Source organism: Mastigoproctus giganteus, chromosome 11 (assembly GCF_048544385.1).
Source record: "Mastigoproctus giganteus isolate SK-2022 chromosome 11, ASM4854438v1, whole genome shotgun sequence".
NCBI classification, from domain to species: Eukaryota; Metazoa; Arthropoda; class Arachnida; order Uropygi; family Thelyphonidae; genus Mastigoproctus; species Mastigoproctus giganteus.
The window spans coordinates 162,822,158-163,872,238 of record NC_143585.1 but is presented as its reverse complement, the minus strand read 5'-3'; the positions used below and the strand labels follow the sequence as shown (position 1 = coordinate 163,872,238).

Here is a 1,050,081-nt window from a genome sequence, read left to right as displayed (position 1 = left end):
TTTTGTAGTAGTAATAATGGCATGTGATGTAAGAAAGCCAGTGTATGAGCTTATGCAGCATCAGCCAAAAAAAAAAAAAAAAAAATCACACCATTCCTTCCAAATGCCTGTCCAGTTCCTCCTTAAATTTATTCAACCTATCAACTTCCACAACGACAGATGGAAGTTTGTTCCAGCAATGTGGGATTTACTTAAAGATTTAATTACCATCAGGGGTAAAGGAAAGGGTTTTTGCTTCCGTAAAGGTGAGTACAGTGGTCTCCGACAGTTTTTAAATTCTGTACATTCTGCAAATTCTGTGGGATAAACTGACGATGTTACCAACAGTAAATTCTAAGTGGGAAGCATTCAAGGAATTAATCGTGGAAGCTACTAAAAGTTTCATACCTATTAATAAATATTGTTCAAAGTTTAGGCCTAAATGGTTATCTAATGAACTAATGAGACTCGTAATAGAGAAGAAAAATGCATGGGATGCATATAAATTATCAAGCGACTCAGAAGCCTATGGCAGATATAAGCTAGTCTGTAATCAGGTGACAAAGGAGGTTAGGCAGGCGAAGGCAGATTACGAGAAATCCTTGGCAAAAGATGCTAAGAAAAACAGCAAGGATTTCTTTACTTATATAAACTCTAAAAGGAAGGGGATGAATCTGATTGGTCCACTTGACATCGATGGTTCGACTGTTGATGATCCTGCTCAGATAGCAAACAAACTGAATGAGTGTTTTGGATCTACATTCACACATGAGGAATTATTAAGGTTTGAAAATGGCAGAAGGTTATCAAATTATAGCAGGATACTTAATGATTTTGGAATAACTGAAAGCAAAGTGGAGGAGAAATGGTTGAAGTTAAACATAAGAAAAGCACCTGGGGTGGATGGGATCTATCCAGTTATATTAGCATTAGCAGAGGCATATAATGCAAGAAAGCAAGCTTATTCAGCATCAGCCAAAAAAAAAAAAAAAACCCACTCCCATTTCACCCCTCCGTTCGTTCGAAATACCTGTCCAGTTGAGCTTTAAATTTGTTTAGGCTATCAACTTCAACAACAAGTAATGGAAGTCGGTTCCACCAACCAACCACCCGCTGGCCAAAGGCAAATTTCCGCACATCTATCCGACATCCGTCCTTCCTCAATTTGAATTTATGCTCTCTGAGGTGATTATTCTGAGAAAGATGAAGAATCCCATTGGCATTGAGCATGCTCAAACCATTCAAAGCCTTATACACCTCTATCAGATCACCTCGCCGGTGCCTAGTCTCCAAGCTCTGTAATTTGCAAAACTTAAGCCTTTCTTCGTAAGAGCAACCCTTTGTTCCATTTACTAATCTTGTTGCCCTTCTCTGTACCCGTTCCAGCAGCTCTACATCCTTCTTGAAATGAGGCCTCCAGACCTGTATACAGTACTCAAGATGTGGCCTTACCATTGCCTTATACAAGGGAATAATCACCTCCTTAACCCTGCTAGAAAAATTCCTGTATATCATTGACAAGACACCATGAGCTACTCTTGCTGCTCGTCTGCACTGCTCTGAGAACTTCATATCTGCCTGCACAATTACCCCCAGGTCCTTTTCATTCTCCACCACTGTCAGTGTAGTACCGCAGAGTTGATACGTTGCTCTGGGGTTACTGTTTCCCATATGCAGCACTTTACATTTGTCGATGTTAAACCTCATTTGCCACCTCTCAGCCCATCTGTTCAACCTTTCCAGATCCTGTTGCAGCAGCATAGCGTCAGTATTGTCCTTAACGACCCTGCCAACCTTTGTATCATCTGCAAACTTGGACATTAAACTTGATATCCCATCATCAATATCATTCATAAACACCGAAAACAACAACGGACCCAACACTGAACCTTGAGGAACTCCACTAATAACATTAGTCCACGTTGAGCAGTGTCCATTGATTACCACTCTCTGTCTTCTGCCACTCAACCATCCCCTTATCCATAGCAGCAATTTGCCTCCAATGCCACACTGCTCCAATTTGTGCAGCAGTCTTCCATGTGCAACAGTATCAAAAGCCTTTCTAAGATCCAAATATATAATATCAAAGTTATTCCCTGCATCCAGTTCTTTTGTGACTACATCATAGTATCCAATCAAATTGGTCAGGCAAGACCTGCCCTTAACAAAACCATGCTGCGTCTGAGCTATAACTGAATTCTTGTCTAGATGATCCTGCAGTGCTTCTTTAACCAGTGCCTCCATTAATTTACCTGGAACATAAGTTAAACTAACAGGTCTATAATTACTTGTGTCAGCCTTTGATCCTCCTTTGTGAATTGGGGTTACATTTGCACATCTCCAGTCTATGGGTACCTCCCCTGAGTCCAAAGAAGCTCTCATAATTATGGCTAGGGGTTTGCATACTTCCTTTGCTGCCTCCTTTAATATAACTGGATAGATCCCATCCACCCCAGGTGCCTTTTTTATGTTTATCCTCAACAATCTCTCCTCCACTTTACTCTCAGTTATTACAAAATCATCCAGCTCACTGCCAATGTTTACTTTACCTACATCATTCTCCTTCCTGAATAACTCCTCATGCGTGAATGTAGATGCAAAATACTCGTTTAGATTGTTAGCCACCTGAGCAGGATCCTCAACTGTTGAACCATCAATATCCAGTGGACCAATCTGATTCATCCCTTTCCTTTTCAAGTTCAAGTATGTAAAGAACTCTTTTCTGTTTTTCTTTGCATCCTTTGCCAAGGATTTTTCATAGTCTGCCTTTGCCTGCCTAATCTCCTTTGTGACTTGGTTACAGACCAACTTATATCTATCATAGGCTTCCATGTCACCCATTAATTTGTATGTATCCATGCATTTTTCTTCTCTGCCACATGTCTCATTAGTTCATCTGACAACCATTTAGGCCTAAACTTTGAACAATATTTCTTAGTTGGTATGTAAAGCCTGGTAGCGTCCAAGATTAGTTCCTTGAATGCTTCCCATTTTGAGTTTGCTGTTGGTAACATCATCAGTTGGTCCCACTGTATAGAATTTAAATACTGTCTCAGACCATCATAGTCGCCTTTATGAAAACAAAAACCCTTCCCTTTACCTCTGATGGTAGTTACCTCCTTGAGTAAATCCCACTTCAACACACTGTGATCACTGCCACCCAGTGGTTCATTTATCTGCAGGTTCTTAATGCATGAAGAATCACTACTGATAATCAGATCAAGAGTATTGCTCCCTCTTGTTGCCTCACGAACATGCTGATGTAGAAAACAATCATCCAATAAATCCACAAAAGCCTTGCTAGTGTGCGAGTGACCAACCCACAAATTCCAGTCAATATCTGGGAAATTAAAGTCCCCCATTATAAGACTCTCTGATTTACTGGCCCACTCTATTTCCCTGTACAATATCTTATTATACTCATCAGAGTCATTAGGCCTATAGCACACTCCTACTCTCAATTCTAATTTCCCTATGCTTATGTCACACCAAACTGACTCGACACTGCCCTGTCCATCGATGTCGACTGGCTTCACTTCCTTGGACTTTATGTGTTTCTTAATTAATAGCATAACCCCTCCTCCCCTCCTGTCCTGTCTATCCTTTCTATACACATTGTATTCCCCAAATTCCAGTTCCGCATTACTTATATCTGTGTGACACCACGTCTCTGATATCCCAACAATATCTGCCTTTGATGTTTTGAGCAATACCTCAAATTCATCAAATTTATTTACCAAACTCCTAGCATTGGTGTACACGCAGGTATACATGCACCTGTTTCTATTCTTAGCTACTCTAACACAACCCATGTGTTTACTTGTACCGCAATGACTACCAGCAGTCTCTGAAATATCCTGCATCTTGTTTTTCAGACTTCTGCTCATTTCAATAGAAGCAGTGCAAGAATCACTTCCACCTCTGCCACTGGCTACTGTTAATCTATTAGTCCTTGTATCCCCCCCAACTAGCAGTTTTCCGACCCACCTAACACTGCCTCGACAGCATCAGCAAAAATTCTTGCACCCTTTCTATTTAAGTGTATCCCATCCCTGTAGAAGCAATCTCTCCTGTTAACAAGTACAGTCCAGGCTGAAAAAAATTCTACCCCTTGAGCCTTGCACAATCCCTCCAGGGCCGAATTGATCGACAAGGCTCTCATCATATACTCCCTCCTATCGTGTCTGGGCAGAATTGCAGACACTTTCAAGTTCAACCCTAATTCACGGCTTTTTTTCAACAGTGACCTGTACTTGCTAAGTAATTCCGCCGGTCTCCTACTCTTAATATCATTAGTAATTAAAGGAGGATGCAAAGCAACTAAGCAAACCCTTAGCCATAATTATGAGAGCGTCCTTGGACTCAGGGGAGGTTCCCACGGACTGGAGATGTGCAAATGTATCCCCAATTCACAAAGGGGGATCGAAGGGTGACACGAGTAAATACAGACCAGTTAGTTTAACTTCTGTTTCGGGTAAAATAATGGAGTCACTGGTTAAAGATGCATTGCAGGATCATCTAGACAAGACTGCAGCAATAATTCAGACACAGCATGGGTTTGTTAAGGGAAAGTCTTGTCTGACAAATTTGATAGGACTTTATGATGTGGTTACAAAGGAACTGGATGCAAAAAATAATTTTGATATCATATATTTGGATTTCAGGAAAGCTTTAGACACTGTTGCGCATGGAAGACTATTGTACAAATTGGAGCCGAATGGTATTAAGGGTAAGTTGCTACAATGGATAAAAGGATGGTTTTAAGTGCTAGAAGACAGAGGGTGGTAATCCATGGGTGCTGCTCTTCTTGGACTAATGTTATTAGTGGAGTCCCACAGGGTTCGGTGTTAGGTCCACTGTTGTTTTGTATATTTATCAATGATATTGATGAAGGTATATCAGGCTTAATGTCGACGTTTGCAGATGATACAAAAGTTGGCAGGGTTGTTAATGACAGTGTGCTACTGCAACAGGTTCTAGATAATTTTGGCAGATGGGCTAAGAAGTGGCAACTGAAGTTTAACCTTGACAAATGCAAAGTACTGCATATGGGTAGAAGTAACCCCAGAGAAACGTACCAACTGTGTGGTACTACACTTAAGGTGGTAGAAAATGAAAAAGACCTGGAAGTAATTGTGCAGTCAGATATGAAGTTTTCTGAGCAATGCAGACAGGCTGCCAGGGCAGGTCATGGGTTTTGTCAATGATATATAGAAATTTTGCTAGCAGGGAAAAGGAGGTGATTGTCCCTCTGTATAAGTCAATGGTCAGGCCACGCCTTGAGTACTGCATACAGGTCTGGAGGCCTCATTTTAGGAAGGATGTACAGAGAAGGGCAACAAGATTGGTGAGGGGAATGGAGGGATCCTCTTATCAAGAGAGGCTTGAGTTCTGCAAATTGCAGTGGCTGGAGACTAGGCACCTGCGCGGTGATCTGATTGAGGTGTATAAGGCGTTGAATGGATTCAGCACGCTGAATTCTGATGGGATCCTTCCACTTGTTCAGATTACGAACCTAAGGGGGCATAAATTCAAATTAAGAAAGGACAGATGTAGAATAGATGTGCGGAAATTTGCCTTTAGCCAGCGGGTGGTTAATTGCTGGAACAAACTTCCATCTGTCGTTGTGGAAGTTGATAGGTTGAATAAATTTAAGGAGGAACTGGACAGGCATTTGGAGGGAATGGTGTGATTTTTTTTTTTTTTTTTATTTTGGCTGATGCTGCATAAGCTCACTTGCTTTCTTGCATTACATGCCACTACTACTACTACTATTACGGGAAGTCAAAGCTATGTGGCATATGGAACAATTAATAACCAACCTGATCAAGTGTCAACGACCGGCATGGTGCCAAAGAGCCTCCATAAGAATCTAACAGCAATAGGCCTCCCAGAGAACACTTACATGGAACTCCAGAAAGCCACGATCCTATACACCTGTAGGATAGTAAGAGAGGTTCTAAATTAGTAGGGTAGTAAGAGAGATCTTAAGCAACAATAGGATAGCAAGAGAGTTCCTCTACAATAATAATAACAGCAACCGGCACGACCAACCACCCCATGCACTTGGTGCCAGTACCTGTCAAGGGGCGAAAAAGAAAAAAAAATAAATAATAAATAAATAATAATAATAAATAAATAAATAACCATCAAGGAGAAAAATTTTTTTATTTTATTTTTATAAAAATAATAATGCCTTTTTCATAGAGTTCAGCAGTGCACATAACTTCAAATTACGACGTACTTTTCACATTCCCTAGGAATTTTGGAAACTTGAACGTGGGGAGAAAAAAAAAAAAGCTTAGAATAATGCCTGTTATAATTTCACTTTATCGAATGCTTCACACTTGATGATTAAAGGAGATAAGACTTACTAAATGATAGAAAAGCAATTAAATCACATATCTGCCTGTTTCTCCTGGGAGTTAAAGCTTCGGCGATTAGCATATATAGTTTAATTTAATTGCATTATAGAAATAGTATTATTTTTTTTTCATTAATTTTTGTTGGAAACTAATAAAAAAAAATAGCAGGAACAAATAGAATAAAAATCGTAATTTTAACTCCTCTATAATTTATAAATAAATAAACTTATTTTAATATTATTTTTAAATTATAAGCACTGTCATATGTACAAAAAAAAAAAAAAAAAACTTATTATGGGTGCATTTTAGTATAGATGCAATAGATCAGCTTTTTAAAAAATAAATTATATTAAATTTAAAAAAAAAAAAAAATTTTTAATTATTTTATATGCACTTGGACTTTCACCTTTTATATTCTCAGTTCGATTTTCTTTTCGGTTCTATGAAATGTGCATACAGTGGTGTTGGTGTAATTATCATCTACTAACTCACACTGTGTGTGTGTTTTATTGAAAGGAGAATCCCTTTAGGTCAGTGATTTTCAATCGGGGTGCCACAACTAGGAACCCCGATTGAAAATCCAGGGAAACCACGTAATTTGGGTTTAAGTTACTTAAACTTATTATTATATATATTTTTTAATTTATATATGTTTATTTCATTATAAAGAGGTGTACTGTATCTTTTTAATTTTGTGGTGATCTATAATTGATGTTTACTTAGTTTATCTCTATATAAAGAATAAAATTATTATATACTGTATATATATAATTTGTATTATGAAATGTAATTTTTATAATTATATTATTGTAATAACTATCATATAACATATATATTTTTTAATATTATATATATATATATATATATATATATATACATAGCAAAAAATTGAGTAGGGGTGCCGCAAAATAAAATAAATTACTTAGGGGTGCCGTTATTAAAAAAAGGTTGAAAAGCACTGCTTTAGGTCAAAATAAAGAGTAAAATATATTGGCCACCGCAGATTTTACTGGCACCTTCGAAAACCCAAAGTTCCTATTTTTGCATATAAAGATAGTAGTGTACAAATCTAATTTTCCGATATTTTAGTGCTTTCAACATAGAATTTTTTTTACACTCTCCTTTGGAGAGAACCCTCTCCATGCCAGTTATTTGGGTACGCTGCATTGACTGCACCCCGCTCTCCTTTTGCTCGGCCCTGTTTCACCAGAGACTACACTTTTGTCTTCGACTGTACTCTTCGACCAAAGATTATGATATTTCAACTGCTAACTACTTGCAGCCCTACTTTCTACTGATTATATACTACCGTTTATGTTCTTTCAACTGTCAATTTCTGAATATGATTTAATAACATGACTCCTTCTCAGGATTTCTAAATATTCTCTACATAACTTTCTGAATACTTGTCTCCTATTAAAAATGTCATGCATATTTTGCATTGAACTCGACATCAAGGAGATTTTTTTTTTTTTTTGTTTAATGTTTAAAATAATATATTATTTTATTATGAACTTGTTTATGCATAGGCAATGCATAGGCAATCTACTGAAAGGGGAGAAAATAAAATATTTAACCTGTATATTTTATCAATAATGAACAGGGGTTTCTTCTGTCGGCTTCATTACTTAAGGACTGGGAACAGTACAACAGTACAATACGATGTCAATAAATAGCTCATGAGCGAGCGGAAGTTCCTCTTGGTGCTTTATTCTAATGCCCTCACACTACGAGGAATATACTCAGTATTACGTGAACACTGTGTGTGGGTGTTAATCGCCAAAGCAACTAGGGCTATGAAGCGTAAATATATTTTGTCTGATTCAATTGGTTTGTTTGACGACAAACCCGAATTTCTTTGTGAGAAAACTAAGCAACCCTCGAATGAAGCCGACAATCTCATCCACGTTGTCAAAAAACCCATAAACGTTTATCGCGTAGTTGATGGTCTTATGCTTTTTCCATTCGGAGTGGAAGGTGATAACGACTGTGCTACTCGTAAGGACTGCATGAGCAGTTGATAAAAGCAGTTAATCATTGTTACTGACTTTCCCCCATCAGATAACCTCTTTACACCTGGCACCTCTATATAAGGAACAAAGTATATTCCATTCCATTACTGTCCGCTATTTGGAGATTTCCCTATACTGCAATGCCATTTTCGCCGATTTTATAGTTATTATCATCATCATAGTATATCACGGAAGAGTTGAAATAACGTTTAGGAACTGTTTACGAGTTATTGCCTTCAAGAAGACTGTGCAATGATAGTACACAGTTGCTGCACAGTCTTCGGAAATTCCTATTTTTTTGTGCAACTATATCATTGAAGATGTATGCATGTATGTATGTTCCCTGTTTATGGCGGCCCCTAGGCATATGCCTATCTCCACCTATTGTCTCTGTGAGGAAATAATCCCTGTTCAATGGGCCTGACATAGTATTAACACACACTACAATAGTGCAGTATATGTTATCCATGTCAGGCCGTTTTGCCACCAGGGAGCAGCTGTCCCTGGACCTCCTGGACAGCCAATTCCCTGTGCACGTTCGACGTAATGTAAAACCGGGCCTGTTCCAATAGTCTGTGCTATAGCACAAAGTCCCGCATCCACTGGCGGGTGTGCCATACCAGTGGATGCCAGCAAATCCCGCACTCAGGGTGCCCAATCCTGAGTACCAGAGAAAAAAAAAAAAAAAGAGTTAATATCAAAAATAACTAAACAAAAAAAAAATAATAATAAAAATAAAAAAAAATTAATTAATTAATTAAAAAAAAAAAAACCCAAACTATGGGTACGAAAAAAAAAGAAAAAGAGAGATATTACTGAGTGGCTTGCAGCAATTGTCGTCTTTTTCTAAAGACACTAAGACAAAATTGTTGAAAAACATTAAACCTATCTCTATCTGAGACAAGCAAGTGTAATTCATTAACATTACTTATTAAAACTGTTTGAAACAACAAAGATCTTTCTTCAGTATACAGATTACAATCCAATAATACATGCTTCCAATCTTCTTCAATCCCACAAAAACAAAAACTATCTGTCGCTATACCCAACTGAAACAGTTTTGCCTTTAATGATCCATGCCCTGTCAGTATAAAAGAAGCCGTCATAGCTGAGAAAAACCAATCTAATTTTTTGTTTAATGACAAATAGCGAACATCTGGTAAAAAGTATTTGGTGACTAGACCAGTCGTACTATCGTTCCACCTATATTGCCATATATTATATAATTCATTTAATATTCTTTTTATCTCAATTTTCATATTAACAGATGTATTAGAAGTTATTCCCATACAGCTAACTTCCCTACCCTTCTTTAAATGATACACCATCCCTCTATATATCACATGCAAATCGAGGGGTAACACCCCAGCTATCACCTGAAGGGCATTCGTTGAAACCGTCCTACATACTCGATTAATTGCTAATAACATCACCCTCTGTATGGAATTTAATTTATTTTTTATTCTAACAATATTTGCCATCCTATTCCAAATACCAGCAGCATATGAAACAATTAGCGGGAAAACAGCCTTATAATACAATCTAAGGGTTTTTTTTATTTAACCCCCATTCTGTTCTGGTTATCCTTATTACAGCAGCACTAAAAGTTCTTACTTTATTCGCTAAATTTTCCACATGTTCTGTAAAACTTAACTTATCATCTATAGTTATTCCTAATTACTTATTGGTTTTAACATACGCTATTTGTTTGTTATATATATACGTGCAGTAGGTGGACGATCATAATTGAAAGCCCCTTTAAAAACCATCAGCTTAGTTTTTGTTATAGAGATATTCAACTTATGTAATGTAACCCATTGGGTCAGATCCTCCAATATTTCTTTAATCCTTGTCTCCAAGACCAACCTTGAAAACCCCGGAACACAAATTACCAAATCATCTGCGTATGCTATACGATGACAGTGTTCAAGACTCTGAGAGAGCCACTGATCTAACACAAGATTCCAACACACAGGCCTCAGTACGGAGCTTTGGGTACATCCGCGGTATACCAGTGTGTCGTAGACTAAATGTCGTGCTCTTACTGATATTTTCCTATTTGTAAAATAATTTCTTATTACTTTGTATATTATTGAAGAGCCATATCCTTTATTATAACGATGTTATTTAGACATATATAGTATCTTCTGTACGGCGGCTCCAGGAATATTAGTTCAGCTCCGCCAGTACTCTGAGATGATACAAACTCTGTAGAAAGGCCCATACACTGTGCTACCACTTTATTAGGTACACCCTTGCTGTGCACACAAATGGTTTGTCCCACAACATTGCAAGTCACATGACCACAGTTGTGGATATAAATGCAGCAAAACAACCTTTCTAGCATCAGTTAAGTGTACAAACCGTAGCAAGAATAGGGAAAAGAAATGATCTAACGGACTTCGAACGTGGCATGGTAGTAGGTGCAAGACGTGCGGACAAAGCATCTCTGAAACGGCAATTCTCCGGAACTTTTCATGCACCACAGTTTCAAGGGTGTATCGAAAATAGTGCAACAAACAGAAAACATCCTCTCAACGGCACTCCTGTGGAAGAAAATCGCTTGTTGATGAGAGAGGTCAGAGGAGGATGCTGTAATTGTGCAAGCAGACAGACAGGCGACAATGTCGCATCACGTCAGAACACAACCCAACCTTGGTGTGAAGAACAACATATCGCAAAGGACCCCTAGTCGCACTTTGTCGCGAATGGGCTGCAACAGCCGACGGCCATATCGCGTACCTTTGTTACCAATGAAGAACAAGAGAGCATGCCTGCTGTGGGTACAACAACACCAGCACTGGACTATCGAGGATTGGAAAACAGTTGCTTGGTCTGACGAGTCGAGGTTTCTGCTGCATCATGTTGATGGAAGGCTCAGAATTTGGCGAAAACAACATGAAAATATGGACCCGTCATGTCTGATGGCTACTGTGCAAAGTGGTGGGGGCAGTGTTATTGTGTGGGGAATGTTTTCTTAGCACACATTGGGTTCATTGATGCCCATAGATTCACGTCTGAATGCCACGTCGTACCTAAACATCGTTGCTGACCAAGTGCATTCGTTCATGTTGACAGTTCATCCTCAGTCAGATGGTTAATTCCAGCAGGATAATGCACTGGTGCACAGAGCCCGAATCACCATGGATTGGTTTCAGGAACATGATAATGACTTTTCTTTGCTGGAGTGGCCTGGTTAGTTTGCGATCTCATTCCTATTGAACTTCTTTGGGATGACCTGGAAAGGGCTGTTCACTGCAGGCCTACGTCGAATCTCAAGGAACTGCATGATACACTGATGTCTGCATGTTACTCCATTCCTGCACAACGTTTTCAGCATCTTGTTCAATCCATGCCTAGGCGAATTCAGGCTGTTTTGAAAGCTAAACGAGGTTGAACACGCTACTAGGTAGGTGTACCTAATAAAGTGACAGCACAGTGTATATGTAGCGTTATTTTTGCATAGAGTATGTGTTGTTCTGTTGTTTTTGGCCTGTATAAAATTATTATATTAGGCCACCCGAATATTTAAATTCATATACCGTGCTGTGTGTCTTATGTCTGTTAATTGCGTGTGTTCTATGTTCGATTTGTCTGTTTTTCTGGACGAAAATGTCCAGTTTCTAGGGGGGGGGAACCGACTAAGTCAGCCACAGAGTGAAAAAAGCCCATTAAAGTTCCTCGCGTCATCGACGGGATTCGAATCCGGGCCTTTTCCACCCGGAGTAGAAGGACGGCCACGATACCACTTTGCTACTAGCCAACGCGCAGACGTTTGACCTCTTTGTTACCAAGATGGCGATTACCTGAAAAGCGTGCCCGGTGTCCGTCTGTACCATGAGGTGGTGGGCCACAACTAATTCGTCCATGGGTAATATTTTAAACACAAGTAGCCTAACACACACACACATAGCACAAAGGTGACAAGCCGTCCTACTCGGATGACGCTTACTGCGAAACTAAAGACGTACGTGCCCAACCATCACTCAAGACGAATGGAGCAAGCAGCAACCAAAATATTTAGTATGATAAATTTCGCGACAGCCAACGCGAAAACACGAATCCGCGATGGAGTCCCGACTGTACTTCAAAAATATGTAATTACAACAACGTGGTGAAATTATTTAATTTCAGTATTATACAAATTTGCCATTATCATATATGCACCCACCGGTATTGCACTATCTCCGGTGGGTGCGGGATTTGTGCACAAGGCACTAAAGGTGACAGTAGACCCAGGCTTGGCTGCTTGTGCCTGGGGGTGGGCAGCGGCTGCCTAGGTGTTGGCTGCTCCCTGGTGGCAAGGTGGACGTACACAAGCGATAAAAAGCTTTGCAGAGTTTCTGCACCAACACAGACGTGCAAGGTGGACGTACACAAGCGATAAAAAGCTTTGCAGAGTTTCTGCACCAACACAGATGTGCAAGGTGGAGATGGGCTTAGGCCTAGGAGCCACCCTTAATACAGGTAAAACACACACACACACGTACACACACGTGTTCATATATAATATAGTTTTTTTATATATGTATAATGAGAATGCTAATGAATATAAAACTGTATATATATCTTCTTTGTAAGTTTTTGTATATAATTTATAAATAACTGTGTGTACAAATAAATGGAAAAAAAATGGAATTATCATATATGCATATGAATAAATGTATAAACAATTTATACATTTACAAAAATATATAACTTTTATATTTTGTTAAAAATATAAAAATAATTTTATATTTTGAACAGATATAAGCGGCATCAGTCCTATTAATTTAGCGACGCCGAGTTCGTCATATTTCGCGCTTCGTTTACGATATTAATGACATTGTATTTTGTGTATATGAAAGGTAAGAGTTTTGTTAAATAAAATGTATAAATAATGGCATGTTAATAATGTTTTATATGAATATGCGTTTTATGATGTTTATATATTAACATTTAAGTAAAAAAAAAAAAAATAATATATATATATATATATATATGTGTGTGTGTGTAAAAGAGAAGTTTCGTTTCCTCGAAGGCTTCTTTAAGGTATTAAAATTAATTTAGTTACTATTCACTGGTTCTACTATGTATGTATATGTTGTTTTGCTATGTATGTATATATTCTATCTATATATAGATCTTTCTCCAGACTTACCCAAATATTGACCATATTAGGGTAAATTTGAGCAATATGAAACTAATTGCAGAACCGGTGGATTTATTAAAGCGAGACAAAAAAATCCGGAAAGGGATTTTTTGTCTTGGTTTCGCAAGGGATCCGTCAAAGAAGGGGAAAGGGGAAGAGGGTCGAAAGTAAATTTTAAATTATGATTCTCAAAATCGTACTTTATGGACGACCATCGACAATTCAACACTCCCAAAGGTTCAATAAAAAACGAAAAAAAAATTTTTCTAGGTCAAAGCGGCTGCGATTCTCAGCATCCTTGCGTCCACGCGGTTAGTATAGTGGTCATAATCACCGTCCTCCCACACTAGTTGGGGGGGAACCTAATTTCGAATCCCGCTATATATAAAGCATTACCGTCAGTAATTCAAGCAATTCTGATATGAATTTTTCATAACGTGGCGGAGTTGATCTGTCCCAGACGAACGTTGCATGACCTTGCCTCCCGGAAACTTCGGTTTTCGTTCAGAAAACAGCAAACCGACGAAGGCGAAAAATACATGCCATCAGTAATACTGATGAAAGCAAATCAGACTTAATGTCTAAGTTTGCAGATAATACGAAGGTTGGCAGAGTGGTTAACCAACTTAATCAGGCTATGCCACAGCAACAATATCTTTACAGATTACCCAGATGGGCTGAGAAATAGCAATTGAAGTTTAATCTTGACAAATGCAAGCTATTTCATATGGGTGACAAATGCAAGCAGTGTTGAATCCAGTGGAACGGGGGGGGGGGAAGTTTCACCACGGTGGAATAAAATTCCCCCGTCCCCTGGTGACAAATAATAATTTTTATTTTTTTACACAAATTCAAAAAATTTATGTCAAATAAACACAACGCGAAAAATCATATCAACTAAGTGCGGTAATTGGTATACGGTGAAAATAAATCACTAAAATTCAAAAGACACAATTTTTTCAAATTAATTAAATTGTTAGTATTTCTGGCTGCACAGATTGTAACCTGTGCAGCCAGAAATACTAAATTCTAAAAGCCGCTATTTCAAGCGTCCGCATTTTCATTTTATGGTTTTCAGGTTCCCCTTATTTTCACATCTCTTGATAGTGTTTCACACAAACGCTCTACTTGCAACTAATTCTTTGTTTGTATGTCGCTAATAAGGTCGCAGGCCGCGAATAGGTTCACCTGAATTGGTTCCTGGTAGATACTGTTGTAATTATAAAGTGTCCTGCAGCTTTCAGGGAGTGGTTAAATGTCTGGGCAGAGAGGGAGTCTACTGCAGCCACTAATTCAATTGTCGGCAGTATCGCTTTATGGTTTTCACATCCCCTTTATTTGTTTTTTTTTTTTTTTTTTTTTTTTGACAGCAAGAGTCTACTTGCGGATAATCCTTCCTTTGTATATGGTAAACAAGACGGTTTGGTCGCTGCTCATAAACAATACATTTTATAATCGTTTTATTATATATGTATCTGTATTGTAAGATTGCATGAAGATAAGCTTAGATGGCCCAAATGAGTTTTAGGAAAAATTAATAAATTAAGTGATTGATACACACGAAAAGAAAACGCAAAGAAGAATAAGATTATTACAATATAGTACTTGCATGTTTGATTTGTATAATTTTGTATTTGTATAAAAAATTTGTATAATTTTTTTTTTTTTTTTTTTGGGAATTTTAATCGGTGATTTTCATATCATTAAACTGTGATTTTTGTCTGATGTAATGTGGTTTTTGTGAACTGACTAGACGTATTTAGATGTTAAATAATAAATATTTCCTTTTGTTTCCTATTTTGTTTTCTGATATTCTCTTACTTTAACATCATAAATATGCATAAATATAAATGTGCATAATCTGTATACACTATTTTTATATATATATATATATATATATATATAGTGCTTTTTTTGGGACGGTACACAACGGTACGGCGTACCGGCACCTTTATTAACAGTGACGTGTGACATTTGGATGAAGTGCACTTCGAAATTTGTAATATTCCGTAAATTTTTTTCTCATGTTTACCTACTATTCAAATAAGCTTAAAATTATTTAACTAAATTTCCATTTTTTACTGTCTGTTGTTAAAACATTTTCTATATAAAACTGTATAACCATTTTTATAATTCTAAATTACTCAGCCGGACCTCTGTTTAATTTTTTTAAATTCCCCTCCGAAGTTACATTTAAAATAGTTTCCGTTGAGCGAAGGCAATTCAGGAAATTAGTGCTGCTGCGTGGATTAAGAGATCTAAAGCATTCTACAACTTAGTGGTACCCGGTAAAACCTATCCGACCACCTGGCCCACATACGGAGGAGTCCTGCTAGCAAGAGTGAGCAGATCAAGGTGTATTCCCAATGGTCTCTGGTCCACCTTCTACTGCAGTGGACCCTGTACCTTTTCCCGTACAGGGTCCATATTCAAAAAAAATTCAAAGTTAGATTTTTTTAGTTTGTTACATCTTCCATATCTTGTTGTATGTTATTAAGTACAGTACAATACACAATTACATTTACTGAACAAGACATTTAATGAGAATTTTTTTTTGATATTTAACAAAATTTAAAATGCTGTTTTAGTTCACTTTCCTCGCGGACCATAGGCTAGACATCTTTGTGAATCAACCGTAAGCGCCCCGTTCGAGAATTAGAAAAGCGATTTTCTTTTACACCGACAAATAATCATCTGTTGTTTCGCGGAAGCGCGTTATTCACATTTTTCCGTAAATTTTCCCTATCTCTGTTTACTGGGTCACAGTACCTAAATATCCGAATGACACCGATATTTTGGACAGTTTCAAAAAAAAGAAAACAAAAAATTCAAATTTAAGAACTGACAATACCGATGACGAGAGGAGGACAACGAAGGTATCAATCCTTCTAAACATGAATTGTTGGCATTTGGGGAAAGTGAAGTTAGAAAATTGTCAATTAGGTTACAGTTAAATGAAAGGGATGTAATTCGTGGATTTCGGGGGATACCTAATTGATAAGAAGGTTTCAGAAGAATTGAAGCATTTGATGAACGCTCTGAGTACGATACCAAATTCATCGAGTGAATGTGAACCAGGATTTTCACAAATGAATCTGATCGCCAGCGCTTCGTTGATGACAAAAACAGTTTCTTCACTACTGTTTCTTAAAATTGTAAGGAAACCCGCTGATCCGCTTCGATTCAGCAAAATATGTCGATTCAAGGCTGTTTCGGAAACGTCATTCAGAAACCGACACAAAAAGGAAGGAAAGAAGTCAGCATAGGACAGGGGTCGGCAACCTCCCGCATGCAGCTCTTTTAACATGTAACTGCGGCTCTTTAACTTTATAGCTCACATGAAGAACAATTTGAAATGGAGTTAGGACTTAAAAATCAAGGACATGTCGAGTGCAAGACTAAAATGCCTTAAAACTGAAATTGATGATTTGGAGAGGCAAAAGACTGGACCCATATATAAATTTGAAAATATTTGTATTTGGACTTCTCTCAGTTTTTGGTTCGACGTATTTCTGCGAGCAAATATTTTTGAACATGAGCTATATTAAAAATAAATCAAGAAACCGTCGTCTGAACAATGCGAGCATGTTTAATTACGACATACTCGCATGATGTTGAGAGACTAGCTCAAGAAGTTCATCAGCAAAAGTCACATTAATTTGTACCAAATTGGACGTTTGTTACGTTTTTTCAGTATTAATAAATAATATTTCAAAAAATATATATATTTTTTTAATAAAGATCTTCCCGCTATATTCCAATTCTTAAAAAACTCTCGCCCTTCCCTCCCAGCTTGAGCTGAGGTGCGGCTCTTCGGATTCTCTCTCTGTTTTTTTAAAAATTAGATTAAAAATGCCTCTTCACTCAACAAATGTTGTCGACCCCTGGCATAGGGTGTCGGATGAGAACTTAATGAAAATTTAGAATAATCTACAAAAACTTATTATGAAATTATTTTTACTTATGTTATTATTTTTTACTTATTTTACTCACATTTTACTTATTTTCTATATACTTGAATAATAAATTTATGTTTAATAAACTGTGTTAATATACTTAATTTGTTATTCTTATTCTTAAAACATTACTACTAAAGTAACAATATCAGGAAAAAAAAATTTTCAGGGTACTTTTCATATCCTTTTAATTTTCAATTTTTCCTGATAGCAAAGAATGAGTACCCTATTTTTTTTTACAAAAAAAGCACTGTATATATATGTGCATATTGTGCATAAATTTATGCATAATAAATTATAAATATACGGATAATAATAATATACATAATTATAAATATACGTTGTGCTGCCACTTTATTAGGCAGCACAAATGATTTGTCCCACATCGTTTCAAGTCACATGACCACAGTTGTGGATATAGATGCAGCAGAACAACCTTTCCAATATCAGTCAAACGTACAAACCGGAGAAGGAATGGGGAAAAGAAGTGATCTAACGAACTTCGAACGTGGCATGATAATAGGTGCAGGAGGTGCTGGACAAAGCATTTCTGAAACGGCAGTTCTCCTGAAGTTTTCACGCACCACAGTTTCAAGGGTGTATCGAGAATCGTGCAACGAACAGAAAACATCCTCTCAACGGCACACCTGTGGAAGAAAATCGCTTGTTGATGAGAGAGGTCAAAGGAGGATGGCTAGGATTGTGCAAGCAAACAGACGGGCCACAATGTCGAACATCACGTCAGAATACAACCTTGGTGTTCAGAACAAAATATCGCAACGGACCACTAGTCGCACTTTGCCGCGAATAGGCTACAACAGCCGACGGCCACATCGCGTACCTTTGTTATCAATGAAGAACAAGAGAGCATGCCTGCTGTGGGCACAACAACACCAGCACTGGACTATCGAGGATTGGAAAACAGTTGCTTGGTCTGACGAGTCGAAGTTTTTGCTGCATTGTGTTGATGGAAAGCTCAGAATTTGGCGAAAACAACATGAAAACTTGGACCCGTCATGTCTGGCGACTACTGTGCAAAGTGGTGGGGGCAGTGTTATTGTGTGGGGAATGTTTTCTTAGCACACATTGGGTTCATTGATGCCCATAGATTCACGTCTGAATGCCATGTCGTACCTAAACATCGTTGCTGACCAAGTGCATTCGTTCATGTTGACAGTTTATCATCAGTCAGATGGTTACTTCCAGCAGGATAATGCACTGGTGCACAAAGCCCGAATCACTATGGTACAAATGGTTCTAGGAACATGACAATGACTTTTCTTTGCTTGAGTGGCCCGGTCAGTTTACGATCTCATTCCTATTGAACTTCTTTGGGATGACCTGGAAAGGTCTGTTAACTGCAGACCTACGTCGAATCTCAAGGAACTGCATGACACACTGATGTCTGCATGATACTCCATTCCTGCACAACGTTTTCAGCATCTCGTTCAATCCATGCCTCGGCGAATTCAGGCTGTTTTGAAGGCAAAACGAGGCTGTACACACTACTAGGTAGGTTTGCCTAATAAACTGTTAGCACAGTGTATATATGCTGGAAATATTAAATATAATAAAAAATATACACCTATACTACATGTACCCCCCGAAGTTTACATGTTTCCTTCTCGTGCATGTACCCCCGAAGTTTACATTCTCCTACGGTGCAAACGGCCTGGATTCAATACTGGATGCTAATCTATTTCATATGAAATAGCTTGCATATGAAATACTATTTCATGAGTGTGGTAAAGGTACAACGAAACTATTATATTAGACCACCGGAATATTTAATTTACCTGCCGTGCTCTGTGTCTTATGGCTTAATTGCGTGTGTTCTATGGTCGATTTGCCTGTTTTGCTGGGGGAAAAATCATTCTATCTACGCCTGAGACCGACTAACTTAGACATGGAATGAAAAAGGCCCATTAAAGTTCCTCGCGTCATCGACGGGATTGTAGCAGTTGTGTGCGCTAATGAAAAATCCTTAGCGCAAACAAGCCTTGCAATGATGACCAGTCGCGATTGTCCGAATTGAAATTTTGGAAACCCTGGGTAAATCATATTTATGGTGCCTTCCTAATGGGTGGATCCATGTTCCAGGACTAAGGTATAGAGGTATGAGCGCCCTCGTGGGGAAGTAACCCAGTTGTTAGAATTGCCGTCCTACCCAACTGCGTTGTTGTTATTTGGTTTTTAGGAACATTAGCAACTAAGGCTAAATTGCTCCAGGGATATGCGGTGGACATTCCATGACCTTACCGCATCCTCCGTATTTGGTGGTCACGAGTTCGAAGCCCGGTCTAATCAAGAAGCGTATGCGACTCACTGCTGCTCCTGCCCGCCCACCTGGCTACGGAGGCGCCACCCAACTGCGTGGAAAAGAGCCGAGTTCGAAACACCGTCCATGACACGACGAATTATTATGGGTCTTTTCCACAACGTGGATAAGTTAGTCTGTCTCAGGTGAGGATTGCATGGGTTTTTCTCCTGGAAACTCGATTCTTCATCAAGCAAACGCATATTGACTACAGAACACACTTTACGGACACATTAAATTTAGCATTAGTAAAGGCACATGATACAAGAAAGCAAGGTTATATACCATCAGCCAAAAAAAAAAAAAAAAAAAAAATTCCCATTTCACCCATCCACTCACTCCAAATGTTTGTCTAGTTCTGCATTGAATCTATTTAACCTATCAAAGTTTCTTCCAGCAATCAACCACACTCTGGCCAAAGGCAAACTTCCGCACATCTGTCTTTCCTCAATTTGAATTTATGCCCTCTCAGGCGATTATTCTGAGCAAGAGGAAGAATGCAATCAGCATTGAGCATGCTCAAACCATTCAATATTTTTATACACCTCAATCAGATATCAGATCATCTCGCGGGTGCCTAGTCTCCACATACTGCAACTTTCAGATTTTAAGCCTCTCTTGGTAAAAGAGCCCCTTTGTTCCTCTCACCAATCTTGTTGCCCTTCTCTGTACTCGTTCTAGCAACTATACATCCTAAAGGGAGGACTCCAGACCTGTACGCAGTACTCAAATTGTGGCCTGACCATTACCTTATACAAGGGGATAATCACCTTTTCTCTGCTAGAAAAATTCCTGCATGTCATTGACAAGACACCATGAGCTACTCTTGCAGACCTTTTGAGCTGTGTAGACTCTCTTGCAGTCTACACAGCTCAAAAACATCATATCTGCCTGTACAATCACCCCCAGGTCATTTTCATTCTTTACCAATTTCAGTGTAGTACCACACAGTTGATACGTTACTCCGAGGTTACAGCTTCCCATAAGCAGTACTTTACGTTTGCCAATATTAATTTTCAGCCCATCTGCTCAACTTTTGTAGATCCTGTTGCAGTAGCGTACTCTCATCAGCGTCATTGACAACACTGCCAACATTCGTATCGTCTGCAAACTTGGACGTCGAGCCTGATATACCATCATCAATATCATTAATAAATACAGAAGACAACAATGGACCCAACACTGAACCCTGAGGGACTCCACCAAAGCAGTAATTTGCCTCCAGTTGCACCCTGCTCCAATTTGTGCAGCAGTCTTTCGTGTCCGACAGTATCAAAAGCCTTTCTAAGATCCGAATATGATATCAAAGTTTTTCCCTGCATCCAGTTCCTTTGTGACCACATCATAGTATCCACTCAAATTGGTCGGACAAGACTTCCCCTTAACAAAAACCATGCTGTTTCTGAGCTGTAACTGAAGTCTTGTCTAGATGATCCTGTAGTGCTTCTTTAACCAGTGCCTCCATTAATTTCCCCGGAACCGAAGTTAAACTAACAGGTCTGTAATTTCTTGTGTCGCCCTTTGATCCTCCTTTGTGAATTGGGGTCACATTTTCACATCTCCAGTCAATGGGTACCACCCCTGATTTCAAGGAAGCTCTCATAATTATGGATAAAGGTTTGCTTACTTCCTTTGCTGCCTCCTTTAATATAACTGGATAGATCGCATCCTCCCCAGGTGCCTTTCTTATGTTTACCTTCAACAATTTCTCCTCCACTTTGCTCTCATTTATTACAAAACCATCTAGCTCACTGCTAGAGTTTAATTCACCCCTGGCGTTCCCCTCCATGAATAACTCCTCAAGTGCGAACGTAGATGCAAAATAATCATTTAGTTTGTTAAGTACCTGAGCAGGATCATCAACAGTTGAACCACCGATATCCAGTGGACCAATTTGATTCATTCCCTTCTTTCTAGAGTTTACATACGCAAAGAACTGTTTGCAGTTTTTCTTTGCCAAAGATTTCTGGTTATCTGCCTTTGCCTGCTTAACCTCCTTTGTGACTTGGCTATTGACCAGCTTATATCTATCATAGACTTCTATGTCACCCATTATTTTACATGTATCCCATGCATTTTACTTCTCTGCCACATGTGTTATTAGTTCCTGTGACGTCCATTTAGGCCTAAACCTTGAACAATATTTCTTAGTTGGTAGGAAAATCCTAGTAGCTTCCAAGATTAATTCTTTGAATGCTTATCATTTTGAATTTTCTCTTGGTAACATCATCAAATGGTTCCACCGAATAGAATTTAAATACTGTCTCAGACTACCGTAGTCGCTTTACGAATGCGAAAACCCTTCCCTTTACTCCTGATGGTAGTTACCTCTTTGAGTGAATCCCACTTCAGCACACTGTGATCACTGCCACCTGGTGGTTCCTTTATCTGTAGATTCTTAATGCATGAAGAATCATTGCTGATAATCGGATGTATTGCACCCTCAAGTTGCCTCCCGAACATGCTACTGTAGAAAACAATCATCCAATAAATCCACAAAAACCTTGCTAATGTGTGTGAGTGACCAACAACAAATTCTAATCAATATCTGGGAAATTAAAATCTCCCATTATAAGACGCTCAGATTTACTGTCCCCCTCTATTTCCTTGTACAATTGTTTATTATACTCATCAGAGTCATTACGCCAGTCAAATAACACACTCCTACTCTGAATTTTGATTTTTCAGTGCTTATGTCACACTAAACTTACTGGGCACTGCACTGTTCAGCCATGTCGACTGGCTGTATTTCCTTGGATTTCATATGTTTTTTAACTAATAGCATAACATAGCATATTCCGTATATAATATTATTATTTTCGGAATTCCAGGGGTTCAGTCTGGTGAGTATGTGCTAGCACAACCAGGTCCTGAACTAGATATCATCAATCGTTTCTTTCTTGGTGGTTCCCCCTTCTACATCTGCTCTCTCTCTCTCTCTCTCTCTCTCTCTCTCTCTCTCTCTCTCTCTCTCTCTCTCTCTCTCTTCCAGGGTAATTCAAAAAATTTGGATTGTGCGGAAAAAGCTTCATGCTTCCTTACACCAAATAGCTAATAATAATAATAGTAACAACAGCAACATAGACTAAGATACTGATGCGTCTAAAACCATACGACGACAAGAAGTACGAGCGACGTATTTGGTATTATTGTGATACAAACAAGGCTGCGTGACTAATGCAGTAGAAAGTCCAAATAACGACACTCCATATAAGGGCACATTCGAAATAACGGTACATTGAAATCGGATGTATGCATTATTATTATTATCTACATGATGCAAGGAAATCAGCGAAAAAAAAAATTCCCGAGTTACCCTCTGAGAGAGAGAGAGAGATTGATTGATATTTATTATCTCTTAAGGTGGTAGAAAATGAAAAAGACCTGGGAGTAATTGTGCAGGCATATATGAAGTTTTCTGAGCAATGCAGACAGGCTGCCAGGACAGGTCATGGGGTTTTGTCAATGATATATAGGAATTTTGCTAGCAGGGAAAAGGATGTGATTATCCCTCTGTATAAGGCAATGGTCAGGTAACGCCTTGAGTACTGCGTACAGGTCTGGAGGCCTCATTTTAGGAAGGATGTAGATTTACTTGAGCGTGTACAGAGAAGGGCAACAAGATTGGTGAGGGGAATGAAGGGATCCTCTTATCAAGAGAGGCTTAAGTTCTGCAAATTGCAGTGGCTGGAGACTAGGCACCTGCGCGGTGATCTGATTGAGGTGTATAAGGCCTTGAATGGGTTCAGCACGCTGAATTCTGATGGGATCCTTCCACTTGTTCAGATTACGAACCTAAGGGGGCATAAATTCAAATTAAGAAAAGACAGATGTAGAATAGATGTGCGGAAATTTGCCTTTAGCCAGCGGGTGGTTAATTGCTGGAACAAACTTCCATCTGTCGTTGTGGAAGTTGATAGGTTGAATAAATTTAAGGAGGAACTGGACAGGCATTTGGAGGGAATGGTGTGATTTTTTTTTTTTTTTTTTTTATTTTGGCTGATGCTGCATAAGCTCATACATTTGCTTTCTTGCATCACATGCCACTACTACTACTACTACTACTACTATTAGTCAAAGCGGTCCCAGCCAATCAATGGCAACCCCTCTCTCAGTTATAATTTAGGAGTACTCTTATATACTTCCTCTCCTGTTTGCCCAAGTATAGGGAGGGAAAAAACCTGCTATTACTTAAAAAGATTGATATGAGCAAACTGAAAATAATCAAATTACATAAAAAATAAGTATACATATAATGACATTATATGTATATTTATTATTATTATTATTGTTGCTCTTATATTATTTCTCCCTGATTGGGGTATTCCACTCCGTGACGGGTACTGCTACCAAGTACACAGGGTGGTTGTAATGTCTGGTGTTACAGTTGGTCGAGGAAATCGCTGACTATCCTAGAGGTGTTCCGGATTGCGACTTTCTGCGACATTCCTTGTATGTGTTTTCTGGGAGACCTATTGTGGCTAGGCTGCAATGTAGAGTCTTTGGCACCATACTGGTAGTTGACACGATGATCAGGATGGTCGATACTTCTTGCATATGCCACATCTCCTTGACCTCATGTCTCAGGTTTGTGCACTTCCTAATTTTTTCCTCGTGGGTTTTCTGGACATTGCTAGTGTTGGGCACCACTATGCCAATCAGGTAGGTAGCCTTTTTCATCTTGTCCACAAGGGTTATGTACTGTCTGTTGTGCGGGGTGGGCTTATCCGTTATTATGGCGCGTTCCCAGTACAGCTTGTGGGTTCGGGTTTCTAGTACTGCCTCGGGTTTGTACTTGTAGTATGGTATACTTTCTTTGGTCAACTGGTATTTTCTCGCTAGATTCTGATGTATTATACTAGCTACCTGGTCGTGTCTATGAGTGTACTCAGTCTGGGTGATCATTTTGCACCCCGCGGTGATGTGTTGGATCGTTTATACGGCCAGGTGGCATCGTCGACATGTGTCATCTGATATTCCGAGCTCCTTTGCGATGTAATTTCTATAGTTTCTGGTGTTGATTACCTGGTCTTGGATGGCCAGCATGAATCCTTCAATCTCGGGGAAGAGCACCCCCCTTGTGAGCCATGCATTGGAAGCAATGTTATCGATGTGGTCTTGATGGAGGTCATTGTAGTGTCTGCAATGGAGTGTCTGTCTTCTTTGCCCATCTTTTTCATTTCGTTTCTTGTACCATCTCGGCAGGAGGGTATTCCTCGCTTAGGTTGAGTGGGGTTTACCACTTATCTCTCTTCCTTATGGCCTGGTGGAGTGGTGCTGTTTTGTTCTCAAAGTAATCCTTCAGGTTAACTATCGCTGTTTTCTGTTGCTCTATCAGGCCCCTTCCTCCCTCTTTCCGAGCTATTGTTAGTCTCTCCACTGCCAACTTCGGGTGATGTTGGCGGCTCTTGATCATCATTGTCCTTGTCTTTCTCATGATATATTCTACCTTGGTGTTAGTCCAATCTATAGGCCTCCGTAGTCGAGTGGGCAGGAGCGGGGTGCAGTGGCACACGCTCTTTGAGTAGACCGGGGTTCAAGCTGCTGAATATGGTCGATCTGCCAACCCGCACTGGACCAGCGTGGCAGATTATGGTCCATTTCCCTCAACATGAATTGTTGAGGAGGCTGTCATCCTGCAGTGGGTTGATAATGGCTGCACTTTACTTTTTTACTTTTTATGACCCCGAAGGTGCATATTAGTACTGGAGCTGCATAGGTATGGCTTCAACTGTGTTCCCTTCGTTCAATTTTGCTTTCAGCAGGCTTCTGAGTCTCTGATGATATTTTTCGTTCAGGCACTTCTTGATTTCTTTGAGCTCTAACTGCTGAGCTTGCACCATCCTTAGGTATTTGTAGGTCTCTCCTTCTGTCATAGCTTCGATCTCTTTACCAGTCAGCAGTTGGTAGTGTCGCTAGACTAATTTTCCCTGGTGCAGTGTGTGGGTCTTGCATTTGTCTAGACCAAATTCCATCCTGATGTCCTTGCTGAATTCTTCGGTGATCCGGAGTTGTTGCTGGAGTTGCTTCTCGGTTGCCGCATAGAACTTGATGTCTTCCATGTACATCAGGTGGGCGAGGGTGTACAGATTTTTTCTTCCTTCTTTGAGGTTATACCCATACTTGCTGCAGTTAAGCCTGGTGGATAGCGGGTCGAGTGCTAGACAGAACCATAGTTGGCTCAGAGCATCTCCTGGAAAGATTCCTCTTCTAATGGGGATTGGCTTGGTTGTGATGTTCTCGACCTTAATGGTGGTACTCCATTTCGCCATTGTCTTTATCGGATTGACCTTGTAGATCTTCAAGGTCTCTATTAGCCAGCTATGAGGTACGGAGTCGAAGGCTTTGTGGTAATCGATGTAGGCCATGTATAGATTGCGGTGCTTCTTGTAGGCTTGCTCCATAACTGCGGCATCTGTGGTTAATTGCTCCTTGCATCCTTGCTCCTCGGCCATTATGTTCTGACTCTCTAAATGGTCTATATCTTCTTGGTTATGCAGCTGGTCAGGATCTTGTAAATCGTTGGGAGGCATGTGATTGGCCTGTATTTCGCGGGGTTTTTTTGTATCTTCGTCTTTAGGCTTTAGATATGTGACTCCTTCGGTGAGAATCTTCGGGATTGTCTCCGGTGCCTTATCATTCGAGTGAACTGCTCTGCTAGGTGGTTGTGTGTGCAGGTGAGCTTCTTGTACCAGTAGTTTTGAATGTTATCAGTTCCTGGGGTTTGCCAGTTGTGGGTGTTCTGATCGATTGTTTTACTTCTCGAATCTCTCATCTCTTGTATGTCCATTCTACTTCTATCCAGGCTCTGCTGTTATGTCTTACTTCACTGCTCCAGATATTTCCCCAGAACTCCTCGATCGTCTTCTTCTCTTCGGGCGGTCCATTTCCTGCTTTCTCATCTTCACCCAGTTTCCTGTAGAAGGCTCTTTGGTCCTCATCGAAGATTCGGTGGTTTATTTTCCTCTGGGAGCTCTCTTTGTATCTGCGTAGTCTCTTGCGTGCGAGGAGGTTCTACTGCAGTGTGTCCAAGTATTCTCCTATTCTCTGATTTCTGCTGTCATGTTTGATGTGGATGCTCTTCACCTTTCCAATGAATTCCTTACTCTTATTGCCCCGTTGGTACTGGGGTTAATTGGCCTATCTTGTCTCTTAATTCTATTTTCTGCTGAAGTCTTCTTTCCCAAGCTAGCGGTTCCTTCTGCTGCAGGTTCTTCTGCTGCTGAGTTTCGATTCTACTGCTGCTGGTTTTCGGTTCTTCTGCTGCTGGTCTCTCGTTTCTTTTCCATTAACAGTATACATTATTATTATTGTTTGTTTGTTTGTTATTTACTTTTTAGTAGCATTAGCAGCTAAGGCCATATTGCTCCGGGATATGCGTGGTCATTCCTTGACCTTTCCGCATCCTCCGTATTTGGTGGTGACGGGCTCGAATCCCAGCCTAATCAAGAAGCGTGTGCTACGCACTGCTGCTCCTTCCCACCTGGCTACGGAGGCGCCTATTATTATTATTAAAATTATTATTATTATTATCATTATTAACCGTATGGTGGAAGGAAGCATGAGGCTTATGCTACACTAGCCAAAAAAAAAAAAAAAAAAAATTGAGTACCCTGAGAGAGAGAGAGAGAGAGAGTCACCAAAAAAGAGAAGAATGATTATATCCAACGCAGAACCCTGCGTGTGCCAAGCCCATACTCACCAAATGTGAGCCCCTGGGGTTAAATTTCAGACAAAGGCCAAACTTCATTGGAAAGAGCTACATCTGTTCAAAGTCTGTTGGAAAGTCAGCAGTGCCAGGAGCTGCCGAGAATAGAAATGTGTGTGTGTGTGTGTGTGTGTGAGAGAGAGAGAGAGAGAGAGAGAGATCACTAAGAAAGAGAAGAATCACGATATCTAGCTCAGGACCCTGGGTGTGCCTAGCCCATGCTCACCAGATGTGAACCCCCTGAGATACAGCTCAGATGTCTTGATATCTTACGTTCGCCATTTTCAAGTGAATTCTGTACTGATATCATGGATTATACCGCTGTTTTACATTTATTTTAAATTAAAAATCACTCTCACTGTGGCTCCTAATGTTAATAAACCTAATTTTTTTTTTTTTTTTTTGGCTGATGCTGCATAAGCTCATACACTTGCATCACATGCCACTACTACATTAAAGCTTAGTAACAATCTTAATATACTCAACTATTACATTAGGATCACCCGGAATCTTAATTAATTAATTCATAATTAATCCATGTGAATTGTGTCTGTAAACTACGTGTGTTCTCTGCGCAATTTGACTGTACGAAAAACCCTGTTTCTGGAGAAAAAACGTTGCTATCTCGGCCTGAGACCCACTAACCTGCTATAGAGTGAAAAAGGCCAATAAAAGTTCTTCGCGTCATCGACGGGATTCGACTTCTCAACCAGGTGTGGGGAAGCCGATAAACATACCACTCTGCTACTCGCGCAGACTAAACTATAATATAATAAAGAAAATAAAACGAGGCATAAGCAGAAGTGTAGTAACCTCAGAACTTGTTTTTTTTTTTTATGTGGAGTTAATAAAATTGCATTCTTAATCTCTCTACTTCCTTTTTGGCCTCATTATTTCTGCATTAAATACTGTACATTAAAAATAAAACTTAATAGATAACGGAAAATACGAAATAAAATCACCTTGATTCCCCAAACGTGCCGTTATTTCGATACTGGCACCTTCGGGGTTTCAAGGTGCTGTTATTTCGAAAGTCTACTGTAATGTGTTTTCTCTTTCTCATTCTTTTGTATCTTGTTTACCTTATGTGGTCGGCCTAGAGTATAAACAGAAAACTTTTTCAAGAAAAGAAAAAAAAAAAAAAAAAAAAATCCATAGCGGTGCACGAATCATTTCGTTTAAATGAATATCACTGAAGATCATTTAATATAATCGTTATTTGTATAATTAAATTGAGTTTTTTTTTTTTTTTCTTTTTCGCAAACACAAAAGTTACAATATCCGGTTTTTTTTTTAAATTAAATATGGACTTGAAAATAAGTAAAATTACGAAATAATTATTCTACAAAAGTAAAGATATTTTGTTTTGAAAGTATATTTTATTTTAAAAAATCTCACGTTCAGAAAAACAATATGTATTAATATGCCATAAAAAAACAGCAAAGAATTCTTTAATATGTAAACTAGTAGGAAGGGGATGAATTAGATTGGCCCACTCAATATGGCTGGTTCAACTGTTGATGATCATGCTCAGGAGGCTAACAAGCTAAATGAGTATTTTGCATCTACATTCACATATGAGGAGTTAATCAGGAATGGGAATGCCAGAGGTGAATTAAACTCTGGCAGTGACCAAGATGGTTTTAGAATAACTGCGAGCAAAGTGGAAGAGAAATTAGAGCAACACGATACTAAAAAGCAAGCTTATATAACATAAGCCAAAAAAAAAAAACTTTCTCATTCCTCCCATTCACTTGCTCCAAGTGTTTGTCTAGTGCTGCCCTGAATCTATTTAAGCTACCAACTTCTACAACGACAGAGGGAAGTTTGTTCCAGCAATCAACCACCCGCTGGCTAAACGCAACCTTCTGCACATTATCCTACAACTGTCTTTCTTCAATTTGAATTTATGCCCTCTCAGGTAATTATTCTAAGCAAGAAGAGATAAACATAAGAAAGGAACCTCGTGTGGATAGGATCTATCCAGTTATATTAAAGGAAGTAAGCAAACCATTATCCAAAATTATGAGAGCTTCCTTGGACTCAGGGGTGGTACGCATGGACTCAGGGGAGGTACCCATTGACTGGAGATGTGCAAATGTGACCCCAATTCACAAAAGAGGTTCAAAGGGTGACACGAGTAATTACAGATCTGTTAGTTTAACTTCTGTTCCAGGGAAATTAATGGAAGGACTGGTTAAAGAATTACTGCAGGATCATTTAGACAAGATTTCAGTTATAGCATTAGTAGAGGCATAGGATACAAGAAAGCAAACTTATGCAGCATCAGCCAAAAATAAAAAACCAGCTCCCATTTCATCCCTCTGTTCGTTCCAAGTAGCTGTCCAGCTCAGCCTTAAATTTATTTAGACTATCAACTTCCACAACAAAGGATGGAAGTTTGTTCCACCAACCAACCACCCGCTGGCTAAAGGCAAACTTCCGCACATCCATCCTACATCTGTCTTTTTTCAATTTGAATTTATGCCCCCTCAAATTATTATTCTGAGCAAGAGAAGGAATTTCATCAGCATTGAGCATGCCCAAACCATTCAAGGCTTTATACACATCAATCGCAGGTACCTAGTCTCCAGATACTGTAATTTGCAAAATTTAAGCCTTTCTTCATAAGAGCAACCCTTTGTTCCATTAGCATTAGCATTAGCATTAGTAGAGGCATTTGATGCAAGAAAGCAAGCTTATGCAGCATCAGCCAAAAAAAAAAAAAAAAAAAAAACCACTTCCACTTCACCCCTCTGTTCGTTCAAAATACCTGTCCAGCTGAGCCTTAAACTTATTTAGGCTATCAACCTCCACCACAAGGGATGGCAGTCTGTTCCACCAACCAACCACCCGCTGGCTAAAGGCAAATTTCCGCACGTCTGTCCTACATCTGTCTTTCCTCAATTTGAATTTATGCCCTCTCAGGTGATTTTTCTGAGCTAGAGGAAGAATCCCATCAGCATTGAGCATGCTTAAACCATTCAAGGCTTTATACACCTCTATCAGATCACCTCGCTGGTGCCTAGTCTCCAGACACTGTAATTTGCAAAACTTAAGCCTTTCTTCGTAAGAGCACCCGTTTTTCCATTCACTAATCTTGTTGCCCTTCTCTGTACTCGTTCCAGCAGCTCTACATCCTTCTTGAAATGAGGCCTCCAGACCTATATACAGTACTCTAGGTTTGGCCTGACCATTGCCTTATACAAGGGAATAATCACCTCCTTATCCCTGCTGGAAAAATTCCTGTATATCATTGACAATACTCCATGAGGTACTCTTGCAGTCCGTCTGCACTGCTCAGAGAACTTCATATCTGCCTGCACAATCACCCCCAAGTCCCTTTCATTCTCTACCACTGTCAGTGTAGTACCACAGAGTTGATACGTTGCTCTGGGGTTGCTGTTTCCCATGTGTAGTACTTTACATTTGTCAATGTTAAACTTCATTTGCCACCTCTCACCCCATCTGCTCAACCTTTCCAGATCCTGTTGCAACAGCATAGTGTCAGTAGTGTCCTTGACTACCCTGCCAACCTTTGTATCATCTGCAAACTTGGACATTAAGCTTGATATACCATCATCAATATCGTTCCATTCACTAATCTTGTTGCCCTTCTCTGTACTCATTCCAACAGCTTTACATCCTTCTTAAAATGAGGCCTCCAGACCTGTATACAGTATTCAAGGTGTGGCTTGACCATTGCCTTATATAACGGGATAATCACCTCCTTATCCCTGCTAGAAAAATTCCTGAATGTCATTGACAAGACACTATGAGCTACTCTTGCAGACCATCTACACTGCTCAGGAAACTTCATATCTAACTGCACAATTAACCCCAGGACCTTTTCGTTCTCTACCACTGTCAGTGTAGTACCACAAAGTTGATACGTCACTCTGGGATTGCTGCTTCCAATATGTAATACTTTACATTTGCAGATGTTAAACTTCATTTGCCACCTCTCACCCCCATCTGCTCAACTTTTCATGTCATCCATTAATTTATATGTATCCCATGCATTTTTCTTCTCTGCCACATGTCTCATTAGTTCATCTGACATCCATTTAAGCCCAAATCCTGAACAATATTTCTTAGTTGGTATGTAAAGCCTGGTAGCTTCCAAGATAAATTATGGCACCTCCGTAGCCAGGTGGGAAGGAGCAGCAGTGCGTAGGACACGCTTCTTGATTAGACCGGGTTCGAACCCGGCACCACCAAATACGGAGGATGCAGAAAGATCAGAGAATGACCACTGCATATACGGGAGCAATATGGCCTTAGTTCCTAATGCTCCTAAAAACCAAATAAAAACAAACCAAGATAAATTCTTTGATTGCTTCCCATTTTGAATTTGCTGTTGGTAACATCATCAGTTTGTTCCACTGTATAGAATTTAAATACTCTCTCAGACCACCGTAGTCACCTTTACGAAAGCAACGACCCTTCCCTTTACCCTTGATGGTAGTTACCTCTTAGAGTAAATCCCACTTCAGCACACTGTGGTCACTGCCACCTAGTAGTTCCTTTATCTGCAGATTCTTGATGCATGAAGAATCCCTACTGATAAGAAGATCAAGAGTATTACTCCCTCTAGGTGCCCCCCGAACATGCTGCTGTAGAAATCAATCATCCAATAAATCCACAAAAGCCTTGCTAGTATATGAGTGACCAACCCACAAATTCCAATCAATATCCGGGAAATTAAAATTCTCCATTATAAGACTCTCTGATTTACTGGCCCACTCTATTTCTCTGTACAGTTCCTTTTTATACTCATCAGAGTCATTAGGCCTATAGCACACTCCTACTCTCAATTTTGATCTCCCAATGTTTATGTCACACCAAACTGACTCGACACTGCACTGTCCAGCGAAGTCGACTGGCTTCACATCCTTGGATTTTATGTGTTTCTTAACTAATAGTATAACCCCTCCTCTTGTTGTTGTTATTTGGTTTTAGGAGCATTAGCAACTAAGGCCATATTGCTCCGGGATATGCGGGGGTCATTCCCTGACCGTTCCACATCCTCTGTATTTGGTGGTCACGGACTCGAACCCCAGTCTAATCAAGAAGCGTGTGCTCGCACTGCCGCTCCTGCCCACCTGGCGACGGAGGCGCCCTAACCCCTCCTCACTTCCTATCTTGTCTATCCTTGCTGTACACATTGTACTCCCCAAATTCCAGTTCCGCATTACTGATATCTGTGTGATATCATGTCTCTGATATCCCAGCAATATCTGCCTTTGATGTTCTGGATAATACCTCAAATTCATCAAATTTATTTACGAAACTTTTAGCATTGGTGTACATGCAAGTATACATGCACCTGTCCTATTCTTAGCTACTCTAACACAACCCATGTGTTTACTTGTACCGCGATGACTCCCAGCAGGCTCTGAAATACCCTGCATCTTGTTTTCCAGGCTTCTGCTCATTCCAATAGAAGCAGTGCAAGAATCACTTTCACCTCTGCCAGTGGCTAGCAGTTTTCCGACCCACCTAACGCTGCCTCGATAGCATCAGAAAATATTCTTGCACCGTTTCTATTTAAGTGTATCCCATCCCTGTAGAAGCAGTCTCTCCTGTTAACTCTCCTGATAGCTCGGACACAGCATAGGTTTGTTAATCGGAAGTCTTGTATGACCAATTTGATTGAATACCATGATGTGGTCACCAAGGAATTGGATGCAAAGAATACTTTTGATATTATATATTTGGATCTTAGAAAGGCTTGTGATACTGTTGCACATGGAAGACTGCTGACCAAATTGGAGCAGTGTGGCATTGGAGCAAAATTGTTGCTATGGATAAAGGGATGGTTGAGTGGGAGAAGACAGAGATTGGTAATCAATGGACACTGCTCTTCCTGGACTAATGTTATTAGTTGAGTCCATTGTTGCTTTCTGTATTTATTAATGAGATTGATGATGGTACCTCAGGCTTAATGTCCAAGTTTGCAGATGATACAAAGGTCAGCGGGGGTTGTTAATGAGACTAGTTACAGTATGCTGCTGCAACAGGATCTAGAAAATTTGAGCAGATGTTTTGAGAGATGGCAACTGAAGTATAATATTGAAAAATGTAAAACCCCAGAGTAACATATCAATTGTATGGTACTACACGGGCAGTGGTAGAGAATGAAAAGGACCTGGGGGTAATTGTGCAGGCAGATATGAAATTTCTGAGCAGTGCAGACTGCATGTGTAGCTCATGGTGCCTTGTACAGGAATTTTTCTAGCAGGGATAAGGAGATGATTATCCCCTTGTATAAGGTAATGGTCAGGCCACATCTTGAGTACTGTATACAGGTCTGGTGGCCTCATTTTAAGAAGGATGTAGAGCTGCTGGAATGAGTACATCGAAGGGCAATAAGATTAGGCAATTGAACAAAGGGTTGTTCTTACAAAGAAAGGCTTAAATTTTACAAATTACAGTCTGGAGATAAGACCCCTGCGTTGGTTATCTGATTGAGGTGTATAAAGACTTGAATGGTTTGAGCATGCTCAATGCTGATGGAATTTTTCCTCTTGCTCAGAATAATCTGAAGGGACTTGAATTCAAATTGAGGAAAGACAGTTGTAGGATAGAAGTGCGGACATTTGCCTTTAGCCAGCAGGTGGTTGATTGCTGGAAGAAACTTCCATTTGTCGCAGAAAAGTTATAATTGGCGGCATCAATTAAGGATAGATTTCCTGACCTCAGAGGCCTTTTTAGTGATCTGTCATAGAAGTTGATAGCTTAAATAGATTCAAGCCAGAACTAGAAACAAACACTTGTAGTAAGTGGATGGGTGAAAGGATTAGTTTTTTTTTTTTTTTTTTTTGGCTGATGTTATATATGCTTGCTTTCTTGCATTATGTGCCATTACTAATGGTAATGTAATGTGAAAAGGAACAATAACTTTGCTTTTCATCGATTGGTGCTTTTCACATATTAATACGTCAATTTTGTTTTTAATGTTTTACTAGGGGGCTTCACCCCTGCTAGCTCTGTTCGCCCACTGCTGCGCACGCTTTTTTACGTAAAATGTAGAAGTATAAACAGAGTAAGTCAAATCTTTTCACCATTTTCCCATTTTCAGCAGGGTTCGCTGTACTGTGTGTTATAACCCGGAAATTTATCCCGGACATTACCCAAGTCTACCCCCACCAGCCGGCCTGGTTCTCACCGGGGCTCTACACCACCTTCCTTCTAACGGGACATGGTTCCTTTAATGCCAAACTTTCGACCTTCGGAATAAAAGAATCACCACTATGCCACTGCGGTGAAAATCAGACAGGGACACATCTGATGCATGAATGCCCCCTCTTTGATGATATAAGATGTCACTTTATAACAAAAATATGTTTCAACCCGAAGGATCGGGAGCACCTTGCACTGTCGGAGGAGGAGTACTATAGAGCCCTCTCGAAATTTGCGCACAAACTGTTCAGCAGACTACGAGCATTACCACAACTTCCCTAAACTCGACACTGGAACTCTGACAACTGAAACGGACAACAATAACTAGGACTTTACTGGATGAGACCTATATCCCCTTAGTGACACCATCCCACACTGACACCCTGATTATTGGAACAGCAGTGGATGAGATTCTATCCCAACACTGACCAACTAATGGACTGTACACTGTCATGGACCTGACGAAGCCACAGCTTTGCTACATACACGCCATGTTAGTGATCTGAGCCGGCTCCCTTGTTCGGCCCTTTCTTCTCCCTTTACCCCGGCGGGGGGAGGTGACGGCTTTCCTGTTTCCCCCCCTCCTTGCCGACCCCACTCTTTCCTCTGGTGGGGTATGGGCATGCCACACTGATTCCACATGGGGTCGTCTCCCCTATTGACCCATTCTTCTGTCTTTATCCCTCCAGTCTTCATTCTCCCTATCCAACTCTATCTGTATGCAAGCGAATGCCCCACACGCCAAAAATAACCGTGTATAAAATTACGCTGTTCGCCCACCATTTTGGCTTTTCTAATTCTAGCGCAATATTCCCATGCAAATTTTTTTTTTTTTTTTTTTAAAGGTCCTAGCCACTGAAATCCCAGGAAACTAGGTGGCAGGACCTGCCAGAGTGCAAATTTAAACTAGTGGTTACCTGGTCTGCCTCCACGGGGTGAAGTGCGGGCAACGTTGGGCCTCAGCTGGGGTCCAGCGGCTAAATGGCCAGAGGAACAACGGTACATAACACAACACACTCACATGATCCACACACTTTTAAATCTCTGGCCTTCCCAGTGAACTGGTACACTCACAATGAAAGCAACGCGGAGATGGGGGGAACTCCTGGTGCCGTTGCACACTTTGCACTTTGTACTGTGTGTTGTGACACATTACTCCTGATACCAGCATTCCAATTGCTGGTGAGTTGCACCACAATCACCCTTCTGTTGCCACATGCCATCCGGGAGAGCCTTCGCTCACCTTGAGCATTGATGAGCCATGGTCGCCCAACGCCTCGCCAGTGGTTCGTGGGTTTTCCCTCCTTGGACCACTTTCGATAGGTACTAACCACAGCTGACCGTGAGCATCCCACCAGCCGTGCCATTTTGAATATGCTCTGACCCAGTCATCTGGCCATTACAATTTGGCCTTTGTCAAACTCGCTTAAGTCCGCTGCCTTTCCCATCTGAACAACAAGAGTAACACTGATTAACAGAGCTCAGTATTAGGTGTTTTTTTATACCCTGTCCCCGTGCATGTGCTATTTGCCTGCAGGTGCTTCGATTTGCATAGCGACTCACTGTTCATAATGTTTTGGCTCATCGGTGTATACATGTAATGCACATATTGTCTTCATTATGTCTGCCAGCCTGCATATTATTACTCGACTCTGATGGATGTTTTTTCCTAAAAGTGTTTTATATTTAGCCCTTTTAAAAGAAAAAAAAAATGTCGAGAAATTTGTGATGAAAAAGAAATGCAATGATATTTTTGTCCATCCATCTTTGTACTGGGATTTTACTATACATTATTATTATCAGGGGTGGGCCATTCAATGGTGAGAGGGGTACACTGCACCTGTAAACCTGAAACTTACATACACATATGAATAAAATTTTAAAGGGGGTGCCACATACCCTAGGAATGCCCCTGATTATTATTATATATGGTAGAACCTGGATAAGAAAAGAAGTTTTCTTTTCCAGAACTTCTTATGAGGGTTTAGAACTTCTTATGAGGGAAAATGTCTTAGGAGGAAAAATGACCTAAGGGTATGAAATATTAACTACACAAATAAAAAATGAAAATATACACAAGTTAAAAATCATTTTTAAGTACTATTTCAGAATTTTTAAATATTTTACTCAGCCTTTTCTAATTGCTTAACATTCTGTGAATTAAACCCATTACCAATTTGGAAGAATGAGCTCCTTTGGGCTCTCAACATACTTTAAAAGGTCACAATTACAATAATATAGAGCAACAATCCACTAAGTAATTCAAAACTTTTCACAACCATCAGAACTTAACATGGTCAATGTATCCGGTTATGGATATTATCATTAGCACTGGCATTAGTTGAGGCATATGATAAAAGAAAGCGAGCTCATACAGCATCAGCCAAAAAAAAAAAAAAAACCTTCCCATTTCAGCCATCCGGTCACTCCAAACCATTGCCTGACCACTGCCTTTAAGCTATCAACTTCCACAACAACAGATGGAAGTCTGTTCCAGCAATCAACTGTCTGCTGGCTAAGGCAAACTTCCGCACATCTATTCTACAACTGTCTTTCCTCAATTTGAATCTATGCTTCTTCAGGTTCTTAATCTGAGCAAGCAGAAGTATCCCATCAGCATTTAGCCTGCTCAAACCATTCAAGGCCTTATACATCTTGATCAGATCACCTCGCAGGTGCCTAGCCTCCAGATGCTGCAACTTGCAGAACTTAAGCCTCTCTTTTCGTAAGTGCACCCCTTTGTTCTTCTCACCAATTTTGTTACCCTTCTCTATACTCATTCTAGCAACTCTACATCCTGCCTAAAATGAGGCCTCCAGACCTGAAAAAGTACTCAAGTATGTCCAAGATCTTGGGTGCAATAAAGTACCATGACTTTGAAATGTGTGTGTGTGGTGATCTTAAAATGACTGGATTACTCGCTGATCTACATGGAGGTTTCAGTCATGCAACAGAAAATCATTATATTGTGTAGCAGTGGGAAGAGAGAAAAGAATTTTTTCAGGGAGAAGTAAAATAAAACATGTTCCACTGGTGAATGAAAATAGGTTCTTATTCTTCTTAAACTGGAAGAAGGAATTTTCATTGTGTTTTAAATAAAGAAATGCCTCGAAGATGATGTTCTGAAACAAATCTACAGGATATATCATTTAAAGCAGTTTTGCATGGATTTCTTGGCAGAAAGAAAGAATATAATTATGAATGTCTAGTGTCAGCTTTTCTCCAGTACTATAAAAGATATTGACTACTGAGTGTCTTTGAAAATTCATTTTCTTCATTCCTGTCTCACATTTTTTGATTCAAAATTTGGGAGATATCAAGTGATGAGCAGGCAGAACTTTACCATCAGAACATATCCACATTGGAAAAGTGGTTGCTGGGATACAGCTGTGATGGGAGATTACTCTGTTTCTAAAGAAGGAAAACAAAATGGGCTATAATAAGAAAACTCTTTGAGTGGCAAACATTTCTAAGGAAATTGAATGTACATGGTACATTATATCTATGTTGGATTAAAGTAATGAAAAATGACTTGAACTTATTTTTAAGATAGCTTATTTATTATTGAATGATACTTTTAAATTGCTCGTTGATTAAGTTATTAAAATTTCAGTGTTTTTCAATGGAGATGTTGTAGAGACATAATTTTGGCATTTTTGGAATCACTGGCTAAGTTTCCTTTAGAATCTGCAAATTTTGCTTTAGAGATATGATGTGTTGTCATCTGATAGGAATAAGGATGCTATCAGCATTTAGTTTTAAACACTTTTATCAGATTTCCTGGCATGTGCTTAGTATGTTGGAATTTGAAGAACGGAAGTCTTTGTAAGAGTGCCCTTTTGTGACCCCAAATAATCTTGTTGCCCTTCTCTGCATCTGTTCCAACAGGTGCAGATCCAACATACTTCATAAAATGAAATTTCCAGATCTGTATCCAGTACCCAAGATGTGGTCTAACCATTGTCTTATACAGTAGGATACTCACCTGCCTGTTCCTGCTGAAAAACCTCTGTGTTACTTAACAATTACTTAACAAGTACAGGTCACTGTTGAAAAAAAGCCGTGAATTAGGGTTGAATTTGAAAGTGTCTGCAATTCTGCCCAGACACGATAGGAGGGAGTATATGATGAGAGCCTTGTCTATCAATCCGGCCCTGGAAAGATTGTGCAAGGTTCAAGGGGTAGAATCTTTTTCAGCCTGGTCTGTACTTGTTAACAGGAGAGACTGCTTCTACAGGGATGGGATACACTTAAATAGAAAAGGTGCAAGAATATTTGCTGGTGCTTTCGAGGCAGTGTTAGGTGGGTCAGAAAACTGCTAGCTTGGGGGGATACAAGGACTAATAGATTAACAGTAGCCACTGGCAGAGGTGAAAGTGATTCTTGCACTGCTTCTATTGGAATGAGCAGCAGCCTGGAAAACAAGATGCAGGGTATTTCAGAGACTGCTGGGAGTCATTGCGGTAAAAGTAAACACATGGGTTGTGTTAGGGTAGCTAAGAATAGAAACAGGTGCATGTATACTTGTGTGTACATCAATGCTAGGGGTTTGGTAAATAAATTTGATGAATTTGAGGTATTGATCAAAATATCAAAGGCAGATATTGTTGGGATATCAGAGACATGGTATCACACAGATTATAAGGAATGCAGAACTGGAATTTGGGGAGTACAATGTGTGCAGAAAGGATAGACAGGATAGGAAGGGAGGAGGGGTTATGCTGTTAGTTAAGAAACACATAAAATCCAAGGAAGTGAAGCCAGTCGACATCGCTGGACAGTGCAATGTCGAGTCAGATTGGTGTGACATAAACATTGGGAGATCAAAATTGAGAGTAGGAATGTGTTATAGGCCTAATCACTCTGATGAGTATAATAAGAAACTGTAAAGGGAAATAGAGTGGGCCAGTACACCAGAGAGTCTTATAATGGGGGATTTTAATTTCCCAGATATTGACTGGAATTTGTAGGTTGGTCACTCACACACTAGCAAGACTTTTGTGGATTTATTGCATGACTGTTTTCTACATCAGCATGTTCAGGAGGCAACTAGAGGGAGTAACACTCTTGATCTGATTATCAGTAGTGATTCTTCATGCATTAAGAATCTGCAGATAAAGGAACTATTAGGTGGCAGTGATCACAGTGTGCTGAAGTGGGATTTACTGAAAGAGGTAACTACCATTAGGGGTAAAGGGAAGGGTTATTGCTTCCGTAAAGGCGACTACGATGGACTGAGACAGTATTTAAATTCTATACAATGGGACCAACTGATGATGTTACCAACAGAAAATTCAAAATGGGAAGCATTCAAAGAATTTATCTTGGACGCTACAAGGCTTTACATACCACCTAAGAAATATTGTTCAAGGTTTAGGACTAAATGGATGTCAGATGAACTAATGAGACATATGGCAGAGATTAAAAATGCATGGGATACATATAAATTAACATGTGACATAGAAGCTTTTGATAGATATAAGCTGATCTGTAACCAAGTTACAAAGGTGGTTAGGCAGGTGAAGGCAGATTACGAGAAATCTTTGGCGATGCAAAGAAAAACAGCAAAGAGTTCTTTACTTATGTAAACTCTAGAAGGAAGGGGATGAATCAGATTGGTCCACTTGATATCGATGGTTCAACTGTTGATGATCCTGCTCAGGTAGCTAACAAATTAAATGAATATTTTGCATCGACATTCATACATGAGGAGTTATTCAGCAAGGAGAATGCCAGAGGTGTATTCAACTCTGGCAGTAAGCTAGATAATCTTGTAATAACTGAGAGTAAAGTGGAGGAGAAACTGTTGAAGATAAACACAAGAAAGGCACCCGGGGTGGATGGGATCTATCCAGTTATATTAAAGGAGGCAGCAAAGGAAGTAAGCAAACCCTTAGCCATAATTATGAGAGCTTCCTTGGACTCAGGGGAGGTATACCCATAGACTGGAGATGTGCAAATGTGACTCCAATTCGCAAAGGAGGATCAAAGGCTGACAAAAGTAATTATAGACCTGTGAGTTTAACTTCTGTTCCAGGAAAATTAATGGAGGCACTGTTTAAAGAAGCACTGCAGGATCATCTAGACAAGACTTCAGTTATAGCTCTGACACAGCATGGTTTTGTTAAGGGAAAGTCTTGCCTCACCAATTTGATTAGATACTATGATGCAGTCACAAAAGAACTGAATGCAGGGAATAACTCTGATATTATATACTTGGATCTTAGAAAGGCTTTTGATACTGTTGCACATGGAAGACTGCTGCACAAATTGGAGCAGTGTGACATTGGAGGCAACTTGCTGCTATGGATAAAGGGATGGTTGAGGGGGAGAAGACAGAGAGTGGTAATCAATGGACACTGCTCATCGTGGACTAATGTTATTAGTGGTGTCCTTCGGGGTTCAGTGTTGGGTGCATTATTGTTTTCTGTATTTATAAATGATATTTATGATGTTATATTAGGCTTAATGTCCAAGTTTGCTGACGATACAAAGGTTGGCAGGGTTGTTAAAGACCCTATTGGTGCTATGCTGCTGCAACAGTATATGGAAAGGTTGAGCAGATGGGCTGAGAGGTAGTAGTAGTAGTAGTAGTAGTAGTGGCATGTGATGCAAGAAAGCAAGTGTATGAGCTTATGTAGCATCAGCCAAAAAAAAAAAAAAAACAAAATCACCCCATTCCCTCCAAATGCCTGTCCAGTTCCAACTTACAACGAAAGATGGAAGTTTGTTCCAGCAATTAACCACCCGCTGACTAAAGGCAAATTTCTGCACGTCTATTCTACGTCTGTCTTTTCTTAATTTGAATTTATGCCCCCTTAGGTTCGTAATCTGAACAATTGGAAGGATCCCATCAAAATTCAGCGTGCTCAACCCATTCAAATCCTTATACACCTCAATCAGATCACCGCGCAGGTGCCTAGTCTCCAGCCACTCCAATTTGCAGAACTTAAGCCTCTCTTGGAAAGAGGATCCCTTCATTCCCCTCACCAATCTTGTTGCCCTTCTCTGTATACGCTCAAGTAAATCTACATCCTTCCTAAAATGAGGCCTCCAGACCTGTACGCAGTACTCAAGGCGTTACCTGACCATTGCCTTATACAGAGGGATAATCACATCCTTTTCCCTGCTAGCAAAATTCCTATATATCATTGACAAAACCCCATGACCTGTCCTGGCAGCCTGTCTGCATTGCTCAGAAAACTTCATATATGCCTGCACAATTACTCCCAGGTCTTTTTCATTTTCTACCACCTTAAGTGTAGTACCACACAGTTGGTACGTTTCTCTGGGATTCGTTTCCATTTGTCAAGGTTAAACTTCAGTTGCCACTTCTTAGCCCATCTGCCCAAATTATCTAGATCCTGTTGCAGTAGCACACTGCCATTACTGTCATTAACAACCCTGCCAACCTTTGTATCATCTGCAAACTTCGACATTAAGCCTGATATACCTTCATCAATATCATTGAAAAATATACAAAACAACAGTGGACCTAACACCTAACCCTGTGGGACTCCACTAATAACATTAGTCCGAGAAGAGCAGCACACATTGATTACCACCCTCTGTCTTCTCCCACTTAACCATCCTTTTATCCATTGTAGCAACTTACCCTTAATACCATTCTGCTCCAATTTGTACAATAGTCTTCCATGCGCAACAGTGTCAAAAGCTTTCCTGAAATCCAAATATATGATATCAAAATTATTTTTTGCATCCAGTTCCTTTGTAACCATATCATAATATCCTATCAAATTTGTCAGACAAGACTTTCCCTTAACAAACCCATACTGTGTCTGAATTATTGCTGCAGTCTTGTCTAGATGATCCTGCAATGCATCTTTAACCAGTGACTCCATTATTGTACCCAAAACAGAAGTTAAACTAAGTGGTCTGTAATTACTCGTGTCACCCTTCGATCCCCCTCTGTGAATTGGGGATACATTTGCACATCTCCAGTCCGTGGGAACCTCCCCCGAGTCCAAGGATGCTCTCATAATTATGGCTAAATGTTTGCTTAGTTGCTTTGCCGCCTATTTTAATATAACTGGCTAGATCCCATCCACCCCAGGTGCTTTTCTTATGTTTAACTTCAACAATTTCTCCTCCACTTTGCTTTCAGTTATTACAAAATCATTAAGTATCCTGATACAATTTGATAACCTTCTGCCATTTTCAATTTCTCATGTGTGAATGTAGATCCAAAATACTCATTCAGTTTGTTTGCTATCTGAGCAGGATCATCAACAGTCGAACCATCGATGTCAAGTGGACCAATCAGATTCACCCCCTTCGTTTTAGAGTTTATATAAGTAAAGAAATCCTTGCTGTTTTTCTTAGCGTCTTTTGCCAAGGATTTCTCGTAATCTGCTTTCGCCTGCCTAACCTCCTTTGTGACCTGATTACAGACTGGCTTATATCTGCCATAGGCTTCTGAGTCGCTTGATAATTTATATGCATCCCATGCATTTTTCTTCTCTGTTACGAGTCTCATTAGTTCATTTGATAACCATTTAGGCCTAAACCTTGAACAATATTTCTTAATAGGTATGAAACTTTTAGTAGCATCCACGATTAATTCCTTGAATGTTTCCCACTTAGAATTTACTGTTGGTAAAATCGTCAGTTTATCCCACTGTACAGAATTTAAAAACTGTCGGAGACCACTGTACTCACCTTTACGGAAGGAAAAACCCTTTCCTTTACCTCTGATGGTAATTAAATCCATATCAGTACACTGTGATCACTGCCACCTAGTGGTTCCTTTATCTGCAAATTCTTAATACACGAATGATCACTGCTGATAACCAGATCAAGAGTATTACTTTCTCTGGTTGCCTCTCGAACATGCTGCTGCAGAAAACAATCATCCAATAAATCCACAAAAGTCTGACTAGTGTGTGAGTGACCAACCCATAAGTTCCGGTCAATATCTGGGAAGTTAAAAGTCCCCATTATAAGACATTCCGATTTACTAGCCCACTCTATTTCTCTGTACAATTGTTCATTGTACTCATTCGTGTCATTAGGCCTATAACACACTCCTACTCTTATTTTTGCTTTCGCAGTGCTTATGTCACACCAACTGACTCAACAGCGCACTGTTCATCTCTATCAACTGGATGCACTTCTTTTGATTTTATGTTTTTCTTAATTAACAGCATAACACCTCCTCCCTTTCTATCCTGTCTATCCTTTCTGTACACATTGTACTCCCCAAATTCCAGTTCAGCATTCCTTATATCTGTGTGACACCACGTCTCTATATCCGCCTTTGATGTCTTGACCAACACTTCAAATTCGTCAAATTTATTTACTATACTTCTAGGATTGGTATACATGCAAGCCTACATGCTCCTACTCCTATTCCTAGTTACCCTAACACATCGCATATACCCACCTATTTCACGATGACTGCCATCCGTCCCTGAAATCCCCAACACCCCATGCTCCAGGTCACTACTTATTCTAATAGAAGTTGTGCAAGAATCACCTTCACCTCTGCCTACGGCTACTGTTAAACTATTAGTCCTTGTATCCCCCCAAGCTAGCAGTTTTCCGACCCACATAACACTGCCTCGATAGCATCAGCAGATATTCTTGCGCCCTTTCTATTTAAGTGTATCCCATCCCTATAGAAGCAGTCTCTCCTGTTAACAAGTACAGTCCAGGCCGAAAAAAATTCTACCCCTTGAGCCTTGCACATTATTTCCAGGGCCGAATTGATCGACAAGGCTCTCATCATATACTCCCTTCTATCATGTCTGGGCAGAATTGCAGACACTTTCAAATTCAACCCTAATTCTCAGCTTTTGTTCTACAGTGACCTGTACTTGTTAAGTAATTCTGCCGGTCTCCTGCTCCTAATATTATTAGTGCCAACGTGTACAACTATATCACCTTTTGTGCCCTTAAAAGATGATATCCGCTCTACAACGTCATCAACCTTTGCCCCTGGCAGACATACCCTGGTCCTGTTCCACCTATCCTTTTTATAAAGCATATTTCCCGTTTCCCTGACAACAGAGTCTCCAACAACTACTAGTTCCTGAGGGACCAGCGCATTCTGCCTTGGGGGTTGCCGCTGTGTTGCGTGATCACCAAGTGCAAGCTCTGGCGTTGATGTGGGCAGCTGAAATCCTGATGGGCCCCTCAATTTAGATCTTTCGAGGGCATCCACCCTGTCCTTCAAACTCTCATATAGGCCCATAACAACGCTGAGTTGTCGCCTGATTTCCTTACACTCCTTACATCGTGCACACACGAAGAAATCCCCCAAATGAAGGTGGCAAATGAAGTTTAACATTGACAAATGTAAAGGACTTAATATGGGAAACAGCAACTGGAGAGCACTGTATCAACTCTGTGGTACTACACTGACAGTGGTAGAGAATGAAAAGGATCTAGGGGTAATTGTGTAGGCAGATATGAAGTTCTCTGAGCAGTGCAGACAGGCTGCAAGAGTAGCTCATGGTGTCTTGTCAATGATATATACAGGAATTTTTCTAGCAGGGATAAGGCGGTGATTATTCCCTTGTATAAGGCAATGGTCAGGCCACATCTTGAGTACTGTATACATGTCTGGAGGCCTCATTTCAAGAAGGATGTAGAGCTGCTAGAATGAGTACAGAGAAGGACAACAAGATTAGTGAATGGAACGAAGGGTTGCTCTTATGAAGAAAGGCTTAAGTTTTGCAAAGTACAGTGTCTGGAGACTAGGCACTGGCGAGGTGATCTGATAGCGGTGTATAAAGCCTTGAATGGTTTGAGCATGCTCAGTGCCCATGGGATTCTTCCTCTTGCTCAGAATAATCACCTGAGAGGGCATAAATTCAGATTGAGAAAGACAGATGTAGGATAGATTTGCGGAAATTTGTCTTTAGCCAATGGGTAGTTGGTTGGGGGAACAGACTTCCATCCCTTGTCATGGAAATTGATAGCCTAAATAGATTTAAGGTATTTTGAACGAATGGGGGGGTGAAATGGAAGTGTTTTTTTTTTGTTGTTTTTTTTTTTTTTTGGCTGATGCTGCATAAGCTTGCTTTCTTGCATCATATGCCTCTACTAATGCTAATGCTAATTGACAGAACAATTAGCTGTCGTAGTAGCCTCTCTATACTGATCAGAGAACTTCACGTTGGAATGTACAATTACCTATATCTTTTCTGTTCTCACTGCCCTGAGTTTTGTATCATCTAATTAGTATATGGTTTTGTGATTGCTACTATCCATATGTAGTATTTTGCATTTTTCAATGTTAAATTTCAATTGCCATCCCATCTGCCTTCTGTTATTGTTGTAGTTCACCCTGTTTAAAAGACATCAAGCTGGATACAGTCATCAATGAAATGAATAGGTATAAAATTGACATTTTAGGAGCAACCGAAGTCATGTGGACAGGAAAGATAATTTCAAAACTGGAAATGGGTTTTTGGTTGTTTTTTCTGGATGTGACCAATTAAAAGAACATGGTATCACTGTAATTTTGAATAAGGAAAGTTCAAGGTCTCTTCTTTGATACAATCCTATTAATAGTAGAATCATGATGGTTAGACTTCATAGCCAGTCAATAAATATTGCAGTTTTAGTTGCATATGCACCGACATCAACATCAGCAGATGAAGATATGGACGTTTATTATGAAAATCTCTAGTAAGCTCTTGATCTGGTTCCAAAAAAGGATGTTTTGATACTCATGGGTGATTTTTAATACAAAAGTAGGCAAGCCAATTTCTTCTAGTCCAGAATGTGGTAGGTTTGGTCTTGTCACTAGAAATGAGTGGGGTGAAAGTTTAATTGAATTTTGTCATCTGAACAATCTTGTCATATGTAACACCTGCTTTCAGCAGCACCCGAGAAGGTTCTACACATGGAAATCTCCTGATCATAAAACAAGGAATCAGATTGATTATATCCTTATGCTGCAAAGGTGGCATTCCAGTGTAATCACAGCAAAAACACTTCCTGGAGTAGATTGTGGCAGTAATCATCAGCTACTCCACACTGTTCTCAAACTGAAGCTGAAAAAGATCATGAATTAAGTTTTCCCTAGACAATTGGATGTAGAAAATGTTCCAAACGATTATATGCATGAAACAGGCAATCGTTTTCAAGCTCTATTAGAACTAGATGATGATATGCTGCCTGAGGAAATGTGGGAAAATACAAAAAGCATTATTAAGGATTCAGCAAATAGACACATTAGAGAAAGTTCAAAGATCAGGAAGCCTTGGATTACTGAAGACACTTTTAAACTTATTGAAAAGAGAAGAACTGCAAAAGCCCTGGGTGTACAAGGAAACGAAGAGTATCAGGAACTAAGCAAAGTCATCAAGCGCTGTTTAAGCCAGGACAAACAGGATTACAGTGAAACTTCTCCTAATGGACACCTCTCTTTAACGGACATCACCAAATTCCCTAACTCTCCTCTATTGGTTTTACGTGTTTTCAGCTTCTGTCTAGCGGACATTCTCTGTAATGGATGCGGACAGGCAATCTGCACTGTTTCGTTTAGATTAGCACTTAATTTTATCTCCCAATAATGGACAGCGGGGCGAGCTCACGGCCCTTTTTCTAGGAATGTTTCTTCCACAATCATGTGTTTATTTTCTATTTCCGATTCTCTGAATTTTATCAAGGTTTACGTCGTGGTTCTAAACCCATTTTTCAAGAATTTTAAGGCACGTAAAATTTCTGATGAATTTGGTGTGTGCAGGGGGGGGGGATTTTGTCGGCCTTTTGTCTTTTGAGTTTCAGTTTTCAGTTTTGTTCAGTGTCGTGTGAAGTGCACAATGTCTTCTTGTAAATATTTAACTTTAAAAGATAAAATCGAACTCATTAATGTGTATGATCGGCAAAAAAATAGTGTTTGCAATCTCGCTGCAAAATTCAAATTCGGAAAGATGCAGGTAAGCGACATCCTAAAGAAAAAAAATGAACTTCTCAAACAATTTTGGCAACATGTAAATGATCAGGTTCAAAAATTATTCCCGAAAACTGTTGGACTTCAAATTGACAATGTTACGTATGAGTGATTTTGTCGCACACGTGCTAAAAAATTCCCATTAATGGGCCTATTATTAGAGAAAAAGCTTTGGAGGTTGCGAAATCTATGGGAGTAAATGAGTTCAAAGCTTCTGTGGGATGGCTAGACAAGTTCAAAACTCAGCATAAAATTTCTTGGAAAACCGTAAGTGGTGAAGGTGGATCTGTTGATACTGGGGTTGTAACAGAGTAGACCGTCAAATTGGAAGATTTATATCGTGATTTTTAAGCTAAGGATATTTACAACTGTGTCGAAACAGGGTTGTTTTTTAAAGCTCTTCCTGAAAAAACAATGAGTAAAAAACGAAAAGTGCCAGGGCGGAAAAATTTCTAAGGAACGCTTGACTGTACTACTGTGTACAAATATGCTAGGAGACTTTGAACAACCTCTTGTTATAGGAAAACCACAAAATCCCCGTTGTTTCAAGGACATAAAGTTGAATCTTTTGAATGTTGACTGGAAGTCTAATAAAAAAGCGTCAATGACACGAGATATCATGAGCGAATGGATAAGTCACTTTAACCAAAACATGATTCGTCAAAACAGAAAAATTATTCTTTTCATGGATAATGCTGCATCTCACCCGCACATTGAATTGTCCAACATTCAAATCGTTTTTCTGCCACCAAACACATCTGCAGAGGGTCAGCCCTTGGATCAAGGGATAATAAAAAATTTTAAACTTGACTACAGAAAACATGTTTTAAGACATCTCATTGCAAACATGAACGATGTAACATGTGTGAGTGACCTTGCAAAGAAACTCAGCATCCTAGATACGATTCAGTGGATTTCCTCTTCAGTAAACGCAATTAGAAAACAAACTGTCGTGAACTGTTTTGTAAAGTCTGGCTTCTCAAACACAAAAAATTGATGTTGTGAACAGTAATGTGGTGCACCAAGAAGAACAAGAACTTCAACATCTATTGATAATGTATGATACTTCCGCTACAAGTGACCCTGGCTACAAAGATATAGACTCGAACCTCACTACAGAAGATGGTGCTCTAGATATCAAAGACATTATCATCGATATTTTTCAAGAAGTTTTCAGGAAGGAGGTCATTCTGTCGAAGAACATATTAACAATGAAAGACCGATGAAAATAGAAGAAGTGCTCATACAAATCAATCGTTTAAAAATGTTTTTCGCCGCTGAAGAAGATACTGAAGGACTTTCGATGGTTTCTTCACTCCAAACAAATGTTGAAAACAAAATTATTGGCCAGAAGAAGGTGCAGAAGAAAATAAGTGAATACTGTATGTATTTTTCTTAAGATAAAGTCATAATATGCATAGCACAATTGTATGTATATTATTTACAAAAATATTGTGCAAAATCTGTATATATTTTAATTTAATTTTACATTAAACATTTAACGATTTTTCTTTCTTTCTTTTTTTTTCTCCCTCAGACTTCTTGTTAGCGGACACTTCTCTCTAACGGACAAATTTTCATTCCCCATGGCTGTCCATTAAAGGGAAGTTTCACTGTATATCAATCGAAAGTGTAAAGAAATCGAATACCACAACAAACGAAACAACACTAAAAAGATGTATGATGTAATTAAGTCCTTAAGACAAAAGTTCCGACCACAACTTAATGTAATTAAGGACTCCAAAGGGGAAATTTTAACAGAGGTGAACGCAGTCAAAGGAAGGTGGAAAGAATACTCTGAGCAGCTCTTCTGAGCATCTTCTGGCACTAATGATCTGCCATTCCCTTTTCAAGAGTATGATCATGAACCAGTACCACTGAAGGAAGAAGTCAAAAAAGCCATCAGAGAACTAACACGTGGCAAGTCACCTGGAATTGATGAAATCCCTGCGGAATTGATTAAAGCTACAGATGTGAAGGGGGCCGAGTTTTTTCATAAAATGATTGTAAAAATTTGAGAAATGGGACGGTGGCCATCAGATTGCAAGAAATCAGTTTTCATCCCATTGCCATAAAAAGGAGATCTGAAAATTTGCTCAAATTACAGGACTATTAGCCTAATTTCTCATGCTAGCAAGATGCTTCTTAAAATCATATTAAACAGAATCTCAAGAAAACTTGAAGAAGAAATGCCAGAAGAGCAAGCAGGTTTCAGAAGAGGTAGAGGAACCAGAGATCAGATCTTAAGTCTACGACTGATTATTGAAAAATGCAAAGAATTCAATGTTCCAGTCGTTTTGTGTTTTATAGATTATGCAAAATCATTTGATTGTGTTCAACATGAGAAACTAAGTGAGAGAAACTAATCAACTTGGTGAGACAAGATCTCCTCCTCCTCCTTAACAAATCCATACTGTGATTGCTGTATAACTGCATTTCTCTCAAGATGATCAGGAGTGGATCCAGGCATGGCTAATAGGGCCTGAGCCCTTTGCCTACTCGACTCTAGAGGCCCCAAATACCTAACTTGTATTTTTATGTGTAGGGATTATTATTAATTTGTAAAACATTTTTTATTTATTATTTACAGTACATTCAGACACTCTTGATATTCAAATTTTTAAATGATTAATTGTTATGGCTTTGAAGCGGCTTTTCAACCAGAATCTTCTACAAATCACAATTAGAATGTTAGTGATAGTGAATACTGCACTTGCTCTGATAAGATCCTGGCAGAATCAAGTTCTCACTTTTCATAGTCTAACAGCATTTGAACAATTTTATTTGGGATTTATTTAAAGATGTAACTACCATCGAGGGTAAATGGAAGGTTTTTGCTTTCTTAGAGTTCAATACATTGGCCTCAAAGAGTTTTAAATATTATAGTGGGACCAATGATGTTACCATCAGAAATTCTAAGTAGGAAGCTGTTGTTGTTGTTGTTGTTATTTAGTTTTTAGGAGCATTAACAACTAAGGCTATATTGCTCCGGGGATATGCGGTGGTCATTTCCTGACCTTTCCACATCCTCCGTATTTGGTGATCACGAGCTTGAACCCCGGTCTAATCAAGAAGTGTGTGTTACACACTGCCGCTCCTGCCCACCTGGCTACGGAGGTGCCCCAAGTGGGAAGCGTTCAAGGAATTAATCATAGATGCTACTAGATTTTTCATACCAATTAAGGAATACTTTTCAATGTATAATCCTAAATGGATGCCACATGAACTGCTGAGACTTGTGACAGAGATATCAGGTGACACAGAAGTCTATGGTAAATAAAAAGTTGTATATAATCAAGTCACAAAGGAGGTTAGGCAAGCGAAGACAGATTACAAGAAATCTCTGGAGAAAGGATGCAAAGACTTCTTTACTTATGTTAATACTAGAAGGAAGGGGATGCATCAAATTGGTCCAATCAATATTGATAGTTCAACTGTTGATAATCCTGCTCAGGTTGACAATGTAAATGAGTATTTTGCATCTACATTTGCACATGAGGAATTCTTTAGAGAAAAGGGGATGTTGGAAGTTTAGCAAACTCTGAACAAGGAGCTAAATGATTTCATAATAACTGAGAGGAAAGTAGAAGATAAATTATTATTATTATTAGCCATCTGGTGCAAGGAAAGGCTTTTGCTGCACCAGCCAAAAAAAAAAAAAAAAACTTTCTGAGTTACCCTGAGAGAGAGAGAGAGAGAGAGAGAGCAAGCAATCAAGTCAGGACCCTCGGTATGCCAAGCCTATACTCATTAGATGTGAGCCCTTGGGGTTATTGTTGAAGTTAAACATAAGAAAGGCACCTGGGGTAATGAGATCTATCCAGTTATATTAAGGGAGGCAGCAAAGGAAATGAGCAAACCCTTAGCCATAATTATAAGAGTATCTTTGGATTCAGGGGAGGTCCCCATGGACTGGAGATGTGCAAATATATCCCAAATTCACAATGGGGATTCAAAGGGTGACACAAGTAATTATAGACCTGTTAGTTTAACTTCTGTTCCATGGAAAATAATGGAGTTACCGGTGAAAGAAGCATTCTAGATAAGACAGTAGTAATAATTCACATCTACTGCACAGTGGGTGTTCGTTCCTGGTGAGCATACATGCAAGTTAAGTAGTTGACCAATACGTACATGGGTAAGAACAACTTGCTTTCTGTTTTTTTCCTTTTTTTTTATGAAAACCCCAAATGTGACAAGAGGTATTAGAACTAATAGTACTTAGTATGCATGGGCTGAAGGTTGAGAAGATGAAAGAAGGTACTTGTTGACATTAAACTTGAACTTCTGTAGATTGTAATCCTCAGGAAATTCATATGAAGGAAGGCTGTTCCAGAAAACCGAAGTTGAATGAATAAATGAGGAAGAATAAAAGTTGATTCAGTGAAGAAGTTGGATAGTATAAGGACCTTGACTGATTGTGGCATGTGTTTTCTGACTGCTTTAGGAAAGAGAGAGCAATAATTATAGAAGCGAGTGCAGAAAAACCGTGCCCATGGAAGTATTAACAGAAAAGGCATGCAGAAGAAACAGAATGTCTGTGAGACAGAGAGTGGAGAGACTCTGTTAGAGATGTGTCATTAAACCTAACTGTCCTCTATTGAATGGAATCTACAATTCTGAGAGAGGTTTGGGGGCACTGGCCCAGATGTGGGAACAGTATTCCATGGTAGGCAGTGTTGTGTACAAAGTGAACAGCTGTTTGAAAGAAAAGTAACGCTGAGAGTGAAAGAGAAAACCCAGTTTTTTAGATGCAGAGGAAGCAATATTTGCAATGTGCATATGGGGGGGGGGAAGAGAGAGAGAGATTAGAATTCAGGGTAATTCCCAATGAGACAGATGATTTGTTTGGAAATCAGAGTGCCATCGAAGATAAGCATAGGAGCAGAAGAATCTTTTTTGTGAGATATAAGATAGGACTGAGTTTTAGAGGATTGAAATCAACTAAGTTATCATTGCCCCATTGGAGAATTACCTGGAGATCAGCATTTAAGGAATGGATAGTGGATATTCAAGAAATTGAAGCTGTTTCTTGAATATCCACTACAAGGACAAACATTTGGAGCGAGTGAATGAGTAAAATGAGAAGGGGGTTGTGTTTTGGCTGATGCTATATAAGCAGTTTTGTTGCATCATCTGCCCATGACAAGAAAATTTCTTGCTAATGCTCCAAAGACTCCAGTTGGTCCAAAGACATTTCTATTTCCATTCAAATGTCCACAAAATTATCACAATTCAGCATTATGTGACCAGCAGTTTCTTAATTCCCACATGAGCATAATCCACTTCCAATCAATCATACTTGACATAATCTACTAGCCAAGCCATGTCCTGTCAATAAAAATGCAGTGTTCATACTGAACTGCTGCCACAATTTCTTTCTTACATCTAAAATTTTGACATTTGGTAGAAACATAAATGTTGCTCTACCTTTCTCAGAGAGCTCCCACCTCTCTTGTCAGATATCTTTCAACTGGTCTAATATTCTTTCTTTTTTTAATTTCTGATCTGCTCTCGTATAGATTCTACCCATCTCAGAACACAATTTAAATTCAAGATTGATCTCCTTATGTTTTTCTAGTGCAGTACTAATGTACTGCACTCAATATTACTTGAAGATTCACTGAAAGCCTTCCTTCAACCACTTGCAGTGCTGCAGTTGAAACCATTAGATAAGCCCTGGTTGTGCAAAGGAGAGTGAACCTTTGTGATTGAAATAAGTACTTTTTAACAGTTGTGTTAGTTATACTATGCACTCAAGCCACAGAAGCATAAGTGATGATGGGTGTAAAGAGACACTATAGAAAGGACAAATGTCATATGTGTTGGTGTTGTGGACCCTAGGATTTCCTCCCTTCGCCGCTTAAGTGCATCTGTGATGCTATGTCTGGTTTTGCTATGTCTGGTCATACATATGTGGTTTAGGAAGGATAGGCAGGATAGAAAGGGAGCAGGAGTTATGCAGGAAACATAAAATCTAAGGCAGTGCATCCTATTGAGATGGGTCATTGCAATGTTGAGTCAGTTTGGTGTGACATAAGCACGGGGAAAAAAAAATGAGAGGAGAAGCGCTATAGGCATAATAGTAATATTACTATTACTAGTAATGACTCTGATGAGTACATCAAACAACTGTACAGAGAAATAATGTGGGCCAATAAATCAGAATGTCTTATAATGGGGGATTTTAACTTTCCAGATATTGACTGGAACTTGTGCATTGGTCACTCACACATTAGCAAGACTTTTGCTGGATGACCATTTTCTACAGCAACATGTGCAAGGAACAACCACAGTGTGTAATGCTTTGATCTGAATGTCAGCAATGATTATTCATGCATTAAGAATCTGTAGATAAAAGAACCACTCGTGGCAGTGATCACAGTGTACTGTTGTGGGTTATTCTTAGAGATGTAACAACCATAAGGGGTAAACGGAAGGGTTTTCTCTTTCGTAAAGGTGACTGTGGCAGTCTCAGACAGTTTTTAAATTCTGTATTGTGGGACGAACTGATGATGTCACCAACAGCAAATTTTAAATGGGAAGCATTCAAGGAAGTAATCTTGGAAGCTACTAGGATTTTCATACCAACTAAGAAATACCGTTCAAGATTTAGGCCTAAATGGATGTCGGATGAACTAAAGAGACTCGTTGTTGTTGTTGTTGTTGTTTTGGTTTTTAGGACCATTAGCAACTAAGGCCATATTGCTCCGAGGATATGCGGTGGTCATTCCCTGACCTTTCCGCATCCTCTGTATTTGGTGGGCACGGGCTCGAACCCCGGTCTAATCAAGAAGCATGTGCTACGCACTGCTGCTCCAGCCCACCTGGCTACGGTGGCAACAAGAGACTTGTGGCAAACAAGAAAAATTCATGGGATGCATATAAATTATAAGGTTACATAGAAGCCTATGGTAGATATAAACGAATCTGCAGATTATGAGAAATCTTTGGCAAAGGATGCAAAGACTTTTTTACTTAATGTAAACTCTAGAAGGAAGGTGGCGAATCAGAGTGATCCACTTGATATCGATGATTTGATTGTTGATGATCCTGCTCAGGTAGCCAAGAAAATGAATGAATGAGTGTTTTGCATTGACATTCACACATGAGGAATTCTGTAGAGAAGTAAAGGTAAGAAGTTTCTGTAACTCTAATAGGGAGCTATATGATTTTGTAATAACTGAGAACAAAGTGGAGGAGAAATTGTTGAAGTTAAACATAACAAGGGCATCTGGACTGGATGCGATGGGATCTATCCAGTTATATTAAGGGAGGCATAAAAGGAAGTAAGCAAATCCTTAGCCATAATTTTGAGAGCATCTTTGGATTCAGGGGAGGTCGCCATGGACTGGAGAAGTGCAAACGTATACCCAATCACAAAGGGGGGATGAATAGGGTGATGCAAGCAATTATAAATCTGTTAGTTTAACTTCTGTTCCAGAAAAATTAATGGAATCACTGGTTAAAGAAGCAATGCAGGATCATCTAGAGAAGACTGCAGTGACCAAGGAAAAGAAGAAAAGAAATCTCGCAGATCATCCCATTTTGCATTCCTGTAATGCCAAACAACATGAGTTGAGAATAGCTATGAGGGAAAGGCGCCATTGGAGAAAGGACTCTCACTGAGTTTTGATCTGAGGTGCCTAGAGGACCATTTACCTTGACTGTATACATAGAAGGGTTGTTTGTGAGAAAAAGATCAAGCATGTTCACTGCGTGGTTAGAATTGTCTGGTATTGTAGGTAAATAAACAATCTATGGGACATCATAAGTAATTGCAATAGCCTCAGCAAGATGCTGTGGCTTTTGCAATTACTAATAATGTCATGTGAGTAGAAAATGGAAGCCAGCTGGAGTTGTGAATATTAAAATCACCAAGGAAAATTGCCTCTCTGTTAGAAAAGTTGTACGGGAAAGTCAAGTTTCATTGAGAAGGAGTGAGAGTTCCAAGTGATTGGTGAAGTTGGGAGAATGATAGAGGCAGCAGATGAATTTTATAGAATGTGGTGGAGAGATTTTAAGCCAGATAAGATCAAAAAGAGGAAATTCCAAATTGCAAAGTGTCCAAAGGGAATATCAAAACAGGCATATGCACGAGTACCACCTTTGAAGCAAAAGGAATCATACAACAAACAATTCGGACAAGTGAGATTAGCAGTGGTTAAATCAACTGATAACTGTGATTCTGTCAGAAAAAGTACATGGGGTTTGGCAGACTGTAAGTGGAAATGGACATCATTGAGATTTCAACTGAGACCACATATATTTTTGAAATGAATGAGGAAGTGTTTTGGAGGTTTACATTTTTTTGCAGATAAGTTTCTTCTGTTAGTTTGGCAATCCATGATGTATTCAGTCATAAGAAAAGGTAGCAAGGACATGCTGTGTGAAGGAATGAAATTTTTGGATATTGCACACACACACACACATGGCAAGAATATACCCAGCTCCTTGACATAACATAGCTTCGACAATGTCCCTTGCATACATACTACTCGGACTCCCTCCGGTCATTATCTGGCAGAGTAGAGGCAGTGAGATTACATTCTAGCTGATCTGGAAGCCTCCTAGAAAGTTACCAATAGGTTCAGTCCGGACTATGTGGGAGCTGACCTGTGAACACAGTTTTAGAGTTGTACCTCAAAATGTAAGGAAGGTTGGATTTCGCAACAATGACCATCTTATCCTCAAAAGACAATATTCATACTGCACCTTGAAAGAGATGGGGGTTGCTGGAGCAGAGACTAAACTCTGGAGAGCAAAAGACTTTGCTCTGGAGTCTAAACATGGGTTCCACCACTTCAAGCCTCTAATGAGCAAAGTGCTGCTATATTGCACCGGTTGATGAGAGTCATCTACAACCTAGTATTGCCTGGTAACAGAGGGGTGGTATTGCTCAGTGTGGTGTGGATACCACATCTCGATTCATTCCTGTTTAACGTTGATTTGCACCTGGGTGGTCACCTCCAGTATGCTAGGTGTCATATTTCAGGACTTGCACATGGGGGTTATATCCAGGGTTACTAACAGTCTCACCATCATGAAGGTGCAAGCATTATGAATAATAAGAGTATTGTTTAAACAGAGTTTAATCAGAATAATTAGAGTATGAATAATTGTATTATGTATAATCAGAAACATTAGTTAATTTGCAGATTCATATTGATCCATCAAATTCTAGTAAAGAATTAACTTTGATTGAGTTTTCAGAACCATTGTTTTATATAACCAAAAAAAAAAAAAAAAATACAAAGATTTATTTATACAATTTTTTTTTTGTTTACAAATACATTTCTTAGTAAACAATTACTGAGTTCTGTTCTTAGTATTTGTTTACAAACTTACAGCACTTAATATTTGTTTTGTTCTAATATTTAAATGGAAAACTGTGAAAGTCTGCTTGTCTAATTTCCCAAGCTTGCTTGGATAAATTTTGATATCCGCTTATTTTTTTTCAGCAGACTCAAAGATTATGCAGACTGATTTTAGAATATGGAATTAAGTTTATTATTTCAAAGAAGTGCAACATATTAATGTTCTAAGAGGTTTCCAAGCTGTATTTATATTTATGTTTATAGACTAAGAGAATAATATATTTTATATTATAGAATTTTTTTGTCTTATTGTTTTAGACTAGTAATCATGTTTTATTCCCATGAAATATTACAGAGAAGAGGAAAATTTGGGATAATTTGGTAAGTACATGTACAAAATAGGAAATTACTGTTTTTATGTGTAGGTTGGTCGATGAAGTCCCTATTGAGGAGCAAATCTTGGGAGCACATGATGCTACAAGTGTAGGGGTGTTAGGTTAAGAAAAGTAATGTGATCTGTTTGATAAGTATAATGGTGCATTTTTAGCAGTAATAACTCTAGAATTATGGTATTTTATATATTTTTAATTTATTAATTAGGTGGTCCTGACCAACTTTTTTTTAACCCCATCCTATATTTACAATGTCATACAGATAAAAGTAGTAAAGAACAAAGATGATAGTTTCTCTGATGACTGCATCCAGATTAGGAATGCAATACTCTGAGATAAGATGTCACTGATATTAAATTTTAGAATGTGATTGAGATAGGATGTCACATTCTAGAATTGTTGTCAAGGTGACTCTAGTTAGTAGACAGTGTAAAAAAAGTCAGTTGTAAAGTTGTAGGACAACCGTAATTTAGAGGAATTCTGTAATAACTACAGCTTCAGTGCAGCCATTCCCACTTCCATGCTTAAGTGAACTGAAATCATGGCTACGTGTGACACACCCAAATGCCAGAATGTTAAAGAGCATTTGCGGCATTTACAGAGGGGAACTTACACACAGAAGAACATGGTACTTCTGCGATATATGTGGAATTGTATATTCAAAAAGTATTATTTAAAAGCATCTGAAATTTCTTGTTAACTTTAGCCTTGAATTCTAATTTGTTGGAAATACATGTGGAGGGTTGTTCTAGAAAAAGTGGAAGGATTTATAGTAAGAGCAAAGCTGGTTTTATACATTTAGAGTTAGCAATGGTAGGGTATGATGCAAGAAAGCAAGCTTACATAGCATTAGCCAAAAAAAAAAAATAAAGTAGGGTATGATGCAAGAAAGCAAGCTTACATAGCATTAGCCAAAAAAAAAAAAAAAAACCACCCTTGCCATTTCACCCATTCATTCACTCGGAATTTTTGTCTAGTTCTGCCTTCAACTTATTTAAGTTGCTGACCTCCACTACAACAGATGTAAGTTTGTTCCAACTATTAACCACCCGCTGGCTAAAGGAGAATTTCTGCACATCTATTCTACAATTTTCTTTTGTCAATTTGAATTTATGCCCCCTCAGGTGAGAAATCTGAGTAAGAGGAAGAATCCCATTAGCATTGAGCTTGCTCAATCCATTCAAGGACTTATGCACTTCAATTAGATCACCTCAAAGGTGCATAGTATCCAGAAGCTGCAATTTGCAGAACTTAAGCCTTTCTTGGTAACACCAACCCTTTATTCCCCTGACCAATCTCGTTGGCCTTCTCTGTACTCATTCCAGCAGCTCTAAATCTTTCCTAAAATTATGCCTCCAGACCTGTATACAGTACTCAAGGTGTGGCCTGACCATTGCCTTATACAAGGGGATAATCACCTCATTATCCCTGCTAGCAAAATTTCTGTATATCATTGACAAGACACCATGAGCTACTCTTGCAGCATTTTTGCACTGCTCAGAAAACTTCATATCTGACTGAACAATTACCTCCAGGTCCTTTTCATTCTCCACTACCCTGAGTGTAGTACCACCCAGTTGATACGTATTCTGGGGTTACTGCTACCTATTCTGGGGTTACTGCTACCCATATGCAGTACTTTGCATTTGTTAATGTTAAACTTCATTTGCCATTTTTCAGCCCATTTGTCCAACTGATCTAGATCCAGTTGGAATAGCATACTGTCTTTACTGTCGTTAACAACTCTGTCAACCTTTGTATCATCTGCAAACTTGGGCATTAAACCTGATATACCTTTATCAACATCATTGATAAATATCTTAAATTACAATTTGGTGCACTGATGGAACAATTTGAGTCCCTGAAAAAAACGAGTGCTTGCCCTCGAGAATAATGCATCTGGGAGCTCGTCAGGGACTCAATACTCCAGCAATCTACCAAGTGATGCACACCCGATTCGAGCCTCAAAACAGAAAAACCAAGTGCAAACTACTCTGGTTAAAAGGGACATTATTTTATTAGGAGACTCCATTGTCAGGGAAACTGGGAATATTTTTTGTAATAAGGATAGGTGGAGTAGAACCAGGGTATGTCTGCCAGGAGCAACTATTGAAGACATCACCAATCTGTTGGTGACATCATCAGCAACTATTGATGATGTCACCAACAGATTGTCAGATTTTAAAGAGGGTAAAGAGAATATTATTATTCATGTGGGGACTAATGATATTAAACGTACATGATCTGACAATTTGTTGGAAAAATACAGGACCATGCTGAGGAAATGTCGCGAGCTAGGCCATAATGTCTATGTGTCTGCAGTTGTGCCCAGACACGACAGGAGGGATTATATGTTAAGAGCCTTGTGGATTAACTGAAGACTTGAAGGAATCTGCAAGGCTTTAGGGGGGGAAATTTCTATCAGCATGGCCCACACTTGTAGGTAGAAGGAATTTGTTTTGTAGAGACGGGATACACTTAAACAAAGGTGGTGCAAAGGTTTTTGCCAGTATTATTGAGGATACCTTAAAGGTTCAGGGAAACTGCTAGTTAGGGGGGATGTAGGTAATACTGACACGCATTTATCTGATAATATTGGTCAAAGTAACTCTTGCACATACCTTAAGAGTTCTTATCTGTTACCCCAAACTGGACGTATTATTTAGATGTTCTGGGGGCAGAAACGTTTCACGTGAGCGGGTAGCTAATATCAGGGAAGAGAGCCTAAAAAACTTCAAGGGTTGTGCTAGGGTTGTTAAATATACAAGAACAGTAAATCTTAATTGTTTATACAGTAACGTTAGAAGTGTCGTCAATAAAATGAGCAAATTCGAACTGCTGGTTAAAACAAGTAACGCGGACATAATAGGGCTTACAGAGACGTGGTGCCACCCGGAAATTGGGGATGATGAGTTTAAGTATGGCTTGTATAATGTATTTAGGAAGGATAGGGTAGATAGAAGGTGTGGCGGGGTAATGCTTCTTATCAGAAGCAGCCTGAGTGCGACGATAGCTTTCCCGGATTCAGACATTTCACATGCTAGTATAGAGTCTGTATGGTGTGAGATAGTTGGAAACAAAGGTATAATGCGAGTAGGAGTAATCTACAGACCAGGTGATTGTGAAGATTATGACAAAAGCCTCTACATGCAAATGGAATGGGCAAGTAAGCGTCAATGCCTTATTATGGGTGATTTAAATTTGCCTCTGTATGATTGGAGTAAATGATAAGGAAACTCGACATGGGGAACAAAATTTTTAAATCAACTAGATGACTGTTATTTGTATCAGCATGTCAGGGAAAGTACTAGAGAAAAGAATATCCTAGACCTCATCATCACACATGAATCAGATGACATAACAGGGCTGACAGTAGAGGAAGCAGTAGCAGGAAGTGATCACGGAGTTCTACGGTGGATGATGACGAGAGAGGTAGCAGAAGTAAAAGGCAAAGGAATGGGTTTTAATTTCAGAAAAGGATATTACAATGCCTTAAGGTACTACATGGCCTCTATTAACTGGGTAAATATTGTGCAGAAAATGAATACATTTGAACTGTGGTACGCTTTTAAAACATTAATCACAGATGCCTTGAATGCATATATACCATTAAAAAAATACTCCACGAAGAGGGTTCCAAGTTGGATGAATAGTGAAGTTGCCACATTACTCGAGCAGAAAAAGGTGGCATGCAAAGGTTACAGAGCAATAAAAAGTACTGAAGCCTATAACAGCTACAAGGTGATGTGTAATAGAGCCACAGAAAAGGTTCGACAGGCAAAGGCAGTTTATGAGAAATCACTAGCAAACAGAGCAAAGAGGGGGGATAAAGAATTCTTCACATATATAAATGCCAAGAAGAGCAGGACAAACCAGATCGGACCTTTACGTAAGGGAAAGGGGATAGTATTAAATACACCAGCTGCCACTGCAGATGAACTCAACAGTTATTTTGCATCGATATTTACAAATGAAAAGCCTTTTGTGGAAATGGGAAATTGTGGGAGTGAAGTTAAAAAAATATGTAATTAATGATATTGAAATTTCGCAAGATTATTTAATGGAAAAACTTTCGAGTCTACCTACAGACCAGTAAGGCTCCTGGAGTTGATAGAATATACCCTATAATCTTAAGGGACGCGGCAAGTGATGTGACATCACTAGACTCTGGGGAGATTCCCTTGGATCGGAAAAGTGCAAATGTATCTCCCATACATAAGGGTGGCTCTAAAAGTGAAGTTGGAAATTATCGACCTGTCAATCTGACTTCCGTAGTCGGGAAAATCATGGAGGCAATGATCAAGGGTGGAATTCAGGATCATTTGGATCGAATTGAAATTCTCAAGGATACTCAGCATGGTTTTGTAAAGGGAAAATCATGTTTAACAAATCTGGTTCGCTATTTCGAAAGGGTCACTCACGAGCTGAATTTAGGGAATAATTTCGACATTGTTTATTTAGATTTCAGCAAAGCTTTTGACTCAGTCCCACATGAGTGATTGCTTTATAAGCTGGAACAGGTTGGAATCACTGGGAAAATCCTTAGATGGATAGAAGGATGGCTTCAGGGCAGGAGGCAGAGAGTTGTGATAAATGGCTATTCCTTAGATTGGGTTGATGTAAGAAGTGGGGTTCCCGAAGGATCAGTATTAGGAACACTGTTATTTTTAATTTTCATAAACGACATTGATGAAGGGATAGAGGGCACGATGTCTAAATTTGCAGATGATGTTAAAATTGGTAGAGTAGTTAATGATCATTGTCAAGCTGAGCGTCTTCAGAGAGACCTAGATAGACTTCAGGAATGGTCAGAAAATGGCAGCTATGCTTTAATCCAACAAAGTGTAAGGTATTACACCTCGGAAACAGAAATCCCAAAATAACTTATTTACTTGGTGGAGTTCAACTAAACTCAGTACTGGAGGAAAGGGACTTGAGTGTTACGATATGGTCAGACATGAAATTCTCTGAGCATTGTAAACAGGTTGCAAGGAAGGCCCATGGTGTCCTATCGATGATCTATCGAACTTTTGCAAGTAGAGATAGGGACATGATAATCCCATTATATAAGGCTTGTGTTAGACCACACTTGGAATACTGTGTTCAAGTATGGAAACTGCACCTAAAGAAAGACATCGTGCTTCTTGAAAGGGTGCAAAGACGGTTAACTCGCCTGGTGATATCGGCAAAAGGACGTCCTTATGAAGAAAGACTTCGAATATGTGGGTTGCAGAGTTTGGAAACTAGACACCTTAGAGAAGATTTGATTGAGGTGTTTAAGGCTCTGAGAGGCATCAGTAAAATGAATGAGGACGTAATTTTCAAGATTATAAATGATGCTAGAACTAGGGGACATAAATTCAAGTTACAGGGAAATGTTTAGATTGGACTGCAGGAAGTTTTATTTTAGCCAGCGAATTATAAATTACTGGAATAATTGCCTTCATGGGTGGTAGAGGCCGACAGTTTCGGGAAATTCAAAGGTCATCTGGATAGTACTTTCGGGTAAGGGAAGCGCATAGGATGATAGGTTTAATTTCCTTTTTTTTTTATTAATTATTATTATTTATTATTTTTTTTGTTTTTATTATTGTTTTGTTCGGATTTTTTTTTTTTTTTTTTGGCTGATGCAGCATAAGCCATAGGCTTTCTTGCACCATGCGGCCATTACTAATACTAATACTAATACTAATATACAAAACAACAATGGGCACCATCCCTTTAATCAACATAGCAACCTTACCCCTAATGCCATACCTCTCCAATTTATATAGCAGTCTTCCATGTGGAATAGTATCAAAAGCTTTCCTGAAATCCATGTATATGATATCAAAATTATTTTTGGCATTCAGTTCCCTTGTAACCAATTTGATTGGAAACATCATAGTTTCCATTCAAATTGGTCAGGCAAAACCTCCCTTTAACAAACCCATGCTGTGTCTGAATTATTACTGCAGTCTTGTCTAGATGATCCTGCATTGCTTCTTTATCCAGTGATTCCATTATTTTCCCCTAAACACAAGTTAAACTAACAGGTCTATAGTTACCTGTGTCACCTATTAGTAGTAGTAGTGGCATGTGATGCAAGAAAGCAAGTGTATGAGCTTATGCAGCATCAGCCAAAAAAAAAAAAAAAAAAAATCACACCATTCCCTCCAAATGCCTGTCCAGTTCCTCCTTAAATTTATTTAACTTATCAACTTCCATGACAGATGGAAGTGTGTTCCAGCAATTAACCACAAGCTGGCTAATGGTAAATTTCCGCACATCTATTTTACATCTGTCTTTTCTTTATTTGAATTTATGCCCCCTTAGGTTCGTAATCTCAACAAGTAGAAGGATCCCATCAGAATTCAGCGTGCACAACCCATTCAAGGCCTTATACACCTCAATCAGATCACCGCCCAGGTGCCTAGTCTCCAGCCACTCCAATTTGCAGAACTTAAGCCTCTCTTGGTAAAAGGATCCCTTCATTCCCCTCACCAATCTTGTTGTCCTTCTCTGTACATGCTCAAGCAGATCTACATCTTTCCTAAAATGAGGCTTCCAGACCTGTACACAGTACTCAAGGCGTGGCCTGACCATTGCCTTATACAGAGGAACAATCACCTCCTTTTCCCTGCTAGCAAAATTCCTATATATCATTGACAAAACCCCATGACCTGCCCTGGCAGCCTGTGTGCATTGCTCAGAAAACTTCATATCTGACTGCACAATTATTCCCAGGTCTTTTTCATTTTCTACCACCTTAAGTGTAGTACCACACGGTTGGTACGTTACTCTGGGGTTACTTCTACCCATATGCAGTACTTTGCATTTGTCAAGGTTAAACTTCAGTTGCCACTTCTTAGCCCATCTGCCCAAATAATCTAGATCCTGGTGCATTGGCACACTGCCATTACTGTCATTAACAACCCTGCCAACATTTGTATCATCTGCAAACTTCGACACTAAGCCTGATATACCTTCATCAATATCATTGATAAATATACAAAACAACAGAGGACCCAACACTGAACCCTGTGTTACTCCACCAATAACATTATTCCACGAAGAGCAGCACCCATTAATTACCATTCTCTGTCTTCTCCCACTCAACCATCCTTTTATTCATTGTGGCAACTTACCCTTAATACCAATCTGCTCCAATTTGTACAATAGTCTTCCATGCGCAACAATGTCAAAAGCTTTGCTGTAAATCCAAATATATGATATCAAAATAATTTTTTGCATCCAGTTCCTTTGTAACCACATCATAATAACCAATCAAATTTGTCAGACAAGAGTTTCCCTTAACAAACCCATGCTGTGTCTGAATTATTGCTGCAGTCTTGTCTGGATGAGCCTGCAATGCATCTTTAACCAGTGACTCCATTATTTTACTTGGAATAGAAGTTAAACTAACTGGGGAACATAAGTTAAACTAACTGGCCTGTAATTACTTGTGTCACCCTTCGATACCCCTTTCTGAATTGGGGATACATTTGCACAACTTCGGTCTATGGGGACCTCCCCTGAGTCCAAGAATGTTCTCGTAATTTTGGCTAAGGGTTTGCTTAGTTGCTTTGCAGCCTCCTTTAGTATAACTGGATAGATCCCATTCACTCCAGGTGCTTTTCTTATGTTTAACTTCAACAATTTCTCCTCCATTTTGCTCACAGTTATTACAAAATCATTAAGCACCTTGCTACAATTTGATAACATTCTGCCATTTTCAAACCTTAATAACTCCTCATGTGTGAATGTAGATGCAAAATACTCATTCAGTTTGTTTTCTATCTGAGCAGGATCATCAACAGTTGAAGGTCTGTAATTACTTGTGTCACCCTTCGATCCCCCTTTTTGAATTGGGGATACATTTGCACATCTTCGGCCTGTGGGGACCTCCCCTGAGTCCAAGGATATTCTCGTAATTTTGGCTAAGGGTTTGCTTAGTTGCTTTGCTGCCTCTTTTAGTATAACTGGATAGATCCCATCCACTCCAGGTGCCTTTCTTATGTTTAACTTCAACAATTTCTCCTCCACTTTGCTCACAGTTTTTACAAAATCATTAAGCACCTTGCTACAATTTGATAACCTTCTGCCATTTTCAAACCTTAATAACTCCTCATGTGTGAATGTAGATGCAAAATACTCATTCAGTTTGTTTGCTATCTGAGCAGGATCATCAACAGTTGAACCATCGATATCAAGTGGACCAATCAGAATCATCCCCTTCTTTTTAGGGGTTTATAACGTCAGGGGCTCACATCTGGTGGGTATGGGCTTGGCACAACTAGGGTCCTGAGCTAGATATCATCATTCTTCTCTTTCTTGGTGATTCCATTGTACTTCTGACTCTCTCTCTCTCTCTCTCTCTCTCTCTCTCTCTCTCTCTCTCTCTCTCTCAGGGTAATTCAGAATTTTTTTTTTAGCTGGTGCAGCATAAGTCTCAGGCTTCCTTACACCATATAGCTAATATTAATAATAATAATAATATAAGTAAAGAAATTCTTGCTTTATTTCTTAGCACCTTTTTCCAAAGATTTCTCATAATCTGCCTTCGCCTGCCTATCCTCCTTTGTGACTTGATTACAGACTGGCTTATATCTGCCACAGGCTTCTGAGACTTATGCTTGGAATGTATAATTTATATACATTCCAAGCATTTGTCTTCTCTGTCACGAGTCTCATTAGTTCATTTGATAACCATTTAGGCCTATACCTTGAACAATATTTCTTAATAGGAACGAAACTATTAGTAGCATCCACGATTAATTCCTTTAGCATTAGCATTAGCATTAGTAGAAGCATTTGATGCAAGAAAGCAAGCTTATGCAGCATCAGCCAAAAAAAAAAAAAAAAAAAAAACCACTTCCACTTCACCCCTCTGTTCGTTCAAAATACCTTAAACTTATTTAGGCTATCAACTTCCACGACAAGGGATGGAAGTCTGTTCCACCAACCAACCACCCGCTGGCTAAAGGCAAATTTCCGCACGTCTATCCTACATCTGTCTTTCCTCAATTTGAATTTATGCCCTCTCAGGTGATTATTCTGAGCGAGAGGAAGAATGCCATCAGCATTGAGCATGCTCAAACCATTCAAGGCTTTATACACCTCTATCAGATCACCTCGCTGGTGCCTAGTCTCCATACCCGGTAATTTGCAAAACTTAAGCCTTTCTTCGTAAGAGCACCCCTTTGTTCCATTCACTAATCTTGTTGCCCTTCTCTGTACTCGTTCCAGCAGCTCTACATCCTTCTTGAAATGAGGCCTCCAAACCTGTATACAGTACTCTAGGTGTGGCCTGACCATTGCCTTATACAAGGGAATAATCACCTCCTTATCCCTGCTAGAAAAATTCCTATATATCATTGACAATACACCATGAGCTACTCTTGCAGTCCGTCTGCACTGTTCAGAGAACTTCATATCTGCCTGCACAACCTCCCCCAGGTCCCTTTCATTCTCTACCACTGTCAGTGTAGTACCACAGAGTTGATACATTGCTCTGGGGTTGCTTTTTCCCATGTGTAGTACTTTACATTTGTCAATGTTAAACTTCATTTGCCACCTCTCAGCCCATCTGCTCAAACTTTCCAGATCCTGTTGCAGCAGCATAATGTCAGTAGTATCCTTGACAACCCTGCCTACCTTTATATCGTCTGCAAACTTCGACATTAAGCTTGATATACCATCATCAATATCATTGATGAATACAGAAAACAATAATGGACCCAACACTGAGCCCTGAGGGACTTTACTAATAACATTAGTTCACGACGAGCAGTGTCCATTGATTACCACTCTCTGTCTTCTCCCCCTCAGCCACCCCTTTATCCACAGTAGCAATTTGCCTCCAATGTCACACTGCTCCGATTTGTGCAGCAGTCTTCCATGTGCAACAGTATCAAAAGCCTTTCTAAGATCCAAGTATATAATATCAAAGTTATTCCTGCATCCAGTTTCTTTGTGACTGCATCATAGTATCCAATCAAATTGGTCAGGCAAGACTTCCCCTTAACAAAACCATGCTGTGTCCGAGCTATAACTGAAGTCTTGTCTAAATGATCCTGCAGTGCTTCTTTAATAATGCCTCTATTAATTTTCCTGGAACAGAAGTTAAACTCACAGGTCTATAATTACTTGTGTCAGCCTTTGATCCTCCTTTGTGAATTGGGGTCACATTTGCACATCTCCAGTCTGTGGGTACCTCCCCTGAGTCCAAGGAAGCTCTCATAATTATGGCTAAGGGTTTGCTTACTTCCTTTGCTGCCTCCTTTAATACAACTGGATAGATCCCATCCACCCCGGGTGCCTTTCTTGTGTTTATCTTCAACAATTTCTTCTTTCTTCTCTGCCATATGCCTCATCAGTTCATCTGACATCCATTTAGGCCTAAACCTTGAACAATATTTCTTAGTTGGTATGTAAAGCCTAGTAGCTTCCAAGATAAGTTCTTTGAATGCTTCCCATTTTGCATTTGCTGTTGGTAACATCATCAGTTGGTCCCACTGTATAGAATTTAAATACTGTCTCAGTCTATCGTAGTCGCCTTTACGAAAGCAATAACCCTTCCCTTTGCCCCTTATGGTAGTTACCTCTTTGAGTAAATCCCACTTCAGCACCTGTGATCACTGCCACCTAGTGGTTCATTTATCTCCAGATTCTTAATGCATGAAGAATCACTGCTGATAATGAAATCAAGAGTATTCCTCCCTCTAGTTGCCTCCAGAACATGCTGATGTAGAAACAATCATCCAATAAATCCACAAAAGCCTTGCTAGTGTGTGAGTGACCAGCCCCCAAATTCCAGTCAATATCTGGGAAATTAAAATCTCCCATTATAAGAATCTCTGATTTACTGGCCCACTCTATTTCCCTGTACAGTTTCTTATTGTACTCATCAGAGTCATTAGCCTTATAGCACACTCCTACTCTCAATTTTGATCTCCCAATGCTTATGTCACACCAAACTGACTTGACACTGCACTGTCCAGCAATGTGCACTGGCTTCACTTCCTTGGATTTTATGTATTTCTTAACTAATAGCATAACCCCTCCTCCCTTCCTATCCAGTCTATCCTTTCTGTAGACGTTGTACTCCCCAAATTCCAGTTCTGCATTCCTTAGATCTGTGTGACACCACGTCTCTGGTATCCCAACAATATCTGCCTTTGATGTTTTGAGCAATACCTCAAATTCATCAAGTGTATTTACTAAACTCCTAGCATTGGTGTACACGCAAGTATACATGCACCTATTTCTATTCTTAGCTACCCTAACACAACCCATGTGTTTACTTGTACCGCAATGACTCCCAGCAGTCTCTGAAATATCCTGCATTTTGATTTTCAGGCTTCTGCTTATTCCAATAGAAGCAGTGCAAGAATCTCTTTCACCTCTGCCTGTGGCTACTGTTAATCTATTGGTCTTTGTCTCCCCCCAAGCTAGCAGTTTTCCTCACCCACCTAACACTGCTTTGAATGCTTCCCACTTAGAATTTACTGTTGGTAACATCGTCAGTTGATCCCACTGTACAGAATTTAAAAACTGTCCAAGATCACTGTACTCACCTTTTCGGAAGGAAAAACCGTTTCCTTTACACCTGATGGTAATTATATTTTTAAGTAAATCCCACATCAGTACACTGTGATCACTGCCACCTAATGGTTCCTTTATCTGCAAAGTCTTAATAAACGAATGATCACTGCTGATAACCAGATCAAGAGTATTATCCTCTCTGGTTGGCCCTCGAATATGCTGCTGCAGAAAACAATCATACAATAAATCCACAAAATTCTTACTTTTGTGGATTTATTGGGATTTATTGTGGATTCACAAAGGTGGTCTATTGGACTCCCTTTGTGAATTAGTGCACACCTGGAGTCCATGGGGACCTTCCCTGAATCCAAGGAACATCTCATAATTATGGCTAAGGGTTTGTTTAATTCATTTGTTCCCTCTTTTAATATAACTGGATAGATTCCATCCACTTCTGATCCCCTTTTTATGTTTAACTTCAAGAATTTCTCTACCACTCTGCTCTCAGTTATTACAAAATCACTTAGCATCCTGTTAGAGTTAGTTCTGGCACTGTCCTCATTGAATATTCATCATGCGTGAATGTAGATGCAAAATACTCATTCAGTTTATTAGCTACCTGAGCATGATCATCAATAGTCAACGCATGTATGTTAAATAGCTCAATCTGATTCATCCCTTTCCTTCTAGAATTTACATAAGTAAAGAACTATTTGCTGTTTTTATTTACATCCTTTGCAAGGGTTTTCATGTAATTTGCCTTCGCCAGCCTAACCTCCTTTGTGACTTGATTACAGACTAGTTTATGTGTGCCATATGCTTCTGTGTCACCTGATACTTTATATGCATCCCATACATTTTCCTTCTCTACCACTAGCGTCATTAGTTCATCTGACATTGATTTAGTCCTATACCTTGAACAGTATTTCTTAGTCAGAATGAAAAGCCTAGTAGCCTCCAAAATTAAGTCCCTGAAGGCTTCTCATTCAGTTTGTTTGCTATCTGAGCAGGATTATCAACAGTCGAACCATCGATTCCCATTTAGAATTCAACTTTGATAACAAGTCAGTTGGTTCCACAGTACAGAATTTAAAAACTGTCTGAGACCACTGTAGTCACCTTTACGAAAGCAAAAGCCCTTCCATTTAGCATTAGCATTAGCATTAGTAGAGGCATATGATGCAAGAAAGCAAGCTTATGCAGCATCAGCCAAAAAAAAAAAAAAAAACCCTTCCACTTCACCCCTCCGTTTGTTCGAAATACCTGTCCAGCTGAGCCTTAAACTTATTTAGGCTATCAACTTCCACGACAAGGGATGGAAGTCTGTTCCACCAACCACTACCCGCTGGCTAAAGGCAAATTTCTGCACATCTATCCTACATCTGTTTTTCCTCAATTTGAATTTATGCCCTCTCAGGTGATTATTCTGAGCAAGAGGCAGTATCTCATCAGCATTGAGCATGCTCAAACCATTCAAGGCTTTGTACACCTCTATGAGATCACCTCGCCAGTGCCTAGTCTCCAGATCCTGTAATTTGTAAAATTTAAGCCTTTCTTTGTAAGAGCAACCCTTCGTTCCGTTCACTAACCTTGTTGCCCTTCTCTGTACTCGTTCCAGCAGCTCTACATCCTTCTTGAAATGAAGCCTCCAGACCTGTATACAGTACTCAAGGTGCGGCCTGACCATTGCCTTATACAAGGGAATGATCACCTCCCTATCCCTGCTAGAAAAATTACTGTATATCATTGATAAGACACCATGAGCTACTCTTGCAGCCCGTCTGCACTGCTCAGAGAACTTCATATCTGCCTTCACAAATACCCCCCAGGTCCTTTTCATTCTCTACCACTGTCAGTGTAGTACCCCAGAGTTGATATGTTGCTCTAGGATTGCTGTTTCCCATATGTAGTACTTTACATTTGTCAATGTTAAACTTCATTTGCCACCTCTCAGCCCATGTGCTCAACCTTTCCAGATCCTGTTGCAGCAGCATACCGTCAGTAGCTTCCTTAACAACCGTGCCAACCTTTGTATCATCTGCAAACTTGGACATTAAGCTTGATATACCATCATCAATATCAATGATGATATACTATCATCGATAATGATGTTATATCAAGATTGATATACCATCATCATCATGTATTTATAAATACAGAAAAGAACAATGGACCCAACACACGAGGGATCATAAATTCAAATTGAGGAAAGATGGTTGTCTGATAGATGTGTAAAGGTTTGCTTCAGCCAGCAGGTGGTTTGTTGTTGGAACAAACCTCTATCTGTTGTTATGGAAGTGGTAGCTTGAATAAATTCATGCAAGAACAAGACATTGGAGGGGATGGAGAAGTGATGTTGGAGGGTTGTTTTTCTTTTTTTTTTTGTTAGATGCTTTATAGGCTTGCTTTCCAGCATCATATGCTGCTACTACTAATACTAAATTTATTCAAACTGCCCACTTCTGCACCATATGAAAATTAGTTCCATCAATCAACTACTCACTGACTGAAAGCAAATTTCTATGCACTTATCCTGCAACCAGCTTTCTTCACTTTGAATTTATGCTTCTTCATATTACTTATTCAATCTTACTTCATATTACCATTCAATGCATTAAACACCAAGAAAAGCTTAAGTTCTGCAAATTGCAGTGGCTGGAAACTAGGAACCTGCAAGGTGATCTGATTGAGGCATATAAGGCCTTGAATGGTTTGAGCATGCTCAATTCTTCCACTTGCTCAGATTACAAACCTGAGGGGGCATAAATTCAAATTGAGGAAAGTCAGTTGTAGAATAGATGTACGGGAGGCGCTCTCCGTAGCCAGGTGGGAAGGAGCAGTAGTGCGTAGCACACACTTCTTGATTAGACCTGGGTTTGAGCCCATGACCACCAAATACGGAGGATGCGGAAAGGTCAGGGAATGACCACCAAATACGGAGGATGCGGAAAGGTCAGGGAATGACCACCGTATATCCCGGAGCAATATGGCCTTAGTTGCTAGTGCTCCTAAAAACTAAATAACAAACTAACAGATGTGCGGAAATTTGCCTTTAGCCAGCAGGTAGCTGATCAAACGTCTAGCTGTCATTGTGGAAGTTGACAGTTTAAATAAATTCAAGGAGGAACTGGACAACTTTTAGAGGGAATGGATGTATGAAATTGTTGGTTTTTATTATTATTATTATTTATTTTTTTTTTTGGCTGATGTTACATAGGTTCACACGCTTGCTTTCTTGCATTACATGCCTCTACTACTACTGTTCTCAAGATGCTGCAATTTGCAGAACTAAAGCCTTTCCCTCACCAATCTCGATGCTCTTCTCTGCACTTGTTCCAAAAGATTAACATCCTGTCTAAAATGAAGCCTCCAGACCTGTCTACAAGATATGGCCTGACCATTTACCATGCACAATGGGATAATCACCTCCTCATCCCTGTTGGCAAACTCACTGTATATCATTGAAACACCAAATGAGTTGTTCTAGCATCCTGTCTGCATTGTCTCCATAATTCCTGACTGCACATTACCACCAGATCTTTTTCATCCTCCACTACCTTTAGTGTGGTACCACACAGTTAGTATGTTATTCTGGGATTACTGCTACCCATATGCAGTAGCTTGTGATTGTCAGTGTTATAACTTCAGTTGCCACTTAGCCCATCTATCTAATTTTTCTAGATGTTGTTTCAGTAGCATTCTCTGATCACTTTCATTAACTACCCTTCCAACCTTCATATCATCTGCAAACTTAGACATTAGGCCTGATATATCTTCATCAATATAATTATGAAATATTATACCATCCTTCCACAGCTCTGTCCCTGGGCTTAAGCTATTGCCCGTTTAGCTTGTCTTTTCTTTTCCTTGTATCTATACTTGTTTTAATCAGTTCTGTCTCTCTGCCATTCTTTAAAAGCTGTCGGTGAAGGTAAAGAAAGCCAACATGAGAACTACGCGAAACTTCTGGGAAACTTACCGGGCAAACTTGTTTCCCACTACCGCAGTTTCTCCCTGCATTCTCGGTAAACAGATGGTGTGTGTGGCGCCTCCGTAGCCAGGTGGGCAGGAGCAGCAGTGCGTAGCACATGCTTCTTGATTAGACTGGGGTTCGAGCCCGTGCGCCACCAAATACGGAGGATGCGGAAAGGTCAGGGAATGACCACCGCATATCCACGGAGCAATATGGCCTTAGTTGCTAATGCTCCTAAAAACCAAATAACAACAACAACAATGGTGTGTGTTATCGGTAGTGGCAGTAGAAGTCGATAATGATGTATTGATTAGTTTTTTCTTATTATTAAAAGCAGATTATTGGAGCTCGTGAGTGTAATGCCTTCGTGGCTGAAATTTACTTACGGATACACCCTCCAGACTGCCTCAACCTTAGGGTGTTTATCCCCCCCTTCCTGCTGTTTCAAAATAGGAAAACAACTTGTACAGACAGTGTGTGTTATCAGTAGTGACAATAGAAGTTCATTTCCTATCAGGAAAAAACAGCGGGAAGGGGGAGATATACAGCCTAAGACTGAAGCAGTCTAGAGGGTATACCCATAAGTAAATTTCAGTCCATTCACGAACCACAATAATATGCTTTTAATAAAGAGAAAAAAATCAATACATTGTTATCGACTTCTACTGCCACTACTGATAACATGCCCCATCTGTTTAACGAGAATTCATGGAGAAATTGCAGTAGCAGGAAACGAGTTTGCCCAGTAAGTTAAGTGAAGTTTCCCCAAACAGTAAATACAAAGTTTGTCTATGCAATTTCTTTCCTCCTTTGGTCTTCCCTAGAATTTTATCTCTGTCTGGGCCTTGTTCCATATTTGGTCCACAGTCATCAGATTTGGATCCGCCTCGATTTCTCTAAAAGACTGTAGGAGCAGCTCCTGCAGTTTCAGTTTAGGCTCATGTTCTTGTAGCCTAAACCATTTGATGTGCTCCTCAAACTTCATGTGATAGCCTTGGCAAGTTCCTTCAATAATGAGATCACATACCAGAAGTCTGTGTTGATTGAATAAGCTTTCCCATGGGATGACTTTGCAGCCTTGGCACCATTTCTTATTTTTGGCTCAAAATCATGTAGTCGACCTGGGTACTATGCCCACCACTATGGGATGTAATAAGATGTTGTTCTCTCTTCTTGTACTGGGTAATAGTTATCCACAATCCATGAGCCATAGCAATCTCCAGGATCCTTTCTCCATCTGCATTGCGCTTATCCCATACAAAGCTGCCATATACTCCAGGGTAGCCTTAGGTTCTCCGCCCCCACATGTCCATTGAGGTTTGCTCCAATGAACATTCCTTCCTTGTCAGGCCCTCATAAAAGACATCCTTCTCTTCTACATCACATCCTGCTTGTGGAGCATAAGTATCATAGATCTCGTAAGACAACGGACCAACTATGGATACATTGTCTTTTACCAGTTCTTCATCTGCAGATGAATCAGTCTCCAAACTTAGCCTGCTTCAACTGAATACTCAGCAGTCACGATTGGTGGCCTATGAAATCCGAAAGGTAACCGACGAAATGAAATACAATATTATAGCCTTACAAGAACCATACCATTTCCACGGTAAAATAACCGGATACCCTATCTCTTTTAGGGTTATTCAGCCGGAACATGCTGAACCACGTACGGCCTTCGTCATAGTTAATCCTAAATTGGACGTAGTCAAGATAATTAGTCTTACCAATCAACACGCTGTCTGCATAAGTGTGTCTACTCCTCACGGCTCTTACTTTCTAGTTTCACTATACTGCCCACTAACTTCCGACATTATACTTCATCTTGCCTACCTTGATCAAGTTATTTCTTTGGTAGGTACTGCCAAACTTATTATAATGTCAGACATTAATGCCAAATCCAGTCTATGTCACTCAGACCATACTGATAACAAGGGTTCACTCATAGAAGACTTTCTCCTTTCACACGAGCCGATGGTTCTAAATAAACCTGGCTCACCTTATACCTTCAGCTCTCTAAATGGCAAATCAAATATAGACATCACTGCTACTTACACCGTTTCTTCAAACATTAATGACTGGACAGTAAATACTAATATTTGCTCAAGTAACCATCGTGCGATCACCTTCTCCGTGACTTGCTCTGCACAATCATATAATCCTCTACTGCATGACCTTAGAAGATTTTCTTTGCAGCGCATCATGTGGAACCGGTTTAATGACTCAATCAACGTTGATTCACAATTGAAACCATAAACTTCATCCATCACTTTACAGCTTCTGAATTAGCTTCCTATGTCATTGATGCTCTTAGCCACGCCTGTTATAAAGCAGCCAAAAAGAAAATTCAGTCTTCCCATCCCACTCCATTGTGGAACTTAGAACTTACTCTGCATCATCAGCAAATGCATCGGGCTAGGCGTACTTACCAAAGACATTGCAGGAGCTGGACACCTCCCGACGTTGAAAGTCTAAAAACAGAATATCAGGTTCTCAAAAGATAATACGTCAAAACCATCACTACCTGTAAAATAAAATCTTGGCAGAACTTGGTTACATCTACTGGCAATCGGGACCCATGGGGCCTTGTTTATCGCCTTACCAGGAACAAATCCTATTCCCCTACTGTTTATTGGTCGGTACCCACAAATGGCACCGAAACTCTCACCTGGAAGGACACCATCAACACTATCTTGGACAATCTGCTTCCTTCTGATCGCCCAGAGGATGACTTGACTTGACTACTCATCAACAAATAAGACAGCTCAATAACACCTACACTACTACTTCTGAATCTCAGCCATTTGCGCAGCTGGAGGTGGACACAGCTGTCCTAAAAATTAACAACTATGGTTGTCCAGGCCTCAACCTTCATGAGGGCATCTTTATCAAACAATTCCACAAGCTACGTCCAACGGTTCTTCTGACTCTATTCAACAAATGTCTGAATGAAAACACTTTCCCTGTTATCTGGAAGACAGCCCTTCTTAAACTAATTCCTAAACCTTCAAACACCCTGAGTGGCAAGTCCTTCTGTCCTATTGCTCTGTTATCGCATTTGGCCAGAACACTTGAAAGGTTGATTGCTATAAGACTCACTTCTCTTTTCACAGACACCTCTCTATCAGACGATCAATATGGTTTCCAAACCGGACGAGAAACTGAAGAAGCTGTCATTGAATTCCCTTCTTGAGTTAACTCTGCAAGCTCTAAATACGTTCTTGCTATTTTTGTTGATTTCTCTGCGGCATTTGATCTGTTATGGTGGTCTAGTTTGTTTTCTCGCTTATGTGCTACTGATTGTCCTCTTCCTCTCTATAACCTTTTAAGAAGTTATTTTGAAAATCGTGCAGTTTCTGTTATTTCTGAATCTAAATCCGTCTCTCACTCTGTCACTAGGGGCTGCCCCCAGGGCTCTGTTCTTGGACCACTCATCTGGAACATCGTTCTTGACGAATGGCTCCTTAAAACTATTCCTTATATTTCCAAATTGGCTTATGCAGACGATCTCAGCCTGCCGATTCAGGGCAATTCCAGTGCCTCTCTTGAAAGTACTGCCAATTTAGTCATGTCAGATCTCTCTCAATGGTCCACCATAAATAAATTATCCATATCCTCCATGAAAACTAAAATGATGATGGTTAAGGGTTCGCTTAATATTTCACGGCCACCTGTTGTAAAACTTCAAAACAAATCACTTTCCATGGTTTCTTCTCTGAAATTTCTTGGTCTGATCATTGATAGTAAACTTACGTTTACTAAACACTTGGAAGATCTCTCAGAGAAAGTCAAAAACTTACCTTCTCACTTCTGCATCTCTCTCTCTCTAAACAATCTTGAGGTCTTAATTCTCGCTCTCTACGGTTATATTACAAAGCTATTTCTCTACCAGTTTGTTCCTATGGTGCAACCGCCTGGTTCTGGCATGTTAAGGTTTCAATCCAGACTAAACTCCATAGCATTCAACATAAAATGCTTTTAGCAATGTGCAGGGCCTGTAGGACTGTGTCTACTCCTGCTTTGCAGGTCCTTAACGGCTGTCTGCCCCTCAATCTCTTTCTTATGTACCAAGGTTTTGCTTCTACATTAGGCACGCTGTCCCTGTTACCTTCGTTGATATTACTATTGATGTCACTGTGGATCCCAAGGCAGAGAAAAGACGCTGTTGGAATATTTTGGAATATTTTGATGATCTGCTACCTCTAAGGGTCTTGTTACTTTAAAGTTCATCCCAAACGTTACCTTTGCCATCTTAGAGTCCACTAAGAAATGGTTTCACCCTGGTCTGTACACTCTCTACTTACTCTCTGGTCATGGTTCCCTTAATGCCAAACTTGCAACTTTCAACCTTGCTGAATCACCTCTCTGTTCTTGTGGTGACCCAGAAGACTGGGAACATATTTTATACCACTGCCATTAATACCTAGATCTTCGACAGAACCTTCTTCTCTCGACTAGTATCACTGTCCCTGGAAATGAGCAGGACTTCCTGAGCACCAGAGAAAATTTCCAGTCCCTGCAAGAATTTGCTCGTCATGCCTTTGATCGCCAGAGATGCCTTCTCACTCAACTACGGAATACCTCCTAGCCTTCCTAGTGGAGACTCCTGCTGGCACTGACCATTGGCCAGTGCGGGATCAGATATATATATATATATATATATATTTTTTTTTTTTTTTTTTTTTTCCCTCTCTTTTCTTTTTCTTTTTTTTTTCTTTTTATTTTTTTAAAATATTTTATATTTTATTTTTTATTTATTTATTTTTATTTTTTTTATTATTTATATTTTTATTTTTTATTTTATTGTATTTTTATTTATTTATTTTTATTTTTTATTATTTTTTTATTATTTATTATTATTTTTTTATTTTATCATATTTTTATTTATTTATTTATTTTTATTTTTTATTTTTATTTTTTATTATTTATTATTATTTTTTTTATTTTATCATAATTTTATTTATTATTTATTATTTATTTTTTTTTCAATTTTTATTTGTATTTATTTTTGCTGGTACCCTGGGTTTGGGCTGCCCGAGGGACAGGATTTTATTATCTAATTTTTATTATTTATTTACATATATATTTTTTAAAATTTTTTATATATATACAGTCAATTCCGGTTATTTGGGACACATCGGGACTAGTGCATTTTGGCCTGATTAAGCGGCTGCCCAATTATCTGAAGTTTCACGTAAATAGATAAAAATACAATGTACCCCCCTTTACAATTAGTTCACTGTACAGTCAAATCACGTTACGATGAACTCACCATAGTAAAGTACTGTTCACTATACAATGTGCAGTAAGCGCCGGTCATTGTGATCATGTTTGTGAATTGAATTTTAATTCTATTAAACAGCGATTCTAATTAGCGAAAATAGGAGGAATATTATTCACAGGCTATAAAAGTAAAGTTATATTAAGCACAATATTAATATTAAGTTATATTAGGCACAGTACCAATTAAAAAATTAAATGATACATGAAATTCGGAAGAATATACGTGATAATCGGAATAATTAATACGTACATACTTACTAAACTAGTTGACATTTCTGTTCACTGACATTTGTGGGTGGGTATCTATTTATTTTAAATTTTAACCCCCATATGGTGGGGGTTAAAATTTAAAACAGTAAAAAGATAAGCAATCAATAACAAAAAACACAAATTGCAAGTAACACAATATGCGAAAGTGGGAACGGAGTAACGAGTTACAAAGCTGTAAAAATAGGAATGAAGAGAAGATTCTGAAAATTATTTTTTTTATATGATTGAAGATTCCATGGAAGTGTAAACACATTTTACCATAATAACCCACAGAATTCCAGCTGTCAGTATTATCACAAATTCAATAAGATCGAGTTTACTATCTATTTATGATAGATTGCACTAACAAAAAAGCCCAATAAACAGTTGACTGCTAATTGTTTTTATTGTTTTATGGTTGTGACCTCCAGAAATCCGACCGAACTATGTGGTATGGTTGGAGACAATCGTAGGGTAATCTCCAGTGCTGCGGTCTCCTGCCCCGATTAAACAGCATTTTGTCCCAATTAAGCAAAGTAAACCCTGGCTATTTTCTCGATTTGGTTCTGGTTTTTAAGATTTGTCCCAAATAAATGGCTGCCCCGATTAACCGGTGTCCCACATAACCGGAATCCACTGTATATATATATTTTTTGCTCTGATATTAGGGCAGTAAGAACTGGTAAACCAGAGGGTTTGGAGGGCGACCGCGATATACATGTTTAGGCCTACCTTCCCGTGGTGTAGATGGACACTGGGCAGGCCTTCCAGGTGATCGCCTGCCTGGTGACAAAACGGCCAGAAACAACCAACCAGCACAACAACACACACACACACACTGCACGAACATAATATTACACACATTTCTGGCCTTTTACAGTGCTTTCTGTAATCATCACAGTGTACAAAGGCGGAGATGAACTGACGTTCAGGTGCCGTTCTACATAAGATACTATACATGTCTACATCCCTGCCACTGCTTGTCTGTGACTGCTTATTCGACAGGGTGTCCCCTGCCTATTTCGCAGTGAACCACCATATCTGGTGGCCGATCCACTATCTGCAACCTGTGGACGCATCTCCTGTAGCACTGAATTACCTCTTCTTATGTTTCCCTTAATAATAGATCAATCCGTTAATCCCAAGTGCCTTTCTTTATGTGTATTTGTGTCATGCACATGTTAATCTGGTGATGGATGAAATTTATTCTTCTTTGCCTCTTTCATAATGCTCTGTTATGGTTTTATTATATTTATTTGAAAGTTTTGTTTCTTGTTGGGTCCATTTTTTTGAGCAAATGTAGGATAAAAAATGTATTAGCGAAAAACACTTGGAAACATATTTTGCATAGGTGAATTTCCGGCTAACTGGATATCTATATATATAATAAATAATAAAGATAATTAGCAAATCATCTTATTTTTGTTTTTCAGTCAAAACAAATGAGAAAATATGTATGAAATATTTGTTTTTTATGTTCTGTTAGCAATTTAAAATAGAATTGAATGAAGTGGTCAGTTTTAAGATCTTATCCACTCAAAATAATTGTTTTTTAATTTGTTTATTAATTTTTAAATTTGTGAGATAGGTGAGGCTGTGGTCAGGAAACTTTTGAAGACTTGTTGAAAAGATGCATATGAGGAGTAATCGAAAAGTTTCATGATTGTATTTAAAAAAATTTTGTGACTTATTATTATTATTATTATAATTAGCCATATGGTGCAAGGAAGCCTGAGGCTTTTGCTGCACCAGCCAAAAAAAAAAAAAAAAAAATTCTGAGTTAACCCTAAGAGAGAGAGAGAGAGAAGAGGGGAGAGTCAGAAATAGAAGGGAATCACCAAGAAAGAGAACAATGATGATGTCCAGCTCAGGACCCTGGGTGTGCCAAGCCCATGCTCACCAGATGTGAGCCCCTGGACTTATAAGAGTTGCATGCTGCTCTCACACTGTATAGCACCTGGTAAATCTAGTAGAGTTCCATTGAAGATTGATTTTTAGTCCAATGATTCTTCTGAAGTGGGAAACTTTTCCAGAGTCCATATGTCATGATCTTCAATCACGGATCTTTACCCTTTGAGTACAAAAGCTTAGTTTTAGGAATGAGAGGAAATTTCTGGAAGTGGAATTGGGGTGGGGAGGACTATAAGCATGTTATTCTACATAGATGTCATATAGCGAGTCCAGTTTTGAATGTGTTTTTGTTATAGCAGTAATCAAAGACCAGCCACTATTTATTTTTCATAACACCTCTTTGACTGTATCCTGTGGAACTTTTTAGAAATGCTAATTGACAGTTTGGCTTGATGGAATAAATTCTTGATTCATGATCCTGCCAATGCCAAACAAAAACAGTCAACTTTCTCTTGTTATTTGAGGGTACCTGCTTATGTCAAGTGGCAATCCCAGGTAGGGGTTTATATTCCTTCCCATGATGAAAGTAAAGTGGATATTTTTTTACTGCTACATGAGGATTAAGGTTTAATGATTCCTCATGATATATCCCTCCTTACCCACCTCTTAGAAAACCCTTGTACTGTCACTGCTCAGGCAACCTGAAAGTACAGTTTCTATAGTATGACTCTTATTCCCTATATTGCTTGGGCCTAATACCTTAATAGTCTTAGATAGCTAGCGTGAGAGTTTGAACAATGTGGGTGGCAATAGATAGTTAATTTTATTATCTATTATAAATACTTAGATTTTGAAAATGTAATTTTTTAACTTAATACATATAACAACTTAGATTTTACAAACGTAACATAACATTATAACTTAATATCTTTAACTCTTTAACTAGTGCCTCCCCTGAGGCTGAGGGGGAGAAGACAGAGAGTGGTAATCAATGGACACTGCTCATCGTGGATTAATGTTATTAGTGGAGTCCCTCAGGGCTCAGTGTTGGGTCCATTATTGTTTTCTGTATTCATAAATGATATTGATGATGGTATATCAAGCTTAATGTCGAAGTTTGCAGACGATACAAAGGTAGGCAGGGTTGTCAAGGACACTACTGACACTATGCTGCTGCAACAGGATCTTGAAAGGTTGAGCAGATGGGCTGAGAGGTGGCAGATGAAGTTTAACATTGACAAATGTAAAGTACTACACATGGGAAAAAGCAACCCCAGAGCAACGTATCAACTCTGTGGTACTACACTGACAGTGGTAGAGAATGAAAGGGACCTGGGGGTGGTTGTGCAGGCAGATATGAAGTTCTCTGAGCAGTGCAGACGGGCTGCAAAAGTAGATCATGGTGTATTGTCAATGATATATAGGAATTTTTCTAGCAGGGATAAGGAGGTGATTATTCCCTTGTATAAGGCAATGGTCAGACCACACCTAGAGTACTGTATACAGGTCTGGAGGCCTCATTTAAAGAAGGATGTAGAGATGCTGGAACAAGTACAGAGAAGGGCAACAAGATTAGTGAATGGAACAAAGGGGTGCTCTTACGAAGAAAGGCTTAAGTTTTGCAAATTACAGTGTCTGGAGACTAGGCACCAGCGAGGTGATCTGATAGAGGTGTATAAATCCTTGAATGGTTTGAGCATGCCCAATGCTGATGGGATTCTTCCTCTCACTCAGAATATTCACCTGAGAGGGCATAAATACAAATTGAGGAAAGACATGTAGGATAGCCGTGCGGAAATTTGACTTTAGCCAGCGGGTGGTTGGTTGGTGGAACAGACTTCCATCCCTTGTCGTGGAAGTTGATAGCCTAAATAAGTTTAAGGCTCAGCTGGACAGGTATTTTTGAACGAACAGAGGGGTGAAGTGGAAGTGGTTTTTTTTTTTTTTTTTGGCTGATGCTGCATAAGCTTGCTTTCTTGCATCAAATGCCTCTACTAATGCTAATGCTAATGCTAATGCTAATATATATATAGTGTTATAACTGCATTGGGATATAAGTTTAGTGTTATATTTTCAATTGTATTGAAAATTGAAATTGAATCAAAATCATGCCTCAGACCAGAGCAGCAAAGCAAAAGGATCAAGCAAGTGGGAGTGCTGTACTTAGGGGAGAACTGAGGGGGGGTCGCTGCCTTCTGAATCACAACCTTTTGAAATGTACTGCTTGTTTGACGTTTGTGGAGCAATCAGGAATGGGATATGATATTGCTGAGGGGAATAGGGGAATGTTTTTGTGTGTGCTCGATGTAAGGAGTGTGAGGAAATCAGGCGGCAACTCAGCATTGTTATGGGCCTATATGAGGGCTTGAAGAATAGGGGAGATGCCCTCAAAGGATTTCAATTGAGGAGCCTATCAAGCTCTCATCTGCCCACATCAATGCCAGTGCTTGTACTTGAACATCAGAGAACACAGCGGCAATCCCAAAGACAGAATGTGCTGGTCCCACAAGGAAATAGTTGTTGTCAGTAACTCTATTGTCAGGGGAAACGGGGAATGTACTGTGCAAAAAGGATAGATGGAACAGGAGTGGATATGTCTGCCAGTGGCAAAGGTTGATGCCATTTTAGAGCAGATATCATCTTTTAAGGGCACAAAAGGTGATATTGTTGTACACTTCAGCACTAATGATATTAAGAGTAGGAGACCGACGTTTTTACTTAACAAGTATAAGTCAATGTTGAAAAAAGCCATGAGTTAGGGTTGAATTTGAGTATCTTCAATTCTGCACAGACAAAATAGGAGGGAGTATATAATGAGAGCCTTGTAAATCAATTTGGCCCTGGAGAGATTGTGCAAGGCTCATTGGTAGAATTTTTCTCAGTCTGGTCTGTACTTGTTAATAGGAGAGACTGCTTCTACAGGGATGGGATACACTTAAATAGAAAACGTGCAAGAATATTTGCTGATGCTATCGAGGCAGTGTTAGGTGGGTCGGAAAACTGCTAACTTGGGGGGATACATAGACTAATAGAGTAACAGTAGCCGCTGGCAGAGGTGAAAATGATTCTTGCACTGCTTCTACTGGAATAAGCAGCAGCCTGGAAAACAAGGTGTGGGGGATTTTTTTTAGAGACTGCTGGGAGTCATTGTGGAACAAGTAAATACATGGGCTCTGTTAGGGTAGCTAAGAATAGAAACATTTGAGGTGTTGGTCAAAACATCAAAGACAGATATTATTGGAATATCAAAGACGTGGTGTCACACAGATACAAATATAAGGAATGCAGAATTGGAATTAGGGAAGGGAGGAGGTATTATGCTATTAGTCAAGAAACACATAAAATCTAAAGAAGTGCAACAAGTTGATATGGGTGTGTTGATATGACAGTGCAGTGTTGAGTCAGTTTGGTGTGACATAAGCACTGGGAAATCAAAATTGAGAGCAGGAGTGTGTTATAGGCCCAATGACTCTATTAAGTATAATGAACAATGTAGAGAGAAAGAGAGTGGGCTAGTAAATCAGATTGTCTTATCATGGGGGATTTTAATTTCCCATATATTGACTGGAACTTGTGGGTTGGTTGCTCACACTAACAAGGCTTTTGTGAATTTATTGGATGACTGTTTTATTCAGCAGCATGTTCGAATGCAACTAGAGGTTGTAATACTCTTGATCTGGTTATCAGTAGTGATTCTTCATGCATTAACCACTATATGACAGTGATCACAGTGTGTGATGTGAAATTTACTCAAAGAGGTAACTGCCATCACGGGTAAAGGGAAGAGTTTTTGCTTTGGTAATGGTAACTATGGTGGTCTGAGACAGTTTTTAAATTCTATACAGTGGGATCAACTGATAATGTTACCAACAGCAAATTCTAAATGTGAAGCATTCAAAGAATTAATCTTGGAAGCTACTAGGCTTTTCATACTAACTAAGAAATATTGTTCATGATTTAGGTCTAAATGGATGTCAGATGAACTAATGAGACATGTGGCAGAGAAGAAAAATGCATGGGATACATATAAATTAACAGGTGACAGTGAAGCTAATGGTAGATATAAGCTGGTCTGTAATCAAGTCACAAAGGAGGTTTTGAGAAACCTTTGGCAAAGGAAGCAAAGTGTTCTTTACTTATGTAAACTCTAAAAGGAAGGGGATGAATCAGATTGGTTCATTTGATATCAATGGTTCAACTGTTGATGATACTGCTCAGGTAGCTAACAAACTGAATGAGTATTTTGCATCAAAATTTACATGAGGAGTTATTCAGGGAGGGGAATGCCAGAGGTGTATTAAACTCTGGCAATGAGTTAAATGATTTTGTAATAACTGAGAGGAATGTGGTGGAAAAATTGTTCAAGATAAACATAAAAAAGGCACCCTAAGTGGATGGGATCTATCCAGTTATATTAAAGGAAGCAGCAAAGGAAGTATGCAAATTCTTAGCCATATTTATGAGAGCTTTCCTTGGACTCAGGGGAGTTAACCATGGACTGGAGATGTACAAATGTGACCCCGATTCATAAGGAGGATCAAACGGTGACACAAATAATTGCAGACCTGTTAGTTTAACTTCTGTTCCGTGGAAATTAATGGAGGTGCTGGTTAAAGAAGCACTGCAGGATCATCTAGACAAGGCTTCAGTTATAGTTCAGACACACCATGGGGGAAGCCTTGTGTGACCAATTTGATTGGATACTATGATGTGGTCACAAAGGAACTGGAATCAAAGAAAAATTTTGATATCATATACTTGGATCTTAGGAAGACTTTTGATAATGTTACACATAGAAGACTGCGGTACAAATTGGAGCAGTGTGGTATTGTAGGCAAATTGTTGCTATGAATAAAGGGATGGTTGAGTGGGAGACAACAGAGAGTGATAATCAGTGGGCACTGCATCAAAATTTACATGAGGAGTTATTCAGGGAGGGGAATGCCAGAGGTGTATTAAACTCTTCGTGGACTAATGTTATTAGTGGAGTCCCCCAGGTTTCAGTGTTGGGTCCATTGTTCTTTTCTGTATTTATTATTGATATTGATGATGGTATATCGGGCTTAATGTCTAAGTTTTCAGATGATACAAAGGTTGGTAGGGTTGTTAATAACAGTATGGTACTGCAACAGGATCTGGAAGAGTTGGGCAGACAGGCTGAGAAGTGGCAACTGAAGTTTAACATTGACAAATGCTAAGTACTGCATATGGGTAGCATATGCAGTAATTGTGCAGTCAGATATGAAATTTTCTGAGCAATTCCTGTATATCATCAATTATATACAGGAATCTCTCTAGCATGGAAAAGGAGGTGATTATCCTCTTATATAAGGCAATGGTCAGGCCACACCTTGAGTGCTGTATACAGGTCTGGAGTCCTCTATACAAGTCTTCCTCATTTTAGGAAGGTTGTAGAGCTGTTGGAATGAATGCAGAGAAGGGCAACAAGATTAATGAATGGAACAAAGGGTTGCCTTATGAAGAAAGGCTTAAGTTTTGCAAATTACATTGTCCGGAGATTAGGCACCTGCGAGGTGATCTGATTGAAGTGTATAAGGCTCTGAATGGTTTGAGCTGGCTCAGTTCTGATGGGATTCTTCCTCTTGCCCAGATTAATCACCCGAGGGGACATAAATTCAAATTAAGAAACTTCCATCTGTTGTTGTCGAAGTTGACAGCTTAAATAAATTCATGGCAGAACTAGACAAACATTTGGAGCGAATGGATCGGTGAAATGGGAAGATTTTTTTTTATTCTTGGCTGATGCTTGCATCATGTGCCTCTACTAATGGTAATAATTTTTTATTTTTCTTGAAACCAAAATTGTGCTGTAATGGTGGATATTTTATGAACTGGGGAGATTCATAAAAAATCACATTATGTTAAAGGAAACAATAGAAAAGTGCTCTAGAAATACTTTTAACAGGAACAAAATTACTGAACTCATTCTCAAGAGTGACAATTTTTTTTTTAATACAGGTACTTTTTGATCACACCTTGATTGTAGCTTGCATATAGAATCTGAAATTGCTATTCTTTACTATTTTGATGGTTTAAAAGCAAAAGGTATTTTCTACAATGGCAGAGGTCACTCATATGGAGAAATTTACCTTTACAAAGTATGCCATTGTGTGAAATAATCTGTACTTCCCTTTTGTGACAGACAATTGCCATTTATTTTTGAATACAGAGTGTTTGTCCTCTTATAGATTGAGTTATTACAATATTGTCTTACAGCTTGAAGAACGCTATCCCAACAAGAACAGGCAATGGGTAGAGGAGGCTTCCTTCCAGATTTTTCATGTTATTTATTTTCTTTTCGTTTTTTTTCCATCTTGGAACGTAATCAGTGAACACAGGTGGGCATATTACTTAATTATATTGTAACCATACTGGAATAAAATATAATTAATAACCTCTTAAGTAGTCATGGAAAAAAGGCAAAATGGTACAGTATTCGACATCTTGGTAATGGAATAAAATAAATTGTGACTGGCACCACATGATGTGTTTTTTTAAAATTAACTGTCTCTGATCTTGCTTGCTTACTAAATAAGAGGGATGAATTTTAATGTCAGGATTATGGAAATCATTTTCCTGTTACAGGTTGGCAGCATCAGAACCCAAGTTACTCTCAAGGCGAGACTTTGCTTCTGTTAGTATATCAAGATCTTGGTAAGTATGTTGTCACCTGTGCTTCCATAATATGCATTATTAATTTGCTATTAATTCAAATTATGAAATATGTTTATAAATGTATTGGGAGACACTTGGCTACTCATACTGAAATATTAATACATAATAGGAGAAAGAAACTAAGAAACCATGAAATAGGACCACAATATGCTTGACGGGGGCCGGGGGGGCTAAAGTTAATGATGTTGTAGAATAGCTATCATCTTTTAAGGACATAAAAGATGATTCTCTTGTACATGTTGTTACTAATGATATTAAGAATAGCTGATGTGAGAATTTTATTAGCCCTAAACCCATCACAGGGGTGGTGTTGTTGAAACCTCTCAGATATATTTCAGCAATTCATGCTCTTTATCTGCTCCACCCACAAGGCTGTTTTTAAAAATGTTTTTGTTGTTTTCTCCGCTGAAAATTCAGAGAAATTGATATCTCTGAATTACTGCCATGCACCTTCCTCCAGTATTAACACTCTTCCTTCATGACATTTAAGCATCATCTAGAATTAAACTCGATGTGTGCACTTCATGTTTCATGCAGCAGTGCTCGTTATAGATAGGCTGGTGTGCCCAGTTGAATGTGTTTATTGAAGTGTGAAGGTTTTTCTGTTTTCATTTCGCTCGCCAACAGCTCTAAAGGGAGTTTTATTTTCAAAAATTAATTAGAAATGTAAGTTCTTAATATAAAAGATAGATTTTACACAGTTATGTTTAGGAACATAACTGAAAATAAAGGTGGCATCAAAAACTATAAATTTGAATTATTTCTTGCTAATTTTTAAAATTGCATGTGCGTGAGCTCACTTAGGCCCAGTATCTAGAGGAGTAACAAATCTTTGTGCTACTAGTGACAAGTTAACAGGTACAGAGCAATTTTGAGAAAATGTTGAGTTAGGATTGAATTTGAAAGTGTCTGAAATTTTACCCAGAGGAGAAATAGTATATGACGAGAGTGCATGGTGGTATACAGAGTATGTGATAACAGGAGAGAGTACATGATGACAGCCCTGTCAATCAGTTTGGTCCTAGATTAATTGTGCAAGGTTCTAGAGGTATAATTTTTCTTATTATAATCTGTACTTGTTAACAGTTGAGACCATTTTAACCCTGATGGGATATACTTAAATTTAAAGAGTGAAAGGTTATTTCTTGATGCTATTGAGGCAGTGTTATAAGCAGTACATTACACAATTACACAATTTACATTACACAATTACATTTACTGAACAATACATTTAATGAGAATTTTTTTGATAATTAACAAAATTTAACATGCTGTTTTAGTTCACTTTCCTCGCGGACCATAGGCTGGACATCTTTGTGAATCAACCGTAAGTGCCCCATTCGAGAATTAGAAAAGTGATTTTCTTTTACCCGACAAATAATCATCTGTTATTTCACAGAAGTGTGTTATCTACATTTTTCTGTAAATTTTCCCTATCTCTGTTTACATGGTCACAGTACCTGAATATCCGAATGATACTGACATAAAGTGACAATACCGATGATGAGAGAAGGAAAACGAGGACAATGAAGGTATTAAACCTTCTAAAAATGACAACGAAGAAATGAATTGTTAGCATTTGGTGAAAATGAAGTTTTCACCAAATGAAAATTCAGTTAGAAAATTACAGTTAAATGAAAGAGATACAATTCATGGATTTCGGGAATACCTAATTGAAAAGATGGTTTCGGAAGAATTGAAGCATTTGTTGGACACTCTGAGTATGATACGAATTTCATCTAGTGAATACGAGTGAGGATTTTTACAAATGAATCTGATCACCAGCCCCACCAGAGCTTCGTTGATGACAAAAACAGTTTCTTCACTTTTCATTCAGCAAGAGGCACACAAAGAGGAAGAAAAGAAGTCGGCACAGGGTATCTGATGAAAACTTAATAAAATTTGGAATATTCTACTAAAACTTTATTATGAAATTATTTTTACTTGTTATTTATTTTTACTTATTATTTTTAGGGCCCTTCGTTGGACTACGGACCCTTATAATGTCACTCGGTCGTCTGTCTGTCAGTCTGTCTGTCACATCATTGTATCTCTGGAACCACTCAACCTATTGACTTGAAATTTTGCATGGGTTTGTACATCATGTGGGCCAACATAATGCCATATTGATTGTTGTTGACAAAAATTTGTCTGAGAAATGGGGTAAAATGTGGGGGGACATTAAATGTATACAACAATCTATAGCGTATTATACACAGTTGGAAAGAGCTCAACTACTAGGTTTAAAATATAAGTTTAAAATATTTTTAAAATTAAAAATGGCCACGCTAGACAAGAAAATTTTAGTAATTTTCATGTCACCCCATCCATTTCCGTCGCTAATGGAGCTAAAAGTTTAAAAATCACATTAGCTGTGCGTTATTCGATGCTTATCAAGGGAAACTATTCCGATTGAAATGTATCATTTACTTTTTGTGTTAAAATTAAAAAACCAATTTTTTATTGCACTTCGATTCTTTGTACTAAGTAACTCTCCTTTTGGTGACAAAAAGGTTGCTAAATAGTTAATAATTCTATAAAGGTCATTTATAAATTTTCCAATGAGAAGTACTTTTTAACAATTTTCAAAGCTGGAGTTGTCTCGGCAAGGAGGTACTCAGAGAGTGTGTTGAGGTAGTGGTGGTGGTGGGGAGGCGCCTGCGCGGAGTCTTGCATGGCCCTTACCTGCCAGTTGCTTCTCTCCCAAGACTTTAATCGCTTCTCCAGGAAGAAGTCAGAGTCGCTTCTCCCACTCTTGTCTTTCATAACAACTGGAAAGACTCAAATAGAAAACGATTTTGTTAGTTCCTCAGTTTCAGGCCAAGCCGGGGTACTAGAAACTTTTTCATTTACCATAAAGCTCTCTATTTGAGATACTACACTAACTAACGACCATTCGTGACTATGGACTCTTCATCCTGAGTGCCTGGCACTAAGTATTTGACCGATTTATTTACTTATTTTTTTTTATATACTTGAATAATAAATTTATGCTTAATAAACTGTGTTAATATACTAAATTTGTTGTTCTTATTCCAAAAAAACATTACTACTAAAGTAACAATATCAGAAAAAAAAAATTTTAGACTTTTAATTTTCAATTTTTCTTGATAGCAAAGAACGAGTACCAGCACCTATTTTTTTACAAAAAAAGCACTGGTTATAAGTGTCAGAAAACTGTTAGTTTTAGGGGTGGGAGGATGCAAGCTAAGGTGAAATTGTTCGTGCTTCTTTTGGGACATGTAGCAGCCTGGGAAGTTATGGGAGAATACAAGGCTGGGGAACTCACAGGACAATTAAATGTATGGGATTTGTTAGGGTTACGAAGAGCAAGAACAGATGTATATACTTGCTTGCTGTTATGTTAAATCGTAAAATATAGGAATATTAGAAATATGTTGCCACTCAGATACAGATAGGGGATACAGAATTTGATAATGGGGTAAATACAGAAAATACTAATATTATCATGCAGCATTTATGAGCATGCTTGGCATGCTCATAAATGTTGCATGATAATATTAGGATCTTGTGATTATTCATATATTTTCTAAGACCAGTATTGTTTTTTTCAAGGACCAGTTGGCTGCAAACAACATTTTGGAAACATATTATACACAAAGAAAATCACCTCCCTCGTAATTATCCCCTATAATTTCTCTACATCATTCATTGATAGAATCCCATGAGCTGTCCCAGCAGTCTATCTGCATCACTCAGAGAACTTCATATTGGACTGCACAATTACCCCTTGGATCTTTTTATTCTCAACCACCTTGAGTGCGGTACCATTCAATTGGTGTATTCTGGGAAGGGATTACTGCCTATATATTTGCTTGTATTTGTAATTTTTATACCTCAATTGCCATTTCTCAGCTCATCTATGTAATTTGCTAAGTCTTGTTGCAGTAGCATATACCTTCATTCCTGTCCTTAACCATCCAGCCAATTTTTATATTATTTACAATTTAGAGATTAACCTGTCGGCAATCACGAAAAGGATTGGTCTTCCTTTACGAGTGCAGGGTCACTTCGGCCACACATGCATGCATTTGAAAAATCATAAAAAAAAAAAAAAGTTCAAAGTTTTTCACTTTTTTGATGCTATCTTTATTTTTAATCCTTTCTGAACACAGTTATCAAAAATTAATATTTAAATTAATTTTTGAAATTAAAACACCCTTTAGATCTGTTGGAGAATGAAATGCAAGTTGAAAAACCCATGAATTTCAATAAACATATGCAACTTGAAGACAACCTGTTTACTAACAGGAGTACTGCTGAATGAAATGTGAAGTGTACATGTTATAAGTTTGATTGCAGATAATGTTTCACTATCACAAAGCCAGAGAGAGCATTACTGATTGGGAGAAAGCATGTATCAAGCTTCCCCAGTTTGCTTGTCAATAATTGTCAATATAATGACTTAGATTTTACAAACGTAACATAATTAATTAATACATAACTTGATACAGAAGTTATATAAACGGAACTCGTAGATAATACTCGATACTGAAAAATATATATAGATATATAGTGTTATAACTGTGTTGGGATAAAAGATTAGGGTTATAATTTTGTAGTGAAATTGAAATTTTATAGAAATTAAATCAAAATCATGACTCAGACCAGAGCAGCAAAGCAAAAGGCTCAAGCTAATGGGAGTGCTATGGCTCAGGGGAGAACTGAGGGGGCCAGTTGCCCTCTGAATCACAGCCTTTTAAAATGCACTGCTTGCTTGATGTTTGTGGAGCAATTGGGTACGGAACATGATATTGCCATGGGGGACGTCTTTGTGTGTTCGCGATGTAAGGAGTGTAAGGAAATCAGGCGACAACTCAGCTTTAGTGACAAATGGGCCTGGAGTACTGGGGTCCATAGTTTAAATACAGATATATATACAGTTATACCCAGTTATTTATTAACAGATAAAGTACAAATAAAATAAAATATAAGTACAAAATTCAGTAGCTTTCGGAACACGTGTCCCTTTATCAACTGACAAGTTAATATAAAATTTGAATACATTACAAGCAAAGTGTGGCACGTTACTCATGCGTCATTGTTGTAGCACGGACGTGTGCTGCCTTACGCCAGTGATCATCCATCAATATTGATGGATGATCTGTAACCAAGTTGATCTGTAACCAAGTTATAGAGAAGGTCAGGCAGGCGAAGGCAGATTACGAGAAATCTTTGGCAAGGGATGCAAAGAAAAACAGCAAAGAGTTCTTTACTTATGTAAACTCTAGAAGGAACGGGATGAATCAGATTGGTCCACTTGATATCGATGGGTCAACTGTTGATGATCCTGCTCAGGTAGCTAACAAACTGAAGGAATATTTTGCATCGACATTCACACATGAGGAGTTATTCAGCGAGGGGAATGCCAGAGGTGTATTCAACTCTGGCAGTAAGCTAGAGAATCTTGTAATAACTGAGAGTAAAGTGGAGGAGAAATTGTTGAAGATAAATACAAGAAAGGCACCTGGGGTGGATGGGATCTATCCAGTTATATTAAAGGAGGCAGCAAAGGAAGTAAACAAACCCTTAGCCATAATTATGAGAGCTTCCTTGGACTCAGGGGAAGTACCTATGGACTGGAGATGTGCAAATGTGACCCAAATTCACAAAGGAGGATCAATGGGCGACACAAGTAATTATAGACCTGTTAGTTTAACTTCTGTTCCTGGAAAATTAATGGAGGCGCTGGTTAAAGAAGCACTGCAGGATCATCTAGACAAGACTTCAGTTATAGCTCAGACAGCATGGTTTTGTTAAGTGGAAGTCTTGCCTGACCAATTTGATTGGATACTATGATGCAGTCACAAAAGAACTGGATGCAGGGAATAACTTTGATATTATATACTTGGATCTTAGAAGGGCTTTTGATACTGTTGCACATGGAAGACTGCTGCACAAATTGGAGCAGTGTGGCATTGGAGGCAAATTGCTGCTATGGATAAAGGGGTGGTTGAGGGGAAGAAGACAGAGAGTGGTAATCAATGGACACTGCTCATCGTGGACTAATGTTATTAGTGGAGTCCCTCAGGGTTCAGTATTGGGTCCATTATTTTTTTCTGTATTTATAAATGATATTGATGATGGTATATCAAGCTTAATGTCCAAGTTTGCAGACGATATGAAGGTTGGCAGGGTTGTCAAGGACACTGCTGACACTATGCTACTGCAACAGGATCTGGAAAGGTTGAGCAGATGGGCTGAGAGGTGGCAAATGAAGTTTAACATTGACAAATGTAAAGTACTACATATGGGAAACAGCAACCCCAGAGCAACGTATCAACTCTGTAGTACTACACTGACAGTGGTAGAGAATGAAAGGGACCTGGGGGGTGGTTGTGCAGGCAGATATGAAATTTTCTGAGCAGTGCAGATGGGCTGCAAGAGTAGCTTATGGTGTATTGTCGATGATATATAGGAATTTTTCTAGCAGGGATAAGGAGGTGATTATTCCCTTGTATAAGGCAATGGTCAGACTGCACCTAGAGTACTGTATACAGGTCTGGAGGCCTCATTTCAAGAAGGATGTAGAGATGCTGGAACGAGTACAGAGAAGGGCAACAAGATTAGTGAATGGAACAAAGGGGTGCTCTTACGAAGAAAGGCTTAAGTTTTGCAAATTACAGTGTCTGGAGACTAGGCACCAGCGAGGTGATCTGATAAAGGTGTATAAAGCCTTGAATGGTTTGAGCATGCTCAATGCTGATGGGATTCTTCCTCTTGCTCAGAATAATCACCTGAGAGGGCATAAATTCAAATTGAGGAAAGACAGATGTAGGATAGACGTGAGGAAATTTGCCTTTAGCCAGCGGGTGGTTGGTTGGTGGAATAGACTTCCATCCCTTGTCGTGGAAGTTGATAGCCTAAATAAGTTTAAGGCTCAGCTGGACAGGTATTTCGAACGAACAGAGGGGTGAAGTGGAAGTGGTTATTTTTTATTTATTTGTTTTTTTTTTTGGCTGATGCTGCATAAGCTTGCTTTCTTGCATCAAATGCTTCTACTAATGCTAATGCTAATGCTAATGGTCGACAAGACTTCCCCTTGACAAACCCATGTTGTGTCTGAGCCATTACTGCTGTCTTGTCTAGGTGATCCTGTATCAACTCTTTAACCAGTGACTCCATTATTTTCCCTGGAACAGAAGTTAAACTAACAGGTTTATAATTATTTGTGTCACCCTTTTAACTCTCTTTGTGAATTGGGGATACATTTGCATATCTCCAGTCCACAGGGACCTCCTCTGACTCTAAGAATGCTCTCATAATTATGGCTGAGTTTGCTTACTTCCCTTGCTGCCTTCTTCATTATAACTGGATAGATTCCATCTGCCCCAGGTGCTTTTTTTATATTTAACTTCAACAATTTCCCCTCCACTTTGCTGTCAGTTATTACAAAGTCACTTAGCTCCCTATTAGAGTTTGATAAACGTTTGGCATTCCTCTCTTTGAATAACTCCTCATGTGTGAATGTAGATGCAAAATACTCATTCAGTTTATCAGCCACTTGAGCAAGATCATCAATAGTTGAACCATCCATGTTAAGTTTACTTATCTGATTCATCTCCTTCCTTCTAGAGTTTACATAAGTAAATAACTCTTTGCTGTTTTTCTTTGCATCTTTTGCAAAAGATTTCTCGTAATCTGATTTTGCCTGCCTAACCTCCTTTGTGACTTGATTACAGACTAGTTTATATCTGCCATAGGCTTCTGTGTCACCTGATAATTTATATGCATCCCATGCATTTTTCTTCTCTGCCACGAGCTTCATTAATTCATCCGACATCGTGAAATCTTGAACAATATTTCTTAGTTGGTATGAAAAGCTTAGTAGCCTGCAAGATTAAGTCCCTGAAGGCTTCCCATTTAGAAATTACCATTGCTAACATCACCATCAGTTGATCCCACTGTATACAATTTAAAAACTGTCGATGACCACTGTAGTCATCTTCATGAAAACAAAAATCTTTCCCTTTACTCTTGATGGTAGTTACATCTTTAAGTAAATCCCACATCAGTACACTGTGATCACTGTCACCTAGTGCTTCCTTTATTTGCAAATCCTTAATGCATGAATAATCACTGCCGATAATCAGATCAAGGGTATTACTCCCTCTGGTTGCCCCTCGAACATGTTGCTGTAGAAAACAATCCTTCAATAAATCGACAAAAGTCTTGCTAGCCTGCGAATGACCAACCCACAAGTTCCAGTCAAAATCTGGAAAGTTAAAATTCCCCATTACAAGGCATTGATTTACTGGGCCATTCTATTTCTCTGCACAACTGGTCATTGTACTCAACAGAGTCATTAGGCCTATAACATACTACTCATACTCTCATTTTCCCTTTCCCAGTTTTTATGTCACACCAAACAGACTCAACATTGCACTGTCCACCCATGTAAAATGGATGTACTTCCTTAGATTTTGTGTTTCTTAACTAACAGCTTAAACCCTCCTCCCTTCCTAGCCGTCTGTCCTTTCTGTACACATTGTACTCCCCAGATTGCAATTCTGCACTGCTTATATCTGTGTGATATCAGTATCAAAGGCAGATACTGGTATCCCAAAAATATCTGCCTTTGATGTCTTGATCAGCACTTCAAATTCATCAATTTTATTTACTATGTAAATCACTTATGTAAATGTGGGAAGGAAGGGAATCACATTGATCCACTTGATATTGATGATTGTTTTAACTGTTGATGATTCTGCTCAGGTTGCTGACAAATTGAATTGGCATTTTGCATCTATGTTCGTGCATGAGGAATTCTTTAAGGAAATGAATGCCAGAAGTTTATTAAACTCTGACAGCGAGCTAAATGATTTTATAGTAATGGAGAAGAAAATGGAAGAGAAATTTTTGAATTTAAACCTACAAATGGCACCTGGGGAGGTTGGGATTTATCCAGTTATATTAACGGAGGGAGCAAAGGAAGTAAGCAAACCCTTAGCCATAATTATGAGAGCATTCTTGAATTCAGGCGAGGTCCCTGTGAATTGGAGACGTACAATTGTATTCCCAATTCACAAAGGGTGAGTGATGTGAGTAATTACATACCTGTTAGCTTAACTTGTGTTCAGGGAAAATATTGAAGTCATTTGTGAAAGAAGTAATGCAGGACTATCTAGGCAGGAGAGCAGTTATACTTCAGTCACAACATAGGTTTGTTAAGGGGAAGCCTTGTCTTACCAATGTGATTGTATATTGTTATGCAGTAACAAAGGAATTGGACACAAAAAATAATTTTGATGTCATGTGATATCCATTCTTTGATTTTGGGAAGGCTTTTGATACTGTTGCACATAAAAGACCCTCTCATATGTGTAGTATGAGCTAGAGGAAGAAGCCCATCAGCATTGAGCTTGCCCAATCCATTCAAAGCTTTAAACATCTCAATCAGATCACCTCACAGATGCCTAGTCTCCAGGTAATGCAGAACTGAGCCTTTCTTGGTAAGACTGCCCTTTTATTCCCTTGGCTAATCTCTTTGTCTTTCTCTGCACCTATTCCTGCAGTTCCACATCCTTCCTAAAATGAGGCCTCCAGACCTGTATGCAGTACTCAAACTGCTGCCTAAACAGTGCCTTGTACAATGGGATAGTTATCTTCTTATCCCTACAAGCAAAGTTTTTGTATATCATTGACAAAACCCCAGGAGTTTTCCTTGCAGGCTATCTGCATTGCTCAAAGAATTTCATATCTGACTGCACAATTACTACCAGTTCTTTTTGGTTTTCCACCAGCATTGAGAGTAATACCACATAGTTGGCACAATTGCTTCACCCCCAGGTCTTTTTTATTTTCCACTACTCTGAGTGTAGTACCACACAGTAATTAATCTGGGATTACTACCCGTATGCCGTACCTTGCATTTGTCAATGTTACTTTTCAACTGCCATTTCTCCTAATCTGCCTAATTTTGTTTAGATCTTGTTGCAGTAACTTACCCTGATTATAATCAGAGTAAGCTACTGAAACAAGGTTGGCAAGGTAGTTATTTCATTAACTACCCTGCCAACCTTTGTATTATCTGCAAACTTAAACATTAAGACACCTTTAGAGATCTTTTATCCAGAGCAGTAACTTTTAGTATTAGTAAAGGCATATGGTGCAATAAAGCAAGCTTATACAGCATCGGCCAAAAATTATAAAATTGCCATTTCATTTGGGAGCGAATGCCAATCCATTCGCTCCAAAGTTTGTCCAGTTCTTCATTTAATTTATTTAAGCTATCAGTTTCCACGACAGATGGAAGTTTGTTCTAGCAATTAACCACCCACTGACTTGCCCTGAATGCCACACTGCTCCAATTTGTAGAGCAATCTTTTATGTGCAGCAGTATAAAAAGCTTTCCTGAAATATAGGTATATGATCTAAAAGTTAATTTTTACATCCAATTCCTTTGTTGGTGGATCAAGGTATCCAATCACATAGTATCCAGTCAGACAAGATCATTCCTTAAGAAATCCATGTTGTGACTGGAGTATGATTGCTTCCTTTAGATGGTCCTGCATTGCTTCTTTAACCAGGGACTCCATTATTTTCTCTGAAATAGAAGTTAAGCTGACAGGTCTGTAATTAATCATGTCACCATTGATCCCCCCCACCCCTTATTAATTGTGGATACATTTCCACATGTCCAACCATGGGTACCTCCCCTGAAACCAAAGTTGCTCTCATGATTATGGCTAAGGGTTTCCTTACGTATTTTGTTTTCTCCCCCGTTAATACAATTTTTTAAATTTTTGTATGATTATTTTTATTTTTTACATATTTTTTATTTAATTTTTTATTATTTTCATGTTTTTTGTTTCATTTATTTTTTTGGCTGGTGCAGAAAGAAATGCATGTGGTTTCCTTGCATTGTATTGCTAATACTAATTTTAATATCACTATTTTTTATATGTGAAACATTTTGATTATTATAAATAAAAATATTACTAAAATGTACTGCTTGTGGTAATATTAAGTGTTTATGCAGTTCAGATATCTTGGATTACATACTTGGTAAAGTTCATTCACGAAATCATGGAGAAAGACCACGTTTATCACTATATTTATCAGCAGAGTTGATGTATGGAGTGGCATATGTGTTCATGAAGCAGTGTGGTTTTCTATTTGGTAAGTATCAGTGATTTCAATTTAATAAATTGTTAAATTAAAAAAAAATAAGTATGTTGTAATACTTAATAATATAGCATAAGCAGCAGCATTAATAGTGGCATATACTGCAAGAAAGCAAGCTTATACAGCATCAGACAGAAAAAAAAAAAAAAAACACTTTTCATTTCACCTATCCATTCCCTCCAAAAGTTTGTCTAGTTTTTCCTTGAATTTATTTAAGCTATCAACTTCAACAATGACAGATGAAAGCTTGTTCCAGCAATTAACCACTAGCTGGCTAAAGGCAAATTTACACACATCTATTATCTATTCTGCAAGCTTCATTCTTCAGTTTGAATTTATGCTCCCTCAACTGCGTAATCTGAGCAAGAGGAAGAAGAACCTCAGGGGCTCACATCCGGTATTGGATGTGAGCCCAGGTTCCTGAGCTGGATATCATCATTATTCTCTTTCTTAGTGATTCCCTTCTACTTCTGACTCTTGTTTTCTCTTTCTCTCAGGGTAATTAAATTTTTTTTTTTTTTCTTTTTTTTTTTTTGGCTGGTGCAGCATAAGCCTCAGGCTTCCTAGCACCATATGGCTAATAATAATAATAATAATAATAATAATCCCATCAGCATTGAGCTTATTAAAACAATTCCATGCCTTATACATCTCAATCAGATCTCCTCGCAGGTGCCTAGCCTCTTAAATTGCACAGGACCTTAAGCCTTTCTTGGTTGTATGTTTGTTTGTTATTTGGTTTTTAGGAGCATTAGCAACTAAGGCCATATTGCTCCGGTGATATGCGGTGGTCATTCCCTGATCTTTCCGCATCCTCCGTATTTGGTGGGCACGGGCTCGAACCCGGTCTAATCAAGAAGCGTGTGCTATGCACTGCTGCCTACAAGAAATTTTTGGCAAAGGATACAAAGAAATACAGCAATGAGTTCTTTATTTATGTGAACTTTAGAAGGAAAAGGATGAATCATATTGGACCACTTAACATAGATGGGCTCTGACTATTGATGATCACGATCAGGTAGCTGATAAAACTGAATGAGTATTTTGCATCTACATTTGCACACGAGGAGTTATTCAATGAGGGAAATGCTTTATCAAATGCTAACAGGGAGCTAAGTGATTTTGTAATAACTGAGAGCAAAGTGGAGGAGAATTTGTTGAAGTTAAACATAAGGAAGGCACTTGGGCTGGACAGGATCTATCCAGTTATATTAAAGGAGGCAGCAAAGGAATTAAGCAAACCCTTAGCCATAATTAGAGCTTCCTTGGACTCAGGGGAGGTGCTCATGGACTGGAGGTGTGCAAATGTATCACCAATTCACAAAGGGGGTTCAAAAGGTTTAATGACACAGGTAACTATAGACCTGTTGGTTTAACTTGTGTTCTGGGGAAAATAATGGAATCGCTGGTTAAAGAAGCATTGCAGGATCATCTAGACAAGACTGCAGAAATAGTTAAGACACAGCATGGGTTTGTTAAAGGGTGGTCTTGTCTGACCAATTTTATTGAATACTATGATGTGGTCACAAAGGAACTGAATGCCAAAAATAATTTTGATATCATATACTTGGATTTCAGGAAAGCTTTTGATACTGCTGCACATGGAAGACTGCTGTACAAATTGGAGAGGTATGCATTAAGGGTAAGTTGCTACAATGGATAAGGGGATGGGTGAGTGGGAGACGGCAGAGAGTGGTAATCAATGGACACTGCTCTACGTGGACAAATGTTATTAGTGGAGTTCCCCAGGGTTCGGTGTGGGGCCCATTGTTGTTTTGTATATTTATCAATGATATTGATGAAGGTATATTGGGTTTAATGTCTAAGTTTGCAGATGATACAAAGGTTGGCAGGGCTGTTTAACAACAGTAAAGACAGTATGCTACTCCAACTGGATCTAGATAAGTTGGAAAAATGGGTTGAGAAATGGAAACTGAAGTTTAACATTGACAAATGCAAAGTACTGCATGTGGGTAGCAATAACCGAAGAGAAATGTACCAACTGTGTGGTACTACACTCTGGGACTGGACAATTACCTGGGGGTAATTGTCCAGTCAAATATGAAGTTTACTGAGCAGTGCAGAAGGGCTGCCAGGGCAGGTCATGGAGTCTTGTCAATGATATATAGGAATTTTTCTAGCAGGGACAGGGAGGTGATTATCCAGGTATACAACTCAGGTGATAGAAAGGTTGGCAGGGTTGTTAATGACAGTAAAGGCAGTATGCTATGACAGTATGAATGGTCAGGTCACACCTAAAGTACTGTGTACAGGTCCGGAGGCCTCATTTTAGGAAGGATGTTGAGTTGCTAGAACGAGTACAAAGAAGGGCAACAAGATTGGTGAGGGGAACAAAGTGCTGCTCTTACCAAGAAAGGTTTAAGATCTGCAAATTGCAGCACCTGGAGAGTAGGCACCTGCGAGGTGATCTGATTGAGGTGTATAAGGCCTTGAATCGGTTGAGCAAGCTGAATGCTGATGGGATTCTTCCTCTTGCTGTGACCAAGAACCTGAGGGGGCACAGTTTGAAATTGAGGAAAGATAGTTGTAGAATAGAAGTGTGGAAATTTGTCTTTAGCCAGCAAGTAGTTGATTGGTGGAACAGGTTTCCATCTGTTGTTGTGAAAGCTAATAGCCTAAATAAATTTAAGGCTGAGCTGGACAGGCATTTGGAACGAATAGATGGGTGAAATGGGATGTTTTTTTTTTTTTTTTTTTGGCTGATGCTTTCTTGCATTGTATGCCTCTATTAGTGCTAATGCTGTGTCTGCAGTCTTGTCTAGATGGTCCTACCTTTCTTCTTTAACCAGTGACTCCATATTCCCTGGAACAGAAGTTAAACTAACAGGTCTATAATCACTTGTGTCATCATTTGATCACAATTTGTGAATTGGGAATACATTTCACATCTCCAGTCTGTGGGGACCTCCCTGAATCCAAGGATGCTCTCATAATAATTGCTAAGGGTTTGGTTACTTCCTTTGCTGCCTCCCTTAATATATTGGATAGATCCCATCCACTCCAGATGCCTTTTGTTATGTTTAATTTCAACAATTTGGCTAAAGGCAAAATTACTGGCTAAAGACAACAATTGCCTTTATCCAGAGGGTAGTTGATTGGTGGAATACACTTCCATCTTTCGTTGTGGAAGTTAATAGCCTAAATAAATTTAAGGCTGAGCTGGACAGGCATTTGGAATAAATGGAGGGGTGAAATGGGAGGTTTTTTTTTGGCTGATGCTGCATAAGCTTGCTTTTTTGCATCGTATGCCTCTAGTAATGCTAATGCTAATTTCTCCTCTCCTTTCCTCTCACTTACTAGATAATTATTTAGCTCCCTGTTAGAGTTTGGTAAACTTCTATACAGTAAAAGCTAAAAATGTTTTTGTTTCTTTCATAATAATTTTCTGGAAGTATTTCACTTTTTTAAAATAACAGATAAAAAAAAAGTATAACTGGGTTTAAAAGTCAGTTTATTATTGTTTAATGGTAAATTAGTGGGATAACTTCCTCCATTTTTTTATTTTTTATTTTTATTTTTCTGTTCCATTCTTCTACCAAAAGAGTTACAACATGCAATCTGATGATGAAATCTCACAGAAATTCTTTAAGTTTAGAAAGAAATTGAAGATAGGCTGTAGCTGTATATTGTTTATGTTATTTAGGTTATCAGTTCAGTAGAATAAATACATTACACATATTAAAAATTAATTATTTAATGAAAGTTTTAAGATATAATCACAGAGAAACTTATAATCAAAGCAATTTTCGTAATCTGATATTATTCCAATCAGTTATATCAACAAATCATACTAGAATTAACACATTATTTCCACATACTTATATATATATATATATATATAGGGTGAATCAAATTTTATTTATAAGTTTCATATACTATATCTCAGAAAGTTGTATTGAATAAACATGAACCAAAGAGGTTTCAAATATATTAAATACACAGAAAGAGAGGTGCATTACAGAAATTTCTGTAATTTATCTTCCAGATATTCTCATGGGAAAAATGTAGGGGAGGAGAGCGCCTGGAGACTTTGGGGTTATTCAAAAGCCTTCCTCTGTGACCTTTAGAAAATCATCCTTTGGAAAATTCACTATCCAGATATTCACAGACATCAGAATGAAAATGTGAAGGTAATATGTCAACCTGTTGAAAGTACATCTGTGTATCTGAAAACACATTTCTTATTGCAAGAACTATTTCGTTCAATATCATTTCAAGGTAACTCTGCCCACTAACATTACCTTTGAATCTGTGAGGTTTGATTATCCTCTGAAACGAGAGTACTGTCCATACATTGATCCCTGTTAGGTTAACTTTTCTCTGTGGTGTGAGGTGAGGATTGTTGCTGTCCCAGTAAACACAAGTGTAACGATTGGGCACTTGGAGATAATAAGCTGTCCTTATCCTCTCATTAAATTATGTGCTGAAAAGGGGAGATGCATGGAAGGGGATGAATATTTGGTTTGATATTGTTATCTAGAAATAAGTGCAAGATGAAAAGATGGATTTAACCAGTTCAATAAAATGCATTCTATAAAATAATCAGTTCAATGAATAGAAGGATTTAACAAGTTCATGCCAGTGACATAAAAAAGATTTTGATTTTGAAGCATGTCTAAACATTTGCAGATTTTGATTAAGTAGGCTGGCAGAATAGTGGCAATCTCCGACAAGTATATTTAACACTTCCAATTATATTTGAGAGAGTGCATCCTATTTCAGGGTTGTTAATAACAGTAATGACAGTATGTTACTGAAACAAGATTTGGAAAAGTTGGGCAGATGGGCTGAGAAGTGGCAGCTTAAATTTAACATTGACAAATGCAAAGTACCGCATATGGGTAGCAGTAACCCCAGAGAAATGTACCAACCATGTGGTGTTACACTCAGGGTAGTGGAGAATGAAAGAGACCTTGGGCTAATTGTGCAGACAGACAAGATGTTTCCGAGTAGTGCAGACAGGCTGTCAGAACAGGTCATAGGGTCTTGTGAATGATATACAGGAATTTTGTTAGCAGGGATAAGGAGGTGATTATTCCCTTATATAAGGCAATGGTCAGGCCACACCTTGAGCAATGAATCCAGGTACAGGATGTAGAGTTGCTAGAATGAGTACTGAGAAGGGCAACAAGACTGGTGGGGGGAACAAAGGGTTGCTCTTATGATGAAAGGCTTAAGTTTTACAAATTGCAGCATCTGGAGACTAGGCACCTGCAAGGTGATCTGATTCAGGTGTATAAGTCCTTGAATGGATTGAGCAGGCTCAATGCTGATGAGATTCTTCCTCTTCCTCAGATTATAAACCTAAGGGAGCATAAACTGAAATTGAGGAAAGATAGTTGTCGAATAGATGTGCGGAAATTTGCCTTTAGCAAGTGGGTAGTTGATTGCTGGAACAAATTTCCATCTGTCGCTGTGGAAGTTGATAGCTTAAATAAATTCAAGGAAGAAGTGGACAAACTTTTGGAGTAAATGGATGGGTGAAATGGGAAGGGGTTTTTTTTTTTTTTTTTTAGTTGATGCTGTATAAGCTTGCTTTCTTGCATCATATGCCTCATGCCTCATGCCTCTACTATTTGTAAAAATAATGGTTGAATAGTAAAAGTCTGGAAATCATAGCTAAAAGTGGATACTTTTGGTCTGGGCTATAAATCCGAACAAACCTAAACATTTTGAGGTTTGTTCACTGCCTCAAAATTTTGAGGTTTGTTCTGAATATTTTTGAAATTTTTTTTATGACAACTTTTAATAAATCAACTTCATACATAAACTAACATAAAAAGAAATTAATCTCAACATAAGTAAAGAACATGTACTAAGTCTGCAAATGAAAATCAGCCATTGCACAGATACCAAGTAGTTGTTAATTTCATGTGCTTTTACTTTTACAGCATTCATTTATTGACCACATAAAGATGATGCGGTACACCAATTGGGTGCCCTTTTAAATGCTTATATACACAAATGGCATGTTTGGCAATTGTATGCGTGAGAGACAGTGAATGTGTTAAAGATGAGGTTAGAAGTGATGAGAAAAGCCATATGGGCACTTTTCAGTTACCAAGTTGAAAAGTACAACAAATGCTCACTAGTTAGTGGCACTGACCAAAATCCATTCAAATCCATTTCATGTTTTCAAGAAGACAAATTTATGACCTTCTAAAAAAATCACATAAACTTCTAGTGAAAGAAATCCTAAATAGGCCAAGCAAGCTGATTATTCTAGGTATGTTATCTTACTCATGCAAAAAGTCTATTTGTGTTTCTCCTGGCTTGAATAAAGTAATGGAGAGTTCAATTTAGAAGTACTTATCTGCTGCATGGGACTGTATGGCCCACAGATCCCCATTAAATAGGATAATCACATACTTATTCCTGCTATTAGAATTCCTTTATAATATTGAGAAATCCAACTTGGCTAGCCTAGCAGCCTGTCTACACCTCAGAAAGCTTTGTGTCTGACTGCACATTACCCCTACATCTTTTTCATTCTTCACTACCTTCATAGTAGTACAACACAGTTACAGTACAGTTCGTATGTTATTCTGGGATTACTGCTACCCACATGCAGTATCTTACATTTTTCAATGTATCTTACATTTGTCAATGTAAGATACTTCAACTGTCACTTCTCAGACCATCTGCCTAATTTTTCTAGATATTATTGCATTAGCATACCCTGATTACTATCATTAACTACCCTGCCAATCTTTGTATAGCCTGATATGCCTTCATCAATATGAATAATAAATATTGACTACAACAGTGGACCCAGCACTGAACCCTGGGTTTCCCTAATAATAACGTTGGTCAAGAAGAGCAGTACACATTGATGATTATTCTGTCTACTCTCACTCAGCCATCCCTTTAAACATAGTAGTAACTTGGCCAAAAGGCCACATTGCTTCATTTTTTACATCAGTCTTTCATGTAATAAAGTAAGATACCTATTTGACACCCTCCTCACATAGGTGTCTGTCCATTTGACCTATGAATTTCCCCAAGCTGACAACCTCTACCATCCCTAAAGGTAACTTATTCCAGTTATTAATAACTTTCTGGCTAAAAGAAAACTTCCTGCAATGCAGTCTAAACCCCTTCTTCAGTAATTTGAATCCATGATCCGTAGTTCTGGAATCATTTATAAGTGAAAATTCCATTCTCATTCATTTTACTTTTAACCTCTTGGAGCCTTATAGTATCCTCTGAGCCTTATAGTATCCTAGGCACTTCAGAGGATACTTTAATTATCCTCTGAAGTGCCTAGTTTCCATGCTCTGTAGCCAAGGTATTCGAAGTATTTCTTCATATACACGCCCTTTTGCCAATCTCACCGGACACATTGCCTATCTTTGGACACTTTTAAGAAGCAATATCTTTGTTTAGGTGCAGTCTCCACACTTGATCGCAGTATTCCAAGTGTGGTCTTACAATTACTTTATACAATGTGATTATGACCCCCCTATCTTTATAAAAAATCAATAAATCATTGATAGGATACTATGGGTCTTGCCACCTATCTATACTGCTTGGATTTTCAGGATCTGTTTGCAGTTGGATGTCAAATGGCAGAGAGACCCTTCATGCAAAACCCTAATTCATTTGACTGTAATATTTTATTCGTGTTCAGTTGGGATGCCTATAGACTATTTCTCTCAGTTACTCACTGATCATCCACTGTTTACTCCACTGTTTATCTTCAGTGCTGGTTCTGCCACACTTAAATTTAACTGTCCATTTTTTTTACAATTGCTGTGATGGGATAGATTCTCCCAATTTACCATGTATTCATGAATATTCTTTATAACTCCTTTTTGAAAAGATATTTTATGACTCAGTATTCGATTTTTTCTATTTATGCAGGCCTCCATAGCCGAGTAGTCAGGAGCTGGAGTGCAGTAGCACATGCTCCTTGAGTAGACTGGGTTCAAGCCTCTGACTGCTAAATATGGTCAGTCTGGCAACCCACACTGGACCAGCATGGCAGATTATGGTCCATTTCCCTCAACATGAATTGTTGAGGAGGCTTCCATCCTGCAGTGGGTTGATAATGGCTGCAGTTTACCTTTTTTTTTTAAGTAATGATTTATTGAAATTGAATTAAATTAAGAAAAGAGGTGCAAATTATGATCTGTAGCTTTGCTTTTTTTTATATTTTTTATTATTTGGAAAATAAAATACATGTACTTAAAATAAATCTCCCTTCTCTGAGAGAACAGGCAATTTAGCAACTCTTAGCCTTTATCAACCTTTTGTTACCAACCCTTTATCACACCACCTAAAATCACACTCAGCAGTTAGTTTGGGACTATTTTACAAAAGAGATTTTCTCATGAAAAACTTATCTTTCATGAATTAGTTACATCTGTTGAAAGATTATGAATTTGCACCTAAAATTGCCTACAGCATTGAAAGTGTGCTGTTATGAAGGGTGGAGATAAATGTTTCCAAATAGCTAAACCAGAGGCAAAATATAGCAATGCAAAGGTTCCATTATATTCAGCAATGTGATACTTTGAAGGATCTTTCTTGATAGCAGCATGTAATAAGTGGTATGACGTTGCTTTATGTGCTGCAGAATGCCGACTTCCAAATTTGCTAAGAAAATGCATGTTAAATAGATCCACAGCCAAAGATCACATATAGTGACCTAGTTACAAAATGTTCGCTGCTTACCCAACCTCGCAGATGTGCAGTAAACTCAGTTCGTGATGAGATGATATATACTGATGTTTACTTTTGCTTGTTAGTATATTTAATTCTAACAACCAAAATGTTAGCTTCACATGATCACACATAGCCAGCTTCCTAAAGAAGCTGATATTAGTCAACCTCAAGCTATTAGTATTAGTAGTGACTAATGATCCAAGCTTGTAAAACATCAACCAAAAAAAAAATCCTCCTACTTCACTTGCCCATCTGTCCATTCCCGCCAAGAATTAGTGTGGATTTATTGAATTTATTCAAATAAATCCTTGAATTTATTAGCATTTTAGCATTAGCATTAGTAGAGGCATTTGATGCAAGAAAGCAAGCTTATGCAGCATCAGCCAAAAAAAAAAAAAAAAAAACCCACTTCCACTTCACCCCTCTGTTCGTTCAAAATACCTGTCCAGCTGAGCCTTAAACTTATTTAGGCTATCAACCCTCCACTACAAGGGATAGAAGTCTGTTCCACCAACCAACCACCCGCTGGCTAAAGGCAAATTTCCGCACATCTATCCTACATCTGTCTTTCCTCAATTTGAATTTATGCCCTCTCAGGTGATTATTCTGAGCTAGAGGAAGAATCCCATCAGCATTGAGCATGCTCAAACCATTCAAGGCTTTATACACCTCTATCAGATCACCTCGCTGGTGCCTAGTCTCCAGACACTGTAATTTGCAAAACTTAAGCCTTTCTTCGTAAGAGCACCCCTTTGTTCCATTCACTAATCTTGTTGCCCTTCTCTGTACTCGTTCCAGCAACTCTACATCCTTCTTGAAATGAGGCCTCCAGACCTGTATACAGTACTCTAGGTGTGGCCTGACCATTGCCTTATACAAGGGAATAATCACCTCCTTATCCCTGCTGGAAAAATTCCTGTATATCATTGACAATACTCCATGAGCTACTCTTGCAGCCCATCTGCACTGCTCAGAGAACTTCATATCTGCCTGCACAACCACCCCAAGTCCCTTTCATTCTCTACCACTGTCAGTGTAGTACCACAGAGTTGATACGTTGCTCTGGGGTTGCTGTTTCCCATGTGTAGTACTTTACATTTGTCAATGTTAAACTTCATTTGCCACCTCTCAGCCCATCTGCTCAACCTTTCCAGATCCTGTTGCAGCAGCATAGTGTCAGTAGTGTCCTTGACAACCCTGCCAACCTTTGTATCGTCTGCAATCTTGGACATTAAGCTTGATATACCATCATCAATATCATTTATAAATACAGAAAACAATAATGGACCCAACACTGAGCCCTGAGGGACTCCACTAATAACATTAGTCCACGATGAGCAGTGTCCATTGATTACCACTCTCTGTCTTCTCCCCCTCAACCACCCCTTTATCCTTAGGAGCAATTTGCCTCCAATGTCACACTGCTCCAATTTGTGTAGCAGTCTTCCATGTGCAACAGTATCAAAAGCCTTTCTAAGATCCAAGTATATAATATCAAAGCTATTCCCTGCATCCAGTTCTTTTGTGACTGCATCATAATATCCAATCAAATTGGTCAGGCAAGACTTCCCCTTAACAAAACCATGCTGTGTCTGAGCTATAACTGAAGTCTTGTCTAAATGATCCTGCAGTGCCTCTTTAACCAGTGCCTCCATTAATTTTCCTGGAACAGAAGTTAAGCTCACAGGTCTATAATTACTTGTGTCAGCCTTTGATCCTCCTTTGTGAATTGGGGTCACATTTGCACATTTCCAGTCTATGGGTACCTCCCCTGAGTCCAAGGAAGCTCTCATAATTATGGCTAAGGGTTTGCTTACTTCCTTTGCTGCTTCCTTTAATATAACTGGATAGATGCCATCCACCTCGGGTGCCTTTCTTGTGTTTATCTTCAACAGTTTCTCCTCCACTTTACTCCCAGTTATTTCAAGATTCTGTAGCTTACTGCTAGAGTTGAATACACCTCTGGCATTCCCCTCGCTGAATAACTCCTCATGTGTGAATGTCGATGCAAAATAGTCATTTAGTTTGTTAGCTACCTGAGCAGGGTCATCAACAGTTGACCCATCAATATCAAGTGGACCAATCTGATTCATCCCCTTCCTTCTAGAGTTTACATAAGTAAAGAACTCTTTGCTGTTTTTCTTTGCATCCCTTGCCAAGGATTTCTCGTAATCTGCCTTCGCCTCCCTAACCTCCTTTGTAACTTGGTTGCATATCAACTTGTATCTATCATAGGCTTCTGTGTCATGTGTTAATTTGTAAGTATCCCATGCATTTTTCTTCTCTGCCATATGCTTCATTAGTTCATCTGACATCCATTTAGGCCTAAACCTTGAACAATATTTCTTAGTTGGTATGTAAAGCCTAGTAGCTTTCAAGATAAGTTCTTTGAATGCTTCCCATTTTGAATTTGCTGTTGGTAACATCATCAGTTGGTCCCACTGTATAGAATTTAAATACTGTCTCAGTCCATCGTAGTCGCCTTTACGGAAGCAATAACCCTTCCCTTTACCCCTAATGGTAGTTACCTCTTTGAGTAAATCCCACTTCAGCACACTGTGATCACTGCCACCTAGTGGTTCATTTTTCTGCAGATTCTTAATGCATGAGGAATCACTGCTGATAATCAAATCAAGAGTATTACTCCCTCTAGTTGCCTCCCGAACATGCTGATGTAGAAAACAATCATCCAATAAATCCACAAAAGCCCTGCTAGTGTGTGAGTGACCAGCCCCCAAATTCCAGTCAATATCTGGGAAATTAAAATCTCCCATTATAAGACTCTCTGATTTACTGGCCCACTCTATTTCCCTGTACAGTTTCTTATTATACTCATCAGAGTCATTAGGCCTATAGCACACTCCTACTCTCAATTTTGATCTCCCAATGCTTATGTCACACCAAACTGACTCAACACTGCACTGTCCAGCGATGTCGACTGGCTTCACTTCCTTGGTTTTTATGTGTTTCTTAACTAATAGCATAACCCCTCCCCCACTTCCTATCCTGTCTATCCTTTCTGTAGACGTACTCCCCAAATTCCAGTTCTGCATCCCTTATATCTGTGTGACACCACGTCTCTGATATCCCAACAATATCTGCCTTTGATGTTTTGAGCAATACCTCAACTTGATCAAATTTATTTACTAAACTCCTAGCATTGGTGTACATGCAAGTATACCTGCACCTGTTTCTTTCTTAGCTACCCTAACACAACCCATGTGTTTACTTGTACCGCAATGGCTCCCAGCAGTCTCTGAAATATCATGCATCTTGTTTTTCAGGCTTCTGCTCATTCTAATAGAAGCAGTGCAAGAATCTCTTTCACCTCTGCCAGTGGCTACTGTCAATCTATTGGTCTTTGTCTCCCCCCAAGATAGCAGTTTTCCGACCCACCTAACACTGCCTCGATATCATCAGCAAATATTCTTGCACCCTTTCTATTTAAGTGTATCCCATCCCTGTAGAAGCAATCTCTCCTGTTAACAAGTACAGTCCAGGCTGAAAAAAATTCTACCCCTTGAGCCTTGCACAATCTTTCCAGGGCCGAATTGATCGACAAGGCTCTCATCATATACTCCCTCCTATCGTGTCTGGGCAGAATTGCAGACACTTTCAAATTCAACCCTAATTCTTGGCTTTTGTTCCACAGTGACCTGTACTTGTTAAGTAATTCTGCCGGTCTCCTACTCTTAATATCATTAGTGCCAACGTGTACAACTATATCACCTTTTGTGCCCTTAAAAGATGATATTCGCTCTACAACGTCATCAACCTTTGCCCCTGGCAGACATACCCTGGTCCTATTCAAACTACTCACTTCCACAACAACATATAGAAGTTTGTTCCAATAATCAACCACCCACTGACTGAAGGCAAACCTCCACACATCTATCCTGCAACCATCTTTCTTCAATTTGAATTTATGCTCCCTCGCGTATAGTCTGAGCAAGAGGAATAATTCCATCAGCACCGAACTTGCTCAATTCGTTCAGAGCCTTAAACGCTTCAGTCAGATCATCTTATGGGTGCATAGTCTTCAGATGGTGTAGTTTGCAGAACTTGAATGAAATTGTTGAACAAAACCACCCTTTTGTTCATCAATTTCGTTGCTCTTTAAACATGTTCCAGCATGTTTAAAGAGCATTTTTTTCAATGGTTTCTACATTTTTATGAACTGATTTTTCATCTAATTTGTTTTAGATAGACACAGACAGGTGGATTAGGTTCTGATAAAATGATAGTATCTATCTATGTTCTTATAGTGTAAAACTGGATGGAAGAATTCAGGAGAGAGAGAGAGAGAGAGAGAGTGTGTTCTTATAGTGTAAAATATTAATCTTATATTTTAATATTTTAATATTTTTTAATAAAATATTAAAAATTATTAAAGATTATATTTTAATAATAAAATATAATCTTAAAATGTAAAATAAAAATTATAGTGTATCTATGTTCTTATAGTGTAAAACTGGATGGAAGAATTCAGAAGAGAGAGAGAGAGAGAGAGAGAGAGAGAGAGAGAGAGAGAGAGAGAGAGAGAGAGAGTGTGTGTGTGTAACTTAATGGGATAATTCTAAAATGAAAGGTGGTTTTTTTTTTTTTTTTTTTTTCCCCAGTTGATACCAGACTGCTGTATGATCGTCTGTGTATAATGAAGAAGATTCCAGTAACAAAAAATATTGATCTTTTTATTACAAGGTAAATGGTATAAGTAAGCTGTCATATAATTATATGTGTAATGATATATGTACTGCAAAATAAATAATAAAGAATTGATAAATTCTCAAATATTTATCATTTAATAAAGAATTGATAACTACAGTAAAATCCTTTTACAACAAATGTTGTTTTACTGAAACTTTCATTATAACAAAAATATTTCCACCTTCTGGACAATTTCTCTTATTAATAGTAAGTCTCATTTGAATGGGATAGTTGTAATAAAAATTCAATACAACAAATTATTTTCAGTCTACCTATGCATAATTTATACTGGCTTACAAAAAAGAAAAACTGTGTGAAAATTGTAAATGAATTTATGAATTGTAAATAAAACACTTTTGTAAAAAATGGATTAAATGATAAAAGTAAATGTAAAAAAAAAAAAACAAAACTCAAAATTGTAAATCAATTGAAATTTTTAAATTCATCACTGAAGAAATTCCATTTCTTTAGAAATGAATAAACTCTAGTTTGATATGATAATAAATGCAATATAGTTAGGGAAATATGCTGCATGGTTGTTTTCCTTTAAGGTTATTATTATATTAATACCACTCATATCATGTGAAATTAATAATATAGTTTATTAGGCTGTTCGCCTACATTACTATACATTAAAATGACGTTTCAGGTATCTTATTGATATATATTACCCATCATAAGACAATGCTGGAGAAACAGAAAATAGAAAAGGTTACACATTTTGAATATTACAGTTACAATTATCAATACTACAATTAATAAATTTTTACAATTACAGTTATAATTACCAATATTACAACCACAATTAGAACCATCAATATTACAATTACAATTTGCAAATTACGATTCTAAAGTATTAAGTTTTGAATTGCCTTTATAATAGAAAACAGGAAATCTAAGTTAAATACAAAGAGATTAAAATCTTACTTGCTGACAGATGCAAACAGCCTAAAAAACTATATTATTAATTTCCCGTGAGGCAGACAGAGAGAGAGAGAGAGAGAGAGATTTTGGTGACTTATGGGATATGATAGAGGAAACAGATGAATTTGACAAATGGGGCAAAAAGATTTTAAGCCAGAGGAGATAGAAATTGAAGATATTCCAAAAAATTAAATAAATCTGTGTGTTTCCCTCCACCCACAGATACTGATCCAAGTTGCCTTTTGAATTTCTTGAAGTTGTTAGCCTCAACTACTCATGGAGGAAACTTATTCCAGTGGTTAACAACTTGCTGGCTTTTAAAGCAAAACTTCCTACAGTGCACTCTAAACTTCTTCTCTCTTAGTTTGAATTAATGGTTTAAATGTTATTATTACTTGAAAATTTTGCCTTCACTCATTTTACTGTCCCTGGTCAGAGCCACATAAACTTCTGCTATATTTCCTCTAATGTATCTGGTTACAAAAGTTCTGTAGTCGACTTATTCAAAGTCCAAAGTTCATGAGATATGTGCATTCTCTTTAGTCTCTAGATGTATTCCCTCTAGTATCCTTTCATGAAGCTTATCATTTTTTATGTGTTAGCCTTCATTCTTTTATGTGTTAGCCTTCAGAGTGCAGTCTCACATTTTGCCTTATATTGTGGATTATAACTTCCTTATCTGTAAACAAATGTTCAACAAATCATTGATGGGAAATCACAGGTTCTCCTTGCCACCTGTCTGAACTGCATGGAACACTTCATGTTTGCTATCATTATCTTCAAATATCTTTCTCCCATTGCCATGATCTGAAAATTTTGACATCCACTCTGTAGCCCTTTATCAATATCATGATTGATGCAAAATAACCATTCATTTCATCAAGCGGGTTATGACTTCCCTATATCATTAACTGATGGTCCAGTTCGATTTGCTCTTATTTTCTTTTTATTTAAAAAAAAGTGTTTTGGTTTATATGGCTTATATTTCAGTATGACCACCAGGTCAGAAGAACTTACAATAAATCATGAATGCAATTTTTAATCTATTTAGCAGTCACAGGATTGAACCAGGCCTTGAATGGGTTGAGCACGCTGAATTCTGATGGGATCCTCCCATCAGAATTCCCACTTGTTCAGATTACGAACCTAAGGGGGCATAAATTCAAATTAAGAAAATACCGATGTAGAATAGATGTGCGGAAATTTGCCTTTAGCCAGCGGGTGGTTAATTGCTGGAACAAACTTCCATCTGTCGTTGTGGAAGTTGATAGGTTGAATAAATTTAAGGAGAAACTGGACAGGCATTTGGAGGGAATGGTGTGATTTTTTTTTTTTTTTTTTTATATATGTATGTTTTTTCTTTTTTTTTTTTTTTTTGGCTGATACTGCATAAGCTCATACACTTGCTTTCTTGCATCACATGCCACTGCTACTACTACTACTACTACTCAAAGAGTGCATGTTTCTGCACTCTGAGTCCTCACCACATGGCTATGTAAGTGTAAAACTCCTCATCTCCTTTCCTTGCATTCTTAGCCAATGATTCTTTACAGCCAGCCTTTACCTGCCTAACCATTTCTGGGTTACTATTACAGATTTTTTAAAATATTTTTCTATGGCATTTCTAATCTATTTTTTTAAAATCAATTCTAAATTCAGCTATTTGGAGACTTTTCTTTAACTCCATTTGACACCCATGTCAAGTCGGTGCCTGTTGCCTGGACCATATTTGCCACATTCTAGTTATGTCTCTGAAGTAGAAGACAAGGAATTAAGGGTGGTTCAGGATGAGGTAAATAAGATTTACTTCCTTGCATTGTGTTGCCACTATTAATACTACATGTGGGGGTACAAGCAGACAAGGAATTTTTCTTGTATGGTAATCAGGAATTCAGAAAGGTAAAGTATTTAATCATTAGTGAACTATGTAACTTTTACTAACAGGAACAATGATATCTATTAGTAGAGGCAAAACGTAAGGCAGCAAGCTTATGCAGCATCAGCCAAAAAAAAAAAAAAAACGCTCCCATTTCACCCCTCCATTCGATCCAAATACCTGTTCAGCTCAGCCTTAAATTTATTTAGGCTATCAGCTTCCACATCAAGGGATGGAAGTCTGTTCCACCAACCAACTACCCGCTGGTTAAAGGAAAACTTCCGCACATCTATCCTACATCTGTCTTTCCTCAATTTGAATTTATGCCCTCTCAGATGATTATTCTGAGCAAGAGGAAGAATCCCATTAGCATTGAGCATGCTCAAACCATTTAAGGCTTTATACACCTCAATCAGATCACCTAGCAGGTGCCTAGGCTCCAAACACTGTAATTTGCAAAACTTAAGCCTTTCTTCATAAGAGCAACCCTTCGTTCCATTCACTAATTTTCTTGCCCTTCTCTGTACTTGTTCCAACAGCTCTACATCCTTCTTAAAATGAGGCCTCCAGACCTGTATACAGTACTAAAGGTGTGGCTTGACCATTGCCTTGTACAAGGGGATAATCACCTCCTCATCCCTGCTAGAAAAATTCCTGTATATCATTGAAAAGACACCATGAGCTACTCTTGCAGACCATCTGCACTGCTCAGTAAACTTCATATCTGCCTGGACAATTACCCTCAAGTCCTTTTCATTCTCTACCACTGTCAGTGTAGTACCACAGAGTTGATACATTACTCTGGGATTAGTCCTTCCCATATGTAGTACTTTACATTTGTTAATGTTAAAACTCATTTGCCACCTCTCAGCCCATCTGCTCAACTTTTCTAGATCCTGTTGCAGCAGCGTACTGTCATTAGTGTCCTTAACAACCCTGCCAACCTTCGTATTGTCTGCAAACTTGGACATTAAGCTTGATATACCATCATCAATATCATTTATAAATACAGAAATATTAATAGTGAGGGACTCCACTAATAATATTAGTCCACAACGAGCTGTGTTCATTGATTACCACTCTCTGTCTTCTCTCACTCAACCATTCCTTTATCCATAGCAGCAATTTGCCTCCAATGCCACACTGCTCCAATTTGTTCAGCAGTCTTCCATGTGCAACAGTATCAAAAGCCTTTCTAAGATCCAAATATATGATATCAAAGTTATTCCCTGCTTCCAGTTCCTTTATGACCACATCATAGTATCCAGTCAAATTGGCCAGGCAAGACTTTCCCTTAACAAAACCATGCTGTGTCCAAGCTATAACAAAGTCTTGTCCTACAGTGCTTCTTTAACCAGTGCCTCCATTAATTTTCCTGGAACAGAAGTTAAACTAACAGGTCTATAATTACTTGTGTCACCCTTTGATTCTCCTCCTTTGTGAATTGGGCTCACATTTGCACATCTTCAGTCCATGGGTACCTCCCCTGAGTCCAAGGAAGCTCTCATGATTATGGCTAAGGGTTTGCTTACTTCCTTTGCTGCCCCCTTTAATATAACTGGATAGATCCCATGCACCCCCGGATGCATTTTTTATGTTCACCTTCAACAATTTCTCCTCCACTTTCCTCTCAGTTATTACAAAATCATCTAGCTCACTGCCAGAGTTTAATTCACATCTGGCATTCCCCTCCCTGAATAACTCCTCATGTGTGAATGTTAGCCACCTGAGCAAGATCATCAACAGTTGAACCATCAATATCCAGTGGACCAATCTGATTCATCCCTTTCCTTCTAGAGTGTACTGAATTTACTGAATCTGTCTTAATCCTTTACCTGTGCTTGTGCCTCCTGTTGTAACAAAATATGTAAAGAACTCTTTGCTGTTTTTCTCTGCCTCCTTTGTCATAGATTTCTCATAATTTGCCTCTGCCTGCCCAATCTCCTTTGTGACTTGGTTACAGACCAGCTTATATCTATCATAGGCTTCCATGTCATCCATTAATTCATATGTATCCCATGCATTTTTCTTCTCTCCCATATGTCTCATTAGTTCACCTGATATCCATTTATGCCTAAACCTTGAAAAATATTTCTTAGTTGGTATGTAAAGCCTAGTAGCTTCCAAGATAAATTCTTTGAATGCTTCCCATTTTGAATTTGCTGTTGGTAACATCATCAGTTGGTACCACCGTATAGAATTTAAATACTGTCTCAGACCACAGTAGTCGCATTTACGAAAGCAAAAACCCTTCCCTTTACCCCTGATGATAGTTACCTCTTTGAGCATATCCCACTTCAGCACACTGTGATCTCTGCCACCTAGTGGTTCCTTTATCTGCAGATTCTTAATGCATGAAGAATCACTACTGATAATCAGATCAAGAGTATTACTCCCTCTAGTTGCCTCCTGAACATGCTTCATTTGCTCATCCCTTCTAGTAATTTATCCAGTACTTTAAATGTATTGAAACTACACACTCCTCCAGCACCAGGTGGAAGTACTGAATCTCTTAATCCTTTACCTGTGCTTGTGCGTCTTGTAACAAAAATGGTCATGCTGGACCTTGGCAGTCTGAGCTTTCTTTTTCTATTTATGGAAATAATTTTTGGAAAAAAAAAAAATTGAATTCTGTTTGGAATATGCCAATTCTTTACCCTTTACCAATAGAATTCAGTACTCTTTTCATGTAATTTTTTAATGAAAAATTTGAATATGTAAAAATGTGTAATTTTATACCTTTTATTTATGTTGAAACTAAACTTTTAACAGTTGTGTTGTGGGGAGAGGTTATAGACATATATAGACTTGAAAATATTAGATCCTTTAATTTTCCACTTTTTAAAGTTGTTAAGTGTGCAAAATTTCAAAATTCTGCTTGTGTACTTTTTTGCTTACATAGCTGATGCACATGCATTTGAGTGGTTGAAATGACTGAAATATGGTTAATGATTGTATTCATTATTGAAACGTTTAATTATAAACTCCTCTGATCTGGTTTTGCTGAAATGTAAACAGAACATTTTTTATATTGCATACAAGTACAGACATATATACTCCTATTTTAACACTTTTGCTTATAGCATTCCTGCTTTTAATACTCATATCTTCTGGTCCTGTGAAGTGCCTTTCATTCATTTTTTAGTGTCTATAGTGTTGAATATTTAATATGTTCTCTCCTTTTTTGTTTGTTTGTGTTCAGGGTTCTAAGGATGAATAAATCTGGATATAACCACCCATTCATTTTATTTACTTCAGTTTATTTACTTCACAGAAATAACAATGCACCTGGTACTGATGGAATCCAACCAATTATGTTAAAAGAAGCTGCTGAAGAGGTAGTTAACCTTTGGGCATAATGATAAGAACATCTGTAGGAACTTTTACATAATCTGTAGACGTCGCTACTGATTTGTGCAAATGTGACTCTTATTCACAAGGGTAGCTGTGAATAGGAGTCACATTTAAAACTTCTGTTCCCTCTGTATCTGTTTAGTTGGACCTCTGTGTGAGGTTAATAGTTAGGAGACAAAGAGTGGTTAGGAATAACTACTGTTCTTTGTCTTCATGGACTAATATAATGGAGGTACTATGGAGATTGGTGTTGGGGTCCCTCTTACTGTTTTTAATATTTATTAAAAATATCATTGTAGGTATTTCAAGTTTACTATGATACCCACTCTGATTACTATTAATGACAGTAATCAGAGTATGCTACTTGAAGAAGCTGATGGTCTGAAAAGTGACAAATGAGGTTTAACATTAATAAATAATAAAATAAATTTCTGCTTATTTTCCAGATGGCCAAGGCCACAAGAATTTAGAAAATCATTGTGACTGCACACATATTCAATTATAAATAAGGTCAGCCTGATTTTCAGCTTATTTTTTTTTTTATTCCTCCATAACAGCCAAAGCCCAACAGGAACTTATATAATTTACAAAAATAATTCATTTATATACATAAAAATAAAGAGAAATAAGCACACCATACATTTATATAAACCATTTTATATGCATATATGTATACATATTTATTTATCTGAATAAACTTTTACTACTTCTTTCTTGATATTAACATGTTTGAAAATTACATGTCCTTTAATTCTGGTCATGCATTTTTTATATCAACATAAGAGCCCAAAGCAGTAACCTTCTTACTTGTGGTTGTGCATGCCTACCAGTGGACTACAGCTGGTCCACTATATGTAGTGGCTGCTAGAACAGCTCATGAGGTTCTGCCAATGATATATAACAACTTTTGCAGGAGGAACAAAGAGGATTATTGTTCTTTTGTATATGGCAATGGTTAGGCCAAATCTACAATGCACAGAAGTTTGTAAATCTCATTTTAGGAAAGACATAGATCTGTAAGGGTTGCAGAGAAGAGCAACAATATTAGTTGGGAACACAAAAGGATATTCATATCAAGAAAGACTGGGGTTCTAAATTGCAATCTGTGGGAACTAGGTATCTGCATGATAACCTAATTGAAATACATAAGGCTTTAAAAGGGTTAAGTAAAATGAATACTGATGGCATTTTTATTCTTTCTCAGATGATGCTTACCAGAAGACATAAATTTAAGTTGATAATAGATGGTTGCAGAACAGAAATTGGCATTCAGCCAAAAAGTATTAGTATTAAAAAAAAAAAAAAAAAAAAAAAAAACAGAAAAAAAAAACTACCCACTTCATCTGATTATCCCCTTTATTAATTTATTTAATTACTCCTTAAATTTATTCAAACTGCCCACTTCCACAACTCTGGATGGAAGTTTACTCTAACAAATCAGTTACTGTCTGGCTGCACATATATCTTCGACTATCACCTATCTATGTTTGCACATCTGTCTTCAACTAAACTTTTACAATTTAAGTTTATGAGAAAAGGTAAGGATGCCATCAGCATTTAGTTCACTTAGGCTACTCAAAGTCTTAAACACTTCAGTCTGATTTCCTTGTATGTTTAGTTAAAAAAGGCTGCAATTTGAAAATTGAAGTCTTTCATAGTAAAAGTACCTTTTTATGTCTTTGACTAAATATTTTCATTGCTATTATTCTTCCTTTGTATCCACGTTTAATGAGAGATATTGGTCTTTTTTTTTTAATGGTGAGGATTACTTGTATTATTAGTGACACTGAAAGAAACCATTTGGTAATTTATGCATTTAAAACCTATTTTTTTCTGTATTTTCTATATAGAATTCTGATATTTGACCATTAATATTATTTGTATAAGTGTATGAATTTTCTGTCAACTTCTAAATTTGTTGAAGGATCATAGATTATGTTCTTCAACTTAACTTACAGCTGATAATACATTAGCATTAGCATTAGTAGAGGCATATGATGCAAGAAAGCAAGCTTATGCAGCATCACCCAAAAAAAAAAAAAAAAAAAAAAAAAACACTCCAGTTTCACCCCTCCGTTCGTTCCAAATACCTGTCCAGCTCAGCCTTAAATTTATTTAGGCTATCAACTTCCACAACAAGGGATGGAAGTCTGTTCCACCAACCAACTACCCGCTGGCCAAAGGCAAATTTCCACACATCTATCCTACATCTGTCTTTCCTCAATTTGAATTTATGCCCTCTCAAGTGATTATTCTGAGAAAGAGGAAGAATCCCATCACCATTGAGCATGCTCAAACCATTCAAGGCTTTATACACCTCAATCAGATCACCCCGCAGGTGCCTAGTCTCCAGACACTGTAATCTTCAAAACGTAAGCCTTTCTTTGTAAGAGTAACCCTTCATTCCATTCACTAATCTTGTTGCCCTTCTCTGTACTCATTCCAACAGCTCTACATCCTTCTTAAAAATTATGCCTACAGACCTGTATACAGTACCCAAGGTGTGGCCTGACCATTGACTTATACAAGGGGATAATCACCTCCTTAACCTTTGCTAGAAAAATTCCTGTATATCATTGACAAGACACCATGAGCTACTCTTGCAGACCGTATGCACTGCTCAGAAAACTTCATATCTACCTGCACAATTACCCCCAGGTCTTTTCATTCTCTACCACTGTCAGTGTAGTACCACAGAGTTAATACATTACTCTGGGGTTAGTGCTTCCCATATGTACTACTTTACATTTGTCAAAGTTAAAACTTCATTTGCCACCTCTCAGCCCATCTGCTCAACTTTTCTAGATCCTGTTGCAGCAGTGTACTGTCATTAGTGTCCTTGAAAACCCTGCCAACCTTTGTATTGTCTGCAAACTTGGACATTAAGCATGATATACCATGATCAGTATCATTTATAATTACAGAAAACAACAATGGACCCAACACTGAACCCTGAGGGACTCTACTAATAACATTAGTCCATGAAGAGCAGTGCCCATTGATTACCACTCTCTGTCTTCTCCCACTCAACCATCCCTTTATCCATAGTAGCAATTTGCCTCCAGTGCCACACTGCTCCAATTTGTTCAGCCGTCTTGCATGTGCAACAGTATCAAAAGCCTTTCTAAGATCCAAATATATGATATCAGAGTTATTCCCTGCATCCAGTTCCTTTGTGACCATATCATAGTATCCAATAAAATTGGTCAGACAAGACTTCCCCTTAACAAAACCATGTTGTGTCTGAACTATAACTGAAGTCTTGTCTAGATGATCCTGCAGTGCTTCTTTAACCAGTGCCTCCATTAATTTCCCAGGAACAGAAGTTATACTTTTTTTTTTTTTTTTTTTTCCCCATTATTATATGGGATCAGCATTTTTGTTGTTTTGGCATACAATTTTTACGGCCGGATGCCCTACCTGACGCCAACCCTCACCCTTTATTCGGGCTGAGGATATGCGGTGGTCATTCCCTGACCTTCCGCATCCTCCGTATTTGGTGATCACAGGCTCGAACCCTGTCTAATTAAAAAGTGTGTGCTATGCACTACTGCTCCTGCCCACCTGGCTACGGAGGCGCCCTTTACAGGAATATACAAAACTTGAATTAATAGTTTAACTAATACTATAATATAATATAGCTTATAATATAATTTATTTAATGCCATTTGGGGGGGTGGATGGAGATGGTGTTGTCCATTACAACCGGTATGTCCAAATCTAGTTTTATTATACAATAAAATAAATCTAAATGAGGAAGCAGCAGAACTATTCTCAATAAAACCTAAGTTTTTTTTATTTTTTATAGAACTTAAAAAAAGTTATCAATTGGCAAAAAAGCAATGATTTAAATATACAAACAGGTCTATAATTACTTGTGTCGCCCTTTGATCCTCCTTTGTGAATTGGGGTCACATTTGCACATCTCCAGTCCATGGTTACCTCCCCTGAGTCCAAGGAAGCTCTCATAATTATGACAAAGGGTTTGCTTACTTCCTTTGTTGCCTCCTTTAATATAACTGGGTAGATCCCATCCACCCTGGGTGCCTTTTTTATAACTGACTGTTATGAATCAGTTATAAATATATAATTTATAACTGACTGTTCTTGTGAAGCAATCTGTACAGTTATACAAAGTTAGCTCGCATTGCATTTTATTATTTTAATTAGTTGCATTTTAGTTTTAGTTAATTGTGTTTTATAATTTTATCTTTTTTTTTTTTTTTTTGGTAGGCCTGCAGCAGTTACTTTTGCAGATCCTGTTCTTACTACTTTGGATCCCGAATTTGGTCGTTTTGAAACTTTGGCAGGTTCTCCTCCTGTTACACATCATGAATTTTTTGTTGTTACAACTCCACACAGTTCAGAAGTATCTATTGAATCCAGCTCTCCTGAAAAAAAAATATTGGAAGAGCCAATTGAAGAACACGGTATAATTGAGTTGTTTTACATTTCAAGTGTCATAAATTATATATTTAAATTAAATAAATAAAATCTTATTTGACAATTAATGTGCTATGCACATGATCTAATAATATTAGCTGAATCAGAAAGTAATTTCCAGACATTACATTTGAGGTGCATTAGCAAATAGTAATAATTCATAATTTATAACAAAAAACAAAAAAAAAGCAAAGAGCAATGACTTTAGCATTAGCATTAGTAGAGGCATATGATGCAAGAAAGGAAGCTTATATAGCATCAGCCAAAAAAAAAAAAAAAAAACCCTTCTCATTTCACTCATTCTTTAACTCAAAATGTATGTCTAGTTCTGCCTTGAATTTATTTAAACTGCCCACTTCTACAAAGGCAGATGGAGGCTTGTTCCAGAAATCAACCATCCACTGGCTAAAGGCAAATTTCAGGACATTCTACAACTGTCTTTCCTCAATTTGAATTTGTCCCCTAAGGTAACTAATCTAGGCAAGAGGAAGAATCCCATCAGCATTGAGCTTGCTCAAACTATTCAAGGCCTTATATACCTCAATCAGATCACCTCGCAGGTGCCTAGTCTCCAGACACTGCAACATGTAGACTATTGTACAAATTGGATCAGAATAGTATTAAGGGTAAGTTGCTACAATGGATAAAAGGATGGTTCAGTTGGAGAAGACAGAGGGTGGTAATTAATGGGTGCTGCTCTTTGTGGACTAATGTTATTAATGGAGTCCCACAGGGTTCGGTGTTGGGTCCTCTGTTGTTTTGTATATTTATCAATGATATTGATGAATGTATATCAGGCTTAGTGTCGAAGTTTGCAGATAATACAAAGGTTGGCAGGGTTATTAATGACAGTAATGGTAGTGTGCTACTGCAACAGGATCTAGATAATTTGGGCAGATGGGCTAAGAAGTGGTAACTGAAGTTTAACCTTGACAAATGCAAAGTACTGCATATGGGTAGAAGTAACCCCAGAGAAACGTACCAACTGTGTGGTACTACACTTAAAGTGGTAGAAAATGAAAAAGACCTGGGAGTAATTGTTCAGTCAGATATGAAGTTTTCTGACCAATGCAGACAGGCTGCCAGGGCAGGTCATGGGGTTTTGTCAATGATATATATATGAATTTTGCTAGCAGGGAAAAGGAGGTGATTGTTCCTCTGTATAAGGCAATGGTCAGGCCACGCCTTGAGTAGTGCGTACAGGTCTGGAGGCCTCATTTTAGCAAGGATGTAGATTTGCTTGAGTATGTACAGAGAAGGGCAACACGATTGGTGAGGCGAATGACGGGATCCTCTTACCAAGAGAGGCTTAAGTTCTGCAAATTGCAGTGGCTGGAGACTAGGCACCTGCGTGGTGATCTGACTAAGGTGTATAAGGCCTTGAATGGGTTGAGCATGCTGAATTCTGATGGGATCCTTCCACTTGTTTAGATTACGAACCTAAGGGGGCATAAATTCAAATTAAGAAAAGACAGATGTAGAATAGATGTGCAGAAATTTGCCTTTAGCCAGCGGGTTGTTAATTGCTGGAACAAACTTCCATCTGTCGTTGTGGAAGTTGTTAGGTTAAATAAATTTAAGGAGGAACTGGACAGGCATTTGGAGGGAATGGTGTGATTTTTTTTTTTTTTGGCTGATGCTGCATAAGCTCATGCACTTGCATCCTTGCATCACATGCCACTACTACTACTTAAGTCTTTCTTTGTAAGAGCAACCCTTTCTTCCATTCACCAATATTGTTGCCCTACTCTGTACTCATTCAAGCAGCTCTACATCCTTCCTAAAATGAGGCCTCCAGACCTGTAAACAGTCCTGAAGATGTGACCTGACCATTGCCTTATAGAAGATAATAATAATCACCTCCGTATCCCTGCTAGAAAAATTCCTGTGTAGTGGGAGATGGCAGAGAGTGGTAATAAGTGGACACTACTCTATGTGGACTAATCTTATTAGTGGAGTCCCCTAGAGTTCGGTGCTGCGCCCATTGTTGTTTTGTGTATTTATCTATGATATTGATGAAGGTATTACAGACTTAATGTTTTGTTAACCCCTGGCACCACCATGCCGTGACGGGACTAATTGTATGTATATCATGCTGCAATTAAAGATTCTATTCTATTCTATTCTATTCTATTAATGTCCAAGTTTGCAGATGATACAAAGGTTGGCAGGGTTGTTAATGACAGTAAAGACAGTATGCTACTGCAAGAGGATTTAGAAAAGTTAGGCAGATGGACTGAGCAGTGCCAACTGAAGTTTAATATTGATAAATTCAAAGTTTTGTATATGGGTAGTAGTAACCCAAGAAAAACGTATCAACTGCATGGTACTACACTCAGGGAAGTGGAGAATGAAAAACACCTGGGAATAATTGTGCAGCCAGATATGAAGTACTCTGAGCAGTTGTTATTTTTTGATATTTTGGTTTTTTTTTCGGAGCATTAGCAACTAAGGTCATATTGCTCCGTGGATATGCAGTGGTCATTCCCTGACCTTTTCGCATCCTCCATATTTGGTGGTCACGGGCTCGAACCCCGGTCTAATCAAGAAGCGTGTGTTATGCACTGCTGCTCCTGCCCACCTGGCTATGGAGGCGCCTACTCTGAGCAATGCAGACTGGCTGCCAGAGCAGGTCATGGAGTCTTGTCAGTGATATATAGGAATTTTGCTAGCAGAGACGAGAAGGTGATTATCTCTGTATAAGGCAGTGGTCAGGCCACAACTTAAGTACTGTGTACAGGTCTGGAGGACTGATTTTAGGAAGAATGTATAGTTGCTACAACGAGTACAGAGAAGGGCAATAAGATTGGTGAGAGTAACAAAATGTGCTCTTACCAGGAGAGGCTTAACTTCTGCAAGTTGTAGCATCTGAAGACTAGACACCTGTGAGGTGATCGGATTGAAGTGTATAAGACCTTGAATGGTTTGAGCTGATGGGATTCTTCCGCATGATTAGATTAAGAACATGAGGGGGCATAGATTCAAATTGAGGAAAAACAGTTGTAGAATAGATGTGCAGAAGTTTTCCTTGAGCCAGTTGTTGATTGCTGGACCAGACTTCCATCTTTTGTTTTGGAAGTTGATAACTTAAATAAATTTAAGGCTGAACTCAACAAACATTTGGAGTGACCAGATGGGAGAAATTGGAAGTTTTTTTTTTGACTGATGCTGTATCTGCCTACACAAAAGCTCGAAAAATTGTAAAGCAGTTATTAATCAGTCCAAACTAAATTTCGAACAGGCTAAGAATAGAAAACTTTCTTCTTTTTTAAATGGTACACAAGCATTCTGGTCTTTGTTTGGCTTCAACTTTTGCCCATCTCTGTTCCCAATTCTGTCAAAACCAGATGGTTCCATTGCCACTTCAGGCAAGGATAAAGCTGACCTACTAGCATACTATTTTTCTTCAAACTCATGTATTAATGATCTTGGTAAGCCATTTCCTGCTATTCCCAGTATGCTCCATTCAAAGCCTCATGTGGTCTTCTATCATATGGCATAGGAAAATGTCAGATGGATTTTGACGAATCTTGATGCCTAGAAAGCTCCAGGTCATGATAGTATTTCTCCAATTGTTCTCACTCCTGTTTTGTGTCTCATTTTTTCTGTTTCTTATTTCAAAGATGTTTTTCATTCTGCTTGGAAATTTGCTCATATCTAGCCAATTTTTAAAAAGAGCGACAAATCCCTCCCATCTAATTATCGTCACATTGCAATTACTTTTACTCTTTCTAAAGTAATGGAGAAAGCAATTAACTGCTAATTCTTAAACTATCTAGAACCCTTCCATCTGATCAGTGATTGTCAGTGTGGATTCCATCAGTGATGATCCACTGGTGATATTCTGGCTTATGTTACCCATCTATGGACAAATTCAGTGGAAAAGTTGTGAATCTCAAGCAGTTGTTCTTAACATTTCAAAGGTTTCTGATCGTGTTTGGCATAAAGGTCTGCTAAATAAGCTTCCATCTCATGGTTTTCCAAATGTTTTTTAATTGGGTATCCAGTTTTCTCTGTGACCACTCACTGCAGTTGATGGTAGATGGCTTTCTGTCTTCTAACTTCTCCATTAATGCTGGTGTTCCCCAAGGTTTATTTCTTTCTGCCACTCTTTTCCGCTTGTATCTTAATGAACTTTTTCCATTGACTGGAAATCCTATCCATAGTTTTGCTGATTATAGCACATTACATTCCACCTTCCGTTATAAGAAATCTTGTCCTGCTCAAACAGCTTCAACTTCTCTAATATTCATTACCGATTCCTTAAATGCTGATCTCCAGGTAATTCTTCTTTAGGGCAAAGATAACATAGTTGATTTCAATCCTTCTAAAACTTAGTCCTGTCATATATCTTGAAAAAAGGAATCTTCTGCTGCTATACTTATCTTCGATGACACTCAAAATTTTAGGCATGACCATATATCTTTATTGGGGATCACCCTGTCTTCTAATCTCTCTCTCTCTCTCTCTCTCTCTCTCTCTCTCTCTCTCTCTCTCTCTCTCTCTCTCTTGGCATTAGCACATTACAACTGTTACTTCCTCTGCATCTAAAAAACTGGCTTTTCTCTTTCGCTCTTACCGTTACTTTTTTCCAAACAGCTGTTCGCTCTGTACCTCTCTCTGACTTCTAGATTCCATTTCAAAGGAAGGCAGTTTGACTCATCTTTAATAAAGTCTGTCCCTTCTCTATCTTATAGACATTCTGCTTTTGCTGCCTTTTCTATAGATACTGAGTACTGTTCTTCTGAATTGGCGTCTATAATTCCCACTCTCTCTTTCAGAGCAGTCTGAACACATGCCGAAACCATTCAACATCCTTTTACTGTCCAACTTCAAAATCACAGAACCAACTTTTTTTTTTCCCTTATTTATTCATTCAACTTCTGTTTTCTGGAACAACTTTTTTTCATTTTTTATTTTCTGAAAATTACAATCTACAGAAGTTCAAGTCTAATGTCAACAAATATCTTTTTTTCATCTTCTCAACCTCCAATCCATGCATGGTACTAAGTACTATAGGTTCTGATACCTCTTGCGTTTGGGATTTTCGTAATAAAAGAAAAAAGAAATTATGAGTGGGAACTTATGGCTCCCACTCAGTGGGCATTGCTCTTCGTGGACTAATGTTATTAGTGGAGTCCCACAGGTTTCGATGTTGGGTTCACTGTTGTTTTGTATATTTATAAAAAATTTTGATGAAAGAAGTGGGAACGAGAGTAGCCTTCGTCAGGCAAAGTTTTTACAGCTCAGGAAATTAGAGAAGTTTTTTCTGTTTTATTAATTTAAATTGGCATATTAACATAATTTCTAGAGTAGCTTTATATTCCTAGTTACAATACTTAGCTTAAATTTTAACTTAGATAGAGATTTTGTAGGTTATTACATAGTATCGGTAAGGGTATCCAATCCACATGTTTTAGAAATTTTGCGGAGCCGGTGAACGGGAAGTTTTTTAGCTATATTTAGCCACTTTATTGGCTAATTGTTATACTAAATTATTTTCTATAAATAGCTTATAGACCTAGTCAAGATCCTTGGTTTATTCCGAATTGAGACAGCGAGATTTTGGAAGTTAATTAATACTTAAGTGTCCGTAGATTTACAATTCGTAACTTGCTGCCATTGTTATACGATACAACGTTATATCCCGAACTAGATAGCGTTACTTTAGTACAGTGTAGTATATAATATTATCAATTAATCAGTAAAATTTATTAATCTTGTTAAACTTCATTGTTACTTAAATTGTACTTTTAACTAAATACATATAACAACTTAGATTTTACAGACGTAACAAAATTAATTAATACATAACTTGATACAGAAGTTATATAACGAAACTCGAAGATAATACTCGATACTGAAAAATATATATAGATATATAGCGTTACAACTGCGTTGGGATACAAGTTTGTACTAAATGCATTAAGCATCTGCAGATAAAGGAACCACTAGGTGGCAGTGATCACAGTGTGCTGAAGTGGGATTTACTCAAAGAGGTAACTACCATTAGGGGTAAAGGGAAGGGTTTTTGCTTTCGTAAAGGTGTTTACGGTGGTCTCAGACAGTATTTAAATTCTATACAGTGGGACCAACTGATGATGTTACCAACAGCAAATTCAAAATCTTGGAAGCTACTAGGCTTTACATAGCAACTAAGAAAAATTATTCAAGGTTTAGGCCTAAATGGATGTCGGATGAACTAATGAACATATGGCAGAGAAGAAAAATGCATGGGATACATAAAAATTAATGGGTGACATGGAAGCTTATGATAGATACAAGCTGCCCTGTAACCAAGTCACAAGGAAGATTAGGCAGTCAAAGGCAGATTATGAGAAATCCTTGGCAAAGGATGCAAAGAAAAACAACAAAGAGTACTTTACCTATGTAAACCTCTAGAAGGAAATGGATGAATCAGATTGGTTCACTGGATATTGATAGTTAAACTGTTGATGATCCTGCTCAGGTGTCTAACAAACTAAATGAGTATTTTGCATCTATCTTCACCCATGAGGAGTTATTCAGTGAGGGGAATGCCAGAGGTGAGTTAAACTCTGGCAGCAAGCTGGATGATTTTGTAATAACTAAGAGGAAAGTGGAGGAGAAATTGTTGAAGATAAACATAATAAAGGCACAGGGGTGGATGGGATCTATCCAGTTATATTAAAGCAGGAAGCAAAGGAAGTAAGCAAACCTTTAGCAATAATTATGAGAGCTTCCTTGGATTCAGGGGCCCATGGACTGGAGATGTGCAAATGTGACCCCAGTTCACAAAGGAGGATCAAAGGGTGACACAAGTAATTACAGACCTGTTAGTTTAACTTCTATTCTAGGAAACTTAATGGAGGCACTGGTTAAAGAAGCACTGCAGAATCATCTAGACAAGACTTCAGTTATAGCTCGGACACAGCATAGTTTTGTTAAGGGAAAGTTTTGCCTGACCTATGTTATGTTATTTGGGTTTTAGGAGCTTTAACAACATAGGCCATATTGCTTCGGGATATGCGGTGGTCATTCCCTGACCTTTACGCACCCTCCGTATTTGGTGGTGACACGCTCGAACCCCGGTCTAATCAAGAAGCATGTGCTACGCACTGTTGCTCCTTCCCACCTGGCTACGGTGGCGCCTTTGCCTGACCTATTTGATTGGATACAATGATGTGGTCACAAAAGGACTGGATGCAGGGAATAATTTTTATATCATATATTTGGATCTTAGAAAGGCTTTTGATGGAAGACTGCTGAACAAATTGGAGCAGTGTGGCATTGGAGGCAAATTGCTGCTATGGATAAAGGGATGATTGAGTGGGAGAAGACAGAGAATGGTAATCAATGGAAACTGCTCATCGTGGACTAACGTTATTAGTGGAGTCCCTCAAGGTTCTGTGTTGGGTCCATTATTGTTTTCTGTATTTATATATGATATTGATGATTGTATATCAAGCTTAATGTCCATGTTTGCAGACAATACGAAGGTTGGCAGGTTGTTAAGGACACTAATGACAGTACGCTGCTACAACAAGATCTAGAAAAGTTGAGCATATGGGCTGAGAGGTGGCAAATGAAGTTTAATATTGATAAATGTAAAGAACTATATATGGGAAGCAGTAACCCCAGAGTGACGTATTAACTCTGTCTTACTACACTGACAGTGGTAGAGAACGGAAAGGACCGGGGGGGGGGGTAATTTTGCAGGCAGATATGAAGTTTTCTGAGCAGTGCAGATGGTTTGCAAGAGTGAGTAGCTCGTGGTGTCTTGTCAATGATATACAGGAATTTTTCTAGCAGGGATAAGGAGGTGATTGTATAAGGCAATGGTCAGGCCACACCTTGAGTACTGTATACAGGTATGGAGGCCTCATTTTAAGAAGGATGCAGAGCTGTTGGAACGAGTACAGAGAAGGGCAACAAGATTAGTGAATGGAACAAAGGGTTGCTCTTACAAAGAAAGGCTTAAATTTTGAAAATTACAGTGTCTGGAGACTAGGCACCTGCTAGGTGATCTGATTGAGGTGTATAAAGCCTTGAATGGTTTGAGCATACCCAATGCTGATGGGATTCTTGCTCAGAATAAACACCCGAGAGGGCATAAATTGAAATTGTGGAAAGTCAGTTGTAGGATAGATGTGCGGAAGTTTGCTTTTAGCCAGTGGGTAGTTGGTTGGTGGAACAGACTTCTATCCTTTGTTGTGGAAGTTAATAGCCTAAATAAATTTACGGCTGAGCTGGACAGGTATTTGGAACGAATAGAGGGGTGAAATGGTTTTTTTTTTTTTTTTGGCTGATGCTGAATAAGCTTATTTTCTTGCATCATATGCCTCTGCTAATGCTAATGCTAATGACAGGCCATTCAGATTAAGCATTTGAACATATTAAAGCAATCCATTAGATAGATCTTCCCATCTCTTATCATAATACCAGATTTCTATCTTCACTATAAATTTTGCAATCCTTTTCTTTATAAATATAAGTACTATCTTATTATTTAAATTAAATAATTTTCCTTTTCTTTGTTTTTTGGTTTAGTTTCTCTTCCACATACTGCTCTTCCTGGAGCAATCACAATGTTTGAACCACCTTTATTTCCCAAGTTTGAAGAAACAGAGGTAATATAGTTGAGCATTCTTGTTTAGTGTTCATTTTGAGCATGTTACCTACTTTATTCATACATTTATAAAATTTATTCTTTTGAATATTCTTTTACGTGACTAATAGTATTATTACTGTCATGCAAAGGAAATTAGTGAAATTTTTCAAGATGGATATTGGGAATTGAATTAATATCTATTACATAAGTTCTACCCAAATATATGACATGATTTTCATTGTTTCAGTGACCCCAAATTTTTTTTTAAATAAAAAATATGGAAAAATTTTTTTAATGTATTATGGATAATATTTCATGACACCTGTTTTCATGACTAGTTTTTCTTTTCTTTTTATTTGGGAACATAAAAGTCAACAAAGAGAGGGAACCCATTAGACCTATTACCAGTGGAAAAATGTACACTGGAAGCAATGTCGCATAACTGGTAAGTACAATCACCAGTTTTCCTGAATAATACAAGATCCATAAATATGTGCAAAAAGGTTAGGTGGAATAGGACTAGGGTATGTCTGCCCTGGGCAAAATTTGATGATGTCGTAGAGCAGATATTATATTTTAAAAGCAAAAGAGGTGATATTGTTGTACACATTGCCACTAATGATATTAAGAGTAGGAGATTTGCAAACATAACAAGTACAGATCAATCTTGAAAAAAGTCATGAGGCAGGGTAAAATTTGAAATTGTCTGTAATTCAACACAGACACAATAGGAGGGAGTATATGATAAGAGCCTTGTCAATCAGTTCGGCCCTGGAGAGAGAGAGATTGAGCAAGCCTCATGGGGTAGAATTTTTCTCAGTGTGCTCTGTGTTTGTTAATAGGAGAGGATGTTTCTACAAGGATGGGATACACTTAATAGAAAGGGTGGAAGAATAATTGCTGATGCTATTGAGGCAGTGTTATGGGTTGGAAAACTGCTAGTTTGGGAAGATACAGACTAATAGATTAACACTAGCTGCAGAAAGATATGAAAGTGATTCTTGCAATGCTTCTACTGAAATGAGCAGCTGCCTGGTGAGGCAAGGTAAATGATCCATGACGGGAGTCATCATGGAGTCATCACCTAACATACATAAGCTATGTTACGATAATTAAGAGAAAGAACAGGTGCATGTATACTTGTACACTACTGTTAGGAGTACAGTAAATAAATTTGATGAATTTGAAGTTTTATTGAAATTAATCGAAATCATGACTCAGACCACAGCAGCAAAGCAAAAGGCTCAAGCTAATGGAAGTGCTGTGGCTCAGAGGAGAACTGAGGGGGGCAGTTGCCTTCTGAATCACAGCCTTTTAAAATGCACTGCTTGCATGATGTTTGTGGAGCATTCAGGTACGGGACATGATATTGCCATGGGGGATATCTTTGTGTGTGCGCGATGCAAGGAGTGTAACAAAATCAGGCAACAACTCCGCATTGTTATGGGCCTATATGTGAGCTTGAAGGACAGGGTGGATGCCCTCGAAGGAACTAAATTGAGGGGCCCCATCAAGCTCTCAGCTACCCACATCAATGCCAGAGCTTGTACCTGGTAATCACGCAACACAGTGGCAACCCACCAAAGCAGAATGCTGTTATTGTTATTTATTTGGTGTTTAGGAGCATTAGCAACTAAGGCCATATTGCTCCGGGATATGCGGTGGTCATTCCCTGAGCTTTCCACATCCTCCGTATTTGATGGTGACGGGCGCGAACCCCGGTCTAATCAAGAAGTGTGTGCTACGCACTGCTGCTCCTTCCCACCTAGCTACGGAGGCGCCTCAGGCAGAATGCGCTGGTCCCACAGGAACTAGTAGTTGTTGGTGACTCTATTGTCAGGGAAACGGGGAACATGCTTTGTAAAAAGGATAGGTGGAACAGGACCAGGGTATGTCTGCCAGGGGCAAAGGTTGATGATGTTTTAGAGCGGATATCATATTTTAAGGGCACAAGAGGTGATATAGTTATACACATTGGCACGAATGATATCAAGAGTAGGAGACTGGCAGAATTTCTTAACAAGTACAGGTCACTGTTGAAAAAAAGCTGTGAATTATTTTTGAATTTGAAAGTGTCTGCAATTCTGCGCAGACACGATAGGAGGGAGTATATGATGAGAGCCTTGTGGATCAATTCGGCCCTGGAAAGAATGTGCAAGGCTCAAGGGGTGGAATTTTTTTCAGCCTGGACTGTATTTGTTAACAGGAGAGACTGCATCTACAGGGATGGGATACACTTAAATAGAAAGGGTACAAGAATGTTTGCTGATGCTATCGAGGCAGTGTTAGGTGGGTCGGAAAACTGCTAGCTTGGGGGGATACAAAGACTAATAGATCAACAGTAGCCACCTGACAGAGGTGAAAGTGATTCTTGCACTGCTTCTATTGGAATGAGCCGCAGCCTGGAAAATAAGAGAATGCTGGGAATCATTGGGGTACAAATAAACACATAGATTGTGTAAGGTAGCTAAGAAAAAGAACATGTGCATGTATACTTGCGTGTACACCAATGCTAGGAGTTTAGTAAATAAATTTGATGAATTTGAGGTATTGCTCAAAACATCAAAGGCAGATATTGTGAGGATTTCAAAGACGTGGTGTCACACAGATATAAGGAATGCAGAACTGGAATTTGGGGAGTACAATGTCTACAGAAAGGATAGACAGGGTAGGAAGGGAGGAGGGGTTATGCTATTAGTTAAGAAATACACAAAATCCAAGGAAGTGAAGCCAGTCGTCATTGCTGGGCAGTGCAGTGTCGAGTCAGTTTGGTGTGACATAAGCATTGGGAGATCAAAATTGAGAGTAGGAGTGTGCTATAGGCCTAATGACTTTAATAAGTATAATAAGAAACTGTACGGGGAAATAGAGTGGGCCAGTAAATCGGAGAGTCTTATAATGGGGGATTTTAATTTCCCAGATATTGACTGGAATTTGGGGGCTGGTCACTCACACACTAGCAAGGCTTTTGTGGATTTATTGGATGATTGTTTTCTACATCAGCATGATCGGGAGGCAACTAGAGGGAGTAATACTCTTGATTTGATTATCAGTTGTGATTCTTCATGCATTAAGAATCTGCAGATAAAGGAACCACTAGGTGGCAGTGATCACAGTGTGCTGAAGTGGGATTTACTCAGAGAGGTAACTACCATTAGGGGTAAAGGAAAGGGTTATTGCTTTCGTAAAGGCGACTACGATGGACTGAGACAGTATTTAAATTCTATGCAGTGGGACCAACTGATGATGTTATCAACAGCAAATTTAAAATGGGAAGCATTCAAAGAACTTATCTTGGAAGCTACTAGACTTTACATACCAACTAAGAAATATTGTTCAAGGTTTAGGCCTAAATGGATGTCAGATGAACTAATGAGACATATGGCAGAGAAGAAAAATGTATGGGATACATACAAATTAACACGTGACACAGACCCATATGATAGATACAAGTTGATCTGTAACCAAGTTACAAAGGAGTTTAGGCAGGCAAAGGCAGATTACGAGAAATCTTTGGCAAGGGATGGCAAATCTTTGGCAAGGGATGGCAAATCTTTGGCAAAGAAAAACAGCAAGGAGTTCTTTACTTATGTAAACTCTAGAAGGAAGGGGATGAATCAGATTGGTCCACTTGATATTGATGGGTCAACTGTTAATGATCCTGCTCAGGTAGCTAACAAACTAAATGAATATTTTGCATAAACATTCACACATGAGGAGTTATTCAGTGAGGGGAATGCCAGAGGTGTATTCAACTCTGGCAGTAAGTTAGAGAATCTTGTAATAACTGAGAGTAAAGTGGAGGAGAAATTGTTGAAGATAAACAAAAGAAAGGCACCTGGGGTGGATGGGATCTATCCAGTTATATTATAAAGGAGGCAGCAAAGGAAGTAAGCAAACCCTTAGCCATAATTATGAGCGCTTCCTTGGACTCAGTGGAGATACCCACAGAATGGAGATGGGCAAATGTGACCCCAATTCACAAAGGATGGTCAAAAGCTGACACAAGTAATTATAGACCTGTGAGTTTAACTTCTGTTCCAGGAAAAGTAATGAAGGAACTGGTTACATAAGCACTGCAGGATCTAGACAAGACTTCAGTTATAGCTCGGACACAGCATTGTTTCGTTAAGGGGAAGTCTTGCCTGACCAATTTGATTGGATACTGTGATGCAGTCACAAAAGAACTGGATGCAGAGAATAACTGATATTATATACTTGGATCTTAGAAAGGCTTTTGATACTGTTGCACATGAAAGACTGCTGCACAAATTGGAGCAGTGTGCCATTGGAGGCAAATTGCTGCTATGGATAAAGGAGTGGTTGAGGGGGATAAGACAGAGAGTGGTAATCAATGGACACTGCTCATCGTGCACTAATGTTATTAGTGGAGTCCCTCAGGGTTCAGTGTTGGGTCCATTATTGTTTTCTGTATTTATAAATGATATTGATGATGGTATATCAAGCTTAATGTCCAAGTTTGCAAACGATACGAAGGTTGGCAGGGTTGTCAAGGACACTACTGACACTATGCTACTGCAACAGGATCTGGAAAGGTTGTGCTGAGAGGTGGCAAATGAAGTTTAACATTGACAAATGTAAAGTACTACATATGGGAAACAGCAACCCCAGAGCAACGTATCAACTCTGTGGTACTACAGTGGTAGAGAATGAAAAGGAACCTGGGGGTGGTTGTGCAGGCAGATATGAAGTTCTCTGAGCAGTGCAGATGGGCTGCAAGAGTAGCTCATGGTGTATTGTCAATGATATATAGGAATTTTCTAGCAGGGATAAGGAGGTGATTATTCCCTTGTATCAGGCAATGGTCAGGCCACACACACACCTAGAGTACTGTATACAGGTCTGGAGGCCTGATTTCAAGGATGTAGAGCTGCTGGAATGAGTATAGAGAAGGGCAACAAGATTAGTGAATGGAACAAAGGGGTGCTTTTATGAAGAAAGGTTTAAGTTTTGCAAATTACAGTGTTTGGAGACTAGGCACCAGCGAGGTGATAGAGGTGTATAAAGCCTTGAATGGTTTGAGCATGCTCAATGCTGATGGGATTCTTCCTCTTGCTCAGAATAATCACCTGAGAGGGCATAAATTCAAATTGAGGGAAGACAGATGTAGGATAGACGTGCGGAAATTTGCCTTTAGCCAGCGTGTGGTTGGTTGGTGGAACAGACTTCTATCCCTTGTCATGGAAGTTGATAGCCTAAATAAGTTTAGCATTAGCATTAGCATTAGCATTAGCATTAGTAGAGCCATATGATGCAAGAAAGCAAGCTTATTCAGCATCAGCCAAAAAAAAAAAAAAAAAAACCCCTCTCCCATTTCACCCCTCCGTTCGTTCGAAATACCTGTCCAGTTGAGCTTTAAATTTGTTTAGGCTATCAACTTCAACAACAAGTGATGGAACTCGGTTCCACCAACCAACCACCCGCTGGCCAAAGGCAAATTTCCGCACATCTATCCGACATCCGTCCTTCCTCAATTTGAATTTATGCCCTCTGAGGTGATTATTCTGAGAAAGATGAAGAATCCCATTGGCATTGAGCATGCTCAAACCATTCAAAGCCTTATACACCTCTATCAGATCACCTCGCCGGTGCCTAGTCTCCAGACTCTGTAATTTGCAAAACTTAAGCCTTTCTTCGTAAGAGCAACCCTTTGTTCCATTTACTAATCTTGTTGCCCTTCTCTGTACCCGTTCCAGCAGCTCTACATCCTTCTTGAAATGAGGCCTCCAGACCTGTATACAGTACTCAAGATGTGGCCTAACCATTGCCTTATACAAGGGAATGATCACCTCCTTATCCCTGCTAGAAAAATTCCTGTATATCATTGACAAGACACCATGAGCTACTCTTGCAGCTCGTCTGCACTGCTCAGAGAACTTCATATCTGCCTGCACAATTACCCCCAGGTCCTTTTCATTCTCCACCACTGTCAGTGTAGTACCGCAGAGTTGATACATTGCTCTGGGGTTACTGTTACCCATATGTAGTACTTTACATTTGTCAATGTTAAACTTCATTTGCCATCTCTCAGCCCATCTGTTCAACCTTTCCAGATCCTGTTGCAGCAGCATAGCGTCAGTAGTGTCCTTAACGACCCTGCCAACCTTTGTATCATCTGCAAACTTAGACATTAAACTTGATATCCCATCATCAATATCATTCATAAACACCGAAAACAACAATGGACCCAACACTGAACCTTGAGGAACTCCACTAATAACATTAGTCCACGTTGAGCAGTGTCCATTGATTACCACTCTCTGTCTTCTGCCACTCAACCATCCCCTTATCCATAGCAGCAATTTGCCTCCAATGCCACACTGCTCCAATTTGTGCAGCAGTCTTCCATGTGCAACAGTATCAAAAGCCTTTCTAAGATCCAAATATATAATATCAAAGTTATTCCCTGCATCCAGTTCTTTTGTGACTACATCATAGTATCCAATCAAATTGGTCAGGCAAGACCTGCCCTTAACAAAACCATGCTGCGTCTGAGCTATAACTGAATTCTTGTCTAGATGATCCTGCAGTGCTTCTTTAACCAGTGCCTCCATTAATTTACCTGAAACAGAAGTTAAACTAACACGTCTATAATTACTTGTGTCAGCCTTTGATCCTCCTTTGTGAATTGGGGTTACATTTGCACATCTCCAGTCTATGGGTACCTCCCCTGAGTCCAAAGAAGCTCTCATAATTATGGCTAGGGGTTTGCATACTTCCTTTGCTGCCTCCTTTAATATAACTGGATAGATCCCATCCACCCCAGGTGCTTTTTTATGTTTATCCTCAACAATCTCTCCTCCACTTTCCTCTCAGTTATTACAAAATCATCCAGCTCACTGCCAATGTTTACTTTACCTACATCATTCTCCTTCCTGAATAACTCCTCATGCGTGAATGTAGATGCAAAATACTCATTTAGATTGTTAGCCACCTGAGCAGGATCCTCAACTGTTGAACCATCAATATCCAGTAGACCAATCTGATTCATCCCTTTCCCTCTCGAGTTCAAGTATGTAAAGAACTCCTTTCTGTTTTTCTTTGCATCCTTTGCCAAGGATTTTTCGTAGTCTGCCTTTGCCTGCCTAATCTCCTTTGTGACTTGGTTACAGACCAACTTATATCTATCACAGGCTTCCATGTCACCCATTAATTTGTATGTATCCCATGCATTTTTCTTCTCTGCCACATGTCTCATTAGTCCATCTGACAACCCTTTAGGCCTAAACCTTGAACAATATTTCTTAGTTGGTATGTAAAGCCTGGTATCCACCAAGATTAGTTCCTTGAATGCTTCCCATTTTGAGTTTACTGTTGGTAACATCATCAGTTGGTCCCACTGTATAGAATTTAAATACTGTCTCAGACCATCATAGTCGCCTTTACGAAAACAAAAACCCTTCCCTTTACCTCTGATGGTAGTTACCTCCTTGAGTAAATCCCACTTCAACACACTGTGATCACTGCCACCTAGTGGTTCATTTATCTGCAGGTTCTTAATGCATGAAGAATCACTACTGATAATCAGATCAAGAGTATTGCTCCCTCTTGTTGCCTCACGAACATGCTGATGTAGAAAACAATCATCCAATAAATCCACAAAAGCCTTGCTAGTGTGCGAGTGACCAACCCACAAATTCCAGTCAATATCTGGGAAATTAAAATCCCCCATTATAAGACTCTCTGATTTACTGGCCCACTCTATTTCCCTGTACAATATATTATTATACTCATCAGAGTCATTAGGCCTATAGCACACTCCTACTCTCAATTTTGATTTCCCTATGCTTATGTCACACCAAACTGACTCGACACTGCCCTGTCCATCGATGTCAACTGGCTTCACTTCCTTTGACTTTATGTGTTTCTTAATTAATAGCATAACCCCTCCTCCCCTCCTGTCCTGTCTATCCTTTCTATATACATTGTATTCCCCAAATTCCAGTTCCGCATTACTTATATCTGTGTGACACCACGTCTCTGATATCCCAACAATATCTGCCTTTGATGTTTTGAGCAATACCTCAAATTCATCAAATTTATTTACCAAACTCCTAGCATTGGTGTACACGCAGGTATACATGCACCTGTTTCTATTCTTAGCTACCCTAACACAACCCATGTGTTTACTTGTAACGCAATGACTACCAGCAGTCTCTGAAATATCCTGCATCTTGTTTTTCAGACTTCTGCTCATTTGAATAGAAGCAGTGCAAGAATCACTTCCACCTCTGCCAGTGGCTACTGTTAATCTATTAGTCCTTGTATCCCCCCCAACTAGCAGTTTTCCGACCCACCTTACACTGCCTCGAGAGCATCAGCAAAAATTCTTGCACCCTTTCTATTTAAGTGTATCCTATCCCTGTAGAAGCAATCTCTCCTGTTAACAAGTACAGTCCAGGCTGAAAAAAATTCTACCCCTTGAGCCTTGCACAATCCCTCCAGGGCCGAATTGATCGACAAGGCTCTCATCATATACTCCCTCCTATCGTGTCTGGCAGAATTGCAGACACTTTCAAGTTCAACCCTAATTCACGGCTTTTTTTCAACAGTGACCTGTACTTGCTAAGTAATTCCGCCGGTCTCCTACTCTTAATATCATTAGTGCCAACGTGTACAACTATATCACCTTTTGTGCCCTTAAAATATGATATCCGCTCTAAAACATCATCAACCTTTGCCCCTGGCAGACATACCCTGGTCCTGTTCCACCTATCCTTTTTACAAAGCATGTTCCCCGTTTCCCTGACAATAGAGTCACCAACAACTACTAGTTCCTGTGGGACCAGCGCATTCTGCCTAGGGGGCTGCCCCTGTGTTGCCTGATGACCAAGTGCAAGCTCTGGCGTTGATGTGGGCAGCTGAGAGCTTGATGGGCCCCTCAATTTATTTCCTTCGAGGGCATCCACCCTGTCCTTCAAGGTCTCATAAAGGTCCATAACAACGCTGAGTTGTCGCCTGATTTCCTTGCACTCCTTACATCGTGCACACACAAAGACATCCCCCTTGGCAGTATCATGTCCCGTACCCGACTGCTCCGCAAACATCAAGCAAACAGTGCATTTTAATAGACTGTGATTCAGAGGGCAACTGCCCCCCTCAGTTCTCCCCTGAACCACAGCACTCCCATTAGCTTGAGCCTTTTGCTTTGCTGCTCTGGTCAGAGTCATGATTCCAATTTAATTCAATAAAATTTAAAACAAAAATTAAATCCTTAAGTTATATCCCAAAACAGTTATGTTATATATATATATATATATATATATATATATATATATATATATATATATTTTTTTTTTTTTTTTTTTTTCGGTATCTAGTGTTCCCTTTATACAACTTCCGTATCACGTGTACCACTATAGTTATGTATTAATTATTTGTTACGATTAAGTCGTTATATATATTTATAGAGTTAAAAATACAATTTAATTGACAATAAAGTTTATCAAGATTAATAGATTTACTGATTAATTGACAATATTATATTATGCAGTATACTACACTAAGCTTATGCTATCGTGTAAAAATGGCGGGAATTCACGAACTGTATTTCTACGGACTCGTAAGTATTGATTAGTTTCGAAATCTCGCTATCTCAATTTAGAATAAACTAAGGATCCTGACTAGGTCTATAATCTACTTATAGAAGATAATTTGATATAACAATTGGTTAATAAATCGACTAAATTTGGTTAAAAGACCTCTCGTTCAATTTGTGACACGTGGATTTGATACCGTTACCGATACTAAGTAATATCTACGAAATCTCTGTCTAAGTTAAACTTTAAACTAAGTATCGTAACTAGGAATATAAAGCTACTCTAGAAAATAAGTTAATATGACAATTTAAACTAATAAAGCAGAAAATAAATCAGGAAAAACTTCTCTGTTTGAAGAGCTTTAAGGAGCAATGTCTGCACAGGCCAACCTCGCACCAGACAGATATTTCGAACGAACAGAAGGGTGAAGTGGAAGTGTCTTTTTTTTGGCTGATGCTGCATAAGCTTGCTTTCTTGCATAAAATGCGTCTACTAATGCTATTGCTAAAGTGCTGTTCAAGATATTGAAGGCGGATATTGTTGGTATATCAAAAACTTGGTGTCACACAGAAATAAGAAATGCAGAATTTAAATTTGGGTTGTACAATGTGTAGAGAAAGGATTGACAGGATAAGAATGGAGGAGTTATGCTGTTAGTTAAGAAATACATAAAATTGTAGTCAGTGCATCCAGTTGAAATCGGTGGACAGTGCAGTGTTAAGTCATTTTGGTGTGACCTAAGCACTGGGAAAGAAAAAATTAGTGTAGGAGTGTGTTAGAGACTTAATGACTGTGATGTGTACAATGAACAGCTCAACAGATAAAGAGTGGACCAATAAATCAAAATGTCTTATAATGTGGATTTTAACTTCCCAGATATTGACTGGAACTAGTGGTTTGGTCACTCACACACTAGCAAGACCTTTGTGGATTTATTGGATAAATGTTTTCTGCAGCAGCATGTTCGAGAGGCAACTGGAGGGAGTAATTCCCTTGATCTGATTATCAGCAGTGATTAGTCATACATTAAGAATCTGCATATAAAGGAATAACTTGATTGCAGTGATCACAATGTACTGATGTGGGATTGACTGAAATTTATAACTATGATCAGGTGTAAAGGGAAGAGTTTTTGCTTTTGTAAAAGTGACTGCAGTGGTCTCAGACAGTTTTTAAATTCTATATAGTGGACCAACTGATGATGTTACCAACAGCAAATTCTAAATGGGAAATATTCAAGGAATTAATCTTTGAAGCTAGTAGGCTTTTCATACCAACTATATATATTTATTCGTTTTATTGACTTAATTGTTATACAAAATTATTTTCTATAAGTAGCTTTATAGTCCTACTCAAGCTCTTTGGTTAATTTGAATTTAGATAGCGATTTTGAAAGTTAATACTTAGTGTCCATAGAGCTTACTGTTCGTAACAGTAAGATCTATGGACACTAAGTATCCGCCATTGTTAGACAAAACGTAGTAGCGTAACATAAATCCCGAACCTCATGGCATAAGGTTTAACATAAAACTAAATAGTTTTTTTTTTTTTTTTTATGAAAACCCCAAACACGAAAGGTATCAAAACCTATAGTACTTAGTACCGTGCATGGGTTGAAGGAGAAGTATGGCGGGAGGGAGATGCCGGAAACTTTGCTCTAGAGACTAAACATGGGTTTCACCACTTCAAGCCTCCAATAAGCAAAGTGGTGATATTTCACCGGTTGATGAAAGTCATCTATATGTAGCCCTGTATTAGAAATCTGTTAGATTAGTATAGTATTATTAATTAATCAGCAAAATTTATTAATCTTATTAAATTTCATTATTAATTAAATTATACTTAAATGGAATCATGACCCAGACTAGAGCTGCAAAGCAGTGAGTGCAAAGTAGCAGTATTACTGTTCACAATAACTGCACAATCCTACACCAACCATTATAAACTTTTATTAAATAAAATAAATTAGAGATGTGTTGTATTAAGATAATAATAATAAAAATGAAATAAAATAAATAAAATGGATAGTACAATTACACCGGATAAAACTGATAAAATAAGATACCTGTCTACAATAAAAATGTAAAATACAATAAAATAAAATAAAACAATGTAGATAAAACACCGGATAAAAGCAATACAACACCGATAAAAGCAATAAAATACCGCAGCTTTCATAGGCATCCGCCTCATTTTTCAACAGTGAAGATTATCATACAGTACATCCTTAAATATCAGCAGGCTCACGGTTCACAGCACGTTTCTACAGGAGCAAGGGCAGTATTCTCCTAATGAGCACTCAGACTGGAAATGGCTCGGGAGCGTGCCAGGTGGAACTGTTCATCCTGTCCAAGAACCACAGCTTCGAAGAAAGGATAAATATGGATTCCCCTCTCTCTATTAATAGTCTTACTCTCAGAGGAGCAAATTTGCAAGGTCTCGAGCCACTTGTTGTCCTAAAACCTGTGTTCCCGGTTGACAATAACAGCTTCGCCAGGAGAGATTTGATGGGTCTCCTCCCAAAAATGCTCCTCCACAGCAGACCTCCCATAATCTGTGGTCTTTATCATGCTGATATGCTCCCCCATGTGATCTTTAAACCGATGCTTTGTTTCATCAACATAACATTCCCCACAATCCGGGCATTTTATCTGATATACAACCCCATTTACACATTCTATAGGTATGGGGTCCTTAACCCGTGATTCAACTGTGTTCAACCTCCGCCTTGATAGCTGCACACAGTGTGTCTGGCAATCATAAAACACCCGAGTTTACGCTCGGTTAGGCCCAGATAGTAAGGAATGTATGCAGTCGCAATGGGTGTAAATGGCTCTCTACGTCTGTGCTCTACTTTTCGGATACATTTATCTATGATCCTCTGGGTGTAGTCCCATCTTCTGAGATTTGCTGTGACACATTTAATTTCTTCCTTTATATCTTCACAGGTGCTGCAGTGGACCCAGCCCTCTCCAATAATGCCCTAATGATGCTGTTCTTGTGATGGTTGGGTTGTGCCTTATTGTAATGTGTGTATTGGCCCCGGCACGTGGGTTTCCTATACACACTGGTTTTCACTCTAGGAACCTCCCTATGTATCAACACATCAAGGAGAGGGAGGATACCCTCTACTTCCACCTCCAAGGTGAACTGAATAAATGGGGAGAAGCTATTGAGGAAACCAAGCACCTCATCCTCTCTCCCAATCCAAATAATTGCAAATATATCGTCGACGTATTGTTTCCATTTGTGCATTGAGGCGCCTCCGTAGCCAGGTGGGAAGGAGCAGCAGTGCGTAGCACACGTTTCTTGATTAGACCGGGGTTCGAGCCAATCACCACCAAATACGGAGGATGCGGAAAGATCAGGGAATGACCACCGCATATCCCGAAACAATATGGCCGTAGTTTCTAATGCTCCTAAAAACCAAATAACAACATAACATAACTATTCGTGCATTTGGGAGAACGAACCCACAAAAATTCCTGTTCTCAAGCTCTGCCATAGCTAAATTTGCTATGACAGCACTAACATGGTGCAGCAATGGCTTCGCTATTAGTTCTGTCTTAGCAAATTTAGCTATGGTGGAGCTGAAGACCAGGATTTTTGATAGGTCGGTTTTACCCATGTATGCATGGAAACAATATGTCGACAATATGTTTGTAATTATTTGGAGGGGGAGAGAGGATGAGGTGCTTGGTTTCCTCAATAGCTTCTCCCCGTTTATTCAATTCACCTCAGAGGTGGAAGTAGAGGGTAACCTCCCTTTCCTTGATTGTATTGGTACGTAGGGAGGAGGGCCTTAGAGTGAAAACCAGTGTGTATAGGAAACCCATGTGCCGGAGCCAATACACACATTACAATATGGCATAAGCCAACCATCACAAGAACAGCATCATTAGGGTATTACTGGATAGGGCTGGGTCGCATTGCAGCATCTCCTAGAATAGAAAAGAAGAAATTAAACATGTCACAGCACATTAAGATATGAAGTTACAGCAGATCTCAGAAAATGTGGCTACCACCATAGATAAATGTATCTGAGAAGTGGGGCACGGACATAGAGAGCCATTCACACCCATTGCCACTGCATACATTCCCTACTATCCGGGCCTAAACGAGCGTACAACTCTGGTGTTTTATGATTGCCAGAAACACTGTGTGCAGCTACCAGGGCGGAGGTTGAACACAGTTGTTTCATGGGTTAAGGACCCCATACCTATAGAATGTGTAAGTGGGGTTGTATATCAGATAAAATGCCCGAATTTCGGAGAATGTTATGTTGATGAAACAAAGCATCAATTTAAAGGTCACATAGGGGAGCATATCAGCATGATAAAGACCACAGATTATGGGAGGTCTGCTGTGGAGGAGCATTTTTGGGAGGAGACCCATCAAATCTCTCCTGGCGAAGCTATTATTGTCAACCGGGCACACAGGTTTTAGGACAACAAGTGGCTCGAGACCTTGCAGATTTGCTCCTCTGAGAGTAAGACTATTAATAGAGACAGGGGAATCCATATTTATCCTTTCTTTGAAGCTGTGGTTCTTGGACAGGATGAACAGTTCCACCTGGCAAGTCCCGAGCCATTTCCGGTTCCAGTGCTCACGAGGAGAATACTGCCCATGCTCCTATAGAAACACGTGCTCTGAACCTGAGTCTGCTCGTGTGAAAAAGGAGACAGACGCCTCTCAAAGCTCTGATATTTTATCGCTTTTATCGGTGTTCTATTGCTTTTATCCGGTGTTTTATCTACATTGTTTTGTTTTATTTTATTATATTTTATATTTTTATTGTACAGATAGGTATCTTATTTTATCAGTTTTATCTGATGTAATTGAACTATTAATTTTATTTATTTTATTTCTTTTTATTATTATTATCTTAATACAACGCAACTGTAATTTATTTTATTTAATAAAAGTTTATAACGGTTGGTGTAGGATTGTGCAGTTATTGTGGGGGCACCTCCGTAGCCAGGTGGGAAGGAGCAGCAGTGCATAGCACACGCTTCTTGATTAGACCGGGGTTCGAGCACGTCACCACCAAATACGGAGGATGCGGAAAGGTCAGGGAATGACCACCGCATATCCCCGGAGCAATATGGCCTTAGTTGCTAATGCTCCTAAAAACCAAAAAAAACAACAACAGCAGTTATTGTGGATATGAATATTTCCAACTGCAGAGGCCTATTCGAAGATTTAGCAGTAGTACCATGGCTCGCGGAAGAACCGAAGGAGAAGATTATCCAACACGTTAAGATATGAAGTCCTGTGAGCAGTGCAAACGGGCTGCAGAGCAGGTCATGGAGTTTTGTCAATGATATATAGGAATTTTGGTAGCAGACACAAGGAGGTGATTATCCCTTTATACAAGGCAATGGGCAGGCCACACCTTCAGTACTGTATACAGGTCTGGAGACCTCATTTTAGGAAGGATGTAGAGTTGCTAGAACGAGTGCAGAGAAGGGAAACACGATTGGGGAGAGGAACAAAGGGGTGCGCTTACGAAAAGAGAAGCTTAAGTTCTGCAAGTAGCAACATTTGGAAACTAGGCACCTGCGAGGTGATCTGATCGAGATGTATAAGGCCTTGAATGGTTTTGAGCAGGCTCAATGCTGATGGGATACTTCCGTTTGCTCAGATTAAGAACCTGAGGAGGCATTTGTTTCAAATTGAGGAAAGACAATTGTAGAATAGATGTGCAGAAGTTTGCCTTTAGCCAATGGGTTGATTGCTGGAACAGACTTCCATCTGTTGTTGTGGAAGTTGATAGCTTAAATAAATTTAAGGCTTAACTAGACAAACATTTGGAGTGACTGTATGGGTGAAATGGGAAGGGTTTTTTTTTTTCTGGCTGATGCTGTATAAGTTTGCTTTCTTGCATCATCATATGCCTCAACTAAAGCTAATGCTAATGCATCACAGTCGAAAAAAATGTGTGAAATGCGAAATGTTTGCAGTCCTGTCTAGAACAGAATATGATCTAGACAAGGAGGATATGTGTGTTCTAGGTGCAGAGACTGCGAAGAAATTAGGTGCCAAGTCAGCATTCTAATGGGTGTCAATGACAGTTTGAGGTATAGGGTATATGCCCTCGAAGAAATTAATGATGGGCCCATCAAGCTCTCAGCTGCCCAACTCAACACGAGAGCTCACTCCTGTGCATCAGGAAACACAGTGGCAATCTCCATGGCAGAATGCGCTTGTCCCACAGGAGCTAGTTATTGTTGGTGCATCTACTGTCAGGGTGACGGGGATAGAGGATAGGTGTAACAGGACCAGGGTATGTCTGCCAGGGGCAAAAGTTGATGATGTTGTAGGGCCGATATTATCTTTTAAGGGCACAAAAGAGATATTGTTGTACACGTTGGCACTTATGACCTTAAGAGTAAGAGGTCTGCAGATTTACTTAACAAGTACAGGTCAATGCTGAAAAAAAGTTAAGTTAGGGTTAAATTTTAAAGTGACTGCAATTCTGCCCAGACATGATAGGAGGGAGTATATCTTGAGAGCCATGTCAATCATTTCGCACCTGGAGAGATTGTGCAAGGCTCATGGGGTAGAATTTTTTTCAGTGTGGTCTGTGCTTGCTAATAGGAGAGACTGCTTCTACAGGGATGGGATACACTCAAATAGAAAAGGTGCAAGAATATTTGTTGATGCTATCGAGGCAGTGTTGGGTGGGTCGGAAAACTGCTAGATTGAGAGGATTCACAGACTAAAAGATTAACAGTAGCCGCAGGTAGAGGCAAAAGCGATTCTTCAATTGCTTCTATTGTCGATGGGGATTTCAAGGGCTGTTGGGAGTCATCATAGAAGGAGTAAATACATGGGCTGTGTTAGGGAAACTTAGAGTAAGAGCAGGAACATGTATACTTGCATGTACACCTGTGCTAGAAGTAAAGTAAATAAATTTGATGAATTTGAAGTGATCAAGGCATCAAAGGCAGATATTTTTGGGATATCAGAGACATGATGGTGTCACACAGATATAAGCAGTGCAGAATTGGAATTTGGGGAGTACAATGTGTACAGAATGGATAGACAGAGTAGGAAGGGAAGAGGGGTTATGCAATGTTTAGTCTGTTTGGTGTGGCATAAAGACTGGGAAAAGGGAAAATGAGAGTAGGAGTGTTTTATAGGCCTAAGGACTTTGATGAGTACAATGAACGTTTGTGCAGAGAAATAGAGTGGGCCAGTAAATCAGAATATCTTGAAATGGGGGATTTTATCTTTCCAGATACTGACTAGAACTTTTGGGTTGGTCAGTCACATGCTAGCAAGACTTTTCTGGATTTATTGGAGGATGTTATCTACAGCAATATGCTCGAGGAGCAATCAGAGGGAGTAATACTGATTATCAGCAGTGATTATTCATGCATTAAAAATTTGAAGATAAAGGAACCACTAGGTGACAGTAAACACAGTATACTGATGTGGAATTTACTTAAAGATGTGACTGCCATCAAGGGTAAAGAGAAGGGTTTTTGCTGTCATATAGGTGACTACATGATATTGCCAAGGGGAATGTCTTTGTGTTGGTACAATGTAAGGAGTGCGAGGAAATCAGGTTCCAACTCAGCATTGTTATGGGCTTATATGACATCTTGAAAGACAGGGTGGATGCCCTCAAATGATTTAAATTGAGGGGCCCTTCAAGCTCTCAACTGCCCACATCAATGCCAGAGCTGGCACTTGAACATCGAGCAACACAGTGGCAAACCCCAAGGCAGAATGCACTTGTCCCAAAGGAACTAGTTGTTGTAGGTGACTCTATTGTCAGGGGATCATATTGTGCAAAGAGGATAGAGGGAACAGGACCAGGGTATGTCTGCCAGGGGAAAAGATTGATGACTTTGTAGACCAGATATCTTTTAAGGGCACAAAGGGTGATATTGTTGTACATGTTGGCACTAAGAGTAGGAGACCGGCAGAATTACTTAACAAGTACAAGTCATTGCTGAAAAAAGCCGTCAGTTAGGGTTGAATTTGAAAGTGTCTGCAATTCTGCGCAGACACGATAGGAAGGAGTATATGATGAGAGCCTTGTCGATCAATTCGGCCCTGGAAAGAATGTGCAAGGCTCAAGGGGCAGAATTTTTTTCAGCCTGGACTGTATTTGTTAACAGGAGAGACTGCTTCTACAGGGATGGGATACACTTAAATAGAAAGGGTACAAGAATATTTGCTGATGCTATCGAGGCAGTGTTAGGTGGGTCGGAAAACTGCTAGCTTGGGGGGATACAAAGACTAATAGATTAACAGTAGCCACTGGCAGAGGTGAAAGTGATTCTTGCACTGCTTCTATTGGAATGAGCGAAGCCTGAAAAACAAGATGCAGGATATTTCAGAGACTGCTGGGAGTCATTGCGGTACATGTAAACACATGGGTTGTGTTAGGGAGTATATGATGAGAGCCTTGTCGATCAATTCGGCCCTGGAAAGATTGTGCAAGGCTCAAGGGGTAGAATTTTTCTCAGCCTGGACTGTGCTTGTGAACAGGAGAGGCTGCTTCTACAGGGATGGAATACACTTAAATAGAAAGGGTGCAAGAATATTTGCTGATGCTATCGAGGCAGAGCTAGATGGGTCGGAAAACTGCTAGCTTGGGGGGGGGGATACACAGACTAATAGATTAACAGTAGGCATTGGCAGAGGTAAAAGTGATTCTTGCACTACTTCTATTGAAATGCAATTGAGCAGCAGCCTGGAAAGCAAGGCAATGGGGATTTCCAGGGCTGTTGGGAGTCATAGTGCTACAAGTAAATACAGGGGCTGTGTTAGGGTAAGGAAGAGTAGAAACAGGTGCATGTATACTTGCATGTACACCAATGCTAGAGTATAGTTAATAAATTCGATGAGCTTGAAGTGCTAGTCAAGACATCAAAGGCAAATATTGTTGGGATATCAGAGACATGGGGTCACACAGTCATAAGCAGTGCAGAATGGAATTTGGGGAGTACAATGTGTACAGAAGGGATAGACAGGACAGAGAGGGAGGAGGGGTTATGCTGTTAGTTAAGAAACATAAAATATACGGAAGTGAATCCAATTGATGTTGGTAAACAATGCAATGTTGAATCTGTTTGGTGTGACATAAGCACTGGGAAAGGAAAAATGAGAGTAGGTGTGTGTTATGGGCCAAATGAATCTGACGGGTATAATATGCAATTGTGCAGAGAAATTGAGTGGGCCAGCAAATCATTACTGTCATTAACAACTTTGCTAATCTTTGTATTGTCTGCAAACTTGTACATTAAGCCTGATATACCTTCATCAGTATCATTGATAAATGTCGAAAACATCAATGGGCTAAATATCGAACCCTGCAAGACTCGACTAATAACATCAGTCCATGAAAAACAGTGTCCATTGATTACCACTCTCTCTTCTACCACTCAACCATCTGGTTATCCATAGCAGAAACTTTCCCTTAATGCCATATTGTTCCAATTTGTACAGCATTCTTCCATGTGCAGCAGTATCAAAAGCTTTCCTAAAATCCAAGTATATGATATCAATATAATTTTTTGCATCCAGTTCCTTTGTGACCACATTATATTATCCAAACAAATTGGTCAAACAAGATTTCTTCTCAACCCATACTTTTTGTGAACTATAACTGCAGTCATGTCTAGATGATCCTGAAATGCTTCTTTAACCAGTGAATCCATTATTTTTCCTGGAACAGAAGTTAAACTAACAGGTCTGTAATTCTTGTACCACTCTTTGATCCCTCTTTGTGAATTGGTGATACATTTGCCCATCTCCAATCTGTGGGGACTCCCCTGAATCCAAGAATGTTCCCATAATTAAGGCTACGGGTTTGCTTACTTCCTTTTCCGCCGTCTTTAATATAACTAGATGCGTCCTTTAATATAACTGAATAGATGACATCCGCCCTAGGTTCCTGCTTTTCTTATGTTTAATTTTGACAATTTCTCTGCTATTTCTCTCTTAGTTATTACAAAATAATTTAGCTCTTTGTTACAGTTTAATATACTTCTGGCCTCCACTTCTCTACAGAATTCCTCATGTATGAATGTAGATGCAAAATACTCATTCATTTTGTAAGCTACTTGAGCAGGATCATCAATCGAACTACCAATAACAGACTAGCTGATATCTACCATTGGCTTCTGTGTTGCCAGATAATTTATATGCATCTCATGCATTTTTCTTCTCTGCCACGAGTCTCATTTATTCATCTGACATCCATTTGGGGGAACTAAGATACAGTATATCTTAGTTGGTATGAAAAGGCTTCCGAGATTAATTCCTTCAATTCTCCCCATTTAGAATTTGCTCTTGGTAACATACATCAGTTTGTCCCACTGTATAGAATTTAAAAACTGTCTGAGACCACTGTAGTCACCTTTACAAAAGCAAAAACCCGATCCCTTTACCCCTGATGGTAGTTACATCTTTGAGTAAATCCCACATCAGTACACTGTGATCAGTGTCACCTATTGGTTCCTTTATCTGCAGTTTCTTAATACAAAATAATCACTGCTGACAATCAGATCACTCCCTCTGGTTGCCTCACGAATGCTGTAGAAAATAATCATCCAATAAATCCACAAAAGTCTTGCTAGTGTGCAAGAGACCAACCACAAGTTCCAGTCAGAGTCTGAGAAGTTAAAACCCACCATAATAAGACATTCTGATTTACTGGCCCACTCTATTTCATTGTACTCATCAGAGTCATTAGGTCTGTAACACACTCTTACTAATTTTTGCTTTCCCAGGTGCTTATTTTACACTAAACTGACTCAGTATTTTACTGTACACCCATGTCTACTGGATGCTCTACCTTAGATTTTATGTTTCTTAATTGACAGCATAATCCCTCCTCCCTTGCTATGCTCTATCCTTTCTGTACACATTGTAATTCCCAAATTGCAATTCTGCATTACTTATATCTGTGTGACTTCTCTGATATTCCAAGAATATCTGCCTTTGATGTCTTGAACAGCACTTCAAATTCATTTTACTCTAATCCTAGCATTTATGTATATGCAAATAAACATGCACCTGTTCTTATTCTTAGTTACCCTAGCACAGCCCGTGTATTTACTTATTCAGTGAATACTCCTAGCAGTTCTTGAAATCCCCAGCAAGCACCCCGCTTTCCAAGTTGCTGCTCGTTTCAATAGAAGCAGTGCAAGAATGACTTTCACATCTGCCTGCGGCTACTGTTAATGTATTAGCCCAGCACTTACAAAACTGTCGCCACGGGATATTTTAAATTTTTGAGGTAAACAGCGATACTTAACATCTGTTGGACACCACACAGACTACTAGCTCGAAGCAGTTCGCCGTTTCAAGATTATCACAGTTTCAACATTACTTATTAAGTTGCCGACCAGCGCTAGTCAGGTGAGTAAAGTACCTGCCTGGCAACTGAAAGGTCGTAGGTTCAAATCCCACCTCGGGCTTGGATCAGAGTAAAAATGTGAAAACTTTGGGAGGTGCATTATGGTCACAGAAGCCGATGTGCCAACAACTAACAAAAAATAAAAAAAAAACTTAAGTTGTTTGGACCTAACTACTTAATAAACAGAACTGTTAAGTATTTCTTTTGGACTAGGGGCACCTTGAAAAAATTAGAGACTATAAGGGTGCCGTGAAAAAATTGGAGACTCTAAAAGCACTGTGAATCGAGAAAGTTTGGGAACCTCTGTATTAGTCTGTGAATCCCCCCAAGTTAGCAGTTTTCTAACCCACTTAACACTGCCTCTATTGCATCAGCAAATATTCTTGCAACTTTTCTATTTAAGTGTATCCCATCCCTCTAGAAGTAGTCTCTCTTGTTAACAAGCACAAGACAAACCATGCTGTGAAAAATTGTACCCCATGAGCCTAATATATTCTCTCTAGGGCCGAATTGATTGACAAGGCTCTCATAATATACTCCCTATCATGTCTGGGTAGAATGGCAAATACTTAAAGTAAACATACTTTTACACTTCTTCTAGTTCTTGTCCATTGCCATGATTTTGTTTGGTCTGGTAAATTTTTTGAACATAACCTGTGTTTTTTTGATATTCACCTTCAGCCCAAACCTCTTGCTTTTATGCTGCAATTTCAGCATAAAAAAATTTTATGCTGAAATTTTTCTAGATCATTGGCGAAGAGAATGATATCATCTGCAAATCCTAAGTGATTCAAGCAATCTTCTTTATCTTGAGTCCTTTATTCCAATTTAATTTGCAAAAATAATTTATTCTAAACAGGCAGAAAACAGTTTTGTGTCTCCGTTTTGGATGCATTTTTCTCTTTGATCTGAACTTTATCATTGTTGACCTATATTAATGCGGTCATCTTTTCATATATTGATTGGAAAATATTGACCTAAGTCTGTCTATGTTGCTCTCTATATATGTCGGTTGATTAGGGCATTGATTATTACTTATTATGTGACTCACTCGAATGCTTTTTCATAGTCAGTGATGACTGTACATAATGGAAGGTTGTATTCATTGTGCCATTCTATAACTTGTTGCACTGTATGGATGTGATCCATTTACTGAAGGATATCATCCAGAATAATAAAGAATAAATAAATAAATAAAGTAATTATTGTCCCCCCATCTATTTCTCTCAAGTATTTGTCCACTCCATCTAAATTTGAATAAATTCCCACCTCCACAAGGATAGGTGGGAGTTAACAGTTTAAATAAACTAATAACTTTGATTAAAGGAAAATTTTTGATCAACTAGTTTATAGTTATTTCCCTTTCCTATAAATATATGCACTCTTATGTACATCTTGTATCTCAGTGTAAAGAGATCATTAACATTTGATTTACTCAACCCTTTTGAAGCCTTAATCAGTTATGTCATATCATGTCACCTCAGAGATGCTTTTTCTAAACAGCATTACTTACAGTATTCAACTCAAGTCTCTCTCTCTCTCTCTCTCTCTCTCTCTCTCTCTCTCTCGCTCTCTAACAGGTTCATGTTGAAGCCCCTGCATACAGTATTCAAAATGATTCAAACAATTTCATTTGTTTAATAGAATAATGACTTCTTTGTCTCTGCTAGCAAAGTTCCTGTCTACACTGTTTAAAAACTTCACATGAGAACTTTGTATTGTTGCTCCTAAGTTCTTTTCAGTATCAAGTATCTTGAGTTTGGCTACCAGATTCAACTCTTTGCATTTTCCATTTTTATACCTCAGATGCCATTTCTCAGCCTAAGTCTTTACTAGTAATATTCACTTTTCCATCAGCAGTAAACTTAAACATTAAATTTGAAATACCTATATCACTCTTGCTGTCTCTCTCTCTCTCTCTCTCTCTCGAGAGAGAGAGAGAATTAAAAAAAAATTTTGTTTTAAAAAAATATAAAATTTATCACTTTTGTTGTTATTTAGAGTTAATCTTTAATAATCTTAAAGCAATTATTTGGGTTCTGAGGTCAACAGCTGCAAACTTTCAGTTACAGACCATGTTAAATTGACAATTGATTTGTTATGAACAGAATATTCTTTGACATATTCTTTAAGCTTATAACTGTATTTCCCTGTTCTAGATTTTGAAAATACCAGATCTTCCTCCTTTTGATATTGAAGAGCCTGAAATCATTCACCCTTTTGTTCCCACACTTTCTCTGACTGAATCTTCCCTATTATCCAGGTCAGTTCCTTGACTACCTATGCATTTTATTTATTGAATTTATATTACATTTCAAACTGACAAGGTATTTTACAAGAGGTAAATGTAACTCTTGAATTTTTCTTTTGTGTGAATTAATAACTTTAGGTCTTTTATATTTAATAACCTTTTATGGGTGTATAATTAATAACATAGCATTTTTTAAATTTTACATAATATTGTATATGTATTTATATATACATATATTACCAAACAACCTGGAAGAGTATAATATTAATACTGATATTATTCTATTAGCATAACATATAATGTTCCCTTAGTACAATAATAATTTTAATAATAATAATGGAGATATCAAATTCAGTAAGAGTGCATTAATACTAAAAAGGAACTGCTAGGTGACACTTATCACAGTGTATTAATCTGGTCTACTTAAAGATATAACTACTGTCAAAGTTAGAGGGGAAGGACATTGCTTTTGTAAAGCTGGCTACAATAGTCTCAGAGAGTTTTTAAATTCCATTCATTGGGACCAACTGATGATGTTATCAACTGCAAATTCAAAGTGGTAAGCATTCAAGGGAAGTAATCATAAAAGCTACTAGGCTTTTCATACCAACTAAGAAATACTATTCAAGGCTTAGACCTAAATGGATATCAGATGAATTCATGAGACTTGTGAGAGAGATAGAGACAAGAAAAATGCATGGCAAGCATATAAATTATCAGGCAATACAGAATATAAATTAGTCTGTAATTTAGTCACAAAGGAGGTTAGGCAAGCTAAGGCAGATTATGAGATATCGCTAGCAAATAATGCTAAGAAAAGCACCAAAGTCTTCTATATTTACATTAACAGTAGACGGAAGGAAGGAAGAGGTTGAATCACATTGGTCCACTTGGTGGCGATGGTTTAACCATTGATGATCCTGCTCAGGTTGCTGACCAACAGAATAGATATTTTGCACCTACATTCACACACGAGGAATTCTTAGTGAAGGGGATGCCAGAACTTTATCAAACTTAAACAGAAACTAAATAATTTTGTGATCAATGAGAGGAAAGTGGAAGTGAAATTGTTGAACCGAAACATAAAAAAGATGGATGTGATCTATCCAGTTATAATAAGGAAGGAAACAAAGGAGGTAAGAAAACTCAATTGATATAAAGGAATTTTCTGGCAGGGATAAAGATGGGATTTTCCCATTGTGTAAAGCATCTTTGGGCCCACATCTTCGGTACTGCATATAGGTCTGGAGGCCTCATTTTAGGAAGGATATAGAGCTGCTGGAACGAGTGCAGAGAAGGAAAGGAGATTGGTGGGGAGAACAAAGGGTGCTCTTACCAGAAGAGCTACAGTCCTGCAAATTGCAATATCTGGAGACTAGACACCTGTGAGGTGATCTGATTGAGGTGTTTAAGGCTTTGAATGGATTGAGCAAGCTCAATGCTGATGGGATTCTGCCTCTTGCTCAGACTATGCACATGACAGAACATAAAATTCAAATTGGGGAAGGATGGTTGCAAAATAGATGTGCAGAAGTTTGCCTTTAGCTAGTGGGTGGATGATTGCTGGAAACCGGGAGACTAAAACACTGAATGCACTGATATTCAGGTGACACTTATGAGTCAAGTGCACCCAATTTTGGTGAAGTCTGGTCATTCTTCAAACAACTCCTCTGCTTGCACCTTCACATTGGTGAGACTCTTAGTTAATCTGAGTATATCCCTAGGTGCAAGTTTTGAAACACACCACTAGTATAGTGGAGGTGACCATCTAAATATGAACCAGTGGAAGCAGAGGTAAGATGTGGTGTCCAGATTGCACAGAGGAATGTTGCTCCTTTGTGTCATTAGGCAGTACTTGATGGTAGATCACTTTCATCAACTGGTGCAATACCACCACTTTGTTTATTGGAGGCATGAACTGGTAAACCCCTTCTCCCCAAGAAGGGTAGTCTTTTTTTTTTTTTTTTTTTTAACATCGTACCCATTCTATAATGGCAAATGGTAGCCCATGATTGTATCTTGAAAGGACAATTAATGGGGACATTATCTAATAGAAGTCATTTTTTGATGGACTCTGAAACAAGTTTGGGTTCCTTGCAGGGCCCGGATGGACATTATTTTTAAGTCAGAGGCAGTAATGCCTAAACTAAGTAAGAAAAAGGTGGTAGCAGTGGATACACGCAGTAAAAAGCCTGTTTGTTCTCATATTAACTGTTTGAAACTGTGATTTGTATCTAAGTACCTCAGTTTTAAACAGTGAGACGCATCAAGGTCGGGCCAGTGGCTGACAATTTTGGCATTGAGGACAACTATCCTTTGCTCATTAAAACATACTGTCAGGTTTCTTAAGACTATCTGATTTTCTATAGTGTGGTTTCTCCAACACAGTCCAGTTTGCAAGTTAGCCTATCCTCAACATAACTGAGGATAGGCTAACTCATAAACAATGGCATCATGCCTCTTGACTCTTATGCTGTGGGAGTGGTGTCATCTAAGTGCTGTGTGAGCCAAGGTTTCTGTTGCTAGACACCCAGCTCTTCAAGCTCTACTGTCAGTCTGCCCTTGTGATGTTCTGGCAAGGGTAGGTAAGGTGTTCACTCCGGGTCCTAATAAGGTCAATAAACTCATGACCTGAGAGTAGCTTGGTGCCATTGCTGACCAACAAGCACTGAGATTTTACTTTATTAGAAGTCTTAAAGGCATGGCCATCACAGGATCCATGAAGAAAGTCTTGTCACCTGTTTTTGATCTTAGTGTTTGTGTCCATAGATTGACTAGAGTCTTTTATTAGGTTATTGCTGGTCCTGAGTTCATTTTTGACCAGTGCCATATCAGCTGTCTTTCTAATAAGGACGAAGAATGTTGACATCCCAGTAGCCGATTTCCCTTAAATAATTATTATTATTATTAATAGCCATATGGTGCAAGGAAGCCTGAGGCTTATGCTGCACCAGCCAAAAAAATAAATAAATAATTCTCGCATTACGCTGAGAGAGAGAGAGAGAGAGAGAGAGAGAGAGAGAGAGAGAGAGAGAGAGTGTGTGTATGTGTGTGTCAGAAGTAGAAGGGAATTACCAGGAAAGCAAGAAAAAGAAGAATGATATTATCCATTGAAGTGTAGGGGATGCTAAGCCCTCTGTCCACCACGTCAGCATGAAAATATGCAGTAGGCAATGAGGGAGGAATGTGAGTCCTGAGTCAGGGATTATTCCTAGATATTTCAGTTTGGTAGTGAGACATACTGTGGTCCCATCTATCTTAATTTGTGGGGTACTTCTCAAGGAGCCTTTCAGTAAGATGGAATTGGTCTGTACTGGAGAGATTTGATGTTTATGATACCTTGCCCAGTTTTGTAGTATTGAGAGAGAGCCTGATTTACAGAATTTTTTAGTTGTACTCTGCTGTCTGCAGCCACGGACAAGATCAGGTTAGTTGTGAGGAAGTCATCGAGTATGACATTCCAAAAAAGTGGCCCCAGTTCTGAGCCTTAGTGACAGCTCCTGTGAACCTGGCATTTGACTCTGCAGTATGATGCATGACATGTATTTCTCTGGCTGTGAGGTAGCTTCTTATAGAGGTTTCTGGGAAGATGGGCACACGGGTGAGGGTGCTTGGTCACCAGAGTGAGTTGAATGTGCCAGCAAAGTCTGTGGCAGTGATCAACAAATATTTTCTATGGGAGTTTGTGGCAGTTGTAAGGATATTCTGGAGGGCATCAACTGTTAAGCATACCTGTTTGAAACTATATTGGCTTTAGAGGATAAATTTTCTGCATTGTAAACAAAAAAAAAAAAAAATACTGCACTTTAATGTGCTGTAATTCTATTGTGTAGGCAATATTCAAAAAGTTTGCTTAGCACAGATAACAGGGTAATCGATCTATATGAAGGTAGGATTTCTGGAGGCTTGGTTGGGGTTTTTCAGAATCAGGCATATGTTCACTGTCTTCCAATCAAATGGGATTGGGGCTGTCTGCAGGCAGTGATTTAACAGGTCGAGGATGAGGTATTGGGGGTATGCTCCACAGTCCTCTTTATGTTCTCTAGTTCAAGTAGGCTTGGTCCTGGACACTTATTATTGCAGAGAGTACTAGTTGTAGTATGCAGCTCCACAATGGTGAAAGGTGGCTCTTGATGTTCTGGACTATACGTACTGTTGTCCTGGCAGAGTTACTGCTGTTGACTTGTGATAGGGTCCATAGCTGGTTGGATAATTGTATCTAGAATGTTATTGATGGATCTGTCCCATGAGGTTGTTATGTTACCTTGAGGGGTTCTTGTTGCTGTCATTATCTCCCCTCTGGGGAGCTTGTTAATTGTTGCTGACCACCGGAAATACTGCCCCCCAGGGGGGCAGTATTTCCGGTGGTGACAACTAGGTGTTCCCATGATGTTCGCTTGCATTTCCTGATGGTAGCTGTATATATATTTCTAGCCTCTCTGTATTGCTAGTGGAGGGCCTCCACCTCCATGGCTTTGTTATGGCTCTGTGGTCTGAGCTGGTCCAAGCCAGGACCGTCGCACTTGTTGGAAGGCTTTTCTTTGGTAGTTGACCTCCTACCAATGGTGGGAGGTCAACCTCCCTCCCATAGTGGTGCTCATAATTCCAGCACCAAAGGTGCTGGAATTATGGGCACCACCATGGAACAGCACCAGGAATGGGTTTCCTCCTAGGAATGATGCAGTTGCTTTCTTCTGTAATTATATTTGTTACTTTCCTCTGGTAGGCATCAGGATCAGTGGAATGGTAGTTATCAGCCTGCAGCTGCTGGGCTAGGGAGTGACGCTTCTCTGCAAAAAAGTCCCATTTTGCTCAGAAGATGGTGTACCTGTGAAGAGTGAATCTTGGAGTTGGGATTCTGGCCAAGGATCTTGTTATCTGGTATGTGATGGCTCTGTGGTCTGAGGTGGTCCAGGAATCCTGAACTGCCCAGCCCATGATACAGTTTTCCATGGTTTTTATAGCCATCGTGACTTCAGTTGTGGCTTCCCATAGGGCATTAAAAAAAGTGGGAAGGTTGTTCGGCCTGTTTAGAATGGTGATCTGGGAATTTGCAAGGAAATCTTCAAGTCTTTGGCCGTTCCTACAGCTGCACCTAACAGCAGTAGTGCTGAACCAGGCAATCGACCTGCAGTTGACGTCCGCATTGATGATGATCTTCTCATTTGGGAGAGTTGTCATTTTGTTCTCCAGGTACCTTATGTATGGAACCTGTGTATGTAAGGTACTCTGTGTAAGGTACCTGATACCAGGTACCTTTATACTGCAAGATGGGGTTATCCACCCCCAGCCTGCTCACATCTGGTGAGTATGGGCTTGGCACACCCAGGGTCCCAAGCTGGATATCATCATTCTTCTCTTTCTGGTTGGTGATTCCCCTTCTACTTTTGACTCTCTTTCTGTGGGTAACTTGGAAACCTTTTTTTTTGGCTGGAGCAACATAAGCCTAAAGCTTCCTTGCACTATGTGGCTAGTAATAATAATAAAGACACTATATAAAAACTTCCGAGGGAGCTTATGATGTGGGCACACGGTGCCCAGGCTGTGCATAAGTGGGAAATTTTGGTGACAGTTATGTCCAGATTCCTAGTTGTATTGCAGTTCAGGGGGCCTCTTCATCAACTTAAATAATTTTATAGGTGAGGAGTACCCCTGACCAGTTTTGCATAGGTGTAGGGCTGAATGATGCCCTACACCTATCAGGAGTAAAAGCATAAAAGCAGACGAAGTTGTCTTCATCTGCTTTTATTCTTAGCTGTTCAGCTACTGCTTTTGCCTGTTAGTGTTGTATGGTTTAAGACGTTGGGCACAATCGGCTTTCAATTGATGTAAATGCTTTGCCTTTAAATAGATCGGACTTCTGTCCTTTGCAGTTTGTACAGACAGATGGTTTTTCTGTATTAGGGCATGTATTATACCCGTGGCCCTTTTTAGCACAATGGCCACAAGTAGCAGCAGCCTGGGTGCAAGTGTGGGTGGTGTGCCCAAATTTGTAGCACAGCTGGGTACAGCCATATGCTCCTTGAAGTGGTGGCTGCCCCAGTTTATAAAAACTCTGTCTTGGTTAATGATTATTTGCCAAGCAATAGCAGGCGACTTTAAAAGTCTAGTTTACATTGTTTCCATTCCTGGACTTTGTATGGTACTTTGGAGTGATAATTTCCTCTGGGTTGATATTTGAGAGAATTCTCTGGGTATTTTTTCCGTATAGCTCATCCTGCACCTGAGTCAGAGTGAGATCTTTGTCTACGTTAAAAACAATAATGGGGGGTCCTCTTTTCTTTGAGGGCGAGGCTGTGAGCCCCAACATGTGCAGCTTGTGAAATGTTTGCCGAACTGTCTGGAACGGAACATGATATTGCCATGGGGGATGTCTTTGTGTGTGCGCGATTAAAGGAGTGTAAGGAAATCAGGCGACAACTCAGCGTTGTTATGGGCCTATATGAGAGTTTGAAGGACAGGGTGGATGCCCTCGAAAGATCTAAATTGAGGGGCCCATCAGGCTCTCAGCTGCCCACATCAACGCCAGAGCTTGCACTTGGTCATCACGCAACACAGCGGCAACCCCCAAGGCATATTGCGCTGGTCCCAAAGGAACTACTAGTTGTTGGTGACTCTATTGTCAGGGAAACGGGAAACATCCTTTGTAAAAAGGATAGGTGGAACAGGACCAGGGTATGTCTGCCAGGGGCAAAGGTTGATGACGTTGTAGAGCAGATATCATCTTTTAGGGGCACAAAAGGTGATATAGTTGTACACATTGGCACAAATGATATCAAGAGTAGGAGACCGGCAGAATTACTTAACAAGTAAAGGTCACTGATGCAAAAAAGCCGTGAATTAGGGTTGAATTTGAAAGTGTCTGCAATTCTGCCCAGACACGATAGAAGGGAGTATATGATGAGAGCCTTGTCGATCAATCCGGCCCTGGAAAGATTGTGCAAGGCTCAAGAGATAGAATTTTTTTCAGCCTGGACTGTACTTCTTAACAGGAGAGACTGCTTCTACAGGGATGGGATACACTTAAATAGAAAGGGTGCAAGAATATTTGCTGATGCTATCGAGGCAGTGTTAGGTGGGTCGGAAAACTGATAGCTTTGGGGGATACAAGGACTTATAGTTTAACAGTAGCCGTAGGCAGAGGTGAAGGTGATTCTTGCACAACTTCTATTAAAATAAGTAGTGACCTGGAGCATGGGGTGTTGGGGATTTCAGGGACGGATGGCAGTCATCGTGAAACAGGTGGGTATATGGGATGTGTTAGAGTAATTAAGAATAAGAATAGGTGCATGTATACTTGCATGTATACCAATGCTAGAAGTATAGTAAATAAATTTGATGAATTTCAAGTGTTGGTCAAGACATCAAAGGCGGATATTGTTGGGATATCAGAGACGTGGTGTCACACAGATATAAGGAATCCCAAACTGGAATTTGGGGAGTACAATGTGTACAGAAAGGATAGACAGGATAAGAAGGGAGGTGGTGTTATGCTGTTAATAAAGAAAAACATAAAATCAAAAGAAGTGCATCCAGTTGATATAGATGAACAGTGCACTGTTGAGTCAGTTTGGTGTGACATAAGCACTGCAAAAGCAAAAATTAGAGTAGGAGTGTGTTATAGGCCTAATGACTCGAATGGGTACAATGAACAATTGTACAGAGAAATAGAGTGGGCTAGTAAATCGGAATGTCTTATAATGGGGGATTTTAACTTCCCAGATATTGACTGGAACTTGTGGGTTGGGCACTCACACACTGGTCAGACTTTTGTTGGATTTATTGGATGATTGTTTTCTGCAGCAGCATGTTCGAGAGGCAACCAGAGAAAGTAATACTCTTGATCTGGTTATCAGCAGTGATCATTCATGTATTAGGAATTTGCAGATAAAAGAACCACTAGGTGGCAGTGATCACAGTGTACTGACGTGGGATTTACTTAAAGATTTAATTACCATCAGTGGTAAAGGAAAGGGTTTTTGCTTCTGTAAAGGCGAGTACAGTGGTCTCCAACAGTTTTAAATTCTGTACAGTGGGATCAACTGACGATGTTACCAACAGTAAATTCTAAGTGGGAAGCATTCAAGGAATTAATCGTGGAAGCTACTAAAAGTTTCATACCTATTAAGAAATATTGTTCAAGGTTTAGGCCTAAATGGTTGTCAAATGAACTAATGAGACTCGTAACAGAGAAGAAAAATGCATGGGATGCATATAAATTATCAAGCGACTCAGAAGCCTATGGCAGATATAAGTTAATCTGTAATCAGGTCACAAAGGAGGTTCGGCAGGCGAAGGCAGATTACGAGAAATCCTTGGTAAAGATGCTAAGAAAAACAGCAAGGATTTCTTTACTTATATAAACTCTAAAAGGAAGGGGATGAATCTGATTGGTCCACTTGACATCGATGATTCGACTGTTGATGATCCTGCTCAGATAGCAAACAAACTGAATGAGTATTTTGCATCTACATTCATACATGAGGAGTTATTAAGGTTTGAAAATGGCAGAAGGTTATCTAATTGTAGCAGGGTGCTTAATGATTTTGTAATAACTAAGAGCAAATGGAGGAGAAATTGTTGAAGTTAAACGTAAGAAAAGCACCTGGGGTGGATGGGATCTATCCAGTTATATTAAAATAGGCGGCAAAGCAACTAAGCAAACCCTTAGCCATAATTATGAGAGCATCCTTGGACTCAGGGGAGGTTCCCACGGACTGGAGATGTGCAAATGTATCCCCAATTCACAAAGGGGGATCGAAGGGTGACACGAGTAATTACAGACCAGTTAGTTTAACTTCTGTTCCGGGTAAAATAATGGAGTCGCTGGTTAAAGATGCATTGCAGGATCATCTAGACAAGGCTGCAGCAATAATTCAGACACAGCATGGGTTTGTTAAGGGAAAGTCTTGTCTGACAAATTTGATAGGATATTATGATGTGGTTACAAAGGAACTGGATGCGAAAAATAATTTTGATATCATATATTTGGATTTCAGGAAAGCTTTTGGCACTGTTGTGCATGGAAGACTATTGTACAAATTGGATCCGAATGGTATTAAGGGTAAGTTGCTACAATGGATAAAAGGATGGTTTTAAGTGCTAGAAGACAGAGGGTGGTAATCAATGGGTGCTGCTCTTCTTGGACTAATGTTATTAGTGGAGTCCCACAGGGTTCGGTGTTTGGTCCACTGTTGTTTTGTATATTTATCAATGATATTGATGAAGGTATATCAGGCTTAATGTCGAAGTTTGCAGATGATACAAAGGTTGGCAGGGTTGTTAATGACAGTAATGGCAGTGTGCTACTGCAACAGGATCTAGATAATTTGGGCATATGGGCTAAGAAGTGGCAACTGAAATTTAACCTTGACAAATGCAAAGTACTACATATGAGTAGAAGTAACCCCAGAGAAACGTACCAACTGTGTGGTACTACACTTAAGGTGGTAGAAAATGAAAAAGACCTGGGAGTAATTGTGCAGGCAGATATGAAGTTTTCTGAGCAATGCACACAGGCTGCCAGGGCAGGTCATGGGGTTTTGTCAATGATATATAGGAATTTTGCTAGCAGGGAAAAAGAGGTGATTATCCCTCTCTATAAGGCAGTGTTCAGGCCACGCCTTGAGTACTGCGTACAGGTCTGGAGGCCTCATTTTAGGAAGGATGTAGATTTACTTGAGTGTGTACAGAGAAGATCAACAAGATTGGTGAGGGGAATGAAGGGATCCTCTTACCAAGAGAGGCTTAAGTTCTGCAAATTGCAGTGGCTGGAGACTAGGCACCTGCGCGGTGATCTGATTGAGGTATATAAGGCCTTGAATGGGTTGAGCACGCTGAATTCTGATGGGATCCTTCCACTTGTTCAGATTACGAACCTAAGGGGGCATAAATTTAAATTAAGAAAAGACAGATGTAGAATTGATGTGCGGAAATTTGCCTTTAGCCAGCGGGTGGTTAATTGCTAGAACAAACTTCCATCTGTCGTTGTGGAAGTTGATAGGTTGAATAAATTTAAGGCGGAACTGGACAGGCATTTGGAGGGAATGGTGTGATTTTTTTTTTTTTTTTTTGGCTGATGCTGCATAAGCTCATACATTTGCTTTCTTGCATCACATGCCACTACTACTACTACTACTACTACATTGGTATCTTGGGATTATTCATAATATCAGCAGCTTCTTGGCCAAATTCAGTTTCTATGATTACTCTTGCATTTTGGGTCTTTTTAATAGACTTGATTCTAGCATTTTGAAAGTCTATGGTCAGTTCTGTAATTACTGTCTGTTTTACTTTCTTGCTGGTTTGTGTAGGCTCTGAGTGCATAGGCCTGCAGACAACTAAATGTGGATGCTTTATTAGGGTCTTCTTTCTTATTATTGGTACCCTGTTTGTGGTGGATGAAATGGGTTTGGAGTTCCTCAGTGTGTTGGCTTAAGAGCAGAGGCGTTGTTGCATTTGAGTTTCCCGCTCTCCTTGATAGGCCAGGGCCTTTTTGTTTTCTAGGTGGGTATTTATTAATATGAATTCCATCTTACTGCAGATTTATTATTATGATTGTTGCTCTTATATTATTTCTCCCTGATTGGGGGATTCCACTCCTTGACGGGTACTGTTACCAAGTACTCAGGGTGGTTGTAATGTCTGGTGTTACTGTTGGTCGAGGAAATCTCTGACTATACTACAGGTGTTCAGGATTGCAACTTTCTGGAGTTCCTTGTAGGTGTTCTCTGGGAGACCTATTGGTGCTAGGCTGCTATGTAGAGTCTTTGGTACCATACCGGTGGTTGACACGATGATTTGGATGGTCGATACTTCTTGCATATGCCACATCTCCTTGACCTCGTGTCTCAGGTTTGTGTACTTCCTAATTTTTTCCTCATGGGTTTTCTCGATATTGCTAGTGTTGGGCACCACTATGTCAATCAGGTAGGTAGCCTTTTCCATTTTGTCCACAAGAGTTATGTCCGGTCTGTTGTGCGGTATGGTCTTATCCGTTATTATGATGCGGGCCCAGTACAGCTTGTGGGTTCAGGTCTCTGGTACTGCCTGAGGTTCGTACTTGTAGTATAGTACACTTTCTTTAGTCAACTGGTATTTCTCGCTAGCTTCTGATGTATTATCCTGGCTACCTGGTCGTGCTATGAGTGTACTCAGTCTGGGTGATCACCTTGCACCCCATGGTGATGTGTTGGATCGTTTCTGAGGCCAGGTGGCATCATTGACATGTGTCATCTGACATTCTGGGCTCCCTTGCGATGTATTTTCTATAGTTTCTGGTTCTTGAAATAGGCCTCTGGGGTTGGGCATATTCATAATATAAATTTTTAGTAGTTTACACCAATCTTGTGTTGAAATAATAAAACAAAAAACAAAATTAATAGTTTAATAACTGGTATTATTAATTTACAATAAATTACTATTTACAATAAGTATATAAAAAGAAAAGAAAAAGAATACTATAAAATACAATAAAATATACAGAATTAAAAGCACTAAAATCCGAAGCTTTCGAGAGCTCTGCCTTCTTTCTCAATAGTACACTTTATTTTTGCAGTGCAATCTTAATGTTATTGAATCATGTGACACGGCACATGTCACATGATTCAATAACACATGCATTGTTCTCATGCGTAACGGAACCGAAGTGGCTCGGGAGCGCGTCAGGTGAAATCGTTCATCCCCTCTAAGAATCACTGTCTCAAAGAGGAGATGTATCCGCATACCCCTATCTCTATTAATGTTGTTCCCAATGGAACTAATCCACAAGCTCTCGAGCCACTTGTGGTCCCAAAACCTATGTGCCCAGTCGATGATAGTAGCTTCATCCGGGGACGAAGTTTTTTGTTTTATTATTTCAACGCAAGGTTGGTGTAAACTACTAAAAATTTATATTATAGTTTCTGGTGTTGATTACCTGGTCTTGGATGGCCAGCATGAATCCTTCAGTCTCGGGGAAGAGCGTCCCACTTGTGAGCCATGCATTGGAAGCAATGTTATCGATGTGATCTTGATGGAGGTCATTGTAGTGTCTGCCATGGAGTGTCTTCTTTGCCCATCTTTCTAACTTTGTTTCTTGTACTGTCTGGGCAGGAAGGGTTTCCTTGCTTAGGTTGAGTGGGGTATACCACTTATCTATCTTCCTTATGGCCTGGTGGAGTGGTGTTGTGTTGTTCTCAAAGTATCGCTGTTTTCTGTTGTTCTATCAGGTCTATCAGGCTCCTTCCTCCCTCTTTCCGAGGTATTGTTATTCTCTCCACTGCTGACTTCAGGTGGTGTTGGCGACTCTTGGTCATCATTGTCCTTGTCTTTCGCATGATATCTTCTAGCTCGGTGTTAATCCAATCTATGACCCCGAAAGTGTGTGTTAGTACTGGAGCTGCATATGTTTATGGCTTTAACTGTGTTCCCTGTGTTCAATTTTGCTTTCAGCAGGCTTCCGAGTCTCTGATGATATTTTTCGGTTAGGCACTTCTTGATTTCCTTGTGTTCTAACTGCTCAGCCTGCATCATTCCTAGGTATTTGCGGGTCTCTCCTTCTGTCATAGCTTCGATCTTTTTACCAGTCAACAGCTGGTAGTTTCGGCCAACTTTGTGTAGTGTGTGGGTGTTGTATTTTTCTAGACCAAATTTCATTCTGATGTCCTTTGCTGAATAATAATAATGATATTATTATTATTGGTCATATGGTGCAAGAAAGCCTGAGGCTTATGCTGCACTAGCCAAAATGAAAATTCCCAAGTTAACCTGAGAGAGAGAGAGAGAGAGAGAGAGAGAGAGAGAGAGAGAGAGAGAGAGAGAGTGTTGTATAGAAAGGAATCACCTTTCTACACACACACAGAAAAAAAATGATGATATCCAGCTCAGGACCCTGGGTTTGCCTTGAATTATTTATTCTCTAAGAGCATTGGTGATTTGGTTTTCCGATTTGGCCATTAATGTTTCTATCTCTGACCTGAGGGCGAAGAACTGATCCATAATGGATCCCTCAGGTAGGGTGACATATCAAAGATGGTGGCAGGTGTGAGACAATGGTTAAGGGACTGAAGTCCATTGTGATCAGTGTTTTGTGCCAGCAGATCAGTGGTTTCCTTAGCAGAAGTTCCACTGAGATCCGATAGGGTCTCTGGTCTTGCATAATGGGTCTGTGGACTTGTTGCTCGCACCACACACACACACACGGGTCAATTGGTGTGTTGCACCAGGTATTAGCATTAGCATTAGCATTAGCATTAGTAGAGGCATTTGATGCAAGAAAGCAAGCTTATGCAGCATCAGCCAAAAAAAAAAAAAAAAAAAAACCCACTTCCACTTCACCCCTCTGTTCGTTCAAAATACCTGTCCAGCTGAGCCTTAAACTTATTTAGGCTATCAACCTCCACCACAAGGGATGGCAGTCTGTTCCACCAACCAACCACCCGCTGGCTAAAGGCAAATTTCCGCACGTCTATCCTACATCTGTCTTTCCTCAATTTGAATTTATGCCCTCTCAGGTGATTTTTCTGAGCTAGAGGAAGAATCCCATCAGCATTGAGCATGCTTAAACCATTCAAGGCTTTATACACCTCGATCAGATCACCTCGCTGGTGCCTAGTCTCCAGACACTGTAATTTGCAAAACTTAAGCCTTTCTTCGTAAGAGCACCCCTTTGTTCCATTCACTAATCTTGTTGCCCTTCTCTGTACTCGTTCCAGCAGCTCTACATCCTTCTTGAAATGAGGCCTCCAGACCTGTATACAGTACTCTAGGTGTGGCCTGACCATTGCCTTATACAATGGAATAATCACCTCCTTATCCCTGCTGGAAAAATTCCTGTATATCATTGACAATACTCCATGAGCTACTCTTGCAGCCCGTCTGCACTGCTCAGAGAACTTCATATCTGCCTGCACAATCACCCCCAAGTCCCTTTCATTCTCTACCACTGTCAGTGTAGTACCACAGAGTTGATACGTTGCTCTGGGGTTGCTTTTTCCCATGTGTAGTACTTTACATTTGTCAATGTTAAACTTCATTTGCCACCTCTCAGCCCATCTGCTCAACCTTTCCAGATCCTGTTGCAGCAGCATAGTGTCAGTAGTGTCCTTGACAACCCTGCCAACCTTTGTATCATCTGCAAACTTGGACATTAAGCTTGAGATCAGTGGTTTCCTTAGCAGAAGTTGTGCCAGCAGATCAGTGGTTTCCTTAGCAGAAGTTCCACTGAGATCCGATAGGGTCTCTGGTCTTGCATAATGGGTCTGTGGACTTGTTGCTCGCACCACACACACACACACGGGTCAATTGGTGTGTTGCACCAGGTATTTGGATTCATCCAGTCAGAACACCCATGTCCAGGTCTCCATTGTCCAACCAGCATGTTGTTGACACCACAGAATTTACGGTTCACGATGGTCAGTGGTGAGGAGAGAGTGTCTCTTGGGTCATCTGCCGTAGAACCTCATACGTCTGAGTGTGTGGTGCATTGTCATTTTGGATATTGTTCTTGAATTCCCCATATTGTATAGTTATGTCAACTGTTGTACAGTGAATTGCCATTGAGCTCGTACAATGTGCTGCACTCTTTGTTTACCACAGACATCCACCTTACATAATTCATTACAGTTTAAAAACCACAGTGAGCTGTGAGCAGCTGACAAGACATGCTGTTGCTGATATGGAAGGACTAGATGCTCAAGCTCTCACAATTATGCCCTTTTGAAACTCCTTGAAATATTTACCGTGTTCCATAACTTCTACTTTATCACTTTTGACTTGCACGACCATATGCAGATTACCACTGCTCAATCATAGGAAGCTGTTCAGCTTTTTATACTGTGAGCTATGCAGCATATTATGGGGTGGTCATAATTTTGTGTGCCGACCGGGCTAGCCGAGTGGGTAAAGTACCTGCCCGGCAACCCAAAGGTCGCGGGTTCGATTCCCGCCTCGGGCTTGGATCAAAGTACTGCAAAAACCTTGGAAGGTGCAATATGGCCACAGAAGCCGATGCGCCAACAACTACCAAATCAAATAATTTTGTGAGAACCGAGTGTATATTAAATGGGTTAAGTAAACAGAATACTGATGTCATCTTTACTCTTCTCAGATGACATAAAGAAGTGGGTATAAATTTAAATGCATTTGAAAAAGTTTTGTTTGCAGCTGGAAAAGGATGGTTATAGAACAGATGTACAGATTGGAGTCATCCAAAGAATAATTTATTATAGGAATGAACTTCCACCTAGTATTGTGGAAGTGGATAGTTTGAATAAATTGTTAAGGAGCTTTGGGAAAATTATTTGCAGGAATGGCTGAATGAAGTGGGTTTTTTTTTGCTGTTGTATCAGCTTTATTTCTGTGCGTCATGTTGCCACTACTGATTCTAATACAACAAAATGTAATATTTAAATCTGGATTATAAGCTGAAATCATGTGCACCTCCCAAAATCCAGGCTGATATGCCAAAAAAAAACATTAAAAAATTTAAAAAATTATTTAAACAATGTATCGAAGTGATGACTATCTCAATTTTAGTTTTTTTTCCTCACCCTAATTTTGACTTTCAATCGGTATCATTAATGAAATTGTGTTAAAATTCAAGGGGTGTTACTTAGAAAATTGTATTTCTCACAGTTTGCATATGCAGGGCATCATTGTGTTTACTTGTATAACTTTTTTTTTTGGCATGCATACTTGGAAATTGTTCATAAAGAATTAATGAAAACAAACAAACAGTTTTTAATATAAAAATAAGTTATGACAAAAATTAAAATTAAATTATAAAAAAAAATTATTTTATAAATAATGTGCAATCTCACATTGCATTCTTCTTGTTTGATTTTTTATATTGAGTAGTGTATAATGTTCACTAATGTGCATTCTTTGTAAAAATTTTTAAACAAACAAAGATTACTGTTATTGAGGTATTTTTAGTGCCCTGTAGAGTGGAGGATGTGAAGTAAAAAATATTGTTGATTCTCAATGATTGAGCCCATTGAAAAATTTCATGAACATTTTGTTCCAGGCCGAAAGAAATATTGCATAAATGAAACTATGTGGGGAGTTCAAAAAAGGTTTGTATTCATCCAGAAGTAGTTGATGAGATAGAAAGACGAAATTTTTTTTTCATTTGATACCTTAAAACCTCTATAGCAACCACACAAATTTTGGTTTCGATCTGACATTTCATTTTTATTCTTTACAGTGCTGAATTAAGTGAAGTGCTAAAATGGATAAAATGGAATACAGGTCAGTGATTCGGTTCCTCTTTCTACAAAGGAAAACACCCAAAACAATCCATGAAAAAATGGTCTCTGTTTATGGAGATGACTGCCCAAGTTACAATGATGTTGCACATTGGTATAAACAGTTCAAATGTGGAAGAACCTCAGTGCATGAGAAAGAAATCCCACGATGTCCAGCAACTGCTATAACAAAGAGTGTTGCAAAATTGAGGTGTTAATCTTGAGATATCACCATATTAGCATCAAAGAACTAGCTGCAGAGCTCCAGATTAGAGTAGGGTCTGTGGAGAACTGCATATGTGTAAAGTGTCTATTAGATGGGATCCCCAGACGTCTGACCCCCTTACCAGAAGAAGGCAAGGGCACTGTGCCAGGAAAAGCAAGATAGTTGCTTTTCACAGCTAGTCACAGATGGAACTGGGATCCATCACTGTGATCTTGAAGCTAAACAAATGTCAAAACAGTTGAAGCATTAGAATCACCCCCCCCCCCCTCAAGAAGGCAAAGGTGATGCTGTCAGTTTTTTGGGATCAGCATGGTGTAATACTAACAGATCACCTTCCAAAGGGCTGTACTGTGATATCATAATTACGACTAAGCAAACTCTTAGCAATAATTATGAGAGCATCTTTGGACTCAGAGGAACTGGCGCATTATAGCCTTAGTTGCTACTGCACAAATAAAACCCAACCAACTCAGGGGAAGTCCCACAGACTGAAGATATGCAAATGTATCCCCAATTAACAAAGGGGGATCAAAGGGGGACACAAGTAATTACAGTTAGTTTAACTTCTGTTCCAGGTAAAATAATGGAGTCACTGGTTAAAGATGCATTGCAGGATCATCTAAACAAGACTGCAGCAATAATTCAGACACAGAATGGGTTTGTTAAGGGAAAGTCTTGTCTGAAAAATTTGATTGGATGTGGTTACAAAGGAACTGGGCGCCTCCGTAGTCAGGTGGGAAGGAGCAGTGGTGCGTAGCACATGCTTCTTGATTAGACCAGGGTTCAAGCCTGTCACCACCAAATACAGAGGATGCTGAAAGGTCAGGGAATGACCACTGCATATTGCCCGAGCAATATGGCCTTAGTTGCTAATGCTCCTAAAAACCAAATAACAATAACAAAGGAACTGGATGCAAAAAATAATTTTGATATCATATACTTGGATTTCAGGAAAGCATTTGACACTGTTGTGCATGGAAGACTACTGTACAAATTGGAGCAGAATGGTATTAAGGGTAAGTTGCTACAATGGATAAAAGGGTGGTTGAGTGGGAGAAGACAGAGGGTGGTAATTAATGGGTGTTGCTCTTCGTGGACTAATGTTATTATTGGAGTCCCACAGGGTTCAGTGTTGGGCTCACTGTTGTTCTGTATATTTATCAATGATATTGATGAAAGTATATCAGGCTTAGTGTCGAAGTTTGCAGATGATACAAAGATTGGCAGGGTTGTTAATGACAGTAATGGTAGTTTACTACTGCCACAGGATCCAGAAAATTTGGGCAGATGGGCTGAGAAGTGGCAACTGAAGTTTAACATTGACAAATGCAAAGTACTGCATATGGGTAGAAGTACTTAGGGTGGTAGAAAGTGAAAAAGACCAGGGAGTAATTGCGCATTCAGATATGAAGTTTTCTGAGTAATGCAGACAGGCTGCCAGAGCAGGTTATGGGGTCTTGTCAATAATATACAGAAATTTGCTAGCATGGAAAAGGAGGTGATTATCCCTTTGTATAAGGCAATGGTCAGGCCACAACTTGAGTACTGCGTACAGGTCTGGAAGCCTCATTTTAGGAAGGATGTAGATTTGCTTGAGCATGTATAGAGAAGGGCAACAAGATTGGTGAGGGGAAACAATGGGGTCCTCTTACCAAGAGAGGCTTAAGTTCTGCAAATTGCAACAGCTGGAGACTAGGCATCGGTGAGGTGATCTGATTGAGGTGTATAAGGCCTTGAATTGGTCAAGCACACTGAATTCTGATGGAATTCATCTGCTTGCTCAGATTATGAACTTAAGGGAGCATAAATTCAAATTGAGGAAAGACAGTTGTAGAATAGATGTGCAGAAATTTGCCTTTAGCCAGCAGGTGGTTAATTGCTGGAACAAACTTCCATCTGTCATTGTGGAAGTTTACAGCTTAAATAAATTCAAGAAGGAACTGGATAAACTTTTAGAGGGAATGGTTGTGTGAAATTTTTTTTTCTTACATCACATGCCTCTATTACTATGACTATACTATCAAAGTATTATTCCAACCTCCTCATTAAGCTACATGAAATATATAAAAGAAAAAAGTTGGAGAAAGCTGTCAAAAGATGTGGGCCTGCTCCATAATAAGGCCCTTGCCATTTCTTGCCTGCTGCAGTGAGGTGTGCCCACAAATGTGGGTTTGAAATATTGCTGCATCCTTCTTATTCCCCTGATCTTGTACCTATGCATTTCTTCCTCTTTCCTGCCCTGAAGTTTTTTCTTTGTGGAAAACAATTTGTATCTGGTGATGAGATGATTTCTGCTGCTTAGTTGTAGTTTGAAGGCCAGTCAGAGGACTTGTACAAAACTGGCCTGCAAAAGTCTATTGAGAGGTGGTAAAAAAATGTCATTTTGTCTGGTGACTATGTTGAAAAAGTGTAATGCATGGTGTTCGTTTCAACCTTATATCACACTACTTCTGGTTGAATACAAAAATTTTTTATCCCCCATATTCTTGTTTCCACCATAGAATTTCATTCACATGTTAGAAACTTCAAAAGCCAACAAAGTTGGACCTTCAAATATTCAGAAATAGCTGGTGTCAGCTATTGTTCCATATTTTGGAAAACTTGCAAAAAAGTATTCAAAGTAGGGGATCTAAAGTAAGAATTATTGTTGATTTTCTGGATGAAAAAGTTTGTAAACATTTTACTGTTTTTTCAAGAGTAAAATTTTATTCACATGTTCATCCTGAAAAGCCAACAAAATGGATCCTTTGTGTATTTATTTTAGCTGACTCAGAAACAGGTTATCATAGCTATTGTGCTATATTTTGGAGAGACTACTACTGATGGCTTGATAAGACCAGACTTGACTTTCACCTCAAGGATCATGATTCGTCTCATAAAAAAATTGCTTCACAGTGTTGAGAGTATAGTCATTTGCATTTGTTCACTGAGTGATTTTACACTTTCCCAGATATTGACTGGAATTTGTGGGTTGGTCACTCACACACTAACAAGGCTTTTGTGGATTTATTTAATGATTGTTTTCTACATCAGCATGTTCAGGAGGCAACTAGAGGGAGTAATACACTTGATTTGATTATCAATAGGGATTCTTCATGCATTAATAATCTCCAGATAAAGGAACCACTAGGTGGCAGTGATCACACTGTGCTGAAGTGGGATTTACTCAAAGAGGTAACTACCATCAGGGGTAAAGGGAAGGGTTTTTGCTTTCGTAAAGGCGACTATGATGGTCTGAGACAGTATTTAAATTCTATACAGTAGGACCAACTGATGATGTTACCAACAGAAATTCAAAATTGGAGGCATTCAAAGAATTAATCTTGGATGTTACTAGGCTGTACATACCAACTAAGAAATATTGTTCAAGGTTTAGGCCTAAATGGATGTGAGATGAACTAATGAGACATGTTGTTATATTGTTTTTAGGAGCATTTGCAACTAAGGCCATATTGCTCTGGGGATATGCGGTGGTCATTCCCTGACCTTTCCGCATCCTCCATATTTGGTGGTCACGGGCTCGAACCCAGGTCTAATCAAGCAGTGTGTGCTACGCACAGCTGCTCTTGCCGACCTGGCTACAGAGGCACCAATGAGACATGTGGCAGAGAAGAAAAATCCATGGGATACTTATAAATTAATGGGCAACATGGAAGCCTTTGATAGATATAAGCTGGTCTGTAACCAAGTCACAAAGGAGATTTGGCAGGCAAAGGCAGATTATCAGAAATCTTTGGTAAACAATACAAAGAAAAACAGCAAAGAGTTCTTTACCTATGAAAAACTCGAGAATGAAAGGGATGAATCACATTGGTCCAAGGGATATTGATATGGTTCACTGGATATTAATATGATACTGGATATGGTTCAACTGTTGATGATGATTCTGATTAGGTGGATAACAAACGAAATGAGTATTTTGCATCTAAATTCACACATGAGGAGTTATTCAGGGAGGGGAGTGCCAGAGGTGAATTAAACTCTTGCAGTCAGCTAGATGATTTTGTAATAACTGAGAAGAAAGTGGAGGAGAAATTGTTGAAGATAAACAAAAAAAGGCACCCGGTGTGGATGGGATCTATCCAGTTATATTAAAGGAGGCAGCAAAGGAAGTAAGCAAACCCTTAGCCATAATTACGAGCGCTTCCTTGGATTCAGGGGCCCATGGACTGGAGATGTGCAATTGTGACCACAATTCACAAAGGAGGATCAAAGGGCATAAATATATACCTGCTAGTTTACCTTCTGTTCCAGGGAAATGAATGGAGGCATTGGTTAAAGAAGCACTGCAGGATCATCAAAAAAGACTTCAGTTATCGCTTGGACACAGCATGGTTTTATTAAGGGGAAGTCTTTTCTAACCAATTTGATTTGATAATATGATGTGGTTCAGAAAGGAACTGGATGCAGGAAACAATTTTAATATCACACATTTGGATCTTAGAAAGGCTTTTGATACTGTTGCACATGTGAAGACTGCTGCTCAAATTGGAGCAGTGTGCCATTGGAGGCAAATTGCTGCCATGGATAAAGGGATGGTTGAATGGGAGAAGACAGAGAGTGGTAATCAATGGACACTGCTCTTCGTGGACGAATATTATTAGTGGAGTCCCTCAGAGTTCATTGTTGCGTCCATTGTTGTTTTCTGTATTTATAAATGATATTGATGATGGTATATCAGGCTTAATGTTCAAGTTTGCAGACAATACGAAGGTTGGCAGGGTTTTTAAAGACACTAATGACAGTACATTGCTGCAACAGGATCTAGAAAAGTTGAGCAGATGGGCTGAGAGGTGGCAAATGAAGTTTAACATTGACAAATGTAAAGTACTACATATGGGAATCAGTAACTCCAGAGTAATGTATCAGCTCTGTGGTGCTGCACTTGAAGTGGTAGAGAATAAAAGGACCTGGGGGTAATTGTGCAGACAGGTATGAAGTTTTGTGAGCAGTGCAGACGGTCTGAAGGAGTAGCTCACGGTGTCTTGTCAATGATATACAGGAATTTTTCTAGAAGGGATAAGGAGGTGATTATCCCCCTGTCAGACCACAATGGTCAGATCACACCTTGAGTACTGTATACAGATCTGGAGGCCTCATGTTAAGAAGTATGTATAGCTATTGGAATGAGTACAGAGAAGGGTAACAAGATTAGTGAATGGAACAAAGGGTTGCTGTTATGAAGAATGGCTTAAGTTTTGTAGATTACACTTTTTTTTAGACTAGGCACCTTTGAGGCGATCTGTTTGTGGTGTATAAAGCCTTGAATGGTTTGAGCATGTTCAATGCTGATGGGATTCAGCCTCTTGAGAATAATCACTTGAGAGGGCATAAATTCTAATTGAGGAAAGACAGTTGTAGGATAGATGTGCAGAAGTTTGCCTTTAGCCAGTGGGTAGTTGATTGGTGGAACAGTCTTCCATCTTTTGTTGCGGAAATTGATAGCATAAATAAATTTAAGGCTGAGCTGGACAGGTATTTGGAATGAATGGAGGGGTGAAATAGGAGCGGGTTTTTTTTTTTTTTTTTTGGCTGATGCTGCAAAAGCTTGCTTTCTTGCATCATATGCCTCTACTAATGCTAATGCTAATGATTCATCATAAATTTTCAGTTTTTTTTATGTCATGAGCACACTCAGAAAAACAATCTGGTACCAGCAAAATTTTTTTTTCCATTAAATCAAAGTTCATAAAATGAAGGGTTTACTATAATCATTTCCGAAACAAGTACAATAAATCTTTGTACATTAAAACATCTTCTAGCTGAACAAGGAACTGAAACTGATTATGATTTTGAGATAGATATACCACCTTCATCAAGATGAAGCTGTTTACAGTTGAGATAAGCAAAAAATTCAACTTTAGTTCCATCTGTTTCATTGGTTTTCAGATGGACTTATATGATAATGGTTAGATCTGTCTACAACTCCCACTTTTCTTTTATAGTCACAACTTGTAACTTTTCAATAACATGTGGCTTTTAAGTGTTACAAGTTTCTGAGAAACTTGTAACACTCAGAGAGTCTTATAATGGCCCACCCTATTTCCCTGTACAGTTTTTTATTATACTCATCAAAGTCATTAGGCCTATAACACATTCCTACTCTCAATTTTGATCTTCCAGTGCCTATGTCACACCAAAATGACTCGACACTGCACTTTCCATTGATGTCTACTGGCTGCACTTCTTGGATTTTATGTGTTTCTTAACTAATAGCATAACCCCACCTCCCTTCCTATCCTGTCTATCCTTCCTGTACAAATTATACTCCCAAAATTCCAGTTCTGCATTCCTTATATCTGTGTGACACCACGTCTCTGATAATCCAACAATATCTACCTTTGATGTTTTGAGCAATACCTCAAAATTAAATTTAAAATCAAATTTATTTACCAAACTCCTAGCATTGTTGTAAACGCAAGTATACATGCACCTCTTCCTATACTTAGCTTTCCTAAACACAACCCATGTGGTTTACTTGTACTGCAATGACTCCCAGCAGTCTGTGAAATACCCTGCATCTTGTTTTCCAGGCTACTGCTCATTCCAATAGAAGCTGTGCAAGAATCACACTCATCACTGCCAGTGGCTACTGTTCTTATATCCCCCCAAGCTAGCAGTTTTCCGACCCACCTAACACTGCCTCAATAGCATCAGCAAATATTCTTGCACCCTTTCTGTTTAAGTGTATCCCATCCCTGTAGAAGCAGTCTATCCTGTTAACAAGTACAGACCAGGCTGAAAATAATTCTACCCCTTGAGCCTTGCACAATCCTTCCAGGGCTGAATTGATCGACAAGGCTCTCATCATATACTCCCTCCTATCATGTCTCGGCAGAATTGCAGACACTTTCAATTTCAACCCTAATTCACAGATTTTTTTCAACATTGACCTGTACTTGTTAAGTAATTCCGCCGGTCTCCTACTCTTAATATCATCAGTGCCAACGCGTACAACAATATCACCTTTTGTGCCCTTAAAAGATGATTTCTGCTCCACGACGTCATCAACCTTTGCCCCTGGCAGACATATCCTGGTCCTGTTCCACCTATCCTTTTTACACAGTATGTTCCCTGACAATAGAGTTACCGACAACTACTAGTTCCTGTGGGACCAGTGTATTCTGCCTTGGGGCTTACCGCAAGGCAGAATACACTGTGTTCATCTGTATCATCAAGTGTTCATCTGTGTCATCATCTGGTGTTGATGTGGGCAGCTGAGAGCTTGATGAGCCCCTCAATTTAGATCCTTTGAGGGCATCCACCATGTCCTCAAGCTCTCATATAGTTCCATAACAACGCTGAGTTGTAGCCTGATTTCCTCACACTCCTTACATTGTGCACACATAAAGACATTCCCCTTGGTAATATCATGTCTGTTACCTGATTGCTATAGAAACATCAAACAAGCAGTGCATTTTAAAAGGCTGTGATTCAGATAGCAACTGCCCCCCTCAGTTCTCCCCTGAGCAACGGCATTCTCATTAGCTTGAGCCTTTTGCTTTGCTGCTCCGGTCTGAGTCATGATTTCAATTCAATTTCAGTACAAAATTATAACCCTAAAATTATAATCATGGCAGTCATGACCATGCATCTATTTTTGAGATAGTTTCATTATTATATCATAAAGGGCTCAAATGTGCCCTGTTTCTTTATCAGCCTCACTTATAGTGTATCATTGTGATCTAATAAAACTGATGAAAAATGAAAAAAAGTGTGTGAATCTCAGTGTTCTGGAAATAAAGCTGTTAGAGAAGTCAGACTTTGATATCTGTTTCTATTGTCTGTGAGGAATATGTGTGAAAACATAAACTTATGGGGTTTTTAAGAAGTGCAATTTTGAAGATTCACTATTTGAATGCTTCTGAACTCTGGCTCTGAATAAAGTTTTTTCAGGCACTACCCAGGCGCCTCTGTAGCCAGGTGGGAAGGAGCAGCAGTGCGTAGCACACACTTTTTGATTAGACTGGGGTTCGAGCCGGTCACCACCAAATACGGAGGATACGGAAAAGTCAGGGAATGACCACCGCATATCCCGGAGCAATATGGCCTTAGTTGCTAATGCTGCTAAAAACCAAACAAACAACAACAACAGGCACCACCAAACAGTTGCGGTAAATTATCTTCTTCTATGTAGTAATAGTAGTAGTGGCATGTGATGCAAGAAACCAAGTGTATGAGCTTATGCAGCATCAGCCAAAAAAAAAAAAAATCACACCATTTGCTCCAAATGCCTGTCCAGTTCCTGCTTAAATTTATTTAAGCAGGAACTGGACAGGCAACCACCTGCTGGCTAAAGGCAAATTTTCGCACATCTATTCTACATCTGTCTTTTCTTAATTTGAATTTATGCCCCCTTAGGTTCGTAATCTGAACAAGCTCAACCCAATCAAGGCCTTATACACCTCAATCAGATCACTGCGCAGGTGCCTAGTCTTCAGCCACTGCAATTTACAGAACTTAAGCCTTTCTTGGTAAGAGGATCCCTTCATCCCCCTCACCAATCTTGTTGCCCTTCTCTGTACACGCTCAAGCAAATCTACATCTTTCCTAAAATGAAGCCCTCCAGACTTGTATGCAGTACCCAAGGCGTGGCTTGACCATTGCCTTATACAGAGGGACAATCACCTGTTTTATATATCATTGACAAAACCCCATGACCTGCCCTGGTAGCCTGTCTGCATTGCTCAGAAAACTTCGCTTGATAATTTATATGCATTCCATGTATTTTTCTTCTCTATCACAAGTCCTGAGGTTGAGGATTTCCTGTGCGGACGTGCCTTTCTGCCGCTCTTGGAATAGAGAAGTTTTTTCTGATTTATTTTCTGCCTTATTAGTTTAAATTGACATATTAACTTATTTCTAGAGTAGCTTTATATTCCTATTTACGGTACTTAAAGTTAAAATAACTTAGATAGAGATTTTGTAGGTATTACTTAGTATCGGAAAGGGTATCAAATCCACGTGTTTACCGTTCATAAACGGCCGCCATTGCTACGTGAAAATTAATCAGTAAAATCTATTAATCTTGTCGAACTTCATTGGCAATTAAATTGTAATTTTAACTATACATATAACCACTTAGGTTACGGAACATAAATAATTAGTAAAAATAAATAATTAATACATAACTTGATACAGAAGTTATATAAAGGGATTTCGTAGATAACACTCGTTACTGAAGCGCGATACAGCATATCCGGAATTCGATAGCATTAGCTTTGTATAGTATAGTGCATAATATAATATTGATCTATTAATCTTGTTAAACTTCATTGTCAATTAAATTGTACTTTTAACTATATATATATAACGACTTAGAGTACAAACGTAGCAAATAATTAATACATACTTGATAAGGAAGTTATATAAAGGGAACTCGTAGATAACACTCGATACCGAAAAATAAATATAGCGTTATAACTGTGTTAAGATACAAGTTTAAGGTTTTAATTTTGTTCTGAAATTGTAATTTTATTGACATTTAAATCGAAATCATGACTCTGACCAGAGCAGCAAAGCAAAAGGCTCAAGCTAATGGGAGTGCTGTGACTCAGGGAAGAACTGAGGGGGGCGGTTGCCCCCTGAATCACGGCCTTTTAAGATGCACTGTTTGCTTGATGTTTGCGGAGCAATCGGGTACGGGACATGATACTGCCATGGGGGATGTCTTTGTGTGTGCACGATGCAAGGAGTGCAAGGAAATTAGGCGACAACTCGGCGTTGTTATGGGCCTATATGAGACCTTGAAGGACAGGGTGGATGCCCTCGAAGGAAATAAATTGAGGGGCCCATCAAGCTCTCAGCTGCCCACATCAACACCAGAGCTTGGACTTGGTCATCTTGCAACACAGAGGCAGCCCCCAAGGCAGAATGCGCTGGTCCAACAGGAACTAGTAGTTGTTGGTGACTCAATTGTCAGGGAAACGGGGAACATGCTTTGTAAAAAGGATAGGTGGAACAGGACCAGGGTATGTCTGCCAGGGGCAAAGGTTGATGACGTTGTAGAGCAGATATCATCTTTTAAAGGCACAAAAGGTGATATAGTTGTACACGTTGGCACTAATGATATTAAGAGTAGGAGACCAGCGGAATTACTTAACAAGTACAGGTCACTGTTGAAAAAAAGCCGTGATGTAGGGTTGAATTTGAAAGTGTCTGCAATTCTGCCCAGACACGATAGGAGGGAGTATATGATGAGAGCCTTGTCGATCAATTCGGCCCTGGAAAGATTGTGCAAGGCTGAAGGGGTAGAATTTTTTTCAGCCTGGACTGTACTTGTTAACAGGAGAGATTGCTTCTACAGGGATGGGATACACTTAAATAGAAAGGGTGCAAGAATATTTGCTGATGCTATCGAGGCAGTGTTAGGTGGGTCGGAAAACTGCTAGCTTGGGGGGAGACAAAGACTAATGGATTAACAGTAGCCACGGGCAGAGGTGAAAGAGATTCTTGCACTGCTTCTATTGGAATGAGCAGAAGCCTGAAAAACAAGATGCAGGATATTTCAGAGACTGCTGGAAGTCATTGCGGTACAAGTAAACACATGGGTTGTGTTAGGGTAGCTAAGAATAGAAACAGGTGCATGTATACTTGCGTGTACACTAATGCTAGGAGTTTAGTAAATAAATTTGATGAATTTGAGGTATTACTCAAAACATCAAAGGCAGATATTGTTGGGATATCAGAGACGTGGTGTCACACAGATATAAGGAATGCAGAACTGGAATTTGGGGAGTACAACGTCTACAGAAAGGATAGACAGGATAGGAAGGGAGGAGGGGTTATGCTATTAGTTAAAAAACACATAAAATCCAAGGAAGTGAAGCCAGTTGACATCGCTAGACAGTGCAGTGTTGAGTCAGTTTGGTGTGACATAAGCATAGGTAAATCAAAATTGAAAGTAGGAGTGTGCTATAGGCCTAATGACTCTGATGAGTATAATAAGATACTGTACAGGGAAATAGAGTGGGCCAGTAAATCAGAGAGTCTTATAATGGGGGATTTTAATTTCCCAGATATTGACTGGAATTTGTGGGTTGGTCACTCACACACTAGCAAGGCTTTTGTGGATTTATTGGATGATTGTTTTCTACACCAGCATGTTCGGGAGGCAACTAGAGGGAGTAATACTCTTGATCTAATTATCAGTAGTGATTCTTCATGCATTAGGAATCTGCAGATAAATGAACCACTGGGTGGCAGTGATCACAGTGTGCTGAAGTGGGATTTACTCAAGGAGGTAACTACCATCAGAGGTAAAGGGAAGGGTTTTTGCTTTCGTAAAGGAGACTATGCTGGTCTGAGACAGTATTTAAATTCTATACAGTGGGACCAACTGATGATGTTACCAACAGCAAATTCAAAATGGGAAGCATTCAAGGAACTAATCTTGGAAGCTACCAGGCTTTACATACCAACCAAGAAATATTGTTCAAGGTTCAGGCCTAAATGGTTGTCAGATGAACTAATGAGACATATGGCAGAGAAGAAAAATGCATGGGATACATACAAATTAATGGGTGACGTGGAAGCCTATGATAGATATAAGTTGGTCTGTAACCAAGTCACAAAGGAGATTAGGCAGGCAAAGGCAGATTATGAGAAATCCTTGGCAAAGGATGCAAAGAAAAACAGAAAAGAGTTCTTTACCTATTTAAACTCAAGAAGGAAAGGGATGAATCAGATTGGTCCACTGGATGTTGATGGTTCAACAGTTGAGGATCCAGCACAGGTGGCTAACAATCTAAACGAGTATTTTGCATCTACATTCACACATGAGGAGTTATTCAGGAAGGGGAATGTCGTAGGTGAAGTAAACATTGGCAGTGAGCTAGATGATTTTCTAATAACTGAGAGGAAAGTGGAGGAGAAATTGTTGAGGATAAACATAAAAAAGGCACCCGGGGTGGATGGGATCTATCCAGTTATATTAAAGGAGGCAGCAAAGGAAGTAAGCAAACCCCTAGCCATAATTATGAGAGCTTCTTTGGACTCAGGGGAGGTACCCATGGACTGGAGATGTGCAAATGTAACCCCAATTCACAAAGGAGGATCAAAGGCTGACACAAGTAATTATAGACCTGTTAGTTTAACTTTGGTTCCAGGAAAATTAATGGAGGCACTGGTTAAAGAAGCACTGCAGGATCATCTGGACAAGAATTCAGTTATAGCTCAGACACAGCATGGGTTTGTTAAGGGCAGGTCTTGTCTGACCAATTTGATTGGATACTATGATGTAGTCACAAAAGAACTGGATGCAGGGAATAACTTTGATATTATATATTTGGATCTTAGAAAGGCTTTTGATACTGTTGCGCATGGAAGACTGCTGCACAAATTGGAGAAGTGTGGCATTCGAGGCAAATTGCTGCTATGGATAAAGGGATGGTTGAGTGGCAGAAGACAGAGAGTGGTAATCAATGGACACTGCTCAACGTGGACTAATGTTATTAGTGGAGTTCCTCAGGGTTCAGTGTTGGGTCCATTGTTGTTTTCTGTATTTATAAATGATATTGATGATGGTGTATCAGGCTTAATGTCCAAGTTTGCAGACGATACAAAGGTTGGCAGGGTTGTTAAGGACACTACTGATACTATGCTGCTGCAACAGGATCTGGAAAGGTTGAGCAGATGGGCTGAGAGGTGGCAAATGAAGTTTAACATTGACAAATGTAAAGTACTACATATGGGAAACAGTAACCCCAGATCAACGTATCAACTCTGTGGTACTACGCTGACAGTGGTAGAGAATGAAAAGGACCTGGGGGTAATTGTGCAGGCAGATATGAAGTTCTCTGAGCAGTGCAGACGAGCTGCAAGAGTAGCTCATGGTGTCTTGTCAATGATATACAGGAATTTTTCCAGCAGGGATAAGGAGGTGATTATTCCATTGTATAAGGCGATGGTCAGGCCACACCTAGAGTACTGTATACAGGTCTGGAGACCTCATTTCAAGAAGGATGTAGAGCTGCTGGAACGAGTACAGAGAAGGGCAACAAGATTAGTGAATGGAACAAAGGGTTGCTCTTACGAAGAAAGGCTTAAGTTTTGCAAATTACAGAGCCTGGAGACTAGGCATCGCCGAGGTGATCTGATAGAGGTGTACAAGGCTTTGAATGGCTTGAGCATGCTCAATGCCGATGGAATTCTTCCTCTTGCTCAGAATAATCACCTGAGAGGGCATAAATTCAAATTGAGGAAGGACGGATGTCGGATAGATGTGCGGAAATTCGCCTTTAGCCAGCGGGCAGTTGGTTTGTGGAATAGACTTCCATCGCTTGTTGTTGAAGTTGATAGCCTAAACAAATTTAAGGCTCAGCTGGACAGGTATTTCGAACGAATTGAGGGGTGAAATGGGAGTAGTGGTTGTTTTTTTTTTTTTTTTTCTTTTTTTTTTGGCTGATAAGCTTGCTTTCTTGCATCATATGCCTCTACTAATGCTAATGCTAAGTCTCATTAGTTCATTTGATAACCATTTAGGCCTAACCTCGAACAATATTTCTTAATAGGTATGAAACTTTTAGTAGCTTCAACGATTAATTCCTTGAATGCTTCCCACTTAGAATTTACTGTTGGTAACATTGTCAGTTGATCCCACTGTACAGAATTTAAAAACTGTCTTAGACCACTGTACTCACCTTTATGCAAGCAAAAACCCTTTCCTTTACCCCTGATGGTAATTATATCTTTAAGTAAATCCTACATCGGTACATTATGATCACTGCCATATAGTGGTTCCTTTATCTGCAAATTCTTAATACATGAATGATCACTGCTGATAACCAGATCAAGAGTATTACCCTCTCTGGTTGCTTCTCGAACATGCTGCTGAAGAAAACAATCATCCAATAAATCCACAAAAGTCTTACTAGTGTGTGAGTGACCCATCCACAAGTTCCAGTCAATATCTGGGAAGTTAAAATCCACCATTATAAGACATTCTGATTTACTAGCCCACTCAATTTCTCTGTGCTCATTTGTACAGAGTTCATTGTACTCATTTGAGTCATTAGGCCTACAACACACTCCTACTCTTATTTTTGCTTTCACAGTGCTTATGTCACACCAAACTGACTCAATAGTGCACTGTTCATCTATATCATCTGGATGAACTTCGTTTGATTTTATGTTTTTCTTAATTAACAGCATGACACTTCCTCCCTTCCTATCCTGTCTATCCTTTCTGTACACATTGTAATACCCAAATTCCAATTCTGCATTCCTAATATCAGTGTGACACCACGTCTCTGATATACCAACAGTATCCGCCTTGGATGTCTTGACCAACACTTCAAATTCATTAAATTTATTTACTAAACTTCTAGCATTGGTATACATGCAAGCATACATGCACCTATTCCTAGTTACCCTGACACATCCCATATACCCACCTGTGTCACGATGACTGCCATCAGTCCCTGAAACCTCCAGCACCCCTCACTCCAGTCGCTACTTATTCTAATAGAAGTTGTGCAAGAATCACCTTCACCTCTGCCTGTGGCTACTTTTAACCTTTTAGTCTGTGAATCCTCCCCAAGCTACAGTTTTCCAACCCACCTAACACTGCTTCGATAGCATCAGCAAATATTCTTTCACCCTTTCTATTTAAGTGTATCCCATCCCTGTAGAAGCAGTCTCTCCTGTTAACAAGCACAGACCATTCTGAAAAAATTTCTACCCCTTGAGCCTTGCACATTCCCTCCAGGGCCGAATTGATTGACAAGACCCTCATCATTTACCTTCCCCCATCGTGTCTGGGCAGAATTGCAGACACTTTCAAATTTAACCCTAACTCACGACTTTTTGCAACATTAACCTGTACTTGTTAAGTAAATCTGCAGATCTCCTACTCTTAATGTCACTGGTGCCAATGTGTACAACAATATCATCTTTTGTGCCCTTAAAAGATGATATATGCTTTACAACGTCATCAACTTTTGCCCCTGGCAGACATACCCTGGTCCTGTTCCATCTATCCTTTTTACATAATATATTCCCCGTCTCCCTGATAATAGAGTCACCAGCAATAACTAGTTCTTTTGGGACCAGTGCATTCTGCCTTGGAGATTGCCGCTGTGTTGCCTGATGCCCAGGAGTGAGCTCTGGCATTGAGTTTGGCAGCCGAGAGCTTGATGGGCCCCCTCATATTAATTTCTTCGAGGGCATCTACCCTACACCTCAAGCTCTCATAGACGCCCAGTAGAACGCTGAGTTGATGCCTAATTTCTAAACACTCTCTGCACCTGGCATGCACAAAGACATCATCCTTGGCTAGATCATGTTCTGTTCCAGAGAGTTCGGCAAACATTTCACAAGTTGCACATTTTTTTTTTTTTAGGCTGTGATGCGTTGGGGAATCGCCCCCCCCCCTCAGTTCTCCCCCGAGTCACAACACTCCTGCCTCTTTTTGCCCATTGCTTTGGTGCTCTAGTCTGAGGCACGATATTTTAAATTAATAAGATCAATAAATTTAATTAATCAATTGGCAATATTACGCTATCTAATAGAATCCTAAATGCAGTTATACATATTACGCTATATAATTATACGTTATAGCTATCTAGTTACCACAATTAAAAATTTGAATTCCTTACTACTCTGTACATAAAAATGGCTGCAAGATTTGAACGAAATAACGGTTTTATGTATATTAAGTAGTAATCTACAAAAACTCTTTATTTAAATTAAAAATAAAAATAACCAGCATAACTATAACTATAAGAATATGTATAAAGTACAATATAAAATAACAATTAGGTAAATAAAAAGGCAAACACTTATCGCTTTTTCGGAGCCTGTAATACACAGCTGTAATTTTTAAAGAGAGTCAATGCTGTCTGACTCTCTTTAAAACTCTAAATCTCTCCTATGTACTTTGTATTAAACTATAAAGTCAAGGGAAATAAAATCTTGTTTTTAATTTAACTTTATTTCTTCATAATTTAACTTAATAGCTGTTTAAATTGTGAATTATATGGCATACAAATGGTTTTGAAAAAAAAAAAAAAAAAAAACTTGCAGTGTAACAGACATTTGGCAATAAAGGGCCCTGCCTCTCCCCCATTAGTCTGCAAAATGCAGAGTTTTTAAAAAAAACTGTCTCACTTTTAGAAAAAGGCTATCAATTTCAGAAGACAGATTAAATGGTCATCCTCATTTTGTGATGAAAGATGAAAATCCGAATAAGAAGAAGCAGAAGTTTTAAAGGTAGTAGGAAAAAAAAAAAAAAAAAAACAGTTTGGTATTGTGAGACATGCTCTAGAAAACAAAGATTGCACCCTGGTGAGTGTTTCAAGAATTACTACGTCAAAATCATATACATATTAACATTTAAAATCTAAACAATATATAAAATGCTTTATCTACTGTATGATAATTTCAAAAATAAAATAATTCCTGATAATCTAGGACTGTAAAATTTTGCCCAACCCCAGGCCCTGTGAGTCCTTAAATTGGGTTCTGAGAATTGTGCAGGGGTCAGCAATGCTTTTCTCTCTCTTGTACAAGTTTTTATCAATTTTCCATTTGGGCCTTTCACATGCCACTTAAAAATTTGCTAAAAACAATATTATTATTTTTTTTATATGGTTTATTATGATTACCTGTAATTTCAGCCAGGGACAGTACAAGAGTTCAGGTTGCCTCATATGTATTGCACTCCACCCAATACTAGCCTTGATTTCACTAATGGTTATTAAGGTGTATTAAAATCAGTATTTAATCAGTTTCAAACTTTTTTGGCAAAATTCAACTGCTGCTTAAAAATTTATATTAAACACGGTTAGGAACATTTCAGCATCAGTTACAAACATGGTAATTCAAAAAGTATTCGTATGTGTTCAGTAAAAAGAAATTGGTTTTCCAGCCTTTGCTATGCAAATCATCTAACAAATGCATACTTGTACATAAATATATATGTGTGATAAAGATCTACTGATACGAAAATTGAATATAGTCACCTAATCAAACTACTCTTTGAGGTGGCAGTTTCTCCCAACATCAGAACCACTGCAACTCCTCCCAGAAAAGCTAAACAACTCTATATCTCCAAATAGAACAGTTCTCCTACAAATGGACAGGTCATTCCAAAAACTCCATAATTAATCTAGTCAGCAAACACAGAATTGACAATTATGAACTTGTCACAAGGACTCATGGTCATCATCCTGATCTAGGGTAACTAGTCAGAAAAGTTTCACCATTACCTGAATTTTCAGGCCAGTCAACAGCATTATAGATTTACATCTCTATCTGGATTTTCAGCACCATGTGCCAACCGAATATGGATTTAATGGTTCAATTTCAATGTCACTGAACTGGTGCTACAAATGTTATCACAATATGTAAGTAAATTCTGTGCAAAAGTTTGCCATCAGATTAGGATTATGTATTCACATATTGCCTAATTTACTATTAATCTTCTACTAATATTATTGTTTATAACATGTTACATGATTATTCTTTATAAATTGTATAAATTCTTGTTAATTTTTGCCACTAGCTGCAAGGTTATAATAAATGATTATACTGGTCAGAAAAAAAATCATTTTTTTTCTCTCCCTGTTAAAATCATGGTGATCCTTGTAGATTCGACATTGCTGAATACAAATATGGCAACCATATTGCTGTAACCAATTTTAAGGGAGAGTGGATTAAAATCAAAAAATAAGTTTCTAGTAAAAAAGATTTCATATATTTTAAGAAAATGTTACATACAGCACTAAATATTGAATAATGGATCTGTTAACCTTATTCTATTTACAAAAGTGTTTATCTTATAACAAAACACTTATTTTGTCATTTTTGCCTTTTATAATTGTTTACCCTGTCACTCATACGAGATTCTAATAGTAATCTTGCCAACATATCTGGACTCCATTTTCCCTGGTATCTTTTTTCCATTTGAGCAATATCTTGGGGAGAACCTTTTGCCGTGTTCATCGGAGACCACTCCCAAGTTTTCAGGAAAAAAGTCTAAATGGGGATGTAGGAAATGAAGCTTTAACAATATGTTGCATAACTCTCTGTATGCTAAAATTAGTTCATCTACAATGTCACTGTAATTTTGTGATTTCTCATTTCTTAAAAAGTTCCACCAGATATTTTCGAATGCCTTTCAGGCTGTAGCATTTAATCTTTTAGTGAATTCCTCATCTTGGAATAGCAGTTTGATTTGAGGACCCACAAAAATTCCCTCTTTTATCTTGGCCTCACTGATTTTAAGAAACCTTTGCCTGAAACAGGAAAATTCTCCTCCTTTTTTTGGCCATCACTTTCACAAATATTTTTATCCTATTTAGCTTGATGTGCAATAGAGGTAATAAATTTTTGACTTATCCACCAAAGGAGGATGTGCTACATTTTTCTGGTCTGGTTTCTTTTCTGAATGGTCTGGCCATATTTTTACCCTGTAGTGGCAATTCTTCACTTGGCTGACCCACTCGCATAAAAAGCAGCAGTACTTATTGTATCCACCTTGCAACCCAGTCACCAAAACTACCACTTTTCAGTCAGCATAGATATTCCATTTGCATTCTTGATTACATATTTTTTGCAAAAGAACCTGTAGGTTCTCATACGTTTCCTTCATGTGAACTGCATGGATGAATGGTATAGATGGATACTTATTTCCATTATGGAGTAAAACTGCTTTCAAACTGACCTTGGATGAATCAATGAAAGGCCTCTGCTGCTTGGGAACATGTTCCAGATGTAATTATTTCATTAATTCCTAGACATTGTTACAATAAACCAAAGCACCATCCATGGAGTAATAGGTCATTATGTTAGATTGACTCTTCCTATAAAAAGACACCTTGACACCCTTTTCAAGAAGCCATGATCTTAGTGATTGAGCTTTGATTTTGGAGAGGTCCAAATCTCTAACCAAATCTTTCAATTCTGCTTGAGTGATTAAATGTGGCTTTGCAGTATCAAGAGCTGAAAAGTCTGGATCTGTGCTTGTTCTGGGTTCTGCATCTTCTGGAGACTCCTTTTCTAATCCTGAATCAGAGTCAAGTCCATAAGTTTCTGATGGCTTTTGCACTGGCATTGTATCATCGTGTGGAACCAGCCTTAAAGCAGAATATATAAAGTAGAGAGTATCCAAGTTGGGATACTCTGCTTTATGCTTGGATTTCCCAGAAAACCCAAGCATAAACTGAGAACAGAAAAAATATTGGTGATGCAAAACTAACAATTGTTTATGTGATCTCGAGGTTTCCGCCATATCACTGGAACAGCAAAATACATCAATTTATGAATACCTCTAAGCCAGCCTGTTAATGCCTTTGAATACGAGCTACAGGATCTTTGGAGCCCATACTTTATCTTGATTGCTGACCTTACATCCAAAATGAAGTTCATAGGTTTTTCTCACAAGTTGTCGCAGTGGAAGTTGTGCAAATTTAATATCACTTCTCCACAAATGTAGCAAAAGCTATCAGGCTTATTTCGGCAAGAACACAACATATTTCATGTACCTTTTAGGAACTAGCACATAAGAACACAATTAAGAAATTATAGATTTTTATTTCTAATTTAAACACAGTTCATGATTTACACTAGTGCACATAACACTTGTTTACCAACACTAATTCACTAAAACACTTGTTCACTTTGTTCACCAGTTGCTCTCTGAAACACATACGCTTTTCGAAATATGAAAATGCTTGGTTGGTGTGGAACCCACCTACCTGTAGAGAAGTTTCTAGAAGTCTCACAATGTTCTTAGAGAACTCTGTCGAAAGTTCTAGAACCTTCCAGAACAATCCCGACCCCCCCTCTATCCCCCACATAACAATATTCTACAACTTTCCAGAACATTCTCAAATGCTGTAGAAAGCTCCCGAATGCTCTAGAAATCTCCCGAATGTTCTAGAAAAAAATAAACAGATAAAATAGATGGAAAAGATGATCAAGCCAACTATAGGTCTTGGTTTTTAGTCATTAACCTATAATATTTGAAAACTGAGGGTGATGAGAATTTTTTAAGCACATATCTGAGTTTTTTAACATATTTCTTATGAGAATCTGTCAAAATTATTTCAGGGAGGATTTTGATGCCGATCAGTGTTATTTGTTATTACCATATGAACTAATTCAATATAATTCAATTTTTTGCTCACCAAATAAACATAAGCAACTAACTTTTTTTGGTGGTGAGAGAGAAATTTATTTTTTCTCACACTGGCAGTAATATCTGTTGAGTGGCCTTGTGTATGTATGTTCACACTATATATTGCAATTAATGACATATAAATGTATTTGCAACACTTATTATTGCTTGTGGATGTGCTACAAATTTTTGTGCATGTATGTTGCTTTCTGACTTATGCTCAGTTGTGGCCACCGTAGCCAAGTGGTCAAGAGTGAGGGTATATAATACACATGCTTGAGTGACTGTGGTTCAAGCCCACATATCTACTAAATATGGTATTCTTCTTTTATACTTTCTATCTTATGAACTTCTCTGACCATGTCTGGTCATGTTGGAGTATAAAAAAGAAAGGTCATTCATTCATTTGGAAGGTCAAGAGAAGTAGGAGTATTGGAAAAATTGCTGTTGGGAGGATCTTGCCTGGCCTCATGCTGGCTCTTTTTATCATAATAAATGAAGTAATGCTGCATTTATTGTGTCTAAGACTATTCGGTTTTTCTTCATTTTGTTTTCATTCAAGTATTTTTCTTCTGTTCTTTTCATAGTAAAGCAGAAGTTTCATGGACATCTAAGACTTCGGTAGAAATTCCACAGTTAGTTTCTCTGGAGGTAACACCTAGAGCAATTTCTGAGGAGCTTTTAGAACCCAGAACACCTAAAAAACTTCCTTACCAAATATCAAAGGAACTAAAAGTGCCACCTTTCCAAGATCAAAGTCAAAGGCGACTCCGGCGGCAAAGGGTATGAAAAAAGTTACATATTCACATTCATAAATGTTATGGTTAGAAAGGTGATATGTTTATGGTTAGAAAGGTAATATGTTTATGGTTAGAAAGGTAATGTGTTTATGGTTAGAAAGGTAATATGTAATTTCAATTCATTGCTCAAAACTTTCCTCTGATACAGTATACTCTTTAAAATCCCAAACCCCCAGGGATTGGGAGGTGCCAGATTTTAAGATTTTCTGGATTGCTGAGTGGATTGAAATTAGAAGTGAAGTGAATTGAATTAATTTAAATAGGCTCCTCTAAAACTTTTCAACCACTATATTGAGCAGTTTTAGAGGAGTACACTTCAGTAAATGTTAACAACTGGACTTATTTAAACAGGATATTGACTGAAAGACAATATTAGTAGTTCAAATGTAAACAACAGCTCAATTTGTTAAGTGTAAACAAATGAATAAACATAGTCAGCGCAAAACTGTCTGAATATCAATGGCTGTGCTTTAGAGAAAATTAATTTTACAATGAAAATAAGAAAAAAATTAATATTAACTATCCTTCTTTAGGAATAATTATTATAACGAAGCAGTCTTTATCAGTTTACATGGCATTTTATTTTTAATGTACTGTAGAGAAATCCCTCAGTTTCTGAGGGGATTTCTCTACAGTACATTAGACTTCCATCCCCACGACAAGGGATGGAAGTCTATTCCACCAACCAACCAACCACCCACTGGCTAAAGGCAAATTTCCTCACGTCTATCCTACATCTGTCTTTTCTCAATTTGAATTTATGCCCTCTCAGGTGATTATTCTGAGCAAGAGGAAGAATCCCATCAGCATTGAGCATGCTCAAACCATTCAAGGCTTTATACACCTCTATCAGATCACCTCGCTGGTGCCTAGTCTCCAGACACTAATTTGCAAAACTTAAGCCTTTCTTCGTAAGAGCACCCCTTTGTTCCATTCACTAATCTTGTTGCCCTTCTCTGTACTCATTCCAGCATCTCTACATCCTTCTTGAAATGAGGCCTCCAGACCTGTATACAGTACTCTAGGTGTGGTCTGACCATTGCCTTATACAAGGGAATAATCATCTCTTTATCTCTGCTAGACAAATTGCTATATATCATCAACAATACACCATGAGCTACTCTTGCAGCCCGTCTGCACTGCTCAGAAAACTTCATATCTGCCTGCACAACCACCCCCAGGTCCCTTTCATTCTCTACCACTATCAGTGTAGTACCACAGAGTTGATACGTTGCTCTGGGGTTGCTGTTTCCCATATGTAGTACTTTACATTTGTCAATGTTAAACTTCATTTGCCACCTCTCAGCCCATCTGCTCAACCTTTCCAGATCCTGTTGCAGTAGCATAGTGTCAGTAGTGTCCTTGACAACCCTGCCAACCTTCGTATCGTCTGCAAACTTGGACATTAAGCTTGATATACCATCATCAATATCATTTATAAATACAGAAAACAATAATGGACCCAATACTGAACCCTGAGGGACTCCACTAATAACATTAGTCCACGATGAGCAGTATCCATTGATTACCGCTCTGTCTTCTCCCCCTCAACCACCCCTTTATCCATAGCAGCAATTTGCCTCCAATGCCACACTGCTCCAATTTGTGCAGCAGTCTTCCATGTGCAACAGTATCAAAAGCCTTTCTAAGATCCAAGTATATAATATCAAAGTTATTCCCTGCATCCAGTTCTTTTGTGACTGCATCATAGTATCCAATCAAATTGGTCAGGCAAGACTTCCCCTTAACAAAACCATGCTGTGTCTGAGCTATGACTAAAGTCTTGTCTAGATTGTCAAGATTTATAATAAGATACTGTTGGTAATTTGTCATGATTTTTGCCTTTTCAAGATTGATGTCTAAGAAAGCAATTGTACTTTGTTTCCTTATTTCATCTAGCATTTCTTGTAATTCCTGTGCATCTTCTGAGAACAAAACAGTATCGTTGACGAATCTTAGATGGCTTAGTTTCTTTTCCAAGACTTAAGCAACATTAGGCTCAGTTAGTAATTGGGTGGGTACTGCAAAACCTGGAATACCTGATGTAATTGACTTTTTTCAGCATAAGCCATAGGCTTCCTTGCACCATGTGGCCATTGCTAATACTAATATGATTTACTGGCCCACATTTTTCTGTATAGTTATTCGTTTTACTCACCAGAGTCATTAGGCCTATAACACACTCCTACTCTCAACTTGGTTTTCATGGTGCTTATGTCAAACCGACTCAGCACTGCACTGTCCACCCATATCAACTGGATGCACTTCCTTAGATTTTAGGTATTTCTTAATTAACAGCATCACCCCTCCTCTCCTTCTATCCTATCTATCCTTTATGTACAAGCTGTACTCCTCAAATTCCAATTCTGCATTCCTTATCTCTGTGTGATACCATGTCTCTGATATCCCAACGACATCAGCCTTTGGTGTCTTCACTAGCACCTCAAATTCATCAAATTTATTTACTATACTCCTAGCGGTGGTGTACATGCAAGTATACATGCACCTGTTCTTACTCTTAGTTACCCTAACACAACCATGTATTTACCTGTCCTTGAAATCCCCAGTACCTCGCTTTCCAGGCTGTTGCTCATTCCAATAGAAGCAGTGCAAGAATCACTTTCACCTCTGCCTCTGGCTACTGTTAATCTATTAGTCTGTAAATCCCCCAAGCTAGCAGTTGTCCGACCCACCTAACACTGCCTCGATAGCATCAGGAAATATTCTTGCACTCCTTCTATTTAAGTGTATCCCATCTCTATAGGAACAATCTCTCCGGTTAACAAGCACAGACCATGCTGAGAAAAATTCTACCCCACGAGTCTTGCACAATCTCTCTCTCTCTCTCTAGGGCCAAATTGATTGACAAGGCTGTCATCATATACTACCTCCTATCATGTCTGGGCAGAATTGCAGACACTTTAAAATTTAATCCTAACTCGCGACCTTTTTTCAGCATTGATCCATACTTGTTAATTAAGTCCACAGATATCTTTCTTTTAATGTCATTAGTGCCAACATGTACATATCACCCTTTGTGCCCTTAAAAGATGATATATGCTCTACAACATTGTCAACTTTTGCCCCTGGCAGACATACCCTGGTCCTATTCCACCTATCCTTTTTGCACAATATATTTCCTGTCTCCCTGACAATAAAGTCACCGACAATAACTAGCTCCTGTGGGACCAGTGGATTCTGCCCTGAAGGTTGCCACTGTATTGCCTGATACACAAGAGTGTGAGTTCTGGCATTGAGTTGGACAGCTGACAGTTTGATAGGCCCCCATTTCAATTCCTTTGAGGGCATCTACCCTACTCTTCAAACTCTCATTGACACCCATCAGAATGCTGAGTTGGCACCTAATTTCTCGACACTGTGCACATAGCACACACACACAAAGACATCCATCCTCCTTGGCTAGATCATGTCCTGTTCCAGAAAGTCCACAAACATTTCATATGTTGCAAAGTTTTTTAGGCTGTTATGCATTGGAGAATCCCCCCCCCCCTTCAGTTCTCCTCTGAGCCACAACACTCCCACTGCTTTGTGCACGTTGCTTTGCTGCTCTAGTCTGGGGTATGATTTCTGTTTAAATACAATGTAATTAGCTAACAATGAAAATTAATAAGGTTAATAAATTTAATTGGTTAATTTACTGTACTATACTATGCCTGACTATACAATACTATACTAAACTAATGCAGTAATTCGCATTCCGCTATATAGTTTTACGTTATACCTTAGCTATTGAGTTCGAGATATACGTTATCAAGTTACGCTATACCGTAACAATCACAGTATTAAATTAGTTATGTCCTTAGATATAAATATAACTGATTAAAATCTTCGAAATATTTATTTATTATAATTAAAACCCTACTTTTCTTCTGTGCTACTGGTTACTCTACGATAATAACATATCAAATATAAACAAGGACCCAAGAAATATGTGGATGAAGAACTTTCACTTAAATACATAATGAAAGTTACAAGTACTTTTAACCCCTAGTATTGGATTGCCTTTTCTTATTTCAGCACATTAGTTGTAGCAAAACAGTGTTGTACTATTTTGCTACAATTCATATTATATCAACACAGGTGTTTTTGTATCATTCTGTTTGGGAACACTTTGTTCCCTTCATTGACAGAAACAAGGTTTGGAAATAACATTGAATTGACGGCATCTGGAAAGAGACCTGTAAGTTTCAAAACAGTCTGCCACGACAGTGTCTCAGTCTTTAGTTTAATTGTAAATTTACCTCTTTTGATGATGTTATTCAAATCGAAAACAGAATTAATAACTTGGGTTGGTTCTTGGATTATTATGTCATTTCAGGTGAGTGTAATACAAGACCTTATAACTGTCAGTGGAGGGTACAAGGTGCCTCCAGACAGAACAACAACAAAAAAAAAAAAAAACATGGCAGTGTACCATTATCATATCATATCATCATTAAAATTTACATAATACGAAACCAAAAACAAATTGCAACTCTGGCATATGCTACAAGTAATAGATACAATAACAGAGGGGTAACCCACAGTGACAAAGGACAGGCACCATCCACTATCCTTGTTGTCAACTGGTGATTGATCCAGGAGTCTGGAGGCTGTTGTTTGCTGGTGTTGACAGGCCAACTAATGTATTTGGGCTATTCTTTCAGTGATTATGTTGGAATCTGATTCATCTAATCACCCATGAAATGGAAGTAAGAAATGTGCCTCCTTTGGGTTTTTTTTTTGTAGGGCTATGTTTGCTTGGGGGAAATTCTGGGGTGGGACTCTCTCTATTTGGCCTTCTGATACATTGGAAGGATGTTGTTGTCGTCGTTTAAGGGTTTTAAGACACAAGGACATCAAAAGCCAAGATGTGTCTTTCTAGATTTGTTAATGTAAATCATATTTTGTTATATTTGTTTATCAAAGCAGATTTGCCGAATAATATTAAACTAAGTGATGTTTGATGTTAAGTGATGGAATGGTATTTTTTGACCGCTGAGTGAAGTATAGATCAATGTCTATGTCATGTCTATCCCACGGAGATAAAGGCGTATTTATTTTCCTCAGTTTTATCGAGATCAATTTTACACTTCAGTACTTTTTCTCCAAGGTACATCCCAATGAGCCTAGGTTCATTAGGCTTAGATTCATAGCATGTAGAACAAAGAAGATGACTGAGATATACCCACAAAGGGTGGGATGGAAGGTTTCTTATTTTGGTAGCATATTGACAGAGTAGGCTTTGTCTTCTAAGATAGAAGTGGGGATCATGTGGTTCTGTACAAACTCTGAACTGGTGAATTTCTGTAGGCACCTAATGCAGATGGAAGGGCACTGTGTTGGATGGTGTTGTGACACTGTAGGATGCCGGTTTTAGCTGTAGCATATACTATAGCTCCATAGTCTAATCATGCCTGGATTAGAGCACAATATAAATTAAGCAGTGACTGCTTGCCAGCACCCCAAGACATTGAGGATACTGCATGAAGGATATTTAATTTCTGGAGGCACGTAGTTCTGAAGTAGGTGATATGTTTATGAAATTTTAGTTTGGTGTGTGTCTAAACTAAACCCAATAGTCTTATGGAATTTTTCATGAGTGTTTCTAAACCTAAACCTGTCTTTCAGTTTTAATACAGGTTCTGCATGAAGAGACCACAATTTACAGAAGTGCATTGCTGTAGTTTTCCCCTCTGTTAATCGACGGCCATTGCGTTTTGTGTAAGTTTCAATTTTAGTTATTGCCAATTGTAGTTGTCTTTCGGTGGTAGCAATTCTTGATAATTGACAGGAAATAGCAAGATCATCTGCATATATATAAATTTCTACCATAGCTGGGATGGCTTGAGTTATGCTACTGGTAAGTAATGCAAAAAGAGATGCAATTCTTGCATATGAATTGGGGACAAAGCATTCTGGAATTGTATTTGAAAGGTCCTCAAAATGGAGAAAATTCTGAATAACTCGAGGCAGGCTTCTCAGTCCAAGGTTATATGACTAACCTTGAAGGATTCCATATGACTAGGTAGTGTCAAATGCTTTATTAATATCAAAAGTTACCATATGTTTTTTTTAACAAAAGCATTTTGAGTGTGATTAGCATTAGCATTAGTAGAGGCATATGATGCAAGAAAGCAAGCTTATGTAGCATCAGCCAAGAAAAAAAAAAAAAAAAAAAAATCCCACTTCCACTTCACCCCTTCATTCGTTCGAAATACCTGTCCAGCTGAGATTTATATTTATTTAGGCTATCAACTTCCACGACAAGGGATGGAAGTCTGTTCCACCAACCAGCCACCCGCTGGCTAAAGGAAAATTTCCGCACGTCTATCCTACATCTATCTTTCCTCAATTTGAATTTATACCCTCTCAGGTGATTATTCTGAGCAAGAGGAAGAATCCAATCAGCATTGAGCATGCTCAAACCATTCAAGGCTTTATACACCTCTATCAGAACACCTCACTGGTGCCTAGTCTCCAGACCCTGTAATTTGCAAAACTTAAGCCTTTCTTCGTAAGAGTACTCTTTTGTTCCATTCACTAATCTTGTGTCCCTTTTCTGTACTCGTTCCAGCAGCTCTACATCCTTCTTGAAATAAGGCCTCCAGACCTGTATACAGTACTCATGGTGTGGCCTGACCATTGCCTTATATAAGGGAATAATCACCTCCTTATCCCTGCTGGAAAAATTCCTGTATATCATTGACAAGACACCATGAACTACTCTTGCAGCCCATCTGCACTGCTCAGAGAACTTCATATCTGCCTGCACAATTACCCCCAGGTCCTTTTCATTCTCTACCACTGTCAGTGTAGTACCACAGAGTTGATACATTGCTCTGGGGTTGCTATTTCCCATATGTAGTACTTTACATTTGTCAATGTTAAACTTCATTTGCCACCTCTCAGCCCATCTGCTCAACCTTTCCAGATCCTGTTGCAGCAGCATAGTGTCAGTAGTGTCCTTGAAAACCCTGCCAAACTTCGTATTGTCTGCAAACTTGGACATTAAGCTTGATATACCATCATCAATATCATTTATAAATACAGAAAGCAATAATGGACCCAACACTGAACCCCGAGGGGCTCCACTAATAACATTTGTCCAAGATGAGCAGTGTCGATTGATTACCACTCTCTGTCTTCTTCCCCTCAACCACCCCTTTATCCATAGCAGCACTTTGCCTCCAATGCCACACTGCTCCAATTTGTACAGCAGTCTTCCATGTGCAACAGAATCAAAAGTCTTTCTAAGATCCAAGTATATAATATCAAAGTTATTCCCTGCATCCAGTTCTTTTGTGACTGCATCATAGTATCCAATCAAATTGGTCAGGCAAGACTTCCCCTTAACAAAACCATGCTGTGTCCGAGCTATAACTGAAGTCTTGTCTAGATGATCCTGCAGTGCTTCTTTAATGAGTGCCTCAATTAATTTTCCTGGAACAGAAGTTAAACTCACAGGTCTATAATTACTTGCGATCCTCCTTTGATCCTCCTTTGTGAATTGGGGTCACATTTGCACATCTCTAGCCTGTGGGTACCTCCCTTAAGTCCAAGGAAGCTCTCATAATTATGGCTAAGGGTTTGCTTACTTCCTTTGCTGCCTCCTTTAATATAACTGGATAGATCCCATCCACTCCAGGTGTCTTTCTTGTGTTTATCTTCAACAATTTCTCCTGCATTTTACTCTCAGTTATTACAAGATTCTCTAGCTTACTGCCAGAGTTGAATACACCTCTGGCATTCCCCTTCCTGAATAACACCTCGTGTGTGAATGTAGATGCAAAATACTTGTTTAATTTGTTAGCTACCTGAGCAGGATCATCAACAGTTGACCAATCGATATCAAGTGGACAAATCTGATTCATCCCGTTCCTTCTAGAGTTTACATAAGTAAAGAACTCTTTGGTGTTTTTCTTTGCATCCCTAGACAAAGATTTCTCGTAATCTGCCTTTGCCTGCCTAACCTCCTTTGTAACTTGGTTACAGATCAACTTGTATCTATCATAAGCTTCTGTGTCACGTGTTAATTTATATGTATCCCATGCATTTTTCTTCTCAGTCATATGTCTCATTAGTTCATCTGATATCCATTTAGGCCTAAACAATGAACAATATTTCTTAGTTGGTATGTAAAGCCTAGTAGCTTACAAGATAAGTTCTTTGAATGCTTCCCATTTTGAATTTGCTGTTGGTAACATCTTCAGTTGGTCCCACTGTATAGAATTTAAATACTGTCTCAGACCATCGTAGTCACCTTTACGAAAGCAGTAACCCTTCCCTTTACCCCTGATTGGTAGTTACCTCTTTGAGTAAATCCCACTTCAGCACACTGTGATCACTGCCACCTAGTGGTTCCTTTATCTCCAGATTCTTAATGCATGAAGAATCACTACTGATAATCAAATCAAGAGTATTACTCCCTCTAGTTGCCTCCCAAACATGCTGATGTAGAAAAAAATCATCCAATAAATCCACAAAAGCCTTGCTAGTGTGTGAATGACCAACCCACAAATTCCAGTCAATATCTGGGAAATTAAAATCTCCAATAATAAGACTTTCTGTTGTACTGGCCCACTCTATTTCCCTGTACAGTTTCTTATTATACTCATCAGAGTCAATAGGCCTATAGCACACTCCTACTCTCAATTTTGATCTCCCAATGCTATGTCACACCAAACTGACTCAACACTGCACTGTCCAGCTATGTCGACTGGCTTCACTTCCTTGGATTTTATATGTTTCTTAACTAATGGCATAACCCCTCCTCCCTTCCTATCCTGTCTATCCTTTCTGTAGACGTTGTACTCCCCAAATTCCAGTTCTGCATTCCTTATATCTGTGTGACACCACGTCTCTGATATCCCAACAATATCCGCCTTTGATGCTTTGAGCAATACCTCAAATTCATCAAATTTATTTACCAAACTCCTAACATTGGTGTACACGCAAGTATACATGCACCTGTTTCTATTCTTAGCTACCCATAACACAACCCATGTGTTTACTTGTACTGCAATGACTCCCAGAAGTCTCTTAAATATCCTGCATCTTGTTTTTCAGGCTTCTGCTCATTCCAATAGAAGCAGTGCAAGAATCACTTTCACCTCTGCCAGTCGCTACTGTTAATCTATTAGTCTTTGAATCCCCCCAAGCTAGCAGTTTTCCGACCCACCTAACACTGCCTCGATAGCATCAGCAAATATTCTTGCAACCTTTCTATTTAAGTGTGTCCCATCCCTGTAGAAGCAGTCTCTCCTGTTAACAAGTACAGTCCAGGCTGAAAAAATTCTACCCTTTGAGTCTTGCACAATCTTTCCAGGGCTGAATTGATCGACCAGGCTCTCATCATATACTCCCTCCTATCATGTCTGGGCAGAATTGCAGACACTTTCAAATTCAACCCTAATTCATGGCTTTTTTTCAACAGTAACCTGTACTTGTTAAGTAATTCTGCCGGTCTCCTACTCTTGATATCATTAGTGCCAACGTGTACAACTATATCACCTTTTGTGCCCTTAAAAGATGATAGCTGCTCTACAAGGTCATCAACCTTTGCCCCTGGCAGACATACCCTGGTCCTGTTCCACCTATCCTTTTTACAAAGCATATTCCCCGTTTCCCCTGACAATTGAGTCACCAACAACTACTAGTTCCTGTGGGACCAGCGCATTCTGCCTTTGGGGTTGCCACTGTGTTGCGTGATGAACAAGTGCAAGCTCTGGCTTTGTTTTTCACAGCTGAGAGCTTGATGGGCCCCTCAATTTAGTTCCTTCGAGGACATCCACCCTCTCCTTCAAGCTCTCATATAGGCCCATAACAACGCTGAGTTGTTGCCTGATTTCGTTACACTCCTTGCATCCTGCACACACACAAAGACATCCCCATGGCAATATCATGTCCCGTACCTGATTTCTCCACAAACATCATGCAAGCAGTGCATTTTAAAAGGCTGTGATTCGCAGGGCAAACCCCCCCCCCCCCTCCCAGTTCTCCTCTGAGCCAAAGCACTCCCATTAGCTTGAGCCTTTTGCTTTGCTGCTCTGGTCTGAGTCATGATTTCGATTTACTTTCAATAAAATTTCAATTTCAGTATAAAGTTATAAGCCTAAACTTGTATCCCAACACAGTTATAACGGTATATATATTTCTCAGTATCAATTATTAATTATCTACGAGTTCCCTTTATATAACTTCCTTATCAAGTTATGTATTAATTAATTATGTTACGTTTGTAATCTAAGTCGTTATATGTATTTAGTTAAAAGTACAATTTAATTGACAAGAATGACAACGTTTAACAAGTTTAATAGATTTTACTGATTAATTGACAATATTATACTATACTATACTATACTAACGCTAACTAGTTCGGAATATTACGTATCGTATAACAAAGGCGCGAGTTACGAACGGTAAATCTACGGACATTTAAGTATTAATTAACTTCCAAATTTCGCTGTCTCAATTCAGAATAAACTAACGATCCTGACTAGGTCTATAAGCTACTTATAGAAAATAATTTGATGTAAAAATTATTCAATAAAGCGGCTAAATATGGCTAAAAAACTTCTCTTTCAGCAAAGTTGCAACTTGTAACACGTGTATTTTGATACCCTTACCGGTACTTTTATGCAATTACAAGGCCGAGTAAAGAATAAATACGCCAGATTAATCAGAAAATCACAAAATAATGCTATATTACTAAATTTTACTTTTATGGAATTACAAGGCTGAGTAAAGAATAAATACACCAGATTAATCAGAAAATCACAAAATAATGCTATATTACTAAATTTTACTTTTATGCAATTACAAGGCCGAGTAAAGAATAAATACACCAGATTAATCAGAAAATCACAAAATAATGCTATATTACTAAATTTAAATCAAAAGTTTTAGAAAAACAATAATTTCAAATCAATAATTAAGAAAAATCCACTTAGCGGCTTTGAACACGTCTGGCTCCCACTAGCCAGATCTTCAACTTTAATGGTCTTTAATAGTGATCTTCAACTTTAATGGTCTTTAATAGTGATCTTCAACTTTAATGGTCTTTAATAGTGATCTTCAACTTTAATGTGGATATCAGTTGTAGATCCATTACAATGGAAACCAGATTGGTGATGGGATATAGCATCTTGATCGTCAATAATTCAGATGAGTCTCTTGTGAACCATCATTTCTAGGAGTTTTCCAAAACAGCTGGTCGAAGATATAGGATGACAACTGTTGGGAGAGGAAACATGTTTTCCTGGATTTGCTATGGCTACCACTATTGACTGATGTCATGTATCAGGGTAAATATTCTCTTCAAAGATTCTGTTGTAAAATTGCAGTAGTGTAGATTTAGGATTGAAGTTAAGGTGGCGGAGCATCGTGACGTAAATACCATATGGTCCAGCAGAAATATTTCGAGAATTTTGGATAGCTTTGTTTAGCTTAGTAACAGTAAATAATAGATTATAGGAATATGATTTATTTGTATCAAAGTTAATTCTATATTTTTCCACAAAGTGGAAAAATATAGAATTAACTTCTTTGTGGATTAAATGAGTCTTCATAAAATGCAGAGGATGAGGTGGCAGCAAATGTTTCAGCTAATGTCTCTTCAATGTCATTTGGAGAAGAAATATCCATCCCTTTCAAAGATAGGATTGGAGATGAAGTTTGCTAACAATTTCCACTGAGGTGCAGATTTTTCTTCAGAGTATTCAGTGTTCAGCATTTCTGCTTTCTGCAGATGGTAGAAGTGAATCTAATCCACACATCCTTTTTTGCTTTCCTACAAATTCAGCTTCAACTTTCCATCGTTTATAGATTATAAAGTTCTCCATTGTAGCATTTGTGCAAAAATTGTTCCAAGCTTTATTTTGCTTTCTTTTGGCAAGGAAGCAATCTCTAGTCCACTGTTGTTTGGCAGTATTTTATTTTTATATTGTGCTGGCTGCAGCTTCAAGTAGTTGGCCAATATATGCCTAGTGATATTATTAATAGAAGTAGTAAGGATCAAGTGACTCCCAAATTGGATTATATTAGAAAACTGGTCCCAGTTTGCTCAGTGAAAATTCCACCTTTTTTTTTTTTTTTTTGTTATGTTGGCTCATCGGCTTCTGTGGCCATAATGCACCTCCCAAAGTTTTTGCATTTTACTCTGATCCAAGCCTAAGGCGGGATTCGAACCTGGACCTTTGGGTTGCCACGCAGGCACTTTACCCATCTGATTAGCCTGGTCGGCCCACATAATTTGTTGTTTGGAGGCATAGTTTGTATCTGTCTGTGTTTTGCAAATTACAGGAAAGTGATCACTGTTGTGAAGGTCAGTTAATACTGTCCATACAATGCTAGGATAAATAGGCCAGGAACATATGGACAGGTCTAGAGCAGAGTTAGATCCCATGTGTAGGTGAATATATGTGTGTTCACCAGTATTCAGTAATATTAGCTGATTGTTTTCAAGCACAGTTTTATTATTATTATTATTAGATGTATGGTGCAAGGAAGTCTGAGGCTTATGCTGCACCAGCCAAAAAAAAAATTCTGAGTTACCCTGAGAGAGAGAAAAGTAGAAGGAAATCAACCTGGGTGTGCCAAGCCCATACTCACCAGATGTCAGCCCCTGGGGTTGTACACTTCACAAAAAAAATGTCTTTTATCAGAATGTTCATTATTCAGTTTTTTATAGGAGTCATTACAGCTGAAAACAAATGATAATGAGCCGATAACTTTTTAGTAAAATACAATAAAAAAAAAAAAGGAATAATCATTCTCAGTTTTAATTTATAAGCTTTATTTCATTTTTAAAATTTGTAAACTATTTAATCTCTGTATAGCATCCCCCCCCCAATTGGGTTCTTTGTACGGTGCACAACCTGTACACCCACATGCCACAGTCCTGCTCACACCCTTTGATTACATTGTAATTATACGTATATATGTAGTATTATAGCATATGCGTACTGCTATGCAAGACGAACTGAGAAATTGCAGCTTTTAAGAATAGTCAAGGATAAGATGCATGACAGAAAATCTGCTATGCTGCACAAGAATGCTGCACAGTGGAATGACCTGCAAGAGTTCTGTTCTTCTTTTCCTTTGTTGAATTACTGTTTCAAATCTTGTTTGTTATGTTTGTTTGTTATTTGGTTTTTAGGAGCATTACTAACTAAGGCCATGTTGCTCCTGGAATATGTGGTGGTCATTCCCTGACTTTTTCGCATCTTCCGTATTTGGTGGTGATGGGCTCGAACCCGGGTCTAATCAAGAAGCATGTGCTATGCACAGCTGCTCCTTCCCAACTGGCTACGGAGGTGCCTCAAATCTTGTGATCCCACTGTTTACTCAGATCAGTGAAATTATTCTTTGGGGATGAAATCTTTTATTCTATGTTTTACCATAAAAAACCTCATCCTTCATCTTAACCTTTGTTTTATCTATCTTTGTTTTCTAATAAATGTACTAAAGCTGTTCAAGATAAGAATGTTGCATATTGAATTTGGCTTGCATCCAAATCTCCAGCCTCATCTACCAATATTAAAGTTCTCAACAATTGTAAAACAGTTATTAATAAATACAAACTTGATTTTGAACAGGCTAAGAGTAGAAACTTTCTTGTCAAAATGGTAGTTGAGAATTCTGGCCTATTCCAAAGCTATTGGCTGCAACTACTTTCCATCTCTACTTCTGCCTCTCTTAAAATCTGATGGTTCTATTGCATACTCAGCTAAATATAAAGCTGACCTACTAGCTTTCTGCTTTTCTTTTAACTTTTGTATTGTTGATCTCAGTAAATCTCCTTCTACCACACCCAGTACACTCCACTCAGTGCCTTCTGTCTTCTGGCAGAAGGATGTTAGAAGAAATCTGAACATTGTTGATGCCAAGAAAGCTCCATATCACGATGGTATTTCTTCTGTTGTTCTCAAAACCTGTGCCCCTGTTCTGTGTAGCATTTTTATATTCACACACAAATATTGCTTCCTCTAGTTTCTTTCTTCTGCTTCAAAATTTGCTCTATTCCAACCAGTCCCCAAAAAGGATAACAAATGTCTCCTGCCCAATTATTGCCTTAGCTCTGCTCTTTCTAAATAAGGAAGAAATACTTACTTAAACTATCAGAAAGCCTTACATTTGATTAATGTTTGCCAGAATGAATTCCATTGGTGTCTGGTTATACAGGGTGTCTCAAAAATATTGGTACAAACGTTTAGGGGAGGTAGGTAACATCTAAAGGAATGTGAATCGCATAGGAACCCATAACTGGAAACGTCACCGTAAGTCAGTACACGGTGCTGTTCATCAGTTCGCGAGAGGGAAAATTTCTAGTTTACTCATTCAAGCAGTATTCGCCGCACAAAGAGCATGCATCGATATATGAACTGTGAGCTGGCAGACATGCACCTAGTGTATGGATTAGCAGAGAGCCCGCATGGTGTGCGCCCCCATGTGGCACAACTTCGCTTCGCAATAAATGTGTGGGCAGGTATGGTCAGTGACTGCTTATTCGGCCCATACCTGTTACCATCCCGCATGAACTCTGCTAAATATCGGATCTTTCTTGAACAAGTTCTACCAGGGTTACTTGACGATGTTCCAGCAAATGTGACGCAACATTTGGTTTCAACATGACGGGGCACCTGCCCATTATGGAAGGTGTGTTCGTGAGCATTTGAACAGGCATTTTGGGCGTCAATGGATTGGCCGTGGTGGACCTGTTGCCTGGCCCCCACGCTCACCTGATTTATCGAGCCTTGATTTCTTTCTGTGGGGGCCCTTAAATCTATCGTGTATGAATCGCCTGTGGAGACGGAAATGGATCTCGTGGCAAGACTCGTCTGCGCTGCTGCTACTGTCAAAGAAACTCCAGGTGTGTTCAACCGTGTCTGCCAATCCATGCTGCATTGGTGTCATGCATGCATCGCGTCTCATGGTGAAACCTTCGAGCATCTGTTGTAACATCATGAAATGCATCCATCTCATACTCCATTGTTAAAAAAAAAAAAAAAAAAAAGTAAAGTGCAGCCATTATCAACCCACTGCAGGATGGAAGCCTCCTCAACAATTCATGCTGAGGGAAATGGACCATAATCTGCCACACTGGTCCAGTGCGGGTTGGCAGATCGACCGTATTCAGCAGTCAGGGGCTTGAACTCCGGTCTACTCAAAGGGTGTGTGCTATTGCACTCCCGCTATGTCAAATAAATGTTTGCCACTAATTACTGTCTTGGATCATTTCTGCTTCTTGTGCCTCTGCTACTACTTTCTCGTGATGTTTCCGGTTATGGGTTCCTATGTGATTCACATTCCTTTAAATGTTATCTACCTCCCCTAAATGTTTGTACCAATATTTTTGAGACACCCTGTATATTGACTTAGGTTACACGTCTTTCGACAAATTCTGTGGAAATGTTTGGTGAAAATCAAGTAGTAACTCTTGATGTTTCCAAGGTGTTTGATGTGTTTGGTAGCAAGCTCCTATCTTATGGATTGCTGACTGTTTTTTGCAATTCAGTGTCCATTTTTCTGCCCGATCATTTACTATGACTGATAAATGGCATACTAATGACCTCATTCCACTGACTATAAATTGTATTCATAGTCTTGCTCATGATAGCACACTAATTCCACCTTCCAATTTGAGAAACCTTGTCCTGCATAAACAGCTTTAACTTCTCAAATATCCTCCACTAAATCATTAAATGCTGACCTCTAGGTAATTCTTTGGCGGGAAAAAGAAAACAGTTAATTTTAGCCCCTCTAAAACTCAATCTTGTCTTATTTCACACAAATAAGAGAATCTATTCATTCTCTGAATGGGAGAAGACAGAGAGTGGTAATCAATGGACACTGCTCATCGTGGACTAATGTTATTAGTGGAGTCCCTCAGGGTTCAGTATTGGGTCCATTGTTGTTTTATGTATTTATGAATGATATTGATGATGGTATATCAAGCTTAATGTCCAAGTTTGCAGACAATACGAAGGTTGGCAGGGTTGTTAAGGACACTAATGACAGTGTGCTGCTGCAACAGGATCTCCAAAAGTTGAGCAAATGGGCTGAGAGGTGGCAAATGAAGTTTACCATTGACAAATGTAAAGTACTACATATGGGAAGCAGCAACCCCAGAGTGACGTATCAACTCTGTGGTACTACACTGACAATGGTAGAGAACGAAAAGGACCTGGGGGTAATTGTGCAGGCAGATATGAAGTTTTCTGAGCAGTGCAGATGGTCTGCAAGAGTAGCTCATAGTGTCTTGTCAATGATATACAGGAATTTTTCTAGCAGGGATAAAGAGTTGATTATCCCCTTATATAAGGCAATGGTCAGGCCACACCTTGAGTACTGTATACAGGTCTGGAGGCCTCATTTTAAGAAGGATGCAGAGCTGTTGGAACGAGTTGTTGTTATTTGGTTTTTAGGAGCATTAGCAACTAAGGCCATATTGCTCCGGGAATATGCGGTGGTCATTCCCTGACCTTTCCGCATCCTCCGTATTTGGTGGTCATTGGCTCAAACCCCGGTCTAATCAAAAAGCGTGTGCTATGCACTGCTGCTCCTGCCCACCTGGCTACGGAGGCGCCCCTTTGGAACGAGTACAGAGAAGGGCAACAAGATTAGTGAATGGAACAAAGGGTTGCTCTTACGAAGAAAGGCTTAAATTGTGCAAATTACAGCATCTGGAGACTAGGCACCTGCGAGGTGATCTGATTGAGGTGTATAAAGCCTTGAATGGTTTGAGCGTGCTCAATGCTGACGGTATTCTTCCTCTTGCTCAGAATAATCATTTGAGAGGGCATAAATTCAAATTGAGAAAAGACAGATGTAGGATAGATGTGTGGAAGTTTGCCTTTAGCCAGCATGTGGTTGGTTGGTGGAACAGACTTCCATCCTTTGTTGTGGAAGTTGATAACCTAAATAAATTTAAGGCTCAGCTGGACAGGTTCTTGGAACGAATGGAGGGGTGAAATGGGAGTGTGTTTTTTTTTTTTGGCTGATGCTGCATAAGCTTGCTTTCTTGCATCAAATGCCTCTACTAATGCATTTCTCTACTAATGCTAATGCTACTACTCCTTTGCCCATCTTCAATGTCACTGAGAGTTCTAGATAAGCACATACTACTAAACTCTACTAAGAATTGCCTTAACTTCTAAACTCTCTTAAAACATCACAAATATTGCTTCCTCTTCTTCCAACAAAACTGGATTTTTCTCTTCTAAACAATTGCTCTCGCTCTACATGTCTCAAATCCACCCACAATGGAATATTGTTCCCTTATCTGGATGTTGTTTGGGGTGATACCCCAAACAACATCTCTCAATCTTCTAGATTCCATTCAAAAGGAGGCAGTCAGAGTACTAATGACCTGTCTCATACAAAATCACTCCACACTCTATCTCATAAATGTTTAGTTTCTACTGCATGCCTTTTCTGTAGATACGTCCATTGGCACTGTATTTCTGATTGACATCTGCAATTCCACCACTCTCTTCCAAACCATTTTGAAATCCTGCTGCCACCATTCAGCATCCATTCACTGTCTAACTCTGAACTCATCAAACTAACTTTCCCCTTCCTCATTTATCCCTTTTACTTTTGTTTTCTGGGTACCTTTCTTTCACATGTATTTCGTAAAAATTACAATCTATAGAAATTCAATGTAACATCATACTACTGGTTCTAATACCGTTCATGTTTTGTTTTTTTGTAAAAAGAAATTTGAAACAAAAAACGCCTAGGGATTTGAGATTATGATATATCTTTATCTTGAAGTGATGTAATTTTTTACTATTATAATTTAGTTTGTTGATGCTGAATACTCTTATCCCTTTGACTATTTTGTTGATATGTACTTAATTCAATGTGGTATTTGAATAGCAATTTTGAAGATTTTTTATATTTCTTCTGGGCTTAGGTTGTATTAGCATTAGTAGAGGCTAGGGCTTGCATAAAACCGAGAAATTTCAAAACCGACTTTAACCGAAGTTTACTCTTAAAACCGGTTTTAAAACCGATTTTCTCAGACTTAGGGAAAATAAATAAAAGCTTATAACACAGGTATTTATTTTATCTTTGGTAGATGGTACAAATCGTAATCAAATCTTTTAAACAAAATCTATCACCTCTTATAGTTAAAAAAATAAAGTAAATTAAAATGCTCCAAAAATTAAAATCAAAAAATTAAAATGCTCCATTAAAATTCTCCAGTTTGAGATTATACAAAATTACAAATTGTATTCAAATCCTTTGAATAAAAACTATCCTCTCGTATAGTAAACAAAAAAATAATAAGCCCTATAATAATATAATAATAATAAATAAAAAAAAATAATGTGAAAAAAAACAGCTTGGAGAAATTTCTTTACTATTTATTGCTCAGCTTTTTTCTGAAAATGATCCTTTAAAAAACATAGCATATTAAGCATTTTTTTTTTCCTGATAGACTTGACCTTATTTTTGTGTTAAAGAGACCGGTGATCGAAAACACTCTCAGATTGGACACTTGTTGGTTTAATGGTCAGCAGTGCTCTATAAACTTTCTCCAGCTTTTCACTTCTACTGCTAGTTGCCTCCAAAATTATAAATTCTTTGCTGATTTCCAATTCACTCAGATATTTTGAAGGCTCTTCAGTTAATCTCTTTATTACATTATCATACTCTCGCATGAGTGTATCTCCAACATCGGAACTAGATGAGTGTGGTAATTAATGGATGCTGCTCTTCTGGACTAATGTTATTAGTGGAGTCCCACAGGGTTTGGTGTTGGGTCCTCTGTTGTTTTGTATATTTATCAATGATATTCATGAAGGTATATCAGGCTTAGTGTCGAAGTCAGATGATACAAAGGTTGGCAGGGTTGTTAATGACAGTAATGGCAGTGTGCTACTGCAACAGGATCTAGATAATTTGGGCAGAAAATGGCTAAGAAGTGACAACTGAAGTTTAACCTTGACAAATGCAAAGTACTGCATATGGGTAGAAGTAACCCCAGAGAAACGTACCAACTGTGTGGTACTACACTTAAGGGGGAAGAAAATGAAAAATACCTGGGAGTAATTGTGCAGTCAGATATGAAGTTTCCTGAGCAATACAGACAGGCAGCCAGGGCAGGTCATGGGGTTTTGTCAATGACATATAGGAATTTTGCTAGCAGGGAAAGGGAGGTGATTGTCCGTCTGTATAAGGCAATGGTCAGGCCACGCCTTGAGTACATCGTACAGGTCTGGAGGCCTCAACCCATTCAAGGCCTTATACACTTCAATCAGATCACCGCACAGGTGCCTAGTCTCCAGCCACTGCAATTTGCAGAACTTAAGCCTCTCTTGGTAAGAGCATCCCTTCATTCCCCCTCACCAATCTTGTTGCCCTTCTCTGTACACGCTCAACTAAATCTACATCCTTCCTAAAATGAGGCCTCCAGACCTGTACACAGTACTCAAGGCGTGGCTTGACCATTGCCTTATACAGAGGGATAATCACCTCCTTTTCCCTGCTAGCAAAATTCCTATATATCATTGACAAAACCCCATGACCTGCCCTGGCAGCCTGTCTGCATTGCTCAGAAAACTTCATATCTGACTGCACAATTACTCCCAGGTCTTTTTCATTTTCTACCACCTTAAGTGTAGTACCACACAGTTGGTACGTTTCTCTGGGGTTACTTCTACCCATATGCAGTACTTTGCATTTGTCAAGGTTCAGTTGCCACTTCTTAGCCCATCTGCCCAAATTATCTAGATCCTGTTGCAGTAGCACACTGCCATTACTGTCATTAACAACCCTGCCAATCCTTTGTATCATCTGCAAACTTTGACATTAAACCTGATATACCTTCACCAATATCATTGATAAATATACAAAACAACAGTGGACCTAACACCTAACCCTGTGGGACTCCACTAATAACATTAGTCCAAGAAGAGCAGCACCCATTGATTCCCACCCTCTGTCTTCTCCCACTTAACCATCCTTTTATCCATTGTAGCAACTTACCCTTAATACTATTCTGCTCCAATTTGTACAATAGTCTTCCATGCGCGACAGTGTCAAAAGCTTTTCTGAAATCCAAATATATGATATCAAAATTATTTTTTGCATCCAGTTCCTTTGTAACCACATCATAATATCCTATCAAATTTGTCAGACAAGACTTTCCCTTATCAAACCCATGCTGTGTCTGAATTATTGCTGCAGTCTTGTCTAGATGATCCTCCAATGCATCTTTAACCAGTGACTCCATTATTTTACCTGAAACAGAAGTTAAACTAACTGGTCTGTAATTGCTCGTGTCACCCTTCGATTCCCCTTTGTGAATTGTGGATACATTTGCGCATCTCCAGTCCGTGGGAATCTCCCCTGAGTCCAAGGACGCTTTCATAATTATGGCTAAGGGTTTGCTTAGTTGCTTTGCCACCTCCTTTAATATAACTGGATAGATCCCATTCATCCCAGGTGCTTTTCTTATGTTTAACTTCAACAATTTCTGCTCCACTTTGCTTTCAATTATTCCAAAATCATTAAGTATCCTGCTACAATTTGATAACCTTCTGCCATTTTCAAACCTTAATAATAATTCCTCATGTGTGAATGTAGATACAAAATACTCATTCAGTTTGTTTGCTATCTAAGCAGGATCATCAACAGTCGAACCATCGATGTCAAGTGGACCAATCAGATTCATCCCCTTCCTTTTAGAGTTTATATAAGTAAAGAAATCCTTGCTGTTTTTCTTAGCATCTTTTGCCAAGGATTTTTCGTAATCTGCCTTCGCCTGCCTAACCTCCTTTGTTACCTGATTACAGACTAGCTTATATCTGCCATAGGCTTCTGAGTCACTTGATAATTTATATGCATCCCATGGATTTTTCTTCTCTGTTACGAGTCTCATTAGATAACCATTTAGGCCTAAACCTTGAACAGTATTTCTTAATAGGTATGAAACTTTTAGTAGCTTACACGATTAATTCCTTGAATGCTTCCCACTTAGAATTTACTGTTGGTAACATCGTTAGTTTATCCCACTGTACAGAATTTAAAAACTGTTGGAGACCACTGTACTCACCTTTACGGAAGCAAACACCCTTTCCTTTACCCCTGATGGTAATTAAATCTTTAAGTAAATCCCACGTCAGTACACTGTGATCACTGCCACCTAGTGGTTCTTTTATCTGCAAATTCCTAATACATGAATGATCACTGCTGATAACCAGATCAAGAGTATTCCTTTCTCTGGTTGCCTCTCGAACATGCTGCTGCAGAAAACAATCATCCAAGAAATCCACAAAAGTCTGAATAGTGTGTGAGTGACCAACGAACAAGTTCCAGTCAATCTGGGAAGGTAAAATCCCCCATTATTTTCGCTTTCACAGTGCTTATGTCACACAAAACTGACTCAACAATGCACTGTTCATCTATATCAACTGGATGCACCTCTTTTGATTTTATGTTTTTCTTAATTAACAGCATAACACCTTCTCCCTTTCTATCCTGTCTATCCTTTCTGTACACATTGTACTCCCCAAATTCCAGTTCAGCATTCCTTATATCTGTGTGACACCACGTCTCTGCTAGCCCAACAATATCCGCCTTTGATGTCTTGACCAACACTTCAAATTCATCAAATTTATTTACTATACTTCTAGCATTGGTTTACATGCAAGCATACATGCTCCTACTCCTATTATTAGTTACCCTAACACATCCCATATACCCACCTATTTCAGGATGACTGCCATCCATCCCTGAAACCCCCAACACCCCACGCTCCAGGTCGCTACTTATTCTAATAGAAGTTGTGCAAGAATCACCTTCACCTCTGCCTACGGCTACTGTAAACTATTAGTCCTTGTATCCCCCCAAGTTAGCAGTTTTCCGACCCAACTAACACTGCCTCGATAGCATCAGCAAATATTCTTGCACCCTTTCTATTTAAGTGTATCCCATCCCTATAGAAGCAGTCTCTCCTGTTAACAAGTACAGTCCAGGCTGAAAAAAATTTTACCCCTTGAGCCTTGCACATTCTTTCCAGGCCGAATTGATCGACAAGGCTCTCATCATATACTCCCTTCTATTGTGTCTGGGCAGAATTGCAGACACTTTCAAATTCAACCCTAATTCTCGGCTTTTGTTCAACAGTGACCTGTACTTGTTAAGTAATTCTGCCGGTCTCCTACTCCTGATATCATTAGTGCCAGCGTGTACAACTATATCACCTTTTGTGCCCTTAAAAGATGATATCCGCTCTACAACGTCAACAACCTTTGCCCCTGGCAGACATACCCTGGTCCTGTTCCACCTATCGTTTTTACAAAGCATGTTCCCCGTTTCCCTGACAATAGAGTCTCCAACAACTACTAGTTCCTGAGGGACCAGCGCATTCTACCTTGGGGGTTGCCGCTGTGTTGCGTGATGACCAAGTGCAAGCTCTGGCATTGGTGTGGGCAGCTGAGAGCCTGATGGGTCCTCAATTTAGATCTTTCGAGGGCATCCCCCCTGTCCTTCAAACTCTCATATAGGCCCATAACAACGCCGAGTTGTCGCCTGATTTCCTTACACTCCTTACATCGCGCACACACAAAGACATCCCCCATGGCAATGTCATGTTCCGTTCCAGAGAGTTCGGCAAACATTTCACAGGCCAGTCCAGTCTCCCAATCAACCATCCCCTTATCCATTGTAGCAACTTACCCTTAATGCCATACCTCTCCAATTTGTACTGCAGTCTTCCCTGTTCAACTGTATCAAAAGCTTTCCTGAAATCCAAGTATGTGATATCAAAATTATTTTTCGCATTCAGTTCTTTTTGTGACCACATCATAGTATCCAATCATAGTATCAAAGTATCAAATTGGTCAGACAAGCATCATAGTATCAAATTGGTCAGACAAGACCTCCCTTTAACAAACCCATGCTGTGTCTTAACTATTACTGCAGTCTTCTCTAGATGATCCTGAAATGCTTCTTTAACCAGTGATTCCATTATTTTCCTCAGAACACAATTTAAACTAACAGGTCTATAGTTACTTGTGTCACCTTTTAAACTCTCTTTGTGAATTGGTGCATATGCACACCTCCAGTCCATGGGGACCTTCCCTGAGTCCAAGAAGGCTCTCATAATTATCGCAAAGGGTTTGCTTACTTCCTTTGCTGTTTTCTTTAATATAACTGGATAGATTCTGTCACCCAAGGTGCCTTTTTTATGTTTAACTTCAACAATTTCTCCTCCACTTTGCTCTCAGATATTACAAAATCACTTATCTCCTTGTTAGAGTTTGATAAACTTCTGGCACTCCCCTCATTGAATAACTCCTCATGTGTGAATGTAGATGCAAAATACTCATTCAGTTTATCAGCTACCTGAGCATGATCATCGATAGTCAAACCATCTATGTTAAATGGTCCAATCTGATTCATCCATTTCCTTCTAGAGTTTACATAAGTAAAGTACCCTTTACTGATTTTCTTTGCATTCTTTGCCAATGATTTCAAAGATAAATCTGCCTTCGCCTGCCAAACCTCCTTTGTGACTTGATTACAGACTAGGTTATATCTGCCATAGGCTTCTGTGTCACCTGATAATTTATATGCATCCCATACATTTTGTTTCCTCTCTTCCAGGAGCCTCATTAATTCATCTGACATCCATTTAGGCCTAAACCTTGAACATTATTTCTTAGTTGGAATGAAAAGCCTTGTAGCCTCCAAAATTAAGTCTCTGAAGCCTTTCCATTTAGAATTCAACATTGGTAACTTCATCAGTTGATCCTAGTGTACAGAATTTAAAAACTGTCTGAGACCCCTCTATATTTACCTTTACGAAAGCAAAAGCCCTTCCCTTTAGCCTTGGTGGAAGTTACATCTTTAAGTAATTCTGACATCAGTACATTGTGATCACTGTCACAGAGTGGTTGCTTTATCTGCAAATTCTTAATGCATGAATAATCACTGCTGATAATGAGATAAAGAGTATTACTCCCTCTGGTTCCCTCTCGAGCATGTTGCTCTAGAAAATAGTCATCCAATAAATCCACAAAAGTCTTACTAGTGTGCAAGTGACCAACCCACAACTTTATGGGTTGGTCACTCGTTTGTATGTTTGTGTTTATTATTAACATTAGCATTAGCAAAGGCACATGATGCAAGAAAGTAAGCTTATATAGCATTAGCCAAAAAAAAACTCTTATTTCACCCATCCACTGGCTCCAGATGTTTGTCAAGTTCTGCCTTTAATCTATTTAAGCTATCAACTTCTACGACAACAGATGGAAGTTTGTTCCAGCAATTAACCACCCACTGGCTAAAGGCAAACTTCTGCACATCTATCCTACAACTGTCTTTCCTCAATTTGAATTTATGCCCTCTCAGGCGATAATTCCGAGCAAGAAGAAGGATCCCATCCACATTGAGCATGCTCAAACCATTCAACGCTTTATACACCTCAATCAGATCACCTCGCATGTGCCTAGTCTCCAGACATTGTAATTTGCAAAACTTAAGCCTTTCTTCGTAAGAGCAACCCTTTGTTGTATTCACTAATCTTGTTGCCCTTCTCTGTACTCGTTCCAACAACTCTACATCCTTCTTAAAATGAGGCCTCCAGACCTGTATACAGTACTCAAGGTGTGGCCTGACCATTGTCTTATATAATCACCTTCTTATCTCTGCTAGAAAAATTCCTATATATCATTGACAATACACCATGAGCTACTCTTGCAGCCCGTCTGCACTGCTCAGAAAACTTCATATCTGCCTGCACAATTACTCCAAAAGTCCTTTTCATTCTCTACCACTGTCATTGTGGTGCCACAGAGTTAATACGTTACTCTGAGATTACTGCTTCCCATAGGTAGAACTTTACATTTGTCAATGCTAAACTTTGCCACCTCTCAGCCCATCTGTTCAACTTTTCTAGATCCTGTTGCAGCAGTGTACTTTCATTAGTGTTATTAACAATGCTGCCAACCTTCTTATCGTCTGCAAACTTGGACATTAAGCCTGATATACCATCATCAATATCATTTGTAAATTATAGAAAACAACAATGGACCCAACACTGAACCTTAGGGACTCCACTAATAACATTAGTCCATACAAAAGCAGTGTCCATCGATTACCACTCTCTGTCCTCTCCCACTTAACCGTCCCATTATCCATAGGAGAAATTTGCCTCCAATGCCACACTGCTCAAATTTGTGCAGCAGTCTTCCATGTGCAACAGTATCAAAGGCTTTTCTATGATCCAAATATATGATATCAAAGTTATTCTTTGCACTTTGTGACTACATCATAGTATCCAATCAGATTAGTCAGACAAGACTTCCCCTTAACAAACTCATGCTGTGTCCGAGCTATAACAGAAGTCTTGTCTAGATGATCCTGCAATGCTTCTTTAACCACTGCCTCTCTTAATTTCCCTGGAACAGAAGTAAACTATCAGGTCTGTAATTATCTGTGTCTCCCTTTGATCCTCCTTTGTGGATTGCGGTCACATTTGCACTTCTCCAATCCATGAGTACCACCCCTGAGACCAGGGAAGGTCTCATAATTATGGCTAAGGGTTTGCTTACTTCCTTTGCTGACTCCTTTAATATAACTGGATAGATTCCATCCATCCAAGTTGCCTTTCTTATGTTTCAACAATTATCTTCAACAATTTCTCCTCCACTTTACTCTCAGTTATTACAAGATTATCTAGCTTACTGCCAGAGTTGAATACACCTCTGGCATTCCCCTCACTGAATAACTCCTCATGTGTGAATGTCGATGCAAAATATTCATTTAGTTTGTTAGCTACCTGAGCAGGATCATCAACAGTTGAACCATCGATATCAAGTGGACCAATCTGATTCATCCCCTTCCTTCTAGAGTTTACATAAGTAAAGAACTCTTTACTGTTTTTCTTTGCATCGTTTGCCAAAGATTTCTCGTAATCTGCCTTTGCCTGCCTAACCTCCTTTGTAACTTTGTTACAAACCAGCTTATATCTATCATAGGCTTCTGTGTCACATGTTAATTTTTATGTATCCCATGCATTTTTCTTCTCAGTCACATGTCTAATTAGTTCATCTGTCATCCATTTAAGCCTAAATCTTGAACAGTATTTCTTTGTTGGTATGAAAAGCCTAGTAGCTTCCAAGATTAATTCTTTGAATGTTCGCATTTGAATTTGCTGTTGGTAACATCATGAGTTGGTTCCACCCTATAGAATTTAAATACTGTCCCAAGAGCACCGTAGTCAACTTTATGAAAGCAAAAAACCTTCCCTTTACTCTTGATGCTCTTTTAGTAAATCCCACTTCAATACACTGTGATCACTGCCACCTAGTGGCTCCTTTATCTGTAGATTCTTGATGCTTGAAAAATGACTACTGATAATCAGATCAAGAGTATTACTCCCTCTAGTTGCCTCCCGAACATGCTGATGTAGAAAACAATCATCCAATAAATCCACAAAAGTGGATTTATTGGATGTGTGAGTGAGTGACCAACCCACAAATTCCAGTCAATATCCGGGAAATTAAAATCCTCCATTATAAGACACTGTAATTTACTGGCCCACTCTATTTCTCTGCAGAATTTCTCATTATACTCACCAGATTTCCTTCTTCCTGTTGAAAGTGTGAACGATCTCAGTTGTGATTATTTAGTTTATATGGGTGTTCTGGATTTCTTTGGTAATATTCTGTAGGTGGGCCAGGATGTATAGGAATTTTGGTATCCTAGGTATGAGAACGACCAGAATCTTCTGTTGTGTAGGGGGGGGATAGCAACAATCATCTAACCTAATGAGTCAGTTTGGTGTGACATAAACACTGCGAAAGCAAAAATTAGAGTAGGAGTGTGTTATAGGCCTAATGACTCGAATGAGTACAATGAACAATTGTACAGAGAAATAGAGTGGGTTAGTAAATCGGAATGTCTTATAATGGGGGATTTTAACTTCCCAGATATTGACTGGAACTTGTGGGTTGGGCACTCACACACCAGTCAGACTTTTGTGGATTTATTGGATGATTGTTTTCTGCAGCAGCATGTTCGAGAGGCAACCAGAGAAAGTAATACTCCTAATCCTGTTATCAGGATTAGGAGTATTACTTCAATACTTACTACATTCATGTATTAGGAATTTGCAGATAAAAGAACCACTAGGTGGCAGTGATCACAGTGTGCTGATGTGGGATTTACTTAAAGATTTAATTACCATCAGGGGTAAAGGAAAGGGTTTTTGCTTCCGTAAAGGTAAGTACAGTGGTCTCCGACAGTTTTTAAATTCTGTACAGTGGGATCAACTGACGATGTTACCAACAGTAAATTCTAAGTGGGAAGCATTCAAGGAATTAATCGTGGAAGCTACTAAAAGTTTGATACCTATTAAGAAATATTGTTCAAGGTTTAGGCCTAAAGGGTTGTTAAATGAACTAATGAGACCCGTAACAGAGAAGAAAAATGCATGGGATGCATATAAATTATCAAGCGATTCAGAAGCCTATGGCAGATATAAGTTAATCTGTAATCAGGTCACAAAGGAGGTTCGGCAGGCGAAGGCAGATTACGAGAAATCCTTTGCAAAAGATGCTAAGAAAAACAGCAAGGATTTCTTTACTTATATAAACTCTAAAAGGAAGGGGATGAATCTGATTGGTCCACTTGACATCGATGATTCGACTGTTGATGATTCTGCTCAGATAGCAAACAAACTGAATGAGTATTTTGCATCTACATTCACACGTGAGGAATTATTAAGGTTTGAAAATGGCAGAAGGTTATCAAATTGTAGCAGGGTGCTTAATGATCTTGTAATAACTGAGAGCAAAGTGGAAGAGAAATTGTTGAAGTTAAACGTAAGAAAAGCACCTGGGGTGGATGGGATCTATCCAGTTATATTAAAGGAGGCAGCAAAGCAACTAATCAAACCCTTAGCCATAATTATGAGAGCATCCTTGGACTCAGGGGAGGTTCCCACGGACTGGAGATTGTGCAAATGTATCCCCAATTTACAAAGGGGGATCGAAGGGTGACACGAGTAATTACAGACCAGTTAGTTTAACTTCTGTTCCGGGTAAAATAATGGAGTCGCTGGTTAAAGATGCATTGCAGAATCATCTAGACAAGACTGCAACAATAATTCAGATACAGCATGGGTTTGTTAAGGGAAAGTCTTGTCTGACAAATTTGATAGGATATTATGATGTGGTTACAAAGGAACTGGATGCAAAAAACAATTTTGATATCATATATTTGGATTTCAGGAAAGCTTTTGACACTGTTGCGCATGGAAGACTATTGTACAAATTTGAGCAGAATGGTATTAAGGGTAAGTTGCTACAATGGATAAAAGGATGGTTAAGTGGGAGAAGACAGAGGGTGGTAATCAATGTGTGCTGCTCTTCTCGGACTAATGTTATTAGTGGAGTCCCACAGGGTTAGGTGTTAGGTCCACTGTTGTTTTGTATATTTTTCAATGATATTGATGAAGGTATATCAGGCTTAATGTCGAAGTTTGCAGATGATACAAAGGTTGGCAGGGTTGTTAATGACAGTAATGGCAGTGTGCTACTGCAACAGGATCTAGATAATTTGGGCAGATGGGCTAAGAAGTGGCAACTGAAGTTTAACCTTGACAAATGCATAGTACTGCATATGGGTAGAAATAACCGCAGAGAAACGTACCAACTGTGTGGTACTACACTTAAGGTGGTAGAAAATGAAAAAGACCTGGGAGTAATTGTGCAGTCAGATATGAAGTTCTCTGAGCAATGCAGACAGGCTGCCAGGGCAGGTCATAGGGTTTTGTCAATGATATATAGGAATTTTGCTAGCAGGGAAAAGGAGGTGATTATCCCTCTGTATAAGGCAATGGTCAGTCCACGCGTTGAGTACTGCGTACAGGTTTGGAGACCTCATTTTAGGAAGGATGTAGATTTACTTGAGCGGGTACAGAGAAGGGCAACAAGATTGGTGAGGGGAATGAAGGGATCCTCTTACCAAGAGAGGCTTAAGTTCTGCAAATTGCAGTGGCTGGAGACTAGGCACCTGCGCGGTGATCTGATTGAGGTATATAAGGCCTTGAATGGGTTGAGCACGCTGAATTCTGATGGGATCCTTCCACTTGTTCAGATTACGAACCTAAGGGGGCATAAATTCAAATTAAGAAAAAACAGATGTAGAATAGATGTGCGGAAATTTGCCTTTAGCCAGCGGGTGGTTAATTGCTGGAACAAACTTCCATCTGTCGTTGTGGAAGTTGATAGGTTGAATAAATTTAAGGAGGAACTGGACAGGCATTTGGTGGAAATGGTGTGATTTTTTTTTTTTTTTTTTTGGCTGATGCTGCATAACTCATACATTTGCTTTCTTGCATCACATGCCACTACTACTACTACTACTACTAATCTCATTTTCTTTAAAAGTTTACACAGGAATCTTTTGTAATAAGATTTGTTCATGTAAGTTATGGATTTTTACTACTAAATCTATTATTTAATTTTAGCGAAAGAGAGAGCCTCCTAGTGATTTTGAACTTGAAGATGTGGATATTGTAAGGACACCAAAACGTACAAGAAGAAGACTATTTCAGTTTGACGAACAGACTACCATACCACATGAAGATATAAAAGAAATGATAGTAACTGCCAATGACAGACTTACACGTGCACTGGTATAAAATACAACTGCATTTACATTTTAATATTAATTGTTATTAAAGTATTATTAATATGTTGCACACATAGGGCACAGCTTCAGTTTTTATGTATCACTGAGCAAATTAAGTTAACACTAATTTCATCAATCTGATATCGTGGAGATAATTCACCATAAGTTGCTTTGATATTACATACTGTACTGCACATTGTTCCAAATATACAAGTACAGGAAACTCTTGATTAGTGCGGTTTTGAACAATGTGGTTTTAATTAGTGAGGAAAATGTTTTTGATACTATCCCCTTAATATATGAATTATCAAATTTGATTAGTGCGCTGTTTTTTTCTTGCGGTGCTTGCCAACCCATGACGGCGCCTGAAGCGGCAAATACATGACACGCACTCACCAGTGTCTTCCAACTTAAATGTATGGGAATCGACTCAGAAACGCTCGACAGCAGCACTCCATACCACTCTGAAATTGAAATTTGCTCTGGTAACTCATATTCTTGTATAATTTTAGCGTTAACGCAGATATTACATCATCATGCTAAATGTACAATTAATGTAGTTTAAGTAGTACATGATGTGTGAAAGTGCTCCGTAAAGTACTCACTCTCACTACTCACTAGTTGCTGAGCAGTTCCTCAGCAATCCTCAACGAGTGTAGAAGTGCGGCAGGCTCATCCTAACGAAACAATTTTTTTGACAGGAAAAAAGGTAATAAACGAAAAGTCATCACTTTGGATAGTAAACTTGACATCATTAAGAGATTTGATAATGGTGAAAGTGAAGAAAACATAGGTAGGGCACTAGGCTTTGGTGAGTCAACCATACGCACCGTTTTGAACAAAGCAGGTGAGTACCAGGAAAAAGGCAAAATGGCATCTGCATGTTTAAGTATGCAATGCACTAGGAATAGAAGTCCATTAATGATTGAAATGGAAGATTTGCTTTTTATTTGGTTAGAAGATTGTAATCAGAAACGCATTCCTATTGATGGAAATAACATCAAGATTAAAGTTTTGAGCTTTTTTTTCTTCATTAAAAGAAAACAAATATCAAGGGGATACTTCAACAGTCTCAGCTAGTAAAGGCTGGTTAGAAAATTTCAAAGCTCGATCTGGCATAAAAAATATTAAATTAACAGGTGAAGCAGCCAGTGCCGATAAAGATGCAGCAGCCAAATATCCCATTGAACTGAAGAAAATGGGTATGATTATCATCAGATTTTCAATGTCGACAAAACTGGCTTCTTATGGAAAAAAATGCCAACGAGAACATTTTTGGCAAGAAAAGAAGCAATCGCACCAGGTCATAAAGCATCCAAAGATAGATTAACACTTCTGCTTGGAGGTAACGCTGAAGGAGATTGCAAATTGAAGCCATGCTAATTTATCGTACAATGAACCCAAGAGCGTTAAAAGGCTGTAACAAGCAATCCCTTCCAGCAATTTGGAAATCAAATAAAAGGGCTTGGGTGACAAAGCAGTGTTTGAAGAACGGTTCACTATGCATTTTTGTCCCGCAGTTGAAAAATACTGCAAGGCAAATAATTTAGATTTCAAAGTTCTTTTAATTTTAGATAATGCTCCTGGGCATCCTACCTCACTCAGTGATTTAAATAACAATGTAAAGGTTATATTTCTACCACCAAATACGGTTTCTTTACTCCAGCCAATGGACCAAAAAGTTATTTCTACATTCAAAGCATATTATTTGAAACGAACTTTTGCTCAAGCAATTCAAGCTACAACTGGAGATGACGCAATCACTCTCGATAAATTTTGGAAAAAACACGATATTAAAGAAGCAGTTAAGAACATACATAAATCATGGAAGAAATGACGAACAGCTGCATGAGAGCAGTCTGGCAGAATCTTTTGCTTGAATGCGCAAATGATTTTTGAGGATTCATTAATCCTGTCAACAAAGTTATTGATGAAATTACTACAATTGGAAAAGACCTCGGCTTTGAGGAAGTAGATTCGGAAAACGTTAGAGAATTATTGGAATCACATTGAAAAGACTTAAGTAATGATGATCTTCTTGAAATTGAGCATCAACATGCATACGAGGAAGAAGACAAAAATGAAGCAGAAGAAAAGCAAATTGCTCCCAAAGAAATTTCATTCAAAAAACTTGAAGAACTATTTAATACATTTGAAAAAGCAAAAGAATTCATACTAGAGATTGATCCAGATGAAGAGAGAAGCATGAACGTTCGTCGAGGGTTAGATAAGCAAATTGATTGTTATCGCAAAAAAACTTATCTAATTTCAATTGAAGTTAGATAAGTTTTTTTGCAAAAAATAAAATTTAAATCATACTATCTTTTTTTAAATTTATTCCTTAATAATTTAAGAACTATGCAGTGGATTATAGGTATGTATTGAGTAAGAAAAAATATGTTTTTACAATTTTATAATTTTCAAGGATTCATTATAATTATTCCCATTGTTTCTTAAGTTTGATTAGTGCGGTTTTAATATGTGCGGTATATTTCAAGGATTCATTAACCACACTAATCAAGGTTTCCTGTATGTTGTCATTTAAAGTGTATTCCATTTCCCATACTGCAGTTTTAATGTACACATAAAATAAAGATGCAAAATAGGTCTCCCATAAAGTATAAAGCAATTTATATATATATGATGTATAAGGGAGAGAAGAAAAGGAATAAAAGAACAGAATAAAATAAAGAATAAAGTTAAAGAAAGTGAGAGAAACAGAGTGAAGATAGTATGTAATTATTAAAATATGCATAATAAAATTACAATACTTTCTCACTTCCTTTAACTTCATTCTTTTCTTTTTATTCTGTTCTTTTATTCGTTTTCCCTTTCCCCTTACACATTATTGTCCCTGCTTTGCACAGGTTTAACATTTGCTGCCTATATATATATAGTATGTATGAATAGGAAATGCAAGAAAAAGAAAAACAGAGAAACAGGAATTGCACCTGAAAATGCAATGCTGCAAAGACAGGATACAAAAAGATATAATGATAAAATTAAAAGTAATTAATAAAAAAATACAAAAAGATGGAGAAGTAAATAACATAAGGTGCCGAGCCTAATAGAAGGAAAGTAAGAAAGAGAAGAGAATGAGAAATTAAAAGAAAAAGAATGTTACGAACCTAAAAAAAAATTATAAAATTATATAGAATTAAAGGCTGAATTAATAAGCCAATCATATGTACATGAGCTGAAAGAGAAAGAAGAGATTAATCAATGTTAAATAATAGTGAGCACAAAATGAGGGTGGTAGGAAAGGTAAATATGAGAAAAAAAAAAAAAAACCTTCCGATGCAAACTAAATAAAATTGGTACATAGATCAGGTATTTCATCAGGGGACTACACCTGATCATGTACCAAAAACACTGCGTTTCTATACAAACTTATGTTGATGGAAGAAAGATTAAAATATAAAAAATATATATACAGGTAGTTAGCATTAGCATTAGCATTAGCATTAGCATTAGCATTAGTAGAGGCATATGATGCAAGAAAGCAAGCTTATTCAGCATCAGCCAAAAAAAAAAAAAAAAAACCCTCTCCCATTTCACCCCTCCGTTCGTTCGAAATACCTGTCCAGTTGAGCTTTAAATTTGTTTAGGCTATCAACTTCAACAACAAGTGATGGAAGTCGGTTCCACCAACCAACCACCCGCTGGCCAAAGGCAAATTTCCGCACATCTATCCGACATCCGTCCTTCCTCAATTTGAATTTATGCCCTCTCAGGTGATTATTCTGAGAAAGATGAAGAATCCCATTGGCATTGAGCATGCTCAAACCATTCAAAGCCTTATACACCTCTATCAGATCACCTCGCCGGTGCCTAGTCTCCAGACTCTGTAATTTGCAAAACTTAAGCCTTTATTCGTAAGAGCAACCCTTTGTTCCATTTACTAATCTTGTTGCCCTTCTCTGTACCCGTTCCAGCAGCTCTACATCCTTCTTGAAATGAGGCCTCCAGACCTGTATACAGTACTCAAGATGTGGCCTAACCATTGCCTTATACAAGGGAATAATCACCTCCTTATCCCTGCTAGAAAAATTCCTGTATATCATTGACAAGACACCATGAGCTACTCTTGCAGCTCGTCTGCACTGCTCAGAGAACTTCATATCTGCCTGCACAATTACCCCCAGGTCCTTTTCATTCTCCACCACTGTCAGTGTAGTACCGCAGAGTTGATACATTGCTCTGGGGTTACTGTTACCCATATGTAGTACTTTACATTTGTCAATGTTAAACTTCATTTGCCACCTCTCAGCCCATCTGTTCAACCTTTCCAGATCCTGTTGCAGCAGCATAGCGTCAGTAGTGTCCTTAACGACCCTGCCAACCTTTGTATCATCTGCAAACTTAGACATTAAACTTGATATCCCATCATCAATATCATTCATAAACACCGAAAACAACAATGGACCCAACACTGAACCTTGAGGAACTCCTCTAATAACATTAGTCCACGTTGAGCAGTGTCCATTGATTACCACTCTCTGTCTTCTGCCACTCAACCATCCCCTTATCCATAGCAGCAATTTGCCTCCAATGCCACACTGCTCCAATTTGTGCAGCAGTCTTCCATGTGCAACAGTATCAAAAGCCTTTCTAAGATCCAAATATATAATATCAAAGTTATTCCCTGCATCCAGTTCTTTTGTGACTACATCATAGTATCCAATCAAATTGGTCAGGCAAGACCTGCCCTTAACAAAACCATGCTGCGTCTGAGCTATAACTGAATTCTTGTCTAGATGATCCTGCAGTGCTTCTTTAACCAGTGCCTCCATTAATTTACCTGGAACAGAAGTTAAACTAACAGGTCTATAATTACTTGTGTCAGCCTTTGATCCTCCTTTGTGAATTGGGGTTACATTTGCACATCTCCAGTCTATGGGTACCTCCCCTGAGTCCAAAGAAGCTCTCATAATTATGGCTAGGGGTTTGCATACTTCCTTTGCTGCCTCCTTTAATATAACTGGATAGATCCCATCCACCCCAGGTGCCTTTTTTATGTTTATCCTCAACAATCTCTCCTCCACTTTCCTCTCAATTATTAAAAAATCATCCAGCTCACTGCCAATGTTTACTTTACCTACATCATTCTCCTTCCTGAATAACTCCTCATGCGTGAATGTAGATGCAAAATACTCGTTTAGATTGTTAGCCACCTGAGCAGGATCCTCAACTGTTGAACCATCAATATCCAGTGGACCAATCTGATTCATCCCTTTCCTTCTCGAGTTCAAGTATGTAAAGAACTCCTTTCTGTTTTTCTTTGCATCCTTTGCCAAGGATTTTTCGTAGTCTGCCTTTGCCTGCCTAATCTCCTTTGTGACTTGGTTACAGACCAACTTATATCTATCATAGGCTTCCATGTCACCCATTAATTTGTATGTATCCCATGCATTTTTCTTCTCTGCCACATGTCTCACTAGTCCATCTGACAACCATTTAGGCCTAAACCTTGAACAATATTTCTTAGTTGGTATGTAAAGCCTGGTAGCCACCAAGATTAGTTCCTTGAATGCTTCCCATTTTGAGTTTGCTGTTGGTAACATCATCAGTTGGTCCCACTGTATAGAATTTAAATACTGTCTCAGACCATCATAGTCGCCTTTACGAAAACAAAAACCCTTCCCTTTACCTCTGATGGTAGTTACCTCCTTGAGTAAATCCCACTTCAACACACTGTGATCACTGCCACCTAGTGGTTCATTTATCTGCAGGTTCTTAATGCATGAAGAATCACTACTGATAATCAGATCAAGAGTATTGCTCCCTCTTGTTGCATCACGAACATGCTGATGTAGAAAACAATCATCCAATAAATCCACAAAAGCCTTGCTAGTGTGCGAGTGACCAACCCACAAATTCCAGTCAATATCTGGGAAATTAAAATCCCCCATTATAAGACTCTCTGATTTACTGGCCCACTCTATTTCCCTGTACAATATATTATTATACTCATCAGAGTCATTAGGCCTATAGCACACTCCTACTCTCAATTTTGATTTCCCTATGCTTATGTCACACCAAACTGACTCGACACTGCCCTGTCCATCGATGTCAACTGGCTTCACTTCCTTTGACTTTATGTGTTTCTTAATTAATAGCATAACCCCTCCTCCCCTCCTGTCCTGTCTATCCTTTCTATATACATTGTATTCCCCAAATTCCAGTTCCGCATTACTTATATCTGTGTGACACCACGTCTCTGATATCCCAACAATATCTGCCTTTGATGTTTTGAGCAATACCTCAAATTCATCAAATTTATTTACCAAACTCCTAGCATTGGTGTACACGCAGGTATACATGCACCTGTTTCTATTCTTAGCTACCCTAACACAACCCATGTGTTTACTTGTAACGCAATGACTACCAGCAGTCTCTGAAATATCCTGCATCTTGTTTTTCAGACTTCTGCTCATTTGAATAGAAGCAGTGCAAGAATCACTTCCACCTCTGCCAGTGGCTACTGTTAATCTATTAGTCCTTGTATCCCCCCCAACTAGCAGTTTTCCGACCCACCTAACACTGCCTCGACAGCATCAGCAAAAATTCTTGCACCCTTTCTATTTAAGTGTATCCCATCCCTGTAGAAGCAATCTCTCCTGTTAACAAGTACAGTCCAAGCTGAAAAACATTCTACCCCTTGAGCCTTGCACAATCCCTCCAGGGCCGAATTGATCGACAAGGCTCTCATCATATACTCCCTCCTATCGTGTCTGGGCAGAATTGCAGACACTTTCAAGTTCAACCCTAATTCACGGCTTTTTTTCAACAGTGACCTGTACTTGCTAAGTAATTCCGCCGGTCTCCTACTCTTAATATCATTAGTGCCAACGTGTACAACTATATCACCTTTTGTGCCCTTAAAAGATGATATCCGCTCTACAACGTCATCAACCTTTGCCCCTGGCAGACATACCCTGGTCCTATTCCACCTATCCTTTTTACAAAGCATGTTCCCCGTTTCCCTGACAATAGAGTCACCAACAACTACTAGTTCCTGTGGGACCAGCGCATTCTGCCTAGGGGGCTGCCCCTGTGTTGCCTGATGACCAAGTGCAAGCTCTGGCGTTGATGTGGGCAGCTGAGAGCTTGATGGGCCCCTCAATTTATTTCCTTCGAGGGCATCCACCCTGTCCTTCAAGGTCTCATAAAGGCCCATAACAACGCTGAGTTGTCGCCTAATTTCCTTGCACTCCTTACATCGTGCACACACAAAGACATCCCCCTTGGCAGTATCATGTCCCGTACCCGACTGCTCCGCAAACATCAAGCAAACAGTGCATTTTAATAGACTGTGATTCAGAGGGCAACTGCCCCCCTCAGTTCTCCCCTGAACCACAGCACTCCCATTAGCTTGAGCCTTTTGCTTTGCTGCTCTGGTCAGAGTCATGATTCCAATTTAATTCAATAAAATTTAAAACAAAAAAAAAAAAAAGTTCTTGACTTTACGAGTTAATTCATTCCTAGCGCGCACTCGTAAAGCGGGAATTAAATCCCATAGACATAATGTTAAAAATAGAGGTTATATTCTTAACAATGAAATTAATTAGCTAATTAGTTTTTGTTTAAACAATGATTGATTTATCAAAGAAATTAAAACGTAGCCTGTAAAATCAAGCAAATTATAATAATAAAGAAATTTATGACTTACAAATTTTAAAGAATGTTATTCTTCATTATCGACTAAATGCTCACTTTTTGATCACTTATTATTGGCTCGGCACGTGATGGTTTGTTGCACAAGGAGTTTTCTTCTTCAGAAATGCTTGAAGAGGCGTTTTTTTCCAAAGTAATCTATTTTCTTTATAAATTTCAATAGATGCATAAGCATTTTTTAATGGAACGCACTAATTGCAATTAACACGATTTGCGCAGAGTAACAAGTTTACAAAACTTAAAAAAAAAAGTAGTGAAGAGAAGATTCTTTTTTATACGATTGAAGATTTCAGTAAAGGGGAAACACATTTCACCATAATAATGTAAAAAAACCACACAATTCCAGCTATCGGTATTTTTGCAAATGCAATAAGATCGAGTTTACTACCCGTTTATAATTGCTTGCAGTAACAGAAAAGCCCAATAAACCGGAAAGTGCAAATTTTTTTATTGGTTTATCGTCGTGACCTGAAATGTGCTTTAATAAAATGTCACAAAGGCGTTCAAAATTGGTTCTTATAGATAACGATGAAAGTGAAGTGCATTTTAGTAATTTGCATTTTAGTAACTAATACAATTTGCACTATAAAAATGACCTTTTAGAGAGCTATATAGTGAAAATTTCAACTTCCGAGGTCGTAAAATGAATTACCAAAAAACAATGTGTTATTGGGTTCACATTACAGTATTTTTACAATACAATGGTGTCTCTGGAACGAATTAATATCGTAAAACTGGGTACACTGTATTATAGCTATGCGTGTGGTTTGAAATGCGGTATTTATGAATTTTTTTTTGCAATTAATGTTCATATTTTCGATTTTGTTGATACTTTGAAGAAAAAAAACTGGTAAACCCAGGAACTCATAAAGCGAGAACTGCCTATATAACAAAAAAGGGGGGGGGGGGAGATAAAACCTCCAAAAACATAAGTAAGGTAGCCCCAATGCAGTGTATATAATTTAATTAAATTAAAGTGTAAAAGCCTTATTTTCATGTACATGGCTTAAAAGTATAAAATGTAATGTAAATTCTGAATTGTCTAAAGGACGAAAAGTTTTGAAAAAATTATTTGAAAAGTGTTTTGAAAAAGAAGAAAAGGTGATTTTATGTATTATAAAAGCAACAGGCAGTGGTATAGAAATGAGAAATAATGCAGGGTAAGGGAGGGAAAAAGTTAATAAAAATAAAGGAGGCGAAAATAGCAAAAATGAGAAAAGTAGGAATGTCCGAATCGCCCTCATATTGCAATAATAGTTCAACGGATGGATGAAAGAAGAATAGAAAGTAGAAAGATGAAAAGAAAAGGAAAGGTGTTTAAAGGATTCTAGGCAAGCTAAATACCCAACCTCTTAGAGAGGGCCTTGGCTGTGAGAGTGTTAGTAGAAGTAGAAACTAATACCACTGGCTCGTGTTATATTTTAGAATGCCAAAAATACAATGCTGAAAAAGCTGAAAAGTAAATAAAAATAATGAATAGGAGAATACAATTAAATACCTGTTAAGTTATGTAACATCAAAGTTGGCCAAAATGTATTACATTAGAAAGATAATAATTCATCAAGATGAGTAAATAAAAATGGAATATAAACAGGAGAGCCATGACGACTATGGAGTTGCTCGGTAGAAAGCTACGCGTAAAGGACATAGAAGCCCTCTATAGTTGAGATAACACAGGGGAAAAAAAAAAAAATGTGAACTGGAGAAAAATTTTGAAAGAAATGTGAGAGAGAGAGCAACATGTCATAGACGATAAAGAGAAAATGGAGTACCGTTACAATTGTTAATGATTATTAAAATTAATATTAATAATAATAATATAGAAAATAAACTTAGAGAGTGGAAAGACATGAATATTGTTCAGAGAGAAGTCACGTAATGCGTTCACATTCAAAGTAGTGGAAATACCACCATTCAAATATACATCTGTACAGCTGTACAAGTATCAGGTTAGCCCTAACCAAAATGGGACATAGTGAATCCAAATTTTTGTTTGATGAAAGCAGATATATTTGATGAAGTTAATTGGAATATCGTTGAACTATTAGTGCAATACGAGGGCGATTTGGACATTCCTACTTTTCTCATTCTTGCTATTTTCCTCTCCTTTATTTTTATTACCTTTTTCCCTCCTTTACTCTGCATTATTTCTCATTTCTATACCACTGCCTGTTACTTTTATAATTCATAAAATCACCTTTTCGTCTTTTTCAAAACACTTTTCAAATAACTTTTTCAAAACTTTTCGTCCTTTAGATGATTCAGAATTTACATTACATTTTATACTTTTAAGCCATGTACATGAAAATAAGGCTTTTACACTTTAATTTGCTTTAATTTAATTTAATTTAATTCCATACACTGCGTTGGGGGCTACCTTACTTATGTTTTTGGAGGTTTTATCTCCCCCCCCCCTTTGTTATATTTTAATCTTTCCTCCATCAACATAAGTTTGTATAGTGTTTTTGGTACATGATCAGGTATAGTCCCCTGATGAAATACTTGATCTATCAACCAATTTTATTTAGTTTGCACGAAAGGTTTTTTTTTTTTTTTTTCTCCCCTATTTACCTTTCCTACCACCCTCATTTTGATGCTCACTATTATTTAAAATTGATTAATTTCTTCTTTCCCTTTCAACTCATGTACATATGATTGGCTTGTTAATTCAGCCTTTAATTCTATATATAATTTTTTTTAGGTTCTTAACATTCTTTTCTTTTAATTTCTCATTCTCTTCTCTTTCTTATTTTCCTTCCATAGCCTTAGTTGCTAATGCGCCAATAAAACCCAACAACCAACCAACCTTCCATTAGGCTTGCCACCTTATGTTATTTACTTCTCTATCTTTTGGTATTTTTTATTAATTACTTTTAATTTTATCGTTATATATATACAAATACAGGATGTCTCAAAAATATTGGTACAAACGTTTAAGGGAGGTAGGTAACATCTAAAGGAATGTGAATCGCATAGGAACCCATAACCAGCAACGTCACGGGAAAGTAGAAGCAGAAATGACACAAGACAGTAATTAGTGGCAAACATTTATTTGACATAATATTAACAATGGAGTACGAGATGGATGCATTTCATGATGTTACGACAGATGCTTGAAGGTTCCATCACGAGACGCGACGCATGCGTGACACCGATGAAGCATGGATTGGGCCGACCTGGCTAGCCGGGTGGGTAAAGTGCCTGCCTGGCAACCCAAAGGTCGGGGGTTCGATTCCCGCCTTGGGCTTGGATCAAAGTACTGCAAAAACTTTGGGAGATGCATTATGGCCACAGAAGCCGATGCGCCAACAACTACCGAAAAAAAAAAAAAAGCATGGATTGGCGGACACGGTCGAACACACCTGGAATTTCTTTGACAGTAGCAGCAGCACAGACGAGTCTCACCAAGAGATCCATTTCTGTCTCCACAGGCGATTCATACACGATAGAATTAAAGGCCCCCCCCACAGAAAGAAATCAAGGCTCGATAAATCAGGTGAGCATGGGGGACCAGGCAATGGATCCACCAAGGCCAATCCATCGATGCCCAAAACGCCTGTTCAAATGGTCACGAACATACCTTCCGTAATGGGCAGGTGCCCTGTCATGTTGAAACCAAATGTTGCGTCTCACATTTGCTGGAACATCGTCATGTAACCCTGGTAGACCTTGTACAAGAAAGATCTGATATTTAACGGAGTTCATGCGGGATAATAACAGGTATAGGCCGAATAAGCAGTCACCGACCATACCTGCCCACACATTTATTGCAAAGCGGTGTTGTGCCGTGTGGGTTGTCATGAATCCACTCACGAGCATTTTGCTGATTGAATAAGCCTTCCCGAGTGAAATAAGCCTCATCCGTGAACAAAACATAGGCTGGAAAATTCAAGGCTTGAACACTTTCTTGGAGAAACCACTGCGCAAAAGCCACACATGCAGGATGATCTTGAGGGAGCAGTAACTGAACCCTTTGGAGATGAAAGTGGTGTAAGGAATCGTCGTGCCAGACACGCTGTACACTGCAACAGGGCACTCCTAAGGCTGAGGCAACGGCACGTGTGCTGGTAGTACGATTATTCTGGATGGCATTCAACACACTTTCTTCCATGGCGGGAGTTCTCGTCGAACGTGGTCTGCCTTCACTACTCCTGTTACCTCTAAATGACCCATAATCACACAAATTTTGATGAACACGTGCAAACACATGGTGGTCCGGTACATGTATGTCTGGGAAGAGTTCTCCATAAATTCGTTGAGTGGCTCGTCTTCAACCCTTGCCCTCTGCTAATCCACACACTAGGTGCATGTCTGCCAGTTCACAGTTTGTATATTGATGCATGCTTTGCGTGCGGCGACTACTGCTTGAATGAGTAAACCAGAAATTTTCCCTCTCGCGAACTGATGAACGGCGCCATCTACCGACTTATGTTGACATATCTGATTATGGGTTCCTTTGCGATTCACATTCCTTTAGATGTTACCTACCTCCCCTAAACGTTTGTACCAATATTTTTGAGACACCCTGTATATATATATATATATATATATATATATATATATATAGGCAGCAATTGTTAATCTCTCTTTCTCTCTCTCTTTGTATATATTTTCTATTCTATTCCAGATCACGTTTTCGTCTCTCTCTCTCTCACTCACTATATATAAAAGGTTGAATTAACACTAATATCCAAATAATTTAGATAAATTGAGGACAGGACAGATTAATGCCATCAAAAATGATTGACCATTACATAATGCAAAAATGCAAGATATTTATTTTTATTTCATTTTTATTTATTTTTAACTATAAAGCTTAAGAAAAAGGTGTAACCATAACCTGCTAAGAGCCATAACCGTCCCAATATATAGCTAAGTCATACTAATTCCAGTATTAACAAAACAAACAATCAACATAATAATCAATATTACCATAATGTCGTTACTGAATAAGGCTTACATTGAAAGGCACATCATCATGGGGCTAGTGCCTCTCAATATATGCTATCAATAACAACATGAGCAATCTGTTTCTGCTAGTTACATGCCAGCCTCACCATATTCATATATACCAAATCATACCAATATATACCAAGTCATATATACCAACATCGCTGGACAGTGCAGTGTAGAGTCAGTTTGGTGTGACATAACCATTGGGAGATCAAAATTGAGAGTAGGAGTGTGCTATAGGCCTAATGACTCTGATGAGTATAATAAGAAACTGTATAGGGAAATAGAGTGGGCCAGTACATCAGAGAGTCTTATAATGGGGGATTTTAATTTCCCAGATATTGACTGGAATTTGGGGGCTGGTCACTCACACACTAGCAAGGCTTTTGTGGATTTATTGGATGATTGTTTTCTACATCAGCATGTTCGGGAGGCAACTAGAGGGAGTAATACTCTTGATTTGATTATCAGTAGTGATTCTTCATGCATTAAGAATCTGCAGATAAAGGAACCACTAGGTGGCAGTGATCACAGTGTGCTGAAGTGGGATTTATTCAAAGAGGTAACTACCATTAGGGGTAAAGGGAAGGGTTATTGCTTTCATAAAGGCGACTACGATGGACTGAGACAGTATTTAAATTCTCTACAGTGGGACCAACTGATGATGTTACCAACAGCAAATTCAAAATGGAAAGCGTTCAAAGAACTTATCTTGGAAGCTACTAGGCTTTACATACCAACTAAGACTTCCATCACTTGTTGTTGAAGTTGATAGCCTAAACAAATTTAAAGCTCAACTGGACAGGTATTTCGAACGAACGGAGGGGTGAAATGGGAGTGGTGTTTTTTTTTTTTTTTTTTTTGGCTGATGCTGAATAAGCTTGCTTTCTTGCATCATATGCCTCTACTAATGCTAATGCTAATGCTAAGAAATATTGTTCAAGGTTTAGGCCTATGTGGATGTATACATACAAATTAACACATGACTCAGAAGCCTATGATAGATACAAGTTGATCTGTAACCAAGTTACAAAGGAGGTTAGGCAGGCAAAGGCAGATTACGAGAAATGTTTGGCAAGGGATGCAGAGAATAACAGCAAAGAGTTCTTTACTTATGTAAACTCTAGAAGGAAGGGGATGAATCAGATTGGCCCACTTGATATCAATGGGTCAACTGTTGATGATCCTGCTCAGGTAGCTAACAAACTAAATGAATATTTTGCATAGATATTCACACATGAGTTATTCAGCGAGGGGAATGCCAGAGGTGTATTCAACTCCGGCAGTAAGCTAGAGAATCTTGTAATAACTGAGAGTAAAGTGGAGGAGAAATTGTTGAAGATAAACACAAGAAAGGCACCTGGGGTAGATGGGATCTATCCAGTTATATTAAAGGAGGCAGCAAAGGAAGTAAGCAAACCCTTAGTCATAATTATGAGAGTTTCCTTGGACTCAGGAGAGGTACCCACAGACTGGAGATGTGCACATCTTACCCCAATTCACAAAGGAGGATCAAAGGCTGACACAAGTAATTATAGACCTGTGAGTTTAAGTTCTGTTCCAGGAAAATTAATGGAGGCACTGGTTAAAGAAGCACTGCAGAATCATCTAGACAAGACTTCAGTTATAGCGGACACAGCATGATTAGATACTATGATGCAGTCACAAAAGAACTGGATGCAGGGAATATCTTTGATATTATATACTTGGATCTTAGAAAGGCTTTTGATACTGTTGCACATGGAAGACTGCTGCACAAATTGGAGCAGTGTGACATTGGAGGCAAATTGCTGCTATGGATAAAGTGGTGGTTGAGGGGGAGAAGACAGAGAGTGGTAATCAATGGACACTGCTCATCGTGGACTAATGTTATTAGTGGGGGTCCCTCAGGGTTCAGTGTTGAGTCCATTATTGTTTTCTGTATTTATAAATGATATTGATGATGGTATATCAAGTTAATGTCCAAGTTTGCAGATGCTACGAAGGTTGGCAGGGTTGTCAAGGACACTACTGACACTATGCTGCTGCAACAGGATCTGGAAAAGTTGAGCAGATGGGCTGAGATGTGGCAAATGAAGTTTAACATTGACAAATGTAAAGTACTATATATGGGAAACAGCACCCCAGAGCAACGTATCAACTCTGTAGTACTACACTGACAGTGGTAGAGAATGAAAGGGACCTGGGGGTTGTAGTGCAGGCAGATATGAAGTTCTCTGAGCAATGCAGACGGGCTGCAAGAGTAGCTCATGGTGTATTGTCAATGATATATAGGAATTTTTATAGCAGGGATAAGGAGGTGATTATTCTCTTGTATAAGGCAATGGTCAGGCCACATCTAGAGTAGTGTATACAGGTCTGGAGGCCTCATTTCAAGAATGATGTAGAGCTGCTGGAACGAGTACAGAGAACGGCAACAAGATTAGTGAATGGAACAAAGGGGTGCTCTTACGAAGAAAGGCTTAAGTTTTGCAAATTACAGTGTCTGGAGACTAGGCACCAGCGAGGTGATCTGATAGAGATGTATAAAGCCTTGAATGGTTTGAGCATGCTCAATGCCGATGGGATTCTTCCTCTCGCTCAGAATAATCACCTGAGAGGGCATAAATTCAAATTGAGGAAAGAGAGATGTAGGATGGACGTGCGGAAATTTTCCTGTAGCCAGCAGGTGGTTGGTTGGTGGGACAGACTTCCATCCCTTGTCGTGGAAGTTAATAGCCAAATAAGTTTGAGGCTCAGCTGGACAGGTATTTCGAACAAAGAGGGGTGAAGTGTAAGTTTTTTTTTTTTTTGCCTGATGCTGCATTCTTGCATCAAATGCCTCTACTAATTCTAATGCTATATTTAGTATATATGAATATGATGAGGCTGGCATGTAACTAGCAGAAACAGATAGCTCATGTTGTTATTGATGGCATATACTGAGAGGCACTAGCCCCATTGATGACGTGCCTTTTAATGTAAGCCTTATTCAGTAACGACATTTTGGTAATATTGATTATTATGTTGATTGTTTATTTTGTTAATATTGGAATTAGTATGATTTAGCTATATATTGGGAGGGTTAGGGCCCTTAGTAGGTTATGGTTATATCTTTCTCTCTCTCTGTATATATATATATATATATATATATATATAGAGAGAGAGAGAGAGAGAGAGAGAGAGAGAGAGAGAGATGAAAATGTGGTCTGGAACAGAAGAGGCCAAACTCAATATATCACTATACTGGTTTGCCTTGCCTACTAACTGGTAGATCTCACACTATACAGCCACTCTCTGACTTACGTTGGGTTGCGTTCCGTAGAACTCTACGTAAGTCGGAATTTCCCTAAATGCCTATGTATCACTTGCAAATTTGATTGAAGCATACTTGATTGAATTTGGTTGAAGGAAACTTGATTGAATTTGGTTGAAGCAAACTTGATTGAATTTGGTTGAAGCAAACTTTATTGTATTTGATTGAAGCAAAAAAGAAATGTTTGATGAAAATGTAAATAAAATTATTTATTAAATTTTTTTATCTCATGTGCAGGATAAATTACAAAAGTGCACAAAATTACAAAAATTTCAAAATTATAAAATTACAAAAAGAGCGAGGAGACATGCATAATGTCATGAAGTTTTACCTTTTGAGCATTGTTGCCAGAATTAACTCTCCAGCTGATAAGCACGCCACTATGGAAGTTGAGGACTATGAAGATTAGAAGGGATTTTTTTCTAACACATCAAAAAATTTCTCTGCAGCTACACTGGCGACTTTACCACATTGGCATTAGCATTAGCATTAGCATTAGTAGAGGCATTTGATGCAAGAAAGCAAGCTTATGCAGCATCAGGCAAAAAAAAAAAAAAAAAACAACTTACACTTCACCCCTCTTTGTTCGAAATACCTGTCCAGCTGAGCCTCAAACTTATTTGGCTATTAACTTCCACGACAAGGATGGAAGTCTGTCCCACCAACCAACCACCTGCTGGCTACAGGCAAATTTCCGCACGTCCATCCTACATCTGTCTTTCCTCAATTTGAATTTATGCCCTCTCAGGTGATTATTCTGAGCGAGAGGAAGAATCCCATCGGCATTGAGCATGCTCAAACCATTCAAGGCTTTATACATCTCTATCAGATCACCTCGCTGGTGCCTAGTCTCCAGACACTGTAATTTGCAAAACTTAAGCCTTTCTTCGTAAGAGCACCCCTTTGTTCCATTCACTAATCTTGTTGCCGTTCTCTGTACTCGTTCCAGCAGCTCTACATCATTCTTGAAATGAGGCCTCCAGACCTGTATACACTACTCTAGATGTGGCCTGACCATTGCCTTATACAAGAGAATAATCACCTCCTTATCCCTGCTATAAAAATTCCTATATATCATTGACAATACACCATGAGCTACTCTTGCAGCCCGTCTGCATTGCTCAGAGAACTTCATATCTGCCTGCACTACAACCCCCAGGTCCCTTTCATTCTCTGCCACTGTCAGTGTAGTACCACAGAGTTGATACGTTGCTCTGGGGTTGCTGTTTCCCATGTGTAGTACTTTACATTTGTCAATGTTAAACTTCATTTGCCACCTCTCAGCCCATCTGCTCAACCTTTCCAGATCCTGTTGCAGCAGCATAGTGTCAGTAGTGTCCTTGACAACCCTGCCTACCTTTGTATCGTCTGCAAACTTCGACATTAAGCTTGATATACCATCATCAATATCATTTATGAATACAGAAAACAATAATGGACCCAACACTGAGCCCTGAGGGACTCCACTAATAACATTAGTCCATGACGAGCAGTGTCCATTGATTATCACTCTCTGTCTTCTCCCCCTCAGCCACCCCTTTACCCACAGCAGCAATTTGCCTCCAATGTTACACTGCTCCAATTTGTGCAGCAGTCTTCCATGTGCAACAGTATCAAGAGCCTTTCTAAGATCCAAGTATATAATATCAATGTATCAATATAATATCAAACATACTTTAATGTTTTGGAAACCAGTGCGATGCTTGAACCTATTAAACCACCCATTGCTTGCCAAGAACTTGGCTTGGCTTGGAGTTCGCAGTACTTATCCTTAATATCTTCATAAATACTTTTGCTTTAATGACCATTAGACTCAAGGGCACTTGCTTCTGAATTTGATTTTCCATCCATATTAATAGCTTTTCCATCTTCAATATAGCACCTGAATGCTGTTTTGTGATCACTGTTGATCTTAAATGCATTGATCCTTTAACCTGTTCTTTTATATGCGCACTGTTCCTTAAAATAGTATTCACTGTTGAAGCAACAGGACCTAATTCCGCAATAGATGACAACCTTTGTCCTGCTTCATACTTCTTAAATAATCATCTTCATTGATGCTTTCGCACTATACTTATACATCTTCATTTCTAAATCAATTTTGTTTCATTTCCTAGCACTGCCAGCACTTGCATTTTCCATTGGTTCCTTTCCCTTCACCATTGTAATAATCAAATAGGAATGAAGAGAAGATTCTGAAAATTTATTTAAGTTTTTTATACGATTGAAGATTTCAGTGAAGTAGAACTAATTTCACCATAATACTGTAGCGTAAAAACCCACAGAATTCCAGTTATCGGTATTATCACTATTGCAATAAGATCAAGTTTACTACCCATTTATAATAGATTGCACTAACAGAAAAACCGAAGAAACTGGAAAGTGGTAGTGACCTCCAGAAATGTGTTTTCGAAAAATATCACAAAGGCATTCAACATTGATTCTTATAATGGAACATATGATAGCGATGAAAGTGTAGTGCAATTTCAATTATAAAAATGACCTTTTACAGAGATAAATAGCTTAGTTATATATCGAACATTTCAACTTCCGAGGTCTTGGAACGAATTACCAAAAAAAAAAAAAAAAAACAATGTATTATTGAGTTCGCATTATGCTATTTTCACGATACCTCCATTTATTCCTAGGGGATGCAAAATATGTTTTCATGATTTTTTTAAGTTTGCACCGGCTGGCAAAAACTTACGTAAAGTTGAATTTCCTTAAGTCGAGTATTACGTAAGCAGGGGAGTGGCTGTTTTCTGAACTTTTTAGAGCCTATTGGTGGGAAAGTAGAAAATCATGATAAAACATGGTTTTCTCATCACTATGAGAATGATGAGAAATATCTGGAATATGTGAGATGCTTAATGGTCAGAAATTTTTAAAAACCAAACACACCTTTAGGCTACATACCAAGAGAGAGATATTAAATATTATTTTACAAGTAGGACATAGTCTCAGTTTGTAATTCGCTTCAAGAAAACTAAGTTTATTTACTAAGTGCTCTGATTGTGTAGCGTGAAGGAACAGAGCAACCTATGTATTCAGCAAACTAAGTTTGCTATTGAGGGTAGTGTATTTCTATTTCTCCACTGATAGGCACCAACTAGCAGCGAAACCGCAGCATGGAAGATTGCATACATTTGATATCTGTAATAGTATACTTCTATATTTGGAGCAGTGTTTTTCTTTTTTATTTTTTTCTATTTAAGGTGCATAATTCAATACTGATACAACTCACTATTTTTGGTACTACCCAAATGTTGCATTGATTAGTTGGCTCAGTGCTACATGCAATATTGAGGCTATGCCTTACCTGTGCAAATAATGTACAAACTTAGTCCAAAATTGTTGTTTATAAAATTTTGTGCATTTGTTATTATTAAATAAGTACTATTCGAATCATTAATTTTCATATATCATATTACTCAAACAGGTTAATATTGCTGCAGATTTAATCTCTTTGAAGTTATTTTATTTTTAATATGGAGAATAGTTAAAAATGATAAACCCATAACTGCCAATTCTATCCAGAATTATGATGGAAAAGCCATCTTTTCTACTCAGTTTGATCTTCCTTTGTCTCACTGTCATTAGTGACAAAAAGTTTCTCTGTCTTTTTTTGCAAAAACTTAGTTTTCTCTGTCTTTTTCTTTTCACAAAAAAATAATAAAACTACTTTAAAATTGGAATTTTTTAAAATATTTTGCAAAGTTCTTTCTTATTTTCAGTAATGAATTGGCTCTCAGTTGTGCTGTGGTCTTTGTAGTGTCTGTTACAAAATAGAAATGCAGGAATAATAGCTTTGTTCTGTGTTATATGCAATCATTTTATAGTACTTGTGGAGTATGGTTTCTGCAATTAATAGTCACGTATAATTATGTTAGACACTAAGTATTTTAGTCTTGTTAAATAGAAAAGTATGTTTTTTGTTAATGCCATGAAAGGCTAATTCTGATGCTGCTGAACGAGAAGCACGAACTGAGGTCACATGTTGATTAACACAAATATTCAAAGGAAAACACTTTGAACCCTGGTAAGACGAGTCGCAATCACCGCAAAAAATGTTGTATACCAGGTCATTAATTTGTGCTGCGAATGAGGAAAGGACTGAGCAATTGTTCAGTATAGTGTGTAATTTCCGTATTGGCCTGGCCACAATTTTAAATTCGGTATCTTTAAGGAATCTGTTAAGCTGTTTGTGCCACTGTTCAACGTATGGAATAGAAATAAAGTATTTTTTGATATTGATATCAACGTAGAACATATTGAGCATTACAGCTCTGGTTCATACTGTCTAGTATGAAGTACTATAAAAGATGCCAGAGAAATACAAAGTAAAATTTCAGATGATATACATACAAGGTTTTATATGCATTGTAAAATCTTAAAAGGTATTGAAAATGTGTTCTTCTATGTATTTAAAATCTGAAAATTTGCCTTGTGTATCGTATGTTGATGAATTTTTAGTTTCACAAATCTTGAAACATAGATCAGAAAAAATTATCTGATTACATCACAGTTCACAAGGAAATATGGTGTAATCAGATAATTTGTGAACAAATACGCATAATGACAGTATGCAGTGCATAGAAAGAAATGCAAAACCAGATATTGCATTTCATGGTAGTGGTGATGATATCATACATGCTAAATATTTTTTGCCTTTGTCATTTGTTTATTTATATAAATGTTTATTTTCATTTGGAATTTATTTATTTGTATTGGCATAAAACAAGCTTCCTCAGAGTTATGCTGATCATGCAGGTGTGTTGTTCAAAAATATGATTCCCATTAGTGAAATAGCAAAAAAAAATACAGTTATGGATGAACAAAAACAACAGGCATTATTAGCTAAATTAGATTGCTACAGATGGCAGTAATCAAAGTGATTTGAAGCTTTATTCCACTATGGAGAGAAATTTTGTAATAAATATTATCATAAAAACAAAGGCAGCTTAAGCTCATTGTCAGCATTGAAAGACGGTTATACAGTATACAACATTGGATATCTTTCAAACAACCTGAAAGCATTAGTAGTGGAATGTGATGCAAGAGAGCAAGTAGCATCACCAAAAAAAAAAAAAAAAAACACTTCCCATTTCACCTATTTATTCAACCAAAGGTTTGTCCTTCTTGAATCATTCAAGCTGCCCACAATGACAGATGGAAGTTTGTTCCAGCAATCAACAACTTGCTGACTAAAGGATAATTTCCACACATCTGTCTTTCTTCAATTTGAATTTATGCCCCTCAAGTGTCTGAAGAATCCCATCAGAACTGAGCTTGCTTCAAACCATTCAAAGCATTTTACACATCAATCAGATTACTTCACAGGTGCCTAGTCTCCAAACACTGCAATTTGCAGAACTTAAGCCTTTCTTGGTAAGAACACCCCTTTGTTGCCCTCAACAATCTCTTTGCCCTTCTCTGTACTTCCAGCAACCCTACATCCTAAAAGAAGGCTTCCAGACTTGTATACGGTACTCAAGGTGTGGCCTGACCATTGCCTTATAAAAAGCTGTATATCATTCATTGATATACAGCAATTTTTGGGCATGTATATCATTGATATACATGCCCCATGAGCAGTCCTAGCAGCAACTCTGCACTGCTCAGAAAACACTGTGCAGTCAGATATGAACAGAAAACTGTTCATATCTGACTGCACAATTAGCCCCAGGTCTTTTTAATTCTCCATTATCCTGAGTAGTACCACACAGTTGGTACATTACTTTGTGGTTACTGCTATCCATATGCAGTACTTTGCATTTATAAATGTTAAACTTCAGTTGCCACTTCTCGGTCCATCTGCCCAACTTTTCTGGATCCTGTTAGAGTAGCATACTGTCATTACTGTCATTAACAACCATGCCAATCTAAGTATCATCTGCAAACTTTGATATTAAGCCTGATATACTTTCACCAATATTATTGATAAATATTGATTACCAATTCTCTGTCTTCTCACACTCAACCATCCTTTTATCCATGGCAGCAACTAGCTCTTAATGCCACACTGCTCCAATCTGTACAGCAGTTTTTCTTGTACAACAGCATCAAAAGCTTTCCTGAAATCCAATTATATGATATTAAAATTATATTTTGCATCCAGTTCCTTTGTGACAACATTGTGGTATCCAATAAAATTGGTCAGACAAAATTTCTCCTTTGCAAACCCATGTTCAGTCTGAACCATAACTGCAGTCTCGTCAAGATGATTCTGCATTGCTTCTTTTACCAGTGACACCATTATTTTCCCAGAACAGAAGTTAAATAACAGGTTTGAAATTACCCTTGTCAACCTTTCATCTTCATTTGTGAATTAGGGACACATTTGCACATCTCCAGTCTGTGGGAACCTCCACTAAATCCAACAGTGCTCTCAAAATTATCCCTAAGGGTTTGCTTACTTTCTTTCCTGCCTCCCTTAATATAACTGGATAGATCCCATCCAGCCCAGGTGCCTTTCTTATGTTTAACTTGAACAATTTCTCCTCCACTTTGCTCTCTAGTTATTACAAAATCACAAAATAGCTCCCTGTCAGAGTTTGATAAACTTCTGCCCTACACGTCCCTACTGAATTTCTGATGTGTGAATGTAGATGCAAAATACTCATTCAGATTGTCAGCTATCTGAGCAGGATCATCAACAGTCGAACCGTCGATATCAAATGGACCAATCTGATTCATCCCATTCTAGAGTTTATATGACTGAAGAAGTCTTTGCTGTTTTTCTTAGCATCCTTTTCCAAAGATTTTCGTAATCTGCCTTCACTTGCCTAACTTCCTTTGTGAATTGATTACAGACTGGCTTATAGCTATCATAGGCTTCTGTGTCACCTAATCTTTTTCTTTTCACCATTTTTCTTCTCTGACACAAGTCTCATTAGTTCATCTAACATCCACTTAGATCTAAAGCTTGAACAGTATTTCTTAGTGGTATGAAAAGCCTGGTAGCTTCTAAGAGGGTAGCTTCTATATCAAAAGGTGATATAGTTGTACACGTTGGCACTAATGATATTAAGAGTAGGAGACCGGCGGAATTACTTAACAAGTACAGGTCACTGATGAAAAAAAGCCGTGAATTAGGGTTGAATTTGAAAGTGTCTGCAATTCTGCCCAGACACGATAGGAGGGAGTATATGATGAGAGCCCTGTCAATCAATTCGGCCCTGGAAAGATTGTGCAGGGCTCAAGGGGTAGAATTTTTTTCAGCCTGGTCTGTACTTGTTAACAGGAGAGACTGCTTCTACAGGGATGGGATACGCTTAAATAGAAAGGGTGCAAGAATGTTTGCTGATGCTATCGAGGCAGTGTTAGGAGCGTCGGAAAACTGCTAGATTGGGGGGATACAAGGACTAATAGATTAACAGTAGCCACTGGCAGAGGAGAAAGTGATTCTTGCACTGCTTCTATTGGAATGAGCAGCAGCCTGGAAAATAAGATGCAGGATATTTCAGAGACTGCTGGGAATCATTGGGGTACAAGTAAACACATGGGTTGTGTTAGGGTGGCTAAGAGGAAGAGCAGGTGCATGTATACTTGCGTGTACGCCAATGCTAGGAGTCTAGTAAATAAATTTGATGAATTTGAGGTATTGCTCAAAGGCAGATATTGTTGGGATATCAGAGACGTGGTGTCATACAGATATAAGGAATGCAGAACTGAAATTTGGGGAGAAAATGTCTACAGAAAGGATAGACAGGATAGGAAGGGAGGAGGGGTTATGCTATTAGTTAAGAAACACATAAAATCCAAGGAAGTGAAGCCAGTCGACATCGCTGGACAGTGCAGTGTCGAATCAGTTTGGTGTGACATAAGCATTGGGAGATCAAAATTGAGAGTAGGAGTGTGCTATAGGCCTAATGACTCTGATGAGTATAATAAGAAACTGTACAGAGAAATAAAGTGGCCCAGTAAATCAGAGAGTCTTATTATGGGGGATTTTAATTTCCCAGATATTGACTGGAATTTGGGGGCTGGTCACTCACACACTAGCAAGGCTTTTGTGGATTTATTGGATGACTGTTTTCTACATCAGCATGTTCGGGAGGCAACTAGAGGGAGTAATACTCTTGATTTGATTATCAGTAGTGATTCTTCATGCATTAAGAATCTGCAGATAAATGAACCACTAGGTGGCAGTGATCACAGTGTTCTGAAGTGGGATTTACTCAAAGAGGTAACTACCATTAGGGGTAAAGGGAAGGGGTATTGCTTTCGTAAAGGCGACTACGATGGACTGAGACAGTATTTAAATTCTATACAGTGGGATCAACTGATGATGTTACCAACAGCAAATTCAAAATGGGAAGCATTCAAAGAACTTATCTTGGAAGCTACTAGGCTTTACATACCAACTAAGAAATATTGTTCAAGGTTTAGGCCTAAATGGATGTCAGTTGAACTAATGAGGCATATGGCAGTGAAGAAAAATGCATGGGATACATACAAATTAACACGTGACACAGAAGCCTATGATAGATACAAGTTGATCTGTAACCAAGTTACAACGGAGGTTAGGCAGGCGAAGGCAGATTACGAGAAATCCTTGGCAAAGGATGCAAAGAAAAACAGCAAAGAGTTCTTTACTTATGTAAACTCTAGAAGGAAGGGGATGAATCAGATTGGTCCACTTGATATCGATGGGTCAACTGTTGATGATCCTGCTCAGGTAGCTAACAAACTAAATGAATATTTTGCATCGATATTCACACATGAGGAGTTATTCAGCGAGGGGAATGCCAGAGGTGTATTCAACTCTGGCAGTAAGCTAGAGAATCTAGTAATAACTGAGAGTAAAGTGCAGGAGAAATTGTTGAAGATAAACACAAGAAAGGCACCTGGGGTGGATGGAATCTATCCAGTTATATTAAAGGAGGCAGCAATGGAAGTAAGCAAACCCTTAGCCATAATTATGAGAGCTTCCTTGCACTCAGGGGAGGTACCCATAGACTGGAGATGTGCAAATGTGACCCCAATTCACAAAGGATGATCAAAGGCTGACACAAGTAATTATAGACCTGTGAGTTTAAATTCTGTTCCCGGAAAATTAATGGAGGCACTGGTTAAAGAAGCACTGCAGGATCATCTAGACAAGACTTCAGTTATAGCTCAGACACAGCATGGTTTTGTTAAGGGGAACTCTTGCCTGACCAATTTGATTGGATACTATGCAGTCACAAAAGAACTGGATGCCGGGAATAACTTTGATATTATATACTTGGATCTTAGAAAGGCTTTTGATACTGTTGCACATGGAAGACTGCTGCACAAATTGGAGCAGTGAGGCATTGGAGGCAAATTGCTGCTATGGATAAAGGGGTGGTTGAGGGGGAGAAGACAGAGAGTGGTAATCAATGGACACTGCTCATCGTGGACTAATGTTATTAGTGGAGTCCCTCAGGGTTCAGTATTGGGTCTTTTATTGTTTTCTGTATTTATAAATGATATTGATGATGGTATATCAAGCTTAATGTCCAAGTTTGCAGACAATACGAAGTTTGGCAGGGTTTTCAAGGACACTACTGACACTATGCTGCTGCAACAGGATCTGGAAAGGTTGAGCAGATGGGCTGAGAGGTGGCAAATGAAGTTTAACATTGACAAATGTAAAGTACTACATATGGGAAACAGCAACCCCAGAGCAACATATCAACTCTGTGGTACTACACTGACAGTGGTAGAGAATGAAAGGGACCTGGGGGTGGTTGTGCAGGCAGATATGAAGTTCTCTGAGCAGTGCAGACGGGCTGCAAGAGTAGCTCATGGTGTATTGTCAATGATATATAGGAATTTTTCTAGCAGGGATAAGGAGGTGATTATTCCCTTGTATAAGGCAATGGTCAGCCCACACCTAGAGTACTGTATACAGGCCTGGAGACCTCATTTCAAGAAGGATGTAGAGCTGCTGGAACGAGTACAGAGAAGGGCAACAAGATTAGTGAATGGAACAAAGGGGTGCTCTTACGAAGAAAGGCTTAAGTTTTGCGAATTACAGTGTCTAGAGACTAGGCACCAGCGAGGTGATCTGATAGAGGTGTACAAAGCCTTGAATGGTTTGAGCATACTCAATGCTGATGGGATTCTTCCTCTTGCTCAGAATAATCCCCTGAGAGGGCATAAATTCAAATTGAGAAAAAGACAGATGTAGGATAACTGTGCGGAAATTGCCTTTAGCCAGCGGGTGGTTGGTAGGTGGAACAGACTTCCATCCCTTGTCGTGGAAGTTGATAGCCTAAATAAGTTTAAGGCTCGGCTGGACAGGTATTTCAAACGAACAGAGGGGTGAAGTGGAAGTGGTTATTTTTTATTTATTTATTTTACTTTAATTTTTTTTGGCTGATGCTGCATAAGCTTGCTTTCTTGCATCAAATGCCTCTACTAATGCTAATGCTAAAAAAAAAAAAGATTAATTCCTTAAATGCTCATTTAGAATTTGCTGTTGGCAATATCATCAGTTGGTGCCACTGTATAGAATTTAAAAACTGTCTGAGAACACAATAGTCACATTTATGAAAGCAAAAACTCTTCCGTTTGCCCTGAAGGTAGTTACATCTTTAAGTAAATCTTAAAGTTGAGTCAGTTTGGTGTGACATAAGCACTGCGAAAGCAAAAATAAGAGTAGGAGTGTGTTATAGGCCTAATGACTCGAATGAGTACAATGAACAATTGTACAGAGAAATAGAGTGGGCTAGCAAATCATAATGTCTTATAATGGGGGATTTTAACTTCCCAAATGTTGACTGGAACTTGTGGGTTAGTCACTCGCACACTAGTAAGACTTTTGTCGATTTATTGGATGATTGTTTTCTGTAGCAGCTTGTTCGATAGGCAACCAGAGAGGGTAATACTCTTGAGCTGGTTATCAGCAGTGATCACTCGTGTATTAAGAATTTGCGAATAAAGGAACCACTAGGTGGCAGTGATCACAGTGTGCTGATGTGGGATTTACTTAAAGATTTAATTACCATCAGGGGTAAAGGAAAGGGTTTTTGCTTCCATAAAGGTGAGTACAGTGGTCTAAGACAGTTTTTAAATTCTGTACAGTGGGATCAACTGACGACGTTACCAACAGTAAATTCTAAGTGGGAAGCATTCAAGGAATTAATCGTGGAAGCTACTAAAAGTTTCATACCTATTAAGAAATATTGTTCAAGGTTTAGACCTAAATTGTTATCAAATGAACTAAAGAGACTCGTGACAGAGAAGAAAAATGCATGGGATGCATATAAATTATCAAGTGACTCAGAAACCTATGGTAGATATAAGCTAGTCTGTAATCAGGTCACAAAGGAAGTTAGGCAGATTACGAGAAACCTTTGGCAAAGGATGCTAAGAAAAACAGCAAGGATTTATTTACTTATATAAACTCTAAAAGGAAGGGGATGAATCTGATTGGGCCACTTGATATCGATGGTTCGAGTATTGATGAACCTGCTCAGATAGCAAACAAACTGAATGAGTATTTTGCAACTACATGAGGAGTTATTAAGGTTTGGAAATGGCAGAAGGTAATCAATTTGTAGCAGGGTGCTTAATGATTTTGTAATAACTGAGAGCAAAGTGAAGGAGAAATTGTTGAAGTTAAACATAAGAAAGGCACCTGGTATGGATGGGATCTATCCAGTTACATTAAAGGAGGTGGCAGAAGAAGTAAGCAAATCCTTAGCCCTAATTATGAGAGCATCCTTGGACTCAGGGGAGGTCCCCCCCGGACTGGAGATGTGCAAATGTATCCCCAATTCACAAAGGGGGATCGAATGGTGACACGAGTAATTACAGACAAGTTAGTTTAACTTGTGTTCTGGGTAAAATAATGGAGTCACTGGTTAAAGATGCATTGCAGGATCATCTAGACAAGACTGCAGCAATAATTCAGACACATCATGGGTTTGTTAAGGGAAAGTCTTGTGTGACAGATTTGATAGCATATTATGATGTGGTTACAAAGGAACTGGATGCAAAAAAAATTATTTTGATATCATATATTTGGACTTCAGGAAAGCTGTTGCGCATGGAAGACTATTTTACAAATTGGAGCAGAATGGTATTAAGGGTAAGTTGCTACAATGGATAAAAGGATGGTTGAGTGGGAGAAGACAGAGGGTGGTAATCAATGGGTGGTGCTCTTCATGGATTAATGTTATTAGTGGAGTTCCACAGGGTTAGGTGTTGGGTCCACTTTTGTTTTGTATATTTATCAATGATATTGATGAAGGTATATCAGGCTTAGTGTCGAAATTTGCAGATGATACAAAGGTTGGCATGGTCATTAATGACAGTGTGCTAGTGCAACAGGATCTAGAAAATTTGGGCAGATCGGCCAAATGGGAAAAAAGATGGGCAGATGGGAAGAAAAATCTGTATCACTTGTGAATTTTGCATATACTGTAATGTGTTTTGAACTGCAGTGTGGGTTGCAGAAATGTTCGAAATGCATTTGTTAGATGGGATATATATCTCTGTGAATGAAATCCAACAAAAAGACTCCACCTGATATACCTAATTGTCATAAATATCTTCCCAAAGGGTATGCATAATTAATGGAAATATGAGAAATCATGCAAATGGCAATCATGACAACCAAACATACATTTTATTGCATTTATGTGTACAAACTGAAATGACAAGTTAACGTAATAGTATTATGTACTGTAAATCAGCAAAATAAGTCCTCAATATTTTGTTCTTCCTCTGCGAGCTGCAATTACAGCCTTGCAACGATCTGGCATAGAGTTAATCAACTGTTATTAGTGGAGTCCCCCAGGGTTCAGTGCTGGGCACACAGTTGTTTTGTGTATTTCTCAATGATAATTGATGAAGGTATATCAGGCTTAATGTCCAAGTTTGCTTTTGATACAAAGATTGGCAGTGTTGTTAATGACACTAAGGACAGTATTCTACTTCAACAGGCTCTAGTAAAGTTAGGCAGATGGGCTGAGAAGTGGCAACTGAAGTTTTAACATTGACAAATGCAAAGTACCGTATTTCCCCATGTATAAGACGCACCTTTTTTCGAAAAATTTGAGGTCTAAAAACTGGGTGCGTCTTATACAGTGGTTGTAGATTTTTTTACTTGCATTTCCCGCTTTTTCGCGCTTATTGTCTTTGTGCTCATTGTTTCGCACTTGTTACCTTTTGCAGGTTACATTTTGCCACGTTCTGCCCAGAAATGGCTCAGAAAAGATTTTCGTACAGTGCTGAATTCAAGTTATGAGGAGTTGAATGAATTTTATGATGAATAAAACTTGAGTTCAATAACTTTATGTAATACATTTTTTTTCAAATTTCAGGCCCCAAAATTAAGGGGCGTCTTATACGTGGGAGTGTCTTATACATGGGGAAATACGGTACTTCATATGGGTAGCAGTAACCCAAGAGAAACGTACCAACTCTGTGGTACTACACTCATGGAAGTGGAGAATGAAAAAGACCTGGGGGTAATTGTACAGTCAGATATGAAGTTCTCTCAGCAGTGCAGATGGGCTGCCAGAGCAGGTCATCAAGTTTTGTCAATGATATATAGGAATTTTGCTAGCAGAGACAAGGAGGTAATTATCCCCTTGTATAAGGCAATGGTCAAGGCCACACCTTGAGTACTGTATACAGGTCTGGAGGCCTCATTTTAGGAAAGATGTAGAGTTGCTAGAACGAATACAGAGAAGGGCAACAAGATTGATGAGAGGAACAAAGGGTACACTTATGAAGAAAGGCTTAAGTTGTGAAAGTTGCAGCATCTGGAGACTAGGCACTTGCGAAGTGATACGATTGAGGTGTATAAGGCCTTGAATAGTTTGAGCAGGATTAATGCTGATGGGATATTTCTGCTTACTCAGGCTAAGAACCTGAGGGGGCATAGATTCAAATTGAGGAAAGACAGTTGTAGAATAGATGTGCGGAAGTTTGCCTTTAGCCAAAGGGTAGTTCATTGCTGGAACAGACTTCCAGCTGTTGTTGTTGTTGTTGTGGAAGTTGATAGCTTAAATAAATTTAAAGCTGAACAAGACAAACATTTGGAGTGACCGGATGAGTGAAATGGGAAGGAATTTTTTTTTTTTTTTTTCTTTTTTGGCTGATGCTGTATAAGCTTGCTTTCTTGCATCATATGCCTCAACTAATGCTAATGCTAACTTCTGGATATACGGTTGCCCAATTTCGTGGTACCAAACCATTACAATGCTCTCCTGCAGCTGAATCTTACCTGTTGGCTTCTTCTGACCAATTTTAGATGACATTATGTACTAGCTATTTTCAATAGGGTTCAAATCTGCACTGTTGCTGGGCCAGTCCAACACTGTAATGCCAGAATTTCTGAGGTATGACTGCACTTTAAAGGAGAAAAACGAGGGAAAATATTGGTGTAAGTATGTTTCAAGTCTAAGAGGGTTGAGTGACCAATGATGTATCCCCTTCCAGGTGGAAGAGCAAGCTAAAAATGAGGTACAGAACATAGATAGGTATGTGATACATACCATGAATTGGAATAAATTTGACAACCTTATCAGGAGGGAGATGTCCATAAAGAAAGAGCAAATTTGGAGTGGCAGTCAGGCAGAGGATAAGGCCAAAATATCACAAAGAACTCTGAGGTGTGCATCTCATGTATCAATGAAATTGTGAAGACAGTACAGTCACACAGTACCACAGCTTTGTGAGGAGTTAACCATAGCCGAGCTGTCAGACACGAGTGTGCATAAGTACAAGTGCCCTGAATGACAGGAGTTTGAGCCCATGACTTCTGAATACGGTGCTAGTTGTATTCTCTCTCTGTCTTGTGAACTCCTCTGACTGTGGTCATCCCAGAGAATAAACAAAATTTATTTATTTATTTAAAGAGTTGATTTATGTTTCACCTCAGGACAGTATACCGGAAATCAAGGCAAAATAGGGAAATGCATAACATTGAGGCGATATGATAAATTGTATAACAGAAAACAGAGAGAATATAATAAATTGATAAGAAAGAAAATCAAGATTCGTGAAGCATTGTAGAAAATTTAAGGAATAAAGATTATAGGGATTACCTTACAAATTTATTAGGGATAAAGTAAGGTTAGAGAAATTTAATTATACTCTACTTTTGTCTGAACCTGAAGGAGTTCCTGACTGGAGTGAATCAACTAAGATAATTTTGGAATGATGACTGGTTGATGAGAGTCATCTAACATTAGTTTATGTAGATCCTCTTGAAGGAGCATACCCTGATTACTGTCATTGGGCACCCTGTCCACCTTTCTATCCTCAGCAAAAGTAGATATTCACCGAAATACCTGCATCAATATCATTAATAAATATTGAAAATATTAAGGGTTTCAACATGAACTTGCTGTAGAATTCCACTCATTGCATTAGTTCATGAAGAAGGGTAACCATTTATAACCTCTATATCTCCTAGCACTTAAACTGTCTATTTAGCCAGAGTAGTAGTAGTAGCAGTAGCAGTAGCAGTAGCAGTGATGCAAGAAAACAAGCTTATGTAGCATCAGCCAAAAACAAAATACCCATATCACACATCCATTCCATCTAAATGTTTGTCCAGTTCTTCCTTGAATTTATTTAAGCTATCAATTTCCACAATGACAGATGGAAGTTTGTTCCAGCAATCAACTTCCCACTAGCCAAAGGCAAATTTCCACACACCTATTCTATAACTGTCTTTTCTCAATTTGAATTTATGTCCCCTCAGGTTCGTAATGTGAGCAAGAGGAAGAATCTCATCGGAATTGAGCCTGCTCTACCCATTCAAGGCCTTATACACCTCACAGGTGCCTAGTCTCTAGACGCAGCAATTTGCAGAATTTAAGCCTTTCTTGGTAAAGGGAGCCCTTCAATCCGTTCACCAATCTTGTAGCCCTTTTCTGTACTTGCTCAAGAAACTCTACATCTTTCCTACAAATGAGGCCTCCAGACCTGTATGCAGTATTCAAGCTTTGGCCTGACCATTGCCTTATACAATGGGATAATCACCTCCTTTTCCTATTAGCAAAATTCCTGTATTTCATTTAAAACACCCCATGACCTGCTTTGGCAGTCTGTCCGCACTGCTCACAAAACTTCATGTCTGACTACACAACTACTCCCAGGTCTTTTTCATTTTCTACCACCCAGAGAGACATACCGACTGTGTAGTACCACACAGTCAGTACGTCCCTGGGGCTACTTCTACCCATATGCAGTACTTTGAATTTGTCAATGTTAAACTTCGGTTGCCACTTTTCAGCCCATCTGCCCAACTTTTCTAGATCTTGTTGCAGTAACACATTGCCATTACTGTCATTAACAACCCTGCCAACCTTTGTATCATCTGCAAACTTTGACATTAAGCCTGATATACCGTCATCAATATCAATGATAAATATACAAAACAACAGTGTGCCCAACACCAAACCCCACTAATAACATTAGTCCATGAAGAGCAGCATCCACTGATTACCACTCTCTGTCTTCTCCCACTCAACCACCTTTTTATCCATTGTAGCAACTTACCCTTAATACCATACTGCTCCAATTTGTAGAGTAGTCTTCCATGCGCAACAGTGTCAAAAGCTTTTATGAAATCCAAGTATATAATATCAAAATTAATTTTTGCATCCGATTCCTTTGTAACTACATCATAGTATTCAATCAAATTTGTCAGACAAGGCTTTCCCTTAACAAGAGAGCCGTTTACACCCATTGCCACCGATTACATTTCCTACTATCCGGGTTAACAGAACATATAACTTGGGTGTTGCACGATTGCGAGACATGCTGTGTGCAACTACCAGGCAGAGGTTGCACACAGTTGTGTCAAAGGTTAAGGACCCCTTAAAGGTTAAGTTGGGGCGTAAACAAGATAAAATGCCCGGATTGCAGGGAATGTTATGTTTGTGAAACAAGGCATCGGTTTAAAGATCATCAAGGGGAGCATATCAGTGCGATAAATACTGTGGATTATTGGAGGTCTGCTGTGGCAGAGAATTTTTGGGAAGAGAACCATCAAATCTCTCCTGATGAAGCTGTTATCATTGACCGGTCACACAGATTTTGAGACCACAATTTGCTTGAGAGCTTGTGAATTTGCTCCTCTGAGTGTAACACTATTAATAGAGACAGGGGCATCTACATTTATCCCCTCTTCGAAGCTGTGGTTCTTGGACAGGATGAACGGTTCCCCCTGGCACATTCCTGAGCCATTTGCACATACAGAAATACAGTGCACATATGGAGAGTCTGCCCATGCTCCTGTGGAAACATGTGCTGTGAACTGATATTTAAGGATGTACTGTACGTTAAGCTTTACTATTGATAAAGGAGGTGGATGCCTCTGAATGCTTCGGTGTTTTATTGATTTTATCCCATGTTCTACATTGTTTTATTTCATTGTGTTTATTTTATTTTTATTTTATAGTACATACAGTGTATCTTATTTTGTCAGTATTATTTGGCTTAATTATATTATTCTTTTTACTTATTTTATCTTATTATTATTAACAATTTTAATTTATTTTTTCTTTTTTTTTAATAAAAGTTTATAACAGTTGGTGTAGTATCGTTGCAGTCATCATGAACATTTCCCTTAACAAACCTATACTGTATCTGAATTATTACTGCAGTCTTGTTTATTACTGCATTCCTGAAATGCATCTTTAACCAGTGACTCCATTATTTTCCCCCAGAGCAGAAGTTAAAATAACTGGTCTATAATTATTCGTGTCATCCTTAGATACCCCTTTGCAAATTGGGATACATTTGCACATCTCCAGTCTGTGGGGACTTCCCCTGAGTCCAAGGATGCTCTCGTAACTATGGCCCAGGGTTTACTTACTTCCTATGTTTAACCACAATAGTCACCTTTATGAAAGCAAAAACCCTTCCACCCCTCATGATAGTTACATCTTTAAATAAATCCCACATCAGTACACTGTGATCACTGGCACCTAGTGGTTCCATTATCTGCAAATTCTTAATGCATAAATAATCACTGCTGTTAATCAGATCAAAAGTATTACTCTCTGGTTGCCCCTCAAACATGTTATTGTAGAAAACAATCCTCCAGTAACTCCACAAAAGTCTTGCTAGTGTGCGAGTGAACAATCCATAAGTTCTAGTCAGTATCTGGGAAGCTAAAATCCCCCATTATTAGAAAATCTGATTTACTGGCCCACTCTATTTCTCTGTACAGTTGTTTGTTGTACTAATCAGAGTCATTAGGCCTATAACACACTCCTACTCTCATTCTTGCTTTCCCAGTGCTTACATCACACCAAACTGACTCAACGTTGCACTAACCATCTATGTCAACTGGATGCACTTCTTTAGATTTTATGTGTTCTTAACTAACAACATAACCCCTCCTCCCTTCCTATCCTCCTTCTATCCTTTCTGTACACATTGTACTCCTTAAAATTCCAATTCTGCACTGCTTATATCTATGTGCCACCATGTCTCTGATATCCCAGCAGTATCCACCTTTGGTGCCTTGACCAACACTTCAAATTCATCAAATTTATTTACTTAGCATTGGTGTACATTCAAGTATACGTGCACCTGTTCGTATTCTTAGTTACCTCAACACAACTTATGTATTTATTTGTTCCCTGATAATTCCCACCAGTCTCTGCAAACCCCAGCACCCCGCCCTCCAATTAAATAGAAGCAGTACAAGTTCACTTGCATCTCTACTTGCGTCTACTGTTATTCTTTTAGTTTGTGAATATCCCTTAAATGAATCAGATCTGAATTTGAGAAAGCTCTAGGTGCATCACTCAAGCTCCTTCTGATAAAAAGCATGCCCCACCCCCAACCTTGCTATCTTCTCTATTTTTCTTAAATATATTATGCATACCATAGTGAAACTTATCATCCCCTATTTGGGGTGACATCATGTTTCAATTAGCCTTGTTATGTTAGAATTAATTGTCCTAACCAGGAGTTTGAATTCACTCCTTTTATCAGTGGCACTCCTACCATTACTTTATACACAGTTAAAATTAAGTGTTCTTGTATAGTTTACTAACCTGCCCCCTTGAAGTTACTTGCACTTCTTTCCCTAGCTTTAAAATCTTGTTTGCTTAATATATATTCAGTGTTGGTGGAATTCTTTCTTTTCTCAGATTATGCACCAGGGGGCCTAAATATAAATTGAGAAAAATGATTGTAGAATAGATGTGCAGAAATTTGCCTTTAGCCAGCAGGTGGTTGACTGCTGAAACAAAATCTGTGGTTGTGGAAGTTGATAGTTTAAATAAATTCAAGGAAGAACTGGGCAAACTTTTGGAGTGAATCGATGGGTGAAATTGGGAAGATTTTTTTTCTTTGGCCGATGCTATATAAGCTTGCTTTCTTGCATCATATGCCTCTGCTAATGCTAACAATGCTACCTACAGCATATCTTTTGAATATCAGCTGTTGCAGCAGCAAAAAAAGAACACCTCTTCTGAGATGTATGTGCAAGCATTATATAGATATAGGAGTAGTACAGATATTCATTTATTTGTGGCGCCTCCGTAGCCAGGTGGGCAGGAGCAGTAGTGCATAGCACACGCTTCTTGATTAGACCGGGGTTCGAGCCCGTACCCACCAAATACGGAGAATGCGGTAGGTCAGGGAATGACCACCGCATATTCCCAGCCCGGATAAAGGGTGAGGGTTGGCGTCAGGAAGGGCATCCGGCAGTAAAAATTGCATGCCAAAACAATAAAAAAAAACGCTGACCCCATATAATAATGGGAAAAGGTGAGGACAAAAAAAAAAAACCAGATATTAATTTATTTGACCCATATTATCAGTTTAAATGTATATCTATATTACACTTATTCCCACCTAACTAGCAGCTTCCCTGACCTTTTAAGGCATCTTCAATGAAATTGGAAAAAACCTGCCACACTCATAACATCCCCTTCCCCAAAAAGCCTTGTAGAGTCCCCTAAGTCTGGAGTTCTGCAAGGTTTTCAGTATATAGTCTCTTCTATCATACCTGGACAGAAATGCAACCCATCAAACATTCTGATCAAACCTATCCAACAAATTATTTGTTGTGTTTATACGTCATTAGTTCCCACATAAATAATAATGCTCTCTTTATCTCCTCCCTTAAAATCCGGCACTCTGTTGGTTAAATCATCTAACATTACTTTTGGCAGAAACCTACCATGGTTCTGGTCTGCCTATCCTTATTGCAAAAATGTTACCATTTCCCTGACCATGGAATCTCCCAATAAAACTGTGTAATTGCCTAAACATAAAACACATGTTTCCCCCCCCCTCCCCGGAAATGCTGTCTAATTCTCCCTCATCCTGTGGTCTCAACATATACTAGGTGCATGCAGATTATTATTATTTTTTTTTGGATCAAACTGTACATTGCAGGAGTAGACAAACTTGCAGCCGGCATGTTGTGTGCAGCTCACCTACTCGTAAAAAAAAATTCCACTCTTACAGCCAAAATTATAAGCCGGATTTCAGCTTGATGGGTGCCTACATTTCATATTTACTGCTTTTTCTCATTAATTTAATGCATGTAAAGGCATTACTGATCTCCTCATCACATCTGTTCTGTAAGGAGAAATATTTATTCGTTAACCTATACTTAATATAGGTTAACAAATAAATATGCATTTTATAAATGCAAAATTGTTTAAATTTTTTATTACAGGCAGTTAGCATATTTAGTAATTCCTTCAAAAAGGCCTCTGAGGTTGGGAAAGTTCATATTCACAATATTACATTAATACACCAACCATTGAGTTCAAATAATAATTTAATACTGTATATATACCAATAATACAGAGGATACTGTAACATAATCTATTTATAATAACTGAATAAAGCCTGAAGACGAAATAAAATACCAGAATTTTTAAAATGCAATAAAATATATAAAGTTAAAAGCATTAAAACTGTTCAATTGTACAGTTTTAATAGTTTTAACGCTTTTAACTTTATATATTTTATTGCATTTTAAAAATTCTGGTATTTTATTTTGTCTTCAGGCTTTAGCATTAGCATTAGCATTATTAGCATTAGTAGAGGCATTTGATGCAAGAAAGCAAGCTTATGCAGCATCAGCCAAAAAAAAAAAAAAAAAAAAAAACCCACTTCCACTTCACCCCTCTGTTCGTTCAAAATACCTGTCCAGCTGAGCCTTAAACTTATTTAGGCTATCAACCTCCACCACAAGGGATGGCAGTCTGTTCCACCAACCAACCACCCGCTGGCTAAAGGCAAATTTCCGCACGTCCATCCTACATCTGTCTTTCCTCAATTTGAATTTATGCCCTCTCAGGTGATTTTTCTGAGCTAGAGGAAGAATCCCATCAGCATTCAGCATGCTTAAACCATTCAAGGCTTTATACACCTCTAATTTCAGTTATTTTAAATATTCAGTTATTGTAAATAGATTATGTTACAGTATCCTCTGTATTGTTGGTATATATACAGTATTAAATTATTATTTAACTCTATTGGTGTATTAATGTAATATTGTGAATATCCCTTTATATAGTCAGCAAAAATATTTGGTGGCGTGAATCAATAGTAGGGGGTAGGTACTGATTATGGTAGCTTATGGATTGAAAGTCGAAAGTGTATTGTGTGCCCATAGATGGCACACAATATACTTTCAGTGTATTGTGTGCCATCTATGGGCACACTATACACTTTCAATGTGATATGTCACACTGCAGGAAAAGGTTGGCCATCTGTGGTTACGGCTTGACATCAGTAACCATATCCTGTCCTTTATTTTCACAAAAAAAAAAAAACCCTACCTCTCTCTCTGGGTACCTTTTTCTTGAAATAATGAGAGGGAATTATCATTGTATCAGACACTGACAACTACCCACTCATATTGCCCTTCTTCCTGCTGAGATTTACATGTGCAACAATCAGCAGTGTGTGATCAGCCAAATTACAGGTATTAATGATTATTTGATTAACCTTATCTGTGCCTTTTTGAGAATCAGTATCCTTTCTGTAAATCAATGTTGTCACCTCTGAACATCTCTTTAGTAGCTTGTATTTCTGTGTTTTGTACAGTATCATCTTATCAATGCAGTTTTGATTTCTTATAAATTTGTCCACATGAAATGGGTATAAGACAGTTTGTTTGTTTGTTATTTGGTTTTTAGGAGCATTAGCAACTAAGGCCATATTGCTCCGGGATATGCGGTGGTCATTCCCTGACCTTTCCGCATCCTCCGTATTTGGTGGTGACGGGCTCGAACCCCGGTCTAATCAAGAAGCGTGTGCTACGCACTGCTGCTCCTTCCCACCTGGCTACGGAGACGCCGTATAAGACAGAGGAGGTTTCATACACTGCTTCAAAGTGAAAATGTTAAATTGTGCCAAAGAACATGGAGATAGAGCAACTGAAAGAAATTTCGATCCTTTTCCTTCTTCAACCAAGAAAATTATACCTTTACTTGTAAGTCTGTATTTCAAATACAGTGGATTCTGGTTATTTGGGCCACCTGTTAATCAGGGCAGCCATTTATTTGGGGCAAATCTTAAAAAACAGAAACCAATCGAGAAAATAGCCAGGGTTTACTTCGCTTAATTGGGACAGCATGCCATTTAATCGGGGCAGGAGACCGCAGCACTGGAGATTACCCTACAATTGTCTCCGACGGTACCACGTGGGTCGGTCGAAATTCTGGAGGTCACAACCATAAAACAATAAAAACAATTAGCAGTAACCTGTTTATTGGGCTTTTCTGTTAGTGAAATATATCATAAATGGACAGTAAACTCAATCTCTCTCGCCGACCGGGCTAGCCAGGTGGGTAAAGTGCCTGCCTGGCAACCCAAAGGTTGCGGGTTCGAATCCCGCCTCGGACTTGGATCAAAGTACAGCAAAAAAAACCTTGGGAGGTGCATTATGGCCACAGAAGCCGATGCGCCAACAACTACCAAAAAAAATAAAAAAATAAATAAACTCAATCTTACTGAATTTGCGATAATACCGACAGCTGGAATTCTGTGGGTTATTATGGTGAAATGTGTTTACACTTCCATGAAATCTTCAATCATATAAAAAAATTAATTTTCAGATCTTCTCTTCATTCCTATTTTTAAAGCTTTGTAACTCGTTACTCCGTTCTCACTTGTGCGTATTGTGTTACTTGCAATTTGTGTGTGCCGTGTTCTTTGTTATTGATTGCTTATCTTTTTACTGTTTTAAATTTTAACTCCCACCCACAAATGTTAGTGAACAGAAATGTCAACTAGTTCATATGTACATATTACAGTACGTATTAATTATTCTGATTATCACGTATCATTTAATTTTTTAATTGGTAAGGTAATAAAGGATAAATTTGTGCTTAATATATCTTTGCTTTTATAGCCTGTGGATAATATTCCTCCTATTTTCGCTAATTAGAATCGCTGTTTAATAGAATTAAAATTAAATTCACAAATGTGATCACAATGACCAGCGCTTACTGCACATCGTTTAGTGAACGGTACTTTACTATGTTGAGTTCATCGTAACGTGATTTGATTGTACAGTTGGTACATTGTATTTTTAACTATTTACGTGAAACTTCAGATAATTGGGGCAGCCGCTTAATCGGGCCAAAGTGTACTAGTTCCGATGTGTCCCAAATAACCGGAATGGACTGTATATGCAATAAAATATATTTTTCCCAAAATTCTCCTTCAAAAATCTGGGTGTATCTTACTGTATGGCAAATAGTGGTAAATGTGGAAAGTGTAAAAGACCTGGGGGTAATTGAACTTCAAATATGAAGTTCACTGAGCATTGCAGATGGGCTACCAGGGCAGGTCATGGAGTCTCGTCAATGATACATAGGAATTTTGCTAGCAGGAACAGGGAGGTGATTATCCCGTTGTACAAGGCAATGGTCAGGCCACACCTAGAGCAAGAGTACAGGTCTGGAGGCCTCATTTTAGGAAGGATGTAGAGTTGCTAGAATGAGTACAAAGAAGGGCAACAAAGATTGGTGAGGGGAACAAAGGGTGCTCTTACCAAGAAACGCTTAAGTTCTGCAAATTGCAACACCTGGAGAGGAGGCACCTGTGAGGTGATCTGATTGAGGTATATAAGGCCTGGAATGGGTTGAGCAAGCTGGATGCTAATGGGATTCTTCCTCTTGCTCAGATTAAGAACCTGAGGGGACATAGATTCAAATTGAGGAAAGACAGTTGTAGACTTTAGCCAGCAGGTGGTTGATTGGTGGAACAGAATTCAATCTTATGTTGTGGAAGTTGATAGCCTAAATAAATTTAAGGCTGAGTTGGACAGGCATTTTGAATGAATGGAGGAGTGAAATGGGAGGGTTTTGGGTTTTTTTTTTTTTTTTGGCTGATGCTGCATAAGCTTGCTTTCTTGCATCGTATGCCTCTACTAATGCTAATGCTAAATCCTCTTGAACCAGAACAGCATGCATCTGGATGTATCATCTGGCAGGTGCTAGATATTTAACTCTGTGATGTGTTCCCCATTACATTTATCCCTAGGAAAAGCACCTGTTCCTTCAGTGATCCAAGTAATGCAACAAGTTTTAATTTGAGATTGGTACACCCCTTACGTTGGGCACAAAGAAGAAAATCATCACTTGAACACACACTGCAATGCTGCCCCCTTCTGAGTGCCATATAAAATTTTGGTGTAAGCATTTTAAATTTGTTCAAGAATTCACAGAACATGGACTCTGTTTGGCACAACCAACTCCAAAATTGTGCTAAAAATAGAAGACCTGGTTCTGCACCATTGACATATTAAAGCATCTTTGATAGCCAGCAAATGTAATAATTCTGAGGGGTTGCTACTACCATCTTCCATGAATACTTGGCCATGTTAAAGGTAAATTCTAGCTGGGTGCCAAGATTACTCACTTTATAATTTGTACAGGACTCAGAATTTTAAAGAAAATATACACATGGATGATGCAGATTCACAAGAATTTCTTTTAGGAATTGTAACTGGATCACCAGTTACAATTCTGAAATATGATCACTGCAAATCATAAATTATTCATAAATAAAACAGTAATCCATGCAATAGAAATGCATGGTTACCATTACCAAAATAATTCTTGACATGAATCCTACACTAGAAAGATCATCACCACCATGTTTTGGGATACAAAAGGAATTCTTTCAGACTACATGCAAGAAAACAGTCACTGGAGATAGTTATGCTGCTATGCCCAAAACTTAAGAGAGCTAGGAGCAGAGAAGAGGGAAATGGACCTGAAGTGTCCATTTCCTGTGTCTGTTTATGCAAATTCTCTGGTACAGAAGTCCCATAAAGCAACTGTTGCTCTAAGAGATTGGGAATTCCAGGAGTTAAACAACTTGCTCACATCTCTTCATAAACAATGCAAAGCTCAAATTCTACCTACAAAGCCTAGCCATCCACTCCGTCTGCTGATTCAGTGATTATTTCCTCTGCAGAAATCTGAAGAAACACCTGTGTGGGAATTGATTTTCAAGTGACGATGACCTTAAGGAAGCTATAAATAGCTTTTTCAGAGACTTAAACAAAGACTTAATTTTTTTAGATATTTTCTCTTGCCCTCAAATTGGAGGACATGTTTGACTCAAATGGCTACATATTAAACAAAATAAATAATAATAATAATAAAAAGAAGAAGAAATATATATGTTGCTTTTTGTTTTTACTACCTACCGAGGTACACAACTTTCTGATTGACTCCCATAGCTTTGGGATGATTGTTTATATGTATTGAAAACTAATCAAGTTATATAAAAATCTCTTTATTTGTGTGTATTTTATAGGAACTTCCTTCATGTCTGCCTTCTGTGAATACTATTTTCTCTGAACCAGGATCAAGTAAGTAAAGATAAGATATATAATATTGCTAATTACTATACGTAAACACATTTTGAAACAATGCCAGAAATGTTTATTGAGGGAATTAATTATTGTCATTAAGAGCTCTCTCTCTCTCATGTTCTTATTAGTATTGGTATTAATACTGGTAGTAGCAAATGATGCAAGAGCGCAAGTTTATACTCATCCAAAAGAAAAAAAATCCCATTTCACCTATTCATCCCCTCCAATAATTTGTCTGGTTATTCCTTGAATTTATTCCAACTATCCACTTTCACATCAACGGATGGAAGCTTGTCCCAGCACAACCATCCAACATCAGTTTGAATTTAGTCTGAGCAAGAGGAAGAATCCCATCAGCACTGAGTTTGCTCAAGCCATTCAAAGCCTTAAACACCTCAATCACATCACCTTGCAGGTGCCTAGTGTCCAGGTGCTACAATTTGCAGAACCGAAACCTTTCTTTGTAAAACACCCCTTTATTCCCCTCACCAATCTCAATTCCCATTTCTGTACCTGTTCCAGCAGTTTTACATCCTTCCTAAAATAAAGCCTCTAGAACTGTATGCAGTACGCAAGATGTGATCTGATCAGATAAGAAGCTCTCTGAGCAGTGCAGACAAGCTCCCAGAACAGGCTCATGGGGATGTCAATGATATATTTTTTTATGAAAACCCCAAGCAGGAGAGGTATTATAATCTGTAGTACTTAGTACCTAGTATGAATCAGAGCTCTACTACTCAATATGTTCTACGTTGATAATAATATTAGTAAAATAATAAGAGGAGTTTACCTCAATATAGTGCGTAGAACACTTCCGTATGATACCCTCCAGAAATTAAAACACTTTAATTTAGTTAAAACGTTTTAATTTCTGGAGGGTATCATACGGAAGTGTTCTACGCACTATATTGAGGTAAACTCCTCTTATTATTTTACTAGTACTTAGTACCGTAAATGGGTTGAAGGCTGAGAGGATGAAAGAAGACACGGGGGGGGGGTACCCGGTATTTGAGTATTCATTATCCGAGTCCCTGAAGTTATGGGGATTGATTTCTGAAACCGATACAAGCAATTAAAATAACATGAAGGATTTTTGGAAAAGTTTTAATATTCTGCACAGTATAAAAATGATTGGAGAAGCTTGGAAAGAAATTTTGTGTAGATTAATGAATAGCTCATGGAAGCAGTTATACCTTAATGCTATTCGTGAATATGAAGAATGCAATGTGACTTTGTTACAAAATGAAATTGTAAATCTTGCAAAAGTAGTAGGATTCAATGAAGTTGTTGATGGGGGTATTGTACAATTGCTTGGATTAAGCTCAAATCCACTTACAAATGAGGAGCTAGCAGGATTAGACCAACTACCAGAAGAGAAAGCCGAAAATGACGACACAATGGAATTACCAAAGGATAAAGATTTAAAATTAAAGAATTAAAGGAAACACTTGAGAAAATTGACCAAGCACTTGAATATTTTCAAGTGCTTGGTCAATCATATAGAGCAACCCTCTATATGATTGTGCAGCAAAAGTTAATCGTGAAGTTAAAGGCATAACTAAAGGCTATAACATGATTTTATCTGAAAAAATATGTAAAAAAACCCCACCTCTGAATTCATTCTTTATTCACAAAACTGAAAAAATAGTGTAACTTCAATAAACTTTACTTAACCTTACATTGTTCAACATATCTTTAAAAAAATGTCTAATAAAATAATTGTCTCATTTTTAAGTTCCTTCCATCCATTTTTTACTATGTTCTGGTACATTATAATACACATTACAAAAATGTGGTCCCCATTTCAAGTGGTTTCTTTTTACGTGGAATTTTCTGGAACCAATTATCTTTGGATAATAAGGACCCCCTGTACTTGTTGACATTAGACTTGAATTTCTATAGATTGTAATTACATGTAAAGGGAGGTTATTCCAGTAACCAGAAGTTGAAAAGATAAATGAGGAAGAAAAAAAAGTTGGTTCTGTGAGTTCGAAGTTAGCCAGTAAATGTACGCTGACTGATTGCAGCATGTATTTGGATTGGTTTAGAAGAAAGAGGGCAATTATAGAAGCCAATTCAGAAGAACAATGTTCATGGAAGTATCTACAAAAAAAAGTCATGCACCAGTAACAGAACATCTATAAGACAGACATTAGCATTAGCATTAGTAGAGGCATGCGATGCAAGAAAGCAAGCTTATTCAGCATTGGCCAAAAAAAAAAAAAAAAACCCTCCCATTTCATCCCTCCATTCGTTCCAAATGCCTGTCCAGCTCAGCCTTAAATTTATTTATTCTGTTAGCTTCCACAACAAAAGATGGAACCTTTTCCACCAATAAAGGGGGACAGGGGGAGAAACTTTGTAAGAGATGGGTCATTAATTACCCTAACAATTAACAAACAATTTTGCAATCTCTGAAAAATTACCTATGGAAACTTAACATTGAAATGGGGATATCACTTGGTTCAGTTTATTCGCTGTAAGAAAAGAGCAAAATTGTTTTTTTCTGAAACTTTTTCCACACTGAATCCACAGTGTGAGAGAGTTTCAGTTTTGGAATAAGGTTAGAAGATTATGGTACTGTTGCTATTTTTAAAATTTACTTTATTATAAAGGTATTGAAATACAGGAACTCCCTGACTTATGTAATACTTGACTTATGGATTTTCGACTTTATGTAAGTTTTTGTCGGCCAGTGCAAACATAAAAAAATCGTGGAAACGTATTTTGCATCCCATAGGAATAAATGGAGGTATCGTGAAAATATCGTCATGTGAACACAGTAACACATTTTTTTTTTTTGTAATTCATTCCAAGTCCTTGGAAGTTGAAAATTTCACTATATAACAAAGAATAAATCTTTATTGTATAATAAAGATACAATAAGCTATTTAGCTCTCTAAAAGGTCATCTTTATAATGGAAATTGCACTACACTTTCATTGTTATCACGTTCCCGTTATAAGAATCAATTTCGAACGCCTTTGTGATATTTTTCTAAAGGAAGTTTCAGGAGGTCACGACCAAAAAACAATATGCACTTTCCGGTTTTTTGGGCTTTTCTGTTAGTGCATCTAATTATAAATGGGTAGTAACTCGATCTTATTGCATTCGCGATAATACCAATAACTGCAATTGTGTGGGTTTTTGCGCTGTTATGGTGAAATGTGTTCCCCTTCACTGAAATCTTCAATCATATAAAATACAAATTTTCAGAAACTTCTCTTCATTCCTATTTATGTATTACAATGATGAAGGGAAAGGGACCAACGAAAAGTGCAAGTGTGGTGGTAGTGCCAGGAAACGAAACAAAATTCATTTAGAAATGAAGATGAAAATGATTAAGAAGTACGAAGCAGGACAAAGTTTGTCATATATTGCAAGGGAATTAGGTCTTGCTGCTTCAACAGTAAATACTATTTTAAATGACAGTATGCGTATAAAAGAACATGTCAAAGGATCAATGCACTTAAAGTCAACAGTGACCACAAAACAGCGTTCAGGTGCTACATCGAAGATGGAACAGCTATTAATAATATGATGGAAAATCAGATTCAGAAGCAAGTGCTCCTGAGTCTAATGACCATTCCAGCAAAAGCAACAAGTATCTATAAAGATATTAAAGATAAGTAGGATGAACTCCAACCCAAGTTTGTGGCAAGCAACGGGTGGTTTAATAGGTTCAAGCATTGCGCTGGTTTCCACAACGTTAATGTATGCAGTGAAGTCACCAGTGCCGATTCTCCAGTTGCAGAGAAATTTTGTGATGTGTTAGAAAAAATTATTGATGAAGGGGCTATTCAATGCCGCAAATTTTTAACGTTGACAAGACTGCTCTGTATTGGAAAAAAATCCCGGATCGAACATACATTGCCAAAGAGATAAATACAATGCCAGGTTTCAAGGCATCAAAAGATAGAACCACGTACTTGCTTGGAGCTAATGCAGCGGGAGATTACAGATTAAAACGACTGCTTGTGTACCATTCTGAAAATCCTCATGCATTTAAGGGTATCAATAAAGCCACCCTACCCTTGCATTTCCGATCGAACCAGAGAGCATGGATAACAATATCCCTCTTTGAGGATTGGTTTAAATGCTGCTTCATTCCTGAGGTTAAAAAGTATTGTAAAGACAATGACGTTCCTTTCAAGATTTTGCTTCTATTAGATAATGCTCCTGGACATCGTATGCATCTAGATGATTTCAATTCAAATTTGAGAGTCATATTTCTACTGCCAAACACGACTTCACTCATCCAACCTATGAATCAGGGTGTTATTTCGAATTTAAAAGCATACTATTTATGCACAACATTTACTCAGGAATTGTCTGCATTACACGATGAGAAAAATTTTAATTTAAGAAACTTTTGGAAATCTTGCAATATTTACCACGCCATCTGAAACATTAATAAGGCCTGGGCAGAAATTACTAAAAGTTGTTTAAATAGCACATGGAAGAAAATATGCCCATGGCACGTAAAAAGGATTCAAAGGATTTGAAAAAGACAAATCATATGAAGAAACTTTTGTTATTTGGTTTTTAGGAGCATTAGCAACTAAGGCTATATTGTTCTGGGAATATGCAGTGGTCATTCCCTGACCTTTCCGTATCCTCCGTATTTGGTGGTGACGGGCTCGAACACCCGGTCTAATCAAGAAGTGTGTGCTATGCACTGCTGCTCCTTCCCACCTGGCTATGGAAGCGCCTTATCATATGAAGAGGTTACAGATAAGATTGTAAAGGTTGCAGAGCTACTTCAGTTGGAGGTTGATACAAAAAACGTGGAGGAGTTAATAGAGAAAGAAGAGAAGGAATTATCTAACTTATTGACTTGCAGGCAGCAATAGTAAAAGAAGAAAATGCTGACGAAGCTCAAGATGAATCAAATGAATAGCTGGGGCGCTTCATCACCAGGGAGATGGTAATGACATTTCGTGAAATTGCATCGGCAATCGGTTTGGGAAGATGGATCCTGAAAGTGAATGATTCTTAAAAGTTAGCAGAGGGGTGAATGATATGCTTGCCTGCTACAAAGAAATCTACGATGAAAAGAAAAAAGCCACCATCTAGTCATCCATTAATATGTTCTCTCGTAAGGTTGAGCGGCCAACCCCTTCTAAATCTCCACAGCCCTCAACCTCCGCAGCGATGTACTTATCAACTGAAGATGTCAATTCTGACAACAATGCTCGAGAGTTAAAACTTGCTGACGTAATGCCTGTCTCCTCTCTTTTTTTGTAATTTTATAATTTTGAAATTTTTTTAAATTGCACGCTTTTGTAATTTTTCCTGCAGATTACATAAAAAATTTAATAAATACAATAAATAATTCTATTTACATGTTCGTCGAACATTTCTTTTTTGGGCATTTTGTAAATGCCCAAAAATTTTGTATTTAGTGTGTCATACTTTGAAGCACGAAAGTTAGGGCTATATTTTTGAACAATCTGTCACCTGTAATGTTTACTATGGCATAGTAATGCAGTTGGCATTGCTAAAGGAAAATGAAGGAGACATCAGGCTCCAACAGAACCTGCCATACTGCATGCTCAACCTCTTAAATGTTGCAAGAGTTTTTTGGGATCAACTGATGTCTGTGGTATCTAGCATTAGCATTAGTAGAGGCATATGATGCAAGAAAGCAAGCTTATACAGCATCAGTCAAAAAAAAACAAAAAAAAAAAAAAACCCACTTCCATTTCACCCCTCTGTTCGTTCGAAATACATGTCAAGCTGAGCCTTAAATTTATTTAGGCTATCAACTTCCACAACAAGGGATGGAAGTCTGTTCCACCAACCAACTACCCGTTGGCTAAAGGCAAATTTCTGCACATCTATCCTACACCTGTCTTTCCTCAAACTGAATTTATGCCCTCTCAGGTGATTATTCTGAGCAAGAGGAAGAATCCCATCAGCATTGAGCATGCTCAAACCATTCAAGGCTTTATACGCCTCTATCAGATCACCTCACCGGTGCATCGTTGTCACTAAATTTTTACTGTTTATGACTTTATGACTCAACTTTCTATTAACTGAGCCGATAATAAACAATATGTAGATAGTACAAGGATGCCGCTTGCCGCACACCACCCTTGTAATTTTAAACAAATGGGATTACCCGTCGGCAGACAAAACATTTTATTTACAGTCTTGAACTGAGTGACACGTACTGTATAAAGTGAATTTAGTGTTTAGTAAAAAATCTGTAAATTTATCACCCCTCAACTTTGCAATGGAAAAATCAGGGCGTAAACAAAACGTTATTTCGCTTAAAGTTAAAATGGAGTTGCTTAAAAAACTAGATGTAGGGGATTCTTTGAAAACAGTCATTTGTAAAAATATTTGGAATCACTAACTCTACATTGTCAGCAATCATAAAGAATAGAGACCAACTTACTGCAATGTTTGAGCCAGATAGGAAATGGATGAGAATGGCCAAACATGAAGATTTAGAGGTTGCATTGCTTGTTTGGTTCAAGCAAGCTAGGTCTCAGAATGCTCTAATATCGGGACCTCTATTAATGGAAAAAATGGATGTGTTTGGAATTCAAATGGGAATTGAATTCGGAGCGAATCCAGGCTGGTTGGAATGTTTCAAGAAAAGTTGTTGTTGTTGTTATTTGGTTTTTAGAAGCATTAGCAACTAAGGCCATATTGCTCCGGGGATATGTAGTGGTCATTCTCTGACCTTTTTGCATCCTCCATATTTGGTGGCTCATGGGCTCGAACCCCGGTCTAATCAAGAAGCGTGTGGTATGCACTGCTGCTCCTGGCCACCTGGCTACGGAGGTGCCTTCAAGAAAAGAAATGGCATCATTTTTGAAAATGTTTGCAGTGAAGTAGATCAAGTTTCACCAAGTATGACATCGGATTGGCTGCAGTCTGCATTGCCCACAGTGCTTGAAGGATATAGCGTGAGAGATGTCTTTAACACTGACGAAGGGTTGTTCTATCACTGCTTACCCGATAAAACTTTATCATTTAAGGGACAGCAGTGTTCTGGCAGCAAAAAGTCCAAAGAGAGGATAACAGTAATGGTGGCTTGCAATTCGGATGGATCTGAAAAGCTGCTCTTATTCATTATCGGGAAGAGCACGAATCCGCGCTGTTTTAAAAATGTAAAAAAAAAAATACCAGTTGAGTACATAGCAAACAAGAAGGCGTGGATGACCACGACAACATTTACTGATTGGCTTTTGAATTTAGATAAGTGCTTTTTAAGCAAAAAGTTTCCATGATTGTTAATAATTGTCCAGCTCACTCTGAAGCGAGATTAAAAGCTATAAAGCTTATATTTTTGCCTCCAAACACTACGAGCATGTTACAGCCTTGTGATCAAGACATAACACAGGATTTAAAATTTTATTACCGAAAACAATTGCTAAGAAAATATTTGGCTGCCATATAAGCAAAAGAAGATTTCTCTGTCAACTTATTGGATGCATTGCATATACTGTGCACTGCTTGGAATCTTGTAACGCCAAAGACTATTGAAAATTGTTTTCGTTTTGCGGGATTTTCCAAAATGATGGATTTAATACCTACTCAAGAGACTCAAGACAATCAAGAAACTGAACCGACATTCAGTGAAATGTTTGGACGTGTTTCATCTCTTTTTGAAAGTTTGGTATCTTTGGATGAATTTGTCGCAGTTGATGACACTAATTTGTGTACAGCACTGATTTTAACAGATAGTGATATTTCGGACGTCGTATGGACTAGGGAAGCGGATCCCACGGGTGAAGATAGTGATGATAATGTTGACAATGCCATCGATTTGTTAGTTCCTGTTCTCACTACATCAGAAATGGGAAAATTGATAAAAGGTATGCGCAGATATTTAGATGTACATAGGAGTGGTGAAATGAACCAAATGATGGATAATATTGAACAATTTGCAGATAATATAATGATAAATAACATGCCGCAAAAAAAGATCAGATTTTTTTTACAAAAAATAATTAACATTTTTTAAAAATTTTTCGTATTAGTAGACGCATATGATGCAAGAAAGCAAGCTTATGCAGCATCAGCCAAAAAAAAAAAAAAAAAAAAAACCCACCCCCATTTCACCGCTCCATTCGTTCGAAACACCTGTCCAGCTGAGCCTTAAATTTATTTAGTCTATCAGCTTCCACAACAAGGGATGGAAGTCTGTTCCACCAACCAACCACCCGCTGGCTAAAGGCAAATTTCCGCACATCTGTCCTACATCTGTCTTTCCTCAATTTGAATTTATGCCCTCTCAGGTGGTTATTCTGAGCAAGAGGAAGAATCCCATCGGCATTGGGCATGCTCAACCCATTCAAGGCTTTAAACACCTCTATCAGATCACCTCGCTGGTGCCTAGTCTCCAGACACAGTAATTTGCAAAATATAAGCCTTTCTTCATAAGAGCAACCCTTTGTTCCATTCACTAATCTTTTTGCCATTCTCTGTACTCATTCCAGCAGCTCTACATCCTTCTTGAAATGAGACCTCCAGACTTGTATACAGTACTCGGTGTGGCCTGACCATTGCCTTATACAAGGGAATAATCACCTCCTTATCCCTACTAGAAAAATTCCTATATATCATTGACAAGACACCATGAGCTACTCTTGCAGCCCGTCTGCACTGCTTAGAGAACTTCATATCTGCCTGCACAATTACCCCCAGGTCCTTTTCATTCTCTACCACAGTCAGTGTAGTACCACAGAGTTGATACGTTGCTGTGGGGTTACTGTTTCCCATATGTAGTACTTTACATTTGTCAGTGTTAAAACTTCATTTGCCACCTCTCAGCCCATGTGCTCAACCTTTCCAGATCCTGTTAAAGCAGCGTAGCGTCAGTAGTGTCCTTGAAAACCCTGCCAACCTTCGTATCGTCTGCAAACTTGGACATTAAGCTTGATATACCATTGTCAATATCAGTTATAAATACAGAAAACAATAATGGACCCAATACTGAACCCTGAGTGACTCCACTAATAACATTAGTCCACAATGAGCAGTATCCATTGATTACCACTCTCTGTCTTCTCCCCCCCCTCAACCATCCCTTTATCCATAGCAGCAATTTGCCTCCAATGCCACACTGCTCCAATTTGTGCAGCAGTCTTCCATGTGCAACAGAATCAAAAGCCTTTCTAAGATCCAAATATATAATATCAAAGTTATTCCCTGCATCCAGTTCTTTTGTGACTGCATTATAGTATCCAATCAAATTGGTCAGGCAAGACTTTGACTTAACAAACTATGCTGTGTCCGAGCTATAACTGAAGTCTTGTCTAGATGATCCTGCAGTGCTTCTTTAACCAGTGCCTTCATTAATTTTCCTGGAACAGAAGTTAAAACTCACAGGTCTATAATTACTTGTGTTAGCCTTTGCTCCTCCTTTGTGAATTGGGGTCACATTTGCACATCTCCAGTCTATGGGTACCTCCCCCGAGTCCAAAGAACCTCTTATAATTATAGCTAAGGGTTTGCTTACTTCCTTTGCTGCCTCCTTTAATATAACTGGAGAGATCCCATCCACCCTGGGTGCCTTTTTTATGTTTATCCTCAACAATTTCTCCTCCACTTTCCTCTCAGTTATTACAAAATCATTTAGCTCACTGCCAAAGTTTACTTCTCCTCTGGTATTCCCCTTCTTGAATAACTCCTCATGTGTGAATGCAGATGCAAAACACTCGTTTAGTTTGTTAGCCACCTGAGCGGGATCCTCAACTGTTGAACCATCAATATCCGGTGGACCAATCTGATTCATTCCTTTCCTTCTAGAGTTTCCATAGATAAAGAACTCTTTTCTGTTTTTCTTTGCATCCTTTGCCAAGGATTTCTCATAATCTGCCTTTGCCTGCCTAATCTCCTTTGTGACTTGGTTACAGACCAGCTTATATCTATCATAGGCTTCCATGTCACCCATTAATTTATATGTATCCCATGCATTTTTCTTCTCTACCATATGTCTTGGCACCTCCGTAGCCAGGTGGGAAGGAGCAGCAGTGCATAGCACACGCTTCTTGATTAGACCGGGGTTCGAGCCCGTCACCACCAAATACGGAGGATGCAGAAAGGTCATGGAATGACCACCGCATATTCCCGGAGCAATATGGCCTTAGTTGCTAATGCTCCTAAAAACCAAATAACAACAACAACAACAACAACATATGTCTCATTAGTTCATCTGACATCCATTTAGGCCTAAATCTTGAACAATATTTCTTGTTCAAGATTCTTATTCAAGGTATGTAAAGCCTAGATTAATTCTTTGAATCCCACCCATTTTGAATTTGCTGTTAGTAACATCATCAGTTGGTCGCACCATATAGAATTTAAATACTGTTTCAGACCTCTGTAGTTGCCTTCACAAAAGCAAAAACCCGTCCCTTTACCCCTGATGGTAGTTACCTCTTTGAGTAAATCCCACTTCGGCACATTGCGATCACTGCCATCTAGCGGTTCCTCTATCTGCAGATTCTTAATGCATGAAGAATTGCTACTGATAATCAGATCAAGAGTATTACTCCCTCTGGTTGCCTCCCTAACATGCTGATGTAGAAAACAATCATGCAATAAATCCACAAAAGCCATCTAAGTTGTGATATGTATTTAGTTAAAAAAAAGTACAATTTAAGTGACAATGAAGTTTAACAAGATTAATAAATTTTACTGATTAATTGATAATATTATTTACTATATTATACTATTCTATACTAAGCTAATGCTATCTAGTACTCATCAGTGTATATTCTGAACTTGATAGCGTAAGGTACGTAAAACGTAAAACTAGATAGTGAAATATGTAGCACTATATTAGAAAACTGTTAGGTTAGTTTAGTATTATCAATTAATCAATTAAAAATTTATTAATCATATTAAATTCTTTGTTAATTAAATTGTACTTAAACGGAATCATGACCCAGACTCGAGCAGCAAAGCAAAGAGAAGAAAGTAGTTGTAGTACTGTGGCTTGGGAGAGAACCGAAGGGGGCAATTCTCCAATGCAACACAGTCTAAAAAAATGTGCGAAATGTGAAATTGTTTCTAAACCTGTCTAGAACTGGAATGATCTAGCCAAGGAGGATGTCTCTGTTGTGCTAGATGCAGAGACGGTGAATAAGTTAGTTGCCAACTCAGCATTCTGATGGGCATTATGAGAGTTTGAGGTGTATGGTAGATGCCCTCGAAGGTATTAAAGTGGGGGACCCATCAAAACAAGTTCTCAGCTGCCCAATTCAACACAAGAACTCACTCCTGTGCATCACGCAACACAGTGGCAAGTCACCAAGGCAGAATGCGCTGGTCCAACAGGAGCTAGATACTGTCGGTGAATCTATTGTTGTTGTTGTTATTATTTGGTTTATAGGAGCAATAGCAACTAAGGCCATATTGCTCTGGGGATATGCGGTGATCATTCCCTGACCTTTCTGCAACCTCCGTATTTAGTGGTCTTGAACCCCGGTCTACATCAAGAAGCATGTGCAATGCACTGCTGCTCCTGCCCACCTGGCTACGGAGGTGCCTGAATCTATTGTCAGGGAGGCAGGGAATATATTATGCAAAAAGGATAGGTGGAACAGGACCAGAGTGTCTCCCAGCGGTAAAAGTTGATGCATTGTTAGAGCAGATGTCATCTTTTAAGGGCACAAATGGTGATATTGTTGTACATGTTCATACTAATGACCTTAAAAGTAAGAGATCTGCAGATTTACTTAGCAAGTACAGGTCAATGTTGAAAAAAGCCATCACAAGTTAGGGTTAAATTTGAAAGTGTCTGCAATTCTACCCAACATGATAGGAGGGAGTATATGATGAGACCCTTGTCAATCAATTTGGCCCCAGAGAGATTATGCAAGGCTCATGGGTTAGAATTTTTTTCAGCATGGTCTGTGCTTGCTAACAGGAGAGACTTCTTCTACAGGGATGGGATGCAGTTAAAAAGAAAGGGTGCAAGAATTTAATCTTAGGGCTCACATCTGGTGAGTATGGGCTTGGCACACCCAGGGTCCTGAGCTGATTATCATCATTCTTCTCTTTCTTGGTGATTTCTTTCTTCTTCTCTCTCTCTCTCTCTCTCTCTCTGAGGGTAACTTGGGAAATTTTTTTTTTTTTTTTTCGGCTGGTGGAGAATACGCCTCAGGCTTCCTTGCACCATATGGCTGATATAATAATAATAATAATATTTGCTGATGATATCGAGACAGTGTTAGGTGGGATAGAAACTGTGTTAGGGTAACTAACACAGCCCAGGTGGGGTAATGCTTCTTATCAGAAGTGCCTGTGTGCGACGATAGCTTTCCCGGATTCAGACGTTTCACGTGCTAGTATAGAATCTGCATGGTAAAAAAAATATTTGGAAACAAAGGTATAATGCGAGTAGGAGTAATCTACAGACCAGGTGATTGTGAAGATTATGATGAAAGCCTCTACATGCAAATGGAATGGGCAAGTAAGCGTCAATGTCTTATTATGGGTGATTTCAATTTGCCTCTAATTGATTGGAGAAAATGGGAAGGAAACTCGACATAGGGAACAAAATTTTTAAATCAACTAGATGACTGTTATTTGTATCAACATGTAAGGGAAAGTACTAGAGAAAAGAATATCCTAGACCTCATCATCATCCAGGAATCAGATGACATAACAGGGCTGACAGTAGAAGAACCAGTAGCAGGAAGTGATCACAGAGTCCTACTGTGGATGATGAAGAGAGAGGTAGCAGTAGTAAAAGGCAAAGGAATGGGTTATAATTTCAGAACAGGAAATTACGATGCCTTATGGTGCTACATAGCCTCTACTAATTGGGTAGATATCGCACAGAGAACGAATACAATTGAACTGTAGTATGCGTTTAAAACATTAATCACAGATGCCTTGAATGCGTATATACCATTAAAAAAAATACTCCACAAGGTGGGTTCCAAGTTGGATGAATAGTAAAGTTACCACATTACTTGAGCAGAAAAAGGTGGCATGGAAAGGTTACAGAGCAATAAAAAGTACTGAAGCCTATAACAGCTACAAGATGATCTGTAATAGAAAAGGTTCGACAGGCAAAGGCAGTTTATGAGAAATCGCTAGCAAACAGAGCAAAGAGGGGGGGGGGGGATAAGGAATTCTTCACATATATAAATGCTAAGAAGAGCGGGACAAACCAGATCAGACCTTTACGTAAGGGAAAGTGGATAGTATTAAATACACCAGCTGCTGTTGCAGATGAACTCTGGGCGCCTCCGTAGCCAGGTGGGAAGGAGCAGCAGTGCGTAGCACACGCTTCTTGATTAGACCGGGGTTCGAGCCCGTCACCACCAAATAGGGAGGATGTGGAAAGGTCAGAGAATGACCACCGCATATCCCGGAGCAATATGGCCTTAGTTGCTAATGCTCCTAAAAACCAAATAACAACAACAAACAGATGAACTCTACAGTTATTTTGCATCGATATTTACAGAAGACAAACCTTTTGTGGCAATGGGAAATTGTGAGAGCGAAGTTGAAAAATATGTAATTAATGATATTGAAATTTTGCAAGATTATTTAATGAAAATACTTTCTCGCCTACAGGCCAGTAAGGCTCCTGGAGTTGATGGAATATACCCTATAATCTTAAGGGAGGTGGCATGTGAGTGCATTGAGGCTAATTATGTGAGCATCACTAGACTCTGGGGAGATTCCTTTGGATTGGAAAAGTGCTAATATATCCCCCATACATAAGGGTGGTTGTAAGAGTGAAGTGGGGAATTATCAACGTGTCAGTCTGACTTCAGTGGTAGGGAAAATCACGGAGGCAATGATCAAGGGTGGAATTCAGGATCATTTGGATAGAACTGAAATTCTCAAGGATACTCAGCATGGTATTGTAAAGAGAAAATCTTGTTTAACAAATCTGGTTCGCTATTTTGAAAGGGTCACTCATGAACTAGATTTAGGGAATAATTTCAACACTGTTTATTTAGATTTCAGCAAAGCTTTTGACTCAGTCCCACATGAGCGGTTGCTTTATAAGCTGGAACAGGTTGGGATCACAGGGAAAATCCTTAGATGGATAGCAGGATGGCATCAAGGCAGGAGGCAGAGGATTGTGATAAATGGCTGTTCCTCAGATTGGGTTGATGTAAAAAAGTGGAATTCCCCAAGGATCAGTATTAGGACCACTGTTGTTTTTAATTTTCATAAACGACATTGATGAAGGGATAGAGGGCGTGATGTCTAAATTTGCAGATGATGTTAAAATTGGGAGGGTATTTAATGATCACTGTCAAGCTGAGCTTCTTCAGAGAGACCTAGATAGACTTCAGGAATGGTCAGAAAAATAGCAGCTATGCTTTAATCCAACAAAGTGTTAAGTATACCTGGGAAACAGTAATCCCAAAATAACTTATTCACTTGTTGGAGTTCAACTAAACCCAGTACTGGAGGAAAGGGACTTGGGTGTTGCAATACGATCAGACATGAAATTCTCTGAGCATTGTAAACAGGTTGCAAGGAAGGCCCATGGTGTCCTATCGATAATCTATCAAACTTTTGCAAGTAGAGATAAGGATGTGATAATCCCATTATATAAGGCTTATGTTAGACCACACTTGGAATACTGTGTTCAAGTATGGAGACCGGACCTAAAGAAAGACATCGAGCTTCTTGAAAGGGTGCAAAGACGGGTAACTCGCCTGGTGAGATCGGCAAAAGGGCGTCCTTATGAAGAAAGACTTTGAATATGTGTGTTGCAGAGTTTGGAAACTGGACACCTTAGAGGAGATTTTAATTAGGTGTTTAAGTCTCTGAGAGGCATCAGTAAAATGAAATGATAAGGACGAAATTTTCAAGATTATAAATGATGCTAGAACTTGGGGACATAAATTCAAGTTACGGGTGGGAGATGTTTAGATTGGACTGCAGGAAGTTTTATTTTAGCCAGCGAATTAAAAATTACTGGAATAAGTTGCCTACATAGGTGGTAGAGGCTGAGGGTTTGGGGAAATTAAAAGGTCATCTGGATAGTACCTTCGGGTGAGGGGAAATGCATAGGATGATAGGTTTAATTTCCTATTCTTTTTTAAATATTGTTTTTTTTTTTTTTTGTTTTTTTTTTATCATTGGTTTATTTGTTTTTTTTTTTTGGCGGGTGCAGCATAAGCCATAGGATTTCTTGCACCATGCGGCCATTACTAATACCAACTAAGAGTAAGAAATACTTGCACATTCACCAATGCTAGAAGTATAGTTGATGAATTTGAAATGCTGATCAAGACATCAAAGGCAGATATTATTGGGATATCAGAGACATGGTGTCACGCAGATATACGCACTGCAAAATTGGAATTTTGGGAGTATAATATGTACAAAAAGGATACACAGGGTAGGCAGGGAGGCAGAGTTATGCTGTTGGTTCAGAAACACATAAAATCTAAAGAAGTGCATCCAGTTGATATGGGTGGACAAGGCAACGTTGAGTCAGTTTCGTGTGACATAAGCACTGGGAAAGGGAAAATAAGGGTAGAAGTGTGTTATAGGCCTAATGACTCTGATGAGTACAACGAACAATTGTGCAGAGAAATACAGTGGGACAGTAAATCAGAATGTCTTGTAAAGGGGATTTTAATTTTCCAGATATTGATTGGAATTTGTGGGTTGGTCAGTCACATGCTAGCAAGAGATATGTAGATTGATTGGAGGATTGTTTTCTACAGCAACATGTTCATGGAGCAACCAGAGTAAGTAATACTCTTGATCTGATTAACATCAGTGATTATTTATGCATTAATAATTTGTAAATAAAGGAAGCACTAGGCGATAGTGATCACAGTGTACTGATGTGGGATTTAATTAAAGTTGTAATTACCATCAAGGGGGGGGGGAAGGGTTTTTTGGTGACTACAGTGGTCTCAGACTGTTTTTAAATTCTATACAGTGGGATCAACTGACGATGTTTAAAACAATAAATTCTAAATGGAAAGCCTTCAAGGAACTATTCTTGGAAGAGTATTTCTTGAACGAATAATCTTGGAAACTACTAGGCGTTTCATATCAACTAAGAAACATTGTTCAAGATTTAGACCTAAATGGATGTCATATGAACTAATGAGGCTTGTGGCTTTATTTTTTTTTTTTGTTATTTGGTTTTTTTTTAAGGAGCATTAGCAACTAAGGCCATATTGCTCCGGTGCGGTGGTCATTCCCTGACCTTTCCGCATGCTCCGTATTTGGTGGTGACGGGCTCGAACCCTGGTCTAATCAAGAAGCGTGTGCTACGCACTGCTGCTCCTTCCCACCTGGCTACGGAGGCGCCTGAGGCTTGTGGCAGAGAAGAAAAATATGTGGGATGCATATAAATTAGCATGTCACACAGAAGATTACGGCAGATATAAGATGGTTTGTAATCAAGTCATAAAGGAGATTAGGCAAGCGAAGGCTGATTACGAGAAATCCTTGGCAAAGGATGCAAAGAAAAACAACAAAGACTCTTTACTTATGTAAACTCTAGAAGAAAGGGGATGAATCAGATTGGTCCACTTGATGTTGGTGGTTAAACTGTTGATGATCCTGCACAGATAGCTGACAAATTTATGAATATTTTGCATCTACATTAACACACAAGGAATTCTGTAAGGAAGAGGAGCAGAAGTTTACTAAACTCTAACAGGAAGCTAAATGATTTTGTAATAATGGAGAGTAAAGTGGAGGGAAATTGTTGAAATTAAACATAAAAAAAGGTGCCTGTGTGGATGGAATCTATCCAGTTATATTGAAGGAGGCAGTGAGGAAAGTTAGCAATAATTATAAGAGCATCTTTAGATTTAGGGGAGGTCCTCATGGACTGGAGATGTGCAAATGTATCCCCAATTCACAAAGTGGGTTCAAAGAGTGACACAAATAATTATAGACCTGTTAGTTTAACTTCTGGAGAAAATAATGGAGTCACTGGTTAAATAAGTGATGCAGGATCACTTCAGGAAAGCTTTTGATACTGTTGCACATGGAAGACTGCTTTACAATTTGGAGCAGTAAGGCATTAAGGGCAACTGGCTGCTGAATGGATAAGGGCATGGTTGAGTGGGAGATGGCAGAGAGTGGTAATAAATGGACACTGCTCTCTGTGGACTAATGTTATTAGTGGAGTCCCCAAGGGTTCGGTGCCGGGCCTATTGTTGTTTTTTTGTATTTATAAATGACATTGATGAAGGTATATCAGGCTAAAAATGAATAGCAAATACTTAGAAAACGGTACTCACCTTGTATAATCAGGTTTATCAGGCTTATTGTTCTAGTTAGCAGATGATAACAAATGTTGGCAGAGTTGTTAATGACAGAAAAGACAGTATGCTACTGCAACACTATCTAGAAAAGTTAAGCAGATATGCTGAGAAGTTGGAACTAAAGTTTACCATTGACAAATGCAAAGTAGTGCATATGGGTAGCAGTAACCCAAGAGTAACATACCAACTGTGTGGTAGTTTTTTTCATTCCAGGTCTTTTTCATTCTCCAACTCAATGAGGTGGAGAATGAAAAAGACCTGGTGCTAATTGTGAAGTCAGATATGAAGTTCTGTGAGCAGTGCAGACAGACTGCCAGAACAAGTCATGGAGTTTCGTCAATGATACATTGGAATTTTGGTAGCAGAGACCCCAAGATGATTATCCCCTTGTATAAAGCAATGGTCAGGCAATACCTTGAGTACTGTGTACAGGTCTGGAGGCCTCATTTTAGGATGGATTTTGAGTTGCTAGAATGAGAACAAAGGGCAAAAAGATTGGTGATGGGAACAAAGTTATTCTCTTCCCAAGAGAGGCTTAAGTTCTGCATGTTGCATCATCTGGAGACTAGGCACCTGCAAGGTGATCTAATTGAGATGTATAAGGCCTTTAATGGTTTAAGCAGGCTCAATTCTAATGGGATACATCCGCTTGCTCAGATTAAGTACCTGAGGGGGGATCATAGGTTCGAATTGAGGAAAGGCAGTTGTAGAATATAGGTGTAGAAGTTTGCCTTTAGCCACCGAGTAGTTGATTGCTGGAACAGACACCCATCTGTTGTTGTGAAATTTGATAGCTTAAATAAATTTAAGGCTGAATTAGACAAACATTAAAGTGGACGGAGGGTGAAATGGGAAGGTTTTTTTTTTTTTTTTTTTTTTTTGGCTGATGCTATATAAGCTTTTTCTTGCACTCATACAGAACTTCATATCTGCTAATATTGATAAAATATTAGCAGATATGAAGTTCTGTATGAGTGCATTATAGTGTGTGGCACAAAGTCAGATTTTTTGTCTCGTGTGTTCAAAAATACTTGCTGACAAATGCAAGGCTACACTCACAATTGATATGATAAACTTGGTCCCTTGGGATTGGGATGTTTTTCCATTTGCCTCATGGGCTACACTGACACTCTTTCCTTAGGGCTACTCACCCTGACTTCCTGCCTTCAAATGGATACTTCTTTAATAGCACAATCATTCAAGAGCTTGAATGCTGGATGACATCATAATTAATATCAACTAATTCCAGATAACAAGTTTCAAATCATAATTTTGTGAACAAGTCTGCCTTCAGAAACTTACCAAGTGCTGTGAATTAATAGCTCACTTGTTTCTATAGGAAGTTAGGCACTTCCACTTGCTAATATGGAGCACATCTTTTATAATGATTTTATCATGATAAAAGATGTGGTTATTATCATGATTTTATCATGTTGATCTTAAAAGTAATGATAATTCTTTGGTTAATTACATCTTTAAGTAAAAGAGAAAATTGGCCTCCGTACCCAGGATTCATATTAATGTAAACAATGTAATGTCACTGGGAAGAAATGGATTAAATAAAACAGGTTGAAGTTAAAAACTCATTTAATAAACTGAAACAGTTAAATTAAGAACAAAAATAAAAGTAAACACAAAAGTTTTCAGGTATCAGACATCCTTCTTTAGTTGTGATCATTATTGCAAAAATACAGAATGTCAGGTACGTGCTGTGGTGGTCATGCGAGGTAAAAACGGCGTGATACAGGTGTGGGTAACAATTAGCTGTTGGAACTGTAGGCTTGCATTTGTAGCTGCAATTGTTTTGGTTTGCTGTGAGAACTAGTGTTTGTCAAAGGATGGTTGCCTCAGTGATGGGATATCTTTAAATATAGATGCCAGATTAATTTAATTAATATTCATGTTATGTTAACATTGCTCAGTTTCATTATTTTTGTTTTTGGTTTATTTATGGTTTTGCACTACCATTTTTAGCATTATGATGAGATTGAACAGGGACTATTCTTCATTATTTTAGTATTTGTTTATACTGTATTTATGCGATATGGACAGCCTGATGATGGACATGGTCCAGCCATCAAACTGTGCTGTATGTGCTTTCATAATAAACTAAAATTTCATATATCACATGAAGATAGTGTATACCTTATGCTAATATTCATTAATGATCTTCCATCTAATGTCCTTCTCAAAATAAAAACTTTAACATAATATAATGTTGTCAGTATTAGTACTGGGAACATTATATTATTTTACAATTTATTTTTTTATTTTTATTTTTTTTATGTAAACCCCAAACACGAGAGGTATAAGAACATATGGTACTTAGTACCGTGCTTGGGTTGGAGGTTGAAAAGACGAAAGAAGATATTTGTTGACAATGGACTTGAACTTCTTTAGACTGTAATTTTCAGGAAATACGTATGAAGGAAGGTTGTTCCAGAAAACGGCAGTTGAATGAATAAACGGGGAAAATTAAAAGTTGGTTCTGTGGGTTTGAAGTTGGACAGTAAATGGATGTTGGCTGGTGGTGACACGTGTTCGGAGTGTTTTGAAAGAGAGAGTGGGAATTATAGAAGCCAATTCAAAAGAACAGTGACCATGGAAGTATGCGTAGAAGAGGCATGCAGCAGAAACAGTACGTCTATGAGACAGCGAGTGGAGAGACTCTGTTAGAGATGAATCATTAATTAACCTAACTGCCCTCTTCTGAATGGAATCAAGAAGCCTGAGAGAGGTTTTTTGGGGGAACCACCACCCCAGCTGTGGGAACAAAATTCCATGGGATTGGCAGGGTGGATTTGCGATCTATACAGAGTGAGCAGCTGTTTGGAAGAAAAGTAACGCCGACAGCAAAAGAGAAATCCAAGTTTTTTAGATGCAGAAGAAGCAATATTTGTAATGTGCTTGTGCCAAGAGAGATTAGAAGTCGGGGTAATCCCCAAAAGAGATATATCATTATGCCTAGAAATCGGAGTGTCACTAAAGATAAGCATAGGAGCAGAAGAATCCTTTTTGCGAGATATAAGACAAGACTGAGTTTTAGAAGGGTTGAAATCAACTAAGTTGTCTTTACCCCACTGGAGAATTACCTGAAGATCAGAATTTAAGGAATTGGTGGTAGATTTTTGAGAAATTGAAGCTGATTGAGCAGGACAAGGTTTCTCAAAATGGAAAGTGGAATGCAATGTGCTATCTGTTATCAACGGCAAAACTATGGATGGCATTTCCAGTCAATAGAAGAAGGTCATTAATTACAAGAAATAAATAGTAAATAAATAGTAAATAAATAAATTTGATTAATTTGAGTTATTGCTCAAAACATCAAAGGCAGATATTGTTGGGATATCAGAGACGTGGTGTCACACAGATATAAGGGATGCAGAACTGCAATTTGGGGAGTACAACGTCTACAGAAAGGATAGACAGGATAGGAAGGGGGGAGGGGTTATGCTATTAGTTAAGAAACACATAAAAACCAAGGAAGTGAAGCCAGTCGACATCGCCGGACAGTGCAGTGTTGAGTCAGTTTGGTGTGACATAAGCATTGGGAGATCAAAATTGAGATTAGGAGTGTGCTATAGGCCTAATGACTCTGATGAGTATAATAAGGAACTGTACAGGGAAATAGAGTGGGCCAGTAAATCAGAGAGTCTTATAATGGGAGATTTTAATTTCCCAGATATTGACTGGAATTTGGGGGCTGGTTACTCACACACTAGCAGGGCTTTTGTGGATTTATTGGATGATTGTTTTCTACATCAGCATGTTCGGGAGGCAACTAGAGGGAGTAATACTCTTGATTTGATTATCAGCAGTGATTCTTCATGCATTAAGAATCTGCAGATAAACGAACCACTAGGTGGCAGTGATCACAGTGTGCTGAAGTGGGATTTACTCAAAGAGGTAACTACCATTAGGGGTAAAGGGAAGGGTTATTGCTTCCGTAAAGGCGACTACGATGGACTGAGACAGTATTTAAATTCTATACAGTGGGATCAACTGATGATGTTACCAACAGCATATTCAAAATGGGAAGCATTCAAAGAACTTATCTTGGAAGCTACTAGGCTTTACATACCAACTAAGAAATATTGTTCAAGGTTTAGGCCAAAATGAATGTCAGCTGAACTAATGAGGCATAGGGCAGAGAAGAAAAATGCATGGGATACTTACAAATTAACACATGACACAGAAGCCTATGATAGATACAAGTTGATATGCAACCAAGTTACAAAGGAGGTTCGGCAGGCAAAGGCAGATTACGAGAAATCCTTGGCAAGGGATGCAAAGAAAAACAGCAAAGAGTTCTTTACTTATGTAAACTCTAGAAGGAAGGGGATGAATCAGATTGGTCCACTTGATATTGATGGGTCAACTGTTGATGATCCTGCTCAGGTAGCTAACAAACTAAATGAATATTTTGCATCAACATTCACACATGAGGAGTTATTCAGCAAGGGGAATGCCAGAGGTGTATTCAACTCTAGCAGTAAGCTACAGAATCTTGAAATAACTGGGAGTAAAGTGGAGGAGAAACTGTTGAAGATAAACACAAGAAAGGCACCCGGGGTGGATGGGATCTATCCAGTTATATTAAAGGAGGCAGCAAAGGAAGTAAGCAAACCCTTAGCCATAATTATGAGAGCTTCCTTGGACTCAGGGGAGGTACCCATAGACTGGAAATGTGCAAATGTGACCCCAATTCATAAAGAAGGATCAAAGGCTCACACAAGTAATTATAGACCTGTGAGCTTAACTTCTGTTCCAGGAAAATTAATGGAGGCACTGGTTAAAGAAGCACTGCAGGATCATTTAGACAAGACTTCAGTTATAGCTCAGACACAGCATGGTTTTGTTAAGGGGAAGTCTTGCCTGACCAACTTGATTGGATATTATGATGCAGTCACAAAAGAACTGGATGCAGGGAATAACTTTGATATTATATACTTGGATCTTAGAAAGGCTTTTGATACTGTTGCACATGGAAGATTGCTACACAAATTGGAGCAGTGTGACATTGGAGGCAAATTGCTGCTATGGATAAAGGGGTGGTTGAGGGGGGAGAAGACAGAGAGTGGTAATCAATGGACACTGCTCATCGTGGACTAATGTTATTAGTGGAGTCCCTCAGGGCTCAGTGTTGGGTCCATTATTGTTTTCTGTATTTATAAATGATATTGATGATGGTATATCAAGCTTAATGTCCAAGTTTGCAGATGATACAAAGGTTGGCAGGGTTGTCAAGGACACTACTGACACTATGCTACTGCAACAGGATCTGGAAAGGTTGAGCAGATGGGCTGAGAGGTGGCAAATGAAGTTTAACATTGACAAATGTAAAGTACTACACATGGGAAACAGCAACCCCAGAGCAACGTATCAACTCTGTGGTACTACACTGACAGTGGTAGAGAATGAAAGGGACTTGGGGGTGGTTGTGCAGGCAGTGCAGTGCAGACAGGCTGCAAGAGTAGCTCATGGAGTATTGTCAATGATATACAGGAATTTTTCCAGCAGGGATAATGAGGTGATTATTCCCTTGTATAAGGCAATGGTCAGGCCACACCTAGAGTACTGTATACAGGTCTGGAGGCCTCATTTCAAGAAGGATGTAGAGCTGCTGGAACGAGTACAGAGAAGGGCAACAAGATTAGTGAATGGAACAAAGGGGTGCTCTTACGAAGAAAGGCTTAAGTTTTGCAAATTACAGTGTCTGGAGACTAGGCACCAGCGAGGTGATCTGATAGAGGTGTATAAAGCCTTGAATGGTTTAAGCATGCTCAATGCTGGTGGGATTCTTCCTCTAGCTCAGAAAAATCACCTGAGAGGGCATAAATTCAAATTGAGGAAAGACAGATGTAGGATAGACGTGAGGAAATTTGCCTTTAGCCAGCGGGTGGTTGGTTGGCGGAACAGACTTCCATCCCTTGTGGTGGAGGTTGATAGCCTAAATAAGTTTAAGGCTCAGCTGGACAGGTATTTGGAACGAACAGAGGGGTGAAGTGGAAGTGGGTTTTTTTTTTTGTTTTTTTTTTTTTTTGGCTGATGCTACATAAGCTTGCTTTCTTGCATCAAATGCCTCTACTAATGCTAATGCTAATGCTAAAAGAGGAAAAGAGTGGGGGAAAGAACTGAACCTTGGGGGACACAGGCATTAGTAGAGATGTTAGTTTGTTAGTTTGTTATTTGGTTTTTAGGAGCATTAGCAACTAAGGCCATATTACTCCGAGAATATGCGGTGGTCATTCCCTGACCTTTCCGCATCCTCCGTATTTGGTGGTGACGGGCTCGAACCCCGGTCTAATCAAGAAGCGCGTGTTACACACTGCTGCTCCTTCCCACCTGGCTATGGAGGCACCTGCATTAGTAGAGAAGTTAGAAGACAGAGAGCCATTTACCATCACCCTCAGTGAACGATTATAGAGAAAACTGGATAAACAATTACTAAAAACAGTTGGCAAAACAGAAGGTGGAAGCTTGTTTAGAATGCCAAACACGATCGAAAGCCTTTGAGATGTCAAGAGCAACTGGAACTGGCTGGATATGAGCAAATTTCCAAGCAGAAGGAAAAACACCTTTGGAATAAGAAAGTGAAAAAAAGGTGACAAAGAATAGGAGTAAGTTCAGGAGCACAGGTTTTGAGAACAAAATGAGAAATACCATTGGGACCGAGCTTTCTTAGCATCAAGATTCATCAAACCCTTCTGACATCCTTTTGACAGAAGACCACAGGAGGCATTGAATGGGGCATGTTGGGAATGGTGGGAGGTGTTTTACCAAGTTCATTAATACATGAGTTGGAAGAAAAATAGGATGCTAGCAGGTCAGCTTTTTCCTTGGCTGAAGTGACAACATAACCAGCTGGTTTGGACAGAAGTGGGAGCACAGATGGGCAAAAGTTGCTGCCAATAGCTTTGGCAGCAACGTTTGAGTTGAAGAGACCAAAATGCTCGGCTACCATTAGGGCAAGAAGCAAGTTTCCTGCTCTTAGCCTGTTCAAACTCTAGTTTGGACTGATTAATAACTGCTTTACAATTGTTGCGAGCTTTGGTGTAGGCAGAAAATGAAACTGGAGAATTAGAAACAAGCCAATTATGATATGCAACAGTCAACACAATCTGAGCAAACATTGACATCAGAAGTTTTTAAACAGTAATCCGACCAAGGAAAAGAAGAAAAGAAGTCTAGCAGGTCATCCCATTCTGCATTCTTGTAATGCCAAACAACATGAGGTTGGGAATAGCCATGAGATAAAGGTTCCATTGGAGAAGAGACAATCACCAAGTTGTGATCTGAAGTGCCTGAAGGACCTCTCACTTCGACCGTGTACTTAGAAGGGTTGTTTGTGAGAAAAAGATCAGGCGTATTGGCTGTATGATTAGGATTGTCCAGTATTCTTGTAGGTAAATGAACAATCTGTGCAAGGTCATTGTAATTGCAAAAGCCTCAGCATCTCGACCAACTGAGACGGAGTGACTAGAAAACGGAAGCCAGCTGGAGTTGTGAACATTAAAATCTCCAGGGAAAATTACCTCACAGTTAGGAAAGTTGGACTGGAGAAAGTCAAGTTTCAAAGAGAGGAAGTCAAAGAGCTCCAAGTGATTAGTGGAGTTGGGAGAATGGTAGAGACAACAAATGAATTTGACACAATGAGGTAGGGAGATTTTCAGCCACAAAAGATCAAAGAGAGGAGATTCCAAATTGCCACGTCTCTGAGAGGGAATATCAGAACGGACATATGCACAAGTACCACTTTTGAGGTGAAAGGAATCATACAGCAAATAATTTGGGCATCTGAGATGAGCAGTAGTTGAATGAGCCGATGACTGAGATTCTGTCAGAAAACGTACATGGGGTTTGGCAGACTGCAAGTGGAATTGGACATCGTTGAGATTAGAATTGAGACCATGGATATTTGTGAAATGAATTAAGAAGTGCTTGGGAGGTTTAGATCTTTTCGCCGTTAAGCTTGCTCTATTAGTTTGACAATTCGTGGTGTATTCAATGGTAAGAAAAAGTGGGTGGGACATGCTGTATGAAGTAATGAAATTTTTGGATATGGCGTACATATGGTAAGAATATACCCAGATCCTTGACATAACGTGGCCTCAACAATGCCCCCCGCATACACAATACTCGGACTCCCTCCAGTCACTATCTGGCAGAGTAGAGGTAGCAAGATTATACACTAGCTGATCCGGAAGCCTCCTAGAGAGTTACCAATAGGTTCGGTCCGGTGTACTAACTAGAGGCCGGCCTGCGAACACCGTTTTAGAGCTGGACCCTCGAAATGTAAGGAATATTGGATCTCGCCACGATGTTCATCATAACCTCAAAAGTCATCAATCATACTGCATGATGCAAGAGATAGGGAAGGGTTGACCGGAACTTAGCTCTAGAGACTAAACATGGGTTCCACCACTTCAAGCCTCTAATAAGCAAAGTGGTGGTATTGCACCGGTTGATTCTTACCATATGGCGTACGTATGGTAAGAATATACCCAGATCCTGAGAGTCATCTAGTGCCTAGTACTGCCTGGTAACATAGAGGGGCAGCATTCCTCCATGTGGTGTGGGCGCCACACCTCGACCCCTGCTTACGTTGGTTCACACCTGGGTGGTCACCCACCATGTACTTGAGCATGGAGGTTATACCCAGGATTACTAACAGTCCCACCATCGTGAAGGTGCAAGCAGAGGATTTGGCTGTCACAGACCGTCTGGACTTCGTCCAAATTGGATCCACTTGACTTGAGTGTCACCTGAATATCAGTTCCATCAGTGTTTTAGACTCCCAGCTTGTCTGGCATATCTGAGAGAATGTCTGTGACAACCTCGAGGACCATTTACAACAATATTTGGTACAATTATATTGTACAAAGCTTATACAGCACCAAGAAAAAAAAAAAAGAAGACTCCTTTTATCTTGTTTAGCATTGGTAGTAGTAGAGGCATGCGATGCAAGATGGCGCCTCCATTGCCAGGTGGGCAGGAGCAGTAGTGCGTAGCACATGCTTCTTGATTATGCCAGGGTTCGAGCCCATGACCACCAAATACGGAGGATGCGGAAAGGTCAGGGAATGACCATCGCATATCCCCAGAGCAATATGGCCTTAGTTGCTAATGCTCCTAAAAACCAAAAAAACAACAAACAACAAGCGGTGCAAGAAAGCAAGCTTATGTAACATCAGCCAAAAAAAAAAAAATTTCGTACATTCACTCCCGGTAAAAGTTTGTCCATTCCTCCCTGAATTCATATAAGCTATCAACTTCCACAAGGACAGATGGAAGTTTGTTCCAGCAAACAACTACCCACAGGCAAAAGGCAAATTTCCTCACATCTATTCTACAACTGTCTTTCCTCAATTTCAATTTATGCCCCATCAGGTTTGTAATCTGAACAAGAGAAAGAATCCCATCAGAATTGAGCCTGCTGAACCCATTCAAGGCTTTATACACCTCTCGCAGGTTTCTAGTCTCCAGATGCTGCAATTTCCAGAACTTAAGCTTTTCTAGGTAAGAGGACCCCTTCGTTCCCCTCACCAAATCTCAATCTCGTAGCTCTTTTCTTTACTTGCTCAAGCAACTCTACATCCTTCCTAAAACGAGGCCTCCACACCTGTACGCAGTACTTAAGGCATGGCCTAGCCATTGCCTTATACAAAGGGATAACATCAACATTTTTACCTATTTGCAAAATTCTTAAATATCATTGACAACACCCCATGACCTGCTGTCTGCACTGTGCAGAAAATTTCATATCTAATTGCACGATTACTCCCAGATCTTTTTCATTCTCCACCTCCCTGAGTACACAATGGGTACATTACTCTTGGGTTACTGTTACCTGGGTTTGGCCCAAAATCGCGACAGCCAAAAATCCAAACAGCCCAGAATCCCGACAGTATCTACTATATTGTAAAAATATATTAATATAATTCTATATATTTATTAGTTTTTTAGTAAGTAAAAATTTACTGTATTAGATTTATTTTGTATAGAAAGAATACAAAAAATAAAATTTTTAATGACAAATACCTCTTTTAATTTGAAGATCATGTTTTCTTTTACAGAAACAAATGGTTTTAAAATACGAATGGAAAATAGAAATGGCTTAATTAATTTTGCTATATTATATTGCATTTAATCTGTAATTTTTCAATTTGAATTTTGGTATTTGTATAGGATGTTTGAGCAATAATTATAGGTATAGCATTGAAATGCTAAAGATAAAAAAATTAAGTTGAACTAACTGGTCTGTAATTACTCGTGTCACCCTTCAATCCCCCTTTGTGAATTGGGGATACATTTGCACATGAAAATTATTAAGGTTTGAAAATGGCAGAAGGTTATCAAATTGTAGCAGGATACTTAATGATTTTGTAATAACTGAGAGCAAAGTGGAGGAGAAATTGTTGAAGTTAAACATAAGAAAAGCACCTGGGGTGGATGGGATCTATCCAGTTATATTAAAGAAGACGGCAAAGCAACTAAGCAAACCCTTAGCCATAATGTCTGCCAGGGACAAAGGTTGATGACGTTGTAGAGCGGATATCATCTTTTAAGGGCACAAATGGTGATATAGTTGTACACGTTGGCACTAATGATATGAAGACTAGGAGACCAGCGGAATTACTTAACAAGTACAGGTTACTGTTGAAAAAAATCCGTGAATTAGGGTTGAATTTGAAAGTGTCTGCAATTCTGCCGACACACGTTAGGAGGGAGTATATGATGAGAGCCCTGTCGATCAATTCGGCCCTGGAAAGATTGTGGAAGGCTCAAGGGGTAGAATTTTTTTCAGCCTGGTCTGTACTTGTTAACAGGAGAGACTGCTTCTATAGGGATGGTATACACTTAAATAGAAAGGGTGCAAGAATGTTTGCGGATGCTATCGAGGCAGTGTTAGGTGAGTCGGAAAACTGCTAGATTGGGGGGATACAAGGACTAATAGATTAACAGTAGCCACTGGCAGAGGTGAAAGTGATTCTTGCACTGCTTCTATTGGAATGAGCAGCAGCCTGGAAAATAAGATGCAGGATATTTCAGAGACTGCAGTGGATCATTGGGGTACAAGTAAACACATGGGTTGTGTTAGGGTAGCTAAGAAAAAGAACAGGTGCATGTATACTTGCGTGTACACCAATGCTAGGAGTTTAGTAAATAAATTTGATGAATTTGAGGTATTGCTCAAAACATCAAAGGCAGATATTGTTGGGATTTCAGAGACCTGGTGTCACACAGATATAAGGAATGCAGAACTGGAATTTGGGGAGTGCAATGGCTACAGAAAGGATAGACAGGATAAGAAGGAATGAGGGGTTATGCCATTAGTTAAGAAATACATAAAATCCAACGAAGTGAAGCCAGTCAACATCGCTGGACAGTGCAGTGTTGAGTCCGTTTGGTGTGACATAAGCATTGGGAGATCAAAATTGAGAGTAGGAGTGTGCTATAGGCCTAATGACTCTGATGAGTATAATAAGAAACTGTACAGGGAAATAGAGTGGGTCAGTAAATCAGAGTCTTATAATGGGGTATTTTAATTTCCAGATATTGACAGGAATTTGTGAGTTGGTCACTCACGCACTAGCAAGGCTTTTGTGAATTTATGGATGATTGTTTTCTACATCAGCATGTTCGGGAGGGGGCAAGTAGAGGGAGCAATACTCTTGATCTGATTATCAGTAGTGATTCTTCATGCATTGAGCATCTGCAGATAAAGGAACCACTAGGTGGCAGTGATCACAGTTTGCTCAAGTGAGATTTACTCAAAGAGGTAACTACCATCAGGGGTAAAGGGAAGTGTGTTTGCTTTTGTAAAGGTGACTACAGTATTTAAATTCTATACGGTGGCACCAACTGATGATGTTACCAACAGAAAATTCAAAATGGGAAGCATTCAAAGAATTAATATTGGAACCCACTAGGCTTTACATACCAACTAAGAAATTTTGTTCAAGGTCTAAATGGATGTTAGATGAACTAATGAGACATGTGCAGAGAAGAAAAATGAATGGGATACATATAAATTAATGAGTGACATGGAAGCCTATGATAGATATAAGCTGGTCTGTAGCCAAGTCACAAAGGAGATTAGGCAGTCAAAGGCAGATTATAAGAAATCTTTGGCAAAGATTGCATAGAAAAACAGGAAAGAGTTTTTTTCTTATGTAAACTCTAGAAGGAAAGGGATGAATCAGATTGGTCCACTTGATATCGATGGGTCAACTGTTGATGATCCTGCTCAGGTAGCTAACAAACTAAATGAATATTTTGCATCAACATTCACACATGAGGAGTTATTCAGCGAGGGGAATTCCAGAGGTGTATTCATCTCTGGCAGGGAAAGGGATGAATCAGATTGGTCCACTTGATATCGATGGGTCAACTGTTGATGATCCTGCTCAGGTAGCTAACAAACTAAATGAATATTTTGCATCAACATTCACACATGAGGAGTTATTCAGCGAGGGGAATTCCAGAGGTGTATTCATCTCTGGCAGGGAAAGGGATGAATCAGATTGGTCCACTTGATATCGATGGGTCAACTGTTGATGATCCTGCTCAGGTAGCTAACAAACTAAATGAATATTTTGCATCAACATTCACACATGAGCAGTTATTCAGCGAGGGGAATTCCAGAGGTGTATTCATCTCTGGCAGTAAGCCAGACAAGCCTGTAATTACTGAGAGTAAAGTGGAGGAGAAATTGTTGAAGATAAACACAAGAAAGGCACCTAGGGTGGATGGGATCGATCCAGTTATATTAAAGGAGGCAGCAAAGGAAGTAAGCACACCCTTAACCATAATTATGAGGGCGTCCTTGGACTCAGGGGAAGTACCCATGGACTGGAGATGTGCAAATGTGACCCCAATTCACAAAGGAGGATCGAAGGGCGACACAGATAATTATAGACCTCATTTAGTTTAACTTCTGTCCCAGGAAAATTAATGGAGGCTCTGGTTACAGAAGCAATGCAGAATCATCTTGACAACACTTCAGTTATAATTCACACAGAGCATGGGTTTGTTCAGGGGAAGTCTTGTCTGACCAATTTGATTGGATACTATGATGTGGTCCCAAAGGAACTGGTTGCAAAGAATAATTTTGATATCATATACTTGGATCTTAGAAAGGCTTTTGAAACTGTTGCACATGGAAGACTGGTGCGCAAATTGGAGCAGTGTGACATTGGAGGCATATTGCTGCTATGGATAAAGGGTTGGTTTATCTGGAGAAGACAAAGAGTGGTAATCAATGAACACTGCTCTTTGTGGACTAATGTTATTAGTGTAGTCCCTTTCGGTTCAGTGTTGGGTCCATTGTTGTTTTCTGTATTTATAAATGATATTGATGATGATGCAGATGATACGAAGGTTGGCAGGGTTTTTAAGGACATTAATTTCAGCGCGCTGCTGCAACAGGATCTAGAAAAGTTGAGCCGATGGGCTGAGAGGTGGCAAGTGAAGTTTAACATTGACAAATGTAAAGTACTACATGTGGGAAGTAGTAACCCCAGAGCAACGTATCAACTCTGTGGTACTACACTTTTTATTTATTTTTTTTTTTGTTAGTTGTTGGCTCATAGGCTTCTGTGGCCATAATGCACCTCTCAAAGTTTTTGAATTTTACTCTGATCCAAGCCCGATGTGGGATTCGAACCCGAGACCTTCTGGTTGCCAGGCAGGCACTTTACCTGCCTGTTTAGCCCTGTTAGCTGCGGTACTACACTGAAAGTGTCAGAGAATGAAAAGGACCTGGGGGTAATTGTTAATGCAGACAGTCTGCAAGATTAGCGTATGGCGTCTTGTCAATGATATACGGGCAACTCTCGGTTTACGAAGGAGTTCGGTTCCACGACGTTGTTTGTTATGCATTTTGTTCGTTATGTGTATCTTGTATTTCTGAGCTTTCATGATATGTATTGTCTATGTCAGCAGCAATTTTAAAGCATTAAAACTATGTACTAAACATCGAATAGTCTATACAATACGTTTTATTATGATGTATGCATAGGTTATGGTTTATCGAATATGATACATAACATAAAATATGAAAATAATAAAAAAAGCAAGATATTATAGTTGTTAATTTTAATTAAAAATATAAAGAGTTACAAAATAGAAATAAAGAAAATGATTACAGTAGTAATATGTACATATGTAGTGAATATGAAATCATAAAATATGTATTTATAGAAGATTGCAGAGTAAGTTTCTTTTTTTCTTTTCTGGCATGACAGACAGTCATAAACGCCTCTTTTCTCTTTTGCAATTCTTTCCATATTTGCATCTCCTTCTTAGAAGATTGCCAACCCCTAAGAAATTGGGGGCACAGCCATTTTCTCCAAGAGAAAACATTCTATGCGGCATGACATGTAAACCAACGTTTTTTATACTGTCTAGATTAGTTTTATTAACCAAGAACAGTTCAGTATAATTATCATATAATAATTTTCTGATAATTATTGTAATAAATACATTTTTTAAAAGTTTATTTATTTAAATCTGAGATTTATGTTCACTATAAGTTTGGCATTTTGTTTAATAATGAGTTCTATCTATTGACGACTTCAAGAAATTTTGAGTGAATTGTGACATTCGTTATAGTGAATGTTTGTAAATCGAACATTCGTAAACCGAACAGTAGTAAACCAAGGGTTGCTTATACAAAAACCTTTCTAGCAGGAAGAAGGGTGTGATAATCCAATGATCCCCTTGTATAAGGTAATCGTCAGGCCACACTTTGAGTACTGTATACAGGTCGGGAGGCCACATTTTAGGGAGGATGTAGAGCTGCTGGAACAAGTACGAGAAGGGTAACAAGATTAGTGAATGGAACAAAGGTTGCTCTTACGAAGTAAGGCTTAAGGTTTGCAAATTACAGTGTCTGGAGACTAGGCACCTGCGAGGTGATAACACTGAAGTGTATAAGGCCTTGAACGGTTTGAGCATGCTCAAAACTGATGGGATTAGCATTAGCATTAGTAGAGGCATACGATGCAAGAAAGCAAGCTTATACAGCATCAGCCAAAAAAAAAAAAAAAAAAAACATTTCACCCCTCTATTCGTTCCAAATACCTGTCCAGCTCAGCCGTAAATTTATTTAGGCTATCAACTTCCACAACAAAAGATGGAATTCTGTTCCACCAATCAACCACCTGCTGGCTAAAGTCTACAACTGTCTTTCCCCAATTTCAATCTAGGCTACCTCAGGTTCTTAGTCTGAGCAAGAGGAAGAATCCCATCAGCATTCAGCTTGCTCAACCCATTCAAGGCCTTATACACCTCAATCAGATCACCTCGCAGGTGCCTACTCTCCTGGTGCTGCAATTTGCAGAACTTAAGCCTTACTTGGTAAGAGCATCCCTTTGTTCCCCTCAGCAATCTTGTTGCCCTTCTTTGTACTCGTTCTAGCAACTCTACCTTCCTAAAATGAGGCCTCCAGACCTGTACACAGTACTCTAGTTGTGGCCTGATCATTGCCTTGTAAAACGGGATAATCACCTCCTTGTCCCTGCTAGCAAAATTCCTATATATCATTGACAAGGCTCCACAATCTGCCATGGCAGCCCATCTGCATTGTTCAGCAAACTTCATATTTGACAGCACAATTACCCACAGGTCGTCTTCACTTTCCATTCCCTGAGTGTAATACTACACATTTGATATGTTTCTCTTCGGTTATTTTTACCCAGTTGGAGTAGCATACTGTCTTTACTGTCGTTAACAATCCTGCCAACCTTTCTATCATCTGCAAACTTTGGGCATTAGACGTGATATACCTTCATGAATATCATTGATAAATATACAAAATAACAATGGGCCCAACACTGAACCCTGGCAAATTCCACTAATAACATTTGTCCACGAAGAGCAATATCCATTGATTACCACTCTCTGTCGTCTCCCACTCCACCATCCCTTTATCCATTGTAGCAACTTTCCCTTAATGCCATACCTCTCCAATTTGTACAGCAGTCTTCCATCTGCAACAGTATCAAAATCTTTCCTGAAATCCAAGTATATGATATCAAAATTATTTTTGGCATTCAGTTCCTTTGTGACCACATCATAGTATGAAATAAAATTGGTCAGACAAGACCTCCCTTTAACAAACCCATGCTGTGTCTTAACTATTACTGCAGTCTTGTCTAGATGATCTTGCAATGCTTCTTTAACCAGTGATTGCATTATTTTCCCTAGAACACAAGTTAAACTAACAGGTCTGTAGTTACTTGTGTCACTTTTTGAACCCCCCCCCCCTCTGTGAATTGGTGATACATTTGCACATCTCCAGTCCATGGGGACCTCCCCTGAGTCCAATGAAGCTCTCATAATTATGGCTAAGGGTTTGCTTACTTCCTTTGCTGCCTCCTCTAATATAACTCGATAGAATCAGTCCACCCAAGGTGTCTTCCTTATGTTTAACTTCAACAATTTCTCATCCACTTTGTTCTCAGTTATTACAAAATCACTTTGTTCCCTGTTAGTGTTTGAAAAACTTCTGGCAATCCATTCATTGAATAACTCCGCATGTGCGAATGTAGATGCAAAATGCTCATTCAGTTTATCAGCTACCTGAGCATGATCATCAATAGTCAACCCATCTATGTTAAGTGGTCCGATCTGATCCATCTATTTTCTTCTAAAGTTTACTGTTTTTCTTTACATCCTTTGCCAAAGATTTCTGGTAATCTGCCTCTGCTTGCCTAACCTCCTTTGTGACTTGATTACAGATTAGTATCCCATACATTTTCTTCACGCCAAAGCCTCATTAATTCATCTGACATCTATTTAGGCCTAAACCTTGAACTGTATTTCTTATTTGGAATGAAAACCAAGTAGCCTCCAAAATTAAGTCCCTGAAGGCTTCCCATTTAGAGTTCAAAGTTGATAACAACATCAGTTCATCCCACTGTTCAGAATTAAAAACTGTCTGAAACCTCTGTAGTCACTTTTGAAAAAGCAAAAGCCCTTCCCTTTAGCCTTGATGGTAGGTACATCTTTAAGTAATTCCCACATCAGTACATTGTGATCACTGTCACCCAGTGGTTCCTTTATCTTTAGATTCTTAATGCATGAAGAATCACTACTGATAATCAGATCAAGAGTATTACTCCTCTGGTAGTCTTTGGAACAGTCATCCAATAAATCCACAAAAGGTGTGACTAACCTACAAGTTCCAGTCAATATTTGGAAAGTTAAATTCCTCCATTATAAGACATTCGGATTTACTGGCCCACTCTATTTCTCTGCACAATTGCTCATTATACTCATCAAATTCATTAGGCCTATAAGACACACCTACGCTCATTTTTCCTTTTCCAGTGCTTATTTCACACCAAACAGACTCAACACTGCATTGTCCACCAACATTAATTGGATGCACTTAATTAGATTTTATGTTTCTTAACTAACAGCATAGTCCCTCCTCCCTTTTTGTCCTGTCTGTTCTTCTTGTTCACATTGTACTCCCAAAATTCCAATTCTGCACTGCTTATATCTATGTGACACCAATTCTCTGATATCCCAACAGTATCTGCCTTTGATGCCTTGACTAGCACACCCTCCTGTCGATCAATTCGGCCCTGTCAAGGGCCGAATTGATCGACAAGGCTCTCATCATATACTCCCTCCTATCGTGTCTGGGCAGAATTGCACACACTTTCAAATTCAACCCTAATTCATGGCTTGTTTTCAACAGTGACCTGTACGTGTTAAGTAATTCTGCCAGTCTGCTACTCTTAATATCATTAGTGCCAACGTGTACAACAATATCAACTTTTGTTCCGTTAAAAGATGATATCCAGTCTATGTCATGAACCTTTGCCCCTGGCAGACATGCAAGTATGCATGTACCTGTTCCTGCTCTTAGCCACCCTAACACAGCCCATGTATTTACTTGTTCCACTATGACTACCAGCAGTCTCTGAAATACCCTGCATCTTGTTTTCCAGGCTGCTGCTCTTTCCAATAGAAGCAGTGAAAGAATCACTTTCACCTCTAACAGTGGTTAATGTTAATCTATTAGTCCTTGTATCCTCCCAAGCTAGCAGTTTTCCGACCCACCTAACACTGCCTCGATAGTATCGACAAATATTCTTGCATCCTTTCTATTTAATTTTACCCCATCCTTGTAGAAACAGTCTCTCCTGTCAATAACCACAGACCAGGCTGAAAAAAATTCTACCCCTTGAGCCTTGCACAATCTCTCCAGGGCCGAATTGATCGACAAGGCTCTCATCATATACTCCCTCCTATCGTGTCTGCGCAGAATTGCAGACACTTTCACATTCAACCCTAACTCGCGACTTTTTTTCAACATTGACTAGTACTTGTTGAGTAAATCTGCAGATCTCTTACTCTTAATGTCATTAGTTCCAACATGTAAAACATCACCTTTTGTGCCCTTAAAATATATCTGCTCTACAACATCATCAAATTTCGCCTCTGGTAGATATACCCTGGTCCTGTTCGACCTATCCTTCTTGCATAGTATATTCCCAGTCTCCCTGAGAATATGAATAATATGAATATGAATACTATGAATAGAGTCACCAACAATAATTAGTTCCTTTGGGATCAGCGCTTCCGTTCTGCCTGATGCACAAGAGTGAGCTCTTTCGTTGAGCTGGGCAGCTGAGAGCTTGATGGGCCCCTCATATTAATTTCTTTGAGGGCATTTACCCTACACTTCAAGTTCTCATAGATGCCCATCAGACACTCTAGATACCTAGCACACACAAAGGCATCCTCCAAGGCTAGATCATGTCCTGTTTTAGAAAGGTCGGGAAATATTTCACATTTCGCACATTTTTTGACACTATGATGCATTCGAGAATCGCCCCTTTCGTTTCTCCTTCAAATCACTGCACTCTCGCTAGTCTGCGATTAGCATTAGCATTGGTAGAGGCATTTGATGCAAGAAAGAACGCTTATGCAGCATCAGCCCAAAAAAAAAAAATAAATAAAATAAATAAATAAATAAAAAATAACCACTTCCACTTCACCCCTCTGTTCGTTCGAAATACGTGGCCAGCTGAGCTTTAAACTTATTTAGGCTATCAACTTCCACGAAAAGGGATGGAAGTCTATTGCACCAACCAACCACCCGCTGGCTAAAGGCAAATTTCCTCATGGCTATCCTACATCTGTCTTTTCTCAATTTGAATTTATGCCCTCTCAGGTGATTATTCTGAGCAAGAGGAAGAATCCCATCAGCATTGAGCATGCTCAAACCATTCAAGGCCTTATACACCTCTATCAGATCACCTCGCCGGTGCCTAGTCTCCAGACACTGTAATTTGCAAAACTTAAGCCTTTCTTTGTAAGAGCACCCCTTTGTTCCATTCACTAATCTTGTTGCCCTTCTCTGTACTCGTTCCAGCCTCTCTACATCCTTCTTGAAATGAGGCTTCCAGACCTGTATACAGTACTCTAGGTGTGGTCTGACCATTGCCTTATACAAGGGAATAATCACCTCCTTATCCCTGCTAGAAAAATTCCTATATATCATTGACAATACACCATGAGCTACTCTTGCAGCCCGTCTGCACTGCTCAGAGAACTTCATATCTGCCTGCACAACTACCCCCAGGTCCCTTTCATTCTCTACCACTGTCAGTGTAGTAGCACAGAGTTGATACATTGCTCTGGGGTTGCTGTTTCCCATATGTAGTACTTTACATTTGTCAATGTTAAACTTAATTTGCCACCTCTCAGCCCATCTGCTCAACCTTTCCAGATCCTGTTGCAGTAGCATAGCGTCAGTAGTGTCCTTGACAACCCTGCCAACCTTCGTATCGTCTGCAAACTTGGACATTAAGCTTGATATACCATCATCAATATCATTTATAAATACAGAAAACAATAATGGAACCAATACTGAACCCTGAGGGACTCCACTAATAACATTAGTCCACGATGAGCAGTATCCATTGATTACCACTCTCTGTCTTCTCCCCTCAACCACCCCTTTATCCATATTAGCAATTTGCCTCCAATGCCACACTGCTCCAATTTGTGCAGCAGTCTTCCATGTGCAACAGTATCAAAAGCCTTTCTAAGATCCAAGTATATAATATCAAAGTTATTCCCTGCATCCAGTTCTTTTGTGACTGCATCATAGTATCCAATCAAATTGGTCAGGCAAGAGTTCCCCTTAACAAAACCATGCTGTGTCTGAGCTATAACTGAAGTCTTGTCTAGATGATCCTGCAGTGCTTCTTTAACCAGTGCCTCCATTAATTTTCCAGGAACAGAAGTTAAACTAACAGGTCTATAATTATTTGTGTCGCCCCTTGATCCTCCTTTGTGAATTGGGGTCACATTTGCACATCTCCAGTCCATGGGTACTTCCCCTGAGTTCAAGGAAGCTCTCATAATTATGGCTAAGGGTTTGCTTACTTCCTTTGCTGCCTCCTTTAATATAACTGGATAGATCCCATCCACCCCAGGTGCCTTTCTTGTATTTATCTTCAACAATTTCTTCTCCACTTTACTCTCAGTTATTACAAGATTCTCTAGCTTACTGCCAGAGTTGAATACACCTCTGGCATTCCCCTCACTGAATAACTTCTCATGTGTGAATGTCGATGCAAAATATTCATTCAGTTTGTTTGCTACCTGAGCAGGATCATCAACAGTTGACCCGTCGATATCAAGTGGACCAATCTGATTCATCCCCTTCCTTCTAGAGTTTAGATAAGTAAAGAACTCTTTGCTGTTTTTCTTTGCATCCCTTGCCAAAGATTTCTCGTAATCTGCCTTCGCCTGCCTAACCTCCTTTGTAACTTTGTTACAGATCAACTTGTATCTATCATAGGCTTCTGTGTCACGTGTTAATTTGTATGTATCCCATGCATTTTTCTTCTCTGCCATATGTCTCATTAGTTCATCTGACATCCATTTAGGCCTAAATCTTGAATAATATTTCTTTGTTGGTTATGAAAAGCCTAGAAGCTTCCAAGATAAATACTTTGAGTGTTTCCCATTTTGAATTTGCTGTTGGTAACATCATCAGTTGGTCCCACTGTATAGAATTTAAATACTGTCTCAGTCCATCGTAGTCGCCTTTACGAAAGCAATAACCCTTCCCTTTACCCCTAATGGTAGTTACCTCTTTGAGTAAATCCCACTTCAGCACACTGTGATCACTGCCACCTAGTGGTTCATTTACCTGCAGATTCTTAATGCATGAAGAATCACTACTGATAATCAAATCAAGAGTATTACTCCCTCTAGTTGCCTCCCGAACATGCTTATGTAGAAAACAATTATCCAATAAATCCACAAAAGCCTTGCTAGTGTGTGAGTGACCAGCCCCCAAATTCCAGTCAATATCTGGGAAATTAAAATCCCCCATTATAAGACTCGCTGATCTTTGCTTCACAGCTCTAGTCTTGGTCATGATTTCCGTTTAAATACAATTTAATTAATAATTAATTTTAATAAGATTAATATTATTTTTGATTAATTGATTATGCTATAATAAGCTTCTTATTTTAATTTTTATATAATTTTATATATAGTTTATTATTATAAACTATGATAATACTATAATAAGATTCTTCCTCTTGCCCAGATTAATCGTTTGATGGGACATTTATTCAAATTGAGTAAAGACAGTTATAGAATAGATGTGTGGAAATTTGCATTTAGCCAGTGGGTGGTTGATTGCTGGAACAAACTTCCATCTGTCATTGTAGAAGTTGCCAGCTTAAATAAATTCAGGGCAGAACTAGACAAACATTTGGGATGAATGGATGGGTGAAATGGGAATGTCCTTTTTTTTTTTTTTTTCCTGTTTTTTTGGCTGATGCTGTATATGGAAGGTTTTTATCTCTCTGTTGCCACTTTAGTCCAATATAATTATTTCATATATATATATATATATATATATATATATATATATATATATATATATATATATATATATATATATATATGTAAATAAAAAGCAGTATAAGTTTATAAGTATATTATCTTAGTTAAATATGTGTGTGTGTACATATTAGCTTGCAAAACCTTTAAAACTGCTGACACATGATCATTGTGTGATAAAATCTGACAGTGTATAAGGCCCGGTCAAATGAATAAAGGCGGTAAAATATATATCGCACACATTAAATAAAATTAGCGCAATCAATTAAAATGTGTGTTTGAAATAAAATGGTGTTACAAGACTCGCACATAGGAGAGTTATCTGCCCTCAGCAAGATCGAATATGTTAGATTACTGTGTCCTATGCAGAGTTGAGCAAGAACAACTTCCTCACTACAATTGCTGTGCAGAGTAGACTAGGCTGCCATGTTTCAATTATAATCATTATCTGGTATAATTTATTTGTTTGTCTGTGTCATAATTCTTGCCATTGGGAGTATATCTTGTTGTGCGTTATTTGCCTGTATTAGTATTAGTAATGGCTGCATGGTGCAAGAAAGCCTATGGCTTATGCTGCACCAGCCAAAAAAAAAAAAATAAATAAATAAATAAAACCCCGAATAAAACAATGATAAAAAAAAAAAAATAAATAATAATAATTAATAAAAGGAAATTAAACCTATCATCCTATGCGCTTCCTTCACCCAAAGGTACTATCCAGATGACCTTTGAATTTCCATAAACTGTAAGCCTCTACCACCCATGTAGGCAACTTATTCCAGTAATTTATGACTCGCTGGCTAAAATAAAACTTCCTGCAGTCCCAGTCCGATCTAAACATTTCCCCCCTGTAACTTGAATTTATGTCCCCTAGTTCTAGCATCATTTATAATCTTGAAAATTTCATCCTCATTCATTTTACTGATGCCTCTCAGAGCCTTAAACACCTAATTCAAATGTCCTCTAAGGTGTCTAGTTTCCAAACTCTACAACCCACATATTCGAATCCTTTCTTCATAAGGACACCCTTTTGCCAATCTCACCAGGCGAGTTACCCATCTTTGCACCCTTTCAAGAAGCTGTATGTCTTTCTTTAGGTGCGGTCTCCATACTTGAACACAGCATTCCAACTGTTGTCTAACAAAAGCCTTATATAATGGGATTATCACGTCCCTATCTTTACTTGCAAAAGTTTGATAGATCATCGATAGGACACCATGGGCCTTCCTTGCAACCTGTTTACAATGCTCAGAGAATTTCATGTCTGACTGTATCGTAACACCCAAGTCCCTTTCCTCCAGTAATGGGTTTAGTTGAACTCCACCAAGTGAATAAGTTATTTTGGGATTACTGTTTCCCAGGTGTAATACCTTACACTTTGTTGGATTAAAGCATAGCTGCCATTTATTTTTCTGACCATTCCTGAAGTCTATCTAGATCTCTCTGAAGAAGCTTAGCTTGACAGTGATCATTAACTACTGTACCAATTTTAACATCATCTGAAAATTTAGACATCACGCCCTCTATCCCTTCATCAATGTCGTTTATGAAAATTAAAAAACTACAGTGGTCCTAATACTGATCCTTGGGGAACCCCACTTCTTACATCGATCCAATCTGAGGAATAGCCATTTATCACAACCCTCTGCCTCCTGCCCTGAAGCCATCCTGATATCCATGTAAGGATTTTTCCAGTGATTCCAACCTGTTCCAGCTTATAAAGCAACCGCTCATGTGGGACTGAGTCAAAAGCTTTGCTGAAATCTAAATAAACAATGTCGAAATTATTCCCTAAATCCAGCTCGTGAGACCCTTTCAAAATAGCGAACCGGATTTGTTAAACATGATTTTCCCTTTACAAAACCATGCTGAGTATCCTTGAGAATTTCAATTCTATCCAAATGATCCTGATTTCCACCCTTGATCATCGCCTCCATGATTTTCACTACCATTGAAGTCAGACTGACAGGTCGATAATTTCCCACTTCACTCTAAGAGCCACCTTATATATAGGAGATACATTGGCACTTTTCCAATCCAAGGGAATCTCCCCAGAGTCTAGTGATGCTCGCATAATTAGCCTCAATGGTTCAATCCCTTAAGATTATAGTGTATATTCCATCAACTCCGGGAGCCTCACTGGCCTGTAGGCGCGAAAGTTTTTCATTAAATAATCTTGCGAAATTTCAATATCATTAATTACATAGTTTTCAACTTTACTCCCGCAATTTCCCATTGCCACAAAAGGTTTTTCATTTGTAAATATCGATGCAAAATAACTGTTGAGTTCATCTGCAATGGCGGCTGGTGTATTTAATACTATCCCCTTTCCCTTACGTAAAGGTCCGATCTGGTTTGTCCTGCTCTTCTTGGCATTTATATATGTGAAAAATTCCTTATCCCCCTTCTTTGCCCTGTTTGCTAGTGATTTCTCATAAACTGCCTTTGCCTGTCAAACCTTTTCTGTGGCTGTATTACAGATCATCTTGTAGCTGTTATAGGCTTCAATACTTTTTATTGCTCTGTAATCTTTCCATGCCATCTTTTTCTGCTCAAGTAATGTGGTAACTTCACTATTCATCCAACTTGGAATCCTCCTCGTGGATTATTTTTTTAATGGTAAATACGCATTCAGGGCATCTGTGATTAATGTTTTAAAAGCATACCACAGTTCAATTGTATTCATTCTCTGTGCAATATCTACCCAGTTGATAGAGGCCATGTAGTACCTTAATGCATCGTAATTTCCTTTTCTGAAATTAAAATCCATTCCTTTGCCTTTTACTACTGTTACTTCTCTCTCTCTCTCTCTCTCTCTCTCTCTTTCTCATCATCATCATCATCCACCGTAGAACTCCGTGATCACTTCCTGCTACTGGTTCCTCTACTGTCAGCCCTGTTATGTCATCTGATTCATGGGTGATGATGAGGTCTAGGATATTCTTTTCTCTAGTACTTTCCCTGACATGTTGATACAAATAACAGTCATCTAGTTGATTTAAAAATTTTGTTTCCGATGTCGAGTTCCCTTCCCATTTACTCCAATCAATTAGAGGCAAATTGAAATCACCCATGATAAGACATTGACGCTTACTTGCCCATTCCACTTGCATGTGGAGGCTTTCATCATAATCTTCACAATCACCTGGTCTGTAGATTACTCCTATTCGCATTATACCTTTGTTTCCAACTATCTCACATCATATAGATTCTATACTAGCATGTGAAACGTCTGAATCTGGGAAAGCTATCGTCACACTCAGGCTGCTTCTGATAAGAAGCATTACCCCACCACCCCTTCTATCTACCCTATCCTTCCTAAATACATTATTCAAGCCATACTGAAACTCATCGTCCCCAATTTCTGTGTGGCACCACATCTCCGTAAGCCCTATTATGTCCGCATTACTTGTTTTAACCAGCAGTTTGAATTGACTCATTTTATTGACAACACTTCTAACTTTACTATGTAAACAATTAAGACTTACTCTTCTTGTATATTTAACAACCCTAACACAACCCTTGAGGTTTTTTAGGCTCACTTCCCTGACATTAGCTACCCGCTCACTTGAAACGTTTCTACCCCCAGAACATCTAGTTAATATGTCCATTTGAGGTAACAGATAAGAACTCTTGAAGTATGTGCAAGAGTTACTTTGACCAATATTATCAGATAAACGCGTGTCGGTATTACCCACATCCCCCGTAACTAGCAGTTTCCCTGAACCTTTGGTATCCTCAATAATACTGGCAAAAAGTTTTGCACCACCTTTGTTTTAGTGTATCCCATTTCTGAAAACAGATTCCTTCTAACTACAAGTGTGGACCATGCTAATAGAAATTTCCCTCCTAATGCCTTGCAGAGTCCTTCAAGTCTTGAGTTAATCCACAAGGCTTTTAACATATAAACCCTCTTATCGTGTCTGGGCAGAATTGCAGATACATAGACATTGTGGCCTAGCTTGCGGCATTTTCTCAGCATGGTCCTGTATTTTTCCAACAAATCGTCAGATCGCGTACGTTTAATGTCATTAGTCCCCACATGAATAATAATATTCTCTTTACCCCCCCTTAAAATCTGACAATCTGTTAGTGACATCATTAATAGTTGTCGGCAGACATACCCTGGTTCTTCTCCACCTATCCTTATTACAAAAAATATTCCCCGTTTCCCTGACAGTGGAGTCTCCTAATAAAACAATGTCCTTTTTAACCAGAGTAGTTTGCACTTGGTTTTACTGTTTTGAGGCCTGAATTGTGTGTGTATCACTTGGTAGATTGCTGGAGCCTTGAGCCCCTGACGAGCTCCCAGATGCATTATTCTCGAGGGCAAGCACCCATTTTTTCAGTGACTCAAATTGTTCCATCAGTGCACCAAATTGTAATTTAAGATCGGTGCACTGCTTACATCGATCACAAAGAAAAGAATCCCCAGGTGAGCTGTGATTAGTCACCAGGTCGACCTTGGAAAACATTCCACAGTTTCCACAACGAATTAAATCATGACTCACATGTAAATCACCATTGGCTATTTCCGTGTGAGTCACGATACCCTGTGATGTGTTTAAGGCAGATCTCGTAATCACCATTATAAAATTAGCTAAATATCAACGAAAATTAACTTTAAAAAATTATATCAATAATATTATAAAAATCAAACTGTTATAGGAAAAACTATAACAAAATAATCCAACAATATGTAAATAAATCAAATATTTAAAAGCAATAATCAACAGCAATCCAATCCATTTAACTGAGGAGCCCTGACGAAGCGCGTCCGCTCACCTCGAATGCCAAGTTAAACTCGCTGTAGTGTGTATAGGGGACTGACAGGCAATTATTATCACTGGGAGTTGCTGATTTGGCTGTAGTGTTGTCCAAATCATTTCCCCTGATGCCAGTGTGGCTAGGAATCCAGCAAAAGTGAATATAAAACTTGTGTTCATAAAGAGAATGTATCTTATGCCGAACCTAACAGAAAACTGGATAGAAATTTTGTCTCAAAGATAATAAAGCCTTTAACACACTCAAAGAATCAGAATATATTATAGACCTTCGGTATTGGGAAGTTCTAATATGATCCAAGGCTAACTCTATAGCATGCAGCTCTGCAGCGTATATGATGGATTCTTGGAGAATCAACTGAGATATAGCAGTGTGTGTGTACAGAATAGAGATGCAGGTAGACAGATGATGGAGTATCAGACTTTACTCAGTTCTTAAAGAAATAGTTGCATGATGGAATATGAGCATGCCAGGTTGGAAAGGTATGCTTTGGTATTTGGGCAGCCTTGTCTACTGTGATGTTAAACTCTCTGAGTAGCTCTTAGAAGCGAATATCGAAAGGACAGTCTGACAGGCATTATACAAATTTTTCCAACGTGGCTCAAAAATGGTTGTTCACATTGGATGGTCTGGCAGGGATTTCAGTTTTAAAGCATACTTCAGAAACAACTGTTTATGTCAAAACAAAAACGGTGGTTCATTTGCTTCCAAGTGTAGGCTCTGTACAATAGATTTTCGAAATGCTCCAGTAGCAATACGGATTGTTTAATGATGGACAGGGTCCAGCCATCAAAGTACACTGTCACTGGCTGAAGCGTATACCTGGGACAAGTAATTTAGTTTGGATCATAAAAGTGCATGGTAGATGCATGATAAGGTATATCGGTCTGCACCCCAACAAGTAGATGACAGAGAAAGAAGGATATTTAGTCCCCTTGTGCACTTTGTACGGAGGTGACAGATATATTCCAGAAAGGTCAATTTCTTATCAAATATGAGTCCCAAGAATTTTGTGATACTATTGGAATAGCATTTTGTACAAGCCTTAACTCAGGTTCAGGATGAAGATTACATTTACAACAAAAGTGTATGTAAATGGTCTTCTGTGGCGAGAACCCAAATCCCTTAGCAAGTGCCCAAGAATTAAGGCAATCAGTGGCTTGTTGCGGTTGTCTTTCAATAAGCCTCGTGTTGCATGACTGAGAAAATATGCTAAAGTCATCAACATGGCGGGTGCTGTTTACAGTTGAAGGACGTTGTTCTGTGATAGTTACTCTGATGGCAAAAAGCATGACACTTAATACTGATCCTTGTGGTACTCCCTCCTCTTGGCAGAAGGGACAAGAGAGTGAGGATCCCACACAAACTTGAAAAGACCAATAAGCTAAAATGTTTTTAATAAAAACAGGGAGATGCCCTCTAAGACCGAGGCTATGCAAATCTTTTAAGATGCCAAATCTCCAAGTTGTGCCAAATGCTTTCTCCATGTCAAAGAATACAGACACTAGATGTTTTTGTTTTAGGAAAGCATCTCGGATGGATGTTTCCAATCTAATTAAATGGTCTAGAGTTGAACATTACTGACTAGTTTGTACTTACTGTCGATCTCTGCATCCGTGCCAATTTATAATCTTTCCATGCAATTTCTTCTCTACTGCTAAGCTCCTTCCTAGTGATATAAATATTTTCCTAAACTTTGATCAATGTTTCTTACTTGGTAGTGACTTAGTGACTTTTATGATTACTTCTTTAAACACTTACCATTTCATAGTTATACTTTTAACATTAGCTAGTCCATCCCTCTGAAAAGAGTTTAAAAAATATCTGAGCCCATTATAATCACTCTTGCAAAAACAAAATGCCTTCTCTTTATTCTTGACAATAGTTATTTCTTTGAATAAATCTCACATTAATACTCTGCCACCTAAAGGTACCTTTACTTGAGAATTCCTAACACATGATGAATCATTGTTGATAACCAGATCAAGAATGTTTGTGTATAAAAGAAAAATTTCAAAAAGAAGGGAAAGTTTCATATATTATTCACAACCGAAGGTTTCTTTTCACTCATTGCTGGAGTGTTGTGAGGTACAAATAATGGCACTTTCTTCCAGTGGATATTTATGATGTAGTTTTTTTTTTTGGCATGTCACCTTTGAAAAATTAAAAAATTTGCAGTAACTAGATCAATATCTAATGTATAAGTGCTATATAAATATTGCTACAGAAAATAATTTTTATTTTTCTCCCCTTATCTCTTAGGAATTGGGTCCAGAGTACTTCGTAATTTTTGGAAAAAATTACAACTACAAACCATTCCAAATGATACTTCACGTGCTGGTAGTTATACAGTATTTGGAGATTCTAGTTCTACTAGTACAGGTAAAATAAAAATAAATTAAACAATAATATTAAACAATATAAAGAGAAATTAAGAGTAATTTGTTAGAATTTTTATGAGTGTTATCCCTTCACAAAGTTAAGGTAGATGGCTTGTTTAAACTTCTTTACTGCAATTCATATGATGATATTAACACCAGACAGTCTTTTTTTTCCTTCTATATTGCAGCAGAATCCAGTTATTTAGTTCTTTTTCTGATCTCTTCATTTCTTCTCTGTAAAAAATCCACTAAACACTCACTTCTCATTTTAAAAACTGATCTATGATGGGTCAAATTTTTATTTATTTGATTTTCTTGAAGCTCCTTCTACTTTACAGTCTCTCTTCAGCATCCAGCAATAGTCAGCCATCCCACTACCCATGGTATCTCATTGCCGTGTCTTTAATGTCCTAGTGAAACCTGCCACTCTGTTCTTTGCTAACACTTCCTAGATTTTCTGGGATGTAGCTGGTCTGGAAGCATAAAAAATGTACCTTGACACTCATGTTGCAGCCCAGCTTCTTGAAGTTTGTCAACATATTTTCAACTATTTAAAAAATTTTGCAGTAACCTTGTGATCTGGATCCTTTTTGTTCCATAAGAAGTTCTCAATAACAGATATGAAGCTATTTTATTCATAGTTCCCTCAAAATCTCAGCCCTCATCAGTTTGTGAATTTGAGTTCTAACAAAAATATCTTGTTTTAGCTTCTCTTGGGTGATCAATGAGAATTTAGTACAAAGGTAGTTGAAGCAAAAAACCATAGAAAAGCATAGAATCATCCTCAGAAAAGTAGAATGTGCTAGAAGATTTTTTGACTTAAGTCTAGAACCATGGAGTTCTGCAGATTCCTTTGATAAATTTAAATCTCTTACCAGATCATTGAGTTCAAACAGTTGAGGGCTGGACTTACTGTCCCCAGGGCATGTAAATTCAGTTTCATCTTTAGCAGCTTCACTTTCATCACTCTCTGCTGCCACATTCTCCAATATAAATGGAGGGCATAAAATTGGCAGGTTATTTCTATGTGGGACTGGTTTAATGGCAGATGGAATATTAGGAAACAAAATGCCCTTCTTACTCTTTGCATTGCATCCCTCTGTATTAACTAAGCAAAAGTAACAGTCATCACAATAGTTTGTTGGCCCCTGCCAAATTATGGGAATTGCAAATAGCATAGGCTTATTTTGGCCATTTTTCATTCACCAATGCTTCAACACAGCTTTGGCAAACTTTATGTGGAGCCCATTCACTCCAAAACAAGCACAATACATATTTTTTACAATTCTGTAATATCTTGTCTTTGCTTGAGTACAACATAACGTCCACAAATATAACAAAATAAGTTTGAATTGTTCAAACACTTGTACGAAGACATTTACTCACATTTCAGCACAAGTCGGACACAACAACCTTAAAAATAAACCGAGTTTCCAGTGATAAACACTGCTGCAGCTCTTAAAGTCAAGAAACAAATGACTGAAGGCAGTGTCGCAAACGTGAAGATTTAGCTTACAAATTTCCAGCATTTACTTCTATCTTAATACATTCAATAATACAACTCATGATATCAACTTAAGTGATTTGTGAAAAAATGGTACAGATAGAAAAAATGAATAAAATTCCTGAAATCAGCAAAAAAAAAAAAAGTTGAAAACCGTGCAGAGTGGTGTAATTATCACCCTTTATAATAACTATAGATATGAACAAATTTTCATGCAAAAGAAAAAAACCAAAAGAATAAGAAATTGTGAAAAGGCAACACAGAAGTAGTAGTGGCATGTGATGCAAGAAAGCAAGCGTATGAGCTTATGCAGCATCAGACAAAAAAAAAAAAAAAAAATCACACCATTCCCTCCAAATGCCTGTCCAGTTCCTCCTTAAATTTATTCAACCTATCAACTCTCACAATGACAGATGGAAGTTTGTTCCAGCAATTAACCACCCACTGGCTAAAGGCAAATTTCCGCACATCTATTCTACATCTGTCCTTTCTTAATTTGAATTTATGCCCCCTTAGGTTCGTAATCTGAACAAGTGGAAGGATCCCATCAGAATTCAGCATGCTCAAGTGGAGCTAGCTATGTTTAGGAACACAAGAAGAAAAGCCATGGAGTTTTCTTGGCATCAAGAATGTCCAGAATTCTTCTAAATTCTTATGTTGGAATTCCACCGAGCTGAGCTGAATGTTGATTCACCAAAATCATTGATAAAAAAGTTAGAAGAAAAGTAGGATGTGAATTGGCCTGCTTTATTTTCAGCAGAGGATACAGTACAGCCATCAGGTTGTAACAGAGTTGAAGGCTCGACTACCATTTAGACAATAAACATATTTCCTGTTCTTAGCCTGTTCAACATCAGTGGAATAAAGCAACTGAGTGTTGATTGATTGATTAATAAGTTTGCAGTTGTTATGCGCTTTACTATAGGAAGAAAATGAAACTGATGATGGTATCCAAAACAATTGTGATATGATACTCTGTCTTGAACAGCCTTAACATATTTATTGGAAAACCAAGTTTAGATAAAGGATGTGACTTTTGGGGTGGAATGTGGAACAAAAGTTTCATTCCTGAGAGAATAATTTTAATTATGCAATCTGAGTAAATATTGGGATTGGAATATATAAAAATATATGAAATCTAAGCAAAGAAAATAGGAAGCAAAATTGTGAAGATCATTCCATTTCGTATTCTTGTAAGCTTGTAATGGCAAATGACAGAAGGCTGAAAATAGCCATTACCAGGAACAGGAACTGTTATTATTATTGTTATTTGGTTTTTTTTAGGAGCATTAGCAACTAAGGCCATATTGCTCCGGGATATGCGGTGGTCATTCCCTGACCTTTCCGCATCCTCCATATTTGTTGGTGACGGGCTCGACCCCGGTCTGATCAAGAATCGTGTGCTACGCACTGTTGCTGCTGCTCTTTCCCACCTGGCTACGGAGGCGCCTGAACAGGAACGGCAAAGAGGACTTCTTTTTTTTATTATTAATTAAAAATTATTGATTTTTGTTTGCAATTAGTGGCACACTTGTTACCTGTGTTTATCAGGTAGTTGGTTAATTCGTTGTTTGCTTAGTTATAGAAATTGCCTAGAAATGAAAATGTGATCTACCACCATTGTATTGTGTCAACGTAACAACATTTTAGCCACTATTGATAAAATATCAAGTATAGTATTGTTATAGAATGATATAATTACAAAATAGTAGCAGCCTTCTATATAAATCCATATAGTTCCATTAAAATTCCTTAAGATTTTATTAAGCCCATAAGCTATAAATAAAGTAAAGTTTGTACTGCCATCAAATAAGAGGATTAGGGTAGCATTATTATTTTCATAATTAAAACTATATACAGTAGTTTCATGTGCTGTTTTTAAATTAAATTTAGAGTAAAATCATGTCTCGGACTAGAGCAGCAAAGCAGTGGGCTCAAAGTACTTGGAATGCTTTGGTTTAGGAGAAAACTTCCTTGTGCTGTTCTGCAAATCAGGACTATATTTCATAAGTTACATGTTCTCTATATTTTATAAGTTTCATGTTTTCAGTATTTAGTAATGATAGTGATGAAATATATATCAGAATTACTAAGTTTGCAGATAATACAAATCAGGGTTGGCAGGGTGGTTAATGGTGGTAATCAGAGTGAGTTACTGCAACAGGATCTTAGAAAAACTAGGTTAGCGGGCTGAGAAATGGCAGATGAAGTTTAACATTGACAAAAGCAAGGTATTGCATATGGGTAGTAGTAATCTCAGTTTAACATACCAACTGTGTGTGGTACTACACTCTGGATAGTGGAAAATGAAAAAGATGGGATAATTATGCAGTCAGATATGAAATTATCAGAGCAGTGCAAACATACTGTCAGGACAGCTCATGGGGTTTTGTCAATGATATATATATACAGAAACTATGCTAGTAGGGATAAGGAGGCAATTATCCCTTGTACAAGGCTATGGTTAGGATGACTACCGTATGTAGATCTGGAGGCCTCACTTAGGATGTAGATCTGCTGGAATGGGTGCAGAGAAGGGCAACCAGATTGGTGAAGGGAACAAATAGATGTTCTTACTTAGAAAGGCTCCAGTTCTACAAACTGCATTTGGCAACTAGGCACGTGTAGGGAAATCTGATTGAAGTGTTTAAGTAAGCTAAATGTTAATAACATTCTTCCTCTTGCTGAGACTACAGCTGTACACACACACGGGGGGGGGGGGGTATAAATTAAAGTTGAGGATGCATGGTTGCAGGATACATGTGTGGAAGTTTGGCCTCAGCCAGCAGCTGGTTGATTGTTGAAACAGATTTCCATCTGTTGTTGTGGAAGTGGATGGTTTGAATAAATTCAAGGAAGAACTAGACAAATTCTTGGAGAGTATCAATGGGAGAAGTGTGTATTGTTTTCTTTTTTTGGCTGATGCTATATAAGTTTGCTTTCCTGCATCATTTGCCACTACTACTACTACTACACTAATGCTAGAAGCATAATAAATAAATTTGATGAATTTGAAGTACTTTTCAAATCATCAAATGTAGAAATTGTGTTTATATTTGAAAAATGGTATCACTCATATAAGGGATGCAAAATATGAAAATGTGGAGTACAGCGCATATGGAGAGGACATAGTGTATAGTGTTACAGCTCTTGCAGTAAAGGAGCAGATGATAGGGAGGCTTCCACCAGAAAATAGAAGAATAGGAAATAGAATGTAACCCCTTCGAAGCAATGTACCCTCTACAGTTGGCAGGAGGACTGTCTTAACAGTCCTTCCCCAAGTCCTCTAAGCCCACCAGGCAAAAAGTGAGGTGGGAGGGGGACAGAGCCCTTGGGTGAAAGAATGGGAGAATAAAATTCACAGAGTCAGGGTTCTTTATGTGGTGAGGATGGTTGCTTTCAGTGAATAGACCCACATTGGCCAGACCAGATGAAGCCAGTGTCAGAATCTCATGCCATTCCCTCAAAGCATGCTGGCACGACATGAGCAATGAGTGACAGGGGCTTCTGTGGTAGGTTGCCTCCACTGAAGTCAGTCGGGGGGAACTCCTGTCCATTACAGTCACAATATATAATTTTTTAAATTTTATTTGGAGCACAAACAAGGGACGGTACATTTAGCATCCACCCATCAGTCCTCGCTCTTGCATGCAGACCCTATGCAAGACAAGCCAGCACCTGAATGAACATTACTTTTTTTATATTAACATTACAAATAACATTCACTGTCCATCATAAGGTTTATACACATGGCCTCACATTCACTCTACAGATACACATCTTAGCCCACCAGTATACTATTTGTAGCAATTTTTATTCAGACATGTATTCAGAGGGAACATCTACACATCTGTGAAAATGGAACAGTCAAATTTGCTCACATTCATCAACATTCATTTAATTTTGACAGCCCTCTGCACTTTTTTCCCCATTATAACAGTCATAGGGGCCCTCACCTGAGGTGCGGATCATCCCTTACCCAAGGAAAAGTCCTAGCCACTCATACTGATGCACTGCCCAGCAGAAACACTGCCAGCCCGTCAGGAGCATTACTAGAACAGATAGGAGTGGAGGGAGAAACAAAGTGAAGGCAATTTGGTTTCCCCACATCAGGCAGCCTCAAGGCACCCCAAAAGACTCCTCATCAACTAGCATGGAGTTAAGGACACCATTAGAGGGCAGGATTGATTGATTGTTTAAGGGTTTTATGGAATATCAGCATCTGAGGCTATAATGCACCAAGTCAGAGGTAAAAATATAAAAGTATAATATTATAATTATTTAATATATTATTGTAAAAGAGTATACGATATAAAACATTCTAGATAAAAACTGTATAAATTAATATATTGTAAAAACTTAAATATATCTGACATGTCATTGTCCAATAAAATCTGTCTGAGTGTATAAGGGTCAGACAGATGGGTAAACACAAACGATGATCATTAATAAAACACACACACACATATGATTAAAATATGATGGACTATTAAAATGGTGTCACAATTTCTACACATAGGATGAACTTCGGTCCTCAGCAGATAGCAGTGCATCAAGTGATAACGTTCTATGCAGAGCTGAGACAGAACAACTTCCTCTTTACAGTTCCTGCACAGACTAGATTGCCAATGTTCAATTACAGACTTAATCTGGTATAACTTGTTTGTCGTCTGCCTGTGCCATGAGTGTTACCATTCGGAGACTAATTTCTTTCGTATTAATTGCCTGTAGTCTGTATAGGCTAGCAGACAAGGGTTAAAAAGGGTCACAGATTTGGCTGCATTGTGTCTGCCAAATCATTGCCTAAGATCCCAGTTTGGCCGGGGATCCAGCAGAAACGAACATCGAATTCGGATTGCAAAAGGAAGCGGAACTTCTTCTTCTGTATCCGGGACGGCACAGGATGACTATTGAACCTCATCGATGACAAGGCCTGCAATGAGCTGAGAGAGTGTCAGTATATATAATACATTTTTAGTAGGTAGGTGGTTTGTAAATGATCCAAGGCTAGCTCAACTGCGTGCAGATTGGAAAGAAGTCAAATGTTCAGAACAGTGCACTGAAAAGAGCTGCAGATAGGCAGCAGATGGAGTACTGCCCTTTCTCCAGTTGTTAAGAGAGAAGTTGCAGGGTGGAGAAGGTTGCTCTGGTGATGGGGCAACATTGTCTAATGTTATGTTCAAATCTCTGAGTAGCCTTTTGATACGAATACCTAATGGATGATTGACAGTCTTGTGAGCGTTGTATAGATTTTCCCAGCGTGGCTCAAAAACTGGTGTCCGGGTGGAGTGATCTGGCAGGGATTTCAGTTTCAAAGCATACTGTACAGGCAACTGTTTCCTATGAAGCGATAGCGATTGCTCATTCGTTTCGACATAAGAGGCACTGGACAGGAGACGTTCAAAATGCTCTAGTGCCAATACGAATTGCCTGATGGTGGGTAGGATCTAGCCGTTGGAGTACGCTGAGTCTAGTAGATGTATATACCTGAGACCCATAATCTAACTCAGATTGCAGAGACTCAGCAAGGTGCATCAATCAGTGCCCCAAGAATTAGATGAGATTGCACGTAGGATATTCAAGCCTCTCATGCACTTAGCACATAGTTGACGAATGTGCTGTATAAAGATATATATGTCTTCCAGGGGTAAAAGTTGATGATGTTGTAGGGCAGATGTCATCTTTTAAGGGCACAAAAGGTGATATTGTTGTACATGTTGGCACTAATGACCTTACGAGTAAAAGATCTGCAGATTTATTTACAAGTACAGATCAATGCTGAAAAAAAGTCGCGGGTTAGGGTTAAATTTTAAAGTGTCTGCTATTCTGCCCAGAAACGATAGGAGGAAGTATATGATGAGAGCCTTGTCAATCACTTCGGCTCTGCAGAGACTGTTCAAGACTCATGGGGTAGAATTTTTTTCAGCATTATCTGTGCTTGCTAACAGTAGAGACTGCTTCTACAGGGATGGGATACATTTAAATACAAAGGGTGCAAGAATATTTGCAGATGCTATATTTAGCAGCTTTATTGACTAATTGTTATATTAAATTATTTTCTGTAAGTAGCTTATAGACCTAGTCAAGATCCTTCATTTATTCCGAATTGAGACGGCGAGATTTTGGAAGTTAATTAATAGTTAAGCGCCCATAGATTTACTGTTCGTAACTTGCCGCCATTCTTATACAATATAACATTATATCCAGAACTAGATAGCTTAGTATAGTATAGTAAATAATATTATCAATTAATCAGTAAAATTTATTAATCTTGTTAAACTTCATTGTCACTTAAATTGTACTTTTAACTAAATAAATATAACAACTTAGATTTTACAGACGTAAATTAATTAATTAATATATAACTTGATACAGAAGTTATATAACGAAACTCGAAGATAATACACAATACTGGAAAAAAAAAAAAAATATATATATATATATATATATATTGTTACAGCTGCGTACAAGTTTAGAGTTATAATTTTGTACTAAAATTGAAATTTTATTGAAATTGTATCGAAAACATAACTCAGAACCAGAGCAGCAAAGCAAAAGGCTCAAGCTAAATGGAGTGCTGTGGCTTACGGGAGAACTGAGGGGAGCAGTTGCCCTCTGAATCACAGCCTTTTAAAATGCACTGCTTACTTGATGTTTGTGGCGCAATCAGGTACGGGACATGATATTGCCAAGGGGGATATCTGTGTGTGTGTGTGTGTGTGTGCGTGTGCGTGTGCGCGTGCGTGCGTGCGTGTGCGCGCGCGTGATGTAAGGAGTGTGAGGAAATCAGGTAACAACTCAGCATTGTTATGAGTCTATATGAGAGCTTCAAGGACAGGGTGAATGCCCTCGAAGGATCTAAATTGAGAGGCCCATCAAGCTACTGTCAGGGAAATGGGAAACATGCTATGTAAAAAGGATAGGTGGAACAGGACCAGGGTATGTCTGCCAGGGGCAAAGGTTAATGACGTTGTAGAGCAGATATCATCTTTTAAGGGCGCAAAAGGTGATATTGTTGTACACGTTGGCACTAATGATATTAAGAGTAGGAGACCGGCAGAATTACTTTACAAGTACAGGTCATTGTTGAAAAAAAGCCGTGAATTAAGGTTGAATTTGAAAGTCTCTGCAATTCTCCCCAGACACAATAGGAGGGAGTATATGAACAAGTACAGGTCACTGTTGAAAAAAGCCATGAATTAGAGTTGAATTTGAAAGTGTCTGCAATTCTGCCCAGACACGATAGGAGGGAGCATATGATGAGAACCTTGTTGATCAATTCGGCCCTGGAAAGATTGTGCAAGGCTCAAGGGGTAGAATTTTTTTCATCTTGGACTGTACTTGTTAACAGGAGAGACTGCTTCTACAGGGATGGGATACACTTAAATAGAAAGGGTGCAAGAATATTTGCTGATGCTATCGAGGCAGTGTTAGGTGGGACGGAAAACTGATAGCTTTGGGGGGGGAGACAAAGACTAATAGATTAACAGTAGCCACTGGCAGAGGTGAAAGTGATTCTTGCACTGCTTCTATTGGAATGACCAGAAGCCTGAAAAACAAGATGTAGGATATTTCAGAGACTGCTGGGAGTCATTGCGGTACAAGTAAACACATGGGTTGTGTTAGGGTAGCTAAGAGGGTAGCTGTGTTAGGGTATACTTGCGTGTACACCAATGCTAGGAGTTTAGTAAATAAATTTGATGAATTTGAGGTATGCACAAATTGCACAAAATCATCAAAGGCAGATATTGTTGGGATAACAGAGACGTGGTGGCACACAGATATAAGCAATGCAGAACTGGAATTTGGGGAGTACAACATCTACAGAAAGGATAGACAGGATAGGAAGGGAGGAGGGGTTATGCTATTAGTTAAGAAACACATAAAATCCAAGGAAGTGAAGCCAGTCGACATCGCTGGACAGTGCAGTGTCGAGTCAGTTTGGTGTGACATAAGCATTGGGAGATCAAAATTGAGAGTAGGAGTGTGCTATAGGCCTAATGACTCTGATGAGTATAATAAGAAACTGTACAGGAAAATAGAGTGGACCAGCAAATCAGAGAGTCTTATAATGAGGGATTTTCATTTCCCAGATATTTACTGGAATTTGGGGACTGGTCACTCACACACAAGCAAGGCTTTTGTGGATTTATTGGATGATTGTTTACTACATCAGCATGTTTGGGAGGCAACTAGAGGGAGCAATACTCTTGATTTGATTATCATGAAGAATCAGTGGTGATTCTTCATGCATTAAGGATATGCAGATAAAGGAACCACTAGGTGGCAATGATCACAGTGTGCTGAAGTGGGGTTTAATCAAAGAGGTAACTTCCATTAGGGGTAAAGGGAAGGGTTATTGCTTTCATAAAGGTGACTACGATGGACTGAGACAGTATTTAAATTCTATACAATGGGACCAACTGATGATGTTACCAACAGCAAATTCAAAATGGGAAGCATTCAAAGAACTTATCTTGGATGTTACTAGGCTTTACATACCAACTAAGAAATATTTCAAGGTTTAGGCCTGAATGGATGTCAGATGAACTAATGAGACATATGGCAAAGAAGAAAAATGCATGGGATACATACAAATTAACCCTTGACACAGAAGCCTATGATAGATACAAGTTGATATGTAACCAGGTTACAAAGGAGGTTAGGCAGACGAAGGCAGATTACGAGAAAACGTTGGCAAAGGATGCAAAGAAAAACAGCAAACAGTTCTTTACTTATGTAAACTCTAGAAGTAAGGGGATGAATCAGATTGGTCCACTTGATATCGATGGGTCAACTGTTGATGATACTGCTCAGGTAGCTAAGAAACTAAATGAATATTTTGCATCAACATTCGCACATGAGGAGTTATTCAGTGAGGGGAATGCCAGATGTGTATTCAACTTTTCCAGTAAGCTAGAGAATCTTGTGATAACTGAGAGTAAAGTGGAGGAGAAATTGTTGAAGATAAACACAAGAAAGGCACCTGGAGTGGATGGGATCTATCCAGTTATATTAAAGGAGGCAGCAAAGGAAGTAAGCAAACCCTTAGCCATAATTATGAGAGCTTCCTTGGACTCAGGGGAGGTACCCACAGACTGGGGATGTGCAAATGTAACCCCAATTCACAAAGGAGGATCAAAGGCTGACACAAGTAATTATAGACCTGTGAGTTTAACTTCTGTCACAAGAAAATTAATGGAGGCACTGGTTAAAGAAGCACTGCAGGATCATCTAGACAAGACTTCAGTTATAGCTCAGACACAGCATTGTTTTGTTAAGGGGAAGTCTTGCTTGACCAATTTGATTGGATACTATGATGCAGTCACAAAAGAACTGGATACAGGGAATAACTTTGATATTATATACATGGATCTTAGAAAGGCTTTTGATACCATTGCACATGGAAGACTGCTGCACAAATTGGAGCAGTGTGGCATTGGAGGCAAATTGCTGCTATGGATAAAGGGGTGGTTGAGGGAGGGGAAGTCAGAGAGTGGAAATCAATGGACACTGCCCATCGTGGACTAATGTTATTAGTGGAGTCCCTCAGGGTTCAGTGTTGGGTCCATTATTGTTTTCTGTATTTATAAATGATATTGACGATGGTATATCAAGCTTAATGTCCAAGTTTGCAGATGACACGAAGGTTGGCAGGGTTGTCAAGGACACTACTGAAACTATGCTGCTGCAACAGGATCTGGAAAGGTTGAGCAAATGGGCTGAGAGGTGGCAAATGAAGTTTAACATTGACAAATGTAAAGTACTACATATGGGAAACAGCAACCCCAGAGCAACGTATCAACTCTGAGTTAATACACTGACAGTGATAGAGAATGAAAGGGACCTGCAGGCAGATATGAAGTTCTCTGAGCTGTGCAGATGGGCTGCAAGAGTAGCTCATGGTGTATTGTCAATGATATATATAGGAATAGCAGAGATAAGGAGGTGATTATTCCCTGGTAGAAGGCAATGGTCAGGCCAAACCTAGAGTACGGTTTACAGGTCTGGAGGCCTCATTTCAAGAAGGATGTAGAGCTGCTAGAATGAGTACAGAGAAGGGCAACAAGATTAGTGAAAGGAACAAAGGGATGCTCTTATGAAGAAAGGCTTAAGTTTTGAAAATTACAGTCTGGAGACTAGGCACCAGCGAGGTGATCTGATAGAGGTGTATAAAGCCTTAAATGGTTTGATCATGCTCAATGCTGATGGGATTCATCGTCTTGCTCAGAATAATCACCTGAGAGGGCATAAATTAAAATTGAGGAAAGACAGATGTAGGATAGACGTGCGAAAATTTGCCTTTAGCCAGAGGGTGGTTGGTTGGTGGAACAGACTTCCATCCCTTGTCATGGAAATTGATAGCCTAAATAAGTTTAAGGCTCAGCTGGACAGGTATTTCGAACGAACAGAGGGGTGAAGTGGAAGTCTCGTTTTTTTTTTTTTTTTTTTGGCTGATGCTGCATAATCTTGCTTTCTTGCATCAAATGCCGATACTAATGCTAATGCTAATGATGAGAGCCTTGTCGATGAATTCGGCTTTGGAAAGATTGTGCAAGGCTCAAGGGGTAGAATTTTTTTCATCCTGATCTATACTTGTAAACAGGAGAGTCTGCTTCTACAGCGATGGCATACACTTAAATAGAAAGTGTTCAAGGATATTTGCTGATGCTATCGAGGCAGTGTTAGGTGGGTTAGAAAACTTCCAGCTTGTGGGGGGGGATACAAGGACTAATAGATTAACAGTAGCCACTGGCAGAGGTGAAAGTGATTCTTGCACTGCTTCTATTGGAATGAGCAGCAGCCTGGAAAAATAGATGCAGGGTATTTCAGAGACTGCTGGGAGTCATTGCGGTACAACTAAACACATGGGTTGTGTTAGGGTAGCTAAGAATAGGAACAGGTGCATGTATACTTGCATGTACACCAATGCTAGGAGTTTGGTAAATAAATTTGATGAATTTGAGGTATTGCTCAAAACATCAAAGACTGATATTGTTGGGATATCAGAGACATGGTGTCACACAGATATAAGGAATGTAGAACTGGAATTTGGGGAGTACAATGTGTACAGGATGGATAGACAGGAATGGAAGAAAGGAGGGGTTATGCTATTAGTTAAGAAATGCATAAATTCCAAGGAAATGAAGCCAATCAACATCGCTGAACAGTGCAGTGATGAGTCACTTTGGTGTGACCAAACATTGGGAGATCAAAATTGAGAGTAGGAATGTGTTATAGGCCTAATGACTCTGATGAGTATAATAAAAAACTGTACAGGGAAATATAGTGGGCCAGTAAATCAGAGAGTCTTATAATGGGGGATTTTAATTTCTCAGATAGTGACTGGAATTTGTGGGTTGGTCACTCACACACTAGCAAGGCTTTTGTGGATTTATTGGATGATTGGTTTCTACATCAGTGGTACCAAAGGATGTAAAGAAAAACAGCAAAGAGTTCTTTATCTATGAAAAGCTCTAGAAGGAAAGGGATGAATCATATTGGTCCACTGGATATTGATGGTTCAACTGTTGATGATCCTGCTTAGGTGGCGAACAAAGTAAATGAATATATTGCATCTACATTCACCCATGAGGAGTTATTCAGGGATTGGAATGCCAGAGGTGAGTTAAACTCTGGCAGTGAGCAAGATGATTTTGTAATAACAGAAAGAAAAGTGGAGGAGAAATTGTTGAAGATAAACATAAAAAAGGCAACTGGGGGTGGATGGGATCTATCCAGTTATATTAAAGGAGGCAGCAAAGGAAGTAAGCAAACCCTTAGCCATAATTATGAGAGTTTCCTTGGACTCAGGGGAGGTACCCATGGACTGGAGATGTGCAAATGTGACCACAATTCACAAAGGAGGATCAAAGGGCATAATTATAGACCTGTTAGTTTAACTTCTGTTCCAGGAAGGTTAATGGAGGCACTAGCTGAAGAAGCACTGCAGGATCATCAAAAAAGAATTCAGTTATAGCTCAGACACAGCATGGTTTTGTTAAGGGGAAGTCTTGTGTGACCAATTTGATTGGATACTATGATGTGGTTACAAAGGAACTGTATGCAGGGAATAACTTTGATATCATATATTTGGATCTTGCCAAGGCTTTTGATACTGTTGCACATGGAAGACTACTGCACAAATTGGAGCAGTGCCACATTGGAGGCAAACTGCTGCTATGGATAAAGGTATGGTTGAGTGGGAGAAGACAGAGAGTGGTAATCAATGGACATTGCTCTTTGGGGACTAATGTTATTAGTGTAGTCCTTCTGAGTTCAGTGTTGGGTCCATTGTTTTTTTCTGTATTTATAAATGATATTGATGATGGTATATTAGGCTTAATGTTCAATTTTACAGACGATGTGAAGGTTGGCATGGTTGTTAAAGACACTAATGACAGTATGCTGCTGCAACAGGATCTAGAAAAGTTGAGCAGATGGGCTGAGAAGTGGCAAATGAAGTTTAACATTGACAAATGTAAAGTACTAAATATGGGAATCAGTAATCCCAGAGTAATGTATCAGCTCCGTGTTGCTGCACTGACAGGGGTAGAAATTGAAAAGAACCTGCAGGTAATTGTGCAGGTAGATATGAAGTTTTCTGAGCAGTGTAGATGGACTCCAGGAGTAGCTCATGGTGTCTTGTCAATGATATACAGGAATTTATCTAGTATGGATAAGGAGGTGATTATCCCCCTGTATAAGGTATTGGTCAGGCCACACCTTGAATACTGTATACAGGTCTGGAGGCCTGATAATAAGAAGAATGTAGAGCTGTTGGAACGAGTACAGAGAAGGACAACTGGATTAGTGAATGGAACAAAAGGTTGCTCTTACGAAGAAAGGCTTAAGTTTTGCAAATTACAGTGTTTGGAGACTAGGCACCTGCGAGGTGATCTGATTGAGGTGTATAAATCCTTGTATGGTTTGAGTTTGAGTACGTTCAGTGCTGATGGGATTCTTCCTCTTGCTCAGCATAATCATCTGAGAAGGCATAAATTCAAATTGAGGAAGACAGATGTAGGATAGATGTGCGGAAATTTGCCTTTAGCCAGTGGGTAGTGGTTGGTGGAACAGACTTCCATCCTTTGTTGTGGAAGTTGATAGCCTAAATAAATTTAAGGCTGAGCTGGACAGGTATTTCAAACGAATGGAGGGGTGAAATGGGAGCAGTTTTTTTTTTTTTTTTTTTTTCTGGATGATGCTGCATAAGCTTCCTTTCTTGCATCATATGACTCTACTAATGCTAATCTAGGCAGTGTTAAGTATGTCAGAAAACTGCTAGTTTGTGGGGGATTCATAGACTAAAGATTAACAGTAGCCGCAGGCAGAGGTGAAAGTGATTCTTTCGCTGCTTCATTTGTAATGGGCAGCAGTCTAGAGGACAACTTTCAACAGCTGTTAGGAGTCATTATTGAAACAAATAAATACATGGGCTGTGGTTGTGTAACTGAGAGTAAGAACAGTTGCATGTATTCTTGCATGAACACCAATGCTAGAAGTAAATAAATTTGATACATTTGAAGTGCTAATCAAGGCATCAAAGGCAGATGTTGTTGGGATATCAGAGACATGCTGTCACACAGATAGAAGCAGTGCAGAATTGAAATTTAGGAAGTACAATGTGGAGAAAGGATAGACAAGGTAGGAAGGGAGGAGTGGTTAAGTTGTTTAAGAAACACATAAAATCTAAGGGGGGGGGGGTGCATCCAGTTGACATGGGCGGAGAGTGCAATATTGAGTCTGTTTGGTGTGACATAAACACTGGCAAAGGGAAAATGAGGGTAGGAGTGTGTTATAGGCCTAATGACTCTGATGAGTACAACGAACAGCTGTGCAGAGAAACAGAGTGGGCCAGTAAATCAGAATGTCTTGTAATGGTGGAATTTTACTTTCTGGATATTGATTGGAACTTGTGAATTGGTCACTTGCACGACAGCAAGAATTTTGTGGATTTATTTAAGGATTGTTTTGTACAGCAACATGTTCGATGGGCAACCAGAGGGAGTAACACTCTTGATCTGATTATCAGCAGTTATTATTCATGCCTTCGGAATTTGGATATAAAGGAACCACTAGGTGGCAGTGATCGCAGCGTACTGATTTGGGATTTACTTAAAGAGGTAACTACCATCAAGGGTAAAGGGAAGGGTTTTTGCTTCCGTAAAGGTGACTACAGTGGTCTCAGACAGTTTTTAAATTCTATACAGCGGGATCAACTGATGATGTTAACAACGGTGAACTGCATGCCTTCAGCAATGTAATCTTAGAGGCTACTAGGCTTTTCATACCAACTAAGAAATACTATTCACGGTACACTCCTAACTGGATATCAGATGAATTAATGAGGTTCGTGGCAGAGAAGAAAAATGCATGGGATTCATATAAATTTTCATGTGACACAGACCCTACTGCAGATATCAGCTAGTCTGTAATCAAGTCAGAAAGGAGGATTGGCAGGCAAAGGCAGATTACAAGAAATCTTTTGCAGAGGATGCAAAGAAAAACAGCAAAGTGTTCTTTAGTTATGTAAACTCTAGAAGGAAGGGGATGAATCAGATTGGCTCACTTAACATAGTTCAACTATTGATGATGCTGCTCAAGCAGTTGATAAACTGAATGAGTATTTTGCATCTACATTCACACATGAGGAGTTATTCAGGCAGGGGAATGCCAGAAGTTTACTAAACTCTAAATGCTTTTGTAATAATGGAGAGCAAATTGGAATTGAAATTGTTGAAGTTAAACATAAAAAAGGCACCTGGGGCATATGGAATCTATGCAGTTATATTAAAGGAGGCAGCGAGGGAAGTAAGCAAACTCTTAGCCTTAATTATGAGAGCATCCTTAGATTCAGGGGAGGTCCGCATGGATTGGAGATGTGCAAATGTATCCCCAATTCACAAAGGAGGTTCAAAGAGTGATGCAAATAATTATAGACCTGTTAGTTTAACTTCTGTTCCTAGGAAAGTAATGGAGTCACGGGTTAAAGAAGTGATGCAGGATCACCTAGACAAGACTTCAGTGATAGTTCAGATGCAGCATAGGTTTGTTAAGGCTGAAGTCTTGTCTACAAGTCCAATTTGATTGGATATTACGATGTGGTCACAAAGGAACTGGATGCAAAAAATAATTTTGATATAATATACTTGGATTCGTAGCCGAGTGGGCAGGAGTGGGAGTGCAGTAACACACGCTCTTTGAGTAGACTGGGGTTCAAGCCCGTGACTGACTGCTGGATACGGTCGATCTGCCAACCCGCACTGGACCAGCGTGGCAGATTATGGTCCATTTCCCTCAGCATGAATTGTTGAGGAGGCTTCCATCCTGCAGTGGGTTGTAATGGCTGCACTTTACTTTTTACTTGGATTTCAGGAAAGCTTTTGATACTGTTGCACATGGAAGACTGCTGTACAAATTGGAGTGGGATGGCATTAAGAGCAAATTGCTGCAATGGATAAAGGGATGGTTGAGTGGGAGACGTCAGAGAGTGGTAATAAATGGATATTGCTTTACATAGACTAATATTATTAATGGATTCCCTCAGGGTTCAGTGCTGGGCCCATTGTTATTTTGTGCATTTATCAATGATATCGATAAAGGTATATCAGACTTAATGTCAAAGATGATACAAAGTTTTGGCAGGGTTGTTAATGACACTAAAGACAGTATGCTACTGCAACAGGATCTAGAAAAGTTAGGCAGATGGGCTGAGAAGTGGAAACTGAAATTTAACATTGACAAATGCAAAGTACTACATATGGGTAGCAGTAACCCAAGAGAAGAACATACCAGTTGTATGGTACTACACTCAGGGAGGTGGAGAATGAAAAAGATCTGGGGGTAATTGTGCAGTCACTTATGAAGTTCTCTGAGCAGTGCAGATGTGCTGCCAGAGCAGGTCATTGTTTGTTTGTTTTAGAGTTTTATGGCGCATTAGCATCTAAGGCTATAATGCGCCAAGTCAAAAAGATGATGAATATAAAACTATAAAATTAAAATTATTTGTATATTATTGTAAAAGAATATACGATATAAAACGTTCATATAGCATAAAACAATAAAAATATTCTAGATACAATTATCTAGATTAATAAGTTGTACAAACCTTAAAAATAGTTGACACGTTGTCATTGTCCGATAAAACCTGTCTGAGTGTATAAGGTTCAGACAGATGGCTAAAACATAAACGGCGGTCATTATAAAATGACGGACATTCAATTAAAATATAATGGACTGTTAAAATAGTGTCACAATTTTTACACATAAAATCATGTGCCCTCAGCAGATACCAGGTCATGGAGTTTTGGCAATGATATATAGGAATTATGCTAGTAGAGACAAGGCGTTTATACTTTTATATAAGGCAATAGTCAGGCCACACCTTGAGTATTGTGTACAGGTCTGGAGTCCTCATTTTAGGAAGGATGTAGAGTTGTTAGAAGGAGTATAGAGAAGAGCAACAAATTGGTGAGAGGAACAAAGAACAGAATTTAAGCCTTTCTTCACTTACGAAGAAAGGCTTAAATTCTGCAAGTTGCAGCATCTGGAGACTAGGCACCTGCGAGGTGATCTAATCGAGATGTATAAGGCCTTGAATGGTTTGAGCAGGCTCAATGCTGACAGAATACGTCTGCTTGCTCAGATTAAGAATCTGACGGAGCATAGATTCAAATTGAGGAAAGACAGTTGTAGAATAGATGTGCAGAAGTTTACCTTTAGCCAGCGGACAGTTGATTGCTGGAAAATAACTTCCATCTGTTGTTGTGGAAGTTAATAGCTTAAATAAATTTAAGGCTGAACTAGACAAACATTTGGAGTCACCGAATTGGTGAAATGGGAAGGTTTTTTTTTTTTTTTTTTATTTTGGCTGATGCTGTATAAGCTTGCTTTCTTGCATCATGTGCCTCAAATAATGCTAATGCTTAGGTCAGCTTTCAAATACAAGCCCAAAAAATTTAGTGTCAGGTACTACTGGAATAGCACATTGTCCAAGCCTCAGTTCAGTTTCAGGATGAAGATTGTGCTTGCAGCAAAAAATTGCACGTGAAGGGTCTTTTGCAGGGAAAACCTGAATCCATTATACACTGCCCATGAGTTCCAGTGGTCAATGGCATGTTGCAGTTGCCTCTCAATTACCCTCTTGTTGCAGGATTGACAGAATATTCTAAAATCATCAACACAGAGGGCACAGTTTATAGTTGGAGGAAGTTTTTCTGTGATGGAATTCACTTTGATGGCAAAAAGCGTAACACTTAAAACTGATCCTTGAGGTACTCCCTCTTCTTGGTTGAAGGGCCGAGAGACAGTAGATCATACACAAACTTGGAAAGAATGATGGGATAAAAAGCTTTTGATAAAAGCTGGGAGATGACCTCTAAGCCCGATGCTATAAAGGTCTTTTAAAATTCCAAAAATTCAAGTTGTGCCATACCAGCTTTTTTCATATCGAAAAACACAGATACTAGGTGTTCTCGTTTTAAAAAGGCATCTGAAATGGAAATTTAAAGCCTGATTAAATGGTCCAAATTGGACCTATTCCTTTGGAAGCTGCATTTCTTTCTAGGGAGAAGCCCATTTGCCTCAAAATACCATATAAGGCGGGCGTTGACCATTTTCCAGGATTTCGTTACTTTCGTTATGTATTATTAGACAACTAATAACACATCCATTATATTCCAGGACCGATGAAGGGTGCAATTTAAATAGCACCCTTCATCAGTCCTGGTTGCACCCTTCATCATTTTCCAGATTTTGTCCCAGACAGCTTTAGTGCTGGTTGACTCGGTAATAGTGGATGCATAGGAGATCCACGATTCCTTTTGGATGTCGACAAATATGTTGTGGTTTGGTGCATGCATGTTTGAAGGCTAAGAGATTGGCTGTGGTAGGATATCTTCGGAATAACCCCCAAGCATTGTTTTGCAGCTTTTTTTGCTACTCTTCATTCAGCATTCTACCAAGGTTTTGGAAATGGCAGAAACCAGGTAAATGTTTTTGGAATTGTAATTGCAGCTGCATGGACAATGTTTTCTGTGTTGTATGCCCAGTATCATTGATAGGCTTCTGACTGACGGTACTGATGTTAAACTGTCAGGTGCTGAAAGGCATTTCAGTCAGCCTGATCAATCTTCTGCTACAGTAACCTAAATGGTAGACATGTCTCCCATTAAGTAAACTGGTTATCTCAAGTAAGTGATTATTTCCATAAAGGTTCTCCCCCATCTCCTAAGTGAGTGAAGGAAAGGAAGAAGGAGAGCATACAGAAAGATCAATAGCAGAGAATGTACAGGGAGGCATATGGAAAAAGGCATTAGTTCCCACATTTTGAAGAGAAAGGTAGTTGTCGGTGAGCATATGCTCTGTGACATATCCGTCTTTCATTAATGTCAGCACTACCCCCACAGGATGTTATGTCCTTTGAAATTGCCCAGAAATGAGAGTGCAGTAGCACGCGCTCTTTGAGTGAACCGGGGTTCAAGCCCATGACTACTAAATACGATTAATGTTTGTATTGATAATTTATTATAAATTCTACTGACCGGGTGGTCGTGCCGAAGTATAAACAAGAATTTTTTTTTTTATAGATTAGGCTTAGTGTTTTCTTATTTAGAACCCAGTCAGCACAGCTGATCCTGGCAATCAAGCCACCAGCATAATTTCTTATGTTGTTGGCTATATGGTTTATATGGGGTGCAAAGGATAGCATACTCTCAAAAATAATACCAAGATACTTTAATTCTTGGACCATCCTGAAGTATCATAGATTTTAATAACTGGTGCTCATCGGAGTGAGCCCTTTAATAATATAGTTTTGGTTCCTTTTGATTTAGTTTATGGACCTGTTTATGAATTTTTAGTTTGTGGAGTTAAACCCACTCTTGTAGTTTCTTCAGTGTGAAGTTTGCCTGATTTTCTATTTCCGCTCATTTGTTTGCCCTCACTCACAACTGGTGAGTATGGGCTTGGCACACCCAGAATCCTCAATTGGATATCATCATTCTTCTCTTTCCTGATGATTCCCTTTTACTTCTGACTCTCTCTTTCTCAGGGTAACTCAGAAATGTTTTTTTTTTTTTTTTTTTTGGCTGGTGCAGCAAAAGCCTCAGGCTTCCTTGCACCATATGGCTAATAATAATAATAATCATAATAATAATAATAATAATAATAATAATAATAATAAACCTCCATAGATGGATGATGTCACAGAGAAATATTAATCATACTTCATCGAGTGTGGTGCAGGATAAAGTCACTCGCATTCAGGCCTTAAGCATAAGGGCCAGTTCGAAAAATCAGAGATGGTCTCCCGAGTAAGACAGTGGAACAAGTGGCAAGACCATCCAGCCAACTGGAAGCGCTTCCTGTGCAACTGCACTAGTGACCACCCAAGAAGGGGAGAAAATGCCAATGCATGAAGTGGAGCATCGAAATGAATACATGCATCATGCAAGCATACTACGAAATAACAAAGCTGGAGACTGATATGACAACTTACAGGGCGAGATTACATACCAAATTGGCTGGAACGATTCCCAAATATTCAGGTCACCGAACAGCAAATAGCAGACCAGAGAAGGACCATCATCACGAAGAACCTGATAGCTCCTGCAGTCTTGGAAAAAATCAAGCAGGATGGTGCGATCAACTACAAAGGATAAAGAATATGGAACCAGAGGAGGAAGAACATACCACCACCAAACCAGAGGAGAAAGAGCAAGAAGGAATACAACCCACAGCAGCTGAAGTGGAAAGAGATGAGATCATGATATCCAGAATAGAGGATGAGTGGAAGAAGGCCCTAACATAATTCGAAGGAATGGACCCCACAAAGACTCACGTGATACCAAAGGAGAGGCCGAATAGAACCTTGTGGAGAGCCACAGACCACCCGAATCACACATAATACTGCATTACCTCAACACTGCAGGCCATTCACACAGCTGTGTATTGTGCTGCAGTAGCAGCCATGAGGATTAACAGAAGAGAAACGAGAGACCAGCAGCAGAAGAACCAAAAACAAAAGGAACCACCAGCTTGGGAAAGACGACTTCAGCAGAAGATAGAAGAATTAAGAGTCGAGAGAGGCCAATTGACCCAGTACAAATGGGGCAATAGGAGTAAGAAATTAATTTGAAAAGTGAAGAGCATCCTCAAGAGAGACAGTGTCCACAGCAGACATGAGACAAAAAATCAGAGAATAACAGAGTACTTGGACACATTGAAGCAGAACCTCCTTGCACTCAGCAAGGTAATACACCGATACAAAAAGAGCTCCCAGAGGAGAAAATAAACAACTGAATCTTCAATGAGGACCAGGAATCTAGACTTCTACAGTCCAGGAATCAGGACTTCTACAGGAATCTCGGAGAAGACAGGAAAGAAGGGAACAAGCCACCAAAGAAGAAGATGATTGAGGAGTTCTGGGGAAACATATGGAGCAGGAAAATAAGACATAACAGCTGAACCACCTGGATAGAACTAGAACGCGGATGTACAAGAAATGAGAGGGTGAGAGATTCGGGAAGAAGTAAAATAGATGATCAAGAACTCTCAGAACTGGCAAACTCCGGGAATAGATAACATCCACAACTACTGGTACAGGAAGTTCACTTGCACCACAAGCACCTGGCAGAGCAGTTCACTTGAATGATAAGGCACCCAGAGACAATCCCGAAGTTTCTCGCTCAAAGAATCACATATCTAAAGCCTAAAGATGAAGATACAAGAAACCCAGTGAAATATAGGCCAATCACCTGCCTCCCAACAATGTACAAGATCCTGACCAGCTGCATAACTAGGAAGATATCAGACCACTTGGAGAGCCAGCATAATGGCTGAGCAGCAGAAAGGATGCAAGCGGCTGAGCAAAGGATGCAAGGAGTTATGAAGCAAGCCTACAAAAAGTGCCGCAACATGTACACAGCCTACATAGAACCGCGCCATAATAATGGATAGGACAATCCTGCACAGACATAACCCTTCTGGGCAAGAAGGAAAAGGCTACCTATCTGATTGACATAGTGGTACCCAACACTGGCAACCTGCAGAAAACCCATGGGGAAAAAAATCAGGAAGCACACGAACCCGAGACGAGTTCAAGGAGATGTGACTTATGCAAGAAGTAACGACCATCCCGATCATTGTGTCAACTGCAGGTATGGTACCAAAGACCCTACATAACAGCCCAGCAGCAATATGTCTCCCAGCAAACACCTACAAGGAACTCCAGAAAGTCGCAATCCTGAACACCTGTAGGATAGTCAGAGAGTTCCTCGACCAACAGTAACACCAGACATAACAACAACCACCCTGTGTACTTGGTAGCAATACCCGTCACGAGGTGGAACCCCCGATCAGGGAGAAATAATATAAGAGCAATAAAAATAATAATAATAATAAAGGCAAAAGCAACTAAAAGATTTAGATCCATATTTAAAAATTCATCAAGTTTCATTCTAAGTGAGCAAAAGAATTGACTCAGTACTGAGCCCTGTGGGCAGCCTTTAAAACGCGGTCTGCATATTTCTTGGAATCTGGTTCAGACTGTGGATTGTCTGTCTTTGAGGTAGCTGCATATGATGTTGTAGAGGTTCACTGTCACTTTGGCCTGGTGTAGCCTTCTGAGAATGCTGGGCTGCCACAAGGTGTCAAAGGCACTAGCAAAGTCAACAGAAATGGCTAGCATTGTATTTTTCCTCTGTGTTGTTAGCTGCATTAAGCAGATTCTACATAGTATCCTTAGTTTGAGTGGTTAGGTTTGAAGCCATATTGTTTATTTGAATACAGAGCTGGTTCCTGGTAGTGATCTAGTAGCTAGCAAAGTATGAGTCTCTCCAAGATTTTACCAAGTACTGATAGCCCAGCTATAGGTCTGGGTTAAGCATTTTTGAGAATATGCCACAGAATAGGCAATTTTCAAGAGATGGGGAAGACACCCTAGGCAAGGTAATGGCTAAAGTTGGAAAAGGTGGCCTGTGAAGGCTGTGGAGAATTTCTTCACAACAAAAATTTATTTTCTCATAATTTATAGCTTATTGAAATGAAAAGAAAAGATACTGTAAAACTAGTTAGAGAACACTGGTGAGCAAAGGTACACTAGAGGATTTCATTTCATTTACAATTTAAAAAAATAATGGAAACATTTTAAAAAAGTGGCATCTGCTAGATGCCATACTATCAGTGTTAGTGGGCCTCTAGGTACTTCAGATCAAAAGTTGGTGATGATCTCTTCTCCATTAGTGCTTCTCTCCCATGACTAGTTCCAGCTTGAAATGTCTTTTCCACAGAGATATTTGTGGACATTGTTCTTTTGAAATTTCCCTAAAGAAATGAGGACATGTATTGTAATCAACAGCATTTGTTGTTTGCAAATTGTAAGTTTCATTTCATTGGAAATCCTAAATTTAAAATATTTCTTCTATTTTTAATCAGTCAGTCTTCCTTTATATTTATTTCTTTTAAATTGTAATGTAGAGAAATTTCAGACTAATTTTAAATAAATTTCTTGTGGTATCTCAAACTTAAATCTAGTATTGGAATTTCAGTGTTGGAAGATAGAAAGGTGGTGGAGTGGGTGGGGGGGGGTAAAGTCCCACCATGACTGCTTCACTGAGGCCTTAATAATTTCCAAATGGCCTACAAGTGTTTTAGGGTTTACATTTGGAGTTATCATAAAAAAGGAAACTAAACAAAAAATATTTAGAAATGTTCTCATAATATAAGTTTATGATATGTGAAAATTGTGGTTATTTCATTGTTATTTTTTTTAAACTTCTTTCAGTTATTTCAACCTTAATTTTTCAACAGTACTGCTATTGAGATATTATTAATTATATTAACAATATAATTACATATTAAACACACATATTAAAGTTTAAATTGATAACTCTTTCTTTTTAAATGGTTGAAATATAATTGATTTATTTTTTAATAGAAAGTCCTCTTGGTCATGTACCCGATGTTACTGAAGCTCAAACAGAAATGAAACAGTCTCTTCCTGTAATTGCTGAAGAAGAAATGGTAAATTTTATTATTTTTAAAATATTATAAATTTATTACATGTCCATATAAAATTTGGTGGGCAGGAAGTTTACTTTCTTCATTAAAGGATAATTCCCAAAAAACAAAAATAAAATTGTGAAGAATGTGATTTTTTCTTTTCTTTTCTTTAGCCCCAAGGGCTTACATCTGGTGAGTATGGGTTTTGCACACCCAGGGTCCTGAGCTGGATATCATCATTCTTCTCTTTCTTGATGATTCCCTTCTATTCTCTCTCTCTCTCTCTCTCTCTCTCTCTCTCTCTCTCTCTCTCTCTCTCTCTCTCTCTCTCTCTCTCAGGGTAACTCAGAATTTTTTTTTTTTTGACTGCTGCAGGCTTCCTTGCACCATTTGGCTAATTATAATAATGATAATAATAATAATAATAAGTAATATTCCATGAATTCTAGAATGCATTTCCAAACAACATTTCTAATTTACATTCCAGATATCTTACACCTATACAGAGCATTTGTTTGTGGAATGAGAGACATGCATTCTAAAAATATTAGAGAACTAAGAATATGATTAAGAGTAATTATATTTCCTAACTCTCAAATGAATTAGGAAATATAATTTAAGCTGGATTTGTAGATTCTGATATCTAAAGCATTTTTTTTTTAAATTCCAGCAGAAATAAAACACTCTCCATATAAAATGAGCAATCTCCAGTTATAACATGTGTGTATCTTAACCTCAAGTTCATTGAGTGGGTTTACTCAAGTTCATTGAGTGAGACCCACACAATATTTCAGCAGTTTGTGCTCTTTGTCTATTCCATCCATACAGCTGAAACTCCTGATCAGCTGTTTTTGAAAATATTTCATTTTATTTCTGCACAGAAAATTCTAGGAATCTCTGTTAATTATTGCACTACTAGGAAAAATTCAAGAATTACATTAAAACTTAATAAATCTGTATAACCGTGCTTTCTTGCATATGATGCAAGAAAGCAAGGTTATACAGAATCAGCGAAAAAAAAAAAACCCTTCCCATTTTGCCCATCCATTCACTCCAAATTTTTGTGTAGAATTTCTTTAGTAGAATTTTCTGCCTTGAATTTATTTAAACTGGCAACTTCTACAATGACAGATGGATGTTTGTTCCAGCAATCAACCACCTGCTGGCTAAAGGCAAATTTGCGCACATCTATTCTACAACTGTCTTTCCTCAATTTGAATTTATGTCCCCTCAGACAATTAATCTGGGAAAGAGGAAGAATCCCATCAGCATTGAGCTTTCTTAAAATCATTCAAGACCTTCTACACCTTAATCAGATCACCTCGCAAGTGCCTAGTCTCCAGACACTGTAATTTGTAAAATTTAAGATTTTCTTATAAGAGTCCAAGGAAGCTCTCATAATTATGGCTAAGGGTTTGCTTATATTAAAGGAGGCAGGGTTCTGCCTCCTTTTAATATAACTGGATAGATCCCATCTTCCCCAGTGCCCTTATTATGGTTAACTTCAACAATTTATTCTCTACTTTGCTCTCAGTTATTATAAAATCATTTAGCTTCCTGCCAGAGTTTGATAAACCTCTGGCATTCCCCTCCCCGAATAACTGCTCATGTGTGAATGTAGATGCAAATACCGAATCAGTTTGTAAGCTACGTGACCAGGGTTCTCAACAGTTGAACCATCAATATCAAGTGGACCAATCTGATTCATCCCCTACTTTCTAGAGATTACATAAGTAATGAATGAATTCTTTGCTGTTTTTCTTTGCATCCTTTGCTAAAGATTTCTCGTAATCTACCTTTGCCTGCCTAACCTCCGTTGTGACTTGATTACAGACCAGCTTATATCTACCACAGGCTCTTATGTCGCCTTTTAATTTATATGTATCCCATGCATTTTTCTTCTCTGTCACATCTTATTAGTTCATATGACATCCATTTAGGCCTGAGACAGTATTTAAATTCTATACTGTGGAACCAACTGATGATGTTACCAATAGCAAATTCAAAATGGGAAGCATTCAAAAGATTAATCATGGAAGCTACTACACTTTTAATACCAACAAACAAATATTGTTCAAGATTTAGGCCTAAATGGATGTCAGATGAACTAATTAGACAATGTGACAGAGAAGAAAAATACATCGGATATATATAAATAAACATGTGACACAGAAGCCTATGATAGATATAAGCTGATCTGTTACCAAGTTACAAAGGAGGTTAGGCAGGCGAAGGAAGATTATGAGAAATCTTTGGCAAAGGATGCAAAGAAAAACAGCAAAGAGTTCTTTACTTATGTAAACTGTAGAAGGAAGAGGATCAATCAGATTTCTCCACTTGATATCGATGGTTCAACTGTTGATGATCCTGCTCAGGTAGCTAACAAACTAAATGAATATTTTGCATCTACATTCATACATGAGGAGTTATTCAAGGAGGGGAATGCCAGAGGTGTATTCGACTCTGGCAGTAAGCTAAATAATATTTTAATAACTGAGAGTAAAGTGGAGGAGAAATTGTTGAAGATAAACATAAGAAAGGCACCTAGGGTGGATGGAAGCTATCCAGTTATATTAAAGGAGGCGGCAAAGGAAGTAAACAAACCCTTAGACATAATTATGAGAGTTTCCCTGGACTCAGGGGAGGTACCCATGGACTGGAGATGTGCAAATGTGACCCCAATCCACAAAGGAGGATGAAAGGGAGACACAGTTAATTACAGACCTGTAGTTACCTGTATAGTTCAATTTCTGTTCCAGGGAAATTAATGGAGGCACCGGTTAAAGAAGTATTGCAGGATCATCTAGACAAGACTTCACTTGTAGCTCGGACACAGCATGGGTTTGTTAAGGGGAAGTCTTGTCTGACTAATTTGATTGGATACTATGATGTAGTCACAAAGGAACTGGATGCAAAGAATAACTTTGATATCATATATTTGGATCTTAGAAAGGCCTTTGATACTGTTGAACATGGAAGACTGCTGCAGAAATTGGAGCAGTGTGGCATTGGAGGCAAATTGCTGCTATGGATAAAGGTTTGTTGTTTTGGTTTTTTTTTTTTTTTAGTAGCATTAGCAACTAAGGCCATATTGCACCGGGATATGCGGTGGTCATTCCCTTACCTTTCCGCATCCCCCGTATTTGGTGGTGACGGGCTCGAACCCCGGTCTAATCAAGAAGCATGTGCTACGCACTGCTGCTCCTTCCCACCTGGCTACGGAGGCGCCCTTGGTGAGTAGGAGAAGACAGAGAGTGGTAATCAATGAACACTGCCCTTTGTGGACTAATGTTATTAGTGGAGTCCCTCAGAGTTCGTGTTAGGTCCATTGTTGTTTTCTGTATTTATAAATGATACTGATGATGGTATATCAGGCTTAATGTCCAAGTTTGCAGACGATACAAAGGTTGGCAGGGTTGTTAATGATAATGACTGTACACTTCTTTAAAAGGATCTAGAAAAGTTGAGCAGATGGGCTGAGAAGTGGCAAATGAAGTTTAACAGTGACAAATGTAAAGTACTACATATGGGAAACAGTAATCCCTGAGTAACGTATCAACTCTGTGGTACCATACTGACAGTGGTGGAAAATGAAAAGGACTTGGGGGTAATTGTGCAGGCAGATATGAAGTTTTCTGAGCAGTGCAGATGGTCTGCAAGAGTAGCTGATGGTGTCTTGTCAATGATATACAGGTATTTTACTAGCAGGGATAAGGAGGTGATTATCTCCTTGTATAAGGCAATGGTCGGGCCACACCTTGAGCTACTCTTGTATATAGGTCTGGAGGCGTCATTTTAAGAAGGATGTAGAGCTGTTTGAACGAGTACTGAGAAGGGCAACAAGATTAGTGAACAGAACAAAGGGTTGCTCTTACAAAAAGAAAGGCTTAAGTTTTGCAAATTACAGTGTGTGGTAACTAGACACCTGCGATGTGATCTGATTGAGGTGTATAAAGGCTTTAATGGTTTGAGCACGCTCAATGCTGATGAGATTCTTTTTCTCTTGCTCAGAATAATCACCTGAGAGGGCATAAATTCAAATTGAGGAAAGATGGTTGTAGGATAGATGTGCGGAAGTTTGCCTTTAGCCAGCGGGTGGTTGATTGCTGGAACAAACATCCATCTGTTGTTGTAGAAGTTGATAGCTTAAATAGATTCAAGGCAGAACTTGACAAACATTTGGAGCAAGGGGATAGATGAAATAAAGGGTTTTTTTTTTATTTGGCTGATGCTATATAAGCTTGCATTCTTGCATCGTGTACCCTTTCTAATGCTAATGCTAAACCTTGAACAATATTTCTTAATTGGTATGAAAAGCTTAGTAGCTTCCAAGATTAATTCTTCCAAGATTCAATGCTTCCCATTTAGAATTTTCTGTTGGTAACATCATCAGTTGGTCCCACTGTATAGGATTTAGAAACTGTCTCAGACCACCATAGTGACCTTTACAAAAGCAAAAACTCTTCCCTTTGCTCCTGATGGTAATTATACATTTGAGTAAATCCTATAACTGGTTCCTTTATCTGCAGATTCTTAATGCATGAAGAATCACTACTGATAAACAGATCAAGAGTATTACTTCCTCTGGTTGCCCTGAACATGCTGCTGTAGAAAACAATCATTCAATAAATCCACAAAAGCCTTGCTAGCGTGTGACTGACCAACCCACAAGTTCCAGTCAATATTTGGGAAATTAAAATCCCCCATTATAAGACAATCTGATTTACTGGCCTACTTTATTTCTCTGTACAGTTGTTCATTATATTCATCAGAGTCATTAGGCATATAACACACTTCTACTCTCAGTTTTGCTTTGCCAGTGATTATGTCACAACAAACTGACTCAACACTGCACCATTCACACATATCAACTGGCTACACTTCCTTAGATTTTATATGTTTCTTAACTAATAGCATAACTCCCCCTCCTCCCTTCCTATCCTTTCTGTACATATTGTATTCCACAAATTCCAGTTCTGCATTCTTTATATCTGTGTGTCACCACATCTCTGATATCCCAACAATATCTGCCTTTGATGTTTTGACCAACACCACCTCAAATTCATCAAATTTATTTACCAAACTCATATTACTGGTGTACACGCAATTATACATGCAACTGTCCTTATTCTTAGAAACCCTAACACAGCTCATGTATTTACTTATTCTGCGATGACTCCCAGCAGTTTCTGAAATCCCCCGCACCTTGTTTTCCAGGCTGCTGTTCATTCCAAGTAGCAGTGCAAGAATCACTTTCACCTCTGCCAGTGGCTACTGTTGATCTATTAGCAATCTATCCCCCCCAATCTAGCAGTTTTCTGACCCACCTAACACTGTCTCGATATATTCTTGCACCCTTTCTATTTAAGTGTATCCCAATCCTGTAGAAGCAGTCTCTCCGGTTATATGCACATATTGAGTGGCATCTGTATAGTACAATTATTAACAAATTGCTGGCTTTATTGATACTTTTCTCCAATCAGTAATGCCCTCTGGGTTCTTTGATTGCAGATGGCACTTCAATAAAGTGTCATTTGCAATCAAACTGTTGACATGCACACTTCATATTTTATGCAGTGCACTGGCATCCAGTTGCATGCATTTTTTGAAATGCATAGGTTTTTTGATTTGCATTTCATAAAACTCCCCTTAGACGTCTCCAAAAGGTCTAGAGGGATTTTTATTTTCAAAAATTAATTAATAATATCTGTTTTAATATAAAATGTATTTCACAATTATGAAGAGAAAAGATTGAAAATAAAGGTGACACAAAAATTGAACAATTTTGAATTATTTCTTGCTGATTTTTAAAACTGCACATATATGGGGACAATTAGCTCCTGCCTAGACAAGTAATAATTCTTCACACTACTAGTGATTGGTTAAAGTATGTATGAATTATTTTTAAGTCTTAAATTCAAAAGATAAAGTATATGTGGATAAAATTAGGAAATTGGATTGGCATTATAATGCCATAGTTAAATGTCATACTATATCATCTTGGTATTTTAACACTGCAGTTCTCTTAGGTTTGTGGTCATCACAACAAGATCGACATGCAGAGATTCCTTTGAATTCCACTGGCTGAAAGCAGATTTCCCCAAATCTTCTCTGCAGCCATTCTATTTTGCTTTAAATTTATGTCCCCTCGTGTGTGTTATATGAACAATGAGTAAGCAGGCCATCAGAATTTTTACTTATACAATCTATTCAAATCCTTAAACACCTCTTGAAAGATTCAGATCTTGAAAGTTTCCAGAAGCTGCAATCTACAGAACTGAAGTCTTCCATGGTTAGAGGAGCATCCTTTTATTCCCCTCACTAATCGCATTAACCTTCTCTGCACCCATTCCATCAGATCCATATCCTAAAATGAGGCCTTCAAACCTGTATGCATTAAGACATAGCCTAACCCATTACCTTATGTTGCTGTTGTAGTGGTTTTTTTTTTTGGTGCAAGTGCCAAGTGCACCTGTTCTGCGGAGAGACACTATAAAGATTATTAAAAAGAGTTTAAAAGAGCATATGTATATATTAATCAGCCTTAGTGAAAAAACTCAGATAAATTAGAGTTGTCCCCAATAATATGTCTAAGTTGAAGAGGCTTGTTTAAGTTCGAGAGGAATTGGAATGATATGGATCTGATAGACTGATATTTAGTGCACCCTATAAGAATATGTTTTACAGTTAGTGGTGACTTGTAGTGCAAGCATAGTGGGGGATCATTCCATTGCAAATAAAAAGGTGGGTATGACCAATACATACTCTGGCAAGCACACCTTCTTTGTGTCTCTTTGAGCAGAACCTAGATTTCCATAGATGTGGGTTCTGTTTTTTATTTCTTAACTTGTTATATTTAACTGGTTATACCAAATTTCTATACATTTTTCATTGCATACTCGGCATGTGATTGGTTTATAGCCTGTGTAAGGCTATAAACCAATCACATGTCAAACCATTCATTGTCAGAGGGATTTCTTGCAGCTTTATCTGCATGCTCATTTCCTGGTATTCCAGTGTACCCTGGGATCCAAGAAAATATGACAGTTTATTGTTATGAAGTTCCGATATTTGAGTTCTTATTTGTTATATATGGATGTGAAGAATGAAAATTGCCTTCGAGGGATGTCACTGCACTCAGAGTCTGTATAGATTATAGTTTTAGGAGTGAAATCATTAGCAAGAAATGTCAAACCAAACTTAATGGCTCAGAGTTCTGCAGTGAACACGCTCATTCCTGTGTTAATCAGATAGAGACTGTTGATGTTGGTAGGACCACAGCAGCTCCCACAGCTGTGTCCCTTTTGGAGCTGTCAGTATAAACAACGGTATAAACGCGAACAACAAAACCTCTGAGAGGATTGTTGTTCGGGGAGTCCCCCCCCCAATAGTCATGACATGAAGGTACACACATTTTCCATGTTGTCTCATTCAAGACACAGAAATTGTACAATTTCTGTGTCTTGATGAGAATTGGTCAAATGCATATTTCACTGCTGAAGTAGATTTGTTTCCATGAGGTTAATCATTGAAGATTATAGAGATATGACCAGATAGGATGAGAAGGAAAACTACATATTTTAGCCACATAATTGAGGAACAGTATCTTGTTTTGAAGATGAAGTGGAGTTTCACTGGCTTCTATATGTAGGCTTTGGACTGACGATGTCCTGAATGCCCCAAGAGCAATCCCGAGCACACTTATGTTGTAATAGGTTGAGACATGCTAACAGAGTCTTTTGAGTGGAGTCAAACTGCAACACCATAATCTAAATGAGATCTGATCAAAGCTTGTTTGTTTGTTATTTGGATTTTAGGAGCATTAGCAACTAAGGCCATATTGCTCCGGGGATATGCGGTGGTCATTCCCTGACCTTTCCGCATCCACCGTATTTGGTGGACACTGGCTTGAACCCCGGTCTAATCAAGAAGCGTGTGCGCTACGCATTGCTGCTCCTGCCTACGGAAGCGCCCTGATCAAAGCTTGTGGAGTAAAGTATAACGATCAGCTATACTTTATTCCAAATCCAGTCTGGTGTCAAATGCCATGCCCAAGAATCGGATATTGTTGGTAATTGGTATCAGTTGAGTTCCCGGTGATAATTCAGGTTCTGGATGTAGTTGCCTTTTTTTTTTTTTTATAAAAATGAGTGGGTGGAGTTTTGGAAGCTCATAGACAAACATTATGTGAAATCCATGACACTATTTTGTTTATTGTGAGCTGCAGCTGTCTTTCAATGAAACACATATTCTGTGAATGGTCATCCACATAAAGATAGATGTAAAGATAGACATAAAGATAGATGTCTATGTTACCCAGCATGTTCTCTGCTACATTGTTTATTCTAATAGCAAAGAGTGCAGGACTGAGTACTTATCTCTATGGTACACATTCTCTTTGGACAATTGTGAAACAGCATTGTGATAACTCACTTGAAAAGTTATATTTTTAAGGTAAATCTCTATGATCATCGGGAGTCAACCTCAGAGTCCTAAGGCATATAGGTCGTGCAGAATGCTATACTGCCAAATAGTGTCAAATTCTTTTAAAATATCTAGGCATACCATGACAAGATGTTAATTTTGTATAAAGGTGTTCCATATGTTGCAGCACCAAGTGGTGTCAAATGCTTTTAAAATATCCAGGCATACCATGACAAGATGTTCATTTTGGATAAAGGTGTTCCATATGTTACACTGCTTTCACCATAAGGTTAGCATTAGCATTAGTACAGGCATTTGATGCAAGAAAGCAAGCTTATGCAGCATCAGCCAAAAAAAAATAATAATAATAAATAAATAAATAAAAAATAACCACTACCACTTCACCCCTCTGTTCATTCGAAATACCTGTCCAGCTGAGCCTTAAACGTATTTAGGCTATCTACTTCCACGACAATGGATGGAAGTCTATTCCACCAACCAACCACCCGCTGGCTAAAGGCAAATTTCCTCACGTCTATCCAACATCTGTCTTTTCTCAATTTGAATTTATGCCCTCTCAGGTGATTATTCTGAGCAAGAGGAAGAATCCCATCAGCATTGAGCATGCTCAAACCATTCAAGGCTTTATATACCTCTATCAGCTCACCTCGCTGGTGCCTAGTCCCCAGACACTGTAATTTGCAAAACTTAAGCCTTTCGTCGTAAGAGCACCCCTTTGTTCCATTCACTAATCTTGTTGCCCTTCTCTGTACTCGTTCCAGCATCTCTACATCCCTCTTGAAATGAGGCCTCCAGACCTGTATACAGTACTCTAGGTGTGGTCTGACCATTGCCTTATACAAGGGAATAATCACCTCCTTATCCCTGCTAGAAAAATTCCTATATATCATCGACAATACACCATGAGCTACTCTTGCAGCCCATCTGCACTGCTCAGAGAACTTCATATCTGCCTGCAGGTCCCTTTCATTCTCTACCACTGTCAGTGTATTAACCCAGAGTTGATACGTTGCTCTGGGGTTGCTGTTTCCCATATGTAGTACTTTACATTTGTCAATGTTAAACTTCATTTGCCACCTCTCAGCCCATCTGCTCAACCTTTCCAGATCCTGTTGCGGTAGCATAGTGTCAGTAGTGTCCTTGACAACCCTGCCAACCTTCGTATCGTCTGCAAACTTGGACATTAAGCTGGATATACCACCATCAATATCATTTATAAATACAGAAAACAATAATGGACCCAACACTGAACCCTGAGGGACTCCACTAATAACATTAGTCCACGATGAGCAGTGTCCATTGATTACCACTCTCTATCTTCTCCCCCTCAACCACCCCTTTATCCATAGCAGCAATTTGCCTCCAATGCCACACTGCTCCAATTTGTGCAGCAGTCTTCCATGTGCAACAGTATCAAAAGCCTTTCTAAGATCCAAGTATATAATATCAAAGTTATTTCCTGCATCCAGTTCTTTTGTGACTGCATCATAGTATCCAATCAAATTGGTCAGGCAAGACTTCCCCTTAACAAAAACCATGCTGTGTCTGAGCTATAACTGAAGTCTTGTCTAGATGATCCTGCAGTGCTTCTTTAATCAGTGCCTTCATTAATTTTCCACGAACAGAAGTTAAACTAACAGGTCTATAATTACTTGTGTCGCCCTTTGATCCTCCTTCGTGAATTGGGGTCACATTTGCACATCTCCAGTCCATGGGTACTTCCCCTGAGTCCAAGGAAGCTCTCATAATTAATGCTAAGGGTTTGCTTACATCCTTTGCTGCCTCCTTTAATATAACTGGATAGATCCCATCCACCCCAGGTGCCTTTCTTGTATTTATCTTCAACAATTTCTCCTCAACTTTACTCTCAGTTATTACAAGATTCTCTAGCTTACTGCCAGAGTTGAATACACCTCTGGCATTCCCCTCGCTGAATAACTCCTCATGTGTGAATGTCGATGCAAAATATTCATTCAGTTTATTAGCTACCTGAGCAGGATCATCAACAGTTGACCCATCGATATCAAGTGGACCAATGTGATTCATCCCCTTCCTTCTAGAGTTTACATAAGTAAAGAACTCTTTGCTGTTTTTCTTTGCATCCCTTTCCAAAGATTTCTCGTAATCTGCCTTCGACTGCCTAACCTCCTTTGTATCTTGGTTATAGATCAACTTGAATCTATCATAGGCTTCTGTGTCACGTGTTAATTTGTATGTATCCCATGCATTTTTCTTCTCTGCCATATGTCTCATTAGTTCATCTGACATCCACTTAGGCCTAAACCTTGAACAATATTTCTTAGTTGGTATGTAAAGCCTAGTAGCTTCGAAGATAAGTTCTTTGAATGCTTCCCATTTTGAATTTGCTGTTGGTAACATCATCAGTTGGTCCCACTGTATAGAATTTAAATACTGTCTCAGTCCATCGTAGTCGCCTTTATGAAAGCAATAACCCTTCCCTTTGCCCCTAATGGTAGTTACCTCTTTGAGTAAATCCCACTTCAGCACACTGTGATCACTGCCACCTATTGGTCATTTACCTGCAGATTTTAAATGCATGAAGAATCACTACTGATAATCAAATCAAGAGTATTACTCCCTCTAGTTGCCTACTGAACATGCTGATGTAGAAAACAATCATCCAATAAATCCACAAAAGCCTTGCTAGTGTGTGAGTGACCAGCTGCCAAATTCCAGTCAATATCTGGGAAATTAAAATCCCCCATTATAAGACTCTCTGATTTACTGGCCCACTCTATTTCCCCTTACAGTTTCTTATTATACTCATCAGAGTCATTAGGCCTATAGCACACTCCTACTCTCAATTCTGATCTCCCAATGCTAATGTCACACCAAACTGACTCGACACTGCACTGTCCAGCGATGTCGACTGGCTTCACTTCCTTGGATTTTATGTATTTCTTAACTAATAGCATAACCCCTCCTCCCTTCCTATCTTGCCTATCCTTTCTGTAGACATTGTACTCCCCAAATTCCAGTTCTGCATTCCTTATATCTATGTGACACCACGTCTCTGAAATCCCCACAATATCTTCCTTTGATGTTTTGAGCAATACCTCAAATTCATCAAATTTATTTACTAAACTCCTAGCATTGGTATACATGCACCTGTTCTTTTTCTTAGCTACCCTAAGAAACACAACCTATGTGTTTATTTGTACCCCAATGATTCCCAGCAGTCTCTGAAATATTCTGCATCTTATTTTCCAGGCTGCGGCGCATTCCAATAGAAGCAGTGCAAGAATCACTTTCACCTCTGCCAGTGACTACTGTTAATCTATTAGTCCTTGTATCCCCCCAATCTAGCAGTTTTCCGACCCACCTAACACTGCCTCGATAGCATCAGCAAACATTCTTGCACCCTTTCTATTTAAGTGTATCCCATCCCTGTAGAAGCAGTCTCTCCTGTTAACAAGTACAGACCAGGCTGAAAAAAAATTCTACCCCTTGAGCCTTGCACAATCCTTCCAGGGCCGAATTGATCGACTGGGCTCTCATCATATACTCCCTCCTATCGTGTCTGGGCAGAATTGCAGACACTTTCAAATTCAACCCTAATTCTCGGCTTTTTTTCAAAAGTGACCTGTACTTGTTAAGTAATTCTGCCAGTCTCCTACTCTTAATAGGCAGCATCAGCCGAAAAACCCCTCCATTTGTTCCAAATGCCAGCAAGCTCAGCCTTAAATTTATTTAGGCTATCAACTTCCACAACAAAAGATTGAATTCTGTTCCACAAATCAACCACCCAGTGGCTAAAGGCAATTTTCTGCACATGTATTCTACAACTGTCTTTCCTCAATTTGAATCTATGCCTCCTCATGTTCTTAATCTGAGGAAGAAGAAGAATTCCATCAGCATTCACCTTGCTTAACTCATTCAAGGCCTCATACATCTCAATCAGATCACCTCACAGGTGCCTACCCTCCAGGCACTGCAGTTTGCAGAACTTTCTTGATAAGAGCACCCCTTTGTTCCCCTCACCAATCTTGTTGCCCTTCTTTGTACTCGTTCGGCAACTCTACATCCTTCCTAACACGAGGCTTCCAAACCTGTATACAAGTGTGGCCGGACCATTGTCTTGTACAAAAGGTTAATCACCTTCCTGTCCCTGATAGCAAAATTCCTATATATCATTGACAAGATTCCATGGCCTGCTCTGGCAGCTTGTCTGCACTGCTCAGCAAACTTAATATTTGATTGCACAATTACCCCCAATTCTTTTACACTTTCCACTTCCCTGAGTGTAGCACCATGCAGTTGGTATGTTTATCTTGAGTTATTGCTACCCATATGCAATACTTTGCATTTGTCAATGTTAAACTTCAAATGCCACTTCACAGCCCATTTTCCCAACCTGTCTGTATCCATTTGGAGTGGCATAGCATACTGTTGTTAACAACCCTGCCAACCTTTGTATCATCTGCAAACTTGGACATTAATCCTGATATACCTTCATCAATATCATTGATAAATATACAAAACAACAATGGGCTCAACACTGAACCTTTGCGAACTCCACTAATAATATTTATCCATGAAGAGCAGTGTCCATTGATTACCACTCTCTGTCGTCTCCCACTCAGCCATCCATTTATCCAATGTAGCAATTTACACTTAATGCCACACCTCTCCAATTTGTACAGCAGTCTTCCATGTGCAACAGTATCAAAAGCTTTCCTGAAATTCACGTATTTTAGCATTAGTAGAGGCATATGATGCAAGAAAGCAAGCTTATGCAGCATTGGCCAAAAAAAAAAAAAAAAAAACGCCAGGCCCGTTTCACCTCTCCATTCATTCCAAATACCTGTTTAGCTCGGCCTTAAATTTATTTAGGCTATCAACTTCCACAACAAAAGATGGAAGTCTGTTCCACCAGCCAACTACCCGCTGGCTAAATGCAAACTTCCACACATCTATCCTACGACTGTCTTTCCTCAATTTGAATTTATGCCCTCTTAGGCGATTATTCTGAGCAAAAGGAAGAATCCCATCAGCATTCAGCTTGCTCAACCCATTCAAGGCCTTATACACGTCAGTCAGATCACCTCGCAGGTGTCTAGTCTCCAGACAATGTAATTTGCAAAACTTAAGCCTTTCTTTGTAAGAGCAACCCTTCATTTCATTCACTAATCTTGTTGCCCTTCTCTGTACGTGTTCCAACAGCTCTACATTCTTCTTAAAATGAGACCTCCAGACCTGTATACAGTACTCAAGGTGTGTCCTGACCATTGCCTTATATAAGGGGATAATCACCTCCTTATCCCTGCTAGAAAAATTCCTGTATATCATTGACAAGACACCATGAATTACTCTTGTAGACCATCTGCATTGCTCAGAAAACTTCATATCTGCCTGCACAATTAGCCCAGGTCCTTTTCATTCCCTATCACTGTCGTGTAGTACCACACACAGTTGATACGTTACTCTGGGGTTACTGCTTCCCATATGTAATACTTTACATTTGTCAATGTTAAACTTCAGTTACCACCTCTCAGCCTATCTGCTCAACTTTTCTAGATCCTGTTGCAGCAGCGTACTGTCATTAGTGTAATAACAACCCTGCCAACCATTGTATCTTCTGCAAACTTGGACATTAAGCTTGATATCATCAATATCATTTATAAATACAGAAAACAACAATGGACCCAAACTGAACCCTGAGGGGACTCCACTAATAACATTAGTCCAGGATGAGCAGTGTCCATTGATTATCGCTCTCTGTCTTCTCCCGCTCTACCATCCATTGCAGCAGTTTGCCTCCAATGCCACACTGCTCCAATTTGTGCAGCAGTCTTCCTTGTGCGACAGTATCAAAACCCTTTCTAAGATTCAAATATATGATATCAAATTTATTCCCTGCATCCAGTTCCTTTGTGACCGCATCATAGTATCCAGTTAAACTGGTCAGGCAAGACTTTCCGTTAACAATACCATGCTGTGTCCGAGCTATAACTGAAGTCTTGTCTAGATGATCATGCAGTGTTTCTTTAGCCAGTGCCTCCATTAATTTTCCTGGAACAGAAGTTAAACTAACAGGTCTATAATTACTTGTGTCGCCCTTTGATCCTCCTTTGTGGATTTGGGTCACATTTGCACATCTCCAGTCCATGGGTACGTCCTCTGAATCCAGGGAAGCTCTCATAATTATGGCTAAGGGTTTGCTTACTTCCTTTGCTGCCTCCTTTAATATAACTGGATAGATCTCATCCCCCCCAGGTGCCTTTTTTATGTTTATCTTCAACAATTTCTCCTCCACTTTCCTCTTAGTTATTACAAAATCATCTAGCTCACTGCCAAGTGTATGGTATCAAAATTATTTTCGAAATTCGGCTCCTTTGCAACCACATCATAATATCCAATCAAATTGGTCAGACAAGATCTCCCTTGAACAAACCCATGCTGTGTCTTAACTATTACTGCACTCTGGTCTAGATGAACCTGCAATGCTTCTTTAACCAGTGACTCCAATTTTTTCATCGGAACACAAGTTAAACTAACAGGTCTATAGTTACTTGTGTCATTTTTTGAATCCCCTTTGTGAAATGGTGATACAATTGAACAACTCCAGTCCATGGGGACCTCCCCTGAGTCCAAGGAAGCTCTCATAATTATGGCTAAAGGTTTGCTTACTTCCTTTGCTGCCTCCTTTATTATAACTGGATGGATCCCATTCACCTGTGGTTAATTGCTGGAACAAACTTCTATCTGTTTTTCCGGAAGTTGATAGCTTAAATAAGTTCAAGGAGGAACTTGACAAATATTTAGAGGGAATGATTGCGTACATTTTTTTTTTTTTTTGGCTGATGCTACATAAGCTTATATACTTGCTTTCTAGCATCGCTTGCCTCTATTACTGCAGGTGACTTCCTTATGTTTAACTTCAACAATTTCTCCTCCACTTTGCTCTCAGTTATTACAAAATCACTTAGCTCCCTGTTAGAGTTTGATAAACGTCTGGTATTCCCTTCATTGAATAACTTCTCATGTGTGAATGTAGATGAAAAATATGCATTCAGTTTATCCGCTACCTGAGCATGATCATCAGTAGTCAACCCATCTATATTAAATGGCCCAATCTAATTCATCTTTTTCCTTCTATAGTTTACATAAGTAAAGAACTCTTTGCTGTTTTTCTTGGCATCCTTTGCCAAAGATTTCTCATAATCTCGCCTGCCTAACCTCCTTTGTGACTTGATTACAAACAAGCGTATATCCGCCACATGCTTTTGTGTCACATGATAGACTTCTGTCTATCAGCGGACATAAAAGCATGTATTTATATGCATCACATAAATTTTTATTCCCCGCCACAAGCCTCATTAATTCATCTGACATCCATTTAGGCCTGAACCTTGAATAGTATTTCTTAGTTTGAATGAAAAGCCTAGTAGCCTTCAAAATTAAGTTTCTGAAGGTTTCCCATGTAGAATTCAACATTGATAACATCATCAGTTGATCCCACAGTACAGAATTTAAAAACTGTCTGAGAGCCCTGTAGTCACCTTTACAATAGCAAAAGCCCTTCACTTTAGCCTTGATGGTAGTTACATCTTTAAGTAATTCCCATATCAGTACGTTGTGATCATTGTCATCCAGTGGTTTCTTTATCTGCAAATTCTTAATGCATGAATAATCACTGCTGATAATCACATCAAGAGTATTACTCCCTCTGGTTGCCTCTCTAACATGCTGCTGTAGAAAACATTCATCCAAATAAGTCTTGCTAGTGTGCGAGTGACCAATCCACAAGTTCCAGTCAATATCTGGAAAGTTAAAATCCTCCATTATAAGAGTTTCGGATTTACTGGCCCACCCTACTTTTTTGCCTAATTGCTGATTATACTCATCAGATTCATTAGGCCTATAACACACACCTGCTCTCATTTTTTCTTTCCCAATGCTTACGTTATACCAAACAGACTCTTTAATGTGGAATGGCATAAAAAGCTTTTCTGACATTTATGTATATGTCAAAATTATTTTTTTTGCATCCAGTTCCTTACTGCATCTTGATATCCATTCAGATTTGTCAGAGAAGTAATTTTAAATTTTCAATAACAAAAATTAAAAGAAAAATTTCATGCCAATATCTAGGGCATTTCTTTTTTTTTTTTGTCTTTAGTTCTGTTAGCGAAAGGTATTATAGCTTGTTATAACAGTTAATTGTTTTTATGCATCCAAAGACATTTGATGCAACTTTTCTATCTCCATTATTTTCCAAAGTGTGATTTTTTAAATTCTGTATTATACTCTTCTTGAAAAGGAGAGTCAATGTTCCCTGTCAAATATGTTTGTTTTGTTTGTTTGTTATTTGGTTTTTAGGAGCATTAGCAACTAAGGCCATATTGCTCCGGGGATATGCGGTGGTCATTCCGTGACCTTTCCGCATCCTCCGTATTTAGTGGTGACGGGCTTGAACCCCGGTCTAATCAAGAAGCATGTGCTACGCACTGCTGCTCCTTCCCACCTGGCTACGGAGGCGCCATTTCTCTGGGGATATGCGGTCTTCATTCCATAACATTTCTGCATCCTCCATATTTGGTGGTCACGGGCTGGAACCCCGGTCTAATGAAGAAGCGTGCGCTATGCACTGCTGCTGCTTCTCCTGCATACAGCGGCAACTCCTGTCATAGACAGACGTTCTAAGAGTAAATGCATAAAAAATTGAGGGACATTGCAGTTTTGGCATTGGAGAGGTTCTTCTGTTCTGGGTAGATATGAATGTGTTAAGTGTCAACAAAGGGCTGCTCTTACCAAGAAAGGCATAAGTTCTGCAAATTACAGCACATGTAGAATAGGCATCTGCGAGGTTATCCGATGTGATGTATACGGCCTTGAATGCGTTGAGCAAGCTAAACGCTGATGGGATTCTTCCTCTTGCTCAGATTAAGAATCTGAGAGGGCATAGATTCAAATTGAGGAAAGACAGTTGTAGAACAGATGTGCAGAAATTTGCTTTTAGCCAGTGGGTGATTGATTGGTGGAACAAACCTCCATCTTTTGTTGTGGAAGTTGATAGCCTAAATAAATTTAAGGCTGAGCTGAACAGGCATTTGGAACGAATGGAGGGGTGAAATGGGAGGGTTTTTTTTTTTTCTTTGGCTGATGCTGCATAAGCTTGCTTTCTTGCATCGTATGCCTCTACTAATGCTAATGCTAATTTTTATACCGAGTAGAAGGAGGAGATTGTCCCGTTGTACAAGGCAATGGTCAGGCCACACTTTGAGTACTGTGTACCAGTCTGGAAGAATGTGGAGTTGCTAGAACAAGTACAAAGAAGAGGAACAAGATTGGTGAGGGGAACAAAGAGGGGGCTCTTACCAAGAAAGGGGCTTAAGTTCGGCAAATTGCAGTGCGTGTAGACTAGTCACCTGCAATTTAATCTGATTGAGGTATATAAGGCCTTGAATAGGTTGAGCATGCTCAATGCTGATGGGATTCTTCCTCTTGCTCAGATTACAAACCTGAGGGGGCATAGATTCAAATTGAGGAAAGACAGATGTGCAGAAATCTTCCTTTAGCCTGCGGGTAGTTGATTGTTGGAACAGAGTTCCATCTCTTGTTTTGGAAGTTGATAGCTTAAATAAATTTAAGGCTGAGCTATTTGATAGGCATTTGGAGTGTGCGGTTGTGTGAAATGGGAGGTTTTTTTTGCTGATGCTGCATAAGCTTGCTTTCTTCCATTGTATGCCTGAACTAATGCTAATTCTGATGATTTACAGGAATTTTGCTAGCAGGGATAAAGAAGTGATTATCTCCTTGTATAAGGCAGTGGTCAGGCCACATCATGAGTACTGCATACAGGTCTGGAGACCTAATTTTTGGAAGAATGTAGAGCTGCCGATATAAGTACAGAGAAGGGCAAGGAGATTGGTGAGTGGAACATGTTGCTCTTACCAAGAAAGGATTAAGTTCTGAAAATTGCAGTGGCTGGAGACTAGGCACCTGCATTGTGACCTGATTGAGGTGTATAAGGCCTTGAAGGGTTTGAGCCAGATCAATGCTGATGGGATTCTTCCTCTCGCTCAATTTAAGTATGTGATGGGGTATAAATTCAGCTGAAGAAAGACATTTGCAGAATAGATGTGCAGAAATTTGCCTTTAGTCAGCAGGTGGTTGATTGCTGAAACAAACTTCCATCTGTCATTGCAGAAATTGATAGCTTAAATAAATTGAATGAAAAGCTGGACAAGTATTTGGTATGAATGGATGGGTGAAATGGTGGGATGGTTAATGCTAATGCTAATTTTTATCTTTTTATTTCTTTGGGGAAAAAAAAGTGCATTTAGAATTCTGACCTTCTCTTTCAATAGTATAAGCGAGAGAGCATCCAGTCTCTATATTATCTTTTGAATGAAAACCAAGTACTGTTTCATATTGGTCAATTATGTAATTATATCTATACCAATCTGATTTACTTGTTTTAATTGAACAGCATCTAACCTTTATGGTTTCTTTGCTATCTGATTGCCTGAAGTTAGTTTTAGTGGAACTGTGAATAGGGTGTTAGGTTTTTGGTCTGTTAGATGTGTCTTGATGATTTGTGTTTCTAAACCACAGATCTTGCCCATTCTGCAATTTATGTAACAAGGTGAAACTGACAGATCACTTGCAGAATGGGCAAGAACAGAATTATCAGACAACAGCAACACAAACCTTTGTTTGTGTTGCAATTGTCTGATAATTCCAAGTGGTGGTTGCCTTACATAATTAATTTTACTTGTTTTCTTAGTAGGTTACGTTATTCTTGATTGTATATTTTTTGAATTTTTCCTAGTTTCCAAAGATTACATACTTTTGATAAAGCAGGATTCCCTTGCAGTTAGGCTAATGTGTCCTAATTTCAAGGAGAAGAAAGAGATAGGGCAGTACATTCAATTTGTGCACGATTTTTAGATCTTAAGTTTGTACAAGTAGTATTAACCCAGCAAGTGTCTGGAAGTGTCCAAACTTCTGATGTTTGTACCATCATAAATATTTAAGGATGTACAGTCGGACATGGAAATTAAGTATTAACGGTCAAAATGGTGTTGTGTATTAGAATTAATCTTGCTGTCTTTGTGGATTGTTATCTGTTTTGCTTGTGTCACTTTCTGTTGTTGTAACTTAGGACTGTTTCCTCTTCTGAACAGTTAGCGTTTAGCATTAGCATAGGCATATGATGCAAGAAAGTAAGCTTATGCAGCATCAGCCAAAAACCAGCTGAGCCTTAAATTTATTTAGGCTATAAACTTCCACAAGGGATGGAAGTCTATTCCAACAACCAACTACCCGCTGGCTAAAGGCAAATTTCCACACATCTATCCTATATCTGTCTTTCCTCAGTTTGAATTTATGCCTTCTCAGGTGATTATGCTGAGCAAGAGGAAGAATCCCATCAGCATTGAGTATGCTCAGACCATTCAAGGCTTTATACACCTCAATGAGATCACCTCGCAGGTGCCTAGTCTCCAGACACTGTAATTTGCAAAACTTAAGTCTTTCTTTGTAAGAGCAACCCTTTCTTCCATTCACTAATCCTGTTGTCCTTCTCTGTACTCGTTCCAACAGCTCTACATTCTTCTTAATATGAGGCCTCCACACCTATATACAGTATTCAAGGTGTGGCCTGACCATTGGGGATAATCACCTCCTTATCCCTGCTAGAAAAATTCCTATATATCATTGACAAGACACCATGAGCTACTCTTGTAGACCATCTGCACTGCTCAGAAACTTCATATCTGCCTGCACAGTTACTCCCAGGTCCTTTTCATTCTCTACCACTATCAGTGTCAGATGAAGAAAACATTGATATATTACTACTGCAAGAACCATACACCCACTCCAAGAAAGTTAGAGGCTATCCTCTCACATATAAAATAATTCAAGCAGATGAAGATACTCCCTGGGCTGCCACAGTCATCTGGAACCCGAACATAATGGTCACCAAAATCTCTTCTCTCTGCACAGTTTGGGTAGTGTGTGCCCATATAATTGGCCCCTTAGGTGCCTGCCATTTAATATCACTCTATTGTAGACCCAGCCAAGACATCGATAGGCGCCTCCGTAGCTGGGTGAGCAGGAGCAGCAGTGTGTAGCACACGCTTCTTGATTATACCGGGGTTTGAGCCCATGACTACCAAATACGGAGGATGCGGAAAGGTCAGGGTATGACCACTGCATATCCCTGGAGCAATATGGCCTTAGTTGCTAATGCTCCTAAAAAAAAAACCAAAATCAAGACATCGGCCCAGCTATTGACTACCTAAGAACTGTTACCACTACTCTACCAAATGCTAAAATCATCCTGTATATTCAATGATATACAGGAAAAATTCCTGTATATCATTGACAATACTCCATGAGCTACTCTTGCAGCCCGTCTACACTGCTCAGAGAACTTCATATCTGCCTGCACAACCACCACCAAGTCCCTTTCATTCTCTACCACTGTCAGTGTAGTACCACAGAGTTGATACGTTGCTCTGGGGTTGCTGTTTCCCATGTGTAGTACTTTACATTTGTCAATGTTAAACTTCATTTGCCACCTCTCAGCCCATCTGCTCAACCTTTCCAGATCCTGTTGCAGCAGCATAGTGTCAGTAGTGTCCTTGACAACCCTGCCAACCTTTGTATCGTCTGCAAACTTGGACATTAAGCCCGATATACCATCATCAATATCATTTATAAATACAGAAAACAATAATGGACCCAACACTGAGCCCTGAGGGACTCCACTAATAACATCAGTCCACGATGAGCAGTGTCCATTGATTACCACTCTCTGTCTTCTCCCCCTCAACCACCCCTTTATCCATAGCAGCAATTTGCCTCCAATGTCACACTGTTCCAATTTGTGTAGCAGTCTTCAATGTGTAACAGTATCAAAAGCCTTTCTAAGATCCAAGTATATAATATCAAAGTTATTCCCTGCATCCAGTTCCTTTGTGACTGCATCATAGTATCCAATCAAGTTTGTCAGGCAAGACTTCCCCTTAACAAAACCATGCTGTGTCTGAGCTATAACTGAAGTCTTGTCTAAATGATCCTGCAGTGCTTCTTTAACCAGTGCCTCCATTAATTTTCCTGGAACAGAAGTTAAGCTCACAGGTCTATAATTACTTGTGTCAGCCTTTGATCCTCTTTTGTGAATTGGGGTCACATTTGCACATTTCCAGTCTATGGGTACCTCCCCTGAGTCCAAGGAAGCTCTCATAATTATGGCTAAGGGTTTGCTTACTTCCTTTGCTGCCTCCTTTAATATAACTGGATAGATCCCATCCACCCCGGGTGCCTTTCTTGTGTTTATCTTCAACAGTTTCTCCTCCACTTTACTCCCAGTTATTTCAAGATTCTGTAGCTTATTGCTAGAGTTGAATAAACCTCTGGCATTCCCCTCACTGAATAACTCCTCATGTGTGAATGTCGATGCAAAATATTCATTTAGTTTGTTAGCTACCTGAGCAGGGTCATCAACAGTTGACCCATCAATATCAAGTGGACCAATCTGATTCATCCCCTTCCTTCTAGAGTTTACATAAGTAAAGAACTCTTTGCTGTTTTTCTTTGCATCCCTTGCCAAGGATTTCTCGTAATCTGCCTTCGCCTGCCTAACCTCCTTTGTAACTTGGTTGCCTATCAACTTGTATCGATCATAGGCGTCTGTGTCACGTGTTAATTTGTATGTATCCCATGCATTTTTCTTCTCTGCCATATGCCTCATTAGTTTATCTGACATCCATTTTGGCCTAAACCTTGAACAATATTTCTTAGTTGGTATGTAAAGCCTAGTAGCTTCTAAGATAAGTTCTTTGAATGCTTCCCATTTTGAATTTGCTGTTGGTAACATCATCAGTTGGTCCCACTGTATAGAATTTAAATACTGTCTCAGTCCATCGTAGTCGCCTTTACAGAAGCAATAACCCTTCCTTTACCCCTAATGGTAGTTACCTCTTTGAGTAAATCCCACTTCAGCACACTGTGATCACTGCCACCTAGTGGTTCATTTATCTGCAGATTCTTAATGCATGAAGAATCACTGCTGATAATCAAGTCAAGAGTATTACTCCCTCTAGTTGCCTCCCGAACATGCTGATGTAGAAAACAATCATCCAATAAATCCACAAAAGCCCTGCTAGTGTTTGAGTAACCAGCCCCCAAATTCCAGTCAATATCTGGGAAATTAAAATCTCCCATTATAAGACTCTCTGATTTACTGGCCCACTCTATTTCTCTGTACAGTTCCTTATTATACTCATCAGAGTCATTAGGCCTATAGCACACTCCTACTCTCAATTTTGATCTCCCAATGTTTATGTCACACCAAACTGACTCAACACTGCACTGTCCAGCGATGTCGACTGGCTTCACTTCCTTGGTTTTTATGTGTTTCTTAACTAATAGCATAACCCCTCCCCCCTTCCTATCCTGTCTATCCTTTCTGTAGACGTTGTACTTCCCAAATTCCAGTTCTGCATCCCTTATATCTGTGTGACACCACGTCTCTGATATCCCAACAATATCTGCCTTCGATGTTTTGAGCAATACCTCAAATTCATCAAATTTATTTACTAAACTCCTAGCATTGGTGTACACGCAAGTATACCTGCACATGTTTCTATTCTTAGCTACCCTATCACAACACATGTGTTTACTTGTACCGCAATGGCTCCCAGCAGTCTCTGAAATACCATGACTCTTGTTTTTCAGGCTTCTGCTCATTCTAATAGAAGCAGTGCAAGAATCTCTTTCACCTCTGCCAGTGGCTACTGTCAATCTATTGGTCTTTGTCTCCTCCCAAGCTAGCAGTTTTCCGACCCACCTAACACTGCCTCGATAGCATCAGCAAATATTCTTGCTCCCTTTCTATTTAAGTGTATCCCATCCCTGTAGAAGCAATCTCTCCTGTTAACAAGTACAGTCCAGGCTGAAAAAAATTCTACCCCTTGAGCCTTGCACAATCTTTCCAGGGCCGAATTGATCGACAAGGCTCTCATCATATACTCCCTCCTATCGTGTCTGGGCAGAATTGCAGACACTTTCAAATTCAACCCTAATTCTCGGCTTTTGTTCAACAGTGACCTGTACTTGTTAAGTAATTCTGGCGGTCTCCTACTCTTAATATTATTAGTGCCAACGTGTACAACTATATCACCTTTTGTGCCCTTAAAAGATGATATTCGCTCTACAACTTCATCAACCTTTGCCCCTGGCAGACATACCCTGGTCCTGTTCCACCTATCTTTTTTACAAAGCATGTTCCCTGTTTCCCTGACAATAGAGTCACCAACAACTACTAGTTCCTTCGGGACCAGCGCATTCTGCCGTAGGGGTTGTCTCTGTGTCACGTGATGCCCAAGTGCAAGCTCTGGCGTTGATGTGGGCAGCTGAGAGCTTGATGGGCCCCTCAATTTAGTTTCTTCGAGGGCATCCACCCTGTCCTTCAAGCTCTCATATAGGCCCACAAGAACGCCGAGTTGTTTTCTGATATCGATACACTCCTTGCATCGCGCACACACAAAGACATCCCCCTTGGCAGTATCATGTCCCATACCCGATTGCTCTGCAAACATCAAGCAAACAGTGCATTTTATAAGTGCATTTTACATAACAATTGCTACAAGATCAATCTCAAGTAAGGTGTCGGGGTGGCAGGCCAATGAAGCCTGGACCACCTCCGACCATAGAGCAATTACCTACAGCCTGACAAGAAATATAGAATCAACTCCTACTCTGCACTATGATATCAACCGCTATGCCATCAGCAAAGCCAATTGGGAGCTGTTCACCACCTCTCTTCAGTCAACAATCATGGATCACCCTTCTGATATCCACTTCCTGAATCCCGAGCAGCATGAAAAGCTTGTCACTGACATCATCACCCTCTCCTGCAATCAATCTATGCCCAAGAAAAAACTTCTTCCAAGTGCTGTACCATGGTGGTCTCATGAACTCGAATGCCTATGCTGGACTGTTCATAACAAGAGGAAAGCTTTTCAGAGAGCTCGCACCTCTTGGCCAGCTACTGATGTGGAAGCCATTCGTAAAGACTACAAGAGGACCAGGAACCAATACACTTCCATGATCAGGCAGCGAAAAAGAACTACATGGGAGCGGCTGGTTACCACCACTGGTAACTTGGACCCTTGTGGAGTGGTGTACCGAGTTACTACCAACAAAGTGCCAAGAGGAAAAGTAGTCCATTCCACAATAACACCACGAGGAATCATGACAACGTCACGGGAGCAATCCATGATGAATATCTTGGATACTCTCTTTATCAGCGACGCCGATCATCTCACAACACAACAGCAGCAAATTTGTCTAGATAATGACAATTACCACATTGATTCTGTGGAGGAAGAATTTAACACTGAAGAGCTGCAGCAAGCCCTTGGCAAAATGAAGGATAAAAATCCCCAGGACTGGATCGCATTGAAACGGAAATACTAAAAAAGGTCGCCCAGGTAAATCCACAATTTCTGCTTAACCTGGTCAATAAATGCCTAACCCAGGGATCCTTCCCAGAAAGCTGGAACATAGCTGAACTAAAGTTAATACTCAAAAACCCATCGAAGCCTCCAGAACAGCCTAACTCATACCAGCCCATTGCCCTCGTGTCCACATTGAGCAAGCTACTTGAACGCCTCCTCCATACCAGACTCCTAACACACTACACAGAAGCTAGCCTACAATCCAATTCACAGTATGGATTTCACCCAGGATGCTGCACAGAGGATGCTCTCTTCCAAATAACCCAAGCTGCAGCCAGCACTGATTTCAAGTACTTCCTCCTCATAACCATTGACTTTGCCGGGGCCTTTGACATGCTCTGGTGGCCAAGCATTCTTTGCAGGCTAAGACTGGCATGCATACCAGCCAATGTATACAAGTGTATACAAAGTTTCCTTTCCAACAGGAAGATCACCATACCAGAAGCTCACCAAATCTATCTACAGAAGCTGCCCACAGGGTTCAGTCCTCGGCCCGTTCCTCTGGTACATCGTCCTTGATGAGTTACTTGGCCTGGATCTGGGCCCTGTTACTATCCAAGCATTCGCAGATGATATTACCATCTCCATCGTAGCAGACACCAGAGCAACTCTTGAGGCCACTGGAAATCAAGCACTACAGATTTTACAGGACTGGGCGACTCTACACAAACTCCGGATTTCTCCACAGAAGACACAATGCATACTTCTCAAAGGCACCCTCTCAAAGGCACCCTACAAATATCAAGACCTCCTCAGATCAAGGTACAAGGAAAAACCATCAAGCTGGTAACTTCCCTAAAACACCTGGGTATCATCCTGTATTCGAAGCTCTCCTTCTTCCCGCACCTCTCATACCTTCAAGAAAAAATTAGAAATTATGCAGCCCTAATCATTCGAGTAAGCAGGTGTGACTGGGGTCTGAACCGGAGAATACTCAAACTCCTGTATAAAGCTATTCCTCCATGTTATTAATAGGGATCCGGGATTTGGTACCAAAGAGCAATAATTGTTCGCAATAAATGCAAACTAGAAACAATTCAGCGGAGTATATTGCTCGCCATTACCAGAGCCTGTTGCACAGTAAGTTCTCTGGCCCTCCAGGTTCTTGCAGGTGTCCTCCCCCTTGACTTGGAGGTTATCTGTCGAGGATTGCACTACTGCTTGTTGCGGGGAATCCCAACTACCATCTTTGGACATACCATCGACACCCACACTGACTATAAGCAAGAAAAGAAGAAACTAGCTGCTATGCTACTACAAATCTGGCAGACAAGATGGGAGGAGACGGACAAGGGCCTAATAACTAAGAAATTCATCCCGGATGTCAAACTAGTTTATCCAAAGTCGCCGCCTTGGTTCTCTCCTGGCCTCTACTGTACATATATTATAACTGGACACAGCTCTATAAATCATAAGTTGACTACCTTGGGAATCATCAATAACCCCTACTGTACATGTGGAGAAACTGAAGATTGGGACCATCTTTTTTATAACTGCCCAATTTATGACAATCTTCGAGGAACACTGTACACCAGACTCCAACACATACCTCAAGGACAGGAGCACCTGTTAATTTCTGATGAACAATACTACAAATTATTAACGAAGTACACACACAGAACCTCTTTTCTAGGCGCAGGACTCTACAACCAACTGAAGCTAGGAATACAAACCTGTAAGGGACTTGCTCAAACTTGAAATAAAAAATCAGTACTTGACCGTTTTACCAGCATCAACTTGCTAAACCTGGAACATCCAGGGTAGGATTACCTGCTAACTTTCCACATGGTTGGGTAGGCTCCAGTGGTCTTGACCACTCCACCGCAAAATATAAGTCACACTCAGCACTCTTGCTGAGTGGCTTTTCTACCCTTCTGGAGTTATCCCCTCCCCCTTTTCTCCTGGTGGGTCCACTGTCAATTTAGGGGATGCCCTCACCCTCACCTACATCCCCTTACTCTTACTTTCATCCTCCATCTTCTTCCGTACACCCTGTACTGCCGCACTCTACCTTATTTTTATTTATTTATTTTTATTTTTATTATTGTTCTTTATTTTATTTTTTATTATTATTTTTTTTATTATTTAATATATTTTTAATTTATTTTTATTTTAATTTTTAATTTTTTTTTATTATTATTATTTATTTTTTTTAATTGGTCTCTGTTCAGGAAGCTCAGACAACCCTGACGGAGACCTGCCAGAGAATAATGGGCAGCCTGGCTACCTCCTAGTGGTGTGTGCGGGCAACGTGGGGTCCCATCAGGGATCCGATGCCAAATGCCAGGACACACAACAGAATCCAACACAATACTACACATTCAACACGCTACACTTTTTTCTGGCATTTACAGTGTTCTGTATTTTTTCACAGTGTACATATGGCGCAGATGTGGGAAACCACAGGTGGCACCTGACCCTAACACTATGCACACTATATCAGTGTAGTACCACAGAGTTGATACGTTGCTCTGGGATTACTGTTTCCCATATGTAGTACTTTACATTTGTCAATGTTAAACTTCATTTGCCACCTCTCAGCCCATCTGCTCAACCTTTCCAGATCCTGTTGCAGAAGCATACTATCAGTAGTGTCCTTAACAACCCTGCCAACCTTTGTATCATCTGCAAACTTGGACATTAAGCTTGACATACCATCATCAATATCATTTATTAATACAAAAAAACAACAATGGACCCAACACTGAACCCTGAGGGACTCCACTAATAACATTAGTCCACGATGAGCAGTGTCCATTGATTACCACTCTCTGTCTTCTCCCCCTCAACCATCCCTTTATCCATAGCAGCAATTTGCCTCCAATGCCACACTGCTCCAATTTGCTCCAGTTTAACATTTTCCATTCACTTATAATTCCGTGGAGGGGTTTAATGTGTCATCATCATCAGGTGTGGTCTCTGTGTCGAAGTTTCAAAAAATCATGATTTTCCAAAGCTTTCTTTCTTGGACAAGTCTCTTCAGATCATAGTATTTCTTCCTGTCAGACTGTGATTTAAGTTATTTAGTCATTCTCTTCTTGGACTCCCTGTTGTTTCTCTGTCCATCCCTCTTGTTCTGTAACTAGTATGTTACAGAACTAGAAGGATGGACCAGAGGACCTATCATATTATGTCCAGCATACATCTGCTTCCTTTTCATCACTTCTTTCACAATAAGCTGTAATCACTTCCCATTCTTTTTCAAACTTCTTCATTCCGAATCTGATCAGTCCATTTAATATTCAGCATTCTTCAATCAAAACCATTGATTTTAACTTTGCTCTCTTTTGTCAGAATCCAAGTTTTGCACCCATATAGGAAGACTGGCTATACATAGTACCTCAACATCTTTAATTTTATTTCCCTATTCACAATCCTCCTAATCAGTTCTTTGTGTTTCCAGAAACCTCTAATTCTTGAATGAATCTGTTTGGTACTCCTTTCTTCTACTGTTGTCAAACTTCTAAGGTATCTAAATTCTCTCACTTTCTACTAATCTTCACTTTATTCTAATTTTGAATTCTAAATTTTCATTTTTGCTGAATACCATTATTTTTTTCTTGCTCACATTTAATCTCATGCCATACTTTTTCCCATTTGTGAATTTTGTTAAGTGCTCTCTTTAGTTCTGATTTACTTCCGGTGATTAATATCAGTGTCATCTGCATATCTAATCTTATTGAAATTAATTCCACCTATTCTTATACCTTTATTTTCTTTTAAAGATTCTGAAATTAATTCCTCAGTATATGAATTGAAGGAGGGTGTGTTACACTGTATTTGATCTCAAACCACCCTGTTATTTATTCTGAAAGCTGCGTTTTGTTCTTGGTGTAGGTTTCTTATAATTCTTAAATCCTTTCCCTCAACTCCTATCTTCTTAAGCATACTCAGCATTTTCCCATGGTTGACTCTGTGAAATGTGGTATGTGGAAAAACTTAAATGGAAAATTCCACTTAACGGTGTAAGCTTTAGTAAGTGTTCTGAATGTTTATGTTGAGATCACTTGACTGGAGCCTATTGACCATTTTTGCTGATGTTGCTACATTCACTACACATCTCTGTATGACAAAAGAATGTTTTCCCAATGCCTGAGTTGACAAAAAAGTGTATTATGAGGATTGCTTGTGGCTCCTGTTTGTCATGTCTGTTTTAAGTTTCTTTAAGAAGGAGAAGTCATGGTCAGTTTCATGACTATATCTATAGTGGTAGCTCTTTGGCTCTAGTGGTTGTTATTCACTTGTCTCTGTTTGCTCCTTTAGCCCTGAGAGTTGGCTTTGCTGCCCAGGGTTTCCAGCCCAACCACATGGAGGCAGGAGTTGAGTTGAGTTGGTTGAGTTTTATTGGTGCATCAGCAACTTAGGCTATAATGCACCAGGAGGCAGGAGTGATGCCAATCAGTGACCAAGCTACTGGAAAGGTTAGTTTTTGGTTTTTACTTTAAAAAAAAAAAAAAACAGGTAAATTCTTTACAAATTCTTGTACATTTACTTTATTCACGTAGGTAAACTGGTAAACACTTCGGTTTTAGCGAAATCCTCGAAAATAAAATAGATATTCCATATGAGGTCATATTCCCATAGTAAAGCAATGGAGTGATTTTACTAGAAAAAACTCATTTAATTTCAGGTCTTTCTTTAAAAAAAGGTGCTAGTTTACTTAATTCACGCAGATATAGATGGAAACGCTTGGTTTTTATAGAAATCCTTCATATGAAGTAAGTGAATCGACATGGTATTTCATTCCCATAGTAAAGTATAGGGAGGATTCCCATAGGAAAGCATAGGGGTGAATTGTGCTCGAAAAAATTCCCCTTCTGGGCTCTTAGAGAATGTACTACTGATTATAACAAAAATTAAAGAATTAACTAGATATTAAAAAACAAAACAAAACTAATATATATCTTTTAAATAGAAAGCACTTTATAGATTGCTTAAATTTGTTTGATCACTGATTGGTTCCTTGGCAACTGGGTCTGTGAATTCTAAAGAATAGGGTCTCTATTATTGTTATTTTTTTGGTTTTTAGGAGAATTAGCAACTAAGGCCATATTGCTCCAGGGATATGCAGTGGTCATTCCCTGACCTTTCCACATCCTCCGTATTTGGTGGTGATGGGATCGAACCCCGGTCTAATCAAGAAGCGTGTGTTACGCAATGCTGCTCCTTCCCACCTGGCTACGGAGGCGCCACTCTGTTATTGTTAATGGTTTATATTGTGTATATTTTTTCTATATTTTAATTGAATTTTTTAAATCTTAATTAATAAAACACTGTCTTTAATTCAACAAGAAAGCTAAAAATTAATATTTTGTAATTTGAAAAAAAATAATAATAAATAAAATAAAAACATGTCTGACAGATGCCATGCAACTGGATTTGGATGTGAATGGTGGAAGGTTACATACTATTAGTCTACAAGAGGGAAATTACAAGATCTCTTAAATATATCATGAATATTTAATGGAGAGATATATATATATAGCTATTATTTCTACTTGCATATTATAAGGAAAAAAATTGTGCATGCAGTTGGTTTGTCAGAGCTTTATTTCTGTACCTAGCAGTTAAATATGAATTATGTGAAATTTATATTCAATTGTAAATTTTCTTCTCTCTTTCTCTCTCTCACTATTGTTCAAGGAGATAAGTTCAGAGATTGAAAAACTAAGGGAGAGGTCAGCTCAAGAAAACAGTTTTATGTACACTCCAGCATCTGGTAAAGGTAAGTGCTTTTTACATGTACGGAAAAAATTTTCCTTCCTGTTATACATTAGCATTAGCATTAGTAGAAGCATATGATGCAAGAAAGCAAGCTTATATAGCATCAGCCAAAGAAAAAAAAAATATTTTTTTTTCATAAATCCATTCTCTCTAAAAAGTTTGTCCCGTTCCTCCTTGAATTTATTTAAGCTGTCACCTTCCACAACAACCGATGGAAGTTTGTTCCAGCAATAAACCACCCGCTGGCTAAAGACAAATTTCCACACATCTATTCTACAGCTGTCTTTCCTCAATTTGAATTTATGCCCCCCTCAGGTGTGTAATCTGAGCAAGAGGAAGAATCCCATCAGCATTCACCTTGCTCAAACCATTCAAGGCCTTATACACCTCAATCAGATCACCTCGCAGGTGCCTCGTCTCTAGATACTGCAATCACAGAACTTAAGTCTTTCTTGGTAACAATAACCCTTAGTTCCACTCACTAATCTCGTTCCCCTTCTCTATGTACTCGACTCGTTATAACAGCTCTACATCTTTCCTAAAATGAGCCAAAATAAATTTAAGGCTCAGCTGAACAGATATTTGGAATGAACGGAGGGGTGAAATGAGAGTGGTTTTTTTTTTTTTTTTTTCTTTGGCTGATGCTGCATAAGCTTGCTTTCTTGCATCATATGCCTCTGCTAATGCTAATGCTAATGATATACAGGCAACTTTCGGTTTACGAAGGAGTTCTTTTCCACTACGTTGTTTGTTATACATTTTGTTCGTTATGGGTATCTTGCATTCCTGAGCTTTCATGATACGTATTGTCTATGTTAGCAGCAATTTTGAAGCATTAAAACTATGTACTAAACATCGAATGGTCTATACAATATGTTTTATTATGATGTATATATAGGTTATGGTTTATCGTATATGATACATAACATAAAATAAGAAAAGAATAAAAAAGCAAGATATCGTAGTTGTTAATTTTAATTAAAAACAAGGAGTTACAAAATAGAAATAAAGAAAATGATTACAGTACTAATATGTACATATGTAGTGAATTCAACTTTTACTTGTCAATATCTTTTACTAGTACATATCCGCATACCAATATCAATGAAAATGTTGGAATGCATATGTTCTTAGGTTATTAAACTGCTGTATATAAGAACACGTCTTCTTAAATGTGTCTGCAGTAATGTTAGGAATGTTATCATTAAATGAGTAAGGTTGATCTCCTGGTTAGGACAACCAACACTGTCCTGATAGGCTAATGAAAAACATGGTATCATGAAATATGGAATACTGAGTTTCAGGAATGTGTAATGTATTTACAAAGACAGACAGGATAGAAAGGGGTGGGGGGGGGTTGACACTTCTTATCAAAAACAGCTTTAGCTTTCAAGCTTTCATAAGTCTCGATGCTCAAGCTTTCATAAGTCATGCATGCCAGCATAAATTCTGAATAATCTGTGTTGTATAAAGTAGTTGTATAAAAAGGTAAATGAGAGTGGGGGGGGGGGAGGTTATACGAACCTCATGATTATAAAGAGTATTATAAGATTATGAGGAGTAAATTGCCAATTTTCATATACACCTATTATTGTTAAAAGATCATAATACCCATACATCCATACTAAAAGGGTGGGTATTCAAGAAATTATATGAGAAAAATTTAGGCTAAAGTGCCCGGAGTAAAAACTTTTCCTCAAGAAAGTAACCTATCCAGAACAATAGGTGGCTCAGGAGGGGTTTAAACTGTAGCAGAAAAATGTGAAAGCAATAAAGGACAGACAGGATAGAAAGGAAGAAGTTCACTCTTCTTATCAAAAGCAGCTTGAGCACCACTCTGAATAATCTGTGTGGTGTGAAGTAGTTAGATGAAAAGCAGAAAAATGTGAAAGCAATAAAGGAATCTCTCCCCCACCCACCAAGAATGTTTGTTTGTTTGTTATTTGGTTTTTAGGAGCATTAGCAACTAAGGCCATATTGCTCCTGGGATATGCGGTGGTCATTCCCTGACCTTTCCGCATCCTCCATATTTGTTGGTCACGTGCTCGAACCCTGGTCTAATCAAGAAGCGTGTGCTACGCACTGCTGCTCCTGCCCACCTGGCTATGGAGGCACCACCAAGAATGTGAGACCAGTACAGTCATTGTACAGACCAGTACAATGATTAGTTTTCATTGGAGGTTTATGAAAGGGTGCATTTGAAGAAATTAAAAGTAAAATTTAAAAAAAAAAAAAAAAAACTGAAATTAGTATTACCATATGATGCAAGGAAGCCCTAGAATATAGTATAATAATATAATAAAACAGACTACCTCTTTGACTGCATCCATCTTTCTTTCCTGATGCATGTGAAAATGAATGAACCATTCTTTACTGCTTGAAATGCCTCTGGTTCTTCAACTGTTGCAGTGGACTAGCAGAATGATGGGGATTTAAACCTGAGTACTATCTAAGTAGATCGTTAAATCTGACTGAAAAGAGCTATTAGACACTTTAAGAAAACTTAGACACCTGCTTACTGGGCAGAAGGTATTTATTAGAGAATGAAAAGGACCTGGGAGTAATTGTGCAGGCAGATATGAAGTTTTCTGAGCAGCGCAGACGGTCTGCAAGAGTAGCTCATGGTGTCTTAGCATTAGCATTAGCATTAGTAGAGGCATTTGATGCAAGAAAGCAAGCTTATGCAGCATCAGCCATAAAAAAAAAAAAAACCCACTTCCACTTCACCCCTCTGTTCGTTCAAAATACCTGTCCAGCTGAGCCTTAAACTTATTTAGGCTATCAACCTCCACCACAAGGGATGGCAGTCTGTTCCACCAACCAACCACCCGCTGGCTAAAGGCAAATTTCCGCACGTCTATCCTACATCTGTCTTTCCTCAATTTGAATTTATGCCCTCTCAGGTGATTTGTCAATGATATACAGGAATTTATGCCCTCTCAGGTCTTTGTCAATGATATACAGGAATTTTTCTAGCAGGGACAGGGATGTGATTATTCCCTTGTATAAGGCATTGGTCAGGCCACACCTTGAGTACTGTATACAGGCCTGGAGGCCTCATTTCAAGAAGGATGTAGAGCTGCTGGAACGAGTACAGAGAAGGGCAACAAGATTAGTGAATGGAACAAAGGGTTGCTCTTACGAAGAAAGGCTTAAGTTTTGCAAATTACAGTGTCTGGAGACTAGGCACCGGCGAGGTGATCTGATTGAGGTGTATAAAGCCTTGAATGGTTTGAGCATGCTCAATGCAGATGGGATTCTTCCTCTTGCTCAGAATAATCACCTGAGAGGGCATAAATTCAAATTGGGGAAAGACAGCTGTAGGCTAGATGTGCGGAAGTTTGCCTTTAGCCAGTGGGTGGTTAATTGCTGGAACAAACTTTCATCTGTTGTTGTAGAAGTTGATAGCTTAAATAGATTCAAGGCAGAACTTGACAAACATTTGGAGCCAGTGAATGGGTGAAATAAGGTTTTTTTTTTTGGCTGATGCTATATAAGCTTGCTTTCTTGCATCATGTGCCTTTGCTAATGCTAATTAGTTTAGACCACAAGCCTTTAGTTTTTATACATCGAATAAAGAATAAGAACTAAAGAATTCTCAGATGAGCCTTAGAAATACAACTTTTGAGGTGCAAATCGAGTGTATGCCTGGAAATCAATGTACTTGCTAACTATCTAGTGCTGAGAGGACAAAGGGAAATGGCAGTCAACAAAAGAGATTTTATTCCCAGAACTGTAATAGAAGACCTCCTATTTGTAATGACAACAGTAGTCAGTCTGTGGTTGAGACTGCAATCCAAGGAATTGCAACAGAAGGTTGGAGAGATAGTTGGCATATTATTGATGCTGGTAACTCTGGTGGATAAACTGCACCTGACATACATTTCTTTGAGATAAACAAAAAAAAAGCTCACACTTCTAATGTGTGGCTGTAATGCCAATCATGCCCAGCATTAGTCTTAAGAGATGATTAAATATAGAAATACTGCTTTTTTTTTCGAGAAATACTTCTTTTATGAACAGTAAATTAAATTTGTAAGAGGATGAGTTTATTTATGTAGCTGATGTGTTATATCTGTAAAAAGATGTTTGAATCTGTACAAAAAAATAAATGAATAATTGATATGTTTTGTGAAATTAGTTTTTTTTTTTTTTATTTAAAAATAGGTGGATTTTTTTTTTTTTAAATGAAAACCCCAAACACAAAGGTGCCAGAACCTATAGTACTTAGTATCATGTATGGGTTGAAGGTTGAGAAGATACTTGTTGACATTAGATTTGAATTCTAGATTATAAATTTCAGGAAATATGTGAAGGAAGGTTGTTCCAGAAAATAGAAGATGAAGGAATAAATGAGGAAGAAGAAAAGTTTCTGTGAGTTTGAAGTTTTACAGTACAAAGGATGCAGAGTGGTTTCAGCACATGTTCAGACTGGTTCAGAAGAGAGAGGGAGAATTATAGAAGCAAATTCAGAACAGTGCCCATGGACATATCTACAGAAAAGGCATGCAATAGAAACAGAATGTCTATGAGACAGAGTGTGGAAAGATTTTTCAAGAGATAGGTCATTTATTTACCTAACTGTCATCTTTTGAATGAGGTCAAAAAGCCTGAGAGAGAGAGAGAGAGAGAGAGAGAGAGAGAGAGAGAGGGAGAGAGAGATTATGGGGGCACCAACCCAGATGTGGGAACAATTTGAGATCTGTACAGCAACTCATGCTGTTTAAAAGAAAAGTAATGCTAAGAGAAACCCAATTTTTAGATGCAGAGGAAGTAATATTTGTGATATGCTTATGCGAAGAGAGATTAGAAGTAGGGGTAATTGCTAATGGAGATATGTGATCTTCTATAGAAATTGAGTGTCATCAAAGATAGTATAAGAGCAGAAAAATCCTTTTTGCAAGATAAAAGACAGGACGGAGTTCTAGAAAGATTGAAATTAACTAAGTTATCTTTGCCTAACTGAAAAATTACCCGAATATCAGCAGAAAAGGAATTGGCAGTGAATATTTGAGAAGTTGAAGCTGTTTGTGCAAGGAAAGTTTCTTAAAACTGGAAACTAGAATGCAATGTGCTATCGTCAAGAAAATTGTGCACAGGATTTCCATTCAGTGGAAAAAGGTCAGTAATGGAATGTCACTGGAAGAAAGTATAGGCCTAAATGGATGTAAGATGAACTGATAAAACTCATGGCAGAGAATAAAAATGCATTGGATGCACATAAATTATCGATTGACACAGAAGCCTGTGGTAGATATAAACTAATCTCTAATCATGCAAAGGTGGTTAGGTAAGCGAATATAAACTAATCTCTAATCATGCAAAGGTGGTTAGGTAAGCGAAGGCAGATTATGTGGTCACAAAGGAGCTGGATGCAGAAAATAATATAGATATACTTGATTTCAGTAAAGCTTTTAATACAGAAATGACTTCTGTACAAATTGGACCAGTATGGCATTAATGGCAAGTTGCTGCAAGTGGGGGAAGACAGATAGTGATAATCACTGGACACTGCTCTTCATGGGCTAATGTTATTAGCAAAGCCCCTTTGCAAATAACATTAGCAAAGGGGCATGTTTAGTCTCCAGAGCTTTGCTCTGGAGACTAAACATGGATTCCACCACTTCAAACTCACAATCTCTTCCATCATGCAGTATGATTGATGTCTTTGAGGTTATGATGGAGATTATGGCGTTTGAGGTGGCTGTTTCAAACAGGAGGCCTCCGGATTGCAGTCTTTTCACCATTTTTGTTGATCCACAATAGATTCCAATGTTTTTTGGATTAAGAATGGTGATAACTTGCCCATACGGGTAGAATTTTTTTCAGCCTGGACTGTACTTGTTAACAGGAGAGATTGCTTCTACAGGGATGGGATACACTTAAATAGAAAGGGTGCAAGAATGTTTGCTGATGCTATCGAGGCAGTGTTAGGTGGGTCGGAAAACTGCTAGCTTGGGGGGAGACAAAGACCAATAGATTGACAGTAGCCACTGGCAGAGGTGAAAGAGATTCTTGCACTGCTTCTATTAGAATGAGCAGAAGCCTGAAAAACAAGATGCATGGTATTTCAGAGACTGCTGGGAGCCATTGCGGTACAAGTAAACACATGGGTTGTGTTAGGGTAGCTAAGAATAGAAACAAGTGCAGGTATACTTGCATGTACACCAATGCTAGGAGTTTAGTAATTAGATTTGATGAATTTGAGGTATTGCTCAAAACATGAAAGGCAGATATTGTTGGGATATCAGAGACGTGGTGTCACACAGATATAAGGGATGCAGAACTGCAGTTTGGGGAGTACAACGTCTACAGAAAGGATAGACAGGATAGGAAGGGGGGAGGGGTTATGCTATTAGTTAAGAAACACATAAAAACAAAGGAAGTGAAGCCAGTCGACATCGCCGGACAGTGCAGTGTTGAGTCAGTTTGGTGTGACATAAGCATTGGGAGATCAAAATTGAGAGTAGGAGTGTGCTATAGGCCTAATGACTCTGATGAGTGTAATAAGGAACTATACAGGGAAATAGAGTGGTCCAGTAAATCAGAGAGTCTTATAATGGGAGATTTTAATTTCCCAGATATTGACTGGAATTTGGGGGCTGGTTACTCACACACTAGCAGGGCTTTTGTGGATTTATTGGATGATTGTTTTCTACATCAGCATGTTTGGGAGGCAACTAGAGGGAGTAATACTCTTGATTTGATTATCAGCAGTGATTCTTCATGCATTAAGAATCTGCAGATAAATGAACCACTAGGTGGCAGTGATCACAGTGTGCTGAAGTGGGATTTACTCAAAGAGGTAACTACCATTAGGGGTAAAGGGAAGGGTTATTGCTTCCGTAAAGGCGACTACGATGGACTGAGACAGTATTTAAATTCTATACAGTGGGACCAACTGATGATGTTACCAACAGCAAATTCAAAATGGGAAGCATTCAAAGAACTTATCTTGGAAGCTACTAGGCTTTACATACCAACTAAGAAATATTGTTCAAGGTTTAGGCCAAAATGGATGTCAGATGAACTAATGAGGCATATGGCAGAGAAGAAAAATGCATGGGATATTTACAAATTAACACATGACACAGAAGCCTACGATAGATACAAGTTGATATGCAACCAAGTTACAAAGGAGGTTAGGCAGGCGAAGGCAGATTACGAGAAATCCTTGGCAAGGGATGCAAAGAAAAACAGCAAAGAGTTCTTTACTTATGTAAACTCTAGAAGGAAGGGGATGAATCAGATTGGTCCACTTGATATTGATGGGTCAACTGTTGATGATCCTGCTCAGGTAGCTAACAAACTAAATGAATATTTTGCATCGACATTCACACATGAGGAGTTATTCAGCAAGGGGAATGCCAGAGGTGTATTCAACTCTAGCAGTAAGCTACAGAATCTTGAAATAACTGGGAGTAAAGTGGAGGAGAAACTGTTGAAGATAAACACAAGAAAGGCATCCGGGGTGGATGGGATCTATCCAGTTATATTAAAGGAGGCAGCAAAGGAAGTAAGCAAACCCTTAGCCATAATTATGAGAGCTTCCTTGGACTCAGGGGAGGTACCCATAGACTGGAAATGTGCAAATGTGACCCCAATTCACAAAGGAGGATCAAAGGCTGACACAAGTAATTATAGACCTATGAGCTTAACTTCTGTTCCAGGAAAATTAATGGAGGCACTGGTTAAAGAAGCACTGCAGGATCATTTAGACAAGACTTCAGTTATAGCTCAGACACAGCATGGTTTTGTTAAGGGGAAGTCTTGCCTGACCAACTTGATTAGATACTATGATGCAGTCACAAAAGAACTGGATGCAGGGAATAACTTTGATATTATATACTTGGATCTTAGAAAGGCTTTTGATACTGTTGCGCATGGAAGACTGCTACACAAATTGGAGCAGTGTGACATTGGAGGCAAATTGCTGCTATGGATAAAGGGGTGGTTGAGGGGGAGAAGACAGATAGTGGTAATCAATGGACACTGCTCATCGTGGACTAATGTTATTAGTGGAGTCCCTCAGGGCTCAGTGTTGGGTCCATTATTGTTTTCTGTATTTATAAATGATATTGATGATGGTATATCAAGCGTAATGTCCAAGTTTGCAGATGATACAAAGATTGGCAGGGTTGTCAAGGACACTACTGACTATTCTACTGCAACAGGATCTGGAAAGGTTGAGCAGATGGGCTGAGAGGTGGCAAATGAAGTTTAACATTGACAAATGTAAAGTACTACACATGAGAAACAGCAACCCCAGAGCAACGTATCAACTCTGTGGTACTACACTGACAGTGGTAGAGAATGAAAGGGACTTGGGGGTGGTTGTGCAGGCAGATATGAAGTTCTCTGAGTAGTGCAGACGGGCTGCAAGAGTAGCTCATGGAGTATTGTCAATGATATACAGGAATTTTTCCAGCAGGGATAAGGAGGTGATTATTCCATTGTATAAGGCAATGGTCAGGCCACACCTAGAGTACTGTATACAGGTCTGGAGGCCTTATTTCAAGAAGGATGTAGAGTTGCTGGAACGAGTACAGAGAAGGGCAACAAGATTAGTGAATGGAACAAAGGGGTGCTCTTACGAAGAAAGGCTTAAGTTTTGCAAATTACAGTGTCTGGAGACGAGGCACCAGCGAGGTGATCTGATAGAGGTGTATAAAGCCTTGAATGGTTTGAGCATGCTCAATGCTGATGGGATTCTTCCTCTAGCTCAGAAAAATCACCTGAGAGGGCATAAATTCAAATTGAGGAAAGCTTTAGGTGGTTGGTTGGTGGAACAGACTTCCATCCCTTGTGGTGGAGGTTGATAGCCTAAATAAGTTTAAGGCTCAGCTGGACAGGTATTTTGAATGAACAGAGGGGTGAAGTGGAAGTGGGTTTTTTTTTTTTTTTTGGCTGATGCTGCATAAGCTTGCTTTCTTGCATCAAATGCCTCTGCTAATGCTAATAGGTTGGGCTGATAGAGAATATATCACCAGGAAATTTGATATATCATTATGGCACTGTGCTTCCCTTCGAAGCCTTTTGAGTTGATTGGAGCAGTGATCTACACTCCAATTTGCCCTGGGGGTTTCCTCTTTACAACTTGGGTTACTAGCTCTGCCATGGGGAGGCAGGAGCAGTGCTGCTTGGTGGCCAAGCATGGGGGTTACTAAAATTAGTAAATGTAATAAAAATTAAAGAAAAAGGTACCTTCTTTTTCTGGGCTCTCTGCTTAAGATAGTAAAGCTACTTAACAGAAAAATGTAATAAACAGAGAGGGAACCAGAGAAAACCGAGTCACAGTAGAAACTCCCATCTCTTCCATCTTGCAGTATGATTGATGTCTTCTGACATCAAAGACATCAATCATGGTTGGCCCCGGAAATGTTTGCCATCCAGGGCACCTTGTCTCTTTGCATGTGATGTATTTAAGTCATCATGTGTGTGTTTACACAATCTGGAGCTAAAGATCTATAGGTGGACTGTTTTGCAAAGGTGCTACCTTCTCCCAGGTTTCCAGCCCCATCACATGGAGGCAGGTACAGTGCCACCAGTGACCAAGCAGTAAGAGAAGGTTAGTTGTTATTGTATTAATAAGTTAGTCCTATACACAAGAAGAAAAGTATCTTTCCTTTCTGTGAAGTAAGCTAACTTCTTTACTTTAGAAAAGCAAAATTAAATTACTGTGGAAATTAGAAAACTAACACTATATTTTACTGAGCTGTTTTTTAAGAAATGCACTCGGAAATTGCTAAGGTACTCAGGGCCATCACAGGGAAGTGATCACTTCCATGTATGTTCTCCTTCATCTCCAATATAAGTGAAGGGAAGAGACAAGAGGAGCAGATATAAAGATCAATAGCAGAAAAAGTATGGTTAGGAATGTGGAAGATTATTTCTCACATTCAGAAGTGAGGTCATTGTCAGTGAGCATATGCTGCTCTTCTATTAATGTCAGCACTACCCCACATTATTTTATGTCTACTGAAATTCCCAAGAAGTAGGACAGGAGAACACAGCTGCAAAATAAGAGCATCAAGGTCTGTCTGGGAGATATCAGTCCCAAGGAGATAGAACAAGTAGTTATTAAAAACTGTACCATAAGATGGATTGCTACTGCTTCTAAGTTGGTGGTAAGAGGTATAGTTTGAAATGAAGTCTGATTACTCACAAAGATGGCAACACCTCCATCGGCAAGTCTGTCCCCAATTCTATTTTTGCATGTGATTTTATTATTATGCAAGGAAGGTTTTCATTTGCCTTTAGGTAAAAAGGTAAGGTAAACCACAGCCATTATCAATCCACTGCATGATGGAAGCCTTCTCAACGATTCATTTTGAGGGAAATGGACCATAATCTGCCATGCTAGTCCAGTGCAGGTTGGCAGATCGACCATATTTAGCAGTCAGGGGCTTGAACCCCGGTCAACTCAAAGAGCGTGTGCTACTGCACTCCCACTCCTGACTACTCGGCTACCGAGGCCTGTGTGTGACCACTCGGCTACGGAGTGCCTTTAGGTATATCTCCTTTAAACAAAGTCAAACTGGTTTGTGCTTTGGCAGGAAGGTCTTGATGTCAATATTTCTTCAGAATCCATCACCATTCCACTGTAGGAGTTTAGCCATTATTTGGGCTTAGTGAATCTGTCATTAGGCTTCCTACAAATTGCTGAGGACTTGTTTTTCTAAGCCTTGGATTTGTTTTTTTTGGGGAAGTATGGATGCTGACTTCTCTCCAGTTCTTTGTCTGCAAAAGGTTCTGAGACTGAGGCTTCTATTGCCTCCTCCTCCTCTTCTACATTCATTTGTTCTTGTGGTTGAGATAGTATTAGTATTAGTATTAGTAACGGCCGCATGGTGCAAGAAAGCCTATGGCTTATGCTGCACCAGCCAAAAAAAAAAAAAAAAAAATCCGAACAAAACAATGATAAAAACAAAAATTAAATAAATAAATAAAATAAATAAATAAATAATAATAATAAATAAATTTTAAAAAATAAAATAAAAAATAAATAAAAAGGAAATTAAACCTATCATCCTATGCACTTCCCTTACCCGAAAGTACTATCCGGATGACCTTTGAATTTCCCCAAACTGTCGGCCTCTACCACCCATGAAGGCAACTTATTCCAGTAATTTATAACTCGCTGGCTAAAATAAAACTTCCTGCAGTCCAATCTAAACATTTTCCCCCGTAACTTGAATTTATGTCCCCTAGTTCTAGCATCATTTATAATCTTGAAAATTTTGTCCTCATTCATTTTACTGATGCCTCTCAGAGCCTTAAACACCTCAATCAAATCTCCTCTAAGGTGTCTAGTTTCCAAACTCTGCAACCCACATATTCGAAGTCTTTCTTCATAAAGACGCCCTTTTGCCGATCTCACCAGGTGAGTTACCCGTCTTTGCACCCTTTCAAGAAGCTCTATGTCTTTCTTTAGGTGCGGTCTCCATACTTGAACACAGTATTCCAAGTGTGGTCTAACATAAGCCTTATATAATGGGATTATCACGTCCCTATCTCTACTTGCAAAAGTTCGAAGATCATCGATAGGACGCCATGGGCCTTCCTTGCAACTTGTTTACAATGCTTAGAGAATTTCATGTCTGACCGTATCGTAACACCCAAGTCCCTTTCCTCCAGTACTGGGTTTAGTTGAACTCCACCAAGTGAATAAGTTTTTTTGAGATTACTGTTTCCCAGGTGTAATACCTTACACTTTGTTGGATTAAAGCACAGCTGCCATTTTTCTGACCATTCTTGAAGTCTATCTAGGTCTCCCTGAAGAAGCTCAGCTTGACAGTGATCATTAACTACTCTACCAATTTTAACATCATCTGAAAATTTAGACATCACGCCCTCTATCCCTTCATCAATGTCGTTTATGAAAATTAAAAACAACAGTGGTCCTAATACTGATGCTTGGGGAACCCCACTTCTTACATCAACCCAATCTGAGGAATAGCCATTTATCACAACCCTCTGCCTCCTGCCCTGAAGCCATCCTTCTATCCATCTAAGGATTTTCCCAGTGATTCCAACCTGTTCCAGCTTATAAATCAACCGCTCATGTGGGACTGAGTCAAAAGCTTTGCTGAAATCTAAATAAACAATGTCGAAATTATTCCCTAAATCCAGCTCGTGAGTGACCCTTTCGAAATAGCGAACCAGATTTGTTAAACATGATTTTCCCTTTACAAAACCATGCTGAGTATCCTTGAGAATTTCAATTCGATCCAAATGATCCTGAATTCCACCCTTGATCATTGCCTCCATGATTTTCCCTACTACTGAAGTCAGACTGACAGGTCGATAATTTCCAACTTCACTTTTAGAGCCACCCTTATGTATGGGAGATACATTTGCACTTTTCCAATCCAAGGGAATCTCCCCAGAGTCTAGTGATGCTCGCATAATTAGCCTCAATGGTCAATGCACTCGCTTGCCGCCTCTCTTAAGATTATAGGGTATATTCCATCAACTCCAGGAGCCTTACTGGTCTGTAGGCTCGAAAGTTTTTTCATTAAATAATCTTGCGAAATTTCAATATCATTAATTACATATTTTTTAACTTCGCTCTCACAATTTCCCATTGCCACAAAATGTTTTTCATTTGTAAATATCGATGCAAAATAACTGTTGAGTTCATCTGCAACGGCAGCTGGTGTATTTATTACTATCCCCTTTCCCTTACGTAAAGGTCTGATCTGGTTTGTCCTGCTCTTCTTGGCATTTATATATGTGAAGAATTCTTTATCCTCCCCTCTTTGCTCTGTTTGATAGTGATTTCTCATAAACTGCCTTTGCCTGTCAAACCTTTTCTGTGGCTCTATTACACATCACCTTGTAGCTGTTATAGGCTTCAGTACTTTTTATTGCTCTGTAACCTTTGCATGCCACCTTTTCCTGCTCAAGTAATGCGGCAACTTCACTATTCATCCAACTTGGAACCCTTCTCGTGGAGTATTTTTTTAATGATATATACGCATTCAAGGCATCTGTGATTAATGTTTTAAAAGCGTACCACAGTTCAATTGTATTCATTCTCTGTGCGATATCTACCCAGTTAATAGAGGCCATGTAGTACCTTAAGGCATCGTAATTTCCTTTTCTGAAATTAAAACCCATTCCTTTGCCTTTTACTTCTGCTACCTCTCTCGTCGTCATCCACCGTAGAACTCCGTGATCTACGGATCTGGGTGATCCGTGATCACCCAGAAGATCAGAGTGGTTTGATTGCTTTTCCTTTTCACTCACTTTTTTCATAGTTATTAACGTGGGAGGTATGGATATAGGTGTGGCTGCTAATTGGTTCTTTTGAGTTGGTTTTATGGAACTTGGTAAATGGCAAGCAAGAGGAGTAAATGATTCTGATTGTGATGGTCATCTCTGTTTGTGTTCTGGTACTCTTCCCAGAAGATTTCTCTGAAGAGTACCACAGTGGATGCTTGCCACTATATACTGTTTGTATGCATTTCCTGACCTCTTTACTATTATTACTATTACTAGCCACATGGTGCAAGGAAGCCTGAGGCTTATGCTGCACCAGCCAAAAAAAACTCCCGAGCTTCCCCAAGAGAGAGAGAGAGAGAGAGAAGTAAAAGGGAATCACCAAGAAAGAGAAAAACGATGATATCCAGCTCAGGACCCTGGGTGTGCCAAGCCCATACTCACCAGATGTGAGCCCCTGGGGTTAGGAGATGTTCAGCTCTGTTTTCAGTTTTTGAATTCATTTTTCTTCCTTCCACCACTGGCACTCTTGAGAGTGTGCATGGTGCTCAGGTGATTATTATAGTATAGTATAGTATAGTATATATACTAAAGTATGGTATATGCTTTACTAAAGTAAAGTATATACTTTACTAAAAATTTGAAACAAAAATATATCCAAAATCCAAGAAATTTAAAGGCATAGAGTCTACTTGGCAGATATGATAAATCTGTGTTCCCTTAACAGTCTTTTTACAGAGTATTATTTTATCAGATATGCATTTAGCTATCTTTTGGAATGCATTGCATGCAGTAGTTATGCATTCTCTTTCCTATATTATAAAACATTTTGATAATACATGAATAATGAAATGAGTGAGAAAATAAGCATTTCAACCTGTTAGAGTGTAATCTGTTTTTAATTTCTTAAAGGGTTAATAGATATTCTCAGACATTTCATGGTACTTCATGTACCAACTCTTCAGTGATTGTTGGAAATGTTCTCCTTATTATCCCATCAGCCTCACATACAAAGACCTGGTAATGCATATATTAAGTACAATACATCTTGAACCACAGTCGTTTTCTGAAAGCTGTAATTACGCTTTTGAATATATTATTTCATTTTTATTTCTTACAAAAAAAATATATTTTGAAATTTTTTTTAAAATATATTATATTTTAAAAAGTTTTACAGTAATATTATATGATTATTGAAATTTAGAAAAAAATGGAGAATTTAACTGTTATATTTTTGCAGATATCAGTTTTCCAGTTGAGCCAAAAGATATATCAAGAAAAATGTACTCAGGGTTTGTATTTTCTTTTAGAATAATTGTGTTGAGAGATGTGAAGATATGGGTGTTAGAAACAATGTAAGATTGGAAGTATGTTTTTCAGGGTGTGAACAATTTAGACTCATCCAAATGTGCCCAATGTAAAGTTATGCAACTTTTAATTGTGCAGAGGGTAACCAGTTATATATTTTATACCAACCGAAATTTGTATTCATATATAATGGAGGTTTACAAAGTCTGCTGGGGATTCACATGGGCACAGCAAATTATTAGCCATATGGTGCGAGGAAGCTATGGGCTTTTGCTGCACTGGCCAAAAATAAATAAAGTAATAAAATGGGTGCTCTTAGCCCAGTCATTATGACTCTGGACTGCTAATAACAGACTTGGGTTAAAATCCTACTGCATCCCACTCCATCTGGTGTTGCTCCCATAACTGTCACCCACCACTGGATGCTAAAGCTAAAACAAGTCCACCTCTATAGCTGGATGAAGATTAGAAGTAGAAATAATAAATGTACTGCATCGAGTGTGGCACATGATAAAGTCACTTGTGTTCAGGTCTTAGGCAGAGAGGTCGGTTCGAACAGTTGGAGACAGTCCTCCCTGTACAACAATGGAGTGAGTGGCACTGTCTCCCATATGGTTACCACAACTGAAGGGCAAGACCTCCCAGCCCAACCATCTGGAAGTGCTTTCCACCCTTCCACCTAGGAAGGAGCATCGAAATGAATATATTCACCATGCAAGCATAATGCAAAGTAAGGAAGTTAGAGACAAACTGGACAATGTACAGGACAAAACTATACACCAAGTGTTGGGTGGAATGGTTTCCAACTGTTCAGGTCACTGAACAGCAAATAGTAGACAAGAGATGGACCATCATCAAGAAGAACCTGCTAGCTCCTACAGTCTTGGAAAAAAATAAAGCAGGATGTGAGTGACAACTACAAACAACAACAATGCAGACACAAAGGAACCAGAACTGGAGGAGGAGAAACAGCAAGTAGAAAAACTACAACCTGGAGCAGCCAAAGCGGAAACAAACAAGACTGCGATATCCAGAATAGAAGAAGGGTGGAAGAAAGCCCTAGCAGAATTCAAGGGAATGGACCCCACAAAGACCCCACCATACTGAATCAGAGACCCAACATAATCCTGAGGCAAGACACAGACAACCTCAATAAACAAATAATATCAGATTATCCCAACAACAACAACAAAGTAACACTAGAAAATCTACACAGCCATTTACTGTGCTGCTGAAGCAGCCAGGTTGAACAGAAGGGACACCAGAGAACAACATAACACAAAGACAAGGAACCACCAACCTAGGGAAAAAAGGCTACAGCAGAAGATAGAAGAGATAAGAGTGAAGATAGGCCAACTGACCCAGTACCAATGGAGTAACAGAAGTAAGAAGCTGATTAGAAAAGTGAATGCCATCCTCAACAAAGACAACATCCACAGGAAATGCAAGACCTGTAATCAGAGGATCGAAGAATACCTTGAAACCCTCAAGTAAAAACTCCTGGCACTCAGCAAAAGACCTCGTTATTACAGGGAGAGTGTCCAGAGGGAAACAGAGAACAGGATATCTGGTGAAAACCAGAGAGCCTTCTACGGGAAAATCAGACAAGAGAAGAAAAGCAACAGACCCCTCAATTAGAAGGCACTCAAACTCTCTGGGATAACCTGTAAAGCAGCAAAGTTAGCCATAACAGCTGTGCCCTCTGCACATATCTAGAAAGAAAGAACACCATGAACAATGCGGATCTTTTTAGAACAGGACATGATCTAGATAAGGAAGATGTCTTTGTGTGTATGCTAGGTGCAGAGAGAGAGAGAGATAGATAGAGCGAAGAAATTAGGGGCCAACTCAGCATTCTGATAGGCATCAATGAGAGTTTGAAGAGTACGGCATATGCCCTCAAAGAAATTAAAATGGGAGGGGGCATCAAGCTCTCAGCTGCCCAACTCAGTGCCAGAGCTCACTCTTGTGCATCACACAACACAGTAGCAATCTTCAGTGCAGATGCACTGGTTCCACAGGAGCAAGTTATTCTCAGTGACTACTTTTAGGGAACCGGGAAGTATACTGTGCAAAAAGGTTAGGTGGATTAGGACCAGGGTATGTCTGCAAGGGGCAAGACATACCCTGGTATGTCTTGCTCTTGATAAGGTTGTAGAGAAGATATCTTTTAAGGGAACAAAAGGTGATATTGTACATATTGGCACTAAGAACATTAAGAGTAGGAGATCTTCAGACTTAGGCACCTCCGTAGCCAGGTGGGCAGGAGCAGCAGTGCATAGCACACGCTTCTTGATTAGACCGGGGTGAGCCCGTGACCACCAAATATGGAGGATGCGGAAAGGTCAGGGAATGACCACCGCATATCCCTGGAGCAATATGGCCTTAGTTGCTAATGCTCCTAAAAACCAAACAACTCTTCAAACTTATTTAACAAGTAGAGTTCAATGTTGAAAAAAATCACAAGGTAGAGTTAAATTTGAAAGCATCTGCAATTCTGCCCAGACACAATAGGAGGAGTATATGAAGAGAGCCTTGTCAATCAATTCAGCCATTCAGAGACTGTGCAAGACTCGTGGTACAGAATTTTTCGCAGCATAGCCTGTGCTTGTTAACAGGAGAGACTGTTTTTACAAGGATGGTATACAGTTAAATAGAAACGGTGCAAGAATATTTGTTGATGCTATTGAGGTAGCATTAGGTGGGTCAGAAAATTTCTAGCATGGGAGATTCACAGACTAATAGATTAACATGAATATATCTGCTATCTGTTGTAATGATTTTTAATATCCTGGTTTAATGTTAATTTATAAAAAAATAAATTAATTAAAATAATAATTAAAAAATTATATAACTATTTTTCTTATATTATCCACTATTCTGTCAAGACTATGAATACATTAAAAATTGCTCAATTGTAAATAATTTATTATGTTAATTTATTGGAGAACTCGGTGCAATAGATAATGTGGAGGAACGCTGCCCTTCTCTGTTACCAGGCAGTACTAGGTGGTAGATGACTCTCATCAGCCGGTGCAATACCACCACTTTGCTTATTGGAGGCTTGAAGTGATGGAATCCATGTTTCATCTCTAGAGCTAAGTTCCGGTCAACCCTTCCCTATCTCGTCCATCATGCAGTATGATCGATGACTTTTGAGGTTATGATGAACATCGTGGCAAGATCCAATATTCCTTACATTTCGAGGGTACAGCTCTAAAACGGTGTTTTAGAGCTGTACCTTCCGGATCAGCTACTGTATAATCTTGCTACCTCTACCCTGCCAGATAGTGACTGGAGGCAGTCCGAGTAGTGTGTATGCAGGTAGCATTGCCGAGGCCACGTTATGTCAAGGACCTGGGTATATTCTTACCATATGTACGCCATATCCAAAAATTTCATTACTTCATACAGCATGTCCCACCCACTTTTTCTTACTATTGAATACACCGTGAATTGTTAAACTAATAGGTGGTAGATGACTCTATTAGTTTATTAGTCTATTATTAGAAAGCTTATCTGTGAAAAGATCTAACCCGCCCAAGCACTTCCTAATTCATTTCACAAATATACGTTGTCTCAGTTCTAATCTCAACGATGTCCATTTCCACTTGCAGTCTGCCAAGCCCCATGTACTTTTTCTGACAGAATCTCAGTTATCGGTTGATACAACTATTGCTCATCTCAGATGCCCAAATTATTTGCTGTATGATTCCTTTTGCCTCAAAGGTGGTACGTGAGCATATGTCCATTCTGATATTCCCTGTCAGAGACTTGGCAATTTGGAATCTCCTCTCTTTGATCTTCTCTGGCTTAAAATCTCTCTACCTCATTGTGTCAGATTCATCTGTTGTCTCTACCGTTCTCCCAATTCCACTAATCACTTGAAGCTCTTTGACCTCCTCTCTTTGCAACTTGACATTCTCCAGTACAACTTTCCTAACAGTGAGGTAATTTTCCTTGGTGATTTTAATGTTCACAACTCCAGCTGGCTTCCGTTTTCTAGTCACCCCCCCCCCCAGCTGGTCGAGATGCTGAGGCTTTTGCAATTACTAATGACTTTGCACAGATTGTTCATTTACCTACAAAAATACCGGACAATCCTAATCATACAACCAATACGCTTGATCTTTTTCTCACAAACAACCCTTCTAAGTACACAGTCGAAGTGAGAGGTCCTTTAGGCATTTCAGATCACAACCTGGTGATTCTCTCTTCTCCAGGCGAACCTTTATCTCATGGCTATTCCCAACCTCGTGTTGTTTGGCATTACAAGAATGCAAAATGGGATGACCTGCGAGACGTCTTTTCTTCTTTTCCTTGGTTGGATTACTGTTTCAAAACTTCTGATGTCAACGTTTGCTCAGATCGTGTCAGTGAAATTATTCTTGCAGGAATGGAATCCTTTATCCCACACTCCACTTTAAAATCTCATCCTTTATCTAACCTCGGTTTTCAAATAAATGTGCTAAGGCTGTTCAAGAGAAGAATGTTGCATATCGTAATTGGCTTGTTTCTAATTCTCCAGATTCATTTTCTGCCTACATCAAAGCTACACCAACTTAAAATCCAACTTAAAGCAGTTATTAATCAGTCCAAACTAGAGATTGAACAGGCAAAGAGTAGAAAACTTGCTTCTTGCCCTAATGGTAGCCGAGCATTCTGGTCTCTTGCCAAAGCTATTGGCCGCAACTTTTGCCCATCTCTGTCCAAATCAGATGGTTCTGTTGTCACTTCAGCCAAGGATAAAGCCGACCTGCTAGCATCCCATTTTTCTTCCAACTCATGTATTAATATGATCTTGGTAAAACACTTCCCACCATTCCCAACACGGGACATGGAGCTTTCTTAGCATCAAGATTCGTCAAATCCTTCTGACATCCTTTTGACAAATCTTGATGCTAAGAAAGCTCCAGGTCCCGATGGTATTTCTCCACTTGTTCTCAAAACCTGTGCTCCTGAACTTACTCCTATTCTTTGCCGCCTTTTTTTCACTTTCTTATTCCAAAGGTGTTTTTCCTTCTGCTTGGAAATTTGCTCATATCCAGCCAGTTCCTAAAAAAGGGTGACAAATCCCTCCCATCCAATTATCGCCCTATTGCAATTACTTCTACTCTTTCTAAAGTAATGGAGAAATCAATTAACTGCCAACTCTTAAACTACCTAGAAACCTTCCGTCTGATCAACGATCACCATATGGATTCCGTCAATGTCGATCCACTGGTGATATTCTGGCTTATGTTACCCAATTATGGACTAATTCAATGGAAAGGTTCGGAGAAACACAAGTAGTTGCTCTTGACATCTCAAAGGCTTTCGATCGTGTTTGGCATAAAGATCTTCTAAACAAGCTTCCAATTTCGGTTTGCCAACTGTTTTTAGTAATTGGTTATCCAGTTTCCTCTATGATTGCTCACTGAGGGTGATGGTAGATGGCTCTCTGTCTTCTAACTTCTCCACTAATGCCGGTATCCCCCACAGTTCAGTTCTTTCCCCCACTCTTTTCCTCTTGTATATTAATGACCTTCTTCCAATGACTGGAAATCCTATCCATAGTTTTGCTAATGATAGCCCATTGCATTCCACTTACCATTTTGAGAAACCTTGTCCTGCTCAATCAGCTTCAATTTCTTGAAAATCTACCACCAATTCCTTAAATGCTGATCTTCAGGTAATTCTCCAGTGGGGCAAAGACAACTTAGTTGATTTCAACCCTTCTAAAACTCAGTCTTGTCTTATATCTTGCAAAAAGGATTCTTCTGCTCCTATGCTTATCTTTAGTGACACTCCGATTTCTAGGCAAAATTATATATCTCTTTTGGGGATTACCCTTACTTCTAATCTCTCTCTCTTGGCACAAGCACATTACAAATATTGGTTCCTCTGCATCTAAAAAACTTGGTTTTCTCTTTCGCTCCTGGCGTTACTTTTCTTCCAAACAGCTGCTCACTCTGTATAAATCGTAAATCCGCCCTGCCATGCCATGGAATATTGTTCCCACATCTGTGGTGGTGCCCCCAAACCTCTCTCAGGCTTCTTGATTCCATTCAGAAGAGGGTAGTTAGGTTAATTAATGATTCATCTCTAACAGAGTCTCTCCACTCGCTCTCTCATAGATGTATAATTTCTGCTGCATGCCTTTTCTACAGATACTTCTATGGGCACTGTTCTTCTGAATTGGCTTCTATAATTCCTGCCCTCTCTTTCGAAAGAGTCCGAACATGTGCCGCCATCAGCCAACATCCATTTACTGTGCAACTTCAAACTCACAGAACCAACTTTTCATCTTCCTCGTTTATTCATTCAACTGCCGTTTTCGGGAACAACCTTCCTTCATACGTATTTCCTGAAAATTATAGACTACAGAAGTTCAAGTCCAGTGTCAACAAATATCTTCATTCGTCTTCTCAACCTCCAACCCAAGCACGGTACAAAGTACTATAGGTTCTAATACCTCTCGTGTTTGGGGTTTACATAAAAAAAAAAATATATATATATATATATATATTCTAGGAATGCCCCTGATTAGCATTATTTTCAGTAGTAGCAAATGATGTAAGAAAGCAAGCTTATATATTATCAGCAGTGATTCATTCATTAAGCATATGCAGGTAAAGGAAGAACCAGACAAACTATTGGAGTGGATAGTCACATTGTGGGAAGGGTCCCCCACCCCGAATTTCATTTCTTGCATCGTTTATAACTACCAATACTAACTGAACCGGTCTGATATATATTAAGAATAACACTGCCATTTGATACTTTTCTTTGATTTTAATATATGTTAATTAGGATAAATGCATAAAAAAAAATAAAAATTCATTCCTTTTATAATTTTGCAAAATTAAAAGTACCCATATGAAACTTACATTTTATTTATATAATTTTATGATCAGCATTACATCTCCAGCAGTTGATGATATTTCTTTTGGGATGAAACCTATTACTGAAGAAGTGGAACCACTGGCAGAAATTCTGAAGGAACAAGAAATTCTGCTGCAATCTCTTAAGGAAGAAAAGCCATGTAAGTCCATCTAAAATACCTTTACAACTATTAATGAGTACTTTATTTTCTCTTCTTTAAAATTCCTAAATAATGATTATTAAGACAGGGATAGTGTAAAAACTGAAACATCTGGATGCAAGCAGAAATATGCCAACTGTCCCTTATTGCATGAAAAGGTCCCGATAACAACAACATTTTGCCACAACTTCTGCTATGTATAGAAATCCTTGCTGTTTTTCTTAGCATCTTTTGCCAAAGATTTCTCGTAATCTGCCTTCGCCTGCCTAACCTCCTTTGTGACCTGATTACAGACTAGCTTATATCTGCCATAGGCTTCTGTGTCGCTTGATAATTTATATGAATCCCATGTATTTTTCTTCTCTGTCACGAGTCGCATTAGCATTAGCATTAGTAGAGGCATTTGATGCAAGAAAGCAAGCTTATGCAGCATCAGCCAAAAAAAAAATAAAAAATAAAAAATAAATAATAAAAATAAATAAATAAAAAATAACCACTTCCACTTCACCCCTCTGTTCGTTCGAAATACCTGTCCAGCTGAGCCTTAAACTTATTTAGGCTATCAACTTCCACGACAAGGGATGGAAGTCTATTCCACCAACCAACTACCCACTGGCTAAAGGCAAATTTCCAGACATCTATCCTACATCTGTCTTTCCTCAATCTGAATTTATGCACTCTCAGGTGATTATTCTGAGCAAGAGGAAGAATCCCATCAGCATTGAGCATGCTCAAACTATTCAAGGCTTTATACACCTCTATCAGATCACCTCGCCGGTGCCTAGTCTCCAGACACTGTAATTTGCAAAACTTAAGCCTTTCTTCGTAAGAGCACCCCTTTGTTCCATTAACTAATCTTGTTGCCCTTCTCTGTACTCGTTCCAGCATCTCTACATCCTTCTTGAAATGAGGCCTCCAGACCTGTATACAGTACTCTAGGTGTGGTCTCACCATTGCCTTATACAATGGAATAATCACCTCCTTATCCCTGCTAGAAAAATTCCTATATATCATCGACAATACCCCATGAGCTACCCTTGCAGCCCGTCTGCACTGTCAGAAAACTTCATATCTGCCTGCACAACCACCCCCAGGTCCCTTTCATTCTTTACCAGTGTAGTACCACAGAGTTGATATGTTGTTCTGGGGTTGCTGTTTCCCATATGTAGTACTTTACATTTGTCAATGTTAAACTTCATTTGCCACCTCTCAGCCCATCTGCTCAACCTTTCCAGATCCTGTTGCAGTAGAATAGTCAGTAGTGTCCTTGACAACCCTGCCAACCTTCGTATCGTCTGCAAACTTGGACATTAAGCTTGATATACCATCATCAATATCATTTATAAATACAGAAAACAATAATTGACCCAATACTGAACCTCGAGGGACTCCACTAATAAAATTAGTCCACGATGAGCAGTGTCCATTGATTACCACTCTGTCTTTTCCCCCTCAACCATCCCTTTATCCATAGCAGCAATTTGCCTCCAATGCCACACTGCACAATTTGTGCAGCAGTCTTCCATGTGCAACAGTATCAAAAGCCTTTCTAAGATCCAAGTATATAATATCAAAGTTATTCCCTGCATCATAGTATCCAATCAAATTGGTCAGGCAAGACATCCCCTTAACAAAACCATGCTGTGTGTGAGCTATAACTGAAGTCTTGTCTAGATGATCCTGCAGTGCTTCTTTAACCAGTGCCTCCATTAATTTTCCAGGAACAGAAGTTAAACTAACAGGTCTATAATTACTTGTGTCACCCTTTGATCCTCCTTTGTGAATTGGGGTCACATTTGCACATCTACAGTCCATGGGTACCTCCCCTGAGTCCAAGGAAGCTCTCATAATTATGGCTAAGGGTTTGCTTACTTCCTTTGCAGCCTCCTTTAATATAACTGTATAGATCCCGTCCACCCCAGGTGCCTTTCTTGTATTTATCTTCAACAATTTCTCCTCCACTTTACTCTCAGTTATTACAAGATTCTCTAGCTTACTGCCAGAGTTGAATACACCTCTGGCATTCCCCTCGCTGAATAACTCCTCATGTGTGAATGTCGATGCAAAATATTCATTCAGTTTGTTAGCTACCTGAGCAGGATCATCAACAGTTGACCCATCGATATCAAGTGGACCAATCTGATTCATCCCCTTCCTGCTAGAGTTTACATAAGTAAAGAACTCTTTGCTGTTTTTCTTTGCATCCCTTGCCAAAGATTTCTCGTAATTTGCCTTCATCTGCCTAACCTCCTTTGTAACTTGGTTACAGATCAACTTGTATCTATCATAGGCTTCTGTGTCACGTGTTAATTTGTATGTATCCCATGCATTTTTCTTCTCTGCCATATGTAGAAATATTTAAGTATTCACTTAAATAGAAAGGGTGCAAGAATATTTGCTGATGCTATCGAGGCAGTGTTAGGTGGGTCGGAAAACTGCTAGCTTGGGGGGAGACAAAGACTAATGGATTAACAGTAGCCACTGGCAGGAGTGAAAGAGATTCTTGCACTGCTTCTATTTGAATGAGCAGAAGTCTGAAAAACAAGATGCAGGATATTTCAGAGACTGCTGGAAGTCATTGTGATACAAGTAAACACATGGGTTGTGTTAGGGTAGCTAAGAATAGAAACAAGTGCAGGTATACTTGCGTGTACACCAATGCTAGGAGTTTAGTAAATAAATTTGATGAATTTGAGGTACTGCTCAAAACATCAAAGGCAGATATTGTTGGGATATCAGAGTCGTGGTGTCACACAGATATAAGGAATGCAGAACTGGAATTTGGGGAGTACAATGTGTATAGAAAGGATAGACAGGACAGGAGGGGAGGAGGGGTTATGCTATTAGTTAAAAAACACATAAAATCCAAGGAAGTGAAGCCAGTCGACATTGATGGACAGGGCAGTGTCGAGTCAGTTTGGTGTGACATAAGCATAGGTAAATCAAAATTGAGAGTAGGAGTGTGCTATAGGCCTAATGACTCTGATGAGTATAATAAGATACTGTACAGGGAAATAGAATGGGCCAGTAAATCAGAGAGTCTTATAATGGGGGATTTTAATTTCCCAGATATTGACTGGAATTCGTGGGTTGGTCACTCACACACTAGCAGGGCTTTTGTGGATTTATTGGATGATTGTTTTCTACACCAGCATGTTCGGGAGACAACTAGAGGGAGTAATACTCTTGATCTGATTATCAGTAGTGATTCTTCATGCATTAGGAATCTGCAGATAAAGGAACCACTGGGTGGCAGTGATCACAGTGTGCTGAAGTGGGATTTACTCAAGGAGGTAACTACCATCAGAGGCAAAGGGAAGGGTTTTTGCTTTCGTAAAGGCGACTATGATGGTCTGAGACAGTATTTAAATTCTATACAGTGGGACCAACTGATGATGTTACCAACAGCAAATTCAAAATGGGAAGCATTCAAGGAACTAATCTTGGAAGCTACCAGGCTTTACATACCAACCAAGAAATATTGTTCAAGGTTCAGGCCTAAATGGTTGTCAGATGAACTAATGAGACATATGGCAGAGAAGAAAAATGCATGGGATACATACAAATTAATGGGTGACATGGAAGCCTATGATAGATATAAGTTGGTCTGTAACCAAGTCACAAAGGAGATTAGGCAGGCAAAGGCAGATTATGAGAAATCCTTGGCAAAGGACGCAAAGAAAAACAGAAAAGAGTTCTTTACCTATTTAAACTCAAGAAGGAAAGGGATGAATCAGATTGGTCCACTGGATGTTGATGGTTCAACAGTTGAGGATCCTGCTCAGGTGGCTAACAATCTAAACGAGTATTTTGCATCTACATTCACACATGAGGAGTTATTCAAGAAGGGGAATGTCGTAGGTGAAGTAAACATTGGCAGTGAGCTAGATTATTTTCTAATAACTGAGAGGAAAGTGGAGGAGAAATTGCTGAGGATAAACATAAAAAAGGCACCAGGGGTGGATGGGATCTATCCAGTTATATTAAAGGAGGCAGCAAAGGAAGTAAGCAAACCCCTAGCCATAATTATGAGAGCTTCTTTGGACTCAGGGGAAGTGCCCATGGACTGGAGATGTGCAAATGTAACCCCAATTCACAAAGGAGGATCAAAGGCTGACACAAGTAATTACAGACCTGTTAGTTTAACTTCGGTTCCAGGAAAATTAATGGAGGCACTGGTTAAAGAAGCACTGCAGGATCATCTGGACAAGAATTCAGTTATAGCTCAGACACAGCATGGTTTTGTTAAGGGCAGGTCTTGTCTGACCAATTTGATTGGATACTATGATGTAGTCACAAAAGAACTGGATGCAGATAATAACTTTGATATTATATATTTGGATCTTAGAAAGGCTTTTGATACTGTTGCGCATGGAAGACTGCTGCACAAATTGGAGAAGTGTGGCATTGGAGGCAAATTGCTGCTATGGATAAAGGGATGGTTGAGTGGCAGAAGACAGAGAGTGGTAATCAATGGACACTGCTCAACGTGGACTAATGTTATTAGTGGAGTTCCTCAGGGTTCAGTGTTGGGTCCATTGTTGTTTTCTGTATTTATAAATGATATTGATGATGGTGTATCAGGCTTAATGTCCAAGTTTGCAGACGATACCAAGGTTGGCAGGGTTGTTAAGGACACTTCTGATACTATGCTGCTGCAACAGGATCTGGAAAGGTTGAGCAGATGGGCTGAGAGGTGGCAAATGAAGTTTAACATTGACAAATGTAAAGTACTACATATGGGAAACAGTAACCCCAGATCAACATATCAACTCTGTGGTACTACGCTGACAGTGGTAGAGAATGAAAAGGACCTGGGGGTAATTGTGCAGGCAGATATGAAGTTCTCTGAGCAGTGCAGACGAGCTGCAAGAGTAGCTCATGGTGTCTTGTCAATGATATACAGGAATTTTTCTAGCAGGGATAAGGATGTGATTATTCCCTTGTATAAGGCATTGGTCAGGCCACACCTTGAGTACTGTATACAGGTCTGGAGGCCTCATTTCAAGAAGGATGTAGAGCTGCTCGAATGAGTACAGAGAAGGGCAACAAGATTAGTGAATGGAACAAAGGGTTGCTCTTACGAAGAAAGGCTTAAGTTTTGCAAATTACAGAGCCTGGAGACTAGGCATCGGCGAGGTGATCTGATAGAGGTGTATAAGGCTTTGAATGGCTTGAGCATGCTCAATGCCGATGGGATTCTTCCTATTGCTCAGAATAATCACCTGAGAGGGCATAAATTCAAATTGAGGAAGGACGGATGTCGGATAGATGTGCGGAAATTTGCCTTTAGCCAGCGGGCAGTTGGTTTGTGGAATAGACTCCCATCGCTTGTTGTTGAAGTTGATAGCCTAAATAAATTTAAGGCTCAGCTGGACAGGTATTTCGAACGAACGGAGCGGTGAAATGGGAGTAGTGGTTTTTTTTTTTTTTTTTTTTTGGCTGATGCTGAATAAGCTTGCTTTCTTGCATCATATGCCTCTACTAATGCTAATGCTAATGCTAATGTCTCATTAGTTCATCTGACATCCACTTAGGCCTAAACCTTGAACAATATTTCTTAGTTGGTATGTAAAGCCTAGTAGCTTCCAAGATAAGTTCTTTGAATGCTTACCATTTTGAATTTGCTGTTGGTAACATCATCAGTTAATCCCACTGTATAGAATTTAAATACTGTCTCAGTCCATCGTAGTCGCCTTTACGAAAGCAATAACCCTTCCCTTTACCCCTAATGGTAGTTACCTCTTTGAGTAAATCCCACTTCAGCACATTGTGATCACTGCCACCTAGTGGTTCATTTACGTGCAGATTCTTAATTCATGAAGAATCACTACTGATAATCAATTCAAGAGTATTACACCCTCTAGTTGCCTCCCAAACATGCTGATGTAGAAACAATCATCCAATAAATCCACAAAAGCCTTGCTGGTGTGTGAGTGACCAGCCCCCAAATTCCAGTCAATATCTGGGAAATTAAAATCCCCCATTATAAGACTCTCTGATTTGCTGCCCCACTCTATTTCCCCGTACAGTTTCTTATTATACTCATCAGAGTCATTAGGCCTATAGCACACTCCTACTCTCAATTTTGATCTTCCAATGCTTATGTCACACCAAACTGACTCGACACTGCACTGTCCACCAATGTCAACTGGCTTCACTTCCTTGGATTTTATGTATTTCTTAACTAATAGCATAACCCCTCCTCCCTTCCTACCCTGTCTATCCTTTCTGTAGACATTGTACTCCCCAAATTCCAGTTCTGCATTCCTTATATCTGTGTGACACCACGTCTCTGAAATCCCCACAATATCTGCCTTTGATGTTTTGAGCAATGCCTCAAATTCATCAAATTTATTTACTAAACTCCTAGCATTGGTGTACACACAAGTATACATGCACCTGTTCTTTTTCTTAGCTACCCTAAGAAACACAACCTATGTGTTTATTTGTACCCCAATGATTCCCTGGAGTCTCTGAAATATCCTGCATCTTATTTTCCAGGCTGCGGCTCATTCCAATAGAAGCAGTGCAAGAATCACTTTCACCTCTGCCAATGGCTACTGTTAATCTATTATTCCTTGTATCTCCCCAATCTAGCAGTTTTCCGACCCACCTAACACTGCCTCGATAGCATCAGCAAACATTCTTGCACCCTTTGTATTTAAGTATATCCCATCCCTGTAGAAGCAGTCTCTCCTGTTAACAAGTACAGACCAGGCTGAAAAAAATTCTACCCCTTGAGCCTTGCACAATCCTTCCTGGGCTGAATTGATCGACAAGGCTCTCATCATATACTCCCTCCTATTGTGTATGGGCAGAATTGCAGACACTTTCAAATTCAACCCTAATTCACGGCTTTTTTTCAACAGTGACCTGTACTTGTTAAGTAATTCCGCCGGTCTCCTACTCTTAATATCATTAGTGCCAACGTGTACAACTATATCACTTTTTGTGCCCTTAAAAGCATTAGTTCATTTGATAACCATTTAGGCCTAAACCTTGAACAATATTTCTTAATAGGTATGCAACGTTTAGTAGCATCAACAATTAATTCCTTGAATGCTTCCCACTGTTGGTAACATCGTCAGTTGATCCCACTGTACAGAATTTAAAAACTGTCTGAGACCACTGTACTCACCTTTACGGAAGCAGAAACCCTTTCCTTTACCCCTGATGGTAATTATATCTGTAAGTAAATCCCACATCAGTACACTGTGATCACTGCCACCTAGTGATTCCTTTATCTGCAAATTCTTAATACACGAATGATCACTGCTAATAAATAGATCAAGAGTATTACCCTCTCTGCTTGCCTCTCAAACATGCTGCTGCAGTGACCAACCAAACATGCTGCTGCTGTAGTGTGTGAGTGACCAACCCACAAGGTCCAGTCAATATCTGGAAAGTTAAAATCCCCTATTATAAGACACTCTAATTTACTGCCCCACTCAATTTCTCTCTAAAATTGTTCATTGTATTCATTCGAATCATTAGGCCTATAACACACTCCTACTCTTATTTTTGCTTTCGCAGTGCTTATGTCACACCAAACTGACTCAACAGTGCACTGTTCATCTATATCATAAGCAGTGCAGAACTGGAATTTGGGGAGTACAATGTGTACAAAAAAGACAGATAGGCCAGGAAGGAAGGAGGGCTTATACTGTTAGTTAAGAAACATATAAAATCGAAGGAAGTGCATTCAATTGATGTGGGTGGACAATGCAATGTTGAGTTTGTTTGGTGTGACATAAACACTGGGAAAGGAAAAATGAGAGTAGGTGTGTGTGTTATAGGCCTAATGAATCTGATGAGTATAATGAGCAATTGTGCAGAGAAATTGAGTGGGGCAGTAAATTAGAGTGTCTTATAATAGGGGAATTTAATTTCCCAGATACTGACTGGAATTTGTGGGTTGGTCACTCACACACTAGCAAGGCTTTTGTGGATTTATTGGATGATTGTTTTCTACAGCAGTATGTTCGGGAGTCAACAAGAGGGAGTAATACTCTTGATCTGATTATCAGTAGTGATTCTTCATGCATCAAGAATCTGCAGATAAAGGAACCACTAGGTGGCAGCAATCACATGGTGCTGATGTGTGATTTAAACTGAAGAATGTCTTATAATGGGGGATTTTAAATTCCCAGATATTGACTGGAATTTTGACTACCACCGTGGGTAAAGGTAAGGGTTTTTGCTTTCGTAAAGGTGACTACGGTGGTTTGAGACAGTATTTAAATTCTATACGGGGGGAACCAACTGATGATGTTACCAACAGAAAATTCAAAATGGGAAGCATTCAAAGAATTAATCTTGGAAGCTACTAGGCTTTTCATACAAACAAACAAATATTGTTCAAGATTTAGGACTAAAATAGATGTCAGATGAACTAATTAGACATGTGACAGAGAAGAAAAATGCATGGGATACATATAAATTAACATGTGACACAGAAGCCTATGATAGATATAACCTGGTCTGTTACCAAGTTAAAAACGAGGTTAGGCAGGCGAAGGCAGATTACAAGAAATCTGACAAACGATGCAAAGAAAAACAGCAAAGAGTTCTTTACTTATGTAAACTCTAGAAGGAAGGGGATGAATCAGATTGGTCTACTTGATATCGATGGTTCAACTGTTGATGGTCCTGCTCAGGTAGCTAACAAACTATATGAATATTTTGCATCGACATTCACACGTGAGGAGTTATTCAGGGAGGGGAATGCCAGAGGCAACTCTGGCAGTAAGCTAGATAATCTTGTAATAACTGAGAGTAAAGTGGAGGAGAAATTGTTGAAGATAACACAAGAAAAGCATCTGTTGTGGATGGAATCTATCCAGTTATATGAAAGAAGGTGGCAAAGGAAGTAAGCAAACCCTTAGCCATAATCATGAGAGCTTCCCTCGACTCATGGTAGCTACCCATATACTGGAGATGTGCAAATGTGTCCCCAATCCACAAAGGAGGATCAGAGGGAAACACAGATAATTACAGAACTTTTAGTTTAACTTCTTTTCCAGGGAAATTAATGGAGGCACTGATTAAAGAAGCACTGCAGGATCATCTAGACAAGACTTCAGTTATAGCTTGGACACAGCATGGGTTTGTTTAGTGGAAGTCTTGTCAGACTAATTTGATTGGATACTATGATATAGTCACAAAGGAACTTGATGCAAAGAATAACTTTGATATCAGGCTGAATGTCCAAGTTTGCAGATGATACGAAAGTTGGCAGTGTTCTTAATGACACTAGTGACAGTACACTGCTGCAACAGGATCTAGAAAAGTTGGGCAGATGGGCTGAGAGGTGGCAAATGAAGTTTAACATTGACAAATGTAAAGTACTACATGTGGGAAGCAGTAATCCCAGAGTAACGTATCAACTCTGTGGTACCACACTGACAGTGGTAGAGAATGAAAATACCTGGGGGTAATTGTGCAGGCAGATATGAAGTTTTCTGAGCAGTGGAGATGGTTTGCAAGAGTAGATCATGGTATCTTGTCAATGATATACAGGAATTTTTCTATCAGGGATTAGAAGGTGATGATCCCCTTGTATAATGGTCAGGCCTCACCTTGAGTACTGTATACAGGTCTGTAGGCCTCATTTTGAGAAGGATGTAGAGCTGCTGGATCAAGTACAAAGAAGGGTAACAAGGTTAGTGAATGGAACAAAGGGTTGCTCTTACGAAGAAAGGCTTAAATTTGCAAATTACAGTTTCTGGAGACTAGGCACCTGCAAGGTGATCTGATTGAGGTGTATAAAGCCTTGAATGGTTTGAGCATGCTCAATGTGGATGAGATTCTTCCTCTTGCTCAGAATAATTGTCTAAGAGGGCATATATATTCAAAATGAGGAAAGACGGTTGTAGGATAGATGTGCGGAAGTTTGCCTTTAGCCAGAACAAACTTCCATCTGTTGTTGTAGAAGTTGATAGCTTAAATAGATTCAAGGCAGAACTTGAAAAACATATGGAGCGAGTGGATGGGTGAAATAAGGGATTTTTTTTTTTTTTTCGGCTGATGCTATATAAGCTTGCTTTTTTGCATCATATGCCTTTGCTAATGCTAATGCTAATTTCTCTAGAGAAAGTACCACCATTTACAACAACACCTTTTGAGCTTGAAACATGATAGCTGCTCTACAACGTAGTAGTAGTAGTGGCATGTGATGCAAGAAAGCAAGCGTATGAGTTTATGTAGCATCAGCCAAAAAAAACAATTTCACACATCCATTCCCTGTGAAAGTTTGTCCAGTTCCTCCTTGAATTTATTTAAGCTATCTACTTCCACAATGGTAGATGGAAGTGTGTTCCAGCAATTATCCACCCACTGGCTAAAGGCAAATTTCCACACAAACTGTCTTTCCTCAATTTGAATTTATGCCCCCCTCAGGTTCGCAATCTGAGCAAGTTGAAGAATCCTATCAGAAATTAGCGTTTCAACCCATTCAAGGCCTTATACACCTCACTCAGATCACCTTGCAGATTCGTAGTCTCCAGCTACTGCAATTTGCAGAACTTTTTAGTAAGACCCCTTTGTTCCCCTCACCGATCTTGTTGCCCTTCTCTATACTTGCTCAAGCAGCTCTACATACTTCCTAAAATGAGGCATCCAGTCCTATACGCGGTACTCAAGACGTGGCCTAACCATACCCTTATACAAAGGGATAATCACCTCCTTTATCCCTACTGGCAAAATTCCTGTATATTATTGACCGCCTCTGGCAGCTTGTTTGCATTGCTCGGAAAACTTCGCATCTGACTGCAAAATTACTCCCATATCTTTTTCATTTTCTACAACCCTAAGTGTAGTACCACAGAGTTGGTACATTTCTCTAGGGTTACTTCTACCCATATGCAGTGCTTTCCATCTGTCAATGTTAAACTTCAGTTGCCACTTCTCAGCCCATCTGCCCAAATTATCTAGATCCTGTTGTAGTAGCACACTGCCATTACTGTCATTAACAACCTTGCCAACCTTTGTATCATCTGCAAGCTTTGACATTAAGCCTGATAGATGTTCATTAATATCACTGATAAATATACAAAGCAAACAGTGGGCCCAACCCTGAACCCTGGAGGACTTCACTAATAACATTAGTCTATGAAGAATAGCATCCATTGATTACCACTCTCTGTCTTCTCCCACCCAACAACCCTTTTATCCATTGTAGCAACTGACCCTTAATGCTGTGCTGCTCAAATTTGTACAGTAGTCTTTCATGTGCAACAGTGTCAAAAGCCTTCCTAAATTTATTATTATTAGCCATATGGTGCAAGGAAGCCTGAAGGTTTATGCTGCACCAGCGAGAAAAAAAAAAAAAAAAAAAAAAAAATTTTCTGAATTACCCTGAGAGAGAGAGAGAGAGAGAGAGAGAGAGAGAGAGAGAGAGACAGAGAGAGAGAGAGACAGAGAGAGAGAGAGAGAGAGAGAGAGCCAGAAGTAGAAGGGAATCACCAAGAAAAAGAAGAATGATGATATCCAGGTTCAGGACCCTGGGTGTCCCAAGCTCATACTCACCAGATGTGAGCCCAAATCCAAGTATATGATATCAAAATTATTTTTTCCATCCAGGTCCTCTGTAACCACCTCATAGTATCCAATCAAATTTGTTAGAAAAGACTTTCCTTTAACAAACCCATGCTGTGTTTGAATTAATACTGCAGTCTTGTCTAGATTATCCTGCAATGCGTGTTTAACTAGTGACTCCATTATTTTCTCTGGAACAGAAGTTGAAACTATCTGGTCTGTAATTACGTCATCAATTTTTGTTTCCAGTAGAAAATTCCTGATCCTTTTCCACCTAACCTCTTTTACAAAATATATTTCCCATGTGAATGACAATTGAATCGGAGCAAACAGCTAGTTGCAGTGCTTTCTTCTGTCTAGGATTTCTTTGTATCATATGATGTACAAGTTCCAATTGTTCTAGATGGCTAAGTCCTTGATGGGTCCTTTTTAATTTCATCAAGAGCATTGACCCTGTTTCTGAAGCCCTCATATAAGTCTGTCAAAACTCTGAACTGGTGTTAATCTCCCACATTGTTGGCAACAAAAGCACACACAGATATCTTTTTTCACTGTCTAATGTCTAACTACAGGTAACTTGGCAAAAAGGCAGGAAGAAGCATAATGTATGTGATTCACCTACTTTTAGCATTTTGCTTTGCTGCTCTTGTTTATGCATGGTTTTTAGTCTAAATTTAATTTAAAAATACCACACAAATTAAGAGTTTACTAATGCTACACTATTCCCATGTTATTAACATTAGTAGAGGCATATCATGCAAAAAAGCAAAGTATGCAGCATCAGCCTAAAAGAAAAAAAAAAAAAACCCTCCGTTCTTTCGAAATACTTGTCCAGCTGAGCCTTAAATTTATTTAGGCTATCAACTTCGACAACAATGGATGGAAGTCTGTTCCACCAACCAACTACCCACTGGCTAAAGGCAAATTTCCGGACATCTATCCTACATCTATCTTTCCTCAATCTGAATTTATGCCCTCTCAGGATTCCTCTTGATCATTCTGAACAAGAAGAAGAATCCCATCGGCACTGAGCATGCTCAAGGCTTTATACACCTCTATCAGATCACCTCGCCTGTGCCTCGTTTTCAGACACTGTAATTTGCAAAACTTAAGCCTTTCTTCATAAGAGCAACCCTTTAGTCCATTCACTAATCTTGTTGCCCTTCTCTGTACTCATTCCAGCAGCTCTACATCCTTCTTGAAATGAGGCCTCCAGACCTGTATACAGTATTCAAGGTGTGGCCTGACCATTGCCTTATACAAGGGAATAATCTCCTCCTTATCCCTGCTAGAAAAATTCCTGTATATCATTGATAAGACACGATGAGCTACTCTTGCAGCCTGTCTGCACTGCTCAGAGAACTTCATATCTGCCTGCACAATTACCCTCAGGCCCTTTTCATTGTCTACCACTGTCAGTGTAGTACCACAGAGTTGATACATTGCTCTGGGGCTGCTGTTTCCCATATGTAGTACTTTACATTTGTCAATGTTAAACTTCATTTGCCACCTCTAAGCCCATCTGCTCAACCTTTCCAGCTCCTGTTGCAGCAACATAGCGTCAGTAGTGTCCTTAACAACCCTGCAACCTTTGTACCATCTGCAAACTTGGACATTAAGCTTGAAATACCATCATCAATATCATTTATAAATACAGAAAACAATAATGTACCCAACACTGAACCCTGAGGGACTCCACTAATAACATTAGTCCACGATGAGTAGTGTCCATTGATTACCACTCTCTGTCTTCTCCCACTCAACCATCCCTTTATCCATAGCAGCAATTTGCCTCCAATGCCACACTGCTCCAATTTGTGCAGCAGTCTTCCATGTGCAACAGTATCAAAAGCCTTTCTAAGATCCAAATATATAATATCAAAGTTATTCCCTGCATCCAGTTCTTTTGTGACTGCATCATAGTATCCAATCAAATTGGTCAGGCAAGACGTTCCCTTAACAAAACCATGTTGTGTAACTGAAGTCTTGTCTAGATGATGCTGCAGTGCTTCTTTAACCAGTGCCTCCATTAATTTTCCTGCAACAGAAGTTAAATTCACAGGTCTATAATTACTTGTGTCAGCCTTTGATCCTCGTTTGTGAATTGGGATCACATTTGCACATCTCCAGTCTATGGATACCTCCCCTGAGTGCAAGGAAGCTCTCATAATTATGGCTAAGGATTTGCTTACTTCCTTTCCTGCCTCCTTTAATATAACTGGATAGATTCCATCCACCCCAGGTGCCTTTCTTATGTTTATCTTCAACAATTTCTCCTCCACTTTACTCTCTGTTATTACAAGATTATCTAGCTTATTGCCAGAGGTGAATACACCTCTGGCATTCCCCTCGCTGAATAACTCCTCATGTGTGAATGTCGATGCAAAATATTCATTTAGTTTGTTAGCTACCTGAGCGGGACCATCAACAGTTAACCCATCATTATCAAGTAGAACAACATGATTCATCCCCTTCCTTCTAGAGTTTACATAAGTAAAGAACTCTTTGCTGGTTTTTTTTTGCATCCTTTGCCAAAGATTTCTCGTAATCTGCCTAACCTCCTTTGTAACTTGGTTACAGATCAGCTTATATCTATCATAGGCTTCTGTGTCGCATGTTAATTTATATCTATCCCATGCATTTTTCTTCTCTGTCATATGTCTCATCAGTTCATCTGACATCCATTTAGGCCTAAACCTTGAACAATATTTCTTAGTTGGTATGTAAAGCTTAGTAGCTTCCAAGATAAGTTCTTTGAATGTTTCCCATTTTGAATTTGCTGTTGGTAACATCATCAGTTGGTCCCACTGTATAGAATTTAAATACTGTCTCAGTCCATCGTAGTCGCCTTTACGAAAGCAATAATCCTTCCCTATACCCCTAATGGTAGTTACCTCTTTGAGCAAATCCCAATTCAGCACACAGTGATCACTGCCACCTAGTGGTTCCTTTATCTGCAATTTCTTAATGCATAAAGAATCACTACTGATAATCAGATGAAGAGTATTACTCCCTCTAGTTGCCTCCCGAGCATGCTGATGTAGAAAACAATCATCCAATAAAGCCTTGCTAGTGTGTGAGTTGACCAAACCACAAATTCCAGTCAATATCTGGGAAATTAAAATCCCCCATTATAAGATTCTCTGATTTACTGGCCCACTCTATTTCCCTGTACAGTTTCTTATTATACTCATCAGAGTCAATAGGCCTATAGCACACTCCTACTCTCAATTTTGATCTCCCAATGCTTATGTCTCACCAAACTGACTCGACACTGCACTGTCCAGCGATGTCGACTGGCTTCACTTCCTTGGATTTTATGTGTTTCTTAACTAATAGCATAACCCCTCCTCCCTTCCTATCCTGTCTATCCTTTCTGTAGACGTTGTACTCCCCAAATTGCAGTTCTGCATCCCTTATATCTGTGTGACACCACGTCTCTGATATCCCAACAATATCTGTCTTTGATGTTTTGACCAATACCTTAAATTCATCAAATTTATTTACCAAACTCCTAGCATTGGTGTACACGCAAGTATACATGCACCTGTTCCTATTCTTAGCTACCCTAACACAACCCATGTGTTTACTTGTACCGCAATGGCTCCCAGCAGTCTCTGAAATATCCGGCATCTTGTTTTCCAGGCTGCTGCTCATTCCAATAGAAGAAGTGTAAGAATCACTTTCACCTCTGCCAGTGGCTACTGTTAATCTATTTTAATCCTTGTATTTCCCCCCAAGCTAGCAGTTTTCCGACCCACCTAACACTGCCTCAATAGCATCAGCAAATATTCTTGCACCCTTTCTATTTTAGTGTATCCCATCCCTGTAGAAGCAGTCTCTCCTGTTAACAAGTACAAACCAGGCTGAAAAAAATTCTACCCCTTGAACCTTGCACAGTCTTTCCAGGGCCGAATTGATCGACAAGGCTCTTATCGTATACTCCCTCCTATCGTGTCTGCACAGAATTGCAGACACTTTCAAATTTAACCCTAATTCACAGCTTTTTTTCAACAATGACCTGTACTTGTTAAGTAATTCTGCCGGTCTCCTACTCTTAATATCATTAGTGCCAACGTGTACAACTATATCACCTTTTGTTCCCTTAAATGATGATATCCGCTCTACAACGTCATCAACATTTGCCCCTGGCAGACATACCCCGGACCTGTTCCACCTATCCTTTTTACAAAGCATGTTCCCTGTTTCCCTGACAATAAAGTCACCAACTGGTCCCACAGGAACTACTAGTTCCTGTGGGACCAGCGCATTCTGCCTTGGGGGTTGCCGCTGTGTTGCGTGATGAGAAATTATTCTGGCAATGTGATATACTTTGTTTATTATCACTGCCACAAGGAAATTATGTACCAGCTGCTTATCATGCCTTCCTTTATGTCCACATCCCATTAAAAAAAAAACAGTGACACTTTTATCAATGTGACAAAATTCCAAACTAATATTTTCATTCTCTCCTGCATATTCTTTTCTGACCATATGTTAAGTTTCATTATATTTCTTTCAATAAATGCTGCTCTAGATTGCTCTGAAGAATTTTATAGGGGCAATTTAATTATGTGTTTATACTGCAGTGCTCAAGTATATGTGATAAAAAAAAAGCCCAGGTCAAATAGTTTGAAAATTATGAACCTTTAATATTAGATCAATGGATGTTCTTTGCCTACTTAATTCTTTTATACAATTCTTACAGTGTGTGTAGTCTCTCCTCCACGAACCCCACCACCACCTTCGCCATCTCCAGTTTATTCACCTAGTCCATCAGTGAACAAAGTTCTAACTATGCTATCGCAGTGCTTCTCAAGAAGTCCAACTCCAGGAATAATTACTTTCCATACACTAGCCCCAACTTCGCTAACCAGGCGTGCATATGCTGTTGGTATCTTAGTAAGATTATTGAGTAAGTTTTAATTTTAACGAAATATAAATTATAAAATATTTGTGCTCACTTAGAAACAGGAAAATATGGTTTTAACATGATATATATATTTTAAAACATTTAGTCTTTTTGGTTTCCATTAAGAGTTCTGATAAATTTTTTATTTTAGTTTTTCCAATCATATCAGCTTAATTTCAATTAGTATATGTGTTCTTATGTAATACAACACTTTACTCTTTCATTATGTGCTCGCATTGCTAACGTTAAGGATCATCTCTAAATTGGATTATATGAATTGAGATAGGGGTTCTCAACTCATAACAGTTTAAAATTTTTTTACAGTTTTAAAATGTTTAAAGAATTTTCCTTGAGCATGGCAAAAAAGTCAATCTTGGACTTTTGAATATTATTAAGCTTACAGATCAATTTTCGTACTGCTCTGTAAGATTAGTAATACACACTACTGCCTACTTTTCTTAGCAGAGAAATGAGTTCTTTAAACCACCCCCATATTGTAGTCTTTAAATTATTATTTATGTCATTGAACATTATTTTGAAATTAACTTTTTTATAGTCATATACCTCTTTATTAACAAGCAATTAACATAACAATGTCAAAAATGTTGACATGGTTTAGTAATTTGCCTCGACCAAAGCATAATGTAGTCTGTTGATTGAGATCTTAATGCCTTTAAAAGGGACAAAATTCTCACTTCTACAAAGTATAGCAATTAACACGATTGGTGATGTGACAAACTGACCAATACGTATTAATTTCTTAACAAGGACCACTGATACTTGCGTTCAGTTTCTCTTGGAAATATTTTCTGGCATCTCTACAGTGTGGCATGCAAATGATCTGTGGTCAGTAGCCTTTTGGAGTGTATGTAAAATGTCATTTGCAAAAGTTTATTTAAATCATAACCAAATAAAATCATTAGGTTTTATTTTGAGGGGAAAGAGTTGCACAAATTCATATATCATATTAAATCATGCTATCATAAATTTGAAAACCACTGGTTAACTTAACTTATATTAAAGTTGTTTTTGATTGTGAAAATATGATTACAGTCTGAGTGGAAATATGTACTGTGGCTATTACCCTTTACCATTAATTCTTCCTCCAGGTTTATAATTTAGGTATTGGATCAAATCCAAGGGACTCACATCTGATGAGTATGGGCTTGGCAAACTCAGGGTTCTGAGCTGGATATCATCATGCTTCTCTCTCTCTCTCTCTCTCTCTCTCTCTCTCTCTCTCTCTCTCTCTCTCTCTCTCTCTCTCTCTCTCTCTCTCTCTCACACACACACACACACACACACACACACACACACACACACACACGCACGCGCACACTTTCTCTCTCAGGAAATTTTTTGGCTGGTGGAGCAACATAAGCCTCAGGCTTCCTTGCATCATCATGGATAATAATGATAAATCAACTCACAGGCCATATATATAATTTCATTTTTCAATTGTCAGGAATATGGATGAAATCATTTATATTGCTCATGCACAATATGCATGTCACCCAAGCAACAACATTAAGCCTTACTCTTTACTACTCTTCTAGGGAATGCATCAAACCCCCTCAAAACAGAAGTTAAATTTCCTTCATGATACTATAAAAGAAAATATATATCTGATTAAACAAATAATTATTAATAAATATAACTTATGTAAACTGATTTGATTAATTAATTTCTCTAAAATTACAGCAGGGAATGGTCAAAGGTGAATGAATTCTTTTTACAACTTCACCACCAAGCAACATGTCATATTCATATATGGTTCCACATGAATATAACATGTTCATTTCATTTATTATGTCATACTGACAGTGGCTATGGAGCAACTGACAGGATTTAAATAAATGTAATGCCTCTAGCAGCAACCAGGGAATGTCTACCAGAGGCAAAAGTTGATGATGTTGTAGAGCAGATATCATCATTTAAGGTCACAAAAGGAGATAATTGTTGTACATGTTGGCACGAATGACATTAAGCAGATGAGAACAGCGGAATTACTTAAAAAGTACAGGTCAATGTTGAAAAAAAGCCATGAGTTAGGGTTGAATTTGAAAGTGTCTGCAATTCTGCCCAGACATGATAGGAGAGAATATATGATGACAGCCTTGTCAATCAATTTGGCCCTGGAGAGACTGTGCAAGACTAATGCATAAGAATTTTTTTTCAGCATGGGCTGTGCTTGTTAACAGGAGAGACTGCTTCTATAGGGATGGGATACACTTACATAGAAAGGGTGCAAGAATATTTGCTGATGCTATCGAGTCAGTGTTAGGTGGGTCGGAAAACTGCTTAGCTTGGTGGGATATATGAATTAATAGATTAACAGTAGCTGCTGACAGAGGTGAAAGTGATTCTTGCACTGATTCTATTGGAATGAGCAGCAGCCTGGAAAACAAGGTGCAGGGCATTTCAGAGACTGCCGGGAGTCATTGTGGAACAAGTAAATAAATGGGCTGAATTAAGGTAGCTAAGAATAAGAACAGGTGCATGTGTATTGTGTGTACACAAATTTTAGGAGTTTAGTAAATATATTTGATGAATTTGAAATGTTGGTCAAAACATCAAAGGAATAAACTGTTGGGATATCAGAGATGTGGCATCACACAGATATAAGGAATGCAGAATTGGAAATTGGGGAGCACAATATGTATAGAAAGGATAGGAAAGGAGCAGGGATTATGCTATTAGTTAAGAAACACAAAATCTAAGGAAGTGCAGCCAGTTAGCATTAGCATTAGCATTAGTAGAGGCATTTGATGCAAGAAAGCAAGCTTATGCAGCATCAGCCAAAAAAAAAAAAGTAACATAAATAAATAAAAATAACCACTTCCACTTCACCCCTCTGTCCGTTCGAAATACCTGTCCAGCTGAGCCTTAAACTTATTTAGGCTATCAACTTCCACGACAAGGGATGGAAGTCTGTTGATATGGATGGATGGATAGTGCAATGTTGAGTCAGTTTGGTGTGACATAAACACTGGCAAAGCAAAATTGAGAGTAGGATTGTGTTATAGGCCTAATGACTCAGACAAATATAATGAACAACTGTACAGAGAAATAGAGTGGGCCAGCAAATTGATTGTCTTATAATGGAGGATTTTAATTTTCCAAATATTGACTGGAACTCGCACCTTACCAAGACTTTTGTGGATTTATTGGATGATTGTTTTCTACAGCAGCATGTTCCAAAGGCAACCAGAGGGAGTAATACTCTTGATCTGATTATCAGTAATGATTCTCCATGCATTAAGAATCTGAAGATAAAGAAACCACTAGGTGGCAGTGATCACAGTGTGCTGATGTGGGATTTACTCAAAGAGGTAACTACCATAAGGAGTAAAGGGAAGGGTTTTTGCTTTCGTAAAGGTGACTACAGTGGTCTGAGACAATTTTTAAATTCTATACAGTGGGACCAACTGATGTTACCAACAGCAAATTCTAAATGGGAAGCATTCAAAGAATTAATCTTGGAACCTACTAGGCTTTTCATACCAACTAAGAAATATTGTTCAAGGCTTATGGCTACATGGATGTCAGATGAACTAATGAGATATTTGGCAGAGAAGAAAAATGCATGAGATACACATAAATTAACAGGTGACACAGACGCCTGTGTTAGATATAAGCTAGTCTGTAATCAAGTCACAAAGAACATTAGGCAGGCGAAGGCAGATAACGAGGAATCTTTGGAAAAGGATGCAAAGAAAAACAGCAAAGAGTTTTTTACTTATGTAAACTCTAGAAGGAAGGGCACTGAATTATTTTGCATCTAAATTTACACATGGAGTTATTCAGGGAGGGGAATGCCAGAGGTGTATTAAACTCTGGTAGTGAGCTAAATGATTTTGTAATAACTGAGAGCAAAGTGGAGGAGAAATTGTTGAAGATAAACATAAGAAAGGCACCTGAGGTGGATGGGATCTATCCAGTTATATTAAAGGAGACAGCAGAGGAAATAAGGAAATGGTTAGCCATAATTATGAGAGCATCCTTGGACTCAGTGGAGGTACTCATGGACTGGAGACGTGCAAATATGACCCAATTCACAAAAAAGAATCAAAGGGTGACACAAGTAATTACAGACCTGTTAGTTTAACTTCTGTTTCATGGAACTTAATAGAGGCATTGGTCAAAGAAGCACTGCAGGATCATCTAGACAAAACTCCAGTTATAATTCAGACACAGCATGGGTTTGTTAAGGGGAAGTCTTGTCTGACCAATTTGATTGGATACTATGATGTGGTCACAAAGGAAATAGATGCAAAGAATAATTTTGATATCATATACTTGGATCTTAGGAAGGCTTTTGATACTGTTGCGCATGGAAGACTCTTCCACAAATTGGAGCAGTGTAGCATTGGAAGCAAAATGCTGCTATGGATAAAGGGATGGTTGAGTGGGAGAAGACAGAGAGTGGTAATCATTGGACACTGCTCTTTGTGGACTAATGTTATTAATGGAGTCCCCCAGGGTTCAGTGTTGGGTCCATTGTTTTCTGTATTTATTAATGATACTGATGATGGTATATCAGGTTTAATGTATAAGTTTGCAGATGATACGAAGGTTGGCAAGGGCCTGTTGGAAAGAGGATATTAGATCCCATTAGATTCTCAATTTGCAATGTATTATTATATAAAATTTATTAACTACTCTATTAATAAAATAGTTTCTCCCTATATATATTAAATATAATTTTAAAATAAAAGTTTCAATGGATAAAAAAGGTTTCAGTTGATGAAAAATTAATAAATTAGGTGTGACAGATGCACCTAAAAGTGCAAAGCAACATTAAAGGATGCAAAAATATGCATAAGTATTTATGAATAGATATATTAGATAAAGTATGCATAGATGGAGGTGAAAATTTTGCAAAGGGCCAGTGACTAGAATGGTAAGGATAGTAGAAACAGAAGTATAGTAGATTTGAAAAAGGTGAAAGAATGTTAATATCCTAAAAGTTATGATGAATTAAGAAATTAATTTCTCTTAATTCAGAATAACTCATATATATATATATATAAATAAATAAATAAATAAATATATATATATATAGGGTGATCCAAAAGTCAGTAAACAATTAAAGAATTGGTATTTTAGTGAATTTTTGATGTATGGTAATGAGATTAGCGCAGAAATGCATAGATTTACGTGGGGTTTTTTCCAAAAGAATGTCAAAATTATTTCCAACTATGTCCACCAGGTGGCGCTTGATCTGTAACACCACAAAGCACCTCATTATAGTAAATGTTCAGTGTGGCAGCCTTCATTGTCGAGTACTGCCTGAAGACGAGTAACAATGTTATGGACAGTATGAAACAGCATTTCTGGAGGTATCATTGATACTTGCCATCGTATAGAGTATTTTAGTATTGCCAATGACGTTGGGTGATCTCTATAAACCCGTGACTTCAGGTAGCCCTATAAGCAAAAATTGCAGGGCATCAGGTCTGGAGACTTTTTGTGGCCATTCATTCATTCACAGTCCCATATGGGACGTTAGTTCAATGTGAAACTTCACGAGAGCTTGCTTCTCCATGTGATGATGATGATGCCATTAGAGTATCCATGTCTTTCACAACTGCAGCCACAGTTGTAGCACATATTGATGGTCTCCCACTTCGTGGATGATCTTGTAATGAACCAGTTGTCTCAGATTTTTTAATCATCTTTAGTCCTGCAACAGTCATTGGTCCTTTAGCACGTCGCATACCCTTCAACTGATGGAAAGATAGCAAAGTTGCAGTTGCAGATTCAGCATTAAGGTAATAACATTTCACCAATCCGGTAATGATAACATGACCGCTTAGCTTCTTTTCTTTTTCTTTCCCAAATGTTCACTAAACTGCTTAGTGTTGTTTTTACAGTGCCTTTATAGCAGACACTTGTGCGACGTCATTCATGGTACAGCGCCACTTGGTGGACATATTTGGAACTAATTTTGTTCGGGGAAAAAAAAACCACGTAATTCTATGCATTTATGCGCTAATCTCGTTACCATAGATCAAAAATTCACTGAAATGCCGATTCTTTAATTGTTTATTGACTTTTGGATCACCCTGTGTATATATATATATATATATATATAGAGAGAGAGAGAGAGAGAGAGAGAGAGAGAGAGAGGGAGAATTATTGCATGTCATCCTATGGTGCAGGTTGATGCAGCTGAATCCAGGCCTGACCTCAGGGAGAGACAAAATTACATTAAAAGATAATATTTTGAAGACTAAATGCACTATATATATATATATATATATATATATATATATATATATATATATATATATATATATATATATATATACATACAATTAAAAGATAAATAAATTACATGACATTGCACTATGCTGAAATAAGAAATAATTTCTGGAATCAAAAGTACCCATTGCTTGCTAAGATGACCTTGTTTCCCATGTGTCAAGTACTTTTAAGTTGCTGGATTTGTGAGCTAAAATGATAAAGAATAAATGTTAGAACATAAAATATTTGATGGGATACAGTAGGATTTCATCTACTGAGGGAACATCTCATCAGGAACAAAGAGGCAAACAGCACAACAAAGGGACATAGTATTTCAGTAGCGTTAATTTCTTAAACTAATGCTACTTAATGTATTAGTATTAATAGTGGTAAATGAAGCAAGAAAGCTCTACGGTGTAGAAACCTGGACTCTAACATCAGCCACTACAAAAAAGCTCCAGGCCTTCGAAATGTGGCTCTACCGAAGAATGCTGAAAATTCCGTGGACAGCCAAGATAACCAACGCACAGGTCCTGCAGGACATGCACACGGAACGGGACCTGCTCAAAACCATCATCAGCAGGAAATGTAAATACCTAGGTCACATCGCTAGGAACCAACAAAAATATCACCTACTACCACTCATCCTGGAGGGAAAGATCGAAGGCAAGAAACGCCCAGGCAGACCGAAAATGGCATGGCTAGATAACATCAACACCTGGCTTCACATGACAACAGCACAAATTCTACACACAGCGCTAGACAGAGAACAATATCAAAACGAAGTCGCAAACGCCATTCGGCAGCATTAAAGAAGAAGAAGATACAGCATCAGCCAAAAAAAAAAAAAAAAAAAAAAAAAAATCCCATTTCAATTATTCATCCTCTTCAATAGTTTGTCTAGTTTCTCCTTGAATTTATTCAAACTATCCACTTCTATAACAACAGATGAACGCTGTTCTAGAAATCAACTACCCATTGCCTGAAAGCAAACTTCTGCGCATGTATTCTGCAACCATGTTTCCTCATTTTCAATTTATGCTCCCTCGTGTTTATAGTCTCAGCAAGAAAAAGAATACCATCAGCATTCAGTTTGCTCAAGTGATTCAAAGCTTTAAACACCTCAATAAGATCACTTCGCAGATGCCAAAAATTCCAAACCTGTAGCCTTTCTTGGTAAGAGAACCTTTCTATTCCCGTCACCAATTTCGTTGCCCTTCTCTGTACCTATTCAGCACCTGTACATATTTCTTATTAAAATGAGGCCTCCAGATCTGTATGCAGTACCCAATATGTGGCCTGACCATCCCTTTATACAATGCGATAATCACCTCATTATTGGTGCTAGCAAAATTTCTGTATATCATCGACAAAACTGTATGAGCTGCCCTGGCAGCCTGTTTGTATTGTTCAGGGAACTTCATATCTGACTGCACAACTATCCCCAGATTTTTTCTCATTTTCCATTACCTTAGTGTAGTACTGCACAGTTGGTATGATACCCTGTGGTTACTGCTACCCATATGCAGTATTCTGCATTTGACAATGTTAAACTTCAATTGTCATTTCTCAGCCCATCTGCCTAACCTTTCTAGATCCTGTGCAGTAGTATAACATCATTAACCACCTTCTCAATGTTTTCATCATCTGCAAACTTAGATATGAAGTCTGATATAGCTTCAACACTGTTATTAATAAATACAGGAAATGACAATGAGCCCTGCATGGATAACCATCGATAACCACTCTCTGTCTTCTCCTACTCCACCATCCCTTTATCTATAGCAGTAACTTTCCCTTAATGGCACACTACTCCAATTTGTACAGCAATCTTTTATGTGCAACAGTAACAAAAGCTTTCTTGAAATCAAAGTGTATGATATCAAAATTATTTTTTGCATCCTGTTCCTTTGTGACCACATCACAGTATCTAATCAAATTGGTCAGAAAAGATTTCCCCTAACAAATCCATGTTATGTCTGAAGAATAACTGCAGCCTTGTCTATATGATCCTGCATTACTTCTTATACCAGTGACTCCATTATTTTACTTGGAACAGGAGTTAAGCTAAGAGGTCTGTAATTACTTATGTCACTCTTTTAACCCCCTCCCCTATGTGAATTGGGGATACATTTGAACATCGCTAATCCACAGGGACCTCCTTTGAATCCAGAGGTACTCTGATAAATATAGCTATGGGTTTGTTACCTCCTTTGCTGCTTCCTTGAATATAATTAAATAGATCGAACCACCCCAAGTGCCTTTTTTTTTTTTTTTTTTTTTTATTTCAACAATTCCCTTCCAATTTCGTCTTCACATTACATTCACCTTCTCAAACTGGAAGGTGAATGTAATGTGCTATCATCAGTAAAGCTATGGACAGGATTTCCAGTCAATGGAAGAAGGCCACTAATATACAACAGGAAAAGAGTGGTAGAAAGAACTGAACCTTGGGAAGAAGTGAACCTTGGGAAGAAGTTAGAATCTACCATCACATGCAGTGAGCAGTCGGAAAGAAAACTGGATACCCAATTACAAAAAACAGCTAATTTAGAAGATCTTTATGCCAAACAATCAAAATCCTTTCAAATATCCAGTGCAACTGCTTGAGTTTCACCAAAATTTTTCATTGAATTTGTCTATAGATGGGTAACAATAAGCCAGAATATCACCACTGGATTGGCACTCATGGAATCCATACTGGCTATCATTGATTGGATGGAAAGTTTCTATATAGTTTACAAGTTGGCCGTTAAGTGATTTCTCCATTACTTTAGAAAGAGTGGCAGTAAATGCATGGGACAATAACTGGATGGAAGGGATTTTTCACACTTTTTTAGGAACTTGCTGGATATGAGCAAATTTCAAAGCAGAAGAGAAAAAGCTTTCTGCCCTTGGAATAAGAATGTGAAAAAAGGTGACACAGAACAGGAGTACAGGTCTGGAGAACAAATGGAGAAATAACATAAGGACCTGGAGTTCTTAGCATCAAGTTCACAATCATTCTGACATCCTTTTGATGCAATACCACATGAGGCATTGAGTGGAGTGCACTGGGAGTGGTAGGAAATTGTTTACCAAGATCATCAATACACACAGAAGAAATGTAGGATATTAGCAGGTCAGCTTTGCAATAATATGCGGCTAATAGCTTTGGCAAGAGACCAGAATGTTTGACTATCATTTGGACAAGAAGCAAGTTTTCTACTCATACCCTGTTTGAAACTTAGTTTGGACTGATTAATAACTGCTTTACAATTGTTGCAAACTTTGATGTAACCAGAAAATGAACTTCGAGATTTGGATACAAGCCAATTGCAGTATTCAGCATTTGTTTCTTGAAGAGCCTTAGCACATTTATTGGTGGTTAATTGCCGGAACAAACTTCCATCTGTCGTGGAAGTTGATAGGTTGAATAAATTTAAGGAGGAACTGGACAGGCATTTGGAGGGAATGGTGTGATTTTTTTTTTTTTTTTTTTTGGCTGATGCTGCATAAGCTCATACATTTGCTTTCTTGCATCACATGCCACTACTACTACTACTACAACTATTAAGCCTGATACACCTTCATCGATATCATTAATAAATACACAAAACAACAATGGGCCCAGCACCGAACCCTGGGGACTCCACTAATAAGATTAGTCCACATAGAGCAGTGTCTATTTATTACCACTCTCTGCCATCTCCCAATCAACCATCCCCTTATCCATTGCAGCAACTTGCCCTTAATGTCATACAGCTCCAATTTGTACAGCAGTCTTCCATGTGCAAGAATTACAAAAGCTTTCCTGAAATCCAAGGATATGATATAAAAATTATTTTTTGCATCCAGTTCCTTTGTGACCACATCATAGTATCCAATAAAATTGGTTAGATAAGACTTCCCCTTAATAAACTCATGCTGCATCTGAACTATTACTGCAGTCTTGTCTAAGTGATCCTGCATAACTTCTTTAACCAGTGACTCCATTACTTTCCTAGAACAGAAGTTAAACTAACAGGTCTATAATTATTTAAGTCTCCATTTGAATCTCCTTTGTGAATTGGGGATACATTTGCACATCTCCAGTCCATGGGGACCTCCCCTGAATTTAAGGATGCTCTCATAATTAAGGCTTACATGAGGTTTACTTAATTCCTCCTTTAATATAACTAGGTAGATTCCATCTGTCCCAGGTGCCCTTTTCATGTTTAACTTCAACAATTTCAATTCCACTTTGCTCTCCGTTATTACAAAATAATTTAGCTCCCTGTCAGAGTTTAGTAAACTTCTGTCTTCCTGTTCCTTACAGGAACAGGAAGACAGAAGACCTCATGTGTGAATGTAGATGCAAAACACTCATTCAATTTGGCAGCTCTCGGAGCAGGATCATCAACAGTCAAAACACCAATATGAAGTTAGCATTAGCATTAGCATTAGTAGAGGCATTTGATGCAAGAAAGCAAGCTTATGCAGCATCAGCCAAAAAAAAAAAAAAAAAAAAAAAAAAGTAACATAAATAAATAAAAATAACCACTTCCACTTCACCCCTCTGTTCGTTCGAAATACCTGTCCAGCTGAGCCTTAAACTTATTTAGGCTATCAACTTCCACGACAAGGGATGGAAGTCTGTTCCACCCACCAACCACCCGCTGGCTAAAGGCAAATTTCCGCACATCTATCCTACATCTGTCTTTCCTCAATTTGAATTTATGCCCTCTCAGGTGATTTTTCTGAGCTAGAGGAAGAAGTTGACCAATCATTCCCTTCCTTCTAGAGTTTACATAAGTAAAGAAGTCTTTGTTGTTTTTCTTTGCATCCTTTGAGAGGATTTCTCGTAATCAGACTTTGCTTGTCTAACCTTCTTTGTGTCTTCATTACAGACTAGGCTTCTCTGTCACAAGAGTCCTAGTCTTCATTACAGACTAGGCTTCTCTGTTTTTTTTTTTTTTTTTTTGGCTGATGCTGCATAAGCTTGCTTTCTTGCATCAAATGCCTCTACTAATGCTAATGTCACTTCCTAATTTATATGCATCCCACGCATTTTTCTTCTCTGCCACAACTCTCATTAATTCATCCGACATCCATTTAGGCCTAAATCTTGAACAGTATTTCTTAGTTTGGATGAAAAGCCTAGTAGCTTCCAAGATTAATTCCTTGAATGCTTCCCATTTAGAATTCACTCTTTTTAACATCATTAGTTGGGGATACATTTGATCCCACTGTATAGAATTTAAAAACTGCCTGAGACCACTGCAGTCATCTGTACAAAAACTGAAACCCTTCCCTTTACCCTTGATGGTAGTTACACCTTTAAGTAAAAACCCACATCAGTATACTGTGATCGCTGTCACCTAATGGTTCTATTATCTGCAAACCCCTAGTGATCATTACTGCTAATAATCAAATCAAGAATATTAATCCCTCTGGACCCCTCGAACATGTTGCTGTGAAAAAACAATCCTTCAATAAATCCACAAAAATCTTGCTAGCATGTAAGTAACCAATCCAAAAGTTCCAGGTAATATCTAGAAAGTTAGAATCTCCCATTACAAGACATTCTGACTTACTGGCCCACTCTATTTCTCTGCGCAACTGTTCATTGTACTCATCAGAGTCATTAGGCCTATAACACACTCCTCCTCTCATTTTCCCTTTATCAGTGTTTATGTCACACCAAACTGAATCAACATTGCATTGTCCACCCAAGTCAACTGGATGCATTTCTGTAGATTTTATGTGTTTTGTAACTAACAGCATAATCCCTCCTCCTTTCCTATCCTGTCTATACACATTGTACTCCCCAAATTCCAATTCTGCACTGCTTATATCTGTGACACCATGTCTCTGATATCCCAACAATATCTATCTTTGATGCCTTGATCAGCTCTTCAGATTCATCAAATTTATTTACTAAACTTCTAGCATTGGTATACATGCAAGTATACATCCACCTGTTCTTACTGTTAGTTACCCTAGCACAGCCCATGTATTTACTTGTTCCATGATGACTCCCAGTAACTCTTGAAATCCCCAGCAACTTGCTCTCTAGACTGCTGCTCATTACATCAGAAGCAGTGTAAGAATTGCTTTCGCCGCTGCCTGTGGCTACTGTTAATATTTTAGTCTGTGAATCCCCCAAGCTAGCAATTTTCCAACCCACCCAACACTGTGTCAATAGGATCAGCAAATATTCTTGCACCCACTCTTCCCCACTATCTCTCCACCGCCAAATTGATTGACAAGGCTCTCATCATATACTCCCTCATATATCGTGTCTGGGCAGAATTGTAGACACTTTCAAATTTAACCCTAACTCGCATATTTTTTTTAGCATTGACTTGTACTTGTTAATTAAATCTGCAGATCTCTTAATCTTAAAGTCATTAGTGCCATCATATACAACAATATCATCTTTTGTGCCTTTAAAAGATGATATCTACTCTACGTCATCAACTTTTGCCCCTGACAGACTGGTCCCACAGTTCCTGTGGGACCAGTACATTACGCTTTGGAGATTGCCACTGTGCCTGATGCACAGGAGTGAGCTCTGGTGTTGAGTTGGGCAGCTGAGAGCTTGATGGACTCCTCTTATTAATTTCCTCGAGGGCATCTAACCTACACCGCTACTCTCATAGACACCCATCAGAACACTTTGTCGGCACCTAATTTCTGCACAGTCTCTGCATGAAGGATGCACACAAGGCATTCTCCTTGGCTAGATCATGTCCTGTTCTAGACAGGTCTGCAAACATTTCACATTTCTCACATTTTTTTTAGACTGTGATGTGTTGGAGAATTGTCCCCTTTGGTTCTTCCCTGAGCCACAGCACTCTGGCTAATCTGTGAGCATTGCTTTGCTGCTTTTTTCCATGTACTTAAATGATTCCATTTAAGTACAATTTAACTAACATTGAAATTGAATAAGATTTATAAATTTTACTAACTATGTATAAATATAGTGCATGTGCATCAGAAATACATAGCTATATCTGAATAAATCAGATTATTAGTAAAACGGTATCATTTTAAGTTATATCGCATATTGTGAATACCTTCACAACGAGTTGCCATGATATTGCACTACTTCGAATAAGTAACGCTTCACCTAAGGAGAAGACTAATGTTACTTCAGTAACTTAAGTAATTTTACTGAACACTAATGTTACTTGAGTTACATTAGTCTTCTCCTTAGGTGAAGCGTTACTTATTCAAAATAGTGCAATATCATGGCAACTCATTGTGAAGGTATTCACAATATGTGATATAACTTAAAACAATGCCATTTTACTAACATTCTGATTTATTCAGATATAACTATGTATTTCTGATGCACTTGCACTATATTTATACATAGTCCAGATTCTCCCATAACTTGAGGCTTATGCCCTAAATGCTTTAGAGTTTAAATTTTACTGAGTAATTGATAATACTATACTATAATAAGCTGCATAACTGATTAAGGAAAATCTTAATCAGTTATGCACAGTTAGTAAGGATTTTGGACTAAAGATGAATATGGTTAAAACAAAAGTAATGATGAACAAGTATGCCACGGAAAGGGAAATAATGATTGAAGGAGCAGTAATTGAAAAGGTGGAGTCATATACTTATCTGGGACAAGTTATTAGCTGTAATAATGATAAATGGCTGGAAGTCAAGAGAAGAATAAATTTTGGATGGATAGCATTCAGGAAATATAGTCACATACTGAAGAGCAATATCCCAATTTGTCTGAAACGTAAAATAATGAATCAATGTATACTCCCCACCATGACTTATGGAAGTGAAACTTGGGCACTCACCAAAAGAATGGAAGAGAAGCTAAGAACTACACAGCAAAGAATGGAACGAATTATATTGGGAATCAGACTGTTAGATAAGAAGAGAAACACATGGATTAGGCAGCAAACTCAAGTAAAGGACATTCTTATCAAAACTGAAGAACTAAAATGGTCTTGGGCAGGACACATAGCTCGAAGACATGATGACAGATGGACTAAGAAAATAACAGAATGGTACCCAAGAGGAGCTAGAAGAAAACCTGGAAGACAAAGGCGGAGATGGATAGATGAAATTCATGAGTTTTTGAGTAGTAAATGGATGGCCAGTGCTCAAAACAGAAGGAACTGGAAAGTTGCTGGAGAGGCCTTCATCCTGCAGTGGATTGAAAATGGCTGATGATGATGATGATGATGATGATAATAAGCTGACAGATTTTTAAAACAGTAGTTGTTGTTATTTGGTTTTTAAGAGTATTAGCAACTAAGGCCATATTGCTCCGGGGATAAGTGGTGGTTATTCCCTGACCTTTCCACATCCTCCATATTTGGTGGTCATGGGCTCGAACCCCAGTCTAATCAAGAAGCATGTGCTACTCACTGCTGCTCCTCCCCACCTTGCTATGGAGGCATCTTCTAATACAATGCCATGTTTTTCACTATCAAGTTTTACATTAAACCTTATGCTGCCTAGTTCTAAATATATGTTTTATCATATGACAAGGGCGGCAAGTTACAAACGTAAAATCTACAGGCACTAAGTATTACTTTCAAAATCGCTATCTAAATTCAAAATAAACCACGGAGTTTGACTAGAACTTTATGCTACTTATAGAAAAAATTTAATATAACAATTAATTCAATAACCTAGATCGCTAGTATGGATTCCATCAGTGTCGATCCGCTGGTGATATTCTGGCTTATGTTACCAATTTATGGACCAATTCAATGGAAAAGTTCAGTGAAACACAAGCAGTTGCTCTTGACATCTCAAAGGATATTGATCGTGTTTGGCATAAAGGTCTTCTAAACAAGCTTCCATCTTATGGTTTGCCAACTGATTTTTGTAATTGGTTATCCAGTTTTCTCTCTCTGATCGCTCACTGAGGTTGATGGTAGATGGCTCTCTGTCTTCCAACTTCTCCACTAATGCTGGTGTCCCCCAAGGTTCAGTTCTTTCCGCCACTCTTTTCCTCTTGTATATGAATGACCTTCTTCCAACGACTGGAAATCATATCCATAGTTTTGCCAATAGCACATTGCATTCCACTTTCCATTTTGAGAAACCTTGCCCTGCTTAATCAGCTTCAACTTCTCAAAAATCTGCTACGAATTTTTTAAATGCCAATCTCCAGGTAATTCTCCAGTGGTGCAAAGACAATTTAGTTGATTTCAATCCTTCTGAAACTCAGTCTTGTCTTATATCTTCCAAAAAGGATTCTTCGGCTCCTATGCTTATCTTTGGTGACACTCCCATTTCTAGGCAAAATGATATATCTCTTTTAGGGATTACCCTGACTTCTAATCTCTCCTGGCACAAGCACATTACAAATATTGCTTTCTCTGCATCTAAAAAGCTTGGTTTTCTCTTTCGCTCTTGGTGTTACTTTTCTTCCAAACAGCTGTTCACTCTGTACAAATCGCAAATTCACCCTACCATGGAATATTGTTCCCACATCTGGGGTGGTGCCCCCAAAACCACTCTCAGGCTTCTTGATTCTGTTCAGAAGAGGGCAGTTGGTTAATTAATGATTCGTCTAAACAGAGTCTCTCCACTCGCTGTCTCATAGACGTACTGTTTCTGCTGCATGCCTCTTCTATAGATATTTTCATGGGCGCTGTTCTTCTGAATTGGCTTGTATAATGCCCGCTCTCTCTTTCAAAACAGTTCGAACACATGCCACTACCAGCCAACATCCATTTACTGTCCAACTTCAAACTCACAGAACCAACTTTTCATCATCCTCGTTTATTCATTAAACTGCCGTTTTCTGGAACAACCTTCATATGTATTTCCTGAAAATTACAGCCTACAGAAGTTCAAGTCCAATGTCAACAAATATCTTCTTTCGTCTTCTAAACCTCCAAATGGTACAAAGTACTATTGTTTCTAATACCTCTCATGTTTGGGGTTTACATAAAAAAATAATAATAATAAAACGGCTAAATACAGGGTGGCCAAAAAATAACAGCCGTCATTTTGGTTTGGTTCAAACGTGACAGTGCATATTTGAACATCGAACAGTGTAGACATGGCAAATTTGTTATGGAGTGCTTAAAGATTCAACAACCCGTTCTTATTTTTAAAACGTACTACAAAAATCAGTTGTCAATAACGATGATCCTCAGAAAATTGCATCCAATTCTTGGCAGAAACAATACGCCTTCCAGACACAATTATTCGTTTAGTGGCTAATTTCAAGGAAAGCGGTGCTGTGGCAGATAGACCAAGGTCAGGCCACGTTAGAAGTGCACACTCAGTGGAGAACATTAAAATCATGCATGAAAGTGTAGCTGAAGAACCGACAATGTCCTCACTGTGACGTTCCAACCAAATTGGAATTTCGCGGTCGTCTCTGCAGAATATTCTCAAAAAAGATTTGAATATGTATCCATATAAGATACAGTTGATTCAAGAACTTTAGCCACAAGACCATGAACACTATCGCAACTACGGTAATTCAATCGTACTCGTCTCTAATGAAGACCTGAATTTTTATGAGAAAATCATAATGAGCGACGAAGCCCATTTCGACTTCAGCGATTATGTTAACAAACAAAATAGCCGCAATTGAAGCACTGAAAATCCACAAGCGATCCGTCACTATTATATCCTTGCAGGGTGAGAGTGTGGTTTGGAATTTGGTCAGGAGGTGTAATTGGACTTTATTTCTTCGAAGACTCTGCGGGTAACGCTGTAACTGAACGGTGACCACTACCGTGCCATGATTGAGAACTTTCTGCAACAGCAGTGGCGACCAGACGTGTTCAAAACCCTAAGTGGATTTTCTTATTTATTGATTTGAAATTATTGTTCTTCTAAAACTTTAGATTTAAATTTAGTAGTATAGCATTATTTTGTCATTTTCTGATTAATCTGGTGTATCTATTCTTTACTCGGCCAAGTAATTGCATAAAAGTATCGGTAAGAGTACCATATCCACTTGTTACAAGTTGCAGTCCCGCTGAACGACAGGATTTTTAGCCATATTTGGCGGCTTTATTGACTAATTGATACAACAAATTATTTTCTATAAGTAGCTTATAGACCAATCAGGATCGTTAGTTTATTCTGAATTGAGACAGCGAGATTTGGAAGTTAATTAATACTTAAGTGTCTGTAGATTTGCCGTTCGTAACTTGCGCCATTGTTATACGACACAACGTTATATAATTTTGTACTGAAATTGAAATTTTATTGAAATTAAATCGAAATCATGACTCAGCACCAAAGCAAAAGGCTCAAGCTAATGGGAGTGCTATGGTTCAGAGGAGAACTGAGGGGGGCAATTGCCCTCTGAATCGCAGCCTTTGAAAAGGCACTGCTCGTATGATGTTTGTCGACAATCGGGTACGGTACATGATTGCCATGGGGGATGTCTTTATGTGTGCGCAATGCAAGGAGTGTAACGAAATCAGGCGATAACTCAGCGTTGATATGGGCCTATATGAGAGCTTGAAGGACAGGGTGAATGCCCTCGAAGGATCTAAAGTGAGGGCCCATCAAGCTCTCAGCTGCCCACATCAATGCCAGATCTTGCACTTGGTCATCACGCAACACAGCGGCAACCCCCAAGGCAGAACGCGTTGTTCCCACAGGAACTAGTAGTTGTTGGCGACTCTATTGTCAGGGAAACGAGGAACATGCTTGGTAAAAAGGATAGGTGAAACAAGACCAGGGTATGTTTGCCAGGGGCAAAGGTTGATGATGTTGTAGAGCGGATATCATCTTTTAAGGGACACAAAACGTGATATTGTTGTACACGTTGGCACTAATGATATTAAGAGTAGGAGACCGGCAGAATTACTTAACAAGTACAGGTCATTGTTGAAAAAAAGCCGTAAATTAGGGTTGAATTTAAAAGTGTCTGCAATTCTGCCCAGACACGATAGGAGGGACTATATGATGAGAGCCTTGTCGATCACTTTGGCCCTGGAAAGATTGTGCAAGGCTCAAGGGGTAGAATTTTTTTTCAGCCTGGTCTGTACTTGTTAACAGAAGGGACTGCTTATACAGGGACGGGATACACTTAAATAGAAAGGGTGCTAGAATATTTGCTAATGCTATCAAGGCAGTGTTTGGTGGGTTGGAAAACTGCTAGCTTGGGTGGGGGGGGGATTCAAGGACTAATAGATTAACAGTAGCCACTGGAAGAGGTGAAAGTGATTCTTGCACTGCTTCTATTGGAATGAGCAGAAGCCTGGAAAACAAGATACAGGATATTTCAGAGACTGCTGGGAGTCATTGCAGTACAAGTAAACATATAGGTTGTGTTAGGGTAGCTAAGAAAAAGAACAGGTGCATGTATACTTGCGTGTACACCAATGCTAGGAGTTTGGTAAATGAATTTGATCAATTTGAGGTATTGCTCAAAGCATCAAAGGCGGATATTGTTGGGATATCAGAGACGTGGTGTCACACAGATAGAAGGAATGCAGAACTGGAATTTGGGGAGTGCAATGTCTACAAAAAAGGATAGACAGGATAGGAAGGGAGGAGGGGTTATACTATTAGTTAAGAAACACATAAAATCCAAGGAAGTGAAGCCATTCAACATCGCTGGACAGTGCAGTCTCGAGTCAGTTTGGTGTGACATAAGCATTGGGAGATCAAAATTGAGAGTAGGAGTGTGCTTTAGGCCTAATGATTCTGATGAATATAATAAGAAACTGTACAGGGAAATAGAGTGGGCCAGTAAATCAGAGAGTCGTATAATGTGGGATTGTAATTTCCCAGATATTGATTGGAATTTGTGTGTTGGTCAATCACACACTAGCAAGGCTTTTGTGGATTCATTGGATGATTGTTTTCTACATCAGCATGTTCGGGAGGCAACTAGAGGGAGTAATACTCTTGATTTGATTATCAGTAGTGATTCTTCATGCATTAAGAATCTGCACGTAAATGAACCACTAGGTGGCAATGAACACAGCGTGCTGAAGTGGGATTTACTCAGAGAGGTAACTACCATCAGGGGTAAAGGGAAGGGTTTTTGCTTTCGTAAAGGTGACTACGATGGTCTGAGACAGTATTTAAATTCTATACAGTGGGACCAACTGATGATGTTACCAACAGCAAATTCAAAATGAGAAGCATTCAAACAACTTATCTTAGAAGCTACTAGGCTTTACATACCAAGTAAGAAATATTGTTGAAGGTTTAGGCCTAAATGGATGTCAGAAGAACTAATGAGACATATGACAGAGAAGAAAAATGCATGGGATACATATAAATTAACATGTGACACAGAAGCCTATGATAGATATAAGTTGATCTGTAACCAAGTTACAAAGGAGGTTAGGCGGGCGAAGTCAGATTACGAGAAATCTTTGGCAAGGGATGCAAAGAAAAACAGCAGAGCGTTCTTTACTTATGTAAACTCTAGAAGGAAGGGGATGAATCAGATTGGTCCACTTGATATCGATGGGTCAACTCTTGATGATCCTGCAGAGATAGCTAACAAACTAAATGAATATTTTGCATCGACATTCACACATGAGGAGTTATTCAAGGAGGGGAATGCCAGAGGTGTATTCATCTCTGGCAGTAAGCTAGACAATCCTGTAATTACTGAGAGTAAAGTGGAGGAGAAATTGTTGAAGATAAACACAAGAAAGGCACCTGGGGTGGATGGGATCTATCCAGTTATATTAAAGGAAGCAGCAAATGAAGTAAGCAAACCGTTAGCCATAATTATGAGAGCTTCCTTGGACTTCGGGTCGGTACCCATAGACTGTAGATATGCAAATGTGACCCCAATTCACAAAGCAGAATCAAAAGCTGACACAGGTAATTATACACCTGTGAGTTTAACTTCTGTTCCAGGAAAATTACTTAAAGAAACACTGCAGGATCATCTAGACTTCAGTTATAGCTGGGACACAGCATGGTTTTGTTAAGGGGAAGTCTTGCCTGACCAATTTGATTGGTTACTATGATGCAGTCAGAAAAGAACTGGATGCAGGGAATAACTTGAATAAAGACGTGAGGAAATTTGCCTTTAGCCAGCGGGTGGTTGGTTGGTGGAACAGACTTCCATCCCTTGTGGTGGAGGTTGATAGCCTAAATAAGTTTAAGGCTCAGCTGGACAGGTATTTGGAACGAACAGAGGGGTGAAGTGGAAGTGGTTTTTTTTTTTTTTTTTTTGGCTGATGCTGCATAAGCTTGCTTTCTTGCATCAAATGCCTCTACTAATGCTAATGCTAATGCTAAAAACTTTGATGTTATATACTTGGATCCTAGAAAGGGTTTTGATACTGCACATGGTGCACATGGAAGGCTGCTGCACAAATTGGAACAATGTGGCATTGGAGGAAAATTGCTGCTATGGAAAAAGGGGTGGTTGAGGGGGATAAGACAGAGAGTCGTAATCAATTGACACTGCTCATCGTGGAGTAACGTTATTAGTGGAGTCCCACAGCGTTCAGTGTTGGGTCCATTATTGTTTTCTGTATTTATAAATAATATTGATGATGGTATATCAAGCTTAGTGTCCAAGGTTGCAGATGATATAAAGGTTGGCAGGGTTATTAAGAACAGTACTGAAGCAATGGTGCTGCAACAGGATCTGGAAAGGTTGAGCAGATGGGCTGAGAGGTGGCAAATGAAGTTTAACATTGACAAATGTAAAGTACTACATATGGGAAACAGCAACCCCCAGAGCACCGTATCAACTCTATGGTACTACAGTGACATTGATAGAGAATGAAAAGGACCTGGGAGTAATCCCAGGTCCATTTCATTCATAATTGTGCAGGCAGATAAGAAGTTTTCTGAGCAGTGCAGACGGTCTGGAAGAGTAGCTCATGGTGTCTTATCAATGATATACAAGAATGTTTCTAGCGTGGATAAGGAGGTGATTATTCTCTTGTATAAGGCAATGGTCAGGCTACACCTTGAGTACTGTATATAGGTTTGGAGGCCTGATTTCATGAAGGATGTAGAGCTGCTGGTACGAGTACAGAGAAGGGCAACAAGATTAGTGAATTAAACAAAGGGATGCTCTTACAAAGAAAGGCTTAAGTTTTGCAAATTATAGTGTCTGGAGACTAGGTACCGGCGAGGTGATCTGATAGAGGTGTTTAAAGCTTTGCATGGTTTGATCATGCTCAATGCTGATGGGATTCTGCCTCTTGCTCAGAATAATCACCTGAGAGAGCATAAATTCAAATTGAGGAAAGACAGATGTAGGATAGATGTGCGGAAATGTGCCTTTAGCCAGCGGGTAGTTGGTTGGTGGAACAGACTTCCATCCCTTGTTGTGGAAGTTGATAGCCTAAATAAATTTAAGGCTCATCTGGACAGTTATTTCGGACGAACGGAGGGGTAAAGTGGAAGTTTTTTTTTTTTTTTTTTATTTGGCTTATGCTGCATAAGCTTGCTTTCTTGCGTCATATGCCTCTACTAATGCTAATGCAATTGGATGAGCTGAGTTTGGAAAACGTGGTTTCGGCAAGATGGGGCTACATGTCACAGAGCATGAGCCAAAATCGAAATTTTGAAGAGAATGTTTCCACACCGATTAATCTTCAGAAGCAGTGATATTGACTGGCCGTCCAGATCGCCAGATTTAACCGCTGCAGACTTTTTTTTATGGGTTTATCTTAAAGGACGTGTCTGCACCAACAAGCCAACTTTGATTGAACACCTAAAGAACAATATTCGAGCAGCAATAGTTGAAATATCACCTGAAATTTGTGTATATGTTAGGAGAAATGCTCTTGAAAGATCTCGCATTTGTGTAGCAGTAAGAGGCGGCCATTTGGCCGAAATTATATTCCACAAATAATTGAAAGGTCCAAATAAATTATTTATGTTAAAATATTTATTGTTTTGTCTTTATAATAGGAATTATTTGAAATCAGCAGTAGTGGCATGTGATGCAAGAAAGCAAGTGTATGAGCCTATGCAGCATCAGCCAAAAACAATAATAAAAATAATTACAAAACAATTCCCTCCAAATGTCCGTCCAGCCCCCTCCTTAAATTTTTTGAACCTATCAACCTCCACAACGACAGATGGAAGCTTGTTCCAGCAATTAACCACCCGCTGGCCAAAGGCAAATTTCTGCACAGCTATTCTACATCTGTCTTTCCTCAATTTGAATTTATGCCCACTTAGGTTCTTAAATTGAACAAGCGGAAGAATCCGATCAGAATTCAGCATGCTCAACCCATTCAAGACCTTATACACCTCAATCAGATCAACTCGCAGGTGCCTAGCCTTCAGCCACTGCAATTTGCAGAACTTAAGCCTCTCTTGGTAAGAGGATCCCTTCATTCCTCTCGCCAGTGGCCCTTCTCTGTACAAGCTCAAGGAAATCGACATCCTTTCTAAAATGAGGCTCGCGAGATGTTCGCAGTACTCAAGGCATGGCCTGACCTTTGTCTTATACAGAGGGACAATCTCCTTTTCCCTGCTAGCAAAAATCCTGTATATCATTGACAAAACCCCATGACCTGCCCTGGCAGCCTGTGTACATTGCTCAGAAAACTTCATATCTGACTGCACAATTATTCCCAAGTCTTTTTAATTTTCTACCACCTTAAGTGTAGTACCACTCAGTTGGTACATTTCTCTGGGGTTACTGCTACCCATATATCTGCAGGAGGATTAAGTGATTCTATTCTTAGAGTACCACTTAGAGTTAAAATAAATATTTCACAAAAATGGTAAATTATTTTTAGGTCAAAAAAGTTATTAAAATCATTCAGGTAAGCTAACAAATTGGAAGCAGAATGAAAATGTAGTTTAACCGTAACAATTTTTGTCTCCCCCCCCATGTATCCAAGTTTACAGGAATAGTTAAAAAAAAAAGAAGAGAGGAACGTAGTAGAGTGCACTTCTTTTATATTGCAACCAAATAACTTGTTGTGCATGTTATAATATTTTTTCTTTTTTTCTCTTCTTATTCAATAGCTCTTCACCAGCATGAAGTAATACAGTTACAACAGCTTGAACCGTATGGTGAAGTTTTCGTTACCATTGGAAGAAATTTCTGAATATATGGTTGTGTTTTTATCATAATGTGTAATATTTCTTTATACTAAATATAAATTTTATATATAATTAAGTTTTTTTTTTTTAATACTTTACAATTATCTCCCAGGTTCTCTTCCTGTTATCTCGTTGTTACTAATTAGACCAGTAAAATAACTATCTTATAGATTTAATTTTTTTTCTTATTTAAATGAGTGTTATACACTTTTCATACAGTAGAGTTCCGATTATTCGAGGTAATGTGGACCGAGAGAACCTCGGATAATCAAAAACTCAGATAACACGGCAGATTTGGTAAATTATTATTAAATAAACTGGATTTGAATACATTAACATGATGATGTACTCTGTTTTCGGGTTAGACCTGCTTATTGAACATACACATTTTATTTGCAACTGTGTTTTCTTACAAGAATTAAAAAAAAAAAGTACATGTATAAAAATTACAAGTTATAAACAAGAAAAATGTACAATTACAATCATTAGCACTACTCCTTAATACCATAAAAAAAATTCGTAATGGGTTTCTGTTTCATAAAAGCTCCTCGCTTTTCAGCTGCTATATACCAATGAGCCAAAACATTATGATCAGCAAGTCGTTATGCAAATCGAAGCAGCTGCAGGTGACTACGGCACGTGCACAGGTCAGGACATGGTATTTAAAAAACACCTGATACTGAGCTCCGTTAATCAGTGTTACTCCTGTTCTTCAGATGGGAAAGGTAGTGGACTTAAGCGAGTTTGACAGAGGCCAAATTGTAATGGCCAGTTGACTGGGTCAGAGCATATCCGAAACAGCACGGCTGGTGGGATTCTCACAGTCAGCCGTTGTTAGCATCTACCGAAAGTGGTCCGAAGAGGGAAAACCCATGAACCGCTGGCGAGGTGTTGGACGACCCTGGCTCATCGATGCTTGAGGTGAGCGAAGGCTCTCCCGGATGTTGCGTGGCAATAGAAGGGGACCTGCAGCACAACTCGCTGGTGACGGGAATAGTGTATCACAACACACAGTACATCGAACCCTGCAGAAAATGGGGCTGCATAGATGCAGGCCACTCCAAATGCCCATGCGAACCATGGCTCACCGACGACAGAGCCCACAATGAACACGAGAGCATCAAAACTGGACCTTGAATGAGTGGGAGAAGGTCCGATGAATCACATTTCCTGTTGCACCATGTGGAATGCCGGTATTGTGCGTTGTCTGGCGTGTAGTACAGTGGTATCGTCACCATCCTCCCCACACCGGGTGGAAAGGTACGGGTTCGAATCCAGTCGATAATGCGAGGAATTTTAATGGGCTTTTTTTCGCTTTGTGGCTGAGTTAATCAGTCTCAGGTGTAGATAACAAGTTTTTGCCCCAGAAACTGGGTTTTTCATCCAGAAAACAGACAAATCGACTATAGAACACATGCAATTAACAGACATAAGACAGCACGGCAGATGAATTTAATTATTCGGGTGGCCTATTTTTTGGGGGGTACATGTGCGTCGTTTAACTGGGGAAGTGATGGTGACTGGATTCACCATGGGATGAAAACAAGTCGATGGCGACGATGTCATGCTTTGGGCGATGTTCTGCTAGGATACCCTGGGTCCAGTCATCCATGTGCCGGGCACTCTGGCGTCTACCACCTACCTGGCGGCACATTGTACCCAAAAGTCTCGAACCTGCGGGCACTGCGCCCTGGAAAGACACACTACTCAAGATTGTCCAGATACAGAAAAGCCACCAAACTGCCCCACCTGTACATGACAGAAAAGAAACAATAACCACTCATTCAAGATCCCAAATTCCCGAAGTACATAAAAGCAGTCGAATTTGTAAGACAAAAAACTGATTATGAGTAACACACAATACAACAGAACCATAGCAAGAAGAAGAAATACAAAGAGCCACTGCTGTCACAAACGAACTGTCCAAAAGTCTAATAGATCAATCCATACAAGTAACGGCACTACAGGAACCCTACTCGTATAAGGGAACAGTTAAAAGAATCCCACCGAATCATTCAATCAAACCCAATCACAGTGGGGCAAGGCAGAAATGCAAGAATGATCTGGGCTGCCATTGTTATAACGGATCCAACCGTCATGGTGACCAAGGTCACCCCACTGTGTATTATGCATGCAGCCTGTGCTTGCCTTGAGGGCGACTTTGGCCGAGTGTATTTAGTGTCGTTGTACTGCCAGTGCTCACAATCTGCAGATCCCATCCAACCATTCGCAGACTACCTGGAACTCACACTGAACACCCTGCAAACAAAAACGTTCTGATACTAACAGACTGAATGCAAACTCAACTCTATGGGACCACCCACAGACAAACGACAAATGTTAGATCATCGAGGAAGTTATTATAATACACAGACTGAAAGTGCTGAACTCACAAGGGCATCCCCAAACATGCGTCAACCCCACAGGGCATGTCATATATAGATGTCTCCCTAGCAACCACCAATGTTTGGGAAAGGGTCCTAAACTGGGACATCCAACAAACCATCACGATTAGTGACCATAATGCAACAACATTCATTGTTAGACAAGGAACAAGATCCACCAGGAATTACCTTTGGTTTTGATAAGTTTTTCCCAGGCTATTCTCTTCTGCAGCTGAATGTTATGATGGTAGGTTCTTCTTGCTTGCCTATATCCCTCTTGTAGGTTGTGTACTTCTTGTTGGTTCTCGCCGGGCTCTTTTATATTCCCTTCTAGTTAGTCTGGTTTGCTGATTCAGGTAGGTGAGAGTTGCTGTCCACCAAGGGACATGGTATTTTTTTCTTTTTTCCGGGCTTCATGGATGCAGTGCACGCTTTTATTATTTTTCCTTGCAGGCTCTCTATATGCTCTTCTGCTGTCATATTTTGTAGGGTCAGTATGTCCTCATCTGTAAATTCCTCCTTTCTGATGGCTTCAAATGAAATCATCATAAAGGAGGAATTTACAGATTAGGACATACTGACAAAATCTGAAAGCAGAAGAGCATATAGAGAGCCTGCAAGGAAAAATAATAAAAGCGTGTACTGCATCCATGAAGCCCAGAAGAAGAAAAAAATACCATGTCTCTAGGTGGACAGCAACTTTCACCGACTTAAAGCAGCAAACCAGACTAAATAGAAGAGAGTATCAAAGATCCCGGCGAGAACCAACCAGGCCCCAACAAGAAGTACACAACCTACAAGAGGGATATAGGCAAGCAAAAAGAACCTACCATCATAACATTCAGCTGCAGAAGAGAATAGCCTGGGAAAAACTGATCGAAACCAAAGGTAATTCAGACCCATGGGGTCTGGTCTATAAAATGATAAACAGCAAGATCCTCTCTCCAGAAATCTCCACCACAATAGAAGTGCAAGGGAACCCCAACTAGTAATTGGGGGGAAATAATCAATGCAATATTGAATGCAATCACGCATCAAGATATAGATCAGAGTGAGACGCCATACCAAAAGGAAGTAAGGCAAAAAAACAAGTCATATAGGGCCCCCGACGGAACTGCCCTTCACAAACGAAATTGGTAGCACTATCTCCACCATGAGGAGCGGCAAATGCCTGGCAATGAGGCGCCTCCGTAGCTAGGAGCAGCAGTGCGTAGCACAAGCTTCTTGATTAGACCAGGTTTTCAGCCCGTGACCAAATACGGAGGATGCGGAAAGGTCAGGGAGTGACCACCGCATATCCCCGGAGCAATATGGCCTTAGTTGCTAATGCTCCTAAAAACCAAATAACAACTGGGCCATGATGCCATTGAAGTTGTCCTAAAGAGGGTATGGCAGTTGGTTCCCCAAGCCGTTCATGGGGCCCTTAACTCCTGCATCCTTGCTGGCACCTTCCCAAGGACTTGGAAACTAGCCAATCTGAAAATTATTTTGAAAAGGCCAGACAAGCCATAACAGAGTCCTACCGGCCGATCGCCCTCGTTCCGGTTTTGGGCAAGGTCTTAGAGAAAGTCATCACGAAACAATATGGCTTCACCCCCAGACACGGCACTGAGGATGCAATCACTGAATTAATAGCAACAGGAGACGTTATTTTGTTATTTTGGTTTTTAGGAGCATTAGCAACTAAGGCCATATTGCTCCGGTGCGGTGGTCATTCCCTGACCTTTCCGCATGCTCCGTATTTGGTGGTGACGGGCTCGAACCCCGGTCTAATCAAGAAGCGTGTGCTGCGCACTGCTGCTCCTTCCCACCTGGCTACGGAGGCGCTCAACAGGAGACGACACCGACAGCAAGTACCTCCTTGCTCTCTTTGTGGGCTTTGTGGGGGCATTTGACACACAGTGGGGGCAAAGAGACCTCACGAGGTTCAAGGAGACCGAGATCTCTGCACCCCTCTATTCCCTGCTGTTTGACTACTTTAAAGACCGCAAAGTTATGGTGAGAAGTGGAGTTCATGAAATCAAGAGGAAAGTCACAAGGTGCTGCCCACAGGGTTCGATATTAGGCCCCATATGCTGGAACCTAGTGTTTGACTCCTGGCTGGAAAAAACCTTTCAATCATCTATCTTCATTGCCTACGGAGAAGAAGCCTCCGTAGCCAGGTGGGAAGGAGCAGCAGTGCGTAGCACACGCTTCTTGATTAAACCGGGGTTCGAGCCCGTCACGTCACCACCAAATACGGAGGATGCGGAAAAGGTCTGTGAATGACCCCCGCATATCCCGGAGCAATATGGCCTTAGTTGCTAATGCTCCTAAAAACCAAATCACACGCCTACGGAGATGATCTCGCCATACTCACGGCTGGTAACTCTAGGAGAGAAATTGAGAACAGGACAAAGTTAATTCTCAAGGAACACGGTATGTGGACAGAAAACAACAAACTAAAGGTGTCGACAAAGAAGACAGCACAAATGCCCATCAAAAGAAAGCTTGACAGGGAGCGACCGCCAGCAATTAAATATATGGATCAAAGGATCAAGTATACCCAAACAAACAGATACTTGGGAATAATAGTAGATGAGACACTCAGCTTCCTCCCTCATGTCAAATATATAAAAGAAAAAAACCAAAATTTTCTTGTTTGCTATAAAACAGATAACCAGACGAGAGTGGGGCCTTAAAGCTCACACACTAAAGCTTTATTACAACTGCATTTTTCTCATAACTCTCCTTCAGTGCCACGGCTTGGGGGTTATAGAATGAACAAGGTGGCTCTGATTAAGCAGCTGAATCAAGCGCAACGGCTAACTCTACTAACCATGTCCAGAGCCTGCCGGACAACTACTATGACCCTACAGGCACTGCTTGGGAAGATGCCAGCCCATCTGGAAATACAATATACCCACCACCTTGGATGACATCACCATCAAGTAGAAAAGCTTGATGGTAACCAACCTACAAGCAGAAAAGAAAAAGGATATGAAAAAAAGTAACGAGAATAATATATTTCTTATCGCTTCATTTTGGGACCATAAAATATTTTTCCAGGATTTAATAAGAGTAGATATTTTAACATCGTTCCATGCTTCTGCCAACCAGAAAATAACAACGTTCTTGATGTTTATTTTTTTAAGCTTCTCAACAACACTGGTCCCTGTGTTGTTGAATCAGATTTTTTTTTAAATTTTCAGAAATTTTTTTAAAGATGTTGAATCAGATGTTTTAAGACACGTCGCTTATAATTGCGTTTCAAAGTCTCCAAAACACATTGATCTATAGGTTGAAGAAACGATGTCACGTTAGGTGGCAAAAAGGACTCACATCTGGTGAGTATGGGCTTGGCACACCCAGGGTCCTGAGCTGGATATCATTCTTCTCTTTCTTGGTGATTCCTTCCTTCCTCTCTCTCTCTCTCTCTCTCTCTCTCTCTCTCTCTCTCTCTCTCTCTCTCTCTCTCTCTCTCTCTCTCTCTCTCTCTCTCTCTCTCTCTCTCTCAGGGTTACTTGGAGATTTCTTTTGGCTGGTGCAGCATAAGCCTCAAGCTTCCTTGCACTATATGGCGAATAATAATAAAACAGAGCACTGATGTCACCAAAACTAGCTCACTTTTGTCTGGATGGGATGGAGCATTGTCTAAAATTAAAAGTGCTTTAAACTGCAGCCATTATCAACCCACTGCAGGATGGAAGCCTCCTCAACAATTCATGCTGAGGGAAATGGACCATAATCTACCACGCTAGTCCAATGCGGGTTGGCAGATCGACCGTATTTAGCAGTCTGGGGCTGGAACCCTGGTCTACTCAAAGAGCGTGTGCTACCGCACGTGACCACTCCGCTACGGAGGTCAAAAGTGCTTTATGGTGAAGTTTCTTTTCGTTCAAATATTTTTTTGTGCTAGGGACAAATTTTTCATGAAACCATGTTTTTAAACGAATTTGAATCCATCTATGCATTTTTTTGATTTGCATAGTTGACAATCAAACATTTTACATTTTTTAAAGCTCGGCGGTTCTTTGACTTTCCAATGAGAGTTAGTTTAAGCTTGTTCCCCCTGATGAATTGAGCATGCTAGTACCATCATTCTCTCCTTGCCTCGTTTATAACCAGGAGTTGATTTTTATTTTCTTGCTGCAAGTGGGAACATTTTATAGCATTTTATAATTCAGGCCCGTTTCGTCACAATTGTAAATTTGATCCAAATTCAAATTTTCTTGAATAATTTTTGCTAATTTAGCAGTAAATGTTGCTGTTTCTTCTGTATTAGCTGATAATTTTTACCCAGTGATGTTGAGATTTCTTACTCCAAACCTTTTTTTTTTTTTTTTTCAACGATTGAACAAATACTTGCAGTAAATTGTTCTTCCCCTTCTTATGAAATTCTAAGGCCTGTAAAATCGGTCCAGGAATCAGCTTCCTTTGTCTGCCATCTGTGTAAACCACAAAAAAAAAAAAAAAAAAAAGAGCTTCAGAAGTTTGTTCAAATTCTCCTCCTTTCTTCATTGGTTTTCTATTCAAATTTTCACTATCGCATGCCCTTTGTGAACACCATTTTTCAATTTCCGCTGTCTTTCTCCAGACAGGCTCCCATACAGTCTTTCTCCCATACAGGCTACAGTCACTTCACCATCACCAAGTCACTTTTTTTATTGTTTCTCCTTGATCCAAGCGTTTGATTGCATTCAACTTCATATCTAAAGACAATACGGTTCCGTTTTCCACTCATAGTGCTTACACTAACTCTAATAACATAGACGACAAATACCATACATGACAAATAAAAAAAAATATATATATATATAGAAAATTAGAGTAAACGTTGTAAATCTTTTTTATTAAATCTATAAAATTAAAGAGTAAAAAGTCGCGAAATCAACAAACATAAGATCAGCACAGCTCAACAGTCAACTGGTGTAAGTTACTGCTCTGTACTGAATTACTTGGCCTGTTATAACGTACGATCACTCATCGGTGAAGACAGGATATTAGAGCTAGAAAAGGAATTAGAAAATGTGAATTGGAATATCATCGGTTTGGCTGAAACAAGAAGAAGAAATGAATCACTTATAAGTTTATCAAGTGGAAATCTGCTGTACACCAATGGAAACAGTGAAAGGAGTGAAGGTGGAGTTGGGTTTCTGGTCCATAAAGATTTTAAAAACAACATTTTGGAATTCAAAAGTACATCACCAAGGGTGTCAAGACTAATACTCAAGATTTCTAAGAGGTACAAGCTAAAGATTATAATGATTTATGCACCAACATCGAGCCATGATGATGAAGAGGTTGAAGAAATGTACACCGAAATTGAGAGTCTTCTAGATGAGCAGAAAACCCACTACACTATTATTATGGGGGACTTCAATGCTAAGGTTGGAAAAAGGCAAAACAGCGCAGAAAGAGGAATTATAGGAAATTTTGGAATTGGTGAAAGAAATAAAAGAGGTGAAAGACTTGTGGAATTTGCAGAATCTCAAGGAATGTCAGTAATGAACACTTTTTTCAAGAAAAGGGTGACAGAAAGTGGACATGGAAGAGTCCAAATGGATTAACAACTAATGAAATCGACTTCATCCTCACTAACAGAAGATATATTGTGAATGATGTTACCGTCCTGAATAAGGTAAATGTTGAAAGTGATCACAGAATGGTAAGATGTACACTTGATATAGATGTAGGAAAGGAAAGGAAAAAACTGACTCGAGCAAATAATACAAAGGTCTTTGAAATAACAGAGGAGGAGAAAAAGCAGTATGTAGTGGAACTTAAGAACAAGTTTGAGCTTCTGCAGAGTGCTCAGGACCAAGATATCGACGAGGAATATTACAACTTTCTGAAAGTGATAAAGCCCAAGAAACCTAAAGGGAAACAGAAATCCAAAGAAGAAAAAATTAGTCAAGAAACACTTGTCATGATGAACCAAAGACGAGAAATGAAGAGCAAGAAAAACACTGACAGGGAGAAAATTGAGTATACTGAGTTATGCAAAGCCATTAGAAAGAGACTCAGAGAGGACATAAGAAGATTTAACACAAGAAAAGTAGAACAAGCATTAAGGGAAAACAAAGGATTTAAATCAGCAGGCATGAGCAGTAATACAGAAAGACAAATGATACTAAAACTGAAGAATAGCGATGGTGTACTTATAAACAACAGAGAAGGCATAATTCAAATAGCAGAAGACTACTATAGAGAATTATACAAGGAGCGAGGGAATGATACCAGCAGTGGGGAAGATGGATTGCAAAGTAGCAACACATACGACATACCCGATATTCTTCCTGATGAGGTAGAAGATGCATTGAAGAAAATGAAGAATCGGAAAGCCCCGGGGGAAGATGAAGTTACTGTAGAGTTGTTAAAATTGGGAGGAAGAGACATAACACAAAAACTGGCAAGGCTTTTCACAAAGTGCATTAGAAAAGGTGTGATGCCTAAGCAGTGGAATAATGCAATCATAGTTTTGCTGCATAAGAAAGGAAATAAATCAGAAATTGGAAATTATAGACCAATTAGCTTGTTATCCCATATCTACAAGTTGTTCACAAGGGTCATTACTAACAGATTAGAAAGAATACTTGATGAGAATCAACCGAAAGAGCAAGCTGGCTTTAGGACAGGATTCTCAACTATGGATCACCTTCACGTAATATCACAGCTAATGGAGAAAGCAAATGAATATAAAACACCATTATGCCTGGCATTTGTGGATTATGAAAAGGCATTTGACTCCATACAGCATAAGGCAATGTTTCGGGCACTGGAAAGACAAGGCATAGATACTCCATATATTATGATTTTGAAGAAAATATATGAGAATAATACATCCTTTATTAGACTAGACAAAGACAGTAGCAAATTTAAAATCGAGAAAGGAGTTCGACAAGGAGACACAATATCTCCGAAGCTGTTTACTGCTGCCCTTGAGGAAGCTTTCAGAAGATTAGACTGGTCGCAGAAAGGAGTCAATGTGAACGGAGAGTACCTAAACCATTTACGATTTGCAGATGACATTGTGGTCATAAGCCACGATCCCAAAGAATTAGAGGAAAATCTTAATCAGTTATGCACAGTTAGTAAGGATTTTGGACTAAAGATGAATATGGCTAAAACAAAAGTAATGATGAACAAGTATGCCACGGAAAGGGAAATAATGATTGAAAGAGCAGTAATTGAAAAGGTGGAGTCATATACTTATCTGGGACAAGTTATTAGCTGTAATAATGATAAATGGCTGGAAGTCAAGAGAATAATAAATTTTGGATGGATAGCATTCAGGAAATATAGTCACATACTGAAGAGCAATATCCCAGTTTGTCTGAAACGTAAAATAATGAATCAATGTATACTCCCCACCATGACTTATGGAAGTGAAACTTGGGCACTCACCAAAAGAATGGAAGAGAAGCTGAGAACTACACAGCGAAGAATGGAACGAATCATATTGCGAATCAGACTGTTAGATAAGAAGAGAAACACATGGATTAGGCAGCAAACTCAAGTAAAGGACATTCTTATCAAAACTAAAGAACTAAAATGGTCTTGGGCAGGACACATAGCTCGAAGACATGATGACAGATGGACTAAGAAAATAACAGAATGGTACCCAAGAGGAGCTAGAAGAAAACCTGGAAGACAAAGGCGGAGATGGATAGATGAAATTCATGAGTTTTTGAGTAGTAAATGGATGGCCAGTGCTCAAAACAGAAGGAACTGGAAAGTTGCTGGAGAGGCCTTCATCCTGCAGTGGATTGAAAATGGCTGATGATGAGGATGATGACTGAATTACGTACTCTTGTCTTTGATGACAAGGTATATACAACTTTTCGAAAACGAGTATCGGTTAATCGGGACTTGACTGTAACAAAAACTATTAACAATATGCGAACACATAACACTCGGTAACTCACTGGGAGAAGTCCTGGCATTTAGAGTAAACACCCTGAATGGCAAATATCCTGAACTTTGGAAGAGATAATTAAAATTTAATTTTAATCGAATAATGTGTATTTGAATTATGCGCTCTGAATATTTTGATAAATTAATAAAATCAAACAAACGAGAAGTTATGCAAAGAAAGTCTGTCTTATCCTTTGTTTCTTGAAAGGAACCATAAAACATTTCTTGTTGAAAACAACCGGAACAATAGTGAAAGTAGAATACAATTTATAGCAAACATGCTCTTTTATTAGTCGACAGTAAATTCGTCTTCAGTAATGAAAAAAGAAAACCAAACTGAAAAATTATGCATACATAGCCTACAAACTGAATAACCCAAATAAGGCGAATTAAAATTTCACATTATTTTTGTAAAGATGATATGATCATGAAGTCTATTATTATAAGTTGGAAGCAATGTTTGTAGCAAGTGAAGATTTTCAGTAAAAGCGTTTATATATTAAAGCAGTGATTCCCAGCCTTTTTCAACCGCAGAGCCCTTTTTAGAATCAATTTCTATGGAGGAGCCCCTGTGCCAGAGCTCCGCTCTGCCTCGTCGTCTGTCCGTCTCGTACTACAATAATTTTGAAGCTAATGGCAGCAAAATGACTGAACGTCGTCTGCTAGTGAATGCGAAAAATTCAACTTGGCAAATTTTTATTCAGAATGTGATTTCTAGTTTTCTAATTTATGTTTCTAATTCTTTAATTTCATTCAATTTTTAGCTATTTTATTTTCCTGGAGCGGCCGCGGAACACAGGTTGGGAACCACTGTATTAAAGGAACCTCATTCACGGGAAGAAGCAGTAAAACTTGTAGTGTACTGTACACTACTGTCATCATTAAGCCTAGTCTTCACCATCATTAGCCTGGTCTTCTTTTACTACTGTCATCATTAAGCTGTCTTATTACAACGTTTTCTTTCTTTCTTTCTTCCCCCCCTTTGTAATAAATATTGCAAACGAATTCGACATGCTTGTTGATATTTATTAATAAAGAACCACATACATCAGGGTTCCCGAACTGTGTGCCGCAGGACATTTTAAATTTCCGAGGGAAACACAGCGATATCTGTCGAACACTGCACAAACTACAAGCTCGGGTAGTTCACAGTTTAAACATTATTTATTAAGTTGTTTGGACCTCACTAACCTAATGAATGGAACTGTTAGGTATTTCTTTTCGCCTAGGGGTGCCTTGAAAAAATTACTGAGACATTAAGCCGCAGGGATCAGAAACTTACGGCTCTTTGAGCATGTAACTGCGGCTCTTTAACTTTTAGCCCACATGAAGCAAAGTTTGAAATGGAGTTAAGAGGACTTAAAAATCAAGGACATGTGGTGTGCAACACTAAAATGCCTTAAAACTGAAATTGAGGATTTGGAGAGGCAAAAGGCTGCCTTTGCAATTCTACATAAATGGATGGCGATAGATGAGTTCAAAAAGCAAGACCAAATTTGGTTCGATGCGTGGACCTGTTCGATGCTTACCGGACACGTATATAAATTTGAAATTCATAATGCGGATATAACTTCACAACTGAGATGGCTTGTTGTATTACCTGGGTACCTGCCCGCCCACTGATGATGAAGCCGCACAGCTTCGAAACGATCGTCTGGGTGGTGGTACCGCTGAAAATAAATAACAGTAGTCTTCTCTGCTAGAGAAGCGTTATTTATTTGAAGTAATTCAATAGTAGCTATCTTGTTGTGAAGGCAACCACATTATGAGATACAATTAAAACGATGCCTTCTACGTTACAATCGTAGCTCATATCTATGGGTTAACTATGGTGTATTTACACCGATATTATATAATAAATTTGAAAATATTTGCGTTTGGACTTCTCTCAGTTTTCGGTTCGACGAATTTCTGCGGGCAAATAATTTCGAACATGAATTATATTAAAAATAAATCAAGAAACCGTCTGAACAGTGTGAGTCTCTCAGCATGCTTAAAGATGAAAATTACTGCATACTTCCCTGATGCTGAGACTCGCTCAAGAAGTTCAGCAGCAAAAGTCACATTAATTAGAAATATTATTAATAAATAATATTTCAAAAAAAAATATATATATATATATATATATTTTTTTTTTTAATGAAACACCTTCCTACTCCATTCCATTTCTTAAATCCCCTCAGCTTGAGCTGAAGTGCGGCTCTTCAGATTCTCTCTCTTTTTTTTTTTTTTTTTTATTAGATCAAAAATGCTCTTCACGCAAAAAGGTTGCCGACCCCTGCACTAAGGACACCGTGCACCAAGAAAGTTTGGGAACCTCTGGCATACATTAATAAAAAAAAACTTTTTAATGTACGCAATGCATTACATTTCAAGTGTGTTCAATTTTTTCTTGAATTAAATGAATTTTGTTTTGTTCATTTCTGCGATTAACAGATGTGAAAGTAAAGGAAATGTCCCACCAGTTCACTCACTCAGGCTTGTTTGCTTTAGTGCTCAGAATGTTTTGATACCCCTCTTCAGGTTGCACCCTGTATCTTCAAAATTGCCATCAAGATTTTCACATTAAGATGACTCATGTAGTCACCTTCATGTGAAAATTTTTTGGATCAACTCATATTTTAATGTATTCACAGTATAATTTTGCACCATCCTTAAATAAAAATCGCACGTCATTTGAGACCCCCGGCACTCAAATCTTGTGAGTTTGGGCTTGGCACATCCCGGGTTCTTAGCTGAATATCATTCTTCTCTTTCTTGGCGATTCCATTCTACTTCTGACCTCTCTCTCTCTCTCTCTCTCTCAGGGTAACTTCGAAATTTTTTAAAGCCGCAGGCTTCCTTGCATCATATGGTCACGGCCGTACTTGTGAACAGGTATACGAGGTGCTAGCCTCAGAGGCCTCACCATAGTATGGCTCTGTCATCTCAAATTTTTAAAGCGTTTTTTTTTTTTTTTTTTTTTTTTTAACGCCTGATCTAAACTAGGGCCCACTTGTACCTTGCACTTATACCCATGTAAACAGAGACAGGTGAAATTTACTGAAAGTGTGGATTCTACATTAAAGAACAGATTAATTTCCAGAATATGGAAAATCACAATCACACACTCTTTCTCTCTCTCTCTCTCTCTCTCTCTCTCTCCATCTCCTAATTTTCTAATAGAATGTAACAATAACACACTGGTTGATAATGTTGTATTATACAAGAAAGCAGTTGACTAGCATGACTTCTCGGTACTGTGTGTGGGAGCTTTAGTGGGCTTTTTCACTCTGTGGCTGAGTTAGTCGGTCTCAGGCGTAGATAGCAAGTTTTTTTCCCCCAGAACCGCGTTTTTTCGTCCAGCAAAACAGGCAAATCGACCAGAGAACACATAATTTACAGACAAAATAAATATATTGGTAGATGTAATCATTTACAGGGGACCCTAATATTATAATTTGGTAGACATTTTAATTTAAAAATATATACTGTATATATTTGGTTTGGTACTGTATGTGGGAGTCGGTTGTTGGTAGATGTAATCATTTACAGGGGACCATAATATTATAATTTGGTAGACATTTTAATTTAAAAATATATACTGTATATATTTGGTTTGGTACTGTATGTGGGAGTCGGTTGTAAATGTGTTGCAGACCCCACTAAATTGTGGAATGTCCCTTTAGTTTTTAATTCGTGCATTCTACAGCAGCAGCTCTATTGCCTAAAGGCCAGAGGTGCTAACAATGCGTATTCAGGTGTCGAAATGCTTTCATTATATGGAAATTTTATCCGTTTCTACAGAAACTATTTTAATGGATCACCCATAGATTTCAGAATCTATATAAGCTGAGATCCGAAAACTGCGAAATTTAGTTTAATTTAGCGGTTAATAATGCAGCGAAATTATGAAACTGGAGCATCTAAACGAAAGGGGCGATGAGAAAAAGATCAAATTCGAAAATCAAAAAATGCTCTATTGCCTTGCACATAGCAAAAAATATAAATGAAGAAAATAAAAGTGCAAGAACAGAAGAGGAAGTAAAGACCAAAGAAGAGACTGAGTTTAGTTCAGTCATCATCAGCCATTTTCAATCCACTGAAGGATTTCCCCAAAACAGAAGGAACTTTCCAGTTCCTTCTGTTTTTTAGCACTGGCCAGCCATTTACTACCCAAAAACTCATGAATTTCATCTATCCATCTCCGCCTTTGTCTTCCAGGTTTTCTTCTAGCTCCTTTTGGGTACCATTCTGTTATTTTCTTAGTCCATCTGTCATCATGTCTTCGAGCTATATGTCCTGCCCAAGACCATTTTAGTTCTTTAGTTTTGATAAGAATGTCCTTTACTTGAGTTTGCTGCCTAATCCATGTGTTTCTCTTCTTATCTAACAGTCTGATTCCCAGTATAATTCGTTCCATTCTTCTCAGCTTCTCCTCCATTCTTTTGGTGAGTGCCCAAGTTTCACTTCCATAAGTCATGGTGGGGAGTATACATTGATTCATTATTTTACGTTTCAGACAAACTGGGATATTGCTCTTCAGTATGTGACTATATTTCCTGAATGCTATCCATCCAAAATTTATTATTCTCTTGACTTCCAGCCATTTATCATTATTACAGCTAATAACTTGTCCCAGATAAGTATATGACTCCACCTTTTCAATTACTCCTCCTTCAATCATTATTTCCATTTCCGTGTCATACTTGTTCATCATTACTTTTGTTTTAGCCATATTCATTTTTAGTCCAAAATCCTTACTAACTGTGCATAACTGATTAAGATTTTCCTCTAATTCTTTCGGGTCGTGGCTTATGACCACAATGTCATCTGCAAATCGTAAATGGTTTAGGTACTCTCCGTTCACATTGACTCCCTTTCTGTGACCAGTCTAATCTTCTGAAAGCTTCCTCAAGGGCAGCAGTAAACAGCTTCGGAGATATTGTGTCTCCTTGTCGAACTCCTTTCTCGATTTTAAATTTCCTACTGTCTTTGTCTAGTCTAATAAAGGAGGTAGCACTTTCATATATTTTCTTCGAAATCATAATATATGGGGTATCTATGCTTCTTTCCAGTGCCCGAAACATTGCCTTATGCTGTATGGAGTCAAATGCCTTTTCATAATCCACAAATGCCAGGCATAATGGTGTTTTATATTCATTTGCTTTCTCCATTAGCTGTGATATTACGTGAAGGTGATCTATAGTTGAGAATCCTGTCCTAAAGCCAGCTTGCTCTTTCGGTTGATTCTCATCAAGTATTCTTTCTAATCTATTAGTAATGACCCTTGTGAACAACTTGTAGATGTGGTATAACAAGCTAATTGGTCTATAATTTCCAATTTCTGATTTATCTCCTTTCTTATGCAGCAAAACTGTGATTGCATTATTCCACTGCTTAGGCGTCACACCTTTTCTAATGCACTTTGTGAAGAGCCTTACCAGTTTTTGTGTTATGTCTCTTCCTCCCAATTTTAACAACTCTACAGTAACTTCATCTTCCCCCGGGGCTTTCCGATTCTTCATTTTCTTCAATGCATGTTCTACCTCATCAGGAAGAATATCGGGTATGTTGTATGTGTTGCTACTTTGCAATCCATCTTCCCCACTGCTGGTATCATTCCCTCGCTCCTTGTATAATTCTGTATAGTAGTCTTCTGCTATTTGAATTATGCCTGCTCTGCTGTTTTTAAGTACACCATCGCTATTCTTCAGTTTCAGTATCATTTGTCTTTATGTATTACTGCTCATGGCTGCTGATTTAAATCCTTTGTTTTCCCTTAATGCTTGTTCTACTTTTCTTGTGTTAAATCTTCTTTTGTCCTCTCTGAGTCTCTTTCTAATGGCTTTGCATAACTCAGTATACTCAATTTTCTCCCTGTCAGTGTTTTTCTTGCTCTTCATTTGTCGTCTTCGGTTCATCATGACAAGTGTTTCTTGACTAATTTTTTCTTCTTTGGATTTCTTTTTCCCTATAGGTTTCTTGGGCTTTATCACTTTCAGAAAGTTGTAATATTCCTCGTCGATATCTTGGTCCTGAGCAGTCTGCAGAAGCTCAAACTTGTTCTCAAGTTCCAGTACACACTGCCTTTTCTCCTCCTCTGTTATCTCAAAGACCTTTGTATTATTTACTCGAGTCAGTTTGTTCCTTTCCTTTTCTACATCTATATCAAGTTCAGTTAGTTCAGTACTGTTCTTTATATTTCGCAGTATTGCAACGTTTGTGTTTAAACAGATCGATAAAAATAATTGGTTTGTTTTCTGCAAGTTTTTTTTTTTTTTTTTTTTTTTTTGGGACTCTGTTATCTTTATAGGGCGCCACACAAAAGCTTAGCGCCTCGGGTTCTGAGAAGTGTAAGTACGGTCCGGCATACTATATCATAATAATCAAGTCTCACCAGGAATCGTTATTTATGTTATTAATTAGAATTTAAGTTTATTTTTAAATAAGGCATGAAATAATTAAGAAAAACAAGAATGATGATATCCAGGGTTCTGGGCTGGATATCATCATTCTTCTTTTTCTTGGTGATTCCCTTCTACTTCTCTCTCTCTGGGTAATTCAGAATTTTTTTTTGTTTTTTGGCTGGTGCAGCATAAGCCTCAGGCTTCCTTGCACCATATGGCTAATAATATATTAAGTGAAATGGGAGTAGAGTAACCGGCAGTGTAATAATTTTCTTATGAGCGGATAGCACAGTGGTATCGTCACCGTCCTCCTACACCGGGTAGAAAAGGCCCGGGTTCGCATTCCGTCAATGACGCGAGGAACTGTAATGGGTTTTTTTTTTCACTCCATGGCTGAGTTAGTTGGTCTCAGGCGTAGATAGCAAGGTTTTTTCCACAGAAACTGGGGTTTTTCGTCCAGAAAACAGACATTTCGACCATAGAACACGCAATTAACAGACATAAGACACAGCACGGCAGATGTGAATTTTTCGGGTGGCGTAATACAATAGTTTTGTTTATGTTTGTAATAGTTTACTTTAATTTAATACTTTTGACAAGAAACGAAGTGATAAAAACTGACATAAATAATAAAAAAAACAGCTTTTGTAATTATAAATTTTAATCCAACCATTTAAATTTATTCTTCATCTTTTATATTTCTCATATCTTTAATTTTGGTAATAAAATATGTTTGAAATTTTGACTTCATTGAAAGATATTTGAAAATGGGTAGTAGTAATGTTAAGAGATAGTACTATAAAATACCAGCAATGGCGTGGCAGTAATTTAAATATAAATTGGAGGAATGCTAAGTTTAGTCATCTTGTAAAAGTACAGTACTGAATAGCTCTTAGCATTACTGCGATAGCATTCAGGTATAGTTCTGGATATTTTTATATAAATTTTAACAAAATTGGAGCTCAGATGTGAGCATCACGAGAACAGTAAGAAATGTTTTGACTTTTACACGAGAATAATCTCATCCACTCGTGTATTATGTCCATAAATTGAGTGCTGTCCTGTCATTTTGCTTGTTTTGCCGGACGAAAAACCCTTGCTATCCTCACATGAGACAGACTAAACCCCATAAAAGTTCCTCGCATCATTAACGGAATTCCAAACACAGCTTGTACCACCCGATTTGAAGGGCACGATATTACTACTAGTTCGATAGTATGAATTTCTGAAGGCAGCTTCCCTATAAATCAATTTAATATTTATTGCAATATGCGGAGAGTTGATAATAGTGGGACATAGCCCTCAAGCAAATCACATGGATAAAAATCGTGTTCTTCCATACATTGTGTAAAAAGGCAGGGATCGAATCCCATCAAAGTTCAAAACATGTGTGAAAGACAAACTTCTATCCTCGTGGACATTCCACTTTCACGACAATAGAAGTTTATTTTACATACAAAAACCAAACTGACAAAAGACCAACCAAAACTAGCATTAGCATTATAGGAACATGTCTGCCAGAGGCGAAAGTTGATGACGTTGTAGATATCTTTTAAGGGCACAAAAGACAATATTGTTGTACACGTTGGCACTAATGACCTATTGAGTAAGAGATCTGCAGATGTACTCAAGAAGAACAGGTCAATGCTAAAAAAAAAGACGAGAGTTGGGATAAATTTGAAAGTGTATGCAATTCAGACCAGATACGATAGGAGGGAGTATATGATAAGAGCGTTGTCAATCATTCGGCACTGCAGATTGTGCAAGACTCATGTGGTAGAATTTTCTTGAACGTTGTCTGTACTTGGCAACAGGAGGGCCTACTTCCACAGGGATGCGACACACTTAATTAGAGGGGGTGCAAGAATATTTGCTGATGCTATCGCAACAATGTTAAGTGGGTCGGAAAACTGCAAGCTTGAGTGGATTCACAGTAGTCACAGAAAGGTTGGTTGGTTGGTTATTAGAAGTTTAATAGCGCATCAGCATCTAAGGCTATCATGCGCCAAGTCTAAGGTACACAGAAAGGCGAAAGTGATTCTTGCACTATTGTGATACTTCTATTGCAATGAGCAGCAGCCTAGAGAGCAAGTTGCTGGGGATTTCAAGAGCTGCTGCGAGTCATAGGGGAACAAGTAAATATATGGGCGGCGTTAGGGTAACGAAGAGTAAGAACAGGTGCATGTACACCAATGCTAGAAGTATAGTAAATAAATTTTATGAAATTGAAGTGCTGATGAAGGCATCAAAGGCAGATATTGCTGGGCAATCAGAGGTTCACAAAGATATAAGCAGGTACAGTATTGAAAATTGCGGAGTACACGTACTCCGCAACGATAGACAGGGAACGGTTGAGAAACACAAAATCTAAAGTACATCCAGTTGATATGGGAGGACAGTGCAATGTTCAGTCTGTTTGGCGTGACAAACCCAGGAAAGGGAAAATGAGAGTAAGAGTGTCGAGTGTGTTATAGGCCTAATGACTCTGATGAGTACAACGAACAGTTGTGCAGAGAGATAAGAGTGGGCAAGTAAATCAGAATGTCTTGAAATGGGGGATTTTAACTTTCCAGACATTGACTGGAACTTGTGGATTGGCCATTCGCACGCTAGCAAGACATTTTTGTGTATTTATTGGAGGATTGTTTTCACAAGCAATATGTTCGAGGGGCAACCAGAGGGAGTAAGACTCTTGATCTCATTATCAGCAGTGATTGTTCATGCATTAGGAATTGGCAGATAAAGGAACCGCTAAGTGGCAGTGATCACAGTGTACTGATGTGGGATTTACATAAAGATGTAGTTACCATCAAGGGGAAAGGAAAGGGCTTTTGTTTTGGTAAAGGTGACTATAGTGGTCTCAGACAGGTTTTAAATTCTATACAGCAGCACCAACTGATCATGTTACCAATGGCGAATTGTAAATAGGAAGCATTCAGGGACTTTATCTTCGAGGCCACTAGGATTTTCATACCAATTAAGAGACTGATCAGAGGTTCAGGCCTAAATGGATGTCAGATAAATTAACGAGGCCAGGAGAAAGAGAAGAAAAGTGCATGGGATGCATATAAATTATCAGCCGCTTATGGCAGGTATAAGTTAGCCTGTACTCAAGTCACAAAAGATGTTAAGCAGGCGAATGCAGATTATGAGAAATCCTTTGAAAGAAAAAACGGTTATTTATTATGTAAATTCCAGAAGAAATGGCATCAGCAAGGGCACATGATGCAAGAAAGCAAGCTTATATAGCATCAGCCAACCTCCCCCCCACTTCTCATAGCACCCATTCACTCGCTCCAAATGTTTGTCCAGTTCTGCCTTGAATCTGTTTAAGCTATCAACTTCTACAATGTCAGATAGAAGTTTGTTATAGCAATCAAGCGCCCGCTGGCTAAAGGCAAACTTCCGCATATCTATCCTACAACTGTCTTTCTTCAATTTGAATTTATGCCCTCTAAGGCGATTATTCCGAGAAGAGGAAGAATCCGATTAGAACTAGGCACGCTCAAACCATTCAAGGCTATGCACCTCATCAGATCACCTCGCAGGTGCCTAGTCTCCAGACACTATAATTTGCAAGACGTAAGGCTTTCTTCGTAAGAGCAACCCTTTGTTCCATTCACTAAGCTTGTTGCCCTTCTCTGTACTCGTTCCAGCAGCTCTACATCCTTCTTGAAATGAGGCCTCCAGACCAGTACACAGTACTGTTGTTGTTTGGTTTTTGGGAGAATAAGCAACTAAGGCCATATTGCTCCGGGGATATGCGGTGGTCATTCCCTGACCTTTCCGCATCCCCCGTATTTGGTGGTCACGGGCTCGAACCCCGGTCTAATCAAGAAGCGTGCGCTACGCACTGCTTCTCCTGTCCACCTGGCTACGGAGGCGCCGTATACAGTATTCAAGGTGTGGCCTGACTATTGACTTATAGAAGGGGATAATCACCTCCTTATTCCTGCTAGAAAAATTCCTGTATATCATTGACAAGACACCATGAGCTACTCTTGCAGACCATCTGCACTGCTCAGAAAACTTCATATCTGCCAGCACAATTACTCCCAGGTCCTTTTCACTCTCTACCACTGTCAGTGTAGTACCACACGGTTGATACGTTACTCTGGTGTTACTGCTTCCCATATGCAGTACTTTACATTTGTCAATGTTAAACTTCAGTTGCCACCTCTGAGTCCATCTGCTCAACTTTTCTAGACCCTGTAAAAGCAGGGTACTCTCATTAGTGGAATTACAACCCTGTCGACCTTCGTATCGTCTGCAAACTTGGACATTAAGCTTGTTATACCATCATCAATATCATTAATGAATACAGAAAATAACAGTGGACCCAACACTGGGAGACTCCACTAGTAACATTAATTCAGGAAGAGCAGTGTCCATTGATTACCACTGTCTTCTCCCACTCAATGATCCCTTTATCCATAGTAGCAAATTGCCTCCAATACCACACTGCTTTAATTTGTGCAGCAGCCTTCCATGTGCAACAGTATCAAAAGCCTTTCTAAGATCCAAATATATGATATCAAATTTATTCCCTGCATCCAGTTCCTTTTTGACCACATCATAGTATCCAGTAAAATTGGTCAGGCAAGACTTTCCCTTAACAAACCCATGCTGTATCCGAGCTATAACTGAAGTCTTGTGTAGATGATCTTGCAAAGCTTCTTTAACCAATGCCTCCAATAATTTCCTGGAACAAGTCAAACTAACACATTTGTAATTACCTGTCTCCCTTTGATCCTCCTTTGTGGATTGGGGTCACATTTGCACATTTCCAGTCCATGGGTACCTCACCTGAGTCCAAGGAAATTCTCATCATTATGGCTAAGTGTTTGCTTACTTCCTTTGCTGCCTCCTTTAATATAACTGGAGAGATCCCATCCATTCGAGGTGACTTTCTTATGTCTATCTAGAAGGAATGGGATGAATCAGATTGGTCCACATTACATAGATGTTAAGATGAACCTGCTGAAGCAGATCGTCTAAAGATGATCTTGCTGAAGCGGCTCAGTAAGTGATGAGCATTTTGCATCTACATTCACACAGGAGGAGTTACTGAAGGAGTGGAATGCCAGAACTTTATCAAACGATTACAGGGAGCTAAGTGATTTTCTCATAACTGAGAGCAAATTGGAGAGAAATTGCTGAATTGAAAAAAAAAAGGCAGCAAGGGAAGTAAGCAAACCCTTAGCCAAATTTATGAGAATCCAGAGATTCAAGGGAGGTCCCCATGGACTGGAGAAGTGCAGATATATCCCTAATTCACAAAGGGGGTGAAAAAGGGGTGAAAAATAATGGAGTTACTGGTCAAAGAGTTGATACCGGTTCATCTAGATAAGATTGCAGCAACAGTTCAGACATGGCATGGGTTTGTAAAGGGGAAAGTCCTGTCTCACCAATTTGATTGGATACTACGATGTAGTATCCAATATAATAAAAAATAATTATTTTGATATCACATAACTTCGATTTCAGGAAAGCTTTTGATACGGTTGCACATGGAAGACTGAAGGACAGGGTGGATGCCCTCGAACGAACTAAACTGAGGGGCCCATCAAGCTCTCAGCTGCCCACATAATCGCCAGAGCTAGCACTTGGTCATCATGCAACCCAGCGACAAACCCCAAGGCAGAATGCGCTGGTCACACGGGAACTTGTAGATGTTGGTGACTCTATTGTCAGGGAAACGGGGAAAATGCTTTTTAAAAAGGATAGGTGGAAAAGGACCAGGGTATGTCTGCCAGGGGCAAAGGTAGATGACGTAGAATAGCTATCATCTTTTCAGGGCACAAAAGGTGATATAGTTCTACACGTCGGCACTAATGATATCAAGATTAGGAGACCGGTAGAATTACTAAACAAGTACAGGTCACTGTTGAAAAAAGCCGTGAATTAGGGTTGAATTTGAAAGTGTCTGCAATTCTGCGCAGAGACGATAGGAGGGAGTATATGATGAGAGCCTTGTCGATCAATTCGGCTCTGGAAATAATGTACAAGGCTCAAGGAGTAGTAGAATTGTTAACAGGAGAGACTGCTCCTACAGGGATGGGACACACTTCAATAGGAAGGGTGCAAGAGTATTTGCTGATGCTATCGAGGCAGTGTTAGGTGGGTCGCAAAACTGCTAGCTTGGGGGAATGCAAAGACTAATAGATAAACAGTACCCACTGGCAGAGGTGAAAGTGATTCTTGCACTGCTTCTATTGGAATGAGCAGAAGCCTAAAAACAAGATGCAGGATATTTCAGAGACAGCTGGGAGTCATTGCGGTACAAGTAAACACATGGGTTGTGTTAGGGTAGCTAAGAATAGAAACAGGTGCATGTATACTTGCGTGTACACCAATGCTAGGAGTTTGATAAATAAATTTGAGTTATTGCTCAAAGCATCAAAGGCTGATATTGTTGGGATATCACAGATGTGGTGTCACACAGATATAATGCAGAACTGGAATTTGCGGAGTAGAACGTCTAGAGGAATGATAGACAGGATAGGAAGGAAGGAGGGGTTATGCTATTAGTTAAGAAACACAAAATCCATGGAAGTGAAGCCAATCGACATCGCTGGACAGTGCAGTGTCGAGTCAGTTTGGTGTGACATAAGCATTGGGAGATCAAAATTGAGAGTAGGAGTGTGCTATAGGCCTAATGACTCTGATGAGTATAATAAGAAACTGTACAGGGAAATAGAGTGGGCCAGTAAATCAGAGTCTTATAATGGGGGATTTTAACTTCCCAGATATAGACTGGAATTTGTGGTTTGGTCACTCACACATTAGCAAGGCTTTTGTGGATTTATTGGATGATAGTTTTCTACATCAGCATGTTCGGGAGGCAACTAGAGGGAGTAATACTCTTGATTTGATTATCAGTAGTGATTCTTCATGCATTAAGAATCTGCAGATAAACGAACCACTAGATGGTAGTGATCACAGTGTGCTGAAGTGGGATTTACTCAAAGAAGTAACTTCCATTAGGGGTAAAGGGAAGGGCTATTGTTTCGTAAAGGTGACCATGATGGCCTGAGACAGTATTTAAATTCTATATAGTGGGACCAACTAATGATGTTACCAAGAGCAAATTCAAAATGGGAAGCATTAAAAGAAATCTTGGAAGCTACTAGGCTTTACATACCAACTAAGAAATATTGTTCAAGGTTTAGGCCTAAATGGATGTCAGATCAACTTGTTGTTGTTGTTGTTCTGGAGGCTTAATGGCACATCAGCTGCTAAGGCTATAATGTGCCTACTCAGATTAACTAATGAGACATATGGCAGAGAAGAGAAATGCTTAGGATACATAGAAATTAACATGTGACACAGAAGCGTATGATAGATACAAGTTCATCTGTAGTAGTAGTAGCAGCAGTGGCATTTGATGCAAGAAGGCAAGTGTATGAGCTTATGCAGCATCAGCCAAAAAAAAGAAAAAAAAAAAAAATCACCATTCCCTCCAAATGCCTGTCCAGTTCCTCTTTAAATTTAACCAAGTAACAAAGGTGGTTAGGCAGGCGAAGGCAGATTACGAGAAAACTTTGGCAAGGGATGCAAAGAAAAACAGCAAAGAGTTCTTTACTTATGTAAACTCTAGAAGGAAGGGGATGAATCAGATTGGTCCACTTGACATCAATGGGTCAAATGTTGATGTTCCTGCTCAGGTAGCTAACAATTTATTATTTTTTTTTTTTTTTTTAGGAGCATTAGCAACTAAGGCCATATTGCTCCGGGATATGTGGTGGTGATTCCCTGACCTTTCCGCATCCTCCGTATTTGGTGGTGACGGGCTCGCACCCCGGTCTAATCAAGAAGCGTGTGCTACGCACTGCTGCTCCTTCCCACCTGGCTACGGAGGCGCCTGGTAGCTAACAAACTAAATGAATATTTTGCATCGACATTCACACAAGAGGAGTTATTCTGCGAGGAGAATGCTAGAGGTTTATTCATCTCTGGCAGTAAGTTAGAGAATCTTGTAATAACTGAGAGTAAAGTGAGGAGAAATTGTTGAAGATAAACACAAGAAACGCACCTGGGGTGGATGGGATCTATCCAGTTATATTAAAGGAGGCAGCAAAGGAAGTAAGCAATCCCATGGCCATAATTATGAGAGCTTCCTTGGATTCAGGAGAGAGCAATTTACTTAAAATTATTGATTGCGATGAGATAGTTAATTAATAAGTTCTCGAAACGAAAAGCAAGCAAAATATTTATTTAAATATTTTCACATTTGTAATTTTAATTTCAAGTAAAATTCTATGATTTTTTTGTTCAAATTTCGGATAGTTACTCCTATTATACGTATACTATCATTAATTATACTTTTACATATGTTCAACTATTAGTTCAAAACTTTGTGATTAAAAGTATTTTTAAAAGAATGTCTGTTTTATTTTATCAGAAGAAATTTCTATTTTATCAATAAATCATATAACTTTCATAATTTTTTGTAAATAAAAAAGTTTAAAATGCCCTAGTTTTGTCCTCTTTTTAAAAATGGGAATGTCATAGTTCCTCTAAAAAAAAATATGATCACCCTACACTACAGTGGTCTGAGACAGTATTTAAATTCTATCATCACCATCATCAGCCATTTTCAATCCACTGCAGGAAGAAGGCCTCTCCAGCAACTTTCCAGTTCCTTCTGTTTTGAGCACTGGCCATCCATTTACTACCCACAAACTTATGAATTTCATCTATCCATCTCCACCTTTGTCTTCCAGGTTTTCTTCTAGCTTTAAATTCTATATGGTGTAACAAACTGATGATGTTACCAAGAGCAAATTCAAAATGGGAAGCATTCAAAATATTTATCTTGGAAGCTACTAGGATTTACATACCAACTAAGAAATATTGTTCAAGGTTTAGGCCTAAATGGATGTCAGAAGAACTAATGAGACATATGGCAGAAAAGAAAATGCATGGGATACATATAAATTAATGGGTGACATGGAAGCCTATGATAGATATAAGCTGATCTGTAACCAAGTCACAAAGGAGATTAGGCAGGCAAAGGCAGATTATGAGAAATTTTTGGCAAAGAATTTGTTGGGATATCAGAGACGTGGTGTCACACAGATATAAGCATTGCAGAGTTGGAATTTGGGGAGTACAATGTCTACAGGAAGGATAGACAGGATAGGAAGGGAGGAGGGGTTATGCTTTTAGTTAAGAAACACAAAATCTAAGGAAGTGCATCCACAATTGATGCTGGTGGACAATGCAGTGTTGAGTCTGTCTGGTGTGAAATAAGCACTGGGAAAGGAAAAAATGAGAGTAGGTGTTTGTTATAGGCCAAATGAATCTGATGAGTATAACGAGCAATTGTGGAGAGAAATAGAGTGGGCCAGTAAATCAGAATGTCTTATAATGGTAGATTTTAACTTTCCAGATATTGACTGGAACTTATGAGTTAGTCACTCGCACACTAGCAAGACTTTTGTGGTTTTATTCGATGACTGTTTTCTACAGCAACATGTTCGAGAGGGAACCAGAGGGAGTAATACTCTTGATGTGAATATCAGTGGTGACTCTTCATGCATTAAGAATCTGCAGATAAAGGAACCACTGAGTGACAGTGATCACAATGGATTCATGTGTAGTTGTAGTAGCGGCATGTGATGCAAGAAAGCAAGTGTATGAGCTTATGCAGCATCAGCCAAAAAAAAAAAAAAAAACACACCATTCCCTCCAAATGCCTGTCCAGTTCCTCCTTAAATTTATTTAACCTATCTACTTCCACAACGACAGATTGGAAGTTTGTTCCAGCAATTAACCACCCGCTGGCTAAAGGCAAATTTCCGCACATCTATTCTACATCTGTCTTTTCTTAATTTGAATTTATGCCCCCTTAGGTTCGTAATCGTAACAAGTGGAAGGCTCCCATCAGAATTCAGCGTGCTCAACCCATTCAAGCCATACACCTCAATCAGATCACCACGCAGGTGCCTAGTCTCCAACCACTGCAGATTGCAGAACTTAAGCCTCTCTTGGTAACAGGATCAATTCATTCCCCTCACCAATCTTGTTGCCCTTCTCTGTACACGTTCAAGCAAATCTACATCCTTCCTTAAATAAGGCCTCCAGACCTGTACGCAGTACTCAAGGCGTGGCCTGCCCATTGCCTTATATATAGAGGGGACAATCACCTCCTTCTCAATGCTAGCAAAATTCCTATATATCATTAACAAAACCCCACGACCTGCCCTGGCATCCTGTCTGCATTGCTCAGAAAACTTCATATCTGACTGCACAATTACTCCCAGGTCTTTTTCATTTTCTACCAACTTAAGTTTAGTACCACACAGTTGGTATGTTTCTCTGGGGTTACTTCTACCCATATGCAGTACTTTGCATTTGTTAAGGTTAAATTTCAGTTGCCACTTCTTAGCCCATCTGCCGAAATTATGTAGATAATGTTGCAGTAGCACACTGCCATTTCTGTCATTAACAACCCTGCCAACCTTTGTATCATCTGCAAACTTCGGCACTAAGCCTGATATAGCTTCATCAATATCATTGATAAATATTCAAAACAACAGTGGACTCAAAACCGAACCCTGTGGGACTCCACTAATAACATTAGTCCATTAAGAGCAGCACTCATTAATTACCACCCTCTGTCTTCTTCCACTCAACCACCCTTTTATCCATTGTAGCAACTTACCCTTGCCATTCTGGTGCAATTTGTACAATAGTCTTCCATGTGCAACAGTGTCAAAAGCTTTCCTGCAATCCAAATATATGATATCAAAATTATTTTTTGCATCCAGTTCCTTTGTAACCACATCACAATATCCTATCAAATTTGTCAGACAAGACTTTCCCTTAACAAAACCATGCTGTGTCTGTATTGCTCTAGTCTTGTCTAGATGCAATGCATCTTTAATTAGTGACTCCATTATTTTACCCGGAACAGACGTTAAACTAACTGGTCTGTAATTACTCGTGTAACCCTTCGATCCCCCTTTGTGAATTGGGGATACATTTGCACATCTCCAGTCCTAGGGGACCTCCCCTGAGTCCAAGGATGCTCTCATAATTATGGTTAAGTTATTAAGTCATAATTATGGTTAAGCTTTGCCGCCTCCTTTAATATAACTGGATAGATCCCATCCATCCCAGGTGCCTTTCTTATGTTTAACTTCAACAATTTCTTCTCCACTTTGCTCTCAGTTATTTCAAAATCATTAAGCACCCTGCTACAATTTGATAACCTTCTGCCATTTTCGTATCTTAACTCCTCCTGTGTGAATGTAGATTCAAAATACTCATTCAGTTTGTTTGCTATCTGAGCAGGATTATCAACAGCCGAACGATCGATATCCAGTGGACCAATCAGATTCATCCCCTTCTTTTTAGAGTTTATATAAGTAAAGAAATCCTTGCTGTTTTTCTTAGTATCTTTTGTCAAAGATTTCTCATAATCTGCCTTCGCCTGCCTAACCTCCTTTGTGACCTGATTACAGACTAGCTTATATCTGCCATAGGCTTCTGAGTCGCTTGATAATTTATATGCATCCCATGCATTTTTCTTCTCTGTCACGAGTCTCATTAGTTCATTTGATAACCATTTAGGCCTAAACCTTGAAAAATATTTCTTAATAGGTATGAAACTTTTAGTAACATCCACGATTAATTCCTTGAATGCTTCCCACTTAGAATTTACTATTGGTAACATCGTCAGTTGATCCCACTGTACAGAATTTAAAAACTGTCTGACACCACTGTACTCACCTTTACGAAAGCAAAAACCATTTCCTTTAACCCTGATGGTAATTATATCTTTAAGTAAATCCCACGTCAGTACACTGTGATCACTGCCACCTAGTGGTTCCTTTATCTACAAATTCTTAATACACGAATGGTCACTGCTGATAACCAGATCAAGAGCATTACCCTCTCTGGTTGCCTCTCGGACATGCTGCTGCAGAAAACAATCATTCAAATGATTCCACAGAAGTCTTATTAGTGTGTGAGTGACCAACCAAAAAAGTTGCAGTCAATATCTGGGAAGTTAAATTCCCCCATTATAAGACATTCTGATTTAGTAGCCCACTATTTCTCTGTACAATTGTTCATTGTACTCATTCGAGTCATTAGGCCTATAACACACTTGTACTCTTATTTTTGCTTTCGCAGTGCTTATGTCACACCAAACTGACTCAACAGACACAACTTCATCTATATCAACTGGATGCACTTCTTTTGATTTTATGTGTTTCTTAATTAACAGCATAACACCTCCTCCCTTCCTATCCTTTCTGTACACATTGTACTCCCAAAATTCCAGTTCTGCATTCCTTATATCTGTGTGACACCACGTCTCTGCTATCCCAACAATATCCCCCTTTGATGTCTTGATGAAGACTTCAAATTCATCAAATTTATTTACTATACTTCTAGCATTGGTACACATGCAAGAATTCATGTTCCTATTCTTATTATTAGTTACCCTAACACATCCCATAAACCTACCTGTTTCACGATGATTGCCATCAGTCCCTGAAACCCACAACACCCCTCGCTCCTTATTCTAATAGAAGTTGTGCAAGAATTGCCTTCACCTCAGCCTGCAGCTATTTATAACCTTTTAGTCTGTGAATCCCTCCCCCAAGCTAGCAGTTTTCCTACCCACCTAACACTGCCTCGATAGCATCAGCAAATATTCTTGCACCCTTTCTATTTAAGTGTATGCCATCCCTGTAGAAGCAGTCTCTCCTGTTAACAAGCACAGACCAGGCTGAAAAAAAATTTTACCCCTTGAGCCTTGCACATTTCTTCTAGGGCTGAATTGATTGACAAGGCTCTCATCATGTACTCCCTCCTATCGTGTCTGTGCAGAATTGCAGACCCTTTCGAATTTAACCCTAATTCACGACTTTTTTGCAACATTGACCTGTACTTTTAGCATTAGCATTAGCATTAGTAGAGGCATTTGATGCAAGAAAGCAAGCTTATGCAGCATCAGCCAAAAAAAAAAAAAAAAAAACCCACTTCCACTTCACCCCTCTGTTCGTTCAAAATACCTGTCCAGCTGAGCCTTTAACTTATTTAGGCTATCAACCTCCACCACAAGGGATGGAAGTCTGTTCCACCAACCAACCACCCGCTGGCTAAAGGCAAATTTCCGCACGTCTATCCTACATCTGTCTTTCCTCAATTTGAATTTATGCCCTCTCAGGTGATTTTTCTGAGCTAGAGGAAGAATCCCATCAGCATTGAGCATACTTGTTAAGTAAATCTGCAGATCTCCTACTCTTAATGTCATTGGTGGGAATTATTTAAAGATGTAATTACCATCAAGGTTAAAGTGAAGGGATTTTGCTTTTGTAAAGGTGAGTACAGAGGTCTCATACAGTTTTTAAATTCTGTACAGTGGGATCAACTGATGATGTTACCAACAGTGAATTTTAAATGGGAAGCCTTCAGGGACTGAATTTTGGAGGCTACTAGGCTTTTCATTCCAACTGAGAAATACTGTTCAAGGTTTAGGCCTAAAGTGATGTCAGATGAATTAATGAGGCTAGTGGTAGAGAAGAATGTATGGGATGCAAATAAAGTATCAGGCGACACTAAAGTGTCGCCTGATACTAGTCTGTAATCAAGTCACAAAGGAGGTTAGGCAGGCGAAGGCAGATTATGAGAAACCTTTGGCAAAGGATGCAGACAAAAACAACAAGGAGTTCTTTTCTTATGTAAACTCTAGAATGAAAGGGATGAATCAGATTGGACCACTTAACATAGATGGGTTGCCTAGTGATGATCATGCTCAGGTAGCTGATAAACTGAATGAGTATTTTGCCTCTATATTCACACATGGAGTTATTCAATGATAGGAGTGCCAGAAGTTTATCAAACGCTAACAGGGAGCTAAGTGATTTTGAAATAAGTGAGAGCAAAGTGGAGGAGAAATTGTTGAAGTTAAACATAAGGAAGGCACCAGGGGTGGATGGGATATATTCAGTTATATTAAAGGAGGCAGCAAAGGAAGTAAGCAGGCTCTTGGCTCTAATTATGAGAGCTTCCTTGGACTCATGGGAGGTCCCCATGGACTAGAGGTGTGCAAATGTATCACCAATTCACAAAGGGGGTTCAAAAGGTGACAAGTAACAACAGACCTATTAGTTTAACTTGTGTTGTGAGGAAAATAATGTAATCACTGGTTAAAGAAGCACTGCAGGATCATCTAGACAAGACTGCAGTAATAGTTAAGACACAGCATGGGTTTGTTAAAGGGAGGTCTTGTCTGACCAATTTGATTGGTTACAATGATCTGGTCACAAAGGAACTGAATGCCAAAAATAATTTTGATGTCATATACTTGGATTTCAGGAAAGCTTTTGATACTATTGCACATGGAAAACTGCTGTATAAATTGGAGAGGTATGGTATGAAGGGATAAATGCTACAATGGATAGAGAGTGGTAATCAATGGACACTGCTCCTCGTGGACAAATGTTATTAGTGGAGTTCCCCAAGGCTTGGTGTTTGGCCCATTTTTGTTTTGCATGTTTATCAATGATATTGATGAAGGTATATCAGGTTTAATGTCGAAGTTTGCAGATGATACAAAGGTTGGCAGGGTTGTTAACGACAGTAATGACAGTATGCTACTCGAACTGGATATAGAGAAGTTGGGAAAATGGGCTGAGAAGTGGCGAATGAAGTTTAACATTGACAAATGCAAATTATTGCATATGGGTAGCAATAACTGAAGAGAAACATGCCAGCTGTGTGGTACTACACTGAGGGAAGTGGAATGTGAAAGAGACCTGAGGATAAGTGTGCAGCCAAATATGAAGTTTGCTGAGCAGTGCGGATGGGCTGCCAGGGCAGGTCATGGAGCCTTGTCAATGATAAATAGGAATTTTGCTAGCAGGGACAGGGAGGATACTACACGGCCAAGATTAAGCAGAAGAAAAAAGAAACATGGGAAACTCTGGTTAGTGCAAATGGCAATGCTGACCCATGGGGAATTGTTTATAGAGTTGTCGCTAACAAGCTCCCAAGAGGGGAAGTGGTTACAGCCACCGAAACTGCACCGGGAAGTTATACCAGAACCTGGAAATCATCAATTGGCAACATATTAGACCACATCTTCCTACCTCAAACTGAACCCCAGACTGAGGATCAGAGAAAACTCTATGAAGAAAACTCCTCTTATTGTACCACGGCAGTTGAGACCCCCTTTACAATCATGGAGCTGGGCATAGCAGCAGCAAACATTAAAAACAGGAAAGCCCCTGGTGACGACATGATTGAACCAGAGATGCTCAAAAAGGCAGTAGAGAAGATACCAGACATCATTCTAAATCTCTTCAATCGCTGTCTTTCAGAAGGCTATTACCCTAACAAGTGGAAAACAGCAAGAATAAGACTTATACTTAAGAATCCAACCAAACCCCAAGATAAGCCAACATCGACAGACCCATAGCTTTGCTTTCTACCTTGAGCAAACTTTTTGAGCAGCTTCTATACCATAGATTAGAGACTCACTTCCAGGAAGCGAACATGATGTCGCCAAACCAGTTCGGCTTCAGAAGAGGACGCTCAGCGGCAGACGCTTTGGAAAACATAATTGAGGCGGCAAAAAACTGCGACGTGAAGTATTTTCTCGTCATATTAATAGACTTTGCTGGCGCTTTTGATTCTCTCTGGTAGCCCGGAATCCTGGCCAGACTTCGGCGCGCCCAAATTCCAGGCAACCTTTTCTTCTGCTGCTTTAGATCATACTTGGATGACAGAAGGATTACAGTGACTGCTCACTTTGCCACTCTCTCCAGTCAGGTCCACAGAGGCTGCCCCCAGGGATCAGTTCTGGGGCCCCTTCTGTGGACTCTTGTGCTGGATGAGTTCCTCAATATGGAAATCCCTAATATAAGAATGCAGGCATACGCCGATGATCTTATACTGATGCTGCAGGCTAATAGCAGGACACAGCTGGAGACCCATGCAAATCAGGCCATTTCTGTTCTGCAAGAATGGGCAAATGGGTACCTACTGAACATCTCACTGGGAAAAACATATTCAATACTCCTCAAGGGCTCCCTTGATCCCAGGAGGCCTCCCCAGATCAAGATAAATGGAACAACCATTAAACTCCAAACAGAAGTCAAGTATCTTGGCGTTATCCTCGATAGACACCTCAACTTCACACCGCACCTTAGTTACCTCAGAGTAAAATTCAGGAAATATTCCAGCCTATTCGCTAGAGTTACACGCAGAGACTGGGGTCTGAAGAAGAGGGCACTTGCCATCCTCTACAAGGCATTCTTCATCCCGGGTCTGGCTTATGCAGCGGGAGCTTGGTACACTAAGGCAAGCACTGCTGTTAACAGAAGGAAATTGGAAACCATCCATCAAATAATTCTCCTCACAACAACCAGAGCATGCTGCACGGTGAACACCCACGCTCTCCAGGTCCTTGCGGGATGTCTCCCTCTGGACTTAGAGATTGTCGGCCGTGGGCTGCTGCACCAACACGCCAAAGGAAGGGTAATCACACATTTGGGATACACTACGGACCCAACTCTGACTAGACCACAGGAAAAAAGACGTCTTACAGACCACATGAGAACAGTGTGGCAGAATCGGTGGAATGACTCCACTAAAGGCCGCATAACTAGAAGCTTCATACCAGACATTGGACATGTGTACCCTATTTCCCCGACCTGGTACTCTCCTGGACTTCATACCACTTACCTGCTGACAGGGCATGGCTCCTTCAGGAAGAAGCTACATGATTTTGGAATCTCGGACATAGCACAGTGTAGATGCGGACAAGAAGAAATTTGGGAGCACCTGCTCTACGAATGTAATATATATGAAGACCTCCGTGGCCTGCTGTTTACCAAACTACGCTCCATCCTTAGAAATCAGGAGGACATAGTGCTGCAGGAAGAAGAAAACTATAAGGCTTTCACGCTTTTCGCTCAAAATCTCTTCGCGAGGCAAAGAGCACTCCCACCACCCTGAAACAATGGCGACCCAGATCCGACACCTTTTCGGGCCTGCTTTATCTCCTTTTCCCGGTGAGGGGACACCCCTGTCTCCCCCTCTCCCTGCAAAACCCACTTTCCCTCTGGTGTGGCATGGGCATGCCCACTGAACATTTGGGGGCCACCTCCTCTATCGGTCCCTTTCTTCCTTTTCTACCCTCCAGCCTTCCTTCTCCCCACCCAAATCTGTCTACCTTCACAGCGCACAGCCCCACATGTCAAAATTGTAACCACACCAAAATTGCTTGCCCGACCCTTTTCGGCCAAAAATAAAACTCATCCAGCGTACAATCCATTCTCACTCTTAAGGCAAATCTCTATGACCAAACAAAGCACCAACAGCGATTAAAGCAATGTCTTTTTTTTTTTTTTTTTTTTTATATATAGGTCCTAGCCATTGAAATCTGAGGAAAGTAGATGGCAGGACCTGCCAGAGTACTGATTCCTTACTGGTAAACACCTGGCTAGCCTCCACGTGGCGCGGTATGGGCAACGTCGGGTCCCATCAGGGGCCCGATGGCCAATAAGCCAGATGAACAATGGGCACAACAGACTACACTATACACGAGCCACACACTTTAAATCTCTGGCTTGACAGGGTACTGTCACTCGATACAGAGAACACCACGGAGATGGGAGAAATCCCAGGAGCCGCAAGACCTTCAACATACCAAATACCAAATATACAAGGCAATGGTCAGGCCACACCTAGAGTACTGTGTACAGGTCTGGAGGCCTCATTTTAGGAAGGATGCAGAGTTGCTAGAACGAGTACAAAGAAGGGCAACAAGATTGGTGAGGGGAACAAAGGGATGCTCTTACCAACAAAGGCTTAAGTTCTGCAAATTGCAGCACCTGCAAGGTGATCTGATTGAGATGTATAAGGCCTTGAATGGGTTGAGCAAGCTGAATGCTGATGGGATTCTTCATCTTCCTCAGGCTAAGAACCTGAGGGGGCACAGTTCCAAATTGAGGAAAGATTGTTGTAGAATAGATATGCAAAAATTTGCTTTTAGCCAGCGGGTAGTTGATTGATGGAACAGGCTTCCATCTTTTTTCGTGCAAGCTAACTGCCTAAATAAATTTAAGGCTGAGCTGGAGCGGCATTTGGAATGAATGGAGGGATGAAATGGGAGGGTTTTTTTTTTTTTTTTTGGCTGACGCTGCATAAGCTTGCTTTCTTGCAAGAAAAACAGCAAAGAGTTCTTTACCTATGTAAACTCTAGAAGGAAAGGGATGAATCAGATTGGTCCACTTGATATTGATGGTTCAACTGTTGATAATTCTGCTCAGGTGGTTTACAAACTAAATGAATATTTTGCATCTACATTCACACATGAGGAGTTATTCAGGGAGGGGAGTGCCAGAGGTGAGTTAAACTCTGGCAGTGAGCTAGATGATTTTGTAATAACTGAGAGGAAAGTGGAGGAGAAATTGTTAAATATAAACATGAAAAAGGCACCCGGGGTGGATGGGATCTATCCAGTTATATTAAAGGAGGCAGCAAAGAAAGTTATCTGGTTTTTTTTTTAGGAGCATTAGCAACTAAGGCCATATTGCTCCGGGGATATGCGGTGGTCATTCTCTGACCTTTCCGCATCCTCCGTATTTGGTGGGCACGGGCTTGAACCTCGGTCTAATCAAGAAGCGTGTGCTACGCACTGCTGCTCCTGCCCACCTGGCTATGGAGGCACCACAAAGAAAGTAAGCAAACCCTTAGCCATAATTATTAGAGCTTCCTTGGATTCAGTGAAAGTACTCTTGAACTGGAGATGTGTAAATGTGATCCCAATTCACAAAGGAGGATCAAAGGGCGACCAGTAATTATAGACCTGTTAGTTTAAATTCTGTTCCAGGAAAATTAATGGACGCACTGGTTAAAGAAGCACTGCAGGATCATCTAAACAAGACTTCAGTTACAGCTTGGACACAGCATGATTTTGTTAAGGGAAAGTGTTGCCTGACAAATCTGATTGGATACTATGATGTGGTCACAAATGAACTGAATGCAGCAAATAACTTTGATATCATATATTTAGATCTTAGAAAAGCTTTTGATACTGTTGCACGTGGAAGACTGCTGCGCAAATTGGAGCAATGTGGCATTGGAGGCAAATTGGTGCTATGGATAAAGGGTTGGTTGAGTGGGAGAAGAGAGAGAGTGATAATCAATGGACACAGCTCATCCTGGACTAATGTTATTAGTGGAGTCCCCTCAGGGTTCAGTATTCGGTCCGTTGTTGTTTTCTGTATTTATAAATGATATCGATGATATCAAGCTTGATGTCCAAGTTTGCAGAAGATACAAAGGTTGGCAAGGTTGTTAAGGACACTAATGACAGTACGCTGCTGCAACAGGATATAGAAAAGTTGAGCAGATGGGCTGAGAGGTGGTAACTGAAGTTTAACATTGACAAATGTAGAGTACTACATATGGGAAACAATAACCCCAGAGCAACGTATCAACTCTGTGGTACTACACTGACAAGGTATAAGGTATAAGGTATGTTCGTGTCAGACGGCACCTGGGATTTCTCCCATCTCCGCGTGTGTTTCACTGTATCGAGGACAGTACACTGTCAAGCCAGAGACTTGAAAGTGTGTGGGTCGTGTCTGTGCAGTGTGATATGTTGTGCCCATTGTTTATCCGGCTAATTGGCCGCCAGGCCCCTAGTGGGGCCCGACGTTGCCCATACCCTGCCACGTGGAGGCTAGCCGGGTGTATCCAGTATCACAACAATTTGCTCTGGCAGGTCCTGCCACCTAGTTTCCTGGGATTTCAGTGGCTAGGGCCTATTTAAAAAAAAAAAAAAAAAATTTTTTGCATTTGACATTAATGCTTAATGGGATTGCTGTTAGGAAATCGCTGGTTAGGGTTGAACACTAAAGAGATGTGTTAAAGGCCAAATAGGTCGGGCAAAATTTTGATGTTATTAAATTTAGACATGTAACGCTAGATAAAAGCTGATAGTGTTAGATATCTTAGAGATTTGCACAAAACCGGTAGAATTCAGACGTTGGTTATAATTTGGCGGCATTGTTAAGGGGTGTACTAGGTCGATTTAGTGAGAGAGAGAGAGAGAGAGGGGGGGGGGGAGATTGAAGACTGGGGAGGAAACAGATAGAAGAATAGGGACGGATAGAGTAGACATCCCGAAAGAGGTCAGTGGAGACGAGCCCCACCAGGCGAAATATGGGGGGTAGGCAGGGAGGAGAGGAGACAGAGATCCGTCTCCTCCATTCCCTGCCTGGGGATGGAGTTTTAAAGGGAACCAGGTTAGAGTACCCAGTTCGGATCGCCAATGGCGTGTTGGCAGCAAAGCCGCAGAATGTCTTCGTCGGTGTCATGTCCAAGGAGTGTCGAATCCGGTATGAAGGTCCAGCTGCCCATCCCGCTCTGGGGGTGGGATATGTTAGCTGGCAGTGGGGAACCTACCAGGTGAAGGGGGGGGGGGACACACACATTTACTTCATTCGTAATGTGCATTCTCACTCTACTTGCATTCTTTTTTTTTTTTTTTTTATACTTTTTTCTTATTTTATAATTTTTTTTTTTTTATTTTTTTATTTTTTTTACTTTTTTCTTATTTTATAATTTTTTTTTTTTTTTTATATATATATATATTTTTTTTTTTTTTTTTTTATTTATTTTTTTTTATTTTTTTTTTTTTATACTTTTTATTTATTTTTTATACTTTTTTCTTATTTTATAATTTTTTTTTTTTTTATATATATATATATTTTTTTTTATTTTTTTTTTATTTTTTTTTTTTTATTTTTTTTTTTTATACTTTTTTCTTATTTTATAATTTTTTTTTTTTTATATATATATATATTTTTTTTTATTTTTTTTTTATTTTTTTTTTTTTATTTTTTTTTTTTTATACTTTTTTCTTATTTTATAATTTTTTTTTTTTTTATATATATATATATTTTTTTTATTTTTTTTTTATTTTTTTTTTTTTATTATTTTTTTTTTATACTTTTTTCTTATTTTATAATTTTTTTTTTTTTTTTATATATATATATATATATATATTTTTTTTTTTTTATTTATTTATTTATTTATTTTTTTTATTTTTTTATTTTTTATTATTTCACTCAACTCTGACTACACTGACAGTGGTAGAGAATGAAAAGGACCTGGGAGTAATTGTGCAGGCAGATAAGAAGTTTTCTGAGCAGTGCAGATGGTCTGGAAGAGTAGCTCATGGTGCCTTGTTAATGATATACAGGAATTTTTCTAGCAGGGATAAGGAGGTGATTATCCCCTTGTATAAGGCAGTGATGAGGCCACACCTTGAGTACTATTTACAGATCTGGAGGCCTCATTTTAAGAAGGATGTAGAGCTGTTGGAACGAGTACAGAGAAGGGTAACAAGATTAATGAATGGAACAAAGGGTTGCTCTTACAAAGAAAGGCTTAAGTTTTGCAAATTACAGTGTCTGGAGACTAGGCACCTGCGAGGTAATCTGATTGAGGCGTATAAAGTCTTGAATTGTTTGAGCATGCTCAATGCTGATGGGACTCTTCCTCTTGCTCAGAATAATCACCTGAGAGGGCATAAATTCAAATCGAGGAAAAACAGATGTAGGATAGATGTGCGGAAGTTTGCCTTTAGCCAGTGCGTAGTTGGTTGGTGGAACAGACTCCTATCCTTTGTTGTGGAAGTTGATAGCCTAAATAAATTGAAGGCTGAGCTGGACAGGTATTTGGAACGAATGGAGGGCTGAAATGGGAGGTTTTTTTTTTTTTTTTTTTTTCTGCTACTGCTGCATAAGCTTGCTTTCTTGCATCATATGCCTCTACTAATGCTAATGTTTGGCATTATGTAACTTGTTGACTGAGCTTAAGTTTTTGTTTGTTTTTTTTTTTTGGGTGGGGGGATATTGCCAATTTAGTATGCTTATTAAAGAACACACAGGGCCCATTCATCAATTTTACTCCCCCCCAGGGGCAAAATTCATAATTTTGTCTCTGTTCAATGTGTTGATAAATTCCTTGATGCATTATCTTACTGGTTTCTCGTAACGAGGGCTGTCAGTTACTTTAAATCCAACTGTGTATCCCAAAGGCATTTAAAACTAAACTTTTTTATGCTGTATTTTACTCTTTTTAAGGTTTTAGGATGTGATGCCATTACCAAAAACATATGAAGTGAGATCAAAAAGTTTGAGGATTGTGGAATTGCAGTATGTTGCAAATTGTTGCACCATGTTTGGTAGCTCATCAAGGAGGTATGGATAGTTGTGAGTTGGTGAATTTCTCTTGATGTTTTGGCTGAGTTGTTATAGGTAGTGCTTATGCACAGTCTGAAATGGACATTTTTTTTTTTTTTTTTTTTTTTAAGGAATTGTTAAATCTGTTTGGGTATCTATCGCATACCGATTTCTTATGACCTGTGCATAAGAAAGTTTGTTTATGTTAGTTAGGAGTACACTTCCCTTGGCTTCTTGGTATATGACACAATGTTATATCTGCTTTTCTCTTTTTCCAGTATTCACACTTTTTGGAATTGGCGCATCGCAGTTTGGACATATTGGTTGCTCAGCTGGACAATTCTGATCGACATGTTCCTGAGATCCACAGTTGAAATAGATGGCAACTCCAAGGCCTGCCACTTGTGAATGACAACACTTTTGGAAGTTCAAGCAGTAGACAGGATTTGGAATGTGTGGTCTGAGGTTACAATTTAGATACACAGCCTTCACTGCTGTAGGTGGTTTAGGAGGATTTAAAGGACAGGCTAAATTGCCTGATCAAAAATCTCTTGACACTCAGTCTGCACTGTATGATAGGGTTAGAAAGCTGTATGCCTAATAATGACTAGGAGTTAACCGAAAGAAAGCTGGAAGAGAAATTGCTTCAGCTAAAAGTGAAAATAAATAAACAAACAAATAAACTGTGAAATCTATCAGATAAATATATACAGTGAAACTTCCCTTTAACGGACAGCCATGGGGAACGAAAATGTGTCCGTTAGAGAGAAGTGTCCGCTAACAAGAAGTCTGAGGGAGAAAAAAAAAAGAAAGAAAGAAAGAAGAATCGTTAAACGTTTAATGTAAAATTAAATTAAAATATATACAGATTTTGAACAATATTTTTGTAAATAATATACAATTACATACACAAGAGATAAAGAAAAATCGTTAAACGTTTAATGTAAAATTAAATTAAATTATATACAGATTTTGCACAATATTTTTGTAAATAATATACATACAATTGTGCTATGCATATTATAACTTTATCTTAAGAAAAATACATACAGTAATCACTTATTTTCTTCTGCACCTTCTTCCGGCTGATAATTTTGTTTTCAACATTTGTTTGGAGTGAAGAAACCATCGAAAGTCCTTCAGTATCTTCTTCAGCGGCGAAAAACATTTTTAAACGATTGATTTGTATGAGCGCTTCTTCCATTTTCATCGGTGGTTCGTCGTTAATATGTTCTTCGACAGAATGACCTCCTTCCATTTCTTCATCCTCATGAGGAACTTCTTGAAAAATATCAATGATAATGTCGTTGATATCTATAGCACCATCTTCTGTAGTGAGGTTAGAGTCTATATCTTTGTAGCCAGGGTCACTTGTAGCGGAAGTATCGTACATTATCAATAGATGTTGAAGTTCTTGTTCTTCTTGGTGCTCCACATTGCTGTTCACAACTTCAATTTTTGCGTTTGAGAAGCCAGACTTTACAAAACAGTTCACGACAGTTTGTTTTCTAATTGCATTTACTGAAGAGGAAATCCATTGAATCGCATCTAGGATGCTGAGTTTATTCGCGAAGTCACTCGCACATGTTACATCGTTCATGTTTGCAATGAGATGTCTTAAAACACGTTTTCTGTAGTGAAGTTTAAAATTTTTTATTATCCCTTGATCCAAGGGCTGACACTCTGCAGATGTGTTTGGTGGCAGAAAAACGATTTGAATGTTGGACAATTCAATGTGCGGGTGAGATGCAGCATTATCCATGAAAAGAATAATTTTTCTGTTTTGACGAATCATGTTTTGGTTAAAGTGACTTATCCATTCGCTCATGATATCTCGTGTCATCCACGCTTTTTTATTAGACTTCCAGTCAACTTCAAAAGATTCAACTTTATGCCCTTGAAATAACGAGGATTTTGTGGTTTTCCTATAACAAGAGGTTGTTCAAAGTCTCCCAGCATATTTGTACACAATAGTACAGTCAAGCGTTCCTTAGAAATTTTTCCGCCCTGGCACTTTTTGTTTTTTAGACTCATTGTTTTTTCAGGAAGAGCTTTAAAAAACAACCCTGTTTCGTCACAGTTGTAAATATCCTTAGCTTCAAAATCACGACATAAATCTTCCAATTTGACGGTCCACTCTGTTACAACCCCAGTATCAACAGATCCACCTTCACCACTTACGGTTTTCCAAGAAATTTTATGCCGAGTTTTGAACTTGTCTAGCCATCCCACAGAAGCTTTGAACTCATTTACTTCCATAGATTTTGCAACCTCCAAAGCCTTTTCCCTAATAATAGGCCCATTAATGGGAATTTTTTTAGCACGTGCGCGACAAAACCACTCGTACGTAGCATTGTCAATTTGAAGTCCAACAGTTTTCGGGAATGATTTTTGAACCTGATCATTTCCGTGTTGCCAAAATTGTTTGAGCAGTTCATTTTTTTTCTTTAGGATGTCGCTTACCTGCGTCTTCCCGATTTTGAATTTTGCAGTGAGATTGTGAACACTATTTTTTTGCCGATCATACGCATTATTGAGTTCAACTTTATCTTTTAAAGTTAAATGTTTATGAGAAGTCATTGTGCACTTCACACAACACTGAATAAAACTGAAACTGAAAAGACGAAAGGCCGACCAAATTCCCCCCTGCACACACCGAATTCATCAGAAGTTTTACACGTGCCTTAAAATTCTTGAAAAAGGGTTTAGAACCGCGACGTAACCCTTGATAAAATTCAGAGAATCGGAAATAGAAAATAAACACACGATTGAGGCAATACGTGGAAGAAAAGTTCCTAGAAAAAGGGCCGTGAGCTCGCCCGCTGTCCGTTATGGGGAGATCAAATTAAGTGCTAATCTAAACGAAACAGTGCAGATTGCCTGTCCCCGTCTGTTACAGAGAATGTCCGCTAGACAGAAGCTGCAAACACGTTAAAACCAACAGAGGTGAGTTGGGAAATTTGAAAATGTCTGTTGTAGAGAAATGTCCGTTAACGAGAGGTGTCCGTTAGGAGAAGTTTCACTGTATAAATAAAATATATTTTATTTAAAAAAAAAAAAATATATATATATATGTGTGTGTGTGTGTGTGTGTAAAATAATAAATAAAATGAGATATAAATAAGGCTAACTGTTTATTGTATTCCAAAACTCATTTATAAATGTAAAAAAAAGAAGCTTTATAAAAAAATAAATTTCTGCATTCTACAGCAAAACACACAAAAAATTATAAAGAAAAGGTAAACAAAACATATTTACATTATTATCATACTACACAAGATAATTAAATTTTTCATCATGCTTTACTAGGGAAGGAGTGAAGAAAATTATCTGCTCCAGAATTATCTTCTTTGGCCTATCAAAAACATAAGTTCTATTTTAGTAGATTAGAACAATAATAAAATTCTGTTTAAATACTGCTACCACAAAAAAGATTATTCAAAGGATAATGCTTTTAATAAATATATTATGCTGGATACCAACAACTGTGAAACGGAGTGATTCACTTAAATTCAGATATGAGAGAGGAGAAAGAAAAAGAAAAAGTCTTTCAAAGATCATATTGTTCCTTGCTGGTTTTTTACACTGCTGTGTGGGCAATCCAGTAAGCAAATTGATTAGCTGAATGTTTAGTTTAGTGAATGTTATCTTTATATTGGATGGTTACAGATATAACTTTAACCATTGTTTATATATGCTCAAATACTTTTCCAAAAAAGTATTAGATCATATTTAGTTTTTCACTTTTTATTTATTTTGTTATCATTACAATTTTGCAATATCAGACTAGGAAAATCAGTAAAATCTTATAAAATAAAACTTATTTATATATCAAAGCAGGTACACAAAATATGATATAGTTATCATTGGAAACATTATGAAAAGAAGAAAATGTTTATACAACACCAGTCAATATTACCCACTTTGTTTGCCAATTTATTCTAATAATTTGCCCAATCCTTTCTTAATTTTTTCAATATTGTCAAGTACATTCTGCAATTAATTACTTTGTCACTGAATATGCATTCAGTGAAAAGAGTAACTGAAAAATGAGTGAATTATCTTAAAAAGAGTAAAGTTGACATCGGCATTTAGTTTACTTAATCCTTTTAAGTTCAATTAGGCCAATTTGGTCTGCAATTTACAGAACCACAGGATTTGTTGGTAAGAATATCTCTGTATCTTCAGCTAACCTTACTGCTCTTCTGAACACCTTTTACAACACATCTATTAAAAGTATTAGAACAAACTTAATTTTGTCACTTTTTATTTATTTATTTTTTTATCATTATAATTGTGCAATACAATTGACTGTGAAAGTTCTTTCTAGGATAAAGTTTCCAAACCTGTATACAGGTAGCCCTCATTTTGCGCTGGTCCGATTTGTGCCGATCACTAACCACAATGGCATTTTTATTTTTATTTTTGCAATTTTTTTATAAATTGAAAAGTTTAAAATCGTCAAACAAAATTTATCGGCATCACACTGTGCTATGTATCGTGCACTGTTCACGTGATTTCGGACAATCTGAGCCAATCGGCAAATAGCGCATTTGTATCAGAGACGAGAAAGATTCCCGCCCTCAAAATAACCACTCATGGATGCGCGGCTATAAAGGTACATGCGGTGAAGCATTTAGCTGGTTGTTGTTTACGCTATTTACACATGTTGGAAATTTATTACACTAACATTTTTTTTATTAATTGTCCTATTAATAAATTAAATAATAATAATAATAGTGATAGCCGTGTGCAGTTTTTTACAGTCGTTTTATAAAGTTTTTAATTTAATAGAATAAAGACACGCCATGTCTGGTAAAAGTAGTTAATTGAATTCTAGTGCAATATTTGGAGGATAGAATCTGATGAAACCTGTCCTAATGTGTGTAGGGCTATTAATATGCTCCATCGACTATTACTACAACTATGAAGAATGCTAATTAAATAAAACAATCGATGCAAAGTGGTAGATAAAATTTTTGGTGCCCGGAACCTAACCCTGTGATTTCCGATTAACTCCATTATATAAGGGGTTCCATTTGCGCCTGTCCCCCCAGGAACCTAACCCTGACGTAAATTGAGGGCTACCTGTATATTATTCCAGATAGCCTAATCACAATGGAGTAACAAACTCTTTGTAGGTTCCTGTATATCAGTGACAGAATCCCATCTGCTGTTCTAATGGTGTGTTGTACTACTCAGAGAATTATGCCAGACTACACAGTAACCTCCCCCCCCCCAGGGTTCCCACTCTTACCTTTTCAACTACCTAGAGTTTGGGGCTACACAAATGGTATATACAGGAATTTTTCTAGCAGGGATAAGGAGGTGATTATCCCCTTGTACAGAGCAATGGTCAGGCCACACCAAAATGAGGCCTCCAGACCTGTATACAGGTCTGGAGGGGGCCTCGTTTTAGGAAGTGTAGAGTTGCTGGAGCAAGTGCAGAGAAGGGCAATAAGATTAGTGAATGGAACAAAGGGTTGCTCTTTTGAAGAAAGACAAGTTTTGCAAATTACAGTGTTTGGAGCCTAGGCACCTGCTAGGTGATCTGACAGAGGTGTATAAAGCCTTGAATGGTTTGAGGATGCTCAATGCAGATGGGATTCTTCCTCTTGCTCAGAATAATCACATGAGAGGGCATAAATTCAAATTGAGGAAAGACAGTTGTAGGATAGATGTGCAGAAGTTTACCTTTAGCCAGTGTATGGTTGATTGCTGGAACAAACTTCCATCTGTCGTAGAAGTTGCTAGCTTAAATAGATTAAAGGTAGAACTAGAGAAACATTTGGAGTGAGTGGATGGGTGAAATTAGATTTTTTTTTTTTTTTTTTTTTGGCAAGGCTATATTGCTATATAAGCTTTCTTTCTTGTATCATGTGCATTTACTAATGCTAATGCTATATTAAGTAGTGCTGTGCCTTAAGTGCAGCCTTCCATTTATCAATGTTAAACTTCAAATTCTGATCACCTGCATAGTTGATCTAGATCCTCAAGTTGCATACTTTATCATTAACAAGCCCGCTCATGTTCATATCATCATCTTTGTATCTCTGCTAGCAAAATTCCTGTATATCATCGACAGAATCTTATGAACTGTTCTAGCAAACCTGTTTGCACTGCTTAGAGAATTTCACGTTATATTGTATAATTATCCCTGGAAAAGATCTTTACTTCGAATAAAGATCTTTTTCATTCTACTCTACTTTGAGTTTGATACTGCCCAAATGGTATTTTATCTGGGATTACTGCTATGCCATACCTTGCATCTATCAATGTTAAATCTCAGATACCATTTTTCAGCCAATCTGCTGACTTTGTCTAGATCTTAATGCGAATATATTCTGATTACTTCTATTAAGCACTGTAACCCTCCTTTGTAACATCAACAAACTTACATATCAGACTTGAATTTCATACATCAACACCATTAACTAATATTAATCCACAAGTAAGCATTCCTATTGCCTTTAAAACCAACAAGTACATTCCCCCTTCATTACGCAATATTTAAAAAAATATATATTTTTTGTTCCACTTTCTAATGGACACCTCATATATTAAATCTGTTATGAGACCAACTGCAAACAATCGATTTTTTAATTTGAAAATGCATTCATGCATTAGTTGTCCAAACATGACTATCATTGATTGAAACATTTACAAAGTCCATGATGCAAGCCCTGCTATACTGAGAATGCACTACCTCTGTTCTATAATTGGAGTAAGATGACTGTGTTAAAGAAACAAAGTTATTTACGGGGTTGAGATCTTTGTAACTTGAAGTATGACGCACACATTTCTTCTCCCTATTTTTGGCTGTCTCCATTCTCTTCTTGGGAGGGCATGTCCTACTCTGTAATTTGTTTCTTCAGTTTCAATACCTGCAACTGAAGAAACAAAGCCATTTAGGCATACTGAGAGCATCATACCCACTGCCACACAGTACATGTAGGTGTGTTACAGGTTAGTACATTACCATTCTTATGACAGTTTTTTTTTTTTTTGTTTAAGATTGTTTCGGCTGGGAAAAAAATTGCTGACATTATCTGTAGATTCTTAATTTATGAAGAGGAGTCACTGCTGACAACCAGAACAAGAGTATTGTTTTCTCTTGTTACCTTTCTAACAAGGGAAATTAGAGAAATCATCCAATAAATCCAGAAAAGTTTTGCTACTGTGTGAGTGGTCAACCCACAAGTTTCAGTCAATAGTTAAAGTTCTTCATTATAAAACATTCTGATTTACCAGTCCACTCTATATATATGTATAAAAGGAACTGCATTTATGCTAGAAATAAAGCAATCAATGAAATACAGTAGAGAGCTTGAGGCACTAAGCATAGATTCCAACTGGGAGTCATCACAGGCTGCCATATTAGCATCAATCTGTTTGTGTCCTTGTAGCAAAATTGCAACAACCTAGATCAGGGTTTCTCAGCCGGGATACCGTGAGAGATTGTGATTGAAAAATAAAAAATAAAAATAAACAGTTTTTTGAACTTCCCATACCCCACGATGCTAGTGCTCACAGTGATAGAGCAGCCCCATTAGCAATTTTGTTAAAGGCTTTTCAGCCCCATATGGCATGGCGCAGTAGGATAGTGTTCATTTGGTTAAGTCAATTCTTAGTTTTTGACACAAGATAGGGGAGACTGTTGATAATTGGTGAGTGTTGTATTGCACGGAGGGGAGGATAGTAGGCTGATGATGTCAGCCTCTCCCTCCCAAATTATCTCCCCAACTATTGTTGTTGTAAATGTTGAAAAATGTGGATTGTGTAAGTATTTGAATTGTATTGTGAAGTTATTTGACAAGTAACAGTGCTAATTATTTTAAACTGCTATTGGAATCTCAAAAAAAATAGAGTAAAGGTTTTGTAAAAAATTTTAGTAAAAAGAACTAAAATTCTCAAAACAAACAGAGTAAAGGTTTTGTTAAAAAAAAGTCCCATTCAGTGAAAAGGCTCAGGAAGCAAGTTATTTAGAAGTAGAACTTATTGCCCAGAAAAGGAAGTCACACAGCTGGTGAGAACCTAATAATGCCAGCATGTAAAATTATAGTGAGTAAAATGTTAGGACAAAATGCCTTAATTGAAATTGAAAAGTTTCCACTCTCAAACAGTACGATAAGTCGACGTACACGTCATGTGATGCTGAAGAGGTTTTCTGTAATAAACTGAAAAACAACAGCTTCTCTATATAGGTTGATGAGTCAACAGATTTAACCAATAAAATGTCATGCTGTAGCATTTGTAAATGATGGTGAAATTCAAGAAAACTTTTACTGCTGCAAAGAGCTGCCCTAAACAAGTAAAGGCCAATATATACGCAGTGGATTCCGGTTATTTGGGCCACAGGTTAATCAGGGCAGCCGTTTATTTGGGGCAAATCTTAAAAAACAGAAACCAATCGAGAAAATAGCCAGGGTTTACTTAACTTAATTGGGGCAGGAGACCACAACACTGGAGATTACCCTACAATTGTCTCCGATGGTACCACGTGGTTCGGTCGAAATTCTGGAGGGCACAACCATAAAACAATTAGCAGCCACCTGTTTATTGGGCTTTTCTGTTAGTGAAATCTATCATAAACTCGATCTTACTGAATTTGCGATAATACCGACAGCTGGAATTCTGTGGGTTATTATGGTGAAATGTGTTTACACCTCCATGGAATCTTCAAGCATATAAAAAAATTAATTTTCAGATCTTCTCTTCATTCCTATTTTTAAAGCTCTGTAACTCGTTACTCTGTTCTCACTTGCGCGTATTGTGTTATTTGCAATTTGTGTGTGCCATGTTCTTTGTTATTGATTGCTTATCTTTTTACTGTTTTAAATTTTAACCCCACCTGCAAATGTCAGTGAACAGAAATGTCAACTAGTTCCTATGTATTAATTATTCCAATTATTACTTATATTCTTCCGATTTTCACGTATCATTTAATTTTTTAATTGGTAAGGTAATAAAGGGTAAATTTGTGCTTAATATATCTTTACTTTTATAGCCTGTGGATAATATTCCTCCTATTTTCTATAATTAGAATCGCTGTTTAATAGAATTAAAATTCAATTCACAAACATGATCACAATGACCGGCGCTTACAACACATTGTATAGTGTAGTAAGAACGGTACTTTACTATGGTGAATTCGTCATAACGTGTTTGATTGTACAGTGAACTAATTGTAACGGGGGGACATTGTATTTTTAACTATTTACACGAAACTTCGGATAATTGGGGCAGCCGCTTAATCGGGCCAAATTGCACTAGTCCTGATGTGTCCCAAATAACTGGAATGGACTGTATATTGTTTTGTCTTCATATCTGGAAACAATAGTCTTGGGATCTGTACTGATGGTGCCCCATCAATGGTTGGTTCCATGAAAAGTTTCGTTTCTTTTTTAAAAAAAGAAAATCTTGACATCACAGCACACTGCTTTCTTCATTGAGAGGTCCTGGTGTCAAAAACTCTTAGAGATAAAATGAAAAAAAAAGTTCTGGATGATGCCACAAAAATGGTTAACGTTATTAAACAAGGGCCAGTTCACTCGAGAATGTTAAAAAAAAAAAAAAATGTGTGAAAACCTGGACAAAGAGTACATAAATCTCCTGCTACATAAGAAATCTGGTGGCATGGCAGAGAAAAGAGTTCTCAACAGGGTGTTTGAGCTGAAAGGTCAATTGCAGGAGTACTTTCAAGAAAATAGTAGGCCAGATTTTTCCGAGTTCTTCATCTTCAAAGCACTCAGCAAAATCACATGAACCAGTTGAACATGTCTCTGCAAGGCCCCGGAGAAAATGTTTTGACTTCAAGTGACAAGATTCTTGGATTTAAAAGAAAACCGAATCTTTGGAAAAATCATGTTTCAAAAGTAAATCTTGAAATGTTTCCACTGCTGCTTGGACTTCAGAGTGAGGAAGGGTATCAGCAAGTCTCGAGTCTTATAGAAAAATAACTGGAAGAACTGTAGAACAAAATTGAACAGTATTTTCTCTCCCTCTCAATGCAAGTGTATGACTAGGTAAGATACCATGTCTCTGAATCTTCTGCTCAGTCTGAGAGCTTGACTTTGAGAGAAGAGGAAGCACTTTGTGAGCTGCAGTCCGATCGTACATTCAAGATGGTATTTACTGATATGCCCCTAGACAAGTTCTGGATTTCATTGAAAGAGTACCCTGCCATTTATAGGAAAACAATGAACATTTTGCTGCAGTTTTCAACTTCTTACACACGTGAGCAAGCTTTTTCTTGTTTAACAAGCATCAAGAGCAAGGACAGAAATCGTCTAATTTCAGTTGAAGATGAAATCCACGTGTGCTTATCTCAAGTTCGACCAAGAATTAAGTATTTGTGCAGCAAAAAAGAAGCACAGGTTTCACTTTAAAGAGGTAATTTCATTCTTTATTTTAAGTTTCAAAAATAACACATTTTACGCATATATAGGCCTATAAAAGAGATCAAGAAACCAACACAACACATATGTATAATAGTTGTGTAATTCTAGCCCTATACTTGAATCTGATCATGTCACTCAGAAAGAAAATGTTTTTTTTTAAGGTCTTGTATAAATTGTGTCTTAGGCAATATTTTTATTCGTATTGCTTTGGCTTATGGTTTTAGTAGCTTCACTATTCAACATTGTCAATAAATTTTCATGTTGTTGTTATTTGGTTTTTAGGAGCATTAGAAACTAAGGCCATATTGCTCCGTGGTTATGCGGTTCCCTGACCTTTCTGCATCCTCCGTATTTGGTGGTCAGGGGCTTGAACCCCGGTCTAATCAAGAAGCATGTGCTACGCACTGCAGCTCCTGCCCACCTGGCTACGGAGATGCCTTTTCATATTGTAAATAACATTAATTAAAACCAATTTACAACCTTTACTTACTTAAATTAAATTTATCGAGCCTACCTTTGGAAAAATTAAATCCCATTTTTGGCTTAAGCCAAGTATTTAACAGAAATTAATTATGTTTGCCTTATGAGTTTTTAAAATTTATGAAAAGGAAAGAAAGAGATTAATTTCAAGAAAAGTTGGCAAAAAAGTCATTTTTAGTTTTAAATAGGATAAAAAACTACCCCTGCACATACTATACCTCATTAGCATCTTGTATATAGAAATTTGTGATAAGACTTTTTAAGCTTACTGGGATAAGGTAAAAAAAAAATCAAGTAGGAAATTACAAATGAGGAAAAACTGCATATCAACAGAAAAAACATCATTCTATACTCAAAAGAGCACTGATAATTATTATTGCATTATTATATCTACAACTTACTAATCACACTAACATACTGTGAGCTGTAGAATAATTTTTATGCAGTGGTTCCATGAGACCTGAAAATTATTCCAAGGGTTCCTCCAGGTTAGAAAGATTGAGAAAGGCTGATCTAGATCAATGGGGATTGATGTACACTGTTGATTACAAAATGTAAATTTTATGGTATTACTACAGTTTGGAAAGTTGTGTAGGAATTCACAGAAAGAGACCATATGGCAATCAGAAGAATGGTACATTGATCCTCTTTGTACCTATTGAATACTGTGAACCTGGTGTAGAAAATTAAGTGAACATGGTGTAGACCATAGGAAATTACGTCAGTACAATGATATGTAGTGAGCTGAACAGCACTGGATTTTATGGAAGGGCTGCAGCATACAAACTGAACACCACAATGCACAGCGTTGACTTCCCTGATGCACAACTGACATAAAAGACTGCTGTATAAACTGGAGCAATGTGCCATTAAGAGCAAGTTACTGCTACAGAGAAAGGAATAGTTAAGTGGAAGATGGCAGAGAGTAGTTATCAATGGACACTGCTCTTTGTGGACTAATGTTATTAGTAGAGTTCCCCAGGATTCAGTACTGGGCCCATTGTTGTTTTCAATATTTATCAATGATACCGATGAAAGTATATAAGAGGTTTAATGTCTAAGTTTGCATATGATACAAAGGTTGGCAGGGTGGTTAATGACAGCCATCAGGTTGAGCCACTGCAAAAAGATCTAGAAAAATTGGATCGATGGGCCGAGCATTGACAAATGCAAGGTACTGCATATGGGTAACAGAAACCCCCAGAGTAACTTATCAACTGTGTGGTACTACACCCAGGTAGTGGAGAATGAAGAAGAACTGGGGTAATTTTGCATTCAGATATGAAGTTCTCTAAGCAGTGCAGATATGCTGTAAGGCCAGCTTGTGGGGTTTTGTCAATGATATACAGCCACTTTGCTAGCAGGGATAAGGAGGCAATTATCCCTTTGTATAAGGCCATAGTTATGCTCCATCTTGAGTACTGTATACAGGTATGGAAGCCTCATTTTAGGAAATATGTAGATCTACTGGTATGGGTACAGCAAAAGGCAACCAGATTGGTGAAGGGAACAAAAGGTTGATCTTACATAGGTTCTACAAATTGAAGTGTCGACACTAGTCGCTTGCGGGGAGATCTGATTGAGGTGCTTAAAGCCTTGAATGGATTGACTACACTGAATGTTGATGGCATTCTTCCACTTGTGAGAACACACACCAGGAGGCATAAATTCAAGTTAAAGAAAGATGGTTGCAAGATTGTCGTGTGAAAGTTTGCCATCAGCTAGCTAAAAGAAGTTTTTTTTTTTTTTATGAAAACCCCAAAGGAGAGGTATCAGAATCTATACTACTTAGTACCATGCTTGGGTTGGAAGTTGAGAAGAGGAGAGATGATATTTCTTGACATTAGACTAACTTCTGTAGACTGAAATTTTCAGGAAATACGTATGAAGGAAGATCGTTCCAGATAATGGCAGTTGAATGAATAAATGAAGAAGTTGAAAAGATGGTTCTGTGAGGTTGAAGTTCGACAGTAAATGGATGTTGGCTGGTGGCGGCACGTGCTTGGATTGTTTTGAAAGAGAGAGCGGGAATTATAGAAGCCAATTCAGAAGAACAGTGCCCATGGAAGTATCTGTAGAAAAGGCATGCAGCAGAAACAGTATGTCTGTGAGACAGCGAGCGGAGACTCTGTTAGAGATGAGTCATTAAATAACCTAACTGCCCTGTTCTGAATGGAATCTAGAAGCCTGAGAGAGATATTGTCCCCACATCTGGGGTGCTACCATCGGGCAGCACACCAGATGTGGGAACAATATTCCATGGTAGGGCGGATTTGTGATTTGTACACAGTGAACAGCTGTTTGGAAGAAAAGTAATGCTGAGAGCAAAAGACAAAACCAAGTTTTTTAAATGCAGAGTAAGCAATATTTGTAATGTGCTTGTGCCAAGAGAGATTAGAAGTCAGGGTAATCCCCAAAAGAGATATATCAACTTGCCTAGAAATCGGTGTCACCAAAGATAAGCATAAGAGCAGAAGAATCCTTGTTACGAGATATAAGATAACACTGAGTTTTAGATGGATTGAAATCAACTAAGTTGTCTTTGCCCCACTGGAGAATTACAAGGAGATCGACATTTAAGGAACTGGTAAAGGATATTCGAGAAGTTGAAGCTGATTGAGCACAGCAAGGTTTGTCAAAATGAAAAGTGGAAAGTAATGTGCTATCATCGGCAAAACTATTGATAGGATTTCCAGTCAATGGAAGAAGGTCAATAATATACAAGAGGAAAAGAGTGGGGGAAAGAACTGAACCGTGGGACACCAGCATTAGTGGAGAATTAAGAAGACAGAGAGCCATCTACCATCACCCTCAGTGAGCGATCAGAGAGAAAACTGGATAACCAATTACAAAAAAAAGTTGGCAAACTATAAGATGAAAGCTTGTTTAGAAGATCTTTATGCCAAACACAATCAAAAGCCTTTGAAATGTCTAGAGCAACTGCTTGTGTTTCACCGAACTTTTCCATTGAAATAGTCCATAAATGGGTAATATAAGCCAGAATATCACCAGTGGATCGACACTGACAGAATCCATACTGACGATCGTTGAGCAGACGGAAGGTTTCTAGGTAGTTTAAGAGTTGGCAGTTAATTGATTTCTCCATTACTTTAGAAAGAGTAGAAGTAATTGCAATGGAACGATAATTGGATGAGAGGGATTTGTCACCCTTTTTAGGAACAGGCTGGATATTAGCAAATTTCCAAGCAGAAGGAAAACCATGGAGCTTTCTTAGTATCAATATTTGTCAAAATCCTTTTAATGAAAGACCACAGGCAGCACTGAATGGAGCATGTTGGGAATGGTGGGGGTAGTTTTACTAAGATCATTAATACACAAGTTAGCGATAGCAAAGGCACATGATGCAAGAAAGCAAGCTTATATAGCATTAGAAAAAAAAAAAAAACACCCTTATTTCACTCATCCACTCGCTCCAAATGTTGTAAAGTTCTGCCTTGAATCTATTTAAGCTATCAACTTCTAAAATGAGAGATGGAAGTTTGTTCCAGCAATCAACCACCCGCTGGCTAAAGGAAAACTTCTGCACATCTATCCTACGACCGTCTTTCCTCAATTTGAATTTATGCCCTCAGAGGCGATTATTCTGAGCAAGAGGAAGAATCCCATCTTTATACACCTCAATTAGATCACCTCGCAGGTGCCTAGTCTCCAGACACTGTAATTTGCAAAACTTAAGCCTTTCTTTGTAAGAGCAACCCTTTGTTCCATTCACTAATCTTCTTTTCCTTCTTTGTACTCATTCCAACAGCTCTACATCCTTCTTGAAATAGAGGCCTCCAGATCTGTATACAGTACTCAAGGTGTGGCATGACCATTGCCTTATAAAAGGAAATAATCACCTCCTTATCGCTGCTAGAAAAATTCCTGTATATCATTGACAAGACACCATCAGTTACTCTTGCAGACCGTCTGCACTGCTCATAAAACTTCATACCTGCATGCACAGTTACCCCCAGGTCCTTTTCATTCTCTACCACTGTCAGTGTCGTACCACAGAGTTGATACGTTACTCTGGAATTACTGTTTCCCATATGTAGTACTTAAATTTGTTAATGTTAAATTTCATTTGCCACCTCTCAGCCCATCTGCTCAGCTTTTCTAGATTTGCTCTTTTTGCAGCAGTGTACTGTCATTAGTGTCATTAACAACCCTGCCAACCTTCGTGTCATCTACAAACTTGGACATTAAGCCAGATATACCATCAATATCATTTATAAATACAGAAAACAACAATGGATGTAACACTGAATCCTGAGGGACTCCACTAATAACATTAGTCCATGAAGAGCAGTGTCCATTGATTACCACTCTGTCTTCTCCCACTCAACCATCTCTTTATCCATAGCAGCAATTTGCCTCCATGCCACACTGCTCCAATTTGTGTAGCAGTCTTCCACGTGCAACAGTATCAGAGGCTTTTTTAAGATCCAAATATATGATATCAAAGTTATTCTTTGCATCCTTTGTGACTACATCATAGTATCCATTCAAAATAGTCAGACAAGACTTCCCCTTAACAAACCCATGCTGTGTCCGAGCTATAACTGAAGTCTTGTCTAGATGATCCTGCAATGCTTCGTTAACCAGTGCCTCCATTAATTTCCCTGGAACAGAAGTTAAACTAACACGTCTGTAATTACTCGTGTCACCCTTCAATCCCGATTTGTGAATTGGGGATACATATGCACATCTCCAGTCTGTGGGAACCTCCCCTGAGTCGAAGAATGCTCTCATAATTATGGCTAAGGGTTTGGTTAGTTGCTTTGCCACCTCCTTTAATATAACTGGATAGATCCCATCCACCCCAGGTGCTTTTCTTATGTTTAACTTCAACAATTTCTCCTCCATTTTGCTCTCAGTTATTACAAGATTATCTAGCTTACTGCCAGAGTTTGAATACACCTCTGGCATTCCCCTCCCTGAATAACTCCTCATGTGTGAATGTTGATGCAAAATATTCATTTAGTTTGTTAGCTATCTGAGCAGGATCATCAACAGTTGAACCATCGATATCAAGTGGACCAATCTGATTCATCCCCTTACTTCTAGAGTTTACATAAGATTACAGGGCGCCTCCGTAGCCAGGTGGGCAGGAGCAGCAGTGCGTAGCACACGCTTCTTGATTAGACTGGGGTTCGAGCCCGTGATCACCAAATACGGAGGATGCGAAAAGTCAGAGAATGACCACTGCATATCCCCGGAGCAATATGGCCTTAGTTGCTAATGCTCCTAAAAACCAAATAAACAACAACAACAACAACAACATAAGATTACAGCAACTCTTTGCTGTTTTTCTTTGTATCCTTTGCCAAAGATTTCTCGTAATCTTCCTTCGCCTGCCTAACCTCCTTTGTAACTTGGTTACAGACCAGCTTATATCTATCATAGGCTTCTGTGTCACATGTCTAATTAGTTCATCTGACATCCATTTAGGCCTAAATCTTGAACAATATTTCTTTGTTGGTATGAAAAGCCTAGTAGCTTCCAAGATTAATTCTTTGAATGCTTCCCATTTTGAATTTGCTGTTGGTAACATCATCAGTTGGTTCCAAAATATAGAATTTAAATACTGTCTCAGAAAAATCACCTTTACGAAAGCAAAAATCCTTCCCTTTACCCTTGAAGGTAGTTACCTCTTTGAGTAAATCCCACTTCAGCACACTGTGATCACTGCCACCTAGCGGTTCCGTTATCTGCAGATTCTTGATGCATGAAGAATCGCTAGTGATAATCAGATCAAGAGTATTACTCCCTCTAGTTGCCTCTCAAACATGCTGCTGTAGAAAACAATTATCCACTGACCCACTGTATTTCTCTGCACAATTGCTGATTATGCTCATTAGATTCATTAGGCCTATAACACACCTACTGTCATTTTTCCTTTCCCAGTGCTTATGTCACACCAAACAGACTCAACATTGCATTGTCCACCCACATCAACTGGATGCACTTCCTTAGATTTTGTGTTTCTTAACTAACAGCATAACCCCTCCTCCCTTCCTGTCCTATCTATTTTTTCTGTACACATTGTACCCCCAAATTCCAGTTTTCTGCACTGCTTATGTCTGTGTGACACCATGTCTCTGAATCCCAACAATATCTGTCTTTGATGTCTTGACTAGCACTTCAAATTCATCGAATTTATTAACTATTCTCCTAGCATTGGTGTACATGCAAGTATACATGCACCTGTTTCTACTCTTAGTTACCCTAACACAGCCCATGTATTTCTTGTTCCACTATGACCCCCAGCAATCCTGGAAATTCCCATTGCCTTGCTTTCCAGGCTGCTGTTCAATTGTATTTCAATAGAAGTAGTGCAAGAATCACTTTTACCTCTGCCAGCAGCTACTGTTAATCTATTAGTTTGTGTATCCCCCCCTAAGCTAGCAGTTTTCCGACACACCTAACTCTGTCTCGATAGCATCAGCAAATATTCTTGCACCCTTTCTATTTTAGTGTATCCCATCCCTGTAGAAGCAGTCTCTCCTGTTAACAAGCACAGACCAGGCTGAGAAAATTTCTACCCCTTGAGCCTTGCAAAATCTCTCCAGGGCCGAATTGATCAACAAAGCTGTCATCATATACTCCCTCCTATCGTGTCAGGGCAGAATTGCAGACACTTTCAAATTCAACTCTAACTCACGGTTTTTTTTCAGCATTGTCTTGTACTTGTTAAGTAATTCTGCCGGTCTCCTACTCTTATTATCATTAGTGCCAACGTGTAAAACAAAATCACCTTTTGTGCTCTTAAAAGATGATATCCTCTCCACAACGTCATCAACCTTTGCCACCGGCAAACACCCTGGTCCTGTTCCATCTATCCTTTTTGCACAATATGTTCCCCGTTTTCCCGAGAATAGAGTCACTTACAATAACTAGTTCCTTCGGGACCAGCGCATTCTGCCTTGGGAGTTGCTGCTGTGTTGCGTGACGTTCAAGTGCAAGCTCCGGCATTGATGTGGGCAGCTGGGAGCTTCAATGGCCCCTCAATTTAAATCCTTTGATGGCATCCACCCTGTCCTTCAAGCTCTCATATAAGCCCATAACAATGCTGAGTTGGCGCCTGATTTCCTCGCACTGCTTACATCGCGCACACACAGACATTCCCCTCGGCAATATCATGTCCCGCTCCTGATTGCTCCACAAACATCAAACAAGCAGTGCATTTCAATAGACTGTGATTCAGAGGAAAACCGCCCCCCCCCTCAGTTCTCCCCTGAGGCACAGCACTTCCACTAGTTTGAGCCTTTTGCTTTAATGCTCTGGTCTGTGTCATGATTTCTATTCAAGTTCAATAAAATTCCAATAGAAAATATAACCCTAAACCTATATCCCAATGCAGTTATAACACTATATAAGTATTTCGGTATCAAATATTATCTCCGAGTTACGTTATATGACTTTCTTATCCCCTGTCAACTTTTATGTATTAATTTATGATGTTAAGTTTGTAATAACTAGATCGTTATATTTATTTAGTTAAAAAAGTACAATTCAATAAGATTAATACATTTTACTGATTAATTGATACCACTAATCTCACTATCTAGTTTTCCGTTAAACCTTATCTAGTTTTCCCTTAGACCTTAAATTATCTAGTTCGGTACACACGTATCATATAACAATTGCGGAAAATTACGAGCAGTTAATCTACGGATACAAGGTATTATTTACTTTCCAAATCGTGCTATCTAAATTCAAAATAAACCACGGAGCTTGACTAGGTCTATAAGCTGCTTATGGAAAATAATTTAATATAACAATGAAGTCAACAAAGCGGCTAAGTATAATTAAAAACTTTTCGTTCGCGGGAGCTGCAAAACCTGTGCACACGTGGATTTGATACCCTTACCGATACTAAGTAATAACCTACAAAATCTCTATATAAATTCAATTTAAACTAAAGTACTAGGAAAATAAAGCAACTCTAAAAAATAAATTAATATGCCAATTTAAGTCAATAAAAAAGCAAAAACTTCTCTATTTGCTGGAGCAGTAAAAACTTCGCCTGTTCACATGTACACTCGCAAAGCTCCTCAAGAAAAAAAAAAAGAGTTAGAAGAAAAATGGGATGCTAGCAGGTCAGCTTTATCCTTGGCTGGTTTTGACAGAGATGGGCAAAAGTTGCAGCCAATAGCTTTGGCAAGAGACCAGAATGCTAGGCTACCATTAGCATTAGGACAAGAAACAAGTTTTCTACTCTTAGCCTGTTCAAAATCTAGTTTGGACTGATTAATAACTGCTTTACAATTGTTACAAGATTTGGTGTAGGCTGAAAATGAAACTGAAGAATTGGAATCAAGCCAATTACGATATGCAACATTCTTCTCTTGAACAGCCTTAGCAATTTATTGGAAAACCAAGGTTTAGATAAAGGACGAGATTTTACAGTGGAGTGTGGGATAAAGGATTCCATTCCTGCAAGAATAATTTCACTGACATGATCTGAGCAAACATTGACATCAGAAGTTTTGAAACAGTAATCAGACCAAGGAAAAGAAGAAAAGAATTCTTGCAGGTCATCCCATTTTGCATTCTTGTAATGACAAACAACACAAGGTTGGGATTAGCCATGAGATAAAGGCTCCATTGAAGAAGAGACAATCGCCAAGTTGTGATCTGAGGTGCCTAAAGGACCACTTACTTCGACCGTGTACTTAGAAGTGTTGTTTGTGAGTAAAAGATCAAGCGTGTTGACTGTATGGTTAGGATTGTCCGGTATTCTTGTAGGTAAATGAACAATCTGTGCAAGGTCATTAATAATTGCAAAAGCCTCAGCATCTTGACCAGCTCAGTCGGTGTGACTAGAAAACGGAAGTCAGCTGGAGTTGTGAACATTAAAATCACCAAGGAAAATTACCTCACTGTTAGGAAAGTTGGACTGGAGAAAGTCAAGCTGCAAAGAGAGGAAGTCAAAGAGCTCCAAGTGATTAGTGGAGTTGGGAGAACGGTAGAGACAACAGATGAATTTGACAGAATAAGGTAGAGAGATTTTAAGCCAGAGAAGATCGAAAAGAGGAGATTCCAAATTACCAAGTCTCTGACAGGGAATATCGGAACAGACATATGCACAAGTCCCACCTTTGAGGTGAAAGGAATCATACAGTAAATAATTTGGGCAACTGAGATGAACAGTAGTTGAATCAACTGATAACTGAGATTCTGTCAGAAAAAGTATATGGGGTTTGGCAGTCTGCAAGGGGAAATGGACATCGTTGAGATTAGAATTGAGACCACGTATATTTGTGAAATGAACTAGGAAACGTCTGGGAAGTTTATATCTTTTCGCAGATAAGGTTACTCTATTAGTTTGACAATTTGTGGTATTGAATAGTAAGAAAAAGTGGGTGGAACATGCTGTATGAAGTAATGAAATTTTTGGATATGGCGTACACATGGTAAGAACATAACCAGTTCCTTGACATAATTTGGCCTCGACAATGTCCCCTACATACATACTACTCGGACTCCCACCAGTCACTATCTGGCGGAGTAGAAGTAGCAAGATTATACACTAGCTTATTTGGAAGCCTCCTAAATTTCTTGAATATTATTTAAAATGTGTATTATAAATACTATTTTGACAAGAAATGCATTGGCATCTCATGGTAATATAAACAATGAACCCTTCAGGTGGTCTTTGAATTAGGGCAGAAAAATTATAGCTAAGCCACTGATCAAACACTGATAATTTATTTTTCAATGTCAAACCTCAACTTCCATTTCTAAGCCACACCTGGCTAATTTTTCTAGTTTTTAAATACATGGGCCAAGTTAAGGTAACTAATAATACAAACAAATGCATAATAGAAAGGAATATACATATTCATTATTTAAACACAAATCCTTATTCCTAACAAAAAATTACCTCTTGGATATTATCCTCAGGCAGAGAGAACTTCATTGACTTTTTGTCATTCACTGTCACCTTAAATCTGTGCACAATCTGTTCATTAGAAGACATAGCCAAATCATTTCCATAGTTATGCTTGTTGTTCTTCTTCTCTGACATTAGTTCTGTAAATGATATACTTTTATATTTGCTTTTGTTCCATATATACATTATCAAATGAAAGTCAAAAGTCATTCCTTAAACTGAAAAAAGTATGGCATGTTAACAAACAGCAGTGGTGTATTTGGGCCAGAACGCACTGGAAAAAAATCATTGAATTTATACACTTAATATTATGAAACAATAGCATAATCAAAGGGGGGGGGAGAAAGATCTATTTTACCCATTTCTACTAAAAATATATATTAATAGTAATCTTTAAAATTAATAGATTTCTTCAAAAATTTATTTAAAAGCTAATTCTTTATTTAAAAGATAGCCTTCTGTTTTGCCATTACACAATTAACTGTGCACAGTTTTTATTAATTAGACAAATGTGTATGTGCACCTCTCACTTTAGTGATGAATCCTTACAACACAATTTCTAATTTAAAACCATTACTTTTAGAATATTTTTTCTTAAAAATAATAAAAAGTAGTAAGAGTACTAATTTTTCTATTTATTTATAGTTTAGATTTATTCTAAATTGTCTAGTTTTTGTATAGTTTCCTAAACCTAACTTTTATAGAGAAGTGAAGAAAAGTACTGATCTCACTGTGCTTCCTCTTCATATAGTTTATATTTCATTATATGCACTTATATTCTATTTTATTTAATTTATTTAATACAGTAATTAAGTGAATTAAACATTAATACAGTTGAAACTAGTAGTCCATTACTGGGCAACATCCATTCACATCCGTTACTGGGAACACCCACTTCATTAGGTTTAGAAAAATGATAGAGTCTAGCAAAAACACCTGAGAATCCGAAAATTTATTCATTGCACTGGCCAAAAGCAATGTCAGTACTTAGTTAATTTCATGCTTCTTACCTGAAGACACTGAACTAATGATTCAAATGTCACATTTACTATTCATTTTCAGAAATTTTCTATTGTCATTTGTAAACAACATTGACACTGCAACTCTAATATACAGCCACACCCCAACTTATGTAAGGATTGCATTCCGTGGAACTCTACGTAAGTTGAATTTTATGTAAGTCGGAATTTCCCTAAATGCTTATGCAGCACTCACAATTATAGGGGCTAAATTTGATTGAAGCAAAAAAGAAATGTTCGACGAAAATGTAAATAGAATTATTTACTTAATTTTTTTAATTTCATACGCAGGAAAAATTACAAAAATTTTACTTTAATGTTGTGGAAACCAGCACAATGCTTGAACCTATTAAACCACCCATTGCTTGCCATGAACATGGCTTGGGGTTCGCTGAACTTATCCTTAATATCTTCATAAATACTTCTTGCTTTTGCTTGAATGGCCATTAGACTCAGGGGCACTCGCTTCTGAATCTGATTTTCCATCCATATTATTAATAGCTTTTCCATCTTCGATATAGCACCTGAATGTTGTTTCGTGATCATTGTCAATCTTAAATGTGTTGATCTTTTAGCATGTTCTTTTATACATGCACTGTCCTTTAAAATAGTATTCACTGTTGAAGCAGTGAGACCTAATTCCTGTGCAATATATGACAAACTTTATCCTGCTTCATACTTCTTAATCATTTTCATCCTCATTTCTAAATCAATTTTTATTTAGTTTCCTAGCACTGCCAACCACTTGCACTTTCCATTGGTCACTTCCCTTCATCATTGTAATAAGTAAACAGGATTGAAGATGTCAATGAAGGGGAAATGCATTTCACCTTCATTCACAGCTGGAATTCTGTGGGTTTTTACATTATTATGTAAAAACCCACAGAATTCCAGCTATCGGTATTATCACAAATGCCAAATGCAATAAGATAAGAGTTTACTACCTGTTTGTAATAGACTGCACTAACAGAAAAGCCCAATAAACCGGAAAGTGCAAATTGTTTTTGTGTTATGGCCGTGACTTGCTTTGTCCTGTTTCATACTCCTTGATTATTTCCATCTTCATTTCTAAATCAATAATGTTTCATTTCCTAGCACTGCCACCACTTGCACTTTACATGGACCACTTTCCCTTCATCACTGTAATAAGTAAATAGGAATGAAGAGAAGATTCGGAAAATTTATTTAAGTTTTTTTATGTGACTGAAGAGACCTTCAGACATGTGCTTTAGAAAAATAACCACAAAGGCATTAAAAACTGATCCTTATAAAAGGACATAGATAATGCCATAAATTCGCCTTAAGTGTTTTTTGTGTTGAGCTTATTTTACATAAACTTATATAAAACTAATACAATTTCCATTATAAAAATGACCTTTTAGAGAGCTATATAGCAAAAATTTCAACTTCCGAAGTCTTGGAATGATTTACAAAAAAAAAAAAAAAAAAAACCCCAATGTGTTATTTGGTTCACATTACGATATATTCCCAATACCTCCATTTATTCCTACGGGATGCAAAATACGTTTCCATATTTTTTTCAGTTTGCACAGGCTGGCAAAAACTTATGTAAAGTCGAGTGTTACGCAAGTCGGGGAGTGCCTGTATTAGTATTTGTCCATATGTTGCCTAAAAGAAATTAAGTAAACTAAGGGCCTTTCAAAATGCGCATACAGGTTCTTATCTATTGTGGAAAGGGTGTGTATTGCTAAAGACAATTGGAATTTTGGTGGAATGATTGTATGTAAATTTTCTAATTTTACCATCAAAAATAAATACCATATACAGTATGGTCTTGAGTATCTCAAGCAGTTTAAAATCATGCTCCCTTTATGTGTCATCTGAATAACAGTAAGGATGCCTTGCACAATTCATTCAATGCCTTAAAAACCTCAATTGGATCTCTTGCGGGTGGATAATTTCCATACTGCAATATACAGAACTGAAGACTTTCATTGTAAGAGTACTCTTTTGTTCCAACTCTCTCATCTCTGCATTTGTTAAAACAGCTCCATTTCCTCCTTAAAAATGAGGATTACAAACCTGTATGCAGTACTCATGATGTGGCTCATTGATTACCTTACAGAACTGTATAATGATCACCTTATCCCTGTTAGCAAAATTCCTGTATATCACTAGCAAACAGCACAAGCTGTCCTAATAGTCTGTATGAACTTCTCAGAGAACTTCATGTTGGACTACACAATTTCATCAAGGTCTGTTTCTTCATTCTCCACTACTCTGAACAGGATACCACATCGTCTGTATGGTATTTTGGAATTACAGCTAACCATAAGCATAATTTCCATTTTTCAATGTTAACCCTCAATTGGCATTTCTAAGTGCCCATCTGACTAACTTTCAGTTCTTGATGTGGATCATCATGGAACAAGTAAATACTTGAGCTGTGTTAGGGGTAACTAATAGTATGAACAAGTATATATAACAATTGCATGTACACTAATACAAGGAACACTGTAAATAATTTTGATGAATCCAGAGTACTGATTGTAGTCAAATGCAGACGTTGTGAAGATATCGGAGAAATGGGATCACTCAGATATAAGGGAAGCAGAATTTGAATAAACGTAGTACAATGTGTACAGAAATAACAGACAGAACAGGAGTGGGGTTATGTGCTTAGTTAAGAAGCATGTTAACTCTAAGGCAGTATATCCAGTCAACATGGGTGGCCAATGCAATCTTTAGCATTAACATTAGTAGAGGCATTTGATACAAGAATATGCAGCATCAGCCAAAAAAAAAAAAAATAAATAAAATTAAATTAAAAAAATAAAAAAAATAATAAAAAATAACCACTTCCACTTCACCCCTCTGTTCGTTCGAAATACCTGTCCAGCTGAGCCTTAAACCTATTTAGGCTATCAACTTCCACGACAAGGGATGGAAGTCTGTTCCACCAACCAACCACCCGCTGGCTAAAGGCAAATTTCTGCATGTCTATCCTACATCTGTCTTTCCTCAATTTGAATTTATGCCCTCTCAGGTGATTATTCTGAGCAAGAGGGAGAATCCCATCAGCATTGAGCATGCTCAAACCATTCAAGGCTTTATACACCTCTATCAGATCACCTCGCTGGTGCCTAGTCTCCAGACACTGTAATTTGCAAAACTTAAGCCTTTCTTCGTAAGAGCACCCCTTTGTTCCATTCACTACTCTTGTTGCCCTTCTCTGTACTCGTTCCAGCAGCTCTACATCCTTCTTGAAATGAGGCCTCCAGGCCTGTATACAGTACTCTAGGTGTAGTCTTACCATTGCCTTATAGAAGGGAATAATCACCTCCTTCATCATCATCATCAGCCATTTTCAATCCACTGCAGGATGAAGGCCTCTCCAGCAACTTTCCAGTTCCTTCTGTTTTGAGCACTGGCCATCCATTTACTACTCAGAAACTCATGAATTTCATCTATCCATTTCCGCCTTTGTCTTCCAGGTTTTCTTCTAGCTCCTCTTGGGTACCATTCTGTTATTTTCTTAGTCCATCTGTCATCATGTCTTCGAGCTATGTGTCCTGCCCAAGACCATTTTAGTTCTTTAGTTTTGATAAGAATGTCCTTTACCTGAGTTTGCTGCCTAATCCATGTGTTTCTCTTCTTATCTAACAGTCTGATTCCCAATATAATTCGTTCCATTCTTCGCTGTGTAGTTCTTAGCTTCTCTTCCATTCTTTTGGTGAGTGCCCAAGTTTCACTTCCATAAGTCATGGTGGGGAGTATACATTGGTTCATTATTTTACGTTTCAGACAAACTGGGATATTGCTCTTCAGTATGTGACTATTTCCTGAATGCTATCCATCCAAAATTTATTCTTCTCTTGACTTCCAGCCATTTATCATTATTACAGCTAATAACTTGTCCCAGATAAGTATATGACTCCACCTTTTCAATTACTGCTCCTTCAATCATTATTTCCCTTACTGCTCCTTCAATCATTATTTCCCTTTCCGTGGCATACTTGTTCATCATTACTTTTGTTTTAGCCATATTCATCTTTAGTCCAAAATCCTTACTAACTGTGCATAACTGATTAAGATTTTCCTCTAATTCTTTGGGATCGTGGCTTATGACCACAATGTCATCTGCAAATCGTAAATGGTTTAGGTACTCTCCGTTCACATTGACTCCTTTCTGTGACCAGTCTAATCTTCTGAAAGCTTCCTCAAGGGCAGCAGTAAACAGCTTCGGAGATATTGTGTCTCCTTGTCGAACTCCTTTCTCGATTTTAAATTTGCTACTGTCTTTGTCTAGTCTAATAAAGGATGTAGCACTCTCATATATTTTCTTCAAAATCATAATATATGGAGTATCTATGCCTTGTCTTTCCAGTGCCTGAAACATTGCCTTATGCTGTATGGAGTCAAATGCCTTTTCATAATCCACAAATGCCAGGCATAATGGTATTTTATATTCATTTGCTTTCTCCATTAGCTGTGATATTACGTGAAGGTGATCCATAGTTGAGAATCCTGTCTTAAAGCCAGCTTGCTCTTTCGGTTGATTCTCATCAAGTATTCTTTCTAATCTGTTAGTAATGACCCTTGTGAACAACTTGTAGATATGGGATAACAAGCTAATTGGTCTATAATTTCCAATTTCTGATTTATCTCCTTTCTTATGCAGCAAAACTATGATTGCATTATTCCACTGCTTAGGCATCACACCTTTTCTAATGCACTTTGTGAAGAGCCTTGCCAGTTTTTGTGTTATGTCTCTTCCTCCCAATTTTAACAACTCTACAGTAACTTCATCTTCCCCCGGGGCTTTCCGATTCTTCATTTTCTTCAATGCATGTTCTACCTCATCAGGAAGAATATCGGGTATGTTGTATGTGTTGCTACTTTGCAATCCATGTTCCCCACTGCTGGTGTCATTCCCTCGCTCCTTGTATAATTCTCTATAGTAGTCTTCTGCTATTTGAATTATGCCTTCTCTGCTGTTTATAGGTACACCATCGCTATTCTTCAGTTTCAGTATCATTTGTCTTTCTGTATTACTGCTCATGGCTGCTGATTTAAATCCTTTGTTTTCCCTTAATGTTTGTTCTACTTTTCTTGTGTTAAATCTTCTTATGTCCTCTCTGAGTCTCTTTCTAATGGCTTTGCATAACTCAGTATACTCAATTTTCTCCCTGTCAGTGTGTTTCTTGCTCTTCATTTGTCGTCTTTGGTTCATCATGACAAGTGTTTCTTGACTAATTTTTTCTTCTTTGGATTTCTGTTTCCCTATAGGTTTCTTGGGCTTTATCACTTTCAGAAAGTTGTAATATTCCTCGTCGATATCTTGGTCCAAGCAGTCTGCAGAAGCTCAAACTTGTTCTTAAGTTCCACTACATACTGCTTTTTCTCCTCCTCTGTTATTTCAAAGACCTTTGTATTATTTACTCGAGTCAGTTTTTTCCTTTCCTTTCCTACATCTATATCAAGTGTACATCTTACCATTCTGTGATCACTTCCAACATTTACCTTATTCAGGACGGTAACATCATTCACAACATATCTTCTGTTAGTGAGGATGAAGTCGATTTCATTAGTTGTTAATCCATTTGTACTCTTCCATGTCCACTTTCTGTTCACCCTTTTCTTGAAAAAAGTGTTCATTACTGACAGTCCTTGAGATTCTGCAAATTCCACAAGTCTTTCACCTCTTTTATTTCTTTCACCAATTCCAAAATTTCCAAAGTTCCTCTTTCTGCACTGTTTTGCCTTTTTCCAACCTTAGCATTGAAGTCCCCCATAATAATAGTGTAGTGGGTTTTCTGCTCATCTAGAAGACTCTCAATTTCACTGTACATTTCTTCAACCTCTTCATCATCATGGCTCGACGTTGGTGCATAAATCATTATAATCTTTAGCTTGTACCTCTTAGAAATCTTGAGTATTAGTCTTGACACCCTTGGTGATGTACTTTTGAATTCCAAAATGTTGTTTTTAAAATCTTTATGGATCAGAAACCCAACTCCACCTTCACTCCTTTCACTGTTTCCATTGGTGTACAGCAGATTTCCATTTGATAAACTTATAAGTGATTCATTTCTTCTTCTTGTTTCAGCCAAACCGATGATATTCCAATTCACATTTTCTAATTCCTTTTCCAGCTCTAATATCCTGTCTTCACCGATGAGTGATCGTACGTTATAACAGGCCAAGTTCAATTTCCGTGCATGGCAGCCTGGTCGTACCCAGAGATTCTTAGCACCCTCTGCTTCCACTCTGATCCTCTCGCTGCCGTAAGAGGGAGAGTGAAAGCTGCTGGGGACTGAGGGCCATTTGTATTGTTGTGCTCTCATTGCTGGAGGGTTTAGTCTTTTCCTCTTCACGCTGACCAGGCGTCTTGAAGAGAACCACTCTACACGTTCGTTGCCACCTAAGTGACGTAACAGGGCTTACCATCGAGAAGGTGTGCATGAGTGGATTTTAGGGAGGCAGGCCAACCGGACTTCTCCTAAATCTTCTGTAATAGAGAGATATTGGATCCAGCAGTGTTTTAGGCTGAGTGTCTGATAACACACAGGATACCTGTTCCCCTCTAAGCCCCATCACCTCCTTATCCCTGCTAGAAAAATTCCTATATATCATTGACAATACACCATGAGCTACTCTTGCAGCCCGTCTGCACTGCTCAGAGAACTTCATATCTGCCTGCACAACCACCCCCAGGTCCTTTTCATTCTCTACCACTGTCAGTGTAGTACCACAGAATTGATACGTTGCTCTGGGGTTGCTGTTTCCCATATGTAGTACTTTACATATGTCAAAGTTAAACTTCATTTGCCACCTCTCAGCCCATCTGCTCAACCTTTCCAGATCCTGCTGCAGCAGCATACTGTCAGTAGTGTCCTTGACAACCCTGCCAACCTTTGTATCGTCTGCAAACTTGGACATTAAGCTTGATATACCATCATCAATATCATTTATAAATACAGAAAACAATAATGGACCCAATACTGAACCTCGAGGGACTCCACTAATAACATTAGTCCACGATGAGCAGTGTCCATTGATTACCACTCTGTCTTCTCCCTTTCAACCACCCCTTTATCCATAGCAACAATTTGCCTCCAATGCCACACTGCTCCAATTTGTGCAGCAGTCTTCCATGTGCAACAGTGTCAAAGGCCTTTCTAAGATCCAAGTATATAATATCAAAGTTATTCCCTGCATCCAGTTCTTTTGTGACTGCCTCATAGTATCCAATCAAATTGGTCAGGCAAGACTTCCCCTTAACAAAACCATGCTGTGTCCGAGCTATATCTAAAGTCTTGTCTAGATGATCCTGCAGTGCTTCTTTAACCAGTGCCTCCATTAATTTTCCGGGAACAGAAGTTAAACTCACAGGTCTATAATTACTTGTGTCAGCCTTTGATCCTCCTTTGTGAATTGGGGTCACATTTGCACATCTCCAGTCCATGGGTACCTCCCCTGAGTCCAAGGAAGCTCTCATAATTATGGCTAAGGGTTTGCTTACTTCCTTTGCTGCCTCCTTTAATATAACTGGATAGATCCCATCCATCCAAGTTGCCTTTCTTATGTTTATCTTCAACAATTTCTCCTCCACTTTACTCTCAGTTATTACAAGATTATCTAGCTTATTGCCTGAGTTGAATACACCTCTGGCATTCCCCTCGCTGAATAATTCCTCATGTGTGAATGTCGATGCAAAATATTCATTTAGTTTGTTAGCTACCTGAGCAGGATCACCAACAGTTGACCCATTGATATCAAGTGGACCAATCTGATTCATCTCCTTCCTTCTAGAGTTTACATAAGCAGAGAACTCTTTGCTGTTTTTCTTTGCATCCCTTGCCAAAGATATCTCGTAATCTGCCTTCGCCTCCCTAACCTCCTTTGTAACTTGGTTATAGATCAACTTGTATCTATCATAGGCTTCTGTGTCACGTGTTAATTTGTATGTATCCCATGCATTTTTCTTCTCTGTCATATGTCTCATTAGTTCATCTGACATCCATTTAGGCCTAAACCTTGAACAATATTTCTTAGTTTGTATTTAAAGTCTAGTAGCTTCCAAGATAAGTTCTTTGAATGCTTCCCATTTTGAATTTGCTGTTGGTAACATCATCAGTTGGTCCCACTGCATCGAATTTAAATACTGTCTCAGTCCATCGTAGTCGCCTTTACGAAAGCAATAACCCTTCCCTTTACCCCTAATGGTAGTTACCTCTCTGAGTAAATCCCACTTCAGCACACTGTGATCACTGCCACCTATTGGTCATTTACCTGCAGATTCTTAATGCATGAAGAATCACTACTGATAATCAAGAGTATTACTCCCTCTAGTTGCCTCCCGAACATGCTGATGTAGAACACAATCATCCAATAAATCCACAAAAGCCTTGCTAGTGTGTGAATGACAGCCCCCAAATTCCAGTCAATATCTGGGAAATTAAAATCTCCCATTATAAGACTCTCTGATTTACTGGCCCACTCTATTTCCCTGTACAGTTTCTTATTATACTCATCAGAGTCATTAGGCCTATAGCACACTTCTACTCTCAATTTTTATTTCCCAATGCTTATGTCACACCAAACTGACTCGACACTGCACTGTCCAGCGATGTCGACTGGCTTCACTTCCTTGGATTTTATGTGTTTCTTAACTAATAGTATAACCCCTCCTCCCTTCCTATCCTGTCTATCCTTTTTTGTAGACATTGTACTCCCCAAATTCCAGTTCTGCATTCCTTATATCTGTGTGACACCACGTCTCTGAAATCCCAACAATATCTGCCTTTGATGTTTTGAGCAATACCTCAAATTCATCAAATTTATTTACTAAACTCCTAGCATTGGTGTACACGCAAGTATACATGCACCTGTTCTTTTTCTTAGCTATCCTAACACAACCCATGTGTTTACTTGTACCCCAATGATTCCCAGCAGTCTCTGAAATATCCTGCATCTTATTTTCCAGGCTGCTGCTCATTCCAATAGAAGCAGTGCAAGAATCACTTTCACCACAGTGGCCACTGTTAATCTATTAGTCCTTGTATTCCCCCCAATCTAGCAGTTTTCCGACCCACCTAACACTGCCTCGATAGAATCAGCAAACAATCTTGCACCCTTTCTATTTAAGTGTATCCCATCCCTGTAGAAGCAGTCTCTCCTGTTAACCAGTACAGACCAGGCTGAAAAAATTCTACCCTTGAGCCTTGCACAATCTTTCTAGGGCTGAATTGATCGACAGGGCTCTCATCATATACTCCCTCCTCTCATGTCTGGGCAGAATTGCAGACACTTTCAAATTCAAAAATAATTCATGGCTTTTTTTCAACAGTGACTTGTACTTGTTAAGTAATTCCACCGGTCTCCTACTCTTAATATCATTAGTGGCAACGTGTACAACTATATCACCTTTTGTGCCCTTAAAAGATGATATCCGTTCTACAACGTCATCAACCTTTGCTCCTGGCAGACATACCCTGGTCCTGATCTTGTGTCAGTTTGGTGCAACTAAGCACTGGGAAAATGAAAATGAGAGGGGAGGAGCGTAGAAATAGAGTGGGCCAGTAAATCAGAATGTCTTATAATGGGATAGGTAACAACAGATATTGAATGGAACTTGTGGTTTGGTCACTCACATGCTAGCAAGACTTTTGTGGATTTATTGGATGACCATTTTCTACAGTTGCAGCATGTTACAGAGGCAACAAGAGGAAGCAATACACTTTGTGGTCAACAGCAGTTGACCACAAAGTGTATTGCTTCATAAAGCAGTGATTCTTCATGGATTTTAAATCTGCAGGTAAAAGACCCACTTTGTGGCACTGATCACAATGTACTGATTTTGGAGTTCCTTAAAGAACTGTCAAGGGTAAAAGGAAAGGCTTTTGCTTTTGTAAGGGAGACTAGAGTGGTGGCAGACAGTTTTTAAATTCTGTGTTGTGGGAGACTGATGATATTACCAACAGCAAATGCTAAATGGAAATCATTCAGGGATGTAATCATAGAAGCTAATAGAGTTTTCATACCAACGAATAAATATTGTTCAAGGCTCAATGAATGTCATATGAACCAATGAGACATGTGGCAGAGAAGAAAAATGCATGATATGTATATAAATATCAGGTAATGATATGGGAAATATAACATAGTCTGTAATAAAGTCACAAGCTAAGGATAGGATACAAAAAACTACACCAACCAACAATAGTAACATCAAAAAATCCTTTATTTCTGTCTCACATGTTGAACAGTGGCACAGGCAGCTTAACAGATTCTTTAAAGATACCGAATTTAAGATTGTGTCCAGACTGAGCAACTGTATATGCTATACTGACAATCACTCAGTCCTTTCCTCTTTTGCGACACAATAAATTAGCTTGGTATGCAATATTTCTTACAGTGATTATGACTCATCTTACCAAGGATCTATGCCATTCCCGCTGATCGTTCATGTTAAAACAGCGCACGTCCTCTGCTTTAGGAAGGAAAATCGTTTTTCAAAATTTATGTTTAAATTTAAATATTTTCAACTGATTTTTTACTGTTTTGCATTAATCTTTTATTTTTTTTTATTTTTTTATTTTTTTTAGGAGCATTAGCAACTAAGGCCATATTGCTCCGGGATATGAGGTGGTCATTCCCTGACCTTTCCACATCCTCCGTATTTGGTGGTGACGGGCTCGAACCCCGGTCTAATCAAGAAGCGTGTGCTACGCACTGCTGCTGCTCCTTCCCACCTGGCTACGGAGGCGCCTGTTTTAATTTCTGGAGAGTATCAAATGGAAGTGTTCTACATATTGTATTGAGGTAAATTTCTCTTATTCTTCTACAAATATTGATATCAATATAGAACGTATTGAGCACCACAGCTCTGTTATATAAAAAACAAAAAAAGTAAAGTGCAGCCATTATCCACCCACTGCAGGATGGAAGCCTCCTCAACAATTCATGCTAAGGGAAATGGACCATAATCTGCCACACTGGTCCAGTGCGGGTTGGCAGATCGACCGTATTCAGCAGTCAGGGGCTTGAACCCCGGTCTACTCAAAGAGCGTGTGCTACTGCACTCCCGCTCCTGCCCACTCGGCTACGGAGGCGTTTCTGTTATATACTATTACCCATCTATGGAGGTCACTGAAAGTTTAAAATATTTTATATATGACCTGGTCTTGGTGCATTGTAGCCTTAGTTGCTAATGCACCAATAAAATCTAAACCAACCAACCAACCCATCTATGGACAAATTCAATAGGAAAGTTTGGTGAAACTCAAGCAGTTGCTCTTAATCTTTCAAAGGTTTTTGATTGTGTTTGGCATAAAGGTCTCTAAATAAACTTCCATCTTATGGTTTGCCAACTGTTTTTTGTAATTGGGTCAGGGGTGTATTCAGGGGTGGGCAGATGGGGCATATGCCCCTTCTTACCAAAATTTTTAAATTAAAAAAAAAGAATGCAGGTAGTGTTCTGAAAAAAAACTCAAAAGCCTAGTTGCCATACCCCTTCCTCTCAATTATTTCAAAACTTTTTTCAAATTTCATTTGATTTATAAATTTGACAATTTATGCTGCTCTAGTCTGGGGCATGATTTTATCATGATAAAATCATGATTTTATCATGCCCCAAGACTAGAGCAACAACACAATGGGCACAAAGTGGGAATGCTATGGCTCGAGGGAGAACTAAAGGGTTAGATTCTCCAATTTATTACAGCCTAACAAAAAGTGCAACGTCAATGTTTTTTTTTTTTTTTTTTTTTTTATCTAAACCTCAAACACGAGAGGTATTAGAACCTACAGTACTTAGTACCGTGCTTGGGTTGGAGGTTGAGAAGGTGAAAGAGATATTTGTTGACATTGGACTAGAACTTCTGTAGATTGTAATTTTCAGGAAATACGTATGAAGGAAAGTTGTTCCAGAAAACGGCAGTTGAATGAATAAACGAGAAAGATGAAAAGTTGCTTCTGTGAGTTTGAAGTTGGACAGTAAATGGATGTTGGCTGGTGGCGGCACGTGTTCCGACTGTTTTGAAAGAGAGAGCAGGAATTATAGAAACCAATTCAGAAGAATATTGCCCATGGAAGTATCTGTAGAAGAGGCATGCAGCAGAAACAGTACGTCTATGAGACAGTGAGTGGAGAGACTCTGTTCAAGATGAATCATTAATCTAACTGCCCTCTTCTGAATGGAATCAAGAAGCCTGAGAGAGGTTTTGGGGGCACCACCCCAGATATGGGAACAATATTCCATGGCAGGGCGGATTTGCGTTTTATACAGAGTGAGCAGCTGTTTGGAAGAAAAGTAACACCGAGAGCGAAAGAGAAAACCAAGTTTTTTAGATGCAGAGGAAGCAATATCTGTAATGTGCTTGTGCCAGGAGAGATTAGAAGTCAGGGTAAAGAGATATATCATTTTGCCTAGAAATCGGAGTGTCACTAAAGATAAGCATAGGAGCAGAAGAATCCTTTTTGCGAGATATAAGACCAGACTGAGTTTTAGAAGGATTGAAATCAACTAAGTTGTCTTTGTCCCATTGGAGAATTACCCGAAGATTGGCGTTTAAGGAATTGGTAGCAGATTTTTGAGAAATTGAAGCTGATTGAGCAGGACAAGGTTTCTCAAAATGGAAAGTGGAATGCAATGTGCTATCATTAGCAAAACTATGGACAGGATTTCCAATCAATCGAAGAAGGTCATTAATATACAAGAGGAAAAGAGTGGGGGAAAGAACTGAACCTTGGGGGAACACCGACATTAGTGGAGAAGTTAGAAGACAGAGAGCCATCTACCATCATCCTCAGTGAGCGATCAGAGAGAAAACTGGATAACCAATTACTAAAAACAGTTGGCAAACCATAAGATGGAAGCTTAGAGGGGAACAGGTATCCTGTGTGTTATCAGACACTCAGCCTAAAACACTGATGGATCCAATATCTCTCTGTTACAGAAGATTTAGGAGAAGTCCGGTTGGCCTGCCTCCCTAAAATCCACTCATGCACACCTTCTCGATGGTAAGCCCTGTTACGTCACTTAGGTGGCAACGAACGTGTAGAGTGGTTCTCTTCAAGATGCCTGGTCAGCATGAAGAGGAAAAGACCAACCCCTCCAGCAATATGAAAGCACGACGAAACAATTGGCCCTCAGTCCCCAGCAGCTTTCACTCTCCCTCTTACGGCAGCGAGAGGATTAGAGTGGAAGCAGAGGGTGCTAAGAATCTCTGGGTACGACCAGGCTGCCATGCACGGAAACTGAACTTGGCCTGTTATAACGTAAGAACACTCATCGGTGAAGACAGGATATTAGAGCTGGAAAAGGAATTAGAAAATGTGAATTGGAATATCATCGGTTTGGCTGAAACAAGAAGAAGAAATGAATCACTTATAAGTTTATCAAGTGGAAATCTGCTGTACACCAATGGAAACAGTGAAAGGAGTGAAGGTGGAATTGGGTTTCTGGTCCATAAAGATTTTAAAAACAACATTTTGGAATTCAAAAGTACATCACCAAGAGTGTCAAGACTAATACTCAAGATTTCTAAGAGATACAAGCTAAAGATTATAATGATTTATGCACCAACATCGAGCCATGATGATGAAGAGGTTGAAGAAATGTACACTGAAATTGAGAGTCTTCTAGATGAGCAGAAAACCCACTACACTATTATTATGGGAGACTTCAATGCTAAGGTTGGAAAAAGACAAAACAGCACAGAAAGGGGAACTATAGGAAATTTTGGAATTGGTGAAAGAAATGAAAGAGGTGAAAGACTTGTGGAATTTGCAGAATCTCAAGGACTGTCAGTAATGAACACTTTTTTCAAGAAAAGGGTGAACAGAAAGTGGACATGGAAGAGTCCAAATGGATTAACTACTAATGAAATCGACTTCATCCTCACTAATAGAAGATATATTGTGAATGATGTCACCGTCCTGAATAAGGTAAATGTTGGAAGTGATCACAGAATGGTAAGATGTACACTTGATATAGATGTAGGAAAGGAAAGGAAAAAACTGACTCGAGTAAATAATACAAAGGTCTTTGAGATAACAGAAGAGGAGAAAAAGCAGTATGTACTGGAACTTAAGAACAAGTCTGAGCTTCTGCAGACTGCTGAGGAGCAAGATATCGACGAGGAATATTACAACTTTTTGAAAGTGATAAAGCCCAAGAAACCTATAGGGAAAAAGAAATCCAAAGAAGAAAAAATTAGTCAAGAAACACTTGTCATGATGAACCGAAGACGACAAATGAAAAGCAAGAAAAACACTGACAGGGAGAAAATGGAGTATACTGAGTTATGCAAAGCCATTAGAAAGAGACTCAGAGAGGACATAAGAAGATTTAACACAAGAAAAGTAGAACAAGCATTAAGGGAAAACGAAGGATTTAAATCAGCAGCCATGAGCAATAATACAGAAAGACAAATGATACTGAAACTGAAGAATAGCGATGGTGTACTTATAAACAGCAGAGAAGGCATAATTCAAATAGCAGAAGACTACTATAGAGAATTATACAAGGAGCAGGGGAATGATGCCAGCAGTGGGGAAGATGGATTTCAAAGTAGCAACACATACGACATACCCAATATTCTTCCTGATGAGGTAGAACATGCATTGAAGAAAATGAAGAATCAGAAAGCCCCGGGGGAAGATGAAGTTACTGTAGAGTTGTTAAAATTGGGAGGAGGAGACATAACACAAAAACTGGCAAGGCTCTTCACAAAGTGCATTAGAATAGGTGTGACGCCTAAGCAGTGGAATAATGCAATCATAGTTTTGCTGCATAAGAAAGGAGATAAATCAGAAATTGGAAATTATAGACCAATTAGCTTGTTATCCCACATCTACAAGTTGTTCACAAGGGTCATTACTAACAGATTAGAAAGAATACTGGATGAGAATCAACCGAAAGAGCAAGCTGGCTTTAGGACAGGATTCTCAACTATGGATCACCTTCACGTAATATCACAGCTAATGGAGAAAGCAAATGAATATAAAACACCATTATGCCTGGCATTTGTGGATTATGAAAAGGCATTTGACTCCATACAGCATAAGGCAATGTTTCGGGCACTGGAAAGACAAGGCATTGATACCCCATATATTATGATTTTGAAGAAAATATACGAGAGTGCTACCTCCTTTATTAGACTAGACAAAGACAGTAGGAAATTTAAAATTGAGAAAGGAGTTCGACAAGGAGACACAATATCTCCGAAGCTGTTTACTGCTGCCCTTGAGGAAGCTTTCAGAAGATTAGACTGGTCGCAGAAAGGAGTCAATGTGAACGGAGAGTACCTAAACCATTTGCGATTTGCAGATGACATTGTGGTCATAAGCCATGATCCCAAAGAATTAGAGGAAAATCTTAATCAGTTATGCACAGCTAGTAAGGATTTTGGACTAAAGATGAATATGGCTAAAACAAAAGTAATGATGAACAAGTATGCCACAGAAAGGGAAATAATGATTGAAGGAGCAGTAATTGAAAAGGTGGAGTCATATACTTATCTGGGACAAGTTATTAGCTGTAATAATGATAAATGGCTGGAAGTCAAGAGAAGAATAAATTTTGGATGGATAGCATTCAGGAAATATAGTCACATACTGAAGAGCAATATCCCAGTTTGTCTGAAACGTAAAATAATGGACCAATGTATACTCCCCACCATGACTTATGGAAGTGAAACTTGGGCACTCACCAAAAGAATGGAAGAGAAGCTGAGAACCACACAGCGAAGAATGGAACGAATCATATTGGGAATAAGACTGTTAGATAAGAAGAGAAACACGTGGATTAGGCAACAAACTCAAGTAAAGGACATTCTTATCAAAACTAAAGAACTAAAATGGTCTTGGGCAGGACACATAGCTCGAAGACATGATGACAGATGGACTAAGAAAATAACAGAATGGTATCCAAGAGGAGCTAGAAGAAAACCTGGAAGACAAAGGCGGAGATGGATAGATGAAATTCATGAGTTTGTGGGTAGTAAATGGATGTCCAGTGCTCAAAACAGAAGCAACTGGAAAGTTGCTGGAGAGGCCTTCATCCTGCAGTGGATTGAAAATGGCTGATGATGATGATGAAGATGGAAGCTTGTTTAGAAGACCTTTATGCCAAACGCGATCGAAAGTCATTGAGATATCAAGAGCAACTACTTGTGTTTCACCGAACCTTTCCATTGAATCAGTCCATAAATGGGTAACATAAGCCAGAATATCACCAGTGGATCGACACTGACGGAATCCATACTGGTGATCATTGATCAGACAAAAGATTTCTAGGTAGTTTAAGAGTTGGCGGTTAATTGATTTCTCCATTACTTTAGAAAGACTAGAAGTAATTGCAATGGGACGATAATTGGATGGGAGGGATTTGTCACCCTTTTTAGGAACTGGCTGGATATGAGCAAATTTCCAAGCAGAAGGAAAAACTCCTTTGGAATAAGAAAGTGAAAAAAGGCAGCAAAGAATAGGAGTAAGTTCAGGAGCACAAGTTTTGAGAACAAGTGGAGAAATACCATCTGGACCTGGAGCTTTCTTAGCATCAAGATTCATCAAAATCCTTCTGACATCCTTTTGATGGAAGACCACAGGAGGCATTGAATGGCACATGTTGGGAATGGTTGGAGGTGTTTTACCAAGATCATTAATACATGAGTTGGAAGAAAAATGGGATGCTAGCAGGTCAGCTTTATCCTTGGCTGACGTGACAACAGAACTATCTAGTTTGGACAGAGGTGGGAGCAGAGATGGGCAAAAGTTACGGCCGATAGCTTTGGCAAGAGACCAGAATGCTCGGCTACCATTAGGGCAAGAAGCAAGTTTTCTACTCTTAGCCTGTTCAAACTCTAGTTTGGACTGATTAATAACTGCTTTACAATTGTTGCGAGCTTTGGTGTAGGCAGAAAATGAAACTGGAGAATTAGAAACAAGCCAATTACGATATGCAACATTCTTCTCTTGAACAGCCTTAGCACATTTATTGGTTGTTGTTATTTGGTTTTTAGGAGCATTAGCAACTAAGGCCATATTGCTACATGAATATGCGGTGGTCATTCCTGACCTTTCCGCATCCTCCGTATTTGGTGGTGACGGCTCGAACCCCGGTCTAATCAAGAAGCGCGTGCTATGCACTGCTGCTCCTTCAGACCTGGCTATGGAGGCACCTCACATTTATTGGAAAACCAAGGTTTAGATAAAGGAAAAGATTTTAAAGTGGAGTGTGGGATAAAGGATTCCATTCCTGCAAGAATAATTTCACTGACACGATCTGAGCAAATGTGGCCATCAGAAGTTTTGAAACAGTAATCCGACCAAGGAAAAGAAGTCTCGCAGGTCATCCCATTTTGCATTCTTGTAATACCAAACAACACGAGGTTGGGAATAGCCATGAGATAAAGGTTCCATTTGAGAAGAGACAATGACCAAGTTGTGATCTGAAGTGCCTAATGGACCTCTCACTACGACCGTGTTCTCAGAAGGGTTGTTTGTGAGAAAAAGATCAAGCATAATGGCTGTATGATTAAGATTGTCCAGTATTCTTGTAGGTAAATGAACAATCTGTGCAAGGTCATTAGTAATTGCAAAAGCCTCAGCATCTCGACCAGCTGTGTCGGTGTGACTAGAAAACAGAAGCCAGCTGGGTTGTGAACATTAAAATCACCAAGGAAAATTACCTCACTGTTAGGAAAGTTGGACTGGAAAAAGTAAAGTTGTAAAGAGAGGAAGTCAAAGAGCTCCAAGTGATTAGTGGAATTGGGAGAACGGTAGAGACAACAGATGAATTTGACACAATGAGGTAGAGAGAATTTAAGCCAGAGAAGATCAAAGAGAGGAGATTCCAAATTACCAAGTCTCTGACAGGAAATATCAGAATGGACATATGCACAAGTACCCCCTTTGAGGCGAAAGGAATCATACAGCGAATAATTTGGGCATCTCAGATGAGCAGTAATTGAATCAACCGATAACTAAGATTCTGTCAGAAAAAAACTAGCGGCCGGCCTGCGAACACCATTTTAGAGCTGTACCCTCGAAATGTAAGGAATATTGGATCTTGCCACGATGTTCATCATAACCTCAAAGTCATCAATCATTCTGCATGATGGAAGAGATAGGGAAGGGTTGACCGGAACTTAGCTCTAGAGAGACTAAACATGGGTTCCACCACTTCAAGCCTCCATAAGCAAAGTGGTGGTATTACACCGGTTGATGAGAGTCATCTACCACCTAGTTTGCAGACCATTCTGGAACAAGACATGATCCAGCCGTGGTGTATATTTTTGTGTGTGGTAGGTACAAAGAGCGAATAAATTAGGTGCCAACTCAGTGTTCTGATGGGCATTTTTGAGGGTTTTAGGAGTAATGTAGATGCCATTGAGGGAATTAAAATGAGGGCCCATCCAGCTCTCTGCCAAACTGAAAGCCAGACCACACACTGCATTGAGTAACAGAGTGGCAATCTCCAAGGCAATATGTACTGGTTCCAAAGCAGGTGCATTGTCAGAGACTCTACTGTTAGGGAAATATCTTGTGCAAGGGGGATAGGTGAATAAGACCAGGGTATGTGTGCCAGTAGCAAAAGTATATGATGTTGTAAAGCAGATATCATCTTAAAGGCAGAAAAGGTGATACTGTTGTACACTTTGGAATGATTGATATTAAGAGTAGGATATTTGAGGACTTAACAAGTACATGGCAATGTTGGGAAAAATCACAAGTTAGGATTCAATTTGAAAGTGTCTGCAGTTCTGCCCAGCACAATGGTGGGGGGTATATGTTAAGAGCCTTGTAAATCAATTCAGTCCTGGGGAGAATGTGCAAAGCTCATGGAGTAGAATTTTTCACAACATGGTCTGTGCTTGTTAACAGGAGGGAATGTTTTTACATATATGGAATTGGACACACTTGAATACAGGGTTGCAAGAATATTTGCTGATGCTATCAAGGTAATGAAAGGTGGGTTGGAAAACTGCTAGATTGGGGGGGGGGGGGATACACAGACTAATAGTTTAACTAGATCTGAAGGCTGAGGTAAAAGTGATTCTTTTGCTGCTACTGTTGGTAGGTTTTCGGGCTGCTGCATGCAGCAGCCCGAAAAGCAAGGTGTCTGGGGCTTCAGGCCCTTTTGTGGATTGTTACGAAACAAATAAATACATTGACTGTGTTGGGGTGACTAAGAATAAGAACATGTGCATGGATACTTTCACATACACAAATGCTTGGAGCACTGTAAATAAATTTAATGAATTTGAAGTTCTGAAAGATCATTAAGTCATCAAATGCAGACATTGTAGGAATAGCAGAAACATTGTCCATCAGACATAAGTGATGCTGAATTTGAATATTGGGAATACAATACAGGAAGGACAGACAAGACGTGAGAGGCAAAGGGGTTATGCTCTCAGGCAATGTAGTGAAAGAAAACAAAACTGACAGTAGAAACGGAGAAAATAAAATTGACAGTAGGAGTGTTATAGACCTATTAATTACCAAATTAACAGGTTAAATACCAAACAACTATACAGGGAAATACTTGGACCAGCAAATCAGAATGTCTCATAGTGGGGGATTTTAACTTTCCAGATGTCGAGTGGAAATTGTGGATTGGTCAATCACAGACTATCAAGACTTTTGTGGATTTTATGGATGAGTGTTTTCTACGCAGCATGTTATAGAAGAAACAAAAGGAAGCAATATTCTTAGTCTGGCTATCAGCAATGATTCTTCATATATTTAGATTCTGCAGGGCAAAAGATCCACTGGATGGTATCAATCGCAGTGTACTATTGTCGAATTTAATTAAAGACAAAGACTGTCAAGGGTAAAGAGAAAGGCTTTTGCAAGGATGGGTGACTACAGGGATCTCAGACAGTTAGCATTAGCATATGATGCAAGAAAGCAAGCTTATATAGCATCAGCCATGTATTTCACATATCCATACCCTTCAAACAATCATTAGGTAAATGCAAATTTCCTGCAACTGTCTTTCCTCAATTTGAATAATCTGAGCAAGAGGAAGCATCTCATCTGCAGTTAGCTTGCTCAAACCACTCAAAGTCTTAAACACCTCAATCAGATCACCCTGCAGGTGACTAGTCTTCAGATGCTGCAATTTGCAGAAATGAAGTCCCTGGAAAGAGGACCCCTTTATTTCCCTCACAAATTATGTTGCCCTTCTCAGTACTCGTTCCAACAGCTCCACATCCTTCCTAAAATAAGGCCTTCAGACCTATATGCAGTAAGGTGTGGCCTGACCATTGCCTCATAAAAAGTGATAATCATCTTCTTATCCCTGCTAACAAAATTCCTGTATATCACTAAAAAGATCCCAAGAGCTGTCCTGGCAGCCTGTCTGCAATGCTCAGAGAACTTCATATTTGACTGCAACAATTACCCCCCCCTCATGTCTTTTTCATTCTTTCCTACCCTAATTGTAGTACCCAGTTGGTATGTTACTCTGGGGTTACTGCTACCTATATGCAGTATTTGCATTTATCAATGTTAAACTTCAATTGCCACTTCTCAGCCCATCTGTCTAACTTTACTAGATCCTGCTGCAGAAGCATACTGTCATTAACAACCCTGTCAGCTCTTGTATCATGTGCAAACTTGGACATCAAGCCTAATATACCTTCATCAATATCATTGATAAATATAGAAAATAGCAATAAGCTCAACACCAAAACCTGGGGGGGGAGTCCACTAATAACACTAGTCTATGAAGTGTTCATTGATGACCACTCCTGTCTGCTCACATTCAACCATCCCTTTATCCAAAGCAGCAACTTGCCTTTAATACCACACTACTCCAATTTATACAGCTGTCTTTTATGTGGAACAGTATCAAAAGCTTCCATGAAATCTAAGTATATAATATCAAAATTATTTTTTGCATCCAGTTCGCTTTTGACCAAACAGTAGTAGTACCTAATCAAACTGGTCAAACAAGAAACCCATCTTGTGTCTGAACTATAATTGTAGCCTTGCTTAGATGACCCTGCATTAATTATTTACAGTGACTCCATTCTTTACCCTGCAACTGAAGTTAAACTAACAGGTCTGCAATTACTCATGTCACTCTTTTATACCCCCTTTGTGAACTGGGGATACATTTGCACTTCTCCAGTGTATGTAAACCTCCCCTGAATCCAAGAATGCTCTCAGTTTTTAAATACTGCATAGTGGGATCAACAGATGGAGTTACCAACAGCAAATATGAAGTTCGCTGAGCAGTGCAGACAGGCTGCCAGGGCAGGTCATGGAGTCTTGTCAATGATATATATAGGAATTTTGCTAGCAGGGACAGGGAGGTGATTATCCCATTATACAAGGCAATGGTCAGGCCACACCTAGAGTACTGTGTATAGGTCTGGAGGCCTCATTTTAAGAAAGATGTAGAGTTGCTAGAATGAGTACAAAGAAGAGCAACAAGATTGGTGAAGGGAACAAAGGGGTGCTCTTACCAAGAAAGGCTTAAATTCTGCAAATTGCAGCACCTAGAGAGTAGGTACCTGCGAGGTGATCTGATTGAGGTGTATAAGGCCTTGAATTGGATGAGCAAGCTGAATGCTGATGGGATTCTTTCTCTTGCTCAGATTAAGAACCTGAGGGGTCAGAGTTTCAAATTGAGGAAAGACAGTTGTAGAATAGATGTGCAGAAATTTGCCTTTAACCTGTAGGTAGTTGATTGGTGGAACTGACTTCCATCTTTTGTTGTGGAAGTTGATAGCCTAAATAAATTTAAGACTGAGCAGGACGGGCATTTGGAATGAATGGAGGGGTGAAAGGGAGAGTTTTTTTTTTTTTTGGCTGATGCTGCATAAGCTTGCTTTCTTGCATTGTATGCCTCTACTAATGCTAAGAAAAATGGCAAAGTCTTCTATGCTTCTATTAACAGTAGAAGAAAGGGTTTGAATCAGATTGGACCACTTGATGTCTAGGGATTAACTGTTGATGACCCTGTTCAGGTTGCATACAAATTGAATAGGTATTTTGTATCAACAATCAGACATGAGGAATTCCTTAAGAAGGGGATGCCAGAAGACTCTGTCTCTTAATGTCTATTCCAGGGAAAATAATGAAATCACTGGTTAGAGAAGGAAGTAATACAGGACCATCTGGACAGGCAAGCCATTATACTGCAATCACAAGGGGCAGTATTGTCTGACCAATCTGATAGGTTACTATGATGCAGTCACAAAGGAACTGGATGCAAAAAATAATTCTGATATCATATACACTTGGTCGTCGACTTACGACCTATGCGACTTACGACCGGCCGCACTTACGACCACAAAAAATATATATATAATAAATAATGAATAAATTAATAATAAATCAGGAAATCACTACTGAGGACACCCATAACCCAGGTGAGGAGGCACATCGATGACGGGAGGCCTGAGGACAGCACCAGGCACATACACTCAGTCGCTCTCTCTCTCTCTCTCTCTCTCTCTCTCTCTCTCTCTCTCTCTCTCTCTCTCTCACATACACCCAGTCGCTATTAAGCATCTGTTGCGTGTGGTGTATTAATTAAAATTCCACTGAAATACGCATAATATGTTTAGTAAAAGGAAAATGTCTTCATCTACATATACGTCAGCTAAGAAGTCAAGGAAAACTATTGATTCAGAGTGTAAAACGAAAATTATCCAGCAGTATGAAAGCGGAAAGAAAGTGAATACGATAGCACGTGACTTGAAATTATCACATTCCATGGTATCGACGATACTGCACCTATTATGTCTACAATTTTAACCAAACAACGACAGGAACCCATCCATGAAATGGAGAAATTGTTGTTTATGTGGATGGAAGATTTAATACAAAACAAATACACCCATGAGCCTTCACACAGTGCAAGCAAAGGCTAGAAGTTTGTTTTTCAGAGTTTAAAATCACGTGCCGGAGACGATTACGCTGAAGATTTTCAGGCTAGTACGGGGTGGTTTAAGCGTTTTAAAAAAAAGATTTGCTTTGCATAATGTCTCTATAAATAAACATCTCCTACCTCAACCCAAGAACATGACCCTGACGATGCACAACCAAAGATTAAAAATTGATTTTGTAAATTTCATTTCTATTAATTTTTACATTAATTTTAGTGTTTACAGTACATTATGCACAGTATTATTTTTCACATTACATATGTACAATATAATTATAGATTGTAGTTTTTTTTGTTTTTTTTTTTTATAAACAGTACGAATAATAAACCAATTAAAATGTAGAGAACGTTTGAATTTAAGCTCATAGAGAGAGATACTTTCGTTTCTACGCCTAAGCTATGTACAGTATCGCTAAGTAAAAGATAAAACCATTGCTGTATTTAAAATGAAAAATAAAAGATGATAAAAATTTAAAAGATTATAAAAATAAATTATAAAGATGATAAAAAGATTAGAAAGGTTAAAAAATACTGTTAATAAATATATGGCCGACATACGACCAGATCGACTTACGACCGGTCAGTCAGAACGGAAGTCGGTCGTAAGTCGACGACCAACTGTACTTGGATTTCAGGAAAGCCCTTGATACTATTTTACATTAAAGACTGCTTAAGGGCAGGTTATTGCTATGGATAAAGCGGTGGTTAAGTGGAAGAAGTTACAGAGTGGCTATCAATGGACACTGCTCTTTGTGGACTAATGTTATTAGTGGAGTTCCCTAGGTTTTAGTGCTTGGCCCATTGTTGTTTTGATTCTACAAATCTCAGGGTAGCAGAGAATGAAAATAACTGAAGTTAACTTTTCAGAGAGACATTCTCTAAGCAGTGCAGTCTTGTCAGGATAGCTCATGGTATTTTTTTGTGAATGATATACAGAAAGTGTACTAGCAGAGATGAGGAGGTGATTATTCCTTTTTATTAGGCAATGGTTAGGCTGCATCATGAGTACTGTATGCAGGTCTGGAACTCTCATTTTAGGAAGGATGTAGAATTGCTAAAATGGGTGCAGAGAATCGCAACCAGACTGGCGAAGGGAACAAAATGGTGCTCTTACCTAGAAAGGTTTAAATTGTGCAAATTGCAGCGTCTCAAGACCAGACACGGGGCTGAGAGGGGAACAAGTATCCTGTGTGTTTTCAGACACTCAGTCTAAAACACTGATGGATCCAATATCTTTCTATTACAGAAGATTTAGGAGAAGTCCGGTTGGCCTGCCTCCCTAAAATCCACTCATGCACACCTTCTCAATGGTAAGCCTTGTTACGTCACTTAGGTGGCGTGGCACCTCCGTAGCCAGGTGGGCAGGAGCAGCAGTGCGTAACACACGCTTCTTGATTAGACCGGGGTTCGAGCCCATGACCCACTAAATACGGAGGATGCGGAAAGGTCAGGGAATGACCACCGCATATCCCCGGAGCAATATGGCCTTAGTTGCTAATGCTCCTAAAAACCAAATAACAACAGCAACAACAACTTGGGTGACAACGAACGTGTAGAGTGGTTCTCTTCAAGACTCCTGGTCAGCATGAAGAGGAAAGGACCAAACCCTTCAGTATATGACAGCACGACAAAACAAATGGCCCTCAGTCCCCAGCGGCTTTCACTCCCCCTCTTATGGCAGCGAGAGGATCGAGTGGAAGCAGAGTGTGCTAAGAATCTCCGGGTACGACCAGGCTGCCATGCACGGAAACTGAACTTGGCCTGTTACAACGTCAGATCACTCATCAGTGAAGACAGGATATTAGAGCTGGAAAAGGAATTAGAAAATGTGAAGGTGGAGTTGTGTTTCTGGTCCATAAAGATTTAAAAAACAACATTTTGGAATTCAAAAGTACATCACCAATGGTGTCACAAGATTAATACTCAAGATTTCTAAGAGGTACAAACTAAAGGTTATAATGATTTATGCACCAACTTCGAGCCATGATGATGAAGAGGTTGTAGAAATGTACACCGAAATTGAGTCTTCTAGATGAGCAGAAAACCCACTACACTATTATTATGGGGGACTTCAATGATAAGGTTGGAAAAAGACAAAACCGCAGAAAGGGGAACTATAGGAAATTTTGGAATTGGTGAAAGAAATGAAAGAGGTGAAAGACTTGTGGAATTTGCAGAATCTCAAGGACTGTCAGTAATGAACACTTTTTTCAAGAAAAGGGTGAACAGAAAGTGGACATGGAAGAATCCAAATGGATTAACAACTAATGAAATCGACTTCATCCTCACTAACAGAAGATATATTGTGAATGATGTTACCGTCCTGAATAAGGTAAATGTTTGAAGTGATCACAGAATGGTAAGATATACACTTGATATAGATGTAGGAAAGGAAAGGGAAAAAAAAACCTGACTTAAGTAAATAATACAAAGGTCTTTGAGATAACAGAAGAGGAGAAAAAGCAGTATGTGCTGGAACTTAAGAACAAGTTTGAGCTTCTGCAGACTGCTCAGGACCAAGATATCGACGAGGAATATTACAACTTTCTGAAAGTGATAAAGCCCAAGAAACCTATAGGGAAAATGAAATCCAAAGAAGAAAAAAATTAGTCAAGAAACACTTGTTATGATGAACCGAAGGCAAAAAATGAAGAGCAAAAAAACACTGACAAGGAGAAAATTGAGTATACTGAGTTATGCAAAGCCATTAGAAAGACTCAGAGAGGACATAAGAAGATTTAACACAAGAAAAATAGAACAAGCATTTAGGGAAAACAAAGGATTTAAATCAGCAGCCATGAGCAGTAATACTGAAAGACAAATGATACTGAAACTGAAGAATAGCGATGGTGTACTTATAAACAGCAAAGAAGGCATAATTCAAATAGCAGAAGACTACTTACAAGTCATACAAGGAGCGAGGGAATGATGCCAGCAGTGGGGAAGATGGATTGCAAATTAGCAACACATACGACATACCCGATATTCTTCCTGATGAGCTAGAACATGCATTGAAGAAAATGAAGAATCAGAAAGTCCCGGGGGAAGATGAAGTTACTTTAGAGTTGTTAAAATTGGGAGGAAGAGACATAACACAAAAACTGGCAAGGCTTGTCACAAAGTGCATTAGAAAAGGTGTGATGCCTAAGCAGTGGAATAATGTAATCATAGTTTTGCTGCATAAGAAAGGAGATAAATCAGAAATTGGAAATTATAGACCAATTAGCTCGTTATCCCACATCTACAAGTTGTTCACAAGGGTCATTGCAAAAAGATTAGAAGGAATATTTGATGAGAATCAACCGAAAGAGCAAGCTGGCTTTAGGACAGGATTCTCAACTATGGATCACCTTCACGTAATATCACAGCTAATGGAGAAAGCAAATGAATGTAAAACACCATTATGCCTGGCATTTGTGGATTATGAAAAGGCATTTGACTCCATACAGCATAAGGCAATGTTTCGGGCATTGGAAAGACAAGGCATAGATACCCACAGAAAGTATCTAAACCATTTACGATTTGCAGATGACATTGTGGTCATAAGCCACGATCCCAAAGAATTAGAGGAAAATCTTAATCAGTTATGCACAGTTAGTAAGGATTTTGGACTAAAGATGAATATGGCTAAAACAAAAGAAATGATGAACAAGTATGCCACAGAAAGGGAAATAATGATTGAATGAGCAGTAATTGAAAAGGTGGAATCATATACTTATCTGGGAAAAGTTATAGCTGTAATAATGATAAATGGCTGGAAGTCAAGAGAAGAATAAATTTTGGATCGATAGCATTCAGGAAATATAGTCACATACTGAAGAGCAATATCCCAGTTTGTCTGAAACGTAAAATAATGAACCAATGTATATTCCCCACTATGACTTATGGAAGTAAAACTTGGGCACTCACCAAAAGAATGGAAGAGAAACACATGGATTAGACAGCAAACTCAAGTAAAGGACATTCTTATCAAAACTAAAGAACTAAAATGGTCTTGGACAGGACGCATAGCTCGAAGACATGATGACAGATGGACTAAGAAAATAACAGAATGGTACCCAAGAGGAGCTAGAAGAAAACCTGGAAGACAAAGGTGGAGATGGATAGATGAAATTCATGAGTTTGTGGGTAGTAAATGGATGGCCAGTGCTCAAAACAGAAGGAACTGGAAAGTTGCTGGAGAGGCCTTCATCCTGCAGTGGATTGAAAATGGATGCTGATGATGATGAAAAAGACCAGACAGCTGTGGGAGACCTGATTGAGGTGTTTAAAGCCTTCAATGGATTGAGTAGGCTGAATGTTAACAGTATTCTTCCACTTGCTGAGACTACAGACATGAGGGGGCATAAATTCAAGTGGAGGAAAGATTGTTGTAAGATAGACGTGCAGAAGTTTGCCTTAAGCCAGTGGATGCTTAACTGTCGGAACAGGCTTCCATTTGTTGTTGTGGAAGTGGATGGGTTGAATAAATTCAAAGAAGAACTAGACAAACTGTTGAAAGGTATTGACTGGTTAACTGTATAGGATTTGTTTTTGGCTGTTTCTCTTTTTCTCTTGGTGGCACTTTTCTTCCAAACAGCTACTCACTCTGTATAAATCTGATTTCCCCCCTACTATGGAATATTGTTCCCACATCTAGGAAAACCTGTCTCAGGCTTCTGGACTCCATTCAAAAGCGAGCAGTTAGGTTAATTAATGCCCCCTCTCTAACAAAGTTGCTGCACTCTTTCTGACAGACATTCTACTTTTGCTGCATGACTTTTCTACAGATACTTCCCTGAGCACTGTTCTTCTGAATTGGTTTCTATAATTCTCGTAACCTCTTCCAAACCAGTATGAATGCGTGCTGCAACTAGTCAGCATTCTTTTACTGTCCAACTTCAAACTCACTCAACCAACTTTTTTTCTACCTCATTTATCCTTTCAACTTCTGTTTTCTGAAACAGCCTTCCTTCTTATGTATTTCCTGAAAATTACAGTGTAGAGAAATTCAAGTCTAAAGTCAACAAGTATCTTCTTTCATCTTCTCAATCTGCTAGCCACACTTAGTGCTAAGTACTATAGGCTCTAACTACCTTTTGTGCTTGGGGTTTTCATTAAAAAAAAAAAAAAAAGTTTTTCACAGAGTACAATGGGAAAAATTGAGTATCAGCAGGTAATCTAAAATCTATAACTGAAAAGATTATTACAAATAAGCATAACATTCATTTCCCTCTCCCTTTTTCTTAGATATATCGCAGATTAAACACTAAATTCACAAATAATTTTCACTCACACATACCACTATTTTTCAATATCAAACAACTGGTACAATAGTTGTTTAACAATAAGTTATTGTTAAGTTATCAATGTAACGATACAAAAGGAATTAAATCATACTACAATATACTATTCAATAATGTGTTAGTTCACTTTAGGACTCACTGTATTAGTTAGTTAGTTAGTTATTTGGTTTTTAGGAGCATTAGCAACTAAGGCCATATTGCTCCGGGATATGCGGTGGTCATTCCCTGACCTTTCCACATCCTCCGTATTTGGTGGCGACGGGCTCGAACCCCGGTCTAATCAAGAAGCCTGTGCTATGCACTGCTGCTCCTTCCCACCTGGCTACGGAGGCGCCAACTCACTGTATGCTCATGGATTCCAAACCAATATCTGATAATATGAAAGCAGTATTTTGGTCTCTCTCAATCTCAACACAGTTGTCAACTCAGCTTTTGATTCAGATTCACGATTCAGCCTTACATTAGCCTAGCTCAAAACCAACATTTCAGTTCATCTCAATAGTGTCCAATGAAGTTAAGGTCAGGGGCTCTGGACAAGTCAGTGAACCATTTGAATGCATGTTTTCAGACCAAGTCACTATGGTTTTGCAGTATGATATAGTGTGCTGTCATGGTGAAAAACCAATGACCTTCCCCATACTGTTGCCACAGTGTAGAAAGGACAAACTTGTCTAGAACATCAAGGACCAGTAGCATTCAGTGTTCCGAGAATCATGGCCAATCATCCAATCTTAAACCATGAGAAAGAAGAACCCCAAACCACAACAGTACCCCTACCAAACTTTATAATTTGGACAACACATTCTGGTAAATAATATTCTTCGGGTATTCATCAGGCCCAAACATACGATCAGTTTGGAAAACATCACTCCCTAACAGAAGTTTCTAATGCTCTTGGGACCAAATATGATGGGTTAGGCACCAGGAATTAATATCAGTTCCTGAGGCTCCCTGAATGGAGAACCACAGGATCTTTATGTTCCTGCAGTCTATTTAAACACTACTTGACTGTAGTAGTATGATTGTATTTCTATATTCTACATTTAATTTTCTTACTTCTAGTATGAACTTATTTGTTTTTATACTTACTCCCAATAGCTGGATGGGTAATGGATACCCATTTTCTCAAAATTATCTCAGGGGTCATCATCATCTGTCATCTTTCCACTATTCCATGGGTTTGCTGGGGTATCTCAGGGGTATGAGGATATTTTTGGTAATACAGCAAATATATAATTACCCCTAAATATCATTGAAAATTCTCATGCTAAAAATAGATTTCTATATATCCATCCTGTTGTCGTCCTTCCACACCTTAAACTTGTATACCCTTATATGTATTGTCTGAGAATGCTATCAATGAGCTACTCAATCCATTCAGTGCTTTAACACCTGAATCAGATCCTTCTGCAGGTACCTAGTTTCAATGGCAATGCTGAATGTCAAAGCTGAGAACATAAATAAAATTAGTAAAGTACAAGGAACAAATGGTGAGGAACTAAATTAAGAATAACAGCATTGTAATAGAGGATGATGTGGGGCAGACACATCCAGTGTCTGCCCCACATCTTCAAATATCTGTTTATCTGTATAGTCTCTTTTGTTTATTATTATGTTAGTTGCGCTAGCAAACACGATTTTTACCTCCAAGAACTTAAATGCTGTTTTTAACCAATTTTTATGCATAGATTTTGAAAATAACCATGATAGTTTCACATCACATCACAGTTATTAAATATAGAGGGAGTTATGTTTTACCGAAATATGCTAATTTTGCATAATCTAGCCAGTAATGCATGGCGTACTGATTTATTTTAAGAGATATAAGCTAATTCTCTTCATTTTAACAATCGATTCAGTTTTCTTGTGATAAATATAATCAGACTTCTACCTATGGTTTATAAGCTCTGGCATACTAAAAAAAAAAAAATTATTACACTTATAAAATTTTGAATACTAAACCTAAATATAGTTTAGCTAAATTCAGCAAATATTTATTTAAATACATGAACAATTTGAATAAAATAGAAATGAGTAATTAATTGTTTACGAAGGTGAAGTCCGATTTCCTCGAAAAGGCCGAACCAGGGGACTTATACGGCGAAACAAACAGAAAGGGTTTTAGATCGCCAAGGGCGAAAGAATTAATCAGAGATTAGACAAAAATAAGGGGAGGAGAAATGAGAACGTAATTTGGTATATAAGGAATTGAGTGGTGGGAAAATTAGTTGGTCTTTCTGGTAAAGCTTTGGTGGTGTCTGGAGGTTGTGTAGTAGTAGTTGTGTACCATGGAGTATGCTTAAAAGGGTTTTGGATCAGTGAAAATTAGCCAAATATGAGCAGAGTAGGCTAAAAGGATTCTGAGTAATGTTTGACTAGCCGTAGTTAGGTATATGCGAAAGGTTATGAAACCCAGATGGTCCGCTAGCACCTGAGTCCGGTCTGATAGTCCTAAAAGGAGGAGGAAGCATAAAAAAGGATCCCCCGAATGGCAAAATCGTCATTTGATAACTGAACTGACCCAACCTTGCGATGGGAAAAGGTAATGTAAGTACACTTTATTCATACGATGTCTAATCCTAAATTTGTCCGGAGAAGAGGAATTAAATCTTAATTTAAGAACTAAGGAAAAAGGCACTCTGTGTTCCTGCTAAGAAAAGACTCAATTAACAAGTGTAATAAAAAGGGGAATTTTATCTGATTTCTAGAAGAAAAATGTCTAATGAAGTAGCAAGGACCCCTTTCTGAGAATTGGATTTATTGTAAAAGCATAGTAATTGTGTATACAAAGAAAAAGAGAAAGGATTTATATGTTATAAATAACTTGCTTGTGAAGTTAAAAGAACACGGGAAAGTTAAACCTTATTATCTGTAACAATATGGTATAACCTCAGGCTTGAAATTTTTATATTAAACAAATTGCAAATATAATTGTGTCTATGTCAGTTGTTTCATTTTACCCTAGTTTGATTTAAGATCCCTGGACACCTATACGCAGTCAGTGACCTAAGGTAACATAGAGTTAACCTAAATAAATAACAGTAGGTGAACAAAATATATATAAAAATAAAATAATTATATATATAAAGATAATATAGCAAAAAAGGAATGCCTACAGGTTTTTATGTTCATATTCCAATGCAACAACTTACAATTTGAAGAGAGCACACTTAATTTTTTGGTGAGGATTTTTGCCAAGGTTTTTCAAGTATTAACTGATAGTGACATGTTCTCAGGGTTTTAAATCTATCCTCCAAACAGTAGTGGGGAAGATAATAATGATCAAGTTCAAGTTGAGGATTCCCCGGAAGCCCCCACTTCACGAGATGTCGACTATCAGCCAGTAAGTTCAGGTAGTCAGGTACATTTAATCAAACAAGATGAGTTGAATGATTTGGTTCGAGACTTAAATTTGCCAAAAGAACAAGCTGAACTGTTAGGTACTAGGTTACAGTAGTGGAATATACTCACAGTAGGAACAAAGATTTCGGTGTTTCGAAAAAGACATGAAAAGTTTTTAAAATATTTTGTTACGGAGGACAATATGTGTTTTTGCAAAGACATTATTGGACTTCTGAAAGAACTAGGTGTTGTGCATAAGTCAGATGAATGGTGTTTATTCATAGATGCCTCAAAATTAGGCTTAAAAGAAGTTTTACTTCATAATGGCAACGAATTTCCATCAGTTCCTATGCTTCATTCAGTTGGACTTAGAAAAAGTCATCAAAGCATGTCTAAGGTTCTACATGCTATGAAATACCAGGATTATGGTTGGAATATATGCAGTGATCTTAAGGTTATTGGTTTGCAGTGGGGTTTCACAAAATATTGTTGTTTTTTGCGTTTGTGGGACAGCCGTGTGACAGAAGAACATTATGTTGTGTAACACTGGGACAAGCGGGACAAGTTCACACCAGGACAATGTAATGTAAAATATATTCCTTTAGTGCAATCAAACAAGGTTCTTCTTCCACTCCTGCATCAAACTTGGATTGATTAAAAATTTCGTGAAGGAACTAGACAAAGAAGATAACGGATTTGCATACTTGAGAAGTGTGTTTCCTAATTTAACACATGCCAAACTTAAGGAATTTTTGTAGGACCCCAAATTAGGAAATTTCTGAAAGATGTGTTTGAAACTCAGTTAAAGGAGGTTGAATTGGTAGCTTGGCGATTATTTAAGGCAGTAGTACATGGTTTTTTGGGTAACAGGAAAGAAGTAAACTATGAAGTGTTGGTGTCTAATTTACTCGAGTGCTACAAAACTGGGCTGTTGAATGTCATTGAAAATTCATTTTCTTCATTCCCATCTCAAATTTTCCCCCAAAAATATGGGAGATGTGAGTGATGAACAAGGGGAGGGGTTTCATCAAGATATTTCCATGATGGAAAAGTGGTACCAAGGTCGCTGGGATCCTGTAATGATAGGGGATTACTGCTGGTTCTTTGTGAAGGGAGAGTAAGCAAGAATACAAGTGAAAATCCCTTAGTACCAAACATTTTAGGACAATCACAGGTATGCTGATTATATATTATTGAAATATAACTATTTTGCAATGATTTATGATATTTTTTCTGAAGTTAAATGAGTTATAGAGAATGTATAATATTTTACACTTTTATTAAAAACTTGAATTATACAAATATATCCCTTTATTTTAAAATTAAACAGTGGTACATCTTTTGATATAGATGTGATAGATGTTTTATGGTGATTTTCAGAATCAGAGTGTTTATTTCCTCCAGAATCACATATTTTCATTGTGGAGGTATGGTTGGTTGTTTGGTTGTTTATTGGTGCATTGACAACGGAGATCATAGTGCACCAGTTCATTTGTTATATTATATATCTTTGTATGCATATTCATTCTCTATATCTTGGTCGAATGCACGGGAGTTAAATATTTTCTGTGATTTATACCCTATCATTATTTACAGTAGATGGTAGATGTTGATTGTCTGCATGAATCTGAAAAAGTCTGATACACGTTCTTTGTCACCTAGGATATCTCTGAGGGTGATGTCTTGATTTCCTTTATATAATGATGAGAAAATCTTTCATCGATCATTTTCATAGGTTGGGCATTCTATGAGTATATGTCTGATTGTTTGGGTAGTATTGTATGTTTGGCATCTTGGAGGTTCTTCAGCACACAGTAAATAGCCATGTGTGATGTGTGTATATCCAATTCGTAGTCTCGTCAGAATGACTTCCTCTCTCCTTGATTTCCTTGTGCTTGTTTTCCAATGTTCAACTTTTGGTTTTATTTCATATAATTTATTTGAACTTTGTTTTTGCCATTGTGTCAGAGAGCAGTTTTGAATGATTGGTTTGTAATCCTGATATGGCACTGGGAAAGGTTGTTTCTGGAGGGTTAGTTGTTGATTTTGCAATTCTGTCAGCTTCTTCGCTTCCTTTTATCCCTTTGTGTCCTGGTAGCCAGCAGAAAAGTATTTTTTGTTTTTCTTTTGTTAATGATGGGTTATATTGGTTGTGGTTTGAATGGCTTGTATTGCACTTATTGAATCAGAATATATTACTGTTCTCAAATGATATGTGGTTCTGAAGTACTCCAGGGCTATCTGAACTGCTACTAACTTTGCAGTGTAGACACTGCATTCTTTTGGAAGTTGGCGTGCCAGTGTAGTGTCTGGAAATACTGCCGATGCTTCTACATGGTTCTCTGATTTTGATCCATCTGTATATATTGGTACATAGTTGGGATATTTAGTTCTATGTGCTGCATGCAGTTGTTGAAAGTTAATGTCTGACAAGTTATTTTTATTCCAGGTGTGTGTGGAGAGTTCACAAGTTGTGGAGTGGTTTATCCATGGTGGTATTATGTGCCTTTCAAGATTTGCAACATTATTTACATTAAGATCATATGTTGTCAGTAGCTCTTGTAGTCTGATTCCTAGAGGCTTGTTTGCACTTTTGCGATTCCTGTATATGTTTTCCCATTTTGGAAATAATGATGTCCAAGTCGGATGGTTTCTTGTGGATCTTATCTTGTATGCATAGAGTAGGGCCAGCTGTTGTCTCCTGAGGAACAATGGTAGTTCATTAGCTTCTGTATAAAGACTGTATGAAGGTGATGTGCGGAAGGCTCCTGTTGCTATTCATAGTGCACTATGGTGAATTGGATCTAACCATTTGAGGGTGCTCTCTTTTGGCGGAGGCATAAACAGGTGTTCCATAATCTATTTAACAGATTGAGCAGGGTATAATGGTCTGCTCCCCAAGATACTGATGTTAAGACTTTAAGGATATTAAGTCGTCTCATACATTTTATTCGTAATTGCTTTATATGCTCTACGAAGGTTAACTTTTTGTCTAAAGTGAGTCCAAGAAATTTTATGCTTTGTTTGACGGGTATTTTGTGACCTTCTATTGTTAGTTCAGGATCGGGATGTAAGTTTGTTTTCCTACAGAAATGTACGCAGACTGTTTTTTGTTGTGAAATTCTAAATCCGCTTTTCTGGGCCCGACTACTGATTTTGTTAATTGCGCATTGTAGTTGTCTTCCTATTGTTCCCATATTCTCTGCTTGATACGATATACTGAAGTCATCTACGTATAGTGCATGCGACACCGTAGATGGCAGTTGTTTTGTGATGCCATTTATTTTTATGATGAATAGTATAGCACTGAGGACAGACCCCTGAGGAACTCCTTCTTGTTTATATGTTTTTGACATGGTGTTCTGTACTCTGACCTGAAATGTTCTATTTTTCATAAAGTTTTGGATGAAGAGCGGTAAATGTCCTCTGAGGCCTGTATCGTGGATGTCTTGTAGTATACCATATCTCCATGCTGTCATATGCTTTTTCTATATCAAAAAATATGGTAACCATATGTTTTGAACTTATAAATGTATCTCTTATGTCTGTTTCTATTCTTACGAGGTGATCTAAGGTGGATCTATTACCTCTAAACCCACATTGCATACAGTTGAGAACCAGTTGGTTGTTTCTAAAAACCAGATTAATCGTTTGTTGATTATTTTCTCCAAAACTTTGCTCAAGCAGCTAGTGAGCACTATCGGTCGATAGTTGTTTGGGTTGTTCTGATCTTTATTGGGTTTTTGGAAAGCTAATACTATTGCATGATGCCATGCTTCAGGATATTTCTCTTCTTGAAAAATGTGATTGTACAGTTTAAGAAGGTTTTCTATTTCTTTTTGCTTCAGATGTTTAAGCATATCATAGTGTATGTTGTCTGGTCCAACTGCACTTGGTTTTGTAAGATGCCTCTGTAGCCAGGTGGGAAGGAGCAGCAGTGCGTAGCACACGCTTCTTGATTAGACCGGGGTTCGAGCCCGTCACCACCAAATACGGAGGATGCGGAAAGGTCAAGGAATGACCACCGCATTTCCCAGAGCAATATGGCCTTAGTTGCTAATGCTCCTAAAAAAATCAAAAAACTTGGTTTTGTTTTTGATAATGCTTCACGTAATTCATGCAATGTAATTGGTTGGTTATAGGATTCAATATGTTTGGTGTTAAAATTAATTCTGTTTTTTTTCAGTTTTCTCTTTATAGGTCAAAAATTCTTCACGATATGATTGTTTTGATGATACTTTGGCAAATGTTTCTCCTAATATATTAACTGTCTCTGAAGGTTCAGTAATGCTTTCTCCATTCCAGTGTAATACTAAGGATGGTTGGTTTTTGTATTTCCCATTCATTTTCCGTATTTTATTCCATATTGTCTGTGTATTTGTTGTTCTATTTATTGAGGAAGTAAACTGAATCCAGGAATTTTTTTTGGCTTGTTTCCTGGTATACCTGGCTAGCGCTCGTGCTTGTTTATATTTTAGGAGAGTATCCGTTGTAGGACATTTCCGGAACTTATTCCATGCTTTGTTTTGTTGTCTTTTTTTTTTTGTCATGCAGTCTTCATTCCACCAGGATTTTGGATGTAGCGGAAAACGAGTTGAAGTTCTGGGTATTGTTTGCTCAGCTGCCTGTATTAAGGTATCTGTGATGTGTTTCAGAGCTTCATCGACTGATTTTTCTTGAATGCTTTGTGGATTAAATATTGCGAGTTCTCTAAATTTTTCCCAGTTGCCCTTTTCTATTTTCCAGCGGGGTGGTCTGCTGGGATGGCAGAGAGGGTTTCTGATCAGTGTGGTGATTACCGGGTAGTGGTCACTGCTGTATGGGTTTTCTATTACTTGCCACTAATTCTGGTAGGAGTGAAGGGGTGCATATGGTTAGGTTTATTGCTGAGATTGTACGACTAGGAAAATGAAAATAAGTAGGTTTACCATTGTTAAGTAGAGAAAGATTATGGTGATCTATTATTCTTTCTATTATTCGTCCTCGTCTGTTGATGTCAGTGTTTCCCCACAGATGACTATGCCCGTTCATATCTCCTATTATACAGAAAGGTGATCGGAGTTCAGAGATTAGTTGGTCTATTTCTTCAAAAGTTATATCTGGTCCTGGTGGAAGGTACACTGAACAGATGGTTAGGTTAAATCTTAATGTTATTCTTACAGCTATCACTTCGAGGTTGCTGTTTAAAGAAATGTGTTCAGTTGGGATGTGGTTATGCATCAAGATGGCTACCCTTCCATGTTATTGAGGAAGTAAACTGAATCTCTTATTTGTTGGCCCATCTCTTATTCTGTCTTTCCTATACGTTGTATAATTTTTTACTGAAAGGGTTTCTTGTTGTCTAAGGTATGTCTCTTGAAGACAGAAGCATATTGGTGTATGGTGTGTAATTAGATACTGGACATCGTCGTAATTGGTTCGTAGTCCTCTACAGTTGCACTGGATGAACTGATCCATTATTGGGTTTTCCTAGGGCTTTCGGGTTGCTTCTGAAATGGAACATTCTTATATTTTGTCTTATCTTTTTTAGGGTATTGAGGCCGGTCCATGTCCATATCTTCTTTGAAAATTTCTAGTACTAGTTCTTCAGATGTGTTTATTTTTCCTATGTCCGTCTGTTCGGTTGCTTTGGTGTTTGTAGGTTTACCTTGGTCTTTGTTGTGGTGCTGATTTGTTGGTATTTGTTCTGTGTGAATAGAAATTGGAGTATTCACTATTTTCTCCTGTTTATGTGCCTTCAATCCACTAAGTGATTCTTTTGGCAGCATGGAAATTTCAGTTTGAACTTCTACTGATTTATATTGGATCACTGCTTGTGCATATGATGGCTTGTTTTTAGGCCATGGCTGTATTATTCTTCTTGCTTCTTGGTACGTTGTGTTGTGTTCTGTTTTGTATTTATGAATTAGTTTCTCTTGTTTCCATTTTTCGCAGGTTTTTGAGTAGGCTGGGTGTTCCCCTTTACAGTTTGTACATTTCAAGGTGTTGGCAGAGCAATCTGTAGTCTTGTGTTCTTTAGAACCACATTTTGCACAGGTAGCCGAGTTTCTGCATGCCATCTGCGAATGTCCAAATTTCTGACATTTGTAACATCGCAATGGATTTGGTATGTACTGTCTTACTTGGCAGTTCAGATATCCTGTTTTGACTGTTGTTGGAGGTTTCGGAGTATTAAAGGTTATGATCAGAGTTCTTGTTGGAATTATATTTCCATCCCTTCGGATATTAATTCTCTTCACTCCTGTTACCCCTTGGCTTCTTAATTCTTCTGTGAGCTCTTCTTCTGACACATTTAAGAGGTCCCACTCGGAGATCAATCCTCTGGAAGAATTCAACGTGTTATGTGGTGTTACAACTACTGGTAATCCTCCAAAGACTGTCGTTGCTAGCAACTTCTGGGAGTGATTAGGACTTTCTGTTTCCACCAGTATGTCCCTGGATCTCAAGCGTTGAACAGACTTGGGGGAGACACATCCTAATGTCTGATCTCCTGTCGCATGTATAACAATGTATGTCGGTATTTTTGGTGGGTCCATATCTGTCTTCTGTCTCTTTGTCTTTTCTGTATCTCTACTTGATAGGGTTTTCTCTTGAAGCCCTGTAGTATCAGTAATTATTTTACTACTCATGTTTGCTCTTTTGGCCCTGGGAGTGTTACTTTTCTCTCCCAGGTTACCAGCCCTGCCATGTGGAGGCAAGAGCAGTGCCACTTAGTGACCAAGCGGCTACTGTGTTAGGTTAGTAAAAGTGAGATTAAGAGGAAAAAATAAGAAAGGTGAGTTTCCTTTCTGTGTCTTCACTTACTGATTGTAAGACAAAGAGCTGTTTTGCAAAAAATGAAAGGAAGTTAACAATGAAAATTAAAGAAACTGGTATATTTTTTCTAACTCTCTATAAATCTCTGGGAATTGCTTAGTCACTAATAAATCGCTTGGCACCTGGGGCCCATTGTGGAGATATGAGAAAAATATTTTTTGTTGCCTAGTGTTATCTTTCACAGTCTAATCTTTACACACACATGCATGCACATTTATTTAAGCTGGTAGAAGGCAAGAATAAACTATTTTAGCTAAAAAGTCAAATGGATTGGTATATGTATCTCGAATCAAAAAATCCTGCCTTCCAGCTTAAGATGGATGTGAAGTTCAATGGACAGGCGATATAGTACTATTCTGTATCTGGTCTGATAAATATACTATTTAGTAGTTTCATTCCTTAAAAGTATCATATATTATATAGGGTTTTACACGCACATACCTGAAGAAATTTCATCCAGAAAATCTGCATTAAGGAAATTTTCAGCTTCTTGTTCTCTTAATTGAAGATCATGAGACAGATCTTGAAGCTGCGCTGAAACTGTATCTTTCAGAAAGGATATTTCAGCTTTTTGTGATGTCATCTGTGCTTCAAATTCTACTCTGTGACGTTCTAAAATATTATCATGTTCTTCTGCCATTCTTCTTATGAAGGAATCTATCTCCTGTTTAAAATAAGGACTTGAATATACACAATATTAATTTTAAAATGCATAATAATAATACTAATATAATACATGCAGGGTATATATATTATATTAGGGCACAAAGTAAAATGATATGGCAATTGCAGGGAAAATTCCACATTGCTCCAGTTTGCTGAAGCAATGTGGAATTAAGGGAAAGTTTACTGCTAAAGGGATGGTTAAGTGGAAGAAGGCAGAGTGAACACTGCTCTTCATGGATTAATTTATTAATCAAGTTCCCCAGGGTTCAACTGCTAGGTCCATTGTTGTTTTCATATATTTGTCAATGATACTGATGAAGGTATATCAGGCTTAATGTCCAAGTTTCAAGATGATAAAATGGTTGGCAGGGTGGTTAATGACAGTCAAAATTCCTGTATATCATTGACAAAATCCCATCAGATATGAAGTTTTCAAAGCAGCACATGGGATTTTGTCAATGATATACAGGAATTTTGCTATAGGTTAGTCTGACAATGGTCAGACTAACCTTGCATACTACATACAGGTCTAGAGGCCTCATTTTGGAAATATGTAGAGCATCTGGAACAGGTACCAAGAAGAGCAATGAGAATGGTGACAGAAGAGGTGCCTTTAGGTTACCTCTTTAGTAATTACTCAAGAAATGCTACAAATTGCAGTGTCTGGAGCCTTGGCCTGCAAGGAAATCCAACTGAGGTGTTTAAAGCTTTGAATGGCTTCAGCAATCTCAATTCTGATTGAATTCTTTCTCTTGCTTAGACTACACACACGAGGGAGCATAAATTCAAATCGAGGAAGGATGGTTCCAGGTTAGATGTGCAGAAGTTTGCCTTAAGATGAAACAGGCTTCCATCCGGAGTTCTTGTTTATACTCTGGCACGACCACAGGTCAGTGGAGTTTACAATAAATCATCAATACAAACACTAATCTTATTCAGCAGTCACGAGCTTGAACTCCGGTCCACTAAAAGGGTATGTGCTACTGCACTCAAGCTCTTGAACACTCGACTATGTCAGTCCTGATCTGTTGTTGGGGAAGTGATTGGGTTGAATGAATTGAAGGGAGAACTAGAAAAATTCTCAGAGGGAATTTAACTAGTTCTTACTTGTCTCCTTTATCTAATGCAACACTATCAAAAGCTCTTTTGAGTGTTACTGCATCACAGTAATACTCAAAACGCCCGGGAATTAGGGTTAAATTTGAAAGTGTCTGCAATACTGCCCAGACAAGATAGAAGGGAGTATATGATGAGAGCCTTGTCGATCAATTCGGCCCTGGAAAGATTGTGCAAGGCTCAAGGGATAATTTTTTTCAGCCTGGTCTGTACTTGTTAACAGGAGAGACTGCTTCTACAGGGATGGAATACACTTAAATAGAAAGGGTGCAAGAATATTTGCTGATGCTATCGAGGTTAGGTGGGTAGGAAAACTGCTAGCTTGGGGGGATACAAGGACTAATAGTTTAACAGTAGCCGCAGGCAGAGGTGAAGGTGATTCCTGCACAACTTCTATTAGAATAAGTAGCGACCTGTAGCAAGGGGTGTTGGGGGAGTCAGGGACGGATGGCAGTCATCGTGAAATAGGTGGGTATATGGGATGTGTTAGGGTAACTAGGAATAGAAGCATGTATACCAATGCTAGAAGTATAGTAAATAAATCTGATGAATTTGAAGTGTTGGTCAACACATCAAAGGCGGATATTGTTGGGATAGCAGAGAGATAGCAGATGTCACACAGATAAGGAATGCAGAACTGGAATTTGGGAAGTACAATGTGTAAAGAAAGGATAGAAAGGGAGGAGGTGTTATGCTGTTAATTAAGAAAAACATAAAATCAAAAGAAGTGCACCCAATTCACATAGATGAACAGTGCACTGATGAGTCAGTTTGGTGTGACATAAGCACTGTGAAAGCAAAAATAAGAATAGGAGTGTGTTATAGGCCTAATGACTCAAATGAGTACAATGAACAATTGTTTGTTTGTTGTTTGTTATTTGGTTTTTAGGAGCATTAGCAACTAAGACCATATTGCTCCGGGAATATTCAGTGGTCATTCCCTTAACCTTTCTGCATCCTCCGTATTTGGTGGTGACGGGCTCGAACACCGGTCTAATCAAGAAGCGTGTGCTACGCACTGCTACTCCTTCCCACCTGGCTACGGAGGCGCCATGGACAATTGTACAGAGAAATAGAGTGGGCTAGTAAATCGGAATGTCTTATCATAGGGGATTTTAACTTCCCAGATATTGACTGGAACTTATGGGTTTGTCACTCACACACTAGTCAGACTTTTGTAGATTTACTGGATGATTGTTTTCTGCAGCAGCATGTTTGAGAGGCAACCAGAGAGAGTAATTTCTTTCTTTCTTTTTTTTTTTTTTTTTTTTATGTGAACCCCAAACACGAGAGGTATTAGAACCTATAGTACTTAGTACCGTGCTTGAGTTGGAGGTTGAGAAGATGAAAGAAGATATTTGTTGACATTGGACTTGAACTTCTGTAGATTGTAATTTTCAGGAAATACGTATGAAGGAAGGTTGTTCCAGAAAACGGCAGTTGAATGAATAAATGAGGAAGATGAAAAGTTGGTTCTGTGGGTTTGAAGTTGGACAGTAAATGGATGTTGGCTGGTGGCGACATGTGTTTGGACTGTTTTGAAAGAGAGAGCAGGAATTATAGAAACCAATTCAGAAGAATATTGCCCATGGAAGTATCTGTAGAAGAGGCATGCAGCAGAAATAGTACGTCTATGAGAAAGCGAGTGGAGAGACTCTGTTAGAAATGAATCATTAATTAACCTAACTGCCCTCTTCTGAATGGAATCAAGAAGCCTGAGAGAGGTTTTGGGGGCACCACACCAGATGTGGGAACAATATTCCATGGCAGGGCGGATTTGCAATTTATACAGATTGAGCAGCTGTTTGGAAGAAAAGTAACACCGAGATCGAAAGAGAAAACCAAGTTTTTTAGATGCAGAGGAAGCAATATTTGTAATGTGCTTGTGCCAAGAGAGATTAGAAGTCAGGGTAATCCCCAAAAGAGATATATCATTTTGCATAGAAATCGGAGTGTCACTAAAGATAAGCATAGGAGCAGAAGAATCCTTTTTGCGAGATATAAGACAAGAATGAGTTTTAGAAGGGTTGAAATCAACTAAGTTGTCTTTGCCCCACTGGAGAATTACCCAAAGATGGGCATTTAAGGAATTAGTAGCAGATTTTCGAGAGGTTGAAACTGATTGAGCAGGACAAGGTTTCTCAAAATGGAAAGTGCAATGCAATGTACTATAATCGGCAAAACTATGGATAGGATTTCCAGTCAATGGAAGGTCATTAATATACAAGGAGGAAAAGAGTGGGGGAGAGAACTGAACCTCGGGGGACACCTGCATTAGTGGAGAAGTTAGAAGACAGAGAGCCATCTTCCATCACCCTCAGTGAGCGAACAGAGAGAAAACTGGATAACCAATTACTAAAAACAGTTGGCAAACCATAAGATAGAAGCTCGTTTAGAAGACCTTTATGCCAAACGCGATCAAAAGCCTTTGAGATGTCAAGAGCAACTACTTGTGTATCACCGAACCTTTCCACTGAATTTGTCCATAAATGGGTAACATAAGCCAGAATATCACCAGTGGATCGACACTGACGGAATCCATACTGGCGATCGTTGATCAGACGGGAGGTTTCTAGGTAGTTTAAGAGTTGGCGGGTAATTGATTTCTCCATTACTTTAGAAAGAGTAGAAGTAATTGCAATGGGACGATAATTGGATGGGAGGGATTTGTCACCCATTATAGGAACTGGCTAGATATGAGCAAATTTCCAAGCAGAAGGAAAAGCACCTTTGGAATAAGAAAGTGAAAAAAGGTGGCAAAGAATAGGAGTAAGGTCAGGAGAACAGGTTTTGAGAACAAGTGGAGAAATACCACCAGGCCCTGGAGCTTTCTTAGCATCAAGATTCATCAAAATCCTTCTCATATCCTTTTGACGGAAGACCACAGGAGACATTGAATGGAACGTGTTGCGAATAGTTGGAGGTGTTTTACCAAGATCATTAATACATGAGATGGAAGAAAAATGGGATGCTAGCAGGTCAGCTTCATCCTTGGCTGAAGTGACAAACAGAACCATCTGGTTTGGACAGAGGTGGGAGCGGAGATGGGCAAAAGTTACGGCCGATAGCTTTGGCAAGAGACCAGAATGCTCGGCTACCATTAGGGCACGAAGCAAGTTTTCTACTCTTGGCCTTTTCAAACTCTAGTTTGGACTGATTAATAACTGCTTTACAATTGATGCGAGCTTTGGTGTAGGCAGAAAATGAAACTGAAGAATTAGAAACAAGCAAATTACGATATGTAACATTCTTCTCTTGAACAGCCTTAGCACATTTATTGGAAAACCAAGGTTTAGATAAAGCATGAGATTTTAAAGTGGAGTGTGGGATAAAGGATTCCATTCCTGCAAGAATAATTTCACTGACACGATCTGAGCAAATGTTGACATCAGAAGTTTTGAAACTGTAATCTGACCAAGGAAAGGAAGTCTCGCAGGTCATCCCATTTTGCATTCTTGTAATGCCAAACAACACGAGGTTGGGAATAGCCATGAGATAAAGGTTCGCCTGGAGAAGAGAGAATCACCAGGTTGTGATCTGAAATGCCTAAAGGACCTCTCACTTCGACTGTGTACTTAGAAGGGTTGTTTGTGAGAAAAAGATCAAGCGTATTGGTTGTATGATTAGGATTGTCCGGTATTTTTGTAGGTAAATGAACAATCTGTGCAAAGTCATTAGTAATTGCAAAAGCCTCAGCATCTCGACCAGCTGGGGGGGGGTGACTAGAAAACGGAAGCCAGCTGGAGTTGTGAACATTAAAATCACCAAGGAAAATTACCTCACTGTTAGGAAAGTTGTACTGGAGAATGTCAAGTTGCAAAGAGAGGAGGTCAAAGAGCTTCAAGTGATTAGTGGAATTGGGAGAACGGTAGAGACAACAGATGAATCTGACACAATGAGGTAGAGAGATTTTAAGCCAGAGAAGATCAAAGAGAGGAGATTCCAAATTGCCAAGTCTCTGACAGGGAATATCAGAATGGACATATGCTCACGTACCACCTTTGAGGCAAAAGGAATCATACAGCGAATAATTTGGGCATCTGAGATGAGCAGTAGTTGAATCAACCAATAACTGAGATTCTGTCAGAAAAAGTACATGGGGTTTGGCAGACTGCAAGTGGAAATGGACATTGTTGAGATTTCTCTTGATCTGGTTATCAGCAGTGATCATTCATGTATTAAGAATTTGCAGATAAAGGAACTACTAGGTGGCAGTGATCACAGGGGGATTTACTTAAAGATTTAATTACCATCAGGGAAAAGGGTTTTTGCTTCCGTAAAGGTGAGTATGGTGGTCTCAGAAAGTTTTTTAAATTCTGTACAGTGGGATCAACTGACGATGTTACCAACATTAAATTCTAAGTGGGAAGCATTCATGGAATTAATCGTGGATGCTACTAAAAGTTTCATACCTATTAAGAAATACTGTTCAAGGTTTAGCCCTAAATGGTTATCAAATGAACTAATGAGACTCGTAACAGAGAAGAAAAATGCATGGGATGCATATAAATTATCAAGCGACTCAGAAGCGTATGGTAGATATAAGCTAGTCTTTAATCACGTCACAAAGGAGGTTAGGCAGGCGATGGCAAATTACGAGAAATCCTTGGCAAAAGATGCTAAGAAAAACAGCAAGGATTTCTTTACTTATATAAATTGTAAAAGGAAGGGGATGAATCTGATTGGTCCACTTGACATCGATGGTTCGACTGTTGATGATCCTGCTCAGATAGCAAACAAACTGAATGAGTATTTTGCATCTACATTCACACGTGAGGAATTATTAAGGTTTGAAAATGACAGAAGGTTATCAAATTGTAGTAGAATACTTAATGATTTTGTATTAACTGAGAGCAAAATGGAGGAGAAATTGTTGAAGTTAAACGTAAGAAAAGCACCTGGGGTGGATGGGATATATCCAGTTATATTAAAGGAGGCGGCAAAGCAACTAAGGAAACCCTTAGCCATAATTATGAGAGCATCCTTGGACTCAGGGGAGGTTCCCATGGACTGGAGATGTGCAAATGTATCCACAATTCAAAGGGGGATCGAAGGGTGACACAAGTAATTACAGACCAGTTAGTTTAACGTTTGTTCCGAATAAAATAATGGAGTCGCTGGTTAAAGATGTATTGCAGGATCATCTAGACAAGACTGCAGCAATAATTCAGACACAGCCTGGGTTTGTTAAGGGAAAGTCTTGTCTGACAAATTTGATAGGATATTATGATGTGGTTACAAAGGAACTGGATACAAAAAATAATTTTGATATCATATATTTGGATTTCAGGAAAGCTTTTGACACTGTTGCGCATGAAAACTTTTGTACAAATTGGAGCAGAATGGTATTAAGGGTAAGTTGCTACAATGGATAAAAGGATGGTTAAGCGCAAGAAGACAGAGGGTGGTAATCAATGGGTGCTGCTCTTCTTGGACTAATGTTATTAGTGGAGTCCCACAGGGTTCGGTGTTCGGTCCAATGTTGTTTTGTATATTTTTCAATGATATTGATGAAAGTATATCAGGCTTAGTGTCGAAGTTTGCAGATGATACAAAGGATGGCAGAGTTGTTAATGACAGTAATGGCAGTGTGCTACTGCAACAGGATCTAGATAATTTGGGCAGATGGGCTAAGAAGTGGCAACTGAAGTTTAACCTTGACAAATGCAAAGTACTGCATATGGGTAGAAGTTTGGTGTAACATAAGCACTGGGAAAGGAAAAATGAGAGTAGGTGTGTGTTATAGGCCTAATGAATCTGACGAGTATAATGAGCAATTGTGCAGAGAAATAGAGTGGGCCAGTAAATCCCCTAGTAATGGGGGATTTTAATTTTCCAGATATTTGACTGGAATTTGTGGGTTGGTCACTCACACACTAGCAAGGCTTTCATGGATTTATTGGATGATTGTTTTCTACAGAAGCATGTTTGGGAGGCAACTAGAGGGAGTAATACTCTTGATCTGCTTATCAGTAGTGATTCTTCATTCATTAAGAATCTGCAGATAAAGGAACCACTAGGTGGCAGTGATCACAATGTGCTGAAGTGGGATTTACTCAGAGGTAATTACCATCAGGGGTAAAGGGAAGGGTTTTTGCTTTCTTAAAGGTGACTATGGTGGTCTGAGACAGTATTTACATTCTATATGGTGGAACCAACTGATCGTGTTACCAACAGCAAATGCAAAATGGGAAATACTCAAAGTATTTATCTTGGAAGCTACTAGGCTTTTCATACCAACAAAGAAATATTATTCAAGATTTAGGCCTAAATGGATGTCAGATGAACTAATTAGACATGTGACAGTGAAGAAAAATGCACGGGATACATATAAATTAACATGTGACACAGAAGCCTATGATAGATATAAGCTGGTCTGTAACCAAGTCACAAAGGAGATTAGGCAGGCAAAGGCAGATTATGAGAAATCCTTGGCAAAGGATGCAAAGAAAAACAGAAAAGAGTTCTTTACCTATTTAAACTCAAGAAGGAAAGGGATGAATCAGATTGGTCCACTGGATATTGATCGTTCAACAGTTGAGGATCCTGCTCAGGTGGCTAACAAACTGAATGAGTATTTTGCATCTGCATTCACACATGAGGAGTCATTCAGGGAGGGGAATGCAGAGGGGAATTAAACTGTGGCAGTGAGCTTGATGATTTTGTAAAACTGAGAGGAAAGTGGAGGAGAAATTGTTGAAGATAAACATAAGAAAGGCACCTGGGGTGGATGGAATCTATCCAGTTATATTAAAGGAGGCACCAAAGGAAGTAAGTAAACCCTTACCCATAATTATGACAGCTTCCTTGGACTCAGGGAGGTACCCATGGACTGGAAATGTGCAAATGTGACCCCAATCTGCAAAGGAAGATCAAAGGGAGACACAGGTAATTACAGACCTGCTTTGAAATGTTGCCGTCTGGGTGGTGGTATCCTCCTAGAATAAATAACAATAGTCTTCTCCACTGGTGAAGTGTTATTTATTCAAGGTAGTACAATAACATGGCAACTCGTTGTGAAGGCAGTCACAATAGGAGATATAACCAAAACGATGCCAATTTAATTAATTAATTCAACTACTTTGGTAGATAGCTATGTTAAAATAATGCATTTGCACTAACCTACATGGTAGTCATTCTACCTCGTAACATGAGGCCTTTGCCCCTAAATACTTTATAGACCTGTTAGTTTAACTGCTGTTCCACGGAAAGTAACCAAGGCACTGATTAAAGAAGAATTGCAAGCTCATCTAGACAAGACTTCAGTTATAGTTCAAACACAGCATGGGTTTGTTAAGGGGGAAGTCTTGTCTGAGCAATTTGATTGGATACTATGATGTGGTCCCAAAGGAACTGAATGCAAAGAATAATTTTGATATCATATACTTGGAATTGTTGGAAGGCTTTTGATACTGTTGCACATGGAAAACTGCTGCACAAATTGGAACAGTGTGGCATTGGAGGCAAAATGCTGCTCTGGATAAAGGGATGGTTAAGTGAGAGAAGACAGAGTGGTAATCAATAGAGACTGCTCTTTGTGGACTAATGTTATTAATGGAATCCTCCAGGATTCTGTGTTGTGTCCATTGTTTTTTATATTTATTAATGATACTGATGATGATGGTTAGGGCCACAAGTAAGTGAAATCAAATTTGCTGCCCCAAAATATTTGGATTAAAAAAATAAAATAGCATTTATATATTGAAAAGAAAAGAATTACAAAATATCTCACCTATAATAATGAAACAACAAGCAAAAATAACAAAATAATTTTGAAATTCTGGAAACAAACTTTAAATTCTGAATCATAGTAATCGTATTCTCTCACAATAATAAAATAAAAGGAAAATTATAATGTTAAAAAAATGAAAAAAATTTATTAATTATTTCATTTGTTTATTTTTTCCAAAAGGTCATTTTCTATTGAAATTATTGCCAAATTAGAAAGTACTTCTTGAGACATTGTCGATCATAAATAATTTTTGATTCATTTTAATTTTGAAAAACTCCGCTCACCTGAGGCAGTTGAAACTGGTAAAGTTAGAAAAATTCTTAATGCAACTGCTACACATTTGGAAAAGTATCCGTAAAATCGTTTTTAAAAATATATTGTAATATTATCTTTAAGGGTAGCAAAGAAGAATTTCTTCATACAGCTTAAGGGTAGTGAAAAAGAATTTAAGAAGCATTAAATATGAATTATTAAATATAGTTTTTTTGTCTAACCTGCTGTTTGCTCACTCTCATAACCCAAAATCTGGAAATTACCGACATCAGAGGCCCAATTACAATCAGAACTTGTGAAGCTAATAATTATAGAACAATTTTATCAAGTAGGGAATTTGTTTACAGCATTGAGTGCACCTTCAAGGTTCTTTGTGTGTGCCAGGATGACCACATCTACATGCACAGACCTATAAATCTGTGCATGTAGATGTACAGACATATAGGGCAATATCTGTAGGGCAATACAGCTTAGGTATGAAGAAATTAAAATGAAGAAGTTAATCCGTATGCTTAAAATATAACTCTTCGTTATATTTTAAGCATATGGATTAGGGGGTAAGTTTCGTGATATTTATAAGCAATGCTAAAATATTGAAATCGTATAAAGAATCGAAGCTTTAAGCATATGCTAACAAATAAGTTGCACATGGTAACACAAAAAATACTGAAATACTTACCCTGATAAAAAATTAAAATACAGTATATAGTACGGTCAGTCCTCATATAACACGTGTTTACACTACACAAATTCGATCATACACTATTTATAAATTGGGGAACGATATCGTATATAACACGAACCAAATTTGCTTATGTACGATTTGCCTTTGTGTTTACAAGACATGCCAGTTGAACTCTGGAATCACCCGAACTGAATGAAGAGAAGTTTCTGAAAATGTATTTATGTTTTTTAATATGATTGAAGATTTCAGTAAGGTGAAAACACATTTCACTATAATAACGTAAAAACCCAAAATTCCAGCTGTCGGTATTATCGCAAACGCAATTAGATAGTTTACTACCCGTTTAAAACAGATTCCACTAGCAGGAATGCAACTGGAAATTGTTTTTATTGTTTTATGGTAGTGACCTCCAGAAATGTGTTTTTAGTAAAATGTGAGCTAGTGAGAGGTGATAATAGTGTGTTTCTGTCTTTACAGCTTTGTTTATTCAGTTGCTACAAGTGGGCAGCTTCATGTGTATCAAGCATGCCTTCTCAGAAGTGTGCTGGTGAAGATACTACAGATTCAGAGAGAAAAAGAAAAGCAATATCAATAGATTGTCAAAAATTCTTAATAGGGAAAATTTGTAGCAGCCTTATACAAGTGTTTATGGCCAAAATCACACCGGCCTCCAGCCCAAAAGGGCTTCCCCGGTAAGGCCAGTCTGCCTCTGTTGATAAAGGGGAAAAAAAAAAAAAAAACGAAATTATGAAACATTTTGAGCGAAATGAAAGAACATGTGATATTGTGCATATCGCTAAAAGTTCATTAATTAAACAGAGGTCCCACTTGTATATGTCAAAAACTCTTTTTGACACCCTCTTGAACTGCCACCCGTATGCAATGCTTACCTCGCCTACCCACTTATGGCGGTCCTGATGATGGTATATTAGGTTTAATGTCTAAGTTTGCAGATGATACGAAGTTTGGCAGGGTTGTTAAAGACACTAATGACACTATGCTACTGCAACAGGATCTAGAAAAGTTGAGCAGATGGGCTGAGAGGTGGCAACTGAAGTTTAACATTGACAAATGTAAAGTACTGCATATGGGTAACAGTAACCTCAGAGTAACGTATCAGCTGTGTGGTACTACACTCAAAGTAGTGGTGAATGAAAAAAAGACCTGGTGGTAATTGTGCAGTCAGATATGAAGTTTTCTGAGCAGTTGACACGGTCTGCAAGATGTCTTGTTAATGATACCTGATGTAGAGCTGCTGGAAAGAGTACAGAGAAGGGCAACAAGGTTAGTGAATGGAAAAAGGGTTGCTCTTACGAAGAAAGGCTTAAGTTTTGCAAATTAGTGACTGGAGACTAGGCACCTGTGAGGTGATCCGATTGAAGTGTATAAGGCCTTGAATTGTTTGAGCATGCTCAATGTGCTGATGGGATTCTTCCTCTTTCCCAAATTAATCGCCTGAGGTGACATAAATTCAAATTGAGGAAAGATAGTTGTAGAATAGATGTGTGGAAATTTGCCTTTAGTCAGCGGGTGGTTGATTGCTGGAAGAAACTTCCATCTGTCGTAGTAGTTGATAGCTTAAATAAACTCAAGGCAGAACTAGACAAACATTAGATGAAATGGGAAAGGTTTTTTTTTTTTTTTGCTGATGCTGTATCAGCTTGCTTTCTTGCATCGTATGACTCTACTAATGCTAATGCTTGGCGTAAAATGGAAGAGATTCCAGTGGGCAAGGGAAGAACATTGTTTCAATAAACCCTCAATCTAACAACGTCTGAGTTGTGCTGCTGAAGCCACAACACTGTAACAACCAGAATTCCAGTGAATATACCCAAAACTAATATTTTAACTAACAAAAACATTCCTGTCATGCTGCACCCATTTTATTCTACTGATCTGGCTCCACACACCTTTTGGCTATTCCAAAAATTAAAACAGTGCAGAAAAGGAAAACAATTTAAGTCAATTCAAGAAATCCAACAAACACAATAGACTGCTTAAAATCATTCAGAAAAGAAATCTCACAAAAATGTTTTGATAGGCATAATGGAACAGGTGTGGTTTTAGGAAATTATATTAAATAAAATTAATTGTTTGAAAGATTCACTACCTTTTTGACTGAGCCTTGTATACATATTTTTTGATGGCAGGTGTTACATGATTTATGCTCCTTTGCATCATTATGCCAATTTAGTACTAAAACTAATCATTTGCTGTTTCTTAAAAAAGTGATTATATTAAATTAGAGGAAATACCTGAATACAATATTGATTTGTTTGTAAATCTTGTAGTTCTGTTTCTGCATGACTTCTGACAGCTGATTCTATCATTTGATAACTCTGTTCCCAGGCCTATAAGAGTTGGCATGCTTTAATACATATCTTAAAACAGAACTAGTCAAAAGTTGTATACAGAAATATTTAAAATTCATTATAAGAATTTATATATATATATTAAAATTAGCATTTGTAAGCTGTAGTTGTTGTATAGCATGTTGTATGCATACCATATAACATTCATTATGAACATTGCAGCACATAGCCTACAGGACACATAATCAGCCCAAAACATATATTACAAAGAAATTAAAATAACAAAGAAAATAAAAATAATTTCCTTTCATCTTGTGCGGATGTCATTCCATAATTCAATATCCAATAAAAATGAAAGGCTCATATATATGCACTTCTTTTATTTGTATTCCAAAGTTACTAAACAATTAAGACCAAATCCTTGTCACTGAATTGGCATTTGGGAGCATTTATTACGAAATTACTAGAAAGCAACCTGAATTATGAATTAAGAATAAACTTTTAAAGTTATCCATTTTAAATTAGTACTTGCCTTTATTCCTATCACTAAAAAGTTGATTTATGAATAACATGCTTGTTGTTTGTTTTTCGTGCACTCACTAGCAGTTGAAGAAGTGCCTTCTCGACAAAAACTACACTCAGAAAATTAAGAAGCAAAGGAACTTGGCAAGAAAAACTATTATGGAAAATAAAAATTAAATGAATAAATACTGCATTTTCCAGAGAATAGGATGTACAATTTTTCTCAAAATTTGCTTTCTTTCGAAAGAAAGCAAATTTTGAGAAATATATTGAAATACAAATTCATGTATTTCAATATATATATATATATATATATATATATATATATATATATATATAAAAATGTTGAATGTAAAACAAAGCTTTCCCTCATCATATAATGCTATTAACACAGTGTCTGTACTGTCACCCATCATTACTGATGTAATGATCTGAAATTTCATTCTCTTCAGAGTGCATGATCCTGTTGGTATCAAATTATGATTTAGAGCCTCCATCTATATATAGGTTCACTCACACATGAATACTTCAAAGAGTTTGTTAATTGAATGTCCAATGGCTGCATTTGACTAAGGCCTTCATGAACAACACGGAGTTATCCATGTTTAATTCAGCAGCTGTACTTTTTGTGCCTCTGCTCTGTATGATCTGAAATGGTCACAGAAATAAAAGCTTTTTAGGACACCTGGATATTTAGATCATACTCTCTTATCATGCAGTGATATCTTTAGCTGTGGCTAAAGATATCATTGCATGCATCTAGTACAGCTTCAGACCATAAGTCACAGGGGAATTTATGGCAACATTTTGCAAGGGGAAAAAGTGTATTTTGTGGTCTGAAAAAATATAAATAAACAAATACAACTATAACAAATAATAAAATGAATATTCCTATAATAAAAGGCTTGTGGAACCAGAATTTTCCATTGCAATAAAACTGGCTAGAAAGACTTGGATTAAAATAATCCTTGCATTCACTTGTGGCTAGATGAGAAGGGGGCATTTTTTTTTTAAAAGGAATTTATGTTTGGCTGCCATTGGTTTTATTAAGTTTTATAAAATTTAGCTTTTATACTAATCAAGGTTTCCTAAGTAATTGGAAAGCGACAATAAACATCTCAAAAATTGTTGGTTAATAAAACATCTGAAAAATAAAACAGAACATTTTATTTTTAAAACTTACATATTCTTCAAATGAAATAGCTTAAAAAGGATGCAAGACAGGATTAGTAAAGCAAAATACTGAAGTTTTTCAGTGCTCTGCAAAATATTATTTCGGAAACAATGTAGATTAATATTAAACAAAAACATTTCTCACATTTATTGCCTCTCACCTCCATATATATTATAACTTTGTGAGATGTAGTATGGTCTTTATTTAGAGATTCCCTGTCAATGAGTCCTCTCAGCAGTGGTTGTATTTACAATAAGTTACTTCAATTGGCACAGAATCACACCATGTTTTAATTTATTCTACAGGTTACTTGAAATTTCTTGACAACAACAACAGTTCTTGTAACTTTAATCCTTAAATGGTTATAGTGTGGGCTTTCAGACTACTCACAAATTTGGAACAAGCTGACACAATGTTTTGGGTAATTAATTTTTAAATTCTACTTGTGGTCTTACAGACTGCACCACAGTATATAGTTTTCTGTTACTTTAATTTCTAACAAACTGGTATTTAATCTTTTCGTGTATTAGATAGTGGGTGCCCAAAGCATGAGTCACTCTATTGCTGAGGTGGTACAGAAATTGCACCATCCCAGTTTGACAGTATCAAGAGTGTATCAGGAATATGCCATTTCCGGAATAACATCTCATTGTGGAATAACATTCTCAATGGGACTCTTGAGGGTGGGTGGGAGCCACCCACCCTCAAGAGTCCCATTGCTAACACAATGAAAAAACATCAGCACCGGACCTTGGTTGATTGGAGAAGTCTCCTGTTCTGAAGAGTCACGTTTCCATTTATTTTGAGTGGATAGGAGGGTGCGTATGTGGCAGAAACCGCACGAAGCTATGCACCCGTCATATCAATAAGGAACTGTTCAGGCAGGTGAACGGTCGGTAATGGTCTGCGGCGTGTTCAACTAGCACATTCTGGGACCTCTGGTACATGTAGATGCATCTCTGATGGTCCAGGTTAGGTGTCCATCCTAGCAGACCATCTGCATCCGTTCATGGTCATTGTGCACCTTCAGAGCAATGGAATCTTCCAGCAGGACAATGTGCCTCTCCACAGAGCTGTGGTGACTAGAACGTTTCGAGGAGCATTCCACAGATTTACCACCATAGAATGGCCTCCCCATTCACTGGACATGAACCCTGCCGAGCATCGGTCACCTTCAAGACTGCCTTGCAGAGCATGACAGGTCAATTCACCTTGGTGAGACTGACCAATCCGCAATTGCGGAACACTTCTGGTCGATCCACTGTGACCTTAACCCCAAGTCAGATTATGAAGTGATTGTCCCGACACTTTGCCACTGCCTCTGGCTAGAGTCGCTTAACATATCATGCAATTCAAGAACTATGAATCGCTGCAAGGGCACGAGGCTACACCCTATCTTGGAGGCAACTATCTTGAAACTGGATAAACGCTGGCAAAAAAAAATCCACACACATTCATGCAACAACAATGAGCAGCAATCTAGTAGTTGAATGTTTAATCTTGTGTCAATACATGCATCACTGCACGCACAACTCTGTATCTGTTAAATTTTGTCTCTAATGTCTTTATGCCATTAGAATTTGCTGATGAAGGAGCCCATTTAACCCTGAAAGCTTCATACCATTTGTTATTAAAAGTTTTTCACTGGATTATACAGTATTTATCTCTTTATTTTCATCTTTGGGATGTTGTGGAATGTCCATTTGAGCTTTGGATCATCCACCCAGGAATGCTACGGAATTATGGACAGTGGTGTAGCAAGAATAGATGGAAATACTTGTGGAACACTTCTGTGAACTAGTGGACTCAATGCCTTGCCATGTGACTGTGCTTAACCCGGGTGAAAGGTGGGTCAACCCGTTACCAGGTAGGTATCCAATGATTTCTGTCCTCAGTTTATATCCCTCCTTTTTAATTTTGTTTTGGCTTAAATTTTATCTAAATTTAATCCAAATTCTCATAATTTATTTGCTTTCCTATTAGCCTTTATGCATTCAAAACAGAGACACAACGTATTTTGCATCTAAAACAGAGACACAACATTGTCATTTTTCCTTTAGAGAGTGCACTCACTTCATTATTTTTTGTTTTCTTCAGAGCGAAGTTTAGGTCTGGCCCAATGTTGTGTGAAAAAGATTGGATTTTAATCGAAAATTAATAGGTAATGAAGATTTTAAGGCAAGAACAGGTTGGCTGAAAAACTTTAAATCGAGACAGGGTATACGTGAACCAGATATTCAAGGCAAGAAACTTTTTGCAGACAAATTGGCAGCGGTGTCTTTGAAAAGTAAGTTTGCTTCAGTTATAGCAAATTATGAGAAAGAAAACGTTTATAATGTTGATGAGATGGGCTTATTATATAAAAACTGAGAAAAACTCTAGCCACTAAAAGAAAAATGCCTGCATTGAGTTTTAAGAGGAGAAAAGAGCAAGTTATAATTGCTGTGTGTGCAAATGTCACTGGAACGCACAGATTGTCCGTGCTCGTTATCAGTAAGTCGAAAAAACCTAGAGCATTTAAAAACCTTTCTAATTTTTCTGTTTTGTATAAAAATCATAAAAATGCCTGGATGGATGTTTCTGTCTTCCATGATTGGTATATGATTAACCTTATTTAATTTAATCATAAGGTAAGATTAAATTTATTTAATCTTTAGATAACTTTTCCAGTAAGATTAAATAAATTTAATCTGGCCGGAAAAATTATCTGGAAAATTGCGCTATCCGGAAGAGGTCTGACATCAATTATTCCAGATAACTGATGCTCTACTGTATATGTAAACAAGTGATTTACCTCCTACATTTATATAAGTTTCTAATACAGTTCTGATACATGAATCTAGATGTAAGCATAACTTTAGTCTTTGCATATATTATGTAATTATTAGTTGAAATCAGGAAATGAGCAATTCAAATTTCTGATTTCCAGATTTGGAAAATTATGCCAGCTATATACCATATATCCAACTTTAAATTATTGAGTAATCATCATTACCATCACTAATTGTTAAAAAGTTTCAGAATTCTTCTGTTATTATAATATAAAAGTGAAAATTCCAAATTTTCCTTATTCAAGTTTAATAAAGAGAAATAAATTACATAATAATAATGAAAGAAGCCATTAACAGAGACAAATACAATACACCGATTCTAAAATGCAGTTCTTCAAATCACATATGGTAATCTTCATTCTTACCATTTCAGCATTTTGTCCATATGTAAGAACTTCCAATTTTAATTCTTCTTGCTTTTCTCTAATAGTCTTTGTCAATTCTTCTATCTTCAAAAAAAATTTTCATATTTACCTTTATTATTGTTGATAAAAAGTAGAAGAACCATGAATGTACACAAAACAATAACTAAATAAAATATAATTGCTCGAGGCATAATATATTATGAGTTTAAAACACACTATAAAATATCAGTGTAGATACACCTTAGTGAACTCCTAATGAAAAACTACATAAGTAGTGTAATGGCATCGATTTAATTTTATCTCATATTGTGACTACCTTCACAACGAGTTACTATGTATTGCACTACCTCAAATAAGTAGCGTTTCACTAATAGAGAAAACTTTTGTTACTTATTCTCAGTGGGCACTGCCACCCAGACAGAACCGTTTCAAGGCTTGTTGGCCTATTGTCGGTGGGTGGGCAGGTACCCTAGTGTTGCAATCATGCCAACCCAGTTGTGAAGTTATTTCCACAATATGAGTGATGCCAAAAGGTGTGAAAGTTAATACTTAAATAAAATATAAATTTTCAAGGCCTAATATATTATGAATTTAAAATACACTATAAAATATCGGTGTAAATACACCATAGTAAACTCATAATGAAAACTACCTAAGTAGTGTAATGACATTGATTTAATTGTATCTCATATTGTGACTGCCTTCACAACCAGTTATGACTGCAACACCAGGGTACCTGCCCACCCACCGAGGCTAGGCCAATAAGTCTTGAAACTGTGCAGTCTGGGTGGTGGTGCCCACTGAGAATAAGTAACGATAGTCTTCTCTATTAGTGAAGCATTACTTATTCAGGTTAGTGCAATACGTGGTAACCCGTGAAAGTAGTCACAATATGAGATACAATTAAATCGATGCCTTTACACTACTCATGTAGTTTTTCATGAGTTCACTAAGGTGTATTTACACTGATATTTTAAAGTGTATTTTAAACCTATGGCACTAAGTCTGAGTGGTCTTATTGTGGAAATATATTTAAATAGAATAGAACAAACATATCTAACAACTCAGGGGACACCAGCATTAGTGGTGAAATTAGAAGACAGAGAGCCATCTACCATCACTCTCAGTGGGCGATCAGAGAGAAAACTGGATAACCAATTACTAAAAACAGTTGGCAAACCATAAGATGGAAGCTTGTTTAGAAGACCTTTATGCCAAACACGATCGAAAGCCTGTGAGATGTCAATAGCAGCTGCTTGTGTTTCCCCAAACTTTTCCATTGAATTTGTCCATAACATAAGCCAGAATATCACCAGTGGATCGACACTGACAGAATCCATACTGGTGATTGTCGATCAGACGGAAGGTTTCTAGGTAGTTTGAGTTGGCGGTTAATTGATTTCCCCATTACTTTAGAAAGAGTAGAAGTAATTGCAATGGGACAATAATTAGATGGGGGGGGATTTGTCACCCTTTTTAGGAACTGGCTGGAGATGAGCATTTTTCCAAGTAGAAGGAAAAACACCTTTGGAATAAGAAAGTGAAAAAAGGCAGAAAAGAAGAGGAGTAAGTTCAGGAGTACAGGTTTTGAGAACAAGTGAAGAAATACCATCAGGACCTGGAGCTTTCTTAGCATCAAGATTCGTCAAAATCCTTCTGACATCCTTTTGATGGAAGATCACAAGGCACTGAAAGGAGCGTGTTGGGAATGGTGGAAAGTGTTTTACCAAGATCATTAATACACGAGTTGGTAGAAAAATGGGATGCTAGCAAGTCAGCTTTATCCTTGGCTGAAGTGACAACAGAACCATCTGGTTTTGACAGAGGTGGGAGCAGAGATGGGCAAAAGTTGCAGCCAATAGCTTTGGCAAGAGACCAGAATGCTAGGCTACCATTAGCATTAGGGCAAGAAGCAAGTTTTCTACTCGTAGCCTGTTCAAAATCTAGTTTGGACTTGTTAATGACTGCTTTATAATTGTTGCGAGCTTTGGTGTAGGCAGGAAATTAAACTAAAGAATTGGAAACAAGCCAATTACGATATGCAACGTACTTCTCTTGAACAACCTTAGCACATTTATTGGACAACCAAGGTTTGGGAAAGTTGGACCGGAGAAAGTCAAGTTGCAAAGAGAAGAAGTCAATGAGCTCCAAGTGATTAGTGGAGTTGGGAGAATGGTAGAGACAACAGATGAATTTGACACAATGAGGTAGAGAGATTTTGAGCCAGAGAATATCAAAAAGAGGAGATTCCAAATTACCAAGTCTCTGACAGGGAATGCCGGAACAGACATGTACAAGTACCACTTTTGAGGGGAAAGGAATCATACAGCAAATAATTTGGGGATCTGAGATGAGCAGTAATTGAATCAACCGATAACAGATTCTGTCAGAAAAAGAACATTGGGTTTGGCAGACTGCAAGTGGAAATGGACATCGTTGATATTAGAATTGAGGCCACATATATTTGTGAAATGAACTAGGAAATGTTTGGGAGGCTTAGATCTTTTTGCAGATAAGCTTACTCTATTAGTCTGACAATTCATGGCGTATTCAATAGTAAGAAAAAGTGTGGGGATGGGATATGCTGTATGACGTAATCAAATTTTTGGATATGGCGTACACATGGTAAGAATATACCCAGATCCTTGTCATAACGTGGCCTCGACAATGTCCCCCAGCATACACACTACTCTGACTCCCTCCAGTCGCTATTTGGCAGAGTAGAATTAGCAAGATTGGTAACACTTTAGGAGGCTTCTAGATCAGTTAGTCTAATCTAGAACCCCGGTCTAATCAAGAAGCGTGTGCTACGCACTGCTGCTCCTGCCCACGGAGGCACCCTTTGTGTACTAACTAGCGGCCGGCCTGCGAACACCGTTTTAGAGCTGTATTCTCGAAATGTAAGGAAGATTGGATCTTGCCATGATGTCCATCATAACCTCAAAAGTAATTAGTCATACTGCATGATGGAAGAGATAGGGAAGGGTTGACTAGAACTTAGCTCTAGAGACTAAACATGGGTTCCACAACTTCAAGCCTCCAATAAGCAAATTGGTGGTATTGCACCGGTTGATGAGATCATCTACCGTCCAGTATTGCCTGTTAAAAGAGGGGTGACATTCCTCCATGTGGTGTTGGCGGCACACCTCAACCCCTATTTACGTTGGTTCACACCTGGGTGGTCACAAACAGTGTGCTTATGCATGGAGGTTATACCCAGGATTACTAACAGTCCCACCATCGTGAAGGTGCAAGCAGAGGATATGGCTGTCACAGACTGTCCGGACTTCGCCAAAATTGGGTCCACTTGACTTGATTGTCACCCGAATATCGGTTCCACCAGCATTTTAGACTCCCAGGTAGCAAGTACAGCTTATCTGGCATATCAGAGAGAATGTCTGTGACAAGCTCAAGGACCAATGACAGTATATTGGAAAGATTTTAGTAAATTATTCATCATTGTTTTTATGAAATTCATCATCATATTTTAGTATATTCTGTGATTTTAGCAGCATTTATTTTAAACTTTGGCACAATGTCTTCATGCACTCAAGGTTTTGTGGTGGATTGGATAGGTATAGGGTCAGGTTGGGCCTTCAGCTATGATTCCAGGAGTGTCTGGTCAGTCATGAGCTTAGATGTTGTTGTGGTGTTTTCTGGTGTAAGGGCAACTTAGGCCATATTGCACCTCTCAAATCAACTGACTTTACATATAGGAACTGCTTGTACAGCAGTTAGAAATGGTCGTACATTTGAATTTGTTTTAAATAGAAAAAGAATTCAGAAAGATTTGCTTCTTTACCTATGATGCTATTGAGAAACAGAGGTTGTTGCAGATCTGAAATGAAACTAAAAGCCGTTCTTCAGGCATTGTCAAACAAGTTACATTCAAGAAGTATATGTTTTATTGTAAGTGGTTGCGAGCAGTGCGCACACTGAGCAAGATCATTCCCTGTAAGCAGATATAGATGGGTGAGGTGAGTGTGACCTATTTGGATTCTGGCTAAGATTACTACTTCTTTTCTATTTTTACAAAGGCTAGAAGTCCATAATTGTGGTTCGGGTTTTATTTGAAATAACTTGTTATTTGTTTGCATTTTCCACAGAAGTGTCCATTGTTCCATGCATGATCTCCGTATTTTGTGTCTATAATCAGGATATGGGACTAGATCATTTGTTGAGGCTATGCTGGAAGGGTGCTTTGCAGCATCATCCGCACATTCATTTTCTGGAATACCACTGTGGCCCAGGATCCAAGAAAAGATAAGTTTGTTGATGCTCATGAAGCTGCATCAGCTTATGTCTTATGAGTTTTAATAAAGGATTGTTAGGTGAGTAAGTGCCTTTCAAAGCTAAAAAAGCACTTTGTGAATCAGTATATATTATACTTTTATTTATTGACAGCAGTGAGATATTTTTCAGAGCAAGCTTAATGGCATGAAGCTCAGCGGTATAACTGCTACATTCGGCTGGAAGTGAAAACGAGACAGATGAATTATGGAAGACAGCAGCTGCACCCATTTGATTGTCAGACTCTGAACCATCAGTATAGATCTTTGTGAATTGGGAGTACTTTTGTGTATGAGCATACAGTAGTTGTTGGATGTTAATCTTTTGCTATGGAACCTTTACAGCATTACTCAAAGTATTCATTAGAAGAAAGTATGAAGGTAGTCCATGGTGGATCTGGATCTTTTGATTCTCTGAGGATATTATCAAATTGGATGTTCCAGCTTTCAGCTAGAATCTGCAGTCTGATACCAGCAGGCTGAATTGTTCTGGGTTTATTTGTATAGCGGGCATTCCACTGAGGATCATGCAGGAGTGGCCAAACAGGATGAGTAGGCAGGCTTTTAATTTTAGCTGAGTAATTCATCACCAACATCTTTCGGCACCTCCGTAGCCAGGTGGGCAGCAGCAGCATTGAATAACACACGCTTCTTGATTAGACCGGGGTTCAAGCCCGTGACCACCAAATACGGAGGATGCAGAAAGGTCAGGGAATGGCCACCGCATATCTCCGGAGCAATATGGCCTTAGTTGCTAATGCTCCTAAAAACCAAATAACAACCATCAACATCTTTCTTCTGATGCTAAGTGGAGGTTCATGAACCTCAACATAAAGACTTTGAACTGGTGATGTTCTGTATACACCTAGGGCTATCCTAAGAGAGGAATCACCCTCTGGATGGGTGCAAGACAGGCTAAGGTACTTTTTCCCTAGCTGAGTCATAAACAGGTGCTTCATAGTATAGCCGAGATCTAATTAGGGACTTATATAAGTGGAGCAGGGTATAATGATCTTCACCCCAAGATGTACTGGAGATGACCCGGAGTATATTCATTTTCTTTGCACAAGTGATTCTTAGATATTTTATGTGTTCCTGGAAGTTTAATTTCTTATCAAAAATTAGCCCTAGGAGATGAATACTGTTCACGATTGGTAGAGGGTGATTGGGCAAGTGCAACTCAGGTTCAGGATGCATTTGTGCTTTATGCAGTAATGCATGACTGTAGATTTGTGGCTTGACAGTCTGTATCCATTTTGTGCCATCCATGATTCAATGTTGTTTATGGATATTTGTAGTTGCCTCTCGATATAGTTCATATTCTGGGAATGGCAATATATGGTAAGGTCATCCGCATAGAGATATGAGTCAACGGTGTTTGGAATGCGGTTTGTGATATTGTTTATTCGTAGTGTGAACAGAGTGGTACTAAGAACAGAGCCCTGTGGTACTCCTTCTTGTATATATGTTTGAGAATAAAACCTGCCAGCCAGTACTTAACTTGGAAAGATAAGTCAAAGGAAGCTTTGAATAAAATATGGTAAATGCTCTCTCACATGAATACAATGGAGATTTCTTAGGATGCCGTATCACCATGTGGTATCAAAGGCCTTCTCTATATCAAGGCATATCATGAGATGTTGATTTCTGATGAATGCGTTCCTTATGATTGATTCAGCTTTTGTCATGAGGTCTAGGGAAGATCTATTCTTCCGAAAACCAAACTGATTGTTACTGATTATGTTTTGGGAATCAAGATACCAGGTGAGACAATGGTGAACCATTTTTTCCAAAGTATTACTCAAGTAGCTGGTTAGTGAGAGTGGTCTATAATTGTGTGGAATTGAATGACCTTTTCCAGGTTTTGGAATAGCTATTATTTAAGAATGTTGCCAGGAAGTGGGGAATATATGTTCTGAGAATATCTGATTGTAAAGTTTAAGCAATGAAGATAGTGATTTCTGATTGAGATGTTTAAGCATTATATAGTAAATTCCATCAGGGGCAGGCACTGTTTTTTTGAGGTATATATAGATTCTTTCAGTTCAGATATTGTTAGTTAATGGTTGGTTATAGGGTAAATGGCATGTAGCATTGAAGTGGCATGTAACTGATACACTCTCACACTCTCTCTCTCTCTCTCTCTTCTCAGGGTAACTCAGAAATTTTTTTTTTTTGGCTGGTGCAGCATAAGCCTCAGGCTTCTTTGCACAATATGGCTAATAATAATAATAATAATAAATAATCCAGAAAGTTTGTTTATTTGGAGCATTAGCAACAAAGGCCATATTGCTCCGGATATGCGGTGGTCATTCCCTGACCTTTCCACATCCTCCGTATTTGGTGGTGACGGGCTTGAACCCCGGTCTAATCAAGAAGCGTGTGCTACGCACTGCTGCTCCTTCCCACCTGGCTACGGAGGCACCTCCCAGAAAGTCACAATCCTGAACACCTGTAGAATAGTCAGAGATTTCCTTGACCAACAGTAACACCAGACATTTCAACCCACCCTGTGTACTTGTTAGCAGTACCTGTCACGGAGTGGAATCCCCTAATCAGGGAGAAATAATATAAGAGCAATAATAATAATAACTGTGTGGTACTACACTCAGCGTGGTAGAGAATGAAAAAGAGAATGAATGTAATTGTACAGTCAGATAAGTTTTCTGAGCAGTGCAGACAGGTGTCAGAACAGGTCATGGAGTATTGTCAATGATATACAGAAACTTTGCTAGCAGGGATAAGGAGGTGATTATCCCTTTTTATAAGGTGATAGTCAAGCCACACCTTGAGTACTGCATACATGTCTGGAGGCCTCACTTTAGTAAGGTTGTAGAGCTGCTGGTACGAGTACAGAGAAAGGCACAAGTTCTGCAAATTGCAGCATCTGGAGACTAGGCACCTGCCAGGTGATCTTATTGAGATGTTTAAGGTTTTGAATGGTTTGAGCAAGCTCAATGCTGATGGGATTCTTCCTCTTGCTCAGATTACACACTTGAGGAGTCATAAATTCAAACTGAAAAAAGACAGTTGCAGAATAGATGTGTGGAAATTTGCCTTTAACCAGCGAATGGTTCATTGCTGGAACAAAGTTCCATCTGTTGTTGTGGAAGTTGTTAACTTAAATAGATTCAAGGAAGAACTGGACAAACTTTTGGAGTGAATGGGAAGTGTTTTTTTTTTGACTGATGCTTTCTTGTTGTACCATGTGCCTCTACTAATGCTAATATATATATATATATATATATATATATAAAAAAAAAAAAAAAGTGTGATTATTACAAGACAGTATAACTGGTCATACAAAACAATGGCAACCATACCTTTTCAAGACTTTCTTGAATAAATTTATTATCCTCTTTCATTTCTTCAACTACATTGGTTTCATAATCTAGACTCAGTGATTTCATTTTGTTTATTTGCCTATAAAAAAAGTTAAGAAATGAAATAAAAATGGAACATGCTATTGAACTCATTTAAAATTCAAGTACATGGTACTTACAAGCATGCATGAAAGCCCACACAAATGGAACGTTGCCAGCTAACGTCAAAATAAATTGTGAAGAACATTACAGCAAGGTACAACCAGGCTGTTTGGATTAGGATCATAAATCAGGCTACAATGAAAATGCATTACAGTAGTCCCTCATTATAATACAGTATGCTTTACGCTGATTTGCTGCAACGCTGTTCTTATGTTATATAACCCGCATCTCACTGTTGCAACTCAGTATAAGCTGTTTTACTGGCATGCAGACTGAATTTCTGAAACAAATTCTTTTACAGATTGAATTTTTGGCATCTTTTATCGGATGTAGTCGAAAGCATGAGAAAGAATAGAAAAAAGCATTAAAACGTTTCCCACACTCAGTGAAATTCTCTCCCAGGCTAATTTAATGGCAGTACAGTGACTTGTTACATAGTTTTGAGATCAACATTTTAAAAAATGATCAAGTTAAGGAATATCACTCATTACAGTGTTACACATCGTCCGTAACGGATGATTTACTCGGACATTGTATCGTAATTAATGCAACACAGTTACATTATTGAAGAGCTAACAATAGTGGATAAGAATGAAAAAACAACATCTGGGCTTGGTACAAAGACTATAAAGTTAAGAAAAAGACTGAGTTTCAAAATTAAATTAGACATTTTGAAGCAAATCGATTCTGTTCAGCGACAAGTGGATGTGTGCACAATAATTTAGGACTGGCAGGTTCAGCTGTAAGAACAATTATAAAAAATAAAGAATTAATTCTAGTAGCAGAAAAGACAGCTATTCCATTATTGATTAGGAAATATCCTATGGCACAGACTGCAACTCACAAATACATATGTTACCTTATGGGAATACAGTGCTGATTTACTTGATAATTCTTTCTGGAAAATCTTATGTTTTTCCGGAAAGAATTATCAGCATTAAGGGGGGTCATCTGTAATTCCTAGTCAGGCTTGTCTATTGACAGGAAGATAAAAATGTTATATACCATCAGGAAGCTACTTATGCACTGTTTCCAGGAAAGTACACTTGATATGTGATTCACTTGGCAATGAATCACATATTAAGACCAAAATATGATTAATCTGCAACTCAAATGTTTTTTAATAATTGTTCCACTTTGTCTTTTACTTAAAATATTTATGGCTACATCTTGCAGGTGCAAATTTGGTATATCTAATTATGTAAAAAAAAATAGCTATATATGTAACCCAGCTAGTCAAGAAAGTCACTGAAACACTTTAATCATCGATAAACGGTTAATGAAAGAATGTTATTTTTGAGGGATCACCACTGGGTTAATTAATATCTGCCTGCCCTCTTTCGAATGGAGTCTAGAAGCTTGAGAGAGGCACCACATTTGAGATTTGTACAGAGTAAGTAGTTGTCTAGAAGAAAATTAACTCAGGGAACAAAAAAAGTGAAAAAAATACTGTTGTTTGTAAGAAGAGGAAGAAATATTTGTAATGTACTTCTGCCAAGAGTGATTAGAAGTTAGGGTAATTCCCAGTAGAGATATGTAATCTTGTATAGAAATCTCAGTGTCATTAAAGATAAGCAAAGGAGCAATAGACTTCTTTTTTTTTGTTATGTTCAAAGCAGTCTTTTATGTTCAAAAGTTTTAAAAGGATTAGGGCTAATTAAGTTTTCTTTGTACAACTGAGGAATTACATAGAGATCAGCATTTAAGGACTTGGTGGATGGCATTTGAGAATCTGAAGCTGTTTGACAGAACAAGGTTTAGCAAATTACTCCCATGTCTTTTTCATTCTCCACTACCCTGAGTGTGGTACTGCACAGTAGGTATATTATTCGGGAGCTACTGCAACCCATATGCAGTAATTTTGCAATGGTCAATGTTAAACTTCAGTTGCTACCTCTCAGCCTAACTTTTCTAGATCCTGTTGCAGTAGCATACTGTCATTAACAACCATGTCAACCTTCGTATAGTTTGCTAACTTGGACATATCTGATATACCTTCATCAATATCCTTGAAAAATATAGAACACAACAACAGTCTCAACAATGAACCCCGGAGGACTCCACTAATAACATTAGTCGATAAGGACCATTGTCCATTGATTACCACTCTGTCTTCTCCCACTCAACCATCCCTTTATCCATAGCAGCAACTTGCCCTTGATGATATACTGCTCTATTTTGTACAGCAGTCTTATATGTTCAAAAGTATCAAAAGGTATCCTGAAATCCAACTATGATATCAAAATTATTTTTTGAATCCAGTTCCTTTGTGACCACGTCGTAGTATCCAATCAAATTGATCAGTCAAGATTTCACTTAACCCACAGTGTGTCTAAACTATAACTGCAGACTTGTCTGCAGTTATAGTTTAGACACATTGCTTCTTTAACCAGTGACTCCATCATTTTCCCAGGAACAGAAGTTCAACTAACAGGTCTGCAATTACTTATTGCCCTTTGATCCCCTTGTGAATTGGGGATACATTTGCACATCATGGGGACATGCCTTGAATCCAAGGATGCTCTTATAATTATGGCTAAGAGCTTGCTTACTTCCTTTGCAGCCTTCAATAATATAACAGGAGAGATCCTATCCACCCCTGGTGCCTTTCTTATGTCAAACTTCAACAATTTCTACTCCACTTTCCCTCTCAGTTATTATAAAATCAGTTAGCGCCCTGTTAAGAGTTTGATAAACTTCTGGCATCCACTTTCCTACACAATTTCTCATGTGTAAATGTAGATGCAAAATACTCATTCAGTTTGTTTTTCAGCTACTGGGCAGGATCATCAATATTCGAACCACTGATATCAAGTGGACCATTCCGATTCATCCCCTTCCTTCTAGAGTTTACATAAGTAAAGAAGTCTTTGCTGTTTTTGTTTGCGTCCTTTACCAAAGATTTATGATAAGCTTCGTTCGCTTGGCTAACTTTCTTTGTGACTTGATTACAGACTATCATATATCTACTATAGACATCTGTGTTGACTGATACTTTATATGCATTCCATGCACAATGGATGCAAAGAACAACAGCAAAGACTTCTTTACTTATGTAAACTCCAGAAGGAAGGAGATGAATTGCATTTATCCACTTGATATTGATGGGTTGACTGTTTATGATCCTGCTCAGGTAGCTGACAAATTGAATGAGTATTTTACATATGAGAAATTCTGTAGGGAAGTGGAGGCCAAAAGTTTATTAAACTCTTAACAGGGAGCTAACTGATTTTGTAATAACTGAGAGGAAAGTGGTTGAGAAATTGTTGAAATTAAACATGAGAAAGGCACCTGGGGTGGAAAGTATCTATCCAGTTATATTAAAGGAGGTAGCAAAAGTAGTGAGTCAACCCTTTGCCATAATTATGAGAGCATCCTTGGACTCAGGCGAAGTCCCCACGAGCTGAAGATGTGCATATATATCCCCAATCCAAAAAGGGAGATGAAAGGGTGACACGAGTTATTACAGAACTGTTAGTTTAACTTCTTTTCTGGGGAAAATAATGGATCACTGGTTAAAGAAACAATGCAGGATCAATTAGACAAGACTGCAGTTACAATTCCGACAAGGTATGGATTTGTTAAGGGGAAGTCTTGTCTGACCAATTTGATTGAATACTATGAGTTGTAACAAAGGAACTGGATGTAAAAAATAATTTTGATATAATTTATTTAGATTTTAGGAAAGCTTTTGATACTGTTGCACATAGAGGACTACTGTACAAACTGGAGTAGTATGACATTAAGGGCATGTTGCTTCTATGAATAAAGTTATGGTTTAGGGTGTCATATCAATGGACACTACTCTTTTTGGATTAACGTTAGTGGAGACCCCAGGGTTTGGTGTAGGACTATTGTTGTTTTCTATATTTATCACTGATAATGATGAAGGTATATCAGGCTTAATGTCCAAGTTTTCAGATGATTCCTAGGTTGGCATGGTTGTTAAAGGCAGTAATGACAGTACACTACTGCAACAGGATCTAGAAAAGTTGGGCAGATGGGTTGAGAGGTGGCAACTGAAGTTTAACATTGATAAATGCAAAGTACTGCGTACAAGTAGCAGTAACTCCAGAGTTACATACCGTGTGCTACTACACTCAGTGTAGGGGAGAATGAAAAAGACCTGGGAGTAAATGTGCAGTCAGATATGAAGTTTTTTGAGTAGTGCAGTCAGGCTGCCAGAGAAGCTCATGGGGTCTTGTCAGTGATATACAAAAATATTGCTAGCAAGGATAAGGAGGTGATAATCTCTTTGTATAAAGCAATGATCAGGCCACACCACAGTAGTGCATACAGATCTAGAGGACTCATTTAAAGAAGGATGTATAGCTGCTGAATGAGTACAGAGAAGGGCAACAAGATTGGTGAAGGGAACAAAGGGGTGCTCATACCAAGAAAGACTTAACTTCTGCAAATTGCATCATTCGGAGACTAGGCAGCTGCGTGGTGACCTGATTAAGATGTATAAGGCGTTGAATGGTCTGAGCAAGCTTCGCTCATATTACACTTGAGGTGCATAAATTCAAATTGAGGAAAGTCAGTTGCAGTCTGGAAATTGGCCTTTAGTCAGTGAAATATTTGTTTGAACAAAATTCCATCTGTCATTGTGAAAGCTGTTAGCTTCAATAGATTCAAGGAAGAACTGGACAATGTTTTGGAGGGAATGGATAGGTAAAATGGGGATTTTTTTTTTTTTTTTTTTTTTGGCAGATGCTATATAAGCTTACTTTCTTGCATCATATGCCACTACTAATGATAATCCCTCACCAATCTAGTTACCTTGTTTGAACCTTTTGTGGCCTCCACACCTGTATACAATATTCTAAATGCAATCTCACTACCACCTTGTACAGAGAGGGACAATGACATCCTTTTCTCTTTTAGTGAAGGTATCATTTATTCTAAATAAGATATGCAATGATCTCACCATTTAGAATAAGCAGCTTACGGATTTCTGTTCTCCAAGCACAAAACCTTATAATTAGAAGCATTAAACTGCAACTTTTATTTTTCAGACCATTTGCACAATCGATCTTAAGTCATTCAGAAGTAAAATGACTTGGATGTGATTCAACACCTTTCCTTAAAATCACTAGAAAACTCTGGAAACTTGCAGCTCACTCCCTTATGAATGTCAAAATTTAACCGACTTCTTGGACTAGTGATGTAATAAGCAAACAAGAAATGCAGCTACACAGCTGTCTAATTTTGTCTTTCAAAAAGTGTGAGATAATGCAATTGTAAGCAGGCAAAACACAGGCAGTTTTTGTTATGTATATGCCCTATAAATTAAATTTTACTGTCAAATAATGTATTTTATTATATTAAAATGCAGCCACAGAACTGTTAACTAGTACAGTATATTTTCAAATATTAATTTACCTAGGATTATGTTATCTGTCGATGCCTGTTTGGATTGTGTTAGAAATCAATTCTATGGATACTTTCAAAGTTCCACCAGAAAGAGAAGTTCTAATTTCAGGGTTTCTTTCTTTTTTTTCCCATCTGGTTAAATTGTTACCAGATGGGATTTACTGGTTAAATTCTTACTTGTTAACAGGAGAGATTGCTTCTACAGGGATGGGATACACTTAAATAGAAAGGGTGCAAGAATATTTGCTGATGCTATCGAGGCAGTGTTAGGTGGGTCGGAAAACTGCTAGCTTGGGGGGAGACAAAGACCAATAGATTGACAGTAGCCACTGGCAGAGGTGAAAGAGATTCTTGCACTGCTTCTATTAGAATGAGCAGAAGCCTGAAAAACAAGATGCATGATATTTCAGAGACTGCTGGGAGCCATTGCGGTACAAGTAAACACATGGGTTGTGTTAGGGTAGCTAAGAATAGAAACAGGTGCAGGTATACTTGCATGTACACCAATGCTAGGAGTTTAGTAAATAAATTTGATGAATTTGAGGTATTGCTCAAAACATCGAAGGCAGATATTGTTGGGATATCAGAGACGTGGTGTCACACAGATATAAGGGATGCAGAACTGGAATTTGGGGAGTACAACGTCTACAGAAAGGATAGACAGGATAGGAAGGGAGGAGGGGTTATGCTATTAGTTAAGAAACACATAAAAACCAAGGAAGTGAAGCCAGTCGACATCGCTGGACAGTGCAGTGTGGAGTCAGTTTGGTGTGACATAAACATTGGGAGATCAAAATTGAGAGTAGGAGTGTGCTATAGGCCTAATGACTCTGATGAGTATAATAAGGAACTGTACAGGGAAATAGAGTGGGCCAGTAAACCAGAGTGTCTTATAATGGGAGATTTTAATTTCCCAGATATTGACTGGAATTTGGGGGCTGGTTACTCACACACTAGCAGGACTTTTGTGGATTTATTGGATGATTGTTTTCTACATCAGCATGTTCGGGAGGCAACTAGAGGGAGTAATACTCTTGATTTGATTATCAGCAGTGATTCTTCATGCATTAAGAATCTGCAGATAAATGAACCACTAGGTGGCAGTGATCACAGTGTGCTGAAGTGGGATTTACTCAAAGAGGTAACTACCATTAGGGGTAAAGGGAAGGGTTATTGCTTCCGTAAAGGCGACTACGATGGACTGAGACAGTATTTAAATTCTATACAGTGGGACCAACTGATGATGTTACCAACAGCAAATTCAAAATGGGAAGCATTTAAAGAACTTATCTTGGAAGCTACTAGGCTTTACATACCAACTAAGAAATATTGTTCAAGGTTTAGGCCAAAATAGATGTCAGATGAACTAATGAGGCATATGGCAGAGAAGAAAAATGCATGGGATACATACAAATTAACACATGACACAGAAGCCTATGATAGATACAAGTTGATATGCAACCAAGTTACAAAGGAGGTTAGGCAGGCGAAGGCTGATTACGAGAAATCCTTGGCAAGAGATGCAAAGAAAAACAGCAAAGAGTTCTTTACTTATGTAAACTCTAGAAGGAAGGGGATGAATCAGATTGGTCCACTTGATATTGATGGATCAAGTGTTGATGATCCTGCTCAGGTAGCTAACAAACTAAATGAATATTTTGCATCGACATTCACACATGAGGAGTTATTCAGCGAGGGGAATGCCAGAGGTGTATTCAACTCTAGCAGTAAGCTACAGAATCTTGAAATAACTGGGAGTAAAGTGGAGGAGAAACTGTTGAAGATAAACACAAGAAAGGCACCCGGGGTGGATGGGATCTATCCAGTTATATTAAAGGAGGCAGCAAAGGAAGTAAGCAAACCCTTAGCCATAATTATGAGAGCTTCCTTGGACTCAGGGGAGGTACCCATAGACTGGAAATGTGCAAATGTGACCCCAATTCACAAAGGAGGATCAAAGGCTGACACAAGTAATTATAGACCTGTGAGCTTAACTTCTGTTCCAGGAAAATTAATGGAGGCACTGGTTAAAGAAGCACTGCAGGATCATTTAGACAAGACTTCAGTTATAGCTCAGACACAGCATGGTTTTGTTAAGGGGAAGTCTTGCCTGACCAACTTGATTGGATACTATGATGCAGTCACAAAAGAACTGGATGCAGGGAATAACTTTGATATTATATACTTGGATCTTAGAAAGGCTTTTGATACTGTTGCACATGGAAGACTGCTACACAAATTGGAGCAGTGTGACATTGGAGGCAAATTGCTGCTATGGATAAAGGGGTGGTTGAGGGGGAGAAGACAGAGAGTGGTAATCAATGGACACTGCTCTTTGTGGACTGATGTTATTAGTGGAGTCCCTCAGGGCTCAGTGTTGGGTCCATTATTGTTTTCTGTATTTATAAATGATATTGATGATGGTATATCGGGCTTAATGTCCAAGTTTGCAGATGATACAAAGGTTGGCAGGGTTGTCAAGGACACTACTGACACTATGCTGCTGCAACAGGATCTGGAAAGGTTGAGCAGATGGGCCAAGAGGTGGCAAATGAAGTTTAACATTGACAAATGTAAAGTACTACATATGGGAAACAGCAACCCCAGAGCAACGTATCAACTCTGTGGTACTACACTGACAGTGGTAGAGAATGAAAGGGACTTGGGGGTGGTTGTGCAGGCAGATATGAAGTTCTCTGAGCAGTGCAGACGGGCTGCAAGAGTAGCTCATGGAGTATTGTCAATGATATACAGGAATTTTTCCAGCAGGGATAAGGAGGTGATTATTCCATTGTATAAGGCGATGGTCAGGCCACACCTAGAGTACTGTATACAGGTCTGGAGGCCTCATTTCAAGAAGGATGTAGAGCTGCTGGAACGAGTACAGAGAAGGGCAACAAGATTAGTGAATGGAACAAAGGGGTGCTCTTACGAAGAAAGGCTTAAGTTTTGCAAATTACAGTGTCTGGAGACTAGGCACCAGCGAGGTGATCTGATAGAGGTGTATAAAGCCTTGAATGGTTTAAGCATGCTCAATGCTGATGGGATTCTTCCTCTAGCTCAGAAAAATCACCTGAGAGGGCATAAATTCAAATTGAGGAAAGACAGATGTAGGATAGACGTGCGGAAATTTGCCTTTAGCCAGCGGGTGGTTGGTAGGTGGAACAGACTTCCATCCCTTGTGGTGGAGGTTGATAGCCTAAATAAGTTTAAGGCTCAGCTGGACAGGTATTTTGAACGAACAGAGGGGTGAAGTGGAAGTGGGTTTTTTTTTTTTTTTTTTTTTTTGGCTGATGCTGCATAAGCTTGCTTTCTTGCATCAAATGCCTCTACTAATGCTAATGCTAAATATTCTCTTACGCACAACATTACTATAAGGAATTATCAAAATGCGAATAATGACTTGGGATAATTTATTATATTTCATGCTACCTTGGGCTCTTTCAGTTTGGTAAAGGGTTTTACAAGTTTTGCAGCTCCGGCGAATGGAAAGATTTTTAGCTATATTTAGCCACTTTATTGACTAATTGGGCAAAGGTAAAGAAAGCCTGTACAAGAAGCATGCAAAAGTTCAAAGAAATTTACTGGTAAAAGTACTTTGCCGTAATGGCATTTGTACTGTTGCTTGCTCGGTAAACAGACGATGGGTGTTATCGGTCTGGAGTAGAAGTTGAATCCCATGGGAGCTTGAAACCCTCCTGAATGTGTGTGTGTGTGGGGGAGTAACCTGACCTTTTTTCTTTAGAATCACTAATTGAATTAACTAACTGAATCATGAACAGCATCATATTGGAAGTTCTGGCGTCGTAAAAAATGTTCGTAACACAGTTTTACCAGTAAACTTTTGACATTTGCCGTGCTTCTCCTGTGGGCTTCCTTTTCCTTTTTTTTTTTTTTTTTTTCTTAATAAACAATTTATCCACTAGTCCACCAGTGATTCTAAAGAAAACAGGTCAGGTTATCTCCTCCACTTCGGGAGGGGGGGGGGGAACCTGAGGGCGTAACTCCCATGGGATTCAATTTCTACTCCTGACTGATAACACCCACTGTATGTTTACTGAGTGAGCAACAATACAAATGCCGTTACGGCAAAGTACTTTTACCGGTAAATTTCATTGAACTTTTGCATGCAGGCTTTCTTTACCTTCGTCACTAATTGTTATATTAAATTATTTTCTGTAAGTAGCTTATAGACCTAGTCAAGATCCTTGGTTTACTTTGAATTGAGACAGCGAGATTATTACTGTTTTATACACTCAAGGAAATTTAGTTTTTGGTCAAAAATTAATACTAAGAAATGTATACAGATTTCAACATATATTGTTTGTCCATGTAATATTAATTCTGGTTCAGGATGAGGTCTATTTTGCCTAAAGAAATGAATACATGTTACGTTTTGTGCAGAATCTCAAGTCACTGATTTGTGCCCATGCAGCTCCCCCCCTCTCAGATTTTGGTAGTGACAGGAAATGCTCATCAACAGATCAATAAAAAGCAGTGTCCACTGTGTTTGGAAGCTGCTCTGCTGGTGCATTTTTTGCAACTGTGAACAGGGTGGGGCTAAGTAATGATCCCTGCGGGACTACCCCTTTCAGCAAAAATACTTCGGCCATTGCAGTTTTAATGGGTACTTAAAATGTGCATCACTGCAGGAAGTTTTGTAAAATAGGTAGTTGTCCATACAATTCATGGTAATAAAATTCATAAAGGATCTTGTACTTATGAAGTACAAGATCCTTTGTGAAGGCTTTAATAATAAGGAAACAAACTGTGACTTGGTATTCCGATGAAGCATTTCTGATGTAATCTTCTAACTTTACCACTATGTTAATATGAAATCTAAAATATAGTAAGGTGTTGGTAATTGTGTTGCACAGCTGTTCAGATCATACTGTACATTTATAATTTGGCAGTATATACAAAGGACAAAACATGATGCACATACCTACAGCAATATGAATAGCTACAGCCTCTATGGGTATTGAATGGCATATGTTTGGTAGTTATGTGTGGAATGATGAGAACTGCATACAAGCTGTACTTTGCTGGATACTGCCTTTTATAGAGATAGCATATTTGTGCACCCTTGGAGTGTCAGACAGTTTTAAATATGTCATCTCTAGACACAGACCTAACAGTACATATTGAGATATGAGATCACAAAGATCATTGATGTTGACATGGAAATCATAGCAATTTCCCTGAATGAGTGTATTTGTTTACTTCTTGTTATGCCTTTGGGTTGTTGCTGAAGTCTTGTGTTTGTCTTACTTTATTTTGTCTTTTTTTTTCTCCAGGAACACTGGTTTCCCAATATTATCCATGTTCTCTTCAACAAATATGTCAAGCACTGTATCACACGATAGAGTTCCCCTGTCTATACTCACTTTGTTTCAGCGTTCAGGTGACTGATATTTTAAGTATCCTTACTCACTTAGTGGAGTGTGCAAGGTTTTTCAAGTAATACTGAGACTGGCATGTTCACATTTTGATCTTGTGTTGACATAGAGGCGAGTAATTTTCTTGCATGATTTGAAAGAAGATTCACTTAAGAAGTTTTGCTGTCTGTTTGTATTTCAACTGACTAGTAACTGCTGGTGACAGCATAAGACAGCTTATTTCACTGAGTTGGTAAGGTGCACTGTTTTGCTTGGTAGTATGTGATGCCTTGTTCTACCCAATATTTTTGGATTTCTTTTTCATTTTTCCAGCAATCAGGAAAAGTGCAAAAGAAAAGATAGATTACATCTCATTGATCTCTGAGGATCTGCTGTAGAGTAAAGTAAGTTGATTAGAGGAACAGAGATGGGAAGAGAAAGCTATTTGTCATTCTCTTAAATATAATGGGCATTCGATGATAAGGTGTTTTACTGTGAGTTGAGCTTGACAGTTGCTGCACAATGGAGGTTCATCCTGTGTGAATAAATAAGTATGAGTTAGATGAGTATGTACAATCCACAAGTACAACTTTTTCCTTCCTGTTTCCTCTTAGGCTCAATAGCCACTGCTTGTGATCATTCTTAATCTGGAACAATTTATTGCTTTTGCTCTCCTGCAAAATGGTTAGCCGTTTCTCCCTACTAGAACAACGTATGATGTGTTTGTAATCGGTGTAAGGTATCTGGATGTCTGATGTTATGAGACTGGCATTCTTCACAGAAAAATCTGCTTGTTTGTTTCCTGTGATTCTAGCATGTCCAGGAATCCAAAAGAAGATTACTTTTTTGCCTGTTTGTAAGAATCTGCACTAACTTTATTCAAATTTGTTGTAGAAAGGAAGTTTACACTGAAGAGTAGAAAAGCGATTAAGGAATCAGTATAGATAATGGTTTGAGGGTATTAAGACTGTTTTACAATCTCTAAAGCCATCAGGATAACATACAGTTCTGCACTCCAAAGAGAGCTGCTGAGATAGTGTAATGTTTGACAGAACTACAGCTGCAACAACTTTACTGTCTGTCTTGCAACCGTTGGTGAAATTAGAGAACTGAAAAGAGTGAGCTCACCTAATAATAATATTTGGAAATGGGTATCAATGTGTGCCAAGGGTATCTCTGATGGTTCAGCTCTCAACCAATGGCTGTTACAGCTGAGTTTTCCAAAATAGATTTAGCCCCCCCACCCCTTGTGGCTGTTTCTATGATTACTACTTGGTTTCTTGTCTTCCTTATACTCTTTATTCATACTGATTGAAATTATTTTTGAGCTTTAAAGTGACGGTGGTCTTCACTGCCTCACTAGACTTGAGAGTAGCTTCTTTGCTGGGTCTTATCACAAGATTCTGGATGCTCATCACTGCCTTTTTTGCTTGTGATTTTGATGGTGTTGGCACATCTGCTGGCAGGTTCTCGGCACCTTAGATATTCAGACCATCGAGCCTCACACCATTGACTCTGTGGTAAACTACATCATTCAGCAAATAATGGCAGCTACAGAATCCACCTACCCAAATTGTCTATGAAACCCTGCTCCCACACAAAAATATGGTGGAACAAAGCCTGTAGTAGTAGTAGTAGTGGCATGTGATGCAAGAATTGCTTTCTTGAGCTTATGCAGCATCAGCCAAAAAAAAAAAAAAAAAAAAAAGCACCATTCCCTCCAAATGCCTGTCCAGTTCCTCCTTAAATTTATTCAACCTATCAACTTCCACAATGACAGATGAAAGTTCCAGCAATTAACCACCCGCTGGCTAAAGGCAAATTTCCGCACATCTATTCTACATCTGTCTTTTCTTAATTTGAATTTATGTCCCCTTAGGTTCGTAATCTGAACAAGTGGAAGGATCCCATCAGAATTCAGTGTGCTCAACCCATTCAAGGCCTTATACACCTCAATCAGATCATTGTGCAGGTGCCTAGTCTCCAGCCACTGCAATTTTCAGAACTTAAGCCTCTCTTGGTAAGAGGATCCCTTCATTCCCCTCACCAATCTTGTTGAGGGGAATGAAGGGATCCTCTTACCAAGAGAGGCTTACCTGTAGCGATACCAAAAAAGAGAAGAATAAATAATGGAATTTATTTTGCAAACATTCAACCACTGCTAATACGATACAATTTAAGAAAGCAAGAGCTAAAGTTGCATATACAACGAATGAATAAAAAAGAAGCATAGACCCAATATGCCTCCACTATAACAAGAATCACAGACACCACAACAGTTTGGACTAAAGTCAGAAGAATTAATTGGAAATACCCTCTAATAACCACTCCAATATTAAATCTATAATGGAAAGAAATCCCTAATCCTCTTGAAATTACCAATTCATTAGGTGAAACGCTTGAAACACTCTCAGCTGTAACTGCATATGACCCAACCTTTCAGTCAGTCACAAAGTATAAGCAGAAAAACAATCTGAATTTTAATACTACATGGCAGCTTCCAAATAATGTACCCTCACCATGACTGAGTTATGCAGTGCACTTGCACAATCAAAGAAGAGTGCTGCTGGTCCTGATGGAATATATTATGCCACGATACATCGTTTGAGTGAAGATTCCCATTCTCTTCTTCTTCTTCTTCAAGAGGAGTGTTTCCATTTACAATGGGTTTCCTCAGCCTACAAGTTATTTCTTGTTAGGAATTTTTTCCTGCCATAAAGTGCGGTTCAAGGTGTCTTGGTCGGTTAAGCCTCGGGCTGTCATGCACTCCCATACTCCATCCATCCATGTCTTCTTCTTCTCCTAGGAGGTATCCATTCCAGGATAGCCTTTGGATATCTGTTTTCTTTCATCCATTTTACATGTTTATACCATGTTAGACGCTTTTCTTTGATGGTGTCAATAATAGTCTTTTTCACTTCCATTTTGTCCCTTATGTCTTCATTCCATTTTCTGTCTCTTCTAGAAATTCCTGCTGAGCATCTCCAAAAATCCATTTCTGTGGAGAGCAATTTGTTTTTCGCTCGCCTATTCAATGTCCAGGTTTCCACTCCATACAATAGAAGACTTTGTACAATCATTTGAAATATAAGTTTTTGTTTTATTTAGGATATTTTTGCTCCACAGAACAGAGTTTAACATGCCAATAGCCTTTCTGCCGTCTGTAATTCTCTTATTGATCTCTGCTTGGGATGATCCATCACTTTGTAAGATTGATCCCAAATATTTGAATTAAGATTCCCATTCTGCTCTTCTAAAACTGTATAATAGAATCTTTGATGAGGATTACTACCCTACTGGCTGGTGTCATTGTAGTGTATTAGAATTCCCAAAATCAGGAAAGAAAGGGCCATTCTGATCCAACAAATTACAGACTTAATTTCTTTAACTAGCTGTTTAGGAAAAACATCATAAAAAAATAATTAATGCCAGGATGAGTTCCTAGAGACCAAAAATATTCTAAGTCAAAATCAATATGGCTTTCGAAGAACTAGATCAACACTCAGTCTCATGGTCAAAGAAGGAAACATTTGAAATGCATTCCTCAGGAATAAACACTTAGTGATGATATATACATCTTGACATCGGAAAAACTTCTGACACAATCTGATATGGAATTCTTCACGAGCTCTATGAATCCAGTCTTCGAGGTCATCTATCAAAATTTATCCAGAACATTTTGAGCAATAGATCCTTTCAGGTATGTTTTCACTCTGCTCTCTCCGAAACATTTGTGCAAGGAGTCCCCCCAGGATTCTCTGCTTAGTGCCACCCTCTTCTCCATTAGGATCAATTCAATTACCAAATGTATTCCTCAATAATAGAAACACACCAGTACTCTGACAATCTTGCAATCTCATGCCACTCAAAACATGCATCTAATTAAAAGGTAGCTTCAAGGCACTATTAACAAGCTTGTTCATTGGAAAAAAATAACGTTATCGACTTTCAAAGCTAAAAACAACAGCAATTCATTTTTGCTGGAAATGGAATTTACATCCTGATCCAGACTTACAACTATACTCTCCTCCAATTACTTTTCAACACAGTATTAGATTTCTTGGACTAATTCTAGATGAAAAAAAAAATTAAGCTGATTTGGGGCATAATAAACATATTCATACAACCTGTCTAAGGAAGCTTAAACTACTTAGAGTAATTTCTGCTATGTCATTGGGTACAGATCGGTACATGCTGCTACACCTATACTGTCATTAATTAGATCCAGACCTATAGGTCTCCTGTATATGCCTCAGCCAGAGAAAGTGTATTAAAATGGCTTGACCCTGAACAGCAACAATTCTCCCCAACTTGCACTAGGAGCTTCTTGTATGTCACCAATTCCGTCTCTATATGGAAGCACACAAACTACCACTACTCTTTTGTATGCATGCTCTTCTATTAAACTATGCAGCCAAAATCAGAAGTTAAAAATTATCCCAAAGTGGGATAATTTTTATCAAAATAAACCTTTGTAGAATAAACCATGTGGCATTAGGTTACAAAGCTTAAACACATACTGGGGACTAAATATGAATAACATAATTCCAGATGTTGGCACAGCCAAAGAGGAAGGGCCCGTTACCATAGGACTACTTCGGGAACTTTACTTTCGGAACTTCCAAGACCACATGGAGAGAGAACAACAGCACAAAGTTGCCTCCAAATATTTTACAAATATCAAATCAAACTCCACCACTTGTAATTGGATAACAGAGCTTTCCCCAAATGTCTGGACTATCTTGAAGACTCACGATTGCATTTACCTGGGGTGGAGTAGTCACTGCTTTTGGGAGCACTTCCCTATCCTAAAATGTTTCAGATGTTTTTAAGGTTTGGACACACCACCCATACTTGTACCCAAAGACACCTACCTGCGGGCACTATGCCTAGAAAGGGCATGGTACAGGGAGTGCCCAAATCGAGACCAAGGTGGAGTGCTTCTACTCCATTAGAGATTCTACCTGTCCTGCATATCTAAAGGCAAAGAGATTCAACCAACTGAAAACTGACTATTGCCACATACACATTTAGTTGTAGGAATCTGATCTCTCAAATGATCAGATTCCTACAACTAAATGTGCAGAGGTCTAGAGTTTTCACTGATCTGATTAAGATAATTGCTGAGGAGCACAACATCGATGTCCTGTTAATTCAAGAACCACATATCTACATGTTCAATGTCATCACTAGGAACCAAAAAATTACAGTTACAAAAGTCAACTCCCTACGTAATCCAACTGGTGTCTGTGCCCATATATCCACGGCTCTTGACTCACTTCACCCAATTTCTCTATACACTTGTCCACATGAGGACATCACCAATACTATTCAATACCTGCAATTGAATAGTATTGGTGATGTCCTCTTTTGCTTCTCAATTCAGTCAAGCTTGTTATCAGTATGGATACAAACTGCTACTCCTTATTGGTATAGCACTACACCGGACTGCACAGGCTCCAATCCCAGCCAACTACCAGAGGATTTTCTTTTTACTTCGCGGTTTGATGTTCTCAACCAACCAGGACACCTTCCCATTTTCTCAAATACAATATGGGAAAGCATCATAGATGTTACCCTTGCTGCCAAATCCATCTCCTGCCTTTTTACCTACTGGCATGCATGCATGCATGCATTAGGCCTGGACCACCTCGGACCACATATCTTGTTTGCCTTGACCAGTCTGCAGACTCGGGCCCCATTTCTCATCCATGCACAGCCAGATACAAAACCAAATCTGCAAAGTGGGACCTATTCTCGGATTATTACAACCTTCCAGCTGATAACCCACAACTTCTTTTGCACCTCTCTTGCCTCTAAACTTCAGGTTCATCTGACCAAGGTTATCTAGCAAGCCTCAAATGTTGCTCTAAAGAAGAGGATATCTATTGTTACATTGTAGTCTCTAGACCTGGAAAATCTTCTCAAGTCAGTTCATACAGCTCGGAAAAACTACCAATTTGCCATATCCTCTCTCCATTGCACAGAAATTAATGCTCTGAGAGAGACATACCATCAGCTGAGGAACAGCTACACTAAACTCATCAGAGCCAGAAAGCAAGAATCCTGGTGCTTCCTAGTCACTAAAATTGGTAATGCTGAGTTGTTGTTGTTATTTCGTTTTTAGGAGCATTAGCAACTAAGGCCATATTGCTCTGGGGATATGTGGTGGTCATTCCCTTACCTTACTACATCCTCCGTATTTGGTGGTCACGGGCTCGAATGCTGGTCCAATCAAGAAGTGTGTGCTATGCACTGCTGCTCCTGCCCACGGAGGCGCCGGTAATGCTGAGACCTGGGGGCTTATCTATCTAATTATGCCCAAGCTCCCAAGAGGTGAGGTCCTTAACTCAATGATTACTTTCCCAGAGGATCATGACTACAATGTGGGAGCAATTGATAGAGAACACTCTCTTCCCTGTAGATGTCCCTGCTACCACTGCCTCCCAGTTTGAAACTTGTCAAACAACAACAATTATAACAACCTAGCACTGAGGAGCCCTTTACCATGGATGAGCTCAACACTGATCTCAATAAAATGCAAAACAATAAATGCCCTGTCCCAGACTTCAAGGAGACTAAAGTTCTCAAGAAGTTAGAATCATTCTGGCTGAATAAGTTCTCTCACTCCTCAACAAGTACCCTGCTGAGGGCATGTTCCCTGACCCATGGAAGACAGCAAACATCAGGCTCCTACTTAAAAGCCCTGACATCTGCCTGCTTTGTATCATCCCATTGTTCTTCTCCTAGTGTTCAGTAAATCTCTGGAACGCCTCCTTGTCTACAGGCTTACCAACCACTACACCAAAAATCAGCCGGACTCACTGCTACACTATGGCTTCAAGTCTGGCCACAGCACCACTGATATCATCAACCATCAAGCAGTCACATAAACAGAAGGAAAATACGCTTTAGCTATAATCATTGACTTTTGTGGGGTATTTGACTGCCTCTGGTCAGTGCTGTAGTTGTAAAATTAGCAGAAGGTATACTCTGTGAAAGTTATGTATGCAGAATAGATGTGCAGTGCATAGCACACACTTCTAATCAAGAAGTGTGTGCTATGCACTGCCGCTCCTGCCCACCTGGCTACGGAGGCACCAGGCAAATTGCAAGTGCATAAGAACTTGTGGGGGGGGGCACATCTTTTCTGAGAAAAATAATGAATATTAAATTTTACAAATTCATAGGTATGCATGTGATCACACTAAGCAATATTAATTAAAATGTTATAATACATTAATTAACCAAACAGTTATAACACTTTAAATACCAAAACACCAAAGACACCGCAATTATAATGTTTTAATTTTAATGAAAAATCTTACCTTGCACCTTAATGGAAAGTTGGCCCAGCTTTGTTTTGGAAAGCTCAGAGATGTTTAGATGGCACTGATAATAATGCAACAATTTTTAGTTGGTTTGCAAGATTATCATCTGTAATTCTATCGTGAAAGTGGTTCTTGTCTAAATTTAATGTTGAGAAAAACTGTTCACATTGGTAAGTGGTAGAGAACAGTGATGCAATTTTAGATGCACGATTCCTCAAAAGTGGATATTTTTCAGTATCTACATAGGATTTATAAAATTTCAAAATAGATATACTATTAAATTTGGATTTCAAAGTATTATTCGACTGTAAATGAATTAACTCTAGTTGCACGGAATCAGGAGTTTCATCTGGCATCACATCAAAAGGAGTTTCGCACATTCCTAGTTTGAGTTCATGATTTTGTAAATCTTGAAACCTGTTTTGAAATTGATTTAAAAGATTGGAACACACTGCAGCATAATCCACTATTGATTCTGGTTTCATTCTTTCAGTCTTGGAAAATGTACAATGCAGTGTCTATTCAGCTGAGTTACAAACAATTGCAGCATTGATTCAAAGCTCTTGATATTGACAAGAAAGGTAATAAGCTGATTTGGCCCTTTTAATATTAAATTTAGATCACTTAAGTGGCCAGTGAGAGTGACCAAAAATGCCAAATCACATAACTACTTTTGGTCTTTTAATTCCATAACGGGGGAGCCTTAAATATCCATGAGGAGTTTTACTTCATCTTTCAGCTCACAGAAGCGCTTGAGTATGTGCCCTTTGCTTAGCCAGAAAACCTCACAATGGTACAATAAATCACCATATTCCACTTCAAGGTCCTTTAACAGTGCTTTAAATTCTCTGTTGTTCAATCCCTTATTTTTTATGAAGTTAATACATTCTGTTACCACTTTCATCACATTAGTCATTCTTAGAGCATGTGCAGATAAACTTTGTTCGTGAATAAGACAGTGACACACTATTAAAACATTAGATTCCAGTTGACGGCTCTCCAATTCTTTCTTAATTAAAGCAACAAGTCCCTTTTGAGATCCTACCATATATGATGCACTGTCCATAACCACACCGCTCAGTTTTTCATAGGGTAAATCAAAATCACTTAATGCTGATTTGACTTCAGAAAAGAGATCTACATGTGTGATAGTCCCGTGCATTGATTTTAAAGCAACACAAATTCTGATGCTGCTTATTTCATGGATATTGTTAACCATGTCTTTTATACGGTCAGAAACTGTCCTCTGTAATAAACTAATATTCTCAAATAATCTGACCTTTTCTCGAATTAAAATTAAAATGCAACAGCAATATACACTCTTTAACAAACTCGCTTTCGATTTGTGGTTTCAGTTTCTTTGCAATTAGCTCACACACTTCCATTACGGATGTATTTTCATGAATAGTGTCTTTTGAAAATAGTTTGCATAAAGATTCTTTTAAAAATGTTAGCATGTCTAAAACGCAGAATCTTTCAGTTTTTCACATTCCTTATAATTGGTCAAATAGTGGCATTATTGTACTTTTTATAAACTGCAATCAGTTGTTTACATTTACATTTACTTCCATGAAAAAATAATTATTTGTCCATTTTTCATCAAACAAACAACTTTTGCCTGCAGCTCTTCTTTTATTATTACTAGTCATTGCAGAAAGGGGTTACTTTTATTCACTTTACAATATTGACTTAAATAGAACTAAGTAAATGAACCATAAACGCTGCCAGCATTCAAAATTATTGCACTTAATTTTCAATGATGTGTAATGATGCGACCGACAACGAACCAAGACAAAACTTAAATCAACACTGACTATCCAGCACAAATAAAAAGACCTAATAAGACAGAGCCAATACGTGAAAGCGTGGTTTTGGGATAGAAAAATGCTAACTGGCTGTAATAATGGTGTGACTATTATGTCATCAATTCGTACATATTCAGACTCATCATTAATGTCACAAGACAAGCATTACAGCTAACAGAAATCAGTTTAAAGTGTGCTTAAAATAACTTATATTAAATGACTGTTTTTGCCCTTAAGGCTTATGCCGTTTTTTCATATGGCATTTTAGAGGACTTTGTCAGTGGGCAGTTTCAAATTTAACGGGGGAAAATTTTTGCATGTGGGTGAGAGGTTCCCCACCCCTGCTCTTAAGTATGTGACACAGGTAAAGTACCTTGGGTAATTCCTGGGGAAGAGGCCGTCTTTTATGGCACACTCGAGATATCTGAAAGATATGATCAAAGCTGTGTATATATATACAAACAGCATGGGGCATTAAGGGAAACCCCTGAATCTGTTATATGACAGTGTTTTTGTTCCTATTATCACCTATGCCTCCAGAACTTGGGATGCAGGAGCTGTTAAGGTTGTTGTTATGAGGCACCCTATTAATGCCCTGTGGTTTGCTCTCCTGGAATTAACTCATGTGTGTCAGATCCAATTCAATGCATTTTTTCTGGCAAGCCCGCCTGCTAAACTGTTGGTTGTCTGGCCTGGTCTTATGTACTTTCCTGGATAAGGAATTTCCATGGAAATTTTAGGCATTCTGGATGATCCCTTGAATTTTCCAGCTTGGAGGAGGCACATCGACGATGAGTTTGTTTCTAAGTGGCAGACACACTGGAATGACTCTGGGAAAGCTAGAGAAACTTGTGCCATTTTGCCAATTGTCTTGACTATGGACCATAAGCAGAGGCCCTGGCTCCAATTTGGACTTGAAACCCTGCTTCCTTTTAACTGGACATGGGCTAAGGTCAGCTTGGTTTGGTTGAGTCTGGACTGTAAAAGTGTAGTGATCCTGAGACCACTCTACTTTATGCACCACTTACAGTCGCACCTATGGATTGAGACTGATTCTCTATGAGGATAATTTATTTTTCTTGTTTGATTCTCAGAGGTCTTTCAGAGCATTTAACAACTTTGTTAAGGCACATTTTTGTAAGAGAGCCACAGGACACTCATTTGAGGAGACTAAAATCTCCTCAAATGAGTGTCCTCCTTTGAATCCATGGATTTGATGCCTTTGAGAACTTTGGAATCATGAAAAGTGATCAATTGGTATCAAATTTTGATTAATTGATAAGATTGGATGATCTGAATATATAGTTGCATAGGAGTAAATCTGTATGATACTGTAACTATTTTTCATGGTTGCCAAAGGTTGGCTGGAACACCCTTTGGCATTTAATAAGTAAAAAAAAATAATTAAATAAAAAAATAAATAGTGTCCTTTTTAGAATTAAACGGTGATTGATAATTTTAAAGAACAGTGGAACAAATATCTCTTAACCTACCACTGCAAACTGGTTAACAATGCTCACAGAAAATCACAGGTATCACTAAGGGGATCCGGAAAATTGATCGCCAGCAATTTACCGCCGCGTCAGTTTATAGCATAAACAATTTACCACCAGCAATTTACTGCCGCATCAGTTTATCGCGTTTTACCGTCTAGAAGCAATGAGATGTGTTTGGTCAAATCATAAAAAGTTATTTTTTATTTAAGTTTCTGTCTTAAGCTATGATTAGCATATTTTTGGAATTTATGAATGGTGAGGGACTAGTACAGAAATAAAAAAAAAAAAAACACTTGTATGGAAATATGTAATTTAATAGGTAGATTATGTATTTTAATAGTTACATGTATCACAAAAATAGTCAAAAAATCCATTATTTGAACAATATAACAATTGGTTAATTTTAAACTAAACTAATTATAACATTAGGTATGTCATAGTACATTGCAAAAATTCAAAATGAATGTTTATGGAATCTTCAGAATCAGTCACGTTAGGATAATTAATTACTAAGAAACTGTAATATTTACAACACAGTATGTAAATTATTAATAAGAAATATTTTATGCGCTATACCTCTTAGATAATCAACAATATCACCCCGTTCATCATATGCACTAACAAGCCTTTAAATTCATTCATCACAATCGCGATACTTCTTTTTTTTTGTTGCCCGTATCACTTCCACTTAAGTATTGTTCAATGTGCATTTCGTTAATACTTTGTTCTTTTTTAATGCCATCGATAAATTTCCAAATGTTGGGTGATAAGAAGCGACTTGTTCCTCGAATCCTCTATGCCACCCTTCAACAGAATTATTCGTTCTTGGTAATCCTTCTAGAACAAGCTGGCGTACGTTCCACATTTCATGGGAATACTTTGGTGGTCGACGAAGATGTCGTCCGGTTGGGCGTCCAATCCATGTATCCTCAAAATAATCAACAACTTCTTGCGATTCTGGAGGAAAAACACCATTTTCACACAATTGTTCAAAAACGACCGTCACAATTGGAGTGGGCACAAATGCAATTGCTGCCAAAATTCGCATATTTAAAGCAAAATTAGCATCAGTTTCATAACGTTGTTTCAATCCATTATTCTGAATGGAACGAAAAATACATTGCGAAAAGTGGAAAAAACAACCCTGTTGTGAAGCGTCAGGAAAAACTCTTCTGCAAGCATTCATCATCGCCGTCTCAAAATCTATAGTTATTGATTGCGGGGACATAGCCGGTTCCAATACTTTCAGCTGCTGTAGTAGAGATACATATGTTTCCTCAGACTTGTTAGGCAATAATACATAAACTAATGGAAGCGATATTTTGTCCTTGAATCCATGTATTGTATACAGCTGATAAAAAAAGTAAGGGAACAGTTTTGAAAGTCCCATCGACATACCAGTGTTCACTACGCGCTAACAACTGCAAATTTCTTTTCGTACTGAAAATTAACATACGATTGTCCTCGGGTCCAGAATCAAATTGTAGAAACAATTCTCCATTGCATGATGTTTTATATTCTTCTGTAAAAACTGTCTCTACGATGCGTTGGAAGAACTGGGCCATCAAAATTGTGATTTCTTATATTTTGGATCGTTCGTTTCATTGTATCTACACTTGGAAGCTTAGGGGCTGCTGCTTGGCTACAGATTCTCAAAACATTTGAAATAATACTATGAGGCATATTATTTGTTGTTTCTGCATAAGTTCAAATGGTATCAAGAAGTTGTGCTGCCTCAACTCCTGCTGCGTCTCCACAATGATTGTGCTATCTACCATAGTAACTCGAGCGGCACATTTGATTTTTCTGTAATTTTGACACTTCCAATGAATTTTTGTTTCAATTTGCCTGTCTTTATAAAACACATGTCCACTAAAGCACAATTTCGGTTTTGCTTTTTCTGATTTCAAAAATTCCACCGACATGATGCGTTCACAAACTCAAAAGGATGAAAAATAAACTCAAAATAAGAAAATGTTGCGATTGTAAGAGATTATAAACATATAAGTACCTCGCTAATCAGCACGCCCTACCCCCACTCCCCTAAAACATGCTACTTAAGTTAAAGGGATTAAGTAGGTACCTACCTAATTCCAATTTTGGAAAATAACAGGCAATTAAATTAAAGCACCTGCAATGGTATATATTTCTAGGAACTGTATACCTAGCATATAACTTCCATTTTTAATTGCACTTAATTCTTAAATAACACTTATAGAAAAGCCTTATTTTCAATTTAAAATGACCAATAATTTTATATAAATTATATGTATTGCCTGGCGATAAAATATGCTAGCCATCATTTTTAGGCTATAAATTGTTTATAAACTTAAATTTTCTTAAACGTTCGGCGATAAACTTTCCTAGACTAAGTCTAGGAAAGTTTAACACCCGCAATTCACCGCCAGCAATTAATCACTAGCAGTTTACCGCCGCATCAGTTTATCGCATAAACAATTTATAGCCTACAAATGATGGCTAGCATATTTTATCACCAGGACATATATATAATTTATATAAATTTATTGGTCATTTTTAATTGAAAATAAGGTTTTTCTATAGGTGTTATTTAAGAATTAAGTGCAATTACAAATGGAAGTTATATGCTAGGTATACATTTCCTAGAAATATATACCATTGCAGGTGCTTTAATTTAATTTAAAGGGATTAATTTACTTAATTCCTTTAACTTAAGTAGCATGTTTTAGGGGAGTGGGGGTAGGGCGTGCCGATTAGTGAGGTACTTATATGTTTATAATCTCTTACAATCACAACATTTTCTTATTTTGAGTTTATTTTTTATCCTTTTGAGTTTGTGAACGCATCATGTCGGTGGAATTTTTGAAATCAGAAAAAGGAAAACCGAAATCGTGCTTTAGTGGACGTGTTTTATAAAGACAGGCAAAATGAAACAAAAATTCATTGGAAGTGTCAAAATTACCAAAAAACCAAATGTGCCGCTCGAGTTACTACGGTAGATAACATCATCGTTAAAACATGGAAGGAGCACAATCATTGTGGAGATGCAGCAGGAGTTGAGGCAGCACAACTTCTTGATACCATTCGAACTTATGCAGAAACAACAAATAATACACCTCATAGTATTATTTCAAATGTTTTGAGAATCTGTAGCCAAGCAGCAGCCCCTAAGCTTCCAAGTGTAGATACAATGAAACGAACGATCCGAAATATAAGAAATCGAAATTTTGATGGCCCAGTTCTTCCAACGCATTGCAGAGACAGTTTTTACAGAAGAATATAAAACAACATGCAATGGAGAATTGTTTCTACAATTTGATTCTGGACCCGAGGACAATCGTATGTTAATTTTCAGTACGAAAAGAAATTTGCAGTTGTTAGCGCGAAGTGAACACTGGTATGCCGATGGGACTTTCAAAACTGTTCCCTTTACTTTTTTATCAGCAGTATACGATACATGGATTCAAGGACAAAATATCGCTTCCATTAGTTTATGCATTATTGCCTAACAAGTCTGAGGAAATGTATGTATCTCTACTACAGCAGCTGAAAGTATTGGAACCGGCTATGTCCCCGCAATCAATAACTATAGATTTTGAGACGGCGATAATGAATGCTTGCAGAAGAGTTTCTCCTGACGCTTCACAACAGGGTTGTTTTTTCCACTTTTCGCAATGTATTTTTCGTTCCATTCAGAATAATGGATTGAAACAACGTTATGAAACTGATGCTAATTTTGCTTTAAATATGCGAATTTTGGCAGCAATTGCATTTGTTTAGTTTAGTTATTTAGTTTTTTTTTTTTTTTTTTTTTTAGGAGCATTAGCAACTAAGGCCATATTGCTCCAATTGCATTTGTGCCCACTCCAATTGTGACGGTCGTTTTTGAACAATTGTGTGAAAGTGGTGTTTTTCCTCCAGAATCGCAAGAAGTTGTTGATTATTTTGAGGATACACGGATTGGACGCCCAAACAGACGACATCATCGTCGACCACCAAAGTATTCCCATGAAATGTGGAACGTACGCTAGCTTGTTCTAGAACGATTACCAAGAACAAATAATTCTGTTGAAGGGTGGCATAGAGGATTTGAGGAACAAGTTGCTGCTTATCATCCCAACATTTGGAAATTTATCGATGGCATTAAAAAAGAACAAAGTATTAACGAAATGCACATTGAACAATACTTAAGTGGAAGTGAAACGGGCAACAAAAAAAAAAAAGAAGTATCGCGATTGTGATGAACGAATTAAAAGGCTTGTTAGTGCATATGATGAACGGGGTGTTATTGTTGATTATCTAAGAGGTATAGTGCATAATATTTCTTATTAATTTTCATACTGTGTTGTAGATATTACAGTTTCTTAGTAATTAATTATCCCAACGTGGCTGATTCTGAAGATTCCATAAACATTCATTTTGAATTTTTGCAGTGTACTATGACATACCTAATGTTATTATTAGTTTAGTTTAAAATTAACCAATTGTTATATTGTTCAAATAATGGATTTTTTGACTATTTTTGTGATACATGTAACTATTAAAATACATAATCTACCTATTAAATTACCTATTTCCATACGTGTGTTTTTTTTTTTTTTTTATTTCCGTACTATTAATTCACAGTTCATAGAATTCCAAAAATATGCTAATCTATTAAAAAAATATGCTTAAGGCAGAAATTTAAATAAAAAATAACTTTTTATGATTTGACCAAACACATCTCATTGCTTCTAGACAGTAAAATGCGATAAACTGACGCGGCAGTAAATTGCTGGCGATTAATTTTCCTAGACTCATCACTAAGGCCAAAGGCCACTACAATGGCTCTATACATTTCATGAATAATCAAAATTTTTGTGAAAACACTAGTGGAGAAATATTTTTGAGACAGAGAATCTATACAAAGGTGATGGACTGAATCAAAACCACGAATGGTGTCTGAATTTATTATGATTTAAATATTATTTTTTTATTCATCTAATACAGTGTTTCTCAACCTTTTCGTTGTTGCGGCATACTTTCCAGGACAATAAAATTTTGTGGCACACTACAATCACTATTATACTAATGTATATTATATATAGACATATATATATATATAAATAAAATAAATATAAATAAACATATATAAATATTAAAAATAAAAATTATAAATAATATATATATTGTAATATTTATATATAATACATATATATATCTATATATATAGTAGAACATGGATAAGAAATTCATGCATTGGCTCGTTAATTTCCAACTTCAATTCTATATACAATAACTCCCTGACATACTAAGTGTTCCAGGAATCTTGTGTAAGTCTAGTTTTACGTAACTCGGGAATGACTAATAAAATATTGATACTATATCGCTGATATGCCAAATTCACAAAAATCACATAATATCCTCAGAAGAATGAAAAAAAAATATATTTATATGCTGTATTTTGTATTTTTCAATTAAACTTTTTCTGGATCAGTTGCGAAGCAGACGGAGTTTTTTTTTTTTTGTTTTGTTTTTAGGAGCATTAGCAACTAAGGTCATATTGCTCCAGGGATATGCAGTGGTCATACTCTGACCTTTCCTCATCCTCCGTATTTGGTGGTCACGGGATTGAACCTCAGTCTAATCAAGAAGCGTGTGCTATGTGCTGCTGCTCCTGCCCACCTGGCTATGGAGGCGCCACATAAGAAAAGAAAACATAAAAGGAAGAAAGAACGCATTTTATTGTACTTAAAAACTGATATATATAATATCGGTGTAGATACACCATAGTTAACCCATAAAATTAAACTACGTATGTAGTGGAAAAGCATCATTTTAATTATATCTCATATTGTAACTACCTTCACAAGATTACCATTGGCATTCGTAGAGGCATATGAGGCAAGAAAGCAAACTTATGCAGCATCAGCCAAAAAAAAAAAAAAAAAAAAAAAAAAAACCCACTCCCATTCCACCCCTCTGTTCATTCGAAATAACTGTCCAGCTGAGCCTTAAATTTATTTAGGCTATCAACTTCCACAACAAGGGATGGAAGTCTGTTCCACCAATCAACTACCTGCTGGCTAAATGCAAATTTCCGCACATCAATTTTACATCTGTCTTTCCTCAATCTGAATATATGCCCTCTCAGGTGATTATTTTGAGCAAGAGGAAGAATCCCATCGGCATTGAGCATGCTCAAACCATTCAAGGCTTTATACACCTCTATCAGATCACCTCGCCGGTGCCTAGTCTCCAGACACTGTAATTTGTAAAGCTTAAGAACAAAGGGTTGCTCTTCGTAAGAGCAACCCTTTGTTCCATTCACTAATCTTGTTGCCCTTCTCTGTACTCGTTCCAGCAGCTCTACATCCTTCTTGAAGTGAGGCTCCATACCTGTATACAGTACTCAAGGTGTGGCATGACCATTGCCTTATACATTTACAAGGGAATAATCACCTCCTTATCCCTGCTAAAAAAACTTCCTGTATATCATTGACAAGACACCATGAGCTACTCTAGCAGCCTGTCTGCACTGCTCAGAGAACTTCATATCTGCCTGCACAATTACCCAGAGGTTCTTTTCATTCTCTATCACTGTCAGTGTAGTACCACAGAGTTGATATGTTGCTCTGGGGTTACTGTTTCCCGTATGTAGTACTTTACATTTGTCAATGTTAAACTTCATTTGCCATCTCTCAGCCCATCTGCACAACCTTTCCAGATCCTGTTGCAGCAGCATAGCGTCAGTAGTGTTCTTAACAACCCTGATTAAGCTTGAAATACAATCATCAATATAATTTATAAATATAGAAAACAATAATGGATCCAACACCGAACCCTGAGGGACTCCACTAATAACATTAGTCCACGATGAGCAGTGTCCATCAATTACCACTCTCTGTCTTGTCCTCCTCCTCCTCCTCAACCATCCCATTATCCATAGCAGCAATTTGCCTCCATAGGAGCAATTTGCCTCCAATGCCACAATGCTCCAATTTGTGCAGCAGTCTTCCATGTGCAACAGTATCAAAAGCCTTTCTAAGATCCAAATATATAATATCAAAGTTATTCCCTGCATCCAGTTCTTCTGTGACTGCATCATAGTATCCAATCAAATTGGTCAGGCAAGACTTTCCCTTAACCAAATCATGCTGTGTCCAAAGCTATAACTGAAGTCTTGTGTAGATGATCCTGCAGTGCTTCTTTAACGAGTGCTTCCATTAATTTTCCTGGAACAGAAGTTAAACTCACAGGTCTATAATTACTTGTGACAGCCTTTGATCCTCCTTTGTGAACTGGGGTCACATTTGCACATCTCCAGTCTATGGGTACCTCCCCTGAGTCCAAAGAAGCTCTCATTATTATGGCTAAGGGTTTGCTTACTTCCTTTGCTGCTTCCTTTAATATAACTGGATAGATCCATTGCACCTCAAGTGCCTTTGTGTTTATCCTCAACAATTTCTCCTCCACTTATTTCTCAGTTATTACAAAATCATCTAGTTCACTGCCAGAGTTTACTTCACCTCTGGTATTCCCCTTTCCGAATAACTCCTCATGTATGCATGTAAATGCAAAATACTCGTTTAGTTTGTTAGACATCTGAGCAGGATCCTCAACTGTTGAGCCATCAATATCCAGTGGACCAATCTGATTCATCCCTTTCCTTCTAGAGTTTACATAGGCAAAGAACTCTTTTCTGTTTTTCTTTGTATTCTTTGCCAAGGTTTTCTCATAATCTGCCTTTGCCTGCCTAATCTCCTTTGTGACTTGGTTACAGACCAGCTTATATCACCCATTAATTTATATGTATCCCATGCATTTTTCTTCTCTGCCATATGTCTCATTAGTTCATCTGTCATTCATTTAGACCTAAACCTTGAACAATATTTCTTAGTTGGTATATAAAGCCTAGTAGCTTCCCAATTTGAATTTTCTGTTGATACCAGGTATTGCACTACTTCGAATAAGTACCGCTTCTCTATTAGAGAAGACTACTGTTACTTATTCTAAGTGGGCACCACTCAGAATAAGTAACAGTAGAGAAGCGTTATTGATTGCTTTTTTCTTCTTTTTTTCCTGTTTTAAATTTTACGATCCTAAAAAAAAAAAAAAAAAAAAAAAAAAATTGAGTGAAAAAAAATTACATAAGTTGGGGACTTAATGTATTGTATTGTAATGTAATGATGAACAAGTATGCCACAGAAAGAGACAATGATTGAAGGAGCAGTAATTGAAATGGTGGAGTCATATACTTATCTGGGACAAGTTATTAGCTGTAATAATGTTAAATGGCTGGAAGTCAAGAGAAGAATAAATTTTGGATGGATAGCATTCAGGAAATATAGTCACATACTGAAGAGCAATATCCCAGTTTGTCTGAAACGTAAAATAATGAACCGATGTATACTCCCCACCATTACTTATGGAAGCGAAACTTGGGCACTCACCAAAAGAACGGAAGAGAAGCTGAGAACTACACAACAAAGAATGGAACGAATTATATTGGGAATTAGAATGTTAGATAAGAAGAGAAACACATGGATTAGGCAGCAAACTCAAGTAAAGGACATTCTTATCAAAACTAAAGAACTAAAATGGTCTTGGGCAGGACACATAGCTCGAAGACATGATGACAGATGGACTTAGAAAATAACAGAATGGTACCCAAGAAGAGCTAGAAGAAAACCTGTAAGACAACAGCAGATGTGAACAGATGAAATTTGTGAGTTTGTGGGTAATAAATGGATGGCCAATGCACAAAACAGAAGGAACTGGAAAGTTGCTGGAGAGGCCTTCATCCTGCAGTGGATTGAAAGTGGCTGATGAAGATGCAAGAAAGCAAGCTTATGCAGTATCAGTCAAAAAAAACACACATCCCATTTCACCCCTCCATTCGTTCCAAATGCCTGTCCAACTCGGCCTTAAATTTATTTAGGCTATCAACTGCCACAATAAAAGTTGGAAGTCTGTTCCACCAATCAACCACCTGCTGGCTAAAGGCAAATTTCCGCACAATCTATTCTACAACTGTCTTTCCTCAATTTGAATTTATGCCCCCTCAGGTTCTTAATCTAGGCAATAGGAAGAATCCCATCAGCATACAGCTTGCTCAACCCATTCAAGGCCTTATACACATCAATCAGATCACCTCGCAGGTGTCTACTCTCCAGGTGCTGCAATTTGCAGAACTTAAGCCTTTCTTGGTAAGAGCACCCTTTTGTTCCCCATCAGCAATCTTGTTGCCCTTCTTTGTACTCATTCTAACAACTCTACATCCTTCCTAAAATGAGGCCTCCAGACCTGTACACAGTACTCTAGGTGTGCCTTGACCATTGCTTTGTACAACGGGATAATCGCCTCCCTTTCACTGCTAGCAAAATTCCTATATATCATTGACAAGACTCCTTGACCTGCCCCGGCAACCCATCTGCACTGCTCAGCAAGCTTCATATTTGACTGCACAATTACCCCCCAGATCTTTTTCACTTTCCATTTCGCTGAGTGTAGTACCACACAGTTGGTATGTTTCTCTTGGGTTACTGCAACCCATATGCAGTTCTTTGCATTTGTCAATGTTCAACTTCACTTGCCACTTCTCAGCCCATTTGCCTAACTTGTCTAGATCCAGTTGGAGTAGCATACTGTCAACCATGCAAGCCTTTGATTATTTGCAAACTTGGATATTAATCCTGATATACCATCATCAATATCACCGATGAATACACAAAACAACAATGGGCCCATCACCGAAACGTGGGGAACTCCACTAATAACATTTCTCCATGGAGCAGTGTCCATTGATTACCACTTTGTCCTCTCCCATTCAACCATCCCTTTATCCAATGTAGCAACTTACCCTTAATGCCATACCTCTCCAATTTTTACAGCAGTCTTCCATGTGCAACAGTATCAAAAGCTTTCCTGAAATCCAAGTATATGATATCGAAATTATTTTTGACATTCAGTTCCTTTGTGACCACATCATAGCATCCAATAAAATTGGTCAGACAAGACCTCCCTTTAAGAAACCCATGCTGTGTCTTAACTATTACTGCAAGCTTGTCTAGATGATCCTGCAATGTTTCTTTAACCACTAACTCCATTATTTTTCCCAGAACACAATTACACTATCAGGTCTATAGTTACTTGTGTCACCTTTTGAACCTCATTTGTGAATTGGTGATACATTTGCACAGCTCCAGTATGTGGCCACCTCCCCTGAGTCCAAGGAAGCTCTCATAATTATGGCTAAGGTTTTGCTTACTTCCTTTGCTGCCTCCTTTAATATAACTGGATAGATCCCATCCATCCCAGGTGCCTTCCTTATGTTTAACTTCAACAATTTCTCTTCCACTTTGCTCTCAGTTATTATAAAGTCACATGGCTCCTTGTTAGAGTTTGATATACTTCTGGCAATCCCCTTATTCAATAACTCCTCATGTGTAAATGTAGATGAAAAATACTCAGTTTATCAGCTACCTGAGCATGATCATCAATAGTCAATCTATGTATGTTAAGTGGTCCAATCTGACTCGGCCCTTTCCTTCTAGACTTTACATATGTAAAGAACTCTTTGCTATTTTTCTTTGCATCCTTTGCCAAAGATTTCTTGTAATTTGCCTTCGCCTTCCTAACCTCCTTTGTGACTTGATTACAGACAAGCTTATATCTGCCATAGGCTTTTGTGTCACCTGATAATTTATATGCATCCCATACATTTTTCTTCTCTGCCACGAGACTCATTAATTCATCTGATGTCCATTTAGGCCTGAACCCTGAACAGTATTCCTTATTTGAAATGAAAAGTATTTCTTTTTTGAATAAATCTAAAAAAGTCTTGCTAGTCTGCGAGTGACTGACCTACAAGTTCCAGTCAATATCTGGAAAATTAAAATCCCTCATTATAAGACATTCTGATTTACTGGCCCACTCTATTTCTCTGCACAATTTCTTATTATACTCATCAGATTCATTAGGCCTATAACACACACCTACTCTCAATTTTCCTTTCCCAGTGCTTATGTCACACCAAACAGACTCAACATTGCATTGTACACACCAACATGAATGATGCACTTCCTTAGTTTTTTTGTGTTTCTTAACTAACAGCTTATCCCCTCCTCCCTTCCTGTCCTGTCTATCCTTTCTGTACACATTCTACTCTGCAAATTCCAATTCTGCACTGCTTATATCTGTGTGACACCATGTGTCTGATATCCCAACAATATCTACCTTTGATGTCTTGACTAGAACTTCAAGCTCATCAAATTTATTAACTATACTCCTAGCATTGGTGAACATGCAATTATACATGCACCTGTTTCTACTCTTAGTTACCCTAACACAGGCCATGTATTTATTTGTTCCACTATGACTCCCAATGGTCCTGGAAATTTCCAATGCCTTGCTTTCCATGCTGCTGCTCATTCGAATAAAAGCAGTGCAAGAATCACTTTTGCCTCTGTCTGCCACCACTGTTTACCTTTTAGTTTGTGTATCTATTAAACCTATTTAATATCTTTGTAAAAACACAATGTAGTATGTTAATTAACCAATGAATATGGTAAAATTATCAAAATACTTATCCCTTTACAGCAGCCAAAAATCTACCGACTGTTCTCTTCCATGACCAGAGTGCCCTCTTTAATATATTTAATAATACAGTTATTATTTGTTTTAAATGCTTTTAATGTCTCCTTTTTGAACATACATGAATTGCATGAAATTTAAAAGAAACTGAAAAGAAAAGAAATTATTTAAAAGAACATACATGAAATTTAAAAGAAAATATATAAAAAAATTAACATAATTAAATAAAAACAAAAAAAATATACAATTATAATATATTAATCAGTGAGATGGTTGGGTTTGATGGAGGCACACAGTTTTTTTAATATGAAGATTTACTGTGGATAGACTTACTCTCAGCTCCTCTTCTACCGACTTTAGTCTCTCTGTCTCGCTTTTTTTTTTTGTTTAATCTCGTTTAAAAAAAAAAAAAAAGAAGAAAACCCTGTTTCGCACAAGTAGGAAGTGGAAAACTGCAATAAAATTCTAATTGCCCTTTCTGAAATTAGTGGAAATTCATTTTGAAATTTGATCCAAAATTTGCTAATATTAGTGTTATTAAAATGTTCCAGCGACTGCTCACTATGGATCTCAGCCAATTCTTCCTCCTCTTGCAAATTAAGTTCTAACTTTGGACGGTTTCTTGTTGCAAATGGGTCTCTTACACAAAAATATTTTGTGGTATCAAGGGTTGAGAAGTAATGCTCAATTTTTGTCTTTAACAGCTCTAATGTTTCGCTTATTCGTTAATTATTTTAGTATAATTCGTTTTGGCAGTCAAGAGAAACATTTCTAAATTTTTTTCATTTATATATTTTTTCCATATACTGAACTTTTCTTTAAAGGAGAACAACTTGTCAATAGAAGTGAGTAAATTTTCCTGTGAGCCTTGCTTTTAATTTATTTAATTATTTAATATTTAATTTAATTTATTTAGCTGCTTTTAAAATACTCCATAGTTCTGGACGATAAATTCTTGTGTTTCATAGAAAAATGACACTGAAATTCACTTGGCACCATTGATTCATTAGACAATTTTAAACCACATAACACACAAAGGTTGAGGACAATCTTAGGTACCACTATAAGGAAACCCCACTGCCAAATAATCATCATCATATTTACGATGTTTTCTTCTTTTCTGAAGTTGATGGTTGCTCGCTTTTGTTTTTGTCATTTTCTCCAAGCTCATTGTTATTAAGTTGCCTCTTCTGATTTCCTTTCACTAAATATTTATCCATCGCTAATAATTTCTAAAAAAAAAATTAAAGTTACTTCTAGAAACTAATACAGTTAATTCAAAATACCTGTGCTATACGAATTAACTGAATATGACGTTTTAGAGATAAAAACACAAAAATATTTCTTACCATGATGCTTACAAGTTGTACAACTGAAAAATGCACTGTGGGGTGCCTGGGAGAGACTCTCAAGTGATAAGAATGGCCGATAAAGGTGAACAATTCTAGTACTAGAAATCAAAAGGTGAATAAAGGTGAACGGATCTACTACTGAGAATCAAAAGATGAACAGATCTAGTACTAGGAATTGAATGTGATGTCACATCGACTGTCAGAAGGGGGTCAGATTAATGCAGCATAAATAAATGAATTTTTTATTTGAATTAATTTTTATTATAAAACTTGGATTTATTAATTTTTTTTATTTTAATTTTCTGTGGCACATTTGAAGCATACTCGTGGCCCAAAGATTGAGAAAGAAAAACTGATCTAATAGTTTAGTCTCAATTTAAAATACGTTTACTAAATGTACAATGAACCAACCTGTTTATGATTTCTTGATGTTGCACATTAAATGTGATTGCTTGGGTCAACTCTTTCTGTAGCTATAAAAAAAAAAAAAAAAAAAGCCTTAAGTACAACTTGCATCTTGTATCCTAAAATACAAGGTGAACATTATACAATATTTCTTCTACCAATAATAAAAATGAAGATTTTAACATCATTTGAAACTTAAAAGTACATCAATAGTGATTAAGAGCAAAATACAAGACTAAGAAAGATTATTTGCATTTGCTGATATAAATTAAACTCATGCTGTGTTATTAGATTTGTTAATATTCAAATTCTGTGATATCTATTGCTCATTGTGAATCAAATTTGCCATCATGCGTAGGAATTTGAGAGGCATGTCATTTCTGAAATTTTAGAAGCAGGAATGTTAGTTAACATACATTGTTTCTAAATTTTCTACTACTGGCAATCAGTAGTCAACTAAACTTTTGAGAGTGGTCCAAAGGAATACATCGCAACGAATTCTAAATGTGGAGTATATCTCCCAGGGATACTGTCAAAGGTCAGGAAAAGCAGTGTTTAGTTTATTTCTTTTCTCTAGAGAGAGAGAGAGAGAGAGAGAGAGAGAGAGAGAGAGAGAGAGAGAGAAAGACGTACACACAGCTAACAGCTGCCAACTTTTGAATTTCAGAAAGCTAAAGCTCATGCAGGAGAAAAACAGGAAGTTTTGTAGAGTTCACACTGCACTAAAAATTAAATTTCACTGAAAAAATACACATTTTATATTAAAGTAAACCATAGAACTGTTTTTAAGGAACTATAATCAGTCACTGGGAATTCTTAGTAGAATAGTTGTGCTACATGATAGCTTTAATGTAGAAGTTTTCAGGTTACCAAATTGTATTTAAAAATACTCACGTTTTGCTGAGTTATACATTATTGGTATTTTCAAGGTCACAGTAATTTTACCGAGTCAGCCATTTGGATGTTTCCAGGAGATAAAATTACAGCAGTGCCACCTGCTTGGTCAGTGGTGACTAGAAATTCGGCATAAATTGCGTAAAATTATGACATCACGAGGCAGCTTCATCACTGAATAAGAGCTACTCCATTTATATGGCTGCGGCAGGTTTAGTAGTTTAATTTGTTAAACTACTAAAGCACCGAAAGATATATGCTCCCAGAAGGGCCTCCCATGGCGGAAAGGTTTCAGTGGAGACGTCAGACGAAACCCGTTTCAAAAGGTCCACACACGACCTTTTCAACTAAATTGTGATCCAAGAAAGCAACGGGAAACTACTTGGATTATCCTTTCCTTGAAAACTTCAATGATAGCAAGCAAAATAAACCACGGCCCCGAGTCTCGGCGTCCCTTGAATGGGACAGGGGTGCTAAGAATCTCCGAGCTTGCGTCGAAGAATTTTCTGAAACTAGCTACATGGAACGTTAGAAGCCTACTACAACCAGGAAAACTAGCCAATGCTTTACAAGAAATGGAACGCATTAACATCAACATACTTGGGCTAAGTGAAACCAAATGGCCTGGAACAAAGAAGTTTATATCAAACGACCACCACGTCTTCTGTTCCGGAGGAGAAGAGAACACCAAGCAGACGTACGACGTCGCTTTCGTTGTCCACAAACAACTGGCCAACAAAGTCACCAGTTTCACCCCAATATCGGAACGAATCGCACTACTACAGCTAGCAGGCAACAAGATCAACCTGAATGTGCTCCAGGTCTACGCACCAACAGTGGACAAAGACGATCAAGAAATTGAATTGTTCTACGACAAGCTAAGCAACACTTTAAAGTCGCTGAAGAAGCACGACATGACGGTCATCCTCGGTGACTTTAATGCCAAAATCGGTCAAGGAAAGCTACAAAATATAGTCGGAGAACATGGCTTGGGGACACGGAATGAACGAGGCGACAGACTCGTCCAGTTCTGCCAAGAAGAAAAATTTAGCATTGCCAACACTTGGTTCAAACTACCACCTCGTCGACTATACACCTGGACCTCACCACAAGACTCTGACAACAATATCGTCAGGAACCAAATTGACTACATCTTAATCAACATCAGATATAAGTCAAGTGTCCTCAAGGCAAAAACTTACCCCGGAGCTGACATATAATCAGACCATAACCCAGTAATAGCAACACTACATCTTAAATTACGAGCAGTCAAACGCACAAGCACAACAAAAAGAATCGACCTGGAGAAACTGAAGAACACCGCCAACAGGCGACACGTACAGCTTCATCTCAACACTACAATCCGATCGATCGAAGCAGTAACAACAGACGTGCAAGCATTCGGGCGTTCACTCAAACAGTGCATCAATGAAACAGCAGAAACCCTGCTAGGACATCAGGCGTCGAAAAAGAAACAACGGTATATGACCCAGCACATACTAGACCTAATGGATGAATGGAGAATATTCAAAAGCAACAACAACCGGGAAAAGTACAAAGAAATACAACAAAAGATCAAACAGGAAATCCGGAAGGCGAAGGAAAAATGGATGGAAGATCAGTGTGCAGAAATCGAAGACCTAATCAAGAAAAATGACAATTATAACCTGCACAAGAAGCTTAAAGAAGCTGGAAACATCTACAAACCGGCTCCTATCCCAAGTTTATATACGGACAACAATCAACCTATACTAAGCAAACAAGCCAAACTCGACACCTGGAAGAGCTATATATACAATCTGTTCGGCACCAACAGAAAACCGGCAGAAACGCAACAACAAACACAGGAAGACAATCTCCACATATTAACATCTGAAGTGGAACATGCCATCCGAATAACAAAGCCAGGCAAGGCCTGTGGACCTGATCAGATTCATGTGGAATTGCTGAAACAACTAGACTACAGCAACATCCAACAACTAACGAAATGGTTCAATCAAAACAACAACGACATTCCATCCGAATGGCTCCAATCCATCTTTGTGGCCCTACCAAAAAAGGCTACCAGCCAGAAATGCGAAGACTTCAGGCTGATCAGTCTAATGAGCCAGGTGCTAAAAGTCTTCCTCAAGGTGATTCAGCAAAGGATAAGATGTAAGTGCGAAAGTACACTAGGAAACACACAGTTCGGATTCTGCAGGGGACTAGGCACCAGAGAAGCAATTTTCTGTTTACAAATATTGCTACAAAGGTGTGAACATCAAAAAGACGTGTATATGTGTTTTATTGACTACGAGAAAGTCTTCGATTCAGTAGACCACGACCGCCTAATTGACCGACTGAGAAAACTTGGGCTTGAAAACAATGATATCAACTTTATTACAACTCTCTACTGGAATCAAATAGCCCGGCTTCGCTATGACAACGACCTAACAGACCCAATTCCAATAAAAAAAAAGGCGTCCGGCAAGGCTGTCCATTATCTCCCATTCTTTTTAACATCTATTCGGAAATGATCTTCGACCAAACACTGGCTGACAAGAACATCGGCATAAAAGTTAACGGACACTACATCAATAACTTAAGATATGCCGATGACACAGCACTAATAGCGGATTCAGAACAAGATTTACAGACCATCCTGAACGAAGTGGACATAGAAAGCCAAGCATGGGGGCTACGAATCAACAAAAAGAAAACAAAGGTGATGAAGGTCAGCAGGACTGCAAGCAATATCACGATCAAACTAAACAACGAAAAATTAGAGCAAATACACCGCTTCAAGTATCTCGGAGTACTCATTGATGACCAGCTGAACCATGAGGCCGAAATCAAAAGCAGAATTGAACAAGCCAGGCAGGCATTCACCAAATGGAGAACCCTCCTCACCGACAGAAGCTTGAACATCATGCTCAAATTATGCACATTGAAATGCTACATCTGCCAATACTGCTCTACGGTGCAGAAACCTGGACTCTAACATCAGCCACTACAAAAAAGCTCCAGGCCTTCGAAATGTGGCTCTACCGAAGAATGCTGAAAATTCCGTGGACAGCCAAGATAACCAACGCACAGGTCCTGCAGGACATGCACACGGAACGGGACCTGCTCAAAACCATCATCAGCAGGAAATGCAAATACCTAGGTCACATCGCTAGGAACCAACAAAAATATCACCTACTACCACTCATCCTGGAGGGAAAGATCAAAGGCAAGAAACGCCCAGGCAGACTGAAAATGGCATGGCTAGATAACATCAACACCTGGCTTCACATGACAACAGCACAAATTCTACACGCAGCGCTAGACAGAGAACAATATCAAAACGAAGTCGCAAACGCCATTCGGCAGCATTAAAGAAGAAGATAGAACTGTTTAATGGTGCAGTATACTTTCAAATGTTAACTTAACAAGGTGTCAATTGTGGTGTGTCTGTGCATTGCTGTTTGTATTCTCTGTGTGTGTGTGTGTGTGTGTGTGTGTGTGCGCACGCGCGTGCATGCGTTATGGGTGTTTAATGGTGCACAATCTGATGTGGCTATAGTGCACCTATTCATAGAAATATTAAAATATAATTAATATGAAGCCAGCTCAATTTCATTTCAGCTCAAACTATTCATATTCGATCATACATTCCAATTTGTTTCAAAAAACAGTGAAATTCATTAATATTTTGCCTCCTCTCCAATGATGTGATTTAATGTCATTGATTCTCGAAGATTAGCCAGAGAAAGAAATATTGAAGTTCGATGTTGTTGATAATGTGGACAGTCAATCAAAATATATTTGACTGTTAGATGTTCCGAGCAGTGTGGACACTGAGGAGGATCAACACCTGTGAATAGATGGATATGAGTCAGATGAGTATGTCCTATTGTGGTAACTAGGTAGCTCTAATGTAAAAATATATAGTGTAATATGCATTACTGCATTTAGGATTGTTTTAGATAGTTTAGTATTGACAATTAATTAATTAATTAAATTTACTGTTCTTATTAATTTAAAATATCATGGCCCAAACTAGAGCAGCAAAGCAACCACACAAAGTGGCAGGAGTGCTGTGACTCTGGGGAGAACTCAGGGGGGCGATTCTCCAACACATCACAGCCTAAAAAAAAATAATGCAACTTGTGAAATGTTTGCCGAACTCTCTGGAACAGAACATGATCTAGCCAAGGAGGATGTTTTTGTGTGTGCCAGGTGCAGAAAGTGTCTAGAAATTAGGCGTTAAATCAGCGTTCTAATGGGCATCTATGAGAGCTTGAGATGTAGGGTAGATGCCCTTGAAAAAATTAATATGAGGGGCCCGTCAATCACTCAAGCTGCCCAACTCAATGGCAGAGCTCGCTGCTGGGCATAAAACAACACAGTGGCAATCTCCAAGGCAGAATGCCCTGGTCCCACAAGAGTTAGTTATTGTTGGTGACTATTGTCAGGGAGACAGGGAATATATTGTGTAAAAAGGATAGATGGAATAGGACCAGAGTATGTCTGCCAGGGGCAATAGTTGATGAAGTTGTGAAGCATATATCATCTTTTAAGGGCACAAAGGGTGATACTGTTGTACACATTGACACTAATGACATTAAGAGTAGGAGATCTGCAGATTTACTAAACCAGTACAGGTCAATGTTGCAAAAAAGTCGTGAGTTAGGTTTAAATTTGAAAGTGTCTGCAATTCTGCCCAGATACGATAGGAGGGAGTACATGATGAGAGCCTTGTCAATCAATTCAGCCATGGAGGGAATGTGCAGGGCTCAAGGGGTAGAATTTTTTTCATTGTGGTCTGTGCTTGTTAACAGGAGAGACTGCTTCTACAGGGATGGGATACACTTAAATAGAAAGGGTGCAAGAATATTTGCTGATGCTATCGAGGCAGTGTTAGGTGGGTCGGAAAACTACTACCATGGGAGGATTCACAGACAAAGGTTAAAAGTAGCCGCAGGCAGAGGTGAAGGTGATTTTTGCACTACTTCTATTAGAATCAGCAGTGCCCTGGAGCGAGGGATGCTTGGGGTTTTAGGGACTGATGGCAGTCATCGTGAAAGGTGGGTATGTGGGATGTGTTAGGGTAACTCAGAATAAGAATAGGTGCATGTATACTTGAATGTATACCAATGCTAGAAGTATGGTAAATAAATTTAATGAATTTGAAGTGTTGGTCAAGACATCAAAGGCAGATATTGTTGGGATATCAGAGATGTGGTGTCACACAGACATTAGGAATGCAGAATTGGAATTTGGGGAGTACAATGTATACAGAAAGGATAGACAGGATAGGAATGGAGGAGGTGTTATGCTGTTAATTAAGAAAAACAAAATCAAAAGAAGTGCATCCAGTTGATATAGATGAACAGTGCACTGTTGAGTCAGTTTGGTGTGACATGAGCACTGCAAAAGTAAAATTAAGAGTAGGAGCGTGTTATAAGCCTAATGACTCGAACGAGTACAATGAACAATTGTAAAGAGAAATAGAGTGGGCTAGTAAATCAGAATGTCTTATAATGGGGGATTTTAACTTCCCAGATATTGAGTGGAACTTGTGGATTGGTCACTCACACACTAGTAAGACTGGATTTATTGGACGATTGTTTTCTGCAGCAGCATGTTTGAGAGAGGGTAACAATCTTAATCTGGTTATCAGCAGTGATCATTCGATTAAGAATTTGCAGTGAAAAAGGAACCACTAGGTAGCAGTGATCACAGTGTACTGATGTGGGATTTACTTAAAGATATAATTACCATCAGGGATTAAGGAAAGGGTTTTTGCTTCTGTAAAGGTGACTACAGTGGTCTCAGACAGTTTTTAAATTCTGCACAGTGGGATCAACTGATGATGTTACCAACAGCAAATTATAAGTGGGAAGCATTCAAGGAATTATTCGTGGAAGCTACAAGTTTCATACCTATTAAGAAATATTGTTTAAGGTTTAGGCCTAAATGGTTGTCAAATGAACTAATGAGACTCGTGACAGAAAAGAAAAATGCATATAAATTATCAGGCGACACAGAAGCCTATGGCAGATATAAACTAGTCTGTAATCAAGTCACAAAGGAGGTTAGGCAGGCAAAGGAAGATTACGAGAAATCTTTGGCAAAGAATGCAAAGAAAAGCAGCACGGATTTCTTTACTTATATAAACTCTAAAAGGAATGGATGGGATCTATCCAGTATTAATATAACTTTAATATAACTGGATGGGATCTATCCAGTTATATTAAAGGAGGCGGAAATATTAAAGAAAACCCTTAGCCATAATTATGAGAGAATCCTTGGATTCAGGGGAGGTCCCCACGGTCTGGAGATGTACAAGTGTATCCCCAATGCACAAAGGGGGATCGAAGGGTGACACGAGTAATTACAGACCAGTTAGTTTAACTTCTGTTCCGGGTAAAATAATGGAGTCACTGGTTAAAGATGCATTGCAGGATTATCTAGACAAGACTGCAGCAATAATTCAGACACAGCATGGGTTTGTTAAGAGAAAGTCTTGTCTGACAAATTGATTGGATATTATGATGTGGTTATAAAGGAACTGGATGCAAAAAATAATTTTCATATCATATATTATCAGGTGACAGGAGCCTATGGCAGATATAAGCTAGTCTGTAATTAAGTCACAAAGGAAGTTAGGCAGGCGAAAGCAGATTACGAGAAATCTTTGGAAAAGGATGGTAAGAAAAACAGTCAGGATTTCTTTACTGAAGGAAGGGGATGAATCTGATTGGTCCACTTGATATCGATGGTTCGATTGTTGATGATCCTGCTCAGATAGCAAACAAACAATGAGTATTTTGCATCTACATTCCCACATGAGGAATTATTAAGGTTTGAAAATGCCAGAAGGTTATCAAATTGTAGCAGGGTGCTTAATGATTTTGTAATAGCTGAGACCAAAGTGGAGGAGAAATTGTTGAAGTTAAACATAAGAAAGGCACCTGGGGTGGATGGGATCTATCCAGTTATATTAAAGGAGGTGACAAAGGAAGTAAGCAAACCCTTGGCCATAATTATGAGAGCATTCTTTACTCAGGGGAGGTCCCCACGGACTTGAGATGTGCAAGTGTATCCCCAATTCACAAAGGGGGATCCGAAGGGTGACACGAGTAATTACAGACCAGTTAGTTTAACTTCTGTTCCGGGTAAAATAATGGAGTCACCGGTTAAAGATGCATTGCAAGGTCATCTAGACAAGACTGCAGCAATAATTCAGATAGAGCATGGGTTTGTTAAGGGAGTCTTGTCTGACAAATTTGATTGGATATTATGATGTGGTTAAAAAGGAACTGGATGCAAAAAATAATTTTGATATCATATACTTGGATTTCAGGAAAGCTTTTGACAATGTTGCGCATGGAAGACTACTTCACAAATTGGAACAGAATGGTATTAAGGGTAAGTTGCTACAATGGATAAAAGGATGGTTGAGTGGGAGAAGACAGAGGGTGGTAATCAATGAGTGCTGCTCTTTGTGGAATAAGGTTATTAGTGGAGTCCCACAGGGTTCGGTGTTGGGTCCACTGTTGTTTTGTATATTTATTAATGATACTGATGAAGGTATATCAGACTTAGTGTCGAAGTTTGCAGATGATACAAAGGTTGGCAGGGTTGTTAATGACAGTAATGGCAGTGTGCTACTGCAACAAGATCTAGAAAATTTGGGCAGATGGGCTGAGAAGTGGCAACTGAAGTTTAACATTGACAAATGCAAAGTACTGCATATGGGTACAAGTAACCCCACAGAAATGTACCAACTAAGTGGTACTACACTTAAGGTGTAGTACCTAAGGTGGTAGATAATGAAAAAGACCTGGTAGTAATTGTGCAGTCAGATATGAAGTTTTCTGAGCAATGCAGACAGGCTGCCAGGGCAGGTCATGGGGCTTTGTCAATGATATATAGGAATTTTGCTAGCAGGGAAAAGGAGGTGATTGTTCTTCTCTATAAGGCAATGGTCAGGCCACACCTTGAGTACTGCGTACAGGTCAGGAGGCCTCATTTTAGGAAGGATGAAGATTTGCTTGAGTGTGTACAAAGAAGGGCAACAAGATTGGTGAGGGGAATGAATGGATCCACTTATCAAGAGAGGCTTAAGTTCTGCTAATTGCAGTGGCTGGAGACTAGGCACTTGCACGGTGATCTGATCGAGGTGTATAAGGCCTTGAATGGGTTGAGCACGCTGAATTCTGATGGGATCCTTCCACTTGTTCAGATTACCCTAAGGGGGCATAAATTCAAATTAAGAAAAGACAGATGTAGAATAGATGTGCAGAAATTTGCCTTTAGCCAGCGGGTGGTTAATTGCTGGAACAAACTTCCATCTGTCGTTGTGGAAGTAGATAGGTTAAATAAATTTAAGGAGGAACTGGACAAGCATTTGGAGGGAATGGTGTGATTTTTTTTTTTGGCTGATGCTGCATAAGCTCATACACTTGCTTTCTTGCATCACATGCCACTACTACTACTACTACTACTACAAAACCATGGCGAGTATCCTTGAGAATTTGAATTCTATCCAAATAATCCTGAATTTCATCCTTGATCACTGCCTCCATGATTTTCCCTACCACTGAAGTCAGACTGACAGGTAAATAAATTCCCACTTCACTCTTAGAACCACACTTATGTATGGCAGATACACTGGCACTTTTCCATTCCAACGGAATCTCCCCAGAGTCTAGTGATGCTCGCATAATTAGCCTCAATGGTTCAATGCACTCACTTGCCGCCTCCCTTAAGATTATAGGGTATATTCCATCAACTCCAGGAGCCTTACTGGCCTGTAGGCTCGAAAGTTATTTCAATAAATAATCTTGCAAAATTTCAATATCATTAATTACATATTTTTCAACTTCACTCCCACAATTTCCCATTGCCACAAAAGGTTTTTCATCCGTAAATATCGATGCAAAATAACTGTTGAGTTCATCTGCAATGGCAGCTGGTGTATTTAGTACTATTCCCTTTCCCTTAAGTTCTGATCTGGTAAATGTCCGATCTGGTTTGTCCTTCTCTTAGCATTTATATATGTGAAGAATTCCTTATCCCTTCTCTTTGCTAGCGATTTCTCCTAAACTGCCTTTGCTTGTCAAATCTTTTCTGTGGGTCTATTACAGATCATCTTGTAGCTGTTATAGGCTTCAGTACTTTTTATTGCTCTGTAACTTTTCCATGCCACCTTTTTCTGCTCAAGTAATGTGGCAACTTAACTATTCATCCAACTTGGAACCCTCCTCGTGGACTATTTTTTTAATGGTAAATACGCATTCAAGGTGTCTGTGATTACGGTTTTAAAAGCATACCACAGTTCAATTGCATTCGTTCTCTGTGCGATATCTACCCATTTAATAGAGGCCATGTAGAACCTTAAGGCATCGTAATTTCCTTTTCTCAAATTATAACCCATTCCTTTGCCTTTTACTACAGGTACCTCACTTCCTACTTCACTTCCTCCAACTTGGAACTCTCCTTGAGGAGTATTTTTTTAATGGTAAATACGGAATCAAGGCGTCTGTGATTAATCATTATTATATGTTTTATCATTATTGGTTCCTCTACTGTCAGCCCTGTTATGTCATCTGATTCATGGGTGATGAGGTCTAGGATATTCTTTTCTCTAATACTTTCCCTGACAAGTTGATACAAATAACAGTCATCTAGTTGATTTAAAAATTTTGTTCCCCATGTCAAGTTTCCTGCCCATTTACTCCAATCAATTAGAGGCAAATTGAAATCACCCATAATAAGACATTGACGCTTACTTGCCCATTCCACTTGCATGTAAAGGCTTTCATCATAATCTTCACAACCACCTGGTCTGTAGATTACTCCTACTTATACCTTTGTTTCCAGCTATCTCACACCATACAGATTCTATACTAGCACATGAAACATTTGAATCCAGGAAAGCCATCGTCGCACTCAGGCTGCTTCTGATAAGAAGCATTACCCCACCACCCCTTCTATTCATCCATCCTTCCTAAATACATTATACAAGCCATACTGAAACTCATCATCCCCTATTTCCAGGTGGCACTAGGATTTCCGTAAGCCCTATTATGTCTGTGTTACTTGTTTTAACCAGCAGTTTGTATTCGCTCATTTTATCGACGACACTTCTAACATTACTATATAAACAATTAAGACTTACTGTTCTTGTATATTGAACAACCCTAACACAACCCTTGAAGTTTTTTAGGCTCTCTTCCCTGGCATTAGCTACCCGCTCACTTGAAACGTTTCTGCCCCCAGAACATCTAGATAATATGTCCAGTTAGGGTAACAGATAAGAACTTTTGAGGTATGTGCAAGAGTTACTTTAACCAATATTATCAGATAAATGTGTGTCAGTATTACCCACATCCCCCCCAACTAGCAGTTTCCCCGAACCTTTAAGGTATCCTCAATAATACTGGTAAAAACTTTTGCACCACCTTTGTTTAAGTGTATCCCATCTCTACAAAACAAATTCCTTCTACCTACAAGTGTGGGCCAAGCTGATAGAAATCCCCCCCCCCCCGCCCAAAGCCTTGCAGAGTCCTTCAAGTCTTGAGTTAATCCACAAGACTTAACATATAATCCCTCCTATCGTGTCTGGACAGAATTGTAGACACGTAGACATCGTGGCCTAGCTCGCGGCATTTCCTCGGCATGGTCCTGTATTTTTCCAACAAATCTTCAGATCGTGTACATTTAATGTAATTAGTTCCCACATGAATAATAATATTCTCTTTACCCCCCTTAAAATCTGACAATCTGTTGGTGACATCATTAATAGTTGCTTCCAGCAGACATACCCTGGTTCCACTCCACCTATCCTTATTACAAAAAATATTCCCTGTTTCCCTGACAATAGAGTCTCCTAATAAAACAAAGGGCTTTTGAACCAGAGTAGTTTGCACTTGGTTTTTCTGTTTTGAGGCTTGAATCGGGAGTGCATCACTTGGTAGAGTGGAGTCTTGAGTCCCTGACGAGCTCCCAGATGCATTATTCTCAAGGGCAAGCACCCATTTTTTCAGTGACTCAAATTGTTCCATCAGTGCACCAAATTGTAATTTAAGATCGGTGCACTGCTTACATCGATCACAAAAAAAAGAATCCCCAGGTGAGCTATGATTAGTCACCAGGTCGACCTTGGAAAACGTTCCACAGGTTCCACAACGGATTAAATCACGACTCACCCATAAATTGCCATTGGCTATTTCCGTGCGAGTCACGATTCCCTGTGACGCTTACACTTAGTTACCCTAACACAGCCCATGTATTTACTTGTTCCATGATGACTCCCAGCAGCTCTTGAAATCCTCAGCAACTTGCTCTCTAGGCTGCTGTTCATTACAATAGAAGCAGTGCAAGAATCACTTTCACTTCTGCCTGCTGCTACCAGTAATCCTTTAGTCTGTGAATCTCCCCAAACTAGCAGTTTTCCGACCCACCTAACACAGCCTCAATAGCATCAGCAAATATTCTTGAACCCTTTCTATTTAAGTATATCCCATCCCTGTAGAAGCAGTCTCTCATGTTGGCAAGCACAGACCACGCTGAAAACAATTCTATCCCGCGAGCCTTGCACAATCTCTCCAGGGCCGAACTGATTCATAAGGCCATCATCATATACTCCCTCCTATCATGTCTGGGTAGAATTGCAGACACTTTCAAATTTAACCCTAATTCGCATATTTTTTCAGTATTGACCTGTACTTGTTAAGTAAATCTGCAGATTTCTTACTCTTAAGGTCATTAGTGCAACATGTCCAACAATATCACTGTTTGCGCTATGATTATACCTGCTCTATAATGTCTTCAACTTTTGCCCCTGGCAGATATACCCTGTTCCTGTTCCACCTCTGTTTTTGCATACTATATTCCTCGTCTCCCTGACAATAACTAGTTCCTGTGGGACTAGAGTATTCTGCCTCGGAGATTGGCGCTATGTTGCCTGATGCACAAGAGTGAGCTCTGGTGTTCAGCTGGGCAGCCGAGAGATTGATGGGCCTCTAATATTAATTTCTTCGAGGGCATTTATCCTACACCTCAAACTCTCATAGACACCCATCAGAATGCTAAGTTGGTGCCTAATTTCTTCACAATCTCTGCACCTAGCACACACAAAGACATCCTCCTTGGCTAGATCATGTCCTGTTCTAGACAGGTTTGCAAACATTTCACATTGTTCTGGACTGTGATTGTGGGCCACAGCACTCTTGCTATTCTGTGAACGCTTCTTTGCTACTCTAGTCTTGGTCATTATTCCGTCTAATTAAGAATAAAATTTAATAAGATTAATAAATTTTATTGATAATACTATACTAATCTAAGAGATTTCTAATGCACTGCTACATATTTCGCTATCTAGTTTTACATTAATCCTTAGAGTATTCCTATCGTATAACAATGGTGGCAAGTGGTGAACGTAATATCTATGGACACTAAGTATTAACTTTCAAAATCGCTATATAAATTCAAAATAAACCACAGAGCTTGGTTAGAACTATAAAGCTACTTATAGAAAATAATTTAGTATAACAATTTAGTCAATAATACGACTAAATATAAATTTAAACTTAGCTTTCACTGGAGCTGCAAAAATCCTGACCAATGTGGTAGCAACCTCATACCCCAATTATGTTGCACTAAACTGACAACATTACACTGGTCACCCGTGTACACCTGATGCAATGTCTTAGATTTAATGTGCCTCTTTACTAAGAGCATACCCCCCCCTCCTCTTCTCCTGTCTGTATATATTGTACCTCCCCATATCCAAATCCTCTATATCCTGGTGACATCATGTCTCTGATACCTCCACAATGTCACAATGTCTGCATTTGTTGATTTGATCAGCACTTCATATTCAAATTTATTTACTATGGTCTTAGCATTAATATACATACAAGTACACATACCTACAACTGTTTTTACTCTTAATACACCTAATTCATCTCACATATTTGCTTGTTCCATAAAGCCCAGCAGGTCCTGAAATGCCCAACACCTAGCCTTCCAGGCTGCTGCTTGTTGCTATAGAAGCAGTGCAAGAATTACCTTTATCTTTGCCCCAAGGATCACTATACCCCCAAACTAGCAGTTTTTCAACCCAACTAACACTGCCTCGATAGCATCAGCAAATAGCCTTGTGCCCCTCTATTTAAATGTATTCCATTCCTGTAAAAACACAGTCTTCTATTAACCAGCACAGACCATACCGAGAAAAATTCTACCCCATTAACCTTGCACACTCTCTCCAAGGCTCTTATCATGTATTGCCTGTATTATGTTTGTGCAGGATAGCAGACACTTTCAATTTCAATCCTCACTGGTGACTTTCTTTCAACATTGCTCTGGGCTTGTTAATTAAATTTTCAGATGATCTACTCTTAATATCATTAGTACCAACGTGTTTATCAATGTCACCTTTTATGCTCTTAAAAGACGATAGATCCCCACACAGTGCATCTACTTTAACCCCTGTCACACATACCCTAATCCTATTTAGCTTGTCCTTTTTGCATATTTCTTCCCATTTTCCTGACAATCGGGTCTCCAACTACAGCTACTTCCTGTGGGACTAAGGATTCATTGAATAATCAAAAATGTAGAAGAGAATGGTGTAGGGTTGATGAAGATTATGATGGAGGAAAAGGGAAAGGGATGTTAAGGGAAAGAGGCCCAGAAGAAGACTGCAAGAAAAACTATGATGGGTAAATTGAAAGGGGGGGATGCTGGATATGGGGAGATGAAGAAGAGGGCTGATGCATGGCCCTGTCCTTGGCAGGGACTAATGATGATGACTTTGGAAAATACATTTTTGCTGGTTGACATGCAAAGTAGGGGTAAAATATCCAATATCTAGAATTATCATTTATCTGAAACTGGTCAGACCCTGGCATTTTGGATGATCTTCTACTGTGTATGATAAATAAAAATATTTAAAAATATTAAATTTAAAAAAATCATCAAAACTTTTTCAGATAAAAATGCATAAATATAATTTATTTTGGGCTATTCAGTTAAAAGTTAACTTACTTGAGGAATAGCATTTTCTCCCTGATTTTCAAAATTTTTCATCTTTTGTTTCATAGTAGTTATTATTTGGCTTAGCATACTAATATCATCTTCCCATTCCTGAAATACAATAATGACAATTACAAAATAATGTGATTACAAATGTCAAATAAGTTACATAAATACTTTAAAATACTTAATACTTTATACCTAATGCTTAAAAATACTTTGTCAAAATAAATACTTTAAAAGTACAATAATTTTCACAGCTTATGAAGAAGAAAAGCTTTAAAAGATATAAATCAAAACAGAAATAAGAGCAAATTTATCCCTCTCTCCAAAAATATATATTATAATTTTTTTTTCTTATTTATATTTGAGATGAATTATTATTCTTTCTCAGTGTGTGACCTCAAGTTGCATAATCAAAGTCATAAATCTAAGTGTGCATAACCTTATTCACAGGGAATGACAGTCACTAGATCAATATTTATTCAGTAATTTCCTAGCAATTGTACTCAATCTACACAGATGATCATATATGAAAGAATCCTCCACAGTTTATAATTAATTCAGCAAGCTAAAAATAAAATTGTAAAAATAAAAGCACAGTAGATGCATTCTGCAGCTTAACATTTATTTTGTTTAAGACCAGATATCCTATCTTCCTATGATTAGTAGTTTACAATACATAGAACAAGATAATCAATATTTAAAAAACACCAGGAATGAATAAATGTCATTACTCAACCCTAAATCAGTTGATTCTTTGGCGTTCCCAGGCATATGCTAGAATTTTTGCAGTAATAGGAGGAAAGAGACTTTGAAAAAAAAAAAAAATAAATAAATAAAAAATTTGTAACAAGAATTTTAGCCAGGTTGCATTAAACAGAAATAAGGGGAGAAACACATGGAATGGGTTGTTAAACAATAAAATTAAGTAGGGAGTAATTCAGAATGGGGAAAGCAATTCGCTTTGTGATTCCTAACAGACATCAGCAGTTTGAGCAAGGAAAATTTGTACTTTTTGTTCCTACTCATTGTGCATATGAATAAAATGTATAAAATTTTGAAAAAGTTAATTTCTAATTTATATCACCCACAAAGAAAACACCTAATTTGAAGACACGATTAAATAAGATTTGTATTGACGCAGGTAATAATAACTCCATAATAAAATACGAACCTTAAAATGTTTAGTAATAGCAATACACACACACAAAAATACTATTCATATATAATCATTGATTCTGCTGGCTATGACAACAAAATTTCTCTAAAATTGTGCGATCGAGACCCGCTAATATTTGTAGAATCGGACAAATGCTAACTTATTGTGATTTTCTCTTGTAGGGAATCTGGTCCTCATTTTGAATTTAAATCAATGTTTTGAATTTAAACCAAATAATAAATATAATATATAGCATATTAAAAATATATAGAAAATATATTTCTAAATTTTAATAAGTCAAGAAATCTCTTGAGACTTTTTTTGGGAATAACTGCATCCACGTAAGATGTAATCAGAACAGATGGAAATTATTTAAAAGACCTGCTTAAAGATGGAAGAATCTTGCAACAAACAGGACAAAGGAATAAAAGCAAGCTTTGGCCCTATACACATGCATGGCGAATGATTGTTCAATTATTGAACTACAGTCTGTCCTCTTATAGCACGATAGTTGTGTTCCTAGAAACCCTCGTGCAATGCAAAATCGTGCAATACAAACAACAGGCCCTATGGGAAAAGTGGGGTTAGGTGCCGACCACCCAAGATTGAACACACATTTGGAACCAAAACATTACCAAACACAATAAACAATCGGGTAATGCTTTTGCTTCTATCGTAAGCAAACTTGTTTTTTGTTTGATTTTTCTGTCGAAACAGATGACAGCCATTCCATCTCTTCCAATTCTTTGTGTCTTAATCTAATGGATTTTAATTACACTTTGTGTTGTTCTTGCTATGAAAGTTGTTTTTATTTTCTCTGCATTCTTTCTAATTCTCGGCGTTGCCTCATTTCGGTCTGTAGCACGTGCAATATCACATGGCCTTTCATTTTGCTCAAAGCTTTTCACAATTTCATATTTTTTCCTCTATCGACAGAGGCGGACTGGCCATAAGCCTTACCCGGGAAATCCAGGTGGGCCGGAGGCCGGTGTGATTTTGGCCATAAACCATAGTATGAGGCCACTATAAATTTTCCCGGGTAAGAATTTTTGATCCAGTCCGCCTCTGTTTATCGATATTGCTTTTTTTTTCTCTCTCTGAATCTGCGGTGTCTTCGCCAGGATGCTTCCTTTTCACACCTTTTTAAGTATTTTACTAATTTTTAGGGGATAAAACGAGGAGGCACGCTTGATACACATAAACAAAGCTGTGCCATGTAACAACTGAATAAACAACACCGCAAAGGCCGAGATACACTATTAACACCTCACATTTTACTAAAGCACATTTCTGGGGGTTACTACCATAAAACAATTTCCAGTTGCGTTTCTGCTAGTGGAATCTGTTATAAACTGGTAGTAAACTCCATCTAACTGCCTTTGCGATTATATTGATAGCTGGAATTGTGTTGGTTTTTACGTTATTATGGTGAAATGTGTTTCCCCTTCACTGATATAAAAAACATAAATACATTTTCAGAATCTTCTCTTCATTCCTGTCGTATTGCGTTCGGTTGGGGTGATTCTGCGTTCGACTGCTATTTCTTGTAAACACAAAGGCGAATCGTGCATAAGCGAATTCGGTTCGTGTTATATAAGATATCGTTCCCCTATTTATAAATCGTGTATGATCGAATTCGTGTAATGTAAACACGTGTTATACGAGGACCGACTGTATTGAATTATGGAACTGATTTCCTGTTCCTGCTATCACTGGTTAATAAAACTTTACTGGTTAATAAAAAATTCAGAGCTACAGGGCTCAAAAAGTTCCACGATTTTTTAATATATTAAAAAGTAAGAGATTACCTCAATCTTTTTCGGGGAATGCTTCCAGTCAATTCTCTCTCATGCGTGACGAATAAAATAAGATGAAAAAAGTGAAAAAACGAATTAATGAATTCCCTCACTCATAGAGATATGACCAAATACGATGCGCAACGGAATCGAAAGCCGAGAGCCCCAACCTGACCCCAAAACACCGTCACACAAAGACTTTGTGATATTCCCATCCTGTGAGCATGGTGATCAACCGAAAAGTGTGGTCGCTTGAGGAAGGGAAACAGCTGTGCATTTCGTTTAATTTGAGAATTCATCCAAATCGTAACTTTTAATCCGTTTAATTTTAAAAAGTTTTTAATTGTGATTTTAATTATTTATTATCGGAACCAGTTTTAACTATTTATTATGACACAATGTCTTCTCGCACTCATGGTCTTGCTGCGGTGGTTTGATGTGTTTCGGGGTCGGGTTGGGGTTCTCGGCTTTCGATTCCGTTGCGCATCGGATTTGGTCGTATTTCTATGAGTGAGGGAATTCATTTTTTCACTTTTTTCATCTTATTTTATTCGTCACACACGGGAGAGAATTGATTGGAAGCATTCCACGAAAAAGATTGAGGTAATCTCTTACCTTTTAATGTTGTTTGTTTGTTATTTGGTTTTTAGGAGCATTAGCAACTAAGGCCATATTGCTCCGGGATATGCGGTGGTCATTCCCTGACCTTTCCGCATTCTCCGTATTTGGTGGTGACGGGCTCGAACCCCAGTCTAATCAAGAAGCGTGTGCTATGTACTGCTGCTCCTTCCCACCTGGCTGTGGAGGTGCCCGCCTTACCTTTTAATAATTTACTGGTTAATATAATAATCAATAGTGACAACCCAGTTATGATGTATAACTTCACAATATGAGAGATGCCTGATGGTGTGTAGTGATATAGACTATAAAGTATTTGATCGCTACGCACCATCAGGCATCTCTCATATTGTGAAGTTATACTTCATAACTGGGTTGTCACTATTGCAACACCAGAGTACCTGCCCACCCACCGAAGAGGAGCCAACAAGCTTTGAAACGGTGCCGTCTGGTTGGTGGTATCCGCTGAAAATAAATAACAATAGTCTTCTCCACTGGCAAAGTGTTATTTATTCGAGGTAGTACAATGCCATGGCAACTCGTTGTGAAGGCAGTTATAATATGAGATATAACCAAAACAATGTCAATTTAATTAATTAATTTAACTACTTTGGTAGATATCTATGTTAAGATGATGCATTTACACTAACCTACATATTAATAATTCTACCTTGTAGCACGAGGCCTTTGCCCGTAAATACTTTATAGTCTATAATAATCAGTAAAGTAATGGCAGGAATAACCACTCTTATACATGGGGTTTTTAAAATTAGTTTATTTAGCCTTATTGACTAAACATACTATACAATTAGTTAACGTTTCAGGAAACTTGCTGGAGCCCATCATCAGACCATATTGGGCTATACTAAAGGAGAGAAAAACAAATTGCTACAATTAATTCTTAATTAATTTGTATTATCTCAATTTTAATGCTCTCTCTGTCTGTGTGTGTGTTTCAGTTTTGAAAGAAATTTTGGGGTGATGCTGGTTGAGTTGTTGATGAAAGGTAATGAGGAATTCCAGGCCATAGGGCCAGACTACTAGGATGTTATCTACATGTAAGATCGACTGGGGATCTGTTAGTTGCAGTTTTAATCACTTTGGTCTCAAGCTGCTCCAATGGGTTACCCATGCAGAAGCCAGCAGTTTCTCAGTAGTACTTGCCTTTGAGCTTGAAATATGTATGAACTGGTTGGGACATCAGTTGATAAATGGCAGCATTTAGTCTGTAACCAAGTAAATTCTGTTAGCCAGTTTGGGTTTTGCTTCTGGCAGGGGTCACTGTAGACATCATATGAACATGGAGTCTACACTGAACAACAAGCCTGTTTAGAGTTTTTTTTGGCACATTAATTACAAAGGCCATTATGCACCAAGACAAAAACGACACAAGTAAGTCACCTAGATCTACACTGATGCCTTCGATTTTATCAAAAACAGATTCTGGGTGTTCTTGAGAAATCTACTCATCAGGAATGACAGGGGAAAGTATGCTTATTAACCAATTGGCAATAGCTTGCATAGGATGTTTTTTGAATGGCAATAATGGGCCTTGCAGGAAGGCCTTCTTTATGAGGTTAAGGCTACCAAACATATATTTTAAGTTTAGGTTAGGCAGTTTAGTGTTGACTGTCTATAGATGGATGAATTTCTCTTTGTTATTATCTTTTCAGAGAAGTTGAGTTCGGTTCTGACTTTGTTTAAGACTTTTGCTTGGATCATAGTCCCTGCTGTTTATAAATATATATTTGTATTCAACTGTGAGAAAGTGGAACAGTCATGGAATCCATGAAACATCAGATTAATTTCAAGTAATCTAATACCTTTCAGTTTATTTGTCAGCATAGGTTCCTGCTTGTGGATATAGGTTTTGCTGTATCAATATATTTTCTGTATCAATAGCTGAGAGTACCTCCTTTTTTTCACTTGAATGCAACTAATGTCGACACATGTAGGGAAATCTTCCAGCTACATATACTCTCAACCAGAACCATACTAGCACTCATGATGATATCGATGGCTAGCAGCTATACTGCTTTGGCCTTACTCTGCCTTGAGAGTCACACACACACACACACACTCTCTCTCTCTCTCTCTCTCTCTCTCTCTGAGGCAGCTCAATAGTACTGGTTGACTCCCATTCATATGTAGTATCGTCTTCGAAAAAAAGCTACTTTTTTTTTATATAAGCCTCAAACACGAGAGGTATTAGAACCTATAGTACTTCGTACCATGCTTGGGTTGGAGGTTGAGAAGATGAAAGAAGATATTTGTTGACATTAGACGTGAACTTCTGTAGACTGTAATTTTCAGGTATGCAGAAAGATTGTTCCAGAAAACGGCAGTTGAATGAATAAACAAGGATGATGAAAAGTTGGTTCTGTGAGTTTGAAGTTGGACAGTAAATGGATGTTGGCTGGCGGCACATGTTCCGAGTGTTTGGAAAGAGAGAGCGGGAATTATAGAAGCCAATTCAGAAGAACAGTACCCATGGAAGTATCTGTAGAAGAGGCATGCAGCAGAAGCAGTACATCTATGAGAAAGCGAGTGGAGAGACTCTGTTAGAGATGAGTCTTTAATTAACCTAACTGCACACTTCTGAATGGAATCTAGAAGCCTAAGAGATTTGGGGGTACCGTCCAAGATATGGGAACAATATTCCATGGTAGGGCAGATTTACGATTTATACAGAGTGAACAGCTGTTTGGAAGAAAAGTAACCCCAAAAGAGATATGTCATTTTGCTTAGAAATCGGAGTGCCACCAAAAGATAAGCATAGGAGCAGAAGAATCCTTTTTGCGAGATATAAGACAAGACTGAGTTTTAGAAGGGTTGAAATCAACTAAGTTGTCTTTGCCCCACTGGAGAATTACCTGAAGATCGGCATTTAAGGATTAGGTAGCAGATTTTCGAGAAGTTGAAGCTGATTGAGCAGGACAAGGTTTCTCAAAATGGAAAGTGGAATGCAATGTGCTATCATCGACAAAACTATGGATAGGATTTCCAGTCAATGGAAGGTCATTAATATACAAGAGGAAAAGAGTGGGGGAAAGAACTGAACCTTGGGGGACACCGGCATTAGTGGAGAAGTTAGAAGACAGAGAGCCATCTACCATCACCCCCAGTGAGCGATCAGAGAGAAAACTGGATAACCAATTACTAAAAACAGTTGGCAAACCATAAGATGGAAGCTTGTTTAGAAGAATTTTATGCCAAACAAGATCGAAAGTCTTTGAGATGTCAAGAGCAACTACTTGTGTTTCACTGAACCTTTCCATTGAATGAGTCCATAAATGGGTAACATAAGCCAGAATATCACCAGTGGATCAACACTGATGGAATCCATACTGGCGATCATTGATCAGACGGACGGTTTCTAGGTAGTTTAAAATTTGGCAGTTAATTGATTTCTACATTACTTTAGAAAGAGTAGAAGTAATTGCAATGGGACAATAATTGGATGGGAGGGATTTGTCACCCTTTCTGGGAACTGGCTGGATAAGGGCAAATTTCCAAGCAGAAGGATAAACACCTTTGGAATAAGAAAGTGAAACAAGGCGGCAAAGAATAGGAGTAAGTTCAGGAGCACAGGTTTTGAAAACAAGTGGAGAAATACCATCGGGACCTGGAGCTTTCCTAGCATCAAGATTCATCAAAATCCTTCTGACATCCTTTTGACGGAAGACCACAGGAGGCATTGAATGGAGCGTGTTGGGAATATTGGGAGGTGTTTTAACAAGTTCGTTAATGCATGAGTTGAAAGAAAAATGGGATGCTAACAGGTCAGCTTTATCCTTGGCTGAAGTGACAACAGAACCATCTGGTTAGGACAGATGTGGGAGCAGAGATAGGCAAAAGTTGTGGCCAATAGCATTGGCAAGAGACCAGAATGCTCGGCTACCATTAGGGCAAGAAGCAAGTTTTCTATTCTTAGCCTGTTCAAACTCTAGTTTCGACTGAATAATAACTGCTTTACAATTGTTGCGAGCTTTGGTGTAGGCAGAAAATGAAACTGAAGAATTAGAAACAAGCCAATTACGATATGCAACATTCTTCTCTTGAACAGCCTTAGCATATTTATTGGAAAACCAAGGTTTAGATAAAGGAGGAGATTTTACAGTGGAGTGTGGGATGAAGGATTCCATTCCTGCAAGAATAATTTCACTGACACGATCTGAGCAAACATTGACATCAGAAGTTTTGAAACAGTAATCCGACCAAGGAAAAGAAGAAAAGAAATCTCGCAGGTCATGCCATTTTGCATTCTTGTAATGCCAAACAACACGAGGTTGGGAATAGCCATGAGATAAAGGTTCCATTGGAGAAGAGACAATCACCAAGTTGTGATCTGAAGTGCCTAAAGGACCTCTGACTTCGACCGTGTACTTAGAAGGGTTGTTTGTGAGAAAAAGATCAAGCGTATTGGCTGTATGATTAGGATTGTCCGGTATTCTTGTAGGTAAATGAACAATCTGTGCGACCATTAGTAATTCCACCATTAGTAATTGCAAAAGCCTCAGCATCTCGACCAGCTGGGTCAGTGTGACTAGAAAATGGAAGCCAGCTGGAGTTATGAACATTAAAATCGCCAAGGAAAATTATCTCACTGTTAGGAAAGTTGGACTGGAGAAAGTCAAGTTGCAAAGAGAGGAAGTCAAAGAGCTCCAAGTGATTAGTTGAGTTGGGAGAACAGTAGAAACAACAGATGAATTTGACACAATGAGGTAGAGAGATTTTAAGCCAGAGAAGATCAAAGAGAGGAGATTCCAAATTGCCAAGTCTCTGACAGGGAATATCAGAATGGACATGTGTACAAGTACTACCTTTGAGGAGAAAGAATCATACAGCGAATAATTTGGGCATCTGAGATGAGCAGTAGTTAAATCAACCAATAACTGAGATTCTGTCAGAAAAAGTACATTTGGTTTGGCAGACTGCAAGTGGAAATGGACATCGTTGAGATTAGAATTGAGACCACGTATATTTGTGAAATGAATTAGGAAGTATTTGGGAGGTTTAGATCTTTTTGCAGATAAGCTTGCTCTATTAGTTTGACAATTCATGGTGTATTCAATAGTAAGAAAAAGTGAGTGGGACATGCTGTATGAAGTAATGAAATTTTTGGATATGGCGTACACATGGTAAGAATATACCCAGATCCTTGATATAATGTGGCCTCGACAATGCTCTCCGCATACACACTACTCTGACTCCCTCCAGTCACTATCTGGCAGAGCACAGGTAGCAAGATTATACACTAGCTGATCCGAAAGCCTCCTAGAGAGTTACCAATAGGTTCGGTCGAGTGTACTAATTAGTGGCCGCCTGCGAACACCGTTTTAGAGCTGTACCCTCGAAATGTAAGGAATATTGTATCTCACCACGATATTCATCATAACCTCAAAAGTCATCAATCATACTGCATGATGGAAGAGATGGGGAAGGGTTGACTGGAACTTAGCTCTAGAGACTAAACATGGGTTCCACCACTTGAAGCCTCCAATAAGCAAAGTGGTGGAATTGCACCGGTTGATGAGTCATCTACCACATATAAATTAACTGGTGGCACGGAAGCCCATGATAGATATAAGCTGGTCAGTAACCAAGTCACAAAGGAGGTTAGGCATTCAAAGGCAGATTACGAGAAATCTTTGGCAAAGGATGCAAAGAAAAACAGCAAAGAGTTCTTTACTTATGTAAACTCTAGAAGGAAAGGGATGAATCAGATTGGTCCACTTGATATTGATGGTTCAACTGTTGATGATCCTGTTCAGCTAGCTAACAAACTAAATGAGTATATTGCATCTGCATTCACACATGAAGGGTTACTCAGGGAGGGGAGGGGAGGGATATGCCAGAATTGAATTAAACTCTGGCAGTGAGCTAGATGATTTTTTAATATCTGAGAGCAAAGTGGAGGAGAATCTGTTGAGGATAAACATAAGAAAGGCACCTGGGGTGGATGGAATCTATCCAATTATATTAAAGGAGGCAGCAAATTAGGTAAAAGAGCCCTTGGTCACAATTATGAGAGCTTCCTTGGACTCAGGATGAGGGTACCATGGACTGGAGATGTGCAAATGTAATCCCAATTCACAAAGCAGGATCAAAGGGTGACAAGTAATTACAGACCTGTTAGTGTAACTTCTGACTTTGTTCCAGGGAAATGACTGGAAGCAGTGGTTAAAGAAGCACTGCACAATTATCTAGACAAGACTTCACTTATATATATATATATATATATATATACATAGCTTGGACACTGCATGTGTTTGTTAAGGGGAAGTCTTGTCTGACCAATACGAATGGATACTATAATGTGGTCACAAGGGAACTGGATGCAAAAAACAATTTTGATAGCATATACATGAATTTTAGGAAGGCTTTTGATACTGTTGCACATGGAAGCCTACTGTACAAATTGGATCAGTATGGCATCAACGGCAAGTTTCTACTATGGATAAAGGGATGGTTGAGTGGGAGAAGACAGAGTGGTAATCAATGGACACTGCTCTTTGTGGACTAATGTTATTAGTGGAGTCCCCTATGGTTCAGTGTTGGGTCCATTGTTGTTTTCTGTATTTATTAATGATACTGATGATGGTAAAGGTAAATTGAACCATTATCAACCCACTGCAGCATGGAAGCCTTCTCAACAATTCATGTTGAGGGAAATGGACCATAATCCCTCAGGCTTAATGTCCAAGTTTGCAGATGATACGAAGGTTGGCAGGGTTGTTAATGACAGTACACTGCTGCAACAGAATCTAGAAAAGTTGAGCAAATGGGCTAAGGGGTGGCAATTGAAGTTTAATATTGACAAATGTAAAGTACAGCATATGGGAAGCAGTAACCCCAGAGTAATGTATAAACTGTGTGGTACTACACTGACAAAAGTGTAAAGTGTTAGCATTAGCATTAGTAGAGGCATATGATGCAAGAAAGCAAGCTTATTCAGCATCAGCCAAAAAAAAAAAAAAAAAACCCACTCCCATTTCACCCCTCCGTTCGTTCGAAATACCTGTCCAGTTGAGCCTTAAATTTGTTTAGGCTATCAACTTCAACAACAAGTGATGGAAGTCGGTTCCACCAACCAACCACCCGCTGGCCAAAGGCAAATTTCCGCACATCTATCCGACATCCGTCCTTCCTCAATTTGAATTTATGCCCTCTGAGGTGATTATTCTGAGCAAGATGAAGAATCCCATTGGCATTGAGCATGCTCAAACCATTCAAAGCCTTATACACCTCTATCAGATCACCTCGTCGGTGCCTAGTCTCCAGACTCTGTAATTTGCAAAACTTAAGCCTTTCTTCGTAAGAGCAACCCTTTGTTCTATTCACTAATCTTGTTGCCCTTCTCTGTACCCGTTCCAGCAGCTCTACATCCTTCTTGAAATGAGGCCTCCAGACCTTTAGCATTAGCATTAGTAGAGGCATTTGATGCAAGAAAGCAAGCTTATGCAGCATCAGCCAAAAAAAAAAAAACCCCACTTCCACTTCACCCCTCTGTTCGTTCAAAATACCTGTCCAGCTGAGCCTTAAACTTATTTAGGCTATCAACCTCCACCACAAGGGATGGCAGTCTGTTCCACCAACCAACCACCCGCTGGCTAAAGGCAAATTTCCGCACGTCTATCCTACATCTGTCTTTCCTCAATTTGAATTTATGCCCTCTCAGGTGATTTTTCTGAGCTAGAGGAAGAATCCCATCAGCATTGAGCATGCTTAAACCATTCAAGGCTTTATACACCTCTATCAGATCACCTCGCTGGTGCCTAGTCTCCAGATACTGTAATTTGCAAAACTTAAGCCTTTCTTCGTAAGAGCACCCCTTTGTTCCATTCACTAATCTTGTTGCCCTTCTCTGTACTCGTTCCAGCAGCTCTACATCCTTCTTGAAATGAGGCCTCCAGACCTGTATACAGTACTCTAGGTGTGGCCTGACCATTGCCTTATACAATGGAATAATCACCTCCTTATCCCTGCTGGAAAAATTCCTGTATATCATTGACAATACTCCATGAGCTACTCTTGCAGCCCGTCTGCACTGCTCAGAGAACTTCATATCTGCCTGCACAATCACCCCCAAGTCCCTTTCATTCTCTACCACTGTCAGTGTAGTACCACAGAGTTGATACGTTGCTCTGGGGTTGCTTTTTCCCATGTGTAGTACTTTACATTTGTCAATGTTAAACTTCATTTGCCACCTTTCAGCCCATCTGTTCAACCTTTCCAGATCCTGTTGCAGCAGCATAGTGTCAGTAGTGTCCTTAACAATCCTGCCAACCTTTGTATCATCTGCAAACTTGGACATTAAGCTTGAAATACCATCATCAATATCATTTATAAATACAGAAAACAATAATGTACCCAACAATGAACCCTGAGGGACTCCACTAATAACATTAGTCCACGATGAGTAGTGTCCATTGATTACCACTCTCTGTCTTCTCCCACTCAACCATCCCCTTATCCATAGCAGCAATTTGCCTCCAATGCCACACTGCTCCAATTTGTGCAGCAGTCTTCCATGTGCAACAGTATCAAAAGCCTTTCTAAGATCCAAATATATAATATCAAAGTTATTCCCTGCATCCAGTTCTTTTGTGACTACATCATAGTATCCAATCAAATTGGTCAGGCAAGACCTGCCCTTAACAAAACCATGCTGCGTCTGAGCTATAACTGAATTCTTGTCTAGATGATCCTGCAGTGCTTCTTTAACCAGTGCCTCCATTAACTTACCTGGAACAGAAGTTAAACTAACAGGTCTATAATTACTTGTAGTAGTAGTAGTAGTAGTAGTGGCACTTGATGCAAGAAAGCAAGTGTAGGAGCTTATGCAGCACAGCCAAAAAAAAAAAAAAAAATCACACCATACCCTCCAATTGCCTGTCCAGTTCCTCCTTAAATTTATTTAACCTATCAACTTCCACAACGACAGATGGAAGTTTGTTCCAGCAATTAACCACCCGCTGGCTAAAGGCAAATTTCCGCACATCTATTCTACATCTATCCTTTCTTAATTTGAACTTATGTCCCCGTAGGTTCGTATTCTGAACAAGTGGGAGGATCCCATCAGAATTCAGCGTGCTCAACCCATTCAAGGCCTCATAGACCTCAATCAGATCACCGCGAGGTGCCTAGTCTCCAGCCACTGCAATTTGCAGAACTTAAGCCTCTCTTGGTAAGAGGATCCCTTCATTCCCCTCACCAATCGTGTTGCTCTTCTCTGTACACGCTCAAGCAAATCTACATCCTTCCTAAAATGAGGCCTCCAGACCTGTACGCAGTACTCAAGGCGTGGCCTGACCATTGCCTTATACAGAGCGACAATCACCTCCTTTTCCCTGCTAGCAAAATTCCTATATATCATTGACAAAACCCCATGACCTGCCCTAGCAGCCTGTCTACATTGCTCAGAAAACTTCATATCTGACTGCACAATTACTCCCAGGTCTTTTTCATTTTCTACCACCTTAAGTGTAGTACCACACAGTTGGTACGTTTCTCTGGGGTTACTTCTACCCATATGCAGTACTTTGCATTTGTCAAGGTTAAACTTCAGTTGCCACTTCTTAGCCCATCTGCCCAAATTATCTAGATCCTGTTGCAGTAGCACACTGCCATTACTGTCATTAACAACCCTGCCAACCTTCGTGTCATCTGCAAACTTCGACATTAAGCCTGATATACCTTCATCAATATGATTGATAAATATACAAAACAACAGTGGACCCAACACCGAACCCTGTGGGACTCCACTAATAACATTAGTCCACGAAGAGCAGCACCCACTGATTACCACCCTCTGTCTTCTCCCACTTAACCATCCTTTTATCCATTGTAGCAACTTACCCTTAATACCATTCTGCTCCAATTTGTACAGTAGTCTTCCATGCGCAACAGTGTCAAAAGCTTTCCTGAAATCCAAGTATATGATATCAAAATTATTTTTTGCATCCAGTTCCTTTGTGACCACATCATAATAACCAATCAAATTTGTCAGACAAGACTTTCCCTTAACAAACCCATGCTGTGTCTGAATTATTGCTGCAGTCTTGTCTAGATGATCCTGCAATGCATCTTTAACAGTGACTCCATTATTTTACCCGGAACAGAAGTTAAACTAACTGGTCTGTAATTATTCATGTCACCCTTCGAACCTCCTTTGTGAATTGGGGATACATTTGCACATCTCCAGTCCGTGGGAACCTCCCCTGAATCCAAGGATGCTCTCATAATTATGGCTAAGGGTTTGCTTAGTTGCTTTGCCGCCTCCTTTAATATAACTGGATAGATCCCATCTGCCCCAGGTGCCTTTCTTATGTTTAACTTCAACAATTTCTCCTCCACTTTGCTCTCAGTTATTACAAAATCATTAAGCACACTGCTACAATTTGATGACCTTCTTCCATTTTCAAACTGTAACGATTCCTCACGTGTGAATGTAGATGCAAAATACTCATTCAGTTTGTTTGCTATCTGAGCAGGATCATCAACAGTCGAACCATCGATGTCAAGTGGACCAATCATATTCAGCCCCTTCCTTTTAGAGTTTATATAAGTAAAGAAATCCTTGCTGTTTTTGTTAGCATCTTTTGCCAAAGATTTCTCGTAATCCGCCTTTGCCTGCCGAACCTCCTTTGTGACCTGATTACAGACTAGCTTATATCTGCTACAGGCTTCTGCGTCGCCTGATAATTTATATGCATCCCATGCATTTTTCTTCTCTGTCACGAGTCTCATTAGTTCATTTGATAACCATTTAGGCCTAAACCTTGAACAATATTTCTTCATCGGTATGAAAAGTCTAGTAGCTTCCACGATTAATTCCTTGAATGCTTCCCACTTAGAATTTACTGTTTGTAACATCGTCAGTCGATCCCACTGTACAGAATTTAAAAACTGTCTGAGACCACTGTACGCCCCTTTACGGAAGCAAAAACCCTTTCCTTTACCCCTGACGGTAGTTACCTCTTTGAGTAAATCCCACTTCAGCACACTGTGATCACTGCCACCTAGTGGTTCCTTTATCTGCAAATTCTTAATACACGAATGATCACTGCTGATAACCAGATCAAGAGTATTACTTTCTCTGGTTGCCTCTCGAACATGCTGCTGCAGAAAACAATCATCCAATAAATCCACAAAAGTCTGACTAGTGTGTGAGTGACCAACCCACAAGTTCCAGTCAATATCTGGGAAGTTAAAATCCCCCATTATAAGACATTCTGATTTACTGGCCCACTCTATTTCTCTGTACAATTGTTCATTGTACTCATTCGAGTCATTAGGCCTATAACACACTCCTACTCTTATTTTTGCTTTTGCAGTGCTTATGTCACACCAAACTGACTCAACAGTGCACTGTCCATCTATATCAACTGGATGCACTTCTTTTGATTTTATGTTTTTCTTAATTAACAGCATAACACCTCCTCCCTTTCTGTCCTGTCTATCCTTTCTGTACACATTGTACTCCCCAAATTCCAGTTCTGCATTCCTTATATCTTTGTGACACCACGTCTCTGCTATCCCAACAATATCCGCCTTTGATGTCTTGACCAACACTTCAAATTCATCAAATTTATTTACTATACTTCTAGCATTGCCTTTGATCCTCCTTTGTGAATTGGGGTTACATTTGCACATCTCCAGTCTATGGGTACCTCCCCTGAGTCCAAAGAAGCTCTCATAATTATGGCTAGGGGTTTGATTACTTCCTTTGCTGCCTCCTTTAATATAACTGGATAGATCCCATCCACCCCAGGTGCCTTTTTTACGTTTATCCTCAACAATCTCTCCTCCACTTTCCTCTCAGTTATTACAAAATCATCCAGCTCACTGCCAATGTTTACTTTACCTACATCATTCTCCTTCCTGAATAACTCCTCATGCGTGAATGTAGATGCAAAATGCTCATTTAGATTGTTAGCCACCTGAGCAGGATCCTCAACTGTTGAACCATCAATATCCAGTGGACCAATCTGATTCATCCCTTTCCTTCTCGAGTTTAAATATGTAAAGAACTCTTTTCTGTTTTTCTTTGCATCCTTTGCCAAGGATTTTTCGTAGTCTGCTTTGCCTGCCTAATCTCCTTTGTGACTTGGTTACAGACCAACTTATATCTATCATACGCTTCCATGTCACCCATTAATTTGTGTTCATTGTCTAACGGCCCAAAGGATTTCCCCCATCTCCGTGTTGTGTACTCTGTTTGTGAAACACAGAACACTGTGAAGGCCAGAGATTTTAAAAAGTGTAAGGTACATGTTTATGTTGTGTAGTGTCATGTTGTGTTGTTCCTTTGACCTTTTAGCCGTTGGGCCCCTAGTGGGACCCCCCGTTGCCCACACTTATCCCCGAGGAGGCAGGTCAGGCATAGAGGGATCGCATTAGAAGTAATTACTCTGGCAAGCCCTGCCACCTAATTTCCTAAGATTTCAGTGGCACGGGCCTTAAAAAAAAAAAAAAATAAAAAAAAAAAATAAAAAAAAATAATAATAAAATAAAATAATAAATAAATAAAAAAATAAAAAAAAAATAAATAAAATAAAATAAAATAATCAATAAAAAAAAAATAAATAATAATAATAAAATAAGATAAGAATAAATAAATAAATAAAGAAAAAAAAAATAAATAAAAGAAAATGCATATTTAGTTAGAGTAGGGGTGAAGACAGGAAGGGGGAACAGATAGAAATATGGGGATGATAGGGATGGCAACCCCAGAAAGGTCAGTGGGGACTGGCCCCACCAGGAGAAAAAAGGGGGTAGCAGGGAGGGGGAGGAGACAGAAACCCGTACCCTCCTTCTCCCTACCAGGGGAGGGGGTATTAAAGTGAACCAAGTTAGGGTACCTGGTTCGGAATGCTAGTTGGCCAAGAAAAGAAGTTGACATCTAATGGCATGCTGGTGGCTTTTTTCAGTCTTTATTTAGGAGATTGTCTTATTGGTCACATCCGTGAGAGACAAGTCCAGAAGTATAAGAACCTTTTGTCTTTCTTAGATTGTCTTAATTTGTGGGTTGTCTCTATTCAAAGGTAGTTATTTGGTAGTTATCTTTGGTGGGTGACATTTTGGAGAGTGTATAGTAGTTCACACCAATGATGGTAATGCTGGTCAAGTTTAGCTGCCTTGTTCCAGTACCATCAGGGTCCCTGGGTTCATTTAGTAGAGGGTTATCATGTTGCTGCAATTAGTTGTCTTCTCCTCAAGAAAAGCTGCTGTGCGTAGTTGGTGAGAGCTTGATACTCTTCCTTAGTATCCAGTAAGTGGTTTTCTTTGCCTTTTGGTATATAAGTCAGCTTTGTGATAAGCTGGCAGCGGAGGTCATCGTAGAGGGGGCACTCGTGCATGAGGTGATCCCAGTCCTCAATTCCTCCACAGGTGCATGTTGGGTTCTCTTCTAGGCCAAAGGTTGTTAGTTTTGCCTTTATTGAACCATGGCCGGTAAGCAAATACGTGGCATACAGGCCTGGAGAAAACCATAATGGGGATTTTGGATAGATTCTGCTAACATCTGGGATGAATCTCCTGGTGATTTCCCCCTTGGTTGAATTTGTCCAGCGGTCCTGCCACACCTGCTGCATGTGTGCTTGAAGTCTCCTCTTCTCAAATTTTTGGTTGTTGGTAAGATTCAGCTCGAATCCCAAGCAGGTCTGAGACACGCCCTTAGAAAGATGATACAACATTCCATTTTTCACCACCTCCAGGTCGAGGGGGAGGGCCCCCACCAGGACCTGGAGGGCGTGTGTACTCACAGTGCAGCAGGCACGAGAGATGTAGAGCAGGACCGTGCGTTGAGTGGAATCCAGGATCCGTCTGTTTACTGCAGTCGTAGCCTTGCCAAACCAAATTCTGGCTGCATACGTAATCACAGGGATGAAGATAGCCTTGTAATACGAGAGGGTTCGCTTGTTGAGACCCCAGTCCTGATGGGATATCCTAGCAACCATGGCAGTATAGTTTCTCACTTTGGTTCTGATGTATTTGAGATGAGATTGGAAGGAGAGTTTTCTATCTAGTACTATGCCAAGATATTGCAGTTGCTCTGACAACTTTATAGTCTTGTTTCCAATTTTAATCTGTGGTGGTCTTGTAATACAGAGAGTTTGTTTTTGATGGTGATATGGTCAAGCAGTGTGTTTTTGCCCAGTTCTGGAGGATTTGGAGTGCATGGTTTGCCAAGGTCTCAAGCTGGGCCCTGGAATTTGCAGTCACCATCAGGATGAGGTCATCAGCAAAGGCTTGTGAACGAACCTCCCCGAGGTCAAGGCATAGAAATTCGCCCATCACCATGTTCCATAAGGTCAGCCCCAGGACTGAGCCCTGGGGGCAGCCACAGTGTATTCGTCTTGTGAATTTCTGATAAGGTGCATTTACTGTGATCACCCTATTTGAGAGGTAGCTGTTCATGATATTGAACAAATTGTCCGGTACATTTGCTTGCCTGAGTCTGTGGAGGATGCTCGGCCACCAAAGGGTGTCGAACGCTCCCGCGAAATCAATTGTAATCATCAGAAAATATTTCCTGTCTGCTTGGCGGGCCTCAGTGAGCAGTGCCTGTAGAGCATCAACCGTGGAACGCCCTGGTCTGAAACCATATTGGTTTGGAGATATTAGGTTTGCTTTCTCATAGTGGCTTTGGATCCGTACATGGAGGAGACTCTCTAGGAGCTTGCTGCATACGGACAATAGGGCTATGGTATGAACTTGGTAGATGTGGTGGTTTTGTCGGATTTTTAAGGATCAGTTTCATATTTGCGACTTTCCAGTCATCAGGGAAGGTGCTAGTGTGTAGGCAGAGACTGAATAGGTGCAGCAATAGCTCCGGGGAAAGCTCCACAACCTTCTTCACAATCTCAGGCCCCGGACATTTTTTCCCTTTGATAAGAGCTGCTGCGGCTAGGAGTTCTTCCTGTGTGAACTGCGGTTCAACTTGTCCAGTCCAATAGGTTTCATTTTCTCTGCAGATCTCATGCTGCTCAGTTGTTGTTGGATTAATGTTTGGATGAAAAACGTTGTTTAAGATGTTTGAGACTGAGTCCCTCCAGGTGGTGGTTAGGTTTCCCTGCGGGGTTTCTGTAGTGGTGTTCACTTCCCCCCTGGGGAGTTTGTGGTGATTTTGTACACCACCCCCCAGGGGTCAGAATTTCCCGTGTAAGAGACAAGTTGCTCCCAGAATTGCTGCTTTGATTTCTTTATTCTTTCCGTATACACGTTTCTTGCTGTTCGATATACTTGTTTAAGTTCTTCGACCTCCACATCAGGCCAAGATCTTCTCGCCCTTTGGAACGCTTTTCGTTTGGCTTGTACCTCCTTTCTCATCCTTCGAAGCTCCTCATTCCACCAGGGCACCGCTCCCGGAGAAGGTTTTTTCCTTTTAATTGTGGCATTGCAGACTTGTGTTAATAGGGTGGTAATCTCTTTTTGAAGAAGGTTCGGATTTTGAGTTTGCCTGAGTTTCCTGCTGTTTTCCCACCATTTCCAGCAGGGCACCCCTGAACGTGTCCAAGTTTGTTTTTTCTATTGCATATCTATGTTGCATTACTCTGGAAATTGGTTGTCTATTACAGTTTTTTGTGATCCTGAATGTAATGGCTCGGTGGTCCGAGGTCGTCCAATCATCTTGGACCTTCCAGTCGGAGATATAGCTGGCTGTGTTTCTTGTAGCAAGAGAAATGTCTATGGTGGCTTCCCAAAGGATGCTGCTGAAAGTGGGGAGGTTGTTTGGTTGATTGAGGATTCCGAAAGGGGAGTTACCCAGGTAGTTCTCCAGTCTTTGGCCGTTTGTTGCTCCTCGACGGTCTGGTGTTGTGCTGTACCACGCAGGAGACCTGCAGTTTACATCTGCCCCAACGATAATTCTGCCTCCAGGAAGAGTATTTAGTATACTTTGAAGGTATCTTATATCCCTGATAATATCTTCTCCTGGACGGCAGTATAGGGCAATGACGTAAAAGTTTCCAAGCGCTGTAATAATGTGGGCACATACGGCCCAGGCTGTGCAAAGTTGTGTTATCTTTGTGGCTGTGATGTCAGGGTTTCTTACAGCTATTGCTGCCCAGGGGGTTTCCCCTTCCACCTGGATGACTTTGTAGGTCAAGGGATAACCTCTGACCTGGTTCTTATGGGTGTACGGCTCTTGCAGGATAATTACATCCGTGTTGTCCTCTTCTGCCCGAATCCTGATTTGGCCGACCACAGCCCGGACCCGCTGCGCGTTAATTTGCATTATTTTTACCTCTTCGAAGTTAAATTTTTTAAGGTGTCTCCCCATAATCGATCCGTTGTTGGTGCTGACCCTTGGCTTTTATATATGTTGGACATATTCTGTCTCTGATGGAATGTGCTGAGTCCATTTTGAAACTTTTACAGTTCACACAAATAGGATCTTTAGTTTTGTTAGGACAGCTGTTAAATTCGTGGCCTTTTTCAGCACAATGGCCGCACGTTGGCACTGTCTGGATACAAGTGTGTGAGGTGTGGCCGAACCTACAACACTTGAAGCATTTAGGCACAGCCACATGTTCGCGAAAGCGGTGGCTGCCCCAGTTTATGTATACCCTTGCTTGATTGTTAAGGACCTTCCAGGCGATTGGGTTGATTTGAACAATCCAGTTTTTGCCTCCTCCTCCTTTGACTTTTTTTTGAGTATTTAGGTGTGATTAAGGCATCTGCCTCTAAGTCTGGGAAGTACTCCTGCAAGTTAATACAGTATAGTTCCTCAGTGAGTTGCTGCGGGGTCAGGTTGTCAATGAGGTCAAAAATGATGATAGAGGGCCCCAACTTTTTTGGCGCCTCTGCCTTTAGACCCATTGTCATTATTTTTCCATTGGTCATAATTTTGTTAGCTTCTTTTTAGTGTCCGTTTCGATCACTATACTCGCACCCATGGCATGGAGGGCTTTAAGCACCCAGAACAGAATCTATGTTAACTGGGGCAGTCACCGCTTTCGGGAGCATGTGACTGTGCCCAAATGCTACAGGTGCTGCAAATTTGGGCATACAACCCACACATGCACCCAGACAATTCCCACATGCGGGCATTGTTCGGCAAAAGGTCACGCCTTCCGTGACTGCCCAAACAAAAACACCGACCCAACCTGTGCAAACTGCAAGAGTTTAAAGTTAGATAGCGTACATTCAATCAGAGATGGTCAATGTCCTACATACCTGAAAGCAAAGAGTTTATTCCAATCAAGACTCAACTATGGGAACACATCCTAAAAAATATAACATCACAGAGGTTAAATTCATGCAGATAAATGCACATAGAGCCAAGGCGGTCGCCGACCAAATCCGCAAGAAGGCGGAAGAAGAAAACATTGATGTAGTAATATTACAAGAACCATATGTACATATGAAGGCTGTCAGGGGCTATCCCATAACATACAAAGTAGTCCAAACGGGGGATGACACCCCATGGGCAGCGATTTTGGTAAGAAACCCAGATATAACGGTGACCAAAATCACTCAGCTATGCACATCTTGGGCCGCATGTGCCCAACTCACCACGGCCTTGGGCGCGTTTTATGTCATAGCCCTTTACTGCCATCCGGGTGAGGACATCGACTTCGCAGTAAGGTACCTAAGTCTGGCTAGTGATATGCTCCCAAATGCAAAAATCATCGTGGGAGCAGACGTTAACTGCCGGTCGCCAATGTGGCACAGCCATACCCCAGATAGACAGGGTACCAGAAACGGGACCAAGTTGGAAGAGTTCCTGGCAACCTCAACATTAACTGTACTAAACTTAACCAACAATCTGCCTACATCCTGCAACACATTATGGGAGGCCACTATAGACGTTACCATGGCAACTAGCAATGCTGCCAACAACATTTCCAAATGGACCGTCTGTGAGGCCTGGACATCTGATCATCGCGCCATTACGTTCAGTCTAAACAAATCACTGGCCACAGTACCTGTGAACAGACAAACTGCCCATAGATATGCCATAGCAAAGGCAGACTGGGAACTCTTCCAGACCACCCTACGGAATAGCATACAACAACGACAGAGAACTCCAACGTATCGAGGACCCAAGAATCCTCCAAATTAAAACGACTGAAATCATAAAACAAGCCAGCGACACAGCCATCAGGAAGAAAAATCCAACACCAGGGAAAGTGCCCTGGTGGAATCAAAACCTCCAGCGACTCAAGAAGGAGGCACAGGAAAGATTGATTGATTGATTGATTGATTTGGTAGTTGTTGGCGCATCGGCTTCTGTGGCCATATTGCACCTCCCAAGGTTTTTGCAGTACTTTGATCCAAGCCCGAGGCAGGAATCGAACCCGCGACCTTTGGGTTGCCAGGCAGGTACTTTACCCACTCGGCTAGCCCTGTCGGCGCACAGGAAAGAAGAAAGGCCTTCCAGCGAGCCAGACGCTCCTGGCCGATGGCGGAAATTGAAACCCTACGACAGAGCTACAAAAAGGCGAGAAACGCCTATACAGCACAAATTAGAGAAAGCAAAAACCAATCCTGGGAGTGCCTGGTCTCCACCACTGGAAACAAGGACCCTTGGGGACTTGTATACAAGATCGTCACCAACAAACTTCCCAGAGGGGAAGTAGTTGAAGCCACTAAAACACCTGAAGGAAACTTGACTATCACTTGGGAACACACCATCAACAATATCCTTGACGCTGCCTTTCATCCAGAGATACAAACAATGACAACAGAACAGAGCCGAGTTTGCCAGGCCAACGAGACTCATCAAACGGCAACAAAAGAGCACCCTTTCACCATGGAAGAAATCAGCATTGCAGCAGACCTAATAAAGGGAAATAGATGCCCTGGACCGGACTTTCTGGAACCCGAAATTATCAAAAAAATGGTAGAGTACGCTCCGAACTTACTACTAAACCTATATAACCTCTGTCTCAGAGAAGGCATGTTCCCGAATTCCTGGAAGATGGCAAACGTTAAACTCATCCTAAAGAATCCAACAAAGCCACCACACCTTCCGGACTCCTATCGGCCCATTGCACTTTTGACAGTTATCAGTAAGCTATTTGAACGACTACTTTACACACGGATCCAACATTACTATAATGAGGCAGGCCTGGCCTCAGCAAACCAATTCGGCTTCAGACGGGGAACCTCCGCCGTGGATGCCTTAACTCACCTCCTGACCAAGGTAAACAGATGTAATACAAAGTACTTCCTAGTGATAGCCGTGGACTTCACTGGGGCGTTCGACTCACTTTGGTGGCCGAGCGTCCTGGCGAGGTTGCGCGAAGCCAACATGCCGGAAAACCTCTATAACACCATCAAAAGTTACCTAAGCAACAGAACCATCAAAGTCACCGCCCCCTATGGCACACTCTCCAGGCATGTCCATCGGGGCTGCCCTCAAGGTTCGGTCCTTGGCCCACTACTGTGGAATATTGTCTTGGACACCTTTCTTAACATCGATCTCAATGAAGTACAATCTCAGGCATTTGCGGACGACCTCATTCTGACGATACAAGCAAACTCAAGAGCTGCGTTAGAGGTCCTCGCAAATCGGGCCCTGACCACTCTCCAAGAATGGGCAAACCGAAATCAACTCAAAATATCCTCCACAAAAACAAACTCCATCCTACTAAAAGGACGCCTTGATCTTAGGCGGCCTCCGCAAATAAAAATTGGGCAGGAAACAATCAAATTCTCCAACCAACTGAAATACCTAGGCGCGATATTGGACCAAAAACTGTCATTTCAGGACCATCTGAAATATCTCCGTAAAAAAATAAGACGCTACGCAGCCATGGTTGCCAGGGTCACGCGTAAAGAATGGGGCTTAAAAAAGAGAGTCCTCAAACTGTTCTACAAAACTATCTTCACTCCGATCGTCACCTACGCATCCGGTGCATGGTTTCAAAAAACTACAACAGCAGTAAACAGACGTATCACGGACAAAATTCACAGATCCATCCTCCTAACCATCACTCGCGCTTGCCGCACGGTGAGCACCCACGCCCTGCAAGTGCTCACAGGCACTCTCCCACTGGACCTAGAAATCATACAATGCGGCCTACTATACTACCTAGACAAAGTCACCCCACAGACTTTTCTGGGGTTCACTATTGACCTAACCAGCAACAGAAATGTGGAAAAGAAGAGGATACAAACTCACATGCAGCAGGCATGGCAGGAAAGGTGGAGCAACTCTCAAAAGGGAGAGATCACAAAGAAATTTCTATCCAATATTGAACAAAACTACCCAACCTCACCCAACTGGTTCTCCCCAGGTCTACAAGCAACGTACCTCTTAACTGGACACGGAGCTATTAATGCCAAATCCAGGGTATGTCTGCCAGGGGCAAAATTTGATGACGTTGTAGAGCGGATATCATCTTTTAAGGGCACAAAAGGTGATATAGTTGTACACGTTGGCACTAATGACATTAAGAGTAGGAGACCGGCGGAATTACTTGACAAGTACAGGTCACTGATGAAAAAAAGCCGTGAATTAGAGTTGAAATTGAAAGTGTCTGCAATTCTGCCCAGACACGATAGGAGGGAGTATATGATGAGAGCCCTGTCAATCAATTCGGCCCTGGAAAGATTGTGCAGGGCTCAAGGGGTAGAATTTTTTTCAGCCTGGTCTGTACTTGTTAACAGGAGAGACTGCTTCTACAGGGATGGGATACACTTAAATAGAAAGGGTGCAAGAATGTTTGCTGATGCTATCGAGGCAATGTTCGGTGGGTCAGTAAACTGCTAGATTGGGGGGATACAAGGACTAATAGATTAACAGTAGCCACTGGCAGAGGTGAAAGTGATTCTTGCACTGCTTCTATTGGAATGAGCCGCAGCCTGGAAAATAAGATGCAGGATATTTCAGAGACTGCTGGGAATCATTGGGGTACAAGTAAACACATGGGTTATGTTAGGGTAGCTAAGAAAAAGAACAGGTGCATGTATACTTGTGTGTACACCAATGCTAGGAGTTTAGTAAATAAATTTGATGAATTTGAGGTATTGCTCAAAACATCAAAGGCAGATATTGTGGGGATTTCAGAGACGTGGTGTCACACAGATATAAGAAATGCAGAACTGGAATTTGGGGAGTACAATGTCTACAGAAAGGATAGACAGGATAGGAAGGGAGGAGGGGTTATGCTATTAGTTAAAAAACACATAAAATCCAAGGAAGTGAAGCCAGTCGACATCGCTGGACAGTGCAGTGTCGAGTCAGTTTGGTGTGACATAAGCATTGGGAGATCAAAATTGAGAGTAGGAGTGTGCTATAGGCCTAATGACTCTGATGAGTATAATAAGAAACTGTTCGGAGAAATAGAGTGGGCCAGTAAATCAGAGAGTCTTATAATGGGGGATTTTAATTTCCCAGATATTGACTGGAATTTGGGGGCTGGTCACTCACACAGTAGCAAGGCTTTTGTGGATTTATTGGATGATTGTTTTCTACATCAGCATGTTCGGGAGGCAACTAGAGGGAGTAATACTCTTGATTTGATTATCAGTAGTGATTCTTCATGCATTAAGAATCTGCAGATAAATGAACCACTTCGTGGCAGTGATCACAGTGTGCTGAAGTGGGAGTTACTCAAAGAGGTAACTACCATTAGGGGTAAAGGGAAGGGGTATTGCTTTCGTAAAGGCGACTACAATGGACTGAGACAGTATTTAAATTCTATACAGTGGGATCAACTGATGATATTGCCAACAGCAAATTCAAAATGGGAAGCATTCAAAGAACTTATCGTGGAAGCTACTAGGCTTTACATACCAACTAAGAAATATTGTTCAAGGTTTAGGCCTAAATGGTTGTCAGATGAACTAATGAGGCATATGGCAGAGAAGAAAAATGCATGGGATACATACAAATTAACACGTGACACGGACGCCTATGATAGATACAAGTTGATCTGTAACCAGGTTACAAAGGAGGTTAGGCAGGCGAAGGCAGATTACGAGAGATCCTTGGCAAGGGATGCGAAGAAAAACAGCAAAGAGTTCTTTACTTATGTAAACTCTAGAAGGAAGGGGATGAATCAGATTGGTCCACTTGAGATCGATGGGTCAACTGTTGATGACCCTGCTCGGGTAGCTAACAAACTAAATGAATATTTTGCATCGACATTCACACATGAGGAGTTATTCAGCGAGGGGAATGCCAGAGGTGTATTCAACTCTAGCAGTAAGCTAGAGAATCTTGTAATAACTGAGAGCAAATTGGAGGAGAAATTGTTGAAGATAAACACAAGAAAGGCACCTGGGGTGGATGGGATCTATCCAGTTATATTAAAGGAGGCAGCAAAGGAGGTAAGCAAACCCTTAGCCATAATTATGAGAGCTTCCTTGGACTCAGGGGAGGTACCCATTGACTGGAGATGTGCAAATGTGACCCCAATTCACAAAGGGGGATCAAAGGCTGACACAAGTAATTATAGACCTGTGAGTTTAACTTCTGTTCCCGGAAAATTAATGGAGGCACTGGTGAAAGAAGCACTGCAGGATCATCTAGACAAGACTTCAGTTATAGCTAGGACACAGCATGGTTTTGTTAAGGGGAAGTCTTGCCTGACCAATTTGATTGGATACTATGATGCAGTCACAAAAGAACTGGATGCAGGGAATAACTTTGATATTATATACTTGGATCTTAGAAAGGCTTTTGATACTGTTGCACATGGAAGACTGCTGCACAAATTGGAGCAGTGTGGCATTGGAGGCAAGTTGCTGCTATGGATAAAGGGGTGGTTGAGGGGGAGAAGACAGAGAGTGGTAATCAATGGACACTGCTCATCGTGGACTAATGTTATTAGTGGAGTCCCTCAGGGTTCAGTATTGGGGCCTTTATTGTTTTCTGTATTTATAAATGATATTGATGATGGTATATCAGGCTTAATGTCCAAGTTTGCAGACGATACGAAGGTTGGCAGGGTTGTCAAGGACACTACTGACACTATGCTGCTGCAACAGGATTTGGAAAGGTTGAGCAGATGGGCTTCGAGGTGGCAAATGAAGTTTAACATTGACAAATGTAAAGTACTACATATGGGAAACAGCAACCCCAGAGCAACGTATCAACTCTGTGGTACTACACTGACAGTGGTAGAGAATGAAAGGGACCTGGGGGTGGTGGTGCAGGCAGATATGAAGTTCTCTGAGCAGTGCAGACGAGCTGCAAGAGTAGCTCATGGTGTATTGTCAATGATATATAGGAATTTTTCTAGCAGGGATAAGGAGGTGATTATTCCCTTGTATAAGGCAATGGTCAGGCCACACCTAGAGTACTGTATACAGGCCTGGAGGCCTCATTTCAGGAAGGATGTAGAGCTGCTGGAACGAGTACAGAGAAGGGCAACTAGATTGGTGAATGGGACAAAGGGGTTCTCTTACGAAGAAAGGCTTAAGTTTTGCAAATTACAGTGTCTGGAAACTAGGCACCAGCGGGGTGATCTGATAGAGGTGTACAAAGCCTTGAATGGTTTGAGCATGCTCAATGCTGATGGGATTCTTCCTCTAGCTCAGAAAAATCACCTGAGAGGGCATAAATTCAAATTGAGGAAAGACAGATGTAGGATAGATGTGCGGAAATTTGCCTTTAGCCAGCGGGTGGTTGGTGGGTGGAACAGACTTCCATCCCTTGTCGTGGAAGTTGATAGCCTAAATAAGTTTAAGGCTCAGCTGGACAGGTATTTCGAACGAACAGAGGGGTGAAGTGGAAGTGGTTATTTTTATTTATTTATGTTACTTTTTTTTTTTTTTTTTTTGGCTGATGCTGCATAAGCTTGCTTTCTTGCATCAAATGCCTCTACTAATGCTAATGCTAATGCAAACTGTCTCTACTTGGGATTCAGGTTGATCCAACTTGCACTTGCGGGGGACTGGAGAGCTGGCAGCACCTAATGCATGACTGCAGGCTCTATGAAGACCTATGTGGTGTTTTATTCACCAGAATCCACTACTTACCACAGGGACAAGAACATCACCTCCTAGACACAAAGGAGGAGTATCAAGCCTTCTCGGATTATGCACAGGCACTGTTCACGAGGAGAAACCAAATGGCCGCAGCCCACAACCCACTACAATTATAACCAAAGAACATCTGTTCTTCAGCTCACCGGGCTCCCTTGCCTGGTGCCTTTCCACCCCCTACCCTGCGCCGGTGGTGGGACAGTCCCCCCGGCGCCCCCTACTTACTCCTGGTGAGCCATGGGCATGCCTCACTGACTTCTGGGGTTGCCTACTCTCTATCATCCCCATATTTCTGCCTTAACCCCCCAGCCTTCAGTCTCCCACCCACTCTATCTTTATGCTAGCGAATGTCCCCCACACAAAAACTTAATTATGTCAAAATTCCCGTTCGCCCATTCTTTCGGCCTTTATTATGCAAGCATTATCCCCCTCACCTAACGATCATCAAACCCACGATGATGGATATATGTCTCTGTCTGTACGTACGTGCATATAAAAGAGTGCGCGCGTTTTTTTTTTTTTTTTTTTTTTAGGTCCTAGCCTCTGAAATCTCAGGAAATTAGGTGGCAGGACCTGCCAGAGTGAAACTAAAACTACTGGGTTCCTGGTCTGCCTCCACGGGGCGAAGGTGGGGCAATGTTGGGCCTCAGCAGGGGTCCAGCGGCTAAACGACCAGATGAACAACGGTACACAACATCACACAGATACAAAGACGGGCTGCAAGAGTAGCTCATGGAGTATTGTCAATGATATACAGGAATTTTTCCAGCAGGGATAAGGAGGTGATTATTCCATTGTATAAGGCGATGGTCAGGCCACACCTAGAGTACTGTATACAGGTCTGGAGGCCTCATTTCAAGAAGGATGTAGAGCTGCTGGAACGAGTACAGAGAAGGGCAACAAGATTAGTGAATGGAACAAAGGGGTGCTCTTACGAAGAAAGGCTTAAGTTTTGCAAATTACAGTGTCTGGAGACTAGGCACCAGCGAGGTGATCTGATAGAGGTGTATAAAGCCTTGAATGGTTTAAGCATGCTCAATGCTGATGGGATTCTTCCTCTAGCTCAGAATAATCACCTGAGAGGGCATAAATTCAAATTGAGGAAAGACAGATGTAGGATAGACGTGCGGAAATTTGCCTTTAGCCAGCGAGTGGTTGGTTGGTGGAACAGACTTCCATCCCTTGTGGTGGAGGTTGATAGCCTAAATAAGTTTAAGGCTCAGCTGGACAGGTATTTTGAACGAACAGAGGGGTGAAGTGGAAGTGGTTTTTTTTTTTGTTTTTTTTTTTTTTGGCTGATGCTGCATAAGCTTGCTTTCTTGCATCAAATGCCTCTACTAATGCTAATGCTAAAGCCCACACACTTTTAAATCTCTGGCATTTCCCAGTGAACTGGTACACCCACAATGAAAGCAACACGGAGATGGGGGAAACCCCTGGTGCCGTCTGACACTAAATACACCTTACACCTTACCTGTATTTCTAGTTTTTCTTATTGCTTTTATTTTCATAGTTTTGAGATCATCTTTCAACTCTGTCATTATTTTGGTCTTGATTTGTTCACTTGTATGTGATTCTGGGTCTGATAACCACCAGATTCTGCTGTTTTATCAGGGTTCTCTTTCTTATATGCTGGGGGTTTTGTTGACTGGTCTGTGGTGGATGCCCTTGGATGGAGGCACCCAGTTTAGAGGTTGGAAGGTTCTTAAGTACAGCACCGGTATAAGAGGGCACTGTAGATGATTCAGGTTCTGTGGTTAGGCCCAGTTCCCGCTCGGGTGAAGACTGCGGAAGCTTAGCACAGATGTCTAAGGCCTTTTCCAGTATTGTAGACCTTGTCTTGATTTCTTCGTTCACAGCTTTTAGCTTCTCATTCTCGATTAGAAGAGCTGTTGTGATTATTTCTAGGCTTGTCCAAAGCTCCTGAACGTAGTTTCCAGTGGCTTTGGTGAATCTTATGGAGTCTTGGTTGAGGAGTGCCACCAAGTTCCTGTGCAAGACTGAGATGATCTGATGGAAGGAGGTGGTGTCTCCCTCATTAAAGAGGCCAGCCAGAACAGGTGGTGCAGGAATGGTAAGCATACTGGATGGTGGGATCCCAGATGAGACCACTTGGTCCAGAGCAGACGGTAGTTGTGTAGCCAAGAAATCTGCTGGGGCAGTTTGAAGTGGCAGAGCTGATGGAGTTTGGTGAGCACCTGAGGAGTTTGGCATCTCAGAAGCAGCAGCTACAGGAGTGTTTGGAGCTGCAGGTAAGGCTGCAGTTGAGGTGGAGTTTGCCATCGATTCGAGGATGGAGGCAGCTATTGGTGTAGAGATTCTTTGGTCCAGGGTGGAAGCTGAGTAATTATGGTCTATGAATGGTGATATACAAATATTATTCATCGGTGCAGGAAGAGGAGAGCAAGAGGAGCGCAGAGGACAAGCTCTGGACCTTCCCTTGGACTTCTTTCTCTTGGAGGAGGATTTGCCAGATACTCTAAGAAGCAGTGAATTAGAAGTCTCCGATTCGTCTCTCTCAGACGTGCTAACCTCATCCTGTGAACTTTCAGCATTTTCAACCATCATACTCTGCTGGGATGAAATATTTAAGTTCAGGGGATGAATGGTTCTACTGAATTTTAGTCAAAAATCCAGAAATGGCTAGTGAAGAATTTAAATAATTAACTGAAAAGAAGAGTTTCCAACTCTTGTCGGTAGGAGGCGCTGAAAGAGATGGGGGAAAATTTGCATATTGTATTCTTGGGCGACAGAGGATTGCTGACGTCACCCAAGGATCAGTAGTCAGATGTATCAATGCACAATAAAAGAGAGTCCCCTTCAAAAGCTATGTAAATAGTATGTTCCAAAACGAATAACCACATATTAATTAACTAAACAGACAATCAGTATTAATTACTACTGACATCATAATTAATAAATAAATGTTCCTAATTAAAAGTTCTAACTTGAGTTCCTGGCTTCAGGAGAACCAATAGCCGATCGCCCTGGAGGTCTCGTGATTTGTTATTTCAAACAAAGTGGCCGAAGAAGAAAGGACGAAATTATTCGCGCCAAAACAATATGTTCCTCAAATCACAGCAATCAACACAATTTCACTAAAATCAGTATCAGCTGATATGAACTTAATTAGGGTATCCATAGCTCTCTAAAAGATAAGTGGTCTAAAACTATGGCAAAGAATGATAGTTAAAAACAACGGCCGGACTTATAGGGCGTAGCCATTATGAACGAGCCGTGAATGAACAATAAGTGTGAAGATTTAAAGTCACTCATAATTGGAGAACGCCTTACAAGTTAGGCATAAAATAAACATCAGTCGATTCACCGAACCAAATAGATCCACTTCGACTTGAATTTAATCCAAAGTGATAAATTGGCACCACTTTAAAAAACACACTTTGAAGAGCACTAATTAACACAACCCGATGGGTACTACACTCGTCTACTACTGTCGTAATGTTTTGGTCGTAATGTTTTTGGTAGTAGTAGTAGTAATGTTTTTGGAATAAGAACAACAAATTTAGTATCTTAAAACAGTTTATTAAGCATAAATTTATTCACATATATAAAAAAATAAGTAAAATGTGAGTAAAATAAATAAATAAATCTGCCAACTGCTGAGTGCCGTGCACTCAGGATGAAGGATTCTTAGTCACAAATAGAAGCTTTATGGTAACTGAAAAAAAGTTTTAGTACCCTGGCTTGGCCTAAAACTGAGGAACTAACGAAAACGTCTATTTGAGTCTTTCCGGTTATTGTGAATGGCAAGGGTGGGGAAGCAACTCCGACTTCTTCCTGGAGAAGCTTTGGTTTGGTTTGGTTTGGATTTTATTGGCGCATTAGCGACTAAGGCTATAATGCGCCAAGATCACCTGGAGAAGCGATTAAAGTCTTGGGGGGAAAGCAGACTGGCAGATGAGGGCCGTGCAAGACTACTAGCAGGCACCCCCTCCCCACAACCGCCACCTCAACACTGACTCTCCGAGTACTTCATTGTCGGGACAACTCCAGCTTTGAAAATTGTTAAAAAATACTTCTCGTCGCAAAATTTATAAATGACCTTTATACAATTATTAACTAACTATTTAGCAACCTTTTTGTCGCCAAAATGGAGAGTTACTTAGTACAAACAAGCGTGCTATCGAAGTGCAATAAAAAATTGTTTTTTTTTTAATTTTAACACAAAAAGTAAATGATAGATTTGAATTGGAATAGTTTTCCCTTAATAAGCATCGAATAACACATAGCTAATGTGATTTTAAAATTTTTAGCTCCATTAGTGACGAAAATAGAGGGGGGGGGGGGACGAAAATTACATTTTCCTGTCTGGCGCCGCCAGTTTTAATTTTAAAATTATATTTTAAACCTACTCTGAGTTCTTTCCAACAGTGTATAATAAGCTATAGATTGTCGAAAACATTCCCCCCCCACCATTTCTCAAACAAATTTTGAGAAATGGGGGGGGTTTGTTTGTTATTTGGTTTTTAGGAGCATTAGCAACTAAGGCCATACTGCTCCGGGATATGCGGTGGTCATTCCCTGACCTTTCCGCATCCTCCGTATTTGGTGGTCACGGGCTCGAACCCCGGTCTAATCAAGAAGCGTGTGCTACGCATTGCTCCTCCTTCCCACCTGGCTACGGAGGCGGCCAGAAAGAAATAGGGCGGACATCATGGCTCACATGCTGTACAAACCCATGCAAAATTTCAAGTCAATAGGTTGAGTGGTTCCAGAGATATAATGCTGTGAGACGGACAACCGAGTGACATTATAAGAGTCCTTCGTTGGACTACGGACCCTAAAAATAATAAGTACAACTAAATAACATAAGTAAAAAATTTCATAAAAGTTTTTGTAGAATATTCTGAATTTTTATTAAGTTCTCAGCCGACACCCTTGCTGACTTTTCCGAAGCAGCCACGAATCAACGTATTTTGCTAGATTGAAATGTGTCAGCGGTGGGCCTACAATTTTAAGAAACAGTTTTGTCATCAATGAAGCTCTGGTTGGACTGGCGATCAGATTCATTTGTGAAAATCCTCGTTCACATTCACTCGATGAAATTGGTATCGTACTCAGAGTGTCCATCAAATGCTTCAATTCTTCCAAAACCATCTTTTCAATTAGGTATTCCCGAAATCCACGAATTGTATCTTTTCATTTAACTGTAATTGAAAATTTTCTAACTTCATTTTCACCAAATGCCAACAATTCATGTTTAGAAGGATTAATACCTTTGTTGTCCTCGTTTTCCTTCTCTTGTCATCGGTATTGTCAGTAGTTCTTAAATTTCAATTTTTTTTTTTTGAAACTGTCCAAAATGTTGGTGTCATTGGGATATTCAGGGACTGTGACCATGTAAACAGAGATAGGGAAAATTTATGGAAAACTGTCGATAACGCACTTCTGCGAAACTACAGATGATTATTTGTCGGGGTAAAAGAAAATTAGGCTCTCCTAATTCTCAAATGGGGCACTTACAGTTGATTCACAGTGGTGTCCAACCCACCCGGAAAGTGAACTAAAACAGCATTTTAAATTTTGTTAATTATCAAAAAATTTTTCTTATTAAATGTTTTGTTCAGTAAATGTAATTGTGTATTGCACTTAATAAAATTTTCAAATATTTTCAATTTTACTTTTAGATGCAACAAGATATGGAAAATGTAACAGTAAAGAAATCTAACTTTGAATTTCTTTTGAATAAGGCCCCTGTACAAGAAAAGTTTGGACACTACTGCAGTAGGTGGACCAGAGCCCATTGGGAATACCCCTTGATCTGCTCACTGTTGACCAGTGCGACTTCTCCATATGTGAGAAAGGTGGTCGGATAGGTTTTACCAGGTACCGCTAAGTTGTAGAATGGTAATCCCTTTGACTCTCTTAATTCGCGCAGCAGCACTAATAGCCTGAAGGCCAGAAATGCAAACAGTGTGTACCGAGTTATTTCCCTCCTAATCCGTTCACTATGTGAAAATTTTCTTCACTCAATGGAAACTATTTTAAATGTAACTTCCAAGTGGAATTCAAAATAATTCACTATAAAAGGACTTCATTAAACAGAGACCCAACTGAGTAATTTAAAATTATAAAAATGGTTATAGTTTTATATAGAAAATATCTTAACAATAGACAGCAAAAAATGCAAATTTAGTTAAATAATTTTAAGCTTATTTGAATAGTAGGCAAACATGTGAAAAAAAAATTATGGATATATTACAAATTTCAGAGTGCACTGCATCCAAATGTCACACGTCACTGTTAAAAAAGGTGCCGGTACGCCGTACCGTCCCCAAAAAAAGCACTTTATATATATATATATATATATATATAACCTAACAGAAACAAAAAGTATAAAAACAGAATGCAAGTTATGAATGAAGTAAATGCAGCTCTGCTGCCAGCTGTCATCTGGTGATCTGTATCATGCTCCTCCTGCTGTGTAGTTTCAGCTTCTCTTCCATTCTTTTGGTGAGTGCCCAGTTTCACTTCCATAAATCATGGTGGGGATTATACATTGGTTCATTATTTTACATTTCAGACAAATTGGGATATTGCTCCTCAGTATGTGTCTATATTTACTGAATGCTAGCATCATGGCCTTAGCTGCCCCTGCACCATAAAAACCAAAACCAACCAAAAAAACCTGAATGCTATCCATCCAAATTTTATTCTTCTCTTGACTTCTAGCCATTTATCATTATTACAACTAATGACTTGTCCCAGATAAGTATATGAATCCACCTTCTCAATTACTGCTTCTTCAATGATTATAACCCTTTCAGTGGCATATTTTCATAATATATATATATATATATATATATATATCTTTATTGCAATCAGTGAAAAATTTTACATGTATGCCTGATGCAATGCCCATAACAGCAAATTCTTACTAACTCTGCATAACTGATTAAGATTTTCCTCTAATTGTTTCAGATCATGGCTTATGGTCAAAATGTCATTTGAAAATTGTAAATGCTTTAGGTACTCTCCATTCACACTGACTTCTTTCTCCGACCAGTCCAATCTTCTAAAAGCTTCTTCAATGGCAGCAGTAAACAACTTCACAGATAGTGTCTCCTGTGAAGACTCCTTTCTCAATTCTAAATTTGCTACTGTATTTGTCTAGTCTAATAAAGGAAGTAGCATTCTCATATATTTTCTTCAAATCATTATGTATGGGGGGGGGGGGGTATATGTCTTGTCTTTCCAGTGCCCAAAACATTTCCTTATGCTGTAAGGGGTCAAATACATTTTCATAATCCACAAATGTCAGGCATAATGGTGTTTTATATTCATTTGCTTTCTCCATTAGCTGCAATATTACATGAATATTACATTACATGAAGGCGATCAATTAGCTCGCTCTTTTGGTTGATTCTCGTCAATATTCTTTCTAATCTGTTGGTAATGGCCATTGTGAACATTTGTAGATGTGTGACAAGTAACTAGTCTATAATTTCCAATTTCTCTCCTTTCTTATGCAGTAAAATTATGATTGCATTATTCCACTCCTTAAGGCACCTTTCCTAATGTGTTTTGTGAAGTCTTGCCAGTTTCTGTGTCATGTCCCTTCCTCTCAATTTTAACAACTCTACGGTAATTTCATCTTCACCCAGGGCTTTCTAATTCTTCCTTTTCGTCAATGCATGTTCTACCTCATCAGGAAGGATGTCAGGTATGTTGTATGTGTTGCAATTTGTGATTCATCTTTCCCACTACTTGCATCATTTCCTCACCCCTTATATAATTCTTTATAGTAGTCTTCTGTTATTTGAATTATGCCTTCTCTGCTATTATAAGTACACCATCACTATTCTTCAGTTTCAGTATCATCTGTCTTTCTGTGCGCTTCCATAGCCAGGTGGGCAGGAGCAGCAGTAAGTAGCACACACTTCTTGATTAGACCAGGGTTCAAGCCCGTGAGCCACCAAATACGGAGGATGGGGAAAGGTCAGGGAATGATCACCGCATATCCCCGGAGCAATATGGCCTTAGTTGCTAATGCTCCTAAAAAAACAAATAACAACAGTCTTTCTATATTACTGCTGATTTAAGTTTTTTTTTTTTTATCTTAATGCTTGTTCTACTTTTCTTGTGTTAAATCTTCTTATGTCCTCTCTGAGTCTCTTTCTAATGGCCTTACATAACTCAGTATACTCAATTTGTCCTTGTCAGTGTTTAACTTGCTCTTCATTTGTCATCTTTGGTTCATCAAGACAAGTGTTTCTTGACAAATTTTTTCTTCTTTGGATTTCTTTTTACCGATAGGTTTCTCAGGCTTGATCACAATCCGAAAATTGTTGTATTCCTCGTCGATATCTTGGTTCTGAAAGGTCTTCAGAAGTTCAAACTTTTTAATATAATAATAATAATAATAATAATAATAGAATGTTTAATTGCAGCATGATATACATACAATTAGTCCCATCACAGCATGGTGGTGCCAGGGGTTTATAAAATATATTTACAAAGAGATACACATGAGAAATACATATAAGTTATATCAGATTATTGGAAGGCAATAAATAACAGTTTTACATTTTCAGTTCAATGAGGATTCCCTTCCTGTATTTTTTATTGTTGACAACTTCTTGGAGGTCCCTGTCGATGGCTTGCAGAGAGGGCAGCATTTGCTTTGGCAGGAATCTGACTGTTAGTACTAGCCGGTTATGGTTTGCTAGTAGCTGTGCTGAAGACCAGAGATAAGGGGGAGGAAAGTGCCAAGAGCAGTGACCCCAGACATTCGGCTCTGTAATTTTACCGGTGGCCATCTTGATGGTGAAAAGCAGCCTTCTTTCTCCGATATAGGATCAGAGCCTGCGTAGTTCAAGGGCTTCTGCTAATTGCATTGATCTGAGAGCTGGGGGAAGGTGGAGTTTGCTTTTGGCCCATTTTGCCCAGAATTTGGCAGAGAATATTCTTTTAATGTTGGATTTGGCGGCCGAGGCCCATATCTCTGAAGCATACAGTATTGTCGGATAAAGGATTGATACGATATATCTTTTTACCAGTTGTGGGTCGGTGGTGTGGAGCAGCTGTTGTTTGGCGACCCAGCGTAGTGATTTCAGCCTCGACCGAATGAGGTTTACGTGATCGTTGAAAGACAGTTTGGAGTCGAAAACGACCCCAGGATCTTTATGCGTTTGAACACTTGGAACTGAGGAGCCATTAAGAACAGGCTCTAACGTTGTTGGGCTGCCCTTTAGTGAATAATTATTTGTGCCGATTTTAGGGGGTTGATTTGAAGGTTGAAAGTACTGAGGTAGTCAACCATGTCCTGCAGTTTGCTAGTGATATGCTGAGTGGTTTCAGCTTCCGAATTGGATGACTTGTTCCTAAGTTCCAGTTTGCTAATGAGGCTAGTGGGAGCCAGACATGTTCAAAGCCACTAAGTGAACTTTTTTATTTATTGATTTGAAATTATTGATTTTGAATAACTTTCGATTTAAATCTAGTAGTATAGTTTTTTAGTGATTTTCTGATTAAATTGGCGAGTTTATTTTTTACTCTGCCTTGTTTGGTTTGGTTTTGGGTTTACTGGTGCAACAGCAACCTAGGCTATAATGCGACAGCTTGGCCTTGTAATTGTGCAGAAGTTTCTACGTACGTTTTTCTGGTAATTTCTACGTAACTTGCAGCATTGTACTCAGTATCAGCAGAGGATTAGAAATCATAAATTATAGCAATACTTACATGATTTAATAATTGAACTTGCCACGTATATTGTAATGTAGGACAATGATATGGGTAGAGCTTTTAGAATCGGTGATTTGGCATAGATAGCTAGAGGAGAGTTTGAACCACGTGGGTGGCAATAGATAGTTAAATTTATTATCCATTTATTATCCATTATAACAACTTAGATTTTACAAATATAATTTTTTTAAATAAATACATGTAACATTATAAATTAATATATATAACTTGATAGGAGATACAAAATTCATATAACGTAACTCGGAAATAATACTCGATACTGAAACACACACAGTGTTTTAACTGCACTGGGATATAAGTTTAGGGCTATATTTTTGTTATGCAATTGAAATTTTATTTGAAATTGAACAAGAAACACAAAATCCAAGAAAGTACAGCTAGCATATGGGTGGACAGAGCAGTGTTGAGCTATATTGGTGTGACATAAGCACTGGGAAAGCAAAATTGCATTAGAGGCCTAATGACTCTGATAAGTACAATAAACAACTGTACAGAGAAATAGAGTGGGGCAGTAAATCAGAGTGTCTTATAATAGAGGATTTTAATTTCCCAGATATTGACTGGAATTTGTGAATTGGTCAATCACAGACTAGCATATTCGGAAGGCAAATAGAGGGAGTAATACTCTTGATCTGATTATCAGTAGTAATTCTTTGTGCATTAAGAATCTGCAGGTAAATGAACCACTAGGTGGCAGTGATCACAGTGTGCTGAAGTGGGATTTACTCAAAGAGGTAACTACCATTAGGGGTAAAAGGAAGGGTTATTGCTTTCGTAAAGGCGACTAGGATGGACTGAGACAGTATTTAAATTATATACAGTGGGACCAACTGATAATGTTACCAACAGCAAATTCAAAATGGGATGCATTCAAAGAATTAATCTTGGAAGCTACTAGGCTTATATGGATATCAGATGAACTAATGAGACATGTGGCAGAGAAGAAAAATGAATGGGATACATATAAATTAACAGGTGACACGGAAGCCTATGATCGATATAAGCTGGTCTGTAACCAAGTCATAAAGGAAGTTAGGCACGCAAAGGTTACGAGAAATCTTTGGCAACGGATGCAAAGAAAAACAGCAAAGAGTTCTTTACTTACGTAAACTCTAGAAGAAGCAGATGAATCAGATTGGTCCACTTGATATCGATGGTTCAACTGTTGATGATCCTGCTCAGGTAGCTAACAAACTAAATAAGTATTTTGCATCTACATTCAGGGAGGGGGAATGCCAGAGGTGAATTAAACTCTGGCAGTGAGATAGATGATTTTGCAATAACTGAGAGCAAATTGGAGGAGAAATTGTTGAAGATAAACATTAGAAAGGGACCTGGGATGGATGGTTGTTGTTGTTATTTGGTTTTTAGGAGCATTAGCAACTAAAGCCATATTGCTCCGGGGATATGCGGTGGTCATTTCTTGACCTTTCCACATCCTCCGTATTTGGTGGTCACGGGCTCGAACCCCGGTCTAATCAAGAAGCGTGTGCTATGCACTGCTGCTCCTGCCACATGACTATGAAGGCACCCCTGGGATGGATGGGATCTATCCAGTTATATTAAAGGAGGCAGCAAAGGAAGTAAGCAAACCCTTATCTATAATTATGAGAGCTTCCTTGGAATCAGGGGAGATACCCATGGACTAGAGATGTGCAAATGTGACCCCAATTCACAAAGGAGGATCAAAGGGCGCCCCACAAGTAATTACAGACCTGTTAGTTTAACTTCTGTTCCAGGAAAATTAATAGAGCACTGCGGGATCATCTAGACAAGACTTCAGTTATAGCTCCAACAGGGGTTTGTTAAGGGGAAGTCTTGTCTGACCAGTTTGATTGGATACTATGATGTTGTCACAAAGGAACTGGATGTAAAGAATAATTTTGATTTCATATACAGTCCATTCCGGTTATTTGGGACATATTGGGACTAGTGCATTTTGGCCCGATTAAGCGGCTGTCCCAATTATCCGAAGTTTCATGTAAATAGTTAAAAATACAATGTAACCCCCCCTTTACAATTGGTTCACTGTACAATCAAATTACGTTACGACGAACTCAACATAGTAAAGTACTGTTCACTATACAATGTGCAGTAAGCGCCAGTCATTGTGATCACGTTTGTGAATTGAATTTTAATTCTATTAAACAGCGATTCTAATTAGCGAAAATAGGAGGAATATTATCCACAGGCTATAAAAGTAAAGTTATATTAAGTACAAATTTACCCTTTATTACCTTACCAATTAAAAAATTAAATGATACGTGAAATTCGTAAGAATATACGTGATAATCAGAAGAATTAATACGTACTGTAATATGTACATATTAACTAAACTAGTTAGTATGTACAATGACATTTCTGTAACATTTCTGTTCACTGTCATTTGTGGGTGGGGGTTAAAATTTAAAACAGTAAAAAGATAAGCAATCAATTACAAAGAACACGGCATACACAAATTGCAAGTAACACAGTACACGGAAGTGAGAATGGAGTAACAAATTACGAAGCTTTAAAAATAGGAAGAGAAGATTCTGAAAATTATTTTTTTATATGATTGAAGATTCCATAGAAGTGTAAACACATTTTACCATAATAACCCGCAGAATTCCAGCTGTCGGTATTATTGCAAATTCAATAAGATTGAGTTTACTATCAATTTATGATAGATTTCACTAACACAAAAGCCCAATAAACAGGTGACTGCTAATTGTTTTTATTGTTTTATGGTTGTGACCTTCAGAAATCTGAGCGAACTACGTGGTATGGTTGGAGACAATCGTAGGGTAATCTTCAGTGCTGCAGTCTCCTGCCCAGATTAAACGGCATTTTGTCCCACTTAAGCGAAGTAAACCCTGGCTATTTTTTTTGAGTGGGTTCTGTTTTATAAGATTTGCCCCAAATAAACAGCTGCCCCAATTAACCGGTGGCCCAAATAAATGGAATCCACTGTATTTGGATCTTAGAAATGCTTTTGAAACTGTTGCACAGGGAAGACTATGGCACAAATTGTAGCAGTGTGGCACTGGAAGCAAATTGGTGCTATGGATAAAGGGATGATTGAGTGGGAGAAGACAGAGAGTGGTAATCAATGGACATTGCTCTTAGTGGACTAATGTTATTAGTGGAGTTCCCCAGGGTTCAGCGTTGGGTCCATTGTTGTTTTCTGTATTTATTAATGATATTGATGTTGGTATATCAGGCTTAATGTATAAGTTTGCAGATGATACAAAGGTCGACAGGGTTGTTAACGACACTAATGACAGTACACTGCTGCAACAGGATCTAGAAAAGTTGAGCAGATAGGCTGAAAGGTGGCAAATGAAGTTTAACATTGACAAATGTAAAGTACTGAACATGGGAAGCAGTAACCCCAGAGTATTGTATCAACTGTGTGGTACTACACTGACAGTGATAGAGAATGAAAAGGACTTGGGGGTAATTGTGCAGGCAGATATGAAGTTTTCTGAGCAGGGCAGATGGTCTGCAAGAGTAGCTCATATTGTCTTGTTAATGATATACAGGAATTTTTCTAGCAGGTGATTATCCCCATGTATAACACAATGGTCAAGCCACAAGTTGAGTACTGTATACAGGTCTGGAGGCCTCATTTTAAGAAGCATGTAGAACTGCTGGAATAAGTATAGTGAATGGAACAAAGGGTTGCTCTCATGTAGAAAGGCTTAATTTTTGCAAATTACCATGTCTGGAGACTAGGCACCTGCAAGGCCTTCAATAGTTTGAGCATGCTGAATGCTGATGGGATTCGTCCTTTTTCTCAGAATAATTGCCCAAGATAGCATAAATTCATATTGAGGAAAGACAGTTGTAGGATAGATGCGTGGAAATTTGCCTTTAGCCAGCAAGTGGTTGATAGCTTAAATAGATCCAAGGCAGAACTAGACAAACATTTGGAGCGAGTGGATGGATGAAATGAGAAGGTTTTTTTTTTGCTGATGCTATGTAAGCTTTATTTTTTGCATCATATGCCTTTACTAATGCTAATATACTGCTTTTTTGTAGATAAATAGACAAATTCTGTACGATTCAGTAAAGTTTTAATAATAAACGATAAATGACATATAGATTTCAAGGGTTAAATGGACCCCTTCTTCAGCAAAATTTATTGCGATAAAGATGTTAGAAACAAAATGTTAGGGAAACGGGGAACATGCTTTGTAAAAAAGATAGGTGGAACAGGACCAGGGTATGTCTGCCAGGGGCAAAGGTTGATGACGTTGTAGAGCGAATATCATCTTTTAAGGGCACAAAAGGTGATATAGTTGTACACGTTGGCACTAATAATATTAAGAGTAGGAGACCGGCAGAATTACTTAACAAGTAGAGGTCACTGTTGAACAAAAGCCGAGAATTAGGGTTGAATTTGAAAGTGTCTGCAATTCTGCCCAGACACGATAGGAGGGAGTATGTGATGAGAACCTTGTCGATCAATTCGGCCCTGGAAAGATTGTGCAAGGCTCAAGGGGTAGAATTTTTTTCAGCCTGGACTGTACTTGTTAACAGGAGAGATTGCTTCTACAGGGATGGGATACACTTAAATAGAAAGGGTGCAAGAATATTTGCTGATGCTATCGAGGCAGTGTTAGGTGGGTCGGAAAACTGCTAGCTTGGGGGGAGCAAAGACCAATAGATTCACAGTAGCCACTGGCAGAGGTGAAAGAGATTCTTGCACTGCTTCTATTAGAATGAGCAGAAGCCTGAAAAACAAGATGCATGGTATTTCAGAGACTGCTGGGAGCCATTGCAGTACAAGTAAACACATGGGGTGTGTTAGGGTAGCTAAGAATAGAAACAGGTGCAGGTATACTTGCGTGTACACCAATGCTAGGAGTTTAGTAAATAAATTTGATGAATTTGAGGTATTGCTCAAAACATCGAAGGCAGATATTGTTGGGATATCAGAGACGTGGTGTCACACAGATATAAGGGATGCGGAACTGCAATTTGGGGAGTACAACGTCTACAGAAAGGATAGAAAGGGGGGAGGTGTTATGCTATTAGTTAAGAAACACATAAAAACCAAGGAAGTGAAGTCAGTCGACATCGCTGGACAGTGCAGTGTGGAGTCAGTTTGGTGTGAAATAAACATTGGGAGATCAAAATTGAGAGTGGAGTGTGCTATAGGCCTATTGACTCTGATGAGTATAATAAGGAACTGTACAGGGAAATAGAGTGGGCCAGTAAATCAGAGTGTCTTATAATGGGAGATTTTAATTTCCCAGATATTGACTGGAATTTGGGGGCTGGTTACTCACACACTAGCAGGGCTTTTGTGGATTTATTGGATGATTGTTTTCTACATCAGCATGTTCGGGAGGCAACTAGAGGGAGTAATACTCTTGATTTGATTATCAGCAGTGATTCTTCATGCATTAAGAATCTGCAGATAAATGAACCACTAGGTGGCAGTGATCACAGTGTGCTGAAGTGGGATTTACTCAAAGAGGTAACTACCATTAGGGGTAAAGGGAAGGGTTATTGCTTCCGTAAAGGCGACTACGATGGACTGAGACAGTATTTAAATTCTATACAGTGGGACCAACTGATGATGTTACCAACAGCAAATTCAAAATGGGAAGCATTCAAAGAACTTATCTTGGAAGCTACTAGGCTTTACATACCAACTAAGAAATATTGTTCAAGGTTTAGGCCAAAATGGATGTGAGATGAACTAATGAGGCATATGGCAGAAGAAAAATGCATGGGATACATACAAATTAACACATGACACAGAAGCCTATGATAGATACAAGTTGATATGCAACCAAGTTACAAAGGAGGTTAGGCAGGCGAAGGCAGATTACGAGAAATCCTTGGCAAGGGATGCAAAGAAAAACAGCAAAGAGTTCTTTACTTATGTAAACTCTAGAAGGAAGGGGATGAATCAGATTGGTCCACTTGATATTGATGGGTCAAGTGTTGATGATCCTGCTCAGGTAGCTAACAAACTAAATGAATATTTTGCATCGACATTCACACATGAGGAGTTATTCAGCGAGGGGAATGCCAGAGGTGTATTCAACTCTAGCAGTAAGCTACAGAATCTTGAAATAACTGGGAGTAAAGTGGAGGAGAAACTGTTGAAGATAAACACAAGAAAGGCACCCGGGGTGGATGGGATCTATCCAGTTATATTAAAGGAGGCAGCAAAGGAAGGAAGCAAACCCTTAGACATAATTATGAGAGCTTCCTTGGACTCAGGGGAGGTACCCACAGACTGGAAATGTGCAAATGTGACCCCAATTCACAAAAAAGGATCAAAGGCTGACACAAGTAATTATAGACCTGTGAGCTTAACTTCTGTTCCAGGAATATTAATGGAGGCACTGGTTAAAGAAGCACTGCAGGATCATTTAGACAAGACTTCAGTTATAGCTCAGACACAGCATGGTTTTGTTAAGGGGAAGTCTTGCCTGACCAACTTGATTGGATACTATGATGCAGTCACAAAAGAACTGGATGCAGGGAATAGCTTTGATATTATATACTTGGATCTTAGAAAGGCTTTTGATACTGTTGCACATGGAAGACTGCTACACAAATTGGAGCAGTGTGACATTGGAGGCAAATTGCTGCTATGGATAAAGGGGTGGTTGAGAGGGAGAAGACAGAGAGTGGTAATCAATGGACACTGCTCATCGTGGACTGATGTTATTAGTGGAGTCCCTCAGGGCTCAGTGTTGGGTCCATTATTGTTTTCTGTATTTATAAATGATATTGATGATGATATATCGGGCTTAATGTCCAAGTTTGCAGACGATACAAAGGTTGGCAGGGTTGTCAAGGACAGGGTTGGCAGGGTTGTCACTACTGACACTATGCTGCTGCAACAGGATCTGGAAAGGTTGAGCAGATGGGCTGAGAGGTGGCAAATGAAGTTTAACATTGACAAATGTAAAGTACTACACATGGGAAACAGCAACCCCAGAGCAACGTATCAACTCTGTGGTACTACACTGACAGTGGTAGAGAATGAAAGGGACTTGGGGGTGGTTGTGCAGGCAGATATGAAGTTCTCTGAGGAGTGGAGACAGGCTGAAAGAGTAGCTCATGGAGTATTGTCAATGATATACAGGAATTTTTCCAGCAGGGATAAGGAGGTGATTATTCCATTGTATAAGGCGATGGTCAGGCCACACCTAGAGTACTGTATACAGGTCTGGAGGCCTCATTTCAAGAAGGATGTAGAGCTGCTGGAACGAGTACAGAGGAGGGCAACAAGATTAGTGAATGGAACAAAGGGGTGCTCTTACGAAGAAAGGCTTAAGTTTTGCAAATTACAGTGTCTGGAGACTAGGCACCAGCGAGGTGATCTGATAGAGGTGTATAAAGCCTTGAATGGTTTAAGCATGCTCAATGCAGATGGGATTCTTCCTCTAGCTCAGAAAAATCACCTGAGAGGGCATAAATTCAAATTGAGGAAAGATAGATGTAGGATAGACGTGCGGAAATTTGCCTTTAGCCAGCGGGTGGTTGGTTGGTGGAACAGACTTCCATCCCTTGTGGTGGAGGTTGATAGCGTAAATAAGTTTAAGGCTCAGCTGGACAGGTATTTTGAACGAACAGAGGGGTGAAGTGGAAGTGGTTTTTTTTTTTTTTTTTTGGCTGATGCTGCATAAGCTTGCTTTCTTGCATCAAATGCCTCTACTAATGCTAATGCTAAAATTGGTTAAAATTCTCTCTAACATCTTTATTGCATTAGAATTTTGCTGAAGAAGAGGTCCATTTAACCATGAAAGCTACACGTCATTTATCGTTTATTATTAAAACAGAATTTGTCTATTTATATACTGCTTTTTTCGCTTCTTCTGTTGTCTCAAAGACCTTCATATTCTTTACTCGAGTCAGTTTTTTCCTTTCTTTTCTTACATCTATATCAAGTGTGAATCTTACCATTCTGTGATCTCTGCCCATATTTACATTGTTCAGGCCAGTAACATCATTGGCAATATATCTACTCTTAGTGAGGATGAAGTCGATTTCGTTAGTTGGGCTCTTCCATGTCCATTTGGGCTCTTCCATGTCCACTTTCTGTTCACACTTTTCTTGAAAAAATTGTTCACTACTGACATTCCTCGAGATTGTGCAAATTCCCCAAGTCTTTCAACTCTTTCATTTCTTTCATCAATTCTAAAATTTCCTATAGTTTCCCTTTCTGCACTGTTTTGTCTCCTTCTAACCTTAGCTTTGAAGCCCATATAATAACTGTGTAGTACCCTAGCATGGTACCTTTACTCAATTTCTCCTGGCAGGGGGAGAGAAGACAGGTTCCAGTCTCTACAACCTGTCCCCATCTTTCTCCTGGTAGGGCTTAGCCCCACTGATATTTGGGCTTTACAACCCCAGCTAGTCTAGTAACATTTAATATCTTTTTCTATACTATTTATCTTTATACTTTCTACTTCTACCTTTTTTCCTGTTCGTAAAGCTATTAGTGCAATACGAGGGCAATATGAATGCTCCAACTATCCTCCTCATTCTATCGCTATTTTCGTCTTTCTTTAATTACTCCTTTATCTCTTCCCCATCCTCATTTTAATACGTTGCCCTATACCATATGCTTGTTCTAAATTCTAATTTATGTAATTTCCACCAAATTTCAACACTATTTTTTTTCCAAATTTACTTAAAACCTACATAAAATCCAAAAACCTTTCTTCCTACTCTAAAAACACTTTATATTTTATTTTAGCTTTATCCTTAGTCTTACCTTCATTTTTATATCATTGACACTGTTGGGACTACCTTGTCCATACCGTAAGAGAATGTGCTGCTTTATCCCTCGTAATTTTATTCTTTTTGCTTCATTTTGTCTCCCTTTCACTGTTATGGACAAGTATAGAAAGTCAGTTCGAGATACATGGTCAAGTGTAGTCTCTGATGAAATATCTGACCAGGTATCTATATTACTTTAGCTAACATCAGATTTTTGCTATCCCTGTTTTTGACTTTTAACCAGTGGTGAGCTGTGAATATTTTAACAATGGGCTCGCAGTTTTTCCAAGTTTCTACAGAGTAAATTTGATCAGTCACTTAACTATGTGTATAAATGAATGTGTAAAACGTTCCTAGAGTAGGAAAAAAGGAAAAAAAAAAAAAAAAAAAACTTAAAAACCTGGCCATCATGCCTCACCTTACGATGATAACTGGATAAGAGTGTCTGGAGTTCTAACTTTTTAGAATTTTTGAATAGTATGACGTCACAATCATGCTTCCTGAAGTTACTACTGCAGTAAGTATGATTGCAACAATACAAATATTTGTCAACAATTTCTTTTTTTGTTTCACATTTTTGTTACATTCCATTGTTAGTTGCCTCTAACAGCTGCGTATGTCGCTTCAACTACAAGATTGGTACATCAAGCGGTGCTATTTTACAGAGATATTTAGATACATTGCACTCCAAGTATACATCTCTTACTTTAGTTATCATAAATCCACTGTATCTTGTCTTCCAGAAATTATGAAAATCTGTGAATGATCAATAAAAAAGCTCTTTTATTTCGTAATCGATATATTGGCACATTCTGGCCTCAGCTGCCCTTGTACACTTTAACACCAATACCAATCACAATCAATAGATATATACAAAACAAAATACCTAAAAGAAACGCGAAGGATGTTTTGCATAAACAATCTACCACACGTGCTCGTCACATGTGCAACTTTTTTATTCATCTTTTTTTTTTAACAACTAGGGAAATATAATGGATACATTTTTTTCATGATAAAATTTTAATATTGCGAATAAAAAATAACATGAAATATTTCCCATATCACAAATAACATAAAAACTATCACAAAGCATTCCACAATATAAAAACAAATATTACATAAAAAAAACCAAGTTTCTAGAAAAAGTACACAAAAAAATCATAATTACATGAAAAAAAATTATTTCACAAATATTCAAGAAAAATTTCCATGTAGAATTTACTTCTTTATTGTCGTCTATATATTTGTTGTCAATCTTCTGCATTGCTCAATAGCTGAGCGATGGTTACAGAGGAATGATTTGACGTAATGATCTGGTTCAAATTGAAGCAATGGTTTTCCAATTAGATGTACAGTCATCATAATCTGCAACGTGTTTAATTGTCACAATATTATTCACTACGCTGAAAGCTCACTCAAGTCCAACACTGCTAATCGCAATGGTTTCAAAGATATTTCTGGCTTTCTTAATTGAAAGGGAATTTCACTTGATTTTAAAGATAAACTGTCTTCGACAAAATCTCTAAAATCGTTAATTTTTATTTCATATTTTATCAGAAAACTTTGCATATGTTTAAAATTTCTTATTCGGTTTTCACTGTCTTGTAACTTGTCTGTTTCACTTGTCTTGTTCGGTTCGTCTTGTAACCGAGACGAAAGTTCTTTCACATTCCACGATTTCGGGTAGCATATGTTTAAAATTTCTTTCGATGGTATCATTATTTTCTTTATTTCATTTAAAATCACCTTGTTACATTAATAACTTATCCTTTAAGGATAAAACAATGCATTTAATAACTTGTCACAAGGTAATATTTTTACTATCGATTTTGATTCCTTCAAATTCTTTCAATTTTAGCTCCATAATTTCAAAACTTTTCAAACTAGCAATAGCATTGATAGTTCGAAGAATTAATTTATATGCTTTTACCATTGTGATTCTGTAAAGTTTCTGAAAGGTAAGAGAGCTCCTGCAGGATGTCGAACATAGTGCTAAATGGTTAAGAAATTCAAAATTTAAAAGTCGATTTAATTTAAAATCTAAATTCCCGGAATATTTAACTTCTGATTCAAAATGTTTGCACAAAGTGGGATAATTCCTCCAACCCACAAGCTACACATTGTAGTCCGAACACACACCCGATCTTTTTGGCTAATGTTGCATAAATGCAATTTTTAACCTGGTAATGATATTTAGGATCAATATAATGCAAACACACAGCTTTATTCATTCCAGTTGGATTATTTCTACCATATTCAATAATGTACTGTAATATAGCCTGTATTATGTATATTAATATTATTTTATATTGTATACATGTTATTACTACCACATACTAAAAAAAAAAAATATTTAAAACGTGTTTAGCTGATCCCCATTTTAGAGCTGTTAGGGTGGGGTGATATCTTTTAAAGAGAGAGAGAGAGAGAGAGAGAGAGAGAGAGAGAGAGAGAGAGAGAGAGAGAGAATTAATATTTGGACACCTCAAGTGGTCACATCACATGGACACTGTTGTAGTCCTTTAATTTGTTCAACTGCAATTGAATGTATCCTTTCAGGAATTCAGTCCACATCATTCACCATGGGTCAGACAACTATAAATATCCCTTGGTCAATGGCATGATATTATCTACAAATGGAAGCAGACTTGCTGAAATCATCATGAAACAGCCCAAAAAACTTCCCATGTTGACGGAAAGTGGTTGAGTCCTGCAATATTGTCCACTGGGTATGCATATTGACATTGTCACACACGCTTCAGTAAGGCAACTGGAATATGTAGCACCAATACAGCACACAGGATGCTGTGCAAACAACCACAAGCCAGGAATCATTCTGACTAATCCCAGATGCCATTCAGCTCAGTGAAAGGCCCACTAATTCTTGAACTGCAGACTAATGGAAAGCTGGTCTCTGGAGTGTTAAGTCACAGTACATGGACTATTTGTCTGATGGTTGTGTCTGGGTGTGTCAGATGCCCAGAGAAAACGGTGGCATTTATAAAAAAAAAAACAGAGGGTGGGGAGTGTTCTACGGAGACTAGAGACTGTCATAAAGCATTAGTAGAGACATTTGATGCAAGAAAGCAAGCTTATGCAGCATCAGCCAAAAAAAAAAAAAAAACCACTTCCACTTCACCCCTCTGTTCGTTCAAAATACCTGTCCAGCTGAGCCTTAAACTTATTTACGCTATCAACCTCCACCACAAGGGATGGAAGTCTGTTCCACCAACCAACCACCCGCTGGCTAAAGGCAAATTTCCGCACGTCTATCCTACATCTATCTTTCCTCAATTTGAATTTATGCCCTCTCAGGTGATTTTTCTGAGCTAGAGGAAGAATCCCATCAGCATTGAGCATGCTTAAACCATTCAAGGCTTTATACACCTCTATCAGATCACCTCGCTGGTGCCTAGTCTCCAGACACTGTAATTTGCAAAACTTAAGCCTTTCTTCGTAAGAGCACCCCTTTGTTCCATTCACTAATCTTGTTGCCCTTCTCTGTACTCGTTCCAGCAGCTCTACATCCTTCTTGAAATGAGGCCTCCAGACCTGTATACAGTACTCTAGGTGTGGCCTGACCATCGCCTTATACAATGGAATAATCACCTCCTTATCCCTGCTGGAAAAATTCCTGTATATCATTGACAATACTCCATGAGCTACTCTTGCAGCCCGTCTGCACTGCTCAGAGAACTTCATATCTGCCTGCACAACCACCCCCTAGTCCCTTTCATTCTCTACCACTGTCAGTGTAGTACCACAGAGTTGATACGTTGCTCTGGGGTTGCTGTTTCCCATGTGTAGTACTTTACATTTGTCAATGTTAAACTTCATTTGCCACCTCTCAGCCCATCTGCTCAACCTTTCCAGATCCTGTTGCAGCAGCATAGTGTCAGTAGTGTCCTTGACAACCCTGCCAACCTTTGTATCATCTGCAAACTTGGACATTAAGCTTGATATACCATCATCAATATCATTTATAAATACAGAAAACAATAATGGACCCAACACTGAGCCCTGAGGGACTCCACTAATAACATTAGTCCACGATGAGCAGTGTCCATTGATTACCACTCTCTGTCTTCTCCCCCTCAACCACCCCTTTATCCATAGCAGCAATTTGCCTCCAATGTCACACTGCTCCAATTTGTGTAGCAGTCTTCTATGTGCAACAGTATCAAAAGCCTTTCTAAGATCCAAGTATATAATATCAAAGTTATTCCCTGCATCCAGTTCTTTTGTGACTGCATCATAATATCCAATCAAGTTGGTCAGGCAAGACGTCCCCTTAACAAAACAATGCTGTGTCTGAGCTATAACTGAAGTCTTGTCTAAATGATCCTGCAGTGCTTCTTTAACCAGTGCCTCCATTAATTTTCCTGGAACAGAAGTTAAGCTCACAGGTCTATAATTACTTGTGTCAGCCTTTGATCCTCCTTTGTGAATTGGGGTCACATTTGCACATTTCCAGTCTATGGGTACCTCCCCTGAGTCCAAGGAAGCTCTCATAATTATGGCTAAGGGTTTGCTTACTTCCTTTGCTGCCTCCTTTAATATAACTGGATAGATCCCATCCACCCCGGGTGCCTTTCTTGTGTTTATCTTCAACAGTTTCTCCTCCACTTTACTCCCAGTTATTTCAAGATTCTGTAGCTTACTGCTAGAGTTGAATACACCTCTGGCATTCCCCTTGCTGAATAACTCCTCATGTGTGAATGTCGATGCAAAATATTCATTTAGTTTGTTAGCTACCTGAGCAGGATCATCAACAGTTGACCCATCAATATCAAGTGGACCAATCTGATTCATCCCCTTCCTTCTAGAGTTAACATAAGTAAAGAACTCTTTGCTGTTTTTCTTTGCATCCCTTGCCAAGGATTTCTCGTAATCTGCCTTTGCCTGCCTAACCTCCTTTGTAACTTGGTTGCATATCAACTTGTATCTATCATAGGCTTCTGTGTCATGTGTTAATTTGCAAGTATCCCATGCATTTTTCTTCTCTGCCATATGCCTCATTAGTTCATCTGACATCCATTTTGGCCTAAACCTTGAACAATATTTCTTAGTTGGTGTGTAAAGCCTAGTAGCTTCCAAGATAAGTTCTTTGAATGCTTCCCATTTTGAATTTGCTGTTGGTAACATCATCAGTTGGTCCCACTGTATAGAATTTAAATACTGTCTCAGTCCATCGTAGTCGCCTTTACGGAAGCAATAACCCTTCCCTTTACCCCTAATGGTAGTTACCTCTTTGAGTAAATCCCACTTCAGCACACTGTGATCACTGCCACCTAGTGGTTCATTTATCTGCAGATTCTTAATGCATGAAGAATCACTGCTGATAATCAAATCAAGAGTATTACTCCCTCTAGTTGCCTCCCGAACATGCTGATGTAGAAAACAATCATCCAATAAATCCACAAAAGCCCTGCTAGTGTGTGAGTAACCAGCCCCCAAATTCCAGTCAATATCTGGGAAATTAAAATCTCCCATTATAAGACTCTCTGATTTACTGGCCCACTATTTCCCTGTACAGTTCCTTATTACACTCATCAGAGTCATTAGGCCTATAGCACACTCCTACTCTTAATTTTGATCTCCCAATGCTTATGTCACACCAAACTGACTCAACACTGCACTGTCCGGCGATGTCGACTGGCTTCACTTCCTTGGTTTTTATGTGTTTCTTAACTAATAGCATAACCCCTCCCCCTTCCTATCCTGTCTGTCCTTTCTATACACATTGTACTCCCCAAATTCCAGTTCTGCATTCCTTATATCTGTGTGACACCATGTCTCTGATATCCCAACAATATCTGCTTTTGATGTTTTGAGCAATACCTCAAATTCATCAAATTTATTTAATAAACTCCTAGCATTGGTGTACACGCAAGTATACCTGCACCTGTTTCTATTCTTAGCTACCCTAACACAACCCATGTGTTTACTTGTACCGCAATGGCTCCCAGCAGTCTCTGAAATACCATGCATCTTGTTTTTCTGGCTTCTGCTCATTCTAATAGAAGCAGTGCAAGAATCTCTTTCACCTCTGCCAGTGGCTACTGTCAATCTATTGGTCTTTGTCTCCCCCCAAGCTAGCAGTTTTCTTAAATAGAAAGGGTGCAATATTCTTGCACCCTTTCTATTTAAGTGTATCCCATCCCTGTAGAAGCAATCTCTCCTGTTAACAAGTACAGTCCAGGCTGAAAAAAAATTCTACCCCTTGAGCCTTGCACAATCTTTCCAGGGCCGAATTGATCGACAAGGCTCTCATCATATACTCCCTGCTATCGTGTCTGGGCAGAATTGCAGACACTTTAAAATTCAACCCTAATTCTCGGCTTTTGTTCAACAGTGACCTGTACTTGTTAAGTAATTCTGCCGGTCTCCTACTCTTAATATTATTAGTGCCAACGTACAACTATATCACCTTTTGTGCCCTTAAAAGATGATATTCGCTCTACAACGTCACCTTTAACTGAAAGGCTGAAACTTTAAAGGCTGAAACCTTTAACCTAAAGGTTAAAGGTTTCAGCTGTCATAAAGCTGTCACAAAGGTTAAAGTTTTATTAGTTTTCCTGTAAAGAAAGGTTATTTTTTAAAGATTATCTGCAGTATATTAATGGTAGGGCAGTGACCACCTGCAGAATAAAGAGAACTTTCAAAAAAATTGATATATTAGAAGAACGATCAAAATCATTTTAAAGTATTGAAAAATTTAAATTAACATAAGTTTTCCTGTACTCACCTTATAACGCTGGTTATTTTGGAAGGAGAGCCTGGATGTCTTTATCTGACACTGTTGTAGTCCTATATTTTGTTCAACTGCAATTGAGTGTATATTTTTTAGGAATTCAGTCACCATGTCTCCCATTTCTGCAATGTAAAATTTAATGGCTGCCTCATGTTGTTCAAGCTGTTAAAATGTTCAAGAAATCCAATTACATTAGGTGCACATATAATTAAAAAATAAAATTTAAAAAGTGAATGCCTATACATACACCACATCTACATAATTTCTACAATATATATCTTCTTGGTTCTTTAAAATACCAGATTTTAGTTCATTGTTTTTCCATTTTGATAACCACAACCACAGTTCAATTCCTCCCAATGGATTTAAAAAGGTGTTTCAACAATCTAAATTCCAAGAAGTGGTAATTTTTTCTTTTATTTTTTTTTCATGGGGGATAATCAAAAAAAAAAAAGTTCTTTATGATATCATATTTATTATATGACTTTGGTCATCTGAGAATCTCTCTCTCTCTCTCTCTCTCTCTCTCTCTCTCTCTCTCTCTCTCTCTCTCTCTCTCTCTCTCTCTCTCTCTCTCTCTCTCTCTCTCCTGGTAGCTTCCAAGATTAATTCCACGAAGGCTTCCCATTTAGAATTCACGGTTGGTAACATCATCAGTTGCTCCCAATGTACAGAATTTAAAAACTGTCTGAGACCACTGTAGTCACCTTTACAAAAGCAAAAACCCTTCCCTTTAGCCTAGCCTTTATAGTAGTTACATATTTAAGTAAATCCCAGATGTGGGATTTACTTAAATCCAAGATCACAGTACACTGCGATCACCATCACACAATGGTTCCTTTATCTGCAAATTCTTAATGCATGAATAATCACTGCTGATAATCAGATCAAGAGTATTACTTCCTCTGGTTGCCTCTTGAACAATGTTGCTGTAGAAAACAGTCATCCAATAAATTCAAAAAAGTCTTGCTAGCATGCATGTGATCAACCAACAAGTTCCAGTCAATATCTGGAAACTTAAAATCCCTCATTATAAGACTTTCTGATTTACTGGCCTACTCTATTTCTCTACACAACTGTTTGTTGTACTCAGAGTCATTAGGCCTATACTATGCTCCTACTCTCATTTTCCCTTTCCCAGTGCTTTTGTCACACCAGACTGACATTGCGCTGTCCACCAAACTTGATGCACTTCCTTAGATTTTATATTTCTTAACTAACAGCATAACCCCTCCTCCTTTCCTTTCCCATCCTGTCTATCCTTTCTGTGCACATTGTACATGCCAAATTCCAATTCTGAACTGCCTATATCTGTGTGACACAATGTCTCTGATATCCCCACAATATCTGCCTTGACCAGACTTTAAGCAGCACAGGTTGGTGCAACTGCTTTAGGAAATGGTCCATATTAAAAGTTTCATAAGACATGGAGAGGTTGCCACGACAAATCAAAACACTGCTGAAGCCTTTAAGGTGGAGTTTTAAGAGCTTGTTGAGAAGGAGGGTTATATTCCCCAAAAAGTCTTTAATGTAGATGAAATGGGTCTCTGCTGGAAAGGAATGCCCAGGCAAACATACATCACAAAGGAAGAAGCCTCTTTGCCTGGACACATATCTATGAACACCTCACAACAACAAAAGAATAGCCTTATTCTGTTGTTGTGAGGCAACACCTCTGGAGATTTTGAGCCAAGACCAATGCTGGTTTACTGCCCAGAAACTCGAAGTGTGTTTAAGGCGCACTGGTCCCAAAGGAACTAGTTGTACGTGACTATTGTCAGGGAAACGGGGAACATATTGTGCAAAAAAGATAGATGAAACAGGACGATGGTTATTTGGTTTTTAAGAGCATTAGCAACTAAGACCATATTGCTCCGGGGATATGTGGTGGCCATTCCCTGACCTTTCCACATCCTCCGTATTTGGTGGTCACAGGCTTGAACCCCGGTCTAATCAAGAAGCATTTGCTCCTTCCCACCTGGCTACGGAGGCGGCAGGACAATGGTATGTCTGCCAGGGGCAAAGGTTGATGACGTTGTAGGGCAGATATCATCCTTTAAGGGCACAAATGGTGATATTGTTGTACACGTTGGCACTAATGATATTAACAGTAGGAGACCAGCAGAATTACTTAACAAGTACAAGACAATGCTGAAAAAAAAGCCATGAATTAGGGTTGAATTTGAAAGTGTCTGCAATTCTGCCCAGACACGATAGCAAGGAGTATATGATGAGAGCCTTGTCGATCAATTTGGCCTTGGAGAGATTGCGCAAGGCTCAAGGTGTAGAATTTTTCTCAGCCTGGTCTGTGCTTGTTAATAGGAGACTGCTTCTGATACACTTAAATAGAAAGGGTGCAAGAATATTTGCTGATGCTATCGAGGCAGAGTTAGGTGGGTCGGAAAACTGCTAGCTTGGGGGGATACACGGACTAATAGATTAACAGTAGCCGCTGGCAGAGGTAAAAGTGATTCTTGCACTACTTCTATTGAAATGCAATTGAGCAGCAGCTTGGAAAGCAAGAGAATGGGAATTTCCAGGACTGCTGGGAGTCATAGTGGAACAAGTAAATACATGGAATGTGTTAGGGTAACTAAGAGTAGAAACAGATGCGTGTATACTTGCATGTACACCAATGCTAGGAGTATAGTTAATAAATTCGATGAGCTTGAAGTGCTATCAAGACATCAAAGGCATTTATTGTTGAGATATCAGAGACATTGTGTCACAAAGACATAAGCAGTGCGGAACTGAAATTTGGGGAGTACAATGTGTACAGAAAGGATAGACAGGATAGGAAGGGAGGAGGGTTATGCTGTTATAGTTAAGAAAGACAAAATCTAAGGAAGTGCATTCAGTTGATGTTGGTGGACAATGCAATGCTGAGTCTGTTTGGTGTGACAAAAGCACTGGGAAAGGAAAAATGAGAGTAGGTGTGTGTTATAGGTCTATTAATCTGATAAGTACAATGAGCAATTGCGGAGAGAAATAGAGTGGACCAGTAAATTAGAGTGCCTTATAATGGGGGATTTTAATTTCCCAGATATTGACTGGAATTTGTGGGTTGGTCACTCACACACTAGCAAGGATTTTGTTGATTTATCGGATAATTGTTTTCTACAGCAGCATGTTCCGGAGGCAATTAGAGGGAGTAATACTCTTGATCTGATTATCAGTAATGATTCTTCTTGCATCAAGAATCTGCAGATCAAGGAACCACTAGGTGGCAGTGATCACAGTGTGCTGAAGTGGGATTTACTCAAAGAGGTAACTACCATCAAGGGTAAAGGGAAGGGTTTTTTCTTTCGTAAAGGTGCATACGGTGGTCTGGAACAGAATTTAAATTCTATATGGTGGAACCAACTGATGATGTTACCAACAGCAAATTCAAAATAGGAAGCATTCAAAGCATTAATCTTGGAAGCTACTAGGCTTTTCATACAAACAAAGAAATATTGTTCAAGATTTAGGCCTAAATGGAAGCCAGACGAACTAATTAGACATGTGAAAGAAGAAAAATGCTGGGATACATATAAATTAACATGTAACACAGAAGCCTATGATAGATATAAGCTGGTCTGTAACCAAGTTACAAAGGAGGTTAGGCAGGCGAAGGCAGATTACGAGAAATCTTTGGCAAAGGATGCGAAGAAAAACAGCAAAGAGTTCTTTACTTATGTAAACTCCAGAAAGAAGGGGATGAAACAGATTGGTCCACTTGATATTGATGGTTCAACTGTTGATGATCCTGCTCAGGCAGCTAACAAACAAAATGAATATTTTGCATCGACATTCACACATGAAGAGTTATTCAACTCTGGCAGTAAGCAGATAATCTTGTAATAACTGAGAGTAAAGTGGAGGAGAAATTGTTGAAGATAAACACAAGAAAGGCACCTGCGGTGGATCGAATCTATCCAGTTATATTAAAGGAGACGGCAAAGGAAGTAAGCAAACCCTTAGCCATAATTATGAGAGCTTCCCTGGTCTCAGGGGAGGTACCCATGGAATGGAAATATGCAAATGTGACCACAATCCACAATGGCGGATCAAAGGGAGATACAGGTAATTACAGACTTGTTAGTTTAACTTCTGTTGCGGGGAAATTAATGGAGGCACTGGTTAAAGAAGCATTGCAGGATCATCTAGACAAGACTTCAGTTATAGCTTGGACACAGCATGGCTTTGTTAAGGGGAAGTCTTGTCTGACTATTTTGATTGGATACTATGATGCAGTCACAAAGGAACTGGATGCAAAAAATAACTTTGATATCATATATTTGGATCTTAGAAAAGCCTTTGATACCGTAGCATATGGAAGACTGCTGCACAAATTGGAGCAGTGTGGCAATGGAGGCAAATTGCTGCTATGGATAAAGGGATGGTTGAGTGGCAGAAGATAGAGTGGTAATCAATGGACACTGCTCTTCATGGATTAATGTTATTAGTGGATCCCTCAGGGTTCAGTTGGGTCCATTGTTGTTTTCGGTATTTATAAATGATATTGATGATGTTATATCAGGCTTAATGTCCAAGTTTTCAGACGATACGAAGGTTGGCAGGGTTCTTAATGACACTAATGACAGTACACTGCTGCAATAGGATCTAGAAAAGTTGAGAAAAGTTAAAGGTGGCAAATGAAGTTTAACATTGACAAATGTAAAGTACTACATATGGGAAGCAGTAATCCCAGAGTAACGTATCAACTCTGTGGATAATGTATAAAAACTGACAGTGGTAGAGAATGAAAAGGACTTGGGGGTAATTGTGCAGGCAGATTACTGAGCTGTGCAGACGTCTTGACGACTCAGTTTACTGAGCAGTGCAGACGTCTTGTCAATGGTATACAGGAATTTTTCTAGAGGAATAAGGAGGTGATTATACCCTCGCATAAGGCAATGGTCAGACCACACTTTGAGTACTGTATACAGGTCTGGAGGCCTCATTTCAAGAAGGATGTAGAGCTGCTGGAACGAGTACAGAGAAGACAACAAGATTATTGAATGGAACAAGGGGTTGCTCTTACGAAGAAAGGCTTAAGTTTTGCAAATTAGTGTCTGGAGACTAGGCACCGGCGAGGTGATCTAATAGAGGTGTATAAAGCCTTGAATGGTTTGAGCATGCTCAATGACGATGGGATTCTTCCTCTTGCTCTGAATAATCATCTGAGAGGGCATAAATTCGAATTGAGGAAAGGCAGATGTAGGATAGATGTGCGGAAGTTTGCCTTTAGCCAGCGGGTGGCTGATTGGTGGAACAAACTTGCATCTGTCATTGTAGAAGTTGATGGCTTAAACAGATTCAAGGCAGAACTAGACAAACATTTGGAGCGAGTGGATGGGTGAAATAAGGGTTTTTTTTTTTTTTTTTTTGGGCTGATGCTATATAAGCTTGCTTTCTTGCATCATGTGCTTTTGCTAATGCTAATCAGCAGATGATTGTCAGAAGCAGGTTAGGTGTCTTCTAGGAATGCAACAAGAAGGCCTGAGTGACAAGATCATCCCCTCACTTTAATGAATGGGCTGTTAACATGTTCTTTTGATCGGCCGAGAGCCAACTGGAGAAGAACAAACTCCCTTTATAGGTATCTAGAGATCAGGATCGGCATGATCCTGATCTCTAGAGGCACAATTTGACTTTGTTATAATCAAACTTCCCTCACCCGATACTAGCACCTCTACTTCAGCCAATGGACCAACAAGTGATCGCCACCTTTAATAAAAACTTAAATGAAGAAGTCTGCCAAGTGCTTTCAAGAGAGTTCAGGAAACAGAGCCATTCTGAAAGACCAGTTTAATACCTTAGATTGTAAAAATCCTGGGATGAATGGGATCTATCCAGTTATATTAAAGGATGCAGCAAAGGAAGTAAGCAAACTCTTAGCCATAATTATGAGAGCTTCCTTGGACTCAGGGGAGGTCCCCATGGACCGCAGGTGTGCAAATGTATCAACAATTCACAAAGGGGGCTCAAAAGGTGACACAAGTAACTATAGACCTGTTAGTTTAACTTGTGTTCCTGGGAAAATAATGGAATCACTGGTTAAAGAAGCATTGCAGGATCATCTAGACAAGACTTCAGTATTAGTTAAGACACAGAATAGGTTTGTTAAAGGGAGGTCTTGTCTTACGAATTTGATTGGGATTCAGTTCCTATGGTCATAAAGGAACTGAATCCGAAAAATAATTTTGATATCATATACTTCGATTTCAGGAAAGCTTTTGATACTGTTGGACATGGAAGACTGCTGTACAAATTGGAGAGATATGGCATTAAGGGTAAGCTGCTACAATGAATAAAGGGACGGTTGAGTGAGAGAATACTGAGTGGTGATCAATGGACACTGCTCTTCATGTTTAAATGTTATTAGTGGAGTTCCCCAGGGGTCAGTGTCGGGCCCCATTGTTGTTTTATATATTTAGCAATGATACTGATGAAGATATATCAGGTTTAATGTCAGAGATTGCAGATGATACAAATGTTGGCAGGGTTGTTAATGACAGTATACTACTCCAACTGGATCTAGGTAAGTTGGGCAAACGGGCTGAGAAGTGGCACCTGAAGTTTAACATTGACAAATGCAAAGTACTGCATATGGGTAGCAATAACTGAAGAGAAATGTACCAACTCTGTGGTACTACATTCAGGGAAGTGGAAAAGACCTGGTGGTAATTGTGCAGTCAAATATGAAGTTCGCTGAGCAGTGCAGATGGGTTGCCAGGGCAGGTCATGGAGTCTTGTCAATGATATATAGGAATTTTGCTAGCAGGGACAGTGAGGTGATTATCCCGTTATACAAGGCAATGGTGAGGCGAAACGTTGAATACTGTGTACAGGTCTGGAGGCCTCATTTTAGGAAGGATGTAGAGTTGCTAGCATTAGCATTAGTAGAGGCATATGATGCAAGAAAGCAAGCTTATTATCTAGCATCAGCCAAAAAAAAAAAAAAACAACCACTACTCCCATTTCACCCCTCAATTCGTTCGAAATACCTGTCCAGCTGAGCCTTAAATTTGTTTAGGCTATCAACTTCAACAACAAGCGATGGAAGTCTATTCCACAAACCAACTGCCCGCTGGCTAAAGGCGAATTTCCGCACATCTATCCGACATCCGGATAGATGTTCCTCAATTTGAATTTATGCCCTCTCAGGTGATTATTCTGGGCAAGAGGAAGAATTCCATCGCCATTGAGCATGCTCAAGCCATTCAAAGCCTTGTACACCTCTATCAGATCACCTCAGCGATGCCTAGTCTCCAGGCTCTGTAATTTGCAAAACTTAAGCCTTTCTTCGTAAGAGCAACCCTTTGTTCCATTCACTAATCTTGTTGCCCTTCTCTGTACTCGTTCCAGCAGCTCTACATCCTTCTGGAAATGAGGCCTCCAGACCTGTATACAGTACTCAAGGTGTGGCCTGACCAATGCCTTATACAAGGGAATAATCACATCCCTGTCCCTGCTAGAAAAATTCCTGTATATCATTGACAAGACACCATGAGCTACTCTTGCAGCTCGTCTGCACTGCTCAGAGAACTTCATATCTGCCTGCACAATTACCCCCAGGTCCTTTTCAGTCTCTACCACTGTCAGCGTAGTACCACAGAGTTGATACGTTGATCTGGGGTTACTGTTTCCCATATGTAGTACTTTACATTTGTCAATGTTAAACTTCATTTGCCACCTCTCAGCCCATCTGCTCAACCTTTCCAGATCCTGTTGCAGCAGCATAGTATCAGTAGTGTCCTTAACAACCCTGCCAACCTTTGTATCGTCTGCAAACTTGGACATTAAGCCTGATACACCATCATCAATATCATTTATAAATACAGAAAACAACAATGGACCCAACACTGAACCCTGAGGAACTCCACTAATAACATTAGTCCACGTTGAGCAGTGTCCATTGATTACCACTCTCTGTCTTCTGCCACTCAACCATCCCTTTATCCATAGCAGCAATTTGCCTCGAATGCCACACTTCTCCAATTTGTGCAGCAGTCTTCCATGCGCAACAGTATCAAAAGCCTTTCTAAGATCCAAATATATAATATCAAAGTTATTCCCTGCATCCAGTTCTTTTGTGACTACATCATAGTATCCAATCAAATTGGTCAGACAAGACCTGCCCTTAACAAACCCATGCTGTGTCTGAGCTATAACTGAATTCTTGTCCAGATGATCCTGCAGTGCTTCTTTAACCAGTGCCTCCATTAATTTTCCTGGAACCGAAGTTAAACTAACAGGTCTATAATTACTTGTGTCAGCCTTTGATCCTCCTTTGTGAATTGGGGTTACATTTGCACATCTCCAGTCCATGGGTACCTCCCCTGAGTCCAAAGAAGCTCTCATAATTATGGCTAGGGGTTTGCTTACTTCCTTTGCTGCCTCCTTTAATATAACTGGATAGATCCCACCACCCCGGGTGCCTTTTTTATGTTTATCCTCAACAATTTCTCCTCCACTTTCCTCTCAGTTATTAGAAAATCATCTAGCTCACTGCCAATGTTTACTTCACCTACGACATTCCCCTTCCTGAATAACTCCTCATGTGTGAATGTAGATGCAAAATACTCGTTTAGATTGTTAGCCACCTGAGCTGGATCCTCAACTGTTGAACCATCAACATCCAGTGGACCAATCTGATTCATCCCTTTCCTTCTTGAGTTTAAATAGGTAAAGAACTCTTTTCTGTTTTTCATTGCATCCTTTGCCAAGGATTTCTCATAATCTGCCTTTGCCTGCCTAATCTCCTTTGTGACTTGGTTACATACCAACTTATATCTATCATAGGCTTCCACGTCACCCATTAATTTGTATGTATCCCATGCATTTTTCTTCTCTGCCATATGTCTCATTAGTTCATCTGACAACCATTTAGGCCTGAACCTTGAACAATATTTCTTGGTTGGTATGTAAAGCCTGGTAGCTTCCAAGATTAGTTCCTTGAATGCTTCCCATTTTGAATTTGCTGTTGGTAACATCATCAGTTGGTCCCACTGTATAGAATTTAAATACTGTCTCAGACCAGCATAGTCGCCTTTACGAAAGCAAAAACCCTTCCCTTTACCCCTAATGGTAGTTACCTCTTTGAGTAAATCCCACTTCAGCACACTGTAATCACTGCCACCTAGTGGTTCATTTATCTGCAGATTCCTAATGCATGAAGAATTACTGCCGATGATCAAATCAAGAGTATTACTCCCTCTAGTTGCCTCCCGAACATGCTGGTGTAGAAAACAATCATCCAATAAATCCACAAAAGCCTTGCTAGTGTGTGAGTGACCAACCCACAAATTCCAGTCAATATCTGGGAAATTAAAATCCCCCATTATAAGACTCTCTGATTTACTGGCCAATTCTATTTCCCTGTACAGTATCTTATTATACTCATCAGAGTCATTAGGCCTATAGCACACTCCTACTCACAATTTTGATTTACCTATGCTTATGTCACACCAAACTGACTCAACACTGCACTGTCCAGCGATGTCAACTGGCTTCACTTCCTTGGATTTTATGTGTTTTTTAACTAATAGCATAACCCCTCCTCCCTTCCTATCCTGTCTATCCTTTCTGTAGACGTTGTACTCCCCAAATTCCAGTTCTGCATTCCTTATATCTGTGTGACACCACGTCTCTGATATCCCAACAATATCTGCCTTTGATGTTTTGAGTAATACCTCAAATTCATCAAATTTATTTACTAAACTCCTAGCATTAGTGTACACGCAAGTATACATGCACCTGTTTCTATTCTTAGCTACCGTAACACAACCCATGTGTTTACTTGTACCGCAATGACTTCCAGCAGTCTCTGAAATATCCTGCATCTTGTTTTTCAGGCTTCTGCTCATTCCAATAGAAGCAGTGCAAGAATCTCTTTCACCTTTGCCCGTGGCTACTGTTAATCCATTAGTCTTTGTGTCCCCCCAAGCTAGCAGTTTTCCGACCCACCTAACACTGCCTCGATAGCATCAGCAAATATTCTTGCACCCTTTCTATTTAAGTGTATCCCATCCCTGTAGAAGCAATCTCTCCTGTTAACAAGTACAGTCCAGGCTGAAAAAAATTCTACCCCTTGAGCCTTGCACAATCTTTCCAGGGCCGAATTGATCGACAAGGCTCTCATCATATACTCCCTCCTATCGTGTCTGGGCAGAATTGCAGACACTTTCAAATTCAACCCTACTTCACGGCTTTTTTTCAACAGTGACCTGTACTTGTTAAGTAATTCCGCTGGTCTCCTACTCTTAATATCATTAGTGCCAACGTGTACAACTATATCACCTTTTGTGCCCTTAAAAGATGATATTTGCTCTACAACGTCATCAACCTTTGCCCCTGGCAGACATACCCTGGTCCTGCTAGAACGAGTACAAAGAAGGGCGACAAGATTGGTGAGGGGAACAAACTCCCTTTATAGGTATTGCCACTATTGGTAAGTTCTGCAAATTTCAGCACCTGGATTGTAGGCATCTGTGAGGGGATCTGATTGAGGTGCATAAGGCCTTGAATATGTTGAGCAAGATGAATGCTGATGTGATTCCCCTTGCTCAGATTAAGAACCTGAGGGGGCACAGATTCAAAGTACTTGTTAACAGGAGAGACTGCTTCTACAGGGATGGGATACACTTAAATAGAAAGGGTGCAAGAATATTTGCTGATGCTATCGAGGCAGTGTTAGGTGGGTCGGAAAACTGCTAGTTTAGGGGGGAGACAAAGACGAATAGATTAACAGTAGCCACTGGCAGAGGTGAAAGAGATTCTTGCACTGCTTCTATTGGAATGAGCAGAAGCCTGAAAAACAAGATGCAGGATATTTCAGAAACTGCCGGGAGTCATTGCGGTACAAGTAAACACATGGGTTGTGTTAGGGTAGCTAAGAATAGAAATAGGTGCATGTATACTTGCGTGTACAACAATGCTAGGAGTTTAGTAAAAAAATTTGATGAATTTGAGGTGTTGCTCAAATCATCAAAAGGCAGATATTGTTGGGATATCAGAGACGTGGTATCACACAGTAATAAGGAATGCAGAACTGGAATTTGGGGAGTACAGCGTCTACAGAAAGGATAGATGGGATAGGAAGGGAGGAGGGGTTATGCTATTAGTTAAGAAATACATAAAATCCAAGGAAGTGAAGCCAGTGGACATCACTGGACAGTGCAGTGTCGAGTCAGTTTGGTGTGACATAAGCATTGGGAGATCAAAATTGAGAGTAGGAGTGTGCTATAGGCCTAATGACTCTGATGAGTATAATAAGAAACTGTACAGGAAAATAGAGTGGGCCAGTAAATCAGAGTCTTATAATGGGAGATTTTAATTTCCCAGATATTGACTGGAATTTGGGGGCTGGTCACTCACACACTAGCAAGGCTTTTGTGGATTTATTGGATGATTGTTTTCTACATCAGCATGTTTGGGAGGCAACTAGAGGGAGTAATATTCTTGATTTGATTATCAGCAGTGATTCTTCATGCATTAAGAATCTGCAGATAAATGAACCACTAGGTGGCAGTGATTACAGTGTGCTGAAGTGGGATTTACACAAAGAGGTAACTACCATTAGGGGTAAAGGGAAGGGTTATTGCTTTCGTAAAGGCGACTACGATGGACTGAGACAGTATTTAAATTCTATACAGTGGGACCAACTGATGATGTTACCAACAGCAAATGCAAAATGGGAAGCATTCAAAGAATTTATCTTGGAAGCTACTAGGATTTACATACCAACTATGAAATATTGTTCAAGGTTTAGGCCTAAATGGATGTCAGATGAACTGATGAGGCATATGGCAGAGAAGAAACATGGATGGGAAACATACAAATTAACACATGACACAGAAGCCTATGATAGATACAAGTTCATCTGTAACCAAGTTACAAAGGAGGTTAGGCAGGCGAAGGCAGATTACGAGAAATCTTTGGCAAGGGATGCAAAGAAAAACAGCAAAGAGTTCTTTACTTATGTAAACTCTAGAAGGAAGGGGATGAATCAGATTGGTCCACTTGATATCGATGGGTCAACTGTTGATGATCCTGCTCAGGTAGCTAACAAACTAAATGAATATTTTGCATCGACATTCACACATGAGGAGTTATTTAGCAAGGGGAAAGCCAGAGGTGTATTCAACTCTAGCAGTAAGCTAGAGAATCTTGTAATAACTGAGAGTAAAGTGGAGGAGAAACTGTTGAAGATAAACACAAGAAAGGCACCCGGGGTGGATGGGATCTATCCAGTTATATTAAAGGAGGCAGCAAAGGAAGTAAGCAAACCCTTAGCCATAATTATGAGAGCTTCCTTGGACTCAGGGGAGGTACCCACAGACTGGAGATGTGCAAATGTGACCCCAATTCACAAAGGAGGATCAAAGGCTGACACAAGTAATTACAGACCTGTGAGTTTAACTTCTGTTCCAGGAAAATTAATGGAGGCACTAGTTAAAGAAGCACTGCAGGATCATTTAGACAAGACTTCAGTTATAGCTCTGACACAGCATGGTTTTGTTAAGGGGAAGTCTTGCCTGACCAATTTGATTGGATACTATGATGCAGTCACAAAGGAACTGGATGCAGGAAATAACTTTGATATTATATACTTGGATCTTAGAAAGGCTTTTGATACTATTGCACATGGAAGACTGCTGCACAAATTGGAGCAGTGTGACATTGGAGGCAAATTGCTGCTGTGGATAAAGGGGTGGCTGAAGGGAAGAAGACAGAGAGTGGTAATCAATGGACACTGCTCGTCGTGGACTAATGTTATTAGTGGAGTCCCTCAGGGCTCAGTGTTGGGTCTATTATTGTTTTCTGTATTCATAAATGATATTGATGATGGTATATCAAGCTTAATGTCGAAGTTTGCAGATGATACAAAGGTAGGCAGGGTTGTCAAGGACACTACTGATACTATGCTGCTGCAACAGGATCTGGAAAGGTTGAGCAGATGGGCTGAGAGGTGGCAAATGAAGTTTAACATTGACAAATGTAAAGTACTACACATGGGAAACAGCAACCCCAGAGCAACGTATCAACTCTGTGGTACTACACTGACAGTGGTAGAGAATGAAAGGGACCTGGGGGTGGTTGTGCAGGCAGATATGAAGTTCTCTGAGCAGTGCAGACGGGCTGCAAGAGTAGCTCATGGTGTATTGTCAATGATATACAAAGGGTACTAGGAAAGTTTTGCAATACAGCTTTGTTTATTTAATTTTTTCAAAGTAATTTCCTCTACATTCAATACACCTCTCCATCCTCCGAAACCAATCTTTAAACTAGGTCTGCCAAGTTTCACTAGGGAGTAAAGCACACTCGTTGTCCCAAGCCCACAGAAGGTCCTCATCACTGGAAAACTGCCTCCCTTTTAGCTTCATTTTCACATGCGAGAACAGTGCAAAGTCGCAGGGAGCAAGGTCTGGCCTGTAGGGAGGGTGCTCGAGAAGTTTCAGTCCTGTCGTGGTCAAATATTCGGTGCAGGCTTTGGTGTGGTGAGCTGGAGCATTATCGTGATGGAGGTACCAGGTGTCCATTCTTGACTTTGGCCGCAGGTTCTTCATAGATCCAATGACTTTAGGCAGGCATTGTTCAGTATACCACTTAGCTGTGACTGTCTTCTGCGTGTCCAAAACGACACGTTCCACAATTCCACTCGATTTGAAAAATACAGCTATCATTTTCTTCTTTACAGATCGGGATTTTCTGACAATTACGGGTGTGTCGTCATCATCAAAGACCCAAACTTTGTTTTAAGCCTTGGTCGGCAGATCGTAATAGTACAGCCAAGTCTCGTCACCTGTCACGATGTTGTTCACATACCGAGATTGTCCCTTATCAAACTTCTTTAACATCTCCCGGCACCAAGTCACACATCGTGTCATCTGCTCTTCAGTCAGTTGATGCGGCACCCAAAGAGAACAAAGTTTCTTCATGTGCAAATGATCTTGCAGAATCGAACGAATTGCTGGTGCATTTAGGCCCAAAGTATCCTCTAACTGTTGGTAGGTCACTTGCCTGTTTTCGTCAAGCATTTTCCTCACAGCAGTAACATTTTCCTCCGTAACTGACGTTCGTGGCCTTCCCGGCCTCTCAGAATCCTCCAGAGTGAAATTTCCCCTTTGGAATTCTCTATACCACCTGAATATCGTTGTAGGATGTGGACAATCATCATCTAGTGCAAGAGTTATTTCTTCTAAGCACTGGTCTATGGTTAAACCACGCACAAAATTATACCGCAAAACTGTCCTTATCTCATTTCGTGACCATGATGCCATCGCAAGCACTTTACACTCTCACTACTAATGAATAACTGAGCCCATCGACTTGGCGCAGCGGCTACTATGCACGTATGAACATGTCTCAACATGCAGCAACAAGCAGCTTCCTGTGATTCATTGTTGCGTCATATTGCAAAACTTTCCTAGTACTGTTTATAGGAATTTTTCTAGCAGGGATAAGGAGGTGATTATTCCATTGTATAAGGCAATGGTCAGGCCACACCTAGAGTACTGTATACAGGTCTGGAGGCCTCATTTCAAGAAGGATGTAGAGCTCCTGGAACGAGCACAGAGAAGGGCAACAAGATTAGTGAATGGAACAAAGGGGTGCTCTTACGAAGAAAGGCTTAAGTTTTGCAAATTACAGTGTCTGGAGACTAGGCACCGGCGAGGTGATCTGATAGAGGTGTATAAAGCCTTGAATGGGTTGAGCATGCTCAATGCTGATGGGATTCTTCCTCTCAGTCAGAATAATCACCTGAGAGGGCATAAATTCAAACTGAGGAAAGACAGATGTAGGATAGACGTGCGGAAATTTGCCTTTAGCCAGCGGGTGGTTGGTTGGTGGAATAGACTTCCATCCCTTGTCGTGGAAGTTGATAGCCTAAATAAGTTTAAGGCTCAGCTGGACAGGTATTTTGAACGAACAGAGGGGTGAAGTGGAAGTGGTTTTTTTTTTTTTTTTTTTTTTTGGCTGATGCTGCATATGCTTGCTTTCTTGCATCAAATGCCTTTACTTATGCTAATGCTAATGGAATTGTAGAATAGATGTGTGGAAATTTGCCTTTAGCCAGCAGGTAGTTGATTGGGATAACAGACTTCCATCTTTTGTTGTGAAAGTTGATAGCCTAGATAAATTTAAGGCTGAGCTGGACAGGCAAATGCCTGTCCGCAGAACGAATGGTGGGGTGAAATGGGAGGGTTTTTTTTTTTTGGCTGATTCTGCATAAGTTTGCTTTCTTGCATCGTATGCCTCTACTAATGGTAAACGTCATTCCAATTCTTGGAATGACGTTTCTGTTATAAATTTGAAGAATTTCAGGCTGAAAGTGTTCTTGGTGATGATTTTCTGAAATTTTCATTCTTGGTTAGTCATTGGATCTGAAGATTGATGGAGAGCAGGGGTGGTCAACTTAATTTGTGATGTGATCTACTTTTTTCCTTCAAAATGTGCCACGATCTACCATCTCAAAAATTTTATTGCACAAGGTTAAAAAAGTTCATCAACACATATCGAAAAATGTTGTTTATAAATTTTAAAATTCAATACAATTCAGAATTCTTATTTTAGATTCATACGTTTTTAAAATTTTAATTTATGCGAAGTTTGTCTTCTTCTGCCAAGATTTCAAAATCAGGGATATACTGTGATAAGGCCAGCCATTATTTGTTACTTGGTTTTTTTTTTTTAGGAGCATTAGCAACTAAGGCCATATTACTCCGGGGATATTCGGTGGTCATCCCTGACCTTTCCGCATCCTTCGTATTTGGTGGGCACGGGCTTGAACCCTGGTCTAATCAAGAAGCGTGTGCTACGCACTGCTGCTCCTGCCACCTGGCTACGGAGGCACCTAGGCCAACCGTAAAAAATCTTCATGTCTGTAAGAGCAGAGCGATTCTTCGTCTTTGTTCGTTTAAAATACGAAAAGGCTGATTCACACAGATATGTGGAACCAAAACAGAAATTAAAAAGTTTTCAGAAACATATTTCTCACTATTAAATTCAAAAACAGGATATTTTTGCAAATGATCTTGCATATATGCAAAATGGTTGAATTATTTTTCTTTGAGATCCTTAGCCATTGACAAAAATTGATATTTATATGCAGAAATACTACTAATCATGTCACCCACATTTTTATTTTTTCCTTGTAATTCCAAATTCAGATCACTTAATTTACCGGTAAAATCTGCCAAGAAAGCCAGATCACACAACCACTCTGTATCTTGTAGCTACTGATAATCATCTCCCCTTTGATCAAAAAAATTTTTTATTTCATTCAGCAAATTTTGAAATCTCTGTAGAAACGTACTCCGACTCAGCCACCTCACATCTGTGTGTAATATCAGATCTGGATCTTTTTCATCGAGTTGCATTTTGAAAAGTCTCCTTTGAAAAGATTGTCCTCTGATGGAAATCACGATTTTGAAAGTGATGTCTATAACACTTTTAGTATTTAATCTTTTGCTGGCTAACACTTGTTGGTGGATGATACAGTGGGAACTCTAAAAATCTGGGAATACATCATCCTTTTGGTACAATGCAATGAATCCGTTAAGATGCCACATCATTGCTTTAGCTCCATCTGTTGTTACTGATCCGAGCTTAAATAGTGGTATTTCATTTAATTTTTTCAATAAAATGTTTGAAAGAGTTAAAGATATCAAGACCTCTAGTTCTTTCTTTTAACAAAACCATACCCAGCAGTTCTTCTCTAGTGGCAGAATCATCGAAAAACATACCAACAAAAACGAGCAACTGAGCTCTATCACTAACATCTGTAGATTCATCCAGTTGTAAAGAAAAGGACATACAATTAGCAATATCAACATGCAATTGTTCGCTCACATTTTTACTCATTTTTTCGATACGTCGCATCACAGTATTTCAAGATAATTGCAGATCTTGAAGAGTACTTTTAATTTCATTTTTTTCTTAAAATTTTCAAAAAGAGAATCTGTTATGTCTAAAAATGCATCTTTGATGAACTGACCATCAGAAAATGATTTGCATTTTATTGCTACAATTACTGCCTTAGATTGTAAATTAGGTGCAATGAAGAAATTTAGTTGTGCGAATAATCTGGATTTAAGTTCTTCTAATTTATTTTTTCTAATGTCACTATTTGGCAGAAAATCCGATTGGTGTTTACCCTGGAGTGCATTGAATTGCCTTTCTAAATTTCCTTTTTTGGGTATAGCCATGGAAGCATTGCAAATCAAACAGCAACATTTTTCTTTCACCATTACAAAACAGTATTCTAGTTCCTACTCTTGATGAAATTGATATGTTTTACTCTTTTTCATAGTATTCATTTTAAATCAAAAAGGTATTAAATTAACATATAAGTACTGTCCAGTTATTAAATCAGCAAAAGCAAAGCTTACCGATTAAACCGCTTTAAGTTACACGAACCGGAAAAATATTCTGTCTGAACAGCTAACAGAATAATTGATGAAGAGGATTCCCAAACGAGGAAGTTGTTTCCAAAATAATCGGACAAACACACCACCGTTTATTGTTCTGTTTGGTCATATCCTTATAAGAATCAGTTTTGAATGCCTTTGTGATATTTCTCTAAAGCTATTTCTGGAGATCATGACCATAAAACAATAAAAACAATTTGCACTTTTCTGTTAGTGCAATCTAATTATAAACGGGTAGTAAACTCTATCTTATTGCACTTGCAATAATACCGACAGCTGGAATTCTGTGGTATTTTACTTTATTATGGTGAAATGTGTTTCTCCTTCAATGAAATCTTCAATCATGCAAAAAAAAAAAAATAAATAAATAAAAAAAATAATAAATTTTCAAAATCTGCTCTTCATTCCTATTTTTGAAGCTTCTTAAAAAAATAAAAAATAATAATGCGCAGGTAGCGAAACCCTCTGCGCAATATAAAATTTTGGTAGTATACCTGACCACACAAATCGAGGGTTGACTATATATTTAAAATTCGTTGTGATCGACCAAAATTAAAGCTGTAATCGACTCATTGGCCACCCCTGATGAAAAGGATGCGGAGAAGTTAAATGATGATAATGGAAGGGAACTAAGAACAGAGGCGCTTCAGGAATTAGAGGAGATAAGTGCACACAACAGTGGAGAGAAGGAACACAAGGAAGATGATCCTGTAGTAACACACCAAGAAATGAGGCACATGTTTGCTGCATGGGAAACTGAAAAGAACAGTAGGAAAGCACCTAAACATTGAAAACACCAAACTGATGATCAGGTGCTAAAGTTACTTCAGAAATTTCCTCAGAAAGTGCCAAAAACAAATGAGTTTGGATGACCTGTTTTTAAACAGAAGTAGCAGGAGACAGCAACCAGAGAGTATAGAAAACCAAATCCCAAAGGTTGGTGGAAGGAGATCCTCCTTCCAAGCAGTAACCACCTCTCAACCAACTGCTTCACCAGGGAACCAGTGATTTTAAGAAACAGTCTAAGTTAAGTGTTAATTTGTTGTTTTTTAATGTTCAAAAAAGTAAGTAAAAAAAGTGACTTCATCAGCATATTTTATTATTTTTCAAGATTTTGTAATGTTTTACTAGCTATTTATATAATATTCTATATGAAACTAATATACATTTCAATTGTAAAAATCAACTTTTTAGAGAGGGAAATAGCTTAGTTATGTGGTTAAATGAAATTAAAGTTAATGAAAATTTCAATTTCCCAGGTCTTGGAACAAATTACAAAATTAAAAAAAAAAAAAAAAAAAAAAACAAAGAAAAGAAAAGAAAAAACAAGTACACTATGATATATCTACTATATTAGCATTAGCAGAGGCATACAATGCATGAAAGCAAGCTCATGCAGCACTAGCCAAAAAAAACTCCCATTTCTTCTTTGGAAGAAAATGATTGTCTAGCCCAGCCTTAAATTTATTTAAGCTATCGACTTCCACAACAAGAGATGGAAGTCTCTTCCAGCAATCAACTGCCCGCTGGCTAAAGGCAAATTTCCACACATCTATTTTACAACTCTTTCCCCAATTTAAATCTATACCCCTTCAGGTTTGCAAGCTGAGCAAGAGGAAGAACCACATCAGCATTGAGCTTGCTCAACCCGTTCAAGGCCTTATACACCTCAATCAAATCACCTCACAGGTGCGTAGTCTTCAGAAGCTGCAATTTGCAGAACTTAAGCCTTTCTTCATAAGAGCACCATTTGTTCCCCTCACCAATCTTGTTGCCATTCTTTGTACTCATTCTAAAAACTCTACATCCTTCCTAAAATGAGGCCTCCAGACCTGTATACAATTCTCAAGGTGTGGCCTGACCATTGCCTTGTACATGGGATAATCACCTCCTTGTCCCTGCTAGCAAAATTCCTATACATCACCGACAAGACTCAATGACTTGCTCTGGCAGCCTGTCTGCACTCTCAGTGAATTTCATATCTGAGTGCACAATTACCCACAGGTCTTTTTCATTCTCTACTTCCCTGAGTGAAGTACCACACAGTTGGTACATTTCTCTTGGATTAATGCTAGCCATATGCAATACTTTGCATTTGTCAAAATTAAACTTCAGTTGGCATCTCAGCCCATTTGCCCAACTCGTCTAGATCCTGTTGCAGTAGCATACTGACTTTATTGTCATTAACAAACCTGTCAACTGTTGTATCATCTGCAAACATGGGCATTAAGCCTGATATACTTCATCAATATCATTGATGAATACACAAAACAACAATGGGTCCAGCACAGAACCCTGAGGAACTCCATTAATAACATTAGTCCACGAAGAGTAGTGTACACTAAATTACCACTCTCTGTGTTGTCTCCCACACAACCATCCCTTTATCCATTGTAGCAACTTGCCCTTAACGCATTACTGCTCCAATTTGTAAATCAATAAGAGAAGTTTACCTCAATATAATATGTAGAACACTTCTATATGATACTCTATAGCAATTAAAATGAAAAAACTCGAAAATCTTAAATTACAGTAAAAAATAATTAAAAATCATTTGAACACAATTAAAAATCAATCTAACGCAATTAAAAATTAAACAATTCATTAAAATAAATATAACAAAAAAATTGCAAAACGATTTTCCTTCCTGAAGCTGACAATGCTTTTCGACCATATGTCGTGATCGCAAGAATGAAAATTACCAAATAGGGGTAAGCATGAAACTTAAATAAGGATTATTTGTCTTCGTGCATGCGAAGACAAGATTAGAAATGGCCGGTGTAATTTAATTTCGACAGTTTCTGCAATTAATAGTCTGTTATAATTATGTTGGACACTGAAGTATTTTGGCCTTGTTAAATAAATAAAAAAGTGTTTTTTGTTAACGGCATGAAAGGAAAATTCTGATGTTCCTGAAAGAGAAGCACAAACTGAAGCTGTGTGTTGATTAACAAGAAAATTCAGAGGAAAGCATGTAGAACCTTGGTGCGACGAGTTCCAATCTGTGCAAGAAATGTTGTCCGGGTCATTTATTTATGTTGCGAACGAGGAAAGAACTGAGCGATTTTTCAGTATAGTGTGTAGTTTCTGTATTGGCCAAAATTTTAAAATTGGTATCTTTAAAGAATCTGTTAAGCTGTTTGTGCCACTGTTCAACATATGGGACAGAAATAAAGTATTTTTTAATATTACGATTGTTGGTTGATGTAGTATTTTGTATCCTATCCCTATCTTATACTCTAATTAGGTTTATTGTAGCAAGGGGATAACCCCTGTTTAAGAATCTACTGGCTAATATTTGTATTTCTGAGCCCAAAGCAGATTCCGCAGTTGAATATTTATAGGCATATAGAAATTGATTAAAAATAATAGATCTCTTGTAGGAGAATGGGTGATAGTTGTTATAATGTACAAGCATGCCGGTGTTTGTAGGTTTACGATAGATGTTAAATTTGATTTTATTCGAGTCCAGAGTAAGCATGAAATTTAGAAAATTCAATGACTTTGTATCTGTTGTTGTTGTTGTTGTTATTATTTGTTTTTTTAGGAGCATTAGCAACTAAGGCCATATTGCTCCGGGGATATGCGGTGGTCATTCCCTGACCTTTCCGCATCCTCCGTATTTGGTGGTCATGGGCTCTAACCCCAGTCTAATCAAGAAGCGTGTGCTACGCACTGCTGCTCCTGCCCACCTGGCTACGGAGGCGCCTACATTGTATCTGTACTCTCCCTCTCCAACATAAATTTGAGTCTAGAGTGAATATTATTAAACGAATGTAAAATGTTTTGGTGGTACTAATATCAGTAATAACTAGAACCTCGTCTAAATACCTCCCATAGTATGTGATACGGGATAGAAACGGTGTCAAATGTTTAAGCTCAATCGTTGAGAGAAGGAACAGACTTCCATCTTTGTTGTGGAATATGATAGCCTAAATAAGTTTAAGGCTGAGCTGGAGAGACATTTGAAATGAATGGAGGGGTGAAATGGGAGGTTTTTTATTTTTTATTTTTTTGGCTGATGCTGCATAAGTTGCTTTCTTGCATCATGTGCCTCTACTAATGCTAAAATCCTAAATATAACTGGATAGATCCCATCCAACCCAGGTGCTTTTCTTATGTTTAACTCTGACAATTTCTCCTCAACTTTTTTCTAAGTTATTACAAAATCACTTATCTCCATGTTAGTGTTTTAAAACTTCTGGCATTCCCCCTCCTTGAATAACTCCTCACGTGCGAATGTAGATGCAAAATACCCATTCAGTTTATCAGATATCTGAGCATGATCATCAATAGTCGAATCATCTATGTTAAGTGCACCAATCTGATTCATCTCTTTCCTTCTAGAGTTTGCATAAGCAAAGAACTCTGTTGTTTTTTCTTTGCATCCTTTGCCAAAGATTTCTCGTAATCTGCCTTCGCCTCCCTAATCTCCTTTGTGATTTGATTACAGACTAGCTTATATCTGCCACAGGCTTCTGTGTCCCCTGATAATTTATATGCATCTCATGCATGCATTTTTCTTCTCTGTCACAAGCCTCATTAATTTATATGATATCCATTTAGGTATAAATTTTGAACAGTATTTATTAGTTGGTATGAAAAGCCATGTAGCTTCCAAGATTAAGTCCCTGAAGGCTTCATTGTTGTTAACAAAAACTAGAATTCACAAACCATCTGAGACCACTGTAGTCACCTCTACAAAAGCAAAAGCCCTTCCCTTTACCCTTGATGGTAATTACATCTTTAAGTAAATCCCACATCAGTACACTGTGATCACCGTCATACCACACTGACTCAACATTGCATTATCCACCAATGTCAATTGGACGCACTTCTTAGTTTTTATGTGTTTCTTAACTAACAGAGAAACTATCCTCCCTTCCTGTCTTGTCTATCCTTTCTGCATACATTGTACTCCTCAAATTCCATTTATAGAATTCACGTTTGTGTGACACCACGTCTCTAATTCCCCAACGATATCCGCCTTTGATGTCTATCAGCATTTCATTTATTTTTGTTATTTTTATTTAGGAGCATTAGCAACTAAAGCCATATTGCTCCAGAAATATGCAGTGGTCATGCGGAGGATGTGACCTTTCCGCATTCTCCGTATTTGGTGGTAACGGGCTCAAACCCTGGTCTAATCAAGAAGTGTGTGCTACGCACTGCTGCTCCTTCCCACCTGATTATGGAGGTGCCTATCAGCACTTCAAATTCATCAAATTTATTAACTATACTCCTAGCATGGTTATACAAGTACATATACGTGCACCTGTTCTTAATCTTAGTTGCTCTAACACAGCCCATGAATTTACTTGTTACATGATGACTCCCAGCAGTCCTGGAAATCTCCGGCATCTTGCTTTCCAGGCTGCTGCTCATTCTAATAGGAGTGCAAGAATCATTTTTGTCTCTGCCTGTGGCCACTGTTAATCTTTTGGTCTGTGAATCCCCACAAGGTAGCAGTTTTCTAACCACCTAACACTGCCTAAATAGCATCAGCAAATATTCTTGCACCCTTAATATTTAAGTGTAACCCATTCCTGTAGAAGCTGTGTCTCCTGTTAACAAGCACAGAGCACTCTGAAAATAAAAAAATTCTACCCCATGAGTCTTGCACTATCCCGCCAGGACTGAATTGATGAAAAGGCTCTCATCATATGCTCCCTCCTGTCGTATCTGGGCAGAATTGCAGATACGTTCAATTTTAACCCTAATTTACGACATTTTTGCAACATTGTCCTGTACTTTTAAGTAAATCTGCAGATCTCTTACTCTTAATGTCATTAGTGCCAAACCAGACACGATAGGAGGGAGTATATGAAAAGAGCCTTGTCAATCAACTCGGCTATGGAGAGATTGTGCAAGGCTCATGGGGTATAATATGTTTTTTCCAGCAAAGTAAGTGCTTGTTAACAGGAGAGACTGCATCTACAGGGATGGGGTACGCTTAAATAGAAAGGGTGCAAGAATATTTTCTGATGCTATCCAGGCAGAGTTAGGTGGGTCGGAAAACTGCTAGCTTGGGGGGGATTCTCACACTAAAAGGTTAACAGGGGCTGCAGGGAGAGGTGAAAGTGATTCTTGCACTGATTCTATTTGAATGAGCAGCAGCCTGGAAAGCAAGGTGCTGCGGATTTTCAGGACTGATGGCAGTCATAGTTAAAGCACTAGTTAAAGAAGCACTGCAGCATCATTTAGACAAGACTTAGCTATAGTTCGGACACAGCATGGTTTTGTTAAGGGGAAGTCTTGCCTGACCAATTTGATTGGATACTATGATGCAGTCACAAAGGAACTAGATGCAGGGAATAACTTTGATATTATATACTTGGATCTTAGAAAGGCTTTTGATACTGTTGCACATGGAAGACTGCTGCACAAATTGGAGAAGTGTGGCATTGGAAGCAAATTGCTGCTGTGGATTAAAGGGCGGCTGGGGGGGAGAAGACAGAGTGGTAATCAATGGACACTGCTCGTCGTGGACTAATGTTATTAGTGGAGTCCCTCAGGGCTCAGTGTTGAGTCCATTATTGTTTTTGGTATTCATAAATGATATTGATGATGGTATATCAAGCTTAATGTCGAAGTTTGCAGACGATACAAAGGTAGGCAGGGTTGTCAAGGACACTACTGACACTATGCTGCTGCAACAGGATCTGGAAAGGTTGAGCAGATGGGCTGAGAGGTGGCAAATGAAGTTTAACATTGACAAATGTAAAGTACTACACATGGGAAACAGCAACCCCATAGCAACGTATCAACTCTGTGGTACTACACTGACAGTGGTAGAGAATGAAAGGGACCTGGGGGTGGTTGTGCAGGCAGATATGAAGTTCTCTGAGCAGTGGCAGACGGGCTGCAAGAGTAGCTCATGGTGTATTGTCAATGATATATAGGAATTTTTCTAGCAGGGATAAAGAGGTGATTATTCCATTGTATAAGGCAATAGTCAGGCCACACCTAGAGTACTGCATACAGCTCTGGAGGCCTCATTTCAAGAAGGATGTAGAGCTACTGGAACGAGTACAGAAAAGGGCAACAAGATTAGTGAATGGAACAAAGGGGTGCTCTTACGAAGAAAGGCTTAAGTTTTGCAAATTACTGTGTCTGGAGACTAGGCACCAGCGAGGTGATCTGATAGAGGTGTATAAAGCCTTGAATGGGTTGCGTATGCTCAATGCTGATGGGATTCTTCCTCTCGCTCAGAATAATCACCTGAGAGGGCATAAATTCAAATTGAGGAAAGACAGATGTAGGATAGACGTGAGGAAATTTGCCTTTAGCCAGCGGGTGGTTGGTTGGTGGAACAGACTTCCATCCCTTGTCGTGGAAGTTGATAGCCTAAATAAGTTTAAGGCTCAGCTGGACAGGTATTTTGAACGAACAGAGGGTTGAAGTGGAAGTGGTTTTTTTTTTTTTTTTTTTTTTGGCTGATGCTGCATAAGCTTGCTTTCTTGCATCAAACGCCTCTACTAATGCTAATGCTAATAGTGGAACAAGTAAATTCATGGGCTGTGTTAGCAAAACTAAGAGTAGGAATAGGTGTATGTATACTTGCATGTACACCAATGTTAGAAGTATAGTTAATAAATTTGATGAGTTTGAAATTCTGGTCAAGACAGCAAAGGTAGTATAGTTTGGATATCAGAGATGTGGTATCATACATATAAAAGCAGTGCAGAATTGAGATTTGGGGAATACAATGTGTACAAAAAGGATAGGCAGAGCAGGAAGGCTTATGCTGCTAGTTAAGAAACACAAAAAAATTAAGGAAGTGCATCCAAATTGACATTGGTGGTCAATGCAAAGTTGAATCAGTGTGGTGAGACGAAAGAACTGGGAAAGGGAAAAGGAGAGGAGGGGTGTTATAGGTCTAATGAATATGATGGGTATAATGAGCAATTGTGCAGAGAAATAGTAGGCAAAAAAATCAGAATGTCTTAATAACTGGGGATTTTAACTTTCATATATTGACTGGAACTTGTGGATTGGTAACTTGCACACTAGCAAAACTTTTGTGGATTTATTAGATGACTTTTCTACAGCAGCATGTTCGAGAGGCAAACAGAGGGAGTAATACTCTTGATCTGATTATCAGCACTGATTATTCATGCATTAAGAATTTGCAGATAAAGGAACCAATGGGTGACAGTGATCACAGTGTACTGATGTGGGATTCACTTAAAGATGCAACTACCATCAAGGGTAAAGGGAAGAGTTTTTGATTTCATAAAGGTGACTACAGTGGTCTCAGACAGTGTTTAAATTCTATACAGTGGGATCATCTGATGATGTTACCAGCGGTGAATTCTAAATGGGAAGTCTTTAGGTACTTAATCTTGGAGGCTACTAGGCTTTTTATACAAACTAAGAAATATTGTTCACGAATTTGGCCTAAACGGATGTCAGATGACAATGAGGCATGGCAGAGAAGAAAAATGCATGGGATGCTTAAAAATTATCACGCAACACAGAAGCCTTGGAAGATATAAGCTAATCTGTAATCAAGTCACAAAGCAGGTTAGGCAGGCGAAAAGCAATCCAAGAAATACAAGAAATCCTTGGCAAAGGATGCAAAGAAAAAAAAAAAGAAGAGTTCTTTACTTATGTAAACTCTGGAAGGAAAGGATTGAATCAGATTGGTGCACTTAACACAGATTGTTAGATTACTGATGATCATGCTCAAGTATCTGATAAACTGAATGAGTATTTTGCATCTACATGTGCACATGAGAAGTTATTCAAGGAGGGGAATGCCAGATGTTTACCAAACTCTAACAGGGAGCTAAGTGATTTTGTAATAATGAAAAGCAAAGTGGAGAAGAAATTGTTGAAGTTAAACATAAGTAAGGCACCTGGGTTGGATGCGATCTATCCAATTATATTAAAGGAGGCAACAAAGGAAGTATGCAAACCCTTATCCATAATTATGAGAGCTTCCTTGGATTCAGGGGAGGTCCCCATAGACTGGAGTTGTGCAAATGTATCTAAAATTGACAAATGGGATTCAAAAGGTGACATAAGTAACTACAGAACTGTTACTTTAACTTTTGTTGCAGGGAAAATAATGGAGTCAGCGGTTCAAGAAACATTGCAGGATTACAAGATTGCAGTAATAGTTGAGATACAGCATGGGTTTGTTAAAGGGAGGTCTTGTCTAACCATTTTTTTTTCTTTGTTTATGAAAGCCCCAAACACGAGAGGTATTAGAACCTATAGTACTTAGTACCGTGCTTGGATTGGAGTTTGAGAAGACGAAATAAGATATTTGTTGACATTAGACTTGAACTTCTGTAGACTGTAATTTACAGGAAATACGTATGAAGGAAGGTTGTTCCAGAAAATGGCAGTTGAATGAATAAATGAGTAAGATGAGAAGTTTATTCTGTGAATTTGAAGTTGGGCAGTAAATGGATGTTGGCTGGGGGCTGCATGTGTTCGGATTGAATTGAAAGAGAGAGTGGTAATTATAGAAGCCAATTCAGAAGAACCTGAATGTAGCCAATGGAAGTATCTGTAGAAAAGGCATGCAGCAGAAACAGTACATCTATAAGACAGAGAGTGGAGAGACTCTGTTAGGGAGGAGTCATTAATTAACCTAACTGCCCTCTTCTGAATGGAATCTATAAGCCCTAGAGAGGTTTTGGGGGCACCACCCCAGATGTGGGAACAGTATTCCATGGTAGGGCAGATTTGCGATTTGTAAGAGTGAACAGCTGTTTAAAAGAAAAGTAACGTTGAGAGCGAAAGAGAAAACCAAGATTTTTAGACGCGAGGAAGCAATATTTGTAATATGCTTGTGCCAAGAGAGATTAGAAGTCAGGGTAATCCCAAAAGAGATATATCAAATTGCCTAGAAATCGGAGTGTCACTAAAGATAAGCATAGGAGCAGAAGAATCCTTTTTGCGAGATATCAGATAAGACTGAGTTTTAGAAGGATTGATATCAACTAAGTTGTCTTTGTCCCACTGGAGAATTACCTGAAGATTGACATTTAAGGAATTGGTAACAGATATTTGAGAAGTTGAAGCTGATTGAGCAGGGCAAGGTTTTCAAAATGGAAATTGGAATGCAATGTGCTATCATCGGCAAAACTATATATAGGATTTCCAGTCAATGGAAGAAGGTCATTAATATACATGAGGAAAAGAGTGGGGGAAAGAACTGAACCTTGGGGGACACCAGAATTAGTGGAGAAGTTAGAAGACAGAGAGCCATCTACCATCATCTCAGTGAGCGATCAGAGAGTAAACTGGATAACCAATTACAAAAAACAGTTGGCAAACCATAAGATGGAAGCTTGTTTAGAAGACTTTTATGCCAAACACGATTGAAAGCCTTTGAGATGTCAAGAGCAAATGCTTCTGTTTCACCAAACGTTTCCATTGAACTAGTCCATAAATGGGTAACATAAGCCAATATATCACCAGTGGATTGACACTGAAGTAATCCATACTGGCGATCGTTGATCAGGCTAAAGGTTTCTAGGTAATTTTAAGAGTTGGCAGTTAATTGATGTCTCCATTACTTTAGAGTAGAAGTAATTGCAATGGGACGATAATTGGATTGGAGGGACGTTATCAGAAGGGAAAACACCTTTGGAATAAGAAAGTGAAAAAAAGTGGCAGCCAACAGGAGTAAGTTCAGGAGCACAGGTCTTGAGAACAAGTGGAGAAATACCATCAGGACGTGGAGCTTTCTTAGCATAGAGTTGTCAAAATCCTTCTGACATCTTTTTGATGGAAGACCACAGGAGGCATTGAATGGAGCATGTTGGGAATGGTGGGAGGTTAACAAGATCACTAGTACATGAGTTCAAAGAAAAATGGGATGCATTAGCAGAGGCATATGATGCAAGAAAGCAAGATTACGCAACATCAGCAAAAAAAAAAAAAAAAAAAACATTCCCATATCACCCCTGCATTCGTTCCAAGTACCTGTCTAGCTCTGCCATAAATTTATTTAGGCTATCAACTTCCACAATAAAGGATGGAAGTCTGTTCCACCAACCACTCGCTGGCTAAAGGCAAACTTGCGCTCATCTATCCTACATTTGTCTTTCCTCAATTTCAATTTATGCCCTCTCAAATGATTATTCTGAGCAAGAGGAAGAATTCCATCAGCATTGAGAATGCTGAAACCATTCAAGGCTTCATACACCTCAATCAGATCACCTCGCAGGTGCATAGTCGCCAGACACTGTAATTTGCAAAATTTAAGCCTTTCTTCGTAAGAGCAACCCTTTGTTCCATTCACTAATCTTGCTGCCCTTCAATGTACTCGTTCCAACAGCTCTACATCCTTCTTAAAATGAGGCCTCCAGACCTGTATACAGTACTCAAGGTGTGGCCTGACCATTGCCTTATACAATGGGATAATCACCTCCTTAGACCGGCTAGAAAAATTTCTGTATATCATTGACAAAATACTATGAGCTACTCTTGCAGACCGTCTGCACTGCTCAGAATACTTCATATCTGCCTGCACAATTACCCCCAGTTCCTTTTCGTTCTCTACCACTGTCAGTGTAGTACCACAGAGTTCATAGGTTACTCTGGGTTTACTGCTTCCCATATGCAGTACTCTACATTTGTCAATGTTAAACTTCATTTGCCACTTCTCAACCCATCTGGTCAACCTCTCCAGATCCTGTTGCAGCAGCAGCATAGTGTCAGTAGTGTCCTTTGCAACCCTGCCAACCTTCGTATCATCTGCAAACTTGGACATTAAGCTTGATACATCATCATCAATATCATTTATAAATACAGAAAACAATAATGGACCCAACACTGAACCCTGAGGGACTCCACTCAGGGTTCAGTGTTCAGTGTCCACGATGAGCAGTGTCCATTGATTACCACTGTCTGTCTTCTCCACCTCAACCACCCCTTTATCCATAGCAGTAATTTGCCTCCAATGCCACACTGCTCCAATTTGTGCAGCAGTCTTCCATGTGCAACAGTATCAAAAGCCTTTCTAAGATCCAAGTATATAATATCAAAGTTATTCCCTGCATCCAGTTCTTTTGTGACTGCATCATAGTATCCAATCAAATTGGTCAGGCAAGACTTCCCCTTAACAAAACCACGCTGTGTCCGAGCTATAACTGAAGTCTTGCCTAGATGATCCTGCAGTGCTTCTTTAACCAGTGCCTCCATTAATTTTCCTGGAACAGAAGTTAAATTCACAGGTCTATAATTACTTGTGTCAGCCTTTGATCCTCCTTTGTGAATTGGGGTCACATATGCACATCTCCAGTCTGTGGATACCTCCCCTAAGTCCAAGGAAGCTCTCATAAATATGGCTAAGGGTTTGCTTACTTCCTTTGCTGCCTCCTTTAATATAACTGGATAGATCCCACCCACCCAGGGTACCTTTATGTTTATCTTCAACAATTTCTCCTCCACTTTCCTCTCAGTTATTACAAAATCATCCAGCTCACTGCCAGAGTTTAACTCACCTCTGGCATTCCCCTCCCTGAATAACTCCTTATGGCTGAATGTAGATGCAAAATACTCATTTAGTTTGTTAGCCACCTGAGCAGGATCATCAACAGTTGCGCTATCAATATCCAGTGGACCAATCTGATTCATCCCTTTCCTTTTAGAGTTTACATAGGTAAAGAACTCTTTTTTGTTTTTCTTTGCATCCTTTGCCAAGGATTTCTCATAATCTGCCTTTGCTTGCCTAATCTTCTTTGTGACTTGGTTACAGACAAGCTTATATCTATCATAGGCTTCCATGTCACCCATTAATTTATATGTATCCCATGCATTTTTCTTCTCTGCCACATATCTCATTAGTTCATATGACCTCCATTTAGGCCTAAACCTTAAACAATATTTCTTAGTTGGTATGTAAAGCCTAGTAGCTTCCAAGATAAATTCTTTGAATGATTCCCATTTTGAATTTGCTGTTGGTAACATCATTAGTTGGTCCCACCATATAGAATTTAAATACTGTCTCAGACCACCCTAGTCACCTTTACGAAAGCAAAAACACTTCCCTTTACAACTGATGGTAGTTACCTCTTTGAGTAAATCCCACTTCAGCACACTGTGATCACTGCCACTTAGTGGTTCCTTTATCTGCCGATTCTTAATGCATGAAGAAAACAATCATCCAATAAATCCACAAAAGCCTTGCTAGTGTGTGAGTGACCAACCCACAAATTCCAGTCAATATCTGGGAAATTAAAATCCCCCATTATAAGACTCTCTGATTTATTGTCCACTCTATTTCCCTGTACAGTTCCTTATGATACTCATCAGAGTCATTAGGCCTATAACACACTCCTACTCTCAATTTTGATCTCCCAATGCTTATGTCACACCAAACTGACTCGACACTGCACTGTTCAGCGATGTCGACTGGCTTCACTTCCGTGGATTTTATGTGTTTCTTAACTAATAATATAACACCTCCTCCCTTCCGATCTTGTCTATCCTTCCTGTGCACATTGTACTCCCCAAATTCCTCTGCATTCCTTATATCTGTGTGACACCATGTCTCTGATATCCCAACAATATCTGCCTTTGATGTTCTGAGCAATACCTCAAATTCATCAAATTTATTTACCAAACTCCTAGCATTTGTGTACATGCAAGTTGGTGTACATACATGCACCTGTTCCTATTCTTAGCTACCCTATCATAACCCATGTGTTTACTTGTACCGCAATGACTCCCAGCAGTCTCTGAAATACCCTGCATCTTGTTTACCAGGCTGTGCTCATTTCAATAGAAGCAGTGCAAGAATCACTTTCACCTCTGCCAGTGGCTACTGTTAATCTATTAGTCCTTGTATCCTTCCAAGCTAGCAGTTTTCCGACCCACCTAACACTGCCTCGATAGCATCAGCAAATATTCTTGCACCCTTTCTATTTAAGTGTATCCCATCCCTGTAGAAGCAGTCTCTCTTGTTAACAAGTACAGACCAGGCTGAAAAAAATTCTATCCCTTGAGCTTTACACAATCTTTCCAGGGCCGAATTGATTGACAAGGCTCACATCATAAACTCCCTCCTATCCTGTCTGGTTAGAATTGCAGACACTTTCAAATTCAACCCTAATTAGCGGCTTTTTTTCAACAGTGACCTGTACTTGTTAAGTAATTCTGCTGGTCTCCTACTCTTAATATCATTAGTGCCAACGTGTACAACAATATCACCCTTTGTGCCCTTAAAATATGATATCTGCTCTACAACGTCATCAAATCTTTGCTACTGGGCAGACATACCCTGGTTCTGTTCCACCTATTCTTTTTATATAGCATGTTCCCCATTTCCCTGACAATATAGTCACCAACAACTACTAGTTCCTGTGGGACCAGCGCATTCTTCCTTGGGAATTGCCACTGTGTTGCGCTATGATCAAGTGTTGATGTGGGCGGCTGAGAGCTTGATGGGCCCCTCAATTTAGATCCTTCGAGGGTATCCACCCTGTCCTTCAAGCTCTCATATAGGCCCATAACAATGCTGAGTTGTCGCCTCATTTCATCACACTCCTTACATCGCGTGCACATAAAGACATCCCCCTTGGCAATATCATGTCCCGTACCTGATTGCTCCACAAACATCAAGCAAGCAGTGAATTTTAAAAGGCTGTGATTCAGAGGGCAACTGTCCCCCTCTCAGTTCTCCCCTGAGCCACAGCACTCCATTTAGTTTTGCTGCTGTGGTCTGAGTCATGATTCCGATTCAATTTCAATAAAATTTCAATTTTAGTACAAAATTATAACCCTAAACTTGCATCCCAACGCAGTTGTAACACTATATATCTATATATATTTTTTAAGTGTGAAGTATTGTCTTCGAGTTTCTTTATATAAGTTCCATATCAAGTTATGTAATTAATTATGTTACGTTCGTAAAATCTAAGTTGTTATATGTATTTCATTAAAAGTACAATTAATTGACAATGAAGTTCAACAAGATTAATAAATTTTACTGATTAATTGATATTATATACTATACTATACTAAGCTAATGATATCTAGTTCGGGATATAACATATCGTATAACAATGGCGGTTACAACCGGTAAATCTACGGACACTTAAATATTAATTAAGTTCCAAAATCTCGCTGTTTCAATTCAGAATAAATCAAGGATCTTGCCTATATCTATAAGCTACTTACAGAAAATAATTTAATATAACAATTGGTCAATAAAGTGGCTAACTATAGCTAAAAAACTTCCAGTTCGCCGGCTCTGCAAAATTTGTAAAAAAAGGTGGATTGAATACCCTTACCAATACTAAGTAATAACCTACAAAATCTCTCTCTACGTTAAAATTTAAACTAAGTATCGTAACTAGGAATATAGAGCTACTCTAAAAAATCAAGCCAATTCAAGCCAATTTAAGTTAATAAAACAGAAAAAAACTTCTCTATGTTCCTCAGCCATAAAAACTTCGCCCGCACAAGGCTACTCTCGTTCCGACATGTCCATGTCTCGTTACCACATGCTAGCAGGTCAGCTTTATCCTTGGTTCAAGTGACAACAGAACTATCTGGTTTTGACAGAGGTGGGGGCAGAGACGGCAAAAGTTGCAGCCAAATGCTTTGGCATGAGACCAGAATGCTCGGCTACCATTAGGGCAAGAGGCAAGTTGTCTATTCTTAGCCTGTTCAAAATCTAGTTTGGACTGATTAATAATTGCTTTACAATTGTTGCGAGGTTTGATATAGGCAGAAAATGAAACTGAAGAATTGGAAACAAGCCAATTACAATATACATCATTCTTCTCTTGAACAGCCTTAGCACATTTATTGGAAACCCAAGGTTCAGATAACGGACGGTATTTTAAAGTGGATTGTGGAATAAAGGATTCCATGCCTACAAGAATAATTTCACTGACACTATCTGAGGAACCGTTGACATCAGAAGTTTTGAAACAGTAGTCCGACCAAGGAAAAGATGAAAAGAAATCCCGCAGGTCATCCCATTTTGCATTCTTGTAGTGCCAAACAATATGAGGTTGGGAATAGCCATGAGATAAAGGTTCCATTGGAGAAGAGACAATCACTAAGTTGTGATCTGAGGTACCTGAAGGACCACTCACTTCGGCCGTGTACTTAGAAGGGTTGTTTGTGAGAAAAAGATCAAGCATTTTGGCTGTATGGTAAGGACTGTCCAGTATTCTTGTAGGTAAATAAACAATCTATGCAAGGTCATTAGAAATTGCAAAAGCTTCGACATCTCGACCAGGCGGGCCGGTGTGACTAGAAAATGGAAGCCAGCTGGAGTTGTGAACATTAAAATCACCAAGGAAAATTACCACACTGTTAGGAAAGTTGGATTGGAGAAAGTCAAGTTGCAGAGAGGAAGTCAAACAGCTCCAAGTGATTAGTGGAGTTGGGAGAACGGTAGAGGCAACAGATGTATTTGACACAATGAGGTAGAGAGATTTTAAGCCAGAGAAGATCGAAGGGAAGAGATTTCATACCAATTCTCTGAGAGGGAATATCAGAATGGACATATGCACAAGTACCACCTTTGAGGCGAAAGGAATCATACAGTGAATAATTTGGGCAAGTAAGATGAGCAGTAGTTGAATTAACCAATAACTGAGATTATGTCAGAAAAAGTACATGGGGTTTGGCAGACTGCAAGTGGAAATGGACATCATTGAGATTAGAATTCAGACCACGTATAATTTGATTGGATACTATGATGTGGTTACAGAGGAACTGAATGTCAAAAACAATTTTGATATCATAATTGGATTTCAGAAAAGATTTTGATACTGTTGCACATGGAAGACTGCTGTACAAATTGGAGAGGTATGGCATTAAATGTAAGTTGCTACATTGGATAAAGGGATGGTTGAGTGGTAGATAACAGAGTGGTAATCAATGGACACTGGTCTTCGTGGACTATTATTAGTGAAGTTTCCCAGCGTTTTCCATGCTGAGCCCATTGTTTTTTTGTGTATTCATCAATGATGTTGATGAAGGTATATCAAGCTTAATATCCAAGCTTGCAGATGATACAAAGGTTGGCAGGGTTGTGAAGGATGGTAAAGACAGTATGCTACTGCAACCGGATGTAGATAAGTTGGGCAAATGGACTGATAAGTGGCAATTGAAGTTTAACATTGACAAATGCAAAGTACTGCGTATGGGTAGCAGTAACACAAGAGTAACTTATGAACTGTGTGGTACTACACTCAGGAAAGAGGAGAGTGAAAAAGACCTGGGGTTAATTGTGCAGTCAGATATGAAGTTTGCCGAGCAGTGCAGACGGGCTTGCCAGAGCAGGCCACAGAGTCTAGTCAATGATATATAGGAATTTTCCTAGCAGGGACAAAGTCATTATCCCTCTGTACAAGACAATCGTCCAGCCGTACCTTGAATACTGTGTACAGGCCTCATTTTTGGAATTGCTAAAACGATTACAATTGTAGAGTTGCTAAAACGATTACAAAGAAGGGCATCACGATTGGTGAGGGGAACAAAGGTGTGCTCTTACCAAGAAAGGCTTAAGTTCTGCAAATTGCAGTGCCTGAAGACTACGCAAATGTGAGGTGATCCGATTGAGGTGTATAAAGCCTTGAATGGGTTGAGCAAGCTCAATGCTGATGGAATTCTTCCTCTTGTTCAGATTAAGAACCTGTTTGTTTGTTTGTTATTTGGTTTTTAGGAGCATTAGCAACTAAGGCCATATTGCTCCAGGATATGCGGTGGTCATTCCCTGACCTTTCCGCGTCCTCCGTATTTAGTGGTGACAGGCTCGAATCCCGGTCTAATCAAGAAGCGGGTGCTATGCACTGCTGCTCCTTCCCACCTTGCTACGGAGGTACCAATTAAGAACCTGATGGTGGTATAGATTCAAACTGAGGAAAGAAAGTTGTAGAATAGATGTGCAGAAATTTGCCTTTAGTCAGCAGCTAGTTGATTGCTGGAACAGACTTTTATCTCTTGTTATGGAAGTTGATAACTTAAATAAATTTAAGGCTGAGCTGGACAGGTATTTAGAGTGAATGGATGGGTGAAATGGGAGGGTTTTTTTTATTTTGGCTGATGCTGCATAAGCTTGCTTTCTTGCATTGTATGCCTCAACTAATGGTAATATGACCTTTTGTTAAAAGATGATGTGCTCTACAATGTCATACCTTTGCCGCTGGCAAACATATAATGGGGTCTCTGAAATGGATCACCATCGTAAAGCTATTAGTATTAGTATTAGTATTAGTAACGGCCGTATGGTGCAAGAAAGCCTATGGCTTATGCTGCACCAGCCAAAAAAAAAAAAAAAAAAAAAAAAAAAAAAATCCGAACAAAACAATGATAAAAACAAAAATTAAATAAATAAATAAATAATAATAATTAATAAATAAATAAAAATAATAAAATGAAATTAAAAATTAAATAAAAAGGAAATTAATCCTATCATCCTATGCGCTTCCCTTACCCGAAAGTACTATCCAGATGACCTTTGAATTTCCCCAAACTGTCGGCCTCTACCACCCATGAAGGCAACTTATTCCAGTAATTTATAACTCGCTGGCTAAAATAAAACTTCCTGCAGTCCAATCTAAACATTTCCCCGCGTAACTTGAATTTATGTCCCCTAGTTCTAGCATCATTTATAATCTTGAAAATTTTGTCCTCATTCATTTTACTGATGCCTCTCAGAGCCTTAAACACCTCAATCAAATCTCCCCTAAGGTGTCTAGTTTCCAAACTCTGCAACCCACATATTCGAAGTCTTTCTTCATACGGACGCCCTTTTGCCGATCTCACCAGGCGAGTTACCCTTCTTTGCACCCTTTCAAGAAGCTCGATGTCTTTCTTTAGGTGCGGTCTCCATACTTGAACACAGTATTCCAAGTGTGGTCTAACATAGGCCTTATATAATGGGATTATCACGTCCCTATCTCTACTTGCAAAAGTTCGATAGATCATCGATAAGACACCATGGGCCTTCCTTGCAACCTGTTTACAATGCTCAGAGAATTTCATGTCTGACCGTATCGTAACACCCAAGTCCCTTTCCTCCAGTACTGGGTTTAGTTGAACTCCACCAAGTGAATAAGTTATTTTGGGATTACTGTTTCCCAGGTGTAATACCTTACACTTTGTTGGATTAAAGCACAGCTGCCATTTTTCTGACCATTCTTGAAGTCTATCTAGGTCTCTCTGAAGAAGCTCAGCTTGACAGTGATCATTAACTACTCTACCAATTTTAACATCATCTGCAAATTTAGACATCACGCCCTCTATCCCTTCATCAATGTCGTTTATGAAAATTAAAAACAACAGTGGTCCTAATACTGATCCTTGGGGAACCCCACTTCTTACAGCAACCCAATCTGAGGAATAGCCATTTATCACAACCCTCTGCCTCCTGCCCTGAAGCCATCCTTCTATCCATCTAAGGATTTTTCCAGTGATTCCAACCTGTTCCAGCTTATAAAGCAACCGCTCATGTGGGACTGAGTCAAAAGCTTTGCTGAAATCTAAATAAACAATGTCGAAATTATTCCCTAAATCCAGCTCGTGAGTGACCCTTTCGAAATAGCGAACCAGATTTGTTAAACATGATTTTCCCTTTACAAAACCATGCTGAGTATCCTTGAGAATTTCAATTCGATCCAAATGATCCTGAATTCCACCCTTGATCAATGCCTCCATGATTTTCCCTACTACTGAAGTCAGACTGACAGGTCGATAATTTCCCACTTCACTTTTAGAGCCACCCTTATGTATGGGAGATACATTTGCACTTTTCCAATCCAAGGGAATCTCCCCAGAGTCTAGTGATGCTCGCATAACCAGCCTCAGTGGTTCAATGCACTCGCTTGCCGCCTCTCTCAAGATTATAGGGTATATTCCATCAACTCCAGGAGCCTTACTAGTCTGTAGGCTTGAAAGTTTTTTCATTAAATAATCTTGCGAGATTTCAATATCATTAATTACATATTTTTTAACTTCGCTCCCACAATTTCCCATTGCCACAAAAGGCTTTTCATTTGTAAATATCGATGCAAAATAACGGTTGAGTTCATCTGCAACGGCAGCTGGTGTATTTATTACTATCCCCTTTCCCTTACGTAGAGGTCCGATCTGGTTTGTCCTGCTCTTCTTGGCATTTATATATGTGAAGAATTCTTTATCCCCCCTCTTTGCTCTGTTTGCTAGTGATTTCTCATAAACTGCCTTTGCCTGTCGAACCTTTTCTGTGGCTCTATTACACATCACCTTGTAGCTGTTATAGGCTTCAGTACTTTTTATTGCTCTGTAACGTTTCCATGCCACCTTTTTCTGCTCAAGTAATGTGGCAACTTCACTATTCATCCAACTTGGAACCCTTCTCGTGGAGTATTTTTTTAATGGTATATACGCATTCAAGGCATCGGTGATTAATGTTTTAAAAGCGTACCACAGTTCAAATGTATTCATTCTCTGCGCGATATCTACCCAGTTAATAGAGGCCATGTAGTACCTTAAGGCATCGTAATTTCCTTTTCTGAAATTATTATGTGTGTATAAGCACATCACAAATATTTCTATATTTGTGATGTGCTTATACCAAGAGCCAAGTAAGATAATAAAGATGTTTTGATTGATTGATTGAGTTAGTTTTTTTTATGGCACACTGGCAGCTGAGGCCATAATGCCCCAAGTCAAAATAAAGTCAATGCAAAAATGTTTGGTAGCCTCTAAACAGGCTACCATGTCAAGAAGGTAAATATGATAGACTACAGCATAAAGTTAAATAAAAAATATAAACTTAAATCTTTGTATAGAAATTAATTGAATGTTAAAATCATCAGACAAGTTGACTCTGTCACCTAAAATCTGATCAAGATGATTCAGTCAGAGTATTAAAAGCCCTAAAAAATAAGTGTTGTGTTTTTCTAAAAACAGGACCTTCTACAAAAAAGTGTTGAACAGTTAAAATAAATTACACATCTTACACGTGGGTCATCCGCCCTCAGCAAAAAGGAATGTGTTAGACGACTATGACCTATGCAGAGCCGAGGAAGAACAACTTCCTTTCTTTGGACCCTGCATACACTGGAATGCCATTGTGTGATTACAGGCTTAATGTCGTAAAGTTTATTTGTGGCCTGTCTGTGCCAAGAATCTTGCAATTGGGAATATAATTTAGAGTGTATTATTTACCTGTAGTCTTAAGGGGCCCGGACAGGCATTGATTATTCCAATGGCTGATTAAATCAGTTATTCCCATGGCTGATTTGGCAGTAATATCAGCTAATTTATTTCCCTCTGATACCAATGTGGCTTGGCATCCAGCAGAAGCAAATGTAAAATTTTGATTTAACAAGAGAAAAAGTATCTGGGACAGGACTGGATGAGGGTTATAACTCATCGATAATAGAGCCTGTAACACACTTGTGATCAAGGGCTATTTCTATAGCATGCAACTCTGCAGTATAAATGCTAGTTTCTTGTGAGATCTTATTTGATGATGTTTTTTGAGGATATACAACAGTAGATCCTACATAAGATTCTAACTTCAAGCCATCTGTATAGACCAGCAGGAAGTCAGGAAACTGCACTGTATGTGATGCAAAGAGTTGCTGGTAGACTTATGGCAGCATAGTAGACTTTGCCAGATGTTAAGGGAGGTCACAAGTTGGAAGATGGGCATGCCAGGGTGGGATGAATTTCCTTGGTGGCTGGGCAAAGTGGTCTACCGTCATGTTTAGTTCATTTAGCAGCCCTAGGATCCAAATACCAAAAGGTTTGTTTGGCAGTCCGATGGGTGTTGTAGAGATTTTCCCATTGTGGCTTGAAAACTGATGCCCACATAGGATAATCGGGCAGGGATTTCATCTTTAGTGGTTAGATCTTTAGTGGAACCATACACCTGAGACCAGTGGCAGATTCAGCATAGGGGTACCTGGCATGTGCCCCCCCCCTGTCATTTTCGGAGAATATACACCAATCGTTTAAATTTCCTTTAGCTACAAAAAAAAAAGTTTTTTTTCATTGTTAACAAAGGATTTAATCTATTTTTGCATTGTGGCTCAGCTATTTTCAACTGACTACAGTTGGCAACACTAATGCTGATGTGATCACCATTCTAGTCCGAGGCGTCACGCAGTTTGGTCATGCATAATGTTTACTTCAAAGTAATTCAGAGTTTAGCTGTGTCTGCCAGTCACATTACGTTTGAGTGTCGTATTTGTTTTGTTCTGTGCATTATTTTGTGCTTCGTTTGTGCACAAACAAGGCACAAAATGGTGGCCCCCCCCAGTCGCAAATTTTGCCCCTCTTGTCATTTTTTTCTGGATCCGCCAGTGCCCGAGACCCATAGTCAAGTTTGGAACAGACAAGGGCTCGGTAGAGACGAAGAAGAGTAGAACTGTGCCCCACGAAGTTGGCAAAAGCATACGAAGGATGTTAAGCCGTTTACACACCTTAACCTAAGCTGACGAATATTATTATTATTAATAGTCATATGGTGCAAGGAAGCCTGAGGCTTATGCTGCACTAGACAAAAAAAAATTGAGTACCCTGAGAGAGAGAGAGAGAGAGAGAGAGAGAGAGAGAGAGAATCACCAAAGAGAAGAATGATGATATCCAACTCAGGATCCTGGGGTTGTAGAAATGTCAGCTTCTTGTCAAAAATAAGTACGAGGAATTTGACTTCTGCTACAACTGGGATGTTGTTTTGCCCAAGCATTAAATCTGGGTCAGGATGACGATTACATCTGCGACAGAAATGTACACAAACTGTCTTCTGTGATGAAAATCTGAACTCAATTAAGCCAATGACCAAGATGTAAGGTGATCAATGGTTTTCTGTAGTTGCCTTTCAATGACCCTCATATTGCATGAATGACAAAATATATTAAAATCTTCAACATAGAAAGCATTGTTTACCATGGGTGGAAGTTGTGCTGTAATAGAGTTATTTTTATTGTGAAAAGATTGACACTTAGAACGGATCCTTGTGGGACTCCCTTCTCCAGAGAAAACACTCAGGAGAGTGTGGATCGTAAACAGACTTGAAATAGGCAATTTGCAAAGAAAGTTTTTAATAAAAAGAGGAAGGTTACCCACAAGACCAAAGTTACAGACATCTTGTAATATGCCAAATGTAATATGTGTTGTATGCTTTTTCAATATCAAAGAAAACTGCTACCAGATGCTTGGATTTAACAAAAGCATCACGAATGCACATTTCCAATTGGATTAAATGGCCCAGAGTGGATCTGTTTCTTTAGATGTCACACTGTGTCCTGGAAAGCTGCCCACTTGTTTCCAAATACTATATAAGGCATGCATTAACCTTTCTTTCCACAGCTTGCACAAACAATTTGTCAGAGTGATAGGATGATAGTTACTTGGATTTCTAGGATCCTTTCCTGGTTTCGGGAGGGCAAGAATGCTTGCCTTTCACCAGAAATCTGGAAATTGTTTGTTAAGAAAAATTCTATTAAATAAAATTAAAAGGTGATCCCTGGATTGTGGTGAAAGGTGTTTTATCATTTCATAATAGAAGTCATCTGGCCTCCACAGCACTTGCACACATGAGAAAGAGTGTTGCATTTGTCTTCCTGACTTATTTATATGGTTCAAGCCCTTTTGAAAAGAAGTTTAATGAATGTTTCTCACTTTTCTGTTTCAGGGCCAAAAATTCTCAGATACTGTGGTACTTCTTCAGCAACTATAAAGATAGCATAACTAGTCGATTATGCTATCTTTATACTTCATTTACATAGATTTATTAATTTGATTACAAATTTCTTATTAATATTTAGCCTCTAGTAATTATATGTGTAATTTAAACATTTGGTCACCAGTAAAAGTGGAGAAGTTGAAAGACAGAGCATCTATCATTAACCACAGTGTGCAGTTAGAGAGAAAAAAAAAAAAAAAAAAAAAACTGTATACCAAATTGCAAAATACAGGAGGCATTCCATAAGATGGAATGCCTGTTTAAAAAATTTAAATGGGCTCCCATATTATGGGCACTAGACCCTTTATACTGGAAATGATTAAAAAAAAGCCTTAGAAATGACAAACAACCGTGTGAATTTCACCACACTTTTTCAATGAAAGTTGAAGAACACGAGCCAAAATAGTGGATTGACATTGACACTCTATATTGGTGGTTAAGGTTTTGGGATAGTTTAAGAGTTGGCAATTGACCGATTTCTCCATTAATTTGTAAATAGAAGAGGTAAGCACAACACAATGGGGTGATAACTGAACGGGAGAGATCTGTCACCTATTTTTAGAAACTAGCCAATAGAAACAAATTTCCATGCAAAAGGAAAACACTAGAAGAATAAGAAAGTGTAAAAGGGCAACACAAAGCAGGAGCATAGGCTTCAAAGAACAAGTGATAAAATGCCATGAGGACCTGGGGCTTTCTTGGCATCAAGACTATCTAATATCCCACTGATAGATCTCAAGAGGCACTGAGTGGAGTACATTTTGTAAGATCATCTTCAACGAGATCATTGATGCAACAGTTTTAGGAAAAGTAGGATGCTATTAAATTAGATTTATGTTTAGCTAAGAATGCAACAGAACCATTTGTGCATAACAGAGGTGAAACTATGGACAGAAATTGCCAACAGTCCAGAGAGCAAAGGCTCAACTACCATTAGAACAAGCACATTTTCTACTCTTGGCCTGTTCAAAATAGAGTTTGGGTTGATTAATAATTGTTTTCCAACTGATGTGAGCTTTAGTAGGCAGAAAAATAGGGAGGAAAAAAATAAATAAGGAGATTTGGATTCAAGCTAATTGTGATATGCTGCATCCTTACCTCAGGAAAGTTAGATTAGAGAAAGCAGGGTTTAAGAGAAAGGAAGTCAAAAAGTTCTAAGTGATCTTAGCAATAGGAGAATGATAAAGTAATAGATAAATTGACAGAATGGGGTAAACAGATTTTTAAGCCAGAGGAGATTCCAGGTTAGGAAGTCTCTGACAAGGAATATCAGACCAGATATATGCATAAATAATCACTGAGCAAATACTTAAGGCAACTGAGAATTAAGATTCTGTCAAAAAGTGTAAGTGAGCTGGGCAGATTGGAGATGGATATCACTGAATTTGGAACCAAGACCATATATTTGTGAAATGAATGAGCACATTTTTGGAAAGTTTAAATCTTTTCAATGATAAGTTTTTTTTATTAGTCTGGCTATCCGGGATGAATTTTGTAGAGAAGGTGAATATAGACATGGGCTGGGGGGAAGGGCATGTATGAATTAATGAAATTTTTGGATATGGCATACAAACAGGAATATACCCAGCTCCCTAACATAATTAGAATTTTATGTGTGAAAATATAAAAGTCAAATACTTTATAGCACTACTACTATTCTTACCTTAGAATCTATCAATTTCTTGAAATTTTGAAGAGCTGCCTCTTGAGATTGGATCACAGTATGCAGAACACTGATCAAAGTAATGAACTGTTCAGATATAAAAGTGTGCTGGCCTATAAGAGCTGCTTCCTAAAAGAATGAAAAAATTTCCATCACTATTGCAAAGTTACAGTGAAATGTTCTTATTGTCATACAAGTTCCTGGCTACAGCAAACTATTGTATAACTCATTCTTTTCAGAATGTCATTCTTATATAATAAGTCATTCTTTTCAGAATGACTTATAACAATGGTTTGCTGTAGTCAAAAGCAGTGATTCAAAAATTGCTGATGGGCAGAAAATTGTTTTACAGAACTTGTCACATTGATGATAATTCAAAAGCAACTTCACCACATTGTAAGTCTTACAACTTTGTAAAATATACTCAGAAATAAAGCCACAGTTTTGAATTTTTTTTTTTATTGATGTTTGAAATTTTAATGCAGTTCAGCTGCATTAAAATTTCAAATTTCATATATCCCAATAAAAGTCAACGTCCTGCTATAATAAGTCAGGTGTTACATGGTAGCTGATTCTGTTCTTCAGCTCGTGTGAATTTTTGCTGATAATGGTGGGTGATAAAAGTAATCTTTAATTATGTCCCAAAAGAGGAAAAAATCTAGCAATGTGAGTTCCTGGGATTATGCTGACCACCACTTTCTCCCATAGCCGACCGAGTTAGCCGGGTGGGTAAAATGCCTGCCTGGCAACCCAAAGGTCGCGGGTTCGAATCCCGCCTCGGGTTTGGATCAAAGTACTGCAAAAACCTTGGGAGGTGCATTATGGCCACAGAAGCCGATGCGCCAGCAACTACCCAAAAAAAAAAAAAAAAAAAAAAAAAAAAAACTTTCTCCCATCCAATGATTCGGGAAATTTGTATTAAGAAATTTTTTTTAGATGGCCTGACGATTTAAGTCATTTTCAGCAATCTATGTAAGAAAAAAGTCTCTTAACATACCAAGAAGAACTGTTCAAACAGAAAAAATGCATTGCATTCATTTTGCTTCACTGAAAGTCATCAATTTCTTTTTAATACTATGTACGCACCAACTACTGATAAAATAAGTAACTACTACTCACCAATAAAAACTTCAGAACTGTTTCACTATTTCTGAATTATCCTAAATTTCTGAAATTAAAATCTGTATAAAAACTGTTTAGCATTTAAATCCCTTACATTACTTAAAATAACAAAATTTAGTAAAGGAATACAACATAATTTATAATTTAAAAAATAAAATAAACATTTTAAAAGGCATGAAATCAAAATGCTTTGCTATTTAGGAGATTAAGAGAAATTTTTCCCTATCTACACCACCACACTGAGTCCAAGAAATTGTTGAGAAAACTGTGTACCCTTTATAACTTTATCCTTTGACATTACATTAATTTATTCTTATTGCTTAAGAAGAATAAATAATATCATTAGTATTAGTAGTACTGTTATTAAAATATTTTTTCTTTTTTTTTTTCTAGATATATCTCATTTACAACATTCACCAAAGTAATGCAAGTAAAAAAAAAAAAAAAAAAAAAAAAAAACGAAAATTTAAAAATCAACATATGGGCAATTCTTCACGTTTAAAAAGCTATACTTTCCCAATTCAAAAATTAATCATTATCATAATCTGAATATTATAATAAGGATACTAAAATTCACGCTGACAGACATAAATCTAATAGATATTTAAAATTTTTCTGTTTTGGTATAAAAATCTGCACCCCTACTGGAGTGTTAAAAATTTAAGAAGAATACTAATCTAACTCCAAGCACAGTCAGTTATTTTAAGTGTTTTAAGAGTGGCAGCACTGGGCTAATAAACCAAGGTCATCAAATGAATGGTTTCAGAAGAACCATTAAATAATTTACTGAAATCAAACATCTGGAATCATTCTATATCCGGTACAACCAATATAATTAACTAATCTGTTATCCAACATTTCTACTCCACTTCTGGAGTGGAACCACCTATTATCAAATAAAGAAAATGATATTATAGTTTTTAACAAGAATGCCATCATAAAATGTTATATCTAGATTTTAAACAAAGCATGAGACAATTTAAATAAAAAAAATTACTATAAGAAAAACTATTGATTAAATAAGTGGCAAAAAGGCAGAAGTCTGTTAAGAAACCAAACAGAGAAAGTGAGAAATTGTGATGCAAAAATTAATGAGATTAGTGATAAAAATTGATGAGATCAAAAAACTGAGAAGAGGATAATAAATAAAAAGACAGCAAGGGAAATGAGGAACACAATATTATTATTAGTTTCTTTAGGTTCCCAGTATCTAAAATAAAATTTACCATTTCGTGAGTGCTAAAAACTTCTTGAGTGTAGATGCAAAGAAGTGTATGCTGGAGAATCATAAAGGAGACACCTTATAAGATTATGAAAACACACAGGATATAGTTTTGCAGAAGTGAAGTCCAATTCATCTACCATATTTTAAAATGTGGGATGGACTGAGATTTTTAAGTCTGCAAATGCACTATAGACCAATCAGAATATTCAAGGAAGCATTTTACATTATATGCTATAAACTGAAACTTAACGGTTCATTTTATGAACAGTTAATATTTTAGGCATAAAAATTCTATAATGTAACTTATTTTTCAAAGAAAATTCTTGCTAGCATTAACCATTTTTGTGAGTGTTTCCTGACAGTATGCATGTCATTTGGAGTGAGGTGTTTCAAGAAATTTGGACATTTGTAAAAATTATGAACATAAATATTAATTTTTATACTTTTTAAATATTATTTTTTTCATATTTTGATTTACTGCCAAACATTTGAGAAGGATTGTCAGAAATAAATTCAAAACTTGTAAAAAAATTTAGAAATAAAAATAAAAAAAAATTTCAAAAAATAAAATCACTTCATTAATTCTTTTTCATTTAAAAAAAAAAATATATGTATTATCTGATTCGGTTTCATCAATTTATGGATCGGAATTCCAGAGAATTTTTGCAATTTTAGCCTGTATAAGCCTACGTAATCTCAAACCTTGTTGAAAGGATACACCCTCTTATACCAATTTTCAAAACTACTGCAAATATAAAAACATCTACTATTTCATGTAAACACTGTTGATAGATGGCAGCATGACTTTGTACACTTTCAAGAGAATATATACATAAATACACACATATGTAAATCTTGATACTGTGTTAACAGAATCTTCAAAGTGTGTGTGTGTGTGTGTGTGTGTGTGTGTGTGTGTGTGTGTGTGTGTGTGTGTGTGTGTGTGTAATACGAAAATGTTAGTTTATTCAGTGACCACTACATCAAATTGCCAGAACTATTAGAAATGTAAAAGAGACAAGGAAGAATATCACTGCTCAATGTGGACTAATGTTATTAGTGGAGTTCCTCAGGGTTCAGTGTTGGGTCCGTTGTTGTTTTCTGTATTTATGAATGATATTGATGATGGTATATCAAGTTTAATGTCCAAGTTTGCAGATGATACAAAGGTTGGCAGGGTTGTTAAGGACACTACTGACGCTATGCTGCTGCAACAGGATCTGGAAATGTTGAACAGATGGGCTGAGAGGTGGCAAATGAAGTTTAACATTGACAAATGTAAAGTACTACATATGGGAAACAGTAACCCCAGATCAACGTATCAACTCTGCGGTACTACACTGACAGTGGTGGAGAATGAAAAGGACCTGGGGGTAATTGTGCAGGCAGATATGAAGTTCTCTGAGCAGTGCAGACGAGCTGCAAGAGTAGCTCATGGTGTCTTGTCAATGATATACAGGAATTTTTCTAGCAGGGATAAGGAGGTGATTATTCCCTTGTATAAGGCAATGGTCAGGCCACAACCTGAGTACTGTATACAGGTCTGGAGGCCTCATTTCAAGAAGGATGTAGAGCTGCTGGAACGGGTACAGAGAAGGGCAACAAGATTAGTGAATGGAACAAAGGGTTGCTCTTACGAAGAAAGGCTTAAGTTTTGCAAATTACAGAGTCTGGAGACTAGGCACCGGCGAGGTGATCTGATAGAGGTGTATAAGGCTTTGAATGGTTCGAGCATGCTCAATGCCGATGGGATTCTTCCTCTTGCTCAGAATAATCACCTCAGAGGGCATAAATTAAAATTGAGGAAGGGCGGATGTCGGATAGATGTGCGGAAATTTGCCTTCGGCCAGCAGGTGGTTGGTTGGTGGAACCGACTTCCATCACTTGTTGCTGAAGTTGACAGCCTAAACAAATTTAAGGCTCAACTGGGCAGGTATTTCGAACGAATGGAGGGGTGAAATGGGAGTGGTTTTTTTTTTTTTTTTTTTTTGGCTGATGCTGAATAAGCTTGCTTTCTTGCATCATATGCCTCTACTAATGCTAATGCTAATAAGAATAAAAGTATAAATTTGAAGACTGGGTTACACATTAAAGAATTAAACACCAGTAAATTACAACTGAATAAGATATTATAATTGAATAAAAGTAATAAAAACACAATAAATATATATTTCATATTAGAACTATTGAAAGTGGGGTTGAGAATAAAGATGTATGAGAATAAGTAAAGCTGCAAATATTAGAAAAAAGGATGAAGAATTAAGAGCCAGAAATGAATATAAAAGTATGAAAGAGGAGTTACGTAACAGTATCAATATAATTAGTAGGGACAGCCAATATCGTTGGGGGACTACAAACATAACAGCCCGTCCAAGGCTTTGTAGTGGTGCCTCCTAGCCAGGTGGGAAGGAGCAGCAGTGCGTAGCACACGCTTCTTGATTAGACCGGGGTTCAAGCCCGTCACCACCAAATACGGAGGATACGGAAAGGTCAGGGAATGACCACCGCATATCCCGGAGCAATATGGCCTTAGTTGCTAATGCTCCTAAAAACCAAATAACAACAACAACAGCTTTGTAGTGACTAGAGCTCTACTCAGACTTATGCAAACTGTTCTAAAAAGTGTTAATTTAACAAAGTTAAATTAACACTTTAACTTTGTTAAATTAACTTTGTTGCTAACAAAGTGCAAATAGTAGATTTGAAAAATAAAAGGCAGAGTTTTGGAGAATAATCCTAATACTATGTATTATGTAATATGTATTATGTATTGATTACAATGACAATGCATAGATGATTAAGTTCAGATTAGTTTGTGATTATTTATGAATGTTACAACAGAGTGCACGGCAGTGCACTCTATTGTAACATTCATTCAGTACGAAACAATGTAACTGAAATGATGGAAGTGTGTGTGGGGATGGGGAAGACTGAATAATAATATGTAAAAGAGAAGCAACAGGAAAGTGCAGACTTTATAAAAAGGAAGAAAAATAGTACACTGCCTACTAAAGATGGGTACTCAGGTATTTTGGGAACATAAAACCCTAATACCAAGAACTGCTGATTAGGGGGTCTTGGCTTTAGGAACATTAGTGTAAAAGTCAAAATTAGAAGTTCCAAAGCATATAGGTATATGCTTTGGAACTTCTAATATGGTTAGAGTACAGAGAATAGCTTGATGAATAAGGAAGGATGAAAAAAATAATCAAGCATGAGAAAGGGCGGGGGGAAGGAAAGGATAGAAATAGTATGGAAGGCAGCTCAAAATAATCTAATAGCTAGTTTCACAAAAAAGATGGTCATGAAAGTTTAAAGTAAAGAAAAGCATGCAAATACTTGGGCAAGCACAAAAACTCAACCCCAAAGTGGGTGCTCTGGTTGAGAGAAGTGTTACTGGAAATGGGAAGTTACTACCACATGAGGAGAATCTGAAAAGTTCATGGCCTGAGTATGGAGGGTTTTTTAAAAAAAAAACCTGGTAGCATGTTACTTTTCAACACAGTCGTCCCCTTGGAATCAGTACACCTTTGCCACCAATGCTGCAATGCATTGATTCTACTGCAAAAAAAGTTTTCTCTTTGGCCTCCAAGAATACATGCACTGCAGCAATGTCACTGTCAGTGAAAAAAATGGATGCCAATCAAGTATTTCTTCAAATTAGGAATTAGATGGAATTCCAATAATGTTATATCTGGTGAATATGGGGTCCGAATTTTCAAATCCACATTCATGCAGTGCAACATGTCAATAACAGACTTGTGAGCAGATGCATTGTCCAGATGGAAGTCTCCATCACAAATCTGTCTTAGATGCCTTTGTGCAAACACCCCACAAGGTCTGCGTAATATGACCCCATGACTATCTGAAGGTAATCCACTAGCAACACTCCATCAGCATCCCAAACAACCATCAGAAGGAATCGACTGGGCTTTCTTTAGAGAGAGAGAGAGAGAGAGAGAGAGAGAGAGAGAGAGAGAGAGAGAGAGAGAGAGAGAGAGAGAGAGACTGTTTCCACTGTTTGGAAATGCAAACTGTTCTAAAACTGCTCCTTTAGGCTGAGACACACTATTATCACCTCACAGGAGCTCACTTGTGTGGGATCTATATTTCCCATTTAGTTTATTGCTCGGAGACGCATTGTGGTAATTGGCTCTATTCACAAGATAACACATCAGCCTACAAGGATGAAACACGTTTTCAGGAGTTCATATTTTTCTGTTCGAACAGAAATTTCGTAAGGCATGATAGCGTGACAAGAGGAAAATGGAGAAAATGCTAAATGAAAATTAAATTACAAGTAAGTAATGCTGTTTTGAGTGCACAAGTAAGAATATCTGAAAACAAATAACATCAAGGACGTTGCTCCTGTGCCTATTCCGAAGCACCCTCCACTTTGACCAGCTACTCGGCATACTCTCTGCAAATGTCCAGTCACACAGATGCTCAAAAATGGCCAAATGAGGAAAATAGACCAACAGTATTACAATTAACAAATTCAGAGGAGGAACAAGTTGATCATTTCAATTTGTACAACTCATAATGTCTCGCAAAGTTAAATTTTTAGTGTCGAGAAGCAGCTTTTGTGTTATTAAATTTAATTAAAAAATGTTTGTATTTTGACAGAATAAATCCTTATTCAAAATTAAACTTACAGTATTTCAACTAACTTTAAACATTGTAGTGCTGATTGAATTTCGAAATTGCATGTCATCCTCAATTGGATTATATAGGAAATTAAATTCCTTTTTATTCTTCCGCAAGTACATCTTAAAACGATATTCATCTTCTTCTAAGTCCTGCAGTAAATGATGAAATTTTCCCTTTTCTATTCTCTTCCAGTTTATGTGGTGTATCCATTGCTTACTCTCTTTTGTTTTCTCGGTTATAAGAAAAATACATGCATTTTCTAAATGAAATTTCTTCAGATTTTGAAGAAATGGATGAATTGTGGAAATTCATTTCGCTTCAACTTCCCCCAAAGAGAATATAACGTGACAGTTATATCCCAAAGAGAATATAACGTGGTAGTGATGTGTCTCCAACAACCGCCTTCAGAGTTTACAGTAAACATTGAAATGATGTGAAATCCCGTGAGGTGATAATAGTGTTTCCACCCTTTGTCTCTGGCTGAAAGGTGACAGACCCATATCTCATCCATGGTTACAAACCTTGCAAGGAAGTTTGCTGGATCTGCTTGAAAACAATGCAAATGTTCACTTGGCAAATCTTGTGAGTTTTTTTATCAGCTGTCAAGAACTCCGGAACCCATTGTGCTGGCACCTTTTTCATAGTGAGAACCTATTATTATGTGGTACACACATTCAGAGGCACCTCCATAGCCAGGTGGGAAGGAACAGCAGTGTATAGCACACACTTCTTGATTAGACCGGGGTTCGAGCCCATCACCACCAAAAACAGAGGATGCGGAAAGGTCAAGGAATGACCACTGCATATCCCGGAGCAATATGGCCTTAGTTGCTAATGCTCCTAAATAACAAAACAACAACACACATTCAGATGAGATGCTCAAGATGCTGGCAATGTAGTATCTTGGGGATCTCATTTTGAGCAACAAAATCTCAAGTGTTCCTAAAATGACAGCAAAAGGCACAACCTACTCATCCAGAATATTTCTATACCAGCCTGATTCATCTTGGTTGGTTGGTATTTCAAGTAAGAGACCCATTTCATAAGAATTAAAATGTGCTCAAATCACCACTGACCCAACAGCAGCCAGTATGACATTTTGAATGCAGTCTGGATGAAATAATTCATTGCTTTTCCTGTGAACTTGGTACATGACATCATTATAAATTAAGAAATTTGGATTAATCAGACAACATCATAGCTTTCCAATCATCAACAGTCCAGTTTTTGAGCCTTTTAGCCCATATTAGTAAGGGGCTGTTGTGTGTGTGTGTGTGGTTATTAGAGGCATATGATACAAGAAAACAAGCAATATGACTTTAAGTAGCATCAGCCAAAAAAAAAAAACCAACAATTTCACACATCCATTCCCTCTAAAAATTTGTCCAGTTCCTCTATGAATTTATTTAAGATATCAACTTCCACGACAGATGGAAGTGTTCCAGCAATCAACTACCCGCTGGTTAAAGGCAAATTTCTCCACATCTATTCTACAACTGTCTTTCCTCAATTTGAATTTATGTCCCCTCAGGTTCGTAATCTGAGTAAGTGGAAGAATCGCATCAGAATTCCACATGATGAACCCATTCAAGGCCTCACACACCTCACTCAGATGCCTACTCAGATATTAGTAAACCTGGGTATAACCTCCATGCACAAACACACGGTGGGTGACCACACAGGTGTGAACCCCAAACCACATGGAGGAATGCCGCTTCTCTGTGTTACCAGGCAATACTAGGTGGTAGACGACTCTCATCAACCGGTGCAATTCCACCACTCTGCTTATTGGAGGCTTTAAGTGGTGGAACCCAAGTTTAGTCTCCAGAGCTAAGTTCTGGTCAACCCTTGCCCGACTTTTCCTTCATGCAGTATAACTGATGACTTTGAGGTTACGATGAACATCTTGGGGAGATCCAATCTTCCTTACATTTCGAGGGTACAGCTCTAAAAGGGAGTTTGCAGGCTGGCCACTAGTTAGTACACTGGACCGAGCCTATTGGTAACCCTTAAGAAGGCTTCTGGATCAGCTAGTGTATAATCTTGCTACCTGTACTCTGCCAGATAGTGACTGGAGGGAGTTGTTGTTGTTGTTGTTATTTGGTTTTTAGGAGCATTAGCAACTAAGGCCATATTGCTCCGGGATATGCGGTGGTCATTCCCTGAATGACCTTTCCGCATCCTCCGTATTTGGTGGTGACGGGCTCGAACCCCGGTCTAATCAAGAAGCGTGTGCTACGCACTGCTGCTCCTTCCCACCTGGCTACGGAGGCACCACTGGAGGGAGTCCGAGTAGTGTGAATGCAGAGGGGACATTGTCGAGGCCAGGTTATGTCAAGGATCTGGGTATATTCTTACCACGGGTAAACCATATCCAAAAATTTCATTACTTCATACAGCATGTGCCCCCCCCCCCACTTTTTCTTACTATTGAATACACCATAAATTGCCAAATTAATAGAGTAAGCTTATCTGCAAAAAGATCTAAACCTCCCAAACACTTCCTAGTTCATTTCACAAATATACGTAGTCTCAATTCTAATCTCAACGATGCCCATTTCCACCTGCAGTCTCCCAAATCCCATATACTTTTTCTGACAGAATCTCAGTTATCGGTTGATTCAACTACTGCTCACATCAGTTGCCCAAATTATTCGTTGAATGGTTCCTTTCGAATCAAAGGTGGTAATTGTGCATATGTCCGTTCCGATATTCCCTGTCAGAGACTTTGTAATTTGGAATCTCCTATGGCTTAAAATCTCTCTACCTCATTCTGTCAAATTCATCTGTTGTCTCTACCCTTCTTCCAAATCCACTAATCACTTAGAGCTCTTCGACTTCTCTCTTCGCAACTTGACTTTCTCCGATCCAACATTCCTAACAGTGAGACAATTTTCCTTGGTGATTTTAATGTTCACAACTTCAGCTGGCTCCTGTTTTCTAGTCACACTGACCCAGCTGGTCGAGATGCTGAGGCTTTTGCAATTACTAATGACCTTGCACAGATTGTTCATTTACCTACAAGAATACCGGACAACCTAACCATACAGCCAACACACTTGATCTTTTTCTCAAAAACAACCCTTCTAAGTACACGGTTGAAGTGAGTGGTCCTTTAGGCGCCTCAGATCACAACTTGGTGATTGTCTCTTTTCCAATAGAGCCTTTATCTCATGGCTATTCCCAACCTCGTATTGTTTGGCATTACAAGAATGCAAAATGGGATAACCTGTGAGATTTCTTCTCTTTGGTCTGACAACTGTCCCAAAACTTATGATGTCAAAGTTTGCTCAGATAGTAACAGTGAAATTATTCTTGTAGGAATGAAATCCTTTATCCCACACTCCACTTTAAAATCTCATTCTTTTATCTAAACCTTGTTTTTCCAATAAATGTGCTAAGGCTGTTCAAGAGAAGAATGTTGCATATCGTAATTGGCTTGTTTCTAATTCTTCCATTTCATTTTCTGCCTACACCAAAGCTCACAACAATTGTAAAGCAGTTATTAACCAGTCCAAACTAGAGTTTGAACAGGCTAAGAGTAGAAAACTTGCTAATTCCCTAATGGTAGCCGAGCGTTCTGGTCTCTTCCCAAAGCTATTGGCCGCAACTTTTGCCCATCTCTGTTCCCACTTCTGTCAAAACCCGATGGTTCTGTGGTCACTTCAGCCAAGGATAAAGCTGACCTGCTAGCATCCCATTTTACTTTCAACTCATGTATTAAAGATCATGGTAAAACACTTCCAATCCCAACACGCTCCATTCAATGCCTCCTGTGGTCTTCCGTCAAAAGAATTTTAACAAATCTTGATGCTAAGAAAGCTCCAGGTCCTGATGGTATTTCTCCACCTTTTCTCAAAATCTGTGCTCCTGAACTTACTCCTGTTCTTTTCCGCCTTTTTTCACATTCTTATTCCAAAGGTGTTTTTCCTTCTGCTTAGAAATTTGCTCTTTTCCAGCCAGTTCCTAAAAAGGGTGACAAATCCCTCCCATCCAATTATCATCCGATTGCAATTACTTCTACTCTTTCTAAAGTAATGGAGAAATCAATTAAACACCAAATCTTAAACTATCTAGAAACTATCCGTCTGATCAATGATCGCAAGTATGGATTCCGTCAGTGTCAATCCACTGGTGATATTCTGGCTTATGTTAGCCATTTATGGAAAATTCAATGGAAATGTTTGGTGAAACACAAGCAGTTGCTCTTTACATCTCAAAGGCTTTCGATCATGTTTGGCATAAAGGTCTTCTAAACAAGCTTCCATCTTATGGTTTGCCAACTGTTTTTAGTAATTGGTTTTCCAGTTTTCTCTCTGATCACTCACCGAGGGTGATGGTAGATGCCTCTCTGTCTTCCAACTTCTCCGCTGATGCCGGTGTCCCCCGAGGTTCAGTTCTTTCCCCCACTCTTTTCCTCTTGTATATTAATGACCTTCTTTCCATTGACTGGAAATCCTATCCATAGTTTTGCTGATGATAGCACATTGCATTCCACTTCCTAATTTTGAGAAACACTGCCCTGCTTTATCAGCTTCAACTTCTCAAATATCCACTACGAATTCCTTAAATGCCAATATCCAGGTAATTCTCCAATGGGACACAGACAACTTAGGTGATTTCAATCCTTCTGAAACTCAGTCTGGTCTAATATCTCGCAAAAAGGATTCTTCTGCTCCTATGCTTATCTTTGGTGAGACTCCGATTTTTAGGAAAGTTGATATATCTCTTTTGGGGATTACCCTGAGTTCTAATCTCTTTTGGCACAAGCACATTACAAATATTGCTTCCTCTGCAGCTAAAAAACTTAGTTTTCTCTTTCGCTCTCGAAGTAACTTTTCTTCCAATCAGCTGTTCACTCTGTACAAATTGCAAACCCCCACTAGCATGGAATATTGTTCCCACATCTGGGACGGTACCCCCGAAACCTGTCTCGGGCTTCTAAATTCCATTCAAAAAAGAGGGCAATTTGGTTACTTAATGACTCCTCTCTAACAGAGTCTCTCCACTCGCTGTCTCATAGATGTACTGTTTCTGCTGCATGCCTTTTCTACAGATACTTCCATGGGCACTGTTCTTCTGAATTGGCTTCTATAATTCCCACTCTCTCTTTCAAAACAGTCTGAACACGTGCCACCACCAGCCATTTACTGTCTAACTTCAAACTCACAGAACGAACTTTTCATCTTCCTCATTTATTCCTTCAACTGCCGTTTTCTAGAACAACCTTGCTTCGTATGTCTTTCCAGAAAATTAGTCTACAGAAGTTCAAGTCTAAGGTCAACAAATATCTTCTTTCATCTTCTCAACCTCCAACCCAAGCATGGTACTAAATACTATAGGTTCTAATACCTCTCGTGTTTCGGGTTTTCATAAAAAAAAAAAAGTCTTCAGCCACTGAAATTTGCAGAACTTAACCCTTTCTTGATAAGAGGACTCCTTCATTCCACTCACCAATCTTGTTGCCTGTCCCTGTACACACTCAAGTAACTCTACATCCTTCCTAAAATGAGGCCTCCAGACCTGTATGCAGTACTCAAGGCGCGGCCCTGCGTTTCCTTATACAAAGTGTGGGGGAGCGTGCACACGCAGCTGATAGCATTGTTCTTTTTCAGCTAATCCTAATCCAAATTTTTATGCTAGGAAATTCTCTTTAAAGTGCATATGTCTGGAAAATATAAAGTATTGTAAAAAGGTGGCATGGATGCCATAAAAGCTGGCTGGGACCACCAAGTTTAATAAATTTAAAAAAAAAAAGAAAAGAAAAATTATGAGGAGATCCTTCATTATCTGTTGTCAACAGTTTCATCATATTCGAAATCATTTTTCATTCACTAGATGTGATATTAATCACAAATCAAGATTATTTAACACAGACCTTTGAACACAATTCTGCAGCTGATTACTTGTTAGAATCACCATTCCTTAAAAACTCTTTTTACTGTTCTTTCTGAAACGCCAACAAATTCAGTTTATGTCGTGGTAACTCTTGCAACTTCAGCCCCAGATGGTTTTTTTTTTCTTCTTTTTTCTTTATAAAAACCAAAAACATGACAGGTATTAGAACCTATAGTACTTAGTACCACACTTGGGTTGGAGTTGGAGAAGATATTTGTTGACATTAAACTGGAACTTCTGTAGACTAATTTTCAGGAAATATGTATGAAGGAAGGTTGTTCCAGAAAACGGCAGTTGAATAAATAAACAAGGAAGATGAAAAGTTGGTTCTGTGAGTTTGAAGTTGCACAGTAAATGGATGTTGGCTGGTGGCGGCACATGTTCGGACTCTTTTGAAAGAGAGGGCAGGAATTATAGAAGCCAATTCAGAAGAACAGTGCCCATAGAAGTATCTGTAGAAAAGGCATGCAGCAGAAATTATACATCTATGAGAGAGCGAGTGTAGAGACTCTGTTAGTGAGAAGTCATTAATTAACCTAACTGCCTTCTTCTGAATGGAATCTAGAACCCTGAGAGAGATTTTGGGAGGCACCGCCCCAGATGTGGGATGGGGCACCACCAATATTCCACGGTAGGGCGGATTTGTGATTTGTACAGAGTGAACAGCTGTTTGGAAGAAAAGTAATGCCGAGAATGAAAGAGAAAACCAAGTTTTTTGGATGCAGAGGAAGCAATATTTGTAATCTGCTTGTGCCAAGAGATATTAGAAGTCAGGGTAATCCCCAAAAGAGATGCATCATTTTGCCTAGAAACTGGAATGTCACCAAAGATAAGCATAGGAGCAGAAGAATCCTTTTTGCAAGATACAAGCCAAGACTGAGTTCAACTAAGTTGTCTTTGCCCAACTGGAGAATTACATGGAGATCGGCATTTAAGGAATTGGTAGCAGATATTCGAGAAGTTGAAGCTAATTGAGCAGGGCAAGGTTTCTCAAAATGGAAAGTGGAATGCAATGTGCTATCATCGGCAAAACTATGAATAGGATTTCCAGTCAATGGAAGGAGGTCATTAATATACAAGAGGAATAGAGTGGGGGAAAGAACTGAACCTTGGGGACACCGGCATTAGTAGAGAAGTTAGAAGTTAGTGCAGAGAGAAAACTGGATAACCAATTACAAAAAACAGATGGCAAACCATAAGAAGGAAGCTTTCTTTCTTTTTTTTTTTAATGTAAACCCCAAACAGGAGAGGTATTAGAACCTATAGTACTTAGTACCGTACTTGGTTTGGAGGTTGAGAAGACGAAAGAAGATTTTTGTTAGCATTAGACTTGAACTTCTGTAGACTAATTTTCAGGAAATATGTATGAAGGAAGGTTGTTCCAGAAAACGGCAGTTGAATGAATAAACAAAGAAGATGAAAAGTTGGTTCTGTGAGTTTGAAGTTGGACAGTAAATGGATGTTGGCTGGTGGCGGCACGTGTTCGGAATTTTGAAAGAGAGAGAGAGAGCGAGAATTATAGAAGCCAATTCAGAAGAACAGTGCTCATGGAAGTATGTATAGAAGAGGCAAGCAAGAGAAACAGAACGTCTATGAGACAGCAAGTGGAGAGACTGTTAGAGATGACTCATTAATTAACCTAACTGCCCTCTTCTGAATGGAATCAAGAAGCCTGAGAGAGGTTTTGGGGGCACCACCCCAGATGTGGAAACAATATTCCATGGCAGGGCGGATTTGCGATTTATACAGAGTGAGCAGCTGTTTGGAAGAAAAGTAACGCCGAGAGCGAAAGAGAAAACCAAGTTTTTTAGATACAGAGGAAGCAATATTTGTAATGTGCTTGTGCCAAGAGAGATTAGAAGTCAGGGCAATCCCCAAAAGAGATATATCATTTTGCCTAGAAATTGGAGTGTCACTAAAGATAAGCATAGGAACAGAACAATCTTTTTTGCAACGTATAAGACCAGACTGAGTTTTAGAAGGGTTGAAATCAACTAAGTTGTCTTTGCCCCACTGGAGAATTACCTGATGATCGGCATTTAAGGAATTCGTAGCAGATTTTCGAGAAGTTAAAGCTGATTGAGCAGGGCAAGGTTTCTCGGAATGGAAAGTGCAATGCAATGTGCTATCATTGGCAAAAGTATGGATAGGATTTATAGTCAATGGAAGAAGGTCATTAATATACAAGAGGAAAAGAGTGGGAAAAAGAACTGAACCTTGGGGGACACCGGCATCAGCGGAGAAGTTGGAAGACAGAGAGGCATCTACCATCACCCTCAGTGAGTGATCAGAGAGAAAACTGGAAAACCAATTATTAAAAACAGTTGGCAAACCATAAGATGGAAGCTTTTAGAAGACCTTTATGCCAAACGTGATCGAAAGCCTTTGAGATGTGAAGAGCAACTACTTGTGTTTCACTGAACCTATCCATTAAATTAGTTCATAAATGGGTAACATAAGCCAGAATATCACCAGTGGATCGACACTGACGGAATCCATACCGGCGATCACTGATCAGACGGAAGGTTTCTAGGTAGGTTAATAGTTGGCGGTTAATTGATTTCTCCATTACTTTAGAAAGAGTAGAAGTAATTGCAATGGGACGATAATTAGATGGGAGGGATTTGTCACTCTTTTTAGGAATTGGCTCGATATGAGCAAATTTCCAAACAGAAGGAAAAACACCTTTGGAATAAAAAAGGTGGCAAAGATTAGGAGTAAGTTCGGGAGCACGGGTTTTGAGAACAAGAGGAGAAATACCATTGGGACCTGGAGTTTTCTTAGCATCAAGATTCGTCAAAATCCTTCTGACATCCTTTTGACGGAAGACCACAGGAAGCACTGAATGGAGCGTGTTGGGAATGGTGGGAGGTGCTTTGCCAAGATCATTAATACATGAGTTGGAAGAAAAATGCGATGCTAGCAGGTCAGCTTTATCCTTGGCTGAAGTGACAACAGAACCATCTGGTTTGGACAGAGGTGGGAGCAGAGATGGGCAAAAGTTGCTGCCAATAGCTTTGGCAAGAGACCAGAATGCTCAGCTACCATTAAGGCAAGAAGGAAGTTTTCTACTCTTAGCCTGTTCAAACTCTAGTTTCGACTGAATAATAACTGCTTTACAATTGTTGCGAGCTTTGGTGTAGGCAGAAAATGAAACTGAAGAATTAGAAACAAGCCAATTACGATATGCAACATTCTTCTCTTGAACAGCCTTAGCATATTTATTGGAAAACCAAGGTTTAGATAAAGGAGGAGATTTTACAGTGGAGTGTGGGATGAAGGATTCCATTCCTGCAAGAATAATTTCACTGACACGATCTGAGCAAACATTGACATCAGAAGTTTTGAAACAGTAATCCGACCAAGGAAAAGAAGAAAAGAAATCTCGCAGGTCATGCCATTTTGCATTCTTGTAATGCCAAACAATACGAGGTTGGGAATAGCCATGAGATAAAGGCTCTATTGGAAAAGAGCCAATCACCAAGTTGTGATCTGAAGTGCCTAAAGGACCTCTCACTTCGACAGTGTACTTAGAAGGGTTGTTTTGTGAGAATAAGATCAAGCTTGTTGGCTGTATGATTAGGATTGTCTGGTATTCTTGTAGGTAAATGAACAATCTGTGTAAGGTCATTAGTAATTGCAAAAGCCTCAGCATCTCGACCAGCTGGGTCGGTGTGACTAGAAAACGGAAGCCAGCTGGAGTTGTGAACATTAAAATCACCAAGGAAAATTACCTCACTGTCAGGAAAGTTGGACTGGAGAAAGTCAAGTTGCAAAGAAAGGAAGTCAAAGAGCTCCAAGTGATTACTGGAGTTGGGAGAACGGTAGAAACAACAGATGAATCTGACACAATGAGGTAGAGAGATTTTAAGCCACAGAAGATCAAAGAGAGGAGATTCCAAATTGCCAAGTCTCTGACAAGGAATATCAGAATGGATATGCAGAAGTACCACCTTTGAGGCGAAAGGATTCATACAGCGAATAATTTGGGCATCTGAGATGAGCAGTAGTTGAATCAACCGATAACTGAGATTCTGTCAGAAAAAGTACATGGGGTTTGGCAGACTGCATGTGGAAATGGGCATCATTGAGATTAGAATTGAGACCACGTATATTTGTGAAATGAATTAAGAAGTGCTTGGGAGGTTTAGATCTTTTCGCAGATAAGCTTACTCTATTAGTTTGACAATTCATGGTGTATTCAATAGTGAGAAAAAATGGGTGGGACATGCTGTATGAAGTAATGAAATTTTTGGATATAGCGTACACATGGTAAGAATATGCCCAGATTCTTGACATAACATGGCCTCTACAATGCTCCCTGCGTACACACTACTTGGACTCCCTCCCATTGCTATCTGGCAGAGTAGAGGTAACAAGATTACACACTACTGATCCGGAAGCTTCCTAGAGAGTTACCAATAGATTCGGTCTGGTGTACTAACTAGTGGCCAGCCTGCGAACACCGTTTTAGAGCTGTACCCTCGAAATGTAAGGAATATTGGATCTCGCCACGATGTTCGTAATAACCTCAAAAGTCATCGATTAAATTGCATGACGGTAGAGATGGGGAAAGGTTGACCAGAACATAGCTCTAGGGACTAAACATGGGTTCCACCACTTCAAGCCTCCAATAAGCAAAGTGGTGGTATTGCACCTGTTGATGAGAGTCATCCAGCACCTAGAAGTTCGTTGAAGACCTTTATACCAAACACGATCGAAAGCCTTTGAGATGTCAAGAGCAACTGCTTGTGTTTCACCAAACTTTTCCATTGAATTTGTCCATAAATGGCTAACATAAGCCAGAATATCAGCAGTGGATCGACACTGACGGAATCGATACTGCCGTTCGTTGATCAGATGGAAAGTTTCTAGGTAGTTGAAGAGTTGGCGGTTGATTGATTTCTCCATTACTTTAGAAAGAGTAGAAGCAATTGCAATAGAACGATAATTGGACAGGAGGGATTTGTCACCATTTTTAGGAACTGGCTGGATATGAGCAAATTTCCAAGCGGAAGGAAAAACACCTTTGGAATAAGAAAGTGAAAAAAAAAGGTGGCAAAGAACAGGAGTAATTTCAGTAGCACAGGTTTTGAGAACAAGTGGAGAAATACCATCAGGACCTGGAGCTTTATTTGCATCAAGATTCGTCAAAATCCTTCTGACAGAGGACCACAGGAGGCACTGAATGGAACATGTTGGGAATGGTGGGAGGTGTTTTACCAAGATCATTAATACATAAGTTAGAAGAAAAATGGGATGCTAGCAGGTCAGCTTTATCCTTGGCTGAAGTGACAACAGAACCATCTGGTTTTCACAGAGGTGGGAACAGAGATGGGCAAAAGTTGCAGCCAACTTTTGGCAAGAGACCAGAATGCTCGGCTACCATTAGCGCAAGAAGCAAGTTATCTAATCTTAGTCTGTTTAAATTAATAATCGCTTTACAATTGTTGCGAGCTTTGGTGTAGGCAGAAAATGAAACTGAAGAATTGGAAACAAGCCAATTACAATATGCAACGTTCTTCTCTTGAACAGCCTTAGCACATTTTATTGGAAAACTAAGGTTTAGATAAAGGACGAAATTTTAAAGTGGATTGTGGAATAAAGGATTCCATTCCTACAAGAATAATTTCACTGACACGATCTGAGCAAACGTTGACATCAGAAGTTTTGAAACAGTAATCCGACCAAGGAAAAGAAATCTCGCAGGTCATCCCATTTTGCATTCTTGTAATGCCAAACAATACGAGGTTGGGAATAGCCATGGGATAAAGGCTCCATTGGAGAAGAGACAATCACCAAGTTGTGGTCTGAGGTGCCTTAAGGTCCACTCACTCGGTATAACAGGAAATAGAGAAAACAGGTTAACCTTATACTTTAATTTCTGCACTGAAAAGGAAAAAGCCATAGAAGATACATATGTTCAATCTATTATATGTTCAAAATACCACAAAGAGATTAATTTTTTTGTGCGATGCAGCATGCAATATAGAAAAATAGGAACACACTCTAATATAGGTGTAAATACACCATAGTGAACTCATAACGGAAAATTACATCAGTAGTGTAAAGGCATCGATTTAATTTTTACAATACAAGGTGCTACCAAAATGTTCCCGAAATATGAATGTTGTATGGGAACTATGTCTTGTACAGACTTGTAGTGCTAGGTAACACTGCATGCATCCTTTGTGAATCAGTGTGCCATGTGGCATCAGGCTGTATAGAGTCATTGAATATTTATGTGTGGTTATTTGGTGGTGTGTTTCGCATAGTTTGCATTTGTTGTGATGGCTGATGTGAGAGAGCAACGTGCTTGCATCAGGTTTTGTTTCCTTCTTAACGATACAGCAGCGGAAACCCATAAGAAGTTGAAACAAGCTTTTAGCGACAATCATCAGGCCAGACGCAAACCTCCTACTGGTTTAACCGTTTTAAAAATGGTAGAATGTCAGTTGATGCTTTTTGGACATTGATGGGATTACCAATAAGGAATTCGTCCCTCCTGGCCAGACCGTCAATGCAAAGTTCTACTGTGACATCCTGAGTAGGTTAAAGGAAGCCGTCAGGAGGAAATGTCCAGAGAAGTGGCACACAAAGAACTAGGTTCTTCATGATGACAACACACTGGCCAACAGGTCTTGCAATGGTGCAGTTTTTGGCATCCAACAACAAGACAATCGTTCCCCCACCTCAGTGACTTCTTCCTCTTCCCAAGAATGAAGATCAAGCCGACAGGTTGAAGATTTGACGGTGTAGAGGATATCCAAACCAAATTGCAGGCAGTGCTGAACACAATGACGAAGAAGGACTTTCAGGACGCATTCAAGTCGAGGAAGAAGCACTGGGGTTTGGTGTTTACGCTTTCAAGGGGACTACTCCGAAAGTGACAGTGGCGAATAAGATCCAAGCCAAGTCTAATTTATTTTATAAATACATTTCAGGAAGTTTTGGGTAGCACCTCGTACAATTAAATCGAAGCCTTCACACTACTCATGTTTTTTCCCATTATAAGTTTGCTATGGTGTATTTACATCTATATGTTATAGTGTATTATGCCTTGAGCATTTATAAATTTTATTTAAACAAAATAAGAAATAATGGTAGTGCCAGTAACTGCAAAGAATGAGAAAAAAAGCAGTAGTGGAAACAGCATAAACAGAAAAACAAACACAAAAGTGTAAAGTTAAAAGTATTTTTGATAAAAAATATAAAAGGGCAATAACCTAGATTAGCCAATTAAAAATTTCAGTGAAATGAAACTGCATACCTGAAATATCACAAGAAACAACAACTATAAAACTATAATGAAGTGAGTAGGAATTACAAGCAAAGAAAAGAGTTGGGTCAAATGCTACAGAACTAAAAAGGCAGTGGATAATACATAATAATTATTTATGTAAAATAATTATTATACCTAAAGAGCAATCTTCAAGCACATACATTAAGAAGTTTATTGATGTGTTACTATCAATCTACACTTCAGCATTAGCATTATTAGTTAACATCCTTCCTAAAATGATGCCAGAAAGCAAGCTTATATAGTAACAGCAAAAAAAAAAAAAAAAAAAAACCTCTCATTTCACCTATTCATTCCCTTTAACATTTTGTCTACTACTTCCATGAATTTTTTTAAGCTATCAAGAACAGACAGAAGTTTCAGAAATCAACTACTCACTGGCTAAAGTTAAACCTCTACATCAATTCTGCAACTGCCCTTCCACAATTTGAATTTATGTCCCCTCAAATATGTAATCTGAGCAAGATGAAGAATCCCATCTGCATTGAGCTTGCTTAAAACCATTCAAACACTTAAACACCTCAATCACATCACCTTGCAAATGTCTAGTCTCCAGACTGCAACTTTCAGGACTTCAGCCTTTCTTGGTAAGAGCAAACCTTTGTTCCCCCCACCAATCTCATTGCCCTTCTCTGTATTCATTGCAGCAGCACTACATCGTTCCTAAAATGAAGGCTCTAAACATGTATAAAGTACTAAAGATGTGACCTGACCACTGCCTCATACAACAGGATAATAACCTCCTTATCCCTGCTAGGAAAATTCTTGTATATCATGCTTAATAAACCCCATGATCTGTCCTGTCTGCATTGCTCAGAGAACTTCATATCCGAATGCACAATTACGGCTAGGTTTTTCCTCATTTTACACTACCCTGAAAGTAGTCCCACACAGTTGCATTTTACTCTGAGTTATAGCAACTCATATGCAGTATTTTGCATTTGTCAATTTTAAACTTCAACTGCCATTTCTCAGCCCATCTGCCTAACATTTCTAGATCCTGTTGCAGTACCATACAATCCTTCCTGTCATTAACTACCCTGCCAACCTTTGTATCATCTGCACACATATACATTAAGCCTGATATGCCTTCATCTAAAAGATTGACAAGAGTACCACCCCTTTAACAAAACCATGCTGTGTCTGAATTATAACTGCAGTGTTGTTTAGATGATCCTGCAATGTTGCTTTAACCAGTGATTCCAATATTTGACCCTGAACATAAGTTGAAGCAATAGGTCTGTATAAGCAAAAAGGCCTACATGTTCTGGATTCATATTCAATAAAGTATTGTGCCACAAAGTAAAAGAAAAGAAAATAACAGGCTGCAGGTAAAAATATCTTTAATGCTTACTATGAACAAAAACAGCTAAAAATACAGGAAATAGTGTAATTACTCATGTCACCCTTTGATCCCCCCTTTGTGAATTGGGGATACATTGTACATCTCCAGTTTGCAGGGACTCCACTGAACCCAAAGATGCTCTCATAATTATGGTTAAGGGTTTGCTTACTTACTTTGCTACTTCCTTTAATATAACTGGATAGATCCCATTCACCCTGAGTGCCTTCCTTATGTTTAACTTCAACAATTTCTCTTCCACTTTCCACTCAGTTATTTTAAAATCAAATAACCCCCTATAAGAGTTTGAAACTTCCTTCCACTTCCCTACACACTTCCTCAAGTATGAATGTATTTGCAAAATAGTCATTCAGTTTGTCAGCTACCTGAGCAGAATCATCAACAACCAAACCATTGATATCAAATGGATCAATCTGATTCATCCCCTTCCTTCTAGAGTTTACATTAGTAAAGAAGTCTTTACTAATGGGACATTTTCCCGTAATCAGCGGGAAAATGTCCCGCTGATTACGGGACATTTTCTAAAAATGTCCCGTAATCAGCCTTTGCTTGCACAACCTCCTTTATGACTTGATTGCAGACTATTTTATATCTACCATAGGAGACATAGGCAATTGTGTCTCCTAATAATTTATATTTAGGGTTAAATTTGAAAGTGTCTGTAATTTTAACATGTTTGAGGCCCAGACACGATAGGAGGGAGCATATGATGAGTCATGTCAATCAATTCGGCCCTGGTGAGATTGTGCAGGGCTCATGGGGTAGAATTTTTTGCAGCATGCTCTGTGCTTATTAACAGGAGATGTTGCTTCTATAGGAATGGTGCAAGAATATTTTCTGATGCTATTGAGGCAATGTTAGGTGGGTTTGAAAGCTGCTAGCTTGGGGGATTCAGAGACTAAAAAATTAAGAGTAGCCAAAGGCAGAGGGGGAAATGATTCTTGCACTGCTTATATTGGAATGAGCAGCAGCCCGGAAAACAAGTTGCTGGGGATTTCAGGAACTGCTGGAGTCATGAAACAAGTAAAACAATGGGCTGTGGGTTAGAGTAACTAAGAGTAAGAACAGGTTAATTTATACTTGCATGTAGCAATACTAGGAGTATAGTAAATAAATTTGATGAATGTGAAGTGCTGGTTAAGACATTCAAGGGATATTGTTGGGATATCAGAGATGTGGTGTCACTCAGGTATAAGGGATGCAGAAATGGAATTTGGGGAGTACAATATGTATAGAAAAGATAAGACAGGATAGGAAGGGTTATGCTGTTAGTTAAGAAACACAAAATCTAAGGAAGTGCATCGAGTAGACATAGATGGCCACTGCAATGTTGAGTCAGTTTAGTGTGACATAAGCACTGGAAAAGCAAAAATGAAGGTAGGAGTTATAAACAGAGAAATAAAGTGGGCGAGTAAATCAGAGTGTCTTATAACAGAGGATTTTAACTTCCCAGATATAGACTGGAACTTGTGGGTTGGTCACTTGCATGCTAGCAAGACTTTTGTGGATTTATTGGAGGATTGTTTTCTACAGCAACATGTTTGAGGGGCAATCAGAGGGGGTAATACTCTTGATCTGCTTATCAGCAGTGATTATTCATGCATTAAGAATTTACAGGTAAAGGAACCACTAGGAAGCAGTGATCAGTGTACCAAGGTGGGATTTACTTAAGGATGTAACTACCATCAGGGGTAAAGGTACGGGATTTTGCTTTCGTAAAGGTGACTACAGTGGTCTCAGAGATTTCTTAGGTTCTATACAGTGGGATCAACTAATGATGTTACAAACAGCAAATTCTAAATAGGAAGCATTCAAGGAAGTAATTTTGGAAGCTATTAGGTTTTCTGCTCCAACTAAGAAATACTGTTCAAGGTTTAGACCCAATTAGCATTAGCAAAGGCACATGATGCAAGAAAGCAAGCTTATATAGCATCAGCCAAAAAAAAAAAAAAAAAACACCCTTATTTCATCCATCCACTCGGTCCAAATGTTTGTCAAGTTCTGCCTTGAATCTATTTAAGCTATCAACTTCTACAATGACAGATGGAAGTTTGTTCCAGCAAAGAATCGACCACCTGCTGGCTAAATGCAAACTTCTGCACATCTATCCTACAGCCGTCTTTCCTCAATTTGAATTTATGCCCCCTCAGGCGATTATTCTGAGCAAGAGGAAGAATCGCATCTACATTGAGCATGCTAAAACCATTCAAGGCTTTATACACCTCAATCAGACCACCTCGTAGGTGCCTAGTTTCCAGACACTGTATTTTGCAAAACTTAAGCCTTTCAAAAAAAAAAAAAACCCCTTATTTCACCCATCCACTCAGTCCAAATGTTTGCACTGCTCAGAAAACTTCATATCTGCTTGCACAATTACCTTGCATAATATGTTACTCTGGAATTACTGCTTCCCATATGTAGTACTTTACATTTATCAATGTTAAACTTCATTTGCCACATCTCAGCCCATCTGCTCAACTTTTCTAGATCCTGTTGCAGCCGTGTACTGTCATTAACAACCCTGCCAACCTTCATATCGTCTGCAAACTTGGACATTAAGCCTGATATACTACATCAATATCATTTATAAATACAGAAAACAACAATGGACCCAATACTGAACCCTGAGGGACTCCACTAATAACATTAGTCCACGAAGAGCAGTGTACATTGATTACCACTCTGTCTTCACGCACTCAACCATCCCTTTATCCATAGCAGCAATTTGCCTCCAATGCCACCCTTCTCCAATTTGTGCAGCAGTCTTCCATGTGCAACAATATCAAAGGCCTTTCTAAGATCCAAATATATTATAATTTTTAAATCAACAAGATGACTGTTATTTGTATCAACATGTCAGGGAAAGTACTAGAGAAAAGAATATCCTAGCCTTCATCATCACACATGAATCAGATGACATAACAGGGCTTACAGTAGAGGAACCAGTAGCAGGAAGTGATCACAGAGTTCTACGGTGGATGATGACGAGAGAGGTAACAAAAGTAAAAAGGCACAGAAAAGGTTGGACAGGCAAAGGCAGTTTATGAGAAATCACTAGCAAACAGAGCAAAGAGGGGGGGATAAAGAATTATTCACATATATAAATGCCAAGAAGAGCAGGACAAACCAGATCGGACCTTTACGTAAGGGAAAGGGGATAGTATTAAATACACCAGCTGCCGTTGCAGATGAACTCAACAGTTATTTTGCATCGATATTTACAAATGAAAAGCCTTTTGTGCCAATGGGAAATTGTGGGAGCGAAGTTAAGAAATATGTAATTAATGATATTGAAATAACTTTCGAGCCTACAGACCAGTAAGGCTCCTGGGGTTGATGGAATATACCCTATAATCTTAAGGGAGGTGGCAAGCGAGTGCATTGAACCATTGAGGCTAATTATGTGAGCATCACTAGACTCTGGGGAGATTCCCTTGGATTGGAAAAGTGCAAATTTATCTCCCATACATAAGGGTGGCTCTAAAAGTGAAGTTGGAAATTATCGACCTGTCAGTCTGATTTCAGTAGTAGGGAAAATCATGGAGGCAATGATCAAGGGTGGAATTCAGGATCATTTGGATCGAATAAAAAGAGGCCTTGACACCCTTTATTACTGAAGCCATGATCCTAGTAATTAAGCTTTGGTTTTGGATAGAGGTCCAAATCTCTGACCAAATCATTGAATTCTGCCTGAGTGATTAGATGCGGCTTTGCGGCATAAAGAGTTAAAGTCTGGATCCTATATTCATTCTGGGTTCTGCATTTTCTGGGGCACTCCTTTTCCGATCATGAATCAGAGTCAAATCCACAAGTTTTTGGTGGCTTTGGCACTGCAATTGTATCATTGTGAGGAACCAGTCTTAGAGCACAAGGTATGCTGGAATACTCTACTTTATGCTTGGATTTCCAGATAAACCAGAAATATTGGTCATGCAAAAGTAACACTCATTTATGTGGTCTCAAGGTTCCCACATCACCGGAACAGCAAAAGGCATCAATTTATGACTACCTCTAAGCCAGCCCAACATCTCTGAACACGAGATACAGGAAATCTTTGGAGCCCATACTTTATCTTGATATCTGATGTTAAATCCAAAATAGAGTTCATCAGCTTTTCTCACAAGTTGTGACACTGGCTTCAGCTGTGATTTTAATACCACTTCTCAGCAAATGTAGCTAAGCTACCAGGCTTATTTCAGCAATTTTGTTATTTGGTTTTTAGGAGCATTAGCAACTAAGGCCATATTGCTCTGGGGATATGCGGTGGTCATTCTCTGACCTTTCTGCATCCTCCGTATTTGGTGGTCACGGGCTCAAACCCCAGTCTAATCAAGAAGCGTGTGCTACGCACTGCTGCTCCTGCCCACCTGGCTACGGAGGTGGCTTATTTCAGCAAGAATGCAACATAATTCATGTATGGTTGAGGTACGGGCACATAAGAACGCAATTAAGAAAGTATAGATTTTTATTCATAATTTAAACAGTTCACAATTTACATTAATGCACTTGTTTACAAACACTAATTCACTAAAACACTTCTTCATCACTCACTCTCTGAAACACATACACTTTCTGAAATACAAAAATGCTTGCTTGGTGAAGAACCTTCTCGCATACATATAGTTTAATATTAATACTATATATATATATATATATAGAGTAGTAATATTAAACTGTTAAGAAGAAAAATAAGCAGAAAAAGGAAAATAACAAAAGTTATCATATGTCTAATGCTCCAAAACGTGCAGCGCAGCAATAAAGGAAGCAAAAAAATATATATATAAATAATGTGTGGCTTGTAACATAAATAAAGTGTCTGTGTGAAAATGGAAATGAAAAATATACAAAGTGCCTGAACTACGAGAAGTTTAAGGGATAGTAGAAACTTTCAGACATTTTATTTATCTTACAAACCACACATTATTTATATTCACACACACACACACACACACACATTCTAGAATGCTCACAATGTTTCTAGGTCCTTCCGGAAATGTCACGACCTTTCTTCAGCAATCAGCACATAAAAATATTCTAGAACATTCTTGAATGTTGCAAAAAGCTCTTGAATGCTCTAGAAATCTTCCGAACGTTCTAGAAAAAGATAAATAAACAGCTAAAATAGATGGAAAAGATGATTAAACCAACTACAGGTCTTGGTTTTTGAAAACTGAGGGTGATGAGAACTTTTTTAAGCACATATGAGTTTTTGAACATATTTCCTAGGAGAATCTTTTGAAATTATTTCAGGGAGGAAATTGATGCCAACCAGTGTAAGTGGCATCAAGGTCACTTGTATACTGCAATGATGGGAAATTACTGCTAGCTTCTTAAGGGGGAAAGAAAAATGGATTATAAGGAAAACCTCTCAGAGTGGCAACATTTCTAAGAAAATAGTGTATGTAGTACATTAATAGATTTGATTAAAGTATTTTTAAATGAACAAGACTCATTTTTAAGGGAGCATATGTATTATTCTGTGATATTTGAAATCAGTCATTCATTACCTTTCAATGGAGAAACAAAAGAGAAATAATTTTGGTATTTTTGCAATCAACGAATCAATTTTCTTTAGAACCTACAACTTTTGCTCTGGAGGTGGTTTTTTTTTTGGCCAGCATAATCACCTAGCTTCATACCAAAAACTTGTATATCATTATATGAATTCCTTTCCCAACATGGCACACTTTGACACTTCACTGACTCCATGCCCTGATGAAGGTTAAAGGTGGGGGCGGGGGGGCTTACTATAAGGCAAGTGCTTTTAATAAAGTGGCCACTTGGTGTATGAATTCAGTTATTCTTAATTTAAGTCCATTTGGTGTCTACAGTGAATTGGTGCCTATGGTGAGGGCAACATTTGCCATAACCTAGTTAAGCCTCTGGTTTCTAATCATGAAGATGAAGGTTTCATACCTGCAGTGTAACTCTTCCTACATGAACTAATGTAACTCTTCCTACAGAAGAGGATAGAAAAGCACAGAAAAGACACCATATACGGCAGAACTGAAAACTTAGAACTGTTTCAGCCTGTGCCTTTGTATGCAGAGGCACACAGGAATACCACAATCCATTAGTTCTATCTACTGACAGAAGTTACTACAAAAGAATGTTCAAAGAAGCCTTCCTTGTCCATTGTTTTCGGGCATCAGTCTTCAATGTAAAGGCTGAAGCACTTTTCAACCAATCATACTTTAACATGTTCCAAGAAGGTTATGGAAGCAACTAAGAAAAGACTACAAGGCTCCAGAACAAATCTTTATTTACTTCTTAATGTTTAGACCACCATTCTATTTTGATTAGTTTCTCTTATTCCAGAATTCAGGAAAATATTATTCCTTTATCAGTCCATTCTACCACCAGTCTAATGCCTCATTGTTTGACTGCTCTTTTATCAGGACTATTGTATTTCTTATCTTAATCTACAAAATCCTTAGTTTCTGAAAGACTTCTGCAGTTTCTTTCACAAAGAAAAGATATGTGGTCAGATTCCATTTCCTGGTTTTATGATTTCCTGGAATTTCTATACTGACTATAGGAGTAACAGGATTACACTAAATCTAACCATTTTACTCCTATGGCCATATGCTACACACAATGTACTCTGGTTTTACTGGATGCCAGATCTCTTAACTTAAGCACTTAAACCTTGTTTTCAAAACAAAAGTCTGACAAATTCCCTTTGGTTATTCAGGCACTCCAACTCAGAACTGTCCTTATATAATGAATGGTATCTCCTTAACCTGTTAGGTGGTTATAGTGTGCAAGAAGCCATGCTTGAGGTGAGTATCGCCTCCTTCTCTAAAAGAGAGTTTTCTTGAGATTTTTATGGTACTAGTTGTACAATTTTTCAAGTTCCAGAAATATATTCCTTTATTCCAGTAATATATTTTATATATGTTTTGAGCTCTTATCTTTTCAAATTCTAGCTGGATGGCCAAACTAGTTAAGATGAAAGTAGTCGCAGAGGAAGTTTTTTTTCTTTTCCTTTAGTAGCAATAATATACTATACCCTGCCTCGACTTTTACTAATTTGTCATTAATAATTTTAAGTTACCTTCTTATTTTTCCACTCTTTGCTCTTATAACAATATCTTACATGAAAGCACTTTTACTACTATACAGAATTTATGTAATTTCTTTTATGTTTTCCTCTAGAGGCCGGAAGACGGGATTCAATAGAACCTCGAAATGTTGCCAATATGTCAAGCGTAGGTGGATGTGGTAACATTGCAATAAATACATTTTTAAAATACATTCATATGGTATAATGTGCATTTAGCTGTCATTTAATCTATACATTCCAAAGTGTTTTGTTAGTCAGAAAATGGTTGAAAAACATTGAACTGTGTCTAGGAAAGCAATAGTGAATTTTTTTGTTCTGGCCTGGGTCCTAAAATTAAGCTAAAATAAATTATGAAAACAACAGGGATTACCTTTATTTTTGATATAGGATGCTTCTTTTCCAACCAACTCTCCTAGTCCAACGTGCTAGCAATTCTTTGTGAAGGCGATATAAATTTTACAAAAAATGTGAAACATCTTCCTCACTTGTCAGAACAGTAGTGTTCAGACCCTTTGGTCTCAATATTGAGTGCTCAACCCAACTTCTGTCTTCAAATACCATACCTCTGCCAGCAAGGAAACCATTATGTAGATTGACATTAAAATTAAATTTTGAAGGTCTAAAAAGATTAATAAATATGGAGCGATTATTCTCTTTGTTCCAAAAATTGGCATTAAAATTAAAATTTAGGGGTCTAAAAAGCTTAATGAATATGGCGGAATTATTCTCTTCATTCCTTAAGTTGAACTAGAAGAATGTTTCACATTTTTTGTAAACTTTATATCGCCTTCACAAAGAATTGTTAGAGCGTTGGACTAGGAGAGTTGGATGGAAAAGAAGCATCCTATATCAAAAATAAAGATAATCCCTGTTGTTTTCATAATATAATAGAATATAGGAATTATTGAGCACTTAATAGCTCTCTATTATCAAAGCTAAAATAAATAAGAGTTTTTGCATCCCACATGGAAAAAAAAAAAAAACCTTATATTAAGCAGATTTTACTGATATTATAAAATGGTAACAATACTTGAAAGTTTCTGAAATGTCTGTTGCTGCAAATTTTACATACAATTACATTAATGGTTTTAACTAAAAGATATGCTGATAGATCAGCAAAACAAATTGTACTTGAAATTTTTTTTTTTTTTTTTGTAATATAAATAATTTATATTAAAAAAAAAAAAAAAAACCCATACCATACATACCAAAAAGCAAACAATTATACATAATTGTTTGCTTTGTGGTATATTTTCCTATGCATGTTCCATGGCACACATGACATTGGCTTGCCATTTCTGGTCCACATGTTAAAAAATATCTACAATTTCAAAAGTGAGTTTTGGAACATTCTGCATCAGGTATAAGCTGTAGATAGACTGAGGAACAAAAAAAAAAAAAAAAAAAAAGTTTTTTTTGATCAATGTCCAAAATTTTTCTTTGCAAGGCATTATTATGTCAGCCCTCTTACTGGGAAATCAAGTGACAATGACAATTTATAAATTAATTTTTTTTTAAAATTATCCAATTCGATAAAATATACCAGGATCAGCTGTTCTGTATGGTTAGGTCGATATAAAAAAAAAAAAAAATTCTGTAATCATTTAGTACAATGAAATGTACAAAATGGATCTACACTGTATATACACTGAAATTAGTGACCTTTGTCAATAATTACAAATGTTTATTTACATTTAAAAATAATTTCTGAGGAAAAGTTGTAGACACATTATATACAAAAACATATGCAGCTGCAAGAAAATTTACATCAGTGAGTAGGACAGTTATTTTAAATTACAGTTGGGAAACACCATAAATATGTAGAATAAGGGAATGCTGGAAATTTGAAATAGCAGAGAACAATATGAATGCCCTCACTTTTAATGTAAAAAATGTCAAAATTATCTGGTGGGATAAGGGATTTTATCAAAAGAGAAATAAAAACTGTGTGTGAAAATGTAAAGATAAGACAATAAAAAGAAATATAGCGCATTACAGATGGATCCCTCCCCATATAAAATCAATGTGGAACTTGCAAAAGAACTAATCTTTAGAGGGAAGGATAAGTTACTGGGTCACTGACCAATCAACTGCTAATCACTCTTATGATACCAGCTTTCTTCACTTATTTGCCTGGACATCCTAGAGCAGGGGTTGGCAACCTGCAGTTCGCGAGCTGTATGTGGCTCTTTGAACATGTAACTGCAGCTCTAACTTTTAGCCCACATGTATGACAGCGCAAGCTGCAAACACTTCTCAGTTTAGTTTGCTTGTGCATTGCAAGCAAAGCACACATATTGCAAGGTGTCGAAGGTTAATTATTGAGGCGGTGGCGAATATAAAATAGTTAAAACAGGAACAAAATAATATCTGTGTGTACGTAGTGTTTGTGATAAGTACGCGAATTCATATTATAAATCACTTGACTTTTTAAATCAATGATGTGGTATTATTAAACAAGTGAATAAGAGGACATTAAAACTGCCACCATTTTTAAAATGTCAACTCAAAAGAGAAAGATTGAGCAAGAAAACCTGGAATTTAAGAAGGAATGGATTGAGTAAACACAATTTGAAATGGAGTTAGAGAACTTGAAAATCAAGAACATGGGGAGCGCAAGACTAAAATTGACTTAAAACTGAAACTGAGGATTTAGAGAGGCAAAAGGCTGCCCTAGCAATTCTACACAAATGGACGGTGATAGATGAGCTGAAAAAGCAAGGCCAAATTGCCAGACACGTATATAAATTTGAAAATATTTGCGTTTGGACTTCTCTTGGTTTTTGGTTCAACGTATTTCGGTGGGCAAATATTTTCGAACATGAACTACATTAAAAATAAATAAAGAAACCATCTGAACAATGCGAGTCTCTCAGCATGTTTAAAGATGAAAATTACGGCATACTTGCCTGAGTTGAAAAACTCGCTCAAGAAGTTCAGCACATTAATTCATACCTAATTGGATGTTTGTTACGTTTTTTTCAGTATTAATAAATAATATTTCAAAAAATATATATTTTTTAATAAAACACCTTCCCACTCTATATTCCATTTCTTACACCCCCCCCCCCCAGCTTGGGCTGAGGTGTGGCTCTTTGGATCCTTTTTTTTTTTTTTTATATTTTTTAAATAAGATGAAAAATGGTTCTTTACTCAAAAAAGGTTGCCAACTCTTGCCCTAGAGGAACTGTGCTCGTGATCAAGGAACAGACATAGGAACCTTGTTGCTCTATGTGAAATGTAATTATTGCAGTGTAACAGTGGTTTAAATTGTATTTGTATTGGCAAATGATGCGAGAAAAAAAAAATTCCCACATCACCTGTCCATCCCCCTTCTTGAATTTATTAAAACTACCTATCTCAACGACAACAGATGGAAGTTGGGGAGGTGGGTAGGTTGAATAAATTCAAGGAAGAACTAGACAATCTTAATGAAAATAACCTACAAAGGTAATAATTTATTTTTTTAACTGACGTTTTTTTTTTTTTTTTGTTAAAATCAGTTATTTTAAATAAATATTTAAAATAAAATATTGAACAGAACAAGTACAAATGTCAATAAAAATAGAACAAACAGACCTTATTCTGTCCAATGCTTTTGATTACATCACCGGCCCATTTCTGCTTTATCTTTCCTTGTCTCAAAAGATTAGAATTTAAAACAGTACTTCTTTCGTTATGAGAGGCCAGAAGCGTAGAAAAAACATTAGATAACTGTACTTTCTGCCTATGGAATAGTTCCGAACTTGAGGCTATTCATAGATAAAAAAAAAAAATATATATATATATATATATATAATATACAGGGTGATTCACTACCAGTGCGACAAACTTGCAGGAGGTGTAGGGGGACAAAGACGAATTGGAATCACATAGCATTGCAGGGTCTGAAATGCCTTCGTCATGCGGTAGAGGATGTTGAACGGGGGGTCGCGTGAACAGCGATCCCACTGGAAGTCAGCATTTGCGAACCGTTTCTGTTGAAGAAACCAAGTAGCAAAAGTCCTCCGGAGTGGATAATCCACAGGCTCCAATGATTGGACGCGTTGCAGATGGTATGAACTCATTTGTTTTGTTGACAGTATCCTCCATACAGTGTATTGGGAAATACCCAATCGTTGGCCTATCGCTCGAGTACTCGTACTCGGATTGCCTTCTGCAAGACGTAGGACATTCTCCTCATTGTCTGGCGTCCTCGTCGTTCACTCTTGATTCATGTTACCTCTCGTGAAACAACCAGTCTCACGTAACCTTCTGTGCATACGTGAGAAAATCGTATGTGAGGAGCACGCCTGTGCGGGAAACGTTACTGGTACAAGCGCAGAGCGGCGTGCCCGTTACAGTCCGCAGCTCCATACGCGAGGTGCATGTTGGCCAGTTCAACGTTTGAATACTCGTCCATCCTACTGCCTCGCAAATGCTGACTTCCAGCAGGATCGCTGTTCATGCAACCTCCGCTTCAAAGTCCTCTACCACATGACGAAGGCATTTCGGACCCTGCAATGCTATGTGATTCCGATTCATCTTTGTGCCCCCTATACCTCCTGCAAATTTGTCGCACTGGTAGTGAATCACCCTGTATATATAATATTAAATGATTAGAATGAGTGATAAATGTGGTTTTTTTGTTTTTGTTTTGCATTAAAAATAAACAAAATTAACTGTTAACAAATATTAACTTAAATAAATTTCATTACCATAATGTTAATAAAAAACAGATTTTTAGGACTGCCAGTTTTTCAGAAAAAATTATATCATGACCCAACAAAATAAAATCATATGATGATTCAGTTTGGTATTTCAGATTTATTTTAGCATAGGCACATGATGCAAGAAAGCAATATATAGCATCAGCCAAAAAAAACCCACCCTTATTTCACCCATCCACTCGCTCCAAATGTTTGTCAAGTTCTGCCTTGAATTTATTTAAGCTATCAACTTCTACGACAGATGGAAGTTTGTTCCAGCAACCAACCACTCGCTGGCTAAAGGCACATCTTCTGCACATCTATCCTACAACTGTCTTTCCTCAATTTGAATTTATGCCCTCTCAAGCAATTATTCTGAGCAAGAGGAAGAATCCCATCTGCACTGAGCATGCTCAAAACATTCAAGGCTTTATACACCTCAATCAGATCACCTCGTAGGTGCCTACTCTCCAGACACTGTAATTTGCAAAATTTAAGCCTTTCTTCGTAAGAGTAACCCTTTGTTCCATTCACTAATCTTGTTGCCCTTCTCTGTACTCATTCCAACAGCTCTACATCCTTCTTAAAATGAGGCCTCCAGACCTGTATACAGTACTCACTATGTGGCCTGACTATTGTCTTATACAAGGGAATAATCACCGCCTTATCCCTGCTAGCTACTCTTGCAGACCATCTGCACTGCTCAGAAAACTTCATATTTTATGTTTTAATTTTATGTTAAAGAATATGCTGTTTATGACTCTTCAGCCAAGTCACAGTTCCCAAAAAGTAAAGTGAACTGTGACAGATATTGCATCTCATGACCTGATGCTTAAGAATAAATCAGAAAAAGACTAGTAATAAAGTAGTATTAGTAGTGGCAAATGATGCAAGAAAGCAAGTTTATACAGCATCAGCCAAAAAAAAAAAAAAAAATCAACAACTCACATCACCTTTAAATAACACATCGGGCAACACAACACTAATCTTCAGGGCAGAATGTGCTGATCCCACAGGAGCTAGTTATTGTCGGTGACTATTGTCAGGGAGATGAGAAATATATTATGCAAAATGGCAGAATAGGACCCAGGGTATGTCTGCCAGGGGCAAAAGTTGATGATGTTATAGAGCAGATATCATCTTTTAAGGGCACAAAGGGTGATACTGTTGTAAATGTTGGCTATAATGACATTAAGAGTAGGAGATAGAAGAAGAAATCTTTATTGTACAGTAAAGATACAATATGTGCCCGCCACAGCCAGCAGCTTTACAAGATCATGGGGTGATATAAAAACATGTATTACAAATAGATGAAAATTAAAACATGACATTAAACTAAAAAGTGGCATTAAAACATGCTACAGATCAATTAATATCCAAATATATAGCTATGAGTATATACATAGTTCTGAGGCAGACAATGCACCAAGGTATATACACATTCATTTCTACCAAGTAATTACAAAGCACATATATGCTCATAAGTCAGCATATTTCACAGGCGTGCATTTAGTTGGTCTATATAGGTTCACATTTTCTTGTGAAAAAGTTCATCAGTGTACATGCGAGATACTGTTCTGCACCTCCCAGCAGATAGCAGGTGGGGGATATCAGTTCGAGTCGACATCAGGGGCCATAAAATAGCAGAACAAGTTCAGCCAGAAACTGCCTGTAATTGCAATCTAAAATGAATTTCTGGAGATCAACTCTGATCATTAGCAGGACTTGTATTACGGGAAGTAGTTGGCCGGGTAGAAATCTGTCATTGATCTTCAGCCTGTTCTGCCATAGCTGAAGAAGAGGAGGGAAGGAGGTGGCACATGCCACTGACACATATCTCAGAAGTCAGGAGAGTTGGTTTTGCCAACCAGCATTTTGATAGTGGTTGCAGTTCTCCTCATGCGGATTATTCGAGGCAGCCGTAGGATTTGAAGTTGATCAGTCATGCTGGTGGTCCTCTGTTGGGGAGGGGAAAGGCGATGTTTGTGGGTTGTCCATTTCAGTACCCGGCATTCGCTGGTGAGGATGGGCTTCATGAGAAAATGTGCTGCAGAGGGCCATATTTCAGAGGTATACAGAAAAGTAGGATACACAACGGTTTGCAGATATCTCATTGTAGTTTTTGCATCTATATTATGAAGATGTTGATGGTCAATCCAGTGCATTCGACTTATCTTGCAAACTTACTTAACTGCGGATCTTACTTACTTAGCTGAGATCTGCAGACTTACTTAACAAGCACAAGTCAATGTTGAAAAAAAAAGCCGTGAGTTAGGGTTGAATTTGAAAGTGTCTGCAATTCTGCCCACAAACGATAGGAGAGAGTATAAGACAAGAACCTTGTCAATCAATTCGGCCCTGGAGAGATTGTGCAAGGCTCATGGTAAGAGTTTTCCTCAGTGTAGTCTCTGCTTGCTAACAGGAGAGACTGTCTCTACAGGGATGGGATACACTTAAATAGAAAGGGTGAAAGAATATTTGTTGATGCCATCGAGAAAGTGTTAGGCAGATGGGAAAACTGCTAGCATTGGGGGATTTGTTTGTTGTTTGTTATTTGGTTTTTAGGAGCATTAGCAACTAAGGCCATATTGCTCCGGGATATGCGGTGGTCATTTCCTGACCTTTCCGCATCCTCCGTATTTGGTGGTGATGGGCTCGAACCCCGGACTAATCAAGAAGCGTGTGCTACGCACTGCTGCTCCTTCCCACCTGGCTACGGAGGCGCCCAGAATTGGGGGGGGGGGGTATCACAGACTAATAGATTAATAGTGACTGCAGGGATTTCAAGGACTGGTGGGAGTCATCCTGGAATAAGTAAATACATGGGCTGTGTTAAGGTAGCTAAGAGTAAGAATAAGTGCATGTATACTTGCATACACCAATGCTAGGAGTATAGTAAATGAATTTGATGAATTTGACATGCCACTGGTCGGTGACTATGGGTAGCAGAAGCATAAGGGCATTTTGGCATACTTAAATTAACCTGTTTTCTCACTTCTTGGTAAGAGACTTTACTTTCAATTTTATATTTTGTATTTTTTCCCTAATTTCCAGATTCACAATCTTTGGAGTAAGCTGGATGACTGCAGCTGCAATTAGGACACTGTGGTGTTGGTGGCTTGCATTCTGCTTGTGTGTGAGCATCGCACAGACAGTTTGGACATATTGCATCTCCACAGTATGTCTGGGAGTGGCCAAATTTTGGCATTTATAACATCTTATGGGGTTTGGGATAAATGCAGCAGTTGAAGTAAACTGCTTTGAGAGAAGGTGTAGATTTGGTGTACTAAAAGCTCAGATTATGTTCTGAGTAGAGATGAAGTTGACATCTCTTCTGACCATGCTTCTTTTTTGCTTGAGTGGCAATGAACTTTTGTTCCTGGACTATTTCTTCTTCAGACACATTTAATAGATTCATTCAGTGATCATTCCCTTGGAAGAATTCAGTGTGTTATGTGGGGTGATTTTAATCGAAATTCAAATTAAAGAAGTGAGCTGTAACGATAGCTCGGAGTGTCTTGAACAAGAGGTCTCTATTAGTAAATCTTCTGAATGGAGATGCTTAAACTGCAGCATTTTTGAGGCTGAAAGGGCTTGCTTACAGGTTGTGCTGACAGAGAATGCAATATCCGTAATGCTGAAGATTCCTAGTTCCTTGTCTTCCTCTTCAGTGTCTTTGACAGAGAGAGAGAGAGAGAGAGAGAGAGAGAGAGAGAGAGAGAGAGAAGTCATGGTCGGAGTTATGATTGGTGTGTTGGGAGCTCTTCAGCTCTAAACATGGAAATACATTGGTTTCCATTTCTGCTCCTTTTAGCCCTGAGGGTTGGTTTTCTCCCCCAGGTTACTAGCCCCACCAGTAACAAAGCAGTTGTTGAATTTAGTAGAGGTGGTTAATATTTGATATATAAACTACAAAAAAAAAAGAAAAGAAAAGGGGATTCCCCTTCTGAGTTCTTACTTTAGACCTAGCAAGCACAGAACCACTTGAAGTAAACAAAAGAGAAAATCACACAAGAAAAAGAAATATAACTACACCACTTTCAAAGAGCACTATATGTCGCAGAGAGAAAGTTGCTTGTCACTATCACTTGGCACTTGAAACACATTTTAGTCCTCCTCCACCACCAGAGAAAATGATACCTTTATTTGTAAATTCTATTTCAAATACATGCAATAATGTATATAGTATCGGTGTGTAGATACACCATAGACAACTCTTAAGAAACTACAAAGTAGTTGTTGTGGGCATCACTTGCTCTTTCTCATATTGTGCTCTGCCTTCACGACAAGTTGCCATGATATTGCACTACCTCGAATAAGTAACGCTCTACTAATAGAGAAGAGTATTGTTACTTATTCTCAGTGAGCACCACCACCCAGACATGTTTCAAGGCTATTGTGAATTTAATGTGAAAAAAACCCATTGGACCAGATCTATTAAATCAAACAAATGAATTATAAAATCCAAACCTAAATCATGAAAAATCTTAATTCAGACGTTCATTTCAAAGCTATTTGTGAATTTAATGTGAAAAATAATCCATTGGACCAGGTCTATTAAACCAAACAAATGAGTTATAAAATTTAAACCTATATCATGGAACTGTTTTGATGAGAGCCTAAGAGATCTACATTTTTATCAAGAAAACTGAATTTTGTAATAAACGAAAAAAAAACACAGGTTTTTTTTTAAGAGATCTACGAGATCTACATTTGAGCCTAAGAGATCTACATTTTTATCAAGAAAACTGAATTTTGTAATAAACGAAAAAAAAAAAACAGGTGTTTTTTTTTTTTTTTTTTCCTCCAAATAACTAAAACCAGTACTTAAGATGAACCTCATCTCCAACCAAACTGCACAGAAGAGGTGGCTCTCCCCACCTTTTCAGAAACTTATCAGACCCTAAACGCCATTTTTCCAACTGTAAAAACCTTTGCATGGAAGCAGACATTGTTTGTTTGAAGTCCCAAAGATATCCCCTACAGGCCCCAAACCTTTTCCGTTTTCGAAGCTTCCACACGATATTTTGCCTCTGTAATTAAAAATATTGTGAACATTTTTTCTTGCCCAAGGGATGATCAAATTGCAAGTAAATTACCTCCTCTAGTGTGAGCTGTCTTATCCTCAAAAATCTACAAATTCTTTTCCAAACTTCCTGCATGAATCGACAGTAATAAAATAAATGGTACACTGTTTCAATTTCGGTACAAAATTCGCATAATCTGTTGCCTGTCTGACTAAATCTATATGTAATATCGTTCACTGGTATATTTCCGTAACCAACCCTCCACGAAAAATCAATACACGATGGGTAGTTTCCGCCAATTTTTAGATTTTTAAAAAAAAATTGCGCGTTATGGTTTCCTAAATTTGGCTTTTCTGGATTTTCTGAGTTAAACAGTGCCCAGTAGAGTCGTTTTAAACCATCCTTAAAAGGATCTATATCTTTCTCCCTTAACTGCGTGCACATATCCCGAATTTTTTTGTAATATATAGGCATTGTCTCTGCTTTTGGCCCTAGATAATTGCCGCCTTTAATTAAGGCTGTATTAAATCCCATAAAATTTTATTTTATCAGTACCACTACTAAATGGTTAGATTGCACCATATTAGCCACATCCAGCAGTCTCTTACAGCTACACCTCAAATTAATTTTTGGAATACTTATTCCCCCATCTTCCCACGGTAAAAATAAAAATTTCTGCGCTATCTCTTGCCGTTTTCCTCCCCATAGAAACTGAAATGTTGGAACGTAAAATCGTCTCATTGTCCTAGCTGTGATTCCTGTTATAAACACCGTGTATAAGATTATATGAATAATTACAGTTCTAACAATAATGGATTTGTTCTCAAAAGAAAATTGTCCCACTTCCCACTCTTTTAAACTTTCCTGTATTTTAGTGGTGAGCCCTCCTATGGGTAGCGTGGGACTCTCTAAACGGAACTCCCAATATCTGGATCGATTTATCCGACTCCACTTCTCGTTGTGGAAATTTCAGAAATTCCAGATTCCTTTGTGTTCAGAGTTTATGCAATAACCAGATCACTGTTCAATTTTAATCGGCCAATCCTATTTGATAAACAAAATCTAAAAAAAAAAAAAAAAAAAATGTTCAATTTACATTAATAACTTGGTTTAAAATAACCAAATGCACAAGGCATAATACATTAAGAGTTTAATATCTATATAATATCGGTGTGTAGATACACCATAGACAACTCTTAAGAAATTACAAAGTAGTTGTTGTGGGCATCATTTGCTCTTTCTCATATTGTGCTCTGCCTTCACGACGAGTTGCCATGATATTGCACTACCTCGAATAAGTAACGCTTCACTAATAGAGAAGACTATTGTTACTTATTCTCAGCGAGTACCACCACCCAGACATGTTTCAAGGCTATTGGCCTATTGTATTATGCCTTGTGCATTTAGTTATTTTAAATATTGTCATATACACCTTTTGGCATCTCTCATATTGCGTGATTATCTTCACAACTGGGTCGTCATGTCTGCAATATCAGGGTACCTGCCCACCCACTGATGATAGGCCAATAGCCTTGAAACATGTCTGGTGGTGGTACTCACTGAGAATAAGTAACAATAGTCTTCTCTATTAGTGAAGCGTTACTTATTCGAGGTAGTGCAATATCATGGCAACTCGTCGTGAAGGCAGAGCACAATATGAGAAAGAGCAAATGATGCCCACAACAACTACTTTGTAATTTCTTAAGAGTTGTTTATGGTGTATCTACACACCGATATTATATAGATATTAAACTCTTAATGTATTATGCCTTGTGCATTTAGTTATTTTAAATATGCAATAATGTGTACAAAATTCACCTTCTAAATTTAGGGTGAATTAATACTATTTGTTTATTAATCACGATAACTTTCATGTTATTAAAATCCAGGAAGAAATAAAGCATATTGCAAAATCATAGTATCAACATACTATGTCTGAGGTACAATTGCTATTTGTTTAATTTATTACATTTCATGCATTGTGGTTACAAAGTAGTACAAAATGAGGAGTGACTATTAGGTTGTGAGGTACGGGGCAGCAAAGTGAAAGTAATTATTTTTATATACCATTAGTCAATAAACTAGTAATTAATTGGTTGTTGCTGTTATTTATTAGTTGTTGGCACATCGGCTTCTGTGGCCATAATGCACCTCTCTTAGTTTTGCTTTCCTAGAAAATTAATTGGTAACAAGATGATTAGTTAGTTACATTTTAGTTTCATTAATAACAAAAAACCCACAATTAATTTAGGAAATTGAACTTGCCTGAAATGTAACATATTGTGTATATTATCTAACTTATTTCACTTTGGAGATGAAGATTATCTCTAGGAGAGTTTTGCTATCACTAAATATTGGTGCTCTGTACCATTTGGTTGAGTACTACTGTATGTAAATGCAAGTACTGTATATGTTTAGCCAGCTCATAAAATTAACACTATTTCTTATCATTCTTGTATACTGTTTGTACATTTCAGATCTTGCAACTTCCTCATTCCAACTTTTCATCTAGTTTTAAGTAAAATAGTTAGTTTAGTATTTATGGGAAACAATTAAGATGATATAATAAAAAAAGGTCTGACAGTTAAATTCACTTTGCGAATAATAATTTTTCATGCTGAATGCTTAATGTCAAATTCAAAAGCACAATTTATATAGAATACAAGTGAATTGCATTATTAGTATAAAAGAGCATCATAAAAATTACATCATACCTACAGATGAAACTTACTTAAAGAAGAATACATACTGTTGACAGCCTCTCCATTTTGATACAGAAAATGAGATACAGTTTGAATCATTTTGGCCATGTTATGCTGCCATGCTCGAAAATGGTATTCATTTGCTTCATTAATGGTGTACTTCTTCCCAAACTTGAAAGGAAACATTTCTGTATCAGTTTGTGCCTGGGAAGAAATCCTGTAAAGCTGTTAGTGAATAATGAACTTTAGATTCTCTCCTAGAATATAGTGCTACATTAAAACAGAGATTCCTTTATATTAATCCTAAAGCAATAAGGGTTCATAATACTTACGAAATATAATTATTATATTTAAATGTATATCTCTATACCCATCAACATTTCACTTTTATTTTCTAGAGTCAACTTTCTATCTTTATCTAGAAATAGAGATTATCCCAAGTAAAAAAAAAAAATATATATATATATATACTTGTATGCAATCAAATTTAAAACAGGTAAATGAAATTCCAGCAAAATCAAATAAACAGAAACAGTAAAATCTGAAGAAGTAAAGCTGAATAGTATTAAAAGCATGTAGGGAGAAATTAAAATACTATAATTTATAGCTATTAATCTGTTATCAAAATCAAAATTAATACCAGTTCTAATTCTAATATTCAGCAATACCAAGAATACCTTATGTAAAATAGCAATATTTTGATGATATGATATAATAAAAAGTCTGACAGTTCAATTCACTCTGAATAATAAAGTATTTTTCATGCTGCATGCTTCATGTCAAATTCGAAAGCACAATTTATAGAATACAAGTAAATTGCATTATTAATATAATGCAATTCACTTGTATTCTATAAATTCTATATATTCACTTGTATTGAAAGCCAATAAAGGTAACCAAATAGTTATTTTGAACAAAATCAATTACCCACACGAACTGTATCAAGTATTACAAGATGGCTTGTATGTTTAGATTGGTTTGAAGTTAATAGCAAGTGACAGTGGAAAATTTCAAGCTACCGAAAACAGACAAATTTATGGAAAATGGTAAAATTTAAGCCAACTTTAGTGCACTAATGATACATGGCCAGAGGCCACGCCACATCAGCAGCTTTCCGTTGCATATATAAATGAATTTTCGTAAAAATAGCAAAAATACTAGAAAAAATATTGGGAAAAAATAATTAAGAGTAAAATTTCAATCTATACACATTCCAACATTATCAAGTGTTACAAGAATGGGAACTTTTGAATGGATTAATAATTGATCAGAAAGAATAATGCACATAACTTTATCCAGTTTCACTTAAAAGATACATTAAGGAATATGAGGTGTGGCAATAAAGTTCCCGAACTGGAGAAATAAAAAGTACAGAATGTGAAGGAGCTCAGAAAGTGATTTTATTCTGATTCAATGTAATTACTACCTGATTGAATGCCAAACTGCAAGTTTAGTTTTTCAGTTGGGCTGTTATGTTTTTCTTCATCTCAAATATCTTGAAATCTTTGATTTGACTGCAATTTTCATCTTAGGAAAAACAAAGTCTGGTGGTTATAGATCGGGAGAGTAGGGTGGATTGTTAATTTGTACAATGTCATGTTTTATCAGAAATGTCTTCATAACATGTGCAGAATGCGCAGGGGCATTGTCATGCAACAAGAACTAGCTGCCTTTCCCTCAAAATTGCTGCTTCACCTGGGAAATGCACTTCAATAGTCATTGAAGCACCTGCACACAGAAAACAGCACTGACCCTCAACTATCAGATGAATTAAAGCAGCTCATGGCAGAGAAGAAAAATGTATGGGATGCATATAAATTATCAGGCAACACAGAAGCCTATGGCAGATATAAGATAGTCTGTAATCAAGTCACAAAGGAGGTTATGTAGGCAAAGGCAGATTACGACCAATCTTCGGCAAAGGATGCAAAGGAAAACAGCAGAGAATTCTTTACTTATGTAAACACCAGAGGAAACACCAGAAGGAAAGGGATGAATCAGATTGGTTCACCTAACATAGATGGTTTGACTATTGATGTTCATCCTCAGATAGCTGATAAACTCAATGAGTATTTTGCACATACATTCATACGAGGATTTATTCAAATAGGGGATTGCCAGAAGTTTATCAAACTCTAACAGGGAGCTAAGTGCTTTTGTAATAACTGAGAGCAAAGTGGAGGAGAAATTGTTTAAGTTAAACATAAGGAAGGCACCTGGGGTGAATATACTAAAGGAGGCAGCAAAGGAAGTAAGCAAACCTTTAGCCATAATTATGAAAGCTTCCTTGGACGGGGAGGTCTCACGGACTGGAGATGTGAAAATGTGTCCCCAATTCAAAGGGGGATCAAAGGGGGATGAGTAATTACAGACCTGTAAGTCTAACTTCTGTTCAAGGGAAAATAATGGAGTCGCTGGTTAAGGAAGTGCAGCATCATCTAGACAAGACTGCAGTTATAGTTCCGACACAGCATGGGTTTGTTAAGGGGAAGTCTTGTCTGACAAATTTGATTGGATACTATGATGGGCTCACAAAGGAATTGGATGCAAACAATAATTTTGATATCATATACTTGGATTTCAGGAAAGCTTTTGATACTCTGGCACATGGAAGACTACTGTACAAATTGGAGCAGTATGTCATTAGGGGTAAGTTGTTACAATGGATAAAAGGATGGTTGAGTGGGAGAAGACAGAGAATGGTTATCAATAGACACCTCTCTACATAGACTAATGTTATTAGTGGAGTCCCCCAGGGTGTGGCGTTGGGCCCATTGTTGTTTTCTGTATTTATCAATGATATTGATGAAGGTGTATCAGGCTTAATGTCTAAGTTTACAGATGATACGAAGGTTGGCAGGGTTGTTAATGACAGTATGCTACTCCAAAAGGATCTGAAAAAGTTGAGGAGATGGGCTGAGAAGTTTAACATTGACAAATGTAAAGTACTGCATATGGGTAGCAGTAACCTCTGTGGTTACTGCTACCCATACTCAGGGTAGTGGAGAATGAAAAGGAACTGGCAGTAATTGTGCAGTCAGATATGAAGTTTTCTCAGCAGTGCAAAAAAAAAAAAAAAAAAAAGGCTGCAAGAGTAGCTCATGGTGTCTTGTCAAGGATATACAAAAATTTCGCTAGGAGGTGATTGTCCCCTTTTATAAGACAATGGTCAGGCCACACCTTGAGTACTGTATACAGGTCTGGAGGCCTCATTTTAGGAAAGATGTAGAGCTGCTGGAAAGAGTACAGAGAAGGGCAACGAGATTGGCGAGTGGAACAATGGGTTGACGTTACCAAGAAAGGCTTAAGTTCTGCAAATTGCAGCTTCTGGAGACTAGGAACCTTCGAGGAGATCTAACTGAGGTGTATAAGGCCTTGAATGGATTGAGCAAGATCAATGCTAATGAGATTCTTCCTCTTGCTCAGATTACACACCTGAGAATAAATTCAAATTGAGGAAAGACAGTCATAGAATAGATGTGCAGAAATTCGCCTTTAGCCAGTGGGTAGTTGATAGTTGGAACAAACTTCCATCTGCTGTAGTGGAGGTCAGCAACTTAAATAAGTTCAAGGCAAAACTAAAATATTTGGAGTGAATGGATGAGTGAAGTGAGAATGGAGTTTTTTTTTTTTTTTTGGCTGTGGATATGATGCAAGAAAGCTTGCTTTCTTGCATCATATCCAAGAAAGAAAGCAAGCTTTCTTGCATCATATGCCAATGCTAATGCTATTCTGGTATAAATTTCTTGCAAACCTTATCCTCTTCATCACGAAACATGATCAGCATCATCTTGATTCTGGTCTCCTGCAAACAACTTTTTTGGGACTTTATGATGAATTAAGACTAAAATGCATTAAGATCTAATTCTCTTGCAGCCCGAGGCTTAAGCCCTTAATGCACTTTAGTCTTAATTCATCTTATACACCTTCAGGAACCTCTCATATTGTGGAGTTATACTTCATAACTGTTTTGCCATCATTATATCACTAGAGTACCTACCCACCCATCGAAGAAGGGCCAAATAGCCTTGAGAATAAGTAACAACAGTCTTCTCCTTTTGGTGAAGCGTAACTTATTAGAAGTAGTGCAATATCACGGCAACGCGTTGTGAAGGTATTCACAATATGAGATATAACTTAAACGATGGCACCTTTGCAAAAATTTGCTAATTCAGAGTTTAGCCGTGTACTAATATGATGCAATTGCACTAACCTGTACGTAAACATAGAACACAACAACAATGCGCCAATTACTGGACCCTGGGTAATACCACCAACAACATTACTCCACGAAGGGTAGGGTTCAATGATAACAACTCTGTCACCTTCCACTCAACCATCCCTTTATCCATAGCAGTAAATTACCCTTAATGCTACACTGAAACAATCTATACAGCAGCCTATATGTCCCTAAAATCCATTCGTGCACACCTTCTCGATGGTAAGCCCTGTTACGTCATTAGGTGGCAACGAATGTGTAGAGTGGTTCTCTTCAAGATGCCTGGTCAGCACGAAGAGGAAAAGACAAACCCTCCAGCACAATGAAACAAATGGCCCACAGTCCCCAGTGGCTTTCACTTCCCCTCTTATGGCAGCAAGAGGATCTAAGTGGAAGCAGAGGGTGCTAAGAATCTCTGGGTACGACCAGGCTGCCATGCACTGAAACTGAACTTGGCCTGTTACAACGTAAGATCGCTCATCGGTGAAGACAGGACATTAGAGAATGTGAATTGGAATATCATCGGTTTGGCTGAAACAAGAAGAAATGAATTACTTATAAGCTTATCAAGTGGAAATCTGTTGTACACCAATGGAAACAGTGAAAGGAGCGAAGGTGGAGTTGGCTTTTTGGTCCATAAAGATATAAAATACAACATTTTGGAATTAAAAAGTACCATCAAAGAGCCATAATTCTGGAGAGTCTGGATACGAGAGTAGCCTGTGCGGACGAAGCTCTTTGACGCTCTTGGAACAGAGAAGTTTTTCCTGATTTATTTTCTGATTTATTAGCTTAAATTGTCATATTAACTTATTTTCTAGAGTAGCTTTATATTCCTAGTTACGATACTTAGTTTAAAGTTTAACTTAGACAGAGATTTTGTAGGTATTACTTAGTATCGGTAACGGTATCAAATCCACGTGTTACAAATTGAACGAGAGGTCTTTTTTTTTTTTTTAACCAAATTTAGTCGATTTATTAACCAATTGTTATATTAAATTATCTTCTATAAGTAGATCATAGACCTAGTCAGGATCCTTATTTTATTCTAAATTGAGATATCGAGATTTGGAAGCTAATCAATACTTACGAGTCCGTAGAAGTACCATTCGTGAATTCCCGCCATTTTTACACGATAGCATAAGCTTAGTGTAGTATAGTGCATAATATAATATTGTCAATTAATCAGTAAATCTATTAATCTTGATAAACTTTATTGTCAATTAAATTGTACTTTTAACTCTATATATATATATATATATAACGACTTAATCGTAACAAATAATTAATACATAACTATAGTGGTACACGTGATACGGAAGTTGTATAAAGGGAACTCGTAGAAAACACTAGATACCGAAAAAATAAATATAGCGTTATACCTGTTTTGGGATATAACTTAAGGATTAAATTTTGTTTTGAAATTTTATTGAATTAAATCGGAATCATGACTCAGACCAGAGCAGCAAAGCAAAAGGCTCAAGCTAATGGGAGTGCTGTGGTTCAGGGGAAAACTGAGGGGGGCAGTTGCCCTCTGAATCACAGTCTTTTAAAATGCACTGTTTGCTTGATGTTTGCGGAGCGGTCGGGTACGGGACATGATACTGCCAAGGGGGATGACTTTGTGTGTGCACGATGTAAGGAGTGCAAGGAAATCAGGCGACAACTCAGCGTTGTTATGGGCCTTTATGAGAGCTTGAAGGACAGGGTGGATGCCCTCGAAGGAAATAAATTGAGGGGCCCATCAAGCTCTCAGCTGCCCACATCAACGCCAGAGCTTGCACTTGGTCATCAGGCAACACAGAGGCAGCCCCCTAGGCAGAATGCGCTGGTCCCACAGGAACTAGTAGTCGTTGGTGACTCTATTGTCAGGGAAGCGGGGAACATGCTTTGTAAAAAGGATAGGTGGAATAGGAACAGGGTATGTCTGCCAGGGGCAAAGGTTGATGACGTTGTAGAACGTATATCATCTTTTAAGGGCACAAAAGGTGATATAGTTGTACACGTTGGCACTAATGATATTAAGAGTAGGAGACCGGCAGAATTACTTAGCAAGTACAGGTCACTGTTGAAAAAAAGCCGTGAATTAGGGTTGAATTTGAAAGTGTCTGCAATTCTGCCCAGACACGATAGGAGGGAGTATATGATGAGAGCCTTGTCGATCAATTCGGCCCTGGAGAGATTGTGCAAGGCTCAAGGGGTAGAATTTTTTTCAGCCTGGACTGTACTTGTTAACAGATTGCTTCTACAGGGATGGGATACACTTAAATAGAAAGGGTGCAAGAATTTTTGCTGATGCTGTCGAGGCAGAGTTAGGTGGGTCGGAAAACTGCTAGTTGGGGGGGATACAAGGACTAATAGATTAACAGTAGCCACTGGCAGAGGTGGAAGTGATTCTTGCACTGCTTCTATTGAAATGAGCAGAAGCCTGAAAAACAAGATGCAGGATATTTCAGAGACTGCTGGGAATCATTGCGGTACAAGTAAACACATGGGTTGTGTTAGGGTAGCCAAGAATAGGAACAGGTGCATGTATACCTGCGTGTACACCAATGCTAGGAGTTTGGTAAATAAATTTGATGAATTTGAGGTATTGCTCAAAACATCAAAGGCAGATATTGTTGGGATATCAGAGACATGGTGTCACACAGATATAAGGAATGCGGAACTGGAATTTGGGGAATACAATGTGTATAGAAAGGATAGACAGGACAGGAGGGTAGGAGGGGTTATGCTATTAGTTAAGAAACACATAAAGTCCAAGGAAGTGAAGCCAGTCGACATCGATGGACAGGGCAGTGTCGAGTCAGTTTGGTGTGACATAAGCATAGGGAAATCCAAATTGAGAGTAGGAGTGTGCTATAGGCCTAATGACTCTGATGAGTATAATAAGATATTGTACAGGGAAATAGAGTGGGCCAGTAAATCAGAGAGTCTTATAATGGGGGATTTTAATTTCCCAGATATTGACTGGAATTTGTGGGTTGGTCACTCGCACACTAGCAAGGCTTTTGTGGGTTTATTGGATGATTGTTTTCTACATCAGCATGTTCATGAGGCAACAAGAGGGAGCAATACTCTTGATCTGATTATCAGTAGTGATTCTTCATGCATTAAGAATCTGCAGATAAATGAACCACTAGGTGGCAGTGATCACAGTGTGTTGAAGTGGGATTTACTCAAGGAGGTAACTACCATCAGAGGTAAAGGGAAGGGTTTTTGTTTTCGTAAAGGCGACTATGATGGTCTGAGACAGTATTTAAATTCTATACAGTGGGACCAACTGATGATGTTACCAACAGCAAACTAAAAATGGGAAGCATTCAAGGAACTAATCTTGGAGGCTACCAGGCTTTACATACCAACTAAAAAATAGTGTTCAAGGTTTAGGCCTAAATGGTTGTCAGATGAACTAATGAGACATGTGGCAGAGAAGAAAAATGCATGGGATACATACAAATTAATGGGTGACATGGAAGCCTATGATAGATATAAGTTGGTCTGTAACCAAGTCACAAAGGAGATTAGGCAGGCAAAGGCAGACTACGAAAAATCCTTGGCAAAGGATGTAAAAAAAACCAGAAAAGAGTTCTTTACCTATTTAAACTCAAGAAGGAAAGGGATGAATCAGATTGGTCCACTGGATATTGATGGTTCAACAGTTGAGGATCCTGCACAGGTGGCTAACAATCTAAACGAGTATTTTGCATCTACATTCACGCATGAGGAGTTATTCAGGAAGGAGAATGATGTAGGTAAAGTAATCATTGGCAGTGAGCTGGATGATTTTGTAATAACTGAGAGGAAAGTGGAGGAGAGATTGTTGAGGATAAACATAAAAAAGGCACCTGGGGTATATTAAAGGAGGCAGCAAAGGAAGTAAGCATACCCCTAGCCATAATTATGAGAGCTTCTTTGGACTCAGGGGAGGTACCCATAGACTGGAGATGTGCAAATGTAGCCCCAATTCACAAAGGAGGATCAAAGGCTGACACAAGTAATTATAGACCTGTTAGTTTAACTTCTGTTCCAGGTAAATTAATGGAGGCACTGGTTAAAGAAGCACTGCAGGATCATCTAGACAAGAATTCAGTTATAGCTCAGACGCAGAATGGTTTTGTTAAGGGCAGGTCTTGCCTGACCAATTTGATTGGATACTATGATGCAGTCACAAAAGAACTGGATGCAGGGAATAACTTTGATATTATATATTTGGATCTTAGAAAGGCTTTTGATACTGTTGCACATGGAAGACTGCTGCACAAATTGGAGCAGTGTGGCATTGGAGGCAAATTGCTGCTATGGATAAGGGGATGGTTGAGTGGCAGAAGACAGAGAGTGGTAATCAACGGACACTGCTCAACGTGGACTAATGTTATTAGTGGAGTTCCTCAGGGTTCAGTGTTGGGTCCGTTGTTGTTTTCGGTGTTTATGAATGATATTGATGATGGGATATCAAGTTTAATGTCCAAGTTTGCAGATGATACAAAGGTTGGCAGGGTTGTTAAGGACACTACTGACGCTATGCTGCTGCAACAGGATCCGGAAAAGTTGAACAGATGGGCTGAGAGGTGGCAAATGAAGTTTAACATTGACAAATGTAAAGTACTACATATGGGAAACAGTAACCCCAGAGCAACATATCAACTCTGCGGTACTACACTGACAGTGGTGGAGAATGAAAAGGACCTGGGGGTAATTGTGCAGGCAGATATGAAGTTCTCTGAGCAGTGCAGACGAGTTGCAAGAGTACCTCATGGTGTCTTGTCAATGATATACACAAATTTTTCTAGCAGGGATAAGGAGGTGATTATTCCCTTGTATAAGGCAATGGTTAGGCCACATCTTGAGTACCAGATCCAGACCCTTGAATTTTTTTTTTTTTTTTTTTTTTGATTTGGTAGTTGTTGGCGCATCGGCTTCTGTGGCCATATTGCACCTCCCAAGGTTTTTGCAGTACTTTGATCCAAGCCCGAGGCGGGAATCGAACCCGCGACCTTTGGGTTGCCGGGTAGGTACTTTACCCACTCGGCTAGCCCGGTCGGCCAGACCCTTGAATATACAGGTCTGGAGGCCTCATTTCAAGAAGGATGTAGAGCTGCTGGAACGAGTACAGAGAAGGGCAACAAGATTAGTGAATGGAACAAAGGGTTGCTCTTACGAAGAAAGGCTTAAGTTTTGCAAATTACAGAGTCTGGAGACTAGGCACCGGCGAGGTGATCTGATAGAGGTGTATAAGGCTTTGAATGGTTTGAGCATGCTCAATGCCAGTGGGACTCTTCATCTTGCTCAGAATAATCACCTCAGAGGGCATAAATTCAAATTGAGGAAGGACGGATGTCGGATAGATGTGCAGAAATTTGCCTTTGGCCAGCGGGTGGTTGGTTGGTTGGTGGAACCGACTTCCATCACTTGTTGTTGAATTTGATAGCCTAAACAAATTTAAGGCTCAACTGGACAGGTATTTCGAGCGAACGGAGGGGTGAAATGGGAGTGGTGTGTTTTTTTTTTTTTTTTTTTGGCTGATGCTGAATAAGCTTGCTTTCTTGCATCATATGCCTCTACTAATGCTAATGCTAATCACCAAGGGTGTCAAAGACTACTACTTAGGATTTCTAAGAGGTATAAGCTAAAGGTTATAATGATTTATGCATCAACATAGAGCCATGATGATGAACAGGTTGAAGAAATATACACCGAAATTGAGGTTTCGTTTGGGTTTTTTTTTTTTAGGAGCATTAGCAACTAAGGCCATATTGCTCCGGGCACATGCGGTGGTCATTCCCTGACCTTTCTGCATCCTCCGTATTTGGTGGTCACGGGCTCAAACTTCGGTTTAATCAAGAAGACCAAAATAGAGTCTTCTAGATGAACAGAAAACTCACTACACTATCATTATGGGGGACTTCAATGCTAAGTCTGGAAAGATACAAAACAGCGCAGAAATGGGAACTATAGGAATTGCTGAAAGAAATGAAAGAGGTGAAAGACTTGTGGTGGAATTTTCAGAATATCAAGGAATGTCAGTAATGAACACTTTTTTCAAGGAAAGGGTGAACAGAAAGTGGACATGGAAGAGCCCAAATGGATTAACAACTAATGAAATCAAATTCATCCTCACTATCAGGAGATATATCATGAATGATGTTACTGTCCTGAACAAGGAAAATGTTGGAAGTGATCACAGAATGGTAAGATGCACACTTGATATAGATGTAAGAAAAGAAAGGAATAAACTGACTCGAGTAAATAATACAAAGGTCTTTGAGATAACAGAAGATGAGAAAAAGCAGTATGCACTGGAACTTAAAAAAGTTTGAGCTTCTGCAGACTGCTCAGGACCAAGATATCGACGAGGAATATTACAACCTTCTGAAAGTGATAAAGCCCAAGAAACCTATAGATAAAAAGAAATCCACAGAAGAAAAAATTAGACAAGAAACACTTGTCATGATGAACCAAAAACGTCAAATGAACAGCAAGAAAAACACTGACAAGGATAAAATTGAGTATACTGAGTTATGCAAAGCCATTAGAAAGAAACTCAGAGAGGACATAAGAAAATTTAACAGAAGAAAAGTAGAACAAGCATTAAGGGAAAACAAAGGACTAAAATCAGCAGCCATGAGCATAATACAGAAAGACAAATGATATTGAAACTGAAGAATAGCAATGGTGTACTTATAAATAGCAGAGAAGGCATAATTCAAATAGCAGACGACTACTAAAGAGATTATACAAGGAGCAAGGGAATAATGCTAGCAGTGGGGAACATGGATTGCAAATTTGTAATACATACAACATACCTGATATCCTTCCTGATGAGATAGAACATGCATTGAAGAAAATGAAGAATCAGAAAGCCCTGGGGGAAGATGAAGTTACTGTACAGTTGTTAAAATTGGGAGGAAGAGACGACACAAAAACTGGCAAGACTTCAGAAAATGCATTAGAAAAGGAGTCACGCCAAAGGAGTGGAATAATGCAATCATAGTTTTGCTGCTAAGAAAGGAGATAAATCAGAAATTTGAAGTTATAGACAAATTAGCTTGTTATCCCACATCTACAAGTTGTTCACAAGGGTCATTACTAACAGATTAGAAAGAATACTTGATGAGAATCAACCAAAAGAGCAAGCTGGCTTTAGGACAGGATTCTGAACTATGGATCACCTTCATGTAATTTCACAGCTAATGGAGGAAGTAAATGAATATAAAACACCATTATACCTAACATTTGTGGATTATGAAAAAGGCATTTGACTCTGTACAGCATAAGGCAATGTTTCGGGCACTGGAAAGACAAGGCATAGATACCCCATATATTATGACTTTGAAGAAATGAGAATGCTACCTCCTTTATTAGACTAGACAAAGACAGTAGTAAATTTAAAATTGAGAAAGGAGTTCAACAAAAGACACAATATCTCCGAAGTTGTTTACTGGTGCCCTTGAGGAAGCTTTCAGAAGATTAGACTGGTCACAGAAAGGAGTCAATGGGAATGGAGAGTACCTAAGCCATTTGCGATTTGCAGATGACATTGTGGTCATAAGCCATGATCCCAAAGAATTAGAGGAAAACCTTAATCAGTTATGCAGAGTTGGTAAGGATTTTGGGCTAAAGATGAATATGGCTAAAACAAAAGTAATGATGAACAAGTATGCCACAGAAAGGGATATAATGATTGAAGGAGCAGTAATTGAAAAGGTGGAGTCATATACTTATCTGGGACATGTCATTAGCTGTAATAATGATAAATGGCTGGAAGTCAAGAGAAGAATATATTTTGGATGGATAGCATTCAGGAAATATAGTTACATACTGAGGAGTGATATCCCAATTTGTCTGAAACATAAAACAATGCACCAATGACTTATAATGACTCCCCACCATGACTTATAATGACTTATGACTCCCCACCATGACTTATAATCAAGTGAAACTTGGGCACTCACCAAAAGAATGGAAGAGAAGCTGAGAACTACACAGCGAAGAATGGAACCAATTTATATTGGGAATCAGACTGTTAGATAAGAAGAGAAACACATGGATTAGGCAGCAAACTCACATAAAGGACATTCTTATCAAAACTAAAGAACTAAAATTGTCTTGGGCAGGTCACATAGACATGACAGATGGACTAATAGAATGGTACCCAAGAGGAGCTAGAAGAAAACCTGGAAGACACAATGGAGATGGACAGATGAAATTCATGAGTTTGTGGGTAGTAAATGGATGGCCATTGCACAAAACAGAAGGAATTGGAAAGTTGCTGGAGAGGCCTTTATCCTGCAGTGGATTGAAAATGGATAATGATATGTGCAACAGTATCAAAAGCTTTCCTGGAATCCAAGTATATGATATCAAAATTATTTTTTACATCCAGTGTTGCAAACACTGGATGCAAAAAATAATTGTCTTTGTTGCTTCATCGTAGAATCCAATTAAATTGGTCAAACAAGATCTCCTTAACAAACCCGTGCTGTGACAATTTTAAATGCACTCCTGTCTAGATGATCGTGTATTACTTATTTAACCATCAACTCCATTATTTTCCCTGAAACAGAAGTTAACTGAACAGGTCTGTAATTACTCATGTCATCCTTTGATCCCATTTGTGAATTGGGGATACATTCACACTTCTCCAGTCCACAGGGACCTCCCCTAAATACAAAGATGCTCTCAGAATTATGGCTAAGTGTTTGCTTACCTACTTTGCTGCCTCCCTCAATATGATTGGATAGATATCATCCACCCCTATTTTCTATTTAATTTCAACAATTTCACTTCCACTTTCCTTTCAGTTATTATAAAATTATTTACTTCCCAGTTAGAGTTTGATAAACTTCTGGCATCAACTTCCTTAAAGAACAACTCATGTGTGAATGTAGATGCAAACTACCTATTCAGTCTGTCAGCAACTTGAGCAGGTACATCAACAATTAAAATACCATAGACATCAAGTGGAACAATGTGATTCCTTTTACTCTTAATAAAAGAAAAGAAATTTTTGCTGCATTTCTTGGCCTTCTTTGGAAGAGACTTCTCATAATCTGCCTTGGTTTGCCTAACCTCTTCTTTGCAACTTGATTGCAGACCACTTTATCAAGATTTCAAAAATCAAGTCTGCAATCAAGATTTCAAAAATCAAGGTTTCAAAATTTATATTCATCCCAGCATTTTTATTCTCTACCATGTGTCTCAACAGTTCATTTGACAAACATTTAGGTTGAACTGTATTTCTTAGTTGGTATGAAAAGTCTATTAGCTTCTATGATTATTTTCCCCAAGTGCTTCCCATTAGAATTTGTCGTTGGTAATGTCATTAGTTGGTCCTACTGTACAGAATTTAAAAACTGTCTGAAACCACTGTAGTCTCCTTTACAAAAGCAAGACCCCTTCCTTTTACCTTTGAAGGTAGGTACAACTTTAAGTATATTCCACATCAATACACTGTGATTACTGTTATCTCATGCTGCTGTAGAAAAGTCATTCAATAGTACCACAAAAGTGTAGGGTGGTGACTAACCCACAAATTCCAGTCAATATCTAGAAAGTTAAAATCCCCCATTATAAGACATTCTGATTTTTTGGCCCACTATTTCTCTGTAGTTGTTCATTGTAGTTATCAGTCATTCAGCCTACGACACATTCCTACTCTCATTTTTGTTTTCCCAGTGCTTATTTCACACCCAACTGACTCACCATTGCACTGGCCACCCATCTCAACTGGATGCACTTCCTTAGATTTTATATGCTTCTTAACTAAGAGCATAACCTCTCCACCCTACACCTGTCCTGCCTGTATGCTCCATTAGGGATCCCCAGCTAAATGCCCGAGGAATAACCAGCCAGCACAACCCAACACTACACTACACTATGCAAACTAACACTAAAACTTACACTACCTCTGGTATTTAGAGTTTGTAGTGTCATAATGTATACTATGCAATTTGTAGGAAGAAACACCTCGTGCCACTTGATAATATATACAATACATAATGTCCTACCTGTACAGATGCACTAAAGACTATCTCAATAACAGAGTTATCATGGTAAGGACTAGGTTCCAGGAAATTTTATTGTACGTAACTAGAGGATATCCCCAGAGCTCCATCCTTGGACTCTTCTTTTGGTCTATAGTGCTTAACGAATTTCTATCAATGGATACAGAACTAATAGACAGTACTGACTACACAGATAACAGCATCCTAGTCATAAAAGCAGATACAGGATTTGCCTGGAAATGCTGGCAAACCAGGCCTTAGACAAGCTACAGTGTTCGGCTCAAACCTACAAACTCTATTTGAAGTGAAAAGAGTACGTCAGTGCTTCTGAAAGGTACCTTACAAAGATGCTCGGCATAAGGTTAAATGATACAACCACCATTACAGGGCTCAAATATTTGGGCGTAATCTTCAACACTAAACTAACTTTCTATCCCCACTTAGTTCATCTGGCTAAAAAGTGATCACCAATATGGGATTTAATTAAAGATGTAACTACCATCAGTGGTAAAGAGTAGGGTTTTTGCTTTCACAGAAGTGACTATGGTAGTCTCAGACAGTTTTTATATTCTATTCAGTGGGACTAACTGACGACATTACCAACAGCAAATTCTAAATGGGAAGAATTCAAGAAAGTAATTTTGGAAGCTACTAGGCTTTTTGTTTCATTTAAGAAATATTGTTCAAGGTTTAGGCCTCAATGGATGTCAGATGAACAAATGAGACTCATGGCAAAGAAGAAAAATGCATGGGGTGCATATAAATTATCAGGAGACACGGAAGCCTATGGTAAATATAAGCTAGTCTGTAATCAAGCCAGAAAGGTTAGGCAAGCAAGGATAGTGCATTACGAGACCAAAAGATGAAAAGAAAAAACAGCAAAGACTTCTTTACTTATATAAATTCTAGAAGGGAGGGAATTAATCAGATTGGTCCACTTGATATTGATTGTTCGATTGTTGATAATCCTGCTCAGGGGCTCACATCTGGTGAGTATTTGCTTGGCACACGCAGGGTCCTGAGCTGGATATCATCATTCTTCTCTTTCTTGGTGATTCCCTTCTACTTCTGACTCTTGTTTTCGTTCTCCCTCCCCCTCCCCCCCCTCTCTCTCTCTCTCTCTCTCTCTCTCTCAGTGTAACTCAGAAATTTTTTTTGGCTGGTGCAGCATAAGCCTCAGGCTTCCTTGCACCATATGGCTAATAATAATAATAATAATAATAACAACAAATACTGATCAAGAAACTGACTTAGAAGACCTCCCTGAGATAGAAAGCAAGATTACTCAGGGAGAGAACCCCCAACAATAACGAAGACAACAATGGTGATTTAGACAAATGTCCTACAGGCCCCCACTTAGCACAAAAAAAGCAAAGAAAGGGTAGAATCAGGGGGAAAGCAAAGATAATACTGAAGTTCAACGAAGGACAGCCAACCGGGCTAGCCAGGTGGGTAAAGTGCCTGCCTGGCAACCCAAAGGTCGCGGGTTCAAACCCCGCCTCTGGCTTGGATCACAGTAAAATGCAAAAACTTTGGGAGGTGCATTATGTCCACAGAAGCTGATGCGCCAACAACAACAACAAAAAAAAAAAAAAAACAACAAAGGACAGAAGAGGAAAAGAAGTATGAATACCTAACCAATGTTATTAACCCAGTGAAACAAGCTGTGTGACTTTGCTTAGAGGAATTTATGCACAAACAAACTAATAAAATAATTGCAGCAGTAAGGTTCCAGATAATAAACTGGATCGGCGATTTTGGAGCAGACTCAGAGATAAATACTGAGAACTATGTTTTGAAATCTAAATTATGAATACACTGACCAATGCTCAGGCAGCAAAGGTAAGTGAGAAAAATGAAACAACAAAACCTAAACAGGTGATTAACAAAGTAAGTAATGCAAATAAGAACTCAAATGTAATCCTACTCAAAGCAAAAAATGACTCTACCCTGAAATCAAGCGAGGCTGCAAAAGACAGAGTAGTTACCAAACTAAAACCTCACTTGAAGAAAATAAAAGTTAACAATCTATGAAAAATTAGAAATAATGGGGTTTTAATAGAAGTGATAGTAGAGAAGACCTAAAAAAGATTGTGAACTGCCTGAAAAAGCAAAGGGGGGAAACCCTAATATCATTTTTGACTACCTGAATCAATTCCTGAAAGAGATCTGATGACAGATCTTTACTACAAAACTTTAACCATATTATGACAATTGATATGTTTGCCAGCGAACTTCAGCTGAAAAGAGGAACTGGACAAATGTTTAGGGAACGGATGTGTGAAATGGTTTTATTTTTTTTTTCTCATCACATGCCTCTATTTCTATTACTACTACTACCGTGGAAGACTGAACTGTTCAGACCTTGGAGGACTTTGTCAAGGTGTATATTCCAAGTTTGTGATAATGCCTGCAATCTGATATCAGTGGGCTGAGCTGCCCTGGGTTTATTTCTATACTATACTGCGAACTGTGGATCACTAAGTATCGGTTTAATGGAGTGAGTAGGTAGATTTTGAATTTTAGCTGCATGGTTCAGAAGTAACATTTTTCTCATGAAGTTGAAGGAAAGTACTTGGGCTTCAGTATAAAGATTTTGTACTGGCAACATTCTATAAGCACCTATAGCAATCCTGAGGACAGAATGTTGAACGGGGGCAAACATTGCCAGCACACTTTCCCCAGAAGAATAATACACTGGGGGCACTGTAATCAAGGTGAGATCTGATTAGGGCTCTATACAAGTGAAGTAAGGTGTAAAGATCTGCATCCCATGATGTAGAAGAAATGACTCTGAGTAAGTTCATTTTTTTCTGGCAAATAGCACTGATGTTCGACGTATTCTAAGAAGTTAAATTTACTATCGAAAATCAGACTGAGGAGACAAACTCTATTCAAAACTGTGATAGGATTATTTGTTACATATAACTCTCGATCTGGATGCATCTTCTGTTTGTTACAAAAGCGAATGACACTATTGTTGTTGTTATTTGGTTTTTAGGAGCATTAGCAACTAAGGCCATATTGCTCCGTGGATATGCGGTGGTCATTCCCTGACCTTTCTGCATCCTCTGGTCTAATCAAGACCGGGCTTGAACCCCGGTCTAATCAAGAAGCGTGTGCTGTGCACTGCTGCTGCTCCTGGAATGACACTATATTTCTGATAAGACAGTTGATAACTATTATGTGCCATCCATAGCTCGATATTATTAATTGAGATTTGCAGTTGCCTCTCAATGAAGTGCATGTTCTGTGAACTGCAAGAGAGTCAGATCATTGGCAAAGAGGTATGAATTTGGGAATATTTTTGGTCAACTGATTTATTCTTATTGCAAATAAAGCTGCACTGAGAACAGAGCCCATAGGGACTCCTCCTTTTTTGTTTGTGAAAGGACTTAGGACATTCTTCATTATCTGTTGTCAACAGTTTTCATATTTGAAATCATTTTTCATTTACTAGATGTGATATTAATCACCAATCAAGATTATTTAACACGACTTTTGACAATTCTGCAGCTGATTTCTTGTCAGACTCATCATTCCTTAAAAACTCTTTTTACCGTTCTTTCTGAAACGACAACAAATTCAGTTTATGTTGTGGAAACTCTTGCTTCTTCAGCCACATATGGTTTTTTTTTTTTTTTTTTTTTTATAAAAACCTCAAACACGTGAGGTATTAGAACCTATAGTACTTAGTACCGTGCTTGGGTTGGAGGTTGAGAAGATGAAAGAAGATATTTGTTGACATTAGACTTGAACTTCTGTAGACTAATTTTTAATTTTCAGGAAATACGTATGAAGGAAGGTTGTTCCAGAAAACAGCAGTTGAATGAATAAACAAGGAAGATGAAAAGTTGGTTCTGTGAGTCTGAAGTTGGACAGTAAATGGATGTTGGCGGCAAGTGTTCGCACTGTTTTGAGAGAGCGGGAATTATAGAAGCCAATTCAGAAGAACAGTGCCCATGGAAGTATCTGTATAAAAGGCATGCAGCAGAAACAGTATGTCTATGAGACAGCGAGTGGAGACACTCTGTTAGAGATGAGTCATTAAATAACCTAACTGCCCTCTTCTGAATGGAATCTATAAGCCTGGGAGAGGTTTTGGGGGTACCATCCCAGATGTGGGAACAATATTCCATTGTAGGGTGGATTTGCGATTTGTACAGAGTGAACAGCTGTTTGGAAGAAAAGTAACACCAAGAGCGAAAGGGAAAACCAAGTTTTTTAGATGCAGAGGAAGCAATATTTGTAATGTGCTTGTGCCATGAGAAATTAGAAGTCAGGGTAATCCCCAAAAGAGATATATCATCTTGACTAGAAATCAGAGTGTCATCAAAGATAAGCATAGGGGCAGAAGAATCTTTTTGGGGAATATAAGACAAGACTGAGTTTTCGAAGGATTGAAATCAACTAAGTTGTTTTTTCCCCACTGGAGAATTATCTGGACATCGGTATTTAAGGAATTGGTAGCGGATATTCGAGAAGTTGAAGCTGATTGAGCAGGGTAAGGTTTCTTAAAATGGAAAATGTATTGCAATCTGCTATCATCAGCAAAACTACGGATAGGATTTCCAATCAATGGAAGAATCTCATTAATATACAAGAGGAAAAGAGTGGGGGAAAGAACTGAACCTTGGTGGATACCACAATTAGTGGAGAAGTTAGAAGACAGAGTCATCTACCATCACCCTCAGTGAGCAATCAAAGAGAAAACTGGATAACCAATTACTAAAAACAGTTGGCAAACCATAAGATGGAAGCTTGATTAGAAGACCTATATGCCAAACACGATGTAAAGCCTTTGAGATGTCAAGAGCAACTGCTTGTGTTTTACTGAACTTTTCCATTGAATTTGTCCATAAATGGGTAACATAAGCAAGAATATCACCAGTGGATCGACAATGACTGAATTCATGATGGCAATCATTGATCAGATGGAAGGTTTCTAGTTTAAGAGTTGGCGGTTAATTGATTTCTCCATTACTTTAGAAAGAGTAGAAGTAATTGCAATGGGACGATAATAAGATGGGAGGAATTTGTCACCCTCTTTAGGAACTGGCTGGATATGAGCAAATTTCCAAGCAGAAGGAAAAACACCTTTGGAATAAGAAATTGAAAAAAGGAGGCACAGAACAGGAGTAAGTTCAGGAGCACAGGTTTTGAGAACAAGTGGAGAAATACTATCAGGACCTGGAGCTTTCTTAGCATCAAGATTCGTCAAAATCCTTCTAACATCCTTTTGATGGAAGACAACAGGAGGCATTGAATGGAGCGTGTTGGGAATGGTGGGAGGTGTTTTATCAAGGTCATTAATACATGAGTTGGAATAAAAATGGGATGCTAGCAGGTCAGCTTTATCCTTGGCTGAACTGACAATAGAACCATCTGGTATTGACAGAGGTGGGAGCAGAGATGGGCAAAAGTTGCATTCAATAGCTTTGGCAAGAGAATAGAATGCTCGGCTACCAGTCGCCTCCGTAGCCAGATGGGCAAGAGCAGCAGTGTGTAACACACTGCTCTTGATTAGACCGGGGTTCGAGCCTGTGACCACCAAATATGGAGGATGCGGAAAGGACAGGGAATGACCACCGCATTATCCCTGGAGCAATATGGCCTTAGTTGCTAATGCTCCTAAAAACCAAATAACAAGCAGCTTGGTTACCATTAGGGCAAGAAGCAAGTTTTCTACTGTTAGTCTGTTGAAAATCTAGTTTGGACTGATTAATAACTGCTTTACAATTGTTGTGAGCTTTGGTGTAGGCAGAAAATGAAACTGCTGAATTGGAAACAAGCCAATTATGATATGCAATGTTCTTCTCTTGAACAGCCTTTGCACATTTATTGGAAAACCAAGGTTTAGATAAAGGATGAGATTTTAAAGTGGAGTGTAGAATAAAGGATTCCATTCCTACAAGAATAATTTCACTGACATGATCTGAGCAAACGTTGACATCAGAAGTTTTGAAACAGTTATCTGACCAAGGAAAAGAAAAAAAAATCTCACAGGTGATTCCATTTTGCATTCTTGTAATGCCATACAACATGAGGTTGGGAATAGCCATGCGATAAAGACTCCATTAGAGAAGAGACAATCACCAGTTGTGATCTGAGATGCCTAAAAGACCACTCACTTCAACCATGTACTTAGAAGGGTTGTTTGTGAGAAAAAGATCAAGCATGTTGATGGTATGGCTAGGATTGTCTGGTATTCTTGTAGGTAAATGAAAAATCTATGCAAGGTCATTAGTAATTGCAAAAGCCTACCCAACCGACCAGCTCGGTGCAACCGAGTTGGCTGGTCGGTCGGTTTTCTAGTCACACCGACCGACCAGCTCGGTTGGTGCGACTAGAAAACGGGAGCTGGCTGGAGTTGTGCACATTAAAATTACCAAGGAAAATTACATCACTGTTAGGAAAGTTGGACTGGACAAAGTCAAGTTGCAAAGAGAGGAAATCAAAGAGCTTCAGGTGATTAGTGGAGTTTTGAGAAAGGTAGAGACAACAGATGAATTTGACACAATGAGGTGGAGAGAGATTTTAACTAACAGAGAGAAGATCGAAAAGAAGAGATTCCAAATTACGAAGTCTCTGGCAGGGAATATCGGAACGGACATATACACACATACCACCTTTGAGGCGAAAGGAATCATACAGCAAATAATTTGGGCAACTGAGATGAGCAGTAATTGAATCAACCGATAATTGAGATTCTGTCAGAAATAGTACATGGGGTTTGGCAGACTGCAAGTGAAAATGGACATCATTTAGATTAGAAATGAGATCACATATATTTGTGAAATGAACTAGGAAGTGTTTGGGAGGTTTAGATATTTTTGCAGATAAGCTTATTCTAGTAGTGTGACAATTCATGGTGTATTCAATAGAAAGAAAAAGTGGAGGGTATCTGAGAGAATGTCTGTGACAACCTCAAGGACCAAATTGCAATTAATGTTCATATTTTTGATTTTGTTGATACTTATACATAAATATAAAATATGAAACATTACAAATGGAATGTGCAGAGCATGGTCATGTTGAGTAAAAAGAGCGTGCACAAAGATATGCAAATGCTAAAGCATCACAGTGTAGAACTAGATGATTGTTGTAGATCAGGGGTGGCCAACAAGTCGATCGGAGCTTTAATTTCGATTGATCACGAGGTATTTAAAATATATATACAAAATAGATTAGTCAAAATGTAAATATCATTATGTGCCCCACTGCATATGTTTATTTAAATCTGTTGAACCACATGACTACACCTGTTGCCGCGCAGCTGCTAGGCTTGTCTAGTGAAAATTAGACAAGTTAAGTTGTGGAAAGCATAGTGTATGCGCCGAATTCTTATTTAGCTTAGTTAATATTAATAACTGGACAGTACTTATACGTTAATTTAATACCATTTGATTTAAATGAATACTACAAAAAAGAGTAAAAAGTATCATTTTCATTAAAGAATAAAACGTATCATTTAATGATAAAAGAAACATGTTGTTTGATTTGCAATACTTCTGGCTATACCCAAAAAATGAAATTTACAAAGGCACTTCAATGCACTCCACGGTAAATACCAATCTGATTTTCTGCCTAATAGTGACCTTAGAAAAAATAAATTAAAATAACTTAAATTCGGATTATCCGCACAACACAATTTATTTGTGACACCTAATTTACAATCTACAGCAGTAACTGTAGCATCATTTAAAGTGAGTCATCTTCTTACAAAAAAATGCAAACCATTTTCTGATGGTCAATTCATCAAAAACGCATTTTTAGAAATAACAGATTCTCTTTTTGAAAAATTTAAGAACAAAAATGAAATTAAAAGTGCTCTTCAAGATCTGCAATAATCTCGAAATACTGTCATGCGACGCATCGAAAAAATTAGTAAAAATGTGGGTGAAAAATTGCGTGCTTGTATTCCTAATTGTGTGTCCTTTTTTTTACAACTGGATGAATCTACAGACGTCAGTGATACAGCTCAATTGCTTGTTTTTGTTCTTAAGGTTTTTGATGATTCTGCCACTAGAGAAGAAATGCTGGGTATGGTTTTGTTAAAAGAAAGAACTAGAGGTCTTGATATATTTAACACATTCAAAAATTTTATTGAAAAAATTAAATTACCACTATTTAAACTTTTATCAATAACAATAGATGGAACTAAAGCATTGACAGGGAATCTTAACGGATTCATCGCATTATGCCAATAGGATGATGAATTCCCAGATATTTAGAGTTCCAACTGTATCATCCACCAACAAGTGTTAGCCAGAAAAAGATTAAATACTAAAAGTGTTATGGACATAGCTTTCAAAATCATGAATTCCATCAGAGGACAATCTCTTCAAAGGAGACTTTTCAAAATGCAACTCGATAAAAATGAACCAGATATGATATTACACACAGGTGTGAGGTGGCTGAGTCGGAGTAAGTTTCTACAGAAATTTCGAAATTTGTTGATCAAAGGGGAGATCATTAACAGTAACTACAAGATACTGAGTGGCTGTGTGATCTGGCTTTCTTGGCAGGTTTTACCAGTAAATTAAGTGATCTGAATTTGGAATTACAAGGAAAACATAAAAATGTGGGTGACATGAGGAGTAGTATTTCTGCATATAAATATCAATTTTTGGCAATGGCTAAGGATCTAAAAGAAAAAAAATTCCATCATTTTGCAAATATGCAAGCTCATTTGCAAAAATATCCTGGTTTTGAATTTAATAGTGAGAATATGTTTCTGAAATTGAGAAAGTTGTGGATGATTTTGAAACCAGATTCGGCAATTTTAAAACATTGTTCAATATATTTCTTATCCAGAAATTGCAGAAAAAAAATTGCCTAGATTTTTCACATGGAGAAAATATTACTTGAAAATGCAGATGACATTATTACATTGCAAAATGATATCTTCCTAAAAGACAGGTCATCAGAAAAAGACTTTTGTAAATAAGTTTGCTAAGAAAAGTAACCAAATGTAAAAAAATGAAGTGAACTTTTAAATTCCTGTTTTGGTTCCACATATCTATGCGGATCAGCCTTTTCGTATTTGAAACAAACAAAGACAAAGAATCGCTCTACTCTTACAGACTTGCATAGTTGGCCTTATCACAGTATATCCCCGATTTTGAAAGCTTGGCAGATGACATTAAGACACAAACTTCACATAAGTTAAAAATTTAAATAGGTATGAATTTAAAACAAGAATTCTGAATTGTATTTAATTTTAAAATTTATAAACAACATTTTTCAATATGTGTTGATTAACTTTTTTAACCATTGTGCAATGATATTCTTGAGATGGTAGATCACGGCACATTTTTGAGAAAAAAAGTAGATCGTATCACAAATTAAGTTGGCCACCCCTGTTGTAGATGATGGCTGCATATTTGCCAGCTTTTGTTATGCTGTAACACTACAGACTCAATGATTGGGTTTAGCCACATGCCTCTATTGCAGTTAAAAACGTTGTGACAAACATATGTGCAGTGACTCAAGCCACAGTAATTGATGGTAGTGGAGGGATTGGTCAACCACCTCGATATTATGCCTGTGATTGAGGTTCTGTTACATCGTCCAATAAAGCTCTGCAACTACAGAGTGTGTAGTTAATTAATTGCATGGCCCTTTCGTGTTCAGAGAGGCAGTCCTGGAGCCTTCTGGCAGTTTCCTCCCACATAGCAGCTGCCACAATGATGCGATATATAAAAGAGGGGGGGACGGGTGTCTTCACCCTCGAGACAAGAGATCGCAATTCTCTACCAGGAAGTTATCCGGTACCCACGTAAGATCTTAGAAATGTGATCTGAAGCTCCCAGGTAATATGGGATATAAGCAGTTCATAGACATCTATGAACCGGTGCAAGACCCTCCCACCAAAGTCTTAGAGCAATTGGAATCCAAGGTAAATAAATTAGTTAATGATTGTTTAGAAGATTTCAAAATCACAAATTGACAATAACACGCCATTGGCTGCCAGCTACACCATTTCTATGGCCGACCGAAAGTGCACAAGCTAAGCATTCCTTTAAGACCAATTGCCTCTTGCTGTAATTCTCCAACGTACGAACTGTCAAAGTACGTTGCCCATCTACTAACACCCCTATGCATCATCAAACACCTCACTGTTCCTGAAGACAAGATCATGGCATCATTTGAAGTTGTCTCTTTATTTTCTTCCATTCCTGTGCAGCAAACCATCGTATATACAAAGCACCCTTTGATTAGAGACAGCAACTTACCAGACAGAACATCGCTATCCACGGAGGATATCTGTACTGCCCTCAATTTGTGCTTGTCTGGCAGCATGGTCACGTTTGGTGACTCTCTCTTCAGACAAATACACGGCACAGTACAGGAACACATATTTCTGAACCTGCCGGTCCCTGTCACCCTCTGGTGTCGTTATGTTGATGACATCTTCACTATTATCCCCCAAGGTTCAGAGACAACATCTGAACTCCCTCATCTCCCTTTATCCAGTTCACAATAGAATTAGAGTCGAGCAACACCCTTCCTGGACATCCTGGTGAAGTGTGTAAGCTCTCATCTGGAAACTTTGGTATACCGAAAGCCCAAGTGCTCTGGCCAATTTACCAACTACAGGTCAGTGAATGCCCCCTGCCACCTGTTTAGCACTACTCTCTCGAGCCTAGAATCATTCCAGCTCCATGGACACCAGGCGCAACAAAGTTTCTAAGATAAGGTGGGATAGCCACAGTTGGTGGCTACCCCACCTATGCCTTGGACAGGTGTGACCTACAAGCCTGTGAGCTTACCACACATCCGAGGCTCCCCCATAGCGACAAGACAATATCTACCGCTTACATCCCATATTACCCAGGCACTTCAGATCACATTTCTAAGGTCTAACGTGAGTACCGGATAAAGTGCCTGCTAATCCCAGGGGCTCACATCTGGCGAGTATGGGCTTGGCAAACCCAGGGTGCTGATGAGCTGGATATCATCATTCTTCTCTTTCTTGGTGATTCCTTTCTACTTCTCTCTCTCTCTCTCTCTCTCTCTCTCTCTCTCTCTCTCTCTCTCTCTCTCTCTCTCTCTCAGGGTAACTTGGGAATTTTATTTATTTTTTTTTTTGGCAGGTGCCGCATAAGTCCCAGGCTTCCTTGCACCATATGGCTAATAATAATAATAATAATAATTTCCCGGTAGAGGATTACGATCTCTTGTCTTGAGGGTGAAGCCACCCCCCCCCCTTTTATGCAGCGGTGCCATCACGTGCCATGATTGTGGCGGCTGCTATGTGGGTGAAACTGCCAGAAGGCTCCAGAACCGACTCTCTGAACATGGACAGACCATTCGGTTACTAAATGAGAAACTGCATACACTGGGACTTATCGACACTCCCTACTGCTTTTGCGGACAAAGTGAAAGTTGGAAACACTTGCTTCTGGAATGCGTACATTACAACGACATCAGAAACAGTCTCCAGAATAAGATCCAGGACTTCCCACCAGCAGATCTGCATCAACTGATATGTACCCAAAACAACCTCGAAGCCTTCCAGACCTTTGCAGCTGAGGTATTTGCCTGGAGGAGGACACTGATCGTCAATCACCGACGTGGAAATGCCGATCATTAACAATTCCACTGCCAACTGAAAGTCACCCCTTCTACTGACTATTTTTTTTTTTTTTTTTTCTAACGTCCGTTCTGCATTGTTTCCGGGTCCTGCCCTGAAACTAGGAGCAGCTTTGGCTCACCTTTTCTTCTTTCCCACTCTGTGCAGGATAGATAACCACTCTCCCATTTTTTTTTTTTTTTTCATTCTCTGTCTGCTGGCACCCGATTTACATCTTTCTCTTCACTGTAGCCAGGGTGTGGGATTAAAATTATTTATTTATTCTTTAATTATTTTTATTTTATTATTATTTTTATTTATTCTTTTTTATTTTTCCTCAAACCTGCATTCTGCACTGTTTCCGGGTCCTGCCCTGGAACTAGGAGCAGCCTTGGCTCACCTTTTCTTCTTTTTCCCTCTGTGCAGGAAAGATAACCACTCTCACATTTTTTTTTTTTTTTTTCTCTTACTCTCTCTCTGCTGGCACCCCGACTTACATCTCCCTCTTCACTGTGGGATTAAAATTATTTAATTATTCTTTAATTATTATTATTATTATTTATTATTATTATTTTTTTTTTACTTGTGCTCTGTTCTGACAACTGGGATGTGGACTATCATTGGTGCCAGACAGCTCTCCTTTTTTTTTTTTTTTTTTTCTCATCACAGGGAATTTATTTTATTTTTCTTATTTTATTTAATTATTTATTTTATTATTATATTTTTCTATTTTTTTTTTTTTTTGCACCACGGGAAATACATTTTGTTTCTGTTTTTAGTTTAATTTTTATTTTATTTATTTATTTTTCATTTTATTTTTTTTTTCCCTCTCTGGAGTGGGCCCCCAGAGAAATCTGGTCCACCTTTTGGCAACATCAGGTGGTTCAGAGTCTCATATCGAGACAGTACGTGCTCCATTGGGACTGGCCCACCTTCCCGTGGTGTGGACGAGTACCCAGAATCATCTGTCCGGGTGACTGATGCTTCTGGGTAGCCAAGTGGCCAGAACATAACAACAGAACACACACATAATACACACAAACCGACGTCACACACATCTGGCCCATTTGTAGTGATACTGTTCTTCACAGAGATACGAGGCGGAGTTGAACTCACGTTCTAGGAGCCGCCCTTTACAAAAACACATGTCCACATGTCCACAGACCATTCGGTTAGCTGACTGCACACTCTGCAGCTGCAGAGCATTATTGGTCAATGCAAAATGACCTCAATTCCAGGCATGATACTGAGGTGGTTGACCAATCCTGCCATTACCATCAATGACTCTGGTTTGAGTCACTGCACATATCTGGTTGTCATAAGGTTTCTAACCACAATAGAAGCATGCAGCTACACCCAATCATGGAGTCTGCATTGTTACAGCATGACAAATACTGGCAATTAGCCCATGTGCACAGCCAGCATCTACAACAGTGGTTTTCAACCGGTGTGCCGTGTAATTTCGATTTAAATTGCTTAAAGTTATTATTATTATTTTTTTTTTTGAAATTTATACATTTATTTCATTATAAAAAGGTGTACAGTATCCATTGTACTGTATCTTTTTAATTTTGTGGTGACCTATAATTGATCTTTATTTAGTACCTCTATATAAAGAGTAAAATTATTATATAGGTATATATTAAAAGGTCAAAAACCACCGTGTTAGACATTTCTTTTGGCCTAGGGGTGCCGTGAAAAAAATTACTGGGACACTAAGGGCGCCATTAACCGAGAAAGTTTGGGAACCTTTGATCTACAACAATCACCTAGTTCTACACTGTGATGCTATATGATTCGCATATCCTCTCTCTTTTTACTCAACATGACCACACTCTGCATATTCCATTTGTAACATTTCATATTTATGTATGTGTTCACGTAGCTGACGAAAACATACTTAAATCTCGAAAGCCTCTGTTAATTACTTATTAAATCCAGTTACTCTTCTTAACGGTCACACCAAACTTCTTTACTCATCTATGGAACCCAGTACTACTGGCCCCTTTAATTTGAGAGGCAATGATTATCCAGGGAGTGCCTGATTTCGCATCGGCATCAGCTAATTCATTTTCTCCTAATACCAATGTGGCTTGGGATCCAGCAGAAGCAAATGTCAAATTCTGACTCAAGGAAAGAAAAACTCATCTACCAAATCCAGACCAGAACTGGATAAGGGTTATAACCTCACCGATAGAAGAGCCTGTAACATGCTTGATGAATTAAATTCATGTTCGGGTGAATACCTTTATATAATCTAAATGACACCATATATCATGTGCTATTTTTATGGCTATTTTTAATGTGTTTAAGGGCAATTTCTATTGCATGCAAACTCTGCAGTATATATGCTAGTTTCTTGAGGAATCTTATTGCAGACTATTTCGCATAGAAGGACCACAGCTGATCCCACATATGACACTGACTTCAAGATGACGTCTCCATAGCCAGGTAGGCAGGAGCAGCAGTGCGTAGCACACGCTTCTTGATTAGACCAGGGTTCGAGCCCATGACCACCAAATACGGAGGATGCGGAAAGGTCAGAGAATGACCACCGCATATCCCTGGAGCAATATGGCCTTAGTTGCTAATGCTCCTAAAAACCAAATAAACAAACTGACTTCAAGCCGTCTGTGTAGAGTGGAAGGAAGTCAGAGTATTGTGCTCGATGTGAAGCAAGGAGTTGCTGGTGTATTTAGCTTTCTCCCAAATCCTGAAGGAGAAGTCACAAGTTGGAAGATAGGCATGCCAGGGTGAAAGGAGTTGCCTTGGTTACTGGGCAATGTTATCTACAGTCATGTTTAGTTCCCTTAAAGTCCTTGAAAATATCAAAAGGTCAGTTGGCAGTCTAACAGGTATTGTAGAGATTTTCCCGTCATGGTTCAAAAACGGATGCCCACATAGAGTTGTCAGGGAAGGATTTTAATTTAAAAGCATATTGTAGGGACAACTGCTTACATCAAAGAGACAGAGATGGTTCATTTGCTTCAACGTAGAAGCTTTAGACAGATGTGCGAAATGCTCCAATAGCAGTCTGGATGGCCTGTTGTTGGACTGGATCTAACCATCAGAGTGCACTATCTCTAGCAGAAGTATAAACCTGAAAACAAGTTTAGAATGGACAAAAGCCAGGTAGAGCAGAAGTAAGGTCCAGCAATCTGCACCCCACAAAGTTGATGAAAGGGAATGTAGAATATTAAGCCCCTTGGAGCTGCAAAACTCTGATGGCTCATACCTGGCTTGGCACACCCAGGGTCCTGAGCTGGATATCATCATTCTTCTCTTTCTTGGTGATTCCTTCCTACTTCTGACTGACTCTCTGACTCTCTTACACTCTCTCTCTCAGGGTAATTCAGAAATTTTTTTTCTGAAAGTGTATGAAACTCTCTTCTGTGATGAAAACCTGAACCCATTTGCCAAAGAACAAGTTGTAAGGTAATCAATGGCTTATTGCAGTTACCTTTAAATGACTCTCATACTGCACGGTTGACAATATATAGTAAAATCATCAACATATATGGTATTGCTTACGTTTGTGGAAGTTGTTCTGTAGTACAGTTTATTTTTATTGTGAAAAGTATCACAGTTAGAATAGAACCTAAGGCAGATATAAGCTAGTCTGCAATCAAATCACGAAGGAGGTTAGGCAAGCAAAGGCTGATTATGAGAAATCCTCGGCAAAGGATGCAAAGAAAAACAACAAAGATATCTTTACTTATGTAAACTCTAGAAGGAAGAGGATGAATCAGATTGGTCCACTTGATGTCGGTGGTTCAACTGTTGATAATCCTGCTCAGATAGCTGACAAACTGAATGAGTATTATGTATCTACATTTACATGAGGAAGTCTGTTAGGAAGGGGAGGACAGAAATTTACTAAACTCTAACAGGGAGCTAAATGATTTTGTAATAACGGAGAGCAAAAGCAGAGGAGTAATTGTTGAAGTTAAACATAATAAAGGCACCCGGGGCAAATTGAATCTATCCAGTTATATCGAAGGCGGCTGTTGTTATTGTTATTTTGGATTTTAGGAGCATTAGCAACTAAGGCCATATTGCTCCGGGATATGCGGTGGTCATTCCCTGACCTTTCCGCATCCTCCGTATTTGGTGGTGACGGGCTCGAACCCCGGTCTAATCAAGAAGCGTGTGCTACGCACTGCTGCTCCTTCCCACCTGGCTACGGAGGCACCCATCGAAGGCGGCAGCAAGGGAAGTAAGCAAATCCTTACTGAGAGCATCCTTAGATTCAAAGGGGGCGGGGGTCCCACGGACTGGAGATGTGCAAATGTATCCCCAATTCACAAATGGGTTCAAAGGGTGACACAAATACAGTGGATTCCGGTTATATAGGCCACCGGTTAATCGGGAAAGCCATTTATTTGGGGAAAATCTTTGGGGAAAAACAGAAACCAATTGAGAAAATAGCCAGGGTTTACTTCGCTTAATTGGGACAGCATGCTGTTTAATCAGGGCAGGAGACCGCAGCACTGGAAATTACCCTACGATTGTCTCCGATGGTAACCACATGGTTCAGTCAAAATTCTGGAGGTCCCAACCATAAAAGAATAAAAACAATTAGCAGTCACCTGTTTATTGGGCTTTTCTGTTAGTGAAATCTATCATAAACAGACAGTAAACTCGATCTTACTGAATTTGCGATAATACCGACAGCTGGAATTCTGGCGCCTCCGTAGCCAGGTGGGCAGGAGTAATGCATAGCACATGCTTCTTGATTAGACCGGGGTTCGAGCCCGTACCCACCAAATACGGAGGATGCAGCAGGTCAGGGAATGACCACCGCATATTCCGAGCCCGGATAAAGGGTGAGGGTTGGTGTCAGGAAGGGCATCTGGCTGTAAAAAAACACTGATCCCATATAATAATGGGAAAAGGCGAGGAAAAAAAAAAAAAAAAAAAACTGACAGTTGTAATTCTGTGGGTTATTATGGTGAAATGAGTTTACACTTCCATGAAATCTTCAATCATATAAAAAAATTAATTTTCAGATCTCTTCATTCCTACTTTTAAATCTTTGTAACTCGTTACTCCGTTCTCACTTGTGAGTATCGTGTTACTTGCAATTTGTGTGCGCCATGTTCTTTGTTATTGATTGCTTATCTTTTTACTGTTTTAAATTTTAACCCCCACCCACAAATGTCAGTGAACAGAAATGTCAACTAGTTCATATGTACATATTACAGTACGTATTAATTATTATGATTATCACATATATTCTTCCAATTTTCACGTATCATTTAATTTTTTAATTGGTAAGGTCATCATCATCATCAGCCATTTTCAATCCACTGCAGGATGAAGGCCTCTCCAGCAACTTTCCAGTTCCTTCTGTTTTGAGCACTGGCCATCCATTTACTACTCAAAAACTCACGAATTTCATCTATCCATCTCCGCCTTTGTCTTCCAGGTTTTCTTCTAGCTCTTCTTGGGTACTATTCTGTTATTTTCTTAGTCCATCTGTCATCATGTCTTCGAGCTATGTGTCCTGCCCAAGACCATTTTAGTTCTTTAGTTTTGATAAGAATGTCCTTTACTTGAGTTTGCTGCCTAATCCATGTGTTTCTCTTCTTATCTAACAGTCTGATTCCCAATATAATTCGTTCCATTCTTCGCTGTGTAGTTCTTAGCTTCTCTTCCATTCTTTTGGTGAGTGCCCAAGTTTCACTTCCATAAGTCATGGTGGGGAGTATATTTTGATTCATTATTTTACGTTTCAGACAAACTGGGATATTGCTCTTCAGTATGTGACTATATTTCCTGAATGCTATCCATCCAAAATTTATTCTTCTCTTGACTTCCAGCCATTTATCATTATTACAGCTAATAACTTGTCCCAGATAAGTATAGGACTCCACATTTTCAATTACTGCTCCTTCAATCATTATTTCCCTTTCCGTGGCATACTTGTTCATAATTACTTTTGTTTTAGCCATATTCATCTTTAGTCCAAAATCCTTACTAACTGTGCATAACTGATTAAGATTTTCCTCTAATTCTTTGGGATTGTGGCTTATGACCACAATGTCATCTGCAAATCGTAAATGGTTTAGGTACTCTCCGTTCACATTGACTCCTTTCTGCGACCAGTCTAATCTTCTGAAAGCTTCCTCAAGGGCAGCAGTAAACAGCTTCGGAGATATTGTGTCTCCTTGTCGAACTCCTTTCTCGATTTTAAATTTCCTACTGTCTTTGTCTAGTCTAATAAAGGATGTAGCACTCACATATATTTTCTTCAAAATCCTAATATATGGAGTATCTATGCCTGGTCTTTCCAGTGCCCGAAACATTGCCTTATGCTGTATGGAGTCAAATGCCTTTTCATAATCCACAAATGCCAGGCATAATGGTGTTTTATATTCATTTGCTTTCTCCATTAGTTGTGATATTACGTGAAGGTGATCCATAGTTGAGAATCCTGTCCTAAAGCCAGCTTGCTCTTTCGGTTGATTCTCATCAAGTATTCTTTCTAATCTGTTAGTAATGACCCTTGTGAACAACTTGTAGATATGGGATAACAAGCTAATTGGTCTATAATTTCCAATTTCTGATTTATCTCCTTTCTTATGCAGCAAAACTATGATTGCATTATTCCACTGCTTAGGCATCACACCTTTTCTAATGCACTTTGTGAAGAGCCTTGCCATTTTTTGTGTTATGTCTCTTCCTCCCAATTTTAACAACTCTACAGTAACTTCATCTTCCCCCGGGGCTTTCCGATTCTTCATTTTCTTCAATGCATGTTCTACCTCATCAGGAAGAATATCGGGTATGTCGTATGTGTTGCTACTTTGCAATCCATCTTCCCCACTGCTGGTATCATTCCCTCGCTCCTTGTATAGTTCTCTATAGTAGTCTTCTGCTATTTGAATTATGCCTTCTCTGCTGTTTATAAGTACACCATCGCTATTCTTCAGTTTCAGTATCATTTGTCTTTCTGTATTACTGCTCATGGCTGCTGATTTAAATCCTTTGTTTTCCCTTAATGCTTGTTCTACTTTTCTTGTGTTAAATCTTCTTATGTCCTCTCTGAGTCTCTTTCCAATGGCTTTGCATAACTCAGTATACTCAATTTTCTCCCTGTCAGTGTTTTTCTTGCTCTTCATTTGTCGTCTTTGGTTCATCATGACAAGTGTTTCTTGACTAATTTTTTCTTCTTTGGATTTCTGTTTCCCTATAGGTTTCTTGGGCTTTATCACTTTCAGAAAGTTGTAATATTCCTCGTCGATATCTTGGTCCTGAGCAGTCTGCAGAAGCTCAAACTTGTTCTTAAGTTCCAGTACATACTGCTTTTTCTCCTCCTCTGTTATTTCAAAGACCTTTGTATTATTTACTCGAGTCAGTTTTTTCCTTTCCTTTATCTATATCAAGTGTACATCTTACCATTCTGTGATCACTTCCAACATTTACCTTATTCAGGATGGTAACATCATTCACAATATATCTTCTGTTAGTGAGGATGAAGTCGATTTCATTAGTTTTAATCCATTTGGACTCTTCCATGTCCACTTTCTGTTCACCCTTTTCTTGAAAAAAGTGTTCATTACTGACATTCCTTGAGATTCTGCAAATTCCACAAGTCTTTCACCTCTTTTATTTCTTTCACCAATTCCAAAATTTCCTACAGTTCCTCTTTTTGTGCTGTTTTGCCTTTTTCCAACCTTAGCATTGAAGTCCCCCATAATAATAGTGTAGTGGGTTTTCTGCTCATCTAGAAGACTCTCAATTTCAGTGTACATTTCTTCAACCTCTTCATCATCATGGCTCGATGTTGGTGCATAAATCATTATAATCTTTAGCTTGTACCTCTTAGAAATCTTGAGTATTAGTCTTGACACCCTTGGTGATGTACTTTTGAATTCCAAAATGTTGTTTTTAAAATCTTTATGGACCAGAAACCCAACTCCACCTTCACTCCTTTCACTGTTTCCATTGGTGTACAGCAGATTTCCACTTGATAAACTTATAAGTGATTCATTTCTTCTTCTTGTTTCAGCCAAACCGATGATATTCCAATTCACATTTTCTAATTCCTTTTCCAGCTCTAATATCCTGTCTTCACCGATGAGTGATCGTACGTTATAACAGGCCAAGTTCAATTTCCGTGCATGGCAGCCTGGTCGTACCCAGAGATTCTTAGCACCCTCTGCTTCCACTCTGATCCTCTCACTGCCGTAAGAGGGAGAGTGAAAGCTGCTGGGGACTGAGGGCCATTTGTATTGTTGTGCTCTCATTGCTGGAGGGTTTGGTCTTTTCCTCTTCACGCTGACCAGGCGTCTTGCAGAGAACCACTCTACACATTCGTTGCCACCTAAGTGACGTAACAGGGCTTACCATCGAGAAGGTGTGCATGAGTGGATTTTAGGGAGGCAGGCCAACCGGACTTCTCCTAAATCTTCTGTAATAGAGAGATATTGGATCCATCAGTGTTTTAGGCTGAGTGTCTGATAACACACAGGATACCTGTTCCCCTCTTAAGCCCCAATTGGTAAGGTAATAAAGGGTAAATTTGTGCTTAACATATCTTTACTTTTATAGCCTGTGGATAATATTCCTCATATTGTCTCTAATTAGAATCGCTGTTTAATAGAATTAAAATTCAATTCACAAACGTGATCACAATGACCGGTGCTTACTACACATCGTATAGTGAACTTTACTATGGTGAGTTCGTCGTAACATGATTTGATTGTACAGTGAACTAATTTTAAAGGGGGAATACATTGTATTTTTAACTATTTACGTGAAACTACAGATAATTGGGCAGCCGCTTATTCGGGCCAAAATGCACTAGTCCCGATGTGTCCCAAATAACCAGAATAGACTGTAATTATAGACCTGCCAGTTTAACTTCTGCTCTGGGGAAAATAATGGAGTCACTGGTTAAAGATGTGAAATGTGATGCAGGATCATCTAGAAAAGACTGCAGTAATAGTTCAGACACAGCATGGGTTTAAGGAGAAGTCTTATCTGACCAATTTCATTGGATACTAATGATGTAGTCACAAAGGAACTCGATGCAAAAAATAATTTTTATATGATATACTTGGATTTCAAGAAAACTTTTGATACTGTTGCGCAAGGAAGACTGCTGTACAAATTGAAGCAGTATGGACTTAAGGGCAAGTTGCCGAGTGGTAATAAATGGCCACTGCTCTATGTGGACTAATATTATTAGTGGAGTCCCCCAGGGTTCGTTGCCGGGCCCATTGTTGTTTTGTGTATTTATTAATAATATCGATGAAGGTATATCAGGCTTAATGTCCAAGTTTGCAGATGATACAAAGGTTGGCAGGGTTTTTAATTACAGTAAAACAGTATGCTACTGCAACAAGATCTAGAAAAGTTAAGCAGATGGGTTGAGAAGTGGCAACTGAAGTTTAACATTGACAAACACAAAGTACTGCATATGGGCAGTAGTAGCCGAGTGGGCAGGAGCGGGAGTCAGTAACACATGCTCTTTGAGTAGACCAAGGTTCAAGCCCCTGACTGCTGAATACGGTCTATCTGCCAACCCGCACTGGACCAGCGTGGCAGATTATGGTCCATTTCCCTCAACATGAATTGTTGAGGAGGCTTCCATCCTGCAGTGGGTTGATAATGGCTGCACTTTACTTTACTTTTTAACCCAAGAGAAATGTATGAAGTGTGTGGTACTCAGGGAGGTGCAGAATGAAAGAGAATTAAGGCTAATGGTGAGTTCAGATATGAAGTTCACTGAGCAGTGCAGATTGGCTGCCAGAGCAGGTCATGGAGTTTTGTCTATAAATATATAGGAATTTTGCTAGCAGAGACAAGGAGGTGATTATCCCCTTGTATAAGGCAATGGTCAGGCAACACATTGAGTACTGCATACAGGTCTCTAGACCTCATTTTAGGAAGGATGTAGAGTTGCTAAAATGAGAACAGAGAAGGGCAACAAGATTGGTGAGAGGGACAAAAGGGTACTTTGTCCTTCTCACCAATCTCGTCAACCCTTTCTATCTCTTCATCATGCAGTATGATTGATGACTTTTGAGGTTAGGATGAACATCGTGGCGAGATCCAATATTCCTTACATTTCGAGGATACAGCTCTAAAACGGTGTTCACAGGCCGGCCGCTAGTTAGTACACCGGACTGAACCTATTGGTAACTCTCTAGGAGGCTTCCGGATCAGCTAGTGTATAATCTTGCTACCTCTACTCTGCCAGATAGCGACTGGAGGGAGTCCGAGTAGTGTGTATGTGGGGAGCATTATCGAGGCCACGTTATGTCAAGGATCTGGGTATATTCTTACCATGTAACGCCATATCCAAAAATTTCATTACTTCATAAAGCATGTCCCACCCACTTTTCCTTACTACTGAATACACCATGAGTTGTCAAACTAATAGAGCAAGCTGATCTGCGAAAAGATCTAAACCTCCCAAATACTTCCTAATTCATTTCACAAATATACGTGGTCTCAATTCTAATCTCAACGATGTTTATTTCCACATGCAGTCTGCCAAACCGCATGTACTTTTTCTGACAGAATCTCAGTTATCGGTCGATTCAATTACTGCTCATCTCAGATGCCCAAATTATTTGCTGTATGATTCCTTTCGCCTCAAAGGTGGTACTTGTGCATATGTCGCTTCTGATATTCCCTGTCAGAGACTTGGCAATTCGGAATCTCCTCTCTTTGATCTTCTCTGGCTAAAAATCTCTCTACCTCATTGTATCAAATTCATCTGTTGTCTCTACCGTTCTCCCAACTCCACTAATCACTTGAAGCTCTTTGACTTCCTCTCTTTGCAACTTGACTTTCTCCAATCCAACTTTCCCAACAGTGAGGTAATTTTCCTTGGTGATTTTAATGTACACAACTCCAGCTGGCTTCCATTTTCTAATCACACCGAACCAGCTGGTTTAGATGCTGAGACTTTTGCAATTACTAATGACCTTGCACAGACTGTTCATTCACCTACAAGAATACTGGATAGTCCTAATCATACAGCCAATACGCTTGATCTTTTTCTCACAAACAACCCTTCTATGTATACGGTAGAAGTGAGAGGTCCTTTAGGCACTTCAGCTCACAACTTGTGATTGTCTCTTCTCCAATGGAACCTTTATCTCATGGCTATTCCCAACCTCGTGTTCTTTGGCATTACAAGAATGCAAAATGGGATGACCTGCGAGATTTCTTTTCTTCTTTTCCTTGGTCGGATTACTGTTTCAAAATTTCTGATGTCAACGTTTGCTCAGATCGTGTCAGTGAAATTATTCTTGCAGGAATGGACTCCTTTATCCCACAGGCCACTTTAAAATCTCGTCCTTTATCTAAACCTTGGTTTTCCAATAAATGTGCTAAGGCTGTTCAAGAGAACAATGTTGCATATTGTAATTGGGTTGTTTCTAATTCTTCAGTTTCATTTTCTGTCTAAACCAAAGCTCGCAACAATTGTAAAGCCGTTATTAATCAGTCCAAACTAGAGTTTGAACAAGCTAAGAGTAGAAAACTTGCTTCTTGTCCTAATGGTAGCCGAGCATTCTGGTCTCTTGCCAAAGCTATTGGCCGCAACTTTTGCCCATCTCTGCTCCCACCTCTGTCCAAACCAGATGGTTCTGTTGTCACGGGGTCACTTCAGCGAAGGATAAAGCTGATCTGCTAGCATCCCATTTTTCTTCCAACTCATGTATTATTGATCTTGGCAAAACACCTCCCACCATTCCCAAAACGCTCCATTCAAAGCCTCCTGTGGTCTTCTGTCAAAAGGATATCAGAAGGATTTTGACGAATCTTGATGCTAAGAAAGCTCCAGGTCTCAATGGTATTTCTCCACTTGTTCTCAAAACCTGTGCTCCTGAACTTACTCCTATTCTTTGCCACCTTTTTTCAATTTCTTATTCCAAAAGGTGTTTATCCTTCTGCTTGGAAATTTGCTCATATCCAGCCAGTTCCTAAAAAGGGTGACAAATCCCTCCCATCCAATTAGCATCCCATTGCAATTACTTCTACTCTTTCTAAAGTAATGGAGAAATCAGTTAACCGCCAACTCTTAAACTACCTAGAAACCTTCCGTCTGATCAACAATTGGTAGTATCGATTCCGTCAGTGTCGATCCACTTGTGATATTCTGGCTTATGGACTAACTCAATGGAAAGGTTCGGTTTTTTTTTTTTTTTTTTTTTTAGGAGCATTAGCAACTAAGGCCATATTGCTCCGGGATATGCGGGGGTCATTCCCAGACCTTTTCCGCATCCTCCGTATTTGGTGGTGACGGGCTCGAACCCCGGTTTAATCAAGAAGCGTGTGCTACGCACTGCTGCTCCTTCCCACCTGGCTACGGAGGCGCCGAAAGGTTCGGTGAAACACAAGTAGTTGCTCTTGACATCTCAAAGGCTTTCGATCGTGTTTGGCATAAAGGTCTTCTAAACAAGCTTGCATCTTATGGTTTACCAACTGTTTTTGGTTATCCAGTTTTCTCTCTGTTCGCTCACTGAGGGTGATGGTAGATGGCTCTCTGTCTTCCAACTTCTCCACTAATGCCGGTGTCCCCCGAGGTTCAGTTCTTTCCCCCACTCTTTTCCTCTTGTATATTAATGACCTTCTTCCATTGACTGGAAATCCTATCCATAGTTTTGCCGATGATAGCACATTGCATTCCACTTTTCATTTTGATAAACCTTGTCCTGCTCAATCAACTTCAACCTCTCAAAAATCTGCTACCAATTCCTTAAATGCCGATCTTCTGGTAATTCTCCAGTGGAGCAAAGACAACTTAGTTGATTTCAACCCTTCTAAAACTCAGTCTTGTCTTATATCTCGCAAAAAGGATTCTTCTGCTCCTATGCTTATCTTTAGTGACACTCCGATTTCTAGGCAAAATGATATATCTCTTTTGGGGATTACTCTGACTTCTAATCTCTCTTGGCACAAGCACATCACAAATATTGCTTCTTCTGCATCTAAAAAACTGGGTTTTCTCTTTTGCTCTCGGTGTTACTTTTCTTCCAAACAGCTGCTCCCTCTGTATAAATCGCAAATCTGCCCTGCCATGGAATATTGTTCCCACATCTGGGGTGGTGCCCCCAAAAAGCTTCTCGATTCCATTCAGAAGAGGGCAGTTAGGTTAATTAATGATTCATCTCTAACAGAGTCTCTCCACTCGCTGTTTCATAGACGTACTGTTTCTGCTGCATGCCTCTTCTACAGATACTTCCATGGGAACTGTTCTTCTGAATTGGCTTCTATAATTCCCCGCTCTCTCTTTCAAAACAGTCCGAACACGAGCTGCCACCAGCCAACATCCGTTTACTGTCCAACTTCAAACTCACAGAACCAACTTTTCATCTTCCTCGTTTATTCATTCAACTGCTGTTTTCTGGAACAACCTTCCTTCATACGTATTTCCTGAAAATTAGTCTACAGAAGTTCAAGTCCAATGTCAACAAATATCTTCTTTCGTCTTCTCAGCCTCCAACCCAAGCACGGTACTAAGTACTATAGGTTCTAATACCTCTCGTGTTTGGGGTTTACATAAAAAAAAAAAAAACTCACCAAGAACAGCTTAAATTCTGCAAGTTGCAGCATCTGGAGACTAGGTACCTGCAAGGTGATCTGATTGAGGTGTAGAAGGCTTTGAATGGTTTGAGCAGATTCAATGATGATGGGATACTTCATCAGCATTGAATGTTGATGAAGTATGATGGGACACTTGCTCAGATTAAGAACCTTAGGAGGCATAGATTCAAATTGAGGAAAGACATTTGTAGAATAGATGTGTGGAAATTTGTCTTTAGCCAGCAGGTAGTTGATTGCTGGAACAGACTTCCACCTGTTGTTGTGGAAGTTGATAGCTTAAATAAATTTAAGGCTGAACAAGACTAACATTTGGAATGAATGAATGGATGAAATGGGAAGGGGTTTTTTTTTTTTTTTTTTTGGCTGATGGTGTAAAAAGTAAAATGCAGCCATTATCATCCCACTGCAGGATGGAAGCCTCCTCAACAATTCATGGTGAGGGAAATGGACCATAATCTGCCACGCTTGTCCAATGCGGGTTGGCAAATCGACTGTATTCAGCAGTCAGGGGCTTGAATCCCGGTCTACTCAAAGAGCGTGTTCTACTGCACTCCCACTCCTGACCACTCGGCTACAGAGGCATAGTTTGCTTTATTGCATCGTATGCCTCAACTAGTGCTAAATGCTAATGCCAGTGTAATATTGAATCAGTCAGGTGTGACATAAACACTGAAAAAAAAAAAAGAAAGTGAAAGCTCAAGTCTGTTATAGATCAAATGACTGGGATGGGTATAACAAACAACTAGGAAGGACAACTTACGAGCAAATAGAGTGAACAAGCACATAAAAATATTGTATCATAGGGAGAATTTAAATTTCCAGATATTAACTGAAACTCGTGGATTAGTATATCACTCAGTATCAAAACATTTGCTGGATGAGTGCTTTCTATACCAACATGGAAATCTGACTTAGTTCAGGGCTTTAAATGGATTGATTAAACTAAATGTGTTGGCATCCTTACTGAACAATGCACACATAAAGGTAAGCACAAATTTAATTAATGGACAGTTGCAGAATAGATACGTAGCAATTTGCTTTCAGCTAGAAGGTAGTTGATTGTTGGAACAACTTCGTTATGGAAGTGGGTAGTTTGAATAAATGTAAAGAATTTGACAAATTATACCACTGTGAATGGTTTTTGATATTTGTAAACTAATAGCTGTTTTTGAACTCAGTTTTTTATGCTGATTACAGAAAGGTTATTTGTTTTGTTTTTTCTATCACATATTTTTTCACAAATCACTTAAGTTGATGTCATGAGTTCTATTGTTCAATGTATTTAGAGTAAATCCTGGGAATTTGTACATTAAATTTAAAAATTCCCAGGATTTACTCATGACTGAAGGCATGTGTGTAAATCCTGGTGATGATTGCATGCATCACATGCCTTCAATCATTTGTTTCTTGACCTTGAGAGCTCCATGCAGCAGTGTTCATCAGCGTGAGTTCAGTTTATTTTTGTGGTTATCACATTAAACATACACTGAAAAGTGAATAAAATGTCTTCACACAAGTGTTTGAGCAATCCAAACTTATTTTGTTATATTTGTGGAAGTTATAGGGCCCTCATGCAAAAGAAAGATATTACAGAATTGATAAAAAATGTGTACTGTGGTATTTTGGAGTGAAACTCATTGACCAAGATATAAACAATGGGCTCCACATAAAGTTTGCTGAACCTGTGTTGAAGCATTACCACTATGATGACTTACTTTTGCATCCTAATATTCCATCTGCCATTAGAGATAACCTGACAATTCCATGCCCTTCACTGATATTGGAGAATACAGCAGTGGCAAGTGCTGAAAATGAAGCTTCTGAAGATGAAACTGAAGTCTACATGCCTGGAGACTGAGTCCAGACCAACTGTTTTCACAACATGAACTCAATGGTCTGGTAACAGATTTAAATTTACCAAAGGATTTTAAAGAAATCCTTGGTTCTAGACTTAAGTCCAAAAATCATTTTTCTCGTGGTACAGACACCAAGAACAAGAACTAGTCACCTACTTTTCTAAGGACGATTCTATTGTTTTTAGCAGTAATATAAATTACTTAATGGACTATTTAGGAATTAGTTACAATCCTACACAGTGGAGACTTTTTACTGACTCATTAAAGAGTGCCTTTTTTACTGCGTTAACTACCTTTGTACTAAATTCCCATCAATCAACCAAGAGAAGCTAAAACAAGGTATTTTTGTTGAACCTCAAATTTGCAAACTCAAAGGTGTGTTGCTCCGAGATGGAAATAAATATGGGTCAATTCCAGTAGCTAATTCCATGCATTTAAAAGAAACATATGAGAACTTGAAGTTGTTGGCAAATAGTAAGTAGCAAAACATGGTTGGTTGATCTGTGTGATAGGCACGTTACTTGGATATGCATGTAGTCTACACAAAAATGCCTTGCTTTTTATGTGAGTGAGGCAGTTGGGCAAGGAGTAAGCACATAGATGTCAAGGTATGGCCAAAGAGGGGCAGTTTTTTGCCTGGATCAAAGAACATAGTTTATAAACTACTGGTAGATCCCAAAACTGTCCTCCTTCCATTCTTGCACATCAAACTGGGTTTGATGAAACAGTTTATGAAAGTTTTACCACAAGAAAGTTACTGCTTCAACTACCTTTGTACTAAATTCCCATCAATCAACCAACAGAAGCTAAAACAAGGTATTTTTGTTGAACCTCAAATTTGCAAACTGATAAGGGACCAAAATTTTGAGGGAACTATGAATAAAAGAGAAAAACAGGCATGGATTAGCTTCAGTTCTGTTGTTGAGAACTTCTTAGGGATCCAGACTACAAGAATACAACTGAAAATATGTCGGTAAACTTCAAGAAGCTGAGCTGCAACATGAGAGGCGAGGTACATTTTTTACACTCCCAATTGACTACTTATCAGAAAATATAGGATGTGTTAGTGAAGAAAAGGGGTGAGAGATTTCACCAGGACATTAAAGACATGGAAATGAGGGAGGTAGGTACCAAGGGAGGTGGAATTTCAACATGATGACCAACTGTTGCTGGACGTTGAAGACTGTAAAGTAGATAGAAGGATCTGCAAGAAAAATCAAAGAAATGAAAATTTGACCAATCACAGATCAGTTTTTAATATGAGAGGTGAGTGTTTAGTGGACTTTTTACCACACTGCTTTTTTAATAGTGTTTTTAACATGTATTTAAATATAAAGGTCTTAATAAAGGTAGCAATTTTGTTATAATTTCAGTGCACAAATTCCGCCAAAATTAATAAAATTTTGTGAAAAATCAAATTTTCTTTTGTGATTTTTGAAGAAACCTGATGTCATGCAAACAAACAGAAATATGTGATATTTTGCTGTCACTGCTGAGTGTGCTTCATATCTAAGTGTATTTCTTCTTGTACATTCTTTTTATCTTCAACAATGTTTGAGTATTCTTCCTCGGATAAACACTTTTTTTTTTTTTTTTTTTTTAAGCTTAACTGCCACTTTTCAGACTAGGTTCATAACTGCCTCATTGTAGCAATGAAAAATAAGAATAATTTTTATACCAATTTTATAAGCTTGTATAATAAATAAGAGATAGATATTTCTTATTTATCCAGATGAAACACAATGCTATATTAAGGGCTACTAACTGATTTATTAATTCTGAATTTTTATTGTTTATATATAGAAGGCCTTTCTGTGGTAGCTTCTTCCCCTAAGTCCAGAATGATTAAATAAAATAACAGTTAAGAATACAAATAAGTGCTATATCAGTAGGGCCTAAAAAATTAGAAGCATGCTTATGGCCTGTAGAGTTAGCTGTGCCCCCCCCCCTCTCTCTCATATACAATTTTTGTTGAAACAATTCTACATAAAAATGATGATCAAATATTACCTTTTCATCTTTTTGTACATACTGTAGGTAGTTTTCTACTTTAAAAGATTCTCTTATTTCTTCTTCTTTTCCCATTTCTTCTAGCTCCCTAGCTTTTTTTGCTAGTCCTTCTCTTGTGGTACATGAAAATTCATTTACCTGTTTATAAAAAGGTGCAACTAATGAATTAAAAGGAAACATGATACTTAACCTAATGGCATTGACATGGGGTGGGGTTGTTTTTTCCTCTATTCACTCTGCACTCTAAAATCATTCTGTTCATTTAAGTAATATAATGCCTTTTAAGTTTTAATTTTCAAATTAAGAGAGCTGAAAGACATAGCAAAAGATGCAGGAACAGCTAATTTGATAATTAAACACCCTTTCCAGACACAAATGTGACTGCAAGCTAGTGAAATTTTTTTTTTTTTTTTTTTTTTTTTTGCTTATTTTACATTGCCAACTTTAAAGGAGTACTTTTTTAAGTGCCCTAATCATTTAACTAGTTGTTATTTGGTTTTTAGGAGCATTAGCAACTAAGGCCATATTGCTCCGGGAATATGCGGTGGTCATTCCCTGACCTTTCCGCATCCTCCATATTTGGTGGTGACGGGCTCGAACCCCGGTCTAATCAAGAAGCGTGTGCTACGCACTGCTGCTCCTTCCCACCTGGCTACGGAGGCGCCTCATTTAACTAGTACTAAGTGAAATTAGGACACATAACAGTACTAACAATCACATCACTTACTAATTATTCAACTAGTGCAAAATGATTAGTTCAGTGATTAGTGCTAAATGATTAGTGTCCCAAATGTTTATTCTTTAGACAACCAGGCAAGAAGAGTTTATAAATTCATTGTAACTGCATACATATTTAATTACTAAACCTGCCAGATTTCATTGAGACCCTCAACAATGGGCCCATACACTTTTTTGGCAGCAAAGTAAAGTTTTTGTAGTTTTAAGAATAACTTTAAGAGCCCTATCCACATAGGATAGCTTATTTTTTAATTTATGTGAATATTTAAACAGTTGTAGCTTACTATACATACAACCATTTCTACATAAAAAAAGTGGAAACGGATAAAAATAAAACATTAAAATCAAACCATATAAAATACTTTAATTTGACTGTCCACTATTTCTGAGAAAGTCATCAATAAAAATGAAACTGTCATAATATTAATGTAAATCAATATAAAATATTAAAAGCAAATAAAGAATATATAAAAATCAAGAATTAGAAAAGGATTAATACTCTACTGTGAATTAGTAGAGAGAGTACTTTCTTTCACGGAGTAATGACACCAACAACCATACAAACTGTATGAAGCAACTGCAGTAACTGGACACACATGAGTGCAGTTGCATGCACTCTTTGAGTGGACTGGAATTCAAGCCCATTACTGCTAAATATGCTTAATGTTTGTATTGATGATTTATTGTAAACTCGACTGACCTACTGGTCATGCCAGAGTATAAACAAGAACAAATCAGGATATTATGTAATCACTTCCACTGTACATGCATAAACCACTATAAAGCAAAAAAAAGTGATAACATAAAGCTCAGCACTGATACAATAAATGGCATTTTTTCAGTGTATTTTAAGAACAACTCTGATCGGGACTTCATAAAAGTGATAAAATTACAAGAGCGATAATAGTATCCATGAATATATTTACTACTGTTAATACTGGAAATTTTGCAGGAACTCTTGATCAAGCTTACAGATGTAAAAATCAGCAGGGTGAGTTGATTGGTGGTGGTAGTAGTAGTGCAGCATCAGCCAAAAAAAAAACACACCATTCCCTCCAAATACCTGTCCAGTTCCTCCTTAAATTTATTTAACCTATCAACTTCCACAACGACAGATGGAAGTTTGTTCCAGCATACATTAGCAAGTAAAGATGAGCAGTTGTTGAGGGTGTTCGAGCGTAGAATTTTACAAAACGTTTTTGGCCTGTATAAGACACTGATGGATCCTCAAGGATCAGAATGAACCATGAACTTGACCATCTTATTCAGGATGCAGACATTGTCAAATTTTTGAAGAGCCAAAGACTTGCCTTGTTGGGACATGTTATGAGAATGGATGAAAGCAGAACAACTAAGAGTATAATGAAATGGAAACCTACTGGGAGGAGGGTGAGAGGAAGACAGCGGAAAAGATGGATAGATGATGTAGAACAGGACTTAAAGATCATGAGAATAAGAAGTTGAAGAAGTCTGTCTTCTCGGATGGCTTACTGTTGAAACATCATCAAGAAGGCTAAGATCCACCGTGGAATATAACACCAGAGGAAGATACAAGCAGATGGCAGAAAGGCTCAAGGTGTGTCAATGATCAACAGGACCTTTGCCAGCCATAGAAGGATGTTAAATTAGAGTCAGACATAGATAAAGCAAACACCCTTTGCAATATCATTGAAAATGTAATTTGATACTAGAGAGCTATTAAGTGATCAATATTTCCTATATTCTATTATATTATGAATCAACAGGGCTTACCTTTATTTTAGATATAGGAAGCTTCTTTTCCAACTCTCCTTGTCCAACTCGCTAATAATTCATGGGGAAGGCGATATCAATTTTGCAAGATATTGTCATAAAGTTAGATTTTGGAGGTCTAAACTGACTAATAATTAGGGATCGATTTTTTCTTTTTGGTGCTGTGGCAGGAATTTTGAGTTAAATTTAGGGGTCTAATAATTGGATATGGGGTGGGGGTTATTCTCTACATTCCTTAAGTCGGACTAGAACTTTTCAGGGTGTCATGTTCACAGGAAGAGAGCTACTCACAATTAATCCGAAACTTTTGTCTTATGTTGTAGTGTTTGTTCTTCATGCATGCGTATAAGTGACCAATCGTCGGACAATAGGAATGGCCTACGGATATTGATTGAAGTTGCATGTAGTTTCATCTCTAAGGTTTCTGCAATAAGTAGTTTGTAGTAGTTGTGTTGAATATTTATAATTTTAGTTTCATTAAAGCCGAATGTATGTCGTTCATTTATGGCGTGGAACGAAAGTTCCGATGCATTTGAACGACCCGCCCGCACTGAAGCTTCGTGTTGTTTTGTTCGCTTCAGTGCGGGCGGGTCGTTCAAATGCATCGGAACTTTCGTTCCACACCATAAATGAATGACATACATTCGGCTTTAATGAAACTAAAATTATAAATATTCAACACAACTACTACAAACTACTTATTGCAGAAACCTTAGAGATGAAACTACATGCAACTTCAATCAATATCCGTAGGCCATTCCTATTGTCCGACGATTGGTCACTTATACGCATGCGTGAAGAACAAACACTACAACATAAGACAAAAGTTTCGGATTAATTGTGAGTAGCTCTCTTCCTGTGAACATGACACCCTGAAAAGTTCTAGTCCGACTTAAGGAATGTAGAGAATAACCCGCACCCCCCACCCCATATCCAATTATTAGACCCCTAAATTTAACTCAAAACTCCTGCCACAGCACCAAAAAGAAAAAAATCGATCCCTAATTTTTAGCCAGTTTAGACCTCCAAAATCTAACTTTATGACAATGTCTTGCAAAATTGATATCGCCTTCCCCATGAATTATTAGCGAGTTGGACAAGGAGAGTTGGAAAAGAAGCTTCCTATATCAAAAATAAAGGTAAGCCCTGTTGATTCATAATGAAAATGTAATATACACTCATATAAGAAAATTCACAACTAACAAAACTAGATGACCATCGTGGCTTCCGTAATAGGAGATTCACTATGATTAATCTTCCAATCTTACATTAATTATTAATATAATAATCAGATAGATATATATTTGGATCATAAGAAAGCCTTTGACACCATCCTTCATTTTCTAATTTGTTCCAAGCTAAATTGCATGGGGGATGTTGGGAAAAGCATACCTTTTAATGGAAAACTTTTTTTACTCATAGACCAAGTACAGTACTGTGGGGGGGGGGGGGAATCTACTCTTCCTGTTTTATTATTCAAAGGGGTGTGCTGCAGGGTTTTCCTCTGGTCTCTATTATTTGGCATTTATTTAAATGATATATCCAGGAATGTTTGTAGGAAATTAATCACTAATGCTGATGACTTGAAAAGCTTTAAAAGATATTTATTATTAGCATTAGTAGAGCCATATGATGCAAGAAAGCAAGCTCATGCAGCATCAGCCAAAAAAAAAAAAAAAAAAAAAAAAACCACTTCCACTTCACCCCTCTGTTCGTTCGAAATACCTGTCCAGCTGAGCCTTAAACTTATTTAGGCTATCAACTTCCACGACAAAGGATGGAAGTCTGTTCCACCAACCAACCAACCACCCGCTGGCTAAAGGCAAATTTCCGCACATCTATCCTACATCTGTCTTTCCTCAATTTGAATTTATGCCCTCTAAGATGATTATTCTGAGCAAGAGGAAGAATCCCATCAGCATTGAGCATGCTCAAACCATTCAAGGCTTTATACACCTCTATCAGATCACCTCGCTGGTGCCTAGTCTCCAGACACTGTAATTTGCAAAACTTAAGCCTTTCTTCGTAAGAGCACCCCTTTGTTCCATTCGCTAATCTTGCTGCCCTTCTCTGTACTCATTCCAGCAGCTCTACATCCTTCTTGAAAGACCTGTATACAGTACTCAAGGTGTGGCCTGACCATTGCCTTATACAAGGGAATAATCACCTCCTTATCCCTGCTAGAAAAATTCCTGTATATCATTGACAAGACACCATGAGCTACTCTTGCAGCCCGTCTGCACTGCTCAGAGAACTTCATATCTGCCTGCACAATTACCCCCAGGTCCTTTTCATTCTCTACCACTGTCAGTGTAGTACCACAGAGTTGATACGCTGCTCTGGGGTTGCTGTTTCCCATATGTAGTACTTTACATTTGTCAATGTTAAACTTCATTTGCCACCTCTCAGCCCATCTGCTCAACCTTTCCAGATCCTGTTGCAGCAGCATAGCATCAGTAGTGTCCTTAACAACCCTGCCAACTTTTGTATCGTCTGCAAACTTGGACAACATTAAGCTCAATATACCATCATCAATATTATTTATAAATACAGAAAACAATAATAGACCCAACACTGAACCCTGAGGGACTCTACTAATAACATTAGTCCACGATATTCGTGATTACAGCATACTGGAACAGGGATAAAAACAAATTTACTCTTGGATGATCAAACATAGTGATTTTTCTTATTAATCTTGAGAAATGCTTTTCCACATCGATGTCAGACTAGGTATTATTGCCAGAGCTTCAAAAACTGTAGGCTTAAAAAAAACCTTGTTTGATTTCAGTAATATTCAATTAATAATAATAGCTTATCCTATGACCATTGATCCAATTCTGGAATATGCCTCCCAGGTATGGGCACATAGTACTAAATATTTAAATCTAAATTAAAAGCCTTGTTGATGAGAGCCTTTTCGATCAATTTGGCCCTGGAGAGATTGTGGAAGGCTCAAGGGGTAGAATTTTTCTCAGCCTGGTCTGTGCTTGTTAACAGGAGAGAGTGCTTCTACAGGGATGGGATACACGGTACTAAGTACTATAGGTTCTAATACCTCTCGTGTTTGGGGTTTACATAAAAAAAAACAATTAAATAGAAAGGTGCAAGAATATTTGCTGATGCTACTGAGGCAGTATTAGGTGGGTCGGAAAACTGCTAGCTTTGGGGGGATACATGGAATAATAGATTAACAGTAGCTGCTGGCAGAGGTGAAAGTGATCCTTGCACTGCTCCTATTGGAATGAGCAGCAGCCTGGAAAAATAGATGCAGGGTATTTCAGAGACTGCTGGGAGTCATTGCAGTACATGTAAAAACATGGGTTGTGTTAGGGTAGCTAAGAATAGGAACAGGTGCATGTATACTTGTGTGTACACCAATGCTAAGAGTTTGGTAAATAAATTTGATGAATTTGAGGTGTTGGTCAAAACATCAAAGGCAGATATTGTGAATGGAACAAAGGTTTGTTCTTACGAAGAAAGGCTTAAGTTTTGCAGATTACAGTGTCTGGAGGCTAGGCACTTGCGAGGTGATCTGACTGAGGTTTATAAAGGCTTGAATGGTTTGAGTATGCTCAATGCGGATGAAATTCTTCCTCTTGCTCAGAATAATTGCCTGAGAGGGCATAAATTCAAATTGAGGAAAGACAGTTGTAGGATAGATGTGCGGAAGTTTGCCTTTAGCCAGCGGGTAGTTGATTGGTGGAACAGACTTCCATCTTCTGTTGTGGAAGTTGATAGCCTCAATAAATTTAAGGCTGATTTGGAACAAACGGAGGGGTAAAATGGGAGTGCTTTTTTTTTTTTATTGGCTGATGCTGCATAAGCTTGCTTTCTTGCATTGTATGCCTCTACTAATGCTAATACTAAAAATTTGAAATGAAATCCTATGAGTAGTATAAATTTTTTGGTTTATCTCCTCTATATCAAAGGAGAACCATTACAGATTGTAACTTTCTGCATTTATTAATCTAAAGTAAATTCGATTTCCCTGATCTCTTAACTCTGGTCAGGTGTACCATGTGGGCCATCTTCATATCCAGTCATGCATATTTTTGCTTCGTGCACGATCATTTATTTCTATGGATATCTTTTTCTTCTAGTCACATAGCTCCCTGAGGAGCTGTTGTGGCCATCAAAAAATTCCTCCAACTGCATCGATCATATGCTCCAGGAGCGGCATCACAAAGTGTCATGCCCAGAAGTTCACTGATCCCATCCTTCCACCTAGTCGCAGGTCTTCCTCTGCACCTCTTCCCCTTGATTTTTCCTTCAATTATATTCTTCAGCAGAAAGTTTTCCCTTCTTACTATATGACCAAAAAAACTTGAGTTTTCTTTTGTTGATGCTATGAAGAAGAATTTTTGGCCTGCCAATTTTATTCAATACCCACTCACATTTGTTCTCCAATCCAAGTAAGAAATACGCAGTATTCTCCTGTAACACCTTCAATATCTTGCCAATTAACCTTCACTTTACTTTACTTCACTTCACTGAAAATGAGATTATCACCAATCACCATAATTTTAATTTTACAAACATTCAGAAACAATCCTTTTTTTTTCTTACTTGCTTCACGTACTCTCCTCAGAGTTTCTTTAAGATGATCGTTAGAACTGCAAATTAGCACAGTATGATCTGCATAACAAAGGTTGTTTATCTTCAGTCCTCCAATTTTGATGCTAGTCTCTAAATCTTCCAAAGCTTCACGCATGATATCTTCGGCAAAAAAATTAAGAAGGTGAAGTGACAAAATACAACCCTGCCTGGCACCATTACCTATTGTGAAAAAGTCCTTGTTTCCCATGTTGGTTCTCAGTTCTATCCTGTTCCTGATACAGTAGCTTAATCAGCTGAATTAAGTGGATTGGGAAACCCATATTAGTCACCGTTTCTCATAGTTTCTCATGTTGAACACAATCAAATGCTTTTGCATAATCAATAAAACATAAAACGACTGGAACATTGAATTCTTTGCATTTTTCAATAATCAGTCGTAGACTTAAGATCTGATCTCTGGTTCCTCTGCCCCTTCCAAAACCTGCTTGCTCTTCCGGCATTTCAAGTTTTCTTGAGATTCTGTTTAATGTGATTTTAAGAAGAATCTTGCTAGCTTGAGATATTAGGCTAATAGTAATTTGAGCAAATTTAAAGATCTCCTTTTTTTGGTAAGGGAATGAAAATTGATTTCTTCCAATCTGATGGCCATCGTCCCGTTTCATAAATTTTACAATCATTTTATGAGAAAACTGAGCCCTTCACACCTATAGCTTTAATCAATTCCGCCGGGATTTCATCAATTCCAGGTGACTTGCCACACATCAATTCTCTGATGGCTTTTTCGACTTCTTCCTTCAGTGAAACTGGTTCATAATCACTCTTGAAAAGGGGGTGGCAGATCATTAGTGTCAGCAGGTGCTCGGAAGCACTGCTCACAGTATTCTTTCCACCTTCCTTTAATTGTCTTCTCTTCTGTTAAAATTTCCCCTTTGGAGTCCTTAATTATATTAAGTTTTGGTCGGAACGTTTGTGTTAAGGACTTAATTACATCATACATCTTAGCGTTGTTTTGTTTGTTGTGATATTTGATTTCTTTACACTTTCAATTGATATAATCCTGTTTGTCCTGGCTTAAACAACACTTGATGACTTTGCTTAGTTTCTGATACTCTTTGTTCTATGGATATATATTATCCCCAGGAACCCACATCTGGTAAGTATGGGCTTGGCACACCCAGGGTCCTGAGCTGGATATCATCATTCTTCTATTTCTTGGTGATTTCCTTCTAGTTTTGACTCTCTCTCTCTCTCTCTCTCAGGGAATTTTTTTTTTTTTTGGCTGATGCAGCATAAGCTTCAGGCTTCCTTGCACCATGTAGCTAATAATAATAATAATAATATGCAGTGTTAAATCTAAAATCAGTTACCACTTGGATATTTTCATCACATGAAATCCACTGGTGAGAGTCTTTCTGTTCTAAGAATTTCTGAAAGATTTCGTGCATTCTCTACCTGACATCTTTGTTGATGGGTCATTGCTTCTCTGCAATTTGACATTAATTATTAATTGAATAATCAGATAGATATTATAAATTTGGAGAGATAATGAGATGCTAGGGAGTGAGGTCACCATTGTTATTGACTTAATCTCCACGCCTTAATCTTCCTACTGTCTGGTGAGGGGGTTCTCCCTTCGTGTGATCTTGAGCAGGCTGGCTCCAATCACAATTTATGTTTTTAGCAGAATCTGTGACCATGTTATATCTCCCATAGACTTAACATGGGTCAATGAGTAATGGACAACATTAGATCATAGGGTAATTTTCCTTTTCCTCAGTTCAACTGGTGGACTCAGCTCCTATGACGGCCAATCACCAGGTATGCCCTCAAACGAGCCGACTGGGATAGGTTTGCAGCTTCTATCCATTCAACAATGACAGACTATCCACCAAATTGATATTCTAAACTTTCTCCGGAGGATCATGCAATAGCACTTATACAAAATATACTCAAAACCTGTGACTCTGCAATATGCAAGGATAAAACTAAATATTATTCAGTACCATGGTAGTGTGTGGAACTACCATGGACCAGGAAAACTACCAAGGAAAAGAACCAATGGGCACATACATAAATTTCAGACCGGAGCCTGAAATTGGCGCCCTTTGAGCAGCATACAAACAAGTCGGTAATTCATATAGCAAGACAATCAGAGACTTTTTTTTTATTTATTTACTGTGTATCGCAGTCCCAACCAAACTATGCAACACCATAGCATAAAATGAAGGTACCATGCTGATAAAGGCGAATCAGCGTAGTAGTGTAGGTGTACTATCATGTAGTGTTTGGCTGTGTTGTTAGCGTTATGTGACTGGCCACTGTGACATGTTGGAAGTGATCACAGAATGGGAAGATGCACACTTGATATAGATGTAAGAAAAGAAAGGAATAAACTGACTCGAGTAAATAATACAAAGGTCTTTGAGATAACAGAAGATGAGAAAAAGCAATATGCACTGGAACTTAAGAACAAGTTTGAGCTTCTGCAGACTGCTCAGAACCAAGATATCGACGAGGAATGCTACGACTTTCTGAAAGTGATAAAGCCCAAGAAACCTATAGGGAAAAAGAAATCCAAAGAAAAAAAAATTAGTCAAGAAACACTTGTTGTGATGAACCGAAGGCAACAAATGAAGAACAAGATAAACACTGACAAGGAGAAAATTGAGTATACTGTGTTATGCAAAGCCATTATAGAAAGAGACTCAGAGAGAACATAAGAAGATTTAACACAAGAAAAGTAGAACAAGCATTAAAGGAAAACAAAGGACTTAAATCAGCAGCCATGAGCAGTAATACAGAAAGACAAATGATACTTAAACTGAACAATAGCGATGGTGTACTTATAAATAGCAGAGAAGGCATAATACAAATAGCAGAAGACTTACTATAGAGGATACAAGGAGCGAGAGAATGATGCCACCAGTGGGGAAGATGGATCACAAATTAGCAACACATGACATATCCGACATTCTTCTTGATGAGGTAGAACATGCATTGAAGAAAATGAAGAATCAGACAGCCCCAGGGAAAGATGAAGTTACTGCAGAGTTGTTAAAATTGGGAGGAAGAGACATGACACAAAAACTGGCAAGACTCCACAAAATGCATTAGAAAAGGCGTGACGTCTAAGGAGTGGAATAATGCAATCATAGTTTTGCTGCATAAGAAAAGAGCTAAATCAGAAATTGAAAATTATAGACCAATTAGCTTGTTATCCCACATCTACAAATTGTTCACAAGGGTCATTACTAACAGATTAGAAAGAATACTTGATGAGAATCAACCAAAAGAGCAAGCTGGCTTTAGAACAGGATTCTCAACTATCGATCATCTTCACGCTTGAAGTGGTGAAACCCATGTTTAGTCTCTAGAGCAAAGTTTCCGGAATTTCCTCCATACTTCTCTTTCAACCCATGCACGGTACTAAGTACTGTAGGTTTTGATACCTTTTGTGTTTGGGGTTTCCATAAAAAAAAAAAAAAAAGCTAATGGCGAAAGCAAATGAATATAAAACACCATTATGCCTGGCATTTGTGGATTACGAAAAGGCATTTGACTCCATACAGCATAGGGCAATGTTTCGGGCACTGGAAAGACGAGGCATAGATACCCCATATATTATGATTTTGAAGAAAACATATGAGAACCCTACCTCCTTTATTAGGCTAGACAAAAACAGTAGCAAATTTAAAATCGAGAAAGGAGTTCAGCAAGGGGAGACAATAACTCCGAAGCTGTTTACTGCTGCCCTTCCGGAAGCTTTCAAAAGGTCGCAGAGAGGAGTCAATGTGAATGGAGAGTACTTAAATCGTTTACGATTTGCAGATGACATTGTGGTCATAAGCCACGATCCCAAAGTATTAGAGGAATATCTTAATCAGTGATGCACAGTTAGTAAGGATTTTGGATTAAAGATGAATGTGGCTAAAACAAAAGTAATGATGAACAAGTATGCCACAGAAAGGGATATAATAATTGAAGGAGCAGTAATTGAAAAGGTGGAGTCATATACTTATCTGGGACAATTTATTAGCTGTAATAATGATAAATGGCTGGAAGTCAAGAGAAGAATAAATTTTGGATGGATAACATTCAGGAAATATAGTCACATACTGAAGAGCAATATCCCAGTTTGTCTGAAACTGTAAAATAATGAACCAATGTATACTCCCCACCATGACTTATGGAAGTGAAACTTGGGCACTCACCAAAAGAATGGAAGAGAAGCTGAGAACTACACAGCGAAGAACGGAACGAATTATATTGGGAATCAGAGTGTTAGATAAGAGAAACACATGTATTAGGCAGCAAACTCGAGTAAAGGACATTCTTATCAAAACTAAAGAACTAAAATGGTCTTGGGCAGGATACATAGCTCGAAGACACGATGACAGATGGACTAAGAAAATAACAGAATGGTACCCAAGAGGTTTTTTGATTTGATTTTTTTTGATTTGGTAGTTGTTGGTGCATCGGCTTCTGTGGCCATATTGCACCTCCAAAGGTTTTTGCAGTACTTTGATCCAAGCCCGAGGCGGGAATCGAACCGCGACCTTTGGGTTGCCGGGCAGGTACTTTACCCACTCGGCTAGCCCGGTCGGCGTACCCAAGAGGAGCTAGAAGAAAACCTGGAAGACAACGGCGGAGATGGATAGATGAAATTCAGAGTTTTCGTGGGTAGTAAATGGATGGCCATTGCACAAAACAGAAGGAACTGGAAAGTTGCTGGAGAGGCCTTCATCCTGCAGTGGATTGAAAATGGCTGATGACGATGATGATGACTGGCCACTCCAACCAACCAACGGCAGTAACTGCCATTGGCTGGTTACCATCCCTAGAATGTGGAGATGGGCCAGGGGTACACTATCTGTGTTCCTAGCTGAATATGAATATTAGTTAAACTTTCCTCAAAATTCAGAGGGTAAGCTATTCCAAATTCATTGCTGAAATATTATTAAAGTCTGGTCACAAATTAACAAGTCATTCCAGGTAAAAGTCCAAGAAATTTGAACATCACATGTAGTCTGTCACTGTCACCATTAGAAATATGAAACAAAGATGATATTGTTGAAAACATAGCAGATGTACACAGTTAATACCCTAAGCCAGGTAAAAAGTCCATAAAACCAAAAGTACCATCATACTTAGACTGCCACTATCATCACTAACAAAGTGACTATTAAAGTCAACCAGCAACTGATGTTGAAAATGTCACAGTCATATAGAGTGTCCAATCCACAGGACAACCAATAAATAACCATGATGCATTGATCTGATAGTAAATTGATACTGCAGAAACTGTCATCTCTCATGTTGCACTGCAGGCCCATAATAGTGATCTAACCCAATACAGGAGCCCCCGAAATCTCCCAAATATGGGCTCACTGTTTGACAGAGTTCATAAATAAACAGAGTTCATACCAACTAAGAAATATTGTTCAAGGTTTAGGCCTAAATGGTTGTCAGATGAACTAATGAGACATGTGGCAGAGAAGAAAAATGCATGGGATGCATACAAATTAATGGGTGACATGGAAGCCTATGATAGATATAAGTTGGTCTGTAACCAAGTCACAAAGGAGATTAGGCAGGCAAAGGCAGACTATGAAAAATCTTTGGCAAAGGATGCAAAGAAAAACAGAAAAGAGTTCTTTACCTATTTAAACTCAAGAAGGAAAGGGATGAATCAGATTGGTCCACTGGATATTGATGGTTCAACAGTTGAGGATCCTGCTCAGGTGGCTAACAATCTAAACGAGTATTTTGCATCTACATTCACGCATGAGGAGTTATTCAGGAAGGAGAATGATGTAGGTAAAGTAAACATTGGCAGTGAGCCGGATGATTTTGTAATAACTGAGAGGAAAGTGGAGGAGAGATTGTTGAGGATAAACATAAAAAAGGCACCTGGGGTGGATGGGATCTATCCAGTTTTTTTTTTTTTTTTTTTTGATTTGGTAGTTGTTGGCGCATCGGCTTCTGTGGCCATATTGCACCTCCCAAGGTTTTTGCAGTACTTTGATCCAAGCCCGAGGCGGGAATCGAACCCGCGACCTTTGGGTTGCCGGGCAGGTACTTTACCCACTCGGCGATCTATCCAGTTATATTAAAGGAGGCAGCAAAGGAAGTAAGCAAACCCCTAGCCATAATTATGAGAGCTTCTTTGGACTCAGGGGAGGTAGCCATAGACTGGAGATGTGCAAATGTAACTCCAATTCACAAAGGAGGATCAAAGGCTGACACAAGTAATTATAGACCTGTTAGTTTAACTTCTGTTCCAGGTAAATTAATGGAGGCACTGGTTAAAGAAGCACTGCAGGATCATCTAGACAAAAATTCAGTTATAGCTCAGACGCAGCATGGTTTTGTTAAGGGCAGGTCTTGCCTGACCAATTTGATTGGATACTATGATGTAGTCACAAAAGAACTAGATGCAGGGAATAACTTTGATATTATATATTTGGATCTTAGAAAGGCTTTTGATCCTGTTGCACATGGAAGACTGCTGCACAAATTGGAGCAGTGTGGCATTGGAGGCAAATTGCTGCTATGGATAAGGGGATGGTTGAGTGGCAGAAGACAGAGAGTGGTAATCAATGGACACTGCTCAACGTGGACTAATGTTATTAGTGGAGTTCCTCAGGGTTCAGTGTTGGGTCCGTTGTTGTTTTCGGTGTTTATGAATGATATTGATGATGGGATATCAAGTTTAATGTCCAAGTTTGCAGATGATACAAAGGTTGGCAGGGTTGTTAAGGACACCACTGACGCTATGCTGCTGCAACAGGATCTGGAAAGGTTGAACAGATGGGCTGAGAGGTGGCAAATGAAGTTTAACATTGACAAATGTAAAGTACTACATATGGGAAACAGCAACCCCAGAGCAGCGTATCAACTCTGTGGTACTACACTGACAGTGGTAGAGAATGAAAAGGACCTGGGGGTAATTGTGCAGGCAGATATGAAGTTCTCTGAGCAGTGCAGACAAGCTGGAAGAGTAGCTTATGGTGTCTTTTCAATGATATACAGAAATTTTTCTAGCAGGGATAAGGAGGTGATTATTCCCTTGTATAAGGCAATGGTTAGGCCACATCTTGAGTACTGTATACAGGTCTGGAGGCCTCATTTCAAGAAGGATGTAGAGCTGCTGGAACGGGTACAGAGAAGGGCAACAAGATTAGTGAATGGAACAAAGGGTTGCTCTTACGAAGAAAGGCTTAAGTTTTGCAAATTACAGAGTCTGGAGACTAGGCACTGGCGAGGTGATCTCATAGAGGTGTATAAGGCTTTGAATGGCTTGAGCATGCTCAATGCCAATGGGATTCTTCACCTTGCTCAGAATAATCAGCTCAGAGGGCATAAATTCAAACTGAGGAAGGACGGATGTCGGATAGATGTGCGGAAATTTGCCTTTGGCCAGCGGGTGGTTGGTTGGTGGAATCGACTTCCATCACTTGTTGTTGAAGTTGATAGCCTAAACAAATTTAAGGCTCAACTGGACAGGTATTTCGAGCGAACGGAGGGGTGAAATGGGAGTGGTGTGTTTTTTTTTTTTTTTTTGGCTGATGCTGAATAAGCTTGCTTTCTTGCATCATATGCCTCTACTAATGCTAATGCTAATGCTAAATCATAAGCACCATCATTACACACAAATCCGCTGAGACACCAATTTATCAGCAAAACCATATTGATCAGTTTCAGATCCAGGCAAAGAAATATCATCGATTAATAACATCATGCAACTTGCTGCAATTTGCATGATGTTATTAATTGATGCAACTTGCTGCAATTGCTCCAGAAATACAAAATGTATAGAGCACCAGTACAGAGCAACCACAAGCCATCAGAGAGGAAGAAAGGACTCCTGGCAGAACCTTGTTACCACTGCTGGAAATTCTAATATCTGGGAAATTTTATACAAGATAGTGATCAACAAGCTGCCCAGAGTTGAGGGGGTAAACTCTGCTCTCAATCCTGATGGCATGATGGCATGCTCACCAATTTCTAGAACAAGTATCTCCATCATCCTATCTGCACTATTCCCAATTGACGAACCTTCCCTCTCTGAACAACAACAGCTCATCTGAGTGGAAAATACCAGCTACAATAATTGTTGACTGGAAGACCCCTTTCGCTGCACTAGAACTTAACTTTGCTCTAGAAAGGACAAGGAACAGAACAAGACAGCACCTAGAATTGATCTCTTGGAAGAGTCAATAAAAAGTACCACAGCCTTTCCTAATCATCTTCTGGAGCTCTACAATAAATGACTTAAGCATTCTACCTTCCCAGCATACTAGAAACAAGCAACCCTACACCTTATCAAAAATTCGGAAATTTGCCTTTAGCCAGCGGGTGGTTAATTGCTGGAACAAACTTCCATCTGTTGTTGTGAAAGTTGATAGCTTAAATAAATTCGAGGAAGAACTGGACAAACTTTTGGAGCAAATGGATGGGTGAAATTTGTATTTTTTTTTTTTTTTGGCTGATGCTGTATAAGCTTGCTTTTTTGCATCACATATCTCTACTAATTTTAATGCTAATGCTAAAAATCCCAACAGACCACCAACTCTTCCAAACTCTTTTTTTTTTTTTTGTTAGTTGTTTGCACATCGGCTTCTGTGGCCATAATGCACCTCCCAAAGTTTTTGCATTTTCTACTCTGATCCAAGCCTAAGGCGGGATTCGAACCCGCGACCTTTGGGTTGCCAGGCAGGCACTTTACCCACCCGGCTAGCCCGGTCGGCTCCAAACTCATACAGATCTGCTGTGCTTCTCCCAATCATGGGTAATATCTTTGAATGATTCCAATATCAACAAACTCACAACCATTACTCTACAGCAAGCTTACAATCACCCCGACAGCACAGCTTCAAACAGGGCTCTGCACAGAAGATGCCCTTCTCGTTTTAGTTACAATTGAATCCAACACGCAACAGAAATACCTCCTGGCAATTGCTATTGACCTTCGCGGGTGCCTTTGATGCCTTGTGGTGGCCTAGCATCATGTGGCATATTCTTAGGTTTGCAGGGCTCCCTCATAATCTCTTCTACTGTCTCCAGGACTACCTTTCCAAAAGGCAAGTTAAAGTTTGTACAAAATACAAGGAATCCTCCCACATGGTCACCAGAGGCTGTCCCCAGGAGTCAGTCCCAGGGCTACTCTGGTCCGTCATAATTGATGAGACTCAATAGTGACACACATGTCAATTTATTGCATTAGTGGATGACCTCACTATACAGATACAAGCAGACTCTCGGTCTTTGATGTTTATCAAAGGAACCCTCAGCAAGGAGGGCAACTACCACAAAGATTGGAAATACACCCAATAGGCTTGTTCCCCAGCTTAAACACCTTGGTATAATTATACAGTCAAAGCTAATGTTTTACCGACACCTTACTCACCTGGCAGCCAAAATTTGAAGATATATGGCAATGATTGCACAAATATCCAAATGGGGCCAGGACCTCAAACAGTGCACCTCATCAACATCTACAAAATCTTACCCCCGCAGCAGTGTGCTATGGTAAAGAAGCCTGGTTTCAGTGTGCCCTTGTTGCCAGCAATAAGAATAAACTAGACTTCAGCCAACAGCACACCTGCCTTGCATGTCCTGGCTGGTGCTCTCTCACTACATTTTGAAGTCACTGCCAGGGAACTTCACTACTTCCAAAATAAATCAATTCTAGTCTATTTTCAACTACAATCTATATGTTACCAACATTTCATGAAAATGAAAAATATGGTTCACCTGACTTACAGTTTGCAGGGAGACTGGAATACCCCCACAAAGGGTCTGTTACAAAAAATTATTCTAAATGTCTCCATCACTTTGATTGCTACTGTGCTTCTTGCCATGCCTTTACACAACCTGCTCATAGGTCATTCCACAGATTTCCTCTGCTAAAAAAGGTCAGCAACACATTTTCTATGATTTTCATCTTACTAAAATGATTATGAAACTTCACACTCTCCCAGAGCATATGGGAATGTGGCAAAGAATTCTACTACTATGCTGTCGATCAGCTGCATTGCGGACAAATTTTCTGAATTTAGCATTAGCATAGGCATATGATTCAAGAAAGCAAGCTTATGCAGCATCGGCCAAAAAAAAAAAAAAAAAAAAACACACACCACTCCCATTTCACCCCTTGTTTGTTCCAAATATCTGTCCAGCTCAGTCTTAAATTTATTTAGGGTATGAATTCCACAACAAAAGATGGAAGTCTGTTCCACCAATGAACTACCCACTGGCTAAAGGCAAACTTCTGCACATCTATCCTACAACTGTCTTTCCTCAATTTCAATTTATGCCCTCTCAGGTGATTATTCTGAGCAAGAGGAAGAATCCAATCAGCACTGAGAATGCTCAAACCATTCAAACTTTATATACCTCAATCAGATCACCTCGTAGGTGTCTAATCTCCAGACACTGTAATCTGCAAAACTTAAGTCTTTCTTCATAAGAGCAACCCTTCATTCATTCACTAATCTTGATGCCCTTCTCTGTACTTGTTCCAACAGCTCTACATCCTTCTTAAAATGAGGCCTCCAGACCTGTATACAGTACTCAAGATGTGGCCTGACCATTGCCTTATACAAGGGGATAATCACCTCCTTATCCCAGCTAGAAAAATTCCTGTATATCATTGACAAGACACCATGAGCTACTCTTGCAGGCTGTTTGCACTGCTCATAAAACTTCATATCTGCCTGCACGATTACCCCCAGGTCCTTTTCATTCTCTACCACTGTTAGTGTAGTACCACAGAGTTGATATGTTACTCTAGGGTTACTGCTTCTCATATGTAGTATTTTACATTTGTCAATGCTAAACTTCATTTGCCACCTCTCGGCCCACCTGCTCAACTTTTCTAGATCCTGTTGCAGCAGCATACTGTCATTAACAACCCTGCCAATCTTCGTATCGTCTATAAACTTGGATACCATCATCAATATCATTTATAAAATTATCATTTATAAATGTATAAAAACAACAATGGACCCAACACTGAACCTTGAGGGACTCCACTAATAACATTAGTCCACGAAGAGCAGTATCCATTGATTACCACTCTGTCTTCTCCCACTCAACAATCCCTTTATCCATAGCAGCAATTTGCCTCCAATGCCACACTGCTCCAATTTGTGCAGCAGTCTTCTGTGTGCAACAGTATCAAAAGCCTTTCTAAGATCCAAATATATGATATCAAAGTTATTCCCTGCATCCAGTTCCTTTGTGACCATATCCTAGTATCCAATCAAATTGGTCAGACAAGACTTCCCCTTAACAAAACCATGCCGTGTCCGAGCTATAACTGAAGTGTTGTCTAGATGATACTGCAGTGCTCCTTTAACCAGTGCTTCCATTAATTTCCCTGGAACAGAAGTTAAACTATAAGGTCTATAATTATGTGTGTCGCCTTTTGATTCTCTTTTGTGAATTGGGGTCACATTTGCACATCTCCAGTCCATGGGTACCTCCCCTGAGTCCAAGGAAGCTCTCATAATTATGGCTAAGGATTTGCTTACTTCCTTTGCTGCCTCCTTTAATATAACTGGATAGATCCCGTCCACCCCAGGTGCCTCTTTTATGTTTATCTTCAACAATTTCTCCTCCACTTTCCTCTCAGTTATTAAAAAATCAACTAGCTCACAGCCAGAATTTAATTCACTTCTGGCATTCCCCTCTCTGAATAACTCCTCATGTGTAAATGTAGATGCAAAATACTCATTTAGTTTGTTAGCCACCTGAGCAGGATCATCAACAGTTGAACCATCAATATGACTCAACTGTGGACCAATCTGATTCATCCCTTTCCTTCTAGAGTTTACAAAGGTAAAGAACTCTTTGCTGCTTTTCTTTGCATCCTTTGCCAAAGATTTCTGATAATCTGCCTTTGCCTCTCTAACCTCCTTTGTGACTTGGTTACAGACCAGCTTATATCTAGTTAATTTAACACTACTACTCTGGTTAATTTAACACTACTTCACTATATTATTTCAGGCCAATTTAGGGTGTCCATCCAGACCACTAAGAGATAAAATTTTTGTTCTTCGTAATTTTAAAAATATTTTAAAAAATATATATATAAAAAAAAAAAAAAGAAGTTATCAATTGGCACAATTCTGGAGAGCATAAGGGTTTATAAGAAATGTCTACTCTTAAGTGAGAGGAAAAAAGAAACTATGGATTCTGAGATTTATCCCCCGCTCCCAGCAGATTTATTTTCTATTCTCCTATCTTTTTTTTTTTTTATCTCCTAGATGTAGCTGTTTTACTATTTAATCTTATATATCTCTATATTATTTATGTTATTTTTTTATTGCTTTATTTATTTTCTTATGTTAAAATTTAATTCCATTTTGCTGTTTTTGGAAATTAATTTAAAAAAAAAATTGTCCTCTTTATAAAAAAATTATTATATCTCATTTGGAATATTGTATTCAGATCAGGATGCGTCACATAAAAAAGGATATAAAACTTCAAGAGGGGTCCAAAGAACAGCAAGCAGATTGGTTAGGAGTGCTAAGGGTTGTCCTTAAGAGAAACATCTTAGAAGATGTAGACTGCACAGCTTGTCTCGAGGGTGATCTGATAGAGGTGTTTAAAGGCCCATAAAGGAATAAGCAGATAAATAAGATGAGTATTTTTCACACATTTGTAGGTGAAAGAAGGGGAGCACAAATATAGAAAGAAGAAGGGGGAGCATGTTTTTGATCACTGGAATAAAATGGTAGTTGAGATAGAGAATGGGCAAATTTTGTTCAATTCGGGGTGGATATTTTTATTTTGGCTGCTGCTGCTGTTGTTGTTTGAGATTTATTGGCACAAGAACCTCTTGGGCAAAATTGTGACTGTTCATTATTTATTTAAAGCTGTTATTCAAAAATCAGGGATATATATTAGTGTTCTCCCCAGAAAATTTTGTCAGCCAGGTGGCATTATGAAGTAGCTGGGTGGGGAAATGTAATACTTCGCAATATTATAAAATTTTCTGTTATTTATAAATGTGACTTAAGCGATCCAGAGCAAAAATTAATTTCATAATTTAACATTATATGCTCCTGTCGCATTGACCTCAATCGCATAGTATGTTCGAGTTAATACTGATCGAAATCAGCGAACAGTACTATATGGTACCACGAGAATGGCTTTTAAAAATTTTAGCCAGGAAGTCAATTAAATTCACCGGGCAAGCCAATTCAATAGGTCCTGGGAGAACACTGGATACAGTCACACAGATGGATGCATTTCAAGTATTGGAACAATTCATCAATATTCCAAGAATATCATCCAAGTTTCTTGCAATGACAGACTTTTTTTTTTTTTCTTTTTTCCAAGAATGTTTCAAATTTAACGGTTCCTGCAAGTTAGATAGAAAATTGAAGGTAATTTTAGAGATGCTGGAATGAGCACTGAGAAGGGCATTCTCCAATAACTAAGATGAGTGAGGTGGGAATGACCGATATGCAGTCCTGCCAATATCATCTCTTCCAATCTGCTGCATCCAAAACTTGATTCCCATCTTTGGGATTCATTTTTAATCTCTATAAGTTTATCATTAACCTGGGCTTGCCATAGATGGGAACACAGTTTCTGTATGCTGCTTGTATAAGAGTTTTGTAGTGTGCATAGGGCACTTAAAATATTTTGGGGTTATATCAATGAGTTACTTAAGCAAGGTCTGCTTTTACATTTCCACATATGCTTTCTTTGTTCCATCCAAACAAAGAAAGAGATTTTTGCTTTTCCCACTATAACTTCTTCTTCTTTGCCTTCTTCCCACGTTTATATGGGGTCGGCATTTCCGTCCTTAATTCTTTTCCTCCATTCCTCCCTATCCTGGGCTTCCTCTCTCCTCCATCCTCTCTCTTTTAAATCCTCTGCCACCTTGTCCTTCCATCTCAGCTTAGGTCTCCCCCTCTTCCTCTTCCCTATCACCTCCAGCTTTTCACACCTCTTCCCCACATACTCCTCACTTCTTTGTTCCACATGTCCAAGCCACCTCAACCTAGATTCCTGCATTTTTTTACTCAAAGGCCCACCTTAACCGTACCTCTGATGTAGTCATTTCTTCTTATCCTGTCCTTCCTTGTCACACCACACATCCATCTTAGCATCCTCATCTCCGCCACTTCCATCTTCTCCTGGGCCCTTGCAATCACCCATGTACAGAGAAGGGCAACAAGATTAGTGAATGGAACAAAGGGGTGCTCTTACGAAGAAAGGCTTAAGTTTTGCAAATTACAGTGTCTGGAGACTAGGCACCAGCGAGGTGATCTGATAGAGGTGTATAAAGCCTTGAATGGTTTAAGTATGCTCAATGCTGATGGGATTCTTCCTCTAGCTCAGAAAAATCACCTGAGAGGGCATAAATTCAGATTGAGGAAAGACAGATGTAGGATAGACGTGCGGAAATTTGCCTTTAGCCAGCGGGTGGTTGGTTGGTGGAACAGACTTCCATCCCTTGTGGTGGAGGTTGATAGCCTAAATAAGTTTAAGGCTCAGCTGGACAGGTATTTTGAACGAACAGAGGGGTGAAGTGGAAGTGGGGTTTTTTTTTTTTTTTTTTTTTGGCTGATGCTGCATAAGCTTGCTTTCTTGCATCAAATGCCTCTACTAATGCTAATGCTAATGTCTCAGCACCGTATGCGGGTCTAACCACAGTTTTATACACTTCTCTTCATTCTACAATATACTTTCTTATCACACAGCACCCCACTCATCTTTCTCCAGTTCAACCATCCACATTGCACTCTATGCTGTATTTCTGCACTCAATCCTCCACCCCTCTCAACGTTCGATCTCAGATACTTAAATTTCGGAAACTGATGGTAGCTTTTCCTCCTGCAGTTTTATAGACTCATCTTCTCCATTCAATACCATATATTCCCATGCCTCCCCTATGATGATACCTGAATACGATAGTGATCGTGACAGTTGAAGAATTTGCACAACAATTTCAACTAAAGAGGGGTAGCAAAAGTAGAAAAATGGCCAGCTGAATATAATATCTGAGAATTCCCCTAAAATATGGCAACAAATGAAAGGACAACAGAGAATCTACACTGGCTGGACCAGCCATAGATTCAGTGAGCAGTTCCCTGTACAAAAGTGTTATAACTGTCACAAGTATGGAGACACTGCCAGGGACTGCAGCCAGAAAACTCCTGTCTGTGGCCACTGTACATGACTACAAAAATTCTCAAAATAAGAATCAGCCAAAATGTGCTACTTGCAAGTCAGCCAGGCTGTCTGACCATTTACACAGTATCAGGATGTGAAATGTCCCTGCTAACAAAAGAATTATTAAATTAATGCAATCTATAACCAATTATTGGTCATATTGAGAATATGAATGTGACTAGGGCTTTAAACTTTGTCCAATTGAATGCTCAAAGAGCACATACAGTTGTTGTTTGTTATTTGGTTTTTAGGAGCATTAAGAACTAAGGCCATATTGCTCCGGGGATATGCGGTGGTCATTCCCTGACCTTTCCGCATCCAACGTATTTGGTGGTGATGGGCTCGAACCCCGGTTTAATCAAGAAGCGTGTGCTACGCACTGCTGCTCCTTCCCACCTGGCTACGGAGGCGCCTATATATATACAGTTGTTGATCAGATCACATTCAAATTAGAGGAAAATGATATAGATACCTTGGTACCCCAAAAACTCTATGCACACAGAGTTTGAGGATACCCAAGAGGCTATATAATCATAGAATTCACCTCAGGTGTCCCTTCTACTGCAATAATTATAAAACATACTGACCTTACTGTCACAAAGGTGGGTCACCTCTGTTCCCCAGTGGCAGTCTATGCACACATTGGGGAGCGAGATTAGCTCGGTGCGTGTGAGGTTTTTATGGCTCCAGCTAATAGAGAAGTTTTTCTTAAATTTTTACCATTTTATTGACTCAATTAGCATATTAATTTATTTTCTAGAAGTAGATATACCTAGTTATGATACTTAGTTTATTTTGAACTTAGAGATTTTGTGAGTTATTACTTAGTATCGATAAAACTTGTACCGTTTGAAACTTGCCGCCACAGCGTAGTATCGATATGGAATAGCATTATGTATATCTCGAACTTGAGGCATAATGTAAACTAGACAGCGTAATATGTAGAACTGTAGTAGGAATCTGTTGGCTTAGTATAGTATTGACAATTAATCAATTAAATTTATAAATCCTTTTATTTTTTATTGTTAATTAAATTGTATTTAAATGGAAATCATGCCCCAGACTAGAGCAGTAAAGCAATTTGCACAAAGTAGCAAAAGTGCTGTGGTTCAAGGGAGAACCTTAGGGGACGATTCTCAAACGCATCAGTCTAAAGAAATGTGCAAAATATGACGTATTTGCGGATCTCTCTCTCTCGAACAGGACATGATCTAGCCATGGAGGATGTCTTTGTGTGTGTGCTAGGTGCAGAGAATGTGAAGAAATTAAGCGCCAACTCAGCATTCTGATGGGCATCTTTGAGAGATTGAAGAGTCAGGTGGATGCCCTAGAAGGAATTAAAATGGGGGCCCATCAAGTTCTCAGCTGCCCAACTCAGTGGCAGAGCACATTGAGTTCGGCAGCTGAGAACTAGGCAACACAGAAACACAACTCTTATGCACCAGGCAACACAGCAGCAACTTTCAGGGCAGAATGCACTGGTCCCACAGGAGCTAGTTACTGTCGGTGACTCAATTGTCAGGGAAACAGGAAATATATTGTGGAAAAAGGATAGGTAGAATAGGACCAGGGTATGTCTGCCAGGGTAAAAAGTTGATGATGTAGAGAAGATATCATCTTTTAAGGGCACAAAAGGTGATATCATTGTACCATTGGAACCAATGACATTAAGTGTTGGAGATCATCAGATTTACTAAGCAAGTACAGGTCAATGCTGAAACAAAGTCACAAGTTAGGATTAAATTTGAAAATTTCTGCAATCCTTCCCAGACATGATAGGACAGAGTATATCACGAGAGCCTTGTCAATAAATTTGGCTCTGGAGAGATTGTGCAGGTCTCACGGGGTAGAATTTTTCTCAGTGCAGTCTGTGCTTGTTAACAGGAGAGATTGCTTCTACAGGGATGGGATACACGTAAATAGAAAGGGTGCAAGAATATTTGTTGATGCTATCGAGACAATGTTAGGTGGATCAGAAAACTGCTAGCTTGGGGTGATTCACAGACTAAAAGACAGTAGCTGCAGGCAGAGGTGGAAATGATTCTTGCACTGCTTCTACTGGAATGGGCAGCAGCCCGAAAAGCCAGTTGCTGGAGATTTCAGGAACTGCTGGGGGTCATGAAACAAATAAATACTCGGACTGTGTCAGGGTAACTAAGAGTAAAAACAGGTCCATGTATACTTGCATATACACCAATGCTAGGAGTATAGTAAATAAATTTGTTAAATTTGAAGTGCCAGTTAAGACATCCAAAGTGGATATTATTGGGATATCAGAGACGTGGTGCCACTCAGATATAAGCGATGCAGAATTGGAATTTGGGGAGTACAGAAAGGATAGGAAGAGGTTATGCTGTTAGTTAAGAAACACATAAAATTTAAGGAAGTGCATCCAGTTGACATAGATGGACAGTGCAATGTTGAGTCAGTTTGGTGTGACATAAGCACTGGGAAAGCAAAAATGATGGTAGGAGTTTGTTAGCATTAGCATTAGCATAGGCATTTGATGCAAGAAAGCAAGCTTATGCAGCATCAGCCAAAAAAAAAAAAGAAAGTAACATAAATAAATAAAAATAACCACTTCCACTTCACCCCTCTGTTCGTTCGAAATACCTGTCCAGCTGAGCCTTAAACTTATTTAGGCTATCAACTTCCACGACAAGGGATGGAAGTCTGTTCCACCCACCAACCACCCGCTGGCTAAAGGCAAATTTCCGCACATCTATCTTCCAATAATAATTTTTCCATATATGTTTCATGAATTGATTTTATTCTTGCAGGCGAATTTCTTGAAGAAACAGGTTCTCCCCCATTATAATAAATCTCTACCCAGTTGTCTGGAAAAACAATTCTTATGAAACAATGCATACTGCAGAAAATATTTCATTATAGGAAAAAATTACATTGGATTTCTGACTGAATTGTAAAGCAAAATATAAAAGTGTAAATTTAATTCAGAATATACTGCATTTAAAAAAAAATGAAAATTAAAAAAGTTTATATTATGGTTTAAGCTATATAAAATAGAACAATGCTGTAGATGGCAGCATTAAACAATTCTCTAAAGCAGAAGTTTCAGTTTTGTTTCCAATAAATATTCATGTTATACACATTGCATCTCATAACAATTGTTAAGTCTCATATTTAAAGGGACGATCAAAAGTTGCCATTTTTCCTACTCAGAATTTATATTCCTTCTGGTTTATTTTGTAGATCCATATATGGTGTTTTAGTATGATATTGTCCACAGGCTCTTAACTTACAGACTAAACTTAACTTACAACATGAAAATTCATATTTCCAGATTAGCACAATAACAAATATATACTGCTGCTAGTTTACAGTGCCTTTCAAAGCTTTCTTTTCACCCAGTCAAAAACACCTATTATGTATGGGTTCCCTACATGACAACCAGATAGTCAAAACAATTTTTTTTTTTTTTTGCATGTGTGGTGAGAATGTCACTGGCTCTGAATTGAATTCTAAACTTGTATACAATGTCAGTTTAAATGTGTCAAACAATGAGGAAGCAATGAACGTTCATTAGATGTGAAACTAAACATATTTCAGAGAAATTACATCTGAGTACACACACCACTGCATATAGAAATTAACTACAGATTAAAAGAGAGATAAGTTTTAAATCCTAATAAAATTAAAGAAACGATAACTGAAGGGAAGGTAGACAATATTCTGAAGGCCACTTTGCCTTCTGGGGCTGGTGGGCCTCACACACAATCCTGACTGCCTTACATGAGGAAGGCTGGATTTAGCACAAGGTCATGTTTTGGTTTTTATTGAGGTTTCTCCTATACGCTGCTGTAGCATCTGAAAAGGCATAAAGCCAAGGCCGGCAAGTGTATGTATGTAGGTGTGTTGTTATGTTGAGTGTTGAGGGCCAGCACCTGGCAACTACACAGCTGGATTTTAGGATTTTGTTGGAGGCCTAATGACCCTGAAGAGTACAATGAACAATTATGCAGAGAAATAGATTGGGCCACTAAAGGGCCACTAAATCATAGTGTCTATAATGGGGGATTTTAACTTCCCAGATATAGACTGGAAGTTGTGGATTGGACACTTGCACACCAGCAAGGCTTTTGTGGATTTATTGGATGATTGTTTTCTACAGCAGCATGTTGGAGAGGTAAGAACAGAGAGTAACACTCTTGATCTGATTAACAGCAGTGATTATTCATGCATTAAGAATTTACAGATAAAGTAACCACTAGGTGGCAGTGATCACAGTGTACTGATATGGGATTTACTTAATGGTGTAACTACCATCAGGGGTAAAGGGAAGGGTTTTTGCTTTTGTAAAGGCGATTACAGTGGTCTCAGACAGTTTTTAGGTTCTATACAGTGGGACCAACTGATGATGTTACCAACAGCAAATTCTAAATGGGAAGCATTCAAGGAAGTAATTTTGGAAGCTACTAGGCTTTTTGATCCAACTAAGAAATACTGCTCTAGGTTTAGGCCCAAATGGATGTCAGATGAACTAATGAGACTCGTGGCAAATAAGAAAAATGCATTCGATGCACATAAATTGTCAGGCGACACCGAAGCCTATGGTAGATACAAACTAGTCTGTAATCAAATCACAAAGTAGGTTAGGTAAGCAAAGGCAGATTATGAAAAATCTCTGGCAAAGGATGTAAAGAAAAACAGCAATGACTTCTTTACTTATATACTCTCTAAAAGGAAGGGATGAATCAGATTGATCCACTTGATATCACTGGTTTGACTGTAGATGATCATTCTCACAAATCTGCCAAACTAAATGAGTATTTTGCATTTAAATTCACACATGAGGAGGTATTCAAGGAGGAGGGAGCCAGATGTTTATCTAACTCAAACAGGGAGTTAAATGATTTTGTAATAACTGAAAGCAAAGTGGAGGAGAAATTGTTGAAGTTAAACATGAGAAAGGCACCTGGGATAGATGGAATCTATCCACTTATATTAAAGGAGGTGGCAAAGGAAGTAAACAAACCCTTAGCCATAATTATGAGACCATTCTTGTACTCGGAGCAGGGGGTGTCCCTATGGACTGGAGACATGCAAATGTTTCTCCAATTCACAAAGGGAGTTCAAAGGGTGACAAATAAATATAGACCTCTTAGGTTAACTTCGGTTCCAGGGAAAATAATGGAGTCACTGGTTAAGGAAGTGATGCAGGATCACCTAGACAACACTGCAGTAATAGTTCAGACACAGCATGGGTTTGTTAGGGGAAAGTCTTGTCTGACCAATTTGATTGGATACTACGATGTGGTCGCAAAGGAACTGGATGCAAAAAATAATTTGATATCATATACTTGGATTTTAGGAATGCTTTTGATACTGTTGCACATGGAAGACTACTGTACAAATTGAAGCAGTATGGCATTAAGGGCAAGTTGCTACAATGGATAAAAGGATGGTCGAGTGGGAGAAGGCAGAGAATAGTAATCAATAAGCATTGCTCTACACCAGGGGTGGTCAACAAGTCGATCATGGCTTTAATTTTGGTCAATCATGACAAATTTTAAATATATATAAAAAATAGATTAGTCAAAATCTAAATATTGTTATTATGCATCCCACTGCATAAGCTTATTACAAATCCGTTCAACCACGTGACAACTCTTGTTGCCACGCAGACAGTGTACTTGTTTAGTGAAAATTCAAGCAGTTTCGTTGTGGAGAACATAGTGTATGTGTTGAATCCTTATTTAGCTTACTTAGTATTAATAACCGGACAGTACTGTACTTATACAGTTACTTTAATATTTGACTTAAAATGAATACTACGAAAAAGAGTAAAATGTATCACTTTCATTAAGGGTGGGAACTAGAATACTTTTTTTGTAATGATAAAAGAAAAATGTTGTTGTTTGATTTGCAATGCTTTCGTGGCCATACCTAAAAAAGGAAATTTTGAAAGGCACTTCAGTGCACTCCAGGGTAAATACTAATCGGATTTTCCACCTAATAATGACCTTAGAAAAAATAAATTAAAAGAACTTAAATCCAGATTATTCGCAAAACAAATTGATTATTCACAAAACTATTGCATCATTTAAAGAGTCATCTTCTTGCAAAAAAATACAAACCATTTTTTGATGGTCAGTTCATCAAAGACGTATTTTTAGAAATAACAGATTCTCTTTTTGAAAATTTTCAGAACAAAAATTAAAAGTGCTCTTCAAGATTTGCAATTATCTCGAAATACTGTGATGTGACGCATCGAAAAAATGAGTAAAAATATGGGTGAACAATTGCGTGCTCATATTCCTAATTGTGTCCTTTTTCTTTACAAATGGATGAATCTACAGACATCAGTGATACAGCTCAGTTGCTCATTTTTGTTAGTATGGGTTTTGGATTTTTGATGATTCTGCCATTAGAGAAGAACTGCTGGGTATGGTTTCATTAAAAGAAAGAACTAGAGGTCTTGATATATTTAACGCATTCAAAAGATTCTACAGGAAAGTTGTGGATGATTTTGAAAAAATTAAATTACCACTATTTAAGCTTGTATCAAAAACAATAGATGGAACTAAAGCAATGACACGGAATCTTAACGGATTCATCGCATTGTGCGAAAAGGATGATGAATTCCCAGATTTTTTGAGTTACCACAGTACTGAATCATATTTTTCTGGTTAACGTGTTTTAGCCAGCAAAAGATTAAATACTTAAATACTAAAAATGTTATGGACATAGCTTTCAAAATTGTGAATTCCATCAGAGAACAATCTCTTCAAAGGAAACTTTTCAAAATGTGACTCGATAAAAATGAACCAGATCTGATATCACACACAGATGTGAGGTGGCCGAGTCGGAGAAAGTTTCTACAGAGATTTCGAAATTTGCTGAATGAAATTAAAAAATTTGTTGATCAGAGGGAAGATGATCATCAGTAGCTACAGGTACGGAGTGGTTGTGTGATCTGGCTTTTTTGGCAGATTTTACCAGTAAATTGAGTGATCTGAATTTGGAATTACAAGGAAAATATAAAAATGTGGGTGACATGATTAGTAGTATTTCTGCATATAAATATCAATTTTTGGCAATGACTTTAAGGATCTCAAAAAAAAAAAAAAAAAAAAAAATTCGATCATTTTGCAAAGATGCAAGCTCATTTGCAAAAATATCCTGTTTTTGAATTTAATAGTGAGAAATGTTTCTAAAATTGAGAAAGTTTTGGATGATTTTGAAACCAGATCCAGTAATTTTAAAACAATTGAAGACATTGTTCAATATATTTTTTATCCATTTAATGTTGACTTAGATACAAAACAAATTACAGAAAAAAAAAAAAAAACGCTGAGATTTTTCACATGGAGAAAATATTACTTGAAAATGAAATTATTACATTGCGAAACAATATCTTCCTAAAAGAGAGATCATCAGAAAAAGACTTTTTGAAATATGTTTGCTGAGAAAAGTACCCAAATGTAAAAAAAATGCAGTAACTTTTTAATTCTTGTTTTGGTTCTACATATCTATGTGAATTGACCTTTTCACATTTGAAACATAGAAAAACAAAGTTGCACTACTCTTATGGACTTGTATACAGAAGATTCTTTATGGTTGGCCTTATATGGGTATATCCCTGATTTTGAAAGCTTGGCAGACGACCTAAAGACACAAACTTCAAATAAATTAAAAATTTAAATACATATGACTTTAAAATAAGAATTCTGAATTGTATTTAAGTTTAAAATTTATAAACAACATTTTTCAATATGTGTTGATTAACTTTATTAACCATGTGCAGTGAAATTCTTGAGATGGTCGATCGCGGCACATTTTGAAGAAAAAAAAAAAGTAGATCGCATCACAAATTCAGTTGGCCACCCTTGCTCTATGTGAACTAATGTTATTAGTGCTGTACCTTCAGTGTTCGGCTCATTGTTGTTTTGTATATTTATTAATGATGAATGTATATCAAGTTTAATGTCAAAGTTTGCAGATGATACAAAGGTTGGCAGGGTTGTTAATAACAGTATGCTGCTGCTGCAACGCATTCTGGAAAAATTGGGTAGATGGGCAACTAGAAGTAGCAACTGAAGTTTTACATTGACAAATGGCAAGTTCTGTATATGGGTAGCAGTAACCCCAGAGGAATGTATCAACTATGTGGTGTTATACTTTCTGGATAGTGGAGAATGAAAGAGACCTTGGGGTAATTGTACAGTCAGATATGAAGTTAGTTTTCTGAGCAACGCAGACAGGTTGCCAGAGTAGGTCATGGGGTCTTGTCAATGATATACAGGAATTTTGCAAGCATGGATAAGGAGGTGATTATCCCCTTGTATAAGACAATGGTCAGGCCACACCTTGAGTACTGCATACAGGTCTGGAGGCCTCATTTTAGGAAGGATGTAGATTTACTTGAGCGTGTACAGAGAAGGGCAACAAGATTGGTGAGGGGAATGAAGGGATCCTCTTATCAAGAGAGGCTTAAGTTCTGCAAATTGCAGTGGCTGGAGACTAGGCACCTGCGCGGTGATCTGATTGAGGTATATAAGGCCTTGAATGGGTTGAGCACGCTGAATTCTGATGGGATCCTTCCACTTGTTCAGATTATGAACCTAAGGGGGCATAAATTCAAATTAAGAAAAGACAGACGTAGATTAGATATGCGGAAATTTGCCTTTAGCCAGCGGGTGGTTAATTGCTGGAACAAACTTCCATCAGTCGTTGTGGAAGTTGATAGGTTGAATAAATTTAAGAAGGAACTGGACAGGCATTTGGAGGGAATGGTGTGATTTTTTTTTTTTTTTTTTTTGTCTGATGCTGCATAAGCTCATACATTTGCTTTCTTGCATCACATGCCACCACTACTACTACTATTTGCATGATTTCTCATATTTCCATTAATTAAGCATTTTACCCTTTCGGAAGATATTTATGGCAATTAGGTATATCTGGTGGAGTCTTTTTACTGGATTTCATTCCCAGAGATATATATCCCATCTAACAAATGCATTTCAAACATTTCTGCAACCCAAAATGCAGCTAAAAACATGTTATTTGCAAAATTCACAAGTGATGCAGTTTTTTTGTCTGCCACTCAGAACCTGCCTACTTTTAGCAGTACTATGTGAGAGAGAGAGAGAGAGAGAGAGAGAGAGAGAGAGAGAGAGAGACATTGACTCTTGCCACAAATTCAATGGCAAACAGAATTTCAGACTGGTGTGTCCAGCCAGCCTGGACCACATTAGTTCACAGAGCAATAACCTTTAAGTTAAACAAACAATGACAAGCATCTCAATAGTCTCTATTAGATGTTAAAATATATAATCTAAAGAAACCAAATTGGGACATCTTCACTGAACTCACAACAGCTGAGCTGCAGAAACAGGATAATGAGCGATCTAGATCAAACAACAATTATAGCCTGGATGGCCATGCAATGACTATGTCTGACATTATTACTAAAACATCAAACCAGCCTATCCCTAGGAAAAAACTCAGGAGGCTGGTAGTCTCTTGGTGGTGCCCTGAACTGACTATACTCAGGAGAAGGGTACACCAGGCAAGGAGACATTGCCAGGGAGTCAGAACATCTTGGCCCCAAAATGAAATTGAAGCATTAAGAGATTCTTATAGGACTCTCAGGAATCAATATACTTCCCTCATAAAAGAAAAGAAAAAGGATTGTTTGTTGTTTGTTATTTAGGAGCATTAGCAACTAAGGCCATATTGCTCTGGGGATATGCGGTGGTCATTCCCTGACCTTTCCACATCCTCCGTATTTGGTGGTGACGGGCTCAAACCCCGGTCTAATCAAGAAGCGTGTGCTATGCACTGCTGCTCCTGCCCACCTGGTTACGGAGGCGCCGCCACGGGGAGTCATCTACAGAATAGTGACCAACAAGCTGCCAATACGAGATATAGAAAAAAATAGTTAAACCAGATGGAACACCAACCCTGTATTGGGCAGTCTGTTAACAATACATCAGACAGTACAGGAACTCTCCGACTTACGTAATACTCGACTTTATATAAGTTTTTGCCAGCCAGTGCAAACTGAAAAAAATATGGAAACATATTTGGCATCTGTAGAGGTATTGTGAAAATATTGTAACGTGAACCCAATAACATATTGGTTTTTTTTTTGTAATTCGTTCCAAGTCCTTGGAAGTTGAAAATTTCACTATATTACTAAGCTATTTATCTCTCTAAAAGGTAATTTATAATGGAAATTGCACTATACTTTCATCGTTATCATATGTTCCCCCTTTATAAGAAACAATTTTGAATGCCTTAGTGATATTTTTCTAAAGCACATTTCTGGAGATCACAACCAAAAAATAATAAAAACAATTTTCACTTTACAGTGAAACAGTATTTTATAACAATATATTTATAATACTTACAGTATTATAAATGGGTATAAACTGGATCTTATTGCATTTGCGATAATCCCGATAACCGGAATTCTGAGGGTTTTTACGTTACGGTATTATGGTGAAATGTGACATTTCACCATAATAACGTAACAAAAATCCTTCACTGAAATTTTCAATCATATAAAAAACAAATTTTCAGAAACTTCTCTTCATTCCTATTTACGTATTACAATGATGAAGGGACCAATGGAAAGTGCAAGTGCTGGCAGTGCCAGGAAACGAAACAAATTGATTTAGAAATGAAGATGAAAATGATTAAGTACGAAGCAGGACAAAGTTTGCCATCTATTGCAAGGGAATTAGGTCGAATACTATTTTAAAGGACAGTGCGCGTATAAAGGAACATTTCAAAGGTTCAGTTTACTTAAGATCGACAGTGATCACAAAACAGTGTTCAGGAGCTATATCGAAGATGGAACAGCTATTAATAATATGGATGGAAAATCAGTAGTAGTAGTGGTGGCACATGATGCAAGAAAGCAAGTGTAGGAGCTTATGCAGCATCAGCCAAAACAAAAAAAAAAAAAACACACCATTCCCTCCAAATGCCTGTCCAGTTCCTCCTTAAATTTATTTAACCTATCAACTTCCACAACGACAGATGGAAGTTTGTTCCAGCAATTAACCACCCGCTGGCTAAAGGCAAATTTCCGCACATCTATTCTACATCTGTCCTTTCTTAATTTGAACTTATGTCCCCGTAGGTTGGTAATCTGAACAAGTGGAAGGATCCCATCAGAATTCAGCGTGCTCAACCCATTCAAGGCCTTATAGAAATCAATCAGATCACTGCGCAGGTGCCTAGTCTCCAGCCACTGCAATTTGCAGAACTTAAGCCTCTCTTGGTAAGAGAATCCCTTCATTCCCCTCACCAATCGTGTTGCTCTTCTCTGTACATGCTCAAGCAAATCTACATCCTTCCTAAAATGAGGCCTCCAGACCTGTTTGCAGTACTCAAGGCGTGGCCTGACCATTGCCTTATACAGAGGGACAATCACCTCCTTTTCCCTGCTAGCAAAATTCCTATATATCATTGACAAAACCCCATGACCCGCCCTAGCAACCTGTCTGCACTGTCAGAAAACTTCATATCTGACTGCACAATTACTCCCAGGTCTTTTTCATTATCTACCACCTTAAGTGTAGTACCACACAGTTGGTACGTTTCTCTGGGGTTACTTCTACCCATATGCAGTACTTTGCATTTGTCAAGGTTGAACTTCAGTTGCCACTTCTTAGCCCATCTGCCCAAATTATCTAGATCCTGTTGCAGTAGCACACTGCCATTACAGTCATTAACAACCCTGCCAACCTTTGTGTCATCTGCATACTTCGACATTAAGCCTGATATACCTTCATCAATATCATTGATAAATACACAAAACAACAGTGGACCCAACACCGAACCCTGTGGGACTCCACTAATAACATTAGTCCACGAAGAGCAGCACCCATTGATTACCACCCTCTGTCTTCTCCCACTTAACCATCCTTTTATCCATTGTAGCAACTTACCCTTAATACCATTCTGCTCCAATTTGTACAGTAGTCTTCCATGCGCAACAGTGTCAAAAGCTTTCCTGAAATCCAAGTATATGATATCAAAATTATTTTTTGCATCCAGTTCCTTTGTGACCACATCATAATATCCTATCAAATTTGTCAGACAAGACTTTCCCTTAACAAACCCATGCTGTGTTTGAATTATTGCTGCAGTCTTGTCTAGATGATCCTGCAATGCATCTTTAACCAGCGACTCCATTATTTTACCCGGAACAGAAGTTAAACTAACTGGTCTGTAATTACTCGTGTCACCCTTCGATCCACCTTTGTGAATTGGGGACACATTTGCACATCTCCAGTCCGTGGGAACCTCCCCTGAGTCCAAGGATGCTCTCATAATTATGGCTAAGGGTTTGCTTAGTTGCTTTGCCGCCTCCTTTAAAATAACTGGATAGATCCCATCCACCCCAGGTGCCTTTCTTATGTTTAACTTCAACAATTTCTCCTCCACTTTGCTCTCAGTTATTACAAAATCATTAAGCACACTGCTACAATTTGATAACCTTCTTCCATTTTCAAATTGTAATAATTCCTCACGTGTGAATGTAGATGCAAAATACTCATTCAGTTTGTTTGCTATCTGAGCAGGATCATCAACAGTCGAACCATCGATGTCAAGTGGACCAATCATATTCATCCCCTTCCTTTTAGAGTTTATATAAGTAAAGAAATCCTTGCTGTTTTTCTTAGCATCTTTTGCCAAAGATTTCTCCTAATCCGCCTTCGCCTGCCGAACCTCCTTTGTGACCTGATTACAGACTAGCTTATATCTGCCACAGGCTTCTGCGTCACCTGATAATTTATATGCATCCCATGCATTTAGGCACCTGCGCGGTGATCTGATTGAGGTCTATAAGGCCTTGAATGGGTTGAGCACGCTGAATTCTGATGGGATCCTTCCACTTGTTCAGATTACCAACCTACGGGGACATAAGTTCAAATTAAGAAAGGACAGATGTAGAATAGATGTGCGGAAATTTGCCTTTAGCCAGCGGGTGGTTAATTGCTGGAACAAACTTCCATCTGTCGTTGTGGAAGTTGATAGGTTAAATAAATTTAAGGAGGAACTGGACAGGCATTTGGAGGGAATGGTGTGATTTTTTTTTTTTTTTTTTTGGCTGATGCTGCATAAGCTCCTACACTTGCTTTCTTGCATCATGTGCCACCACCACTACTACTACTACTACTACTGATTTTCCATCCATATTATTAATATGGATGGAAAATCAGGTTCAGAAGCAAGTGCCCCTGAGTCCAACGACCATTCAAGCAAAAGAAACAAGTATTTATAAAGATTATAAGGATAAGTACAACGAACCCCAACCCGAGTTTGTGGCAAGCAACGGATAGTTTAATAGGTTCAAGCATTCCGCTGGTTTCCACCATGTTAAAGTATGCAGTGAAGTCACCAATGCCAATTCTGCAGAGAAATTGTGTTATGTTGGAAAAAATTATTGATGAAGACGGCTATTCAACGCAGCAAATTTTTAATTTTTGACAAGACGTATTGGAAAAAAATGCCGGATCGAACAAACATTGCCAAAGAGGAAAATACAATGCCAGGTTTCAAGGCTTCAAAAGATAGGGCCACGCTCTTGCTTGGGGCTAATGCAGAGGGAGATTACAGATTAATGCCAACGCTTGTGTACTATTCTGGAAATCCTCGTGCATTTAAGGGCATCAATAAAGTCACCCTATCCGTGCATTTCCGATCGAACCAGAGAGCATGGATAACAATATCTCTCTTTGGTTTCAATGCTGCTTCATTTCCGAGACTGAAAAATATTGTAAAGACAACAACGTTCCTTTCAAGATTCTGCTTCTATTAGATAATGCTCCTGGACATCCTACGCATCTAGATGATTTCAATTCAAACGTGAGAGTCATATTTCTCCCACCAAACATGATTTCACTCAATCCAACCTATGGATCAGGGTGTTATTTCGAATTTAAAAGCATACTATTTGAGCACAACCTTTGCTCAGGCATTGTCTGCAGTAGACAGTAAGAAAAATTTTACATTAGACTTTTGGAAATCTTACAATATTTACCATGCCACCTTAAACATTAATAAGGCCCGGACTGGAAAGTACTAAAAGTTGTTTAAATGGCACATGGAAGAAAATATTCCCACAGCACGTAAAAGGCTTCGAAGGATTTGAAAATTACGAATCATATGAAGAGGTTACAGATAAGATTGTAAAGGTTGCAGAGCTACTTCAGTTGGAGGTTGTTGCCAAAGACGTGGAGGAGTTAATAGAGGAAGGAGAGAAGGAATTATCTAACAAAGAACTTATTGACTTGCAAGCAGCAAAAGTGAAAGAAGGAAAGGCTGACAAAGCTCAAGATGAACCAAATGAGGAGCCAAGACGCTTCATCACCAGAGAGATGGCAGTGGCATCGGCAATTTCACGAAATGTCATTAATGTACTTATCATCTGAAGACATCGATTCTGGCAATGATGCTCGAGAGGTAAAACTTACTGACATTATGCCAGTCTCCTCTCTTTTTTTATAATTTTAGATTTTTTTTAAATTGCATGCTTTTGAAATTTTTCCTGCACATGAGATAAAAAATTGAAATACAATAAATAATTCTATTCACATGTTCGTTGAACATTTCTTTTTTTGATTCAATCAATTTAGCGAGCACAGCTGCGAGTGCTGCATAAGCAAGGGGGAAATTCTCCGACTTACTTATAGAGTTCTGCGGAACGCTACGCTTACGTAAATCGGGGAGTTCCTGTATTATCCATATTGAGGCTGAGGATAATTCCACAGCCCAAATTGACATCATTAAACAAAACACAGGTCATGAAAATACCAACATAGAGCCTCTAATTACAACAGAAAAATTACAAACAGCACTAATCAAAAATAAAAACAACAAATGCTCTGGTTTTGACCTCTTAGAGGTTGAAATTATTAAAAAATTTGCTGAGATTGCATGTGACAAACTAATAGCCCTGTATAATCATTCCATAACTGAAGGAATGTTCCCTATAATCTGGAAAAAAAACAGTACTTAGGTTAATTCTCAAGAATCCAAAGAAACCTTCCACAGACCCAAAATCTTATAGACCAATAGCTCTCCTCCCTGTATTTGGGAAAATATATGAACGATTAATTAATAATAGAATATCAGTATATTATACTGAAGCAGGATATCACATAAATAATCAGTATGGTTTTAAGCAGTGCAAACTCTATGGAGGATGCTATGCACCACCTACTGACAATGGCAAAGAACACAAGGTGTTTTATTTTAACTGTGGTCACCAGAGTTTCCTCTATATGCCACTGTAGCATCTGAAAAGGCATAAGGCCATGGCTATCAAGTGTTTGTATGTAGGTGTGTAAGCATGTGTGTTGCTATGTTGAGTGCCGGAACCTGGCGACTTTGTATTCAGGGGATACCTGGTCCCTTGCTCCCTAACTTGGCCACGAGGAGGCATGCAAGGGACTACTTCTAGCTGAGACTCTTATTGGGGGTATCAGGCAAGCCTGGGAGCCTCAAGGTATTGAAGGAAAAGAAAAGGAATTTAGAGGGAGAAGATGGAAGTAGAAAGGAAGAAAAGTAGATAGAAAGCAAGGGGATTGTTTGTTTTGGTTTTAATGGCATATCAACAACTAGGGGGGCTATAATGCGCAAGCAAGGGGATGAAAGAAGAAAGCAACCTCTGAAAGAGAATAGAACTTAGAGTAAAGTAAAGAGCACACTGGTGAAAAGTATTCAAAGTATTAGTGTTTTTTAAGGTGGTCTCCAGGGTTTACCCTATACACCACTGTTGCATCTGTAAGATGCAAATATGCCAAAAGCTGGCAAGTGTAGTTTGTGTAGGTATGTTATATGTAAGTGTGTGTCATGTTGCTTGTTGTATGCCAGCAATTGGCAACTTTGCAGCCAGGGGACAGTAAACACCTGGTCCAGTGCCTCTTGACTCCCAATCCCTAGCCACGAGAAGGCATGCAAGGACTACAAACCAGGTTAGAAACACATAGTGGGGTTCCAGGAAAACCTGAAAGCCCTAGGGTATTTATAAAAGAAAAGGGAAATAGCATGAATAGTATAGGAAATGGGAGAGGGAGGAAAAGGTAAAGAAGAATGGGAATGAAAACGGATGCATCCCCATGAAATAGAAGAATTAAGAATGAAAGAACAAAGAATAGAAAGTGTAAACTAGTGGAGAGAAATTCTCCATCCAAACCTTAAGGCTAATACTAAATTTAGTATTTACACAAAACTGAGTAGAAAACCACTAAAACTAGTGGCAACAAGCAACAAAACAAGGCAAAATTGCTTGCTGAAAATTTCTTTGAAAGCAACACGACTTCCAAAGCAATTTTCAACATTTACAATAATCATATTTATGCACTGCATTCCATCTTAGGAGTAGCAAGAAGGATAAACAACATTTAACCTATTCAATTCAATATATAGCATTTAACATGTTAAAACCTCAGAATCTGGGGAATGAATCATTACCCCAAATAGACATTTACAAGATTATGGTTTTCACAACAAGAAGCATAACAAATTTCTATCAAACTTTTTTAACCAAGCAAATCATACAACATAAGACTTATTTTTATAACAGAAACCAATTATTCCCATACTCAGGAATATACAAAGGATGTCAAAGTGCATATATACCAACTCATGCACAATCCCAATGCAAAACTTTAAGGGAAACTCCCACACTTTGGGGAAGGGAAAAAGCCCATACATCTCAGTCAGGGATTTGGAATCCTAGTCAGTTTCACCAAAACAGTGAAATACTTCCTTAATCCAGGTTAGGAGCCAATATGAATAATATCCACATTTGATTCACCAAGAATAACCCAAAGAGTTCATGCTCATCAGTTCCAACAGTGTCCCTTTCCTTAATAGAACACCAAAAGTGTGAATACCCACCTTATAAACACACATTTTGCCTAAAGAGACAATTTGTTGATATTACCATTATCAATTTTATGACGTCTTTCCCATGTCCAAGGCACCAAAGCAGACCAGTACAAAACTCTGCTAAAGTGCAAAACTGAGAATTAAATCAAATGCACACACTGATTCATAAGCAACCAGATCAACAATCAAGTAAAAAACCCTCACTTCCAAGGGAACCATTCTCAAATCCAAACTTGCAAGTATGATGGCAGTTCTCTCTTCTGAGGGGATTGCATATCCTTTGAGTAAATGCAATACATCATCCAACCCTGCAACAAATCGATTTCCACAAAAGTCAAGTAAAATATCACCCAGTCCTGTAATAAACAACAAAATACCCTTGTAAAAGTTGAGTTCAATTCATTGTTGAGTTATAGTTTCCTAGTCCAAAATCAAAACTCCAGGCCAGCACATGGACTCTATATACACATTCCATTTCCATTCCATTTATTTGTACACACAATTATTACATTTATATACAAAAGTTACAAAATGCATATACAATTTTATATACATTAACATTCTCGTTATACATATATAAAATACTATATTATGTATGACCTCCTGGTGCATAGCATTCGTATATCCCAGAATCAATACAGAGAGGAAAAATATATTGGCAATTTCAATAGACTTTGCTCGGGCATTTGATTCCCTCTGGTGCACAGCGTCCTTAGGAGACTCCGCCAGACAAATGTCCCACAAAACCTCTCCTCTATCAGGTAATAAACGGCTACCTTAAAGACAGAAGTGTCTGGAAAATCAAGCTTCCAGGAATTGACATTCCCTGTGAATTGCCTGCAGTGCTCAATCCTTGGCTCTTTCTTCTGGACAATTGTTCTAGATGAATTTCTGACATGCATCTGGGCCCGGTGGAAAGCCTAGCCTTTGCAGACAACTAGATTCCCTTTGTAAAAGGAGAACACAAAAGTAGTTGTAGAGCAAAGATCAAATGCTACCTTCGTGCAATTTCAGGAGTGGGCACAAAGGCACATGCTCATTATATCATTTGAAAAAAAAAACAAAATCGATACTTTTGAAAGGAAACCTAAATATAAGAAAACTCCCACAAATCTGAATTAATGGAAAAACTATAAAAATGGTAACAGAGTTAAAATACTTAGGGGTTGTTTTTGATTCAAAATTAACTTTTTACCCCATTTGACACATTTGGAAAAAAAAAAAAAAAAAGTGAGAAACTATGCAGGCATGGTCAGGATCAGTAGAGCAGACTAGGGGCTCAAAAGAAAGACCCTGGCTGTTTGTTATTTGGTTTTTAGGAGCATTAGCAACTAAGGCCATATTGCTCCGGGATATGCGGTGGTCATTCCCTGACCTTTCCACATCCTCCGTATTTTGTGGTCACGGGCTTGAACCCCGGTCTAATCAAGAAGTGTGTGCTACGCACTGCTGCTCCTGCCCACGGAGGTGCCAGAAAGACCCTGGCAATCATATACCAAGCAGTGTTCTTGCCTGTTATCACCTATGGAGCCAGTGTGTGGTTTACCTGCATGATCATAGTAAAAAAAAAGGAACAAATGAGAGAACAATACTTCTATTACCAGAGCATGTTGCACTGTGAGCACACGAGCACTGTAGGTGCTGGCTGGTGCTCTCCCACTTTATTCGGAAATAGCCAAAAGAGGCCTATATTATAGACTCCGAGAAACATATACAACGAATAACATATACAACGAATAACATACGAATAACATTTGTAACATATACAGAGAATTTCTAGGGATAGTCTTTGATACAGCCAATAACATCATGGCTGAGAGAAAAAAAGTCAAAAAAAGGTTTCTGCCACAGGTGGCAATGGTTAGCCCAAAGCCAACAAAATGGTACACCCCTGGACTTTTTACAACCTTCATATTGACAGTTCATGGCTCCCTAAAGGCAAAACTAACTTCCTTAGCTGGCTGATGACCCAAATTGTACCTGTGGTTAGAGTGAAGACTGGGCACACGTTCTTTAGAAATGTATAATCTATGAAATTCAGAGAACACAGTTAATAGCTCAAACTGGTCCACTTCCAAGGAGACAAGTACACTAATTTATTATAGATGAAAATACAGGTAGTCCCCAACTTTACGAGTTATTTCATAAAGGTAAAATTTGAGACACCAATTTGGGTTGTGGCAGAAGTATAGCTTTAAGTTACAGATATATATGATTATGCCAGAATGGTCAACATAACTTGTTTTCTTGCTTCTGGAAACATGATTTTATTTTCTGAATTTCTTTCTTGCTTTCCATAACTCACATGCTTTGAAAAAAGCACGATGAGTTCCTTTGCAATTAGGGCACACACAGGAGCTGATGCTGTACAATCAGCTTGAACATGTTCCTCTGATCCACAAACAGGACAAATGAAATCTCATCAGCCTGGCAGCGGTCACATATGTAGCACTTAAAACTGCGCATGGCATTTCAGTTGAATCTTTTCAGTTTCAGATTTGACTGTGATTTGGAGGATTGGCATACTGAAAGTTAAAACAACAGATCAAGTTGGGATGAGGTTACTGTCTTTTTTCAATGATAATTCCCCATTCTTGAATCACCTTTTCTTTGATAAGGTCTTGAGTTAGTTCTTCTGAGATGGTGAAGAAGTCCCATTCACAGATAATGCCTCTGGAGGCATTCAGGGTGTTTTGAAGCATAAATGATATATTGGCATTCCATGGCATGTTGCTAATTTTAATAGTCATGTTCTGCGAGATAGTTATGAAATCTTGAGCCTGTAAGCTCTAACGATGAGTATACATAGTCTTCACAGTAGCTCCTTTAGTTCTGGTGAGGTTTCCCAGCACATGGAGGTAGGTGTGGGGCCACCAGTGACCGAGCAGATAAAATTTAAGAGCCGTATGTTGAAAATGGGATTAGCGGTATATTTCAAGTAATTTTTCCATAAAAGAAGTGGGAAGTGGCACAAGAATTGCAGGATTTGAGGATGCTTGGCACTGAAGCCTCTGGCAAATGCTAAATAAGTAAGTTTGCTTCCTTGCATTATTTAATTTGATTAAATGAATGCTAGAGAAAGCTGAACTATATAAATTTTTAACAATTTTAACTAATTAACACAAATGAAGGAGCCACAGTGTTCTGAAACTTATGGATTATTCTAATGTATTGTTACTAATTAATTAAAATATCAAAATTATGATCCCATAATGCAGCAATAAAGTGTATTTCATAATCAAACAAGTAATTTTCCACAGTTATTGTTTAAAAATTTGAGAAATTCTACTCGCAAATCAAAATGATCCTCAAAAATTCAGTACTTTTATATGATTTCATGCAAATGCTAGCAAGTTAAATAGTAATTTCAAATAACAAAACAGGAAAAAAAGTAAAAATAATAAACAGAAAACTGAAAATTAATTGTAAACTGAGAATATTTCTTCCAGTTATACAAACATTTTAAATACAATTAACTTATAATTAAGTTTGAAAACTTTTATCTTAATATATGCACAAATAAAAATGCAATGTTTCTTAAATAATAAAATGTTGAATGCTCTATTGATTAAAAAAAAAATTAACATACACTTACTTTTTTTATCTCTTCTTTAAGAACCTCTATCTGATTCAGCACTGCTTTTATTTCATCTGATTTAACTGACCTTTGTCCATACATTGACCTAATAAGGAAAAAAACAAAGAGAAATGAATGAGTCTTATTTTCAAATACAAAACAATAACAGAAAGCCTGGCTAAACTGTCGGTTATTATCTTTTTAGAGAGAAATTAAAGCTCCAATACTGTCTCCTCCTTAAATTTCAGTTTTAATTAAAAAAGCAACCTGCAACAACAAAATAATTTATGTCAACACTAATTATGTCAAGTATTATTAATATATAGTCCAAATTACAAAATATAATTTTATGTAGATATTCATATTCTAGTTCAAAAAAATAAGCAATTTATTCACAATCCAGGAACATAAGTTAATTTAAATAGAATATCAGCCTACCTAAGATAGTTCCCCAACCCCACATGCAGCGTGCCAGGAATATTTCACCTAATAGAAAGAGGAACGTCACAGTTAACATTCAGTCTTATGTATTACTGTACTAAATACAGAGAGTGGTAATAAATGGTAACACTGCACTATGTGGACTAATGTTATTAGCAGAGTCCCCCAGGGTTCGGTGATGGGCCCATTGTCGTTTTGTGTATTTATCAATGATATCGATGAAGGTATATCATCGATATCATTGAATTTCCTTACAACAAGAAAGGTTGGCAGGGTTCTTAATGACACTAAAGACAGTATTCTACTGCAACAGGATCTAGAAAAGTTAGGTAGATGGACTGAGAAGTGGCAACTGAAGTTTAACATTGACAAATGCAAAGTACTGCATATGGGAAGCAGAAACCGAAGGGAAATGAACCAGGGAGGTACATTTCTCTTGGGTTTCAGGGAGGTGGAGAATGAAAAATACCTGGGGGTAATTGTGCAGTAGGATATGAAGTGCTCTGAGCAGTGCAGATGGGCTGCCAGAGCAGGTCACAGAATTTTGTCAATGATATATAGGAATTTTGCTAGCAGAGACAAGGAGGAGATTATACCTTTGTACAAGGCAATGGTCAGGCCACACCTTGAGTACTGTATACAGGTCTGGAGGCCTCATTTTAGGAAGGATGTAGAGTTGTTAGAATGAGTACAAAGAAGGACAACAAGACTGGTGAGGGGAATAAAGGGGGTGCGCTTAAGAAGAAAGGCTTAAGTTCTGCAAGTTGCAGCATCTGGAGACTAGGCACCTGCGAGGTGATCTGATTGAGGTGTATAAGGCCTTGAATGGTTTGAGCAGGTTCAATGCTGATGGGATACTTCTGCTTGCTCAGACTAAGAACCTGAGGGGGCATAGATTCAAATTGAAGAAAGACAGTTGTAGAATAGATGTGCAGAAGTTTACCTTTAGCCACCAGGTAGTTGATTGCTGGAATGGACTTTCATCTGTTGTTGTGGAAATTGATAGCTTAAATAAATTTAAGGCTGAACTAGACAAATTTTGGAGTGACTGGATGGGTGAAGTGAGGTTTTTTTTTTTTTTTTTGGCTGATGCTGTATAAGCTTGCTTTCTTTCCACATATGCTTCAACTAATGCTAATCCTAATGCTAAATGCATGTGGTTATACACAAATTATCAGAATTGTAAAATTAAACAAATGGATGAAACAGCATCTCTAACAAAAAGAAAACTCTACACACGGTAAGAAAACTATATAACTAATTGCCTCGTGATGTGTCATATTGAAAACAATCCAGAATTTTTATATTTAGAGAAAAAAGTACCAACTATGCCCAAATTTCCTTACATTTCAAAGGTACAGCTCTAAAACGGTGTTCGTAGGCCGGCTGCTAGTTAGTACACCGGACCGAACCTATTCGTAACTCTCTTGGAGGCTTCTGGATTAGCTAGTGTATAATCTTGCTACCTTTACTCTGCCAGATAGTGACTGGAGGGAGTCCCAGTTGTGTGTATGCGGGGGACATTTGTCAAGACCACATTAAATTAAGGATCTGAGTATATTCTGACCATGTGTAGACCAAATCCAAAAATTTCATTATTTCATACAGTATGTCCTCCTCTCCACTTTTCTTACTATTGAAAACACCACGAATTATCAAACTAATAGAGTAAGCTTATCTGCGAAAGGATCGAAACCTCCCAAAAAATTCCTGGTTCATTTCACAAATATATGTGGTCTCAGTTCTGATCTCAACGATGTCCATTTCCACTTGCAGTCTGCTAAACCCCATGTACTTTTTTTGACAGAATCTCAGGTATCGGTTGATTCAACTACTGCTCATCTCAGATGCCCAAATTATTTGCTGTATGATTCCTTTTGCCTCAAAGGTGGTACTTGTGCATATGTCCGTTCCGATATTCCCCATCAGAGACTTGGTAATTTGGAATCTCCTCTTTTAGATCTTCTCTGGCTTAAAATCTCTCTACCTCATTCTGTCAAATTCATCTGTTGTCTCTACCATTCTCCCAACTCCACTAATCACTTAGAGCTCTTTGACTTTCTCTCACAATTGGACTTTCTCCTTTCCTAACAGTGAGGTAATTTTCCTTTGTGATTTTAAGGTTCACAACTCCAGCTGGCTTCCGTTTTCTAGTCACACCGACTCAGCTGGTCGATATACTGAGGCTTTTGCAATTACTAACAACCTTGCACAGATTCTTCATTTACCTACCAGAATAACGGACAGTCCTAACCATACAGCCAATACGCTTGATCTTCTTCTGACAAACAACCCTTCTAAGTACAGGGTCGGTGAGAGGTCCTTTAGGCACCTCAAATCACAACTTGGTGATTGTCTCTTCTCCAATGGAGCCTTTATCTCATGGATATTCCCAACCTCGTATCGTTTGGCATTACAAAAATTCAAAATGGGATGCCCTGTGAGATTTCTTTTCTTCTTTTCCATGGTCAGATTACTGTTTCAAAACTTCTGATATCAAAATTTGCTCAGATCGGGTCAGTGAAATTATTCTTGTTGGAAAGGAATCCTTAATTCCACACTCCACTTCAAAATCTCGTCCTTTATCTAAACCTTGGTTTTCCAATAAATGCGCTAAGGCTGTTCAAGAGAAGAATGTTGGATATCGTAATTGGCTTGTTTCCAATTCTTTAGTTTCATTTTCTGCCTACACCAAAGCTCGCAACAATTGTAAAGCAATTATTAATAAGTCCAAACTAGACTTTGAACAGGCAAAGAGTAGAAAACTTGCTTCTTGCCCTAATGGTAGCCAATCATTCTATTCTCTTGCCAAAGCTATTGGCCGCAGCTTTTGCCCATCTCTGCTTCCACCTTTGTCAAAACCAGTTGGTTCTGTTGTCCTTCCAGCATCCCATTTTTCTTCCGACTAATGGTAAAACAGCTCCCACCATTCCCAACATAATCCATTCAATGCCTCCTGTGGTCTTCCAAACTTGATGCTCAGAAAGCTCCAGATCCTGATGGTATTTCTCCACTTGTTCTTAGGTTAATTAATGACTCAAAACCTGTGCTCCTGAACTTACTCCTGTTCTTTGCCGCCTTTTTTCACTTTCTTATTCCAAAAGGTGTTCCCTTCTGCTTGGAAATTTGCTCATATTCAGCCAGTTACTAAAAAGGTGACAAATCCCTCCCATCTAATTATCGTCCATTGCAATTACTTCTACTCTTTCTAAAGTAATGGAGAAATCAATTAACCACCAACTCTTAAACTACCTAGAAACCTTCCGTCTGATCAGCGATAGCCAATATGGATTCTGTCAGTGTCGATCCGCTGGTGATATTTTGGCTTATGTTACACATTTATGGACAAATTCAACGGAAAAGTTTTGTGAAACACAAGCAGTTGCTCGATATCTCAAAGGCTTTCGTTCGTGATCTTCTAAACAAGCTTCCATCTTATGGTTTGCCAACTGTTTTTTGTAATTGGTTATCCAATTTTCTCTCTGATCGCTCACTGAGGGTGATGGTAGAAGGCTCTGTCTTCTAACTTCTCCACTAATGCTGGTGTTCCCCAAGGTTCAGTTCTTTCTCCCACTCTTTTCCTCTTGTATATTAATGAACTTCTTCCATTGACTGGAAATCCTATCCATAGTTTTGCTGATGACAGCACATTATATTCCACTTTCCAGTTTGCGAAACCTTGCTCTGCTCAATGAGCTTCAAATTCTCAAATATCCACTACCAATTCCTTAAATGCTGATCTCCAGGTAATTCTCCAGTGGTGCAAAGACAACTTAGTTGATTTCGATCCTTCTTAAATTCAGTCTTGTCTTATATCCTGCAAAAAGGATTCTTCTGCTCCTATGCTTATCTTTGGTGACACTCTGATTTCTAGGCAAGATGATATATCTCTTTTGGGGATTACCCTGAGTTCTAATCTCTTTTGGCACAAGCACATTACAAATATTGCTTCCTCTGCATCTAAAAAGCTTAGTTTTCTCTTTTGCTCTCAGTGTTACTTTTCTTACAAACAGCTGCTCACTCTGCATAAATCGCAAATCCGCCCTGCCATGGAATATTGTTCCCACATCAGGGGGTGCCCCTAAAACCTCTCTCAGGCTCTCTCCATTCAGAAGAGGGCAGTTAGGTTAATTAATGACTCATCTCTAACAGTGTCTCTCCACTTGCTGTCTCACAGACATACTGTTTCTGCTGCACACCTTTTCTACAGATACTTCCATGGGCACTGTTCTTCTGAACTGGCTTCTATAATTCCCGCTCTCTCTTTCAAAAAAATGCAAACACATGCCACCAACATCCATATACTGTCCAACTTCAAATTTACAGAACCAACTTTTCATCTTCCTCGTTTATTCATTCAACTACCGTTTCCTGTAACAACCTTCCTTCATACATATTTCCTGAAAATTACAGTCTACAGAAGTTCAAGTCTAATGTTAACAAATGTCTTCTTTCGTCCTCTCAACCTCCAATCCATGCACGGTAATAAGTACTTATAGGGTCTAATACCGCTCGTGTTTGTGGTTTTAATAAAAAAAAAAAAATAATAATAATAATTAATACCAGTATTAAAACAAAAAAAAATAATTAAATCCTAATTGGCAAAGAGAAACATATAAAAAAAATTGTTCACTAGATCGGATTTTGTGACATCATACTTAAGGGAACAAAGTACTTATGGGAAAAGAAACAAATAAGAAATGATGAGAGACCTATTGTTTACACTGAGGAAATCTGCATTGGCAGTGTCAGTATTAGCATTAGCTATATGCAAAAGGAAGTTAGCCTTCTGCAGCATCTGCTAAAATAAAAAAATAACAATTAATTAAAATCAAGCAATAATAACATAAAAAAAGTAATAATACGGTGCAACCTCGATATAACGTAGGTCTCAGGCAACAACCTACATTATAAAAGAATGCATGTTATAGCAAAAAAAAAAAAAAAAAAAAAAAGTTACCATTTTTTCTCATTTTATTTAACATAAATACACTTTACTTATAAATAAATACAATAGGCTCTCGATTTAACGGACTTCGGATTTAGCGAACAAAAATTTCTCTCCTAAAGGAAAAATTTAGAAGCTTTTTTTTTTTTTTTTTTAAATTCGGCGCCTCCGTAGCCAGGTGGGAAGGAGCAGCAGCAGTGTGTAGCACACGCTTCTTGATTAGACCGGGGTTCGAGCCCGTCACCACCAAATACGAAGGATGCGGAAAGGTCAGGGAATGACCACCGCATATCCCGGAGCAATATGGCCTTAGTTGCTAATGCTCCTAAAAAAAACCAAATAACAATTTTTTAAATTCAGGAATAGCGTGGACCTAAAATTTCAGTTGGAGTGATGGATAGCTGTGGCGTTTTCGAAAGCGCCATGGCATTGTTAATAAAAGAACCTGTGGTGAATCTTAGGTGCAGATGAAGCAAGTTGAGACTTTCAGAAAATATCTAAATGACCTCATTAAAAATGAGGGCCTAATTTTATCACAGCTTTATAATGCTTTTTGTGCTGTTCCTGAAAATACCCAGGCTGACAAGCATGAAACAAGCACCCCTGGTCATAAGCTAAAAAGGAGCGAATTTCAGTTTTATTTTGTGCAAATGCTGATGGTTTGCATCAGATTAAGCCTATGGTAGTTGGTAAGGCAAAGAAACCTCGTGCTTTAAAGGATTTAATGAACCAGTTACTGGTGATATATTCCCACTCAAAAAATGCCTGGTTTACAATGGATATTTTCTCTGACTGGTTCTTTTACCATTTTATTAAAATGGTAAAAGTGCTTAGCTATCATTTACAACACTGTTGTGATATTTTTCCACTACATGAGCAGGTTTTGCAAATGTATACCTGCTGGCTTTGTAACTATAAAAAGTTTCCCACTTTGGTTCATAGAAGGTATTCCCATTACTGATGGGACTATGAACTTTTACAGTATAATTCAATAAATGGAGTGATATTTCATACCTCTATATAGAAAGTTTGCACTGGTGGTGTGTGAAAAGACTCCTGGAGCTATTTGCATGGCACTGAAATGTATGGGAGCCAGCCATTTCAACACACTTTTCCATGCAGAATCAAGCCCATACTCACCAGATGTGAGTATGGGCTTGGCACACCCAGGGTCCTGAGCTGGATATCATCATTCTTCTATTTCTTGGTGATTTCCTTCTAGTTTTGAACACACACACACACACTCTCACTCTCTGGGTTACTCAGAAATTTTTATAAGCCTCAGGCTTCCTTGCACCATATGGCTAATAATAATAATAAAATAGACTGGGACCTCATAATCCAGTCTCAATTATATCAAAGCAAAAAATAAATATAGCAGAGTATCAATCTGCTCCCCATGTAATTGCAAATTACATGGGGAGCAGATTTAAGAGCATGTTTAAGGCTTTTAAGCAGGTGGTACGTAAGCTTTTCATATGTTCTAGAAAGTTTAACTTGGTATCAAGTATGAGATCAAGGAATCTAATACTATGGAAAAATAGTACAAGTTGTAGCCCTATTTTTATTTCTGGGTCCATTTTGTTTTCTGAAAAATGAATTGCAATTGTTTTATTCGAGATACAGGATCTATTTTTCTATGTCCACAGTTGTATTTTATTTATTGAATTTTGGAGTTGCCTTTTTTATTATTATTATTATTGGTGCCTTAGTAGCCAGGTGAGCAGGAACAGCAGTGTGTAGCACATGCTTCTTGATTAGACCGGGGTTCGAGCCCGTGACCAGAGGATGCGGAAGGTCAGCAAATGACCAACGCATATTCCCAGCCCAGATAAAGGGTGAGGGTTGGCGTCAGGAAGGGCATCTGGCCGTAAAAATTTCATGCCAAAACAATAAAAATGCTGACCTCATATATATAATGGGAAAAAGGAGAGGACAAAAAAAAAAAAATTATTATTATTAGCCATATGGTGCAAAGAACCAACGGCTTATGCTGCACCAGCCAAAAAAAAAAAAAAATTTCCGAGTTACCCTGAGAGAGAGAGAGAGAGAGAGAGAGAGAGAGAGAGAGAGAGAGAGAGAGAGAGAAGTAGAAAGGAATCACCAAGAAAGAGAAGAATGATGATATCCAGCTCGGGATCCTGGGTGTGCCAAGCCCATACTCACCAAATGTGAACCCCTAGGTATTTGAGGAGCTGTATGATACAGCTAGATCATCTGTTATTTCTCATGCTATATGGCTTATTCTGACTGCAAATAAGATGGAACTAAGCACTCAGCCCTGTGGAAATCTTTGCTGTACAGAAATGCAGGACATGATTAAAACATAACTGGAAGGTTCTCTGATATGAAAATTGTTATATAAATGTTGAGAGATAGCCTCAAATCCCCATGTCATGTAGGTCATATAAGATTCCACATTTCAAAGTTGTATCAAAAGGCCTTTTCAGTGTCCAAGCATATCACAACTATATATTTTATTTACCTTTATATATTTACCTTTTTAAGGAATTAGATTCTACGTTTACCATGAGGGCTAGCATTCCTTTCCTGAAACCATGCTCATCTGGATTAGAAACCTAAAAACTTATGTTTTTAGGTTTCTAAAAACCATATCAGAGAACCATGTATTATTTCTACAACTTTGGCCAAACAACTAGTAGGAGCAATTGAATGGTAGTTAAGTGGATTTGAATGGTCCTTTTCTGGTTTTGGAAAAGCCAGTATTACAGAGTGTCTCCAGCTTGTGGGATAGATTCCTTCCAAAAATATTTTATTTAAAAGGTTAGTAGAACAAGCAGCAACTGTTCACTAACCTGCTGGATCATTTGATAATAGATCCTGTTCTGGACCTGCCACGCTTGGTTTTGCTTTGTGTAGTACTCTATGTAACTTGGTTATGGTGAGGGGATGGTTATATGACATTTTCTGAATAGTGCGGAAATTTTTTTCATTTTTTTTATTATTTTTATTTTCAGTTTGCTGTTTTTATGAACCAAGAAGGATGAAGAATACAAGGTCATGACGATAGCTTTTCAGAGATACATCCCAGAATCAGAATATCTGCAATCTGTTTTTGTTATGCAGTGTCTTTTCCATTCCATTTTATGATTGGAGTTGAAGTTTCCAAAGTTTTTCCAGCAATTTGTTTGATTTTTCCCTATATCAAGTGACTGTCAGTATTTCTGTTTATCGAGGAATCAAACTGCATCCAAGACTCGTGTTGACTTTTCCATCCGATATTACGAGCCTTTGCCCTTGTTTGCTTATATTTGATAAGATTTTTGGTAATGGGAAACTTGAAAAAGCAATTCCATGCATTTTTTTTTCCCCTCTTGTTTTGCTATATGACAGTCACCAGGTCTTGTACTGCATACAATTTTTAACTTTCTTTGGAATAGCTTCTTTTGCTGCACTGGTAAATTTGTATTATGTATGCAGCTGCTCCATCTATGTTCAAGGATACAATCTTAGTTTCTCCTAAAATGGCAAAGCCCTTATATTTTTCCTAGTTTGCTGGTTTAAATTTCCAATTTTCCTTTTGTGCAGATATGGTGTATTCCGGGTAACCAACTTACATACAATTGGATAGCGACTACAATTATAGGGATCATTTATGGTTGACCATTCCATGGCACTTTTTGGACATTTACTTGTCTAAATGTTCCTGTGGGCAAGTAAATGTGAGTATGCATGCCTGTATTGAAGAGAGTCTGGACTATTTTTTTATCATTAAGTTTTCCTATCATATGCTCTCTTTGATCCTGCTCTTCAGATTCCCCATAAAGGGTGATGTCCATTAAAATCCGCCATAATATAAAATGGAGGAGGAAGTTGGATTAAGACATCTTCCATATCATGATATGATCAAGCACAATTTGGTGCTAAATATAATGAAACTATAATTGGGGTGATTCCCATTACGATTCTCACCTACAACAGCCTCCAAGGAGGTTTGTATCTGTCCACATTTGGATGGAATGTTGGAATTCACTAAAACTGCCACCCCACCATGGGGGCAGTTGTTGAATCTGATCATCTGAACAGATTCAGCAACTGCCATCTGATCCTGTCTGTATAAAATATGTTTAAGTCAGTTTTACTTCAGGAGTGAGATAAGTTTCCTGCAGAGAGATGCCTGGGTTACACATGGCCAAAAGATCTTTAATGTCTTGGAGATTAACTCTAAGGCCTCCACAGTTCCATTGTAACATACTTCACAATGGAACTATAGAGGTCTTTGAGTTTCTATCTGCTCATGCCAGTCAATTTTGACTTTTTATTTTTTGGGAAATATTTGTTTGCCAGTGTCCACATCATCATTTGAGTTCAATCCAAGAACTGATTCTTCTGTATAGGTTTGTCTTCAACATCCATGCATTCATTGCTGTGTGGGTTCTTAGTTTCCGTTTTAAAGGCCATAGTGGCAGCTTCTGGAAGAATACTTGAACTTCGGGGATAGATTTTAAGGTACAGCAGGCCCCAGTTATAATGCGGTTTGCTCTACGGTGATTTGCTATAACGCTGTTCTTATATTATAACCCATATCTCACTATAACGCTGTCACAACTCACTATAACACTCTTTTATCAGTGTAAAGATTAAATTTTTGGCATATTTAACGAAAATGTTTCATCTGATGTAGTCGATAGCTTGAAAATGAAGAGCAAAACAGCATTAAAGTTTCCCATGCTCAGTGAAATTTTCTTCCAAGCTAATTTAATTACAGTACACGGTGGCTTGTTACGTAGTTCCGAGATCAACATTTTAAAAAATGATCTTTGCTTGTAATATTTGCATTATATGCATTTATCCAACGCCTAGTCATCACTCAGTACAGTGTTAGGTAATGGACAGTTCACTAGAACACTGTATAATAATTAATGGCAACGCAGTTACATCTTCGAAGATGAATAATGGCAGATAAGAATTAAAAAGCAACAACGTCTGGACACGTTACGAAGCCTACTAAGGTAAGAAAAAGACTGAATTTGAAAATTAAATTATACGTTTTGAAGCAAATTGAATCCGTTCAACAACAAGTGGATGTGTGCAATTATTTAGGACTGGCAGGTTCAACTGTAAGAACAATTATAAAAAATAAAGAATTAATTTTAGCAGCAGGGAAGACAGCTGTTCCACTGCAAGCAACTAAATTGGTTATGGCTAGGCCAGCTATTATAATTGAAATGGAGAGTCTTCTAAATAATTTTATTGAAGATGATATCCAACGCACAATTCTGTTAAGTTAAATATTATTAAATAAAAAGCGATTAGCCTATATGATGATCTGAAGAAGGTGCTCACTGCAAAAAAAAAATAATAAAAATGTGGAACCATTTCAAGCTAGAAAGGGCTGGCTTGATAGATATAAAATTCAGGAAGAAGCCGTAAGTGTAGATCAAGGAGCAGAAACTTTCAAAAAAGAACTTCTTAAAATTACTGAAGAGAGGTATTATACTTCTCAACAAGTTTTTAACATAGATGAAACAGGATGTTTTTGGAAAAGAATGCCTAAAAGAAGCTTCATATCGAAAGAATAAAAAAACATGCCAGGCTTCAAAAGCGGCAAAGGATCGGTTGACTTGACTGTTGAGTGGTAATGCTGCAGGGGATTTTAAAGTAAAATTCCATTTAGTTTACAAGGAAGAGGACCAAAGTACAACCCAAAATCGACCAAAGATATGAAAACTCGACAGCCCAGGGCTATCAGATTAATTCACGATTTTAATTGGCATATTGAGTTTAATTTTGATACGTTATGTAGTTACTTACCAATAATTATATATGTATGTAACGGAGAATATTTTATATGTACAGATTTTTAATATTTCATGTCTTTTCACAACCATTTATTATTTGTGAGTCGCAGTGGTACAGACCACAACTGACAAATACATATGCTAAATTACGGGAATACGGCACTCACTTAGTGTTGATTCACTTAGCGCTCTGTTTTTCCGGAACAAATTATCAGCGTTATATGGGGGTCACCTGTACTCTTTGGTTGGTTAGTTTGCTGTTCTTGCCACTGCTCCAGTTGTGAGAAGAGAGATTTGGCCAGTCTGCTATGGAAACGTTTGACAGTACTGAGAATTCCACTTGTGATAATGCAGCAGCATATGATTTTTGAATCATAGCTGCATATGATGTGAGTATTGTGAAACAAGTGTGCTTTTTGGCTTCACAGTCCTTGGAGAAAGCTGAATGGTTCTATCTGCAGTTTGGGCATCGTGGATGTTTTTGACTGCACTAGCTGTGGAAGTGCCACACACACACACACACACACACACAGTTTGTGAATGACTGACCAAACTTCTGGCATTTGTAATGCCATATCGGGTTTGGAATACATGGTTTCATATAACAAATCAAATAACCTGCTTTCATTGTGCTTGGGAGAGCTGGTGAACTGAATGTAAGACTTATGTTCCTAATTGAAACAAATATACCACCTCTTTTAACCAAAATCCTTTCAGTCTGAGTTACCTTCTGGTCTTTTAATCCCTAGATAATTTCTTCTTTTGTGCAGTTTATTAAGTCCCATTCTGTTATTACCCCTTATGAACAGTTCAAAGTTGCATGCAGAGTGATTTTGACTCAGATTTCTCTAAATACTGTCGCGTTCAGCAAAGTGCTGAGTGTCTGTAATGGAAAGTTTCAACTAACAGATCTCCTGACTTCAATCTGTGAATTATTTTAGGTGTTTGTGCTATAGTGCTATCCACCTTTGCATAACAAACAGAGTTTTCCGATTGGTTAATATGTTAGGGAATGCAAGATAAGGAAAGTAGTGAGACTCTTTTCTTGTTATCTGTCTGTCAACTCTGAGTCTGAGAGTCCAGCCTGAGCTGGATATAAGTATTCCATGGCTGCTCTTTTTCCCCCCAAAAGTGTACTTTCCTCCTGGGTTACTAGCTCCACCATGGGGAGGCAGGAGTAGTGCCTCCTAGTGACCAAGCAGCTGGAAGTTAGTGGATTAGCCTTGTTAATGAACAAAAAGAAATTAACAAAAGGTGATTTTCCTTTTAAGTCTTTGGTTGCCTTCCTTCAGACTTTACTAAAGAGTGATCTGGTTTTATTGTCTCTGAAATTACAGTATAGTATTCTATATAGTATACTGAGTATACTGAGTTATGCAAAGCCATTAGAAAGAGACTCAGAGAGGACATAAGAAGATTTAACACAAGAAAAGTAGAACAAGCATTAAGGGAAAACAAAGGATTTAAATCAGCAGCCATGAGCAGTAATACAGAAAGACAAATGATACTGAAACTGAAGAATAGCGATGGTGTACTTATAAATAGCAGAGAAGGCATAATTCAAATAGCAGAAGACTACTATAGAGAATTATACAAGGAGCGAGGGAATGATACCAGCAGTGGGGAACATGGATTGCAAAGTAGCAACACATACAACATACCCGATATTCTTCCTGATGAGGTAGAACATGCATTGAAGAAAATGAAGAATCGGAAAGCCCCGGGGGAAGATGAAGTTACTGTAGAGTTGTTAAAATTGGGAGGAAGAGACATAACACAAAAACTGGCAAGGCTCTTCACAAAGTGCATTAGAAAAGGTGTGATGCCTAAGCAGTGGAATAATGCAATCATAGTTTTGCTGCATAAGAAAGGAGATAAATCAGAAATTGGAAATTATAGACCAATTAGCTTGTTATCCCATATCTACAAGTTGTTCACAAGGGTCATTACTAACAGATTAGAAAGAATACTTGATGAGAATCAACCGAAAGAGCAAGCTGGCTTTAGGACAGGATTCTCAACTATGGATCACCTTCACGTAATATCACAGCTAATGGAGAAAGCAAATGAATATAAAACACCATTATGCCTGGCATTTGTGGATTATGAAAAGGCATTTGACTCTATACAGCATAAGGCAATGTTTCAGGCACTGGAAAGACAAGGCATAGATACTCCATATATTATGATTTTGAAGAAAATATATGAGTGCTACATCCTTTATTAGACTAGACAAAGACAGTAGCAAATTTAAAATCGAGAAAGGAGTTCGACAAGGAGACACAATATCTCCGAAGCTGTTTACTGCTGCCCTTGAGGAAGCTTTCAGAAGATTAGACTGGTCGCAGAAAGGAGTCAATGTGAACGGAGAGTACCTAAACCATTTACGATTTGCAGATGACATTGTGGTCATAAGCCACGATCCCAAAGAATTAGAGGAAAATCTTAATCAGTTATGCACAGTTAGTAAGGATTTTGGACTAAAGATGAATATGGCTAAAACAAAAGTAATGATGAACAAGTATGCCACGGAAAGGGAAATAATGATTGAAGGAGCAGTAATTGAAAAGGTGGAGTCATATACTTATCTGGGACAAGTTATTAGCTGGAATAATGATAAATGGCTGGAAGTCAAGAGAAGAATAAATTTTGGATGGATAGCATTCAGGAAATATAGTCACATACTGAAGAGCAATATCCCAGTTTGTCTGAAACATAAAATAATGAATCAATGTATATTCCCCACCATGACTTATGGAAGTGAAACTTGGGCACTCACCAAAAGAATGGAAGAGAAGCTAAGAACTACACAGCGAAGAATGGAACGAATTATATTGGGAATCAGACTGTTAGATAAGAAGAGAAACACATGGATTAGGCAGCAAACTCAAGTAAAGGACATTCTTATCAAAACTAAAGAACTAAAATGGTCTTGGGCAGGACACATAGCTCGAAGACATGATGACAGATGGACTAAGAAAATAACAGAATGGTACCCAAGAGGAGCTAGAAGAAAACCTGGAAGACAAAGGCGGAGATGGATAGATGAAATTCGTGAGTTTTTGAGTAGTAAATGGATGGCCAGTGCTCAAAACAGAAAGAACTGGAAAGTTGCTGGAGAGGCCTTCATCCTGCAGTGGATTGAAAATGGCTGATGATGATGATTCTATATAGTTACTTTCCATCTTCATGTAAACATTCTTATAAAATATTCACATTCCATTTTCATGTAGCCATTCTTGTGATACTTGTTATAATCTTCTGGTCTATAGCATACTCCCACCCACATACACTCATTTTCACTTTTTTTTTTTTTTTTAGCATATACACAGATTCTATGCTGGAACATGATGCAAGTTCTGAATCTTTATAAAGCTTTTGTTACACTGAATATGCTTTTGATAAGGTGCAATTCCTCAAACCTTCTCTCCTGCCTATCCTCCCTAAATACATATAAATACCATAGAAAAACTCATCATCTCCTATTTCTGGGTGACACCACATTTCTGCTAGTCCTATTAGTCAGTTTTAGTTGTCCTAATCAGGATTTTAAATGCACTCCTCATTTTATCAAAAACACTCCTCAGTAAACACAGTTCAGACTGCATATTGTAATGGTCTTGTATAATTTACTACTACCCTGACATACCCCTTGAAGTTATTTAGTTTTTACCTTACATTTGGCATGTTGACAACTTTTTTTTTTTTTTTTTTTAAATATGAAAACCCCAAACACGAGTGTTTGGGGTTTAGTACCAGAGTTGATACATTACTCTGGGGTTACTGCTTCCCATATGTAGTACTTTACATTTGTCAATGTTAAACTTCATTTGCCACCTCTCAGCACATCTGCTCAACTTTTCTAGATCCTGTTGCAGCAGCATACTGTCATTAACAACCCTGCCAACCTTCGTATTGTCTCCAAACTTGGACATTAAGCCTGATATACCATCATCAATATCATGTATAAATACAGAAAACAAAAATGGACCCAACACTGAACCCAGAGCGACTCCACTAATAACATTAGTCCACGAAGGGCAGTGTCCACTGATTACCACTCTCTCTTCTCCCATTTTCCACACTGCTCCAATTTGTGCAGCAGTCTTCCATGTGCAACAGTATCAAAAGCCTTTCTAAGATCCAAATATATGATATCAAAGTTATTCCCTACATCCAGTTGCTTTGTGACCATATCATAGTATCCAATCAAATTGGTCAGACAAAACCATGCCATATCCAAGCTATAACTGAAGTGTTGTATAGATGATCCTGTGGTGCTTCTTTAACCAGTGCCTCCATTAATTTCTCTGGAACAGAAGTTAAACAAACAGGTCTATAATTACTTGTGTCGCTCTTTGATATCCTTTGTGAATAGGGGTCACATTTGCACATCTCCAGTCCACGGGTGCCACCCCTAAGTCCAAAAAAGCTCTCATAACAATGACTAAGGGTTTGCTTACTTCCTTTGCTGCTTCCTTTAATATAACTGGATAGATCCCATCCACCCCAGGTGCCTTTATGTTTACATTCAACAATCTCCTCCACTTTCCTCTCAGTTATTACAAAATCATCTAGCTCATTGCCAGAGTTTAGTTCACCTCTGGCATTCCCCCTTCGTGAATAACTCCTCATGTGTGAATGTAGATGCAAAATACTCATTTAGTTTATAAGCCACCTGAACAGGATCATCAACAGTTGAACCATCGATATCTAGTGGACCAATCTGATTCATCCCATTCCTTCTAGAGTTTATATAGGTAAAGCACTCTTTGTTGTTTTTCTTTGCATCCTTTGCCAAGGATTTCTCATAATCTGCCTTTGCCTGTCTAACCTCCTTTGTGACTTTGTTACAGACCAGCTTATATCTATTATAGGCTTCCATGTCACCCATTAATTTATATGTATCATGCATTTTTCTTCTCTGCCACATGTTTCATTAGTTCATCTGACATCCATTTAGGCCTAAACCTTGAACAATATTTCATAGTTTGTATGGAAATCCTAGTAGCTTCCATGGTTAATTATTTTAATGATGCCCATTTAGAATTTGCCGTTGGTAACATCATCAATTGATTCCACCATATAGAATTTAAAAACTGTTTCAGACGAAAGCAAAAACTGTTACGAAAGTAAAAACCCTTCCCTTTACCTGTAATGGTAGTAACCTCTTTGAGTAAATCCCACGTGAGCACACTGTGATCACTGCCACCTAGTGGTTCCTTTATATGCAGATTCCTAATGCATAAAGAATCACTACTGATAATCAGATCAAGACTATTACTCCCTCTAGTTGTCTCCCGAACATGCTGATGTAGAAAACAATCATCCAATAAATTCACAAAAGCCTTGCTATTGTGTGTGACCAACCACAAATTACAGTCAGTATCTGGGAAATTAAAATCCACCATTATAAGACTCTCTGATTTACTGGCCCACTCTATTTCCATGTACAGTTTTTTATTATACTCATCAGTCATTAGGCCTATAGCACACTCCTACTCTCAATTTTGATTTCCCAGTGGTTATGTCACACCAAACAAACTCAACATTGCACTGTCCACCTGTGTCAACTGGCAGTACATCCTTGGATTTTATGTGTTTCTTAACTAATAGCATAACCCTTTTCCCTTCCTGTCTATCCTTTCTGTACACATTGTACTCCCCAAATTCCATTTCTGCATTCCTTATATCTGTGTGACACCATGTCTCTGATATCCCAACAATATCTGCCTTTGATGTTTTGGCCAACATCTCAAATTCATCAAATTTATTTACCAAACTCCTAGCATTGGTGTACACGCAAGTATACACCAATGCTAGGAGTTTGGTAACACAACCCATGTGTTTACTTGTACTGCAATGACTCCCAGCAGTCTCTGAAATCTCTGCATCTTGTTTTCCAGTCTGCTGCTCATTCCAATAGAAGCAGTGCAAGAATCACTTTCACCTCTGCCAGCGGCTACTGTTAATCTATTAGCCCATGTATTTCCCCCAATCTAGCAGTTTTCCGATCTAGCAGTTTTCCGACCCACCCAACACTGCCACAATAGCATCAGCAAATATTCTTGCACCCTTTCTATTTAAGTGTATCCCATCCCTGTAGAAGCAGTCTCTCCTGTTAACAAGCACAGACCAGGCTGAGAAAAATTCTACCCCTTGAGCCTTGCACAATCTCTCAAGGGCTGAATTGATCAACAAGGCTCTTGTCATATACTCCCTCCTATCGTGTCTGGGCAGAATTGCAGACACTTTCAAATTCAATCCTAATTCATGGCTTTTTTTCAACAGTGACCCGTACTTATTAAGTAATTCTGCCGGCCTCCTACTCTTAATATCATTAGTGCCAATGGTGTATAACAATATCACCTTTTGAGCCCTTAAAAGATGATATCTGCTCTACAATGTCATCAACCTAATTTGGGCAACTGAGATGAGCAGTACTTGAATCAACCAATAACTGAAATTTTGTCAGAAAAAGTACATTGGGTTTGGCAGACTGCAAGTGGAAATGGACATCGCTGAGATTAGAAATGAGACTACGTGTATTTGTGAAATGAACTAGGAAGTGTTTGGGAGGTTTAGATCTGTTCGCAGATAAACTTACTCTATTAGTTTGACAAGTCATTGTGTATTCAATAGTAAGAAAAAGTGGGGGGACATGCTGTATGAAGTAATGAAATTTTTGTATATGGCATACATATGGTAAAAATATACCCAGATCCTTGACATAACATGGCATCGATAATGCCCCCTGCACACACACCTCTGACTCCCTCCAGTCACTAACTGGCAGAGTAGAGGTAGCAAGATTATACACTAGCTCGGGGGTGGCCAACTTAATTTGTGATGCGATCTACTTTTTTTCTTCAAAATGTGCCGCAATCTACATCTCAAGAATATCATTGCAAAATGGTTAAAAAAGTTAATCAACACATATTGAAAAATGTTGTTAAAAATTTTAAAATTAAATACAATTCAGAATTCTTGTTTCAAATTCATACCTATTTAAATTTATGTGAAGTTTTTGTCTTAATGTCATCTGCCAAGCTTTCAAAATCGGGGATTTACTGTGATAAGGCCAACCGTAAAGAATCTTCTGTATGCAAATCAGTAACAGTAAAGCGATTCCTCATCTTTGTTTGTTTCAAATACGAAAAAGGCTGATCCGCATAGATATGTGGAACCAAACCAGGAATTTAAAAGTTCACTGCATTTTTTTTTACATTTTGATACTCTTCTCAGCAAACAAATTTACAAAAGTCTTTTTCTGATGACCTGGCTTTTAGGAAGATATCGTTTTACAATGTAATAATTTCATTTTCAAGTAATATTTTCTCCACATGAAAAATCTCTGATTTTTTTCTGCAATTTCTGGATAAGAAATATATTGAACAATGTCTTCAACTGTTTTAAAATCGCAGAAGCTGGTTTCAAAATCATCCACAACTTTTTTCAATTTCAGAAACATATTTCTCACTATTAAATTCAAAAACAGGATATTTTTGCAAAAGATCTTGCACATTTTCAAAATGATCGAATTTTTTTTTTGTTTTTGATCCTTAGCCATTGCCAAAAATTGATATTTATATGCAGAAATACTATTAATCATGTCACCCACATTTTCATTTTTTCCTTGTAATTCCAAATTCAGGTCACTTAATTTACTGCTAAAATCTGCCAAAAAAGCCAGATCACACAATCACTCCGTATCTTGTAGCTACTGTTAATTTTTTAATTTCATTCAGCAAATTTCAAAATTTCTGTAGAAATTACTCCGACTCAGCCACCTCACATCTGTGTGTAATAGCATATCTGGTTCATTTTCATCGAGTTGCATTTTGAAAAGTCTCCTTTGAAGAGATTTTCCTCTGATGGAATTCACAATTTTGAAAGCTATGTCTATAACACTTTTAGTATTTAATCTTTTTCTGGCTAACACTTGTTGGTGGATGATAAAGTGGGAACTCTAAAAATCTGGGAATTCATCATCCTTTTGACACAATGCGATGAACCCGTTAAGATTCCCTTTGCTTTAGTTCCATCTATTGTTATTGATACAAACTTAAATAGTGGTAATTTAATTTTTTCAATAAAACTTTTGAATGCGTTAAATATATCAAGACTTCTAGTTCTTTCTTTTAACGAAACCATACCCAGCATTTCTTCTCTAGTGGCAGAATCATTAAAACCATACTAACAAAAATGAGTAACTGAGCTGTATCACTGATGTCTGTAGATTCATCCAGTTTTAAAGAAAAAGACACACAATTAGGAATATGAGCACGCAATTTTTCACCCACATTTTTAGTCTTTTTTTTTTTGATGCATCGCATCACAGTATTTTGAGATAATTGCAGATCTTGAAGGGCACTTTTAATTTCATTTTTGTTCTTAAAATTTTCAAAAAGAGAATCTGTCATCTCTAAAAATAGTGTCGTTGATGAATTGACCATCAGAAAATGGTTTGCATTTTTTGCAAGATGACTCACTTTAAATGATGCTACAGTTACTGCTGTAGATTGTAAATTAGGTGTCACTAATAAATTTTGTTGTGCAAATAATCTGGATTTAAGTTATTTTAATTTATTTTTTCTAAGGTCACTATTAGGCAAAAAATCCAATTGGTATTTACTGTGGAGTGCGTTGAAGTGACTTTCTAAATTTCCTTTTTTGGGTATTGCCACGGAAGCATTGCAAATCAAACAACATGTTTCTTTTATCATTAAATGACAAGTTTTACTCTTTGATGAAAATGATACTTTTTACCCTTTTTCATAGTATTCATTTTAAATCAAATAAATTTTGTTGTGCGAATAATCTGGATTTAAATTATTTTAATTTATTTTTTCTAAGGTCACTATTAGGCAAAAAATCCAATTGGTATTTACCATGGAGTGCGTTGAATTAACGTACAAGTACTGTTCAGTTATTAATATTAAGTAAGCTAAATAAGAATTCGACGCATACACTATGCTCTCCGCAATGTAACTGCGCGAATTTTCACTACACAAGACTAGTGACAAGCGTAGTCATGTGGTTCAACGGATTTTAATAACCGTATGCAGTGGGCCGCATAATAATAACATTTAGATTTTGACTAATCTATTTTATATATATATTTAAAATTCGTCATGATCGACTGAAATTAAAGCTGCAATCGACTGGTAGATCGCGATTGACTTGTTGGCCACCCCTGCACTAGCTGATCCGGAAGCCTCCTAGAGAGTTATCAATAGGTTCGGTCCGGTGTACTAAACCAGCGGCCGGCCTGCAAACACCGTTTTAGAGCTGTACCTCGGAGAGTAGTAACCTTGTTGGCAAAGGGAAAACAGATTTATTCCCAATTATAATTTTATCTATAAGGCATATGCTACTAGAGGAGTTATCATAATCAAATTAACTCATTTATTTCTGAAAAAATTGACAATGGAGAAAGTTTTATCTAATCTGCCAGAAAATTCTATTATAGTAATCAACCTCATTCTGTTCAGTTGAGCAAGCTTCCAAATCATCAAACAAAACAGGAAATTATGGATTGCTTATCTATGAAAACAATATACCCTACAACAAATAATTAAAGAAAAGTTGGACTTTTAGATTTGGTTAGACAAAATACTCCTCTGAATAAGGAAATAAGTTTGATACAAGGTAAGCACAGAAAGGTCTGTGGTTTTGAGATTACTCTTAGCATTGTGACATCAATGCCACTGAATGTTTAAGCAAAGTTAAAACAATTTAACTTAAATTTTAACATTAGTGGAAATTTTTCCATGGAAAAATTGTTAGAATTAAAAAAAAATGGAGGGATTAAGTTCAATCTTCCAAAAGGGCTGGAAAATGTATTGCTGCTCATGTGGTGACCTTGGAGGAACAATATTAGAAAAACTTAATAAAAGGCCCAGAAACCTCTTTCATATCTACTGAAGATAGCAAAGAAGAATGTCGTTCCAGTTGTTTCAAATAATATTAAAAATTATGTTTTTAGTGGATAAGTAGGAAAAATAGGAAGGGACTACCGAACTTCCTAATTTTTCTTTTCATATTTGCATATTTTTAAATATTATCTATTGACAATGAACACTGAAAATGGTGTTTCATATGCATTTACTAAAAGTTCCATTTTTAAAAACATTTTTTTTTCTATGAAATAAGGCTTATGTCACACACACACACACACACACACACACACACAGTGTTTCGCTTCTCCAATAGGTATCTTCTGGTCTATAGCATACCCTCCACACATACACTCATTTTACCATTTTTTTTTTTTTTTTTTTTTTTCATATACACACAGATTCTATGCTGGAACATGCAAGTTCTGAATCTTTAAAAAGTTTTTGTTACACTCAGGCTGATAATGAACACTGGAAAATGTATTGCTGCTCATGATGACCTTGGAGGAACAATCCAGCTGAGCTTTGCATTTCCCAAGCTGTCTCTGCCTTAACTCATTCCAGTAATTAAAAACTAACCGGCTAGAGGAATTAATACAATAAATCCACATGCTGAACTAACTTCAAAATTTCAGATAACAGGAGCAGCTAATTTGGTCATGCACAAAGAAGTTCAAAGGACTCTAACAAGGATATAGCCAAATTTTTATTGTCTGTTCAAGTACAAGAGTAATAATTTATACATGTTTGAATGGATCGTGGTTCAAAACTGATGTGACTGTTAAATAAGTTAATGATTGTATTCATTGTCATGATTAATTACAAACTACTCTGGCCTAGTTGGCACAACCAGTAGGCCAGAGGAGTTTAAACTACGAAATTAATCTTATGTAGATGGTCCTTTTTCAATCATGTCATATCTTTAAAAGAAAATCTGAATTTTTTTTTCTATTACATTGCCTGTCTTTTGGCATTGGCATTTTATAACAGCATTCGTCATTTCTCTCAAACCATAGAAATATTTTTTGAATTCCTCATCAGAATTAGCAAATTTAAAAACAGTACTGAGGCAACTTAAATACACAATGGCAGTACTGGCATTGTGTATTGGATAATATGAATTCCATCAGTGTGAACCCACTGTTGATATAATGACTTATGTTATTATTATTATTAGCCAATATGGTGCAAGGAAGCCTGAGGCTTATGCTGCACCAGCCAAACCAAAAAAAAAAAAAAAAAAAATTCTGAATTACCCTGAGAGAGAGAGAGAGAGAGAGAGAGAGAGAGAGAGAGAGAGAGAGAGAAGTAGAAGGGAATCACCAAGAAAGAGAAGAATGATGACATCCAGCTCAGGACCCTGGGTGTGCCAAGATTAAACACTTCAATCAGATATCCTCGCAGGTGCCTAATTTTCAAATTGCTGAAATTTGCAGAACTGAAAAAGTATTTTGTTGTGAGTACCTTTTTTGTGTCCTTCACTAATGTGTTCTCTGCACACATTCCAAGAAAGAGATCCACATCCTTATTAAAATGAGGCTTCCAGACCTGTATACAGTAGTCAAGATATGGCGAAACCACTACCTTATATAATGGGTTAATCCCCTCCTTATCCCTGCTGGAAAAATTACTGTATATCATTGAGGGAAACTCCATGAGTTGTCCTAGCAGCCCTTCTGCACTAATCAGAAAACTTCATATCAGATACTACAAGTAACCACAGACGTCTTTTGTTCTCCACCACCTTGATTGTAGCACCTCCTAAGTGAAAAGTTATTCTGGAATTACTGCTATCCATATGAAACTTGATTGAAATATAGCATGCCATCATCAGAAAACAATATGGATAAAAGTTTCAATTAGTGGAAGAAAGTATTCTTCCACTAATTAGCATTCAATGTGAGCAATCAGAGAGATGTCAAGAGCTACTGCTTGAATTTCAAACTTTTCCAGTGATTTTTCCAAAGATAAGTAACATAAGCAATGGAACAAAAATGACAGAATCAACACTGACATAAGCCATTAAACAGGGGATCAACACTGACAGAATCCACATTAGCAATATGAAAGAATGGAAGGAAGGTTTTCAGATAGTTTAAGAATTTGTGGTTGCTGTATTTCTTCATTAATTTAGAATGAGGGAAGATAAGTGCAATGGGGCAATAAGTGAACAGTAAGGATTTGCCAGTTTGTTTTTTTTATGAATTGGCAGGATATGAGCAATTTCAAAGCAGAAAAAATAACATCAATAGTACAGGCAGAAGGTATAAAAAAAAAGTGACACAAGCTAAGGAGAACAGGTTTAGAGAACAAGAGAAAAAAAAAAGTTATCAGGACGTAAGTATTCAGTTTACAGCTTTCTTGGCATCAAGACTGTTCAGAATTCCAATATCCTTCTGTCAGTAAACGACAGGAGGCATTGATTGGAGATGGTTTGCCAAGTTCATTGAAAGAGAGTTACAAAAAATTAGAATGCTAATCAGGTAGCTTTATCTTTAGCTGAGGATGCAACAGAGGTATAGAGGAAAAGAAGTTGTGAATTATATTTTTGGAAAGAGACTAGAAAGCTTGACTTACAACTGGATTTTAGCCTGTTCAAAATTTAGTTTGTATTAATTAATAATTGTTTTTCAATTGTCATGAGCTTTAGTACAGGCAGAAAATGATGTTGAAGATCTGGATACAAGCCAAGTGTGATATGCTTCATTCTTATCTTGAAAAGCCTAGGAAGATTTATTGAGAACCACAGTTTAGATAAAGAAGATTTAAGTGGGAATGTGAAATAAAGGTTTACACTGACAGTGGAAGATTTAAAACAGTAATCCATCCAAGGAAAAGAAGAATAGAAATCGTGCATACCACCTAATTTCACACTGCTGTAATGTCGAATGACACAAGGCTGATAACGTCCACAAGAAAGGGTCTCCATTGGACAAGACACCATCACCAAGTTGTAATCTGAAGTGTCCAGAGAACTGCTAGCACTCACCCTATACTTTGAAGGGTTGATGGTGAGAAAAGGATCAAGCATATTCAGTTGGACAGACAACTTGAGTAGTCGAGACCTGCTAATTTTCGTAAAATCGGACAAATGTTAATAATTTATTGTCATTTTTCCTTGTAGAGGATCTCCAATCTCATTATGGATTTAAAATAAACTTTGTGGATTTTTTTTTTTTTTTAAAGGGTAGTATAGGCTATTTTTGGAAATTTTAAAGGAATATTAAATTTTAGAAATATTATATATTTTATTTTAAGGCAGAAGAATACTCTTACCTGGGGGTTTTCTTCAGGAACAACTACATCCAGGTGAGGTGCAATTCAGAAGGTATTGAAATTGCAATTATATGGAAGGAGGATGAAGGAAAAAGCAAGCTTTTATCCTAAATCCTTGCATGGAGAGTAATTGTAGGCATAAAGGGAGATGATGTCCTGAAGCCTGATGGGGGCTTTGCGTATTCAGTTTGTGGTTAGGATTGACTGGTATTAGCATTAGTTGAAGAATATGATGCAAGAAAGCAAGCTTATACAGCATCAGCCAAAAAAAAAAAAAAAAAATGTGTGAAGATGTTGCACATCTTCACGCAAATTTGATAGAAAAAATCTGGTAAAACTCAAACAGCTGCTCTGATATTTCTGAGTTTTGATCATATTTGGCATAGAGGTCTCCCAAACAAGCCCTATCTTATGGATAATTAAATGTTTCTGTACACTGGGTATCCAGTTTTCTCTCATGACCACTCACTCAACTGTTGGTGATTGCAGATGGCTTTCATATTATAACTACTCCAATAATGCTTGTGCACCCTAATGTTCAATTAATTATCACACCCTTTTCCTTTTGTGTGTTAATGTCCGTCTTCCACCGAATAGAAAGCCTATCTATATTCAGTGATAATCACACACTACATTCCACCTTCCAATTCAAGAAATCTAGTCTTTCACAAACTGCTTCAACTTCTCAAATGCTGATCTTAAATGCAGTCCAAATTATAGATAGTTTGAAATAGCAAAATCCAAATTTGTGAGGTTTTACTGTACACTATAGTTGCATATTATTCTGCATCATTATAATTATTCATATGATTCTGTATAATCATTTTGCAAATTTGTAAGAAAAAACATGAAGAACTTTCATGCAATGTCAATGAAATAAGTGTTTAGTTATAGCAGTGTGGGAGGGGCATTTATTATTTTTTTTATTACTAATGATAATAATTCTATAACTTTATAAAATTTCTTAATATCCCTTATACCACCAGATTTTTTTCTTTTTTATACCCCCAGTTTCTTTTACCCCTCCTACATTAACACCTGACTCATTAAATTTTTCAGAAAATTTCCGATTCAAGGGGGTCTAGTACTTCATGTAGGCCTCCTCCGGTTTGGCTGGGTATTCAGAAAGACGGACACAACTCAGGTGCATCATATATAATATTGTTTATTCACACTATTTACAAGACAAATTAACTGAGTACATCTTTAGTAGGCAAAATTTGTTAAATTACTAGTATTAAACGTGTGCAATGGTGTAAAGACAATATAGTAATACCAACACATCACTATGTTTCTTCATGTCTCTTGACAATAGCTCCATCAGGTCCAAGTTAACATCTCACATAACACTATTCATTATCCTTACAGTAGTGGACACGGCATACACTTCTGTATATATATATATATATATATATATATATATATATATATATATATTCAGTGCATTTGCCATATCCAGTTTATTTAACTCTCTGATGTTTTCTGTTTTTACTCTTTAATACAATCTTTTATATATTATATTATTATATTATTATATATATATATATATATATATATATATATATGTGTGTGTTCTTTCCAAAATTTCCCTTAATTACCCCTTCCAAAATAAGGTGTTTGACATTCTTACGTTTCAAGATAACACACATCTCTTACGTGTACATAGAACTAAGTTTACAGTCCTTATATCTTATCTATATAATAAGTCCAATTTGCCTATCAGACTCCCTTGCTTCCCTCTATACTAGTAGATGTTCTAACTCTCTATTAATTTAAGAGTACTTCCTCTAAAGTTCATTCCTTTCTTAACCTAGTATTGTGTGCTTACACATGCTGCTGAGTGGATCTCTCTGCAGGCTTTTTCTTTGTTTCTGCTCAGGGCGGCCATCATCTTCTATATAGGGCATTGTCAGGATCCTTCTGGAAATCTTCGTCTGGCTAGTGGGCGGCTATTCTTCTATTGGAATCTGCTTTCCTTCCGAAACTCTCACCTCTCTCTGTTCTGTAACTGTTAAATCTCGTCAGGGTACTAATTTGCTTCCCCCCATCTGCTCTGGGGGTGTCCGAATCGTTCCACGACTCTAGGATGCTTGACAGAATCATCAGGTTTCGCTTCTCTGCTCTATCGGGAAACCGGACCTTTCAAAGTTCCCTTTCTCTTTCTTTTCTTCTCCACTCTTTTTTTTCTTTTGATATCTCTCACTTATCTTTCAACACAGAGACCTTCAGTTTCTGCCATACTGCTCAGGTCGGTTCGCTTTTTCATCCTTCCCCTGATTGGGTTAGCCTTTTTTCTTGCAGCGACTATTCTCTTCCAGGACTCGCCTTTCAAACTGTCCCTAAAACAGCGGCCCCAACTCCCACTACCACACTCCAACGATTCTCTCAACTCTCTCTCTCTCTCTCTCTCTCTCTCTCTCTCTCTCTCTCTCTCTCTCTCTCTCTCTCTCTCTCTCCCTTTTTTTTCTCTCTGTTTCGAAACAACAATCTCCCGTTTTCTCTCCCCGCATCATCTTTTTTTCCCTTCCTATCCCCCTAATTTTTAGCCAATCAGAGCCCGATCCCTATCTACCTCTTCAAACTCATTCGCTCGCCCTTACTACTTCCATGTCAAGACCCTTATCCTTTCTAAGGGGACTTCCGACTTCTCGAATTTCCTAGAAGCTTCGCCAGAACTTCCGGGAGCTTAGAAGTTTCTAGATTCTTCCATATATCCATCCCAGTCAACTTAAAAAAAAAAAAAAAAAAAAAATTTTAAATTTTCTGTTTATACTCTGGCACGACACCCAAGTCAGTAGAGTTTACAATAAATCGCCAATACAAATATTTATCGTATTTAGTAGTCACGGGCTTGAACCCCGGTCCACTCAAGGAACGCGTGATATGCACTCTCGCTCCTGACCACTGGGCTACGTCAGGCTACTCCTTCAGTCATGCTTTGTTTCAAGCTACCGCTCCTTGAAATTATTAAAGTGCTCCCAGAGTCAGCCTGTTGCATCTAGTGGCAAGCTATCCCATCTCTGTGTATGTTCAATCGCGGGTCTCCCCTTCCCTCTTAGTCTTAAAAGTCCAAACCTTCTTGGGTTAAAAGCGGTCCTTTTATTCCATTCTATCAGAGAACTGCCCTCATTTTGTTTATCTTAAACCAGGACTGCCTTTTGATTTAATTATAAAAATTTAATTTTTAGCTTTTTTTACTAAATTGAAAGCAGTGATCTACTAATTAGGATTTGCTAAACCCAGTTTAAAAATAACAAATAAAAATAAATGAGAGAAACTAATAATAAAGTTTTGATTATTATTTTTTTAATTTAAGGTCACTGACACCCCCCCCCAGAGTGAAACTCGCATGCTCATATTGCATCTAGCAGGCACAACATGAACTGTATACATGTACAATGTTCACAGCTGTTCATTTAGCCAGCAAAATCAAAGCATTATGGAAAGATTAGACAACTGTTTAATCTTGCCATAATACTTTGATTGCACAACTCATTATGTGCAACAAGATTCACGCTGAAACACTGATACAATAGCAGTACAAATAGTAAGTCATAACTTACAGAATCACTAGCTAAATTTAAAAATATGCTAAAGAACATGACTAAGACTGTTTAAACTATTTGTAAAACACAATTTAATATGTTAATTAATCAAAAAGATGGTAAAAATTTCCAAAAAACTTATCATTACCACAAACTTAAAATTCTGCATGTGAAATTTACGAAACTTTTAATGGGGCTAAAAGTATAAGAGTTTGGGAATCTCTGTGATATATGGTCCATTTGACTGAGCTCAAACTAAATGTTTGAGCTCAAACTAGGCACCAGCGAGGTGATCTGATAGAGGTGCATAAAGCCCTGAATGGTTTGAGCATGCTCAATGCTGATGGGATTCTTCCTCTTGCTCAGAATAATCCCCTGAGAGGGCATAAATTCAAATTGAGGAAAGACGGATGTAGGATAGACGTGAGGAAATTTGCCTTTAGCCAGCAGGTGGTTGGTTGGTTGGTTGGTGGAACAGACTTCCATCCATTGTCGTGGAAGTTGGCCTAAATAAGTTTAAGGCTCAGCTGGACAAGAATTTCGAACGAACAGAGGGGCAAAGTGGAAGTGGTTATTTTTTTTTTTTATTTATTTTTTTTTTTGGTTGATGCTGCATAAGCTTGCTTTCTTGCATCAAATGCCTCTACTAATGCTAATGCTAAATACACATATTGACTAGGCAGAAATTTTCTTCAACTAGTATATGCAAATATAAAATTTTTGTTATATTTCCATAATTTTATGGAACCAGAAAACTAGCAAAAAAACTGACAAGCAATAATTCATTAACTCTAGCCTTACATGTAATTATTTAAAAAATTATTTGAATTCTGTGGGCATACTTCTAAAAATGTATACAACTCATGGTTGTTGTATACAATTTTGGAATTGTATACAACAACCATTTTGGCATCTCTCATATTGTGGATATAACTTCGCAACTGTGATGGCCTGTTGTATTACCTGGGTACCTGCCCGCCACTGATGATGAAGCCCAATAGCTTCGAAACGATCGTCTGGGTGGTGGTACCGGTGAAAATAAATAACAGTAGTCTTCTCTACTAGAGAAGCGTTATTTATTTGAAGTAATGCAATAGCAGCTATCTCGTTGTGAAGGCAGTCACAATATGAGACTACAATTAAAACAATGCCCTCTACACTACATACGTAGCTCAAGTTTATGGGTTAACTATGGTGTATTTACACCGATACTATATAGTTAATTATCAAAACCCATAAGGATTATGCCTAGTGCATTTCGTTTTCAAAAAACAATTTTGGAAGTATTCTCAGAGAATTCCATCAGTATACAATTGCACCATCAGCATACAATTTTTAGTGTATTATGTGACATTGTTTAATTACTAATAAATTAACCATGTTTTGTTTGATCATGCAGTTTCTATGGTGTTTGTCTCTCTCTAGATTGGGTTTTGCCTTATAAGAAAAGAAAAGTTAGCAATTATTATCTACTACAGCTGTCATTTTCTGTTAGATCAGAATAGCATAAATGATACATTTAAGAAGGAAAACCGAAGTATACTGAGAAAGGAGAGCTAATTGTTAGAAGGGTAACTGCTTAATTTAATTAATCTTGAGTAGTGTGCTTACTCAGGATTAATTCAATAACTCTGGCATTCCCCTTCCTGAATAACCCCTTGTGTGTAAATGTATATGTAAAATACTCATTAAGTTTTCTAGCTACCTGAGCAGGATCATCAACAGTACAACCATTGATATCAAGCAGACCAATATGATTATATTGGTCCACTTGATATCGATGGTTGTACTGTTGATGATCCTGCTCAGGTAGCTAGCAAACTGAATGAGTATTTTACATCTACATTTACACAAGAGGAGATTCATCCCCTTCCTTCTAAAGTTCAGATAAGTAAAGAACTCTTTGCTGTTTTTCTTTGCATCCTTTGCCAAACATTTCTCCTAAGCTGCCTTTGCCTGCCTAACATCCTTTGTGACTTGATTACATACCACCTTATATCTACCATAGGCTTCTGTGTTGCCTGATAATTTATATGCATCCCATGCATTTTTCTTCTCTGCCATGAGTCTCATTAGTTTATTTGACAACCATTTAGGCCTAAACCTTGAATAATATTTCTTAATCAGTTGTTAAAAATCTAGTACCTTCCACAATTAATTCCTTGAATTAATTGTGGAATTCCCACTTAGAATCTGCTGTTGGTAACATCATCAATTGGTCCCACTGTACAGATTTTAAAAATTGTCTGAGACCACTGTAGTCACCCTTACGGAAGCAAAAGCCCTTTCCTTTATCTCTGATGGTAATTATATCTTTAAGTAAATCCCACATCAGTACACTGTGATCACTGCTACCTAGTGGTTTCTTTATTTGCAAATACTTAATACACAAATAATCACTGCTGATAACCAGATCAAGAGTATTACACTCTGTGGTTGCCTCTCAAACATGCTGCTGCAGAAAACAATCGTCCAATAAATCCACAAAAGTCTTGCTAGTGTGAGTGACCAACCCACAAGTTCCAATATCTGGGAAATTAAAATCCCCTATTGCAAGACATTCTGATTTACTAGGACACTATTTCTCTGTACAATTGTTCGTTGTACACATTCGAGTCATTAGGCCTATAACACACTCCTACTCTTATTTTTGCTTTCCCAGTGCTTATATTACACCAAACTGACTCAACATTGCACTGTCCATCTATGTCAACACTTTCTTAAATTTTATGTTTTTCTTAATTAACAGCATAACCCCTCCTCCCTTCCTATCCTGTCTATCCTTTCTGTACGCATTGTACTCCCCAAATTCCAATTCTTGTTTATACTCCGGCACGACCACTAGGTCAGTGGAGTTTCCAATAAATCAATCAATACAAATGTTAATCTTATTTAGCAGTCACGGGCCCGAACCCCGGTCCACTCAGAGCGTGTGCTACTACACTCATGCCCCTCACCACTCAGCTACCTCAAGAGCAAAAAAAATGTTACAACAAAAATGTATCTGTTAATGATTAAATTGCATGTAACAAAAAAAAGTAAAATAATAATTAAATATATATGGCTTAAATTAACAATATTTTAATTTGATTACTTTATTTTATTAATTGCTTCAATAAAATAAGAAAACCTTTATATAGTATTATCTACCTAAATTCTGCTGAATTATATTGCTCTGTCAATACTAATCATAATTCACATTTCGTCAAAAATTCTAGTTTTATAGAACTAAATAATAATAACTTACCCAAAATTCTCTTCATTAATGTATAATCCATTCTTTTTTTTGGCAGTTTCCAAATCTTGTTGTAATCTTCTAATTTTCTCTGTATATTCCTATAATAATATAAATATAAAATACTAAATATAAAACAAGCTAAATAGTTAATAATTAATTCAATTTGTAATAAAATAAGCTAAACTTCTGAATAATAAAAATAAAAATAGCAACAATCAAATTGCATTCCTTGGCACTGACTTATAACTATGAAGTTAGACCTGGATATTTAAAAATCTTATTACAATTACACTGTGATAATATTATGTATAAATATTTTTTATGAGTCATACAGGTTCACCTCCAGAATTTTCTAAAGGTGGGCTAAAGGGAGAGGGCTACAGCACTGTTCAGAGTATGTTAAGATTTAATCATTATATAACAGTAAAAAAAAAATTCACATTATTTTGATCATAATGGGGTACTACAGCCCCTACTTGGGGAGTTCATACATTCCACAATGGTAGCTTTTACAAGTATCCAATGATACAATATACTATAAAACAAAATGCTCCTACAAAGAAGTTACCCCTTCCCCTATGGGTGCACCTACTGACCACAAATTATGGATCCAACAAGCTGATCTTATTAAATGGGCCATAAATACAATAAATAATGAAAAGTAATATAATAATCCTTAAAAACTGGCTTATAGTTTATGCATATTCTAATTTTAAACTTCTAAAAATGAATAAATGTTTTTTTTATTTATTTTTTAATTTATTACAATCATACTACAATAATTATAGTTACTAATAGTAGTTACATTAGTAAGTAATATAGTAGTATTATAGTAAATACACAAATAATAAATATACTAGTATTATAGTAATACTACAAGAATTGTTACCAAAAGTCAATTGTATAATTGACATTAAAAATTTCTTTATCTCTGATGTCAGTTGGGCGCATTGGTCTGATTATGGGCCCCAAAGCAAACAGCCTCATGAAGCTTCTTTTTAATTCCAATTTTTCTTTTACTCTTGAGAACATTTAGCCTCCCTATATACCCTTCCCACACGATGTCCATTCCCAGGAATGCCTGTCCGTCTGTCAATTCCTCGACGCCCCTCATGTCAGTGAAACATGGTTTGTAAATACGAATCATTTTAAAAAGTGCAAATTTCTAAATCTATTGTTATATCTGCAGAGTATTACTCCGTGGTTATATCGGACGACCAGAAATAATGATAAAAATAAATCAAACTAAAGCAACGGCAAAACACTGCACGTGTTCAGTGCAGCATCAGCACGTGGCGCATTGCAAAACACTAAAATAACAAACATCGAAAAACTATTATCAAATAGCACATAAAAATGCATTATGTGAATAAATTGACAAAATTATGACATTCGTTCTACTAAAATAATTCTAAAACAACCAACCACAAGCCAACATGAAAAGCCGTCGATAAATGATAGTACACTGAGGAACAGTGAGAGCAACACGGACCGCCAAAATAACATCACATCTCTTATCACTTTTGAACACTAACGTCTGGTTGTGACATAAAGACGGGTTTCCTCCTACACAGACAACATAACACCCCCTCCAGCAGTGGCTGATTAGGCGTATGCAACTCGTTCTCTCATGTAGCAAAAGCAAGCATACGTACATCACTTGAATTTTCAAGTATATGTTATAGTTACAGCGAATTTATATATTCCGACTCTATTCCTTAGATCACAGATATAATCTGTACCCTCAAGAGGGTACAGATTATATCCATTTTCTTTTTCTTTTTCTTTTCGGATACATTGTATGAATGTATCCATTACTTCTTTTTTTTTTTTTTTTTTTGCTGTTATTACACACACAATTTTATTTTAATTCATTCCAAGAATTTGTGAATTCAAAAACGGGATTCATTAAATCATTTATTTATAAATATGTTTTATTTGGAATTTTTTCTCCCTTTTCATTCCTTCTACAGTAAATTGACTTTTCACCTGAACTTAATCATTTTCAAGTAGAAATAAATTTTGTACACTAGGTAGCGTCTCTGCTACAGAGTTCTCACACGGCGAGGAAATGGACCGGATTCGATTCTAGGTTTGCTCGACGTTTCCATAAAAGTACAGTACTGGATTCTGGCGATGACGACATTGCGGTGGTCGTCGTAGAGCATGAGGTGTTGTTTCATTCAGCCCCCGGCAAATGCATGTAGGTTCTTCTTGGAGGGTCTGCGCGGGCAGCACAGCATTCGCCAGGAACTGTAATGGGCTTTTTTCACTCCGTGGCTGAGTTAGTCGATCTCAGGCATAGATAGCAAGGTAAACAAGGTCCACAGAAACTGGGGTTTTTCGTCTAGCAAACAGACAAATCTACCATATAACACACACAATTAACAGACATAAGATACAGCATGGCAGATGAATTTAATTATTCGGGTGGCCTAAATATAATAGGTTTTTTTTTTTTTTTTTTTTTTTGGTTCTTCTTGGATTCCTAGCAGGGAGAGTTTGGCATTCAGCACTCCATGTCCAATAAGGAGGCAGGTTGTCTGTAGACTCAGAGAGAATCAGGGCAAGGAGCTGGGACAGACTCGGCCAACGTTTGGTATGAATTTTCTTCTGATGTCACCCGTGTTGTGAAGTGGCCCACCTGTCTTGCCATGCCTGTGGAGGTGAATATGGAGCCTTTTCTTCTCTGTGGACCTATTGTTGGCACGGTCAGTAGTGAATCCTAGGCGGGTCTTTGGAGTGCATTTGTCCAGATGGTGCAGGAGACCCTGGTGAACAATCTCCAGACCCAGGGGTAATACGCTGGCGAGGACCTGTAGGACGTGAGTGCTCACTGTGCTGCAAGCCTGGGTCAGCAGGAATGACCTTTGAATCGAGTAGATGCTTCTTTTGTTGATTGCGGTGTGGCTTTGTAATACCATGCTCCAGAAGAGTAGGTGACTATGGCGGTGAAGAGGTTTTATTGAATAGGCAGAGAGTGCGACGACCGAAGACCCAGTCTTATGTTTGCTTAGAGGTATTTAAGATGGTCCTGGAAAGAGTTTCTGGTCTAGAGTCACACCAAGGTAACTTAGCTGTCTGGAGAATTTGATGGTTGTCTGGTCGATGTTGATCTGTAGGGACAGTCTGAGATTGAGGCTGCCCTTGAGCCAGATGACAGAGTTCGTCTTGGCAGAGGATATTCTTAACTGGTTCTGTTTTACTCATTCTTGTAGGAGGGCCAGGTCCTGGTTTGCAGAGGCCTCCAAAGAGGGCGTTGTTTAATGTTTAATGTTTAAAGAGGGCGCTGACTCTCTTTAAACATTACAGCTGTCAGTTGTAGGCTCCGAAAAAAATGATGTGTTTGCCTTTTTATTTACATAATTGTTATTTTATATTGTACTTAATACGTAATCTTATAGTTATAGTTACGCTGGTTATTTTTATTTTAATTTAGATAAGCAGTTTTGGTAGATATACGTAATACTTAATAACCGTTATTTCGTTCGAATCTTGCAGCCATTGTTTTTGTATATAGTGGTAGGGAATTAAAATTTTTAATTGAGGTAGTTAGGTAGCTGTAACGTATAATTTATAGAGTATTACGCTTCACTGGTTCTATTAGATAGTAGTATTGACATTTAATTAATTTAATTTATTTATTTTATTAATTTAAAGTATCATGCCCCAAACTAGAGAAGCAAAGCAACGGGCTCAAAGTGGCAGGAGTGCTCGGGGAAGCACTGAGGGGGGCGATTCTCCAACGCATCACAGCCTAAAAAAATGTGCAACTTGTGAAATGTTTGCCGAACTCTCTGGAACGGAACATGACATTGCCACGGGGGATGTCTTTGTGTGTGTGCGCGATGTAAGGAGTGTAAGGAAATCAGGCGACAACTCAGCGTTATTATGGGCCTATATGAGAGTTTGAAGGACAGGGTGGATGCCCTCGAAAGATCTAAATTGAGGGGCCCATCAGGCTCTCAGCTGCCCACATCAACGCCAGAGCTTGCACTTTGCCATTACATAACACAGCGGCAACCCCCAAGGCAGAATGCGCTGGTCCCTCAGGAACTCGTAGTTGTTGGAGACTCTATTGTCAGGGAAACGGAAAACATGCTTTGTAAAAAGGATAGGTGGAACAGGACCAGGGTATGTCTGCCAGGGGCAAAGGTTGATGACGTTGTAGAGCGGATATCATCTTTTAAGGAAACAAAAGGTAATATAGTTGTACACGTTGGCAATAATGATATTAGGAGTAGGAGACCGGCAGAATTACTTAATAAGAACAGTTCACTGTTGAACAAAAGCCGAGAATTAAGGTTGAATTTGAAAGTGTCTGCAATTCTGCCCAGACACAATAGAAGGGAGTATATGATGAGAGCCTTGTCGATCAATTCGGCCCTGGAAAGAATGTGCAAGGCTCGGAGGGTAGAATTTTTTTCAGCCTGGACTGTACTTGTTAACAGGAGAGACTGCTTCTATAGGGATGGATACACTTAAATAGAAAGGGTGCAAGATTATTTGCCGTTGCTATCGAGGCAGCGTTAGGTGGGTCGGAAAACTGCTAGCTTGGGGGGATACAAGGACTAATAGTTTAACCGTAGCCGTAGGCAGAGGTGGAGGTGATTCTTGCACAACTTCTATTAGAATAAGTAGCGACCTGGAGCGTGGGGTGTTGGGGGTTTCAGGGATGGATGGCAGTCATCCTGAAATACGTGGGTATATGGGATGTGTTAGGGTAACTAAGAATAGGAGTAGGAGCATGTATGCTTGCATGTATACCAATGCTAGAAGTATAGTAAATAAATTTGATGAATTTGAAGTGTTGGTCAAGAAATCAAAGGCGGATATTGTTGGGATATCAAAGACGTGGTGTCACACAGATATAAGGAATGCTGAACTGGAATTTGGGGAGTACAATGTGTACAGAAAGGATAGACAGGATAGAAAGGGAGGAGGTGTTATGCTGTTAATTAAGAAAAACATAAAATCAAAAGAAGTGCATCCAGTTGATATAGATGAACAGTGCACTGTTGAGTCAGTTTGGTGTGACATAAGCACTGGGAAAGCAAAAATAAGAGTAGGAATGTGTTATAGGCCTAGTGACTCGAATGAGTACAATGAACAATTGTACAGAGAAATAGAGTGGGCTAGTAAATCGGAATGACTTATAATGAGGGATTTTAACTTCCCAGATATTGACTGGAACTTGTGGGTTGGTCACTCACACACTAGTCAGACTTTTGTGGATTTATTGGATGATTGTTTTCTGCAGTAGCATGTTCGAGAGGCAACCAGAGAAAGTAATACTCTTGATCTGGTTATCAGCAGTGATCATTCGTGTATTAGGAATTTGCAGATAAAGGAACCACTAGGTGGCAGTGATCACAATGTACTGATGTGGGATTTAATTACCATCAGGGGTAAAGGAAAGAGTTTTTGCTTCCGTAAAGGTGAGTACAGTGGTCTCCGACAGTTTTTAAATTCTGTACAGTGGGATAAACTGACGATGTTACCAACAGTAAATTCTAAGTCGGAAGCATTCAATGAATTAATTGTGGAAGCTACTAAAAGTTTCATACCTATTAAGAAATATTGTTCAAGGTTTAGGCCTAAATGGTTATCTAATAAACTAATGAGACTCGTAATAGAGAAGAAAATGCATGGGATGCATATAAATTATCAAGCGACTCAGAAGCCTATGGCAGATATAAGCTAGTCTGTAATCAGGTGACAAAGGAGGTGAGGCAGGCGAAGGCAGATTACGAGAAATCCTAGGCAAAAGATGCTAAGAAAACAGCAAGGATTTCTTTACGTATATAAACCCCTAAAGGAAGGGGATGAATCTGATTGGTCCACTTGACATCGATGGTTCGACTGTTGATGATCCTCCTCAGATAGCAAACAAACTGAATGAGTATTTTGCATCTACATTCACACGTATGGAATTATTAAGGTTTGAAAATGGCAGAAGGTTATCAAATTGTAGCAGGATACTTAATGATTTTGTAATAACTGAAAGCAAAGTGGAGGAGAAATTGTTGAAGTTAAACATAAGAAAAGCACCTGGGGTGGATGGGATCTATCCAGTTATATTAAAGGAGGTGGCAAAGCAAATAAGCAAACCCTTAGCCATAATTATGAGAGCGTCCTTGGGCTCAGGGTAGATTCCCACGGACTGGATATGTGCAAATGTATCCCCACTTCACAAAGGGGGATCGAAGGGTGACACGAGTAATTACAGACCAGTTAGTTTAACTTCTGTTCCGGGTAAAATAATGGAGTCCCTGGTTAAATATGCATTGAAGGATCATCTAGGCAAGACTGCAGCAATAATTCAGACACAGCATGGGTTTGTTGAGGGAAAATGTTGTCTGACAAATTTGATAGGATATTTTGATGTGGTTACAAAGGAACTGGATGCAAAAAATAATTTTGATATCATATATTTGGATTTCGGGAAAGCTTTTGACACTGTTGCGCATGGAAGACTATTGTACAAATTGGAGCAAAATGGTATTAAGGGTAAGTTGCTACAGAGGGTGGTAATCAATGGGTGCTGGTCTTCTTGGACTAATGTTATTAGTGGAGTCCCACAGGGTTCGGTGTTAGGTCCACTATTGTTTTGTATATTTATCAATGATATTGATGAAGGTATATCAGGCTTAGTGTCGAAGTTTGCAGATGATACAAAGGTTGGCAGGGTTGTTAATGACAATAATGGCAGTGTGCTACTGCAACAGGATCTAGATAATTTGGGCAGATGGGCTAAGAAGTGGCAACTGAAGTTTAACCTTGACAAATGGAAAGTACTGCATATGGGTAGAAGTAACCCCAGAGAAACGTACCAACTGTGTTGTACTACACTTAAGGTGGTAGAAAATGAAAAAGACCTGGGAGTAATTGTGCAATCAGATATGAAATTTTCTGAGCAAAGCAGACAGGCTGCCAGGACAGGTCATGAGGTTTTGTCAATCACATATAGGAATTTTGCTAGCAGGGAAAAGGAGGTAATTATCCCTCTGTATAAGGCAATGGTCAGGCCACGCCTTGAGTACTGCGTACAGGTCTGGAGGCCTCATTTTAGGAAGGATGTACATTTACTTGAGCGCGTGTACAGAGAAGGGCTACAAGATTGGTGAGGGGAATGAAGGGATCCTCTTACCAAGAGAGGCTTAAGTTCTGCAAATTGCAGTGGCTGGAGGCTAGGCACCTGCGCGGTGATCTGATTGAGGTATATAAGGCCTTGAATGGGTTGAGCACGCTGAATTCTGATGGGATCTTTCCACTTGTTCAGATTACGAACCTAAGGGGGCATAAATTCAAATTAAGAAAAGACAGACGTAGATTAGATATGCGGAAATTTGCCTTTAGCCAGCGGGTGGTTAATTGCTGGAACAAACTTCCATCAGTCGTTGTGGAAATTGATAGGTTGAATAAATTTAAGAAGGAACTGGACAGGCATTTGAATGGAATGGTGTGATTTTTTTTTTTTTTTTTTTTTTGGCTGATGCTGCATAAGCTCATACACTTGCCTTCTTGCATCAAATGCCACTGCTACTACTACTACTACTACATTCCACAATAGCGGACCAAGGACCGAACACTCTGAACAGCCCCGATGGATGCTCCTAGAGAGAGTCCTGTAGGGTGCATTGACCTTGATGTATCTGTTTGTCAGGTAATTCTTGATGGTGTGGAATAGCATCATATCATCAAAGTTTCTTGCGACGACCGACTAACTGGTTAAAATATATTTTTTTTTTTATTAAAATTAAAATGATATATATACATAAGATAAAACAGAAATAAAATAAGATAAAAGCGTTAAAATACAACAAGATAAGAGAGTTAAAATATATAACAAAAGCGTTAAAATACATAGATAGTAGCTTTCAAAGTGGAGTACCTCTTCATCAGCTAGTGTGTGAATGGAGTACATACTTCAGTATATATTAATGGTTACAATAGCACAAGTCAGCTGGGCAATGATCATGTATCACGAGTCTGGTGTCAGTAAAGCAGAATTACGTACACGTGATGATCGCCAGCGCTCATCGCACTCATACAGTACATTCTATAATAGGGTGTAAGTGTACTCCCCTCGTCCAGTTCATAGTACAGTACTATTATTGGTGGCTACGTGTAGTGCTTCAAGTCATGAGCGCTGGCGGTAATCACGTGAACAGTCGACGATTTCAATATCCCATTAGGAATCAAGATTGTGCTGCTCAACCCAATAATGTTCGGCGACTGCGGAGCGTTCAAAATTAGCGGTTCGCAGAGCAGGTAATTTTGAACTATATTATATATATTTTAACTCTCTAAGCCGCTATATATATTTTAACTCTCTTATCTTGTTGTATTTTAACGCTTTTATCTTATTTTATTTCTGTTTTATCTTATGTATATATCATTTTTATTTTAATAAAAAAATATATATATATATTTCAACCAGTTAGTCGGTCGTCTCAAGAAACTTTGATGATATAATGCAACCCGACGCACAAGGCCTATTTTCTAATGGTGTGGAATAGGTTCCCCGGGGTACCAGCAGCTAGGAGCCTCGCCAGGATGCTCGGCCACCAAAGGGAGTCGAACGCCCCAGGAAAGTCCACAGCGATCACAAGGAAGTATTTCTTGTTGCATCTCGCAACTTGTTCCAGTAGGTGTGTGAGGGCATCCAGTGCAGAATACCACTGCCTGAAGCAGTACTGCATTGGTGAGGCCAGACTGGCCATGTCATAATGTTGCTATATTCGTTCGTGAAGGAGGCGTTAAAAAAACTTGCTGACAACTGAGAGAAGCGCTATTGTCCAGTATGAGTTGGGGAGTTGTGATGGTTTCGAAGAATTCTTCAGAACTGACTGAATATAGAGAGCGTTCTTCTTTTTGACCATCCTTTTTAGGTTGCTTCTGTGTTTCTTGAACAGTGCCTTATATGCTTCTTCATGTGTCACCCAGAAGTTATTCCTGCACTGCTCTTTGGCTCGGAATTTTGCAATTATATCTTCCGATCGTGTCTAGTGTAGTCTGTTGTGCCCATTGTTTATCTGGCTTATTGGCCATAATGGGACCCGACGTTGCCCATACCGCGCCACGTGGAGGCTAGCCAGGTGTTACCAGTAAGGAATTAGTAATTTGGCAGGTCCTGCCACCTGCTTTCCTCAGATTTCAGTGGCTAGGACCTATAAAAAAAAAATAAAAAAAAAAAAAAAGACATTGCTTTAATCGCAGTTGATGCTTTTGTTTGGTCATAGAGATTTGCTTTAAGAGCGAGAAGGGATTGTACGCTGGATGAGTTTTATTTTTGATCGAAAAGGGTCGGGCAAGCAATTTTGGTGTAGTTAAAATTTTGACATGTGGGGCTGTGCGCTGTGAAGGTAGACAGATTTGGGTGGAGAGTAGGAAGGCTGGAGGGTAGAAAACGAAGAAAGGGACCGATAGAAAAGGTTCAGTGGGCATGAGTATGCCACACCAGAGGGAAAGTGGGTTTGGCAGGGAGAGGAGGGGACAGGGATGTTCCCCCCGCCGGGAAAAGGATATAAAGCAGGCCCGGAAAGGTGTCGGACCTGGGTCGCCATTTGGCTAGTTGGCAGCAAGTCTGCAATCTAAGTGGTTCACTTTGGCTCTCCAGGTGGTGGACTTAGTCTCCGCCGAGGCAAGGATGCGTCACCTGCACGTGACAGGCCACCTAAATCTAGGTTCCAGTGTTTGGTCGCATCCAGTTAGGACTCGGTTGTCTTTCAGTTGCTGTAGGTTGTCCCCACAACTCGTGTTCAAGTCCTGTAGTCACTCAGCTGGTCGTCAATGGCCAGTTGTGTTCTTTGTGTCCATCGGTGGTCCAAAGTCTGAAGTTTGTTTCAGGGTGGTGGAAGTACTCTTTGCCTCGCGAACAGATTTTGAGGGAAAAGCGTGAAAGTCTTATAGTTTTCTTCTTCCTGCAGCACTATGTCTTCCTGATTTCTAAGGATGGAGTGTAGTTTAGTAAACAGCAGGCCAAGGAGGGAGGTCTTCATACATATTACATTCGTAGAGCAGGCGCTCCCAAGTTTCTTCTTGTCCGCATCTACAGTGCGCTATGTCCGAGATTCCAAAATCGTGTAGCTTCTTCCTGAAGGAGCCATGCCCTGTCAGCAGGTAAGTGGTATGAATTCCAGGAGAGTACCAGGTCGGGGAAATAGGGTAAACACGTCCAATGTCTGGTATGAAGCTTCTAGTTATGCGGCTTTAGTGGAGTCATTCCACCGATTCTGTCACACTGTTCTCATGTGGTCTGTAAGAGGTCTTTTTTCTTATGGTCTAGTCAGAGTTGGCTCCGTAGTGTATCCCAAATGTGTGATTACCCTTCCTTTGGCGTGTTGGTGCAGCAGCCCACGGCCGACATTTTCCAAGTCCAGAAGAAGACATCCCGCAAGGACCTGGAGAGCGTGGGTGCTCACCGTACAGCATGCTCTGGTTGTTGTGAGAAGAATTATTCGATGAATGGTTTCCAATTTCCTTCTGCTAACAGCGGTGCTTGCCTTAGCGTACCAAGCTCCCGCTGCATAAGCCAGTGCCGGGATGAAGGATGCCTTGTAGAGGATGGCGAGTGCCCTCTTCTTCAGACCCCAGTCTCTGCGTGTAACTCTAGCGAATAGGGGGGAATATTTCCTGAATTTCACTCTGAGGTAACTAAGATGCAGTGTGAAGTTGAGGTATCTATCGAGGATAACTCCAAGATATTTGACTTCTGTTTGGAGTTTAATGGTTGTTCTATTTATCTTGATCTGGGGAGGCTTCCTGGGATCAAGGGAGCCCTAGAAGAGTATTGAATGTGTTTTTCCGGTGAGATGTTCAGTAGGTTCCCATTTGCCGATTCATGCAGAACAGAAATGGCATGATTTGCATGGGTCTCCAGCTGTGTTCTGCTATTAGCCTGCAGCATCATTATAAGATCATCGGCGTATGCCTGCGTTTTTATATTAGAGATTTCCATATTGAGGAACTCATCCAGCACAAGAGTCTACAGAAAGGGCCCCAGAACTGATCCCTGGGGGCAGCCTCTGTGGACCTGCCTGGATAGAGTGGCAAAGGGAGTAGTCGCTGTAATCCTTCTCTCATTAAAGTTCGATCTAAGGCAGCAGAACAGGTTACCTGGAATTTGGGCGCACCGAAGTCTGGCCAGGACTCCCGGCCACCAGAGAGAATCAAAAGCGCCAGCAAAGTCTATTGATATGAGGAGAAAATACTTCAGGTCTCAGTTTTTTACTGCCTCAATTATGTTTCCCAAAGCGTCTGCCGCTGAGCGTCCTCTTCTGAAGCCGAACTGGTTCGGCGACATCATGTTTGCTTCCTGGAAGTGAGTTTCTAATCTATGGTATAGAAGCTCAAAAAGTTTTCTCAAGGTAGAAAGCAAAGCTATGGGTTTGTACGATGTTGGCTTATCCTGGGGTCTGGTTGGATTCTTAAGTATAAGTCTTATTCTTGCTGTTTTCCAGTTATTAGGGTAATAGCCTTCTGAAAGACAGCGATTGAAGAGATTTAGAATGATATCTGGTATCTTCTCTACTGCCTTTTGAGCATCTCTGCTCTGGTTCAATACTGTCATCGCCAGGGAATTTCCTGTTTTTGATGTTTGCTGCTGCTATGCTCAGCTCCATGATTATAAAGGGGGGGGGGGGAAGGCTCAACTGCCGTGGTACAATAAGAGGACTTTTCTTCATAGAGTTTTCTCTGTTCCTCAATCTGGGGCTCAGTTGGAGGTAGGAAGATGTGGTCTAATATGTTGTCAATTGCTGATTTCCAGGTTCTCATATAACTTCCCGGTGCAGTTTCGGTGGCTGTAACCACTTCCCCTCTTGGGAGCTTGTTAGTGACAACTCTATAAACAATTCCCCATGGGTCAGCATTGCCATTTGCACTGACCAGGGTTTCCCATGTTTCTTTTTTCTTCTGCTTAATCGTGGCCGTGTAGTTATTTCTTGCCTCGCGATACCTCTGCCTTAGCTCGTCCGCCTCCGCCTGTGGCCAGGTTCTGCGCGGTCGTTGGAATGCTTTTCGGGCTCTGCTTGCTCTGTGTCTGAGGCCAATTAGTTCTGGTGACCACCAGTAAACAGTCCTGGGGGCCGGGTGTTTCTTTTTTATGGCTAAGTCCGCTGCGTCCGTGATTAAATTTCTCACCTGCTGCTGGAGGTCATTTAAGTTTTGGCCTTCAGTACGGATGTTTTCTGCTCCCATCATCAGCTTCCGTTGGAAGAGATCCCAGTCGGCCTTGAGAATGACGTACCTTCCGAGAGAAGTCTGACGATCTGTCTTGGAATTAGGGTTCGGTGCGGACCGAGGGTTATTACCCTATGATCAGATGTGGTCCAATGGTCCTGTACCTCCTAGGGGGGTGAGGTGTCCTGCTATTGTGCGGCTTGCAAGGGTAAGATCAATGTTTACTTCCCACATTGTACTTGAAAACGTGGGAAGTTGATTTGATAGGTTCAGGATAGTAAAGTTACTGCTTGCTATGCACTCCTCTAGTCGCTGTCCATTGTGTCTACCTCTCCTATCTGGCGTCTCACTATGCCACGCCGGGTCCTGCAATTTGCATCCATTCGAATAATAATTTTGGCACTCGAAAGCTGGCGTTGTAGGGTTTGCAGATACGTTGTGACCGGGAGAATGTACTATCCCGGTCTGGCATAGACCGAAGAGACGTAAAATTCCCCCAGTGATGAGGCAATGTGGGCGCATAGTGCCCAGTTTGTGCAAGGGTCGATTATTTTTGTAACCATGAGTTCTGGGTTACAAACCACTACAGCTGCCCAAGGAGTGTCACCTTCCACTTGGACTATCTTGAACTTTAGGGAGTAACCTCTCACTCCTAGGTTATGTGTATACGTCTCCTGGAGTATGAGCACGTCCAGGTTTTTTTCATGAGATTTCTTAACTAGCTGAGCAGCAACTGCCTTAGAACTCTGTGCATTATGTTGTGCAATTTTTATCCCGATGTGATTGTATTGTTTTGGATTACTCTCCATAATTTATCCGCAGCTGTTGGGTACTCCTTGCTTTATTGTATGTTGGGCAGGCGCTATCCCTTATAGAGTGGTCATGTGGCAGCTTCAGGCCCTTACAGTTGATGCAGACCAGGGTTTGTTTGGACGGAGGTATGTTATATCGGCATTATTTACTGAGTCATAAGACTAAATGCCACCCTTACATAGCTTACACTTCCAACAATTTTTTACTTTTTTCGCGAGTGTTTTTTTTTCCAGATCCACGGATTACAGGTTCTGCAATAATGGGCATAGCAGGATGAACTTTCAAGTGTTTCTTGAAAGTTTCTTGAACTTTCAGTTCACTTTGTTGTTGCAACTAATACAGATCAAATATTTCTCCATAGTCACATGAAAAAGAGAACAGAAAATGCCAAGCAGCCTTTCCGCTTCACTTCGTAGTGACTGTGCTTTTAGCTTGTCCACTGTGAGACAATAACGGTGTCCAAAAACCGCTTGAGAGCACAACTCAGTGTATTAGGCCAAAGACGCTAACTGCTGACCTTGACTAGCCAACGTAATGGTGGAGAAAAATTCTTTGACTGTATTACTGAATTTCGACAAATGAGAAAAATTACCTGAAATCATCCAAGAGAAACTCTGTAAGTTTCTCTCTGTAAGATCAGGGTAGTCACAGCGAGTAAGGCTGTGACTACCCTGATCTTACAGAGAGAAAAAGAAAAAGAAACTCCATAAATTAGACACTTAATTAAAGCACAATTTTGAGGAGCACAAAATCAAGACGCTGCTTGTATATACACACTTCCATTTTTTGAAATAAAGTGTAAAAACAGATAATTTTTCAAAATATTTAATTTCTTTATTAAAAATATATAAAAAACATGAACGTATTAATTATCGCAATCTATTAATAAAAGATGAAATATTAACGGGCTCCAAAGCAGAATTTAAAATAAAAAGTTTTCAAAGAAATTAAAAAGAACGTTGTCGGGGACAGCTTCACCATTTTTTTGCATCACCCCACCACTGGACTCATGAGAAGAGCGCTGGTGCTCATAAATAAGATCATCTTCTTGCCAACTGTATATTATGGTGCTGCTGTGTGGTGTCCCAGAGCTACCTGAAAAAAAAAAAAAAAACGGAAACTTGAACGGAACGGAAACTAAAGAGAAATGAATGCTTCTAATAGTAATCAGAGCCGGTCGAACCGTGAGCACGCCAGTCTTACAATTGTGTCCTGGCCGGCTGCCGACCCCTGTACTGGAGGTTGTAAAGAGTGATCTGTTCCGACAGTTAAAGAATACCCCTACAGAGGTGCTGGGGTATACATTTGGACATGAATTGTGAAAAACATTCAGACCATCTGGCAAGAAACCTGGAATACTACCACGAAGGGCGCAGCGCAGTGGTTGCCTATACCTACCCAAAGCTTCTTCCCTGGTTTTCACTGGGCCTTCAAGTGACTTTCCTTCTGAGGGATCTCGGCTCCTTCAACTAAAAAAAAAAAAATCAAATTACTATATTAGGGTTCCCTAAATGATTACATTAACCCGTAAATTGCATGTGTTCTCTGGTTGATTTGCCTGTTTTGCTGGACGAAAAAACCCCAGTTTCTGAGGGGAAAAACCTTGCTATCTACGCCTGAGACCGACTAACTCAGCCACGGAGTGAAAAAAGCCCACTAAAGTTCATCTAGTCATCGACGGGATTTGAACCCGGGCCTTTATCCATCCGGTGTGGGGAGGACGGTGACGATACCACTGTGCTACCCACACAGACTCCTTCAACTACAAGTTAACAGCGCTCTGAATCGAAAAAAATCCATCTCTTTCTGCAGCCTGCAGGAAATATGGGACCATGTTATGTATGAATGCCTGCTGTATGACGACTTTCCGATTAGGCTTATAACAAAGATCCAGGATCAACGTTGCTACCACGAATAGTTGTATCTACAAGATAGACACCGTTACATTGCCTTCTAAAAGTTCATCAACTCGGTGATTCCACTCATGCGTACGAAGCAAAGTAGAGCCACCTAGACTGCACATACAGTATTTCCTAAACTAGAGACATCCTTACAACTACTGGCTGATGAACTCTTAACAACACCAGTCTTGACAACCACACTGGATTCGACTACCAACTCTGAACACTAACTGCTAAATACAAACCTCATCTAAGGTAGGATTTCTACTCTGGCATTACGCTAGTGCGGAATCTTCCTTCTTGCAAACCCCCTTGGTGGAATTCACTACCGTTAGGCCTCCAGTCAGAAACACTGAGATCTAATTGCTGTCCTCATTTGAGGTAGGATTACAATGTGAGCACAATAACGGTGTGGGATCTCATTTCTTTCTTGCAAACCTCTATTGGGGTAATGACTGTGGAATCTCACACTGCAGAGGCAATGTGGGATTCCACAGTCATTGGGCCACAATGGTGATTACGTGGGAACGCCTGTTCCTACGACTTTCACCCCTCTCCCTCACTCTCTTCTTTCTTCTATTTCTTCTAGCGGGCCATCTTCTCTGCAGCCCACTATATAAACAAATAAATATAATCTTTATTGTAAGGTCCACAGGTACACGCAAGTACCTTGATTTTATCCTTCACGGCACCATGCCAGCGGGTAACAAGCGGCAGAGATAACCTCGCTGGAAATATAAAGATTAAATTATAGGTAAAATATGTATTAAAAAAATCCCCCACCAGATAACATTAACTTGGAAGGAAACTAATACAAAAAAAAAATAAATAAATAAAATAATAATTAAAAATAATTACAAATAAAGTTTCCGTGTGTTTGGTTTTCTGTGAGGTTCTTGCCCAGCCGTAACGATCTCAAATAAGTTGATAGTTGCTCATCCTAGATCTGCACGTGCAGATCTAGGATGGGCTACTACAAACTACTTATTGCAGAAACCTTAGAGATGAAACTACATGCAACTTCAATCAATATCCGTAGGCCATTCCTATTGTCCGACGATTGGTCACTTATACGCATGCGTGAAGAACAAACACTACAACATAAGACAAAAGTTTCAGATTAATTGTGAGTAACTCTCTTCCTGTGAACATGACACCCCGAAAAGTTCTAGTCCGACTTAAGGAATGTAGAGAATAACCCCCACCCCCACCCCATATCCAATTATTAGACCCCTAAATTTAACTCAAAATTCCTGCCACAGCACCAAAAAGAAAAAATCGATCCTTAATTATTAGCCAGTTTAGACCTCCAAAATCTAACTTTATGACAATGTCTTGCAAAATTGATATCGCCTTCCACATGGATTATTAGTGAGTTGGACAAGGAGAGTTGGAAAAGAAGCTTCCTATATCTAAAATAAAGGTAAGCCCTGTTGATTCATAATAGTAGTTTTGTATGTACTGAATGGAATGTGTCCAGTTAATTGTTCGATTCCTCTGGTTGCCTGTAGCGGGAATCGTGTCTTACATTTCTATGAATAAAGAATTTTATTATTATCTATCATTTAACACAAGTCAGCAACGAGGGAGTGAACTAGATGGAGCTTTTTTGATACGGAAAGAAGCGATCTTTAAACTGTAGCCTTGAAGGAAGAGCAAGAAGCTTGGGAGCGTAGCAGAGCGGAGGGCTAGTTGGGGGAACCGCCAGTACACGGGGTTCCAAATTTTGGGCTCTGAGACTCTCCCAGCGAATATTTTTATGGTCAAAATGAGTCTTCTTTCATGCATTAATGCTGAAAACCTGGTTAACTTCGCCGCTTTTGTCATTGGTGTTGTGTGCTGCTGTGGTGGGAGATGACACTTTCAGGTCGCCCACTTCAGGAGCCAGTATTTTGCGGCATTTAATGGCTTAATTGAGGTGTTTGCACCGAGCCCCACAACTCTACTCCATACAGCATACCTCCGAAAATTATTGTCCTGATATATATTTTTATCAGGTTTGTGTTCTGAATATGTAGCAAGTGATGCTTAGAAACCCAAAATTTTCTGTTGAATTTGACACAGAGCTCTTCTACATGATCATGGAATCTTAATTTTCTATAAAAGATCACACCCAGATTTCTCTGCTGTTGGACGCAGAGGACCAGGACTCCGTCAATCGCAGGCTGAATCGTTGGCGTGGTAAACCACGCCAACGATTCAGCCTGCGTGAGTATTCTCATGAAAAATAACCCTGAAAAGCTTCCATGACGGAAGATTTTTCAGGGTTAACTTGCATGTCAGATCTCGTGAGGTACTGCTGTACTGCTGATAAAGTCTTGTTGATGGTTATCGTAGTGTCTTTTGCTTCATCGTTCGAATTTATTTTTGTTAAGATCTTTGAACCATCGGCATATGATATCATCTCTGTTCTATTGTGTATTAGCTGGTTAATGATAGCTATGTAAAGAATGCTGCACAGGACTCCTCCTTGTGGCACACCTGGTTGTATTTGTCTAGTATATGTTTGCTTTTCTATGGACATTTGAATGATTCTATTCTGAATAAGGGATTAGAAACTGAAGCAAGGTTAGGAGATGTTGACAATAACGAACGCACCTTGTAGATCTAGATATGTGATTGCAATTTCTTCTTTCTCCTCAAACGATCCAAGAATGGCATTGGTAGTCATGCGCAGATTATTAACTGTTGATTTATCACGCAAGACATAATGAATTTGCTGAGGCCTATGAGGGAAAATGTGCATGGCAAGTGTTTTCAATACTGTTTTCTCAAGCAACTTCGATAAACACGAGGGCAGATAGATAGAGAGAGAGAGAGAGAGAGAGAGAGAGAGAGAGAGAGAGAGAGAGAGATGGGTCTAACGTGCTTGGCTTCAGTTGGCTGGGAAAGTTTCGGAAGTGGCCTAACAGAATACACGTTCCATGTTGGAGGGAAAAATTCTCCTTTTAATATGGTATTTAAAATTACTAAGACGGAATCAATTAGATATGGGTTCAAACATTTAATGATAAACTATGGTACTCTGGTGATTCCCGCAGTACTAGTTCCAGGCGCTTTATTAATAGCAGATAAAAGATCTTCTCTTGTTAATACAATGGTTACAAGTGCATCTCTGGGCGCATCATACTGCTGTCGCCCATTCGGACACCGTCCTCCTCACATCGGGTGGAAAAGGCCCGGGTTCGAATCCCGTCGATGACGCGAGGAACTTTAATGGGCTTTTTTCACTCCGTGGCTGAGTTAGTCGGTCTCAGGCGTAGATAGCAAGGTTTTCTCCCCAGAATTGGGGTTTTTTCGTCCAGCAAAACAGGCAAATCGACCATAGAACACACGCAATTTACAGACACAAATACGGGTTAATTTATTCAATTACGGGCAACCCTAAAATTATATTATTAATTTATTATTTTTTTTGTCGCCCATTCGGACCTGCTCTCTTGCCTATTTCCCAGTGATCTTTTCTAAATAAAAACTTTTTTTTTTTTTTTTTTTTTTTTTTACTCGGTCTCCATTAGGAAGCTCAGGCGACCCTGGCAGAGACTAGCCAGGGAATGATGGACAGCCTAGTTTACCTCCTAGTAGTGAAGCAACGTGCGGTCCCATTAGGGATCCGGCAGCCAACAAGAGCCAGATGTAAGGAAGAATTTCCAGCGTGACAGATACTTAACAGAAACAAATGCTAGACGACTAAAAGAAGCCTATTGTTAATTACAGTACATAAGGAACATTTCAAAGCTATTGTGTAAGCCAAAAGATCCTCATGGTAGAAACTAGTGTTCCATACAGGTCATTTTGATCCATGGGGATTAATATATAAAATTTGTCGTGATAAACTTGTAACTCCTGAGATATATAGTTCTGTTTTTTCTAACGGAAGTCTTACTACTGATTGGCTCTCCAGGGTTGAAGCTATTATAGAAAGACTTTTCCCTAATAATCACCCAGAGCAAGACACAATGGAACATGTTCAGATAAAGTTCGATAATGGATCTTACAAGGGATCAAATGACATGGAACTATTTAGTCTAGATGAACTTGCACTTGCAATTTCTAAAATCAATCTGTCAAAATGTCCTAGAATGGACTTAGGTGAATATGTGGCAATCAAAAGATTTCACCAACATTTTCCACATATATTGTTGAATGTATTCAGCAAATTTGGTGAATCTATGTAAAACAACAGATAAGAAATACATGATGGTTATTTTTATCGACTTTGAGGGCGCTTTCGATACACTCTGGTGGGAGAGCGCCCTCAGGTCACTTCGAGAGGCAGAATGTGATGATTTACTCTATCAGGTTATTAGATATTAGATCTTATTTTTAAATAGGCAGATAAAAGTCATTTCACAAGATTTGATATCTTCAAAATTCATTTCCAGAGGATGCCCACAAGGCTCCGGCCCTTGGGCTTCTCCTCTGGAATTCTGTTTTAGACCAGTGGTCACTAAAAGAAAGTGAAATTTGCAATAAAATAGCATATGCTGACGATTTAGTGCTATGCATACCAGGCAGGTCAAAGCTTTTGCTAGAAACACATGGGAAAGAAATCCTGGATGATTTACTGGAATGGTCTAGAATAAACAAATTAAAAATTTCTGAGACGAAAATTAAAATTATGATCTTCAATAATAAACTGGATTATAACAGACCTCCTGAACTTCATATCAACAATGTCCAAATTCCTTATGTTTCTCAAAATAAATATCTTGGTCTCTTAATTGATGATAAATTTTCTTTTATCCCCCTCTTAAAGAACTTAGCTGAAAAGATTAAGAACTTTACTGCCAATGTGATTAGGCTCTCCAGAGCTGAATAGGGTATAAAGCACAAAACTTTGGCATTGTATTATAAGGCTATATTTTTGCCAATTGTAGTATATGCGGCTGCCATATGGTTTCCTAGAGTTAGTCACGTCAAGGTGAAGGCCAAAATTTTACGCACAGATGCTGCAGAACAACTTAACAAATGCATTACAAGTTATCTCAGGTTGTATTCCGATTGACTTTTATGTGGCATACCGAGGCATGATTTCTAACTTAAAGAAAAGTTTGGTAACTCAAATCCTCGGCATTGTAAATAATCCAGCCACTGACATTCGGCAGGAGAAAAGTAATCTATGGACAAAATTCACTGAGAAGTGGAAATACAGATGGCAATCTAGTAAAACAGGACTCACTACCAGGGAGTTCATTGAAGATGCAACATTTGCTGCAAATAAGAAAATTATGGGATGATTTTACCATTCAGTGACATCATCATATTTAATTACTGTATATGGTTCACTGTGGGATAAATTGTGTAAATATGGACTTGAACTGGCCCTTTGTGATTCTGTGGGGCAGTAAAAGATTGGAGGCATGTTCTGCTTTATTGCCCGGATTATGAGGACTATTTAATAGCACTCAATCTATTAGGACTGATAACCTCAATATTTTGATTCAAGATGCCAGAACTTTGTGGTATTCGAATCTTTTTCTGACAAGGCATTTAAAAGAAGACCCACCTTGTTTACTAATTCTGGAAGTGGACAATAGGCCGATGTATTCATGAAGTTATATTTCTACCTTACAAACAGCTTTTAACTTAGAAACTAAATTTTGTTTTCTTAAATTAGTAATAATATGGAATATATATATAATGGTATTAACTATACATAGGATTTATTTGTTCTCTGAGATTGAGAACTTTTGGTTTAATTGTTTTAAGGGGCTAAAGACCTGTAGCTTGTGTTGCCCCGGTTCAGATCTAGTTTTTGGACAAGACTACACGACAGTACTATACAAGCTGTGTAGTCTTTTCTTGGATTATAAGTTAATCTAGAATTTAAAATTATATTTTAACATGCATACAACTTTATACAGGATTTAGTAAATCTTTATTTATTTTTTATTTATTTATTTTTTGTCCCTCGGGTTGGGCAGCCTGAGGGCTCCTGTCCTTTGGAATTGCACTCCTTTCACTGAACGACAAATTGGTGCAGCAGCACTAGATAATAGAACCAGACATGGCTCCTTGTGCTTAGAAATGGGCACTAGCCAGAGATCGACCAGGTGTTGATTGTTGTAGACAGTGTTACAGAATTTCCAAGGTGGAGTTCGACTAAACGTCTAGGTGCCACCCAAAACAAGTACATACGCGTACATACATACATACATATATAGTATATGTTTTATTGCCTTTTATAGCTTGAAGTGAAGCTGTATAATTGAAAGAGTTTCGTACACAGAAAGCAATTATTGTCAATATAAAGTGTTTTTATCTACGTATAACTGTATATATGTAATAAAAAATGTATGTAATAAAAAAAAAAAAGCCAGAAGAACAACAGAACACAACGCTATTCTCCAGAAACATCACACTACACGTGCTTCTGGCTTTTACAGAGTTCTGTTTTTCACGCAAGAGTACTGACACAGTTGTGGGAAACCACTGGTGGCACTTACCCTAACAGTATGTACTTTATGTACACCACCACTGCAATTTAAACTCCTAAAAAGAAAAAAAAAAAAAAAAGAATCCTAAAAAAAGAATTTAAACTCCTTCATAACTTTAGCTATTTTCTTGTTTTTCGTTGGTATTCCCCCTTCTCTTTCGTTCTTCTTATTTCTGAACTCTTTTATGTGGCTATTTGCTATTTTAAGAATATCTTAAACATTCTTGCAATTACTATTTATAATATTTTTACATTATATATTTTGTGGATTAAATGTCTCAACATTTCATGTTAATTGGATGTACAGTACTTTGTATTAAGTTTATGTTTGTGTTTCCAATTGTTTAGTTTATTTTAAGAATATTCCTATGCTTCTTAGCATTACATATCACACAAGAATTATACAGTATACTGTATAATTACTACTTAAATATACTGTATATATATTTCGGTAATTTGAAAATGAAATGCACAAGGCATAATTCTTATGGGTTTTGGTAATTAACTATATAGTATCGGTGTAAATACACCATAGTTAACCCATAAATTTGAACTATGTAAGTAGCGTAGAAGGCATCGTTTTAATTGTATCTCATATTGTGGTTGCCTTCACAACGAGATAGCGGTATTGCACTACTTCAAATAAATAACGCTTCTCTAGTAGAGAAGACTATATGAAGACTATATCTCATATTGTCTTCTCAAATATGAGACACAATCAAAACGATGCCTTCTACGCTACGTAGTTCGAATTTATGGGTTAACTATGGTGTATTTACACCGATATACTATATATATTTCAGTGTATTCACCATGCTTCTTATCATTTACATACTTTAAATTCATTAAACTTTTTAGAACCGCTAAATTTTAATTTTAATGTCAATCTACAGGAACGAAGAGAATAATCGCTCCGTATCTATTAAGCTTTTTAGACCTTCAAAAATTTAAATGTCAATCTATGTAATGGTTTCCTTGCTGGCAGAGGTATAAAGACAGAAGTTGGGTTGAGCGCTCAATATTGAGACGGAGGAGTCTGAACACTACTGTTCTGACAGTGAGGAAGATGTTCCACATTTTTTGTAAAATTTATATCGCCTTCACAAAGAATGGTTAGCGCGTTGGACTAGGAGAGTTAGTTTTTTTTTTTTTTTTTTATGAAACCCCCAAACACGAAAGGTATCAAAACCTATAGTACTTAGTACCATGCATGGGTTAAAGGAGAAGTATGGGGGGGAGGGGGGATGCCGGAAACTTTGCTCTAGAGACTAAACATGAGTTTCACCACTTCAAGCCTCCAATAAGCAAAGCGGTGGTATTTCACCGGTTGATGAAAGTCATCTACCACCTTGGAAAAGAAGTATCAAAAATAATGGTAATCCCTGTTGTTTTCATAATATAATAGAATATAAGAATATCGAGCACTTAATAGCTCTATATTATCAAACATACCTTAAAATAAATTATATCTTTTAAATGTATGTATAATTTTGTAATACCTCAGATGGATTGATTTAATACTCAGTCGAATGGCCTATGGTTGTTATTGTTGTGTGAGAAATATAAAATAGCATGGCCGTCGAATAAAAACAGCAGATATTCAAATGACTAAAATCTATTTTTATTTAGTTAGCACATATGTGCCAATAGAAAGCTATACACATTTGCGTTAAGAAAGTTAATTATCTCAAAAATAAATAACTACTGTCATCACAAACACTATATTTCATTTGTGCACATGATGATAGGCACTGAAGAAAGCCTGTTGACCACAAAAAATTCATAGTTACTAACCTGTTCAAAGCAACATTACAAGCGTCTAAAATATCGTTCATCTGATCAATGAATAAGAAATCGTTCAAACTGCTTATGGTTTGTTTTTACAATGCTACTGCTGTAATCGATGATATTTTAGTTTAAAGAGCTTGTAAAAAATAATGGGAAATTTAATAAAGAATAGAGCCAATATATTTGGGAGGGGTAGTTCAATTTCTCTCTTAAATGTGCAATTTTTAAATATATCAATAAACTACTAAATTTTTAGGCAATAAAATGTTTTTATTATATATTTTAATAATTTCACAAAACATTTTTTTTTTTAAATGGCTGAAACTATATGAAATAATACCTTTCTTCCATACTGGAGTGACATGACATGAAATTTGAACCCCATTTTAAGGCTTTACATTTGGGCAGTGTTATATAAGTTCAATCAAAAAATTCTGAGTCTACATTTGGGCAGTGTTATATAAGTTCAATCAAAAAATTCTGAGTGTACAATCATTCTATATGCTCATTGTAGTTTCAAAAACTTTATTGATAAATGGGGTCACTAGTGGCCCCATTAATGCTTTTCATATGTACAATAACTAGAACTTTTCTCAATAGTGTATTGAATAGAACCTTGGTAATTTATTAACAAATTATTTAATAATAACATCTACAAATAACAAATTTTTATATAAATATTAAATATAATATTTATACTATAAAGCGTTTAGGGCGTAAGCCTCAAGCTATGGAAAAGTCTAGACTATATATGAGTATAGTGCGAAAGCATCAATATTTTCATTCAGATTTGGCTATGTATTATTGATGCTTTCGCAATATACTTATACATATAATATTTATTTAAAAATGTTTCATGCAAATGGGAATAAAAAGCAATGAGGACATAATTAAAAGCACTAAGTTTATAATCTCACACGACATAAAAACACAGTCTGATAAACATAAAAATTAAATAAATAATTCAACGCATAAAAACATTAAACAAATTGAACAAATTAAAACATTAAATGTTTTAATTTGTAACGTATTTTACACATATGTGGCAATGATAATTGCAAACAGAATATATATAGCAATTCTTTTTGTGTTTTTTTTGTTCTCTCATTATTATCAGAAAATTCAACATCTTCATAGAAAATAGCAGCAAATTTTACGAATTTGCCTTCACAAAATTTCTGTTTTCATTCATGTTGATAATATGTGAGATCGCATCCTGTTTAAAAACTCGTTCTGTTTATGTTATTTAATAACTGATATAAATTCTTCACTAAGAGGAAATAAAATAAACTGTCTATCAAAGGAAAAAAAAAAAAACAAATTCTCCACCAAGCGGAAATAGTCTAAGAACGTCGTAAACATCGAAAAGTGTGTTGCTCACTATCATGCGAGCCTGTAGCACCACAAGCACTAATGCTCTGCATGTCCTTCCCCTAGACTTGGAAATTGCAAACAGTGGAATCAAATACCGTATAGTGAAGGAACTCCCCTGCACCTTCCTAGATTACACGGTTAACAACCGTGTAATCTAGGATCTGGCAACGGATCTAATCACCCGGATCTGGCAACGTCGTTGGACTGGAACCACCAAAGGCTGTATCACCAAAAAATTCATCCCGTACGTGGGGAAAATATTCCCGAAAACGCCCACTTGGTTCAAACCAGGACTCCACACATCATATGTACTGACAGGCCATGGCACTATCAAAGAAAAGCTGGCCCAGCTGGGATTGGAAGAAGACCCGAGATGCGTGTGTGGTGAAGCGGAGAGTTGGACACACGTCATGTATTACTGCCCAAACTATGAGGACCTGTGATGTAGGTTAATGACAACAATAAAGTACTTCCCAAAAAATATGGAATCACATTTGCTGGACTCGAGTGAAGAATATGGAGCACTAACAAACTTTGCTCAGCAGCTCTTCACCAGGTGAAGAACACTCATCGCGTTATACAGAGTGACATAAAAATGGTGATACAGAACATGCAACACAATAAAATGCCTACGTTCTCACCAACTCTCCCAAGGTGAAACCAGATAAGAACAAAACAACCAGAAAACCGGACTAGACAAAACGAGAAAACCTCAATGACTAAATGGAAACGACATACTGTCTCTTTCCCCGTGCACCACTGAGTGCTCCATGGGGTGGTGACTCCTGAAAGGACTACCTAAATAAGGTTCCTTGAAAGCTGAGGAAGGCCATCTGGCAAACGGGGCTGGACATCTGTTCCAGCCTGCTTCCTCCCCCCCTTTCCCAGGGGGGGCGCTTTCACTGTCTCCTGCCACCCCACTTTTCCTTCTGGTGTGGTATGCGCATGCCCACTGAAAAACGAGGGACTACTTTCCCTATCAGTCCCTTTCTTCTACCTCTACCCCCAGTCTTCTGCCTCCCCTCCAAAAATTTTTCCTACACAGCGAATTACCTCACAGGTCCAAATCTAATACATCAAAATTACTGCCCGAACTATTAGACCTCTAGAGAAACTCATTCAGCAAAAACCCCACTCAATGTTTAAACAAATTGTATTATTAAGCAAACTGCGAATAATTTTTTTTTTTTTTTTTTTAGGTCCTAACCACTGGAAAGTAGGTGGCAGGACCTGCCAGAGTAGAATTAGTCTTATTGGTACACCTGGTCGGCGTCCCTGTCGCTGGGTATGGTAACGTCGGGTCCCACTAGGGGTCCGGCGGCTGACAGGCCAGATGAACAATGGGCACAACATACTACATGACCCAAACACTGTCAAACCTCTGGCATTGACAGGGCACTGTCACTCGATACAGAGAACATACGCAGAGATTCCAGGAGAACATACGCGGAAATTCCAGGAGCCGTTAGACCCTCAACATACCCAATACTCAATAGAATAAATCATTTATCGTTCTTTAATACCTCTCAATGGCTTTGTGCGCGCCAGTTTTCAAACCGCTATATCTCCGTATCCATTGAGAATTGGACACATGTTTATATTAACTTTTTTATTCAGAATAATCGATACTATAACCTCCCTAAATCCTCCTGAATTACACTGTATACATAGCCAGGTGCAAAAAAAAAAAAAAAAAAGAAAAACAGTCCATCCCTTGCATCATGTAGTCATTGTAATACAAATAGTAATACTAACAATACATCTGATATATTGAAAAATGGGAAAATTTAGAAAAAAATGCCAAAACTACAAGAAACAAAAAAGATTATGACTGGTGTAAATTTTGATTCCGCTTGGTATGGAGATGGTTAAATTTAGGTAATAATTTTTCTTTTTTTTTTTTTATTTATTTGTGCTACACAAATCCAGTGAAATAGATTTTTATTGATATATAGTTCAATTACAATTGTAATAATTAATAATTAAAAATATTTTGTGACACTATTTTAAAATGGTTACATTCCATATGTGAACCAGTTACACCACTAGTATTTTTAATAATCCCTTTCGATTAACTCTGAGTAAAAGCTTAGAAGTACAAATAGAATACAAAGAGCCAAAAGAGCATTGAAAAAGGTGACACTTTATTGAGCGTTCATTTATATAAATTAGATGAATTCAAATCATTCTGCGGACTACGGCTTGCCTAAAGTGCAATTCATTAGTCGAGCAGAAACAGAATTGTAGTAGAGGGTGCAGAAAACAGCATTATTATTATAACTGAGTTCAGCAACTTTGAATTCAGGATTGATTGCAACCTGAAAAAATAAAGTGCAAAGTTAGTTATATAAAATAATAATAATAATAATAATAATATAAAAAAATAAACATCGCGAAAGTTGTTTCAACAGACCTACCTTTCTCTAAGTCGAAGTGACGGTTAAGGCAGATAGTTATGTAACCTGGTGTCACTCAGAAGAACTAACGCTACCACTGGACGTAAGTTAAACAAGTCCACCTCCATAAATGGATGATATCGATGAGAAATAATAATTATACTGCACCGAGTGCGGCACAGGATAAATTCATTCACTTAGACAGAGGGTTAGGTCCGAAAGTCGGTGATGGTCTCTCGAAGAAGACAATGGAGCAAGTGGCGCAGTTCCCCGTATGGCTACTACAAAAGAAGGGCAAGACCATCCAGCCCAACCAAATGGAAATGCTTCCTACGCAACTGCGCTAGTGACCATCAGGAAGGAAGAAAGAAAACGCCAACACATGAAGTGGAGCATCGAAATGAATACAAACATCATGCGAGCATACTACGAAATAACCAAGCTAGAGACCATGACAATGTACAGGTCAAGACTCCATACCAAGTGGTTGGAACGATTCCCGGATATTCAGGTCACCAAACAGCTATTGGGGACCAGACAAGGACCATAAAAGACCGTCACGAAAAACCTGATAGCTCCTGCAATCTTGGAAAAATCAAGCAGGACGTGAGCGATCAACTACAAAACACAAAGAATATGCACAACACGGCACCAGAGGAAGAAGAGCAAGAAGAAATACAACCCAGAGCAGCTGAAGTGGAAAGAGACAAAGTTATGATATCCAGAATAGAAGACGAATGGAAGAACACACTTACAATTTTCGAAGGAATGGATCCCACAAAGACCCACAGAAGCGGAGAGCAGCAGAAGAACCGAAAAAAGAAGGAATCGCCAGCTTGGGAAAGAAGACTGCAGCAGAAGACACAAGAATTAACAGTCAAGAAAGATCAATTGACTCAGTAACAACGGGGTAACAGGACTAAGAAATTGATTGGAGAAGTGAAGAGCATCCTCAAGAGAGACACCGTCCGCTTACATGTTAATTCGATTACTTTCATTACATGTTAATTAGAAATTAACTGGTAATGAAAATTTTTGTAGTTTGCCAAAGTGTAACAGTTATGGATACCATTGAAAGAATTAAAGAAAGTTTTACTGCAAATTTAACGAAAGTAATAGAAACAAAATGCAGTAACAAAGGTTTTATAACGAAAGAAAAATATATACAGCTGATAAATGACATTTTTGCACTAAAATCAAGCGCTATGATATACAGTAATTAAAGTAGGTGATTGTAATAAATTGATTTACCCTGTTCAAGAAAATAACCAAAGCATAAAATATTGTCTGCACTGAGGAAATTTTTGATACAATACGTAATATTCATATAGCTATTGGCCATGGGGGAAGAAAAAGAGTATAAAAATATAACCGCTGAGTCTGTAATGGTATATTTAAACTTATGTGAGCTTTGTCAGAAGAAAAGTAAAGTTCCTAAAAAAAGCTTAGTGGTTAAGCCAATGGTGTTTAACGAAATGAATAGTAGGTGGTAGGTGTCAGGTAGACCTGATTGACATGCAAAGTCAGCAAGACAAGGGATACAAATTTATTCTTGTATATCAAGACCACCTAACAAAATTTGTACAATTGCGTCCCTTAAAAAGCAAACGTACTGAAGAAGTTGCTTATGTTTTATTGGATATATTTACTATTTTTGGAACTCCTTCTAGCCTTCAAAGCGATAACGGTCGCGAATTCGTGAATAAAGTTATCGAAGAATTATTTTCTTCTTGGGAAGAACTAAAAATCGTACATGGTAATCCTCGGCACAGACAGAGTCAAGGTTCTATCGAGCGTGCAAACCAGGACATAGAGAATATATTGAGTACGTGGCTAGAAACTAATGAAACACGCAACTGGAGTGAAGGATTACGATTTGTTCAATTAATAAAAAATAGAGCATATCACCAAGAAATTAAATAAAGTCCCTATGAAGCTATGTTTAGTTCTCCCATTAAAATTGGCCTCAAAACCTCATGGCTTCCCAAAGAAGTTGTTGTTAATTTAAAAGAAGAGGAAGAACTAGAAAACATAATGAAGCAATTTGAAAATGATCATATGATAGAGGAGGAATCAAATATTTATGATTCTGGAGAGATTGCAGGAAACACTAGCATAAAGAGTATTGAAATTGAAAATATAATGGAGAACGTTGAAGAGAATATGGAGAATGTTGAAGAGAATATGGAGAAAGTCGAGGAGAATATGGAAACGTTGAGGAAAATATGGAGAACGTTGAAGAGAATATGGAGAACGTTGAGGAGAATATGGAGGACTTTGAGGAAAATATGGAGAACGTTGAGGAGAATAAGGAGTATATTAAAGAGAACAACGAGGACTTTGATAATATTGTTGCGAATAGGAAAGCACAAATATATAGAAAACGTAAAATAATAAAAAAAAAATCTTAAACCAGAAATTTTCTCTCCCCCGCGAATTGATGAACAGCGCCGTCTACTGACTTACGGTGACGTTTCCGGTTATGGGTTCCTATGCGATTCACATTCCTTTAGATGTTACCTACCTCCCCTAAACGTTTGTACCAATATTTTTGAGACACCCTATATATATATATATATATATATATATATATATATATATATATATATATATATATATATATAAAATATTATAAAATATTAAGGATATTAAGGATAAGGATCAATCAAATAATAATACTATCAGGGACTTAAGAAAACGCAAAAAAAAAAAAAAAAAAAAAAAATTATTATCGCTTTTTACCGACAATCTAGATGACTTCAACTGGGGCCAACCATCCAGACTAAAGGCAAAAAACGACAAGAGGTTCTCTGTTTCTGTAATGATCAATATATGCTAAGTAATTTAAATCTAAACCAAATTAAAATCAGTTAGGCCAAATATAAATGAAATGTAAATAAATAAAATGTAAATTAATTTTAGAATTATTAGAATCAAATGTAAGAAATATAAGTAAAATATAAATAAATATAAGTAAAATATAATATAAGAGCAACAACAACAATAATAATAATAATAATAATAATAATAATAATAATAATAATAATAAGATAATCCCGAAGTTTCTCACTCAAGGAATCACATATCAGAAGCCTAAATACGAAGATACAAGAAACCCGGCGAAATATAGGTCAATTACCTACCTCCCAATAATGTACAAGATCCTGACCAACTGCATAACCAGGAAGATATCAGACCACTTGGAGAGCCAGAACATAATGGTCGAACAGCAGAAAGGATGCAAGCGGCTGAGCAAAGGATGCAAGGAGCAATTAACCATGGATTGACGCTGTTATGGAGCAAGCCTACAAGAAGCGCCGCAACATATACACAGCCTACATCGATTACTGCAGGGCCTTCGACTCCGTGCCTCATAGCTGGCTAATAGAAGCGCTGAACATCTACAAAGTCAATCCGATAGTGACAAACTTCCTAGGACAAACGATGGCGAAATGGAATACCACCATTAAAGTCGGAAACGTCAAAACCAGGCTAATCCCCATCACGATAGGAATCTTTCAGGGAGATGTCCTGAGCCCATTCTGGTTCTGTCTAGCACTTAACCCGCTTTCCACCATGCTCAACGGTAGTAAGTACGGATATAACCTCAAAGAAGGAAGGAAGAACCTACGCTTGATGTCATTCATGTACATCAAGTGTAGAGCTTGATGTAATGGATGACATCAAGCTCTACGCGGGAACTGAGAAGCACCTCCGGCAACTACTCCAGATCACCGAAGAATTTAGCAATGATATTAGGATGGAATTTGGTCTACACAAATGCAAGACCCACGGATTGCACTAGGGAAAATTAGTCAACCGAAACTACCAGCTGCAGACTGGTAAAGAAATCGAAGCCATGGAAGAGGGAGAGGTCTGCAAATACTTGGGGATGATGCAGGCTCAGCAGTTATAGCACAAGGAAATTAAGGCCTGCCTGACAGAAAAATACCATCAGAGACTCAGAAGCCTGCTGAACGCAAAGCTGAACGGAGGAAACACAGTTAAAACCATAAACACCTATGCAGTCCCAGTGCTAACATACTCCTTCGGAGTCATAGATTGGACTAACACCGAGCTGGAGGATATCATGAGAAATACAAGGACAATGATGACCAAGAGCCGCCAATACCACCCGAAATCTGCTGTGCAGAGACTGACAATTGCTAGGAAAGCTGTCTGACAGACTTCATTGAGCAACAGAGGACAACGATAGCTAACCTGAAGGATTACTTCCAGAAACATACAGCAGCAATCTACCAGGCTGTAAGGAAGATAGACAAGCGGTATATCCCACTCAACCTAAGCGAGGAGTCCCCCCAACCAGGAGGTACAAACGAAGCTAGAAAGATGGGCAGAGGAGACACTCCATGGCAGACACTACAATGATCCCCATCAAGATCACATAGATAAAATTGCTTCTAATGCATGGCTCACGAGCGGGATGTTCTTCCTCGAGACTGAAGGATTCATGCTCGCCATCCAAGACCAGGTAATCAACAGCAGAAACTATAGAAAATACATCGCCAAGGAGCCCGGATTGTTTGATGACACATGTTGACGATGTCACCTGGCCTGAGAAACGATCGAACACATCACTGCGGGATGCAAGGTGATGCTCGGACTGAGTACACTCATAGACACGACCAGGTAGCCAGGATAATATATCAGCAGCTAGCAAGGAAATACCAGTTGAATGAAGTATATACGGATCCTAGGCAGTACTAGCGACCCTAACCCACAATCTATACTGGGACCGCGCCATAATAACGGATAGGACAATCCCGCACAACAGACCGGACATAACCCTTGTGGACAAGAAGGAAAAGGCTACCTATCTGATTGATATAGCGGTACCCAACACTGGCAACCTTCAGAAAACGCATGGGGAAAAAATCAGGAAGTACACGAACCTAAGACAGGAGATCAAAAAGGTGTGGCATATGCAACAAGTAACGACCATCCCGATCATCGTGTCAACCACAGGTATGGTGCCAAAGACCCTACATAACAACCTAGCAGCAATAGGTCTCCCAGCAAATACCTACAAGGAACTCCAGAAAGTCGCAATCCTAAACACCTGTAGTATAGTCAGAGAGTTCCTCGACCAACAGTAACACCAGACATAACAACAACCACCCTGTGTACTTGGTAGCAATACCACTCACGAGGTGGAACCCCCAATCAAGGAGAAATAATAATAATAATAACAATAACAACAACAGCAACAATGCAATACAATTTATTCATAAATTGTGTTGTTTACTAAATAATAATAATAAGTGAAAAAAAGAGCGATAAATTTCCTGGCGTCATTGAAGGGATTCGAATTGAGGTCTCTTTTATCGTTGTATGTGATTATATAAAATGTTCTATCCGCGAAGGTGCTTCAAAACACGAGGATACAAAATGTAAGAGGCATATGAATTTAAATGTAAGTAGCATACCAATTTACTGGAGTTTGAATTGAAATGTAAGGAGCATATGAATTTATTTTGCTGGAACCTGATTTTCAATCGCTTTTAACTCTTCTGACCTGTGGCCGTCCTGGAGTATGAACAGGAACTTTTTTAAATTTTATTTTCAAATTTATACGTAAGTAAATTATTAAACATAGGTTTCGGTGAATGCAGCTGGGTAAGGCCCGGGTTAATTCTTATGGCAACTGTTGCATTTTTTGCGCGGTAACTCAGTGTTGCAGTTATAAATTTAATTTATTTTTATATATAAATATATAATTTCCGTAGTAATTTCAGGGCAGGAGCAGTAGTGCATAGCACACGCTTCTTGATTAGACCGGGGGTTCGAGCCCTTACCCACCAAATACGGAGGATGCGGCAGGTCACTGAATGACCACCGCTTATTCCAGCCCGGATAAAGGGTGAGGATTGGCGTCAGGAAGGGCATCCGGCCGTAAAAATTGCATGCCAAAAAAACAATAAAAACGCTGACCCTATATAATAATGGGAAAAAGGCGAGGATAAAAAAAAATAATAATAATTTATGTAATTATAAATAATATATAAATAATAATATAAATTTTATACAGGGTGTTTTAAAAGTGATGGTCAATAATTTCAAGGTGAACTGTACAGACTGCAATATGCAAAAAAAAAGCCTAGTAAACTAGTCCACAAGTGAATCGTTTTCGACATATTGCACATTTCTAGTTGGGATCCACCACTGACTTGTCTGTTTAGTTCAGGTTATGTTCATTCTCTTCCTTTCCCCTCTCTCAATGCTCTGAGACGTAGCAGGCGTGCTAGTACTTGTCAAAGGATAGTCAACATGGAAAGCGGTTACAGCAACAAAGAGTATACGGACATGCATTTCATGTACGGTAAAGCCAACGGCAGTACACTCGAGGCTGCACGTTTGTATCAAGAAGCATTTGCCCGCCGAAGGCAGCCCAACAGGCGCACATTTATCATGGTACATAAATTTCTGTTTATACTCCGTGGCTACCAAACGGTCAAAGGAATTCGCATGATAGATTGAATACAAGAAACAGCACCGTATTCAGTAATCACGGGCTTGAACACCGGTCACTCAAGGCACGTGTACTTAGGCACCCGCGCGCCTGACCACTAAGTTAATGATGAATGTACCATGATGAATGTGAGGCTACGGCGGCCTCACATTTATCATGGTACATTACCGCCTTAGAGAACACGGGCGCTTCGCACATGGAGTACGAGCAGGTAGGCCCAGAAGCACAACACCCGATGTTGAGGAAAGGGGGTTAAAAAGAAAAAAAACCTATTATTTTTAGGCCATAATTAAATTCATCTGCCGTGCTGTGTGTCTTATGTCTTAATTGCGTGTGTTCTGTGGTCGATTTGTCTGTTGTTAGAGAGAATATTGTGCATAATGTATAGTGTGTTCGTGTCTAACGCCACCAGGGGTTTCGCGTTGCTTTCATTGTTGGTGTAACAGTTCACTGTAAAGGCCAGAGATTTAAAAGTGTATGGATTTTGTAAGTGTACTGTTGTGTATCATTGTTCTTCTGGCCATTTAGCCGCTAGACCCCAGCTGGGGCCCAACGATGTCCACACTATGCCTTGTGGAGGCAGACAAGGTACCCAGTAATTTTAAAATTTCACTCTGGCAGGGCCTGCCACCTAATTTCCTGAGATTTCAGTGGCTAGGACCTTAAAAAATAATAATAAAATAAAATAAATAAATAAAATAATAAAAAATAAATAAAATAATAAAAATAAATAAATAAATAAAAATTGTGCCAAAAAACGCTGGAAAAGTAAAGCCGAAAGAGGTTCATATTAATGCGGTTTAATTTTGGACGTTATTGAATTTTGACATTGTGTGTGGTGTACACTGACAGTTTAGGCTGAGGAGACTGAAGACTGGGGGGAAAAGACAGAAGTATGGGGACGATAGAGAAGGCGACCCAAAAAAGTCAGTGGGTCAGGCCCAGGCCTCACCAGGAGAAGAAGGTCGAGGAAGAGGAGGGGAGGAGACAGAAACCCATATCCTCCCCCGGTAAGTCTGCGCGATAGCACAGTTGTATCGTCACCGTCCTCCCTACACCGGGTGGAAAAGGCCTGGGTTCGAATCCCGTCGATGACGCGAGGAACTTTAATGGGCTTTTTTCACTCCGTGGCTGAGTTAGTCGGTCTCAGGCGTAGATAGCAAGGTTTTTCTCCCCAGAAATTGGGTTTTTTTTTGTCCAGCAAAACAGGCAAACCGACCATAGAGCATACGCAATTTACAGACACAAATACGGGTTAATGTATTTAGTTACAGGCAACCCTAAAATAATAATAATAATATATTTTTTTTAATCCTCCGCCGGTACGCGGAGATGGGAGAAATCCTAGGAGCCGCTAGACCCTCAACATACCAAATCCTTCCCCAGCCTAGGGAAGGGGATTTATAGGGAACTAGGTCAGGCACCTAGTTCGAATCACCAGATGGCACTTGATGGGGTTTGAGTGTGTCAGTTTCCTTATCTTCTGCTGTGCATTAATGGAACTTCTCTCTCAGTCGAGGCTCTAGTCAGTGACGCAAAGCGTTGTGAGTTGTGTGTGGTATCGTCACGTTTGAAAACTGTACAGTTTTCAAGTTTGTGTTCATGGAAGCGCCCTACGTCGGGTGAACAATTCTTAAGCAAAGTGCGTGAAGGCAATGTAGTGTTTGGCGTTATCAAGGACATGCTGTTCCCGGTATTTTGTAAGATAGTGGATTTTGGTGAAGAGAGTACATCTTAAGTCCTCATAGAGCTCACAGTCATACATTAAGTGGCTTCAGCTTTCCCGGGAACCACAGTGGCATAGGGGGTCATCAATAATGCCTAGTACTTGTAATTTCCCTTTTATGGGCCCATGGCCAGTAAAGAAGAACGTGGCATCCAGGTCGACCAACTCCTCTAAAGGAGAGATTACGAAAAGGTTCATTTCCGGATAAACCCTCGTAGTGTCGGGAATGAACCTTTTCGTAATCTCTCCTTTAGAGGAGTTGGTCGACCTGGATTGCCAGGTTTGTTGTAGGTAGTGGGCTAGGCGTTTTTTCTCTGTTTTAGCTGTGTTAGCTGGGTCTGTTGTGTAATCAATGATTGATACTGCTTTGCCCTTAGAGAGGTGATACAGCAACCCGCATCTGACGACCTCAAGGTCCAGGGACAGCACACCGGCCAGCACCTAAATGGCGTGGGTGCTGACCGTGCACACTGCCCTGGTGATGGTCAGTAGCATTGCTCGTTTTATTGTTTCAAGCTTTCTGTAGTTGACTGCTGTTATGGCCTTCGTGTACCAGATTCCTGCTGCGTATGTGATTATTGGTACTAAGATGGCTCTGTAGTATATGGAAAGAGTTCGTTTCTTTAATCCCCAGTCGCTGCGAGAGACTTCGTTTACTACTGAGATGTAGTTACGGATCTTTTTACGTAGATACGTCAGAAGAGGGATAAAGGATAGGTTCTTGTCCAGGTTTATGCTTAGATACTTCATTTCGGTGGCAAGCTTGACAGTTCTGCCCTATAATTTTAGTTCTGGAGGTCTTCGGATATCCAGCGTTCCTTTAAGAAGTATGGAGCAGGTTTTTTCCGGAGAGGTTGTGCTCATTAGCCCAGTTCTTAGGGTAGTAAGTGCTCTATTTCCTATATTTTCAAGCTGTGCTCTGTTATCTGCTTCTAGGATGAGGACCAGGTCATCTGCATACGCCTGAGTGTTGACATTTGCTAGGTTGGTAGAGAGGAATTCGTCTAGGACGATGATCCAGAAGAGGGGAACCAGCACAGACCCCTGTGGGCAGCCCCTGTAAGTCGGTCGGATGATCTGGTTGTATGGTGTTCTGACAGTTATGCTGCGGTTCGAGAGATAGCTGTGGATGCAAAGATATAGGCTTTGGGGCAGGTTTGTGGCTCGAAGTCTACTCAGGACGCTTGACCACCAGAGTGAGTCAAACGCCCCAGCGAAATCAATTGAGATTGCAACGAAATGTTTCTTGGTAGAGCTTTTGGTGGTTGTGACGATGTTATTCAGGGCGTTCACAACTGACAGTCCCTTCCTAAAGCCATACTGGTTTTGTGACTGGAGGTTGGCGTTGACATAATGAGTTGTTATTCTGCTATGTAGGAGATGTTCAAAAAGTTTGCTAAGGCAGGAGAGAAGAGCAATTGGGCGGTAGGAGTCTGGTCTATCTGGTGGCTTGTTTGGATTTTTTAGGATCAAGCGTACACTTGCTACTTTCCATGCACTTGGGAAATATCCTACTTGGAGAGAGAAGTTGAAGAGGTCCAAGATAGGGTGTGGGGTATATTCAATTAGTTTCTTAACAATTTCTGGCTCGAGTTTGTCCAGACCAGGTGACTTACGTGTCCTACGTGTCTTATCAGTCTTGCTGCTGATAAGTTAAATTCCTCCAAAGTAAATGGTTGTTTCCGTGCTATAGTCATCATTTTCTCTGCATAGCAAGAGCTGCTGTGGGGGTGTTACCATTGCTGGTTGCTTAAAGATTACACCAAGAATATTATTTATCGAGCTGGTCCAGGTGTTTGTCATACTTCCCGTTGGTATTATGGTTGATGGGATAACTTCTTGGAAGTTTGTTGGTGGTAACCTTATATACCACCCCCCCAGGGGTTTTGATTTCCAACTGAGGTGACAAGATCTTCCCATGATTTTTGTTTTCTTTTTCTAATTAGAGCAATGTACTCATTTCGGATGTTCCTGTATTATTGTCTTAATTCTTCAACCTCAGTGGCAGGCCAAGATCTCCTGGCACGCTGGAAGATTTTCCTCCTCTGGTTCACCTCCCGGCGAAGATTCTGTAACTCTGCAGACCACCAGAGGACAGCGCCTGGTCTAGGTTTTTTGTTTTTTTTTTGGTAGTTGTTGGCGCATAGGCTTCTGTGGCCATAATGCACCTCCCAAGGTTTTTTGCAGTACTTTGATCCAAGCCTTAGGCGGGAATCGAACCCGCGTCATTTGGGTTGCCAGGCAGGCACTTTACCCACCCGGCTAGTCCTGCCGGCCTCCTGGTCTAGGATTTTTCTTCTTCATTGCTGTGTCACACGCACTGGTAATGAGGTTTGTGACAGTTTGCTGATATAGGTTAGGGTCATTTAGCCTAGGATCATCTGATGGTAACTGGTGGAAGAGGTCGCACAGTGTCTTTTGAAAGAGGGCCCAGTCTGCCTTATCGATCGCATATCTCTGTCATCAATCGTTGGATGGGAATGCGGGCAATGGAGCGCTTCATTTCAAAGGTAATGGCCCGGTGATCCAAGCCTCCTGGACCACCCAGTTCTGGAGGCAGCCTGCCATTGATCTGGTTGCAAGGGTTACATCTATGGAAGTCTCTCACAGGGTGCTGGAGAATGTGGGAAGGTTGTGGGGCAGGTTGAGCACTGTAAGAGTGGAATTAACCAAGAATTCTTCCAGACGATGTCCATTACCTGTTCGCTGTCGGTCTTCAGTGTTGCTACGCCAAAGCCTTGAATGGCAATTGACATCTGCACTAATTAGTAGTCTCGCCGTCCGCAGTTCCGCCTGAGCTGTTTCCAAGTAACTAATGGCTGGCAATACATCTTCTCCGGGTCTGCAATATAGAGAAATGACATAAAAATCCCCAAAGGGGATCAAGAGCTACGCACACGCCGCCTTGGTCGAGCAGAGATGTGCGACCTTCATTACTGTGATCTCGGGATTCCGAACAGCCATCGCTGCCCACGTATCTCTCCTTCCTTTTGGATTATTTTGTAGGAGAGCGGATATCCTCTCACTTTTTTATTGTTTGTATATGGCTCTTGTAATAGAATTACGTCTGTATTAGTTTCATGGGCCTCAATCCGAATTTGGTCTACCATCGCATGAGCCCTCTGTTTATTGATTTGAATAAACTTGATTTCTCTAGTATTAAAACGTTTATGCAGAGTACCCATAGTCAGTTCTTGTTTGGTAAATACTCTTTTGTTTTAAGTAGACAGGGCATTTACAGGCCATATGGAGTGGTTATGATCCACGTTAGAGAGAATAGAACAAAATCCAGGAATTTCGACAAGGAGGGTTGCTCTGCAAGAGCATGTACTGAGTCATAGCAATGTGTGGCGAAGTTTACATCGCCAATTACTGTACCCCTACCACATCCAGTGTGTACAAGGTCTCAGCAATACAGACTACCCTCCCAGAGTGAACTTCTGCCAGTGGATGCAACAACAGTGTGTCCTGAACTCCAATTTTTAAACAACATTTTGTTCACTGACGAAGCTAGGTTTATTCGTGATGGCATTTTTAATTTTCATAACTGTCACGTTTGATCCGACGAAAATCCTAATGCAATTCACGAGTTACGACATCAGCAACCTTTCTTGTTGAATATCTGGGCAGAACTACTAGGAGACCGTCTAATTGGACCATACTTTCTGCCAAACAGGCTAACAGGAGAGCTGTGCCTTCAGTTGCTGCAGAATGTTCTTCCAGACCTCCTTGATGATGATAATGTTCCACTTCAGCAAAGCCAGAACTTGTGGTTTATGCATGATAGGACACTGGCACATTTGGCTCGGGTTGTGACTCGGTATTTAACTAGAAGGTATGGTCAACGGTGAATAGGTAGAGATGGGCCTGTAATGTGCCCTCCCAGATCACCAGAATTAAATCATATGGATTTTTGTATCTGGGGTCATGTAAAAAGCTTGGTGTACCTTCTGACATTAACAGAGTTGAGGAATTGCAGCGTCTGGTTGAAGGACCCTTTTAGCAAATCAGAAATAACCCAGGAATGCCTGAGAGGATTCGCAACTCAATGCAGAGAAGACTAAAAAGCTGTGTACGGATGCAAGGACAGCATTTTAAACAACTTTTGTAACACGTAACATCTATAAAATCCTTTGGTGTCGAAACCAAAAATTAAAAATGTATTATCTTATGTTTAATAAAACCACCCATAGCAAAGGAATCACAGCTGTTTGCTAAACTAGTTCTCCCATAGTCAGTGCCGCATCTTAACAGAATATGTGCATTATCTCGAAAACGGTTCATTTGCAGCCCGATGTTCACTGGAACCTTTTTGCTTATTTTAGTTTGTACTTTTCACCTTTAAATTGTTGGCCCTCATTTTTGAAATACCCTGTATAATAACACTATTAATTCATAACACACATATGCACTGCATTATCAATACCTGCAGGTAAATAACCTTTATTTACTGTAAAACACATGATTTGAAGCCTTTGATAAAATATATTCCCTGTGGAACACTCTCCAGCAGTTTTTATTAAATATCCTCCAATATTTCCTTCAATCGACCTCCAAAACTGGGCCCAGATCAGTTTTTTTTTTTTTTTTCCTTGGGTGGAATCTCCTCAGACTCTTCCGATGATCGAATTCATCCAGAATTCTCTTCAGGGTTGAGGTTAGTGCTCTGTGCTGACCAGTCCAACTTTTAGATGCTCATATCCTCAAATCAGTCCATCACAACGTAAGTAGCATGACATGAAGCGTTGTCTTGCTGATACAAGTATCAGTCTCCCTGACATGATGTCACAATGTAATTAAGGCTTTACTGTCCGGAACGTCTAGACGAACTTCAGACTGTTGTCTGAAGTCCAACAGTTTGGTCCTAGGTCAAACTATAAAAAATAGCCCCAGACTATCAAACTTCCTCTGCCAAACCTCATTGCCTGGACGATACAGTCCGGCAGGTATTTTCTCAGGGTCTTTGCCACAACCAGGCGACCAACACGCTATCAGCCCATGTACCGTGACTAGTAACTCCAAAGCACAGCTTTCCATTAGTCTACAGTCAAAGAAACGGTCGGTCATACACCAAGCTAGACGACATTTAGCATTAGTAGGGGTGCTTAGTGGCTTCTGGACCGCTGCACATCCGTAGTGACCTATATCCTACGCAATGTACTGATACAGGCATATATCACAATCTCACTGAGGGCCTGTCTCACCGAGGTACTGCGAAAAAGGCGAGACCTGCATTCCGAGCAGACGATTTTTGCAGGATTCTCCTGTCACGTTCCGTCACTTTGGAGAATTTCCGGTTTCAAATATAGTTTGCTGCCATTTAGAGACCATCTTCAATCATCGAGGTAGGCTAGGGATCTTCACTGACGTTGAAATATCACGTATAGGCGGCTTGCTTATGTGGCACCCAATTATCGTTCCACACTGGAAGTCTGCTAACTATGCCAATCGTGGCGTCCTGCATTCACAATTGTACTATTGTCTTGAAGACAATAGTACGATTACGAGAATATTTATGTAAATATTCTCGTAATATTTATTCTCCAGAATATATATTCTCGTAAATATTCGAAATATTCACTTACGAGAATATTTACAGTTGTGCCTGACACGAGGTGCTTGGGTAGGTTGTGATCAATTATCAACGGAAGGGTCAATATATAAATGGTAGAGCAGTGTATATAAAAGTTTTATGTTATAACTGTTTTCAATAATAAATAATAATAATGTAATTGCTATTCGCTTGTTTTACTATTTATCTAATTCATCACAGTTTTGAATGTGTTGGATGTATTACATTCAAAATGCGTGATAAAGAAAGGGGAGAGGGCAAAATCATTTTGTCTTCCCCGGAACATAAACGCAAAAATAACTCAATGTGGGCTGCTTTTCACAATTTCGTAATTATGTAGTTTAACTTTGTTTCCATTATTCCCTTATTAAGACAAGCTCTCTGAGACTTATTAACTCGAAGGCAGTCTCTGGAGGTTATTTAAATGTTTAACTAAATTTTTCGATCTTATTTTCTCTCTCTCTCTCTCTCTCTCCCACCGGCCTTAATTATTTTTTCTTTTATATTTTATCTCACTTACCTTAAATATATAAATTCCAGGCACCAAATCCGTTATGTCAATCCACTGACAATCGATGTTATGCAAATAAGTGTCGCTGCAACCAACTGAAATACCTTGATCACCATAATTAGCACATGCATATTTCTTCTCAACCTCGGGATAACAGTGACTATCTTCAAGACAGAAACTTGCTTTATGGCCTTCGGCTACTTTTTTACCTTGAAAGTCAGTTATATCGAAATGTGCAAAAACTTCCATGCTGTGATAATGGCTGAAATAAATATATAATAAATATATATTAGTACGAATTTTGTGCGAATAATTCCAATTCACAAAGGGAGGGGGAATCAAACCATGATATCAGTAACTACAGACCCGTTAGTTTAACAAATTCGCTTCCAGCAAATAGAGTGAAATCGCTGTTTAAAGAAGTAACAGACCGTTTTAGCATTAGCATTAGCAAGGGCACATGATGCAAGAAAGCAAGCTTATATAGCATCAGCCAAAAAAAAAAAAAAAAAAAAACCCCTTATTTCACCTATCCCCTCGCTCCAAATGTTTGTCATGTTCTGCCTTGAATCTATTTAAGCTATCAACTTCTACAATGACAGATGGAAGTTTGTTTGTTCCAGCAATTAACCACCCGCTGGCTAAAGGCAAACTTCCACACATCTATCCTACAACCGTTTTTCCTCAATTTGAATTTATGACATCTCGGGTGATTATTCTGAGCAAGAGGAAGAATCCCATCAGCACTGAGCATCTCAAACGATTCAGGGCTTTATACACCTCAATCAGATCGCCTCGCAGGTGCCTAGTCTCCAGACATTGTAATTTTGCAAAACTTAAGCCTTTCTTCGAAAGAGCAACCCTTTGTTCTGTTCACTAATCTTGTTGCCCTTCTCTGTACTCGCTCCAACAGCTCTACATCCTTCTTAAAATGAGGCCTCCAGAGCTGTATACAGTACTCAAGGTGTGGCCTGACCATTGCCTTATACAAGGGGATAATCACCTCCTTATCCCTGCTAGAAAAATTCCTCTATATCATTGACAAGACACCATGATCTACTCTTGCAGACCGTCAGCACTGCTCAGAAAACTTTATATCTGCCTGCACAATTACCCCCAGGTCCTTTTCATTCTCTACCACTGTCAGTGTGGTACCACAGAGTTGATACGTTACTCTGGGATTACTGCTTCCCATATGTAGTACTTTACATTTGTCAGTGTTCAACTTCATTTGACACCTCTCAGGCCATCTGCTCAACTTTTCTAGATCCTGTTGCAGCAGCGTACTGTCATTAGTGTCATTAACAACCCTGCCAACCTTCGTATCGTCTGAAAACTTGGACATTAAGCCTGATACACCATCATCAATATTATTTATAAATACAGAAAACAACAATGGACCCAACACCGAACCCTGAGGGACTCCACTAATAACATTAGTCCACGAAGAGCAGTTTCCATTGATTACCACTCTCTGTCTTCTTCCACTCAGCCATCCCTTTATCCATAGCAGCAATTTTCCTCCAATGCCACACTGCTCCAATTTGTGCAGCAGTCTTCCATGTGCAACAGTATCAAAGACTTTTCTAAGATACAAATATATGATATCAAAGTTATTCTTTGCATACAGTTACTTTGTGACTACATCATAGTATCCAATCAAATTAATCACACAAGACTTCCCCTTAACAAACCCATGCTGTGTCCGAGCTATAACTGAAGTCTTGTCTAGATGATCCTGCAATGCTTCTTTAACCAGTGCCTCCATTAATTTCCCTGGAACATAAGTTAAACTAACAGGTCTGTAATTACTTGTGTTGCCCTTTGATCCTCCTTTGTGGATTGGGGTCACGTTTGCACAGCTCCAGCCCATGATGGGTACCCCCCCCTGTGTCCAGGGAAGTTTTGACAGGAATGCAAGTATACTGCAGTCACAGCATGGGTATGAGAAGAAGTGATCTTGTCTGACCCAATCTGATTGGATACTATGATGCAGTAACAAAGGAACTAGATGCAAAAAAAAAAAAAAAATTGATATCAGGAAACATTTTGATACTGTTGCCCATAAAAGACTGCTGCACAAATTGGAGCAGTGTGGTGTTAAGGGCAAGTTACAGCTATGGATAAAGGGCTAGTTGAATGGGAGAGGACAGAGACTAGTTATTAATCGACGTTTCTCTTCTTGGACTGATGTCATTAGTAGAGTTCCCCAGGGTTAATGCTAGGCCTATTGTTGTTTTCTTTATTTATTAATCAAGATATATCATGCTTATTTTCTAAGTTTGCAGATAATATAAAGATTTTCAGGGTGGTTAAAAACGGTAATCAGTGTGAGTTAATTCAACAAGATCTAGGAAAATTGGATCAATAGCCTGAGAAATGGTAGTGGAAGTTTAATATGACGAATGTGCATATGGGTAGCAGTAGTTCGAGATTAAATAAATCTTTATTTGCCCTACCAAATATAAATACGGTGATACATTGATAAGAGACAAATTCAACCTCACGGCAGTAAATTCCAGGGGATTGACATAATAAAACATAAAAGAATAGTTAAAATATATCATGAATCGATTAATACGACATTTCTGTCTAGAGTCCTTGCAGTTGTTATATAAACTGTTCAGTATAACTACACAGCTGCTGAAATACTCTATATACATGATATACACTCTTTTCACGTATTTGTGGCTTTCACAAATGAGTACGTATAATTGTTCATATAGACACACATAACTGCTAAGCAACACTAGCCAGAGCGAACTACACCGCGGTTTGTTTCCTATAGTTTGGATCTTCTATGAGCCTTTCAAGGTCAATTCCAATATGAGTTAAGCACTGAATTGACTCCAACGCCCTGCCTGCTATAAACCTATCGGCCATCTTCAGTCTGTTGGCTTTCATCCTCAGGGATTTCGTACCTCTTAAAGTGTATGGGGAGATGTGCCACTCACAAAGCTGCCAGAAGCATGGTGATGATATCATGCCAGTCAACATCTTTATTGTAGTTACCAGGCAATGATGTCTGGTAAATGCTGCAGTTTCAGTTGTTCAGCAAGCTGGTGGTCCTTAACTGATGGGGTAGATGGTGTTAATTGTTGGTCCACTTCAGCAGCCAGAATTCAGTAGCATATATTCTCTTAATGAGGGTAGGGATGGCTGATGCCCACAGTTCGGCGCCATACAATATGGACGAATACACTGTGGTTCTTAAATATCGTGTGGTCGTTGTAGTTTGTTTCACATGTAAGAGGTGCTGTTTGGTTGCCCGACGCAAGTAGTTCATTTTCTTTACAATCAGGTCAATATGCAACGCGAACGTAAGTTTCGTATTAAATATTACTCCAAGATCTCTATGCGCCTCGACAACTGGAATAGGTATGCATTAGTTTTGGTTGCAAGAGCGTAGGCGATTTTTTCAGAGAGTACACCATCAAATCCATAGTCAAGTGCATTCAGCATTCCTGCAATTGTCAGCGGAATAACTCCCAGTGAAAGTTTCCAGACTGTCTCAATTGTGCAGCAGTTTTATGTGAAGTGGAATAAATTTAAATCGTGATTGCAGGACACATGTGTGGAAGTTTATACTCAGCCAATTGGTAGTTAATTGTTGGAACAAACTTCCATCTGTTGTTGTTATAGAAGAGGGTAATTTGAATAAATCCAAGGCAGAACTAGACAAGCTATTGGAAGAAATGGGAAGGTGATGTGGATGTTTTTTTTTTAATTTAGCTGATGCTTTATACGCTTGCTTTCTCACATCATTTTCCTCATGCCAATATTAAAGTAGTTCATACTATGCCAGAACTGAAAATAAACATAGTAAATTAGCAATCCTCATCAATCTACTTGCCCTTCTCTGAACCCTTTCTGGAATTTCAATTTCTTTCCTCAATAATGGCCTTAAGACCTGAACACAATGTTCAAAATGCGGTTTCACTTATCTTCTTATACAAAGGAACAAATCCGTTTTCCTACTTGCGAAGCTCCTGTATATATGTCCTGTATTTAGACAGTATGAATCAGAGCTGTTCTCAATATGTTCTACGTTGATAATCATATTAGTAAAATAATAAAAGGTAAACTCCTCTTATTATTTTACCTGTATTTACAATGTAAATGCGCGGAAAATTTCATGTCTGATTGAATCGTAACCCCTAAGTCTTTTTATTCCTGGACCACTTTTAAGTTCTCTCCCTCCATCTTTAAGTAATTCCTAGATTTCTGTTCCATGGGTGCAGAACCTTATATTCAGAAGCATTAAACTTCAGTGGACTAAAAGGTTAAAAGTAGCCATAGGCAGAGGTGAAGGTGATTCTTCCACAACTTCTATTAGAATACGTAGCGACCTGGAGCGAGGGGTGCTGGGGATTTCAGGGACTGATGGCAGTCATCGTGAAACAGGTGGGTATATGGGATGTGTTAGGGGGAGCTAATAATAAGGATAGGTACATGCATACTTCCATGTATACCAATGCTAGAAGTATAGTAAATAAATTTGATGAACTTGAAGTGTTGGTCAAGACATCAAAGGTGGATATTGTTGGGACAGCAGAGACGTGATGTCACACAGATATAAGGAATGCAGAACTGGAATTTGGGGAGTACAATGTGTACGAAAAGGATAGACAGCATAGGAAGGTAGAAGGTGTTATTCTGTTAATTAAGAAAAACATAAAATCAAAAGAAGTGCATCCAGTTGATACAGATGCACTGTTGAGATGCACTGCACTGTTGAGTCAGTTTGGTGTGACATAAGCACTGCGAAAGCAAAAATAAGAGTAGGAGTGTGTTATAGGCCTAATGACTCCAATGAGTACAATGAACAATTGTACAGAGAAATAGAGTGGTCTAGTAAATCAAAATGTCTTATAATGGGGGATGTTAACTTCCTAGATATTGACTGGAACTTGTGGTTGGTCACTCACACACTAGTAAGAGTTTTTCTGCAGCAGCACGTTCGAGAGGCAACCAGAGAGGGTAATACTCTAGATCTCGTTATCAGTAGTGATCATTCGTGTATTAAATATTTTCAGATAAAGGAACCACTAGGTGGCAGTGATCACAGTGTACTGATGTTGGGATTTACTTAAAGATATAATTGCCATCAGGGGTAAAGGAAAGGGTTTTTGCTTCCGTAAAGGTGAGTACAGTGGTCTCAGACAGTTTTTAAATTCTGTACAGTGGGATCAACTGACGATGTTACCAACAGTAAATTCCAAGTGGGAAGCATTCAGAGAATTAATCGTGGATACTACTAAAAGTTTCACACCTATAAAGAAATATTGTTCAAGATTTAGGCCTAAATGGTTATCAAATGAACTAATGAGACTCGTGACAGAGAAGAAAAATGCATGGGATGCATATAAATTATCAAGCGACTCAGAAGCCTATGGCAGATATAAGCTAGTCTGTAATCAGGTCACAAAGCAGGTTAGCCAGGCGAAGGCAGATTACGAGAAATCTTTGCAAAAGATGCTAATAAAAACAGCAAGGATTTCTTTACTTATATAAACTCTAAAAGGAAGGAGATGAATCTGATTGGTCCAGTTGACATCGATGGTTCGACTGTTGATGATCCTGCTCAGATAGCAAACAAACTGAATGAGTATTTTGCATCTACATTCACACATGAGGAATTATTAAGGTTTGAAAATGTCAAATTGTAGCAGGGTGCTTAATGATTTTGTAATAACTGAGAGCAAAGTGGAGAAGAAATTGTTGAAGTTAAACATAAGAAAGGCACCTAGGGTGGATGGGATCTATCCAGTTATATTGAAGGAGGTGACAAAGCAACTAGGCAAACCCTTAGCCATAATTATGAGAGCATATCCTTGGACTCAGGGGAGGTCCCCACGGACTGGAGATGAGAAAATGTATCCCCAATTCACAAAGGGGGATCGAAGGGTGACACGAGTAATTACAGACCAGTTAGTTTAACTTCTGTTCCGGGTAAAATAATGGAGTCACTGGTTAAAGATGCATTGCAGGATCATCTAGACAAGACTGCAGCAATAATTCAGAAACAGAATGGGTTTGTCAAGGGAAAGTCTTGTCTGACAAATTTGATAGGATATTATGATGTGGTTACAAAGGAACTGGATGCAAAAATAATTTTAATATCATATATTTGGATTTCAGGAAAGCTTTTGACACTGTTGCGCATGAAAGACTACTATACAAATTGGAGCAGAATGGTATTAAGGCTAAGTTGCTACAATGGATAAAAGGATGGTTGAGTGGGAGCAGACAGAGGGTGGTAATTAATGGGTGTTGCTCTTCGTGGACTAATGTTATTAGTGGAGTCCCACAGGGTTCAGTGTTGGGTCCTCTGTTGTTTTGTATATTTATCAATGATATTGATGAAGGTATATCAGGCTTAGTGTCGACGTTTGCAGATGATACAAAGGTTAGCAGGGTTGTTAATGACAGTAATGGCAGTGTGCTACTGCAACAGGATCTAGAAAATTTGGGCAGATGGGCTAAGAAGTGGCAACTGAAGTTTAATCTTGACAAATGCAAAGTACTGCATATGGATAGAAGTAAACCCCAGAGAAACGTACCGACTGTGTAGTACTACACTTAAGGTGGTAGAAAATGAAAAAGACCTGGGAGTAATTGTGCAGTCAGATATGAAGTTTTCTGAGCAATGCAGACAGGCTGCCAGGGCAGGTTATGGGATTTTGTCAATGATATATAGGAATTTTGCTAGCAGGGAAAATATATAAGGCAATTGTCAGTCCACGCCTTGAGTACTGCGTACAGGTCTGGAGGCCTGAATTTAAGAAGGATGTAGATTTGCTTGAGCGTGTACAGAGAAGGGCATCAAGATTCGTGAGGGGGATGAAGGGATCCTCTTACCAAGAGAGGCTTAAGTTCTGTAAATTGCAGTGGCTGGTGACTAGGCACCTGTGCGGTGATCTGATTGAGGTGTATATGGCCTCGAATGGGTTCAGCACGCTGAATTCTGATGGGATCTTTCCACTTGTTCAGATTACGAACCTAAGGGGACATAAATTCAAATTAAGAAAACACAGATGTAGAATAGATGTGCGGAAATTTGCCTTTAGCCAGCGGGTGGTTAATTGCTGGAACAAACTTCTATCTGTCGCTGTAGAAATTGATAGGTTAAATAAATTTAAGGAGGAACTGGACAGGCATTTGGAGGGAATGGTGTGATGTTTTTTTTTTTTTTTTTTTTTGGCTGATGCTGCATAAGTTCATACACTTTCTTTCTTGCATTATATGCCAGTTCTACTACTACTACATTTTCGGACCATTTATGGAACTGGTCTAAGATATTTTAATAAAATATCAGTACAATTTTCACTCTCTCAAATCAGTACAAGACAATCTCGAATCCAAGGGTGACTTGAAGCCCTTTTGGAACATGGCGAAAAAAAATTCGAGAGCGAGGTCTGTCAATAATCCCATTCTTGTCATGGAGATCGTTCTTTTGTCACACCTTCTGAAAATGCGGCGCGCTTTGTTTACTTCTTTTTCAGGCACACTAAGAATATCAACTATAACACTACAAAGATCTGCAGCCTCCTCATCATCAAGGATGATGCCGTTAACACTACATAAATTAATTTTGAAAACAGTCTTCGCACTTTACAAACTTACTAATGGATTTTCTGTTACACCCAATGAGATTCCACTTATCTTCTGGAAAAAATGTATACTCATCTTGCGCAGGTCATGTTCCATATTTTTAATTTTTCGATACAATCAGGTACATACCCAGATCATTTCAAACAAGCCAACATCATTCCTATTGCCAAGAACGGCGATCTTAAAAGAATTGAGAACGACCTCCCCATTAGTTTTTTTGAACTCTCTGGAAAAGACTTTCAATACTATCGTTCACTATCATCTTTCAGCCTATTTCTATCCGCTCATCATAGACGCTCAGCATGGATTTTTTAGAGGAAGGTCTATTATCACAGACATTCGATTAACGGGCTCCCTGCACACATGTATTATGAGCTATCTCAGGAACCATAGAAATTGTGTCATCACCCAGGGCTGTTCTTCTGAGTCGTTCTTATAAAGACCTCAACAGTACCTTTGACAACAATAAATTTCATCCTTTGATATAAGGCTGAATTAATATAAGTTAATTAATTTGATATAAGCACAATGTCAGTGATGCCAACCGGCTTTAGCAAGCAATAAATTCCATTTCGGCACTGGGCAATTTTAATGGGCTCACAGTCAATGCAAGTAAATGCCGCTCACTCGCATTTGTGGACTCCAAGAAGAAAAGTCGCTTCCACTGCATATATAATGTGGGGCTGCTATTGCCGTTGTTGCTGAGGTCAGAGATTTGGGCGTTTTGTTTGCAAGAAACTGTAAATTCGATAACCATATTAGAAATAGACACTGCTCGACAAATTTAACAGAACAAAATGTTTTTCACGAATATTTTGTGAACAGTGTCGCCGAAGGAGAATATTTGATATCACAGGCATCCTGGCATGCAAATACCGGGCTGTGTGTCTTATGTCTATTGATTGCGTGTGTTCTATGGTCAATTTGTCTGTTTTATTGGAGGAAACCCCCTAGTTTCTGGGGGGAAACCTTAGGGTTAGTCGAAGGAAGCCCGACTAACTCAGACACAGAGTGAAACAATGCTCAGTAAAGTTCCTTGCGTCATCGACGGGATTCGAACCCGAGCCTTTTCCACCTGGTGTGGGAAGAACGGTGACGTTGTGCTACACGCGCAGACCGACCTACCGCCTTACAGAGTCACACATTATGCAAATTATTCATGTCTATAAAAACACGGGTTGCGACCATCACGTCATTCCCTTTTTGGTTTGCACAGCGGGATCGCCACACATCTACAGTACTCAGGATGACAAGTCATCGTCGATTAGATGATTTTTTGAGATGGCGGGGCGTTAGACAACTTGAAGCCAGGCAGTCGCAGGCAGAGGTGGCACGTTGGCTTAATGTGTCATTCAGTTTCGTCTCAGGACTATGAAAGCAGTTTCGGGAGGCAGGAACCATTACAAGAAGAGATGGCCAAGGTCGCCGGAGGGTTATGTCAACCAGAACAGACTGACTCTAACAGCAATAGAACCCTACGATGTCCTGTCATCAACTGTCTCTTGAGGTTGCTGCGGCCACAGGTGTAAATGATTTCACCTGTGGCCGCAGGTGAAATCATTTACAACCGGAGTGTGTTAAGAATACTCAATTCAAGTGGACTCTACCAAGGAAGCCAGTAGTTTGTATCCCATTAATCCCTTTCGGCATATAGGGGAAACCCTGGTTACCGCCATTAATACAATCATACTTTGAATCCCATTAACTCCAAACCACCGCAGAGCTTGTCGAAACCGATACAGTGAACGTGTGACTTGGAGCCTTGACAAATGGGGTACGGTTCTGTTCTCTGATAAGTCCCGCTTTAGCCTGCAAACAGATTCTAGACGTTATTTAATCTGGAGACAACGAGGAACGCGGTACCATCCCTTCAACATCAGAGAAAGGAACAGTTATGGCGGAGACGGTGTTCTCGTGTGAAGGCAGAATAATGATCAACGGCCGTACCCCATTCCATGTTTTTGGTAGGGGTACCGAAACTGCGCAGAGGTACCGAGGACAGATCCTCGAACCCTATGTGCGACATTTTAGGGCTACATTTGGCCCAGATTTTCTTTTCATGCACCACAACGCCACTGCACATAGAGCTCAAGTGGTCGAGAAAAATTTTTAAAATGAAGATATCCAATGACTGCCCTGACCAGCACGGTCACTAATTTAAATCCGATAAAACACGTGTGGTCCATCGCATTGCACGTCGATAGCCAACTCCTCAGTTTGTTGGTGAACTAATGTCTGCGCTGGGAAAAATGGCATTTGTTTCCACAGAATCTTATAGACATCCTTATATCGAGCATGGTTCACTGCTGTCAGAGCCTGTTTAGCCGTTGTAGGGGATCACATGCAGTACTGATGTCATGTGACCATATTTAGAGCATTTTGTATCGACTTCACTAATGTGAACGTTCTTGTGTTTCTTATACAGCTCCTATAAATGTGCTTTGTACCTGTCCGAAGCTTCTCGCTGTTTCCTCATTTCATCGTTATTCTATGGTAGGCCATATCAAATTGTGTCCTGCTTCAAACCAAGCTGCATGAGCAATACCACGTTTTTTAGTGTTCTGTTAATTTTGTCCAGAAGTGTAGGTGGACAAGCGAGAAAATACGTGAGATTTATTAAAAGACAAGCATACGAGGCATATTCAGGAATCCATTTCTTTGTATTCTTCTGTTCAAAACATTGGTACTACTTACCCTTGAATTTGTAACTCCTGTCTGGAATCTACAGGCCTATCACCTGATACACCAGCCCTAACAATTGCAAAAAATAAGTTGCTTTACTAAAAGAGGACTATGTTCTACCACAGGGTCTACTACAAGCTTCTTTGTCGCTGTTTCAGTTTGGAGTCGCTTAAAACTCTTACAGTCTTTCTAGATCTTCAACTACCATATCAGATTTTCACAGGACGGATTCTGGCACCAGACCTCCTTCAACATCTTTCTCTCCATATTCCAACTGTAGCACACATTAATAGCGTACTTTTCACATACCCAGGTCTCAATTTGAACAAACAGAACAGCTTTCTTCTCCGTGCAACTTCCCTTGCCAGTGAACTGAAGCTGAATTTGACGGCGAACGTTAAAGGCTGCTTACAGGCTGCTCACAGACTTCTGCAGACCAGAATAACGCCCACACAACCTTTAGCTAGAAGCTTTCGTTACTGCCGTTACTTTCGTGACGGCCTGTGCGGTTTATGTTCAACTGCCACTTGTGTGAAATCCATCTGTGTCATTTTGTTTTCTTTTTCTCTTTTTTAATTATAGTCTTAAGTTTTAGTAAAGTTAGTTTTTAAGTTTTGTAAACAACTATTTGTGAGTGATGGAATCAATTCAGTGTAAATAGTCTTAATCGTTCAATGATTAGTGTCATTACTTCAATGCATTTTGTAAGGATTGAAATTCTTTTCTTTTGCATTACATTGTAAATGGTTCAATTGTTGTGTGTAGTGTTGTTCTGATTTAAATAAATAAATAAAAATGGCGATTTCTGGCCGTATATTCACACATAATTCACCTCATTATTTCGCCTCATTCACACATGAGGAGTTATTCAGGGAGAGAAATGCCAGAGGTGAATTAAAATCTGGCAGTGAGCTAGATGATTTTGTAATAATTGAGAGAAAAGTGGAGGAGAAATTGTTGAAGATAAAAATAAGAAAGGCACCTTGAGTGGATGGGATCTATCCAGTTATATTAATGGAGGCAGCAAAAGAGGTAAACAAACCCTTAGCCATAATTATGAGAGCTTCCTTGAACTCAGGAGAGGTACCCATTGGACTGGAGATGTGCAAATGTATCACCAATTCACAAAGGGGATCAAAGGGTGACACAAGTGATTACAGACCAGTTAGTTTGACTTCTGTTCCAAGGAAAATAATGGAGTCACTGGTTAAAGAAGCATTGCAGGATCATTTAGACAAGACAGCAGTAATAATTCAGACACAGCATGGGTTTGTCATGGATACTGTGATGTGGTCACAAAGGAACTGGATGCAAAGAATAATTTCGATATCATATACATATGTATATGGATGTTAGAAAGGCTTTTGATACTGTTGCACATGGAAGACTGTTGCACAAATTGGAGCAGTGTGACATTGGAGGCAAATTGCTGCTATGGGTAAAGGTTGAGTGGGAGACGACAGAGTCGTAATCAATGGACACTGCTCTTCGTGGACTAATGTGATTAGTGGAGTCCTCCAGAGTTCAGTTGGGTCCATTGTTGTTTTCTGTATTTATTAATGATGGTATATCAAGCTTAATGTCCAAGTTTGCAAACTATACGAAAGTTGGCAGGGTTGTTAATGACGCTAATGATAGTACGGTGCTGCAACAGGATCTAGAAAAGTTGAGCAGATGGGCTGAGAGGTGGCAACTGAAGTTTAACATTGACAAATGTAAAGTACTGCATATGGGAAGCAGTAACCCCAGAGAAACGTATCAACTGTGTGGTACTACGCTGACAGTGGTAGAGAATGAAAAGGACCCGGGAGTAATTGTGCAGGCAGATATGAGGTTTTCTGAGCAGTGCAGACGGAGTGCAAGAATAGCTCATGGTGTCTTGTCAATGATATACAGTACAAGAATTTTTCTAGCAGGAATAAGGAGGTGGTTATCCCCTTGTATATAGCAATGGTCAGGCCACACCTTGAGTGCTCTATACAGGTCTGGAGGCCTCATTTTAAGAAGGATATAGAGCTACTAGAACGAGTACAGAGAAGGGCAACAAGACTAGTAAAAGAAAAAAAAGGGTTGCTCATACGAAAAAAGGCTTAAGTTTTGCAAATTACATTGTCTGGAGACTAGGCACCTGCGAAGTGATCTGATTGACGTGTATAAAGCTTTGAATGGTTTGAGCATGCTCAATGCTGACGGGATTCTTCCTCTTGCCCAGAATGCCTGTGAGGGCATAAATTCAAATAGAGGAAAGATAGTTGTAGGATAGATGTGCAGAAGTTTGCCTTTAACCAGCAGGTGGTTGATTGCTGGAACAAACTTCAATCTATCGTTATAGAAGTTGATAGCTTAAATAGATTCAAGGCAGAAGTAGCAAACATTTGGAGCGAGTGGATGGGTGAAATGAGAAGGATTTTTTTTTTTTTTTTGGCTGATGCTATATAAGCTTCCTTTCTTGCATCATGTACCCTTTCTAATGCTAATGCTAATGCTAATGCTAATATACACTGAGATGATTTTGCATTAGAAACGCGTACCTGTTTTCTGGTTATGCCACTTTCAACGCGTAACATGGCCTGGATACGGTACAGACTCCAATGGGGAGTCTGTACCGTATCCAGTAACATGCGGCGACCACATTGCGTCCAACAGATGCTGGTGTTCGATGACATTGGATCCTATTCCACTTTGTCACACACATGTCGATTGGGCTGAGATCAATGTAGTTTACCGGCCGTAGAGGGATGGAGAACTTGCCAGAATACCAGTCGAACTAATCCAATGCGGTTGCATCCCTGTGACTTAGAGAATTGCTGCTAATCGAGAGGTGCGTGCATAAACAAGTGCACGAGGTCAGAAATGACGATCCAGTAGGAGTCCCCAGTGACACGTTGATTGAATGGTACCAGTGGGGGTAGGGTTCCTATCCAAACCTTGCTGTCCTTTCTTGCAGTGAGGTTTGGAAGCCACATCCCCACTGTCCAACCCTACAACCAGACAGAGTAAGATGGGCAACCTAGGGCCTCACTAGGGGGTCCTGCAGCAAAGCAGCAAAAAAATAGAACCTAATACTACTCTAACATAAACCAGACATTACACTTTTCTGGCTTTTACAGTAGTACAAGTCATCACAAGAGCACGATGGTGCAGATGTGAGAAAAAAATCTCTCACGCTAAACACAATGCCACTATGAGTACGACCATACGAGAATTTGGAAACGCGATTCATCGGAGTAGCAATCCGTTTCCAGTAATCTACTGTCCAATAGCTTCGTTCCCATGGGCAATACGGGCTCATTATTTTTTCATAGTTATTCCACTCTTCATAAACAGCACAGAAGGCTTGATGAAGCGGCAGTGACCGAGATATTTTCCCCACTAATCGGTACTAAAGATCATTTCCCATTGGAATTCGGTTAGGACACATGTCCGGCCCATTCTTCGCTCAGAATACTGGTCTACTGAATGTTGCTCATAGAATCATAGTTGAAGTGTTTCTAATGCAGTACATCTCGGTCTAAGCATTATTACTACACATGCATAAAGACTTACAGATGGCACATGTGCCACTGCCAAGCATATTTCGGAAGTAATGGACGAAAATCTGCATTTCCTATATTGCCTATTCTCGCTGTAAATCGCAGCAGCCGTCTCTGTTCGTACTGCCAGCCTGAAATAGTAAAATTAATCAAAAAATATGCAAATTAACGTCAGAAGTTTCTTCTCGTTTTTTTTTTAATTTCCATTTAAAAAATCAAGATAAATATATTAAATAAGGAAATATTGTTGTACTAGGAAACACTAGTAAAAAATCCCATTGAACAGTGTTTAATAATGCAGTCTTCTGACCGCATTGACAAACATTTAATTATCACGGTAAGATATGAATGTATTTCTATAAGGTTTAAACAATACATAAAAGAAAAGTAGATCATTTTGCTCCAATTATACAGGGTATCTCAAAAATATTGAGACACCCTGTATATATACCTCCCCTAAACAAACGTTTAGGGGAGGTAGGTAGCATCTAAAGGAATGTGAATAGCATAGGAACCCATAACCAGAAACGTCGCCATAAGTCGGTACATGGCGCTGTTCATCAGTTGGCGAGAGGGAAAATTTCTGGTTTACTCATTCAATCAGTAGTCGCCGCACGAAAAGCATGCATCGATATACGAACTGTGAGCTGGCAGACATACACCTAGTGTATGGATTAGCAGAGGGCAATGGACGAGTCGCTCAACGAATTTATGGAGAACGCTTCCCAGACAGACATCTACCGGACCACCGTTTGTTTGCGCCTGTTCATCAAAATTTGTGCGATTATGGGTCATTTAGAAGTAACAGGAGTAGTGCCGGCAGACCACGTTCGACGCGAACTCCCGCCATGGAAGAAAGTGTGTTGAATGCCGTCCAGAATAATCCTACTACCAGCACACGTGCCGTTGCCTCTGACTTAGGACTGTCTCGTTGCAGTGTACAGCGTGTCTGGCACGACGATTCCTTACACCCCTTTCATCTCCAAAGGGTTCAGTTACTGCTCCCCCAAGATCATCCTGCACGTGTGGCTTTTGCGCAGTGGTTTCTCCAAGAAAGTGTTCAACACCTGAAATTTCCACCCTATGTTTTGGTCACGGATGAGGCTTATTTCACTCGGGAAGGCTTATTCAATCAGCACAATGCTCATGTGTGGGATCACGACAACCCACACGGTGTGCGTCCCCATGCGACCATACCTGCCCACACATTTATTGCTTCGCAATAAATGTGTGGGCAGGTACGGTCGGTGACTGCTTAGTCGGCCCCTACCTGTTACCATCCCGCATGAACTCCGCTAAATATCGGATCTTTCTTGACGATGTTCCAGCAAATGTGAGACGCAACATTTGGTTTCAACATGACGGGGCGCCCGCCCATTATGGAAGGTGTGTTCGTGACCATTTGAACAGGCGTTTTGGGCGTCGATCGATTGGCCGTGGTGGACCCGTTGCCTGGCCCTCACGCTCACCTGATTTATCGAACCTTGATTTCTTTCTGGGGGGGGGGGGGCTCTCAAATCTATCGTGTATGAATCGCATGTGGAGACGGAAATGGATCACGTGACGAGACTCGTCTGCGCTGCTGCTACTGTCAAAGAAACTCCAGGTGTGTTCGACCGTGTCCGCAAATCCATGCTGCGTCGGTGTGGCGCATGCATCGCGTCTCATTTTGAGACACCCTGGAACCTTCGAGCATCTGTTGTATACATCATGAAATGCATCTATCTCGTATTCCATTGTTAATATTATGTTCGCAGGGGACTTTAATGCCCATATTGGCGTGGACAGATCTGGTTGGGAAACAACAATGGGCAAGTTTGGCCATGGGAAGATCAATGACAACGGCTTACGTTTGTTGTCCTTTGCCGCATCTAACAACCTGATCATTGGAAACAGCCATTTCCAGCACCCTCAAAAACATCAACTTACATGGCGAAATCCATCTGGCAAGGACTCAGCAATCCTGGACTACATTTTGATCAATGCCAGATTTCGCTCATCACTCATGGACGTTCGTGCCATGAGGGGACCTGATTGCGGATCTGATCACTACCTCATCCGGGCTAAGGTGCAGCTCAAATTACGGCATGCAAAAAGATCATCTCGGTCAGCCAAGCTGGACTGGAGGCAGCTAATGAATGCTGCCAACAAACAGGCATATCAGATCGCCCTATCCAACCGCTTCGAGATGCTGGCCGTGCCCGAGGATATAAATGAAGAAGAAAAGCAGATCTCTGATGCCATCCTGGAATGTGCCAAGCCCCTATGTCCACCTGCCCGACGTCGAACGCAACCATGGATATCAGACGAGTGCCTCGACCTCGTGGACAAACGGAAACAGGCAAAGTTGGTCGACTTTGAACGGTACCGGCAGCTAAACCGAGAAGTCCGACAAAGAATGACAGCAGAAAGAGAAGCATACTGGAACCAAGTGGCAGACGATCTTGAAGTGGCGGCATCCAAAAACGAGTATCGCACTCTCTACCGCACCCTCAGATGTCTGAGTGGAAAGACCAAATTGACTAGTGACAACATCAAGAATGCTGATGGGACCTTCGTGCGATCACCATCCGAACGCCTGCAACGGTGGAGTGAATTCTTCAAAGCTTTGTATAATCACGACCCACCTCAGGGACCGCCAGCAACAGCACTCTCGATCGACCCCCCTGAGGTCTCCATGGTCGATGTTGAGCCTACAGTAGAAGAAGTGAAAGCAGCCATACAATCCCTGAAGAATGGCAGGGCACCAGGAGTGGACCAAGTCACCACAGAAGCGATCAAATCCGGGGGAGATGTACTGCTTCGCCGACTACACTCACTCCTCAAAACCATCTGGTGCACTGAACAAATTCCGTTAACATGGAGGAAAGCCATTATCGTACCGATCCACAAGAAAGGTGATAACCGGGACTGCAAGAACTACCGTGGCATCAGCCTCCTTTCCATCATCGGAAAGGCCTTTATGAAGATCATCCAGTCAAGACTGCAAAAACATCGCGAGCAAACCAGTCGAGAAGAACAGGCAGGATTTAGACCTGGGCGAGGATGCTGTGATCAAATCTTTGCCATTCGTCAGCTGATGGAGGAGAGGATCCGGTGTGGACAGCGAACCGTCATTGTTTTCATTGACTTTAAGTCTGCTTTCGACTGTGTCCACCGGCCTGCCTTATGGAAACTACTATAGGTTGAACATGTACCTCGAAAAGTCATCACACTCCTCCAAACTGCATACAACGGTTTAACCAGCCAGGTGCGCATCCAGAACGATTTATCTGAGGAATTTACCATCCAAACTGGAGTCCGCCAAGGGGATGTAGCCTCCCCGTTGCTTTTCAACATCGTGGTCGACGCCATTATGAGGCAAGCATTCAGAAACAGACAGGGCATACAATATGACAAGGATCACTATGTGACTGACCTGATGTTTGCTGATGATAGTGCTATCCTTGCCGGTAACGACGCTGAAGCCACGGACATCCTCTACGACATTGCCCGCATTGCCCGGCCATACGGTTTGAAGATCAATGCTGGTAAGACAAAGGCCCTGACAACAGATGGGTCGCAAGCCACCATCTATCTCGAAGGCGTCCAGATCGAGCAAGTGCAGGACTTTAAATACCTTGGGTAGCTGGTCCAGGAGAAGAAAGTTGCATCCACCATGGAAATCCACAGCAGAATTGGACAGGCGGCCACTGCGTTCGCCTGGTGTCTGTGGAAGAGGACCAACATTTCCACAAAGACTAAAATCCGACTCTTCCGGACTTTGATTCTGCCCATTCTTCTTTACGGATCGGAAACATGGATTTGTCTCAAATTAGATTTGAACAAACTTGAGGTATTCCAAATGCGATGCCTGCGGCAGATCTTGGGCATCTCTCTTCGCGACCGCATCACTAATGATACCATCCGTGCCAGATGCCAACAGCAACCAACCATTGCTGACCAAATCCAGAAGCGAAGGCTCAGATGGTTTGGCCACGTATGTAGAATGGGCACGAACAGAATACCATCCACACTCCTTTGGAGACAACGACCCACCCAATGGAGCATCCAACGGACTGCGCCTAGGAAAACGTGGGCCAAGCAAGTGGAAGCTGACTTGAAGAGCCGACGTCTCGACCTTAACCAGGCCAGGACTGAAGCCATGGATCGTAAGGTATGGAAGAACATCACAGAGCAAGTCCGAAACCCTGCGGCACCTACAGCAGCATACTGGTTGCGTGGCCAACCGCCTCCCCCAGCTGCCAGCTAAGGACCAAAGAAGAAGAAGAAGAATATTATGTTAATAGTTAATGTTTGTCACTAATTACTGTCTTGTGTCATTTCTGCTTCTTGTGCCTCTGCTACTATTTTCCCGTGACGTTTCCGGTTATGGGTTCCTATGAGATTCACATTACTTTAGATGTTACCTTCCTCCCCTAAACGTTTGTACCAATATTTTTGAGACACCCTGTATAGAAGTACGAGCGGGTATCAAAAAGTTCATACTCTCTTACCAGTTTACCCGTCACCACCAAATACGGAGGATGCGGAAAGGTCAGGGAATGACCACCGCATATCCCGGAGCAATATGGCCTTAGTTGCTAATGCTCCTAAAAACCAAATAACAAACAAAACCAGTTTACAGTAGTTCAGTAGTAAAAGCCTCTGCGAGTAATTAATAACTCAAATATTTTATATTCCAGATAAAATGTACTTATAAATCAGATATCATGTATTTCATGTATTTTATAATTGTATGGCATTTTTTAACATAGTTGTATATGTATGACCACCCCCTAGCCAGTGGCTGTAACCGGTTTGTTCTCCAAAGAGAAATATAATAGCATTGGAAAGGTGAAACTTCACAGGAACTTTAATCCTGTTCTATGAACTGTCCATGTATAGTAACACATTTCTCCAATCTATGGATCAGTTATTTAATGCTTTGATCATAGAAGTCCGCACTTTTTGCCTGAAACCACGTTTCCACTTCATTGACGACTTTCTGAGACTAGTCAAAGCGGCGGACACGCAATAGTGTCTTCATTGTACACCCAGCATTCGTCACAAACCGATCAAAAAAGTTCTCAACTTCCGTATTACACAAATCCAAAAGTTGGTGAGAAAATTGCATTCGACATTGTTTCTGCAAAATCGTCAGCAACCTTGGAACTCATCGGGCAGAGACCGATGTGCAGAGACCGATTAGACATGTGCAGATGGTCATGTAAAATGATGTGGGCAGACCCATAACTAATTCCCACTGCATTTGCGATGAAAGAATTGTCACACGTCTGTCACTCAGCACCAGCTGCTCAACCTTTGCAACCATCTCACTGTCTGTGGATGTTGATGGCCCTCTCTTGACTCGTCAAAGACACTTGTACGACTGCACTGGGAGTGTTGTTTCCACTTTTTTACAGTATCATAAAATGGACAATCTGCCCATACATAGTTTTCATTTCTTCGTCAATTTCCTGAGCTTTCTTGCCCTGCAAATGCAGGAACTTGATCACTGCTCGATAGTTCACTTTGTCAACCGTAGCGTCCCTCAGATTACGGGCTCCACCTCTGGTGTACGATCACCTACGGGAATGAAATTTCACATGTTATTTATTGAATATGTAGATTTATTTAACTTATATTAAAAACGGCATGTTCCTATTGATGTTTTATCTAGGTCGGGTATGAACTTTTTGATACCTCCTCGTATTTATAATATTTATAATTTATAATATCAAAAATACCCCTTCGTATTTTTGATACCCCCTCGTATTGTGTAAGTTCACTGCCGAAACTATCAATTTTGTGTGGTCTCAAGAGAGCCTGGAATGGTATCTTCGTGTTCTTTAACAATCATACACCGTGAAGCACAGGTAATTTTTTGGGCTCCACCGGATTTTTCGGTGATCCGGAGTAGCTTCTGTTGCTGGAGTTGCTTCTCGGTTGCCAAATAGAGCTTAATGTCGTGCATATCAGGATTTTTTTTTTTTTTTTTGGATGGTGCAGCAAAAGTCTCAGGCTTCCTTGCACCATATAGCTAATGATAAAATAAGGTCGTGCAGGTGGGAGAGAGTGTAAAGGTTTTTTTTTTTCTTCATTCTTTGCTGTTGTCGAGCATGATGGATAGCGAGTTGAAAGCTAGACAAGAACCACAGCGGTCTCAAGGAATCTTCCTCAAAGATTCCTTTACTGATGGGGGGTCGATCTGATATTGTGATGTTCTTGACCTTGATGGTGGTACTCCATTTCATCATTGTTAGCTGCGCAGGTAGCACAGTGGTATCGTCACCGTCCACCCCACATCGGGTGGAAAAGGCCCGGATTCGAATCCCGTCGATGACGCGAGGAACTTTAACGGGCTTTTTTTCACTCCGTGACTGAGTTAGTCGGTCTCAGGCGTAGATATCAAGGATTTCCCCCCAGAAACTGGGATTTTCGTCCAGCAAAACAGACAAATCGACCATAGAACACTCGCAATGACATAAGACAATGAACTGACATAAGACACAACACGGCAGATGAATTTAATTATTTAGGTGGCCTAAAAATAAAAAAAAAATAAAAAGAAAACTCATCATTGTTGCTTCTAGGAAGTCACTGTCGGATTGACTTTGTAGACCTTCAGCGTCTGTATTAGCCAGCTATGAAGCATGTAATCGAAGGCGTTGCGGTAATCGCTGTAGGCCTTGTCCTAGTTGCGGCGTTTCTTATAGGCTTGCTCTGTAGTCTGCGCGGTAGCACAGTGGTATTGTCACCGTCCTCACAACACTGGGTGGAAAAGGCCAGGGTTCAAATCTCGTCGATGACGCGAGGAACTTTATGGGCTTTTTTCACTCATGGTTGAGTTAGTCGGCTCAGGCGTAGATAGCAAGGTTTTATCCCCAGAAACAGGGGTTTTTCGTCCAGCAAAAGACAAATCAACCATAGAACACAAGCAATTAACAGACGGCAAATGAATTTAATTATTCGGGTGGCCTAAATATAATGGTTTTGTTTTGTTTTGTTTTTTTAAGGCTTGCTCTGTAACTGTAGCATCTACAGTTACAGAGTTACAACAGCATCTTAGATTCTGTTACATCTTAGTTGAATTTGAATACGGCTTAAGAAATAGTAAGAACAAAGAAGGATTAATACAGCAGATCAGCAATGTGATCAATAATTCAAAGGACCCAAGTATATCCCCAGGGGCTCATATCTGGTGAGTATGGGCTTGGCACACCCAGGATCCTGAGCTGGATATCATCATTCTTCCCTTTCTTGGTGATTCATTCTACTTCTCTCTCTCTCTCTCTCTCTTTTTCTCTCTCTCTCAGGGTAATAGGGAATTTTTTTTGGCCGGTGCAGCATAAGCCTCAGGCTTCCTTGCACCATATGGCTAATAATAATAATAATAATAATATGGAGGATTTTAACTTCCTAGATATTGACTGGAACCAGGGCCGTGCACAGGAACTCGAGGTCCCGGATGCAAAAGGTGCTAAGGGGCCTCGTTTATTTCTGTTTAGACTTGCGATAGCTCCCTCAATAGGGGGACCCTAGTGCGGCGCATCCAATGCACCCCCAATTTCAAGACCCCGAAAATCTGGAAAGTTTTCTGAGCAGTGCAGACAGGTGCCAGAGCAGGTCATGGCATGTTGCTAATGATATGCAGGGTTTTTTACTAGTAGGGAAAAGGAGGTGATTATTTTGTATAAGGCAATGGTCAGGCCACGCCTTGAGTACTGCGTGCAGGTCTGGAGGCCTCATTTTAGGAAGGATGTAGAGTACCTTGAGTGAGTACAGAGGAGGGCTACAAGATTGGTGAGGGGAACGAAGGGGGTCCTCTTATGAAGAAAGGCTTAAGTTATGCAAATTGCAGCGTCTGGAGACTAGGCACCTGCGAGATGATCTGATTGAGGTGTATAAGGCCTTGAATGGGTTGAGCAAACTGAATGCTGATGGGATTCTTCCTCTTGCTCAGATTGCAAACCTGAGGGGGCATAAATTCAAATTGAGGTAAGACAGTTGTACAATATATGTGCGGAAATCTGCCTTTAGCCAGCGGGTAGTTGATTGCTGGAACAAATTTCCTTCTGTCGTTGTGGAAGTTGATAGCTTAAATAAGTTCGAGGAGGAACTGGACAAACTTTTAAAAGGGAATGAATGTATGAATTTTTTTTTTTTTTAGCTGATGCTACATAAGCTTGCTTTCTTGCATCACGTGTCTCGATTACTGCTACTACTATTTATGCGTGCTCAGTTGTCCAAATTTGTTGGTGATTTTGGCCATCTATATTCCCAGGAGCTTACTTTGGAAAACTCCAATTTTTGTAATCGAAAAGCTAATTTAGACCTGGACATGAATAGTGATAATGGGTATGTAATTATTAACCTTCTTAATAAAGATGATGCCTTTACCTTTGATGTGTTTAATTTACACATTGGTTATCTAATATTTCAAAAAGTGTTCATTCCGATATAATAATAATAATAATAATAATAATAATAATAATAATAATAATATTCTTTAATAAGTTAAATGGTATACCACTGTGATTCCATGCAAAGATAACCAGAGGATTCATTCTTACCAAAACGTTAACTATACATGTACTAAGCACAGAAATACAAAGTTGAGCTACAAAATGACCATTAGAAACAAAATATGAGAATATAAAATTCATCGTAATTAAAACATGTAAGACTATAATTCATCGTAATTCATCGTAAAACCTTAATTATAAATTAAGCATAGCATAAAAAGACATCAGCATACTTGGACCGGCACTTGCCCACCTGTCCTTTACATACAGTAAGATAGCCCAAGATGTCATCTCAATACGATTTGTCAAAACACCATAGGTCAATGTCCATGTTGAGCGAGTTGAGAGTGTCCAAAGTCACATTTGGGAAGTGTCTCTTGAAACTTTGTAATCTCTGGAGCCTTGAACACAAAGAGGGAGTACTGCGAAGGTGTCTTCCTGGCAAACGCCAACTAACCGTGTTCCAGATGTTCAAGTAATCAGTAATCATGCTTCGATGAACACAGATGAAGGAATGCCTTTATTTTCCTCGCATGGGCTTTGTGGACTGTGGGCGTGTATTGCAGGTTGGAGCACAGTGCTATCATTGTTTCTCAATGAATGAGTATTGCTGCTATTTGTAGTGATTCCAATATTGCTATTACTTACATTAGAAAATTCTGTCTTAAACTTTTAGCAATTTATTTCCCTTAACTTATCTGCAGTATCACTTTCATAATGCACTTACTATTATCAATTTAAAAAAGAAAAATCCGTAATTTCTTTACTCATTTCTTCGCTCTATTATTTATATGTGTTAACCTTTTTTTATTACTTTCATCGCTTATACATCTGCTTCTCGCCATGGGGTTTGGATGCATTTAGAACAGTATGTATATAATTATGGCACACGTCCTTGTAGCGTGGATGGGTACTGGGAAGCAGCCTTTCTGGTGATCACTGCCTCTCGGTAGCAAAGTGGCTAGAAACAACAACAACACACACACACACACACACACACACATATATATATAATAGTTCATACTGCATATGTGACATAAAATAAAAAGGTAGAGTAGAAAATAGTCTTAATCCTAGTAAATATCTCAGAAAGAGAGGAGACTGGTTTACCATAATCGTTTTTATTAAGTTCATACGCTGCTCTGGCGAGGCAATTTTCTTCCATGGCGCACTGCAAGAACAAGAGCTGTCTATCTTCCAAATACGTAGATCTCTCTACTTCTACTTCATCAGGGACAAGATCTGGTAACTCTGAAGAAACAAAGCGGAAGAAAAAGAAAAATAAATGAAAAAATTAGAAAAAGAAAAAAAAATAGCTAAAAACAGAAAAATAAATAGCAAAATAAAAATAAATTAAAAAAGTACAAAAAACAGCATTGAATTACAGACTAAAACGGAAAATTTCCTCAGAACTCTTTGGAATCACAATTAATTTAGACTCGGATGTCAAACATGAACGTAAAAGAATTTAGAATGGACTAATAATCCTTTGGCAATCTAGATTGGACACATCATCAGTTGGCTGTTTTACGAGAAAATTCTTCCCCAAGAACTACACATTGATGAACAAGAAGATGAATGTCTGGTTCACTATTTATGTTTACTTCATAGTTGCTGACTCCTCACTGTTCGATGAAAATGAAATTATATAAATTTAGGTTGTCAACAACAGATCTATGTCAGTGTGGAGAGGTTGAAGACTGGCACAACATGTACTGTATTCATGCCCTAACTATACGGATTATAGGGCCAGGCTTAGGAAAGCAGTGCCTAATCTTTCCACTGGTCAAGAGTCAGTGTTAGTGGATGCTGATAATTACCGAGCGTTGCAGTCTTTAACAAAAGAAGCGTTTTTGAGAAGACTTGTACAGCCTCAGATGACAGTAATTATTCACGCCTCTGGCCCGAACCCAACTTGAAAATGAAAAATTTGGTGCTTAAGATGAACTGTCTGGTTGTATCTTCACCTCTTTATAGAACAAAGTATTCAAAGTATTTTATTAAAGTTTTACGGGCTCCAGAGTTTCCCCTATCCGCCGCTAAAAGGTCACAGTATACATAGTGTACAATTTAAAGCAACTATAGACAATGATGATGACACATAAAGGCTATTTCCAATGATGACGATACATAAAGGATATTTACAATGATGATGATATATAAAGGCTATTTACAATGGTAATGATAATGATAGAAAATAAACACTGGAATTTGGAGTCCAGCAGACTGATTAGTACATCAGGTAGGAGAATCCAAAAACGGAAAAAGTCTACAAACAAGCTAAGGTTATCAGTCCCCAACAACCAGCTGATTGTTACAAAGATTTATACTTCAAAAGAATGGTTACAATTTCTGGTTTCCAAAACAATAAAAAGGGCCCTAAACCCTTCCATCTAAAGTTAAAAAAAAAAAAACAAAAAAAAAAAACAGTAAAATCTTTCCAACTAACCGACAGACGGCGGTATTTTTCTATCAATTAACATTAGGTTAGTATTTTACTGAACCTCAGGAGTAAGAATTCTTTTCCTCCGTTTAAACATTTTCTTCGCATAGGTGGAGAAGGCAGCATAATACTCAGGACAGGTAACTAGTCTTGCCATTTCAGAGAAATTGAATACATTTGTGAGAAGTTCAAAGTCCAGTCTTAAATCATCATACAGAAGACAATGAAAGACGAGGTGCTCAACAGTTTCTTGAGTACCACAACTGCAGAGAGGAGTGTTACTTAACCCGAATGAGAACAATTTAGAGTTAAGACTGCCATGACCGGAATATAGAAACGTAACATATAAGACAGGATTGAACCAGTCCATTTTCTTATCATAATCAGCAACCTCGGGAAAAAACCTAAAGGTCTCGCTACCCAAGGTAGAAGTAGACCAAGTATTTTGCCACGTTCTACAACATTCATTTCTCATTCTTTTAATGTCTACATTTTCTTGCAAGTCAGTATTATATGTTAAACCATTTACAATCGCAGGAATGTTTTCTCTTCTACAATATAAAAGATAGCTTAACATTACTTCATATTGGATTGGCAATCGATGACTGAGGACCTGGAGAGCAGCTGTAGAGACAGTTCGACAAGCTCTACTTACAGCGAGGAGAAAGAACCTTTGTGCTTGAGTAAAATATTTTTGAACAAGGGAGTTACCGATTCTGTATCCCCAGGCCCTAGCCGCATAACACACAATTGGTATAAATATACAAGAGTAGTATAATTTAATGGAACATTTCTTTACACCAAAAGTACAGTACTCCTGGTAATCTTAATAATTTTATAGGTCATAGCTTTTATTTTCTGAAGTACATATTTTGCGTGGTAAGTAAAATTAAGACGGTCATCAAAATAAATTCCTAAGTACTTTTGCTGCCGAATACTCCTAATAATTTCTCCCTTCAACTTAATAACAGGTGGTCTATTCACATCAAGAGAGCCCTTTAGCAACATTTGTTTTGTTTTATTAGTCGAAACTTGAAGTTTATGTGTTTGACACCAGATATTCAAGTCCTCTAGAACTTCATTTGCTCTGCACTCTAGCTCTCGGCGGGAATTACCAAAAATCAGAATAGCAAGGTCATGTGCGTAAGCTGTCTGAAGGATGTTGTCTCGATCAACCGAGAGCCACCCATCAAGACCCATGTTCCAGCACTCAGGGCCAAGAACAGAGCCCTGAGGGCGGTCCCTAGAAACAGATTTGGAGACAGAGCAGAATCCTGAGGAAACTGTGATGCTGGGAGAATCATTAGCATTAGCATTAGCATTAGTAGAGGCATTTGATGCAAGAAAGCAAGCTTATGCAGCATCAGCCAAAAAAAAAAAAAAAAAACCCACTTCCACTTCACCCCTCTGTTCGTTCAAAATACCTGTCCAGCTGAGCCTTAAACTTATTTAGGCTATCAACCTCCACTACAAGGGATGGAAGTCTGTTCCACCAACCAACCACCCGCTGGCTAAAGGCAAATTTCCGCACGTCTATCCTACATCTGTCTTTCCCCAATTTGAATTTATGCCCTCTCAGGTGATTTTTTTCTGAGCTAGAGGAAGAATCCCATCAGCATTGAGCATGCTCAAACCATTCAAGGCTTTATACACCTCTATCAGATCACCTCGCTGGTGCCTAGTCTCCAGACACTGTAATTTGTAAAACTTAAGCCTTTCTTCGTAAGATCACCCCTTTGTTCCATTCACTAATCTTGTTGCCCTTCTCTGTACTCGTTCCAGCAGCTCTACATCCTTCTTGAAATGAGGCCTCCAGACCTGTATACAGTACTCTAGGTGTGGCCTGACCATTGCCTTATACAAGGGATTAATCACTTCCTTATCCCTGCTGGAAAAATTCCTGTATATCATTGACAATACTCCATGAGCTACTCTTGCAGACCGTCTGCACTGCTCAGAGAACTTCATATCTGCCTGCACAACCACCCCCTTTCATTCTCTACCACTGTCAGTGTAGTACCACAGAGTTGATACGTTGCTCTGGGGTTGCTGTTTCCCATGTGTAGTACTTTACATTTGTCAATGTTAAACTTCATTTGCCACCTCTCAGCCCATCTGCTCAACCTTTCCAGATCCTGTTGCAGTAGCATAGTATCAGTAGTGTCCTTTGACAACCCTGCCCACCTTTGTATCGTCTGCAAACTTGGACATTAAGCTTGATATACCATCATCAATATCATTTATAAATACAGAAAACAATAATGGACCCAACACTGAGCCCTGAGGGACTCCACTAATAACATTAGTCCACGATGAGCAGTGTCCATTGATTACCACTCTCTGTCTTCTCCCCCTCAACCACCCCTTTATCCATAGCAGCAATTTGCCTCCAATGTCACACTGCTCCAATTTGTGTAGCAGTCTTCCATGTGCAACAGTATCAAAAGCCTTTCTAAGATCCAAGTATATAATATCAAAGCTATTCCCTGCATCCAGTTCTTTTGTGATTGCATCATAGTATCCAATCAAATTGGTCAGGGAAGACTTCCCCTTAACAAAACCATGCTGTGTCCGAGCTATAACTGAAGTCTTGTCTAAATGATCCTGCAGTGCTTCTTTAACCAGTGCCTCCATTAATTTTCCTGGAACAGAAGTTAAGCTCACAGGTCTATAATTACTTGTGTCAGCCTTTGATCCTCCTTTGTGAATTGGGGTCACATTTGCACATTTCCAGTCTATGGGTACCTCCCCTGAGTCCAAGGAAGCTCTCATAATTATGGCTAAGGGTTTGCTTACTTCCTTTGCTGCTTCCTTTAATATAACTGGATACATCCTATCCCCCCCCAGGTGCCTTTCTTGTGTTTATCTTCAACAGTTTCTCCTCCACTTTATTCCCAGTTATTTCAAGATTCTCTAACTTACTGCTAGAGTTGAATACACCTCTGGCATTCCCCTCGCTGAATAACTCCTCATGTGTGAATGTCGATGCAAAATATTCATTTAGTTTGTTAGCTACCTGAGCAGGATCATCAACAGTTGACCCATCAATATCAAGTGGACCAATCTGATTCATCCCTTTCCTTCTAGAGTTTACATAAGTAAAGAACTCTTTGCTGTTTTTCTTTGCATCCCTTGCCAAGGATTTCTCGTAATCTGCCTTCGCCTGCCTAACCTCCTTTGTAACTTGGTTGCATATCAACTTGTATCTATCATAGGCTTCTGTGTCATGTGTTAATTTGTAAGTATCCCATGCATTTTTCTTCTCTACCATATGCCTCATTAGTTCATCTGACATCCATTTTGGCCTAAACCTTGAACAATATTTCTTAGTTGGTATGTAAAGCTTCGAAGATAAGTTCTTTGAATGCTTCCCATTTTGAATTTGCTGTTGGTAACATCATCAGTTGGTCCCACTGTATAGAATTTAAATACTGTCTCAGTCCATCGTAGTCGCCTTTACGGAAGCAATAACCTTTCCCTTTACCCCTAATGGTAGTTACCTCTTTGAGTAAATCCCACTTCAGCACACTGTGATCACTGCCACCTAGTGGTTCATTTATCTGCAGATTCTTAATGCATGAAGAATCACTGCTGATAATCAAATCAAGAGTATTACTCCCTCTAGTTGCCTCCCGAACACGCTGATGTAGAAAACAATCATCCAATAAATCTACAAAAGCCCTGCTAGTGTGTGAGTGACCAGCCCCCAAATTCCAGTCAATATCTGGGAAATTAAAATCTCCCATTATAAGACTCTCTGATTTACTGGCCCACTCTATTTCCCTGTACAGTTTCTTATTATACTCACCAGAGTCATTAGGCCTATAGCACACTCCTACTCTCAATTTTGATCTCCCAATGCTTATGTCACACCAAACTGACTCAACACTGCACTGTCCAGCGATGTCGACTGGCTTCACTTCCTTGGTGTTTATGTGTTTCTTAACTAATAGCATAACCCCTCCCCCCTTCCTATCCTGTCTATCCTTTCTGTAGACGTTGTACTCCCCAAATTCATTTAGTTCTGCATCCCTTATATCTGTGTGACACCACGTCTCTGATATCCCAACAATATCTGCCTTTGATGTTTTGAGCAATACCTCAAATTCATCAAATTTATTTACTAAACTCCTAGCATTGGTGTACACGCAAGTATACCTGCACCTGTTTCTATTCTTAGCTACCCTAACACAACCCATGTGTTTACTTGTACCGCAATGGCTCCCAGCAGTCTCTGAAATATCATGCATCTTGTTTTTCAGGCTTCTGCTCATTCTAATAGAAGCAGTGCAAGAATCTCTTTCACCTCTGCCAGTGGCTACTGTCAATCTATTGGTCTTTGTCTCCCCCCAAGCTAGCAGTTTTCCGACCCACCTAACACTGCCTCGATAGCATCAGCAATATTCTTGCACCCTTTCTATTTAAGTGTATCCCATCCCTGTAGAAGCGATCTCTCCTGTTAACAAGTACAGTCCATGCTGAAAAAAATTCTACCCCTTGAGCCTTGCACAATCTTTCCAGGGCCGAAATGATCGACAAGGCTCTCATCATATACTCCCTCCTATCGTGGGAATCAAAGTAATTCGAAAGGAGACGGTAAATAGGAGCAGAGATCCCGGCCTCTCTGGACCTCGCCAGGACTCTCGGCCACCAAACAGTGTCGAATGTCCCTTTGAAATCAACAAAGAGACCAAGGACATATTTAGAATTAGAATTTTGAACAGAACTCAAAACCTGACAAATAGCATCAATAGAAGACCTTCCACGTGTAAAGTCAAATTGAAGTGGGGAACACAGGTTTCTGTCTAAATAGTAATTTAAAAGACGAGAAACAATTAATTTTTCCAAGGCTTTGCCAAGGATGGGCAACAGTGCAATGGGCCTGTAAGAGGCCGGATCATTGGAGGGTTTGTCAAAGGACTTAAGCAGAAGTTTAAGTCTAGCCTGTTTCCAAGCCAGCGGGAATAATCCCGAAGACAGACAAGCATTCAAAAGATTTAATATAATTAATGGGAAATTTTTCCAAAATCTTTTAAGTACAGAAAAGAGTTCTTCAAGGAGATCCTATCCAGGACATTTACCATCCCTTAAGGTTAAGATAGCAGATTCCAGCTCAGTATCCATAAAAGGAGCTTCGGTTCGGGGTCCTTGGTATGATAAATGATCTAATCTCATTGAAGTTTGGATGGTGGTTTCACTGGAGGCAGTGTCCTCATGGAGCAAGCCATCCAAGATGGCATTAACTCCAGTCCAGCGGTTCATTACCATTTATAATAATAGAAGAAAGAACATCGCCGGGATGAACCTTGTTAGTAACAAGTTTGTTGGGTAATCGCCACGGATATTCATTTATGTTATGTTGAACAAACCTTGCCCAGGCAAGTTTCTTCTCTTGGAAAATGGTATTGAAATAACTCATTGTATTACATTTATACAACTCACCAAGTCTGTCAGTGAGCTTTAGCATCCATCATAAAAATGACGGGAAAACCAGATAAACTGATCAAAAAGTCTTCCATGTAATTTAGAAATGGCTCTATGGCCTGCCCGGCCTGACTACTTTGAGCATACGGAGAACCCACAAATTTTTCCAAAACAGCCTTCCAAGCATGCACATGCGCATGTGTGGAGCAGAGACTAGAAATTTTTGTTACAGTAATGAGGGGGTCAGCAACCACAAGGGTGGCCCAAACCCTGGTAGTGGCGTTCCTCTTTATAGAACAATTGATTTTGCTGTAGATGAGCAAATCTCAACTTTTTTTTTTTTTAAATACCACACGGGAATCTCTCTCTCTCTCTCTCTCTCTTTTTAATACGCCACGGGAATCTCTCTCTCTCTCTCTCTCTCTCTCTCTCTCTCTCTCTCTCTCTCTCTCTCTCTCTCTCTTTTTTTTTCCCTCTGGAGTGGGTCCCCAGAGGAATCTGGCCCACATTTTGGCAACATCAGGTGGGTCACAGTCTCGAATTGAGACAGAGCACTATTGGAACTGGCTCACCTTCCCGTGGTGTAGACGAGTACCCAGAATCATCTCTACAGGTGACTGATGCTTCTGGGTAGCCAAGCGGCCAGACACAACAACAACAGAATACACACAAATCTACATCATTTACATATCTGGGACATTTGTAGTGATACCGTTCTTCACAGAGATACGAGGCGGATATGAACTGACGTTCAAGGAGCCGCCCTTTACAAAAACACATGTCCACATGAATAAAAAAACCAAAAATGAAATTAGCGCATTGTAACTAAAAAAGTGAAAGGTGAATGAAGTTATTGTATTACAAATATAAACAAAATAAGTAAATAATGAATGCTCTTCGTTGTAATGCGACAGAAATTGAAAGATACTGTTGTACAAGTTAATCATCCAGAAGAAGGCCAGAGATTAAAGAGGTTATAATCAGTGGCGCGTTATCCTATAGGATAACGCGCCACTGATTATAACGCGCCAAAATGACATCTGCCTAAGGCTCCGTTCAGACGGGGCCCCAAAATCACTGTTTCAAAACTCATTGCTGTTTTTTACTAATATTTTTAGGTGATTTTTTTTTATCGGAAACTGAACATTATACCTGCCAAGGTCAATTGGCAATACTTGAAGCTTAATTTGAAAATTACGTTTTTTTCAAAAAACGTAATTTTCAAATCGATAAAGTTTTATCGATTTTGATGAAAATTTTTTATTTAGTTCTTCCTTAAATAGTTGAGTCAATTGAAAAAGCCAACGACTGCCTTGAAATGGAATTTGGAATCCCCATCTAAAGATTCCATTTTGCTTTGCGCCCCATGAAGGTATGACGCGCCACTGGTTATAATAAGAAAAACACAGATAACGTAAAACACTTGAGAAATAGGGAATAAAATTAAAGAAAAGGCAAAAACAACGTAAAATGCAACAGTTTCAGAGAATCACTAGGCGCTAGATTTGCTGGATAGGAGTCGGAGCAGAACGAGGAATTGTTCCACGATATTATTATACTGACAGATAATGTTATTACTTTTGTGGAATTCCGATCGGACATTCAGAAATCACTTCCATGAAGTGAACAAATCTGGATGTTACGTAATCATTTCCATTAAGTGATTACGTAACATCCATGCACAAGGCATATCATTAGGCCTTGTACATTTCATCTTTGAACATTATCTGTACACCATTTGGCATCTCTCGTATTGTGCAATCACTTCACAACTGTGATGGCATGTCGCATTACCAGGGTACCTGCCCACCCACCGATGATATGGCTTTAAGAAAGGCTGCTCCACTGTCCAGGCCTTGAGCGTTCGACTCACTTTGGTGGCCGAGCGTCCTTGGCAGGCTCAGGCAAGTACAGATTCCTCAAAATCTCTACTCCTGCATTAAAAGCTATCTATGTGACAGATCTGTCAGTGCAGAAACTCCCTACTCAAGGGTGATCAGAAAGATCCACAGGAGATGCCCACAGGGCTCGGTCCTAGGACCAGCTTTCTGGAACATGGTCCTGGATGAGTTCCTAATTCAAGATCTTGGGCATGTTAAGTCCCAAGACTATGCAGACGATTTGATCCTTTCCGTGCCTGCCAGCTCAAGAGCCCAGCTTGAAATTTCTGCTAACCGAGCACTCTGGCTCCTCCAGGAGTAGGCTACCCAGCACAATCTGACAATCTCGGCTGAGAAAACCTCCAACATCCTCCTGAAAGGGAACCTAAGCTCAACCAGACCACCGCAGATTAAAATCAATGCCACAACCATCAGCACTGCACCCAGCTTAAGCACCTTGGTGTAATCCTGGATTCAAAACTGTCCTTCCACCCACACCTACAGTATATCCAAAAGAAGATAAGAAATTACACAGCACTGGTGGCAAGGGTCACCCGCAGGGACTGTGGTCTAAACCGACGTACCCTAGCCCTGTTTTACAAAGCAGTCTTTATTCTAGCCATCTCATATGCTGCAGGGGTCTGGTATCATTGGACAACTATTGTCACAAATCAGAAGAAATTAGAAATTAAGAAATTAGAAGAAATTCAAAGAGCAATACTACTTACCATCACCACAGCCTGCTGCACGGTGAGCACTCCTGCTCTCCAAGTCCTTGCTGGAGTCCTCCCTCTACATCTTGAAATAATTCGATGCGGCATGTTGTATCATCTGTCCATAGGAATCTCCACTACCACCATTGGATTCACCACCAACCCAGCAATCAATCGCAAGACAGAGATTGTTATTTGATTTTTAGGAGCATTAGCAACTAAGACCATATTGCTCCGTGGCTATGCGGTGGTCATTCCCTGACTTTTTCCGCATCCTCCGTATTTGGTGGAGAAGCGGGTGCCTCCCGCACTGCTGCTCCTGCCCACCTGGCTACGGAGGTGCCACAACACAGAGAAAAGGCGCCTTCTCGCTCACCTGCAGGAAGCCTGGCAAGACAGATGGACAACGTCCACTAATGGGGCAATTACAAAGAAATTCATCCCTGAAGTAACGTTCACGTTCCCAAAAGCCCCAAGCTGGTTTTCCCCTGGCCTGTACATAACGTACCTCCTCACAGGCCACGGGTCGATACAAGAAAAATTAACGTCTCTGGCCATCACAGATGATCCACTGTGACGCTGACGAATCTTGGCACCATATAATGTATGACTGTCCTGACTATGAAGACTTGAGATCTATTCTGATCACAAAGATTATTAATTTGCCAAAGGAATAAGAACATATATTAATTCATACCCATCACAATTATAAATACTTCAGCACTTTTGCACAGGATGTCTTCAACACTGCTATATGTGTGGCTGAAACAGTTTTATGCGATCTTTGTGAAATTCTGATCCTTAATCATCTGATCATTAGATGGATTAGATCATTAGATAAGGCTCTCGCCAAGTTTTTTTTTAAATTTAATTTAGTTAATTAATTTTTAATGTATTTGTTTTACTAAGTTATATACGAATTAACTTTAACGTATTACTCTTTTTCTTTTGTAGCTGCTGAACTTCAGTATTAATGTTGTGCTGTACTGTATATATATTCTTGTATCATTAAGGATTCAGACAATGCAATAATCCTAATGAAAGAAAATAATGAATATAAATTACGCATAAATGAAGATCTGGCAGTAATAAATTTTAAACTTTTATATATTTAAAATTATTTTAAAAATTATAAATTTTTATAACTTTTATTACATACGAGACGTTCTATGGATTTTTCCAAGTTATGGAACTTGTTGAATCTCTTTTTTTTTCTTTTAGTATTAGCTACATACCAAGAAAGCCATAGGGTTTTCTTACTGGTTTGAGTGTAGCGAACAATATTTTAGAATTAGATAAACTTATGCTGTCCTGATTAAAAAATAAAATAACTAAATAAAATTAAATACACTGTAAATACCTATTTGTTTTCCTCCTCACATGGGTAACTATCCAGCTGAACTTTGAATTTTCCCGGGCTGTTAGCTGAAACTATGTATAACTTATTCTACTAATAGACAACTTTCTAGCTAAAAGAAAACTTTCTAAAATCCACTCTAAATTTCTTTCCCTGTAATACGAATTTATGGCTTTAGATTCTGGAATCGTTAACAGAAGTGAAAAATTTTACTGTCCCCTCTCAGAGCATTATGGACTTCAACGAGGCCTCATCCTATGGTTTCCAAGTACTGTGGCCCACATGCATAAAGTCTTTTCTCATACAGGTGCCCTTTTGCAGATCATCAAGTTGGTTGCTCATCTTTGGGCTCTTTCAAAAATTTCAGTAGTTTCCTTTTAAGCATCTGAGTATACCTCAGATTAGCACTGTAGCTGAGAGAAAAAATGAGGGGGAAAAGTGAGTTAGAAAAATATATTGAAGAGGAAAAAATTGGGAAGATAAGGGCACTTTATCCTCTCAAACTTTTTTGTATGAGTATAAAACAGAAATGGTAAAGTTAAATATTGAATATAAATATTGCGGTGATAAGTTGAAATAAATGTTGTAGGTAAGGATAACTGGAAAGTAAATTCTTTAATAAGATTGAAAGTATTTGGATCAGTAGATATAGAATTGAATAATGACACAGTGTATCTTGTGATTTAGGTAAGTATTATCTAAAACAAGTAGTGCTAATTAGCGGTTTCACGAATTATATGTACGACCTTAAGAAGTTACGCAAAATAATTTAATTATACAAGTGTAATATAAATCGGGCACCATTCATTTAGTGGCCATTCTATTAGTGATAGAACATCATATGATTAGAGAGCATTTATGTTGGAAAGATTTGATGGTGTTATAGGGGCTGGATTTTAAGGATGATAATTGTTTTCATTAATAATTATATGGTGAAATAAAAGTGCTCAAAACTGAAATTAATAGAATTGCTTTTCAGCGAAAAATATTTTAGGATTAGATAAATTGAGCAACACATTTATTGAGGCATTTTTATACTTTATATATATAATTGTTTTATTTTTTAATGAAATTGGTTTGATGGTAGCGAACAATAGTTTTGGATTAAATAAGCTGAGTAACACTGATATGGAGCTATTTTTTATACTGAAACATTTATCTTTGCATACGCGGTATGCACAGTGGGTTGCGCGTTAATTTAAATCGAAAGTGGACAACTGCATCAAGTGTTTACGTTTCCGGTTTCAAATTATTTTATTTGTTGCCAAGCTTTATATAAAACACAGTTAATATAATATTTGCAGATTTATTATATATATATATATATATATATATTTTTTTTTTTTTTTTTTTTTGCGCTATTTATTTCCAATTGAGAGTTGATTTTTTGATGGCCATAAAGATGAATCGAAGAGCGGATTAGTGTGGAATAAATTTTCGCCATGCCTGTGGAGGCTGAAATTTTTCTAAAGTATTTTTTTTTTTCAGCTAATGCTGCATAAGTTTACTTTCTCGCATTTTTTTTCTAATACTGATGAAAAGGATAGGAGGTGGAATTATTATCAGTGTGTATCTGTTAAGCGCCAAAGCAAGTAACCCTGCGAAGGGTCAGTAATACCATGTTTCCTTCGGTCGGTTTGTCTGAGTGCTGGACGAAAGATGCGATCTGGAGAGAAATGTAAGCGTGAAACTCGCTCACGAGATCAACTAAATCTGTCCACGTAGTGAAAAACCAGATTAAAGTTAATCGTTTTGAAAAGGGATTCGAAAGCAGTTTCCCTTTTGATACATTGTGGAAAGACGGTGATCATAGCCACTGTTTTAACTGCGAAGCGAATAGCAAGAAATGTAACATTACAGAAATGGATTGAAAAACCTTTCTAAGAAAGAAAAGGCTTTGAATTGTGAGGAAACATTTTCCATTTGGAAAAAATGATTCGAACTGAAGTACTCACCCGTAGCACACACAACTCCAGCAATGTTTTCTTCCTTTCCTGGACAAAACACTCTTCCAAACATGTCATGGACACATTCATCGATGGCTTTCTCATCTCCCGTACATTTCACCCCGCTGAGAATCATGTTCTTGGGATGACCACCAAAAAATGAACTCTAAATTTAAAAGAAACACCATTGAACATAAATCTACACATATTATATTAGATGCGTTTTATTCAACAAAGCCTAGCAACAAATAAAATAATTTTGGAACTAAAATATGGAATATCTTAAAATAAGAGATTTTGAGTGATATTTTTACTGATTTAACAGTCAAAATATTACAGAACTTACCCGGGCTATGCAAGGTGTCTGAGGACCCATATTTCTGTTGTTGTTATTTGTTTTTTAGGAGCATTAGCAACTAAGGGCATATTGCTCCGAGGATATGCGGTGGTCATTTCCTGACCTTTCCGCATCCTCCGTATTTGGTGGTCACGGGCTCGAATCCCGGTCTAATCAAGAAGCATGTGCTACGCACTGCTGCTCCTGCCCACCTGGCTATGGAGGTGCGACCCATATTGCAGAGTTGGCTTTGGAGCATAAGCGCACCCGGAAAGGTCAAGGGGGTAAATCTCCACAAGAACATGTTTCTATTTTATAATTGTAATGTCAAGTGTTGACGACCGAACCTTCGGCCGAGCGAATGCGTTTTCCGAGTACAAAACAGTAAAGCGTGATTATTCTAGCGACTTCGCGATACGTTAGACTTTTTATCAGTCTTGGTTGACAGGCTAGCGTTAAGCTCCATCCCGATGGTCAGGGTCAGGGCCAGGCAGTCCAGCTAGGTTTCGTTGGACTGCAGTGAGCTTTTGGCATCTTAATAGGGCTTCGAGAGAGAGAGAGAGAGAGAGAGAGAGAGTTTAATATTTCCGTTTACTTAGAACATTATGACTTTGAATTGTTCATATTGCTTTGTATTGTCATATATAATTGCAAAGAGTTGTATACAATTTTACATTGGATTTCAGGTTGATATTAGAGCAACCTTTGCTGTCATACGACGCGCACTCACGCAAACACACAAAATAAAACCTCAAAAATCCGGCACTTTTTGAATATTTCTCCGGGTGTATTCGATTGTACAAAAGCAGTAGGCAAACAAACTTCTTCTTCTTCTGGCGTTATAACCCAGGGTAGGTTTTAGCCTTCTCGATGATGTTCCACCATAACCCCTCCCAGAAGTTAAACTTCTCCGACTTCTTATCCTCACGGTCTTTAAGTCCTCTTCTACATTATCTATCCATCTTTACCGCTGTCTTCCTCTCGCCCTCCTTCCAGTAGGTTTCCATTTCATTATACTCTTAGTTGTTCTGCTGTCATCCATTCTCATAACATGTCCTAACCAAGCAAGTCTCTGGCTCTTCACAAATCTGACAATTTCCGCACCCTGAATAAAATGGTCAAGTTCATGGTTCTTTCTGATCCTCCAGAATCCATCAACATCTTGTATGGGCCCAAAACGTTTAGTAAAATTCTGCGCTCGGATACTCTCAATGACTGCTCATCTTTATTCGTTATGTCCAAGCTTCACAACCGTATGTCACTACTGGTCTAATGAGACTTTTGTATATTCTTAATTTTAAATGTATGTTCGGCTCTCTGGACTTTATTAATTTTTCATGTGCATAGGAACATCTATTTCCAATCAGGATACGGGAATTAATTTGATTAGTAATAGAGTTGGACTGGTTTATCTGTGAACCTAGATAGGCAAAATTCCGAACACGCTCAAACGGAAAGCCGTTGGTTCTTAATTTTCCATGTTATCTGCTGTTCTCCGGACTTGCATATATTTTTGTCTGCGCTTCATACAGTATACCTTAAATCCTATTCTTTGTGCTTCACTATACATACTGGCCACTGTTTCCTCCAGTGCTCTTTAGTACTACTGATAATAGCAACGTCATCAATATATGCACAGACCAGCACTGTATTTGTGCCTGTGTTATCCAGTCACTTCTAATTTTCTGAGAGCCGCCTCCAAAACCAAGTTAAATAACACAGTAAGAGTGCATTTACACAACAATTAACAATTTACACAAGCGTAAATTGTCAACTTTCACCACTGCTTTAGATCCAGTCAGGGTTGCTTTTATGAGCCTAATAATCTTTGCAGGTATGCCCAAAAGAAGAAGATCATTTATCATTTCCTCTCTGTTGAGGCAATCAAAAGCTTGTTTGTAATCTACATATAGGTGAAATAAGTGTATATTTTACTCAAATGTTTTTTTCCTGTATCTGTCTCAAAATGAAAATCTGGTCAGTCGTTGAGCCATTGGGTCTGAAACCACACGAATATTCTCCAGTGATTTTCTCTGAATATGCTGCCAGTCTGTTATAAATAATCACCGGACAAAACCTTATAAGTAACGCTCAGTAATGTAATACCTCTATAGTTAGAACAAAGCAGATCATCACCCTTCTTGTGAATCGGTCTTCAATGCACGGTTCTACTGTATATTACAATAGCTGCTTTGGTTCAGTCTTATCTCTGTCAAGGTGCTCTCAAAATACTCTTTCCGCCGTTTCAGAACCTCATTTCTCTCAGTCAGCAGGTTTCCTTCACTACCCCTACATGCAGTAACTGTTGATCGGAATTCCTGTGTACTTTCTTTAATCTTCTTATGAAACTTTTTACTTTCCTTCTTGTTGTAATTTTCCGTCATTTCTTCGACCTTCCTCCTCAAAGCTTCTCTCTTTTTCTTTCTACGGTTTTCCTTGTAGTGTTCACTATTCGCTCTGCTATTCTGCTGCAAAACATTTCACCTTTGCTTGTCTCTTCAATTCTATTGCTTCTCGGAACTCTTCATCGTAACATTCCTCAATTCTCGGTCTTGAGGTCTCACCTAAGGTTATGCGTGTTGCACTCAGAATTGCTTCCTTTCTGCAAGTCCCTTCATCTTCAATCTTGTCATTGTTTTCCTATTTCTGCAGTCTTCGGGCCAACTTTTGCCTGGTACTTCGTTTCGACAAGTCTATCTTTCAATTTCCCTGCATTCCACCGCTTAGTTTTCTCAGCCTTTCCTCTTGTTTACTAGGGCTATCTTATACTTCAGTCTGGCTCCCACTAGCAAATGACCAGAATTAGAGCTGGCGCCCCGAAAGGAACGGACATTTTCAATTGTAGTAGCCCACCTCTTAAAGACCAGTACATGATCAGTCTGATTGGCCTGATTTATACCAGAAATTTTGCAGCCTTAGAATTAAAGGAAAATCCATAATGTGACCTTTATTAATGTACCTTTATGAATATTCTTTCTTGGAAACCAGGTACTCATGACCTTAAAGTGTTGGAAGCAGAAAATTTTGCTACTTTAAGACCATTACTGTTTGTTTCTTCAGTGACGATGTGTCTCCCAAATAGATCCATGCCTTCTTCTCTGCCTAGTTTAGCGTTGAAGTCACCGAGAGTTATAATAGTAATAATAAGATTCTTTATTAACATAAATTGTATACAATAGCGATTCCTTACACAGAAAGCCAGAGGAATCTTACAGTATAAACAAGTGATTTTTTTAGAAAAAAATAATAATAAACAAATAAATAAAAAACAAAAAGTAGTAATCAAAATGTAATAATGAAATAGTAAATTAAAACGAAAAAGGGCTACTACAAGTTGAACATAGCATGAAATGACATCGTCTAACTAAGACCGGCACTTACATAACTGTCCTTTACAAACAGCAAGATAGGACAAGATGCCATCGCAATATGCCTTGTCCATAGTCCACAGGTCAATGTCGATGTTGAGCGAGTTGAGTGTCCAGAGCCACATTTGGAAATGTCTCTTGAAATTCTGTAACCTCTGGAGACTTGTGCACAAGGAGGAAGTGCTGCGGAGGTGTCTGCCTGGCAAACGCCAACCAATCGTGTTCCAGATGTTGATGTGATCATGCTTAGCTGAGCACAAATGAAGGAATGCCTTTATTTTTAGCACATGGGCTTTGTGGACTGCGGGCGTGTATTGAAGGCTGGAGCAGAATGCAGATTTAGATGTCGTGTAGATCTGGTGCGACCACAAGTTGGCCCACTTCATCACCACTTCAGAATTCGAGACTCCATAGTTACCTGAGGCTGGTGGGTGGTGCTGCCGGCCAAACTTCCACGGCATAGAAGAGCACACTACAGAAGTAAGTTGCGAGATATTTCCTTATTATTTGCTTATTGTTTGTTTTGCACAGATCTAGTTTCATTCCCCATAAGGCTCTTATGGCTTTGGAATACTGAGCTTCTATTTGTTTTTTATAGGTGAGGTTGGCATCAAGGATTACTCCTAGGAATTTGACACTGTCTGTGGGAGTCAGAACATTTCCTGCCAATTCGGGACGTAGAGAAGATGCAGTATCAGCAGAAGTCAACCGACTTGGAGTAAAGATGAAATAGTTTGACTTCTCTGGATTAACTGAAAGGTCAAAAAATTTGGCATACTTACAGAATATATTTAGGTAGCTGTTTACAGATTCAGAGGGGGTTTGTCTTTCTTGTGAGTCACCAACACGACGTTTGAATGGCAAGTAGCGTACAATATCATCAGCTTACGATAGGAACGCTGGAATTTGATCCATTAGTGGAACGAATATTGCTGCAAATAGCAAGGTTGAGAGAGAACCACCTTGTAGGATTCCTACCTCGACGCTTTTACAGACTGTAATGCCATTGCCTGTGAAGTGAAGCATTCTCTTAGATAGCAGATTATTGAAGATCTCGAGCATATTTCCGGATATCCCGTAAAATCTCTCAAGTAAGGCAAGAAGGGGTGTTATTTGGACTGAGTCGAAAGCAGATTTCATGTCCAGAAAAATAGTGTGAAGATCTTCGTTGTCATTCCAGGTGTGAAGTATTTTCTGGTAAGGACTGTAGGCAGGTTACAGTAGATCTATTACGCATGGAATAATGAGCATGTTCGGGCCTATGAGCAAAGATGGCGAGTACTACATCATTATAGATGCACTTCTTGAGGCATTTCTGGAAGGGAGAGGCAATTGATATCGGCCTGAATTCAGACGGTATTTTCGCATTCGGCTTCTTCGGAACTGCCACAACTCTGTACGACAGCCTGCTTGAAGGCACCGGTGCATATTTGAGTACTTTGTTGTAGAGTTGAGTGAGCTCTTTGCTGATGAAATGAGGAGCAATTTTTAGACTAAAAAGAGGTATTGCGGCAATTCCTATGGTGGACTTGTCAGGTAGTGAATTTATTATTTTTATTAGCTGTTCTTCGGAAATTTCTGTATTACTAGTAGGGGAAGAAACGTTAAGCGCTTCGTTCCAATAATATGCTTCGGACACAGTGATCTCGCTTAAAACGCAACATATGCTCACACCATTCCTGGACATCTAAAGACAGAGGGGTGCAAGTATGACTTGTGAATCACACACGTTTTCCCCTGGATAGCCGGCCGTTCATGAAATTGTCAATAGCTGATTGTTTACTCTTCTGGAAACCCATCCTTTCTTTGGAAAATTTGGCATATGAATCTTGTGAAGGCGACTTCTTGTAGGAAGCATGTGCTGCCTGTTTTTCCATAAAGGCGATAGGAAAGTAGAGGAGGTCATTCCCCCTTGGGTTTGAGTGGGGACTAAGGATGTATGTTTTGGACATTGTAGGCCTTGCAATGAATTCCATCCTTCTCGAAAGCCAGTAGTCAGCCTCACTGATGTTAAGCTTAGCAAGTATGTTCCATGGGTAAAGTTGGAAAAGGGTAGTAACTTTTCCAACGTTGATGTCTTTTGGATTGTATACTCTCCTGACAGTGTTTGTCTTTTGTACTTGCGTACATTCATCCTTAGGTGCCTGCAGTGATATCACAGCAGCGATCGGATCGTGATCAGACGGGAGGAAGTTCTCAGTTATGGTCAGGGTTTTCTTTACAACAGTTGAGAAGATGCGCTGCAGGGTGACATATATTCATGTGAGGGAGGAACATGAATAAGACCAATGCCCATTTCCGACATGTTCAATCACAGTGTATCTAGGAGCTTCTTTGTGGCTGGCAGTGGAAGGTTAAAGTCTCCCAGGATGACAAGATTTTGCCGATGATTGATTGTGGATGACAGCCATGCTGCCAGATTAAGGACACAATTCTCAGAAACCGGTGGAGGGAAATAAACGGAAAATCACTTCCTGGATAAGTGGATGCCTTAATTAGGGGAAGTGAACTCCTTTGACAGATTGCTACGCCGCCATCTCGTCTCACAATTCTGTTAGCAGCCAGCGTGTGATAGCCAAGATTTGCGGTGAAGGTAGCAATTTCCATTTTATCTCTGAGCCAGGTTTCATTCAGAATGACGAAGTCGTACTCCGCTCAAGAAAGAAAATCAAGTAGGCCATCTAGTTTGTTTTTGACACTCCTGATGTTTTGTAGGAAACGTCGGATATTTACATCCACAGAGGGTTATAATATGATGAGATTAATATCCGAACAGTTACTGCTTTTCATATTATGATCTGAAATCTCGTCCAGGGACCGATGCCACGTTCGATGTGTCCTGTTGCTGGATATTCCAACTGAAATGCGACCAGTCTGATGTCTCCAGGCTAGACATCCGCGAATTGCACCAGCTGCCACATTTGCACCCGCTGTCATCAGCTTTGGGAGACTTCGCTAGAGAGGACAGGTAGCTATGCTGGCGTAGTTATGCATTGTTGTGGAATAGGGTTCGGGCTTGATGAGTTCTTAGCCTTCAGTCTCCCATAGTATGGCATCACCAACAGACCTCTGGGTCAGTATTCGGCACTGAGGTATTGTTGGTAATTGGGCCCATCAATCTGAATCCAAATAGATCACACGTTAAGAGAACCCCAGCTTCAGCAGGGGGCCTCTATTGCGAGGTGTTCCCCGACCAGTGGGGGCCGTCATCAGCTATGGGATCACCCGAAAGGGCCAGGCCAGTGGATGTTGAAAAATTAACACCGAATACAATTTTGTTTGTATGTATGTGTTTTTTTTTTTTTTTTTTTTTTTTTTGGTAGTTGTTGGCGCATAGGCTTCGGTGGCCATAATGCACCTCCCAAGGTTTTTGCAGTACTTTGATCCAAGCCCAAGGCGGGAATCGAACCCGCGACCTTTGGGTTGCCAGGCAGGCACTTTACCCACCCGGCTAGCCCGGTCGGCGTGTGTGTGTGTGTGTGTGTGTGTGTGTGTGTGTGTGTGTGTGTGTGTGTGTGTGTGTGTGTGTGTGTGTGTGTGTGTGTGTGTGTGTGTGTGTGTGTGTGTGTGTGTGTGTGTGTGTGTGTGTGTGTGTAGGCGGTCCCGAACAAGACTATGGTAACCCGCCTAGTGTATGTGAAGATACTGCACCTAGCAAAGCTGATCAGAACAGAGAGAGAGAGAAAATAGTTAGGAAGTCCTTGTTGGGCAGAGAGAGTCTCAGTTCAAGACAACCCTCCGCCGCCAGGGAAGAGTATGGTTCGCCACAAAGAGAACAGGTTATCAGTGGAAGTGTGGGGTCAATAGCAATTACAGAACACTAGGTGATAGGGTAGAAGGGTAAAGTACCCCCAGGGACTCTACACTATGGCAGCTGTAGATGTTTGTATCACTGGGATTAAGAATATGGTTTGATAGGATTCGGAGTTGCCGTGAAAGAGTAACAGTCTTGAGGATTGCAGTTCAGTTCCTGTGTCAGGTTACTGAGGTGCTAGAGGAGGTGCCAGGGCGCTACTAGTTAACCCGAAGAGCATGGTTGCAAATGTTTTAAAGTTTGCAACAATGAAAGCCTGAAAAGCGTCTCTGTCCGAGATGTGAGATGCTCCAGCTAAAGATCTGAGAAATCAACGTCCAGCGAGTTGTTCACTGTGGTCCAGGAACACAATGAAGTTAAACATGAAATGGCTTCAGTCTTTCATCCCACCACCACCAACGCAAAGAATGTCGTTAAGGTCCATTCCTGAAATGTTCCTTATGGACCCTTAAGAAGACGTGGTTTCTACGTTGAGTGGGAATTAAGTCAAGGTGAGCGAGCTTGTTCATGAAATCGATAGTTGGTAGAAATATTTTGGTTATTGCTCCTTTTTCCGCAGCCAGCCCACTGGGATTTCCATCACGTTTTTAATTCATTCCATTTACGTTTCCTCTCATTATTAACCGACTGTCCCGATTCGGTACGGAGATTTTTTCTCAGAGAATCATACAATTCATGGTATGCCACATGGAGGTCGAGTGGAAGAGTGCTGATAAGAGCCTTGTAGCATTGAGATGAGGTTCAAATTATTGTTAGGCATAGAAGGATCAGACGGATTTGATTTTACCTGTCAATGAAGGTCTTGTCCACAAGGTGATATCACATAGTGGGATCCATACATCACAATGGGGATTTAATTCAATTCACTTTAATTGTGCATTAAAGGGAACTGAATGATAAATGTTCTCTTTAACGTAGCATTTAATAACATTAATATATTCATCTTAATATACCATTTCGTCGCATCATTTAGCGAGAAAATGGACATTTTGTGCATCCGCCAAAAAAAGGAGAAAATTCTTTCATTCATACCTCCCCCATCGCCAAAATGTGACTGTCCTGTTCCACTTTGAACTTTACCAAACTTTTCGCGTCAACCAGTGTGGTAGGCAATTCATTCCAATGATCTGCAACACGCTGCCCGAAGGTAAATTCATGACATCCAGCCTTCTGTAACTTTCCCAGAATTTTGCATTTTTGTTCCCTGCTTCTCTCTTATATTATTATACCAGTGAAAATATACCTCCCTCGTTCATTTTGGATTCCTGAAGGAATATCTTCAGGAATCTCTATCAGAAACCTGATAGAGATTCCTTCAGGTAAAAGAACTGTACACTGAGTGATCACTGAATTATGACCAACCACCTAATACTTCGTAGGTTCACCTTTTGCCCTCAGGACAGCAGCTATCCGACGTGGCATTCAACAAGATGTCGGAAGCGTTCGGGAGATATGGCCAGTCAAGCTGTGTCTAATGCGGTCAGCAATGCAGGTCAGCGGAGGCCAATCGATATTCCATTTTTTTTCCCATTTATTTACACACAATTTTATGTACATTCTCATGATATAAACAATTTATATACAGTTTTATAGACATTATCATATAAATATATATCTGTTCTATATAATGGTAATCAAGGTACTGTGTGTGTTTGTGTGTGTGTTCTTATATCGGGGTGGCTCCTAGGCCTTAGCCCATCTCCACCTTTGTACTCTGTTATGGTGCAGAAACTCTGCATAATGGGCCTGAAAAGTGTCAGTGTATGTGTGCAATATTAATGTGTGTTGTTTTGTTTGTGTCAGGCCACTTTGCCACCAGGGTGCAGCTAACGTATGGGCAGCTGCAGCCTGGTGCCCATCCCTAGCACCGGGCCTGGGTCAACAGTTCTCCTGTACCGGTGTTATTACCACCGAAAATCTGGCACCAGAGGTAGTGCAATACTGGCGAGTGCCTGCAATTCCGCTCCCAGGGTGCCCTTACCGGAGAGCCAGCAAAAAAAAAAAACAAGTAGTTATATACATTATGGTCCGAGTATTTCGATCAAACACTCCTGTTCTTAGGAGATAGGTAATTTTGGTTCCGAGTCACCAGGACCAACCACTCCAAGGCTAGAAGGATGTTCTAGCAAAACAATTGTAACAATTATATTAACATATATACATGATTTCCTAGTCTCAATCTTTTTCACCACAGTTCAATTATTCTCAGTACATTTTCTTATTTTCAAATGAAGTCACAAGTTGAACTTGTGACTTCAAACTGTCCAGTTTGATTTCATTCAAGAAAGAAGTCAGTCCCAGTAGTCTTCTCCGTTCTGTGCCAGCATGTCTTAAAACTTTTCTTCAGGTGGTTCTCTTCTTGTTGCTGAAGTCTTCTAATTATTCTCTTTTTCCCGAGAGTCCTAACTTGTGTATGATTTGGAATTCCAATGGCAGTCTAGGTAAGAAAATGGAGTATTTTCACTTACAAACGTTCTCGTTGTGAAAAACACGTTTCATTAAGTTCATGTAGATTTCAAGTGTGTATGCGGTAGTTCATATCTATATGGTCACAGATCTAGATGTCACTTAAGACCACACAAGGTATAACTGCATAAGTTTCAGAAGAAGTTATGTTTGTAAACTATGTTTCTATCTAGTTCCTTAATGTTTAATTTCAGGTATCACGCTCCAGAACTAATCAACATTCTTATGAGAATCCTGTTAACACTCGAGGGTCCCTGGGTATCCTCCCATCAGAGTTCTATCGAAGCATCCGATCTACGACTTCCAACCAGCTGAGAACCTAAACAAATAATCTTAGTATATGTTTCTTTAATAAAACATCTGTACAATCTACATCTAATTTCCTCGAGGGTGAAGAGATCTTATTTCTAGTCTTCTTTTAAAAACAGTCACTAAAAATGTCTGTAAATCATTAATACAGTTAAAATTTCTACCAATGGACTTCCGTCATCTTCTGTCAGATCCGATACACTGCTAAACAACTCTAAACGTGCCTGAAGCTACTGTGGGCAGTCAAATAAAACATGAGACCAAGTTTCCACACCTCACAAGTGCAGTAAGGGTCTGGCTCAAGTTCATGTAACTTGGCTCTGAGGGAGCCATGTCCCGTTAATAAGTACGTTGTATTCATCGAAGAAGCAAATCAAGGATTTATTTCCTTGGCGGCAGTAAAGTCCACTTTGGTTATAAATTGCCTCATAACTATTCCATGTTCGCTGGCATTCGATATGCTGGAAGTCATCAAATGTTCTTCATGTGTCATCATGGAAGTCATCATGTGTTCTTCAAACCATTGTCATCTTGGAAGACACCATCGCCATTCGGGAAAAAGTGTAACATGGCGGGGTGTACACAGTCAGCAAGCAGTTGACGATAGTGGAGACCAGTGATACGTTGTTCCACTTGCACCAGGGGTACAAATTCCTGCCAGTGAAACATGCCCCACACCATAAACCACCTCCACCGGCCTGCACTTTTGATACCATGCATGATGGATCAAGAGCATCATGTTGTTGACGCCAAATCCGTACACGACCATCCACGTTGTGGAGTAAATAACGTGACTCATCCGACCAGCACACCTTCCTATCTTATAACGTCCAACTTGCATGCTCTTTGCACCAGGCGACTCTTTTACGCCGATGAACCTTAGTTAGAATGGGATGCCGTAGGGGTCGTCTGTTGGTATAGCCCATACGTGCGAGTGTGCGACGCATTGGTCATGCCAGATATTGCCCATGTTGTATTGGGTAGTCAACTCTTGAACAGTGCTGCGTCTGTTCGCCTGTACGAGTCGTTGGATCCAGCGCTCACCTCTAACATCAACCTTTTGCTGACCTTTGCAGTCGGGTCGTTGTTTGACCATTTTGACTCCAGTCCTGGTACACTTTAACTACGGCGGCTGTCGAACACCTCACCAGTTGAGCCGTTTGGGAAATCGAGGCACCAGCTCGTCGAGCACCCACAATCTGTCCTTTATCAAAGTCCGATAAATCCTTCCTTTTACCCATCACGCTCGGAATTTTGCTACCTACAGAACCACTGACACCTTATCTATGCTACGTAGGTCGACTAACTGCGCACTCTCGTACTTCACGTGGTCAACGGGTCACGTAAGAATACCCGATATCCTTCCTGATGAGGTAGGACATGCGTTGAAGAAACTAAACAATCGGAAAGCCCCGGGGAAGATGAAGTTACTGTAGAGTTGTTAAAATTAGGAGGAAGAGACATGACACAGAAATTGGCAAAACTCATCACAAAATGCATTAGAACAGGTGTGACGCCTAAGGAGTGAAATTATGCAATCATAGTTTTACTGCATAAGAAAGGAGATAAATCAGAAATTGGAAATTAAAGACCAATTAGCTTGTTATCCCACATCTACAAGTTGCTCACATGAGTCACTACTAACAAACTTAAGTCTCATTGTCCCGCAATTTTCTGATGCTTGTCACCGAGTCCAATTCAAGCAGCACTCCTCGATCACGAATTTTCCTCATTCTTTTCACTTTCATACCATTCACTCCTGGTCGCACTTCTCACCTTCTTTTCGACATCATCACTCGTTTTAATTTCATCTTTATTTGCCTTCGCTAATGCAATAACAGTACCATTAGAATCTCAGTGGGATTAAACTGCTGGCTCCACACTGATGTCTGGGCTCAGGGTAATCCCACCCGACATCTGTCATTCCCCCAACCATCTGTATGGAGTCGAAGTAATCCTCTCTCGGAAGACTTCTTCCAATGAATCAAGATGAATTTCATTTGCTGACTTCTGGTACCGAGGGATGGGATAACCTGCAGAAACCTGTGAAGCATTGCTGCTCGTTAGGGATCACACTATTGTATAAAACTTTTCCTAGACTTCTCCTTTCTATTTCTTGGGGAAGTGTGTTACTTTCTTCCCCATTGCTACTTGGCTTTTATCCCCCTCCCACATTTCAGCTATCGCCCCCTCATTTTATTCCATTTCATACAATTTTCTAGGGCCGGACTCCTGCATTAGATTAGAGGTTCGCTTCCTCGTGGAATGGAAAAGTGATCTTTGCTCCCTGGATGCTAAGAGGCTAGTCAGACAACAAAACTGTACAATTCACAATGCCTACACTGCACTAACGAGTGGGTTGTCTGCTCTTGCATCTCCACAGAAGTACACTGCGGTTAAGTTAATAAAGAATGCCTCAGTTACCGCATGAACACGAAAAAGAACATGCTAGAAAACATTTCGTAATCAGGGCATAAGTACTGCTGTATATCGAAAAATCACCGAACTTCACAGTTATAATGAACTAACTTTAACACCAAGGTTATTATGATCAATAACAGACTAAAATTGTATTAATATATGGATAAATAATTATTTATCAATATATTAATATCCATTAGGATTATCATCACTATCTTAATAAGGGCATAAATATACACTAAAGTTATCAATAATAGTGGCGTAATATCACTATACCGTTATTATAATTACAAAATTTTCAAATTCACTATGAATATTATACATTTATTAAAAATGTCCGAACGTTACAAACGCTCTCGTTTGTAACATTCAGACATTCGTTGTGAATCTGTTCAAAATAGTTTTAAATTTAACACTTTACTTGAATGGCAGCTTGGGCATATCCAAGCTGAAGCTGTCGACATACAACTACTGCTTCCATCATTCCCCATCCATCTCCACACAGTAGTCCCCACTCCTGGGTATTAATCTTCACTTCTACTCTTCCTTCCATTTTGTTTCTTCCTCCCACTATGCGAAGAGCTATTTTGTCGTCTGTTAGCATCTAAGAAGACAATCGTAAACAGCAATTGTTAGCCGTTACCTTTCGAAGCCATCATTAAATAATATCATGAATCATACTTAAAATCCAAACTATAAATTTGAAATGATATCTTTGTCCGATTTTGTATTTTAAATTTCAAAATTCATTTCACCATAATTTTATGGAACGCCGTTATTCATAAACTACCCCAACTTTTTAAGCCCTCCCACAAAATTGTCCTACCAAACTAAACAAAGTGTTACATTGGTGAGTGGAAAATTCCCTTCGGGGCAGCAAATGCCAGGAGATTAAAAAAAGTCACAAACTTGAATTTACCAGTGAAACGCTTCTTTCATCGTGCCTATGATGTCCAAAATACAGGAGATGCTTCTTACAAGTGTATTTGTTTATTAATCGCATTATGGTTTAGGAAACTTCATTATTGATGTCAATAATGAAGTGTTGGTGGTGAGAAGCGAGCATTCCAGAGCCGATGTGTGGAACTCTGTGCCGAGTGCACGGCTGATTTCGGAATCACTCCGTTTTATTAAAACAAACGAGGTAACCATTTGACAGACGTGTTTGGGACTCTCTTCTGAGTAAGGGTGCTTCGTGTGCGGTACAATCCTCTTTTATACGAGCGTGAAAGAAGGGTTCGTTATGAAAAATAGGTAGGGATTAAACTAACTGACCCTTACAATCTTAAACACCCGATTTTAGGAAGTGTTACAAGGGAAGAGACAATTCAAAATGTTAAAAAAAAAAATCACGTGCTGTGTTTTTTGAACGGTTCATTATGCCTCGCTTAGAGTTACAAAAAAAAAAAAAAAGAAAAAAAAGAAGAAAAATAAGCATAGACGGGTCCAGAACGAAGAGCCTCGGCACACCTCTCCCATCTAATTTTTGCTTCTCTAAGTCTTTTTTTTTTTTTTGGATTCTTTTCATTCTTCTGAATAAGGATAAGTTTCCTCACGTTCTCTTCAAGAAACGATTTTTGAACTAGACATTACGGAATAAATTTGTTTTTTAAAGACGGAATTATCATTTGAACAGAACAGGGGCAAGAGGTTTTGATAATGTCATTGAGAATGCCTTAAGGGTTCGGGGAAACTTTAATTCGTAGTGTTAGGGTAGCCATTTGAATGATACAGATTAGTGATAAGGACAAAATGACACTTTACCTCCTTGCGAGTACTTCTGTCCAACATGCAATTATCTTATGAGCAAAAAATAAACATTGAAATGGGTGCACAAACCACAAGCGCTTGCACCCGACTGAAAAAATCCTGTTTAAGCAACTATATTGCGAGCATCAGCCAAAAGAAAAAATAATTATAGTACACTGAAAGGACAGAATTAGTAGGATACCTGAGCAACGCGGCGCTATCACTTCTCTCGCTTGTGGACGAACCCACCGCTTGGCACGTATATTGATACACTGCATTCACGTCCGCAGTAATTCGATGTCAATATCGATAAACGTCGTAAGTTAATTGACTTTGAAAGAGGGATGATAGTGGGTGTCCGACGCGTGGGTCACTCTATCGCGGAGATGGTACAGAAATTGAACTATCCCACAGCATCAAGTTCGACAGTATCAAGAGTGCATCGGGAATACGCCATTTCCGAAATAACATCTCATCGTGGACAGCGCTGTAGGCGGAGAAAGGTGGTGGATGAACGTGGTCGTCGACGTCTGCCTCGCATTGTTTCAGCCAACCGGAGAGTGACAGTGGCACAAATCACCATAAACATCAACGAGGGAGGTGCCAGAAACTCCACCAAGACCATCAGGCGATCATTAGCCGCAATAGGTTATGGGAGCCGCCGACCCACCCGAGTCCCATGGAGACGGTCTCCTGATCCGATGAGTCTAGTTTCCAGTTATTCCGAGCGGACGAGAGGGTGCGTATCTGGCTGAAACCGCACGAAGCTATGTGCCAGTCATGTCAACAAGGAATTGATCAGGCAGGTGGGACGGTCGGTAATGTTCTGGAGCGTGTTCAACTGGCACACGTTGGGACTTCTGGTATGTTAGACGCATCTCTGAACATTCCAGATTACGTGTCCATCCTTGCAGGCCATTGCATCCCTTCATGGTTATCCTTCACCTACAGGTCAATGGACTCTTCTAGCAGGACAATGCGCCTCTCCACAGAGCCGTGGTGACCAGGACTTGGTTCGTAGAGCATTCCGCAGATTTTACCACGATGGAATGACCTTCCCGTTCATCGGACATGAAACCTGTGGAGCATCTTTGGGATGCTGTGGAATGGTCCGTTCGAGCTTTGGATCCTCCACTCAGGAATGAGACGGAATTATGGTGCAGCAAGCATGGATGAAAATACCTGTGGAACGCTTTCGTGAAATATGGGACTCAATGCCTCGCCGTGTAACTGCCCTTACCGGGCGACAGGTAGGCATATCCTTTATTAGGTAGGTGTCCCATGATTTCTATCCACTCAGTGTATAGCAATGCCAGGAGCATTTTAAATAAATTAAACGCATTGGAGCTTTTCATTAAGTCAGTCAATGCTGATATCATTATCTTCTTATGTCGGGAGACAAGGCATCATTCGGAGATAATGGATGGAGAATTTCCTTACCGTAAGTATAGCGTTCAAAAGGGTAGGGTCGAAGAGGAAAGGAGTCATGCTTCTTGTGATGTCTCTAAAATAGAAATCTAGACTTCTGAAAGCGACCAGAGTCCTGATCAAGTTCAACTGGACGATGTGTCTATTTGTGATATGCAATATGACATGCGGATATGACAAAAGGAAGATGATAGCCGGGATATGTTAGAGAACAATCGTATAGGTAATTGTTATTTCTCCCAATATATCAGCAAATGCACAAGGAGATCTAATATTCTCGACTTGGTCGTCACCACGGACCCAGACTTCATCTAGAATTTTACAGTGCAGGAACCAATAGCGAGCAGTGATCACAATGTCATTAAACCGGTATGGTCTAAACAGATTTCTGTTCAAAGAAGGGAAGGGCTATCATTTCAAAAAAGGGTATTAGAGTGGATTGAGGTTTTCCTTACGGGAGATAAACCTCCTTAGCTGAGTAGTCAAGCGTTATTGTGCAAAACTGTAAGCACTTTGAGTGCCCGTGGTTACTCAAGCCCGTGTGATTACTCAATACAGTGTAATGTTCTTGTATTCTCTCTTTATCTTGTGAACTCTTCCGAGCTTATATGCTCGTTAGGGAGTATAAGCAAAAAAAAATTTTTTTTTTAAATTTAATATTTTTAACTATATGCTGTTGGATACAAGTTCATTATGGGGAAGTATTTAAGGGAATGGTTCTGGAAGCTACCACGCATTTCTTCCAGTAGAGACGTTTCGCAAAACAGAAGTAACGAAGTAAGTTTAAGGGTTTAAAGAGGAAAATAAAAAAAAAACTAAATCATGATATTAGGGTCCCTTGTAAATGATTACATCTACCCATATATTTATTTTATATTTGTCTGTAAATTGCGTGTTTTCTGGTCGATTTGCCAGTTTACTGGACGAAAAAATCCCATTTTCTGGGAGAAAAAACCTCGCTATCTACCTGAGACCGACTAACTCAACCACGGAGTGAAAAAAGCCCATTAAAGTTCCTAGCGTCATTGACGGGATTCGAACCCGGGCATTTTCCGCCCGGTGTAGGGAGGACCGTGACAATACCACTGTGCTTCCCACGCAGACGGAGTCCTTGTTTTTGGATGTGCATTGACAACAGATTTATCCCCAGGAATTCAGCTTCTTTGTTCTTTCTGATAGCATGGGATAGCCCTAAGGCCGCTTGGAGGTAAAGGGGGGGTAACAGCCTGTTAATACAGCACTGCAGCCTTTTAGTGCTGCTGTTGATATCATTCTACATGCCCGAGACATTTTTAATAACATCAACCGTTGTATCTGCAGGATAAGGTTTTTAGTGCTGATGGTGGACAAAAGATGGAACCATACGGCAGCGCCGTATGTTACGAACGGTACAAAAACAGCTGAATAAAGAAGGTGGAGTGCTGGTGAGCAAGAGCCGGCAACACCACCATAAGTCAGCCACGCAGAGACTGACAATAGCTCGGAAAGAAGGAGGAAGAGGCCTAATAGACCTCATCGAGCAACAGAAAACAGCGATTGATAACCTGAAGGATTACTTCCAGAAACCCACAGCAGCACTTCGCCAGACCATAAGGAAGATAGACAAGTGGTATACAGCACTCAACCTAAGCTAGGAGTCCCCGCCCACCCAGACGGCACAAACGAAGCTAAAAAGATGCAAATAAAGACACTCCAGGGAAGACACTACATCAAGGTCACATAAATAAATAAATAATTAAAATATATATATATATATATATATATATAAAAATATATATATACACACAAACACTTTTCTCCTGACTTGTCATGGTAAAACTGACCTAGGTTAGACTAACAACCCACTTTGCTCCTGTGGCCTCCTGGGAGCACATAATGTACCGCTGTTTCGCTATAAGAAGACCTCTCCTGCATAGTACTAAAAAACTATTATTTTTAGGCCACCCTAAATAATTAAATTCATCATAGGGTGAAAAACCTTGCTATCTACGCCTGAGACCGACTAACTCAGCCACGTAGCGGAAAAAAGCCCATTAAAGTTCCTCGCGTCATCGACGGGATTTGAACCCGGGCCTTTTCCACCCGGTGACGATACCACTGTGCTATCCGTGAAAACCCTCTGCTGCGCACTGCCCGCAGGCATCCATTTCAACCCGAAGGACCAGGAGCATTATCATATCTGGAATCAAAGGGGCATTCCCATGCCCCACTCCAACTGGAGTTGTTTTCCCTATCGGCTCCATATTTCTGTCAATCTCGTCTTCAGTCTTCCCTCCTACTCTACCTGCAAGAAAGTGAATGCCCCACACAAACTAAATTCAACAATCTAAAATAAATTTTGCCTACCATTTTTGGATTTCTTCTAGCACTTTCCCGCTGTATTAGCGCTCTGACAATTGACCAGCACCACTGACCGCTGCCGGCAACAGGTCAAGGTCAGATTGCACTGCCGTAGGTTAGTACTTGCGGTCAGTTGCCCTGGTGATACGCGTCAATTACTAATTCCTGGAAATTAACCCCCCCCCCTGAAACAGATTAGCTGCATTCCTAAAATATCTGCCAGGGGCAAAGGTTGATGACATTGTAGAGCAGATATCATATTTTAAGGGCACAAAGGGTGATATTGTGGTACACGTTGGCCCCAATGATATTAAGAGTAGGAGACTGGCGGAATTACTTAGCAAGTACAGGCCACTGTTGAGAAAAAGTCGTGAATTAGGGTTGAATTTGAAAGTGTCTGCAATTCTGCCCAGACACGATAGGAGGAAGTATATGAAGAGAACCTTGTCGATCAATTCGGCCCTGGAAAGATTGTGCAAGGCTCAAGGGGTAGAATTTTTCTCAGCCTGGTATGTGGTTGTTAAAAAGGAGAGATTGCTTCTACAGGGATGGGATATAATTAAATAGAAAGGGTGCAAGATAATTTGCTGATGCTATCGAGGCGGTGTTAGGTGGGTCGAAAAACTGCTAGAAAGTGTAGCAGTGGCCGCAGGCAGAGGCAAACGTGATTCTTGCACTGCTCCCATTGGAAGGAGCAGCAACCTGGAAAGCAAGGCAATGGAGTTATCCACGACTGCTGGGAGTCATAGTGGAACAAATAAATACATGGGCTGTGTTAGGGTAACTAAAAGTAGGAAATGGTGCATGTACACCAATGCTAGGAGAATAGTTAATAAATGAGCTTGAAGTGCTAGTCAAGACATCAACGGCAGATATTGTTGGGATATCGGAGACGTGGTGTCACACAGATATAAGCAGTGCATAATTGGAATTTGGGGAGTAAATAAATAAATAAATAAATTTTCTGTTTATACTCCGGGACGACCAAACGGTCAGGGGAGTTTACAAGATACACATAATACAAGAAACAGCACCGTATTCAGCAGTCACGGGCTTGAACCCCGGTCATTCAAGGCACATGTACTTATGCACCCGCGCGCCTGATCACTAGGCTACGGCGGCCTGTGTACAGGAAGGATAGACAAGACAGGAAGGGAGGAGGGGGTTATGCTGTTAGTTAAGAACCACATAAAATCTAAGGAAGTGCATCCAATTGATTTTGGTGGACAATGCAGTTTTGAATCTGTTTGGTGTGACATAAGCGGTGGGAAAGGAAAAATGAGAGTAGGTGTGTGCTATAGGCCTAATGAATATGATGAGTACAATGAGCAATTGTGCAGAGAAATAAAGTGGGCCAGTAAATCAGAGAATCTTATAATGGGGGATTTTAACTTTCCAGATATTGACTGGAATTGTGGATTGGTCACTCGCACAGTAGCAAGACTTTTGTGGATGTATTGGATGACTGTTTTCTACACAATATTTTCCAGAGGCAAATAGAAAGAGTAATACTCTTGATCTGATTATCAGCATTGATTATTCATGCACTAAGAATTTGCAGATAAAGGAAGCACTGGGTGGCAGTGATCATAGTGTGCTGAAGTGGAAATTACTTAAAGATGTACCTACCATCAAGGCTAAACGGAAGGGCTTTTGCTTTCGTAAAGGTGACTACAGGAGTCTCAGATAGTTTTTAAATTCTGTACAGTGGGATAAACTTGTGATATTACCAACGTTGAATTCTAAATGGGAAGCCTTCAGAGACTTAATCTTGGAAGCCACTAGGCTTTTCGTTCCAACTCAGAAATACTGTTCAAGGTTCAGGCCTAAATGGATGTTAGATGAATTAATGAGGCTCGTGGCAGAGAAGAAAAATGTATGGGATGAATATAAAGTATCAGGTGACACAGAAGCCTATAGCAATATAAGCTTACCTGTAATCAAGTCAGAAAGGAGGATAGGCAGGCGAAGGCAGATTACTACTTGGCAAAGGATGCCAAAAAAAAAAAAAAAAAAAAAAAAACAGCAAAGAGTTCTTTGATTGTGTAAACTCTAGAAGGAAAGAAATGAATCAGATGGGACCACATGATATCGATGGTTCAACTGTTGATGATCGTGCTCAGGTAGCTGATAAACTGGATGAGTATTTTGCATCTACATTCACACATGAGGAATTATTCAATGAGAGGAATGCCTGAAGTTCATCAAACTCTAACAGGGAGCTGAGTGATTTTGTTATAACTGAGAGCAAATTGGAGGAGAAATTGGTGAAATTAAACATAAGGAAGGTACCAGGGGTTGGACAGGATCTATCCAGTTATATTAAAGGAAGCAGCAAAGGAAGTAAGCAAACCCTTAGCCATAATTATGAGAGCTTCCTTGGACTCAAATATCCATGGACTGGAGGACAAATGTATCACCAATTCACAAAGGGAGTTCAAAAGGTGACACAAGTAACTACAGACCTACTATTAGTTTAACTAGTATTCCGGGAAAAATAACGGAATCACTGGTTAAAGAAGCATTGCAGGATCATCTAGACAAGACTGGATGTACTCTAGGGTCCTTCGTAACTACTTTGAGACGACAGAGAGTTGTCTTAAAGTAGTTACGAAGGACACTGCTCTTCGTGGACAAATGTTATTACTGGAGTTCCCCAGGGAACTCCACTAATAGCATTTGTTGGGCCCATTATTGTTTTCAGCATTTATCAATGATATTGATGAAGGTATATCAGGTTTAACGTCCAAGTTTGCAGATGATACAAAGGTTGGCAGGGTTGTTAACAACAGTAAAGACAGTATGCTGTTCCAGCTGGATCTAGATAAGTTGGGAAGATGGGCTGAGAAGTGGCAACTGGAGTTTAACATATACAAATACAAAGTACTGCATATAGTTAGCAATATCCGAAGAGAAACGTACCAACTGTGTGGTACTACACTCAAGGAAGTGGAAAGTGAAAAAGACCTGGGGGTAATTGTGCAGACGGGCTGCCAGGGCAGGTCATGGAGTCTTCTTGATGATATATAGGAATTTTGCTAGCAGGTACAGGCAGGTGATTATCCCGTTATACAAGGTAATGGTCAGGCCACACCTAGAGTACTGTGTATAGGTCTGGAGGCCTCATTTTAGAGTTGCTAGAACAATTACAAAGAAGGGCAACAAAATTGGTGAGGGGAACAAAGGGGTGCTCTTACGAAGAAAGGCTTAATTCTCCAAATTGCAGCGCCTGGAGAGTAGCCACCTGCGAGGTGATCTTATCGAGGTGTTAAGGCCTTGAATGGGTTGAGCAAGCTGAATGCTGATGGGATTCTTCCTCTTGCTCGGACTAAGAACCTGAGGGGGCACAGTTTCAAATTGAGGAAAGATAGTTGTAGAATAGATGTGCGGAAATTTGCCTTTAGCCGGCGGGTAGTTTATACGTGGAACAGGCTTCCATCTTTCGTTGTGGAAGCTAATAGCCTAAATAAATTTAAGGCTGAGCAGGACAGACATTTGGGAAGTTTTTTTTTTTTTTTTTTGGCTGATGCTGCATAAGCTCGCTTTCTTGCATTGCATGCTTCTACTAATGCTAATGAAATTAAACAAATTAAAGCCCAAAACTCAAGTCTACTTGAAGAAATACAACTCAAGGCACAAGTAGTTACAAATAAATTCATGGTAGACGGCTGATTCACTGTAGTGAATCAGCCGTCTACCATAAACCTAACCTTAAAAATGGCATAGGAGTTACACCAAAATAATACAAGGTACCAGCATATTGTGATTGTCAACAAAGTATGAAACAACCTACTGATCAGTTCAACAGGTTTCAGTGAAGATAACTCTCCCAAACCTGCATCTATCACTGGAGATAGCCACTCAAAGCTCTCTCATGTGGCCCCTCTCTACAATATCGACCCTAAATAATACCAAACCTAAAATGCTAGAGCAGACAATCCATACTGGAAAGGATACATCGATACCCACATTTGCAGAAGTAGTCACCAAAAATTTAAATTATTATATTAGGGCCACCCGTAATCTTTACAGTCATAATACATATACCCATATATGTATTATGACTGTAAATAACGTGTGTTCTCTGGTCGATTTGCCTGTTTTGCTGGACGAAAACACCCCAGTTTATGGGGGGAAAACCTTGCTATCTACGCCTGAGACCGACTAACTCAGCCACGTAGTGAAAAAAGGATTCGAACCCGGGCCTTTTCCACCCGGTGTGAGGAGGAGGGTGACGATACCACTGTGCTACCGCGCAGAAAGAAGTAGTCACCAGCCAAAAAAGATGCTCATAATATCCAAAAGATCCCACCAGCAAGGCTTACAAACAGTATCCACTCCCTGCCCAAGTCTCATCTCGCCGATCAACAGATTCATACAAAAGAAACCGGGATGATATACTCACCCTATCAGAAAATGGAATGCAGAAGACAAACGAGAAAAACAGGTGGCACACAACACTCCACTAAAGGGGTTTCACTCATATTAATACAATATCACAGCAGTCCAGACTCGTGGGCAAATCTTTGTTTCTCGACTGGAACCAACTACTAAACCGGGCAGCATTAAGGCCATGTTTGCAGAACTTCCCGGAATAAATATTGATGTGAGATAGAGAAGAACTAGGTACCCAACATACGCATATCCTTAATGCTACCCAGAGATGATGAGCTTCGTGCTGGATCCAAGGCTATAGCCCCCTGGAACTCTCGTCAAACCCTTTCTAGATCAGACGCCAAGAACCGCGATAAACCACCAACATCATCATCAAATGCAATAGCAATTAAAGCTACCAAGCTGCCAAGCCAAAGAAACGCAGAAGAATTCAAATAAATCTACTGAGAACAAACCTACTATAGGAAACAAAATGTCCACATATCAATCAATCCAACTACCAGCCGTTTATGATGTCAATGCACAAGGCTGCAAACCTGTCTCGAATATCCCTGTACAAATCACAATGCACAATAGACCAATGCGGATTCAAAAAAGAGACTTTCACCCGTACGAACTCAGATTACTATGGCTACCACCATCCGAGTTGTCTTTCAAAATGCAAGAAGTATTTGTAACAAGCTAGACACTGTCTAACAACTTCTACTCTCGAAAACCCAGATATTCTCTATACCGCTGAAACATGGCTTGGGAATGGGCGGCACTCCCTTGCCTGTGCTCCTCAGGCTGGTTACCAGACGCTCTGCTCCTCTAGAGTGGATCGTAGAGGAGGGGGAGTTGCAATATTCTACAATACCACCCTCTTTTCATTGGTACATTCTGTGGTAACCCAATCCCTTGCATTTGAAGCTGCCATTCCACCAGGCCCAAACAGTGATATCATTGAAGATGTAATCCATTGGCTAGTAAATCACCTTCACGCCTATGCTAAGCACATTGTTTGTAGAGATTTCAATCTTCCACCTACTCCCGCACATCTTAGTAGGACACTCGTTAGTTGTATGGAATCGCTGGGTATCAGCCTTCTCAACTGCCACCCCACGAGAGGATTCAATCTCTTAGATTTGGTATTCTCCTCAGCACCATGCGACCTCAAAGACAGTCCTCACAATCTCTTTCAATCCGATCACGAACCCATTGCCATTCTCCTGCATTTAGCCGCACTTAACTTCGATATCCCTAAAAAGATCAATAACTGCGATCTCCAGCTATTTGTGAACCTCATGACCTCAGGTGGATCCAAACCATTGCCAGTTACGGAGCGACAAAGACTGTCTGCATCACTCCCCGTTCAAGAGCTTGGTGGACTTGGTGGAGATGGAAAGAGTCAAGCGATTTAGAAGACCAGATCGCCTTCTCCAGAGCAAGGGCAGTGTTCAACCGCCAGAAATCATCTGCAATTAAAAAAAGTCTAAAAGCAACCCTACGAAAAGGCAAACCATTTTACGTCCTTCAGCACACATGAATTCCAGAACACTTGACCTTGAACTGTCAATGGATCACATTGCACGGTTCTCGAACAATGCGGCCCCGACGTAGCTAGGCAACTTACCTGTAAAAACTTGCCACCCACCACAACTGCAGGTCCCGTGCCACAACTCATGATCAAGTGTCTCAGCACGTTTATCATCGATCCACTACTCTCGATTTTTAACTGATTTTTACTTTTTAAGTCGTGAGGAGAATCGACTGGCAGGTGAGGACTGTGCAAGACTACGCGCAGGCAATTCCCCACCACCGCCCCCTCAACACTGGCTCTCTGAGTACTTCTTTCCGGGACAAATCCAGCTTTGAAAATTGTTAAAAATTTATTTAAGAATTTATAAAATTTATAAATTACCTTTATAGAATTATTAACTAACTATTTAGCAACCTTTTTGTCACCAAAATGAGAGTTACTTAGTAAAAAGAAGCGCACAATCGAAGTGCAATAAAAAATTGTTTTTTTTTAAATTTTAACACAAAAAGTAAATGACAGATTTCAATCGGAATAGTTTCCCCTTGATAAGCATCGAATAACGCATAGCTAATGTGATTTTTAAATTTTTAGCTCCATTAGCGATGGAAATAGAGGGGGAGGACACGAAAATTACTCAAATTTTCCTGCCATTTTTAATTTTAAAAATATTTTAAAATTATATTTTAAACCTACTAGTTGAGCTCTTTCCAACGGTATATAATAAGCAATAGGTTGTCGACATTTTATTCCTCCTCCCCCACATTTTACCCCCATTTCTCAGACAAATTTTTGTCAGCAGCGATCAATATGGCGTTATGTTGGCCCATATGATGTACAAACCCATGCAAAATTTGAAGTCAATAGGTTGAGTGGTTCCAGAGATACAATGCTGTGACAGACGGACGGACAGAGAGACAACCGAGTGACATAAGCGTTCTTCGTTAGACTACGGACCCTAAAAATAATAAGTAAAAATAAATAACAAGTAAAAATAATTTCGTAATAAAGTTTTTATAGAATATTTCAAATTTTTATTAAGTTCTCATCCGACACCCTATGTCGACTTCTTTTCTTCCTCTTTATGTGTGTCTGATGCTGAATGACGTTTCCAAAGCAGCTATGAATCGACATATCGTCCCACAGGATATCGTCCTTGTCTTGCCGAAAAGTACAACATCACTTCGGTTCAAACGAGAGGGAAAATATTTGTGTCGCGAATCAACCCCAATATTACTCCTGGTGTCATCAGAGAAATGTGTGTTGAGGGAATTGGCATCGATGTTGAGGTACGTCAAGTACGAACCAGACACCCTGCCTACTCCTCCTTCACCATCTCTTGCCCCATTAATTGTGAAGCCCAACTACTGAACAGAAACATATGGCCCAGTGGCACCCTCGTTAAAAGATACAGAGAGCAATCGACAAGGCCCACAACTAGTGCAGTGAACACCCTGGCAAAACAATAGCAATTAACGAACACCTCGTCAGTCTTCAAAGAAGATACAAAAGTTTCCATTTTCCTACAAAATGTTCGCAGCATATCCAATAAACTCCACACCTTGCAGAGCCTTCTAATCAATTCAGAACACTCATTTATCTGTCTGACAGAAACGTGGCTCCAAAATAATAAGCAGCTGAACGCTCTGGCAGACAATTTAGGCTACAAGTGCATCGGTAGAGGGAGAGAAATCAAAAGGGGCGGAGGAGTAATGATGCTATATAAAACCGACTTCCAGATTGGGAAAGAACAAAGCTCTAATTCAGATAACTTCGAAGCTGTTATCGCCACATTCTCTGGTGAGAACAGCAAGGTACAGCTTTGTCTTATCTACATGCCACCAGAACATACGAGAGAGATCAGAAATGAGTTCTTTACCTGGCTGGTATCAAACTTAGACGTAAATATTGAGACAATCATCTTAGGAGATCTGAATATGCCGTTACCGAGGAATAAAGATGCAAAAGCAGAGCTAGACGCCACAGTAGAAGCACTCGGAATGAAACAATTAACAACACCTGCGACAAGAGGATTACAGTGCTTGGATTTAATTTATTACAACGCGCAAGATGTTAACTTAATAGACAACTCCTTACAGTTTTCCTCCGACCACTCTGCGCTTTCAATTGAAGTTGCTCTTCGAAGACAGATTGCCGATCAGAACTGCGACACACATCAGAGTAATGAATCAAATTTGATATTTTCCACAAAATATATCAAATGCGAGGTCATATTGCAATGCTTAGCGCGATACAACTTTCAAAGTCTACATAAGATGTCCACTGAAGAAGCCATAGATGAGATCTCGAGGTTACTCTTGCAGATCGCCCGTCTAGGAGCAGCAAAAGTATTAAAGATCTCCGACAGAGCGACCTCTTGGTTCACTCCACAAGTAAAAGTTATGTTTAAAAAGAAGCAAAAGCTCTACCGAAAGTGGAAAAGAACTGGGCACCCGACTGATCGGACTATGTACAAACGCGAAAGGGCACAGTTCATTCGACTGAAAAGACAAGCATACTTTGAGGTTATGAAGGAAAAATTAAAAAAGGGAAAGAGAATAGTTAGAGAGAAAAACAACAAAAAAGAAATGACGGAACAGCTGTTTAGAGAGTGGACAGAAGTCACATTCGGAAAGCCTTTGAATGAAAAGCAGAAAAATTGTGAGGAAAACATCCGCGAGATGCAGAAAATGATTGAAAAACTGACGGATCCCACTGGCACTAACCAAACTAGAGCTAGAAACATATTACGTGAAATTAATATCAGCAGGGAAAACTTAAAGGAAGCTATTAACTCGCTCCCCAGTAAAGCAACGATCGGGCCGGACCAGTTCCCGCTATTCATGATAAAAATATGTAGCGCTTACATAATCGAACCGCTCCACCACCTCTTCCAGCGAATACTAAGTGAGGGGGTTATCCCGGAAAAATGGAAGAGATATTACGTAAAACCAGTTCCAAAAATAAGCAATCCTAAAACCAGTAAAGATTTCAGGCCCATCGCAATCGGATGCTCTCTGCAAAAAATATTTGAAAAAGCAATCCTGAGCACCATCAATCAGCACTGCTTTGGGGACAGGCCAGAATACTTACATTCTGTGCTTCCTCGAAGGTCGACTATTACAAATTTAATGGAGACTCTACTCCGAATACAGCTAGCTTTAAACAATAAACAACAGTTGGACATCGTTTTTCTGGATGTTGCAGCAGCCTTCGACAACGTCTCAATCCCAGCTATAACAGTAATCCTCAAGGAGTATTTCCTCATTTCAGGAAGCACTTTAAGCATTCTCACTAACACCCTTCAAGAAAGACAAATTATCGCAATAAACGGGAAACAAACAGCATCTTACTGTATCTGTAAGGGGCGTATTGTCCGCCACCTTCTTTGCAATAGCACTAGCCCCATTTTTAGCTCAAAACTGTGAACAATTTATTACATATGCTGACGATTTGAAATTTTTTGTAACATCTAAAGAACAAGAAACTGCACCCCATCTATCAGAGGAAGCAAACGAGGCAATCAAGAAGCTAGAAGAATATCTGCACTGCATTGGCCTGAAACTTAATGAAAAGAAAACTGCCCAAATGACCTTCACCAACAAAAAGAAGAAAAATGAAATTACGATTTTTGTGAACAATACCAGAATCCAAAATTCCCCCGCACATGTTGACCTTGGCCTTAAGTGGGATGAAGGATTAAACTTCATACCTCACTTCGAACACATTAGGAAAAAGACATACGCAGCACTGTGGAGCACTAGACAAGAACTCGCCGGTCTCCGAAGCCCTCATCTCATGATTCAATACATCCTTAAATGCGTTACACCGATTCCGTTGTACGCATCGACTATCTGGTCATCAGCCCCTGAGAGCAACATCAAGGCCTTCTTAGGAGTAGAATATTGGCTCCTCAAATGGCTAAACAAGATTGCCGGGAAACCGTTTACCATCTCAAGAGCGGTCTTGTCTGCCAATCTGGACATCACACCCTGGAAGTATATCATCACAACTAGAAACATCTTAACTCTGGCAAAGCTACTAACGGAGAGAATAGATGCGCCGAAAGTGGGAAACGTGATCACTCGCCCCCGGATGATACGACCGAGAATAAAGAGGGAAGAACCAAGTCTCAAGTGCCAACTGACTCAATTGGACTCTCTGGGGAGATTTTTCCCAGCAAATACTGTGAATTATTTTAATAATTTAAATATAGATCCAGAGAAACTATGTACAGACAAAATGTATAGGACAGAAATCTTTGGTAATGTGTACCGGCAAGTATAAATATAATAAGAAGACTAATTTATATAATAATATTTAGCATTTAACAACCATTCGCAATTAATTAAACCAACTTAACAATTAATTCATTAACCACATATTCTGTGTTTTTGCATCTCCAAATTTTGTAAATAAGTTCATGTAAACATGCTTGTAAATACTATAATGTAACCACACCCTCTAGCCAGGTGCTGTCTATGGGTGTCTCGAAAGAGAAATAAACAGATAATAATAATAATATTTTGCTGGATCGAGGCAGTTCAGTGGTGGGCCTACAATTTTAAGAAACAGTAGTGAAGAAACTGTTTTTGTCATCAACGAAGCTCTGGTTGGGCTGACAATCAGATTCATTTGTGAAGATCCTCGTTCACATTCACTCGATGAAATTGGTATCGTACTCAGAGCGTCCATCAAATTCCTCAATTCTTCAGAAACCATCTTTTCAATTAGGGACCTCCGAAATCCACGAATTGCATTTAACTGTAACCTAATTGACAATTTTCTAACTTCATTTTCACCAAATGCCAACAATTCATGTTTAGAAGGATTGATACCTTCGTTGTCCTCGTTTTCCTTCTTCGTCATCGGTATTGTCACTAGTTCTTAAATTTGAATTTTTTGTTTTCTTTTTTTTGAAACTGTCCAAAATATCGGTGTCATTCGGATATTTAGGTACTGTGACCATATAAACAGAGATAGGGAAAATTTACGGAAAAATGTGAATAACGCGCTTCCGCGAAACAACAGATGATTATTTGTCGGTGTAAAAGAAAATCGCTTTTCTAATTCTCGAACGGGGCGCTTACGGTTGATTCACAAAGATGTCTAGACTATGGTCCGCGAGGAAAGTGAACTAAAACAGCATTTTAAATTTTGTTCAATATCAAAAAAAAATTCTCATTAAATGTCTTGTTCAGTTTATAAAACTGAATAAAAATTTAACTTTTACACACAACAAGATATGGAAAATGCAACACACTCAAGATTTTTGCATAACACCAGTTTGGACACCACCGCAGTAGAAGGTGGAGCAGAGCCCGTTGGGAATACCCCTTGATCCGTTCACTGTTGACTAGCGCGACTTCTCCCTATGTGGGACAGGTGGACAGATAGGTTTTACTAGGTACCACTAAGTTGCAGAATGGTAATCCCTTTAGTTCTCTTAATTCGCGCAGCGGCACTAATTGCCTAAAGGCCAGAAATGCGTACCGAGTTAATTCCCTCCTAACCGTTCACTATATGAAAATTTTCTCGCTCAACGGAAAGTATTTTAAATGTAACTTCCAAGGGGAAGTCAAAATAATTCGCTATAAAAGGACTTCGTTAAACAGAGGTCCAACTGAGTAATTTAGAATTATAAGAATGGTTATACAGTTTTATATTGAAAATATGTTAACAATAGGCAGTGAAAAATGCAAATTTAGTTAAATAATTTTAAACTTATTTGAATAGTAGGCAAACATGTGAAAACAATTTACGGAATATTACAAATTTCGAAGTGCACTTCATCCAAATGTCACACATCACTGTTAATAAAGGTACCGGTACGCCGTACCGTTGCGTACCGTCCCAAAAAAAGCACTGTATAATATATATAATATGTATTGCGATTTATTTCTCTTCGTCCGATTTTAATGAAATTTGAAAGGTTAGACAACATTTTAAATGTCCCAGTGAAGTGATTTTTATGAAAATAAAATTTCGATTCGCAGTGAAGTGATTTTTATGAAAATCACTTCACTGCGAATCTCTCTGCTGACGGACATGAAACGTCATATGCGATTGTGACTAAAAATGTTTCCAACAGCATTACGAGCAATCTTAAAAGTGTGTATGTAGCCGCTAAGGACGATTATTTTGTAAAATATTAAAAGCGGGTTTCTTTCTAACTTTTCGTTACTTGAAATTGACCCAGTGCCGGAACTCGGCATCAAAACTGCTATGACTGTAATTCAAGTTTGGAGAACTGAAAATCTTGGAAGTGTGGAAAGAAATTTAATAAACATAGTGCAAAATATTTTGTGTAAAAACAAATTCACATAAAGATTTTCACTGACTAAAAGATAGTCACAGTTATAAAGGAAATTTGACCCGATTTTGTAAAAAAAAAAAAAAAAAAAATCGATAAGCCTTGGCAAATTAGCAGTTCAGATATCTTTAATTCGTAGCTTCTAAGCTGCGTATGCGCAGAAATTTTAAATGAGGGTCGTTTGATTGATTTTCTTTCGAGGATACCGATCTTATAGATCTCTATGCATGTACCTCACTGACCGTTTCATCCCGCCCAGCATGCTTCAAACAGTCCAGAACCTGGGGACCTCCATCGATTTATCTGTGACAAATAGTATAATAATAACAAGCATACAACTTACGCAGAGCTAAGAAATTTTGTCACCAACTAATGATCACTGCAGATCCATTTGGAAAGGTTTCACTATCCTACTGTTATTTTATTTATAACTTCTTTGTATAATACCGCTGTTTCTCCAGGTGCACGACACTTTTATTGTAGAATTCCTTCGAAGAAACCGGCCCTAGGACTGCACTCGAATGAAAATATCATCCTTTTTTTTCAGAAGCCCGTGGGGAGTGAGTCACAAAACAAGGAGGGAAAACCTCCGAGTCCGCCGATTGTGATGGAACGGACGGCAGTAGAATCTCAAAATTATACGCGCAACACACCACGCTGGGGGGTGACTCAATAATCTCTGCATTGTGTAAAGCAGGGGTGGCCAACAAGTCGATCGCGGCTGTAATTTCGGTCGATCACGACGAATTTTAAATATATATAAAAATATATTAGTCAAAATCTAAATGTTATTATTATTATGCGCCCCACTGCATAAGCTTATTACAAATCCGCTGAACCACACAACTTCTCTTGTCGCCACGCAGCCACTAGGCTTGTCTAGTGAAAATTCACGCAGTTGCATTGTGGAGAGCATCGTGTATGTGTCGAATTCTTATTTAGCTTACTTAATATTAGTACCTGGACAATACTTATACGTTAATTTAATACTCTTTGATTTAAAATGAATACTACGAAAAGAGTAAAACGTATAATTTTCATCAAGAATGGGAACTAGAATACTTTTTTGTAATGTTTGTTTGATTCGTAATGCTTCCGTGGCTATACCCAAAAAAGGAAATTTAGAAAGGAATTTCAACGCACTCCATGATAAATACCAATCGGATTATCCGCCTAATAGTGACCTTAGAAAAAATAAATTAAAAGAATTTAAATCCAGATTATTCGCACAACGAACTTTCTTCATTTACAATCTAAAGCAGTAACTGCACCGTTATTTGAAGTGATCAGTCTTGCAAAAATATGCAAACCATTTTCTGGTTTGCATTTTTTGCAAGAATTTTGCGTCTTTGAATTCATCAAAGACGCATTTTTAGAAATAACAGATTCTCTTTTTGAAAATTTCAAGAAGAAAAATTAAATTAAAAGTGATCTTCAAGATCTGCAATTATCTCGAAATACTCCGATGCGACGCATCAAAAAAATTGGTAAAAATGTGAGGGAATAATTGCGTGCTCCTTTTCTTTACAACTGGATGAATCTACAACAAACGTCAGCTCAATTGCTCGTTTTTATTCGTATGGTGTTTGATGATTCTGCCACTGGAGAAAAACTGAAGGTCTTGATATATTTAATGCATTCAAAAATTTTAGTGAACAACTTAGACTGCCACTATTTAAGCTCGTATCAATAACAACAGATGAAACTAAAGCAATGACGGGGCATCTTAACGGATTCATCGCATTGTGCCTAATTAATTCCCAGATTTTTTGAGTTACCAATGTATCCAACAAATGTTAGCCAGCAAAAGATTAAATTCTAAGTGTTATGGACATGGCTTTCAAAATTGTGAATTCCATCAGAGGACAATCTCTTAAAAGGAGACTTTTCAAAATGCAACTCGATGAAAATGAACCAGATCTGATACTACACACAGATGTGAGGTGGCTGAGTCGGAGTAAGTTTCTACAGAGATTTCGAAATTTGCTGAATGAAATTAAAATATTTGTTGATCAAAGGAGAGATGATTATCAGCAGCAAAAAATACGGAGTGGTTATGTGATCTGGTTTTTTTTTGGCAGCTTTCACCAGTAAATTGCAAGTGTTCTGAATTTGGAATTAAAAGTAAAAAAATAAAAATGTGGGTGACATGATTAGTAGTATTTGTGTGTATAAATATCAATTTTTAGCAATGAGTAAGGACTTCAAAGAAAAAAAATTCGATCATTTTGCAAATGTTAAGATCATTTGCAAAATGATTGAATTTTTTTTTTTGTGATGGTTTTAAAAATAGATTCAGTGATTTTAAAAGAATTGGAAACATTGTTCAATATATTTCTTATCCATTTAATGTCGACTTAGATACGAAACAAATTGCAGAAAAAAATCCGAGATTTTTTACCTGCAGAAAATATTACTTGAAAATGAAATTCTTACATTGCTAAACGATATCTTCTTAAAAGCCAGAAAAAGACTTTTGGAAATATGTTTGCCGAGAAAAGTACCCAAATGTAAAAAAAATGTATTGAACTTTTAAATTCCTGTTTTGGTTCCACATCTCTATGTGAATCGGCCTTTTCATATTTGATATAAAAACGAAGAATCGCTCTACTCTTACGGACTTGCATACAGAAGATTCTTATCACAGAATATCCCCAATTTTAAAAACTTAGCAGATTACATGAAGACACAAACTTCATATAAATTAAAAATTTAAATACGTTTTTAATTTAAAATAAGAATTCTGAATTGTATTTAATTTTAAAATCTATAAACAACGTTTTTCAGTATGTATCGATTAACCTTTTTAACCACGTGCAATGAAATTCTTGAGATGGTAGATCGCGGCACATTTTGAAGAAAAAAAGTAGATCGCATCACAAATTAAGGTAGTCACCCCGGCTGTAAAGAATAACGACGATTCTCTGATTCAGCAGAGAAATTTATCCCACTGTAGCGCTTATCTATATTTCCATATTTTTTGCGCTTTAAAATAAAAAGAAAACACGCCCGACATGTGTATTACTGTATACCAAAATAAATAAAATTTTGATTATTTTGCTTTTCTCTAATCCTGAAGACAACTTTTTTTTTTTTTGTTTTTTATACTAAAAGTGAATGAACAAAACGGAAGATTTTGTGTTTCGCCGATTATGACTTACCCATTCCAAAGTGTTCCGTTACTCATAAAATGTTGAGAAACGTTAGAGCAGTGCAACGCACCCAGCGCTTGCGAACTTCGATAGAATTGTGACACTTGAAACTTCAAGGAGCTGAAAATCAAACCCAACAGTTACAGAGGTCGATGCACTGTGAGTTCAGCGATATAGACGGCCGAAGTTACGATATGCATAGCGACGGATAAGGTAATGCGATACGTCTCTTGAAGTTCTGTTTCCGTAGGCAATTAGAGGTCGAGCTCATTTATCAAAATGAAAAGCACCGCATTTAATTTATTTTCAAAATTGCTTCAACAAGCCTTCGGGGAGAGAGGGCTTTAGCCTTTCGCCCATTAGGAGTTTATAGTAAATGTATTTTAAAGTTTTATACAATATATAGTATTATTTTCTTTAAAATGCAAATAATACTATGAATATAGTATTATTTGCTTTAAAATTACGTTAGTTTTTGACGAAGAGTAGTGAAAAAAAAAAAAAGAAAAAAAAAGGAAGACGTACCTAGATAACATAGCAAGAGATACTCATACCTATGGAGAACGCGTAGGCAAAAGTAGAAGTAGTAACGATGAAAGAAGGCAAGAAAAAAAACCAAGGCCACAGAAAAAAAAACTACATAGTTCACCCATCCGTAACCGCCAAGAATTTATCTAGTTTTCCTTTAAATGTATTCAAACTATCCACTTCCACAAAAGAGGAAAGCGTGTTCCAACAATCAACCACCTGAAGACAAACTTCGCGCAACTATCCTGCAACCATCCTTCAAATTGAATTTATGTCCCCTCATGTGTGTAGCCTCAGCAAGCGGAAGAATGCCACTGACATTTGCATTCAGCTTATTCAATCCACTCAAGGCCGCCTCAATCAGATCACTCCACAGGTACCTAGTTTCTAAAGCTCCACAGGTACCAAGAAAGGTAAGAGCACCCTTTTATTCCCTTCTACAGCTGGTTGCCCTTTTCTGAACCCCTTCCAGCAGATCTACATCCTTCCTAAAGTGGGGCCTCCAGACCAGTATACTATACTCAAGATGCGGCCTAACCATGGCCTTATACAAATTGTAATCACCTACATATCCAAATAAAACCAATCTCTTTATCCCTGCTAACAAAAGTAACCAGAAGGTCTGCGTGTTTGTAACACGCAGACCTTCTGGCCAAAATACTGCCTCCTTGTTATTTTCTGTTTTTTTTGTTTTTTTTACTCCACCTTTAGCTTTAATTGCGCGCTGCAACCTCATTGGTAGACTCCTAACCAATTTTTCAACGAAAAAAAAAAAAAAAAAAAACAGAAAATAACAAGGAGGCAGTATTTTGGTCCAACGCAGCAGTCGATTCAACTACTGATTATGAGCCTGACCAGAATTCGACGTTCTAATTAATCCGAAGGGTTGAGATCGAAATTATGAGTAGATCAGTGAAGTATTTGCATGCCCACCTCTCCCAATGAAGTTACCACACGCTATGTAGTGTGCCATGATATATTGTACCGCAACAGAAAAGGGCCCCTCCCTATATTGTGGCTATAGTGTAGTAAGAGCAGAATTGTTCAGAATGTCAGTGGAGTTTATTATTCCAATTCCGATGATCCAGCCTGAAGTTGTTGTTACCATCAGTGTCGTGAGAAACACCCACGGATGTTTCTCACACCACACTTTGACAGCATCTCCACCAGACTTCACAGTTGGGACGATACACTCTGGTAAATAACATTCTCTGAGCACCAGCCAGACCCAAACATGGCTATTAGATCGGAAAATGCACGCTAATTTCCGTGTTTTAAGAAGACGATTCGTACGTCAGTTTTGTCTCCATAACTGCTTTCTAGTATTTAAAAACCAATTTCAATGGGGAAGTTTGCGCTGCTGTTCTCATTGTGTGCTGTGATGTTTGGTTCGTGAGCCATAAAATCCGATGCATTGCTGCTGCCTATGTATCATTATCATACTAATATACCCTAATATTGACTCCTGAATTTCTGGTTGACAGTGTTCGTTGATCACTTTCAGGAGATACTGAATGTACCACTCTTCTCAGCTCCCTCAGAAGAGTAGTAGATAGTTTTTGCGGTCTACCCGACTGTTTCGCAGTAGTAGTAGCATCAGTATTTTCTGTTTGATGATTACGTCAGCTGCAGTTGATGTAGGTGTTGCAGTGGCACAAACAGATTGATTGCTACTGTGATATTCCGCGATATTTTCCCCTTGAATTCGCAGAGCTCAACGCCTCGACTGGAAAGCTTATTGTGATTCATTGGCTTGCGTAGTTATAACACGAATGCAGTTGCCTCCTCATATTTATTCCTAAAATGTGGGTGATGGATATTAACTTTTCCCAGATACTTGAGGGGTCCTCATGCATTAGCAATTTAGAGTTTAATGGGTGTTTGTGTGTATTATATATATATATATATATATATATACACGTGTGTGTGTGTGTGTGTGTGTATATATATATATATATATATATATATAGGGCCTATATGAGAGACAGGGTGGATGCCCTCGAAAGATCTAAATTGAGGGGTCCATCAGGCTCTCAGCTGCCCACATCAACGCCAGAGCTTGCACTTGGTTATCACGCAACACAGCGGCAACCCCCAAGGCAGAATGCGCTGGTCCCTCAGGATCTAGTAGTTGTTGGTGACTCTATTGTCAGGGAAACGGGAAACATCCTTTGTAAAAAGGGTAGGTGGAACAGGACCAGGGTATGTCTGCCAGGGGCAAAGGTTGATGACGTTATAGAGCAGATATCATCTTTTAAGGGCACAAAAGGTGATATAGTTGTACACGTTTGCACTAATGATATCAAGAGTAGGAGACCGGCAGAATTACTTAACAAGTACAGATCACTGATGAAAAAAACCCGTGAATTAGGGTTGAATTTGAAAGTGTCTGCAATTTTGCCCAGACATGATAAGAGGGAGTATATGATGAGAGCCTTGTCGATCAATTCGGCCCTGGAAAGATTGTGCAAGGCTCAAGGGATAGAATTTTTTTCAGCCTGGACTGTACTTGTTAACAGGAGAGACTGCTTCTACAGGGATGGGATACACTTAAATAGAAAGAGTGCAAGAATATTTGCTGATGCTATCGAGGCAGTGTTGGGTGTGTCGGAAAACTGATATATTGGGGGGATACAAGGATTAATAGTTTAACAGTAGCCGTAGGCAGAGGTGAAGGTGATTCTTGCACAACTTCTATTAGAATAAGTAGCGACCTGGAGCGAGGGGTGTTGGGGGTTTCAGGGACGGGTGGCAGTCATCGTGAAACAGATGGGTATATGGGATGTGTTAGAGTAAGAACTAAGAATAAGAATAGGTGCATGTATACTTGCATGTATACCAATGCTAGAAGTATAGTAAATAAATTTGATGAATTTGAAGTGTTGGTCAAGACATCAAAGGCGGATATTGTTGGGATATCACAGACATGGTGTTACACTGATATAAGGAATGCCGAACTGGAATTTGGGGAGTACAATGTGTACAGAAAGGATAGACAGGATAGGAAAGGAGGAAGGAGGTGTTATGCTGTTAATTAAGAAAAACATAAAATCAAAAGAAGTGCATCCAGTTGATATAGATGAACAGTGCACTGTTGAGTCAGTTTGGTGTGACATAAGCACTGCGAAAGCAAAAATAAGAGTAGGAGTATGTTATAGGCCTAATGACTCGAATGAGTACAATGAACAATTATTAGTAAACCGGAATGTCTTATAATGGGGGATTTTAACTTCCCAGATATTGACTGGAACTTGTGGATGGGGCACTCACACACTAGTCATACTTTTGTGGATTTATTGGATGATTGTTTTCTGCAGCAGCATGTTCGAGAGGCAACCAGAGAAAGTAATACTCTTGATCTGGTTATCAGCAGTGATCATTCTTGTATTAGGAATTTGCAGATAAAAGAACCACTAGGTGGCAGTGATCGCAGTGTACTGACGTGGGATTTACTTAAAGATTTAATTACAATCAGGGGTAAAGGAAAGGGTTTTTGCTTCCGTAAAGGCGAGTACAGTGGTCTCAGACAGTTTTTAAATTCTGTACAGTGGGATCAACTGACGATGTTACCAACAGTAAATTCTAAGTGGGAAGCATTCAAGGAAATAATCGTGAATGCTACTAAAAGTTTCATACCTATTAAGAAATATTGGTCGAGGTTTAGGCCTAAATGGTTATCTAATGAACTAATGAGACTCGTAACAGAGAAGAAAAATGTATGGGATGCATATAAATTATTAAACGACTCAGAAGCCTATGGCAGATATAAGTTAATCTGTAATCAGGTCACAAAGGAGGTTCGGCAGGCGAAGGCAGATTACGAGAAATCCTTGGCAAAAGATGCTAAGAAAAACAGCAAGATTTCTTTACTTATATAAACTCTAAAAGGAAGGGGATGAATCTAATTGGTCCACTTGATATCGACGGTTCGACTGTTGATGATCCTGCTCAGATAGCAAACAAACTGAATGAGTATTTTGCATCTACATTCACACGTGAGGAATTATTAAGGTTTGAAAATGGCAGAAGGTTATCAAATTGTAGCAGGGTACTTAATGATTTTGTAATAACTGAGAGCAAAGTGGAAGAGAAACTGTTGAAGTTGAACGTACCTGGGGTGTGTGGGATCTATCCAGTTATATTAAACTAGGCGGCAAAGCAACTAAGCAAACCCTTATGAGAGCATCCTTGGATTCAGGGAAGGTTCCCAAGGACTGGAGATGTGCAAATGTATCCCCAATTCACAAAGGGGGATCGAAGGGTGACACGAGTAATTACAGACCAGTTAGTTTAACTTCTGTTCCGGGTAAAATAATGGAGTCGTGTTAAAGATGCATTGCAGGATCATCTAGACAAGACTGCAGCAATAAATCAGACACAGCATGGGTTTGTTAAAGGAAAGTCTTGTCTGACAAATTTGATAGGATATTATGATGTGGTTACAAAGGAACTAGATGCAAAAAGTAATGTTGCTATCATTTATTTGGATTTCAGGAAAGCTTTTGACACTGTTGCGCATGGAAGACTATTGTAGAAATCGGAGCAGAATGGTATTAAGGGTAAGTTGCTACAATGGATAAAAGGATGGTTAAGTGGGAGAAGACAGAGGGTGGTAATCAATGGGTGCTGCTCTTCTTGGACTAATGTTATTAGTGGAGTCCCACAGGGTTCGGTGTTGGGTCCACTGTTGTTTTGTATATTTATCAATGATATTGATGAAGGTATATCAGGCTTAGTGTCGAAGTTTGCAGATGATACAAAGTTTGGCAGGGTTGTTAATGACAGTGTGCTTCTGCAACACGATCTAGAAAATATGGGCAGATAGGCTGAGAAGTGGCAAATGAAGTTTAACCTTGACAAATGCAAAGTACTGCATATGGGTAGAAGTAACCCCAGAGAAACGTACCAACTGTGTTGTACTACACTTAAGGTGGTAGAAAATGAAAAAGACCTGGGAGTAATTGTGCAGGCAGATATGAAGTTTTCTGAGCAATGCAGACAGGCTGCCAGGGCAGGTCATGGGGTTTTGTCAATGATATATAGGAATTTTGCTAACAGGGAAAAGGAGGTGATTATCCCTCTGTATAAGGCAATGATCAGGCCACGCCTTGAGTACTGCGTACAGGTCTGGAGGCCTCATTTTAGGAAGGATGTAGATTTACTTGAGCGTGTACAGAGAAGGGCAACAAGATTGGTGAGGGGAATGAAGGGATCCTCTTATCAAGAGAGGCTTAAGTTCTGCAAATTGCAGTGGCTTTAGACTAGGCACCTGCGCGGTGATCTGATTGAGGTGCATAAGGCCTTGAATGGGTTGAGCACGCTGAATTCTGATGGGATCCTTCCCCTTGTTCAGATTACGAACCTAAGGGGGCATAAATTCAAATTAAGAAAAGACAGATGTAGAATAGATGTGCGGAAATTTGCCTTTAGCCAGCGGGTGGTTAATTGCTGGAACAAACTTCCATCTGTCGTTGTGGAAGTTGATAGGTTGAATAAATTTAAGGAGGAACTGGACAGGCATTTGGAGGGAATGGTGATTTTTTTTTTTTTTTTTTTTTGTTTTGGCTGATGCTGCATAAGCTCATACATTTGCTTTCTTGCATCACATGCCACTACTACTACTACTACTACTACTACTACGTATATATATATGCGCGCGCACACACGCGCTCACAATATATTGACATAATTATTGCCACCAAACGAGATAGCCTAGATTGAAAACTAGAGGGGTGCACATTACAAGAAACACAAATAACATTAAAGGCAGCAATAAAAATAAAATGTAAAAATCTGTTGATATGTAAACCAGCAGGTTTGCCAAAGGTTAAAAATCTGCAATGAGTGAGTTTAAATTCCTCTTTTCTGTAGTTGTTGTCACGAAGGTAGACAAAAAAAAAAAAAAAAAAGAAAAAGAAAAAAAAGAAATATATATATATATAACCGATAATTAATTTAAAAATAAAACATAAGCCAGTAGTATGGCAAAAACTGTAGAGCGAAAGTTAACATAAAAAAAAAAAAAAAAATCAACGGGGAGGGTAAGTAAAGGTAACAAGACAGAGACCGTAGCCGAAAGTCCCCAAATAATTTAGAGCTTTAAATCCAATTTATAATAATAATTCCAATTTAAATTTAAAATAATGCCAATTATATAATAATTTAGTGGTACCAGTTCCGAGAGACGTGAAATATCACCAAAAGGGACTAAAAAGAACTACTAAAAAATAACAAAATAATAAACTGACCATTATGCCCCATATCGACAGAGTGGTGTAGCTCTGCTCTAGAGTGCTATCTATAAGGACCACGGCTATGCAAATCCTCTGCATTTGTGGATCGATCGGAGGAGGAAGGAGTGGTTTGGTTCTTCGATCAGTTTGCCTTTGGACGATTTGTATGGCGATTAAAATGCAGCGATTCCATGACCATTACTGGCCTCGTGGTCCTCTCGATATGGGGGCATAATGATCAGTCTATTATTTTGTTTTCTTTTCAGTCCTTTTTGATAATATTTCACGTCTTTCGGAACTGGTACCTTACAAGGGGGTACCGCTAAATTATTTTATAATTGGCATTATTTTAAATTTAAATTGGAATTATTATTATAAATTTAAATTGGAATTATTATTATAAATTTAAATTGGAATTATTATTATAAATTGGATTTAAAGCTCTAAATTATTTGGGGAATTTCGGCTACGGTTTCTGTCTTGTTACCTTTACTTCCCCTCCCTGTTGATTTATTTTTTATGTTAACTTTCGCTCTACAGTTTTATTTATATATTATTTATTATTATTACTTATTATTTATATATATATATAATAAGTTTTATTTTTATACTTTGGGATTATCACAGAAGGTTAAAGGAGTTCGCAATATAGAGAATACAAGAACTCCGTATTTTGTAGTCATGCGGACTTGAAGAACTACGGTTACTGAAGCGCGTGTGCTTAAGTACCTGTGTGCTGACCACTCGGGTACGAATCAAAACAAGCGTCCACTTGACGGTGACATCGACAAATGAAGAATGAAAACTGCTGATTCTAGAAAGTGTAAACAGGAGAGACAGAGTTATTTTGATAGTCTTGAGTAGAATTCGCCACTGAAGGCTCCACAAGTTGATGTCACTTCAGCCATGATCACACACACAAACCCTTGGACAACTCTGCTTTGCCAGCGAACTGTAAAAGGCACGGTTTCAATTTGTCGGTACAGTTGATGCCGGTAAGACATAGCGGGAAGTCCAAGCTTGGCATTTGACTATTTGATGAGAAAATATTAAGCTGACATCAAAGGCTGAAGGGCGGACTTTGATATGAAAGACCAGATTAGTGAGGAGTCGCAGAAACGCAGTAAATCATACAGATACAGATCATAAAGTATTTTCGAATGGGGTGCAATCGTGAATGATGGCAAGACCAAATTTCATAAATTGTTGATGATAGCGAGGATGATTAACGAGCAGTTAGTGCAATGTATGGAGAAAAGTTTAGATTCCAGGCTCATACCTAAAAATTTCATATGGTTAACTAAAGTTAACTTTAGACTGGATTCTAACCGCGGTCGCTTCCCCGTAAGATACCGCCAGAGGCAGACCACGTAAGACCACCACCTGAGACAACAACACAGACTGTTACGTTTTTAAATAACATGTAAACAAAAAAGAAAATATCTTTCTATGCATTAAAATAATTTTCCTCCTAATGATATTTATTCAGTCAATGGGAGAAGAGAGATGCGGGTTACGTGGTAATACGTAACAAATACAAAAATACGTAACAGAAGCTTGTTTTATTGTGGTAAAACAAACTTCTGTTTAAGCGTGGTCACGCGCTATGTTTATCTACGATCACGCAGTACCATTCTTTATTTCCGTACGTAACGTATTTATTTAAATAAACTAAATGCAACAAGACATAACACTTTAAGAGTTTAAGATTCTATATCTATATAATATCGGTGTAGATACACCATAGACAACTCTTAAAGAAAAATCACGATCGTTGTGTGGAATGCACCCACCGATGAAAAGCCAACTAGCTTTGAAACGGTGCCGTCTGGTTGGTGATGCCCACCGAGAATAAGTGACAATAGCCTTCTCTATTAGTGAAGCGTTACTTATTCGAGGTAGAGCAATACATGGTAACTCGTTGGGAAGGAGGAGTACAATATGCAATACAGATACTACGATCATAGTTTTTCTTTGAGTTGTCTATGGTGTATCTACACCGATATTATATAGATATAGTAGCGTATTTACGTATTCATCGCTGAGGAAGAGACACATACAGAGTCGAAAGCTTCTGTAAGTATTTTATTTTATCAAAAGAAGCGACCACAGCGAGTAGGGAGCGAAGCCCCTAGTGTTCTTTTATAACATTAAACAAGTCCTGCGTGGTAGTATAATGATCTCGTCACTTGTTTGAAGAGGTCTCGGTTCGAGTTCCGTCATAGAAGTATTTTCTTTTTTTTTAAGACAGAAAAAAAAAAGTGAAATTTCACTGCAGTTAACAGCTCTTAGGATCAGAATAAATGCAGTCATATCGGGTTACGCGGTCATTGGGCGGGGGGGGGGGGGGTTCGGGTAATCATATTTGTCTTTGTTTGTAGTGAAAATCCAGATGCTCAGTAAGTGACGAACATCAGTACACACTGCATGTACCGATGACGAACTACTTTATTAGGTACACCTACCTAATACCGAATAGGTCACCTCTTTTATCCTCAGAACAGCCCGGATTCGTCGTTCCACAAAACTCTGAACTCAGAGATAGAGTGCTGCAGGGATGCCGATCCACGTTAACTTCATTACTTCCGTACACGTTGTTGCAGATCTCTACTACGAAGAGTTTGTTACACCTCATCCTACAGGTGCGCAGTTGAATTGATTTCTAGTGAATGGACTGGTCATCACAGTAGGCAGAATTCACTGTAATGCTCCGGGAACCAGTTCTGCACAGTTCTGGACTTGTAGCGTGGAACATTAACCATTTGGAAGAACATATTCGCAGATTGCAGCCATGAAAGGATGAGTTGGAAACAATTCCTTAATGATCCGTGGCATTCGACGGTTAATAAACTAGCAATAATTGGCCCAATATGCATCGCAAAAATACTTTTCACACCATTAGACCACATCAATGTCCGCATTGTTGTTGCCTGGCACGAAGAGTCACAATCATCACTTGCCCAGGAAAGAAAACCAACCTGAGAGAGAACTAGCCATTTCTACAAAATTCCTGAAACCAGAAATCATCCTCAGACGTCCCAGAGAATTCAACTGGACACGCCTGTTCACTGTCCTTTCTGACATAGCCCTAAGCCACCTAGCCAAAAAGCTTCATGGAATAGCCAAAGAGGGAGCTGCAAAAGAAATACGCATCACCTCCAGAACCGATTAAGCCATATCTTTGGTATGGTTTAATCAAACAAACTTTCCTCCAGAAGCAGAAGGCCTATCGACGATGGAGAAAAATCAGCTGACGCCGAAGACTTCAGCGCCTATAAAAAGGCAAGGGCTCTCTTCTTAAGACAAAAAACGACTTGTCTGCAACCAACTTGCCCTGGATAAACTGAAAAGATCTAAAAGACTCCAGAAATAGAGCCACAAGCAAATCACTATGAAGGAAGAAATATTTAAAGAATGGTCTGAGCTCACTTTTCAACAGACCGACCAGTCACATGCACAACTCCTTGTCACACTTTTTGGCCCTCCCTGCAAACCTCTAATATCACTCCTAACCATAACCCGAAGCCATCTGATGGAGATCGTCAAAAAACTTCCACTGAAAGCTGTAGTGGGTCCCGACCGGTTTCCTCTGTTTCTAATCAAAATCTGTAGTTGATATATTATAGACCTCCTAGTCCATATTGTCAATAAAATCCTAGAAAATGGAGAGATTCCAAAGATTTGGAACACATACTTTGTCCGTCCAGTCTCTAAATGCAGAGATCCCAAGCGGCCTCAAGATTTCAGGCCTATTGCCATCGGCTGTGGGTTCCTCAAGATATTTGAAAAGGCAATCCAGCCCGCCACTGCAGACCACTGTTTCAATCACAGGGCTCCGTACCTCCACACCGTGATTAAGGGGAGATCTACTAATAGCAACCTCCTGGACACCCTTACCAGAATCCAGACAGCCCTCAACAACAGGATACAGCTAGATGTCATTTTCTTTGACATAAAAGCGGCCTATGACAAAATAGACATAACAGCTCTAATCATTATTCTCTAGCATTACTTCTACATTTCAGGAAGGACTCTAAGCATTACTAAATCAATTCTGGAGCATAGACATCTCATCATCTCATATCGCAGCTTTCGGACAACTTGCATTAGTAATAGGGGTGTCCTACAAGGGGGAGTCCTATCATCAACCCTATTTGCCGCAGCGCTGGAACCCTTCCTGGCATCCCAAACTGACTTCCAGTCATACGCTGATGACCTGAAACTTTACATCACATTTTCTGACCAAACTCAGGTTCTTAGCACTACCTTTCAGGAAAATAAAACTATCCATAATCTTCAACAATATCTGGCTTCCATCGGATTACAGATTAATCAAGAAAAGACAGCTCAAATGTCTTTCACCTGGAAGAAGTCACGCAATGATATCAATCTTACCATCAATGGATCACCCATTCAGAAAGTTAAAGCACACAAGGATCTCGGATTAGTATGAGATGAGGGGCTGTCATTCCAGGCTCACCTCCTGAACACAAAAACCGAAATGTGGGCGAAATGCCAGGAACTATCGGGAATTCATGACGCCGAACTGTTAAAGAAATATGTTGTCCGATGTCTGTATCCCATACCCCTATATGCAGCAACTATTTGGTCCTCTGCTCCCACAACACACTTCAACAAGTTTGTCAGCCTGGAATACTGGTTCCTGAAATGGTTCAACTGGTGGAATGGCAACCAGTACACGATTTCTAGGTCACAACTCTACATAAATCTGAAAGTCACCCCATGGAAACAACAGATTGTGGCAGCAAACCTTCTTACACTTGCCAGACTAATCTCACAGGACGACTCGACGCCCCTGACATCACTGATCTGATAAAAACTCCCCGAATTGCTGGAAGAAATCAAATGGACCCAACGCTCCCACTCAGAATCAGTTTCAACAACTTGAAAGGTTTGACACGCATGTTCCCAGGAAACACGGTAGATTTGATCAACAATTTAGCTATTGACCTGGATACATTCTGCGAGCAGCATACATACAGACGCCAGAAGCTAACGGACACATATATAAATCTACCTTTATGACAGACCACCAGAAGGAAAATTGCCACGCCAATGCTTCCCACGACACAATGAATGTAAAATAAAGTGAAGCCGTCACTGGTCCCCTGTCTTGGCATCTATTACTCCAAAGACTCCTGGCAGTGAGCACTAGGACAGTCAAGATTGAAGAGATACCACGGGCAACAACCGGTAATTAACTGCTTCAATCCGTTATATTTTTATACATATTTCTCATGTTTTTGTAAGTTACAGCACTTTTCATAAAATAATATCTTCTCTTAAATCGGGACACTTTGGTATTCCACAACTTTCGAGTATGTAAAATAAACACTGTAAACCCTGTACCTTTCAGGTTAAGCATACATGTGCTCCATGTAACCTCTGAATGTATATATCGCCCTGCTAGCTTACTGCTGTACAGGGGGTGGCTCTTGAGCAGAGCAATAAACAGATTTAATAAATAAATAAATGAGTCCATAGACTCATGCTCTTTTTGCCATATGTTGTTCTGAAATCAGAATGAAACAGCAGGAGCCAGGATTCACCAGATCACACAATGTTTTTCTAATCCCCCACTGTTCAATTATTAATATTAATTGAGATCATTGGAACGCATTTGCTTGTTTCGGCTGGCTGACAGGAAAGGAAACCCGATTCGGCCATCAGCTGCTATACCTCATCAGTGACAAGGTACGACGAGTGGTGCGTTTTGAAATTCCTCTTTGGTTAAAGCTGTTGTACTGGGTTGTTATTTGAGTGGCTATAACCTTTCTGTTATCCTGCATAAATCTTGTCGGCCTCGATTTCGTGAAAGAGGGCTCCATTTGAAAGAGGATCTTTATTACCATCTAGTCGCAATAAAGATCCTCTCTCTTTCAAATCAGTGTAAAAATAAAAGTTGTCTAAGGTACTATTTTATTAGGCGAATGCTTATTATTATTTTTTCCCCAATTAAATAAAATAGAGCTACAATGCTCAATACGTTCTACTTTGTATTTCAATATTTGTAAAAGTATAATACGGAAGTGTTCTACGTACCATATTGAGGTAAATTTCTCTTATTCTTCTACAAATATTTTTTTCTGTAAAATACAAATTTATGAAAGCGGTGTCAGTCTAAAGCTGGGTCGACTGTTGATGATCCTGCTCAGATAGCTGAGTATTCTGATGAATAGCTGAGTATTCTGATGAATATCTGAGTATTTTGTACCTACATTTACATTCGAAGAATTCTGTAAGGAAGTGGAGGGCCGAAGTTTATTAAACTCTAACAGAAAGCTAAATGATTTTGTAATAACTGAGAGAAAAGTGGAGGAGAAATTGTTGAAGTTAAACATAAGAAAGGCATCTGGGGTGTATGGGATCTATCCAGTTATATTAAAGGAAACAGCAAAGGAAGTAAGCAAACCGTTAGCCGTAAAACCTCGTTCCCTCCACCCCTTAGCCATAGGGTTGGAGGGAACGAGGTTATTACCGTGTTGGCCAAGGTTTTTGCATCTCCAGCGAACGCTAAGTTTTTATATATATTTAGTTGTTTTATTGACTTAATTGTTATACTAAATTATTTTCTATAGGCACCTTTATAGTCCTAGTCAAGCTCCTTGGTTTATTCGAATTTAGATAGCGATTTTGAAAGTTAATACTTAGTGTCCGTAGATCTTACCGTTCGTAACTTGACGCCATTACTTAGTATCGGTAAGGGTATCAAATCCACGTGTTACAAGTTGCAGCTCTGCTGAACGAGAAGTTTTTTAGCCATATTTAGCCGCTTTATTGACCAATTGGTATAATAAATTATTTTCTATAAGTAGCTGATATACCTAGTCAGGCTCCTTAGTTTATTCTGAATTGAGACAGCGAGATTTGGGAGTTAATTAATAAAATAAATAAATTTTCTGTTTATACTCCGGCACGACAACCAAGTCAGTAGAGTTTACAATAAATCTTCAATACAAATATTTATCGTATTTAGGAGTCACGAGCTTGAACCCCGGTCCACTCAAGGAACGCGTGCTATGCACTCTCGCTCCTGACCACTGGGCTACGTCAGGCCATACTTAAATGTCCGTAGATTACCATTCGTAACTTTCCGCCATTGTTACACGATACAACGTTATATCCCGAATTAGAAGCATAAGCTTAGTATAGTATATAATATAATATTGTCAATTAATCAGTAAAATCTATTAATCTTGTTAAATTTCATTATCAGTTAAATTGTACTTTTTAGCTAAATACATATAACGACCTAAATTACAAACGTAACATAAATAATTAATACATAACTTGATAGGGAAGTTATATAAACGGAACTCGTAGATAATACTCGATACTGAAAAATATATATAGCGTTATAACTGTGTAGGGATACAAGTTTAGGGTTTTAATTTTGTACTGAAATTGATATTTTATTGAAATTAAATCGAAATCATGACTCAGAGCAGCAAAGAAAAAGGCTCAAGCTAATGAAGTGCTGTGGCTCAGGGGAGAACTGAGGGGAGAAGTTGCCCTCTGAATCACAGCCTTTTAAAATGCACTGCTTGCTTGATGTTTGTGGAACAATCGGGTACAGGACATGATATTGCATGGGGGTTGTCTTTGTGTGTGCGCGGTGTAAGGAAATCAGGCGACAACTCAGCATTGTTATGGGCCTACATGAGAGCTTGAAGGACAGAGTGGATGCCCTCGAAGAATTTAAATTGAGGGGCCCATCAAGCTCTCAGCTGCCCACATCAACTCTTTCCTGCCTGATTGCAGCTGCAATCAGTTGGGTTTTTGCTAGTACCATATAGTTGTTGGTCTAGCATTTTTAGTTGTAAATGGGTTTTGGTTCTGAGGGGTGGGATGGACCTCTCCCCGCCCTCTCAGATCCAATTGCTTTGTTGGCTGACTGGTTGGAGGCGTTGTTCTCCTCCTCCAGTCTTGCTATTATTTTCTTTTCTACTGCCAGTTGCAGTGGAAATGTATAGTTTTAGCTTTTGTTCAGCCCTGCAGGTTGAGGGTTTTTTTTTTTTTTTTAATGCTTACCTATGCATTATTGTTAATTCTACGTGTCTTGTTATTTGAAACAAGTTTTGTTTTTCGCAGCTTGTGGTAGCAGCTTTGCACTTGCTGGTTATGTACATATGTATATAGATTAGATTACTTGTGCAGAGACATTTTCTCTGCATATTCATTGATTATTGTTTAATATTTAACTTATTATTTTGATTTTGATTTGTTATCCTTAGATTTAAATTTAGAATTGCTTTTGATTTGGTTAACTAATTTATTTGTACAGAATTTATTGGTTTTGCCTTTGGCATATCTTTGCCTTGGGTGAGTTCTGTTTGTCTCTGTGTTTTGTATATATGTTTCTGCATTTCTTCTGGTTGACTATTTCTGTTAATTTCTTGGTTGACTAGTTTTCAGCTAAGATTTTAATTACTTATTTTGTAAATATTGTATATTTTACTCTCTGCTTATGCAGTGAAATTTGTTAATATGTTTACTGCTATGTTTCATATCGGTGACATAAGTAATTATTATTTATCTTAATTTATTCTTTTAAGTGGCTGTCTAATAGCCACTTGTACATTACCTATGTTCTTTTCTTGAGACTTTTCTTTTTCCCCTTGTCAGTGCAGGTTGGGCTTCCTTCCCGGCTAGGAGAATCTTTCTTTCAAAATTACAAGCCTTCGGGCTTAAAAATTTTACCTCTTCAAGCTCTCTCGCTTGTTATATTTTTCAACTAGTGTTTTCCTCTTTCCTATTTCTTCTTTTTCCTGAGAGAGTGTTTTGCTCTCTTTTCTTCTTCTACTTTCTTTTCTTCTACTTTCTCCTCCCTATTCCTTATTTATTATAACCGGGATTCCACTTGTTGGAATCCCCCTTAGTGTAATTTAGATAGTTCCTGGAGCGCCTCCACGTGGCTAGGGAAGGGAGTCGGGACGCAGGTAGCTGGCTCCCTGCCTCCCAGCTGCTAAGACTCCAGGGCCGGCAAACAACAACCATCACAACACACACACACACACACTTGCTGGCTATAAATAACCTACAGATGCTACAGCGGTATATAGGGGTAGGGTAACCCTGGAGGCCGCAATCAATACAAGAATACCTTGTCCCTCGCCCACATCAACGCCAGAGCTTGCACTTGGTCATCACGTAACACAACGGCCACCCCCAAGTCAGAATGCGCTGGTCCCACAGAAACTAGTAGTTGTTGGTGACTCTATTGTCAGGGAAACATCCTTTGTAAAAAGGATAGGTGGAACAGGATCAGGGTATGTCTACCACGGGCAAAGGTTGATGACGTTGTACAGCGGATATCATTTTTAGGGCACAAAAGGTGATATAGTTGTACACGTTGGCACTAATGATATTAAGAGTAGGAGACCGAGAGAATTACTTAACAAGTACAGGTCACTGTTGAAAAAAAGCCTTGAATTAGGGTTCAATTTGAAAGTGTCTGCAATTCTGCCCAGACATGATAAGAGGGAGTATATGATGAGAGCCTTGTCGATCAATTCGGCCCTGAAAAGATTGTGCAAGGCTCAAGGGGTAGAATTTTTTTCAGCCTGGTCTGTACTTGTTAACAGGAGAGACTGCTTGTACAGGGATGGTATACACTTAAATAGAAAGGGTGCAAGAATATTTGCTGATGCTTTCGAGGCAGTGTTAGGTGGGTCTAAAAACTGCTAGCTTGGGAGGATACAAGGACTAATAGATTAACAGTAGCTACTGGCAGAGGTGAAAGATTCTTGCACTGCTTCTATTGAAATGAGCAGAAGCCTGGAAAACAAGATGCAGGTTATTTCAGAGACTGCTGGGATTTCATTGCCGTTCAAGTAGACACATGGGTTGTGTTAGGTTAGCTAAGAATAGGAACAGGTGCATGTATACTTGCATGTACACCAATGCTAGGAGTTTGGTAAATAAATTTGATGAATTTGAGGTATTGCTCAATACATCAAAGGCAGATATTGTGGGGATATCAGAGACGTGGTGTCACACAGATATAAGGAATGCAGAACTGGAATTTGGGGAGTACAATGTGTACAGAAAGGATAGACAGGACAGGAAGAGCGGAGGGGTTATGCTGTTAGTTAAGAATCACATAAAATCCAAAGAAGTGAAGCCAGTCAACATCAATGAACCGTGCAGTGTCGAGTCAGTTTGGTGTGACATAAGCATTGGGAGATCAAAATTGTGAGTAGGAGTGTGCTATAGGCCTAATGACTCTAATGAGTATAATAAGAAACTGTACAGGGAAAGCGAGTGGGCCAGTAAATCAGAGAATCTTATAATGGGGGATTTTAATTTTCCAGATATTGACTGGAATTTGTGGGTTGGTCACACACACTGGCAAGGCTTTTGCGGATTTATTGGATGATTGTTTTGTATGTTCGGGAGGCAATTAGAGGGAGGAACACTCTTGATATGATTATCAGTAGTGATTCTTCATGCATTAAGAATCTGCAGATAAAGGAACCACTAGGTAGCAGTGATCACAGTGTGCTGAAGTGGGATTTACTCAAAGAGGTAACTACATCAGGGGTAAAGGGAAGGGCTATTGCTTTCGTAAAGGCGACTACGATGGTCTGAGACTGTATTTAAATTCTATACAGTGGAACTAACTGATGATGTTAAAGAACTTATCTTGGAAGCTACTAGGCTTTACATACCAACTAAGAAATATTGTTCAAGGTTTAGGCCTAAATGGATATCAGATGAATTAATGAGACATATGGCAGAGAATAAAAATGCATGGGATACATATAAATTAATGGGTGATATGGAAGCCTATGATAGATATATATGATAGGAAGCCTATGATAAGATTCTGCGCGTGCGCGTAGCTATGAAGACTGTCTAATCCTGTGCTCCTCAAGTTTACAGTGATTTCATGTATTTATTTCGCGAGTTACACTAGTTTTTTTGTATAGTGACCTGCCTAGTGGTAATACTGTGCATCCTATGGAAGATTATTACCCTAACATTTTAGGTAATTATGTTTTTGCATGATCTGTTTTTATCCATATATTGACATTTACCAGCGTTGCTTTTCTCCGAGGCCTGAATTCAAACTTCACTTCTGTAGGCTTACTCTGCTGGCTGACCACTGTCCGCTTCGGACTATATCACAAGGTCAAGCAGTCCTCTGCGGTGGGAGCTTTCCGGCAGTTGACCGCTTGTAAGGTGCGACTTTTATAACTCTGACCTACTTATGCATCTGTTTAGCTTAAGAGATTGCATGTTGAAAGCGAGCTAGAAGGAACTTAGCAAACTAACTCTGACTATTTTTGTCTACTTCTGTCTGCCAATCAAGTATACGATAAGATGACCGCTTTTGCTGGAACCCCTCATCAACAGGTCTCAGATGGCCCAGCTGCACTTTCAAAACTTACTTAATTTGTGCATCTCCGGAATTTAGCCTACACTTCAAGCTAGTAAGCTGCCCAATTGCAGCAAGACTTTGTTGCTCCCTGCGTTTCACCTACCCGATTACTGCCTTTCTCGACGTGCCATCCGCCCCCTTTTTCAGCTGAGACCTTTCGCTTATAATTCAACTGTATACAATGAAGGATAGAACGGGCGTTCAGCAAAAGTCCTGTGCCAAATGTGGGTTCAAACCCGAGGCTCCGGCATTACTTTGTGTTATGTGTCGTAGAATCTTCTGTCGTGATTGCCAGCCACCTAAAGTTAAAAGGTTGAACAAACAACGGAGAAGAAAATGAACCTGCCACCTTTGCGCAAGTAACCCAAAAAGCGCGGACATCTCGAAGGAAGAGATATCCACTATCACTCTTGCAGAAGAAACCCCATCTGGTGTTCTTGATGTGCGCAGTTCGATTGAAGGTAGTATTGTGTCGCCTGCGTTGAGAACACCTGGAGATTTAAGCTTATGCTTTGGGAAAGACGTTGCTTCTTCGAATAGGGAGTTTGATACCGCTCCTGCTGCCTCCGCAAACTTGCAGGTTAATAGCCCCTTTGATTGTTCGTCAATTAAAAGCGCTCTAAGGGACAACACCTCCATAATCAATGCCCTCCCTGAAAGATTTAAGATCACTTTCGGGGAGATTTTGTCCCCAATAATCGACTCTCTTGCCTGCCTCAATAACGAAAATAGAAAACTCAGAGCCCAAAATACGGAAATTCTCGAACAAGTGCTCACAATGAATGAACAACTCAGGGATCTCAAAATCTTTATAAGTGAATACTGTCTTCCCTCTAGTCAGACGTCAGTGATGGACCATTTGGAACCTCAGGAGCATTCGCAGGAAGCAGATGATGCACTACCAAGACCTCCAACTCAAACTGAGCGCGTCCAGCGAGGAAATCGAGATCTCAAAAATCTGCACAGTTCACCTCGTTTTGCAGACAAAACAACTGATCAGATCGTAGCCCCGGCCGTGATGTTGAACCCTTTGGGTACTCATCCCCCTCACACCGCTCTCCATCAGCGCGATCCGACCTTCGAGGCTGACAGCCCTTTTATACAGGACAAGTGTATTATTCCTGGTGAATCTAATCTGCACCAACCTTGCAAAAGACGTCAGGAGAAGCCTGGTGGCCAAGTTCTGAGCCAGGCCCAGCACGGTTACAAGAGGATGGAGATGAGAGAAACCCCACGCCAAAACAGGGAGGAGCGGATCTATGCTCAAGCGGATGCCTTCTGTCTCTCTGACCAAATTAACTATCTTGCGCAATTTCCCAGGCATAACCCACAAATGGCTTGCGCTCAAAGTGTTTTGACTGTGCAAACACAAGGTAACAGAACTCCATGCGAGGAGCCTAATATGTCGGTTCCTACTGAACCTGCCTCGGTCCCTCTGTCGCGGAGACTTGAGGAGATATATAATATTTCAACTGTCCAGACCCGAGAGAGAATTTTTGTTTCCAGACTAGGACCAGCAACAAAAGTGGAAAGTATCAGGGCACTTTTTGCCCAAGAACATGGGATCAACTTAGACGCAAAAGCGATCAAAACTAGACACCCGACCTATTCTTCCTTTATCATCTCCTGCCCTGCGAATGCAAAGCATATCGTCTTGGATTCTAGCTGCTGGGCGGTAGGCACCCTTATAAAGCCGTTCCAAGAGAGGAGCAGATCGATCGCTTATAGCGGATCCAGGCGAGATAAACAGCCATAGCTATAAAAGGATGACTTGCTACCAGGTTCACACGAAGGAGAGATTCTCTGGTTTATGCAGAATGTACGCAGCCTAAAAAACAAGCTTCATTGTCTCCAGACTCTCCTATTGCTTAATGAGTTTGATGTCATCTGCCTTACAGAAACATGGTTAGCGGCAGATAGACAGCTTGATCTTACCCATTTTAACACCCCTTACAAACACATTGGGAATCACAGAATTAACGGGCGAGGCGGAGGTGTTGAAATCCTGTTCAACGATCGCTTCCAGCCAATAAGGACACGAGTGAGCCAGTCTAACAACTTTGAGGCAGTCTCCCTGACACTGAGGAGTCCTCTTCTTCAAATCCAATGCTGCCTGGTTTACCTTCCTCCGGACCACAATGATGACTCAAGAGCGGAGCTGCTCACGTGGTTAGCAACCAACTTAATGCCTAAAATTCCAACTGTTGTAGCAGGTAACTTTAACTTGCCACTGCCCAGGCATTGGAATGCTCTTGAGGGCCTTGAGGCCACTCTTCGGGCCTTTAACCTTACACGGTTAGTGACGCAACCAACTAGAGCGTGTCAAGTGCTGGACCTAATCTTCCACAACTTAAAAGATATCAAACTCCTACCTGGCAACTTTCGATTCCAATCTGATCACTCGCCAATTGCATGTAAACTATCCTTACAGAGCAATTCCCTTGGGTTACCTGACGAGTACTCTGCTGAATTGCCTAGGATAACTTTCTCTACCAAATATCTGAAGCCAGAGATCATTCTCCAATGCTTGATTGGGTTTGACTGGGGGCGTCTCTATTCTGAGCCGTTGGAGGATGCCATTATGCTCTTGTCGGAATAACTGAAGTTAATTGCACTACATGGTGCAGCCAGAATCACCAGGAGTGGTAACAGGTCGAATCGGGGTTTCAATAAGGAAACTAAGATGGCTTTCATCAAGAAGCAGAAGGCCTACCGGAAATGGCAGAAAACTCAACTTCCCTCAGACCATTCCATCTTTAAGAAAGAAAGAGCTTGCTTCTTGAAAAAGAAAAGGCTGGTCCTTAACCAAGCTGTTCTCAATAGGTTGAAGAGTGGTAGAAGGATCCTTTCGAATCATCATCATCTAGCCATTGACAAAAAGCTTGTCCAGGAATGGGCACAGTTCAGCTTACAGCAGGCAGATTTTCCTGACTCTGATTCCTTTCTCTCGCAGGAGGACTGGTTACCTAGGGCACACTTGTCTGAAATAGAAATAACTAGAGCGACCCTAATTGATGTCATCAATAAACTACCCAACAAAGCCACTGTAGGTCCGGATGGTTTCCCACTCTTTATTATCAAAATTTGCAGCCCATATATAGTCGACCTTCTCCTTCACCTTTTCAGACAAATCCTGCAATCTGGAATAGTTCCTTCAATTTGGAAAACTTACCATGTTAAGCCCATTCCAAAAATCAAGAAACCCAAATCTCCTAAAGACCTGAGACCAATATCCATCAGCTGTTCTTTACTCAAAATTTTCGAAAAAGTAATTCAGCCAACAATTGCCCAGCATTGCTTTGCACACAGGCCCGAGTACCTCCATACCGTTCTACAAAGGAGATCGACAACTATCAATCTTCTTGATACCCTCTTCAGAATTCAGCACACCCTTAACAACAAATCACAGATTGATATCATATTCCTCGACATAAAATCGGCTTATGACAGAATACACCTCCCAGCTCTTTTTACCATTCTGAAACACTACTTCGGCCTGGCGGAAACCTTACTTCAAATTGTGAAGTCTATTTTACTTCCTAGACATCTGTCTGTGACCCACAATGATTTTCAAGTAACTATTGACGTCTCAAGAGGCATTCCACAAGGAAGTGTACTGTCAGCTATCCTGTTTGCAGCAGTTTTGGAGCCTTTCCTTGCTCAGAATCCGAACTTTGTTTCTTATGCCGACGATCTGAAGTTCTACGTGAGCTCAGATCATAATCATCAGATTCATGATATCAACCAACAAGCTTCTAGGCAGATATTGAGCTTGGAAAGTTATCTTGCCACAATAGGACTGCATCTGAGCCCTTCCAAATCAGCACAACTGACGATAACCAAGAATAAAGCCAAAAATGATATCCAAATCTTTGTGAGTGGGGAACCGGTGCAAAAGGTGACCTCTCATACTGATCTTGGCCTCACCTGGGACGTTGGGCTCACATTTCAGCCTAACTTTGCCAGGATGAGGCAGAAGACATACGCTGTTCTTTGGGCAGTGCGTCAAGAACTCGTTGGTGTGCATCAGCCAGCGCTGCTTGTTCGGCACATCCTGAGGTGTATTACGCCGATTCCTCTCTATGCTTCAGAAATTTGGTCATCTGCCCCTGCCTCATACCTTCAGAAGTATCTTAGTTTAGAGTACTGGTTGCTTAGATGGATGAACAGGGTGGTAGGCCATCCCTTAACTATCTCCAGATCTATCCTACAAGCAAATCTAGGCACCACTCCCTGGAGACATATCATCATGACAAAAAATTTTCTCACGCTTGCACGGCTTATAACGAGGCGAATTGATGCTCCATCGGTATTTGCATTAATCACTGGCCCGAGGAGGGCAACAGGGGAGCACCCCGACTCCTGTCTCCCTCTACGTCTTACGCTGTCAAGCATTGATTCCCTGAGGAACATGTTTCCAGCCAATTGTCTTCGGATCTTCAATAAATTTAGGATCCACCCTGATAGGTTCTGTGAAGACAAGCCCTACAGGAAGGAAATCCTCAAGAACTGTTACCAGATTATGAATCTATAATACTCACCTGCTCCTGGACAGACCTCTTTTTTTTTTTCTTTTTTTTTAACTTGCCTCTTTGTATATGACAAAGACTTTTTCTGTCTTCATGTAATCATGTATATTACTGTATATTTTGTACATTATTGTTTATTTAATCCTGTAAAAGTCTCGGGTCGAGCACGAATGTACCCTTGTTTATTGTACATTGTGTTCCTCGCACCTTAGTCTGTATTCATACCCTTCTGGCACAGAGCCGTCCCGGAGTGACCCAAGGTTTCTTGGGAAATAAACTGATTTTAATAATAATAATAATAATAATATAAGCTAGTCTGTAACCAAGTCACAAAGGAGATTAAGCAGGCAAAGGCAGATTATGAGAAATCCTTGGCAAAGGATGCAAAGAAACACAGAAAACAGTTCTTTACCTATATGAACTCTAGAAGGAAAGGGATGAATCAGATTGGTCCACTGGATATTGATGGTTCAACAGCTGAGGATCCTGTTCAGGTGGCTAACAAACTAAACGAGTATTTTGCATCTACATTCACACATGAGGAGTTATTCAAGAAGGGGAATGCCAGAGGTGAAGTAAACTCTGGCAGTGTGCTAGATGATTTTGTAATAACTCAGAGGAAAGTGGAGGAGATATTGTTGAGGATAAACACAAAAAAGGCACCCGGGGTGGATGGGATCTATCCAGTTATATTAAAGGAGGCAGCAAAGGAAGTAAGCAAACCCTTAGCCATAATTATGAGAGCTTCTGTGGACTCAGGGGAAGTACCCATAGACTGGAGATGTGCAAATATGACCCCAATTCACAAAGAAGGAGGATCAAAGGCTGACACAGGTAATTATAGACCTTTAACTTCTGTTCCAGGAAAATTAATGGAGGCACTGGTTAAAGAAGCACTGCAGGATCATCTAGACAAGAGTTCAAACACAGCATTGTTTTGTTAAGGGAAAGTCTTGCCTGACGAATTTGATTGGATACTATGATGCAGTCACAAAAGAACTGGATGCAGAGAATAACTTTGATGTTATATACTTGGATCTTAGAAGGGCTTTTGATACTGTTGCACATGGAAGACTGGTGCAAAAATTGGAGAAGTGTGGCATTGGAGCAAATTGCTGCAATGGATAAAGGGATGGTTGAGTGGGAGAAGACAGAGTGTGGTAATCAATGGACACTGCTCATCGTGGACTAATGTTATAAGCGGAGTTCCTCAGGGTTCAGTGTTGGGTCCATTATTGTTTTCTGTATTTATAAATAATATTGATGGTGGTATATCAAGCTTAATGTCCAGGTTTGCAGACGATACAAAGGTTGGCAGGATTGTTAAGGACACTACTGATGCTATGCTGCTGCAACAGGATCTGGAAAGGTTGAGCAGATGGGCTGAGAGGTGGCAAATGAAATTTAACATTGACAAATGTAAATACTACATATGCGAAACAGTAACCCCAGAACAACGTATCAACTCTGTGGTACTACACTGACAGTGGTAGAGAATGAAAAGGACCTGGGGGTAATTGTGCAGGCAGATATAAAGTTCTCTGAGCAGTGCAGACGGGCTGCAAGAGTAGCTCATGGTGTCTTGTCAAGGATATACAAGAATTTTTCTAGCAAGAATAAGGACGTGATTATTGCCTTGTATAAGGCAATGGTCAGGCCGCACCTTGAGTACTGTATACAGGTCTGGAGGTCTCATTTCAAGAAGGATGTAGAGCTGCTGGAACGAGTGCAGAGAAGGGCAACAAGGTTAGTGAATGGAACAAAGGGTTGCTCTTACAAAAAAAGGCTTAAGTTTTGCAAATTACAGTGTCTGGAGACTAGGCACCGGCGAGGTGATCTGATTGAGGTGTATAAAGCTTTGAATGGATTGAGCATGCTCAATGCCGATAGGATTTTTCTTGCTCAGAATAATCACCTGAGAGGGCATAAATTCAAATTCAGGAAAGATAGATGTCTGATAGAAGTGCGGAAATTTGCCTTTAGCCAGCGGGTAGTTGGTTGGTGGAACAGACTTCCATTCCATGATGTGGAAGTTGATAGCCTAAATAAATTTAAGGCTCAGCTGGACAGGTATTTCGATCGAACGGAGGGGTGAAATGGGACTGGGTTTTTTTTGGCTGATGCTGAATAAGCTTACTTTCTTGCATCGTATGCCTCTACTAATGCTAATTATGAGAGTATCCTTGGACCCAGGGGAGGCCCCACGGACTGGAGATGTGCAAATGTATCCGCATTTCGCCAAGGCGATCAAAGGGTGACACGAGTAATTACAGATCTGTTAGTTTGACTTCTGTTCCAGGGAAAATAATGCAGTCACTGGTTAATGAAGTACTGTAGGCTCATCTAGACAAGACTGCAGTTATAGTTCAGACCCAGCATGGGTTTGTTTAGGGGAAGTCTTGTCTGATCAATTTAATTGGATACTATGGTGTAGTCACAAAGGAACTAGATGCAAAAAATAATTTTGATAGTATATACTTGGATTTCAGAAATCTTTTGATATTGTTGCATATGGAAGACTACTGTGCAGATTTGAGTAGTATGGCATTAAGGGCAAGTTGCTGCAATGGAGAAATGGAATGTTGAGTGGAAGAAGACAGAGATGGTAATTAATGGACACTGACCTTCATGGACTAATGTTATTAGTGGAGTCCTCCATGGTTCGGCGTTGGGCCCATTATTGTTTTGTATATTCATCAATGATATTGATGAAGGTATATCAGGTTTAATGTCCAAATTTGTAGTTGATACACAGGATGATTGGGTTGTTAATGAGTATGCTATTGTAACATGATCTAGAAAAGTTAGGCAGGTGTGCTGAGAAGTGGTAACTGAAGTTTAACATTGACAAATACAAAGTACGTACTGCGTATTTATAGCAATAACACCAGAGTAACGTACCAACTGTCTGATACTACACTCAGGCTAGTGGAAAATGGCAAAGACATAGTGATGGTGTTGTCAGATATGAAGTTTTCTGGACAGTCCAGACCGGCTGTTGTTGTTAATGATATATACAGGAATTTTGCTAGCAGGGGACCACACCGTGAGTACTGCGTACAGGTCTAGCGGCCTCAATTTTAGGAAGGATGTAGAGCTGCTGGAACGAGTACACAGACGGGCAACAAGATTGGTGAAGGGAAAAAATGGTTGCCAAGAAAGGGTGCATTTTTGCAAATTGCAACGTCTGGGTACTGCGAGGTAATCTAATTGAGGTGTATAAGGCCTTGAATGATTTTGAGTAAGCTCAGTGCTGATGGGATTCTTCCTCTTGCTCAGAATAATCGCCTGAGAGGGAATAAATTCAAAGTGAGGAAAGACAGATGTAGAATACACATACAGAAATTTGCCCTTAGCCAGCGGGTGGTTGATTGCTGGAACACACTTCCAGTTGTCGTTGTGGAAGTTGATAGCTTAAATGAATTCAAAGAAGAACTGAACAAACTTTGGAGCGAATGGGTGGGTGAAATGGGAAGTTTTTTTTTTTTTTTTGGCTGATGTTGTATATGCTTTCCTTCTTGAATCATATGTGTCTACTAATGCAAGTGCTAATACATTTCCATTTAGACGTTTTCCTGAAAACTTAGGAGCTATCTCCGAGTAACGTGGTGAAAGGTTTCACTAAAATATTTCTCAAATGGAAAAAAGATACCAGGGAAAACGGAGTCCAAATATGTTAGTAGACTACTGTTGGAATCTCGTACGGGGGACAATAAACGATTATTAGTATTAGTAATGGCCGCATGGTGCAAGAAAGCCTATGGCTTATGCTGCACCAGTCAAAAAAAAAAAAAAAAAACCGAACAAAACAATGATAAAAAAATAATAAATAAATAATAATAATTAATAAAAGAAAAGGAAATTAAACCTATCATCCTATGCGCTTCCCTGACCCGAAGGTACTATCCAGATGACCTTTGAATTTCCCCAAACTGTCAGCCTCTACCACTCATGTAGGCAACTTATTCCAGTAATTTATAACTCGCTGGCTAAAATAAAACTTCCTGCAGTCCAATCTAAACATTTATCCCCGTAACTTGAGTTTATGTCTCCTAGTTCTAACATCATTTATAATCTTGAAAATTTCGTCCTCATTCATTTTACTGATGCCTCTCAGAGCCTTAAACACCTCAATCAAATCTCCTCTAAGGTGTCTAGTTTCCAAACTCTGCAACCCACATATTCGGCAAAAGGACGCCCTTTTGCCGATCTCACCAGGCGAGTTACCAGTCTTTGCACCCTTTCAAGAAGCTCGATATCTTTCTTTAGGTGCGGCCTCCATACTTGAACACAGTATTCCAAATGTGGTCTAACAAAAGCCTTATATAATGGGATTATCACGTCCCTATCTCTACTTGCAAAAGTTCGATAGATCATCGATAAGACACCATGGGCCTTCCTTGCAACCTGTTTACAATGCTCAGAGAATTTCATGTCTAACCGTATCGTAACACCGAGGTCCCTTTCCTCCAGTACTGGGTTTAGTCGAACTCCACAAAGTGAATACGTTATTTGGGATTACTATTTCCCAGGTGTAATACCTTATACTTTGTTGGATTTAAAGCATAACTGCCATTTTTCGGACCATTCCTGAAGTCTATCTAAGTCTCTCTGAAGAAGCTCAGCTTGACAGTGATCATTAACCACTCTACCAATTTTAACATCATCTGCAAATTTAGACGTCACGCCCTCTATCCCTTCATCAATGTCGTTTATGAAAATTAAAAACAACAGTGGTCCTAATATTGATCCTTGGGGAACCCCACTTCTTACATCAACCCAATCTGAGGAATAGCCATTTATCACAACCCTCTGCCTCCTTCTCTGAAGCCATCCTGCTATCCATCTAAGCATTTTCTCAGTGATTCCAACCTGTTCCAGCTTATAAAGCAACCGCTCATGTGGGACTGAGTCAAAAGCTTTTCTGAAAACTAAATAAACAATGTCGAAATTATTCCCTAAATCCAGCTCGTGAGTGATCCTTTCGAAATAGCGAACCAGATTTGTTAAACATGATTTTCTATTTATAAAACCATGCTGAGTATCCTTGAGAATTTCAATTCGATCCAAATGATCCTGAATTCCACCCTTGATCATTTCCCCCATGATTTTCCCTACCACTGAAGTCAGACTGACAGGTCGATAATTACCCACTTTCACTCTTCGAGCCACCCTTATGTATGGGAATTACATTGGCACTTTTCCAATCCAAGGAAATCTCCCCAGGGTCTAGTGATGCTCGCATAATTAGCCTCAATGGTTCAATGCACTCATTTGTCGCCTCCCTTAAGATTATGGGATATATTCCATCAACTCCAGGAGCCGTACTGGCCTGTAGGCTCGAAAGTTTTTTCATTAAATAATCTTGCGAAATTTCAATATCATTAATTACATATTTTTCAACTTCGCTCCTACAATTTCCCATTGCCACAAAAGGTTTTTCATTTGTAAATATCGATGCAAAATAACTGAGTTCATCTGCAACGGCAGCTGGTGTATTTAATAATATCGCCTTTCCCTTACATAAAGGTCCGATCTGGTTTGTCCTGCTCTTCTTGGCATTTATATATGTGAAGAATTCCTTATCCCCCCCTCTTTGCTCTGTTTGCTAGTGATTTCTCATAAACTGCCTTTGCCTGTCGGACATTTTCTGTGGCTCTATTACACATCACCTTGTAGCTGTTATAGGCTTCAGTACTTTTTATTGCTCTGTAACGTTTCCATGCCACCTTTTTCTGCTCAAGTAATGTGGCAACTTCACTATTCATCCAACTTGGAACCCTCCTCGTGGAGTATTTTTTTAATGGTAAATACGCATTCAAGGCATCTGTGATTAATGTTTTAAAAGCGTACCACAGTTCAAATGTATTCATTCTCAGCGCGATCTACCCAGTTAATAGAGGCCATGTAGTGCCTTAAGGCATCGTAATTTTCTTGTCTGAAATTAAAACCCATTCCTTTGCCTTTTACTTCTGCTACCTCTCTCGTCATCATCCACCGTAGAACTCTGTGATCACTTCCTGCTACTGGTTCCTCTACTGTCAGCCCTGTTATGTCATCTGATTAATGGGTGATGATGAGATCTAGGATATTCTTTTCTCTAGTACTTTCCCTGACATGGTGATACAAATAACAGTCATCTAGTTGATTTAAAAATTTTGTTCTCCATGTCGTTTTTTGCCATTATAAAAGGCAAAAAACGATAAAATAAGTATTGTAAAATAATTTTTGTAAATAGAATAAGTTTAATAGACCAACTGTTCAATATTTAGTACTGTATGTAACAGTTTCTTAAAATATATGAAATATATTTTGCTAGAAACTTAGTTTTTTGACTTTAATCTGTACTCCCTTAAAATTTGTGGGTGTTCAAAAAAAAACAAAAAAAAAAAAACAGTGCTGTACACTATGTTTTTTTTTTTTTTTTTGTTTTGAAAACGCTAAGCACTAGCAGTATTAAAACTTATACTGTAATATTTAGTGCCGTGCACTAGTTGAAGGTGATAAAATTAAAGATCATTAAACTTCTGTAGATTGTAATTTTCAAGAAATATGTTGTTCCAGAAAATGGAAGTTGTATGAATAAATGAGGAAGAAGAAAAGTTGGTTCTGGGAATTTGAAGTTGGACAGTAAACGGATGTTGACTGGTTGCGGCACGTGTTCGGACTGCTTTGGAAGAGAGAGGGCAGGAATTATAGAACCCAAAACAGAAGAACAGTGCCCATGAAAGTATCTGTTGAAAAGCCATGCAGCAGAAAGAGAACGTCTAAGAGATGGAGTAGAGGGACTCTGTTAGAGGTCATTAATTAACTTAACTACCCTCTTTTGAGTGGAATCTAGAAGCCTGAGAGGGGTTTTCGGGGCACTACTCCAGATCTGGGAACAATAATTCGTGGTAGGGTGGATTTTCGACTTGTACAGAGCGAACAGTAGTTTGTAAGAAATTTAACGCCGAGAACGAAAGAGAAAACCAGTTTTTTGGATGCCGAGGAAGCAATATTTCTAATGTGCTTATGTCAAGAGAGATTATAAGTCAGGGTAATCCCCAATAGAAGCAAATGTTCGCCTCATCCTGAAAACCCCGAACAAGCCACAGGACCAGCCAAATTCATACTGGCCCATAGCCCGTCTCAGTTTTTAGCAAAATTATTTGAGCTCCTACTGCGAAAACTGTAATCAAGGATTGTCTCCTTGATTACCATATACAGGGCTGGAGTTCTCATTTTAGGAAAGATGTAGAGCTGCTGGAACAAGAACAGAGAAGGGCAACGAAATTGGCGAGTGGAACAAAGGGCTGATATTACGAAAAAAAGGCTAAGATCTGCAAATTGCAGCTTCTGGAGACTAGGCACCTGTGAGGTGATCTAATTGAGGTGTATATGGCCTGGAATGGATTGAGGAAGATAGATAAGGGGTATACCCCACTCAACTTAAACGAGGAGCCCCCTTCCGCCCATACGGCACAAGAAACAAAGCTAGAAAGATGGGCAAATAAAACACTCCATGGGAGACACTACAATGACCTCTATCAAGATCACATCGATAACAATCCTTCCAATGCATGGCTCACGAGCGGGACGCTCTTCCCCGCAACTGAAGGATTCATGCTCGCCATCCAAGACCAGGTAATTAACACCAGAAACTATATCCCAAAGGAGCCCGGAAAATCAGATGACACATGTCGACGATACCTCCTAGCCTCAGAAACGATCCAACACATCACAGGGGTTGCAAGGTGATCACCCAGACTGAGTACACTCATAGACATGACCAGGTAGCCAGGATAATACATCAGAAGCTAGCGAGGAAATACTAGTTGACCTAAGAAAGTGTACCATATTCTAAGTGCGAACCCCAGGCAATACTAGATACCCCAACCCACAAGAGGTACTGAGACCGCGCCATAATAACGGATAAGACCATCCCGCACAACAGACCGGACATAACCCTTGTGGACAAGATGGAAAAGGCTACCTATGTGATTGACATAGCGGTGCCCAACCCTAGCAATGTCCAGAATACCCATGAGGAAAAAATTAGGAAGTACATGACCTGAGACATGAGGTCAAGGAGATGTAGCATACCATCCCGATCATCGTATCAACCACCGGTACGGTGCCAAAGACTGTACAGAGCAGCCTAGCAGCAATAGGTCTCCCAGAGAACACCTGCAAGAAACTCGAGAGATTTGCAATCCTCAACACCTGTAGGATAATCAGAGAGTTCCTTGACCAACAGTAACACCAGACATTACAACCACCCTGTGTACTTGGTAGCAGTACCCGTCACGGAGCGGAATCCCCCAATCAGGGAGAAATAATATAAGAACAATAATAATAATAACTAGGGGTGGTTCCACACTCTGCTTGCTTTGCTAGCTAACTATAGGAAATACTTTTGTCTATAGTTTTCTTTTCTACGCACACTTTTCTATGTAATATTTAGAGATATGATGGAGTAAGTAAAATCTTTTCTACATAAGAGACACACCTGTCGAAACGCACTGACCGATATTTAATAAGGTAATGGCGTCTGTAATTATTTACATGGGCATTTGTCGTGCGTACGGTTTAGCCCCCTTTTCCTACTAGGTTGACATGGCTAGGGTTTTATCCCCCATGCTTGCCACTGTTTTAAAATCGAGAACTCGTTTTCCGAGTTTAAAACAGCGGGATGGGGGATAAACACCCTACCTAAGCTAAGAAACCCTCTCCTCGACGACAAAAAACAATCCGAAACAAAACACATTCACAATAATCATCCAATCAGAGAACTCGACTGTACAATCACTCCATTCTACGACCACGCCCACTGCCCAGAGACAAGTGGTACCCAAATAAGAGATTTTAGCCAAGGCCACTTGCTTCGGGTTCCATAATGCACGAGGAATACAGTATGCATCCGAAAGAGCAGGACTAAAATATTTAAATGAAATATTTACAAACCATACAAATATTTAAAATATGTACAAAATACTAAACTATTTACAAATATACAATATTCATAAATATATACAAAAAACATTACAATGGAACATCAAATATTAGAAAGTGAAGCAAATGCACGAGGTTGGGGAACGGAGGCAGTCGTCAATAATTAATTGCATTTGTAGTGACAAAATTGCCTCGCCCTCTTCTCCCATTGGCTCGAATAAATATCACTAGGGGGAAAACTTTTTTTAATGTATAGAGAGATAATATAAAAGCTGTGTATGATGGAATTAACAATCCGCCTTAATTCGCATGCCTCCCAATTAATTCTAACATTGTAGGGAGCGCTCTGCAAACAATTGAGGTACGCCTTGAAGAGGGAGATCTTCGATAGGTTTACGGCGTCTGGTCGTCCAGTTGGGTAGGCGGGTTTTGCCTTGGATTTACCATCACAACGGAGGAGAACCAATGATGAATTAGCATTAGCATTAGTAGAGGCATATGATGCAAGAAAGCAAGCTTATTCAGCATCAGCCAAAAAAAAAAAAAAAAAAAAAAAAAAAACCCTCTCCCATTTCACTCCTCCGTTCGTTCGAAATACCTGTCCAGCTGAGCCTTAAATTTGTTTAGGCTATATTGGAGGCCATATGGTAACTTCAATGCACCAGTTCTGAGAAGGGGCCATTCTGAGACGCCTTCATTCCCTCTGTGAGCTGGCGAACGCTGTGGCTGCAGTTTGGCCTGGCAGCCTGCTGTATCCTCATTGTACATGGTCTGACATCGAGGTTGTTCCGTCTGGGCCTTACTACTTCAAAATGTGCTCATGTGGAGGGCCGGAAACGAGCCTTCACGGCGTGCTGTCATGTCCACAACATCTGGACCTCCTAGCGATGCTACAGCGAGGAACGCTCGCTCTCTCTAGTGATTAAAAACACCGTATCACATCGTCTGATCCAAATACAGGTTACCTACGGTACGCAACTGGCCAACCAAATAACCCAGAAAATTGAAATTTATGTAACATCAGTTAGAATTGAAGTAAACGAAGTTCAACCAAAAAAACCCAGTTCGTCAGCATATCATCACACCAGAGGAAAAATCTTTTCCGAATGTGGATCATATGGCATGAATTAATCTGTATATCCAATACCACTTCATACAAATACCATAATGACTAACTATACCCAACAAATAGTCATAACTTGAAGTAAATGAGAAAATTTAACCCTGGAGAACAGAAATGTATGCAAGAATATGTATACGTATTTCTTGCTCCACGACCTAGAACTCATGTTTGGCTTTCACCTCAGTTTATATGACTGTGCTACCACTTTATTAGGCTCAACACCTACCTAGTAGCGTGTTGAGCCTTCAAACAGCCTGAATTCGTCTAGGCATGGATTGAACAAGATGCTGAAAACGTTGTGCAGGAATGCAGACGTGAGTGCATCACGCAGTTCCTTGAGATTCGACGGAGGTGTATGCCTGCAGCGAACAGCCCTTTCCAGTTCATCCCAAAGATGTTCAATAGGATTGAGATCCACGGACTGAACGGGCCACTGTAGTAAAGAAAAGTCATTGTCATGTTCCTGAAACCATTCCATAGTGATTCGGGCTTTGTGCATCGGCGCATCATCCTGCTGGAAGTAATCATCTGACTGTGGATAAACTATCAACATGAACGGATGCACTTGGTCAACAACGATGTTTAGGTACGATGTGGCATTCAGACATGAATATATGGGTATCAATGGACCCAGCGTGTGCCAAGAAAACATTCCCCACACCATAACACTGCCCCCCACCACCTTGCACAGTAGTCGTCAGACATGACGGGTCCATGGAGTCATGTTGTTTTCGCCAAATTCTGAGCCTTCCGTCAACATGATGCACCAGGAACTTCGACTCGTCAGACCAAGCAACTGTTTCCCAATCCTCGATAGTCCAGTGGTGGTGTTGCTCTGCCCACAGGAGGTGTGCTCTCTTGTTCTTAATTGATAACAAAGGTACGCGATGTTGCCGTCGGCTGTTGTAGCCCATTCTCGACAAAGTGCGACTAGTGGTCCGTTGCGATATTTTGTTCTGCTCACCAAGGTTGTATTCTCACGTGATGTGTGACATTGTGGCCCGTCTGTTTGCTTGCACAATTCTAGCCATCCTCCTCTGAGCTTTCTCACCAACAAGTGATTTTCTTCCACAGGAGTGCCGTTGAGAGGATGTTTTCTGTTCTTTGCACCATTCTCGATACACCCTTGAAACGGTGGTGCGTGAAAAGTTCAGGAGAACTGCCGCAACACAGCAGGGTGCACCTAAAGATGCTTTGTCCAGCACGTCTTGCACCTACTACCATGCCACGTTCGAAGATCGCCTTTTCCCCATTCTTGCTACGGTTTGTACGCTCAACTGATACTAGAAAGGTTGTTCTGCTGCATTTATATCCACAACTGTGGTCATGTGACTTGCAACGTTGTGGGACAAACCATTTGTGTGCATAGCAGGGATGTAACTAATAAAGTAGCAGCACAGTGTATAATACCCCACGAGGGTGGCCGTGCATAGTGATGGGCATAATCGATTATGAAATATACAACTAGAGAGAGAGAGGTGAAAGAAAATGGAGAGGATGGAGCAAAAGTTGAAGGAGAAAATGAAAGTGAATAAAATACAGATTAAAAGAGAAACAGAGGAACAGTAAGTAAAGGTTAAAGAGCAATAAATATTAAAATAAAGAAATCGATAAATAATTGTAAAAATAAGCTGAAAGCAAATGTCGTCATTAAGACTAAATAAAGAAGGTAATCGGGGCAGCTGAGATTGTTTTTGCATTTGTATTTTGTGTTTATCTTTAACGCGTTTTCAGTGCTTTCCTACAAATCCGCTAAGCATATTCTTGTGATGTTGCGAAATTCTGTAAAACCGGTGTGTGCGGGTTATGTGAGATTACTGTGTTAGATTACTTCGACTGGTGTTTTGGTTGCTGGAAGGTGCTATCTTCAGAAAGGCTGCTTTCAGTTCTGCTGATTTCATAATCGGCTAATTTGCATATAACTGATTATTTCGATTGTTATTCATTTTCACTAGCGGTATACAGGACATGAGCAACTTACCGACTTAATATACTCAGCGTCTAAGTCGCTAATGCGCCTAAAAAACCCACAACAGATGTACACACTTGTTCTAAACTTTTGCACGTTATTCGCATTTTTCATTGATTCTCATTTAAAAGGATTGCCTCGCGTGTATCGTTAGAACAGACCAGCCTTGTAGTCAGCAATTTAGTTGTTGCTTATCTCCTTCTTACTATAAATAACCTTTTCATATTTTTGTTTATAGCTTATTTATTTCTTAATTTTATCTTTTATTTAAGGTGTCTGTGTTGACTGGGTGTAGCCTTATATACTTTAAAGGTTGTGTTCCATCCTACTGTGGGCGTTACATACTTCTGGCTCTTTTAAACTCAATTGTCACGGTATTAAGTTCTTACCAGTTTATAGTAGTTAAGTAGTAAAAGCCTTAGCGGGTAATTAATAACTAATGTATTTTATATTCCAGTTAAGATGTACTTATAAATCAGATAACATGTATTTCATAATTGTATGACATTTTGTAACATAGTTGTATCATCACCCCCTGGCCAGTGGCTGTAACCGGGTGTTCTAATAGAAATAAACTGATAATAATAATAATAAGTTGAGGTGAAGTGCATCCTCAAGAGAGACAGCGCCCACAGTAAACATGAGACTTGAAATCAGACAATAGAATACTTGGACGCACTGAAGCAGAACCTCCTCGCACTCAGCAAGAGACTACACCGATACAAAGACAAAGAGAGCTTCCAGAGGAAATTAAACAACCGAATCTTCCATGAGGACCAAAGAGCCTTCTACAGGAAACTAGGAAACGGACCACCCGAGAAGAAGACGAGCGAAGAGTTCTGGGGAAATATCTGGAGCAGTGAAGTAAGACATAACAGCAGAACACCCTGGATAGAAGTAGAACGATAGAAAACGAAGGACATACAAGAGATGAGAGAGTGGGAGATTCGAGAAGAAGTAGTAAAACAGTCGATCAAGAACACCCACAACTGGCGAACTCCGGGAATTGATAACATCCACAACTACTGGTACAAGAAGCACACCTGCACACGCAAGCACCTAGCAGAGCAATTCACTCGAATAATAAGGCATCCGGAGACAATCCCGATGTTTCTCACTGAAGGAGTCACATATCTGAAGCCTAAAGATGAAGATACAAGAAACCGGCGAAATACAGGCCAATCACATGCCTCCAACGATGTACAAGATTCTGACCAGCTGCATAACTAAGAAGATATCAGACCACTTTGAGAGTCAGAACATAATGGCCGAAGAGCAGAAAGGATGCAAGTGGAGGAGCAAAGGATGAAAGGAGTAATTAACCATAGATGCCGCAGTTATGGAACAAGCCTTCAAGAAGCACCGCAACCTATACACGGCATACATCGATTACCGCAAGGCCTTCGACTCGGTACCTCATAGCTGGCTAATAGAGACTCTGAAGATCTACAAGGTCAATCCGATAGCGACAAACTTCCTAGGAGCAACAATGGCGAAATGGAGTACTACCATTAAGGTCGAGAACATCACAAGCAGGCCAATTCCCATTAGAGGAGGAATCTTTCAGGGAGATGCTCTGAGCCCACTATGGTTCTGTCCAGCACTCAGCTCGCTATCCACCATGCTCAACGGCAGCAAGTATGGATATAACCTCAAAGAAGGAAGAAAGAACCTGTACACCCTCACCCACTTGATGTACATGAATGGCATCAAGCTGTACGCGGCAACCGAGAAGCAACTCCAGCAACTACTCCGGATCATCGAAGAATTCAGCAAGGACATCAGGATGGAATTTGGTCTAGAAAAATGTAAGACCCACACACTGCACCAGGGAAAATTAGTTGGCCGAAACTACCAGCTGCTGACTGGTAAAGAGATCGAAGCTATGACAGAAGGAAAGACCTACAAATACCTAGGGATGATGCAGGCTGAGCAGTTAGAGCACAAGGAAATTAAGAAGTTCCTGACCGAAAAATATCATCAGAGACTCAGAAGCCTGCTGAAAGCAAAATTGAACGGAGGGAACACAGTTAAAACCATAAATGATCTGGCCATCATTTGCTGTCGCAAAACTCCATGGGTAAGAGTATTTTTCTGACATTTAACCGAAATTTCTTCAGACTATGACGGAACTCGAACACAGACCTCTCCGTCTAAACCACTATTCTGTCATGGAGGTAATGGGGAAGCTCTGTCCGTTTCCCATTACCTGTAAACTAATTAAGCACTAGTCAGGTTACAGTGATTTATCTCGGTTTTTGCGTAGTCACACGCCATGGACCTCTTCGATTTACATATTTCTGCTTAGCTTGTTGCTATAGTCCAAAATTGCATTGTCCTAATTAAGTGTAATACTGTAGTAAAAGAGGTTACGAAACACGACTTCAAGCGTTACGAACGTTATATCTTCTGCGGCTTTTAATAATCCTATAAGATTAGCTACACGTGCTCCAGTAAATCATGCGCTGTTTCTTGTAGGCATAATTAATATAACTTCTCTGAGTGCATGACTCATACATACCCTGTATAAATCTATTAGCAATCTTCATAAAATACAGTAAAATGAAATAAAATAAAATTAAGTTAAATTTCGTGGGTTCTCTTCATTTTGTTTGGCCTTTCAGTTCCACCAAAGGAATCAAGTCATTCGGGACATAATTTTTCGACATTATGGTGATAGTTATGAATATTACACCTATGAACAAACTGATTAAAATAACAAAAAATATCATAAACTTAATTAAAAGTTAAGTAGAGTGAGCTTTTCTCTCTCTTTTTTTGTAATAAAGATATCAGCACAACTAAAACATGTTACTTACTCTGAGTTTTGTTTTTGGAGGAGGGGACTTTATCAGTGGCAGTGGCGATAATAACGCAGCTGTCGAGTTCTTTTCTTCGCACACAACTCCCGCCGCTTCTGTCTGCGTACAGTCATTCACACCCCATCCGTCAAATCGACAGTTTTCAAGCCGCGCTTCCTTCCCTTCGCAATAAAGATTATCCATCCAAATGAATCCTAGTAATTTTATAAGAATTACTGATTATCTATAATGCACCTTAAACGGAGGAAGAAATACTGGCAGCACTTATATCAAAATAGCAAAATGTAGTTCTTTCCATTCTGCCCACATACTTAATTCTCTGAAACATTCAAAACAAAATTTTACAGTAAAATCCTAAGGTGTGCGGTTAGATCAAATCAGGGTAGGTGAGCAGACGTTTGCAAATTACAAAACGTAAGGAATAAGATTAAGTTTTATTATAAACCCATCCACCCTTGCGGGTGGAAGAATACAACTGAGTGAAGGCTACGTAAAAGATAAAGAAATAACTGAATATGAATACGGGCGGTCTTTCGACTTACAGCAGAAATGTCTTAAATAGATACAGATTTTTCTCAGTGAAGCAGTGATGTAACAGGGGATTATATTTCTGGCGGAAAGTCGCATGTGCATATTTTTATAGAAATATAAATGATTATCAGTCAAATACTAATCATATATTTCATCCCAGGGGCTCACATCTGGTGAGAATGGACTTGGCACACCCAGGGTCCTGAGCTGGATATCATCATTCTGCTCTTTCTTGGTGATTCCCTTCTCTCTCTCTCGGTAACTAGGGATTTTTTTTTTCTTTTTGGCTGGTGCAGCATAAACCTCAGGCTTCCTTGCACCTTATAGCTAATAATAATAATATAAAGTACGCGACCAAAGTGAGGCAGTATAATACACTGTATGTGTTAATATTATTTGTACAGTACTGTAAATAGTGGCGGGTTCCCGAAAAAGCTGGCGGTAACTGCCTAGTTTAATATACGTGTAGTTGATTCAGTAGAGTAAGTTTATACTAAGATATGGAAACGGCGTCGTTTCCTACATGACGCCTTCCTAAAAGGATGATGAGGAACAAGTTCAAACGGGCCGGAATTGGTGATATCTTTGACCTTCCACCGGTAAGTTGCGGGCTTACGCCCTCTACTTACTCTACCAAAACAACGTTAGTGACAGCATTGACGTCATTTAGGAAGTGACGTAATTTATGTAATTTCAGTTTCACATTTTCGTCAAAGATGCTTTCGCATAAAATATCTTTCGTGCGTACAGGGTACACACGGCTTTTTTTTTTTTTTTTTTTTTTCATTCTCCATTCCTCTGAGTGTGATACCACACAGCTGGTATGTTAATTTGGAACTACATTTCCCCATATGCATTCGTCAGTATTAAACTTCAATCGGCACTTCTCAGCACAGTTTCTCAATTTACCTAGATTTTGTTGCAGTAATGATTATTGTGATTAACTACCCTGCCAACTTCTTTATCATCTGCAAACATTAAGCCTGTTATGCCATTATCAATATTATTAATAAATATAGCAAACAATAATGGACTCAGAACCGAAAACTGGAGAACTCGTTAATAACATTAGTCCAACAGAGCAGTGCCTATTCATAACCCCTTTCTGTTTTCCCCCACTCAATTTCATGCCACATTGCACCAATTTGTATAGTAACCATTAGGCGTACGTTGTACATTCAAATGTTACCTGAATCGCAGGCTGGTATTTAAATGGTTTGGACTACGGTCGTAAGTTTTCGTGGGGCGTTGAAAACATATTTCTTGGCTAAATGCCAAAGAGTATGAAGGAATTTACTTATGCATGGGTTAATGCACACACATCATTTCTATTACCAACCTAGTTTTAATTAATCGTTTTAATTATATCTCATAAATGTGAATATATTCACAATACGAGATATAATTAAACCATGCCTCATCGGGCATCTCTCACATACTTTATAATAGTTATACTTCATAACTGGGTTGTCACTATTGCAACACCAGGGTGCCTATCCACCCAGCGAAGAGGAGCCAATAAGCTCGAAACGGCCACCAGGAGGAATCTGATGCCGCCTGGAGTTTAGGAGAATAGGTAACGAGTCTTCCCTACTGGGGATGCGTTGCCTATTCGAGGAGTTCGTCAGTTTATAGATGGTGAGTTGAAGGAGTTACTAACCCTTTTATTCTTCTACACAGTTTCTTTTCTTCTTTCGCTCCTACTATTACTTTCCTCTACTTTTTTCTTTTCTAAGTCTAATAGGGACAAGTGGATAATAGAGCTATTTATTCAGACATATACAAAAAAATGCTTTCTAACGGTGCCGTCTGGATGGTATTACCCGCCGAGAGTAACAATAGTCTTCTCCATACGTGAAGCGTTACTAATTCGAGGTAGTGCAATACCATGGCAACTCGTTGTGAAGGTGTTCACAATATGAGATATAATTAAAACGATGCATTAAAGCTAACTTGGTAGTAGAAACGATGTGTGTGCATTACCTATTCATAAGTAAATTCCTTCGTACTTAAAGAAATAATAATAACTGTCAAGGGTAAAAAGGAAGTGGGTCTGCTTTTGAAAGGGTGATGAGCTCAGAAACTTTTTAAATGGTATGCAGTGGGATCAGTTGATGATGTTACCAACAGCAATTCATAAATTAAAAGCATCCAGGGAAGTAATCGTAAAAGCTACTAGACTTTTCTTGCGAATTAAGAAATAATATTACAGGCTTAGACCTGAATGGATGTCTGATGAACTGATAAGACTGATAAAAAAATGCATTTTTTTTTCCAACTTCGAAAAAAAAAAATGGTAGAATTAAAACAGTCTGAAATCAAGCCACTACGGAGTTTAGCATTAGCATTAGTAGAGGCAATAGATACAAGAAAGCAAGCTTATGCAAAAAAAAAAAAAAAAAAAAAAAACATTTCACCCATCCATTCGTTTCAAATGCCTGTCCAGCTCAGCCTTAAGTTTATTTAGGCTATCAACTTCGACAACAAGAGATGGAAGCCTGTTCTACCAATCAACTACCCGTTGGCTAAAGGCAAACTTCCGCACATCTATCCTACAACTGTCTTTCCTCAATTTAAATCTATGCCGCCTCAGGTTGTTAAACTGAGCAAGCGGAAGTATACCATCAACATTGAGCCTGCTCAAACCATTCAAAGCCTTATACACCTCAATCAGATCACCTCGCAGGTGCCTACTCTCCAGGCACTGCAATTTGCAGAACTGAAGCCTTCCTTTGTTCCCCTCACCAATCTTGTTGCCCTTCTTTGCACTAGTTCTAGCAACTCTACATCTTTCCTAAAATGGGGCCTCCAGAAGTGTACACAGTACTCTAGGTGTAGCCTGACCATTGCCTTGTACAACTGGATAATTACCTCCCTGTACCTGCTAGCAAAATTCCTATATATCATTGGCAAGGCTCCATGACCTGCCATAGGCGCCTCCGTAGCCAGGTGGGAAGGAGCAGCAGTGCGTAGCACACGCTTCTTGATTAGACCGGGGTTCGAGCCCGTCACCACCAAATACAGAGGATGCGGAAAGGTCAAGGAATGACCACCGCATATCCCAGAGCAATATGGCCTTAGTTGCTAATGCTCCTAAAAAACAAACAACAATGACTTGCCATGGCAGTCCGTCTGCACTGCTCAGCAAACTTCATATTTGACTGCACAATTACCCCCCCTCAGGTATTTTTCACTTTCCACTTCCCTGAGTGTAGTACCACACAGTTGGTACGTTTCTCTGGGGTTAGTTCTACCCATATGCAGTACTTTGCATTTGCCAAGGTTAAAGGTCTTCACTTCTTAGACCATCTACCCAAATTATCTAGATCCTGTTGCAGTAGCACACTGCCATTACTGTCATTAACAACCCTGCCAACCTTTGAATCATCTGCAAACTTCGGCACTAAGCCTGATATACCTTCATCAATATCATTGATAAATATACAAAACAACAGAGGATCTAACACCGAACCCTGTGGGACTCCACTAATAACATTAGTCCAGGAAGAGCAACACCCATTAATTACCACCCTCTGTCGTCTCCCACTCAACCATCCCCTTATCCATTGTAGCAACTTACCCTTAATGCCATAAGCTTTCCTGAAATCCAAGTAAAAGTAAAAAAAAGTAAAGTGCAGCCATTATCAACCCACTGCAGGATGGAAGCCTCCTCAACAATTCATGTTGAGGGAAATGGACTATAATCTGCCACGCTGGTCCAGTGCGGGTTGGCAGATCGACGGTATTCAGCAGTCAGGGGCTTGAACCCCGTTCTACTCAAAGAGTAGTTTGCTACTGCACTCCCGCTCCTGCCCACTCGGCTACGAAATCCAAGTATATGATATCAAAATTATTTTTGACATTCAATTCCTTTGCGACCACATCATAGTATCCAATCAAATTGGTCAGACAAGACCTCCCTTTGACAAACCCATGCTGTGTCTTGACTATTACTGCAGTCTTGTCTAGATGATCCTGCAATGCTTCTTTAACCAGTGACTCCATTATTTTACCCGGAACACAAGTTAAACTAACAGGTCTATAGTTGATCTATAGGTGACACAAGTAACTACTTATGTCACCTTTTGAACCCCCTTTGTGAATTGGTGATACATTTGCACACCTGCAGTCCATAGGGACCTTCCCTGAGTCCGAGGAAGCTCTCATAATTATGGCTAAGGGTTTGCTTATTTCCTTTGCTGCCTTCTTTAATATAACTTGATAGATTCCGTCCACCGCAGATGCCTCTTTTATGTTTATCTTCAACAATTTCTCCTGCACTTTGCTCTCAGTTATTACAAAATCACTTAGTTCCCTGTTAGAGTTTGGTAAACGTCTGGCATTCAGCTCATTGAATTAAGCAAGCTAAGGCAGATTACAAGATGTCAACGGAAAAAACGAAAAGCAAAAGGGCAAAAACTTCTTTGCTTATATTAAAAATAGAAGGAAGGCGTTGCATCACATTGGTCCACTTGATGCTGTGGCGGGGGGGGGGTTATTTTAATCTTATTTTTTTTATTATTATTTTTTTTCAAAGTAAACATAATTTAATTTTTCAAAAAACTATTCACATCTCATAATATTGTACAAACATATATACAATTCACTTACATATACTATTCTTATTACAGTTTCCCTACACTAGTTACTCTGATTTGCAATTAACTGAACACACCTGACATAAAATACTTCTTCTTCTTGTCTCATCCCCTAATTAACTCCTAACACTTGCACATTCACTATACCTATTTCCTTTACTCCGGGGTACAATACTATTTCATACAGAAAGAATGTAATAATGATGATTTAATAGTAATTAATAATCATTAAATTTCAGATGATTATTTAATGAAAAAACTTGCGATCATACAGGCTAGTAAGGCTCCTGGGGTTGATGGCATATACCTTATAATCTTAAGGGTGGCGGCAAGGGAGTGCATTGAACCATTTAAGCTAATAATGAGAGCATCACTACACTCGGGAGTGATTCCGTTGAATTGTAAAAGTGCCAAATATATCTCCAATACATAAGGGCAGTTCTAAGAGTGAAGTGGAAAATTACCGACCGGTCAATCAAACTTCAGTAATAGGGAAAATCATGGAGGCAATGATCAAGGGTGGAGTTCAGGATCCTTTAGATATAAATGGAATTTTGAAGGATACTCAGCATGGTTCTGTAAGTGGAAAATAATGTTTACCAAATCTGGTTAGCTATTTGGACAGGGTCGCTCATGAGTTGGATATAGGGAATAATTTCGATATTGTTTATTTAGATTTCAGCAAAGCTTTCGACTCAGTCCCACATGAGCGGTTACTTTATAAGCTAGAACAGTTGGAATCATAAAGAAATTCCTTAGATGGATAGCAGGATCGCTTCAGGGTAGGAGGCAGAGGGTTGTGATAAATAGTTATTCCTCAGATTGGTTTGATGTAAGAAGTGGGGTCCCAAGGATCAGTACTATGACCACTGTTGTTTTTGATTTTCATTGATGAAAGAACAGATAGAGGGCGTAATGTCTAAATTTGCAGATGATGTAAAGATTGGTAGAGTAGTTAATAAATACCGCCAAGCAGAGCTTCTTCAGGGTGACCTAGATAGACTTCAGGGATGGTCAGAAAAATGGCAGCTATGGTTTAAACCAGCAAAGTGTAAGGTATTATACCAGGGGAACAGTAGACGCTTGGAGTTGAACTAAAGCCAGTAGTGGAGGAAAGGGACTTGGATTATTACGATACTGTCAGACATTTATACGAAGTTACGAGCATTGTAGATAGGTTCTATTGATGATTTATCGAACATTTGCTAGTAGAGATTAGGGCGCCATAATCCCATTATATAAAACTATTGTTAGACCACACTTGGAATACTGTGTTCAAATATGGAGACTGGATTTAAAGAAAGACACTGGGCTTCTTGAAAGGGTCCAAAGACGGGTAACCCACCTAGTGAGATCGGCAAAAGGGCAGCCATATGAGGAAAGACTTCGAATATGTGGGTTGCAGAGCTTGAATACTAGGCACCTTAGAGGAGACTTGATTGGGGTGTTTAAGGCTCTGAGAGGCATAAGTAAAATGAATGAAGAAGAAATATTCACGGTTTTAACATTCAAAATACCAAGTAAGCCTCCCACCACCCAAGCTGTAGCTTATATGTGGTTCAAAATCTTGTATCATAGTTGTTCGGAGATAATTTTTATTTTATTATTAAATTAACTGGATCTTTGTTAGCTCGATTTTCATTTTAAATTGTATCAATAAAAATGCAAAATATGTTTCACTTCGTCACAAAATGTATTGCTGTCGTGGTCATTTCTGTACATACTGCTTAATGTATCAACTGTTTTATTAGACTCATCGAACTTTTTTAATAAATAATAGATATTTGTAACAGAATAAGAGAAATTTATCTCAATATGATACTCTTTACAAATTAAAACGAATAAAAGATTAACGCAAAATGATTACAGTTAAAAATTAATTGAAAACAATTCAAAAATTAATTAAAAATTCAAAAATTAAATAAAATTAATTAAAAAAGATAAACGTAAATTTTGAAAAAAATTTCGGGAAGAAATTTAATAGTTACTGTAACACGCTTCAAAACTCTTGCCAATAAGAAATCGCTGTGTTAGTTTGCTTCTCTTAAAAGAGGTATCCACAGCACTTGTCTTTTAAATTTTTCGTGTTGCTTTAGCATGCGATGGCGGCGCGAATAATGGAAAAAACCGGATAAAAATACTTTTCACGGTTTCATTATTAGGAAATACTTTTTTTCAGTGTCATTATTAGAAAATACTTTTAGCAGTTTCATTATTAGGGAATCGTTTACAGATATAGTAATATAGACACTTTTTGTCGTTTGAGTAAATAACTCGTTTTTCCTTTTTCCTGTTTTTCATCGCCAAATAAAAAAAGAGTTTCCACGATAAGACCTTTGAGATATCCTCTGCCTCCCAATTCATATTCTCTTTTCATATTTGTAATTTCTTCGATATTTTACGGTTTATTCTTTAATAAAAAATCTATCGCAAGGCCGCCGTAGGCGAGTGGTCAAGAGAAAACGCATACAGACATGAACGAGCGTGGTTCGAGTTCCCGTGACTACTAAATACGGCTATGTTTCTTGTATTCTCACAATCTCGTTAACTCTACTGATCTTTTCGTTGTCTCGGAGTATAAAGGGAAACTTTATTTTAATACCTGGGCTTCTTCTGGCCGTGAAGGGCGGGAATTGTGCAACAATACTGTTCAGTTTTTCTCGTTGTACAATAAACAGTATTTATTTATGTATAAAGTAACGTAATGGACTTAAGCTTAAGACACATATCTGATATCTGTCAGACTCTGTGCCTCCTTTCGCCAAATAATGTTTAGAAATATTTTCCTCCTGACCAACAAATTCACCATTGCCATACAATTTCACAAGTGGGGAACTTGGTGAAAGAGGCCTATGCGCTCCGGATTCATATTATTGAAATGAAAAAAATTATAATTCCTCAGAGCGGTTTAATTTCAGAATACACATACAAGTACGGTTAATATATAAATATAAAGAGCTTTCGGCTGAGTGGACAGCCTTCTTCAGTTAGAAAATAGAGAGAGACAAAATATATATTTTGACTTCTCTCTCTCTCTCAGGGTAACTCTGGAATTTTTTTTTTTTTTTTTTTGGCTGGTACGGCATAAGCCTCAGGCTTCCTTGCACCTTATAGCTAAAAATAATAATAATAAATAATAATAATATGTATTGTCTCTTGAACTAAAGGAACACATTTCGCAAAAGGCAATAAACATTGGGAGGTCCGCATCGACTGGAGATATGCAAATGTATCCCCAATTCACAAGAGGAGGTGCAAAGAGGGACACAAATAATTCTAGATTTGTTAGTTTAACTTCTGTTCAGGGGAAAATAAGGGAGTCACTGGTTAAAGAAGTGATGCAGGATCACCCAGACAAGACTGCAATAATAGTTCAGACACAGCATGGGTTTGTCTTGTCTGACCAATTTGATTGGATACTACGATGTGGTCACAAAGGAACTGAATGTCAAAAATAATTTTGATATCATATACTTGGATTTCAGGAAAGCTTTTGATATTGTTGCACATGGAAGATTGCTGTAGAAATTGGAGCGATATGCATTACAGACTAGTTGCTGCAATGGATAAAGGGATGGTTGAGTGGGAGACAACAGAGAGTGGTAATCAATGGACACCGCTCTTTGTGGACTAATGTTATTAGTGGAGTCGCCAGGGTTAGGTGTTGGACCCATTGTTGTTTTGTGTATTTATCAATGATGTCAATGAAGGTATATCAGGCTTAATGTCGAAGTTTGCAGATGATACAAAGTTGGCAGGTTTGTTAACGACATAAAGACAGAATGCTACTAAAACTGGATCTCGACAAGTTGGGCAAATGGGCTGAGAAGTGGCAACTGAAGTTTCACATTCACAAATGCAAAGTACTGCATATGGGTAGCAATAACCGAAGAGAAATGTACGAACTGTGTGGTACTACACTCAGAAAGGTGGTGAATGAAAATAACCTGGGGGGGGGGTAATTGTGCAGTCAGATACGAAATTCTCTGAGCAGTGCAGACAGGCTGCCAAAGCAGGTCATGGAGTTTTGTCAATTATATATAGGAATTTTGCTAGCAGAGACAAGGAGGTGATTATCCCTTTGTATAAGGTAATGATCAGGCCACACCTTGAGTACTGCGTACAGGTCTGGCGGCCTCCTATTAGGAAGGATGTAGCGTTGCTAGAACGAGTACAGACAATGGCAACAAGCCTGGTGAGAAGAACAAAGGGGTGCTCTTACCAAGAGAGGCTTAAGTTGCACAAGTTGCAGCATCTGGAGATTAGGCACCTGCCAGTTGATCTGATTGAAGTGTATAAGGCTTTGAATGGTTTGAGCAGGCTCAATGATGATGGGATACTTCCGCTTGCTCAGATTAAGAACCTGAGGGGGCATAGATTCAAACTGACGAAACACAGTTGTAAATAGATGTACGGAAGTTTGCGTTTAGCCAGCGAGTAATTGATTGCTGGAAAATACTTCCATCTGTTGTTGTGGAAGTTGATAGCTTAAATAAATTTAAGGCTGAACTAAACAAACATTTGGAGTGACCGGATAGGTTAAAAATGGAAGGTATTCTTTTTTTTTTTTTTTTTTGTTTGGCTGATGCTGTTTTCTTGGTTGCTTTCTTGCATACACTTTTTTTTTTTGTTTTGTTTTCTTTTTTAGCTTTATGCTGCCTGCATTTTTCATATCCCGATTTATAATAGCTCTTCATGGCAAAATGCAAATCAAAACCATAAGTAAACATCCTTATTATCTAAAAAAACGTTCCGTATTGCCAAGAAGGATTAAAGGATGTCTACTCGGTCAGAAGTTAAAGGAGCTGTTATCGAAGTGCCAGCATGAATTACTGATTTATCTCGGGCGGTTCGCTTTTTCGCGGTTTGCGTTGTTTCGATAGTTTGCCCTTTCGTTGATTCACGAATGTATTTATATGTTGGAAGATAAGATGAAGAAAGGCTCTGTAATTCCCATCACCTCTTGAACCTTCTTAGATGCGAATGTGTCATAAAACGATTACTTTGAAATGTCACTGTATGTCTCCGGGTGCCAGTAAATTATTTTTACTTTAATTATCAGTGAGACCTTGGACTTCCATAAATCATGAAACTTTTTACGATTACAGTAATCAAAAACAAGGACGAAGCGAGTATTCTTTTTCAGCTTAATGAAATCGTTCACAAGTACAATCTGTGAATCGGGTGTTTTTAAAAAGCTGTTTAATTTTACAACCCTTTTATCCACGGATCTCAATTTGGATTTTATGACTTTTTTTTTTTTTGTTATTTGGTTTTATGCCTCGTAGATCTATAGGCGCAAACTTAAGCTCAGTTCTCGTATTTTTTTGTGTAAATTTGGACTTAGGTCATCAGATCGACTCTACAGGGTGTCTCAAAAATATTGGTACAAACGTTTAGGGGAGGTAGGTAACAGCTAAAGGAATGTGAATCGCATAGGAACCCATAACCGGACACGTCACCGTAAGTCGGTACACGGCGCTGTTCATCAGTTGGCGTGAGGGAAAATTTCTGGTTTACTCATTCAAGCAGTAGTCGCCGCACGAAGAGCATGAATCGATATACGAACTGTGAGCTGGCAGACATGCACCTAGTGTATGGATTAGCAGAGAGCAATGGACGAGCCGCTCAACGAATTTACGGAGAACGCTTCACAGACAGACATGTACGGGACCACCGTCCAGTACATGTCTGTCTGTGATGCACACGCGCATCGGGGACCACCCCGATGCCCGTGTGCATCAAAATTTGTGCGATTTTGGGTCATTTAGAGGTAACAGGAGTAGTGCGGGCAGACCACGTTCGACGCGAACTCCTGCCATGGAAGAAAGTGCGTTGAATGCCGCCCAGAATAATCCTACTACCAGCATACGTGCCGTTGCCTCTGCCTTAGGAGTGTCTCCTTGCAGTGTACAGCGTGTCTGGCACGACGATTCCTTACACCCCTTTCATCTCCAAAGGGTTCAGTTACTGCTCCCCCAAGATCATCCTGCACGTGTGGCTTTTGCGCAGCGGTTTCTCCAAGAAAGTGTTCAAGACTTGAATTTTCCAGCCAATGTTTTGTTCACGGATGAGGCTTATTTCACTCGGGAAGGCTTATTCAATCAGCACAATGTTCATGTGTGGGCTCACGACAACCCACACGGTGTGCGCCCCCATGCGGCACAACATCGCTTCGTAATAAATGTGTGGGCAGATATTGTCGGTGACTACTTAGTCGGCCCATACCTGTTACCATCCCGCTGAACTCCGCTGAATATCGGATCTTTCTTGAACAAGTTCTACCAGGGTTACTTGACGATGTTCCAGCAAATGTGAGACGCAACATTTGGTTTCAACATGACAGGACGCCTGCCCATTATGGAAGGGGTGTTCGTGACCACTTGAACAGGCGTTTTGTTTGGGCGTCAATGGATTGGCCGTGGTGGACCCGTTGCCTTGGCCCCCGCGCTCACCTGATTTATCGAGCCTTGATTTCTTTTTGTGGGGGACCCTCAAATCTATCGTGTATGAATCGCCTGTGGAGACGGAAATGGATCTCGTGGCGAGACTCGTCTGCGCTGCTGCTACTGTCAAAGAAATTCCCGGTGTGTTTGACAGTGTCCGCCAATCCATGCTGCGTCGGTGTCATGCATGCATCGCGTTTCATGGTGGAACCTTCGAGCATCTGTTGTAACATCATGAAATGCATCCATCTCGTACTCCATTGTTAATATTATGTGAAATAAATGTTTGCCACTAATTACTGTCTCGTGTCATTTATGCTTCTTGTGCCTCTGCTACTACTTTCCCGTGACGTTTCCGGTTATGGGTTCCTACGCAATTCACATTCCTTTAGATGTTACCTACCTCCCCTAAACGTTTGTACCAATATTTTTGAGACACCCTGTATATTTTAGATATTATTGCCAATACTATTTGGTGCATATGGGTTTCTGGCGTTGGCGGCACGCTAAAGAGTCAGTTAATAAACAAACATACTAATGCGATTTGATTATTTACTTCTACTTTTGATTCTGTCATCCAGCAATTTTAAATAATAAACTACGTTATGGAGTGTCTCTGCCTTTAATTGTTTTGTAAATTTATTAACTGATCGACCTGCCAAAGTAGTCATTGACGGCGTATCGTTCTTACTTCCTCGTGTGGGTTTCTTCAGGGTTCTCCGTTGGGACATCTGTTATTTGTTATTTACCATTATCTGCTGTACTTCTGTCTGCCAGATTTCATTGGCAATTGTTCAATGTTAAATATACAAATAATCTTTCCGATGATTTGAATATTTAGATGATTCATGCATTGCGGGATGTGCAGCTAATGCAGTCTGTTAAATAGTATTTCTACATGTCTCCTAGATGGAAACAAGTTAGGATAGAACCTAAGCGCCGTAGATCTGCTGCTGCCCTTAGCTTCTGTCCTCTGCACCATAGCAGAACGCCGATACTGTATGATTATTTAGAGTTTCATGGTAGTAGAATCTGTTGACCAAATTAAAAATTTGGGTGTTACCTTTTTTTATGACGCAATCTTCCTCTCACATTCAAACCGAACTTTAAAGTTACTAGTTTCATCAAATGCTCGGCGTCTTCCCTCAGATGTGATTCTGCTATATTGATATATACAAGCAACTGAACCTTCCCGTACTAGATTATTGTGCCATTATTTAAATCCAGAAATGGAAATGCCATAAATTGGATCATAGATCTCTCAGCAGCGGCCTGGAAATCTTTGAGCCACCAATCAAAAATTTATGTAAACTGGGGCAGCCACTGTTTTCGTGAGCACGTGGCTGTTCCCAAATGCTTCAGGTGCTGCCGGTTTGGTCACACGACCCACACCTGTAAGCAAACACAGCCTACCTGTGGTCATTGTGCAGACATCGGACATGAATTTGCATTTTGCCCCAGGAAAGCAGAACCTGCAATCTGTGTGAATTGTAAAGAAACGAAGCTGCCATTTGATCACTCACTAAGGGATAATAAGTGTCCAATCTACATAAAGGCTAAGAGTGCACCAAAGATTAAATTCGCACAGCACAACGCTCAGAGATCTAAGGCTGTTGCCGCACAAATGGCTAAAAAAGCCACTGAAGAAAATTATGACATACTAATGCTACAGGAGCCTTACCCTACAACAAATAAGTAAAAAGGCTACCCTCTACATCACAAGATCGTACAAGTCGATGGAGACAACCCATGGGCTGCTATCGCTGTCCGGAATCCTGACCTCACGGTAACCAAGATCTCGGACCTATGTATAAACTGGGCCGTATGTAGCCATATAGCCTCACCGCTAGGGGAATTTTATGTCACCTCTATATATGCCCGTCCGGAAAAGATATATTGCCCGTGACAAGATATTTGCAAAATATCCAACTACAAATCGACCCAAAATGTCTCAATCCAGACCAACACCAACAAAAAGTAACGCAGCCTATAACTGAAGCAGAAAACATGGCCATCAATAAGAAGAAGCCCATTCCCAAAGCGGTCCACTGGTGGTCACCGGAACAATAAGACAGCGAGTGAATAATGCCCGAAAAAGGTTCCAAAGGGCGCGAAAATCTTGGCCCCAAGCAGAGTTTGACACGCTCAGACAGCAATACCGGGAGGTCAGGAACCAATATACTGCTCAAATTAAAACAAGAAAGAGACGCTCCTGGGAAGACCTTGTACCCACAGTGGGAAATGCCGACCCCTGGGGAGTGGTGCCTCCAAGATCCTGGTGGAGGAAGTCATCCATGACCACGTTCCAGAGCAGTGGGCCCAGTTCAAAGCCCTGCGAACAGCCTCTATGTACCTGGCATGTCATTTGACAGAAAGGTGCTCAGATTGTGATTTTTCTATTTGAGAGATATTGCCTTAAACAGTTGTATAATGAGATTTAGGTATTATTATTATATAAGGGTCTCCCGTAAATGATTACATATACCCGTTTACGTATTATGTCTGTAAATTGCGTATGTTCTCTGGTCGATTTGCCTGTTTTGCTAGACAAAAGAACCCCAGTTTCTGGGGGAAAAACCTTGCTGTTTACGCCTGAGACCGACTAACTCAGCCACGGAGTTAAAAACCCATCGAGAGTTAGTCGGTCTCAGGCGTAGATAGCAAGGTTTTTCTTCCCAGTAACTGGGGTTTTTTCGTCCAGCAAAACAGGCAAATCGACCATAGAACATACGCAATTTACAGACACAAATACGGGTTAATGTATTTAATTACGGGCAACCCTATAATAATAATAATAATAATAATAATAATAATAATAATAATAATAATAATAATAATAATAATAAGGGGATTTGAAAGGGAACCAGGCAAGAGAGTCTGGTTCAGATAGCCAGTAGCGGCATTGGGCAGTGTAGCTGCAATGTCATTCATGGTCTGGTCCACTATTTTGTCGGGCTTAAGATGCAGCTTGGGACATTGTCTTCTAGTCCAGTTCTTGTTCTTAGTGTCTTCTTTTTAGTTTCTTTTATAGTAATTCGTGAGTGTGGTCATGTGCTATGTCTTTGGTCCTGAACATTCGCTTGTTTGATGACTTTTGCAAAGTGACGTCGCTCATTCGTTATTGGCTTGGGCTGGTCGATCCGTGATACAGTTGCATTAGGTTGGGTTTTACGTCGGTTGTTGCTCTTGTCTTGGTGGGATAGTCCAGCGTCTCGCAGAGAGATTTTGGGAAAATTTTGAGAAAGCTGTGTATTTTACTTCTGACTCCAGAAGGTCGGAAGAAAAATACAATTTGTCCCAAGAGACCAAGAGGTCTCTGGGGATAAATCGGAGATTCTCGTAGAGGGGACAGTTTAGGTAGGTGATAGACGTTAGAATGCCCGGCACATGGATGACTGGACCCAGGGTATCCCAGCAAAGCATCGCCAAAAGCATGACACCGATGCCACCGGCTTGTTTTCGTCCCACAATGCTTCCAGGCACCGTCACTTCCCCAGGAAATGACGTACACGTCGGACCAGACGACCTTCTTCCAATCACTCAAGGTCCAGTTTTGATTCTCGCGTGCCCATTGTAGGCGCTGTCGCCGGTGAACCCTGGTTAGTTAACATGGACACTTGGAGCGGCTTGCGGCTACGCAGCCCCATTTTCATCAGGGTTCGATGTACTGTGCGTTGTGACACATTACCAGCATTCCAATTACCGGCATTACCAGCATTCCAATTACCGGCGAGTTGCGCCACAGTCGCCCTTCTGTTGCCACGTACTATCCGGGAGAGCCTTCGCTCACCTCGAGCATCGAGGAGCCGTGGTCGTCCAACAGCTCGCCGACGGTTCGTGGGTTCCCCCTGCTCGGACCACTTTCGGTAGGTACTAACCACGGCTGACTGTGAGCATCCAACCAGCTGTTCCGATTCGGTATGCTCTGGCCCAGTCGTCTGACCATTACAATTTGGCCTTTGTCAAACTCGCTTAAATCCACTGCCTTTCCCATCTGAAGAACAAGGGTAGCACAGATTAACGGAGCTCAGTATGAGGTGTTTTTTATTCAGTGTCCCGACCCGCGCACGCGCCGTAGTTCACCTGCAGACAGTTGCTTCGATTTGCATAACGACTCGCTAGTCATAATGTTTTGGCCCATCGGTGTAATTAATGATTTCTGTTACCAAAACCAAACAGCTTCTTTTAAAAGGCAGACTAAATGTGAATAGACCTCCTATAATTAACTTAATAGTCAAAATATCAAGTTCGAAAGTACTTATAAATATTTTAGTATAATAAGTGACAGCAAATTATCATTTATTCAGTATGTTCTAGAACATACTGAATAAATGATAATGTCATGGATTTGATCTTACCTAGGTAAGATCAAATCCATGACAGGAAAAATATTAAGAATCAGCAGAAATACTTGGGGTATAAAATCCTCTACACGGAAGCTTCATTATAAATGTTTATTTATTCCCATCAGCTGCTATGCTAAGGTGCATGGGATTTCAGAGTAACTAATTCTGCACCTAAGAAATACTTAGTTCAGGCTCAACGCATTTTTCTTGAGCTACCTTGTGGGGTTCCCCAAGGATCAGTATTAGGACCACTGTTGTTTTTAATTTTCATAAACGACATTGATGAAGGGATAGAGGGCGTGATGTCTAAATTTGCAGATGATGTTAAAATTGGTAGAGTAGTTAATGATCACTGTCAAGCTGAGCTTCTTCAGAGAGACCTCGATAGACTTCAAGAATGGTCAGAAAAATGGCAGCTGTGCTTTAATCCAACAAAGTGTAAGGTATTACACCTGGGAAACAGTAATCCCAAAATAACTTATTCACTTGGTGGAGTTCAACTAAACCCAGTACTGGAGGAAAGGGACTTGGGTATTACGATACGGTCAGACATGAAATTCTCTGAGCATTGTAAACAGGTTGCAAGGAAGGCCCATGGTGTCCTATCGATGATCTATCGAACTTTTGCAAGTAGAGATAGGGACGTGATAATCCCATTATATAAGGCCTATGTTAGACCACACTTGGAATACTGTGTTCAAGTATGGAGACCGCACCTAAAGAAAGACATCGAGCTTCTTGAAAGGGTGCAAAGAAGGGTAACTCGCCTGGTGAGATCGGCAAAAGGGCGTCCTTATGAAGAAAGACTTCGAATATGTGGGTTGCAGAGTTTGGAAACTAGACACCTTAGAGGAGATTTGATTGAGGTGTTTAAGGCTCTGAGAGGCATCAGTAAAATGAATGAGGACAAAATTTTCAAGATTATAAATGATGCTAGAACTAGGGGACATAAATTCAAGTTACGCGGGGAAATGTTTAGATTGGACTGCAGGAAGTTTTATTTTAGCCAGCGAGTTATAAATTACTGGAATAAGTTGCCTTCATGGGTGGTAGAGGCCGACAGTTTGGGGAAATTCAAAGGTCATCTGGATAGTACTTTCGGGTAAGGGAAGCGCATAGGATGATAGGATTAATTTCCTTTTTATTTAATTTTTAATTTCATTTTATTATTTTTATTTATTTATTAATTATTATTATTTATTTATTTATTAATTATTATTATTTATTTATTTAATTTTTGTTTTTATCATTGTTTTGTTCGGATTTTTTTTTTTTTTTTTTTTTTTGGCTGGTGCAACACCATACGGCCGTTACTAATACTAATACTAATGCTAATACCTCCAGAGCGTGTAGAACTATTTATACATGCGCTCTGCAGGTTTTAAATGGACGTATTCCCATAAACTATGAGGTAATTTTACAATAATTACTTTTTTTACAGACGAAAATATTTACCTGCTAACGTTGATATCTACACGATAAACTTAAAACTTGTCTGAAAAAGAGGATGTTGCCCGGTTGAGGGCAGAGTTTCTTAGAGATTGGCAAACGGAGTGGGATGCTACACTCTTGCTTAGAGTTACTTTCAATTTCATTGCAAGAGTTTTTGAGTATTCAAAACAACTAAAATGATTATGCCCAGAACTACACTACTTTTCTCATTACAGGGCATGGGAATATTAACTCCAAGTTGCATGCCTTTGGATTGTCAGCTAACTCACTCTGCCCATGTGGTGCTCTAGAGACGGTGGAACATATAATCCTACATTGTAAAACTATCCGGGCATAAAAAATCGATTGCAAATTGTCACAAATGTTTATAGCGTTGATGACTTACCAAAGTTGATTGAGAATAAGGAGAACTTGTTATACTTTGCTCAATTTGGGGATATTGTGTTTAAAAGACGGAGGTGTATTGTTAATACGAATGTTAACCTTTTAGCGTACAATGAGTGCATAATTCATGGTTTTGGAAATCATTTGGTATATTGTTGAAATGATTGAAGTTTTTGGATGTTTAATTTAGTTGTTTAAGAAACTGACTTGTATAACTGTTAAAGATGCATATTAACAGCTACAAATTGATTACTACTTTGTGAATGTTTTGAACTGGTTCTGAGTTAGATCTTTTGAGCGAACTGGTTTTAACCTTTGACGTTCTTTCGTGTTGATGGTAAATGGTTTCAGTCTACAAGCACTACCTAAACTGTGACGAACTGAAACATTGTCGACTAATTATCGTTGGCTGACATATAAACTCTTGAATTGTAACATCTACATAAGGCGCCTCCGTAGTCAGGCAGGAAAGAGCAGCAGTGCGTAGCACACGCTTCTTGATTAGACTCGTGGTTCGAGCCCGTCACCACCAAACACGTAGGATGCGGAAAGGTCAGGGAATGACCACCGCATATCCCGGAGCAATATGGCCTTAGTTGCTAATGCTCCACATAACTAACATCTACATAATGTGTTACAATGTTCTCTCTGATCACAGGGAGATTCTTACTGAATGCGACACATTTAATTTTGTTCTTTATGCTGGATCAGTAGTGATACTATTGGAACTGTATGTTTGGTGGGCTGACTAGGTATATTGGAAACATTCTCCACCTAGAACATCTGTTCAACTCCGCCTCATCGCTCTGTGAAGAACAGTATCACTACAAATGGGCCAGATATGTGTGTGACAGAGGTTTGTGTGTACTGGCTCAAAAGAGACTCTGACTCACCTGATGTTGCCAGCAGGTAGGCTAGGATCCTCTGGGGGCCCATTCCAGAGGGGCAGAGAAAATAGAAAAAAAAACCACCCATGGTGCAGGTTATGAGAATTTAAAAAAATAAATAAAATAATAATAATAATAATAAAATATATTATTATAAAATATATAATAATATATAATATAATAATATATAATATAACATATAATAATAATGATAAAATATATTATTATAAAATATATAATAATAATAAAAAAAATTAATTAATTAATCCAAAAAATAATAAATAAAATAAATAATAATAATAAAAACCACCCGTGGTGCAGGTTATGGAAAAAACAATAAAATAAAATAATAATAAATAAAAATAATAATAAAATAAATAATAATAATAATAATAATAAATAAATATAAATAAAATAAAAACAATAATAAAATAAATAAAATAATAATAAATATAAATAAAATAAAAACAATAATAAAATAAATAAAATAATAATAAATATAAATAAAATAAAAATAATAATTAAAAAATATATACTGTATTCCTAAGCAGATCTAGAAGTAGTTTCAACAAATAAAATCTGGCACCAAAGCAATTAATTCACTGGTTTCAACGCGGAGCAACCTTCGGTAAAGTTTACTAACACAGCTGGGACACAGTTCACTTATATGTAAGTAACTTTCGCGAGTAACAGGCAAGGTTTTCTAGTTAGTTAGTTATAAAGTGCAGCCTAATTATTCTTAGCTTGGCAATAAGATTTTGATGACTTGAAATTTTATAAATTTATGTATTCCTGGCGAAGACCCGGAATACATAAATTTATAATAGATGTATTAGTACGTAATTTAGTGACTAATATAAACGAAAGTAGTCAGACCATCACGTTTCGAGGAAAGTTCTTTACGCTGAAGCTTCCTCAGAATAAAGTTGATCATTTCAACGCTGCTTTGAAAAATAAACAGAGAAAGGGAACACAGAAATCTATTCATCGGTTGTAAATATTTGCTCTTTCCATTGTAATTATGTGTTAATTTAACCATATTTGTCAAATTTACTAAATGTAATACTCCTGGCCACCTTGCCACATTGAATATTGTTTCTAATACTGTACAACAACATGGTCATTAAATTTTTAATCCAATCCATGGCGGCCCGGAAAAGTGGAAGAATCATATATTTCTTTTAAGTTTGTTTTTTGTGCATACCTAAAGTTTTGCTTATATCGCTACCATTTGAACTTTACTTTGTTTGAACATTACATTGCTCCATTTGAACATTACTTCGTTTCTGGGAAAATTTCTGTAATAAAAAAAAAAACCCATTTCATTTAAAAAAAAAACTATAGATATATTCTGAAAAACAAGTAAGAATTGGAGAATAGACACTTTTTTACTGTGGGAATAATATAAAAGAAAGCTTTTTTTTTTACAACTATGTTTCATATTATTCCCATAGCCAAAAAGTGTCCATCCTCAAATTCATACTTGAATTTTGCCAAATCTCTGCTCTTCAGCTAACCTTGCAAGCAACTCATTATTCCAACGTTCTACAACACGAAACTAAATCATGTGATCCAGCCTAACGTTACTCTTAAGATTTTATAGTTGTGGCTTCCGCTTCTTGACTGACTCATCGTTGAAATATTCCACCCTCGTTCATTTTACTGATCCCTTAGAGCCTCATATACATCAGCCAAATCCCTTCTCCAATGTGTCTAGCTGCCAAACTCTGCAGACAAGAGCTACTAAATCGTTGCATATAGGTATAATACTTAGTCCTCTTCGCTATTCTACTTGCCCTTCCTTGCCTTTTCCACAGAGTTTCTGTAGAAGTAATATATATCTTTCTTTAATTGCGGCTATAATAGCAATTATAGACCTGTAATACTGTCTCCAGTATACAGTATCCCAAGTACGTCGAACCACCATCTTAAAATGTTTTATAACGGAAACAAGATCGATATCTGTACAGGGCTCCTCTCCTTCCAGTCCACAAATCCACAGTCTCACCTGCAATAGCTATAGTGTCAAACTTAAAGTCATTCAGATCAATGGTCACAGATCCCGGACTGTCGCTGATGAGATCCGACGTGTAGCGGAGGAGCACTCTATAGATATAATATCAATCCAGGATGAAACTTGGTAACTCATTTAAAGTCACGGGATTCTCCATCCAAACTCGGGTAATTCAGCCTACCCTTGATGACCCAAAGACCTGTATTGTGATCCTCAACAGCCAGCTGGATGTCCTAGTCATCCATGGCCTTTGCAATAAGTTTGCAACCTGTGTTCAAATCACCCATGCCTCATCTATGTTTTATCTAATTTCACTCTACTATCCACCTTCCAAGGACAGAAGAATCTCTCAACTACCTTGAGTTTGCTCTGGGCTTTTTGGGTTCTAAATCAATACTTATAACCTCGGACGTCAATGCAAAATCCCAATTCTGGTACAGCTCTTGCTCAGATCCTCGTGAGCTTGTCCTGGAGGACCTTATTCTCACCCGCAATCTGGCAGTCCACAATCAATCCAACCAACTCTCCACATACTGCAGTTCTACTGGACAATCTAACATAGATATTACTATCACCACCAATGACCTGAGGTCCAAGATCACTGACTTGACCACTATCCCTGACTGGACGCTGAGTGATCATAGGGTCATCATATTTCATGTTGCTCCTGCCAGTTCCATCTGTCCCTCTCATTCCAGAATGCCTGACTGTGTCCGTTTCTCCACAAAACAAAATCGATTGACTGGGCAGCGATGGATCAATTGAGCATGACTTCCCACTCTCCATGCTGGCCCATCTTGACACTGCTTTGGCCACCGAATTATGTGATCTTGTTCAGCAATCCTTAACTAAAGCCTCATACAAATCAGCCAAGAAGAAGACATTCACTCCCAGGACAGTGCTCTTGGTGGACAGTGGAACTCAGTAAACTGCTTAAAGATGTCCATCATGCCCGTAAACAGTACCAGCGGCATTGTGGATGGCCTCCTCCAGATATTGCCCGACTCTATAATGACTACATCACTAAAAAGAATCAGTATACAAAAGCAATAGCAAACAGGAAAAAAGAAACGTGGACCAACTTTGTTAAGGACTCTGGAAATGCAAATCCCTGGGGCTCTTCTACAAAATTACAAGGGAGAAGACTTTTACCTCAGACATCTTAGGGTCTGTGGTCGTAGGAACGAATGAATCAACTAATTGGCACGACTTGGTCAATCTCATCTGGACAATCTTTTCCCAACTGATGACCCCTTGGAAGACCTTCCCGAACATGCTGATCTTCGAGCACAAAATGCTAATTACTGTTCCCAGTCCTTAGCTGACCCTTTTACCATGCTGGAGCTGGATGCAATACTAAAAAAAAATCAATCCCAGGAAATGTCCGGGCATGGACCTTATTCAATATGTCTTCATCCCCAGGTTCTACAAATTAAGACCATCGCACCTTTTGCTTCTGTTTAACAAGTGTCTACGAGACAGCCAGTTCCCTAAGTGTTGGAAAGAGGTATTGCTCCAGCTCATTAAAAATACAAATAAGCCTTCAACTGAACCACGGTCCTTCAGGCCTATTGCACTACTTGCTAACCTGGGAAAAATATTAGAGCGGCTAATATTTGGAATGGCCCACAGAGTTATCACTTTGTTCCTTTCACAGGATTTAATCTCCCCATCCCAGTAAGCCTCACTACCTGCAGGGGCTATCTACTCTATCAGCCCCTTATTTCCAATTTCTTACCCCCAGTCTTCATCCTCCCCCCCAAATTTTTGTCTTGCACAGCGTTTAGCCCTACATTTCAAAATAAAAAAAGAACATCAAAATTCTTGCCCGAACCTATTTGGTTTTTAAAACTCACTTTCACCGCACAGCCCCACGTCGCATACTATTAATACTAACTTGTTAAGTATCACTAATATCAACCTCGATTTATTTATTTATTATTATTATTATTTTTTTTTTTTTTTTGGTCCTAGCCACTGAAATCCCAGGAAAGTAAGTGGCAAGACCAGCCAGAGTACAAATATTGGTAACACCCGGCCGGCCTCCCTGTGGCGGGTATTAGTAACGTCGGGTCTCGCTAGGGGCCCGGCGGCTAACAGGCCGGATGAACAATGGGCACAACAAACTACACAGTACATATCCCACACACTTTTAAATCTCTGGCTTGTCCGATACAGAGAACATACGCGAAGATGGGAGAAATCCCAGGTGCCGTCAGACCCCGAACATACCTAATACCTAATAATATGGCTTCACACCAGCGCAGATGTGGGAAACCACAGGTGACACCCGACCCTAACACTATATGGCTTCACACGTATATATATATATATATATATATATATATATATATATATATATATATATTTTTTTTTTTTTTTTTAAGGTCCTAGCCACTGAAATCTCAGGAAATTAGATGGCAGGACCTGCCAGAGTAAATCTTAGTCTACTGGCATTTCCTGGTCTGCCTCCACGGGGTGAAAGTGGGGCAACGTTGGGCCTCAGTAGGGGTCCAGCGGCTAAATGACCAGATGAACAACGGTACACGACACTACACATGTACAATATCCATACACTTTTACTGCTTTGTAGAATCTCTGGCATTTCCAGTCTCTGGCACACCCATCACAATGCAAGCAACGTGGAGATAGGGGAAACCCCCTGGTGCCGCTTGACACTAAACACAATTTACACTTTATGGCTTCACACCAGGCCGCTCCTGCGAAGAGGCCCTATTTGATCTGGTCCTGCACCTGGAGTACTCAACTTCCAAATATGAATTAGCTATTTTTGTTGACTTCGAAGGAGCCTTCGACACTGCAGTGGAAAAGTGCCCTTGAATGTCTCCGTGCCGCAGATGCCCTTCCAATTTGTACAAGCTGTTCCAGAACTACTTTTCAGAGCGCTCCGTAGTAGTAAAATCAAAATTTCTTCAGATCACAAGGCCTGTCTACCAGGGTTGTCCTCAGGGCTCTGTCCCGGGGTCCTGGTCTGGAACATGGATCTCCAAAAATTGGCTTGGTACTCCTTTGACAACACAAAAATTGTAGCATTTGCGAACGATCTCACCATCATCGTGTCTGGAAACTCACGCTCTGCTCTGGAAGCTAGTGCTCAGCCTGTTTTGTCCAATCTCTCCATCTGGACCAGGTTAAACAAGCTCCAGCTAAATCCAAAATGATGATCTTCAAGAACAAACTTGACTTGAGGAGACCCCCGCAAATCAAGATCTCTGGTGTGCAACTGCCTTTAGTTACCAAGCAAGGGTCTTAGGGGTCACTATAGACCACAAACTCTGCTTCTTCCCACACCTCCAACACCTCAGCACCAAAGTTAAAGGTTTTTCTGCCTCCATCCTCAGAGTCTCTCGAAGTGATTGGGGTTTGTCGAACCCTGATCCCATAACCCCAATCACTGGGTTACGCCACACACCGGTGGCATAACCCAGTGATTGGGTTATGCCACCGGTGTGTGGTTCCACCGTGCTGTTATTATAAAAATGAGAAACAAACTGAACTCCATTCAAAGAGGAATGATCCTGGCCACTCACCGTATATGCAGATGTTACAGTGAACTGGTCAACATCTGGCAAACCATGTGGAATACGTCGCCACAAGGCACAGTAACCAAAAGATTCCTCCCCGAGGTAAAGTTTGCGATGACCAAAACTGCAAGATCCAGGTTCTCTCTCAGCCTTAAAACGTCCTTCTTGGTGACCGGCCATGGCTCCCTGAATGAAAAGCTGTACCAACTGGGGCTTCTCACTACCGACCTATGCTTTTGTGGAGACAAGGAAAACTGGTACCACCTTCATTTTGACTGTGACTTGTACGAGGATCTCAGAGATCAACTTCGGAGAGACATTCTGAACTTCTCTCCAGACAATGTGGATCAACTAATCCAGACTCCAGACAATGTGGATCAACTAATCCAGACTCCAGACAATGTGGATCAACTAATCCAGACTCCAGACAATCTTTCTTCCCTGCAGGCCTTTGCCTCTGGAATTTTACCCGACGAAAGACCTTGTATGCCAATGCCAACCAAAACCAGACAAACAATTCTACAGCCTAGATTTCACACTTGTGAAGGGGAAGTCTAAATTCAATTTTTTTATATATATATATATTTTTTTATTGTTTATTTTTATTTTAATTTTTATTATTATTATATATCATTGTTATCATTTTTTTTCTTTTTGCTAAATTTGACATACTATCAATTTTTATTTTTTTTTATTTTTCACATATAAATATATTACTTTATTATTATAACATATTACAATGTATTTATTACCTTTATAATAATATATTACCTGCATGCACCACTAGCTTTTTTATTATTATTATTTTTTATTCTATTTTTATTTATTTATTTATTTATTTATTTTATTAAAATTTATTTTATTTTTTATTTTATTTTTTATTTTATTATTATTATTATTATTATTATTTTATTATCATCATTATTTTATTTATTTTATTAAAATTTATTTTTATTTTATTATTATTATTATTATTTTATTATTTTATTATCATTATTATTATTTTATTATTATTTTATTATTTTTTTAATTTTAATCTTTATTTTTATTTATTTATTTTTATTATTATGATTTTTTTATTTTTTTATTTTACAACCTTCACCATGGGTAGTTTTTTTTTTTTTTTTTCTCCTCTCTTCCCTCTGGAATGGGCCCCCAGAAGTTCCTGGTCTACCTGCTGACAACACCAGGTGGGTCAGAGTCTCTTTCGAGACGGTATGTTCTGGGACTGTCCCACTTTCACGTGGTGTGGACGAGTACCCAGAATCATCTGTCCAGGTGACTGATGCTTCTGGGTAGCCAAGCAGCCAGACACAACAACAGAACATACGCATAATACACACAAACCTACGTCACACACATATCTGGCCCATTTGTAGTGATACTGTTCTTCACAGAGATACATATGTCCACATGTCCACATCATGTCCACACAAATAAAATTATCATAATAAATAATAATAAGTACAGTCTGACCTTTGTTTAACGAACTTCTTCATACCAGATTTTTCAGTTTAGCGAATTTTTTTTAAATTCCCCTTCGCAATTACATTTAAAATAGTGTTTGTAGAACAAAGAAAATTTTCTATATGAGATTATGTGGTTAACGGATTATGAGAGACTTAACTGGGTAAGTCTCTCATAATCCGTTGACATTGTTCGCCCCTCTTGCCTTCAAGAAATTTAGGCAACAGTGCTCTTGCTAAGCACAATGGTAATCTCTTTGGCTTACAAGATTACCATCGCCAAATTAGTGGTACCCGTAAAACCTATCTAATTTCCTGTCCCACATTTGATTGGATACTATGATATGGTCACAAAGGAACTGGATGCCAAAAATAATTTTGATATCATATACTTGGATTTCAGGAAAGCTTTTGATACTGTTGCACATGGAAGACTAGTATACAAATTGGAGCAGTGTGGTATTAAGGGCAAGTTGCTACAATGGATAAAAGGGTGGTTGAGTGGGAGGCAACAGAGAGTGTAACCAATGGACGCTGCTCTTTGTGGAATAATATTATTAGGGAGTTCCCCAGGGTTCGGTATGGGCCCAACGTTGTTTTGTATATTTATCAATGATATTGTTGAAGGTATATCAGGCTTAATGTTCAAATATGCAGATAATACAACGGTTAGCAGAGTTGTTAATGACAGTAATGACAGTGTGCTACTGCAATAGGTTCTAGAAAATTTGGGCAAATGGGTTGAGATGTGGCAACTGAAGTTTAACATTGACAAATGCAAAGTGCTGCATATGAGTAGAAAAGGAACCCCAGTGAAACGTACCAACTGTGTAGTATGATACTTAGGGTGGTAGAAAATAAAAAAGACCTGGACTTAAATGTGCAGTCAATTATGAAGTTTAACTGAACAGTGCAGACAAGCTGCTAGAGTAGGTCATGGGATCTTGTCAGTGATATACAAGAATTTTGCGAGCTAGGATAAGGAGGTGATTATCCCCTTGTATAAAGCAATGGTCAAGTCACACCTTGAGTACTGCGTACAGGTCTGGAGACCTCAATTTAAGAAGGATGTAGAGCTGTTGGGGCAAGCACAGAGAAGGGCAACAAGATTGGTGAGGGGAACGAAATGGTTCTCTCTCTTACCAAGAAAGGCTCAAGTTCTACAAATTGCAGCTTCTGGAGAGTAGGCACTTGCGAGGGGGTGATCTGATTGAGGCGTATAAGGGTTTTAATGGGTTGAGCAGGCTTAATTCTGATGGGATTAAGATCTTCCAATTGTTCAGATTACGAGCCTGAGGGAGCATAAATTCAAATTGAGAAAGACAGTTATAGAATAAATGTGCGGAAATTTGCCTTAGCTAGTGGGTAGTTGATTGCTGGAACAGAATTCCATCTGTTGTTATAGAAAGTGAAAGCTTAAATAAATTCAAGGAGAAACTCGACAAACGTTTAGAGGGAATGGATGTGTGAAATGGGTTTTCTTTTTTTTTTTCTTTTTGGACGATGCTACATAAGCTTGCTTTCTTATATCACATACCTCTGCTACTACTACTACATACCGAGAAGTCGAGATTGTCAACTACTTTCTGTGTATCCATAGTCAGTGGACAGATCAAGAGTATTCCACATTCGGACAATAGGCTCTGGTCAATCTACTGTAAGCACCCTGTTAGTTTTATGAGAGAGTGGTTTTCCTGTAACCCAACAAAGAATGATCTGTTGTTTCGTTGAAGTGAATATATGAATCGTCTGAAAACTTAGACATTAAGCTGGATATACCTTCATCAATATCATTAATAAATACAGAAAACAAAATGAAACGAACACTGAACCCTGGGGGACTCCACATTAGTACACGAAGAGCATTGTCCATTCATTACCATCCCTTTATCCATTCTTCCATGTGCAACAGTATCAAAAGCTTTCCAAAGATCCAAGTATATGATATCAAAATAATTTTTTGCATCCAATCAAATTGGTCAGACAAGACTTCCCCTTAACAAACCCATGCTGTGTCTGAATTATAACTGAAGTCTTGTCTAGATGATCCTGCAGTGCTTCTTTAACCAGTGCCTCCATTAATTTCCCTGGAACAGAAGTTAAACTTACAGGTCTGTAATTACTTGTGTCATCCTTTGATCCTCCTTTGTGAATTGGGGTCACATTTGCACATCTCCAGTCCATGGGGACTTCCCCTGAGTCCAAAGAAGCTCTCATAATTATGGCTAAGGGTTTGCTTACTTCCTTTGCTGCCTCCTTTAATATAACTGGATAGATCTGATCCACCCCAAGTGCCTTCCTTATGTTTATCTTCAACAATTTCTGCTCCATTTGCCTTCATTTATTAAGAAATCGTTTAGCTCATTGCCAGGGTTTAATACACCTTTGGCATTCCCCTCCCAGAATAACTCCTCATTTGTAAATGTAGATGCAAAATACTGATCCAGTTTGTTAGCTGCCTAAGCAGGATCATCAACAGTTGAACCCTCGACATGAAGTGGACCAATCTGATTCATCCCCTTCCTTCTAGAGTTTACATAAGTTACTCTTTGCATCTTTTGCCAAAGATTTCTCGAAATCTGACTTTGCCTGCCTAATCTCCCTTTCGACTTGATTAAAAACCAGCATATATCTACCATAGGCTTCTGTATCACTTAAATTAAAAATCACAATATTCACGATCATCTGTTTATATAGCACAAAAACAGTATGTACACATTATTTATAACTTCAAACTTATTCAGTATCTCAGAACGTGTACAGTTCTTGAATGGCGAAGTGCTGTGCATTCGATCATGAACCGATGAAGCAGTCGCCTGATTGGTCCCTTAAAAGTTGCGTTCTGGACGGGAAATAGATGTATGCTGCTATGCAGTATGTACTCAGATTTAAGGATGCATGAGTGTTTTCAGAGGGCGATTTACAAATGCAGGCTTGAATCGCCCTCTGAAAACACGCCATTTGGCAAAAATTAATTTTCATCCCGCACTGCTCTCATCCTGATGCGACATCTAGGAGCGCCATTTCGTCAGCTATCCTCGGGTGTCGAAATAGCTTGACACGGAACTGATATGGTCTGTTAGTGGCACCCCTCTGATACCAGCGCCCTTGGCACCTGCCCCAGTGCCAAGGCGTTCCTACGCCACTGATTATTGTACACCAATCTCAATACAAGACATAGCCGTACACGAAAATCCCAGCAGGGTTGTAGTTTCTGAAATACTCAGACCGGCGGGTCTTCTGTCGTTCGTAGCACAGTTGGTATAATCATCGTCCTCGGCACACGGCGTGGAAAATATCTGAGTTCGAATTCCGCCATGGAGGCGATACATTTTAATGGGTCTTTTCACAATGTGGCTCAGTTACTTGGTTTCAGGCGAGGGTGGTGTGGTTTGTTTTCTCCCAGAAACTCGGATTTTCGTCCAGCAAATAGCAAATCGACCAGAGAACGAGTTACAGACATATTATATACGGTGCAATACGCCTAAAACCCTACCACCAACAACTGGTGCGTCTGGCGCTGACTACCATGCTACTTCTACAGTCACTTTAATATTTCGTCTTACCAATGCTCATACTGCATTTACCACATACTGCATCCTTCTGTATCTGGCCACCTGTTTTGTATCGCATGGTACGAACACGTATCGTGCGATATACAGCAGGTGTAGGAATGTAATTCTCCTACAGTAGGTAGGAGCATTCCATTTCGTGAAAAGGTGATCATAAAGTAACCATTCAGTTAACTGTTTCTTTATTTTTATAGTTATTTAACTTGTTCCTGTATTCCCTCATAGAAAGGAGTCCAATAACTTTATTTTGGAGTATGGTACCCTCAAGTGTACAACTACAATCAGAAGTTTCCTAACTAACTGAAAAAATAATGGTTTATTATAACTTAAATTTGAAATTGAGTTTTAAAAATCATTTCGCTTAACTACAACATGCCTAAATAAAATTAAAATACTTACTCCTGCCTCTCCCAAACTCGGAGTTGTGCGTTGCCCTTGAACCTTTCTGAAACCCAAGGGTTCTACAGACTATGTTGGCTTCTCTCAGATCCCACTCATCGTCGCAGATTGAACCCCAACGTCCCGCGTGGTAAATTTCTACATTACCCTCAGATAATGAATGTCCACCGACAAGTCGAATTGCACCTTCTCGAACATTCCTTGTTCGACGTTGAAGAATTGTTCTATGGCGGGTTTGTCTCTCGGCAGACACCTCAGGAGAAAAGATGGGGGAAGTATAATAACTGAAAAGTGTAACAATTACTATGATCTTCATGTTACTGGTACCAAGAACATGAACGTATAATAAGTAGTCTTTATATCAGCAGTCTGGCGGTGTGATCAAGTTTTATACTGATCTGCTCCAGAATGGTAGACCTGCCTATTTCTAAATATATATATATAAAATCTAACATTTCTCTACTAATTATACTAATCACGTGCTTTCTTCTTGCATTAAATAATCCTTACTGATTCTTACACACGGAAATGACAGGCGAAAAATATACATTACACTCTGACCCGCTTTATGGAATAAACCTAGGGAGAAGAAACCTGTCTCTGCTGCTTTAATCTTTTCCAGTATTAACATTAAATGAATAGAAAGCTGTGCTTTAAGGAGTAGTAATTGCAACTGACCTTGAAAATAGTTATTATCTCTTATGTAAAAGAGCTGCAATGACAAAGATATCATTTCTGATCACAACCACTTCCACATTCTTGTGTGGTAAAGAAGGGCCCGACGACATCCGTCTCTCAAGCAGATCTAAATTTTCCTTCCTTCTTCGAGCTTCTGTGAGGTCTCCAGAAATAAGCTGAAACGCCAACCTAAAGTGTGTATTACGTCAGTCAGCGTGGGCGACGATGAATGAGTCTGTCACAAAGATGTTAAAGCATGTCGCCTTAGTTCTGTCACTGGAGTGATGTGCCTGGTGAGTGTGGAAATAGATTCCATATGCCCACGCAAAATTTGGTTCTCCCACTCAAAACATGCTTAAAAACTACATCAAGATTGTAAAAGACGGAAGAGATTTTGGAATGAGGCAGAAATATTTTTCCGTGACACCAGCAGTTAGTTATGCGGGAAAGTAATAATAACAACGAAATGCTCACTCATTCGTGCTGATGAGCCTCAGATTCATTGCAAGATTCGTTACGAAACTCAGTTTTTCTCTTAATAAAGACGCATCTCCCAGTCGAAAGAAGGAAAAATATACAATTTAAAGGGACTACATTTATATCATAAGTTAGTCAAATGTTAATATAACACGAAATATTATATTTATGAACTTATGATGACGTGCCTTAACAATTAATCCACAGTTTCCTCGGGTAATAAAGCTGATGTTTTCAACTGGGTTTGAAAAAATAAAACAACATAAAAAAATAACTTTTCAAATGTTAACATAAAAAAATAAAGGAAACACATATCTATTTATGTCTCGGAAGAATGAAGTCTAATTTCAACTGCATTTTGTACATGATTAGGTTTTACAACTTGGAGAACAGCTTTAATGGTGCTCTTCTTTAAATTTCCTCAAGTTTCAAAGCAAAAATTTTCAGTCTTTTGGTCTACAAACCAAAAAAAAAAAAAAAAAAAAAACCCTAAAATAAAAAAGGAAGGAGATTAACGGAAAATAATCAGTACTGTATACGAATATTCCGCAAGTAAATAGTTTATTTAAACTGGTTACGCACATCGTGTTGTCCGGTCGTCAAACTACACAAAATTCTCGTTCCAGTGTCCAGTAAAATCAGCCTATGGCTGTTCATGAAATCAAGAAATTTATTTAAACTATGGTAACTACCATAGTTAGATCCAACCGGAATATGAAAAGATCATAGAAATGCAACTAGACCCAGGACTCTGCTAGCTCTCGATGCCTCTGAATGCAACTAATTCCCCGCGTGCAGTAAAAAAAAAAAAAAAAAGTAAAGTGCAGCCATTATCAACCCACTGCAGGATGGAAGCCTCCTCAACAATTTATGCTGAGGGAAATGGACCATAATCTGCCACGCTGGTCCAGTGCGGGTTGGCAGATCGACCGTATTCAGCAGTCAGGGGCTTGAACCCCGGTCTACTCAAAGAGCGTGTGCTACTGCACTCCCGCTCCTGCCCACTCGGCTACGGAGGCCTGCGTGCAGTATAACTGCACAAATCTAAGTCCTTTGGAATTTTGCACTTACACTCTAAGCCAGCGTTTCCCAAAGTGGGGCCCACGGAACCCTGGGGATAGGTAGACTAGTTCTAGGAGGTTCGCGAAACGGACCCTGTGGAACTGGTCAAATTATTCGTTCTATGTATAGTAAATTAATGATAAAGTTTTTTTATTATATATTTTTGTAAAAATAAGAATAAAGTTGAGTTGTTTTAAACATAAAACTTTGAATTTTCTTTTCAGAAAATTCAATTCATACATATAAACACACACACACAGAAGCATATATATATATATATATATATATATATATATATATATATATATATATATATATATAAGTATCAAAAGTTTGCGGACTTCTATATATATATATAGAGGTCCGGTACTTTTTTGATTTCTGAAGGGGTCCATAAACGTTTTGATTGGGTCCGTAGATCACAGTACTGTAGTTTGGGGAACACTGATAAAAGTCATCATTGATAACTTTGCCTGGAGCAGTAACCCGGAACGTTGAGAATGCACAGTGTACAGCTCGGGAAAAAAAAAAAAAAAAAAAAAAAAAACCTTCGTTTGATACAGCGCATTTCTTTCTATACCATAACGACAGTAGATACCCCATGTGGGAAAAAAAAAAAAAAAAAAAAGAACAAATGGAGATAACGGATTCGAAAGCGTTAGCTAGTAGCTGTCACAACTTACAGATGGTCCCAATCCTGTCAATTCAAAGTAATTTTTATGCGCTTTTTTCACATCGTTGCCGGGTTAATATTGGTATTAAGTATCACAATGGCTAAATGATGCAAGGGTAGGCATTTTCTGCATGTTCCAAAAAGAATAAACAACGAAGAAATCTATTATTCGTAACTTTTCCGTTACCAAATCGTTACTATCTAATTCCTCTATGAATAGTACCAGGCTATCAACCCAGACCGCTATGGAAGGCAATTGATTCCAGCTATTTAACAACACGCTGCCCGAAAGTAAGCGTCATGAATAGTCATAGGAAGTAGACACAAAAAAAAAAAAAAAAAAAAAAAAAAAACTATTACATTAGGGTACCCGGAAAGTTATTTAAACAACCCATGTGTGTTGTATATGCAAATTGCGTGTGTCCTGTGGTCGATTCGCCTGTTTTTCTGGACGAAAAACCTTGATAACCACGCCTGAGACCGACTAACTCAGCCACGGAGTGAAAAAAAAAAGCCTATAAAAGATCCTCGCATCATTGACGGGATTCGAACCCGGGCCTTTTTTACCCGGTGTGAGGAGGCCAGGCCTTTTCCACCCGTCAGTGTGGGGAGGACGGTGACCATATGGTGGCTCGGTGGCTCGAGTAGACAGGAAGTAGACATAGGATTTTGGGACGGAGCGCCACTGGTAGTTTCCCACAACTATGCCATAAGTACTCTTGTGAAGTATGCCGAGGCACCATGTACAACCAGAATCATGGTCCCCACCCCGACCTCTGTAGGCCCAGAAATATGTCCAATTAATTCGACTTTTATTGTGGGTGTCACATTTACAAAGTCAATTGGAACTTCTCTAGAAGAAAACCAGAACAACCAATCTACGCATGATGCTTCTAGCCCTAGTGTCCCTATGGGGACTACAAATGTGTCTATTGACAAGAACGCCACACCAATTACCGAGGAAAGAAGACTTGAAATATACCAAATTTCAGCTGTTCGCACCAATGAAAGGATCTTCGTATCCACACTCGGCCCTGAGACATAAGCAGAGAGTATCAAAACCCTCTTCTTGATGGAATATGGTTTAGAAGTGGACGTGAAGAAATTAAGCTCCAAACACCCATCCTATACCTCCTTCCTAGTGATATGCTCAACTAACGCGACCACCACTGTCCAGAACAACTGGCCTCCTGGAACACTGGCTAAGCCAGGTTTTGAAGAAAGACGTCCCATGGGGTCACAAAGACATAGACACAACCTTCAATCCAATCCAAAATAGTAGCAACAAATGGTTTGGAGACCGAACCAAATCCTGTACAAATACGATATTTCTGCAAAATGTCAGCAGGTCATCTTATAAGCTCCATCCGCTCCAAACACTTTTATTTCTTAGGGAAACTGACCACATCTGTTTAACGGAGTCCTGGCTATCAAGTGATAGACAAATCGATGTACTTCTTCAAGCTGCCCTTTACAAAGATATTGGAAACTGTAAGAGATTGAGAAGAGGAGGGGGCATCCAAATATTCTTCCCAATACAGTGGCAGGCGAGAAGAGTATACTTAGCCAGTATAACAACTATGAAGCTTTATGTGTAACACTAGTGAACCGACAAGCGGGGATACAACTCTGTTTGGTCTACCTCCCTACTGACCATACCAAAGATACATGGATTGAACTGCAGACCTGGCTAGGCTAGTTGCTAGCATAGCCCCTACTCAACAAACAGTTGTGAGAGGAGACTTCAAAAAAAAAAAAAATTCTATGATATTAGGGTCTCCCATAAATGATAACATCTACCCATATATTTATTTGTCTGCAAATTGTGTGTGTTCTCTGGTTGATTTGCCTGTTTTGCTGGACGAAAAACACCCCAGTTTCTAGGTAGAAAAACCTTGCTATTTACGCCTGAGACCGACTAACTCAGTCACGGAGTGAAAAAAAGCCCACTAAAGTTCCTCACGTCATCGATGGAAATCGAACCCGGGTCTTTTCCACCCGGTGTGGGGCGGACAATGACGATACCACTGTGCTACTCACGGAGATGGGAGGAGACTTCAATATGCTTGTCCAAGACATATTGGAGCTTTGCACGACTTAACATTGACCTTGAATACTTTGGACCTCAAAAGACATATCACGCGGCCGACGAGAGCAGGTCAAGCTTTAGACCTTGTTTTCAATAATTTTCCCAACTGTAATAACTGTAATAATTTTCCCAACTGTAATAACCTAACTCTTTCGCATTCTCTTCAGACCACTCACCTATAACCTGTGCTTTCACACTACCAACTACATCAGGAACTCAAATTATAAATTATAATTCAGATACCCACTCTGAATTGATATTTTCTACAAAATTCTTAAAACCTGAAATAGTCATCAACCATCTCTTCACCATTAATTGGGAAAATTTATTTTCGCTTTCTACTGAAGAGGCAATCCAATCCTTATCTGAGCAGTGGAGATATGTGGCCATGATTGCGTCTAAACAAGACAGAATTAGCGAGAGAACCCAGCGATGGTGTCATCCGGACATGAAAACCGACTTTAGACGAAAGCAGAGGGCGTATAGAAAATGGATAAGATCGAGAAGCAGTACAGACCACGAAACCTTTAAAAGGAAGAGAGCTCACTTCCTGTGCCTCAAGAGGGGAGCGCATCAACAGTACATCTAATTCCAAATTAAGAAGTCCCGGAGAATTTTTTCGAAATGCAACAATCACTTTAACATGGAAGGAAATCTATTTGAGGAGTGGACTCGCATATCTTTTGATTATCCAGATGCGCCCATAGAAACTGCAACCCTGCCTAGTCCAACCCGAAAACCATAACTTCTATGGATGATGTAATAGTTAGTAAGCAACAGCTCATTGACGTACCTGACTGCTTTCCACTGTTCATGGGCAAAGTGTGCTCTGTACATTGTGGATCTCCTCCTTAACATCTTCCGAAAGATTTTAAAGACAGGCGCCATACCTGAACTCTGGAAATGTTATTATGTCAAACCAGTCCCTAAAATTAGAAACCCCAATACCCTAAAGACTTCCGTTCAATTGTCATAGGATGTACTTCATTAATTTTTTTTGAAAAACTAATATATCCAGTAGTTATCCAACACTGTTTTTTCTCACTGACCACAGTCCTACACCACAGGTCCCTTACCTAAAATTTCCTTGATACTCTCTACAGAGCACAAAAAGCCCTGAATGAGAGAGCTCAACTGGACATTATCTTTTTCGATATTAAATATGCCAGTAATACTGTGTCCATTCCTACTCTATTATGCATCCTAAAAGAATACACCGATGAGCCAAAACATTCAGGCCGCTGTAGCCTAGTGGTCAGGCGCGCGGGTGGATAAGTACACGTACCTTAAGTGACCGGCGTTCAAGACCGTGACTACTGAATACGGTTCTGTTTCTTCTATTCTATCTATCTTGTGAACTCCTCTGACCGTTTGGTCGTCCCGGAGTGTAAACAGAAAATTAATTTTTATTTATTTATGACCAGCGAGTCGTTATGCAAATCGAAGCAACTGCAGGTGAACAACGGCGCGTACGCGGATCGGGACATGGTATAAAAAACACCTGATACTGAGCTCCGTTAACCAGTGTTACTCTTGTTCGTCAGATGGGAAAGGTAGCAGACTTAAGCGAATTTGACAAAGACCAAATTGTAATGGCTAGACGACTGGATCAGAGCATATTCAAAACGACTCGGCCGGTGGGATGCTCACGGTCAGCCGTGGTTAGTATCTACCGAAAATGGTCCGAGGAGGGAACCCCACGAACCGTCGGCAAGATGTTGGACGACCACGGCTCATCAATGCTCGAGGTGAGCGAAAACTCTCCCGGATGGTACGTTGGAACAGAAGGGTGGCTGTGGCGCAACTCGTCGGTAATTGGAATGCTGGTGACGGTAGTAATGTCTCACAACACACAATACATCGAACCCACTGAAAATCAGGCTGCGTAGCTGCAGGCCGCTCCGAGTACCCAGCTAACCACCGGCGACAGTGCCTGGTTCACCGGTGACAGAGCCTACAATAGGAACGCGAGCATCGGAACTGGACCTTGAATGATTGGAAGGTCGTCTGTTCCGATTAATCACGTTTCCTGTTGCACCATGTGGACGGCCGGGTACGTGTGTGTCGTGTACCTGGGGAAGTGATGGCACTTGGATGCACCGTGGGACGAAAACAAGTCGGTATCATGCTTTAGGCAATGTTTTTCTAGGATACCCTGGGTCCAGTCATCAATGTGCCGGGAACTCTGATGTCTACACCTACGCAAACATCATTGTTGACCAGGTACACCCTTTCATGGCAACGGTCATGCCCTTTGGTGGCGCCATCTTTCAGCAGGATAATGCGTCATGCCACACCGCTCGGATTGTTCGAGACTGGTTCGCGGAACATGAAGAAGACTTCTAGGTATTGCCAATTGTACTATATGCGGCTGCCATATGGTTCCCTAGGGTTACTCTCGTCACAGTGAAGGCCAAACTTTTATCATTGTAGAAAAAGATGATATTGAGAACACACAAATGCTGCAGAACAACATCAACCAATGCAAACAAGTGATCTCAGGTTGTATTCCGATCGACCTTTATGTAGCATACAGAGGCATGATTTCTAACTTAAAGAATGGTTTGGAAACTCAAATCCTCGACGTTGTAAATAATCCGGCCACGGAAGAGAAATTAATCTTTGGCAAAATTCACTGAGAAGTAGAAATGCAGATGGCAATCCAGTGAAACAGGACTCACTACCAGGCAGTTCATTGAAGGTGCAACGTTTGCTGTAAATAAGAAAGTTATGGGATGATTTTATCCTTCAATGACAACACCATATTTAATAACTGGACATGGTTCAATGCGGGATAAATTGTGTAAATTTGGACTTGATCCTGATCCTTTATGTTTCTGTGTGGCAATAGAAGATTGGAGGCAAGTTCTGCTTTATTGCCCGGCTTATGACGACTTCAGACAAGAACTACAGTATTTAACATCACTCAACCTATTAGGACTGATAACTTCAATATTTTGATTCAAGATGCCAAGAACTTTGTGGCACTCCAATCTTTTTCTGAGAAGGTATTTAAAATAAGACCACCTTGTTTACTAAATCTTGAAGTGGACAGTAGACTGATGTATTCATGAACTTATATTTCTGCCTTACTAGGCCAAACAGCTGTTAACTTAGAAACTAAATTTTGTTTTCTTAAGTTAGTAATAATTTGGAATGTGTATAATGGTATTAACTATACATAGAATGATTTATTTATTCTCTGGGATTGAGAATTTTTGGTTCAATGGTTTTAAGGGGCTAACGGTCTGTAGCCGGTGTCGCCCCGGTTCATATCTGGTTTTAGGACAAGACTACACAAGCTGTGTAGTCTCTTCATGGGTTATAAGTTAATATCTAATATTTGAAATTATATTTTAATATGCATTCAACTTTATGTTAGACTTAATAAATTTTTCCTTTTTTTTTTTTTTTTTTTGGTCCCCTCGGGTTGGGCAGCCTGAGGGCTCTTTCTCCTTTAGTATTGCACTCCTTCCGCTGGACAACAAATTGGCGCAGCAGCACTAGATAATAAAACCAGGCACAACTCTTCATGCTTAGAAATAGGCAGTGATTGACCGCTGTAGACAATTTTACTTTTTCAACACAGACTCTCCAAGGTGAAGTTAGACTAAATGTCTAAGTGCCACCCAAAACAAGTACACACGCATACATACATGCATGCATACATACATACAAGGTATTTCCCTGGCCTCCAAATTCCCCAGACATCAATCCCATCGAGAATCTGTGATTTTTGTGTTGGAACAGCAACTCCGATCTGGGGCGTCTCGGCCTCGGAACCTGACAGGAGTTAAAGGATTTGCTCGTTACGTGTTGGTACCACATGTAGACATGTATAGTATCTTATGTAGGACGGCACCTGAACGTCAATTCATCTCCGCCTTCGTACACTGTGATGATTACAGAAAGCACTGTAAAAGGCCACAAATGTGTGTAATGTTATGTTCGTGCAGTGTGTGTGTGTTGTTTTGTTGTTTCTGGCCGTTTTGTCACCAGGCAGGCGATCACCTGGAAAGCCTGCCCAGTGTCGGTCTACACCACGGGGAGGTAGGCCACAACTACGCATGTATCGCGACCGCCCTCCGAACGCTCTGGTTTACCAGCTCTTACTGCCCTAATATCCATCGGGCAGCCCAAACCCAGGGAACCAGCAAAAATAAATAAGTAAATAAATACAAATAAAAAGTGAAAAAAAAAGAAATGAAAAAAAAAATAATAAATAAATAAATAATAAAATAAAATAAATAAAAAAAATAAAATAATGAAATAAAAAAATTAAAAAAATGATAGAATAAAAAATAAATAAAAATTAGAAAAATAAAAATAAATAAATAAAATATAAAATTGAAAAAATAAAAGAGAAAAGAAAAAAGAGGGGAAAAAAATAAAAATATATCGATCCCGCACTGGCCAAAAGCCAGTGCCAAGCAGGGGTCTCCACTAGGAAGGCTAGGAAATATTCCGTAGTTGAGTGTGAAGACGTCTCCGGCGATCAAAAGCATGACGAGCAAATTCTTGCAGGGACTGGAAATTTTCTCTGGTGCTCAGGAAGTCCGGCTCATTTTCAGGAACAGTGATACTGGTGGAGAGAAGAAGGTTTTGTCAAAGATCTAGGTATTAATGGCAATGGTATAAAATATGTTCCCAGTGTTCTGGGTCACCACAAGAACAGAGAGGTGATTCAGCAAAGTTGAAAGTTGCAAGTTTAAGGGAGCCATGACCAGAGAGTAAGTAGAGAGTGTACAGACCAGGATGAAACCATTTCTGAGTGGACTCTAACGCGGCAAAGGTGACGTTAGGGATGAACTTTAAAGTAACAAGACCCTTAGAGGTAGCAGACCTTCTGTCTTGCCAGCTCTGCATCAAAATATTCCAACAGCGTCTTTTCTCTGCCTTGGGATCCACAGTGACATCGATGGTAATGCCAAGAAAGGTGACAGGGACAGCGTGCCTAATGTAGAAGCACAGGCCTCGGTACATAAGAAAGAGATCGAGGGGCAGACAGCCGTTAAGACACAGTCCTACAAGCCCTGCACATTGCTAAAAGCATTTTACGTTGAATGCTGTGAAGTTTAGTCTGTACTGAAACCTTAACATACCAGAACCAGGCGGCGGAGCCATAGGAACAAATTGGTAGAAACACAGCTTTGTAATATAACCGTAGAGAGCGAGAATTAAGACCCCAAGATTGTTTAGAGAGACGCAGAAATGAGAAGGTAAGTTTTTTGACTTTCTCTGAGAGACTTTCAAGTGTTTAGTAAACGTAAGTTTGCTGTCAATGATCAGACCAAGAAATTTTAAGAGAAGAAACCATGGAAAGTGATTTGTTTTGAAGTTTTACAACAGGTGGCCGTGAAATATTAAGCGAACCCTTAACCAGCATCATTTTAGTTTTCGATGAGGATATGGATAATTTATTTATGGTGGACCATTGAGAGAGACCTGACATGACTAAGTTGGCAGTACTTTCAAGGGAGGCACGGGAATTGCCCTGGATCAGCAGGGTGAGATCGTCTGCATAAGCTAATTTGCAAGTATAAGGAATAGATTTAAGGAGCCATTCGTAAAGAACGATGTTCCTGACAAGTGGTCCAAGAACAGAGTCTTGGGGGTAGCCCCTAGTGACAGAGTGGGAGATGGAGTTAGATCCAGAAATAACAGAAACTGTACGGTTTTCAAAATAACTTCTTAAAAGGTTATAGAGAGGAAGAGGACAATTGGCAGCACGTAAGCGAGCAAACAAACTAGACCACCATAACAGATCAAACGCCGCAGAAAAATCAACAAAAATAGCAAGAACGTATTTAGAATTTGCAGAGTTAACTCGGGAAAGGAATTCAGCGACTGCTTCTTCAGTTCCTCGTCCAGTTCGGAAACCATATTGGTCGTCTGATACAAGAGAGGTGTTCGTGAACAGTGAAGTGAGTCTTATAGCAATCAGCCTTTCAAGTGTTTTGGCCAAATGCGATAACAGAGTAATAGGACGGAAGGACTTGCCTCTTTGGGTGTTTGAAGGTTTAGGAATTAGTTTAAGAAGAGCTGTCTTCTAGATAACAGGGAATGTGCTTTCATTCAGATATTTGTTGAATCGAGTCGGAAGAACCGTTGGACGTAGCTTGTGGAATTGTTTGATAAAGATGCCCTCATGAAGGTCGAAGCCCGGACAACCAGAGTTGTTAATTTTTAGGACAGCTGTGTCCACCTCCAGCTGCGTAAATGGCTAAGATTCAGAAGTAGTAGTGGAGGAGTTATTGAGCTGTCTTATTTGTTGATGAGTAGTCAAGTCATCCCCTGGGCGATCAGAAGGAAGCAGATTGTCCAAGATAGTGTTGATGGTGTCCTTCCAAGTGAGAGTTTCGGTGCCATTTGTGGGTACCGACCAATAAACAGTAGGGAAATAGGATTTGTTCCTCGTAAGGCGATAAACAAGGCCCCATGGGTCTCGATTGCCAGTAGAAGTAACCAAGTTCTGCCAAGATTTTATTTTATAGGTAGTGATGGTTTTGACATATTGTCTTTTGAGAATCTAATATTCTGTTTTAAGACTTTCGACGTCGGGAGGTGGCCAATTCCTGCGATGTCGTTGGTAAGTATGCCTAGCCCGATGCACTTGCTGACGAAGCAGAGTAAGTTCTTGGTTCCACCATAGAATGGGATGGGAAGACTGAATTTTCTTTTTGGCTGCTTTATAACAAGCGTGGCTGAGAGCATCATTAACATAGGAAGCTAATTCAGAAGCTGTAAAGTGATGGATGAAGTTTATGGGTTCAATTGGGAAATCAGTGTTGATTGAGTCATTAAACCGGTTCCACATGTTGCGTCGCAAAGAAAATCTTCTAAGGTCCTGTAATGGAGGATTATATGATTGTGCAGAACAAGTCACGGAGAAGGTAGTAGTAGTGGCATGTGATGCAAGAAAGCAAATGTATGAGCTTATGCAGCATCAGCCAAAAAAAAAAAAAAAATCACACCATTCCCTCCAAATACCTGTCCAGTTCCTCCTTAAATTTATTCAACATATCAACTTCCACAACGACAGCATTAGCATTAGCATTAGCATTAGTAGAGGCATTTGATGTAAGAAAGCAAGCTTATGCAGCATCAGCCAAAAAAAAAAAAAAAAAAAACCACTTCCACTTCACCCCTCTGTTCGTTCAAAATACCTGTCCAGCTGAGCCTTAAACTTATTTGGAAGTTTGTTCCAGAAATGGAAGTTTGTTCCAGATGGAAATTTGTTCCAGAAATTAACCACCCGCTGGCTAAAGGCAAATTTCCGCACATCTATTCTGCATCTGTCTTTTCTTAATTTGAATTTATGCCCCCTTAGGTTCGTAATCTGAACAAGTGGAAGGATCCCATCAGAATTCAGCGTGCTCAACCCATTCAAGGCCTTATACACCTACACCTCAATCAGATCACCGCGCAAGTGCCTAGTCTCCAGACACTGTAATTTGCAGAATTTAAGCCTCTCTTGGTAAGAGGATCCCTTCATTCCCCTCACCAATCTTGTTGCCCTTCTCTGTACACGCTCAAGTAAATCTACATCCTTCCTAAAATGAGGCCTCCAAACCTGTACGCAGTACTCAAGGCGTGGCCTGACCATTGCCTTAAACAGAGATATAATCACCTCCTTTTCCCTGCTAGCAAAATTCCTATATATCATTGACAAAATCCCATGACCTGCCCTGGCAGCCTGTCTACATTGCTCAGAGAACTTCATATCTGCCTGCACAATTACTCCCAGGTCCTTTTCATTTTCTACCACCTTAAGTGTAGTACCACACAGTTGGTACGTTTCTCTGGGGTTACTTCTACCCATATGCAGTACTTTGCATTTGTCAAGGTTAAACTTCAGTTGCCACTTCTTAGCCCATCTGCCCAAATTATCTAGATCCTGTTGCAGTAGCACACTGCCATTACTGTCATTAACAACCCTGCCAACCTTTGTATCATCTGCAAACTTCGACATTAAGCCTGATATACCTTCATCAATATCATTGATAAATATACAAAACAACAGTGGACCTAACACCGAACCCTGTGGGACTCCACTATGATCGCACGATGGTCACTTGAGCAAATGTTAGTATTTACTGTCCAATCATTAATGTTTGAAGAAACGGTGTAAGAAGTAGCAGTGATGTCTATATTTGATTCGCCATTTAGAGAGCTGAAGGTATAAGGTGAACCGGGTTTATTTAGAACCGTCAGCTCATGTGAAAGGAAAAAGTCTTCTATGAGTGAACCCTTGTTATCAGTATGATCGAAGTGCCATAGACTGGATTTGGCGTTAACGTCTGACATTATAATAAGTTTGGCAGTACCTACCAAAGAAATAACTTGATCGAGGTAGGCAAGATGAGTGTACCAGATACCACAAGACACATATAGAAATCTTGTAGCGTCCATGCCTTGCTGGGTACGAGCTGTTTTGGGCTGCACATGGAGGGTCTGCGCGAGTACCGCTGTGGTATCGTCACCGTCCTCCCCACACGTGGAAAAGGCCCGGGTTCGAATCCTGTCGATGACGCGAGGAACTTTAATGGGCTTTTTTCACTCCGTGGCTGAGTTAGTCGGTCTCAGGCGTAGATAGCAAGGTTTTCCCGCAGAACCTGGGGTTTTTTCGTCCAGCAAAACAGGCAAATCGACCAGAGAACACACGCAACTTGCAAACAAAATACATATGTGGGTATATATTAGAAATAATGGGTGGTCCTAATGTAATAATTTGATTTGATTTGCACATGGAGGACCAACATCATATTAGGTAATGTTTTGAGCCGATGAGCCAAAACATCATAATGTTTTGGTTCATCGGTGTATTTAAAGGCATCAAACCAAATAGTCAGTATTCTGGAGTCTTTACTACAGCGGAGAGAGTTAATCACTGTTCAACAAAAAAGTTCTTTGAATTTGTTTCCTTTCTTAAACTAGGCAAACTTCATTAATTTTGGGTCGAGAAAAACGAATATGACTTCAGAAATGTTTTATTAGCTCTAGTTTTTGAGATACAGTACTTGCGCTATTGTCTCAATATAGTAATTTCTGTAGGAGTCGGAGTGAAAAGTAACATTAAAGCAATCTTATATTTACATTTTCTTGATATAACGTAAATCACAGTTGTTTTTAATTAAAATGTAAAAAAACAAGAACACAAAAAAACTGCACAGGAACCGAAAGTACTTTCTCAAAATATGGCCTATTCACGACAGCGCCTTCTTTTCGCTTGTCGCTTGTATTCCACTTCCGGGGCATCTCTTGTTACTGTCCAACAGTAGTCAACAAGCATAGAAGTGTTCCACCTACCCTGAAATCTTCTTTCCATTGCTGAAATGTCTTGGTGGAATCGCTTACCGTGCTCGTCACTCACTGCACCAAAGTTGTCGGGGAAGAAGTTCAGATGAGAGTCGAGAAAGCGGATTTTTCAGCGACATGTTGCAGCCTAATTGATGATACTTTTCTAGAAGGTTGTTCACAGTCTCAACATAGTTTCCAGCCTTTCGGTTTCCCAAGAAGTCATGCACTGCTTTCTCATTACTCTTGAGGACTCGCTCAAAGTTTCCATCCTTTAAAAGTTCACGAATTTGCGGACCAAGAAAGATTCCTTCCTTGACCTTAGCATCACTCAACAGTGGAAATTGTGCTCTCGGGTACTTGAAAACTTCTCCATCCTGGTTCATCCCCTTAACAAAGTTCTTCATGAATCCCAGTTTGATGTGTAAAGGGGGCAGAAGAATTTTGCTTCGATCAACCAGAGGATTGTGCTGGACATTTTTTTCCAGGGGCGCAGATTTTCCCTTAAAGGTCAGACTTTTCTCTTGTAGTGTGAGGACCTAGCCCGACTGTCCCACTCACACAGGAAACAGCAGTACTTCGTGTATCCCAACTGCATGCCCAGCAGTATTTCAATCACCTTCAGGTCTCCATAGATCTGCCGATGGTGGTCTTTGTACTTCATTGCTTCCATAATTAATTTCATATTCTCATATGTCTCTTTCATGTGGACAAAATTCAAATTCAAATTATTATATTAGAGCCACCAATCTCTTACATATACCCATATATGTATTATGAGCAGTGCTTTAAAAAAAAAAAAAAATAGGTGCCGGTATTCATTCTTTGCTATCAGGAAAAATTGAAAATTAAAAGGATATGAAAAGTACTCTAAATTTTTTTTCCCTCCTGATATTGTTACTTTAGTAGCAATGATTTTAGAATAAGAACAACAAATTAAGTGTATTAACACAGTTTATTAAGCATAAATTTATTATTCAAGTATATAAAAAAATAAGTAAAATGTGAGTAAAATAAGTAAAAAATATTTTTTATAAGTAAAAATAATTTCATAATAAAGTTTTTGTAGAATATTTCAAATTTTTATTAAGTTCCCATCCGACACCCTATGCCAGGGGCCGGCAACCTTTTTTGAGTGAAGAGCCATTTTTGATCTAATTTAAAAAGAGAGAGAGAGAGAATCCGAAGAGCCGCACCTCAGCTCAACGGGGAGAAGGAGGGGAAGGCGAGAGTTTTTTAAGAAATGGAATAGAGTGGGAAGGTGTTTATTAAAAAAAAATATATATATTTTTAAATATTATTTATTACTATTGAAAAAACTGTTTATTAATACTAACAAACATCCAATTAGATACAAATTAATGTAACATTTGCTGATGAACTTCTTGAGCGAGTCTCTCAACATCATGCGAGTATGTCGTAATTTTAAACATGCTGAACTTTAAACACGCTCGCATTGTTCAGACGACGGTTTCTTGATTTATTTTTAATATAGTTAATGTTCAAAAATATTTGCTCGCAGAAATCCGTCGAACGAAAAACTGAGAGAAGTCCAAACGCAAATACTGTATTTTCAAATTTATATATGGGTCCGGTAATATGGCTACTCCACGCATCGAACACAATTTGGTCTGCATTTTAACCTCATCTATCGCCGTCCATTTGTGTAGAATTGCAAGGAGAGCCTTTTGCCTCTCTAAATCCCCAATTTCAGTTTTAAGGCATTTTAGTCTTGCGCTCCACATCCTTGATTTTTAAGTCCTCTTAACTCCATTTCAAATTGTGCGCCATGTGAGCTTAAAGTTAAAGAATCGTAGTTACATGTTAAAAGAGATGCATGCCGCTCGCGAGTCGCAGGTTGTCGACTTCTGTCCTATGCCGACTTATTTTCTTCCTCTGTGTGTCGGATGCTGAATTACGTTTCCGAAGCAGCCACGAATCGACATATTTTGCTGGATCGAAGCGGGTCAGCGGTGGGCTTACAATTTTAAGAAATAGTGAAGAAACTGATTTGTCATCAACGAAGCACTTGCGATCAGATTCATTTGTGAAAATCCTCGTTCACATTCACTCGATGAATTTGGTATCGTACTCAGAGCGTTCATCAAATGCTTCAATTCTTCTGAAACCTTCTTATGGATTAGGTATCCACGAATTGCATCTCTTTCATTTAATTGTAACCTAATTGACAATTTTCTAACTTCACTTTCACCAAATGCAAACAATTCATGTTTAGAAGGATTGATACCTTCGTTGTCCTCGTTTTCCTTCTCTCGTCATCGGTATTGTCAGTTCTTAAATTTGAATTTTTTGTTTTCTTTTTTTTGAAACTGTCCAAAATGTCGGTGTCATTTTCGGATATTCAGGTACTGTAATCATGTAAACAGAGATAAGGAAAATTTACGGAAAAATGTGAATAACGCACTTTCGCGAAACAACAGATGATTATTTGTCGGGGTAAAACAAAATCACTTTTCTAATTCTCGAACGGGGCGCTTACGGTTGATTCACAAATTTGTCCAACCGAGGAAAGTGAACTAAACCAGCATTTTAAATTTTGTTATTATCTAAAAAATTCTCAATAAATGTTTTGTTCAGTAAATGTAATTGTGTATTGTACTTAATAAAATTTTCGAATATTTTCAGTTTTACTTTTTTACACTAAAGAAATCTAACTTTGAATTTTTTTGAATATGGCCCTGTACGGGAAAAGGTTGGACACCACTGCAGTAGAAAGTGGGCAGAGCCCATTGGGAATACACCTTGATCTGCTCACTCTTGACTAGCGCGACTCCTCTGTATGTGGGACAGGTCGACCACCTGATAGGTTTTACCAGGTACCACTAAGTTGTAAAATGCTTTAGCTTTCTTAATTCGTGCAGCAACATTAATTGCCTGAAGGCCAGAAATGCGAACAGTTCGTACCGAGTTAACTCCCTCTTAATCCGTTTGTTGAGGAGGCTTCCATCCTGCAGTGGGTTGATAATGGCTGCAGTTCACCTTTTTTTTTTTTTTTTTTAATCCGTTTGCTGTATGAAAATTTTCTTCGCTCCACGGAAACTATTTTAAATGTAACTTTCAAGGGGAATTCGCTGTAAAATGAATAATTTTTCTGTTTTATACTCCGGGACGACCAAACGAGTTCACACGATAGAAAGAATAGAAGAAACAGCACCATAATCAGCAGTCACAGGCTTGAACCCCGGCCACACGAGGCACGTGTACTTATGCACCCGCGCCTGACCACTAGGCTACGGCGGTACTTCGGTAAACGGAGGTCCGACTGAGTAATTTAGAATTATAAAAACTGTTATACAGTTTTATACAGAAAATATCTCAGCAATAGACAGTAAAAAATGCAAATTTAATTAAATAATTTTAAGCTTATTTGAATAGTAGGTAAACATGTCAAAAAAATTTACGGAATATTACAAATTTCGAAGTGTATTGCATCCAAATGTCACACGTCACTGTTAATAAAGGTGCCGGTACGCCGTGCCATTGCGTACCGTCCCAAAAAAAGCACCGATTATGACTGTAAATTGAGTGTGTTCTCTGGTCGATTTGCTTGTTTTGCTAGACGAAAAACCTTGCTATCTACGGCTGAGACCGACTAACTCAGTCACGGAGTGAAAAAAGTCCATTAAAGTTCCTTGCGTCATCGACGGGATTCGAACGCGGGCCTTTTCCACTCGGTATGAGGAGGACGGTGACGTTGCCACTGTGTTACTCACGCAGACTCCCTTCATGTGAACAGCATGGCCTAGAGGAAGTGAAGGAAGAGCGTTGCCATTGTGGAGCAAAACAGCTTTTAAACTTAGCTTTGATGAGTCTATGAATAGCCTCCAGTCCTGTGGGTTGTGCTCCACATTCAAAGCTGTCGTCAAACCATTGACATCACAGCAGGCAACAAGTTTGTTTTTACTTTTAAAATATGGAGTCAATGCATTCAGCCTGCTGCTGTACGCGGACACCTTGACATTTGGTTGCAGAAAATTCCACTGTTGAAGCCTTGATCCCAGAAGCTCTGCTTTATCTTTCAATAAATCTAGGTCTCGAATTAGATCACTTAGTTCACCTTGAGTGATTCTGAGTGACTCAATCGGAGACTCAGGTTCCAGCACAAAATCAGGATCCTGTGATGTTGAAGGCCCAGGTTGACCATCGTTCCCCACACTGCTCCCATCTTCATCAGACTCCAAAGTGTACTCTTCTGGAGGGTGAGGTACAGGCAGACCATCCCCATATGCCACTGGTCGTATAGCTGACGGGATGTTGGGTTTTGCACAGTCCACTTCCTTTTTTTTTTTTACATGCCACGCTAAAGAGGAGGCACCATGCACAAATAACAGTCATTTACGCGATTTGAAGGCTCCCTCCAAATCATTGGGATGGCAAAAGGCATTGAACGTCCTTTGTTATTCAACCCCCGCGGAGATTAACTGCACATGTGTTGCAGCAAATATGAGGTGCCCAGGGTTTGTCTTCATCCCCTACCTTACAGCAAAAATAAAGGTAGTAGGCTATCTTCACAAGTGGAGTCAATTGGCATTTCTAAGTGGAAAATGTCACATCACCACACACATAACAAAAATTGTCAACATATTTACGTGGCATCCTTGCTTTTTAATTAATTTTTGTCCATAAACCTGAAAAAAAAAAAAAAAAGAAATGAACATTACTTGCAAGGTAAATGATACACAGAAATACAAAAAAAAAAATAAATAAATAAATAAATAAAATAAAATAAAAGCACACACAAATACAAAAAACAAAACATGGCGTATCGCTTCCTGTTTCAGTGTTACCAACCTA

General features: G+C 39.0%; 2 protein-coding genes across 5 annotated transcripts; both read right to left on the bottom strand.

Moving 5' to 3' along the window:
- Positions 1–121,851: 121,851 nt before the first annotated feature.
- LOC150078548 (uncharacterized) lies at positions 121,852–854,526 on the bottom strand. Of its 3 annotated transcripts, none has more exons than XM_090384778.1 (16): positions 854,331–854,526; positions 852,915–853,003; positions 821,815–821,902; positions 779,097–779,234; positions 735,887–736,082; positions 727,020–727,192; positions 694,817–694,945; positions 652,063–652,230; positions 599,340–599,438; positions 584,427–584,488; positions 549,563–549,662; positions 541,951–542,034; positions 537,002–537,097; positions 524,716–524,938; positions 484,928–485,076; positions 121,852–121,953 (listed from the first exon to the last, which is right to left on the bottom strand). In XM_090384778.1, the coding sequence occupies exons 1-16, from the start codon at positions 854,409–854,411 to the stop codon at positions 121,936–121,938; spliced, it is 1,893 nt and encodes a 630-aa protein (XP_090240904.1). In that variant the 5' UTR covers positions 854,412–854,526; the 3' UTR covers positions 121,852–121,935. The 3 variants fall into 3 exon arrangements, with proteins under 3 accessions (XP_090240904.1, XP_090240903.1, XP_090240905.1); XM_090384777.1 differs by lacking the exon at positions 121,852–121,953 and adding an exon at positions 467,359–467,510; XM_090384779.1 differs by lacking the exon at positions 121,852–121,953 and adding an exon at positions 467,359–467,510 and having other exon boundaries at positions 735,887–736,028.
- A 25,037-nt stretch (positions 854,527–879,563) lies between these two features.
- Loxl2 (Lysyl oxidase-like 2) lies at positions 879,564–1,031,810 on the bottom strand. 2 transcript variants are annotated; one of them, XM_090385564.1, is made up of 8 exons: positions 1,031,669–1,031,810; positions 1,001,348–1,001,544; positions 943,337–943,519; positions 930,210–930,366; positions 917,548–917,688; positions 907,944–908,061; positions 894,111–894,363; positions 879,564–879,724 (listed from the first exon to the last, which is right to left on the bottom strand). In XM_090385564.1, the coding sequence occupies exons 1-8, from the start codon at positions 1,031,721–1,031,723 to the stop codon at positions 879,602–879,604; spliced, it is 1,227 nt and encodes a 408-aa protein (XP_090241690.1). In that variant the 5' UTR covers positions 1,031,724–1,031,810; the 3' UTR covers positions 879,564–879,601. The 2 variants fall into 2 exon arrangements, with proteins under 2 accessions (XP_090241690.1, XP_090241689.1); XM_090385563.1 differs by lacking the exon at positions 1,031,669–1,031,810 and adding an exon at positions 1,030,991–1,031,652.
- Positions 1,031,811–1,050,081: the final 18,271 nt, after the last annotated feature.

Coding starts and splice junctions, on each gene's coding strand:
- LOC150078548 (XM_090384777.1), bottom strand. CDS start 854,411: ATGTTATTTTGGCGGTCCGTGTTGCTCTCACTGTTCCTCAGTGTACTA. Junction 549,663..584,426: donor CATCAAGAAATCATAAACAG/GTTGGTTCATTG, acceptor CTTTTTTTATAG/GCAAATAAACAAAATGAAAT. Junction 524,939..537,001: donor CAAATCAATATTGTATTCAG/GTATTTCCTCTA, acceptor TATTTTAAACAG/GAGATAGATTCCTTCATAAG.
- Loxl2 (XM_090385563.1), bottom strand. CDS start 1,031,306: ATGAAGATCATAGTAATTGTTACACTTTTCAGTTATTATACTTCCCCC. Junction 943,520..1,001,347: donor CTCCAAAAACAAAACTCAGA/GTAAGTAACATG, acceptor TTGTCTTCTTAG/ATGCTAACAGACGACAAAAT. Junction 879,725..894,110: donor CTGGAATTTATATATTTAAG/GTAAGTGAGATA, acceptor TTATTTTTTCAG/GTTGCAATCAATCCTGAATT.